Source organism: Athene noctua, chromosome 4 (genome assembly GCF_965140245.1).
Source record: "Athene noctua chromosome 4, bAthNoc1.hap1.1, whole genome shotgun sequence".
Taxonomy (NCBI): domain Eukaryota; kingdom Metazoa; phylum Chordata; class Aves; order Strigiformes; family Strigidae; genus Athene; species Athene noctua.
The window spans coordinates 82,741,964-83,765,210 of record NC_134040.1 but is presented as its reverse complement, the minus strand read 5'-3'; the positions used below and the strand labels follow the sequence as shown (position 1 = coordinate 83,765,210).

Below are 1,023,247 nucleotides of genomic sequence, written 5' to 3'. Positions count from 1 at the left end.
CAAATTTAGTGTTGGTTCCTGCTCCTTTGAAGCAGTGAGCTTTGGTGTTAATTTAAAAGTGTTATTGTTGGGCCCACAGTTAAGCTTAGTCTGCACTAGCTGCAAAGGAAAACAGAGCTGCCTTTTTTGGCTATAACTTATATTTTCAAGACTCACACTAAAAAATAACCACTTTTACCTTTCTTTTAAAAAGTTGCACCCAAGATTTCTAGAAATGCCCGAGATGAAGATGCTGGTAGTGTTACTATCAACTTTCCTCTGTATGACCCCAGACTTGCCAAAGTCCTGCATGGAAATGGGTGGGCACTCCAGCAATCTTATTTAAAACTACTCCTGTTTGGAGAATCACTGTATCAGGTACAATTCAATCTTGCAAATATTTATTTTTTTAAATAACAATCCACTTGGGAGTCTGCTTCAGAAACCAGACTGAGGGGGGGTAGTTAACCCACCTGAGTCACTGAGCTTAGGTAAGCACAGAATTTGTTGATCAAAGGCAAAGATAACACTCTCATTGTTCATGTAGATAAGAAAAATAAGATAACACAATGGTGTAAAGAAAGGGGTGGGGAGAGGGGCTTGCCATGGAGGCTTAGTAGTAATCACAGTTCCTGAAATACTCTTAAATACCATGTGCCCATCTGATTCAGCTGCTCCTCAAAAGCACAGATGATTTGTCTGAAATCACAGCAGGCCAGGAGGTGAGGGCAGACCCTGAACATTCAGCCTTTCTGTGTCCTACCTGCTAGAGCACAGTATCTGCTGTAATATTTATTTTCTAATATTATCTGAAAACTTATTATGCTACCCAAACCTCTGTTTAAAAATAATTTTTTAAAAAATTTAGAGAAACAACAATCCTTATCTCTATTTACATTACTGGAGTAGCATTTCAAGGGTAAGTATGACTTCCATAAATACTCTGTTTATTTTGTCCTGTAGTTATCAATTAAAATTAGAACAATATTTTTCATGCTTGTTTATAGTTACTGTAGAATTCCCTACTAGAATTCTACTGAAGTGTTAAGTAATCGGGTTGCATGCATTGTGTGGAGTTGCTTGCATTCAAATTAAAAAAAAAAAAGAAAAAAAATTGAATGTTTAGCTTAGCCCTGAGTTTTTTATCAGGGAAATACCTACCAGGTCTAAAATTTAGATTAGTCCTACCATGACAGGCCATCAGGGGAAATTGGTCCATCTACCTCAATCATGTGAAGTAAAAATGTATTCTATTCTACCTGCAGCTAAAAGGAGCAGCAATAGTCCAACAGAAATATATACATACACACAACATGGCTTTTTTAAAAATAAAAAGAGTTAACTTGTGTTTACATAATAAAGTAAGGAAGCAAAATCACTATCTTAGAATCATGGGCTGGTTCAGGTTGGAAGGGACCTTAAAGACCATCTAGTTCCAACCCCCCTGCCCCGGGCAGGGCCACCTTCCACTAGCCCAGGTTGCCCAAAGCCCCGTCCAACCTGGCCTTGAACCCTTCCAGGGAGGGGGCAGCCACAGCTGCTCTGGGCAGCCTGTGCCAGGGCCTCACCCCCCTCACAGGGTAAAATTTCCTGCTTTTATCTAATCTAAATCTACTCCCTTCCAGTTTAATGTCATTACCCCTTGTTGCATCCCTACATCCCTGATCAGGAGTCCCTCCCCACCTTTCCTGCAGCCCCTTTCAGTCTGGGCAGCCACTATAAGGTCTCCCCAGAGCCTTCTCTTCCCCAGCTGAACCTCCTCAACTCTCTCAGCCTGTCCTCACAGGGGGTGCTCCAGCCCCCCGAGCATCTTTGTGGCCTCCTCTAGACCCACTTGAACAGGTCCGTGTCCTTCTGATGTTGGGGGCTGCACACAGTAGTCCAGGTGGGGTCTCATGAGAGTGAAATAGAGGGGGAGAATCTTGATGCAGCCCAGGACATGGTTGGCTTTCTAGGCTGCAAGCACACATTAGCAGTTCATATTCAGTTTTCCACCCACTAATACCTCTAAGTCCTTCTCTGTACAGCTGCTCTCAATCCACTCCTCACCCAGCCTGTGTCTGTGCTTGGGATTGCCCCGACCCATGGGCAGGTGTTTTGCCAGTTATCAGGCCCAGCATAAAGGACACAGCCAGCATGAAGATGAACCAATAACCAAATTGTATTTGATACAGAAGGGTCAGCACATGGGTGAGCGCTGGGGGCACAAACAAGTCAGTCAGGTTATACATAATGGACATCAATCCCACTGACCCCAACAACGACACCACACGACCAACAGTGGGTGGGATAAAGGGTGACATGCAGTCTCCCATAGAAGGGACGGGAGACAACCGAGTCAACCAGCCAAACACATCAGACCAAGGAAGCCACACACTGGATCTCTGCACAGCCCGCGTTTACCAAAGCCAGAGCTGAGTGGAGCCCAGTCCCAGGGAGGCGGGAGGTCCTTCCCCAGCAGGGAACTCTGCACAGGGCATCCCCCTCACACACAGACACTGCCCCTCCTGTCAGGGGTCCCAGCTGTTCTCCCTACGTGGGACACCTGACCCTTGGTTACTTCATGCGGGACCCCTGGGGCTCCTTTACCCCATGGCTCTGTCTGCCAGGCCGCCCCACCCTGGAGGGAAGCCTAAAGGGAAACTCACCCCCCTTGGGAAGGGCTGTGGGAATCACCCACATGTCAGCCTTAACTTGGGGCTTGGGGTTGAAACCCCAGCATTTCAGCAGGACCTTGCCCTTGGCCTTGTTGAACTCCATGAGGTTTGCCCAGCCCCACCTCTCCAGCCTGTCCAGGTCCCTCTGGATGGCCCATCCCTTCCCTCCAGCGTGTCCCCACACCACACAGCTCGGTGTCCTCAGTGACCTTGCTGAGGGTGCCTTGATCCCACTGTCCGTGTCCCCAACAAAGACATTGAACAGTTCCAGTCCCAACACCAGCCCCCGAGGAACACCGCTCATCACTGCTTCCACTGGGACATTGAGCTGTTGGCCACAACTCTGAGCGTGGCCATCCAGCCAGTTCCTTCTCCACTGAGTGATCCATTCATCGAATCCCCATCTCTCCAATTTAGAGACAAGGATGTCGTGTGGGACAGCGTCAAAAGCTTTGCACCAGTCCAGGTAGATGATGTCAGTTGCTCTTCCCTTATCCACCAGTGCTGTAACCCCATCAGAAAAGGCCACCAAACTTGTCGGGCACAATTTGCCTTTCGTGAAAACATGTTGGCTGTCACCAATCACCTCCTTATTTTCCATGTGACCTAACAGAGCATCCAGGAGGATCTGCTCCATGATCTTACTGGGCACAGAGAAGAGACTGAACAGCCTGTAGTTCTCTGGGTCTTCTTTCTTTCCTTTACCCTGGGTGTTCTTTTTTCCCCTTTTAATGTTGATATTTTACGCTGTTTATCCAGTATTGGTATCCAGACAACGTACTGGATTCCTACCACCAATATTATTAAATATATCTTTTTCTAAATCTGACCCACAAGTTCAAAACTTTGTCAGACCCTGAAATCGCAGAATTGTGATTTAAAAAAAAAAACAACCAAAAAACCAAAAACCCACCAACAAACTGAGATGGAAGACTGAGGATAAATAACCCATTAAATTAAATGGACAAAAATTACCTATCTATTGAACAATAAAAGGAGTTGCAGTTTCTTCACTAATTAAGGCTAAAAGTGTTTATAACTGTGGTTTAGAAAATTCTCCTTTTTCTGCCATTCCCTACTCAAGGTCATCAAATTTTACAGCCGCCTTGTAGCCTCTTTTAAGAGACTATGACAAAGACTGACTATGTGAAGCTCTGGCAGCATGCTGTCCCCATATCTTTGCTTTGGTTATTTTCCCTCAACATTCATTGCAAGCATGGTTTCAGGGAATACTCTCTTCAAGGCATTTTATACCACAGGCACACCCCAGTATACCATATGTTTTCTTCCATCTTACCTTCCTTATGTCCTTGTCTGTTCAACATCCTGATTTTCACAAAAGACAGTGTTCTGCTCTGTTGCTGATTGTGTCTCCAGTCTGTACGTTATGGAGAGATGAGTTAGAAGTTAGCGAGTTTCAGTCTTACTGACATATTATTACAGAGCATTGGTACCGGCTCCCACCATTTGCAACACACAGCTGTGTTGAGTTGTTGAAAACGTCATTAGCAACAGCGCCCTTCTAAGATATGGGAGTTTCTTCTCTTGTCTAAGCACTTTTACCTCTGTTCAGAGAAAAGCCCTGTGGTGGGCCTGTAGAAGGTTTAGGGAGTTTCCTTCTATTCCCATCTGGCTCATGACTGTCATCACTGTTGGCTTGCAAGATGTTAGGGGCCTTATGCATATGTGAGGTACCACTAGGCTCCATGCCCCCTCTCCTCTCATCCATTAAGAGTAAAAAATAGAAACAGATTCATCTCTGTCCACCCATGATGCAGAGCAACATTATTTATTCTACTGTCAACCAATTTGATGATTATTGTGGCAATTGTGTATACATTTGATAAGATGGGCATTCCTTTCTAGGTCTCCTTTACAGCACAACCTTTACCCAACAGATTATTTTAGTATGCAGCTGTATGCTTTTTCAGTGTTGCAAGCATTATATTCCGTGGCCATTTTTTTTTTTTCCTGAAGTGTTCCATTAAAAAGTTGTATGAGATTAACAAATACCCTCCCCAGCCTTTGAACTGAACTGACTTGCAAATTTCAATGATTTTCACTGACACTTTCTAGTAATCTCAAAAAAGTGGTCAAATTAGCACACAGTACTACTTAATTTATGCTTAAAAAATAGGCACTATAAAGTATTTATGCTATCCATCTGGCATTTGTTCTGACCAAATATAAATACAGCTGAATGAGTTTGGAGAATCATGGAGCTACAGAGATACTGATTTATTACAGTATTTGGTACAGTCCAGCTCCTGTTACACCTCACTGTACACAGGTGATAATTACCTGTACTTTTTTTTCCCCTCTCTCTCCATATCCCACAGGTGATAATATTTTCTTATTCTCCATACTATCATCCTCTAGCTGGGAAGCATAATTAAGCTGAAGTCAGAGAAGCTTGTTCCCCATCTGTAACTAATTTAAAGTTCATAGCTTTTATTTAAAAACTGAAGGAGGGCTTGGGTGCTTATTGATACCAGTTGATTTAGTAAGATATTACATCTTCCTTTTTAACTCAGTTCACATATAAAATATTTGATCCTTTCTGACACTAATATTTGCACGCCTTCATGGACTTCATCCTGACCAAGTGTTTTACCAGTTCTTATTTTATGTTTTCCTAGCATATCTTTCCTCTATCAGAAGTTGATTCTAGAGTCATTCGAGTTGTGATTCTAGTTGATTCTAGTGGTCTGTTCTCAGTTTTTTTCTTTTGGGTCACTTCTCTCAAAACATTTGTAGACTTAACCCTCTTACTATAGAGTAGTAATTAAGTTTGCTGTGGATTACAGCTTAACTGCCACTGTGTTTCATTTAGACTCATGTTCTCCCTCCATATGTGCTATTTTCATCTTTGTTGGCCTGACATTTTAAAGTGGTACTCATTTGTTTCTCAAAAGTGAATGCGGATGTATACAATATCCACAGCTGTAAAAGCCTGGAAGAGCAGCATTCATGCTTTAGAGAAGAAAAGATGAACAGCTTCCAAACATTTCATAATTAGTAAACAATGCCATGGCCTGTTCTTGTCCCAGAAGTAGGACAAGACCAAATGAACTCTGCCTTTTTTAGAAAGGATCTGCACTCCAGAGCCCTGCATTGTTCCCCAGAGCAGGCAACCTGCCAAGCTCCACAAAGAAGGTAAGTGGCATCCTAGGCATGGGAAGGAGTGAGATAAGGGACTGGAGATGTGGAGCAAAGCTCTGAATTTTGCTCCTCGCAAGTTCTGTTGCTGCAGAGCAGAGTTGTTAGTCAAAGGCCCTAGACAACTAGCACTTGTTTATGTCTTAAAACTAGGCAGTGTGAATGTTGTCCTCAACTGTCATTCCTGGGACTCATCAACAGTGGAATTAAAATTAAATTTTAGGAACACCATTAACTACAGGGCAGTCACAAGCAGTGCCTGCACAGCATGCAGTTCTTTCTGGTAGAGCAGGGCCAAACGGCATCAAACAGCAAAGGACTGGATTTAGCATTGTTGTGGGTCACTTCTAGACTTGTGTTTGTACAAGCTGAATTATCAGCTTTAAAAGATTGGATGGAGAAAGAACATGGACAATGAAAATACCTTCATTCCGCATGTGTATACAGATATGAAGAAATGGTAAGACAGTTTCCACTCAATGCATCATGTTTCACCTGAAAAGTAACAAGCTAGCGTTAAAAAAATAGTTTAGAGATTTGTCTGTACTTTTCTCAAACCTTTGACTTACCAACAAAGTTATGAATTTTCTTTTAGTTGCACAGTGCCTCCTTGTTACCTTCTGAAGCATCAGCTTCTTTGTAATAGTAGTTTCTGCCGTTCTTTTTTCTTATTTCTTAGATGTGTAAAACTCAGCTGTCCCTTTGAGCCAATAAAAGGTAAGTGAATGTCTACACCTTAACGTTGTAGAAAAAAGCTCGGGGGTGGGCGAACCTCTTGCCACAAACCGAACAGAAATGAAGACGAAGCAAACCCGTTTTTCACTCTCGCTGTGCGCAATCCCGCGCTAGGCTTTACTGTCCTCGAATACATTAAGGAGACGCGCCCCTGGGGTGGAGGCGAGCAGGGCTCGGACCTGCCGGGAGGAGCTTGCGGGAGCGATTCCCCGAGGAGGGCAGTGGGTGCCGTGCCTGCCGGCGGTGAGCAGCCCCGCCCGGGGCCATCCCGGGGGCCGGAGGGAGGCGGCCGGGCTGCGGGCCGCCCCTCAGGACCCGACCGCGGCGGCCCCCTTAGCCCGCCTTCGCGCCCACCGCTCTGCGCATGCGCGGCGACTTCTGCCCGGCACCAAGATGGCGGCGGCCGCCTCACGCCAGTCGTCGCTCCCAGCGCTCTGCGCATGCGCCGTGACTTCTGCCCGGCCCTAAGATGGCGGCAGCCGTCGGCGCGCGTCTCGGCTGTGCGGGAGCCCCGTTCCGTGCCAAGCAGGTGATGGCTCCGGGAGCTCCCGGCGAAAGGGAAGCCCCTCACCCCCCCCCGCTGCTTTCCCTGCGCCGGGGCAGCGGCCCTGGGGTTCGCCCCGCGAGTGGGGCAGTGTCTGGAGGTAGCGCGGCCTGCGGGCCTTTCTGGTGGCGCCGCGCTCCCCGCCGCTCGGAGCTGGTCCCCGGGCCCCCACATCCCTACGGCAGGCGAGTTTGTACGGCCCTCTCTAGTTTTGCATGCCGCTGTGTAAAGTACTGGTGCTCGCTCGAGACGTGGCCGACGTTTGTTTGGGTTTTTTTTAAAGAAAGAAAAAAAAGCCTGATTGTAATGGTGCTGTGTTTCTTGCAGCCCCTGTCCATGTAACGTTCTCTTTCTTCAGCTTTAGGATACATCTGAAAATCCTGAAGGTGGTATTAGGTCCTCTTCTGTAAGTAAGCATTAAAAGTTAAAGTGGTAACAAACACAATAATAAAAATGTACATATTGATTCTGATAACCCTAACGTTTTCTTAAGGGGAAAAATAGTCATGCTGTCTTGTGTAAAATAAACTGACCTTGTTAGCTCTTTTTTTGGGGAGTCTTTGCTATGTGAAGATCCCATTGTTGAAGTGGAGAAGTTTTAGCTGCAGATTTTGTGGTTGGTGATGAAACTTATGAGTGGGTGAACTTCCAACGTGCAAGACTGTTTGGCCAAAGACATGCTAAAATATGTATTAGATAAACTAAACTTAAAAAGGGAAGAAGTGTAACCTGCTTCCAGGACCTGGTCTAACGTAAATGTGACGTGTGCTTGACTTTTGAATGGTGAATGCTTATGTTAAAGTTGATGGAATTGTCAATAACGTAGAGATGCGCATGTTTTTGAACGCCTAAGATTTGGGGAGAGGGAGGATGGCTTTACTAAGGTCAGTGAAAATGAAAATGTTGTTTGGTCTGTCAGCTTTGTGTGCAATCTTTTTGGCCTCCAGTATACACAACTCTTTTTATTTTAGGAAGAGCGAGTATTTACATCACTCAGAATGCCCAACTCCAACGCTAAATTTCATTGTAACCACAGAGGTGGTCAGGAAGCTGGCAGGCGAGAGCTGGTTTCCAGGTCTTTGCAGAGTGCTCAGCATTGCCTGGAGGACCAGGATTTTGGAACTGCATATGCTCACTATCTCCTGGTACTAAATCTAGCTCCCGAGTTAAAAACTAGTGTCAAAGTAAGTGCTCTTTGAATTGCTTGATACAACTTTATTTACTGTATTCCTCTTGAGGCTTGATGACATGTTTTGTGCTTATGATTTCTTGTATGTAGCTGATTTTTCCTGCTTAGTCTTCAAAAGAAAAGCAGAAAACAGTAATAATGGAGACAGCTGGTAACTTGCTTAATAAACTCTCTATGCCTCTGGGAAGGGAACTGATACACTTCTAGTTTGTGTGTGTCAACTCAGTTTAATAAAAATAGGGCCTTGTTAGTATTGGCTTGTAGTATAGCACGCACTAATATACACACAGGCTCTTAGTATACACTGCTGGGAGATGAAGAAGCAGAAATAAGCTCTCAGATATCCACAGAGTTTCAAGTGAGCTGACTAATGACATGGTAGCAAACAATTGTATGCTGCTGCTTAGGGAAATGAGGGTGTTCAGGTGCATGTCAGGATACCTGTCTCTAGGTGTTTTCAGGGCTCCGTTCTCTACTCTGGTAACTACCAGCAACTCTGTGGTATATGTTTTATTTTCTAGGAGACGTTTCAGTTTACTCTATTTAAATGGGCAGAAGAGCTAGATTCTCTGGCACGGATTCAAGATCTGTTTAACTGTTATGAACAAGCACTTGAACTGTATCCGAATGATGAAGTGATATGTAATAGTATGGGAGAACATCTCTTCAGGTTTGTAGTAATATATATTCAGTTTTTGTAAGGTTTATGTGTAGTAATTTATGTTAATAAAGTTCAATTCAGCAGAGCACATAAAATATGCTTAAAAGAAGTAAATGCAAGCATATGCTTAATGTTGTATGGCATGTACTTGAACTTCAGATCTATTTGTCAGCTTAAAATAGAGTAGCCAATGCTACGAAAAATGAAAATGCTATGAAAAAAATTAATTTTGATAGTCATAGCAAAAGTAAAAAAAAAAAAAAAGAGCCATTTTCATAAAGTAAAACCTAAAAGCACTGCCTTGAAATAATTTCTAAAAATTTGTTAAGGAATTACTAAAGGAAAAAAAAGACCAAAGTTGTTCAGCCTCACTGTGTTAACTATTGTTGCGGTTAACCTATAATTTTTGAAGTTCTTCCTTTCTTTCCTGTTAGATCCCTGAAAATTACTGCCTTTGAATACTGTCTTTAATTGTGGTCCTTCTTGAGGTCACATATAACAGACCTCTGAAGTGAAGAAGCTGGTCATGTGTATTATACTGTCTAGGGCTGTTCTTAAATGGCTTGAGTTCATGCTTTCATTAACGGAAAGCATTCTTTTCCTGCTTTCTCCAAACAGTGCATAACATGGTGCTTTGCTGTTGTTCAGGGTTCTAAAGTCCTCCAAGACTGGAATTTTAAGACTGAAATCACATGTCATGGATCCAGATAGTTTTAATTAGGTTTACTCTTTGTTATTACTTTGTTTTAAGGAACAACACCCCCAGCATTATATCAAAACATACATCTTTCTTACATTTCTTAGATTTTGAGTTGAGTTGAGAATACGCTATAGGTATTGTAAAAACTTGCTTCAAGTTCACAGTTTAGTTTCAAAATTGCCACTTAATGCAAGTGCTGGCAACTGAAAATTTGGTTGTTTTTCAGTGTGTTCCAGTTAGATACAGTAAAGCGGTTTTGGGGGTTTGTAGCATTCTCTTGACTTGAAAATCTGTGAGACTGGATTGCAGGATTGCTGCTGTTGTATTGTTGCAGCAAGTTCTTGTAAAACCTGTTCTATCTAGTTTGTCGAAGGATGTACTAGCGGATGAAAGCTGGTGCACACAATGGTATTTTTGGACTAGCTTTGCATTTTAAAGTGATTTGATAGAGAGTTGTAAGGAATTCTTTTTCATCAAGTGATATCAGTGTTTTTAAAGGTAATCTTTCTAACTAATGCAAAATATTCCCACTGTCTTTTAATTGATGTAAGACCTCTTTACAGACCCACAGATATTTACAGATGCTTGGCAGCTGAATGAATGCTTTCTATTTATTTATCATTTTTACTGTTTAGAATGGGCTTTAGAGATGAAGCTGCTGGATATTTTCATAAAGCAGTGAAGCTTAACCCAGACTTTGCTGATGCAAAGGAGAATTTTTACCGTGTTGCAAACTGGCTTGTGGAACGCTGGCACTTCATCATGCTCAACGATACCAAGAGGAACCTCACTTACCTAAAAGCAATTGAGAGCGCTGTCCGCTCAGGGTGCAAATCTGTCCTTGACATTGGAACAGGAACAGGAATTTTGAGGTGTGTCATAGGTGCATATTTAACGTGAACTTAATATGAACAAAATTTGGTTGCTAGTGATAAAAAAATTTTTTTTCATGCCTTTATTGTGACAAAAGTTCTGAAAGCTTTGTTTCCTTTCTTAAGTCAGTGAGTCAGGAGGTTAGTGTCTAGTAGTATTTTTTTTTAACCCTTTTAAAATTATTTGCTGCATATGCTTTTTGTGCCAGTAACTGCTGTGTAAATTGAATTACTTATGTGGGTTTTGGAGTTGCAATGTTGTGTGTCCTGCCTTTAAATATTGAGTTTAGTATGAAGAGTGGATTTAGCATAGCTGCGGGAGTATCGTTAATGCTACATGTTTTGTTTTGGTTTTTGGTTTTGGTGATAGCATATCAAGAGGATATCAATTTGTATGATACCAGTGTTCACACAAGAGACACTAGTTCTCTTAATGATGATTTTTGGAGTTGAACTTGTTTCTTAGAAATATGAGGCAGATATGGAAATAGAACTTAAGAACTCTGTGTCTTGTCATGCTTTACCTAAAATGATATAAAATGGAAGGAAAAAGCCCTGATTGTTGTTTTTCAGTATGTTTGCAAAAAAGGCAGGAGCATCTTTTGTCTATGCCTGTGAATTATCAAAAACCATGTATGAACTTGCCTGTGATGTTGTGGCAGCAAATAATATGGAAAGTAAGATCAAACTTCTGCATTTGAAGTCACTTGATATAGAAATTCCAAAGCACATACCTGAAAGGTACGTTTTTGCACTCTGATACTATTTTTAATTTGCTCTTAAAGAAAATGGAAAACACCCTGTGACCTTAACAGGAAATAACTTTGCCCATGATATTACTCATAATGTGAGAAGGTTCTCTGTATGTTTTACGGTTTTCATAGAGCAGTGCAGGAATTGTAATGCGTTCTTTAGATTGTGCTAATTTCTATGTTAGGTCAACAGTGTCATAAATCAAGGAGTGTAATTCTGTGCTGGGAGCTTTGGGGTATATGCAATTGTATTGCAGCAACAGAAAGCGAGAAATTAGATGACTACATCATAAAAGTAATTTTAACACACTTTTACACTTGTGGCTCACTTGTGCAGCCCATGAATAGGATGGAGGTATGAAATAGGGCCTGCAAGGGAAGACCATTTCTGGGACAGACCACAGCCCTGCAACCCCATGTCAACTTCTGTATTTCTTAGATCAGGAATTTCAGATTGTCTGCCCCTTCTGATCAGGGAGTGGGGGAAAAAACCTCCCCTCTATCCCCTAAGGAGAGTTCTGTTGTGTTTTGGAAGCAGGAAGGTGCCACGTGTGGGTTCCTGGTGGTTTGCGTTTGGGAGGCTGGTGGTAGCTGGACTGACTCAGGCTGTGAGTGTCAGCACCCTGCCGTGGGAGGGGCCCACAGGGCTTTGAGTAATGGTGTAAAATTCAGTGGAAGTGTGTTGCAATTTCTTCTGTGAGAGTACCTTTTTGTGTTTGTATTGAACTTTATATACACAGCCGCCCACCTGACTGTATAGCACAGATCCACGTGCTTTGGAAAATCAAGTAGATTTTTTTCTGCTGTAAAGTAACATCTTCGAAAGCATTGCAAGAGCTACTGCCACAAGTCAGCAGCTTGGAATTGCTTTTGGCAGACTAGAACTTGATCAGCATTACAGCTTTTAGTATATGTGATCTAGGCTTTTTTGTTACCCTGCTCCTCCTTGCTCACTGTCCCATTCCACAGGATTCTTCAGGAAGATCTGTAAATTTTTAGCAGGTAGAAATCTGAGGGGATTTTTGTGTGGTTCGGTATATGTGAAGGGCTGGTTTGTCACTTCAGCTCACTGCTACTAGGGATGCAGATGAAAAGTGGGAGGGAAATAATCAATTTTACTTTTAATGACTAACATTTAATGAAGTGTCTGGTGATGGTACAGGCTCACAATCTGAAATGATGATGCTCCCATGGTTTAGCATGCCAGTCGAGCCATGTCAGATTGTGTCAGTTGAGCTAAGTAACTGATCGTGTATATCTTCTTAATGTATATGGTGACTGGATGTCACCCGTCAGGAATAAATTGTTACTCTTCTGGAAATGTCTAATCATGCCGTATATTTTTTTGTTTTAAATCCAAAGGGGTTTAGGGTCAATTAGTCTGCATAGTAATTTTATTGTGCTTGGAGTGTAGTTGTTTTTTTTTAGTTCCTTTTAAACACATGTGCATGAATACCCTTGCACAAGATTCAGACAAAATACATATTCCACAATATCATTGGCTGTGTGCCAGGGCTGAAACATCTTCCTGTTTTGGCTAGATTCTTCCCACACAATTTATTTATAAATTACAAGGAGCTTTATGGTAAACTCTTGCTCAATATTTTTTCTCTATCTGCATATCTGCAAAAGTTGAATAACCTTTAACAATAATTCAACACACGTAATTTTTTGGAAGAATTAAATTGCCCGTCTGTAGTGAAACTTCAGAACACTAGTAGAAGCTTTGCTCTGATCTCACATGGGTATAGTGTTTGGTTTTTTTTCTTTGAAAGAATGGCTGTTAACAGGAATGTGTGTTATACGTTATATTTCATGGCGGTCTCTTTCTTTCTAGAGTTTCCTTGGTTGTCACGGAAACAGTTGATGCTGGTTTATTTGGAGAGGGGATTGTGGAGAGCTTGATACATGCTTGGGAACATCTTCTTTTACAACCAAAGGTATGTCATGTGGGTATGTATGTATAAATGGGATTCCTGTTTTATTTCATATGTATTTGTGTGTATATACGTGTGTGTGCACATTCCTAGATGTACGTGAATGGAGAACTGTTGTGAATGTTTCCTACCTATTGATATTTTAAAAATGAGTCATCTGGGTTTGTTCTAAGGGTTTGGTTTTGGTGAAAGGCAGCTGCATACGTCGTCCTTTTGTGAGGTCATGTTCCCAGTAGACAAGTACTTGCAACGCATGTTTCCCTCATGTAATCTTCTGTCATACAGAGATGGTTCACTGTTGATCACTGTTCATTCCTTTTTTTTTTCCCCACCCCTCTTTGTAAGTAACACCAGAGAGATTTTTGCGTGTTGTTTTAAAGGCACTATCTTCCTGTATCTTTGACTACAACCTGGTCATTTTTGGATACCAACTAGTAGCAGAAAGTCACATCAGAAAATGCTGAATTGTGGTAGAATTCTTTCTCATCATAACTCTAGGGAACAGTCAAATATAATTTGATAAATATGCCATATGCTTATGCTTTTAATTTATTTTTGCTGACTTTGAATTTTTTTTGAAGATGAAAACAATTCCAGTGCGTCTTGGATTTTACTTTATTTTGCATTTTAGCTAGCATATGTTAAGCAAAGTAATAAAACAAGGAGTCTTACATGGTTAACCTCTGTTAGGCCTTATGAAATAGGAGGACTTTTTTATTTTGATGTTGCCTTGATTCCAGATAACTTAAAAGAAGTCTTATCTATCTTAGAGCTATTGTATTGAAGTGAAACTGATGACCTCTAGTGTTAAGTACAGGAATGATGCATAAAGGAAAGGTCCTCAAATGTTTCAATACATTCTGACAGAATACAAATTAAAAACCACTTTTAGAATTACACAGAGGAAATAGTAGATGGAACAGGAAAGCTGATGCATGGAGATATTGAAACACAGTATTTAACTCCTTTAATGGTCAACTGGAATGACAAGACCAGAAGCTTTGCCAGTCACTAAGAATTTACTGATGTTTTGAATGTCATCCCAAATGGCTCATTAATATGTAACCTAGGCTTTGCAGTAGTGGTAGAAATAGGTCATTGTCTCATTGCATGTTGTTCTTATTTCCACAGCCTAAAAATCAAGATGTCAGTACTGGAGACTATGGCAGAGTTATTCCTGCAAGCGCTACAATATTTGGGATGGCAGTAGAATGCAAAGAGATACGTAGATATCACAGGTAAGTTTAAACTCTAGCACAGTTTGAACCCATATTTGTTATTTGGGAAGAGACAGGTGTGTTTTACTGAGTATATTTCATTCACTGGGTTTTTGTTTTTTTTTTTGGTTTTGAATGGCTGATTATCTGTTTCACTAAAGAGATTTCAGCTCTCACTCTCCCCACCCCTTTTCCAGGCTCTTCTCCCTCGTCCATTAAGGTTCAGACTTTCTGGATCGCTTCATCAGAAACTCTTGATTTTCAGTTATGCTGAAATACATGCCTACAACACATACATAAGAAATTTAATTCCTTAATAGTAAAGAAAGTACTTCTTAATTTCTGTATTGGAGATTCTTGGATTAACACTTGGCCTTTGTCCTCATTTTACCTTCTTTATAATCTGCTCCACACCTCGCTGCTGGATGTAACCCTTTCAGAAGACGAGGACAGGATTTTGTAAAGCCTAAGTGTTGTTAACCCCACCTAGCATTATCTTTCTGAATACATGCCTTGCCTAATTCTGAACAAGCATACAGTAGGATTTCTTTGCTGAGACCAGTTCTGACTTGTATCAATTGCTTTTATTAATTTTTATTCTCATCTTCTAGAACAGTATCACTGTATGGAGACAGTTTCTGCCTGATAGGTGTGGACCTGATGTATTTTGTTTAGGATTAATCTTCGTTGCAGATTAAAGAAAACATAACTTTTCCAGGAGCTTTAGTGTACTGGATGAAAAAAAGCCAGGCTGCATCAGTCATTTTGCTAATGCAGTAGACCTGGGCAATGGTCAGAAAGAGACAGAAATTCCCATGGTAGATGATTTTAGAAGAACTTTCTTTTAGGCAAAGTTAATTATTCATCAATTCGAAGATAAGTTTTTGGCTTGAAACGTGACACTGACTGTTCCTTACAAAATGTAAAGAGGATGAAGTTAATGTACTGTATTTGGATTGTTGAATTAAGAATCCATCCTAATTAGTGTAGCTTAAGGTCAGGTGGCTAGCAGGACTGAAATGAATTACCACAAAATAGTTATATGCTCTGGGAAGAAGAAAAATGTTTCTCTAAAAATTTTGTGCCTTTTTAGTTTGAGACCCCTTTTTTGCTCAGGTAAGAATACCTGTCTTAAGTCTCTTTTAACAAGTGCTGTTAAGCTTTTTGTAAAACACTTGTGTATTCTCAGATTTAAGCTATCCAGATCTCCCTGAACAATTATTCTGATGTGCACGTCTCCACATTTCCTTAAGTGTTTTGATGATCTACAGCAAAACTTGAGGGTTTGGATGGGGTTTTTTTAAGATCAGGATGCCTAATGAAAGAGCAGTGTGACAGTATCTCTTTTTCTCGTGCTTTTTTTAATGTCATCTAGCACAGTTTGTCTTGTATTAATTGTACAACTTTCTTTTGAGCTTTTCATCATGATTTACTTTGAGTGGTTATAAGTAGAGGTAGAGCCCAGAAATCTATGAATACTGGAGTTTGGGGTTTTTTTTCTGAAATACCTTTAAAAGTGTTATTAACCTTATCATCAAACACTGATTCATCTTGCAGAGGGAGGGAATCCCCTTCCACTCCAATTGTTGATAATCTTGCATATCAGTCATCTATGTCTGATCTGATCTTCTGCTTTGTGTTCTGTCCTTCTGTTTTAGTGGTTTTAAGTTATGCTGCATTTCCTGTACTCTGTTTTTAGGTTTTCTTCCTAGGATATAGTGATGTTCTAGAAAAATCAAACCAGTTTTCTTGGAATTCTATTTTTGGTGCACTTAAACCAACTTTACAATAAGTTTTGTGCTGGTTTGCCCCTTATTGTAGCTTTATTACTTGATGTTTAGTGATAATTGTAATGTTTCTCTACTATAGCTGGTGGTGCTTGTACGCATTGTTTGTGTTCCCTAGAATGACTATAGGGCTGAACTCTGCTGTGATGTTACGTTTTGTTTTGGTTTTTTTTATGGTTAGCTTTAAATTTTCTCCTAAAATAAGTGCTTTCTCTTTGAAGTGTTTTTTTCGCATCCGTGTGCAATGTGCTTAATTCTGGAAGAACAAATGAACTGACAAACATGTGAGAAGACTTGAGTTTTACTAAGGATAAATTTAGACTTCCACGAAACTTTTTAAGATACCAGAGCGTACATATTGGTTTTCAAGTTTAAACTAGATACCTTTCAAGAGTCATGTGTAACAGTAAAACAATACTCTAGGAGAACATAAGTCTGCTACATTAGTGCCTCTACATGTAGTTATTTTGAATAAAATATGCCGGAATATGGGTTAATTTACTAATTTAAGTCACTGTAAGAATTACAGGCTTGAGGTTTTTTAATGTTTAATTTTTAATTCATTAGGCCCTGGAAAGAGAGGGAATGAAGTGGCCCTACTGTGCTTGTGTATTGAAGCCAGAAGGGTTCATGATAATATAATAATCTGCTGTGCTCTTCCACAACATAGGCCTTGTACAGCAGCTCTTTTGTTTTAGTTGTAGTATTTCTTCTGAATCCATGTATTCTTTGTAGTTTCAAGTGAAGGAGAATACATTCTCATCCTTGTTAAAATATCTAAGTTACCTCGCTGAGCAGGTGAGAAGATTTTAATTGTTGATAATGTTGTTGTGTTTTTTTAGTATTTATTGTGAAGTTGTTACTACTTCGTGCTTTCTATATGTCACGTATACTTTTATTGCTAGCGACTCTGCTCCAAAGATGGAGTCCAACTCGTTTTTGTATTTTAGCTATGCATAATGGTCAAAATAGATTTGCCTGAGAATGCAGGTTATGACAGAAGGCAATTTACTCAATTCTGAGATTGGGAGCTCCAAGGAGGTGACCATATCTGATGAGAATGTTATCAGACAGCCTGTCTAGTCATACTTAGTTGTAGGGAGTTCTTTTGCAGGGAGGGGACGTTCCCGAGAAAGTGATTCAGAATTAATAATAGCTATAGAAGCAGAAATTTAACTGGCTGTCACTTGAACTTCTGAGTGCGGCTCACTGTAAGAATGTATATTTGCTTGCTTACTCTGAACAAATTACGCTTCATAACTATATAAAAAAGTACTGGAAAAGGAAAGTTTTGTCAGAGACTCCAAAAACACATTTTCCTATTGCATATTTATCTGTCTTTATTCTGACTACTCTGTTCAACTGAAGGAAACACCTTCATTATCTCTCTGATGCAGCAGCAGAAGAAAAGTTTCATTTTTTTTCTTGCTATCGTAGGGTATATTCTTCTTCCTACTTCTCTGTCAAGACTCAGTGGATGGTACTTTAGGGAGCAAAAGTCTGTGGCCTTCGACAAAGGACATACTAGTCTTTTTCTCACTTTCTAGTGACAGCATTCAGTTGTGATTCTTGAAAGTGATGTGCGTTTACTGTGCTTTAGAGCTCCTGTGAACATAAAAAAACCTCCCAGGCTTTTTTATTTTTTACTATTTTTCAGGGGTTTTATTCTTAAACTCTATACATGTAAAAATACTTAGCCAGTCTGGGAAGAATTTCTCTTGGGTTTTTTGGTCAAATTTTATGAAGATTATGAATATTATGAAGACATTTCATTTCTTCCCTTTTTTCCTTTACTCCCAGGGTGGAAATACAAGAAGTTGCTGGTGTGTGCTTGTCGAATTCAGTGCAGTTTTTTAGTCCAACATATGCTTCTGCTGGTTCAGAGGAAACTGTTGAACCTTACACCACGGAGAAGCTCAGTCGTATTCCTGGAGGTTACGTACCTCTAACAGAACCCTGTCAAGTAATGACAGTAGATTTCAATAACCTGCAGGTAACGATTTTGTTTTTTATGGCCTTTATAAGTGATCTATGAACCGTGAGAGCCCCGTATCTTATTTGCTTTCCGGGTTCAATTTCAGAACAGTTCGCAAGTACAAAGTTGTCAGGGCTGCATTGAAACCCTCTGCTGGGTTTGATACTTGTCTGGTTGTGTGGTGATGTGATTCATCAGGTGATAGTCTGTGAGGTTTTGAAGGTGGAGTTCTTTGGCATAGTTTAGGGAACTAAACTAGCTCACCATAGGATCAAACAACTGCCAGCCTTTACAGAGAGGGGGAGAAAGAATGCCATAGACCCATCTTAAATGATTTATGCAGTTGTGGAGCTGACAGAGGAATAAGCTAAAGTTAGTCTTGAAGAAGAGAGGGTGTTTCTTCTTTTGAGAAGGAGAATAAACTCTTGAAAAGAGCGTGTATCTTACATGTGGCATAAAAATGTCTGTAGGTGTTGATGGGTAAGTGTAAAAGAGAGGGGAGATGAAGACATCAGCTTATTCTATTCAACCAGTTTGATTCCACCCTTCAGCTCCTTTGGTATTTTAGGGTATTTCAGTTACACAGCATTTTAAAATACAGTAGTGTTATTTTGTGTATTTTGCACAAAATACGTTGTATGCATATACTGAATAGGCCTGAACTGTAAGGTAAGGACCTCAGCTGCTCGCAGCTGAGCACGCAAAAAAGACGACACATCTGATCTCTGGTGTATGTCTTGCTCATTGACCTGCGGTGAGGAGTTAGCATTGAGTCAGAGCTTAAAATAGATTCTGTTACATAAATGAAATTATTCTTGGCTACTGCTTAGCCAGGAATTGCAGTGTCTCTGAATCAATAGCTTTTCCTAGTTGGCTTGTCTGACATCCTGAGATTAAAAATGAAATAAGACAAGGCTCTTCAGTACACTACTGGGAGCAGTCTCTCTGTGACCTAATGTTGCTTCTGCTTCTAGCATCAATAAGAAACCATTACTCTGATCTGAGATGCCTACGCTGGCAGATATGTAAAGATAATTTTAAAGAGTGAGGAACAGTGTTACTCTTTAAACTGTGTTTCAGAACTGCTCCATTGAAGTTTCAGTTAGACTAATGGAGTGTTCCTGTCATGAAATGGAAAGATATCATAAGCACAGGTAAAGGGAGGAAATCTGATTTATTTATTTATTTGGAATCAATGGTTACTGTTTGTTACTTTGTCACTGGGCAAGTGTGGCAGTTGCAAACACTGGTAGGTTACTTTCAACCTGAGGGTTTTTTTGTTTGGTGGTTTTTTTTGGTTTTGTCCTGGCCACACTTGAATGTTTGATAACTGCAGCGAAAAAAGAAAAATTGTCTATGCTCCTCTTGGAATAAAAAAACCTGCTATACTTACAGAATTGCCTACTAAAGATTGAAATACAGATAAGAAATCACTTGGCACTAGTAAGGTAGTTCCAAACTACTGTTTTCTAAACTTGTATTTAAAAAAATGAGAGGGATGTTGAATTTATTCTGCTTGTACTAACTATCCAGGCCTAAATAGACAGAACTGAGAAAAAGGCAAAATAAGGTACAACGGTGTTTCTCAAACTGAGTTGTAGGAGGCTTCAAAGACATTGGTACAGATCACAGAAATAATAAGTTGAAATTTAAAAAAAACCAAACCAAACAAAACCCAAAACAAACAAACAAACAAAAAACAAAACCAAAGAAACCCCCAGAAAAACAACCAAAAAGAAAAGCAGCTGAGTTATGCTGATTACTTCATTAGTGCTGTTATTAGTAGCAGCAGCAGCTCGGTTCCTCCCAGGCAGAGAAGAAGATGTGACTATAATTACAGGCTGCAGACACTTGCACCTAGCCAGGTACTACCTGTGTTTGTGTTTGCTGTCAGCAGGTGAGTGCCACTGGGGGTGGAAGTGAGTGTTTACCTCAGCAGCCAGTAATTAAAGCTCAGTCTCACTTTCAGGCCCTAAAGCAACTGTGCTCTTGCCAACAATTATGGATATTGGCTCTTCCTAATTTTCATGGGAAGTTACTATACTAACTGCCTTCTTTTTGTAGTTTTTCCTTCTATTTATAGTCCTACTTACTTTTTTTAATGGCAGTTACCTTTTTGTCGTCCAGAGGATACTATGTGGCATAGCATCATTTTGGGTTTTTTTTACTGTTTGTTCCTGCATCATGGCTTTTATTCTCTTTGCTGTCTCTTTAACTATACTAGTTGTTAAATTGCCTTCCTGATGTGCTAGAGCTGTTTGAGTCTGTAATTGTCATAAATAATAGAAAAAGATTTATGCAGTGGACAAATGTGAGGAATAAATACGGAATAAGCAGCATGGTAGAGACCAGGAAAGGCTGAAATAACTGCCTTCGAGTGGGTTTTTGTGCTGTGTGTCACAAGATAGGGATGTAACACTACGGTTACTAGCACCAGTGGATGCTAAGTGGCACCTTAGGCCTGCTGCTTTTGAGGAATAATCAGGAAGAATATTTTTAATAATGAATAAGCTTCTAAACAGCTGTTAACTACCCAGAAACTGAGAAACAGATGCATGCTTGTGCTCTTGCTGTCTTGCTTCCAGGGGATTACTGCCAGCAAGGCTTCAATTTACTGCTCTTGTTCTCTCCAGTTGAGGATGTACAGAAAAGATGACTATCAGGAAAGCGCTTTCATTGAAGAGCAGTGAGATCTTATTATGAACTTCATTAGTGTCCAGCAATTTTAACCTGTGCATTGTTCAGTCTTCACTCAATTTAGAAGAGAGGTTGACCAACTCTTGGAGAACACAGTATGAGAATAAACAAGGAAGAATAAAAAATGGAGCATGTGAGAGCTAATCATGTTCTTAGAGTGGAACTTCTCGTTTGCCCTGTGTGTTTTACAATTGAAACTTAGAGAGGACAAATGTTGACATAAGCAGATCAGGAAGCTGATAAATGTTTAGAAAAGGCTGTTACTAAGCAGAATGGTTATGACTAAGAGAATCATTGGTCCCTTGTGCTTGAACTCCTGATAATTGATTCATGCCAGATCTGTCTTAAGAGCTGGGCCTTTTAGTTTTGTGAATGTTGGTAGCAGAAGGCAATTACGGAGGAAAATAAATTGTACGTAGAAGAAGACTTAATTCCTGTTACATATGCAAAACTTTTGGGAGTACTGGAAAATTTATAACCTGTTCCCTTCACGGGAGATCTTGGTTCTTCCTAGTAGTGAAATTGTACATGCCTGAGCCTTTACAAAGACCCTCTTGCCCAGGTAGTAGAGAATATATCCTCAAAGATGTCTGACTTTGTGGTTTTGTAAAGATTTTGCTGTACCTCTGAGCGAATTCATTGCTTACATACAGTATTTCTAGAACTGATTTAACACAGGTTTTAAGAGAAGCATGTACCTAAACGTTGGCTTGAATCCAGCCCAAAAGACTGGCTCTGGTTTTATTCTGATAAGACAAGCCTTGCCAGTCTAAAGACTTTCTTGCAGTTTTCAGTGTTTTTAAATATGTATATTCTTAGATGTTAGACTGTTTGCTTTAATGGCTGATGGATGAAGGTTGGTCATGGGGATAATAATTGCACTTGCATGTGGGAAGACAGTTCCAATGCTAGTGAGTACTAATGATGATAATTCATGTTGCAGTGGCTTGTTAATGTCGTTTCTCTTGGGTGCCCTCATGGATTGGTGCAGAAATTTGGGTGATGTAGTGTAATAAAACCCCCACTTTTTATTTATGGAAAGAAACTCTCACTTTTTTTTTTTCTCTCTCTTTCCACTTTGGGCAGGAGCTCAAAAGCCTTGCAGCTCGAAAGCCCTGGAAGATCAGCCTGCCAGTCACTGAAAGAGGAACACTAGATGCTGTTGTGGTGTGGTTTGTACTGCAGCTTGATGATGAGCACGCTCTATCTACAAGCCCCAGTGAGGAAACTTGCTGGGAACAGGCAGTCTATCCCGTGCAGGGCCTCCTTGGTACGTCCTGTGAGTTTTCTTGTTGCGGTATATTAACTTGTTTTCATTTTGGTTTTGAGCTAGTTAGGTTGTCTCAGAAATAAGGAAGTGGCAGCAAATAGATTTAGGAGAAGTTCAGCAGCAAGTAGCTGTGGGATGGTTCCTGATCATCTTTGTGGACTGTAGTAGTACACAGGCCCTACATCAGGGGCTTGTTTGTGGGACTCTGCTATGAAGCCTGTAAAGATCTGCTTAAGATCAGGGAGAATGTTTTTCAGTAAGCTGGGGGGTTTTTGTTCTACACTGAATGAAACACGCTGTGAAGCAACTCCAAAAAGTGGGGCTACTGACTGGCTCTACTTAGTCAAGATGTGACTTGTGAAAGGGAGGTGGGAGAGGTGAGGTAGGAAATGCTGGCTGCTACTGCCACAAAACCAAAACTAAACATAAGTGATCTTTGAGGTCCTTTCCAACCCCAGCCATTCTCTGATTCCTGCCTACCTCTCACCCCCATTTTGGACTCAACTTGAATACTGTTCCCCCCACACACACAGTGGCAGTGTCATTTTCAGCAGCCTCTACTCTCCATTCACCCATTTTCCATTGTCCTGTTTCACAGAATCTTAGAAAAAATCTCAAGTTGGAAGGGACCCATAAGGAGCATTGAGTCCAAATCCCTGCTCCTTGCAGGACTACATCAAACTACATCACGTGACTGAGAGCGTCGTTCAGATGCTCCTTGAACTCTGCCAGTCTTGGTGCTGTGACCGCTTCCCTGGGGAGCCTGTTCCAGTGAACGACCACCCTCCTTGTGGAAAAACCTTTGCCTAATGACCGATCTGAACTTCCCCTGATGCAGCTTCGTTCCATTTCCTCGTGTCTGTTGCTGGTCACCAGGGAGGAGGTCGGCACTGCCCCCCTTGAGGAAGCTGTAGACTGCAATGAGGTCACCCCAAGCTGAACAAGTCAAGTGGCCTCAGCCACTCCTCATCAGGCTTGCCCTCGAGGCCTTTCACCATCTTGGTCACCCTCCTCTGGACACACACTAATGGCTTGATGTCCTGCTTATACCTGCACCCAGTATGGGAGGTGGGGCCGCACCAGTGCGGTGGAGAGTGGGACAGTCCCCTCCCTCGACCAGCTGGCTGTCCTGTGCTTAGTGCACCCCAGGACACGGTTGGCCCTTTTGGCTACCAGGGCACACTGATTCATACTCCATTTGCCACCCACCCAAATGGCCAGCTCTCTTTCTGCAGGGCTGCTCTCCAGGCTGTCATCCCCCAAATGCTACATATAACCAGGATTACCCCATCCCCGGTGGAGAATCGGGCACTTGCTCTTGTGAAATTTCATGTGGTTGGTGATTGCCCAGCTCTCTAGCCTATCCAGATCTCTCCGTGAGGCCTCTCTGCCTTCAGGGTAGTCTGCACCTCTTCCTAAATCTGTATAAAGAGACAGTAGGGGCAGCTGTGCCATAGACTGATTCACCTGAAAGTGCAGGGGAGGAAAGAGGCTCTGTCTGTCAAACTAGAGTTTTTATTTTGAAATTCTGGTTAGTATCAGTGGATTTACTTTCTTAGAACATACACAGAGAGTATCCAAAGACCATCTTGAGCTATACACCATAAATCTTCCAGTAAAATTTATTCTGAATAAATTACTCTTTCTAAACTGTAGCTATTCTTTTCTACATAACTACAAATTTACCTTTGTCTACAGGAGGTATTAAAATGTAAATATTTAGCGTTTTAAAGCAAAAGGAGTTTGTTTTGCCGGTATGTTTTTGTTCTGCTCTGCTGTTGACAGAACACTTAAGCCTTTCTATGGTAAATAGATAGTGCTTTATTTTGAGAATAAATGGATGTGTGGGACAGTTTCAGGCGAATGTTAACACACAATTGCAGATTACACCTTGTGGGCTACAGACTAGAACAATTCATTCATGCACGCTAGTAGCAACTGATGAAGAAATGAGATAATGCTTTTTTTTAAAAAAAAAAAAAAGCTTCATTGATGTTTGCTGTAAAGTAACTGGTATGACTTTTTCTTGTGCTGTTTTGCCAAGATTATTCTGTGAAGACTGGCGATACTGTGGTGATGGAAGTTTGCTGCCAAGACTGCTACTTGAAGATCCAGAAGATTTCTTCTTTGAGTTCAGAGTGTGGGATGGACTTCAGCGACAGAGACGACACGCTGAGTTTGGGCAATGAAGCTGAATTGTGCACCGCTCTGGCTGGTCTTCAGACAACTAGCAAACAGGATGGCAACGCTCAAGTATGTGTCTTGGAATCCACAGAAATAGCCCTGCTGAACAACGTACCGTACCACGAATGCTTTAAAGCTGCCATGGGCAAAGTGCTGTTGGCTTTAAATCCAAGTAAGGACTTGCAGTCCATGGATGTTGATGGACATGGCAGTGGGGTGAACCTCCAGGAGAGTCAAAACAAGAGCTCTCTAGATGCAGCTCCTGATCCTTTGTACATTTTAGATGTATCTGAAGGCTTCTCCATCCTGCCAGTTATAGCTGGCAAACTTGGACCAGTTAGAGCCTACAGTTCTATTGAGAAAGAACAGCATCAGGCAGCACTTAATGTCATTGCAGAAGCTAACCATTTCCCTAAGGAAACTTTAGAGTTTTGGCTCAGCCACTTAGAAGATGAAAATGTGGTGCTACAGAGACCCAAATCAGACAAATTGTGGAGTATTATTATCCTGGATGTTATAGAGACATCAGGTTTAATCCAGCAGGAGGTGATGGAGAAGGCTGCAATATCCAGGTACAGTATAAACAGACAAAAAAGTATTCCTAGGAATCCATAATTATCTGAAAACTTTTGAAAATACAAAATTACTGTCATGTTTGTTCTGTAGAGCAGGAAACCCTTGTTTTCTGAACAGACTGAACCTCCCAGTGTGTTTCTGCTGTAACCATTGTATGCATGTATCTTTCTTTTTTAAAAAAAAAAAAAAAAAGTGTCAAGATTTCACTTTCATGGAAATTTTTTTTTAATATTTTATATGCAAGAATATGAATGGAAGATCTATTGCTTTGTCTGTCAGAAGTTCCCAGGATAGCCAGGATCTCAGTAATAACTGAGGTAGGTCTTAGTGCAAGGTTAGAAAGGCGCAGATTCATGGACGTGTCAGACTGTTGTTGGAACAAACTGATAGTGCTGAAAGACAAATACGTGGTGATAGAACAGCCAGGGGGGCAGCAATAAAGCTAGGCGTTACCCACGGCAGGAGGAATGCAGAGCAAGAGAAATAAAATAATGGAAATGGATAGCAAAAAAAGTAAATGTGAAATGAGTTTATCCCCTTTTGTGGTGTGAGGGGATCTTCTCTGTTCATCTTCATGCTTAGTGATGGTAGAATACTCCAGACAAGCTTATGTTTGTTATCTTTGGTAAGTTTTGAATAAACCTTTGGATGACATGATTTTTTTTTTATTTTTTTTTTTGCTGTAAGAACAAACGGGAAATGACTCTTGACTTTTCTGACATGCAGACGCAAATCTGTTGGCATGAAAATACATCCAGCAGAGCACTATTTTGCCACCCAACTCCTATGAAAGGAGGCCTGTGATAGGAAAAGGAAACCTGAAAGGATCTGTATTGAATTGGAGGTGTTTGATACTGTCCTGAATGGAAGCTGCTATCCTGTTGCTGCTCTCAGCACTGTGATATTCTGAAGCAAGAGACCAAGTGAGGCTCAGGTGTTTTTTTCAGGAAAAAATGCTGTCTCTCATATTGCTGTCAACTTTAGCTAAACTCTTAAAGAAGGGTGACTTAAATTCCCACCGGGTTTTTCCTCCCTAGGGGTATGCTGCCTCCTTAACCAGTGCCCCCAACAGTATGTACTCCCTGATTTCCCATTTCCTTAAGTATTTCTGCCAGTCCTTCAGTATTAGATGATGGTGCCATGAATAAATCCCACTATCGTCTTCTTCAAATATCACCTGTTTCCAATACTGACACAACACTTTGTTCCAGAGTTTTAGTATTATGTGACAAGTTTTCCTTTTTTGTGTGATACAGCTGTCTGGTCAAATAGGATCAAATTCAAATGCTCGTGAGCACTTGACTTCAGAGGAAGAACTAATGTGCCTTTCTTAAACGTAGTTCATGTTCTTTCATTACTGTTGAATGATATGCTTTAGAGGTGAAATCTCTCTCATTTTACAGATGTTTACTTCACAGTGGAGGGAAGATTTTCCCACAGTATGTTTTGGTATACGGGATGCTCGTAGAATCAGAGTCTCTGTTACTGGAGAGTGCGGTTCAAGGAACAGAGCCAACTCTTGGGTTTAATATAGCCCCTTTTATCAACCAGTTCAAGGTATGAAGTTGTTGGGTGTCTTCCAGGCACAGTTCCAAAGCCTGCAGCTGTCTAGCTGTTTAGATTTGGCATAAACTGTAAGAAAACCAAAGAGTTGAAACTCTTTCATATTGTTGAAGTTATCAAGAGAGGTTTATGTGACCAGATGGAGACCTTGAGATAAACTAAAACATTTGTTTTAGGACTGGTGTTAGAGAAGTTTTGCCTGAGTAAGGTAAGATGCAGTGTTATTGTTACAAAAGAGTGGCTGTGCTGTTAGTATCTCCTTCATCCCCTGGTATCACAGAATCATTCAGGGTGGAAAAGCCCCTCGGGATCATCGATTCCAACCATCAGCCCAACTCTACAAAGTTGTCCCCTACACCAAATCCCCCCATGTCTCATCTAAATGACCCTTAAACCGCCCCAGGGATGGGGACTGCCCCCTCCCTGGGCAGCCTGTTCCACTCTCGGACCACTCTTGCTGGGAAACATTTTCTCCTCCTGCCCAGCCTGAGCCTCCCCTGGGGCAGTTTCCAGCCGTTCCCTCTTGTCCTGTCCCTGATCCCCTGGGAGCAGAGCCCAGCCCCAGCCTCTCTGCAATGTCCTGTCAGGAGCTGCAGAGAGGGATGAGGGCTCCCCTCAGCCTCCTCCTCCTCACACTGAACACTCCAGCTCCTGCCCTGCCTCCTCACAGGATTGATTCTCCAGCCCTTCCCCAGCCTCGTTGCCCTCCTCTGCCCTCGCTCCAGCCCCTCCAGATCTCTCTGGGATTGAGGTGCCCAAACCTGGACACAACCTCCAGGTGTGGCCTCACCAGTGCAGAGCACAGGGGGACTGTCACCTCCCTGCTCCTGCTGGCCACACTAGTGCTGACACAAGCCAGGATGCTGCTCACTGTTGGTATCCCAACAGTCACATTTCAGAAGGGATTAGAGGGGTGTATTTTGCATTTTGGCTGTCACTTACAGGCATTACAGCAATTCCTAGAAACTTTTGCATTATGATTAAACCTTTTAACTTTTCACTTTTTAATGGCTATTGATGCCTGAAGTTATGGTCTGTGTACTCTTAGGTGCCTGTCCGTGTGTATTTGGATCTCTCTACATTACCGTGTCTACCCTTGAGCAAGCCAGTGGAGCTTTTAAGGCTAGATCTCATGAACCCTCTGTTGAACAGCTCCAGCAGAGAAGTGAAGGTGAGTCGTGTGTAGGTGAAGTGAGAAGCATGCTTAACTGCTGTTCCTCAGAGCTGCTGCTTCATTGCTCACCTTGACTGAAAATTCCAACACAGCATTTACTTGTCTGCAGGTATCTCTGAAATGGATTGAAATGGTTTGAATGGCTTTTCTTTTCTTTCTTCTTTAGAAAGGGTTTAACTGATTAAACTTGTACCTACAAATATTTAAAATACAGATTTGTAAGTCTGGCCAAGTGACTGCAATTCCCTTCTGGTATCACATACATCTGGACGAAGACCACAGCTTGAATACATCCGATGAGTCCTCACACTGGAAACAAGCTGCAGTTGTTCTCGATAAGCCCATCCAAGTTCAGGTTGGAGATGAACTCGTGCTTGATGTTCAACACCATAAAAGCAATATTAGCATTACGGTTAAACGGCAAAGAATGCCCTGTGTAAACTGATCTGTGGTTAATTACCTGTGACTTGACTGTGCGTAACATCCCTGATGTTAATTTATATTAAAGTCTAAAGTTTATTTACTGTTGTTGCTTTAATAGTAGATGCTTAAGTTCCACTGATGGACTACACCTTGCCCTGGGAAGGGTATCTTACCAGGCAGCTGGGGGAGGTAGTGTCTTCACCACAGCAGAAACCTGACTGCTGGCTGTTGCAGTGACTGTAGTCACAGTGGGACTGGCTTCTTTTGCTACCCTATCATCTGTAGTAAGAAGAAAAGCATCCACATGCCTGTACCAGAAAGAAACAGCTGTGGCTGTTCAGGATAAGAGTCTTGAGACACAAAGCTGGGGTTCTGCTTCTCAGGTGCCAAGTGCCCTACATACCTCTATTGCAGGGAGACAATTAGAAAAAGTTGTAAAGGAGGGTTGTTGAATAACTCAAGTTCTAGAGTGGAAGGTAAAGCTAGTAAACTTGAAATTCCCTCAGAATCATTTCTGGTAATATAATGGGCCTGGAGTCTTGTTTGTATGAAAAGTGGTATACGATATTACATGTTACCACAGTACTCCTGCATCTCTTCTACAGCTTTGCATTTTAATATAATGCAGGTAACAGGTTCCTTCTAGTAAATCTGTATCCAAATGGAAGATTAACAAAAGCCTCTCAGCACTGATTCTACCTCTAGCTATGAGAGAGACTGTTAGCAAGATATTTTGTCGCTAATTTTCTTTATACTGTGTTTATTCAGTGTAGAAAAAGCATTTCTGTGATCTTTCCTTAACAGGAGCCTGTATAGAGCCATCCACTAATTATTTTTATAGAATCTCCCTGCATGTATGATCTGTATGCCCTCTTCGTTAGGTCAGGGGGCTCAGAAGACTCTTTTGGTTTCATCTCGGGGACTGCTGGAGCTGTGGCTGTCCCAGCCTGCAGCTGAATTTGCACCTGACAGACTGCTATAATAAAGCTCTTTCTAGAAGGATGGAGGAAAGGTTTCCAATTTATTTTATCTTTTTCCAAAACAGAGGTAATGATTATAATCGTCAACTTTCCTGATGATAAAGTAACTGGATACCATCCTTCATCCAAGCAGTACAACGCACAGCAAAATGTAAGCGGATTAGAGTAGGACAGAGGTGTTTTATATTAGGAGACATGTTTTAAAAAAACAAAACAAACCCCCTCCTTCCCCCCCCACCCCAAAGCATGATCAATAAAATCAAATTGCTGTTTGACACCACTAAACCTAGTAGGTACAGCATATTTTCATCAAAGTACAGTTTTAGAGAAGTGTTTTTACTTTTCATGCTGAAATACCTCTGAGGAAAGCAAAAACACTAATTAGTGGTTAGGTATATTGATTAGGCTCTTTGACAGTTAAGAGAGCAAAAAGAGTTAAAGCTTTACTTACTTAATGAGAGTTAAGGGATGAGAATAACCATTACTAAGTTTTCAAGCAGTGTGTTATATAAGGCAAGAGCAAGCTTTTAAAATTTCAGATTAAAATCTGGGAGAAGATTAGGCATAAAAACCATGCAGGAACAAATATGGTTAATGTAAAGATTAAGGATGATTTGCAAATAAACTTCTATATAAACTTGGGTTAGTTTTGTTGTTTTCAAAAGAGGGGGGAAGGTGTTAATAGAAGTCTTTCAGTATTTTGGAAATTCAGTAGCAATGGTATGATCCTGTAGGCTGCTGCAATGAAGAAGTAACTTTTCCTCCAGGAAAAAAAAAAGCAGGAATACTGTGCACATAGAATAGCTGAGTAACAATAAAATAACTTAGTTTTCCAGAAATGCTGTGAAAGAAGCAACCCAGACACTTCAGTAGCTGTTTTCCTATCAAAGTCTTCCCTCTCTGTGCCAGGCAGACACAACTTCAGGTATCAAAAAAGAAAAATTCTTCACAGGACATTTTTAAAAAGCTAAGAGCATGGTAGCTCCTTAGCTTCCAGCAGCTCCAATCCTTCAGTGTTATTTCAACCACTGCCCCTTTTTACCTGTATACATGCAGGAAATCAGATTAATTCTAATAATGACTGCAGTGGGCAGCAAAGTGAGCTTTTACAAGTTGTTTCCTTTTAAAACATGGCTTTTACATGGATAAAAACATATCTGGAATCAAGCATAAGTCACTACATTCTGATTCTTCATCAGCTCAAACAAGAATTCCCTTTTTAGTACAAGTCTTAAAATACTGACAGCACAAACTCTAGTACTGGTTATGCTTAGGATCCCCTTCTGTGAAGAAGATAGTTGTATTCACGGGTCATTCACACTCTTAAATTACTATAGCCATAAATCAGATTGAAAGAAGGTAAACAGTTTAAATAAAATCTTTAATTGCTTATTTACAACAAAGGCAATGACTTGGCAAATTGAAAATTATGATTTGCACTTTCCCACTAACTTCAGATACAGCAAGTACAGTCAACTATAAAATATGCAGCCTAGTGAGTAAGGCGCAATATTTACATCACACTAGTACTGCAAAAAAAAAAAAAAGCACTTAAGATGAATTTACTATGACAGCCAGAAGTCAAACATTTATCCTGTAAATGCTAAAAATGCTGGAAAAGAAACTTCAGATGTCACTTAAAAGGTCAGTGCTCCAGGGTTTTTTTGTTTTTGTCAGATTGCAAACATGCAAAAGTAGTAAAAATCTGGTAATGGGATAGAAACAATACCCCTCTGATTTTGTCAGTTTTTGCAAAGCAACATTTTGGTACAAGTGTACTACTTGGTCTGAAATCTAACGCTAGTACCTCCAGTATTAAACTGGATACTTAGTTTTACCTTAGCAAAGATCTTTTCTGGGGGGGGGAAGGAACAAAAAAACAACCATTATATTTGCATCCAGGCTACACTAGAAGCATAATACAATAACCACACACAAAGTTATGAATACAAATTACTACAGATACGTTGTCAAGCTTTAACAGCTTAAAAAAACCTTTAAGTGTTAAAGAATTGATTGCAGCCTAAAATAAAGAAATCAGGTTTGTTTTCTACTTCCTTTTTGACATCCTTTATTCCCCCCCATGTATTTTAAGGTCATAACCATTATTCTTATTTTAGAAGGACAGGAAAAAAGTAGTCAAGTGTAAGGTATTAATCCAAAACCTATCATCCTGGCTGTCTCTTCTGAATGTAAAAAACTTACAAATTATGAGCTACAAAGACAACAGATACATCAACCGTATGTTCTGGGCATGGAATTGTCTAGCGAGGCCTGTAGGGAATGCTTTCTTCATATGGATTCTTTACTGATGCTCTGTAATAATGATCTTAATGAAGGAGGTTTATTTAGCTAGGCAGGAAAGAGAAGATGGTGTCTGTACAGAAGTTATCATTTCACCCACACTCATTCCGACACTGGGGTGTGGAAGTTACCATCATTAAGAGGACAACCAACGTGAATACAAACAATTTTTGCTACTGCCCTTCTTAAATTACATTCTTGAAATTATTTTTTCCCTTGCTAGTAGTACTTACACTTCAGCTTTAGAAAAGCTTTTTTTTTTTTCCAATGTTTCTTTTGTATTAATAAAAGTCAGTGTAATTTTGACATGATGTGTAAGTGTTTAGCAGTTAAGGAGTTGATTCTTAGACATATGCAGAGATCTTTACAGTGTGCGTGTTTTCTATTCTGGGGTACTCACAGATACTCACATCCTTTATAGATTCAGAATTCAGATGTCAGGTACAGCCATATCCTCTTCCTGCCTGTGCAGCAGCTTTTCCACGCTCTTCAACTTTCACCACTAATAGTACACCTTAACGGAAGGTGTGCGGCAAGTATGTAACAGACTCCTTGACACATTCAAAGAAAAGGTGAGTCTAACTTCTATTCAAAGCTTTCTCTGATGAACTGTGCTCTAGTTCAGGTGACTCCTCAGCATCTCGAATAGCAGAAGTGTAAATACCATCAACTGCAGGGGCTGCCGTCGGTGTTGTGAGAGGTGTCACAGTGTGTCCAAACCCCTGATAATGACCCATGGGTGAAGATGGCATTGAAGAAGCATCAGAAATTGGGTCTTGAGTAGATGAAGACAGTAAACTCGTATGTTCGTTCTGTTCATGATCCTCAGCAAAAAACATTTTCCTTGGCTGGCCCAAAACTGTCCTTCCTAGAATTACGCCAAATGAAAATACTTTTTAATACTTTCAGCACTATACCAAGGTCTTCGAACACATCAACTCTAAAATAGGCATGAAATTAGAGTCTCTGACAGTTTTACATGGGCATTGTTAGCTTTAATAAATAAAAGGATGTCTTTCCATTTAAAAAACAACAACAAAAAAGAACCAAAAGGGACATCCCTTTCTTCCACTTAACACGCCTAAAACCTACCCTGAGATCCATCTATTTAAAAGAAAAATTAAGAACTAGACTCTAGATCAGTCAAGAGCACTGAAAACAGCAAAGTACCAGATAAACCATGAAATCCTGTAGGCATACAGCTGCCACTCATTGGGTCTGGAACATTCTCAAGGTACTGTAGAGATGGATAATAGTGTAAAATGAAGCTGGAAATGCCTGTGCCGTGAACAGATCATTCAAATCTGTTACTTACCAACATTTCGAACCTGTTCTGATATATCTGCCCTTATATCAGAAATATCCCACATTGCAAGAAAAGAGTCAAAGCATGACCCTTCTTCAGCCTCCTGAACATAAGGTTTATAGGAGAAACTGTAGTGATGCGCAATAGCAGCCAGGAACATCTCCACACAAATGATAAAATCCTGCAATGAGAGAGAGATTGACTTAATCAATCATAACTAGAGAAAAAACGGTTTCTTCTCCAACCAAAAGACTGCAAGTGCCTTGGGATACTGGCACCAGAGGCAGGGTATTCTTGGTAGGCTTCAGAGGGCCACGGGTACTCCACACATACTGGAATCAGTCCTTGCCTGATGGACTGACTTGCTGGAAGTGGAGATTCAACAAGAAGCAGCTCTACAATGAATTCTTGCAAGAAGAAATGCAAGGCTATCGAACAGAAGTATTTAACTGGGGCACATTCTTTCTGCCCAGCACATGGATATGTAAGCGTTGAGCATAAAACTCACTGGGGATGACTGGCTGAAACTTTCCCCAGACTATCCTAGCCTGTCTTAATTAGTGACTGTGACAACATCTGCTCAAGATCAGCTATGTCGTCTTACACGTAGCCATTCCTCCCCAGTAGTAATTAGCTGCTCCTACCTGTAGGCCTGTAGCCACAGCTTCCACACTTTGCCATTCCCAGGTGTGTTTCTCAGAAATAACACCGACTTTCACCAACAATGCAATGAGCACAGCTTGCCTATAAAGATTATTTTCCGTTATTGTAACAGTACCACCAAACAACCTGCAAGCAAATCTGGTAAACAAGGCCTGTTCGTATGTATGTACACTCAAAAAAAATTACTGTTTATAGATTTTAAGAGAAGGAAAAGAGACTTAAAAAGCGATGTCATTCATCTGTGGTCCTAAAGACCAACAGAGTACAGAACCAAAGAAGAGTTTGTTGTTCCAGTTACAGAACAAGTTGCTTCTCTCTCAAGGGCATCAGCACAGCCCACAGATTAACGTTCAGATAGTCAAATGCACTCACTCATGAGCAGCTAAGTGTGAGCAATGCTTAAACTGTAATTTATAGTAAATTCTGAAAAAGTGAAATATTTTTTAACTTTTATTTTAAAAAATAACCTTTTTTTTTTTGTTTTGAAATTGCTGCAATTGAAGACTCTAAAATAAATTATGTTCCTGAGAATCACCTTATAAAATAGCAAGTCTAAAAAATGATCTCAAGTGAATAAGACTGCTCTGTCCAACATACTAGCGCCCTTTTCCCCTCACAGCACTTCCTTAGGAATATGGGTAGATTTTTTGAGGCCTCTAACTTCAGTAACAAATCCAGCCTTTTTTCCTCTTTCGTGATCCACCCCAAGAGCAAGTAATGAGTAAATAATTAACTTACCAGAACGAAACAAAAACTACCATCTTCACACAAAGGAACTTGCCAACAGGTTGGATAGGGTTCAGTTCTTCACGTAGTACTTTATAAAACAGCACCAGACAATACATAGCAAACTAACAAGGAAAAGAAAACAAAGAAAAGCTTTCAAATCCTTGTTTGTTTTCTGAGGGAGTTGTTTTGCAGCATCGCTTCAGTTACAAAAAAACCCATAATTATCACAGTACGATAGAAACGTAAAAGATAACTATTTTAGAAAAGAGGCTCTGGATTTATGGAATCTTTGCCTTAATGTTTTAAAGCAGACTTTTTTTTGGCCTGAAATTGTATTTCTGAAATGTGTGGTATTGGCAGACGGAGACTGAGGTCATCTATCTACACAGTAAAGCAAAGCACAGGAAGGTCCCGTAAAATCTTCTCAATGCCAAGCGCATCTCTTGGGAAAACGGCATAAAAAAAAGCACGTTCTTTCAGGCTTCTGTTAAGAACACCTCAGATGTTGCCTCTATGCAATCTTCCTGCAAATCTTAACAAGTTTCCTAACAACAGCGAGCCACCAAACTAATGCTCAGCCAAACCTAAGCAACTGACCTCACCTCTGCATGCACATTCTCCAAGACTCTTCCCCTCGAGTTTCTTTAAGCGATGATGTCAACGAGGACATGCCGAAGTACATGCTGCTGCTGGGACTGTTGTCACAGCAGAAAGCAGGTACAGCTCCTTCCCTAACAGCCGCCCATGAGACACAGGGGTGGGAGCAGGAGGAGGACGGCCCTTTCCAGAGGAGATGTCGTGCTGTCCTGACTCCTGCTGCCGTCACCAAAAGGAGCAGCTTGGAGGCGAGAAGGCTACGCAGCAAGGAGCCAGAGCTGCCGCTCTGGGCAATAGCTCGTGTAATGTGCCTCGAGTGAAACAGAAAATGATTCCTCTGCATTCCCAGAAAGCCACTAAATCCAACCCCTAGCCTCCAAAATAAAACCTTCAAGTCCAGCGGTTGACATCTTGGCCCTGCCCTGCCATCACCTGCCAGCTGAACCAAGAGCAAGCGTTAGGCAGGCCAGAATCTCAGCGCTCCATGCGCCGTTGCCAGTTTTCCTATCAATATTGTTTCCACCAGCTTTGTGACATGGTATTTTTAACGCAGCCACTGCTGATTCTTTGCATGCTGGGAGGAAGCTACGGGGGCGAGTGAAGTCATCCCTTCTGCAGAGGGGAGAGTCTACAGCTCTAACGTGCCTGGGCCATGGTGTTTCACCCGTCAAACAGTCTGTGCTAGAGAGGTGGGACACTTCATTGCTTTATGGAGATTTGTAGTAAAGATAAGAAAAGTTTTAGATGATCTGTTTTCCTAGTATTTTACATATACAGTATTTAACAGATAGCAACTTTGATTTACAGTGGGAAATACTCTTCCCGTAAGAATTACCAGACATTAACACAATTACTGTCAATAGTTCACAGAGAATATTCACATGATACTAATACGATGACTTAAAAGAGCAGAAATATGTACTCTTGATACTCACTAGCTGTGACATGTTGTTTAGTATAACCAAGTAAGTCCAAGCATTGTTGAAGCTGAAGTTTCCTTCATCATACACTCCCACTAGTTCACAAATTCTGAAAAAATTTTTACAGTTAATGACCACGTAGTAAAAGCTCGCTTTCTTGAAGTGCTAAACCTGCTTTACATCGATCAACTGTTGGAATCCTAGAACTCTTCTGGTACTCAAATATGGGCATTGTGGGTTCTGCACAAGAATCAGTTGCCAACAGCACATTCGTATTGTGTTTTCCATAGAAGAAAGAGGGTTTGAATGCAGGCTTAATATAGCCCATCGCTGAAAGAATTCAACACTTAAACATCCTTTTTTTAAGCCATTTTGCTTTTAACTGTTAGAACACATACAGCCGATATAAAGATTTCTATGGATATTCTTGGCGAGTAGCAACTTCTTCCGCAGTCTCACAGAATTAACAGTAATGACCATTAATACAAAGTTAATGAAAATGAAGCTTTCAGCATCAACATCCATAACCACCAGCTATTCCTTCACAACAGCAGGTTGTATGATATGTATGAAGGTATACAGTCAGGCTCATCACATGCAGAGCTTAATGAAATTTTAAAAGTTACACAAAACCTGACTTTAAAAATACCCAATTGTTGAAGCCAGTGAGAAAAGGGAGAAGGAGGGAAAAAAAAGACTCTAAAGATTTAAGAGATCGTAAAAATGTCTTCCCACATAAACAGTACTTCACATTCTCTCCCACCACTTTCAGCAGCAAGCATTAGGTATTTATTATTTCAATTCTGCAAATAGCAATTTGCTATAGAGAAGTTGTAAAGAAATCAAAGATTGATTGAAATCGCCGGGACTCATTTAGTCTGTAAGACAACAAGTCTGCTTTCAGACTGCCTTGATTCAAGACAAAGGGTATGAAAATTCTTTTCAGTATAACTCAAAATTAGATCCTGAAGATCAATATTAATTATTTAGGAGCATACTTACAAAGCAATAATGGTAGTAAATGGTCTGACAACAGTGTACTGCAAAACCCCCAGTTTACATCTAAATAATAAAACTCTGCAAGAGAAACACAAAATTCATTGTACAAGAATTTAAAGACAATTCACTTATGGAAGTGTCCTGTTCTCAGTAGTTTCACTACACTAAATTTTTATTTCATGGTAATTTCAACTTCTGTTTCCAAGACTTCAGATGCTACAGTATATAGTGTGCACAAAAGACCTAGACTTTTTTAGATACGTAACAGGAAATTCTCAATGATTCTCTACTACTGGCCACGGAAAGCTTCTGGCTGGGCTAAACAAGGAGAATGCAATTTTCACTGAGCTTGAAGATGTTTAAGAATGACTTACATTCATAGTTTGTCCGTAACATTTTAAACAGCTTTATCAAAATCTCTTAAGAGAGACAGACTTATCAGATTAAGCATGCAGAAACAAACAGTGCAGGGGCTTATTCCCTCTCGTCCTTCACCTGTGGAAGTAAAAGCAATAGGCTGTCTGGTCTACCAGCGATTCTACACGAGGCTTTTTGGCAAATGTTACACGATAGCAAAGGAAGCAAATTCAAGGAAACCTTCTCCAGTGTTTTTTCAAAACCCAGGAAGTTTTCTTCAGCACCACCTGCGTCAATGCATGTTTGTAACTAAGCACCATTTATAGGACATTTTACAGCTAGAAAACATGTTCACAGCTGCTTTCACTAGGAGTTCATAGTTGATAAACAAGACGTGCGCAAACCATGAACTGACTCTGACAAGCAACAAGTTATACTATTAAACATGAAAAAAAAAAACAAAACAAAACACGTTTACATCTGATTACACAGCTTAAAATTTTAAGATGTCATCATATACTCACTCTCCCATAGCCCACGACGGACAACAACACAGAGGTGGCAGATGTCTCTGCTGATCTTTCGCTTCTATTATTAATACGAGGTTTGGATACCGGTTGGTTAGATAATTTGAAAGAAAAACCATAAAATTATAGATGACATAAGCTTCATAGCATTCTCGACATGTATCCACATATATTGCAATGTTGGGGTATTTCAAAGCTATCCACTGTAAGGAGAGAGGTAAACAAGAGGTTACAGGCAAGAAGGACAAAAGTAATTCCAATGACAACACTGGCTGGCTAGTTCAGCAGGCAGTACTTCATTAGAGAGCAGGCACTAATTAAACTGGGCTCGAAGCATTTGGCTAACAGGAGCGCGATGCTACAGCTAGAAAATAACGTCCTGTAAAAATACAAGTAGAATTTCAGATTGCATCTCTGCTGCTTCAAACCGAAGCGTGCTTAAAGCACGGCACAAGAAATGCTCCGTGTCTCTGAGCACACAATTCAGCCTTCCATTTAAATGTAACTGAGGAGATGGTTCCCTGCACATAACCTACTCCTCTTAGGAGGAGACAAGACAGAACGGTTTCCTGGAATTCACATATTCATTGTCAAGATGAGTTTGAGAACTAAGTTTTTAGTCCCTCAGTATAAAGTCAGTTGCTTTGGGGATCTGCTGTGTAAATGTGTGTTCTGGCATGTTTGTAAGATACAGAAGGAAGCAGCAGATTAGCCTTAAAGTGGTAATCATCCCTCTAAACTAGAATTTCAGACAGAAAAGTGATATTTTATTTTTTTTTTGCAAAACTGGGATTATGGATCAGCTGTCCGAGCTTTCAATTTTTATTTCTGAGTATCACACTGCTGTTGCACTGTCCAGTGCAACCTGTTTTACAGGACTTTTTTTGGGGTTGGATTTTTTTGGGGGAGAGATGGAGTTTCAACCTTAGAGGCAGGTCTTTTAAGTTTACTTTGTTTTCTTAGGTTGTAGTAGAACAAATGTGCTTTCTCTGACATTCTTATTAGAACTACAGGAAAATGCTTCACATCCTCATCACAGTTAACAAAGAGATATAGATGCTGCAACAGCTGTGTGGAAGATGTACTACTGCAGCTAGTAAACTGAAAATACAGTTTTTGAATCTGAGGATTTTCAGCACAGATTAAGCACTCTTAGGAGGATACCATATATTGAGCAAAGGCCATAAGATCCAGGAGTCTGGGTAAAGAATTCAGCATGTCAGCAATGTCCCTGAATGCCTGGCTAGAGCTTGCTTAATTAGTGAGCAATTTTCTTCCAAAGCAAAATTCTGTACTTGAAATTGAAATATCAACCTGAGGTAGTTGATATTCCCCATAGGAAAGAGACAATGTTTTCTTCCCCATTCTCCTTCACTCTGAGATACTCTAAAATCCCAGTCTTAAAAAAAAAAACAAACCAAACACCAACCCAAAACCAAACCAAACATACGTAAGGGTGACACTTCATAAACACTCAGGAGATGGGAGGAAAAAAAAAAAAAAAAAAAAATCAAAGGAAAAGTTCCTCAAAAGCTGTCTTTTACAGGGGAAACAAGTAATTGCAGTGTCAGGAGGTGATGACAACATGTAAACACACATCCTGTACAGTCCACAGATTTAGAATGTTGCTTAGCTCTGGCTGAAATAATCTCCACAGGTAATGTATTTACATAAACCATACCTGGTATGGCAAATAGATTCTATCACATAAAAGTATTCAGAAGTGGATTTTTTGTGGGATCTTACCCTTTGCCCCCTGAAGCACAAAGCAAGAATTTTAGCACAAAGCATAACTCGGGACAGAAAGGTAAGGCACTAAATTTTGAGACAGCACTTTGATCAGTCTGGTTTCCAGTTCAGCTCTCACTGAAGATGGAAGGACCAGAAGCAGGCTCTTGTCGTACCCCTTTCCACATCTGTCATAAAGGATACTCAAGGACCGAGGTTAAGAAGGGTTAGCAAAAGTGATCCCACAAGAAGAATGCAACATCACTAGAACTATGCTTCTGTCATGCTCCATGAATAGGAATGCCCAGAAGTTTCTAGGACTACAACTCTCCATGCAGCACAGTTTCTGCTCACTGTGACAGTGTTTTCCCTCACTCCCACAGCAAACAGAATTTTATTGAGCTGTTAACAGGAAGAGAACACTTACACTGTCTAAACTGTAAATCGGCACCATCCATAGAATCCTGTTACAATAACAAAAGAACATTTAATATTACTAGAAGTATTTGTAGTCTGAGTTAAATTCAACATTCGTAGCACAGGTAAAATACAAAATGTTACCTTATTATTGGTTTCTGTAACTCAGGTTGTGTATAATGGACTAAGTGTTGTAGTATTCCCCAGAGAGATATTGGTATAGTCATTAGCAGAAATATCCCAGCAATAAACCATGCCTTGGTATGAATTCCAACCTTCCAGAGAAAAAGAAGAATGCAAGATCAAAGTTTCAGTACTCATACTTTAAAGCTGAACCAGTATAGCAAGAAAAATAATTTCTTTTTTTTTCCCCCACTGTGAATTAAGTTTGAAGATGGACATTAAGTACATATCCCAGTATTTAGTTTTTCTAACTCTTCCCTTTCAAATACACAAAATCCTAAAGTCTCCCTTGCAATCTGTTGACGTGGCTTAGAGTAAAACTTAAAAACTCCAAAGAAAAATATGAGAAATCCTGCAGGACCGAACAAAACCATCGCCAATAAACACAAGTGTCCTACAAAAGCACAGTAATGTTCCGTACTTAATTTGCTGAAAGTCACAATGGATGCCTTGCTTTAGGTATGGAACTTGTCTTAGTTCAGTGCTACGTTATAACGTTTCTGGAAGCTTGTGGATTTAAGGTATTTTTAGCTTTAAAATCGAGTTCCAACTAGTTTCATTTAGCCGCTCATATATACATGCATATCTATTTCAATGTAACATCTGCTAAAACACAGGGCTACGATTTTAAACCAAAGCTCTCTGAAAAACTACTATATTAATAGTCCTGAGTACCAAAACCTGAGAAACAGTGTAAGATTTCTCTGGGGTTTTCTTTGAGAACTGCTTCTCTGATCCTCTACTGTACATCAACATCCCACATCCTCCGTTGCCTTCCAGTTCAAAAATTGCTTCCGAGTAGTTTGTCTATCAGTATCAGATTGAGTGATTTTGACGTTTCGGATACCGCTTTGATTTAAATATCCATTGGGCTGAACATACAAAAGCATCAGAACAGGGTTTTCAAAATTGGAAATTTAAAATACACTCAAACCAGATTTTACTGGCATTAACCAGTGGTAAAAGCCTGTATGAAATGCAACCTGTATTTTTAGGTTAAAATTTTACTTCTTGCTGGAAAAGTAATGTTGCCACGTGTAACTGCTAGGCTGCTGTTATGACATACTACGGTACCACCGGCCTGAAAGAGAAGCTTCTCTACTACCTCAACTCTCCCTGGCAGGCAGGATTACCTGAAATACCAGGTCACGAACGCCAGTATTTCTACTGAGCGTGAAAAGCCGTGGGCAGGGCAGCGGCAGAGCTCCGGCCCTGCTTCTACAGAGCCTGACTGCAGCTTCTTCAGCTCCGCATCAACCGCTTGAACGCTAATTATTGCTGAACCGGAAGGAGAAGGAAATCCTGCCCGGTTCCACCTCGCATCGTTCGGGCGTTACCGGCGCCGCGGCCGCGCACAGCACCGCGGCGGCACTTCTCCGGCTGTTCTCTGCCTCCCGGGCTCTCGCCCCGGGGCCCAGGGGTGCTGCCGGCCGCCCCAGGGCAGGGAAGCCGCCCCGCCGCGGCCGTGCGGGTGGGACCGGGCGCCCCCCGCGGCGCTCCGTCCCTCACCTCCAGCTTCTGCAGCTCCCAAACGCAGAGCGGCACCACCACCAGCAGCCCCACGATGTACAGCAGCACCACCAGCGGCCGGATCCACCGCCGCCAGTTCCCGCAGGTGCACGGCATGGCCGCGGACACACCGGCACCCCCTCCCCACACACACACACACCCGCCGAACCCCCCCCCCCCGGGGCCCGCGGCGCCTCAGCGCGCCGGCACCGGACGCGGCAGCTCCCTCGGGGCGCGCATCACCGGCGGAGCCGCCCGCGCCGCGCCTCGGCCCGCCCTCACGGTGCCGCGGGGCGCCCGGCCCGGCCCCGCCCCCGCCGCACTTCCGCCTGCGAGCGCTTCCGGCCGCCCCGCCCCAACCCCCGCCACCATTGGCTTCTCCTCCTGCCGATCGCGGGTGCCCGCCCGCCGCGCGCCGCCCGGCAGTGGTCTGGCCCGCGCGGGGGGAGCGGTCCCTGTGCGGGCGGGAGCGCGCCGCGGGCCCACAGAGCCGGCCGGGCGGGAAAGCCCTTGGAGCTCCTCCAGCCCCGCCGTGACCCTCCCCTGACCGCTCCCAGCTCCCCCAGGTCCCTCAGCGCTGGCTCAGCCCGACTCTTCAACCCCTCCAGGGATCCCGGGGACTCCCCCCTGCCCTGGGCAGCCCATTCCAACGCCCAACAGCCCCTTCTGCACAGAAATCCTTCCTCAGAGCCAGCCTGACCCTGCCCTGGGCAGCTTGAGGCCATTCCCTCGGGGCCTGGCGCTGGGGCCTTGGCTCCAGAGACTCATCCCCCCTCTCTGCCCCCTCCTGGCAGGGAGTTGCAGAGGGCCAGGAGGTCTCCCCTCAGCCTCCTCTGCTCCAGACTGAACCCCCCCAGTTCCCCCAGCCGCTCCCCAGCAGACCTGTGCTCCAGACCCTGCCCCAGCTCCGTTGCCCTTCTCTGGCCACGCTCGAGTCATTCAATGGCCTTTTTGGGGTGAGGGGCCCAAACCCGAGCCCCCTCCCCGAGGTGCCCACCGTTGGTTGTGTGGCCGGTGCACTTCCAGCGGGACGCGCTGAGTCCAGCCTTTCTGACAGCAGAGCTGAAGGCACAGGCACCAGGGAACAGTTCTTCCGATTTGAGCTGAAATACTCCATTTTTTCATGTATTGCCAAATCAGTATTAAGATGCCTGTTCCATTCACCTGTGTTGTTTGTACTGAAACAAAGACAGTAAACAGTAAAGTTTTTTCCTGTTCAGCAGGAATTCTTTATTGGCAGCGCTGGGGTCGCCCTGGGGATTCTCCACCATAAGGGCTCCCAAGAATTAGCAAGGGACACCGGTTTACACACACGCAAATTGTACATAGTCATTAGATTTCCTGGAGAGGGGTGTCTTACGGTAATGAGTTCCTAGAATTCATTTACACGGTCCGAGCATGTGTAGTTAAAATAGGGTGAGGGTCTTCAGTGGTCGGGGGAAGAAGTAAGCAGTCTTCCTCACAGTGTTTGATAGTTGACCTTCTTTCCAGAGCTGTGCAGTGAAGTCCAGACGCCCCCTCCCTATATCAGCGGAATCATCCTCCCTATAACAGGGTCTCTGTGTCCCTGTGTTCAAGCCCCTCCTTTGTTAGTTTTCCCATTCTAGGAGTAGTCTGAGCGTCCGCTGAAGGCCTTGAGTCTGCTATCAGTGATTTACGTAGGGAGCCTCACGAGCGTTCCAGTCTTACCTAAACAAAGGGACCTAAGGAAACAGTTGAGGAGTCAGGAGTTCTTGAAACAAATGAAGCAAAACACAAGCAAATCTTTGAAACAAACGAAGCAAAGCACAAGCAAAGCTTTCGTACATCACAGTTTAGTCTTCATAATTGTCAGAAATTCGTTTGTTTGAGCCCTTTCATTCCCTTTCAGTACCTAACCCATTCTTGGCAAGATGGCACAAGAAGCAGGTCGATTAGAAGCTAACAAGCTCAGTCATACTGAATAATAAAAACAAGTATGTAAATATAAATACTTTTCCCAAACATGTAAGGGACACAAACCCAAATGTTTCCGACATTTCCAGAAAAGTAGACAACACAAATGCGTGAGTACTAGAAATAAATATCACAGAATCATTCAGGTTGGAAAAGCCCCTCGGGATCACCGAGTCCAACCCTCAGCCCCACTCTACAAAGTTCTCCCCTACCCCACATCGCCCACAGCTCATCCCAACGGCCCTTAAATATGATGGTAATTTATGTGTAATTAATATATCCAAAATGACAGATAACATTTTACGTCATTAATGAATAAACACAACATATTTTTTTTAAAGTTCAGAAATTTTTTTTTAATTCCCCTTGTACTTTGGTTCATTGAAGGCCAAGCACTGGCTTGGTTCCTTGTTTTTATTTACTTCCCTAAGAATATCAAGCTGAGAGCTGGCTTCTTAATGATGTTTTTGATACAAGTTCCTGCATCGTTTGTGGGTCTCGTAGGGTTTGTTCAGCTCCTACTGCCCTAAAAAACCCTCAGGGAGAACTTAAAACACTTCACAAATTTAAAATAATTGTTTTGAGCTTATCCAGTCTTTTTCTGTCTCATAGCGTTTTGTGTGCTTGCCTAAGGTTCCAAAGTAGGCAGCTTTGCCAGAACAAGTCTGGTCTCTTTATAGTTAGATTTCTTAGAAAGCAAAAGTTTAACGCAGTTGTGTCATATGGCTACTGGCCTGACCTCCTCCTCTACTGAAATGGAATCTTTTTGGCTAGTTTCAGCCAAATCTGAGTCAAGGGTCAAAGCCCCAAACTCCAAAATACTTTCCTTTAAGTTTTGTGAAGGCTATTAAAGGGGAAACAACCAAACTAATGCTTACCTCTACCCTCCTGAAGGGAAAATGAGAGGGGAACCTTACTTTGCCCATACTGCTTATCACAAACATACTCACTGACCAGTCACTGTAGATTAGATTCATTTTAATATTTCGTTAGAATAACGTTGGACTAGAAAACCTAATGAATCTTTTCAACCCTGCTGTCTTTGATTTCCTGTGATGCTCTACGGGGTTGATACACTAGTCTGAATCTATGAAAGAAAGGTAGGAAGGTTCTTAATCTGGATATCCTTCCCTAGTGGCAGTTCTCATGTGGAAGCCATATCGTAAATATGTAAGGAAATATAAATCCCCCCAAAAGGTTAAAGGAATGCATTTCTGCAAGTAGATTGTTTTGAAGACTTTCAGAAAGTTCTTCTACAAAACAAATTAAAAGGAGATTTTTTTATTTTTTTTTTTGCCATAAATCTGAGGCTTTCAGGTATTCTAACAGTTTAGAAGGAAAGCAGGTTTTCCACTAATTCAGGTCAAAATATGTGAGCAAGTAATGCTCAAACAACTTTGGAAAATACCAGCACTATACTAGAATACGTAAATAAAAGTATCTTTCATAGGAGAGATGAAATAATCATTCTGTTCTACCTAGCATTGGTAAGGGCTTAACTGGAAGACTGTGCATGGTGTTCAAAAGACAAAAAGGAAAGATGTGTCTGCTGAGAAGCAACTAGAATGATCAGAACTTAAAAATGCGGACACTTCTGGACTACAACTAAAATAACTGTCTTTAGAGAAGACTTAAAGGAAACATGATAAAAGTGTAAATATTTGCTACAAAGACTAGAATTCTGTTATTTCTGATGTAGATAGTGCAAGTGTGCTGAAACTGCGGCAAGAGGAATTGTGTGTACATAAGCACTAAAACAGATTAGTTTTAGTGAGCTCCACTTACTGGAAATGTCCCAGAAATTATTCTGGGTTTTGATCAGAAGAGGAACCGTTCTGATCTGTGAGGTTCTAGCCTTTTGTTAGGAAATCTCCTTTTTCACTGTCTTTTAAGAGAACTGGGGGCATGTTCTGTCTTTCTTTTGCCAAGCTTCCATTGTCAAGAACCAATTCTGCTTCTAAAATAACTTCACAGACCAAAATGCTTTTATAACAGAAATGAATGAGTTAATAACAATATGGCCCTCCAATTGGGGCAATTCTTGAGAGCTGATAGATGCAAATATTCTTGTTCCTTCGTTGTGTGTCAGTAACACAGGAAACAACTGTATGAAATCTTATCCTCACACACAAACTCGTGTTCATTTGTTTATAATTTTTCAAAGTATTGTGCAGTAAAAAAGTTGTAATGACAAGGGATCGCTTTCCCGAGCATTGCGTGGGTTGTCAGTGAACTAGCACCGCTGCGTGGGACTAATTCTGTCTCCAGAACACACACAAGCTTCCTTGTTTTCAGCAAGAGGCTACATGTGAAATATTGCTAAAAACCAAACTGACAGAGTTCATCTTCACTATTTAAGGCTTCTAATATTAGAGAAAAGAGTAACAAACCTACTCCCCAGAACTTGGAGATAACAGCTCTATTAGCATTCTTCTTTCTCCACTGCTGGAAAGACTGATGCGAATTACTGCTGATGTCAATCATTATGTACATTCTGCTCTCATGGATTCCAAATTTATTTAAAAGGGAGTTATGTCAAAACATAATAAACTGGGATTATTCCTTAGTATGTGGAAACCTATAAATAATTTACTAAATTAGAATGGCAAATAGACTATTTTATAATTGTGGTTTGAAAACTGTGGTATGTATTATTCATTAATTATATTTTTATGTATATGCTGTTAGTTCCACACATTTCCTCATTTTTCCTTCTTCGTACTATGCAAGTGCAGACTCTTAGCGATAACTGTCCGTCTTGCCTGATCAGAACTTCACTGTGGGGTGGAGTTAGGATTGAACTCAAATTTTCATACAGAGAAAATCAGATTTCCCCTCTCCTATTACTGTCAGCTCTTTGAGGTGCAGATCCAAGAGCGTGCAGCTGATTCGTTCATACACCATCCACTCTGGTGCTTAGTCACACTGGCATGCTTTCTAGTGCATTTTTATTTAATTTTATTAACACTTAATGAGAATCAAAACCTCAGTTTAATTTATTTTCTTCTTTACCTCATCAGTTTTCTGTCAGAGGGCTGTTATCGGTTCTAAGATACTGGTCTTTGTTGCAGAAATGCTGCCATCACATTCCGATTACTTCCTTGTTTCCTCTGTGGATGATCATTGAAGGGAACGGCTGTTGTTTGGATCCAGAAGCATCTGTAACCAGCAGTTTGGGTTTCTTTCTTTTCATGATTCTTCAGATTTTTGCACATCAGCTAGCTGAGGACTTGTCAGCTACCTACTATCACTAGGCTGTTTGGCATTTTAAAACATGAACTCCTGTTGCAGTGAATGGAGTTAATGGACAAAGCACTGATTGAGTTTTATTCATTTATTTTATGTATGATGCCTCGAAATGTATTAAGCAATGTAACAGCAGGGGCTGTTGAAGTGCTGGGGTTTCAACCCCAAGCCCCAAGTTAAGGCTGACATGTGGGTGATTCCCACAGCCCTTCCCAAGGGGGGTGAGTTTCCCTTTAGGCTTCCCTCCAGGGTGGGGCGGCCTGGCAGACAGAGCCATGGGGTAAAGGAGCCCCAGGGGTCCCGCATGAAGTAACCAAGGGTCAGGTGTCCCACGTAGGGAGAACAGCTGGGACCCCTGGCAGGAGGGGCAGTGTCTGTGTGTGAGGGGGATGCCCTGTGCAGAGTTCCCTGCTGGGGAAGGACCTCCCGCCTCCCTGGGACTGGGCTCCACTCAGCTCTGGCTTTGGTAAACGCGGGCTGTGCAGAGATTCAGTGTGTGGCTTCCTTGGTCTGATGTGTTTGGCTGGTTGGCTCGGTTGTCTCCCGTCCCTTCTATGGGAGACTGCATGTCACCCTTTATCCCACCCACTGTTGGTCGTGTGGTGTCGTTGTTGGGGTCAGTGGGATTGATGTCCATTATGTATAACCTGACTGACTTGTTTGTGCCCCCAGCGCTCACCCATGTGCTGACCCTTCTGTATCAAATGCAATTTGGTTATTGGTTCATCTTTATGCTGGCTGTGTCCTTTATGCTGGGCCTGATAACTGGCAGAACAGCTGTGTAAAAGGAAGTAGAGAACATGGAATAATCAAGTGTAACCCTCATACACAGCTCCTCAGAAGGGCACATCTATCATTCCTGTGAAAGACTTGAATGGATGTGTGCCAAATGCTCCGAAATGCAGCAAGATTATTATGAAGTCTTCTTGCCACTTGGTTCTCAACAGAAGGATCTTCCTGTAGAATTCCCTAATACAAAAACCTTTCCAAAATTTTATAAGCTATGACTTGCAGTAAAAAACAAACAACACGTAGATTCAGTTTTAACTGAGCCAGTATACTGCTTTGCTAAAAGTCCCTACTCCAGGTACAGGGCCAATGAAAATCCACAGAGTTTGGGGATGTTTTCTGTGACAAAGAGGACTGTTTGTTAAGGAAGCACTTATTTAACATGAGAGTGACTGAGCACTGGAACAGGTTGCCCAGGGAGGCTGTTGAGATAATCAGGACCTAAATGGACATGGTCCCAGGCAACCAGCTCTAGGTGACCCTGCTCGAGCAGGAGGGTTGGGCAGGATGACCTCTACAGGTCCCTTCCAGCCTCAACCATTCTGATTACTGCATCCATAGCCATAAAAGCTATGCCAGAATAATGTGGTGGCGTAATACGGTGGAAAAGATGCTGCTCAGCACCTACAACAAAATTTTTTCAATTCTGACAAAGATCATACAAACAAATCACTCCCATAACCCATCACCTGTGAAGAAAACTGTCATCTGACCATGACCAGAGGTCCCTTCAACCACAATTTTTTTCATTAAACATAAAAATATATGAATTTAAAGAAAATAGCATTACCTGCAAGTCACCCTTTCTCCTTTACCTGTTATGTGTCTTTCTGTTCAGAAGTTAGCAGATTTTTAGTGAGAACTCCCTTTGTTAATGTTGCAGTTTTGTTTACCCCAAAGATTCCTGAACTCTGGTATGTTAGGTTATTCCAGAAAATGTTCTGGCCTGGTAGAGCAGCAGGCAGTCCTGTGGCTGAGGCTGTACCTGCTGTTATGGCCAGTGTCAAAGCTCGTTCAGAAAACATCCGTGAACTGTGACCAAAAAGACTCTGTCATCTCTTACCTTGCAGCTACAGCTTTAAAACACAATATACATACCCGTCTGGGATTGTTAACAGTTTTGACTGCTGGAACCCCTCTCTTCTTTCATTCCATTTCTTAGGAGAGAGGATGTGGGACCTGATTATGTTCCTCAGCATTATAGGGAAGAATGGACTCGCCTCAAGGGGGGGCACAGGGACTATTTTTCCAAGTTTTCATCTCAGCCAAACTAAGACATTAACGTTGCCAGTAACACAGCGAGCGTGAGTCAGGCAGCAGAAGACCGTGAAGCTAAATTAAAAACCGGGGATCATTTTAACTGAGTTCTGATCTTCAAGCCATTGGAAAACTTGTATATTAGTAGCAGAAAGCGTGCTTCTCCCACATATAATACAGTTCTAAACATTTTAACTGTGAACAAAATACCTCATTGGAGGGACAGATCAACGGGTTTGTGCTCCTCGCCCTGCCCCAGAAGGGATGCATTTTGGTAAGATTCGGGCCCTTTCTGCCTGAAACCAGAGTGTAGACACTACTAGTAGCATTTCATCCCTCCACCTGAATGGTTTGGGACATGAGCTTGCTAACAACTGCAGCAATGCCTGGGAAAGTGTTGCTAAAAGTGCAACTGCTCACAGCTCCTTCTGTGGATGTTCAGATAATAAATGCAGGAACTGAGCTGGCCTGGTTTTAGATAGATTTCTTCTGTTTTCTTGTGTTCCCTGAAGTGTGATATTTTAAAAGCACAGTCTCGTAAGGCTGAGGAGAGGACGGAGTCAGCCCAAGCCTCTGACAGCAGAGCTCTGACTTCTCCTCCTGGTGGGGATGTAGCTCTGCCTAGAGCACTGTCACCTCTTTCACTTCGGGGCAGTTCTCTCTTCTACTGCTTTTGCAGAAGAGGGCTTCAGCCTGTAACCTCTGGAGACTGCAGTGGGGCACAAAACTCAGGAGAGTATTTAACAATTTGTTAAATCCCTAGGGGAAAAAAAAAAACAACACCATTTGGCGATCACAGCCAAGATATCTTTTTACTGAGGTGTTTATTTTCAAAAATTTTTACAAGTGTTTTTGAACTTGCAATGTAGAATCTGCAAATCGTTTTAAATGGTTGGGAGTACTTGTTTGCTAGTTCGGGATTAATAAAATGATAGCTTGCCTTGCTGCCTGTAGCTGATGCCTGCAAGCGGTTGGTGCTAATTGCTGTAAGGGGCCCCAGACAAGAATGCACCCAAGGACAGAATTTTTGCCACTGTGATGGGCACATCCTGGGGAGGGCAGAGAAACCATCAGACATCTGTGGGAGCCAAAGATGAGAAAGCTGAGAGAAACTTTACAAAGCCATAAGCCAAGACGAGGATATATATGGAAAAAACCTGAGTTTATGGAAAGGACACTAAGATACACCTCTTCAACCACCACTAGGGACCATCACAGAGCACTGAGACCCCCATGGACGCCCCCCAGAGATCCTTCCCTAAATTGTAGTAGGCTCACGCAACGCGTTAACATATGCATTAGATCCTCTGGAAATAGGTGTATACTTCTCAAAAATTACATGAATATTAATTCATTTTAGTGTATATAAGAAGTGTGCTTTTGTCTTTCAGCGTGTGTGTTAGGTGGAGTGATCCCCCATGCGTCCAGCACTGCAATACAGACTGCCTGCCTTCTAAAACTTCAAACTAAGTCTCAGGGGGTTCTTTTGAGACTGAATTTACAGTAATAGCCTCTTCTTACTCACTATCCCTTTTGTAACCACTCATCAGCTGAAGGCTATAAGCGTTTTGTTTTTGGTTTTTTTTTTTCATTTTTACATTTGAGACTCAATGCTGGAGGAACCCAGAGGCGTGATGACAGGAAGGGACCCCTGTGATTTTTTTCTTGGGGTAACCTGGACTCACAGAACAGTAAAGGCTGATAGATAATACTTACAGGCTATATTCAGTGAACGCAGTAAGACAAAGGTGATCACATTGGCCTGTTGAATCTGGTCAACAGGTACAAATGGCCCCACCATGACTGGGCACAAAGCTTGGAAGAGCATTTTAGGTACAGGACTGGGCTTTTGGTTGTTACTCTGGTTTTGTGATTGTAAGTGAATGTGTGTGTGTGTGCGGCTACAAATGCACAGACATGAATTACACTTCAGAAATGTGTTTATAATCACAAACACCTCACCTTCATCAGAAGTTTGTAACTTGTTACTTTTATGCTAGTCTTCGTGGCACATTTTTGACCTTCAGAACTCTTAGTACCACTTGAGCATCCTGCACTTACAAACTGTGGTTTTGTTAGTTATTGGAATGCAGGCAATTGTGTATGGTCAGGTGAAAGGAGATGTTACTACTGTGTGTCCAGTGCTCTGCGTCTTTAAAGGTAGATGAGCCTGCCTCCTTCAGCAGGATGGCTTGTCACTCTGGCTTTCCAGTGATACTGCAGATGTTGCAGAGAACAATTCTGTATTAATTCTCCGGCCAGCCAGCTCTCCGGGCCGGGCAGCCCCCGCAGAGAGCCTCCACCGTGTGGCCTACCTGGGCACCAGGGGGTCCTTGGGGACGGGGAAGGGCTTGTGTCAGTCTCTCCTTTCTTTTCGGTAGTGGTGTCTGGTTTTAACTTTGTAGGAGTTGATTTCCCTTGTATTTACACGAGGGAACTTCAGAATCTTCCTCCCAGCACTGCCTGCGTTTGGTTCCCTGCGCCCTTTCCCTCCCTCGGTCAAGCCTGATGGCGGGTCTGGGCAAAACAGCTCTGCAGCTCTTGGGGCACACAAAATGTTCTCAGGGTTGTGGTGCTGCAGGCAGTGTTAGTGCCAGGCCAGGCTTTTTGAATTCCATCTGGAATTGCTCCATAGATTTTTCTTGCTTTGGAGAAGAAAGGGTTGGGCCAGGCTCTGCAACTCCCCCGCCCCAGCAGGTGCACCCTTGTCTCTGAGCAAGGACCCCCCCCTCCTCTGGAAGGGCTCGGTCCCACGGGGTGCAGAGCACCCAGCTCACACTTCCCTCACCAGCTGCTGCCAGCCTCCCAGGGACAACTCACCCCTGCAGGAGAGCAAGTGCTCGGCTGAGCACAGCCCCCCTTCTGCTGCTCTTTGGAAGGCCGAGCCCCAGTGGGCAGCCACCTCCTCCCCCTGGACACGTTCCTCTTCGAAAGGATCCTCTGGAAAGGCAGACACCGTGTCACCCATCCCATTGCCTCTCTTCTTTGAACACTGGCTTTGGCTCCCTCATTCCTGAGGGCTTGGAGCAGGCTCACACAGTCCAAAGGACACTTGGAAGTTGACATTGGAGCCACTGCAATGGATTTCCCTCAGGATGCTGAGAACACAGCCAACACTTCCTAGCAGGCAGACCCAAGAGCAGCAAGACCAAGAGGAGATCAGTGCCTGCACTGAGACAGGCCAAGCAGAAAGGCGGGGAAGAGGAGTGGGGTCCCCAGGGCATGTTCTGTCATGGGAACAGCCACCGCCCCGCTTTCCCTGGCTGGTGACACAGGAGCACCGTGGCAATCTCCGGCGCCTTCTAAAGGAGAAGAGGCAAGGCTGATGCCTCTGCTCCCAGAGGCTCCTGCCACAAACCAAATGCTCTCTGTGCCTTTGCCTGCACCCCGAAATCCTTCCCTCCCACCCCAGTCTGTGCACACAAGGCAAACCCCTCGGCCTCCGCACAGCTCAGAGGGAGTGAAGCACCAATTGCTGTCACCGAGTTAAATAAAAAAAAAAAAAAAAAAGGAAGTTCTAGTCTTTTTTTTTATGCGGGTGTCAGTACCGGTGTTGGTGTCGCTGCAGGTGTCCGTGTTGGAGGCAGGGTCAGTGCTGGTGTCGGTGCCAATTTTCAAAGTTCAGAGTTGTTCCAGTGTAACCAGGTTCCTTCCATCTCGATTTGTTTTCCCTTGCAGGTGCTTTTAGTCCAATAATTCACCAAGTCAGACTGTTTCTGAGGCTTCAAAATTGCAATTAAACTTTGGCTTTGAAAGGACACAGAGATGCTGCGGTAGGCGGGAAGGAGTTTGGGTGTTCACACCCCATTCCCTACCGTGTGCCTCCCCTAGGTAGGGACACATGTGGGGTCTTTCTGCGCGATGCCTGGCAGCACACACCGCTGTCACCGGGCTTGTCCCTTTGCTTCATCCACCCTCAGACCTTGGAGACATAAGGATTTCTCAGCTGAACAGGTTTAAAACTCTGTCCAGCTGACCAGGCGATACAGCTCTGATCGGGGTTGCTCACAGCTGGGCACACAGGCAGATTGAAGGGAGTCCTCTCCTGACCCCAACTTCAGCTCTGCACAGGTGGTCGCGACATCAGTTACAACTAACCGCTTCCCACTAATTTTCGACTTCCCTCTTTAAGAGAGCTCAGTAGCTGAAGATCACTGTTCTTTCCTCCTCTTATTCCCGATGAATTGCAGAAAAGAATCAAGGATGTGGCTTTTTTAAAAAAAAAATTTTAGTTTTATGTACTCACTCTCTGTACCTCTGAGCATCTGCACCTTACCCTGGGTATCAACCAGCTCCAGTTCTGAGACTCTTCCACCATCCTGAATAGCAGCAACAACTGCCAAGCCCACAGGAGTGTTTACTATTATCCTGCACAGATCCACTCCCCTGGGGGTATTTACTACCCCAGTCATCATTCCCCTCCATTAAAACAGCAACAGAGAGCAGGTTTTATCCTTCTTAGTGACAGCCTTTGGAGAATATAACCCAAAATAACTACACACGCATTGCTGCTGCAAGCATCGATTTGCTCAGGGGACACCCAGCAACTGAAGTTACTCTCTTCAAAGGGGACTTGCAAAGCCTTTTGAATTTCAGCAACTGCCTCAGTGAGGATTTTTACAGCCCTCCCACAATTCAGACAGGCTCATCATACTTATTTTCTTGTGCCAGTTTGCCAGCAGACAGTAGCAAGACATCCTGTCGCCCACAGCAGCTCACAAAAATTTGGGTTTTATGAGAAATGACGCTGCAAATGCCACGTGGGATGGCAGGTTACAGACTGAACTGCACCTGCTCTAGGGCTTTTGCTTATTCACTGCTGCTTGTACCACAGGAGAACACAACACTTTTAACAACAGAACTGTAAAATAAAAAAAAAAAAAAAAAAAGAAGAAATTTTAGGAAATGCCACTGGCAAATACTGGTCACCTGCCCAGGAGGGACTCCAATGCAAGAGCTGCTCAGTTTCTCTGTTACGGAGAGAAGCCAGCTTCAATGTTTTCAAGGCCAAGACACCTGCAAGTTTGACAAACCAACTAAAACACAAGACTACAGGCCAAAAACCTGTTTTTAAAGAAGGGGAACCAACTCAGAAAAACTAAGCACCCCGAAGGGAAAAACAAAGAGCAAAAACCCTCTTATGCTTCTTGTGTTACCGTGAAGCAAATTGGCTGGTTCCCTGCACTTGATACCCTTAGCTCTTAAGACTCTGGCGCTATCGGAATGGAGAAGAACGCGTTAGCAATGTCAATCGTGGCATACCAGTTGGCTGCCTTCGACTCCAGTTCATACTGGAGCTCAAGCATGTCCGGCACTGCAGCACTCATCGCTGGCGTAACTTCATTCAGGCCACGGTAGTCCACAGTTAGCCTCCATTCACCATTAGGCTTTCTCACTGACCATATAGGGCTGTGGAAGGGTGAGTGAGTTTTGCTGATCACCTTCTGGCTTTCTAGTTGGCGGATCAGCTGATGGATGGGGACCAGGGAATCTCGGTTGGTGCGGTACTGCCGCCGGTGCACCGTCCTGGTAGCAATCGGCACTCGCTGCTCCTCAACCTTAAGCCGCCCCACCACTGAGGGATCCTCTGAGAGGCCGGGTAAGGTGGACAACTGTCCAACCTCCTCCAGGGCAGCCACACCAAAAGCCTCCGGTACCCTTTTGGGTCTCTGAAGTGCCCTCTCCTGAGGTAGTCTATGCCCAGGATGCACGGGGCATCTGGGCCAGTCACAGTGGGGTGCTTATGCCAGTCCTTCCCAGTCAGGCTCACTGCAGCTTCCAGTAGGGTCAGCTGTTGGGATCCCCCTGTCACTCCGGAGATGCAGATGGATTCAACCCCACTGTAGCTCGATGGCATCAGGGTGCACTGTGCGCCAGTGTCCACCAAAGCCTTATACTCTTGTGGGTCTGACGTGCCAGGCCATCGGATCCACACTGTCCAGTAAATCCCATTATCCCTTTCCTCCACCTGGCTGGAGGCAGGGCCCCTCTAATCCTGCTCATCATCACTCACTTCTTGCAAGAATGATTTACTGGTCCCCTCAAGAGGGTCAGACATAACGTTCACCATTCTGTTCTGCCTGGGGGATTTCTGACCGGACACTGGAGCTGCGCTCCTCTTGGAGGACTCCCCTTTGGTGATGGTCTTCCCTTTCAGCTGCTCTACTCGTGCAGCTAGGGCAGCAGTGGGCTGTCCATCCCACCTCCTCATGTTTTCTCCATGGTCGCGGAGGAAAAACCACAGGGTGCCTCGTGGTGTGTGCCTTCTGCTGCCCTTCTCTTGGATGGGGAAACGTTTACTTCTAATGGCTGAGACATCAGCCCGTGTAGGTGGAACGTAGGACATGTCCTCTTCCACTTTCTGTAGCCTCTGAGACAGTTCCTCCACAGCTGAGACCAGGGAATGGTGAGATGAAGGGAGATTTCCCTCATATTGCCGGAGCTTGCCAACCACTTTATCCACTGTTAGAGTCTGGGTGTCTGTCCACCAGGACACTATTGCCAATGCTTTCGAGTGCGCTTCTGGTGCGCTCTTCAGGAACTTTCGCCACATCAGGTGTGTGCAAGGGGCCTGATCTGGGTCCATGGGTGACTGCTCATCATTCAGATCACCATAGATCATCTCAAACACAGCCAGTTCCCTGAGGTTCTGGATGCCTTTCCCAATGCTGGTCCATTTGCTCAGCTGACACAGGAGATCATCCTTGTAGGGGTGCCTCTCCCTTACACTGAGCAGGAGTCGCTTCCAAAGGCTGAGGGTTTGAGCCTGCTTCCCTATTTCCCTATCAGTGCCAGCATCCTTGGCCAAAGACCCCAGCTGCTTGGCCTCTCTCCCCTCCATCTCAAAAGCACTGGCTCCATTGTCCCAGCATCGGAGCAGCCAGGTGCAAATCTGCTCTCCTCCCAGGCGGCCGAAATCTCTCCGCATATCTCGCAGCTCAGTTGGGGACAGAGATCGGATGACCACCTCTGGTCCTTCCTCCTGTTCCCCTGATGGGCCTGGCTCATCCTCATCCCTCACTCTGCGAACTGACTTTCTGGTATATTTGGTTTTCTGTTTCGGGGCGACTGACACTGGCACTGCCTGGCTCTCTGGCTCAGTCGCTGTGCTGGTGGAGGCGACTGAGACTGGCTCTGCCTGTGCCCCCGGTTCAGATATTGTTTCAGCTTCTGTGGCCTTTTCTCCCCCTTGAGGGCAGCGGGTGGTATTAAAGAGGACACGGTATGCCTGGGCAAGTCCCCAACACATTGCAGCGAGTTGTGTCTCCTGGGTTTTGCCCGCCTGGTAACACACCCTTTCTAAGCACTCCATCAGCTTCTCAGGGCTCTGCATTTGCTCAGGAGTGAAGTTCCAAAGCATTGGGGGTGCCCACCGACTCAGGCCTTTGCCCATCTTTTCCCACACCCCTTGCCACTCACTATTATCTGACCTCGGGGCAGGTTTCCGGGCACTGCTACTGTTAGAGAAGTGCCGCATGGCCAAAACCGAAATCAGGCAGGCGTTCAGAAGGCATAGTGCAGCAACCACACCGGCCTGCAGGCTCCAAGGATAACTGAAACTTCCTAAAGGCGAGAGGATCTCTTCCCCTGGCTCACCCATGGAGGGGGTGAGACCCCTAACAAAAGCCCAAACGGCAAACAGGTGCCGGCCCACCCCCACGCACAGCGATACAAAGGCAGCATAAGCATTCAATAGCCCGTATAACAACATAAGACCCTTTATATATTTTCCACCGATAACAAACGCCACCACTGGGACCATACACTGGATATAAGGAGTAATCCAGCCCCACCACGCAAGCAAGTGGGCCAGCATTGTGAACATTTTCTTATCAAACAAATACAAATACAAACAGAAAAATTACACCCAACAGATTGCTCTATCACACTCTGGTCAGGGTCTGTCCCTTTTTATTCTTATTTCAGCCCCACGCTGGGCGCCAATTAAGGCTGTTGAGGTTTAGGCCCTGCCAGGACCGGAGAGCACTTTGCCGTTGCCCTTGCCCCACCCTCAGCTGGTCGGGCTGGCAGTGAGGCACAAACCCCGGGTTAAAATAAGAAGAAATTTAATACAACAGTGTGATAAACAATCTGAACAACAACAGTGGCAATGATAACAACAATAAACATCAATAACAGTGAACGAGACAAACGATATACAGAAAAATACCGCAAGTGGTCACGGAGCAGCTTTCCCCCACCAAGCCCACCAAAGAGAAAGTAAAAAGTTTCCACCCCTGGACCTGACGTCAGCATGGTATGAATAACCCGGCTGGAGATCCCTTCCCCCTCTCTCTCTGCTGGGGAAACCTAACCCTATCCTAGCTGAACCAGGACAATAGCTTTCCAGGCAGTGGGTAAAACCAGGCAGAGAATTCCCGGCTAGCAGCTTCTCTGTGCCTGGGAAGTGCAAACGTACACGTTTTCGGCCGAAAACGCGTTTTCCGGTGAAAAGCACACCACGGCTCTTTCTGAGAAAAAGCAAGCACGGAGGACGAGAATCGCTGTTGCCCTGCGTAGCGTTCCGGGCAGCGGGTAGAACCAGGCAGAGAATTCATTTAACTGGATGAATTTCAAGTAATACTGGAAACTTTTGCCAATGACCAAATTGAGTCTTCCCAGAATTAGAAAGACACAGAACATTCCTGCAGAGAAGTGTTGGAAGGTTTGACAGCCAATTGCTGACCTGTGCTAGAATGAATATACGTTTCAGACTGAAAGGCAGAGCTGCTCAATAGCTCCATTATATAAGACCTCTGTGTTTCCCTTTTTTAGTATATGTGCCTAATTAGTGTTTCCCTTATGATTTATACTGGCATAACTAGCACCCTAAAAACGTTTCTCTCCCAAAAGAATACTAAATTTAACCGTGACAATGGATTTTTTTGTTAAGAGTTACCTACATTGTAGCTTTGTAGTTTATGTCAGTCATACTTCTTCAGAATAATCTTATGAGTAGCAAAAAATGGTACTCCGGAGTGACAGACTGCTTATATGCACTGGCTTTTATACTGTTTTCTACTGTACTGGATCAAGACAGCTTTTTATAAAATGAATAATGAATTACAGTATTTTTTTAAAATCCCTTCTGATCAAATTAATCCCATCTGAGTCAGATCAATTTTTTTATATATACTATTAATAAGAACACTAGAATTAATGATACAACCTTGTTTGTCTTAGCTTCTCAGCTGACAACACATTAGTCCAATATTCTTATTGATTACCCTTGACACTTTCTTTCTCTTTTTAGTTCCTTTTTTTGTGTGTCAGACTCTGTCCCTTCACATTGTTGAGTGGCAAGGGAGATAAAATAAGATGAAATGCAAGCAGCCAGGACAACTTAGCAAGTATACTGCTTCAGACACCTCAGCTGACAGATTTTCTGCTCTTGTCTACACACCGAAAAGCATTATCTATAGTCATTTCCACACCGTGATTATTCTTACATATATAAAACAAAGCAAAATAATATAAAAATGCAGTACAGAAAGAACATGCTCAGCAGATGCTTACACCTCTATTGTCATGAAATAAACCAAGTTCTTTTTTACATTTTTATTTTTCCTTAAGAACAAATCAAACTTCTGTAGATTAGGTCAAACCATGGAAACTGTTTACGGTGTGTATAGTTGACATATAAGAAGAGATTGTTTTCATGCTTCAAGGACATGTCACAGAACATATGTTTACAATACAATGTTACCAAAAATGGTCAACTCTTCTTTTATCCCTTATTTTCACCACATATCTCCAGATTATTCTGAATTTTATTTGATTTGCTTATATCTATCAGTTCCAGTGTTGACCAGAGCTCTACTTTAATTAGACAAGGAAAATACAAGAACAGTTCCGGTTCCTAATCATTTTCACGACTATTTAATTACACATTACCTGACCAGCACTGAATATTGACTTATACATTTGAAAAAATAAAGTGCATTTAGCCATATTTGGCACAGCATTACACCACATGCAATCTTTTTGAAATCAATAGTATTGAATAGGGAATAAACCTGAGCAGGTTGGCATGCTGTGTGTATTTCATAGGCAGCATCAAATTAAGATCATCTGAAGCTACCTACTCTGTGTCAACAGCAATAGACTTTGTTATTTCCCATTTGCACACATTTTTCTTGTGGTTATCTCCCACTGGAGTCCCATCTTCCCACCATCTATTATCACCCTAACTCCCTAATGCAGCTCTTATTTTTGTAGCTATTTCCTGTGAAATGAGAGTGTGCAAGACAGGAAGATCAGCACGCCCTATTTTTTCCCCCTCTATAAACATCAGTACTTACAGAGCGGACTTTCTTTTCTCATTACAGGAATCTTATGGACTTCTCAGGTTCAGAATAATTTTAGAGTTCAGGCCATGTAGACTAGAGAATTTAGGTCACTTGATGATCTTATGAATAAGGACAGATGTATGCATTGCTGTAAAGGTTTTTCTGACTTTTCTTGCCAGACTAACATTTGCCTTCAAAAGTTCAGACATCAAAGGGAAGTGGAAATCTAATATCTCTTATCACATACAAAGAGCTCTAGTGTATATACTAGCTATGTGTATATGCATGTGTATTTTAAAACTGCATAGGTATGACCACACTTTAGGAAATATTGTTATGTGTACACAAGAAGGCGCCTGAGACAAGCTCTAAATATAGGAAAGCCCATGTTTTCCAGGATAGCGCCATAGAGGAATAAAAATTCTTCTTTTGCAAAACAAACCCCCCTCTGCTCAGCAAGAAGTTAAAGATAGCGAGTTAATGAAAAACACTTTTAAAACTGCATGATTTCTCATTCAGATGGCAATCATTAATAAAAAGCATGGACTTGAGTTCTGTAAACCGGTCAAACGCATAGCTGTGCTCTGCTGATCCAGCACATCACATACAACGGTACAAAGAAAATCTACCAGTAATCCCATTGAGAACAGTGATCTAGCCTTGTAAAATAATGAATAATTTGCAAACTCAAAGTCAGATCAACAGCCTTTTGCGGAATTCATATTCACTTTTGTATAGGTGAACCAAGACTGTTCAGGAAGGAAATGCACTGTGGGCGTTGGGAAAAGGCACAGGATGCTCCCTGGCTTCACTTCTTAAACAAAATAAAGAGAGACAACGAAGAAGTTTTCATTAACCAGCAAAATAAGAGGAAGCATATAAGATAGGGGAAGCCTGAAGAAAGTATTTCCAGGGAGCAAATTTAATTTGTAATCACAACAATTCCTGTCAGGCCAGAGCTACTATTACTATATAGGAGGTGATTTAGGAGCAGCTCGCTAACAAGCCATACTGCATGCACGAAGCTGTTTTTCAGAAGCATGTAACTTGAGTGCCTGTAAATATAAGAAAAACATACCTGAACAAGAACAGGCCACCTTAAACCAGTTTTGACTTTCCATTGCAATCCCATGAGATGCTGCAGCGTCAGAGAAGGGCTAGTTTTCTATCAGAGAACTGATTTGAAGTTGGAGACTAGAAGGCGTTAATGCACTTCAGATATTTTCTAGTAGAAGTCCCTACACTCATAATGCAGCACTCAATTTCTGCTTTGAAAATTCCACTAAGAAAAGATCATAACTAATCTTTCTTTCCTCCTGAATTCTATATTTTCCCTATTGTTCAGTAATGTTTTCCCTTCAGTATAATTCTACAGGAGAGTGTGAAATGACCAGTGATGCCTTCTGTTCCTCTCTCTCTCTCTCTTTACTGTCACACACGACGTTTGGCTTTCTTCTTCCTTCTTTAGGCAAAAGAATTTACTAAAGTTTGTTTACCTTTTTTTTTTTTTTTTTTTTTTTACCCTAAGTTAGATGAAAGGGAGTGCAGCTCTGCCTGAATAAAATAACCAGAGCCAAGAATTTCTTTTCATTATATGTTTCTAAGTACCTTGTTCGCTCTCATAGATTATAACCTTCAGAATAAGGTTGCTCAACTACATCTGGTAGATTTTTTGAAGCCAGACAATTTGACCAAAATTTACTAACCAGGCAGCAGTATTTAGCTTCCACGGTCCTGGACCTACCAGGTGTTACATGATCCCTTAATTTCTATGAGTTGTGGCAGATTTACCAAACTATACAATCACTAAAGGAAAGCATGTGATATCACATTAGTTTCAAATCTGACAACAGCCTACTGTAAAAGTACCCCTGTTTTAAGTAGTGCTAAGACCATACAAGAATACTTCTCACATATAAGAGACAAAAGACTGTCACATACTGGGAACTTGTGTGTTTATATAGAAACTCTTTCAAAAAAAGGGCACACGTGGAGAATTTATTGCTGTCAAAAACGGTAAGCCTTAGTTCAGACCTAGTTACTTCTGTGGAGTCAACTGAAAATGGACAGAGGACATGACGGTGTAGCCGGGAACCTGATCCCCTTGGCTGAAGTGATTAATACCACCCGCTTCATAATCTTACGGGAAAGATTGTCTTTGCTGTATAAAAAATTATGTAGAGGGTAGAAAAGTGTGGGGAAAGTCATGTTCTTGCCCAGCCTTTCATTTGTCCCTGCTGAGCAACTGAGATATCACAGCACATGAAATACGTGGTTTTGATCATACATGGTCACCACAGTTGACATGTCAAATATCACAGATGCTAAACAGCCATATACGGCCGAACTTTTGTACTCAAATAAATAAATCTGGAAAATGCTTCAAAGGAATCTATAAAACTGTCTACATCAAGCAGCGTTAGAACTGGGTTACTACTCAAATTAATAACATTATGATAAGGACATTCCTTTTCCCCCAAAATACTGTATTTTATATAAACTATTTTAATGGCATATACATACATATATAAGGCACAGAAAATGATTGCCATGTTCCGAACACGCAGAAATTCTATTCCCAGGGATCCTATTCCTTCTGATGAGAATAGGAAGTAGACTGAATTACTTTTGAAATATTTCCAGAATACATCCTCGTTTTAGATGAAAAATTTATGAGTATTCCTTCTGGATAGTGAAAGGAAAAAAAAATCCCACAGAGATATGGATCAGATATTACCAACTGTAAGAATATAAAATACGCGGTAAATATGAGCAGTTCTATTGTTAAGGAGTCTTTTAACTGCCTATTTGTATAGTCACAGGTAAAGACATGACATTTCCCTTGGCAATGTTAAAGACAGAGCAATATTAAGCTTTGTACGAAAGTTCAAGTTCATTTAAGTTCCTCTTGACTTTCTTCCAGGAGTTTATATGCTGACTGCAGTCATCATTTACAGGTACAGTGATGAAAAGCAAAAACTGAAAATAATCATATATATTGATTTCATTCTGTTGTTTTATCTGTGACAACATTCAAATAAAAGAATGGAAGAAAAATATTGAAGAATCTGACTAAAACTCAGATTTTTCTGCTTCATTTTGTAATCTCTGGAGATTCACTGAACTGAAAGGTATTTTAGGACATTAGAGGACATACAGACTTCCTTTTCAGGAGACTTTTTTTCTCTCATCACTTTATAATGTTTAGAAATAAAATTCCATTTAAATAAATTCAACCATAATTATAATTTGTGAAGGTATAATGGAAGTCAAATGAATTAAACGTTAATTTTTGTTGGATTTCATCTCAATCTGTTAAAATTAACCCTTAAATTTAAGATCAATATGTCTTATTGCCAAAGTTTTTCCACAATGTTTGTTGTCTAAATTACGAATTTCCATATTGGCTCTTTTTTTGCAGAGAAGACCTGTGTCAGCAACATATTACATTTTCGAAGTAGAGAGCCTGGAGGCAACTGAAGAAAAAATAGATACTCAGAAGTAGTAGCTACATTTATGCTTTACTCACAAGATAGTACCTTTAAAACTAAGAAGTAATGCACATTTAAAATAAGCAGCATCAAAGAATTTTTCTTTTGCCTTTGCAGTAATAACCATGTAAAAGCACCCCAGTTCTTGTAATAGACTGCTCCAGTTGCTTTGAGAACCATCGGAGGGGTTTTTTGTTGTTGTTTTGTGGGATTTTTTTTACCTCTGCAGCAGAGCCACCTTTCTATGGTTATGTAACAAATATCCAAAGGATAAGTGCAGGTGGCTCGATGACAGAATTTGTTTAAATTAGGTATGAAGGACTTGAGCATCCATTTTAACCTGTGTAGCAAAACAGATACAATAAAGATGCAATTACTGTTATATCCTTAATGAAAAATTATTTCAAAATTTAGCAGGAAAGTTCAAAATATATGAACTTATTATTCAATGTAAGAAACTAATGAAGATTGTGGTGGGTTGACCCTGGTTGGATGCTGGGTGCCCACTAAAGCTGCTCTATCACTCCTCTCATTAGCTGCACAGGGGACAGAAAATATAATGAAAGGCTCGTGGGTCAAGATAAGGACAGGGAGATCACTCACCAGTTACCATCACAGGCAAACCAGACTTCGCTTAGGGAAATTAGTTTAATTTATTACCAACCAAATCAGAGTATGATAATGAGAAATAAAACCAAATCTGAAAACCACCTTTCCCTCACCCATCCCTTCCCATCTTTACTCTCAATTCTCTCTACTTCCTCCCCCATCTGCACAAGGGGACGGGGAATGGGGGTTGTGGGCAGTTCATCACCCGCTGTTTCTGCCGCTCCTTCCTCCTCAGGGGAAGGACTCCTCACACTCTTCCCCTGCTCCAGGGTGGGGCCCCTCCCACCAGAGACAGTCCTCCATGAACTTCTCCAACGTGAGTCCTTCCCACAGGCTGCAGTTCCTCACAGACTGCTCCAGCGTGGGTCCCCCAAGGGGTCACAAGTCCTGCCAGCAAACCTGCTCCAGCGGGGGATCCTCTCTCCATGCATCCAACAGGTGCTGCCAGGGCCTGCTCCGCCGTGGGCTCTCCATGGGGTCACAGCCTCCTTCAGGCATCCCCCTGCTCTGGTGTAGGGTCCTCCCCGGGCTGCAGGGCACCGCTGCCTCACCACGGGCTGCACCGCGGGCTGCAGGGGAACCTCTGCTCTGAGCCCGGAGCACCTCCTGCCCTCGGTGTCTGCAGAGGTGTTTCTCTCATATATTCTCACTCCCATCTTCTCGTGCTGCAGTTGTGCAGGTTTTTTCCCCCTTATTAAATATGTTATCACAGAGGTGCTACAACCATTGCTGATGGACTTGGCCTTGGCCAGTGGTGGGTCCATCTTGAAGACCTGGCATTGGCGCTGTTGGACACAGGGGAAGCTTCTAGCAGCTTCTCACAGAAGCCACCCCTGTAGCCCTGCCACTACCAAAACTTTGCCATACAAACCCAATACAAAGATTTACCTTTTCAAGCACAGACATTTGGACCCTGAAGAAAAAGAAGGAAAACAAATATCTAAGAACAACTGAAGCTATTTCTGTGTCACCTTTAATGTTTAGCAGTTGATGAAACAGTGAATTAATTGGAACTGCTGAACCAACCCTGACCTTTTTTTTTTTTTCCCCAAAGTTTTAACAACTTTAGTTTGTGAAAGAACAGTACGAATAAAAAGATAGAGGTCTTTTATTCTGAATATTTTTTTCATTAATCCAGAGGGACCAGAGTATTATGGTAGGCTTATAAAGGGCTAATGTACCTGAAAAGATGAACTGTCATATATTACAGTGCTAGGTTCACTGCACAGAGCTAAGCTATCTGTCTAATTTGAAAAAGCCCAGTAAAGCAAGACTCGCACATAAAAATATACTTCCCTGAGGATAGTTGACGTTCCCTGAAGGCTTTAGAGTTTTGCAGTGTTATTTTGTACAATTTCCCCCCTCATTTTTAGTTTCTCTAGTCTCTGTATAGGATTCCATTAACAACGCGTCTGTATTATTATATGTCAGGAATAAATAATTGCTCAGCTGTGCTAGGATTAGCCCTCAAGATTCTCTCTGAAGATATTATCAGCCTAGAAGATCTACAGGAAAAGGACTGGATACAGAATGAGGAAGAGAGCATGTTTACATATATATTAACACAACAATCAAGGATGCTGATCTGAACATGCCCATAAAGGAAAGGTTGTAGGAATTTTTGTCAGAATCACTGATTCACAGAATCATCTAGGTTGGAAAAGACCTTGAAGATCATCCAGTCCAACCATTAACCTGGCACTGACAGTTCCCAACTACCCCAGATCCCTCAGCGCTATGTCGACCCGACTCTTAAACCCCTCCAGGGATGGGGACTCCACCACCTCCCTGGGCAGCCCATTCCAACCCCTAACAACCCCTTCTGTAAAGAAATGCTTCCTAATAGCCAGTCTAAACCTTCCCTGGTGCAACTTGAGGCCATTCCCTCTTGTCCTATCGCTTGTTACTTGGTTAAAGAGGCTCATCCCCAGCTCTCTGCACCCTCCTTTCAGGCAGCTGTAGAGGGGATGAGGTCTCCCCTCAGCCTCCTCTTCTCCAGACTGAACCCCCCCAGTTCCCCCAGCCGCTCCCCGTACGACCTGTGCTCCAGACCCTGCCCCAGCTCCGTTGCCCTTCTCTGGCCACGCTTGAGTCATTCAATGGCCTTTTTGGGGTGAGGGGCCCAACACTGAACCCAGGAATCGAGGGGCGGCCTCCCCAGTGCCGAGCCCAGGGCTCAGATCCCTTCCCTGTCCCTGCTGGCCACGCCAGTGCTGACACAAGCCAGGATGCCGTTGCCCTTCTTGGCCCCCTGGGCACACTGCTGGCTCCTGTTCAGCCGGCTGTCAATCACCCCCCAGGTCCCTCTCTGACCGGCAGCTCTCCAGCCACTCCTCCCCAGGCCTGTAGCCCTGCTGGGGGTTGTTGTGGCCCAAGGGCAGCCCCCGGCATTTGGCCTTCCTAACCATTCTGCAAGATATGCACTGATGCTGGCACCCGCGAATGGCATGGATATATTCCCATGTCATATTCTTTGCTTAGACACTTTGGAGCCATTTTGCTTGTACATACCAGCAAGGTCAAGGTGAAGGCTTTATATCCCAGAGCCTGCGGAGTCCAGGCAGTGATCCAAAAGGGTTTACTGTCTTCCATCGTACTCTAACTGCCATCTCAGATCCTCAGCTGTGCCTGATGAGAATGAGACAACTTGGACAGTGTGTGTAAATACTACATTTCTTTTCATTCATCCTCAGGACCTCAATACCCAGTCTCCTGAGAGCTCCACACTGAATGTGTGAAGTACCACATCTTACAGCCTGTCTGTCATAACACTTGGTATTACATTCCTTAGGCTTGCAGCAGGAAGGCAAGTCCTTCACAGGAGCTGTTCAGGTGGCTTCACGCCTGTGAGTGTCCCTCACTCCTGCCTTAAAACTGGAACATTCTTCCAAATACTGATTAGATAATATAGTGCCATTTTCCTCCAGGAAACAAACCACCAACTCTGGTAATAGATCTCTAGAAAAATACTCAGCGATTGGATACCTAATGGTGAAATATGATGAACTGTCCTAACCGGATAAAGGAAAATTGACATAAAAGATCTCGTTGAGAGCAATTCCAAAGAATCACTTGTGCTTCTGAGGAATCTTTCAACGATACTATTTCTAGGACTTAAAAATGCCAGCTTTACTGCATGTTTTTTATTGGTAAATATGAGAGCAATGACATTTCAGTTTTCTAACACTTTATACAGGACCATTGAGCTGAAGGAGAACAGAAGATATCATCTAATCTGTTTTGAAACACCACCAGCTTTGGAGACTCCATAACCTACTCAGGTCATGCACTTAAAATATTTCTATAATGTAGATCTCTGCTGATTTTTGTTACACTTTTGTTGACTCATTCCAAATGGGTACCACGTTTTCTTTAAATGTAGCACCCAAACCTGAATGCAGAATTACAACTGATGATTTGTCAGTGCTAAGCGTATGTATAAAAACGGCCCAACCAACAAATAAGGCCCAAGAAAAAAAACTGTTTGAGCTTCTGCAATTGACTTTAAAATGTTTAAGAAATGATGAAGTTTGATTCACATGTGACCCGAACAGTTATCATTTACAAACACTCAATACCGTTAACTGCTTCTGAGGGTAAATGAAACAACTGCCTCGTGGCTAGATTTAATATGTGATTAAAGTATTTGATAATCACAGAATATTGTCAAATTCTGTATATTATGGTAGTTTAACTTCTTTGTTTCTTCTTTGTGAAACAGTGTAAGGACTGTTACAGGCTGCATACTAAACTGAAATGTGTCCAAGCAAATCTGAAATGGAATTATTCTAGATATAGGTTGGCATGAATGAAATTAAGATCTGGTATCTTAATGTGTGCTTTTACAAGGGCAAATATATTTAAACTGAAACATTTAACCAAAAATTCACTGAACATTTATAATATTTGTAATTGCATGGAAACACTAAAATGATGGGTTTTATTAACCGGTTTACCTGCAGTAAAGAATCTCCTCTATGACTTCAAGAAATTATCTCAGGAATGTGTAAAATGTAAAAATCTACATGTCCTGGTTAAAAACAAATCCCAGTGTAAGGGATTCAAAAGAAATTTGCAAGTTTAAAGGCTTATCGTGGGAAATTAATGATTTTGGTTTGTAAGACATTTGTCTGGCATTCAGATGAAGCTTAAAGGTAAAAGTATGGTTACGTTCAGGTGTTTTGAAATATTTCTCTTATTCAGGTCAGAAAAGTTATTTGGCAAATGTGGAAAGCAGAAAATTAGGTCCTTTGAAGGAATATTGCTATTATTAATTAGTTACATTATTGCTCTACTTTTTTCATTAATTTTTATCTCACTCGCAGAAGCTGAAGAAAAGTTACACATCACTATCAATGGGATATAAGCACATCTCAGAGCCCGTGATTTAGGAGCTCTGAAGATGTTGACCCAAATATCTCATAACAGTTCCCTATTTTGAGAATAAAAGAGGTTCCATTTTCACACAGGATTCTTAACTAACCCTGCGAGTACTAAAAAGAGAAGAATATATTGTAATGTATTGTTCATCTGAGGAGGAATGGAGGAGCATGAGAATTCACAAAAGATCTTTTAGTCCTAACTATAGGCAGTCATTGAGCAGCCTCCCACCTTCTGAAATGATTTGTAAAAGCAGGAAAAAGAAGATACGAAATAACAGTTTAGGAGACAAACAGTTAAAACCGCTGGTACTGAAGCACTAACACCACTCAGCGCTGCACAAATCTGCTTTTTAGGGCTTTTGAGCCCTCAGGTTACAGCTGCCTAACTCTGAACAGGAGTGGCTACAATATATTGATGAGACACACCATCAGCCCTTTTTTTTTTTTTTCATTCAGAATATATTACAGCTGTGATCCATCAGCATGGTTTTTTACTCACAACCAGAATGTTGTGAATATTCTTAAATTTTGTAATTTTATGTACAGGTAGAAAAGGAGAAAAATAAAATGAAAAGCTAATAATTAGAAACAAAATGCCATCATCTGCTTTTTATTGCACCTACAGTCGTAACATAAGAATATTTGGTAAACATGTACTGAAAGTTTTTCCTCTAAACTTACTCAAAATATTGTAGACTAAAATATCAGGTGAGAAAATAATGAAGAAAAATAACAAAGAGCAGGCAAGGAAAACGTGACTGTCTGCTCTACTTTGTTAATATAGATCTCCATGTACACCGAACAGCTTTTCCATTTAAAACATCATACTGTATGATTTGTAACAGCTGAAAATCTGATTATTTTTGTACATTTACATTTGTTTACTTCTGTATTGTCTATATGCAGATATTTAGGAACTCAAAGTTACAGCAACTTCTTAATCTTAATTTTGTTTTTGAAGATGACGTTAGAGACAATGTTATAGCTGCAACTATAAATAAATAGAAAGTGCATTTTCTTCAAATACTTTCAAATTTATTACTAATATCTAGCAAATGTGCACATTTTCATAATTATTTTTTAAACACAGAGAAACGATAAATAATACCACTCAAACAACCTGCATCACACAAGAGTAAAGCAAGTTAAATAAGCCTTTGTATCATTTTTGCTACTGGAAAAAAAAAACAAACCTCCTTTTATCTGGAGCAGTCTGGCCAGCTCACATAGTCTGGCCATAAGCACAATGCAAAAATATCTGTTTTCCAACTGCACTGTGGTTGTTTCCTTCATTTCCAACCCGTTCTGAAGGTCAAAGCTAAAATACAGCTTTCAGCGTAGCTTCCAAAGTTATTTGTACAACTATTACAATACAAAACATACAGAACTTAATGAGGTACCTCAGCAAAAAAATTACCATTTTATCAAGGCAGAGAGCAGAAGTAATTTGAATCTTTACTTACGATATCCAAGAAAATAAGCCCAGAAAAGCATCCTTGAAAACAGAAAGCGACATGCCCAGAGAGTTCGTGCACTAAGCATACACCATGCTTGTTATTTAAACTTCAGTTCTTCAGCAAGGTCCTTGGCAACCATCAGTACGGGCGTCAAGCCCACCAGCTGGGTGGCCACCGACTGGGCTGCCTGCCTTCCTAGATAGCCCCGGAGAAGCTGCTTCCAATGGAGGCAGCAAATGCAGTGCATCTCCATCCTCCCTGGCAGGCAGGTCTGGGAGACCAGCAGCTGGGAAACCACCATGACCACCTTCACAGAACTGAGGGAGCCAGGCAGTGGCAGAGTGGGCTGCCTGGAGCAATGGGGAAATTGCAACGGGCAACACCAGAGAGAACTGAGAAGAAAGTAACCTGACCTGCGGCCCATCAGGTGGGCTGCATAGGGACCAGATAATTTCAGTGGTCCAATTATCCAACCATTCTACCAGCTGAGAAGCCAGGCATCCCAGAGACACTCATTGAGGCTGATGATAACTCCAGTGTCTGCTTTGGAAGGGAAATGCGAGGGAACTCACATCAGTGATCAACAGGGTAAAATTGATCCTTTTGCGAATTGTTTGGCAGGGTTGAAAAAGGAGGCCCCTGACCTACAAATATTACTGGAATTTTACACAGCTAAAAACATCCACAAAGTGTGGATAGAACAAAGCAATGAATATGAGACTGGTTGGAAGACACAAGATTAAAACGTTACATAAACCACAAAGCTCTACTGTGAAATATCCTGCCAGCAAACTGTTCTGAAAGAGCTTTTCCAAGCAGTCTGCATCCCCATCTATCTGCCCGTGCTCAAACAGTGCTCCTGAAAATTTCAGTGCAATGTGAGGTACCATGGCCTCAAGCTTGGTGAAGCCCCTGTGGTCCCCCTGCACCAGTCAGTACAGAGTGGTACCCATATGTGCGACATCTCTTCTTTGACAGCAGAAATGGAGCATTGTGTTCCTTTTCTCCCACCCCAATCTCTTGTGTTTTTTTGTTTTTTTTTTTTTTGGTGTCCTGAGTTCACTTTAAAAATCCTGGAATCTGTAAAAAAATGGTTTCAGCACTCCTCAGCATGCTCAGACAAAATACTTGGCAGTTTGAGGGCCCACTCTAACAGCAAGATAAATAGGTGGGGACAGCAAGGAGCAGAACGACAGTTTCTGAAGGTCAACAGTCCCCTAAATGATTTCCAAGAAACTTGTCACAGTGAACCAGCAGCTTAGTGCCTTGATATGTGCACAGATCTGTGATGTCAACCTGTGACACGCAACCATCACTTCGGAACCTTAAAAAAAAGCATTTTCCTGGAGTTGCATCACAAACTCCCTTCAACCCCTCAGCAGGTACTCCCTGGGACGTAAGATGGTCCGACAGCAGAGAACTGGTTGGTTGGAGAGCATGTACCTAATGCTCATGATCTCAGCAGGGGAAATATTTTTGTGGATGCTACTACATGCAATGGATTGCACAATGAAAACTGCTGAAAGGGATATGCTGTTGCCTGGATAAGATGGATGGGGTGTTTTTGAATATTCCGCATGAAACTAGTGCAGACAACGCATTACTAATGAAAATTTTAGAAGTCACAGTTATGCAGCAAGCCCTCTCCAATTAACTTTTGTGAAGAGGTGCTACTGCTCTGGGGATCTGCACTGCTGTTTTGCCGTATGATGAACACACTTGTCTTTAAGTGCAGATTGCCAAGCATAATTAAGAATAGTAAAGAAATTCTTTGATGCAAATATGAGCCCATGGTACATCCTATTTAGAATTGAATTGAGTATTTCCAGACAGAAAAATGACTCTTTCTGTGGTGCTTCAGTACATAAATTCTTGGTCTATTATTTCAGATAGCCAAAACACACTCAGGCCACTATTCAGTTTTTTGGGCTTTCCAAGTGCTTAGTCATTTATTCTAAGATCTGAAATCATACACACAAGCTTTGACATCAATTAACCCTGGGCTTCTGCATAAGTCTAACATTTTTCTTTATAACTCTTAAACTCGCTTCCATAAATGCATAAATGTATTACAAATGTCTGTATTTTTTGCATTTACTCTGTGACAGCAGAGCCCGCAAACTTTGCTCTTTTTGTGCGTGCGATAGAAGATGGTTCAAAGTAAGGATATTAAAAGCTCTTCCCCCTTTATTGCTACCCATTTAATTGCAGCATTCCCTTTTACACCAGTATGCTGATTGTAGGTGTGTCCAGCCTTGGCTTTTTCAGGGTTCAGTAAGGCCAGGATTGCTATTCTCAGTGATGATCAGTCCTTTTTTTAAAACAAATGTCCTCTGTCCCTTTCCAGATGCTGATGGGAAACTAATTCCCCATGATTTAGAGTTAAACCTAGAGAGGTCTAACTTGAGGTTAGAGTTTTCTCTGTTTCCTCTTCTGGTAAGCCTGCCGTAACCCATTCTTTCTGCTTCACACAAGTACTAGTCTCGCCAGCCTCAGATCTTTCATGATCTCTGCACGTATGCGATGCACATCTTAAGAGACTTCTCTGGTTCTCCACATATAGGAAACTCTTTCAAGGAAAACTAGAACTTTCTCCCCAGATAATACCACAGCCTGAGGTCTATCGTTATCTTGCTTGAGCCTTGCTTGTACAGGTAAAAACAGAATTTTAAGCTGGATTGATTTCCAATTCTAGTGATCCCTGAGCTCCCACATGCACTCAACCAAAGTATTCACAAAGTGCTGCAGGGTTGGTTGCATGTGAGATTGGTATTAAAGTAGGGATATTATCATGTGCACACAAGAACTTCAACAGACTATGTTGTTTGAAAAGTTTGAAAAGTGGAGAAATGTAGAATAAAAATATCCATAAGCACTGCTTGCTGTGGATTTTTGTTTTATGAGTAGAATGCCAAGAATCTCCAAGACTGCTGTTTAGAAAAATGCCTGCATCAAATGCCAAGGGTTGTATGCCATTACTGTGCCTTCCCTTAAAAAAACATACCCAAACTGTTCACATTACCTACTTGGCATATTCTGTCAATGCACCTTGTAGCTTTCTGACTGCAGCATTTCCAGCAGAACTGAACGCAGCCCTCTTCATATTTCAATCATCTTTGTCAAGAATTCTTCTCTGATTTCTCTAATTTATTTTGGCTTTCTTCAAAGATTATTCAGTGCGTGCACTCTTCAAAAAGGTTGCTAGAGCCAGAGGTTTTCCACCTTTGTTGGTACTCAACAGGCAGTTTGTCCACCACGCTGCTCTCTCTTTCATTGTCACCATGCTACGAAAGGCAAACATGGAGTAGAGAGACTGACTATTTTCTTCTGAGTGTCCCAGTTCAGTGAGAATTCACATTCTGAATGCCACAGTGAATTCTCCTGATAATTTTCAGGAGACATTTTTCTGGTTTTCCCTTCCATGTTAGAGGGATTGGCAGTTTAGCTAAAAAGCTTCCATAAAATGAAGCTTGCCTGCTGCCATTGAAAAGCCTTTAATTTCCTCGATATTTGTCTTTACAGCTTGGCATATCTCAAGCAAAGAGGAAAACATTACCCTGTGAACGAAAAGATAATGTCTGGTCTTTGAAAGCATACATCCAAATTAATTTTTATGAATGTAGTAATCCAATTATGAAGGCTGGGTATGAATACTGAAGGCTAGCATAAGAAGTGGACTAAGAGTAAAAAGTAACTGAATAATGATGGTTCTTCCCAAGTGTAGCCTGACCTGCTTATCTCAAAAGGGTATCATGCTGGTGAGGGCATCTTCCTCAGAAAAATGTTTTATCTAGCATACTGTGACAGATCTGAGCCACTCTGGATCGAGTTATGAATACTGCATACTGGCAAATACTTTGGGATGTTTACTGTGTGAATACATGGAGATACCTCAGCTAAGATGTCTGTGAAACAGGTTGAATTAAAAAAAAAATAAATTAAGAACTATTAAAGGACAAAGTCAGAACCATTGACTGAGAGAAGTATGGCTCAGCCTTTTCATGATACGTGCCGAGATTGAGTGTAAACCAGAAACCAGAACTATCACAACTCTACAAAACAGGCTTGAAAGAATTCTGGTTCCTATCTCAAGAGAAAGTTGTGTGAGCAACCAAGCATGAGGATGGAGTGTGATGTGCAGAGGCAACAAAAATATGATAAATGAGACAATAAGATAAGTATTTTCATAGGGTATAGATGATTTTTTTTTTCTTTGCCATAACACAGTTTTGAATTTTTCCTTCTACCATAAAATAAATAATTACAAACTACTGTAAAATAAATCAAGCAATGGTATCTGCAGTACAAAAGAAGATCCACAAAGGAACAAGGTGGAATAATTTCTCTTCAACAGCTATTCTGTGGAAGTGATTCTAAACTTCTCCCTTATGTCTAAGAGCAGCAGAACAACAAATATAATCTCTGAATATATGATGGCACAACTCTGCATCTGAAGTTTTCTCTCAGAGCTCAGAAGCCAATTACACTGCAATCCAAATAATTGGGTAACTAGGAGCCAGGCAAACAGTATCTATGTTTTACACAAAAAATGCAAAGTAATACCTTTAAGACCAAAAGGGGGCTAAGGAGTAGTGAATCTGAACAGCATGTGGAGATTAGTATCTATAATGCTTAACAGTGAATATCCTTAGCTGTAAAAATACAGCCAAAACACTGGTCTGCTGTTGTGTCAAGAATCCCGGTACATATATTATACATCTCCCGAGGTCAGACCTAAAGCTATCCTAGGCCTTCTAGAAAGGTCTCACTCACACAGTGTAGAAACCTGAAATCTTAGCTCACCTTTTTAGTTGGTGAGAGAACATCAACTTTCCAAAATTAAAAGTATGATAGAGGAATATTTAGAGAAGAAAGATAGGACTGAATAAATGACTGGTGGGGAAAATAGAAAACTCTCAATAGGTTGCTTGGACAAAAAGAGAAGGTGGAACAATGACTGACCACAATGTGACAATGTACATCTTGAAAATGAAAATTGATTAGAAGAATTTTACTAGCAGTCAACGCTTAAAAAAAAATTGCAGAACTAAAATTCAGACTCGAAATAAGGTAGAAACATTCATTAAGCACTGGCAAAATTTGCTAGGCACTGAGATGGCAATTGAAATTTCAGATCAGGGTGGATTTTTCCCACAAAGACGTAGCCTACTGGAACAGGAAAGGACTGAGGCAAAACCGAGTCTGACACCCTTCTGTAGACAATGACTATTTCTTCTATGTAAGTGACAAATGTTAAACTTATCTTTGTCAACTGAAAAACCTAAAGGTCACGTTATCTCTATATAGCATTTGGTAATGAGCATTCGGCACTTAGCATCAGAGAACTTAAAAGTCCAAAATAATTCTTAGAAAGTTCTGAAATACCAAGACATTTCACAAAAAATGACAGTTGTCAAAAGAAAGAGATATAAACATATTTATGTGCTCATTGTTAATGTCCTTATTGAGCATTTATCTTTTTCCTCAAAAAAATTGATTTCCGATTTAGGAAAGTATCATTGTGTGATAAAAACAGTGAGCACTGAAAAGAAATTTGAGAGGGTGAAGTTAAGCAGCGTATAGTTCTTACACAGCATTGCAGAATTACATCTGAAATTTCCTTGGGAAAAGTAACAACAGAAGTTATTTACTAATCTCTGATGACTGTGATTATCACCTTTGGGAATGCTCAAATATCACAATAGCAGGGACATTACAATATCTGAAATGAAGAAAAATAAAAAACAAAACAAAACAACCCCCCCCCAAAATTCTTTGGAATGAGAAGGAGAAACAAGAGACTAGTGCAGGGTGACCAAAAAAGGTTTATATCAGTGTCTGTAGAGCACAGAAAGGGATACAATGGAAAAAGGGACACTGAAAACAAAGTGGATTAAAACCTTCAAAGGTGAAGAGCTATAGAAAAAGATTGAGAGAAATTAGATAGTGTTAACGAAACAGAAAGGTTCTTCAGGAAGATATTATAATAATAGGAAAACAGAAAATTTTAGATGGGTTTGAGGAGACATAAATTAAGAGACAGAGAATTATTTTTTTTTTCCCCTTTTGAGACATAGAAGATTTAGCAGGAACCTAAATACTGGAAGAAAAAATAAGACAGCTGTGCTTTTTTTCTATAATGTAGAAGTCTTGAATATCTTCACAGGTAGGCTGAAGAATGGTAATGCTAAATAATGGCAGGAAAAGACAAATATTAAGGTGAACACATAATAAGAAGTTCTATTTCCTGGAATTTGTGATTTGTGTTACTGACTATACATTAGCAGAGAAATGTAAATATTTTATTTCTATAAAGAAGGGAGAGGCCTGAGGCAAAGCTGGTGTTTGAGGAGTCACTAATACAGAGGTTATAAACAAAGCTTTTACAGAAGATAATGTAAACAGTAGGGAAAAAAAAGATGAAATTTTTTTAATAGAAAATTTATATAAATTTTCAGTGCTACTCATCATCAAGCAATGCCCATGATAGATTTATATCATCAAAATGTGCATAGGAAGCTGTGCATCCAAACTCCCACATTTGCATGCAGAGCTAATTCTTATTTGCACAGAGTATTTACACAGTATTGACTGTGGAGGAAAATCAAATACGCAGTTGTAAAGCATGAGATCAAATAGTGCTCAGACTATGTGCTATCCACCGCGTCTCTCTGCAGTTTTAGGTGCACCCCTGTGATGACGTCCTGCCCGTGCAGATGATGTTGTATAAGGCAGACAGACTTTGACCATGACTGGCATTGTATCTACGTATTTTGATAGTAGTTGAGTCTGACATTAACATCTGCTCTATTAACCAGATGATCCTGTTCAGAGTTACCAGTTCAAGCCACCATGTAAGCCATTTCAGAAGAGAAGGGTAGGGATTTTTACAAGGAGACATATTACATGATGTACAGAACACAGAAATGAACATATTCTGTTGTCTCTAAAATGAAAAGTTTTGTACAATAGTATTTCTACCGTATTTCTGCCACAACAAGACATTATGTCTATTAGAAGGTTTGTGAGTGTACAGTTCCTAGATATGGGAATTGAAGGTACCCAGTCATATTGGGTATCAGACCCACTTTTGTCTAACCCCCTAAGTGACAGCTTAATTTGACTGCTGTGTGTTGAGTCCCCATTACAGCTAAGAATGTCAAGTTGCAACCAACTCTGTATGCGACTGGTAACTCTCTCTACTGAGTTCTGTTAAGATAAAACTGAAATTTTCTATCACATAATGATCAGTATGTAGAATCTGAATATTTCACGTGCTTGTCATTGTTAAGATAAAACACAATGAGAGCAAAGCAAACTGAGTGACTGAGAACAATGCAGTCCCAGCTGAAGACTTTCTGTGCACTTAAGGAGTTTATATTAAGCATAAAGAACAATCTGCAAAATCTCACCCGAGTTTGAAACAATAGTAAGAACAGGTTTGAGTGTACAAGGAACTGACAATTCACCTTTTTGACTGTTTGGAATCTGACATCCCACTGACAGATTCTTTGCATTATGTATATATACACACACACATATATACACACCATGTGTTGGTGAAGTATCTATTCATTGTAATGAGCATGTGTGTTTAGTACTATTTTTTCTCCATTATTAATTTATTCAGTATTTTGATGGTTATTATAATATCAGAAAATTTTAGGGAGTCAATATAATTTAATTCATCCTTGGAGAGAAAATTTTGGTTTCCGTCGTTCCACCTAAAATGTGGAATTTCCCTTAAATTACCAGCCAGAGACATTCTAAGATGTGAAACCCATCTTCTACACCTAAACTTGTCCTCCACTGGGAATCTAAACGAAACTCATACACAATATAGTCTTTCTCAATGACCCCTCCAAGCCCTTCATCCTAATCTTGTTAAAACTTTACATTTCTTGTTAAAAAAATAATGCATTTTGCAGAATTTTGCAAGTTTTTCATACCTCCACAAGTCTGGACTACTGAAATCTTAAGTACTGTACATAGTAAGATTATACCACTAACCTCAACAAGCGCAAAAGATGTTCTCTTTTATGGGATCTTGCTTTGGCTAACTGAAGTGCTAAGGCTTGGACAACGGGCCCAAGCCAGAGTTGACCTAGAGATGAATCCTGTGTGTTTTATAACTGAAAGCCATTGTGCTAGTAGGTGTTGTACTAGGTTATAACAACCCACTTGTGCTGATGTAAAAAGTGCTGAAGCATTGAAATACTGAAGCCTGAACAACAGGCCCCAAGCCGAAGCTGCTAACTTAGCATGTAATTATTAACAAAGTCTGTAACTCATTAGTGAAAGATGCAGCTTAGACAAAATATAATCAGGAGTGAGGAGAGAATGTATCCAGCTTCCTTTTTTTAGGCTTGTTCAAGGCTGAGAACCCAAGTATCGGCCTTGTTAGAAACTCCCTTGGTCTCCCCACCCCGAGCCCTGGCCAGGCTTTGGGTGGAATCCAACAGGAGAATGAAACCAGAAATTTCCATTTAAAACAAAGGTGCCCGCTCTTCTGGCTTGCTGATTTTGGGGTATCTAAGGCTGGACCCGCTCACAGCGACTCTGGCAGCCTCACCTCCGGGTGGAGGCACCGCGTAGGATTTCCCCCTTGCCGGGACAGGCTCTGCAAACCCTCGCTGTGACCGGGGCTGCCCAGCCACTGCGGGGCTGGGGGATGGCAACGTATGCAAGTGGGGAGGGATCTTTCTTAATCGCTGTTCTCTCTCTCAGGTAGTAATGATTTAATGCATGACCCTGTATTTTCCTGTTTGCTGCTTTAAGAGCACTATTCTGCTTTTTCTTACTGCATGTTTTCTGTATTACACTGTTATCACTAGTAAAATACGCCTGCTCTTTTCACTCTGGTGTCAGAGTTTAATTGGTATCCTTAAGCAGCAGAACACTAACCAAACCTATGTGTGTAGAAGATACCTTTCCCTAACTAATTCTAATAAATCACCAGGGTCTAACATACTATTGTGTGCTCCAGAAGCCCACATAATCTTGACATGTTACTATTACAGAGGACTCTTTGCCGTTTATGATAAATTAGATGTAAAGACCTGTGACTTAATAAGATTTCAACTTTATTAACTTAGATCATCAGAGAATTCACACAGTGCAGGCCATGATCCTGTAACTAATCACTCTCTCCATTTGGAAGACCTTTATCAGTCTTCAGTAGTTTACTTCAAAAATCCACTGCTTCGTTACCTCTGTAGTAGCTGACATTAAAATTCCCATATCTCTCCCATATTTTTTATTTATTTTAAGAGAATGCCATAATTTGTCTCTGGGAATCAGGAAACCATACTCTGCATGGCATGAGATCTATACTGTACACCTATAAGAAACAGCCGCAAACAATTACCTTACTCTAATGTAACATGGCCTCCAAAATCAATTTTCCTGCAAATACTCTGGTATCAAATATTTATTCATTCAATTATTTCTTAATTCAGACTGTTTTGACCTTATCAACTCAAAGTGATTTGATCTCTTGCCTTTTAAAACTTTCACTGCAGTACTGTAGAGACAAAAATTGTTCTGGAACTATTTTATTTTTTTATTCCACTCATTAAGTCAATAGAACTAAATAAACCCATACCGTTAATACCCGGTGAAGAATAACAATCACTGAAAGCTCCTTCATGGCTGCTGAAAACTGTAAGAGAGGTATTCGATAGTGTGACAGTGGTTCATCTAGCTTCCCAAAATGGGATTTTGTGCTGTATCAGCTTTCATGAATGGAACTCCGTCCTTATAAAGTTACTAGGGGTCAATGCTATTGACATTCTCTTTTAGATTGCTTTCAAAGATGGAGTTCTGGCATGAAAACAAGAAGAAATCAAGAAAACCTAGTTTGAATACCTATATGAACTATTTACGGTAGTTAATAAAAGTGAAACCTCTGCTTTGAAAAAAGAAACAGATATAAAAGGAGAAAGGGGAGGGCAGGGGAAAAAAAAAAGTCAGACCAATACTAGGCAAGTCATATGTTTTCTAATCATTCCTCCAGGAAGAGATGGGTGATTAACTTTTCAGGAAAATCAAGAATATGGACCAAGCCATATGAGAAAGAGATATGAACTTCATAGAAATATTCATTCTTACATGAGAGAATGAAATGTCAGATGACTGTCTCAAAGCTTGCTTGTGTCTGTGCAAACCTCAAGGACAAGCTGTGTGGCCTTTGGATTGGTCTAAGGAATGTCACCCAAGGAAGCAGGAGTGTATCGAAGGATGCACCCCCCCACTCCCTTCCAGTTGCACTGACAGACTCCTTAGACAAACCTCAAAGGGGGAGACGTGGACTGATCCTGCCCCAGAAGCCAGATGCAGCAAAAACTTGTGGGACCAGAGAAAAAAAACCCTAAAGATGGGCAGATGTGCTGATCAGCAGATACGATGAATTTAAAAAGGCAACAGAAAACTTTGCTCTGTGTACCCACCACCGGGGAACTGAAGACTGAAGACCACTGGATCCATGAGGGTGACTATTCTTCGGGCTCTGTCCCACACGCTTGCTCGATTTCTGTCTTTTCCTTCCATTCTGTCCTATCACTAACCCACTTTACTTTTTCATAATAAAAAACTAGTTTGGGTGTATGGCATTTGACCTCATTTGTCTTAATCTTGCTCTTGGGATCATAGCGAAACCTCCCCGACATTGGATCGGGACACATGTCCCAAAGCTGTTGGCAATTTTTTTTTTTTTTTTTTTTTTTTTCCAGTTCCCAAGCCTCATTCAGACATCCTCTGGAAAACTTTAGATTCTAGTGCTCTTTATTCATTAAATCAGTCAACTATTCTATACTTTCATGGGAGCTTTGTTTCCTTGGGCACAAATACACTTGTAAAGAACTAATGAAGTTAAACTTGATACTAAAAATATACTTTTTACTTTTTTTTTTATTTTCTTTTTTTCTTCTTCCCTCCCTTCCTCTCTCTAAATAATGCCATACAAAAGACCTGGGAAATGAGTGCCTGTGAAACATGGTCATACTGCAAAGAGCTTTGTGTGCATTTTGTAGGAAAGATACCTTTATATACAAATCTGCACAGGTAGCAGCAGTACAGTTTCCTAAAACAATCACCTAATTATGCGCCAGCCCAATACTAGAGGAATTACCCATAAAGATTAGAAGAGATGCCATTATCAGTGTAAAGACTTCTTGCCAAGGCTGCTGTTTCCACTCACCGTAGTGTATTTTTGACATGTGGACACTAGTTCATTAAGGTCAATAATTCATTTTACATAGTCCAGTAAACAGCCATCATAATGAAAATTTTTGGCTGATAGTCCATTATAGCTGGCATAATAAACAGCTGACTGAAGTATTCCAATGCTCAGTGAACAATGACAAAAGTGTCTATTAAGTGTACGCAGCTATGCCAAATCCAATCATATATAATCAACTGCATCAGAAAAGCCTGTCGACACATTGGAGAATATCGTCAGTCAGACGATGCATCTGCTACAAGTGGCAGCTGTTGTGCTCTGGAGTGTAGACAATTAGACATGAATATACTCCTTGGGCTATTTGCAGCACTCAAGCATGGTATTAGCTGACACCTGTTAAGATGTAATCCCTATATTTTTGATACCTACTCATCATAATTATCGAAATACAATATATCTAAAGACATAAGATTTCAAAAATAACAGTGAGCGTAACAGCAAGACCGCATATATTTCTGAACTTTATTTTAGGAGAAGCTCTTTAAATAATTCAGAAATGGTCAGACTAAATAAAATTATACGCCTCTTACCAAAGTCATAAATGCCAAGTACCAAATGTATTTACGCGTAATGTACTATCTCCTACAGTGTAAATTTTTATATCAAATTATTGAAGTAGGAATCGGTAATACTGCGAATAAGGGCACATACATTTTGTGGAGAAGAAATTCAGCTATATGAACAGGAGAATCAGAGAAAAAACACTGCATGGAAGGTTAGGAAGAAATTGAGCGTAAACCTTTGCCTTTGGCATAAATATTTATGCATGCAGTGTGCTTATTATTGGATTTTGCTTTATTTGACCAGCTCTGGATTTTGCTTCATATCACTAGATCTAGTGATAATTTCGATTGGATTATCACTCCTCTGATTTTCTCTGAGCAACAAGTTTTTCTTGTAGTGAGGAAATAATATAGAGGTTTATCAAATTATTTTTTATATATATAAGAAAAAAAAAAAAGGACTACTGCAGATGTCCTTTAAAAACACCAATAAAAGGCAGTTATTAAAAAAAGTCTTCCCTAATAAAGTCTTCCTAGAAAAATAACATGCCCAAACAGGGTAAATTATGAAAGCATATCTGAATGCTAGGGTCTTGTATATGGTACTCAAATTCTTAAACCCTTGAAGTTTGTTCATCATGGATTAAAACCAAACAATGACAATGGTTCTCATATAAAGTGCTAAGGTAGACATGGATAAAGCACATACATTTAAATACTCTTAAAAATAATGAAAAAAGTTTCCGATCATTTTTTTCCCCCCATTCTTTCTGATAACTATTTTTGCCAAGCATGAAAAAGAAAGAGGTGCTTTCGCATAAAATCTCATCACATAGCATATTAAAAACATGGCTCCCAAGGTACTATAAACATGTAATGCCTTACTTAGTGTAACAATTGTAAGAGCTCTTAATTTGCTAATTGAAAATTTACTATCCCCTGGTTTTCTATTTTTAAAGTACAGTGGGAGGCATCAGGTTGACACCACTAGAAAAACAATGTTCTTCCCTTTAAAGCTTGTGATACTTCTGAAGAATTTTTTTTATTTTTTTTTATTTTTTTTTTAGCTTCATCTGGTCTTGAGTTTTTTTAAAAGATAATTCAGAATAGTTGTTAAAACTGGATCTAAGGCGTTAAAAAGCAAGCTGGTCTTAACCACTGCACATTATTTTAGTTCTCTGAATTTGGGTAAAGCTCACAGTGTAGGCAGTACAAAGTCATTTACTGATGTTTATACTGGTCACTTAGCTGTTAACCCTGTGAGCTGTCTCATAAAACTAACTAAAGATTATTGCCTACCAGCAGCCAGAGGCTTACGTATTTGTTCATAAGACTGGAACCTTAGTAAAATGCTAAGAAAGGGCAAAGTACTTATGATGGTCCCCCCATAACAGAAAACCAAACATTTGGAAATGGCTTCGGTTTTTTTCCATGCAGAAAACACTAAACAATGTATTGCAATGATTTATGACAACTAAACTTTCAACAGAAATTCAACTCTTTATGATGAAAAATGGGCAGAAGCCTTTTTTTTTTTTCTCATATAGAATACTTAACACTCTAGCCTGCGGCACCCAAGTTTTATTCAGGTCTCCGGAGAGCTCTCATTATGAGGAAGCACCAGCCACAGGGCACCTGTTAGTAGACCCTTCCCTCCAAGAGTACTTACCACACATAACACCGATGGCATGAGGCATACCACAATGCAGACCGTGACAACTGCCTCAGAAGTTAGCAGTAAAAGCCAACACGAGCTAGCATTAGGGAATTTATCAGGAAGTAGAGCCAAATCTAGCCAGAAAATCACAAGCTTAGCAGGAGGAAGAAGCCAGCAGCTGCAACAACTTCAAGCACTGATTACCAAGCAGTCAGCAAGACCTCCTGGAGTCCTATATAGCCCTTTGAGCACCTTTTTGACCTACATTGGACAAGAAGATAGGCTGGACTGATGAGAGTTGGAAACCTTTGCTGGAGGGACACTAGCTTAGGCAGGGAAAAAAACCTCCCATAAGATTGCTGGGGCTGGAAGCTACACTGGATCAACCAAAATATGAGTGTTTAGTCAGGCACTTGGAAAATGAAAAATGCAGCAAGCTGCCCAAAATACAAAATTTCCTCTAATATTTTCTAAGTGTCTCTCAATATTGTCCAAAAGTAATGCTTTTTTTTTTTTTTTTTAACTCCTGTTTTCCCACACCAACAACAAAAAAATCGTTTGTGTCAAAACTTGTTGAATATTCAGAGCATAACATAATCTATATGTCACCTGAATATGTGTGACAACATTTATTGAAATAAACATTTTAGGACTATGAGGATAAGCAAACTAAAATTAGAAGAATAATTACTAGGAAAGGGGGAACTATGACCAGAAGTTATTTAAATCCAGATTTTGCTGAACAGTAATGGTCAAACAAAACTAAAAATGCTGCTTCTGTGGCTTTGTTTTTAAAACGTTTGGAAAAGGAGAGCAAAAGGTCCAAACACTGGTCTAAGACCATTTTTTTTCTTGCTTACTAGCAAAACTTGATTCATGTGCTTTGGGAAGGGATGGGTACATGAGTCTGTAGAACCTCTGGGACCTTGCAGTGTGCATGACCCTTGTTGTCAGGAGAGATGAACAATGCCAGAGGAACACATGTACCCTTTGCAGCAACACTTTGAGAGTAATAGATTTAAAAAACCCTCAGTGGTCCTATTAAGACTGCACTTTAATCGAAATGGAGCCTGTTTGCAGGCACTGAAAATTAAAAAGGTTGTAGTGAAGTATTTAAGCTAGGAGCTGGGTGAAAGCCAACAGGCACATAAGAGCACCTGGTTCAGACTGATGTGACCCCTGAGAGGATACGGTTAATGTTCAATGTGTCTCTGAAAGGCCAGGAGGGAATAAACACTACAATCACAATAAATAGAGTAGACAAACCACACCGCTAGCCAGGCTGTCTGACTGACGTGTACAATGTCAAACAGTGAAGCAAGGGCAAAATTTACAAGGGCTTCTGTGCCAGGACTGCAAGTCTAATGTAGAAGATGCTGATGGTACTGGGGATATTCCCACACTCAACGCATTCTCTGTAGCAGATAGGACAGAGGGGCTAGATCACAGAATACGTGTAGGAGAAGTACTAGACCAAATAAACTATGTGTTAGTAAGTGACCAGGACTGGATGGGATTTATTGGAGAGTTCTGCAGCATTATAAGAAGAAACTGGAGAGAAAACTGGGACTCTTCAGTTTGAAGAGCCATTGGAAAAGGCTGAAGGGAATACAGTTAACATTTGAGGTGGTGGATAAAGCGATTGCAGAGCTATTATTCATCAAATAGCTGTATCAGGGGAGATTCAGATTTGACATTAGGAAGCATTTCTTTACTGAGAGGTTAGCCAAACACTGGAAGAGACTTCCTAGAGAGGTGGTCGAGGCCCCAAGCCTGTCAGTTTTTAAGAGGCATTTGGACAATGCCCTTAATAAAATGCTTTAACTTTTGGTCAGACCTGAAGTGGTCAGTCTAGATGATCATTGTAGGTCCCTTCCAACTGAAATAGTCTATTCTCTTGATTCTAAATCCCCCAATATCAGAACTAGGGGCACTTGGTGAAATTATTTGAAGATCGGTTTAAAACGGACAAAAAGAAGCTCTTCTTTAAGCAGGAGGTGATGAACATTTGGAACTTGCTGCCACAAAAAACAGCTGTGCCAGAAGCTTTGAAAAAAGATTACAGAAACTCATGGACAACAGATACATAAACCAGTGCCAAAAGTACAAGGTTGCGAATACAACTGGGGATACTAGGGGAATCTGGGGGGAAGAGGCTGTATAAATTGACCAGAGTCCCATGCTGCCCCTAAACACCATCCCTTCCTGCCACTGCCAGAGATTGGTTTGACCTAGGCTTGGGCATTGGCTGGGCTACGTGCATTGAGTGTTTTCTCCAGAGTCCATGGAAGACCAATGGGAATGCTAACAGGAAAACCAAGCGGTGATATCTAAGGTGTTTTATCTGGTGGGTGACTAGGATAGTTTGATTTGGAATTATGACAAGATTTTTAAACTTGGCTTATAAAATGAAGCATTACTTCCATGTGTTGTTTTATTAAACTTGAGAAGGAAAGGCCATTAACCTGGAGAACTTTCACAATATTAATATTTACTACAGACTCTGACGGAAAAAGGCCTAAGGAGTTATATGACTAATGGTCAGAAAAAGAGAAGGCATGAGCAATCACCATGATTGAAAACACACAACTAAAATTTTTTCAGAAAATTATTCTCCCCAGAGTACAGCTGACAGAACAGTCAATTCTCATACAGCTGATAGCCAGATCTTCCCAGACAAAATCTTACATTACAGAGCTGACATTTTCATGGGGGCAAGACTGTGAAACCTGTTATTTACTTTCTTCTCCCTTCCACCATACTGTGATTACTGATTATTTCAGGTGTGAGGAAAACTCCGTTCTCCATTTGTCTGAGCTCTTCTTTGCCCCATGATAATAAATAGGGCAGTCATGCAATTCAGTAGCTTGTTACAATTTACAAACCAATTTCTTGTTTGTATTTTAAATCCCTCTCCAAGACTCCAGTGTTGTGGAACAGCTGGCAATGTACAGTGGCCATCTGCACTACCTTCATCTTTTGAGAATTCAAATTGATTTTCTTCAGCCTAGCACGCGGAGTTAAGGGGTGCTCATTGCCTGATGATGTGCATTCATACCATCCAACGTATCTGGGAAGACTATTTTAGTACGAGACCATCAGTTTGAACAAACCGCACTGTGGCAGATGAACTCTGGAATCAAGCTGCTTTTGCCCCTTATGTGCAGGGTAAAAGTTTTATCTGTGTTTCAAGGCTTCGGATATCGAACATTTGTAGAGCTGTATGTGTGAAACATAGCCCAGTGCCACTGATCCACTTTGCTGATTGATGGCACTTATTCTCAGAGACACAACAGAGTATGTTTATATAGTCAGCAAGGCGTTTTAGGACTTGCACAAAACACTTTCAATATAATAGGTGCTGGTATAATTCAAATGAGAAGTAAAAATGGGTATAATGCAGACAGACAGTGGGGCATAGAAGCCACACGCAGATCTGAAAAGGGAAATATTGATTAATGTATCTTCTCAAGAGCTTCTTAACTAAACTGAGCAAAGCTGTGGAATATTCAGAATAGTCTTTCACCTTCAGTATTTCATAGTAAGTAATTTTTAGATCTACGGGGTATTGCTTTACTTTGCTTGATTAATGAAGACTCATCCAGCAAAATATTTTACAATGTTCCTAGCTTCAAACCAGGAGTTCTATTAAGTTTGCTGGAACGACTCACATACTTATAGTTAAACACATTCTCAGAGATTTGAAGGAGCTTAACGTAAATGTCGTGTAGTGACAAAACTGCTCAGGCTAAATAAATCCGAAGGATAAGCTGATATGCATTCAATAATAGAGCAAAAATATGTGAACTCTGCACCAAAAAATATTTCAAACATCAAAAAGTATATCCCACTCATACAAAGGATATGTGAGACAATGGAAAACAACAGAAAATATGAAAAGGATTAGCACATAGTTTAACTTATTTTCCAGATTAATCATGTTAATAGAAAAGTTCAATAAAGTGAAGGTGCACATTTCACAGAAGTTTATACTAAAGAATTTTATTTACATTTATTTAAAAATTGATATAACTTAACTTGTCATACTTCACAATGTGATAATACATTATTTACTTCTAAAAGGGAATAATACACCATTTAGAAATTTTTCTTTGGAATGTAAAGACTCTGTCATTGCAATAGTCTAACTGAAGTGATATTTGTTACGCAAACTGTACAGTGTCAAATTTAATTAAATGTTTGCCTGCTAGATTTCCTAAAAATAGATAAGAAAATTGCCTAAATCAACTGAAATTATAGTGTTCTGTAAAATGTGAGACAATGTGATTTAAATGTATTTTTCCCTTTCAGTTCTCAGAGACATATGGCCATTAATAGAGTTTTGTGGTTTAGATATATAATTTAAATCTCTTAAAAAGTACATAGTGTACTATAGTTAAACAAAAAGATAAACCCCACATTATGTTAAAGCCATGCAAGATTTTGGAAACTGGAGGTAAATAAAAAAATCATTTTAGGAAGCAGCTCCAGGAATCTGGTTAATTTTTTGGTGACTTGTTCACAAATATATGATAACATGCATGAGAAGAGACATTTATTATCACAGCGCTGTATGGTGTCCTAGAGTATCCAAAGGAAAATGGAAAAATCAATAGTTTAATATTAGAATTTTAGTAGGTCTATTGTAGTCCAGAAGTTTTTGCTAAGGAACTTGAAGATGAGATGGCAATAATCATCACAGAGAATAAATACCCTTATGCAAAATTTACACGGCATATGATCTAATTCGTAAATAGAGTTATAAACTATTTCCTTACAAGGTGCTAAAAGAGGAGGACTCATCTGGGCTCTAAATCTGTGAAATGTGATGTGGGGACACATAAATGTATTCTGTGCTTAAAAAAACTCAGCACAAACAAAAGCTTTCACCAGTCCAGTTTTTTAGCTGGTGGATCTACCTGTCACAACCCAAGAAAACTACTGCTGTTTCTGAAATCCTTGTAAGTCACCCTGGTTTTTTATATATTTTTGTATATGGATCTACACTTCTTGAGTGCTGTGAAACAAATCATAGCAGAAGTCAATGCTTGCTCCCAGATGCTGTTTGGAAAAAAAAAAAAAAAAAAAAAAAGGTACCTTACAATCCAGACTCTTACCTCAAAAAAAAACCCAACCCAAACCCAAAACCCACCTCAAAAGGAGAAAATCCCACTAACCTATAGACTGTTCTCCATTTCCTAACTCTTGTTCCAGCTATTTTCTACTGCTGTAGGCTAATGTAAGCCTCAGTGACTCCCTTCTTCTTCCAGGACTGTGCTTTTCTATACAAAACATCGTCTTCTGGATAGCTTCCATAGCTTCCAGGAGCCACAGCTGCGCCTCTCATCACAGCCAGAGTAGCAACAAAGGTTTTCTGAGATTGTCTGTACTATCTCTTTCTTAGGAATAGTACATTTCTGGTCTTGGAAATTATTTCTGAATCAAAGATATCCTAAAGCTTTTCCTCTTCTTCCTGCAATTTGGGCATGATATATTTGATAAAGCCAGAGAGGTGAAGAGAAATTTTAACAAAATTTTTGCATTTAAACTGTCAACCTCTTCTCATACATTGTCTTTTTCTCCCATGCCTTTATTTTATTGCCATGCTCTTTGTTTAATGTTGTGGCTGTATGCTTATCTCAGGTTTTTCCCTCCCCTTTACACTTAGAAATATGGATTATGGCACTGTGCAACAAAAATCAAGCCCAAACCCCAGTGGTAAGGATTCATTTGCCTAATTTAACTCTCCTGTAGAGGAAAAAAGTGGAAGCACCATGGTCTGCAGAGTCTCTTTAGAAGTGACTGGGAAGATCAGGAATATCAAATCTATTGCTTCCAGAAACAGCACAACTCTTCCACTGAGAGAAGAACACTGGGCCATAATATGAAAAAGAAGTGGCCTTTTTTTTTTTTTAGATTTTTTTGAACATCTCATAATTTGTCAATTCAGTTTTGACAAATGGAGACAATAATCATTTCAAGCTCTCCTTCTGAGGGAGTTAAAGTGGAACCTGTAGTTATAAGTGGGAACAGTTTTCAGAGGGAAAATAATACTAATGTTAATGATGCATTTTAGAAATACAATGTAAAAAGTCATGGACCACGACATATTTTTCGCACAAACTTCTAATGAACATTTAAAGCTGGATCCAAAGACATGGATTTTGTCAGCGTTTCCTATTCTCTTCACCAGAGTTTGAATCCACCCGAATGTACTGGCTCCTTCTGCCATAAACAGAGATACACGTGCAAACAGAGAGTTCACTGTCACCTTCTATTTGAGAAGCACCAAATTTAAATGTAGGATACTGCTTTTCTCCTTTCCAATGGTGTTTTTAGAAAGAGTCAGGAAAAGAGAGTTCCATGGATATAAAGACATAAAAATTATTCATCTCCACCTGCTTTCTATACATTTCTCTGAGTTACTATTAGGCCTAGCTACTAGGCCTAGGTTTTTCACTTAAAAAAATAAAATCCATCTTTCATCTGTATTTCTATTGCATATTGTTGCAACACGGCTGATCTGGATTTACCGTCTACACCCCACCGTCCTACCCATGCCTGTGCGGATCAAAACACCCACTGCCTGCCCCTCTGTCTGTTCAAGGTGACTGCAACGCCGTGTCTCATTCACCCAGGGAATTCACAGAGCTGAAAAGCATTCTGGCTGTTGTCTTCACAACCTCAGACCGCTGCAGGAGGCCCTCCCTCCTCACATGCATCCATGTCCCCACATCTTGTTCAGTTCCACTGCAGCATGGGCTGTACTATCACAGCTGCTTCGTTAGATACCCTCTTTCCTCTATCATCAGGGGCTCCCAATCTCCCAAGGACCTCACAAAAAACTAGAAAGTCGTGCCACTGTAAGAGAAATCGGAAACTTAATTTACCTAGGATGAATGAGAATGTCACCCATGAGCTATAGGAACAACATTCTGTTATTATAGGAGGTTTTAATAGTTAGATTTATACTACTTCACATTTTAATCTTTTTTTTTTTTTTTTTCAAATTTGTACAAGTAAATAAATACATTAATAGACAGGGCAAATAATGAGCTCAGTGACTGCTTTTCTATTTTCAAAAAATAAAAAATGTAACAGGATAGGCTGTTTCACATATTTATTTTGTGGCATTTTAAATACATTCAATGAATGATAAAACTCATGAAAACTTAAAAGTCAGTAAGAAGTTTATAGTCCAAAACCTTTCACTGTTTATTCTAGTAAGTCAGACTAAAATTGATGTTTACCTCTGTGTGTTTTCCTTCGTATATAACTTCTGTTTTCACAAAGTAAACAATCTTCCTCTTTCGCAGAAGTTTCCACTTAGATACAGTTCCAGGAAGTTACACGGGAAAGAGCCTGATAAAGAGACAGCCAAATCCTTTCCATTGTCTATTCTTTTGTTATTTGGGAAGCAAGGAGGAGGCTAAGGGGACAACTGAAGCTCATCTGAAGAAGTAATGGTGGGAGTTAAGGAGCAGGATTTTACTTTCACTAACTGCTGTAGTGTTTGGGCTAAGAAAACTGAGTAAACATCATCTATAAAGAAAACGATGCATTTTTTTTCAGAATAGTTCTGAAAAATATGCTTAGAAAACAAAATGTCGTGCCTTTAGGAATGCTTCTCTAATGCTGAAGTCCCGTTCTTCATTGCACTCTAGATGATGCTGGAAGCTGAACTTCTCCCTCTCAGGTCTCACAAACAAGGAGGTATACATGTGATTAAAAGGCATCTTTACTTCTCAGATGAAGTCATGCATTAAATGAACTTGATTAAGCCAAAGGTTAAATTTTTAATATAAATTTTTCTCAGTGCTTAAACATGTCAGAATTTGAGACACCGGAAGAGCTGGACACTCCTTATAAAGGTCAACTGCTCTTAAAAATTGAAGTTTTCCCCAAACTGAGGGAAACTTTCTGATTTCAACTGATTTTTTTTTTTTTCCTAAGGTAAGTAGGCTAGGCTTGATTGTGGTTATTTGACTCTAATCAGACCAGACATACTATATATGCATTTACCTTGGCTTTTTTTAAACTTTCCTGGTCTTGGCATGCATAAGAAATGTACTGGTTAAAGATCAAAAATATATTCAAATTCAAACAACATAATCTAAAAGTCAGTTAAAAGTTTCAGAGAAGACCCTATTTTACAGAGAGCTTGTATTAAATTCTGGTCTCACTATGGGCTGTGTTCGATCAACGCAACGTTTATGATGGATTTCTTTTCACTATACTTTCTATTTATCTTTTATTATCATTAGATTTTCCCAGATTGGACTAATTCCAAGACTGAATAAAATGGCTAGGAGTAATTTTTCTTGCTGGTTCAGCTATCGTGTTTTAGTCACTTGAGATTTAGCAGAACCTACGTTACTGGTAGTTCTATGTAACTTGCTCTTGTACAGAAATTAAGATTTATTTTTTTTTTTAGGCATTACACAGCTAGTTACTGGCTGGTTACTGTGGATATTGCTGAAATCATAGCATGGCATCAAGGAGCTCAGTGCAAACAAACCACTCAAATACTCATCCTGCTTTTTGCCAGAGCTCCGTGCCAGGCTATGCTGTTAGCAGAACTGACGCTCCCCAATTTAAAAGTACAGAGGTTTTGTTCACATGGGAGACATCACCACAAGACCTTTTACATGACTGGGTAATTGTAGGGTGGCTTGTAACCTGGTGCAGTTCAAACATAAACATACAGTCTATGCTTATTCTGGCAAGGTACAAAGGAACTTGAGTCATGTAATACGGTTTTACAGTAGATGAGATGCAGCGCACTAATTTTAACTTTACTAATGTTGATGCAGAAATAAAAAACCTATGCTTCTTTAAAACTGGATTTTCTTAACATAAGTAGTGCATTTATATGCAGTGCCTGTTGTTTCCAAAAACAGGACAAAAAAAAAATGAAAACAAATTAAAGCTATTCCCATAAGGCGAATTTAGACATGAGTAAGGAAATTCATACTAACAAAAAAATCCATCAAATAAAAATATACAGAAACCCTAAAAATTTCACAACATTACCCTACATCTTTCTCTAACCCTTAGAAAGTTTCCTGCTTGATTCTTCTTGAAATGAGTGCTGATATGTTTCTTAGTTTGTGTATCACATTTATTTATGGTTATATGGTAGTACCAGATGAAAATGCTAAGACCACATGAAAGAAGTACAGGAGAGATTTCAGACTGACTGTGTTAATTACATGCTGTAAAAGTTCTAGCTTCGCAAGAAAAAAAAGCAATTTCCAACTTCCAAAACCTTGCTATTATTTCCATGAAAAAAAAAAATCCAAGGAAAATAAAAAATCTTAAAGTTGCAGTGTCCTGCTTTTGAATAATGTTCTCTACAATTATAAGACAGGCAGTCCATTAAATAGAAAAAAGATTTGTTTTACATAAAGCAAGGGAGTACAAAAGCACAGCTTTTGTAATTTTGGTAATATTGCAGTTTTACAAACATATTGCATAGTATGTGTAAGAAAATAGTTCCCATCTTTTTAATATATTTATATACACAAGAAAATCATTAACATGAAGGTTACAAAACAGAAACGGTTAGCAGACCTTTACTGAGTACTGATTGAAACAACATGACACTCAAACTTCAATCCATCTTACATATGCATTACAGTGAATCAGCTTCTAACAATTCCATAGTTTAATGTTTGTTTTTAATTTTTTTTTTTTCTTTAGACAATGATTTAGAATCTAAAATAACCCATTAAAAAAATACATGGTGTGAGCAACTGAATATCTTAAACATCCTTCATTAAATCCTTCTAGACATTTATGGCTGTATCTTCAATCCAGACTTAATAGCCCTCTGCGTCTAAAATGGTTTAAAGTGAATTCCATTATCCAGTCAAGCCACTGTTTTGCTTGCAAAACAGTATAACTTCAGTTGAAACAAGCAATGTCTTGGCACATTTTGGAACACATACTCTTTCATTTTCTTAGGAATACCAAAAGATCTTCATACGCCTGAACAGTAATGTAACTGCGCCACTGAAAAAAATATAAATCCTGGAGAAAAAAAAGTGAACAAACTGCAGCTCAAAATGCTGCACAAATCTAAACTATGTTACAATTTCATGTTGTAATTACAACTTGTCATCTCTCCATTCCAACAGAATTAGTAGAAGCAGCAGTGTCAGAGTGTTAGATATAATAGAAGTGTCAGTCTTTGGTCTTGTCACTTAACCAATGAATGAACTGCAATACAAAACCATACAGCTAACAGTGCTCAGAGAGGTTGGCTGATGCTTTTATTTTTCTTTTTTTTTAAACAAGAAAGAGACAGTATCCTATAATATGACATATATATTTTTACAGAAGAGAAATCGTTTGTATATATTAAATACATGTAGCTAATAAGATCTTTTCATACATTTCATTGTTGTCATAAGGAGAGCCCTGAAGAAGTCAAATGGCTGCGATACTATCTTGGTGGTTTGTTTCCATACAAACATTCTAGTACAAAAAGAAGCTTTATTTGATACATGTATTCATATACTGTAAAAAAACCTCAGAGAAATGTTTTAGCCACTGTTTGGTTTTGGTTGTTTTGTTGTTGTTTTATTTTTGTTTTTAATTGCACAAGTATTAATGCTTACAAATATCCTAAGGTCTTCAATCTTTCCCTGTGATTGTCACAACAGTGATTTGTTAATGGGAAACTCTTGCCTTAACTAGAATAAGAAGTGACATCTCTTTTCTGAAATATACACTCGAAATATTCAGTCAGATAAGCAACCTACCTAGAGAAACATTAGCTGGGGCTTAACCATAACCTGAATATTAGATATTATAAATGTCTAACAAAGACTGAAATAACTGGGGAGACAGGGCCAGGAAGGTGACAAAAAGGATCTGAAAATGTCCTATGGCTTTGCACACAATGACCTCAGCATTATAAAACCAGCACTGAAATAGCACAGCCATGGCTCCATGTTTTAATATGTGCTGAGATCTAGTTTCCTTCCATCTGAAATGATCTTGTGGGATTATGCCATTTTTTTGATATTTTGGGGGCGTACTATAAGCAGAAGAGCTCTGCTATTGATGCTTTCACTACTGCCAGTTCCACTCAAAACCACTGGGTCTGTTTCTCCTTCCACTCAGGAATGATGACACTGCTTACAGTTTCTTGGTGTTTAATTTTTGACTTCTCTAAATGCATTGAAATCACTTTTCCAATACTCTCTGAAATCGTGTGGGCAAGAAATAGTCTTGAAAATAAAGCCTGAGATTTTCACCTTCTTAACAGTTTGTAATGGGTTTAAAGTAAAACAATATTATGAAACTCACCAGAATATTAAGACGTTCTGAGAATTCATTATACTATCTCATAGGTTGCTGAAGCTCTCAAATACTCTCTACTTCAGAATGAAGGGACTCCAAGCACGAAAATCCTGACAGTGCAGCGCTATGTGGATTTACTGGCTTGGTTTTGTTGAGTCCAATGTGTCATTTGCACCTCTACCCTGAGTTTTCTTCATACAAAGTGGTGGTAAATTATTCCAGCCTTGCAGTTAAAATGAATCTAGTAACAAAAGATTTTTTTTTTTTTTCCTACCTGCCCATTCCCACTTAAGTTTGTGTAAAATTTATAAAGGTTGGGTCTTTCTATCCAGTGGGCGAAAACCTTTTTTTTGTATGTATTACAGGTAAACAATTGCATAAGGCAAAGAGAAAACAAATAAGAAATTCTCGGTGTAAAATTCATGACAAAGTATCTGAGCCATCCCTTGGGTTCATTTGAGGAGAAAAGAAAAAAATCTGAGTCTACATTTGTGCAATTTGTAAGAAGCCATAATTTAACTCCCCAAATAGATTAGTCACTATAATCTGTTTGTTCACCTTTTAAGCAACCAGTGTATGTAGGTATGCACAGATAATGAATACATTTAGGTGTGTCCTCATACAGATCTATAGACTTTTCCTCCTGAAATACTATTTATCCATGTGACTTTCACACTACCGTTCTATTACTTGTGTGCATAAGAAAAAACCATCTATTTCCCTACAGTTTTAAGGGTATTGTATGACTACACTTTCTAATGTTTCATTATCACCTTCTTTCTCATCTGTATCTTTTTCTGTCTCTCTTAGGCTTCTAATATACATTCTTTCAATATTTTTTAATATATTTTCTTTCCAAGTGAAAGAGTAAAATTCTCAAAGAAACAAGATTTCAGCTGTTAACAGCCTTCTTCTGAAGAGATAAAATAATTTAAAATCTTCATTTAACTGGTAGAAAGAGCAAATATAGAATCCTTGCTGTGGGGTGAAATTCACACCTCTGAAGAGGGCCAGTAGAAAGGCAAGCAACCAGTTAAGCCATGGACACGTTTTGTGCTGGTCTTCTGCACAGGAGTGAATTTCACCTGAAGTGAAAACAAAATAGAACTCATTAGGTGCTAATGCAGTGCAAAAGTAATTACAGTATTAGTTTGCTCATTTTATTTTTTTCCTCTAAGAAAAAAAAAAAAAAAAAGCATAGTAATACCCACCTTGCACTGTCTGCCCTGGCTTTAGAGTCACCTTGCAAAAGTTGTCATTACATTGGTGACCTTACATTCAGAAGCCTCTAAAGTTACATGCCAGGTAATGTAATTTAAAGGGTAGAATTAAAAAGCACACTTACCTCATGTAATCAAGCCATCTTCCACAATAGGAAACATTTTTATACTGTTTTACATTCCTGGGTTCTGCAAGTTTCAAGATACTCTTGTTAATCAATGTTGCGATAAAGTTACTAGCAGCATACCAAAGCATTTTTTGTAAGATTTCAATTACCAGCCAAGCCAAACAAGTATGAACATTGATACAAGAAATCCCACATCAAACTTGTCAAAAAAGGAAGCCAATAGTGAGATCTGAGTGCAAATGGGGCTGCATAATTTAAACACAGACCTGATAAAGTCAACGTAATATCAATGCACTTTTTTTACTATTGAATGTAATCTCATGTGTGTTTTTATATATATTACTATTTGAAAAACTTAGCAGCAGATGGTGAACAAAAGAGAGTAATAAACAGGAATGTCATACCAGTTGTTAGTGCATTGCTTCCCAGCATTACACATTGCATTAGTACTAACATTTGCACTGTGTTAAAACGGTAGCAGTTGGACACAGCTAGAAAATGGACAAGATGTACCTTTGAGGATTTTATCTCGGTTTTGCATTTGCCAATTATAAATACCTTTTGAAGAGCAATACACTGATCAACAAACATATCAATCATTATTTCCCTCTTTACCCTGTTCTTTTCCAGAAACTCTATGTTCTACGTAATCACTTCACATGCAGTAGCCACAAAAATACTATATAAGGCCATTCAGATCTGACAAACAATAGCAGATGTCTTTTTAACTTTGAAAGGTAATATTGCTGAGCACTTCCAAAATTTACCTAGTGTACAAAACCCTAGACTTAGTAGACAAAGAGTAACAACACACTTTTAAAGAAACCAAACTCAGGGAGGGATTCTGTCTCTTTTTGTGTTAAAAACCATTTACTGAATTGAATTGTTTAGTAAAGCAAGCATCACACAATGCTTCAAAATTTTAAAATTCAGGGATAAAAGTTTACATCCAAAAAGATGAATGGAAAATTGTGCTTTCAGACAGTAAAGTTATTTATCATACAGGGGGAACCAATTCATCTCACCATCAGATTCTGGGCAAAATTATGTACTGTATATATATATATATATATGCAGTTCATATCCAGGTCCTGCAAAAATCTAAAACTATGTGCTTCACTTCATGTAGCAAAGGCACCTGTGTTATTCTCCCTTTTGGACAAAAGGTGATATTATGTTCCAGGTTTCCTGATGAAGAATACATTGATTTCTGAATATCTCACTCCCATCTCTACGTTGAGTGGCAACACAAACCACGAGAGAAGGCAGCGCTGTATTCCTGCTTACACGGGAAGAAGTTGCTCTGCAGGCCGTTTGAAGCGTCGAACGTGTCACAAGGGAAACCGAGCAGAACTGTGAAGCAGAGGGATAGTAACAAAAGGCTATTCTGGTGTGAGGATACATTGGAGTCATTCTAGCTCCACAAGCAGATGTTGCTACTGGATTGACATGTGGAGCCTGCTCCTGCTGGGGACAGGTAAAGTTTACCATTGGGACAGACGCAGAGCTCATAGATAGTCTGGCGAGGAGCTGAAGAACTGGGTGAGGAGGAGGAAGAAAAGGAACCCACTGGTAGATTTCCCAGGCGGATTGTATCTGCATTTAAAAATATCTACAAGGGGAAAAAAAAAAAAAAAAGTAGTAAATTTCTTTCAGCATCGCGGCATATTTTAATGAAGTGTTTTGAGGCAGTCGTGAGTTTTTTAGAAACATATTAAAAATTCAGAATTATTTTATTAGAAGTATTAGAAAGAGTATTAGAAATATTATAAATCTATATTAGAAAGAACTATTTTTAGAAATAACTGTCAACATTTCTTGTTTTTCACCTCTGTGTAGTTTTATACCCATTAATACTCGTTACTACAGTATATGCAAATACTTTACCCAACATGTTTATTCAGATCCAAGCAGTGTCGTACAAAACCATTTTGACAATATTCTTGAATAGGTTGAATTTTCACTTGTACATTTTATTCATTCATGGCAGTAGCATATCCTTTCTCTGGAATAATTCATATTTTAATAAGTGTGAAATGATATTAAAGCAGATTCCCCAGTGTGTTCCTGTAAGCAGCTGGAAATATGTACTGAACTGTGCTAAACTGTAGGGGCTTAACAATAGCTACATCCAGAGAATAATTAAATAAGGGTACAGTCATACGCACAAAATAAAGAGCTTATATTACCTAAATTAAGAGGAGAGAAGATTTCAGTTTAAAGTCTTATTAAGAAGGTCATCAAACTATTCCCATTTCTTTCTGAACATTGAATGTGATTAAAAAACATGGTGGTGTTGTTTTTTGTTTTTTGTTTTTTTTTTAATCTCCTTACGTTGGAAATAGCATGAGTCAGTATGAAACTGTAGATACTGGTGGTGTTCACGAACCTGTAGAGTTCTGCAATACATACACTTACATTTTCAGGGTGTTGAATGAACAATGTAATGAAAATAGGTAACTAAAGCAGGAAATATCCATGTCTTCCACTGGCACAAACAAACAAGTCCCCAGCTGCTTAGAATTTATTCTTAATTTATGGAAGGAGTAAATGAAAGCCATAGTAAGATCATTCATTACTTCAGATGCAGGCTAGGAACTTCTAGAAGACTGGTAAGAAATCAAGATGGCTTTAAGCCCTGCAGATAGCAGTCCAAAGCTTAGGAAAAGGTGAGTTCTTAAATATTTGGTAGGGAGTTTTTTATAAGGTATTGAAAATCAGCAAAGCCAGCTTGACACCATTGCATAACAATGTTGGCAGTTCTCTGTAAAGAACCTGGGGAGATGTGGCAGGTATTGCTTTTTTCTACAGAGACAAGTATTATTTTAAAATAAAATCAGCGGTATATGGCAGAAAAGCAGCACAGAAGCACTACTAAGCCTCTGCTGGAGACAAGTGGTGGAGAACAGGCTCAGAAAAAATGAAGAAGACTTGCTAAAATCCCCTACTGATGCACAGTGACGTTACCATTCAGAGCAGCAGCATTGTAAATGACTGGGATCATCGAAGGAAATACAGGCTGAAAGCCCCAAACAATATAACCACCCATCATTGTGAGTTCTGCAGCTCCCAGAGGAAGATACTGTCATCGGTGGGAACTTAACACTAAAAGGGACAGAAAGGGAGAATCTCAGAGGCACACGTAACAACTCCATGGCACAATGCCTGTTTTAATTCACATCCTGACTGACAGAGGAATTGATTGCAAAACTAAAATGCAGCAAATTATTACCTTTGTTCTGTAAATTATATGACAAAGGAATGATGTATTTACAGACACGTACGTACATTGCTGCTTTAAAAGTCCAGTATCATAGATCTGAAATAATTAGGAGTCAAAATCCCCACAGAAATAATTTAGATGGAACAAATGTGGATGGTGTTGGGAACAATTTAATAATGTGCTGCTAGAATTACAACTGGAAAAAAAAAAAAAAAGATTACACATTTGAAAACATTCCAGCTAGGAGTAGCTATAGCAAGAATAATAAGAAAACAAAATAATGGGGGAAAAAAAAAGAATTTGATAGCAAATAGAAGCTAGGAATTGGTAAAATGGAGGAAGGAAACAAAGGACATAATCCTCAGTCAGTGGAGTGACGACGAATAAAAAGTACTCTTTCACTTCTCCTATTAATAAAAGAAATGTTAACAAGTCCACTATTAATGTAGCACTGGTGGAGTTATCAGTAGTATTGCAAAAATATCCAGTAGCATTCAACTATGTAACTGTAAGTCTAACTTTTATACTAAATAGTGCTCAGCACAGTTCTGTACTTGGAGAAAGATCAAGTATTGATACCAGAACATGACTGTGATAAAATATTTTCAATTTCAACAGTCACTCAACAGGATATTAAACATGAGCCAATAATGTCTTATAATCAGCAGCTCTTGATAACTATTAATGAATAGATCTCCAAAAAAATATATCTGAGTAACCTTTGGGACTTTTAATACTGATATTTAGTAATATCTTTGATATACTTGGAATATCAACGATAAGAAAAATATATTTCTATTTTGTACAGAAGCAGGAGATATTAGACTATTATATGTGTGATAATAAAAGACACTTCAGTGTAGAAGACATATATGTAAGAAAATCCAGCAGCAGTGCAAGATGATTAGCTGTTTGTACTTTTGACAGAGTGTGTGACTGGCCATTTTAACGGTTTAACTGCAGTAGTGATGGGGAAGGATCCTGAGAAATCTGTAAATCAAAATTAAACGGGTTCTAAAAGACATGTCTTGATTCAAACAAGAATTAACTCAGGAAAAATCCGTAGCCCTATGTGTCAGAGATCAGGCTAGATTAAAATCTCTTGAACTTTAATATCTTTTTTTTTTTTTTCTAGGAGCTCAATATTTTTATGTGTTCGTTTACATCAGACAGATATATTTCTGCAACTCCTCATTGCAGATGTTCTCCAGTGTACTGCTCTAAGACCAGTGGACCTCAGTCCAGTGTGCATTAAAATACAATGTAACTCGGCTATTTTGCTCATTAAATTAAATGATCTTTTTAAGCATATCTGTACCTGCTTTTCCACTGGCGCTTACAAATTTCACACTGTGATGTAGAGCAATTCAGGTTTTTCTGGTGTCACAATCCTGAGCAGTGCCTATGAGGTGCTGTTCCAGCACGCATCCCAGAACATCTGGTGAGCAATGTAAATACCAGTGTATGGTGTCTGAGAAAAACTGAAGTGGCTTCTTGTGAGGGTGTATCTGCTGCGGTGAGTCTAACAAGTTCTGTGCCTTTGCAGAAAATCGGGAAGGCTGTGCAATTTAAACAGACACCTATAGCTAATCCCTGGGGAAGCCTGAGACGAAGAGGATTAATAAGGATGGCTTAAAGCTAGCATTAAAATCTACTGTGTACCCATGCTGTCAAGGTTATAAATAAAAGACTAAATTCACAGATGCAACATTGCTATTTATTAGTTAAGCAGGGGTCCGAATATATCGTCGCAGTAGCCCGGTACATAAGGAATTTCAGAGGAGCATAGTCCATGTTTGAAGATATACCCTCTCCCCCCCTATCATCTACTAATAACTGAAATTCATGCTGAAAAGTCCTCTAACATCAGTAAAACTTAAACTACTTACCATTTTATGCCTGATGTTATGAGGTATTTAAAGAGAAAGAAAGCAGTCGCAATACAACAAACCAAACAGTATTATGTTCCCAGGGTACACTGTTGCTAGATGACAGAGTTAATCGACGTGCTTGCGTACATGGTTTTTCTTTACTCTTCTGTGTTGTGCAAGGTGTGAGATAAGCCATTCAATACTTCATACGCATCAAGGCCGTGCAAGCCAGTCGTGCTCTTTCTGAGCGTCTCACATCTCAGCAGATAAATAGGCAAGGATAAAAACAAAACTTTCATCCATTCTTGAAACATTGTAGGAGACTGACTGGGAGATTACAAAATGGAAAAGGCATCAGCTACTCAGAAAAATGCTGTTTTAACAGAGAACGGAGCACTGAGCAGCATCATTCCCTCTAAATACTTAAGGTTTAGAAATCCTAGATGATTGCTTTGTCTTGTGCATCTTAGTGCTGAGAAAAATATATTAGCCCTATAATATTTAAAAGTAGACCTGAGAAAAATATATTAGCCCTATAATATTTAAAAGTAGACCTGATTTCTGACTAATTAAAGTAGCCAACGGAATCGGCATGTAGGGCATGTGATAGGAATGGAAAAGTTGTACTCGTTTTACACACATTTTTTACTAACGGAGATGCACAAGTCATCTGCTCATCAGACGGTGTTGTTAATCTGAACAGTGAGAGGGAAAGGGGGAAAATATAGATTATCTGTACCAAAGAACTAAATTGAAGAAGAGAACTTTCAATAGGCAAGATACAGGCATGAGATAAAAATCAAATATTCCTACAAGCCATTTCATACCGAGATATGAACCTGCCATGTATAAAAGTTCTCCACTGGGTCCTTGACTAAGTCTTCTCAAGAGAGGGCATCATAGGCTAAACTGATAAAGCCAAATTAAAGAGTTAGGATTTATAAACATTGAATAATGTTCTCTATTCATGCACGTTTGATTAGGCAGGTAAGTCTATAGAGCTGCAAAGGCACATTTCAGGGTTAACGTAGATCAGAAATGGCAGAAAACTGAAGGAAGTGTAGAAGAAAAGAAGGAAAACTGAAAGTGTGGTGTTCATCAACCAGTATGAGGAGATAGTGTAATGACATCTCACTACGTAAACCTTTTGGATTCCCTTAGGCTCTTTAGAATCAATCTGAATTATAACAATGCAAGATTTTGTATAGTCTTTTTGCTCTTATAAGCATACATACAAAGAGGATTATATAGATGGCGTAACTAGACTCAGTATATAATTTTTATATTCTGGTATGTTTTAACATTCAAGGTGAAGTTGAATTATAGGACATACTGAAGGACTTCAGTTCATGTGGGCCATTTGGTCTAACAGTTATCTGTGCTTTTGACTTGTATTTTAAAAACATTCCCTTAAACTAGCTTTCATTAAATCTTAAAAGCAGTTCTGAGAAAAAAAAAAAAAAATCATAATGGAAAATTAAAATCTTAAATTGATAGCATATATATCGTAAAATCAAAACATATCCTGGCACAATGTCTAGAACAATGTCATAATGATTAATAGTATTGAGGAATAGTAAAACAGTGAAATGCATGTGATGGGTAGGATGAACCTGAGTATACTAAATATTCAGAGAAGACCAAAAGATCTAACACAACTTGTGTCTTGAAAACGTATTCTCTTCAGGAGTAGGATCAACTGACCACAAGACAAATAAGACCTTTAGGTCACAGCGTGGTCTGCTGCAGTGAATGTTCTTTTTCTAAAGAGTATACCTGATATACCTGGACAGAGCCACCCTGGCAAGATTCTTCTTTTGTTAACTTTGATCCTATCCCCACCTCCATGTTTTGCCTGGAACTATTGACAACAGAAAGTGATTTGGGAAAAAAAAAAAAAAAAAAAAAAGTTAAATAGAACATTGTACGTTAGTGAAGTGTGCAGTTCCTGCCTGAATGGGAAAATTTATGGTTTGATTCTTCAGTATTGAAGTGGTGTTTATGAGAGGCATGTTTCAGTGTAAGTGCACATTTTTCTAAATTCACGTTAAATAAACACAAGCATGTATTGTAACTTCTTAGTTATAACTCCAGTGAAATTTTTATGGGTGGTTACTGAAGAAAAAATTTTCTGTTATATATATTTTTTCTATTAAGGAAATAATTTTCAGGGATGGTCAAATGGGGTTGCTGTGAACATTGACCAGCAGAGGTCTACAATCTCCGGTGTTTATGAAATGACAATGGTAGTCTCATAATTCTGTTGGATTCCACCCAAAGCCTGGCCAGGGCTCAGTGGGGAGACCCAAGGGAGTTTCTAACAAGGCCAAACACTTGGGTTCTCAGCCTTGAACATGGCTGAGCCAGGAAAGTTGGAAACATTCTCATGACGTTTCATCCTCACTGCTGATTACATTTTCTCTAAGCTACGTCTTTCACTAGTGAGCATACATATTTCATTAATGATAAGATACTAATAAATAATGGTAATCCAGATTTTACTAATTAACAGATACTAATAATGTTTGGTTGTGAGGTTCATCTAGAGGTCAGCTTTGTTTCAGGGCCTATTATTCAGGCCCTAGCACTACAACTGGTTAATGTCATGAAAAATGTCTGTGAAAAAAAAATGCAGCACACATTTCTTAGACAATTTTTGGTGAACAAACAGTGAATCTTTGAGGTCTAGAGCTCATTTTTTATTGAACTCACTTCACCTATATCAAACATTTCAATTTTTTCTTGAAAATGTTTAATCTCAGACAAACATAACTCATCTGAATTGAACTAATCTAGGAAATGTTGTTGCCTTTGATCAGCCATTCCTCTGTAGTCACGGCAAGCAGCTTGCAGGACAAGGTAATTCAATTTCAGTGTATTTAGATAATTTTAAAAAGCCTTTTTTTTTTTTTTTTTTTTTTTTTTTTTTTTTTCTGTTTGAGAAGAAAAAAACATCCAAAAAACCCCACCAAACCCAAAGCTTTAAGATGATACTGTAGGTTGGGTTTACAATTGGAGATTATACCAGTTTTAGTAAGTATTAATCTCTGTGTTAAATGCATCTCCTGGATTTAGAGAGAGAACCAGATAGGATTATACATCAAATGTTAGTACTATATGCATTTGTTAGTCTCCACAAAATAATATTGGGTGTCTGCTTCATAAACTGTGTTGTGCTAAAATGATAAATATAAACTTGGTCTCTTGCCTGCTAAATATTGTCTGATAAAGAGTATTGTTCATTTTTAATGTGACAGTTATAAGTGTCACCGAGGGATCAGCCTCATTATGCCAGAAACAACCAAATATAGTCCACAAATGATTCTATGGAGGAGTGTCGTTTGTACAAGGGCATACAGAAGTAAAGAGGAGAAAGGTCACAGGGTGATGAATAGAAATAAGTTTGTGAAAATGAGAAGCTTCTGTGCATCTTTCTCCTTTAAAGTCTAAAGACCTTACTTGGTCTTTGATAGTCAGTGGGACGCAGTGAAAGTGCAGAGTCTAGTTTAGATAGAAGCTGCTTGCAAAAGTACACAGCAGCTGCACGAGACTCGGGAGCTGAGGCTAGTTAGCAGCCTTCTCCTTCAAAGGGTGATGTATTGCCCAAACCATCAAAATTAGTTAGATCAATGAGTGGACAACATCAGATAATCCTTTAAGCTTGTTATCATGATACGATAATGTATTTCAGGTTCAATTCTAACATATTTTTATGACTAGCAAAATCTAGTATCTACGGAATTCAAAATTGATCTGTACTTTTGCATTGTGTTTATATGTGAAAGAAGCAGTAGTCAACGAGCATTTCTGCGGAATTTCAAGACCAGAAATGTTCTCTTTCTTCTGAGGCGAACCAACAGATTCAGCTAGAGCCTAGAGCTTCACATTTCATTTTCCTTGTAAATGATTGCTGCTTTAAACCATTGGTTATGGTTTATTTATAGAATAATACATAGTTCACAATTAAATGCCAAGCTATAATTGAATCAAAGGATTCTGCTGATGCCTCCACTCACACGGGTACAGCTCAAGAGCTTTATAAAGGGCATCAGAATCTGAGTCTAATTTACAGCCCCCAGTATTCAGTCTGGGGTCATGCATTATAATGCTTAATAGGGCTAAAAGGATTATTATAATACTGCAGTAAATAAAAAGAAAATGTATCAAACAGCAGAATTCAGAATGCTTGCAGAGGCTTTCAGTTTATGATACAGAGATTATACTGCATCAGAAATAGGGCTAGAATAAAAGTATTTTATAAATAAGTTTGTGTTCCTAAAAAAATATTCTGAAGTTATTCTTAAATAAAAGGAAAATATATGTTTCATAGATTAATCCACAGTAAATTAATAATGTTCTGTTGCATGGATATAACTGGTTCATTCCAGATGCCACATAGCTATTTTCTGGCATCATAGGGTAATAATTATGCTATAGAAGGAAAATATTAACTCGCATAACTCTGATGGTTTTTTGAATAAGCTTACAAACATTAAAAAGTTAAATTTAGTTAACCAGTGTGAGAATAATACAAAAATCTTGTATATTTTCTAGTATAAAAACATGTCCTAGCACAAAAGTGGTTCATAGATCCAATTCACAGACAACATTATTTATTCAGGAAAGAAACTTGACTGACAAAGCATACGTTTTTAGGCTAAAATGAAGATTATTTTTTTAACACTGATTGTTTTAGAATTTGTTTTCTTAAAAATGAGTAATGATAATCCCTTCACACTTTTTTCAGTACTGTCTGCTAAGTTGTGATGTATCCGTTGGGCTGTAAGTAAGGACACCAATCAATAGACATTCTATCCATGAGATGTCTACACTGGTTCCTCACACCAGGCTGTCCTTAGCCCAGCAATTCCCTAATGTAGCCACGGTAACATTGCACAACTGGTGATGATGTGGAAGCTCATTGTATGCCTTCTAAAGTCTTTCTGCATTTTTATCTGACCCTCTCCAGTGTAAGATATAAACCAGAGAACTATAAAGGTATTGGTCATACCTCAGGATGGAATTTCTCTGTGGATTTGGGGTACAGTTCTTTACAGATCTTACTGGAATTGCAAGCATTCAAGAAGTAATTAGACACTTTGAATGTTGGATGTATGTTTATAGAACAGCTCCTTGGGAAAGAGTGGGGAAAAGTTGGGAGCTTGTTTTCTGATAACTATCAGCCTAACCTCTATGTGGGAAATCACAGATGCGTAAACAGGTAGAAGAATATGATGATTTTTAATATGAAGGGCAACAAAGTCTACTTCACACTGGCATTTCTTTTTTTCTACAAACCACTTTATACTGAATTAAATCCCAGTTTTGAATAATACATAATACAGCCATGATAACTTTCTGGGGTTCCCATTCTCAAAGTCCAACTGAGGTCATAGGACATTATTTCCAAAACTACTTTCTCAATAAGTTGTAGTAAATACTTTGAGAAAAATTAGAAGTCATGTAATACATTCATAGTATTGATATAGACAAAAATGCCTGATGAATCCACGGATTAAATATTTGTAAAAAGCACCACAGAGATATACAATACTAAACGAAGGCATTATAGATACCACCATTGCTTAAGGGATCATGGGGGATCGAGGTAAGGTAACAGTCTCTTTGTTGTTTGTTTTGTTGTTGTGGTTTTGGTTTTTTTTTGTTTTTTTTTTTTTTTTCTAATTTTCGTTTGAGTATTACTTTTTCCATCTGTCAATATCATGAAGGGAAAGAACAAAGAAAAACATTTTATGTGAAAAATTTATGTTAATAAATGGAGGAAACATACTAGATTGGGCCAGGTGGGGATTTATGGAAAGGAATCAGGAAAGGTTACAGGAATCTATGGCCCCTGCAGTAAAAATGCCCACAGAAAGAACAAGGTATTTACTATTAAAGAGAATTAGATTGTCCTTCATGCTATCTCAGCAACTTTAGGAAACAGTAACAAAGACTTCATATTTAGTGAGGTGGTAAGTAAAGAGAGACTGTGGGAAGAGCTGGCTTTTGGAGAAACTCAGAAATAAGATGGGACATGTGGTATATAAATATTTGAGGCTCTGAATTACAAAAATATTGTGCTTTAATTATGTAGGTCAGATACTTGCTTCAGTAGAAAAATGTTATCAAAGTTAGGCCTTTGATGCAGTATATTGGCCAAAAATGTTCCTGTCTGCTTTGTAATACAAAGAGTTTGCATTGCAGGGGATTATCTGTCACAGATGTGAATGCTGGCTTTGTTTGTTGTCCGTTTATTTGGCTAGTTTGTAAAGTATCGAGAAACGTTTGGTAGAAAATCCACAATGCATAAAGAGCTGCATTCCAAATTAAATATTTACATTAAACAAATGGTTTTCCAAAAATGCTGTAACCTGGCAAGTCCCACTGAGAGCAATTTGAAAATATGATCTGTTTCTCCAAAGTGCCTAATAGAAATCTGAGCCCTTCGCAAGTTTTTTTTAATGTTCTATAATTTTAAGGATTGAAGATGAAAGGACTCTCATACCAGTAATCTTTCATGCATGTCTGCAATACATGGATTGCCTACCAAACCAGTGACCCAATTTAAAATCGTTTTCATGAGTTTGCACAGGTATACACATGAAGAATCTATACTAAAATCTTTTAATGCCAAGCTGATCCCTGAAACAAGACACCGATGAAACTGTACAGCAAACACACCGTTGAAGTACTGTGTCACTCTTACAGAGATAATAACTGTTCAGGGGAAATAAACCACATGTAGAGCAAATTTGTTAAACCTCTTCATCATGGTTTAATGAAGTGTGAATCCAAATTAATCCAAACTTCTCTTAGTTTTCAGATTAATCCAAAGTAAACCAAAGTAACTTTTTACCACTATCACTTAGCTGTCTGTCCCACAGATGTACTGAAGGACTGGGTAGCATTTCCCTTGACTCTTAGGTTAAAAATAATTTAACTTCTCAGTGTGAATGAAGCTTAATGATTCAAATATCTGCAAAAAGCAAACAACTATTAATAACTGAGCAAGCTAAACCGAAATTACTTTACAGGCAGATGCAAAACACTTCTGATGATGTTCACCTTGCTGCTGAATAAAATATCCCCGCATTTTTTGCGTTATGCTGGGAAGAGCTGTAGAACGTTTCTCCATCAACTGAACTTACCTCCCCTTCTGTGGACTGTAAGTGCAGTTCTTTCCTACAGGTAGCCTTTAAGTCTCCTGCAGCTGCGTTGACTTGCACTCCCCTGGGTGCTTCCATCACCAAAGATCTAGTAGGAGATTCAAGTCTGAAAAACAAAAAAAATCACTAAGAAAATTCACTGAAACAAACCACCAAAACCCACCTGCCCCAAAACCCACACTGCATGTAGGTATACATGTATTTTGAAAGATAAAGAAGTAAAAATTAGTTATACGTGTGCTTCTCTAACTACTCTATGGCCTGGAAAAGAAAAAAAAAAAAAAAAGTGTATGTTTAAGTCTATTCTCATTTAAGACAGCATTTAAGCCTATACTGATATAAGCTTGTCTGCTTCATGATGCTTTCTGGCATTAGTACCTAATTTACCTGATTGTACTAATACTGAAATACAGGTACTTAAGAATTCACATATCCCCGTGCTTCTGTAATGACAGGTTAATAACTAAAGTCTGTTTAGTGACCTATGAGAAATATTCAACTAATTAAAAAGAAAACAAAATGCTTAAAAAGTTTTAAATAATGATGTAAAACTGTATAGAATGACTTTGCCTTCACAGTCTTATCCATATTTTGGGTAGGTATAAACAGCATTATGTATGAAGAGAGGAAAAGAAAAGCTATCTCTATTGTTGTGGGGGTTTTGCATGCTTTTTCTGTTCTGCAAAATACTCATTATAATCATTAACCCTGTTATAACAGGGTTAAGACGTGTATCATTGTGTCTTGGTATCTTTCCTCAAAGCAACTATTGTTCTGCTACTGTCAGTTCTTCTATTTCTCTTTATCCTATACTCACAATCCTCCATCAACCTTAATGCAGAACTGCGATACTTTCTTAGCTATGTTATCTCATAGTATTTTACAGGTTCCTCTGGAAAGAGAAGTACTAGTGCAATGATTTAGTAGAAGTCATGCTCACACACTGAATAGGAAAGATGATCAAATGAAAACTGTATTGAACTAAGAAAAAAAAAAAAATTTGGATTCTGGTTATGTTCAGCTGTAGACTTATTGCATAGCCCCATTAAGAGGGAGACAAATCTTTTAATCTACTTGTATTCCAATAATATAATGACAGAACACAGTTCCTCTTTACCTGAACAAAGATTTTTTGTAAAATGAAATATATGAATGATAGAAATGTCTAGAATGAGTAGCTTGAAGAAAACATTGTATATCCCTCTTCAACAAATTGTATTTTGAGTGTTAGGTCACATCCATCCAAAAATATAATGAGGTACTAGATGTATAAAGGAAAGAATAGTCTGACAAAGAATTTGCTACAAAAAAGCCAAAGGAAAGATGTGTCAAGCAATGGAACAAGAGAATTCCAGTGTATTTCAACGACTGAATTTTTAAGTGTACGGAATAGTGATGGATTATCACAAAATGCCACATTTGCATGCAAAGTCACTGAGATGGGGTCTAAGAAATATTTGTTACATGTCACTAACACTCAACAGGGAAAGGGGAAAAAAAAAAAAAAAAGGAAAACAATTATTTGGCAACACAAACTTAAAAAAGCAGGTGTCCAGATAGAGGATAACACATTTTAATTAAGTAGTTACAGATATAAAAAAAGCATACATGTGTTACATATAGATAGCAGTAGAAAAATCTGTTAGTGCTAAACCATTTTCTTTCTTTTCTTTTTTTTTTTTTTTTTTTTGACACTTTGTAGGGAGCAGTTAATAGAAGGTTCTGCAGATTTTTATACCAGGGAAAAATCTAAATATCATGAATTATTTAATCATATACATCAGTGTTTTTCAGGTGGTGGTTTGCAAACTTCTAATGGCTATAACAGCAGAAAAAAGCTTCCTAGAAACCAGATAAAGTTTATAAATTAGATTTTCTGAAGTATTCTGTGGCCTCAATTAGGTTTTACCTTGAATTGAAAAGGAAACCGAGCTGCATTAAATGTTCGGTGATTGGATACTTCCATTCCATATTTTTCAGCAGCATATTTTTGCAAGTTATAACCCACTTTCTGGGAATATTAACACTTCTCAGTGGTTTCAGCTGCCATTTCATAATCATGAAGACAAAAGTGCCCTTAACTACACTGATTGCATCAAATTGATGGGATTAACAAAGTCAGAATTACTTCTCGTTTCATAACATCAAAACCACACTCAGACCTGACTGAAATTTGCAGGTGGACAGTAAAAATCTTAGGAATATCTTTCAAGAAACTATGATTTTGTTTAAAGAGTAATTTATTCCCCCCCCCCCAACACATGAGACAGTGTATAGCTCAGAGCTGCTTCATCTGGCTTCATCACCTTTTTTCATGAACTACATTAACTGATTTAATGATTTCTAGTTTGTCTAGAATGAAGACATTTGGGCAACTAATCTCTGAACTTGAGAAGAAGTTGTTAATATCAGCCTTCTATTTCTTTTTCAGACAACAGATCTTTTTTAGTATCTGATTTTTTTGATTTTTGAAATTTTGATTTGAAATCAAATAAGGTGATAGAAATGTCAACGAAATGTAGATGACCAGCAGAGTAATTTTTAAAATATCACCCACCTATTCGTAAAATTGAACGCCTAAATCTGTTTCGCAGTTACTAATTTACTTCTCTTATTATTGTTATTCTTTGGATGATCTACATCTGAAAGATGACTTAGCTACGCAATCTGCAGCATGTTACTGGAAACGCAAAAGTCTGTATACATATAGAGATTATCTTCTCAATGCTCTGAGATAAATTAAGTTTGATATGCAGCTGCTTTATAATATTTCTTCATCATATTTCTGAAAGCTTTAATCTCTACTATAAACTTATTGTAATACTCCACATAGTAATCTTCATCCCTCCAAGGAAAAGTGCATTATTACAATAGCACATTAAGAATTTGCTTTCCTTTCAGATTTACTGATAGCCTGTCACAGTGGCATTTACATCTACAGGTGAATTCTATTCATATAATTTAATTTTTCTTCCCCAAACAACAAACAGCTATGATGCAAAAGATAACTACTGCTATTATTAGACAGAAAATACAATACTGTCGGAAAGACAAAGAGGCTTCTAAAAAGAGGCTTTTAAATAATATAATCTGTCAGTTCACTATACGTGATGCAGACAGATGATCTATCCAAAGAAGGGCTTTTTTATTTTCAATTATCAATGGTTAATTTGTGAAAAAATATAAACTTCAGAGGATCAAAGCTATATGAATTTGAGTTGAATTCATTAAAGAATTATTGATAATAAAAGGAAACTTTTCAAATATCTTGAATATGTTCCTTTGAAGGTATTAAAATATTTCTCATCAGAAATGCAGAAACGTTTATTTTTCATTTCGTATTTTCTGTTTACAAGCTGACCTAGATTATACTAGAGAAAAATAATTTTTAAAATTAACCAAAAGGTTTTATTTTGGGTTTTAAGAAATATTTTAGATTTTTCTCTTGCATATCCCTCCTACTCACGTGGGATATAATTTATCTGCGTTAATTTTGCTCTGTTGGCTAGCAGAAGGCATTTCTTAAAATAGAAGGAAATAGAAGATTCCTCTGTGCAGATGTGAATAATTTATTTGCTTCATATCTATTTAAGCACTGGATCCAACCCATGCTACTTAGTAAAACCACTGATATGAACCTCTACCAAGGTGGAATTTGTATTCAAACAGGGGATTAAAAAATATGTTGTTGACTAGAGACTGCACATGTAAAGCAGGCACTCATTTCCCCATTACTGGCATCTCTATACTTGGGAGTCAAGAAACACTTCAATACTTCGAAGGATTTATATATGAGGGTCTGGTCAGCAAACATTGTTGCGGCTTTTTTCATTTAGCATAGGAATCCTGTGATTAAAAAAAAAAGTTTTGCAACTATAAACCCGATGATAAACCTACACACTGACTTGGTAATATTTGTGCAGCTTTCTATAGATTAAAATAATTGTGACATCGATCCTGTGGTCTGGAGGTGAAGAGTTGTGGCAGACTGGGGCTGTAGAAAGCAAATGGATGCACCAAGCATCTCTCTATTCTTCTTTCTATTTCTTCCTTGTAAACTAGCACTCTCAACTCCAAAACCCCATAGAACACAGGGCCTTCCTCTTCCACAAGTGAAATAATTTTGTCCCAAATTAGAATTAAGTATTTCTTTAAAAAACAAATTTTGAAAAGGTTGTTTTCCAGAAACCTCAAACAATTTAAAAGACATATTCTTTCCATTTATATTATTATGAAAAGAACAGCTGGTTTCCCCAATCGATGTTCAAGGAAACTGTTTTCAAGAATCCTCCAGTTACACCAAGAGTCCTTAAAGGAGTCCACTAAACACTGATGGTTCTAGATAAAATTGGGGTTTCCATTCCATCTATTTCCTGGAAGTCAGGCTGAAAACTCCAGTAGTATCCATAAAGAATAATCAGGGTTTTCTATGATCATGGTGACAAAACCCCTTTTTTAAAGATACTGTATCTATTCAGACAGAGGATTCTTTATTACTTGCATTTAATATCACATTGGGAATGAAAATAAAATTACTATTCACTACGTTCAATCTCATCACTTATACTATTTACAAGATTATACATGCACTTTTTGACATTTATGTAAAAGTGACCAAAAATATCTTTTTGACCCATTTACATGTGCATCTCTGCACATGTGCACCTCTAAGATGCATATGAATCACTGACAGAATAGTTATTTTTTCTCAAGCTTGTCGTATTCTTATACGTTTAACCAAATACTTATATTTTCAGGATGAAATAATTTTTTTTAACTGAAATGCAAGAGTAAATGTGCAGGCCTCATGAATCCTTAATGTTGTTCACTGATGATCAGCTATCCTTTAGCAAAAAGCAAAATTCTCATATATTCATTGGAAGCGCTCTGATTTATATGGGAACATAAAATTTAAGGGCACAATTTGGGTCTCTATTTTGTGACTTTACAATGAGAGTCTTAAGTAAGAGAAAGTGGAATAAATGTTTTATGGAATAGCTAATGGACTAAACCAGTAAATATTAACAGGACTTTTTTTTTTTTTTTTTTCCCCCCCCAATATCCAATTTTGCCACTCATGGACAATAAATTTAAATAAAGAGGAAACTTTGTTGACTTAAATCAAAACAGTAGAATGGCATTCAGTATATCATTTCTTGTTATGCCCATGCTCTGCAAGTCACTGACTTCAGCATGTGTCAGCACACCCTTATTATAACTCCTGAAATTCTCATTAACCCAGAAACCACCTCACGGAGCTCAAATCTGAGTTCTAATTGCCCTGTACATGCCACTGGTTTCAGTTCAGCGGGTCTGCATTATCACAGAGACTCCTGAAACAACTGAATATTTTAATGCTATTTGACACAGATGATAAATCAGAAAAGCAATTTCCCCACATAGGGAAATAAAGGATCTGTTTTGACAATATAAAAAATATTAGCTACTGATGAGGAAAAGTTTTTCAGTTACGTTATTAAAGGACTAGAACAAGTGAAGAAGTATCAAGAAAAGGTGAGGAGTGCTGGAGAGAGCAAATGCTTAAACCAAGAGCTTTACAAAATAAGTGATGTGAGGAAGATTAAAGAGAAATTAATGCATGGCTGTTTCTTAGAGCAGGTGAGGGCACAGCCAGAAGAGCTAAAGACAGGGAAAATATCAAAATCAGGAATAATATTAAGAACATAACAAACCAAAAACCTAACTGGAATCTCAGGGAGCAGAAAAATCATGCATTCTAGAATGTGAAGTCCACTAAAACTCAAACCTTTGAAAATTAAGAAAATTAGTAGAAATAGGAGGTTTAGAAGGTGAGCTTTCATTTCTTAGAGAAATACCGCAACATGCTTGAAGTCTAAACTTTCATGCTGTTAGACAAAGATCTGCATAACGGACAATGCAAAATAATCTCTTAAGGAAAGGTACAGGAAAAGGATTCCTCATAACCCTGAGTTCTTATAGCTACCCTCATTCCACCCAAAACATTCGTCTTCCCATAACCTTCTTTACTTTTGTTATGACCTCAAACCCCTTCTACATGTGCCCTGCCACTCTGCTAAACATCCTTACATAAAGTTGATTTTCTTTCCAGAAATAGCTCCATCACCTGAGTTGTCTTTCAGAATATATTTTCTTAAAATAGGAATCTATCTTGTCAGGCAGAGATTGAGGCAACGTGCCCGCAGAAAATGCTCAAGTGGCTGTCAAGAGTAAGATTTGTACATAAAGTGCCTGGGGGAGGCTGAAGAGCCAAACTGGGCTCTTTGAACAACTTGAAACACGTTAGAACTGGTTGACATAAGATCTCAGTTTTGAAAACCATTAGCTTCCTGTGATAAGGAAGTGACAGTCCAGACCACCTGTAATTTTCTAATGATATTTTCAATATTGTTTCCCTAAAGGGCCTTAAGCTGATATAAATGGATATATTTTAGCTGAGACAAACTGTGACAGAGTTTTGATCCACATCTTGAGGAAACTGCATCTCACGTGGAAAATTGTTCTGCTGAAATTCCTTTGACAGGTGTGCTTCAACCTCTGCAGATGAAGCATAGCAGAGAGCTTGGAATATACTCTCCAGTGGCTTGTACTTGGACTGTATCTAAACAGCCCAAGAAAAAAACAGCCTATCCAAAAAAACCCAACCCCCAAACCAGAAAAGGTTTGGTGAATTTTCTTTCAGTAGTGAATTTGTTGGGGCAAGCACAATTTTGGAAAGAATTAGAGGTTTTTTACTGCCTGCAATACAAAATAGAGTGGCAGACTATGAAGAAGCCAAATAGCCTTTTTATTTCTTTTTGTCAGTGAATTCTATCTTGAAATACAATCGAGAATAGAATGAAAATTGCAGGATAAGACATGTAAAATCATTAATTTTTCTCAGGCTGCCTCTGGAATTCTGTGTATAATTGTAGATATAAGCAATAGGAGCTGTTTGGTGGACTGTGGAACTGATAGTTTTATAAACTCATGTAGTCATCCACCACACAGCCTCCATCTTCTGGACCTCCATTTTCTTCTACCCAGCCTGCATGATCTTCAGATCCTTTGTTTGGCTCCAACATGGTACCCGAACCATACTCTCTGCATCCACAACCACAACCCTGCGAGAAACTACATGTCTTCCGTGGACGATAGCCACGAGTTGACCATGAAGCGAGGTATGTCAGATGTTGAATGTATTCTGAAGCCATGTGTGTACAAATGGATAAGCTGACAGCAGTAAATACTAATAATACTAGCTGATCTGTTAGCATCTCTAGTCAGGCACTGGTTTGCAGAAAACACGTAGAAACTTAAGGATCTTTTGCCCTTCTGTCAAATATAGATGAAACTGCCTAGCTGCTTCACAAATTGTCAGGGAGACAAGGGAAGAGAATATATAGACAGCAAAATTAAGAAGCCTTGTTGTCTTGGGAAAGTGGTTAAAGATTGGCGTAGAAAATGGAGATACTCCTGGGAAGGGGAAAAAGAACAACTAGAGTGAAAAAAATCTCGGGAGAAATTTAGTATAAAGAAATTAAATGTTGCTCAAATGAAAAAAAAAAAACAAACTTGTTATTACTGCAGTAGTGAGCTTATTCACTTAAAATCATAAGAAAGACAGGAAATGAAAATATTATGGATGTTACAGCAGCATCACTTGGCTTTAATGATGTATAGTACAAGTTTTATGGACTATTTCATCAGAAAAACTACAGCAAAAAGGAGTATGCAGGTATGGTAGAAGAAGACGGTATTTGGTTAGAGTCCGAAGCATTTCAGAAATGAATTCTGGTGTCACTAACATCAGCCCCTAGTCATGGACTATTGTTCAATTTCTATTAAAAAATTAGTCAAATACTTCTACCTGGAATATCTGTGAAAATGAAATAACCTGACATTTACTTTCGTATCTAGTTCTGGACTGGAACTATGCGGAACTAAAATTTCTTGAACACACAGCACCAGCTTGGTTGTGAAAGTGGTGTAAGAGCCCCGGGGCAATCGCAGATGTAACAAGCCGCGCTGGAGCCAAGAGCAGGAAGCAGGGCCCCACTGAAACGCCAAACATCTCCCCCTGGGACTCAGCACCTCTGCCAGTCACAGCTGCTGTTAGACCGGACTGGGCTTCATGTAAAAAAAGATCCTCAGCTGCCTTCACACTAATCTGCGGAGCGTGAAGTTGCCTTGTCTGTCATTAACTCGGCACTGCGCAGATGCTTTCTATTGCTCCAAGCTTTATATGGGCTTTGAGATAGGATTCATAGGGTAGTATATTTACATTCAGAACCCTGTTAGCCTGAGACAGCTATGCTTGGAGCTCATATGTGTCCTCCTGAAACCATGGCATGGCATAATCGTAAAGCAAACATAATCCAGTCACTGATAATAAAGAATTTTTAGTTGTTCCTGTTGTTCCTTTTGAAAGGCTATTCTAGAACCTCTTGCATCAAAGAGGCAGAATGCTAATTCCTGTCTAATTCACCCAATATTCACCATCGTACTGCTGAGTTTCACAATACTTTTGTTCTAATACTCAAGATCTGATTTCCGGTGCTTCCAAACCTGCGTACCTCTTTCTAACACAAAGAGTTATTAAAATTGAAATAAGATCCATCCTGCAGAAACTCTCCTTGTAATTTCCCTCCAGGCTGAAGGAGGGATTTGAACAATACATGCTTATTACACACCACTTAAAATTTCTTTATATACCCTCTTCTCTGCCTTTTATTTTTCATTAAATATAGCACTATATCAAATACTTTATTTGAACTCCAGATGGGAGATCTACCTATTTTCTGTTTCTTAGACCAGGTTATCTTATCAAGGGAAAAACATTTCTCTGGAATGGCACAGTCTATCTACCTTCTATTTCATCCCAATTTTTACTTCAGGCCCTTAATAATTCTTTTCTTTAATGAATCTTTCAAAATAATATTGTAAAGCATTGCATACTGACGACTTCAGACTAAAGGGTCTAACATACTAGATGACTCTTTTAATCCATTTTTTCCATTCATTTCACTAGAAGTGCTACCTTTACCAAAGCATCAGTCTCACAGTGTCTGTTTTCCAGTTTGAAAGCTTCATTATAAATTTTGATTATTTGACCTTATTTCCACATTTGGTTCAGTCACATATCAGGGATAGAGATTATCCAGTCCCCTAAATTAATGACACGAAACTCAATGAATTTTGCTATCTATTGGGATAGCAATACCTTTTTCCTTCCTATCTCACTTCATAATAGAGCCTTTTCCCCTCTGCGGTGTCAAATATAATCACCATCACTGAACACTAAAGCAAATTATTCTTTCAGTTTAAGACTCATCCTAGTTACCTTTTGTTCCCACTGTGTCCTATCTGAATAATAATTATAACCTTTTATTACTGACTTTCTTCAATGTGTTTTTTTTTCTTTTTTTTTTTATTTTTTAATATATATATATATTTTAAAAAAAGAAGCTAGACTTCTGGCATTTTTTCAAATTTGTTCTACACCCATCTCTATTTTTGTATTAACATGTATATTTAAAAAAAGTAATCATATTTTCAACAGCTAGGGGTAAGACTAAGCAGTTTCTGTCAATACACAAGCCCAAACAGTGAAATAACTATTTAAACATCAAAGAGAAATTCTGAAAACATAAAGAGTAAATATTTCCACTTTATTAAAAAAGAATACTGAGAAAGTAACTAGAACCTGACATCATTAAAACAACATAGGAAGGAAGCTGAGCTTTTTTAATCTACTGCATCTTCTCCTCTTTGATGAGGTTTGGTTTATTATTTGAGTCGTGGGTAAAATAGATGAACAGAGTCCCAGTGCTTTTTCACTCTCAGCCTGCTCAGAAGACTTACAAGTTAATGTCAAAATTCCTTTCTGAAGCCTTCTCTGGCTCCAGGCTTTTATAGAATAGATATTTTGCCCTATTAGTAAACCATCCCTTAAATGCCACAAGAGATCCGACAACTCTGAGTGAAACAGTCCCCTTGTGCAAGATCTGTGCATTTTTAATTCTTATCAGAGGTAAAGTAGGATCTTAGTAGCTTGGGTGGTTCCTTGCTGCTTCATCAATTTTCAACTCATTACGGCCAGCATTAGCTCGCAGGATTAACTGATAGTCAATGGCATGCAAGGCTTGACATAGAGGAGAAAAATCCCTATTAAATTTGATCATGCAGTTATCCCCAGAGAACAACAATAAATTAATTTACCCGCTTATTAAGGAGGTTATTGAGGGCAAAGCTATCTGCATTTAACTACTGTCTGCCTCTTTCGTGCATGGATATCTCCTATTAGGGCTCCATGTTTTAATGCACTATTGGCCTAAAACAAATATTTGGGGAACTATTCTATTGGTAGTTTAGTTTTCCTAACTGTGTTCCTGCGAGAAAAAGTAGCGAGAGAAATATGAAGATTAAATTATTGAGATATAATTCATTTTCCCGATTCTCGGGCATGATTCTTTTATGCTGCTTATCCCAGCTAATGAAAGTCAGATTTAATTAGTTTTTGGAATTTGACACAAAAGGGCTCACTAGCTTTCACAAAAGATTGTAGAAAAACATTTTCTGAAAGCAAAACCTCACTATCTATTCTGTGAAAAGTAAGACAGGAGAAAGATGTGACCAAAGTGGTTAGGAAAATAGGAAGGCATTATTTTAAATCTCATCTGAATTATATTTCTACACAACACATTTTTAATAGCAAATATTACAGATGTTTCTGTCTGAAGACCTCAAAATCCGGTTACAGAACATAGAGAAGCTGAAGCAAACTTTAGATATGTGAAGCTAATATGAGTCTGACGTTTTCTTTTTGGCTCCTAGTCCAGAATAGATTGAGCTAAAATCCTAAAATATTTGGGATACACTATGAGCCTTGTGACTATCAAAATCTTAGTCTTAGTTTCATTCCCAGTAATCAAGGTGGTCAGAATTCCATTTTTTAAATTCAGTAGTAAATTGTGTTACATATCCAAGGTTATGAATAGTTTTCCAGTATCTCTTTTTAAAAAAATAAATATATAGGGGTATTATTTAAATATACTCAAATCTTGATGCCTGAGCTTTATTACTTGACCAAAAATACATATTCCAACATGAAAAATACATGATCATTTATATTTTAACTAACAAGTCTTTTATCTTTCAGCCCTGTATACAAGTATTTACTTGCTGACAAACTGTAATCACCCGTGTCCACTGAAAAAATGAACTTTAATATCAACTCAGCAAACTCTCCACTCTCCCATGTTACTGTTAATTTCAAAAGTCCCAAGGCACAGGGATGCAGCATTTGGAAAAATATATAATTTTAGGACTGCCAGTATGGTCTACTAGACACTTTGTTTAAGTTTACACTAAAACATTAAAAGTGCTCGGACCCAGGCCAGACCACTGGAATTCAATCATCTATAGAGCTCAACAGTCATAACTGAGAGTCAATCAGGAGTCAGTTACGACTCTCCCAAACAATTTGCAGGCACTGTTTAGAGGGTAGTATGAATGAAAGACCATTCTCACGTGGCATTTAGGGTGCAACTATTCTGTTTAGGAGGATAAACCGATTTTACAACATCAATGTAGTTGTACCAGTTGGGGCTGAGGCTAGAAAATGGGTTCTGGTATTTGTTTTGTTTCTGTGACAGAAGTAGCTTCTGAAGCCACAGGGAAATGTCATATTAGGGTTCTGACCTGTTTGCTTGGGTGTATCTGGAAATCATCTAAATGAAAAATCACTGCTTTCTGACAATATTTTTAAAATAGAAAAAAAAAAAAGCCCATTTATTTTTTGGGAAAATGAATGCAGGGCTTGACCTTTAAATAAAACGCAATGGTTTTTTTTTTTTTTTTTTTTTTTTATTTGTTTAACTCATTTGAAATTAGATCAAAAGGCATAAGCTAACTGGAAATTTTAAAGGGATGTATATGATCTGAGTGTCTAACTGTATTTTGCTGTCAGAAAATATCACACTAAACCACATAGTTCTTTCAAGCTACAAGGTTAAAAAGGGTCTGCAGGTTACCTTCTGGAAATACTTATGCAAAAAGCCAAGAAATCTCTGTCTTAATAGCAGTTGTCATAATTTTAAAAACATTAAAATGACTTGAGGGTTTTGAAAAAGGAATATCACTGAATTCTAACTAATAGATAGGAGCACATGTGTACAAAAACTTGAACACAATGTAGACTGAATATAGTAACAATAAAATCACTTAGACATAAGCTAATGCTGCTTGAAATAACAGCCGAGGTTTCCATTTTACCAAATTTTTAAATAAAAAGTTTGGGTTAAATTCATTATTGCTGAGAAGGCAGAAAGCTGAATTAGTGAAAATTCCACTTTGGAAAAATGAGCTGAAGGAACAGTGGTTTTGGAAAACATTAAGCAAGAATGGACACCGTGGTAATGAATAAAACCAAAAGACAGGAGAGGTGAATGCCTGATATGTAAGTTTCACAAGCAACGTGAGGGGATTTTAACCCTAGTGAAATTAATCCTGAAGACACTGCTTGATCTGGTTTTATCTGTTTTACCCTGTGATTGCATTCTGTCAATATTTAATTATTAGAAAGTAGACAAAGTAGTATTGCCACATTCTTTTGAGTGGGACAAGTTCACCTTCTTACTCAAATTTTTGGGCTGCTGAAAAAAGAGATTATGTTTTCTGCTGAACTCCCTTTGACTATAAACCATGCATCTTGGTGGTCATCACTAATAAACACCTTTACAGCTGCTCTCGAGGAAGAACTGACAGGAGTCTTGGCAGGGGATAGGGAATTTTAAGATCAAAATCTGAGTAGGATCCTCTGAAAGACTCCAAAACAATACATTACCTTAAAACGTTTAGTGTGAATAATCAAACACAACCATTGACTGCTTACACCCCACATACAATGGTCAAACTTGTGCACGTGGGCAGCTTCCTGCACACGATTTCTGCATTGTCACTACTGGTCGATGATTCTAAATGCTTTTGCAAATACAGGGAAGGGCATTTAACAATGCTTCATCGTAAACGCTGCTGGGTAGGTAAAGGGATGGATATATAATGTTCAGGAATCATAGCAGAATTTAATCAAAGTCTATACAGTTTCTCACCAGTTCTACTGAGAGAAACACAAGGAAAGACCTTTTACTTTCTGTGATTGTTATATATTCTTATTAGCCATCCATATAATTTACCGATTAGTATTTAACAGTGCGCACACATGCACTTCAAGAAAAAGCTTTCACTATAAACCTTTCTAAATATTCTCTTTCTCAGTCTATAGATGCTTTAGTAAGAATTAGACTTGATCTTTTGTTACTGATTTCTCCGCTTCTGTGACTATGTACAGAAAACTTTAGATTTTTACATTTACAAATGTAATCTCACTTGGGAATGAAATTTTGACGGGTGTGTGTAGTATTTAAAAACCCCAACAACCCAGAAACACCACTTGAAATAAAAATCTGGGACTGTTTACTTTTACTTGACTTACACGTCCTGTAACAGCTCTTAAAAAAATAAAGATCTGGATCTGATGCTGTTAAACAGTACTGTACTCATTTGACCTTAAAAATGCTTGACTGTTCCAATCTCTGGGTAAAATATACTTCTCAAAGATTCTGCTACAGGAGGCAAGTCACTTATAAAAAGTAATGTATTTAACATTTTGTTTGGTAGAATTTTGTGGAGATTTTTTGACTAGTTAGAACAAATTGGAGTCTACCATTGTTTTAGATATGAGTCGTTAAGTAGGTAGTATATATTACTATACAGATATTTGCTTTTAATCAAGACTTAATTATTTTTGAGAATACTTGATTTTAAAACAACTTTTTGAACAACACCTACTTGAGGTCTTGGGAAGGTTCTGCTCTGATATGGGGTGTCTCCACAGAGTGCCCAAACACTGCCCCTTCCGTGCCTAAAATACATAAATAAAATACAGTACAATTACTTTGGAAAATAAAAACACATTGAAATGTATGACCACAAACTGACATTTTTAGGACAAAAAATATCTGACTGAATACTTTCTTAATTACTATCAATGTTTCTTCATATTTATGTTTGCTTTTCTATATAAAAAATCGGGACCAATACCATGTGAAACTTTAGACTTAAAGACTTAGACTTTAGACTTAGTAGTAAGATTACTGCTTATCAGTAGATGAATTTCACATACGATGTGAAAACGTTTATAGATCCAGACTTTTCAGCACTGACTTGCCTGAACGCTCACCTCAACACTTTGGAGATGGATTGTTTTACAGATAAGAAAAATAATATCATAGGGTTTTTTGACAAAAACACATTTTAGAAATGTCTACATTTTTTTGCATGATGCTCATTTTACTTAAACTGAGATGCCAAGCCTTCAAAAGTTTTGAAATAAGTCTGTCACCTGAAGTTGCTAGACTGAATCTCAGTAACTGACAGCTTCAGACTTTCCTTCCATCAGACCTTTCTCACTGAAAACTCCTGTTCTCAAAGAAATTAGAGAGACTTATCTGGAATGTCCTTCGGTTTTAGTGTTGTTAGTGGATGCTCATGTATCTTGTACAGGGCACTCAAAATCAAGGCAAAGAAAATGGGTAACTATTTCCTAAAATGGAATTGATTCTCCATTGAATTTTTATTTCTATAACTAAGTCCAAGTTGCATACGATAATTCCACATTTTGAAGTACACGACCAAGATTTTTCATTGAAAATCTCCTTTTACATTTACAGTAACCGTGTAAGAATTGCTCAACAGAACAGAGGCATCGTACTAATTGTTACAATATTTTAAATTCACTAAGGTATTTTCAATTATTTAAATATTTTATTTAAGTATTTCACAAGCATTTTCAGCAATTTTGGCTGTTAATGGAGATAAATATTTAGATATTTTTGCAGTTAACCAATAACATTTAGTAAACTGATCTTACCAGGATCTGAAAGCAGAACGAGGCTATAGAATGTTTAATTGATAATACCATTTTCCAGAGTTAAGAAGTCCTGAGCAAGAAGCTGAAAATATCTAATTAAATTAAATTACTGACAAAAAAGAATCCTTTTTAGTCATCTTCTAAACTCCACTTTCATTTTAAAACAAAACAGACACACACGCCCTGCCTCCCCCCACTTCACTGTAAAATATTCTACTGGTATGGAGTATCCAAGAGAGGAAGAGGGGATTTCTGAGAGTAATGAAGTAAAGTCCTAGTTTTTTATCTCTAGAAACCTATAGGCTTTACAAATATCTTGGCAAAGCATACTGAAAACAAATTCATTACAACCACTGCCCTGAAGATCTCTCAAGAAAACAACAAAATCCCCTTTCTAGAACCAAACTTTGCTGAGTACTATGGAGAAGCACAGGAAGGAAAAGACAGCATATCTTTTTACCTAAAAGTATTTACAGAAGTGCTGTGCAGAATCTGCATTTATGTCTGATATTGTCTTGCAATTCTGCTACCTTTAAGGGACAGGAATAGACTGTAAGAGTCTGTATAGCCAGGCTTTCTATCACTCAAAATAAATCTCACTCCCATCTATAATGACACTAAAGAAATTCTATGGGAGCTGAATATCAGCAATCAAAGAGTATACTTCTAGATCCTGTTCATCTTTTTCATCAGCAAAATTAAATACTTTCAAGGCCAAAGCCTTTTTGTATTTTTGAAGGTGGCAATGGGATATGAAGATGTAAATCACTGAGCAGGACGCAGTATTCCCAGTCTTATGAGAAGACCACAGCTGGAATGTTTGAAAGATGCAAAGATGTATAAAACGTGACTGTAGTATGGGTCAGACACTAAACCAATCAGAAGTGCCAAAGATGATATCAGGAAAACAGTGGTAATGAAAGATAAATTACAGCTGGTTCTAAGCCAGCGTTATTATTTCCTCACTTTCAGTAGCATTTGTTTAAAAGATGAGGTGGTGTTTCTCCCCTAACAAGATAGCGATTTGGAAAGAAAGATGTAGTTTGTCCAAGTAGACTGAAAATCCAAGCAGGTAGAATTAAGGATAAACTGTTATAATTAAATAAAATATAATTTAAACAAACCAAACATTCTCCTTTTGCTATTTGAAGATATAATCCCACATGTTTTTTTCTTACAAAGCCTCAAAAGGGAAAGTTCTTGTGCTAAACGCTTTATCCTCAATAAACATGCTATCAACAAAATCAACGATATCTCCAGTTCCTTCTCTTTTATACTGGAAGAAAAGCAGGCACTAAAAATCATCTTGTTTTTAGTAAGAAAGGCGAAAAAGATCGGCCAGCCAGTATTTACTGATGTGTTTCCAGCAGTTAAAAAGTAGGATCGAGAAAAACGGAAAGGCATTGTACAGCAAATAAAAGACATGAATCAGCATAACTTAAAACTACAGGAACGTATGCTGTATTTTTTATTGTTCGGTATGTAAATCTGTAGTGCTTTGATGAGAAGTTAGATTATGTAGTTCAGTAGTGTTTGAGAAATGGCACTACAAACTTACCTTTCTATGAATAATAAATAAAACTATAAATCAGAATTCAAATGAATAGCACATTTTATTTATTTTTTTTTTAATGAAAGAAATATACTTTAGGTATTTACTAATTTACAATGCTAAACCACTTATTTTTTACAGAAATAAGACAAGGATCTATTAACTGTATTCCCTGACTTACAGAATCATAACCAAAACCTGCTTTGAGTGAAATTCTAGAGACATGAATGAATAAAAAAAAAAGAATAAAAGACTTGAGTCTTCAAGACCTTTCAAGTACAGCTCAAACGGAAGTAGTTAGGGAACTGAATTCAAAGGAACATGAGTTAGAATGGATAGCTATAAAAAGTGAATCTTTCAGAGGAAATAAAAGAGCATGAAGTGTGTGCAAAAGATGTAAAATCAAAACTGTAAGTGTAACTGAATAAAATTACTCCCACCTCCAGCTTCCAGTGGAAGAGAATGAGTTTAGTAAAGACTTCGCTAAGAAAGAAGCACCTGTGAAGGCAAACTACTGGTCAAAGAACACCAGTTGCTATCGAAGTTGCTGCAGAAAATAGCATAAGTGAGGCAAAAAGGCCAAAACTACAATTCTGTATTTAGAGTTTTACTTTATGCATAGCAGATTTATAAACACTAGACCATTAAAACACCCTTCTTTGACACAGAGCAAATCAAAGTGACACTTTTGTTACAAGAAAAGCTAGTCACACATTCCTGCTTAAACCGAATATCCAAAATTCAGAGAACAGTGTATATCACTCATTTCTGCTCAGTTTACTCCTTCCTGAAATTTAGCCTTTGTGCAATTACATTTCATAAAAACAGTGGAAGTACAATGTTGATATTTGGTGCCAGATTTTATTTGCTTATTTATGTGCTTGCTGAGGAAATTTTGTCATTTACTTATCAGCAAGCAATCCTTTTGTAATTTATGACTTGGCTCACACACCAACACCGGTACATTGCAGTGACTTAATAACCGACTAACATGAAAAGTTCAGCACCCGAGCGTACGGATTAGTAGAGCTAATTTTTTTTTTTTTTTTTTTTTTTTTTGTGCCAGCTGAAGAGTTGATGAGACAATAATCAAAAAGAAATAAATTATATTGCTGTGAAAAATGAGCCAAATAATAACAGTACTCCCCTCCTTCACCTCATTCTTGTAAGTAAATCACCTCAAATGTACTGACAATGGAATTATGTAGCATTTTGATGTATACAAATTATATGGCATTGCAGCATCACAGGTGCAGCTGAATCTTACTGCCTTGGTCTTTCTCTAAGTTTTTCAGAAATGTCAAGTAACAATATGATGAAATACTAAGATTATGCAAGTATTAGAATGCAATGCCAATTTGCCCTCCGAATTAGAAAGTTTAAAGAAGAGTTTGTAAAATATTTATCATTTTTATGGCTTGCAATTTTACTTGTTCCAATTTCATTATTAAGTTAAAGCATCTACAGGTTTCACGGAGTAATGCGAGTAATTAATCAAGATTGCTTTACCACTGAAGAGACCTTGAAAACATAGACTTTATGTTTTAAAAGTTTCATTGCAATTAAAAAAATATATATATATATATAAATCCTTAATTCTTTTACCATGTGTACATAGCTAAAATTTAAAAGTGCCGGTGTGAGATGAGCTAGCTGTTGTTCAGCGCTAAGACCTTGGAAGAGCTGATCACTGCCAGACTGAAAAAAATCAGAAATACTCAACTAGGCAGATCAATGATCACAAAAAGACCACAGAAAATGATTGTTGCTTCTTTTTAAAAGCCCAGTTATTATGATTTATCTTGGGCTGATTAGAAACCCAAAGGTCAGAATGCAGATTCGGGACCACAGGTTGATCGCGCAGCTCTTCAAGACTCAATTTTAATTAATGGCCTGAAATGTAATTTAGCTAAGTAGTTGTATTAAAAAAGCATGATGTAACTGGATTTTTGCTGTGGAGGTGTACATAATTAAAATGAAAGTAAGTAGGTTATTTTATGGAAACATGATTGGCATGATTGCTAGGATTTCAATCTGGCTGAGTCCCACAGCAGCAAAACCGTCTGTTGTTAAATAGTGACGTTTTCAGGTATGATACTGATGTGGCCATACTGGAGTTTTATTATCAGTAGGAAACTGTATTATGGCCTACCTAGATGTAGATGTTCTCTTGTAAAATAAAGCATGAGCATTGAAGTCATCAGATTCATTAAAAAGTAAATTCTAAAATGAATGTCTTGGATTCATTACTCAAGGCCCTTGAGCATGACTGATGTTTGATGCATATTTTCTGTATGGCAACCTTACTAAAGCAAGACTTCTACTAACCCTTTCATTTAGATAAGAAGCATGAGTTCCCCAACAAATTAAAATTCAGCATCTTCAGTGTGATGAATTTTGATCAAAGCAAATTGCAACTCCAGGAAATACTTGCAAAATTGCAAGTCAGTATTTGTCTTCCTAAATATCTACTTTTACTAAGTAAAAACATTTGAAACATTGCTTCCTAATGGTGGGTGGTTAAGACAACTCTTGTCTTGCAATGAAAATGAAACTGGATTATGCCTGTTCAGCTGCTGATCCACACACTTGTTTGAAGATTCATATCCAAAATCTGTGTTTGGCCACCACTTGGTTTACTCTGCTGAAAAAGTGAATCTCTTTGAATAAGATTTGGACTGAACATAGCAGTAACATAATTCAATTAATAATTGGAAATGGCTATTCTAAATGCTACTTCTGGGATTTAAAAAAGTCAATGTATTGAAAAGAAACTGCTCAGAAGTCACATTAAAATTGAATATTCAAAACATAAATGAAATTGAAAAAAATAAGGGGTTTGCAAAGAACGAGTTTGAAAAAATAATAATTTTCATAACATCTTTTACTTTTTTCCCTTATGATACATGACAGATGGAGATACACAAGACAACGAAAATGATTAACTACAACCATTTTCTGCTTGAATTGATACAGTCTCCTTGAAAAGTTACAACAGCAGATATATGAATAGATTTAAAGCTTACGTTTAGATTTCACGGTAAATAACTCCTAACCCCCCAAAATAATCTTCTTTTTGTGTATATATATATATATGAGAATCTGAATTTGTATTTTTCTTAAAATGCTGTAAATGAGTCTGGGTTTACCATACTGGAACACAGAGCAAAAATTGTCCTTGTCTACATTAAAAAAATGGAATTATAATGGAATTATTTTTGTATTTAATAAATCTAAAAGACTATTTTCACTGTGTTGTAGAAGATAACCTTAGGATTTGGAACACTCAGGCTTATGTTCTAATGAATAGTTAATCAGTTACAAAACAGAATTGTTGTTTCCTTGATGAAAAATGAATGACTCAATGAATGAGAGGACTATCAAACAACAGTCAGTAGTTTCATAACCAGGGGCCTCACCTGGGATGTAAAAGAATGAGACATGAACTTGGATATCCCGAGTACAAAATGAAGACTTTAACTTCAAGGCTAATTAAATTACCTTATGATTTTGTCTTGAAGTTTACAAGGGTCATGTATTTGTACAGAATACTGTAAAAATACTGGAAAAATCGAATCTGAAGGGGGAAAATGTGTGAGAGAAAATTGTTTCTCACCTATTTTCATGATCAGCAATAATTCCCCATTTTGAAGCTTTCTGAAAATTCTATAATGTACTGCTGCCCACCTACAAACCAAGCCAGGAATGTCTATCTAATTTTCTTCAAAAAGCTCTGAGCCAGAAGAATTAATGATTAGCTTTTGCTAAAAGAAAAAAGGCATTTGCCTTCAGTTAAGACATTCCATAAATAAATGGTTTGATTTTGAAAAGTCAAAAGCCCAAAGGAATTTATCAGGAGTTCCTCTACTAAGTCTAGACATATCACTAGTTGCCTAAATTACAAGTACAGACTTTTTATATTGTGTCTATAGACAAAAAGGAGAAATTAGCCTCTCTAGAGGTTAGTTAACTACCGATACTGGACAGAAACTAGAGTAAAAATGCACACAGCCTAAGCACCTCGAAGATTTGCCTTCAGTATTTGGTCAGCAGTTGACAAGTGAATTTTATCTAAATTGGAAACGCTTGTCTGGAAATCTCGCTTTATCAGAAGTCAGCTAAGTTACCCCTAGTATTAAAACTGATTCCTAGGATGCCTCATATATGTTTTTGTGGCCAGTTCTTTATGTCGTATGTAAATGTGCGTTTATTTCTGTTATCTGCCATTCCTACAGCATACTGAAAATTTGTTACGATTATGTGATAACTACTGCTGCATTCTTACAATTTAGTAAATTGTTTTATTTGCACTACGGGAAGCCACAGAGCAGCAGCACTATTATCCAGATTTTTGAAATAGTTCTACTTTAGCATTTTTACTGTATAGGGATTAGCATGCCATTGATAAATTATAAACAAATATTTAGATAAGTGCATTTGTGCACCCTGTAGAGGGCACTAACACACATATAAAAAGTCCATCATATGTAAGTATATAGTATGCACTTTGATAGTCACTGTAAAAATGCCTTCAAATACTTTCGAATTCATGAAAAACTGAAAATGTGAGAAGAATCCACACATGTATTTCTACAATGCTGAAATGGAGATATGCTGATATAATGCATTTTGGTGCCTATTAGAACAAAATGAAACAAAAATGCTAGTATCTCCAATCATTGAAAGTAATTTTTTTTTTTTTCCAGATATAATAAAATGAAGCTATATCAGCTGCTCACAAGGTTGTTAAAAAGTTTATATTTGATATTACCACTAGTTATCTTGATTATCACCTATTATGACTGTCTTTTATTCATGCTCTTTGTTAATGTTCTGGTTTTCTCTCTAGAAGTAAATTACGCAGATGAACACAGCCCATTCAAACCTGGCGTTGCTGCAATGCGAAAGGGCAAATGACTTAACTTAGATAAGTCTTTACTGCAGTTTTAAATGGAAATTCTGCAGCCGTGAGAGAGAGGGTGAATGTGAAACAGTAATTTTGTCACTTAATATTCTCACCTTCAAGTCAGCATAGCAGTGAAGCAAGCCTTTTAATTTAGCAACAAAATGGGAGCAGGTGTATTTCAAATCAGTTAACTGCAATGACTGTAAACTACCAATGGTCACGCTAGCAGATGTGTGCCCGTGTGTGATCTGTAGCAATCACAGGAAAGACAGAATATTTTCTGCAGGAAAGGACAAGATACTAAAGTATACTGCAATATGCTAAAGTTAGCCAAAATACACATATTTTGCCAAAGACCCAGATGTTTTTGCAAGCAAGAAGAAGAGAGTTGCCACATACCTTGTAGAGGCTGGGGGAAGCAGGTTTATGGCAGTAATTTACTGCTAGATCTACCACTCCATTGTCAAGACAGGACTGAGCTGGTCAGAGTAATTTATCAGTGCCGATCTCAATATTCCCTTCCATGTCACCAAGGAGCAGTATCAGGATTCAGATTACAACCACGATTCAGATTACCCGGCAAACCTTGTAAAAGCCCAGCTCTGCTGAGAGTCTTGTGGCATAACTCTAGTCTATTCTCTGCTCTTTTACTTCTTGTGAAAGACTCAAAATCACACTCTCATCACTGCTGCAATACACATACACCTATCATAAATTCACTGTAAGACTTTTTAAGTTTAAGCACTTTTCATTGCCTTATTGCATAGCAAGGCATGTCTGCTTGAATTAGTAAACCAGGTTTTACTTCTGCATGAAAATTTGGTGTGATCAGCTGGCAGAGAAACCTGTTGTTCATGTCCTCTTAGACATTAAACACTCAGAACAGAATACTGAACACCAGGCACCATGTCTAGGGAACAGAACATCATAGAATTTGACAGTCATTGTGACATAAATTATTTTGCTTTACCATTTTTAAGTTAAAATTACAGAAAGAATGTATTTCCTATGTCCAGCTAACAACAAAAGACCTTATCGGGTTTAGAGATAGGTTGAGACAAAAAATAAAATCTTTCTTACATTGCATTTCCTTCAGATCAACCATAAGAGTTATTTCTTTATATTATCCAGTTAATAAATCACCATGATGCTTACCAGTCCAGACTTTCAGCTTTCACTGGAGACAACATTACTTTCAAAGATCTCTATTCTTATATCCTTAAACCTTCTAAAGAAATTTATTTTTGTTAGATTCAATCTTCCTTGTCCTTTAGTCTCCCTCTAGCCTCCAGACATCTTATCACATTCTGGTTTTTTTCAGCAGTGTATTCCTTCTGCTCCTTTCCCTGTTTTGTATTAAAAGTTCCTTTTAATATCTACACTAGTTTTTCCCATTAATGTTTTGCCAAAATGAAATTGTTTTGAGTTATTGTTAGTTTTGCTGTCATGAAGAGAAAAAAGAGTATTTTTATTAAAACCTCAAATTCAGAAACTCTAATTGGTCTTTTGCTTTCGTCCTGAATCTAAATATAAACTGGGGAGGCAAGGCCAAGAATGACAGCGAGAAGAAAAAAAATTGCAACTATAAAAAGCCTGAAAACAGTCCTGACAGCTCAAACATGAAACAAACTTGTTGATAAATACTCTTTCTGCACAGTATGTTTTATCTATTGCATTTTCTCCACTTCCACACTGAGAATGTAAAAACAGATTTAAAAAGTAGATCATCATTTGGTAATGCTGTTAAGATAAAAATAGCAAAAATAATACAAGTGGTTGGCTTGATATGAAAATAAATATTTTTTTTTAAAAGGTATTTCCCTTTGATATTTAATATGATAAAAGACTTTCAGATTAACTACCAATCCAATCTCCCATGTCATGCTTTTGACCATAAATTGGGAAAGGAATTTTTCAAGGGAAGCTAACATTTGGCTGCTGCCAGTACTTTGCTTTGTTGATCTTGGATACATCTTGTGTCTTAGCATGATACGCAGGTACTTCAAAAGCTTTACGTCCGCTCTATCTAGACCTTTGACCACCATAACGTACTTGCTTTGCAGAAAGTGATGCAAAAAAGGGACACGAAAAAGCACTTTCCCTAGTTACACGGTAAGTGGTGTAACCTATAGTACTTTCTGTCACTTCTGTCATGCTTTATATACCAGACTGCTTTAGAATGATGATGACCTAAGGGAAAAATCTCCACTTGAGCTAAATGACGTTTTGACACTTGTAAAGGAATAAGGCTGCCTGAAAGAAGTGAAAAGCATTTGTGTGTGCATGTATGCATGCATCTGTGTGCTTAGACCTCTAGCAGTCTAGCGTGCTCACAAAATATCTTTAAAATGTTTTGTGAACCTGCTATCTAGTAGCTTCAATGAAAACGCAGATACTTGCTAAAGACCAGTTACCATAAAACTGAATTCTAATGCTTTCTAAGTAGGAACAGCTAGACAAACATATCTCACTATACCCGTTACTGATATTAGTGTTGACAGGATCTATAAAAGTGTGCTTCGATTATCAAAACGGTAAAATTTATAGTACTCGTATTCACTTCATTTTATCTGTGAATGTAACATAAACCATCAGGAAACATTGACATGTAGGTTTTAGTGTGGGCTACCAACTATGGCATGATGATTCCTGAAAGGAGAGGTTTCTAGTTGCTTTACCTTGCAGAGCCTCATTCATCCCGTCCCTTCTTGTAGAGAAGTGTGGTTATTCATCCAGCTTTCTCCTCTTCCCCTCACTGTACAGAATCCTACTTAAAGTGAAACTGAAAATACGTACCAGAAGTAACTCACTTCTGAAACAGAACTATGGGAATACACTATGCAAAGAGGAACCGTACACAGAAGGAAATAAAGGACAAGAGAATGGTCCCTTTTTATGGACAGAACCATTTTTTTTTTTTCATTTTCTCTCCAGTAAGATGAAAGGGTAGCTGTATAGTGTTATTTTAGAATGTCAGCGTGGTTAACCATGGATACTTTAGTTTGCCAAGTTATGATCAAAACCAGCTACACTTATTGTGTGTTCTTCCATTCCTACGGTTCTAATGCCATACGGTTCTAATGCCATTTTGTGAATTAATCCTGTGAAGTGTTTTGTAGTGCTGCTCTTTTTTTTTTTTTTTTTTTCAAAACACTGCAGTGTGGCACTATCTTTGTTCAGTATCAAACCTAGGAATGCCCACCTCATCAAAGCATACAGTTTGGACCAATATACTTGATTGTGACAGCATTTATTCAAACAGGAACCAAGAAGTCTGCATTCCTAGATTAACACTTATCTCCTACATTTGGAATGGAATATCCCAAAACTCTCTACCTTGGTTCAAGTAAGACAAAAATAGTTAATAAGACCTGACAGGAGATCACTCAAGGAAAAAAAATATAAAATTAAATGCACAGTGTAGTATGCACAATTGTACAGTATGAAATAATATTAATGTAAAAAAATGAATAAATTAATACTTTTGGAAAAAAAATTAGAAATGACAGTCAATGAAACTAATGAGAATTACTTTTAGAAATGTATCAAGCTAGTGAAAGTAGATTCAGTGAAAAGCAGAGAAGGAAGTGAAAAGATAAATTTTCCCCAAGGAATTTAAATATGAAATAGGAAGAGGTCCTTGTTAAATTATTTATAAATTAATAAATGGTGATGCTAATTAGTGCAGAAGGAAAACCAAGTAACTCAATAAAATCTCAGACATGGTCCAAGATCCAAAGAATTATTTATTACTCCAGTCTTGCAAAGTTCCTTATTGTATGCTTTAGCTTCAGTGGTATAACTCACAGGACCAACATTCAAACACGCACTTAAATACTTTGTAGGATTACTGCCAGAATGCTTAGCTCCTGCCCTTGGAAATGGAAACCCAAAGGATGGGCAATGTAACTCTGAAAAATGTAAAAGAGCTAAAAGCAACGAGGAAAGTAAAATGCCAAATCATGGGTGAGAAAAAAAAATGTATATTTTAATAATCTATATAATTCATAGCTTCTTTTAAAAAACTTTGGTGAACTTAAGCATCAGTTCAGTTTATTCATGTAGGGATCATTCTTGCTCCTATACAATTAAAAGGAAACTGATTTCAGGCTCCAGGCTACTAGTTCCAGTTGATGGGGGCTGGCAAGGATAGAGAAGAAGCATCATCTGTTTTATATTAGCTTTCAGTAAATTTTCTGTAGAATTAATTTAGTGACGAGCATGTTTGCTATCACAATGTTTTGAAAATGAGTATGGCAAAATAAATCTTGGAATTTTAGTTACAACTTTGGCACAGGCAACTAAATTCCAAGGATTAAGTATATCCAATAATGAAACAAACATATTTCTGATGGATGTCAAAAAAGCTTCAATTTCACAAGTCACATAAAAATAATCACGATCAAATCACCATCACAAATTATTTACTGAAATTCTAACAATTAAATACAAGAGAAATGCAATTTATTCACAGATGCTTTACAAGTGAAAACTCACCCGTTTCTACAGTGGAACTGTTTAACACAGCTTTAAAAAAATATATTAGTTCTGTTCTTAAGGAGTTGTGAGGCTGGTGATATTCATACATTTGGAGAGGCTAGGCTGTCAGGGCTCCTTAGATCAGTCCTATGACTATGAAATTACCATCCCTGTCATGTTCAATTTATCTGGACTTAAATAACCAGGTGACACCCAAATTTAGGAATTAAAGTCTAAGAAAGAGGTAAGAGGAAGAAATAAATTAATTCCTTAAGAAAGAGATTAGCTAGAGTCTGAAGAAATTGAGAGGGATTCACCAAGAAGGATTCTTGCTCTGATCTGGGAAGTCCATTTGAAAAACTTCAGGGATTGATTACAGCAGATGACAGAGAAGGAAAGGCTGTTCTACAGAGGATATATTGCTAAGCCAGGAATATCTGACCAGGTGCAAACCCGGTATCACCTAGCTGTTGAGAGTCAAGGCAAATTCAGTCAGACTAGGATCCACACCAATGCAATTAACAGTTTCGAGACCACTCGTGCTAGATTGTATCTGGTTAGATTTCAAGAGGAAAACTTGTTCGCATCCACATACAGTACGCTATTCAGACTTACCCTTGAGATTCCTGTCTGATGATAAGATCTCAGAAAAAGGAGGCTTCCCTCTGGAGAAGTGCCTGCTGGGAAAAACTGGTTTGGCTGGTAGATGGAAGAATTTTGAATAGGAGGAGTAGTACATAATGAAGTTCTACTCTATCTGAAAGACTTGCTGTCATTTTAACGACAGGCCTCGCAAGAAACAAATCTATTAATGAGGTAAAGTAATAAAGTTGTTGACAAATCACTAGTTGACAGAAATGATCAACCTGTGACTAGTCAACAGCCATGCAGAAGGGATGAGAACTGTGAAGGACTTCACTGGAACAAGGCAGAGCAAAGGGGTTAAGTGTATGTGAAGAAGTGCAGACGGCAGAGCTGGCAAACAGCTTGCCTGTCTCTGAAAGCACATGCTGAAAGGCAGCAGGGAAAGCCGAGAAAGGAGGTGCTGGTTCTAGGGCTGTACAAACAGTACCTGCTGGACCTTGGCTGGGGGTGCAGGACCTTCCTTCTATAAGAGGAGTATTTCATTTCTCTCATAATGCCACGTTGTGTTACGACTTGCTCGGGATTTACAAAGAAACAACAGTGTTCCTCTGCTTAATGAAAAGAAAAAAGAATAAAATGATTTGCTATTGTTTTTCTTTTACTTCGTAAAAAAGAGAAAAGGAAGTTTACACTTAGCTTGAACAGAAACACTTTTGTGCCAATGTCAAAATGAGAGTTTTGTAACTGATAGATTTAACGAGTGATTAGTAAGAGCTACAAATGTAGAGCTAGGTGCAAATGCATGTACTGATCTCTGTTTCTGGTCACGCTACTCACCCGTTTTTTCATACTAAACACCGTATTATAGCTAATAAAACCGCTCAAGGAATATAAATAAACTACGATGAAGAGGACTGGATCTAATGTTGTGGGAGAATATTGGACTTGCACAACTCTATGAGAGTTAAATCAAGCAAATGATTTTTGAAGTATCAGGTAGGATTCCTTTAGTGACTGATTGTTCTGATAAATAAAAGCTCAAAAAGCCCAAAATATTAGTTAGTCATAAAATATTAAAATGAAATCATAAATAATACGAAGCATTTTAAAGTATTTAAAATAATAATTCTAATAATACAGCTACATGTGACATTTAAAGTAAAAATATAGAGAAGGCTTCTTTTAAACAAGCAGAAACTTATGAGAAATGTGCCTGCCTATGATACTGACAGCTTCAAAGAGTAGGACATCGCTCCTAAGGTTAGAAAGAACAAATTTATTGAGTTTATATTAGTTGGCTTGTGAATAGAGATAAAAAGAAAATATCTGATCTCCTCTAAGGCTTGCTGTGATCATTAAGTTCAAAACCAAATTAGGATCAACCAGCTCATCTTCAACAGATAGTTGAAGATGTACATTCTCAACAGCCAGACAATTCCAGTGTTTCACTATACTTTCCATTAAAAATTCTTGGGTTGTTTTTGGTTTTTTTTTTTTTTTTTTTAAATCTTAAATTGACAGAGCATCCCTTGTTTTTCAACAGGCTGTTTCTCAAGGCCTCAAAACTGATATCATATTCCCTTTGATATTTTTTTCTTCAAGCTAAAGAGCACCATTTTTTTCTCTCTCCCCTCAGATATCATGCTTCTGGACAACTAATCAGTCTTGTGACTCTGGATTCTATCCAGTTGTTTACTGTACAATGGTACGCCAAAGTGGACTAAGAACTTTGGAGAGGACCTTGACAGTGTTGAATAGAGCGGAAGATCTGCAGGCTATTTTACTTTCTTTTATCACATGATGCTCTTCAACTGGTGATCCAAAATCCTTCCTGACTTCTCCTGAGTACTCCTCTGAGTCTTACAAATTCCTTGAGGTTTTAAAATTGACTTCTGTCCGTTTGGTTTTGTGCTGTCTTCCCATGTGACTTTCAAACAGGGAATGTTCTCATTGCATGGTGATTGCCCTCTCTCAGATTTCCTTCCACCTTCACATTCTCAGTTCCCCCCCACTGCTCAGCAATGCTCCTTACATTACATTTTCAACAGTGTGTCACCCTTGTAATCTAAAAATCTTTTGTACAGTCTGCATCTTGATCTTTTATGTTTTCCTAACAGATGACTGTCTCTGTAGTTAAAAGAAACAAGAGGCCCCTAAATATTCCAAAATGTCACCAGGCCCTGTGCATTAGATGATTCTTTTTGTTTAGAAAACCCTTCATCTGTATAATATTTTTTGATTGGTGGTAAACATTACCACATAGATTCATTGCTCTTTCACCAGTACCCATGAAATATAAATTGATTTGCATTTGAATCTCAGAGCAGTTATACATTCTGCATCCATTTCTGTCTGGATATTGAGGGTTTTTGCTTCATTCTCTTTTTACAAGATGATTCTTATCACATATAATTTCATTTCTTTTATAAAATATATGTTGATTTTTGCCACTCTTCTGGAATTTACAGAATTCTGAATTCTTAAACATTTCCTATCTACGCTTCTACACTTCTTAATCTTCATACACACATACTTCTGCACTTTCTGAACCTTAAGCAAAGCCAGGATTTTTATATACTTTTAATTCAAAGACAAAGATGATACACTGATGATATTTTTCTAGAGCCAAGATGATGGCTTATTATGTTTGTGTCTTGGTGTGCTGAATTTAATGCTGTCAGACACTTTGAAATGTAAACTTGTCATTAGCCACAATAAGGACAGGAATTTAAATTCACAACGTAGGCTGAAGGCTGCAGGCCATATATTCATGGGTGATATAATTTTTTTTTTTTTTCTAGAGTTGCTTCCCGTGGGTGAAATTATTCCTAGCTTATAGGAGTCTGCTATGAATAAGCTTTGAGATGTATTTCAGAGCGGAAATTATTTGAATCTATGTTTTTTACAGCTTTGACTGCATACCTGCTTTATAAATAGATCTACAGATAACAGTGAAGTCCAAAATGTTACTGGTGAAAATCTGCTAACTTTTCCTCTGAGTAAAGCTTTATTTCAAACTGTGACTGCCATGAAATCAAACACTACCTTCCTGTAAGAATTTCTGTATTTATTCTTTCTGCTACTTTCTACCTAAATTTAGCATCGAGGTCTTCCAGTTCATTCACATGAGTTTTGAAAGTGTGATGTATGTCAAGATATATTCTTCTGTAAGCTCACCATGGGTACTAAATGGCTACTAAAAGCATTAGCTTGTGCTGGAAGTTGGGTAAAAAATTTGCCTTAAGACCGGATAAAAATGAAAAAGCCATTTTATAGTGGTTTCAGGTAGGATTCAGAGAAAACAAAGTGCAGGTCTGACATATTACGTGGCTCAGAGAAAGAGATAGATGTGTATATGGTTTGTGAAAAGTCAGATGACTACAATATTTCCTAAAAATGTACCAGTATTTGTTCTACTCTGAAGGTTTTACAAATTGAAATCCAAATGATCTCATCTTCTAGCATCTAATGAGAATACTGTTCCAGGACAAAGCAAGATATTTTTGGCCTGTAGTATCATCATTATAGGATGAGTAGTTGGAGCCAAATACTCTTTTTTTCAACCTAAATCCTATAGTGCTTTGCAGCCTGTCCCTTATCTCCAACATTAGAATTTTGTTTCCAGGCAGAAATAAATCACAAGCAACTACTTTAAGACAAAAAAAGAAAATGGGAGTGCTGGAGCATCTTTATGATTCACCTTTCCCTCCTGTGAATAGCTACATCGTAAAAATAGATATGGGTCTGACTGCTGTAATTTAAATGTGCCTTTTCAAAACTACCAAAGCCTGAGGACATGTGAGTGTCAGGCTTAGCTCAGGTTTTAAGAGTCAGAATTTTACTACAGAACCTGAACCCAATTCATATCCAGTTTCTGCATGAAAACCTGAATGTTTAGTGTGTGTTTTTTGAACAAGCTGGTTTGGTTTGATTTAAGAATTACCTCAGCTTACTAATAATGGGGCAATTTTCCATTGGGCTTTGACCCTTACATAGGCCATATGGATTTGACTGGTATCATGCAATTCAGACCTTTCAAAACTAGAACTATAAATTGCATCATCCTTCAATAGGGAATGCAGAATATGATTCGGAATATGATGCAGATACTGGAAAGTTTTCCTTAAAAATATTAATTCTTACATTGGTCGCAAATCCAATAACTTAATCTCGGTGTCAAAGGTTTTAACCTGAAAACCCGATTCAAGCTGGAAGTTAGAATCAGTCTCTGGATCTATACTGCCCTGTACCAGTACAGAGCAAACAGTCTCTTCACTAACTTTGGAAAGCTGCTGGCTGCGCAGCTCAGACAATACAGAATCAGCTCAAAAACATAAGCCCTATTTAACAGAATTAAATAGATTACAGCCCAGGAGGAGAGGAAAGGATTAAAATCAGTTTTCTTTTATAACTGATATAAAGAAATAAGGAAAAAAAATAATGGAAGGAGAGGCATTCAGAAAGCATGGATTGTAGAAAGGTTGACTCTCTAGGTAGAGGATGAATTTCCTCTATGTAAACACCAAAATAGTGTCATTTTGCTGGTTTTTTTTCCCCCCCTTCCTTTTCCTTCCTCCTGCCTGAGTATATTTGGTTCCTTCCATGTCTCTGCCTATAAAACACCTTTGTTGAGTATTTTTCGGTGGAATGGCTGTAAGAAATTGAACATATTTTCCTGAGCTGGCAGAACCACTTGCATGTTTCTCTGCTTTTGTGTCTATTCCCATTTCAGAAAACCTTTTACCACGGCTTCTTTCTGTTTACATACATTCCTAAGACCAATCATTCTGTCGCTCGGCATGTTTTTGTTTATGCTTTTGCAAACGGTTACCATCCTTAGGCCAATGCAGTCCTCCCACAATCTACAGTCACCTGCAGGCTGATGTAAGCACACGCTGGGCTGACTGGATGCATTCTATCCTTAACTAGAAGATATAAATCTATCTGTGCAATATCCCGGATAAGAAATTTATTTATTTAGTCTCACCGCTTTTAGCCTGACTATAAAACTTCTAGTTTGTGGACAGCTTGGAACTCACATATATATGCTAGTAATCAGCTCTAGTTGTACCTCAAGAGTAATGCCCTGACAGGTTGCTCTGTTGCCAAGCGGTTAGACTCCTGCAATAATATTATCTTTTAGTCAGAGCTCTCATATGGACAAGTCTGACATAGAGTGCTTGCTTGAGATCTAAAACTTATCAGAAACCTTGTTCACCCAGTACATTTTGTGGGACATGTTATGTAGTCGCTCCTGAGGAAACACAGGAATTCTATATACGTAATGCATTTTTGTTACTGACAGAAGATGATGAAAGAATTCTGGTTCCTTCAGTGTTCAGGGTACTGAGTCTGGCATATCTACTTAAAGGTTTAACTTTTTATTACAACATCAAATACTGTAGTTTTATGAAGCCAAATTATGTGACCACAGCAAGTCAGCTTAAAGTGATGAAGTGCTTCCCTCCATCTTCTGCCACTTCACTCTCCAAACTCCATCTGTCCTGAATGACAATTCACCAACTGAACGTGTCAAATCCAAGATCTTTTCTTTCCCATTCATACTGAAATTCCTATTCAGTCTCTGAAGGCACCAGAAGTACACCTACTGTAATAACACCATACATCAAATAATCATTTATTCTTCCACATTTCAGTACTTGTTATAAATATTTTATTTTTACTTTTCCAACCTAATTTGCAATTCACATATATTTCCTCATATTTCTGTCATATTTCCTTTTTATAGCCATAAGCCATATTTCTACTTTATCATTTCCTTTTAACTACTCTGGAAGACCTTTCTATATTTCAATTACCCGCAGACTCACAGTCCTACAGCATAATCTTAAAATCAAAACTGAGGTACTGATGCACTCCTCTGCATGTTAATTCTGGATATTATTAGAATATAAGTATGCAGGTATCTTCTGAAGTTTCCTTGATACATAAGGGCTCTCATCTTTCCTCGAGTGAAGTAAATGGCTTTGATCAAAGCCATACTGAACCCACTATAAGCATTTACTTTAGTGTAATGAAAAAAATACTTGCAGCCCTTCACAGATTTTTTCCTGACACTGTTGTGGTGTCAAAGTAGATTTGACCTACCTGTCCTGCTATTAATCTGAGAAAGTTTTCATTAAACTGAAGTATGCTATCTTCTCTTCTTCTCTAACTTCTGTCTTCCTACATAACTTTGCTCTTTGACAAGGACGAAGGCTCATAGGAGGTCATAATGATCTGCAAAGTGGTTTTTTGCCCCTTTTGTTTCTCCTACTACTGCTGGCAACCATGCACAAGTCTTATTACAATTGCAATTCCCATGATGAGATCTATTATTATGTTTGAAATATGGAAACAAAGTGATCTTCAGCTAATTATATCGGCTCACACAATGCAGACGTGGAGCTCCATATATCTGAAAAGTTTTGTGTTGCAATAAATTATGGAAGCAGTTGGACTGTATAGAACTATACAAAAATCTTGGTAAAACATTAACTGTCAAGTTTTTAATTAGCTTCTCATTTATTTTTAGAAGAAACGTATTACTGTTAACATATTAATTATCATTATGACAAATCCAGAAAGGACTTCAGGTCCTGTGATAAAACAGATTATACTACTCAGACATGCAGCAATAATGTATGAAAGAAAATAAGCCAGCAGGTAAGAAAGTGTTAGGAAAAAAAATAAATTAGTTCTTCATAAAGGTGAGTATTATTTTCCAAACAATCTAGACTGGGTTATTTAGCAAGAGTGATACAGCTTATTTGTTGCATCTAGAAAAAATAATTGAATTGGACTGCAGAACAGCAATGGCTTTCGATGGAAGACCTGTATGGTTGAATTTGCAAATCCATTTTTCCCTTGCCTTTTTAAAAATATGTGAATAAAAAAGCCACATATGCAAGTACAACTGATATAGAAGAAGGTATCTAAGCCTGTAACAAATCAAGTTATGCTATTGTTTTTATGGGTCTTGGAAGAAAGGTCAAAGATAAAAACACGGTTAAATAAAGAACACGATAGCCAAATCTGAATGAAGAAATATAGATCAGAAGAACATGTAGGAGACAATATAAGAATTAAATTGCAGTCTATTCTCCTTCAAAAGTCATATACAGAAATAAACTTTTCAAAAAAGCAAAATGTTTGTATAATTTGGTAAAACATTGTGAGTTTAATGGAAAAAAAAAGTGTTTCTGATAATCCCTTTTTAGCCTGAGTAAATCACTTCAAAAGTCAGAAGAGAAAAAAAAAATGTTACATTGTCCAAAAAATAAGTGTTTTTCTTAGAATATAACTAGACAACCTCCACTTTGCTTAGTATTTCTTATACAACTGGTAACTACAAGTTTGGTTCAAGAAAAAAGAGGAAGACAAACTGTACTAACAGAGATGTACAGTGAATGTTTTTAGAGAAAGAATTACAACCTTCTTTCATAGCAGTGTCTCAGAAAAATGTACATTGAGCTAGGCCTTGTTAATTTGTTTTCTCAGAAGTACTCTGTCAGGATAAAGCTTGAGCTTGTGCTCTTACCCAGTGTGACCAATACAGTGTTTTCAAGTCCTGCTACAAGAATACCTTAGAGACATTGTCTTGCAATTAAAAGAAATATGAAATAAAAACATAGGGCAGAAAACTTTGTGTTGAGATTTAAATAAAAGAAGCGAGAGTCAAACAGATTTTCTTACTCTGTAACTGCAGAGGGAGTGAAGAAGACTCCACAATACTATAGGTGCTGTCTATTCATTGGGACAGGGTGAATATAAGGGATGGAGAATGGTTTAACCATGTGCAGAGAGGAACCTGTGAGCCAACCAGAAACTCAGTTCTTTATTCTTACTTGTTTCCCAGAATTTTGGCAGTATGTTTACTTCACCATGCCTTTCTCTTCCCTTCCTACAAAGGTCTATGATACACGTTTAACTTGGTGGTGCGAAGCTTCCCTGCACAAAGGGCAATAGGCAGCTGCAATTCTAAGAGCTCTGTCTAACAAATCAAAGGTTGAATCTTTTTTTCTTCTTTCTTTCTATGATAAAGTAGAAAAGAGCTAACATAGTTAAAAGGAAAAGCAACAGCAATGATAGAAAGAAGAATAAGAAGTTTAAATTAAATCAGCTAACTGCCTAAATTTAAAGTTGGAGACTCTTAATAAGAAAATATATAGCTGCAATGTCTCTAAAACAAAACGTACTACTTCTGACTCTACGTTTTTCTTATCTGGAAAATATATTGATATCTGGATTACTAGCCTGTTTCTTCTATATTTTTCTCCCTGGAGTAGGCAGCCTACATAAAAATTTACAAATAAAAATGCTACTAAAAAAATCAACAGGAAGTTGTAAACTTAATCTTTCAAGTTTTTACTGATCAAGTATTTCTTATACTGCTTTGTGATAGATAGCTTTTTTAAGCTGTTCATTAGGAAAGTATTCTTCTAAATGGAGAAAAAATAATATAAAAGAAATCCCACATTATCATCGTGGTTTATAAATGCCCATGAAATGGGCACGCTTTAGAAAATTAATTAAATTAACAAAATGCATCATTTATTGGACCCATTCATAGTGAAATTTTTCCAGAGGGACACTATTCATAGCTAAGCAAGAAAAGAAAATCAGGTTTTCATTGTAGTACTACACTTAAAGACTACATTTGAGAGTTTAATCTCCAAATAAGCACAGCTTATTTTTGCTTTTTGATATTAATTTCCTGGTTTCTCTGTTCTTCCATAACTTCTTTCCTATATTCACCCCAAGGCACCATGATTATCAAAACACAGCCTTGAGAAAAACACACTAAAAAAAATTGCTGGTTGATGTTTGACATCATGATGCCTTGCCAGGTTTCATCAGCCATATCATGTCATACAGGGTAATGCAGCCGGATTGATGCAACTCACGGGGACTCATCACCTTTCATTTGTTTGCTGAAGAGTTTAAAGTTATCACCCAGTCTTTGACAGAATTCAAAGAGCTTCTATATGAAAGAAAGATTTTGCTATTTTATCTTTCCATGAAGACAGAATTACTTTTTTTTTACCCTTTGGGGTTTTTTTTTATTTTATTTTAAAATACTTTTCTTGAGATCGCATGGATCATACAACTTTTAGTTTCCATCGGGAAATCTATGTTAAATAATTTCAGCTTTAGACTGAAGTCAACAGTACAGCATAGATGTCTCATTACAGCTTTATTATTTGGCTGCAGATTAGTACCTGTGCTGCAAAAAAGGTTAGGATGACAGAAATCGGGATATGAGGTTATTCTGTCTAAGCCTCTCAGAAATGGTCAGAAATCTAATACTCTTCCATTCATTCTGTGGGATATTCTTCTTCTCTAACATGATGATGGAAGAGTTAATCTAAAGGGGGCCCTAGGGATTTAAAGCATAAAATTTTGAAATTAGTTTTTTATAGCCTCATTATAAGATAGTTTACTAAAGAAATCTGATTTCAAGACACAATGATTATCCAGAGATTAGAAAGAATGATCCCAGCTTCATTAAATTACTTTTGAATAAACACAAAAGAAGACAATTTTCAAGTGATTTTTAAAAGTAAATTACTCTTTCCAATTACAATTACAAAGCACCTTAACATAATTTTCTAAAGAAACTTCCCAAAGCGTTGGACACTAGGCTATTTAATGGAACAAAATTTATAATTAACTTCATGACCTAAATGACAACACTCGGAACCTGATAAATCTTCCATGCATATTTTCCTTGAGATATTTAAGTGATGCCTACATCTTTCTGTTTGTGTGTGTGTGTGCGCGGAATTGAATGTTTTTCTTGTTTTAACCCTAAAATTTTTTTTTTGAGTTCAGTGAAAGAATTTATTTGAAAACTCAATTCTAACTCTTGTTTATTTTTCATTTTAGCCACAGAAGGGAAATCAATTACTTGTACAAACAACTCTAGTAGTGAAATACTCTGGTAGGACTCAACAGGTATACAGTAATCCCCCAAATTTAGATGATTATATCAAAGCAGCATTAACTTAGGTTTTCATAGCCTTTAGGGTTTTTTTTTTTTGTTTGTTTTGTTTTGTTTTGTTTGTTTAACTTGGTCAGGGGAGCTTAATATAAATACAGTCAGGTGTATTTCTAGAATGAAGGAGAAAATCCTGTTCTTTTCACAAGGAACAATCATATATACCATGCTAAGCATCACTGAATAAATTTTCATTAGTTGTTCTGCTTTCTATACCACTGATGTCAACAGTTGCTGTGGGAACTCAAGCCACTTTGAAGTTAAAGACAGTTGAGCACTGCTTTGCTTTTGAAGTAAAAAAAAACAAAACAAAACATGACATCTACAACTTATGATGAAATTTCTTACAGACTGACCTAAAGCTAAACACCCCAACTGGTTAAGAAATTCAAGTTTTGTATCTTATTCTAGATTATGAGTGGACAGCTCAAGTCCAGCCTAAATTCAGGCAAGATTTTATTAAGTAGCTGAAGTTAAAGCATTTATCTAAACTAAACTTAAGTAACCTTTTTCTACTTACTACACTTCAAATGAGCCTCCTAAAGTAAAGCAGAATACCTACCCTTAATTCACATGGAAGTTAGCCTTGATACTTTGCATGCAGAAAAAACTAAGGCCATGGTATATAACAATAGTTTTTATCATTGTGAAGGGGCGTTGCTAAACAAGTGGCACAGGTACCACGGAACAGTGCTTAACAGTAACATATAAAAGACAATCACTGTTGTAAGAGTGACTTGTACCGTACACAGTTGGTCTTGCAGAGTTTAAATTCAAATCTGCCTTTAGAGGAATTGATTTTTAGATGAAGCAATATCTTTTGGTTGGTCAAGTAATCACTGATGATGAGAAGACTTTTTCCTCTCTAGTGAATGAAAAAGTTGCAGAAGACTGATAGATTAATTATTACTAAGGGTATTTTTTTTTTTTTTTTAAAGTTTACATCCTGTTAGAAACCTTATTATTACTGTACCTGTTACTTTTAGTCTGTCAGCTCCAATGACAATCTCATCTTCATCTGCAGAAAACAATACTTTTCCACCTCCACTTGCCCTCACTTCAAATCTCTTACACTGGGCCTCCACAGCATCAGCTCCTGAAACCAAGGAAGTGAATGTTTCATCTAAAATATTTTGTAAAAATAAAAGTAATCATCAGCATGCATGGAATATCCAAAACATATTGAAATAATGAGGTTTTTATAAAATACTTTCTTCAAACCTGGTAGGTATCTTGTATTATAAAATACTGTTAAATTAATTTACAGACTAACTATGTCACAATTGCATATCAGAATTTAAAGTAACTATGAAAAACATCTGTTTCAGTGTTATGTGTAGAAGTCAACACAAGAATTTAGAATATACGTAAACTCTGAGATCTTTAAATGCCAATTCAGTCAGTGATTTCTGGGGTTTGCTCAGTTTAAATTGCAATTTCTTGCCAATTGGAAAAAAAAAAAAAAAAAAAAAAAAAGATAACATGTGAGCCTGTTCCATAAAGACTAACAAATCAACACATCAGAAAAGGGTATTTTTCTTTCAGTTCTATTGCAAACTTGAACAGTGGAATAACAAAAAAAAAAAACAAACAACAAAGCAAAAGATGAACTGAGATATCGTAATTTCTCTCATATTCTGTGAAACAAAACTTCCAGATGTCTCAAAGCTTCAACACTCTGAAATCAAATAATTCTGAAATCAAACGGACCTATGGAATTGCATCCGTGCAAAAAAAAATTTTGCAGATACCAAAACTCTGTTACTATGCTCTTCAATTCACAGGTCTTACTCTTCTTCAGTGTTTTGCCCTCTGAATTGTTTCTGAAAATTTTTATTTTATTAACAAATAAAAGCAAAACTTTAGTTCTGAAAATGGTGCTGAAAAGCAATGAACCGCACATAACACAACCAGCTGTAAGGAAAATTTCAAGATTTCAGGGAATAATTATCTGACAATTTTCTCACTGATCCGTAATTAAATTTCTAATGTACACCTGGAATGACCCATCAATCTATATGGGTAAAAATTATGGGGAAGGCATTATGGAGAAAGAAATCTATACATGCAATTTCAGTTTATGTATCTGGTTTATAGGTTTGTAAAAAATACCTGCTTCCATTATGTGAAAGTTTTCAGTTTAATATTCAAAGGCATATTATCAAAGTATATAATAAAAAAATATAAAAGCTGTGATAACTAATTTTGGATGAGAAATTGTCATAGCAATCCTTAATTTGTAAAATCAGCTTTAACATCAATACAGTAATTCTTCTTACTTTGAGATGAATTTATATTTGTACTGTGAACAATTTCTGGTTATTTTTAATTCATGAATGTAAAAATAAAATTAAAAGGAATTATAAAAATATCTGTGATGCCCCATTTTCTTGAAGCTAGACATGTTTATTCTGGTGTAAACGTGTAAAATGGTATTGTCTTCCTTTCTCTGTACTGTTGAACTTCATTTTACATGTGATAATCAGGTGATTGGCTTTGTTTTGAAAAATACTAAATTTTTGTAAAGACAGACAGGGACAGATTTCAGATAACCTAACGTTAGCCATGGGATAATTGCTACATCTCACAAACATTCCAGGATGCTCACTAATACAAGGTATAACGAAGTCTAATTGTCCATCGGGATAAAACTAATGACAATTATATTCACACATAGCTGTCTTACCGAAATCACCCATTACTCTGAAACACTTTCCAAAGGTCAGTGGTGGTATCCTTGACTGTGTTGCCCCCAGGCACATCTGAATTATTTGTTTAAAATGTTAGCATTTAGCTAGTGATGCATGCTAGGAATACAGTTGTGTAGGCTACTCCATTCTTCTGCACCATCACAGTTAAAGATATCTTTTTTAAAAAACTGTTAAATTTGTATTTATATTTATTTGCTATATGAATGCTTATTTCATGAAGCTCAGTGAGATGTAGGCATTAGCAGGCCTATGGTGAGTTCAACAGACTGTTGTGTATCAATCCAGTGGCAGAAACACAAGAGAAACATTAGAAAGTCAATTTATCAATTTTTTCAATTTTATTTCTTAGTTCACGAATACATTAAGCTTATATGTTGTTTTGTAAAACAATTCCATTACAAAATAAAATAAATCATACTTCTGTTGCCTATATCTAGTTACTCTATGACATTAGGATGACCACATGATTCAGATTACTGTAAGAATTGTAATAAAACAGATGATATTACTATTTAATTCATTTGGAAGAGGGAGAAAATATGATAAATTATAGACTGGCTTAAAATACTTGCAGAAATTATAGATGACTTTTTATAGATGACTTTAAGGCCAGGTTGGATGGGAGTTTGAGCAGCCTGACTAGTGGAAGGTATCCCTGCCCATGGCAGGGGGGTTGGAACTAGATGAGTGTCCCTTCCAACCCAAACCATTCTATGATTCTGTTCTGTGACTCTATGATTACATGATCCACGGATAATTTAAAGACAGCCGTGATTCAGTTCTCAAAATGGTATATGCTAGTCATGAGCAAACATCGTTCATAATAATAAAACCAAGGTGTAACCCTCTTTAGATAGCACTGAACAAAAATGTTCATTCTAGAATGTTTCTCATGGTTCAGAACATGAAGACCTGCAGAGGCTAAAAAGATCAGTGATCTCTTGTTGAACACAAGCGCTTCCAGAAACATTGGGGTTTGAAGGAAGATGTCTGAGATAACATCAAAGTTGTTGCTAAAATTATTGATGACAAAATAAGTGGTACATTCATATTTGAAATAAGAATGCATGCTGTTATTGAGCCATTTCATTAGAGTCTGAAGAACAATTGTGCCCTCTCTGTATACCATTTATATTTTACCAATGTGTTTTCTGGAGTGGAAAAAACCAGGTCTGTTACTAAGTTGTTTAGGTTGCCCTAATAAAATCATACACTGAAAGGTTCAAAATCGAATTGCCTTACTATGGTAGAGAATCCATTACATTTTATATAAGCCTTTTACAGTGTCTATCTTTTACTCATTGATGTATGTTTTTTTACTGCTTTTGCTGATATTTTTTCTGAATTGAAAAAAATTCTGATGCTATCAAAAAGTGTATCATATTGATACACTTTTGGAATAGTGTTTACTTTTGATTTGGAAAAAATTCTTCTTAATTTTGAAATATTTAATGGGCATACAATTAAAAGGCACTCATTTAATGCAAAACTTGTAAAAGCCATATTAAAATTGACTTAAAATATTCCTTTGAGGAAAAAATGGAAGCAATCATTTTTCCTGTTTTAGTCACAAGTTTGATTTCAAATTCACAAAGCCCTTCTGGAATTGTATATTTATTTTTCTTCACAAGTTTAGTTTTCAATCATTTTGTAAATTTGAGATCTATCTTAGAAGAGAATGTATTAAACTGCATTTTGAATCATTATTGGAAAGCATAGGTAAGAATTCTGTTGCAGAAGTAAACTAACAGGAAATCTGAATTGTATGTTAAAACAATAAGCTCATGGTTTCTGTTTGCTTAACGACTACCATAATATTCTATGTGAAACTCACGCATAGCAGAACATATTATCAAAAAATAGCACTTGATAGACTACCCCAATAATCAAGAAGATCACGCACTTTAAAGTTTTTAAACACCACTATATACAAAGCATGGTATTCTTATTTCCCCCATTTTGCAGAAGGGTAAGATGGGGCACGAGACATAAGGGTACCACCAGTCCCTAAGATGCAGACAGGTCCTACCGGTAAGTGTATACTGGTGCTCAGTATATGATCCCCCTGTATGTGCACGGGCCTGGTGTGGCATCACCAGGACTGGTGAGCCTGCCGGGCACCCTGCCTGAGTGCTTGCATCTCCTTTGGAGGGAAACTGCAGCAAGGAGAGGAGGAAGAACCCTTGAGTCTCGCCTTCAGGAGTCAGAGAGGGTGATTCAGTCAAGTTTTGGGGAAACAATCTGAGGACAAAAAGTAGAAAATCCCTCCTACGATATCTAGATAAAGGTCAGTCAGGATATTTGTGCTGTAACAAGTCATAAATCCAATTAGACAGTATATTCTGTTTTACATGAAGCGTTGCCTGGAGAGCTGTTTGCAAAAATAACATGCTCATTTATTGAGATAGGTAATGAGAACATAACGAAGGGGACAAACTTTTTAGTAGGGCCTGTTGTGATAGGACAAATGGTAATGGTTTTAAACTAAAAGAGAGTAGATTTAGGCTAGATATAAGGAAGACATTTTTTACAATGAAGGTAGTGAAATGCTGGAACAGGTTTCCTGGAGAGACAGTAGATGCCCCATCCCTGGAAACATTCAAGGTCAGGTTGGGTGGGGGTCTGAGCAACCTGATCTAGCTGAAGATGTTCCTGCTCATGGCAGGAGGTGTTGGACTAGGTGATTTTTAAAGGTCCCTTCCAACCCAAACTACTCTACAATTCTATGAAAAACAAAACATTCCACTCAACTGAATAAAAAAACCAAAACAACAACAACAACAAAAACCCCAAAAGCGAGTGTTTATTGTCATGACCAAGGAGACTTGCTTTTTAATAGTGGTGGGATGCAAAGCAAGAAGTTCACCAACAGGATGCTGCCTGCCTGACAACAGCAGCAGCATCCTGCAGGGACAGCAAAACAAAGCTGAAAAACAACGGAAGGCTGGACCTGTCCTTGTCCTGCATCCACAGTTGTGGGTCAGGAAACCAAAGGATAATCACAAATAACTTCATACTAACTAGTTTCATCTTTATTTAAGAGCTGATGATTTCTCAGCTGCCTAAAACTGGCATTATATGTATTGTGATGCTGTTAATTTACACATATGAAAGTTGTTAGCTTTGTAAAAAGGGATTAACAGAAAACATGAGAAATCAAAGAGAAAAAAGACCCACCACATTCTTTCTCATTATATATCACTGCAAGCCCATGTTTCAATAACTGCCTTTTAAAACTGGCAATGTGTTTGCAATAGTACAGCTTTTCATGAAGAACAACTTATAGAACAACGATCTGGAATTTCTCCGAAGAAATGCGTATATTTTACATGCTCAGCATTTGGGCTTCCTCATCATCATGTTGTATAAAAGTACGCCTAGAATTCAGCTCGTCCAAAATATCATTACAGGATATAACTACTTTTTTATGCTAAAAGAAATGGGTTTTTACTTTATGCTGCACTCAGGACTTAACAGTGCATCACTTAGTCTTATTCACTTATGGCTGAAACAGTGGTTAGTGTATTCAAGCCACTAGAGAGATTACTAACAAAACGTAATACATATTAAGTTTATCTCTGACATAGAACCAGACGTGAATATTATGAAAATGGTTTTGGAAAGTTAAACTGCCTACAGAGTAATCAATGCTATCAAAAATGGAATTCTGTTTCTTTACATCTTCATTTCCCAGTTGAAATAAGAGTCAGCAGTTGCATGTGCAATGTATTTGTCTATTATCTTCTTAGCGGCAATGCAAACTGCTGCGTTCCCAAACCGCTCTACAAACACACACTGTCTGAATCTTTAATAGCACTACTAACAAAAAAGTTGAATTAGAATATTGTGCATGAACAAAGCAAATTTTAAAAAATTTTTAGCTCAAACTTTGAGAGCAATCACACTACCCACTATGCTTATTTTCAGCAAATCGTATCTGCTTGAGTAAAGCATACTTCAGTCCAGAGGAACATGCAAGAAAATCTATCTTCCAAACTCTGGAAAGGTAATTTCTAACAAACACACGGTTATCTGAAAAGCTTTCTAGCTGTGCTACTTTACTAACCTCCTTCACATCAGAGATGCAGTCAGTTTCTTAATAGCTTTAATTACGATCAGGGGATGTCCCTGGCAAACTCTCTTGTCATTTTGTGTCCAGGAAAATTATTTACTTATAAATTCGGGTGTATAATACTGAATTAAATTATTAGGTTTCTGTGAAATTCCATTCGTTTAAAGTATATAGATGAAAAAGGTACATTTCATATTCACACATTGCATATAATAGTGCTTTAAAATGCATGCTAGCTGCACAGCAGTTGCAAAATCAAAACTATTGTTAAACCAGCTATGTTAAAACTGGTACAAAGCATAAAATTATTCATTTTAGCTATAGCGAAGATGCGTTAAATGAAAATGTTAGGCAGTACCTACAGTATGGATATAGAAAATTATAGCACTGTAACTAGACTGACACTAATAAAGATTAAATTTCAAGACAAGAAGTGTGTCTTTTGAATTTATACTGTGTGTAGCTTGACTTATTCATTAAGTAAAACCATAACAACAACCATGAAGAATATATGCTTTCAACATTTTGCTTTTCAAAGTCAATGATGCCTTGTACTACTTTATTATGATTCAGGAAAAAAATTATAACCACTACTTGGAATTATAATAAATATTACTAAGAACTCACCAGTCTTCCAAGGTTTAGATGTGATTATAAAGATAACAATTTTAAAGATGAAAGGGTAAACACTCCATTTACCAAATATGATTTAATGTTGATCGGGTAAAAAACTTGGTTTGTATGATACTGTAATCATATGGTAGAAGTGTAAACTGTCAGTGGTTGTTATTAAGATACAAGATCAGATTTTCTGTGTGTGACGCGCAGGTAGTTTGGGTGGGGATTTTTTGGACATTACTACATCACTTATTGCTGTGGAAACTGCTGCTCATCCTGGGTTGCATCTAGTGGGTTTTTTTCACTGTTTGAAGAGCGTTACAGTCATTACAGCTTGCCGTTCAGTTCATATTTCCCCTACCACCATATTGATTCTGTGGTTATGTATATTTTGCTTTATAATACGCTGTATCATGATTTTTGCTGTTGAAAGGGATATTCAGCTTTGATGCCTTTTTTTTTTTTTTTTTTTTTTTTTCCCCCTGAGCATTCCTGAGCAAGGGAGTTAATCTCCCTTCCATTTTTCTATAAAATTATATAATAGAGGTAATAATGCTTCATGATACTTGTGAACATAAGAAGTTGTGTAGAAAGTCGTTACTGCAGAAAGATAGGAAAACTGAAAGTCACAATTGCCCTAATGGCAACACTTTCCACCCAAACGTTACTTCAGACAGGTTTTAGATTTTTGGGAATATCTAATACTGTTCATTACTCATTTAGCACACAAAATATGCTTGGGACTTTAACCCTATATATTAAGAAGATGGTACGTTCTTTTCTTCTTGGCAGCAAAGTGCTCCAGTCCCACTTCTGTCAACAATGACAGTAACAGAAACATTAAAAACAGGGTGAAGCTAACTTCTGGTCTGTTCCCAGCTATCTCCAATGCATTGCCATTCATTCTCAACTTACTGAAACATAGGTTGAAACTGAGATGCATGAAGAATAGTAAATATCAACAATACCAACTACACAAGAAGTTACATTTTTCCTCTTCTATTGATAAATTGTGTGTGCTTATATCAGATGTAGATGAACACTAGCAGTTGTGTCTTTTTCTAAATCACCTTCCATGTCCTCCTGGCAGACCACAAATTCAGACATAGAGATAGATAACAAATCAACCACTTCAATTTAAATATAGGGCCTAGAATTCAAAGGGAATTACCACGAATTTATCGTCTTTGTAAATGAAAAACATAATGAAATTCAATGTACTGTCTCCTGATTCTTCAGTGAAGAATGGGCTATTTAAGCATTTATTAAATGCAGGGTACTTTTGGATGACAAAGTAAGTTTTCTGAGAATGTGTTGATGCTTCTGAGAATGGAGATAAAAAGAGATACAGCATTTTTAATAAAGACTCAACGTACAGCCAGGTCTAAAATCAGTATTTGTGAAATATATACCTAGCGGAAGTTTTGCTAATATTCATAGAAACGTTAGCTATTATATTATTTTGGCCACTAGAGGTCTCAGAAATTTTTCAGTGAATGTAAACGCAATAATGCAAATGAGGGACTCATACCAACTCAATAGAAGCATTGAGGAATTTGAATAAAGACAGCTTGCAGCTGAGAGCAGGACATCTACACAAGTAAACATTCACGTCAGAACTTACTCTGGGTTCTGTTTACTGAGGAAGGAAGGGACCATCTTCTTTCCATCAAAAAAGGGTGAAAGTAGCAGTTAAAAGAAACCCTATCTGGGTCCATCAATAGATGATGGCAATGCTATGGAGATGTCAGAAAGTTAGTGCTTTTAGGAGAGGGTGACCTTCAAGATTTCCTGGTCTAAATGATTACCTTCTTAAACAAGGGAAACTGGACAGACTACAGAGAGTAATACCAGCTGTCAACATAAATTATTAGCATAGGGATAAGCCACATATTTATATAAGAGAAATATATATGAACAAAGAAAATTAAGTAGAATCATCTGAATCAGACAACAGGTATGGTGGTAGCATGACTCTTCCCTCTTCATGATCTGCAGACCCACTGCTATCCGCAACCGATTAGTGCTATTACAGGTTTAGGACTCGGTCAAATGGAAGCTCACAAGAAAATTCTGCCCTTCTGGGCAGATTTTACTTCTAGGAACTTTGTGAAAAGACACACCTAAAATATTAACTGACCTTTGCAATGGATAGAACGCATCCTTCCCTCAGTGTGCTTTCCTGTTTATCTTGATGGTGGAACCCCAGGTGTGAAAATATATATAAAAGTTGTCTGAAAGTTGTCTAAAAGTTGCAGTAGACAGCACTCTCCATGCTCCTTGTGTACAAGGCCACAACTGCACCAGAGCAAACCTCTGACGATCCCTGTTACGTGGCATTTTCTATTGGAGACTTTCAGAAATTACACGGCTACAACAGACCTTTGGTCTGAAACGATACAGGTGTCCACACGTTTCATCAGCTAGGAGCAATACACATAGTTGAATGAAAGTAAAATGTGCTACCTGAAAGTTCCTTGAGGTTTAAGTTAAAACACGTTTATTTTGCTTCTATAATGGCTAAAAGCATGTGCGTTTTCTGCTCCTGTGGCTCAGCTGACAGGTTGTAACTTTGGCGATAGTTTCTTAATCATTTATATGGGACCTTAGATAATAAAGCTAAGCAATGCAAAGGAAAATATCCCAGGCACCAGACTTCAGGCTGTGTGTTTTGCCCTATTTATAATCTCATTGTTCAGTTTATTCAAAACATGAGCTAGAAAGTTGAATTGAGGCTTGTGGCAAGTATAACGAGTTTCTTATCTGACTGATTTTTCTCATAATACTATAAATATATTATAAGCATAGGTAAATAATATATAGTATAAAGATATTTTAAATAAATACCAATACATAGAAATGGCTAAATTTAAATTATCAAATTAAATATATTTATATATAGTAAATAATAAACAAAATAAATTATAGATAAATATAGATAAATGGATATTATTTTTTATTACCAACCTTACTACATTATCTTTCCCCTGTACGTTTTCCTCTATTGTCCAGGAATCTTTCTTTGTGACATCAGTAAATAGCCACACTATGTTAAATTCTTTTTATAGCTGCCTTTATCAACTTAGCTTTCACTGACAAGTTCCAATGTCCAGTTTATGCAGATGAATTATTTATAACTCTAATGTATTTTGGAGTACACCAAAGAGTGGATGGGAATAGAAATTTTACCAATTTTTCTTATTCATGATGAATGCAACCTGAGTAGTACTAGACCCTAAGAGAATTTTCCAAGTTTTCAGCATTATCCTCAACCCTGGAATTTTTAGCTTTTTGTGATGCAGTTGGGTTTTATGACTGAAATAATCTCAAAGGTGATCACCTACTTTTTGGAAGCTGAGGCTTACTAAAGAAGTCTGTGCATTACATTTCCATACAAAATCAGCGGGAAAGTTTCTATTGCCTTTGTTAGCTGAGTTAGGCTGTAAAGGCCGTTACATTGCTTGGCCACTACATGTTTTATGAAAATCCAAAGGTGCCTGCTAGGTAACTGAAGTATATTATTTACAGAATATTCCACTGAAAAGAAATTTGAGTTAAAAGACCACAGAACAATACAGGGTATGAGACATCTTAATGAATATAACGTTCTAATCAAATAGCAAGAGCACACACAAGACAGTAAGGGGAGTATGAAATTTCTTCATTACACAGATGAAAATCAAAGACAAAACAGGAATGTTGCGTTTCTCCTTGGGAAATATAACATCTTGCAGATCATAAGGGCATTCATTCCTCTCTCAGAAAGTTTCTGTTTATCATTATATAGTTCCTTTAGGTCAGACTTTTAGTCTGACTTTTCTATTGAATGTTCTAAAAATTTCCCAGAAATTCTACTGAAAAATCACTTGTCTGTAAATCTTTACAACTTTCCTTTTTTTTCTTTTCTTAAAAACAGGTATGATGTTTGACCTGTTTGCATCCTTTGAGACCTTACCTCTCATCCATGTACTCTCTAAAATAATTGCTAATAGTACCTGTAGCTTTCTGCTGCCCGCTTTACCATTCTTAGGTAAACTGGACTGGAACTGAAATTGAATGAAGCGAAATGCATTCATGTCACTTAATGGTTCGTTACTTTTTCCCTTCCTGATTTTACCCCGTGACCTTTTTTACTAACTGTTATATATATTGCTTTGTGAAGATTTAAAAAGAAAAGCATCTCAGTCCTGCCTTTCTTACTGGTGATACACTCTGTAGGCATTAAATAGAGAAATTCTTAAATTTGTTTCTACTCTGTAGGTATTTTGAACATTTTTGGTGGTTTATTAATATAAACTAAAAGCTAACTAAAATATTTTTATCTGTATCCTCTCTATATACATTTATTATTCAGAGATTAGTTTTCAATCTTCCTCTCCTCCCCCCCCCCCCCCCCCCCCCAATTTATTAAAAAGACACAAGTTATTTTTCCAGATGCTTTTAGCAGTTTTCCATGGACTTCAACAATAACCTGTTGTAACTAAAAAAGTTTTGTATAATATCATTCACAATGTATCGAATGAGACCATTAAAGTGTTACTGAATGCAAATTAAACTTTTTGAGATAAATCATTGAATTAATCACATTTTGGGAGAAGGAGATTGAAACAAAAGATACAAGCTACCAGAGTTCTTGGAAGCTTTCTTGGAAAAGGAATATTAAAAAGAAAGAAAGAAAGAAAGGCTTAGATTTATATAAAATTAATTCAACACTGACAGCTATAACATAGGGAGGACTAGAAAATTCATTTTTTCCAAAGTGACTGTTTCTCACATTATTTGCTTTAGCTAGAGAGTACAAATATGCTGAAATTATCTATGCAATAGGTGTTAGCTCTTCATATAATCATGCTTTATCTGAGAAAGATTTAATGAAAGGATGTACAAAATATTAAAAGATACATAGGATTCATCTACAAAAAGGCTACCACTTGGTACTAAAACAAGCGTAAAAAATTATACCTCGCTGACCAGAAAACAATAACTTTAAAACCTTCTGCTACTTGGTAAATCAATGAACTACATTTGCAGATTGCTGAAAGAACTAGCATTCATTATCGTGGTAAGGACAAGATAATGATGGCTTAGTCCAGCTCTCAGGATTTTTGTATTATCCATTTAGGAAATTACTTGTCTCCTTGCCCTTGACAGTGGGACAAGGGCCAGGAAAGCTGCAGAAGCAGGCTAAAAGAATATTTGGGCTCTTAGCTTCTGGAATTGTCTCTTCTGATTAATGTTGTCAATAGAGTTCATTGTTGACTTGTAACACAGAAGACACAATTCAATTCACAGATGAAGACATCCACCTCAGATTTCTACCCTGCTGACACTTAAGTTCTGCGTCTTTATCTGTGGTTTGAATCACTCTCAGATTGTCTACCTTTCAAATACACCACTTAGGCTATACTGATGCCCTTGGGAGTAGGATTTTCGGGTAATGGAACAGTTTTAGTATCATGGGGAGGTCTGAAGTGTCCTCAAAGGAATGTATGATCTTGTATCTGGAAAGAAATCTAACCTAGATGCAGTTGGGTGTATAAATTCAGATGTAAGATCTGCAGCATAGGTGGAATTTTTGTCTGGACTTGTTGAAAGATTTTGCTTTGGCAGTATGGCAAGCCAACTAGAATCATTTCATCACGGAGAAAAATAGATGGGGTAAATTAGCATATGGCTCCATATGTAAATTCCAGAGTGAAAAGAAGTTAAAACCAAACAACACCCCCCCAACCCCCCGCAAAAACAAAACAAAACAAAACAAAACAAAACAAAACAAAGACAAAAACCCCCAACAAAACCAACAAACGAATACCCAGAAAAGATCAAACTAGAGGCAAAAGATTAGCAAATTTCCCTTTCCTTCTTAAAAGACAGGTGAATGTCAGAACCATCCTGTCATCGTCTCCATTCCATAAGCAAAATGGGTAGGAATCTTTTAGTCTCTGAAAACTTTAAGTTGGTAGAGTCCAGGTGCCTTGGTAATACATATGATAGAAGAAAAACAAAAGAGCTTGTCCAGAGAAAACATCTCTCCAAAGTATCACAAAAAGCTACTCATGAAGTTTTGGGATTCTAATGTCGCAATAACTCGTTTTAAGGGAAATGTAGTCCTTAATTTTGATTTGGAAAAAATGCTCATTCTGTATTATTTTGATCTATAACTGATGTTAGTGATTCAGTGAGTGACAACTATTCCCAGTGACTAATTAATTTCAGATTTATGGAATACTTTTCTTAACAGGAAGAAATCTAGTCAAAATTTTAAAATATTCTGCTAATCATTAATTCAGTGCCATCTGTTCATAATTCAGCTGCAGCTGCAGTATTTATCACCCTAAGAACAACATAAGGAAAAAGAAGATATTTTCAGAGGTATATATTATAGACATTTTAACAATCCATATTAAATATACCTTTAAATGGCCCGTACATACTCATGCTTGAGACAAATTACATCAAGACAGTTCTGCCCATCTACAAATGTCATAATTAAACATCTCTGGTATTGGCATAATATGGAATTTGAAACTCCATGCTCATCTGAATGGAGGTAAAATAATTACAAGGCAAATAAACATAATTATCTTGATAAATAAGCGCCTCAAACCAGCTATGTTCTAGTTACCGCTATTAACTAGTATTTTCCATTGTGTTATTAAGGTTTCAGCTACATCGAAATTGGTTTTGGAACCGCGTATTTTTACAGGACTCAGACAAAGCAGCGCAATAAATAGAAAGTAAACTTTAACATTAGTGTCTTTTTTAAAACACAAAACAATTGCAACATAGCAGTGAGATGCAATTTCTGACAGTCTAAAGACATGCAAGAGGAAATTCTAGAAAATATGAGGGGTTTTATTTTTTTGTTAATGCCAGGCATCTAACAGGTACAAACTAGAACTTGTGATCTAAGAGGTTCATGATCATGTATGGACAAATAATTTTCATGGACAAACAGACAAATCTTTCCAAGCCTGACTATCCACTTGCAAAAAATCTCTTCAACACATAGAAACAGCCTAATTTCCCATAGCTGGCTCAGTAAGATAACGGAAAGAACGTAGACTTTTTAAAGAAAATTTAGCTGACTAAAGACTCTTAAGTCTACAATCAAATTTTCACCCATATTCTTGAAAAATCTCTTTGCTGTCACTTCAACATCTTTAACAGCAGCAGCATGATGTTGAGTTTCTTCTTCCAAGTGTTTTCTATAGCTCTGAAGCCAGGAGAACATCAGAAAGATCTCACTGCTCTTCTCTCTCCTTTTTTTTCTTTTTTAATTACATTCTTGTATTTAATTTTTAAAAGTGTCTTCTCTATTTGCCCTTATTTTGTCCTTCAACTAAGCCACTCCTATTATAATAGTATATTCTTACCAATATTAATGAGCTGTCTGAACATCAGGAAAAAAAAAAAAGAAGGGTAAAAATAAAATCTTAATGTCCTGTCAGGGACTTTCTAAACGTCCAGATGTTGTAGGTAATTTAATAATGCTTAGCATCCAGCAGCAGCCTTGTGAACATCACAATGCATGCACAGCACCTGTTTTTGCACTTAAATGAAGTATTAGCAGTTGATAAAGCTAAAGAATTGGAACCATCTTTTGGAGATGTATCCCTCAAAACCTACTTAAACACCTCTGAATAATGTCTGTTTCTTTGATTTTGGGGAACTGTCTCCTACAAAAGGAAATTACTTCTCTTTTCCTGCCCTGAACATTTGAGTAGTAATTATTCTGTCTGTATTGGCCAACAGTGTGTGGGTAATAACAGCAGGACAGATGGCAATGGGTTAATGTTTAAACACTAACACTTCTGTACCACCATGCAAGCCACTAATGACCTCTTCCCACTCAGACTATTTCTACAGTTAAATTCAGCCACTGCTCGTAGTTCCATGTTCTCTGGTATGGTACAGGGAAAAAAAAAAAAAAAAAAATTTTTAAAAAAATATAAAAAAAAAAATAATTGAGGATAAAATATTTAAGAACTGAAACAAAATATCCTTTTTCCTAGATTTCAGTGCCAGTTTTCCAGAAACAGTGAAAACATCCAAACATGCATTTAAAATACAATGAGGTAAAATAAAAAGTCTATAAAAAAGAAAAGGAAGCAGAGGAGTGATATACCACTGGCAAAATAGCTGTTGATAATTGAAATATACTTCAGCATATGTTCAGTCTCACTACAGATGCTCTGGAGTCAAAGTCAGCTTTGAGATGAAAGACTGAGACACTGAACTGAGGCTCGTACCGAGTGTATGGGACACCCCTCTGCACAGGGTCACAGCTGCACTCCCCCTCCGCAATCACTGTCCAGAAAACACTGATTTAGTGTTTCCTTTCATCCTTTTCCCATCATCTCTAAAGTGACAGTGGATACAGATTATTAACTATGGCCCTCTCATGAGAACAGAGGCCTGTGGCTGCTGGATTTCCAAAGGTTATCCTGCAGGAAGCCAGCATGCATCCAGTCCTTTGCCAGCACCAACTGTCAGCAGCTGGGACCTGAGGCTTCACTTGAAGCCTGGCTTCCAGCAGGCTGCCCAAGGAAGACCTGCAACATGTCCCTCTTCCTCCCCCCGACAGCTTTACTCTGTACCTCTTTAAAAGAACTATAGCATATCTCAAGTTGGAAGGGACCCACAGGGATTATCGGGTCCAACTCCCTGCAGGACTACCTAAAATTAAACCATATGACTGAGAGCACCGTACAGACCCTTCCTGAGCTCCGACAGACTTGGTGTTGTGACCACTTCCCTGGAGAACCATGTTCTAGTGACCAACCACTTTCTTAGTGAAGAACCTTTTCTTAAAACTTAATCTGAACTTCAGTGACACAGTTACATTACCCTTTCCATGTGTAAAAGAAATCATGTCCAATATCATAACAGCAGCTCAATGAAAACGAAAATTTACAGTGAATATATATAAGAAAACTGAAGTGGTTCCGGAAGAAAAGAGGAAGCACACTGCCCAGTAGCTATATACGTGTTGGAGGATTTCTAAAGTTCAAATTTAAGAATGCGTATTCTGACTTTGAAAAGGCATCTTTTCTTCCATGTGTTTGTCCTTTCCAAACCAGCTCCAGATTATGGAAAGAAAAACACATCAAAAAACAGGTACTGGACCTCAAATTCCTTCCAAATATAGATGGTGAATAAACTTAGAAAAAAGAGAGAGAAAATAACCTGCATGTATTTTGTCTATGCTACAAATATTATAGACAGAAGTATCAAACTCGTTATAAAAATAAAAAGTATGTTTTTCTTTTTGCCTGTCAGTTACAGGTAGCAAAAGGTGCTCTCCACATTAGATCAAAACAACTTCAGACATGAACTAACACAAGCTGTACTTTGTATCCAAGGTAGAAATAATCTTCCTGAGTTCAGACTGAGGGAAAGAAAACGAAAAGAAGAAAAATTGGATCAGGACTCAAATGTTAAAAAATTTGGAGTCTGAAGAAGACAGAAAGAAATAAAAAAATAGACTGCAGAAATAAGAGGGAGAGATCTCAAGACCCCAGCTCTGGGAGTACTGATGCAGTGGTTAAATAATGTAACAGAAAATCATTATTTTTAAGATTCAAAGAAGATTATGTATACCATGCCAGTGATGATGATAAAACTTAAAGCAAGGAATCTTATACCCACAGCACAGACCTTCTTTGCTACGCTGTTTAGAGCCAACAATGCACAAGCACTCTTGCACCTGAAATAACCATGCAGAAACTCCACATAATTTAATTGTTGTCCTACTGCTACTTCATTTGTGTTTATTTAGGGGGAAATTTTTAATTCTGGACATATCAGCTGACATGATACGCTCTTGTATTTCAGGAAGCAGGTTTCAGGTTAAATAACGGCCATACGTATCAGACAGAATTACCACTTGCTCCTAATAAATGACAGAGAAATAGCTTACTACTCTTTGTTTTTATAGAATGGTTTTCATGTGGCAGTTCACAAGAGAGATGCAAGATATATTTTACACCACAGGGTATGTCAAATATTCAACAGCAATGTAGTGTTACGTCTGCACATAACATAATGAGACAATCCTAAAGATATGAAAGATATCGCTTAAGAATTGAAAACATACCTAAATGATTAAAAGCAATCTGAAGTACTTGTGTAAAGTATCACTCTCGTTCAAAAAGATCTTGTTACCCAAGCACAAATGTTTGATGATACCAAGTATATTTAATAGTTTTAGGAGTTAATGATGTAATGGATGTATAAAAAAGTATTTTTCAATACAATTAATACGAGGGTTAGTCAGAAGAGCCGCTGCTGAATGTCAAATGTACATATGCAGTTTAACACAGAGAATGATTCAACTGACCTACAAGTGTAAGTAAAAACTAGAAAAGAGTTGTTTGCAACTCTGCTCTTTACTAGTCCATTAATTATTACTGCCTCTTGATCATGAATCAAATCAAGTCAAGAGGTTTCTATTATTGGAAGATGACTGAAACAGAGAATTGCAGGATGAATACAGATGAATTTCAAATAAATAACATTTGAAAAGGCTACTTTGGCAGACCCATCAAAGTGCTGGCAAAGAGGTGGAAGTTTTGACTGGTTTTCGGAGCTTCACTTTTTCCTAATATTTCACTTCAAGATAATTAATTAATAGGAGTAGATTCCCATGATAGCTTATCCGAAGTCATTAGGGATATATCTGAATATATTTTACGTGAGCTTCTATTGCAGAACCTGTTATGCACAGATGGTTTGTAAAAAAGACTTTTGCAGGGACTAGAAAGACAGAAACAGAGGCAACATCACACTGCACTTTAAATTATGAGAAGGGATGAATCTCACATTCCAGCTGGACATTTCAACTGTTATAAGCAACATGGCTGGCTTTCTGACTGCCTCTTGGCTCATCTCACGCGCTTTGCCAGGAGGAGACATAAAACCATATGGCCTCTCAGGCACCGCTCCATTGTACCTTCTGTAGCGATTCCTGAAGCTGAAAGAGATCCTTTAACCCCGTGGTTAAATAAAAGGTAGCTAACCTGTACTGAAAAAAGGCAAGTTTTCTCACATTTACCTCTGTTTAAAAGATCTGACAATGGATTTGTACCACAGAGTGGCAGATAAGCTGTTATTTTCACCTCCTGATAAACTGTTTATATTCCTATACTTGGAAAGAGTGTTCAGCTGGCTATAAAACTTTGGTAAGAAACAATATATTGTAAAATTTGAATGTATAATATTTTGTTGTGTAGGTGATCTAAGTATTTTCGGAATCGACAAGTAACTGACTTAAAACAAGAGAAAACATTAGACAACTAATTAATTTTCAACAGAAAATTCCATTTGAGGTGCAAAAACATCTGAAAAATTGCAAGTGATGTAAGTGAGCACAGAAATTACAGATTCTGCGTTCATTATTTTTTGGATTAGAAAAGGAAGAGGGAGTGAATGAACTGTGTTAAAAAACTTTGCTACAATAAGAAGAGCCAGATTAATGATAAAATGCTCCAAAGGAAGACTTTAAGATACTGCATATTCGTTCTGAAGTTCAATATGAAATAATCTTGTTTGTACATCACTGCCAAATTTGGACTACTAATTCATCTAGGTATGGTAGAAGTGAACTGCCTGCATTTCTGATTTCCATACTTTAAAGTAGTTTTAATGACCAGAATTGGGGTTTCCTCAGTCTGTATTTTAGTTAAGGAATACAAACTCAGAGAATGCTGAGAAATGGACAACGCATTTACCTGACTGTTTTTGCAGCATGTCTTCTTAGCAATATTCATAATCCTGCTGCACCACAGTGGTTACATAAGCAATTGCTTTAATATGAAAATTCAACCAGCAAAATTTTTAAGATATTTTAGATTTTTGAAATTTCACTGTAGTTTGGGACTACGGTTAGGCAAACTTTCCCTGTAAGGAAAATTATTTTACATGTTCCTGCTAATTAAGTACTGATCAATATTTGCCCAGTTGAAGGGTAGAAACAGCTAACATCAGATTGTAAAACAACATCATCCCTTCTCTCCCTAGCACCCTAATATCGACAATACAAGAGTAACCATACAAATAATAGAGGAGTTGAGTCCTTTTGTTCCTATTTCCTAATGTGAGGAAAAGGCATACGCGTATGACCACTGAAATTACCCTCTTCCTGCAACACTTAGGAGAAAAGACCTTACATTTCAGACTACTATGTATGCAAAGAAGATTAAAAAATGTAGAAATATTTCTCGTTCCGTTGTTACTTAAGCATGTTATTATGTCCATTGTCTTGGTGGATACTTAGTTCCAGTTCACAATAATCTTAAATAAGTAAATGTCTGACAACAGATAGCAAAGATTTAGAGCTACATGTACACACATATTCTTAAAAGTTCTACCACAGGTAATTCTAACACAAGAATGCTTGAAATGTCTCTTGCTTCAGATCTTCTGTGATGTCTAGATATTGTAAAGGGAGCATCACAGGCAACGTTTAGTTAATGAGTACTTTGATCACCTCTGAAGTGAAGGTGTAGCAGGATGTGTTATCTGGTACGGTATCTGTAGATACAGGCACAGGTGATGAGCATATGTGATATAGGTAAGAATGATGAACGGGACTATTTCCACTCCCACAAGGTTACATACCTGTAGTTTTTAACGGCCAATAGTTTCTGCACAATACCCAGTGTACTCTTGGTGGAATACAGCAAGTAAGCAAGCACATTTTTAAGAAAAAAGTCTTGAATACACAAAACAAATTTTGTGGTAAATAGATGGAAAGTGTCATCAAGTTTGACAGGTTATTTCAGTAGCTATATTTTTTAGTACTGTTATCAGTCTTTACTAGTACTATAACTGAAAATTATACACCTGCCTGCTATTTTCAAAAAGTAATTGCAAAATTGTGATATATCTTCCATTGATGTTCAAATAATTTTTCTCAATTTGCATGGCTCTAGAGATCTTAGCAAGTAGAGTTACAAGTTCAGGAGCTTTTTAAAGGTGTGACTTGTACAGCTCTGGACCTCTACGAGAGTTATGACACTGCCTTAGAGAGCCCAAAGCTTAGCAAATATGAAGTGCACATTTTTGAATGTTTCAGATATCCCCAAGGACCTTTATGAATGGAAAAGGGTCAAGCAATAGCAGAAATACCTGTCACAAGCAGTTATTGCAGCAAGAAAAAAGAAAGGAGAGAAACCCTCATGAATAAATGAGGAAGTTGGTGAGGTAATAATCAAATCTGAGGATGAAGTTACGGTAACTACGCTTGTGGGTTTCAAATGTCTCCTTTCAGCCATATTTAATTTTGATCCCTTTAGCACTTGTCAACCTGATGTCCTCCACTCAAAACCAGGCAGATGAACGTATGATCTGTGCAGACAGCACGGAGACCACAAACTTCTGGCTTGAGGTGAACAACTACTGTGCATTTGGCAGAAAAGAAGTAGACCTTTCTCCATTTATCTTAAGATTGGCAGAAAACAAGTAGATCTTTCTCCATATAGCTTTGAACTATGCAAACCTTGACTAAACAGAGAGAAGAGGTTGTGTCAAGGTAATTTAGTAGAATGCATAATGCGAAGGGTATTGCTAAGTAAGGGTTGGGAGAGGAGAGGTATGATCACTTGCCCTTATCCAGCTTAGATCCATTGATTTTTGTATGGTCATCTTTATATCTTTATATCTTTATTTTATAGATACACTTCATGTCTGTGCTATGTCTGCTCTGTTGGTCTTCTTAAATCACATGTCTAAAATTTGACTTGGCAGTTTCCCAATCATATGTCATAAGTAGACTGGAGCACAAGCATTTCTCACTCAGTTGGTATAGGACCCAACAGAAAGCATTGCTACACTTGTGATTTTCTCTCTGTACAGTTTTCAGTGTCAGTATAAATATATTGTACTGTAATAACGGATACATCCTTGCTACTGTAAGACCTAGAGCCATGACTTGACTTTACACCACTTAAACACGTAACCACTGAATCATCCAGTACCCTTCACTATCCTTTTTTTATATATATATAATTTTTCTTCACTCCTCCTAGATTACGATGCGTTTCAAGGTGTCTTAATGATGCACTTTACAGAAATATTTTGTCTTTCATAGTCACTCACAGAACAGAATACTGTTTTCAAGAGTTTCACTGCAGTTTTTCCATCTCCCTGGGGGATCATAGACTTCTTCCAGCCCCACTCCCACGTCTTCATATTAATCTATCTTCCTGTTACAGTTTTAATTAGATGCTCTTAAGGCTGTGTTGGTCTTCCGTGGCACAATTCCAAATACCAGAGAATTTTCAGTTGCTCTAAAGTTTGACATGACCAGCAATTTGAATGTCCAAGACAAGAGACCAGCCTATTTGTGGCTTTGTAATATCACTTATGTCCTGTGAAATACAGATAAAATGCCAATGATATCACATGTATAGGAAGTGCATTTTCATTCACCTGAATGCACAGGCGTCCTTCGTTCTTTTCAGAATGCTCCTGCCATGCCTATACATTTATAGTGCTTTGAAAAAATTATTACTAAACTTTTAAAATAAGTTAACAGACAAGAACATTTCAAATTTGTTAATTAGATTTTTTTTTTTTTTTTCCCCCAAGGCATAACAATTTGCTCTATTTGTAGATTAAAATTATTTCTCCTCGCTGCTTCCTCCACCGTTTATTTTCATCCCTTTCATTGGGCAACCACACACAGATAGCTGCTTCAGCATGCAGCACCAGTGAAGGGACAAAGACCATTTGTGAAGGAGGCGGGGACTTTCCACAGCATATTTACAGCTAATAGGAAGAAATATTTTCTGATGTCAGCAAACCTGGTATAGAAAGTGCCCTCCCCATCTCTCAGCAGATGTTTCCATGCTCTTACCTAGACAAAAGCAAAAATTTCTCTTCTCTGCCTTACACAACAAAAATTTTTGGAAGGGGTGGCAAAGAATAATAAATTTTGAATTTTAGGTGTCCATTTCTTTGATTTCCAATAGTATAATGTTCAGGTTTTCGCTGATTGTACTGGTAGCTATGAGTGCCTCTACTAAGTAAGAAATATCCAATAATTAATAAGAAAACTAGGAATATTTTAATATGCATTGAATACTATATGAGAAATTTATAAAAAATAAAGAAGCAGATATTCATATTAATATTAGAAAGAATAAAGACCATGTAAACATTCTGAAAAAGAAAAGGAAGATAAAGAATAAGAAAGAATATAAATACAATATTGTAATTTAGCAAACTTCCACTCTGCACCAGCTGCACACCAAGAAGCTTACAGGTGTTCGCTGTAATGATGGTGACATAAGAACACGTGTTTTCTTCAGGCCTTTATGTTTTTAGAATATTAACCTCTAGTGTGATGCCTTTAAATAGGTCAGTCTCAATACATCGACATACATTTTCAGTGACGGATTCACTCAGCAGGAATGGTGTCAGCAATCAAAATATCATAGCTATTTCAGCCAACGCGAATGTTTGCCATGGGCAGCTCACCTTTTAGCAATTACCAGCTGAAGTGGAAAGTTTTAATAATACAGCTACTAGATGAAACAAAGCTGTGTTCCATAAACACACTGGGCAAGTACAATATGGCTAGAACAGGTGTTAGCTTAATTTTCCTCATCTGTATCCGCTAGCAAGTCTGGTTACCTTTGCACACTCATTTGACGTGGTCATTCAGGGAAATCAGTGCAGACGGTATGCCACTTGCCACAGATTTTTTACAACTTGAAGCATCTCTCTCCAGCCAGTATGAAAGCTCAGTGTTGATTACAACTAGAGTTTAACTTAAAAGTGTTTGTGAGTATATCCTTAGCACATGAGGAAAAAGAGTGGAAAAAAAAAAAAAAAAAGCTTTATTCAGAAGTAAAGTGAAAAAAATGAAAAGACGCAGAGTTTAAGGGATGTCTCGTCAGATTTATATATACATTAGTACATATTTATATATACATTAGTACCTTACACATGGATGTTTGTGTATTTTTCATCCCACTCCCAGTCAATTCGTGTTGTTTTATAAGAGATCTAGAACATTACTTTGTAGAGACTTTTTTTGGCCAATATTCTTAAAAAGCACTAAGTATCTTCACTACTGTTCTAGTACTGAAAATATAGAAAAATATTACCTCATATTTACTAACACAGTAAGTGTGATTTGTGTTAAAAACACAGTATAACATGGCAAACAATAAAAGCTGGGAAAATATTTGAAAAGAGGAACAGATAAGTAGAGGAATCTTATTGTCATTTCATTTAGAACTTTGATTTGCAATATTTTATACTTTGCAAAGTATCAGACACCATTTTAATGAACGACTGGCAGCATGATAACTTTCTGTTTAAATTTTGGAGTGACTAGCAAAGCATTTGGATTTTTGTTTTGTTCTGTTTTATTTTTTTTTTTTACATGTTACTCCAACAGTTTTTAATATATGCTGATAGAAATACATTGCAAGAGTACTGGGGACAAATCAATTCCCACTGATATAATGGAAGACTGACAGAACTTGTAAGAAAATGATGGTTATTTTCCCACCGAAACGGTTGTTGAAACATGTTTTGCTGAGTGGGGTGTTTTTGGTTTGTTTTGTTATAGCTGTCTCAAAAATAATATTTTTTATTAAGCTTTTTTAACTATTTTGAGACACTTCTACTCTCTCTGCCTTTAGCTAGTGCTGAATCATGTTCTTATGATCCATTGTACGCATTGTTTTTCATTTGGGTATGGTGATTTTTTTTTTTTTTTTCCTGACTATTCAGCAGTGTTTTATCTTTGATGTTAATTAATGAAGCCTATTCATAAAGCTAAACTGATAGACATAACAGTCAATAAAGAACACTCACCTACTGTCAGTTGTCCAGTTAACTGTCCCATGTGATTTCTTGCATTCACTGTTACATTTCTGTCAGACTGTAACACCAGTGGGCTATCCTGGGAAACATGTATAAGACAATAAATGAGAGAACAAAAAACCGAGGTAGAATTAAATTAAAACTAAATATAAACATGCATGCTGAGAGGGGAGTTCTGTCAAATATAATAGCTTATTTAATAATTTCATAAAGTATTTTACAAGTCATTTTTTTAATATAAAAGAATAACAATGATACTATTTTAAGCTTAAAACCTTTGTGCATAGAGTCCCTGCTTTAGAAATCAGAGTTGAAATTAATTTCTGTAAATTGGGCTTTATTTCCTGAGGATATTACAAAGTTACAAATTCAAACAGCCTTCAAACCTGTTTCATTAGCTTTTCCCATATATTGCTAACATACTTTTCTAACTACCTAACCAACACTACATTACATTATTCTGTTATTCTATATAACCTGTTGTATCTGGATTCCACTTACTAAAACTTTAAAAATGGAGCTATGTATTTCTTTGAAGGTAAAAGGTATCATCATTCTCGAAAAACAAAGAAAGAGAGCACTGAAAGGAGGTCATATAACAGACACCCCTGACCCACTGCTAATAGTACCTGGCAGGTGCTATTAGTGATCAAGCAGATGTAACATGAAGACAAATATTGTATGACGTTAAATATGGTGTTAACGTTTTTGGAGTCAGTTAGTAGCATGACTACATTGCTATCAGCATCTTACTAGGTTTAAGCTTTTGAGGAATGTTTACATATACACATGTAGGCTTATCCTGCATCCAAAGCCAGTTTAAGGAATCTCAGAAATGAAGACAGAATTGAATTTTGCTTCCTGAGGAATGAGGAGCCAGATCCACTCCTCCAGGGGAAGGATAGATGCATGGGAAAGGGGAAGAACTTCAAGAGAGCCATGAGAAACCCAACCTAAAAAAAAAAAAAAAGAAAAAGAGCTGACTGGTCATGCGCTCGCTGAAGGGGGGTGAGTGTATGAGAGAAGGGAAAATTATGCTGGTGGCTGCTGTGGCAGAGAGGCACTTTGATAGCACACTGAGTGGTATCAAAGAGACATCACCTGATACCACACTGTTCTTCCCCTGAAGCTTGAAGTGAGACCGTGGGTATATCAAAGTTTCGGGCAGTTTGCTAGCACTTACCTATGCTTAGGTAAGTTTAGCCAACACCAGTAAGACAACTGACAGAAATAGCCAGGGAGGTACCTTAGGTAGGAATGACTAAGGGCTAGGAAAATATTTCTGAAAATTATATCCTCATTTTATTCTTAGATTCTTCCCTGGACATCTATTATTGGTTATTCCTGGATTGAACATACTAGGTTAGATAGACTTCGTGTGTGTGTGTGCGCGTGTGCACATATGCATATGTGTGACATATATTGGTTCTTCCTGTTCTTGAAAGTTTTTTAAGAAGAGAATGAAAGGAATTAAGGAGCCATATATAAAGCTTTAATTTTACCTGAATCATGCATCAGGTTTGCACTTAAATTTTTTATACCTTACAGTCTTTTCCTTTGAATGAAGGGCTTTCCTCTGCAAGAAACACTCTTCTTGGTTGTTTTCACTATGATTATTAGCTGTAAGTGATGCTCAGTTCCCTGGGAAGTCTGAAATTATTCTGAGCTAATTTAAGAGTTCAGGTGTGTTTCATCTCTCACTGGACCATGCTATGACCTTTCTAACATCCTGCCAATTAACTCTGCATCATGGAATCTGGCAGATGAAAGTCGCTGTTTGGCTTGTCCATCTTTCTAGATAAAAAAACCTATAATTATCAGTGAGACACTGTGTTCAATGTGACTGGTTCGAGCTAAACATGTGATGCAATCAGGGGAGCTTCTGGCAACAGAAGCAGCTGCTAAGGACCTTTTCCTCAACACTTGATTTGATTTCTACTTTCCTTATGGTCCTTTGAAGATCATTAGTCCATGCAACTGCTGCTCTGGGAAAGAGAGCTTTCCTGACAGACAGCTGCATGGCCAAAGTACATTTTTAAGGAGTCCTTTTCACTTAGTCAGTATTTGGAGAAGAGTCTTCTCAGTAGAATAATCTCAACCTTAGCAAGGGAGGGTACTGCCGTGCCTATTTTTGCCTGCTCAGCTAAGGGTTTGGTAACTTACACTTCCAAACACTGTTCATAGTCCAGTATGAAGGTTTCTTTCCTTTCACTTTAGGAAAATACTTAACAAGATTGTCAGGCTAAAATCTGTCTCTCAGGTTTCTTGTGCTTGGGGTCTAATTGTAAATGAAGACCTTGGGTATCAAATTCTCAGGTACAGGATGATGAAAGTTTAGGTACCACGCCTTCTTTTTTTCTCCTTTCCTTCTCTTATTTAAAAGATAAAAAGAGGGATGAAGAAGAACTTAAAACTATATTCGCTTAATTCCTGAATGTCAGATATAGAGCTGCAAGCTTAAATTCTGGAATAAAGAAAAGCCAGTGGCAAAATTACTATCAGTTTAAGCACTCTGGCAACTTATCTACCCTGTTTATCCGTACTGTTTTCCACAGAAAGTGTCTAAAGGCAAAGGTTCAAGGAATTCAAAGGCAGTCTACTCAGAGGAGCTAGCAACTCAGAGAAGACTTAGCTGAAATCAGTGGAATTATAGATCTGTAAGATGAGTATAAAGTGAGATGAGTGTTAGTCATCTGAATACAAGTATATCTACAACATAAAAATGTTGGATAATTTTCTCTTTGGACTGCTCCTCTTTTGATGGGAACCTCAGCTTGCAATTTAATAGACTTGATAATCCACAAAATACTTTACATTCAGATTTCAGAGGGAGATAGAGGTATGTCACCACACTGTTTTCCTGCAAACTCGAAATTAAAAAAAAAAAAAAAAAAGGTTTGATGAATACATAAACACAAAGAAAATAAATAAAAGTTGCATGATTAAGCTCTCCATATACCGTGGAAGTATTTGGAAGTAAAGATCTGTTCTGAAGTCAGACAAGCCTAGGAACAAGTATAGTAACTTTCTTGATATAATTTTGTAGGCTGATGTCACCCAACAGCTGAAAAACTATTTAAAAAAATCAGATCGGTATATTAGTAAATAATTTTTGTATATTTACTTAATGCAGAAGGCTTTAGGTTATACCTGACAAAAAAAAAAAAAAAACACCACACATGAAAAAAGGGGCAAAGTTCTATTATTTTTCTTGCTGACATTACACAACTATATATCAGATCTTCCATTTAGAGGTGAATATAAAGAACATTTTCCCTTGCAGGTAATAAAGTAACATAGTGCTATTTTTCCCTTGCATGTAATGAAGTAACGTAGTGCTATAAAATGAGCTCCGTGTATTTCTGTACCTCAGCATTATCAATATCAGGAGCAGACATGCTCCATATTTAGAATATAATTATATACATGCAGTGTCAAAGTTATCAGGAACAACTCCAAGGAACATCCTTGAAGTTCTTCATCACTTAATATTATTTCTGGACACTGAGTTAATTTGAGTGCATGAGAAAAAGAATAAAAAGGCACGTCTCTCTTGTTCATCCCAAACTTTGCACCCCTGGAAGAGGCCATGCCATACTGCAGCCTCTGTCCCCTGAGTTCAGAAGACGTTCTTGCTGCCTGAACTTGCAGTACACAACACGAACACAGAGTTTCCTGAGGTACGGGAAACAGGTCACTTTCAGATTGCCAGTATTATTTGGTCTTGGAATAAAACAATCCCTAAACAATTAGCCCAAAACTACAATCTGAAATTTATATTATGAAATTATTTATATAGTGAAAAGTGCATGCAAAAAAAAATTGTAACTGGAGAATTGACCTTTTTCCTCTCCCTTTCTCGCATGGCAATTCAGATCTTTCTCCACTGTTTCTTCATTTTGTATAACATACATACAAACATGGCTTCTTTCTCAGTTCTTATAATTCTAACTTGGACTGCAAGAATATGTGATGAATTTAGCAGTTAGTGTGCTATATGAATTTGCTCTGAGATTACCTCTATTTGTGAAGCACTTACAAGAACAGTTTCACGTATACAGCAAAGCCAGTGAATAATCTTGAAGAGGAATAAGTCATACTGTTCATGTGATGATGTTGTAAGTATTCTTCATGCACACCAGTGGCAGCCAGTTCCTTAATGGAAAGCTGCTTCCCTTCAGCTATACTGCCCATTTACGGGACAATTGAAAGCATGCTTTGCAAACGTGAAAAAAAAAAACCACCACCACCAACAAAAAGAAATAAGAATTTCAGATACTGGGACTATGTCAATTTTAATTTGTCTGGAAATGATTTCTGAACTAATTTATCTTACTAGGGAACACTTTTCAGCTGTGCAAAATAAAATAACTGAATCTCATGTCTTGCAAAGGTCTATTTCTTTTTGAGCCAAATGTTTTAAAAGAAAACATCTGAGGCAAAAGATTTTATTTGGGGAATGTAATTTTCTGTGGTTCTCCCCCATTTTTAATGAATCACATGTATCAGAGTAAAGAACTTTTCACCTCAAATATAATTTCTTCTGACTTAAATTCTTAACTGACATATAAACTTTTATCTCTGATGCATGACACATTGACACAGAAATGTCTCTGAAGTTACTAATTTGTTAATAATTTCTTTAAAAAATTGATATAATTTTATATGAAGCATAGTGGGCTATATATGCACTGCATTAACAAAACACTTGAACTCCTGTTTCTCCACTGCTATGTAAAATGTGTTCTTCAGAAAAGGGGTGGTAAATTATTTGTGATGTTGTTTCAGAAATCATGCTGTAGATAACAAGAAGCAGCATAGTAAGAACATTCTTACGGTTACATAGAGGTTTTAATAATAACAATATGCTAATAACTAAAAATACTATAGAAGGATGCTCTCAGGGCCATGAGGACACCCTTACTGGCACTGCCCAATGTCCCCGGGACCTTCCACACCCTTGGGGGTCCCATTTCAGTTCAGATCCGTTTGATCACCTCCTGGCAGGTTTGTCCTGCTTGGGTCTCCCCACCCCTCAGGGAGCAGTCAGCCCTCACTGCTCCCTGACATATAGGATCTCAGGAACTAGCTGATGCTCACGATACTCTATGAGATGACTCCTGTTGTAAGACCCAAAGTGTTACGAATTCAGAATTTTCAGCAGTGGACTAAAGGCAAATCAGATGAACATGATGTTATTTTAGTCACTTCTTATAGTCACTTTGCAACTGGGATTCATAAAGGGAAAAATACACCGATTAATTTAGGGGATATTTTCAAAAAGCTTTCTTCCTGATTCTGAATCCAGTTATAAATACAGTGGAAATTCTGGGGAAAAAAAAGGTTGGGTTGTGAGATTGTTTAGAGTAAGGATCACAGTGCAGTACTAATAACTATCTTTTATTTTTAGAATTAGATGAGCAGGTTACTGTAAGTATATGAAAGACCGATAGATTGCTTTTTAGTCATTTTTCTAAAAAATATTCTCCATGAGCAATCGTCACAAAACTCTAATTTTTATAGATTGTTCAATTATTTTTAACATATTTTGGACAAATGTCCTGCCTTTTATACACCGTTCAAACAGGGAATCCCAGCTAATTAGCTCAGTTTTGAAGAGTATTCCAAAATGCACCCTTTAAATTAGAAACAGCTTAAATGATGCAATTTGATTCCTGTTTAATACAACACTAATTTAGTCTAGGTAAGATGGTACACTTTATAATTAAATATAATACCAGGCTTATGCTCAGAACATAGTTAATTATGATTATACCATCCACTTTGACACTCTTAGCAAGAGTAGTAATACGTACACTATAACTCATAGTGCAAGCACGCTCTTATGGTTTGATTCCCGTGCTTAGGCAAGCACACCACTTCAGGTTTCTGGACCTCTCCACAGTGTCGTACGGACGTAAAAAGTAATGCAATAAGTAGGCAGGATTCTGTCTGCCACCTCTATCTGTTGGCAGTTTGTGAAAGGATATAAAGTTATTTACCTGAAGTCATGGCTAACTGGGGAGGCCCCACTGGACTGGAGGGGGGCAAATGTGACACCCATCTACAAGAGAGGCAGAAAGGAGGATCCAGGAAACTATAGACCTGTCAGTCTGACCTCGTGCCAGGGAAGGTCATGGAGCAGGTCATCTCAAGTGCCATTAAAAGTCATATAATGGACAGCCAGGGGAGCAGAAGTGGGGAGGTGACAGTCCCCCTGTGCTCTGCACTGGTGAGGCCACACCTGGAGGTTGTGTCCAGGTTTGGGCACCTCAATCCGAGAGAGATATCGAGGTGCTGGAGCGAGGGCAGAGGAGGGCAACGAGGCTGGGGAAGGGCTGGAGAATCAATCCTGTGAGGAGCCAGGGAAGGAGCTGGGAGTGTTCAGTGTGAGGAGGAGGAGGCTGAGGGGAGACCTCCTCACTCTCTACAGCTCCCTGAAAGGACACTGCAGAGAGGTTGGTTCTGGTCTCTTCTCACAGGTGATTGGTGACAGAACAATAGGAAACGGCTTTAAACTGCAACAGGGGAGGGTCAGACTGGACATTAGGAAAAAATGTTCACAGAAAGAGTGGTCAGACAGTGGAACCGGCTGCCCAGGGAAGTGTTGGAGTCACCATCCCTGGATGTGTTTAAGGGTCGTTTGGATGAGATGTTGGGGGATACGGTGTAGGGGAGAACTTTGTAGAGTAGGGCTGGTGGTTGGAATCGATGATCCCGAGGGTCTTTTCCAACCTGAATGATTCTGTGATGCTGTGATTCTATACCACTATTTTTACTACTATTTATATACTACGCTGTTATTTGAGCCCATCCCCAGCATGGGCAGCTAATATAGCTACAGCAGGACATTTACTTACAGTACTCTTCTAACAAATCTACCTCGATAAACTAGTGACTCAGAACGACCATTGTATTTCCAAGGTACTTTTTTATGTAATAAAATTTTTTTTTAAAAAAAGGTATTAGACTTTGGTTTGCTGAGAAATGCAAGCTTCACCGTGACATTCCCCAAATCCAACCACACAGTGGCCGTGCATTGGAAGACTTTAACAAAGACAGGGAGCAGGTTTCTCTACTGCTGCATAGCACCACAATCTGTCTAATGCTTTAGAGGCTCATACTGTGGGTGACAGTGATCACCTCTGGTCAATGACCCAGACAGAAACACCAAGGACGCATGAGTTACTTGACCACACCATAGCATCAAAATGGGAACTGAAAGAAACAGAAAATACTCAGTCCTCTGGTCAGCTCAGAAGCCCAGGGGAGTCAAAGAGCAACTGAGTAGTTTTGAAATAAGTACATGGACAACTACAGGTGTGAAGAGTGCCTTGGAGGAATTAAGTGCAGAATATTTGGAAGGAGAGTATGAAGGACACAGTGTCAGTCAAGAGGGGTAGAAAGCAGAGCGAAAAAGTTGTGAGGGGATAGAGAGAGCATTTCATAGATGTTTACCCATTGTCCAGAACCAGAACATCAGCATCTTTCTTAGCAACCTTCCTTGAAAATGGTGAGGTAAGAATGGAGGTGGAAGAAAAAAGAGGACTCAAAAAACACACATCTGTAAGGCTAGGAGTCTCAGAGCCAACCTTTCTATCATTAACTTTATTATTAGCACTAACAAACATGAAGGAACTCGAACAAGGAAAGATTTAGAAGAAACGGACCTACAAATGCCAGCAATTGCTGAGAATTTTGAGTACTTAAAAAGATTGAAGTTTCTGTTAAAACTGGTGGAAGCTTGTCAGAACTTGGGACTGTCAAAATAAATTAAAGAAAAACATTCTTCATCAGAATATTCCCAAGATATTCTTTCTAAGAATATATTCGATATTCTTATTTATCAATATTTATCCTATTCAGTATTTCCAATAATATTCTCAAGAATATTGCCCAGAGTCTTCCCAAGATGTCAGGACAGTAGCATCGCCAATACAGGGGTACTTCAAATAGGGAATAGTGAATAATTTATTGTGCAAGTTATTCCTGGACAATTCTGAGATGAGAAGATTTAATATACGGATTGATCCTATTAAATAAGATACTTTACAGATATTTTATTTTTCTTCTTTCCCTAAATAAAGTTTCATATTAGATATTAGTGTTCTGTGTTCTGCCCAATTCTTTCTAACCTGAGAGTCACAATTTAATCCCTAATAATTGCACTCAGAATCAGGAAAGTGACTGCAAAATCACAATAAATATATTTGGAATTTTGCTTTAGGAAAACATTCCAGATATCTTAAAAGTCTGACCAAATGTTACTGAAAATCAGTATTTCTTTTCCCACATTTTTGCACGTTAGGAGGTTTCGAAAGTATTCAAGTAAACTATTAGGTCAATGCATTTCATTCATCCGTGATAACACTGATTTACAAATAATTATCATCAAATGCAAGCAGAAGAAAAATAATTAATCAACTTTTTTAATGTAACACACAGGTAAAATGAGTAGCAGATTGATTTTATGTCAAAACCGATTTGGTGAAAATACCCCAAATACTGATGTAGAGCTACATTTTCAGTCAGATACAAACTATTTTTCTGAATCAAGGAGAGAAATATACCTCACTTCATTAACTCAGCAAAGAAATGAAAAGCTGTGGAAGACAGGTAAACAAAGCACAAGAATAGTTTGGAAAAAAAAAAATATACCCTAGTTGATGCTGAAAGAAATATCCTACTTGAGTTTATTGACAAGGTTCCAAGAAACATATTTTCTAGACAACTTTTGTTCATCAAAGGATGTTATCTCAGCTCCCAACTTCTGCTTTGTTTCCGTGTCAGCCGCCTTATATGCGAAAGGCACCTTCATGACACAGCAAACCTGAACCCAAACGTGGTTACACCTACCAAAGCAGTACAGGTGTAGTGAATGAGGATCATACACAGCACTCTGGAGAGCCACATGAACTGGTAAAGCTGCACAGTGATCATGGCTATAACCTCCAGATAGAAACAACCTCCTTGTTTTACTTCCTCGTAAAACGCACCATGAAATTTTTATTACAGCAGGATTCAGTCACGCATAGAAGAACTTACGGATGAAGCAGAAGCAGATCTTTAAATAGCAGACAAAAGACGTGATTTTTCTAGAATTGATTTAAACACCAAACAAAATTTCAAATGGACTTTAGATATAAACATCACAACTAAAAATAAAACAAGACTACAACCGTACTTGGAGGAAACTTGTTAAACACCCAGAGCTCACTCTCTAGTCATTAAGCTTGTGACATGCAAGTGAAATTGTGTATTACTGAGCTGCAAAGCCCCTGGAAAACTTTAATTACGACAGATGTTGAAAAATGATACAAGTCTTAAAATCTGAAGCCAAAACATTAAGGCTGGAATCACTATACTTCACTCCTTTCAAACCATCATTTCTTGAGGTGTGCTATGTCAGTTATTGAATGGATTTTTGCCATTAAAGTTAAGCCCAACTGTAATCTAACAGCCCATTATACTATTTTAAATCTTGAGAAGCAGTCTTTCAGTTCCTGTTTGTGTGCAGGCTTCAGCTATGATATACCATTACAGTGAAACAAGACTGTTTCTCATGCCTTTTTAAGTTAAAGTGCTAAAACTTGTAATATAGCAGCAATTAACTCCAAGCGGTTGAAGGCATTACAGGAAAATTTATACAAATCAAAATATATTCACACATTTAAAAGTAATTTCCCACAATTCCCTTCTGAGGGATCATTTCTCTACAGAATTTGAACTGCGTTTATTTTAGACTCACTAGCTGAAAGAACAAAAAGAAACCAAATGCAACATGCTGTAGTCAGTGATCTGATAACCTGGTAAATCTTTTACCACAATCCCAGTTCCTGAGATGTTTATGACACAGAAAGTGTCAACCCCTGTTCACTTGATGCATAACAGGAAATACATAGCAATTTTACACACTGATAAAAGAAAAAATGAAGAAATAGGCATAATAAACGTATTCCATTATGCTTACCTAATCCTATGGAAAACCTGGCATAAAAATTCTGAAAAATGTTAACTCTCCAGCATATCTATAGGTTCTGGGTTCCACTTTTGTGGCACCTCGCAGACATCCACCAAAGGACTATATGGAAATAATATTTCCATCACCAGCTTTTATTTCACTCTGATTTCTATCTTTTCAAATTCTAAAGATGAAGAAATTCTAAAAGATAAACATATTATCTTAAACAAATTCTAAAGGAAGGTTAAGGTACAAAATTGAATTTCAGTACTACAAAACCCACAGCAGAAATCTGGAATTAATAGTATAGCTCAGATAAAGCAACAAAGACTTGTAGTAAAAAGTATTTGAAAGTCTAGTGAATGTTAAAATCAATGTGTTAAAAATATAAGATACAAACATAAGGCAAGACCAGTCATTAATTTTAAATACATTTAGTTTGGAGGTTTATCTTAGGTGAGTATGAATTCTTTTTAATTAATTCTTAGGTGAGTATTTATTCTTTTATGGAAAGTTAAGGTGGTGGCAACCTATATGATTAAACGATGACACTAGTATTAGCAGCAGCTTCAATAGCAAAGGTCAGAAATGCTTATCTGTATTTTTTGTTTCTTCACATAGCTATCTTAGTTTCTAAAACGCTGATATTTCCTGTGAAGCCTTTCTTTAAGAAGAATCATTCATTGCTGGACCCTAATTACCTCGGCAATGCTTTCTGCACTGCTAGTTCTACTGTTCCTGTATTAAATGACCAGAAGCCCACAAATCTCAAATGAACTCTGAAACACCCTACTGAAAAGAAGGGATATTATTATTGTTACTTTACTGAGCCTTCCCCTGAGTGCATCCACTGCTTATTATATCAATTATTAGATGCTTTCAGGCTTCATTATTGCACTTGCTTAATGCAATCAGTATCAAGTCCATGGGTGTTTAGCATGAGATATAATGAGGCTTTGATCAAGGCATCAAAAAGAATGATAGTAAGAATGGCAATTACAGGAATTACAGATAATCCACTGATTGTCTTTAGTAATGCTTATTATGAAAAGCGTACTTAAGTTTTCAGAAAACGTCCTGATCATGATAGCCCAGGGCTGAGGACTTCAACATTTATGGCAAAGGTCTCAGCGTGTATTTATCAGTTGCTAAGCACAGAAATTCAGTCCAAAAATGTCTTTGCAGCATTTCTTTCATGGAAGTAACATCTGTGGTGTTACTGAGAAAATTCACTTTTGGGTGTCTAACTAGAAGAGTCAGATATCTTTTCACATACTCTAGCTTTAAGAGAGGAGGAGAAACTAATTTTTAAGTCTTCCGTTTTAATGATAGAACCTTTCCATGTTTCCTGCTGTCAATCCCAGTCTTCTTTTCAGGACCAAAAGTAGTTGGATCCAAGAAGCCTCCTATCTTCTCATAAGGAAGGATCACTCTCATTATTTCTTATCCTTTTCTCTTGGTCATTAAGCTTTCCTAGGGGATATTGCGCCTATAAAACCTCTTCTTCCTCCTCCTCTCTCTACTACACACCATTCCCAATTTTATGATTATGGCTGCTCTGAATTTCCCAGAAGAAACGACATCTGCTGGCAACTTTTCCTCCCACCCTAGGGAGTTGAGTGTGGTTATCTCATATTGAGAGACAACAATAAAATCCTCTATTAACAAAGATAGCTAACAAAAAAAAAAAAAAAAAAAGGAATTCAGATGCCTCATATCTATTCGGCTGGTACATTTTTCTCAATTTTTGAATAGGTCTGTGAACAGCTAACAAGACAGACAGAATAGTCTTTGATTTCCAGTTCTCCAGGCAGAACCACTACAAAATCTTAACCTGAATTATTATTTTTTTAATAAAGTATATATCTTTTATCACCATAAGTTAAGAAGAATCAGTGAAAACCCCCTACATTATCTTGAACAAAACAGATACAAGATAGTATTTCATGATTAAAAAACCCCATACATCCCATACACGTCATGCATTCACCTTTAATTCTGACATATCAACAGCTAGAAAGTGACCTTGAAAAGTATTACCTCAGGTTTTGCTGTTGTATGTTCTTTAACCTTGCAAAATATTTAATAAGAAGCTATGCCATCAGTATGACACAAACTTGGCCAATATCTGAGCTCAGAATTTGTTTCATGTCTCCCCTAAAACTTCTCATCTCTGGAAAGCAGATATTCATCCCCACTTTTATTGTAGGACGTGACTTGGTGGTTCAATAAATTACCTTTCTTTTTGAAAATTTGCTTTGAGACTTGCCAATCACAGACTAAATCAAGTCACCAGCCCTGTTCTGAAGGTCAAAATTGAGGAACTATAATTCTGTAGAGAGGATTATGGTTCAGGGAAAGAGACAGCATATGCCCCTCAGAGAAGTATATTATTTTCCAGTGGGAACAGTAGTAGTGTCGACTTTGCAGCTGTAGATAATTGACATCTTTTAATAACACAGATCTCTTCCAAAAGATATAATTAACAATTCATCTTTCTTTTCTACTTTTTAGCTATTCTGAATTTATTTCTGCTTATGTAACTGGCTAACTTTTCTATATCACTTTTCCACTGCAGATACTAAAATATTCAAGAAAATTTGCCTCCACTGGACAGAGACCGCAACAAACACAGTTCCATGACTTTGCAGTTTTTAACAGATGACATTTAGATTAAAACAGCATGAGAAAGGCTATGGACCCGGACCACTTGTGCATCCTGCAAAATTAATCAGTGAAGTTCTAAAGACTGAATTTCTTTTAAATTCAAGATCATAGAGCAATATGGGAAATTAAAAAATGGTTGTATTTCCTTAGCAACAGTGCCAAAAATATCTCATTCGGGCTTGCGTTAGTGTTTGAGTACTCCTCATACTTCTGCAGAAGGAACACAATGCACATGGCATACCAAAAAATTAAGAATGCTCTCTGCATATTTTTCTTCTTTGCTGGCACAATAACGGTTTTAATATTTTATGTTGTGTTTCTGGCAACTAGTCAAACTCCCCTAAATGTAAAGGGATGACGAAACAGTTACAGGTAATTCTGTATCAGAATAAAACAGTAACTGTCACTACAAAACTTTATACTTAAGTTTCCGTTATAATCTGATTAATATTCTTCTACAACCTCACTAAAATATCTGTAAAATATTTCCAGTGCACTTTAGTTATATTCAGCGATACTTTATTTTTTTTCCCTCCCCACATTTATCCTAAAAGGTAGGGAAAAATGTTCTGGTTTGTGTTTTGATCTCTGAACAAAGGTGATTACCAAAATACAGGCTTGGTTCATGCTTCTCACAGAATACTTCCACTAAAGAAAAAAATCTTTGGTTTAGCACTGTCAAAGTGTTTGAATATATGAAAAATTATGCCAAACTTGTCCACATGCACTCTAAAAGCTGTAAATGCAACATTATAATAAATTAAAATATTTCACAGTGAACATTTTCACTGAGATCTTCAGGACCTTAAGCAGGGTCCTTTCTTCACTGAATCTTGTCAGCCATTCCAGGATTGTGGAGCTTTATGCTCATTAAAAATCAATGCAATTTTAAAAATTTTATCCTTAAATTGAATCCTACAATTAAAATAAAATCAAGAAAATTTGTCTCAAGAATTTAGCTGCTATTGAACTAAGTACAGATATTGTTCAAACTACTAATTCACATTTTGAAACATATTAAAATTAGTAAAATTCTTACTCTTAGTATTGTGATTAAATTAATGTATCTTCCTATTTGATCCTAAAAGGCAATGAAAAAAATTTAGCAGTTTGTCATAGTTTCAGTTTAAATTTTAAGCTGCTTTTAACATTAAAAGAAACAAACAAAAATAAGCTATCAGCCGATCTACATTTTCAGAGCTAATTAAACCAAGCCTCAGACAAAATCTTTCCTTTCAGTTACAGACTTTTATGGAATATTTCGTGTAGGGAAGTGGCTTAGTGACTCTTTTTAACAAAGATTACTGAGCAAATGAAGTGTCTCAAGAATTTTAAGGACAAAATATACACCAAGAAAGGTGCTATAGAGATAATCGTAAAGATTGAAGTGGCCCTCAGAAGCTTGAAGATAATCAAAGACATGAAAAAAATGGTACTGAAAATATTTCAGAACTTTTTTATTTATTCATCTGCAAAAATAAAAATAATAAAGGAAACAAAATGAGAAAGACATGGCCTCAGAACTTAAATAAAAGCCATGTACATCTCCTGACATTTGGTTCAGTGATGTAAGACTGCATTTTCAGCTTCTCCAAGCCCAAATAAGAGCAATGAAAGGAATAGTGTTTTATCTTCTCTTAGGAGGCACTTTTGCATTACCTATTCCTTCACAGCAAAGAAAAACCTTACATTAGTTCTACCTCTAGCCTTCATCCCACCACTCAAATGCTCTGGCTTACCAAAAAAATCCCCAACAATGACAGAAAAATAGATTTTAAATAACTTAGAAAATGCCATTGTTTTCTAAAATACAGCTTGACTAAAACCATTGAATTGATAGTAAGAGGGAAGTCCTGCAGTAGAGGATAGGGTTGACCAACTAGGACTAGCAAAGACTTCTTAAACTATATTTGAGAATAGAGAAATATTTCTCTGTCAAAGGATCTAACATGAAACTGTGATGTAAATCTTCCAATATATACATTATTTCTGTCCAAGTGATTTATGGCAAAGTGGGAGAAACTAGATCACGACCTTTCTTTGTTCAGAACGTGACCACGCATTCATTTGTCTCATTCATTAATGATTTAAACTAACTCCAGATAGTAAGTACTCAAAAGTAGCAGAGATCAACAGAAGAATTGATTCGAAGGGTTCCAGTTTCCCTTCAGATGACAACATACAATGTTAATTTAAACCAATGATAATTATGTGCTTTTGTATTGGAGTGACGTTTACAGCTAAGTCCTTATAGACCCTATAAAATAAAATTTATTTTTGCATGAAATTGTAACTAGTGAACTGCAAAGACTTTGGGGCTGTCTAAACTGCAGCACAGTCTTTACAAGGCAAACTGTTCTGTCAGTCAAACTCAGTCCTGTTGGACTTCAATATGTTTGTAACTGCCTCTTAATTGGTAACCGGCTGCGTGATAATTCCTCCCCTGAAGAGCATATTTCTTTTGTTTTCACTTTATACATTTTGCCATGGGGGATTATGCAGATGGTTAGCACCCTGGGTGCATGAGATTAAATGGCTTTCCACTTTATTGCCTGGCAAAGCCAAATTTTATAACCAGTTCTCACTCTAGAGTTAAATATTCTTTCTTATAAAAATATTTACAAAGCATATATTTGGAAAAACTGGTTTGCCATCACTAGCAAAGTTTTACTCTTAAAGAGAACCTAGCTAACTGACACAAACATAGCATTTCAATTTTTTCTTTTGATCATCCTTGCTGTTGTATTGTTTCAATGCCGTAGGGGTGGGGGAGGAAGGTTAAGTGCATTATTTCAAGAATACAAGAAAATGTTCTCGGCTTAAATGTCAATCTAAAAATCAATTTCAGCTAATTTTAGCTATATTTCTGCTAGCCTATAACCTTTACATAAGAAAATCTGCATTGTTCAATTTTCTTCTTCTGAAAATGCTATATTTATATTTTGAATTTATTAATCTTTTATACAGGGTGGTAACATTTCAGTGAGTGACGGAAGATATCCTTCTATGTATAGATGATATAATGGATGGATCAGTTTGCACCAGGAGACCTTTGAATGAAAACATATATAATCATGATATAGCTTGAAAATTATTTTTGTTCCCCTAATAGCCTGACAATAAATCTACACAATATTCTCCAACGTGATCTTGATACCTTGAAAAAATTATGTTCCTACTCAATTATTCTCTTATTCAATAACTTCAGTAACTGTGCTAACAATTATGAAATGCAAGGGTTTGCTTTCATCTCTATATAATAAAAAATAAAAAATACAGAAAGTAGAACTATGCGTCAGATGTGGGAAAACCACATCAGAATTAGTTTTGCTTCATCTTGGTAATATTTGCTAGTTGATTTATTTTCCAACCAATACAATTACAAACGACATGGTGAAACACAGTTGCATTTCCTAAACTTGGATTTAATCTTATTTGGCTTTTGCACAGCCGTCAGCTAATAATCCTGCCTCAGCCAAAGGCTCTGAATGCTAGTCATCTATCAGTTTCTCTTTTGAGGACCTATCATAAAACTGTATTTTAGCAGTGTGTTCTTTGTAGATCAGCACTTATGAATTATCAGACATCCTGAGAGAAAAGGAAGAATTTTAGCTGGGAACAATTCTACCCTGAGTCAGCGTTCCTGTGGCTTATTGTAAGAAAACCTCAGGTAAAATTTTTAAAGAGAATGTAAAAGTTAAGAAAAAATGTAACCATAACCTACATTATCATCCACATTTTCATGTCTCATAAATTATGCAAAATGAACTCTAGCAGCAGAAGTACAATACTAGTCAAAGTTTATGTAGAAAGAAATTGAGATTGTCAAAATCTATGATACTCCCACTGTGTCACACGAGACAGAGTTACATATTGGTTTCATTTTGACACAGAATCAGGAAGGAGACATTCAATTTCATTGTTTTTATCTACATTTGTTTTTCTATGCTATATTAATAAAAGAAAATTAACATCTCATTTCAAAACCAGGAAGGCTGTATTTTCAAAATAGCATCCTGCCAACAAAAGGTTCCCCAAACAGAAAATTCCCAGCAGTCAAAATAAAAAGAAATTAAATGCTCTCCCACATAATGTTCTCTCCAGTTGTTGTGATATGAAGCTCCTTTTAAATGCCCCAGTTAATTCCTGAACAAGCAGTCAGGGACAGACATACAGCTTTCAATCTTGCCATCGCTCAAAGCAGCCACTTCTTGACTGGCCCAGGCATCCGGATTTCTTACTGCTGGAGGGTGAGCAAGGAGGGACAGATGCAGTTCATCTGGCTTTCATGCCAGCGTGAAGTCAGGAATGGAGAATAGGAAAACCCACGAGCTGGGAAGTACTCCACATCCCACCGTACATTTTTCTATCGTTTTTTTTTCTCCTGACAGGCTGAGCTGCAAGGTTGCATTGCATGTTGCAAGGGCAGGTTTCCAAATTTGTTCCAGACTCCAATGGAATTTCTTCCCAGTTTGACTCCAAAGGAAGCATATGATTATACAACTTGGTGTCCTTTGCACGGGGGTTCTAAAAAGGCTAAGTCAAATACTTTGTCCATTTTAACCCCCTTAATCATTCATTCAGGTGTCTAGGCTACAGTTCCCATGAGGTGGACAGAGATCTTGACAAGGGAATTCATCATCAAGGTGAAGTTCTTCATGGTCATGGAAGTTCCCTTCTCCTTAGCCAAAAATGATTCACTGTCTAAGGTGATTTTCTCTAGTTCATTCAGCATTTAAATCAATGTTCTCTACTGCCAGTTCAGTATCAACACTTAAGAAATGTTATCCTAAGGTAAGGGTAAAGAAGCAAAAACCAAATTCATGTTCCAGATGAAGTTTGCTGCAAGAGAGACAGAACAGAGTACCAAATTCTCTAATGTTATCCACAACACAAATATATTTCCCAGATTGTAACATTTCTTTCACTGTTTTTTTTTTTTTTTTTTTTTTTTCTTAACACAGAAGATTGAAGGCTTTTGCTTTACTCTGCCATACACGGGTCAGACATCACTTTCGTGTTTTTTTCACTAACTGCGGGGCTACACTCAAAAAAGAATTCACTTCCAGTGTTGCCAGATCCTAACACAGATTTTATTAGCTATGAATGCAAGAGGCTTAACTGAGATGATTTTAAAACAGATTTCCACAGGAGAAGAGGATTGAAATCTAACACATGTAGACAGTTTACCACTTCCTGCACAACTGTCTTGCATAAACTGTTTCAGCCTTTGCTTTAACTTTGTAAGATGCCATAAATGCCACGGTTTCCTTTTAAGGTTTAAATATCTCTGTCTTTTATTGTCTCATATCTTATTTTCCCTAATGCATTGTAAAATATGTCTACCAGTACTCTTTTATTAATATAGATTTATTTCGACGTATTCAATTCTACCATATTACCAGTGATTCCTGATATCTGGAGGCTCTTCTAAAGCCATGACTCAGAGGAATGATTGAATTTCTTCAAGTGTTGTAGTTGAATGATAAATACAGTGGAAATTTCCCAGGTTTTAAAAGTAAATTCAAGTTTTCCACAATGTGATGACCTTTGACGTTTCTCTACAGAAAATGTAAGCAATCGGTTTTGCAGTGTTAATTGCAATGGATTACTAAAATTTAATTTAATTTTCAACTTTAGATTGCTTGAATGAGAAGTCCAGTTGCCAAGTGATAGACTGCTAATAAAATGTTTTCCTAGGTCTTTCATTCAGTTTCTGACATAGATTTGATCACAATACATTTTACCATCTCTGAAAGTGGAAGAAAAAGCACTGGCTTTGCTTTGCTGATGTTAGAGATCAGTCAGCCAGGAGTCAATTTACAAAAAATTTCATACAGATATTTCATTAACCAGAGGTTATTTTGTGCTCAAGTACTACGCAGCGATTGTGATGGATGTAAATAGTTAATAACAAATGTAGGAAGACTGCTGCTAGAGATGACATAGAATTCCTTATGCTGATTCAGGTACAGTGGTCTTGTGTGTACACAGGATCACTATGCAAGATATTTCTGATGGTCTCTGCTTACTACAAAATGGCCTTTCAGTATCTGTATGCAGCGGTAATCTATCTGTACTATCTGTGTTTCATTCTAGTCTTCTGTCTAGTTGAGCTGGGTGCTGGATGCGTGAGATCCTTCTTCTGTACCACACAAATAAGTGTTCTATGCGTTTTGTTGCCTGAAAACCTTAAATTACCTTAAATTTCTTCATTCACTAATTCAGAAAAGTGGCAGTATTACTTCTAGTTCATTACTGAGGTTAAAAAACATTTTTTTAAAAAAATAATAATAATAATAAATAAAAATTAGCAGGGAATACTGGTGTGGCATTAGGAACTAATCTGTGAAACAGTGATTTGGGGGCAGAAACCTGGATTCATATCCATTTTAAACAGCAAAAGAGTTAAAATTTCAGATGTTAACTCAGCGAATGACCAACACTCTAGCAAATTAACACATGACCATATTTTAGCTCATTTAGCATTTTCAGGCACAACAGGAAGAGAACACATATTTGTGTTTGAAACCATGGGTGTCTTACAATTGAGAAAAACAACAGGGTGAATAAGGCTGTAAACAAAGATACATGGACTTAAAGGAAATCAAAACAAATCCTAGAATTTCTGACAACTTCTCCCATAGCCTCTTTGGCCAGATCTATGCTGCGTTTAAGAATCATTCCAACAAGGACAAATGAAAGTGTCCGCCTGTTCTGGCAGTGTTTCGGGATCTTACGACTCCCATAGGTGGCACAGTGATAGGAAGGACCCCTTCGGGCCTCTCTGAAGCACGCTCTTCTTCCCTTTGTCCAGCTGCTGACTAACCTAGGATACACGTAAAACATAATGGCCAAGTACAAGGAACTCTCTCTCATTCCTGAAGTAATGAAAATTGTTTAGAGTTGTTTTCATTTTGCTAGGTGTCAGGGCTCGCAGAAATGTCTCTGAAATATTAAAATAATTTCATTACTGAGAGTGAGATTTTATTTCAGACCAGTGTCCCTGAGCTGCCATTGCTCCAGCTGTTCTGTATGCCCGCTTGTAAATGGATTTTGAAAGGTTAAGACAAAATTGTAAGGCATGATGACAATTCATATTTATTCTAATTGCCACAATTTAGTAGAAAATTACTTTGGCCTATAAATCACTTTCAAGCATTCTTTCTCAAGACAAAGGCAGGCTTCATCACAAGGCCAGTTGTAAGGGACTGTTTGTTCTTTAAAATTACAAACTTTGGACTTATAAAAACCAAAATGTCATTGTCAGTGTAAGAGTCTTTTAGAAGAGTAAGATAAGTTGATCTGTCCAACAAAGAAAACACAAAAACAATATTGAATCCTTCAGTTCCTATGATCCATATCTGTTTTCACTTTCAAGAACTTGTTTCATTCTATACCTACTGAAATGAAACAATACGCGTATTTCACATCTGTAGCACACAGGAATGTCTAATTTGGGACTCAAAATTGATATTTTTACATCATGAAATATTATCAGAATGAGCAGATTATATGGCAATTCAATTTCCTTTATCAGCTAAAGAATGGAAGTGATTTTTTCTATGGCTGATCTGTTTAGAAATTTATCTTAAATGTTGTGTCCTGATTCTCCTACCTCTTCCCTTAAAAAAAGGCCATAAAACCCCTAAAGTAAACAAAGTGTTCCTTTCTGTTGCACTAATGAGTACATTGAAAGTACACTGACTGTCCTGTCAATTTTTAAATCATTGAGTTTATGAGTCATTATTGTCTAATATGTCAAAACCATTTCAAGGGGGTTTAATGCTCATGTATCTTGTATATACCATAAAATGAATGTCTCTTTCGGTTCTCTCTGGGTTATGCAATCAATACGTAAACCTAAATGTTACGAATTCCTAATCTGTAGTCCACAGACTTTTTTTTTTTTTTTTCTTTTATCAGGTGTGACACTGCTCCAGAGAGATTAAAAAAAACAACCAAACAAACAAAAAACCCAAAAGAAACCCCAAACAGAAAAAGCCCATTTTCTTAAAATTTCAGTCCCTGAAAAGCCTTTTTCATTTTTCGTGCAGGGTTGTTCATTTTTAAGAGGTATTCTTGGACTTCTCCTTGCTGGTAAAATCTCTAAAGTATAACTAGCTAAAGGTAGTTATTTTCGTTTGCTCCTAGCTTGTTATTTGTAAGATCTCCTGTTCGGCTGAGACCTTCCCAAAACAATTCTGGCATTTATGATATCGTTGTTGAATTAAATTTGCTCTACAGGGTCCTGAAGCTGAAACCACAATAGCAGATTGCATCTTCCCTTCCTTTTATCCTCAAGGTACTTACTGCATTAATTTTAAATTGGTTTACTCTCAACTTCAGAGCACAATATATGGTATTGTTGTAAAACTGTGAAGTTCTATATAATCTGGAGACCAAAATTAAATATTACATAGGGTCTCTCTTCCTGTTTGTCATGACAACATCATGTATCACGAAGGATATCCAAGAACAACAGGGCATCTGTAAGCCGAAAGTGATTAAGAAGGAAAGTAATTTCTCATTCTGAGACATGCCTGAGTCCAATGATATTTATTAAGGTCTCTCTTCTTTGGCAAGACATGAAAAGTTTAAATCACTATATACATACATTTTAAACCCAGAAAAATTAAATAGTCTGTCTTTCAGTATGATGTAGACCAGAGAGCCTTAAGCCAGTAACTTCTGCATTGATTTCTCTTCTGCATCCCTCAGGCAAACCACCATGCTCTTTCCCAACTAACCATAATTAATTATGTGTATTAAAATATCAACACAGGCCAAGATTTCTGAAAGAACTCATTTCAAATATAAGAAAACTAAATACAGGCAAAGTTGAAATTTGGAAGATTTCTTTATGAAGAGCAACCTTAGTTATGTAAGTAGCAACATGTAACATTCTCATACATATTCAAGGACTTGTAAGTTAGTGATAAACTCTAAGTGGCTGTCAGGTGAGAGAACCTATGGTTGTTAAGTTTAATACCTCTACCACAAACGGCTTGATGGTAAAATTCTCAAATAATCAAAACTTCACCTTGCATTTAACAAGACCGCTGTATTCAGAGAAACTCTAAAAGATCTCTAGATCGGTTTTACAGCTCAAAATAAATCTTGATGGAACTTCAAGTTTCAATATACTAACTACGGGTACCGCATATTCACATCATTTTCAATGTCTTTAGGAAGAGAACACATTTCAGGAAATATAGAACTGAAAGTACCAGAGTAATGGAGAGAAGAACAATCTGTATCATTCCCTGGCATTTCAGAATATACTTATTAAGAACTAAGAGCTGATAGTGCCTTAGCTTAGCATTTACTGTACATATTACCATTTAAAGAGCTATCAAGAATTAAGTATCGCCATTATTATTATTATTTGATGAGGACAGGGCATAGATTGAATTTTACTGCTAAGGCTATTGCCTTCCCTGTTGTTCTAGTCTCTTGAATTACATAAAACCCTTCAATCTGTTAAATGACTCCATTCTGTATCACAGATTTGCCAACCTCTACAAGGACAGGGTCTGGTCGTTTTCCAAACAAGCCTGAATATCCTCACAGAAAAACACATGGACAGATGGCTTTCTTTCCTGCTGCTGTTACATTAGAAATGTGCTTGGAGGAAAATTCTGTCAACATCTCTTGTGTTATATTTTTGCCTAATTTATTTTGAAATATTATCTAATGTGGTAAAGTTCATTAATACATTTTATAGTAGTGTTCAATATAATGTTATCTGATTGATAAAGACCATTCTACATTTCTCTTTATCTTTCTGTTTGGGAAAACAAAGCATGCAACAATCTGCTAAAGTAAAAAACTTCAGAGGAACACAATTTTTATAAATATTTCTTGATCTATTTTCTCTGATTTGATAGTTCACTTAGAATAAACATCCTCCCCCCCAAATACTTAGGTGGTATTGAAGGACTGCACCCTTGAAACAGTTTTAGCAACCCCAAGTTGATGAAGGTGATTGAGAGTAGTCAGCATGGATTTATGAAGAAGGAATTTCTGACCAAACTGACAGCCTTCTACAATGAAATGACTAACTTGATGGATGAGGAACGAGCAGTGGATGTTTTTTAACCTAAGGCTTTTGACCCTGTCTCCCATGACATCCTCATAGACAAACTGATGGTCTATATAAAATGACAGTTAAGTGGACTAAAACCTGCTAAACACCTCGGTCCAAAAAGTTGTGATCAGTGGCACCAAGCCCAGCTGGAGGCCAGTCCCCTAGGAGTATACTTCAGGGAGCTATACTGGGACCAATACTGTTTAATCCCTTCGTTAATGACCTGGACAATAGCACAGACTGCATCCTCAGAAATTTTGCATATAACACAAAACTCGGAGGAGCGGTTGATACACCTAATGGTTGTACTGTCATTCAGAGGCAAAGAAGGTCAACAGCTTTCCAAGCTGCATTAAGAAGAGCATCATCAGCATGTCAAAGAAGGGAGCTTCCTTTCTTCTTTGTGAGAACCATCTGGAGTGCTGGGACTAGTTCTGGGCTCCCCAGTACAAGAAAGATATCAACATACAAGTCCAGCAAAGAGCCACAAAGATGATGAAAGAATTGGAGCATTTGTCATAAGAAAGGATGCTGAGAAAGCTGGGACTGTTCATCCTGCAGGAGAGAAGGCTCAGTAATGTCTATAATTACCTGATGAGAGGGAGTAAGAAGATTGAGCCAGAGTTTTCTTAGAGGTGCCCAGTGACAGGAAAAGAGGAAGTTGGTGCAAACTGCGATAGAAGAAATTCCATTTAGACGTGAAAAAAAAATAGTCTGAGCATGGTCAAGCACTGCAACAGGTTGTCCAGATTGCTTTTGGAGTCTCCATCCCTGAAAATATTCAAAACCTGACTGGACTCAGTCCTGGACAACCTGCTCTAGATGACCCTGTTTTGAGCAGGGAAGTTCAACCAGATAACCACCAGAGGAACACGCCAACTGCAGTGATTATGTGATTCTACGAATGCAGACAGATATGGAGTGACAGTAAATTCTGTTCCTTAGGTCCCCACATGACTCCCGATAACGCTGATAACATTTGCTTTCCTCAGAAGCAAATTAATAAATGTTATGATAAAAATCAATCTGGATCAAGAATAATTCATGTATTTGTTCATGCCTTTTCTTGAAACCTGGTATCTCACCATACCTCAGTGAGAAGCTCTTAAAAAGCATATCCCTTAGAACCCTACATGATCTCCAGGTGGCAAACATGGAGGTAAGTTTTCCTTCAGAACTGCATTAGAGACTCTCAGTGCAGAAAGACCCATGGATTAGACTGACATTTAGAACTGCACTCAGTAAGAAAATTCAGGTTGTTCTTGAACTTGATAATCTTCACAGAAACAGACTGCATTATATTTGGTCCAGTTAAACATACGTTTTACTTATAACATTGTAGGGTGAAAAAGTACTTCGACAAAACTTAATTCTCCTTTTATGAAGAATACAACAGACTGGTAATTTGGAATTGTATCACCTTTATTGTCATGTTGTCATGTAAATCAATTGACAAGAGTGCATTATTTATTGCAAGTAATAAATTAATATTAAAACTATTAATTTAGTGTAGTTTAGCCACTTGTTCTAATGTTTCTGGATTTTAAATATCAGTACCTTAATGCTATATCTGGATCTTCCTAAAGAAGTAGATCTATTTACCAAAGATGACTCTGAAATAATATTAATTTCTTGGCACCAGTAGTAAATATTCAAAATATATTCCCCATTCAAGAACAGGGAAACAGTGAGACTAACCTGAAGTGGAAATCATTTTTGATTTTCAGAATACCTTTGTCTCTTTGTTCCTTTCGTTCTGTGGGCTACATGAAAATTTCCAGTCTTGCTTCAAATCAGATACGCTTTAGTTGTGCAGACCGACTGACTGAGGAGATACGTTACTGCACTCACTATGTATGTCACCAAGAAGGAGCAAATGAACACTTCTATGAACAGTCATCCAGTGACGTGGAAACTTTTATACACTGAGGCCAACAACAAAGTAATTTTTTGCTTACAGCATGGCATAAAAAGAGAGACGTTTCTGATGTAAAAATCCATGGAGAAAGCTATGCCAAATTCGTCCTGGTAGCAAATCAGTGACCTGCAGCAAACTGCATAAATAAGAGCATCTTTAAGTCAGTACTGAGAGACCAGATCGCTACAGGCTGTTACCAAATCACTGGGGTAACTAAGGTAGCTTCAGGAAATATTCCTACCTACCACATGTTTTCACTGCAGATACAAAGCACAGAATTTTGTCTTAGGTATCCTTTTCAAAACACGGATTCAAATACAAAAAATTGCATTGTTCTTATTTAAACATACCCTCCTATCATAACATATGAAACCCAAGCTATATCACATAAACTTTGAGTTGTTATTACAAAAACACGCAGGATTTGATGCAACTGTTTCCAGAGGGATTTATTTGGGCTTTTACTCTTGCTGAGAAATCTCTATGATGGGAAGGGAAGTGAGAGGAGAGGAGAGGAGAGGAGAGGAGAGGAGAGGAGAGGAGAGGAGAGGAGAGGAGAGGAGAGGAGAGGAGAGGAGAGGAGAGGAGAGAAGAGAAGAGAAGAGAAGAGAAGAGAAGAGAAGAGAAGAGAAGAGAAGAGAAGAGAAGAGAAGAGAAGAGAAGAGAAGAGAAGAGAAGAGAAGAGAAGAGAAGAGAAGAGAAGAGAAGAGAAGAGAAGAGAAGAGAAAACAGAAGCAGAAAGACTGGAACCAAAACTGACATCATGGAGATATGGAAAGATAACAGGGTCTGAAAGACTGGCTATGTTCAGATTTTTTTGCAATTTTTTTAAGGCAAATCAACTATCCTACATCTGTCAAGAAAATTGTGGGTTGTTTTTTTTTTTTTTTTAATTGATTTGTTCATATGCAGCTGATTTATAAGCAGTGATAATCCACAAAGAATTACCATGAAAGCAAGAACTAAAAGAAATGGAGGGAAAAGTCACTTGTTCTAAAGGAGCCAAGTGTGGTTTCTATAGGAATAGTTAGAGAATAAAATACAGTTCTGTTCTTAAATCGGTACCAAACACATTAATCATTCGATCTTTGACAATCTTTGTTCAAATTCATCTATGCATTTAAAGGTGAGGTGCAAAAAAAGCACCAAGGTGTCTCATATGAGGGCTGATTTGAAACAAAACCTATCCTACAAAAATCTATTTCATCCACTCTGGTACCTCAGGTACCTTCAATGCTTTCCTTTTTTTTTTTTAAACACTTAAAATTTTTGGTCCTGTCCATACGTAAAAGTAACACTGTCTTGTTTAAACTGAATTATCTAAGTACTTCTGTCCTGACCAAAAAAAAATTGTTAACTATTTGTGATGATTCCTAGTATCAACCCACAAATACAGCACTGAGACAAGATGCGTTGATTTTGTCACTACTGCCACACAGTTTTTTTACAGTTGTTTAATAGCTAGAGCATTTGCCCAAGAAGCAGGAGATATGGTCTAATTCCCTTTTTAGCCTGAGAGAATTCAAATGTCTCTCACTTACCCATCAACTGTGCCAACCAGGCTATGAGCAAGAAGATAATGACAGTTCTGTTCCACTCTAAAATAAAAGAAAATCATGCTTCATTGTGGGATGATGGGAATTGTAATTTTATAACCTAATAATTAGAATTATTTCCAAGTTCCATTGTGTCACATCCTCAAGCCTCCAGCTGGAAACATCTATGGCAAGTCCAACACAATCTCATAAAAATACTATGTAGACAAACAATATTTAAGCACCAGACACTTCAGAAAATACCAAACTCCTTTCTGCTTCCAAAACCAAGCCTGCTGTGCAGTACTGATGGCTTTTGACTTCCACTAGAGGCACGTTTGCTGCATACGCTTAAGACTGGCCTTCTAACCTCATCTGAAAAAAACCTGGAACAAGATTTTAAAAGGTTTACTAATTAATTCAAAGATTTTTTTTATTTGATCTTAAATAAACACAAATAATGAATGAAAGTTCATATTTTTACCAATCATTTCTTCAGTTAATTGATATACGCCTAACAACAAATATTTAAGGCCTCACATTGAGAGCAGACCTTCTTTTGTTGTTGTTTACACCTAACCACTTTTAATTTAGGTGTTCTAATGCATGCATACAAAATTATAACTAGTAAAATCATAGAATCATAGAATGGCTTGAGTTGGAAGGGACATTTAAAGATCATCTAGTCTAGACCAGGTTGCTCAGAGCCCCATATCCAACCTGTTTCCAGGTATGAAACCACTGCGATAAGAAAAAAATTTCTTCCTTATACCTGAATCTACCCTCTTTTACTTTAAAACCATTACCACTTGTTCCATCACAACAGGCTCTACTAAAAAGTCTGTCCCCATCTTTCTTATAAGCCCTCTTTAATTATTTAAAAAAGCCACAATAATATCTCCCTGGAGCCTTCTCTTCTCCAGGCTGAACAACCCCAACTCTCTCAGCCTTAGATATGAATTAATATGCCTATTAACTGCAATGCTGATATTGATTTGAAAATAGCAATGACTGAAAAGTCTCTCTCAAAGTCATGGCTACGTGCTATGACCAACCATAAACTTGGTAGCCATGCGATTTAAAGCTTGCTACTAGAAACATCAGTAGTGAACTACCGCTTCAAGTTCTGTTTTCTGGGAATAAAAAACCACAACTGGAGTTCAGATTATAAAATAATACAAAAAGAAGATTCAGAGCACTTAGATTTCTGTTCCTATTACTTTGCCTGGCAACATTAATGTATAAATACCTTCCAAAAAAATCTGTTTTGAGTAGAGAAAAAGGTAACAAAACAAAACAAAACCAATTTAAAAAACATGAATACATTAGTACAGACTAGCAGACCCAGAAATCTCAACTACAATTTTATACTATATTGCACTGCAAAACTAGTAATTGATTTTATCTGAAACAGAGGAAACTGCAGGAATGCACAAGTATGTTGTCATCCGTTTCAATCCCTTTACAACACAAAACTGAACAAAAAAATTATTTTGTTTTTCTTCATAATTTAGTTAGTTGATACTATTATTTATTTATTTAATCCCAGATTTCTGTATTTTTGAGAAATAATGAATCCACTTATCAGTTGTACTCACTAACCTTCTGTTGGACATAACTGAGAAGTGTTATTTAACTGAAGCCCTGGAAATGAAACAATATGGTCCGCTACGAGCTTACTGTCTTGCTGCGTTGCAAAATCAGAGCAACCATGAGCGGATGCTCTTCGGAAGAAACCAGGAAGCACTTTTATGGCCATGGACTGAATAAACTGCCTCCTCTAAACATGTGCTGGCACTGATATAGAAGACAAAGTAAACATGTTTATGCTGCAAATATCCAATAACCTTCAGATACCGTGGTGATCAGCCCAGTAGAGACAAATTTTCCTTTCTATTTATTTACTCAAAAGGCTGAAGATGGGGAATAGCACAGATGTGTTGCATTCATGTTTCTCTTTCTTACCATCTATTCAAAAAGAATTGATGTTCCATTGGGGGCATTTGTGGGTTTGCTCTATGGCTTGGGATCTCATCCAATAGATGTTTGCACTGACCTGGAGGGACAGTGTTTTGCAAATATGTTATTGTGATGTCTGTTCAGTCTTGTCTTCTAAGACAAGCTCAAGTAGCCACTGTGGCAGTGTTTATGGATTAAGAATAACATGATTGAAATATTGATGAGTCCAATACTTCAAGGGCTGGGAGTCGCAGAAAAATTACCTCGGTGGACTTCCCTAAGATTTTTGTTATGTGCAGCCAGATGGACCATGTCTACAGTATAAAGCAGATCTACTGAAAGCTGTTTAAGCAATGAATGATGATGGAGCACCACAGGGTACGAAAGCTCACCTCACAGATGTCTCTGCAACTCCCTAAAAGAAGTCAGTTTAGTAGACGTATATGTCTGTACTTTGCGAGCAGAGAAGAGAATTTAAAAAAGAAAACTTAAGAGAAAGAAGAATAACTGAAATGAAGACCACGATGGACGTTACATTATTATCTTTCCCTGAGCCTAATTTCAAGCTTCAGATGTTTAACCTCATATTTTTTCTCTTTTTATAAAAGAATTATATTTATTTAAAGGCTGCAGCCTTAATCTACATAGCCATTTCTTCTTAGTTACAGTATCTAAGAAAGCATACTGCAATTCTCAGCAGATTTCTGTCTGAATCAGTGAACATTTTCCAAACCAGGACTCAGTGTAAATGTCCATAGGTTTCTGAGAATCACAGTTTACTGTATGTTTTACCCAGCCAATATTTAAAACTGTGATCAGTACGTAAATTCTGTAATAGTATCATCCGTACTGTTCTTGGTCATCATAGCATATCCTCTCTTTTTGAGGAGCAGACAGAAGAAAGTCATAATTAAAATTGCAGTAAACCACATGAATGCACTTCCAGCTCTGGGGAAACAGGGTGTACGCACACATCCAAAGCTTATGAGTTTAGCAATGTTTGTTACACATATGTTATCTTTATTTTGAGCTCAAAACATCAAGACATCTAGCCAGGCTTGACTAGATAATATTCTAAATTCCCTGGGAAGCACTCCCATTAGCAGATGTTCTTCCATGAAGGATGTCAACACAAGGTGTGCAAATCACCTGTGAATTAATCATATATTTTTGTGGTATTAGCAGGCAGTGGAGAAAGGATAGGCAACTCGGGAAATCTCTACTACAGTCTTTCCTATTTTGAAAATGCTCAGAAAAAAAACCAGAGGGAGCACTCTAAACATGTGACACTTTGCAAAAATTGTCCCAGGGAAAGGAAGAAGCAGCTGCTAGAATCAAGATTACAAAACCAGCGTTCTTGTTTGGTTGTTTGATGAAAGAAAATATCTGAAACTTATGATATACAATTTCTTTTAGAATTTGTACGAACTAGATATTATAGAAATACAGAATTAGTATCCAAAAATATCACTGAGAGGAGAGGTTGCCCTGGCTGAGAATGAATTCTGCCTCAAGAATGAATGGTACGAGAAGATGTGACATAACCGAAGACAGAGGACCTCTGACCTCTAAAACCCATTCCCTCTGTAATGTCAAATAGAACCCAATATTCAAGAGTTTATATAGAAGTTACGCTGCTGCTGTCATCAAATTACCAGGAAACACACTGACATACAGTTCTTGCTATCTCTGTCTACTGGCAGGTCTATAGAGAGGTCAAAAGTTCATTACATGTGTCATTTAATCCTTTTGCCCACGTGGCAGAAATTGAATTGAGAATCTGAGATCTATGCCTGAGAATGACCTTGCTAACGTAGGTATGATTTTGTATAATAAAATTCATAGAACCCTTTTCTCATTTTGCTTTTTTGTTGTTTTAACTTGTAAATCAAACTAAAGTAAAATAGTGTTAAGATAGCAAAGTCAAGAAATTACAAAACTGCTATATTATCATGGCTTGTGCAAGTTTAAACCATCTTTTTTATTTTTGCACTCCACTACAACAGTCATTCATAAAATGATTCCTTATTTTTTTCTTATTTTTGTAGGTGTTATTCTTATGAAATCTGTATGTAATGTATGAAAAACATACTAGAAGACATGAAGAGGTCCATGCTTAATTTATTTCTTGTAATTGTTGGAAGGTACAAAGAATGATGAAGGTGACCAGAGGAGGATAAAACACCCTTAGAACTCTGGATTCACTACATGCATCTGCCAGAGTTTTCTGTTTACATTTTGTCGTTAAAAGTTAAACAATGATTTTTAAATATTCCAGGTTTTTTAATGTATTTTCCTCCTCCAGATTCACACATAGATCGATGTACCAGAAAAGTCTGTCTGGATTCTAAATACATTTGCCAAAAGAATAAGAAGCTCGTAGATGAATAACATTGTTTGTATCCAAGTATCTATATTCTGTTCCTCCTCTCTCAAATAAAACTTGCCAGTTCTATTTCTGTTTGTACCTAGTCTTGATTTTCTTGTTTAGTTAATGTCAGCTGAAAAAGCTGTGCTCTTCTTAACACGCTTTGAAATCTCTTGCTGCTCTGCAAAATTGTAGTCCTAAAGATAATAAATAACCTGCTGATTATTTAAAGTCTGTTCAAATTTTCTCAGGGTAATTCCTTTACCTTGCGGGACACCATACTATGAACAGACACTGACACAATCACAGTGCTATGCTGCTTGAGACAGACTGACTGTCTTTGCCAGACATCAAGAGGAAGATACATTATCCTGTGGTAAGAATATCCTATTTGGGGTCTTCTGTTGTGTTAGTTTAGGATTATGATCAGACCTAATTGCTTACTTTTTATCAAAGACTGGAAACTGTACTTGGTAAGTCCAATGGCAATGTAAGGGGTTGTATGAGCTGTTAGAGAAAAAGGACAGTTATGCCTTTAAGCCTTTTCCCACCCTATATTTGCTCCTCCTTCCCGCTACATATTTTGGGAAAAATTGAGGGATACCATCTGACTCAGCTAGATAAACTACTGCTTTCTATAGTCAGGAAGACCAAACATAAACCAAATCCCCCGTGTCCAAAACACAGAAACAGTTTGTGCTTAGTAGGAATTTCTGAGACAGAAGAGGACTAGCATCCTTGCGGGGCATGTGTTATACAAAGTGGGTACACCATGCAGATGAGGAAATGGAAATATTTTTCAGTGGTTTGAGAAAGCACATTTAATCATCTGGGAACCGTGTTTGAAGATGCGTCAGCCCTATACATCCTTCATATTCAAGGGATTAAAAATCAAATCTTGGTGAATGAAATTTATGGAAAGGCATCTGCTCTAATGAGCTGCGTAAGAGTTGGGCAAACTCATCTTAGGAAATTTTAAAGGTGGCTGAAAACATTTCAAAATTCACGTTAAATCTACAAAATTTTACTTGGATCATGAACTGGCACTGAGGTGCTACTCTCCTCCAGATGAGTGCTCCAAACACTCACCTGGTCATAACATCACATTAACGAGCATTTAGTCACTATTCCTCCTAATTATCAGGATTATTTAATTATTTATAAAAAAATAAAACAACCAGAAAAATTAAAAAAAAATCAAAACGGAAATAGAAATATAGAATGAAAGAGAGAACAGGAGCAAATTATAAAGGGAAAGGGGTGGGGGGAGAGAGAGAGCATGAGAAAGAGTGGAAGAGAGGGAGGAGAAGTGGGACCAAAAGCCACTGCAAAATGCTCACAACTAATTAAATATCTTGTTTTGGTTTCACAGACACCTTCTGAATCAGAAGGATTGAAAATGTAAACAAGTATTCATTTGCTCTTCAGAACAAGAGTATTCTAACCAAAGAGAAATTGGGATCCAGTGTGAAGAAAACCATGTTTCAAGTGAGTGGTTTTAGAGGAACTTCAAAACAAGTAAACAACTCAAAGATGAGATGTAGAAAGTCACCAAGCAACTAATTCTGTCACTCTCACTAATACTGTGTAATACCATAACCATCAAAGTTTCATTTTCTTTAATTTATTTTCATTCATTAAAATGCATATGTAGGACAACTTAAAAAGAACAAGACTTACGGGGTAGACCTGAACTCAAAAGGACAAGCTGAGCTATATCAGAAAATCACGACAAAGTCACAGCAGGTCTACAATTCCACTATTTGTTCCACACTAGTTATTAGATATATAAAAGCTAGTAAAGAATAATGTTATTACATAAAGTATAAATTATACAGACTCAAATCATTATTGGTTATTGCACAGGTAAGGCAGTAGCGTTAACGGATGGGTAAGAAAACAGAAGTGCCCATGTTATACAGTACTCTATGTTTACAGATATTAAAAGCTGAAAATACCTAAAAACATAAATTGAAGCTAAATTGTCAGGGAAACTTTGCCTGACAAAAATATGCTCTCAGAATACAAAAATCCAGACTCCACCAATGTCAGTCATGTTAATAAAATGCTATAAAAACTTCTACAAAGTCTGGGAAGGGAACAAAAGGCACATGCTTTTCGTTACCTGTAGTTTAATATTAATTGACTACAGTTTTCACAGCAGAATTTGATGTTTTCCGACTGCATTTAAGCAAACAAAAGATGTTTATGATCAGCTAGTTATTGACTAAAACCACTAATCGTGCCAACTCTGAAATATCACAAAATATTTCAGAGCATTTCGCCTATGTCAGAAACAGACTAATTCATCTTCACTGCTCTTTTGATTTCCTCCCTCATCCTTCATAAATACAAATAAAAAATAATGGAAGAAGCAGGTCTAAAGACTAAGAATGCAACGTGCCCACTACGTTGTGGCAACAGTGACTAAAATTTGCTCATGCTATAATAAAGTATATTTGCATAAATGCAGAATGATTGAATAAGATAGCAGGGATGGTGGGTTTAAGTTATGCAAATCAGAGACAGGTTTGGACACATATTTCAACCGCTCTCAAAATATCAGCTTAAATGGATTTGAGATCAAAGTTTGTCTGCGATTTAAATAAAGAGGATGCACAAATGGGGTCCCAACAAGATTAGCATGTTTAAAGGGCACGGTTTCTATAGCTCAGTAAATCTTGGAAAGCTTCTCGCTGTTGATTTTGTTTCAGATAACTCTCAACATTAAATTACTAAGGACCTAGGTAGAGTCCAGCACAATGAGATGAACCTATATTATTAGGTAAAGGATCCTGGTTACAACTGCACTTTAGCGCAGCAGGTGAAATCTCACTGCAGCTTATTTTATAATTAAGAATGTTTATTGAATATGAAATTATAAATTCAAATCAGAACTGCTCTTTTGAATTATTAGGCTGATGAATACAAAGTATTTTAGGGTATCAGTGGAATTCAGCTTTTCAATTTATAATTTTTTTTTTTTTTCGTCAATAAATCAACGACATTATAGAAGTTGTCAAAAAGTTGGAGATTGGAGCTGTTGGCTAACAGAGAGCTGAGTTTTTTTATCTCCACTGATGGAGACACATCTGGAATGCTTCAACAGAAGCATTTATTCAAGATAAGCCATCAGCAGAAAAATAACTGACAATTTAAAGTGTTGATATTACTGTCTGTAGACTTTAGAGTTGATACCTTGACTTCTGTTTTAGTTGCACTGCGTCAAAGCTCTGATAAAAACTCATCTTATACAGGAATCTCATTTTAAAGATTTTAAAATAATAGTATTAACTAAAACCATTTAAAAATTAAACTAGTGATTTGAAAGCACCTATCTCAGACAGGAGCTAAATGAGATAGGTGAGAGGTTTGTTGTTGATTTAAGTGGAAATAGAATCAAGACTATAATGCATACTATACTGAAAGAAATTTAGGGCTTCTCTTCACATTATGTTCTAATACATTAACAAGAGATAGCTAATAAAGCAGTGTCAACAAATTTAAAACTATTAAGTTGGGGAGGGGAGAGGATCATGTCTTGCATGGGGAGAGTGTTTGGGGTATTTTACAAAACAGATAATTGACCTAAAAGAATTACTAGGGATACACAGCAGTTTACGTGGTTTAAGAAAGGATTAGAGATTATCACAAGGAAACAGAACACCTACTGCTACAATAGATAATGCGTATTAAAAAAAAAAAAAAAAAAAAGAAAGAAAGAAAACAAGCTATCTAAATCTTCATATTGCAAGTTCTGAATCAATAAGTGGCAGAAATTGGGAAGACTGAAGGAGCATAATAATTAAAGATGACACACACTTCTGTGATTCACTCTTAAGGTTTCTCTAGTGGACAATTCCAGAGAAAGAAAACTAGAACAACAAATCTGTTACTAACATTAACTACAATGGTAATTGTTGTGCTCAAGGGCATTGCCCGTGAATATTACGATAATTAACTTTTTTTTTGGTATCTTCCATCTGATATTTTAAGACTGAAAAAAAATAATTTACCTTAATTTTACATATATTGAAAATTACTAATTTTTATTTACAAAGGAAGCAAACTATTATGGAGTTAGCTCAAAATCTTAGTACTTAATAGCAGTTGTACTTTGACCAACATAGCTCAAAATCTTAGTACCTAATAACAGTTGTATTTTGACCAAAATCTAAGCCTTACTCTTTTTTTCTACAGAGCTCTCCTTATTCTAAAATCCATGAGAAATTACATATCTACTTAAAAAAGAATGCTGTAGGTTATACTACTACTTACAAAATTAAAAAACCAAAACAAAATGCAAACACCCTCCCCAATTCCCTCCCCCCCCCCCCCCCAAATACCAGAGGGTTTTTTATTCAATATTTTGCTATTTTTAGTCACAAAATGAAAACCAGATATGACTGAATAAAAATAAAATTCGTAGAAGATAAACTGTAAATAAGAATATTTTCTAATTCCTTCCTACCTGGGCATGCAAACATAAGCATAGTTAAATTTTTAATCTCCTTACTAGTTAGAAAATCCAGTTGATCTTGCTAGTAACATGATGTATTTACTAGCAATAAATGTGTTTCACTAAAGTCTTAGACTAGGATTATTTAAATCTGTCAGGATTTGTATTGGGACTGAACAAAAACGCAATATTTTCACTATATATTTAAACAGAATCCTTACTTTGTTCAAGTCAAACCAAGTGCCCAGAGATTTTAACAAAAGTACAATTAGCTGTTTTATATAGTCGATACAGAAGAAAGCAAGGTCTTTATCTGACAAGAATTTCAACATATTTATCTACCCCACTGACAGCAACACCTCAGGTTTGCTACACGTTTTTTTTTTTTTTTTTAAATCACTGCTATTTAAATTTGGTCCATTTGCTGGGTTATTTCAATTCAATTATTAATTGAATCAGCTTTCAGCTGATGTAAATCTAATAGCTCAAGGTTGGCACATGATTTCCTTTTGTTTTAATTCCCTTTTCAGTGCGTCCTAATGGGGTAGGTAAGGGAGGAAATCATGAATGATGACTAGAATTTCCTGTAAGACCATAAAGGCAGGAGATTCTGAGAAAAATGAACAATTGACACAAGAGGAGAGTAGGAGTGAGAGATACCTGAAGTTTGAATGATGACCACTTAGTACTGTGGCTGTGGAAAGAGACGTTCTCCATTGTCTAAGGAACAATATGCATGCCTGCACTACAAATTGAAACATTAAAAAAAAAAACCACCACCACCAACAACAAAAAAACCCAAAAAGAGAATTTTCCAACAATTTAAAATAAAAAGCAATCGTGGTGGTCCACATTAAAAGAGCCACATCTAAAATTGTAGACATGGGCTCTCAGAGCCAGGAAAACATGGCCAACCTCAAGGTGAGCGTGGATCCAAAGGCCAGCCAACAATCAGCTACAGCTTCCTCAAGTGAGGAGTGAGCGGAAGGGACTAACCCATCTAACACAGTCCTTTACCTTTCAAACTGAAATTTGTACCTACATTAGAAAACACTAACTGACAAGTTCCTCAATTCCAAAACACAAAATGAAGTTCCAAAGAACAAATACTTTTTCACTTCCTCCTGAGCCTGGCACCATGCATCTACTGCCAGGCAAAATGGTCAAAGTTCTAACTCTTTCTGTAATCTACATTTCTAAATTGTCCAAGCTCTCTAAGAAAGTGCCTTTCATTCCTTCAATTTTCCTTGATTTCCTCAATTAAGAGGTGCCTGGAAACAAACTAGTTAGAAATTGTTACATAAAATTAGATGAAATTTTGAAAGAGAAAGAACTTTTAAAATCAAAACCAGAAAAATATCCTTTCCAGAAAAAACACATCAGTGTAGTGACCACAGTCCTCTTGACATAAGTAATCCTGACTACAGTCAGAGACTTGAAAATTAATCTACAGCTCTATGTCTGGGATGAAGATCGCTTGCTCCCTATTTTACACACACATGGAAGTAAATGCACACAGAGAGTTAGAAAGTTTTAGATTAATTCTTGAAAAGGATAAATATCAATTCTCATGAAGGATAGAGAAAAAATAACGTTTCATAGAGAGGGGAAGGCAATACATAAGTTGTCTGGCTTCAGTGAGTCAACGACACCTTCAGCTGCTCAGAACATGGTACACTTTACATACTGTCTTTATGATCAAACTTTATTCGTTTTTGAAAGGGGACAAGCAAGAGAAGCTGTAGGAGACATCAGGCCTGTGAAAATGTTATAGGATATGATGTTGCATTTCTAATACATTTTTGTAAGAAATACGGTATTACGATGCTATAAATATGTTTGCCGAGAGTGAGAGCGTACTTGCACTATTGTGGAAGGAAACATTTGAGACAAGCAAGATGAATGAAGACTTCCTGGTTTTCTATCTTACCTTGACAGAGCTGCTGCTCGCTTTCATATTCTCTATTTCTAGTGTTAGTGCTCCTGCCCCCAAAGCACCTCAAAGCATGAATACATTTGCTAGAAACTATTAATAATAAAACTGCTTCTCCTTCTTTCCCAATCAGGTGAAACATAATTATCAGTTTCATCTTTTAATGGGGACACTGTATGGGTAGCCTCATTAGCAAAACTGTTTAGTAAAGCAATAAAATAATGCCAGGCTCTACTCTTTATAGCTTCTGATTAGAAAAAGCATCACATCTCATGAGCAATTTATAGCTCATCAGTCTCAAAACACACAGGAAATAAATTATAAGGATGAGCTTAGAGAGAAGCTTTTAAGCTTGATCTTCAAGACAGGAAACAAAATAATAATTGTAATAGTAACTGAAGTCTCTAAACATTAATAGATGATCTCAGCATGCTTGATATAGAATACTCCATTCAAATACAATACTTCTGTACTTTGTATTAATTCCACCACGCCTGATGTTCTTATTTGTTTACACTGTCTAACAGCATACAATCTTTTAAAGTATCTAGCTGTATAAACTTCTGTGAGACAGAAAGTGCTATTAGCCCTGTTTTGCAGACAAGAAACTGAGGCGCAAAGGCCATTTTGTCTGAAACCCCAGGAAAAGCTACCGGCCTTTACAAATAATAAGTGATCCCGGTTCTGCTTCTGCTAATCTTTGTACCCATCATAACACAAAAACAAATGGCATAAAGATAAAAAAAGTTTAAATTCTAAGAATTTATATATCTCCTAGAAATGGTACCCTCTGGTCTCAAAAGCGGTATAAAACATGAAGGCACCAAGAGGCAAGATATTCTTCGGAACGATCTTTTACCTGATCTCGGTCTAAATAAGGTGTATTTGTTTACTGCCAAAGTGTCTTACCAACTTTACTCTTAATTCTTGCTTTAAGGCAGAAGACCAAAACATACAAAAGGTTAGGCAGATACTTGTTGAGTTTGCCAGCTTTGTACAATACTGACATTTTTTATTAGCACAGTTTTATTCACAATTTATGACAAAATCACATGCAATTTAGAATGGCATTTCTGTTTGTTAAAAAACAAAACAACGTAGTAAAACATTAAATTACCAAAGATTCTTCCAAGATACTGAAAGAAGATTAATTAAAACTTGCTAAGTTCGAGGCCTAGCACATATAAGTATGCAGATATAACATATCTAAGGTCTACTGTTTAGGAGGATCCATGTGAAAAAAAAAAACAAAACTGCTCAAATAAAACCGGTATGTCCATCAAAAAGGATTCAGCACCAAAAATTAAATGAATCAGTAGGATTATCTCATGAGTAGAGTGAAAATTTAAAAAAAAAAAAAAAAATCTCTATACATTATGATCCTGAGACATTCAAGTGATTTGTAAAGTAAATTATAAAACGTGTTTCGTAAGCATACACTAGATATCTGAAGATTCAAGGAGGCTGAATAAAAAAGGAAACAAACAAAAATGGATTGAGTCCTTTAGCAAAGAAAAGCTGAACTGCAAAGGAAAGGCATCTCTATGACAATTTGTCAAAAACTATATATGCATCTAGATCTATGCATAGAACTGTGGATTCTAATTCTTAGAGATTCCCTGCCCCCGAAACTTAGTTAAAATAGCTTTTATCTGTACAGGGTAAGCAAAATAGGATTCCAGGCAAGAAGAATAGATATTCAGAGTCTGAGATAATTATCAGGTTTAAGAAATTAATGAACTTTTAGAGGTCAAAACTAAAAAAACCAAAAAGGCTTCTTGTTTATTCTCAGGATAACGATTTCTCAGTTACATTTATGGTTCGGAAATTTCAGTCTTTAGATATTTATCACTTTTACTTTATTTTAATCATAGAGATCTATCCAAAATGTCTGTGAGAGAGTGCATATTCCAGATCATAGCTGAAGACATTAATTAAGCATTCTGCTGAAATCTCCAGGCGGGCTGATAAATTAGCAGAACCCTTGGCCTCATTTTAAGGAAAGGAAGGAAAAGAAGAGGAATAGCTTGATTAGTAGAAGAGAGAAATTTGTTATACCAACAACAACATGATGCAATTAGAACAGGCTTTTACAATGAAATTTGCAGTACTGGGGACGTAACTTTAATACTATTTGTGGTTTTGAGGTTATACTTTAGCTTATTCCAGCTTAGTTTTACAGGAAAGGAATCCCGTTTGCATGCTGCCAGTGTGTGTACCAAAGGACAGTATTTAGAAAACTGAAATGCTAAATGTGACAATATGGATCAGAGGCGATTCTGTTTTGAAGAACTAGAATCACATTTGAAAAGGACTGCAAGATGAAGATGAATTTCCGAGAAAGTATACCCAGCTACTGGGAAATGAGTCTTTGACTTGCAATTTATCTTGAAGGACAAATGTTAAATTGAACTATACAAATAAATAAGTCATTAAAATGTTTGGTTTCATTTTAAAATTATTATTAAATTACTACAGCAAAACTATTAAAATCACAGATCTGCTGAACATCAAAATAATGGTGAAGTGTCTATTGACCTTCATACAATTAAGGGAAACATTCATATGCTTAATATTTTTTAATTATTTGATCTAAGAGTAGTATGCATTAAGGGATAAGTAATGCAACAGCAAAGTTTTTGTTCATGAAGTGGAATTTGACCCAAGTGTTCAATTAAATGTTTCTCATTTCACACAGAAACCCATATAGAAGAAAATGGTAATATCAGACAGTCTGAAGCAAGTCTCTCCATGTACCTCATAAAGGATAATTTCATAACTGTGTTAAGAGAGCTGAAGGGCTTGGGACTCTTTTGCCTGGCAGGAGTGTTTTTCAGGCTAAAGTTGAGGCATGCGTTAGATTCTAGCTTGGCCTCATCCACAGCTGAGACTTGGTTAATGTTTATTTATCTATTTGCTGTGTTCCAAGTTTGAACTTGGTTTATTCAATGGAAAGAAATTTAGCAGGAAGGCTATACTACACTGGACGCATCTGCAACTCCTTTTCAATTATGCAGCACACCTTGTGATCCTGGCCCAAACATCATGCATACCAGATATCCTTAGTCTATGTCCTTAGGTGGTTCCTTTGTAGAAACTGAGGTAGACAGGAAATAAGAAGGTGGTTGGCACCCACCTGGTTCTCATTGCACTAAAAAATAGGCACATGTGCAAAATAAACAGTCCCTGAACTGAAAACTGGGTGGTGAGATTTAATAATATGGATGTACATAGATACCATCTTTTGAGTGCCAAACTCAAGGTCAAAAACAGATTTACGCCTGTTACTGCTACAGAAATACTCACATGCAACAACACGTTCTTTGTAGAATGTCTCATTAGGTACTGATTTATATTAGAATTCACACATAAAGCATCTGTGCCATGCTCACAGGGTGCCTCTTCCAATATTTTGATTGGCAATTACACCAAACTGCTGAAATCCACAGATAAAAACCCAGACCAATAAAAAAAACCCAAACCACCTGCAAACCTTAGAAAGGTACAGAACAAACAGCCAGAAATACAGAAATCCTAACACCAACTCTATTTGTAGTTAAGAACAGTTTTATATGCTCTTCTGAATCTGTGAAGAGAAATTGATAAATGTTAAAATGCTACGACCAAAGTATGAAGTTAAGAAAAACTGCAGTCTTCAATTGGGAGAATATAAACACGACTTCTTGCATACTGTACTGACAATATTTCAGACACTCATATCAATTTTCTCTGTTTTGCGTGGGAAAACTTTTGAAGCGTTTCAAGTTGTTTCTTTTCAACTAATGGGAGAAAGCATTTTGAGCAGGTAAGTAGCATAGCTAAGTATAAACACTGTTTTTTCCCCCAACATACCTGTCTTTTCCATATACTTACCTGAATTTTTCTCTAGCATTCAATCATCATCATTAAATATAAGATAAAGAAGCACCACTTCATCCTTGCATCAGCTGCTTTCAGGGAATCCCAGCACCTATCTGTGCAGCATAGGAGTTATACCAATTCATACGTTAACACACAATTTTCGTCACTTGCATAAGAACAAAATTATATCGTCCTCATTCATGCTGAAAAATCAACGAAGCTACTCCAAAAATTAGTGTACAATTCAATATGATCCACAGTGTTTCAAAAAACCACTGCGTGCTAGAGGAGGATATCTTTTAAGAGAAGCAGCACCTGCTTCTTAACACTGTAGTATCCCAGACCTAAATAATCATAATGATGTTTTTACTAAACATTGTTTTTTTAAAACAAATTTTCTGCTTGTAGAATGTACAGTAGTTGCTCCTGCAAGAAGCTGATCCACTTTCTGCATTCTCTGTGCCAGTGTTTTCGCTCAGCTTGTCAGGAGAGTTAACTGAGATTCCAAAATGCCTACGCTTTATTAAAATGACAACACGAGTATGAAGCACTTTCTTTCTGGGATTTTGTATTTACTTAGTTTATTCAGAAAGAGACACTACATATTTATAGAAAGATTCTAATCTGGTGAACAACGATGGAGAAACCCAGAGACAAAATTAAACTTTGTCCAAACCTGACATTTATATACTGATCCTACATGAGAAAAAAAAAAAAAAAAATCTTTCCAGCCATTCCATACTCTTAGTCTAAACTTCAGTTTTCCTTTCTACTAAAAATGATTATTGCATCTTTCGTGTAAATCGCTATTGGAGTGCCAATTATAGTATCAACACAGATTTCACTTTTGCTAATGAGAACTATGTACAATAACTTTGTATTTTCAGAAATTACTCAGGCTCCAGACCAAAGGAAAATTCACCGTCACCAGCCTACATCCATGCTACTGCAATTACCACATACACTTGCATAGACTTCAGCAAGATTATGCACTGTAGTAGCTGGTGCAGAATTGTGCATGACAGATTGCCGCCCTAAATTAAACTTTGTGAATTACAGTTACTTTCTTTGCAGAGCAACTGATTCGAATTCAGCTAAAGATACAAATAAGCCTCTGGCTGGAGCCCAATAGCCAACTTTCCTGTAAATCCCCAGCTGTTGTTGTGCAGTCATAATGCTGAAACCATAATTACCAATTCCAGTACAGGATGCTAACTTGTTCAGCTGCTTCCCTTATAAGACTTCTGCTTTCCTTGAGAGTTTTCATTATCCCAACCCCACCCATGATTTCTAACATCTATAGTCTGAAGTTATTGTAGTGTTTATTTCCAAATGAATTTAAAAAAAAAAAATTAAAATAATCTTACCCTTAATTTGTGTTTATGAGACAAATAAGACATCACGCAGCAATGCACTAGTTTACTATTTTAAGGTTTTATTTTTTAATTTAAAGTTTTTATATGGCTTGGAGATTTCTCCTTGAAAAACTTACTTAGTTACCACCTTAATTTTCTGAAGTTCAATTCTAAGCTTTTTTTAAAAAACCCTCATAGTAAATCATCAGAGCCTGATCAAGACTGAGCGTTGAAAATCTAACTAAATATAGAAATAGTTCTTCTGTCTGCAGGTTAGAGTGCATATTGCTGCAATAGCAGAGTTTTAAAACGTAACATAGACAACACTATGCTCACATTTCTAGAGCAGATGTAGGCCCAAGGTTATTACAAAGAGGACTGCACAGAATGATGTTTATTCCAGATATCGAGTAGGCAGCCTTACACAGCTATAACAAAGAAGATGTACAAAAACAACAACAAAAAAAGATAAATCAACTTGGTCAGCCCTTAAAAAAAATCTAGGAACTATTTTTTTCAAGAACACAAGAGACACTGGATGCTTGCTTCGGTTGAAGAACTACTTTACATCATGGATGCATTTGGTAAAAGGAGATAACCCATCAGGATATTAACTGGAATATAGTTGGGACAGATCCTTACATAGAGGAAGCTCTGGATACTTTCAAGCAGACCATAGAGTTTTTTTGAAACAGCTTTTGATAATATCTTATGATGTAACAAATGGGAACAACTGAACATTTTGGTCACCTGCAAATGAGTAGAGTATGTTGATATCAAAAGCATATATTTTACTAATGTACAAATCATACAAAAATTTCATTAAAAAAACCTGGAATATGGAAAATGTCAATGCTTATCTACAAAACCCACCAGAAATTACACTTGAGAAAGGACAGTATAATTACATCCAAAGTTAGAAAGAGGAAGAAAGCATAGAATACGTTAATTTGATCAAACTCAATATTTCAGGCTACTTGTTAAAAACTAGAAGTTACAATTTTCAGGTGATTTTTTATTTGAAATTTTAATATCTTTTAATAAAATGAGTTCAAAGGAAGTCACTAATACACTTGGTGATGAAAAGAATATAAATTGGCTTTGTGCAATTATTTTATGTTATTAGGATGTTCTCCAAGTCAGCAAGGCTTTCAACTAATGTTAGTGTTACTTATCACTCTTGGATGCAGGTCAGTGTCAAAATATGGTCCTTGTTATGGAATAATCAATGCTTCCATTTTATTTCCTCAAATAATAAATTTGAAACTGCTTTGAAGTAACAATGTTAGCAAAGATTCAAGAGCATAATCTGTAAAATGATGAAACGTAGCACTTAGTTATTTTGCATCTAAAAAGGAGAATGATTTTTATGGAGGGATTGAATTAACCACATATTGAAGATATATAAGCAAAAAATGTAACCGATGTGTTTCTTGCACAGCCTAAAAAGCAAAAAGGAAAAGGATAGTTTTTATTCTAAAATACATTATTTGTTGTGCCTACAAATATTTTAGTAATTCGTGCTACTTTATTATAACGCTTGTATTTTAACTTGATACTTCCTCATTACACGTAATGTTGCTGCCACATTGCTTCCTAAAACTGATGGACGTTCAGCAGGTTTCCTGAGAAATTGATGTGGCAGCACAAAAAAAATGAAATTTTAAAGTCATTGAGGGAGGGATTTCAGAATATATAAAAGAGATTGAAGTTTAAGTCACAGTATTAGATGGATGGGAACCTCCTTTAAGTAAAAGCAAAAAATTAAACAAAAAAAATACTCTGTTAAATCGTTTTCAAAGCAACAAATTGAATTGCTGGTGACAAGTTGGTTCTGAAACTAAAGGTTTATAGAATGATATATTTCTTATGACAAAAGGCTGCATAATATAAACTCAGAAAACATGCTTGCTATCTGGAATAAAAGGCTTCAGTTCTTAAGACTGACCAGTAATTTTAAAGTGATACGCATAAATATGCAAGTTGCATATGAACGCTCCTATATAAAAAAAAAAAGAAAAATGAATGTTCAGCATTCATATGAATCGGTAAAATCCAACTTGTTTCTTACTTAATAGCAAGAAATACAATGTTCATTTCAAGCAGAAGATGGACAGTATTATAAATGCAATCTTTACGATATTTTTTTGCGGCAGTCAGCTATCAGAGGCTGTGAAAGAACAAGCGATTTGTCCCCTTAAGAGAGCAATGCTGTCCCAATCAGGGACTGTCAAAACAGATGTGATGATTGCACTATATCTTATCCTGTGAATTTCAAGCCAGGGAGTCAAGGTAAGAGTCATTCTTATTTTTTCATCTTATACTTTAGAATATAAATTAATTTTCTATATTATCATGTAAGACAGCAAACTGTGTGCAGTGTCCCCAAAAATATGGTGTTTCTCAACAGTTAGAATGCAATTTTCTTTCCCTGATTAGAATTTTTTTTTGTCCTGATACAGTACAGAAATGCTAAGAACAATAACAGGAAAAAACCTTCAGCCCTTAGTCTAATCCAGGTCTGGTAAATTACATAAATACGTAGAAGAATTATTTTTTCTAAACTGTCTCATCAGATTCTGGAAGTAAGCTTCTATAACTTTACTGCAAATGTCATTAAAAGAAAAATTGCTTCTGAAGTTCTATTTGACCACTCACATCTCCTTTAGCCTAACAAGCAGATTTTGGGTTTGAACTTTATTGATATTTATTTTTGCAGATTATGAATGGTTTATCTACATTACGTAATATAATTTAAAATTATTTTTAAAGTGAGAAACGTCATGTAAAACACAAAGTATACTGAATGCAAAGCTGACCAAGTAAAAGAGGACTGTAATAATTTTGTTTCATTTCAAGGTAAGAATATTTTTTGTATCTAATGGGTAAAACTAGTTTTTTAAATCAAGTTGTGCTTCTAGAAATTACACATTCAAACTTTAGGACACCAACTTCTATTTCAGAATGAATACCTTGAAAATCTTTCTTATATTAATTTTCAAAGCGTTATCTTTGAAGTTATGATTTATTACCCTTGATAATTTTGAGATTTATCTGATATGAAACAAGAAAAATTAATGTTATTAACGAGTTGGAAAGAATTAAAACTCTGCACAGTTAAAACTGCATAGCTTTCATCATTTTTCTTGTTCTCTTTTGCTTCTAGAAATTACTTGTTTGTACACTCCTCCACCTAGTTTTGTATAATATGCAAACTTACTGAGAGTGTACCGTGAAGGTCCAGGTCATTAATGAAGAAATTAAATAATCTTGTCCTCAGTTCAGACTGCATGACTCTACCAGCAGCGTCTGTCCTTCAGCTGAGCTACGTGCCAGAGGTCACCGCCCTTTAAGCCCAGCAGTTCAGCCAGTTTTCAGCCCACCTCACTGTCCTTTCCTGACGTGTGCATCATCAGTTTGTCTAAGAGCATGTGATGGGAGACTGGGTCAAAAGCCTTGTTAAAGGCAAGATTAACAATATTAGCTGTCTTTATCCACCATCTACACTTTGTTGTAGATGGCTGTCGGGTTGCTCAGGCACGATCTCTCCTTCAGAAATCCATGCTGACAACTCCCAACCACATACTACATCAATATTCTTTTCTGTTATAACTTTGCTACATGAATACTTTTTTTTTCCATCGAGTTTGGTTATGAAGTAGATCTCCTTCTAACTTAAACATGCTGTTTACAATGTTTTTTTTTTTTAATTTTTCTCTGCCTACCAAAGGCCTACAAGGGAAGGCATTGCACTGCCCGACTCGTTAGAAATACATTTCAAATTATCTCAGCAGCCCTCAAGCCAGGGCTAACAAACTAGCAGTATTTTGGGGAGATAAAATTATGCTATGAACTTTGTACTTAATGGTTTACATGGATATCTTCCCCCCCAACAACTCCCATTTTTTTTTTTTCACCTCAGTTTTATCTGTGCATCCATATAGAGGAGCAAAAATTAAGCTCTCTCTTAAATTTATAAAATGGGATGCAAAGGATAAATGTTCTCCATGAAGAAACAAGAGCAGGTTTCTGCATGAAGAAAAAAAAAGGAAACCAGAAATTTTTCTCCTTTTAAAATCACTTGTATGTCATCTGCTTTTACATTCCTGTTTTGGACCAGATTTTCCATGGAAATATTACTAATTTTTCTTAATTTTAAACATAAAGGATTTCTTTAGGTAATTGCTTAGCCTCTGTAAATTCTAACTACATAATTTTAAAGTTATTCAGGAAAAAAAATGGTCATTCTTCATTTTAAGAGGTTAAACCAGCTCAAACCAAATTGACTTTGAATGAGTATTAGGGTCAGACACAAGACATGATGAACATCAAACTGAAATATCACATGGCTTCATTGAAATTTGCCCCATTGGTAAACAGAACTATTACATGAATGAAGTACTTGGAAAACTGAAAATTCAATGATACCAAAACCAACAACAAAGCCCAGAGCAACCTTTTCTACTTCATTAACTTTCCCACATCCTTCTGAACAAGTGTTCTCAAATCAAATTTAGTTCCTCAAGCTGGTGTAAAATTGGGTGGATGTGGGCCACTCATGACTTTATTCATGAGCTGTAATCAACCAAAGTAAAAGGTTTGGGTAATATTAACTCAGAATTTTCAGTATAAAAAGCAGAGATCCTCCTTGGCCGAAAAATAAGTTAGAGTAATAATAAGAGTACAGGTTGAAATGAAAAAAATGATGTGTTCAGAAGATAGAGTTGTTCAGTTGGATGACTCCCAGACAGGTTTCAGTGAAGTACAGCTAATCAAGGGCAAAATCAAGAATCATGAAATTCTTATCAGCTGCCAGTGAAAAGCAAGCACAGCCAACTCAATTTGAGAGTGGCAGCCCCTACAGAGACCACCAACAAAGAGTGACTTGTCCCATGGCAAAGCTTGTGATTAGGAAAACCTTATATCTTGTTCATAGCCAATAAAGTGACACTGAGCTTTCAATACATTGGAACTACATCATGCTGAGAGCCAAAATGACTTAGGGTGTCCTTTATGCCATAATAACAACTTTATTCTCAGTGACAGGTGAGTGGTCCCAAGGGCAAGGCTGAAGAGTAGGGATCAGAAAAAATTAACTGGGGAGCATTTCAGATTTTATCTGAGAGGATTGTGACATGTAGGTGCAGGAACAAGCATTGCACTTCACACTGAGCAATAAAAGTGGCAGAATCTTAGGCGCCTTTGTGATTTTTCGGATAGTACAAAAAAGGTGAGCAATGAGATCTCCCAGTTGGAGTTTCTCTGATACCTATATACCTCAGTAGTCGTAGGACTGCAGGACTCTCAAGCAGAAAAGAGAGTGAATATAGCAAACATCTTGACCTTGAACTTTTAGAAGAATAAGTTTCAGGAGAGGGTGGGGGAACAAGTTCCCAGAATCAACAAAGACTTGCAGGACCTTGCAAGAGATTCTGAACATCTTGCAAGAAGATAAGACTTTGGAAACTACAGCCCAGTCAGTCTCAGTTCAGTTCCTAGGAAGATTATGGAGGGATTCCCTCTGAAAATCACTGCGAAGTAGATGAAGGAAAAGAAGGCAATTGGATAAAAATGATCATGGGTTGAGTAAGGGCACCTGATTTGGTGCTTTTATAATGAGAAGACTGGCTCAATGGACAAGAGCAGCGATTGTCCTTCCTCAACTTCAGAAAGGCTTTTGATGTGTTTTCCTATGTTGATTCTTTATAACCCTGTCACAGAGAGAAGCTTAACAAAGGCATTCTCTCAGAAAAAGAATCTGTGGTTCTCAGAAAGGCATCTAAGGCCCAAATATAAACCCAAACGTGTGCAGTGTGCTCAGTGGAATTGACAAAGGTTAATTCTATGTTTATAATTATACACACTTAGAGAGACAGTGAAGAAATAATTGTAAAATTGTTTTTGCCAAAATTGATTCAGGTTTGGAAATAAAACAAAGTAAAATAAAACTTTCTTAATATTTATTCAGATATTCAGTCTCCAGAGTGAAAAACTGGAAAGAAATACCTGGAAGAAGTTCTGCTTTGAAATACCTACAATTTCTTAGTTCTCATACAACTGTATATTTCAAAATACAAGATAGAGAATTTTCAGTTTCCTGTGTTCAGTTACAAGTTTATATGCATTCAGTGCTTCTTGTTTTCTAGACCTTTTTCTAATGACTTCTAACTAAAGCATTAAATTTTGTGTTCTCTAGGATATCTCTGGGAAACGCACGCTCTCTAAGTTCAGAGCATACACTCTTAACCTTGTCAATTGTACAGAAAAAACATTGCAATTCCCCCTAGTTTAAGGGACAATGAGTTACTTATCTTCAATGGAAACCACTTAACAAAGTGAAAACTTTATTTCCTTCAGCCCTTAAGTGTTGTATGTGTGAACGAAAACGATCAATACAGCCAAGAATATATTCGCAAGAAAACACCATGAACTCTTTTTATTTTTATATTACAAACTAAGAAAACTGTACCTTGATTGATTCCATTCACATACGCAGTAGTACGGATGCAGTAGTAGGGTGATAAAGAAATTTAATTCAGAAGAACTGAACTACTGTAATCATTCAGATTATTTTAATATGTATTTGATTTCATACATCTTATTAACGTTACACTACAAATAATGTAGTTTGCGTTGTTTCGTTGCATCGTATCAATGCGAATGATATAAACATGGCAAATAAAACATTGTCTAGATGAAATTTACTGGTTTCAGGTTAGCATTTTGAGCTAAAGTATACAATTAGACCAGACATAGTCAAAATTAAATTCTCAGTAAAATTCAACTCATAGAGTATGTGTACCCTTTGTTTCAGGGATATAAAGATGTCAATTCAGGAACAAATAAGCCCTTATCTGCTCAGGCTCTGATGTATCAGTTCAAATTCTGATATGCAGTTAAGTCATTTGTTGAAAATACAGAAGTTTTTTTTTTGTTTGTGCAACCATGCAATTTTGGGTAGGAACATGTGGTTCTGCGGACACCACTAATTGGACAGTAGAAAGGACAAAGCAAGAGGAGCAAGGTTAGTGAAACAGCACTCTCTGGGCAGCCTTATTTACACATTTTTTACAGGCAAAACGGGAATGAATACTCAGTTTACCCAAGACCTAGATTTTTCATTGCTACTTTTTGATAGAAAATTGAATATTGACAGAAGAAAATACCACTAGAAGGGGTTTTTGTTTGTTTGTTTTTAAGAATTCATGCATTTGTTCTCTGACTTAACATATTTTAGTATTTACTTTTAATATGCAGGGGTTTAATGAAGCAATCACAAGATAAAAGGCAATTTTTCAACCTTTATACAAACTTCAATCCATCTCTTTTGATAAAGGCAGCTTAAGGTCTGCATTTAACCTTGAATAAATTATCTTATTTGGGGATCCGGGTATGCTGCAGGTAAAAGTGGTGGTTTCAGCATCTGTAAGCATACGTGAAATAGCAAACGTAGCCACACTTCACAATTGAATTGCTCCAGCAGAGTTTAGCCTAGTTACTCAACAGACTCTCTGAGACTGTTATCAGAAGTGGTTCACTATCAGACTCAGAGGTGAATCCTGTGCGATCAGTGAACTTCTTTATCAGCTCCAGATCTACCTAACTAAAAGATAGCTCCAGCATACGCATAAGGACTCCACTCATGCCTCGTGGCTGTAATAGAGCACACCTGCTGCTGTCCCCTGTTACTAATACCGTTAGTCCTCCCACCTAACTCTGCTCTGTGCTGACTAACGGAAAAGCAGCGATACCTTGACCTGCAGGCTGAGTGCCTTACAGGGAGGCCTCCCAGAGGCCATTCTACAAACCGTGTCACCAGCGCAGAGGAAATACACCCATTCCACAGGTTTATTATTATTAATATGCTACAAGTAATATCAAGAATTAATTCAACGATGTCACTTTAACATGTGTTCAATTTTCTTCTGGAGGAAAAGAGTAAGTTTGCTTAAAGAGTAAGCTCTCCTTTTAGAAAATAAATAAGAAACATATGCATGTAAAAGACTGCAAAAACGTCGGTTTCAAATGAGTTTTTGATTCCAGGGTACGTTTTAACTCCTGTATCATCAAACTTAAATCATTACTGCTTCCACAGAAGAGGCAGGGAAAAGCATTCCCCTTTCTATCACCCAAAGTGAACGCTAATGGCTGGTAAGCAGGGTAGCTCTTCAGAATCTACTGTCTGCATTGAACAGGTCTCCACTGGCTCTAACGAGAGCTCAGACAACCTGGCTCACTCTTAGATTTCTACAGCACTGAGGTCCATTCTGTAAATGACAAAAAGAGCTAATGTCACATGTAGATGCCGCGCACCTGCGGAAACACCATGCAAAGACATCAGGCCGTAAAGCTTAATACAGCTCCAGACAGTTTTTCCATCATTCCCTCATGACATTCACATTTGCATACACCACAAATTACTGAAATTTTAGCACAACAACCACTGAGCAACTTGGCAAGAAACTGGAATGTGAACATAGTTCACAAACGCTGCTAGATGAGAACCAAGTCCATATACATACCACTTTTTTATCTAGTGTTTTAACGTTAGTAGATATAAGTAGACCCGCAACACCAAAAATACTTTAGTTGAAATACTTTGTCCAGTTAATGACTAACTCTATCTCTTCTGATGGGTTTAGTGCACTTACTGACAGGTCCATCTGTATTTCAGGAGTCTCACAGGACTAGTATGACCTTGTATTAGGCTACTGGTAGAGTTTGCATCCTGTTCCTTTACAGTAGTTACACTTGTGTGCATTTTTTTCCTGAGATTTGTTAGCATCTTTGAGTGAAATTAGGACCCTACTTGAGTTTCTCATTACTCTCACTTGAAACAAAACTTTCCATGTTTACTTTAACAGAACCAGTGTTCTGCAATATGAAGACCTGTGCCAGCAAATATCCCAAATCATAACTCTCAGACACAGTAGCAGGACACGGAACAATAGACACCATCCATCCACAGAAGAGAACTGAGAAAAAATGCACAGACCGTGACTAATATTCTGAAACTTCTAAGAAAAAGTATGCTCCTTGAAAGATTATACAGCCTGCAAATTTCACACCAGTTTCATAAAGTCTACTTATTGGAATATTCATACTAAAGAGGTACATGCTTTAGGCATGATTTTAAATGTAGGGGTTGTCCTAGATATTAAGGTCTAACAGAACACTTAAAATATTTATATATAGATAAAAGACAAAATATTCTAGTTAAATATTAGAAATTTACAGAAACTACTTTAGAGGTGCCCACACCTTTCCATGGCAAGGTGGTTATACGAAAAAATAAACCCACAGTCAAAATTCCCTTTTGTAGATGCCTTTCCAATTTTAGAAGGCAGAATCTGGCCTTATCGATTCATTCTTGGTAGCAGTGTTTGGTACTTAAATGGTCTTTTATGTACATATACGTTGACTATCGGGTTGTTTCCCCCCGCAAACTTCTGATCGATATCAAAGCTATGATATTTGCCTTTATTTAGAAGTAATTCATAACTGAATGCTTGATTATAGATTTATCTTAGCTATTTATTAACATTTTCGGCTACTACTATAAAAGAAAGATTATGAACAAGATTTTGTAACAAATTATACGTCTAGTGAGTTGAAAAGTAAAAATCTGTTCAATGTAGTGATTAAAATTCGACATTGTTGGGGAATATAGTTAAATATTACAGAGTTTTTTATTACCTAGGACAATATTGCTACTCTGTTAAATGTTGAAAAAAATCTTAGTTTTACAGAAAAAGAGGACAAAAAGACTACCTCACATAATTATTAACACAAGAGTGAACAAATTAAGAAAAATGGGAAACTGTCATGATCTCATTTATGAATGTACTTAGTACTTTTGCTATATACATGGGAGACAGATTTCAACAGACAGAATTTTCCACAGAGGCATTTAGAGTAAACATACTTTTCATTCCTGTCAACTTTTGCAGTATGCATATTAAAATTCTTCACAGATGGTTGACTGAAAACCACCGTAACATTTCTCTCTGATCATAGGTCATCACTTGCATGGTAAAAAGAACTTAAGAGATTTTTAGTATTTCAAAATAATTTTTAAAATTCATCAATGATGTTAATATAAACAACATGTCTGAATCAAAATGAATGAGTTCAGATGAGCTACACTGAATTTCTGAATACATAATATCTTGATTTTCTTTTTTCCTCTGCAACAACCTGCTCCTACATGATAAAACAATTACATTTAAGTGATATTAAAAATGCTTTGCTTTGAAAAATTAAATCGTATAGACATTATTCAGTTTAGCAAGATTGCTTGTACTGAGGAAAAAAAAAAAAAAAAAAGAAAGAAGAAAGAAAAAAAAATCACATTAGTTAATACCAAAAAGAATTTAAGCATATACAAACCCATTCCTTATTTCACTGCATTTTGCACATATCACCAATCTTGTTTTTCTGGAGTTCACATCAAATGGAGAGTCAAATATTTCATTCCCAGTGCTGAGGTCATTTGAAGTGTAAATATAAATGCTTTGAATCTCCTTTCTTTAGGAAAAGACATTTCTTTTAAGTGGCAAGCAAGGTTTCAGGAAAAAAAAAAAAATCATTTTTGACATGAAGGAAGTTTTCACTGTTAAGGTATTCTCAAAACAAACCTCTACTGATTGCTAACTTGAACGGTGTAAGAACGAAACTTTGCAGTTTGAGACTGAAGAGAATAATTTACATCAGCTGTAAATTAAGAAAACAAGATGAAAACCACCTACCTTTCGGGAATGGATTTCTTTCACGTATAGTGGAAGTAGAAATTCAGATATTCCTTCAAGTCGTATTCCTTTTTTAGTGACTCTCAAATTTCCCATTCCATCCTACAATCAATAATATATATATATTTTCACTTTAGGAAATAACCTTATCCAGAACAAGATGAAAAGAACACAGTAGCTGGCCTAATACCTAAAAATAATGAGTGCTGTCCTACTGTCCCCAAATCTCCTGATGATCTTAGACAAGAGCTAGATGGGAGGATTTATAGACAAAGCTTCACCTAGAATTGAGGTATTTAACTGTGCAGCTTGATGATGAACTGCCAATAGTATTCATTGGCTACACCTAACGCAGGGGTAGGTATGTAAATAACAATTTTTCCTTCACTGTAGAGGTGAAGTTAGATCTTCAAGTACAACTTCCAAGTCAAACAATTAATTAATTATCCCTAAAATATGTATGTAACATTTGGTAAAGCAATCTGGTATTTTTATGTAGTGAAATATTAGAAAAAAAGACTATGTCATTGTTATGTCTTGAATCAGCTGGTTTTGCTTTTCCCAACAATTAAAATACATAGGAGAATATCATATAAGAAGAAGGAAAAAGGGTTTTTTAATTAGTAATTGCTCATCACTACTAAAAGCGTGTTTCTGGTGAAAAGAACTTCAGAAATGTTGAGGGTTATTTCTGTTTGTTTTAGTTTATGTGAATACAAACAGAAAAGGGGTCATTGTAAAAATCTGGATGAAACAAGCAAACCAAATGATTCAATGTTTAATAAAATATAAGCATAGAAAAGTGGCATAAGAAGGCTTCAGCTGTATTTTTACAAGAAAAACAACGAAACCTGCTTCATACTTAAGAGACAGAATCATTTATCACACTGACTTTTTATCCCTGGATGCTTGTTACTGTATTCCTGACAGAAGTTAATCCTTCACCGAACAGCCAGTGGAATTTAACTTGATCCATTTAAGTGCAAAATTAGCAAATTTAACCTAATTGGTGATTAAATGTTTTGAAGCCATTGCTGATTCTAGTGTAGCAGAACAGGGAGAACTCGCATTTCTGCTCTGTTGGCTGAACTGTGACACTGAATTAAACGTTATACTCATCTAAAGATAGTGTAACCACAATACCTCTATAGCTATTTCCTTTGTAAAAATAAACAATGATGCCAATATGGCAGATATTTAATATTTGACACCACTGCATCCACATCTGAAGCAACTGTGAGAATCCTAATTCTTTAAGACAGCTAAAAGAATTCGATTTTATACAATGTAATTCAACTGATATCATTTCCCAAACACAAGGATATAGTGATCGATAGCTTTCCACACCATGACAGATTTGCAAAGAACATGCCGTTGGGAATCATGCCTTCACATGTCAGTTATAGGATTAGAAGTCTAAATGCCTATGACTACAAAACCAAAAACTACCAGAGTCAAAAAAATAAATATAAATGCTTTCCAAAGCAGAGAAAACATGGAATAACAAAAGCTACGGCTAAAGGCTATCTATAGTATAGAATATACTTGTTAAAGTAGTATGGCACAAACTTACAGACTCTGTAATAGTCCATATAATGTTAAGCAAAACTTGTAAATTATTACATAAAGCCAAGAACTGCCTTTTTGTTAGAATTATTTGCATTCAAACTATGTGTTTTGGTTTAACTCTGGGAGGCAACTGAGCACTACACAGCTGCTCGCTCATTCCCCCTCCTGGTGGGATGAGGGAGAGAATCAGAAGAGTGAAAATGAGGAAACTCGTGGCTTGAGATAAAGACAGCTTAGCAGGTAAAACAAAAGCTGTGCACGCCAGCAAAGCAAAATGAGGAATTCACTCCCCACTTCCATCGGCAGGCAGGTGTTCACCTCCAGGAAAGCAAGGCTCCATCACACATAATGGGCACTTGGGAAGACAAATGTCATAACTCTGAACATACCCACCTTCCGTCTTCTTCCCCCAACTTTATATACTGAGCATGATGTCATACGGTGTGGAATACCCCTGTGCTCAGTTGGGGTCAGCTGTCCCAGCTGTGTCCCCTCTCAACTTCTTGTGCACCCTCAGCCCACTTGGTAGTGGACTGGTGAGAGAAGCAGAAAAGGCCTTGACTCTGTGTGAGCACTGCTCAGCAGTGACTAAAACCTCCCTGTACTATCAACATTGTTTTCAGCACAAATTTGGAACATAGTCCCATACCACAAAAAAAAAAAAAAATTAACTCTATCCCAGCCAAAACCAGTACACTATTACAGCTGAATTATTAAATAATGCTTCTTAAAGAAGTGGTGCTATATTTTAAAATAATTATCTGAAATCAAGACATGAAATTTATCTACTAATCATTACACATATAAAACCTCAGGCATTTCTAGACTTTCTAACAAAGAATGCAACATGAGGCAGTGAAATGCTGGGGTTTCAACCCCAAGCCCCAAGTTAAGGCTGACATGTGGGTGATTCCCACAGCCCTTCCCAAGGGGGGTGAGTTTCCCTTTAGGCTTCCCTCCAGGGTGGGGCGGCCTGGCAGACAGAGCCATGGGGTAAAGGAGCCCCAGGGGTCCCGCATGAAGTAACCAAGGGTCAGGTGTCCCACGTAGGGAGAACAGCTGGGACCCCTGGCAGGAGGGGCAGTGTCTGTGTGTGAGGGGGATGCCCTGTGCAGAGTTCCCTGCTGGGGAAGGACCTCCCGCCTCCCTGGGACTGGGCTCCACTCAGCTCTGGCTTTGGTAAACGCGGGCTGTGCAGAGATTCAGTGTGTGGCTTCCTTGGTCTGATGTGTTTGGCTGGTTGACTCGGTTGTCTCCCGTCCCTTCTATGGGAGACTGCATGTCACCCTTTATCCCACCCACCGTTGGTCGTGTGGTGTCGTTGTTGGGGTCAGTGGGATTGATGTCCATTATGTATAACCTGACTGACTTGTTTGTGCCCCCAGCGCTCACCCATGTGCTGACCCTTCTGTATCAAATACAGTTTGGTTATTGGTTCATCTTCATGCTGGCTGTGTCCTTTGTGCTGGGCCTGATAATTGGCAAAACAGGCAGTGGTGCCTATTTTTGAAAAGAAAGTAAGATAAAGAAATTAAACTTTTATTTTCAATGTGAAATCTGCACTAATACCCATTGATTCTCAGTTTCAGCAATCCCATTTTCTATATATGCTATAGTAATGGCACATAAATTAATCATAGGAAAGAATTACCTGAGAAAAGGCCATGCTGATTTTGGCAGTGAATAAATATTCAACAAGAATTAGGTACCTATTTATTAACTTGGATATAAACACATTTTCTAATTGAAAATGCAAATTCAATATGTTGTTTTATCTGCTTCTGTGGAATATTTATAACTGACAGGCACAAAATAATACTATTCACAATAAAACCGGGAAAAAAAAAAAAAGAAAAAATACAAAGTCAAATTTCCAGAAAGCTGAAAATGTTGAAATAAGGGTTGCCTAGGAAACCTCCATCTGTTTGATCTTGCATGTCTGTGTATGATAAAGTGCATAATTATATGCAATATTTACACTCCTAAATCCCAGCTAATTCCACACAAGGTTGGCACTATTCTTAATTGGCAGCTACTCACTATTTTGATTTCACCTCATTATTTTCTTTGCTCTGCATTTACTGTAGCCTGTTAAAACCCTGCTTTGATGACACTTCTGTCAGTTTCCCTCTTGGCTTCCATTCTTGTAAGTGTTTATTACTGAAGTTACACAGTTCTTTGTGACTGTTAATTAATTTTCAAAATACTTTCAGTGTCTTTGTATCATGTGATACTGTTTATACACTACTGAAATGGAACCGAAGCACAGAAATTAATTTGTCCACTAATTTTTGATACTTATCATATTTTCTCTGCTTATTTTCATTAGTGGGAAGTTAATTTGCATAGAAAGTTTAAAATGCCAGAGTCTCAGAAACAAACAATAGAGCCTAACGCATCCATATAGGCTTTCTCTTTACAGTGATATTTCTAAGCCCTCATTCTTTAGTTCTTCAGCAGTGAGCTACCCACATAATAAAGTCCAACAGTTTGAATGCAGACAGACTTTGGACAGACAGAGCACTCTAATTTCAGCAAAATTACATTATTCAATGCGAGAATGTAGACACTACATTCTGGAGCATAAGCCACAAATGGTGTTACAAGATCTAAAACTGAAATAGGGTGCTGTGACCTTAATTGTTTGATAAATGCAATGAACTTCCAGAAAGTAAATTCCTGAAGTGTGTAATGACTAATACAAAATAAAACTGAATAGTAAACTAAAAAAAAAATTAGTCAAACATATACTACAATGTGCTTAACGAGGTTCTCCCCATTCAAAGAATGACTGTTCCGTACGTTTTCTGCATAAATAACTCCCCCTCCAGTTTAAGGAGAGGTTGGAATAAGAAGTTTCTTGTTTCATTGGGTTTTCAGAAGTAATGTATACTTGGTTAAAAAGTTATTAGGATTGAAAAGTTTAATCAGAGGAAGGTCCAGTCTTCTTGGTTCATTTAATGCACTTATGACCATGAAGATCAGTTTAAGTTTGGGACTCCCCCCAAAAAATGAAAATTAATATAATTTAAAACAGAACCACAGAAGTAGTCTGTCTTAAAACATACTTGCATCTTCCTGTGGATGTGATTTTGATGTAATATTTTTAGTTTAATTCATATTAGGCATTCCTTCTGCTAATTTTCCAAATAAACTGTCTAAATTACTGTAGGCTTTCCAGGCAATGAATACTCAGATTATCCTTAGTGTGATTTGATTTTATTCAAGTGTAAATATACACTTGAATGAAACTATTCCAGTACTTTCTAACAGTAAGTAAATGCTAAATTCACAAAATGGGGCTGGCTGGGATGGAGTTAAATTTCTTCATAGCAGCCTATATGGTGCTGTGCTTTGGATTTTTGGCTAACAGAGTGCTCATAACACACCGATACTTTTATTGCTGAACTGTGCTTGCGCAGCATCAAGCTTTTCTCTTTTTCCCCTGCTCTGCCCCCCAGTAATTAGAGTGGGGATAGGCAAGGAGTTGGGAAGGGACACAGCCAAAACAACTGACCGTAACTGGCCAAAGGGATATTTCAAGACCTGTAACATGATGCTCAGCAATAAAAAGTGGTGGCAGAGGAAGAAGCAGGGGTGAGAATGGGAATTGTCTTTCAAGGCAGCCACTGCTTGGAGACTGACTGGGCATCAGTCTGTTTGTGGTAGGTGGTGAGTGATTGTCTTTGTATCACTATTTATTTTATGAATATTTAATATTTATGATTATTCTTAGATTGTTATTCCATGTGTAACTTTCTCTTTTTCCCATACAAGAAGATAAAACAAAGTAACAGTGTCTCTGCCTCAGTAGTTTTGTTCTCGTCCCTATTTACGACACAAAGAAATCCCAACCCCTCATCTTTACACCCATAAATATATCTACCTTACAGATATTACTAAAAACCAAAATCATCACTATAAATGTTTTATGGCATTCTTACATTACATTTCAGTTATGAACATTAGAAATTTGAACAAGCAGCTATTAAAACCTTAAAATAGGATAACTAAACATTTATTATATGCTGTTGCTTGTTTCGTAACTGCAGCAACCTAGGATTAGTTTTACTGAGTTTGAACACTAAAGTCAATGAAATCCCAAACGATACACACTTATTTTAAATCTCTGATAAGGAGAGTATAAATTTGAATCAGAGTATATTAAAAAAAAAGAATTATGGCAGCCAAACAACTAACACTGACATTCAGAACTTTTTCAAGCTTTAGCCTGTATATAAATGGACAGAGATTCATGTTCTCTGGTCCTGTAAATGGTATATAAGATAGTCTGAAGTTAATTCACACTGTATTTAAACAGAGAGGATGATCTTTCAAAAGATTCAGTTCTTGACAATGTGTTGAAAATTCTTTGAGGGTGTACCATGTTCTATTTTTGCTCAATAAACTATCAAAGCAGCATGTTTTATGATAACTACAATTAGCAAAGCATATAACAGAACTATGAGTACTTCTCAGTAGTAGTGACAAGCCAGGAGAAGTTAAAACCACAATCTATCCTAACTAGTCCTGGACCACACATATTACTATGTAATGAAATGTGCTGTGCTTTTTTTTTTTTTTTTTTTAAATTTAATTATTCAAACACTAAAGCATTCTAAAGAACAATTACATAACGAATTCTATAGAAATTGTTGATAAACAAGAAGTGTGCAAGAACAAGGTTAGCAATCCACATGATAGCCAGCTCTCTGTGCCATACATGACAAGAACTGGAGACCTAGGACAGGATTCGCAGTACTGGCTTGGAAGATCTTTAAGCTACGGAAAGGGTGGGTTTGAAGCCAAGCTGTGAACTATTTCAGTTGGAAAGAACATTTCTTCTGGAGGACAGTAACTAATTCTTACAACTCAGTGTAGATCAAATAAAACCTCGTCACATGAGACTTGGATCAAATCCATATCGTTAATATTATAAAGGCCTGCAAGTCTATGGGTAGTACTGCTATGTGAAAGATGTGGAAGTGGAGAAAACACCTACAAGTCCTACTTAAGATCACAGAATTAAAAATTCCTTGGTCTGGAGAGAAGTAAGACAGTGTGATACAGCAGTTCAGAAAGTAAAACTCTCATTAAGTGAGTTGAAAACAGTTCTGCTAGATCCTCCAATAATTTGTCCAGGCATCTCACAAATGGGGCAGTTAAAAGGCAGCAAATGACCCTGTTAATGCAAGCTTTTTCCTTAGGATCATATACTTGAACTCACATCCACAAGCATAGGAAAAGTAAACTGAAGTGTTGGTTAATCTGAATTGACTAAATATGAATAATTAACATTTTGTATTTCATTTTGCATGGTGTTTTTCCCATTTTCCTTAATAAAATACACCAAATATGTGTTTCATTACAGCAGGAACAGCAAAGTAGTTAGTAGGTCAGGAAATCTATTATTATCATCAATAATATTCAAGTTTTTAAAAAGTTCTGCTTTTGTAGATACGCTATCACATATCTGATGTGATGTTCTGCTTGTTTTCTGAGTATATATTTAAACCCAGCCTCTGTCTCCAAAAGCTGACATTCTGAAGAGGGCTGAACAAAACATGGAGGGGAAAGAAAAAAAATTTTTAAAAATATGGAGTGTTTAAACAAAGTGCCTAAACACAATGTCCTATAAATTAATAAGCATTCACTGCCTGTTGCCTTGTAGGCATCATAGCAGATCTAAACATGAAAAGGAATGTGGATGATGTGGTTGCAGTGCTATGAAAGAGCACAAATGAAACATCTGTAAGTCTACAAAGACGCTATGCAAAAGGAAAAAAAATAAAGGTAAGGTATCAGAAGAAAAGTGGCTGAAGCAATAAAGCAGTGGTGAAAAATCAAGACAGAAAAAGAAAAGATATGATGGCACAAAAAGCAGATAATGCAGAGGCATACTGATGGGGACAATTAGGAAGATGAAAGACATTAGCAGCTACCTTGATAAAATGGAAGAGATACAAAGAAGGTTGTAAGGAAGACGACAAGGGAAATTATTTGTATTGTGTTCACACATACAAAAAGCTGGATTTCATAAAACAGAGTTGCAGCATAATTCCAGCTGGAGAAAAATAGTACTCGGACATTGTTATGGATGTACAATTGAAAGAAAAACTGTAGGTAGCTATAGTCGTGCATAAACAAAAAGGGTAACTGAAGTGCTAAGGCCTGGACAACAGGCTCAAGCCAGAGTTGACCTAGAGATGAATCCTGTATATTTTATAACCGATAACCATTGTGCTAGTGGGTATTGTGCTAGGTTATAACAAACCACCTCTGCTGATGTAAAAAGTGCTGAAGCATTGAGGCGTGAGAAACAGGCCCCAAGCCGAAGCTGCTAACTTAGTCTGCAATCATTAACAAAGTCTGTAACTCGTTAGGGAAAGATGCAGCTTAGACAGAATATAATCAGCAGTGAGGATGAAATGCTGAGAGAATGTTTCCAACTTCCCTTGTTCAGCCTGTTCAAGGCTGAGAACCCAAGTATCGGCCTTGTTAGAAACTCCCTTGGTGTCCCCCCCTGAGCCCTGGCCAGGCTTTGGGTGGAATCCAACAGGAGGATGAAACCAGAAATTTTCCACTCAAAACAAAGGTGCCCGCTCTTCTGGCTTGCTGATTTTGGGGTATATAAGGCTGGACCCGCTCACAGCGACTCTGTCAGCCTCACCTCCGGGTGGAGGCACCGCGTAGGATTTCCCCCTTGCCAGGACAGGCTCTGCAAACCCTCGCTGTGACCGGGGCTGCCCAGCCACTGCGGGGCTGGGGGATGGCAACGTATGCAAGCGGGGAGGGATCTTTCTTAATCGCTATTCTCTCTCTCAGGTAGTAATGATTCGATACATTACCCTGCATGATCTCCTAGTTGTTTAAGTGCATTATTCTGTCTTTTTTTACTGCATGTTTTCTGTATTACTCTGTTAAATTATTTAGTTATCACTAGTAAAATACACCTACTCTTTTCACTCTGGTGTCAGAGTTTAACTGGTATCCTTAATCAGCAAAACAGTAGTGCTATCAGCAATGAAAACAGTGTTGTTTTCCTGGATTACCAGGAAATATACCTGAATTTCTGAAGCCAAAAATAAAGGTAAAATGATAGAAAAAGATCCAGGAAAACACACCGGAATGTCAAAAATCTGGATTGATGGAAACATCTGCCTTAATCCATCTGCTGAAAATAATAGCTGACACTATGTAGATATCAGGGAAAAACTGGGGAAGAAGTTACTAGAGTACAGTGCAGCAATGTTTAAAGGGATACAGACTACGGAAAACATATTTAATTAGGAAAAATGTAGAACCTAACTATGCAATTCTTTTCCACCCAAATATCCAACATTCAGGAATTTAAACAAAAAAGACAAGATTTTCAGACCCATTGAACACCTGAAATTCCTACAGAAACTTCATGGTGAGAAGGATATGAAGTCTAGACCAAATAGTTTAGAAATGAGCAATCTTATACCTAACATCTCAAAGTTTTGGACATGAAACTAAAAATTTTCTTTATTCGGATGCATGTTCTCTGCTCTACTATTTTATTCAATGTTCTTTTGAATTCTTTTATTTGATTAATGTGTCATCAGACTAACAAAAACCAATTTCTATCCCAGTGAAGCCTCTTACAATCAATATTTAATGAGTCAGAAAATGAAGAACACTCCTTACAACTCCATACTTCCTGCAGGTGGAACGGAAGTATAAACGAGTCAGCAAATGGTAAATTTTAATCTCTGTAATCACCAGCAAAACTATTAAATAAGAGCTAGTGAAGGGTTTCTGGTCTATGTAGGGTCACAGTTACAGGACACCAGAAACCAGGTAAAGATAAGCAAAAAGACTGGAAACAGAAAACAGAGAGAGATGAGGTGATGAGGTAAAGAAGGTCTGTCCCTCATCCAAAGGTAAACATCAAAAAGTGGTAAATCCAGTAGGGTTATTCCCGTACTCATTAAGTTTCCCCTTCTTTCTTTCATTACATGAAGACAAATATTTCGCCACTTGGAATTTATTGAGTGCTAAAATAAATAAATAAATGTAAGTACATCAAGCAATGCAATTATGTCAGCAAATGTAAAAATAACTGAAAGGGGACCCAAGAGCAAGGTGGAAGAACACCCCCACCCATCAACTCCATACTGCTCCTGGACAAACATGATAATGGCTCATGTAACCGTACACAGAAAGGTGAACCTAACACCAGAGAAAGGACTGGATAGCAGAAGATTGTGTATATTGCTTTTAATTCTATTATTATTGGGAGAAAGCTGTAATAATTGCATGGTTTAGGTGATAAGTGTTAGTATTACTGTAACTGGACTAATAACACTATTTTAGTAGGACTTATTTTTTTTTAATTATACTCATAACTTATTTGGTGTGGGTGTGTTTATTTAGTCTACATAAACTACATAAACACAGGTTATTTAATCTGCTTCCCTGCCTTTGAGGCTTGGTTGTGATTTTGACACGACTATCTGAAGATAATTTAGTCGTGTTGAAAATTTAATCACACATTATCCTTGTATTTTATTTTTCAAATAAGTAGTTGCCTGACTTCAGAGAGAACAATGAAAAACTGTGTGGATTGCTAGCGTACTGTTATTGGAGGAAAAATGAACAAATATGCTGTGTACCAAAGGAGTCACCTTTGCTGATAAACCTGTAAGAAATATTTATCTACAAGAAAAAATAAGAAATTTGTACAGTCCCGCTGCTTGCTGTGTATGCATAAGGCTTAATTAAACTATTACAGCAGAGGTTCTGCCATTTCTGTAGAAATCTCTACAAATAATTTTGAGGACCTAACCTTCTCACGTATTCCATTCCTGCACCGAACTAATGCTAGATTACTTAGATTTTAAGAAGTAAAAAGTTGAGTGGAGATGCCCTGTAATTCATTCAGTCATATACACAGAACAAGTTGTGTTGGTGTAATTACCTTTGGTGTATTTTTTGTGTTTGCACCTTGTCCTTTCAATAAGCCAACTCAACCAAGTTTTTAACTCTTGTGCTACTAAACTCTTCTGTACGCTTGTGCCATTTCTGCTTAAAAATACTTCAAAACCATTTCAGAATAAATTAGCTAATCAGAAGGAAAGAATAATAATGTAAGATAACTGAACTTACACAATGAGGTAGTTCCTCAAAATCGATAATTTTAATTTGTAAGAATAGAGCTTATTACAGAAAATAAGATTTTTTAGTAACATTTTCAACCTTCTTCCACATGGAAAAGAACTGTGATATAATATTCACCCATCCCTAGTGCATATTTAACTCGAGTTTCATCTCACATTTCTACACTATGGTTTCCAAGCAATTCAGGACTGGGCATTACGAGAACAAAAAATTTGGGGCAGCAATGAAAGCATGCTCTAAACAAGCACCAATAATTTTTCCAGCAGCATTTATTTCCATTCAAAAATGATAAAGCATGTCTTGAACTGAGTGGTGGGCTTAGTTGAGAGGTTCCACAAAAGACAAATATCCTCTTGCACTACAGCAAGATCAGCTATCTTTAGCTTCTCCTAACGTAATGGTTTGGTTTTCATTGGTTCTTTTCCTTAAAGGCAGATTCTGTATCTTCTTTAGGCAGTTTAGTATATTGCCTGAACTATCTTTATGGTTAGAAATGTTTTCTTCATTCATAACCTGAACCTCCCACGCTATAACGCAAATGCTTTAGTTCTGTTTGTCCTTCAGGTACATCACTGCTTAGGCTAAATAATCACAGTTCATTGTCTTGCCTTGTACATAATTTTCCACCTTAATGCTTCCCATTGCTCCTAGTCTGCTTCAATTTTTCCACATCTCTCTAAGAAGCAGAATAAAATAAAAAAAGAACAAGCAGAACTTGTGAACACTTACCATATCTAAGCAGAGAAAAATGACATCACTTGTTTATTCCAGCATATCTGCTTTTCACAATACTGTTCTCTTAGTGATTTATGATATGCTTAGAATCCGATACCTGCTATCAGAACAAATTAATTTAAAGACTGGATTCCACAAACTGGCTGGGAAATAGCTGCTCCTTTATGTGCTCATTAGAGTACTTACAGGGTAAGTACCTGATAGGCCCAACTATTTTTTTCCTCTTCAGTCTGAGACAACTAGAATCTATCGACAGCTTTTATAACCACATTACTCTAACGATTGCTCTCTTCTCGCTAACAATACAGTTTGCATAAATAAAATTTTATTGGAAAAAAAAAAGTAATTTTCCATCAGTAACCAATTAGTAACAAGATTCTTTTTTCTCAAGAGATCTTTTACTATTACCAGAAAATCCATGCTACTCCAAAAAAAGACTGAGGACCATTTTAAGACAAACCTTGCAAGTTAGGACTCTCATCTGCAGCTATGAGTCCTAGATTTAAAATATTCCTCGATTTAGATTGCAGAATCCAAAGAAATAGGATTCTGGAACAGCAGGTGAATAAGAATAGTTAAGGAAGCCATCTACAAAGTTTTAAGTTACAATTTATCAATTTTATGAGGATTCATTTATCTCAAGGTTGCTTATGAAAACAACTAGGCAAAATGACCCAGACGGGTCCTTTCTTACCTTGCGTTTTCTCAATATTTTACATTTGTGTATTAAGGCAAATGTACCTTTCTAAATATTTTCTCAGTGCGACCCCGTTTGTTACAGAGGAAGGCTTAAGTTACAATCATCTCATGAGCCATACCACAGAGTCTTGAAGTACGTACAGTCAAGTACATCCTTCAGTAACTCCCTGGGTTGGCACTTCTATTCAGCAAAGTGTGCTTTCCTTATAACAAAACAAATATCGTTAAGTAGGAGCTATTACACTGCTTCCTTGATCATACTGTAGCAAAAAGCATTAAAGAAATCATTTTTCAAGACAGTGTAAGGAACCTATTACTGTCAAAACTGAAAGTGATTATTTTACTGTGAGGAAAAGGTATTGTGTCAAACTTGGTAGTTACAGAATTTTACTTTTCAAAAAGTGTGACTACCTAACACTGCAGTTTTTATAGCATCTAAGTTTATACACATTATTTAGTATTCCAGTACAAACACTGCACGTTTTTCAGAACAGCTACCGCACATCTTTCAATAAGCAACACCCTGCTCTATTGATACACTCAATAAAATAAATGGGACTAAGAGCAAAGGAGCTTGCTGCAGAGATCCATCTCTTGCTATCAGGGCAAAGGAAATGAAAATGTAAGAAATGCCACAGAGTTGCTTGAAAATAACTCCTCTTTTATCTAACAGCCCGTTCAATAGAACACTCATCTCCTAACTGATAGCTTCAAGTTCCTTCTCTGCAGTCCAAAGCGATTAAAAATCATAACCTTCACTTTTTTGAGGAGCGTTATAACCACAGTGATCAAGGAACCTACCTAATCATCTTGCAGATAGCTCAGCGTAGCAAAAGACTTTGAGAAGATATCAGTTATGTTGGCAAATAGAAGAAGTCCTGTAATGGGGATAATTTCAAGAGAAATCTTAAAAACAAATTTACCGCGTAATTTTGAGGGATGATAGTGTGTTCTCGAATATCACAAACTTCCTATGGTATGGCTAAAGGACATATCACTGAAGGACAACGAAAACTACGTATTTGTGAATCAACAGTTCAGTATCTCACTGACTTTTGTAACAGGGCAATTGAAGAGACTGATTGGAGAAGGGAGTTTTAGAAAGCACAGTTTAGTATCACAGTTCAGCCTTTTAAAAGCACAGCATCAGGATCATCTCTGTCATCAAATCTTTCTCATTCTACATCTCTGAGGATGCAGGGTGGATACCAGGTGACTACTTGCAGTTGTGTCCCCACAGAAATCCTGGAGGCGAATTCTTCTGTGCTCAAACTGGAGGATGAAGACATACACATTTCTAAAAGCAGAAGTGAAATAATCCCTGCAAATATTCTTTAGGAAACTGGTAGAAGGCCCATAAACAAAGTGGTAAAGCAGAGAAGTCCATATGATGCAAAAGGATATCAATAAGATGCTAGGCATGAGGAGCTCCAGTGAAAAAGTAGTTGACAAGCTGCAAAGGAATGCAAGAATAACAGACACGGAGGATGAATTGAACACCCTCCAGAGAAACAGCCAATTAGAGAAGGAGCCAGTGGTCCAGTCCCCAATAGCAAAGGGAGAACCCATCCCGGCGCTAGCAAAAAAGAAGCTATACATCCTTAACACCAAGAATCATGAGTCTGGCTAGATTTGAGACTCACCAGCCATCCCTTTACTACTTCATTCTGCTCATTTGTAGTTACAGTAATAGCATAACAATCCACGGAGATGAAAAGATGGAAGAATTCAAATTCATGTAGTACATCTTGTTGAGGAAGAGCAGTAAGGGATGAATAAACTTGTTCTGTGGTTCAGACAAAAGGGGAGAAAGAACTGCTAAGTGACTGCAAAGGATGGTTAAATTTCTTTTTAAGAAAAACATAGCCACTTTGGGATTTCCCTCCCACACCAGAAGGATCAAGTAGATGATGTATCTGAAGTGTAAAGCAGAGCACAGACCTCAGTGATAACATAGGTTACTGACTAACATCCTTTGTGAATGCAGCAGGAGACAGACTGAAGAGGAAGCTCCTGAAATGCTTTCATGAAAAGCGTAATAAGGGGCTGTTTAACATCTGCCTTTAATTAACAGAGAAGAAACAGCTAAGAATGTGAAGATTAAATGGCAACCTAGTTGGGACTGGTCACAGAATTGGACAGTTGAGATTGGGCAGAATTCTCCAAAATTAGATTAGAAGGAAAATAACTCAGACTGAAAGCAATGTATTTCAGGAAAGCAAACCTCAGCAAAAGGGCTCTTAGAGAAGATTTCCTGGGAGACTAGCCTAAGGCGATAAAGGAATTATAGTGAAATGGCATCTCCTTAATGAACCAGTTTACCCAAAGGAGAAGAAAGGTTACTGATAGATACTGAAAAAAATATTGACATTTTTAATGCTTTTTTATTCTTTTTAAATTTCTCCTTTAGTCAAAAGGTCAACATAAATTGGTTCTCTGTTTTAATTGATGCACCAGTGATAAAGGATTAAGATTTCCTGCAGGGAAAGGTTGAATGCATTTATGAATACTTGTACAAGCTAGGTATTTTCAGGCCTGCTGAGTAAAATGAACTTCATCCTGAGGTACCCAAAATCTACAACCTGTAAATTATTAGCTAAAATGCGTCTACAACAGTGACATAGCTCAGAGCAGTAGAGTGCAGCAATCCCTTGTTTCCCCACTTACTCCATGTTGGCTCAGACTGTGGGGCAGTTTTTCTGCATGTGAAGGGGATTCCTTTTGGATGAAATTAAATCAGAAGATCTGTTCAAAGTGCAGCAACAGCCTCTAAAAGGAACAGAAAGGTCTCAATCAATGTGTGATCTGCAGCACAAGCAAGTCCCGCAGCAAGTACCAAGTGCACATGCACTGACAGAATGCTCTCAAACCACAGAGATCTCCTGTGTTCTTCTGCTTCTTGTACCACTTAAAAGACTAAAGGTCTTGAGGTCAGTAACCAGCTCACACAGATGCCCTCAGCTCCTAGCTAAGGGCATTCCAGTATATTACACCAAGACCTTCTGTGGTTCAATATACTTTTTCTTCCTTCAACTGTCAGTATTCCTTTTCAGTGTTTTTCTGAATTGCTTGTCTCACCTGCCTCTTTAATTAACATACTAATTCTCCTTTTCCATCTTTCCTTTCCGATCAACATCTTTGGTTTCTTAGAAGATTCAAAATATTGCAGTCATAGTGCCAGATCATGGTCAGGGGTCTCAGCTATGCCCCCTGCCCCCTGTAAGTTCTGCGTCTATTGTCAGTCATCCCCAGGGCTCTGCAATTCCTCTGTCCAAACTCTGAACTCTGCATATCCTCTTTCATTCACCCTGCCTCATCCTCATACAAATGAACAACAGAGAGGGTGGAAGTCATTGCTCTTGTGGTGTCCACTTCATGATTGGACCCTGCCACAAGACTGAAGACACCATATCTTCTATCCTGAACCTCTGTCAGGCCAGTACCCAAATTCAGAATCAGGAAGCAGCAGGCACTATGTGTTGCATCTAAGTAAAGAACAAAACTAAGACTTGCTTCTGTGAAAAATGGCATGAGAACACCCATGTGCTTCTGTTGTCACCACTAAATGGATGAATGGATGCTTTGACACTTGCTGAAGCAACAGTGAGAAGCCTACACACCTGAAAGCAAGAGTTTGTAGAATAGCTTTCCTTTGGCTATCTTTGAGCAACAAGTGCAACGGGGATGTTTGGTTCAGGGCACCAGATTAATCATAAAGTAAGTGAATATGCATACTTATAAGTCTAGCATTAGGGTCCTTGGCACAAATTGCTTTTTTTCTCCTGATCCATTCGTATTGCACCACGTTAGTTTTTGCTGTGTGGCTCACAATTACACAGCCTGTGAGCACTCAAAGGATGGATGAGAGCAAACTGTAAAGGTGAAAACTAGAAAGGCAGATTTGGTATTTATTTCTTAAAAGGAAAATCAGTAGCAGTAAAGATCAACTTACCTTGAAGTCTTTCAAAAATGCCATGAGCTCTATATCAGAATAGATAATGAAACAAGCTATTTGTAGGAAGCTGGAAGATGCCCATGAGATTGAGATGCAAAGCAATGAAAAAGCCAGTTAACAGGATAAGAATGAAACAGCGAGCAATGCAAATAAGCATTAAATAATAATTAAAAAGATCTACAAGGAAGGGCTGAACTTGAACAGTTCAGACTAGAGAAGAGAAATTAAGGAGGCATACAATAATAATCTTGAAGTACAAAAACCACTTTCTTCGTGACCACTGATAAGTAAACAATAAAGTGAACATAAAATGAGCCAACTAAGAATTGAGTGGGTATTAATAGAGTATTTCAACTCTAAGAACTGGACCAGAAAGATTTTGCATGGTTGTACAATATCCATCTGTTAAGATTTTTAAGAACGTTTTGGACACACGTGTCTCAAGAAAGATGTACAGCTATGTTGCAGCCAAGGGTGAAAGAGGTAGATTTTTTTAAATCTTGCCATTGTGTCTGTAATTATTTTTAGATATCCATGCAAAGACTATTAAACACAGCATGTGTCTTCACAAGGTGCAGAATTGGATTTTTGCCTCGTCTTTGTGGAAGAAGTCCTTGTACAAAATGCATTTAAAGCTCTTAAGACCAGTTTATAACACTGCAAGTATCTAAGCCACACAAAGAAAAAAATCAAAAGACACAGTAGAATACATTGAAATTTATACTCTTATTATTTTTTTTTAAATATACTTTTCCCATGTTTACTGTATTTTACCAGGTATATTTCTAGACAAATGGAAATAAGAATGCTCTTTTGAAACAACATTTTCCAGATGTCCAAGTGCATCGTATCTTCATATTTTCCTAGACAACTTTCAACCAAAGGAAAAAAAAAGCAAAAATTAAAAATAATAAGGAAGAAGGAAGATATTAAGGGATGCAAAATCCAAATAGAATCATAATATTTAACATATCTCAATTTCAACAATTATTGCGGATTTCATTAATCAGCAAAATTTATGTACACTTAATTGGCTTAGTCCTATGCAACTGTTTTGCCTTGACTGTTTCAGAATTATGATAATATTAGTGTCCTGATTAGCAGTAAACATTGACAAAGTTTTATTGGATTGCAAGAAAACCAACTACCTGTTTGTAGTCTTAATAACGAACATAATCCATATGCGTGGGGGGCTTTTTGTGACAGGAGTAACGGAACAAGCAGAGTTTCTTATTGTGCAGACAGTAAGGCAGTTTTGAGAATACTACGTGAGGTGTTCCGTAGTGTTATTAAACATGCAGTAAATTATTCACATCGACATTTTCATACATTCATTTACTCATATTCTTCATCAATCACAGGAAAGGGGTGAGCAGGGTCCTTGTTTATCTATAGGAAGGAAGATAAAGGAAAGAACATCCTGAAAACTGGGCTGACAACAGACTGAAAACAGTAGAGTTGGGATGTGGTGACTCTCCAGACAGTGGTGACAGGCTTTGACTGACAAATTCAGTTAAGCAGCTGCAGCACAGTCTATCGAGAGAACATGGATTCAGGATAAGTGTCAGTTTTATCAAGAAAATTGGGTTCTATAATGATAAAACAAAAAGTACAAAAATATGTCTGTGAGCACAGACCCTTAAAGAGGTCCAGGAAAGAAGACAGGGGAGACTTAAAGGAGATTTTATGGGTAAAACACTCCTGTCAGTGCAGACCACATGCTATAGATCCTGAAGGAAAATAGCAGCATTTCTCTTTTCACCTTAAAAGAGAGGCTCATTCCATATGCGGAGAGGGGCTTGGGAATGAAGAAAGGTAAGGCTGAGGTGGGCTGGGGAAGACAACAGCTAACTGATTTGACTCTGCATTTCTTGGAGAAAAATGTTTTGGAAATTTTATTCTGCACATACTCTTTCTTCAATGTGAACCACCACACCTTTCCTTTAATCTATCATCATCCTTCAGTAGAGTACACAGATTAGTCACCTCTTGTCAATTTTTTTATTCAGTTAGTTTTTAATCACTGTGAAAGAAACTCAGCCTTTTAGAAGGATGTCAGACTAAACGCCGTTACGGTAATTTCTAACTGTGTGTTGTGTGTAAAGAAGTTTCCTGAAGGCTGGAAAAATGTATACTAAGAAAATCAAAGGTATGGAGGGAGAAAAAGAAAAAAAACAAAAAACAAAAAACAGGAAAAAAAGTAATAAATTAATCCCAAATCTTTAAAGTCTTAAATATGTGAACTTCACTATCTGCAACATGATGGCACTTTGTTCTACTAAACAAAAGAAACTTTAAAAGTTATTTTACAGTGAATCTGGCACTTGCTGAACCTCCAGGCTTTAAGTACGTACTCTGTATCTAATGTTTCACTGAAGAAAAATATCAAATGGAGAGAAATATATGTCAAGTCACTTCTGAAGTGTCTAAATCTCAGCCTTTCATACCTATTTTTCAAGGCATATTATCTTAATTTAAAAGAAGCAGCGCTCATAGGTATATTTTTTCAAGGCTATCTTGGTTCAGAGGAAAAATACTTCTTCAGTATCATTTGCATAGACTTAAGCAGAAAGAAAAAGATCCTTAAGAGGCTACAATCTCTACAGCTTTGAAATGTTCAACAAATATTCATTCATTGGGTTGTTTCCTTTCACTTAAGTGTCACGAAATTGTTGAATTTCACTACTAGTATCATTCTGCATGATCACCAGGCTCATCTGAGATGCTATAGCCACATTTTGGTAATGCAGTTTTGACTGTATTTGCAGTAGGAAAGAAAGATGCAGTATGAGAAAAAGAAATAATATATTGAAAATATTAAAGGAAGAAGTTCTTCACCTTTAAGTCCATCATGTGTTTAAGAGCAGGAGAAATGATAATTTGTCCCCAAACGCACATGATAAGCGGGAATTGTATCTGATGCCTTATGAAGTCAATTGGAATCCTTCTGATTATATTTATCGTTCAGAAGCTATTAGTATCTATACAGAGAATCAAAAATTTTGTTTTTCTGTGATGATGAAACAATGGTTTTTGGGACATGCAGGTTTTTGGACTGCTGAATTTTCAATGTATATGTAAATGCACTTGCATAATAGGTCATCAGCAAGTTGTTGATGGAAAAGGAAAAAGGAAAAAAAAGGGGACAAAAAAATTTCAATACAACCATTCTCTTTTGGTAGCTCTACTTCCAAATTAAGTGCATTTAGACAGAGCCAATTTTCAAGACGGTTAAATAACTAGCAATAAACTCTTCTCCAAATTGAGGCAGTAGAAAGCAGGAAAAAAATAAAATTATGTGAGTCATCTGCATGCAAACACCATAGTGCCGTAATTGCTTTTTTTTGTGCTTTACACCAAAACTTCCACGTACAACTACAGCAAATAATTCACTTTTTTTTTTTTTTCCCCAAAAAGTAACAAAGAATGCAATGCAAGTACATAAATTTAAGATCTCTACTGCTGTCCTGTAAGCAGTATAGACAATCTAATCGGTATTTCAACCTCTCTCTGCTTGTCTTATTTTCCCTACCTGGTCTTTTGAAAAACAGCACCAACGGTTCACATCTTCACTAGTGATAAAATAATTTCCTCATGCACTACTGTGACACAGGGAATACTGTGAGATTCATTATTAGAGTAGTAAAAACCTACAGAACAAGTCTAACTTAAACTACAAGTTATAATCTCTTAACTGAAGTCCAATTTGGATCAAGAGATCACCTTTTTTTAAAGCATCATTTTTATTTAAACTCTAGATATTAAAATTTCTTTCCGATCTAACTATTGTATTTGTTTGAAATCCATTTTGAAAACTGTATCCAAATAGGGCATCTGGGAACTTAAACCACATAAAAAACCTAATTCTCTATAAATCAGAACCAAGATGTTTATAACAAAGAAAGAAAATGTTGTTCAGTGACATGGCTAACAGCTCAGATGTTTGAATAAATGGCCCTGTCGTGGACAAAAAAGCTTCTGCAGAATGCTGGACAATATGCATACTATGATAATTTTCAAACAAGGTACAGAGTCTAAGTTGTCGCTTCTGCCCTCAAATGTTGTCATAATCAAAAAGCAACATGACTGACTACTGCTAATCCTTCAAACTACTGGAGGAAAAACACACAGAAAATTGTACAATTACTAGTCAGTCCATTAATATCTAAAAAAATGACTTCTTTATGCTTATATCTACATAGGCAGAACTTCATTAGATGCTGATATGGCATTTATAGTATATATGAGCAGTGTTTTCCTTGATGTTAAGTGGTTTTCCAGTTGTTTCCTCAAATTTTATTTACATAAAAAGGCTTTTAAAAAAAATCATGTTCTTAACAGAGCGTGTTACTGCCTAAACATCAGTAAACTACTATACCTCAGGCAGCATTTTTAAAATAGTCTTTAAACCGATTTTATAACTTACAGCAGTGATATTACAGCTGTGTTTTGAAAGTTGTTGTTTCTGGTTTAGGTGTGAAAAACTTTAATTTCTGAAAGTTCTTCTGGTTTTCCAGCTATTTCAGTTGGTCTCATTAAAAGCAATGCTCCTTCTTATAAAGTTAGGCTTTTCTATCATTTATGGTAGTTTATGCAATTTCACTGTTTTGCAACTGAAAAAGCGAGACCAGTGGGATTATGGCTAATCCTCTTGTACATCAGCAGAAGACTCATCCATGTTACCTGGAGAGTAGAGTCAGGTTACACAACGTTATCTCTGAAGAGCTGGAAAACTGCATTTCAGCTCTAAGTTTGGTCAGTGTAATTTAAGCAAGCAACATGGTGTTATACCTACTGCTTTGTTCATACGTAAGACAAAACCTCACGATTTAGTTTGGCAATTTGACAGCAAAGATTATATTCTTCACTGATTCATATTGAGTCTCTTCATTTCTGGCTATGGATCAGTTAGAATTTTTACTCTAGACAAATCTCAGCATCGGTCATTCAGGCGGTCTTAAGAAACATGCTCTCTTTTAAAGAAGAAAATTAACTTACATTTTTAAGTACACACATGTAGACTAAAAGTATATATTAGCCAACACCTTTGTAGTTCCCTTATTCATTCCATTCTTGTTAAGAAGTACAGAATGGAATATTTCAGTTGGAAGGAACATACAATGGTCACCTAGTGCAACAGACTGACCAGTTCAGGGCTGACCAAGTTAAAGCACATTATTAAGGGCATTATCCAAATGCCTATTCAAAGCTGACAGGCTTGGGGCATCGACCACCTCTCCAGGAAGCCTGTTCCAGTGTTTGACCACCCTCTCGGTAAAGAAAAGCTTCCTAATGACCAGTCTAAACATCCCCTGGTGCAGCTTTGAACCATTCCCATGCATCCTATCACTGGATACCAGGGAGAAGAAATCAGCACCTCCCTCTCCACTTCCCCTCCTCAGGGAGAAGTAGGTTGCAAGGAGGATGCTCCTTCATCTCCTTTTCTCCAAACAAGATGAGCCCAAAGTCCTTAGTCACTCCTCACAGGACATTCCTTCCAGCCCTTTCACCCGCTTCGTCACTGTCCTCTGGATGCATTCAAGGACCTTCACATCCTTCTTAAATTGTGGGGCCCACAACTGTACACAATATACTCAAGGAGAAGCCGCACCAAGGATGAATACAGTGAGATAATAATCTCTTTAGGCTGGCTGGTTCTGCTGTGTTTGGTGCACCCCCAGATGCAGTTTGCCCTCTGGGCTGTCAGGGCACGCTGCTGACGTATTAAGCCTGATGGCACCCAGCACCCCCAGATGCCTTTCTGCAGGGCTGCCCTCCGTTCACTCCTCTCAGTTTGTACTTGAGCCTGGCATTATTCTGTCCTAGGTGAAGCATCCGGCACTTGGGCTTGTTCAATTTCACCCCATTAGTGATCACCCAATGCTCCAATCTACCTAGATCCATCTATTAGCTGAGGAAAACCGTACTTAGTACACACTTCATGCTTAGGCTTGTAAAATTATCTTGAGCAGGCAAAAGACTGTATCTAGACAAACCTCTGCAACAGTTTTTTGAAACCCCTGGAAAAACAATGTTTCTTTAGTAGGTGCCCAGCTCAATCTCTTCGTAAACTAACTTACCTGATGCCAGGTGGAAATTAATTTCTGGCTGCATGAGCCTGAAGTTTTACTATCTGAGTGAATGCAAGTCCAATCATAAACATGAGTTTCTACCTTTCTGCAAACATACGCTTCTCAAAACATACCAGGTGGTAGTAGTGTCATTAAATACAGGAATCTTTTTATAGTGGTATGCACTTTTATCAGGAGACTTCCTTGAATTCTAGTGTGAACAATCTGTTTGATTATGTTCTTTCAACAGAAAACTTGAGTGAAACCCCAGAGAGCACAAACTCAGCTATGTGTAGTCTATCGTTGTATGCACTGAAAAATGAAGATACCCATTGATGCAAAAGTGTGTGTCGGATGGACATGTACTGGGGTAATAAAAATGTATTAAGATTATACTATAGTCAGACATGATGCAGCTGTCCAATAACAGAAAGAATAACTCAAACACCGGAAAGGGCACCAAGCTCTCATTGTGTCTAACATTTGATCTGCCTGGTGTGCATACATCCCAACTAATATAGACACCTGAAAATTAGGTCTAGAAAACATGGAAAATTAGAAGTGTATCTTGGATTACAGAACACATTTTCATGCAGTATCAGTAGCGATGCATGTATTTCTTCAGTCAATTAAGAAAGCAATAGAAACACGGAATCATCACATTTGGAATGGCACCTCTGGGGTTTGTGGCTCAGGGCAGCGTCAGCTAGAGTAGCTTACTCGGGACACTGCCTGGTTAGGCTTTGTCTGCCTCCAAGGACAGGGACTCCGAAATCTCCTAGCCTGGTCAACCTTACAGAAAAAACAGGGTTTTTAGGTGCGCTTTACATAAGTTTAAAAGCTAAGGTGTTTGCCTCAATTCTTTACATAAGGAAAAGAGTAAGAGAGCTGAACATATTGTCAGCACCTGAGACACAAACATGGAATATGCAGAGCTAACATGAAGAAAAGGAGAAGCTCCCAGTACCTACAGCAAGGGAAATCCTGGGTCAGGTGAAAGCACAGAGATTTCTGCCACTAATTTTACTATAGTCAGCATTTCAGAAGATACAGGCAGTATCATTTTCAATATCTGAATTTTAATAACCAAATAATGTTCTTTTACAATAAAGTTGAATAAATGTGACAAAGGATGAGATCTGATGCCTTTTTTTCTCTCTAGCCACCCTCCCACAACCACCACCCAGTGAATATCAACCAGATAATGGCAACCTGGTCAAATTTGAAACTTATTTCAAATTTCATTTTGAATCTTATTTCAAATTTCATACTGAAATAATAAAAGTCCAGGACTTAACAAAATTCTCAGAGAAATGGAGACCATAAAGCACCCGAGTTGATTCCTTCAGCAATTCGATTTTATTTAGTTATCCTTACACTGAGCTTGCCTGAAACTTTGTTTGAAGCTTTTCTCCCAGATAGGTATAGATTGTTGATGTCATGATACCAAGAAACAGATAAGTCATTATTTCATATCTACCCCTGTATCATGTACTCATCTAAAAATATCCATGCAAATATGGCACACAGTATTTAACTGGTCTGATAAATACTATATGCATCCTAAGCCTCTCTATATACCTACTATAAGCATCCTAACCCTACATTCCTAATCCTATCTTTATAAATCCAAAGTTTGCAAACATTCAGAACCATGTTAGTCTGTATCTTCAGCATAAACAATTTACATAATAATGAGAGAAGGGGGAGGAAAAAATATGTTGTTAACCTCAAATTTCACAACCGAAGTATTCTATCTGTGAGCTCTTGATTTTCAATGCGATAAAGAACTTATATATAAAGACCTTAGACAATTTTAAAAAGCAAATCCCATTCACCATTTCCAGAATGTATTTTCAGGCTTTTTTAATTTTTCCTTAGCTAGTCTCATAAGCATAACTCTGACAGATACAATCACAGAATGTTGAATATCTGCGCTATAATACAGCACCCACTCTAGGAAGACAGACTGCATTAGCTCAAGTGTCTTACATTACAAACAAGCTTGTTATCTATGAATCCACAGTACATTTCAAGATGATATTTAAAAATTATGTGATTAATTAATGCTGCCAATGAAGCATATTAGAATGAGAAAAAAAGCCAAATGAGCCAACAAATATTAACATGTAGTAAATAAAAGACTACATTCAAATAAGCAAAACTACCAGAATCCTGACTGCTGTTTTGCCTTTTAATCTCTAACATGCACTGTTTTACTACATTCCTCAAAAAAAATCTGATGTCATCTTATCTTTACAGATTCTGAGATGAAATATATGCATTACCATTCTCAGATTAGAGTCTATGTTTACATATGTAAGAAGTCAGATCAAAGCACAAGCAATAAAAAAGAATATTAATAGGTATACATTATATGTCAAACATTTTTTTCTTCTACACTGGTATATCATACCGCTTCCAGCTTTGAATAATTCAAAATTGTTGGCAGGTCCATCTGGTTCATTATTCCCCTTGGCACAGGCTAAATTTATCGCATAGGTCTGGAATTGATTATATGTTGTTTTGTTAGATTAATTTAATTGTGTATTGGCATCAGTATACGTCAAAATTAATTGCTTTTTAATGACAGTACCTACTAATGATTAACAAGAAATACTGAGGAGGGGTGAAGGCATGGCTTTAGAATGATTAATATGACAAGTTTTTAAATATTACTATACATAAAAGTGACACAAACACACACACAAAAAGGAAGAATGAAACTAGCTTTGTCTCCCTCTTCCTTCCACCCTGGGAATAAAATGAGAACAATAAAGTGTAGAAATAATGTTTGCTTATATCATATCAATTCTGTAAGCACCCTGCATAACTCGATTTTTCATAAAATGTATTTAATGGAAAATGAGACAAACTTTAAAAAAAAGAGTGAATACCACATCACTATGATATTACATCTACAAACAAAACACACACAAAACAATTCTCATCTGTCCCAATCCAATGTCAGGGGAGGTTTTGATATGATCCCAAGAGCAAGATTAAGACACAAATGAGGTCAAATGCTGTACAGCCAAAACAGTTTTTATTATTAAAAATGAAGAGGGGTAGCAATAGGACAGAATGGAAGGAAAAGACAGAAATCAAGACACCAAGTGTCCAGAATAGAGTTGCAAGAATAGTCATTACCATGGATCCAGCAGCATCCCGTTGGTCTTCAGTCCTCTGGTGGTGGGTGCCCACACAACAAAGTTCTCTGTCATCTTTTAAGCTCATTTTATCAGCTGATTTGCATACTGGACAAAGAGAGGCGGTTATTCCATGAACTCATTGCCATGAGAGAGGAGGAGAAAGGTGGACCAGGGGTTCTGCGCATACATTGAGGGGGAATGTGGCGCACCACCCGTTGTCCAATTGAACTGGTGATCATGTTCACACTACCCACTTTTGGTTTTGCTTCAGTTCGCATAGATCTGCTGACTTCATGCTTCTTGAGCAATCATCTGGCTTCTGGGGCAAAAATGATCAGCTCTTATCAGTTCTTATCACCTCCTCACTGGTGAAGTAGAGAAGTTGTTAGCAAGGCATGTACAGCATCTGCAGCACTGCACGCAATAGAGCCAGTGATCAGCAGTCCTTGTGCTTGAGGAGAAACACCTGGTTTCACTCTGTCCACATTTCCCACTCTTTGAGGCTTATCTAAGAAGTTTGTCAATAAAACTACAAGGGAGTAGGAGAGTGTCCCCTTTGATACCCTCCTGCTTTCTCGGGTGACATTCTTCGGACTAACTACAAAGGCCACAGCTGGTCCTTGATGAATGTTCAAGGTATTACTTACACCACCCCATGACTCAAAGCACACACCAAAGCAAACTTTGAGACAATCATTTGACATTTCAGTCTCTCACATCGTCCCGATCCAAGGTTTTTAACTTGAGACAGTCTTAGCTAAATTCTAGCTGGAAATCAGGACAGGAGCATATTACATTCCCCCCCCAAACATCGCAATCTCAAAACAAAGTTAAAAACATTTTTAAAATAGTAAAAATGTTTTCTTGCATTATGTTTTTGAAATATTACATTTAAAAAAAAAAGTCCTGAAGTCATTTGCATCAGAAGTTTAAAAAAGTAATTTGATTGAAAAATGTATTGAGATAAAATAATTTAAAGGAAAAAAATGATTCTATTTTTCAAGATACTTAGAGCAATGCTATTAAAAGGAGTTTTTCCTTTCAATTCTTGTCAACGGTAAAAAAGGTGATATACATTTTACTTATATACAAACATCTAACATCATGTAGTCAGGCATTTCATTTCATTGACTGAAACACAATGTTTCTCCATAGCCTTATTACAGATGTGATTACAAAATAGCTGATTAAAAAAAATAAATCTATAACTCCTTGGATCCAGAAAGTTAGTATAAAAAATGGATTTTGATGAGTTAAATCTTCATTTCTCACCCTTATTTACCTGTGCATGATTCTCAATGCCCCCTCAATCCAGTCATTTCATTCCTGTAACTGTCTTTCCATTGAGCTGTAACTTAGGAGACCCATTTCTTGTTACTTCTTACTGAACAGCTGACCTGCTTTTCATTCTTCATTCTTATTTAGCAATGACCTTGATATAGATTAAACTTACTGGGTTTCAAAAACTCTGAATGGATTGACTTTGGCTATATTCAAGGCCTCTTAAATGTAACGGTCTCCATAAGGCTTTGCATTCATGCTTCTCCTTACTATTTTTGTAGAGAAGCCATGAGTGGGTTTTTTGTTGTTGTTGTTGTGAAATAGCCTTTATTTCTACCTATACCAGAGATGAGACTCATATCATGTTTCTTTCAAAAGTAATCATTAAAAACCTCTACACATTCCACGGTAGTTCTCTTAACTCCATCATAACATTTTCTTCTATATTATTGCATGTTTTGAAAATTTTGTTAGAGGTAGATTATTTTTGATTGATGTTTAATAGCAGCTTAAAATGTAGAGCATTCTGTAACAATTATATAACCTATAGAACATTCTATAACAATTAACATGAACACTGAGCTATATTTAACTTCCAGTCTCCCTAGGAAAACACTTCAGTCACTTTATGCAGACAATAAGGACAGAAGATAATTTCAGTGTGACTAATAATACTTCTGAGTCATATATGCTTGAAGAAATAGCTCATTAAATTCAACAGTCTGCATGTACAAAGTGCCCACACTCTACATAGTCAGCAAGAGACTTCTGTATGGAAATGTGTACGTATGCGGACGATGACAAATGTTACTTTAGAAAAGGCTTTTGACACCACCTCCCACCAAGCTCACCCATGGAACCTGAAGCAGCATGAAATGCAAGAACAAAACATTTGTTGGGTAAAAAAAAAAAGGCTGGGCCACTAGATACATAAGGTAGTAGTCAAAGGTTTGCTAAACAGATAGTTCCAAGGAGAGCGCCCCAGGCATCAGTAAGTTTATCAGTAGGACACCCTGGGAAACTGCCCTCAGGGACAAGAGAGCAGAACAGGCCTGGCAGACCTTTAAGGATGCTTTCCATAAAGCGCAAGAGCTCTCGATCCCCATGTGTAAGAATTCAGGAGAAGACAGCAAGAGGCTGGCACAGATGAGTCAAGACCTGCTGGTCAAAGGGCAAGAAGGAAATTCACAGGAAGTGGAAGCAGGACAGGTATCCGGGGAAGAGCATTGGGATGCTGTCGGGAAGGTCAAGGCACAGTGAGAGCTGGGGGATGCAAAGAATAATAAAAAGGGCTACTACAGGTATGTCAGCCAGAAAAGAAAGGTCAAAGAAAGTGTACACCCCCCCCCCCAGTGAATACAACTGGCAAACTGGTAACAATAAACAGGGTCGAGCCTGAGGTACTCAACTTTTTGTCTACATCTTCACTGGCAACTTCTCTTCCCACACCCTTTGAGTGGACAGACCACAAGAAGGGGACTGCAGGAGCAAAGTCATTCCTAGAGGTTCATGACCATCTGAGGAACCTGAACATACATAAATCTATAGGACCTGATGAGATGCATCCAGGAGTCCTGAAAGAATTATCTGACATAATCGCCAGGTCACTTTCCATATATTTGAAGAGTCACGGCAGTCAGGTGAAGTCCCTGATGACTGGAAAAAGGGAAACATTACAACCATTTTTAAAAAGGGTAGAAAGAACCACCCTGGGAACTACCAATGTGTCACCCTCACCTCTGTCTGGTAAGATCATGGAACAAATCCTCCTAGAAGCTATGCTAAGGCACATGGAAGACAGGGAAGTGATTCAAGACAGCCAACATGGCTTCACCAAAGGCAAATCTTGCCTGACCAGCCTAGTGGCCTTCTATGATGGAGTGACTACATCAGTGGGCAAGAGAAGAGCTACAAATGTCATCTATCTGGAATTCTGTAAGGTCTTTGACATGTTCCCCCACAACATCCTCTGCTCTAAATTGGAAAGACGTGGATTTGATGAATGTACCATTTGGTCAATAAGGAATTGGCTGGATGGCCACATCCAGAGAGTAGTGGTCAACGGCTCAATATCTGGCTGGAGAGCAGTGACGAGTGGTGCCCATTAGGGGTCTGTACTGGGGACAGTACTGTTTAGCATCTTCATCAGTGACACAAACAGTGGGATCGAGTACACCCTCAGCAAATTTGCAGATGACACCGTGCTGAATAGTGCAGTTGACACACCTGAGGGATGGGATGACATGCAGTGTGACCTGGACAAGCTCGAAAAGTGGGCCCATGTGAACCTAATGAGGTTCAACAAGGCCAAGTTCAAGGCGCTGCACATGGATCAGGCAACACCCAGTATCAATACAGGCTGGGAGATGAAGGGATTGAGAGCAGCCCTGCAGAGAAGGACTTGGGGGTACTGGTGGGTGAAAAGCTGGACATGAGCCAACAATGTGTGATTGCAGACCAGAAAGCCAACTGCATCCTGGGCTGCATCAAAAGAAGTGTGGCCAACAGGTCAAGGGAGGTGATTCCTGTGCTCTGGCGAAACCCCACCTGGAGTTCTGTGTCCAGCTCTGGAGTCCTCAGACCTGGTAGGACATGGACCTGTTGGAGCAGGTCCAGGGGAGGCCACAAAGATGATCAGAGGGGTGGAACACCTCTCCTGTGAGGAAAGGCTGAGAGAGTTGGGGTTGTTCAGCCTGGAGAAGAGAAGGCTCCAGGGAGACATTACTGCAGCCTTTCAGTACTTAAAGGGGGCTTATAAGAAAGATGGGGACAGAGTTTTTAGTAGTAGGCCCTGTAGTGACAGGACAAGGGTTTTAAACTAAAATAATGTAGATTTAGACTAGATATGAGGAAGACATTTTTTACAATGACAGTGATGAAATACTGAAGCAGGTTGCCCAGAGAGGTGGTTGATGCCTCATCCCTGAAAACAGTAAGGTCAGGCTGGATGAGGCTTTGGGTAACCTTACCTAGTTGAAGATGATGTCCCCGCTCATGGCAGGGGGCCTGGGCTAGATGACCTTTAAAGGTCCCTTCCAATCCAAACCATTCTATGATTCTATAAGTCCTACACTATTTAAAGTTATTTTTAAAACGTGGATGAGGAGAGAGAACACACCCAGAGCAAATCAGCAGATGATGCTAAATGGAAAGGATAATAAGTGAGGAGCTGATAACAGCAAACAGCAGAGCTTCAGTCCTAAAGGACCTTAGGAAACGTGAGGACAGAGGCAACAAAAATCTCACAGTTTATATTGAGACATGCACAGTCATGCATGTGGGATGAGTAACGACATGCAAGCGTACAGGCTGGTAAACAACAAGCTGAGTACCAGCCCTGCTGAAAAGCATCTGAGGGTTACAGCAGACGCCAGGTTGAATACGAGACAACAGCATGCTCTCAATGAGACTAACGTAAATTGCACATGGTGTAGTAACAAGAGGCACACCAGCAGACTGAAGAAAATTTCTAGCTCCTTCTACTCGGCCCTGATGAAGCCACATCTGGAATACATGGCCAGTTCTGGATTCACCCCCACCTCAGCTCAGGAGTAATGTTTAAAACTAAGGTAAGTCCTGTGCAGGGCTGCTAAAATGGACAGGATCCCAGAGCACAGGACTTGCAAGATGATGTTGAGGGAGCTGGAGCTGTTTAGTCTGGTAAAGCGGTGGCTGAAGGGAGATACAAGACAGATTTTAACTATGTGGGGAGCAGTTACAAAGATGTGGAGCCTCAGTAATGTCAATGTAACCAAGATTCATCACCACAGATTGCAGCCTGCAAGCCTCAGAATGATCATTAGGAAAATCTATTTTCCTAGGAGGGGAGGACAGTGTGTGAACATGATGCTGAGAAATACTGTAGAAGCTCCATCCTTGGAAGTTGTCAGGATGCCAGCTGAACCTGCTCTGGTGTTTGTGACACTTCACACAGGAGCTGGGATAGAGGACTTCCAGAAATTCATTCTACCAATATTCCTGTGAGTCTCTAACTTTGTAAAAAATTCTGCTCTGGAATAATCTGTACATATTTACTGCTACACAAGAGGTATAAGCTTTTGAAAATTGTTGCTTCCTGTAAGATAAAATAATGTAGAAATAGAACAAAAATGACTAAAGAAATGAAAGCCTTGCATGTAAAAACCAAGCTTGAAAAAAATATTTAATTCAGAGATGGTATGAATAAGGTGGAACACAGCAGAAGGATAAAACACAGCTAGGAGTAGAGCAAAAAAAAAAAAAAAAATAAAGTGAGTGCATCAGATAGCTGTCTTATATGAAAAGAGAGAAGCAAAAGTAAAATTACAACTTGGAAAAAAAGAAGTCTATCTACACAGCTAAATTGTAGAACTCCATGCCACAATTCAACATTAAATCCCTGTGATTCAAACTATAAAGCCCATCGTTAAGTAACACAAAATTGTAGGGGAAAAAGACAACAGTTAGGGTTTCAGTTACTGAGCATTCACTAACAGACTTTCCAAAATACTTCCTGTGACCAGTACTGGCCACTGCCAGTATGTAGGGCAAGACAGTTCACTGGTGTACCTGGAGAAGGCTTTGAGCAGTGAAAACGCTCACACACACCCACCAAACAGGTTTGAAGCAGCTTCTACCTTTTAAAAGGTTGACAGCTTTGATGTACCTATGCGAAGAGACCCTGAAGTTTGATCTTTCATTTTCTTCCATAATAGTAAATCAAGTGATAAAGTTTATTCTGCTATGCCTTTTGAAGACTAGCTGTTAGATTTATGTGCTCTTAGCTCCAAAACAATACATTATTACCGCCAAGTGCTATTTATAATTTCAGACGTTAAATTCTTAGTGGTATTAATTATTTATAAGGCAAAGCCAACTCAACTCTTAAAATGTAAAATAAGGATACAATTGATGGATATCCTTTGAAATTTAAAAGTATCATAAATCTTCCAGTTGGGTGTCTTTCCAGTTTAAACCCATCAAATTATACAAACTTATCGGAAATGCTTTGTGTTTTCCAGTTTAAGTAAACTACCTATTCAGTAGCTGATTCAACAAGCTTGGCATCAAGATTAGATATTTGCAATTTACAGAGAGCATATTCTACAGGCAACTTTATAATCCTAGTCTTGGAGTTTACTTTGAAGCAGATAGGAATAACCACCAACCGTGGTGGACACTTTTGCAGTGAATAGCACACTATGCTTGCAAGTATAGTCAACACAAAAAAAAAAAAAAAGTAGTGTTTTCCATCAAGATGACAAGGCATCAAAATTTTCTTCATAGATACAGGAGTGACATTACTTTAATTAAAAACGATCGGTTTCATAAGCTATTTGACATTCCAAACCATGATAGATAGAGACTGAAAAAAATTAAAATCAGCCTGGCTGGTACATTAGGCCAGGTGTCAGGTTAAAGTTTAAATAATTCTGGAGGATGTTCTCCTCTTTAAATAAGCAGAAGTATAATCAGGCAAAAAAAAATAAATCTATCTAGTCATTAACATCTAGCTTCAGTGGCTACAATAATTTAGAATATAATATTTTAAAACCAAGAAATCCTAGGAAAAACCCCCAAATTTATATGAAGACTATTAAAATTATTACTTTATTATCTGATATTTGCATACATTATATATTATTACATTATACTTCTGTAAATATACATGATCATATTTTTAAAAATTAACTTCTAAACGCCCTTTTATTTTCTGGTTAGAAATAACTACAGAATCAAAAATATGTGAACGAAGTCTGAATCAGGGGCAAATAAATGACCCAAGCATCCTACAAAACCTAATGATAACACTGCATAATGTAACCCATCAGGTTTCATGGGAAGGGGAAAACAAATCAGGAAAGAAGTTGATCATGAATTATCTTAAATGAAAAAGAATGTTATTCCAGAGATTTCGTTGGAGGCAGGAGTAGTGCAAGACTCTGAGCACACACTCATTACAACATGATGGGTTTACATCCCCTTTATGTAACACATCTGATTTTTCAGTATTAGGCATTATAAGGAGTCATGTTATGCAAAGCAGGTACTTAAATTATATCACCTAAGAGACTACAGTGTAAGGATTTGTAGCTATAATTTCAGCTGTAGAGTGGCATCAGCAGTTGGTATTTGGAGAAATTATCTACCTGAAGGCAAGGGATAAAATTGTCCCAGACTGACACTACAGCTTCATTTAATGGGGCTATGGCTATAAGAAAATTAAGGCAATAAAGAACAATTAAAGACAATAAAGGTTTTCAACAGACTGAGAGCTCTGTGAATTCAAATTGCTAATTTCTCAATTAAAAAGCAAAACTTTCAGGGATGGCATAGTCCATATATATACAGAAGTATAGGTAGATTTTTTTTCCTTGTCAAAAGACCTCATACCAGCCTTTCATAAAGATTTCTAATGGCATTCACTTTCTTGATAAGATGGAGAGTTACCTCAGAGCCTTCAATAAGTGAGACTGTACATTTAAAGAACAAATAAGTACCTGTTTTGCCAATTATCAGGCCCAGCATAAAGGACACAGCCAGCATGAAGATGAACCAATAACCAAATTGCATTTGATACAGAAGGGTCAGCACATGGGTGAGCGCTGGGGGTACAAACAAGTCAGTCAGGTTATACATAATGGACATCAATCCCACTGACCCCAACAACGACACCACACGACCAACAGTGGGTGGGATAAAGGGTGACATGCAGTCTCCCATAGAAGGGACGGGAGACAACCGAGCCAACCAGCCAAACACATCAGACCAAGGAAGCCACACACTGGATCTCTGCACAGCCCGCGTTTACCAAAGCCAGAGCTGAGTGGAGCCCAGTCCCAGGGAGGCGGGAGGTCCTTCCCCAGCAGGGAACTCTGCACAGGGCATCCCCCTCACACACAGACACTGCCCCTCCTGCCAGGGGTCCCAGCTGTTCTCCCTACGTGGGACACCTGACCCTTGGTTACTTCATGCGGGACCCCTGGGGCTCCTTTACCCCATGGCTCTGTCTGCCAGGCCGCCCCACCCTGGAGGGAAGCCTAAAGGGAAACTCACCCCCCTTGGGAAGGGCTGTGGGAATCACCCACATGTCAGCCTTAACTTGGGGTCGGGGTTGAAACCCCAGCATTTCAGTACCCTCTTTAATATGACAAATAAACTCCTTAAGTATTTAATTTTAAATCTCATTTTCAAACCACTGCACATGTACACAGTTGTGCCTTGAAGTTGTTTTCATCTTATTGTTCTTCTTTTGGCAGCAAAAATACAAGGAATGTACCAGTATTCCTCCTGGGGCATCAACCCCAAATTAAACTCAAAGTCAGTTTGTGTGTGTGTGAGGGATAAGGTTTTTTTATTTGCTTATCAGTTTTTTAACTAGTTTTGGGGTGTGAAGGGTTGGGGTGTTTGTTTTTTTTTGGGGCTTTGTTTCTAAATATATTCCATAATAGCACCAAGTCTCTTAACCTGCTAAATCAGGTTATCCGTTATGATTTTTAAGTCTTTTCTAAAGGCTTTACTTCAAGATAACATCCTTCAACATGTACACAGTCAATGGGTTTTGTCAATAGCCGAATAATTTTTATTTAAGATTGGTTTCAGTTTCGGATGTTCGTTTTAACATGGCATTTATAACATGTTATAGATCAAACATTCAAATAATGCACTGTTAGCAATTTGCCATCCTCAATTTTCACACATCCAATGTTTATGTTGTGGCCTATAAGCAGTTATCACCTTTCAGTAATACCTTTGGCATCAACTCCAGGTCACTGATAAAAATATCAATTATGAAATCACCTGAGAGATTATGACATCCATTTATGATCCAAGACTGGCAAGCCAGTTTTTAAACTTGTAAACGCATGTCTCACTATTTCATTTTATATTGAATAAGAAGGTTATATTGAATAAGATATAATAACGGTAATACAAAATTATGTCAAGAGCCTTAAAATGCATTGATTACCTCTACTATATCAAACAGTAGGTAGTCTCATTGATAAAGGCTGTAAAACAGACGCATGTATAGGTAAATTTTGTCTCAAATACTAATTCCAATAGAGACACAATAATCTTAGAAGCTATGGTGAGAATGTAGCTTAGGTGTCTGGATGCAACATAAAGCTTTCTTTCGCAGAAATGGAAATGTCCAGGCATGCAGAGGCCTTTGCGAAGCCTCTTTGGGGGTTTCCTTATAGCACCAGACCCACCGTGAACATGAAGGAGGAGAAGATCCTGTGCTTGGCTTGAGTGCGTGGATAATTAGAGTGACCCAAACCAGAAGGAAGAGAACCTCAAGTTTCTAACACCTATCGGAGTATGTGAATAGCATAACTCTCACGCAAAATCAAAGTCGCTCTTTCTGTACCGAAGCTACTTTAAGAGGCTAACACAGTATTTCCACTTTTATTCTGTCTTCTCAAAAGGAGAAAAAAAAAAGTTCAATAATATTTAGTAAAAATTTTCATTACAGGAAAAATTTGAAATACAGAAAGGATTTTTAATTAAAAATTTTGCACTGTTATTCTGGTGCTTTGAGAAAATTATATACTGTAAAACACTAGATTAATTATTTTTTAAGCTGGAAAGCAATTACATTGTGTACTGTTTGTATCATATCACTGTACGTTGCCCGAAGCATGGAAACCACAAACTCTGATTACTTACACCAACTTCCAACGTTTTCTTTTTTATACTAAATGCCTATGTTAATTCATCACAAAATGAAGACAACAAACAACAGTATGATATAAATATATATAAAACCATAGAAATCGATATATGTATAAAAAAGATAGACGGAAACCAGGAATCCCTACATAATGGAAATGTGACATTTTTGAATGTTCCCTTTTATGAAAAAAAAAAAAAAAAAAAAGAAAAGATGAGCTTTTAAAGGTTTCTACCAACATTTTTGGCACTTTTTATTATTATTATAAGCGTTAGTCTTTCTCATAGCAGGGACCAAAGTGAAAGACCATATCACTCTCAAATAGCTGATATTTCTGTAGGTGAAGGTAGCTTATCAGTAATGTGTGATATGAGATACCCTGGAGGGTAGAATCCTGTTCTAACGTTATCTCACACCCCAACGGATAAAAATAATGTGTCATGACAGCTAAACTAAAGATGTAATCTCTGTGCGGTCCAGCGATCTCCTGTAGTTCCAGCTGAATAGCCCATACAGCTTGTTACAAGGACAGAGAAGGGCTGAACACAAGGACTCCTCTGCTCAGACCATAGGGCTACTGCACATACACCGTCCAGTAGATTCAAAATGAACAGAGATCCAATCCTTCCCTTGGAGGGGCAGAGAGGTGCAAGGTGTAGAAATTTCTTGCACACTATTTTCTGGCAATCCCCAGAAAATGTATATGTTAGGACTAATGTGACCAGAGGGATTTATTCAGCTCACGACTTCCTTCTGAAATGCCCGCAAAGATGTGTGGTCACTAGCAAGCATTGCAGGCTGGATGTATTGCTTTGATCAACATGTCAGAGATCAGTATGTCAGAGAGTCAGAAAGGTTCAATCGGAAAAATTAAACGCACACAACTCAAAAGATAGAAACGTGTCTGAATAATAACATCAAACCCCAACACATTCACATATAGGTGAACGAGGGTTTTGTTTAAAAACACAGCTTTATCAAAACAAAGTAAAAAATCCACTCCAAAAGTCCTGAAACTGCTCCACAAAATCCAAATCAGAACGATAGGATTCACATCGTAATATTCTTATGAAAAGTTTCAAGAACACAAGAACTGCTGTACTGAGTCAGACCAAAGGTCTGTCCAGCAGCACACCATGTCCTGCCAGCTGTCAGAAGCATTTGATTAGGAAAAGAATAACAGGACTAGTACAGAATGACATTTTCCCAGATCTAAAGACTCTGAGACCTTGATCACTTGATCCCTGACAGATCTATCTTCTATTAGTTGGTCTAGACTTTCTTTATACTTTTGCCCAGCTGTGATCTTCACAGTTCAAATGTGTTTAAAAGTAATTTGAAGTAATGTGTTTAATGTTTCTGCTAATTCTATAGCTTCTTATCTCTTCCACATTTGAGAGCCATTTTTCATAAGGAAGCTATTCCATGCTATGATCCATTTCTTCAATATTTCACTCTTAATATGCAATGAGATGAGCTTCATGGCATATTTGCAGTAGGATTTTGGGTATAGATGGATGAAGGAGGATAAAATCCATCATTTCTCATCCAACTAAGCACTGACCTCAAGTTTTCAGAACTTCTAAAAACGTAACTTTTTATAAATACAGGTAGTATACTTGAAGAATACTACGCTCACCAAAATAGAGTGGAAAGAAAAAGACCTTCCATTGTAGAAGAAAACTGACTTGTTTTCGTTCTTAACGAGCATAACTTTACTCAGATAATGGAAGTAGATTCTGGAATATTACTTTATGAATTACTGTTCATTTCCACAGTTAGCTAGACAATGCAAAACTTTAAGATCATTTCCATCTTCTTCATATAGTAAAGAAATATTTAAAGCTGTGAAGGATTTAAGTACCTTCCTTGCTTTTCTGCACACGTGGAGCTTGGGAATCTTTTTCCTTTATCTGATGTTGAAGAGTTCAGCAAAGTAACTTGCTCCTCACACAGTGAAGGAGCATATAGAGGTCTGAAACTTTAAATGTACCTATATATTATCCTCTGTCTTGTAAATAAACATTCTCAGTCCTTGAATACAGGATTGGGGCTATATTTATTTTAATTCCTTGTTTAGTTTTCAAATATTAGAGGTCATGACATTGGGGACACTTCATAAAAAGAGGAAGAAGGTTAAATTAGTCAAGGAATTAAAATAAATATAGCCCCAATAAATGTGCTTACAGTTACAAAACCAATTCATCCTACTCTGTTTGAATTTCTTATGAAATAACTTCTTAAATATAATTAAAACCTACATTTTTCCTTAGTAGGGGACAGATATCTTCTATTATATCAGCTAAATTATTTTGCAGGCAGTAACAAAGAATGATACCCCCATTTAGTAAAACACTTCAAAGGGAAAATTTTTGCTATTCCTGAGTTCACCTAATAATTTTCAGAAAAATATTAGTCATTGTGACACTGAAAGATCTAGAAAAACAACCTCAATGCTTAGCTTTTTTCATAATTAAACTTTATAAAATTACATTTTGCAGCCATTCCAACATTCAGAGGGAGTGAATTACTCAGGACACCAAGAGGGGAAGAAGGAAAAAGAGACAATAAGAAGGAAATGCATGTTAATACTGATTTTTTTTCTTTTTACAGTGGCCATATGTAATGCTACATTAAGTCCGATGGATCTCACAGACAACTAAATCAAAACCTACTGCAATCATTAAAAAAAGCATGGCATATTTTGTTTCAACATTCTAGATCTAAATGAAATATGATTATAGAATATACCTTGTTACAAGGGTGTGCACATCTTCAGAAAAAAAAAAAAAACAAAACAACAAGCCAACAACATTGCTGAAGTTACCAATATTTATTTAGAAAAGCAGCACCCTAATTTTATGGATTGTCTGCAATGCCTGTTCCAGACCAAACAGATCCAGTGTCACCCAATACATAGAGACCTTGAGGGCAGACAGTGTCACGGTTCAGCATAAGCTTTCCTAGCACAATCCTTCAAGGCCTGGGAAAATCAAGTTCTCACAGAAAATATGTAAGTTGGGGCATCACAAAAGTTACTGGAAACATTTTGCTTTGCAAGCAAGTAAGTTTTCATTGCTACAGTCTCACAGTGATTTTGATGTGGGAAATCCCTTTTAATTATAAGTTTGTTATATATTGGTTACACTTCAAACAATTTTGCCCCACAGATTCTGTTTTTCTGTTAAAGTTATAAAGTTTCTGCTATATTTTCACTCCTTGGCTGGGACATATTAAATTCTGTTTCCCACCGTAACACACTTCACACTCTCTCTGAGTAACACATTCAGCTGTTTCCAGTGAGCACCAACTCCTGGACTGAGAAGAAGAGTGAAAGCTTGAAAAGTATTGCCACAGAACAAGGAGTTGCACATAGATTTAATTGAGAAGTTACCATCTGCATTCTGTTTGTTTGGGGTTTTTTCCCCTCACAAAACTTAAACATGACTGGGAGACAACAGCTAGTCAGACTGCTGGAACATTTAATATTAGTGAGAAGCAAATAATTTAGAAGCGAATATTCCATGTGCATGTGCTGCTACTCATCCAAGACGAGGCACTCATACTCTGCAAATAACCCTTAAGCCCTCTGTCCAAGACAAAACTTGAGGTTACTTAGATGTTTAGTGTAAGGGTCTCAGAGAAAAATGCATAAATTCATTTTTTTCAGGAGAACTGTGGATTGTATATGTATGTATAGAAAAAAATGAAGTGTGACTTTGATAGGTAGTTGTATATTATTGAGTGATGGTAACACTTAAAATAGGTTACCTTAGCTTTCTCTTTATTTAAAATCATCTTGTTTAGCTGATCTATTCGTATTTTTAAGTTTCAATAGATAGAGGAAATGATCTCAAAAAAATTATGGCTCACTACCACCTAATATCCTTGAACCCCTGGATATCACAGGTAGAGAAGTCAGACATAGTGACTGTTACCTTTGCCTCAGCTTGGTCTCTTTCTTATTATCACAGCACCATAAAACACAACTGCTTTGACCAAATGACACTTAGCAACTATTTTCACATTACCTTCACAGAAAACATAAAAGTAATACACTCAAACAGAAGAATAATCTGGCTCACCACTGGAGTGGTTAGGATGGCATAGAGTGAAACAGCAGACAATCAGATAATGCTGCTTTCTGAGATACAGGAGATACTGTTCTGTTTAATGATCCTTGAGAGAGTTTTCTTCTATGAATTTCTTGTAGGTTTTTTTCAGATTTGTATCTGACATACCTGAGTTATTATAAAGTAAAAAAAAAAAATTTTAAAAAAAACCAAAAAACACCCCTACCACCAAACCAAACCCCAAACATATCTGTCTACTTTGTCACCTAAAACGTACCACACGCCACTTATTGGCAGTTCTTGGCTTGGGAATTATGAAGTCCATCCCTGCTAGAACTTTATAACTCAGTAAAACATTTCTGGGAGTGTGTTCTCTATTGCACTGTGACCTCTAGCACAACTAAGGATTAGACTAACTCTGGCAAAATAATAACTGATGAAGCAAGACAGTAAGGAGATTAAAACATGCAGAAATCATTCAAAGAAAGAAAAACTTTAAAAAAACCTAACATCCCAGTCATGGCTTTATGAAAATGTTTTTTCTTTCAAACACAAAGTAGTCAGTATAGTTTCGTCATGCCTATGGATTATGAACACATAGATTTTTTTCACTCTGCAGAGTACCTGTCTCTTCTGTGTAGAGTTAAACGTGTGGACCCCTATCTTCTGAAAGTAGCCACCGAAGTGAAACTACACGTTCCACGTGAACTATCATGGTATCAGTTTTTGCTGTTGTTACTGAAGTTGTTAACTTTATTTCCCAAGCAAATGTTTAGTATTTGTGCCCTTAAAAATACATACATATATATGTCTTCAAATCCCCATTAAAATGTTTTGAGTAATAGTATTCTGAGAGTAGAATAATGTATAAGCATGGACTGTTAAAAACAGGTTAGTTGCATAAATGTTTCAAAACTGGTTTTGCTTCTTCCATGACTGCGGTAATATACTACGTTTGATTTATTACTTGCATTGCAACAGTGCCTAACAGTTTACCTGGTAAAACTCCAGTTGTGCTTAGTGTTGTACAAAGAAAATAAAGAACACTCTTACCTATAACATAAAGCTCATAATTTAATAAATCATAGGCATTGAATAATGAATGTTACTGCAAGAAATGAGTAATAGAAAAATATGGAAGCGTTAGTGAGAAGGTGAATTTACATCTACAGAAGAATTATTCATACATAGATGTTTTAAGGACATTAATTTAAATATTCAAATAAACAAAACTATTTACTAAGCATACTTTAACGACAGTCCATGAAGTTTCTATGCTACTCAGCATCCACCAGCTGTTTTCTATGCGCTGTAGCAGAAAGCAGTCCCTACCACAGGGTAAGGGATTTTCTAGTGAACTGCAGGACAGTACTCTTGCAGGAAGAGAATCCCAGAAGGGGAGGAATACACACAGACTGTCATTAGCAGTGGTGAAAAAACCTGGTAGTTCTTCATACAGAACTTCATTTTAAATGTGATAATGTTCCAAATAACTCCTGATTAACTACCTGAAAGCTAATGTCACTGCTACTGACATCAAGTCACCACTATTTCTATGTTCACAGCCAGGCACAGTAACTGGAACCAAGGTGATACGTGATACTGCTTATACAAGAACGATGATTTATGCAGGACTGCAAAAGGACTAGAATTATGTATATGAGGGAACAAAGAAAGGATGCAATAGCAAAGAAATCATGTGGGGTGTTGGGATCACAGTAGTTGGTCAATAACAGATTTCAACGGATATGAAGTTTGTTGGTAGAGTCACGGAACATGTAGCTCCAATGGTTGAGAAATGAGACTTGGCCCAATTCAGCATTTTGTGTGTCTTAGATGCTCGAAGTAACAAACTCCAGAAAATGCTGGAATGGCAGGGAAATGCATGACGTTAACAGAAGCCATATAGAAACAGAGAACAGTTCTTCAGATAGAGAGGGAAACAGATGAGACAGAGATACTGATTTTGAAGTCTTTCTTCCACCCCTTCTTGTAGTCAGTGGAATTGTTACTGCTTTCTGGGAGAAAGTTTACACACATTTTGCTTGCTCTGCATAAGAATATGTAGGTCTAAAAAATTCACAATTAATACATCAGGGAGATGTGCACAAGAGGGGAAGGAAGGAAGAGTAGGAGAAAAATATAATTATTCCTACCATTGTACTTCAGAGCTAACATAGGCTCTTCAGGAGAGGTAGGTCTTTTCTCTTAACTATTTCTGCTCACTGTAAACCCCTCTTGTATTAAGTTGTATATTTATTTTTAACTTCTACATACTTGCCCTCACAGAAGCACACTATCTTTTAAGATGATCGATTATAGTTTATACAGATTACTGTAGGTTACAGTTCCAGTTTCTCATACAACCATACCTCCATCTATTATTTGTGCTACCTGAGAAGCAATCATTATTAACTTTAAACCATTTGTTAAAACTTTTCGCATTCCATCCACCTTCAACATTTATCACCTCTTCTCCTCATACATCCAAACTCCTCCGTGAAGTGCAGTCCTCTGAAACATTACTTTGACTTTCTCAGTGACTCAGCCACTTGATAATTAGCAAAGTCCCTACCAAGACTGATCATCTAGAGTCTAATTAAGTAGTCAGTGTGAACATTTCCTGATTACATTCAACTGCATTATGCAAAACTAACACCAAGCCCATACACCTATTCTTCACTTGAGCAATTTGTACCAGCAGTCCTCTCTTTTATAGCTTTCCTTCATCCTAGCTTCACTTTCCAAAGTTTTTTATTATAGAAAGATTACTATTCTTCATAATTCTGATATTTAAAATATTTAAATGCAATCCTTCTGCAGAATAAAATAACAAATAGAGAGAACAATGGCTGCACACGAGAACACCCCCACCTTCAAAATCAGTGAGCCTTAGGAGGATCACTGGCAGATTTCCCTATTAAGTAGCAGGCCACCATGCTGTCACTCCTCAGCTACTTGCAAACCACGGACTAGTGCATAAACCAGTACTCCACAGAAATTAATTCATATAAAGAAAAGAAAATAAAACACAAAAAAACCCCAAACCCACACACTGATTTTTCTATCCCTTCACAACATTGCTGACCATAGCGGCCATGAAACTGTAAAAGTAGCCCTAAATCCAGAATTCAAGAATTTAACTTTCCTATTATTTTTCCAAAAAGCCTAGTAAAATCAGATTTCTTTTTCAGAAAGTAAGAACATTTGAAATTCAGAGATACTACCCTAGTGAACTTTTTACAACAATGCCCACATCAAATCCACAAAGACAATGCTTTGGAAAACGAAAGGGTACTGTAGAGACAAAAAGATCTAAAACCAAGAAGAAAAATGAAGGCTAGAAAGCTCCTGGTTGCATTACTTTTTCATCCTAGTGTTCAGCTTCAAGGAAATTTTGGATTCATACAAGGTAAGGGTTAATTATTTCAATAAGGAACGCCTACTTACAAATTAATTTCAAAAGAAAGAATCCATAACTATGAATTAAAAAATCCTCACAAGGAAAATATTCCTCTTCTCCCCCAGAAACAAAGAAAAGGTACCTAGGCACTGCTGTCCTTATCTGTATTTCATCTTTCAGATATGGTTAGTACAAGAGTTAAACCCTGGTTGGTCAGATGACCTACCAATATAAAATTAACCTATATTATAATGTGTGAGAGAACAAAAAGCTTGTAATTCTTCCTCCCTCCTTGAAAAGCAGCGGGAGTAATCTAGTCTGTAGTTATTTATCACAGGTCATACAGAAAAGTCACTAAAGTATTGGGAAAAGGACCCAGGTAGCTTTTTCATTAGAGTCAGTTCTAAACAAATGAGATTATGGCAGTATGTACTGTTTTAATGAAATAGAACGACCTTGTTGCAGATATTTTTATTCTGATGATTTTTTCTTGGACACTTTTTTAGGTTCTGGCTTTAGAGTCATAGACACTTATTTAAATACCTGTCATTTGCTTTCTCTAGAATCAGGCTGGCATGCTCCACCTTCACAACCATTCCTCCAAACCCATTTCACTCCACTCCTTCCAGAGCCACAGGATGTTTATACACGCTGTCCTGGTTTGAGTGAGTTGAGGGGTTTTGGCAGCAGGGGAGGGGGCTACAGCAGTGGCCCCTGTGAGAAGCTTCTTGAAGCTCCCCCGCCTCCAAGTGAGACTTACGTGTGGCCAAGGCTGAGACAATTAGCGATGGTGGCTGTGCCTCTGTGAGAACGTATTTAAGAAGGGGAACCTGGGAAGAGGATACCTGTGTGAACACTGAGGTCAGCAGAAGAAAGGAGGAGACGGCGGGGGAGGATGTGTGCTGGAACAGAGACCCCCCTGTATCCCCTGGATAGACGGCACGGCCATCCCCCACGGGGGTCCACAGTGGAGCAGATGTCGGTTCACAGCCCGTGGGGCCCCATGCTGAGCCAGGTGACTGCGCCCAAAGAAGGCCAGGGCCCCGTGGAAAGAAGGCTCTGCTGTTGTAGTTGCGCCCTGGGAGGATTGCAACACGCAGGGGTGACCTACACGTCTGTGGGAGTGACTCATGTCGGAGAGAGTTTGTGGAGGACTGTCTCCTGTGAGAGGGGGACCCCGCTGGAACAGGGGAGGAGTTTCCCCCACCCCGAGGTGGAAGAAGTGGCAGGACTAACTGCACCCCCCCGGTCCTTGCCCCCTGTGCCATGGAGGGGGAAGCAGTAGAGACACAGGGAGAAAAGCTGAGCCCAGGAAGAAGGGAGGGAAGGGGAAAGTTGTTTTCAAGATGTGGTAATCTTTTTTATCATCCTGCTCTGTCTATTAGGTGGTGTTGTTGGTGTCTCTTAAATTTTATGGGTTTTTTTAACTCCCCTAATGAACATGTCTTTCGTCTGTGCCTTACTCAAGTTCCTGGTCTTTTGCTTTCCTCCTTCCCATCACTGGGTGGGAAGGGGGGAGTGAGCGGCTGCGTGGTGCTCAGTTGCCCTCTGAGCTCAACCATGATAGACATGTAGAAACAAACATTACCTCCAACAAAATTTTGTTGTCACAAATTAAAAATTGATGCCTGAACACTGCATGGTATCTAGATATCTGTATATTTAAAGGATGATCTTTTATACTTTGTGAGCACTTAGATCCAGTTGTAAATTAAAATCTTGAATGTTAAAAAAATAAACAAAAAGCCTCTCCAAACAATCAAAACCAAACCAAGCAATAAAACCCCACCCCCCAAACTCTTGTTGCTCTTGTCATCTATGCTTTGAGCACTGTTCTATCTAAGATAATGTAAGCAGGGCTATATAATATAATGGAGAGTATAGGAGAAGGATGCACTTAGCACCTTGATTTCAAGAAGCATCTGAGTATAAAAGTTCTATCAGCCAGAAAATATGTAAATTTAGAGAATAACTGAGGAGCACATAAATGAATTACTGTTGTGAATGCCCAAAGCATCAGACAGTATCTTTTGTCAACACCATTAAATGGGCCTTTACTGTAAAACTTACAGTACAATAAAAGGTGAATTTGAAAGGTATTTTCAATTTGGGAAACAAACAAGATTCATAATTTAATCCCTAAATAAAGTAGAACAAACAAGTTTTCCTGTCCATAACCGCAACTGTGCTAAAACCTTCCTTAACATTAATTTTGCAACAGAAATATAATATTGCAAACATCACATTAAAAAGATTTTATTACAAGTCATACGTAACGGTAACTTCACACTCAAAGCTCAACCATTACATAAAGATGGAGAAGCAAAAAAGCAACATCAGAGTCATCACAAGATTTATAACGCCATAAATTGCGGACACTAAAACCAGCTATGTCTACAATGCTAATGGTTTCAGGTTTTTATACTACTGGAAGTAGTCTCATTCTTTTTAACTTGAAGTTGACTGTTCTTGCTTTTCTCTTTTCTTCTGTATTAGGTTAAACAGCCTTTTCTCATTTATGAAAGTTAGCAAACAAATTGTAGCAAATAATTCTGAATAAAGAGGCTTTGGATATCTGACTATGATTACAAAACCAGTATTTTAGGAAAGTACCATAAAAAAAAATATCAAGATGGTGAATTTATCTAATTTGAGTAACAGTACATTCATAGCAGCTCAGTGAAGGTGTCTCCAAGAATGCCTATCAGTGGTTTCTGCACAAAATTTGATACCTGTCAAGGAGAAAGAAAACATTTCAGCTGCATTTATGCTTGCTTAGTTCCCAAGGGCATTTTTAGGCCTCCCTAACTAAGGCAATGCTTTACTAGTGCTCCTGCAGTTGCAGGTAATTGGCAATCAGTAACAGCAGGGTTCTGATGAGGATTTACTTTGTTAGAGTAGAAAAAAAACAACCCAAAACCTGTTTTCTTCTTTTATTTCTCTAAGCCTAATCCTACAAACAATGGTAATGAATTCCAATTTAGCTTAGATTCTACTACACGAATGACTCTATCAATCAGTTACATGAAAAATTCAGAGAACCCAGCCATTAAAACCAGGCATTTCTCATAGCTGCAAAATGTTAGATTATAACAGTAAATGTTCAATTTTAAACAGCAGATATATATTGTTTTACAAATACTGATAATGCAGAGAAAGAAAAAAAAAAAATCACAGCAGACAACAGATTCTACCTGAAAACATAAAGATGTGTTAAATGTTACATATGAGATAATATTTATATATGTAATGTGATGTTGTATTGTCCTTGTAAACATCAAGTAACCATTATACAAACTGGGGATCCAAGTCGCACCGGCTAGGTCCTCCACGTCTCTCTGCTTAGAGAAACAGTTCAGAGAGGAGAGCCACCAGCAGTGGATGAGGACTGAAGCAAGGAATAATTGAGAGAACTCAACTCATACAAGTCAATGGGACCCAAAGGGCTGAACCTGAGGGTGCTGAGAAAACCCGCATGTACCTGCAAGGTCCCTCTCTGTCATCTTTGAAAAGTCATGGAGATTGGAGAAGGTCCCCAACTGCAGAAAGACAAATGTTGTACCCATCATCAAAAGAGACCAAAAGGACAATCTAAGGATGTGGATGGGTGGATAACTATGTGAGTAAAAGTGGGCTGGATAATTAGACTCACAGGGTAGTGCTTAACGGTCAACCCCTATCTGGAGACTGGTGACAAGTGGAGTACCACAGGGGCCTCTTGTGTGTCGTATTTTTATCAGCGACTTGGAGGAGGCAGTAAAGATGGGCTATCAAAACATTTTACTGAGATAAAATTAATCTGATTCAGTCTTAAAGCCGGAAAAGTTCTGAAATTCTGTGTCTGCAATTCGTATGTGTATATATATGTGTGTGTCTTTATGTGTACATACTCACCTAAAACACTAATGATTTCAAATCAGTGTTTTTCAGGTGTTCTCTTACAGCAGCTATCCCAAGAAAAAACTATCTAATGAAAAGTTTAATCATGTTGAATTCAGCTACGATGAAACACCACTGGACTCCTAAGCCTTCTGCTGAGGAGCTGGAAAATGTAAAAGTTCTTTTTCCTTCTATATAACTCTTAAAAAAACCTATAAAACCGGAATATTACACTTCATTGTTAACGAAAAAGGATTAAAATAATTAAAAGGTATTTATTGAAGTCTTTTGTATAGAATTTCTTGTACACTTCTACAGGTCATATATGACCATTGCTATATAGTACTCTTCCTTTCCATTTTTGTTACGAACACTCCTTCAAGCTTTGCCATGTTAACTGCAAGAAATCATCACTCAATGAGCAGAAAAATCTTACGTGGTCTTTCTGGTTGGCCATTACTAATAAATTCAGTTTTATTATCAAATGCAAATATTTCAGTCAGTAGCTTATAAACACAGGAAATATAACAGGAATCTTACTTTTTCACATCTTCAACCACAGAATGAATTATTTTGAACAGCTACATCTGCATACTAGGTATACAATAGTCATCACAACATCTTGAACATTAGATAAGCATAATGCAAGACGAATGATATGAAATTAAAATACTATGGAGAATTTATCCATTCATAAATAATGAAGTAAAAAGGTGATATGGCTATTAAATAAAGTGTTTTTCTGGAAATAATTCTCCTGGCTCCACTTTGTAAAAATATATACACTTTACACAAAATACAGACACTATCAGATGGGCACCTATGCTACATATCCATCTTTAATTACAACCATTATCCTTTAAACAGCTCAGGTGAATTAGGCAGATTATCATCCTGCATCAAATAAAAGGCCAAGAAATCAATGATAGACTTAATTTTTGTAAGCTCTTACCCAGAAGCCATTCAACAAAATTATTTACTACATCAGCAGGTGAACAAGTAACCTAACTAAACTACTTCCTTTTTAAGTTGTTTGGTTTTGGTTTTCTGTGACACCAAATGCAACCAGTAGAAGAGTAAGGTATGAATTTAGAGCATTTAGTTTATGCCTTTTGTAAAGCTTAGTAACACTGTTGATAATAAATCTAACATTTCTTGTTTCATTCGAAGCGCAACAATTAGTTTCTCAAAATAAATCACTGCATGTTAGGCTTTCACTATTTTAATTACACAAAACACTTTTTAGACTCAGATATTTGACCACAGGTTTCAAACTGAGAATATTTCACTACTGAGTCATTGTTAGGGAAAAATGAAATCCCAGAATTATTCATAATTGATATTACTCGTGACAAAATATGCTTTTACAGTGAATTTGTAAGTGAATTGATTGTGGCCACCAAAGCTGCTCTGCTGCTCCCCTCCTCAGCTGGACAGGGAAGAGAACATACAATGAAAGGCTCGTGGGTTGAGCTAAAGACAGGGAGATCAACTCAGCAATTACCATGATGGGCAAAGCAGATTCAGCTTGGGGGAGTTAATTTATTACCAATCAAATCAGAGTAGAGTAATGAGAAATAAACCTAAATCTTAAAAACACCTTTCCCCCACACCTCCCTTCTTCCTGGGCTTTACAACTGATTTCTCTACCTCCTCTCCCATAGCAGTGCAGGGGGTTGGGGATGACAATTGTGGTCAGTTCATCATGTTTCTGCTGCTCCTTCCTCATCAGGGGGAGAACTCAAATTCGTCCCCTGCTCCAGTGTGGGGTCTCTCCCACTGGAGACAGTCTTCCATGAACTTCTCCAATGTGAGTCCTTCTCACAGGCTAGTTTTTTGCAAACTGCTCCAGCATGGATCCGTTCTATGGTCTGCAGTTGGATATATGCTCAACCATGGACCTCCCCGGGCTGCAGGGCACCGCTGCCTCACCACGGGCTGCACCGCCGGCTGCAGGGGAACCTCTGCTCTGAGCCTGGAGCACCTCCTGCCCTCCTTCTTCACTGGCCTTGGTATCTTTTTTTTCTCACATATTCCCACTCCTCTCTTCTTCAGCTGCTGTTGTGCAGGTTTTTTCCCTCTTCTTAAATACCCAAGAGAAGTACACCTACCGTCACTGATGAGCTCAGCCTCAGACAGCAGTGGATCCGTCTTGGAACTGGCTGACATTGGCTCTATTGCACACAGGGGAAGTTTCTAGCAGCTTCTCACAGAAGCCACCCCTGTAGCACCCCCTACTACAAAAACCTTGCCACATAAACCCAATACAGAAGGAAAAAAATACATTAAGATGGGAAACTAGTGTCTGCAAAACATTCACCTCAAAAGTGAAAACTTTCTTCTGAAAAATCCATCATTGAACAGAGATAGGCACCTGCTGCAAGCTAAAATATGGGCTCTTTCTTCTCTATATGAAATTCAAAGTGTAAAGGTCAACAGAAACTCTGGAAATACACTGATAAATTGAAGATAAGGTTTAGAGAAGTAACAAACTATTAAAAGACTAGAAAAAATACTGCAAAACCTTATACTTTGAAAAAATTAAGGAGCTCCATCTTTAAGTTACAGACAGGAGTCAAAGTTAAGGGGGTACAATCTGAAAGAAGACACCTATTATGCGGAAGAAAAGTTCCATAATGGTCTTGTTCCAGTACCTAGGAAGTAAATATAAAAGCAAGCTACAATACAGATAAAATGGATGTACTTCCTTGCTAAATATATTACATAGGAAGTTAGACTAAATGGCCATCATAGATCTTTTACCAACTGTGTGATGAATTAATTCCTCCTCATCCTTTCTTTTGATTTTTTTTTTTTTTTAATTACAGTACTGCTTAGAGAAGCTAATCACATTAGAGTGCTTATGATAGATGCTACACAGACATAAAAAAACAACACTATTTTTGATGTTTGCAAATTAACACAACAGGAAATAAAGATTACAATGCAGTAGCAGATAAATATCTCTTTACTGACTGGTTAAACAGAGATATCTTGGCTGACAGCCACTTTAGGGAGCTGAGAACAACCATACTTTCTAAGCAATAACACCGTTTTTGTGTAGGTTCATTTATGGAAAGAGTGCTATAAAATAGCCAAATTCACATATTGTGTATAATTAAACCTCTCTGAAGGATAAGTCAAAGAGTAGATGAACAGAAGAGGCACTGTTGATTGGATTTTCCTGACCAAAATGGAAGCCCTATGTGGTCAGAATTTAGTGATTCTGATCTCTTAAAAACAATACAGATAGAAGAAATACAGTGAGAACAAAAGTGTGGTTTCCTGGCAACAAATTGCAAAGAATATTGACTGGGTGCAGTTTTATGAACAGGACCTACATCTCTTCTGTACATAAATAACATGCATATTAAATTGTTTGCCCCTTTTTTCTGATCTACATGATGCTAAACCAGTGAATAGTCTACAAACTTGTTTAGATAAAATCAATCAAGAATGCTCACTGCATATCTTACTTTAAATAATTACTGCACAATCACTTGTTGGGTTCAGAGACTCATCACAGCACATAAAGGAAGAAAATATGTTTGTATTATAAAATACAGATTTCTAATTAAAGCAAACCTATGTAATGCACAAGCAAAGCTTAGATTCCAAAATAGATGAACCCCACTTACATATGTTTTATATAAAAGAGTAGCATTTAAAAACTTTTAGCTATATCTTGAACTAAAATCCTGAAGGTCTTTAATAAGTATCTCAGGTGCTCCTGGTAATAGCGTAAAACTGTGAAATGTAGACAGAAAAATAAGAGAAAAAAGGGAATTGTGTACATCTACACTGCTAAATAGGTCTAGGAAGTTAGCACAAGAGCTGGACCAGCAACTCTCCGCATTGAGTGACTCTTAGCACACCTCCTGGAACAGTTTACCTAAGTTTTCCATTCAAGTACACGAGCAGGGTGGCAGGGGAGAGCTCACACGCACCCCACGGACCGCTGTTGTATGCAGCATGTACAAGCCTGAATCAGATTTCCATCCTCCTGTTATGCACCATGCTTCAGCAGTCAAGGAAACTCTGCACCCTCAAACTCAAAATGAGTGCCTTACACGTTAGGGTATGCAACTGCCTCACCTTTATACTACGCAAAAAGTATGTACGTTATTTCAGACAACTTAAACTAAAACCTAAAAATAGTAATTGCATTTTTGAAGAAGAGGGCACCATATGGGATCCAGAGGGGAGGCAAGCCAAATGTTAGGTAGTATAGATGTAGCTAATCTATGCTACTTGGCCCTTAGGACAGTGGTCATTTTCAATATTCTTTAACTCATCAGTAAACGCATAGCCAACAATGACAGGATAGTAGTAACGCATTACTACATGTTGAAATAATAAGATGTTCAGGAAAAAAAATAAAGTTTTATCATTTGTATAATTTTAAGACACCAATCCATCAGTTAAAACAATGGCAAAATGTAGTTTCATTCTGTCACTTAAAAAGAAGGAGAATATATGTAACTCCTTCCCCACACTCACACCTTAAGCTGAACCTCTTTGATCTGGACACTTATTCAATGAACATCATTTCTTTAGCAATGATGCTGTGGCAAAAGCATCTCAAAGCAACCGTCACCTTTTTTATGATTTTTTATGATTAGTCCTGCCAAGTCAAAGTCACCCTTTCTATACACAAAATCAGGTTCAGTTAGCACAGTTTTCTGGTGATCGCTGTCATGAAAACCCCCCAAACAAACCAACCTCAAAAAACCAACCATGAATAACCATGGACAAGATGATGCTATGATAGCAGTTATTTTTCCTTTATTTTCCCCAGAAAACAAAAGATGTTCTCTGAGAACATTTATTACAGATGCAAACAGTATTTTAGAATGACAGCTTCAGTGTAGCTTTAGGAAACAGGTAGATTTACTCTCCCCCTAAGTTCAGGGCATCTTGAAAAGGCATCACAGAAAATTTAACAAGCAGCACTCAAACTCACAAAATACAAGTTCAAAATACCCATCCAATATACATATGCTAATATTTTTTGTTATTTTACAAGTGACACTTTTGCAAATCACTGATTTTGTATAAAACGTGAGATACCCTGATCCTATAATTGTGAATAGAGTATCCCCCCAAAAAAGCATGGCTGATGTTCCTAAAAGAAAAATCTGTGTTAGAAACCAGCATGACAGCTTATTGTACTGGAATTTTTAGAAGTTGAATTTAATTTAAGCAGTAGTAGCTGAATCCTATTGTAGTTAACAAAGACAAGTCCTTTGGAAGGGATTTTTAAGTGCCAGTGGCTGTGGCTATTCCTTTTAAATTGATTCAGTGAACATCCGAGTATTTTAAACAGTGGAGCTCTGTTTAGATATTCACTATTCAACTATCAAACCCCCCCCAAAAAACCCCACACCACAAAAAAACCCCTCAACTACAAATATCAATTGAAAAACAAAATCAATAGTAACATGGTACTTATGATAATCTACTCATTATCCAGAAAAATGAAACACTAAGACCAATGTTATGACTAATTGAGTTGTTGCACTGCTCAGTGGTTTTTGCCAAATCTCCCCTTACCACGGTTAAACTGGACAACTGGAATGCAAATTGAATGATCAGCTTACAAAAGCTGAACAAGGAAGCATTAAGCAAAGCAAATCAGTATGGGTGAAATGAGAGAAAACAACTTCATTTGTGAAGAAGAGCCTCCCTAAAAGTAGGGGTAGAAGGTCAAGGAGTGGAGAGTCATAGACAGCTATTTCTTGCATTCTGCAACAGCCTATGATTTTGTCTGCTCCCTACTGGTGGACGAATTGGGTTAGTTCTCATATTTGGATGCAGTTTTGATCTGCTCAGTTTAACCTCAATTCCGTTAAAGCCATAACAATGACAAGTATCTGCTGCACTAAAGGAATGGGATGTGAACGGGATCAGAGCTGAAGTGGAAGCTTATCTCCTTTGTCTTACAAGTGATACAAGGGGCCCCTGTTTCCTTTAGATTGAGGGTTGAAATGAGCATTTTATTTCCATTCTTCATATTTGACTTGCTGTTTCTTTCTCCTTTTGTGAAATTGTGTTGAAATAAAACCAGTTGAAGCCAGTTGAAGTGTAGGCTGGTGCCGATTCTGGGCATCTGTTCACCCTTGCTGTTGGCCAAGAGTACCTGGCCTCTTTGTTGTGCCATTAGAACTTCTGCACGTTGTGCTGCTCTTTGCTAGATTTGAGAACTAAACTGGTTGAAGGTAAAACATTCTTTCTGTGTGACTGCCGAGCTAGAAGTTTCAAGGAGTCTGTATATATTACATAGTTCAATAGGTTTCAGCTGTGCAGGAACAAAGTATACACTAGCATTAATAGGTGCAACCAAGTACACAAAAATAGCTTGTATAACTAGATATTGCGGAAAGTGATCAAGTAGAAAAGAACTTTAACTGAGTTAATGCTGCCAATTGTCTTGCATGTATCTCAGAATTATTCACTGAAGTTTCATGGTGCCACTGATCAATTCAGGTTCCCTTTGAGGAACCCCGAGGTTTTAGCTGACGATGCAAATGAGTAACATAAGATAAAGTCTCAAATGACTCTTCCGAGCTGTGCCTCAGGCTGCCACTGTGAGATTGAGTAGTACGAGAACTTCTTGTGTCTCATTTCATATGTAAAATGAGGAGAATAATATTTTTGTATTTCCACAATTACCTTTCTTTTGTTAGGAAGTGGATGGTGTTTTTCAGAAAGAAGCCTAGATCTTGGGAGAGACATTGAGGCCTTCTCTAGACTTCTATGCTGCAACAAGTACAGCAACTAAAAAGACAGACCCTGTATTTCATTATACATATTATACCAAAAGTCATCCTGCCCTTGTATGTAATCATCCCAGGTTTTTTATTTCCTGTTGAAAGGGCAAAAAGTGAGGCATTTCCACACAGTATTTTTGTGCTAAACATGTTAATGTTTATTTACAATAAGTATGTTCACCTGTGTTACACTAAAAGATCCTGTAAGGGCAAAACAGATCCTGGCATACAGATACATACTCTCCTTAACACCGTGGTCCTTCTTGTCTTCTCTGCAGCCCAAGTATGGAAATCCATACAAAAGCTTGAAATGCATACACTTCACTTCTCTGTTTCTTCATTAGACTCCCATTTTCCAGTCCTAACCTGGGCTATTTTATTGTTGCCAATTTGTTTTGGTTAGAATAGCAGGATTTATCCCCTTTATATCAGTACATATGAGAGGTAATCAATGTCGTGAAGGTCGTGTCCCGTTATCAACGGAACGGTGTAACATTATTCATTATCTGTTTCACCTTTTTTGTAGCTTCTAGCAGCATTATCCAAAAGAACAAGTATGCAAATTGTGCCGTATTCCCTTTTACAATGAAGAAACGCTGAAGAAGAATCACATAAACACAGAATGGTTTGGGTTGGAAGAGACCTTTAAAAATTACTTAGTTCCAACCTCCTGCCATGGACAATGGCATCTTTTACTAGACCAGGTTGCTCAGTGCCCCATCCAACATGACCTTGAACACTTACAGGGAGGGGGCAGCCACAGTTTCCCTGGGTAACCCCTTCCAGTGTCTCACCACCTTCATAGCAAAGATTCTCTTCTTTACACCCAATTTAAATCCACCCTCTTTCAGTTTAAAACCATTACTCCTTGTCCTATCACTACAACCACTGGTAGAAAGCCTCTCTCCATCTTTCTGATATGCCCCCATTAAGTATTGAAAAACATTAAGAAAAAAAAAAAAAGCATTTAAGAAATTAAGAAACAATTAGGAATTTAAGAAAATAATTTAAAATAATTAAGAAAAACACTAAGGCAGCATAGAGAGAGGCCCATCCCTGTTATATGGTGAAAACGTGTTAGTAGAAACGTGGTCATTTGGAGGAGAACTGTATCTTAAATAATCTTACTTTCAGTATTCAAAACCATGAATTTGTCACTATATAATCAGTTCCTTCATGCAAGTGAGTATTTTAAATTACTAGTGGCCATAAAGCACAATCTTGCTTACTTTTAAATAACTGTAATTATATTCTGGGTTTCAGAGCCCCTGTACCATTTAGTATTATTTCAGTATCTATTTATGTAAGCTGTGTGTATTAATTTTCAATACATTTAGGAAATTCCTAGTGCTCTACATTACAGCATAAGATATAACGTCACAGAAAAAACAAGCTTTTTAAAAATATTTGAGCCAGTGCAACACACAGCACAAATGAAAGACAGATAAATGTACTGTGAAGTCAAGTAGTTATGTGAATTATTTTGTATTGCTTCTGGGATGTGCAATTACATAAACTTACAATAAGCAGACATTTTGATAAGATCGAGGTAATCGAGTATGTTTATTAACAGAAAACCAATCACAAATAAAGCTGTAAAAGTTGTTATTGCATTTATGCCTGGACCTTTTCCATGAGTTATTATAGAGAAGTAGCTCAACTATTACAAGCAAGCACTTCTTTCTGTGAAACGGAGGCACGAGAAATCCTACTTTGAACCTGAATTTGGGCTTTAACTTGGGAGTTCTAAAATTGAGATCTGTGTACCTTGAGTTGTCAAGCTCCTTTTGGGATTTTTAATAGTCAGAAAAAAAAATCATAAGTAAAACTGTGGTTCCAGGAAGGCTAATATCGAGACTGTCATCTCATTCTATGATTTAAGAATTAAATTCCTAGACCTCAAGAATAGATTATTGCTTAACTCGGTAATAAGATATCACACTTGTTTTAAGAAAGAAACAAAGAAGTTTGAAATCCCTGCACGCACAACATCTCTTTTGCCCATGACAATCCATGTGGACAAATCCAAACCTATGAGTGAAAGTGTTCAGAAGCGGAAGATGCAGATCTGCATTGCCTTTTTGCACAGGTTTGCATACACATCAGCATGCTGTATGACCCAGTCGTCAGGCTGTATCCCACCTGTTCTCGCTCTCCAGTAATATCTAAAAACATCAATTGCATGATCTGTTTTAGAAGAGCTCTGATGCGGTGCACAGACAGCTGTAGGCAGCCTTTGCTTGGACTGCTAGTGTGGATGCCCTTAGCATCTTCAGAGTGTCTTTACCAAAGTTAAAAGACTCATTAATACTGGTTTTCCATATTTTTTACACTGTCAAACACCAACAAATGGATTCTATGGTGTTTTTTTTTCTACAAAAAACATAATGATATTTAGTTTTCACTCTGATGTGAAAAGATGACTAGCTGCAGAGCTTCGTCTTACTATCACAGAAAAAGATGCTTTGTTTTCATCTAGATCAAGGTCTTGACACAAAATGACATATCTGATAACAGTTCTTCATCCTAAATTCCTACACCTCAAATTTCACTCAAAACAGTTGTGCTTTATATTCCTTATCTAGCTCAATGCTCATTTTCTAAACCTCCTGCAGGCCTGCATAAGCCTTGGGAACAACTCCGGGGGTGAATTTAGTTATAGTTTTAGTTCAGGCGTGAATCTGCTGAAGATTATCTCCAGATCATTCACACTTATGCTGATTAATTCTCAAAGCACATGAAAACCAGAGTATTTTCTAGAGAAACTACTAAAGTGCTCTAATGGGTATTCAGTCCATGGGAAATACAATTCATGACAATAAAAGCATGCTTCACATTTTACCACTTCCACCCCAGAACTTCTAACTTTATGAAGCAGATCAAAAGAGTTAATCGGTTTTAATAACAAGAAAATGCATCCTAAAAGGAGCCTTTCTCATGAGCAGTTTGATAGCTATGATGATATAAACCAAGAGGAGCTCAGTAGGTTGAGCAGAAATCAACAAGAAAGGCAGCCACATACCCAGATGCTACTGCTGCTGCAGGGAAGTGTATTTTTTTAGTTCTCCATCTGGAGTCTACTGCTGCCAAGCACATCTTGTGAGTAGTCAGTGGTACTGAATCCATTGCTGAGGCACATTACCTACGATGGCAAAGGATTACACAAAGCCACTTCTATAGTACCAGCAAGAAAGACTAACTGAAATTATCAAATGTGTCAATTCAATCTGGAGAAGTCAGTTAAAAAACTTTCCATATCCAGAAGTGAAGCCTATGCTTTAAAGTTTGGGCTAAGCTTGTCAAAAATGCAATACTACTACTTGGATGAACAATGGAATATTTTTGTCAATGTTCTTTTGTTTTCTCGTTTTTTGTTTTCTTTTCAAGTATGGCCTATCTACATTATCAATACACAGCTTTGGTATGTGGTTGTGTATCAGATGCTAATGTTTTAGACTATAAAAGGACGCAAATAAAACAACAGAGGCGAATTATACCATAGTGTCTTTATTCTGTTCCCTTTCGCTGTTTCATTTCTAGTTTACATGAGCACTAATCTGTATGAATTGAGTCAACCATCAAAAGCAACTAAAATATAATTCAGTCCTCAGACTATTCCGTTAGTCATAATTCTACTAAGATCAAAATCACATTCATAAAAATCTTAGATTTCTCGAGCATAATCATTATGAAAATAATATAGATGCCACAATCAGATAGGACTGTAAAAGCCTGATTTTTAAGCCTTAAAACATTATCTAAGGAGAGACATGTGCAACAATAAGATTCTGTTTCAAGCTTATTTTATTTTTCTTAAATTGAATACTTTTTTACTTGCTCAGACAGGAACATGAGTTGTGACTGAAAACAGGGTTATACAACCAGAAGAGATATCCTTACTCATAAAGTCCACTCTCTGACTTTCACTGAGCAGTAACATTATTCATTCAGTAAGTCTCTGATTTTATCATCCTTTCAACGCCAGGTGCTGGTTTTATCGAAGAACAGCCAGAAAAATGTAGCATCATGAATATTCACACACATGCTGTGAGAATATTGATGGAAAGGCAATGTGGAAAATCACATCTACACTAGAGTGCAGTTAGCAAGTAAATAAATAAATAAATAGTGTTCTTGGCAGCAGAAAATAGTCATTATTTTTCTAAATTGTAAATGACTACATCCTTGTCATAAGGGGCAGTGTGCGTTACTCCTTCCAAGGGCACACAGACTTTGATTTAGACAGTAATTGATTGCTAGTTTCTATTAAGAATCAAGATTACTTCTCCAGTGTGATCTTAGACTGCAATGCACAGGTTATGGGATGGAAAAGGCACAACCTGTTTGTACATCACAGTTGGTCCAGGTTCTGCTGGTCCTGGACACTTCCTGGTTGCACCACCATGCCTTGTCTGACATTATCAGTGGGTGAATGCAAAGACTCCGCTCAGCCTTTGCCCCCGTTCCTGACTAATCACATGAAAGAAACAGCTACAGATAACCTCGTGAGTCTCCAGGCTCAGATTCCTGTATTATCTCGTCATGTCTGGCAATTTGTAGTTAAGTCCTAGCCAAACAATGAAGTCTTTCAAACTCCGAAGGTCTGTGCATCAGTGTGATATGGCTAATACATTTAAATAGTGATTTTCTGTAGTGGATTTTGATGTGTGAATGCAGTTAAATAAAGTCCACAAAAAAATGTAGCAGTCCAGAATACACACTGAAACGGTGATGTAAATTAAGTACATCTCTATCAACAAAAATTATTTGGATTTCAGATTAGTTTTCATTCTTCAGTACAAGTTCTGAAAATTAAGGTGGTGGTGGGAAATGTGCCACTAATAAGGTTAAAGCACATTTCTTGAGTTTTAAATATATACTAAACCTGTATCAGACTTACATGATCGCATACACTTTTGACAGCTTGTATAGCAAAGACCACATCCCAAAACTCATATTTTTATACGGCATGTCACAATGTACTGGCTTTACCTCCCAGAGCACAGCAAAAGGAGCTTATGTATGGCAACTGCTTGCTAGGTTTCCAAGTTTCCTCTCCTCTTGTTACTGCTGGTAGTCTTTTATTTCCACATGTACAATTTTGAGTTCCACTGTACTTGTATATGATCTGGGCTGTATTCACTTCAAAAGCATATTCAAACCCATTTATTTACACTGATGAAAATAATGATCTGAATATAAGGCACTAGAAAATTTGTCTTTGAATCTTAATTTAACATATTAGTATTACTACTATTTAGTCACTTCAAATATGTTTTGTGTGTTATATAATACTGGAATAAATTGTGAAGTATAGCTTGCACAATGATAATCCATGATTCTGGCTACCAGTATTATTTTGCCATTTTAAAACCAATGGTGGTTTGCATTGATTAAAAATTATCATATTTCCTTCATTCTGATATTTGAATGTGGTTTCTAACATTTCTCGAAGGCTTGAGATCTTTCCTTCAGTTAAAGCTCTGCAGCTTTTCCCCCTGGCCTTTTCTGAGATATATATCAGAGCTAAAACAACTCATGAGGTTTATCCTTTAAGTAGGTCCTAATTATAGTCCTTCGCTGAACTTTTTGACTATTTGACAGATTATCCTGTGAATCTTTAGTGGTATAGCATAGTAGTTTGTAGAATGTTTTCAAGAAAATGTTACCCTTTGAGTTGTAGCATTATAAACCTTACCCAGCAAAGAATTATAAAACTCTGGAATTTAAAGAAAAAAAAAAAAATTGAAAAAACTTCTGTCTAAAATATACCCCCACATAACTGCCTTTTTTACTTTAGATGCTTGAAGAAGAAGGCAGGAATACATTTGAAAAGTTTTCAAAAATTCCTAAAGACCAAAGAAATTAATCAGCTATACACTGATGAAAAATATCATCAACCTTTATTTCTTGCATTTTGAATTTAAGCAAAGCTTTTTATTTCAGGTTAAGATTCTTTTTTCTTACGTCGGTGTGGATATTTATAATCCCTCTACAAATAGTTCAGAATGTTCTTGATGCTTTGATGTATCATGAGAGGTGGAGGGGTCAGCACCGTCAGCAGTGACCCTAGAGCATGCCTCAACTGAGACAAACGTGGTGAGATACTGCTACTGGTATAACCTACTAGAGAATGAATACATTATGCAGAATTTCCCGTAGCGAATTTAGAAAATATAATCAACATTTTCTAAGGCTTTCTGTACTCCCACATGAAATGAAAATGTGTATTTCCATACTCTACTATCATAACATCATTTCCAAAATAGGCTTAGAATATTCATATCCACTACCATTTTGTCAAAGACAGCTTTACACTACATTAACCTGCAATGATTTGAACATGCTTCTTTTATCTCAATAACGATAGAGCTTTGGATTGGCATTGCTTTGTTGCAAATAAAGCTATGAAGCTAAAGATCATTAAGCTCCTTGATACAGTTTGTCTGCGCTAGGAAGAATGGAACTTAGTTTTTTTCCCCGTAAAACCGTATCAATCACCAGTACCATTCAGGAAGGGAAGAACCCAGCATTGTACAAAGGTTGTTAGACTAGAACCTGAGCGAGTTTTCTGCCGCATTCCAGACCTCTTAAAATAAGCATCGTTATTCATTTCAAAGAATGTAAAAATGAGAGGTTTACACCCTCCAAACACGTTTCTACCTAGCTGTAGGAAACTTCATTGTATTCCTTCATGAAAAGATTTTCTAATGAACACTACATAGCTTTTCAGAACACAGACATACGCTGCAAGTCGGGGCAAAAATGATTTTTTGATACTTCATTGCTTAGGCTGTTTTCTACCGATGTGACTTCTAGCAAGTTTTAGAAAGAAAACATAGAACAGTCCAACCGTATATGCAAATACATGTTCTGAGCCACTGAATAGCAGAATTTGCTAGGGTTGTGTGAGCACCCTACAAGAAGGCATAAAAAGTTTCTTAGTCTTCATGGTTTCACAATTGTAAACACGTTGATGGTGAGGATATAGAAGAGAAAGGATTCTGAAAATGAGTCATAAGCTTTACTCTAAAATACTCAGCAATTATGTCTTGCAGGATATCTACCTTTTTTTTTTTTTTTTTTTTCCTGATATGTCATTGTTAATTCTCATTTAGGTGACAGCTGAAAAATATTCTCGGTGGGAGGCAGGTTTCGACTCAATAGTCAAATGAAAATATCTGATCTAACCACAGAACCAAGATACATTATTTGACACAGTGCTGCCTTGCAGACTGCAGACTGAGTTATCAGCCTGTTACTAAAAGGGGCAAAAGACGTTGCCTGCAATCTGTTGCACTAAGCTTAGAAATTTTGGGGCAAGTAATAGACATCTAAAAACAAATAGACTCTTCAGTTAACTGTAGTTTCTTTGTTATTCAATAGGCCCCCTTCTGAAGGGCCACATATGGCCATAGGCAGGCACACACACTAAATTTGCCTTTCTTTTACTGATAAAATTAAGGAATGGCCTGGTAGGAGTAGAGAGCAGGATGTGTGCTGTGGTGTATTAAGGTGAGTTCACATTAAACATTCACATTCAGCTAATCTAAGAATTTTGGGACCCCCGAGATAATTCTATTAAGCCCAGCCATAGACCCTGATCAACTTCCATTCCATTACAGTAACAAAATAGGACTGACTGTACCCATTCTTCATATGTGTCCTGTCATGTATAATTGAAAAGACAATAGATGCTTTGGCTCATTCAGGTGGACTTCTGGGATTCCCCTATGGAGGAACATGAGATAGGACTGCAGCATAATTCTGTCCCTGTGAAACAGCTTGAAGTTGTCCTGGTTTCAGCCAGGATGGAGTTAACATTCCTTGAGCTAAGAGGAAGCACAGCTAGAGGGCTGGGTGCTGATCAGTCACTGGAGTATTTCACACCATGTGACATCATGCTCGGTGTATATAGGCGGACACGGGCTCTCTCTGGCATGCGTGGCTTCGGTTTTCTCAGGTTGGCATGAGGGGACTTTCCTGGTGCAGTCGGGTCGCTGCTGTGGGGGCCGTCGCCACGCTCGGTAAGCCACAGTTGCATTCTACCCCTTTGTTTTTGGACTCGCTATCGTTACTGTTCTTCTCTTGTTAAATTTAATATATTCTTTCTTTTTAGTCAACCTACGAATTCTCTTCTTTTTGTCCCTCCCCTATTTCACCGGGGAGGGGGAGGTCAACGGCCGGCCACATGGTGTCTGGCTGCCGGCTGAGTTCAAACCTCCACAGAATTGTGTATCGTAAGGTATAAGTTCACCAACACACTGCCAAACTCTTTAGGACAAATAAAGAAAAAATAATATTTTGCAGACGAAAAACTACAATGGACAGACAGCGGTTCGAGACAACAGCTTGGAAGTATGGTGTTCAGACTGCTTATAGGGGGAATATTAATAAATCCAGATATTTCAGGAGTGTTCACACCAGTAAGTGTAAGAACGTGGCCATGAGCAAGCAGCTGTGGGACCAATAGAATACGAGGCAATTTCACTTCCACATGCAGACTGTGTGATTCGGTGATACATTATGTTTGGAATTTTGTTGCAGCAAGGAGCTGTGCAGCAGCCAATCCTGATCTAAGTTATTTTTGGAATACATACTGATATTTGTTGCCTTTCTTATTGAAATCTTTCAGAGATTGCTTTTATGATAGAGTCCTGTAGTCATTTGCAATGAGATACTGTGCATCTATTCACAAAGTCTTTGCTATTTGACAGAGGGCGTGGCACTAAAGGTTTTATCACATTTTCAAGATACCATATCCCAGCTCAATCACTCCCTTTCTGAGAGGTGACTACTAAACTTCCCAGATTGGGACTTCTTTTTAATTTGGGACTTCGACTTAATTTCAGGGTCGAGACAAAAAGAAAACAGAAATTGAGAAAACAACAAGAAAGGATTAATTAAAGTAAAACAAATAAGTTGGTTATAAGTAAGCATACATGCTTTAGTTACGTGTCTGAATAACATCTAACTCTTCTATAAACCAATGGGATTTCCGAGATATTCACAATGATTAAGAACCAGCAAGGAACTGTATAGTTATGAGATACTAGAAAACATACAAACACATGTAATATCTACTTTCTGAGTATGCTACTGAGTTATAAACGACATCCCTCTGAAAAAAGCGTTCATCAGAGAAATATCAAGTGAATTCATGTTGATATGTGTCAGTACTATCAACATGAGGAAAATGAATCCTAAAGTGTTCTCAGGATACACACACATTCATGAAGAATATTGTGGAAAATACTCAGCCCACAGATAACACCAAAATGAGAAGGCAGTTGATCTAAGAAATAAAAGGAAAGATTTCACAGGAGAACTGTTTATTTAACTTGTGCTGAGTGCTCTCCATGCTTGGATGACAGCGGTGTGGCAGGAAACAACCTGAGCAGCACAGCTTAAAAATTTGGGATACAAATCCCACCTATAGGTTACTGAGTCATAGTTTGTATTTTCCTGTTCTGTACTGTCTGATTGGAGAAGACAGTGACATATTCTTTCAGCCCTGTCATAGCTGGCTTTCTTGGCCTTCATTTTCATATGAGGAAGGAAAGGAAGTTAAGATTGAACTGTTTGAAATGACATTAACGTAACTGACTGAAGCATAACTGCAGGATTTTAGTTTCCATGCCCCTATATATCCCCTTAGTAAAGCAGGTAAGGCATTGTTCAGGAATAAACATGTTACAGATTCTAGACCGAACACAACAAATTTATCTCTAAACATGGTTATTTGCTCTGCAATCTTTTCCATAACCCCATTAATTGTGAGCAGCAATTTTTCTTTCTAGTCTAAAATATACATGCAAAATCCGAGAAAACACAATTCCTTCATGTTCGAGACTTAAAACAAGGCATGAAATCTCTGCTTAAAATCCCTCAAATTTTGTCATATTCCGAAGTCTTCTCCCTGCCGCTATTGCTGTGATATTTTATAGAAAGAGAAAACAGAAGTATCAAGGTCAGTAGAAATGAACTTTACATTTCTCCTCTAAAATATTCTGATTTTGCTTCAAAAATTCAGTTTCTTGAAAATTCAATTTCTGAAAATGGAAGAAAAAACGAGGTTTTGAAAAATTCTTTGCACTTGATTAAAATGTGATGCCTTTGCGGTTAAAAACAACAAAGATCTCATCCATGGGTCTTTCAATTAGTCCTTCCTTTTGCCACAGTTGATGGATATTTCTGTGTATCATATGAAGATAGAGACTATAGGGAGATAGCTTATCGGTCTCTTTTTACTTCACTACTACACTAGGAGATGAAATGATAGATCAGTCACATCTAGTTTTCCGCTGTGTTATAATTGACAGTATCTTTGAGACCTCTAGGACAGCAGTTTTTATATGTGAACCCATTTTATTCTGTCCACTATTTATTTTACTAATATTTTACCTGTATCTTTATCAGGAATATAATTCAAGATCCACAATTTTCGTTGTTTTACTACAGGGATTTAACAAGAGTGAAACATAATCTGACAGACAAAGGATGCTCTCTAAAGAATGAAAACACAATTGCCCTGCCAGTGGTAACTGTGCAACCTATTCTTTTGGTTGGAACTCCATCCTATGTCACATTTCATGAAGTCTTAATATATCTTCTCACTCTTGCACAATAAAGTTAAAAGCAAAAGAATTTCTCCTGCGGTGAGGGAAGTCCCATAAAAAGAAGTGGAAGTCTTAGAAATGTACAGGTCCTACAGAATTATTTGAAAGGAACTGGCCGTGGTTTTCCTTTTTTTCGTGTGTTCCCCTATTTTAATAATGTCACTGCAAACATCAGGAATTCAAATATAAATTTAAAATACCAAATCCAGTAAGTATCCAAATCCTTCAACAACTACATAAAAGGAAAGCAACTAAACATAATTAAAATCAGTCATATACTGTGTGCTAATTACTGGTAGAACAGGAAGAAAAAGTAAAATCCAAGGAATAAAATCTACTAAACTGAGGATCTAGGTATAGGTGCAGGAAACTGTCTTTGAGGGATTTATATTATATTTATAATTTATATATTATTTTTTATTTTATAGATTATATTATTTATATATTATTTTATATTATATATTATATAATTTATATATTATTTTATATTATATTTATAATTTATATTAGATTACAATTTATATTTATATTACATTCCCGCCCCTAGCCATTACCTGAAGCAATTTCAAGTTACCTTGAAAGTGTGGCCCCTTTAAAGATAACAGGCAGGCTTAATGAGGTAAGATTTTTATTCACTTATTTAGAATACCAAATCTGTCTGTAGAGTCTAAAGAAAATGTTAATGACAAATGAAAGAAAAATTTTGTTTTAATTCTTCCAATGTAATCTTATGCTTGCAATTTATAGACTAAGTTAACTACATCTTTCTTCCTAAGATTTATATGGCTCTACGGTATCAATTATGATGAGATATATAATAGTAATTATAAATAATTACAGCATGAAACACATATTCAATTCACAGTACTAAAATGAATAATATCGACTTGTACCAAATTAACTTTATTTCCAGCTCGGTTTGTAATAAACGACTAGAAAACAGGTTGTATAAACTTTATACATAAGAATAAATTTGAATGATCTACAGGTGTTGTCAGTCAGCCTAAATGGAAACCCAACTTTCTGAAACCTTTTTTATTCAACATTGAAAATAGAGATCCACAAGCAAGAACCAAATTTGTTACAGACTCAGGTTAAATATAGGTCAGTTTTGTGCAAACAGATACATAATTTTCCTTGGCATTCAGTAAAAACTATTGGGCTGCACTATCTGTATGCCACCAACAGAATCAGGAATCTCCGCACACTGCTCTACAGCTGTGTACCATGGTAGCAATGCTGGTGGTGACCCGCATAGATCCACGCTCCACACCCTAAAAAAGCATTAGAAAAATTGTCTAGCACATCACAGGTGAGTTCTCTGGTACCTGCTCTGATGGGCGCTTAGAACCATTTGCTTCCATCTAGTCTGGAAATTTAGAATTTAGAAATTCAATCCTTAACATGATAAAATTGTCAGAATTTATTATGCATTTTTTCAGAAACATTTTTCACACCCAAACTTAAAAAAAAAAAAACAAACTTGATGAACTCTGGATGAAAATATTAAATTGTTAGAATATTAATAAATGAAAATTAATATTCTAAGAAGGTCTTGTTCAGAATTTTTCAACCAGTTGAATAACACCAGTGTTGCCTTGAAATATTATAGAGAATTTCTGCTTAAAGCAACACTATAATGTATATTCTCCCTTAAGGATACTGAATAGTCAGTATTTAAAGAGAATTTCTAAGTAACTGATACATTTGCATGACTTTAATGTCTAAAACCATCTAATTTAAGATATATCACCACATATAATGACATACAGCAAACACTCCTCCTACATCAACCTTTGGTGCAGTGCACAGAGACTGAAATATTTATATTGCTTCCATTGATTTCTGTGAAATGCCACAGAACCTAGTTTCTGTCATAACTTGTATATGTTTTTATCTTGCTAGATTTGTTCAGTTCAGTGACTAATATTATGCAGGTACCAAATATTTCATCTTATCTTTTATGATCCTTTAGCAGCCTCATGAATCTCTGTAGGGTGATACTGCAAATTGTTAGCTCTATTCAAGATTTGTTTGGTAGGAAAAAAAAATTAAATTAGGGCCATTCATTCAAGACGGAGTATTTTTTCTATTAATTTGTTCTTCTCTGGTCTGAGCACAAGATGCTTTTATTCTACTTGAAATCTAAACCAGATCTTTTTCTGCAATCTGTTTTTAATAATTCTCTTAGGTGCTTGATGCGATAATTGCAACGGCCATAAAAATAGTCTCCCATATAAAAAAAAAAAACACACACACACACACACAAACATTAGCTTTTGCACAATTTTAACAAGTGTGGTTTACCCAGGAGTAATGAGGTGAATTGCATTGGCATTGCGTCATATTACTGCAGTTAAACTAATGATCAAAACCACTGAGCTGATAAAAACCTGTGCCATCTGTTTCATGCTAAAGCAACTTTAACAAGATGAACATTTTCCTATTGCTTATGGATTTATTGCACAATCTTTACTCAATTCTTTGACTGAATTACAATAACCTATGCTACTACACCTAGACCACTGTTTTATAAACCTGCATTTCCTACTTAACCTATTTTTACTGATGTCGAGTAACTATCATAAAACTTACAGATAGATAGATAGATAGATTAAATATTAAGGTGGTTGGCAGCGGTGGATCACACTTTCTGTCTTTTAGTCAGGGTGACTAGAATTCCTTATAGTCTGTCTTGTTCCTCTCAGACTATTTCCCTCAAATATGGAGGGGAAAGAGGTAGGTTACTCATTCCGAGGACAAGTCCAGGAGAGACAAGGAGAGAGGCAGGCTGTCCATAAGACTGACAGAAGATCTAGGACAAGCTGCTCCTGCTACCATCAGGTGAAAGAGGTTATAGCAAAGTTGGATCTCCCACAAACACACAGATACAGACACTCAGGCATCCCTTCCGCACCCCAGCAGCGGGAGAGGTAAGGGAAAGCAGGGGAAAGAGATTATTTATTCTGATGACAAAAACAGCATGCTGATTAACAGGATTTTTTTTTTCTATTTATAAGAGAACACCACTATAACGGTATTTTCCATAAGGTTAAGATTTATGGTTTGGAGCATCACAGGAGTATATTCCAAATCTTTCTGTGAACTCTCTTCCTCTCTTCTACGGATGAATCCATTCTGCTATTTCCCTCTCCCCCGAAACTGTTCTAAATTATTCTATCATTCTATTTTTGAGATGTTTCTAATGAACAACACAAGACGTGCATTAGTCTAAAAATAATCTATGGCAGACACAGCTGCACTCACTGGGAATGAGAGTAGAGAAGAAGTATGCAGCAACATGGCAGATCTCCCAGTCATGTAACCCTGAGCGTGTGCACTGCATCTGGCAACGGTGTTAGAGCTTTAGTCAGCCCTTCTCCCAGCGAATTTACCTCAGTGTTGCTACCGTCCCATATATCACATTCTGTAAAGGTAATGGTTGCTGCATAATTAAACCACGACACTTAAATAACACAAAGTTTATGCTGCGAGTTTCTGAAATTTGGCCCATTAAATATAAATTGATTTCTCTAGCAGTATTATTGAATGTGCACTATCCTACTGACTCACTGCATCTGTAGTAACAGAGTTCTGCATCGCTGTAAAATTATCCTGAAACAGGATTATCTACTACAGTGCTTTTAAAGTATGTTAATACCTCAGCAGATAATGATAAAATTTTAAAATATGTTTGAGGCTTCATATAACACAAGTTTGGTTTATATCATCAAGCTTTTGTGCTGCACAAGCAGTTAAGCAAAGGTGACTTCTTTTAATACAAGAAACACCTTTTCAAATTTTGGTTTTATGATGGACCTTAATAAAATACTAGCAATAAACCAACACTGTTAATATTATATGAAGACAAACCTTTGTCTGAAATGAAAATGATCTGCACAAGAATAGTTACAGAAACAAGGCACAGACAGTTACTTACATTGTCCACTGCAGGAGTCTTCGCTAGCTAAGGCACTTAAAGAGACACACTGTTCAGATACAAAAGTTATTTCATGTGATATGCTTTCTTCTAGGATCTAATCATACCTAATGGCCTGTATATTTTAGGGCTAAAGTTCACATTAAGATATTATCAAAGTGACAACAGGCTTCAATTTTAACTCATAAAAAATATGAACAGTGTATCAGTTGCATTTACTGTCCCTTTTTTTTTTTGACCTTTTGACCATAAAACAGTTGTTCTCCCAAATCTGTTTTATGTAAGTTTTATGTTCTCTTTGTATCTGAATGTACTCAATTAAATTTAATGAAAATACTTTTTTTTTTTTTCATATTGGTAGTGGAAATCTTTATGAACAGACTTGAAAAGTATTCTCCTTTACCATTAACATCTAACATATGGCTATAGAAAAACAAAACAAAACACCCAGCAGATAAAGATCCCTATTTTTTTTTTTTTTTTTACTAGAATGACTTCTCAGTAGATTTCTGTCTCTCACTGTAACCAGTATTGCTGACACATTCAAAGTAAAAAGTCAGTGACCGGTCGTTTTTTTGATTTTTTTTAGTGAATGATTGACTAACATTTAATTTATCAAAACTACAATGATTCCAGAGAAATCAAAGTGCGATAAAAATTGTTGCTGAAATGTTTCCAGACTTAGAACTTTTTCACACTCCAGTTGATTCTTCCTGTTCCGGTTGATTCTTCGTTTGCCTGAATGTCTTTGTATTTTGAATACAAGATATGAATGCTTTGACTTCCTGTATATTTTCCTAGTATATGGACTATATCATGTGATATCAATCAATCTGAAGTTTTATTGTACTTATTGCCTAAAAAATAATTGAACCTATATAGGAAAATGTGGCTGTCCATCTGCTATATTTCTAGTAATTAATTTCAGTCGCAGATGTTCCATGGTCCACTCATTCTTCCCAAACTTTCAATCCTAATATCAAGGGGCTTCCCTGAGGCTACTTTATTAACTAATAATTACCAAACAGCACAGAGGCATTAATAATTAACATATTACTTCTCATTTATTTGTAATCTATTTCTCCAATCCCAGCTCCTGTGGAGGGGAAATTTGAATGTACCTCATTAAAATGTCAAAAGGTAACAGTATGCACAATTTATTCCATTGCAAAGCAAACAGTGTTTTTTCTGCTGAAAGATTTAATATTAAATTTGTGGTTTAATATTCTAAATAGATTGTGTTAAACTCATTTGTAGCTGACATTATTTAATATTCCAACTAAAGGGCAAAGAGGACAAAAAGGTGATATTTAGCAAATCACACCTGATTGAAGTAACTGTTTCTGTAATCAAATGACTGGTTCTGTAGATGGAAGAGGAGAGCAAATGATGTAATGTATCTTGATGTTAGCAGTCTCCCACTGTATCCTGGTAGCCAAACAAAGGACATATGGACTGGATGAACGCACGATAAAATTGGCAGAAAATTAGCCAAACCATCAGTACCACAGGAAAAGTCAAGGGGAAAACTTAAGAGGAGCAACACAGCAACACTGATAAGCAATGCCATATGACTAAGTAGCACATCATTTCACACGGCGTCAAAATCAATTGATTTCAAACTTCTTGTCTAGTAGCCATTACTCTGAAAATCCAATATTCTGCTATTATTCACATAGACAGAAGGATAGGTCAGAGTCCAGTGCTAAACACTGCCTGAGCAGACATGTGAGGGAGTTCTGTACTTGCTCTTTCCTTAGGCCAAGACTGTGCTAATGGACCTTCAGAGTCATGCAGGGAGACTCTTAATTTGGACAGTATAATCAAGCCTTGTACTACGTTAGTTTAGATCTATCTAAATAAGCGTCTAAGTCTATAGAAAGTAGTGGCATATAGGGAAAGATTTATAAATTGTCATATGCCTGTTGTTATGCGCAATTTATGACCTGTACATAATTTTTAATCTACTTAGTAGACTTTTAATCGTACTGAAAGGAAAATAAAAATGAAAACCGTGACAAACAAGAACTTTTTCAAACGTACAGCAAAATAAAAATAGTAGTTGGGTTTTAATAGGATAAAAGAGGACATCTTACCCAGTTGGATTTTACATCCTTCTACATTTTGATTAATATTATTGAGCATTTTGTGAATGTTCAGAAAAATTCATCAATAGATCAAGGATGTTGATGAGGGAAGTCTGCAAAGAGCTCACACAGAACTCGAAAATTTGCAACGGCCTGTAAGTTAAAGCAAATTCTTCCTACTTTTTAACTTAACCCTTACTTTCATGTTACCATTTAAATGTAGGCAGAGAAAGGGAGAACCGAAGAAAAATGAGTAATAAATACGCAGCAGATAGTCACTGAGCAAATGACATTTAGTATTTTTGAATCAGCTGCTGCTTAGGCACAGCATATGACTCTAATTATAAATTCATTCATGTAAGATGTTAAATTTTAGGAACTTAAGTGTACAGTTCTCAATGAATCATGGTAATCACTTCTAGGTGGACATGGCCATGGCCTCTCAAACTTTTGGAAAGCACTGAGAATGTCAGATATTTCTGCATCAAAAAAAAGTAACCACACAGCATTGTGAAAGAAAGGACAGTACTACTTCTCTGTACGACACATGATTTTACTGTGCCTTGCATCACTATTTATAACTGTTTAATTAGCAGTTAATTTTCCAACCTTATTAGACAATTGCTGCATAAATTGTATATGCTGAAAAAATGTTACAGCAAAATCATCAAAAAAAATTAAGGTTGATTCCTCGGGTATCCTAAGATATACCCTATTTCCTTATATCCAGGTATTCAAAAATTTTAGGATCAGATCTTATCATCCTTTTCACTGTTTACTGATGCAAAAGTTACACCGGATTTAATAGAAGAATTTCAACTAAAACATTTAGATTAACGTCCCTTCCTTTTGATCTTCCAACTTAATTTACACTTAGAGCTTATAGTACTCAATTCTAATATCGTAAAAGCTAAAAAATCCCATGAAAGACATTGGAGTAAATTACAAATACCACAGAAATTTTCAGAATACATTCTTTAATTCAGTATAGATTTTTGCAGAGCTTCCAGAAAGCACAAAAGCACAGTTCCATAAATCTACATGAAGGCAATATTCCAGCACTCAAAGAAATATATCCTATTACCACCATGTATAAAGAAGTCACTAATCTGTTATTCAGGATAACACTATAAATGTCTGTGGGGAAACGTTTCTTTTGGCATATGGAAATGCAATGTTACATCAAAAAAATCTAAAGTAAATAATTTTCAGTTCATGCTACATTACTGAATCATTTTTAGCTTCGGAAGAAATTTCCCGATTGTGTTCTGTCTCTATCAATTATTGATTGACAAATGCATGTTCCATTGCTTTGCAGTTTCCTATTACTTATACTACTGAACCTATACAGACTTTTGAGTACAAGCATGTTCTTTTTTGTAAGTTACGGATCCTACTTCAGAGATTCCATTTCAGAGTAGTGCCAAACTGAAGGAAGGTCCTTGAAGAGACACCCATACCCACCCCACTCACTTTGCTCTGAAGGCATCTGAAGAGACACCCAGACCCATCCCACTTTCTCCTTTGGCAGACTCATAATTCCTTGCTGTTCATAGACAGAGCACCCTTAATCTTTTCATGAAGGGTTAGTTTCAAGTGAATGAGTAGGCCTGGGTGGATAGAAGGACGCCAGATAGCGCAGAATCCTATGAAGGGACTTCTTCACTAAATCCCATAATAGAGAATACTGCTCCTTCTGAAGCAGAATTAGTGTCCTAAAACAGTTTTCAGAGTTGCAAATGAGCAGTTTAATTTCTCACAATAGCCTGAAAAAAGGAAACTGCAGCATAGTAACACGGTGGCTTTGCAACCTTACTGCTAGCAGAGAACAACAACCTATTAATTTTTCCCTCAGTGCTCTCTTACCTACCAAGTATCTGTAGCACAAGTAGTTGAGAATTTAACGCATCAGAAAGTACCCTATTGCATTTTTAGAACCTGTATGCTATGTGACATGAATGTTCAGTCCATACATTAAAGGTATTTCTTTCTCAAGCATAATTCTTGGTTTTTTTTTTTACAGAAATAATATTTGGCAAAATTAAGTGATACGATATATACATATATATATACACACATATATATATACACACACATATATATCATATAACTGTATGATACCTATTTAACTGCTGAGGGTTTGGGCACGATTAGAACTGACTTTGTTTCAGAAATCATTTTATATATCCGCCACTCAAACAACCGCACTGTATCTCAGTAATAGTTTATTTTATTGGTATTTTTCATCATTTGCAATTATCCTCTCATATGAGAGTACCAAATAGATCTAGTAGTATGCTAATATTTTTCAAATTATCTTAAAATTCATCGTAGTAGGCCTGTCCTATCTAGTTCCAACCGCTATAAAGTTAGCTCAAGATTTGTTTTCATCCCTACTACTTCAGTTCTAAAGCAGGTAATAAAACCAATATTTTATTAATGTCTACTTATACCCAGAAGCAAGATAATTGAAGAGTTGGTGCATCAGATTTTCCCCTATTTGTCTACAGTAAAGTAATTGCTTCTTTGACAAGTGTTCCTGAGTTCAGAACTGTGTTGCCAATAGGTTCCTGTGACAGACTCTTGTGGGGATTTCATATAAATGAGAACACCTTAACACACCATATGGAAGGCAAGATGCTTAATGAAATACACGGTGTTAAATTCTGTCCTTCTAAATGTGCATTCTTTCCTTCTTAACTTGCAAATGATGTTACTTGATACCAGCTACAGGAGATGTGAACTGGCTATTCAGTACTGCCAAAATGAAGATTCTGAGTTTCGTAAAACTGACAGAGGTATGAATAAAACCTGAGGCCAAGGAATTTCTCTAAAGCTTCTATTAAGTTTTCAATAGTTTATTTTACCCTCACTTTTTAAATATACGTCCTCCAAACAAAGGCATAAGTTACCCGCCATATAACCACTGACTGTAATCATGAGATCTCTTCACGTAGCTGTGATGGCCACAGACAAACCCTGTCATCTATCCACAATTCCGCGTTATTACTTGAACCAAGGGAGCGCAAAAAACACCCATCAAGGTCTCTGTCAGACTCTACAAAATCAAATGGGAGACAGTGGAAGAGGAGCGCAGGAGAGCCGGGAGACACCCATAATAAGAGACAGCCTGGGAAACAGTAGCTGCATGCCGCACTGACTTACACTGCCTTAAAATGTGATCTCACAGCATGAAATCTGCAGCAGCAGCAGCAGCTGTTGTTTCAGTTCCTTCTATTTTTCTCTCCCACCCCTTTACCACGGGGATAATGAACTGGCATGAGAAATAGATATATATATATATAAAGTGTATATGCATACAAAAGTGGAAATAAATTATTTTCCTTATAGTTCCTTAGTTCTGTGCCTCAATGCAAAAAAGAACAAAATATTGACATCAGAAGAACTGCACAGCTAGTGCATTGTGTTGAAGGAACAGAAATGTGTAGCGGGAGAGAGAACACGTGAAAATGGTATTGCTGTTGAAAATGTCCTGTCCTGGCACTGGGGTACAATAAAGAACCCACATTATTCCTCTTTTGAAATCAAGAGAAGTTTAAAATCAACAGAGGTTTACAAGTGCCTAAGAAAGTATGACTCCATCCAGCCTCAGGCTGCAGTCCTGACAGAAAAGTGACCTGATATAATAACTCATGACAGCTGGAAGGGAGTTCTGACCCTGCACTCCCATCCCAACTGCCAGTGTTCCTCAGATGCCGTGGCAAGCCAAATGAACTCATTACACTGGTAAGAGAACATGAAAGAAGAGCTGGAGTGGTCATTTTTGCAGAACTGTGTTCACATATCCAACTGAGCACCTGATGAGTAAATAATTTTGATCAAGGCAGTCTCTTCACCTATATACCAGTTTAAAAATATTTCATATTGGAATATGATTTCCCAGTGAGCAAAATACTTTAACTTTGCCTGTAGTTCACTATTGTGAAATAAAAGGTGAGTTGCTTTGTTTTTTAAGATATAGCTGGGGACTATCTTTTTGTTTGAGTGCATACATCCATTAGCTGGTCATGAACTGAGAGCCATTACCACTACCAGAATAGACTATATATAGATAATTCAGCAAGCAATTTTAGATGCAGGATAGCTGATTAAAAAACCAAAATAAAATAAACCGGAGATCATTTCAGAGCTGAGGATTCACTATCGGGAGATTTTCTGTGATTGAAACTAAAGGAAACAATTCAAATTCTCATGCAGAAAACTGAAACTGAATTATATGTTCCACTGATGTAATCCCAAGTGTATTCCATTAACTCAGATACACTATTTATCATTGTTCAGGTAACTGCAAAATTTTCAAGTAATAAACTTTCCAATTAAAATACTAATTCACAAGATACCTTCCCATGATTACCAGAAAATGTATCAGCTGTGCTGACTTCTTAGAAAGTTTTCTTCAGAAATTCTGGAATGCATGATCAAACGCATTATCTCCTTTGAACTTTGTTGCTTACATCCCATAATTGCAACCTCAGTACCAGACTACTGGATAGTTCTTAAAAATAATGAAAATATTATTTTTGTTTCAGTAGGGAACAAGAAAAGCTTATAAAAAGCTCAAAATATTTTACTGTATTCCTTATTTATTGAAACCCATTTTTATCTGTCTAGACATTTATCAGTATTTCAAAAAGAAGTTTCACATCGTATTTCACATCCTTTCCTGCCTGTAATCACTTCAGTGCACTGATTTTATGACTACCCGGAAAACAGTTTCCATAGCAGCAGAGATGAGCCCACAACTTGGTGAGGTTTCTGTTTAATACAATTATGTAATACATCTTTATTCCCGCATTCCTTGCTGACACCTTCTAAATGCTCTTCTAGTCTTCTGACAGTCTCAGCTTTCCATTCTTTTACGGTAATCTCATTACTCTTTGGGTTTTCTCGCTTTGAACTTAATGCCTGGAAAATAAATTTGGGTATTCTTGCTCACAAGGAATCAGAAAAGAGCACGTCAAGTTACAGTGCACTGTGAAAAACAATACACAAAAATAGAAAAATATAAAATCAAACTTATTAGTTTAACTAAATTATTGTTAATATAAGAGGGATGTGAATTAAGCACCGTTCGTTTATGTGCTGGAACGTAAGACATTTTTTTCATCTAGTGAGACAGAGTGATAATGACATAGAGGGACTTCTGTGAACAATGTGATGTGAAATCCAAAGAAAAAGCCTAAATCTGTTCTTTACAAAAATGATTCTGTTTTTTACAAACCTTATTTTCTTGGATCTTACTGTAAGTGACCCTCAGAGGACTACTGGTTGGTTGTAGTTCAGCAAGAACCAGGTTCAAAGGAATACAGGCAGCCTGAAGTGCTCATCTGCACCCCCCAGCCATAGTTCACCTCTGTCAGCCACACTTCCCTGTAAACTCTGTCACTGGCTGGGGTGGGTTTGGTTTATTTTAATGGGTTATTTCAGTCATCTAGTGATACAAAAATTCAACTGCAATGGCTAAAAGGGTGATGACTACGAAGTTTGAACACAAATTTCACAAGACACTTGCTACCAAATCTCTTATCTTGTGGCACTCCCCTGTGTTTACATTCTGATAATTTGGCATTATCAATAGACTCACATAGATCATGTGAAGTGGAGATCATCTTCTCACCATTTTACCCTCATGACATATGAAAAATATCAGAAGTAACTAGCTGGGAAGCAGAAGGCAAAGATACAGGAAAAAGTAATACCAATTATTAGCCCAATTGGTATAGTTAAAAGGATAAATTCACACTCTGAACTGAACTCGCACTGAAAAAGAAGTAAATACAAATTGAGTACGATTGCTTTGACACTAATTTAATTATGTTAATCAGGTAGATGATGTGAGAGACAAGTATGGTTAGCACCCATGGAGCGGAAGAGATATTAGCAAGGGAACAGGTCATCAGCTTTGGAGGAACAGCAAGAGTTCTGGGTAGTTATTACCTGTGGAATATTAAGGGTGATCTGAGAGAGAGGTGTGAGGAAAATTATAATGTGCCATAAACCCTGTATTTCCACTGAGTTCATCCTTGCTATATCATTTGGTGCTGCTAGTGTTAGTTCCAAGATTTATTTGTTGAAGATATTTTGCAAGTTTCCCTCTAGAATTAGTACTCAGAAATGAGTTCAGAAATTGAGCAACTATTTTGGGACAAATGTTTTCCCACCGTTCACTGAGACTTTCTGTTCTTTATTGTCTACATGAATTTGATTAGAAACATAGAAAATATATGATCTTACTTGTTCAGCAAACCTTCCCTGTGATAACTGTGCAACGTATTTTTCGTTCTCTAGTGCACGTGTAAGAATGGCAGTAATTATACACTATTCTCCCCGTAAAATGGGAAAATATATTTTTCTTATTGAAAAATTTCCTTTCTTCCATTAGAAAAATTCACAGATATTTTGCAATGTATCTTTAGCTAACGGACTGTTTAAGGACAAGATATGTCATAATCCATAGTGTAAAAAATGAATTTGAGATTGAGCCACTAAAAGTACCTGTCATTGTGCCACTTCAACATAAAAAATTTGGCATATAAACAGCAAACACTGAGTGATTTGAATTAAGAACAGAACAGCTTTTCCTGATAACTATTTTTTTTTGTTTTTGACTTAACATGTTTGTATTGCTGATAACAATTTCACAAGAGGACACTCTAGTAAATTTTGAAACCACCTTCATAAACCTGATTTTTTTACCAAGTAGATTACTTGTGCTCCTCTAATCACAGCGTTAAAGGGCACTATGAGAACAGAGTGCCTCAAATCACCTGATTTTCAATGTCCTCAAACCCAAGATGTAACTATTTGGGCAAAAAATATGAAAAATAGCCCGTGTATCATGCTTAATATGCATCCATTTTGCCATTACTAGAAAGGAATTTTTCATCACCATGTTCATGTATCCCCATAATGTGTTACTAAAGTAAAGTGCCAAACTGCTTCCATTAACAAAAAGATCAATCGGGTCATGTTCTGTGGATGTATCACAATCTAAAAGGATTAGATTCAGAGGAGAAATGTGCTGCCTCCTATAGGGCTGCAGCAGTGCATCCCCCCCACCTCCCCTCCCCGAGGAACGCAACATGCACCAGCCAGACTGCAGAAGTCTCTAAAACTTGGCCCAGCTTCGGCTGGAGTCAGATCAAATAACACCCCGATGTCCCTTCTAACCTAAATTATTCCAAAGCTATGAGACTGCATGAATCTATGACTTCTTAGTGTGCAGCTCTTCTACTCAGTTTTATAAAAGATGTAAATGACTTTGCCTTTATTAAGTTGATAGTAATAATATAACAGGTTGAGATATCAGATACATCTTTTGCCAGCAACCAAGGCCTGCCAGCTTCTATGACTATCAAATCCTACTATATGAGGACTTTTTCTTCTGTTTCCAACTGCCTCAACACCTGGAATCACTTGGTTCCTTCAGTTTTCAGTAAAATATAAAAATGTTACAGAAAAGATCTTGAAACTACTCATATTAAAGACTCATAAAACAGAAAATAAATTTTAAAAAGCTCAAGGTGCTGAGGGTAGGTTTCTATCACCATGTGAAATGGCCAGGAATATACAAGACATCATCACTGATACGTGATACGGGACCTGCATGGTATGTGTCACCTTGAAGAAATAAAAGGCCACCAACAATAACCTGGAATGGTATGCAACACCTAAATTATAAAAGGCCACCAAGGTTAATCTACAACAGCAAAATGGTACCCAACACCTAAAATGCTCCCTATGTATACTGTTGTTACTAATACGTAGGTCTTACTCATGATTATTTTTTCTTCTGTTTGCAATAAATTTATAATTTTCGCACAACTGGGTACCAGAGCAATGCCATGATAATCCTTACTTGACAAAATAAAGACTTCAGGAGAAAGTATACAATACAGTAGCTCAAGGGCTAAGGAGAGAAAATAGTTTTACCCTTTCCAGCAAATATTCAGTGTACATCCAAAACAATCATACTGCATCACACTTTCTAAAATTATTATCATGAATGAAATCAGCAGGCACGCAATCAGCCATCTATGATAAAAAAAATAATACTAAACAGGAGTTAGCCTTTTATGACATTCCATTATATTTACTACATTGGATTTTATAGAAGAATTTTTATTGTCTTCTGTTTATTCTTTTTTATTACCTAATTAGCTTTTTCTTTGTTTATACATTTGTTAAACTTAATGTTTAGCAATTAATGTTTGTCACCACATCCAAGTTTTTACCCCTTCTTGAGAGAGGTTGACTGAATCCTTTGCAAAAGGTAACAGTCACTTCCTACATGCAAGTTTTCCCAGTCGAGAACAAACTTTTTTTTTTTTTTCCCCTCATGTCATTCATTCCTAGATCTTGTTTCAAGAAAAAGTGATCAATCTCTATCAGATTTCTTCAGATTGCATTAATCTGCTGCATAATCTATTTATCTTTAGTATTTGGTACATTTTACTTATATTGTAAATACATTCAGAAGACATGTTTATTGACTCAGCTGTTATATTTGTTCAACAGATTATTTCTCAATCAAGAAAAACCCTGAGTCTGAGCAGCTCTGTCAGTACATGGTGTTACATATTTATCCATGTGAAATTATATCTGCAGTTGTGATATCCCACACTCTGATGTGTTTAATTCACCTGTAGTTTCTCATAATCCCCACCGTTCCTACTGACATGAAATGGAAACCATCATCTACTCACTGATTACTCTTCCATGTAGTTAACATAGAACATACAGAGTACTTCAATGAGTGGATGACAATTTCTCTCAGACTGCCACAGTGAAAATTAACTCTCCACTTCGGTAAAGATAACAAAAAGTTTTACTTCCTACTCTTGCATTTCAGTATTTTGGTCAATTACCCTTAAGAAATTATTTAGTAAGACAGTGCAAAAGCCAAAGAAGCTATGGGAGGAAGGAGAAGCATACGATGTACTGTTGTAAACAAACAGACAAAACCCTCATCCAAAAAATCACTCCTGAATTTTTAAAATTTTGTCAATCTGCTTTTCAGAAAAATCAAATCAAGTAACAACAATCTCTCCCAATTTTAGCACCGCTGCCACAGATGTCTTCTCAGCTAAGGCACAGAACCTTGATTCCAGCTCACCGTTCTCACCTAACCTTCTGATGCTGGGGCAGGTAACTATGATTACTTTCAATTGCAATATTCTCCCACAGAAGATGTCTGGAGTACCTATATCTGAGCATGTCTCTCTCTCTCCCACTCTCAGACATATCCTGCTGTCAACATATGTTTAACAATCCATGGAAATTTAATTTGGCTAATCTGCAGTATCTCAGTACCTTTACGATACCGAAACCCCGCATTTCTCCCTACTTAATGAAGACTGCATCATGATAGTATTTCAAGTTAGAAATTTAAAAAAAACCCACCCACCCTCACTCCTGCAAACAAGTACGAATGCCTAGTTTTCCTTTTCAGGCTTGCCCAGAGTTCAACTCATTAACTCTCATTGTGGTTGGGGGTGTGGGGAGAGAGTCTCAAATACCTACAAACACCCCGATAAACTAAGTCTTAAAAAATGCGGAGAACATTTAAAGTGTTTTTTTTACTGAGGCTTTTAACTTGAGGATTATCTAAAATAAAAATGAGAAAGGCTACATATAGTTCAAATTAACCTAATATTTTAGAAGTTGGGTAATCCTCTGACACTCTACCAAGACCTATGGGAGACAGTTGTTCAATCAATCCCTATTTGACCACAGATTGTCTTGCCGTGACCTGTACCACTAAGACTTTCTCTGTCTTTCACCTCAAAAATGTCAGAACTCTCCTCATTTGCATGAGTTCTATGACACAAACAAATTATATCTGAAGGGCAGTTAAGATACAGGTTTTTAGAATGAACATTCATTAAGGTTAGTAAACCCTTCTCTGAAGCTGTTAACAACAGGGAAGGGGGCTGGTTTGGTTTTCTTCCCTTCTTTCTCTCTGGAAACCTTCAGTGTATCCCAATTTATATGAATTAACTGACACTAGAAGGATCGGTGCCTTTTTTTTTTTTTTTTTTTTTTTTTTTTCCCCTTGAAAGAATTTACTCCCAGGTCCCAGTTGTATTAATGCTTCCGGGAAATGACAAGGGGTTCTGTGAGCAAAGGGAAGTCAAGAAATCGAATATATACAGTGATGATGGAACAACGTTAATGAAGAAGAGATAAAACCAAATAATTCTTTAAGTATTGGACTAGTAATCCCATGTATCCTGCAGCATGTGTCTCACTGATGATTGTTTTTGGTGTTAAGGGAGAGATGAGCTGTGACTGGAGCTCTTCCATTTGGTTCAAACATATAGAAGTACTCTCTCCAAAGTGAGAGTACTTTCCCATCTCTTAAAGTAAGATCTGTCAAGTAAAGCCTTCCCTTTACTTGACATATTTATAGGATCTCTTTTGTCTGTAGAGCTCCTATTTTCACACAGTCTTCAGGAATTTACTGGTTTTAGTGAATACTCCTTGGAATTGGTCAACCAGTTCCACAGTTATGAACACAGAAATATATTCCCTATAATATATAATCAGTATGTTGGTTTCATAGCAATCAGTACTGCAAATATGGGCTTAATGAGCACACACTGTATATACAAAAACCATCCAATATTTAATTCACTTTATAGGTCAAAGACTTTTCTTATTTGACAGGCTTTCCTTGCTTGCTCAATATATGACTGGCTCTGAAAGTCCAAACAAAACATTGCACACAGCAGTATTGTTGGTTTAGTCTATTTAAAAACAAAATAAAATGTTTTTTAAATTGGAAAATAAAAGAATTGAAAGCTAACACCACTGGTGTTACTCTTCATCTTTTACCTCCTTTGCTTCTCAAGAGTTTCTGTTCCCCTGGTGGCCTGCTTCCATCCAAGGTTGCTGCTCTGGATAACTGGATTGACAGCCCAAGAGGTCTTTTCACCTAGCTCATGGGGTTAACTGAATATCACAATATTAACAACAAACACAGTTCTGTAGACAACTCCTGCTGTTTCCTTTCTGTTCTGCTTTATAGCATAATAAATACTATATGTCCTTGAATGCCACAGAGCACTATGAATAAATCACCTTTCTAAGGAAAGCCGAGGATCAAAACTGTCATTTTACAACACTGAAAATACCTTCCCCGGTTCCATCATAATCTATCATCACACAGAGGTTTTTCCTACAACAGTACTAGGAATATTTTGAAAGATTTTTTTTAAGTAATAATGACATTTTCTATAAAATTGCTCAGCGCTAGATGTGCATTACATTGATTTCTTTTTGCCAATAACTGTTCAGGAAAATTGTTGAATTTGCTTATGTTTTTTATTATATCCTGTGCTATTTGACATGCCGTTCTAGATTACATCTTTATTAGTTTTTTTTTTTTTTTAACCTTGTTAGAAAATTAATAAGATTTTTCTATCTAGATTTTTCAGGCAATGAATATTTCTATGTCATTTTAATGGCATCTATATGTAAAAGCTTATCACTTCAGGAAATAAAAGCAAGCTCTTTTAATCAATTGAAGGTGAATACATTCTAGAGTTTATGACCAAAGAATCAAATAATAACAGGCTTCACAATATGTGCTTGGATATTAAAAACCTGTTGCGTTCCATTGCTATTAGAAAGCAAAAATCATATTTTAGAATACTTCCATCAAATATAACCATATTGTTCATATTAAGAAAGAATGTGGTTCAAACCAACAGATATTTCCTGTTAATACTTTGTCTCCTTTTATGAGTGTGGTGGTCTGGGATGACTAACACTACTTTGAAGGTCTCAGTCGCAGTTTTAGAAAAAATGAAACACAACACAGTATTTTAGGCAATTGTTTCCTCTTTCCTTTAAATTCTCAATATCAAAAGTAGTTTTCTGATTCAGATTCTGAGTTCAGTTCTGATTCGTGCAGAGCTGGATAAAGCCTTAATCTCATAACCTGTAATTTTAAAATTGCAGGTAGAATTTGGATGATTTGATTTGACACTTTGAAAAGCCAAATTTTCATGTTGATATTGATTATAATATTGTACCTTATCACAAAAATGTAGCATGGGGCTTTACCAAAGAAAGCCACAGTCATATTTATGAGCCAGCTGAAACCTCCAATGAAGCATGAACTTTGGTATTCATATGCTATTTATAAATGACTTGTAGCATTATCTGGAGGGAGGAGAGGAGGTGATCAAGGAACACTGAAGGATGGTTTGCCCTCTTGGCAGTGTTTGCCAGTTCATAAATTACACCACTTTTCAAGGCATGTTATTTTCCCTTTTCCTCCTGTATTTTTCCTGATATTTCAGGACCCAAGAAAGCTAAATTTTGTGAAGCCAGGGATTAGAGCCAATTTTGTCTGCCTTCTGTTCCACAATGGGTGATGGTGTTAAACCTTTGTTGTTCTTCCCCAGTTCCGTCTATTCCTCTTAACACAACACTATCACTTAGAACTCAAAATCTCCGAACCTTGAATCTGTAACATGAGAGAGCACTGGGGAAGCACTACTACACACTTGCTGTGGTCTACATTCTTTCCTACATCTGCACTATTTGCTGTTGTAGGAGATAAGATAGTAAACTTGGGTCTGATATGTGATAAACATCATCAAGTAATTTATCCCAACAATGTTGGTTTTAGTGAACACAGGCTTTGAATAATTCTCTGCCAACTAACTTAAATCATTTTCTCCATACATACAGCAAAAGTGCATTCAAGAAAGCAGCTAGAGACAAATGTCACTGCTAGATTCGAAACCACTCTGCATTTGGTTAAGTAACAGTATTTAAATGTTAAAATCAGCATGTAAATTATTGGGACAGAGAAAATTGTTATTTAAGTTTTAAATGAAAATTGGATCTTTATTTGCACGAATCATTCTTTTTCCTATGCAATTAAAAAGAATTAGTGCTTCAGGTAATAAATGCAATTCGAGCTAATTCTAGCAATTTATTTTTGTATATCCTTTCCTAAACTGTGCATTACAAGTTGTTTTGCTGAAATTAATTCTCAATGGTAAGAGTAACTTGCAGTAATAGTTTCTACCCTGAATAATCAAATGAGTAGAAGAATAAATTACTATAGATTATACAACACATCTTAAAAAGCAGTAAAATTATACAACAACTAGCATTTCAGGTGTTCTCTACTGAGCCTTAGATTTTATTTAAATCCATGAGCATCAGACACTTGCTGAAATGTAAGACACACACCGGATTTGAGCCATCAACCTACATGTCCATTGTTCCTGTTGATTGAAATGTCAGAAATCCTTTGACCTCACACAGAATACCAGGGGTCAGCTTGCATGAGCAGCATGAAATCAGATGTGCCATATTGTTCAGCATCTGTTCCTAACTTCACACATATGTTTCCCTGGAAAACACAAGGACTGTCAGCATTGATAATTTTATGCTAATCCATCAACCTTTACCTATGTTTTGTCTTACCAATTATTCTCCTTAAAGCTTGTTTAGCTAGCAGTAACTGGCTAATGAGCCTCAGGACAACACCTAGAAACTGTCAACGTAATTTGTATTGAAGAGATTACATTTTCTTCTTTTCTCTCTCTCTCTTTCCCTTTCCTTCCCTTTCTTCCTTTTAAATCTTCTCATTTTGAAGACTCAGCCAACATTTTCCTTTTTGTTCTGCCTTACTATCAGCCTGAAAACACTTCTTACTAAAGACCTTTCTCTCTTGATACTGTAATTTTTATAGTATCATTACAGAGTTTAGAGACAGTTTTATCGTAAGTAATAAATATTTCTAAAATCATTCAGGCATCCAGCAATTGTGTTTATTTTATGTCACCATCACATCATGAAAGATCATAATGGTTAGGGGCCAAATGCATTTCTAAATTAATATAGAATTTATAGCACTTCATTAATTGTGCAAAGTAATGCAGAAACAACTAATGAATAGCATGCAGATATTTCAAGCACTTTTAGCATACTTAAACATTTCAATAATCTTTTAAACCTATAAATCATATAAAAATGAATGTGCAATATATTTTATGCTTCTCTGCTAACACATACATGTGGCCATCTATAGTAGTACTGTGAAAACTCACAGTCACATAAACAACATATTATTGTATTGCTAAATGTTAGAATTTATCTTACAGTGATATGAAAGGTAATCATAACTGCTTAGGCTTGTATTTCCTCTAGCAGAGACTTTCAGAGAAAGTTGAACCAAGTGCCTATTTCCAATGAGAGATGATAAAGTATATTTAGTATAGTTCTGTGTGAATAAAATGCCAGAACCATGTAAAGAACCCTGTTTTAGGTACATTTCAGCGAACCTCTCTGTGCCAGTAAAACCTGACATAGACCTACATTAGATACTTTGAAAGAATAAGGAATACAGTTACTGGTTTTGTTGTGCTTTTAATTTTTATTTGTTTGTTTGTTTTCTCTCTCTCTCTTTTTTTCCTTTTCTATTGCTTGTTCTTTCCTACAATTTTTGCTCGATTCTCATTTCCTTTTACTGTCCTTTCCAAAACTGTGTATTAAGAAAGCTTGTTTCCATAAGTAAGTTGATTACTATCAGAAATGCTTTTTTAATTACAGTGTTTATTTAATTAAATAGAGTGTATGACTGAAGAGCATGACAAAATTCATTCGATAAAACCAAGAATCAAGTACTTTTTGAAAGCCACCAAGGCTCCTTATTACCAATATTCCAGTTAAGCACTTAATCTTTCAAAAATCAACCTTCTTAATAAACAAAAATGTTTTTTCTGCCTCTCCAAAGGACAAGCTCTTTTCACTCAAACAGCATGAAATAGCAAACAAAGACATAAGATGCATAAGAATTAAATGAACGCCCCCCAGATCAAATCGTACTCTATCATTACATTGCAATCAAGCATCTTGCATTTATTCCTCTAATACTGAGAAGAATATGCTAACAGCCAAAAATCACCGGTACTTTAAGTGATCCAGTGGGTTGTATATTACTTCAGTTGTAAAATTCTAGTAACTTATATATTCATGTTGATTTCATTATCTAGTTTTTCATATTCGAGTGGGTTTTCTAATAACGTCCATTTTGAAGTAATAAATCATTCACATCTAGGCAACTGTAAAGAATGCTAAAAATCAAATTGATTTTCATAGTCCTAGTCCAATGATTTGCTCAGAAGACTAGAATGCTTCTTTGCAGTATATCATAACTGTTAGGGCTGCCACCATTTTAATTTTTGTGGTCTAAAAAGTATGTCTTGTTTTTAATTTTGAACTATATTGCTGTCTCAGGCTATTACATCTATTAGGCAAGAATCCTTTTTTATATGAAACTTTTTTTTTCTTTATTTCAACTTTTCAATCTCATAATTTTTACAACATTAAGTTAGTCCTTTCTTCTCCCTTCGAATTTCCTCTCTCTCCAATACATGCCTTTCCTGAGCACCCTTTTACTTCCATTTTGCAGCATGTAGGAACTCAAATGCATACAACAGATTCAGAAGCTTAGTCGTATGAAGAGTTCCACTAACATAAAACTAAACAATTTTATTTCTTGAAGTTTCTATCTTCATGCTCATCACTATCATATGACTACATTCGAGTAACACACAAAGTAGTATCAGTACTTAACACTGATATCCACATGTCAACGGGTCATATTAAGACTATGGATTGGGGAAAAATAAGAAAACAGTTAATACTTATAAAAGTAGGAAAAAGGAAAAATAGTTAATATTACTATGACATTACCTGAAGATTCAAGAAGTATTCCTGACTCATGTACTTCTAAGAATTTGACAGAACTTAGAAGGTTGTTGCTATACTGGCATACGGATTTGTTTTGCTTTCCAAGGAAATGAATCTAATAAATAACAGGACAAAGCTGAAACACTTAATATAAAGATCTCTTTTGTCAACTGAAATAAAACCAAACACAAAACCCAACATTGAAAAGTCTTTTCTGCTTTCATTTTACATGAATTTTAGATTGGAAAGTTTGCTTTGCCTTTTATACTATTTTTTAGTTTCTAGGTAGTTTTGGAAAACGACCACCTCATATCTCAGCAATACTGACACCACACCTTTAAACTGCTGTATGTAGATCAGAGATGATTGTATTTTTCATTTCCTTTTGGTTGATAGCTGAATACAAACTATCATTCTATAAAAAAAATTAATGGAAGGGGGTTTTTTTCAAGTATTGGTAGTTTCAAAATGAACTATGGAAAAAATTCTAGTGTTCTGTGATGATGCTCTATTTTAAAGACATTAATCAACTCCAGCCACACAGGCAATTCCAACTAAATTTCTCATGATACCATGTTTCTATAGCTAAATCTTAAATCATATTCAAATCAGAATGTATGGACAAGCTTCTGGAAATCCTGGCTTGTATGTTGACTTAATCAAGATCAGAGGGCAAACAACAGATCAATATTAAAATGCAGCCACAATAAGAAAGACTGTCTATGATTCACATGCATACCTGCGTAAGTACACATATGAATGTTTCACACACACATATGAAAACACAACGGGCACACATGCACACACCCCAGAATGTAACAGAACCATATTAAATTATAAAAAGACAGAGACAGCTGAACCACGCTTTTGCTTCTATAACTTGTAATAAACAGCAATTAAGAAAGAAAAAAGGTAAATCAAAGTGATCCAAGCTGCCCATATAGTTGCTTCTTCCTTGCAGATTTTACAGAGGAACAGAGAGAGACCTGAGAATAAGGACAGAAATTAATCTAGGTATATGGATTAATTTATTTTTTTTTTTTAGCAATTTGAAGTGGGTATAATCCATTTTAGTAAACTGAAAACAAATTATTTATAAAAGAACATCTATAAAACATTGCTTGACAGATTTACACAACTGTAACAACGCATTGCCTACAGTATTATCCGAAGCCAAAGACAGAAATTATGAATCAACTGAGTGATGTTTTATAGTGAAGACAGTATATTAGAGAATTTGGAGGTTTTTTCAGAGGTTATACAATCAATACAAACATATTTATATTTGTAAAACTGAAGGAAAAATATGTATTCGAAATTCTAAGAAAATACACTAAACAGATTCATATACTCTTATTTCAATAACTTGCATAGTTCTTTTTACCGTCTCTTCTGAATTTACCTTCATCTGCTTGTAAAATTATATGAAGGCAGATATTGCTTGAAAATAATTCAGTACACTAAATCACACTTTTATGGCAGAGAGCATTAATTTAGGGATCCAAATCCAGTTTTTTATTTTGATAGCTCAGTTTAGTTTTGTTCTGCCGTGCTACAACAACGCTACTCAGCATACCACAAGTTTTCTTTCCCATTTTTGGGTGAAAGATCCAAAATAATTTCTAATTGCATATAGAATCAGGGATTGGGACTAAAATACTCCGTTCTCTTGCCAAAATGTGATCCTTAAATTCTTTATTTTACTGCAAACTCTTAATTTTACTATACAATGGTTTATCAATATAATGTGTAAACTGAGAACCACGTCCTCAGCACTACTTTCATAAAAAAACCATCTGAATGGCTATTCTGGGTGAGACAAAACATTGACGTAGTCCAATATCTCATTTCCAACAGCAGCAAACAAGGATATTCAGATAAAGACAATTTTTGGTAAGTCTCTGGCCCTTCAGCAATTTTCGTAGCCTTTGGCACATTTTTCTTCTATATTTTTGCCTAATCAATTTTTAAACACCTATAAATTTTTAGTATCCACATAATGTGGTGAAGTGCTCCATAGATGAACGACAGATGATACTGCCAGAATAACATTTTTCTTTTCCCCAACTCTTCACAACTCCTCTCCAGTCAAGTGACTGACCACCACAGCACGTTCCTTGTGCAGGCTAAGTGGCTGTGCCTTCTTTGTAGCTGGTGTTCACCCTGCCTCTCCACTTTACGGACACTTTCTTCTAACTGCCTTATTCCCTGGACTCCCTCTGGAGTTACTACCTATAATTGTTGCATTTTCACTAAACGAAAAGGAAGCTGGAAGATTTGTGTCACTCATACACCTTTAGTGTACAGTTACTGATTTTTCACTACCCTGCCCAGGCACAGAAATGTGTTCGCACGTTTCAGTACGACATCTCCACGAGAATCGGTACTTTCAGCATCATGCTTTGAGGCTTCAGAGCCTGCATGAGTCATATACTGTTCTTCGTCACCCTTTTCAGCATAGTGTGTGTTTATACTACACCTGTTATTTTCCAGAGTCTACCCAGCATACTGTGCATGTTACACACAAAAAATACTGTGAGGATCCTAATGCTCAAAAAGGGAATATTTCACATATAATGACTCCAGAAGGGTATTTTTACAAGACCAACAGGCAAAAAGCTGTGCAGGATAGTGTTTTTAAAAAACCGTATGTATCAAGATTGACATACAATTACTTCAGAAAACCAAGCCATTAACTGCTAACCCAAAACTTGACTTTTTTAGACTGTGTATATAAGAAAAATAGCAAGTGTTATAGCATAGAAAAGTACCTCACAGAATTGTGAAAAATAAATACTTCTAATTACTTTCTGAGTACACTACAGGTAGTCAGAGATTTTAATGCCCAGTAAGCTACAAAGCTATCAAGAATTTTTTTACTTTTTCCCTGTAATACAGACAGTTTGCTTGATGTAAAATTATTCTTTAGGGATATCTTTTTTTTGGTGTCAATTAATTATTTGTACATTTGAGCTTATTAAATGTTGAGCAATACTTTAATAAACAATTTCAGTTAACTAGGACAGAGTATTTTGAAATATTTAGATGACTGTATTAGTCAGATGGACTCCTTAGGTCTTCAGTCAACGAATACTAGTAGCCTGCCGCAATATTTCAACTGATCTTATTCTGTGATCTCATGCCTTTGAGAATCTGTGATTATACAGTATCATATGGTTTAGTGTACATTTTCATTGAAATAACGGTTTAAGAATGTTTTAAATTCCAAAACCATCTCCCCCTTTACAAACTTATTCAATCAAAAATTCTTATCAGGTGTTTTGCTGTACTCTTGCTTTACGTAAATGACTCAGGTTTCATCTGAACCTTAGGGTATCTGAAGTCACTTTATTCACACACAACACGAATCCAAAATCCATAAATATTTCCCGTCAGACTACAAAAATTATTTTAATTTGTACAGTAATAAAAACCATCATCTGCCATTGAACTTGATTTTCTTGAAAGTAAATGCTTTGTTAACTTTCAGTGAGCTGCAGATTACAGCTTTATTAAATCTTAAAACGGGAGTATAACAGACCTTTGACAGTTAGGTCAAAGCTCAGATAACATTCCTAACAGGGTATTTATTTTTCCACAGTTCATATTAAGAACTAGAGTTCAGGTAACACTCCTGTTAAAAATCAGAAGTGGCTTGAGTGTTTAGAGAAAGCATATGCCCTGAAACTTTCATATCTGCCACAGACTCTGTGTTGCCATACTCTTTGCCTTTTTTGCTGTCCAACAGATCCTGCTTAGGAACCACAAAGAAGAGTGCGAACCTTCTGAAACCATGAGAAAGGGATCTCCCTGGGAGCATCCTTCAGGTAAGGTTTCTTTAGAGGAAAGGGTGACTTTAAAGGGCTGTGGCAATGGTGTAAATCTAGGGCAATTATAGAAAGAGCTAAACTTTATTTACCTAATTTATAATTGTTTACCTAATTCATCTGTTTGACCTGAATACCAAATTTGCTTACTTACATCATTAATGCAAAAACCACCCCAAACTCCAAAAGAACCAAACCAAACGAAAAAATGGATCAGAGATTACTTGGTTACCCGGACATGGATTATTCTCCCTTTCAGATCTTTCATTACAAGGGTCTACCCTGATGGGCCCGATAAAAATATAAAACGAAGAGGCTATCGTAACTTACTTCTCAAGACGGAAAACAGATCTACACCTACAAAAAGATCCAGTTGTATTCTTTTTAAGAGACTCTACAGAATCATTCTATTTCCTTTTATTAGTATTCTTCAGGATAGTCAGGGAAAATTAAAAGATACTGTGGGGGTTTTATTCTCTGTATGTTTCCACAGTGTTATTATCTTTATATCCAAATGCAGTAACAAAGGCTCAGGATGCAAGATTGTTCTCTACTGCACTCTTTTTTTTTAGGCTTTAATTCTTTCCATCTCCAGCCCCCACTGCTCACTTCAACAGAACAGTTTTATGAAATGGCAGAAATTGAACCAGTTAATTTTAAATATTATGGAGTAGCAATATAGTCTTCCTAACAGAAATAATGACAATACCCACTAAAATGTATTTTTACTTAAGTAATCTTCCCCAAACACATAACAGTAATAGGATCTCTGAGCCCAGTGATCGAAACCAACAGCAAAGCAAGGTTCATCTATCTTTCAGGTTCTTTCCATTACAACTTTATGGCAAAAGTGCCATAAAGATGTGTTTGTTAACTCACACTAGATGCCAGCTCGAGTAATTCTATACCACCTTTTAATTTTAAAATTGTATGCCTCTTACTGTTATTAATTAATTTCTTTCTCTTTAAGCATTCTAATTGATCTATATTAAAAATTACACCCAAGATAATGATAATAATCAATAAAATAATTCAAAAGCTAGTTAAGTCATTAAGTGATTTAAATCACTTTGAAAATCACTTACGAAATTTAAAGCTGAGAGCAAGATAATGCAGAACTAAGCATAAAAATCAACCCTCTCCCTTTGTAATTAGCATTTTAATTATAGAAGGGACAAAACCAACATGAAAACATCAGGAAATGAAAACGTAAACATTTCACAGCCCTCTCAAGAAAAAATAAATTTTGGATGTGTATATACACATAAGCTTATATCAGTCAGCCCTGAGAAAAAAATCCACAGGCAAATTTCTTTTTATTATGAACTGTTCGCATCATGTATTTTTCTTTTAAATTAACTACTGTAAAAATGAACGAGTTCTTTAATAGTTATCATCATCACGTAGTAAATAAATAAAAATGTTAGAGTATGTTCTTTAACATATAACATGACACAAATTTCAAACAAAAATGTGTTTTGAATTGCATGTTCATCTGATAGAGCTAACATAAATTTTTGTCTACTATGTATCATGATCAGACCCAGAAAGATCACTTAAATGAGTTCTATATTCCTGAAGACAATGAAGAAAATGAGAAAGGGCACCATCTTTATGAAAAGTGCCATAAAAGCATGGTTTGAAGATGACCAAGAATATTTTTTAAAAAATTTCTCTCTATCTATACATTTACCTTCCTCTACCTTCAGTATTAAAATATCATCTCTACCGATCAGAGAACAGGATAGCAATTTTGATTTTCATTCTATGAAAAGAACTACTTTTCCTTTTTCAACTTGTTCAATCACGGTATACAAAAATAAAATGACTGATTAAGAGTTGAATTAATCAAAATTAATTTATATATATTAATTCATACTGTATTTTTATTGTATTTGTTGAAACAGACAGAAATCTCTACCCTACTGCACACTGTGGCTTTTATAAACCTGAGCTTTGAAGATAATACGAAAAATAAACCCAGTAACTAGAAATTTTTGCTTGGGAAATAATTTCTTGGTCTTGGTCTACTGTGTAGACAGATTTCAATGGGGTCTGAAGAAAGGAATATCTATAACTAAAACCAGTTCTGTGCACCATAAAAAACACACATTTCATTATTAGAGGTGTTAAAATATGTATCTGATTTTTTTTTTTTTTTTTTTTTGTAAGATGAAATAAATAGACTCAAAACTCTCAAGATCTTACAGGACGCCCTGCACAATTTGTTTTACTTAAGTGAATGGCACAGTAAAAAAATTTGCACTGAGTCTCTGAGGGTGGATGCTCAACGGAATATGTTACTGGCGTAATGGACACTGATGTGACAGAAAGGGTATGCACCATCTTGCCTGCAATAAGGAATCCTTAGACAAGCTCCATTGGACAAGGCTTTTCCAGAAAAGGCAGCAAAATTTATATTACAATCAAGAGCGTTAGGACCGTGTAATAATGTTGACTTCTATTTGGTGGTGGTTCCACTATTTCTACGTTGCCTCCGGCAATATAATTTATATTCTGCTTTTATTAGATTTCTGGATTTTTATTCCTCAGTTGTATCTAGCAGTATAGTAAAATATGACTGTTAGACATAAACAAGATATACCATTAGTGTTTCATCTTTCGGGTAAAGGTCCTCATATTTTTTTCTCCTCATCCCCTGCAGGCCACATGAATGTTTTATTCACGTTTTTTATTTAAAAAAAAAAAGCAGTTCTGGCTGCTGTATTATTCCTGCTTAAAACATTTGATTTCATCATTTAATCCTGACTGGGATTCCAACCACACGTCTAATATCCTGATTTATAACAAAAATGCATGTAAGATACATATCTATCTTATCTTTCTATTTCTTTTTTATTAGAATTTCTATATGTATTATATCTAATTTAGGCTAGATTGACACAAGTACGTTCTGCTCCTGTACACTGACTTGCACTGATTTCAAGACGGAAGGTTTGTACAAATCAAAGCAGGATTCCAAGCACAAACTGTAATTTCTTATTGTACTTTATACCCATATAAGTCATCCCAGTAACAGAAGGGAAGAACCCATGACACATTTCACTGTTCATACAGATTGTTGGTGCCTTTCAGTAACGAAAGTTTCTTCAGGTGGTTTGATATCTTTCTCATTACTGCTAAATAACATTACAAAACAATACTGCTTGGCCTGAACTAAAATTAACTTGGTCTGCTTTTGTTGTCCTATTTGAGACTAACATGCTGATGTATTAGCTTTCTTTTCACGTTTATTATTTTCTTGAACCCTAACATAAAAAATTGTTTTCATCTTCTTTTTTTTTTTTTCCTATTAAAAATAATTGCATGTCAACAACACTCTTCAAACACCTGTGATTCAAGCTATGCAATTGGACAAATCTAAGTGTCAGAACTGACTTACTGGAGAAATCTTTAAGAATTCAGAATCATCTTTGCATAATATTCTCCTGAAAATCTCACTTTCCACAGACATTAATGTCATGCTAGAATACACATGGAAAGTGAACACAGTTAAAAGCCAATAATGGAAATCAAGTTAATTCAATTTTCATGCAAGCAAATATTTTAAAAAGTTTCTGAGATACTTGTTTCAGCCTATTTACACAGTGAATGATTAAGAATAAGCTGTCTAGCAAACATTGTTCACTCAGCTAAAACTTATTGTTTAATAGAAGATAAATGTCCACAAACTGAAAATAAATATACATATTCATTGTCATCTGCCCTATCACATGAAGTTGTTGATGCCCTCTTCTATAGCTTCTATAGCCACACTCATTATTCTTTTTGAATTTTAAAACCCTTATTAGAGATTGCATGAGTAATAGCTTAATGCACATCAGAATCATTGCAATGAGCGATGGAAGCAGATGTAGCTATCTGCGCTTTTTTTGAAACACGGGGCGCGCTACCTGTGGCCTGTAGGACTGCTGACACGGGATGAAGGTACAAGTTATGAATCTGTGTACCCTAGGCTGTTTCTAAATCAGTCCTGACACTTCATGATAAATCTGAAGCGATAAGACAAATGAGCAAGCAGTGACCTTGCAAGGCAAATAACTATGTTCTCAATGTGCCTCTACACAGTAAACATTGTTTTTAGGCAGTTCTCCCTAAGCATTCAAGTTCTGGATACTACAGTACAATTTTCCAAAACCACTGCAAGGTAAGTTGAAATTGTTTAAACTACCATATAAATAGATTTTTGTTTTCTACAGTGAATGAAATCGCATTTTTACAAGGTTAAGTAGGGTGAAAATTATTTATTCTCTTTTTCTGTTGGGAAATTTGCTAGTATTCTGCCATTAAATCTGAATGACTAAACAAATATAAAAATGATAAATTAATTTTATTCTGTTTTTACTTCATCAGAGATAATTTGTAACAGTAAACACCAAAATGTACAGAAATATATCTCAAGAATAATAATGATAAAAAAAAAATATTTAGAATCTGCTTTCAGCCACCCAGAATCAATAATGTAACCTGCACATGAAACAAAAGCAATTGATATTCGTTAAGATGTGCTATTAAATGGCACTGTTTAAACAATACCTTCCTACTTTTTACAGGAAGATGCCTTTCCATGAGATGCCTAGTACTATAAAATAGCTAACCAAATATGTGTAACAGTGGCTTGACTGTTTGTGCAAACTTGCTGTGCGTGCAGAGAGGAAATTCCAACCTTAATTTCAGATTAGTTACCCTTCCACAGTGACATGACAGATTTTAACTTTTTCCCTTTCACTAGGAAAAGAACGGGGGGAAAAAAAAAGGAAGTAACAGACATTTACAGAAATTAATTGGGATTGTGCACATTTATTACTATACAGTCAAGTAAACCTACACTGTACTTGCACTGGCAGATTGATTCCCCACCCCTCCTAAGTGCTAAGAAAGAAGGTATACAACGCAAGAGGTACATGTACAAAATGAGATAAAAAGTGATTTAGAAGAATGGTATTAGAAATACTTTAAATGAATTCTTCACTGTACTCAGGACATCACCTATGTGACACATCTCAAAAGACATTAAGAATAAATCAGTTCCTTCCTACCCAGTGCAGTGAAAATTTCCATTTTCAAATGAAAGAGGACGCAAGCTTTACAAAATTCCCTCCATCTCCATAAAGTTGCGCTTTTACATGAATCTTAACAGATGGGATAAAAAAGTACAAGTAAAATTAACTCGTAGCACTGGTCTTTTGGTGACATGCTATGAGCAAGTGTTTGAATCATGCATGGAGCTGCCAGGTTAATTCAAGAAGTTTAAGTTTCTGTTTTGCAGTGTAACATAAAAAGGTGATGAGAACATAGCCAATTACATAAATAAGACTCTGTGCATGTGTGTGTATGCATGCACAAGTGCACCCCTGTATGGTTTCCCAGTACTCATTTCATCTGGCTGACAATTTTCTAAACATTTTCTCGATGGAACTATAAATCTGAGCAGAAAATATTCTGGAGAAATATACAGCTATTTCACAGGAATTTTCAAAAGGATATCTAATGTTTGAGACTAAAAGATAGAAAGACAGAGGTCATGTATCTGTTAGAAAGGAACATCAGAAATCAGAAGGACTAATTAATAGCCTATAAGTAGGACACTTACCTGGGACATGATCTATATTGGAGACTGCATGAATTTGAACCTTGGTCTCTGATATCTTGTCTAAGTCTCTTAATCATTAATAATTAATGATATTGCCTGCTCTGGACTGGATCTTTCTCACTACAAAAAACAAACAAAAAGGAAACAAAAGCTTTCTTGCATTCATCCCAAAATGGGACATCAGGTTCTTGAAAACCAAAATATTGAGGGTGTATAAAAGTTTTCTATCTAGTCAAGAAATAACAAATTTTGAAAATGAGACCATTTACAGTTTAAAATAAATTATTGCCAATAAATGATTGCCATTGAAATCTGTAGATGTGACAGAACATATTTATTAAATATTCAGCAACTACTACTCTTAATTTGTAATATTTATTCAAAACCTAATAACAAACTACAGCCTGTGTCAAATGAAAGTTGTCTGCCAAAAAAACCCACATTATTTTTGAATAGAGATAAGTACAGCTATTACACAATTTCATAAATTTCAAATGCCAATCTGCTACAAATTGGACATGTCTTAATAGAAGTTAGTTAACAAAAGGAAAAGAGATTTTTCTTAGTTCTACTGGAAACGGTGTTACCTGTCATGGGCAAATACTATGTTCATCAGAAACAACTGAACTGGTAACAGAACAAATACTGTTTTGAACATCAAATAAAAAGATCTAGGTGGTCAAAGAATCTTAGAAACCTGACAGCTCATATAATTTTTATGCTTTTTGAGAAATAGATAATGAGTATAACATCATAGTATCAGAAGTAATTTTTTAATCTGCAGTATGTCAAGACACTTTGCTATAAGTCTTGATAAAGTGTTGAACACAGTTGCTTTAGTTGTACCATTAAAACCTTAAGTATCAAATTATAGCTTTAATGGACAAATTGTATTTATTTTTTTTTTTTCCATATTGGATATTAAGCTCAGATATGTCTGTGTGTGTATGTCCCAACAATGCAAAAAGTTAAAAATTTGAAAGATTTTCTCATTCTTGCAGAGCAATCAAAACCCAGGAAAATATACTTGTGTTTACTGGTCTCTGTAAGTAATGTTAATAAAACGTTATCATTCAGATTTAGATTTTTGCAGATCCAAAAGATTCTAACTCCAAAAGTCAAACTCCTAAAGGAATAAAACGACAATCTTTAAAGATGCAGTGAGGAGTTAATTGTTGTGTGTATCCACTTTATTATATATAAGTAGTCACATAGCAAGAAATCATATTTAGTTGGCACATGTATTTTCTGGCAGACATTCAACCATCTTGCAAACTCCCTGCTGTCCAAACAATATGAAGTTGGAGCAGGGCAGGCAGCAACCTGAGTATGTTCAACTGTGAGCATGAAGCAGGTGAATTCTAGCCAGGATATTCAAACTGCTGTTCATGCTCTGTTTATGTTTGAAGTTAAATTGAAGTTCAGATTCCCTTGAGAAATAACTGTCTCAACCCTGATGATAAGTTGTCTCATCCCTGATCTTAAAAGAAATTCCCATGGTCCTATTGGCAAGAGGAGTTTAACATGTATCAGGTACAGAAAGAATTATACCATGACAGCAGACAAAACTGACTGCAATACTGCCGGTAACTACAGCAAGAGAAAATATCTGAATTGGGTGACTGCATTCTTAGGGAGGTAACAAAGTAAGTCTTTGCATACATCGATTCCTAAGGGGAAAGCAGAATATGGAGACACACAAAATCAAACCCAGTAAAACAATTCGGTGGTGATATGTCCTAGGATATGTGGCTGAGTCACAAGCCAACCCAAAAGAGATCCTAAGTACTAAAGGGGTTCACATTTGCATTTTTCCTGCCATTAACAACTTTTTCCAGCTTTTGTAAACTCTAAACTTCAATGTAATGTAATAAGCAACAGAATATGTGCTATCGAGTAAATTCCAATATCAATGCTAATTGTGTTCATAATGGAAATTTATAAATGCGCTGATATTAGATGCCTCCCCCACAAAGAGGGGGACTTAGGTTTTCCTGCTGGTTGCCCCAGGTCACTTCACAATATCACTCCACAGCAGTAAGAAGAATACTTTGAATTTCTATTTTAAATCTGTAATTTGAAACACCTGCTGAAAACCCTTCGGTGACAGATTTCTACACTGGCATCTGTTTAGTGACAAAAATGTAAGGTAAATCTCTTTTACAGAGTAAGAAATCAGACTGACAGACTGTCAATATGCTTTACTTGTTAACAGCTATATGAAGAATAAAACATATAAAATTATAGTTCTATTGAGATTAGAATAATTTAAGAATGATACAAGATAAAAGTTAGATCAGAGAATAATGTTCAAGTGATTAAATATTTAAAGAAAATGTAAGCTAATCACCTATGTTATGGTCCGTACAAATACATGATGACAAGAATGCAGGCACAGTAAAAAATATTTCTTTCCTTTCTATTCTTTAAAAAATGGCAAGGTTAACACAAGGAAAAGAAATTATAAATGTCCCATAAAACTCACGTCTCCTAGGTCTATTATTTTTATATTGACAAAAGCTACAGATTTTAGTTCCCAGCTTGATTTTTCCAAGATATTTTGCATGTCTTCTTTGAAGATCAGGCTTAAGAGACATGAAGAAAGTTGAGTTCATTCTTGAAGACAGCGGTTGTTTACTTTTCAGGAAAGCATTTCACACAATAGATGAAGTCTGGAGTTCAAGCATGTGGTTCAGGGACTTTGATGGTTCCATTAAGGGACAATATATCATAGGTGCTGTCAAATTATTTTATCCTCACCACTCAGGACAGAGTAAATTCACTTGATGTGTGCAAGACAACAAAGAGTTTTATTCCAATGATGAGTTTAGCCTGGGGATTATTTCAGGACTAAATTATTGACAGAGTGTTTTGTTCAAGGTAAGATCTTCCTCTAATATAGCCTGCTCCTGAATGGTTGCTTTCCACATAAACCCTGCATAGCATGGTGTGCTATGGCTACAGGCAGCTCTAAGTGGAAAAGTTGAGGGATTTCTTTGTCCTGAATTTCTTACATGCTTTCAGATGTATCTTTCTAAACAGATGATCGAACTGTGAGGTAACAGATCCTGACTAGACGTTTGACAGTTACACTAAGCTATCAGTGGGGGAATATCTTTCAAAAAAATGTATTACTGCATCTCTCACTCCATCTAATATTCCTTCAGCTACACAGATTCTAATTATCTTCAGTTTTGCTTGTCTAATACATGTTATAAAAGGGAATTATTTGTAACTTGTATTTACCTTTCAATTTTCTGTCTTACATTGTACACTGGAAGAAGAGATTGCTTACCTGAAAGTTTCTCTACCTTTCCCAGCTATACTACTTAATCTGATAAAAGGACACTTGCATTACTTGCCTGTACTTAAGCTTTTACACAACTGCAAATAAACTATATTTCCTTTTAATTACTTCTTTGATGAGCTATTTAATATTCATCCTTAAGGATTAAGGAAAATTTAAGGATTGTCCTTAAGTACAATTTACTTCAACTGCTTGTCTTACTACGAGATGAATGGCCTTACAGGAGACCCTGTTTCTCCTCTCTGTACATAAAAAGAGCACGGGATAGATTCAGAACGTGAATTTTACATGCAAGGTCAGTATATTCAGAAAACTTTTCCAACTGGAGAATCTATAAATTGAACTCAGAAACGTTTTTATTGTGCCAATTGGCCAGTGGCCGCAGCTGTACAGTTAAAAATAGAAAATGAACAAATATTAGAAATTAACATTGATGCAATTGTCAGCCAGAAATGACAAACCCATGCCCTGGCTTTTCATGACCCCTTGAAGGGGTGTAACTACTATTATTTTTATAAAAAGCTCAACATTGGCTTATGCTAAAACAGCAAATAGTTTAAAATAATGTCAAATTATCAAAGCAGTTCAGTTTCAACAATTATTTTGTCATGGCTAGATTATACATATGTAAGTGCACATGGAAGAAATTCACAGCTATTGCATTCTTTAAATACATGAAGTTTAGGTTCATAAACCAAATTATTTTACTTTCGGACATCTGTCATAAGAATGTGACTCCTTCAGACTTGATACAATTTCCCACTGGTGCTCAAATATGCATGTGTGGACACAAGCGAGAAGATTTTACTGATTTTTTTTTTTTTTAATGGGAATCTTCCAGCAATCAGTTTTTGAACCCATACAGACACCAATGTGAATACTAACTAGTCCAAGTAGAAGACTACCATTACATGAATCTGCAGAAGAAAAGCGGTGTTCTTCAGTGTGTAATTAACAAAATGGATTGGAGCGTGATCCAAAGCAACAGTGCTTATAAAAGCAGAAAAAATACTGACAGACTTTTTTCATTCTTTCGGCTTTAAGCTATATGATATGTTTACAGCTATTCACATGTAGCTTTCTAATATTAAGTAACCTACTGTCATGTCGTTTAATTATTTTTTAACAGTTACTTTGTAAAACAAATGTGTGCACTTTGAGATACACAATTTCAAATCATAAACCACAGTTCTATGTCTATGGATTCCATTTTCGGCAAGTTTAACCACAGATCAGTCCATAAATTTATGTAAAAGTTGGAAGACAAAAAGCAGTCCTGAAACAGTACATTTCATTAAAAAAAAGCATGAAATATTTTGCTGTTAGAAGAATAATGGTTAATAATTTTATGTCAATAGGGATAAAAATTTGAGTAAAAATGATCTGGTGGTGGTATGATCATTAAATAAAATGCTTCTGTTATACTTTTGAAGTACAAAATCCTTTGGAAACAGTAATTTTTACAGATTGATCATAACAAACCATTAAGTAGGAATTTCATTTCTGAGGTAAAGGGCTATTTGATATTCCAAAATCAACAGCATTCCCAAGCATATGCAGTTTTTCTTTTTTTTTTTTTTATATGAAAGCGAAGTGATATCCAAATTGCTTACTGGTATATATGACTACGGTAAATGTGAATATACAAAATTAATTTTAATTCTGTTACAGAGGGTTAAAGATTAACTCACTAGTTAGTGGCATACCATTTATATGTATTTATAACAAATTCAGAACTATTAAAGATGCATATAAACTTTGTGATTTCTGAATTGTTGTAATGATATAATGAGTTTATGGATCAAGTGTATAACATTTCAAACACTATTTTTGTAAAATTATTAAACCAGCATTTCCATAATTTTTTCAGATAGATACATCTCTCAAGCTACTGATTCAAGTTCTTCAATCCACTAACTAGTAAACACAACTGCTGAAACAATCTCATTGTTTCCTGCACTAGAATCCTGCGCTGATTTCGTGATTTCACACAAACCTTTAACTTTCTAACTGTGACACACAGGAACAAAAAAATATTTCAGATTATCTTTTCTGGTTTTGTTTTAAACTGATTGTGTGTTCAAACAGTAAGAGTTTTAAACTGGATAGTGTTATCGTAGCTTGTAGTGTGGAAGGTCAAACACTGCCTAGATATGGAAGCAGCAGTTCCAAATTTTTGTTGGAATGCAATCTTCTGAACAGAGAAAAATTCTGCGCTTTTTAAAACATCTTCTTAACCTATTTAAATTTCCATGCTTAATTCTCCTCTGGAATAAGAGCAGACCATTTTACTGAAGTCAGCAGGTATGTCAAAATATGCTTCTAATGCAAATAGCAGAAGCATATCTGGATGTCCTGTTTTGCAAGCACGTTGTGCTAAAAAAAAAAAAAAAAAAAAAGGAAAAAGGAAAAATAGCACCAAACAAACCAATCAAACCAAAAAATGAAGCGAATCTTCCCTCCCAATTTCTAATAAACTCTTCAGTACATGAATATTAAAGTCATACAGTTGTCAAAATATGAATCCAATATATTCATCCGCCAGTGGCAACTCAGAAATAGTGATGTATTTGCACAGTACATCTCACCAGGTAACTATCTCAGATAACCCTCTGCATTATAGAGCATTAGCAGATATAGAACAATTTGAGATATATGTTTAATGCTGGGGGGTTTGGCTGGTTTTTATATCCAATAAACTAATGGAGAACAGAAATGTGCTGTGACCCTAGGAATTAGAAATGTATTACTAGATACATTAAAATATGGCTTATGAAGGTCAAAATCCAGAGAGAGACTACACTGATCCTAGCAGAAGCACTGCTATTTTAAACTGTGGAGTGTTCTACATTTTCTTTTGGGATACAAAAAGACACTACTCCACTGACAACTACTGAGAACTTCTACCACCTTTGTCCAAACGCAGCTTTGGGAACAGCAGGTCAGACGCTGTTCAGTTTTCACTGACCACAAATGTTCTTTCAGGTGTACGTCTGAAATACACACTCAGTAACACTTTGCTGCTTCAAGATTCCAGATGGAGGCTGTCTCATAAAAGTCCATGGCTTTTATACCCACCTACCCTCTCTTATCAACAACAAAACAGCCACTCTAAGTAAAACACAGTTCAAACGCTCAGTAAATTCTAAAAAAAACCCTAAGAAAAACATAAACAAAAAAACCCATAAAAAACATAAAAAATCTGCACTAAGTTGACCTAACTAACCCAGCTTCCTCCTAAGAGATGTACCATACAGACATAGAAAACTTCTCCTGATTACTATCAGTGGTGACAAGCAACCAAGAAATGCTTGGGGCAGTCACCATGACGCTTTTGGTTGGGCGAACAAAAAAACTCTAAGATCCAGATATATTTTCAGCAGATATGATTAATGAAAAATGTCTGAATAGATAGGGCGCAGGTCCACTCACTGCAGAATAGACACAAAAAGTATAAATATCTGATGTAACCCTCACAGAAATACGTACAATTTTTAATCCAAGCTTACAAGATTTGATATCGCATGGTAAAAGAAAGAGAAATAAAACTGCAAGTAATTATTTCAAGAAACGGGATACACAAAGTTACTGTGATACTTACCACTGTGAAATTCATAACCTTCAAAATCCATACTGTCATTGCTAAGTTAACAATCATGGTAACCAACAGCAGAAGGACAAAGAAGTATAAGCACCTCTTTCGCCATCCATAAATCCCTACTGGGTAAAACTGAGGATGTTCAGTCCTTGGAAGGCTGTTCTGTTGTGTTGCTAATATATACTGCTCTCGTGTCATCTGGAAAAGAAAAATGTAAATGTAAGTAAGCAAATGAGAAGTCTGTTTTTCAGAGATTTTATTATCCGAAGATTACCTCAGAATGTATAGAACATCAGTTTGTATGGGCACAAAAGCGATGCATTCATTCAGCATAAACCACGTCTTTATTTTTACTAGGTATTTAGTAAGAATCTGGTGGTTTTCATTAATTTAGAGTAAACCTTTGGTTTGATATTTCAAATTGTATTTACATTTCAAATTTATCGGCATAAACTGTAAAAAATATCAATGTAATTCATGTATGTATATTACATTCTATTTCTGAAGACTGTTTTATTGCCCTTTACGAGGTCATTTAGGAAAATTTGGTTTGGAGAGAAAATCCATGTAGCTTTTTCTTGTACTGGTTTTGGCTTAGATAAAGGTAATTTTCTTCTTAGTAGATTGTAGCTAAAACCAGTACATACAAATAGAAAAAATCAATTATTTCTAGTAATGCGTCATAATATCATTCTTTTATGATGCTTAAAAAATTAAATTAATAATTTATGCCATTATACATACGCTCGTATTTTACACGAAAGTATGTCATGGTGTATACTGTATTTTACACAGAAAGAAAACAAAATCCCTTCGAATCTTTAATTTTGCCCTTTAGGAGATATGGATACTACCACCATCTGTTGTTTTCTTGACCCGGCTTAAGTTCTTCTAGCATACAAGGCACCAGTAACTGTTTGCAAACTACTTAAAGAAGTTATCATCTTCTTTAAGAACAAAAAGGTTTATGGCATTTCACAAGAAACCCATTTAACATTTTTTACATCCTTTACTTTCTTTTACAGATATGTATATTCATATTCAGCTGTCACACTGCCTTTACACTGGAAGGTATTAACTTTTCTCCATGACTTAAAAATAAAGTTAAAGCAATCTCATTCTGTTTATGTAAAAGTTCTTCCTGAAACATGCTCATTAAAAAAAAAATAATAAAAAAAAAATTGGTTTAATAGGCTTTGTGCTCAGGAGGAGGAAGAAACCCTCAAACACAAAACAAAGTACTCAAACCAGTCAAAACCACAACTTATAAACCAGATAGGATGATTAATTTTATGCTTAGAACTGCCTTTCTTTTCACTAAAAGTAAAAAATGCACAAAGATGTGTCAGTTGATTCAACTAGAAATAAAAACCCAGACCAAATCCATTTGAGAGTATCGAAAAAAATGTTGATTTCATAAGATTTTAAAAATGTAAAGCTGAAAAACATTTATGTAAACATCTGTATTGCTAGATGTTTATCCAAATTGTAACTCTTGAGGGTTTACCATGCACTTGTTAGTGAATGAGATATTAATGGCATAAATTAATTCACTGGGAATAATTTCAGCAACAAGTCATACAACACACATCCATACTACTACAATTACATATATATCATTGAAATAAGTAAAAAAAAATATATATAAAATTTATAAAGCAGGTTTTAAATAAGCTAGTAAACACGTATTTTGTAATTTATATTCTTTCCAATTTGAATTGCTTCTCTTTGCCCATAATTTCAATTAAAGGTAATGTTTAGCAGTTTATTTATATAGTAATCGTTTACAAACAATTTCCCTTAACAACGTTTCTCAGTCCTCCCTGAGGATAGTGTCACCAGGCTTCACAACCTTAGATCGCCACCTTATCATATCCTGGCAGTATTCATCCTAGCTGTGTCTGAATTCCTTATGAATTCAGAAATTGAATGCACAGAAGCATTAGCCATCTTCCTCCTTATAATGAGTTTCTACACATTTATTTAGCCAGCCATTGTAAAAAAAAATAAAAATAAAAAATAATGCAATGCATGACTAGTTATTGAGATGTAATCAGTATTTTTTACACCATTTCCATTGTCTTGTGACCTTAGTTTATATATTATTTACAAAACAGTTATTACCATCAAAAATAGTTGAAAAGTCAAGTTTCAGATTGTGAGAATGCCAGAAGTAGCACTGCCCCTAAAACTATGAACGTGGCACCATGAAATATGCCCTTTGCAACAGAATCATTCAATACGATTAGACTTTATTCCATCATGACAGCCAGGCATCAGTCAGTTCCCTCAGTGTATAGTGCTCAAGTGAGTGGTGATGCGAGAGCCCATGGAGGCTCACAGTGGAGCAGACATCCACCTGAAGCCGGTAAAGGACCCCACACTGGAGCAGGTGGATGTGCCAGAGCCCATGACCCTGCAAAGAGCCTGTGCTGGAGCAGGGTCCTGGCAGGACCTCTGACTCCATGGAGAGGAGACCACACTAGAGGAGCCCATTTTCTGGCAGGACCTGTGGCTCCACAGGAGGATCCACGCTGGAGCAGTTTGTTCCTGAAGGGCTGTACCACATGGAAAGACCCACACTGGAGCAATTCACAAAGAACTGTAGCCCATGGGAAGGACTCATGTTGGAGAAGTTTGTGAAGGACTGTCTCCCGTGGGTGGGACACCACAGGGGAACAGGGAAAGAGTGTGAGGAGTCCTTCCCCTGAGGAGTAAGGCGGGGCAGAGACAACATGTGATGAACTGACCACAATCCACTTTCCCCATCCTCCTGCACTGCTTGGTGGTAGGAGGTAGAGAAAGTGCAGAGTAAAGCTGAGCCAGGGAAGAAGGGAGCGATGGGGGGAAAGTGGTTTTCGATTTGTTCTTATTTCTCATTATCCTACTCTCCTTATACTTCACCTGGATCAATACTGGGCCCAACGCTGTTTGGGAAAGGCTGTGGATGTTGTTACCTTGACTTTAGGAAGGCCTTTGACACCATTTCCCACAGCATTCTCCTGGCAAAACTGGCTGCTTAAGGCTCAGATGGGCACACGCTTTGCTGGGTAAAAATCTGTCTCGCTGACTGGGCCCAGAGAGTTGTGGTGAACGGAGTTAAACCCAGTTGGCGGCCGGTCACGAGTGGTGTCCCCCAAGGCTGGGTGTTGTGGCCACTCCTGTTTAACATCTTTACTGATGATCTGGATGAGGGGATCAAGTGCCCCCTCAGTCAGTTTGCAGATGACACCCAGTTGGGTGGGAGTGTTGATCTGCTCGAGGGCAGGGAGGCTCTGCAGAGAGACCTGGCCAGGCTGGAGCCATGGGCTGAGCCCAACTGGGGGAGTTTCACTGAGGGCAAATGCCGGGGGCTGCCCTTGGGCCACAACAACCCCCAGCAGGGCTACAGGCCTGGGGAGGAGTGGCTGGAGAGCTGCCAGTCAGAGAGGGACCTGGGGGGTGATTGACAGCCGGCTGAACAGGAGCCAGCAGTGTGCCCAGGGGGCCAAGAAGGCCAACGGCATCCTGGCTTGTGTCAGCACTGGCGTGGCCAGCAGGGACAGGGAAGGGATCTGAGCCCTGGGCTCGGCACTGGGGAGGCCGCCCCTCGATTCCTGTGTTCAGTTTTGGGCCCCTCACCCCAAAAAGGCCATTGAATGACTCGAGCGTGGCCAGAGAAGGGCAACGGAGCTGGGGCAGGGTCTGGAGCACAGGTCGTACGGGGAGCGGCTGGGGGAACTGGGGGGCTTCAGTCTGGAGAAGAGGAGGCTGAGGGGAGACCTCATCCCCTCTACAGCTGCCTGAAAGGAGGGTGCAGAGAGCTGGGGATGAGCCTCTTTAACCAAGGAACAAGCGATAGGACAAGAGGGAATGGCCTCAAGTTGTACCAGGGAAGGTTTAGACTGGATATTAGGAAGCATTTCTTTATAGAACGGGCTGTTAGGGGTTGGAATGGGCTGCCCAGGGAGGTGGTGGAGTCCCCATCCCTGGAGGGGTTTAAGAGTTGGGCTGACATAGCGCTGAGGGATCTGGTGTAGTTGGGAACTGTCAGTGTTAGGTCAATGGTTAGTCTAGGTGATCGTCAAGGTCTTTTCTAACCTAGATGATTCTGTGATATATTTAACAAGCAGGCCCAAAGAATTTGCCATTTGCTTTAACTATAAAAATATTTTTGTCATTTTGTCTTTAGTTTTTAGGGTTATTAATCTGGCCAGTTATTGGCAGTGCTCTCAGTACCATTTTATATACTGGTGTAAAATTTAATCTTTTGATTTTGAAACTATTGAAAACTAAAAAAAAAAATAAATCCTATTTGTTCTGGTAATTAGTACCTGGACATGTTAAAAGTAAAGACAATAACCACATAAATGCTTGATAAATATGTCCATTTTTTGTCATGTTTTTGTCACCAGTAACTGAGAAGTTACTAGACCATATCTACTTCAGTTAAATCTTTTTAACTGAGGAGGAACTGCTGTGAGGTCTGTGTTTTTGTAAATCATTAAAAGGCAATGAAATTCCATAACACTGTAAGGACAATGTGCACGTGAACATTCCTGATGAAAATAGGGCTTCTTGGCTGAAGAAGTGTAATGGCAATTGGGTTGGTTTTTTTCTTTTTTTTTTTTTCTGTGGCCTTGTTCTCAGGGCTTTACGGCACTTGTGGACCTTGCCCAGTGGGAGCCAATACTGACAACAGATTAGATTCAGCTTGGATATAAATGGAGTCCTTTGGAGAAGCCATCCTGAGTACTTCCCTCCGAGAGCAGTGTGCTGTGGTCCAGGACTCTCCCCTTGGTTTGGGATGCTGCCCTAAGAAGTTTCTCAAGGTTGAGAGCCCTCACTTTTTTTAGGCTACTGACACAGCATTTTTGGGTTGTCGTTAAACCCTACAAAGTTTGTGGGATAGTCTTTTTCTCCTCTTACAGATATTTGAATCTGCCATTGTATGTTTGCAGAGCGCTAGATGGCTGTGTCAGAGATAATTTTTTTTATTGCATTGGTTGTTGCTTGCTTATTTGAGAGCCTCCACAACAGATGAGTTAATAATGTATTTTTTAAAAGTGACTTGCATGAGCCTTGCTAAATCATGAAATATGAAAGAACATTGTACAAAAAAATGGTCATCAAAAATATGACAAGTTTTTGCCAAGAATCCTGATTGCTAAAGTGCACATATACTTTATATAAAAAAATACATCCATGTATTTATGTGTAAATATGTATATAAGGAGATCACAGAAATACATATAAATATATACACAAATTTTTGATGACTGAATTGCTATTTAACCCTATTGAACTTTCAGAATATGTTATAAAAATATATATTCTAAAGTAGGTGACTGACAGATCTTATTGATGAACTATTATTATGTGGACATTTAAAAAAAATGTGACTGTGGTATAACCTTAATGCTATTCCATTATTGTGGTCCTGTAAATATGAAATAACTGGAGACAACATTTCAAGATGAGACAAGATTTAATGTTTGAAAATTTACCTGGGTTTCTAACAATAGGATGCCTGAGGGTATCAAACCAAGGGAAAAAAAAAAAAAAAAAAAAAAAGTTACAGAAGTGCTCCATTAGATATTTGAAAGGTTTCGGTGTTGGCATCTTAAATTGGTAAACTCATGCATATATACACAGTCATAAGCAACCCAGAGCCACATGCTGAAGAAATTAAAAATAACTCCTGTGCTCTATTAATGAATGGGATTTCTAATTCAAATCCAAAGTAATATGGGATCCATTATTCAGTAACTACAAAGAGATTAAATGAGTTATTACACTGCACTGAACAAGTATCATAAACAAAATAAAGGAAAATATCATACCACTGTAAACTATTTAGTCATGTCACCACTGCACCTGAATATATTTTTCAGTTTTGGCTACTCTTACCCTTTAAGATCTTTTTCAGTACTGTGAAAAATATGATAGTGCATAGTCACTAGGCACAGGTGAATCTGAGTAAGCACACAGCATGAAATCCAAATCAAGCCCATGACCTTTAAACTGTTGATATGTACTATCGGAACAGATAACTTAGACACAGAAGTAATTAAAGAATGGAGCAGGGACATTTTACATTTTCAAAGTTTATTTTAGTCTGGGAACATGAGAGGTAACAAAAAAAAATACAGAGGTAAATTTTCAAAGCAGAAAAATGAAAGAGAACACAATGAGCAAATGAATTACATCTAGAGGGTGAGATTGTTGGTATAATTCCTGAAGTTAGGGTAGCAATCTACTTAAACAAAAACTGTTTAGAACATGATGATACCTTGCAAGTAATTCTCTAGACAAACATCAATTTGTCTTTATGGCTAATGACTCTTTTCTATGTGCCGCAAAAGAAGAATCAGATTCAAAACTAAGGAATTAAATAAAAGGATAATTGTTCTTAATTAACTTAGTCAAAGAGAAGAAGAAATCCAATATTTACTCTTAATGTCTGGGCAGGCAATTTAACTTAGAGCTTACTGATTTTCTGAAAAGAAAATGATATTATTTTGTGTATTTTGAAGACAAAAAAAAAGGGTTTTTACTTCTGGAGAAGTTCTACATAAACTCTAAGCCTGTGTCAATTCCATTCATCCCACATTTTTTTAAAAGCCACGCAAGAATACAAGTAAATGTGTTAAAAGGTAGATTCTTTGCTATTTTGCACCAAAAAATGCCACGTGGTAAATGACACATTTCGATAAAATAATCGTAAATGGTAGGGGTGGGGTGCCGTGTGGTAACACCATCCCGGCAAGGCAATTCAAAAATTCTTGAAGTGTGGTTGACTGAATAAAACCCAAGATTAATGTGGTAGCTTCTCCATGACACACTGAGGAGCCCTTAGGAAGATAACCTCTCTGCATGTGCATCCAGCAGGTGGAAGGCTAAACTGGGTCCAATACTTCTCTGATCAAAGCACAAGATGCCTTAAGAAATGAAGATGACTCCAGAAGAGTATGATTATACTTAACAGAAATAGCAGAAGTTCTCAGAGGGGTTTTACATAGGTTGCTATGGCTTCTGGGTGTTTGAAAATCAGGCAATCTAATAAAAAACTAGTATATCTGGGCGTGGGGGAAGGTAGGAGGGAACAAAGGAACTTCATAAATGATTTGCCAGGATAACTACAATTTCCTTCAGATCTAAAACAAGCATTCTTCTCTCATGGTTACGTCTGGGACTCCAGTGTTTTTCCTATCCCAAATCTGTCTCAAGCAAGCAAAGCTCTTTACAGCAAACAAGATCTGTGTTAGCATCATCATACATGTGAAGAATGGAAGCTCAGGGAGCGAAAGAAACTTGTCTACAGACAACGAGCAAACTAATGAAAAACTGAAGAACTGAATCACTTAAGTCTCATTCCTTTTTGCCTGACTTCCATTCGCCATTGCTTTCAAAGTTTTTTTCTGGTCTAGCGGCAACACAAGTTTGGGAGAATTACAATGAAAGCTGATGAAAAGTTAATTTTTCTGGTTTATGTTCTCTCCCAATTTCTTTTTAGCTTTCTGAGAAGCTCAAGTCGAATGTCTCAAGAGTTCCACAATCCCTGCAGCAAATGCTGTAACTCAGATTGTTTAGAGACCCACAGCGCTCTCTAATCTTACCCAGACTTTCTGCTGGCTTCAGTAAATATATTTCATTTGACAGTCCTTGCTATTAACCATGCTTTCATACTCCTGCCTTTGAGAAAAATATTATTCAGTAACAGACTTTTTAAAAAAGTGGTTAATAAAGCCTGCCTGCATTCCCAAGGGTGTAGAACAGAAAAAACAAACTGAGTATGTGTGAAACATCAATACGATGATTAAGTGGTTTGAAATTTTTAATGAAATGTGCTCTTATTGCGAGCATGTCGATTCATTGGAATTTATCCATTTGAACAAACTGATAATAAGATGGAGATGGATGCCACCAGACATTCACTCATACCTTGGGGGAACAGGAAAAACTTCTCTTTTGTTAAGAACCTCTACCATTTTTTAGAACATTTGGCATTTAGAACTTCAACACAAATACCTTATTTACTATATTTATATATGAAACAAAAATAAAATCATTCCTTCTTTCCATGGCTATTCTTTTGATAATTTTTTTTTTGGTGATATTTTTTATTAAAAAGGAATTACCGACATAGATATATCAAGACTTAAATACGAAAATAAACTTAATGGTGATAGAAATACACCTGTTGGAATAATTTGATAAATGCTATATTATAAATGGAAAATGTGTATTTAAAGCTAAAAGCAATTTTCAAGGCTGACAAAATATTATCACAGCAAATAGTTATATTCAAAAAAACTAAGACATCAACATCTAATTGGACAGATACAAATTTGAAACTCTTTATTACTCACATCATGAAACAGATGAGACAAAAAACAATATGATTTTTGTTACCTCAGGTACTGTAATTGTAGCCCAGCACATGACACTGGTTCTAGACATTTTCATTACTGATTGATTCTCTATGCATTATTTTCTTAATTCATAGACAGGATGAAAAACATAAAGGAATTTTAAAATATGAAAATAGAGTATGACAGCATCTAGACCCAATAATGATTTGTGTTTGTAAGGAACATATTACCAATCAGATGAGCTGCAGATATGAAGAGATAGAAGAAAACCCGTAGCTAGCAGGGAAAATTCTTCACACCAGCATTTAGAGAAAAAAAAAAAAAAAAAATCAAGACGCAATCTGCTCATAACTAGTAATAGCTCAGGACATCACACAGATGATTTACCAGAACCAGCTAGCTCTCTCCACTCACCCTGAGAGTAACAGCCTCTGGCCAGCAGCTCATGCTGTGGACAGCTCTCTTTTCGCAGGACACTATAGCCAGTCATTCATTTTGCTTCCATTCTACGCAGTACGTGGCACTAATTAAGCTTACAAGTGAAATATTATTTTACTGTTTTCATAGACTTTATCTGTAAGTTTATCTTGCATACTTACTACCTTAAACCCCAACCTTGACTCTAAAATCAAGAGTTGGGATGAAATCAATAAGAAGTTCATTACAACAATATGAAGATGGCAAGCAAGTGGCTTGTATCTCTTGAAGAGACCTTATGAATACAAGGATGAATTTTTTTAGAAAGCTTTAAAAATGCCAAACAACTATATATAAAGCTCTTGCTGTCACTTCCAGCATGTGTTGAAGCAACTAAATTATATCTTCTCTTCTGCAACAGTTTGATATTCTACAATTGATTTCCAAAAATAATAGAAAAATATAATATCATCTTGAGCTATGGGGATCATATTAACTACTGTGAATAGAATGACAAGGTAGTAGAGCTGCATTCTTAGCGAATAAAATATTGAAGGGAAAAAGCAGCTTCCTCTGAAAACACCTTATCTGGGTTACACTTGACACCTGCAGTCTTCTCCTTCTGGTATTAGCCACTGAAGCTTTTCTAAAGGCAACCAAAAGCATGTCAGCAACTGATCCTGGTATAAATTGTCATTGGACGGCAAATTGTTGGCCAGACGTGATAAAAGTCACATCACTCTACTGTACATTACTGGCAACAGAAATCAGTATAAATCCTTATTGCCTCGATGGACAATACTACATTGTTCAGATTTTTTTTTTTTTTTTTTTTTTTTCTGTTTAGTATAACCGGGATCAATCAGTATTAAAACTGCTATAGTAACTCAGAAGCATTTGGAGAGTGTGGTCCTTCTGAGACCCACATTAGGATATGTCACAGAACTGAAGAATTGGAAAGCATCTCTAGAGGTCTAGTCCAACCTGTTAGCTCAAGCAGAGCCACCTAGAGCAGGCTGCTCCAGACCAGGACTAACTGGCTTTTGAATACTTCCAAGAATGGAGACTACAGTCTCTGTGGGCAACCTGTGCCAGTGATCAGTCCCCCTCACAATAAAAAGTGTTTTCTGATATTCAGACAGAAACTCCTGTGTTTCAGTTTGTGTTGACTCTTGTCCTGTCATCAGGCACCACTGCAAAGAGTCTGGCTCTGACCTTTTTGCACCTTCCCTTCAGGTATCTGTACACACAGATAAGATCCCCTCTGAACCTTCTCTTCTCCAAGCTTAACAGTCCCAGCTCTCTCAGTCTTTCATCTTAAGAGAGATGCTCCAGTCACGTAATCCTTTTCATGCCACTTCACTGGAGTCCCTTCTGTATGTGCATGTCTCTCTTGTACTGGAGAGCCCAGAACTGGACACAGTACCTAACGTGTGGCCTCACTGGTGCTGAATAGAGAGAAAGGATCACCTTCCTCAACCTGCTGGAAACACTCCTCCTGATGCAGCACAGTACATTGTTAGCCTTCCTTGTGGCAAGGACACATTGCTGGCTCATGTCCTCTCTTCTACTGAAAAGTACTCCTAGTTGGGATACACAGACCACTTCTTTTTTAAAAAGCACTTAATCCTAAAATTAATCTCATCAGGTTCTGATTACTGAGAAGAAAGTACTTAGATTAAGTAGGCCCTTAGTCAAGCTTTAGGCCCTTAGTCAAGCTTAGTCAAACTAAGATTTTGGAAAAAATTTATGCTCCATGTTTTATATTGTCTATAGCTAGGCCACATCCTAGCCGGAACCACATTACAGTGAAAGATTCAGGGGAGGGTTTTACTTGTTCGGTTTTCAATCTCTTAAAACTTGAAAAACTTCCAGATTGACTACATAGAGAGACCCAACTACTTCTACCAGGAAGAGGTGCCAAATTCAAGGGACTTCAAGATTCTAATCTAAGAGTTTGATGCTTTTTTGGTTCAGCCATGGATTTTGTCCTGGCCACTTTCAGCAATGGAGGTGCAACTGCACTCAAAACTCCAAAATCACGTTTCTTAAGCAACACATTTGGAAACCCCTTTGCACCCCTAAAAATCTAAAGGAAAGAACACGCAAATGCCTTCACCATCATGCTGCATATAAAGTCAGTTGATTACATAATTTATGTGTTTTGAAGTTTAATAGTTCAGAAGAATCTGTTTCTTCTTCTTGGCCACAAAGAACACTTTTGACATCACTGTCAACAAGACTTTAGTCAGCATGTCTTTACTGACAATTTATTTGGCTTTATGTTGTCAGTTAGAATTCAATTTTTTTGCTAAGTCAATACAATTAGATTACTACAGACACTTCATTACAGCCACAGGCAGGACCGCAGCTGAGGTACACAATTTTCTCCCTATGATGCCAATAGTCACTAAACAGTTATTGGAAAAATTGTCTACAAAAGGACAATAAATACTTGCATCTTGAATATTGTTCTCCAATAAAATTATCCCTTCACAAAAATGCATACCAGTGAGCTGATACTAATACCATTATTACTTAGTGAGAATATTTATGGCTGTTCTGTGTTTAACATATTTAATTGTAACGTTCACTGCACAATGAGGTTCACAGCATGTTAACAAGAATAAATAATCATGTAATGAATAGAATTATATTTTTCCCACTATTTAGTGACATTTCTAAACAGTAATGTGCTATATTGAATTCTTCAGGAAGCTGGATTCAAACACGTCTCAGGCTATAATGTTTCCTAGTGATAGGCTTAAGTTAGATTTTCAATAACTAGAATAACTTCAGTATATTTTTTATATATACTGAATATATATTATATGTATTATATATATTATATGTAATAGTATATATGAAAGTATATACTTTCAGTGTATTTTTTAAAGAAGCTTTTGTTTCAATAGCTTACTCATTACTTTGCTTTACTTGGGTTTATAATCATCTAAATTTGCATGTTGTGTTCTAGAATAACTTTCAAGGTGTTCTATCTATCTACACTGCCAATGTAGGACATTATAAGGATAACCTTAATTAAACTATGTGGGATCACAGAAGCAGTCTAGCAGCAGCAACGCAAGATTCAGTATAGCTGAGCTGCCTTGGAGAAAAGCAGATACCCGAGGAAACAAGTAGAAGATGAGTAGACTGCTGAAAGATAGAGCAGCATACAGCCCTGGCACCTGTTACAGCTCTCTGGAATTTATCTCAAATAATCCTATTAAACAGAATAAATTTGTCTCACCGAAGAAATTCTATAAATCTATTAAAATAGCAACAAATCCAGGAAACCCACAGTAAACAATCAGATTTCTGTTTAAAAACCACCACTTTTAATCCTAGCAGCCCTTTTCATCCCCTGTTGCTCTACATTATATTAATAAGACAAGGCATGTCCACAAGCACCGTGACGAGCACTTTACAACTTCTGCTCAGCTGCCTCTCTTAAGGCCATTGAGAAGATAAGACGGAGAATGTCTTTGCTAAGGATACTCCATCAGGAGAAAACCCGGTTACGACATCAGGGGAAGAGAGCAGGACCAGTATTTCACAATAGTAGTGAATAGTGTAGTTTTACACAGATTGGCACTAGCTTTCCTCTGTGAGTGATACATTTGGTTAAATCAGTTCTAATAGATGAAGGCATAGAAAAGTGTACGTCAGGAAGTTCAAGAGACAGGAAAGAAGTTTTAAGAGTGGCAGATTCACCAAAGGAAACTCAGCTGGACTGGAAGAAACAAGTGGAATGAACACTTGAATTATGAGAGGAAAGGGCCTCTTTAACTAGTTCCTACCTATAGGTTGAAGTCTAAAAGTCATGTGGTGGGGTAAACATGTAGTCCACAATCAAAGAACAGGAAAGAGATGGAAAATATAAACCAAATAATGGATTATTCGAATTAAGAAAAGGCTTTTAAGTGCTGTTACTTTTCCTCTTATTTGCACACATGTGTACTGCAACTCTGTTGTATGGCTGTGAAACAAATGCTTGTAGATCCAAAGCCACTAGCATGTATCTTCTGGCCTAACACATACACCTCTCAATTCAAATTAAAAATACATGGACCAGATATTAAAGAGTACAGAATAAGCCGCACTGAATAAATTCAGTGAAGAACAGAAGTATGACTTAAAAAGACAATTATTACATTTTGCATTTGACTTGTAGTTGTTGAGCTTCTTCTGTGATGTAAGTAGGCAACAATACCATGTCCCAAAGTGACACTGAGCTTTAAATGAATCAGTTTAAACTTAATGTGAATTTGATGTCCTCATATTCAAAACGAATCAGATTCCCATCCTTTCAGAAGATTTCTTTATCGATAGCAAATGATACCAATATACAAACAAAAGTCTTGGACTTACAAGAACATAAGCATGGATCAAATCCTACCACTACCCACAGCTCTAAAAATATAACCTATATTTCACCTGTCTGCCTGATCCAGTACAGCCAGAAAATAGCAGAATTCATCTTATTAGAAGAAGATAGATCACACTGCCAGAACTAGACTTTAAGAATACATTTATCAATAGTAATCTCTCATTTTATAGAACCTACCAACATGGGGTGATGCTCCAGTCTAAAAGAACAAAATTTAAAAATTATAACAACAGGTGCGTTGGATGAACAGGGATGAATATTCAGATCTTGGTTACTACCATTGTGCTGAGATAACACTCATGAACAACTCAGTACTTAAAATACTCATAGTATTTTAATGAAATTTCATTGATGAATTGTTTGAGAAAGAAATGGAAAATAAATACAGATTTCATTGTTATCTTATAATTTGACCATGTATTTCAGAAACCATAAATCAATGGACAACACCTGAGTTGTTTGTGCAGACAACAGGAATTTGTCATTAAATTACAGCCCCATTGTTTAAGTTTACATGTTTTTAATTTAATATGATACACAGGACCAAGTCCATAGATTGCTTCTCTTTTTGTCTTCAGCACTTCCTCCCTTACACCAAGCTCCCTCATATTTCTTGTTACTAATGGATGTAACTGCTCCCTGTGATCAGTAGTCCCATAATTTATAAATGTGTTTTTTCACAGGGATGGCCTGTACCTGTGCCTGCCACTTTATATACAACTATCATAGCATTTTAATACTGTAACAAAAGTCTTCTCATCTTTCCAGTGCCCACATGACCAATGACATCTCACAAAAAAAATCCCATACCAACAGATGCTGAAGTCCAATCTGTAAAACTTTCAAGTGAGAGTAACCTTTAGAATCATCTTCCTCAATGATGTGAAAAAAACATTTCCAATACAACAGTGGAGTCATGTTTGCTTTTTTATTACATGAGATTTGGAATTTTGTTTGCTGTACTTTTAAAACTAGCTTTAATAACTAAAAGATTCTGTTTTATGTTTTAAAAAAACTGAAAGAACTTTGACTTTTAGATTTTAGTTGATATTTTAGAAAGAAACATAACAGGTATGTTTGAAATCGCCTAAATTACTTAAGATCCCAAGGCAAAAAATACTTTGACAATATTTTCAAAACCTATTTTAAATGTGGTTGACAGTATTAAAGGCATAATATTCCTTTGAAAAAGGAGATCTAAACTCCTAAATCACCTTGGCAAAATTTTCACCTTAGAATGTTTTTTCATCAAAAATGGTAGCGCATTTTATTTTATTCTTATAATTATCTCCACATTTTCACTTCCCCCATTCCATTTCTGTTTGCATTTTCTCCTTCCAGTAAATGCATGCAGACATACATTAATTCCCTAACAGTCAATTATTCAGATTTAGCAGGATACAAAGCACTGAAGATGGAAGTTCAACCACACAACAGTTAGTTCCTTATTGAATGGGGATTCCAAGAACTTGCTACTAATGAAGACATTTAATATGTAGTGATTAAATGTCACATTTCTGCCAGGCATATTAACTAGCTACAGTGGCAGTACTGAGCTAATTTTTTTCCTTTTCTTTTTTTTTCCTTTTTTCTTACAAAAAAAAAAAAAAAAAAAGGCAATGGAAAGGATGGTGCTGGCATCATCGGTTAAACAACAGAACTGAACTCAAATAATTTCTGGGGTTAAAATCTCCAATCCTTTCAAGCACTGTGGGCAATCTAGAGAGATTCAGGTGGTCATCTATATCTCATCTTTACTGCATTCAACTACGTTCAACTCTTTACTGAAGGGAAATGGGCTAAATTCTTTGGTAGTCTGATGCAGCTGGAGGTTTTTCCTGACTTTCCTTAAACAAGTAATGAAATTAAATGAGACACCCTACATATAACGTGTTCTCTCTGTTGTGAAAAGAAAAAAGAATCAATATAGCTTGATGACGAGAAGACTGATTGGAATTGAACAAACGAAGACTTCTTTCTACACTGTAAGAGACTGAAGGAGAATCCAGCGCCTACATTGTTTTATTTTCTAAGATACTTGTAAGCACTTGTTGGAAAAGTTGGAAGAAAATGTAACTGTTCATCTCTAGAACTATATTGAGACAGCTTTATGAATTGACAGCGTGCAGGTGCCTGTCCCTGCAAGAAGCTAGGGTCGGCAAAATGGAAAACTGACCGACATGAAATATTTGATTTGTTGTAGACTGTGTACTCAGACGTACACAGATTACTCAGAATGATTCTTGTGAATGGGATATTCAAGGGAGATTAGGTACAGCAAAGACAGACAAACTCCTTAACGATCTGAAATAAGAAAGGCTGGAAAACATTCTTGAAGATAGTGTGGAGACAGCAGTAAAAAGACAGAACAATGAGCAGATGTCCTCCAGAAGTCTGTTTTAGCCCTACAGGTGATTCAGACTGGAATTTATAACTAATTAGATATCCATGAACAAGAGGGGAAGCCTCCTTATTGGTTTCTGAGGAAGATTGGCACGATTCAATCAGTATAGTTCTGCAAAGTAAGAATGTATGAAAAGAAGAAAAACACCAAAAGGGACAGAACTGTGGCTCAAGAAGCAAGAAATTTTGCAGTAAACAAAGAACTGGGAGAGAAGCCAAGCATTCACTGTTAAAACTGGCAAAAGTAAGCTAATTCTCTGTGAATTTTGGGAAGGCAGCCAGCACATCAGCAGAAAACACCTTTGCATACTCTAGAAACTGGCTGTGACTGTCAAAAAGCAACTCTTACTGAGCACAGTCTAAGAAATTAATGAAACTTCTAGAGTCAGCAAAAATCCTCAGCAACACAACAACAAAAGGCAGAGATTATTTCTTCTACTACCCTATCATACTTGTTTTATCAAGAAGTGAAAGCCTCCGCAGTTTACTTTAGATAAAGTCTGCCAGATTAGTAAACAATGTATGTTTTTCTTCAGAGTTAATTTGGTTAGTTTAAGCTCATCAGTAGTTAAGAGTCATTAATGAACACTCTCACCAGCATCTCAACATGAATGATAAACTTCGTGGTAGCAAAAGATGCTGGAAGTTTAATGGAACCAGAAAAGAATCTCCCATTTGATCAACTTCCTATAGTTCACCCATGTTTGTATCAATCACTCAAGTCTTCTGATTAGAAATGTTCAGAATAATTCCTGTCTTACTTGTAGTGATTAATGATGTATAAAGGTCGAGTTTGCAAATTCAGCTTACTGAAATTCTTTCTCTATATTTTGTCTTTAATAAGGAATATTCTCTACAAAGCATTCCTAGATTTTATATATCTGATCAATAGACTTACCGATAGTTGACATTAAAGTCTGAAAATACAGCTTCTAACACCTAAGAAAATTCCTACTGCATTGATGCAATTTTCCTCAGCAACACTCATTTCTGATAGATGCATCCTACTTCTTGGTCTATTCTCTTCTCTTTATGGAAACTTCTGGTGATGCAGCCTTTGAAGACTTCCCGATTCCAGACATTAATGGACTAAGGATCTTGACTTAAGATGCTAGGGCCATTCCACAGCAAACTCCAGCTCTACGGAAAGCTAACTCCCTGCTAACTTCAGCATATTATTGAGGCAGTTATGTCTATATGGAAAATGACCTCATCATTGCCCTAACACAAGCCATTCCTTCCACTCCCGACATCCCTGTCAAACTCTTCCCCATCTGCCAAAGCAACAGGGAACCTACCATTTTTAGGATCCCAAAGCTTTCTACTCCTTGCAACAACAACAACAACATCATAATAATAAACACTGTAAATAATAAATGCTTATACTTATTTTTTTGACAGCTTCTTTATTTATCTGAAATAATTTAGGGATTCTGATCAGTCCTCTTAGAAATTAAATATCCCTCTCCTTGTCCCTCCACTCCTAGCTGTGACTTCTTCAGAGCAAGACATCTTTTTCTTTGTCATGGATTCATTTCAAGAATTTTATAAGCAACACCAGTTGCCGACACCTAGTTCCTCAGGCAAGTGAGTCACACATAAACAGTATTTTTCTACTGCAATAAGCAGTGGGTAATTATTTTACAGTGTGAATAAATGAATGTCTTCCTAAGTCTAGATGTACTGTGTGACAGACTACATGACATACTACGTGACATCCAGAACACAGAGACTTAAACCAGACTGATTCTCCACCATACATTTGTTCAGATTAACTGAATCGGATATTTGACGAATGCCATGCAGCCAGCCCATTTATATCTGTGTTGTTAAGAGAAATGCTTTCCTGGACAGCAGAAAAGGTACTTGGGAGCTGCAGAAATACATAAATCTGTCTTCTTTACGAGTTCTGTAAAATATTATGGATTTAACAGTTAATGTGAGAAATCACATTGTAATATTTGGCGATCCTACAATTTGCTGATGGATTATGGCCGCCATTTCTAATTCATGGCCTGTGGTCCCATGGAACATGACTTCAAGTAGCATTGTTCGCAAAAACAATTTCCTGCTTAATTTCTAAAATGCCTACCAAAATTGCTTTCTTGTTTCCGCCTTCCATCTCTTCAAGTAAACCATGATCAGGCTTAAAAGCTAATTTGGTCTTTATTTACTTCTTCTAGTATTCAGATTCAAAAAGATTAATTTGCTGGAGACATAATAAGCATTTTGTCAAGCAGAATTACATGGAACTAGAGAATCAGCGTCCTCACTACCTAATTGCAAAAACTACTGGAGGCTATCACAAACCATACTGTACTGTAAAACTTAAAAGCCACATCTCTTTAATCTTGACTTTTCTAGCACAATTAAATAATAAAAATGTAGTGTTTAATAACAAACTCTAAGACATTCCATTATCCTCCTTGTAGAAAGATAGAAATTAAAAAATATTAGCCTAATAATGCGTTACTGGCAGGTACACTGATAACTGTGAAAACCACAGTCCAAACCATTGAAATATATGCTACAGTAGTTTATATGTATCAAAGTTCTTAATAAACTAATTTAATTTCTTGAAGACAGTAGTTAACAATTATGAATCTGGAACATACAGAAGCATCACTCCAATCTTATCACTTTGCTGATGCTGTGCAAATTGCTGTTCTTCATACAATAGTTAAGTATTAATAATTAATAGACACAGCTTTGATACAGCAGTTACATGAGGAAGCTCCTATTACCTAAACAAATAAATATAATGGTGCTACAGTTTTGAGATCAGAGTGAATAAGCAGGTAGATTTTTTTAAGATTTAGAACAGATAAATTTAAAGGTTAGTATTATATAAATACAGAGAAGAAGTTGGCAAGCAAAATCTCACTGACTAATCAATGAGCGAATATTTTCTTGAAGTCTTGATCTTATTTGGTTGGGATTTTTTGATGCATGACATAAATACATGGTTGGAGACAAGAATCTGTTTGGTGAACAATCAATCTATTGTACAATCTTACACAACTGTAAGCCTCCAAATGAGTAATCACTATGATTCTGAATTCCTGGTTTGGCTCGTTTTCAATTTATAACTCCTGAGAGATGATGAAAAATAGTTCCTATGAAGTAAGGTAAAAGAATAGTTAAGAGAGACTGAAGAAATAGAAGCCAAGCATAGGAAATATGCATCTCAGGGAATTATGGGTATTACCTAAACATATATACTGAGCTTTTGATGAAGAACAGTGGAGGAGGCATATGAAAGTAAGCAGCAACAACCAAATACCTGATAAATTTAGGGAGAGTTGTTTAGCAAAAATGTTGGTCAACAAATCAGAATCCTTTCAGAAAGTATTTATTAACAGAAGAAAAAGAGATAATATGTAAACCCGTCACATATCTGTTCCAACTATTTCAAAGAATAATTGGCTTTCTAGTGAAAGGCAAAATGGAAAATAACAACGTAAAGAATAACAACAGAACTAAGAACAATATGCAAACGTGGTCTCACAAAACATTTATACTAGTGGTCATAAATGTTTTGGAAAACTAATTTCCAGTGTATTTACTATGACATAATATAAGGATATTTTGCTGAAGTGAATAATGAATTACCTGATTGGATGCAGCAATTGTGAATCTCTTTCTCCTTAATGTTTTCATTAAAAACTTCAGAGGATGCGTACAGAGCATCACTTATTCACACAAATACCAGTGAACATAAAGAAATTGTGTTCCCAGAACTTTAAAAATCCATGTATTATGAATGCTAAAACAATCACACAGCATTTTTTTATTTCAAAATTCAAGCTGGATCTTAGAAACAAACTGAGAATAAAAAGTCAGTTGTTAAATGGTAAAATCAATTTCCAAAATCATCAAAGGAACCAGGAAAAGCAAGGTGGGTGGTGAACAGGAAAAAAAGGTAAGTGGAGCCAAGAGGGTTTGGCACAGAAACGAATAGCAATCAATTTCAGAATTCATAGTCAGAAGTATTGTATTGTAGAGGAGGGTAATAACAGTATTTCTACACCTCAGAGAAGACAGAGCTTCAAACACTGTATTTTTGATGGCTGATGAAGAAAAAAGGAGAAAACCAACCGGACTGACAAACAAACAAACAAAAATATTATCTTCGGCTTCTAAAGTGAGTATTAAGAGTCAATCACTCAAGTTCTTCACACATATTCCTGCTAGTGGAATACAGCGGTTACCCTATTCTGTTTCCGAATTCTCTAGAAGAGCTTCACCTCACATGCTCATGACTGGAAACTGCTACTGGGGTAGTGAAGCATTGCACAGCTACTTGCTAGGCTGTCTGATGAAGCAAAATTCCTCCTCAGACTGTCATAGTGTATGTAAATCTTCCTTTGAGCTTTGCTAAAATAGCGTAGACTTCTTCCCATCTGAAGCCTCTACCCCTATAACCAGGCACACGGTCTTCAGTCACCTCTGACCTCTTCCACATTTATACATGAAGCGCATGTTCAAACTATCAACGGCTTCATTTCTTTTCACTAAGACACCTTAGGAAACTAATAAAATATTGACAATAAGTACTACAAATGCACATGCGACAGAGAAATGTCAGATCCAAAGTACTGTTTTTCCCTAAGCCTAAAATGCCATTCATTATCAGAAAGGCAATATTGTGTTGTTCATGTGTATACTTATATGTACGACCAGGCTGGAAAAATAATACCCACCTTTTCAGGACTGTATGACTGGATAAGAGTTTTTATTTATTTATTCAGAACACTGGAGGAGAGTGGGTAATCAAGCCCTTTTGGAATTATAAAGCATAAAATGCAATTAATTTTCTTACAAGATCTAAAGATATCAAAAATTGATTTTTTTTTTTTTTTTTTAACTTAAGTGACAGGTTTACTACTTTGTTTTAGAACAATATGCCTGGCTTTTGCTGTCAGTAAATATTTCAACCCAAAACTTTTAGCAATGTTATGACCTGTTAAATTAAATAAAATCTATGTGTATTATATTACACCAGTCACATTTTCATATATCTAGACTGAAATCAAACATTTATAGGGCATAAATAAATGTGGCAGACAAAAAAAAAAAAAAACAAACAGGGTAACTGCTATCATTCATAATACGTTTCCCTCAGAGAGCTGAGATTGAGATTGATCTTCCTGTTTATGTAAGAAGCATCTCATTTTGTCATACAGGCTCTTAAATTTCAGCAGACAAAAAAAATGAAGCTTCTAAGTTTTTCCCTGAGCCCTCTATGCAGGAAGATACTTCACCTAGTGAATACAAAATTTTTTTTTCTGGGCTCTTCACTGTTTGTATTATACTTTTCATAGAAGAATGTGGAGTAGTGCACCTTAAGCTTATATCCATTTAATGATAAGTAGCACTGTTCCTGAAAAAGCCTAACTGGTCTCATTTAATATGGATAAAAGTTTAAAAGAAAAAAAATCTAAAAATATTTATGCTTAAAGGAGACATTTATTGCATCCTTTAATCATAATTAGCTTCAGTTACGAAGTATCTATTGCTAAAAGGAAATAAAGTTCTATTTTACCGTATTAGAAAATAGCACTGAAATACTCTACTCTCTGAAGCACTGACAAAACCGATAAGCAAGTATCTTTTACCCCTACTTTGTGTCTTATGCATTCAGTCGACAGAAGAGTGAGTCATTCTTGCCTTAAAAGTCAAGTTTCTGGGACATCATCTCATGATATCCATGGAAAATGTTTTCAGAACAATCTGGCATGTATACAACTAAAAGTTGGGCCTCTGTCCTAGAGAGGAATGAATTTAATATTGCAGTTTAAATTTCTAGGTCAGACGTTATCGGCATAGTCTGATTATCTGACTCCTCGTAAACCCAGTTCTGTGTAAAGATAAAGATAACGTGCTTATCTAAGGAATTCCTTTTCTTGAGCTGGAATTTTCCTTTCTCCTCTTTTCATGATGAGGCAGATATTTCAAGGTGTAAGAGCTACTATCTGCAGAAGTATATTTATATTTACTTTATATTTGTTGGTAAAGATTTCCTGCTGCAACATTATTCCCTGTACTATTTGTTCATTTGAATCATTTACCATGTTATTTCCTCAAGACTGGTGATAGAGCCTTGCAATAGGAAAAAACTGAAAGGCACTAAAGGCATCTCCAGTCTTATGACTATTTGGAATAAACCGAGGAATCAAGACCCTCACTGTATCATTACTTCAGCTACACAAAGACCTTTATGTCCTGACTCCACCCTTTCTAAAAGACTTTTTCAACTAGTGGGGAAAAAAAAAAAAAAGAAAGAAAAAAAAAAAGAAGAGGAAAATGACAATGGATAAAATGACAATGGATATTTAGGATATATGCCTAAATACACACATAAACTCAGTTAATACTGAAAGCAACAAGCCACTGTGAAGTCCTACGCAAATGGCATATTTCACTTAGTCCTCCAAGTTGTGAGTTGCAGTGAACGTAGCAGAAAGACTGTAAATGGCCAGACATCGCTATGGATGCAATCCTTGTATGCTACTTATGAACTCCTTGCCAGTCCAAAGGAGAGGGAGAGAAAAAAGAAAACACATATTTCTGTGTAGAAAAGAAAGAAACCACTTGCTTAGCCTACTTAATTCTACCTATAGCATCACAGACAGGAAAATCCTCCACTGCGTACTTTCTTAATGCCACAATGCAGAAAATGTAAAATACACTTTAGCTGTATTTCAATTACTGTGCATAAAATCAGTTACGTGTGCTATAAAAGTAACAACACTGAACAGAAAGAAAAAGGAGGGGGAAAAAAAAAAAAACAACCAACCAACATAAAAGCAGCACACCAAGAAGCTTATTTATGACAATTAGGGAACATTAAAAGTAAGAAAGAAAAGTAGCAAGCTGTTTCTACTGCGAGAGTGACAGAACATGTCTTTACTGACTGTTGAAGAGATGCCTGAACTTAAAATCAATACTCAGTAGTGTTCTGGTATCATTCTCTACAGTCAATAGTGCACTCATGACACACTGGCAACTGATTTTTTGACCTGTTTGTGTGCTGTTGAAATTTTGATGTCAGACTACATTTTAGTAAGATATAGTTATATATACATGTCTACGCAAAACATGTAGGAAGCACCATTACGGTATAAATTCAGAAGTCTCTAATAGCAATATTGCACTAGAAAAAAAGTTTTTGTAGATATTTATAGTCTGTTCATGATTCAGGGGGATAATGTTATGAATAGACGGTTTCACAAGGGAGCTGTTAAGACGTATCATAGTTTTAACCAGTATAAAACTCAGTTTTAATATCTGATTAGTTGTTTTAAACAAAAAGCACATCCAAATAAAAATTTCTGAGGTTAATTAGTTCACAACCTATGGATTTCTATCTTCTTCATGTAAATTTGAAACTGACACAAGTACCTCTCAAAAGCATGACTACAATGGTATTACTGTCAATAAGTCACCATCCTACACTATTTAAAACTGCTCCTTGTAGGCATTTCTTCTGAGTTTATAACTAACGATTTCTTGCTGTTTGAAAAGTATATAGTTTATTGATATTTTTATATGATAATTGTTATAACACCTTAGAATATTATCATAGTGTTGAAAAAAGTATTTCATTTTTCTTTTAATACATATGAACTTGAAATAAAATTTTAAAAGTTTTTAAATATCTGAAAGTATAGTTTACATTTATAAAACCTGCAGGTCTCCACACTGTTCAAGTCTGATGCAACAGCTGCCAGGCTAAGACTAAAAATGTCCTTCTGATCCAGGGATATTTAGAAATAATTAAGTTGGACAAGAACAAGATCAGTCTCAATACATATTACAGGCCGGACAGGAAGATCCTTAAGCTCCTAAGCATGTCCAGTCCATCCCTTCCCAGTCACGTTATTGTTCTGATCGCTGTTGTCATTTGGACAAACTTACCAACTTACCTCTAGAAAAACAAGGAAGCAGTAAAAACAAGGAGGCAAGGAGAAGAATAGAAGAGAACAATGTTCCCCAAATTAATTAAGTAGTTATCACATCTGATTTAGGATACATCTAACCCTAATAAGGTCTGCCAACCACAAATACCGTTTAAAATGGCTTTGAAGTGAAAATCTAATCTCCATCTGTAGCCCTATTTCAGAGACATCAGAATCTCCGTTTTTTCAAAAACATGATTTTGCATGAAATCTTCCAAATTTAGTGATCGGACCTCTTCAAAGTACAAGAACATGTTTTAATAAATACTATTTATTAAAAAGACCCCTAGTTGTTTCAGAAATAAATACAGTTTCTTTCATCATAAAGGAATGTGCTCAGCAAAGAATACATTTATCTTCCTACGTGGAAACAAAACCTGATAAAATCTCTCCTAAGCCAAATCGAACTGAGGAAATGGTAGAATTGTATTAATAACTAATTTTGAAACTACCAGCTGTAATATGTATAAAGAAGTAGGTTCCATTATTAATTGATCTTTTTTCCAAAATACGCAGTATGTCAGAATTATCCTGAATATAAATTTGTCATTTAAAAAAATAGGACAGTAACATTATGTTAATCTTCACTTTAAATTATCTGCTCTTCCATATTAAAAGATACAACATCAATTCATTGGAGAAAAAATAGATAGAAACTTGAACAGCAGCAGATGAAGTTTTTAAGAAGCAATTCATTAAACTGATCTTTGTTCACATAGTCTTCAAAGATTTTTGGTATCACCTTCCTGACAAGGGAACAAGAGTGCTTTATACTGTCTGAAATGAGTGAAGGGAGGAGAACTAAAAAAAAAAAAAAAAAAAAAGGAAAAGAAAACCAGAAGGAAATTGACCCTAATTCTCTACACTTTTTTTTATAGTAGCCTCTGCTTCTTATCTCAAAGGAGAAATCTGCAGACAGCTTTTCATTCTTTGGATAAACCCTTCAAGAGCAGCACAATCTTCTCTATAAAGTTCAATGCAAGAGTGTGTCCCATATTTTAAAAGGTTGGTTTTTTTTTTTCCTTCTGGAAGCACCATATCAAAAATACACATGCTAAATTAAGTACATAGAATTTGCCCACAAAACACAGTGATGAGACATGTGTGCAGTGCTACTGTGCTGCTTTTCTTTGATCCTAATACGTGACTTTCATATATTTGTATTTGAAGGTAAAGAGTTACACTTGTGCCATAGATTACCCACAGAGACATCACTGGAAGAAATTAATAATGCCCCATTTTACCAGAAACTCAAAGCACTGCTTCTTAAAGAGACAAAGAAAATAATCTGATTCTAGCAGACAATTTGGCAAAACTAAAAAATGCACAGAACTTAAAAATTTCGGTTTGGATTTCCTTACAGGGACATCTAGAATTACTGCATGATGGCATTTTCTTTGAGTCTTTAAGATGAATGGTGATAGTTTGTTTTGTTTTCCTATGTTAAAATCCATCTTTTTTGAAAATAATCCTCTCTTAGAGTGATTTTGTTCTGGAGCTAATTTATTCTTACATGTATTTTTAACCACATCTTAATTTCATTATTTTCTTTGCAAGCTACGGTCCTAGCTCTTTTGGAAGCTGATGTTAATTCCTATCCCTTTTTATTTCTTGTAGGAAGATTCCAAAGTGGGAGCTTTTTTTTGTTATTAAATGAAACTGCACTGTGAATGAGAACCTAGTACCTGAAGTCACAAAAGAATGCAGAGTTACTCTTGATCATACAGATCGCTAATGTCATGTGCTTGTGTGTGTGTGTGCGTGTGTGTGTGTATTTGGGTGGGGTTTTTTAATAATTACTGGGAAATCTAATAAAGTTGATTAGGAAACAGGTTCTTATTTTCAGCTGAAATTTTATCCAAAATGGTGTTGTTTATCACGTGATGGTCCAATTAAGGGACTTCAGAATTTCAAGCAGTATTTTTAGGAAGGGCTGTATCCATTTTCCTGTTATGCGGTACGTAATACATTCCAAATATTTCTTCTTTCTGTTCAAGTCTCTCTCAAGTTACCTTCAAAGAGAGACTTGAAAGGTAATGCATTTCTTTCTAGCCACATTAGTATTTGCTTGCCTGAATTATTGTGTTGCATTGTATTTGACAGCCAAATTACCTCTTGTCATTAGTTATGACAAACTCTTTTAATTTATGCTCTGTTTTCATTCTGCTAGTGTTTCAGACAGATGTACAAGGCTTTATGAAGCTATACGCCAGGCGCTGCATAAAGAAAAATTAAATCATTTATTATTTCTTCTACCTCATCTTTTGTATAACTTGTAGCTTTAAATAGAAATATGAAATGGTATTTACAAGTATTTTGCCCCACTATGCCCTATACTTTCTCCCTAATATGATCACAGTTTAAAAAAATAACCAGCACATGGCTCTGGTTTTCCACTTAACAGATCTTTACTGTCCTACAAAACTGTATTTGTCAATGGGAGTGTCTAGCTAATTAGCACATATATTAACATATTAAAGTTTTAAACAGAGACATATTACTCCTTGAAACATCGAAAGCTTGCCATGGACAGAACCATAGCTAATGTGCAGGGTACCCCCTTGAAGATTTAGGCTTACATGAGATGTTTTAAAATATCTGAAAGAACAGCATTTATCCAAAAAGCTTTGGAAAATTATCAAATATTAAAATTTTCTTTATTAAATAACTATTAATTTTGCCATTATTAATTCCAGAATTACCATTGTTTAATTACTAACCACTAACCTTAAAAAGCTTTGAAGCTTAATATAGAATTACAATGAATCCATTACCACAAGGAAAAATCATATTCTCCGCATTTTTTTTTACCTTCATTAAACTACTTTAAGAAAACAAAGTTTGAAGTTTAAAATCTGCAGTTCAACTTTCACCAAAAAGCACTGAAGTTGCTTGACACTTTCTATTAAATCAGTCATTTCCTTGTACTTTCCAAAATAACCAACACTCACTGAAATTCACTAGATGAATTAGAAAGACAACAGAAAGAATAGAGTTGTGTTGACATACAAACCTTTTATCTATGAAATAAAAGCAAGCAGAAAGCTACGTATAGACCGACATATTCAGTTAGGAGGAAAGTACATAACACAGCTCTATGTCCAATTTTAAAATGTGCAACATGAGAAAAAAAAATTTCCCTGAGCAGCGGTTCAATCTGAAGCTGAATACTGATCTGAATCAGTACTGGAGTGCCGCTCAAAACAACCTGTTTCACCAGTCTAACCTAAGTTGTCCATCTGACAAGGGTGAGTTTATCTCTTCAAAAAGAACTCTTGGAACTGTATTTGAGTTTATTCACCAATGACAAAACTTGTTTTTTATTATAATTATCCTTCTAGACTATCTTTCACGAACGTGGTACATACAACAGATGGAGAAGAATCTGGCAGTATCCCGTAACGTGTTTTGTGTCTTAACAGAAGCTCTGAATAGCTGTGTGTGATATGATGTTTGGAAGCCATCTAAGCCCATGCATAACCAGAAATGGAATTCAAGATCATTAACACCGCTGGAAAAGAAAACAAAAGTTATTTTTACACCTATACTTCAGAGTATCACCTGTTAAGGTACATACAAAGTAGAAACAGTCTAGAGAGATCAAAACTGAACTCAAAACGACTGGCCAGAACACTCCAGTCAACTCATTTTTATCACGACCAATCCAGGAATTATAATGGCAAGGCAGGACTGTTTTCAAATCTAGATTCCTGTGATTATCAAATATTCATCAAGAAAGCTAAACAATGCAAAGACATTACATCCACTGTGAAGTAAAAAACCTGATGGTGAACCATGAATATACGAGTCTGAAATCCAGACACGATCTATTATGACATTTATACACACACACCCCACACAAAGAAAACTGGTATACACGGCATTATGGTAAAATATCTGACAGGAAAGAGTTGAGTAATTAAGAATCCTTGCTATGCTAACTATATTAACAACTACACCTATGAACAAAATGTTCTGGAGATTCACATCTATTATCAACTGGGATGTAAGAGAAAACTAGTTTTTAACTGCTTGTGAACATATTTAAACATCTACAGGTGGAGCAACTTTATCCTGATTAGCATTATGATTTGAAAAACTAAGACTGTTTTTCATGATCACCATGACTAGATGTCATCTGATGTTTTTCACAAATCATAGAGATTATAGATAATTGCAATATCTAGCAACTGATGAAAAGACTGGTAGGAGCCTCATTAATTAAAGGAGAATTCTTGGTTTATCATAAAACGGTGGACAGAAATTCCAACTCCAGCACATCCAAAGCTGGTTAATATTTGTGCAGAGTCACACATATTTTAGACTAACATGTCTCATATGGAATTGTTTGTGCATTAATGCTGCTTAAGTGATGTCCTGGAAGATAACAAAGCGTTATATATAGTCCTAACATTGAGGCAAAATTTGGTGAAAAAAACCCCAAAGGAGACTATCAGAGATGCAAAGGACACTGTCTCATAATTCAGTCCCAATTCAGCCCTTATAATGTCCCAGTTCAGTTTATTCTATTTTCTGGATCTTACATTTTGTATATTTAAGATTGTATCTTGCATCTATCTGTTGATCACATTTTTCCTTTAACTATTCCACCTATTATACATATGTACACACACCGATATCCCTATATTTTGGTAATACTCACCAATAGCCTTAGGATAAGGTGATGTCTTCAATTATATCAGATTTTTCTTTATTACTCTTTGTGAAAATATCTAAGGGTGCAACTGGCATTTTGACAAAACTGTGGTCACGGACTTTTAGCAAGCAAAGAGAAACATTGAAACAGTCAGTTGTCCATCATCTCACCCCTCAAAAAAAGGTGTTTAACTGCTTAACAGTGTCTGTGCAGACTATTAGATCAATAAGTGAGTTAGGTGTTAGTAAGTCCCCTGGACTGGGTAGCATTCACCCCAGAGTACCAACTGGAAGCTGCACAACTGCTGGCAAGGGTGTGAAATGTCACTGCCAAAAGCTAAGGCAGCAGCAGAGCAGCATCAGGCTGTCAGTGCAACCTGAGTCTGTAACGGAGGCTAAATTCTTTCCAAACAAGCAATTCAAGGAACTACAGACCACTGAACCTGTCTTCCATTCCTGGCAACCACTTCAGACTCTGCAATAGAGAATAATGTCACTGAGTACATTGACAAACACAGTCTGCTGGAAGAAGCCAGCACAGTTTCTGCAGGGTGAAATCCTGGCTCAGAGACCTGCTGAATGGCTTGGCAGGTATCAGTAAGCACGTGCTCAGGGGAACCAGTGGGCCAAAATTACTTAGGTTTTCAGAAACGCGCTAACAAGCTTCCACAGAAAAATGAGTTAGAAAAGCTAAGCAGCTGTTGGATGGAGGCAAAGATTTTGGTTAAGACTGATACTGGTTTCATTCAGTGAGTTCATCAGCGCTTTGCAGGAGGCAGCACACTGTGCAGTCTGTATCTGCAGATGATATTAAGATGTTCTGGGTAGTGGTGTAACTCCTGAAGACTTTGCCAAATCAAGCAATTGGGCAACATGTTGGCAGATGATCTTCAGAATGGATAATTGTAAGATAATATTCCTAGGGAAATTGATCTAAGCCATGCCTTCATAACCGTGAACTCCGATCTAAGAGCTAAAATGAAGGAAAGGGATCTAGGGGTCATTAGTGACATTTCTCTAAAATTATCAGCTCAACAGCAGCCAAAATAAGCCAATAAAATGCTGGGAATGCTTTAGGAAGGATATTGAGAATGTAGTGTCATTTTGACATCTTCATTAACGCTTCTTTACAGCCTGCTGCTTGCCTAGGCTTTGCTATGTAAATATAAAATAGCTGTTTTAAAGTAAATCATGACGTACTTCCACATTAAGTTCTTTAGGTTGACTCCACAGATGGAAGAGTAAGTTCAAAAAAACCATATTCATCACAGCAGTAAAACAAATGTCAACTCTCTAACATTTAGGTAGTCGGAAAAATACATCTACTGCTACCTCAAAGTAACTTTCTTTTTGTTAATAATACTATTCAGTTTTACCTTTTTACCAAAAAAAGGCAAACTGTCCAATATTTGATAATGGATAATTTAACTAATATAAATTTGCAAGTATTTCAGTGTCAGATGTCTTCAGAGAAAAATAACTGTGACATGATTTAACATGCCCAAAGAAATTATTTCCATTAGTAAAAAGATGAAGTTAAATATCATAACTGCCATCCAATTTTCTGAAATAACTAAAAAACTGTTTAAAGGAACAGAACCACTGTGATAAGTGAGATGAGTAGTAGATTACAAGGACAGTAACCAACAAAAGAGATAAACCCCTGTGCATATAGAATAAAACCATCTAAAAGTTATTACTGGATGAAACAAGTGAAAAAGGGTCTCTCATTAACATTCAATATAAGAATAATTAATAATCATTAATTTCATGTTACAATCATCTTGCTACTGTTTAGTTTTACCCAGATTTCTGGAGATAAACGTTGAATATATTGTAAAAAATTGATGATGACAAGACAAATTTGAAGAGGAAAATGGTATTAGATATGCTCTCTCTATATATACACACTTATATATCATATTAATACTGAAATATTTTATGGGAAAATTGCTTCAGATTGGTATACAGAAGTAAAGCCTCCTTCCCCGCAAAACTAAAAATTGCTTACATCATTTAATATAACCTCAGCCTGACACTGACATTACTTCTATTGTATTCCAGCACATCACTTATGTAACAGTCCCATATTAAAGACCACAACAGCGTCTAAATACACAGAATCCTGAAATGTTTTGTAAACACGTTTAAATGGCATTCATTTTCTGTACTTTAATATTAAGACATGTGCAGAGAATCAGGGCACAAATCAGCAGAAACAGTTCAATTCTAAACTTTATCATTAACCTATTATATCCCTTTGTTTTCTGTTTTCTAAATAGGTCTTAATCTACATCAGGACCTTCTTTCTTATCCGATGGATAATAATTTACCTCAGTTTCTCCATCTGGCAAAAGTTATTGCTGCATGACTTTTGACAATCTATGTTGACTAAAAACTACTAAGAAATTCTCCCCGATCCACATACTCAGCAAATTCTTCAAAAATTCTAATGGATTTTATCCATCAGCTCCTTTATCCATCAGCACTTTTTCCTGATTATTTTTCATTATGACACTATTTCTATTTTTATTATAATTTTCACTAATGTGTTTAAAGATCTAAAAAGAAAAAAATTAAAATCTATTACTCTAATAGTCACAGATTTCTGTAGATTCTCTAAACTTTGTTTTTCCTACCTCAGTTCTTGGTAGGGGCTAGCACTCTACAGCCCTTTTAAAAATCTGTGCCATATTTCCCACTTTCTTGTCCTCTGATACAGAGGCATCTTCAAGCAAGAGGCTATATATGATGGATAATCCCATTGCTGTGTTGCTTAATCATTCTAAGGAAAGACTAACTAGTTTGCTATAGTTGATTTTGTCCATTGTTGTCTTCTATCAACAGTTTCTGATTTGAAACAGATTTTCTACCATGCTGTGAGTAAAGGTGGATCCTCAGAGAAGACGGATGCAAAAATACCGGTTAGTCTTTCTTGCTTGACTTCTCTTTCAGAGGCTTTGCCTTCTTGATCATGTGTTGCTCCTACAATAAAAGATCTTCTATTTCTGATACCATCAGAAAAACAAAAGTATTTATAATTAGATTTTATAATGTGTTGTTTTAAAACATATATCATCACCACCAATCCGCCTACCCTAAACTTCCCTACATACTCTGTACTTTTGAATTAGTTATCCCCAACTATCTTCCTTCCACCAAATTGTGCCAGTTAGGTCATTATTGTCAGAAAAAAAGACAGCATTTCTTTTCCCTCATTGATTTTGTCCACACTTGCAACTGAAAGACTTTTGTATTTTTCTTTTCTTTCTGCCACCAGCCTGTTTGGGACTCGCTCTCCTGGCTGTTCTTTGCCATTTCACCCTTTAATTTAGCCACTACCTATTGATTGCTTGAAGAAACAGAACTTATATGGGAGCTGATTTCTAAAACGTTATCCTCAACCTCTTGCTGTTTCACATGTATTATTTCCTACTGCTTTCATTAAGAAGCCCTATAAATAACCATTTAAATTAACCTGAATGTAATTTAGTTCAATTTACCTAAGTATTAAATTATTTCGGCTTTTGATGATTCCTCTCATCACTTCAGGAGCTCCCACAGCTTCAGAAATGGTAACAGTGCCCACTGGATGCAAACTGCTCTGTCCTGCATTATCATGACAGCCATACACTAAGACTTTGCCCCTCCATCCAGTATTATGAACATTTCCATGTAACCACCACCAAAGTCTGTCTTCATCTGCCTACCTCCTGTTCAAACTCTTCCCCTAGAACTGCTCTTCCTCCTTTCCTGTGTCCAGACAATACAGGGCCCTTTGATCCTCCACATCATCTTGTAATAAGTTTCCTTTTAAGAAATCTCATGAAGCCTGCCACGTACACAGTATAAACAGTTGCATCCCATTCTACAGGCAGCAATATTTCTCTGAACTGTTTAGCAAAGTCGAAATGACGAAAATGCTATAAAAAGTATTAGAGTTTATATCACCAAGGAAATTAATATTTTAACCCAGTACAATATGTACAATACATTTGTAATGAAAACATTTACTGCAATAACACCATAAAAATATAATGACGAATGAAATGCCTTAAAAGAATATCTATTTTCAAGAGGTTAGTAAAGTCTTCCGAGAATTAACATAGTTTTGGAACTCCTTGTATTATTTGGAACTCCTTGTATTAGAACTTTTGTATTTTTCACCTATTATTATCAGTAAGAGCTTCAAAGCATTCTTGCAGTGTTACCATATTCCAATTAATGAAATGCAAAACTCAGGATGTAGGTAGAATCCTACCCTAAATGTCTATTTTTGAGATAACACATCGCTATGAAGATACTTACATGGGAATAGTAATATATCTCCCAGCTTCAACACAACTTTTCACAACTGCCTGAGGTGAAATGGACTGTGCAGCAATCTGTGTAAACTTTTATAGGATTAAACTGACGCAATAGGCTGATCCTGGACTTCTGCACAAGCAGACATTATATTCTACATCAAACATTTTTTTTATCATATTTAAAAAAAAAAATTATTCACCACCCTTTCTTGGATGAAATGCAGACAGGTAATAAAGAAATTATAGGTTACATTTCATATACTACATTTCAGACATGGTGTTTTGCAGGAGAATAAAAAGTCTCAAATTTAAATATTTTTTTTCCTTAATTAAGGATAGTCACAATCCTGTAAATCACAGAAAATAAAAAAACCCGTATGCTTGCAGAAGCTTCTTCAGTGTCAAGTTTTGCCTCACTGCATATTATATCTGGAGTTATTCACCCTTCAAAATTCAATAATGAAATGGAAAAAAAAAAAAATTACATGACATTTCATTATGTAAGTGCTGCTGCAATAGTAACAAAAAGAGGAGAAAGAAACCAACAATGGATGTGAAATTAAAGAAATCTGCATGCATTTTGTTTCCTCATATTTTAGAAGCTGTTTAGCCATTTCAAAAGACAATGCACAAAATAAGGCATCAATTTCTACATTTTTCAAAACAGCACAACCACTTTAAGAAGGTCCTTATTGAGAAAGGCAAGAAACCAGGCCTGCGAGTAACTAAGTAAAACAGCCGGAGAAAGCAAAAGTTGAGGCTGGTTGAAGGAATGTCACAAACAACTGCAAGACAAAACTATGAGTCACGGGGTGGATAGTGTGGAGGTCGAAGCTGATAAGGCTGCCAGAACAACACAAGGTGCAGCTGGAGGAGGGAGCCCTGTGGAGACTGGACGGTTCTGCTCTGGGGCACCTGGGCACATTTCAAGGGCCATCTGTCCGGCGCATGACCTTTGTTTCATTGTCCATGAAATGCATATTAAAGTTAACACCCCTCAATATGCTAACGAGGGCTAACATGATCATGCTAATTACATCATCCCATGAAACACCTTACCCCTCCCCGTACATGGGATACGTAGCTATGTGGGTCGACCTAGGGGACGGACCCGAGGAAAGTGGGTATAAATCAAGGGGGGGGCTGGAGAGTGCAGTGAAGCGAAGAAGAAGGATGCAAGTGAAGAAGACAGACGACTCCTGGGACCCTCGCTGGCAGGATCGGCGCAGAAACCCAGACCGGTGATCTGTATTTCCCCATTCTCTCTATCTCCCTCTTTTTCTCTTTCCCATTAGGAGATGCAAGGCATATTGTATTGCTTGCCACAACTTGCTATATACTTAGCCAATTATCGTGTGTTCTATTAGTACATTGTGGGTAGTTAATAAATGTTTGGACTTTGAGACTTGTCTCACCATTGTCCGCTCCATGGGGGATTTGTGAATCTGAGTCAATTGTCTCTCTCATCTGAGCGGGACGTGACACTTAGAGTCCTGAATTAATCTTGGTTGACTAAATGGAGAACACATGATTCAGCTACAACAGTACTAATTTCCTGAGAGCTGACCAAGTAGTTATACAACCATAAGTGCTTATAACAAATACAAATGTCCATGTTTATTTATACAATAAAAAGTTAATACATGTGGTATGTAAATATTTTGACTCAACTGAGTCAGCAACAAGTTTATTACAATCTTAGCAACATTTTCTAGAAAATTCAAGTTTTATTCAAATTACTTGCTGCATGTAAAGCTCCTCAAATACCTGGTGAAGAGTTCAATATAAAACTATGAAATAGGATGCTGGAAAATTTCTGGAATACATTAACTATAAAGCAGTGGCAAGTAAGTCACCCACAAACATGAAATAAAGCTCTACTCTGTCAATGAATCTGAGAGAAATCCATCAGCACTCCTGGACATATGAAAAATGTATTCAGATCTGATCTTATTAGCATTAGTATTATTTGTAGCCTTGGATTATTCCAGGAGAAACATCAATTAAAGAGGAAGATTGCCTGAATTCTGAGGTTTAGGTCTTATTAAAATGTCAAGACACTTCGGACTAGTTTCAGGAATTACAAAAAAACCCCCCAACCAAATATACAAACAAAAATCCCAACAAACACAGCCTGAAAAACCCCTATCCAAACACAGCAAAACATATATAAGCTACTTAGACTTCTTAAATTAAGGAATTATGCTGGTAACTAACATGAGATTTTACTATACTGACAACTAAACTAATAAAAATTAGGCATAGAAATTTGACAGAGGAGAAAAGGGATCTATTCTGGTTTTTTTCAATCTTATCACCAACGAACTATAAGAACTAGCTTTAATTTAGAGTTTTCTAGACTTGTTATAATTCACCACTATAAGCCTTTGGAAAGGAACGGTTAGCCTTACATAAACAACATCGCTTTTGGAATATTATCTAAATTAATTTTGTTTTTAAAAAAATTATTTAAGAGGCAGTTGTGACTTTTACTTTGTACATATGAAAAAAATTCCCTAAGTCAAGATGCATAAGCATATTGACAGAAACACTACAGTTGTGATAATAAGATTATGTGTAATTTAAAGGCCTGCGGGAATGATGTTTTTCCACTCTTTTCTATGTGTAAGGTTTTTTATGCCATTCACTGATACTTCTAATTTGCGTTTTGGTCTTCAATCTAAGGAGCTTCTAAAAATGACATATTTCTCTTCTTTTTCATAAAAATCATAGTTTTATGCTTAGATGAGAAATTTGCAAATCCTAAATTAAGAGAAGCAAACAGAAACTGTTTAAACTACCTTCAACCACCCACAGCTTTGGCAGGCAGCACACCAAGTATCCTGTAATGATACCCTTCATCACTTGAAAAATAATTATATATTTCTTATATTGTACATTAAAAAGATGATCTATCCCTTTGAACCTAGAAACTCTCTTTTTCCCTAGCACTATTAGCACTAACACCACTAACTCCCAGCTTCCTATTTTAACTTCTCCCTTATAAAACACATAATTTCTAGAAGCATCTTCCACCTTCCCAAAGCCTTTCTAAATCACAAGGAATGACCAGTCACTCACTGTTGTGGTGGGGTGATTTCCCCCTGCCTCCTTGCTGGGCTGCTCAGTGTTTGGTGTGATTCCAACGCCCCTCCTAAGCCAACACCATCCTAGGGTGGTATGGATTGCAATTGGCAGTGGACCAGAGCATTGAGGAAACCCCTTGAAGCGCCCGGCTCCTGCTTTCCCTATCACCTGGGAGACGTAATAACAGTCCATCACCTCCTGACAGCCTGGTATACCTGTACCTGGGATGTGGCTGAGGGAGGGTGATAACACATTCAACAAGTCCTGGGCCTGTGCAACTAGTGGGAAACACCAGAATATTTCATCACTTGAGTTGGGCTGGAGTGGAAAAGTACTTGACAGAAGTCAATTATCTTGGATCCTATAAATAGTGACCCTAAGTGAGATCCTTTGAGAATTTCTGGATCGCAGCGGGACTGTGACCAGACCCTCCCCGGAGTTGGGATGCCTCTCAGGTATCAACTCTTCAAGGTACCATCTGCCATCAAAGCCAATGAAGGGCCAGGGCAAAGTTGACCCCCCTTGAGTCTCAATTATCACCCATTGAGCTGATGCACTGTGAGTATTTAAACTCAAGAAGAGGGAAATTTTAACTGTAGGCTAGCCTCTCTTTCACCCACCTCTCCACCTACCGATATGTTTAGGTACACACAGTTGATTTCACGAGTGTGGGTACATACATATTTCACTGGATCCAAATACTTTTGTCTGCCTGTGTCTTTGTACATCTAGTGTTTATGAATATACACATATATATATATATATGTCGATTTAGGATGCCTTAGAGTAAATTAGTGTGAATCTTGTAATTTTCAAATCTGTAGTTAAGTTGCTATTTTAATCATAATGTATTTGATTGCATTATTTTGTAAATTCTTAAATTGGTTAATGTTTTAGTCCTGCTAGTCATTAATAAATCTTGATTTCATAACCATGTTAATATTTCCACCCATGACAACTGCTCAGACTCCAAATTAATACAACTGGAAGTGAATGAAGCAGAAGAAACAGAATTATACCCACTCATAGGCCTAAACTCCTAATGACTGTTATTTTCTCAATTAATTAGAGCTTCTGCAGAGAGTGGAAGCAAGGAGAGGTAGCCTGGGAGGAGAACAGAGAAACCGACTGGGTAGCCAGGGACCAGTTTAGGAAGGCAAAGCACTGAGAGAATTACATCTGGCCAGGGATGTTAAGGGCAATAAAAAAGCTTTTACAGGTTACATCAGTGAAAAAAAGACTAGGGAAAATATGGGCCCTCTGGAAGGGAATGGGAGATGGTCACCAGGGACAGGGAGAAGGCTGAGGTACTCAATTTTTTAACTCAGTCTTCACTGACAAGGGCTCCAGCTACACTGCCCAAGACACAGATGGTGAAGGCAGGGAATGGGAGAAGGAAGACCTGTAGTAGATCAGGTTCAAGAACATCTAAGGAACCTGAAGGTGCACAAGTACATGGGACCTGATGAGATGCATCCACAGGTCTTGAGGGAACTGTGGCCAAGCCACTGTCCATCATAGTTGAGAAGTCATGGCAGCCCAGTGAAGTTCCCACTGACTAGAAAAGGGGAAACATAACCCCCATTTCTAAAAAGGGAAATAAAATGGACACAGGGAACTACAAGCCAGTCAGTCTCACCTCTGTGCCCGGATCATGGAACGGATCCCCCTGGAAACTACTCTTGAGCACATAGAGTATAAGAAAATGATTGGTGACAGCCAACATGGCTTCAATAAGGGCAAATCTGGTGGCCTTCACAAATTTGGAGGCCTTCTACGACAGGGTTACAGTGCTGGTGGATAATGGAAGAGCAACTGACATCATCTACCTGAACTGAGCAAAGCTTTTTAAACTGTTCTGCATGACATCCTTGTCTCTAAATTGGAGACACATGGATTTGATGGATGGACCACTCAGTGGAGAAGGAATTGGCTGGATGGTCACACTCAAAGAGTTGCGGTCAGCAGCTCAATGTCCTAGTGGAGAGCAGTGACGAGTGGCGTTCCTCAGGGGTCGGTATTGGGACCATTGTTATTCCACATCTTTGTTGTTGACATAGACAATGGGATTGAGTGCACCCTCAGCAAGTTTCCCACTTGCTGGCAAACATGAGCTGTGTGGTCAAGTCAACATGCTGGATGGAGGGGATGTCATCCAGAGGCACCTGGACAGGCTGGAGAGGTGGGCCCTCAAAAATGTCATGAAGTTCAACAAGGCCAAGTCCAAGGTCCTGCACATAGGTCAGGGCAATCCCAGACATAAATACAGACTGGGCAATGGGTAGATTGAGAGCAACCCTTCAGAAAAGGACTTGGAAGTAGTAGTGGATGGAAAATGGAACAGCGAAGTGCACTTGCAGCTCAGAAAGCCAACCATATTCTGGGCTGTATGAAGAGAAGTATCGTGAACAGGTCAAGGTAGGTAATTCTCCCCCTCTATTCCACTCTTCTGAGACCCCACCTGGAGTACTGCATTCAGTTCTGGGGCCTCCAACCTAGGAAGGACATGGACTTGTTCAAGCGGGTCCAGAGGAGGGCCACAAAAATGATCAGGGGTCTGGAGCACCTCCCCTGTGTGGACAAGCTGAGTGAGTTGGGGTTGTTCAGCCTGGAGAAGAGAAGGCTCCAAGGAGATCGTATAGCGGCCTACAAGAAAGCTGGAGAGGGACTTTTTACAAGGGCATGTAGAGACAGGATGATGTGTAACAGTTTTAAACTGAAAGAGGGTAGATTTAGATTAGATATAAGGAAGAAATTCTTTACTGTGAGGGTGGTGAGACACTGGAACATGTTGCCAAGAGAAGCTGTGGCTGCCCCCTCCCTGGAAGGGTTCAAGGCCAGGTTGGATGAGGCTTTGGGTCTAGTGGAAGTTGGAACTAGATGATCTTTAAGTTTCCTCCCAACACAAATCATTCTATGAGTCTATGATTCTATGAAATAAACATTATTTTTTCACCCCTTTTCCATATATATTTCTTCCTCATATATCAACAGGTAATGAGCAGAATATATTCTATATATTCTATGCCAGCCTTTCTCTAAATAGCAGCAATGCCTCTGTTGCAAAAGCATAAAAAAACCCCATGCTACTAAGTTTTTTCCACTTAGACAAACATTTTGGTGATTTGCACTGTCTTGTTCATGTTTATCAAACATATGAGCAATGCTTGTAAACAACTGACATAAAAATGAGATCTGCCTTAAGATTTTGTATTGAGTAGAATATTTAACTAAAAAATAAACTACCAGAGAAGGGCAAAACTTCCTAAAAGTTGTGGCATTTGGTACGTTTTCATACCACAACTTCCCCATTCAAAGCAAAGAACACAGATTATGCAACACTTCATTACAAGAGTTCATCTGATGAATCACAGTATACAGTTTCTTTTGTTGTGTTTCACTCACAGTGTACGTTGGATGCAGACTTCCATGTATTTTTTACAGCAAATTCTTCCTATCTCCAGAAATGGACTTGTCTGGATATCAGATTTGTTAATTTCTTGGAATCTTTATTTTTCTATAAAAATCATTTCCCACATTTAACTGCTTGTCCTCCCACCAGCATTTCAAATTTGATAACTAAAATTTCATATCCATGTTAATTGAAGATAAATCATTGACATAAATTATCAGCTAAACTTTACAGCTGAACTCCATAGGAAATGACATACAATTCCTCAAAATTTGAGAAAGTATTAACTTTGGAATCCTTGTTTAGCGATAATCTTATATAAAAAAATCACAAGAATCAAAATAATACCAGCTATGCTTTCAGAATCTTACTTCATATCTAGGTTAATTTATTTACTTAAAATAAGTAACTAGACTTCTCGGATGCTCAAGATATCAAAATAAAACCTTCTGAGGCTGGCCTGGCATGTGGTGCTTCCTATCACTGTTCATGAAGTGGCATTGCCAAAAAATTCCTTCAAAAAGAACAGACATCAGAGGGTGATATTTTAAGGACATTCTGGGGAACACTGCCTTTCTGAAGTGATGTTTCTAGGTTTTGGGAGATGTCATCCAAAATTCCCATATGCAAGAGTCAGTTCTGGTCATGTTCTGAATTTCAGGTTTCCCACCTCTAAAAATACACATTTTTCTTTTTCCAAATAGCATTTCCGTGCCACAGTCCCAGTCCCTTACATAGGAAAAACAAAAAGATTTACAAAATATGAAGACTATACAATGTCTCATATTAGTCCTTTTTGGTAGAACCATAGATAAGTCACTGAAACATAAGATATAATATTTCTGGGTATTGGTGGATGGCAGATTTTCTCCATTACTCATCTATATACACCTGTTCTTCAGTGCTGGAGAAGACATGTGCCCCTGTGTAGTGTTTGCATAGCTTAGTTTGACTTTTATACTTGGAAAGTCAGGAGTTGTCTCTCACTCAAAGGAAAGCTCAGCCAAGCTGGACAGTGATGGACAATGCTCTCTCACCTAACCCCCAGCTCCTTCTCTGGTTAGGAAAGGATACTCGCTGTTTAGTGTACAAGCTCCTAAATGCATTTTATCCCTCACGTATCCCTCCGTTATAATGCTATTTTGCAGGGATTTTAATTCCTTCTTTTTTTTTTTTTTTTTCCCAATGAATTTTTAAAATATACTTCCTACTGCCTACCAGAGTTACTGTAGCTCAGTAATTTTTAGGGTGATGTGAAGAGACTATAAATTAGCCTGCTCTTTCAGTACTCTCCTCATTGAGTCAGTGCCAGAGCGCTAAGTACTGTGCCAGCGAGAGCGGCACAAGGCTGACGAATTCACATGAGACAAAAAACCTCCCACAAAACAAACAAAAAGCACCCCAGAAAAATAATCTAGGGTATTGCAAGAGCAGGAGAGGCTATGACAAAATACACAAATTGGGAAGAGCCATAGCTTAGATATCCAGCTGGGCTGCACAGCAGAAAGATAATATAAAAACATACAGCTGTAAAAACTTAATAAAACATTTAATAAAACTATAATATAAGCAAATCAGGAAAAACAGGTAATTGTTGTTTCTTGAGTAATGTAGTACAATATAACAGGATCCCCTACAAGAATACTGGCAGCAATATTTCAGTTCTACTACTCTGACCCATTGCACGTTACATACAGTCTCTTGAGATACTACTGCTCAATCATTAATTGCAATGATCTGCAGAAAAGAGGTTACACAAATCCAGTTTCATTTGTTCTAAATACAATCGTGGAGATAGATTCGAAATTCTAAGCACAAAAAGATTACTAAATAATTCTTTCATAGTGGTGCTCATTTGCATAATTAAAAGCTGGTAATTCTTCATTCAGTGTTCATTTCCTTTACCTACTTGTAATATTATTCGGTTTTCTCCGCGTACATAATTAAAAGGAAAATTTACAACTTATAAATAAATAATACTAATCACCAGCTATCTAGTTTAAAATAGATCAATTACTACTGAATTTTCTGTTGCTTTTTATTGCACGAGCTAGCTGGATCCTCATCAATACAGCAGAGCAAAACTTAATTCTCAGGGGAAGGTAAGAAGTGAAAGGTGTACTTTTTCCTGTTACCCAAGACACAAGTGCAAAGCTGTTCTGCTCCTGATTTGTGCTAATCAACATGTAAGTATACTAAATAATATGTACAATATACAATAAGTAGGCAACCACATGATTACCTGGACTTTTTCATTATGTTTCCTGGGGAAAAAAAAAAAAACAAACCAATTTAAACAAACAAAAAATAGCCCAGACCCCCACATAGACACAGACACCAACTGTACTCAAATCTAAGTCAGCAGTGCAATTCAGTCATTTAAATGAGTTCTCAGATTGGCAGCCTATTTATCTAAAGCCTTCTCTATTATAGTAGCAAAAGATAAACACCTTGACACGGTAAATCAGCTTTAAGTTGGGATGAACTGCCCTCTGGAAGTGTCACTCACTGTGAGTGACAATACTGTGAGTGCTGTTTGTCCAGCAACAAAATAGGAACCATCCGGAGAAACTACGCTTCTCTCAGCACAGGCATCCTGTGATAAATGCCTGAAATTATACTAATGAATCTGTAGACTGGAATAAATGAAAACAGCAGAAAAAGACATTATTAGCCCTAATACACCTCAAAATATGTTTAGTAAATGAGTTTCCTGAGTACCGAAGGAGCACTTAAATATAATTTACACAAAAATATATGTTTACATATAAATATACTGTCTGCACAATATACTGTACACAGTGAATGTACAGGAACAGTATATAGAATATAGGAGTAAATGAATAAGAAACACTGCAGTGTGAACATGACTTTGAATTCTTAGTTAGAAACTTAGCAGTTGCTTTTCATTTAATTCATATCTGAGATCATCCTAAACCTTTTATATATGGATCAAATAACTTCAGGTCAAGTGAAAAAGGAGGGTTGTTTTCCCTCCATTGTCCCACTTCTTTGCAGCCATCATAAGGCAGGTGACACTCAGTGACAGCAACACCAGAACAGGTTCCCGTATGATCTTACAAGTTTGGGTATTTTCTTGATTTTTCTCTAGATGTATGCAAACCTATTTATTTTTACACTTTGTTGGGAATCTCTACAGAGCAGACTGTCATGACTTTCTATGACTTTATCAAACAGCCTTTCTCAGATCTTTGTAACTGACATCTTTCTACTATTATTATCTTTTGCTTTCCCTTCAACTGTATTGTATTCTGAATATTCCTGTTCTGTACATTTCACTTCCTCTACTTCCACATAAACTTTTCAACTCCTACTGTAAGCTTCTATTTTTATTATTTGCAACTCTCACTGATGTTTTCTTGCAGTTACTCCTCATTTAAACATTTTTTGAAAACACACTCGTGATGAATCACCTATCAATCAAGCCTGTAATAATTCAACACTGAAACTGCATTGCAAGACACAATGCAGAAATGCATATTTTTATTACCGGATATGTTACAATGCAAATTCTCTCTAGGTGTTCATAATACAAATTGTTCCATGAATCTCATAAGCTTGTGTAAATGCAATTTGAGACTTCCTTCTCCTCACCTCTCTCAGGCTCCATTTTGGAGCAGAAAGGGCCTAAGAATGATTTCACCAGTTAATACTGCTTTGCTGAACTGAGAAACAGAATAAATGAGGAGTGATGCAGCTAGAATAGAATATGCTAAGAAGACCTTAGCTGGACCCAGGAGTATGGATTATACAGTTTACTGGAATAGTCTTTGAACACCCTGGTTTTCATCTGTTAGCTTTCACTCAGTAACAGACATTAGGAATGTAGGAAACGGTTTTAAAGCTTTTTATTGTCTAATTAAGAGCTTGTGTTGAAATTCATGCTTCTAGGATCAATGTCTCAATCACTGGGTTATAGATAGGGCACAAGACTTAGGCTACAGCTACGTACTAGTAGTGTGGTTTCATATCTGCATAAAAGCTGTCTTTAACTACACTGACAAACAGGAATGCAGAGGAAAGCAAACCGGCATGGGCTGGACTGAGAAGGCTTCTGGCGTCCAGAGTACACAGTCACTTTTCCTGCTTTGAGTGCCATGAACTTACTGGGTTCTCTTAACAACGGCAGCATTATCAAAATCAGTAAGTCTTGTCAAATTCTTCTAGGAAACATGCATTTGGTTGGAACTGACAGTCCTCTGCGGGTCAGGAATTTTACTTTCCGAAAACAGATGAAAGCCCGCAGAAATGCAGCCCTGTGATTCACCAACAGAAATTGTAGCTGTTGTAGCTTAAGGGGGTGAGGGAGTGGGGGGCGACTCTAGGTGTAGCTTTTTGCTACTAAACACATCCTAAAGTGCATCAGCAGGTGAAGCTATTAAAACCAGATGCTTATCTAAAAGACTTTCTAGAACTTCCACAGGATTTTCATTAGACATCTGAATAGAAGCTAAAACACTGAGGTTTTCCTGATAAGGTGATAAATTCTTTGTTCCTAGACTTTGAGCAATGAGAAATGAATTATATTACCCCAAGTGAAAAAAAGCAGGGTCGAGCTGTAATTTGTTACTCTGCTGTTATGGAGTTTCCCTGTCTCATCTTGGTAGAACTGAAGAATAATGTCTGAACATCAGAAAACTAAATAGAAAACTAAATCAAAGCCACATACCCTTCATTGTAAGCTACATATTTCTTTTTATGATTCTCACTCTTTTATCTGATGAACAGTATATATGATTCATAGGAGTCAGACTGAATGTTGTTATAGTATCTACTACATTTTCCATAATTTCCATAATTCCATTCAGAATATGATATATTTTATGGATTTTGTTACTATTTTATAATTTCCTCCATCAGATAAACATGAACTGATCAATGAAACATAAACTGCAACCTGCTTTCTAGGTATAAGCATTTATGTCCTACATCCCTTGTTTAAGCACAAGCAAACAGAAAGCTTTTGTAGTCTGGGAAAGTAACATTTATGTATATGGAAATATAGACAGAACTACACACGCTCAGTTTCAAAACCTTGATTATGTATGTTAAAATCTTTATGAACACAACTCAAAAAAAAATTTGTCTTGTCTGAAACTAGACTGGAAGCATAAAATCATTAATTCTGATATAAAAAAGACAAAGCATTTAAGAAATAGTAGCATCACAACTATTAAAGTGGTAAAAGGACATGAATCTCGGGAGTTATTGCAGAGGTGTTTAACACTTCACTGTTAAGTGAAATTTAGAAGTTTTAATGGGCACTGACACTTAAGAAAAACTGTAAGAAACACTTCAAAACATTAATACAGATTCTGAAGATATGATGCAGACATGGTATAATGCAGATGTGAAAGATTTGGGAATTCTGACAGGAGAGGGGCAAAAAATAAAAGGGCAAATAAGATGAGAAAATTACATTGACATTAATGAGAGAAAATTGTGGGAAAGCAGCTATCAGAGTAATCATGAAATCATTAAAATGTAATAGAACATAAACAAATAATTTATTAAAACAAATTATATTTTATTCTGATGACACTTCATTCATCATATAGAAATTGAACTAACATTAAATATATTTAGGCTCTCCCACAGCTACATATTAAGCAGCAGGTCCAAAGGAAACCCTGCCCTCCCACAAAAAATTCCAACTGTAGCTTGGACAGCAATCCCATGCCATGTCCAGCACCTGGCAGTGGGCAGCCCCAGATCTCCCACTGCATCTGTCTGCAAGGTGCCTTCCCCTGCTTCTTGCTGCAGGGAACACTGCAGGTGAACCCTGGCTTTGACTTCCAAAGTCAATGGCACAACTATTAGCGTTACAGCACCTAACCGCAGGGCAGTTGTGAGACACATGACGTTATAATTTAGAGAAAACCCAGTACTCATGTAGGTGATCCATGATTTCAAACCCAGTACTCATCAGACTTACAGCACCTATAGCCAAGCACGTTTCCCTTCTGGTTTTCATGTTCATTTGTTAAAGAATGAGCAAACAGGAGTCTGAATTTACACTGTGATGGGCAAAACTCCTTTCAGCAACGTTTACAGACAGGCTGTTCTAGCAATCCCAGATATAAATTGAGAATCACAGAAACAAATTACCAAATAAGTGCTTTAATTCAAATATATTTCTCTGACTTATCAGTAGAGATTTTCTGTGGCTAATGCAGAGAGGATATGAAGTATCCTATTTCTGTGTAAGAATTATTCCTGTTAATTTCAATGTTTTGATAATAAAATTCCCTATTCAAACTACTGTAAGAGTGCATTAGCAATCACACTGACCTGCTTTTTCTGTTTATTATACATAGCCTTCCATCAGGAACACTGCATTACTGAAGTGGCACTCAGCAACGTAATTTTATCTGTTTTATTTAGTCTGTGATTAGGCTATACTCCTTTATTAAATGGAAGTTCTTTTAAAGTACAGACAGGGAACACAGAAAAAACATGTTATAAGCTACACCAGATGTTAGGAAATAAAAGTGGCAGACACCAGACTTTGGGCTGGACTAACAGAACACTGAATTGCACAGAATAACTCGCTTTAAAGTCTCCTTTAAGATTAAAACTTTGAAGAAAAACTATACATAAATACACAGACAGAAATAGGTGTCACAGCTGATGCAAACGAAAGCTTAAAATTAATGAAATTGTGATACAACATATTATTTAACATTAATCATTAGAGTTACTGAGGCAAGTATAAACTATAATTAAGAACATGATTACTAGAGATTTATTTCCATGCAAAATATACAACAGCCTGTATTAATCATAGCCATGAATATGAGTGGTTTTATATTCTTCTTCCCTAAAAAATACACTTTTAAACTTAAATAATTAATAACATAGGCTACCTCTGAATCTTAATCACAAAAAAGTAAAGCTACAAAACCTTAATTAAAGCAAGTCTGCCATTTTTTGACCACAAATGCCCCTACTTCTCTTTGTCCTTGCCTAGCACCCCAAAGGTGAGAGGTTTTCTGATTACAGAATCCAGCTCTAGGTATTACTATGAGTCACCTTTGCAATGAGCTGACCAGCAATTAACCTCTTAAAACTCTTTGTAACACATTAAATCTTATATGGAGGATTAGAAGTCAAATCCTGGACTTTTTTTTTTTTTTTTTATCACTCAAATGAGTTAAATCAGTGTGAAAGTTCACAAGTAAATAGTAAATCATGAGAATGAAGGTTTTAAAATTTTCACAACCAAAATAGTTAATCATAAAATCAGTACTAATCAGTAATAACTTTTCAGTGGCCTAAATAATTTAAAAATCAGTATACAAGGTATAAACTAGGAACATTCTTAAACATACAGCTGCGCAAATTTAAAATTGACCATACGATAGCAATTGTGGCAGAAATTTCTTGCTGTTAACTGCTGTATTTTGTATAAGAACAATATTGGATTCACAGAATGGCTAAGAATTCATCATTCAACAGAAAAATCTGGTGGAAGACATTCACCAGGTAAATCAGAATTAAAAAAAAAAAAAAATCAGATATGTTATTATTCACTGTATAATTTCAGGTCTTGATTCAAATATAAAAGAACATTGCCTGCCTTTGTTTTTGTTTTTTGTTTGGTTTTTTTTTTTTTTTTAGATTTTCTAGGCATATCTGTGCATCATACTGAATTTGCTCTCAGGAATGTTCATGTTTTCACTGACTAATTTCCCCACTTGGGCTCTTCCAAGCAACTCCATCTAACTCCTTCTCTGACTAATTTTCCATATCATAGTTAAGTTCTATCTCCCAGGTTTAACTTGAACTCAGTAACTTGAACCTCAATACCATTAATTTGAACTTCAACACTTTGGGACTTTTGTGGTGGTACAGTTTGCTATCAAAGTTCGATTCAGTTTTGCTGTGAACTCTTTGGTGATTTGAAACTCATCCACTGAAGCCTCAGTAACACTTTCTAGAGCTTCCAGCCAGGAAACATCATCTTATGATGAAATATTGAAGCTGGGCACACTTTCTGATGCCTCACATCTGGTTTTGTAGCATGACGTGAATACATCAGCTGTTTAAGAAACTGCTTAATGATATAGTTTCTCCCAGACTTCTTCAAGTACCTCTAACATAGAGTGTTAGGCTTTTTAAAATGCTCTCTTCCAGCGCCTCTCAGATTCCACTACAGGCTGGCATAAACCTCACAGTTAATAACATTAGTCCTTGAGCATAAAAGAACTTTCTATCAAAAGACTACACTACTTAGGCAGGGCATAAGTACAACAAAGAGCCTCAGCTTAACCTCTGCAATAAATACATGGCAGCATCTAGTAAAAGCTTCCGAAGCCTATGATAGGCCAGTGTATTTAAAAAAACATCAAACAAAAAGCACCTTTTCCCTACCAAAAGCCTTGAAAAATGCAATACAAAAAACCTCCATATAAATGCTGTTATTACAGAAAAGAACCCGGTGTAGTGTAAAATTCTCTGTGTATGGGAGTGCTGTATGCTAAACTTTTAATAATATTTTCAAAAAACTTTCAAGCAAATTTGCTTTGGTTTTGAGTCTGTAATAAATTCCATTTAAGACAAGACTAATGCAGTTGCTGAAAACTGTGAAGAAGACAAGTCTGACAACTTTCCACAACTTGGTAGAGGATGTATCTTTTGTTGGAGGTAGCTTATAACATGCAGTTAACCGGAAAAGTAGGAGAACACTTCCCATAATCAGCATTTATTCCTTACCCTATGTGAGTATTCCTCATTAGAGAATTCATCACCCCTGTCTTTATTCATGGACTTTTATGTTGTTTAATGTTGCTAGAACCTTCTAGAGAAACAGCCTGTGTATGTAAGCCACCCTGTGATATCTGCATATCTGACTCATGCAGATGCTGCCAAGAGAAAAATTTCTTCTACCGGCTTGAAACTGCAACATTGATAGACTAAATGGCACAGAATCATTCAGGTTGGAAAAGACCCTTGGGATCATCAGTCCAACCATCAGTCCTACTTAACAAAGTTCTCCCCTACACCATATCCCCCAACATCTCATCCAAACGACCCTTAAACACACCCAGGGATGTGACTCCACCACCTCCCTGGGCAGCCTGTTCCACTGGCTGACCACTCTTTCTGTGAATTTTTTTTTTTTTTTCCTAATGAAGATATATTTAAATTAGACATAAATCTTAATTTCTCCAAGTTACTGTGTGTCCATTGAATCTACAGAAGTATTAGTGTAAATATTACAAAACATACATAAGAACATTATATTAAGCATTTTTGTGTGCCAGGTGATCAGCAACTAGTGAACAACTGGAAATTAGTACATGAGTGAAGTGAATGATGACATTTACTGTTTTCAAGTAGAGGGATTTTTACATTTATTTTGACCTTAAATTCTGAAAACATCATATGGTGTTTTGTTTACAGATGTGATGTTCTATATTCTTATTCCAATTTGCATTGTTTTTCTAACATACTCAGTTACAATCACAATATTCCTGCTATTATTTTAGAAAAATAATTGATTGAAACTAATCTACTGTAAACACATCTAGGTGTTTTTTTTAAAAAAAAGAAAAAGAGTATACTCCTACCCAGTAGGTTACAAATGCTCTAAGGATGTTAAAATTCTTGATGTGATTTAGGACAAATGGCAGTAGTACCATATACTTGAAATTACATGAGTACATAAAATGAATTAAATATGCCTAAACTACCGAAAATTAGGCAGTGATATATTTGAGAAGCTAGCATTATTACTACCCTATTTTTTTGAATGAATCATTCCACATACTTCAACGGAACATTAACAAATAAGTATTCTAACGATAATTTGTTTATTACAGTATAATATATTTCCTGGCCTAACTGACTGGGAAAATTAAGCCTCTTCCTCCAAGTATTTTTTAAAGTAATGCATTTTTACCCCGTTATAAAACAAGTGAAGGATTTAGAAGATGATAGTATCATGTTGTAGCTTAATGTTAGCCAAACAGAAATCATTCACAGATATTAACTTCATAAGCATTTTATACATATTTCTTTATGTTTATAAATAAGTCCTTGCCAGTGTATTTAAGTGAATATTTTAAATTTAGCAACAGTAAGTTAGGTATCATCACCTACCACTGGCTTTATCTGAGCTATAAAATCCATGATTGGTTAAATGAAAAGGCTATCAGAAGCTGCCAGATTGGCACTAATGAGTAAAAAGGTAATAAATTAAGGTTATATAAATGAGCTTGAGGACATAAAGTATGTGTGCACCTTATTTTCTTTTTTTTCCTTTCGGAAAGTGTTGGGTTTTGGTTTACTTTTTTAGACCCTTCCTGTTCACTGCTTCAGGACCACTAATACAAAGATGTGCAAAAAAAAAAATTGGGGAGCTGGCTCTTTATTCTGGCAGGATTAGCAGCATGAAGTATATTCTTTTTTATGTGTTTCATTGCATCACTAAACTATTCCAACAAAATGTCCCCGTACTCCCCCAACCCAAGATTATCAGGCTCGCATCATCTGTTTGGTATTTGTCATCTCTGTGAATGGTATTGGTCCTAAGTATAAAATTCAAAGTTTGTTCAATTCTCACAATGAATTACTATAAATTTAAAGTATGTATTAATAATGCTTTCATTCAGTACGACCTGGAATAATACACTGACTGATGGTCAAGATATGTCTCCCACACATACACCTCCATCACTTATACGAAGTGATATACAAAGCTTATGAGACTTCAATTCTGTTTCAAATTTATGAGTCTAGTCTTAGTTTCCGCCTTTGGCATTTCATAATATGTACAAATTCCCGCAATATATTTCACTCAGTGCATTGTTTAAAAATGAGGGCATTTTTATTCATATTTTCTACATCTTAACCACTTTGCACTTACTGTCGTTTCAATATTGGGAAACTTATGATCTTAGTCAATGACAATATATTGTATTTTCTTCTTTCTCTGTAAGCAGGAACACACTTCTACCAAATTCAGCTATTTTCAGCTATCTGAAGAGGATTCATAGTGTAACAAGAGTTTAGTTCTTTGTTCCACAAAACCAGTAGGAATGGCAATAGAGTCAAGCAGTATATTTTACCACTCACAAACTTGTGACTAGCACTGACAAAGCTCTTGCTCTGGATGTCAATGTATACAGCCATTACAGCATTGTAAAAAGTAGTTTTATATACAAAAGGGTTGTGTCTTGCAGTAAAGAAGAAAAGAAAAAAGAGCATATAAAACACAGAGCTTTTTTCCTTCCCACCAAAAAACAATTCACAGGATCACAGAATCATCTAGGTTGGAAAGGACCCTGGACATCACCTAGTCCAACCGTTCACCTAGCACAGTTCCCACCTACAGCATATCCTTAAGCTCTACATCAACCCTACTCTTGAACCCCTCCAGGGATGGGGACTCCACCACCTCCCTGGGCAGCCCATTCCAATGCCTAACAACCTGTTCTGAAAAGAAATGCTTCCTAATACCTAGTCTGAACTTTCCCTGGTGCAACTTGAGGCCATTAACTCTTGTTCTATCGCTTACTACTTGGTTAAAGAGGCTCATCCCCAGCTCTCTGCACCCTCCTTTCAGCCAGCTGTAGAGGGGATGAGGTCTCCCCTCAGCCTCCTCTTCTCCAGACTGAACCCCCCCAGTTCCCCCAGCCGCTCCCCGTACGACCTGTGCTCCAGACCCTGCCCCAGCTCGAGTCATTCAATGGCCTTTTTGGGGTGAGGGGCCCAACACTGAACCCAGGAATCGAGGGGCGGCCTCACCAGTGCTGAGCCCAGGGCTCAGATCCCTTCCCTGTCCCTGCTGGCCACGCCAGTGCTGACACAAGCCAGGATGCCATTGGCCTCCTTGGCCCCCTGGGCACACTGCTGGCTCCTGTTCAGCCGGCTGTCAGTCACCCCCCAGGTCCCTCTCTGACTGGCAGCTCTCCAGCCACTCCTCCCCAGGCCTGTAGCCCTGCTGGGGGTTGTTGTGGCCCAAGGGCAGCCCCCGGCATTTGCCCTCAGTGAAACTCCCCCAGTTGGGCTCAGCCCATGGCTCCAGCCTGGCCAGGTCTCTCTGCAGAGCCTCCCTGCCCTCGAGCAGATCAACACTCCCACCCAGCTGGGTGTCATCTGCAAACTGACTGAGGGGGCACTCGATCCCCTTGTCCAGATCATCAGTAAAGATGTTAAACAGGAGTGGACCCAGCACCCAGCCCTGGGGGACACCACTCGTGACCGGCCGCCAGCTGGATTTAACTCCGTTCACCACAACTCTCTGGGCCCGGCCAGCCAGACAGTTCTTTACCCAGCAAAGCGTGTGCCCATCCAAGCCACGAGCAGCCAGTTTCACCAGGAGAATGCTTTGGGAAATGGTTGTCAAAGGCCTTGCTAAAGTCAAGGTAAACAACATCCACAGCCTTTCCCTCATCCCATAAGCAGGTCGCCCTGTCGTAGAAGGAGATCAGGTTTGTCAGGCAGGACCTGCCTTTCATAAGGCATACCTGTTTACCTTCCATACTTGTTTACTTCATTATTGACACATTCTTGCCCACTGCAGCACCTTTTCTTCCCCACTGAGTCAGCCTTAATTTTCCATCTACCCCATTAAAGCATTTATTAGATTTTCAAAGCAGGAAACAGCTTTCACTTCCAGAGACCTCTATGTCTAATCTGTGTTCCCAACCATCTGTTACTTCTCCCTGCTTTTTACAAGACCAAACTATTTCTAGTCTAATCTTAGTGGTAGAATATTTATGTCCATTATTATCTTGACTACAACAGACTGAAAGTACACTTAAAGCAATATAAAACAAAATCTGTTTATTCTGAAGGACTTGCAAACTGCCAGTAAAAAAGACACAATGTACTGGGACACACAAGGTATTTAATGACTTATTATTTCATGTATTTCAGAAAAATGAAATAAATAAACTTTTGAATCTAGAATTGGGAGTGAAATGAACCAAAACAACATTCTGTATGCCAGAAAAATAATTTTTAAAAACTTTACAGTATTTTATATTGAATGCATGTATTAAATGATTAAATTAGAGACAGAAGAAAAGGGTGGAGGATAGGGAAATCTTTGAATTTATTAAAAATTAATTGTTTACTGTGAAGAAAAAGGTAGCAGCTTGTTGTTTCATTGTGGAAAGGACAACATAACACAGGTAAAATAATAAAAGCTGTCAATGAGGCTGTTAAAACAATAAAAGAAAAGATGGAATGTTTGTTAAACATTTTTTTGAGGAAATGATTGGAGAAAGAACATTAAATGTAGCAGGATTTAGAAGTGTTTTGTATGTAGGGCAGACACATGCTGACATTCTGAATAGTTTTATTAATGTAGATTCTTGTTGCTCTCCACACTACTTATATAAGACTCCTACGCTGAAAAAAAAAAAAAAAAAAAAAAAAAAAAAAAGGAACTCTGACTTACACAGCATCTATGGCTGGGCCAGAAAACATTCCCAAAAATTCACTTGGACAAGACATTAATAACCTACCAAAGCTGCAGCACTCAGGTACTATATCCAAACAGCTTTTTTCCAAAGTGGTTTAAGAAACCTTAGTTGCAAGGATCATCTTTATTAACACTCATTAACATGAGCAGTTGAAGTTTGGTTATACTAAGGATGTCAGTGCCTCTAAATTTAGAGGTATTTGAAATCAATTCAGTTAAACTAACTGCTTCCATTTAAAGATAAAGCTTCCATTTTAAAAATTACTTCTCCCTTAAGGTAAATGCTGTTCTTCCCTCAATTACATACTCAGAGAACCTGCAAAATTTTTTGTTTTGGTTTTCCTTTTGAGTCTCTGAAAGTATCATTTTTATTTTGAAAGTCAAAGGAATGTAGGGGTTCAATACTTCTGCAAAAAGCCTTTTGTCTTACTCTAATCTATTAGAGGTCCTTAATGCCTTCTTTGCCTCATAGTTGTACTGAGGGAATTCAGCCTCCTCAGCCTGAAGACACAGACTGGCAGAACGACCCCCCTGCAATCCAGGAGGAGATGGTCAGTGACCTGCTGCATCACACGGACACACACAAGTCTATGGGGCCGGATGGGATACACCCAAGGGTGCTGAAGGAGCTGGCTGGGTGCTCCCCAAGCCGCTTTCCATCATCTACCAGCAGTCCTGGCTGACCGGGGAGGTCCCGACAGATTGGAAATTGGCCAGTGTGACACCCATCTATAAGAAGGGTCGGAAGGATGATCTGGGAAATTACAGGCCTGTCAGCTTGACTTTGGTGCCCGGGAAGCTGATGGAGCAGCTCATCCTGAGTGCCCTCACACAGCACAGGCGGGACAACCAGACGCTCAGGCCCAGTCAGCATGGGTTTATGAAAGGCAGGTCCTGCCTGACAAACCTGATCTCCTTCTACGACAGGGCGACCTGCTTATTGGATGAGGGAAAGGCTGTGGATGTTGTTTACCTTGACTTTAGCAAGGCCTTTGACAACCATTTCCCACAGCATTCTCCTGGCAAAACTGGCTGCTCGTGGCTTGGATGATCACACGCTTTGCTGGGTAAAGAACTGTCTGGCTGGCCGGGCCCAGAGAGTTGTGGTGAGCGGAGTTAAATCCAGCTGGCGGCCGGTCACGAGTGGTGTCCCCCAGGGCTGGGTGTTGGGGCCACTCCTGTTTAACATCTTTACTGATGATCTGGACGAGGGGATCGAGTGCCCCCTCAGTCAGTTTGCAGATGACACCCAGTTGGGTGGGAGTGTTGATCTGCTCGAGGGCAGGGAGTTCCAGAAAACTGTACCAATGGTATTGTATCAGGAGTTTCTCCACCTATCTTTCTTACCAGTTATTACTTTTAATTTTCACTATACAGCTCAGGCTGTGTTCAGATGTCTCCCTGATTACTTATTTTAAAACATAGACATTCACATATAAGACAAGCTTTTTATATGAAGATTACAACTATGACCCTAAAATTAGGACATTCCATCTTCAATATTATCTCACTATTGCAGCTTATCAGATAATTCAACATAAAATTTTCTAAACTTTCATGAAATAAAATCATTTTGTTATATTTTTCTTAGATTATATTTTTCTAAAATAATGAAGCAATAAATTTATGTATAAAGAGCTTCTATGAACATATTTCTAAGACAAATCAAACATTTGATTTTTTACTGCTGTTTAGAAATCAGAATTCTGGTAATTTATTCTCAAACATTTAGAAATCCACAAAGCTAAACAAAACCAACACATACCCAACATTTTAGAGGCTTTAAAATTTATGGATTTTGATTTTAATGTTTAATCTACTACATAAACTCCTTGTTTTATTTTAACATAAACAATACATTAAGACCCCTGACCTAGGTCGTTGAGGGTTTTTTTAATACATCAGGATCATAAATTAATAACTTGATGAATAGGTGAACATGAACTTGTGACCAAAATATTTGGATGGGAGATTAGAAGTTGAGATGGCATTTGGATTAGAGCACAGGTTTAGACCCAAACTCAACATGCAACCTAGCCTTTTCCTTATGTAATAAAAACCATTTGGTTTACCTGTTTTGAAATTATCTTTTCAGATTTAGCTTAACACAAGAAGCTTTGATTAATCTTGATGTTTACTTTACCTAGCTCTCCACTCTAGAGCTCAGCATGGAAGTATAGAAGGGCAGCGATCCGTAAGACACATGCTGTTTCATAAGCCATATTTAATGAATTCTTTTAGTGTGGAGAGAAATGTTAATGTGGTGAGCCCTGAACTACAATAATGATGCTTAAAAGTAATTATAAATAGTATAGTTTTCAGTTCAGAAAAGATCTACTTTATCCTGGCCACTGCAATCCCAAAAGAAGTTTGTCCTACATGATTACGGAAGACAACCTCACGTATGGATCCTAAGGAAATATAAGAAACAAATTAGCACTTAATTTACAGGCCAGGAAGGAGAGGTCTCAGCTGCTTCATTCTATTTCATTCATTTTGCAAAATGGCAAATACTACATTTGACTCGTATTTATGTTCTTCATATACCTATTCCCCTTGCTTCAATTACCATTTTTCTTCCTGATTAAGAAAAGGCAACTGAGATAAACATGTTAACAGTGCTAATTATTTAAAATTTCTTTCTTTTGTTACTGTATTCATGGCATTTGCAGAGGAATAGCGCATTGCACCTATTGTGTAAACTACTTGTGCTTCATAGTCAACAAAAGAATTAGGAAGTTTAGACAAACAGGACCCAAGGAAAGATGCATCTTTTGTTTCTTGTAATAAGCGTGTTACCTGACAAGACTGCAGGGTTCAGACTATTTCAAATACAGTGTCAGGTAACTTACAAGATATGACTGAAGTGGCTGAGGGTAAATATACATTTTTCTGAAAGAACATCTGTTTTGTGTATGTTCTGACAGATGCAATGTTTTTTACAGAAAGGGCTTCTGTGTGTACAATGAAGATTTCAAGTGCTACAGTCTCACAGTTCATTAATCTGCACAAGTTTGATAACTGATGAATCACGAAAATTGTCAAAATGCGTTACATTTAATCTAGGTTCCTTCTTAACTGATGGATGTTTTATCCATGTCCACTGACATCTGACATTGGCCGATACCTGCAAGCCATTTTAAGTTTATAAATGTACTTATAAAATCACTTTAAGTTTCCAGTAACCTGTGTGTCATATTCAAAGCAGTGGCATGAACCCAGGAAAAGCAAATCAAATGTATTATTTGAGCCATGTCATTTGAGATTCAGTACCAATTTCATGGTAATCCTAACTTATGTGTCCAATACTCTTTCCCTGGTATTTCATGACAAGTTTCCTACTAAAACTTGTTACTAATTAAGAACAAAAAAACCTAAGGAAATTCACGTCTCTGAAAGATAATAAATATATATTCTGTTCCTGCTCTGAATTATATGCATTAGGGGGGTCATTTCATTCAAACCATGCTTGTAATTTTAGAGTGGTGTTTTGTTTATAAATTGCCTTGAATTAGTGCAATGTATGCACTACCTCTTAAAAGTTTTCTAATCCTCCAAAACCTAAACAATATTCATATCAAATCACAGTGATTTACACTGCTAGAGATTTAAATAAATTCTTTGTCCATCTCATCTCCCTGTGGAAACAGACATCAAAAAAGGTTAGGAGATAGCTGAAAGAAAAGGCATTGCAGGCAAATCACATTATACAGGGCAATGGATTAGAAGTTATCAGATAAAAACAAATCAGTATTTCTGATTTGTGTATTGTTTCTGAAGCATATCTGACTACTCTAATTTCCCTTCTCTTGAAATTATTTACCCTATCCTAAGCAGGCATCATCGTAATTTATACTGACAAGTACATCTTTCTGCTTTCCCTCTAGCACCTATGGTCTAAGACGAAGATAATATTTCAAAATGAGTTTAAGAATTTACATTTCATCAGAGGAGCACTCAGCTCGTATTGTCTAGTCACGGAAAAACGCTACCTCCAACCAAAGAAAAATCTGAAGCAAAACAAGAAAAAGTATATTTAGCAAAATAGGAATCTGAAAGTGATCGCAAATTTAAGACAACACTCCAAGCATAAGTGTGCATGAACATACACACAGAACACAAATGCATACAAGATCTTAAGCAGTATTCCACTTTTCCTGGAAGCAAACCCTTTGTAAATTTTCTGGTCAGTTTTAAATTCCCTTCTTTCTTTAATTTTCCAAATTATGATCCCATTAATCTTCACAAAAGTTGCCAAACCAATTGCTGACTGTTATCTGAAGAAGGACTGGCTAAAGATTATTAAAATTTTAGTGCAGAAAGTTCTCTGAATATTTCTTGTAAAACTCAATTATATTATGGTAAAGTAAAGCCTTTACTTCATTTACTTAAAAATTAAAATATAAAGTACAAACATAAATTAGAATTTGGTTTCCTGGACCTTAGAAGAAAAATTTTTACAGTTTTGATTCAGAGACTACATACTGAAATCACAATACAAGATGACATTAAAGAGTTTGATTGAAATTACACATAGCAAATCTCCCATTTTTGAATTATCTAAACCAACCATTAAGCTCAAAATTTCAGCTGAAGACTCCTGAGCAAAATAGTCAAAACAGGGAACATCACTTTTTGAAATATATATAACAAAAAATAAAGAAAATAAAGAAAGAAATAAAGGAAAATAATTAATTTAGCCTGTTAGCTTAGGCTAATTTCTTAGTAGAAGCAGTAAATTCCGAAGTTCCTAGTTTTCTTGGATAACAGGAATTGCTAATTGGCATGCCTTGCACTATTTATAAAATCCTCCTATCATGCTTATTAATCATAAATAAATAATAAATAATAATAATCATAATTATTTACTAAGCTTTCAAAAATTAGTATTTCTTCAAATAGCCTGCATAATGCAAAATATTTGAGTATATTTTACACTCACTTCACCAAATGCTATTAAGGGTACTAAATATGAGAGTGAGGCTGACTGTGGTATTGTAGAACTGACTGTTATCGAAAAACTGTTAAAACTGCAAATGTAAATACAAAAAAAAATTAGTAATTTACCAAAATAGTAACATTGTTATCATTAGCTGTTGTGCAGTAGCAGGTTGGATCAAGGCTAGTCAAAGTTGGGGACAATACACTGTTAGAGATGATTTAGAAGAGAATCAGAGCAAATAAAAAGAAACTAAATTATTGGAAACCAATAGTCTTGTGTAACATAAGATCGGGAACTATACCGGATTGAGAAAGAAAATATCTGTGTAGAAATTAACTCAGGTGTTCCTGAGTTTCTAGCCGTCCAACAGTATGGCCAGTAATAAATACTTTTAAAGACATGAGTTTTTCAGAACTCAGTCCCAAATGAGCCAGTATTTCCATTTCAGTGCAGCCAGAATTTCCTTTGGGAAGTCATCCTCCAAGGAACTGTACTCACAAGTCTTCTGTCCTATCATTTTGTAAAATATGGTATTTCACAGTCTACTGGTAACTATTCTTATGTTCAGGTAATTTATAATGCCACATCACGAAAGTGTACTTGTCTTGCTAGCGTATGTGCAGGCAAGGGAAGTACCTTGGATTTGGTTCTTTCACTCTTTTCAGCAATCCTGAGTAGACATGCTATACCGATGCTGGAATGACCACAGCGAGCTCTCCCCTTGTCATCCATGTAAACATAATTCCCGTCACGTTCCACTGTCTCCTTTAAGATTACAATTCAATTTTTGTGGCATCTCCAACTACCAGTTGCCACATACATCCTGTTTAAAATTGGCTTACAATACTTTTATTGGCAATTTATAATTTCGGATTGAAGGAAAAGTAAAAACATAGATGACTAAACAACCACAACAGAAATTTTCACTAGAATGCAATTTAAAGGCAGGTCAAAAAAAGCACTGAGATACACTTTTGAAAGAAAGAAGAAAGAAAAGTGAAAAAGAAATAAAAGCATGTAAAAGGCTTTAATTTTACTTATGTGTTTCCTTTTTTTTCAATCCAACCCCAGTGTAGAGATTCAAAATCCTAGCAGAAGAGATTTTGTCTTTCGATAAATGAAAGATGAAACAATCTTTTATGGATATCCAGTTGTACACTGTTAATAGGTGGTAATCTCAGATGTCATCATCATATTGTGACTGGGCCACACTATAGCTAAACCTAAAATAGCTGCTAGCATTCTTTCTGTGCCACCAAATAGCTCAGATAAAAACAAACCGCACAACTATTTTAGTCCTGCTTCTTGGGTATGCTTATATTTTGGGCTACCGTAACTAGGCTTCTTTTTATGCATGAACTGATTAAATAAAACCCCTTATGCACACATTGTAGCAGTGCGCTGTAATAGTTTTTCTCCTTACTTTCATCACTAAATACACATCCTAAAATAAGTTCATCTCATTGATCTTTTTCAGTTCTGTTTTTTCCATACAGAGATGGGCTATGTTTCTTCAAGATGTGTTATTCCGCAGAGAAAACAATATCTTATTTTTGTGGTATACCACCATTACAGAGAAAAAGACCTCCAACTTACATGCTATCTAAATTAAATGTGCCTTTTATTCAATAGAAAGCATTATTACATCCACTGATAGTCACGACAGATAAAAAAACCTGATGCTTTCAGATAAAAAAGGTTTCATGCCATCTGCAAGTGTATCAGCTGGGAAAAAGATGACTTCATAAAATATCAGATCTGCTAAATTTTATATGCCATGTCTTCAGAGATCAGCCCTCTTTGTGGGGTCACTGAAGTCACAAACGAAGATTCATTTTACTCTCTTTAGTGCTTCTAAAGAGCAATAACCATACTGACAATTCCACCCACAAGCAAAAGCAGGATTAGTTGTCACTTGATCTCGTGGCATAGTCAAGTCTTTTAAGTGTCAACAGTTTTCAGTATGTGTTCTTATATCACTGCAGATACTCAACCAGGACACAGGCACACTATTTACTCCCCATTATTGAACAGAAACTGTTTTGCACATCTTAACAACATTAACTTAGATTAAAATTTGAATTTTATTTTAGCTTCTTTCCTGATTTATGTATTAGGTTTTGGGGCTCATCAGAATGTGAAAGGTTATAATAGTATCTGGTAAAACCTGGCATACAGTTCCATTATGTTCTCAAATGAATTCTGCCTAATAAGTACACAGATGTTGATCAGTTTCTCAACATACAGATAGACAGCAAGGAAGGGAGGGTGGCTCCACAATAAAAAAAAAAAAAAAAATAACAAAGAAGCTGTACGGAAAAGATCCAGCATTGCATTTTATTGATTTTCTATGCCAAATGTTCTAGGAAGTACTAATCTTCAATTCATATGGAAAAGATTAATCTCACTAGTAATGCAGCTGTTGCATTTTCTATGATAAAGGGTATATTTTGATATGTCTTTCTACTGATTCATGGATCAACTAGACAGCAGCACAAAAAAAAAAAAAAAAAAAAATCATAGAAACATTTCTTCTGGTATCCCAGGTCCTGATGGAAGTTCAGTTGCAACAGGAGGAATAGGGGGCACTGGGGGGTGGGGGTGCAACCAACCTGAAAATGTGTTTTTATACATTTTGACAAAAAATAAGCCTGTATTCCCTAGTGACAGTCCATTACTGGAATTTTGAAGGACTGTGGCCTGCTATTTAGTTTTTTCCTATTCCTGAAGCAATCTCAGAGGAAAGGCTGAAAGATACTGTGTCCTGGTTTCAGCTGGGGTAGAGTTAATTTTCTTGAGCTGGGAGAGAGTATAGCCAGAGCGCCTGACCCGGATTTCAGCCAGGATAGAGTTAATTTTCTTTGAGCTAGGAGGAGGCACTGCAAGAGTCCCAGGCCTGGATTGGCCATTAGAGCATTCCATAGCACGTGGCATTACGCTCAGTATGTAAAGGAGGTGGGTTCTCTCTCTTTCGCTTCTGGTCGGCGTGGTGGGATCTTCGTTCTGTGGGGAACACTGCCGCGGGCGGGCTGCGTATCAGTTGCCAGTGGCGAGCAAGTGCTTTGTGCATTACCCGCTTGGACTTCTTATTGTTACTGTTGTTTTGTTACCATCACTAAACTGTTATTTTACTTCAATCTATGATTTTTTTTTTTCCCCTTTTGTCCCTCCCCTATTTTCCCGGGCAGGAAAAAGGGTGAGTGACCGTCTGAGTTCAAACCATGACATATTGATCGCATTATAAATTTGATACATATTTGGGCTGTCATTACTGAAATTATGCCACACTTCACAGTCCTTCTTTTGGATTACTGACTTCCAAAAAAGATCAGGTTAAATGCTACTCACATCTCATTCACTTTTTAAATCTACAACATACGGCTTTTACTCACTATCTCTGCTCAATCTAATAAACATTTTAAATGGGTATTTTAATTAGAAGATCATTAAATAGCAAAGCTGGGAACTTCAAAGATGCACAAAAAGATATCTTTATTAATAATAAAAAGATTCTCAGCTGGTTGAAGTGACTACGAATACCAGGTTAAGGCAAAACGAATACTGCTTGACGACAAGCTGCACGTCACTGCCCTCGACCCAAGAACTGAAAATGTAAGTTATTCACACCTTAAATAATGAGGATACAAATAAAAGCCTGTTTTGCATTTGCAGCATGCATTGCACTGCATGTGATATCACCAATGTGCCTCTCTGAAAGTGTGATTTTTTTTTCCACTACTGCTTTTATTTGGTTGCGCTCATTACAATAATCATGATATTTTCTAATTTTTGCATTTAAAGACGTTTCTTTCTCTGTATCCCCAATTACTCATAAATTCACTGCTCATAAGGTACATACTAGAGTCAAGCATCTCAAATAACCCAGACCTCTTGTGTAAAATGAGGAAGCAAGTATGCGTATTCCATTAAGTGAGGTTTATAAAGCAACCTCTAACATGTCAATTTATAAGGGAAAGGTGTAATGTTTAATGACCAATTCACTTCTGTTTACATATATTTAATAAGAAAGAAATCTAAATTTCTTTTGGTCCACTGTATGTTTTCCCCAATAGCTTACATTAAGCAGGATCTATATAAAATGTCCATGCGAATGACACATGAAATAATCACTATGAGACAGTAAATGTCTTCTGAGGCTAAATACATACTTAAAATGAAGACACATGCATGAATAAAGTAATATCCTTTAAATATTTTAGATCATATTGAAATAGTCCCTTTACCATGGTTAAACTAACAAAAGCAAATGTGGAAAAACCAGAAACAACATCAGACAGGAAAGGGAAGAAGTGCTAGGAACGTATTTGTTTTGACCTCATTCAATAATTGGTGCACCTTGGCTTACATCTGCAGCTTGGTACCCCATGACTGAAACAGCAGCAGTGATATCTGCTCTTGCGTTAGTCTTTCTTGTCGCCTGACCATTTGCCAAATTGTAACTGTATGAGTTCTCATCTATCTATGTAAAATTACATACTCCCAAGACTAAGTGTTCTTAGACTTGCTTTACGGATCCCTACTCAGTTTAGGTTTTACCTGTTGATTCTTTGCTTTTCAACTTAGTATTAAGGAAAATATATGTGGTTTATATAAAATAGTTAGGTACAACTTTGGTTTCAGATAATTACAATTTATTTTAAGAATTCCAAGAATTACCTGAAACACTATTACCTATTCTACTGCCATAGCATTTAGAAATCCTGGTCAGAGTACAAGGGTTAGCTGCAGTAAGTGCCGAAGTAGGAAGACAAACACAGGCTCAAATAAAGTTTCTCTGTGCGAGCATACACCTTGCAAAGGGCTTAAACCAGAACCTTGGGGAAATGAGTTGCCAAATAAGCATTTATATGCTTTTATTCAGATACCACATCCATAGTGAATAAACTTTCACCATTTTGAAGAACAGACGGATTCTGTATTCTTCATTAGTAACTCTTCTTGACAGATATTTCAGGGCTATTGTCATTTGTTATTCCTATCATTCTGAATTGATCTGGAGTGAAACTATCACAGTAGGCTTTGGTGAAAAACAAACCTATGTTTCTGTGTTTTAATCAGAAAAAGTTGAGTCCCAGCTGCTGAGTAAATTATATTCAAAATTATCTTCCATCATGTTCTGGGCCAAATTTCATCTCTAATGCAAGCAGGCAACACTCCAGCACCACCACTGCGCTTGTGATTTATCAGAATAGAGGATGAACTTTGACCTTCAGAGTTCACTTCCAGGCACATTAACAGTCCATATTTTCATTACAAATACAGCTTTCTTAGCACGTTCTGCTTTCTTTTTGCGTGCATAGGAATTATGTTCCGTGGATAAAAATCAGTCTCTCCAAAGCGTAAACAAACAAAACTAAACCAAAGACCTATAAATAAAGTGTTCCAATGTCTTTATAAGCAGTATATCTGACAAATGTTATGAATGGTTATATATGAACAGTTGGCACTACAAGCCCTTATTTCAGAGAGACTGGTACTTTATACACATAAAGGTAACAAAACAATTCCCTTCATTTCGTGACAAACAGGATATTTTTGGTTGTATACACTCCCATAAAGGAAATAATATAGTTATTATACCTCATAAGAGAAATAATAATTATTATACCTTACTTGCCACCCCAATATTTATACCATGCATGTATCCTGCTACCAGAATGTGCCCTCATGAATAATAATAATGTGAGTTGAACGAGCCTCTGCCCTTCCACCTGCACTGCCAGCAAACTGCAGCAGGGAAGTGGAGGGGGAACACCTCAGCTGCTGCCTCATTAACATCCCTTGAGAGTAAGCAGCTGGAAGAAAAGAGAAGATAACCTATGTGTCTTGCAGCAATTGTCCCGTTTTTTTTCCTCCTGTCATTGTACGATTGTAACCTGTTAAGTGCCAATACATTTATTCTCTCATAAATATCTATTGGTACAAGGTTTCCTTCAAAATTGTTTGTGCTACCACATAAACAAACCTCATCCAAACAGACTGAGTCCCTGGGTTTTCTTGAGTTACCTATTTGAAGAAAAGTAACACAAAAGCTCCTCATTTTTCTTCGATGAACTTACTGGAGCATGCGTGATAAATGAAAGGCTTGGGCTTTGTTTTGGTGTGGTTTTTCTTTTCATTTGCTATAAATTCATGGCATGCATTACACTTTACAAAGCCAGGTGTTCTTTCTTAGTGCTTTTGTTCAGAATAAACAGACCAACTAGGGATGAATAATGCTCTAAAAATGCATCAGAATGAAACTTCCAAGGATGGAATCAAAAGCATCGTGACCAGACCAAATAAGAAGTAAAACACATAGGATAAATTACTTCACTAAGATCATAAAGTCTTTGATGAACAAAAAAGAAAGGAGAGGTTGAAAGAGTGGTTCTAGTCAATACTTATACTCCTGACACTCTTACCACATATGACAGTGGTTCACTAATATATCTGGTGGTAGATATACTATCTATATAGATAGAGTACAAAAGCTGAAAAAGGGAATGGTTGATAATGAAAAGAAGGCTAGATCTAAAAATCTACTTCTAATCTGCTTTTGAAAGTGTATACATTTTGACATCCCCCCAAGTACCACATACATAGAATATTTCAGTTGTTAGGGACATGCAACAATCATCTCGTTCAACTGCCTGACCACTGCAGATCTGTACAAAAGTTAAAGCATATTATTAAGGGCATTGTCCAAATGCCTGAGAAACACTGACAGGCTTGGGACATTGACCACCTTTCTAGGAAGCCTGTTTGTGTTTAACCACCCTCTTCATAAAGAAATGTTTCCTAATGTCAAGTCTGAACCTCTCCTGAAGCTGATCAGAAACTTAAGACTCTCTCAATGATGTCAAAATGCCACCTATTTAATTAAGCAAAATTCGTTATTAGGAGAATATTTGATATTAACTATGGGGAGACAAATGTCACAATCTACTTGAAAATAAACAGCCTTTGAAAAATTCATTTTCTATCAGTCACCACTCTGAAATGTAGTTAGACAAATTATTTTTTACTTGTATTCTGAACTCTGTAATGGGGATAGCAGCCTTGATTCCCCCAGTGGACATTCTGATATTCCTGAGTGATCTACCATTTGAGAGACTAGAGGTCTAATCTCCTGATGGAAACATTAAAGAAGCTAGGATGGCCACATAGTTAAAGATTACTGGACCTCTGCTAACTGCTCAAATTAAAAACATACTAAAACCAACCCAAAACAAAATCACCATCATCATAGCTATCTTTTCTCTGTCTAAATCCCAGTTTGAAATCTGTGCTGCTTCCTCATTTTATCTGAAAATAAAAATCATACTTTAATTGTATCCTAACTATCAGCCCCAAAACCAAGTGGATTCCACATAGGTAAGCTAGCTGAAAACATCAAAGAGATTTTTATGCCTTTATCATTATAAGTTCTCATGCATGTCCTGTGGAAGTAGGACTACCAATGTAGATAGGGCGTGGGACTAGATGCTGCGGACTGTATCTCTGGTCTCTGTAACTTCAGTTTCATATATAGAAGTAGCTTCTTCTAGAAGTGGTCAAACCCTACAGTTCAGGTTCATTTTGCCTAAAATAGAGTAATGCTTAATTCATAATCTTCCATAAATACTCATGTGACAGACTAGTTGTGTACTAAGATCAAGACATTTTCCCTAAGGGATGATGTTGCAACTATAAAAATGCTGACCTCCTGGGAAAGGAGGTCCTTCGGGAGTTAGCAGCTCCATAGTGGTCGTATATACTCTTAAGAAGCCTTATTACAAATCAGCTAGAATCAGTTATTATTGTATACAGACATTCAAGGTAGTAGAGGTTTCAACTGATCACTTAGCCACAATTGAACTCACCTTAGACAATTGTGTCAAATAATAAATGTCTCTTGAAAGGAGATGGCAGAGCAATGCTCTGAATTGTATTTAGCAGTTCAGGTTATGGAATAACAACAGTGAAGCACCTGGTTTTCACCTGCTGACATTTTCTTCAACATAAAACTGAAAAAATGCCCACAATGTTAGAAACAAACAACAGTGACATTGGGGACTTTCAGAAACAGGACAAGACAGATGAGATGAAAGGAATCTGAGACCTGGGGAAGTGCCTTCATGACTTCATGAAAATGATGCTCTGCCTCTCTGCAACCGAAAACAGCACAAAGAGGACTGATAACACAAGCAGGAAACACGAAGAGAGTATATTTGTCACCACAAAAGAACATCTACCACCAGCCTATTATACACAAATCATAACAGTAGGAAAAGCAAATAACTGTCAGTTACTTTATTTTTAGATCTCTTATGAGCAAAAATAGACTGCAGACAGAACAGCACGGCAAGTGGTAAGATACGACAACTGAACTATTGGAATTGCCAACGTGACAATAAAAAATAACCATTTCATAAGCTGAAAAATATCATTGACTATTCAGACACAGACAGAATTCAGTAGAATCTGGCCATAGTAATTGAGATGAAATTCCCGTCTTTCTTTTCTAATCTACACAACTGTACTATACTTAATGAAATAGGTCTTGAATTTGAATACACAGCATAAATTAGACTCCTAGTTGTCACCATCTATTCAATCTTTTTGCTCAAAAGAAATTGTATTCTAATTTTATATGTGTTATCAGGTAGTTTAACTCCAAATTTGCCAGTTTGAATTTTCCTTGTCTTCAGATAATATTCGCTCAACCTGAAAGCAATTCAAACATTGTATGTCAAGTTTCTGTACCCTAAAGATATGAAGCATCTTCCTAAGTGTGAAGTGTGAGGAACTTCAGCCCTTTTTCTGTCTTTTCTGGCTCTTAAAAAAACTTGGTCATATTTGCATCTTTCTTGGGGATATTTTCAAGGTTTTTTTTTCTCCTCATTTTTATAAGAAAGCAGAAACAGAGGTGTACCTGAGGAATAATGCCCAGAGGCTTTATGAAAAAAAATTCTCAATAAATCACGGGCCATCTGGACAAAAGGAAACACCACGATGGTATTTATAGAGTTAGTACTTTGTAGATTAAGACCTTTGCTTTTGGCGAAGTGCAACTGAGAAAGTCTCACTACATCCAAAAGTCTGAACAGATATGTACTAGTTTTGAGTTTTGTTCTGAAAAGAGACTGTACAAGGAAGAAATGTGCAGTGGAATACATTGATCTTTTATTTTGATTTTTCCTGACCAAGTTTTTCATAGCATCCTGCAAATAATCTTTTCTCACTCTTAGGCTCATTTATGTGGCAAGTATCTAGAAGCAGAGAGAACAATTCATTCTAGACATCTCATGAAAGAAATGACAGCAAAAAAAAAAAAAAATGCACTCTTCTTCAACATAGTTAAAACTGAAGACCACACTCAAATAGCTAACTGTTCTTTAAAGTATGGAAAGGTTGAAAGACCTTTTAAGTAATACATTTAAAACTCTCCAGGGCATCTTTCACTGTATGAAAAAGTCACTACAATTCCTTTCCTTTTTTTTTTCTTTTTTTTTGAGGGGATAGAGGGAGGGAGGGAGGGAGGGAGGGAGGGAGGGAAGGGTGGTGGTTGGGGGCTGTTTATTAAACAACCATGGAACAATTCGTCTCTATGATCAAGGAGCTTTTACACCAACAGGCCTATTAACCTTTCTTTAGCACAAAAATGTTGTGGAAAAATATATGTTTTATGAATTTTCTTCCAGAGAAGTATGGGCATGGCTGTTGTGCCAATGGCAGTGATAACTTTAGCTGGTTCCAAGTTCAGCAGCTTCACTGACTGATAAGAATTAATAAAACTGAAGAATCTGATCCCACCTCCTCCCAGGAACACCATCATTACGGCTTGGCTAAACACTGATGACCTTGACTGGTATATGAGCCCACTTTCAGAGGGGAAATAGCATGCATACGACTCCACAACTTGCTAAAATAACAAATTCATAATTAGACAAGTCAAGCCAAGATTCAAACTAATGATTTTTAAAAGTTTTGGAGACTGATGTATTCATTTGTTATTCTTCTTTGCAGGCCACCAGTTGCTCATTTTTACTAAAAAGTAATTAACTAAGTACAATAGAATAGTTTGAGCCTACTAAGTTATTTTCATGGGAATTTAAATAAATTAGTTATAATTAGACCTAATGAAATCTCTAAGAGTTCTGGGTTCAACTGCAGAAATTGTTCTATTGCCTGTGACTCCTATTTACTACAATATCCAAATACATTCAAAACATCTTTTCCATGTGAACACTCAAAATCAGATCTAAAAGAAAGAACAATGTTTTTTTCCTCTTACATTCCATTGTTCTCATATAGTATTAAAACATGAGTAACAAAAAATCTAAAATAAAGCAGAAAATAAAGAAACAAGAAGGACTGTGGTATTAATTACTGGAGACAAGGAAATAAAATAGATTTAAGAAAGTATGATTTAACTTGGACTCCTACAGAGACTGGAAAATTAAGTCAACAGAGATTTTTGTAATACTTCTAAGGGGTTCGGTACTAACAACATATACAAGAAATAAATTAAAAGCTTTCATAGCATTAAGAAAAAAAAATAATTCAAAGACAACCAGCATTTTACCCAAAAAGACAAGAGAGCATGTCAACAAATTGAAGTCAAGTTTAAAATAAAAACTCCTTATTCTATCCCTTGTCTAAAAAGACAGCACAAACCACCAAGACTGACTCTTAAAAGATCCTAGAAAATAACAAACCTCTTCATGACTGCAGTTAGTATTTACTGTAGCAGTAACAAAATACAGGCACATAGGCACATAAAAGTCTCTTCTTTCATTCTGCAAGTCTTAATTCCTTACCTTCCTTCCTTCTGTATGTACATGGGATTTCTTCTTGGTTTTTATCATTGTCTGCCCTTTATTCTTTCTCCTTTTTCTCTTCCTCTTCTTTTTCTCATTTCACGGTTCATTACCCTCATTCCTTACCACATATCCACAAGTCTTTCTCCTGCTTAGGTGTTCAAACAATGGAAGCACAAGAAGTGCTGCCTCAAATAATCTGGAGCTTCCTCCTGGAATTCACTTCTTTCCAGGTAAATCCAGCAGTCCATAAAGATTACATTACTGATGGTTTATTAACCGTTCAGCCCCCAGATTAAGCCAAAGAAAATTTAAAGAAAAAAATTCCATTTTGGACAAATTTTGCTGTAATTTTATTTCATATCTGAGTAGATACATTTTATCTCTGAATCCTAACGCTTTCTTACCATTTATGCTCCTTTCATTATCAGTACTGCTGTTCAGGATCATGTGTGCTGTTCAGGACCACGTTACCTCAGCTGAGTATATCCACTGAATGATTAGCACAGTCAACCGTTAGGAAATGGCAGTAAGCCTACCTTCACTACTTTTTCCCTCCAGGAAAGACTACTTACGTTCTGGTACTGTTCTAAACATTACTGAAACAGTCTTCCTATACGCATTCTCATCTACAGTCTCTCACAAATGAGTAAGCCTCCCCCCACTGGAAAGGCTATTTAGATATATTCAAGGAGTCGCTGTTTTGTTATATTACAAACAGGAAAGCTCCTCAATTACCTTTCTTGTAAAAGGTTTTAGACCACTGAACACATTGAGTAGGATCAGCGTACCTATGCTGAATATTTTGAAAACTAGTTCGCTTATCAGAAATTTCACTTTATTATTTTATGCATGGTCAGATCTTGTCAACAGATTTTACCCATCTCATCATGTTCCTCATACATGACTTTTAGCACTAAAAAGGACCATTCTAATTTGCCAGAAATACCACTGCATGTTTTCAGGTGTAAAATATAATAGGAAAAGTTGAAGAAGATTCTGTTGCAGTGAGGCAAGGAGGCTGATTACCGCAGTCGGTGTTTGGGTCCCTTCATGGATCACAGATCATAGGTGATTCAGAACTGGTGTTTCCCTTGAACAGTATAAAGGACCTGTTTTACACTGACTAGAGAAAGAGCCTGGACAGACTAGGTTCAAGAAGATTAAGAGGGACCATAACATCAATAAAGGAGGATTATCTTTCTGTAGCTTCCAGACAAAGAAAGATGTAAGTTACAGAAGAGGGCTTAGAAGTGAATAGATCCAAGAAATTTCATTCTGGGTATTTTGATATATTATGAAAACAATTTCTGCAGCACAGCTGTGTAGGTTCTTTGTAGAATCAGCAGTGTCTTCTGGTCAGAGTCTCATTTCAGATTTTGCTCAACAGTTAACACATTAACGTAGCAGGAGGAAGAAAAAAAAAATCAAGAAATGCCTTTAAGAAAAAAAAAACAAAAAACAACAAACTAATAAATGGAGACTTAAAAATAAGTGCCAAGAATTCAGGAACACTAGGATGACTTTTTTCTTCACTTAAACTGTTTTACATTCTTACCTAATGGTTCCATCTGCCTACTAAGTGATAGTTGGTTCAAAATCCCCACAGGTCTCTTTTTACGCAGCATTTTTACAGAGTATGCAAAGTCTAATCTGTAATTATCGATCCCCTCCAGGTTATACTAAAAAAGGTTTAATTAGATTATCCTAAGATTAATAGTGATTTTGATATGAATATTGTAGGCAAACCAAAACCATAAGAAAAGCATACAATGAAAAAGGAGAATGAAACAGTATCTTCACAAACTCCCAGATGCACTTAAGTTTCCTCAGGTGGTCGATATATAAATCATAGAATGGTTTGGAAGGGACCTTTGACAATCACCTAGTCCAATTTCCCCCTGCCATAGGCTGGGACATCTTTCACTAGATCAGGTTGCTCAAAGACCCATCCAACTTGACCTTGAATGCTTCCAATAATGGGGCATCCACAACTTCTCTGGACAACCTGTTCTAGTGCCTTACCACCCTTACTGTAAAAAACTTCTTCCTTCTTCATCTATATGTACCCTCTTAAAGTTCAAAACCATTATCCCTTGTCTTATCACTACAGGGTAAAAGGTCTCTCTCCATCTTTCTTACAAGCCCTCCTTAGTATTGAAAAGCTTCAATTATGTCTCCCTGGAGCCTTCTCTTCTCCAGGCTGAACACCTCCAACTCTCAGTTTTTCCTCATAGGAGAGATGTTCCAGCCCTTTGAACTGTTGATTGGTTTTGACCTAAGTTTTATCCACTTTAAGCTGGCTATCTTTTAGCTGTCACTCACACAATGATAACATGAACCGATCTTGTTGAACCCATCTGTTTTTCTCTATCATGACACATTTACCAGAGTTTTATCTTCTGTTACTACTGCTTGAAGTCATCTTCCTTGGAGTGAGAGATCCTTTAAATTTAGTCTGATGAAACTCAACCTATAGTATGAACATGTACATCTGAGCTACTGAAGTTAACCTTACAGTAAGTGAAAGAAAGTAATTGAAGAGGATGTATAGTTCACCTCATCTATAGTAGATACGTGGAACAGTTCAGCTGAACCATGTAGATGTGGCACTTAGGTACATGATTTAGTAGTGAACTTGGCAGCGTTAGGTTTATGGTTGGACTCAGTGATCTTGAGGGTCTTTTCAATCCTAAATTATTCTGATTCTAGAACTTCCTCTTTCTCTTTACTAAATTCAATTAAGTCTGAGCTCACTAGCTCAATTCTACATGTCTGCATTTTAGACATTTAAAGTTTTACGAAATAAATTCTATCCATCAGGCCTGTATTTCAAAGAATATTACAGAAGTTTTCTTTATGTACATACATACAATATCTACTACCCTTTACATTACATCTGATTTTCAGTAGATGCTCTTACTCCATTTGCTATTTAAATTGGACATGCAAATGAAAAATATCACTCACTTAAGAGGAATTTTAAAGGCAAGCTGATACATATCAAAGTTAGACATAAGACACAACCACTGTGTGAAGTGCAGAGCAGCAACTGCACAATAATCATGGTTTAGAGATCCTCTAACCACAGTGTTTTGCTACTCTCATGCTCCAAATCGATAATTTCCCCTGGACCTTCTTAAATAATGATGTGGGAACTAGTTTGTGAGACAGCGACATTCCTAGTGCTCATCCTGCATTCAATTAATTATTTAGTTAATAATAAATATTTATTATATAATTTTGAGAAGTTTAATATATACATGTGTGTTTATAGACAGACACATACTCCCTTACAAGTGTCCTTCTGATTCAGCCTTTTATTTAGCTGATTTAGTCTATTGTTTTATTTATCTAAAATCACCTTTGAAATGTATTATTTGCCAACCTGTCTCATCTTATTAGTTTAAGAGAGAAAAATTCTATGTTAAAAAGGACAAAGATTAATTTAACATCATTTGAACATTTTTGTCTTCCTCAAAAAACCCAAAAGCAGATAATAGTGTCCTTCAGGAAAAATCTCCACTTCTGAAATACTTTATTTACCTCTTGCCCCAAACATCAGTCTCACTGGCGTAACAACTGATATTGTGAACACTTATAAAAATTAGTTCAATTTTATAAAATGGAAAAGTGATACCTTGGGTTTTGTCATTAAAATATGAAAAAAAAGAACAAAATTAAAGTTGTGTTAACAAATTTTTCCTCTGGGTGTTTTTTTTTTAAAAGATTGCTAATGCCTAGACATGTATTTAAAAGTCTTTAAAACCAAGAGTAACAGAAATACAAGCAGATAAGGGATCAGCATGTGTGTCCATTACACAGTAGGAGTTGGAAGTAAAATTTCAGAAGATAAACTGTTAGTATTCACCTGAAATGCAGGAAAAAAAAAAAACAAAAAACAAACAAACAAACAAACAACTGAAAGAAAAATATCTAAAGTTTCAGTGATATTCCAAACATAAAATTTACTTAGGGAAGTGCTGCTCTAATCCCTTTCATAATTATAAATATTAGTTGCTAAAACCTCCTATAAATTCTGTTCCATAACCCTCTTCCAGACAAACACAATGTTCAAGCTAAAGTTCAGTTAGGAATATCATCCAAAATCTCCTTCAGTTTTGATTCTCTATACTGTACTTTGGGTTTTCTATCCAATTAGAAAAGGTTTTCTACTTCACAGTCTGTTCTTGCTTTTGGTATTTGGTAAGACAAGGTATTATTTCTGTGACCAAAGCTCTGTCTTTTCATCATAAGTTTACAGAAAAATAATACAGGTTTTAAATGTCTTAACTGTCAGTTTGAGAAACGGACAGAAATATCATTCGGCCCGTAATTAGAAACATAACTCTTGATAACACAGAGAAAATATATAGATGTAGGACTATTAGTAGAAAACAGTGTAGTAGCAAATGTAATCTTAAAACCCAGTTAAAATACAGGGCTGCCCTTACAAGAACAGGTCACAGGCTTTGTGTTAAACTAACAATAGCTCTATTACCATATTCAAACGTCCCAGAGTTTTTAATCTTCCATAAAGGAAAAAAAAAAATGCCCATAGTTTTAACAATTTCTACCCAGTGTTTACCTACATTGTACTGTTACCTGTAGGCATTTTATATGCTATGTAGACACTAATTTCTAATTACATTCCACATAAATTTTATCTGGATTTCAATTCAGCCATAAAGGTCTTTTAACTCAATTATTTCTCAGCTAATACTGATTCTTCAAGAAAAGTGAATTTACTTTCAAATGACTTACTTTTTTTGTAGAAAGCTACCTACATTAATATTTTGCCTTGTCACTCATTAAATGGGAAGCAGTATTGCCACATCTCAGTAACATTGCTAAACACTGGTTTTTTTCCTCTGTACATTTTGCATTTAAATTGCACTTTTTTCTTTGGAGATTACAGTAAATTATCTTCATATTTTATGGAAATCTTCTCATGTATTTAGACAAGCACAAAAACCTTCCAATTCAAGCATGACCCCTTATTTAATTCCTTTACTTCAACAGAGCATTTTTCATTAGTTCCACATTTGAGATCTTAGAAGATCTGTCTCATGAATCAGAAGAAAAAAATTCCTTCAACAGTATTATCTGTAGCAATTCTATATAACTGCAAATTTATATATATATATGTATAAAATTAAATTTATAAAATCGAATTTGTCTATTCTGCTTTTCTTCTTCTTTTTTTTTTTTTTTTTCCCTACCTCTTACTAATGGAAAGATCTACACCTAGACCAAGAAAGAAAGTGTTGTAACTGCAGCACTCTTGTACAACAAAAACACCAAAAGAGACTATAAAAGCTGTAAAAATCAATACTTTCATCATTAATCAATATAAAGTATACTTTCTCCCTCAGAGACTGATCTGAAGCTCTAATCAAGCTAAAGATCACAGTAATTAAAAAAAAAAAACAAAAAAACAAACCAAACAAAAAAAAACCACACAAAAAAACCCCAACATAAAAAAGAACAAAAAAAATCCCACAAATCCCCATGTTCTACAGACTGCAAGATGGACAGCGGACACAATGCCTAGCAGTTACAAACCATGAAACATAACAAATATATAATTAATAGGTGTGTAAGCATATAAACGAAACATCAGGAAGTTATACCAAAGCACTGTGAGATGTGGAGAAATTTACAGATCTGTAGTAGGAAAGCAACTAAAATGGATTATGAATTTCAAAATCAAGCAGAAAATACTGTGACAAAACCAACTTACTTCCTTAAGCCTAAACTTTTTTTGAAAAAAAGAGTAAAAATAACATTAACAAAACCAAAATAGTTTTTTACACAAGAGAAGGAATAAATATCAGGAACTGTGATGAATTTTTGAAGGGTGTTTCCTTAGCAAATGAAAGCATAAGATCCACAACGAAACAGAATATTGAATAAATTAGACCATTATTGCTGTTCCATTAATTGTCTAAAATGAAGTATTCAGAAACTGAGATGCTACACTCAGGAAACCACTTCTTTTTTCTTTTCTTTTTTTTTTTTTTTTTTAAATATAAAGAGCACAAACTAGTAAGGTATTTTGAGACCTGATGCAAATTAGGCCAAGTCAGAGACATATAAACTTGGATTTAGATTATTATATTACTATTTATACTACTATTTGTGGTTGCCATCCAAATGTATCAAGTTCTTGATTTATTATACACCTTAAAAAATACACAAATAACAATTCAGTAGAAAAACGGTCCATACAATGAAAATCGCTAACTTAAAATTTCTACTTAAAATTTCTACAATTGCAGGTAAAGCCTGATTGCTTATCTTCCAAGTCTGCTAAATCCATGCACTGTTTTCTCCAACAAGTTCTGTAAGTTTTTGATACCTACTCATTAAACTCTGATAAAATTTCTCAGGCAATAAATGGCAAAAATCTCATCATTTCAGCCACCTCAGACACTGTCCAAACCACTTTTAGCAGATAAACTTGCACAGACTTTGCAGATGAGATTCTCATTGCATCTCATGTATACATAGTAAACTACTCAAACAATTATAACAGCACGTGAGAAAAAACAAAAGTAATACACTGCTGAAAATAAACAACTATTACCACCAATGATCTAAAACCCCACCCATGATCTAAAAAACTAATCTAAAAATAAAAAACTTCTGTGATGGGGTGGTGGAACCATGTTTAAGCATGAAAAATCTCATGAGTATGTGTTAGAAAGAAAATTTCTGGAATGGCACAGTTATCCCAAGTCCAAATCAGATTATGTGCAAAGAGTTGACTGATTTTAATGGCAATCCAACTAGGTAGTGTGCAGGAGCAACTTCATCCTCACATAGCAACTCTAAATACAGTACATACAAACCCCAAACTTATTTGAACATTAAATACAATGGTAAGTATGCAATGGCCTTAATGTGAAAATATTAAATGGATACATTTCAGCTTTCATTTTAGAAATACACAGAGGATGTACAATCTTTTAAAGCAAACTTCCTAAAAATCAGATTATCTTAATTTTAAATACATTTCCTTTCAGCTGCACACTGGTATTAGGCATACTTTATTAATATATTTGATTTTCTTATAATGCTGTTTCCTGTTGTAAGATTCTTCTACCTTACCCCAGAGTTACAATATTCCTAAAGCAGACACTCTCAAGCTACTAGTAGTATTCTGCCACTACTAGGCTCTCAAAACACAGACACACACACACACAAAAATGCCTGAGCTTGCTGGACCACTATTCCAGTAAGCCAACTTAAATCAGTTACAAGCTGAATTATCCTGGGCTATGGATTTAGCAAGGAACTGTACTACTCTCATCTTTCCAATGACCTTTCCTACCACCAAATGATTATTTTGTACCTTTCTATGTACATCATCCTTGCCAGAATGAAAAAAGAAAGAACAGCTGATAAAAAGCACAAAGAAGCAATTAATAAAATCTACAGTACCTTGCTGTTGTGCATGAAAGGACAGCATTATTTTTTATCATATAAAATTATGTTAGATACTTTTCATAGAATTCTTCACCAGAGGTACACAGAAGGAGAAGACATGTTGTAAAGATAATGAGCTATCATAACTGGGGGAATCCTGAGACATCCTGAGAAATGTCCTAATAAAGGACCATAAATAGACTGAAGTTGGTAGGGACTCCTAGAAGTCATCTAGTCCAAGGCTGCTTAAAGCAATATTATCTTCCACACCTTGGACCAGGATCCTCAGAGCTATGTCTGACCCAGTTCTGCCAGTCTCTGGGTAAATTGTTCCAATTAATAACACTCTAGAGAGCAACTCGATCTCTCGTCTTTCCTTCTCCAGTCTGAATAAAACCCTGATCCCTCGACCTCTCCTCTTCCAGCACACACTCCTACCCCTAACCATCTTGCAGCCCTTCAGTGGCTTCTTTAGCACATCAGAATCTCTTTCCTGCACTAGTAGGCCCCAAAACACATCTTAGTAGATAACAAGTTGAATAAGCCATGCACCCTTCTGGCAAATATGTTCAGCCACAGAATGGACTGTAGTAGCGAGACTGCAGCCAGGAGATGGAAGGATGGGATTATTCCCCTCTTCTCAGCACTTGTGAAACCACACCTCAAGTACTGGGTGGAGCATTGGGCTTTACAGTGCAAGGAAAACATGGATATACTGGGACAAGTACAGGATGGTTAGGTGCCCAGAGTGCATGAAGGTGGAGGAAAGAATGAGAACTCTTTTCCCTACCTTTAAGAACAGAAAACTGGGGAAGACCTTACTGACCTCTTCAATGAAAGGAGATAGAGAAGACACAGCCAGACTCTTCTCAGATGTCCACAGAGCTAAGACAAGGGACTACAGATGTAAAATGCAACACAGGAAAGTCTGACTAGGTATAAGGAAAAAAACTACCCCATGAGAGTGGTCAAATACTGGAAGATTGCAGAATTTAAACCCTTAGAAATATTTGAAACTTGATGGGGTAAGATGTGCAGAGTCTGATTTAACTGGACCAGTTATGAGGTTAGACAAGAGGACTTCCCTCCCACTCTTGAATAAGCCTATGATTCAGTATGTGATGCAAATTACAGGAAAAGCTAGTACAAACATAAACTGGCAACATTTCTCACAGGGCTGAATATACATCAAAGCAAAACTTCAAAACAAAGATCAAGGACTACTAAGTAGTTCAATGACTGTTTCTTTTCCAGTGTTGGGTTAATTTCTTCCAAGTCAAATGACTCATCTATGACTGATATATGTATGTCACGTCACCTACATCAAGCACTGAAAAAGCTCAAGTCTCCTCATTAGCCTACTTTTAGATATTAATTTGAAAAATTCCATTAAAAAATATACTCACATAAAGCCACATACTGAAAACTGATAAATATAAATTCAATTTATTGGAAGAACTGGTTGCCTTAGTTACAACACACCCGGTTTAAAACAGCTTCTGTATTGCAGCAGGTATTGAATTTTTTGTTCTAAACTTTCTTTCGCTTCTGTAATGCAGCAGAAGAAACAGACCAAAGTACCTTAATGAATCTACAAGTGAAAACATTTAGGATGTGAGACGCTAACTCACATCTCTCCACAAACTAAACAAGGGAGGTTTGAATTAGACTATGGGAGCTAATATGCAGAAATGCTCAGAGTTTCTATCTGCAACTGAAGCCAAAGGAGCTATGCTTTAACATAACTGAGCTTACATACTGATACCTGTTTGTAAATATTTGCTGTTCCACATGGAATATTTAGTATTAGTGGATACTTTAGACTTGGAATCCTACCACTCATACTTTGTCACTTTCTACGACAGTAAGGATAAAAATGGGGATATCACTTTCCATGGTACTGTAAAAATAAATTAAATATTGTGATGCTTTTGGGTACCATAAAAATAATTGTTATAGAAAAAAAGCTAGGGTAAAATAAGAATTCTGTCTTTAGAGCATGATTTAATACTTACTAGTGAATGAGAATGGGGTCATACATAGACTGATGGAAAGAAAAAAAAATAAATTAATTAGCACTTACTCTTTGAACTTTGTCCATCCTATAAAATGAATGAGAAAGAGTTTCCATGGAAACACTACATACATGCAGAATTTCAGATTATATATAAATACAAGGGGATGAGATGCAATATAAGGGAATACATTTAGTCTTCCGGTATTTCCTAACACTGAAATCCTTAATTACATTATTTTGTTATCAGGGTGGTTAAGAAGGTTCTATTAGACTATTTTATTTCACTAATCCCATTTATCTAGCAAAATATCTTCCATAACATGATACTTCAGCAACAATTACATTGTTTAACTTTTAGCACTGATTCTCTAATATCTGGGACCTGTTTTTATTGTGAGAATCCCAAAATAATTAAGATGCTGAGAGTGGAGAGAATGTACATTAATACTGCCTCTCATTTTCTTATAATTGCTGACTAATATTATCCTACTGTTTTTAAATCTTCACGGTTTGATATAATATGAATTAAAAACTGGCACAGCTTTATTTACAAATATTTAAGGACTCGGACCAAAAGCTTTGAAATTTCACAGATGAAAATCCAGTATTACTCTGCAATATCTTCGATAATCCAGCAAGCTGTAGATGGTCTCTGACTATTTCCCATATTGTTCTCTTATAAATTATTTGAGGAGTAATCTAGAGGGGGATCAATTAAACATTTAAAATTTTATTTAAACGCTGATGTCTTTAAAACATGACTTTACTTTCTAACTGAACTTGTAACTCTTCTATCCACTGAATCGTAACAACATTTCTTAAATTAATTCATGAAACACGTTCCATTTTTTACTTATATAGTGGGAATATACAGTTATAATTTGGGAGTACACTGGTTCAGGAAAAATGGAGACAAAATGACTACAATATTTTTCAATGTTTTTAAAAAACAACTTGTGATTAATATTTAAGATTTCCTGGCCAAGAAAGTATTTGCTAAAGCAAAGCCAAATAGAACTGCAATGAGGTAGTTGAGGAAGATAAATCTCTGCAGTCTGTTATTGTATTGTTTTTATCTTTCAGAATTAATTTGTAAACCAAATACGTTGAGGGGAGGGGTGGGGGAGTAGATTATTTATCTTTCAGCACTACTCAAATCTTCTGACTCCAATTTCATACATGTGAATTTCAGGGCAACGCTGAAATAATTCACTGATGTCTACCCCTGAAGAATATGATTTAGCATTGCAAAAAGCTTATATAGATATGGGCAAACAATAATTTCTGTTACATTTATTATCTCAAAAGGTATACCTATACTGTAAAACGTTGCTGCCAGTTAACCACACAACATATTCAGGTAATTTTAAACCGGTCTACCACTTAAAACTGTCTGGGCTGTTTGGTTTTTTGGTTGGTTGGTTTTTAAACCCCTTCAAAGAATGTGTCCAGTAACAAAAAGTTCCTGACTTTCAAGAAAGACTGACGGGCTGCTTCAAATTTTTAGGCCAACAGCAGTGACCATCCATTAAAAGAACGTGCAATTACTAGTACTTAGGGTTGCGAAAATAAATGCTTTGGCCACCAGCACATTGGCAGTAAGGAATAAGGATTACTGTTCTTCAGAAACCAAACCAAATCAAACCAGAAAGTGTCTTTTTAAGAATGTCTGTCATCCATGGAAGGTTATAGAAAGGCTAAAACTAGAGATTCATTCTTTAATTCGTGCTCCTGCAACAACAGCACCATGATAGGTATACGTCTTTCACAGGTGAAACCAGTTCTGAATAAATAGTATATACTATACCAGATGGCCATCATTCGTAAAGCAAAATACTGATCCAGACTTTTTTTAATGTGGTATCACTGTTCCACAGAAGAGTGTCACAAGCATTAAAGACAAAAGCTTTACCGCAAAAAGTTACTCAAACTGTAAGAGGTTTTTGAATTAATTTTATCTCAAATCTGTTCAGCTGTAGGATCATTCCACCTCTAATGTGTTTATTTCAACAGAGGACAGCTCTAATACTCTGTCACTGAAAGCCAAATGGAAATCACAAGACAGGAACCTGCAGCTCCCTTGCAAGTTTCTAAGTATAAAGAGGAAAACAGAAACCTTCCAAAATGCACAGGTTGCATGTGGAATTGAGTGTGTTGAGTTGCATACTTTAGTTTAAAATTATTAATGTTACCAATATAAATAAAGTATAAATAAAACGCTTTCACTTGAATTGCTCGTTTTCCTAAAATTCACCAAAGGAATCAAAATTTAATGCTCAGTTTAAGATTGTGCCTTCACTTTCAAGTGGCCATATTTGTCAGTTATCACAGAGCTGAAAAATCAATTATCTATTGTACGTGTTACTCGTAATCCTATACTGAAATGCAGAGTTTGTGTACTAAAAAGTCAGGTATAAGAAAGGACAGACTAAAGACCAAGTGTAAGTTGGGAGGACAGACTAGAAAATTGCACTGAGTTGCCTGAAACCCAAGATAGGAAGATTAAATTGCTAGATTGGTGAAAGAAATGTTCGGAGAGCCTGAGGAACCACTGAGAAAAAAATCAATGGCAGCATCCTGATGTGGAACTACAGCCTGTCTAAAGAAGACTAATGCATGAAAATGCCTTCAAAACCAGGTACAGTCGTTAAGAGGCAGAGCAATGTTAAAAACTCAAGGCAAACTAACATCAGGTGCTTTGCAAATGGTCTCTGCCAGGAACCTGAAGCAGAAACAGGCTTTAGTTACTCTATCAGCCTTTAGCAGACAGGTGCACTATGACAGGTTCTATGTCTGTTGTTCCCTGTCCTGTAAAGTACTAACTAGATCTCAGATCAGGAAAGAAGGTATTAACTGACACTTCAAAGTAACAGGATGAGTGCAGTTCGTGTAAAAATATAACTGCAAGGTTACTCATGGCTGACAAAGGTTAGGAGTATGACGTAAGAGTGTATGGATCAGGAAACATAAGTGAAAGCAAAAGGAAAAATCTGAACCACCAGAAAGGAATGAAGCCAAAGCCTGACACTAAGTTACATGTCATGATGCAAGAAGGTGCAAAAGCAGATGCAGACAAGGAAAATGTTCCTTAGTAAAAAGGAGCATCTACCAGCCAGTAATTACATGGATGGGATTTTGTTGAACTGAAAGTCCCATCTCCAGATACTATGATTTTTTGTAAATGGCGTCTAGTCCTACCCCTCTGTCCTTCCGTCTGTTTTAACTAGCATGTTTCAGTTGAACTGGACTACAATAAAGACAATAGGGATTCTGCCCTGTGCAACGGACCCTCTCAAGTTTTACCTACTATTGTAGCCCAGCCCATCCGGATGGTCACAGGACCTCTCTACAAAAACTGAAGAACAGCTCTTGCACACAACAGAGGAAAATTTACATCTTCTGCCACTGTGGTTATTTCTGATCTATTAGGGTACATAAAAGATAGAACCGTACTCTTAAAATCAATAAATTGTAATTATCTAAATCAATGTTACTGCTGTGGCAGAACGCTGCGTGATTGTCTCTAACCTGCTCCTCAGAGGGGCAGGAAGCCATACAATGAACAGTAAGTAGGTCACTGCGGTTTGTGAAGGAGGTTTGAGCAGAATGTTGTGATGTTTGGACAGACAGTGCATCCACCCGATGCAAGTCTATGAAACACTTCTTCACAAGAAGGAAATAGAAGATAATTTATTAAAAAAGCAGTTTCTAATGTTTTCTCTTTTACTTCTTTTTTAACTTTTTTTTTTTTTTTTTTTTACTTCACATTACAATATTTGTGTTTATCAAGGCACAGGAGAGGTATGGGGAAGGGACAGAAACTACTACAGATACAATGAAACTTAACTTTAATACTAGAATTAATTTTTATTTTATAACCCATGAAATAAACCAAAACATTTAAAAGTAGGAAAACATCTGAAAAATATGAAGTCATTTAGACTCTTTCTTCTGTATAAAATGTACAAGTTCTTTACTGACTAGTATAAGTGAAGTCAAAAACACTTAGGTTTTTACTGGCTTATATGACCATTTTCAAACCGTCTAACAAAAAAAGAACTCTAAACCTTTTTGTGATAGATGGCATTTCAGGAAGTGCACCTTTAATCAAAGTAGCTACATTTATTTCAATCTAGAAAATAACTTGCATACAGCTACAATATACTGTTTTCTTGTAAGTGCTTACTCAAAATCATGATTTGCTAACAACAAAGTCTTCCCTTATCTCCTCTCCTTTCACACATGAATAGAACACATTATGCCTAATTGAACACTGCAGTAGGAAAGCAATCAGACTGACACCGTTAATAACAGGAGATTCTCCTAAAGCATCATTATAGACGAAGTTGGAATTGCATTTTTCCTAAATATGAAATCTACCATTGTTACTCCACATGAGCTGTTTCTCAGTTGGGTTTAAGAAAAAGAGAGAAAACCCAGCTTGTGTGTGTTTCTTTGCATGCATCTGCACACATGGATATCGCATCTAATGCATACATTTCAGATCTATTATTGTTATAACTTTTTCTTTCTCTCATTAAATCATGAACACAAACCTAAACCAAAACAGTACTAAATGGGGTTGCGCTATTCTCTGGAAGTGTATTTTCACTGAGGGGCAGATGATAACAGCCATTTTAACAAGTTAGTTTGAACTGATTTTAAGGTTAAATCATTAAGCCTAAGCTGCTTTATACAAGCATCATCCAAAAAACTCACTTTCACACAAAGATAAAAATTACACTCAGTGTTGATTTCATATGAATCAAACCTGAAAATAAGCTGAAATAGAGACATTACTAATTGCCATATTTAGGACAAGCAAACGTCTCAGGATGAGATACACATCTTAAATGCTATGCAATAATATTGTCACATATATTGCAAGTTTTCAGTATTTCCTACAACCCCAGCACTTAAATCCAAACTCCAGACTGAACCCCCCCAGTTCCCCCAGCCGCTCCCCGTACGACCTGTGCTCCAGACCCTGCCCCAGCTCCGTTGCCCTTCTCTGGCCACGCTCGAGTCATTCAATGGCCTTTTTGGGGTGAGGGGCCCAACACTGAACCCAGGAATCGAGGGGCGGCCTCACCAGTGCCGAGCCCAGGGCTCAGATCCCTTCCCTGTCCCTGCTGGCCACGCCAGTGCTGACACAAGCCAGGATGCCATTGGCCTCCTTGGCCCCCTGGGCACACTGCTGGCTCCTGTTCAGCCGGCTGTCAATCACCCCCCAGGTCCCTCTCTGACCGGCAGCTCTCCAGCCACTCCTCCCCAGGCCTGTAGCCCTGCTGGGGGTTGTTGTGGCCCAAGGGCAGCCCCCGGCATTTGCCCTCAGTGAAACTCCCCCAGTTGGGCTCAGCCCATGGCTCCAGCCTGGCCAGGTCTCTCTGCAGAGCCTCCCTGCCCTCGAGCAGATCAACACTCCCACCCAACTGGGTGTCATCTGCAAACTGACTGAGGGGGCACTCGATCCCCTCGTCCAGATCATCAGTAAAGATGTTAAACAGGAGTGGCCCCAACACCCAGCCCTGGGGGACACCACTCGTGACCGGCCGCCAGCTGGATTTAACTCCGCTCACCACAACTCTCTGGGCCCGGCCATCCAGACAGTTCTTTACTCAGCAAAGCGTGTGATCATCCAAGCCTCGAGCAGCCAGTTTTGCCAGGAGAATGCTGTGGGAAACGGTGTCAAAGGCCTTCCTAAAGTCAAGGTAGACAACATCCACAGCCTTTCCCTCATCCCACAAGCAGGTCGCCCTGTCGTAGAAGGAGATCAGGTTTGTCAGGCAGGACCTGCCTTTCATAAACCCATGCTGACTGGGCCTGAGCGTCTGGTTGTCCCGCCTGTGTTGTGTGAGGGCACTCAGGATGAGCTGCTCCATCAGCTTCCCGGGCACCAAAGTGAAGCTGACAGGCCTGTAATTTCCCAGATCATCCTTCCGACCCTTCTTATAGATGGGTGTCACACTGGCCAATTTCCAATCTGTCGGGACCTCCCCGGTCAGCCAGGACTGCTGGTAGATGATGGAAAGCGGCTTGGGGAGCACCCAGCCAGCTCCTTCAGCACCCTCGGGTGTATCCCATCCGGCCCCATAGACTTGTGTGTGTCCATGTGATGCAGCAGGTCACTGACCATCTCCTCCTGGATTGCAGAGAGGTTGTTCTGCCAGTCTGTGTCTTCTGGCTGAGGAGGCTGGATTCCCTCAGTACAACTATGAGGCAAAGAAGGCATTAAGGACCTCGGCCTTCTCTTCATCACTGTTTCCTCCTGTGTCTAGCAGGAGATGGAGGCTCTCCCTGGTCTTTCTTTTGCTGTTGACAAAATTATAAAAACATTTCTTGTTATCCTTGATTGCTGATGCCAGATTAATTTCTAGCTGGGCTTTAGACCTCCTGATTTCTGCCCTGCATAGCCTCACAGCATCTTTGTAATCACTGTGAGTCACTAGCCCCTTCTTCCAAAGGCTGTAAACTCTCCTCTTCTCCCTGAGTTGCAGCCAAAGTCCCTTGTATAGCCAGGGTGGTCTTCTCTGTCACCAGCTTCTCTTATAGCCCCTGGGGACAGTCTGCTGCTGAGCCATTAACACTTCCTTCTTAAAGAGCGCCCAGCCTTCCTGGACCCCTATACCCTTCAGGAGAGTCTCCCAACAGATTCTTCCAAGCAGGTGCCTAAACAAGACAAAGTCAGCCCTTTTGAAGTCCAGGATAACAGTTCTGCTGCCCCCTGTTCCGACCCCTCTTAAGAATAGAGAACTCTATTATTTCATGATCACTGTGCCCTAGTCAGCCTCCAACTGCCACATAATCCACCAGTCCTTCTCTGCTCACAAAGAGGAGATCCAGCAGGGCACCTTCTATGGTTGGTTCACTCACCAGCTGTGTCAGGAAATTGTCTCCCACACATTCCAGGAATCTCTGGGACTGGTCCCGCTCTGCTGTGTTGTATTTCCAGCAGATGTCTGAGAATTTAAAGTCTCCCACAAGAACAAGGGCAAGCAATCATAAGATTTCTCCTAAGTGCCTATAGAAGATTTCATCCACCTCTCTGCCCTGGGTGGGTGGTCTATAGTAGACTCCTACTGCATCATCTGCCCTGTTGGCCTTCTCCCTGATTCTAACGCAAAGACACTCCACCCTGTCTTCACTTTGTGCTCAAAGCAATCATAACCCTCCCCAACATACAGCGCCTCCCCCCCACCTCTCCTCCCTTGTCTATCCCTCCTAAAGAGCTTGTACCCATCAACTGGTGCACTCCAGTCACAGGAGACATCCCACCGTGTTTCTGTAATAGCCACTACATGGTATTTTTCCTGTTTCATCACGGCTTCAAGCTCCTCCTGTTTGTTACCCATGCTGTGTGCATTGGTATACATGCACTTCAGACGGGCTGATATCCTGGCACCTTTTTGCATTTAGAGGTCTGAAGTCCAGCCTGTCCTTCGCAGGTGTTATCACAGTCACTGATCCATCAATATCCCTTGCATCTTTGCTGTGCTGCATGTCTCGATCCCTTGCCTCCACTGAAATGGCAGCGTGAGGGCAATTGCTGGCACAACAGCCCACAAACTCTGGTAATCTACCCTGGGGCTTATGTCTGGGAGTTCCAGTTTTGCCCCCTTCCCCCTTCAAATCTAGTTTAAAGCTCTCTCAATGAGTCCAGCTAACTCCTGCCCCAAGATCCTTTTCCCGCTCTAGGACAGGTGCATCCCATCTGATGCCAGAAGGATTGGCATCCCGTATACTAACCCATGACTGAAAAATCCAAAGCCCTGACAGTAACACCAGTCTTGGAGCAACAGGTTCATTTATTGAGTTCTTCTGTATTTTCTTCATCCATCCCCGCAACTGAATGGATGGAGGAGAACACAATTTGTGCCCCTGACCCCTTAATCAGTTTCCCCAAGGCCCTGAGATCTCTCGTCATTGATTTTGAACGTTCTCCTGGTAATACTGTCACTACCTACCTGAAAAACCAAGAGAGGGTAGTATTCCTCGGGTATCACTAGAGGGGGGAGTTTTGCCGTGAGGTCCTTCACCCAGGCCCCAGGAGGCAGCAGACTTCCCTAGGAAGTGGGTCTGGTCTGCACCCTAAGAATGGAGTCACCCACTACGATGACTCTTCTGAGGTTCTTTTAGAACTGTTTTTAATACCTGGTCTAGAGCGACCCAGCCTTGGTTGACCTTCATCTTCCTCCTTGTTTGACTCATTTTCTTCATCCTTCTCTACTTCATTCAAAAGTTCCAGGGTCCCTTATCTGTTGGAAGGGGCACCATGGAAGGTGAGGGAGGTTGGGAGAGAATTTTCCTGCCTCCCTGAGCCGGGACTTTTTTCCAGTCTCTCTCCCATCTCTTAGGTCCCCTCCTTCTGCCTGATGGCAAGAGGGCGAGGTTTTGCCTGCCTGTTTTGGGGCCTCCATTTGCTCCTTATGTTTCAGGGGGGCTAAGGTGCTGCTCCACCAATCAGTTTCCCTTTCACACTCCCTAATACTTCTTAATCTTTCAGCCTCTTCTTTGAGTTCCGCCACCAGGCTGAGCAGATCATCCATCTGATCACAGCACACACTGGTGCTGTCACTGCTGCCCTCCGGCAGGATTGACAGGCTCAGGCACTCCCTGCAGCCCGGGACCTGGACCGCTGCGTGTTTGTGTGGCAGCTCCGTCTGTGTTGCCATGTTCTTTCTGGTGGTGGTTTTGACGCGACTGGGGACCATGGTTCAGTCTACTCGTGGGGGACAATGACAACTAGCTCAGATAAGTTCTAGACCCAGGAGATGGACCGTGCCCTGTCCGCTCGCCCTGCCTGCGCAAAATGCCGCACAAACTGCAGCACCAGACCCTTCTGACGCGTCACGCCCTGTTTACCCGCTCTGTTCACCACAGTCCTGGTCGCTCGCGCTTCCTGGGAGACGCTTTTCCATGTGAGGGGCATGGGGTGTCGTCACTCCAGTCTCTGCCCACTGTGAGTCACCGCTGCCCTCGTTAGCAGCTCACTCTTCCCGCTGAGGGTAAGTGAGGCTCTCCCCCTTCCCTGGGTTTCTGCCTTCTCATTTTGCGGTTTTGCCGTGGGCTTTTTGATGCTTTCAGAAGGGTTCCCCGCCACTATCCTTATCTTTGGAGCCCCTCTCCTCAGCAACTGAGCTGAAAAGGCAGAGGCAATGAAGTTTAAATTGCCATCATCACTCCAGTCTCCATCCACTCTGAGATGTATGACATATCATACAACATCATGCTCAGTGTATAGAAAAGTGTTGATCGGGAAACTCACCCTGGCTTCCTGGAATGTGGTTTCATGATTTTCTCTTCTCTGAGATCACTAGCTGGGAACAGGCTGGACATCCGTCAGTGGGTGGGAATCAATCACACTGTGCGTTATTAATTTTTATTTTTTTAAATAATAATAATAATAATAATAATAATAATAATAATTATTATTATTATTATTATTATTATTATTATTATTTTGACAGTATTTTAGTTCAATTATTAATTTATTTTTTTAAAAAATCTCAACGTATGTGTCTCCTTACCCTTACCACTCCAACTCCCTCCCACATTCCCCGGGGGTGGGGGAGGGTGAGTTAGTGGCTGCATGGTGTTTGGCTGACAGCCAGGTTGAAACCACGACAACCCCCACACCCCCCCAAGAGAAAAACTGTATATGCTTTAAGAAACTACCATCTTGATGATAAAAGAACATCAGGCTGGAAGAAAGTGCCTGAATTACAGAGGTGACATGCAAAAACTACTGGATATTGACATATTTGTCTAAATTGATGGGGAGTATTTCTACAGAAAGAACAGTATTTTTTATAAAAACAGCATTTTAGTCTATGTCTTCAGACAAAAGAAAATCAAAGTTATGGTATAACTTTTCTATCAGGGTAATATGAACAGTAATGGAATGACTAATTTTTAAAATTTAGACTAGATTCCATTATATAATTACTGTAAAGGAAGTTAAAATTAAAATCTATACACATGACCACACAGAACTTTATCATTTTAAAGTACTGATGCTCACTCTACATTAATTTTTAAAACGAAGATACCACAATTCACAGTTCTCAGCATGTTAATACTCAGGTGTCTTCAACAGTCTCTTCTTTCTATAAGTCTTTTGTGGCTACTACTGAAGCTATTTCCCCACAGCTTTCAAGAGTGAAAAATACAATTTTACCACAATAAAAATTAATTTCTAAATTATGAATACAAATTTATAGCCTTGCAAGCTACAAAGTAGGTTCCCAATCTCACATAATTCTATATATGGAAATTATATGAGCTTAAAACCACTGTAAAATGTTGAAAGAAAACTGAGACCTGAGTTTCCCAGATGATCTTTTTGTTTCCAAACATTCTTTAATGTGATTTTTTTTCAATTTGTTATCGCTTCAATGTCTTTTTTATCCTGCTGTTTGCCTTCAGCTGTGTTCAGTATTGACTTCCCCATAAAACCACACTTACTATTTGTTGCTAATGAAACCAGCAGCAAAACAAATTGAGCTACAGAGAACTTAATCCAAACAGACAATTAGGTATCTGTGCCGATTGTTTTTGTTATTTGTCAACTCCCCTATTTAGACCATTGCAAGAGAAGACTAACTTACCTGGTTGCCAAGATTTAGAAAAGGACTTCATTTCTGAATAGAAGATGGATGCACCTTACTACATCTTTGAAAGCATTTTCTCAAGGAAAATTCTGGATCTTCAGTAAGCTTTTATTTATAATATTGATTTGGATCATTTTCAAATATTGTTGCTGCTAACTCTGAGAGTTCAAGATACTCTTTTCACTGTCTATGGGTTTTCTATCAAAATGGCACAGATATTTTTGTCTTGGATTCTTTAACAATTACAATAAAAATTGTTTACCTCAAACATTAGGCCACAAAGTCTATCAATTGCTCCTGTCATAATTACAGAATTCAGTACTATCTCCCCCCACCCCCCAAAAAAAACCCCAACCAGTAAATGAAAAAAAAATAACTAGTTTGGAAAAAAAATATATCCCTTGGCACTTGTACTCTTCACTGATTAACAAAATCTTTCTTTGAAAAATAATACTATTTTATACTATTAAATGTAGCCACCCATACTGCTAGAGTCTATTAACTTTTAAGAGGCCAATTCTATACATTTTTTTTTTTTTCCAAAAATAATGCTTTCTCTTTACCTGTGTAAATGAAAATTGATCTACCAGCTCAAGATCAGCCATGAAGATTTCTGCCATAATTATTTACACTTCCATGAGGGATTTGTTTGGGTCCCTAAAATAATAAAATGTACAAAAGTGGGATGGGAAAACAGCCTGTCACATAAATATTCTCCACAGAAATCTGGTGAGTTTAGTGGATCACAATATGAATAATAATGAAGCTCTTTAGCTTCTATGTAGGAAAGTTTTTAAGTTTGTGATAGTCATCCTGTTAAAACCCCATTATGGTAGGGAATTGTATTTTCACAACAGAGGTAAGCACGTGAGTAAAATTACTATTTAGCATAAGGTCTTGTAAATCCTAACAGCTGAATACCCAAGATTTATTTCCTCATCATCCAATTAACCAAAAATATACTGCCCCATATGGCACATATGGATCACGTATTATTAGAACCACTAGCAGTTATCAAAGTCATAACCTCGGAATTGTTAAGTCTAATTTTTTCTATACAAATTTTAATAGGATTACAGCTATATTGACATGTAGATAATACATTGGCACGCAGTATTATGTAAAAGATTTTATTAACTAATAGATTCTTCAGTTAGGTAGATAGGTCAGTCAGGGAGGTTTTTTGAGTTTGAAATATAAAAACATACTTGGAACAGTGCTTTAGTAATTTAAGAATTTGGATCAGAAGACATGATATGAATAAGTCTAAGAGTACCTGAACATATTTTCTTCCCATTCAAATCCTCTGTAACATTTTTTGCTTCACATGTAAAATGATTTCTACATGAAGTCACAACAGAATAACCACAGACCTATATTTCTTTCCCTTAATTGTATTAAAGATGTAACATTTTACGAACATTAAGCACAACTGCAACGTTATTTTTACTCCTAATAGGGATTTATCTAGAAATATGAGTCTGCATCTGATATAAACCTCAACATAGCTGATTTTGATTCAGAATTATTTTGGAGCCTGAACAAATAGTTTTTGACTAAATTTTCTACCAATTACAACATCTGTAAAATTAAGACGCAGTAAATTTCTTCTCTAAATTTTCAAATACAAATGTAATCTTTTCACTTTTTGGGTTTTTAAGTATAGCAGGCCTGAATCAAACTCACAACAGAACACCTACATTTAGCCATGGGTGTCCTAAATTCATTCCTCTCTTACTCTGCAGTGTGAAATATATTAACAACAAGATATAAAAGGCATGTTTCTAAAATAGGTACCTATTTGCTATAGTATTTTTAAAAGCTCTGACCTACATTATTTAAAGTTACTAGAGGGGAAAAAATGGCATTTATTTGCTTAAAATTACCGAGTTATTAACATTCATGGAGAGTCTTTTGCGGAACGGGACTACCTTGGGTATCAGAGTGATAATCTATGGCCACTACGACAGAATTATAGCTCACAAGCAGTGAGCACTAACTATCCCCTTTTGTCTCAAGTTGTGCCAGGGGAAGTTCAGACTGGGTATTAGGCAAACATTCCTCTACTGAAAGGGTTATCAAGCATTGGACCAGGCTGCCCAGGGAAGTTGTCAGTAATTAAAAGCCCTGTACATGTGTCGCTTAGGGAAATGGTTTAGTGGTGGACTTGGCAGTGTTAGGTTTACAGTTGGACTCGATTATGTTAAAGGTCTTTTCCAACCTAAATGATTCTATCATTCTATGATTCTACCCATACTGTATCAGAGGGGAAGTCCATCTAACCTAGTGTCCTGTTTCTCTGTAAATATCCAGATGACAATGAGCAGACAAAGAGCATAAGAACAGGGAAGTTCCTATGAAGAACCAGTACTCTCACCAGTAAATTCTTCTGAACCTCAGTAATTTGTGCAAATAAGAAATACCTGAACCAGAGAATAAATCTACATCTCATGTCCAATAGCTCTTCTTACGCTTTTCCTACAAACTTGACTGATGACACCGCTCTCCTTTTTAATAACCTGTTCATAATCTTGACCTCATAATTTCTTCACGAACAAAAAGGATAATAATTCCAAATTAATTGGAAATTCCTAATGACATACAAAATAAACTCATCTTCTATAGGGGTGAGGTTCCTTGATATAACGAACTTGCCTTTATGGACACTGTTTCAAACATCTTTAAAGATGCTCAAAAGAGGATGAACTGAGTGCCCTGGGGATCTTACTACTAGCACAGTCTTTGATTCTACTCTCCAACATTCCTGTCATGATAGCAGGAGCATACTTAAAATAAAGGGGCGCTATGGCAGGAGTAGCAGATCAGTGTAAGATACAATTCAAGAGGTTGAAGCTCCTGAAGGAGCTCTGGACTTTCAACTCTTGTTATTCAGCTATTCTGAATGTTGAAGGCTAATACATATTTTAAACTGTGAGACTGACTGAAGTTAACTCTGGGTATAACCTATAGTATAGATTTAACATACAATGTAAGAGAAACAAATCACTGCATCTTGCCATGCCCAAGTAATTATCAGCAAAATATAAGACCTTTTAGCATAAAAACACCTGCAAGATTTGTTTTCTAGGCTTCATCCAAAAGCCAGAGCAGTGCAAGAATTGGGAACAAGTAGATAAACCAGAAAAACATTAGATGGCACTAGACGGTAAATAATTCATGACCTATGGCCATTAAAGAGCGTGATAGCAGAAGAATTGGTGTCTGAAAGAAATGCACAGGATTTAAATATCCATTCTTCTAGACATTATTGTCAGCAACAAGAAAAGGCTCTCCTTGAGCAAAGGGGAAAAAAGCATTATCTTTTATGGTTATTCTTCTACCTAGAGCAGCATCTTCTACTAGCTATTTTTCAAACATTTGGTCATTTAAAAACCCTGTAAAGAATCATCCCATGCAAAATCGTTTATACAAGACAGACTTCACACAAAGTGACAGACGTTATACATACAGCACACACTGGAAAAAATTACAACTTCAATGCAAAGTTATCAAAGAAAAGACTCCAAAAATGTTTTAATTCTTTAGTAAATATAGTTGATAGAATAAGTTATAAATAATGCTTCTTGACTATAGAGAATGCTTACATTTCAGAAATTTTTTAATTAAAGTTTGTATTAGCAAGTGAGACTAGGACATAATGGATCATCATCTCACATTTACACTCGGTTGTAAGAGACTTAATTTGTAGATTGAAGGTGAAATACAAAGCTGTTATTGGAGCCAAACCTGTAACAATTACATGAAAGAATATATGGAAGAGGCTGACAAAATGAGGGCATTGTGATCTTCTATAGTTCTTTGGAAGAGATCAAGTGAGGTCATTTAACCTGCAATTTGAGGAAAAGTGACCCAGGAACGAGAGTTCACAAGCCTCTTATATGCTCAAGATTCATACTTTCAATTAGGAACCATAAGAGCAACTTTCCTGCAGTTCTTCTTAACGGGGAATATCACTTGGACAATCTTATATATCTTTCTCAAGAACATGTATGCCTTCTTGAATATTTCTATGACATCTTACATGCAGGTTTTTAAACAGAATGTTAGGTGTTCAAACTGAAGTACACAGTGCCAAGAAAATGGAAAAGAGAGTAATCAGGAACTGTTCATCCCACAGACATGTCTATATATTATCTTAGAAATTGTTGTGGTTTTTCACCTCATGCTTAGATTCTTGACCATTTTTTCACAACAGTTCGTGTCATTACATCTAAGTACGTAATCAGTGTGAATCCAAGTACCCACTATATGACAATACTTAATTACCTATGATTTATTGAGTTACAAAGCATGATAGTCTTTAGATGAGAAACAGCTTCAGCAATGCATCTGACAACATGCGCTTTTCTTTTCTGAAACTAGAAAGTCTGAAAATAAGGTAGTAGTGAAGTAGTAGTGCAGTACTGAAGATGTGGAAAGGAACTGGATTTCTGCAACAGAACTAGAAGAAAGTTAGGGAGATGTGCAAGACAGGAGATATGGACACATTTCTCTCCACCGTCTGTATGGACTTCTGTGAAATAAAACACTTAAACAGAATTGTTTTTTAGAAAATCTCTATCAAATCCTAAATAAACTGAATGAGGAACAAGAACCCCATACATCTGAGGCATATTCCATTATAAATTTTATCATTGCTCTTTCATAACACCTGTTCCTTCTCACCCTTCCAAAAATAGTTTCCTGTCCACTTCATGTTTTTCATGCTGTCACAGCTGGGAAATAAAAAAAAAATAATAAAATAATTAAAAAAAAATAAAAAAAAGCATTAATATGATTTTTATACCTTCTAAAAATATTTTAAAATACGTATCTGATTAAAAATTGCCATAGAGCTCTCATACATGAGGACACAATTATTTGGATAGTTTGTGAAGTTGTGTTTTCATCCATTAAAATATAATGTAAGAACCGGGAAATGTTATTCTGTAGGTATGTGTTACTCACTGGGGTTTTGAATCTCAAGAGAAATTTGACTTTGAGTGCAGCAATCCCTAAAGACTCAGTCTTAAACATTTCTGAAGAATGAACTCATTATATATTTCTGAACATTAAGTCACAGTGCTTAATTTCTGTTATGTAGAGCCCTTTCAAAAGATAGAAATAAATCAGTGGAAGATCAGATTTCATTTATATGCATTTTATTGTTGGTTATCATGACAGTAACTTCTCTTTCATCTAAGATTAGCTCATGTAAGGTTGACTAAGTATGGTATGCAGTGCTGTAGATTTTTTTCCCGCCTTATAAAACAAGTCTTTTATAATAATTAAAATAGCCTACCTTCTGAAAGTATATAATAATTAAAATACTTCAGGGATTTATTTTTTCCTTTGATAATACAAGATGGTAAATGCACAATTCTTTCCAATAATAAACACTTTAATGAAACTGAGAATCATAGATCAAAATTCTTAGGTTTGAGCAGGAGAGTTCCAGATGAACTATGATACATTTTATATTTTATAAGTGTTACCAAATTTACGTTTATTCACAAGCAACCAGATACCTTACTTTGAGGCATTACTCTATTACATTTTGATCCAATTTATGTATATAATCAGGAAAAAACTTCCCTTTAGTTTGAAAATCTTTCAAAACAGTGACACAGCTAGCTGCTTTGCTTGCTAGACTCAAAATCAAATTTTTACTTTTTAAACTTTTACCTATACCTCAACGTTCTTTTTCTTCTGCTGACACTGTTTATAACCCCACACAATCCCTTTCCCTCTTCTTAATTTTTTTGACTAGGTATAAAATCAGCCATCAAATTGTAATACTTTTCAGTCAGTCCTAAATCAAGATGAATTCACAATACTGATCCGGAGGCAAATAGCTGTGGTTGTTCCTAATGGTTTTGTATAATCCATTCTTCTCCAGAGGAACCAAAGAACTAACTCTCCTTATAATGTATCATTTAAGTGTAGTTGTATGTACAGTTACATCCATTTCAATAATTCTGAAAGAAAAAACTAGAAAGTCATATTGGGATGAATGGTACGCTTTCCCCACATTTAAATTAATGCTGAGTAGCTTTGCTTCAGTAACATGACATAGTCATATTCCACTCTTTCAGACTATTCATAACAAGATTATACGTTGTCAGTCTGAATTTGATGAAAGGATTGACATAAAAAACTGCATGTTCTTGGGAATAAATGAACAGCCAGTATTCTAGAAAATACAGGTTTTTTTAATTTAAACATAAATTGGCTATACCTAAATTTAGATCCCTTATACTAAATAATTTATTAATATATTCAGTCCAGCTCAATAAATATCTCTTGACAATACATTTTTTCTGGTTATAGTTAACACCACACAGTCAAAAACCTGAAAATATATCCGCCCAGGAGTTCAATAAAACATTAAAATATCTAAGAACTACCACAGTATTACACATAATAAGCAAATGGAGGTTCTCTCCAATACCTTTAAAAAAAATCATAAATACAGTTTTTGCTGCTCTTTATAACTCCTAGAAAAACAGTTTGACATCCCCTTTTCTGTGATGTGCTGCCTTGCAAAAGCTGTCCATTACTTCCTGGGCTTATCCTTTTCCCAAAATCACATCTCTCTTTCCGACAGACTATGGCAGAACATACCAGCGTTGCAAACTAAATGGTTATAAGGGTAGAATGAGGATCCTACTTGCTCACCGCTCTTACTCTATTATTTGACAATTTATTTTGCTTGGCATCTGATCCCTATCCTTCTGCCCACCACATTTTCTGTACACAGTGCCATGGAATGTCTCTGTCTTGCTGAGACTGGGCTCATTGTTCCTCCTCAGAAAAGCTCCATCCCAGCATTAACATGTCTAATTAGAAATGATGTTTCAGTGAAGTAATGGGTGTTCCTATTCAAACACAGAGAAGACTGACTAAATCAATCCAAATTATTGTGTTCCCCCCTGGCTCCTTCCCCCTGCCCTGCTCTGAAAAAAAGGTTGCTTATAATTCATGCTGAAACTGAGAAAGCACCTCTGAACCTCTCCCATTTCTCTAGAACTTCTGGAAACACTCAGCATTGTCATACAGCTTCACATGGTATTTCATTGTGGGCTTCTTTAAATCGTTTTTGATACATTCTACTCCTCCTTACTTTCCATATAACTCAAAAATGTATCCAGCTTCTTTTATACTCATATCTGGCTCCCATAGCTTTTTCATTTTTCCAGGTATTCACTCACTTTCCAAACACAACTTTATCTCCCAAAATTTCTCATCATTTTTCCTTATGCTTGTTGATGTCACTAGATACTGCAGTTGCTTTGGATTTTGTTTGTTTTAAACACTTTTCTAATCTGTCATTTAACCTTAGCAGGCAAATTTACATGCCTAATTCAAGCATGTAAATTCCTTCCGTATCTTCATTAAAAAAAAACAAAAAACAAAAACGAAGAGGCTATTCCAGCAGGTGATTCAGAGAATCCATATTACCAGCTTCTTTCTTTCAGCTGACTTACTGTCATTTAAAACAACTTACTTTCTAAGATTTCAGAGTATACCACTGCAATTTTAGACTTCTTCATGAAGTAACATGATCCTATCATGTAAGAAAGTATCTACAGAGCAGTAGACATTTTGAATCGGCTGACACTGCTAACATCTTACGTGAATATACATATTTGCATGTTTTTGATTTAGATATGAACAGTTATTATAAAATTACTGTATAAATCGTATATTTTTAATATATTAACCACCATAAAACTTCTATATGAATTTTGCAATTGAGAGAGATGTTTGCTACTATTTAGAAAAGATATACTACAAATCAACCCTTACCTGTTACTGGCTATGTTAAATGTACTCTTGTTGATTTGCTCTCTCTTCACAGGGTGGAAACAACTTAATACCATATATTCTTGTTCCACCATTCATACCAAATATTTTAAAAATTAAGAACTCTACATAAAAAATGAAATTGTGCCCTAACTTGAAGCATTGTGTTCACTGCTGTCCATGAAATATACAGTAGTTTAAGTATCAGCATTATAGGTCAATCTTTCTCAAATACACCTCAAAAGAAACTGTTTTCAGTCCTGAAATACAGGTCAATGCATGACTTTGATCAGATCTTTGATACAGCAAAGTGTTCACTGTATCATTTAGCAGCATCCTTGGACCAAGATACTGAATTTGAAGTTTTTGTCAATATACTTGACAACCACAAAACTACTCTATTTTTTTTTTTTTTAAATTTGAACTGCATACAGTACATATTTATTCAGTGCTAAACAAACATTGTCATTGTCTCTATGAAGAGAACAAGTGCTGTTTACTATGTCCACTACTAAGCTGTAACTCGTATCAGCTATACTACTCTATATATAGAGGAAGGAAGTGGTTTTTGCACTCTCCCCGCTTTAATCTAAGTACACCTACCACAGAACTCTTAGAAATGTATTCAAATGCATTCCATATATATTTTTTCCTTGTATCAAAAAACAGGTAAAAGCTACATGATTAAAATCAGGCATATAAATCCATATTTAGTTATCTTCAATTCTATCAACAATTTTCTAATCAAAATACTTTCAAATGTATTTACATACAGAAATGTATATATGTATCTTCTATGTCTACATATAAAAATACATTTCTGAAAATACATCTAGAATCCTGTTACAACGTTAAACATCCGTGACTAATCTGAGATTCCTGATGTTCCTTCATATAAATGTGAACAGTATGAGATAATATGGTCCTGTTGAACTTCCACAGAATTAGACTAAACAGGAATAAAATTTCCAGTCTCAGCCATCACAATTCTTTACTTGGCTCCCAAACCATGCAAGGAACTAAAATAGCTTACTTGTGCATTCACTTAGCTGAAAGATTGGTATGATTTAATAATAAGAAAAATAAATATAATTTTCTGTACAGAAAGGTCAATGTTATATTTGCTTCATATAATTATTCCATATGGTAAAGCCATACTAGGAATATCGCAGCACCTGCAGTATCAGCTAGCTATTGTAGCAGGCCATCTCTTCCAATGGCAGCCCGCAAAATGTTAATAAACAATTTAACACTCAGAAGAACTGATTTCTAGTAGTGAAAAAAAAAAAACGCTGCTGTGTGACAAGAGTTCAAACATTAGCAAAAAAGGGGGAAATCCAGATGCCATAATGAAACTTTGTAAGGAAAAATAGCGTTATTGCTAAATTTAAGAATATAAGTAATTGCTCATAAACACAATATAATTGCTAATCCTAAAGTATCCATGCCGTTGTTGGTAATTTTTGTTGAGTAAGATGTAGTTCGGCTACTTATTACTTTATATATCAGCAGCTATGAAGCACATCATATGTGACTTTATCTACCCTTCTAATTCTTTGAACATAGGTGAGAAGGTAAATCTGCTGGTGAAAAGCAAGTTCAATTCTTAAAAAAACAACCAAACAAGGAGAAAAAGTATCTGACTCGGGGCATATTGATTGATTTTATCAAAAACATACACACACCGTAGTTTTTATACCTCTAAAATGATATATGTTTTGATATAATACAATTCATATGCCTTCCTTTCTACCAAGTGACCCTCTATTCAATATTCTGGAGACCACTGATTTTTAATGAAAACCAAACAGTTAAAGGTACACAGAATTTTGTACTTTCCATTTGTTTTCTCACAGTTATTTCCTTAAAATATCTGCATCAGCTTTGCATATATTACTAACATCAGTCTGCCCTCCTCAGTTATCTATTGGTCAAATTAACTATAAGCAAGAAATACCAAAATACAATTTGTAATCATTTATTATCTGTGTCAAGCATACAATAATAAAGAGAAACCTACTTTATAATTTCTTGTGCTAAAATGCAGGAAAGGTGCATCTTAAAATGAAAACATTGCATCACAATAAGCATCTCATTAGACAGATTATACTCTACATTAAAAGGCTATGCCAACATCACTTGGCCCGACCTTCTGCAAACTATATGCCATAGAAAACAATTTGCCTTAATTTCTGCATCGCATATACAATATCTTTTGGCAAAATTCACTGTGATTTGAAAAGTAATGGAATCTCCCTCATACTTGTAGGCATGCTATTTTCAATTTAAAATAATCAATTTATTCCTAATTTGGATTAGTTTATTCTAAGGTTTTGAATCTTAAATCTCTTTCCATCTTTTTATCCTAGATTCAAGAGCCATCTTCTGCCACACACATTTCTCCCTAGAAATTTATTCTTGTTTCATAAATCAAGACAACTTTCAAAATCTTATTAGACATACTTTCCAGATCTCAAATCATTGTCTGTGTTTCCTGAGCTCTTCCCAGTATTCCAACATCCTTTAGACTTGCAGACAAGTGAATGGAACCTAGTGCTTAGAAATGACTTCACGTAATAAAAAAAAATAGCACAACCTCTGAACTATTTCTTATGCTTCTAAGTACTATAATCTAAAATACCATCTGAGCTACAGCATCGTAATTGAAATTGTCTCCTCATTTCAAGGGCTATCTGCGTGTTTCATATCACTGAGTCCTTTAGCAGAAACACGATTATGTCCTCACCTACCTTCCCAGGTAGACTTTGCACTCGGATACAATGAAACACCTTTTAAACCATGGATTATATTTCTTCAATTTAATTATGTCATTAATGTTGTCAAATCGTTTTCTAGCATTTTTGGGGTTCTAACACTACATTATTAATACCTGTTTTGAACAGAACATATTAGTCAAAATGAATTGTAAATTGACACTATTTTTGGCATAGAAAACCATTTCTGATTTGCAATAAATATGTGTACACAGCAAACAATATGCTTTAAAAGTTTTTAAAAAACCGGCAAAGTGAAAAAGTCAGTCAGCAGTCAAAAGAGTGCTCACTGCATTATTCTTAACTTAACAAACTGAAAAACTTTACTGCTTATAGAAAGCTGTGCCCAGAAAGCCATATCACAGTTGGGTTTATTATATGTACACAAGAATAAAAAAACCATCTCAGAGTTTGCAGTCTAGTAAGATAAAACTGATGGTAACAGACAGCCGATACACAAGCAAAATGTTTTAATTTAATTCCTTGTCCAGGTTTAAAAATACTGGCGTACTGCCTGTTGTGAGACTGTACTCTGCAGATGGGAGTTGTTCATTATTCTGATATCATTATACCACATCTAATATCACATGTAATATCATTGCCATAGTTTCATTTTTTAAACTCAAGCTATTCACAACCAATCCAAATCAAACACTCTACCCATCAACCTTCAACATATCATTAAACATCTTTGGTCTTTTTATGTGTGTGTATATATGCACGTCTATACACGTTCAGAGAGACAAAGAATCACGACTACCTGAATCTGAAATGTCTAAATTTTGGCATTTGTTGGACACTGACAGCTTTACTTGATGAAATCACTAAGTTTTTTTTCACCGTTACATGAAAGTAATAGCAAAATGCAGTTTTAATCTGCACAAATTAATGAAATAATTCATAAATACTAAAATACACTTAGAAGAAAAAACTCAAACCTGCTGTAAAGCCCCGTGCATTTTGTTGTGACCAAACTAAATTTCTGAGCGGGACCATGGAGCATTATTATGCTTCATTCTGTTCAATACACGTTAGGACAAAGATCCTGATTTATGTGCACTTTAAGTTTTTAATCGATAAAAAGGCATACGTACATGCTGAAATACAAACTATTAGTTGAGTCAGAAGTTAAAATATGATCTAAGAGTATCGAAATTAAGCATTATTTTACCATCAAGCAGTACAGTTGAAAAGAAGCTGGTAAAGGGTATAAATGCATATATAAATATATACAAATATGTATATCCATGTGTAATTATGATAGTACACACAAATGTGCATATCATTGTAAAGCAGAGATGTGTGCATAAGCATTCAAACACACATAGCCAGATTTCTTGGTTTTTCCCAATAAATATGCAACTTTGCATGTGTTAGTAGAAAACTGATAAAGCATGAATTGTTGACTCAGTTCCCATGGACATTGAGACAAAGCTAGAAAAAAGTTCTTTGAGGAGTAATATTAGGCATATATATTTACCTTTCTAGTAGAACTATGAAAAGCGAAACATGAGAAAACAAAACAGAGTTTGCATTTAAGTCTGATGTACTTTAATCTGTAACAGTATCATGAATAGCCTCTGCAGCAGAGGAAGGTACAAGAAAGAGCAGTCATGAAGGCTCACATGTAAATACTTAAAACTTCTTTTACGAAGCAGAGAGAACGCTGCTCCAGATAAGGCCTGTTACAAGACGTGTAGGTTCTTTAACATCCGTGGCAAAAGGTGTCTATGCTGCTAACTTGCTATTACTTTTTGTCCCTATTTTTCACAGTTCCTCAGCCTTCTAATGTTTTTCAGTTATGTTGATTATGTTTATTAGACAATAATATCTCAAATGGTATTAAGTTACTGAAATATTCACTTCAGTATTAATAGTTGATAAAAAATACATAAAACATTTGCATAAAACATGCTAGACATAAATTACATTAGTGAACTAAATTCTAATGAATAAGTATACAAACACACCATAGAAAGAATTCAAACTAAAATGGAGACCACAGTCTAGTGCTTTGAGATCCTAAATTTAAGAACTGAATATACAAAATGGGTTGCAGGGGGGGTTTCCCACCCCATTTATTTCTGGATTCCCTTTCACTTTTTTTTTTTCTTTTTTTTTTTTTTCCAATTTTAATCATTTGCAATTTCATAGTGACCTTCATCAGCTAGGAAGAAATAAGTCTTTGTCAAAAGCTGTTGCAAGTCACACAAGATAATGAGGGATACTGCATTTTAGAAAAGAAACAGCATACACTAACTAGTGTTAGTAAGTGTGGTGGTTTGACCCAGTACAGTAAGAAAGCAATATTGTCCAGTGATCAAGAACCGACTTAAGATGTAAGAACTTATCACTTATCTGTGACTCATCTATATGGCTCATCTATAGCATGAGTAACATCTGTTAACAGAAATAAGTGGGAAATACACCATGGTGATACGGTCTTGAGCTGGCTAGCTGGCGAAAAGATGTCTGATAGCAAGTTGTGCCATATTTGAGTTGTTAGCATGTTTTGAGTTACACACCATTTTATCTCACTACTACCACTAACGGTTAAAATGTAAGGCATAGCTTTGTTTGCTGGCTAGACCTAGCCACAGGCTTCATCATCTACTTTTTCTTAATCTCAGTTCTCAAGCAAAACCAATATTCTTCCTGGACTGGAAGAGGCATGGTAAAGATGAATAAAACAATCCCAAGGAACTGATAAAACTGATGAGGATGGAAGAAGATCCAATCTACCCAAATCTCTCTGTAGAGCCTCCCTATCCTCATGCAGATCGACACTCCCGCTTAACTTGGTGTCACCTGTGAACTTACTGATGATACACTCTGTGTCCTTATCAAGATCATCAATGAAGATGTTAAACAGAACTGGTCCCAACACCAAGCCCTGAGGAACACCACTTGTGACTGGCCGCCAGCTGGATGTAACTCCACTGACCACCACTCTCTGGGACTGTTCGGCCAGCCAGGGCTTGACCCAGCAGACCGTTCGCTCACCCAGGCCATGAGCAGACAGTATTTCTAGAAGAATTCTATGGGGAGCTGTGTCAAATGCTTTATGAAAATCAAAGTAGACAATATCCACAGCCTCTCCCTTGTCCAATAGTCGGGTCATCTTGTCATAGAAGGAGATCAGGTTTGTCAGGCAGGACCTGCCTTTCATAAATCCATGCTGATTAGGCTTAATCCCCTGGCTGTCCATTATATGTCTTTTAATGGCAGTCAAGATGACCTGCTCCATGACCTTCCCTGGCACCGAGGTCAGACTGACAGGTCTATAGTTTCCTGGATCCTCCTTTCTGCCTCTCTTGTAGATGGGTGTCACATTTGCCCCCCTCCAGTCCAATGGGGCCTCCCCAGTTAGCCATGACTTCAGGTAAATCATGGACAGGGGCTTGGCGAGCACATCTGCCAACTCCCTCAGCACCCTTGGGTGTAACCCATCCGGTCTGAAGAAAAGGATTCAGGGGTTCTAATTGACAAGCAGCTGAACATGAGCCGGCAGTGTGCCCAGGTGGCCAAGAAAGTCAACGGCATCCTGGCTTGTATGAGAAATAGTGTGACCAGAAGAAGCAGGGAGGTGACAGTCCCCCTGTGCTCTGCACTGGTGAGCCCACACCTGGAGTGTTGTGTCCAGTTTTGGGCACCTCAATACGAGAGAGATATCGAGGTGCTGGAGCGAGGGCAGAGGAGGGCAACGAGGCTGGGGAAGGGCCTGGAGAGTAAATCCTGTGAGGAGCGATTGAAGGAGCTGGGACTGTTTAGCTTGAGGAGGAGAAGGCTGAGGGGAGACCTCATCACTCTCTACAGCTCCCTGAAAGGACATTGTAGAGAGGTTGGTGCTGGTCTCTTCTCACAGGCAATTAGCGATAGAACAAGAGAGAACGGCTTCAAACTTCAACAGGGGAGGGTCAGACTGGACATTAGGAAAAAAATTTTTCCCAGAAAGAGTGGTCAGCCAGTGGAATAGGCTGACCAGGGAGGTGGTGGAGTCACCATCCCTGGATGTGTTTAAGGGTCGTTTGGATGAGATGTTGGGGGATATGGTGTAGGGGAGAACTTTGTAGAGTAGGGCTGATGGTTGGACTCGATGATCCCAAGGGTCTTTTCCAACCTGAATGATTCTGTGATTCTGAGAGAGATGGGGTGGATGAAGGAAGGAAATACAGGTCTTATAACTGAATACTGGTAAATGTAAAAAAGTTTAAAATTCCTACAGCCGCAAGGATTTTCCATTTTCCAAGTGTATTAATAGTTATAAAAAATGCATGATATACAATAAAACTGATTTGGCTTACTTAAAAGCTGTATTAAATGTCAGCCCTGTTTTCTCAAGAGATCAACATTGTTATGCTGTTTTCTCTTTCCAATTAATCTCAATCTAGTCATACACACTAAAAAGGTGTCATGCTTAATGTTTAATTCATTAACAATCCTAGAATTTTGATTTGCTGCGTTTTGTGAGGGGTTTTAATTTTTTTTTTTTCTCCTTAATAGTGTGATTTTATACTGGTGTATAAGGATTGGACTGCATTCCTAGTAAAGTAATGTTAAAAAAGCAGTAGAATTTTCAGAATGGCAACTCTTGATATAAATATCCATAATTAGATTTCCTGTACAAAACTTATTCCTAAATCTTATGCAACAATGTACAAATCCTCCCACTCACCGGAAATTCAAAGCAATATTTTATGGATACATTCTATCAAAATCATAGTTTTATGCCACTTTTTATGTTTCTGCAATCCTGGTGATTAGCTGCTATTTCTACTGTGATATGGAAGTTTGAGCAACTAGGAATAAACACCAGAAGAACACCTGCTTTAATATAAAACCACATGAGCTATCTGCTAAACATAGCTGTTGTGGCCATAGGTGTCCAAAACACAAAGAATGTTCCAGCCATGCTATTCCAAAAGCATGGTAACAATGTTCAAAAACAATTGTTAGCAAGATTCAAAATTTATCGAATCATATAATTTTATTTAAGACTTCTGTGATTTCTATGAGAAATAATTTTAAATACTCTTTAAGAAGCATAAAACATCTGGTAAAATACTGCCTCGATACAGCTTGGTTGTTACATATAAACTACTAGAATTCAGCTCCCAGGTGGCAAGATTGTTTTGTTTTGCAACCTTCAAAAAGCAATTTCTCATAAAAATCTGAACTGGTGGTTAAAAAGCAATTTATATATTTAAGGATTCTTGAATTTATCCTACACCTCCATAAAATGTTAATTAAAAGTATACCAAGGGACTTCAACTTTTCCTAAATATATACTATGCTTTTGAGACCAAAGGAAGAGGATTCTTTTTATTATGTTTGATGTTTTTATGTCAACTTCATGGCCAAGTGGTATTTGTTTCTATACATCTGAGGCATCGCCTGACAACAGACGTGCTAAGCACAGATTTACATGGCACAGTAGAGCATCTCACAGCCCCAGTTCACTGCCTTCTCCACTATTCTCTGACTCCCAGAGCACTAGGAGCGTTTGGGTTCCAGTGGAGCTGCAGCACACAAGCACTGTCGATGCTCGGACATGGTGTTGGCAGTGGGGGCAGACAATGGTCATGACGGGATTTTAAAGCTTCTGCCAGAAAATGCACCAGGCCAAACCAGCTAGTTATACCTTAGTCTGGTTTGGTTGGTGCTCCTGGTCTAGAGAGAAGCATTTCATTCATGCAACTTGGTCCCTGAGATTAGGGTATCAACTAGTTTCTCCTTTACACCGAGATGTAACAGAATACAGACACAAGAAGTGGGGAAAAAATCAGTAGCTAGTGGCAGTTAGCATTAAAAGCTGGCACACGTTTTCAGATTTATTTTATAGTTCCTGTTGCCAAAACAAATGCAGAAGTGACATAAAGTGCCTTTTGTATTATAACTTCCCTCTATTAACATAACATTCTGACAATCCTCAAACAGCTCAGGACAAACACACTATGTTTTACAAAAACTTAACACCTATGACATTGTTTACAGTTCACTGTAGCACAACAGAGTATGATGCATACCGTTCACTGGTTTTGAGGTCCAACCTTTGCTAATCCCTGCGAAACCTCAGTGAAAAGTTCCAATGAACAGGTCTGAACTACCAGAAAATTAGATCTCTGTGATACTCCCTATCAAAATAAAGCAATAATGAATACAAAGACACGTTTTTTTCTTTCAGTAATGCAAATGGGTTGCCTAACTCACTGCTATCAACAGTATTACAATGCACAACACAACTCTGTACTCATTACTCTTTGAGAAAAGAGAGACATGAAAAAAATGTAAATAATTATGTAATTTCAGTCTGGAAAAGGAAATGTTACTGTGGTCTTTGTGCTATAAAAGAGTGCAGCTGCCCATCAGTAGAAAAGAAACATGTTCTGGATGGGCAGACGGTTGTTCTGCATAGCTCCTAGGTTTGGAAGACTAGTTTTATCACTGCACTTAAGGTGGGGAAGGAGGAAAAGAGATAGAAATCTTATGTTTGCTGGACAGCCAGGGCACAAAGAAATACGAAGCTGACTAACAAAAATCTGAGTCCCATGCATAAGGGAACAAAAAGTTACGTTTCATAGATAAAACAAAAGTTTGAATTTTTCACATAACAAATTTTAAAGCAGCGCAAGTACTTAAATATGTCATGGCATTATACCTGCTGTTAATTAATCATATGAAAAGAAGTAAGTTAGGAGCCAAACACATTTCTAGTAATTAGAAGAGTGAATGTCTTATGAAATCCACAAATTGAAAAGTTTAAATATTAAAATGACCACAGTCCACCTTCTCCTCATACATCATACTATGGACTGCCAAAATAAATGTCATAGTCTCGTGGTCAAGCGATAGGTACCAGCTAGTCACCTGCTTCACAGTCAGTTTCTTTTCCCTAACTACTAAGGAAAAACCTACCTGATACTGGACCCTGGCCACCTCAAGTCCATCTTCCTTCTCCCTAAAACCAGTCTTTATATTTATAAAGTAGACTTTCATCAAAGCAAGGACACATGTCATTTGTTTGACCCAAACCTGTCACTGATGTTATGCTTAGGCTTCTACTGAAATAAGAAGCTGCTAAGACTTAGGTAAGAAAACCAAAGGGAATTCTCACTCTTTTGTCCAGTGGCTAGAAAAACAACTTTTCTGCCCCTGGCCTGCAATCAGACAGGCTTCTTTCTCCACACTTTTCTCAAGCTGAACACAGCTTTCTGTGTAACAATACACAGCAGGTAAGTTACAGGACAGTAACATGGGAATGAAAGAAGTAGTGCCCCTCCCACCCCCACTGTAAGTCCTTCCCCAAAGGACTGTCATAAGAAATTATGAAATCACCTAAAACCAAAACCTTATCTACAAAAGTAAACTTTTCCATACCAATCTCCTTACAAAACAATGTTAGAAATCCATGGTCTCTTTTCCTTGTCTCCTTATTTCCATTTTGGAATCTGTTCTTTGTTTATGTTAGTTCTACATAGCTTAGAAATAAAGCAAACATTTGAAAGCAAAATACCTGTAATACCTGTAACTACAGATATCACCCAGGACAGCAAGTAAAAATATATCCTTTCAGACTGTAACCTATATTCACCTATCCTTGTCACGGACCACACAGTAGCAGTGTCGTCAATATCTCTGGTCAGATATCTCCATCCTTTACTCAAAGCCACTATACTTTTTCAGGTTATAGTTTGATGGTTTGGTTTTGGTTTTCTTTTTTAAAATAACCATAGATCTGGCCTTAAAAAGCTTTTGAAGTAGCTAGTAACTTTCTAAACTTTTAAAAAGAAAGCTGTACACTGTGCCAACTGGAAGCTTACATAGAGAAACAGCCGGCGAGTTCTCACAAACCTCTTTTCAGCCTTGTATGCTCTTCCATGCATTCTGCATGACAGCACAATCAGGAAAATTATTTTATTAAATTATCCACTGTTGTACAGAAACTTGACAAATTTTTTCAACTCTGTATACATAATTGCATAAGATACTGATCTTAAACCCTGTTCCTCAAAACTCTACTGGTAAGATCCTAAACATGAACCCACAGAAAACTAGTACTTCAAAAAGCAAGCTGATATAAATAAGCAAGAATGTCTCTTACCATTGATGCTGGGTAACACTTATACATAGAACCATTTTTTACATCTTTGAAAACAACTTTTTTTTTTTGCAAAAGCTATCCTTATTTGGTAAAAAATCAAATACATTGCTTGAGAGAAAGGACTTATAGTATATAGCATAGGTATTTTTACTTTAGGTCTGAAAATAAGGTATTTAATCCCCCCCCCCCCCCAACTCAAACATTCTCAGTTTGTAAGAATTTTATATAATATATATTATATAAAATATAAATATCTATATATAATATATATAAGAATACTTATATATATTTTATATATAAGAATACTTTTGCAATACACACACCATTATCAGTGCTTTGAGTTAGTAACAGTTAAATAAACTTAGATGATTAGGAGTTTTTAAAGTTACTTTTGATTAACTAAAAAAACAACAAATCAAGTAATTTCTAAATCATGGTCTCTTTGAAAAAGCTACATACTAGTTTAACCAAACAATCTCTAAGAAGTCTGCGGTCTTTTATACAAGAGATCAGGTAACATAATCAAATGGATCCCTGGTGATATAGTTTACTACTCATAAAAACCCCTACACTATAATATTTAATAATGATTCCGATATGACTTGAATACAGCAGTATTATTCCCAAATCCAAGGAATCTGAAATGAGTGAAGGCTCACAAAACGAACTGAACCTTCTTGGAGGTAAAACCCAAATGAACTAAATGCCATTAAATTTCTAACCCACTATTCACAGAATGCAAATAAACATCTTCTTAGAAGTTAGGGATATTACCTGCACAAGTAAACCAGAAAAACACCATAACTATGCAAAACACCATTCATCAATGTTTTGGGGTTTTTTTTTTAGCATTACAACATATATGAGTGTTTATAATGACCATGTACGATGTAGAAATCGTTATCCACCATTATTACAGAACTTTCACGCATTTTAAAAAGTTTATCATTAAAATGAGACAGTGCATTTAAAGTATGTAAGTTGCATCTGGCTTCATATGAACAAAAATGTGATATAGCGTTCTTGTAAACCTAAGTGAATAAACCATATAACCTCATTTAAGCTAACCCCATTTGGGAGGGGGAGTATTTATACCCCAGACTCTATGGATGGTTTATTTCTTTCTGAATTGTTCCACACGAACATGAAAAGAGCCTTTATCACCACTATAGAGTAACTTGGTAACGGAGCGTCACTGGTCTGTAAAGGTACTGCCATGGGCCATCCCCTAGAAAAGCATACCTGAAAGAAGATTATTTCACTTTGCCAGCCACTTCTCTCCTGAAAGGCACAGAAGTCAGGGAAGTTTAGTCTACAAAACAACGTGACCTTAGTTACTGCAAATTGTTCGGTAATTGCTCTTTCTCTCTTATTAAAACAAAACAAAAAAAAAATCCAAATACCACCACCCACCCCAACCCCTCCCCTTAAAACCTGCCACTTACTGAGTCTTGCTGCTGCTGCCCTGCTTACCCTGATGTTGCTGTCCAGAGGTCTGTGCGGCCTAGCGTCCCTTTCCACCCATCCACTGCAGTATTACCGGCTCCACCACTGCCAGCAGATGTGGCAGGAAGCGTAGCAGCAAGAAAAAATAAAGGCGGCATTATAGGATTATGAACAGGCCTACGAGAGCAGGTGCCTCATGTGACCTGGCAGCCATTTTGCAGCCCTGGCAGCCATTCTGGCAGCCAGGCACCAGACTATGCTAACTCCCTGACTGGGAAAAGTATAGCTCCTCTGCTTCACTTCCCTGACTCACCATTCTGCCATGGAAAGGCTCTATCCTCAGAGAGCAAGGGAGAGCAGCCAGAGCGGCAGGAGGGGTTTTACTGAAGCAGATGGGGTGGCAGGGGAGAGGAGGGTGGGCTGCAGCGGCTGGACCCCAGCCAGGAGGGAGCACAGTGGCCCCTTCCTGGTGGAACCTTCTAGCGCCAAAGAGGCAACAGGCCTCGAGGAGTGGACAGAGGGCTGGCTTGCTCACTGCGGGAAGAGCTGTGGGCAGGCTGGGTCTCTCTGGCAATGGAGAGAAAGGCATTCTCTCAGGAACCATGAGGGGCCCGAAGAAATTTTGTGGTTGGTGAGCGTCTGAGGTGACTGAGAGGAAGCCCACGTAAAAGGGCTCACTCCTGCAACGACGCAGTGAACAAGGGAAAATAGGTTTTCAAACTTGTTTATTTTTCTCCCATCTTACCCAGCAGATCTGAGGTTTTCCTATTTTACAGGTCACCTAGGTCTAATAAAAATCAGTTTTACAGATTATAAATCTTGGGTGTTTTGCAAAAGGATAGGGCTTGGTTATTGTGCCTGCTAGATGATCTCAAGCCCTACTTCCTCTATCAGTTTACTTAGCAAAATGGACTCAGGCATAAAATCGATAAAGCAGCAGCAACTTTCAAAATTACTGTCTGACTTGAAAAAGCATGGACTCCCAGAAGAGACAAACCCCAAAACATTATGTACAATGTATTGTTCTAAAGAATCAAAGCAAGCATAGAAAAAAGAAAATCAATAGTCTTTCAGCTACGTGTAATTTCACAGTATCAAATATGTGCAAATATATGTGGCAAACACTATTGTTTTCATAGCAGATGAGTCAGTTTAAAGTGTTTGGAGCTGCTGAATTAGAAAGTTCGTTGTTTATTGCTATAGGCTGTTGCCTTACTTTACGCTGACTACCCAGCATGAATACAAACTCGGTCTGAATGGGAAAGTATGAGCCTTTTTCTCCTGAGGCCTGCACTGCATCATACTCCTCAGATAATGTAAAGTTTGGGGGATAAATATATCCTCTTGAACTGAAATGTGAAGAAGTGAAAAGACACTTCTGGCTGCTGGGCAGCACCTCAACTTCTCTGCAGCTCTGGAGGACTCAAGAAAAAATTTGTTATGTATGCACAGGACTGGTTGCATGAACAGGCAGAACTGCTGTAAGGAATCTCCTTGCTTTTCTTGGTGAATCTACAAAGACAGAGGACTATTCTGTCATTTTTCCTATTGCTGCAAGGCAGCTGTTAGCTGATAAGAGTGTAAGATTTATCGCATCATGTAACCACAGCAGTGCAAGGTCAGGCACATGTCCCTATCTGAGATGTGTCATAATCCCATCAGACTGCCATTTTTGAGACCTTTGAATATCCTGCACCCTTTCATGAAGCTGAACAGATATCATTGTGATCTGTACTTTAAAGCCATGGACCAACCATATTACTCTGTATGTTGTAGTAAGCCTTCAAATTGTGTACAATGGTCAGGGGAAAACTGAAATGCAATTTATTGAAACACAGGGTTTCTTAAGGTATTAAACCTAGTTCAGCAGATCCGTTCTTACTCTCAAGTCTATCAGTAATTTAACACAGAGATTACATTAGACATCTTTAACTACTCTTTTCTTTCATGGGCACCAGTTTGATACAATACTATTAATGTTCTCAGCAATTAAGAAGTGTCACAAATTTCACAATTTGTTTGATGTAGAAGTGATTTTCTTTTTGTAGAGTGGAGGAGAGAAGACGATGAAGGCAAAATAAAATGTTACAAAAATACATTGAAGGAGAAAGCACCTTGCTATGCACATAATTTTAGGGAAAGGATGAAGACCTAGATAGACTGGAAGAGTGAGCCAACAAGAACCTCATGAAGTTCAACAAGGACAAGTGTAAGGTCTTGCACCTGGCAAAACATAATCCAGGAGTGCAGCAGAGGCTGAGACCTACCTGGCTGAGGACCAGCTCTGTGGAAAGGGACCTGGGGGTCCTAGTGGACAAACAGCTCAACATGAGTGAACAGCTGCTGCTGCAGCAAAGAAAGTCAATGGGATGCTCTGGTGCATCAACAAGAGCATCACCAGCAGAAATAAAGAAGTCATTATCCCACTCTGCTCAGCACTTGTCAGGCTACACCTGGAGTACTGCGTTCAGTTTTGGTTCCACTATACAAAAGCGATGTGGACAGGCTGGAGGGGGTCCAGAGGAGGGCCACAAAGATGATCAAGGGACTGGGAAGCCTGAAGCATGAGGAAAGGCTGAGAGAATTGGGTTTGTTCAGTCTTGAGAAGAGAAGGCCTAAGGCAGACCTTATCACCATGTTCCAGTATTTAAAGGGAGGCTGCAAAGAAGATGGTGACTCCCTTTTTACAAGGAGTCACTTGGAAAAGCCGAGGCGTAATGGGTACTGGTTACTTCTGGGGACATTCTGACTGGACACAAGAGGAAAATTTTTCATAATGAGAACAATCATCCATTGGAGTAATCTCCCCAGGGAAGTGGTGAATTCCCCAACACTGGACCCTTTTAATATTCACCTGGACAGGGTGCTGGGCCATCTTGTCTAGACTGTGCTTTTGCCAAGAAAATTTGTACCAGATGATCCTTGAGGTCCCTTCCAACCTGGTATTCTATGATGAAACAAGAAGAAGCAAACCACACCATTAGTCATACCATTGAATGCATGCTGCAAAGCCTTCAGACTATCCTGCCAGTCAGATACTTAACTAGGTGGGATGCAGTGGTGCTGCTTGCAGAAGCCCGATGCGCTGCCAGCTAGCAGTCTCAGCTCTAATGCCCCTTTCTTGCTAGAGCTACATTAAGGAGCAGGTGGTTTTTTTGACAGCTCAGATGAGGAGTCCTGGTGTCTCTGTATGTGAATGTAAGACACCCAGACAAGAGCAAGATAAGCCTTTGGAGAATGGTCCCAGAGATCTCATCATCAGAGAAACCTCAACATTTTGTTCAAGTCCCACTAATTCTGATTGTATTCTTTTCTTGTTTTAGCATGCCTGAGAGGAGAATGGGATGAGAGAAAACCACCAGGGAGAGGCTAGAAAATATTTTCAGAGACTATAGATCCATTTGTGATGACTGAACAAAATTTTAAAATGGATCATAGACACAGCAATAAAGAAAAAGATACTTCATGGATGAGATTACTTTTATAATGAAAAAGGCAACAAAGCCACCACACTCTACTAGATGAAACAAAAAGCAAATTAACAGTAGGGAAGCCCCACAAGAGAGCTACAACCTGTGGAATGCCAACATCATCTAAGGTCAGAAAGACTTGAGAGAGGCAGGCCAAAGTAAAATTATATTTCTGTACAGGGATGGGACAGAGAGAGAAAATTCTACTCGAGTGAGAGGAAGACCACCTTGAAATGAAAGTAAAAATAATTCAAAGGGAAAATTTTATGAAGAAACAGTTTGTCAATATGCTATAGAAATAGTTTGAAATTTAGCAGTGGGAATGCAAATGGAGCAGTCTCAACATTTTTCATCACAAAGCACTGTTAGCTTATGCAGCAGCAGTCCTCAAACATGTTTTTATCAGTTAATCTAATGTACACAGTAAGCACAAATCGTCTCATTTAATTTTGTATTGTTAACAGAACAGGCACTGATTGATAGTAACATAACATATTTCCATCTGATATTTTAGAAGCGTTTACATGCAATCAAGTGTTATATACAAGCTGATCCCATGTTATCTGGTTAAACATACTAGAGTTTATTCAAAGAAAAGCCTCACCAAACCTGAACTGCAAAAGAAATGAGACAACTCTCTCAAATATTTTTGCTTTGCTAATCAAGTTACTTCCAAGCTTTCAGGCATTTCAGAATTCTGGTTTTATCAAAATATGAAGCATTAGGGATTGAGGTAATAAACTCTGTGAAACATCTCAAGAAACTGCTATCTAAGACATAAGTAAAAGCTTGAGAAAGTAGCATGCAATTAATAAACATTAGTATAAGAATCAAAGAGATGGAAACAGTGAACCTGTACTACAGACTAGGACTTCTCACGATTCATGGATTCAGTGATTTAACTAAGCAGTAGCGTTTACCATTAAACTAAAAACCACATCAGCATTATTTAGTGTATTAAAGTCCCACAACAGTTAGGCCTGTTCTCTAAAACTGGAAAGTAGCCTTAAATACTGGAACTACTATGAATACTTCCCATAAGGCTACTACTTCATACTTAAAAGACTGCAAGATATATATTCCCATTATCCTTGGTAGCTTCAGACACAAATCTTATTATTCATCAAAGACATAAACTGTTGTATAAATAATAGGAAGATGACATGAGACCTTTCATGGTACAGTATACGGTTGCATACAATCTAAGCAATCAAAACAAATTATAAAAGCAGTTAATAAAAGAATCAATTAAAGCAATGAGAAAGTGAAAACACGCAAACCAAAAAGTAGCACAGCTATTAAACATGCAAATTTCATTTACAGCCGGAATTAAATTTTTTGAAGAAATTTATTTCTCCCTTCTTTTAATAGTAAAATATTATTTATTCTGAAGTCTCAGCGTATCCCGTAGGAGTGCACAGATTAGCAAAATACTTAAGATACTTTAAAATAAGGTGAAATTCTAGAGCAAATTAGAAGTATTCTAGACTGAGTAAAAGAGAATAAATATGAAGAGAATAAAGCAGATGGATATCATGAGAATGAGCAGTTAAATGCCTGAGTGCATTACTGAAATTCAGATTATTTTTTTTTTTTGGTTCTCCAAAGCCATACAGCAAAGAAATCATTTAATCTGGTTTCGATTTCAAGCTGTGAAATGAAGACATTACTACCTCTCTACCCATCTAGCTCATTAGATTTGTTATACTGAAGCTGCTAAATACCATAACTGTTATGATGGGGGAGCGAGGGGGCACAGGAGTGGGTTGGGGCTTCTGATTGTTTTTTTTTTAAAAAAATACCCAAGTGTCAGCAGAATACAAAGGCAATGCTAAAATACAGGCTTCCTCGTTCCTTACCTGCTACTTCAGTGCAGACCAGGTGATATTTCTAGAACTGTTTTAGAATATGAGAAATGAAAGTTTGACAGAAATGTTATAAATTGTGAAGCTATATTAGATGTTCGGGCTATATTCAAATGGTTAGTACAATGATATAGTCTAAATATTCATCTAATATCAAAGTAAATAGTTAAATGCAAAAATGAAGAAAATTTCATTATCAGTGTTGGTTTTTCTCAGAGGAAGGCGCTGGAAACCTGAAGTTGTGAGGCACAAAATTTATGATTTTCAGTGGTGTGCAAAGAGTTTTTTTCCTAAGCGTGTCTTTCTCAGCTTGTTTAGAAGCAGGAGACAAGAGAAAGATTCAGATTCTTTTTCTTGGCATTGTAATATTTTATTTTGTGAGCACTCACCTATTCCCTTATTCCCCCTCCCTCTCTCCCTTTCTTGCCAATACTCTGATTGGGCCCTTGAGCCTCAGACTCCCTTGTATAAATAGCCTACAACTCGGTTCTTTTCGTCTAGCTTGTAGCAGCTGTTTGTCTTGTACATTCAGCATACAGAAAGAGCATTAAAATGCGCCATTGCAGCTCGAAACATAAGCACTTATCTATACCTAAATGTATTTGTTGAAGCATGGATAAAGTGCTGTGCAATTGGCTCTTTTGCATTTCAGCCATTAAACTTTAGTAGCTCTCAGAACACTTAGTTCCTGAAGATGTTTACCTTACAAACCACTGTAAATGGAATTTGAGTTGAAGGAGAACTCCATCAAGTACTAGACCACACAAATGGTAGGACTGCAAAGCATTATCTGTTGGTAGCCAATATCAGCATTGCTTTCCAAGAATTACTATCAAAATCAGCTTTGTGACAATTTACAACACGGTTTAATCAATTAAACTTTTTTTTTTTAAGCATGTGGGGGGTTTGATAGGGGTTTTTTTAGCTAATGTAAGCAAATATTAACGTGAAATAACAGCTTGACATTTTTTATTTCTCCTTATATCTGATTAAAATAAGTCTTAGTGGACTCCTGCCAAACTTTTGAAAGCGCTTTGCCTTGGCACTGATGCTCTGTACTGGTTTTGGCAAAAAAAGATATTTTGTTCTCACGTTCAATAGACATATTCAGTTTCTTTTCTCTTCAAGGAAGTGTTGATGCCAGATGCTCAGATGTGGCTAAGTGTTTCCTTTTCCAAAAATGCACAGTTGAATTTTGTACGGACTTTCTGTTTGCGTCTAAGAAACCCACTGAAATATTTTGTTTAATGTTAGAATTAATCCTGCGATCTACACCGTTATGTATTGTGGGCATTCAAGGCATTGGGTTTTCTCCCCGGTTTTCCAATTCAGGCAGTGTATGGATTAGATTTATTCATTTCAGCTGTCTGCTTCCCTCTGTGAGTAATCTGTAGTCAGCAGGGAGAAATGGCCTTGACATACAAAAGAGGGTCCTTCTAGCTACTTTTTAGTGAGTGTGTTATGCTCTAAAGTACTTATTCTTCTCAACCTTCGGTGAAACAATTGTGAAGCTTGGAAAGATGTAACAGTCATGGTTTTTCTCTATTTCATTTATCACCACAGGTAAACTCTCATTTTCTACATACATTTTTGCTGATTATAGGGGGAATCACACTCCTAACACTTGAAAAGTTTGGTCTTCAATTCTGCAATATCGTTTTTTAACCTAAGGAACAATCTGTTGAGCAGTGTTAAATTTAAACTCGGGACCCAGCTTTCTAGAAAATCAGAACAACATGAAATCAAGCTGAACTTGTGGGGTTTTTTTTTTTAAATATTTGGTCGTGTCATTCTGTGTTTCCCTTGCACCTGCAATTACTGTATATGCAGAGAACTGGAAACACAGCAGCAATATTTAAAACAGTACACCTACTAGGTAATAAGAAGTAAAATATTAATAATCCATGCTTCTTAACTCCTAGAGCCAAGGTCCTCAGACAGACGTGATAGTAGTAGACTAATGACCCTGGAGACTCGTGCAGCCCTTTGTATGATTAAGTGATGATAAAACATATACAACAGTTGACACCTGTGCCATGAAATAGACATAGACAGTTCTAAAAGATGGGTGGGAGGGAATGGAGGGGATCCTTTATTTGACTCATACTGACTTCGTAAACTTTCAATTCCATTCTTGGTTTTAAACTCTGTCCAAGTGCAGTTCAGTTGAATGCAAATGGGCTAAGACTGTAAATGAGTGCATAACTCGCGTGTGCAATCTCTTACAGTCACAGCTATGAATGATGCACACAAGCTTTTGTGTTCCAGAAGCAGATGCACAGCTTTTTATATGTTTTTTGTATGTACCCCCCAGTTTGCCACATTGCTAGTCTTACAGTATTACTGCTATGAACAGCTGGGAAAGTTACCAACATGAAATCTCCAGGGCTTCATACATCTATCAGAATATTAGTAACACTTTATTTCTGTATCTCTCTCGGTCTTAGACAATACAGGAAAAGTTCCTCATTTCCAAATTGTTGTTTGGACTGAGCAAAGATGAAATTCGGATTTAACATCCTATATTAAAGTCTTCATTGCACAAATTGTGCTTTTTTTAAAAAAAAATTGTTTTTTGAAATTTGTTTTTGAAAACAACATGTTTTCATAAAATTCTGAACTATGAAATCAAATAACTGGCAAATATATGCCCTGCCTTGTCCTAATGACTGAATTTACAGTGTTGTCCTTTTTATTTGATTGGTTGCTTGTTTAAAATTATTCCCTCAGAATGCAATGCTCAGGAAGAGTTAAAAGGTAGACAACCACAAACAAGCTTACCCTAGATTGTCCTCATTATGTTGCTTAAAACATCCTAGCAATATAATGAACATACAGTCCAGCAGTCTTCAATTTATGTTTTGAATAATTGGGTGGGTGTTGGGTTTTGTTTGGGGGTTTTTTTGTTTGTTTTTTTTTGTTTGTTTGTTTGTTTGTTTTAATAAAAAGATGTCAGATTTGGTTGGTTTGGATTTTGATTTGTTTGGTTTTTGTTTTTGTTTTTGTTTTTAACCCGTTGGCTGGAAAGTACTATTTTCATTTAAAAAGTATTTTAGTATTTTAGGTTTTTTCATATAAATCACACATAGAACATTCATGCATTTGATTTTAATCTGAGATGAGTTTACATTTGAATCTTACGATAGTCTCAATTTGTATATGTGTTTCTGTTTAGTTCTACTAATGAATAAACTTACAGGTTGGACATAGCACCATCAAAATTTAGTGGAAGAGACCTGTAAAAAAGATTGGAGACTTCCTTCATTTCATACAGCCTGTCATATCAACAGGTCAGAGAAAAAAAAGCGAAAACAACAACCAAATAAAAAAATCCACTTTTATTTGGTTAGAGTCACGCACAACACACCTACTAGCTCCACCATGAGTCATCAAAGTTCCTGGGCTTTGAGCAATCTGCTTGCCCATTCCCTTCCTTGTCTTCTGCACCAGCCAGCCAGTTTAATTTTACTGCCAGGCCACAATTTTCAGTCCTCCTGGGAAGAACCTCAACTGCACAGAGTCAAGTTTGTTCTGCAGGTAGTGACAGATGGTCACTGAATACATTCTGGATCTCCTTAAATCTGCATGACATTATGTCTCAGAGAATTCATTCTTGGCACTGGTAAATGCTGAGAACTAGTAACGTGACATACAGAAGTATTTGAAAGCCCTACAAATGTCAAAATATGATAATATTTTATATATAGCATAATAGAAAAGTGTACTTTGAAAAGTACCCTCTTATAAAGAGAGTAAGGAATCGTAACAATGAAAAACAGGTCACTTACATTGAAGCATAAGAACATAAATGAGGTAAACATTTTTTCCAAAGCATTATTTTTCTTTAAAAATACTGATCAGCATCAGAACTATTCTTTCCCTTTCCTTGTTCAGAAATTAAATATGTATGTTTGATCTTTCCAGATAAGACAAGAGGAGTCTATTTACCGTAAACAATAGAAGAGCAGAAGCAAAGGAAGGAGGATATCTATACGGAAGATTTCTGATGACAAAAACATACCACCAATAATAATGAACCATCTTGGATACCAATGACAAATAAAAGATAAATTAACGGCATGACTGCTACAGACATATTCAGGCTATCTCTGACTTCATGACTCAGATCCTTGTAGGAACAAACTGTAAATTTAGCACGGGTTGTAAAACCTAAGGTAGTTCTCAGCACGCACAGAACTCTGTGTCATTAGCATACATCAGAGCAGTGGAATCTAAGCTAGGTAAGGTAGGTCCGTAGAGGTACAGCAACATACCCGCATATCCACAATCTCCAGAATAAGATTACAAAGAAGTAAAAGTATGATTGCCACCTCAAGACCAGTTTCAGTTATTCAAATAAGCATGCAGGGGTAATAACATGAACTCAAATGCTTTTCCAAATAAGGATTGAAGTAGATATTTCCCTTAACCAAAAGACACATTTTGCAATCTGTGCAAAGCATTGCAAATTCTTATTGGACTTTGTAAGAGAAATCAGACGTGAACACAAATCAGTTTATTTCTGAGTCACATTGGAATAAATCTTACCAGAAATTTATCTGGACAAATTATAACAAATGCACCTTCAGAAGTTTGAGATTACTCTGTTTTAATCATAAAGTTGTGGGGGACTAAAAGTCTGAGGTTAAAGTTCTGTCATATCTTCCTGGGGTGAAGGCAATATTGATGAAAACAAAGCAAAATTATATGCTGTGATGAATAGTTTCCAGTTTTTCAGTTTTCCAGTTTTTTTTCTATTTACAAGCTGCAAACACTATATGAATTTAGACTGGATATCAGGAAGCATTTCTTTACAGAACGGGTTGTTAGGGGTTGGAATGGGCTGCCCAGGGCAGTGGTGGAGTCCCCATCCCTGGAGGGGTTTAAGAGTCGGGTCGACATAGCGCTGAGGGATCTGGTGTAGTTGGGAACTGTCAGTGTTAATGGTTGGACTGGATGATCTTCAAGGTCTTTTCCAACCTAGATGATTCTGTGAATAATTTTGTATAGAACAGTATCTACTTTTAAGCTTTCTTCATTTCTGTGAAAGCAACACACCTACCCATCTAGATGCATATAAAGTGCATGTTTGGGAATGCTGTTTGTATTTATTTCTGTATTCTTTTAAATTTCTCTTAACATTTCTTTTACATGTTTATGACCAAGCAGAAGGTAATTGTCACAGACATAGATGCATCTAGGTCATCTTTTTATATTAGTGAAAAGGGCATTTAAAACCTAATTCTACGCACCTAAACAAAATACCTTTAATCAAATATTTACATAAATTTTAAGTATCTTGATATTCATATTAGCTAAATTCCCCATACACATTAATCAACATTTTAGATAGTTATTTAACAAAATATGTCTCATCTTTGCAATATAACCTTAACTGCTAGTTATAATTATTTTTATGGCAATTCTAAGACTTTATAAGACCCACAGAAAACCCTAGTTATAAATACAGCATGTAATAATTAGAAAATTATTCAAAATCAAAACCATCAGTGTTTCTTTTAAACCTGTGTTGTCCAGTTACAGACTCTGAAATCAGGTTTTAGTCATATACTGCTTTTACTATCATTTCCACATGCAGCTACATGCAAAACAATTTCTGATTTAAAAGTATGCGTATTGAAGTTAGTCAAGTCAAATGTGTAAGATCATCTCTACACTGCTATCATATATTCAGCAAGCTAGTATAAATTATTCACTGCTACTGTAGAAAAAGCAAACATAAATACAATTATTAATTAGCAAGTGAAAATGAATGCAATAGAATGTAGAAACAATAGAACACTTCTTCACTTGCATTGTGTTTTGAGGAACATTGTAACAGCTGAAGTATTTCCAGTTAAATAAAATGCCTCACAGTATTCATACCATGCATAGTAATGAGCAATTCTTCTAAAATGTTCATCTAAAACGAAATAAAGGATTTAAGAATTCAGCTCCTTGCTACGTTTGGAGTTAGTGCATGAGAGTGAGTAGTAGCTTGCCAGCGTTAAAAAACATAAAGCACAGATGCATAATCAAAGTGACCAGACACAGAATACATACATACTTAGGGCTGCATTCAGACTTCTGAAGCCCTTTTATTACAGTTAATTAAAAATAATTTCATTAAGACAGATTAGAGAGATCCTCTTATTGCCCCCACTGAAGGAACAGATAAAACATAGATAACAGTTCCTGGACGCCAGATCCTTCATACAGAGAAGAGCCAATATGTTAACCACAGTGGGTGCCAACCACAATTTCATTTTAATTTTTAGAGGAAGATTCTTTTTCTCCAGAATGTCTGAGCTTCACATTATTGAGAAATGTAGTTTCATCAAGTAAAATAGCTAAGCATTTGAACATATCTACGGTGTTACTGATGAACTGAAATCTTGGCATTTTGCTAGGTCCAAACTCAACTTCAGAAATTCCTCTTAAGTCAGTGGGTTCTGTACATGAAACTAAATCATTAAACATATTAGTTAAAATCACATACTTGCCAAGGTAACTAAATGATCATATTATTCATTTTGCAGAAATTTTTTGAATGCCCTTCATTTTAGATATAAAATAGATTTTTTTTTTTTTTTATTACATGTATAACTTCTCATCTGTATCTTTCTTTAGAAACTTTGTTAAGTAGGTGAGCTAGGATACCTTATTTTAAGGTTTTCCATTAATTTTTTATTACCCGTTAAACAACTCAGGAAACTGTAAATATAAGATAAACTGTTTTATCGCCTGGAGAACAACCACTGAAGCTTACCTGAAAGCCTATGACAGTATTTCACATAACAACACTCCTATTTCACAATATGTGCCACGTTTCCAAAGAAATCAAGACTGCTAAGCAAAGAGTCCCTTCAGATTAGATAATTTCTCACAGTTTTTGGTTTCTTGAGCTCACTCAAGCAGATGGAAAAGGTGGACATGGGCTGGAGTCAGGGAAGAAAGAGGAAGAGAAAGAACCCACACATGCTGGGCTTCAAAATGACTGGTGATTAATTACTAGAAAGAAAGAGGAAGGAAGTATCATTCATAGCATTAAATATGAGCTACACTGGAATCTGGAAATGTGTTAGTGAATAAAATTTGGCTGGATTATGCTATACTCATTAAGAATTAACTTTGGGAAGACACCTTGGTAAAATAGCTATTTTGGCAAAAAAAAAAAACAACCCAAAAAACCCACACTTAAATATTAAAAAAAAATAAATTATACAAGTATTAAAGAGTTTAACTGCATAGATCTGAGGAGAGTTTGGAGGGAAATTGTGGTAAAGCATTTAACACTCAAGAAATACAATTGGGTCCGGTCCAGGTTCTGGATTATGGCTGTTTTGTATCATAGACAGCAACTCCAAGACCTAATACCTGCTGTCATCCTTCCTATTTAGTGCTAGTGGCTGTCTTTTATAAACTTCACTTGTGATAAAAGACAAGGTAATAGAATTTAGAATTTATAGTAGAATAAAGTTTCTAACTGGGCAGTGAACACATTGTTAAATGAATGTCCCTCTATAATTCAAAGAATTACAGAGTATTTGATTACTTGCTTCCTTTATAAAGTATGCTGCTTTACTGATACTTAATATTTGGACGACAAATCTGCTTCACAAAAGAAAGTGAATCAATAGACTAGGCAGTCCCAGAATTTGGTGAGAGATTTTAATTAGGACTACTTTTCTGAATAGTTGTTGGCTGATGATCTAGACAAAAGTCTTATGGCCTCAGCAAGCGGTATAATTTAATAATTTTTTAATCAATTAATCCTCTGGTCTTCCTGCCCTCAGATACTTTTGAAGAACAGAGTATATTTATGCAATATAATCACACTGAAGCAGCCATAATCTTTAGGATCTAATTACAGTCTGAAGTGAACGCTATATGTGTTTTTATTCCACAGAAACTACAGTATTGCTCTTCCAAAGCACTACGCTCAGTATTTCAAAGCATCCACACAATTCTTTATTTCTATAAGAAAAATTAAATAGGTAACAGCTCCATAAAAGTTTGCATTTGTTCACACTGAGGGAGAAACTTTACATCACAGTATTTTGACTGAGCATGTCTTTGGTTTTAATTGCAAAAGCGATTACAGGTATAACTTCAAGAAAATGAAGACATTAATTTCCTTTCCTAGGGCAAAGTAAAGAAACGCTTTCCATCACCGAGGCTGACACTCTATCGCTCACCTGTATTGTCTTGATACTCTGCTCCCAGACTCTTCCGAGGAGATGTGATGTTGAATAATACCAGATTATGTGGCAAGGCAGTTTGTGATGTGGTGCCCACAGGGAAGCGACAGCATTCTCTTCTAGGTTCCAACCTTTAGCACTGGATGAAGACCACAATTTTCAAGAAGTAAAAGGCTAGTACACTTGCTCTTTCTGACCAGGCAGTGCTGTGGCTGCTTAATATCTACTCAAAGCCACAATCACCTTCTGATCTGAGGAGCAGGTGACTTGGCAATTCTCTTCCATTCTGATTGCTATGCACAGACAGTCATGAAAAGGTAGAGTATAAAAGATTAAGTAGTATTCTAGTCACCCAGACAGTTTACTTTGCCCTTTTGAGAATTGGTCCAATGCATCATCATCTATCATAAATGCCTTATAATACGACAGTGCTGGATCTTTAAGGTTATCTATGCTCCAGTGCTAAATAAGAAAGATAAATCTGCAGCAAAGTTCAGAGTAATTCTAGTCAGTGGAAAAGGGCTGGTTTTCTTTCTTAATAGGCATCCAAGCCTCAAAGTCCAACAATTCAAATCAATCCTGTGCCTCAGAGTATGAAGCAACCTGTCTGATTTACCAAGAGCAGACTAACAAAGAGATAGTGTGCAAGTCTGTCTTTCAAATATATAGCCATTGCCTGCTGATAAAATAAATTTAACAGACCAGAATCCATATTTTGGTCAGTAATTTCCATTTAAAAATTAATAAACTATAATCTTACATTTGCATATTTTTATTAAAGCGACTTTTCTATTTTACAACAGCCAATACATTACAAAACAATTACTAAACTGAACCATAAAGTTGGGATGTTTCTAGTAACAATTAGATTAAAATAGTAAAGCATTTCAGTAATGTTTCTAAGACACAAGATACTGACTTACATACTCTTTAAGAAAAAGAATAAGTATCATTAGAGAGCAACTACAATACTCTATTAAACAGCTTCTATAAAAATCTTGAAATACTGAATAAAGTGATTTGATTTTTCAGAAGAGTCTACATTGTAAAATCATATCCTAGATCTGATCAAACTAGAAAATAACCACCTGATTCTTAAATTAATAATCGCTACCCATTTAGTTCCTTTTTGTTTGGTTGGTTGTTTTTTTTTTTTTGTTCTTGTCTTTGGTTATTTTCTACCAGGACACTTTTCCTAGGAGTAGGACTACAAGCTTTCTCTTCTAGGAGTACAAGCATTTTGTACTCTTGGCTCAGATTAGAATAAACCTTCCCAGGAAAGTTATCTCCTGGCCTCTCAATCTTAAAATAACCCTGGTAACTAGGAGTCGTTTTTGTCAGTGAAGACGAACTACCTGGTGCTGAAAAGTTATCAAAAATACTAAAAGGAAATGCGTGGTTGAAGTTGTAGTGGCATTCTCACAGAGGGCTCCTTGAGGTTAGGAACTTTTCTCAGCCTTTTATGCTCTGAAAATAATATAACAATAATATAACACCAAGTATGAAATTAAATAATCAGATAAAGAGGCTGAGTCACTGACAAATTTAAAAAGTTCTTGATATACATTACAAGGAGGCCAATTTCTCAGAGGCAGCAATTAGAAATGTGCAAATGCATGCAATCAGGTTAAAAGTATGCAGCAATACATCTTTCCATATCAATTTAACGTGCTGGACAATTTCCAAATGTGAAAATAATCACTGTAACAGAGGATTTGTAGAAAAAAAAATATTTCTAAAATACTATTAAGAGTCCTCAAAGTCTACTGAAAGAACCTACTGAAAAATATTCAGATTTTAAATAAAGAAAAACTTGTAGTAGCGCAAGCCATCAAAATAAAGATGCAGAAAAGCTTAAAAAATATGCTAAAAGACCAAAATATATCATTCGATATTTTTTAAAAAAATTAATGATTAGGATCTTTTTACCTTTTCTTAAGCAGATTTTTCAATTTTCCCTTTAAAAGATAGCATTCTTTTTTTTTTTTTTTTTTTTCAGGCTAAATTATGAACTTTATTTTAATGCAAGCCTCTGCTACATTACTCATAATGTAACAATTCAAGTAAGATTCAGCGCAAGATATCACACCATGTCTTCAGTGGGGCTGGGGGAAGGAGAAAGGCACAGCAGACTGTCTGTATCAAGAAATAATCCACCATTCATTTATATATTACTAAATAAATAAATCAATATAAGCTGCATCAGCAATAAAGGAAAGAACTTGAATAGAAATCTGATGGAAGTATTTTAGCACCGCTCTTACTGTGCTACTGAAATTACAGGCGCCTTGCTCAAGGCAAAATGCCCATTTACTCAGCAGTAATTTGTCCAAATACAAGCTAATAACTAATACTGGAACTAGAAACTTTGAATTTATACCACGTTCACTTTTGTAGCATATAACTTACACTTCTGCAGAGTTATACAGTGTTAAGTACTTGACTAGTAGTAGAGGTGCTGCTGTTTCAAAAATTATATGGTTGGTGACACAAACAGTATTGCAGTGCCTAAAAATGAGCTGCTGGAGTTAACTAAATTAAAAGTCAGGCCCTTGATTTCACTGTTATTGAACAGCAAGATGTAAGTGTCTAACAGGAAGCCTCACAGGAGCAGCGTGCTGCACCTACCATTCGGGAATAACCACCACCATTTCTGAAATTCAGTGTGCCCAACCTCAAGCACCTTGGACGATCACACGCTTTGCTGGGAAAAGAACTGTCTGGCTGGCCGGGCCCAGAGAGTTGTGGTGAACGGAGTTAAATCCAGCTGGCGGCCGGTCACGAGTGGTGTCCCCCAGGGCTGGGTGTTGGGGCCACTCCTGTTTAACATCTTTACTGATGATCTGGATGAGGGGATCGAGTGCACCCTCAGTCAGTTTGCAGATGACACCCAGTTGGGTGGGAGTGTTGATCTGCTCGAGGGCAGGGAGGCTCTGCAGAGAGACCTGGCCAGGCTGGAGCCATGGGCTGAGCCCAACTGGGGGAGTTTCACTGAGGGCAAATGCCGGGGGCTGCCCTTGGGCCACAACAACCCCCAGCAGCGCTACAGGCCTGGGGAGGAGTGGCTGGAGAGCTGCCGGTCAGAGAGGGACCTGGGGGGTGATTGACAGCCGGCTGAACAGGAGCCAGCAGTGTGCCCAGGGGGCCAAGAAGGCCAATGGCATCCTGGCTTGTGTCAGCACTGGCGTGGCCAGCAGGGACAGGGAAGGGATCTGAGCCCTGGGCTCGGCACTGGTGAGGCCGCCCTTCGATTCCTGTGTTCAGTTTTGGGCCCCTCACCCCAAAAAGGCCATTGAATGACTCGAGCGTGGCCAGAGAAGGGCAACGGAGCTGGGGCAGGGTCTGGAGCACAGGTCGTACGGGGAGCGGCTGGGGGAACTGGGGGGGTTCAGTCTGGAGAAGAGGAGGCTGAGGGGAGACCTCATCCCCTCTACAGCTGCCTGAAAGGAGGGTGCAGAGAGCTGGGGATGAGCCTCTTTAACCAAGTAACAAGGGATAGGACAAGAGGGAATGGCCTCAAGTTGCACCAGGGAAAGTTCAGACTAGATATTAGGAAGCATTTCCTTACAGAAGGGGTTGTTAGGGGTTGGAATGGGCTGCCCAGGGAGGTGGTGGAGTCCCCATCCCTGGAGGGGTTTAAGAGTCGGGTCGACATAGTGCTGAGGGATCTGGTGTAGCTGGGAACTGTCAGGTTAATGGTTGGACTGGATGATCTTCAAGATCTTCTCCAACCTAGATGATTCTGTGATTCTGTGAAAATCAGAGATTTCCATGGAATTTTTAATTAGTTGCTATAAAAATGCTTACATGCACAGCTCTGCACCCCAAGCTGTGAAGACAGTCTTGAAGCAGTAACCCTGTTGCCATATCTTATTGTTTAAGTGAATGCCAAGATTTACTTGGTCCTGTAAGTCCAGAAGCTACTACAGTGAATATATTTCGCCTTGTATTAGAAAGGTGTCATAAAAGTGCCTGTGGCCTTTTCCACATTCTTGGATGAGTTGGGGGGGGGGGGGTGGGTTATTACCATTTCAGTGAGCTAAACTCATTTAACTTATAGACAAAACTTGCATTAAACAGTTAGGAAAAACAACTGTGCATGTTCATATTCTTCATTTCCTATGCCCAGTATCTTTCTCTTCTACTTATTAGAATTTGTTTCTCCAAAGGACAGATCAATAATGAAATTATGATTTTATGCAATTAGCAAGAAAGGAAACACTCTGCAAGAGAGAGCAAAATTCAGGGAAAGAGATTAACTAAATTCTAAGGAGAGAGATTCAGAGCCTCTGCTCAGCAATATAGAGTACTTAGCACAGTATGAGGGAAGTTGTTAATATTAATGTAAAGAAGTGGCTTTAGAACAACCTCATAGATCAGGGCTGCAATAATCTCCCTTAAAACCAGACTAAACCAAAACCCTCAAGATTAAACCCACCAATTTTCAATGAAAAGTTGAAGATGAGGAAGAGAGCACAAGCTATGGCCACATCATTTCGACATGTAATTAGATACAAAAAGGGTGAACACCCAAGCTAATATTAAGCCATTTGCTATTTAACTAGCTCACCACTGAAGTGTGGTGTGCTAATTAGCTAACAGTTGCAAAAGTTTTAGCTTTGAATTTTACTAATAAGACCATTTTCAAGTAATTCCTTCCTGAAAATGGGGCTTTGTGCCAACCAAACCAAAATAACACACGATAATAAATAGAACTTGAAAGTTCCATTAGCGCACATTTTCTAGACTAACCCAATTTTGCATTGTAAAGTTAAAATTCCTACATTTAAACAGAGCAAAATAAAAAAGTACACATACCAAATTAAACAGCATATTGCACCACATCCAGAACAAGTTAGTTCTCATCACATAACGATATGAAAAAAAGAAAAACAAAACCAAAAACCACAAAAAACCCAGTAACAAAAAATCTTTTCTTCTTTAGTAAGAGTCAATACAGGCACAACAGAAGTTGACTATTTGAGAAGCAGACTATGAAAACAGCTGTAAAACTGCCTACTAAGAATAGAGCGTTTCATACAACTGGTAATTCATACCTCTATATTACCTGTATGTGTGTGTGTGTATTTATAGTGCTTTTTATATATGCTAGATTATTATTTTGAATAGAAGATTGGACTCTTAAAAAATCACATTAATTTTGTAGAGGCAAAGATGGGATATCCTTTAATGGCAACCTTAAGGTTTGATGTATTTAACTTATGAACAAATATAGTATACAAAAACCTTAAAAAGCAAACCAAAATTCTCCTGATTTTTGACGTTCAGATTAATTCTATCTCTCTACATGGCAATTTATTAGCAGGATTTTCTCACTGCATGACCTTGTTGCAAAAGGACATGGAACTGATGCAGCATGACTTTTATGACACTCAGAAATGAAGGGCAAGGCATTACCTTTTTTAAGGCATGAACAATTTAGTGTTTCGTATTCTTGTGTAGCATATATAGAGGTCTGATTTTCTTAAACTAAATGTATTGAGGATCAGGTGAAGAGTCTGAATTAAAAGGTTCTTGAAAAGCTGCGGCAATATTAAAGACAGAATATGTCAAACTTTTTTTTTTTTTTTCTTTACTGTGCAATCCAGTATTTTTGTTCTTAGACCCAAAAGTGTGCTTATGGAAACATGCATACTAACTCATGATTCTCACCTCCCTTTGCAGTTGTTTTTTTCTGATACTGCTGGTCACTTATTTTTAACAAATTCTGACAATATCTTTTGCTCCAGATTTTTTTTTTTTTTATGTGCATTTTCTTACTTCGTTCTTTTATACTTAAACAACAAGCACAAGAACGGTGATATTATATTTTGCCCACAATTACATTCTGTGGCTCCAAATTCTTCAGAAATAATTTTTGTGTATTCCCAAAATAAATAGGTTTACTTTGGCAAACTCGTAAACAATTATAATAGTGCTATAAAATAAAATGCTGAGGTATTCCTATGGACAGAACACACTATAAATTTGTTTATATAAAGAACTTTTTCTTCATACTGAAAGGTCAATAATGACATGGATATCTCTTACCATTAACCAGAAAATGGTCAAAAGTAACAAGAGATACCAAGAGCAAATTTAGTTAAATTTCAAAATGTTGTTTTACTCTTGTGGAGGGTATATAAAAATAACATTACGACAGCCTATAATTCCATTAGCTTGAACCGTAAAAAAAAAAAAAAAAAATCTGCATTGCCTTCTTATCCTAAAATTATTTGTGGATTTGATTTGCATTTATTAACTTGGAGTGAGTTTCTGAGAGGCTAGCTGGACTGACAAAGCCAATGTTCTCATTGAACTTTTACCCAATAGTTAACCCTTTAGGATCAGAAAACCTAACTTGCTCTGAAACAGAAAGAAGGAGGACTTGAGCTTAGGTCTTTATTATATTAAATATTTAGCAAGGACTCTAGTGGACATTAGAGAAATTATCTCATTCATCTTTATCAATGCTGATCCATTTAAAAGAAAAAAAAAAAAAACAAAAAAAACCAAACAAATTTTAAGAAATTAAGAAGGACATAGCAGGCCAGTAGCTGATCATTCAGGATTAGGTGTCTACTAGCCCTTGAAACCTGTCAAATATGAGGGTTTTGTTCTTGGGTTTTGGTGGTGGGGTTTTTTGTGTTTGGTTGGAGGTTTTTTTAAATCATGGGCCACACAGGTAGCCAGTATCCCTAGCTAGTTAAAACAGGAGTTCAGAGAAACAACCTCATCCCAAAGAGGAGTGAATAAACCCAGGTCTCATTCAACCTCTTACAAGATTGTTCTGTGATCAGTGGAATATCCGCTACGAATTTCATTCTACACCACATTTTTACAGCAGTGTCTAGGTTTAGCATTTCAATTCATGGTTTTGGTTCGAGATACACAAATTGGAAATGAAACATTTTATTGAAACTTGTCACTTAAAACACTGCCACAGTCCCCTTGGGTAGCTGCCAAGGTACATAGGCACAATATCTGTGTACTGCATATGCAAAAAAAAAAAATGTTCTGCATCACATAGACAGTCAAAACTGTGCATGCAATGCCAATGCCCTTGGCTTCCTCAGTTTTTAAAACATTTATGTACAAGGCCTCTGAGATCTCTTTGCTAGCTCGCCTGGCAGGCTGTAAAGGAGTAGTGTCTGTCAAAATGTAGGACTCCTGGTTACCTGAGCTACCAAGGACATATTTTGGAAAACAAAGTGGAAATAGATTAAAAATACATGCTTGAGAGTTATTAAAATTTTGAAATGAGATCATTTCTGTGATCTCATCACAGATGTGAACTCCTATGTACATGGACAGCCATACAGAGATGCTTTAGAATGAAAGGGATGTTTGGAAAAAAAATGTTCTTTTTATGTTTGGTGTTTCTCTAGCCTTCCTATGAATTTGCTGCTGAAAAGAAAAATTTTTTTAGACCTCTTGCTCTCTCCTACATATAATATGGTAGAAAATATTTGCAGTATGCCCTTTTGATTCAGAGATATAATTAAATTTAATGTCACTTGAAATTAAATGATGGAAGAACACATAGGAAATATCAAATTCTTAAGTAAGAGAAGTGATCTGAACAACCTTGGCAAATCTTACAATGCATGTAAAACACACAGCAGCAAGCTTCTGCTTGCTCACTTAGTTGATGTGTACAAAGGAATCAAGAGATCAAATCTATCCAGGTTTACTTAGAGGCAAATCAGAAACAAAAGCAGGCAGAGACGGAAAAGAGAAGAGAATCAAGTAATAAGGAGTTCCTCTAGGATGTGGTTGTCAGGCTGCAGTGCCCATTTTATCTACACAAAGAGAAAACTGTGTGACTATTCACAAACCAACAAGATCTCATTTTAAAAACCTGGCTTTTTAATTAAAAAAAGTCAAACCAGCTTGCCAAAATCTGAGGCATTTTTTAAAAATACTTTTGCCAAAGCAGAATCCTACCTAAGAAATCAATGCAACATCAGGGTTTTGGTGCTAAACAAAACAGTAAAAAATATTCTCATTTGTTTTCAGATCATGCTCTTTTTGATTAAAAAGACATTGAATAATCCCATTATTGATTTGCATTTCATGTTTAATATTATATTTTCAAAGTTACTGAACAAAGATAATTCCAGAGCTTTACCATTATACCAACACTACCAGATTTTCTAATCATACACGTGTTCATAAATTGAAATATCTTTACAGCATGTCCAATCTCCTGTATGAACATAAAGCCAGAAAGATGCTACAGAGAGCTAATAAAATAATATTCTTGCAGCAGGCATGTTGGTTAGATTTACAACTCTCAACTGTTTTTCCAGGATCACTTGAGGTGTTAATTCCTATGACACTACTTGAGAGTACAGTATTTGTCATGTACTTGAATGAATCCTTACACTGCAAAGAGATCACAGAAATTCCAAGCCTGATTTGATCACTCAAACTGCACTTATCTGATTCATAAAGGGCTTACCTACTTAACACATAATACTAATTATTATGCATGAGATATGAAATACGATAGGCACAGGATCATGTATTTTTCAGACATGCTAGATGGCTCTCAGAGGCATGTTACCTTGTATCTACCAAAATAAATATGTTCTTAGAGATATTAACTAAGCTGAAATGCCAGGCCTCTTTTGTTAGCTGTACTCTGTGCGACAGCCTCAAGCCAGATACAGTTTAGTCAAATTTTTGTGTTACATGCACCACAGAGTTATGGAACAACTGTAAAATTTTACACTCTGCTGTGGGCAAATGGGAACACATGGTTTTGCCACCTGACACTAAAGCAGAGGATAAATTAGGATGGTAAACAATCTACAACTACTATTTTATTCTAAGAAAACATACAGCCATGTTCTCAACTGTTCCATAGATAAACGTAGTTTGTATGCTTATATAAATTGAAAGTAATGTTCTGTATATAAATACGTAAACTAAATTAAGCATATGGGTATTATCCTCTTAATGTAACTTATAAATTTCAAGGGTTTAGGTGAGATAATACAACTGTCTGGTGAAGCTCCTTCAACAGAAAGCAAAAGTGTGGAGATCATAGTATCATAAACTCACTGGAAAATTTCAGAGGCATTGTCTTGTTTTAGTTTCATACACTGTCAGAGTATAGATAAAGGCTCATTCCTTCCACATACACTGGAAGAAATTTTCCTTAACGTTGTGTTCTGACTTGTCCACTTGAGCTATCAGTAGTTAAGGTCAAAATAATCTCTGTATTTAAGTTGTGTGGTACCTAACACTGTGGGGCTTCTGGACCTGGAAATAATACTTATCCTCGTAAGACACAAAGAATTGGACACATGAAATCCTGGGATCTCCCCCTATAGGCAACTGGAGAAGAAGAGAAGAATAAGTTTGAGCAGAAATACTGAAAAGGACCTCTTCGGTGATTCTGTCTGTATTTGGTCTCAGGTTTCTGTAATCTTTCTCTCTCCCGTAGCAGCTCCCCAAATCATTGGTAAAATGGTATGCATAGGTGAACTGACCATCTGACACTCAGATTCTTTCCATCAGTAATCTTTGCAGTAGATTATATGCATTAGAAGCAGGTTAGAAAAACATGTCATTACACTATTGAAACAACAGTAAATAGATGAATATACTTAGTTTATATTTAAATACATTCTTTTAGTCTCTTTTGTTTTTTCCTCCAGTTCCCAATATTTTCTATACTTTCTCCAACAATACCTAATAAACAATCACATACCTTAGGTCATACAGGTTTAAACTGGGCCTGTGTGATGCTACATCATAAGGATATTGTTACAGAGCCTTTTTTGACTGCATATACTATGTCCTTTGTTGGGGATTTGGCTCACCAACACTGTCTTTACACATGGAAAAAAAAAAAAAATGCTGGTAGCTAGCATATAACAAGTTATGAGGATAAGAAATCATTCCTCCTAAAGAAAAAAAAAACAAAACAAAACTACTCATCATTGTTAGGAATGTATACAACTAGAAATCTGTTTTCATCCCTACCATGTTTAGCAAAAGTGTTTTATACATAAAAATATGATAAACCATCCAGACTTACAATACTGGATTTCTTCTGAGTAAACAGTAACCAGCCTATATATATCAGTCCGTGATAGCAGGCTGTGTTTTTATGTTGGTGGGCAGACAGTGATATATGATTTTGTGCCCACCCCCCTTCCAGTCTATAACACTGGTAGATCTCTAAGGTGCTGTACTTGTGCAAACTGTAACACCATGCACAGCTTCATCAAAACCAGGAACCAATAGCAGGCTTGGGACAAGTGTGGACCTCTGTGCATGAGGTAGAAATTAGAGGGATTTGTTTTTTAGTATGTATATAATATTTTAGAAAAAATCTTTGCAATTAGGTCAAGTGGGGAAACTAATAAAATTAGGGAGATACCACTTTGGCGCCTTTTTTTTTTTTTTTTTTTTTTTTTTTTTTTAAGAAAGAGAAGTATTTAAGTATTTTGAAAAGGAATGAAGTTTGCTTTGAGGTACTGCACATTTCCTAAATGAATAGAATCAAAGTTGTCAGAAGAAAGGAGCCATTCATGCTTATGAAAGAAGATGTGAGAAATTCACACTGTTCATCATATACACATGATTTTGTTTCAACCTTCTTCCTCTGCTCCTCAAAAAGTTCAGATATACTTTAGTTTCAAAGGGAAGTAACTGCAGGAGTTTATTTAGTAAAAAAAGTATTGGATACTACAGTGAAGTCAGTTCCTCTCATCACCACTTTCCTCGGTGCTTTTGAAGCACACATTTAAGTGTATGCATTCATTTTCTAAAAATTAATTCCTATTCTTGAAAAGATAATTGACTGACTATGTTATAGGCTCAAAGCAAGAATCAGATTCTCATTTTTCATTACACAAACACAAAAAAAAAAACCCAAAAAACCAACCAACAAATCTTTATCCCTCTAGTCAGCTTCAGAAAGAAATGGGAGTGATTTGTGAAGATGCAGTCACCCAGAGCCTTGGCTTCAGGTCAGACTTGAGGACCACGGGTGGAAGAGGATGAATGAGGAGATTTGGAGAAGGATAAAGCAGAAGGTCTGCGGTACTTCAGTGTCATCTAATCTTCAGTGCTGGGTGTACACCAGTATATTTACTGTTAATGCGGTTTAGGCTGTGGATGAAGTGCATAGTTTCTTGATTATTTATGTGTACAGGAAAATTAATGATAATCCAGTGTTTTTAAGATAATGTACTCAGCAGAAGAGGTAGTGTCGAGAAGAGTGCATAAATTTCATCTCTTAAGTGCTTTCCATCACAAGGATCTGCCCCAAACTAAACTAATTCCTTCCCCGTCCAGGATTAGTTGAGTCCCATCACCTTCTTTTGTATTACTGCTGGTTTTAACCTTCTCAGAGAAAGATATATAAATCTATAGAGAGTGTATCTATTTTAATAAATATATATATATATATGAGAAAGATGACAAGAGCTTATTGATGGATCTGAAAATGACTCAGGTTTGTAGAAAATTAAGTGCCTAACTTGTGACAGTTGATTAAACAGAATACACTGCCAGTCAAATTCAGACCAGAACTATCCTGCTGGTTCAATGCAAGACTTATGGCAAAACACAGAGAAAATATTGGAAAATAGCTTATTATTACAGAATCTCTCTACACCCCACACCCACCTCACGAAGAATGAAAACGGTAAGAGCATTTAAAATTATCCAACTAACTTAATTTCATTAAAACTTCTGGAAAATTGCATATAATGCCTGACAAATATGCATGGGTAAATATTCTCTGGTACTGATTTAGTCCTGGTTTTTTTTTGCTTGATAGCATTTAGATGCATATAGCGAATGTTTTAAAGTATATAATGGTTATGCTGCTGTAGGTAGGAGCACAGCAAATTTCATTGCAACATGAAGCGGATAGGCAAAGATGCCGGAAAAATAAAAAATAGATTTAATTACACAATTCCCTCTAGAAAGCTTTAGTGTTAGAGCAACCTATATATATATGTAGCATTAGGTTTTCCAGAAATAATCTGCAGGAAAGGTATATTTGCTAGATAATGTGAACAATTAGGTTTAAAACTGAACACTCTGAGCAGAAAGGATATAAAGCTATTTAATTCAGTATGTAATAACAGTAACTATACTTCTGTCTAAAGGTGAGACTCATCTTTTAGTAAGCCATATTTTCCCAAAAAGGTTATTTTCCCTACCAGTATTTCTATATAAAATCATTAGCAATTTCACTTGAACTGTATTACTTTATGTTCAGTAAGTACAGTTTCCATCTGAGAGATAATAGTTCTGCTTCACATTTACATAATAGAAAAGGTAAGAATTGAATTCCATCTTGGATGATAGCCCTGGCATTTCTTTCATTCCTCTTTGCAGTGAGACCTACAAAATTTGTTCCAGTCAAAAGGAAAATTTGTTGCATGGAAGTGGAAGAAATATCGCTCCTAAACAAGAAGCCTCTACTCAATTTCATTTCAAAAAGCTGAGGAGCTGTACCAGTGCCCCCAGTAACAACACAGAAGGAGATAAGAGCATTTGGTTCTATTTTGGCATTAGCACAGCTGCCACCCCAGGAAGACAGTTTACCCTCCTCCAGTCTCACAGCTGCAGGGACCACAGTGATCCCACGTACAGGATAACCAGGACACAAGTCTACTTTCACCACGATGAACAAAGACTACTCCTGTGAGCCGTGCTCTGTGGAAGCAGCTATCCCAGCAAATCTGGTGGAAAAGAACATACAAGCAGCATTTTCCTTTTTTTTTTTTTTTTTTTTTTTTTTTTTCCCCCCTTCAGATCATTGTTTCCCTTAATATATGGCTCTTCTCATCAGCCCAACAGATTATCGTGGCAGAGCAGAGAGGATCTGACATAGAAAATGCAGTTTAGGAAGCAGTATTTCCTTTATACCACACGGAAGTCAAGTTACTGGAAGCAGTAAACTGCAAGTGCTGCTATGACCACCACTTGCCTGGAGTATCTTTTTTACTTTTCAACTACTGAAGTATGAGTGCGATTTTTATTTAAAAATAAGTATATCAGAAGATAAAAGTGACCAGAATGCTGAAGACTAATGGGATACCAAAGAGCACAACAAAAGCCTCCCAGGAAAAGCCTGAAGCCACTGGGGAAGCTGCATCCTCATGAGGCAGACACCTTGTTTTTCATCAGGCTGCCCAGGGAAGTGGTTGAATCATCATCCCTAGAGGTATTTAAAAGACATGTAGACATGGTACTTAGGGACTTGGCTTAGTGGTGGACTTGGCAGTATTAGGTTTACAGCTGGACTTGATCTTAAGGGTCTTTTCCAACCTGAATGATTCTACAATGAAAACTTGCTAAGAAGTCAGACAGATTTAGGAAAAATGGCAAATATCAGTTTTCCTTCTTTATTTACCCTCAACCAATCAACCAATTGGTGGTTGCATTTGCTAGACAGTTGCACAGCGATTATCAATATGCTTTTAGATAGTTAGCGAGGAACAGAATAACCTGGTCAAACACAAGCTCATCTTTGTCACTTTATTTTTTTTTTTTTTAATTAACCACCCACAGAAATCCAACTGATGTTCTGTAGCTGTGGCCTTTTCAAATAGGTGAACAGTATTAAGTCAAATTACAAATGCACACAGAAAAGAGCCAATAATATAAAGTTTCTATCTATTGAAGAAGAAAACATAGCCTTAAATTTGTATTCAAGCTCTGCAAAATACTAACGACAAATAAAAATTAGAGAAAAGCCTATTAGCATGACAGCACAGAAAATTCTATAATGTTTTTCCTTTTTCCTTTTTCCCCTTCAACCCCTCTTTCACTAAAGGCAAGTCTTTCCACCATGATAAGAAGAATGTTTCCATGAAATTTGTAAAATCCATCCTGGGGCAAATTCACAAATATTACTAATACCAGACTCAGACCAGCATACATAAGGGTGTTAATATCATTTTTATCTTGCAAAAGACTTAAGGGGGTTGTGCTTGATGGAAAGCTACAAGTTCTTTAGAAACATCAACACATGTTCTGTAATGCTATGGTTATGTGTAATAACATTCCCGTCAGATTGATTTATGCCAGGAACTTGAAGATATTTCTGCACCATCTTAAGGCAGGACCACAGAGGATTTTCGAAATGTCTCTAGGTAACAATCTGAGAATCAGGCTGTAGAAGAAATGCACCGTAACGGCTTGCTGTCAGGTTGTAACTAACTCAGAACTTCTGTGCAAACTTTTTGGTTCAATAAATATATGAAATAAAAGAAGTTGATATTTAGGAGAAAAAGCAAGAGTCTTATCTTCATTTTTCACCCCATTGGTCTTTAAACTAACAGCAGAACTAATATATTTAACTCAGATACTACCTAGTAGGGCATTAGGAATAATATAATAGCATGCTGGAACAATAGTATGCAAACAGTTCCTTTTGTACATTGTTATAGCTCACAGGAACCAAGAACTGACTGTGCTATGCAGACAGGCACTAAGAGGAGAGTCCCCATCTGGACAGCTTGGAACTGAAAGAATTCTGACCAGGGACCACACAAGAGTCTTCAAATATAGAGAAAGCTACAAGGAGAAACCAAATGAAACTCTTGTCAACGCTCACATTAGACAGAAAAAGAAAGGGATCATACTTGAGCTTAGGTTAGGCTTTAGGCAAATATTTCTAAAAGAGAGAACGATGAAGTAAGAGAATGGATTGCACAGATTGATTGTGGAATTGCTATCATTGCAGGGTTTGGTTTTGTTTGGGTTTTGGTGGGTTTGGTTGGTTGTTTTTTTTAAATAAAGTGCAGCTACCTCTGAAAATACAAAGGTGGTCCTTGGTCTTATTTTCAAGTGTTGAACATGCATCTCTAAACCCACATATGCAGCTACTGTATCAAAACTGAATATCTGTAATATTCAGAGAGCAACCTTATAGTGAAAGCTTAGAATGCTTCATTGAATTTTTTGAACTAAGAATTCTAACCATAAAAAGTACTGTCAAAATCTTTGTCAGTGTTAGATGGTATTGATTATTTTTCTCGATACATAAAGTATCATGCAACTTTATGAAATGGTATTAGCTCTCTGAAAGAGGCCCTAGATGAAGCTCTGCTTGCTTCCTTCTGCCAAATCGTAACAGAATTCCTGCCTTTGGCTGAATAGAGAGATGGAAGATAAGGGTAATATAACTTTGCTTCTTCCTATCCCAAGCAATAGTATTTACTTACTCTGTGTAAGCAGAGGTGCTCTCACTTTAAAAGGGATCATCAGCTTTTCATAGTTACTGCAATATTCAAGAGGGAAGTGCATCATCAGAATTTCAGGCAAGAGAGGATTCACAGCTAAGACCTGAAAGTCTGTTTTATCTGCAGAGACCATTATGCAACTTAACTCCCTTCACTCTGTTCCAGTGAAAATTAGAAAACTGAACTCTTAATGTATGGAAAGAATGTGCTCCCTCTTCTTATGGTTGCCAAAACAAAGCAGCAAAGTAAACAAAAAGTTTATTTTTGCCTCGAATGTCTACAGATGCAACTCAACACATGCCATGGACAGAAACACTGAGAGATTAGGAAGTACCATTTTTTGAAGTACCAAGCACTTCAGAGCAGAAAACACAATTCAAACACAAAGAACTGAACCTCATCTGCTAAATAAAGAAATGGAATAGGAAGGCTCAAAGATTTTTTTCTTGGCAAAAAGCCAGCAGAATTTCTCTAGGCTATTTTTTTTCCAAATACTTACTTGTGAAATATATTTTTCTCTTGGATTTTTTTATACTTTTTGCAAGGTATGCAAACCAAAGTATTTTATTTAGTAATTTTCTCTGAAGCTCACAGAATGATGAGTGATAGATGTAACTCATTAAAATGTGGTGCTAGTCTGCATAAGACTTTTGGCTAGCTGTCTCTCTGTCAGAATCCGATAAACACTGTTCTATGCTGTATTTATTTAAAGAGGCTTGCTATATATTTTTCACTAAACCATTATGGCCATATTTCCAGCAGTATGAAATACCGGCAGCTTGTGCTGACTTTATTAGGATCAGTGGATATCTACTGCCTTTGAAAACCATCCTGCTCTGAATCCAAATAAAGGAAAATAAGTGAATCATTGTCTCTGTAGATTCATTAAGTACATTTCTCTGTACTTAAACTAACTCAATCTGGACAAAAGGAAGAGCTCTGATATCAGTAACTATGGAATGGTTTCATCTTTGTGACATGTAGCTTCAGTTCAACATAAAATTTGAAACATTTAGAAATTTCTATTTTCTTGGCAATGCCATCCTCCTGAGCAAAAACTGTTCACTGCTTGAATATTTTTATAAGAATAATAAGACCTTTCAGGTAGACAGCTCTGTTTCATAGGGAGTTTCAAACTACAGCTTTTCCAAATAGAAAACAAGACCATGCAGAGTGCCAGAAGATATATATATATATATATATATATATATATATATATATAAAACTAGAGCCAGCATGCATTTTCTTTTTGTAATGAAGTTAATATTCTTTAAAAATCCTGTTACCATGTTGGGTAGCAGCTGGAATAAGTGAAATTAATTTAATACCTCAGTATTTTAAGTGCTACTGTTTCTTATTTAGATTCTTCTTACTGTCTAGCTGCGGAGTAAACTCATACTTTGCCAGAACTTATTCAGCAGATTTGCCATGGAGATGGCAATGGAATTGGTCAAGGCCTTTGCTTCAATGTTGTCTTAGGCTTTTTTCAAATTCTATATTTTATTGAAATGTCTGCATCAATATAACAATGAAAAGGAAAACTGAACACACAGAACAACCAAGTGAATGCTCTAGGGGAAAAAAAAATAAAAATAAAAAATATATATATATATATATATATAATTCTTGTGTAAAAACTTTGCACATGAATTTCTTTCTTACTTTGATGAAGTGTTATTTACAGTCCTAGGGGATCTGAGTGGATCTTTCTGTTTTGAAAGAGTAAATGTACTTTTAACTAGTAGAAATCTGTTTAGAAAGAGTCCAAACTCTATTCATACCATTTTCAGAATAAAGCTGAAAATAAAAGGGCAAACTATTTTAACACTGAAAACTGTTAACTTCCTCCTCCACTTTTAGTTATTTCAATACTTTCATCTTACCTAGAGACCAAAAAAGCAGTTAAAAAAAAAAAAAAAAAAGCTAAATCTAGTCCAATTTTTTGGTTTTGCCTCTTCTGAAACTAGTACCATTGCAGAAGCTTTCATCATGGTGGTTTAACCGATTTGCACACACAATTCTAAGCTTTATGGTCTTAATGTTCCCTAGATTTAAAATTAACATTTTTTTAGCAGATAATTCCATGAATACTTGACACATTAAGTTGTGAGAAACTGAACACAGAAGTCAGGAGAGCCACACGTCTATAAATAGTGTATATTGTCTCTAAAAAACCCACAAAACACCATCACTGTTTCGCAGGTAGAATACACAAGTGAACCTTTTCACTTGCTACACATCAAGCAAAGTTACCTGCTATGAGCTTTTCAAAACTGGATAATAAGGAACATCAATTTTAAATTTTGTGAACACAATCAAAAGCAGTAAGTGGCAAGTATTTTGGAGTGGCCCTTTCCACACAGGATTATTTTGATTATTTTATTATTGCGAAAATGATTTAAAGTGTTTTTTTTTCCTTGTCTTATGCCTTGTTCGGTTTACATTACAGACTCTTTTTTTAAAAAAAAATAAAAATATTTTACTCAAGGTCTTTTTCTCTTTGTAAATATTTTGCAATGTGAAAGCTGTTTGCAATAATCATGAATCATTACCGAGATATGAACTAGGTGAAAACCTATGCTCTGCATCCAGTTCTTACCCACTCAGACTACAAAACATAAAGCCAGCTTCACTGGCTGTAACCCTAAACAGCAGCACCCACCATGGGGATGTCAGAACGTTACAAGTCCTAGCAGGATACTTGGCTATTCGGGCATTTACAGCTATACAAGCTAGAATACAGTGATACCAATGTATGAATTTAAGATTCACAAGTTTACACACAGTGTTTTGATTCACTATAAACTGTGTCAGCTGCAAGATCAAGTTTCCAACGAGAAAGAAAAGAAAAAAAGCTCTATGCTATGAACACAAGCTTAAAAAAAAAAAAAAAAAAAAAAAATCTACAAAAATGCCATACATTGTGAGAAACAATGGGCTGGAGGTCCTATATGAACTCTATACACGAAGTGTAAGATGATTTTTCTTACACGAAGATGTAAGATGATTTTTCTTAGCTAGAACATGTTGGGGTAAAGAAAACCCTTTCTGTTTAAAATACCGCTATGAGGCTTAGTTTCTACTAACCTATTAGCAAGATTTTGAGCCGAAGCTGAGAGAAACATTACAAAAGAGGCAGTGTTCACCTCTGACAGCGTCACCGAAAGTTCAAGAACCAACAATATCCTAACTAGTTTATTGCATGGAGGTATCTAAATCCCCACAGAAGGGAATCCAAGTGGCATGGCTCTGAAATACACATTTCCCTGGCCATAATAAAAAAGATAGCATTTTAAATGCCTAAAACTGAAATGAATAAACTTGAGAGAGAAAACCGAAGATAGATGCTAAAATTGTACATGTTACATCAGCCAAGCACGTGGCTTGACAGCTAAAAACACGTTCTTCACTAATGAGATATTTATTTTCAGTAAAGTGTGAAATTTTTAATACTTCCCCATTTTTTTTTTCCACTGCACTTTTCCATAGCTATTCATGAAGGAATATAAAGAACCATAAGTATATGTATCTTTAAAGATGGACAGTTTCATACCCTGAAAAATACAAACTGTATTTTCTTAAAACTTACTAGCATCTATCTCTAGCGATAGAATGATAAAAAAACCTAGTTAACAAGTTTCTGCTATAAAGCAGTCCAAACAGAAGGACCTAAAGTCCAAGATAAGGAAAAGCTTTACAAAATGCTGGCACTACAAGGTATATATATGCATATATATTAATAAGTCTTCAAATACGTATAAGCCTGTACAGACACAATCACTGAATGAGCTATTATAATTGCAATAGAAAATGTCTAAACAAAGTACTAAAAGCACATTTCTAAGTGGAAAAAAATCAAAAGCTTTAAGAGAAAACAAAATCTTTCTGTGCACTCGTGTAAACAATTCCTCTGTTTTTCTTTCTACTCATCTTCGTTGCAGTGTCAGCCAAACATTTCCTCCATTTCTGTGCAAGCAGTTCACGCTCTACCATAATTAAACTCATTTATTCTACTAGTGCATAACCCACACCACAGTATATTTATGACGTGAACTTGTAACATTAATACTAGCCTAATAAAAAGTTTGCTCATAGGCAAATAATGTATTGTTCGAATAATATACATATATTGGTTTTCATTTTATACATAAATACAGATGAACCACTCACAGAGCTATACATGGCTATCGTTCTGTTTTTGCACGCTGTTGTACTTCCAGCAGAAAGAATATAGAAAGGACGCAACTCAAATTTTGCAGCACAAGTGTGAAGAGAAAGAAACAGAACATAATACAGACTTTGAAAGGTCAGACTTGTACGTGTTAAAACCCTGATGAGAATATCGGTCTCTTAGCTCCAAAGTAGTAATGCTAACACATCGACCTGGGTGGACGAGAAGGAAGAGATACTGAAGACTAATGAAAGTCAGACAGCAAAAATGAACAAGTTGAAAAGGAAAGAGGAGAAGAGAAAGGTAGCTATAGCTGTTGAAAGAAGCATGAGAAAGACACAAAGGTGTGAGTGATAAAACATACAGGAAACACTGAAAGTATCGAAGACTGCATGGGCAGCGTGACTGCTACAAGCCCTCACTTCTGAGCTGCTATCCTCTGGCAGGAGTGCTACAAACCTCCAACAATTCTGAAAAGAGACCATTTTTATCATTTACAGCACAACGGTTTCTGTATTATTATTTCATACATAAGGTCGCAATTATGAGCTAGTTTTACTTTAGCCCAAATAAAAGCCGTTCTTTGCCAAGTTTAATATTTAAACGAGTATTTATTCAGTTACGTCTTGGATTAATCTAAACAGTTGATCTTTCTCGATTGGATGGTCAGAATTTCTATTAGATCCATTATGACAATAGTTCAGTGTTGTGATTTGTAGTTGCATATCATGTCACCAATGTCTGGCCACACATTGTGGATCGATGTGTCCGCAATTATGATTCAATAGCAATGTTGCTATGTGCCAACACTGAATTTTGGGCATTGCGATTTCATCCCAACAGATATATTCTCTATTTTATGAGACATAACTTTGGGACTACTTAGGATGGTGGTTTATGGTGACTGAATTTGTACATCACCACAAGACAAAACGTATTCCCTGACACAATGTGCAACCGATAAGGGTTCATTAAGCTTTTCTATCTCAAGAAGAAAATTCAAGGGCTAACCATTGCATATGAATCAAATCTTTATTTTTTTTTTCCTCTGAAACTCGTTACTTTTATTATTAAGATTACCGGAACCATTCTTTTACTAAGTGCGAACAGATTTACCGTAAATAGTGACAGTTGGTATCACTGAAATAACTGATCTAATAAAATCAGTTGCAACTGTGCCAGTATGATTGCTTGTAACTAATAATCATTATCTCAGGGCAAGGGATGAAAAATGAAAAGAGTATACAAAAAGAACAATATGAAGAAATTCTCTTTGAAAGAGGAAAGAAATAAAGAAAAGGTATTTCTATACACACCTCTCGCCACAGAATCACTGTTGTCTTTTTCCCTTTGCAGTCTGAAAGCGAGTAACTGACACTGGTTCAGTTTCTTCAGTGCTGATATCAGCCACTTAAAATGAGATTAACACATACCTCTAGAAACACTGTTCAATATTTTCTCATTCTGAACAGCTTATACTAATATATTAAGAGAAGTAGTCTTTTATCTACGATTCCTTTGGGCATGAGTAGATTATTAAGAAATTAAAATATGAAGTTTGACATTGGTTGGAGTGTCAAGAGGCTTCTCCAGAAAACTGAACGATATATAACATATTGGTTTGCTTTCTAAACATAACTATATTTATAGGTTTATCTTAAAAGAAGCTTTACCTCCCAATATTTTAACTTAAAACCCCAAAAAATCAGAAGTATTAATCTGATTTCCAACACATAAATACTCAAAACCGATAACTATATGGGTTCTCAGTGTTAAGCAACAGGAATAGTAGCTAGTAAGCTACAGGTCTGCCTAGGTGTTCTTGGTGTGTTGACCAGGAAATGCATTCTGTCACAACAGAAACAGGAAAGCACCTGGGAAACAACATAAAATCATAGAGTAGTTTGACAGCTACGTGTTTTTTGTTTTTTTTTTTCTTGAAATCAAAGTGCATCAAACGGGAATCGAATGGTGGAAGAACAGCATTTGGGCTTCCTCAGCGTGGTGCACACCATGATCCTCTGGTAAGAAAATCAAGAGCATATACTACAGTCAGAGAAGAGACCAAGGACACTAAATGCAGATTAGCAATAAAGCAATGGCTTCACAGAAACGTATTCTGCTTTTCACAGCACCATCCTGGAGATCAGTTTTCTCTCAGATTAGGCAGAAAGTAGGAGAACTTGCTTTATTTTCCAGATATCATTTTAGAATTAAGGCAAATGCAACAGCCAAAAAACAAGTGGCCAGGCCATGGCAGAGGGTTTTATCCTCTGGTGCAATTCTTGCTGATCGGTATCACTTCACCGAGATAAATAGGAAACAACAAACAGCTTTTTTTTGTATTAGTGGTTAACTTCTTTCTCTCTGTCAGTCCCTTTCCAAGTGGCCACTGTCAGGTTATCAATTTCCTTCATGATCAGTCAGCGAAAAGTAGAGACAGGAGATCTTGGTCATTAGAAGCAAGGTTACCACACAGGCAAACACCTTGAGAAAGCACAGAAAGGGGACAGCAGATAAAAACATCTGGTAGCTTGTAGTAGACCACAATGTGTTTGGAATAAAGCCTAAAACTAACCCTAGATACAATAAAATATCAGATTCCAACCAATTTCACTTGAAAATAATCTGTGTTACGTTATAAACCATCACATCCTTGTCTTTGTAGTTAAAATTTGTGATTAGAACTATTCAGATTTCAAGAAGTTTTTAAAGGAGGTTCTAGTACAAATTTGGGAAATATCTGTGTTTTGAACATATAAGATAGAGTCGTCTAATTTCCAAAATCTGATGAGCAATCTTGCACACTTCTGGTTCTCTGAATTCATGATCGTGCTTAAACAGGGAGATAGTGTGAAAGATATCACCTGCTTTTACAGTACACTCTGGTTTTACCTTTCTTTCCTCTGTAGTTTCTCTTTTTCTTTCCTCTGTAAGTTTCTAGAGTTTTAAAGTTTTCTTTTCTAAAGTTTTTCCTTTTCTTTCCTCTGTAGTTTCTAGAGAAACTACTGTAGAGTTAAAGACTGGTATCTCAGAAACTTTTCTCCAGTTTATTCATCTTCTTGCCAAGCACCATTTTCTGTGTTCTCCCAAAGTACAAAAACTCAATCTGCAGAGATACATGGACTCTGTCAGTGGAAAGGTGCATGGTTCATAACAAAGTTGTTCATATCCTGGTTTTAGAAGATGTGGAAGACGAATCCGAGGTTAAAGCAGAAGAATGCCAACTCCTTGTGTAAAGCAGACTCTGCCATCACCGAATCTGTCTGCCCTTCCAAAATTATCTTTGTCCATTTGCCTTCTCTGTGTCCCGCAAGGTCTAATTAGACCATTCCCTCCCAAACCAGGATGTTTGCAGCACTCTTTAAAAGATGTATAAACATCCCTACAGAGTTTACATGCTACAGTAGATCTACCCAGTAACACCCCAGAAGCATGTTTTACTTAATGCTTCAGATCAATGTGACTTTCTAATGTTTACACTTGGATTTACTGAACTGCTGTTTGTATTTGTCTTTAGACTTGTATTTTCAGACACTTTTTACCAGCCAGCTTGTCATTGCAACATGAAACTAAGCTTAAAATAAATAAATAAATAAATACTTCAGTCATCTTAATCTCTTTTTCCAGCTTTCATCCAAATAGAACTTTGTTCAGCTTCAATCTTTTGGAGACTGGCTGAGCTACAGATAAGCAGATCCCCACCAGGGAACACTGTTGTAATTAAAAGGCTGCTGCCCCTTCAACACATTCCCCTTTAGCAGAATAAACTAAGACTATTAATTTTGTAGATGTAGTTCATAGGACATCCACTGATCCCACCTACTGTTACCGTTAAAACAGATGTTTGTGTATTTTAAACTCTGCAAGCAGTATTGTGCTTTAGAACCTAACTGACCTCAACTGCAAAAAAAGTCAGACAAAATTGACGGCTTGCTGAGAACTAACAAATCTGAAGATTTAATTTCCAGAGCATTTTAATAGTGATCCCTGTGTGAAGTTTATGTGGATGAACTGATCTACCAAGTACATCAGCAGACAGGTCAGCATGAGCAATCCAGTCTTTTCGCAAATTCAGCGACAGAAACTAGTCTAACAGGTCTATGCCATTCAGTAGCTTATACTAACTGTCTTCCTAGAATGAATTTACTGAATTATTTTATTCAAGCACAAATATTACACATTTACAAAATCAGAAGATATGTTGCCCTTGGAATTTGCCTTTGCAAAAAGTGACAAGATCTGTGGAGCACTTGTGAATCTTAATTGTATATCTTTATAACGCACATCTGTGGCTAGGTGAAGCTCTTGGAATGAATACCCTCCCTATGTCATAAAGAAATATAGACTACTATATCATTTCTCTGAAGAGTACTTTTAGGCATGCAGTTAATTATCATGGAGTTCTCAATTTTTTGCTGTCCAGTAATTTAAGACTGATAACGACCGGTTACAGTTTCACTTATTTTAAAAAAAGTATCTGTTCACAACCAAATAATTATGTTGTGTGTTTAGCATTGTTTAATACCTTCCTTTTCCCAGCCTAGAGACATGAACTACCAATGAAATTATTTATATGCGTATAAGCACTTGCCATTTTTCTCACACTCTGCCAGTGCTGTTTGTCTCTTGAAGAGCCTCCTCCCTCTCAGGTTGATTTTTCTTTTTTTAATCTTCATTCACAGAGTATAACGGTCATTTAAGCCCCAAAAGGTAAGATTTGGACTTCTTATCCTTAGGATCCATATCCATGACTAAAAAGTTTAGATTATATGGGATATATGGCTCAGCCCTCTAAAGGTGTATACATACTTACGGTAATTATTACCTAATTATCATTCAGGATCTAGACCTAGATCTGAGAGAAGGTGTTACCACTTAGTTGGGTAGCATTGCTCCCAAGAGGTCCATGGATTGGTCTGCAGTAATTGTGTGATGGCTGTTTTGAAACCAACACATGCCATTCAAATTGAGGACAACACTTGGGGGAATGGAAGTCTGATCGATGCTTCAGATGTACGGCAACATTTTCTTTGAGCTACGGATATCTCCAACACTAGAACTGGCTTTATATTTCCTTCAGTGTGGCTTAATCCTGGATAGAAAGATGAACAAGGCTACTTCCTGAGACTTTTTCATCCCTGTTTTCTTTAACTCTCAGTCATACTGATGTTGAACACCTCAGTATGCCTGCAATTTTTCTAACATCTTTTAATCTTTCTTAGGAACCACAGCTATTGCTAGATCTCCATACACTCCATTAAATAGTCTACCCATATATTCAGCTCCAAAAAAGTTTGAATTTGATGCTGTGATCTAGCTGCCTTTTTTTTTTTCCAGCAGACCATTGTCGTAATGTGGACATAAATTCAGTAATTGTGAAAACTGAATGGCAAGGATCATGGTGGAAAGTAATCTGAGCTATTTAAAAATTCTTGGAAGTCCTCCACATTTCTAAGAATAGAGCAAAGGGAAAAAGTCTTTTACAGGGTTTTTTTTAACTTTCTTTTAAAACCTTTTTTTTTTTTTTTTTTTTTTTTTGGTACTATGATTCAACAAGCAAAGCCTCACAGGCTTGGACAAACAGTTTGACATTCCAGCAGGCAACACATGCTGCAGCAGACCTTTTGCCTTTTATCAAGGATATGACACCTTCAAAAGTTCAATAACTTGCTGGGGATTTGAAGGAACCCAGAAACTGCTGAAACAACTATGATATTTATAACAGGCATTGCAAGATTGGAGAATTTCTGAAGCCACAGAGCCTGTGTTTCTCTGGGCTCTGATTTAGCTTATAGCTAACCCTGGCTGTGACATCTGGGCAACAAAATGACAAGATCATCATTAACTACAGCCTTTTTTCTGCATGTCTTACAAAAAGAGGAAAAGTTCAGTATATAGCAAATACCGTACGGTAAAGTTTGTATCATACAGGCTTAGTCATAGAGAAGGAATTTCCTCTTTCAGGCCAGCTCTCATAAAGAGCAGAATTACATAGCCGCAAAAGAAACAATATAAAAACATCAGGAAGAGTGCCATAGAGAGAGGGCCACATAGCTGCAGGCTAGTTACTACAGTCAAGAGGGACTATGATATTCCGTAGCTTAAAGCATAGGAAAATACAATGACAATCTGTACAACTGCAAGCTGTATGAAATGTACTTCTTGTTCATAATTTGAAGCATTTAGAATTGGTAAACTGATCCAAAACTTTTCCCCGGAGTGTTCTTTTTCCTGGTTATAGCTAATACTAAAATGTTTACAGCTACATTTTGTCCCTATTAGAATTAATAATTCCAGAGAAACATGGGAGCAACTATTTTCATAATACTACTGTGGATAGTGAAAAGACCTCTCTGCCTCTCCTCTCTCTCTACTTTTCACCAGTACTATATCTATTATTTATATGCAAATATCTCATAAACTTCTCAGCTTTCAGCTGTCAAGTCCATTAATTAGCAGGTTAACAAGGCCTTCACGTTAGACCTGTCTTCTATATTTCTATGAAGTATGCTTAAAATACATTCTTCATCTTGAAGCCAGAAGAACAGCATGCCAAACAATACTAAATTAAACAGTAAAATTCTGGACAGAGGCAAGCTCCTTAACTCTGTGCCATAATGGAAACTGGAGGAAGAGATTTTTTTTTTTAATTTTCTCCTTAATGAAATTTTCATCTTAATTAGTCCAAATTTATTATTGGCTTTTCTAAATATCATATTGTACAGTCACTTAATCTAGTTCACATTGCAGCAAACCTGTAAGACTCACTCACAACCCCCAGAAGCCCCTTCTCCTGTATCTGTCTTCTCAACTTTTTCTGTTGGGCATGTCTGTGTTTGCGTACATCACAGAGGACACAGATTCAATGTAACAGAAGAAAACTGTTCAGCTTCTTATTGCCTGATATAACATTTCTTACATGTAGCTGAACAGATGCTTACATTAATCTCAAAATAAATTTTTTTTGCACAAAAATCATGATAGCACTGCAATAAACATTAACAAGAAAATAAACATTTGTTTCATTTTTATAACACAAAATAGATTTTTCCTATTATGCAATTTAAGCTACTTTAAGCAATTGCTGAGGACAGAGTCCTTAGGCCTCCAATGATGCTTAATTCTGAATTCCCTACTCAGTATTGCTGCACAATTCTCACTTCATAAAGGGCTTCTAGCTAATTGCTGCAAATAAAGGCCACCTTGTTGCAATATACTGTAGTCATGTGTTTCCCCTTTTGAAACAGTCAAGGACACTTACTGAATAATAAGTTGTACTTTCTCAAAGACATTGGCATTCAAACCAAAAGAGGTAACGGAGTCTTAGGGATTCATACAAAAATGAAAATGCAATCATTGCCAAATATATCTGATCTTTGTTAGTACATTAAAACTACATGTGCCAAAGCATATCAAATAAATTAATAAATGAGGAACAAATAACTTCATATGGAAAATTAAAATAAAATGTGCCCGCTGCATAGACTGACATTTCTAATCCACGTGTGGGTAGTGCATGGATTTGTGTGACAGTTTTCAGTCCACAGGACTCACTTCACATCAATTAGTGCTGTATGGGCTAGAAAAATGGCAAGGTCTTTGCGTGAGTCAACAGATTTTCAGCTTAAAATGCCACTCTATGGGTTTTTTTTCCTATTATGACCAGATTTTTAAAATAAGAATGAGATTTTTTTAATTGACCAACTGCCATGTTGTAATTCTTGTACTTCAACAGCAAGAGCACTTTCCATCAGGATGCATTTACGTCAAAGAAAACAAAACTGGTGTTAAATCAGCGTTGCTATAAAGAACAAAAATTAAATAAAAGATAGTTGTAGAAAATATGAGAGGAATAAGACTAAAGTTGTGCATTAGTTTAAAAACAAAAAACCTAAGCCATAATAATAAAAAGCTTCTTGTCTTTTATCCAGGAGGTTTCGGTACCGCTTCTGTATATATCATACAGATTTGAGATGCACAGTACTAGTAAGAGACAGCATATTCACTAGCATTGCAGATTAGAAAAAAGTTTGAATTATTGCTGAACTCAAAATATTACTTTGACTTGCCTTCTTCAAATATCAAATTCAAAAGTGCTGAGAACAAAACAACCTTCGTAAGATGCCTGTCCTGGTTTCAGCTGGGGCAGAGTTAATTTTCGTCCTAGTAGCTGGTATAGTGCTGGGTTTTGGATTTAGGATGAGAATAATGTCGATAACACACGGATGTTTTAATTTTTACTGAGCAATGTTTACGCTAAATCAAGGACTTTTCAGCTTCTCATAGTGCCCTGCCAGTGAGGAGGCTGGGCGAATACAAGAAGCTGGGAGGGGACACAGCCAGGGCAGCTGACCCAAACCGGCCGTAGGGGCATTCCATACCATATGATGTCCTGCTGAACAATAAAACTGGGGGGGGAGTTGGGCAGGGGGTGGCGGCCCACTGCACAGGGACTGGCTGGGCATTGATCAGGGATTGGTGAGCAATTGCATTGCGCATCACTCGTTTTGTATATTCTATTATTATCCTTTTTTTTTTTTTTTTTTTTCCTGTCCTGTTAAACGGTCTTTATCTCAACCCATGAGTTTTCTCACTTTTATCCTTCTGATTCTCTCCCTCATCTCACTGGGGGGGAGTGAATGAAGAGCTGTGTGGCATTTAGCTGCCTGCTGGGTTAAACCACATCATCTCACCTGAAACGCCTTTTCTCTTCTCATGTACATTTTCACATCTTTTATCTGATTTACTATTCCTTATGGAACAGCTTGAACAAAGTTTTCCTAAGCAGTGTTGCACAGCCTCATTGATCTCAGTATTGATAAAAGTTCCCTGTGGATCTAAACTTTCCTTAAAAATCTTTTATCCCATTACTCTGAAGTTTACTCATCAGAGAGGACACTCTCTTAGCAAGTAGAACCCAACAAGTCATCAGGCTGATCACTCTCTAAAAAGTTCTCTCTTATAGGTTTCCTTCAGCATCTAAAGAGTAGCTACCTTTAATTAATTATTTAATATCATTACAAACTATATACAAAATATATATCTTAATATAGTGCTTTCCTGACCAGAGGTCAACAAGGAGCTAAAATTGTGAGTGCAGTTACTGCAGTTCTCAGTGTAATTTGTGTATTTTCTTCATTTTCTTTTTTAATTCTGGAGTAATTCTGTCTGTGTATATTTCTTCCTTTGGAACAGGGGAACTGATTTCTGAACTAATTTATGTTAAATATAATTAAAAAGGAAAAATAACAGAAAAACTTAGCATATCCAGTGTATCTCCTACTCATTAAATATAAAAGATATTTTGCTTAACATATAAAACTGAAATGATTCGATACGTTATTATTCATTTTTCTATTTCAGGATTGATTTGCGATACAGCAGGCAGTTTTTCTCTTCTAGCTATTCCCTACTGGAGATTTTAGAGGAATATTTTATTCATCTGAAAGCTTTGATAATATTTTTCCTTTGTAACTGAATGAATGAGCAAATTCACATGAACAAGCATACATTTAAAATTTACTTGCACAAGTCTTCACAGCAGAAGTTAACTTTGAAATATGATTCCTAACCCTAACTCAGAGAGAATTTTAAGTACTATGACCAAAAAGTGTATTTCGCCTCTCAAAACACTTGTACCAGTAGAAACTCCCTATTGCTCAACTCACTATTCACTGCAGACATGATACGCACAAATTTAATTTTGAAGGCAAATGGCTGTGGAGCATTTTTCAGCACTTAGATGTCAGATGCACCATAAAGTGTCATCAGAAAAGAATTCTTGTGAACTGTTGCAATTCCAAGAAAAAGGAAGGTCAGTCCTTCTGGAAGAATTCAAAACTTTCATTCTAGAATGAAGGATGGAAATCACAGAAATTCTTCCCATCTTTTTTATATCTTTATTACCTATTAGTTTGGAGCTGCTGCCAGGGGTAGCAAAACATATCAGTTAAGGTCTGCCAGAGCTCTTCAGGCTATGTGCACTGTTTTATGGTGAAAAGAACATCCAAAAGCAAATTTACACAGAAGAGCCCTGTGATTTCCATGTCTTACATCTGTACTGCTGATTTTTGTTTAGGATCAAAGTGTTCACACTGCACATAGGCAGCGTTCAGTATACACTATCTTTACATGGACTACACTCCACCGCACTCTGAAATTCTGCATCTCTGCCTTCCCGCTCCATCTGGCCCAAATAAATTGCTGGGACCGTGGGTCTGCATTAATTTAACCTCCCGCTGAGGCTCCTGGGAATGTTCTGGAATCTCTCCTAGGCTGCTTCTTGTCCTGGGTACATGAATGTCGATGAATGATCCAGCACCAGATTTTAGAGCATCCCGGACAACGTAAAGAATCTGCACAAACTCAATGTCATTTTAGCAATCAGTGTAATGTATTTATCCCAGATAGAAGTCTGTTTGTTGTGTACAGGTTGGTACAAAGCAGAAAGCTTAGCCGAGAAGGTATTTTATGCTGAAGGATGCACTGCAAGGAAAGAAAAAAAAAAAGTGTACTACCTCTCCTGGAACAAAACTGCAAGGGTTCAGTGGTTGGTCAGCAAGGTATGAGGTGACATGTGCCACTGTAAGAGCTGAACAGCTGAGTGCACAGCAGTATCATGCTGGTGGGGAAGGGAGGATATGGCTTTTCAGGCAGCTGTCAGGGACAGAGACAGAACAGACTGGCAGAGTCCAGAGAGCAGCTCAAAGGTTCAGTTTGAAGACATTTCAGGTGACGCTTTTTCAGCTCTGTGAATCAGCATCTACAGATGAAATGTTGACCGGGATATTTCAAGCCAGCTGTAATAATAGGATTTTTTGCAGAGTCATTAATCATCATTATCACACATCCCTGCAGTAGTGCTGTGGACCCAACCAAAACTGCGATAGCGCCCTGAGGAGAAACAACGCTTATCTCCACAAGTTTACAGTCACAGTAGATAATTCTGATTATGGCTATGGGAAACAGACACAGAATGCAAAAACAGATTAATAACTTCCAAAGGCCACGTACATTTGCAGAGAGTTTGTTAGGAAAGGTACAGACTAGCATAAGGCAAGAGCAATGAAAGCGTCAAGACACGGGGCAAGAGGAGACCAGTAGGGAAGGAGAGGGCAACAACACGCCACCTAAAAATTCATCAAAACTGCAAATCTGAGTGTCCCTGCAGGGATTTCTTTCCCACAAAGGAGAGTGGGAAGGGGGAGAAGCTTCCTCCTCTCTCTAAACCTCCTATTTTTTAGAAGTATTATGCAAGAAGAAACGATCAAGCTCTCAGATAAAATTTAATATTCATAACAGTTGACATGAATTCCATTACTTCCCTAATGATACTTTTTACTTTTATGTCTTATGACTATAGAAATAATCTGTTCCATGCAGTTTTACATCTTAACAGTGCAATGATATTTTACCTGAATTTATTGCAAGTATAGTTTTCTCATGATTGCCTATCATATTTATGCAGATATTTATCGAGTGGGTCTGGTTAAGGACTAATTATTTGAGGGGAGGGTATTTGGTTAAAGCCATCAAAATAATCAAGCACGGACTTGAGAATGGAACAGAGCAAGAAGTTGTGAACTACTTAATAATTCTTTCTCCAAACTTTTAGTAAAAGCTAATTCTTCAGTTTCATTGTGTAAGAAAATTTTGAGCTGGATACTGCAAACTGACATCAAACTGACAGTCACTAACTTAGGTGTTGAATCAGACCCTGGTTTGGCACAGACAGATTAGATAAAGAGGAAAATAAGCTTTGTATCATTTACTATCCTTGATTAGCTATTGTTGTTTGTTCTCCTCAAGTTCTTTCTCTTGGTCCCTCACCCTGAGGTTAGAGTTATTAAGCCTGACGTACAGGTAATGGAGAATAGAGTCTTCCAGAAAACAGTAAGGGGTTACTTATATAATTATCCTAAACCATGCTCTCCTGAACAAAGAAAAACAGAATAAATCAAAAGCAACCCTAACATGGCTCTGTAGATCTTGCATGATATTTTCAGAAATAAAAGATGCAACTTGGGATATATCTTAAGCAAGCTCCTAGGAATATATCAGTGTCCAATTAGACTAATTATGATTTTTGCACTCTAGTATACAGCTAAGATGTATGCAGTAAGAGCTCCAAATGAAAATGTAGCCACCTAATCCTTGGTTATATTCCCCCCAAAAGGGAAGCCTTGACTCCTACCCTTCAGCCCACTAGCATTATTAGTCCTCCAGCATTATTATGATCCTGGGGTGTGGATTATTTTCCAGTTCTGTTTATTAATGTAGATGGATACATGTGAGGAAGGTATGGGATTTATCACATTAACTTTCCATCTGGCATTTAAAAAAATTGCAAACGGATAAAACTCTCCCAGTTCTCTGCAGTGAACTATTTATTGCAAGCTTTGAGACTAAGCTTCAAGACTAGGGATCCCCAGAGGTCATTTCCAGCAAACAACTGTATAATTGTATGAGAACAACATCACTCTAGGAGGCTGTGAATGGATCCAACACAGCTGGATAATGGCAAGGATGGAGGTAGGAAGTCATGGCTGAAGCCTTATAGGCACTTCAAAAGTCCAATCATATATACCATCAAGCTGTACCCTTATAGCATTCGCTTATCTCAATATTGCTCGACAAATGGCCAAGTAAGCACACTGAAATCCTCCTCTGGGCACACAAAAGGTTAGGGAGGTGGGGTCCAGGATGGAGGAGAAGCAGGAGGGAGGAAGGGAAGAGCAGGGAAATGCCAAGTCTGTGTAATAATGTAAACCTAGTCTTCCCTACATCCAAGTACCCACCAAACTGGGACTAAATACTGAATACTAAACTGCATGAGAGAAATACAGGGTGTTATATTACAAGCCTCCTACTTATAATCCAATTAAAAACATTAATTAAAAGGCAAAAATCAGAATGCTGTATATATTTTATACTTGCAACGTATTTTATATAAATACTATTATTTATACAGTGTATAATAAATTCATAATAATCACAAATATCAGCTGCCACAAACGAAATACTGAAACGTCATAGACCAGGGCTTGGAAAGTGAGCAAACAGCTATATGCATAGGTCTCAATAAGAAAGCTTAGGATGGAGTCCAGTGTAGGTAGTGTACAGTAGCTGGCTTAATAGTAATGTTTAAGCTGCCAAATGCAGTATCTTGCAAGGAAGAAATCTATCAGACAGGCTTAAAAAAAGGAAGCACACAAAAAATAAATAAGTGAGGATATTAGTTATAGAGGCTCTAGAAGCCTAGAGGGAATGAGTAAATCTTAAAATATTGTGTATTAAGAAATGTTCCCTCTCATCAAGTCATTCTATAACAATCTCTGTCATGAACTGCGTATTGGACTCCACATATCACTGGGCTTGCTTCTCAGGTCAGTTCTTATCTGATCAGCATGAAATATAGATAACTGTTGAGGTTTGAACTCAGCCAGCAAGCCCAGACACCACATGGCCGGCCATTCACCTCCCCCCTCCCCAGTGAAATAGGGGAGGGACAAAAAGAAGAAAATTCATAGGTTTAATAAAAAGAAAGAATTTACTAAATATACCAAGAGCACAACAGTAACAATAGTGAGTCCAAAAAGAAACGGGTAAAATGCAGCAGTGGCTCACCGAGCGCGGCGACGGCCCCCTCAGCAACACGTGACCAGACCGGAACCCAAAATCGGCACGTGCCAGAGAGAGCCCGCGGCCACCTTATCCCTGGGCATGACTTCACATGGTATGAAATACTCCAGTGACTGTTTGTGACCCAGCCCTCTAGCTGTGCTCCCTCTCAACCCAGGGAAAGTGAACTCCATCCTGGTCGAAACCAGGACAGTCTCCACCCCTTATTCCATACCACTGACGTTGTGCTTAGGTTCCAAATACATCCTAAGGAATCACCACCCCTTTTTTCCCAGGTCTCACAGATATCATTCCCTTAGTCTATGGGCCATCCTTCCACAATGTTTGCTGAGTTCGTTTAGTCCATAACTTCAGGTTCCATCTGTCATGACAGTCATAAAGGCTGAGGAACGAGGCAGAGTTGGCTCAGTTGGTGGAGCAGGACGCTTTGGATGTGACACGGGGATGTTGCAAAGCACCAATTGCAGTAACAGGGTTATTTGACAGTCTGGTTCTTTGGCTATTCTCATCTAAAATCAAATCTCCCTGAGGCACACATCGGACTTCTGCATCCTTCTGCATCACCCACCAAGTGCACCCAGGTCCTTGGGCAAAAGTAATTCCATGCATGGGTTTAGTGCAGGAGTAACCCAGATGGCCTTCCCCAACGTATTCCTCGTGCACTACGAGGCCTTTACCCCCATCCATGGTATGTAGGAGGTTTAACTGAGCAGGGCCTGCTTGCTTGGCAGATCTTCTGGTATTGACTAACCAGGTGGCTTTTGCTAAACGCACGTCCAGGTGTTTGAAAGTTCCACCACCCATTGCTCTCAGTGTAGTTTTCAGCAATCCACTGTATCGCTCAATTTTCCCAGAAGCTGGTGCATGGTGGGGAATGTGATATATCCACTTAATGCCATGTTCTTTGGCCCAGGTGTCTATGAGGTTGTTTCAGAAATGTGTCCCATTATCTGATGAGTTCTTTCTGGCGTGCCATGCCACCATAAGACTTTCTCCTCAAGGCCTAAAATGCTGTTCCAGGCAGTGGCATGGGACACGGCATGAGTTTCCAACCAACCAGTGGCTGCTTCCACCATTGTAAGCACATAGTGTTTACCTTGCCAAGTTTGTGGGAGAGTGATATAATCAATCTGCCAGGCCTCCCCATATTTATATTTTGAACATTGTCCTCCATACCAAATGGGCTTTAACCATTTAGCTTGATTGATAGTAGCACATGTCTCACATTCATGGATTACCTGTGCAAAACCATCCATGGTTAAGTCCACCCCTCAGTCATGAGCCCATCTATATGCTGAATCTCTTTTTTGATGGCCTGAGGAGTCATGGGCCCAGCGAGCCAGAAATTGTTCACCCTTATGTTGCTGGTGCAGATCTACTTAAGACACCTAGATCTTGGCAGCTTGATCCGCCTGTTGGTTGTTCTGATGTTCTTCGGTGGCCCTTCTCTTGGGTACATGAGCATCTACATGGCGTACTTTCACAACCAGATTCTCCACTCGAGCAGCAATATCTTGCCATAATGCAGCAGCCCAGACGGGTTTGCCTCTGCTCTGCCAGTTGCTCCGTTTCCACTGCTGTAACCACCCCCACAGAGCATCTGCCACCATCCATGAGTCAGTATAGAGGTAGAGCACCGGCCACTTTTCTCGCACAGCGATATCCAAGGCCAGCTGGATGGCTTTCACCTCTGCGAACTGACTCAATTCACCTTCTCCTTCAGCAGCTTCAGAAACTCATTGTGTGGGGCTCCATACAGCTGTTTTCCACCTTCGATGTTTTCCCATAACGTGACAGGACCCGTCGGTAAACAGGGCACATCGCTTCTCATTATCCAGTAGCTCAGTATATGGTGGGGCCTCTTCAGCACGTGCTTCCTCTGGCACCATTCCAAAAATCTTTGCCTTCTATATGAAATACTCCAATGAATGATCGGCACCAACGCTCTAGCTGTGCTTCCTCTCAACCCAGGGAAAGTTAACTCCATCCTGGTCAAAACCAGGACAATAATGAAAAAAAAAAACCCCAACAATTACCATCATTAAGAGCTAAGAGAGAATAAAAATCTCTCACTGGTTGACCTAGTCTTCAAGTAGAAGAGAATGTAAGGGCAGAATTAGACAATCAGAATATTTTAGCTATAACACTGCTTGGTATGAAGGTACATCATAGATCCTCACAAACATGTTCATAAAAACACAAACTTTTTAATGGCAGTGAAAATCAGGACATCCCTTTGAGATTTTAAACAAGTGTTTATACTCCTCCATCTTATAATTAATTTACAGTTATTATTTCTAACAATAGAGGAGGTTTTTGCTTTTATTTAGTTCTTCCACATGAAAGTTAATTGACTACTAATGACTAATCTAGGTAGAGTGCCAAGACATTTTGATATTAGCCTAAAAGACATAAATTCAGTTACATGTCTAAGATCAATAAATATTAGTCTAAGCTATCAATTAATAAATTCAAATTAATTCATAAATGTATATATATACGCTATAACAGAGGTGTTTTTTAAGAACAGTTTTTAAATTGGGGTATCTTCTAATACCTCACTTGGAGAAAGAGTTGGAGTTTTTAAAAAGTAAACCTGAGTGTTGAGGAACAAGCTTTAAGTCCTTAATTCTTTAAAGTAATCTAAGAGAAAAAAAAAACAAAAACAACACAAAACCAAAAACCAAACAAACAAACAAAAACCAAACTCAGACCAAAACCAAACCACAAACCTAAAAGGTCTTTCTGAGCCCTGCACTAAATTAAACTTTCTTATTTAGAAAACAACTCACAATGGGGAGTTCAGGGCACACCTGTCACTTGCAACTCTCAATTTTGATGGCTGTAGGTTTCCAGGACTGCCCAGAACTTCCACTCCTAGCTTCACCCTTTCCAGCCATCCCCCAGACAGGACAGTCACCTCCCAGAAGAAAGAAGGCGCAGTCACAAAGCATTAAGACAAGAGACACCTTCAAATTTGTGAGTGTTGTCTTGAATGATAACTAGTGCATTCATTAAGAGAAGTACCATCAATTTATAAAATGAAGCACGCACTCCAAGAAAACTCAGATACCATCAGACTTATTACCATAATTTCTTGACCACAAGAGAGTCAGGATGAAGCCGAGCTCAGATCTACAGTAACTGTTCTGAGAGCAAAGCAGAGAAGTGGAGGGAGAACTGCACTACATGCAGGTGAGGTGGTTAAGGGTCAGTCATGGAGACATGATCCCAGCCCACATCTGCAGAAAGAGGTGGCCAGGTTCACCCCCATTCTTCCTAGCACAAACCCCTCCATATGAAAGACATTCCCCGCTTTCTCCCCAGCTAATGCAACACCAAGATCACTGCTTCTCTGTCCCAAGTGCCACTCAACTCCCTCTCTTGTGGGATTTTCAAAAAACAGGGACTTGGGCTGCACTTATGATAAATTCTTTCCATTAGCCCTCCAGAAACAAAGCAGGAAAAAAAAAAAAAAAAAAAAGACTGAGGAGAAAAAAAATGATGAATGCATGGAACCCCTGCCTTGGGCTACCCGGTAGTAATAATTATTTCTTTTGAACAGACAAATTAGTAAAAAAGGCTAGCAATTTCAGAATGACTCAATTTGGCAAAACTTTTCAACCAAAACTAAGGGAAGATAATGTTAAAATCAAGATTTTTGGTTTAGGTATTTGTGAGTAGCAGTAATAACAATAATAATACATGAAAATAATAAATTGTAAGTGATAGGTATTTGTTGTGCAGACAATTTTTGGAGAGTGAAATATCAACAACTAAATCAAGCTTTATATTTGAGAACATATTTTCCATCTAATTGTCTGCCCCATTTTGTTTGGAGCAGGGAAGCTGAATAGACTTTTTGTTTCTTTTCCTAACTAAAAATATTTCATATCCAACAAGAAAAATAGCAAGTCTCCTTCCTCCACCTTCCATCAGTATCAAAAATGGCATTATATACACAGCCCTACCTATGACAGTAATATATAGTGCCTGTCAATATACACCATTTGTCATAAGAAAGATCTGCCACTATGTCCCATTTCAAAACGTTTAAATCCTTTTGAAACATTTGATGAAAATTATTACTGAAACACTTCTTGCTTTAAAAAAAAAATAAAAAAAATCTCATCAGTTAGCAAAAAGGGAAATAAAATTAATAATCTACACTACCAACAAATCTACCAGATTTAACTCAAGGTGACATCTTTTAAATGACACAGCGTCTGGCAGAACCAGAAAGTTTGTATTTCATTTGTTTCTTCTGCAGTAGAACAAAGTATATGAAATGTCACCCCCGAAAGTATTCTTGGAATATGTGGAAAGCATCTGGCATGAAGTATAGATGTGCAAAGTGATCATTTTACAAATTCTCAGAATAGTCTTATTCTTTGCAAATATCCCTCTTCCAGGGAAGTTAGGCGTTTATTAAATCACAAACCAACACACCTCATATTTAGATAATACTGCTGTAATAACTAGCAGTTACTGCCATCATGTCTGTACAGTTGCCGATTCCATATAAGAATATCTCATAAATTAAAGGAGAAGTGATGATGGAATGACCGTTTCCTTAGGAATTCAATTTAGCCCTGTTGGTAAAGGTATTGGTGTTCAATCATTTTTTTTATATAATTTTAAAGCTAATTCAACACATCTCAAATAGATATAAGATAATTAACAAGTTGACCCAACACTTACATTGTTTATTAATTCCTTCTCCCCCAAAATCAATACATTTACACATTTACCGGATATATATTTGGAACTGCGGATATTTTCCTCGGCAATCTCAGGTCTGCAGAATGAAAGAAACAGGGAGCAATGCACTTGCAGCTAATACAAGGTGATGGCTTGGATACTATTTCACCCACAGGAAAATCCTTCCATTATGAATTCCTTTACATTATTTTAAAGAACAACATAAGAACTACTTGTGTTGCCTAAATAGGCATGATTAACTTAATTTATTTCTGTCAATCTACAACTAATGAAGAGTTAAAAAGATCCATTAAGGTTTTTTATTTCTTGTTTCTCATCATTCCAGTTAGCAAGAAACAAGGAAATGCAAAAAGTTAATAAAAACAACTGATATTTTAGTAAGCTTAATAAGTTGTTTAGGTATTATGATCTGGAATACTTTATGTGATAAGCACTTGTCTACAAAACATGTATCCGTAATACCTTGCTCAGAAATCAAAGTTACAAATAGAGCAATTAGGTGGATTGTTTGGATTTCTCTTGAAGTGGAATGAAGATTAGTCCTTCAGCTGATTACAATAAATAGCAATCATTTGAAAACAAATGAAAGGCATCAAACATCTAGATTGCTGTATTGCCTAAGACCTGAGAAGTCTGACAAAACAAATGTGTTCAAAAATTTTAATTAGTAAAAGAACTACCCCTTTGCAAATCTAAAGATGACAATATTGATCAAAGAGATGTGAACAAGGGAGAAAACAATATTTGAAAAGAATCAGTGAATATAAAATTTTATCTTTTCATCACAGAAATTACATTTAAGGTTATACTTGAAAGTGACATAAGGAAGAAACTTAACTGGCAAAATAAAAAGATGACAAGTAATAAAAATGGTTACATTTTTTAAAAAAACTAATGTGCACTTCAAAATAAGACAAACCAAGCATTTACCCTTTTTCTTAAATTAGCAAGAGACTAATAATCACTATCAGAAGATCCCATTCCCAAAGAAAATAGTTTTGTGGTATTACTAAAGGTGAAACAACCTCAGATTGTTAAAGAAAAGAGATAAAACGTAAAATAGAAAGCGTTCATTAAGAAGCAAACACTCTGAAGAGCCAGTGATCGAATTTGTGTAATGGTTTCAAAAATTATTGAATGTTTGCATCATCTTACAAGGAAGGAACACATGCGGATAAGAAATGTTTAAGTGTATAGCAGAAATAAACCCAACTGCATTACTAGAAACCAGAAAAGACCTTTGGAAGTAACACAGGACAATAAACTGAAGCGGTGAGATATCACCCAAAGATTATGACAAAGGTGGAAAGCAAAAGGAGCAGCTTCAGATGCTTGTTTTGGTCTTTAGCAGAAAAATAACAGTTGGATGAATTCCACTTGCACAATTATAAGCTGAAATAATGCTTACATAGTAAAGATAGAGATACTGGCTGGTGGCACAAACTCAGTGGTTGTTACTGAATAGGAAATCAACCTAAGTGTAAGGTGCATAGTGATCACAGTCTCTTCTTGATTATGTTTCCAACCAAAGAAATCAACACACTGGCTTTCATTAAGGAAAATTCTCAGTCTGGTAACGTAAAGAATGTTGATGTGATAGAGATTGAAGCCAAGAAGTTTGCTGAGAATCTGAATTTATGATTCCTGTGGCATGTGCTATCCATGTTGCCTTTTTTTTTTTTTTTTTCTTCTACCAAAATACACAGTTCTCTGAGAAATTAAGCAGAATAAAATCTGAGAACCCTAAACCAGGACAAAGGAGAGAAACCTGTTCAGCGGTATAAGACTGTGAGATACTGGACGGTAGCAAAGAGAAAATATGGTTATGTAATGAGAACTGAACGAAAAAGAACATGTTGACCAACAGATTAGTATGAAAGATAATACATATCTTAAAAGAAATCAGGCAATATTTCGTACTCTTAAAATGAGAGCAGATATTAAAACTGGTGGTGTGCAAATTCAGGAATTTTAATTTTATTTTTTTTTTGTCAGAATCTGAATTAGAGTAATTTCCATCAAATATGAGTCATTGAAAAGTCTAAATTCTAGACTGACTTGGTTTTGCAAATACAGCCATAAACCACATAAACATTCTCAGATTAGTTGTACACCTTCCAGTGATTATCTCAGCCTCGGAAGAGGTCCAGGGTGCTTTGTGGTGGAGATTAGGAGGCAACGCAAGGAGATGAGGGTTGTTCATTGGAGGGACAAGAGAAAGGAGCTTGGAAAGTAAGGTATATTTAAGGAACGTAAAAAGCACAAATAAATGAAAAGCTTCTGTCAGGGTACAGAGACAGAGTTTAAGTTTTCCGAGTTTTGTGAGCCTTCATTACTGGTATTCCTGCGATTGACAGAGTGGGGAAACATCAGGGCTGTCAGTAATACCTCCTCCCTCTCTTTGCTTTATCTAACTCATTGAGTGCATGACTGATACAATAGAGGACGGGGCAACAAGGCAAAGAATGGTCCAACAGGAGCTTCATTAAGTTCAAGGACAGAAAGTCCTTCACCTGTGGTAGATTAGCCTGTGCTACAGTACAGCACTAGCTGGCTTGCTAGTGGCTGTGAAAAAAAAAAACAACAAACCAAACCCAAACCCCAACCAACAGCAGAGGTGCGGTGTGGAGATGTGTGCCATTCTGTTCGCCAGGTTTCTGCTCTCCCCCGGCACTGAAAGAGCTTGCTGGGGCAGCTGATCATCCCCCAAAACTGCAGTAAGACTTTACATGCTGGGGACATATCTCCAGCGCAACATTAGGCCTCACAAAGCAGTTCCTGAATTCAGATTTAGAATACAAGCGGCACAGCCAAGCAAAGGTAGGATTTTAGGGTTGTAAGCTTGCTGGGGTACTCTGGTATACATTTACCGCTTAGAGCGATGGATTTTCTACTGATTATACTAGGAAAACATTATAAAAAATAATCTTTCACATAAAAAAATAGGGAGAGAGATTCTAAACTTTTGTAAGTAAACACTACCTGAGCAACTAGTTATCTTCTCTTACCTGCCCAAACATTGTTGCTGTTGCTAGCAATAGTAAGCTGCAGAACAAGGTATATGATTTCACTCTGCATTAACTTTCCCAAATATATTTACTGCCAGATCCCCATGTGAGGAGCCTCAAAACCTCAGAAAAATCAGGTCAACACTCTTCTTCTATATCTAAAAAACTTCTGATCTAGGACTCTGTATTAAGCTGATAAATGTCACGAAGAAAACTATTCTGTAGAATGGCCTTGAGATTTATTAGCCTTCTCAAAAGATGATACTATATTCCATTACTATATTCCATTCCAGATCTACTTATAGGTCTTTCATGAGTTGCTTGTTCTTAATGGGAAAATCTTTTACATACCTCTTTGATCTTCAAGTAATTTCAGGTAAAATACTTGAATGACATTTCATAATATTCCTGTTAGGAAATGAAGACTGCAATAATCTTAAACTTTAAGCATCAATCTTCTAATAAGAATCTATCTAGTTAAAGGGTCTGCACACGCTTTATATGAAAAAAATTTACATACTCTTTCTTCAACCTCCGTCAAAATCATTGCATATTTTGACAGAAATACATTTTAGTAGGTATAAAAATGTATCATGGCTCCTTAGAATGGAAAATGTATTTGAAACTTCTATGTTTAAGAGATTAATGTCCAGTTTGGTACTTGGTTTTGAATAATTTAAACCTTAGTGCTTTATTGCTATCTTTTCAGTTGAAAAAGAAAATGTCTTGTAAATCTGCCACGCTGCAAGATGGATTAATTTTCCGTATGTCCCTTTTTTCTGCTTAGAACAGCAGCTTCCTTAGAAACATCTTTTCTATTTCTTGGTATACGCAGGCATCATTTTTATACCCTGCATAGTTTGATAGGCAATTTTACTTTCTTTCTGTGCAGGACTTGATACGGTAGGGATTCCATAGAATATTATGGGATACTAAAAGTGTCCAGTTTTTCCTGTATCAAGTACCTCAGATGGTGATTTTTCAAAAGCCAAGAGAAAACTTCAATATAGCAAAGGTGGTTAATTCATTTTTGTACATGGACACAACTTAGAGAAGTACCTGAGTTAAAGCATGTGCACTCTATCTTTTATCAGTCCCAATATCTTCATAAATAGCAAGAAAATGCAGGTGAGATGGGCAGTGACCTTTTCAGTCGTGAGACAGACTTCCCATTCAGGGAGGCACAGTGCACACTCCTCCAGGGAGGGAAGGCGTTAGCTTGAGCTGAGCCTCATCTTCTCTGGGAGGGCTTGAGTATCCGTTCCAAGATCCTAGATAGCAGGAAACAGCTACCTGACATTTTACATATCACTGAGTGCCCACTTCCCACACTGGAAGGGTATGGGTATCTGATGCGTTATATCTGCAATTCCATGAGGATATTTCACACATTGTGGGGATGTAAAATGGCACCAGACACCCATGGTACATCAGCTTAGTCCAGAGTGTTAAGATTAAGTCTTTGAGAGATAAATGCTTTTACAGAAAATACACGGTACCTGTTTCCATATAGGAATTCACTGAGATCTAGAGCGAGAAGAATAAACTTCCCAGAGGACAAAGCAGAATTTGAGTAACATGATGAATAACATACTTTCCATCATCTCATCTTCCACTCCTTTTGCTGTTGGAAAACCATAAACAGAAGGAAAAGATCATGCTAAATGGATTTCCTCTCCCTGTTCCTACAGCACTGAGGGATAAACAGAGGATGCAGAAGCTGTGAGGCCTGCCTAGAGAAGTTAGCCACTCTAGGGTTATCCCAGCTAAAAGATCTGCGTGATCTAAAGTACAGGTCTTAAATCACAAATTACTTGCAACCTAGAATTGCCAGAAGAATGATTTGTCCCAGATGTTGATTACTTTCTTGAGAGTCATGCTTCCAATTAAATACATCATGGTACAAGAGTGCTTATAGAAAAAAAACATAATTTAAAAAAATAATTAACATGTATATGCTGTGTGAGGATTTGCTAAGAAAAAGAAAAAAAGTGCCAGTATTTCCCCTGTATTAAATAATTTAATCTTGTCTGCACTAAAAATAAAAACTGCAGAAACTCAAATACAGTGACACAAACATCTTCTCCTACAAAAAATAGCATATTCATGAAAACAAAGGAAACTTCGAATGGCAAGAATATTCATTAGAGGCACTATCTACATTTAAGCTAAGGACAACTACAAACCTTGGAGTTACTTGTGAGGCTTTCCCCCCACCCGCCAACTTCTGGATCAACGAAAGCAGATGTTTGTTATTCGTGTTATGCTGGTTTTAAGTTTAGAAGTTATCAAGCTACGAGGGTCTTTATTTGTTCTTCACTCCGTCCTCCATTAAATAAGAAGCTAGCTTTTACAAAGGAAAAGGTGAAATTATATGTCTCTCTCTTAGGACAGTGCGCTATATTTATTTCCTTGTTTTAAAGGTATTTGATTTCTTTAAAGTGGAGTGAACTGGCATGGGTTTTTGTATTACAGCTGTAGGAATCACATTCATTTTATCAAACACTAGTAAGTAAGAATTAATACATTTGCATATTCTCCCATAGCAGAAAATGGCTACAGAGTATTTTCAGTGATAGAGGACAACCATAATTCCAGCACTTCCCTTTAGCAAGCACAAAAATTTAAAGACCAGTTTGTAATTTCCCCCCCCCCCCCCCCTTTCCTGAAGTTATTTATATAAACTTAAAGGAAATACAAAACAAAGTATGATCAAATGAGAATGGTTGTGTTTCTAACACCCACCTTTGATTACTTGGAATGCTTATGCACAAGGTTTGGATAAAGTAGATCTTCAAACGCACAAGCATTAAAATTAGGCACATGCAGTAGACTTTAACGAGACGCTTTCTTCTTTAAAGAATCTCTGGAGCTAGTGTAAGATATCACTTTTCAAGGTATAGACAATGCAGAAATTTCTAAAATATTGCAGAGTTCACAACCACATGCCCATGAGGGCACTGTGACTCATACCAGAAGGACTCTGTACACACCCGTTGCTCCTTGTCACTCACACCCCAGACACAGGCTGTCATTTCAAAGCCATAAAACATTTTAAACCACAATTCTCCCTTGCTTCTTTCTCCCCCCTTCCCTTAGCAGTACGACTTTCGAGTTTTTTTCTTTCACAACACTGCATTGTATAATGGTTTTAGGCAGGAAGAAAAGGAGTTCATAGCAAGGCGGCAATTAATTGTCCTCTATATTCCTTCAAGGAAACGTTGCTTATAACCAACCAGTTGATTAACAAAGTTGTAGCTGTGAGGCAACCCAGCCTGGCAGTTGAAGAGCTCATGTCATTAATTTGACTAATTTTTGTTTGCTTGTTTGTTTCCAAAGGCAAATATGCTTAATTTTTATTTGTTACAAAGATCAGAAGTTACAGGTTTGCAAGTTCTAAGAATCCCGGTATGTAGGAACTGTAACTACATACCTTGAGTTGTGAAACTGTCTGATTAGGAAATTACAAGTTAATGGTAAAGTACAGCATGAAGAAGTGAAAAAAAACCCCCAAACTATTTCAAAGTCTCTGACAAATAGCTATTGAGTAGTTGCTAAAGGCCCAAGAGATAAGCATATGGTTAGATCAAGTAGAATTTAAGTTAAAGCTATTAGCAGGCCTCCTTGTCACTCTGGCCTCAGATGTGTTGAAGAAAAGTCCTCTATTTACAGCCCATTTTCCTCTGCCTCCTCAAGATTAGCCAGCAGTAGTAGCAAATCCTGATCATTGTCCAACTCCTCAGAGCAAAGGAGTCCACTGGAGGTCAGCTTCTACCAGCAGCTACGTGCACTGATTAATATCAATCTCCAGATAACCTGCTCCAAGTTAACACTCACAAGTTTCTTTGAGATTTACTTCACCAGATCTCTCCTCTCCAGGTGAACGTGTTTAGACAACCATTAATGATGTTTGACTGATCCCATATGCTGTCTTTCATTCTGCACTGATTGTTGAAGACAGAACTTGCCTCCGAGCCCAAGACAGAGAACTACACCAGTGAACTGCCTTGGCAGAGAGTTTCAAAACCAGACTTTCTCGAAAAAAGACACGTTACAGGAGGTCCAATTCTGAACGTAGAAAGTGAGAACTCCAATGCTTTTGGCTCAAATGATTATTGAAAATCTTTGTGTCTTTCCATATTGATTCTACATCACAGACACAGGACAGCTTGAGTGCCTTATTTTATTAAAAGCTGAGCCTCCGTTCAAATATGGGTCCTATAAACTCAACAAGTCATACAGCAAACTACTGAGTTTGTTATCAGGCTGTAAGATGTTTCTGATCTTGTCTTAATATAATGACATTGCTCACATCTAGACCCTGCACTATTCTCTGCTAGAGATACATTATAGTTTTATGTATTACATTAATAAATGCTCTGATTATCGTATCATCATTTCAGCATTTTTTAAAAATAATAGATAAACTATTAAAATAGATAAACTAAACTAAATAGATAAACTAAACTAAATAGATAAACTATTAAAATAAATAAACTAAACTAAAAATAGCAGATAAACTATTTAAGAAATTATTTTTATTACAGAATTTATTTTTTTACCAGAACTCCTTGCCTTAAGAAATAAGATTTCTCCTTTAGTGGTTGAGTGATTTCCCTCTTTTTTATACCTATACTGCCTGTTTATACGCAGAACTTCAGGTACAAATATTAGGGAGCCATTAACTTTCAAATCAGCTGCTGTGATTTGTCCTTTAGCAAATAAGATCACTACCTTCATATTTAGCCCATCCCTTTTAGTGTAGTTCTCTTGTACCACAGTCCTTGATGTCAGCTGTACTAGAAAACTCTTGGAAAAGCACTGTAAAACTGAGCAGAACTGCTTCCTCTCATAATTAAATAAGAGGTACTCTACTCAGACAGGATGAGTACAAATGCAGCCATAAATCCTTTTCATTTTACCAGTCTAAGGCTAACACATCACATGGCCTGCTGCAGTGCTTGGAAAGAAATCTTAATTGCTTTCAAAGCACCAGACATTTTCTTGCACCTTGCTTTCCTTTGCAGGTCTGTCAACACAGCCACATCAGTTTACCCTGGCTGCAAACCAATCTCTAATATCACTTAGTGTCAAGAATAGTGGTGCTCAGAAACTGTGCATACTCTCAGGATTTCTCCAGAGCCACTCCTATAACGTAGGAGCACGCTGCTGTTAACTTCCGTGTGTTATTTGGGCAGGAGCAACGTGGGGAAGCACAAGAATCGTGTTTTAGATGTTAAGATTTACTTTGTTACCCACACCAGAATAAAGGTATTGGTAACAGAGTGAACAGACTTTTGACCTCAAGAGAAAGACCAGGCAATATTTGGCTAACATGACTGATGTGCAGATCCATAACTAGATCAGACAAGAGCAGCGAAAAATGCTGGAGGGTCAGAGTTCTCTGTCTTCTAAGGTGCTGACCAATATTAAGTGAACCTCATGTGTGAAAGCATACTATTCCATCTAAGAAGTCATGAAACTCAAGAGGATGATTTATCATTTATTTTCAGGAAGCTGACACAGAAATATGATGTTGTGTATACTTCTTTACTATAAAGATAATGTCTATGCTCACAGTAAAGGATTCAATTACACTGATACGTTGCTTCCCTTACAGCAAGTTCCATTAATAATTCCTGAAGTGGTTTGTTGTTGGCATTCATACTATCAGAATGGCTTTTCTTTTGCTCCTATAAAGAAGCTCACATAATTATGCTCACCATCTAATAATTTTAGGAGGCACCAAGGCTTTCTGAAAGAAATATATTCTAATTTTTCTGTCAGAAAAATAAAAATAAAAAAGTAAGCAAGAACAGCTAAACAACAGTCCAGATTAAAAAACCATTTTGCTTAGGTATGCTGATTCAGATCCAAGAATATCCACCTGCAAAATATCTGGATGACACTATATGTACATTAGAAGTATTCAAATAATAAATCTGAGCAGTTGTTAAGAGTAGCGCGCTGATTCATAGCCACTTGCAGTATTCATTTCTATTTGTATCTGCCCAGCAACATCTGCCTCTGAATAACTTGGGTTAAGGAGCTGTTTTGGATAAGCTACATACAGCAATGAATTCAAGCATATGTGGCACTGGATCTTTATATGCTGTTTCTTTTAGGTTGCCTTGTATGACATCTTCCCCAGCAGCACAGGAAGACAACTTTGAGTGATGTGGAAATACTCAGACAGAATATAAGCCAACAAACTGACCTGAAATTAATACTACAGTATTCCAGTCCTATTTACTAGGCAGAAAAATATCTGTAGCATTCTTGGCATAGTGGGGCAAAAGCTATTGGCTCATTTAACTTCCTTATAGCACCAGCATTTCATGGAAGCTTGACTTAATACGCAGAAACACTCCAAAGTCACATTCTGAACTGCCAAACCGCTGTCTCATATGTATGGAAACAAGCTGAAGACTGTTACTAAAACATTTTCCTGGAGGACTTCACAGGAATGATATTTTGGTTTATAGGCTAGGAGAAATGAGGCTCTGAGTGATCAACTCAAAGGTCATGCAGTGATTCAGTGTGAAATTACAAGCAAAATGGAGTGATTTGTCTTATGTTCTGACTTCAGGTGAAAATATGCTACTTCAGGGGAAAAAAAAAAAAAAGCTTCAGGAGTCCCACCAGCTGCTTATCTGTTTGCAGAATCTAAGCATGTTTCTTCAATATTTATCTCAATTAGCAGCTATGTAAACACCATCAAGAAGATATTAAATTTAGTGGAAGGAAACCTGTTTTATGATGAGTGGCATCGTTTTATAATCAGCTTTGTACACTGCAGCATCTTATTCTTGGCCTTATTTATCTTCAATATATTAAATCCTTTGGGAATTTATAGGTAAGAGACCTGGAGACAATAATTGTTCCTCAAGCTTCTACATTCTAGTTAAACAATTTCACGTGTACCATCACAATGACCAGCGAGTATCAATCAACTCAGTTATTGTTTGCTTTGACTTACATTAGAAATGTTCTCAGATATTGAGTTCCTCAAGTACAAATTGTATGTGTCTCTCTGGATTTAAAAAAAAAAAAAAAGTCATAGAAAGAGGAACATTGTTGTAGGTGCTCTGAAACCAGGACACAACAGGAAAACAAGTTCAAAAATCTACACAGCTTCAACAAAAGCAGAATTTGGTCTGTTACCATCAGCAAGAAATTTTCTTGTGCATTTGGCTAAACCGTCCCTCGGCACTAGCAATGGACATACCCTGTCCTAGCACGGCTGCCTCAGCAGAGGGATGAGGGGCTCTACTGGGGACAGTCTCACGATTGGCAGAGCCCATGGATAATTGCAGATGATGCAGGAAGTCAATATGCTCAAGTTCAGATTCATTGCAAAGTAAAGCCCATGGCAACAGCAGTGATATTTCCATGGTTTCTCGGCCATGTTTACCAACTGGTGGCCAGATATACAACTGAACAGACTTCTCTCTGCTGCTGCTGAAGGCGAGAGTTAATTTCAAGACCGACAGCCAACTTAACCATGAACCACAAGACAGTTACAGCGACTACATGTAATTGGATGGAAACTTTACTTGGTGACTTTGAGAAATTGAGTCTTCCCAGTGTGACACGTTTGGCGTCCTTTTTGTCACATCATGCTACATAAATGTAAACTACAGTTGGAGGTTTTTTTAATGGTTAGGTTATCTTGTTGGTATTTTACTTAGAAGTCATTTACCATCGATTTGACAATTTCAGCATTTCCCAGCTGGGTCATATAACAAAATAGTCTTGGTTTCCAGAAATCTGGTCAACTATTTTACCTTTGAAATCATCAGTGTGGCAGAAAGAGTACTAAACAAGGACTGTCAGGATCACACTCATCTCCAAAAGAAAATGTATTAAATGAAAATTTGTGCTTTGCCAAAAAGTTTGTGAAATGGTAATTGTATAAATTTTTCAGTTAACATTATTTTCCACACACTCACATCATGTACCGGTGTGTGGTTCGGTACACAGTTGATTGCAGTGTATGAACAGTGTTGTCATGAGCTTCCTATGGTCAGGCAGGGAGGGTAATATGAAGGTAGCAATCCAGCACAGTGACCTCCAATTGCTAAGTCACTTTCCAAATGTTTTCGGACAAGATCACAGTAGTTCAGAAAAGTTCAGAAAGCACAAATAATATTTTAAAATAACATACAATTTATAAAATTATACCAACTTATAAAATAACAGATACAGAAAGCAATTCTTTTTCACAGTGATACATGGTGGCCAAAACATGACAGAACATAAATTAATTCCATTTTAAACAAATTTTTTGTACTGCCTTTTGTACCTAAGAGGAAAACCAGAGTCATAATTAACATATGTTAATTATTAACAAGGCTCAAATAAGTCTTTAACAGACAAGGAATTTTGCTGAACATGCCTGTTGAGTCACCTTGATTGTTTCACATAAAGTAACTCTTTCTATAGTATTAAAAGATCTTAAATTTTCCAAAGCCCACAACTGGAAAAGAACATTAGTATTAGCTTCATTCAAAACAGAAAATTTCAGGTGTGCAAATTTTTTGAGTCCTAACAGACCTATTTATCTTTCAGTGGTTTAATTATTTGACATATTTTACCTCTTTTACTGTATATTCCTTTGATTAAGTATTAATTGGCTGTTCTTTAGACTCCATATTTCTTTACTATTTAGCTGAACACTGTGCAGTAACAGTCGTCAAATGAAATAAAAACTAATGATCAGAGACAAGGAAAGATAACGTCTTAGGCTGGTTCATTAAGCCAGTCCTCCAGTGGACTTAGAGACAGCCATGGACATGAGTGTCCCATTCTCTGTCATAAGTTTGGAAGTAAGTTTGTAGCAAAATCTTAGAGAATAGTCCTTCATCATTCTAAAGGTTTCCCAGAAAAACGCACCCTGTCCAGTGAAGATCCCACTGGAGAAGGTGATTTCTTTCATAGGTTTCTGCTCAGACTCAAATCCCTTTCAGACATTTGGTCTAGACTGTGAGAATCACAGAAGAATCATATTTGGGCCTAAATTATCCCACATCACCTCCATCCCCTGTTCAAGTGATATGGAACACACTGGTCTTTGCTCTTCCATAGTAACCAAATTCTACAAAATCATTCAATAAAGATTGACTATTATTATAAAACTTTCACAGCATATGGGACACTGAGTCAAGGTCCTTGACCTCAATAAAATAGCAAGTAATTATTTCCTTTTTTCTCCTCTGTCTTGGATGTGTGTCCACTGTCACTGAGATATGGACCAAAATGGAATCTAAGGTGTCTTACATGCAATAAATTCAAAGGGCTTCGCATCGGAATGAAACCAAAGTTTTACAAAGCTGCAAAAAAACCTTAAGAGATGGGGAAGCTGCTACTTGTCGAGACAGGGAGGTAAGGTTCCCTTGGCACCTCTTCCGCTCTGAGGAGAAGGTAGTTACTATTCATACCAAGGGAGATCAGTGCACGTAAGGCCATTTGTGTTCAGAAAAAAAACATTTGCATCTAGCTCCCGTTTTCTACTTTTATAGTTCAAATGCCCAGGATACACTTTCTTTCACCCTTTGACAAGCTTTCACCAGTCCCATTCGCTCAAACATCCTTCAATTTCTGTAGGTGTTTTTTGCCGTTGATTTTTTTTTTTTTTTTTAAAATGTGCTATGATTGGATTTGCATTTCAAAGCTTTCTATTCAGTGTTATATATGGAACATGTCAAAGCTTTGATTTCCACTTACCACCAAATAGAGATAAAAGTAAACACACAAGCAGTAAACAGGCTCCTTTTTAGTGGAAGTGCACTGCAGATGGAATATAGAATTGATGAGTACACAGTATCAGCAATGAAAAATTCTATTTCATGTTTAGCACAACAAAACTGAGGAAGATCTTTTATCTAACCAGTGTTCTCACTGACACCTTCAATATAATTGTGTAGATATCTGCTGTTCCTATTTTGCTTTGCATTTACATTCCTCCTACCATTCACTTTCCCTACTGCTCTGCTTTGTTGGGTTTTGGGTTTTTTTAAAATAACTATAAGTTAACACATAAATGATAATGTATAAGTTCACCATTTCTTCAGTTTCCTTTCCCATCCCCTCAGAGCATTATTTTTCACTTTAACACAACAGTAGCTATACAGTCTATTATTGCAATCAAACCAAAAAGTCCTCTCAATCAAAGCTAAGTCAAAATTAAATGAAAAATCTCTACTATTTCAATTGCTTGATCACAGCATCGGTCTCTTTGCATTCCAATAACCACTAGATGACAAAATGGAAGAAACACGTATACTGTACACACTAGTTTTCAAGTAACAATTGTTTCCTCAACCCACTAGGTCCTAAAGATCGTATCTCAAGTCAACATATATGGTTTTCACATTTCTAAGCTTTTCCTAAACCTAGTTTAGATGTTCTGTTTTACACTAGTTTTTGGTTTGTGCCTCTCATTCAGACAATGTTGCAGAAATCAAATCTTCCCTTGACAATTTCCTTGTACTGAGGCTCGGCTGGCTGGCCTTCCAACTACTCTTGATCTCTTTTCTACCCATCAGCTCACAAAGCAGATGACTATTGATGAGGACTGTCTGTTTCCCATCCATCTGATTCTTAAAGCATCCTTTTTAAAAATGTAGTTTACTCACATATGGCAAGAATGCTAAATATATAGCCATGACATTGTGTAACAGCTATTTTTCTACAAATCCCTATAGTTGTTTTTTTCCTCTACTGAGTTAAGAGCATACAAAGAAAAGGTCTGGTTCAATTCTATCTGTCACTCCCAGAATTGAGATATCCCTTTTTAATTACAAGCAGGAAATAGTTTTGGAGCATCACAGAAGTATGCACAGAGAGGCCTTTTTAGAAGTGAAAGCCTAAAGAAAATCCAGCCTCTGGTAAAGCCTTATATACAATGCACTTAGGTGGACACAAACACTGAAGAAGTCTGTCACCCATCATTAATTTTACTCCTGAAAGTACAGCAGGTCTTTACTACTAGAATGCAATGAGGATTTAAAGACCTGACTTCATTCCGGTTTAAATATTTTGCGTTCTCTAAAATGCTAATGAACGCTGACAAAGATTTACAGACTATTGTGTGAATGCTTTATTGGCTGCTGCTGTGTAACTGCGTTTAAATAGTCACATGAGGAAAAGTGTGAAAAGACATTCCAGTGAAAGATAGTTATGAAAACATGTCACGGAAGAGTGGCTTCCTAGACTACAGAGGGAGAGAAACTACACTGATAGCTAGAAGTCAAACAAGTTAAAATGCTGTAGAGGATAGAATGCTTCATACTTAGAATATTCATGAGTTCATTCACATAACTCCAACGTCTTGATATTTACAAACAATCCTTGAAAATTAGTTGGAAAAATAACTTGAGGTTTGGTTTGGTTTTGGTTTTTTTTTTTTTTTAAGTCACATATATGTGTCAAATCAAGAGAGAAAGCTTACACTAACACAATTTGTACACAATTTTAGTTTAGAATGAGAAATTTAGAATTTATAGTTTAGTTTAGAATTTAGAAAACAAATATAAGTTTAGAACACTGCATACGTAACTTACACTTGATCTAATGCATAGGCCAAAAGGTTTCTGTTTATTTGTTTTAAAATTTGTTGTAAATTCAGTTGTTTGTTTTGTTGTGTTTTTTTGGTGGTTTTTTGTTTTGGTTTTTTTTTTCTGGAAGAGTGTGTGGATGCTTTGGGGTGCTTTTTTTTTTTTTTTTTTTTTTTTATATTATAGGTGGAATTCGTTCAGTTAAAACCAAACTGGAAAGCGTTGTTTATGAAAAACAGGACTCTGATAGTCAATGCTTGCCCCAGAATAGAATTCCAATCTGCTGCTCCTCACCTAAACCATTTTTTATTATTTTACTCAAATAAAACAGCAGCATAACAATATTTAGGACATGAATCCCCCAGGCTCTCTTCTTCTACAGCCCTCTACCAGCCCCTATATAGTTGTGCAAACTTGGATAACAGATGATAGAGCACCCTAGTGGTAGCTTGTTTGTTAAATAAATCAAATTTTAAATAAATCAAATTTAGCTTTGTTTGTATGCATAGTATTCATAATACAACACTACAGAAAATCAGAGGGGGGAGCCTGTGTGGGTGTGTCTGTGTAGGCAGTGGGGGAAATCAGTCATTTAGGTTTGTGCAACCAGAGTCAAACATGCATGCAGTACAAAAATCAGCAAAGATGCTGCCGTTCCCATTGATAAGCAAATCGACACTTCCAGATTTGTTTTGTCTAACGCTTATTCCAAAAAGTATTCAAAGCAAGTGGTTCAACCTTTCTGCAAGGGTAATATTCTTCATTCACTGAACCTGGGAGACATAAAGTCTTTGCATAAAGCTTACATTAGAAAGGAGAACTCTCACCATGAGATGGATGTTATTCAGCAATATTTTTTTCTTTCCTTAGCTCCATGTTGAGGCTCCAGGCAGTAAGCGTGTAAACAACAGTTGCTATTTACATTCCACAGGGAGACGTAAAAACTGCTTTTGTTATTTATAGTATTTGTGAAATTAAAGTGACAAGTCCAGAGTGCATGTAGAATTGTCCGTAATAAATTGATTCTCTAGCAGTTCCATTTTAAAAAAGCGGCACGTGCTATCTTTCCTTTATGCTCATTAGTTCTCTTTCAATTATAAGCACCGAAACCATTTTTACTCCTCAATTTGCACAAGACTTATGAACATTGAGATAGAGTTCAATGTGTCCATTGATTATAGTACTCGTTTACAATTCTCAGTCTAAAAGAATCACAAATGAAATATCATGACACTTACTAATGAAACTGATCAATGCTTCCATTATATGTTGCAAGTCCTTCAGCTAGTCTGGCATTTTTCAAGCCTTTAAAACATTCTGGGTTTGAGATTACTGTAAGACAATTTTAGGAAATAAATTAAGTGAAGAGATCAGTCAAGTGAAGAGTCAAATAAAGATATAGCAAGAATACTGGTATTAATAACACCAGTTTATGCATAAACCCAAGGTTGCAATCCTAACATACCTGATTTTATAAGTGCTTCTAATGACTAAGAATTAGTGATATATATATATATTTTTTTTTTTTTTTAGTTTAAGATGACTAGAGACCAAAAGGAAGACTTTATTACATTTGAAAGCGTTAGCAGAACTTGAGTTCTCCTTTTTCACACTTTTATTCAAAGCCACAGGAAACAAATAATTTTTCAGCAAGAGTACCAATCAGCATAACTACTTTATTTTACAGAAACTCATTATATGGGGAGAAGAGCATAATACATCCTTTTATTTTGTTTAGTAATTCAAACTCGGTCATATCTTCATAAAAATATACCAGTTAAGAAGCCACTTCACTGACAAAATCAGCAGTTTCATTGACCTCAGCTGATCATTTAAGCTTAAGGCTGTTAAAAAGTCTGGCAAAAAGTGTCTAAACATTTGCTGCAGTGATCACTTCAGAATAAGGTAAAATCAGAAATCTTATCCGAAAAAATCTTGAAAGCATCATGTATTTCAAATATTTTTATTTTTTTTTTTTAAGACTTGAGAACTAGTTTATAGAAATGTATTTGATATCAAATATATTACTGAACATTACTTTCTGATAAATATTTTTCTGTACCTGAAGATGTCCAGTTACTATATGTTAATGTTCTGTGTGGTGCGTAGAAACTAAAAAAGTGTCCTCCCCATCAGTGAAATGTATATGCCTACGAAATTCAATACTATCAGTAAAACTAAGTGTGCAGATGTATGTAAATAAATAACAGCCTCCCCTACTTTGTTTTACAGTATTCACACTGACCCTGATCCTGAGAGCTTTCCTCTGCCCTCAGTTACAAGGTTCCTAGTGCTAACCACTAGTGGTTACCCAGTTGTATGTATGCCTGTGTAACTGCTCGTACAATATCAAGTTTCAATGGCTGCTCAAGGATCAGTGCTGTGAAAGGATTCTTTTTGAGGGTACCTAAACACACCTCCTGGTGCCTCAGCTTCTTATACCTGTCCACTGAAATTCCAAGTGAAATTTAATGAAGGGAAGGTGTTGCAATGACTTAAGATATCAATGAACCCAGAATACCCATGGATTATTTTGTTAAATAGCCTATGTTCTTACATTATTATGAAAGAAAATATTAACTTTGATTCCTAGTTACATTTTTGTATTGAGAATTAGAATTACTTCACTTGTCAGAGTTTCAATTTAATCCAATTAAATGAACTGCTAAAGCATTGAGCTAGGTAAAATAAGTATAGCGCATGGATTAACACTTTCGTAAAATATAGATAGTGGTATAGTAATTTCCCACGTTTGTCTTTAGAAGTGGCTTGTTAAGAGTCAGCTATGTCTCAAGGATATTTTACACTTCATAAAGCCAGTGGAACTGAAAAATTACTCTAGTTATATCTGTTATCACTACATAGTTATCAAACACGAGTCAAGACTTCAGGAATGCAAAAATGTTGATGTGGGTTTTCAACAATCAATTTTATGAAATATGCTATTTTTCCACAGGTTTTGTGGATCAAGACAGGCATACCAGGCAGCATCAGGAGAAAGCTGTGATGTTGCAACAATGGCTGGAACCCACTCTATGATGAAAGCACAAACACTGACTGATCCTGTAGAAGGTATTCTGAAAACAGATGGTTTAGCCTGACGTTACTTTTATTTTTCTCCCTTAAGGAGACGCTAACATCCAGATTCTGAGGTCCAAACTGTGATGGGACTGGAGAAACATGGAGGTAGCAAAGACAAAAGAGGAATAAGTAAACCCAATACTGAAAAACCATTACTGCACAAAATGACAATGTACATATGCCATAAATCAATCCTCGCCATGGCCACAAAATGAGAAGTCCTCAAAAGTCAATATTGTTGAAGTGTATGACCAATGGGAACCCTGGTTTCTTCTAGGAATACTTCAAAGTCCATGACACTGATAAGTACAGAGCTGTAGGAAACCGTCCTACCATTTTATTAAAGCCTTGTAATCTAATATGGTGTTAGAAATCATAATTCTATTTGACAAAGTGCCACCTCAACTAAGAGGAGAATCCACATCTGTTGAAGTACAAGCCACTAAAGGAATATTTACTTTTCCCAAGTTACTACTGAGGGTCCAACAACATACTGCTTCTACCAACCAACTTGGTCTTACCTGCATCTATAGGTCATAACTGCATCGCAACCATTCACATGCATGTCCTCGGCACGGTAAAAACCAACAGCTCCATGTTTTTACCACTTGGGCTTCCTCAGGTTTCCACTACTGCAGACAATACTCACAGCTGAGCCTGGCTAACTGCTATTGTTATCTAGCAGACTATTGTGAGTGAACTAGCTACCAGTTAAAACATCAAATTTAGGGAGGTTTTTTTCTTCCCCTCAAGGGTGCTGGTTCTTTGGTACAGCTCCAAACAACAAAAATAATTCTAATGTATATTAAGAATACAATAGTCCCAGTACCTGCCTAACCCTCAGCCAAACCTGCTAAATAACAAAGCAAAATTAAAAAAAAAAAAAAAAGGCACAAAACAGTATTTGAATATTTATTCTACATAAGAGCAGCAATCGCTGGCTAAGTAGTTACTGTACTGTGGCAGACAGCAAACATATTCCTTCCCCTTTCTTTTTCATCTACTGCATAGATAAAAAGAAATCTGGATATTTACTCTAGAGCGGAATTTGGAGCCAAAATGACAATGCCTCTGGCAAGGGGGATGGCAGGCTCTTTAATAACTTTAATAATGTTTTACCAGTACTTCCTAAAAAATATGACTCAGACCAGAAGAGAAATAGTGGAGCAGAAATAAAGTTTGGGATAAATAAATTACATCAGTATTGGAGTTTACAGTTTTATTAATCAAGTGTATAAGTTGTATACTATCATTATTTCTTCAGAATGTTTTTGTAGAACATCCTTCCTATTTTTTCACCATACCTTTTGTATCTAACCCTTATTCTTATGCCACTTTTGTCTTCTAACCTGTGCTTCTCTTCACCTTTAAAGTACTGCCAACAAGAACTTTAATGCCATCTGGCTATAACAAAACGGCACTATGTTGCATTGTCTAATTTGACCAACCTTAGGGGGAAAAAAAAATTAAAATCACAAAAAAGTGTCCTAAAATATTCCATGAACAGCACAGTCCTATTCTTGCCAGCATAAGGCTTTTCATTTTATCCCTGGAAGGTTGTGCTAAACTCCAACTTGAAATTATAGAAAAAAAAAATGGGGTTACCTGCACTAAAACAAATGAGACCAAACTCCAGACCCACTGTTTTTAACACACCAAGAAGCTTTAGGGTGGAGTTTGACAGATTGGTTTGCTATATATTATTCTATCTGTAGCAGTTTCCATTAATGCTACAACTCACAAATACTCAGAGAGCACATTTACCTCTATAGTGTTCCAGTTATTTCATAAGCCGCAGTATCTGACAGAAACATCTTCAAAACATCTTACAAAAATACAAAAAATATTAAACACAATATTGTTTATAGCTCTCATGTACGAAGTAGTGGAAAACAGAAATAATTTGCCATCAGTATCGTTTCTTAAATCTGCAGTTTAACTCCTAGAACAGCTGAGTTGAGCTGCTAAAATTAGTGTTTTACAATAAGAGACCACTAAATAAGAGACAGAATGTGATGGGTCATTTAGATACGGGTGCTATTGAATGAAAACATCCAGAATTCCAGATGATTCAGTCTTGTTTTCAGAAAATTTAGATTCAATGCAATATTACAGGAAGAACAAAACCCTTTCTCCTTCAGATATTTTGAATGTTGCTGTGGTTTGCACCAACATTTAGCCTTAAAGTGTTCCATCACTGACCTCCAACTATTTTACTGTTAAAACATCTGTTAACGTTCCTTGCATCACATTAGCATCATATTACAGAAAATGAGCAATGCATCTCAGACAATGTGCTACTGTTGACAAAGTAAAGGGCACATTAAGAAGGAGGCCCTATTCTACAGTGAAGACATTTATACAGAGATTACAGAAGCCAATCGAAAGATTTCTGGTTAAAATTATTTGTCTCATTAACAGAGAACATTTAGTCAAGATCATCGGCTCTATGTTATTTTCTCAGCTACTGCGATATTATACTAGGCACAACGATGATCACACTAATGTCTTTCAAAAGAGTTTTCTAAACTTTCTTTTGTACTCTAGTTTTTGGTTAGATCAACTTAAAATTGTAGTTTCAGGATACAGTCCTTTGTCCATACAGATGAACTGCAGTAATTGTACAACATACAACATCAGGAGAATGTCAAACATACACATTAGTGTGGCATAAAACTGATTTATCCTGCTTGAAAACAGTATTGTAGCTCCTGAGCAAAATAATGATGGGGGAATTATGAATTCGGTACCCTGTCTCCCAAAGAAGGGACTGGGGTTTGTTACCTTCATCCCTTCAAAAACAAAACCCTATTAACAAAAGAGCACTTTTTTTTTTTTTTTTTTTTTTTTTAATTTAAGCAGAAATTAACTTTTACATCAGTTCTCAAGTAAAATAAGCAGCAGAGAACGCCATTTGAACAAATGAAGGAAGATATTCTCTCAATTCTTTCATGGTTTTTTTTTTGTTTTTTTTTTTTCTCTCCTCTGGATTGTCAAAGTTTTTAAAGCATAACAGCAAAACAATACAAAAAATACGGTATGCTAAGTACGCGCAACTCACGTCAGCTGCATTCAGGATTTGTTTGACAAACAACCTTTGGTTGCCAAGCTAATACATACATACACACACATATATGTGCATATTAGTTTGGCAACTAATGATCTTGCTTAGAATGGACAATGTATGGTAGACAGTACCATCGGAACAAAACAGCCCTCAGACAACAAATAATTCTACTGTTTGTTTGCAAGATAAAGTATAGGCTGTTCGGAGATTAATTTCTGTTTTGTAATGTGATTTTCATTGTATATGTTTCAGGAATAGTACCTTCTCGACTGGCGTATTGTTATATATTTTTGAAAAGCTCATGTTATGAACTTTCACGCTGTATAATTAGATTATAATATAAACTGCGGTTTTGACAGATTTTGGATGTTTGAAGTTCAGATGTTAAAACAGCAATTTGGACAGATCTACGTGTTCAAACTTGGACGTAATGCAGCACAAGATGCTTGAAACATCAATGAGGTCTATGGCCAGGGAAGTGTTAACGGACAGTGCGACTTTGGTTCCAAAAATTTCGACGTGGCGATTTCGACCTTGATGATCAAGAAGGTCGAGGATGTCCTTCTGCTATTGGCAACGACAAATTGAAGGCTCTGGTGGAAGCAGATACACGCACAACTGTTCGAGAACTTGCACAAGAACTCGGGGTAAGCATATCGACTGTTTCTGAGCATCTGAAGATTGGAAAGTTGAAGAAGCTCGGCAAACGGGTGCCGCACGAATTGAATAAGAAACACAGAAATCGCCGTTTTGAAGTGTCGTTGGCACTTCTTTTTCGCAACCAGAACGACCCGTTTCTCAACCGTATTGTGACATGCGGTGAGAAATGGATGCTCTATGATAACTGGTGACGATCAGCTCAGTGGTTGGACCGCGATGAAGCTCCGCAGCACTTCCCCAAAGCCGAATCTGCACCAAAAGGTCATGCTGACTGTCTGGTGGTCTGCTGCTGGTTTAATCCATCACAGCTTCCCGAATCTGGGTGAAACGATCACGGTGGAGAAGTACGTCCAGAAAAATCAATGAAATCCACCGGGAACTTCAATGGTTGTGCCCAGCACTGGTCCACAGAAAAGGTCCAATCCTTCTCCACGATAACTTGCGGCCACACGTTGCACTTTCAGCGCTGCAACGGTTGAACGAGCTGGGCTACGGAACTCTGCCTCATCCACCATACTCACCAGACCTCTCGCCCACCGACTATCACTTCTTCAAGCATCTTGACAGGTTCCCGTGCAGGAGATGCTTCAGTAACCGAGGCGAGGCTGAAACTGCCTTCGATGACTTCATCGCCTCCAGAAGTCCAGAATTTTATGCAACCGGAATAAATATGCTTGTTTCTCGTTGGCAAAAATGTGTTGAATCTAATGGTTTTTTATTCCAATTAATAAATTTTATTCTGAGCTGAGATATGCCACTTCAAACATACAGGTTGAAAACGGCAATTAATTTCCAAACACCCAATAATACAGCTCTAGCAAAGATGGTAAATACAAGGTCAGTGTGCTGTGGAGACTTGAGATTCAGAAATCTAAAATCTCTCAGGCAAGACATAGGTAACTCGGTTAGGTAACTTAGTTATCACTATTTGTCTGGCTACTATGTGGCAACACAGCAAAATGCAGGAGGTTTGAATTTACCCGGGTAAAGGTTGAGACTGAAGAAAACTGAACGTGGGGAAGAACCATACAAACAGGCTTCCACAGCTGGAGATGATAATTCAAGTGGGACAGGTGAGACAAGAGCTGGACCCTGAAAACGTAGAGGGAGGGGAGTGAAGAAGACCCAGCTGGGAGCCATGGTGTCAGCCTGAGAACATCAGCCCTTCAGAGCAAAGGGCACATTGAGCTGGAAAGTCATATCTCCTTCTAATGAGCACTGGGATGCAGGAGCCCAGTCTTGCAGAAGCAGAGTCTTACAGAAATAAAACTAGTGCTCTGTAAGGATCAGCTCTACCAAAGTTGAGCAAATGCCCTCTTGATATCCTTCCTAGCCTTATACTCTGAGGAAAAATAGAAATTTTTAAGTGCCTTATATTTTTTCCAAAATGAAGCAAGTTATTATCTAACTGTAACAGTATTATTCTCAGGAAGACACTGACATGCTAGTCTGATTAACCTGTTTGAACTCTCAGAAGCAACCATTTGCTCAGTTTACTATAGTGCACAGAGTGAGATCCTTACATACAGATGACTCACAGACAATAGCAGTGTTTTTGGAGATTTATTGTTAGTGTTCTGTCTTCCGAAATTAGTATCTGTAGAGTTAGAGAATCCAAAACATACACAATTAAACAGTCAGTGATACTATTTTCATAAGCAAGATGATTTAAGTTACACAAAACCAACAGGAATAATTTCAAACTTTAAGTCATATATATCATGGGACAACTATGAGCTTAAAATCAATTCATCCAGCTTTTACTTAGTCAAACCTAAGAAGGGACCTTACATTCCCACCAAAGACCATAATACCTATACCCAGGTCTGTGTTGAGTAATATCCACTATAAAATCATCCTCTTTTAGATTTGCTGTGAAAATTGTCATCTTAGAATGAAAAAGAACCAGAGCTAGCACTGAGGGGTGAGGGGGACCCAAAAATAGAGTTTTAGTTTCTGACACGCCATTATGTAGCTTTTGTTTTCTTCCTTTTGACTCATTTTTAGGTTTTCTGGGACTCTTAACATAGCATATCTATGCTGATTCAGTGTTGTCCTTGAATATACAGAGTTCAGTTCACAGACAGAAGACTGAAAGAAGCAGTTTAGGATCTTCCTCCTGCACAGTGTCTTAGGATGAATGCTGAGAAATCTCACAGGAGAAAACTTGTCTCTGAACAGAAGAGATATTGAACAGCATACTTTACCTGTTCAGGAACTTAAGACTCTCTAGAACGTTAGTGAATTAACATCTCTATCCACACCAAAACTATGTTTTCCCATTTCCCGAACTGCCATGCACACTTTACTGCTTTTTGACACTAAGATTACACCACAGCATACACAAATTTCAGATATGTGGGGCTGTTCATACATAAATTTACTATTTATAACAACTGGAAGCCTTCTTTCTTCTCTTTCAATGTTTCCAAGTCATTGTTTTCCTAAAATAACGTGCAAGTTTAAAGAACAGCTAACATTCCTCAGAGTTCTTGTTTTGGTAGAATTATTTTTAGCTTAAGTCTACTGATATAATGTTGTGGTTTAACCCCACGCAGCAATTAAGCACCACGCTGCCCCTCGCTCACTCCTCCCCATTTCCAGTGGGATGGTGAGAAGAACTGGGGAAACAAAGTAAAAGTCATGAGTTGAGATAAGAATATTTAAATAACTAAAATAGGATAACAATAATATTAAATAATAATTGTAATGAAAAGGAATATAACAAAAAGAAAGAGGCACAAAACCCAAGAAAAGACAAGTGATGCACAATGCAATTGCTCACCCACCCACTGACTGATGCCCGAGCATTGATCCCCACCTCCTGACCAACTCCCCCCCAGTTTATATACTGAGCGTGATGTCCAACGGTATGGAATATTCCTTTAACTAGTTCAGGTCAGGTCAGGTGTCCTGGCCATGCTCTCTCCCAGCTTCTTGTGCACCTGCTCACTGGCAGAGCATAGGAAACTGAAAAATCCTTAACTTAGGCTAAGCACTACTTAGCAACAATTAAAACATCAGTGAGTTATCAACTTTATTCTCACACTTGAATCCAAAACACAGCACTGTACCAGCTACTAGGAAGAAAATTAACTCTATCTCAGCAGAAACCGGGAAATATATACTGCCGGATAAAAGTTTTTGCTAGCCTATTATCTCTAGGTAAAAATGTGACAGCAGAGATCCGTAACTGGGGTCTTTTACATGAGGCAGTCAAAGTGATGCATAATTAGTGAGACAAACAGTTATCTCTTAGCAACTAGATAACAACCACTTTCCACAGCTAGTTTTAAGGAAATTGTCCTTGAATGTCTATTTCTGCTTGAAGAAAACAAAAAGAAAAGTGGAGGCTTAACAAGTTTGGTTCGGTAAAATAAAAGAAAGGCATAGAGAAGTCTCAGTGACTGAGTCTATTTTCCTTTGTCATTTCCAGCTTCTGTTTTTCTGGCTAATACCTTATGATTAATGTATCAAAAAAAGTTTTAATGATAATTGTGGATTAGTTTAAAGTCACTTCCTCTTTGATATGAAGCTATATTAAAAGCCCAGACATGATTTGGGTATGTTTTATGACCCAAGTCAAATCCTACATTCGGAAAAATAAATCACCTTTGTTCTGGAGTACAGCAATATCTTAAGATCCTGGGTTGGACCATTGTTGTTTCTCAGTTGCCAGACAGCCCAGGGAATGGCACAGGCCCATAGCAGTGGTAAGAGGATTAAAACAGCCTGATATAGAAACATTTTTAGCTTGCGGTAGATTGCTCCACTGCTATAGTAGAAAAGGGACATACTCAAAACAGGCAGAAGTGCTTGAATACTGATTTTGGGCTACTCTACCAGCTTGGTCCCGTAAGACTGAGTGAAAGGAGTTTAAGAAAGTGCGTGAAGAGGATCGGTATGCTGAAACCTCCAAAACATCAGAGCATCACCCGGCTATATGGACAGCAAAACACTTTAGCTAGGCTGCTGGCTCAACTGTTCCTATCTGAGCCACGTTCCTGACACCACAGCGAGAAATAAGCTGAAAAAGATAACTGCAAGGAAACAAAAAGCCTCCCAAAACCCCAGAGTCTCAGTTCAACATACAGTAGAAAACACCTCTCTTCTACCAGATGAACAGCTGCTGCATGATTCTCTATGATTTAAAAGCACAGCTATTAACTAAACACAATTTGGCAGGCATATCCAGAGGCTCCTACCACTTTGCACATGCCAATACTTGAATTGTTTGTGTTCCATTACATGGCTTTTAAGCTGGTTTTGGCATTCACGTGAAGTTAGTCACAGCAACTGTATTCTGGACAGTATGGACAACTTGAGAAGGGTTAGCAGTGATTTTTCAGCATGAGTGCCGGTGGGCCTGATATCCTGAAACAGCACACCCATAATAGTAAGGCTCTCCAGAAGCTCAGAGGAGGGCAAGAACGCCAGATAAACAATATATTTTTATATGTCATTATTTGGGACCCTCAGCTTTGATAGAAAACCACTGACATACACAAAAAAAAAAAAAAAAAAAAAAGATTTGTTGAAATAAATGTGTATCTTAGCAGGCACTTTCATTCAACACTTTCAGTGCTGCAGAAAAGTTTTTCAGTCTGAAAGATTAACCCAAATGACAGTATGTAATTAAAGATGCAGACACCAAGACAAGCAGGTCCTCATCCTCTCTTTCACCTTCACACCACTTGAATACGCAAAAGCTATTCCACACACACATTAAAAAAAAAAAAAAAAAAAGAAAAAGAAAAAGAAAGAAAAATTACTTGCTCCTTATTGAAAAATTGTTCCTACTTAGAAAAGAGAAAGTTTTGGTTATGTCGCTTAATTCTATATAGATGGACTGCCTATTGACGAGTGGATTCAAGAAGACTTAATGGCCAACTACTGGTTTGAGATGGAATAGTATCTACAGTGAATGACAGATTGCTAATGAGTTACCTCCATGAAAAAAGGATTAATGAACCAAACGTTCAGGAAACATTACTTGCACTATAGGGTCTTAAACAAGGATTTTTAAAGCTGCTTTCTTTACACAACTCCCTACTGCTTGCTTTTTAAGAGTTACGAGATTTCATTTCTGTTTTACAATTTAGGAAAGAAAAAACATTTCCCTGTTTCCCTTGCTAATAATTTTGTGATGCCATAGACTACACCCAGCAGAACAAAGACAGTAGTACAGGAACATTTAATGACATCTATGACTTCCGAGTGCACATGGTCCTGTAAGTCAATGGTGTGGCATAAAATACTTATTCATAAGACGAAAAATCTGAAGAAGCCAGACTACCTGTTGCAATACTACTACAAGTACAAAGGAGGGTTTGTGTTCACTTCCAATCGGCTTCTGTTGTAAAAGATGCCTCATTTGAAAGGATACCTTCCCCTACTCTTTTGCTAAGTTACACAAAGCAAAAGTTTCCCTTCGTGGGAAAAAATTAAAAAAAAAAAAAAACAACCCACAGAGGAAACAAGTTTGAAAACATTTTCTTCAAATAATTTTGAGCAGTCTTTGATTTAGTCACTTTCTGAAATGACAAATATCAATGAGTGTGAATGTTATGGCAAACATCTATGCTTCAGATATTTCCTTCCTTTCTAAAAGGATCCAGATTTCCTTTCCAACTAACCTCTCAGGATATGGGGGAGATCACAGGTGATGGGGGAAAAAAGAGTACAAGGGACAGAGGACTTCCTCGGAGATGATCCAGAGCTGCAGCTAGAGGTGAAGTCAATTATTGTTCAATATCAAACAGCTAATTTTGTAGTAACTAATTAAAGGGAAGACATTATTATTGTGTGCATGATAGAGAGGTATTTCTTCACATTTACTACTACATAAGGACAATATTACAAGGAAAAGAAATAAAAATTAGAATAGAGAAATAAAGAAAAACAAGGTTTTAAGTTAAAATATCAACATTTTGAATGTATGAAAATTAAATGGCTTTGAATGAAATTGTGAAATGTACATTTCAAAATTCAGTGCAAAGTAAGTTATGTTTTCTTTCTGAATCAAGGAGACAGTGGAAGAAGTGTAAGGAAAGAGGAGCAGACAAATAGCTCTGTAACTAACCATATTTACTAGTATGTGCTTGAACACACTCGGGTTATTGGAGAAGATCAGTAACAAGCATGGACTGAGCATTAGTGCTAGATACGATATATGGATTTTTCAGTACTTCTTTGTTTAAGGATGACATTTTGTGTTTTCTGAACCTGAATTTTTAATGTCAAAGTACCGATAAAAATACATAAATCACCCATCTGAAAGAACAGTGTTATCAGTCCAGCTGTCATTGCTAAAACGGTCAGCTGCATGAGATTCTCCTTTATTCCTCTCTCTACCCCTAAAAAAAGCAGAAGTCTTAAAATTATTTTAGCTATGACATAAGTTAATTATGTCAATTAACATGAGGATACACTTGACCACAAAGTCACTGCAGTCTCCAGTATTTGACAGAAACTAGCATCTCTTCCAATAACCTGCTGTAAATTACATCCTTAGAAAAAACAGCAGGTTAGCATCTTCCTCGCAAACAACCCTCTCCTTCTTTAAATCACTGTCATATTTCCATACAGATGCACATATGTATAGACATAATTACGTGTATATATACATATGTATACATTTACATATATACAAACATGCATGTATGTATCCTGATCAAGGATAGTGTCCTTTCACTTGTAGAGGGTTCTAAATTTTTGCATTCTCTAACTCACTAGTTTTCCTTATACTGCAGTATTTACACGATGACATTCAAGAAGGACCCCTCCTACGAATGAACAGCAACAATGCTTTATACCCCCACTCTGAGAGTCAATGCCAGCTCACTAGCATGCTCCAGCTGAGAATCTGACTCCTTATTTTCACAACAGAATCAGGCAAATCCTTTTTGGCAGGTGTAATAGAACGCTCTCCTACATGTTATTTTGCAATAATGATAGCTCCTGTCTAAAATTCTGGCTTTAGTGCACTCAATAAGATGTTTACATTCAAATAAGAAATTAGATTCTTGATAAAGAACCATATTCTAAATCAGGATGCCTAATAATATTTCTTCTTTATTCTCTGTCTGTTCCTAGAAGAAAATTTTAGTGATGCTCCAAAGATCATATTAATAGATCCATCATCACATGACTTTTTTAAAAAAAAAATAGTTTTGAAAGCCTTTTCAAGTACTTTTCAGAAGGTGCTGATGCAGATTTCTTCTGGTAACATAGACACCCTTAACTGCTTGTATAAACGGCAGTCCACAGTTTTGGTACATAGATAGATACATTACCTAAAATGTATTTTCAAATGGGAGGTGTCATCTGTGAGCTGGGTTTGTTCAGTTTTATTAGCTTAGTTTGAGTTCCAGGAACGTGGGACAATGGACTGTCCATTTCAATGACACCACACGATGTTCCACAACATTCAGTTAAGGGATTCTTTCTGTAAGGCCCTAGGGCATCAAAGCAATCATTAATACCTTTCCAGATCTCATAATATTATTATAGAATGTAACAGGGATAAATATAAGCAATTCTCAGGTTGTTGCTGGAAAAAAATTTCTTCCTTTCTGGTTCTGAAAGCAGTTTGCATTAGAGATCTAGCGCTTGATGACACGTAAATGTGATGAACTGCATGCACTGACATACATGGAGGCCTTATGCTTTGTTAAAGCAAAACCTATTCTGCAACGCGCATTTTATGCTTTGTGTGCACGCTGTTTGTCCGAGCATTGCACAGGCAAGAACTCCATTGGTTCAGTATCACTTTACTGTAGTCCCATAGCGAGCATCTTCCACAATTGTATTCTACGTATTGTCATATTTTGCTAGTGGCATAACATGCTTTCTCTGAGAAGAAAGTGAAATGACTGGCCAAATTGAATCACAGTGAGTTAAAGTCAGGAATAACAGCTAAGTAAACAAAGCCACTGGAACAAAACAGATCTGACTTCATCATAACCTTCGTATTTATACCACTTCACAAAGAAGGTCTAGAGCAGATAGCAATGTAACAAGCAGCATTCCCTTCTATATCCAATGAATAGTACTATGCACACCTGGAGGCAGAGTTCAGGTTACACTGACAGCTAGAACCAAGATTTCCTTCACTTGAGTCTAAGACAGAAATATTACTTTTAAATACTTGGCTTATATTGGGTATGCATTGTGTAAAGCACGCATATGTATCTAAAATCACATGAAAGCTTCTACTTTGCTAGAAAATATTTATGAGAGAATTTTAGACTCGATGTTCCCTTAATGAGCCTGATACGAAAGTATTTAATCATTAGATAACCTGGATCCTTTGTTCACAACTTTAATTTGCCTGTTTACTAATGAAACAAGTTTTGGAGCAGTTTGGTAGCTTTTTCAAGTACCTTCTTAAAATTCTGCTGAGAATTTTGTTCCCTGAAGCAAATGGTTTATTTGCTCAAGCAAGCAATGAAACTAGTAGCTGTAAGACAAAGGCATTTAGCCCTCTTAGCAAAAAGGTCCCATTTTAATGACTAAAAAAAAGGCTACTGCTATAAGATCCCCTCATCATAAAATAAGGAAATAAATTAGTTGTGCCTTTTTTCCCATTAAAATGTAAACTAACACTGCTCAGCAATTACGTTTGAGGCTTGCAATGAGATATCTAGGTTTTAAATAAGATTGTAAGATTAAGAATGAATTTTACAATAGTATTAATAGAACAGCAAATGAATAACTACAAATCAACTACAGAAACCAACCCCTGCCCTCCAATGAAGACAAAATTAACTACAGCAAGGAGAAGACTGTGAGAAGGGAGCCTTGATTATCCAAGCACACGCTGGCCATCTGATCTTGGATGCTGGCAATAAGTAGGGTAATTATTTGGATAATTATAGTATTGGTTGCCCAGTGCTCCCATATGTTCCATTAAAGAAACCTTCGGCATTATGAACAGGCTGTAGGCAGAACCATCAGAACTGAAATGGAGATACCCAAACTCCTAAAAGCTTAATGAAAGAGAATTAATGCCAACAAACGATCCCAAATATCAGCTAAACCAGGCAGGCCATTGATGGCTTAGCCTCAGAAAGACACAAGGTGATTTCAAACCAATGCAGGCAATTCAGGAAAGTGGCATCTTTGCAAATTCAGCAGTGGACCTAATTGCTTTTTAAAAATTGGACCGTATATCATTTATGAAATAAAACGAGATTCCTTGTTATGGAGCCTTTCATAGGAAGTGAAAATTCAGGAACATTTAGGGTCATGCCTGTTGTCTCAGATACCGAGTTAGTTAGCTAGGTATCTTCGATACTAGGTGTTTAAGTAAGATTCTCAACAGAATGAGCTGCACATCTTACCACTCAGCTGTATTTAACACTGGCAGTAACTTGATTTAACTGAGCAGAGAAGAAATTACTTCAATGAAAGTACGTCTCGCTGTTTTGTTTGGGTTTGGATTTTTTTTTTTTTTTTTAACCAGAAATACCATTAACATATTTTGTTAAACAGACCTACCCACTAGGGATTTTCTTTAAAACTCAGCAACCTTTTTTTTTTTTTTTTTTCTCCTAACTACCACCTTAAAGTAGGACAATTGTATATTTGAGGCCTTCACTGATATCTAGACCACAAAAAGCATGTCTGATTTTGCAACTTCATATATGCTTTGCTTAAACATTTTGCACCTGGACTAAACCATTCATTTGTTCCTTCCCTCCACCTCTGGAAATAGTGGAACCTGGCTGATTTAGTCAGTCTCTAAACGCTGGATCAGTATTGTCTTTCTTCCATGGACAACATAGCCTCTTTATCCTCCAAATAATTTGGCCAGGTTCGGGCACACAGAGGTTCTTTTGCTGGTGGAAGGTCCAGAGAAGTTTATTCTGGGGTATGGTTTCATGTTAAATTGTTCAGAATATTTTGGCAGAGAAGCCTTTACGTTATATGAATCCATTCCCTTCAAGATGCTATTCCTACAGTAAACTAAGCTTATCTACAATTCTATTAAAAAGAAAGGAAAAAAAAACAATGAATTCCAGAAGTGATTAAACAAATTACTGAATTCGTGCCTAGGTAGATATTTTGATACCGTTTCCAAGAAGTGTAATGTATGTGCAGAAGCACTCTCTTGTAGATAATCAGAAAGCAGCCTTCAAATGGGCCAGGATTTATTTTAAAGGAGTGCAAATCTTGCTGAAATTTAAAAAAAAAAAAAAAAAAAAGTGTAGTCCATCTAATTTGCTGAACGGATTGACAATTTTTATAAATTTGAAAGAAATACAGCACACACTGTGTTGGTTGGATGTAGGTAGGAACTATACATATAATAGTTATAAAAGGCCAATTCAAAAGTTTACACATTGAAGACACTTACAGGCATCACTTTCAAATGCTTACACAGCTTGTCATGGCAGCCTGAAATATTTTGACATCTTTATTTCATGGTGCTCAAATTGCTTTATAATCAGATGAGGTACAGCTGCAAATTCGGAGGGGTCTACCACTGTATCAGCCATTATGGCCTCCAGCCATATGCTTGTATGCCAAATTGGTAGTCAAACCCTCCCGACTGGCTGGATATGACAGTTACTACTTCTCCACACGATCTTTAATTGCCACGTCACAGTATATTGATCATGCAAAACCTAGTAGACTGCTCTAACTTTTCATTGTGTTTGGCATAAAACACTGTCATTACAGTTTGTTAAAATTCAAGTGTAGTATCAGGTGTCATTTTTATTTTCTTCCAAACAGCTGAGGATCCTGGGCACCAGCATGCCCTGCTGCAAGGCCCATTCAGCATCTGCTGCCATTCCAGTGTCCTACAGCACAGAGGATTTCCACAAGTTAATCCTTCTTGCAAACCTTTGTTTTCTTTAAGATTTCCGTAAAGACCGGCTAAGCTGTTTGCCCTTACTGTCAAGGTCCAATATCATCCCTGTGACAAGTAGATATCTATTTTTGTGATATTTTTCAGCTGAATGCCTGCTTGAAATTTTCTTCCTGTGCCTGAAGGGAATATATTGGGCAAGTACCCCAAAGAGCTATACCTTAAGCCTCCCTTGTTACCTTGCCATTACAGGCAGGTTTACCCTGGTGCACTACGTTTTCTCACTTCTATCTGCTTCTTCTGGGTTTACCAATGAATACCAGAGAATTTAGCAGCTTTGCATCAAGTTGTCATTGTGGAAAGAACAGTTGCAAAGCTCTAATACTTCATGTTACAATTACCAGAAAGTTGTGGAATCTCATTCTGGTAAAACCCACCATGAATTTTTTTCTTCATGAACAGCTCTTTGAAAAGTGACTAGCTAACCCACAAATTTTTTCCTCTTAGTAGATGATCGAAATTAATAACATCACACAGCTCACAAAGGCTACAGCAAAACATTACAAATTTTAAGTGAAATATCAGACCAGCCATTCCGCATTCTAATGCAGTCTTCTGATGACTTCTTCATCCCTAACACTTGGCAATAAGCAATTAAGCATTTTGTTATTTCAAAAACAAGTACTCCACGCTTCAAGTTGCAGTCTTATAATAAGTATGAAAAAGTGCCTTTCTTACAAAGACACTATTTGAATTAGTATTTCAAACTGAGCTTCTAATGTTTCATTATTAATATTTCAGATAAGGGTGTTGAAAAAGCATGAAGTCAGAAGGCCAAGAGTCAAGTACTGCTGCTAGCTAGGCTCAGAAAATAGGCACTAAATGCAGCACATGGATTTCATTTAATGCCTCCTGTCATGTCAACAGGTCTTTATGCTGTCTTACTATTCTAAGGAAGAAAGTTAGACAAATACTTGCCTTTTTTTTTTTTTTTTTTTTAGCCCCTGTTATTGCTCCACACTGCCATTTCAGGCAGAGCCATGGCAGTCCTGTGGGCAAAGAAAATGAGTGAAGTCTCATGAACTGAGTGAGAACAAAGCTGTTCCTTGCCTTAAATATGCTGATACTTTTCTTTCTGATCCAAAACGTAAAAATAAATAGCAGCTTTTCAACTAGACTAGTAAGTCTATATAATGTTAAGGATCATCTGCACTATTGTATGACAAGTCAAGGTAACAATGGAACACCCACGGTCACAGTGAAACGGAGGTGAGTGAAGGCACTTTCTAAGTAGCATAATAAAAATAATATCTGACTTGAAAGTTACGTCAGCTTTTCAGAGACATACTACAACACCCTGAAGATAAGAAGAGACTTCTAATGGAATGACTTCTTGCACTTAAGGCTACTTAAATCTTAAACAAACACACTCCACTTGCCTCACACACCCCATACCCAGAAACAACAGGAAGAAAACCCACCCAAACAGGTAGAGTTTAGATCCCACTGACTGCCGTAATTCACATATACCTTCATCTGGCTACTGCTTTTTTCTAGAGACATTGAAGAAAAACATAAGCAGGTAAAAAGCATCAGAGAAAAATGACAGTGTTTTGTCAATACCTCAGCTTAAATAAAAAGGCAGTTTATCACATTAAACAATTTTATTTTTTTTTTTCCAACGTCTTGATACACATCAAGGTCTCAGTGGGATGCAAAATGACTGTGCTGTTTGTATAACAGCTACCTGAATAATCTTACAGCAGAGAATACCTCCATCAATAGCAGTGAGCAACTCTAGACCACCTGTGATTTCAGAGAAATCCTTCCAGCAGGCAAGAAGTGCAAGTTACGATGATACTCCCCCCTTTGTGCGTTTTGCTGATAAGCTAGGTCACACCTTTCTTTACATATGGACCTTTACATAAAGAGACCAACAGATAGAACCCTACAATTTCTTTATGTTATTCAAGGCACTTTGATATATGATTTTTCCCCTAAAAGCTAAAACCTAAATGCAAAAGTAACTAAATATTGATAACAAAATAATACTAAATTATTCAGCATGACACAAAAGAGACACTCTATGAGAAATGAAGCTATGAAAACAACTGATAAAACACAAACCTCCTCCACTAGAAGTAAAAACTGGCATTTTCTTTACTATCAAGTGCTGACACAACTGTGGAAAAGTCAAAAGCAACAACTGAAGCTTGATAGGGAGCTCTGGCTTGATTGAAGACCAGTAGCTGATAGCTTACCAAACACAGCCGTGTAAAATGCTCTTACAGAAGCTTGTGCATTTTAGTATTGACAGCAAACAACAACCTAATGTTCCCCCGCACAGGTTAAAGCTTTACCTTTAGGCATGTTCAAACACTGTTAAAATACTAGAGGTCACGAACACTCAATTAGTCTTTCACATCTATCTATAGAAGCCTAATGCTCTTACCCAGCTGTTTAATCCTTAAAAGGCTGAAGGCAGCTGTAAAGCACAGTCAGATACTCTGAAAATCACTAGAGGGAAAGATGTATCTAACGCTGCAGCTGCTTTAGGCAGGAGTCTAAAGCACACATGCTTCTGGAAATGGTGATGTAAAGAGATTTTTGCAACCTTACTTGTGCTGGAGAGTCCTGCATAAACAAGCATAATTCATCTGCATAATCACCACAACTCCAGCTCAATCACACAGGCAGCAATTCTAAGAAAGAGTCAGCTGCTGAATCTGCATAGCTTCATTACACATGAGCTGTATAGACAGCTTGCTTCCGAAGTGCTGCTGTCGTTTCAGAGTGGCTGAGTGCCAGAGAGCTTATTGGGGAAACGGGCCACGCCGACATATATTACTGAAAAAAAAATAATCTCAAATACAAGAAAGCCCAGAACTCATTTGGCAAATGAACCCTTTCAGTTCAGGGTTCAGTGTGTAGCACAGATTCAGACTACGAAGGAGGGCAGGTTACTCAGCTGTCCTTCTAGTCACTTAACACAACTGTTAGGTGAAGGCCTCCTTCACAGATTAGAAGTACCTTGACTTGCTTTCCAGAAGCTTGTATTTCATAGCTTGAGAAACTGTTGACGAAGTTAGTCCTTCAACTTCCTTCCTTGTGCTTTCCTTTTCCCTCACCCTAACTCAGGACTTAAATTAAAAACTATTTGGACATGCAACATACTTCTCAAAAAAACTTCCAACACACTAACATCATCTCACCTACTAAATTAGTTCCTTGCTTTGTTCTCCAAGACTCTCTAGGAGCCACTCTCCCCTAAACAGCTTTTAAATAACACACCAGTTCACCCTTTCCCCTTCATCTGGGACTAGTGAGATTAATTAGAATCAAGGAGATCAATTAGAATCAAATTTCCACTTTGGGCTGCCTTCTGTCATGACGGAAATGTAAGAGTGAAGTCATATTTGGAAATAAAATCTGGTCTCTTCAGTAACTCCTCTAATGTTTTCCTCTAGCATATATAACTAAACTGAAAAGTAGCTTGAAAGAAAAAGGCCTGGTGAATAACAAGTTGGCCATGAGTCAGTAACACGCCTCTCTGGCAGAGGCAACTAACAGCCTCCTGAGATGCTAAGCACTGCTAGCAGTTCAAAGTGGGTATCCTTCCTCTCTACTCAGCTCTGGTGTGACACATCTGGAGTTCTGGGTTCCCCAATACAAGAAGTAATTAGACATACTGGAGCAAATCCAGTGAAATGCCCCAAAGATGATTAAGAGACTGGAACACCTCTCATATGAGGTCCAGTCTAAGAGAGCCTGGACTGTTCAGCATGGAGAAGAGAAAGCTTGGACGATCTAATTATGTATATAAAAATTTGGTGGGGAGAGGTAAAGAAGATGGAGCCAGACTCTTTTCAATGGTGCCCAGTGACAGAACAAGAGACAACGGTACAAACTGAAATGCAGGAAGTTCTGTTTAAATGTAATAAAACATATTTCTTGTGAGGGTGGTTAAATAGCAGCACAGGTTGCCCAGAGAGGTTGTGGAGTCTCCATTCTTGTAGATATTTGAAACCTAACTAGACATGGTCCTAACCTACTCTAGTTGACCCTTCTTTGAGCAGGGGGTTGGATTACATGATCTCATGACGTCCTGGCCAACCTCATTCATTCTGTAATAACTGTGTAATGTGGTACAGTAATTTTGAAAACACTCCTTCTGCAAAAATACAACAACCGTGAAATAGTCTAAATATAACAAATCTCTATAGCTGTCAGAAAAAATGTTTCTGCATAGAGAACTGCTCTTTCAAGTATTTTTGTACCTTTTAGGACAGAGAAGTCAAATAAGCATGATTTTAAAGGAAATGACAGAAAAATGTCTATTTTTTAGCTTGTAAAAGAATATTCAATTAGCAGTCATATGACGAAACAAAGCTGTTCAGCTAATAATCTTTTCTCTTGAGTCTTGCAAACCAAGTTCACTCTTTCATTAAATTCAGCTCTGCAAGGATTATTCAATGCAAAAATGCATTTCAATTTGCAGTTCAAATATTCCCAAATATTCCTCCGAATGGATCTCCCAAGGTATTTCTGTGGTTGGGTTCCATTATCTCTCCTGTATCATAACCCAATTCTATTAATTGCAGAGAGCGTAAAATAGCAGCCAGTTGCATGTTTAATCAGAGAAACATGAAAGACTTTAAAAAAACATATTCAACTAGGTTGTAAGATTTACAAGATGTGATTGAAGTTATTCTGTTTGTCACTTGATTATGTCCATTAAAAAAGATGTAGAACCATCTTGGGAAGCTATGTTTTTTAGGAAATCTATAAATAATGCAGCCTGTACTACTATCACTGTAAAATATTAGTATCTGAAAAAATAGTTTACTTCAGGAGAGAGTTACTCATAGTGTCCAAGTCTCTAAGTAGCCCAGCCTAGTTAAGTTTTCTCGTTGAAGATCCTGAGTCTGAACATTTGAAAATACACTCTAAAATAAGAAGAAAAGGATGAAACTATCTATTCATAGGCTTGATAAGCTTTTATGTGTTTCAGTGGTACAGAATAAATGATTTATTCCTGTCTCTGTCGAAGTTACTGGCAAGTTTCCCATTATCTTTAATGAAGGGAAGGACAGTCACTGTGGGTCTCTGAGGATGAGAGTTATTCATTACAATAAAGGAATGTGGGTCACCGTGGAAAAAGACCAAAGGGGTTGTATCAAGAACACACAGCGAGATGCTTTGGTGCTCATTTCTCTTTGAAACCCTCTGTTGTGCACTGTCATTTTTCTGTGGAAATCAGTCCTCTTCAAAGCTTGACTGCCAAAATGGCACCTCACAGGCAAATAATCCAAGATTCAAATATTTGAATGGGGTCTGCGATGTCTGTCTTCTTTCCCTTCCAAAAGAAATTAGCCATATCCAAATAATTAGTGCTTTCACATGAGAAGGAGTTATTTCAGTGCTAGCCTCTAATTAAATTCATGCTGCACAAGAACCCTGTTGCCATGATGTTGTGTGCATTACCTTCCCATAACCATCCCCAAAAAATCTTGCGGTGCATGCTGAGAAAGTAGGCAGGGGCTCAACTCCTTGTAATCCTGGTTTTATAGTTACTGAGACTAAGGATGAGGCTGTATACCTTGTCCTTTCGTTAAGCTGTGGAGCATGTCTGGGTCCCACTAACATTCCTGATGTTTGCTTCTATCTGGGAAGATAAAATTCTTCCTTCTAGTGTCACTAGACCAACAGTTTGACAGACTCCAGGAGCCTGATACAACGCAAGCATCATAACCCTCTATAAAGCATTTACAACAGAAGCAGACAAGCATGCTCTAGAGTTTTTCATTGCTTTTCACAGCAATTGTTCACGTTGAAATGCCAAAGTCTATTTAGGCTGCACATACCAGCTTCCGACAGTACCCTGGTAAATCCTTATACTCACTGTTTAAAGGAGCATATAAACTCAAAATGCATTACCTGGGAACATTTCTGTATGCCTGGTTGATTTGAGAGAATAACATATAATTTCAAGCAATTACTCTCCCTGAAGATAATTTAAGGTTATTTTTAAATTTAAATGATGAAAGGATAAACAAAATTCAGACTATTCTATTTATTTACTCTTTCTCTTTTAGATGGAGTTTAAATATGGATGGCCAATTTAAAAATTTTAAAATTACACATGGATAGAGGGTTCTTTTGTGTGATATATAGAATCATAGAATAGTTTAGGTTGCAAAAGACCTCTAAGATCAAGTCCAACCATTAACCTAGCACTGCCTAGTTCACCACTAAACCATGTTCCTAAGTGCCACATCTATACATCTTTTAAATACCTCCAGGGATGGTGACTTAACTGCCTCCCTGGGTAGCCTGTTCCAATGCTTGACAAACCTTTTGGTGAAGTTTTTCCTAATATCCAGTCTAAATCTCCCCTGGTGCAACCCAAGGCCATTGCCTCCTGTCTCATCACTTACCTCCTAGGAGAAAAGACCGAGCCCCACCCTGCCACCACCTCCTCTCAGGTAGCTGTAGAGAGCAATAACCCAATTTATCCATGGGCTCTCCCCTTCCCTTTCATAAGTGTTATTCTGCGGTTTTATTTTGAAAGCTTTTTAAAGGGTATTCCAGGGGGAAAAAAGGATGACCACAATGAAGAGAGAACCCGGAACAGATCCATGCTGATGCCCTACGGACAAGCAGAAGGCTGTACCCAAACAAGGCAGGCGTGACTCAGAGCACTCTCTGACAGGGCAGAATCCAGCCGATTCCCATTATCTCTGTAAAAGAGGACGACTTCTTTATCACCCACCTTGATGAAGAAACACTTCACCTTTTCCTCAGGGCTGCTTCTCTACTGGTATACAACAGGCAACTGTGCCAGTAAGACTGAATGTGGCTGCTCTGCAAAAACTATTTTCGAGCTTAAATAGGAATATTTAGACCTACCATCATTTAGAAAGTATCCTCACCAAGGAATTCTCAGTAGCGATTCAGATATTACCACAACAGAAATAAAGAGTTGCATTTATTTCACTATGGCATTCAGTAATTAGCTTTTAAATCTTTCAAGGCTAAAATTTTCATCTTGTAATACAATTACTATAATTGCTACATTACCCTTATTAAAATTGAATTTTGTTTACAACATCATCTATAGCAGAAATGGTTTTACTACTTAAAGGTCAGTTACTTCCAAATTTTCCTTTCCATTTAAAAAATATTTAGAATAAAATAATCTGAGGCCTGTTACAATTCCAGTTGTTAAAATATCTTAAGGTTGTGTGAAACTTAATGAACAATTGGTTATTTTCTCGAGTAGATGTCCTGGACATGAATAAGAGACAGTTATTTAATTTAATAGAAAATAGTTTATTTCTATTTAGTACCGTTTATGTTTGGCATGTTTGTAAGCATAGTCTATACCTGGTAGATGACATTGCTAGGCCACAATTCTTACAAGTATATTTATACAATTAATATTACTTAACATTAAATAGATATAGCAACTATATCGGTTAGTGCAACGAACTGACTGTGAAGAAACTTTTTTTCTTTTTTCTTTTCTTTAGTTACCTTATTTTGGATTTTTTTCAGGCCTGAAGTTAAAAAATCCAAGCTAAATTTTAAGACAAGCTTCCAGCACTAAACCATTAGAAGCCAATTTTTCAAAAAGCTTTTTCCTTATGATAAAGTGGACTAAATATTTTTTTTCTTCTTACTCAGTCACGGGATTTCACACCCAAATGGCATTTACATCACTGTATCAGGAGACGTGGGGCCAGATTTTCAAAGTGAGGAATATAATAGTGCAGCAATAAATAAATACACATACATATCAGAGTATATGAGATGAACTGTTCACAAATGGTCCCTTAGGGCACAACTAGAAATAGCAGATTCCTGGCTCTTTGACAACAGTAGTTCCTGATCATTAAATAGAGACCCGGCAAGTCTTTAGCAATTTGAAACACCTATGAGATGAACTGAGCAGTTCTAAGCAGAAGTATTTACAGTCTACAATTGGTTTCATACACTGTTAATCATTATTGTTAGTGTTGACTGAAATGATGATGTGGAGAAACTGTAGATTTAAGAGAAAGTAGAACCAGGTTAATGCTGAATAAATTAATGATTAAATTTTTAGAATGTAGACTCTGAATGAAAGGTTTTCTAAATTGAAAGAGATCTCTACCAAACTCTCTGGCTCTGAGTGACTGCTGAAATACCATAAAGCCTAAATAATCATACGGCAATGGACATATGAGAAATGCAGATGTTCTAGATATAAACTGAAAAAAAATAGTCTTAGTACTTGCCAGACATTGTCTGAAAATCTTTAGTCCCCAGTGATCACTTGTGCAGATCTACATATAAAGCAGTTTGGACTTGCTACTTGGCTTTCACTAACCACGGTGGATAAACACACCGGACAGTTTACAGAAGGCCCAGCAAAAGCCAGTCCTTGTAGCATAGACCTGAAATGTTACATATAGACATATATGTGGGGAAAATAAGACTGCCTTTTCTGCCAGATAACCTACTTCATTTATTTACCACAAAATGACTTCAAGGAAGAGTAGGATGTCTAGAGAAAGATCATGGCATTTCTTCAGTTTCCTTCTTAGTCATACAGCTCCTGTAGCTACAAAGAAGATAGGGAAGGATGCTAGTAGTCAAAATTTGCAGGCATAAGCTTTTCCCTTTTTTGAACTTTATGCTCACAAGGAAGAAAGAAATCTGCATTTAGGAATAAGCATTCAGATGTAACGGCTCCTTCACCCAGAAGGGATATCGAAAGTGCAATAACACCCTCTGAGGGCTGTAGAATTCCCACAGTTTGTAAAAGAATTTGGTTTCAGTCAGATTCAGAATACCTGATTTCAGATATTACCTTGATATTAGACATAATACTGACTTAGTCCTACCAAGCAGTCCATTCAGTATGGCAGTGTCAGAAGTTGTCACCATATACAAAGAAGTTCATATATTTAAGACTTTGGATCATACATACAAGGCTGTTTAAAAAAAATAAAAATAAAAAAAAATAAAATCATGCTGTGAAACTATGGCATGATATGATTTTCTGAGTCTTAATTTATTTCTTTTTTCCTCTTTTTCTTTAATTGCTCCTTTTAACATTCCTCCTTTATCTCTGAAAGATGCTTCTGCCAGACTGAAGCTCATGCAAGCAACTCTCTGAAGAATAAAGGCAAAAGAGTTTATTCAAGCTTTCAGAACTATTTTATTTTTTTAATTAGTTTCTTGTATTTCATGAAATTTAGCTTCATTCTAAACAATTAATCAGCACACTGAAATGTAAAACAATATCTGTTAAATTAAAATGATAAATACTCCTTCACTCACTATCTGATAAAGCATTAGGAATGTAATTAATTTAACAAAGATATGCAGGAGTGCATTATGTTACCTTAATGGTTTAGGGGAGCCTTTAGAAAATATTTTTAACAACCGTTGACTGAAAGATCTACGAATATGGTCACTGTTTTCTGAAAACATAGTATTTGTATGTAGAAAGACAGATAAATGTTTGTTACAAATCTGAAGGTAGAGAATATGTTAAGATGCTTCCAATTTGCTTTTGTATAATTTTAAACAAGTATAATGAACTAGCAAATATTAATCTTCCAGCATGAGACTGTCATTTATCGAATGCCTCAGTAGTTTTAATCTGTTTAAGAATGACTGTATAATAGCATATACTGAACATTCGCCGCTTAGATTCTTCCTTTTCTATGTTGGGCAAAGTTTAATGGACTTATTTGTGGCTAATGAGGAAGAAAAACATCCAACGGATGTGGATGTAGTAATTGAATAATGAATGATGTTTAAGCAAACATAGAAACTAACCGTCAGTAATCTATCTACTGAAGAGTTTAAGATATGCTTAGACACAACAACATGCACCAAATTACTGTTATGCTGTAGTGTCCAAGAATACTGAAAGAATTTTAATTTACTTGGCCATAAAAGGAAACAATGCATTAGTCAGATCTGATGAGCTAGGTTCTCTTGTGTTGGCCTACCGTAATACATCTCTTGAGGCTGATGAAAATCTGTGCCAGATGGAAGAGTAATGAACTGCAACTACAGTATAAAGCACCTGTTTTTAGGTTCGTTTTTTCCTTTTAAAATACTATTATTGGAGGGGACGATGAGTGTTTAAAAGACTTTTGGAGTATTTTGAGACTTTTTAGCCACTTTATTCTGTCAAAGAACAACCAGCATTCAGGTATACCAAATTGCTAGAGGGATGGGATTCTTCATTCAAAGATACTAAAGAGTTATATGCTAGATGGCTGGAAGAAAATTCAACTGTGTAGGTGGGGTGATCAGAGCACTTGAATATATTTTCTTGTAAAATCCAATGCATGAATGCATTGATTTAAAAGTTTAACTTCAGAAAATAAATTTTTACCACACATTAATTAAAGTTGACGAGGTTGAAACATGTTTTTAGTCATTTTACTCTCTGTATGTGGTAACGTAAGTCAGCTCTAAATATGCAGAAAGAATAATAGTAGAGAGCTACATGCGATTTCCGTTATAGGTGATACACATGGAGTTTTTTATGCATTTCAGTAAAATATGGTGTTTCAGTAAGTCCGTTTTCCAATATAATAAAATTCCCCTTAGGATCACAGAATCACAGAATCGTCTAGGTTGGAAAAGATCTTGAAGACCATCCAGTCCAACCATTAACCTAACACTGACAGTTCCCAACTACACCAGATCCCTCAGCGCTGCCAACCCGACTCTTAAACCCCTCCAGGGATGGGGACTCCACCACCTCCCTGGGCAGCCCATTCCAACCCCTAACAACCCCTTCTGGAAAGAAATGCTTCCTGATATCCAGTCTAAACCTTCCCTGGTGCAACTTGAGGCCATTCTCTCTTGTCCTATCGCTTGTTCCTTGGTTAAAGAGGCTCATCCCCAGCTCTCTGCACTCTCCTTTCAGGGAGCTGTAGAGGGGATGAGGTCTCCCCTCAGCCTCCTCTTCTCCAGACTAAACCCCCCCAGTTCCCCCAGCCGCTCCCCGTACGACCTGTGCTCCAGACCCTGCCCCAGCTCCGTTGCCCTTCTCTGGCCACGCTCGAGTCATTCAATGGCCTTTTTGGGGTGAGGGGCCCAACACTGAACACAGGAATCGAGGGGCGGCCTCACCAGTGCCGAGCCCAGGGCTCAGATCCCTTCCCTGTCCCTGCTGGCCACGCCAGTGCTGACACAAGCCAGGATGCCATTGGCCTTCTTGGCCCCCTGGGCACACTGCTGGCTCCTGTTCAGCCGGCTGTCAATCACCCCCCAGGTCCCTCTCTGACTGGCAGCTTTCCAGCCACGCCTCCCCAAGCCTGTAGCCCTGCTGGGGGTTGTTGTGGCCCAAGGGCAGCCCCCGGCATTTGGCCTTACGGAAACTCCTCCAGTTGGCCTCAGCCCATGGCTCCAGCCTGTTTTCCTAATATAGGTGAGCTCCTTCAATCTGGGTCCATTAGGATACAAGAGTTATAATTATCTTGTTACTTTGCAACCCATATGGAATGGAGAAATTCAGAACCCATGTGTATGTGCCTTGCTCCACTGAGAGTATTCAATTAAGAAAAATATTCAGTCCAAGAGTGATAGTCTTTGTAATCACTCAGTAGCCCTTTGCATATCACTCGTGCTCTGTTTCTCTAAAAATTAATCACTAAATTATAGTAGAAGACATTAACCTAAAGGTTATTGAATGGACCTTTAGATTCATTCAATATCTGTTACTATTGAGTGTGATAATCATTTGTGTTAATCATTTGTCTGCAGCCTGATTAGCTTGATAAAGGACAATAATTAACAACATTAAGCAGCGCCACATTGGAATACTGGCATGTATTTTTTCACTGCAATTGGAAATTTTTCATTTGTAGGATTTACTGGATTTGCGTCCAGCTTCCCTTGAGTTTTCAGCAGTCACATAACTAATTGTTGCCTTAGTTCTGGAGTATTCACTATCTCTGTTATCACTAGGAATGCAAATATTGAGGTAATATTATACCCTATGCTAAGCATAAGGTTGTAGCAACAAGCTTTCATAGACAAGTGATAGAACTTACTTAAAAGAGTCACTGTCCTCACTGGACCTAATTAGAAGCATCGTGCCCATAAACTCTGAGTACAAGCAAGAACAAATCTCTGCAAATTAGAGATTAGAGAACACCCCCCTACAAAAAAATCCCAAACCAGAAAGTAGATGTAAGAAAAGGAGATGGGGTTTATTAGGTTTTATAGAAATGATGGTTCAACCTAAAACCAAAATAAATCATGAGAAATCAGTTGCCTATCTAGAATCATTTCACACCAGCAATGCTTTTGGTTAGCTTCCCACACTTTGATATTTCTTTTCTGTTTATAGACCTCAGTGTGTACTTGAAAGCACCTGAACATTTTTTCCCCAACTAGTACTTTCCTCTCTCCACACCAAGCAGTTGTCACTGAACTCTTGTGCTCTTTCAACTCTAAAATTAGAGCTTCAGCCACATACAGTTCTCTTGTGACATCTCTCAGTGCCGAATTATAAGTTCTGTGTTCTTAGAAAGGCATATCACGATCTGCACCAGGAGAAAGGAAACTAAACAATCACTACATGCACCTTTTTAGAGAAAACTTTTACCTAAAAAACTTGACTGTGAGAGCTGTTCACAGGTAGATGTCTATTTGTTGTGGTTTAGACCCTGCTGGGACCTGAGACCACGTTGCCATTGTCCCTCCCCCCTCCTCGGACCGGACGGGGCAGAGAGTGGGATACAAACCCCGGGGTTGAGATAAGGAAAAAATTAATACAACAGTGTAACAAACAACAATCTGAACAACAACAATAGCAATAACAATAATGATAAAACAGTAGTAACAATGAACAGGACAAGAGATAAACAGAGATATACCACAAGGATACAGCAGTCCCGTTGCGGGTACCGTCAGGGAAAAAAGCAATCCCAGAAACTGTTCCCACGCTTGGGTGCCCAACCTGACATCAGCATGGCATGGAATAACCCGGCTGGAGCTCCCTCCCCGCTGCTGGGGAAACTTAACCCTATCCTAGCTGAACCAGGACACTATTTGAACTATTTGTCTACACTTATGTTGTATTCCGTAGAAAGGAAAATGATTCAATTCAACCACCCACCTTGGGTGTCCACCTAAAACTGTTAATCCAGACAATATCTCAGGTACAGAAGCCCTTTCCAGAGCGTACCACTGCCAGGGGACACATGCTAGTGTGTGACATGAGCAAGACAATTGAGGCTGTAGACTAAAAGCTTTCCAGTGTCTCAAGAAGCTTCCAAAACTACTGAGAAAAAAACAAACAATCCAAAGTGCTGAAAGCTTTCCATTTGTATTAAGCATTCAACATTACTCATTCAAAATTCTTCATTTGCTCTGTTCAGAGACACAGGCAGGCAGATTTTTCAGTCCATCCTGAAAGTTTGAAAAAAAAATCATTCACTAAGGTCAAAAATGTTAAAAAAAAAATCTGAAATAATTGGTTTCATTTTGCCTCTTAAAACTGCTCATGTGAAAAACAGACTTTCCAAACAAAGGAAATTTTCAAGACATCTAAAAGCCAAAATATTTTGCTTCTGAATTTGTGGAGGAGTCTATTTGAAATGAAGCAATTTATTGAAACAGACATGAATTTGCTAAATATTTTGAGTTAATAAGTATTATTTTTGCCCCCCAAAATTGTCAGTGTTGCACAAATACAGTTGTGCTTGTTCTGCTTGCTAGCTCCATTAAGCATAAGGATTTGTAGGGAGTTATCTGCTCTGCAGTTTTATCCGAAGCAGTAAGGAAAAGCATATTGCATTCATGCCAACATTTTAAGTGAACGTAGACCTAACGCCTTTATTCATTTAGCTATTCAGTCTAAATTATTTTTGATGACTCTTTATGTGTGAACAACAATTACCACAAAGGCCAGTTTCAGAAACTGGCAAATTAAAAATGGCATTACATTTAGCCAAATGTTTTCTCTTAAAAGTGTTGCAAAAACAATTATCAGGAAACTGAATGATTACTCAAAACTCTATTTCATTCTTCTTCCTCACCCAGCCTAGTTTTTTGCTTTGAGGACAGCCTTTGAAATTAATTGAATAAAATAGAATAAAAATTATAGGCTCAAAAATTGTGAATAAAATCACACATTATTTCCTAAAAGCCACATAATTGGGTGAGGGTGCCTATATAACATCATAATATATGACACTGGTCTCTTGATTTCTCTATAGAAATCAATTACTTGGTATGACAGGTGATGGGTGTTACATTATATTTCTATTATTGTTGTTGTTATTGTGAAAACAGCCACAATAATTGTAACAGAAGCAAATAGAGCAGTTATAGTAATATCATCGACATCACTGTCTCTTTTTATAGAGTATCCTGAAAGGCACAGGGCATCTTTGAATAAATATTGTATCAAACATAATTTCTGCTTTAAATTAACTCCTGTTTCACTTCAATGTGACAAAATAGTCAAGTACAACAGTGGTCTTTCAATATTTCTGCAGCCCAGAGTCTATTTCTAGGGATTTTTTTCTAAGTAACGGGCTATAGCTAAGACCTGTTGTTTGCTGTTAACAATCACATTATTCCTGTTAAAGGGGGAAGAAATAAGAAGGATGCAAGGTGAAGGTGAGGAGTAGAGGGACTTGCAGGGTCCTCCAAGGTAGGAATTCATACTCTCCTACATGAGACGCATGCAAGCTTTAATAACGACTGCAGACAGTTCAGCGAGAATATTGGAGTCCAAATCCAGTCTCTCTTGCTGAACATTTCCTATATAAACATAGGAGGTATTGTTAATTTTTTCCTTTATACCTTAACCTATTCTTTTATATACGTTTACCTACTCTTTTAGATCCCTGTTACAATTGAAATAGCTCAAATCCTCCGAGTGCATCAATGTACAAGCCCAATTAATTTCAGCATATTTTTAGAAATTTTACGCCATACTTTGAAACCCTATTTATGCTTTGATGGAATCAATTTCTTTATAAAAATACTTAACGGTTACCTGGATCCTTCCTAACTTTCTACACTGTTCCTAGGATTGTCTTGAAAATATGGCACAGTAAAAAAGAAGATGGTAACATTCAGCACAGGTTTTAGGAAAGAGAACGGTGACTCTTTAGTAGTATGAAACTGTGAGTGGCAATAAACATAAAGTGTCTGCATCAGTGAGGTACCTTTTCTTTGATTCTCTGGAGAGAAGTGGGGATGAGCACCGTCTGGAGAGGCTGTAGCACTGCTCTGCAAACACCTAAAGGCTTACTGCAGTGACAGCTGCTTGACTGACAGACGGATGTTTGTGCTCCTCGGTGTACTCCACTTAGTCAGGACACGCCTGTTTCAGCATATAAACCAGGGAGAGTAGCAAGTTTATTGTAAATACTCAGACACAACCTGCTAGATTCTGAATGGCTGCCAGCGGCAGGCAGGAGCAGAAGGTATGTGCATCATGTATGAACGGAGGCGTAACCATACAGAATTATAAAAATCAGATGTCCCCAAAGTGGAAAGAAAATATTCTCTGGTTATCAGCAGCCCTCCAGCCCACACAGAAAACTTGCTCAGTGTAACTTGTTAGGTGGCAAAATGAAGCAAGTACTGCTTCTTTTCTTATTTCTTTGCTGAAACAACTCATAGATGCAAAAGTCAAAAAGGGTTAAGGACCCAGTTTAAGAGTGCATAAATGATTTTCCTAGGGCTTACAAACAGAAGCTCATAAAAATTAAATCAATTGCTTACAGCCTGGTCTGATCAGAAAGTTATACCCATTATATTATAGGATTGGTTGTAATTTCTGAGGCCAACATTAATTATGCACCAGCTTTAGTCTGTGTAATATTTCAAATAAGTGGTAAAGCAGCAAACACTCCTCATGCTACTAAATGAAATGTAAGAGGGTCATAACTGTAAATTTACTCAGGACATTAACAAAGTAATATTGTAAAAACAAGTTATTGTAATGCACATTAAATGAAAGTTAGATACGTGATAAAAAGAAACTATTCACATTCTTAATTACAATATAATGCAACATAAAGCAAGTTTCAAAGTCTACATATATTCAGGTTTCTCATAGTATTTGTAGGCAATTAAAAATAGAACATTGTGGTTCAGCTTTTGGTCTAATTTACACTGCTGTAATCCACATTAGTTTAAGCAAGTAAAGTCAGACTGATGCAAAAAGGAAAACACAGATGCTAAATAACAAATGGTTCCTGTATTGTGTGACTTTTTTTTTTTATATAAAACACCCCTTAAAAACAGATTTTCTTGAGCTTCTTAAAAAAGCCACGAGTTCTCTCTTTTGGCAATATAAGAAAATTAAATGGATAAAATTCTAGTTTAATTATTCCGGCTTATAATTGTTTTGTTCTTTCATTGTTTTATAAGCTTTATTTCTAGACTTGAAGTAAAAGGCCACTAGGAAGAAAATGTGCTTCTAAAATCTTTACTGATCAATAATTATCTGCAAAAATAGTTCTTCAAGCTATCAGCTCACTTATGTCCTGTAATTTGAGATCAAGCAAAAATTTACTAGAAGTAATTCTTTTTTCATATTTAACTACACCAACAATGACTCTTTTCTACAAATTATTTCAAAGTATGCTATGACAAAGCTATTGTCCTGACTTCAAAATCTTGAAAGGCAGTCATAATAACTATGGATCGTATTTCCTGAAAAGTAATAAACATAGCTCTTAAGATACAACTTCAGTTTGCCTTCCTTTCAAAACTGAGCTTCCTGCTTTAAGAATAATCTACTTTTTGGCACCAAAACGTATGGAATCCTATATACTGTATATGTTACATAGAATTGTGCAGCTGCCACTAAATAATGCACTTAGCACTTAAGCATTAGCATATTAAGTTTTGGGTTTTAGCAGGTACGGCCTGATTTATATGCAATTCCTGCTGTCTTTTCAGTCTCTACGGTTTCTACTAGCTGTACATATTATTTCCCTTGCCACTAGGGACGATTATTTTATACAAAGCACAGATGACGTTTTTATGGTTTTGTTTTATTGCTTTCATCTTATAATATGATCACTGCCATCTATCCTAGTTTAAATTCACAGATCCATTTTTGGACTACACAAGGAAACAATATGCCAATGTGTGTAAATAATCACTATAGAAATTTGAGACATGATTTTTGCTAGAGGAATGCATGCTCTTTTCATTTTCTATTCTCTTTCATCCTAGTAGCTTTTGCTTTGAAAATCCATGTTTCCAGGCAATAACAAGGGCATATAGTTATTTTCTGCAAATTGTGCAGTTCTAGCATTTTTTGTTTCTCTTAAGCATCTCTGCTGAAGTGATTGTACAAACGTTTTCCAGTTACGCATCAAATACTAAATAGTTTTAATACATGCAAAGGCCACAATGCTGTGGTAGGTCTTCAGACCTTTGTGCTAGGTCTTCTCTATCAACTACTTATTTGACACACACCCTATTAACACTGTTAGAAGAAGAGAAAGAAGCCCTTAATATTAAACAGGTAGGTACAAAACAGAGGAGAAAAAAACTGCCAAAAGAATGGAAGTAAAGAGGAAGCATTTTAGTTTTTAAATGAGACATGACTGTATACCAAGCACACAGTGCTGCTCTGTGTTCAGTACAGCTCTTAGAGCTGTTGGCCTAAACGGCTACATTTGCCTCCCTCTCTTCTCTTTCTTCCAAGCAGGCTTCCCACAATTCTCCAGAGCCTCAGCGCCCCCAAAAGATGGGACCTCTGTGTAAAAGGACTTCTCTTTTTGAAAATTCCCCTTCCTTCTGTTTCTCCTATTCTTCTCTTCCTCCATTTCTCCTCCCGAAGACAACTTTTCATTTCAGTAATACTCGCAGGATGAATTGTGTAAGAATTTGGGGTTGAGTTTCCTCTTCCGTTTGATCAAAGAAGGAGGCAAGGTCAGTCTCATCAGGTTAGCCTGTGATCAAAGCAGCTCTTTCAGAGGCAGTTGCTAGAGCTGCTTGGAAGTGAATTGTAGAAGAGGCAGAAGCTTCAGTTGTCCCCCAGGAACCACCTCACAATGTCACATGCAGAATAAAATTTCACCTTTACCCATTTGGTGCAGTACATATGGATGAAGAGTCTGGTACCTTCACCGCACAGCTAGTGCATTTGAATTACATCTTTAGGTGCTCCAGGCTTCACGCTCCAAAAGGGCAGATGCAGCCAGACTGCACGTTAAAATACGTTTATCATTTAAGTACAATCAACATAACAGATCGGTATGTAGGCTATCCTCCTCTCCCACTGTACTTATTTAACAAATAGAAAACTTTTGTGAGAAAAAACAGATAAAACATTTGCTGGATTACATATCCTTAAGCAAGCTCTGTGAATCAGATTTTTAGAAACGACTGCTCTTAATCTACAATGGTTTCTCTTTCTGCAGAGGAAAAATTAATAGTTTGAGTTGTAGAAATTTGTGAGACATGCTTTTCTTTTCACCTTTTAAATAGTTATATAACTACATAATGTTTAACTATAGCACTCTACTTTTCCACTTGTAAACCTGCCTTTCATGTCCTCGGGGAAATGTTCATAACTCTCTCAGTTCACAAGCAAGTGTGCTGAAGCACATGACAACCAGAGTGATTTCCTTGCTAAGTTTGTCACTGTTACTAGATACTTCAGAATTCATAGCATAGATCTGACCTTCATAAATTAAGATTTCAAAGCCACATTTATCTATTTTCATATCAGCTGATGACCTTCCACATTGTTTCTCTTCGGTACACAGCTGGCCTACTGCAGGGAGTATAGAATAGTCAGGGAAAGCTGTTGAATTTATGTTCTTCTAACTTTACGTTCTACATCTTTTCTGGTTTTTGCTGGAATAGAGTTAGTTTTCTTCACAGTGCTGATAATACAGGGAGGTTTTCATTATTGCTGACCAGTGCTTACACAAAGTCAAGGCCTTTTCTGCTCCTCACACAGACCCACGAGTGTGGGGTGAGGGTGCACAAGAAGTTGGGAAGTGACATAACAAAGGGATATTCCATACCATATGATGTCATGCTCAGCAATAAAATCTGGGCGAAGAAGAAGCAAGAGAGGGACATTTGGAGTTATGGTGTTTGTCTTCCCAAGTTTCACCTTTGGTGATTAACCTAGTGATGGGAGGAGCCCTGCTTTCCTGGAGATGCCTGAGCACCTGCCTGCCAGTGGGAAGTGGTGAATGAATTCCTTGGTTTGCTTTGCTTGTGCATGTAGCTTTACCTGCTTGTAAGGAACTTTTTGGACTTTTAGTATGTCTCAACATCGCTGTCTCCACGACGACCACTTCCTGACTCAGCATAAAGGAGCACATCTTGAAGGAGACACATAGTCCCCAATGAAAACCACATCCGCCCGAGACGAGAACATCAGCAGTCTCAGCAGTCACCCATCAAGCTGCACCTACGCGTGAGCTGGGTGGAGGGGAAACCACGGCGAGACAGATCGGCCCCTCGCCAGCACGACCACCATGGACACCCGGGCATGCGCGCATGGAGGACCACGGGGTGGCACCTACAACAACGAGCCCCGTGGAAATGGGTGGACAAACTGTGGGGACGGGGACTATAAAAAAGACAGACTGCATACTCCCTCGAAGAGGGGAACCAACTCCCTCGAAGAGGGGAATGTGGAGCATCATCAGACCGACAGAACATCGCTGGATCCCCAGTCGTGGTGGTGGTAATTAGTTGCGCCTCTACCGTGTTATTGCTTAGGGATTCCAACCTTTTCCTTTCTTTTCCTCTCTGTCCTATCACTCTTATTAGTTGTTATAGAAAATAAAGTTTATAAGGTTATGCAGCATCTGACCTCGTTTTTGTCTTAATCTCGCTCTTGGGATTGTTTAAGAACCCTCCCCAATACCGGATCGGGACACTGCTAAACTGTCTTTATCTCAACACATGAGTTTTCTCACTTTTCTGATTCTCTTCCCCAACCCACTGGGGGGCAGGGAGTGAGCGAGCAGCTGGGCGTAACAAAATTCACGATGGCAGGAAAGATTTGCAGAGTGAATAAGAAAACCACCATAAGCAGGAACCAAGAAAAGGAAAGGAACAGGAAGGCAGAAGCAGAAAGCAATGGGGAGCCAGACTGCCGAAAGAAAAGTGAACGTGGAAAATGGTATTTCCCAGCACAAACAGAAGATGAACAGCGCAGAAACAGAAGTCAGAAACTGACTTTCAGGCCAAAAAGAAGATCCCAAGGCCATACGGTTCTGTGAGAACTAGAGTAGTTAATCAGTATAGTTTTGCAGAGCTAAATTTATCAGTCTGGGAAACATGACACTCCCAGTCACCTGATGCATAATGCAAATACATATTTTACCTCCCAGGTATCCAGATTAGACATATCATCTTGCTTTTAAAGTAAATTGTCTTTTTATCATCTCATTTTAAATTATTTAATAAAACAAGATTATAATAATCTTTGGTTTGCCATGGATACATAACCAATCTACATATCTAAATCATGCCCAGCAATACAATGACATCAATTTGAAATAAATTGCTTTACCTGAAAAGCGCAATATTTTTCATGAATGCTATATGAATATTGAATAATATTTTCTGATTGTTTAATACTTTACATTTGTTTGTACTGTATATTACACAAAATTAAAAGCTATAAGAGAATTAATGTTACAAGAGAACATTTCAAACAAAATGGAACATAGATGGAAGAGATCTAACATCAAGTGTGTTTGATTTTACTCTTTCCTGTACAACTAAGTTATTTGCTTTCTCCTTTCCTCTTGACATCTATGCTTTCAGTATAGTCCTTCTTTCTTTTTTCTTTCTTTAGTTATCTCTTTCCTCCATAAGTTTTTTTTCTTATTTCTTGCTGCCCCTATTCTTTCCTGCTATTTTTAGTTACTCTGCTCCTGTGACTTTTTCAACCATCATTTGGGCTCAGCAAGAGAGCAAAACCAACTCACACAGAAAAATAGCTGGAGGGAAAGGAAAACTTTTTTTTTCTCAGTCTTCCACATGATTCCATAGCTTTTCCAAGTGAAAATACACTTGAAGGAATGATTTGCTGAAATTCACTAGTTTAACAGGGGAAAGTTGCATCTATCTGCTATTTAAGTAGTAATGTGCTTCAGAAATATTGATAGTTCAGTTAGGCAGAGTGATTCTGGTGGCGACACTAGTGGAAGTGTTATTGAAATTGTAATTTATGGCAAACTGCTATCTCTGTTTATATATAGTATACAGAGAGCACCTGTGGCTTTCTAAAGATTGAGTTTATTCTTTCTGGGGTGCATATTCTTACTGCTTGTTAGAGATGCAAATTCAAAAGAACATAAACATGAATGCAAAAAGCTAGTAAATTCTTCTTCTTGGTCACCACTTACATCTATTACAGTTGTGTTGTTGGACTAAACCAGTGACAAAAAAATATTGTAGAAATCTTAGTTACAAAAAAGTAGGACAACGTTTCAAGAGATACTTGATGTTAGCATTAATTTGTTATATGTCCTGATTTTTATGTAGTACACAGATTAAAACAGAAACATTTTCTTCTAGAAAAAGTTTTCTTAGACCAACATTACCTCAAAGGGCAGGTGCAGGATTTTACAAGTGCAGAAGTATGTCATTCCAGTTTGCATAACATTAAAGAAAAGAAACGACCAGCCCCTTTATCCACCCCAAAACTGTACTTTGAACAGAAACTTTCAGCTTAATAAGGAAAAGTAATTCTGGGAAAATCTAGTATCAATTATTTTCAAGATTCTCAAAATTTTGGGTTACAAAGTTTATTTTTACTAATTGCATTGGTCTTACTACCCAAAAGTTTGGAAAAATGTTGGAATCCCTTTTGCATATGTACTGCATTATCAGACAGAAAACAGTTTCTGCCCCCAGAGGATAGAGCAGATAGATGAAAAAAGCCACTAGACAGGAACTAAAGTCAGGAGGAGTATCTTTAGAATTTCCTAATTTAGCTCTTTGAACCCATCTTGAAGCAACAACCACATTTCAGTTTCCAAGTCTTCAAACACATGTATTAATAATTTATTAATAATTTTTCTAATTATTTTCAGATTATCCATTCTAAGCACATAATTGGAGAAATGTGAACTCATGTATGATTTCACACAGGATTATTTTCCTGTTCCCTGGAAAGGCTGGATAGAAACATATTTTTAAAAAAGGATGAATGTTTATGCACTTTAACATGGGAAGATAATTGTCATTTTAAAGTGTTCTCAATGCTGGTATCTCAGTATTTACAATAAGGTGTATGGGAAAGCTGTGGAATAACCGTTTTAAATTTAAAGTGGGCCCATGTGAACCTCATGAGGCTCAACAAGTCCAAGCTCAAGGTGCTGTACATAGGTTGGGGCAATGGCCAGTATCAATACAGGCTGGGAGATGAAATGACAGAGTAGCCCAGAAGGTGGTACTGATAGGTGAAAAGCTGGACATGACCCAGCAACGTGCACTCGCAGACCAGGCAGGACAACCACATCCTAGGCTGCAGCAAGAGAAGTGTCACCAGCAGGTCGAGGGAGGTGATTCTCCCCCTCTACCCTGCTCTGGTGAGACCCCACCAGGAGTGCTGCATCCAGCTCTGGAGTCCTCAGCATGGGAAAGACATGGACCTGTTGGAGCAGGTCCAGAGGACCACAAAGATGATCAGAGGGATGGAACACCTCTCCTGTGAGGAAAGGCTGAGAGAGTTGGGGTTGTTCAGCCTGGAGAAGAGAAGGCTCCAGGGAGACATTACTGCAGCCTTTCAGTACTTAAAGGGGGCTTATAAGAAAGATGGGGACAAACTTTTTAGTAGGGCCTGTTGTGATAGGACAAGGGGTAATGGTTTTAAACTAAAAGAGGATAATTCAGACCAGATATAAGGAAGAATTTTTTTACAATGGAACAGGTTGCCCAGAAAGGTGGTAGATGCCCCGTCCCTGCAAACATTCAAGGTCAGGTTCGATGGGGCTCTGAGCAACCTGATCTAGTGGAAGATGTCCCTGCTCATTGCAGGAGGGTTAGACTACCTGACTTTTAAAGGTCCCTTCCAACCCAAACTATTCTATGATTTTCAAAACCAACTCCAACAGATTGCCTAGATGAAATTAAATAGAAGATTGTTTATAATGGTATGTATTTAAATGAAATGCATGAAAGGACAACTAAATTACTTCAAATCGACCTGCTTGGAGATTTTTTGTTATATTACCTGCTAAAAAAGTAAAATGAAATGACATAATAGAGCTTTAGCCTGTAAAATGCCTTTTAGAGATGGCTTGCAAATTGCTAGCTGTCATATATGACAAATACATCCCTTTGGTTTTACATTTCCCATGTCTTTGATAAAACTTCTCTGAGAAAGACACGGTCATTAATACAGTAAGCACAAAATCCAATGTAATGTTACTTCTTTTGGTAACAGTTCAACGTTGCCTTTTGTGTGACTAAACTTCTCCCCTTTTCCCACAAAATGTAGCATACCACCACTTCTATGTTTCTCAGAGTGATATCCAGCGCATTTCAGTAGAAAGCTAATGAAATATTCTTAATTGTGAAGTATATGGTATCCTTCTCAGTATTAGATAACTGAGATCAGTGTATGCAGACACATGCATGCTCTACTTCTCTCAATAAACAAGTCCAACCACCTCTTCCTCTTGCTGTCTTGCTGCACTACTTGAGGATGCAGACATATACTACCAGGTTAAGTTAAATGAGAGACCTGAATCCCAATATATTCAAGATATTGAAAGTAAGTAGCCAAAATGCTAGGAAGCTAAGAATTTCTGGGGGAAAAAAAAAACAAAACAAAACAAAACAAAACCTTAATATGATTAAAAGCTTAAGTCTGCTTAAAATCTTAACATGCTTGATAGTCTCCAGGCATTTTTTGCTTTTGTGATTCATGGAGTAGTCATTACAGTACAAGATATTCTAAGCCCATGAGATCTGATTTCATAAAATAACCTCCAAGTCCTAAAATCAGCTCATGTGAGTACATGTTCAACAAGCAGTTCAGAGCATTTGCTGAAGTTAAACAGTGTTTGCACATTACCACAAATAACTGCCCTTCCTCTCAGCCTGGGTTACAAGAATTTGAACATCCTATAGTACTTTTTTTCCTCACAATCAAAACTTTTCCATCTTTATTTTCTCTGAGTACAGTCTAGCTACAACCTGAGTTTTATTTTTTATGTAGCTAATTTCAGCAGTATCACATGGATTATCTTGAGTACTCTCAACTACGGCACAGTGGCCTTTGCCACCTGTGTTCAGAACTGGTTTTGCCATGACTGAGATGCAGTTGCAATCAGGATAGAACAGCTGTGAGGAAGCACAACTCCATCACCTGATCGGCGGTCATGCTAAAGCAGGTCACTAACACAGGAGGCAGTTAACGCACACCTCCACATCTCCTTTCCTCTTTGATAAGCATACCTCTAACAGGAGTAACAGTGGTAAAACGATAATTTCTTCAGACATGAAAAGACTACACAGATGTGATATGTTTTCCCAACATGTGAGGCTGATCAGCTTCAATAAAATTATTATAAAGAATGTTGTTACTTCTGAAATCATTTATTTTGCCAACATCTCATTAGGCAATCATGGAATTTTCTTTGATCCTACTATTTTCACATCATATGGGTACTCTAGTGCTGTCTCTCCTTAGACCTCCATGCAGGTGGGCTATGACCAGTAGGCACAGCACCAATAATTTGACCAGAAGTCACAGCAACAGTCACTCAGAAAACAAGCAGACTGATACCTGATCTAAAACTATTTAGTGTATTTCTCCTTAAGAAATTAGGATTATGTACCTAAGGATAAAAAAAAATAAAACAGGAAAGCAAAATTCAGACCTTACGCTATTGTAAACTTGCCTCTGACTTCAGTCACATCAGTATTTATCCCATAAAAATAGATTTTCACCTTTGACTTCCATTAAGCGTCTATTGTACGAGTTTAATGCAGAAAAAAAAAAAATCCCCATGTGTTGTTGAAGCCATATAGAAATGTTAATCAGACATTTATCTTCTGGCATATATACTGATGGCTTCTCAAATAAAAGAATCTTTTCCTCTCCACATATACACATTGGAGAGGAGCTTTTCCAGTTTTCCCAGTCTATTTATGGATGGAAATGGTATTTTCATTTTCTGAAGCTTACAGAGAAAGGAATATTACTCCAACAAAATGTAAGTTATGTATCTGTCTTCTAGCAATAACAATAATGGAAAAAGAAGAAACTGAAAATCTAAAGTTGTTGCAGTGCTGTCAGGTTGGTCACTGCAAAATCAAAGAATGTGTTTATTGCTTACTTATAACTAATTATTGAATTAAAGCACCACTGTACCTTCTTGCTTAATCTGTTTCTTTTCCTTTTTCTGATGAGAGTTGCCAGTTTTAGTTGTGTACTGCATCTTGAGTTTAATCCGAGCATTATTTATTTGTCAAAGACTCTTCCCAGTTGACAGCACTGTGAAAAAATGCAATCATACAAAGCTGATAGTTTGGAGTTTTTTAAGAAGCAGAAACCGTCACGTATATTCATCCTGCATGTAGAAGCCTGCACAAAATTACATCAAAATGCGAAGATATTATGGACAGACATTGGCAGAAATATTTTCAGGTCTTTAGTGTATCCAGATTATGCCTAGATCACCAACACAGTTTAGAAAGCATGAAAAATGAATGTATTCAAGTAGACTAAATTAATACCTCTACTCAAAAAGGACTGTAATGAAGTTTTCCTCTTTACCTGATTGATGTTACCTTTAAGTGACAAGGAAGCCATTCATCTTAAGCAGTAACTGTGGGAAATAAATTGGTGTTATCTTTATAGTTTCATCTCTTCCGTCAGCAAAAATGATGCAAACACATACACTGAGAGGACTACAAAAAGGGGTGTGGGGACGCACATAAAAACCTACTGAAGTTGATAAAAGCTTAAGCCTCTGTAAAATTTCCTTTTTTTCCCTTTTCCACTTCTACCAGCTGCAACACAAAGGGGAGAACACGACCTTCACTAAACAAGTGACCTCATAACTGCTAGAGATCTTTAAAAAGATACAACCTCTCTCCCGTAATGAAAGTGCCCAACAGAAAGATGAACCCCCCTTTCTTTTCTACTCAGAGTAGGGCTTCTTTCCAGCCACTAGAGTAAACTGAACTTCCAGTCTCCAGGATTGGAAACTTGGACATGAAAATACGAATTGACAGTCCCAGGAGGAACCTGAGAATACGATTTCTTCTGCTACCAGGTGGATCTCTCCTAACTGATCTCAAAAACTAGCTTCTATGCAATTAAAAGCTAAAGAAAAAATCTCTTAATATAATAAAAGATGCTGTAATGATGGACTCTTGTAGTTCATCTATACATACATATATACACAGAGAGAATACGTCTGAATGTAAACTAAAAAGTTTACATTTAAGATGGAAAACATAGCATAAAGATGCATTTTGTCTGCAATTAAACCCACACTAAACTGCTGAAAGAACTCTTACAAAAAATAAGTTTTCATGACTCTGGATTGTCTTTAAACATTTTAAGATTAAATTAGATTTATAGCCTGGGATTGGAATCAATATTTTCTTGGTTTGTCTCCAGAGGTAAAGCTGGTAATTTGTGATTAATTTTGTATTTGGCTTTTATTTTCATCAAAACAAAAAATAAGACAAAAGGAGTTGAAAAGTACAACTGAGGAAAGTTTAACCTGAACACTTGAGGCCTGAAACTGAAGATTTTTGCAGAGCTGTTAGTGTAACATGCTGGCTAATATCCATCACTAATATCAGCTAGAGAGAAAAGCAGATACACTTAGCATGTGGTTAATAGAAAGTCTTTAATTGCTGTCATAGAGAGGTCCCTAGGGAACAAAAAATTCCACATTTCCTCTTTTGATGGCTAAAAAGTTTCAGTGGTTGTAGAGTTACTGCACCATAACAGGTGGGATTTATCTAAAATGCTATTAAGTGGCTCTGTTTCTCGCTTAAATAGTTAGAGGGTTTGATGCCTAATGTGGAGACATGCTGGCCAGATCCATGCACAGAAGTGTTCCTGGGGTGCCAGCAGCCTCATGTGAAAGATAGTGGCAAATCCCCACTGACTTTAATGCTAGAGATAAGACTTCTGCTCCTGTTACAGTCCATGACAAATATAATTTGTGATTGCTTTTCCCACCTCTTCCTCCATCAGTACCACTCCCCAGCCACCTGCTGAAGCATGGTCCTCACAGTGGTGTTGTGGTCTGAGCCCAGAGGGAAACCAAGAACCACACAGCTGCTCACTCACCCCTCTCCCCTCAGGAATGGGAAGGAAAAATAAAGGAAAATGATCAGGAATCGAGATAAGGACAGGGAGGGAAGATTCACCCATTATGGTTACAGGGAAAGAGACAGATCTGTTAGGGGAAGAAAAAAAAACACATCAATTTAATTCAGACACTACCACCACCACCACTTAACAGAGCAGGACAGTGATAAGCATTACCACACCTTTAAAACACCATCTCCCCGCTTCTTCCCAGGCTCAGTTTTGCTCCCAGTTTCTCTACCCTGAAGTGCTAAGGCCTGGACAACTGGCCCAAGCCAGAGTTGACCTATAGATGAATCCTGTATGTTTTATAACTGAAAACCATTGTGCTAGTGGGTGTTGTGCTAGGTTATAACAACCCACTTGTGCTGATGTAAAAAGTGCTGAAGCATTGAAATACTGAAGTCTGAACAACAGGCCCCAAGCCGAAGCTGCTTAGTCTGTAATCATTAACAAAATACGTAAACTCACTAGTAAAAGATGCAGCTTAGACAGAATATAATCAGCAGTGAGGATGAAATGCTGAGAATGTATCCAACTTCCCTTGTTCAGCCTTGTTCAAGGCTGAGAACCCAAGCATCGGCCTTGTTAGAAACTCCCTTGGTGTCCCCCCCTGAGCCCTGGCCAGGCTTTGGGTGGAATCCAACAGGAGGATGAAACCAGAAATTTTCTGCCCAAAACAAAGGTGCCCGCTCTTCTGGCTTGCTGATTTTGGGGTATCTAAGGCTGGACCCGCTCACAGCGACTTTGGCAGCCTCACCTACGGGTGGAGGCACCGCGTAGGATTTCCCCCTTGCCAGGACAGGCTCTGCAAACCCTCGCTGTGACCGGGGCTGCCCAGCCACTGCGGGGCTGGGGGATGGCAACGTATGCAAGTGGGGAGGGATCTTTCTTAATCTCCATTCTCTCTCTCGTGTAGTAATGATTCAATACATTTCCTGTTTGTTTAAATCCATTATTCTGTCTTTTTTTACTGCATGTTGTCTGTATTACTCTGTTACGTTATTTTGTTATCACTAGTAAAATACACCTACTCTTTTCACTCCGGTGTTCGAGTTTAATTGGTATCCTCAATCAGCAAAACAACCCTTTCCCCCCATTGTTGCAGGGAGCAGGGAAAGGGGATTACAGAACCACAGAATCATCTAAGTTGGAAAGGACATTTAAGATCATCCAGTCCAACCATTGACCTAACACTGACAGTTCCAACTACACCAGATCCCTCAGCGCTATGTCGACCCGACTCTTAAACACCTCCAGGGATGGGGACTCCACCACCTCCCTGGGCAGCCCATTCCAACCCCTAACAACCCCTTCTGTAAAGAAATGCTTCCTAATATCCAGTCTAAACCTTCCCTGGCGCAACTTGAGGCCATTAACTCTTGTCCTATTGCTTATTACTTGGTTAAAGAGACTCATCCCCAGCTCTCTGCACCCTCCTTTCAGGCAGCTGTAGAGGGGATGAGGTCTCCCCTCAGCCTCCTCTTCTCCAGACTGAACCCCCCCAGTTCCCCCAGCCACTCCCCGTACGACCTGTGCTCCAGACCCTGCCCCAGCTCCGTTGCCCTTCTCTGGCCACGCTCGAGTCATTCAATGGCCTTTTTGGGGTGAGGGGCCCAAAACTGAACACAGGAATCGAGGGGCGGCCTCCCCAGTGCCGAGCCCAGGGCTCAGATCCCTTCCCTGTCCCTGCTGGCCACGCCAGTGCTGACACAAGCCAGGATGCCATTGGCCTTCTTGGCCCCCTGGGCACACTGCTGGCTCCTGTTCAGCCGGCTGTCAATCACCCCCCAGTCCCTCTCTGACTGGCAGCTCTCCAGCCACTCCTCCCCAGGCCTGTAGCGCTGCTGGGGGTTGTTGTGGCCCAAGGGCAGCCCCCGGAATTTGCCCTCAGTGAAACTCCCCCAGTTGGGCTCAGCCCATGGCTCCAGCCTGGCCAGGTCTCTCTGCAGAGCCTCCCTGCCCTCGAGCAGATCAACACTCCCACCCAGCTGGGTGTCATCTGCAAACTGACTGAGGGGGCACTCGATCCCCTTGTCCAGATCATCAGTAAAGATGTTAAACAGGAGTGGCCCCAACACCCAGCCCTGGGGGACACCACTCAATTACAGTCAGTCCTGCCGCTCCTTCCTCCTCAGGGAGAGGACTCCTGGGATTGTCCCCTCCTCCAGCATGGCATCCCTCTCATGGGAGACAGTCATCCACAAACTTTCTCTGGAGGGAGTCCTTTCCACAGGATGTATTCTCCCTGTGCTGCTTCGACATAAGTCCCTCCCATGTGTTGCAATCCTCCCAGTGCTGAACTACAACAGCGGGGTCTTCGTCCCAGAGAGTCCCAGCGCTCTTTGGGCACAGTCACCTCTTCCAGTCTGGGGTCCTCCACGGGCTGCAGGTGGGCATCTGCTCCCACGTGGACCTCCACAGGTGGCAGGCGGACAGCCTGCCCTCTCACCACAGGCTGAAAGGGGGGTCTCTGCACCAGTGCACCTTCACCCCTTCCTCCTCCTTTCTTCCAGTGACTTTGGTGTTCCCATAGGCGTCTTCCTCACAACTCTCACTCCTCCTCCCAAATTCCCCTTCCTAAATATATTATCAGAGAGGCTCAGCCACTGTTGTTAACTGGTTCAGCCATGGCCAAGTGGGTCCAACTGAGAGACAGGGGAGCTTCAAGAAGCTTCTCACAGGAGGCCACCACTGTAGCCCTTCCCCTGCTACCAAAAACCCCGCCACACACACAAACCCAGCACACAGTCTTTACCATCGTTCACCAGAAGCCTTAGCACCCGGCCACTGCTGTTATCACTTCAGCTACTGAAGGGTGTCTCAACCATTGAGTAGTATATTTGCATCCCTAATGACTAACTCCCTCCTAATGCCATGGCAGTATTGTTTACTGAGCTATTAGATTAAAATTTTGATATGTCTTGTCATATTGGTGAGACCCTATAGCAATGAATGAACGCAAATGCTGAAGTATTTTACTGGGTGGATATGAAGCCTAAAGAGTCATGGGTTGTTTTTTAAAAACACTTATTTTTTAAAAGGCACCAAGCATTTGGAGCAGCATCAGGACTCAAATGAAATTCCAGCAAATCTCCATTAAGCGGTAGAATCTGGAAGTATTTGGACATCCCAGCTAAGCAAAATTGTTTAGAGTGTTCACTGTATACTGACATAGTCTAACACACAAAACCTTTGAGAAAGTTTAAGGCTGCAAAACCAGCTGCTGAAGATATGAAAGATGCCATAAATCAACACCATCAGGGTAGAGCTTGCCCTATTTGCAATTTAGAAACTAAAATTATATTCCATTTATAGCATTTTTGAGATGTCTGCAGAACTTGGCAGCAGAACTGAAGCATTAAAGTCTATTTCAGAGCTGTTGCTTGAGTAAGGGGAGGATTCTCTAGCGATCACCATGGGCTAGCACAGAAGGTGGAACAAGCAGCACTCATCCATAGACTTCAAAAGATAGCCTACAAAGAGCAAGAATGTATTAGCTTTCATAACACATACTGGTGGTGTTCTCCAGAGCAGTCAGAATCAGTCTTTCCATTCCATCCTTATTTTGATACAGGCTGTGCTCAAGACGTCCTCACAGCTCTCACTGTACTCCAGCCCCTTTAAGCAAAACTGCCACCACTTCCTTATCTCACTTCGCCTCTGTCTCCAGTTCTATCATATTCTTCCTTCTGGCTGTCATCCAAACTTTTCCCACAAGGCTCTTCTCCCTTGCCCGCTCAACTCCCTGAGGCTGTGTCTACATGAGGAAATAGAAGACTTGTAGGGTGAATCAGACCTGAAGTCCACGCTATGTGCATTTTATATCAGCGTTTCACTACTGAAGCAAGTATGTGACTCTAAATAGTGTCACACACTTCCTGATGGGAAATCTGTAATCTTTTCACTTCCGTTTTCTATAATATGTAGCAGTTATTTACTATGATGTGCTTCTGACTAGAAAGAACACCACTAGCAAGTTACACTCAAATAAATTATGTCCTGATACATCTGCATTATACTATTTGTCTTTTAGTTTACTTGCTTTGTTAAAAGCCCAGTAAGATATTTGCTACTCCAAAGTTGAGAACAGCTTGGGAAAAAACACCAGCTTTCATTTGATTTTATGTGGGTAAGTGGTCTAAGGAGAAAAATTATTTTTAAAAAACCCTAAGTTTTTTTAGAACTGTCATACAGGGAAAATGCCATTCTATTTTCTAATAGAATATTTGCACATGTGAAAAAGTAGATCAGTATTACCTTATGATTCCAGCTCAATTTCATTCTTAAATATTTGTCATTGTCTCCTTTAGTGTCCCTGTCAGATCTTTCCCATTCCAGCCTTATCAGAAAAAAACCCCAAAACCCAAAAAACCTCTTTTCCCACTCCTCAATTCAGTTTAATCATTTTTTCCTCACTGCCTACTCCCATCTTCAACCTCATTCTCTAGTTGCCTTCATGTCCCCACAGCTACTATTTTATTTCCTATTCAAGTTCCCCAAGAAAAGATTCTGAAAGAAAATGGGTGCATTACAGATTAAGGAGGTTACCTCTGTTATCTCTGTTGCATTTAAGAAAAATTATACCGAAGAAATTTCACCTTCCTACGTCATGAAAGAGGTTCATATGTAAAGTCTTGAGGAAGTCTGGGTTAGAATTTTCATATATCCTATTCTGTGTTTTTAAACAATTTTAAACAATTTAAAGCTTGATAAGCTCAAAGAGCTGTAAGGCTTTACTTTTTATATTCTAAACAGCAGTACTGATTTCTTTAAGAGATTTTGATTTCTAAGCCTAAGAGTGAAATAAGATTGACGCTGTGTTTTGTTTACTAAATATACATTTTTCTCTTGAAAATCAACACGTGTGCAGATGTATATGGGTGCACATACATGGCTGTATGATTTGTACATCATATCTTAAGATACTCACTGTTATATACTTTTGTTACATTACTCCAAAATCATTGTGTTTTCAAGTACAAAATGTGCAAATAATACGATTTTTCTCCAATCCTGTGGCTTTTTGCTTATGTTTTATATGCTTGTGTAACTAAATAAATCATGCACTACACTGCAATATTGATTCCTGGGAAGCTGGAAGTTTGGAAGAGATGTTTACGCCAACTTGCAACACCTATAAGGCGTTTCATTATGTGTCGCATAAATATATTCAGTTAATAGTTCTGCTAATTTTCAAGAAAAATCATGAACAACATAGTTTATTTGCACATTTTGTAAAGGCTAGCACATTTATTTATGGATATTCCAGATTTTAAAAAAATCCATGTCCTATTTTGACACTTGGGCAACTTGTCAATATCACTTCAACAATATTTTTGAGAACCAAGTAAAACAAACTCAAATGGGAAAAAAAAAAAAAAAATTAGATGCAGTCATCTAAGCATTGCTTAGCCCATTCTCCCACTACAGAGCTCTGGGAAAAGGTGAAAAGAATATTTGATGAGAGCTTTAATGGAAGGATGGTGAGGCACTGTAACAGATTGCCCAGAGAAGTTGTGGCTGCCCCCTCCCTGGAAGCGTTCAAGGCCAGGTTGGATTTTAGAAACTTGGTCTAGTGGAAGGTGTCCCTGCCCATGGCAGGGGGGTTGGAGCTAAGATGATCTTTAACATCGCTTCTAAAGCAAACTACTCCGTTATTCTATGATTACCAGAGTTCAAAACCCACACCTCTTTGTCATTAAATTTCAAAAGTCTCAGACTTATCACTCAGACCTCAGAAAGATTCTGAATGAGGGTGCTTTACTGCTGTTCAGTTACTTTGTACTTTTTATATATACATATATACACACATGCCCCTTTACGTGTATGTATATACATACATTCACTCCTTCATTCCCACCTTTCTCTCACACATTTCTTAAAACCAACTCCACTTCCTAAATCTGCTGAGAAGTATTTGAGTATAGCTTAAAGGTTATATCGTTGTACTTTCAAGAGTCAATGGGCACACCAAAGTGAAGGCTGAACTTTTAGGTTTATAGTAATGGCTCTCTCCTCACTGCTCTTTATGGTCCCATACAGATATGACAGAAAAATTACACTTTCCAGTTCAATAGAGGCATAGAAATAATTATCCACTTCTAAATCTATTTAGTTTAAAAATATTTCCTACATGAAAAAAAAAAAAATCAAAGATTAACATTTAAATATTAGATTCAGTAATTTGCGAGATTAACCGTTTACCAAGGAACTCCATGTCATCAGTGATATCCACACTATCTAAAGGAAAGTTGGGGTGGAAAAAAAAAAATAAAGATTCTTGCACTTTCACAGATGATAATCCTATGTAAATTGACTATGATGAATGTTGGATATGAAGTGAGTGAGATTTTAATGCTACTCTCAGCAATTAAACTGAAGAGTTAAATAGCAGTTCTAAAGTTATTGAAGCATAACTCAAGGAAGTAATTAGGTAAGACAAAAATGTTACTTCACATTTATGACAGACACAGCTCATATCTACAGGGATATTATTTTGGGATCCTTTTTTCCAGTTCTATTTCTTAGACAAGGATAAGAAAAATTACCTATTTTTTCCTTATTTTTTCTGCAGTGATAAACCAGACTGTCAACTGCTTATTGCACCACTTCTTCAGAATGTGGAATGTTCAAGATTTGGGGTCCTAATCTTGCTAAAACTGATTTTACTTCCATCCCATCTGCACTGGGAGTGTACATAGAAAGCTGTAGTGGTTTAAGCCCAAAAGGAAGCTGAGCAACATGCAGCTGCTCCCTTATTCCTTCCCCCTGCGGGATGGGGAGGAGAAAATAAAACAAAAGGCTTGGGAATCGAGATAAGGACAAGGAGGGATTATTCACCCATTATGGTCACAGGCAATAGACAGGCTCAACTTGGGGAAGAAAAAAAGAAAAATTTAATTTGAAAACCACCACCACCAATCTACCAAAAAGTGTGAGAGTGAGAAATACAACCGTATGTTAAAAACACCTTCCTCACCACACCTCCCTTCTTCCCGCACTCACCTTTGCTCCCCATTTCTCTGCTGCTTCACATCCAGCAGCACAGGGGATAGGGGATAGGGGTTGTGGTCAGTTCATCCCCTGTTGTTGCTGCCACACCTTCCTCCTCAGGGGGAGGACTCCCCACACTCTTCCCCTGCTACAGCGTGGGGTGCCTCTCACAGGGGATAGTCCTCCATGAACTTCTCCAGTGTGAGTCCTTTACAGGGGCTGCAGCTCTTCACGAATCACTTCTGTGTGGGTCCCTTCTGTGGGCTCCAGTCCTCCCAGCAACAGACTGCTCTAGCGCAGGCTTCCCTCAGGTTCAGCCACCTGCTCCAGCCTGGGGTCCTCCCTGGGCTGCAGGTGGAGATCTGCTCCACCACTGACCTCCATGGAATGCAGGGGACAGCCTGTCTTCTCACCATGGGCTTCAGGGGACTCTCTGCTCCAGAACACCTTCCCCTCCAACAAACCTTTCTTCAACTACGTCAGTGTTTGCATAGGTATTCCCCTCACCACTCCCAGGTTCCCCTTCTTATAGATGTTATCAGAGACAAAACCAGTGTCACTCATGGGCTCAGCTTTGGCCAGAGGTGGGTCTGACTTGGAGCTAGGGACCTTCTAGAAGTTTCTCACAGAAGCCACCTCTGTTGCCCCCTCCCCTGCTACCAAAGAACCCTGCCACACACAAACCCAACACAAATGGTTTCTGTTCGTGTTTTTTAAGACCATTTGCAGAACACAGCTGTTATTTTAATGGTTTTTTTTAGGGGGTTTCTACTGAGTCATTTGCATCTCTCTCATGCTGTTTATATGTTGGTTAAATGATTTTTGACACAATCATGTTAGAAACGCTCAATATTTATGTCTATCTATTGTGCACATAGAGAGAGACATGGCCTACTAAAAACAAATCACTTTACTAGCAGTCTAAGATTTTTCAGTTTTGACACTGATTTAATCAGCAACATAATTTCCCTTGTTTTCCAAAGGAGTAAGAATGCAGAAGCGCACAACAGGAAACATACAGGAAAACTCGGGCCATAGCATAACATACTGACGTACATTTGCTGATATGAACATTACGGTAAACACACGAAAAGCATTTATCTCTTGACAAGTTTTACCCAACTGCTGCAGTAACTGCCTGTAGCAATGCTAACACAGTATCTCACCATACCCGGCACATTAAACATTAAATAGGGACAGTCAAAATAAATTGGAAGATTTCCAAAGCCCATGGTTTGACCTGAAGGTTATTTATTAAGATTTATTATTTCCTCTGGGGGAAGACAAAACCAAATTTAAGTATTGACTGCGGTGCTATTGTCAAACTTACTTGTTCTAAAGAGCTCAGTGTACTAGTGATTACACGGCTATTTCCTAAAGGCAAAGGGTGTTTATATGCAAGAGAAACAAGTCCAAAGAAAACTGGCAAACCCACAAATTATTACATCAACTTTAGCAAAGGTATCTAAATCAAGAGCATTCATAAGGAAATTGTATTTCTTAAGCTTCAAAAGAAAAGGTAGAGCGCATTTTATCTGGAGCAAAAAGGGGAAAAAAGATTCTCAGAACTGGAAAACAGAGGGGTAACATGCTGGATATTCAGGCTACTTTGATGTAACAGCATCAGACAGTCTAGGAATGTTGGTCATGTCATTTTCTTTAGCCTCAAAGCCAAAATATTCCTTGAGATTCTTGGAAGAGAAGCACTAAGATGAAAATGAACTGTTATTAAATAAAATTTAGAATTGTTACACTGGTTTATGAATCCTTTTGGTGACCATGTTTTCCGCCTGTGTAATCAAAAGCTTTCTTTCATTTTGTTAGAAGCTAGCTGTGTTGTAATCTTAATCTTGCCTAGTTTTAAAAGTGAGTAAAGATGAAACTAACTAATAAGGATAGATTTTTTTTTTTTTTTTAAGCCTTTGTAAACCCATTAAACTGTGCATACAAAAACCTGAGACAAATCTGAAAGACCAAGGTATGGGGGTAAGCCTTCTTTCGAACTCCAGATATCAGCATCAAGTGACAGATTTTGAGGAAAAGCCTTTCCTATCTGGCAAGCACAAGCCAGCACCTCTCTTGGCAAGAAGCTGATGGCAGAAATATAGCTGAATGCCCTGAACATTTACCAAGATCATCCTTCTAATCAAACAAGGAAGAACAGAATAGCCAAATAAAAGCACAGAAATTAATATTAATGTTAGATGTGCTACAAGATAGAAATCAAACAAAATTGAAGTGGGAAGAACCACTCTCTCTTCACAAATTGCTTCCCAAATTATCTTGCTTCTCTCACAGGTTTGCCTACTCTAGCAAGAGCTTGGCAACTATCAAAAAATGAAGTCTCACTTAGCTCTGTTCTCAGGACATGTAGTATTAATCACTCAGTCTTTGAAAACAATCTGATCATAGAGAAAGACTAAGCTGAATTAAGAGATATTAGAAAGACAATAAATCCAAAGGAAATCTCTACCTTTATTGGTTTTTGAGTTTAGAAATCAGTCATAAACCAATACCATTTCATGAAGGAAGGAGGTATGGGGACATCCTGGACCATGTAATTTGTCTGTCCAAGCAGGGTATCTTTGCCCCGTAATATTTCTAAACTATTTACATACGCAGATTTGTCCTGCAGAAGCTTACATTAGAGCTTAGTTTTCAGTTCTAAAGACGGGATTTAAACAAGCATACATAGGAAACAGCATCTTAGACATACAGTAACAACAATGCAAAAGCAGTACCCATCTACTCATCTAGGGTTATACAACTGGGCGCTGCATAGTAGTAGTTATAACAGCACTTGGAGTGAGCATATCCCACTGTGAATGGTTGCAGTCATAGACTGTGTATGTTACTGTAGTTATGATTGGTTAATTTGCAGACAATTTTATCAGTTATGATAAAATGCCATCACATTCAATCATACAGTAGTCTCCCAGATTCCTCTAGGTATTCAATTTTACTCTGAGAAGTGTTTTGGCACCTAAATCAATATTGACTTGAAAAGTTGCCTGTAATATGCACCTAGAAATCAGAGAATTTGTGCTCCAGCATTTGAAAATGGAACTCTCGTGTCCTTCGTTTTGGTGAAGTTTTGCTCCCCATTTCTCTACCTCCTGTGCCCCATCACTGCAGGGGGGCAGGGGATTGGGGGTTGTGGTCAGTTCATCCCCTGTTGTTTCTGCCACTCCCTCCTCAGCAGGAGAACCCCTCACACTCTTCCTCTGCTCCAGCGTGGGGTCCCTCTCGTGGGGGACAGTCCTCCATTAACTTCTCCAGTGTGAGTCCTTCTCATGGGCGCCAGCTCTTCATGAACTGCTCCAGTGTGGGTCCCTGACATGGGCTGCAGTCCTCCCAGCAACAGACTGCTCCAGCACAGGCTTCCCTCAGAGTCCCAGACTTCTTCGGGTGCAGCCACCTGCTCCGTTGTGGGGTCCTCCCCAGGGTGCAGGTGGAGAGCTGCTCCACCGGTGACCTCCGTGGGCTGCAGGGGTGTGGCCCTGCCCTCTCACCACGGGTTGCAGGGGAGTCTCTTCACCAGCATCCCTCCCCCTCCCCTCCCAACCTCCTTTCTTCCACTGACCTTGGTGTTTGCACAGGTGTCCTCCTCACAACTCCTAATCCTCCTCTCAGATTCCCCTTCTTAAATATGTTATCACAGAGGCACAACCACTGTCCCAAATTGGCTTGGCTTTGGCCAGAGGTGGGTCTGACTTGGAGCCAGGGAAGCTTTTAGAAGCTTCTCAAAGGAGCCACCTCTGTAGCCCCCTCCCTTGCTACAAAAACCCGGCCATACACAAACCCAATACACACTGAGACAGGTTTCCCAGGGAGGTTGTACAGCTTGTGTCCTTGGATATATTCAAAACTCTTGCTGAACAGACAGAGATGACTGGACATGCTTTGACCTTCAGAGACCCTCTGCAACTAAAGACTTCTGCATTTGTATAATTCTGTTTTCACTAAGCATGCAAGTAATTTTCTCCAAATCACTCTATTAAGAGAAGAAAAGACAAAATAATTGGAGAACTGAGCAGAGAAGCACAGGAGGAGTGAGAACTGGTTGCTTAGAGGTAATTGCTTAATTATTATCAGAACCACCAGATAAGAAGTGTTGACAGTAAAGACAGTAAATTAGGCTGTTTATTCAGTAGTATTTCTAGTGAAAATTTATTACTATGCTCTTGGTAGAATTAAATCTAAGGCCAGACTGAAAGGCAAAGAATGAAATTCACAAAAGCAAAGCAAGAAACACTAAAAGGGAAGAAGTACAGGGAGAGACATACAGAGTAATTAAGATTCAAAGTTCTTCTTAGATTAATATAAAACACATCATGTTTTCATATAGCGAGACAAGTAGAGGGAACAAAGCCAGTGGAAAGAGACTGAAGTCAAATTAAGATGGCAACCAGCATGGCACAAAGGCGAACTGGTAGAGGAGGAAGCATACCGTCAGTGCCTGCGGTGATACGTGATGGAGGAATAAATTTATTGGAGATGGCACTGACTAGTGACAGACTGAAAAAAAGATAAAATCAACAAAGACCTCCTTATGCTGAAGTAGGTCATATTCATCGAATCAATATGACAAAGTGATACTGAAGAATAAATAAAATCCACTACGTGTTGATAGAATACAACTTGTATCAGTTAAGAAAACATTGAGTTAACTGGATAGGTTATAGTACAGTATTATAACTGGGTAATAAATTGTTTCATTCCATATTGGAGCACCTTGATATCTCGTTTTGCACATGAAAGGTTTTTTTGCATGCTTTATAGATAATGACTCAACTGGCTACAAAAATTCTTCTAGCAATCCCATGCCTTCCAGCACCCTCTAGTAGAACTAAATGCCTTTGATGTGAGAATTGAAAATGGCTTTGGAGAACGAGGCAGGTCATTAGTCCAAAAAATGATAAATTATATTTTTAAACAATTGACAATGATCTAGGCAGTACATTGTCTGTACATGTTTTGGATGACAGAAACCAGATGTGTCGAATCAGAGCTTCTAACAGCCTGACCAGGGTCCTAAGAATCATGAGGTATGCTTACCTTTTCATCACCGTTCCTTATTCACTCCTACATACAGTAGGGTTTAATTAGTGAACCTACCTGCTCTCTCATCAGACCTCTATAGCCTGAAGTGGTTCTCTGAGTTCCTTACAACTACATGTAGCTTTGAATGAATGTCATGAGTTGCAGGTTAGACTTTCCACAAAGTTTTTTTCTGCTGTCTTTATTTTAATCTTTAAAAATATTTATTCAGAGCCTCAGAAAAGGACTAATTATGAAAAATCCTCTTTGATTTAACACAAGAAAATTAACTAAGTTCATGATAATGGGCATCTGCCTGACACTTAAATACATGGGGTTTCTTTTAAATGCAGATACAAGACTGGGCCTTCATAAGTTTTCACGACTGTAACATATTATTAATGTGTGGACATCCTCCTCGCGCCCTCACACCCCCTTGATTCTTCATCCCTATCATCTCATAGAAGAGGCGTACTCAAGATTTTCTATAGAGCCTTTTGCGCAACTTTGGTGTGTGCTCTTCAACACAGAGTTAGAATTTGGGAAAGACAAACGTCAGCTGATGTAATACAGTACAGCTCCGCCCTCTTAAATGGAACAGACATTTACATCAGTCAGGTATCTTCTAGGTCTCTCCTATTTTCTGAGGATGCGTGCAGCTGCTTTCTTATTATTATTTGGTTTTCAGTCAGCATTAAAAATATGACAGTTTAAATTTAGGATCATCTCAGCCACAGGTACTGTACAGATATGTTAATGGAAATTGCCAATTTTCTTTTTGTCATGCCAGCCTGAAGAGATAAGCAACACAGTCTTTGGAGGGAGAGAAATTAGGGGATTAGTTCTGTAATCCTTTGTAGAATATTGTTGCTCAGCAGCTTCTCTGTGAATCAGGGAAGGTGACCCTGCTATCATCACAGCTCATCAAATTTCACTTAATGAGAACTCAAGAGGGCACTGGTGAGAAATATGGTATAGAGGGATAACTGGATAGAATTTGATGATACTACTTTACAAATTGTATCTAGTGTTATTCAATTAGTTTGATATGTTGAAATCTCAGAGGAAAAACTAAGCAAGGCAAGATTTATAGGGAGAAGAGACTTATCTCTCAACTAATAATGTTCGATGCACACAAGCAAACTTTCAGGTCAGAGGACGGTATCTGATATTTTCTCTCCTTCCTCCAAACCACATCAGCTGGTCTAGCAGTCTCTTCCTGAAAGCTAATTCTTTCCTTATACATTATGATAGCCACAGCATCACCCCAGCAACTGAAGGGAGGGTTGCTAAAAATGTATATGATTAGTTTTACTGAATGAATCAATCAATTTACAAAAAGTAGTTAGAACAAAGAGAAGAGATGTCACTGCCACACACCCCTTTACATTCTCCCGTAAAGAGAGTTCACACAAGTCACCTGGCACTTTTACTATCAGCAGAACCGAGAAGTTTTCACTGATGTAATTCTAAAAGATACTCATTTATTGGAAACTAAATAGTGTCAATAAATGTTGAAATGGTTGGTTTTTACCTTATCAAGATTTGTTTCTAGTCTCCTGCATACAGTAGCTGTAAGACAGATTTTTCATTATAAAAAAATTCTCCACTAAAATTTAACAAAGTGTTTAAAGCAAAAGCACATTTTGGCATTGCAATTAGTTAAAAAAAAAAAAAAAATGTTTTTCCTCTAGCCCCAGAGAGCATTAAATTCTAAAGTCTTCATAATGTTGTGTGTGATACTTGTTATGGGTTCACATATCTCAGGAGTCAGTTCTGTTAGTTCCAACAAAACAGTGAAGGAAGACACGGTTAGAAAGCTTCAGTGACCCTTGGAAAAGTGATTCAATAAGAGTGGGGTTTTTTGCACAGTAATACAGGGTCTCAGTTCAGCTGTAATTTTTCATAGGGACTTTCTTAATTAAAAAAAAAAATCTATTTCACTGGAAATTACATGTAAGAGCAATTTAATTTTGACTATTGAATACTATGATTTTTTGCAACATAGGCATTTCCAAAATGTTTGTTCTGCTACCAAACTTGCGTATATGAGGAAAAAAATCTGAAATTAAGTTTTATTTCTCTAACCTCACACATATCAACACATCCCCCAAAAGGGTTATTATATTATGTCTCATCTATTAGGCACAGAAGCTTAGGCTAGTCTTTCTAACTTGACTACAGACTCTTCAAGAGTAAATTTGACTGCTGTGTTCATGCACTAGAACTTTGGTGTCATGGTTTTGATGCTACATGTTCAACAAACCACATCATGTCTGTCTATCATACTCAAATACCAACTTCAGTTTCACAGGCATAATTAACTGTTAAAGCTTTTGGTCACCAGCTGAAGTTAAAATTGTTTGTATATTGTTATTTTTCCATATGAGATCTCAAATGCTGAATTATATGGCATCAAGTACGACATGCCGTGATTCTTTTGTGCTTTTTTCTTTTAACAAGTGTAGAAAAACAATTTTTCTTTCCAAAAACATCCCAGTGTCACTGTCTAGAAGTTGTTGAAGCCCAATATATTGGACTGAATTTTGAGCAGAAAATGCTTTTGGCCCCCATGGTACAAGGGTGGCTTTCTGAAGCCACCATCTGCGGTTCTGAAAGCACTTGAAAGGTGTTGCTCTTTTTTGATAGTAGCTTGTGTGATAAATATGCCAATTAATTGCAGAAACCTGCAAGCAAATCTTCAAACTGATGCCATGCATAATCCATAATTGCTTAATAGTCTTTTGGCTCAATTCAGATAAGACTCCCTGAGGACTTTTTCCCCCAGTCACAAGAACTTTGTAGTACACAGTGTTTTCGTTTGAACAGACTGACTGGAGGGCTACAAGTGCCCTCCTCTGGATATCTGATGCTACTCCAGTTTATTCAAGGAGTAGCACAGATGACTGACTCGTGACCAGGTGTCTAAAACACCCTGTGCTGAAGTGGTTTGCATTATATATCCCTTGTGTGAATGTGAAAAGATTTATTGAAATGTAACCTTGCTAGTGCAAGCTACACAGACTAAAGAGCATTAGCAAAATAATTTAATAAGAAAATACCTAGCTGTGTAATTTAGCAGAGCTTTAGTGTCACTTATAGATAATTTCTCTGTGAGTATGTTTCTTAACTAACTGAGCACAGAAAATTGATCTTTAATCCTATCATTTTCAAGCAGGATTTAGATTAATAATACACCTCTTCCTTTTTTCCTCCAAGCCTGAAAAGAAGTTTTCCAATTGTTTGTTTTGTAATATCAGTAAGGATAATCTGTACATAAAGGAAACCATTAGAATGCCAAAATCCAAACACTGGTATAGCTTATACAGAGCTACCAATTCACAGTGAGACAGATGAAAAGTTCCTGATTCCCAGAGTTCTGAAGTGCATCAAAGCACATCTATAAATCAGTATGTGCCTAAATATGGATTCAAGATGTTTACTCTGAGTTTAGGTATATGCATTTGACAACCCAGGCACATACATTCACATACGTTAAAGATTAAAACGAATGCTGTGCATGGCAGCACTCTTTGCATGTTCATGATTACAGAGCTATCCGAAGGAACACGGTAGACGTGGTTTTATGCTATTATCAGAAGCATACAGAAAGTTATGCACAAAATGGAAGCAAAATTGAGAGTTTCAACCTGAAGCACTGATCATATTCCGCTTCAGCTATTTTAAAAACTCAGCTTTCCAATTTGACATAACAACCAGAATGCTCACATGAGCTCTGACCAAGTTACCTCTCATACTCCACATGGCTTGTGTCTATTAGCAGATTAAATGATATTTGGGGAAAACAAGACCTAAGAATTCTGTATTTTATTTTGTTTGTCATAAGTACATATTATTCAGATCCAGCACATGCAGTGCAGCAACCCTTCCAAGACCCACTCATGTTAGAAAAACCTATCTCCGTTTCCAGTTTATAGAATAAAGGCAGATTTTAACCTTCTCGGTTTAATAAGGGAACATCTGTAAGGAACTGAAAGAAGTAATGCCTCAAACATCCATCAACACCAAAAACCTCAAGGACAAGCTGTGTGGCCTTTGGATTAGTCTAAGGAATGTCACCCAAGGAAGCAGGAGTGTATCAAGGATGCATCCCCCACTCCCTTGCAGTTGCATTGACAAACCTCAAAGGGCTCACATGGACCGAGTGAAACCAAATGTTTCTATTGTGTACACCAGACCCCATGCATGCATTGCTAATGAGCTGATAAGAGGCGAGCATTCCTGCCCCAGAAGCTGGATGATTGTGAAAGAAGCATGAAGTCAGCAAAAACCTGTGGGACCGGAGGAAAAACTAAAGGTGGACAGGTACGTTGATCAGCGGATACGATAAACAAAAGGCAACTTTGCTGTGTGTGCACCCACCATCGAAGCTAGATCCAGGTGCACCCACCACCCAAGATTACCGGACCTGAGACAACACTGAATCCAGGGGTGGTAATCTGGATTTGACTCTCTCCTTTCTTCTTCTTTCTTACAGATTTATAAGAGACCACATTCTTTATTATCCTTTTCCAAGATTATGTTGTCCTCTATCACAAGTAAAACATTTTAACTGGTTGTTTGGTGTTGTTTCACCTTAATTTAACCCGAGGGGATCACAGAACCATTGTGATTCTCTGAGCTTCCAGTCCAGTTTGTGACAGTATCCAAAGTCAAAAAGAAAAGGGTGGAAATCAAAGTTTGAATCTGACAGTATCTCAAGGCAAGTGTGACTACTCTCATCAAGTGTTTTGCAATTTTTCTTATGTCGCTTCAAGGTGCAAGTCTGGAAATCAACACAGAAACAAAAAAGTTCTTTCCATCATCACTGACATGGGGAAAACATCCAGCTCTACTCTTCTCTATCGCATAGTTCAGTACCAGAGATTTCAAGTGTTGAAACTCTGTTGCACAGTAGGATAAATACTTAAAGTCTTATATAAAGTATACTTAAACATTTTTAAATCCCTCCACCTAGATTTTGTTTTCTCACTTTCTGGAAAAAAGAGCTCTCAGATCTATTGCTACTCCAAGTCACTACGGGTTTATAGGAAACAGAGTCAGGAGAAAAGGAATGATCCAGCCACCTGAAAGGTAACTTTCAGCTTGAACTGTAAATTGTTCTAGAAAACCCTGACCCACAGCACAAAGCATTGCATTAAGCAGTGATGCCATGCAAAAAGTAAACAAGAGTGCCAACAGAGGTGTCATGAAAGACATACTGGTTATTTGTTGCAGTCTGGTTTTCAGATAACTTGCACGGGAACCAAGTATTAGAGCAAAAAGTTCAAATCGACATTCAGATTCTTCAGCCCAGGTGTGTGTTTCAAATTTTTTTCTATGAAAGTTTGTTGATAAATGTGAATTCATTCCTTGGAGAAGTATTTCCTGTCAAAGCCTGAAAGTCCATACAAATGGACTCAATAGATCATTCTTCTCTTTTTCTCTGATCGCATTGGTTATACCAATTTATGTTGCTGTCTGTAGGTGAGTGGAAAATATGAAGCATACATGATGCCAGAAAACAAAGAAGAACTAGCCATTGTGGACATGATGGCAAATGCGGAAATTCCAACCCACATCCATGTGCAACCACTAGAGAGGAGAACACCAAGGCACTCACAACCTTCCTTCTGCCTGGTACACAGACCTACTTGCAGGTGTATGGCCCCTATTGATCAGGACTTGCACGCAATGATTTTCTTGTTATCCTCAACATCAGGTGCACTTTTAATACAAGTAGTCCACAATTATCTATGCTTTAATGATTTTTCACCAAATATGAAAGTTTGTGGCCTCTCAGATCAAATAGCTTGCTCATAGTTATAACCTCTCTAGATCTCTGAACCAGATTCATTGCTCTGTATTGCTGCTTAGTACATCTTTATCTGAGGAAACTCATTAACATGCTGGTTACATCATTTGCTAATCACTAATGAAAATGTTAAAATAGATCAGACATAAAATTGATCTCTGTGACACCTCACTACACACTCCTCACCCTCCACATCCCTGCTCAATATACTGTTGCTTATCATTATCTTTTGTTTATGGTCTTTTGGACAGTTTTCAACCCCTGTGTTATTCAAGTCAATTTTATGAGACTTTGCAAACCATTATTTTATTAATTCCTATCACAAATACTTCCTTAAATTCTACACACGTTGTTTCCTGTATTCTTACATTCCTTTTGTCATTTATTAGATTATTTTAAAATTACATATGCCTGATATTCTTTGTTCTTTCCCTAGTCTATTGCTCAGTAAGCTTTGAGTATTTGCAAAAGCAATATTTGTTTCAGTATATTACTAAGACTTAAAGTTAGTATCCTTGCACAGTGGTATAGTTTTCAGGATCATGCTTTCAATCAGCAGCACATTTTTCTTATCTCTGTGGCAGCTTCTCAGTTTTCCATGACTTTTCATAAATTACTGCAAGTGGTGTGGTGACCATCCTTCAGATTCTGGTCTGCATATGATTAGAATAGCCAAACTGTACTTTTTCCCCCTGGAATATTTTCTTAGAAGTTCTGGTTTGCTTCCTTCCTAAACCCCTCCTTAGAAAAAAAAAAAAAAAAAACAAACAAAACACATTGGAAATAGCATTTATTTATTATGGAATGTGTTAAGCCCTTTCATTTCTGTTTATCTTTCACTGGCTCTATGCTGTTGTTAATAGCAATAATAATACGTTTCCTTCCTTTCTACAGAAAGAGACAGAAGACTACTGGTTTTATATATGGTTGCTTAAACATCACTTAAAAATCCACTGGTACACAGCACAAATCATGCAGCACAAGTCCGAAGAGAAAGCTTTTGTCTGGCCCATTTTTTAAGCAAAAAATAACTACATTTTCAGAAACGTTTCTGAATGACTAGTTATTTTATAAATCCCTTAAGAAACGTTAATCAAACATCTGAGGAAAAATATATTTCTTTTACTGAACTATATAATAGTCCTCAACTATATGTAAGCAATACTTTGATACCAAGCTAACACTATTTGCTATGTTCGAATTGGCCGGAGTCATTAATTTTTCCATGTGCAAAGAAAATTATTCTTGTGTAAAGATCATACACACTCTTAAATAAAAATGAACTGCAGCTAGATCTGATTTTTTGAGTTTTCAGGTAATACTACTAAGTTCCTGACACTGTGGAACTGATTCAGTAGATAATATGAAGGCAGTTTTGGAGCAAATATACCTTTAAAAGGCAAAATTCAGGAAAGAGATGTATCTTTTATATAGCTAGGTATTCAGCACATCACATCTCAAAAAGAACTTAAGTCAGTGGATCGTTCTATGGATTATAATTACCATTTAGTAATTCATAAAATGCTACTAACGGTAAGATTTAAAACACATCCAGACAAGGAAAGTCATTGATGCTATAACTATACAAGACAAAAAGCACAAACATATTTTGTTTCCTATATACAGCAAAACCACCAAAACCAAGGAGAGAAAAAGCCTGAATCTAGAAGAATTATTTCATAAATTTTTTTTACACTGCAAATAATTTTTTTTTTAAATTACCTAAAGTCTAGATGTTTATTCCAATACGACCATTTGACTAACTCTATGCTGAAGTTCATTCTGAGCTGGCTGAGCAAAAGGCAGGTGCCCAAACACAAGCTGCTCACGCCGTTTCAGCTCTCTGTACAAGCTGTTACATACGCCAGGGGACCACAGAAAAGTCTGCACTCTCCTGGAGTGATAGATGGAACCATACAAACAACTCTAGGACCTTAAGAAGGTCAACAGACCTTCGTAGCAAAAAGCAGATAGTAGAGGGCAAGCTAAAACTAGATGCCTTTTTTTTTTTTTTTAACATGGCTATGGACAGGTGAAAGTCATTTTATTCCATGTATAGTACTTCATATGAGCAAAACAGAAGAAGAATCTAACACAAGTTTGAAAACAGATGCAGAAATAGTTGAAATGTAATTTTGAATGTGAAAATTTGCAGAACTTGTAGGGTATTGTTGCATGGAAGTCTTGTGTTAGGGTACCTAGAAGTAGATCAGAAACTATCCTTTGGCAACATGTTTCAAAGAACTGAAATAGCGCAAACTCTCTTGGTTAAAACTCTGGTTTATTTCTAAAAATTTCCTTCAGTCTTTTGAGCCCAATTTAGCTTTAGAAACTTAGCTTGAATTTGGTGATAATTTTAAACTATTAAAAAGAAAATTATGTCTTTGAATGGGAGTTTTTATTGAAGGACCTTTTCTCTTGAGGGAAGCTTATACATGAGTAGCGAAGCCACCATTAATGAAATGCAAATTTTATCTATTTGCATTTCTGAATTCCTTTTTCTTATGTTTTAATTAAAATTCTTCTCTCCACTTTTTGCTTTCATTATGATCACAATTCGACATGCAGCTGGCAATAACCGATTTTCATTTTAAGCTGTTTATAATCTCACCCCCAACTGTCATCCGTTACTTGCATTTCTTGTGATCTCTTTGGAGCAATTAACAAGTATTCCTGTCTTTACAGGCAACACCGGGAGTATTGTGGGAGATACTAAAGTACACACTAATGACGACAGGAGTAATAACTTAATCTGAGCTATTTTCTCTTATCTGCTCTTCAGAATCAGTTCGCTCATCTAACAGTAGCACTTTACTAACATCCACCAGTGAGCTGCCAAAATATTTAACCTAAAATTGACAAACACATCTTGGCTGCACACACTTAAGTATTAAAAATCTGGAAAGCAAGCCATATGCTGCCTGTGTGCATTTTATATATACACAGCCGTGAAGCCTCATTATATGCATTAGCATCAGCCTAAAAGCATTTCTCACACTCAATAAAGTTTAGGTCAGGAAAATCAGTATCACATAAAAGCAGTCACCTGTATTCACAGATATAAGATTTCAAATAAAAGCATCAAAAGGTCTGAAACTTTCAACATAGTCAACAAGCAACATTAGGAAGAGACAGAAATCTATGTCCAAAGTAGCCGCCAAAGTGATACTTTTTTTGAATTACCAGCCACAGAGTGCAAGGAAATACTGTGAAGCAATATAATTCCTGACTGTATAGAGTACTTAGAGAAAGAAACCGGCACTAGACACTCAGTGCCAAAGGAAATTTATTTTTCTTGGAAAAAATGCACTAGAAGAGCTTTTCAGTTTATTTTATCTTAGTTTACTACTACTAGTTGCATCTGCATACTAGATAAAGGCCCAGTACAGTGAAGAATACATAATAATGAAATCAGAAACTTATTTTGCTTACAGGCTGAAGCGTCACAGACAACCACAATTGCAGTGTTCTTTGTGTTTGACACTAAAGCCTTGAACTCCTTACATTAGAGGAACACTTTTAATGTGTTTAATAGAAATATACATGCATCTGTGCATAAGACGTCCAAGCTGCTGCATATACAATATTTCTTATAATTGTTCCCAAAACTAAAAGGGCTGTAACAAGGTACAAGCCCATAGGTATACTCACACAGAATCAGGAATCCATGCCTATTTCTACCATGGGGACTTTTTCATCCCCTCAAAAAAAAAAAATTTACACAGAAATTCCAGTTTAAAATTTTAAAAATTCAGCCTGTCTACGGAACACAGTAGCTGCCAGTAACTAGCATCTTTGAGGCATGACAGTGACAACATAAGCAATTCAGTCAGAGTAGAATCCAGAGTTCCAAAACTTTGGTAAAATTCCCAGGGTGAGATTGGGCCCTTTGCCATGTTAGGTCTTGTTTCACAATCATACTACTCTGTTATGCAAATATCAGCTTTTACCAAGGCCTTCTTCAGATATCAACCCTTAGCAAAACAAACAAAAAAAATATTCTGGAAAAACAAAGACGTATCTCTTCAACTCAACGCACGGAAAGACCAAGTCTGTTGAGAAAGAGTCAGCACAACTATTGTAAAGAGAAACCCTACTTACAAACGTTCTAGGGATCTCATCAGTAAGCAGATATTTAAAGGGGATCAAAAGGGAAAAAAAATTATCTGGATCTTTAAGGAGCCTCTGACAAGTTTTCACATCAGAGGTTAGCAGATAAACCAAGTTACCACTGGACTGAATAAGGAGTTGGAGATAGGAAACTGGACAAAAAGAAAGAAGCAAACAGCAGGACTTAATGGCCACTTTTCTGTGACCATGGAGATGAGTCAGAAGGACACCCACCATAAGTCACTTCTGGGACTAGTTTTATTCAACATCAGTGACTTTAGAAGTGATTTACAGAGCGAACACACAATAGGCAGATCATTCTAAGCTCTTCATGTTGGTAGTAAGGAAGGGGGGGAAGGGATAACCAGGCTTGCTAGAGATAAGCCTGTGGGGTGGCATGCCAAAGTTTGAGGGATGATGTGCTAGCAAGGTCCTTCGGTCTGCCATCTCAGTGGAGGTCGGGAATGGAGACCTAGACAGCAGCAAAGAGGCAAGGGTTATTGATGTGTGAGAAACCACAGAAGCACCTGAGAATGGTCACATAGGAATTAGAGCTTCTGCCCCCAAAAAGGTGATGGGATCAAGAGCTCAGCTGATGTGCAGCTACACCAGTGCACACAGCATGGGCAACAAACAGGAGCTAGAAGCCACTGTGCAGCAGGAAAACTATGATATAATTGCCGTCACAGAAACATGGTAGGGTGACTTGCGTAACTGGCATGCTGCAATGGATGGCTATAAACTCTTCAGAAGGGACAGGCAAGGAAGGATTGCTGGTGAGGCAGCCCTGTATGTTAAGGTGTGTTTTGACTGCCTAAAGCTTAATGATGGTCAAGGTAGGGTTGAGTATTTATGATTAAGAACCAGAGAGAAGGCCAACAAGGCATATTTCATGGTGGAAGTCTGTTATAGAACACCCAACCAGGACGAAGAGGCAGACAAAGTACTCTATAAGCAGACGGGAGACGTCTCACAATTGCTAGGCCTTGTTCTCATGGGGAACTTCCATTTACCAGATGTCTGCTAGAAATACAATACAGCAGAGAGGAAACAGTCTAGGAGGTTCCTGGAGTGCATGGAAGATAACGTCGAGACACAGCTGGTGTGTGAGCCATCTAGGGAAGGCGCCCTGCTGAACCTATGGTTCACTAAGAGAGGACTTGTGGGTGATGTGACGGTTGGAGGCCATCCTGGGCATAGCAATCACAAAGTAAGTGTTTCTATTCTTGGAGAAGTAAGGAGGGGGATTAGCAGAACTGCAACCTTGGACTTCCAGAGGGCAGACTTTGGCCTGTTTAGGAGACTGGCTGCCAGAATCCCTTAGGAGGCAGTCCTGAAGGGCAAAGGTGTCCATGAAGGCTGGACATTCTTCAAGAAGGAAATCTTAAAAGGCACAGGAGCAGGCCATCCACATGTGCCAAAAGATGAGCCAGCAGGGAAGAAGATCAGCCTGACTGAACAGAGAGCTTTGGCTGGAACTCAGTAATAAAAAGAGAGTTTATGACCTTTGGAAGAAGGAGCAGGCAACTCGGAGGACTACAAGAATGCCATGAGGTTATGGATGGAGAAAGTTAGGACACCCAAAGACCAACTAATCTGGTTCCTGCTGTAAAACACAATTTAAAAAAAATCTTTCTATAAATATATTAGCAACAAAAAGGAGGGCAAAAGGAGAATCTCCATACGTTATTGGACGGAGGGGGCAACAGAGTGACAAAGGATGAGGAAAAGGCTGAGGCAATGTCTTATCTGGCTCAGTCTGTACTAGTAAGACCAGTTCTTTTCTGGGTACCCAACCCCCTGAGTTAGATGACAGGGAACAGAATGAAGCCCCCATAACCCAAGGGGAAATAGTTAGCAACCTGCTACACCACTTAGGTACATACAAGTCCGTGGGGCCACATGGAATCTGCCCAAGGGTACTGAGGGAGTTGGCAGAAGTGCTCAGCAAGCCCCTTTCAAATCATTTATCAGCAGTCCTGGCTAATCCGGGAGGTCCCAGGTGACTTCAAGTTAGCAAATGTGATTCCCATCTAAAAGAAGGGCCAGAAGGAGTGTCTGGGAACTACAGGCCTGTCAGCCTGACCTCAGTGACAGGGAAGGTTATGGAGCAGCTCATCCTGAGTGCCATCACATAGCATGTACAGGTCAGCCAGACGCTCAGGCCCAGTCAGCATGGGTTTATGAAAAGCAGGTCCTGCCTGACAAACCTGATCTGTTTCTGTGGCAAATTGACCCACTTAGTGGATGAAGGAAGGGCTGTGGATGTTGTCTACCTAGACTTTAGTAAAGCATTTGAGACTGTTTCCCACACAAAAAAAAAAATAAAAAGCCCCACACCTGTCTAGATGGCCAGGCCCAAAGAGTTGTGGTGAATGGAGTTAAATAACATTTGGCGGCCGGTCACGAGTGGTATTCCCCAGGGCTCAGGCCAGTTCTGTTTAATATCGTTATCAATATCCCCCCCTGGATGAGGGAATCTGTTGGAGAACGGCTTGCAGAGAGCAAGGCCATGGGTCTCTGCAGGAGCTGATTGCAGCCATCTGAGGTAAACAAAGGAAAAAACCCAGGGTACAGTTATGCTAACAAAGGACTGTTATGTTAACAAAGAGAGAAACTGAGGTACATTATGACCTGTGTATGATAAAGGAACGGCCCTGGGAGAAAAAACAGGTTCAGAAGAGGGAAGAAGTTGTGACATGTCTGAAATGCCACAAGGGGCTGGGATATTATAATGTAGCTTTTTACATGTATCCAATAGATTTGTGAGTAGTGTGCATGATTATTGTAGAGTGCTTATGTAAGGGGTGATTTCTTCCAATAAAGTAGAAGCTTGCTCTATCATTCACATTGAATCGGCTGCTCGCTTCCTCCGCCCGGCGCAGGAATCAAGTAAACTCAGTAAGCTTGCAAATGACACCAAGTTTGGCAGGAATGTTGATCTGCTAGAGGGAGGGAAGGCTCTACAGAATGATCTGGCCAGGCTGGATTGATGGGCTGAGGCCAATTTCACGAGTTTCAACAAGACCCACTGCTGGATCCTGTGCTTGTATCACAACAACCCCATGCAACACTACAAGCTTGGGGAAGACTGGCTGGAAAGCTGCCTGGCAGCAAAGGAGCTGGGGGTGTTGATTGACAGCCAGCTGAATATGCGATGGCAGTGTGCCCAGGTGGCCAAGGCAGCCAATGGCATCCCAGCTTGTATCAGAAATAGTGTGACCAGCAGGGACAGGGAAGAGAACTTACCCCTGTATTTGGCACCAGTGAGCCCGCACCTTGAATACTGTGTTCAGTTTAGGGCCCCTCACTACAAAGACAGACATTGAGCTGTTGGAGCACTGTAAGAAACTGAAGGAATTAATGCCTCAAATATTCATCAATACAGAAAACCTCAAGGACAAGCTTTGTGATTTGTCTAAGGAACACCACCCAAGGAAGCACAGCATGTATCAAAGGATGCACATCCCCACTCGATTTCAGTTATATTGCCAAACTCCTAGGATAAGCCTCAAGGGGGGGGGAGATTGTAGCCTTGTAGCCCATACCAATGTTTGATCATTAATCACTGGCTCCATTATCCTGATAGAATTCAGGCCTTGCTAACAACTTCATCATTGAAAAGGTGATAAAGGACTGATGAAAGGCAAGCATCCTGAAACAACTGAACAGCTGGGGGTTGTTTAGACTAAAGAAAAGGAGGCTGAGGGGAGACCTTATCACTCTCTACAACCACCTGAAAGGAGTTTGTAGCAAGGTGGGTGTCAGTCTCTTCTCCCATGTAACAAAGAGATAGGGCAAGATGAAGTGGCTTAAGTTGCAGCAGGGAAGGTTTAGATTGGATATTAGAAAAAATTTCTTCACTGGAAGGCTTATCAAGCATTGGAACAGGCTGCCCAGGGAAGTGGTTGAGTCACCATCCCTGGAGGTATTTAAAAGATGTGGAGATGTGGCGCTACAGGACCTGGTTTAGTGGTGGACTTCACAGTGCAAGGTTAACAGTTGGACTTGATGATCTTAAAGGTTTTTTCCAACCTAAACAATTCATGAAACTGAGCATGCAAAAGATAACAGATGAGTTTCCAAATTCATAAGTGTGTGTTTAACCCCAGCCAGCTAAGCTCCACACAGCCACTCACTCACTCCTCCCCACCCCAAGCAGGATGGTGAGGATAATCAGAAAAAAAGCTTAACACTCATGGGTTGAGATAACAGCAGTTTAGTAACTGAAATAATAAAAGTATGAAAAGATAGATAACAAAAAGAAGATAAATAAAACTCAAGATAGACAAGTGATGCAGAATGTAATTACTCACCACCCGCTGACCAATGCCCGGCCAGTCCCTGAGCAGGGATCAGGCCCCCTCCTGCCAACTCCCCCCCCCCCCCCAGTTTATATATTGAGCACGATGCCATATGGTATGGAATATGCCTCTGGCTAGTTTGGGTCAACTGTCCTGGCTGTGCTCCCTCCTAGCTTCCTGTGCACCACCTCACTGCCAGAACACGGGAAACTGAAGAGTCCTGGACTCTGAGGATAAGCACCACTTAGCAACAACTAAAACATCAGTGTATTATCAACATTATTCTTATACTAAATCCAAAACACAGCACTTTACCAGCTACTAGGAAGAAAATTAACTCTGCCCCAGCTGAAACTGGGACAACGCATAGAAGCAATAGTATCACAAATCCAGATCTGAAAGTGACAACATAGGAAACAGTTTCTAGAGTCATCATGGATGTTTCTTGGATGTCATCAGCTCAACATATAGCAGGACTCAAAGTGAAACAACTAAGCACTGGGCATCCCTCAGGAAAGTTATTAAGAATAAGGTAGATAATATATTTATAAAAGACCCCTCCAGAAAACCTTAGCCAGCCAATATCCTGAGCAGCACATGCAACTCCACATCTCAGGAAGGATACAGTTGAATTAGACTCTGAAGTACAGGGGACTCCAAAGAAGTACAGATAAGGGCAACTCAAATTATTAAAGGCTTGCAGAAGTTGCCCTATAACAAAAGACTGAGAAGACTAAGACTCCTTAATTTGAAGAAACACTACAAAGGGAATATGATTAAGCTTTAAAAGTTTTTGAATGCTGTGAATAAGTACAGAACCATTACTCACTAAAATGTATAGTACTAGAACTAGGAAACAGTTGATAAAGCTAACAAGAGACTATTTTAAAGAAGGTAAAATAAAACACCATAAAGATACAACAGTACACTCCATAATTTGTTAATACATCTCAAGGTTGTGGATGTAAACAGTATCAGTAAATTAAAAAACCAGTACACAAAACCCCCTCCCAGCCCATGGGTGCATAAAAGGAAATTAAAAGGCATAAACAAGAGCTTACCTACTAGCACTCCCAAAATAGCCATTCGAGGATACTGAAGAGGAAGAAGAATGCTGTGCCTGAAATAGCACTTCCCATCTCCACTCTCTCAGCTGGAGAATGCTAAACTGGATGGCCCATTGGTCTGACTCAGCTGGGCCTTCTTATGCCCTAATTTGCTTTATCTTCTACCCTGAGAAATTCTGTTCTTTTGTTGCAATTATGAAAATGCAATTATTAATAAAAACAAACCCGTGCTTATCAGGAAATGTGTTACCTCAGTTAAGGTAATATACAGTACTTCAAAACAAAATGGCAGAATTTACTTACTGTAAGGAATAAAAATATTGTATTTAAATTTGGTAATCATATTAAGTTGGAATATAAATCATATCTGCATTTCTTCAGAAATAGCTGATTTTCACAAAGACACTTCTTTTTACCAACACTGGACACTTAAGATTCAGCAGGCCAGGGTGCTGGGCCATCTTGTCTAGATCGTGCCTTTTCCAAGAAATGTTTGACCAGATGATCCTTGAGGTCCCTTCCAACCTGGTATTCTATGATTCTATGAACTGTTAATTAACAGTAGATTCTTTAAGTATCGTATACAAAACTTCATGATCCTGCACTGACTTTGGAAGACATAAAATTGTTAAATTCTACCTTGTGTACCACTGTATGGGGTTATTGGGTTTTATGCCTATGAAAAAGAGGAAATCTAACAGAAAACACCACCTCCTAAAGCATTTTTCACTGAATAAACTGAAATAAATGTAGGAATGAGCACAACCTGTTCATGACATGACCATACTTCAAAAAAAAATCAGTCACAGGTATTTCTGACTTTTACAGACATCCTCTTAAGGCCTATGAAGTAACTAAAGTTGGCTAGACTTTTCTCTTAAAAGGATGAAATTAAATCTTTATACTTGTGATATTGGTCTGCAGTGTTCTCTCAGAGATAAATATTTTCAGAGGGATAACAACTGTTTGCCTAGTGAAGAGTAAAACACAAAAATTATACGCAGACAAAAAAACCCTTCTGCTCTCTTATATGGGCTAAAAAATCAGAAACAATCAAATTTGGTCCAGACTAACAGTATTCCCCAGTTTTTCAGGTCACAAATATGTCCTTTATTGTTTTCCATACTGCATATTGCAGGAAAGTCTTCAACATGCATTATGCCTACAGTGATAGTATGAAAGTACCACATACAAATGGTAGATGACAGGGTTAGCTAAAATAAAACAGCAACCCTGCAGTTCTAACCACAGAAAGGCAGTTTTTTGCACAAGACTATGGAAATTGTCCCAACACCAACCCTGAATTTTATCAGGGGCAGAGGGGGGGGAAGCTCTACTAAAGAGTTAGATATTTGATGGTGAACCTTTGTCTTCTTATATACGACGCACAGTTTTTTTAAAAAGTATTTCTGTTTATAGACACTAAGGCAAATCCTCTTCAGCACCAGTGGCTTATCACTGCTGGAACTAGAGAGTATAGGACCACTGTTTAAACCCTTTCCTCCTAGTTGTTTGCACCTGAAATTGTTAAAAGTGGAAAACAGTAAGCTCTGCATCAGCAACCAATACCACAGATTGCTCGCTGCTGTAGTGATCTCTGTTGCAAACAGTTTCACTCACTTTCACTGGGGTCTAGACATACTTAAACTCACTGAACTACTTTTGGTTCTAAGCACTAAATTGGGTAGAAGTTTCAGGACCAGATATCTGGTAGAATGATTCAAGTTCAAGTGCTTCTGCAGAGCTGGCAAAACTGATCTTCTTGCAGTCAGACCCTTGGCAAGTCAGAATACACAAAGAGGGAACTTTAAAGTCAAAAAAGACACTTGATGTTACGTATTTCAAGAAGCAGCTCAAGAAGCCTAGAAGAACAAAGCCCAAACATTGTGGTTTGATATGAAATTAAAGATAAGAAAGACCAATTAAACATTCATTAATTCATAGATGAAGGTGGGATCTTAAATCCAACAATTCTGGTTGTGTTTACAACAGGAGATTTTACTTCAGTCACTCAGATATCCTGAAATATTCTGCAGATCATGAATTCTAACATGTAGCCATTGAACTACGCCAGAGACATAAAAACAGATGTTAAATACTAATTGAAATTAGGTTGGGTCAGAAAGTTTCAAGAAAAATAGGCTCTATCACTGAGCTGAACCCTGAAAATTGCAGTCTTTCACAGCAGTGTACCACACTAAGGAACACGTTCTTTAGCTTCTTCATTTTGATTTAAGTAAGATACGTACAGCATGAGATATGCTGATAAAGAACATGTTCTTTAGCTTCTTCGTTTTGATTTAAGTAAGATACGTACAGCACGAGATACAAAGAAGAACAGGTATTATACTATTTGATTCTGGCATTTCTAAATTTTCAAATGAAAAAAAAACGGGCCATTTGAGAGGCTTGCCTTAATGAACAAAGCAGTTTATTACAGTCCTATGACACTGGTTAGCAATCAGCAGTTAAATCATCAGAAATCATTGAGCCAGCATATAATTAGGATGAAGAACGCAACTATGCGTAAAGCCCATAATTAGGCCTATGTAAGCTGAAACAGGCAAAACTATTAAACCGGTCAATGTTTAAATCAGATGGACACTGCACCTACTCACTAAGTTTTTGCACATGATGTCCAAGTTACATAGGCAAATTGCAGCTCATACACTGAGCAGGTATTTTGCAGGAAACCATGCTTCATTAGCTCTACACTGACTCAAAAAGACCGCCTGCCGTGTTTCGAGTACGGTAGCGATGCCCTGCGAAAAGATAGCATAGAACAGTGAATGCGCCAGTAGCCTTTTGAATGAAATAATCCGAGTTTAGAAAAAATACAGCCAATTAGTGCAAATTGTTTACTAGTATTGTTTTTAATATCTTGAATCGTCTTTAATATCTCGAATTGTTTATTGTAACGACTTGCCTTTGTATATACTTTGCAATTACTAATTTTACTTCCATGTTCCAGTTCCTTTTGCATGTTTCCCTGCTTCAGTAATAATTTGTGAATTCAATTATCAGCATAGTTCATCTGTGCAATTGCGCTTTCGGAGCAAACACACAATGCTACCTCCAAAGTAACTGGAGAATCTCTTTTGAGAAGATCTGGGTTTTGTCTGAAGCTTTTCTACACGCAACATACAAGAAGAATTCCTGTAATCCATAAATAATGTGTCAAAACAAATCTCCAAATCCTGGCAAAATTTAAACAAAATAGAAGTTATTTACAACAGACTAAGGACTTCAATTACGCCATTTGTTTAATGGGAAGTATGATTCCTGGGCAGACTTGTGTCATTTAAACACAAAGATTTGCTGAATATACTTTTTGCAGTCCTATATACTGAGGTCCCAGGACTATGAATTATTGCAGTAACTGTATACTTCCTTACTTTTCCCTGGAAAGCAACATTTCTCTTACATGAAAAAGAACTACAGTATTAAGTGTATGGACTGAGTAACAAAAAAAACAAAACCCAAGCCTCATCCAAATGGATATAAAAAACCCCCTTTTTCACTGTGAGGACAGTCCAGCGGGGAAGGAGGTTTCCCAGAGAGCTTGTGCAAAATCCAACTGGGTAAAGCCTTGAGCAACCTTGTCTGATCTCCTTTCATAAATCTGGGCTGAGGACCTGAGGTCCCTTCAAACCTGAGTTACCCTATACTCTGTCTAACACCAAAAAAAGGGGGTGAAAATACTGTTTTCCTTTTGAGGATGTTTTATACCTGTTTCATTTTGACCAAAATTTCAATATAAAGTTTGTATACTTATTTTTTCAGCACATTTAAGAGTGAAAGGAAACACTGCTTACAGCTCAGCCACAGATCCTAGCAGCACAGATATGTGGGTATGCAACATGTTCTATAGTTCCTTTATTTTACTGACGAAGTTAGAGCAATTTCTTTGCAGGAAATCTGTTTATCTGCTTTATGCCAAAAATCAGGAGGCAAACTGTAATATTGAAAGTAAACTAGCAGGAACATAGAGTTCTTCTGACAGTGATAAAAAACTGGTAAAAAACATGGGAATTATGCCTGTGGCTATCAATCTGGTACTGAATCCTAAATAATCTAAATTCATCTTCCATAGTTTCTATAAATCTGCCTCTATACCTGCCTAAACAAAAGCTTAATACAGTACCCACTGGACACAGAAAGACAGTACTTCATTAATTTCAATGCGTTTAATGTGTTTTAGTATGTTAGCTCTACAGCAATGATGTTCAGCTCGGAAAGATTCACTCAGTAAATGCCTTACATATTTTCTTGGCTCGTAAAGAGCTACACAGTACTGCAGGGAGCATACTGTACAGTTATTAAATGCTATTATGAGCTGTCATATTACTGCTGAAATCTGCACAAAGCAAGAAAATTAAGAACCCTCAATATTTTGAACTTTAAAATTGTACAGTATTTTAGTAGCTACACTTTCACTTCATAAATGCAAAAGGTCTCCATAGCTAGAACCTACATATAATCACAGCCCAAGTTGAAAATATTATAGTAAATGTGACAAGATAGATGATGAATGTAGTGTTACAGTTCACGGATTTACAGTCACGATGCGAATACATTATGTACAGTGACAATTTTCATAATTTATTCATCATTTTAGGAATACTATGAAAAATATAGAGACACTTTAAAAATCAAATTGATGATATGTGCATCACTGAGTAGCTGAAACATGTACCCACTACGTGTTTTCATGTGCCTCCATGTATTATTTTGCTGAGGGCCAGATTCCAGGATAGTAGCACTCCAATTTTCTTATTGGTGAGGTTCACACTTTAGTCATTTTATTGAAGCACTCATAGAAGTTTGGATTTTTTAAGATCTTCCGTAGCATCTGCCACTGGGTATCGGTGATATTCACAAACAATCTACAGAGACAGTTTACTGAAATTATGCATTAATAAGCTCATTGTGGAAGTATGAACTGAAAAAACAAAACAAAACAAAACAAAACCAAACAGGTTTATATTAAGGACTGGAGAAGACACATTATCGTTTCCTTCCATCTTCCTTGTCAAGACTTGGTATCACATTAGAGGATGCCATGTCAGCTCTCTGGTCTGCATGACCAAGAAAACAAACGTCACAGAGGGGCAAATGGTGCGCATTGTACCACGTAGCTGCAGTACTTTACATCAAGAGCTGTGATCTTGGATGCTACAAGAGACAGAGCCTCTATGGACTGTGTGAATTTACATAAGACAGAATTCACATACATACCTAGGGACAAAGGATACAAGTTAAATACAGACTAAACAGAAAAGACTGAATTAGTGCTATGGAAAGCGCTGGCCAACAATTAAAGATGCTTATGAACCCATCATCCATGAAATGCCATCATGAAAAGGACTAATATAACCTTTGCATACTCACACAAAAACACATATATAAAAAAATATATATATAAATAGATTTGCATCTATATACTCCGAGGTAGAACCTTTTCTGCTCATCGGAAATATCTCAATAGTTCTGGTGTTCCTTTCTCAAAATGGATGCGGAAGGACTGTGAACCACACAGAAAGCAAGCCAGAAATAAATTTTGAATACCTGAGAGCCTGTTTTACAATTAAAGATTCAAAGAGCTCAAGCTGTTTCTTTTAACAAAAAGTATGAGGAACAACTTGATTACTCTGTGAAAGTATCTCCACAGAGAGAAAAAACTAGGTGGTAAAGAGCTCTTTAATCTAGCTGAGAAAATGAAACAAGAAGCAAAGGTTAGAAGCTAAAGTGACACATATTAAAATTAGAAATTAGACACACATTTCTACCACAACCAATTAGCAAGTACATTTGTACATTCTCTTCCGATTGACGCCTTTTGAAGAGCATTTTTTGATCTGAAAAGACACAATTTTATGTGAACCTCTGATCACACTTCCTGCTGTTTCTCTTACAGATTAAAATGTAAGAACTGATTATATAAAATGAATGGCCATCTACTATAGAAGGGACAGGGAGGAGGAATGCCATTTTTTCCTCCCCGTGACAGAAGAACAAGCAACTTCATAAAATGCAAACTTAGGTATAGTGAAACTTAGTTCAAAGGAGTCAACCAATTTATCAGCTGTGTTCCCATAGAAAGAAGTTCACTGAGAACAGATTAAAGCCTGAAGTTCTGAGCTGCTTAGGATCAGGGTTATTGTAGTCTTACAATTTTTAGCCCTAAATGAGTGTCTAACAAGTTTTTAAGTACTTTCTGACTGTTACTCTCAAAAACAGAAGTGTAAACTCTTAATATCTTTTATAAAAAACTTCTGCCATTTAATGTCAGTCATTTTGTGTTCTGAATCTAACAAAAGACGCCATAATGAAATGACTCACCAGTGACTGAACAAACTGAAAAAATAGTCAGGCCTTCAGTAATATTAGGCAGACAACATTAGCAGATTATATTCTACACTGAAAACTGTAACAAGAATAATAATTGAAGTCAATTGCCAGATCCAAAGTAATATAATAAATGCAAGTGTTCTAGATAAAAGGTTTCTAGTCATTTTGCAAGTACACTTACAGGCTTAAAATAAGATGATGAACTAAAAGCACCTTCTTTAAAGAACGGGAGAGTAGACAAATTTTGATTAACTGGCCATTTACTATATGCTAAGTATGAAAAGATGGATACTAAGGAATTCATGGTATTCCACAGATTCCTAACTTTATGGTTGAAGAATCTAGAGTAAATTGCTTGAATCATTTTATTTATTGCATCATTTTTCCTTTATAATTTCTGTGTGAGTATCGTTGACTACATTTGTCTTCCTGGTTAAAATAATCTTATTCTATCACCAATGGTGGGAAAAACAACCTTTTTCATCTTGTTCCACCAGAAAAATGTTGTGTACATATCCCAGCCTATTTAGTTTTATCTCTTTTTTCCTTCTTTTTCCCATAAATTATCCATTAGATGAATTAATATTTTACTACACAACTAAACAAAAGCTAAAATCTGTTGTTTCTAAGTTAGCCAAAGGAAATTTCTTCAACCGTAGTGTGTAATCTCTAAAAATTATCCCCATAAACTAATTTAATTCTATAATTTGCTGTCTTTTCACAGTTATCCCAATAAATATGAATTTTACACTTTTACAAAGTTTTGACTCAGTGGTTATTCAGCCATATATTTCACTGGCTTTCTTGAGTTATGCAGTCAATGAACTGTTTGACATGAAAGTCACTGTTGCTCAAGTCACTGTTGCTCAAGTGTGCCTCCCCTGCAGCTGCCTGGTCGTGTGGAGCTTCTGACATTCCAGATATACCAATAAGCCAACACTGAATGTCAGTCAAGATCTGTCTTAGCAAAAAAATGCATATATTCTTATACAGAGAAAAAAAACTTCAAAATTGTGTCTCTTTTGCTCTTTCTCAATGACCTGCCTGGAGTCTTAAGACGGCAGAACTACGCAAAACGGAAAATAGCAAGAGAAGCAAGGTGTGCCATTTGTGAAATAATCTTTGTCACTGTAATTTGTCTAGTGTTAGCGAATTACATGAAAACAATCAAGGAGAAACACAAAAATATGGCAAACCGTGACAATAATTTCAAAAACTTTGACGTATGGTCATCATGAGAAATGTGCGTGTTGTATGTGGGGAATTACACTTGGGTTTAAAAATCCTCAGTGGAAGAACGCAATGCACCTTAGCACTCTGGAGTTTGCTTTGTCTTGATTCATTTTGTTCCAGAATCTTGCCAGAAAGAGCAAGATTATCAAACACTGATTTTTAAATCGTTTCAATAAAAATGGTACCAAAATTATATCTTAGAAAATTCAATTCTTTTCTAAGCTACAACTAAATTACAAAGACTGAACAGTGAAAAAACCCCGATCTTGCTATCTCTTTAAGTGAGTAGTTCTATTGATTAGTACTATATAGTCATTACTGATACCTCCATCAAACTCAAGAAATCCATGGGTTTGGGGTGTGGTGGCTTGGCCTTGGCTGGATGCCAGGTGTCCACCAAAGCTGTTCTATCACTGCCCCCCTCATCTGGGAGAAAATATAATGAAAGGCTCATGGGTCAGTATAAGGACAGGGAGAGATCACTCACCAGTTGTCACAGGCAAAACAGACTCGACTTGGGGAAATTAATTTATTACCAGTCAAATCTGTAGAGTAATGAGAAATAAAAACTAAATTTTAAAACACCTTCCCCCCACCCCTCCCTTCTTTCCAAGCTTAGCTTTACTCCTAATTTCCCTATCTTCTTCCCCACCGGCAGCATCAGGGGACGGGGAATGGGGGTTGTGGGCAGTTCATCACCCGCTGTTTCTGCCGCTCCTTCCTCCTCAGGGGAAGGACTCCTCACACTCTTCCCCTGCTCCAGCATGGGGCCCCTCCCACCAGAGACAGTCCTCCATGACCTTCTCCAACGTGAGTCCTTCCCACAGGCTGCAGTTCCTCACAGACTGCTCCAGCGTGGGTCCCCCACAGGTCACAAGTCCTGCCAGCAAACCTGCTCCAGCGGGGGATCCTCTCTCCATGCATCCAACAGGTGCTGCCAGGGCCTGCTCCGGCGTGGGCTCTCCATGGGGTCACAGCCTCCTTCAGGCATCCCCCTGCTCTGGTGTAGGGTCCTCCCCGGGCTGCAGATGGAGATCTGCCCCACCGTTAACCCCCACGGGCTGCAGGGCACCGCTGCCTCACCACGGGCTGCACTGCTGGCTGCAGGGGAACCTCTGCTCTAAGCCCGGAGCACCTCCTCACCCTCCTTCTTCACTGGCCTTGGTGTCTGCAGAGGTGTTTCTCTCACATACTCTCACTCCTCTCCTCCAGCTGCTGTTGCACAGGTTTTTTTACCCCTTCTTACATATGTTATCGGAGAGGCACTGCCACCATCACTAATGGGCTCAACCTTGGCCAGTGGTAGGTCCATCCTGGAGCCGTCTGGTATTGGCTCTGTTGGACATAGAGGAAGCTTCTAGCACTTCTCACAGAAGCCACACTTGTAGCCCCCCGCCACAAAAATTTTGCCACACAGACCCAAGACATGGGTCCAGAAGCCAGGGTGATGTTTTTGAGTCAGACAAGCTTGGAGATAAAATTATAGACAGCCCAAGACATCTAAGGAGATTACAAACCAAAGGGCAGTACGTCCTTCTCCAGTAGAGGAGAAAAATATTTCTCATGGGCTAGGAATTGGGTATTTTTTGAACTTGGATAAATGCCACAAAAGTCTAGTTTAATATCTGTGACTGAAAGAAATATGCCAGTCTGTTAAAAAAAAACAACAAAAAAGAAAAAAGCCAAAACCAAACCAGTTTCTAGCAGATGATCAAGTTTTCAACCACCTGTCAAATTACACTTAAGTCACCAAAGGGGTCGACTGCTTGTGATAATGGGCCTGCTCATCCACTACCCTTTAAATAAAGAACTTCTTAGCGAGTATACCAAGCTTGATGCTCTATCAGAGACATTCTCCAATCTCTCACAATTTCTGTATTTCTGAAAAGGAAGTTCAATAGTTATCATCAGTTAACGATGTCTCCAAAGTCAAAGAAAGGTATCTCCATGCTGACATCATTTTGTTCTGTACTAGGGAAGAACAAACATGGAACCAGGCTGACCCATGGTGCTGTGTGGAATGAATAGCCTCGTGGACATCGTAAGACACACCAAGTTCACATAAAGAAATTTGCTCCAGGCTCATAATTCACAGCAATGGTACTTACAGCACCAGGTCTTCTGACTTCCTCACTTATAATTATCCACTTTTCATCCATCTGTGGGGAACAGAGTCCATGAATGAGAAATTCAGTCTTGTGGAGTGTTTTAATTCATTACTTCCATAAAAGAGGAATCTTGTTGTAAAAGGTTTCTCTCCCTTTCTATCCTTGATACCATATTCCCACTGCCTCAGGAAGCAAAATGCATGCGGTTTCCTGCTAAAGACAGCAAGAGAGTGTGATATTACACAGAATTCCTACTCTGCATCAGCAAATCGCGTGACCCTTTTTGGTTACTCCTCACCATTTTCCAGAAATGTGCTTCTAAAACTCATGTTCTATATAGGTTTACTGGACAAATATATTTTCTCTGACTAGGGATTTATCACAGCTATGTGCAAGAAGTTGTATCTGGGACAAAATATGTGAAGAGCAAGCATGGGAGACGCTGACATGCATGGGACGCAGTTACAAGGACTTAGTTCTACAACCTCCTCTCCTGCCTGGGCACATGGGGACAGAGAGGATTTAGAAAACAGGGAAAATATGAGGTGGGTGTGCATTGAATGGCAGGCGGTACAGGCCTGCAGTTCTGGTTTCAGAAATACTGGGGGACAGCATAAGGATAGAAGAGCTACAGTGATTTTGGGAGAACAGAATAAAATAAAGAACCAGAGAGGGTGGTTTTAGATGTCAGTGCTGGATCTGAGGGGCTGAAGAATGGACATTCCCCTCATTTGTTTAATTTCTCTAGAATTTTCACAATTGTAAATTATAGACAATCTTAGATCTAAGCACCGTTTGAGTACACTGCAGTGGAGTATATGAAAATATAATTTCCCAAGGTAATCTTGCCAAAGAAACAAACTTCTTTCTAAAGTGGCAAAAAATCAAAGAAGGTTGAAAACACGTTCAAGGAAGGATTAAATGTTGAAGTAATACAGTCTGAAGGAAACTGTAAGATTAGAAAGGTGTCATACGTTCAGAGTTTCAATTTGTACTCCATTTTGAAGGCCATTCAGCTCCATTTTCTGCTTTTAATACATTTTGACTAGAAACATAAATCAACTGACAGAAACAAACTCAAGTGTGCCGAGACTTGGATTTTATAGAAATATTGATAAAAACAGTGGGGATTCCTGCTGGAACATTGGCATTTGGCCTGGGAGACAGTATTTGAAAAATTTCTAAGATTCTTCATATATCTAAAGACGTATTGTTGTGCTGAAAGTAATAAACGCATAAAGACTAAAGGGAAAAAAAAAAAAAAAAAAAAAAGGATTCTCCCAATGGAAACCACAAACCAACAGTTTTTCGTACAATATTCCAAGGGTGTAACTTGCTGAAGACTGGGCAAACCTCAGAGCCATTGTTTTAAGTTGTAAGGAGAGAGATCAACGAAGATAAAGTAATGCCTTTATAGATCTCTCTGAGCAGTTCCTATCGTGCAGAAGGGACTGTGTCGGAAAAACCTGTGCTGACATTTGATGTCAGTTAACTGGTAAACCATAAAATGACTTACATAGTATGAAAGATTAAATGAAGTTATTCAAGGAGGGTTGTAATTTTTTTTTTTAAATAAAAATACTTTAAAAAGCATGTAAATATTTTGAACTAGTAGTTTTTGCTTGCTTCTTTTTTAAGATTACTCTTTCTTTTATGTAATCCCATGCTAGAATACCTGTATTTACTAACCATACAACATAGAACTGGAAGTATCTCATAAGATCTTTCACGGAATCACAGAATCAACTAGGTTGGAAAGGAACTTGATGATCTTTATCTAGTTCTTCTTCATAAATCAGTGTCAACTGCATCAAAATCATCCTCAGAGGCCTTTGAGTAACCCACATGTCAAAAACCCCAGTGATGAATACTCCACAACTGCTCTCTTCAGTCTATCCCAGATCTTAGAAAATATTTCTTAATGTCTACAAATCTCTTGTTGCAAGATTAGTTGCTTTTTTCTTGTCATTGGATGAAGGAAACTGAGTATTTCCTTCCTCCTCAGGTCACATTTTCTAGACCTCTGATCACTCTCCATGCTTTTCTCTACAGTTCCTTTAGCTGGCTGATATTTTGTTTGAAGTGCAATAATCAGACCAGGATAACAGATGTTTAGGGTTTTTTCTCCTCCCCCCCCCCCCTCCATATGAATTTGACAACTGGTGCTCCCTCCAGTAAAATATCTCTTTTTTTTTTTTTTCTGAAACTTTTGCCTAGCTAGCCAGTTTCTATCTTTCATTGCTCAGCTGATTATTCTTACTGAAGTGCAGTAATTTGCATTTGTCCTGCTTGAACTGCATCCTGCTTTTCAGACCAAATCACCAATTAACGAGATTGTTTTAGATCTTAAACCTCTCTTCCAAAGTGCTTGCAGATACGTTCCCATCCGTTTTCACTTTATATAAAAGAACACGTCATCTTACACCATTCTGAGATGATTTTCCGTGGCTTCCTTCGGTTTAATAAGTCCCATGCAAGAATTTTTCACTTTACCACACTGAAGTATTGGTTTCCACCACAATTCTGCATTTTGGGGGGCTTAATGAAGGTACCATTGCAATTATTTTGCGTATTTTGGCTACATATTTTGGCTGCTAGGGCAAGGAATAACATTAAACTTTCCATCAATAACATTTAGCTATTTCACTAGAAAAATCCAAAACAGATAGAAATTCAGATTTGAATGTAATAAACGCTTAAAATTCACAGCCAGAAGAAAACTTGGTTTTCCCTAGTACCATCTAGAACATACATTTGGATTTTCAAGCAGCATGAGTTACGCTGCAGAAAGAAAAAAATATGAAAGACAAAATGTACTGAATAATAAACCAGGTGTATGTTGAAAGACAAAGAGAACAAGAGCACAACAAAGCCTCGTTTTAATTGCCTAATATAAACATTTATATTTTGCATAAGGATTAATGGATTAAGCTACTTCCACATGAAGGAAAAAAAAATAATGCAGTTTATGACCTAGTGTTAGACAACACTAAATGGCTTAATCTGGTTTTCTCTAAAGGTAAAGCTGTGTTTAGTAATGGATTTAAGAAGTATGTTCAGAGTTTCTTATTTAATTTTATTAACACACGAACTATAAAAAAATTTTGGTACACATGTGTATGTATAACCTTTTATGACTGGCATTTCCACTCCAGTATTGCATGGGCTTACTTTTTTTTTAAAAAAAAACACCTGTGCCAACGTAAGATATGGTGAGACAGTTTTCCTAATATTGTTCTTGAACGCAGTAACTTGATTCCTTATGACAAAGTGATGATATGTGAACACCAATTAATATATGAATTAGCAAACTCACGCTGCGAAAAACCAAACTGCTTACAGCCCATAACAATATCCCGGGCTTCAGGCTATCTTGTCTCTGCATCTTAGTACCTCTTTGTGAGACAGCACACAGCAAATAAAAGGGCAATATAATTTCTGTGTTGTGTTCAATAGCAAATTTAGAAATGCTGTGTAATACTCCAGACATATTCTGTGGTGTAAAAGAGAATTATTGAAGTGTAACAGCTCAGAATTTTAAGACAAACAAGCAAGTTTTGTCAGCAGAGTGGAACACTGAGTTTACCTTTGAGCTTTGACTACATAATCCTTCCATTTTATCGTGCGTTTGTTGAATACAATGTCTTGCCACGAGTCAAACAATTAGTTTGGAATAATTAGTTTGGAACTTGCTTTGGCTTCAGCTAGACAGTATCTAAATTAGAACTCAGCTGCATAAACATCATTATAAATTTGGCTATATTATAAAAATAATGGGGGGGGGTGTGTAGTGTAGTGCAGAAGTAGTATACTGTAAAAAGCATCACTTGTGACACATCAAAACACAAACCAAAATGAACTAAGCAGAAATATTTACAATACAAATAATGCTACTTTCCAAAAGAGCAATTTGAGAACACATAAATACACTTGATGTTCTATTTTAATTCCAGTAAAGCGTAAGAAACTTCAGTAAAGCGTAAGGAACTTTATCTGAAAATCTAAACAGGAAAGGTGGTCAATCACTCAGGTGCCACTGCAGCATTGCTCAGTTCTAGAGTTCAGACTTTAGTTTTCCAAATGATTTGTCCCGAATCTCCAATTTTTTTTACCCTATATCAATTCACTAAGAAACTGAAAATGGACTTCATGTTTGTACTACATAAAGAGTAGGGGGTTGAGTTCTTGATTTCAAGGGTTTGGAGAGAAGAGATAGAGAAGATTTGTTGAAAAGATGTGCAATGAAAAAGACATGAAAATTCAAAAAAAGTGGCTTATTTTTTTCTAGAAAGTGTAAAACAGGCCTAATAAAATTTAGAAGAAATAAACCCATGTCCATTATAATTTAGTGTTAATGAAGTGTAAGTTAGCATCTGAATATTCTGCAAAAGCAGTAGTATTTGTAGACACAGATATTTAAAGAAAAAACAGCCCATCATCTTCCATCAGTCCACCTAATAAGACCCACCTGGGTCTACTGCTACCATCTGAGCTTCAGAGCCAACTCTTTGCAGACTGAATCTATATCAGCTTGACCCCTCTATGTCACTGACACAGACAAAAACTTGTAATACACGTGAACCGAATGTTTATACTTGTAGGCTTGGTGCAACAGAAAATAACTAGACAGCAATTGATTCTGATTTTTAAGTTTTATGTCCTCCAATTTCTTTCAAATGATTGAAAATTAGCTTTACTCTTAACGGTTAAAAATCATAAGATTTTATACATGATATTTATTTTGGTTCTCCACCTCTTATTTATTTACCTTTTTGGAATATTACCCATATATCACAAAACAAAGAGATCATGAAAGTAATCCTGTATGTTCTTTCAGACAAGAGATATAATCTATATTTAGCTAAAGTCTAACCGTAATTGTAGAGCAAGGTATAGTAAGTATATTTTTCAAACAAAATTATTGTTCCTTTTACTGGAAAGGAAATTATTTGTTTGTATAAACAGAAAGGAACCTCTGCACTTGTGCCCCTGAGAATGCTGCTTTTCTTCAGAGTAGTTCAATGGTCCAGATAATAAATGAATAATAAAATCACTACTGTGCATGATAGTTTTAATTATGGAATATATTACAACTCCTAAGTTATATCTTTAGGCAGCAAATACAGTGCTCTGGATTTCTGCCTAGAATACTATTACCATTTAAAAATACTTTACATTATTCTAGAAGGACAGAGGGGTTGGTTTTACAAATGAAAGATGCTATGTCTTTCTGACAAAGGAATGTCCTACAAATCTGGTTTTTTAAATCTTTGTGATACGGAAATCTTCTGAGAAAGTCAGCAAGCAGTTGGGCTTTACAACAGCTGCAATCAAATTCAAGCCATGATTGCCATTTGTATACTATACACATGCACCTGTGAAAGGTGCTATAGCTGTTTTTGAGATGGCTACTCTGCTTTCAGAAATGCAATATATTTTTCCCACAAAACCTTGGCCAAAATAAAAAGTGAGAAAATTAACTACTCTTGCACATACCTACTAAAAAATCCGGAGCCCATTTGAAAACGTGCTTACGGCACTTGCAAAACTTTGCCTTATTTTGTTAGTTTCAGTCAGAGACTTTGAGATCACTCAATTTTTCAAGATATTTAATGTCTCAAGGAACAATTGGATTATTCTCAATGTCACCGGTTTATTTCACCCATTTACCTTATTTACTCATATTAAGCTGGTAACAAATTAAACTAAACCATAATTTATGACTGCCTTAGGCATATCATCTTGAAAGGCATTCAGTCTCAACCTGTAAACATCAAGGGACTGACAATTCATCTCTTTCCTGGTAAGTTTACTTCCAGCAGCTCACACTCCCTTTTATAAATTCACATGCCTGATGGGGATATGTTTATGTTCATGCCCTGAGCACGTATTATTATGCCCTTCTCCACTACAATGAAGGCTTTTAATGTGCCAAAGTTACTCTGCATTCTACCAAGTCAAGTCTCAACTTTGCTTGTTAAATTAAACAGGCCGAGCTAATTCAGACTTTCACTGGGGGGTATTTTTCAAGATGCTCCTGCTTCAAGATACTTCAGCTACTGCAGGTGTTCGAAGCTGCTAGAAGAACGTTGTTCGGTTATTTAGGACCACAAAAGCAGCCACAGATGATCAGAAAAGTAATGGGGTCATCATAGAAAGATGCTTGGGAATACCATGTAAAGACAGGACAAGTATTTAGGAATATTTTCTTCAATTTCCATTGCTGGAGAAGTGAAACTGATTGCATATGTTCTCTCTTTTATTCAGTTACTGTTCATGAGAGGATTTTTATTCTTAAATGCTTTAAGGATCTTTGCTGAAGGACCTCGTCAAAAATATTTCAACGGGGCACACTAGAGATCTTTGAGAGATGCCTCTGGTTGCCTTACCCAGCACTGCGCCTCACCAGATAAACCGACCTTGAATGGCAACCTTCCCCGTGTTGTGGCTCTACCCCATCTTCCAGCCTTCTGCAGATGCGGGCCTTGGGACAGCACGTGGTGCCACTACGCTACCCTACACTAGCATCACATCACCTACCTTATGCGTGGAGCTGACTGGGCTTGGGAAGCATTTCAAGTACAGTTACTCACCCTTGAAATATATAGAAGGTGAAAACTATGTGATAAATTACAATGGAATAAAAGATGAATTTGCACATGGTTAGAATTACTTATGCAGGCTACTAATGATACTGCTGTCATCCAACAGTACGGCTATTGCAGAGCTGTTCTAAAAACTTTCATACAATATTCCAGCACAATTATTTGGACAAGGGTGCACCACAATGCATAAATGATCTTTTTACATGTGAATAAAGACTTTGAGCTAGCTAGATTGTTTGGTTCCAACGTGGCTAAAATATAATTATTTCACTCGCAGAAAGATTCCTATTGTGTTTCCCATAACTATGTGATACATTTTCAATGCTCTATGTGGCATCTGCATGCAGAGCACTCCTAAACAGTAATTGTTGGTGTAATTCTCACACACTGCCTGTGTATGTATCACGAGCATGGGTGGATCCACTTGCTGAAGCAGAGCACTTGTTTTGCTTGCTAGAAACTGAGGGAAAAAGGAGACATAAAATCTCTATTCAGTGTACAACAGACTGCAAGTAGCTCAGTGGAAGAAAAAGAATATTTTTGATGACTTGGCTGCAAAAGCTGTAACACTGCCCCTTATTTTTATGACTAGTCTACATATTCTTCTGTCCACTGTAAGTACTGATGAGCTGTAAAATATATGTCTGCCCTTGATTTTCTGAGTTGAAGCTGAGCTGAAGCTTAATCTTGAGTTGAAGCTAGCAGCAAGGGAGAATACATCCTCCATATACACCAATCCCCCATCACCCGGTTAAGGAAGACTCGGCCACCTCCAAGCAGAGAGGGAAGGTGCTTCAAGAGACCTGAGCCAGAGAAAGGCAGCAACAGGGACTGTCTTCCTTTATATGTCATAAAGGGAATATAATATAGCCTGAGACCTCCCTGTCTTTTCAGCAGAGCTGCTTTTACAACGTAGAATGGAAGGGTCTCTGAGTCAGGGACGGCTGAAGAGACACGGGTGCTGCACCATGGGGGGAGATTGTTGCAGCGGAGCCAGAGCTGCCCTCCAACACCTCCCCCGGAGCATGAGTCTGTCTATCCCTGGCACTGCTGCTGAGCAAGATGGTGGGAAACCAAGCCCTCTGCCTCTCCAGGAAAATACTGGCCAAGGAGAGATTCAATCAGAAGATCCTCACCGCCATTAAATTGCTATGGCAGTTACTAAAAACTAAGGTGTCCTCGCCTGTGAGTGTCAAGACCCTCGAATTTTGACACCTATTGTCTTTGTTGTTATGCTCTCGGCTATAAAATGCCCATTATCACACACACACACAGTGCCGCAGTAATTAGACCCACCCGATGCCCTCGTTGTATCTGTTGATTGAACTGCTGCCATTAATGAGGGTGTGTAGTAAAGAAAGCCACGAGACAGCAACAAGGTCAGTGAGCAAATCGGGTACCTATCTCACTGATCATGATAAAGGGAAACTTTTCCTACTTGATTCTGCGAATATTTTTTCTGTTGCAATCATGTCACAATACCAGGTTCGTATTTTCAAGTCTTGAAACTGAATATTAATCTAAAAATCTCAGCAAAGTTCTCATTTTACTGAAATTAATGAGATTGTTCTGATGAGTGCTTATGAAATCAGATGCAAATCCACAGAGACTAATTCTACAATAACATACCTTTTAAAGCACTGTTGTCAAAAAGAAGCTTAAAAACTAACTAAAAAAAAACAAACAAACAAACAAAAAAAAAATTACACAGGCCTATAAAAGCTGTACACACATATATGTACACATATATCCTTCTTAATACACATACTACTTAGAAAAGGGTTGAGGAATTGTACTTTGAGGAGAGCAGAATTCAAAGAGAAAGATGTCTTTGATTCAGCTAATACAGTACACTATACTGAAAAACTGGACAGCAAAAATCTTTTCCTTAGGGATGTTTTTCAGAAAACTACTGAAAGGCCACAAAGCTAACTCAGAAGAGGTAAGGTAAAAAAGCAATGGAAAATAAACAGAATCAAAGATCTGGTATTATCCTTATTGTGTTCGGTTCTCTTTATCCATATCAGCTGTGAGCTATTGAAGGGAAGTCTTTTTCGGCTTATTTGTAACAGCGCATGATCTTCCCTTCTAGTTGTGCAGATAAAGCAGATGTCTCATGCAAATCTTGCCATTTTTAGAGAAGATAGGAAACGAAAGTCTTTCCCAGAAGCAAATTTTAAATTTCCTAAAAACATGATGCAATGCTTTAATTTCAATTTCTGTGCCAAAGAAGCCTCAGTGGTGGAGGGACTTGAGCAAAACGCAGGCAAGGCACCCACTGACTTAGAGGTACATCTCTTTACCGTAACCTCATTCACAGCAGAGGCATGACCCACCTGATGGGTCTGCTTCTTCCATACTGCTTCTTCAGGGAGAGGGACAGGCAGGCATACATATATCCCACAGATGGAAGAACTGGAGTAAGACCCAGAACTTCAACCTTGTGGATATGAGCCAGCAATGCGCACTCAGCTCAGAAGGCCAACCATATACTGGGCTGCATCCAAAGAAGTGTCACCAGCAGGTCGAGGGAGGTGATTCTCCCTCTCTACTCTGCTCTGGTGAGACCCCACCTGGAGTGCTGTGTCCACCTCTGGAGTCCTCAGTACAGGAAAGACATGGACCTGAGAACAGGTCCAGAGGGGGCCATAAAAATGATCAGAGAGATGGAACACCTCTCCTGTGAGGAAAGGCTGAGAGAGTTGGGGTTGTTCAGCCTGGAGAAGAGAAGGCTCCAGGGAGACATTGCCGCAGCCTTTCAGTACTTAAAGGGGGCTTATAAGAAAGATGGGGACAAACTTTTTAGTAGGGCCTGTTGTGATAGGACAAGGGGTAATGGTTTTAAACTAAAAGAGGGTAGATTCAGACCAGATATAAGGAAGAATTTTTTTACAATGGAACAGGTTGCCCAGAAAGGTGGTAGATGCCCCGTCCCTGCAAACATTCAAGGTCAGGTTCGATGGGGCTCCGAGCAACCTGATCTAGTGGAAGATGTCCCTGCTCATTGCAGGGGAGGGGTAGACTAGCTGACCTTCTAACTTGAACTATTCCATGATTCTATCATTCTGTGGTATGGTATTTTGCCACCATTTTTCTTCACTGACATTTTGCTGCAGTATTAATTACTGGGCCTAGCTAGTGATAGCCTTTCAAAATGACTGTTCAGAAAAGTTTCAAGACCAGTGCACGTGATGACACTACAACTTCCCAGGATTCATCATGTTCTAAATCACACCTACAGTCAGGTTTGCTGTACTGCTTTCCAGGAGTCAATGGATAACTATATTATCTTCCATAAATATTATTCTTCCACATTTTTTAAAAGGTTCAAGGCTATTTTCTTTCTCAGGCTGATGTCTAGGAAATTACACTTTTCTTAATTTACTCTATGACCATAAGCAGAAATACTTCCTCTACCAGGAGCATGTTACTCCCTGAATCAACACTAGGTTCCATGAAACACAAATAAAAATACATTTGGAGCTCATAATAGGCATTTTAATTTAAAAAAAAACACAAAAAACAAAAAACACACAAAAAAACCCAACAAACGACAACAACAAAAAAACCCAAACAAACCAAAAAAAAGTTTCAGAAAACTATTCCTTTATACAGCCCTGTCAAAATTGCTAGCACTTGGTCAGAAGCATCCATTTAGTCATGATCCAGGATAGTGCTCCCAAGAACACTGGTGGCTTTACTGACATCTCTGTATTTGCTTCCCACTGCACCCTTAGCCACTTTCAAATTTTACAGGCTATAAGTTCTGATACTGCAAAACATAAAAATGTGAAAACGGGCCTACCTTCTAACCTTTCAGGCTGTAGTCAGTGTACATTGGCTGAGCTGATATTTACATTTTTGACACATCAGCATCCCCCTATCATCAGAATTTTGAGTTGAAGGCTATTTCTGTGCCCTGTCTTTCCCCTAGAAACTCTTTCTCCACCCCATGACCAGCAACAAGCAGACCTGAAGTTCCTGAATAAGTGAACAAAAGAATTCAAGATCTCACAGGTTAGAAAGAAAAAAGAAAAAAAAAAAAAGGCTGTAATGTATGCAACCTGCATCCCTCAATGCATATTTTTAGGTGTATACTGATTGACTTGTCTCGGTGTTTAAAATTGTTTTTAGGCAGTCAGGCCTCTTTCAAGAGCTACTGCTGATGATACTATTAACCACTGGTATTGAAATTCTGTTAGTAGCACCTGATTTATCCCAGTAAACAGCATCGCCATCTCATTCTTAGCCCTGGCCTGTGAAAATTTACAGCTTTGAGGTTTTCATTTGTTTAGTTTTTTTCAGAAGAAGGTACCAATAATAGCAAGCTACCCATCAAACTGATCCCGATATAGACTGTATATGCGGGATGCATTATAATTTTACCTCTCTTTTAAAAGGTACGCTTTTTTAAAGGCATATTTTAAAAGAAAAAAGTTATTTTAATTGGCCCTAGATTAAAACAGAATAAATTGAGCAGACAGGTAATTCTTCCTCCTCCTGTCTTCTCTTCCCCTTAAAGGTTCACAGAAGGTAATTTTTTAATAAAAAACAGTGATTGTGTCTGTCATTAGACTTAATTGCGATATGACTCGTGGTAATATAATAGATTAGTTTTATTGAAGTGTAACAACAATCACAAAGACATCCATATTAATCCCAGTTCAACTTTTGGATACAGGCATCTCAGCTCTCCATGAGATGAACAGCTGAATCCTGTGTATTCGGCCTGGGGAAGTTCAGAAAGTCAATAACAGGATTTCTGTCGCATAGGAATATAGTATTTCCTTCATTCAAATCACATTTTTGTAACTACTTCTGAGCAGGTGTTTAGGACACAAGCCTAAAATGCTAAAATAAGGAGATTCCAGATTCTTGAAAGGCGTGGTCTTGTTTACTTCCAGTTGAGAAGGCATTTTACAGGAACACATCTGACTTTTTGCAAGTTTCCAACAGTGGTAAACTTTATTCCTGCTGACAGCAAGAACTGCTGTGTGCAGAATAAAATTGATTGTTTTAAAAGTTTAACTCTGGGGGGTTTTTTTTTGTTTGTTTGTTTCATGTTTTGTCCTCTCAGGTTACATTTAAATCTGTTTCAGATAAATTCTTTTACAAAGAACAATTCTTTCTATGTTACTGTAAAAATACATATAAGTGAACATCATATCATTTCAGGGTTAGGGAAACTGGGCTTTTAACTTAAGTGGAAATAGGTACTTAACTTCCTCATGTAGAAAACATTCTTTTCACAGTGAAATTTTTGCAATTTTTTTTTTTTTTAATTTACGAGATCAGAAAAAAAAAATTAGGCAATTTTAGATCTCTTTATTCAAACCAGACAAGTAACAATAATAATAAAAGAAGCAAGAAGCAAAACCACCATCACAACCTTCTGCAGCAAACAGCAATTTCTGTTAAATATGTCCCAATCATCTGCCCTTATGCCATCATTCTTGGGTCGAATTCTGGAATAATGTGAATAGTAGCAACTCACAGCATACACACACTCCGAAAAATATGCTGAAGGGGCACTTAACACTGTGGTTGCCCCCTTCTGTTTTGTGAGTGGTGATCCAATTTGAGATGCTCCAGCTACCAGCTGCCCACTGCCAGCCCTCCAGTAGAGCTTACTACCTCTGCACTACTGCTGATTCAGCTGCGTTTTACTTTGGATCTCGGTTTAAAAGTGGTTTTGCCCCCTAAAATTAAAATTTATGGCACTTTGTGATTGCTAGAAGAGTTAGGCACGCTCAATCTGTGCAACTTGCTGGCAGGTCAGATAAGGGTGAGAAAAAAAGCACAGAACCACACTGAAATATACTCCTATGCACATAGACAAACGTGATGACAGTCATAGAAATTGCGATTTAAGTACACTTCTGTTTTAAAGAAAATTCACACCAACACCATAACAGAAATATAAGTTTGTCTATTTTATTAGTTTTAGGAGCAGACAAGCTATTTTTTCACAGATGGAAACAATACTGATACCTGTAATCGCTAGTCCCTGCTAGTATCCTTAGCTCTATTTTAATAAAGGGTGAGGTAGTAAAAAGGTTATTTGGCATTATGGGAAACAGAAGAGGACAGGTTTTCCCTAAAACAATATCCATGAAATCTAAGTGAAATGGGTCCCAGCTATAGAATTAGGGGAAATGTGCAATGCCTAGGAATGCAAGTTTTGATCCTCTGCTTTATAAAACTATAAAACACATGGCATACTAATTCAGTAGTAACAATCCATCGGGACAGTGAGAGAGTAATTGTCTTAACACCATCCAACTCATACTGACAATAGCAACATCAGCCGCTTTCATAGCTTCTCCGATTTTTCTGCATCCATCACCTCCTATACAAGCCCATGTCCACAAACACACGCTTCCTACAAATTTTCTGAGTAGTCATTTGAGTTTTCTAGCACCTTTTTTTTTTTTTTTTTTTTTTTTCCCATGCATCTAAATGTTGCACATGCCACACACCCATTGCTTACTGAATGGTAACACCAGTTAGCACAAAACACTCGGTTATGCTATTTTTGAAAAATTACAAAACCCAGTGCTAAATCTGTGAATAATTAAGCAACGTCAGTGAGGCATCAGCATGAACAATAGCGCAGACAGCCATATAGCCATTTCGATTCAGTTTGCCACCAGCTCAGCACATGATCACTGTGCTGTCGTTTGTTATTTCACTGCTCAGCCTTCCCTTTCAACTTGAAATCTTTACATTCCACTTGGCTATTCTAAAACTGCGTTGGCAAGCTCGGTGCGTCTATTCCGAAATAATAGCATTGTAGTCTGATGCAGAGGCATATGCCCCCAAATTGAAATGAATGTTACTCAATATAATGTGTAATTCTTGACATATCAGGTGCTAGGCTTCAGTGCAGCTATTCTAGGCACTCCCTCTTTGCTCTGCTCATCATGCTGCAGTTTGCTGCCTACTAGATACATTAATTCATTGATCAAGGCTTACAAAAGTCCAGGTTCAATAGGACAGACAGCACCTTGGCAAAGGGTGCCTTCTGTTTTATGCCCATCAGCAGCGTGACGGAAGTTTTACCATGAGACACAGAGGCACTGCCCACATACCCATAATTTTATTAAGCAAGCACAAGTGGTCTCTGTAGACTGGGTAGATGACATATTTACATGAACAGTGACTATTATCTACCTCATCTAAATTAATACTGAACAAAATATGGAACTTAACTAGGTAGAGGTCTCTTCTGGGCAAATAGATCATTTTCCAATCACATACTCACTTGCACCTCATAATGAGTTGGGGGAGAAACGAAGGAAGGTATGATATCATTTCTAAGAATAGTATCTCACTCCCCTGAAAATAAGATATACTTAGAGAAATGAGAATGTTAATGCCAGTACTGGGGAAACAGCACACACTTTCCTGTTGTTAGTCTCTGAAGAATGATATTCTTTTGCCAGCTTCTTCAGGAAAACCTAATAAAACACCGATGAAACGGAATAATAATTTTCCCTGCATGAAGATTAAGTGGTAACATGAGTCTACGCAATAGATTTTTTTTTTTTTTTTTGCATTCATCTCATGTCTGCTCAACTGAAGAAGTTATTGGGAAATAGCATGTAGAATATTTCTAAACTGAAGTATTATCTGAAATAGTAGATGTCAACTTGAGTCCTACAGGAAGTGACAGTCAATACCAGCTTGTTGCTAGCTATTTTTGCAACCACCTATACATTTTGACACAGCTAAGCAGTCTTGTGTTAGCAGTGAAACCTATTGTTTGAGAAGTAATAAAAAGGAAGATAATTATTACTAGTATTTACATAACGGGTACTGTATCTGAAGGCATAATTACACACAAGCCTGCGTGCTGGCACCTGTCTGAACCTCCAGAGGAAACTGAGTTTCTGACAAAGAGGGTAAGGTCAGAACTAAGAACTAAGCGTAGATGCCTGAGGTACCTCACAAACAAGTAACTCAGCTGAGTGATTTTCTATAGAGTATTTGCCATCTGTTGGTGATGACTCAAGGAAAACAAAGCACAGATGGATCTTAGTCCAAATTTTGTCGTCTTCTTTTTTGCCTGAACTCTTCTCAGCTTCTGAGAGGATTAGGATTTTGTGTCACTTTGGCAGAGTGTATTTTTATAGTGAGTGGCTCCTAGTTTGTACTTATTTACAGCTAATTTTCAAATTATTGAAAGTAATAACTGAGACCATGAGTTTCAGCTTTAAGGCTAAATAGTCTTAGAAAAACTTCTAGTCTCTTTGTAATACATTCTGAAATGCTCTCTGCCATTTATTGGGGCATAGATCATTCAACTTCCTTCCTCACACATACATTACTCTGTGAATGAGATTTGCAACAGCCAGCCTGCTCAGCAGGTTGACTCCTGAATTAATCAAGACAAATTACCACCAAAAAAAAAAAAAAAATCATCAGACCGAAATCTTATATATCTTCTGAAGCCTTACAATCTTGACAGGAGTTTCTCTACTGGACTGAGATTCACCTTCTTAAATGTTCTGCTGGACCATGATGACCAAGCAATCACTTTGAGTGCAGAAAATTGGCTCAATCTTTTCTTCAGAATAGAAACAACCCCTCCAAGTTGTGCTGGAACCACCTTTTCATGATAAAAATATATGTAGCTTAAGTTAATAGTAAAAAAAAAAAAAAAAAAAAAAAAAAACAAGCAAAAAAAACCCCAAACCATTCCAAACCATTAAAGGGAAGACCCAGGCATTTTTACCTTCTTTGGTTACTTATCAAGTGAAAGCTATCGGGGCTACTATTGTGTGCTGAACTCATGCTTGCAAAGAATTCATCGTTTGAGCACCCTCACTGGATCACAGTCCTCAGGAGAATTTGACATATCTGGTAGATTAATATCAATGCCCCTAGGCAGGATAAATCCAAAGATACTCCTCTCAGTCCAGGTGGGAAATAGGCGAGCAAACGTGTTAGTCATTAGTGTGGTGTGCCTAAGCAGTCTTACTAGGGAAAACTGAGGTATCTGCAGACTCTCTGTGCCCGGTGGGTAACGTGAGGCCCTGGCGGATTGCTTCCCAGGACTGAGCCTCCCTTGCACTGCAGGCACCTTCCTTGCAGCTGCTCATAAAGGAAATAATGAATGTTCCTGGAAAACGTAAGACTTCGAGCTCTCATAATGAGCCTGTTAATAAGCTTGACTACTTCTAACAGGACTCGGAGCCAAACTGCATTTATGCCTTAGCCACAAGTCCAAACAGGAAAGACAAGGCGGAGAGGGGGCTCCCCAGCCCTGACCCCGCTGCCAGCACACAGCATGCAGGCTGGATATGCAACGCCTAGACGCCTTTCTGCGTTCAGATTTAACACCCTTTCAATATAAGACTTCCAAGTGAACGCGAGGTAAAACCCAGATTCTGAGGCGCAATTCTCTTTGTTATAGCTAACTCCTGAAATTTTAGATCGCCTTTCAACTTTTGCCATCTCTGTTGATTTATGTGCAGAAATGTACTAGTTTATAAAGCAGCAAAGGCTCTATTGATATTTTACTTTTAGTTTTAATTGGTTTATGTATGTTGGCAAGTTGTTAAATGCAACTCTAAGTTGAGTGAAATCTTCCTCTAATACTGTTAATTTACTTGTCTTCAACTAGCTAAAGGGCGGAGACATTTACGGAGTTCTTTGTGCATGTGGACTAGCTTTAACTAGAAATAATGTAATTTAGGATTATTTAAGTGGTTTATGGCATTTTTTCTCAGCTACAGGTCCCAACAGACCACAATATCTCAACTATCAATGTGCCAATCAGATAATTTTGCTATTTTATGTTAAATTGATTTTCCATGAAGGTCTTCCTGAATTCAAACCTATACGGATTTTAAAGGGCTGTTGTGCCATGTAGCCACGGAACTGGGGCAACTGGACCGCTTGTGTTCAATATGAAGTTGGCAAGTTTTTCCCCTTTCTCGAATCTAGCTCAAAATACTTTATGAACAATTTTGAGTAGTAGATGATCTACATAACTGAGAAATACGAGTATCAGCAACACTGATCTTGAAGAGCAAAAATAGCAAAAATACCTGTGTGGGTCTGGTTCAACAATCTGCACTTTCCACCCTGATTATGGTACAAAGAACAACGCACTTAGGAAGCACAAATTCAAATTAATTGCGTCTTCAGTTTATGTACTTCCATTAAATGTACACAATTACCTTCTGACAAACTGGATAGGAGGTGATTTTTCAGTAGTGGTGACCTCTGTTTGCTAACATAATTTCTCTGTTCAAGAGTTGTAGGAGCAGGAAAGTGAAACCTATAAATTTCAGACCATGCTGCCCAGTTGGAATGAAGAGGACTGATAAAACAGAGAAATATGGCTAAAGGCCAGATTTTTATGCCTGAGGCATCCTACTGCTTGTGGCACTGATATTTAGACATATCACTGATGTACTTCTGCTGATGTAACTGCACTGATTTAACAAAGTACTGCAAATTTAAAATTGCAGAAACATACTCTGTTCTCATACAGCACTTTTCAAGCAGTGCAAATACACAGGAGTGAAATCACACAATCCTACTTAATGTGTTAGCTAGATGTTTAAGAGGGAGGTACAGACAGAACATATTTTTTCTTATTAAAATTGTAGAACACCACGAACTTGCTTTGACTTGCTCAGTACCTCTGAGTAAATCTGGCCTTGTGTGATTAGCTGCAGTAATACAGCTAACAGATAATAAAGCCTCACATTTTGCGTCTCACACTGCTGTGGCTTAGCCAACACTTATTCCATCCTGTGACAAGGAACAAAATCCAGTGCTCGTGAATAGCAACCTCCCAATATTTTTCTTCAAAAAGAAGGGGTTTGGTACGGAACAAAGAGTTAACATGTAATATCTTAGAATTAGCAAAGGATCTGATGGCTTAGTAGATAAATGTCAACATTCTTGGACCGTTGAGTAATTCTGTCATTACAGTGGCATTATATATGGCTGCAGCCAGAAGTACAACAGGGCATTAAGTAGGTTTCTGTAAGCTCTTTAAATGTACAGCGTATTTCAAAATAAAGACAATGGTACAACTTCTAAGCCATGTTCTCCAGGTTTCTTTTGAAAGAACAGAGAAGAAAATGAGAGTGTTCTCCCTATGGAGAGGCCCCTGGAACTTCCATGTCAAAGTAAGAAAAAAGTCTATTCGGAACTCAGTGTGCATTCTTTTTTGTATTTGAATTCTTATCTTTGTCCTTTGGAATGCTGGATCCTTAGAGGACATAGAAACAACTATGTTGGACATGGATTTACGAAGTTTATATAAAATAGCACGAGGAGAAATGATTTCACAGGAAACGTCTCTCGTGACATTTCAGCCATAATACCTTGCAAACAATCTTGCTCGTGACCTAATCGGGAACCTCAGAAAACTGTATCAACCTGCAAACCGTTAAGGGACATATAAAAAGAAAGGATGACCGGGACTTCCAAATAGGTCTTCACATTAGATTGATTTATCTTTGAGAGGCTCTAGCATGAGTTATACATTGTGTCCAAGTCTTACATTCAGACCTAGAGAAACAACCCCAGCTTACACTACAATCACACACTAACCTCTTCCATTTAAAGGAGACAGAAATCTGTTGCTAACTTTTATGTAAATCGCTTACATCTATTTTTTTTTAAAGTGCAGAATACTGTGGCAGAGGAAAACACAACAGTATTTATGCCCAAAGCCGTGGAGAGCAGGAAGATAAAGTGCTTTTTTCCCTTTAATCAAGCCTTCAGATTTTGATGTATTTTTCATTTAAAGAGTGTTGAGCTTAGCAAAGCTGTAGTGTACAATGTCAAAAAGCTCTGGCACAAGTTAGTACTGTTTCTTGGTAGTGATAGTACAGGAATGATTTCTAAAGCGTATAGTGAGAGTCCTGCCGTTGTCTTGACCTTTTTTCTATGTCTGCTGAACAACTGTATCTTATGCATAGAATTCTCTCCAGCCTCCTGGACCATGTCTAGTCCTTACACATGTTGGGAGATGGAGAGGAAATCCCACAATAGAAACACAGAGAAAAGGAATTTGCATGTATATTACCTTAACACCATTTCAGCTTGACCTTTCATGAAGAACGGTTTAAAGGCTGAATTCTCCGACTGTGAATGCAAAGGTTAATTGTCTTTATCAAGTACTGTTGATAGGGCCCTTGCAAACTACGATGGTTTCTTAGGTAGAGAAGGGTAGGAAAGAGCAAGTTTTGCATTAAAAAGACAAATCCCTTAGTAGCCACGCTAAGATGTCTATGTCCCAAGCAGAGACATGAATAAATGAAGCAGACTTTCAGAAGAATATATTGAGTGTCATAGAGTACTATACTTCTCATTACAAAATGACTAACTTAAAACAGAAATATAACCACCTACCTAGTCTCATCAAAAGTCCTCCCACACCACACCAAGCACATGAGTTTCCCTGGCTCCTTCTTTTTAAAAATAAATAAATAAATTATAAAATTCCTCTGGGTATTAGTTCTCCTGTTAATTTAGTGAAGTGATTTACGTGTTCAAGACCACTACTGAATCAACCTTTTGTTTAAACTCTTGTGGTTTCCTTGTTGGAATTTCTTTGACGAGTATTTCATAAATTACATAAATGTCATTGGAAGAGTATTATTGCAAAACCTCAACTGTAAGCGAATGTTAAGTAGTTTTATATCACCAGGAAATGTAAAACCATGAACAGACGATAAATATTCTCTCGCAAACTGAATAAAGAAATTCCGCTACTGGTTACAAGATGATTCAGAAATAGCATACAGCGTTTAAAGCTTTTTGCATATCAGAAGTGATAATTTTGACACTTAAACACACTATTAAAAATAACATGTTGGGACTGTAATGAAAAATACTCACTGAACCAGCATCTTCAAGTAGTAAGAAATGGTTTCCAGAACGCTTTTTATTCCATCATGCTAACAATCTTACTGTTATCTTACATTCGATTACAAACAAACGTTCCTCCAGAAAAGTATCGCAGTGTTTTACAGACTACAAGGAATACTATCTCCCACTATCTAAGAGCATACAAAAATCACGGTTGCTAAAAAAATGTCAAAGAAATGGTCACGATATACATTAAAGGAATTGTATGTCAAACAATTGGACAAACGTGAAGGACTAAATCTGTCACAACCTATCCATCAATGAAAATCACAAGTCAACAGCAGTCCAGCAAACACAAATGCCTCTCCACTCTTCTTTCCAAACCAAACGCAGATAATTTCAAGCAATTAAATACAAATGATTCAACATAAATTTTGAATACATTAAACGCAAAGCACGTAAGTTAAATCATAATGTTTTATACACATATACAAACCACAAAGCCCTATAAAATACTTAAACAGCCCATTTCATGCATGTTCAAAATGTAGGTATAGACAACCACATATCCTTTAGGTAACGGAAAGCGCTTCACAACGCTAAACCGAAGACTAGAGGGCAACTATAGCAGAGTTATTTAGTCTGTGTTTTCAGTACTCCTCCTTTAAAACAAAAGACCCACAAGTCTGTGAATTAAAAAGTCGGAGGAAAGTTCTTGTATGCCTGTGAGACAGAAGATGAGACAGATCAAAGGAAAGCCAGAACAGCTCAAAATCTCTGAAAGAGTACTGTTTGCAGTGCTGAGCAGTTTCATCAGGAATTTGTGCATGGACTAATAAGGGGAACCACACCTACCCTCAACAGCAAGTGTTACACACGATACTTGTTTAGTTTTTCCCGAGTGACCTTTGAAAATGTCTATTCATTATACATCTTTACATATATATTTTTATATATTATACAGAATTCATTACAATCAGTGCAGGAAATAACACACAGCTTTCAAATTTATATTTAATGCCTGATCCGGGATGTATCAGAAGCTTTATATATCACATAGTACGCATTTCCAACATCATTATTACATCCTGTCATTAGAGCCAGCACATCTGACTACTAGTGTTAGTAGAGAAGTTACCATTATCCTGTTCGCTGCTTACTGGCATACATTTGTCATAACGGAGGAAACCCAGGATCACGCAAGACCGCGTCCAGCGCGTTTCCAAAATTCTTGGCAAGTTCTGCTATGACACCCTGCCACCCTATTTGCCATTCCTCGGCGGAGCCCCCGGGCGATACCATGTGGGAGGGAGCTCACTCGACACCCCAGGACCTGCAGCTGCCTGCTGACCGCGCACCCCGAGCCTGCCCCTCCAGTCTGGCAAGGGTCAGCGTTGGCCCGGGGGAAAAGGAGTGGAACCGTGAAATGTCTCAACATCTCCTGAGACTAGCCGGAAATTGAGAGAAGCTCCTCACCACTCAGAGCAGCACTGGAGCTACTGTTCATGGTGCCCAACTGCAGCAGCACCCGGGGGCTTGCCCCCCCTGACGCTCCTGCCGGTGGGAAAGCGGCTGGACGGTTCGCACTGCGGGGAACCCCCAGCCCGCTGGTGCGAGGCGTAGGGGCCGCTCCGCACCGCTGCTTGGCACGAAGCGCCGCGGTTGGGGCGGCAGATCCCCCCCCCGCCGGCGGCCGTCGGGCAGCACCTCCCCCTGCCGGTGGGCGGCCGAGGCGCCCCGACAGCCCCCCCGAGCTCCGCTCCCGCCCCGACAGCACCCCCCGGGCACCCGCCCTGACAGCCCCCCCCGGGCACCCCTCCCGCCCTGACAGCCCCCCCCGGGCACCCCTCCCGCCCCGAAAGCCCCCCCCGGGCTCCGCTCCCGCCCCGACAGCACCCCCCGGGCACCCCTCCCGCCCTGACAGCCCCCCCCGGGCACCCCTCCCGCCCCGACAGCCCCCCCCGGGCTCCGCTCCCGCCCCGACAGCCCCCCCGAGCTCTGCTCCCGCCCCGACAGCCCCCCCCGGGCACCCCTCCTGCCCCGAAAGCCCCCCCGAGCTCTGCTCCCGCCCCGACAGCCCCCCCCGGGCACCCCTCCCGCTCCGCCCGCCCCCCCGGGCGGTTCCCCGGGGGCCTCTCACACCGCTCCCCGGCGGCCGCGCACCAGGAACGCACCCGGGAGAGGCGGGAGCAGCCCCGGGCCGGCGGGGCTTGTTCCCTCCTTCTGAGTCTCTTCCCGTTCTTAGGAGTGGAAGGGGCGGGGGGCCGGGGAAAATTAAAGCGCTTCTCCTTCGGAGCAGCCCCACTTCTCGGCCATGCTGCTCTGCTCAAGGTCGCTCAGGCTGCACTCGCTGGTTTTAATTGCGGCGCAGATGACTGGGAGATTACTGGAAACCCCTTCCCCTCCAGCAGCGCGGCGCTGGATGCCCTGCTGGCAGCGGGACGTGCCCCTGGGGCTTTATGCACAATTCCCGCAAAGCGCTGTCCCCTCTTAGAATAAACATTATCTTCTTTAAGGACCCTTTAAAAAGAATCCGTTCAATAAAACTTTTTTTTTTTTTTTTTTTTTTTTTTCCCACCCCTTAACTGGAAGGCTCGGCTCCTGCCTTTCCCACACCAGCTGTCTCCTGTAAATCTTGGAAAGGCTGGGGAAGGAGGGAGGGGACTCCCCAGCTCAGGCAGGCAGCATTTGCGGTTTGGTATGAGGAGCCGTGGTTCTCAAGCAATTCTTTGACTGCCTCCTCCGTCCTGCGCTGCCGTCACGTCAGATACCCGGGCAGCGCTACAGTCCTGTTCGCCTTTCCTCTGGGATTTCTAGCGGTTGCGAGCAAGGCTGGGGTGAATCTATTCACTTAGGGACGAGCAAGCTGAAGTACTTTGAGATGAGGTTTTCTCAGGGAAGGGAAAAAGCCCGCGGCAGCACTTCGGGGCTCACCAGAGCTCCCCTCCCCAGCCGGGGGGAGCCGGCGCCCCGAGCGGGTGTCCCGGAGATGGCTATGCGTGCGGCGGGGGAGGAAGACTATCTTCCCCTTCCTCCCCCGTGTCTTCCTCGGCCGTGCAGCGGTACCTTCGCCACCCTGTGTCCCCCCCCCCCGGCCCCTCTGGCTCCCGCCCGGCGGCCCCGCCGCGCCCGCTCCCCCCCGCCCCACCCTCTTTACCCCCGTATAGATGGATAGATTTAGATTATTATCATGATTATTTGAGCCAAATTCCGCTCAAGTGCTGGGGGGGGGTGTCTAACAGCAGGTGTGGGCAGGCTCTCCATCTCCGCAAAGGAGCATGCTCAGCGCTCTCAGGCATGCTCCTTCAGCGGGGAGGGAGCCGGAGCCGGGCCGGGGGGGGGGGAATCCTCGCACTCGCAGCGTCCTAATGCAAAGTTTTATTGTTCAAGCAGCCCCGGAGCCAGTGGCCGACCGGCGGCCGCTGCCCCGCATCCCGCCGCCGCTTCCCCGGCTCGGGGAGGGGACGCGGGCGCCGCGCTGGGGGCGAGCGGGGGGGTGGGAGGTTCCCCCTCGCTCCCGGCGGCGAGGGGAGGAGGAGGAGGAGGAAGAGGAGATGCCCAGGCGAGAAAGGCTTCAGAGCCAACTTCTGCCGGGAAACCCGCAGGTCCGCTGCCGTCTCCTCTCAGGGCGAAATCGCTGCTGCGCCCGGCGCTGCCCCCAGTGCTGATGCAACGCCGAGAGCACACGGGCAGCACCACCATCACCATCACCATCATCACCGTCACCGTCACCCTCGGCGTTATTACTAACAGCACCGTGCCGACGCTCGCGGCCGCGCAGGCGGAAGGCGAAGCCGCGCCGGGCTCGGGCAGCCGCCCCTCTAAGCGCTTCCCCCCACCGCGGGGTCTGCGCCCCGCTCCGCGCCGCCCCGCGCAGCCCCCGCCCCCGCGGCCAGGCAGCGGGGAGGCCAGGACGGGATCCAACCCAAATCGTAACGGCGGCACCCGGCGGGTCGCCTACCTTGAGCTCCTCCGCGTCCGGGTTTGCCGATCTGTCCATAGAGCGAAACTGAGCGGAGCGGAGGGGAAAGTAGGGAAGTTGTGCCAAAAAATAAATAAATAAAAAATAAGGGGGAGGGGGGAAGCTAGTCTCTCAGTTTCCAGCCTAAACTCAGCCTTGTCCTCCAAACCCCGGCAGCTCCCCTCAGTCTCATTCTCCGCGATCACGCCTCCACCGGTTAAAATAAATAAATAAATAAAATAATTCACTTTTAAAAGGAAAAAAAAAAAAAAAAGAACTCCTTTAAGGATTAAAGCGACAGGTGATCCTTCTCCAGCGAGAGATTCGCGTCCTCTGGCAATGAAAGGAAGAGACAGGAAAAAAAAAAAAAAAAAATAAAAAAAAAAATTCCACTCAGTTTAAAGATTATTTTTTTCTTCTGCAATAAGCTCAGAAACCGGCGAATCGCTGCATCCTCAGAAAAAATCCTGCTTCCCTGGACAGCATCATGCAGCAAATTTCAAGCGAATGTGTTCAAACTGAAGAGAATAGTCAATGATAAAAGCCCTTCTCCGTCATGCCTACTCTGGTAGCTAATTTAGCACCCTGTGAGCGCAAGACATTAGCGATGAACGATTTCGCTGGCAAGATAACAAAATCCCCCAAGTCCTGCACAGACTCAAAAATTGTTTTGCAGCTAGAGGTATCCTCTCAATAATAATGATAGTGGAAAAAAAAAAAAAAAAAAAAAAGTCTGTAGGGAATGGTCTTCTTTGAAGGTTATGCTAAAAGAGTTGGGAGGAAAACAGGAGGTGGATCTCTTGCAGGAGAGAGAAGGGAGAGAGAGAGACAGAGATTTCCCTCTTCGTTCCTGTTTTACTGTCCTTCACCGCCAGGTGACTGACTTCCCTCCTCACGGCCCGCACGGGGGGGATTTCTCCAGCTCTCAAAAAGCAACATTTCCTTTCTCCGAGCAGCGCATCCCCCGGCTCTTAACGCGGCCCCCACCCGCTCCCCCCTCCGCCACGCCACGGGGCCGCCACCCTCGCCAAATGTCTCGTCTCTAGCCCCACGTGTTTTGAATAATAGCAAACTCACCAATTTAAAACCCGTTACTGCCTCATGTATGGCTCCCTATAAAAAAGAAATACATCTATGTACCTGCGGGTGTACCTAAATTAATAAGGCGATGTGAAACTTCTCAGTCTTTGGCTTGAAGTGCACGGGTTTTGTGCAGCTGTTGGGTGGATCATTAACGTGCTGCAGCTTTGGTGGAGCAGCATTTCTGATGGCACACGGATTAAGTCTGAGTCTCTCAGACTGTTACTTTACTAACCTCCTTTTCGGAAAGGCTTCGCCGTCTTGTGCCTCTCACATCAGTCCAAAGAGAAGCAAAATTAGATGTAAGATCTCAAATTCCTCCCCACCAAGATCCTGATTTTTATCATGGCCCTTTATCGTAAATCTGTTGCAGTTCTGGAGAACAAGGCTGAGATTTTTGGTTTCCTGCCATCAGTCTTTCGGGAGCCTGATTTATTAACTTCATGAATGGCAAATTCAGAACTATCACTTTCTAATACTATCACCTCCTTTCTATGCTACTGTAAATAGAATTGGTATTCCTGATAATTTGACATAAGTAGACAGCTCTAATATCTCAAAGTGCGTAGTCTGTTTCCAGTTCAATATAGATTTGTTTGCATCTTCCAACACTTCAAGGTTAACATAAGCTTGAGCCCTGGGTGATGGCCAGTGATAGCCATTTCTGAAGACTGAATATAGCCCTCATCTTCTGGAAAACCCTATAGATGAGAGAAAGACACAAGCAAATGACATTTCTCCTCTTAGCACAAACTGTACATGACTTTCAGGTTCATTGTGAATGCGTTATAAAGATCATTATTATCATTAATCTAGAACTGCAATTTGTAAAGATTGAAGACTTGGTCTGGCGTTCCCGTGTAAGCCAACAGACTCATGTCCAAATAAAAGACTGCCAAAGCGGACACTAAATCAAGCTGCTGTAGGACCTACGAAATGTAGGAGTGTTTTTCCCTGACAGAAAAATACCACCCTACCCCACCCACCCTCCCAAATAAAAAACCTGGAGAGGCTTCTGTAAGAGACCGTGTTGAAGGAAAACGCCTCTCAGAAGGCACTTCTAAGCCTCCCCAAACATGTCTATATCTAGTACTGGGAAGAGGAGAGGGCTGCCTCAGCGCGTGACACCAACCAGAGGACGTAGTACAAGAGCACCTTGGTGTTCTGGCCAGTGCCACTGAATAACCAGTACATCCCTGAGCCTCTCCATACATCCACACCTGTTCGCGTGCTGCTTAGCGGATCAACAAGTAGCTGCGCAAATGCAAGCTTTGTAAAAACAGAGATCCTGCAGCCCCGCGACCTTCTGCTATCTTGTTACTGCCACACTGCAGACTTTCTTGGATGGGGCGCTCCTCCATTCGGGGTTTTTTTTTGGCACAAAATGTGTGGGGATGTGATACATTTGAGAATCCTCTGCTGAATTTGGTTGATATTGGTCAAGAGCTCAGGGAAGAGACAAGGAAAATTGACAGGGCAATCATATAAGCCTAATTTCCTTAGAAAACAAGGCAAACCAAAGTGATTTTGGCAGTTATTTGAATAATACTTTAAAATATATTTCACTCTTCATAGGTAATATAACCTAACAAGGGACTTTAAAAGTGTTTTCTGTTGCTCAGGCAGGCACTCCAAAGTTAATACCAAACTTCTAGTTGCTTCAAATATCTTAATTTTGAGCTTGTGCATTATCTGTAAGACATCTCTTTTCTCACTGCAGGGCCCTAATTCAGAAGACAGGGCTGACATTTTCATCCTCATTATTCATGTGTGGCCCTATGTCTTAGTCATTGCCTACAGTGTGGAATTATTATTTTCCTTAAAGAGGGCTTTCTGTTTCATTCAGCACTGTTAACAACTGTATTCAGCATAAGTGTCAACACAAAATTTTACTATAAGGGCAAATATTATCATTACCATTAATACAGGAGAAATCTGAAATTAAGCCAAGAGAATAGATCCAAAGAAAAACCAGCAAATCTTTAAGCAAATCAGAGTCTGAGCCCTGAAAATGAGGCCTGAGACTGGTGCTTGCAAATAAGTATCTGGAAATTAGGAACGCAAAGCAAGCAGCACTCTGCAAACTCACCAAGCAGTGACTTTGACCTTAGGCCCTTTGTTCAGTTGGGTCAATGTGCGGTAGACCAGTGAAAGAATTCTGTTATTTTGTGTAAATCCAACTGCCTTAGCTACTGTATCGCTTTTATTCATGTATTCATCTGCTTCATTCATCTGCTAAGCCTTCCAGCTTTTCTATTTTTTTCTGCTAACAAACCACTATGCAAATGTCATTCACTGTGTCTTTCCTGTGCCCCAGTCTTCCTATGCCAGGCATTCCTGGTAAGCTTAATTAAGGATTATATATAGGATATAATTAAAGATAGTACTGTCAGGGTATAATTAAAGACTGTATGAGAAGAGAATCCTGGAAGAATAAGCATCCTTAAAAAATGAGTGTTTAACTTTGAAGTATTTGACTTAGGTTAAGGTCAGCTTTATGTTATTTTTTGATATTTAGTCTTCTAGGGTGGTGGGTTTTTTCCTTTTATTAAGGCAAAAAAGACTTGCTCTTTGCAGATCCTTGTACGTTTTTGCAGTGGAGTTGACTCTGAAGTACAAAAGCAGGATAAAGGACATATGCAGGACTTTGCAATGTCTCCCAGATCAGAGCAGAATTTTACCCAATATGGAAAAATTGTCTCCTAGACTTAAAAAAAAAAAATTTTAAAAAATTTCTGCAGTCCTTTAAGACTGCATGCAAACAACAGGGGAGCATGTTTTCCATTTTTATAATCATAAGGTATTAGCAAGCTAGCGTAGGGATTGTGGCCAGCTCCCCCTGTGACACATCCAAACAGTGAGCACGTGCAGTTCAAGCCTGTGCTGGGAGCCGTGAGAAGGTACAGCTTTCCAGCAACAATCACGCTTTTTAAAAAGGCACAGTAGTTCCAGTGCTAGGTAGCCATCATGATTTCTTTATCTTTCCAGAGATGCAGAGATGGGAGTATGTCCCAAACAACATGGCACAGAATGCTTTGTCTTCTTGTCAGCACGTTTCTCTCTGAAAGAGACTTTTTCTCACACTGAGGAGTTTTCAAGATAGGGTTACCTAGAAGACCTTCTTGGGTGGGTTTATCTTCTATAAGCTCAGATAATTTATTGGGTGGCTTTCAGTTCTCAGGGTAGTCCGTGCAGGAACATAAACACTTCCAAAGGAAGACTTATTTCATAAAGGTCTGAATCATCTCTGGAAGTGACTGTTTCCTTCTGACTGTACAGGGAGTCCCCAAAGTTAGATGGCTGAATCTGGGACCACATGCTCAGTAACTTAATACACATAGGATTGAACTCAAGGCAGAGTTACACATATGCATCTGAAAAAAAAGGTGCCAGCTATAACGAAACCATTGAAAATGATACAATCTGTCATAGTGAAGGCACGGGTGTTACGCTCTCTTGTTTCTCATCCTTTTAAATACAGAGGACAAATTTCCTAACATACTGCTAGTAAGAAAGGAAGAATAACTCAAAAGCCAATACAGCTCTTTTGACACGTTTCATAGGTATTTTCCATTCTAAAAAGGACACACACACCCCCCCAACCCAACATTTAAGGCTAGATATACAGACTTCAGCATCAAATATGAGTACATATGAGTATTAATGTAGTTCTTAAACAGAATTACTACATTTTTTCGCAAGTTGTAAGGCAAATCTGTATACCTGAAAATGTTTCTTATACTGCTCCACAATGTGTAACTTTTTTAAAATTCGTGAGTATCAGGCTAACATAGGTATATGTATGTTACATTAGAATTCTCTCTTAGCAAGAGTATTCTGAGTAACATAAAATTGGAGACCTTTGGGCTGAAGTCAATAAAATACCAATCTGTCTTTCATGCTTCAGAACCTATCACAAACAAGAAAGAATCATTTTCTTTGGCCTAGTAAAGGCTTCTAAGGTGCAGAGGGGCCTGCAAACCTTTGTTGTGCCTTGGGGCTTAAGAGAGCTAAGAATAAGGAAGAACCATAACACTATAGTAAGAAAAACAGAGCAGATATTTCCCATGAGCTGTTATGTTTAGCTTTATCATGTGAGCAAATAAATATGTCTAATTTTTTTAGACATATGTCTAAGGACAAAAATGTCTAAGACTCATCCCAATCATTCTTCTATTCACTGCAGAAGTACTTTTATATTGAACAAAAAAAAATGGAATATTTAAAGATATATTGTGATTCATGCTTTCAGTTTGCATTCACTTGGAATTATTACGATCATGAACACAAATAAAGTTGCAGCAGAATGCTCTGTTGGTCTGTAACTTGGGGGTCATGTAATTTTTTTCTTTGTCATCCTAGAAAACTCTACAGATCTTTGAAATGTATGAATGAAATCTGAAGGCAAATAGGAAAGCTGGAGAAATAAAAGCAATATTTAGACTGAATTCTCAGTAAAGTCTTAAGAGATGAAGTAGTTCGACTTGAATTAGTCCTGGAAAGTTCAGATGCTGCCTTCCCAAAACTTTGGAGCTTGCCTTTCTCATCACCGAATCCAAATAACTCTTCCCCTTTTTCTCCACCTCTATGCTGTTTCTTTCTCCTTGTCCAAAACCTCTACCACTAACTACTTGCAAAGTTACATGTGAAGACTCCAGTATAAGGCCTATTTGGAAGCTAAGACAGGGGAAGTAGTTCCTACCTTTCTGATACAACTGTTTTAGATTGTGTTCACTCTTAGGAGTTGAGATTCAAATACTACCTGTCAAGCTTACAGTTCCCTGATGTTACAAATTGTACAGTAAAAATAGCACTTGTTGTAACAATTCATTATAATGCCTAGTTTGCCAATTAAATTAACACACAGTAGGCAATATGATGTGTGGAGAAAATGTAAGCTGATGACAATAAGGAATTTATTTTTTTAGTAAAGGCAAAAAATGAGATCGTATTTGTCATGAAAAGATAAATTTTCTACTAAATACCTCCAAGAGATGGAATTTATGTATAGAATAGTCCAACTGAGAGATGACAGTTAGGAAAACTACTTCAGTGACCTGCATTGTGACCTTATGCAAATCAATAACTCACTTCCCTTATTGCTCCGGTTTCCACAACTGTAAAATGAAGGAAATTATACTTACCCATCTGTGTAAGTTTATGAATGAAAGAGACTGCAAAGTATTACCGTATAGTAATCCAAATTGCAGCCTACTAGTTTGGATATTCAAAAAAGAAACACTGTTCACACTTCCAGCTCAACAAAGTACAACATTTCTGTAGCTCAGAGAATTTAAGGTACTCTAATAGTGTGTATAATTCTCTTTAATGCATATGGATTCCTGAATAGCTAAGCTTCCTCACAAAATTATTTACTGATCTCTCGCAAGTAATGTGAGCATTTTAATGAGTAAATATGCAAAAAGATAATTAGATTGAAAAATCTGTAAACCTTTAGCTACAATTAAAATAAATGTTATGAATCAGAAAAAAAAATAAAATTCCCACTTTATGTAGGAAAACTCACTCAATTTCTAGTGCACTGCTTAGAGAAGCTGGTCATTTCCATAGGAAAGAAATAGTTTCAGAGTGTGTTCAGTTCCATGAGGAGGTAAATGCTTTTTACAACAATGGTATTTAGACTGTAAGCTCTTGAGGACAGAGACCTTTTCTTTTTAATATCTAGAAAGTACCATGCAAAGATACATGTATACATTAATATTTAATACACAAATATTAATAATACCTCCGAGTGAGGAGCATACTTTCTCACAAAATCATGTTAGATCACAGCTCTGAATGTAAATATAAGTCTTATAATTGTAACTAGACCTATTCCAAAGTAATACCGAGAAAAACCCAAGTGCCATGCGTTTGCAATCCGTACGTATTTGTAAATCAGATTTCCGAGGGTGTGGGATTAGTGTGGTTTGGGATTGTGTGTGTTTACATGCTTTCATGGTCATCTCTGAGCCCTGTTCGTAACCTTTGAACCTAATGACCAACTTCAACCTGCATTAACAGAGGTTTTCTATAGATCCTCCCACTTATTTGTGAAAGTAAACAACTTTAAACAGAACCGTGCTAATACCTTAACTTAATGGACAACTGTAGAGTAAAGTCATTGTACCTCAGTAGGTATCCAAAAATCTACAGGAAGACAGTAAGTTTATAAAGCTTTAATCGCAAATATGTGTTTATTAGACACGAGAGCAGTCCCTACTTGGTCAAGCTTTCCCCTTACTGATCCTCTCGTGTCTAACAATGAACAGCCTTTGACAAAAACTTTTTTTTTTTGTGGTTACATTTATCTCGTCAGTGGATTATCTGTTGTCTAACCAGGGGTGAGCTCATGTTGCAGCCTTAGTACAATTCAGCTAAAATGTCAATCAACTATGAGAGAACTCTAGTGGAAACCAGGCTTTGCTAGGTGCAGCACTCAGACAACTTCTTGCTACACAGTTTTTATATGATATTGCTATACTTATTACATTTCTATATTAAATTTCCATTATATAATCTGTAGATACACATATATGCTATTATATCTATTTTAATACTTTCATACAGGCCTACTTGTATCAATAGAGCTTGTAAACAAAACACATCAACTGTATTAGAGATGTATGAATCTCACTCTGTTTCTTAAAAAAAAAAAAAAAAAAAAAGAAAAAAAAGAAGCATCTCTGTTGCTGGAGTGAATCCAGCTGGCCACATCCTGTAGCTCTGTCAAACGACAAACAGTCTGGAGTTCCTATACCTGTCTTTTTGGGCAATACAAAACCCACATAGCTCGTTTATTTTTGAATATATGAGGTCGTGGGTGTAAGTTACTGCTGGCTGTGTATTCCAACATACTTCTGGAACTTAGTACTGAACTTTGTGTGTGATGAAATGGTATAGCCAGAGAATCACATCCAGAAATCTTGGGCATTTCTATTGCTTTATGTACAGAATAAGGTGCAGAACAAAAATTGTTCTGTATGTTTCAGCATTTAAAAAAAATTAAATGCAGGAAAACAACATGGCTTCTGGTCAAACTTACCCTGCATTTGGGGAAATATTTAAGTGCGGAAGCACTGTGCATAACGGACGCAATGCGCCGCTTTTTGGAAGACCGTATCCCTAAGGAACAACAGTTCATCGTGGAGGCTGTTGCTAGTCCTTCCAATGCATAAATTATTTCTCTTTTTAGTGCTGTGCATATCTGAGGGCATAATCAAGTCTTAGTGCTGGAGGGAGATAGTTTTTGTTCTAAGAAATGAAGTCTGGAGAGAAGACATTTTGTGTAATCTCTGTGAGGCATTGCCCTTAAGTTTCATAAGGAAGTGCTCTGCAGTTTCACCGTTCCTCTCAGGTTCATGCATACACCGACAATTTATTGGAACCTCAAGAGAGATCAAGGTGCCTACACTCATCTCCATTTCTGACTAATGTTCAGGAAACCTGCAACAAACAATAACTGGGTTGTTCTGATAACCCAGTCCTACCTAGTCCTAATAAGTAACTATCGATGACTGTTTAGAGAGGTATGTGGCATGCACTAATAAGCACGTAACAACTACAAAACTGAACGTTACCACCTACTACCACCATGCGTCTAGCTGCACAGAAGAGGATGCTCTCCCAGAAAAGTGACATACACAACTTACAACTGAGTAACACAGTTCGTTTCAGACCCTCCTCCTTCTGTGCTCAAATGACAACAAATATTAATGATCAAAAGATTTAAAGATAAACTAAAGGTAACTAAGATGCTAGGAGAGTTCAGGACCACTTTATAGAAGTTCTAATAGCAGTCTGAAATTCATTCACAGCGCATATCAGTTTTAGAGGGTCAAGGCTTGAATGAGTTGAACTAAGAGGCAGAAATAAAAGGAATTTTAGGTGGCAGAACGAGTGAAACTACAACTACAGCATGTTAAGAACTTTCTCCATAATTATCAAGACAGCACTTTCCACAAATGGAGAAAGGCTTATTTTTCAGGCTATATTTAATACTTATTGGGTGTTCTTTCCCATCCAATAAAAGGAAAAGCAGATAGTCAATATTGCTGATTATAAAAATAGGGGGTTTATGACCGAAGATGAAGTGTGATGAGTTAACCTTTTCAAGAAGGCTATGTTTAAAGAAATTATTAGCATCTGTTCTTTTATCTGCTTTTTATGAGCCATTCATTCAGGTCCTAATACATAGAGTGTGTGCATGGGGTTATCTCTGACAGCAAAGATTGATAGTAGTAGTCGTTCGTTTTTTAAAGAAAACGGTACAAAACTTGATAGTGAAAGTTAAATCCAGGAATGACAGAATATTAACTGTGCTACTAACTTCTCTACTGCTGCTAATATTTTTCCATCATCCTAGCCTACTTTTTCCTCATATCTTTTCCAAGGCATTAATCCTGCCTCTATGTGAGGAATGTTGGCAAGGGATAGGATTTGCAACAAACAGAGTTGTGAGACATTTCCAAAGGAAGGTTTTGTTCTAAGGGACAAAACTTCAAGAAACAACCAAACAAAACCCTTTTGCAATGCAAGCTGTGCGCTTGTCTGAACTATGTAGCCAAATGACCTGCTTACAGATTTTTTTAATCCTTCTCTATACTTTTTTTTTGCTACTTCTTTTCATTGCATCATATTTAAATTCAGTGCTCTAAACTGAAGGAGTATACTTTTCCATTTTTTCAAACAGCTAAATAAACTACTATTACTACTACTAGTGGTAATACAGCAGTGCTCTGAAATATTCCTTAACTTTATGCAAGTTTCCACACTGAAATGTGTTATGAGCAAATGTGAACTGATTCTCTTTGATATTTACACAACACAAATACATGGCAGCTTCAGGAGTTCCTCCCTCTGAAACACTAAAGGTGCTCACTGGAACTGCTTTAACTATTTCTAGTGATGTCAGTAATTCCAGCTGTTTTGCTCTGAAATGTTGGCCTTGGCAGCTGTAAGAGCAGCATCCAGCCTGTCTTTTATCTGCATCCCACCAGGTGGCCAGCCAGCAGTGCCTGAGTGGCCTAACATCTTATTTTTCCTGTTTGCACGAGTAGAATGTGCTGTTCCCGAAATCCAGTTGAAGATAAACGTTAATCATCTAAAGACAACCCATATGAAGATAATTTGCTTATCTTTTTTTCATGTAACGGCAGATGGAGCGGAAATGTAGAAGGAGTTTATTTTTATGTATAATACGCATATGTCTTCTGGAGCAATGCCTATGAACACGTGATCTCACACATAGCTAGGGCTCCGAGGCACAAACTGATGATGAAAACATGCTTGTGCTTAAATTGTAGAAGAATGAGTAAAGTACAGAGATGCCCACTAGGAAGAAGAAAAAGTAATATTCTGCTGATTGCTGCAGTTTTAAGAAACCAAACCAGAACCCAACTACTTCTTCCGATATATGTTGATCGGCACTGAGACCATGAAGAGATCTTTGCTCATAACTTTTTTATGTCTGCTTCCTAGTGACTCTTAACACAAATTATTAAAAACATTGGGATTCTGATTATGGAAATTCATTTTTACTCTTTGGAAAATGTATTATCTCTGTCAATAGGTTTAAATTGTAATTATGTGAGAGATGTAACTGAAATGTGATAAAATAGTTCTTTTTCAGGGTGCCTTTTTCCATTTCAAGGTGGAAATGAAAGAAAAAAGGTTATTTTGTATCATTACTATTTTTCAATATTTGAGGCAGTACTTCTCTAACAACTGTCAGATATCAGATGAAAATCAAAACACTCATCTCAGAAAAACACAAGAGCATTTTATTTATGTTTTGTTACACTTTATTCCTCTTCCCAGATTTCAATATTTTTGCAAATGCATCTCTAAGTTAGATGACTAAGCTATTAAGTTACTCATAACAATTCACTGTGAGTCAGCATATGTAATTTCCAACCTGTTCTATATTTTATAACTCGGAATCTAGATTTAATCTCACACAGGACAAAAAGCAGAAGAACAGCAGTTTAAATTGCACAGTTCTTTTCTGAGATGTTAAAACCATTTGACTGTTTTCACGAGAGACAGGTAAGATAATTCCTCCTGAAAGGGGATATACAGGTAGCTTGTTCCACCAGAACATCCTTTACACTGCTGCTACTCCATCTTTCAGTTATTTCTAGCTATTCTCACATCGGAAACCTGGCAGTCAACTTTTAGGGTAGAAGCCCAGCTTTAAAATAAAGTGGAAGAAAAAGAAATGTTCAGACCAGTATCTTGTTTCACTCTTGCTAAAAGTGGGAATATTTCCAATTTTCAGGGTCCTTTCACAAGACGAAGCAAGCAGCAGAAGCACAGTGGTGCCAAATTGCAAAGAACTGGCTGTACAGGCGATCCCATCCTTCACTCCCTCTCTGCAGCTGAGAGGTTGTGCCATCTGCCCCTCCAGTCGCTGAGCACTGTGCTGTTCACATAGGCTCAGACTCGGAGTCCTCTTTTGTCAGGGCAGATGCAAATGAGTATTATATGGACAAATGTGCTAACCTCTAATGTTTGGGGCATTCCAGGATCAAAAGCTGCCCCTTTTATGAAGCATGTGTGTTTTTATTAATTTTCCACTGGCAAAAAAGAAATGCAAAACAACCTTTCTGCTGGGACACTGAAGGATTAAGTGACCATGGCTGTCATCCCTAATGGATTATTTCATCGTCATGGATCACAGATACTTGTTCTTTAATGAAAATTTAAGCATCTTTATATGAAGTGGGTAAAGAGAGCAGTGCCTTGGATGGGATTGAGTGGAATGGCAGCAGTGCACTTAACAGGAGTGTGCGGGACACTGCGCAAAGTATAATGCTTCTCTAAAACAGCGTGGAAGGTTTTGTAGCTACTCCTGATCAACAAACTTGTTTCACTTTCATTGGAGTAAACAGTTATTAAAAGCCTGCAATGTATTTAGAAAATAAGGATATTTTTAAGATCTTTGCTTTTACTGTATATTGAATATTAAAGAAGTTTCTAAAAGAACTAGGAGGGGGAGGGCGATTGGATGTGGCTTTAAAATGAGTATGTGCAAAACTGAATGATTGTCAAAGGGATACCTTAGTTACGATATTGTTGAAGTAAACTGTTTGTTTGCCTGCATCCAAGATGCTGATTTGCCTCCTCTGGATGCCCTCCCTCCTGCGGGAGACCCTTGCAAGGGAAGGATACCATCGCCCACAGCTCCAGCTGGTAGAGGGATGTGGGCCCTCACTCCTGCATATTGGTATTCTGGGAAATGTAGTGTAGCAGTGACGTGGCCATTTTGCATCTGCTCTGCCTGTTTGCAAATAACTGAATTTAAAGTAAGGGACGTTCAGAATAAGGGTGATGTCTGTACTGCATGGTAAGTCCAAGAGATGTGTTTTCATTAACGAACAAAGAGCCTTTAGATGAGATGCTCTAAGAAAGCTCCTTTTATAAAATGGAGGGTGCTAGAAAGTGTGTGTCACTGCCACTATCACCTTAATAGAGGTTATGCACTGATAGAAGGAACAAGGGAGCTGGCAGAAGCCTGTCTCTCACTGTCAGTTCCAGGCTGCAGGCTTTTATGTTCATTTGTAATGCAATCAATAAGGAATAGCTTAAATTGGGCTCTGGAAGCTTGATTTTATAGTTTGCTAAATTTCTCTTTTAAATCTGTTTAAAATAAAAGAGAAGTTTCTATGGAAACCTTCCCTTTTATTCAAGAAAAATATCTCCAAGTCTCCCAGGCACTGTCTCTGCCTCACACAACCAGGGGTGGCTGGATTCGTGCCAAGAGCTGCCGTGTTCTCCCAAACTTGCTGCGCCAGCACAGCGCGGGGCAGTGTGGCAAACGCTTGCTGCTGCCCCCATGATGTAATTAATGTAGCCTCTTCCATCACCTCCAATAGACCTGCCAGGTGATGACCCCTATTCGTACTTTCCCAGCTCCCAAAAGAGTTGTGGTCAAAGGAAATTCCCTGCTGACCCGGGAAGCCCCAGCAGCACTGGTGTGTGTGCTGGGTGTCTCCTCGCTGCCCTGCAGTGCTGCCCAGGGCGCTCAGGCTGAGTGAGCAGAAGCCGTGTTGCTCTTGGAAGTGGGAGATGCTGGCCATGTCTGTCTTGCTAGGAGTCTAGGTGGCTTCCAGGACTCAGAACTGCTTGTTCATATAAAGCTTTGGATGTGGAAAAAACCCAAACAACCCTTCCCTGAGATAAGCTGTGTTTCAGAATGATAAAGTCTTAGGGTCTTTTTCCCAAGTAATGCAAAAATATCTGTTGATATCTAAGGAAAAAAAAAAAAAAAAAAAAAAAAAAGACTGAATTACTTTGGTTTTAAGATATTGTTACCCATTATTGTCAGCATCAGCTGATAGATGTGATTTGTTTCCCTAAACACAGAGAACTTAGGGCCATTTGTCTGCTAAGAGTTCCAAAGTCTCCTTTCCAACTGGCTCTCTTTTCCTAAGCCTCTCTGCCCTCTCAATTTGTCATATTCTGAGATTTCTTTTTTGCCTATTGATGCAAACCATATACACTGCTGCTGCATTCAAGATCTTCCTCAGCCTCCACTCCCATTACTCTGCCTCTGACCAGTGTTTCACAGTATTATCCAATCTAGGAACTGGGTTTGAATTACCTGACAGAAATTAGGCTTTTACATTTTTTTTAATTAATCTTGAATTTACCATGACTGGTGTACTCACCAGCTTCACCCATCATTCATTCAGTCTGAGCCATAAGAGGTACACATGAAAAAAAAAAAAAAAAAGCTACAAAATCTGTTCAGAAAGTATCTATACCAGTTGTTATCTTAAAACTACAGCAGAATATTGTAGAAAGACAAAAAGATACAGATGTAGAACAAGCAGATGTAAACCGTGGCTTCTCATAACTTTGGTAAAAATGCGTTGAAGGCAACAAGCTGTATAAATACATAAAATATTTTAGAAATGTGCTGTGTTAAATTCCGTGTAATTTATTATCAGAATATCACTTCACTATATGAGCTATCAAGTAAAGAAAATAATTCAGTTTCGTACCCCTTTATTTTTTAAGTCAGGAGTGAAATATCCTAGATTAGAGGCATGTTCACAATTATTAATTTTTTAAAATGAAAATAGAAACTTTATAAAAAATGTAATACAATCTTTCCTCATCTGGAATAAATTAATTTAGAAGAGATCCTGACAATGAAAAGATATACACTAATATCTTAGTATTTTTCCCTAGGAAAAACAGGGGTGGTGGCTCAATATAATACATCCTTTATGTACCCTGGCTGGTCATTACTTACCTCTTAGGGGAATGCTGCCAAGAGAAAAAGCTCCTGTGAGTGTTCCTTATCCACGCCTGTGCAAGTCATCTGTCCTAAATTAATAAAAAGGAGGTATTTCTTTACATGTGGAAATGATTTTATTTTAATTTCAGTTTTAGCTTTTTTTATGTAATAATGCTTGAATAAAAGATCTCAGAAAAACATGTGATTACCTTAGGGAATTTTTCTTAACCCCTCCGATAGCTTGCTAACCATTCATTCTGAAGCTCACCGTAACTTAGCTAGCATAAGGGTGATATAAAATGGGACAGTTCAACTTTTTTGACAACTATAGCCAGATTTTATTATAGAGAGCTGCTCATAGATCAGAGAACAAACTTTATAACATGATGAGTCATTTGGGGGATAGATTCAACCTGCATGCCAGGAGTTGGACAGCAGCACTGTGATACATTAAGGGCTCCGTTACATTGTGGAGATACCATGTGAGCAAGAGCTGGAAGGTGATGTATTTATTTATGCAGTTAGCAAAAGATGTAGTAGTTCTTTCTGCATAAACACAAAATTTAGCAGACAAGTGACAAATCGAGTGCGCCAGCTGATGGCTACAAGCTCTTTAGGAGGGATAGACAAGGGAGGAGAGGTGGCGGGGGGGCACTATATGTTAGGGACGGTTATGATTGCTTTGAGCACAAGTACAGTGAAGACAGGGTGGAGTGTCTTTGCGTTAGAATCAGGGAGAAGGCCAACGGGGCAGATGTTGCAGTAGGAGTCTACTATAGGCCACACAACCAGGACAGAGAGGTGGATGAAATCTTCTATAGGCACTTAGGAGAAATCTCATGATCGCTCATCCTTGTTCTTGTGGGAGACTTTAACTTCCCAGACATCTGCTGGAAATACAACACAGCAGAGCAGGACCAGTCCCAGAGATTCGTGGAATGAATGGGAGACATGGGAGATAAATCCCTGACACAGCTGGTGAGTGAACCAACCAGAGAAGGTGCCCTGCTGGATCTCCTCTTTGTGAACAGAGAGGGACTGGTGGATTATGTGGTGGTTGGAGGCCGACTAGGGCACAGCGATCATGAAATAAATTCTCGCTTCTTAGAGAGGTCAGGAGAGGGGGTAGCAGGACTGACATCCTGGACTTCAAAAGGGCTGACTTTGTCTTCTTTAGGCACCAGATTGACAGGATCCCATGCGAGACAATCCTGAAGGGTATAGGGGTCCAGGAAGGCTGGACACTCTTTAAGAAGGAAGTGTTAATGGCTCAGGAGCAGGCGGTCCCCAGGTGCTGTAAGAGAACCCGGCAGCAGGGAAGACCACCCTGGCTGAACAGGGAGCTTTGGCTGCAACTCAGGGAGAAGAGGAGAGTTTACGGCCTTTGGAAGAAGGGGCTAGCGACTCACAGTGATTATAAAGATGCCATGAGGCTCTGCAGGGCAGAAATTAGGAGGTCTAAAGCCTAGATAGAAATTAATCTGGCTTCAGCAATCCAAAACAACAAGAAATATTTCTATAAATATGTCAACAGCAAAAGAAAGACCAGAGAGAGCCTCCATCTCCTTCTAGATGCAGAAGGAAACATGGTATGAGGCGACAAGGGAAAGGCTGATGTGGTAAATGCCTTCTTTGCCTCAGTTTTTAATAACCAGACTAGTTGTACTGAGGGAATCCAGCCTCCTCAGCAGAAGACACAGACTGGCAGAACAACCTCTCTGCAATCCAGGAGGAGATGGTCAGTGACCTGCTGCATCACACGGACACACACAAGTCTATGGGGCCGGATGGGATACACCCGAGGGTGCTGAAGGAGCTGGCTGGGTGCTCCCCAGGCCGCTTTCCATCATCTACCAGCAGTCCTGGCTGACCGGGGAGGTCCCGACAGGTTGGAAATTGGCCAGTGTGACGCCAATATGTAAGAAGGATCAGAAGGATGATCTGGGAAATTACAGGCCTGTCAGCTTGACTTTGGTGCCCGGGAAGCTGATGGAGCAGCTCATCCTGAGTGCCATCACACAGCACAGGCGGGACAACCAGACGCTCAGGCCCAGTCAGCATGGGTTTATGAAAGGCAGGTCCTGCCTGACAAACCTGATCTCCTTCTACGACAGGGTGACCTGCTTGTGGGATCATCTTTATTGATGATCTGGACGAGGGGATCGAGTGCCCCCTCAGTCAGTTTGCAGATGACACCCAGTTGGGTGGGAGTGTTGATCTGCTCGAGGGCAGGGAGGCTCTGCAGAGAGACCTGGACAGGCTGGAGCCATGGGCTGAGCCCAACTGGGGGAGTTTCACTGAGAGCAAATGCCGGGGGCTGCCCTTGGGCCACAACAACCCCCAGCAGGGCTACAGGCCTGGGGAGGAGTGGCTGGAGAGCTGCCAGTCAGAGAGGGACCTGGGGGGTGATTGACAGCCGGCTGAACAGGAGCCAGCAGTGTGCCCAGGGGGCCAAGAAGGCCAATGGCATCCTGGCTTGTGTCAGCACTGGCGTGGCCAGCAGGGACAGGGAAGGGATCTGAGCCCTGGGCTCGGCACTGGTGAGGCCGCCCCTCGATTCCTGTGTTCAGTTCTGGGCCCCTCACCCCAAAAAGGCCATTGAATGACTCGAGCGTGGCCAGAGAAGGGCAACGGAGCTGGGGCAGGGTCTGGAGCACAGGTCGTACGGGGAGTGGCTGGGGGAACTGGGGGGGTTCAGTCTGGAGAAGAGGAGGCTGAGGGGAGACCTCATCCCCTCTACAGCTGCCTGAAAGGAGGGTGCAGAGAGCTGGGGATGAGCCTCTTTAACCAAGTAACAAGGGATAGGACAAGAGGGAATGGCCTCAAGTTGCACCAGGGAAGGTTTAGACTGGATATCAGGAAGCATTTCTTTACAGAACGGGCTGTTAGGGGTTGGAATGGGCTGCCCAGGGAGGTGGTGGAGTCCCCATCCCTGGAGGGGTTTAAGAGTTGGGTTGACATAGCGCTGAGGGATCTGGTGTAGTTGGGAACTGTTAATGTTAGGTCAACATTTGGACTAGATGATCTTCAAGGTACTTTCCAACCTAGATGTTTCTGTGATTCTGTTACATTAAATCATTATTACTAGCATATAGTCTGTTATCTTGACTGTATTATTCATGCATGCTGGTCTCATGACTTTGTGATTAAAGCTTCCAGAAATAATGCTCCTTAACCTCACTGTCACCAAAAGTCACTCAAATTGTCGCTTTCTTAATTAAAGATAATTTTTCAGTAAGAGAAAAAATCCCATTAGATAATGGTCAAAAGCAAAAAAATAAATTGTTATGCTTGTCAATCTCACATCCCAGGTATATTTAATTAGTTCCTGTCATTTGGAGTCCCTAGATGAAAGATCAGAACAATCAATTTCATAGTTCAAAGCCAAGATACAGCACTGGGATTTGCCAGGATAAGTAAATTGCTCAAGAATCCATGTATGATGATATAGAGAGCTGGTTATCACCCCCACACAGGAAGTTTCAGAATAATCTTTATCTCATTCAAATGCCCTTACGGCTTTATATTGACTCTAAACAACAGAAATGCCTGAAGACTCACTGGAATACTGTATCACAGGGCTTGTGATAACTCCTATATTTCTCATGTATAACAGCACTTTTTCGCTGGTTCCCCACATCACTGAGAGAAGAAAAACGAGAAGGGAAACCTCTTCAGACCTCTTACTTCCAGTATGCGTAGCATATGTATGCAGCATCTTTGTTTAGGAAAGTATGTGCATAACCTGGGCTCTGCTGCCTTGGCCTTTATTTTCAGTCTCCCTCTTGGGATCTTCTGGCTGCTCAATCTTCTGTTGTTACAGAAATGAAGAGAGTTCAACTGCTGCATGCAAAAGATTTGAATTTTTAGTAAGTGATTTTGGATATTGTAAAGATAGAGTTTGATGGACTTGTAGTTGAAGAATGTTGATCACATAAAAAGAAGATGGATTTCCTTCATATCCAGTGAAAAGGCTTTCCTTTACTCTAAGTCGTCCTTTTTTTCAGCAGGAAAATGATGAGAACGCCACAGAGGAATGACAATATGCAGTCCCTATTGCAGGCAAAGGGCTGACGATGGACACTCCCCTATGTTACAACTACTCTTTCCTCAGTTTCCTCCAGACTTTTGACTATACTTATGAATCCTTTACTCCACCTCAGCCAACTCCTGCAAGTTTCTCTGCTCAAAGAACCCCTCAGATTTCCCCACCTTATTTTATAGGCATCTCCCCACCTTTTGGTCCTTCAGAATCCTTTCTGTGCTACCTTCCTAGCCTTTGCAAATTGCTGCCCCTGTTTGATTAGACAACACTTGTTGTAGGAAATATCATCTCTCAGCTGTAGTCTCATTGTAAGTGCGTTTTATGAGAGAGATGTCTTTTTATGTGCGTAGGGTTAATGGATAATGGCCCATTATCAAGAAGCTGTGACTTTGCTCATAGGTTTTCTTCCAGCAGTGAAAGTCTTTATTGTTGTTAACACATATCTGGAGCATTTACATAGAGGCAATTAAGGCCACATTCAGATAGGCAATTATTGTACCTAATGGGGACATAATAGGTGCTTAATAGGTATTTAGGCGCCTATTATGTTTCCTGGTTCAAAAGAGCAAAATTTTCAGGCTCTTTACCCAGGCCAAACAGAGAAACTATCATGATGACTAGGACTAGCAGACATCAGGATGTCCTATATTATGGGTTCAAATTAATTGTTCTGGGCAAAAGCTCATAGGATTTCTTCTGTGCTTCCTCTGAAGTGGTTGTTCTTTTCAAAGCAAAGCTCTAGGAATTTGTGCCGTGTCCTGGACTTGGTCCTTGTATGACAGGACTCGATGCAAGGAGAAAGTGACTTTATCACAAAACGTCACAACCTTCTTTAAGAAAACTGAAAAAAATAAAGTCCTTTCCCCTAACGTCACAGCAATCATTCACCTCATTTATTTTAAAACAGTCTATCAGAAGGTTTAATTCAGGGACACTACCTTATCTTTTGAAAACAAAACCCAGACAAAAATATATTTGCTATTATTCTGATCATAACACAAATCGAAAGAAAGACTTATTTGCTCTACATAGAAAAGACACCATACTCCTAACCCTGGTACCATTTTTCTTCTCTCTATGCTTACACCACAAACCCCCACCCATGGTGTAAAGCAACCAAGCTACTGTGAGAGAGATTTGGTTTGAGTAGAGAAGTTTTGAACAAATTGTTAACAACATCCTGACATGTTAACAACATCCATCCATTCCCCTGACAGATGCGTCCTGATACCTGGTAGCAGCAATGCCTGTGTTCTCACGCTGCCTTTGGTAGAATTGGGAAAAAATGATGATTTTCCTTGGAAAAAGTGCTGAATTATTCCCAGCCCTAGGATCAGTCTCATTATGGAGAGAGTGGAGGTAACCTTTTGCTTAAAATTTGGTTAAAAAAAATATTTTTAAATGTTTTCTTAAAATAAAATTACTATAAGTCCTTAGAGTTCAGACAGAGACTCCAGAGCAAATGTCCTTCCCCTTAATTTTCTTAAGTTTTATAATGACATACTAACTCACTAATGTTCCCCAATATTGATCTCTAATCACAAAGTACAGGCTCTGTAGTGTAAAACAATAAGTTTTTTCTTTCATTTTAACTATGAAACACTATATGCAAATGATTTTAAAATTTTCTTTTTACATTTAATCACTTTTTTTTTTCATTTAAACTAAGAAAAATGTAAAAGCTGTTAAAAACAGAGTTCTATAAACTCTTAGTGTAACCTTTTTTCTTTAATATGCAAAATAGACCACTGCTTTGGTACTCTGTAGAAAACAAGCACTTCTTGGCTTGTTGCAGAAATATATTTATTACAGGATTAATTAGTCACATTCCTAATGCATCCATGCCTAAAACATTTTAAAACTTGAATAGATTTTACCTCTAGAACAGCAGTTCACTCCCTCTCATCCTCCCAAAACCTTCCTAGTTGTGCAGACTTAAAGTAGCTGCCATGAAACAGGCTACCATGCAGCAAGCTTAACAGAAACCCCGACACTGGAGAGCAAAGAAACCCCAGGTCCTTGGCAGTGGTCAAATAGCTCAAAAAATTCATTTTCTTTGGCAAATAACCCACAAACTAACTAACCCCAGATAAAACCAGCAAGCCCTGAACAGCCCAAAGAGTGTCGTTTAAAGATGAAAAGTCAAAATGAAAGATAACAACCTGGAAGCTTTTTTAAAATAAAGAAATAAATAAATCCCACTCCTCCTTAAACAAATTACAATCATGCTCAAAGTCGGCCACTTTCAGTTCACAGGTGGAAATTCAGGCTCTCCCCTCTCCATGCTTTCCCTTACAGATGCTTCCTGATGCCTGGGAGCAGCAACACCTGTGTTCTCACACTGCCTTTGCTGGTATTAGGAAACAGCTGTCACAATTTTTTCTTGGAAAAAGTTGTGAATTAATCCCAGCTCTGGGATCAGCCTCATTATGGACAGAGTGGAGGTAACCTTTCGCTTAAGCTTTGGTTAAAACAACCTCTGTGTGGTTTTCAAGCACATCATCCTTACAGAAAACCATAGTTCTGATGATAAAATATTTAAACCAGGCTATTAGAGGGCCTCTAATTCTGCCTGTGGATCCCCACAAAAGCTCTTCAGACATTTCAGATATTCTGTTAAATCTCTGCAGAACTGTTTTTTACCATCTTTTGATGGTGAAACCCTGCACCATCCTTTTCTGAGGCCAACTGAATCCCAGCAGCAGAATACATGATTTTAAACTCAAAGGTGAAGAAGAAAGCCTGAGTTTCTAACGTTCTGCTAACAACTCTGCTTTAGCAACTTGCAACCCAAATACTGCCACCCAAGAGATAAACCAGATCAAAAGAAAGGTCCCAAGGACCCATACAGGAGGTAGGAAGAACACACACTTCCAGAGCTGCTGGGTTTTGTTCTGGTTTCTTCCCAGACAGGTGGCTGCACAAAATCTCTGGGGTCAGTTAAGTCCTGCCCACTAGTGCAGCCCCTGGGAGAGCCAGAGGCTGGGCAGGGCAGCTCCCCTGCGCTCTTTCCCCCCCTGACTGGTGGTAGCAGGGTGTAGATTCAAGAAAGCTCATTTTCAAATCTGGAAACTTAAGGGCTTTTAACACATCCATCACTGCAACGAGGAAAGCAAAGCTTATGGACTTCTGGATTTGAAGAAGTGCTCTTACACCATACTAAGGTCTTAGAGACTAACTCTTACTCGATTAAGTCTTACTTAATTGCAGCTGAAAGGCTGAGTTTAAACAGTTCCTGACTTCTTAAATCCTTAACTTCATTTGTTTCTGGCTTTCAGTCACACCCGAATTATTTTTATAAGTCAAAGGCATACTGACACAGAAACTCAAAGGCAGAATTCAGATTTTTGGAGTTCATAGATAAAAGGAGTTGTTTGTGTTACTCAGTTTGTCCAGGGAGAAGTGCAGTGGCATGGTCCCCAGGAAACGTACCTTGGAAAAAGATCCAATGCATTATCTCTTAATCTAATACTTTATTCATTTCTCACCTACTTTATACATTTATTTATAAGCGTCTGGTAAACATTTAATAACAAGTGTTTAACCATATCATATACATGCTTTTGTGGAAAATTGAATAAATACGTTTCCTTGTTAATGTACTTAAATTTTCACAGCGTGTAAATTTGAAATTCTGGCAAATGGCTCAGCATAATTGATAGAAGTATTGTGCATTTTATTTTATAGCTGTCAAACCAAGTTACTTATCTGTAGTTTAATAGAGACTTGTCTATATATAAACTTGTCTCTGAGGTACTCCCTTAAATTAGGCAGAATTCACAGGCCTACATTTTTCCTTCTTCAGTTCCTCAAAATAAAGTACCTAGTATGACCACAGAATTTAATGTCTCTAGCCTCAAAATCTGATGAGCTGATTTAGGCAGAAGTGAAGACCTTAAAAAGCAGTCCTCATTAGTGTAATCTTTCTATCACATTCCTAATGGCCCCACAATTGCAGTTGTTAATCACAGATTTTCATGTTAATAAAAGGTGTGTTAAAGGGTCTTTCAGTGGCAGTCCTATTAAACTATCCCCATTTTACATGGACATACACTTTCTCTTCATCTACATGTACTGAGTAAATTGCAGTCTCAACTAAATCTGTTGCAATCACCAGAACAAACATCTTTCATTTACCTGGGATTATGCAAATAAATAAATGGAAGTTAAATCCTACCAATACATCCATCTTTATTGCCTTAGAAGCTTCAGAAGGTTCCTCTTGCTGATGTTTTTTTGCAAAAATTGCTGTTCATAAAAAATAGAACTGTGTGTCAGTTCAGTATCTACATCTCTAATATTTATTAATGAAAGGGCTTGGAAGTAGAAGCTGGTATCTGTGGGACTGAAGCATAGAAAAGGAGGCAGCACATTAGTTAAAAATCCACTTGACAAATACATGGAAAAAAATACTTTGAAAAGATAAATAGAAAGACCTTCGCTCAGGAAATCCAAGATCCACAAATTGTTGGAGTCTGGGGAAGTATCACTGCATGTTGCTCGCGTTCTTTTGGTTTTTTTCTCCATGCATGCAGTGTTGAGCGGTGCATCAATTTGGAAACTAAAGGTATGAGAAGGAACAGCTATAAGAATAAATTGCTAATGACAGAATGAAGAGTGCTTAAGACAATATATAATCCTGCACATTGCTTTTCAAAATTCATTTAAAAAATTGAAGTAAGCAATCAAGCAAGGAACCTATTGTACTAAAACAGCAAAGTAAAAGAGCTCTTAGAACTAAAAAGAAATTTCACAAAACTTAAAGCCATGCCCTAGAAGAATAAAGGTATGAAATAACATAAAAGCTTTAATCCATTAATGCATATTTATTTTGCTAAGTATAAAACCCTAATAATAAAGGGCAAAAGAGATTTCAAGGAACAAGATATTAATTGCATAAAAGTTACTGAGAGAAAAAACTTTTTTTTTCAAATGCATCAGAAGCAGGAATCAAACCAGAAATACAGTTTAATAGACAACTGAAATATACTGACTGATCTCGAGAAAGACAAGGCCATAGTATAAAAGTTAAGTGAATTCTATTCACCAATACACAAAGAACGAGGAGGAGGGAGTAACTCTCTCGCGTTGAAGTGTCAGAATTATTCAATAGAATACGTTGTAGCAAAGCATCAATACAATACATTTGTTAACTAGGAGAACTAAGGAAATTCAAATATTAAATTACTGAAATACTGACTGTGATAAGCAATCTGTCGGCCAAATCAACCTCACTGAAGGGCAGCGAGAGGTATCCAGATATTTCTAGACAAAACAGTGCGTGACTTCAAAACTGAGACTATCGATAAATGCTATGAGAAAGTTAGACTTATTAGATAGTGAAGTAACTATACTACACTGGAAAAGGTCGATGTATTTTGTGCAAAGGGAATGTGATTTGCAACATAAGTTTTGCTTCACAGATCTGCTGGAGTCCTTTGACTGAGTCAGTAGTGTGGGTAAAAGATATGTTTAGAATAGTATACTAAAGTCTACAGCTAACTGTGAATACCTGCAGAAATATCTTGTGATATTAACTCTGTAAATGGGAATGAAATGGCAGATGAAATTCAGTGTCAATGAATCCAAAATAATGCATTTGGTGGGAAAAACATGATAACCCTACTATAGATGCACAATAATGAGCTCTAAAAGATCTTGTAGTCATTATGAGTAGATTTCTGAAAGCATCAGCTGAATGTTCAGAGGCAGTTAAAGTGGTAAGGAGAACTTAGGAAATATTAGGAAAGTAATAAAGAATAGAAATTGTCATTATGACACTATATAATGTCTGGTGAGTCTATGTGGGTGTAATTCTGATCATCTCAGTCACAAAGATGCTGCAGAACTAGGGCAGTTTCAGAGGTGAAAGATAGATCAGATCAGAAATATGGAGATTAAAAATACTCTTTACTTCAGAAAAGAGATGACTGATAGAAGGAGTGTATGATAGGATTATGTAAAATCTTGAACAGCACAGATAATACAACCAAGTAAAGTTTACCCTTTGTATCTCATAGCAAAATTGTTAGGGAACAGGCTTAAAACAAATTGAAGAGGTCTTAATCACAATAAATAAATACAATATAGTCACAATTACTAGGAAAGGATAGAGCTCAAAAGTATGTCTAAAAGAGGAATTAAGAAATTCAAGTATGATAGGTCTATCAAGAATCAGTAAAAGCAAAGGTCCAGAGGCAATCTCAAAATCAAAAAGCCTTAAACTGCTGGTTACCAACAACTGAGTGACTTTACCAGGCAAAGTGCAACCTTTTTATACTCACACTCATTTTATCCTTTCTCTTGAATCATTCACTACAGGTCACTTCTGAGACCTGGTGAGAGGTTTGATGGGTTTGATACAGTCATATAATCATAGAACACCAGGTTGGAAGGGACCTCAAGGATCATCTGGTCCAACCTTTCTTTGCAAAAGCACAGTCTAGACAAGATGGCCCAGCACCCTGTCCAGGTGAATCTTAAAAGGGTCCAGTGTTGAAGAATCTACTACCTCCCTTGGGGAGATTATTCCAGTGGCTAATTGTTCTCATTGTGAAAAATTTTCCTCTTGTGTCCAATCAGAACGTCCCCAGAGTAACTTGTACTCATTACGCCTCAGCTTTTCCATGTGACTCCTTGTAAAAAGGGAGTCTCCATCTTTTTTTGTAGTCACCCTTTAAATACTGGAACATGGTGATAAGGTCTGCCTTAGGCCTTCTCTTCTCAAGACTGAACAAACCCAATTCTCTCAGCCTTTCCTCATGCTTCAGGCTTCCCTGTCCCTTGATCACCTTTGTGGCCCTCCTCTGGACCCCCTCCAGCCTGTCCACATCGCTTTTGTATAGTGGAACTAAAACTGAACACAGTACTCCGGGTGCGGCCTGACAAGTGCTGAGCAGAGTGGGATAACGACTTTATCTCTGCTGGTGATGCCCTTGTTGATGCAGGCCAGCATCCCGTTGGCTTTCTGTGCCGCAGCAGCAGCTGTGCACTCATGTTGAGCTTGTTGTCCACCACGACCCCCAGGTCCCTTTCCACAGAGCTGCTCCCCAGCCAGGTGGATCCCAGCCTGTGCTGCACTCCTGGATTATGTTTTTCCAGGTGCAGGACTTTACACTTGTCCTGTTGAACTTCATAAATTTTTATTAGCCCACTAATCATGTCTTCCTGCAGGGTGGCTCTGCTTTCCAAAGTGTCCACTTCCCCACTCACTTCAGTATCACCAGCAAACATCATCAGGGTACACTTGATCCCATCATCCAGATCACTTAGGAAGATATTAAACAGCATTGGGCCCAATATCGATCCCTGGGGGAACCCCACTTGTGACAGGTTGCCAGTTTGAAAAGCATCTCTTACCACCACCCCCTGGTTGTGGCCTGTCAGCCAGTTCCATGTCAAAAACCTTGGAGAATTCCAGGTAGACGATGTCTACCACTTGCCTCAAATCAACTGAGCCAGTTACTTTGTCATAGAAGGTGATTAGGTTTGCCAAGCATGATTCAAACTTGGTAAATCTATGCTGTTTTTTTCCCAATCACATGCTTCATTTGGCTTGTGATAGCCCCCAGGAGGATTTGTTACGTAACTTTCACAGGGATTGAAGTGAGATTTATGGGCCTATAATTTCCTGGATCTTCTTTTAAGACTTTCTTGTAGATGGAGCTGACATTAGGCTTCTTCCAGTCTTCTGGGACATCCCTTGATCTCCACAAGTTCTCAAAGATGATGGAGAGTGGTCTTGCAATGACATCATCCAGTTCTCTTAACAGCTTTGTGTAGATGACGTAAGGGCCCATCAATCTGTAGGGTTCAAGCTCCCATTATAGTTCACATACCAAGTCTTCCTTCACTGACAGTGCGTCTGTGTTTGCATCAACCTGAATTTTTGTTCCCAAGGCCCTGGGGCCCAGCAGTGCTGGTAAAAACAGAGGTGAGAAAAGTGTTGAGAGCCTCTGCCTTTTCAGCACTGTTGGTGACTAATTCACCTCTCCTGTTTAACAGCAGCCCAAAAATTTCCTTCTCTTTATGTTTGTTTTTTACATACCTGAAGAATCCTTGTAGTTTTTGTCATTCCTGGCCAGTTTCAATTTGAGCCGAGCTTTTGCTTTTCTAACTTCATCTCTGCACACCCTGGCAATGCCCTTGTAGTTCTCAACAGGTATTCATCTGCTTTTCCATCTCTGGTATGCTTCTCTTTTGGTTTTGAGCAGAGAGGATGAACTGGTTTTGTGCTTCCAAGAGTGCGTTCTTGAAAAACTCCCAGCACTCGCTTGCTCCTTTATTTTCCATGGAAGCTTCCCATGGAATCCCTCCCAACTGAGCTCTGAGCAAGCTGAAGTTTGCACTTGTAAAATCTAAAACCTTTGTCTTAGTATTAAACTCCAGCCTGTTCAGCACGATCCCAAACTTCTCAGTATTATGATCACTGCAGTCGAGGCTATCACTAACCAAGCTATTACAAAGCAGGTTTCCTTTGTTTGTGAGTAGCAAATTCAGCAGTGCCTTATTCCTGGTTGGCAAATCTAACATTTGTATGAGGAAGCAGTCCTCTACACATTCCAGGAACTTGATGGATGACACGTGATCTGCTGTATTGTTCTTCCAACAAATGTCTGGTAGTTGAAGTCTCCCATAAGAACCAGGTTCTGTTGACCTGAAGCTTACTTAAGTGACCCAAATATTGCTTCATTGGCCTTATAGTCTTGGTTTGGGGGTTGGTAGGAGGTGTCTACTGTAAGATCCCCTTGAAGACGACCCTTCTGGTCTTGACCCAGAGGCATTCAATAGGGCTTTCACCATTGCTGTAGTTGAGTTCTATACATTCAAGGTTATCCTTAACATAGAGTGTGTCTCCTCCAACTCTTCTTCCCTGTTTTCACCAAACAGCCTCTAGCCATTCATTGCGATCCTCCAGTCATGTGTGTTGTCCCACTATGTTTCAGTTATTCCTATGATATCATAACTTTCTGACTGAGCACAGAGCTCCTGTTTGTTCCCCAGGCTTTGTGCATTTGTATACATACACTTGAGGTGGTTGGTCTTCTGGTTCACATCTTGGGAGGTAGTTAAGGAACATTTGTTGCTGCTTTGGTTGGTCTGGCTTATTCCTCAGTTGGTTGCAATGACATCAGTGTCACTACTTTGCACCCCACCCCCCAAGTCCTTCAGTTTAAAAGTTACCTCACGAAGTTGGCCAGCGGTCTGCTAAAGATACCCTTGCCTCTTCTAGATGTGTATCCCATCCCTCCCTAGCAAGCTCTAGACATCAAAGACTATCCCACTGTCATGAAAGCCCTCAAGATGGCAGCAGCCATGAATACAGAAGTTGACTTGCATTATGTGTCTATTTCTGGCTGCACCCTTTCCTCTAACTGGTAAAATGGAATAAAAGATAACTTGGGCACCAATACGTTCCACTTGCTCCCCCAGGCTTTGTAGTCTTCCTTGATTCTGCCCAGGTTCCAGCTTGTGGTGTCATTCATAATAAAAGAGACTCTTATTGGCATTCATATTCTCTTTTCTGACCTGTGTTCAAAACTATACTGTTTTGATGAGTCCCCTCCTGTAAATTAATGCTACTCATCGTATTAAAGGTATGTCAATAGACAAGAATTTTCAAAAGGGCTATAGTAATTAGCTACAGGTATTCTCCCTGCCTTAAAATTTAAGAATCATCAGTGTCTCTTCTCTAACCAGTCACAAGATTCTGAGGCAAGTTTTCTTACTTTACAAAGCATCCAGCTTGGGCTGCATTTTTTTTAAAAAAACGAACATTTGAGACAGAAAGCTTTGTAATTTGTTTAAATAGGGCTTTTGTGAAGCATCTGAAAGAGAATTTGTTTTGACAGATAATTTACTGATCACATTATCTCAAGCCTATCCTATTCCTCACTGAGTTTTATTTCAGATATGGTGGGAAATGAGCCACTGAAAAAACACACACTTCACGTTTCCTATTGAAGTTATTAAATAAATAAGAATATATTGAAATAATATTAATTTAACTTACCTGGAAAGATTACGTTCGCTAACAAAAATTTATTATGTGGTTATAAAGTTTATTAACTAAAGTTTCGTTAGTGGTTGTAAAGCAACAGTGTATGTTAGTGAGAGGAGGGATTTTTTGTACATTATTTTTTTCCTCAGACATTTTGTATTGTATTAGATTGAGTTACTAAATGGCTGTAACACTCTGCCTTAGAGATAGCTTTATTTTAGTGATGAGCTGGGAATTTTTGAGTTGGATCACGCCTTCCAAAACACAGATGTATGACTGCACACGGGAAGATAGGGAGGCTCTTATAAAAACTGTTCTTATATCTCTATGTTTAAATTATCAGTAATTTCAAAAAACCCATAAAAATATAGTTAATGCAACTTAAAGGTCTTGCACAAAAATTGGGAAACAAATTTAGCTGGTGATGACACAAAATTGCTAAAAGCAACTCGATCATTTGTTAAACTGGGTACAATCAAATAAAATGTGTTTTAATACCGCCAGGCATGTAGTTAGATATCAAGGATAGAGGAGTAAAATAATTCTTAGCAGAGCAGTGACTGTATCCTAGGAAGCAGTGAAAGAAAAGATTTTGGGATATAGCAAGAAAAAGGGAGAATAAAGTTATTTACGCATGAGATAACCATTCATGCTTCTGCTCCTTGAAAGGGTCAATGTGATATTTGAATGTAGAAATAGGAGAGTTTCAAAACTAGAGAGATTTTTATAGCAGTATAGCAATTATTTGAACCATTCCATGGTAAGTTTTAGTAACGATTTTAATATTAAACAAATGTCCACATTTTTTAGTCATCATGGAGAGAATTACCGAGACTGGATGGTGCAGGGTTGTGCTGTCTCAGCCAGAAAGAAATTACGGGCAGGAATAATTATCTCTTTTGTTAAATTCATTCTTTACATATATCTATATATAAACTGTCCTTTTATAAAAAGCATATGCATGGAACTGATCTGAAAAGGTTAGGTTGACATGGATATTTACGCAGAATTAAAAAAAAAATACATTATCTCCTCTTGTTTTTATAATATGTATTTCTTGTACAGATTATTTCTATCATCTTATGAAATGGTAAAGTTTTACTGAAATATATCTATTTCTGGGAATGTGAATATTTAAAAAGTAAATTTATGCTGTTAAAAGGAAGGGTCAGTAATTCTTTATGAGTTGAATAACATACGAAAACAGTTTTTCTTCATTTTCATTGTTCTGCTATTACACTGCCTCATACGTCTACACATTTTGTCCTCTCAAGATCAGTCTTCACTAAAACGTCCTGGTAGTGACGAAGTGAATACGCTGCTGCAAACTTTGCGCTGGCAGAGTCCCAGCAGCAACAGCTGTTGATGCAGAAGTGCATGCTGTGACTACCCAAGCAGTATCACATAGCCATGCTTCCTTTATTTTGCTTTTTGCTTGGGCTCAACTGCTCTTCAAACCAGTTTTTTTACCTGAAAAGTTTTCCATTTTATCTGGAATTCAAGTAGCAGTTCAACCAATCTGACTGCAGTCTTCTAAACCAGCCTCATCTCCTCATTGCCTTTGGATAACGAAAGCTTCCATAAGTAAACTCTCCAATTGTTCTAGGTGAGAAAGAATGAACTCTTTAAGTTATTGACTCTTGAGTCTACAAAATGACAATATAATGGTACGGTGTCAGAATTTGGCAACTGAATATTATCAATCGTAACTACTTAAAGTGTACCTGATCAGTGTGTTTGAGACTTTATTTACTGAAGCTCTGAAGAGATCTGATTCTGCAGAGCTAGATATTATACACAATAGAGAGATTCATAGGATAATCGTCTGTAGTGCAGGAAAATGTCTGTTCATTACTGTCTTTACATATATGTTCAGTCACAAGCTCAACTGCTGTTATATGAAATACATTCATGGTTTGATCAAAATGAAGAGACAGAAAAATGGTAAAAGCCCTTCAGCTCCTATTTGTATTACCACATGTTATTTACCAAAATAAAATGATGTTAATTTTTACTTGCTGTTCCCCACTAAGGCAGAAATGCTGAGTGAGCATCAGTGCAGTCGTTTTTATTTTTACTAGACCTTTCTCTGGAGCCACATAGGATACTGAGTCTTACTCGTGTTATTGTTCTTTTTGTCTTTAGAAAAGGTGATCTACCAGCAGTTGAGCTCTATATGCTGGTCTATGTCTACCCAGTAACTATTCTGTTGTCATTTATTCCCCTGTGCTCATTTCATGGCTTTTACTAATTCAAATGAAATTCCTGAATAAATAATGTATCAGTAGACTACAAGATTTTCTATAGCTAGAAATTAATAATATTTTACTCATTATGTTGAATATATTTCCTTAAAGTGTTTTTAAGTTCTAAGAACAAACTAAGATCTCATTCTGAGACCTTCAATATGTAATAACCTATATTTATACTTTAAAGGTGCAAGCATAGGGAAATAGTTAATGACAGACCGTTTGTGTCATGAAGTTTCCAAGGGCTGGTTTTGAGGCTTTCCCTGATTAATTGAAAAAGTGAAACTAATGACTTCGGGGTTCTTTGTGGATCTCCACAACAGATCAAATTAACTCTGTATCAGAATAAAGATATAAACATAAAGGTAAACATTAATAATAATAATAATAATAATAATAATAATAATAATAATAATAATAATATGTGGATTATCAGTCACTTTACAACTCAGTCGTTAAGGATAATCCATTAAAACCCTTTTAATTATGATGTCAGCAAGCAATTAAAAGGTTAAGAAGCTGGCTGAAGATATAATGTTTCAATATAGATATATCAAGAAAATATTTGCATTATCTGTTTATACAGCATTGTATATTTCTCCAGTGTTATGTATGAAAGATTAGATTTCTGGGTTGCCTGGATACACTATGATTTTGCTCAGTGATGATGCAACAGGTTTCAGATTAGTATGAAAAGAAAAAATGAGGGAAATATATGTTCCATTTTTGAATATTGGTCACACAGGCATACCCATGCTTGCCTTCATTAGTTCCAGGCTTAAAGCCAACACAAGATTTACTTCTCTTTCGATGCTCTTTTTCTTTTTTTTTTTTTTTTTCCAGCTTGTCTCTTTTTTATTACAGTCAGTAAAGCTTAGCCTCAAACGCTCTAAAAGTTCCCCTTACACACCTACTTATCTAGGTAGAGGTTCTGATGAAGCTATATGACAAATTCAAAGCACATTCTTAATGCAGTTTAAGTGACCTAATTCCAACCCACATTGCAACAGTGCAAGAAAATTATATTTTCAGAAAAAAAAAAATAAAATTCCTTTCCTGTTCATTTTTGGGTGTGGATACGCCATATAAATGGCTGTGTGTCCACAGGTTAGGAGATGGCACAGCACCTGCCATCTGCTCAGCGTGTGATTTGCTAAAGACCAGGGAAAGAACCTGCCCACCAACTGGAAAACCTCCTAAGCAAATTTCACAGGAAATTCGCAGGGCCTTATACTCAGGATCTGATCACAATACATATGCCCAAATCCCATGAACAGAAAGATTTGTCAATTATTCTCAAGCACAAGCATAGCAGGCACCAAGCAGCACACAAAGTGGCTGTACAGTAGAACTTCATTAAGGGGCACAGTAGGCTTTCTTTCAGAAAATGGCAGCCAGACAGAGCACCACTGATACTACCACTGTTTTATCTAATGATATAACTCACCCAAGCTGGGAAGGCCACAATTCATTCCCTTCACCCGTCAGGAGGGATTAAAATTCACACCTAATGCCTCTTCTGCAGGTGCTTCTTCATTAGTGTTTTATTTTGGATTGGTGGTGCACTTTTGAAGATACCTTCCTCTTGTCTCCATTTAGTGCCCTGAGGTTAGCATCGTCTCTCCAGCTGCCTCCATTGAAAGTCCTCAAGTGTGTTTTCTCACGGCCTTTTGGGTGGTGGTAAACCAGAAAATACATTCCAGGAGCATCCTTGTGTCCTCTAATTGCTGATGGGCGTTCAGTCCTCAGGGTCAGGCTAGGGCTAGCCTGAAATACAATCCTGAGGAGCATGTAGGGTACATGTCAGTCCTTGGCACTGTCTGCTCTGTTCATATCTACCGCTACTGGAGTGTACCGCCTAGGGAAGCCATAGCCTGAGGGGTTGGCAGGCACCTCCTTGCACATGACCTTAAATTGTTTAATGTCACAGTGTAGAATTCAGAATTCGTTCTACTGGAGACGCAGAAGTGTGTGCACACAAGGCTATAAGGTAATGGTTAGTGTATTTCAAACAGAGCTGTGATCTGAGCACCCATTCCTGTCTGTGAGAATTGTCTCTCTAGTTTTAGTGTCGATTTAATTGCAAAGAGTTCTGGGTTAACTTCTGAATACTTTCTGTTCCAGTAGAAAATGCCATGCTCATGGACTTCCATGTAGGCTGCTGTTCTGCATTGTCTGGCCCCTCTTTGTATCAGATAAACAGCATCAGCGGAATTACTATCCCCAGTTATGCCTCTTTAAGTCAGATAGAATTATTACATGTGATAAAACACAAACCAGTAATAAGGTTATTGCAGTGGTCTTAGAGGTGATCATAAGAAGCATTTACAGACTATTTTCAGGAACATGCAAAGGTAGTATTTCACTTCCAATGCATCAGGATAGTTTGGATTTCCTTGAAATTTTCTTTTCTTTGAAATCCAAAGTTTTTCTTTCCAAATGTAAAAAATAATTAGGACAGCCAAAATATAAAATATGAATAAGACTGTTCTTCGTGTTAGAATTGAATAGACTTTGTTACTTCCTAGAATAGAACAGAATAGACTGTTTCCATTGGAAGGGACCTGCAATGATCATTTAGTCCAACTGCCTGACCATTTCAGGGCTGACAAAAAGTTAAAGCGTGTTGCTAAGGGCATTGTCCAAATACCTCTTAAACGCTGACAGGCTTGGGGCATTGACCACCTCTCCAGGAAGCCTGTTCCAGTGTTTGACCACCCTTTCGGTAAAGAAAAGCTTCCTAATGTCCAGCCTAAACCTCCCCTGGTGCAGCTTCGAACCATTCCCATGCAACCCACCACTGCATCCCAGGGAGAAGAGCTCAGCACCTCCCTCTCCACTTGCCCTCCTCAGGAAGCTGTGGACAGCAGTGAGGTTGCCCCTCAGCCTCCTTCTCTCCAAAGTCTTTAGTCGCTCCTCATAGGACATTCCTTTCTGCCCTTTTGCCAGCTTTGTTGCCCTCCTCTGGATGCATTCAAGGATCTTCACATCCTTCTTAAATTGTGGGGCCCACAACTGCACACTGTACTTAAGGTGAGGGTGCATCAATGCTGAATACAGAAGGATAATCACCTCTATATTGGGCTTAAGGAGGTAATAACTTCTCAGACCGCTATCTACCTCATAGGACTTATCTTCCCTGAGCTATTTCAGTGAATGATACTCAAATAAAATATGAAGTAAAAAGTAACTTAATAGAGGTTATAGATAATCATAAAGAGCAAATTGGGGGAAAAAAATGTGACAGATAAGGACAGACACACACAAATTGTCAGTCTGCTAAACATTTGCTGTTGCGTAAGCTCCTAGCATTCAATAAATATGTCTGTTCACTACTGGAAAAATGAAAAACTTGACTTGCAACATCTTTCTCCGTTAAGAAAATACTACTATTCAGAATGGGGTTTTGATTTAATTGCAGTCACATCAGTGAAAAACAGACTGAAAAATCACATGCATAGGTATAAAAGTTCCTTTGCTATGTTTACTCTCTGCAGGACAGAGTTACTGCCTAGGATTAACCGATGACTAATTGACGAATCAATATTTCATCCAGACTGTTCTTGCCTCTTTACAGTGATAGGAATAATGAAGTTCTGATACAGCAACTGGAACATCTAATCGCTGTGCATTTCATAGCGTTGGGTCAAATATTACTTGCATCGTCATACAAATATGGTAAGCGGGAGAGAGTAATGAGTATTAATAATTAAAATACCATGTTAAACCATTCTGCTGACATTCCTGTGAGAGGAGAACGATCAGCTCAGAGCCTGGCTTGAAAAAACCCAGATGAATTAGGAATGGCAGGAACTCTGGTAACACTCTTCCTTTCTCATACCTTGCTTTCTGAAAGTAAATCGACCTCGACTGATGTGATCTAAATCCAACTTGTATGTAGTCTTCATGGTTGACCCATCCAGCATGCTGTAAACTTTCATGCTACAGTCTACCTGACAGAATAAAAGAGTCATTTCTGGGATTGCTGTCTGACATGTGCAGAATCATTCTCAGTACTGCAAACCCTTAGGAAAAAGCTTTTATACTGTCAGAGACTTCAGTCCCAGCCTTGAAAATAGAAATATATACATATGTATCTACATCTGTTTATCAGTAAAACAAGACCTCTTATCTGCAGAATGTGTGAATATTCAAAATAAATGCATTATTGCAGCAAAATACTAAATTAACTGAGTTTAATTTCATGGTTGTGTGTATTAAATTATTAAACTTTTAATCTTCTTTTAATCTAAGTCAGTGAGAGGTATATTGTCACTTTCTCCAGTGAAGTAAACAATTGAAAATGTAAGACTTTGAATTGAATTTAGGATTTTCAAAGCAAAACCAGCTTTTACATCATGAGAAAAAAAAAAACAAAAAAAACCAAAAAACAAAACGTGATTGATCAAAGCATTCTGCATGAAATTGTACAGTTCAATGAAGATGCAGATGTACTGTAGATTATAAGTACCAATTTTTCTTGTCGATGAACCCTCCCTGATCCCCCCCAAACACCCTCTAAAATAAATGCCAGTTTAAAAAATGATGTAACAACGCAGTTACATTTTCATTGCCTATTACGTTAATTGGAGCATGTAAAGGAGAGAAGTCAGAAGACACTATCGTTATATCTGTGTAACACCAGGGAAGACCAAGTGATGGAGGCTTTCAAGACCTAGTTAATTATTGTATCATATCTTACATACAGAAAAATCCTCTATTAAAGCATTAATGGAGTAAAGCTTAATATCCAGTAATTAGCAAATAAAAGAACTAAGGTTGACTTATAAATATTAGTCACACTGTTTGTTTTTTTTTCTGCATATATACCAATTTGATAATTACTCCATGCACTTGAGGAGAGGGAGAATTTGAAATACACCAAATGTTTTGAAAAAATGCAAATAGCTCCAGTGTTTGACTTTTAAGTCTGTGGAACTCCTTAGAATGTAAGAGAGATCGGGCTACACGTCATCAAGGAAAACCAATGGGGAGCCAAATTCAGACCATGCAAATAAAAGTGCACCCTCTAGACTACAAAAAGTGATCCAGGCGACAGTGCTGAGAAGAAACTAGTTGCAGGGCGAGATGCATTCCTCATGGTCTTCCTAAAGGTCACGCTACCAATCAGACCAAAGTCATGGACCCAGTGAAGGTAGACTCTTTCACGTGATACGGGTCTGTTGTAAACTGCAGATAAATTAAATGGTTATAATAGTGACTTCTGGCCCTGAAACCCATGAGTCTTTAGTCAAGGCACACTTCAAAAGAAAAGGGCAGGAATCTGTCTGTTTAGATTTCCTACAATTATGATTTCTGAACACCTTTTAATGTTCTAAAACATGTTTTAAACCTCATAGGTGATAATGGTTTGTGTGTAATACTGCATATATTTCTCAGTGAGGATACTTTTAAGGAGCAGTGGGATATTCTCTACCTTATCCCCATCTATTCCTTCCATTTTCTTTTCCTTTCGTCTCTTTTCTCTCATTTTCCTTTTCCTCACCTTCATTTGGAGATATGAAAGAGAGAGAGAGCTAAGCCAAGGAAGTGAGTTTTTCACTTTGCTCTGAAGCCAGGGAGATTTGTGGTCATCCTAATCTCTGTTGGTAATGAGTTCCCAAGCCCAGGTGCTGCTGCTGAGCAAGCGGTCTTCTGCTCTTATGGGCTTCGCTCTCATGATTGACAGCTTCATTGCTCCTAAGGAATGCAGCTGTCAGGACACAGATTTGTCGCAAAAAATACCAACAACCCCCAACCAGACAAATAAAAACGTACGCTCCAGCATGTCTGGAGGTAATACCTCGGATAGCTCTAAGTTAACGTGTATTCAAGCAGAATAGAAACCAGTGTATTTTCTTTTAGCACATTTGTCCTGAAATACGTGTGGTAGAAATAAATGGGAAGCTTTTTGTATCTTTTTTTTTTTTTTTATCATTATTTTTTTATTTTTTTTTAATCAATGAAATATGCCATTATGAGCTGGAAGAGATACATACTTATATGGGCCAAATCCTTGACTAAGAACATGCTATTTTTACATCCTCATTTCCTGAGTGCAGCTGCACCTCCAAGCCAAAAGTGGGAAGCCTGTAAAAATAAGTCTGGAGTTCAGTACTTAAATCCATATTTAAGAGCCTAATAAAGAGCCATTTGGGGGGGTTGTTTGAAACTGAGTCGGTGGAGGTGTTATGTGACTCAGAATATTCCTTCAGATGTACAGATTTGGGCCTAAGACCAAACACTGAACATCTTTCCTCAAAAGTTTTGTTCAGCATTGTATTTGTTTAGATTTTTGGGGGTCACTTGTAATTGCATCATAGAAGTTGCTTCAATTTATTACTGAAAGACTAGGTAGAATTTAGCATTTTTAGATGACTGTTGTTGTGGTGGTTTAAGCCCTGCCGGGACCGGAGAGCACGTTGCTGTTGCCCCTCCCCTACCCGCAGCCGGTCGGGCTGGCAGTGAGGCACAAACCCCGGGTTAAAATAAGAAGAAATTTAATACAACAGTGTGATAAACAATCTGAACAACAACAGTGGCAATGATAACAACAATAAACAGCAATAACAGTGAACGAGACAAACGATACACAGAGAAATACCACAAATGGTCACGGAACAAAGACGACGTGTGGGTCCCGCCACCAAAAAGCCAAAGAGAAAGTAAAAATCCAAGTTTCCCACCCCTGGACCTGACGTCAGCATGGTATGAATAACCCGGCTGGAGATCCCTTCCCCCTCTCTCTCTGCTGGGGAAACTTAACCCTATCCTAGCTGAACCAGGACAGTTGTTTATTGGCACATTACAGCCAAACAAATTAGGGATTGAACTGAGCAATAGCCCCTCCCCAACCTTTAGCTGCAAATAGCTAAAGAAAACTCTTGATGTGCTTCATTTTTCCTAAATTCTATTATTTCGAACAAATCACCCTTTAGTGTTTTCAAGACCATTTGTCTTTGATTAAACATTTTTGTTGTGTTTTGTGACAGAAATTTTTAATGCTCAGTTCCCAGTGCCACGTCCCTCACCATTTCAAACTGTTATTTCAAACCTTTGCATGGCAGTCACAGGCCTCAGCTGCTCAGCTGTAGAAAATATTTTCTCCAGCAGCAGGAGAAGCAGCAGCTGCTAGCTGCTTGGCAGGCTCGGCAGGCAGCTGTGGTGCCACGGCTGCCAGCACCACTGGGGTTACGATGCGGCAGCAATGCCGATGCGGGCTGCCACTGTGCCGACAAGCTCGGATACCCCTCTAACTCTTGAGCAGAAGACTTTGTGTACTTGTCCCCATTTCAGTTCAAGAGGCTTCAAAAAGCCATTAGAAGATTTTTTTTTTTAATTGGTGTAATAAAAATGGGGTCATTGCCAGGTCATCATAATTTCCTTGCAGAGTCCCAGCCTTAAAAACTCGCCCTCCTTGAATGTTAAACATTCATTGCTCGATAGGCAGTCAAGCAGGCTGTCTGCCAAGCCAAAAGACCTGTTGTTTTTGTGCACTCTCACACATGACCCATATATTTGTGACTTGGTTTTCAATGATGCCCGGAGGAGCCACGATGTCTGCAATTCACTGCCACCTGGAGGAGTTCAAGTTAAGCTGGAAGAGTGTCTCTACCTCCAGTTGTGTTTTGTCTTCAGAATGGTTTTCAGATTTCATTTGGCACCCCTGACAGGGAAATTAGACTGGAAGCTAGGTTTAAATATAAATAAAGGTGTATCTCTGTGTGTGTGTGTGTGTGTGTTTAAATCATGGTTTATTAACGCAAAAGAGAATTCATATAAATAAAATATGACTTCTCTTCTCAGTAAACTATGTCCACATTGATTTATTACCTTTAATCATGTAGTGCAAACACAGCTGGAATTCTTTCTTTATTTCTCCATTTTCCTCATCTTAAAATGGGCCTATTTATTTTATAAATTATATTCATGAGATATGTAGAAGCTTTAACATTTTAGAAATTGTTGTGTATTTCTGTTAACTTAGTCATTTGGAAATTAAAGCAATTTTAGCAAGGACTAAAGTTGTTGTGTCTTCAGGTGCATGAATATTCAGATTTCAATATCAAACCTCTGGCTACCTAATAATTGTGAAAAAAATCCATGGTGTTTTCTAGGATGACAACAGACAGTCCAATAAAAAATATTTCCTCATCATTCCAGAGATATTGAAAACAGTGGGTCACATGTAATAAAAAAAAAAAAAAAATCCCACTATTTTCCCTTATATTTTACCAATGAAATGTAGTTTTTGTTATGGTGGTATGGGACTGTGTATACACTCCCAAAGTGTTTATTAAAGAATATATTTACTTTGTAAATATTACTGAGTTCCAGGAGCAATTTATAAACCAAATCATGGACACACTGATTCTTAGTTTTCCAGTAAGATTTAAAATATATACTGTTAATGGTTTAACTCTCTAGTCAACAAATATTTCACATGTGAAAGTACAAATGCCTCCAGCCGAGCCCCAAGATGGGCTGTGCAACAATTTGGCCAAAATCCAACTGAGGCCCGTAAACCTCTTTAAATAAACCTTTTAAATGGTGCAGCATAAAAAGTTTCTCTTTGTGTTATCCCCCTTTCCACATGTAAGGTGATGATGGGAAGAGAGATGGAAATGAATTTTGATGCCCACTTACAACCTACTTATTTTGCCATCATGACCACGCTTCAGCAGGTTTGGTCTGTAGTTTCAGTCCGGGGAGTGAACCCGCACCTTGAACACGGCTTAAAGGCACTGCCGCAAGCTTGTTCGGTCTCGTCCGTCCACACATATTCGCCTCCAGCGCACACCCCAAGGTACACAAATCTTTTGTAAAGAAAATTATCGTGGAGCTACACTACTTGCAGGACTGAACCACACCAGTCCCTAAGTTTGCAAAATTGAGTTCTGACTCATACAAGAGCAAGTCATCCCATCTACCAGACTTTATTCCTTCTGGCTGCATTAGATATACCTATTAGTATAATACAAGAACTGTTCAAACTCGATGTCGCTTCTAGGGATTTTGTCTGTAAACAGTCAGGAACTGTAGCAGTGAAAAAGAGATCTTTCAAGGTTAAAAAGAGGTTATGTGACCTAAGACAGAAATTCAATAAATTCCTGATTTTCCCTTTTTAAAAAAATCCCTCTCTTGGAAACCAAAGTTTACATAAAAACAAGATAAATAGCTTCTGCTACATTTTGTATAGAATTAATCAACATGTCCTTCAAACCAAATATTAATATTTTATTTTAAATCCCTCAGGCCTAATCTAGGTTAATATTTTATTATTTAGTTTTAGATTTATATGGTCTGACATTTCCCTTTTGCCTATGAGAAGCAGAATTGCTGAAGCATGACTATTATTGTTGTGCTCTCCATCATATCACCTAACTTCAGACTTGACTGGAGTGTTTGAAAACGGTTGGTAGACTCATCTGAAAAAAAAAGATTTTTGAGGTTCAGTTGATTAAAACATTTTAAAGGATTTCTAAAAATTGGGCCATGAACATTCGGTTTCATAATTCTCCACAAGCCACTAACTTTACATTCTGGATTTAAAAATTGCTGAGCACCCTCTCAGTTCAGAAGAAAGCTTATTAAAAATATACCCTGTCAAATTAAAGCAGCCCTCCATCCCTTAATTAGGGCTTAATTTCCTGCTATATTTTCCATTAAAATTTTAACAGGCATTATTGAAATCTTTATGATTAACAGGACAATTATAATCTCTCCTCCACAGAAATAGGTCTTTCTGCTTGTTTTTTCACCTAAAATAATTTCTCTCAAGATCTTCCCTTCGTTATTGATCAACCATCACTCTGCATATTTTTTGTCATATTTTGGCAATATTTTTCTTTTAATTCCCCTTACTATGGGCTTTCTCTTCCTCTTTTCTTTCTGGAAAGGTTTCTGGGCTTTTTCTCATCTACTCTGGGCTTTTCATTTTTTGGTTTGTTTCTTTCTTTCATACATTTTTAATATCTGCTTGGATTTACTTCTCTACTCCTTTTCCTACATCTTTTCTATTTATTGTTTTCCCATATTCATATTATCTCTGATTGTCTGACACTGTCCTTACTCGTTATAATTTGGCTTTATCTTGGGGAATTAGGAACACTTCAGTTTTCCATTAGCTGGTCTGTCATGACGGACAAGGACCTAAGAGTTGTATTAGGGTTAGTTGAATCACTTCTACCTAATGGTGGTGAATAGACAGTGGAGGGAGGGACTGCCCCTGCCCACCTGGAACTTGGAGGGAGGGGCTGACTTTTCTTCCTTCCTGGCCCTGGGAACAATAAACTTTTGCACATTTTAAAAAGATATTCTCATCTTGAGTCATGACTGAAGAAAGCCATAATTTAAAGTGCTGAAGTTAAAACGTGGTGTGAAAGTAAAAATATATGTTAAAATATATGACTGGAAGCTCCAGTGAAGAAGCCTCCTATCGCTTCGCTCCACTCGCTAACAGAGCGACTGTGCATCAGACAGATGAAAACATGAAGGAGCTGGGGAATTTCTTGAAGTCAGATTTTCTGCCAGTAGGTGCAATAATGGTAGGAACTGAGTGGAGAAGAGTTGAGGTATTTTCCTTCTTTTGAGGGGGGAAAAAAAGCGTGTACGAAACGTTATTACCTAAGTGGAATGTTGTTACCTAAAGCTAAATTTAGCAGAATATTAGACTTAATTGCTCTTTGGAAAATTTCTAAGGGAACTCCATAACCACAGACTTTGACTTTCTAATTTTTTCATCTTCATGGGAGGAATCGTTAAAGGATGCAGGCAGGGGACTCTGGTCTGAGGTTTACTGAGCAGAAACTACTGAACAGAAATTGCTGGACATAACAAATGACAAAGTGAGAAGCTGACAAAAGTTACAGATAGCACTGTGAGGAATGGCTAGCTTTCACAGACTGTTAAGGGGGAACAGATAATTAGAGGGGAGCATTGAGGACCTTTTGGGGCTTACAACCCTGTGTTGCCAGCAGTACCTAGATAAGTGTATCGTCAATAATACCAAGCAGTATTATCAAGATAACCACATAAGTAATACTGTCAAGTTGTACTATATAGGCTGATACCATCTAGGGAACATCACCAGAAATACCAAATTTTGGTATAAATGTATCAAAGCCACTGTGGAAAAAAGTAATTATGCTTGGGCTTTTCACTTGGAGATAAGAGCAGAGAAAGGGAGTGGGTCAATATGTTTGGGGGAAGACCAAGAATTGGAAAATGGAGAGAAGGGAGGACAAAAGGGTCTGATCTAGTACAATGAATCATAAGCATACCTTTACAACCACTTGTTTGTGCCTAAGGCACTATAGATGTGTGTGTGTATATTTATACTATGTAAACATAAAGTTAAACCATCTCTTCTTTCCATCAAAGTTTTGCAAACTAATACAGCAGCAGAGGAAGATGATTTAAAATCTAGGAGAATATATGCTCCACAAAGTCACGGAGTCACAGAATCATCTAGGTTGGAAAAGACCTCGAAGATCATCTAGTCCAAATGTTGACCTAACACTGACAGTTCCCAACTACACCAGATCCCTCAGCGCTATGTCGACCCGACTCTTAAACCCCTCCAGGGATGGGGACTCCACCACCTCCCTGGGCAGCCCATTCCAACCCCTAACAACCCCTTCTGCAAAAAAATGCTTCCTGATATCCAGTCTAAACCTTCCCTGGTGCAACTTGAGGCCATTACCTATTGTCCTATCGCTTGTTACTTGGTTAAAGAGACTCATCCCCAGCTCTCTGCACCCTCCTTTCAGGCAGCTGTAGAGGGGATGAGGTCTCCCCTCAGCCTCCTCTTCTCCAGACTGAACCCCCCCAGTTCCCCCAGCCGCTCCCCGTACGACCTGTGCTCCAGACCCTGCCCCAGCTCCGTTGCCCTTCTCTGGCCACGCTCGAGTCATTCAATGGCCTTTTTGGGGTGAGGGGCCCAAAACTGAACACAGGAATCGAGGGGCGGCCTCCCCAGTGCCGAGCCCAGGGCTCAGATCCCTTCCCTGTCCCTGCTGGCCACGCCAGTGCTGACACAAGCCAGGATGCCATTGGCCTTCTTGGCCCCCTGGGCACACTGCTGGCTCCTGTTCAGCCGGCTGTCAATCACCCCCCAGGTCCCTCTCTGACTGGCAGCTCTCCAGCCACTCCTCCCCAGGCCTGTAGCGCTGCTGGGGGTTGTTGTGGCCCAAGGGCAGCCCCCGGCATTTGCCCTCAGTGAAACTCCCCCAGCTGGGCTCAGCCCATGGCTCCAGCCTGGCCAGGTCTCTCTGCAGAGCCTCCCTGCCCTCGAGCAGATCAACACTCCCACCCAACTGGGTGTCATCTGCAAACTGACTGAGGGGGCCCTCGATCCCCTCGTCCAGATCATCAGTAAAGATGTTAAACAGGAGTGGCCCCAACACCCAGCCCTGGGGGACACCACTCGTGACCGGCCGCCAGCTGGATTTAACTCCGTTCACCACAACTCTCTGGGCCCGGCCAGCCAGACAGTTCTTTACCCAGCAAAGCGTGTGATCATCCAAGCCACGAGCAGCCAGTTTCACCAGGAGAATGCTGTGGGAAACGGTGTCAAAGGCCTTGCTAAAGTCAAGGTAAACAACATCCACAGCCTTTCCCTCATCCCATAAGCAGGTCGCCCTGTTGTAGAAGGAGATCAGGTTTGTCAGGCAGGACCTGCCTTTCATAAACCCATGCTGACTGGGCCTGAGCGTCTGGTGGTCCATTATATGACTTGTAATGTCATATAATGTCAAGATGACCTGCTCCATGACCTTCCCTGGCACCGAGGTCAGACTGACAGGTCTATAGTTTCCTGGATCCTCCTTTCTGCCTCTCTTGTAGATGGGTGTCACATTTGCCCCCCTCCAGTCCAATGGGGCCTCCCCAGTTAGCCATGACTTCAGGCAAATTATGGACAGCGGCTGGGCGAGCACATCTGCCAACTCCCTCAGCACCCTTGGGTGTAACCCATCCTGTCCCACAGACTTGTGTGCGTCCAAGCAGAGTAGCAGGTCTCTGACCACTTGCTCTTTAATTGTGCTGACCTCATTTTCTGCTTCCCATCTCCCAGCTCCTGAGGCTGGGTGTCCAAGGAACAGCCAGTTCCGCTGCTAAAAACTGAGGCTATGTTATGTTTTCCACCCTCTATCAATGGTCCTGAGAAGACAAAACTGGAGTGCATTCTATAGGTTTGATAGACAGCATGTCTCCTGATACAACAGCAGCTGTAGGACAGGCAGTGATTTATAAACAGGAGCATTAGAAATGCAAGTTTGGCAACCTATATGTGTTTACTCTGCATTCATAGTTGATATTAGGCACCACGTTTTGGAGATGTTTCAACTGCTTCAACTTTCTATTGACTTACTTAATTTATATATTGTATAAAATGAATAACCTGCTAGTGGAAAGGACTTTTTTTTTTTTATCCTTGCACTAAGAATTGTTTCATTTTCTTTTAAACACAAGTACATTATATGAAGTTTTTAACAGCTATTTCTTGATATAGGCTTAACATTTACACCTTTCAAAGCATTGTCTAAATCTGTTATCATACGAAGTCTCAAAATACAAAACATTTAAAAAAGGGATTTGAAAATATTTTAGACTTCTAAATATGGTCTCAACATAGATATGTTGATATCAAGGAGAGGCAGGAGATTATTTTGTACTTTTACAACACAACTTGGGGGTCTCTTTTATATTTAATTCAGTGTTATAAATTATAAACTCTTTACTTACTAGGTTTGTTACTGCACTCTCAAATTCTGGTTAATTTGGCTTTCTTGAAAGATAATCACATTCATTTTTTAAAAAATTAGAAAAAAAAAAACCTGCATAGATGCCTGTAGTTCCCAAGCATTGAAGTTTTCATAAACTAGAGCTTGTGGCAGCAAAGAAGATTCTCTGCTTGCGCTTGGAGTAATATTGGGGCAGAAAGTAAGATTTCCCAGGAAGATAAATCTAAATTAAAATAGAGCCAGCTATCAATAAGAGTTGATAAACTTCAATATTTTTTATGTATTATGAATCCAGTCAAGTTTTAGAATTGTTATTGTCTTTTTGTAATGAGTTAGGTGCTTTCAAAGCTGCCGATTAACAGCAGCTCTCTCTTGAGCAGAGCTCGGCTGCACAAACAGAGCTATTTCATAGCCATTGTATCACCTGTTTGATACACCTTATGTATCACATTAGGCCTATCTGATGCCATAATAAAATCAGCAGCAATGAAAGTTTCTCTAGTCCTAATGGATACAAACTCTGACCTGGATCATCAATTTTTTATTTTATTTTTTTAATATGGATATAAAAGTCAGAATGTTATCTGAAGAGTGTTTATATTTCCTAAGCTTCTAACTAGCCTGATGTTAAAGCAGAGTCTTTTTCAGAGGAGCTCTTATCAAATAAAAATAAATTTGCAAATGTCTTGACTCTCATCTCATTATTTTAAATGCTTACTATGTCTTCAATAGAATAAGATGTGTAGTTATTAAACTTCTAAAAGGTATCTGTGTATATCTAAAAGGTATCAGATCTAAATCTGAAGCAGAAGTAGATGTTGGGGAAACATAGACAAACTCATTTGCTGAACAGCTCGCTCTCCTATTAACTCAGTATTTGACCTTTCTAAAATGTTTATACGTACATGAACAGGCACACATGCTTCTACATATGTGTAGAAGTGTACAGATATTCTTATTTTGCACTAGTTACTGGATCAAGGTTAAATGATTCATGGGATGACCCAACAGCAAAGCTTTTGAAACCTTTGATAGAATATGAGAAAGATCATGAACTTAGAAAACCATCTTATGTCGCTACTGGGAACAGGGAATATTATTGCAGTTTCTTAATATGACATAAAGATGACACAGAAGGTCTTTTCAAGACTTACTACTCTAGAGAAACGTTATTATACATAGGGCTTACCTAGGTACTTTCTTTTGACCTTTTCTCCGTGAAATATACTAAGATTGTATTATTTAACTTTTCCATTACTCGTTTTCTTAACACGAGTTGAAATAACATTATATCTATTTGAAGAATCTGTATTTGTAATAGCTGTGTTAGTGCTTGACCTGGGTTTCCTGGGTGTAAAACATGTAAAGCACCTTTCAGATTTGAGAACTATGTTTCTGTCAACCACAAGTAGAAATACAGCCAGTGATCTCATTCAATTTCTATGTGATATTCTCTTCACAGTGAAGAACCATTAAAAAATGTAGCACATTATTTACGACTGGCAGTCTCTGGTTAGAAAAGGCTCAGGGCTGGGTTCAGAACAAGCGATGAAGGTCAGGACTGAAATACATTCATTTTTAAGAATGCAATAGAAAGCTTGAACTTCATTTACTAAGGAGTATGGGTCACTGACTTTGCCCATTCCAGATACAGATACCCAGTATGTGTCAATGAGATTGCAGTGCAAGGAATACAAATAGAATTTATACCCAGGATAGTGCTGCTTCATTTGCAAGAACGTTGATTTAATTCAAACAATGAGAACACACAGAATAAACAAGCATATTTTTAAAATCTATTTCATTTTCTCTCAGAACTATTCATATCAGCATCACCTAGGATACCCTGGAAAGATACATCTGATCATAGTCCTAACTCAGCCCAGGTGAGAAAATCTGCAGAAGTTTGGAGGCAGGGATTGTCTTCTCTTCCACACTAAAAGCAGATGGGATTTTTCTGATTTTTGTTTTAGTTTTGGGTTCTTCTATGGTCATTTGCTTTTTTCAGTCATCATTTGACTGGAGCACCAGATTTGAAGGAAGCAGGTGACCGCACATACTGAACTAGTGCTCTATCAGTACAGTCACATGTGACTCCTCCATAAGGAAAGAACTGTCTTTCAGAGAACTTTAGTAAATTCTGTGGGCTTCAACGTATAGCCTATGCTCGAAGCTCACTGTCATTCAGACTTTTTTTCTTGAGAAAGACATATTACAATGTTAAATCCTAGGGAAGGCCTCTGAAATCTTTATCTTACTATGGTAATAGTGTATATGACTTTAAGACTCTTATTTCTTGCGTCAGTGAAGTGAACCTTTTCAGACAAATTATTGTAAACAGCAAAATAGTTCTTTCTGTCTTACCTTCCCTAACTAGAGCGACAGGCTACATGGTTTTATAGAGGTAAGTTTGGGCTGGAATTCCAAGGTGTTGAGGCCTCTATTTGACATTTGTGACCATAAGGGTTCAAAGAAGTGTCTAGCTATGCAAATAGTCAATATTTCTAAGAAACTATAACTTCCTTCAGTTTATATAGAAAAGGAAATGCCAGAACATTTTTCATATGAGGAACAGAAATCAACATTGCTTTTGTTCTTTTTTTGTCTGTTTGTTTTGTGTTTTGGGTTTTGGTTTTTTTTTTTCATTGAACAGTCTAGAATCCATTAAGTTTAAAACTTAGGTTTGCTCCGAAGCTGTTGCTTTTTTAAACAACTTAAGCAGAATGACATTATCATATAAAGTCCATTAGAAAACCAGAAAAAAATAAAAGAAATATGACACAACCCATGGCTTTAAGCCATATTCAAAACAGCCAAATTAATACATTAGTTCTGCAGTAATTCATCCAAAGCAGCAGTCAACACTGAAGAGATCTAAATAAGTGACAAATACCATTTTTTGGTCACAATTTTTTCTTCTAAATACTCCTTTACTTTGATATTATGTCCTATGCTAATAATATGCCTATAGGCTCTACTAATAAGAATATTCTATGCCTTGTATCCTTTATTTTAATATGAGCAATGGATAAATTTCATATAATCATAAAAGTTCTAACTTCTGCTGCTTTCAATAGCAGGTTATGCTTACATATCAACTTAAAAATAATATATCTTAGTGTTCTCTGAGCCCTGATAATTCTTTAAATAACATCCTCGTATTTCAAATAATATTAAATCCTGACTAGCACAAATTTACAGCCTAAGCATTCACCATTTCCAGGTTAGAAATATATAGTCTATAAACTCAACAGCTTCACTTACTTCGAAGTGACTAAATAGAGCCTTTCGTTCACTCTGCTAAGTGGTGAAGACTTGTTAAGCTCCTGTGGAAGTAAATCCTGAGGTGGACAGGTTTTTTTTCTTTTGATAGTAAGATTTTTGGTGGAGGTGGTGTTTTTAATTTTTTTCTGTGTCTTCATTAAGCATTTTGTCAGTACACTCCTACATAAGCGCAATTAAAAAACATAAAAATAAAGGAAATTTACATAAAATATAGAAAATATTTAAACTAAGACAATGCAACACAAGGATAATTACAAATTTAATAAATACCATCAAAACATCTCCTATTCTCATTTCTCAGGTACAAAATGGGACTTTTCATTTGTGCAACAACTAAAGTCCTGTAAATATAGATACATGCAACTTTACTAAGTAAACCAACCTACTATGACGGAACTCACTAAAAGCACAAAATTAATTGTATGCATGAAGTGGTATATTTGGGGATGTTCAGTCTTCCCATCTCTGTCAGAGACTGATGTTTTGGACTTCCGCAGAGGTCAGAGGTTTTATGATTCGAAGCTAAAGCAACAGTTCTGGCCATAACCATTACAAACTACTGGTCGATGGAGAAACACAGAGACAGGGAAGAAAAAGATGGAAAACTTTCAGAAGGAATTGCTTGTCACAAAGATCTCTAACCGGAAAAGATAGAGCTGTGTGAAAAATAGGATTCATGCCCCATAAAGTGTTCTTAGTCTTCAGAAAGACTTTATCTTGATATAGGACAATTCTGCCATGCCAAAAAAAATTATGCTAGAGGAATTTACTGAAGATAGCAAAATGTTTTGTTTCTAAAAATTGATTCCAATAAAACATTTTCAAAATGTCACTGTGTTTACATTTCATAATACAATTTTGTTATGAATTTTCACGTAGAATATCAAAATGATTATCTGAAAATCAAAGTACATTCTTAACGTTAAAAAACAATTTCAAGGAAAGCAAATATTTTTGTCTTTAAAAAATGATGAGGATAAAAAATTTCAAATAACTATAGAGAATGATCTGTACCCTGGAAAAATCCAAGATCATTGTTGCATTGTGTGGAAGATACAACTGCTCTAAATACTTCACACTCATTGTGGAGAGCCAAGCAAACAATACATTGTGTTGACACAGGCTCTGACAATCGAATTGTGTGAATTGTACGTACTGGAGGTTGATGCATATTAATAACCATGGTCTTCATGTCCTGCTATTCTGCAGTGCATAGTTACACCAAGGTTTTTGAAAAATATATTTTGTATGCCAATGCTGATAGCCAGAGCCCAGATGCTCTCCTGACTGAATCTGTGTTGTGTGGTCAGTGGATGACACCCAGTCTGAATTTCCAACCGTTGGTATTACACTGAGAGTAAAGATGTGGGTGTCATTCATGTGAAAACTAATGTCTCGAGAATTGACACCTACTATTAAGCACAACGAAATTGCTGTAAACCAGCTCTTTGACACACAGAGAGCATCTAACCAATGTCTACCTTGTCGTATGAGTAGATCCTCATACATTCATTTAGAAACAGACACACCTTACTCTGTGACTCCAAGAGGAAAAGAAAGCAGACTTCCTGTGAGAAAATTATTATTTATGTTTTTTTCTCTCTTCTCCTCCTTTGTCTTCCTGTTAAAATTGCTGAATTATTACTGGTGTGAAAGCACGCTTGGATAATGTAATCATTCCCCTATTTATTTAATGAGTTATTTAATTGAAGTGATATTGGGCCATTGGGATTAGGTGGCTGCTGATGTCTTAGAATCCAGGTATGGACTGCATACTGTTATTTACTAACATTATTATAATATAAAATAAGTACCCATTTTACCAAATGCACCAGAAAGCCAGTATCTTACCTAGACAGTTTCTGTTATGAAGACTAAAGAGGTATAATAGTAAAACCCCAAGTATTTTGTTCTGATTTGTAGTTAAAAAATTGAGTTCACAGTACTGTTCTCTCATTACGTTTGGTGGTACTGCTGCTTGCTAATATTATATTTAATCTATCAGTAATCACACTTCACTGAAAATGATAACATGCTAGATCAACTCTTTCAGGTTTAATGAAGGGATAATTAAATGCCTTCCTATTTGGAGGTAGCTGAAAGAGTAGAAGCTACTGATAGAGGCACTGGGCTTCATAAAGAGCTGGAACGAGAACTCTGGAAAAGCAAAGCTGTTTCTGGAACAGAAAACAAATGCTATGGCAAAAGAATTGCCGAGCCGTATTGAAAGTCTCATGGGCTGAAAAGGCAGAATAAGTGAGTTTAGCTGAAGGAGGAAAAAATGAGGAAAGTTTCTTTTTGGCAGATAGAAAGGCAGCAGAACTTCTGAAGAATGAAAACTTCCTTTTGTTGTTTATTCCGTCTCTGTCCAGGGACATAAGAAATATTTAGTTAAAAAAAAAAAAAAAAATTAATCACCTAAAATATGTTCCTGACTGTATAAATCAGTTTCTCCTCTGATCTGAAACAGATCTTAACCATTAGCTAGCCAACCGGACTACAGGTAGGTATTTTACACCTGTCAAGAGAGTGGTCTCTTGCCTTATACTGTATATTATAGCGTGTCAGATAGGTGACAGATGATTACCTTTTAGTATTCATGCACTTAATAGTACTCTGAAGTGACTCTGGAAAAAGGAATATTATTTCAAATAAACCTGAATTTTAAAGGTGCCAGTATCCGTTATTTTATACACACTCTATAATTCCACTTCTAGCTGGGTTTCACTGGCAGAAAGGACATCATGTGTGTCCAGCAAAACCTCAAAGGTAGGCAACATAAGAAATATTTTTTAGTAGGAATGATGGTGAAATGGATGGGATCTCTACATCACTGGAACGTGAGACAGAAATTCTCCATGGGAAACTCTTAAAACACTGGTATTGCCTCTTCCTTATTGTTCTCAGTAGAGGAATAGAGACCGTCAGTGGGACATTGCTTCTTCCTGAAAAGATAGATTGTACACACTCTGGCTCAGCGGGTGTGCGGAGACCATTAGTAGATTAAGGCTACCTCTGATGAAAATCAGTAGTGTTATGGCATGATGCTTATATATCAATTACATTTGGCTATATTAATGTATTCTAGCTACATCACAGCCAGTGGTCACTGCAAACTTGATTTCTCTCTGACATGATCTATAGACATATAAAATAAGCACATCAGAGTAAAGGACGTCGGACAGCCAAAACCCCCATAACTGTGAAGAAGTTCCAAAGAACACTCATGCTGATGTGAATATGCCTCATGGACATTTGTTTTTCCAGTAGCATTAGGGCTGTAACGTAGCAGATATAAATCTTTAACTACCATTGACCAGCAAAAAGCACATGTTTATGCAAAATTATGCCTGTTTCTGTCAGCTTTAACAGAGTCCTAGCATAGAACGGAATTTCTTGGTGTTATGAATTAAGTAGTGGCTCAGGAGGTCCCACAGCAGCTCCAGCTGGAGCTGCTCTGCTCCTATGACATATGCCTTACTCCAAGTGCAGGAGGTGTGCTTCCTTCTTGGTAACCTTGGAGTACAGATCTCACTCCTGTCACGGGAAATCAAGCTACTGATTATACCAAAACAGACAATCCATGCTTGCCATCCCAGTAAGGGAGTTTGATTCTTCCTCTCCTTGGTGTCTTCTTCAACCATGAAATGACTGGCTTTGCTGGATCCTGTCTTTCTGACTCACCCTTTTCCCTTTCCGTTTTTACAGGTGGTCTCTGACAGACCTCTTGCTTACTTCAAAAAAGAAAGTGAAGAGGTCAATTTAAATTTTATCTAAAAAATGTTCAGATTTTTCAAAATTTTGTAGGGTGGAGAAACACTGTCTAGACTGGGTCTACTCTTCAGTTCAAGATCAGTGAAATGAACAAATACTAAGTGTAATATGCCAGGGGACTGGTCACTTGAAAAAAAAAAAAAACAAAACAAGCCCAAGAATCTTTAAAGTTTGTGCTGTTTATCACACTTTAGAAGGGATAACACACAAAAGTCTAGGTGACATTGCAAATCTAACTTTAATTTGATGAAATTCTTGTTTCAAGTTAAGTGGATTGCACAGTCTCTTTTGGAAGAGAGAAACGTGCCAAGCTATAGCTAAAAGCTTGCAGGAATTAAGTCTTTAAAAAAAGATGATAATTTCTGAAAATGATCCATATACTCGTATTTCCAAGGTTAAATATGTTCTCTGAACCACAGAGACCACAGAGTAGGAACTTCTAAGACTGACTTCTGACCAGCTATGGTTTTAGTAGTTCCTTTAATGTCATTTTAAATTTCTGTAGCAAAGAAGGCAGTGCCTTTGTGAGGCACCATCTCACATAGACTATTCCTCCTAGGAAGTTTTGTTTGCCTTTAACAACGTGTAAATGAGATGATTTTTAAATCAGTAAGATGGGTAGAAGCTAGATTGTAATACCTTTATTGCATTTCCAAATAAATATTTTCTGTGTTTTCTTACCAACATCTGTATGATATATAAGAAACCTTTTTCTTTTTGCAGAGCGAAAGCGTAATCCATCTGGTTCTTGCTCATGTCAGTTCTCAGTAATCCTAATTAAATAATGCAGCACTATTCCCATGAGTAAGGCTTTGTCCTGTTGTCATATGACTGAATCCACAGTTATAGAAATATATTTGACAAGAGGATTTTTTTCCCCCCCTAAATTTGATTATACTATAGGCTCTGCTTTTTGTTGTTTAAAAATACCTTCCATCAATACATTTTGTAATTGATTTTATACATGTAGCTATATATGTTAAATAGTTCTTGCAGACACCTTCTGGCTAGCTCCAGTATCTTAAGCAGAAACTGTAAAGAATATAAACCAGATCATAGAAAAGCAATGAAAAGTAAAATGCAGAGGTGAACAGGAAAGCATTCTGCCTCAAAGAATTACCCAGAGGATTTTTTTCCTACTAAAGTAAATTTTTAAATGATTGGACCTGTTAATAATGTTTAAGTAAACTACTGAAATATGAGAATTGGGAATGCTTAATTTATTCTATTTATATCTGCATTAATATTTTTAAAATTATGCCGTATCCTACTAAGTATTGCTTGGCTGCCTATTTATTGCTATTGGTTTTGGAAGAAAATGGAAATTCTCTTTTGCTTATGCAGCGAAAGCAAATCAGTTTTGATTTTCTATTTAAAATTCCACCTGTAAAATTTCAATACAATACTTTTAATACTGTTTTATCAGTTTATGAAAAAGGATTATAACAGCTATCCACCACAGAAGATTCAGTGAGCCAGAAGACACTCTTTGTCTTGTGCATCTTGCTAAACCTTTCAGAGTACAAAACCTACATTTCTGTATACTTAAAATCTTGTCACTTGATGAAGTAAGCACTCTTCATAGTTCTTGTTAGTATTTTCTCTCAAATTTTCAGTATGCAAACACTGAACTCCATCCTGCTGTTCTTATTCTTAGAAATAGTTTCTATGGAATCAAGCACACAAAAGGATCCCAGCCTAGCAATATGCCCTCAAGTGTCTCGTTTCATTTTTGGAGAAGTCCTATTGATTTCAGTAAATTATTTGAATGTGGGAAATTTCTCTCAAGCTCAAGTACTCGTAGAAATTGTGATCTAGGGAAAGTAGCATAGCTTAAGAACATTTCCTACCTTGTCCCTGGAATTAAATTCTATACATAATTTATCATATTCTACTAGTACAGCCCATTTGGTCGTCTATTGATTTCTCTAACATATCTACCATCAATATACATACAGATCTACAACTTAGATATATAGTATATTATAGTGGCATAGCATAACTCAGGTGAGAAGGGCCTTGTGAAGGTCTCTAGTCCAAGCTTCTGCCAAGGAAACAGGGCTAGCTGTGATATCAGTTCAGGTTGCTCAGTGCTTTACCCAGTCTGGTCTTGAAAACCTCCAAGAATGGAACCTGCTCAACCTCTCTGGGTTAACTCACAGACTTTCCTCATATTAGGAGGAAATCTCATAAAGAGAAAACTTTTCTCTTCCAGTCTGAACCTCTCATTTCAGTTTATACCCATTGTCTCTCACACATTCATCATCATGAAGACCCTGGCTCCACCTTCTTGATGTCCTCCATGAAGGTCCTGGGAGGGACCTAATGTTAGGTCCCACACAGCAGAAACTTCTCCAGACTGAACAAGCCTTGGCCGTGCAGCCTCTGCTCGGAGGATGAGTGATCCAGTCCCCACCAGCTTGGTCACTCTCCCCTGGACTTGTGTCTCTGTTTGGGAGACCAAAGCTGGAGGCAATGTTCTGAATGTGATCTGAGGGCTGCATAGAGGGGAGTAATCCCTTCCCGCGACTGACTGGCTGTGGCCCTGCTAGTGCAGCCCAGGAGGCTGGTGGCACACTCTGCTGCCCTGGTGCTGCTGGCTCGTGTTCAGCTCCCTGCGCACCAGCACCCTCGTGGCCTCTTCCACATAGCTGCTCCAGCCTGGCAGTCCCCAGACCGTATCCTTGCAGGGGGCTGTTTCTTTACAGGACATCGCCTTTGCCCGTGCTGAATTTTATAAGGGTCCTGTTGGCCGATTCCTCCAGCCTGTCTGGGTCCTGCTGGATGGCAGTTCTGCACACAAGCACATCAGTTGGTGTCCCCAGAGTGGTGTCATCTGCTTACCTTAGAACCATAGAATCATGGAATCAGGTAGGTTGGAAAAGACCTTTAAGATAGTGTACAACTGTAAACCTAAAACTGCCATGTCCACCACTAAACCATGTCCCTAAGTGCCACATCTACACGTCTTCTAAAGACCTTTGCGTGTGCACATATTTGTGTGTAGATGTGTATATACGTACATGCATTTATGCTTACACACATTATAGTTTTTCCACCAGTCTGTATCAGGTATAATATCCTGTACTTAAAAAATAATTGTGCATTTTTTAGGTCTGATTAAGGTGTGCTTAAACTTCTGTTAAAGTGTAGCGGTGCTAAATTAAACTAGAACTAAAGTGAGTAAGAATCATGCTCTCAAAATTCACGTGCAAGTTCATCTTATTAATAGACTTCTCTAAATGTTTTCTTTTTTCCTTCACATCTTTTATGGAATATTACTTTGAAAAATGGTGGCTTTGTCAGAGTTGGTGGAATGATAATTAGCTCATCATTAAAGAGGGAAAAATTTAAAGCTGTGAAACAACAAGGCACACTCAGGTCTACCAGAGATAAGTAGGAGGTCTTCTATCTGCTGAAGTCTTGATAAGTCAATCCAAATTTTTCTGAGAGTTCATGTACCCCCCTAGTTTTAACCCACGAGCAATCATTAAAGTTCAGTGGGCTACCTGTCTCACTAGGAGAAACTTTTACAGCACATTCGCAACTTGAATTTCTGTGGAGGTTCCCGAAACATGTACTGCCTTGTAGAAGGCAAATCTTTGGTGTAGCTTCTCACTCTTCTAAGAAGGTTTATAGCTGTACAGCGAACAAAGTCTCACTTTAAACAGCTGCCAGCAGAGTTGAGCTTCCCATTAGCTTACAAATGCATCCTGACTTAAAGAAATACAAATAAGCAAATAAGAAGCAGTCCAGCTATTGACGAAAGGGATGTTCCACCATCTGTAGAGATCACAGACAGTCTATTTACTAGCAAGCTCATGAGCATTTTAAAATAAATCTGAAGTAATTCATTTCAAGCTCTGAAGAGTGTGGGTAACATAAAGCACGTGTTGTAATCAAGGTATGGAGACTAGCAAATCAGTTTTGAATATAGATCAGAGTACTCTGTGTGTATGTATGTAAACGGTGTATTTTATATTCTGGTGGAAACCTGTATTTAATATAAAGAGCAACACAGTAACCTAGATTTTATGGAAAATGCCAGTCGATCTGCTAATGGCTCCTCTTTAAAGAAGACTGAAAATAATCTAAATGGTATGCTTTTTTTTTTTTTTCTGTTTCTTGGTATTACTTTATTATTGAGCAAAAAGAATACATGATATTCAGTCTCTGAAGAATACAAGAACCACAAGCATCAGCGTGTCAAATTCAAGGATGTAAATATTTCAGAAAACAACCGATTCCAGCCTGTATTTCAGTAAAGAGTTAAACATTGCTGAAGAAGACAGAATTACAAAATTATAGTTGTTTCGGTTTTAGTCTCTCCAGAGTGCATTTAAAATGTACATCCAGCTGCTTCATTTTTTACCACTTTCCCACATCTCTCTACTTACGTTCCGAGCTCTTCATTATTTAACATAATTTTGTTCTTTTAAAGTTTTCTTCATTTTTCCATGTACTTTCTGGATTTTTCCTCAAGCTTTTTATATCAAACTCCAGTTTCTGGAATACTTGATTTGCATTAGCACTTTCCAAATATTTTACTTTGAGTTTCAGTTCTTTCTTCATGACTTCATTCTTTGTGCCTAATCAGGCTATCAGACCATCACAGGTATTTTTAGACAGCTGGTATCTAGGCACCCTATTTCTATTAAAGATATTAGTGCTCTAAAATAATGCTATAAAAAGAAACATTCATCAGGAGAAGTCGTGCTGCAGAGATACAAGAAGTGCTGACAAAGGGCTGGTCATCCCAGCTCCCATGCCCTACAAACCTGCAAGACGAACAACCTCACAATTAAAGGAAGCAGAAAGTAGTGATCAGGCATAATTTTATTTTTCATGTGATGCCTCTTCTCTACAAACAGTGATAACAGGCATTTTACATCAGTGGGTCCAAACAGGCACACAGGTAATAGCCTGAGCAGATATCGGGAAGGTATAGGGTGAGTCTGATCACCCTACGGAACAGAGTTAGGAAGTTGGTCAGTGAGGATGACACGCAGTCTCATTTTCTCACCTGTGTCATGTCTGGTCTAGGAGAAATCTTTTGCCACATCCTGCTCACGTGAGTAACAGAGTAACACCCTTTCCAGTATGGAGAAAGCTGAGTACAGCCTGAGAATACACGCTTATGTATACACACTACTGTGATAGCTCCAGAAGAGTAGTAGATGGTATTGCACTACGTGAAGAAGCTCTCGTATCATATCTCTCCCATATCATGACTATTATCACCAGCTTTTCCATGAAAAGTGGTAAAAAGAATTATAATTTGTCATCATGACACTGACTGCCTAACACAAAATCAATCCTGATCCTTCCTTTCCTTTCACCACCAGGACTCCAGCTGCAAAACTTCCTGATAATCTTTCTGACTTAGCAGATATCAGGAAGGATGAGATTTCTTTAATTTTTTTTTTTTTTTTCTTTTAAGTACTTCACAAGAATAGTGCTACCCATCCTCCTGCTGCTTTAGTCTCTCAGATGAACTAAGAGCTCTCAGAAGCTTTTGTGGTGGTGCTGGACAGATTTCTTTTCCAAACCTGAGGCAACGACTCTACTGCTTCTCATCTCTACTTTTTCATCTTGTAAAAGAGATGAGATGGAAAAAAGCATCATGGCCTTGAGGTGATATCAGTGAGTAATTGTTACCTGATAAAATAGCACTCAACAGCCTGCTGGTGCTGGTTGGAGGCCAAGAAAGAGATAATCTGACAGCCCTTTTTGGCCAGGAAAGCCCTGCTGCTTCCTATATATTTTTTCACCAGAGATGCAGGCAAAGAGTTGCCATCCAAGTGTAAAATCACACCCACAAATCCTCAGTCACAGGGTGAGCATGAATTCAAGAGGTCCTGAAGCACCTGAAATACCATCGATTCATCCGGTGAAAAATCACAAGGAAGATAGCATCTGACAGGACCAGGGTCCCAACACCATGTCAAATTATATTTTGACCACAGACACACAGACACACACACAAAATTGTTTCAAACAATTTAAAGCAAATGTAACTGCCAGTTCCTTCAGGGTTTCAGAAGTCTCTGAGATCTTACTACCACATACCTTATTTTATTCTCAGATTGAAACAGAGAAAAAAGCTTTCCCTCCTTTTTCTGCTCTGATTTGCTTTTCCGGCTTTGAATGAAGTTGTTACTGAACTGAATTAGCTGGAAACTGAACCAAAGAATATATTCTTCCTGTACCTAGAGAAGAAACATCTGTCAAAAGATGCATGTCCTGGTTCAACTAGGATAGGGTTAAGTTTCCCCAGCAGAGAGGGGGAAGGGATCTCCAGGCAGGTTATTCATACCATGCTGACATCAGGTCCGGGCGCAGGAGTGCGGGAACTTTTTCCTTAGTGGCTTTGGTGACGGGAAGCACGCGAGCGAGCTGTCTGTAACCATTGCAGTATTTTTCTGTGTATCTTTTTTCTTGTTCACTGTTATTGCTGTTTATTGTTGTTATCATTGCTACTGTTGCTGTTCAGATTGTTTATTACACTGTTGTATTAAACTTCTTCTTATTTTAACCCGGGGTTTGTGCCCTACTTGTGTCCGAGGATGGGGGAGGGACAACGGCAACATGGTCTCCGGTCCCGGCAGGGCCTAAACCACCACAAAGGATTATTACTCTAATAAAATAATTCCAAACATTAATCTAATAACTTCTACTTCATTGTCATTTGCATTTAGAGCAAATACTGATTGTTCTTTTTTAATTTAAAGGACAGTAAAATTAATCTATATTCATACTATGTAGAATTTCACCTGCCTCCCATTTTTATCTTTAATATCTGTTGATATTTACCTGCTAATATATTCACTAAAACTTTCTGTTGCTATTCTACATATTTGTATTATTTGCTCCTTTTTTGACTGGGAGTTTGATTTCTATTTGTTTTGGGATTATACTTTCATATTGCTGTTTCCCAATTTATTGCACCCTGGAACACTCCTGGAGTTAATCTTGAAATTTATAAACTAAATTTTCCCCTTAAACTATAACAAGGCCACGGACCATTGTCAGGTCTTGTGTGCAAGTGGCCTTGAATGGCTGAATTAATTGTATATTGAACTTTTTCCCTGTCCTTTCACAGGCCCCATGTGGTGCCCATGTGCCTGTAAAGGAGACTTATTGTGTGTTGAGTCTGGAGTGGGTATTTTCAGTCCAAAGTGCTTAACATGAATGTGATCGCTATGCTGCAGCACCACAGAGTGATGTTTACCTATCCTGTAGCATTTTCTGGGATATAGTGGGAGGCTGTGTGGGAGACTTGAGGCTGCAGAGTCCACTGGGATAGTACAAAAGACTCTTCAGTCTAAAAAGAAACAAGCCTGGTTCTTCTTTTCTCATAATTTCAGTTGGAAATTACTGTCTTGGAGTCGGGAAGTATGTTAACAACTAAAAAAAAGTGAACAGCCAGTGGTCCCATGCTTTGACTTGCTCTCTGACCTTGCTTTATTTAGCAGTATTAAATGTAACTACCTTGAAACAAGGGCATGCTCTGAAATAATGCTGTTTAATAACAGTATGATGTGCAGTCACGGTAGGAAAGATTCTCAGTGACTTCCTGATTTCTGGCCTCCTTGCATAGGTCAGTTTGGATAGTCACTGACCAGCGTGTTCCTTGTATTGACATAATCTTCTTGAGCCAGCAACCTTAGACTAGGTGATGCTGCGAGTCTGTGGTGGTGATCACTGCCAGCCCTTTGAATTCTCCTGTCTTGGAGATACATCTGCCCATTCAGCAGGCAGAATATCTGCTTTCTTCCTGTTTTAGGTAGATAGTTTCTAGATTTGGGATAGGCTATTAATGACTGAAATTGCACCCATGCAGAAAGTATTACTTCTCACCGTATCTTGCATAGTGCATGTAATATTTCAAGTGTCTAGTACGCAAGTTGAGAACTGGCTGGCTGGGAGTCAGCTTCAAATGCTCAAAGTGTGTACAAATACAATGCTCTCCTTGTTCAGATGTGGGATTTAGGCACTCCATGCCTTGTCAAAAGTCTCACAGAAATTCTGATCTACTAGTGCTTGACCTCTAGATGAATTTAATTAATCCTGTCACCCACTGTGATTTCACAGTTTTAAACAATCCACATATTGTTGCTGTTGTTTTTAAGATGATACAGAAATTGGTCTATCATATGGCAATTCTGTACTTGCCTAAAGGCAAATGTGGCAAATAATCCATATACAGACTTGTTCTTGTAGATAAGGTTACACTAAACATGCCTAAGACATGCCTAAACTGTCAGCTCTACAGGTCACTCTCATCTAACAGAAGTTAAACAAACTGCCCTTTTCTTCTTATATCATGGCCTATTGCTTGCAAAAATAAAAGCATTCTAGTTTTATGCTTCTTGATCCTTTCTAGTTTGTATTAAAACACAGACATTTTGGAGGTCTAAATCTAAAGCTTTTTCCATCCAAAATGGTTGCTCATCTTGTTCTGCTCTCGGTGAAGTGATGAATTGCATGAATTTATATTACTCGGACTTTTAAATCAGTTTTTTAGTTAGTGCACAGGAAGATGTAAAATAAAGTGGATAGAAACACAAATGATGATGGCCAGGGGAATACCTTTTCTAGAGGTGTAGAAGGGAGAAAAACTCAAGTCTGCATTAAAGCCTTGGAAGGTTACATACAAGTGATTCGTTATGAAATCCTACATGCTCCTATAGGAAAGGGATAAATGCAACTTTATAATATTGTGGAATCTTAATATGTCAGGGAGGAAAGCACTCATTTTTCCTTATGTGCGTATTACGTAGTAATAAGCTCTATAAAATGTATACAAGCCTCTTTGGTAATTAGTACTGAAAAGAACAGTAGAGGAAGAGGTACCTGATAGTGGCAACCAGGCAAGATCTCTGTTGTAGTACAAACCCAGATCCATTATTCATAAAGCTGTTATAAAAGGCTACAGTTGCAATGAAACAGGTGATTTTACCCATCCACCGGGAAAGTCTGCTCAGCATATGTTAAGTTTCCTATTGTGCTGTTTCAATTACATTCCATTTTGTTTCCTCTTTTTTTGGCAAACTACTTTCAAATTAGGGCTATAATAGCATACTCATAATCTATCTGATGGTAATTAAATATGTTTTAAAAGTAGATTCCTCCCTTTAAGCTTTTGTTTTCCGACTGATAGGGTTTTTTTGTGTTCAACTGCTTTGCACAATCACATCCTTATCTACATCTCCACCTTTCTCCCTAACAACTAAGAAAGTTTAGATAGAATCTACATGAGGCTTTTGGTGGGCATGACTGAAGTACCACGGTGTCAAAGACTGTTTGCAGAATGAGGCAGTTTGGTGGAAGCAGGAGGGAGAAGAATCAGGCTGGGTCCTGAAGGCCTACCCTTAAATTCACAAGGATGTATCTTGGGGCACAGGACCAAAAAACCAAATGAGCTCTTCATAATACCTCAGGTGGTTCAAGAAGCATGTCTTCTGTACAGCCTTATAAAACCATGTTTATTCTAGATATCTTACACCATGGGATTAAGGCAGAGACAAAAACCGAATTTAAAACGTGCTGAGAAAGTTTGTGACAGTTTTTTCTCATTACGAAGGAAATTAACTTCGGGAATGTCAGAAGGAGCGTGTTCCCTTTTTGATCCAGGTGCTTTTTAGCGGAGCTTCTGAGATTAAAGGTTTTTATAGGCAAAGATAGCGAATGACTGCAGACTTGAATGCAATCTTAATGTCTGGAGTCTTCAAGATCTGTGCTAGGTGTTTGGTCAGTAAATTCTTTGCATAATTCTACTCTTTCATGCACAGACCACAGCAGAAATTGCAGTTTCTTATTTTGAATGTTCATTTTGATCCATTTGTGTAATTCTGGTATTCCTGGAATATTTCCATCTTTGTAATATTAAATACTGGATATTAAAGCAAGGTGGATATCAACCTACATTGTAATTATTTTGTCATGGCTATATATTTCTGCTTAGCCTTTCAAGAGACATATTCATAAATTTATCTTGTATCAGTGTTAATGTAGTTCCATTAAGTTTTGCATTTACTCACTTCAAAAAGTCTGTTAGAAGCTATCTCTTTGCTCATTTATGACATCAACAGGGCCAGCTGCTACACATTTGCATTTAAGAATAAAAGACTGCAGTTTGGTGGTATGTATCATCCCACAGAGAATGAATTTGGACATGTGCATCCATGCATGAATACACGTACAGGCTTATTGCCTTGATTAAATACCTGCTAATGTTACAGGAACTTCAGCTTCAGAACCTGATGTGCCAAGTTGTTCAATACGGATAATGTGTATTCAGATTCACTATCACAAAATAACTCATAAAGTTGAATCAAGAGTTCTAAGTTTAATTTAGAATAGGTTAAAATATGAATCATTACATTTCCGTTTCCTCTCTGAGGTACTTAGTGCACCAATTTTTCAAGCAAAAAAGTTACATACATTTTATTAATGCTTTTGAATATGCGCTTCTCTTCAAGAGGCCTGTGAACTCTCAGAAGTTGCTGGAAAATGACTATAGAACAGTTTCAAAAAAGCTAAAAAACCTGAATTAGTTGCTGTCTATTGTATCTGTGCAAGTTCTGATAGGTGTGAGATTAGTTGTTTTTTAAGGTTTTGCTGATTGTATCTCTCCTGGAATACACTATGATTAATGATCATGTTGATAAAGTAAATCTTTATTAATAGTAATAGTTAAACAATTAACAGAAGCAACAATGAATAGTAATACTGAAAAGTATGAAAAAAATAAGTCCATATGACTGTGCCGTCTCATGAATTAAATATTAAGCAAAACAGGCCATTAGTAAATAATTAATTTTAGATTCTTGCCTTATTATTCAAAATCACAGAACTATTGTCTTGGCTGAAACAGTCCCCTACCAAGACTATGATTTGGAATAGTTGCCACAGCGTTATCTTCCAGTACTGACTCCTCCACTCCCTCAAAGTTTTAATAGTTTGGGAGAGAAACTCAAACCAGACAGAGCCATACAGGAATTACACTGCAGACCAACAGTCTCAGAATTGCAATGTATTCGGTGAATTTCAATGTGTTTCGATGTGTTATCAACCGTCCCTGTGAAATTTGTGTGTGAATCCACTATTCATAGATACCCTTTCATTATTTATGTTACAATAGCGTCTAGTTGCCCTCTCTGAGACTAGAGTGCTATAAATCCTTCTAATTAAATGAGAAATAGCTTCTGCTCTTGGAATCTAAATAGAATAGATGGACAAACAGCAGAAGAAAGAAAGTATTATTAACTACATATTAAAGATGAGAAGCTGAGGCACAGATTCAGAAGATGCATGAATAATATTTTCTGGGGGAGGACTGAAGGGAAACATTTGCACTGATTGAAAACAAACTTCTTTTGGGTCAAAAAAAAAATTAATTCTTTTATACTGAGAAGCATGTTTCATTCAACATGAAAAAAAAAAAAATCTTTTTTGAGGAAAACCATGGAAAGAAAACACGAAGTTTACAGGATGCCACTTCATTTTTAAGGAAGATGTCTTGCTCCCTTCTACTCTTCTTCTTAGTTATAGAGCTCTCCTAGAACGAATTTTCTCTTTATCTTAGCTCCATCTTACCAGTCAAATTCCTAATCACAGTACTCCTGTGTATGTTGAGGGAGAATGAAATAATTATATTTTTTCTGTTGATTTCAGTTCTACTTGTATAAATACCTAAAATATAGAATTCTGCTGTTTCTAGTAATTATTAGAGTTATTATAGGTCTTTTTCAATACATATGTAAGTATTTCATGTAAGATTGAATGGCTTTGGTGGAAAGCAGTTGAAAGCAATCTAGACCAAGATGTTATGCAGTACCTTAAAGGATAAAAGAAAGTGTTCAAAGTCCTCCAGGATGAGGAGAGAATTAAGAGAGGTTCCAATAATTTCCAAGAAATTATGTGTTATATAAATGATGGAGTCTACATTCTAATGGATTAGAGAAAATAGACTTGTTCTTATTGCCATCTAAAAAGTTTCAGTATTGCCAGCATAAGCATTTTGATGTTTCTGAAGATTTTAAATGACTCAACCTCCTCCGAATGGCAACTTTTGCTTAAAAGCATTCAAAAGTTTTGGTGAGAAATAAGGTGATTTGCTCAAGTCACATGTGAAGTTTCTGGTAGGGACAGAATATGAAGCATGTGCTTCTGTGCTCTAGTCCATATCACTTGTCCTTTAACTATTGAATTCAAGGTACAGAAAATGTGGCATATAACTTAAAAAAAGAATTACAATTTTATTAAGCTTCATTCGTATTCCTCACAGATGTCAGCTATCATTTTCATTATTTAATTTTCTGTCCCATTTTGATATTTTAAGTCATATCAAAGAGTCATGTTTGACTCCAGAACCAAAATGCAGCATGACTAAGAAAAGAATAAGAATCCTTTTTAACTTCAAAGTCTTGAATGGCTTGAAATTTTGTTTCCAAGGAAACTGCAGATTTTACTTTCATAGAGGCTACACCATGAAGAAGAGGTAAAAGCCATCTTGTAAATTGTCTCTACAGATGTAAAAGCCATGTCCAGGATTCTTTGGTTCAGTAGTCCCTTCCTTCCTGCCATGGAGCAGAAGTGAAGCTAATTTCATTCTTCCCCTATATATGAACTAACAAAGACACTAGTTCTCTTGTGTCAAAATATAAGAAAATCAGAATTGAGGTGTTATTGTTATACATAAAAGATAAAGCTAAAACCTGAAACTATTTCTGGAAATCACAGTGAGGCCCATTCTCCTCTATGGATATAATGAAAAGATAGAATATCTCCATTCCTTTGACTAGAATCATATTTTTGCTTTCATTCACAGACTTTTACATACTGGAAAGTGCCATCACCTCTAGGAACCCATGTCACTCTACTAAAGTTTAGTGTTATACTGATTCCTATCAGCTGAAAAGTTGATACCTAGACTGTGGCGTCTCCAGTATTATTCAAAATAGGTCTTCTTTATAGCATATCACTAAATGCCACTAAAATGAAAAACCTAAATGTAAAGAAATATGATGCTTATATTCTCTGCCATTTTTCTTACCAGAAGGTCCCAACAGTAGATCTTGTGTGTGGAGAAAACATTTTTTTTTTTTTTCCATACAAAACTTCTCACCATTACTTCTATAAATTGCTGTGGATCCCTATTTGTTTCTTCCCCAACTGATTCCCATAACCAATTCATTTAACATGCTGTTACAGCAGTAATTAACAAAATGATGAGTCAGTGCTTTTATTTGTTGCGCAGCATGGTGAGATTATACAGTACACTTTTCTCTCATTGCTATTTCTCCTTAACCTCTATCTTGTCCTTCAGTTTACTAATACCTCAGACTTGGTGAACCAAACTCTCAGATACTGGAAATACTCTTTATCTTAAAAAAGCAGCAGTGCAGATTTACACCATTTCTGGAATCAGCTATAAAATCCCAATCAGATAAACATTTTTTTTGAATGTCAAATATTCTTGTATTCCTCTAAATGTAAAGAAAGCGTCCTGTATATTACACAGGAAAAAAAAAAAAAAACAACAAAAACAACAACCAAACAAACAAAAAACCCACTACTGCCCAAATCATATTATTTTTGAAGTCAGGCACTGTTAATATGAACTTCATGTTCCCCTAGTGATTGCGCCAACACCATCAGCCTGTTATACCCTGTTTATTCTGTTAACTGCTTGCCACAGTTGTATGTAAGCTTTATTGCAAGTGTGTATTGATGTTAACTATTACTTTGATTAACTCAGAACAGAGAATGACTGTCCATAACAGGATTTAACCTTGTGCACAAGCAGTAACTAATGAGTGAAGGTCTTCGGCAACTCCTGTCCTTACAGCTAAAAGTCTGCCCTCTAAGCTGCTGACATTTTAGTAATAGATACCAAGCCCACTTATCATTCAAGCCAAGAACCTTCATCATTAGTAGCACTGGGAATAAACATTCATCATGTAGGCTTTATTGTCTGCAAGGGCTGCTTTTATGTGCTTAGTTTTAGAGCTCTCTTTAAAACAATTTGGCTTGCAAAGTAAGTGAGAAAAAGCATTACCTTTCCTATTATATGGCAAGAGCTATATTTTGAAATCTGGCATCTAGACCATACCTTTCATAGGCTTCACTGATGAAGATAAAAATATTATTCTGAAAGCAATGGGTACCTGAAACAGAGACAGCAGAAGTGACCACATAGCAAAGAGCAATTGCAGTTTGAGTTGTTGGATTGGTTATGTCTGGAGTACACATAGTTCTATGAACACCTTAAGGAAGGATTTAAATCTTCAACCTATGCCCTTCTCACTGACATAATAATAAAAAAAGATTTCTTATAAAGAGTAAAGAGTAAAGATTTTATTTAATTTTATACCTTAAACAATTCTTTGTGGTAAGGATGAAATTGCACCTTTACCACTAAGTAGACCTATTAAATGACCCAGATTTAAATTAATATTCAAGAAATTGTTGACTGGGACCATAAGCACCAGTCTCTTATTAACTGGTGCTTGTCTCTTCTAGGATGACACTCCTTTTTATGGAATTCCTGAAAGATCTTCTCACATGAAATACCATCTTCAATAGATGAAACCACATTTGGAATGGAAATAACAACCTTAAGCCACTGCTGCTGTCTGTGCGCCATTTGGCACTGCCGATAGGTTCCATCATGCTGGACGGTTATTGGAACTTCTCCTTTTTTTCTACAAAAAGTTTCCAACTCAGACAGTTACATAACAGTGCAAACAAAGAAAGAAAACAGCCTCAAGGTCTTAAAAATTTTAAATCGTATTTTAAGGGGAACATCTTTAACCTGATGCAACATTAAGGTCTTTATGGAACAGCACATAGATAACTGGGATACACAACATAACCTAAAAAAAAAAAATAATTACGCAAAAGATTATTAATTCCAAACCACTAATTTCTTCGGTGATCTCCTTGTTCCTTTCTTTATGAGCTTAGTGCACCTCTCAAACTTGGCACCGAATAACAAAGGCAATGTTTTAAAAAGTGTGTGCAAGGGCCTGGCTGACTTCTTGGCTGAGTCAGTAGCACAGGTGGGACCTAATTTCAGGCAATACAGTGGCCTCGTATAACACAGAAGCCACAACATAATTTTATGTGAATAAAAATTCCAGTGAGACATTCCCGTGAGCTCTGTTCTTTGCTACGATTTTAAATGCTTTTTAAAAAATGTTCTGCCATTCATATTAATTTTATTGACATTTTCTGTAGCTATAAATGAAACAGTTAAAGAGCTGGAGGTGTTCTTCTGAAATTACTGTCAGCTGTGAAGAATATGGTAAAGCTTGTGAAACTGTTCCCTTCAGTGTTTTCAAGACCTGCTTCTGAGAGAATGAAGTGTATCTTGTCCTATACAAATTGGGGAATAATTTCTGTGGAAAATGCTTTGAAAGGAGATATGTATCTCCTTTCTATCCATCATGATGGGTAGAATATGATTCAATAATTTTGTAACTGTGAGGAGGCAAAATAGTAAATGACAAGAGCGGATAGAAATTGTTATCAATCTGCGTTGCAGATTTCATTTAAAACAAAAGCCAGATCTTCACCTGAGTGAAATGTCCATTCTGCTGTATCTAGGAGGAGGGTAGCCCATTCAGAGCCGTACTATTCCAGAGGTTAAGGACAATTTAAGTGGTAAAAATGGTTTCAACATCTTAGTTACTCCATTTTATTCTCAACTGGAAATACTTCAGTTTTTCTCAAAGGAGTCAGCACAGTGCCACCAGGTAATATTCTTGCCTCGTGTACACGTTAGCATAACGCAGCCCACTCCCTGGCCAGGGGTGCGTGTGCCTCGCTAGTCCTGGCTGTCACACTTCTTCAGTTTATCTGCATCTGACTGTGGAGAGTGACTATTTAAATTTTTAAAAGTGCTTTTATGGGCCAGCTAGGTCGGAGACCAATGCTGTTTGCCAAGAAGCTGCAGCATTGCGTACACAGCAGTGTATAGAACTCACAACTTGTGGTCACGATGAAAAGGATCACAAATATAAGATCCATCAATAAGCCAAATGTCAAAACGTATGAGGCTTCTAATATAGCATTTTTCATATATTAATACAACAGGGCAGTAGACTTTTCCATTCAGGCCCTTTTAACGTTTTAGCTGTGCTATAATAGTTATCCCTTCTACCCCCTCCTTAACAAAGGAACCTTCCTGAGAAATTGAATCTCTAGGATTTTATGGGAAAGTTCCACCTTTCATTTAAGAAGTCAGAAATCAAATGGCACAATGTTTGTAAGCCAAGGGGAAGAAGCATGTGCTAATCTTGCCCCTCGAACTATCTACATTACCGCTGCAACAGATTCAGATCATAAAGCACCTAAAGTATGCCTAGACGTGATCCTTAAAATAAAGGAAAACTGTCGAGGTTTGCTCTCTGGAATTTCCAACCGTTAACATTTCACCAGTTTGACAATGTCAATGTCATCATTATTGAACTGGCATCATGCCCTCAAACAAATAATTTTCAAAACTTCCTGGGTAGAATAACAACTAGCTGAATGAATAATATATATATATATATATATGGGTTTTATGGCAAGATGTTAAGCATAGAAATATTTTAAGTGTTTGTTTGAGGGTGATTTGGAGCTTTTTGCTATATAGGGAGGATTTACTCTACATTAACTTTGTGACGTTGTATGAGAGTTCCATCATTTAAAGCAGAATTCTGTATGAACGTAACCAACATACATCCTTTTCCATAAAACATAGTTCATGTTTTTTGTGGCAGGGCTGGGAGGGGTATATTTGTTTGCTGGTGTATATTGACATATAGAGAGACTGAAAAGCAGACCAAAAGTTTACTTAAGCCTGTATGACTGACCCTCCTTAGTTAACAGTAGAATGCAAATAATATAGCTAATTGCTACCTATCTTCTCTATGCAATAAACGTTAATTAACATTAAAATACATCTTTGTCAGAGAAGAGACTGAGTTGATCAAGCAATATGAAAAAATAGAAATTACGAATGTTTGTTAAGAAGGCAATTGTAGCATTGTTCTGAATTTTTTTCTGAGGATCTTTCAAGTGTTTTCAGCAAGAACTCTTCACACATTAATCATTCTCTGTTATCTGTAGGTTTAGGACCAAGGACCAAATGAAAAGATGTTTGCTTAAATGAATATTACTAAGCAACAGGGCTTGAAAAAAAATATTTTATTTATGAAAATAACTATGTATGCACAGGTTACAGCACATGGAGTAAGAAGATTGGGAGATAGTGAGCTATTGAGATAGAGGAAATTAACTCCTAGAGGTTCCAGCAATTCTCTGCTTGCCCTCACCAAAGGTTGGTTATGACAAAATTAATCAAATGAGATTAAAAAGACAGTCTACACCCTGTGTAACTAGAAGGACAATATTTTCATTACATCCAAATTTCTCATAATGGTAATGGTAACAACAAGGATGCTAAGAGTTTATGCTACAAGACTGATAAAAAGATGGTACAGGAGACATAATTTAATCATTTTAGAAATCCAGACAGATGGATCTCTCCTCCAGTTATCAGACTTCATACATATAAATACGATTATAGAATGAAACAACACAAACACACGGCTCCTGGGTACATACCTGAGGTAGTATAACCTCATTCCTGATTACCCCTTTCCTATCTCCACAAAAGGAATTTGATTTTTTCTAATGAAGAAACATAAGTAGGATATCAAATCTTTGTAGCTGTGATGCTGTATCTGACTGGATTTAATGCGTCTTCTCTGTCTCATTATTTTTGCAATGTGGTATGGTCCAGAGTATCATATTCTTTCACATTGATGCAGAATCCTGTATTTACATTACTGAAGATCCATTTTCCCCAGTTCTTTCTATACGTATATTTTTTGACAGTTCTTTACACCTAATCTCTGATTTTCATAGCTGGTATTGAGTTTATCTTCCAGGGCCTACGCACTATAAAATCAGATGTAATTCAGTTTAGCTCATCTGCTAATGGTCTGTTTTCACTGTACATTCATTGACACTGCCGATTTCATGCAGCATCAGCTTTCCTGTAGAAGATTTTCCTATTGTATAGTTTCTGTCAGAGTTATTTCTATTTTTAGTCCCGTACGAAAAACCCATGTAAAAACAATGCATGAGGGAAGAGAAAGGAATGACTTACTGAAAAATCGGTAGTTGTACATGTCTGAGATTTCTATTCAACAGAACAGTGCCCTTACCGTAAGGTACATCTGCATTGCCCTTGAGTAAATCACCGGCTATGTATTGGTAGACTTGGAAAGCTTTCTATATTGCTATTAATTTAATTAATGGAAGAGCCAAGCACATATTTAGATCAAGCCTTGGGGTATTTCTGAGTTTTCAGTGCAAAATAGACCTGTGTGATTTGTGATCATTATTCCTACCCCTTGCCCTCAGTGTGGCCTCTCCCTTCCGTGATCAAGTAATCTTCCTGTGGCAGATGTGAAGAGTTGTCAGAGCAGTAATTGTTCGTATGCCTTTATGGATATTACACTGAATTATACATCAGCCTCTAATTTAAACTTAGCCCACTAATATTTTTCCCTCTTGTAATCTCTATAAACATTTGGTCTGTACCTGACCGAGCTGTTGTAGCCAAAATTGTTGCTGCTGAGCTAGCACTGGTGTACGCTTTCACGTAAATATGTTCTCTATTGAAGCTTCTCATTAAGACTATTTTTTTTTTTTTTTTGTGGTTTTCATATTTCCTTTAGAATGTTTTGGCTTTTTTAACAATTTGGTGGATATTCATCTATTTTACCTGTTTTCCCAACACTTTCAAAACACCACTTCCTTTCCCATTTCCTTTCAGACATGCTAACTGGTTGTTGGTTTATATTGTTGCTTTTGTGGTAGACCAAAAGCTACTTAAAACTATGCATGTAATTTTTGTTCCTATTTAATTATAAAGAGAACTTGAGGACTGTTCCATCTCTTTTAGAAATAATAAACCTATCAATAATTCTTTGACTAAAGAGATTTTATTTCAAATATTATTCTGGCTCAACTAATTCTATACATACCACAAATACAAGTGTCACTTTTTTAATTTATCTGTGAACTCAGATACTCTGACATCTTCCATTTATTTACAAAAATGCATGTCATATGCACTTTTATCTTTCATGCTGACATTGATTTTTATCTCTTCAGTTGGCACATCATACTAAATGTATTTTACCTTTTCCTCCAATAACATTAGGCCAGTAACAAAATCCATCTCTGAGTGCCTGGATTTCATGACACAATCTGTATGCAAAATGAGTAATTTCTACTTCCTTAGAAGATATGTGCCCCCATGGTTCATTTCTAGCAGTCAGGTTTCAGTAGACTTGGGTTACTTCAGCTTTTTTGAAAGGCTGTGCCATGCCTTGATATTTTTATTTGGATACTGCAATGACTTAGGTACTATGTCTATTAATTCATCTTGAGATTATGATCTCATTTTTCATTACAAGAAAAAAGCCATATATTGATATTTCCTTTCCTCCTGCTTTTCATTTCCATTTGAACTAAAATTATTAAGAAGTTTTGACAAGAGAATAACAATAGGTCAATAATTTAAATATTAAATGGTAACTCCTATTACTAGTGCTGGGATAAAGTTGGGAGAATCAACTTAGAAAAGAAGTTTCCTTATAAATGCCTACTGTTGCCTGCATCAGACTTCTTAATGAACTACACCACAGCTGGAATACAAAGTATAAGGCTAACCAATGGCAGGTGCTATTTTTGGCTTCTTAAATCTAAATAAAATCCATCTGATTAAATGGAGTAAATTTTCCCCTTCTGAAAATAGGTTTTGCAAAAGAACCCTGCGATGGAAAACCTCCTGGTTATGTCTGTGGTTTGCTTTGCTTTAATTTTCAAGCAAAGATAACAAATTAGTAGCAGCAGAAGTCTGTCTGTCTCGGCATTTTGTTTGCGCAAAACAAAACGGACAAACTTATACCGAAGGCGGGAGGTTTTGGTAAAATGCAAAATGCGCTGGGACAGGACTCGTAACCATTATTGGATTTCTGGCTGAAATTCTTAAGAAGGATTGTGCTGTAAAAAAAAAGATCTCTGCACTCCCTACTAGCCTGAGCATTGCCTCACCCCCCATCAGAACTCCGAAACAAACAGCCAGCAACTGAGCCTTCCACTGGGTCTTCTGATAATAATTTCATGCAGGAAATGTAACCTTAGGCAATTCCCCTCTTCAGTTTTTTTACCATGATATCTGTCTATGGAATGTGGTGTTGCCTTATCTTTTATCTTTGTATAACAAATATGAACATTTGTTTGTATTTTCATTACAAAACCAGAAATATTGAATATTTATATCAGATTTGGTCTGCAGGCATAAATTACCGTTTGGTTAAACTCTACATTTTTTTTTTTTTTTTTTTTAAATACTGCTTGTTTAAAATAATAAATTTAAAATAATTACCTGCATTGTTTTCATTCCCTTTGTCCTGATACTTATGCCATGCACTTGCTTTATTATATAAAGTATTTCTAGATACTCATGGTTTTAATGTTATTAGAATAGTTGCTTGGAGATCACTCTTGTTATTAAGAATAACTATTAAAATTTAGGAAGAATCAAATTCTAAACATAGCAGAAACAAAACTATTTGACAAGTCTGTTTATGGACACAATTTTGCACACTGCATGTTTTCACTGAGCTCTTGCTAGTGAGGAAATTTTTCTCTTCTGATATATAACAAATTAACTTGCATCTTTTTTAAAAAGAAGAGAGTATAGAGGTCCTGCAGAGTGCAGATTATTATAAATACTCGGTGTTAATAAATTCGCAGTGGAGTTTAGAGGATGTGTAAAGGAATTGTGATTTTTTTAGGATAATTATTAAAATCATATTGAGTTATAACAAAGGAATTTTGAAGGCGAACACACCGTTTTTCTTTATGTACCCATCTTGTGTATGACATACGGCCGTACTTTATACATTGGTTCTTCAGGAATGGAAAAAGGATCATTTTAAAGAATACAGGCAAATATGACAACACCCAGGTGACGTAGAGTACAAGGAAAACGCCGTTGCATTTTTATGCTACAGAGAATCAGTTACGACAAAGTGAAAGAGTTGATTCAAAATCAGGAATAATTTTATGTTGTTGGTTGATGTCTGATGAAGAACAGAAACCTTGACTAGAAGATAATGAAAATGGATGAGTGTGTGTGTGTTGCATAAATTAAACACATCATCAGCTATAGTATTCAAGACTTTTATAGTCCAGTTAGAACTCAGATAAGAACATTCATTGCAATGACTTTAAAGGAGAACTTTTGACCTTTGATATTTAACAACATTAATCTGGTAAACATATTTTCAGGAAGCTTGAAAAACATTTTATTTGGGAAGTAGAATAAAAATTAATGTCCTGCCTTTTTGCTTAGTGGAAATATGTTAACAGTTCAAACAAAAATGCATTTTTAAGGATGGTTTGTGAAGTAACGCAGTATTTCAAGTCCTCACTGGTCTACACAAAGAAATGCTCATGGAATTAAAGAGGTTGATCCTTTTGAACCTGATAAATTACTGTTCACATTTTAAATGTGTCAGCTTGAAGTTCTTCCCCATGCAAAATAGAACTTTGAAATTGCAGACTAGCCTAAGTTGAAAGGATAGGCTGAAAGCAAATCATTACCTTTCCATAAAATTAACAAGATTTTCCTGCTCTCCCACTAATAGCCTTATCCTTCAGGGCTGACATTTAAGAGCTCTGAAGCCTCGATTTATACTTTTGTACTCAAAATCTTATTTCAATTCTCTTTACTTCCATGAAGGTATAGAGACTTCACAGAAATGAAAACTGAATCATCGAAACCTTTATTAACTGCTTTTTTTTTTTTTTTTTTTTTTTTTTTTTCTTCCCATCCTGGAGAATTGGTTGCTATGATGCTTCACTCTTCCAGGAAAGGAAAGCTAAAGGGTTAGCTGGTGCTAATACTTTAGTACCACAAATTCCAACAATCTTAAACCTTCTTTGAGAGTTTTAGATTCTGGGATCACATAAAATGAAATTAGAATTTTACATTACATAACAAGTTTCTACGGTGAATAAAGAGGTCAACTAAAAGATGTGATTCTACTTGCTCTAAAAAAGACAAAACACATTAGTCTTTCTCACAAATCCGCTATTCAAATCTATTAATTTTCAGTACTTGGCTTAATATTTTTACATGACTGAGATATACAATGTTCTTTTAATTTTTTCTTTGGCTTTTCACTGCTTAGTTTGATATAAAGTATTCAGGACACAGAGTGGTTAACTATTAAATTGGGGCATTAGGTATATAATTCTGCAGTCAAGATTATAATAATGTCAGGAATTGCTTCCTGTTTGAAGATGAATGTAGAATTGTCAGTTTGATGTGTTGCAAGTTTCGCTTCTATAATTGCATTGCTGAGATGGAAAAGACAGCTGACCTAGAAAGAGTGATATAGCAAGTGACAGTGGATGTCTCATAGCAGTCTTCATGGCAGTCTAGCTTTCACCTGCATACTGCTGCTCTTTGAGATATTGGCTATAAGCCCCCCAAGATGAGGAAAGGCTAAAGAGTAGGGACTGGATGTTGTTTGAACTCAGTAGTCACAAAATTAGTACTTTCTCAAGAAGACAAACAGAAGAAGGGCTGGAGAAGTAGAAGATTGTGTGAAAGGAGTGCAACAGAAAGGCTAAAAAAAAAAAAAAAAAAAAAAAGACCAACTAATTAAGAAGAGATAGAAAGAAAGCAAAATTGTTATCTGATGAAAAGGGAGGAAAGCTAATTATATAGAAAAGAGCATGTGATCCAGTGACTTGGAATTCAACTAGAGCTATTAGTACATTTCAGACATGACAAAGGAGAACAAGTAAGAGATGCAATTCAGATTGTACATTACAAGATCTGTAGTCATCTACTAAACATAGGCAATGCAATATATTTCAAGATCCTTTATTAATAACAACCGATAATCTGAAGAGGATACAGAGGACAGAATGATGCAGGATTTAAGTATTTAGGCGTAGCACAGAACCTGAGAAGGAACCTTGACTGGAGCATGGAAGAATTCACTGATCACCTTTTGTGTTTTGATAGATTACGGGAACAAAATGCATATGCCCAGTGAGTGCAGATGTTCAAAAAGTGACAATTTAGGTGGTATTCAGTCACAATTTTCTAAGTCCTGTCAAAGTTGATTAGAGAGTGACAACTTCAAGGATTAGTATTGTAAGGAATATATGACTACTGGGACCACTGATGGAACAAAGGAAGCCTTTTTGATGGATTGATTCTACCTGTGGTATTAGTCATTTAGGATTGAAGCTGGCATGAAAGAACACTTTTTACTAAAGAATACAGAGAATAGGATGAGATAAACTAATTATTTCAACTTTTGGCTGTAATGACCAAGATAAGGGAAATAAGGAAATGAGGGTAAACTGTGGAATTCAAGAAAGAAAACGGAAGTGATGTGCAAGGCCTGTTATATTAATGTGGATACCAAAGACATGGTGAAAAGACAATGCAAATAAGATTAAAACCCAGGAAAAATGGGAATTATATATGTGTGCATATATATATATCTATTTATAAAAAGGTAAAATTGGTGGTGTTCTACTGCATGGTAATGATATAAAGGATTCTAGAATGATAACAGAGAATCATAGAATCATAGAAGAGCCTAGGTTGGAAGAGACCTCAAAAGATAATCTGGTTCAACCTTTGATGGGAAAGGGAGGCTAGATGAGATTATCTATCACCCTGTCCAATCACACCTTGAAACCTTCAGTGATGGCAACTCCACCACATCCCTGGGGAGGTTGTTTCAGTGATTAATTGTTATCAGTGTAAAAAATTTCTTTCTTATACCAAGATAAAACCTCTCCCGGTGTAACTTGTACCTATTGCCCCTTGTCCTCTCCATGTGGCCCCTTGCAAAGAGACAGCCTTTGTCCTCTTTGTGGCTGCTGTTTAAGTACTGTAACGCTGTGATAAGATCCTCACAAACCTTTTCTTAACATGGATGGTTTAAGATCTGTTTGGGCTAAAGTCACTTTGGAGATGAATAATGAAAGGTTCTATGATGATATCAGTAGGAACTGCAGGAAGTTTTGTGACCACTGTGTTTATATGTAGATGAAAGTTTCTTTATCAGACAGCCACTGATGGCATTGGTCAATATGAGTGGAAGGAAACAGTGTCAGGTTTGCACAAAAAACCTCACAGTTTTATCACTCAAATTAACAAGAATAGATTGCTGATTCCAGGAAACTGAAGTATTTAGCATTAAAAATGAAAGTTTGAAAAGAAATATTTCTAATTATTCTTGAGACTGCCTGGCTGAAAAGTAGCAAATATAGTCCTTACATGTAGTGGATCCAGGGTGTGGGAAAGAATATAACATGGAAGATCATAGTTTAAACAGTCAGACCTTGCATACAGTGGTACTGAACAAGATTTCAACATGGAAGTAAAAACAAAGTAAAAATGTAAGTTTATTAAAGATAGGTCTATTAGAGATGGTAATCTTTGGCTTTGAGAGACCAATTAACTTTTCAAGACAATGAGAGACTTTTCTATCTCTTAATAACCACTTAGCAAAGGTTTTGCTATGGTACCACACAGAAGACTACTAGTTCAAAGAGGGAAAAGAGTAACTGTAGGGGAGAGAAGCAAATAAGTAAAGAACAATATCGAAAAGACAATTATTGGGCTATAAAGATCTACCTTTCCCTGAAAATCAGAAAGACTGAGGGTAAATCTGTTGAATACATGAAGCCACATGGCCATCGTGTAGATAAATCCCAAGATACGGGACAGAAAATAACAGATTATCCTGAGATTTGACAAAATGTAAATCAGAAAAAAAAAAAAAAAAAAAGCAAGCTAAACAATTAGAAACTAATCTGAAGTTACTTTTAAAACTTCAGTTCATCAGTCGGAGAATTCATAGTGTATTTTGCCTCAGTGCATGTATGTGTGTATTTTATATATATGTATACATATACACACAGATATATGAATTACCATTTTTATGCAGCTATGAAAGGCCTGAAAAACGTTAAAAACAGTTGCAGATGTGCAGCTGATCGTATGCTGAAGAGCAGGATGTGTGTGATCCAATGAAGGACTAATGAGGATCTATGCAAGACAGACGTAATGTCGTTCAGGGAGGATGAGATCAGGAAATGGCCTGATACCACATGCAAAGATTTAAACATTTGGCATCCGACCTTGAAAACATGCTTAGTGTTTGGCTAATCTAAATACCTATTAAAATGCATGCTAGATGCATGACAGAAGACAGTATCAAATTGAAAAACATGGATATAAAGGATATTCATCACTTGGAAACACTGGTTGCCAGCTGCTGAAACCTCCTGTGTGCTGTTTAATCACTGCTACACAATGTTATGCTCGTTACTTGCCAGTCTGTGGGATAAAGACACTGAGTGACAGCTTTAGGATTTGACCAGTCTTTGTGGCTGGACAAGGTTAAATGAGTGTCATCTCTGGACTGATGTTAGAAATAGCTTCTAAGCAGTCATTTGTGGTCACAGAAGAAGGAGTCTGCAGTGCCAGTGATGATCAGTGAGCCAAAATGTCCAATAGCCAGTGAAAGACAGATCCTGAAAGAAGCCACCAGCAAAATATCTTTTTTTTACTAGTGATGGGGAAGTATTAATATCATTGTTTAATAACATTTGTCATCTAAACTTCTTTAGACAGTTCCAAGACATTCATGTGCGAGGGGGAAACCCAGCTGATTTTGGTACAGGGATGGAGAACCAGAGAAACTGTTGTCTTCTGTGAGAGTAAACAGAGAAGCTGGTTTATTTAAACTAGCAAAATGAAAGTTTGAAGGTGAAGACCGAATGTCCCAAGGGCTACAGGCTAGCTGTGGGAGAGACTCTTTAAAATTCAAAAGAGATAATTCAAAACAAGTAAAAGTAGATGTAGGTGTTGCAAAAAATAACTTTGTTTGGAAATTAAGGGGAATTTTTTTTTCCCTATTTTCAGTGCAGTGACCTTCCAAAACAGGTTTAAGTAACAGTGGAGTGGAGACAAGCAACTTAACAAGCTTTGACGTAGACCTTAATAAACATAAGATTATGTGTTACAGTGAAAGTTCCTTCTACTGTTGTGCTCTGTGTTTCTGTGCCAGAACCATTTTATAATCTTTTTTTTTATAACCTTATTCTTTACAAGTAAATAGTTTACTTCATTCATACTGTTCAAAAATATTTACCTTCTGTTTAAAATATAAACCAAATCCTAGTCGTTGTGCCTTTATTGCTGTGATAGATCTGTTTTCTCTTTCTGGCTGGTACAAACCAAAATCCACCATTCAGGGAAGTCACTGGTAAAAGAGACAGCAAGGGTAAATTAAGTAAGCTCTAGGAATTATTAAAAAGGGAAAAAAGGAAGATTTGAGCAACTACAGGACAGTCAGTCTTACCTCCATTCCTGGCAAGATCATGGAGAAGATCCTTCTGAAGGCTCTGCTAGGGCACACGGATAATGTGGAGGTGATTGGTGGCAACCAATATGGCTTCACCAAGGGAAAATCCTGCCTGACAAATTTGGTGGCCTTCTATGATGGAGTGACAGCATCAACAGAGAAGGGAAGAGCAAGTGATGTCATTTACCTGGACTTGTGCAAGGCCTTTGACACTGTCCTGCATGACATCCTGGTCTCCAAGTTGGAGAGACATGGATTTGATGGATGGACGACTCAGTGGATAAGGAATTGGATGGAAGGCCACACTCAAAGGATTGCAGTCAGTGGTTCAATGTCCTAGTGGAGACTGGTGACAAGTGGTGTCCCTCAAGGATCGGTACTGGGACTGGTAGTGTTTAATATCTTTGTGGATGATATGGATAGTGGGATGGAGTGCACCCTCAGCAAGTTTGCCGATGACACCAGGCTGTGTGGTGTGGTTGACACACTGGAGGGAAGGGATGCCATCCAGAGGGACCTGGACAGGCTGGAGAGGTGGGCCCAGGCCAACCTCATGAAGTTCAACAAGGCCAAGTGTAAGGTCCTGCACCTGGGCCAGGGCAATCCCAGACACAGATACAGGCTGGGTAATAAGTGTGTTGAGAGCAGTCCTGGGGAGAAAGACTTGGGCGTGTTGGTGGATGATAAGATCAACATGAGCCAACAGTGTGTGCTTGCAGCTCAAAAAGCCAACCAGATTCTGGGCTGCATCAAAAAAAGTGTGGCCGGTAGGTTGAGGAAGATGATTCTTCCCCTCTACTCTGTCCTTGCGAGACCCCACCTGGAATACTGGGTCCAGCTCTGGAGCCCCCAGCGCAAGAAGGATATAGAACTGTTAGAACAAGTCCAGAGGAGGGCTACCAAGACGATCAGAGGGCTGGAACACCTCTCCTGTGAGGACAGGCTGAGAGAGTTGGGCTTGTTCAGCCTGGAAAACAGAAGGTTCTGGGGAGACCTTATAGTGGCCTTCCAGTACCTGAAGGGTGCCTACAAGAAGGCTGGGGAGGGACTTTTTACAAGGGACTGTAATGATAGGATGGGGGGCAATGGGTGGAAGCTGAGGGAGGGGAGGTTTATATGAAATATAAGGAAGAAGTTTTTTACTGTGAGGGTGGTGATACACTGGAACAGGTTGCCCAAGGAGACTGTGGATGCTCCACCCCTGGAAGTGTTTAGAGACAGGTTGGATGGAGCCTTGAGCTGATCTAGAGGGAGGTGTCCCTGCCATAGCTGGGGGGTTGGAGCTAGATGATCTTTGAGGTCCCTTCCAACCCAAACCATTCTATGAGTCTATGAAATCTTCAGTATAGGATATATTACTACATGGAAAACCTGGAGCTACTAACATTGCTCTTCTGTACTCTACCCTAACACCAGAGGATAACAGAAAGTAAGAGTCCTAGTGCAAATTTTATCTTAAGATTATGTAGCAAAACATTGGAGGCTATATACAAAACTCCTATGATTTCTGTGATGTTGCCAGATGAGTTTTCCCATGCTATATTTACCGCAGTCTTTCACTGCATGTGGAGTCAACTAATGGACGTTTATTGGCCTATTTATGTAAAAAGTTCCCTATTCAGCATGATGATATTAACAGTCTCCTAAGACCAGAGAGCACATTTACAATCCAATGGTCTATATCAATGAGGCATGTGGAGAACAGTTTGTTCTCCAGTTCTAAACTGAGTTTAGAAGTTCATGGAGTGGTGCCATTACTGACATAAAACCACCCATTATTCACCTCATGAGCTTTGTTGTAGTGTTTCAGAAAGCTTAATCTTATATAAAATGGTATTTCTCACGTCTTAAAATAGATGCTTGTAATACAGTTTAGAATTTGCACATTGCCAACCAATTTTGACCACCCCGTGAAACAGAGTGCAATACAATGTGATCTCTGCTCCATGACTGCAGGATGAGAACTACAGAGAAAGGTCAGTGGACATTTTGCCCATTATTCAGATGAAGACACAGATGTAGAAATGAACAACTGCTGTGTTGCTTTGGAAAATGAAAATCACCATTAGTGCAGTACAATACAGTGGAGGTTTTGCTAATTCTGCCATTTCTGACTTTTATCTTTGGAAACAAGTATTTCTTAGAATCATAGAATGCTTTGAGTTGAAAGGGATCTTAAAGACCTTCTAGTTCCAACCCCCCTGCCCCGGGCAGGGCCACCTTCCACTAGCCCAGGTTGCCCAAAGCCCCGTCCAACCTGGCCTTGAACACTGCCAGGGAGGGGGCAGCCACAGCTGCTCTGGGCAGCCTGTGCCAGGGCCTCATCACCCTCACAGTAAAGAATTTCTTCCTTGTATCTAATCTAAGTCTATCCTCTTTCTGTTTAAAACCATTACCCCTTGTCATATCACTACACCCCCTGATAAAGGGTCCCTCCCCATCTCTCCTGCAGCCCCCTTTAACCCCTGGAAGGCCTCTATAGGGTTTCCCCAGAGCCTTCTCTTCTCCAGGCTGAACAACCCCAACTCTCTCAGCCTGTCCTCAGAGGGGAGGTGCTCCAGCCCCCTGATCATCTTTGTGGCCTCCTCTGTACCTGCTTGAGCAGGTCCATGTCCTTCTTATACTGGGGGCCCCAGAGCTGGACACAGTGCTGCAGGTGGGGTGTCATGAGAGTAGAGTAGAGGGGGAGAATCACTTTCCTTGACCTGCTGGCCACACTTCTGACATATCCCTGGATATGGTTCACTTTCTGGGCTACACACTGCTGGCTCATAGTCAGGTTTCCCTCCACTGATACCCCCAAGTCCTTCTCCGCAGGGCTGCTCTCAGTCCACTCATTGCCCAGCCTGTATTTGTGCTTGGGATTGCCCTGACTCATGGGCAGGACCTCGCACTTGGCCTTGTGGAACTTCATGAGGTTTGCACAGGCCCACCTCTCAAGCCTGTCCAGGTCCCTCTGGATGACATCCCTTCCCTCCAGCGTGTTGACTGCACAGCTTGGTGTCGTTGGCAAACTTGCTGAGGGGGCACTCCATCCCACTGTCCGTGTCATCAGCAAAGATGTTAAACTGTTAAACAGCCTGGTCCCAACACCGACCCCTGAGGAACACCACTCCTCACTGCTCTCCACTTGGACATTGAGCTGCTGATCACAACTCTTTGAATGTGATCATCCAGCCAATTCCTTATCTACTGAGTGTTTCATCTGTCTAATCCATGTCTATCCAATTTAGAGACAAAGATGTGATGTGGGACAGAGTCTTACCGTCTTTAGGCACAACTTGTGAAACAAATTGTTCCTAAACAAAGAAGGTTCTATTCTATTCTTTTGAAATATGCGTTATTTCTTTTTTAATTTATTCTCATAAACAAGGTTTTGAAGCAATTAATGATTGCTTTTTCATTATTAATTAGATAATCAGTTCAGCTTTAACCTTAAACTGCTCTTCTGGAACACTAAGAAAAATATTTTTGAGTATGAAGGTACACAATTTTGTAGTATTTCATAGAAGATTCTGGCAGATTTTAGGATAACAATTATTTAACAACAAGAAATAACTTTAAGAGTAAAGCGTGCACATGCTCTTCAATCTGTTCTAGCTGCATTCATGATCACAGTTGCTGCAACTGGTCCTTTTCTATATGTGTGTGAGAAACAGAGTTATTATGGGGTCATAAATAAAAACATTGCCTGTATATACATAAACAAGTAGGTATGAGATCAAAGTACAAGTATATAGCAGTGAAGAATATAGGTCATTGTTGATGAAGTTTACAAAACCTGAAGCTTCCATGCCAGCTCTGTGCCTGCAGATATTCTCAAGTGTCTCTCATGAAACCCTCTCCCTGAAATCCCGGCCGTGATCTCCCTGACTCCCAGGGGTTTAGTTGTGTGGGTACGAAGGACCCAGGGCCCAGCCCTTACGTGGCTTAGCCGTGTTACCTTGATTCAGACTTCAGAGAAAGAGCCATGAGACAGTCTGTGGAGACAGGAAAAGGTAAAATTACAGAAGTAGGATTGCTGAGACAGGATCATTAATAAATCAAGAAGAAAAACAACAGCAAGGAATGGTATAAAGCCCAAAAGGAAAACAGGGAAGCTAGTTAGTTTTGCTGGGGGTTGAGTTGTCAATACCATCTGTTGATGGGAGACAGCAGCTCAGCAAAATCAAGGACCAGTCCCACATAGCTACAAAGGCTTCTCTCCCTGGAGGTCACCTTTCTGGCACCTGTATGCTGTGTTGTATGGCCTTGGTGTGCTCTATCAGGGGAGGTGAGCATGACAAACTCCCTAAAACTCCTTTATACTTTAAAGTTTTGTATACTCTACTTGCAGAGCCTCTTTGCACCTGGCTAAAGATGCCTGGACAAAGAGTCTCAAACAAGGGGCTGTAACATCAGGACAAATCCCTTGTGCTTCATCATGGAGGCCAGCTGGCAACACCTGGTAAGGCTCAGCTCCTTAGTGCATGTCTTTTTCTATCTGTCTCACAGGATCTTAGTCAGAGAAAATTGATAGGCCTTTTCTCACTGTGCCTTCCTGAAGTGCAGACTCAAAGGGCAACAGGTACTTTTATGTTCATCACCCAGTTGGTGCCCCTCTGCAGCTTTTCTGTTAACCATCCACGCTCTAAGGACCTTTCTGCCTGAGCTCAGCTGTAAGAGCACTACAAACCTTACGTTTCAAATGCCATGAACAATGGCTTTCGGCACTGAGCAACTAGAACTATTTTTCATCCAGAAGTAGAGGATGATTGTAGAAAAATGTAATTTCAGTTAGCACATTGACAAAAAAATGCTGGGACTGTCTACAGAAGCTTTAAATGAAGGAAAAGGAAAGATGTACATACAGGTTTTCAAGCAATGACAGTTGAGCACTGTATGTATTTCCGAACAATAAAGAAATGGGGAGAGGTAAAGAAATGATTGTAGCAGAATAAACTGGTAACTGAATGTGGCATTACACTGAAGGAGCCTGGACTAAAACGTGGCTGAAACTTTGTCTTGTTTATTACAGACAAACTGCTGTAGCCTGCTCTAAAGTAGTATGGACATGACATAGTTTAATGTATAAAGTACTTCTGTAAATTGATGTTGACCTTACCCTTGACATCTGGCTTTAGCATTCTATTTCTTTCCCTCGTTTCATTAATGATGAAGCTTCTCTCCCTTTGTAATTATCATTGGTAACTGACTGCATGCCCAGAAGAAGAATACTTTTTTTTTTTTTTTTTTTGGACACTGAGTAGGGCTGGAAGCTTTATTTTTTGCCTATTTGATTAATGTAATTATAACATATATATATATGTGCCTCATTAACATAACAGACAATATACTTGATTTTCACATTTGAAAATGTCAATTTTCAATTCAGTCTTAAGATCCTTCTAGTATAATGATTTATCTTTATGTACAGATATAGTTAATCTAAAGTGCCATAGTAAGTAATACTCTCTTCCACTGGTGTGTCTTCTCTTTGGTGGCATAATATATTCTTTGCTGCCTTGTTTACCCATGTGACATAGATTCTCTTGAAGAAACAGAATAAAAATACGTATCAGTAAACACTGTAAGATAATTCCAGTTCTTATTTTTGGGAAAGGATCTTTGTCTGTTTTCTGATGCACTCAAAGACAAATGTGTGCCATTCAAAAATTGTAAAAACCGATAAATGACATTGGACCAACCTGGATTTGGAAAGTGCAGACAATAATAAAGCATGGTTGAAAGTGTCATCATCCAGACAAAATAATTTTTGGCTTGAAAATAAATTATGTCGCATGATTTTCAAAACTCAGTTACGTTCTTGAAAATATGTTGGTTTGTTCCTTAGCTTTCATATAGATCAAATAAAGAGATTATTGGAGGTCTTTACCTACAGTGTATCAGTGTTGTTAAATTTTGGGTCAATGATGAACAATTAGTAATTTTGTGATAGAACTCGTCACTTAGAAACCAAACATTGATTTGTCCAGATAACGTGACTCAGACAAAGTGGTGACATGATGTAAAGTACTTGTGATTATAGCTGCTTAATACAGATACCACTAAAAAAATTCCAGATTATGTCTTAGAACCAGGTTTATGATTAAGATTTGGCCGTAGCACAACTTTTTGTGTCCTGCTTGAGATACTATGTCTCACCCACAGACACACTTTATGCAGCTGACATACCATTGTCCATAAGGAAGAAAGGACATGGGAGAGCCATTCCCAGCCAGAAATCTGTCCCTGTCATTGGAGAAAAGCACATGGAAATGAGGTGACTGCCAGCAGAGAGCCATCCCATACACCACCTTCGTCCTCTGCCTTTTGAGAGCCCTGAAGAGGATTTTAGTGTTTTGGTGAGGGCCTTCCTACAGACTGCCAGAATAGCATTCTCAAGAGTCAGAGCTGATACATCCTTCTCTACAGTGTACTGGTCTCATCTCTTCCCCGTAGCAAGGAACAATTTTAAGACTTTCAGCATAGAAATCTGAACACAGGTGCCGCACAAGAAGTCCATGCTCTGTTCCAACTATAGAAAAGAATACACTTTTTTTTCTTAATATGGTTGCCCTCAAGGACCAGAGCATCACACCTTTGGGATTGCAAGTTAAAAATATTTTCTATTTCATTCTCCTGTGGGATATTAGTTATCACGATGCTAAATACATATATATAGTCTGCTATACTGTTTTGCCGAGTTAAAGATTCTTCTTCAGAATTATAGAGATAAGAAAAATGCATGAAAATATAAAAATACATTAGTGATTTCCTTATTCTTTTGAATATGTTATTGATTTTAAAGTATTTTTCCTTCTTTATAAGGCCTCTGGCAATATTGGGCCCTAGTTCTTTAATTTTTCTAATCTTTCTTTTCCTGTTGGTATAATTTTTAGGTCAGGATATCCTGATTCATGATTTATTCCTAAATATAATTTAAATCTGTGAGTGTCTGAGCTTTTCATAATGGACCGAAATTCCTATTTATATTTGGAAAGCTGGTTGTGGATTTGGCTTTTTAAAGAAGAATATGAAAGATCTATTTTCTGTGTTGCTTGGGATGCAAAACTCCGTGGGACTCTGAGAACAGCACTTTATAAATTAAATTTACTATTATTGCGGTTTTCTCCACAGTAAAATCTATTGTTAGTGACAATTGAGTTGCAGCCTTACAGCTCCCTGTCCACTATTATAACGTTCTGAACATTTCCTTTTGGGCTCAAATATTTTATGCTTAGGTAAAGCTGAAAAATTTCGGTTGACTGGTTGACTGAAATTGATTCTTTTTTTTTTTTTTTTTTTTTAGTTAGCAAAACATTTTACAACAAGAATCTGCATAGAAACAAAACAGCATCTATTTAAAAACCAGGATGTGTTCTTAAAAGTTCATTTTTCTTAGAACACAGATAACTTGAAGAAGTTGACATGTGAAGGTCAGATGTTTAGCTGCTGTACATATTGTAGTTTCATTCATTTAAAGGAAGCTTTGCCTGTTCACAAATGTTATTCTTCAAATGTCTGTCTCCTACCTGGTATGTCTCAATGAGGAGTTACCATTCACAATGGGCTGATTTTAAGTGGTGAGTGGGAGTCAGTGTGTATGTATGATTGTAAATGCTAGAAGTTACTTGGAAACATAAGTCATGTAGAATATTGAACTTTTGAGAAGCTTGCTAAAAGTGTAGTTACAGTTAAAGCATAACTTCAAATTAGAAGGTTTAAAGAGGGTGTTTTCTCATTTCATTATTAGCAGCAAGAAATTCAAAGGTTTAATTGTAATACAAATTCTATACAAAACCATTTAGTGCATTTATACATAACTTTTAGCTTTATGGGTTACTTCTTAAAGATGCAGCATTATTTGTTATGGCTGAGAAAATCTGGGAGACTGTGTTAACTTTGTGAATTTTATATGATTTATTGTGTCCAGCTATATATTGCTGTAGGCTGCCTGAATAGCTACAAGGAGTTTATTAAGACTGTGTTAAGAAAACTAAAAGACAGGTTAAGAGCTGACACAGTCAGCCTGAGGTGTCCTACTTCATAAAACTTAAGAATGGATAGAACAACTTTATGGGGAGAAATTGATTAACTGCCTATATTCAGTATAGAATCCTTATTGTAATACAGGAAATGTTTTCCTTCTTGAACTTTAAGTCTTTAAATTAGTCCAGTTGACCTAAAATTACTCAATAGTGTCTTCTGGAAAAAAAAAAAAAAAAAAAAAAACACAACAAAAAAACCAACCAACCAAAAACCAAACAAAAAACTCCCCAAACAAACAACCAACAACAACAACAAAACCAGAAAAGAGCTTAATAAAGCTTGGAAGAAACTGATACAGATTTGGTTTCTTTCTCTTCCCACCTAGTGGTTAGTGCATTCATCTCAGATGATGGAGGCACAAAATCAATTTTCTCCCCCGCTTGAAAGGGATTAGTCCCATATTTGTAACAAGGTCTCCTTCTCACAATACTGTGATGTATTTTGGGGTGGGTTTCACTCAGGATCTCTCCTTGACTGTGACCCTGTAAGTATTGGATATGTATCAAGAAGACTGGCTCTAGAAGCTGATGTTTTTAAGGGTGTTTCAGTCATTCCCTCAGTTTTGACAGACTTTGTCTTCTGAGCCTAGTGGACTGCATTAACCTCAGATATTGAGTGAATGCTGCCTTTTGAATATCTTCCAGCCTGGTGATTTGATCTAAGACATGAAAATATCACTGAGAACAAGAATTTCTATTAAATATGGCCCACAATTAAAATGTTGTGCTGTTGTCTTTCTCAGCCATTGAATATTTAAGTAGAAGAGCATCATTGGGCGAAATTGAAACTAGGTTACTCTAGAGTATTTGATTATATAGTACCTAGCACACTCTGGAGGTAGATGAAATCCAGCTGAGTCAGAGGACAACTCTGAATTTGGGTCAGGCACCATGGGGGGTAGGTATGGAGAAGATATACAAATCACAGGGTGTGGAGTGTGCAAGAGAAGGGTTGTCATCAGCATCACCACGTATATCCTTCAGTTCTGTGAATAGTATTTGATCAGGCTCTTTTTTATTTTTTCAGTAAATATTTTCAAAATAGAAGTAAAATTATTTTGTTTCATATCACAAAAATATTTTATCCCATCTACAGTCATTATCTTTTGCTTCTGATTTCTAAATTTGTGTGTATAGTAACATATCTAGTTGTGTGTGTGTGCGAGATATATGTATATATGCATGTATGTGTACACAAGCATCTGTGTGTACAAGACCAAATCCATTTTTTCTTTTTTTGGGACCATGATAGATGTCATTTGCTTTTCCTGTTTGCTGTGTTTTTCTCTGTATGTGCCTTTCATTCTGTCTCACCTAACTCCTCACAAGATTTTCTGTTTTAAAAGATGCTTTTAACACTGTTTCAGTTTTTGCTCAAGTAAAACCAGGATTCTGAACTCAAAAATCCTGGTAGTTCTTTGGAGGTGGCAGGCTGCCTGAGTAGATCCAGTCAAAGCAGTGGCAGGTTAATGTGTCATCATGAGGGCAGGACAGGAAAGCACTTACGATCTGCTGCCTCTCAATTTTATGAGTCTCAAGGCTATATTAAAGGACACACCAGGAACCACTCACAATCCAAACCTCTTTACTTTTCCTAAAGAAGAAGAACACGGTGGACTGAAAGGCCCCGAGAAGAGTGAAATCTATAAGCACTTTGGGATGGGTCTGTCGGAGTGGGAACTTGGCTCAGGCTGGCAGCAGCATAAAAAGGTCTAAATAATACAGATGCATCAGCAATCAGCCCTCTTCATCCTAAACGTTTCATACATTTGAGGAACGAACAGAATGTGCTGTGTTTGGAAATAGCTCTATTAGTTGCTGCAATCAACTTTTGCCACAGGCTCCCAGAAGGAAGCCCTTGAAGGGAAACCTTAAACCTCCTATACTAATTCAAATTTGTACCCAAAGGTAACTCAGGCCTTGGTCTGAGCAATATCACTCTAGCATACCCTGCTGAAGGTCACACACCTGAATGGGTGCACTCAGTGAGACCCTGCAAAGAAAGGGTCCTGAAAGGTGTCTCAGCTTGGTAACCCTAACGATAGCTTTCCCAAATACCTTCTGCTAATGAAGAGTCCAAAATGTCAAATCTGCTCCATATTTTTTTTCCAGCGTATTCTGTGGATATCATCAGTACTTTCAGATATTGCGAAACTCAGGAGGAGCCTGGTCCTGATCAGAAATCCAGGTGCTTGTACACTGGACAGGTGACATGGGGCCAAGGGGGAGAGAAAGAGAGGGCTGTGTAGTGAGAAAGAGGGGGCGATAGTCTAACTCCTCACCTAAACAGAATTATGCAAGAAATATCACAAGCAGCCAGACTGAACATAATCACATCTCACCGATCTACAAAGACATGTAAGCTCATGTGAAGAAGGGTCTCTGGAATTATTACTTTAAATAGCAATCAGCAGTGTATTCAGAACCTGTGAGCAAAGTCGGTTGATTAGCATCCATCTAACACAGCGTCTGAAGGGTTTTAATTATAAATCAGAAAGCTTGTTCCTCCTGAGCGATATCGGGGGAGAGTAGACGGCAGGTTGCATGTGAAAATAAGTCTGAAAAATCAACAATGGCCCTAGGAGATGGGCAACTGCATCCTGGTCCTTGGCCTCAGGAGAAAAATTTGGCGAAAGCTCAGGTGCCTCCCAACACCCTTCAGGTTGTGCTTAGACTGCCAGGATCCTCTGACATCCCCTCTCTTTCGCTCCCAGGAGATGCTGTCTCAGCAGGGCTGAGGTTCATAACCCTGGAGCTTCTCAGGATGAGCAAGGAGCTGGAGCCATGCAGCACCGTATGACGTGATGGAAAGCCTTCTCCGGTCTTGTGTGCCGAAGGAGGCGTCCTCAGCAAAACATGTAGGCATCACGCTGGGGCTCCCTGCTCCCAGTCTGCAGTGCCAAAACCCTGCCTGCAGCTGTGGATGTGGTAGTGGCTGACCCACAGGGGAAGGCGTGTCACCTTTTCATCACTGATATTTGAATTAAAATCCAGTTAAATGTCAGTCCTCACACATATTTCTCCCTGATACATGCTGCCACCTGTTTTAACAGCTGTAGAACAAAAAGTCCTTTTCCATGCCTATCTGCAAAAATCTAGTGTATCCACCTTCTGTAGCTGTTATAAGCCATTTCTGCTGTATTGTTCATGTATAAATATGCACATATTTATATGAGTATATCATTCAGAAGGCTAACCTTCCTTTAAAAATCTTATCAAACACACAAGGAAAATACCACATGCGTTTTCATAATTATATTACACATCTTTATATTTAAATAAAGATTCTAAGACTTTTGGTGGGTGAAAAAAGACATAGTAAAAGGAAAATTTGACTGCTAAAGGTACAATGGACTGACTGGATGAAGGGTACTAAAGAAGGTGGGGGTGAGGGGTAGTAAGAAATAAGCAACATTTCCACAACATTTGAGAGAACAGTGGTCACGTTCCTTTCACTTGGCATGTTTTTTTCCCATTTGAACAGGTACTGTTGTCATTTGGCAAAGTATCCCCCTTCATAAGGTCAGTTCTAAAATATTAGGATTACTCTTCTTGATTTATGCTCTTATTGTTTTCTGAATAAATAAAGCTATGGCCTCTTCCTTCCAGTTAATGGGCTACTAGCTTAATTAATTTTGAAAGTGGAAGAGCTGATATTAATGAGCTGTACTAACAACATTAGGGACTGACAGAAACTAGCTATTAAAAAGAGGAGTAGGACTTGTTATATACTTTGGAATACCTGCAGTAAGTACCAACTCACCTTGAGAGGAAGCTGCCCTGACATCATCAAAATAAGGAAACTGGGGAGACTACTACTACACATCTAAATCGGTGTCCAAATCTATCGTGGTCATGCCTTGTATTTATTTCAGACCTAACATCTTGTGAGTTAGAAAGATAGTTTATTACTTTAACTTCCATTTTGAGCTGCTGCTGTTGCGCATGGATTTATTTCATGCATTTCCTTGTGACTTTCTTCACTTTTCTGCCCCATTTGGAGTCAAAGGGTGGCTTGTTTTTTTGTTTTTTTTTTTTGTTTTTTTTTTTTAAACTTTGTTATAAAGATTTCTCTCAAGCTTTTAGCTTTGACTCAGAGTGGTATTCCTCTTCTTCCTACTCATTACCCTCAGATAGATACTTGGTTATTTTGGTGATATCTCTTCCAAAAAGTAATAACCCTGTTTATCAAGCTCCAGGAAATATTTGTTCAAGCTGAGCATGAACAGACTTTCAAGAGTTTGCCTAGAATCCAGGAAGGGGACTAACTTTATCATCACCCTGAACACAGTAGAAAAGGACAGATCAACATAGTTAGACATTTTTCACTGCTGCGTCTCCAGAGCATTTGTAGTGTAAGCAAGTTGGTTTGACCAAGTCTTTTTGCCCACTGGGTGCAGACACGTTCACAGCTGAAGTGACAGCAGTAGTAACTGATAAAAGTGTCCCTTTTACTCTTTGACAGGAAATAATTTTCACAGACATCAGGGAAGAAGGTTGTGTAGTGGGAAAGGGAGATGCAGATGCTAAAGAATGCCTTTTACATAGGTTTATAATTTCAACTTGTTATACAGCAAAAAGAAAGAGAACCAAGTTCCAGGCAGGGAGGTGAGGAAGAGATACCGTACTGCCTAGTTCTGGCACTGGGAGGAAACATTAATCTTGCCTGGAAGGGTGAATAAGCCTCAGTGAATCTTAATGACTCAAAGCTTATTTAGACAGAGTTAATGTAGAAATCCCCTTTCTCTAATAATGCCTGTATAGTGTTTGGGTAGTTAAACCATATTTTAGGTATTGTAAAGTTAGATTGTATATAGACAAAACATACTCTTCTCTCTAACTCTCAAAAATAAGAATATTTTTTCCCTTGGTAATTATTTCCATTAGAGTGTATGCTTACACAGGATTGATTATAGAGTAAAAATATTTTTCACACTATCCTCAGTGATTACTATATTTGGGATATAATCAAACATTCAAATGTTCATATCACAGAATCACAGAATTATCTAGGTTGGAAAGGATATTTAAGATCATCTAGTCCAATCACTAACCTGACACTGACAGCTCCCAACTACACCAGATCCCTCAGCGCTATGTCAACCCAACTCTTAAACCCCTCCAGGGATGGGGACTCCACCACCTCCCCGGGCAGCCCATTCCAACCCCTAACAACCCCTTCTGTAAAGAAATGCTTCCTGATATCCAGTCTAAACCTTCCCTGGTGCAACTTGAGGCCATTCCCTCTTGTCCTATCGCTTATTACTTGGTTAAAGAGGCTCATCCCCAGCTCTCTGCACCCTCCTTTCAGGCAGCTGTAGAGGGGATGAGGTCTCCCCTCAGCCTCCTCTTCTCCAGACTGAACCCCCCCAGTTCCCCCAGCCGCTCCCCGTACGACCTGTGCTCCAGACCCTGCCCCAGCTCCGTTGCCCTTCTCTGGCCACGCTCGAGTCATTCAATGGCCTTTTTGGGGTGAGGGGCCCAAAACTGAACCCAGGAATCGAGGGGCGGCCTCACCAGTGCCGAGCCCAGGGCTCAGATCCCTTCCCTGTCCCTGCTGGCCACGCCAGTGCTGACACAAGCCAGGATGCCATTGGCCTCCTTGGCCCCCTGGGCACACTGCTGGCTCCTGTTCAGCCGGCTGTCAATCATCCCCCAGGTCCCTCTCTGACTGGCAGCTCTCCAGCCACTCCTCCCCAGGCCTGTAGCGCTGCTGGGGGTTGTTGTGGCCCAAGGGCAGCCCCCGGCATTTGCCCTCAGTGAAACTCCCCCAGTTGGGCTCAGCCCATGGCTCCAGCCTGGCCAGGTCTCTCTGCAGAGCCTCCCTGCCCTCGAGCAGATCAACACTCCCACCCAGCTGGGTGTCATCTGCAAACTGACTGAGGGGGCACTCGATCCCCTCGTCCAGATCATCAGTAAAGATGTTAAACAGGAGTGGCCCCAACACCCAGCCCTGGGGGACACCACTGGTGACCAGCCGCCAGCTGGATTTAACTCCGCTCACCACAACTCTCTGGGCCCGGCCATCCAGACAGTTCTTTACCCAGCAAAGCGTGTGATCATCCAAGCCACGAGCAGCCAGTTTTGCCAGGAGAATGCTGTGGGAAACAGTGTCAAAGGCCTTGCTAAAGTCAAGGTAGACAACATCCACAGCCTTTCCCTCATCCAATAAGCAGGTCGCCCTGTCGTAGAAGGAGATCAGGTTTGTCAGGCAGGACCTGCCTTTCATAAACCCATGCTGACTGGGCCTGAGCGTCTGGTTGTCCCGCCTGTGCTGTGTGATGGCACTCAGGATGAGCTGCTCCATCAGATTCCCGGGCACCAAAGTCAAGCTGACAGGCCTGTAATTTCCCAGATCATCCTTCCGACCCTTCTTATAGATGGGTGTCACACTGGCCAATTTCCAATCTGTCGGGACCTCCCCGGTCAGCCAGGACTGCTGGTAGATGATGGAAAATGGCTTGGGGAGCACCCAGCCAGCTCCTTCAGCACCCTCGGGTGTATCCCATCCGGCCCCATAGACTTGTGTGTGTCCATGTGATGCAGCAGGTCACTGACCATCTCCTCCTGGATTGCAGAGAGGTCGTTCTGCCAGTCTGTGTCTTCTGCTGAGGAGGCTGGATTCCCTCAGTACAACTAGTCTTGCTATTAAAGACTGAGGCACAGAAGGCATTAAGCACCTCAGCCTTTTCCTCATCACTTGTTACCATGTTTCCTCCCTCATTGAGCAGGGGATGCAGACTCTCCCTGGACTTTCCTTTGCTACTGACATACTTATAAAAACATTTCTTGCTGTCCTTGATTGCTGAGGCCAAATTAATTTCCAGTTGGGCTTTAGACCTCCTAATTTCTGCCCTGCAGAGCCTCATGGCATCTTTGTAATCACTGTGAGTGGCTAGCCCCTTCTTCCAAAGGCCGTAAACTCTCCTCTTCTCCCTGAGTTGCAGCCAAAGCTCCCTGTTCAGCCAGGGTGGTCTTCCCTGCTGCCGGGTTCTCTTAGAGCACCTGGGGACCGCCTGCTCCTGAGCCATTAACACTTCCTTCTTAAAGAGCGCCCAGCCTTCCTGGACCCCTATACCCTTCAGGAGAGTCTCCCAAGGGATCCTTTCAGGCAGGTGCCTAAAGAAGACAAAGTCAGCCCTTTGGAAGTCCAGGATGTCAGTTCTGCTTAGCCCTCTCCTGGCCTCTGTACAAATAGAGAACTCTATTATTTCATGATTTCTGTGCCCTAGTTGGCCTCCAACCACCACATAATCCACCAGTCCTTCTCTGCTCACAAAGAGGAGATCCAGCAGGGCACCTTCTCTGGCTGGTTCACTCACCAGCTGTGTCAGGAAATTGTCTCCCACACATTCCAGGAATCTCTGGGACTGGTCCCGCTCTGCTGTGTTGTATTTCCAGCAGATGTCTGGGAAGTTAAAATCACCCTCAAGGACAAGGGTAAGCAGTCGTGATATTTCACCTAAATGCCTATAAAATATCTCATCCACCTCTCTGTCCTGGTTGTGTGGCCTATAGTAGACTCCTACTACAACATCTGCCCCGTTGGCCTTCCCCCTGATTCTAACGCAAAGACACTCAACCCTGTCTTCACTGTACTTGTGCTCAGAGCAATCATAACCGTCCCCAACATACAGCCCCTCCCCACCACCTCTCCTCCCTTGTCTATCCCTCCTAAAGAGCTTGTACCCATCAACTGGTGCACTCCAGTCACAGGAGACATCCCACCGTGTTTCTGTAATAGCCACTACATGGTATTTTTCCTGTTTCATCACGGCTTCAAGCTCCTCCTGTTTGTTACCCATGCTGTGTGCATTGGTATACATGCACTTCAGATGGGCCGATGTTTTGCCTCCTTCTCCCTTCAGATCTAGTTTAAATCTCTGTCAATGAGCCCAGCTAACTCCTGCCCCAAGATCCTCTTCCCCCTCTGGGACAGGTGCATCCCATCTAATGCCAAAAGGTCAGGTGCCCTGTATACCAACCCATGATTGAAAAATCCAAAGCCCTGAGAGTAACACCAGTCTTGGAGCCACAAGTTCATCTGATGAATTCTTCTGTAATCTTCTTCATCCATCCCCCCAACCGAAGGGATGGAGGAGAACACAATTTGTTCCCCCGACCCCTTATATATGTTTGAAGTGATATTCCAGACCTTAGGATATTTTGATATTTAATCTCTTCATTTTGCTAAGATGGTAAAATGCCTTCCTCTCTATAATTAAAACCTAAGTATGAATGGCATATATCCAGATCCCAATGACAAGGTAAGTGAAATTTTATTTCCTGTAGGTAAGTATTGTCAAGAACAGTGACTAGTATGAGACAAAAGTATGCTTGCCGTGACTTAGAAGACAAAAGTAGCAAAGAAAGATTTTCAATTGACAGTGTAGAAATCAGTTTACAAGTAGATTTTAAAGCCTGGAAGTAGAGATTATAAGCAGAATTAAGCTATTGCAGCACAGCTTCAGAAAGTTCCTGAGTGAAGTGCTTAACCACAGAGAGAAAAGGTAATATACTTATGCCATAACAAAAATGAGGTAATAAAATTATGTGATCAACACATAGTTTTCTGTCTCCAGAAAGCATGTCAATAGAGACTTGCACAGCAAAGCCAAAGAAAATCTAGATTGACTCAGATGTAATATGCAAAAAAGAAGAGCAACTTTTATTTAGCAAATTAAATAACTCCCATGACAACCAAAATTCTGTATGTGCAGTGGTCAAAATAAAGTTGGATGATAGCAATTTTTCAGTGTGTTATGTAAGACATTCAGATATTTCCTCTTCTAAGCAGTACAAATTGTAACGTTCTATTTGATGGCTGATGGCCTCGATGGGGCTTCCAGTAAAGAAAGGAAATGGAAATTAATTACAGATTATATATTCTCTGGCCACACTAGGAATCCTCACCATCACCTTTTTCCTCTGGTCTTTGTCATCCAACTAGGTAATGACATCTAGGCAATAGTTCTAGCAGTAGTTAATCTCCTTTCAGTACTGGACCAACTCCTTTGCCTTGTCCCTGAAAAAGGAATGGAAAAAAAAAAAAAAAAAAAAAGAAGACAAATTGGTATTGTTTATTACTTGTGGTACATACCTTCTATCTCTGCTCTGACATTCACAGCTAAAAATTATCACACAGTTACAAGTTTAACATCTGCGGAAGGATACCATTGCACACATATATTTTCTCAATCTCAGCAGATGCGAAACTCACAACTTTTCCGAGTGTTAAATTAAGCTTGTAAACTATCATGAGGGATTTTTACTTACACTTACATATGATGTGACATGACTAAAGCAATCAGATCAATTAAAACAAGTGGTCTCGCTGTGGAAATGAAACACAGTTGTTAAGTATGAAATGCATTTTAAAACTCTGGCCATTGATATTTCAGAAATGGAAATAACACTAATAAAATAGAAGGAGTAAACAGCCGAAAATACACAAGAAATAATGTTTATACATTATTTAATCATTGGTACACTAACAGTAGCACTACCATCCAAAAATGTAAATTTTTCTGCAACAAACTGTCTTTTCTGATATAAATCCGGAGTAATTCTAAGCCAGTTACAACAAAGTCAGTCCAAGATTTATGTTCAAACAATATAAAGCCAAACAGTATTTAGGCCTCTCCACTGGGGTTCCAATTTCTGTTAATAAGTGAATGCAGTGTATTCTGGAAGAAAATGAAAATAATAATAATAAAAAAAAAAAAAGAAGTAAAATAAATATATAACATCCTGGAATGTCAGGAAATATCAGTATGACCTTTATTTTACAGTCTCAGTCATCCAGCCTGATGATCTTTGGAATTCTAGTGTTTGGCAGAGACTATTTTTGTAATGATTTCTATTGATGGTGAAAATGTAATAACTGTACGTAAGAAAAAATGTGTCCAATTCAATATCACTATATACAATATTGTGCATAGTTATTAGTAGTATCACCTGCAGCTAGAATTTTATATTTTAAATTCCTTTAGGTTTCAAACATCCCTAGTACTTACAATACATTCTGGAGCTACACTATTGAATTTTAATCTGTCGTTAAATGAGTAATTTCTGTCTATTCTAATACAAATTTGTATGACAGGAACTAGAGAAAGTTTATCAGAGCACCTTGTGTGGTGACTGTAAAACTGATATATCATTCACAGCACCAGCAATGCAGTCCCCTACAAACGTGGAATGAGAATCAGTTTCTATCAAAATAGGGTTTTTGTCTGAAACTCAAGACAAAAAGCAAAAATGATATGTCAGTTGTCTGGCTTCATTCTAAAGGTCATAAAATACATTTACCACTCTTAACATCTTTTATGTCTCTGTAATTAAATTATATTGTTCATGTGTTTTTCAGACACTCCTCGTACGAAACTCAGAGCGGTATAATGAATACTATTTATAAGGGCAGAATTACAAGATTCTTGGAATGAATGCTGTACAGCTTAAGGGTGAGTGAATAAAATTTTCCATCAATGATATTAATAATTATTACAGCTTTGCTGCTTTAGGAAAGAGTGGACTACTGCAATATGTCTCACTTTTGATTCGGCACTTAGACAAATATATTGACCTCAGTAAGTAAGGGCACAATACTTATTTTTTCTCAGCAGAATACACTGGGCACAGCCCATGAATGCAGCTGTCAGTGTCTTTCATGGTGCTCTCACTCTGCTGTGGTCTAAACTGCAGCAGCCCAGGGACAGAGGTAACTTTTACCAAATGGCATATGTTCCTCTGACTGGGTGGCCAACTCCAGTTCCAGTCCCTTCCACATTCTCTCTGCCATGAGTCCCAGTGAGAGAGAAACAATCAACGGTCTCTTTTTTTGTTGTTGTTGTTGCATGTGTGATAGAAGATCCCGTAAATGGATTTACGTTGGTGAGGAAGTTTCAAAATATTATATAGAAAAAGTTTCCTAACTTCAAAAACTAAGATAAATTTACCAAGTACTTATTAAGAAACTTTAACAGTATTCTCGTGCTGCTTAATGGTTCCCCTTCTGACACACATGAGGAAACAAAAGATGCTACATCTTAAGTATAGGATTTTGATATAGTATTTTTAAAATATCTAAATGTAGGAGATGTTCTGTTTGTGAAGTAAAATTGAAAACTGTGCAGTAGTCTGGATAGCATGCCTGAATGGCAGCTGTTATGGTTTTGAATTTGTTTATGAATAGGTAGCGGCCTCTTGCACAGCAGCATCTGGTGTTTTGTCAATCTCATGGTTAGAAGCCTCTATCAAAGTTACTCTTTTCTTGTTAAAATTTATTTGTTCTTTCCAAAATTGTTTTATGATTCTATATATGACTTTTCCTTCCCAGTATTTATAATTCCTATGTATTCACTGGGAACAATGCAATGCCCTTACAACCTTTATTTTTTGCTGGGATCAACAAGCTTAGTTCTCCCTTCGGCATTTCAATAGTCCTTCCCAGCAGCTGTTCTGGTACAAATTCATATTTCTTGAATATAGGTGACCAGATTTCTAGACAATATTCCAGACGGAGCTTCAGCATGTCCTTGTACAACACTAATATTTTGTAATATCTAATTATCCTACTATTTATAGCCTCTACACCTTCTTCGTGGTGTATTACTTTGATACATATTAGTCATTCTATAAACAAGACCTGTATAACTTGGAAGATCTTTAAACTGGTTTCACACTGTCAGGGCAATATTTTGTTGTTTTGTTTTTTTTTTTTTTTTCTCCTGCCCTGTTCTTTCCAGGTGACAGGCACTCACTGGTAGAGATCAATAACAAAACTATTCTCTGCTATGTTGCAATAACTTTGACTTCATAATAATAAATTTCATCCTATTTCTACTGCTAAGCTCTAGTTTTTCCTATAGAATACTCCCATTCTCTGATGATGTCTGCCAACTTAGTTATCAGCAAATTTCATAACTACAGTTCTTTGGTTTATGCCAAAGAAGCTGTTGCTAAGATCTATCACAGAACCAATCCTTGTATAACTCCACAAAACGCTTCCCTGTAGCCTATTTCCCCTTTTCATACATTCCATATTTATGTCTAAAACTCTCCTTCCAGATCCTTTCCGCAGTTGCAGAGTACAGTTCCGTCCTTCTGAAGTTAGCCAGTAATTTCCCATGCAAATACGTATATGACTTCTTCATAAGGATTAAATATGCAATCAGTTATTTCTTCAAGAAGACAATGCACTTGTCCATCGTTATTCACTGTTGGTAAAGACATGCTGCATTTTATTACTTCTTCCATTAGCTTATATACCTTTAAGTTATGACAATCTTTATTTGTTCTGTCAGAATTCGAAGACAGACATTTTTTTTTCCGTCTCCCACTCAGCGTGGACAGCACTAAATTCTGAGGTTTCCTTCCACCTGACTGTAAACAATTCAGTCAGTTTTAACCATCAGGGTTTCTCTATCCTTCCTAATACTGTATTCCTTATCAAAAGCTGAGATAAAATATTTATTTAGCTTTTCAGCAAAACTTACTTTGCCTTTAAAATTTAACCTTCCTAAATTCATAGCGAATACATTTCTTCTTTCCTTATTCTCTTTTTGTTTAAACAGCTGCATGTTTTATTATTGCTGGATTTATTATTTTCAAGGTCAAATTGCTTTTTGGAGTTTCTTCTTAAGATCTGCATTTCCTTTCTTTGACAATCCACCTGTTTTATTTTGTATCATTGCTGCTATTCCTAATGCACTTTTCAATAAATTAGTTCTGGGATCTTTTTTAACAAGGTTTTTTTCTCCCTTGTTTGAAACATAAGTTTCCAGAAAATCTCTGTGCCATTAAAGCTTTTATGCTGAGATCTCTAAGCTCTTCAGTCTAAATAATGTCATTCCTAATTCATTTAATATCTCAAAATTTTCCCATTTGAAGACTATTAAATTGCATACTAATCTTTATTTTTATTAGACTAAGATGAAATCTGAAGTGGCATAATTTACCACTGGTTCAATGAAGAACTGCAGCAGGCACCACACCTCAGAATACCCAGACTGCATTAATGGTCTTTGTTTTCCAACGTCTATTTGGACAACAAGTTTGCAATTGTGAGAAATGTCCTGGTAGGATATATTTCTCTAGAAAGAGAATGTTAAATGAATATATAAAACAGAAAAAAGACCCCTCTTCTCCCCTCTACTGACAACACCCTGCCATGAGGCACAATTTATGAAGAGAGAAAGCGTCTAAAAACATTGTTTTAATCATTATTATCAACAACAATAAATAGGTAAGAGTAACTGCAAACATAACAATGAGAACATTTTTTGAAAAGAATACTAAACCCTTAATTGACATCCCTGTTAAACGTACGTTCTTCCTAAAAAGAATGATACTGGTTTTTGATGGAAGATACAAATTAGAACTAGAGAAAGATATTGACTGCTTTGCTGTTAAAAGTTGTAGTTTTGCCAAGACCAAGATGTTTCCATGGAAGTATTCCAATTTCTGACCGACTCTATTATAAATACTTACTTGGGGAGCTGAAGGGTCTGGTCTTTCCACATACTAAGCAGCATTGGTCTCCAAAGATTTTAATGAGTGGAATATCTTGCAGGGTTTGATCCTAAAGGAACTATATATCTGTCTATAGTATCTACAGAATAAAATTCCAGTGCTAAGTCTCTGAAGACTGACGGAAATGAGAGAAGTGCTCTGTCAAAGTAAGAATACAAGGTAGATACTGTCTTATGAATCCATGATCCAGAAGAACAGTCAGTCCTGCACTATTACATTTATGGCTTGGGGGGTCAACATCCCCTAGTCTGATAAACTAGAGAGCTACAAGAATCCACAATTTTGCCAGTCAAGAGAGATAGTAAAAGATATAAACTAGAACTAAAAATACAGTCTGAGTGGAAGCTTCCCTTAAAAGCTATGCAAGAATAAAAGAGCTATCCTGGAAGAGAGATGAAAACTGCGTACAGAATATTTTCTACTAAGAAATACTAGCCCTTTTTTTTTTTTTTTTTTTTTCATTAAATAAGGAAAAATGTAAAATCCAGTTATAAGCATCCGGAAAATGAAATCGGAACAATACTTTAAAAAAGGAAATTAATAAAAATCACTAACGGTGAGGAGATGGTGCATTATTTGAAAATATTTCAATGTAATTCTTTCATTTCAATGTAATTCTTTCCTTTGATTCATCTGATGCTTTCAAGACATACTGTAAATCGAGCAAATAGTTGTTTTCTGGAGCAGTGGATAAACATGATATCTCTAACATTGTATGGCATGTGCTGGCTTTTAAAATAGTGGCTTCCGTAAAAGCGTGATTTGGATGACTACACTGTGATTTAGTAGAATCTTATTCCATGAGTATTCCTGTTTGGTCAGATTATGAACCATTTATTAGCATTCATACTCAGTAACTCACATATTTTGTCCCACCTAAAGGTTTCAGAATTGTGGCACTGTTTCAGTTTTGCTGCGAGCGCAATATGGAATTAATCTATAAAAGTACTGCTGTAAAAATCATATTTAGAGTGGTGTGGCTGAATGTTCTGAACAAATTAAAAGTCTGAGATAAAGTATTCTAAGTCTAGGAAGATACTTCTGGCAGCTGCATTGGATACTTTTTGTAGAAGGTATGAACAGTCCAGACCTCTTGACTCACTACCGCACGCTACCCAACGAGATCATATTTGTGCTGAGTGGGCATATTCTATCAACAAAGACAACTCAATTCTTTCCACAGATTTGTAGTTCGGAGCAGTATAAACACTGATCTATCTTCTCCACATTCTCATCACTTCTGCGTGACAGAAACATTGTCTCCCAACAAAAACACTGCCCTACAAAATGGAGAGTCCTATCAATAGGAGGGACCAAGCTCAGACGTGATAAATTTTCTATTGCCTTGCATCTGTTAATTTTTTAATCAGCAGTTGTTTAATATTAAATGAAGGAAAATAATTTGAGCGATTAAATTCTTCCATTTCCTTTTACCACCTCCCACCGAATCTATTTTGTTACCTCATAAAATGGATTACTGTTATTGCTATGCAGTGCATCACAACTGATGAAAATGATCAGACTATAGAGCTTGACAATGCATAGTGAAGGATGTTTCATTTTATTTTAGAATGCATTTTATGACAACATACTCTGGCAGAGCATATTGATTAAACAATTGATAATGCCACATTGTAAAACACTGAGGTTCTTGGTACTTTATAAGGAATTAGCACTAGAAACTGAACCGGACTTCTGTCTGAATATAGTCTTTTCGAAAAAAAACTTCAGAGTACTATTGTTACTTATTCTGAGATAACTATGCAGCATCTCACTTTACAGACAGACAAAAGATGATTAAATGTATCTAGTTTTCTGGTAATAATGATTTTTATTTTTTTTATAATTCTTAAGTCATGTATGAGTTCACTATATTGAATGAATGATTGCGTTTCTTCAGTTCATTACTCTGTGCTGATCTTATCGTAAAAATGTTTTTCACTCCTTTCTTTGATAATTAATATTGATTGCGTGTTAGTCTGTGAACAAGTAAAATGGCCTTCAGTCCCAGTCAGTAGAAAATCTACTTAGAAATTTAATAGATATTTCTTTTCACATCTTTTAGCTTGCTTAATGGTACACCTCTCTTGCCCAAAGCAGTTCTTATTGTAGTTAGAAGGTGATGAGTAGAGGAGGTAAATAGTCTTATTGTTGCCCATCCGGAATTTCATTTGCTTGCTAACGCTTCCACCTGAATCTTTCCAAGCTGCTTTCCCTGAAAGAAGTCACAGCATAAGAAAATGAAAGAGAATGTGAAAGGATTGTTTTTAAGCCCCAAAAGACCATTGCAGATTCATTGTTTGATTATTTGCATTTGTTCCTTTCAATGTTCTTCTGTTGAATCCACTACACTCTGATAATGGGAGCCTAACCAATATTCTTCTTGCTTTTCTGGAATGTCCCAGGAAGGTCATCTTTAAAATAAAGAATAAAAAAATTGTTCTGATCAAAGTAGAGGCAGTCCTGAACTAAAAACCCGGCTTTGAAGATTCCTGGATTGTATTAACATTAACCTCTGACTCCTAAATTCCTAAATTTTCCATCAGTTCCATCATAACATTGTTGGAATATGTACAACTCATCATACAAAACAATCAGTTGAATAAACCAAACTGATAGACCAGATTGTTTTACATTAAGAGAGAAAAGGAAAGGAGAAAATATGGAAAAATAAGTTAAAAAATCTTCCAAATCAAACATTATGAAGAAAGACATAAAGTGGTTAGTACTATAGAAATGCTTTATTTTATAATTTCAAAGTTTTATATTTTTAAACCGGAAAATCATCTAGCTACATACATTTAGAAACCGCGGCATGTATCAAATGGGTTCATATCAAAAGCTTAGGAGTTTGAGAAAGATCAAAAAACATGCCTTTGAAAATGAAGAGTAAGGAGGTCCTAAAATGATGTGTTTTGCTATGCCTCGATTTGAAACAGAAGACCGTGCCACTTCATTTAAATGTCAGAGAATGGTAGTCACCTGCTAAACTGAAGCAACATTGTTCCGAAGAAAAACATGAAATATATTTAAGTAGACAACAGACATCAAATGAAAAAGAACATTAATTAAAAGAAAATACACTTTAGTGATTATGCTTATCACCGGTGGTTTATTTCCTCACAAAAACAACAGCATTTTACAAAAGTATTTTGTATTAACATATATGCTGAAGAAATCTAATGGTTACCCTGCAGATTTAGCGTGACAGTTGCATCCTTAACGCTGGAGCATGTCTGCTGGTTACCGTGTATGGACACAGTTAAGATACTTTCTGCCTTTGACAGCATGGTTGTTTCTGCCTTTCCCACATGTATACAGCAGCTGAGGGATCGAAGCAAAGGCTACATCAGCATCTAGCTAGACAGAAAACTATCCTGTTAAAATGTAGAAAATAGATGACAAAGGTAGAGGAAAAATGATGCACCAACATATAGAACAGATTTTTTTTTTTTTTTAATTTTTTTTTTTTTTTTTTTTTTTTTTTTGAGTGGGTAGCAGTGATAGATAGGCTCTGGAACACCTGGCTGGCCACAGTTCCCTGGGGGCACTCTGCAAATAGCTGACCTAATTGCAGGTGCAGGGATTGATGTTGAAGTCAGCAATTGCCAGCAGTTTCCAGAAAGTAGTAGCTAAGGAATTTTGTTAATTCCGAATTGTGGTGGCGTCCCTTCAACCATTGTCATCAGCAGAAATTAGTTATGCTCACTTTATTGGTCTCATATGCACGCTTGTCTCTTTTACTCTGCCAGCAAATTGGCTCATCTGCCAACAGAAATATTCACATGTGCGAGTAAAGAGAAGAGGAGCTCTCTGACAGCTGGTGTCATGTGAGAGCAAAAAACCTGCAAGGGTACAGTCACAACAGGAGATAGGTGGCCCTCCAGCTATTTCTGTCTTGGCCATGGTCCTCCAAAACACGAACTAAAATTCTCAGTTGAGGACCATTAAGATTTTATGAAGATCAGTTCCACATCAAACAGAAGAAACCAATGTATTTTCTAGAGAAATGCAATTTTCTAAATTCACCCATAGATTTTATAGCTAGAGGGGGTCATCAGGCGCATCCATTCTGAGTTAGAGAAGACCACAGAACTTCAGGGAGTCATTTGTTATCTCAAAACCATGATCTGGTTGAGCTAACACTTACAGTTTAGACAAGCTAATTGCGTTGACATAAATTCTCCATGGAGCTGAGGATACACATCCTCTATAGATAAAGTATTTCAGAGATTGAATATTCTTACTGTTAAAACATGTGCCTTATTTTTAGTCTTGATTTGTATAACCTTGGGTTGATTCTTGACATATCTACCTGTAATGGAGCAAACTGCCAGATCTTCCGAGCTCTCCAGACCCAAATATTCCTCTGTCTTGGAAAGGATATATATATATTTGAATTTGTAACTAGCACACCTCTATTAAATAGATTTAGGACCAATAAATAACTCTGTTTTGCAAATTCTATTCAGTAGAAAAACATGACTAATCCCATATGCAAAAATAAGAGGAAAATAAAAGTTATGTATGGAGGTTCAGAGAGTAGAATATTCCTGCAAGAGTCCCAGGTTGCAGAAGAGACGTGTTGTTTTTTTTTTTTTAAATAAATGCCAAACATTCCTCCAGATTTTAGTTAATCCTAGTGTAAACACATGATGCATGTACCGTTAGACACATTTTTTTTCTTAGACAATTCAAGACAATTGTGGGACTGAGATGTAATGAATAGTGTTTTGCTAAGAGGATAACGAATCTATCTATTAGGAAGCTGACACTATCCTAAGGAAAGAAGAATTGACAGGCTATTATTGGGACACCAGAGATTAAATGTTTTTCTCTTTCTCACTTCCTGTTTTTCACTTTAGGTTGTAGCTGTGTAGATGCTCTTATTGCCATCCACATATTTGCCCTCTGAATCCAGATCCAGAAAAGTGCATCAGATTATCTCTGTGTATTGATGTGGTTGCATGTGCACTCAGTGGTACTGTAAACTGTGAGACTGAAATGGAGACTTTTCACTTTAAAACACTAGGTTACTTAGGGAAAACATTTTAAAATGTACCGAAAGAAATGTGATAAAGTAGCAATTCCTAAAAGATGGGCTTCGAAGTGTTGCCATTTCTGTGCAGAAATGCTGAAGTATTAATGCTGAAGTCTGTGAGTCCAAATGAATCCACTAAATAGAGTTTGAAGATAGACACTACTAGGACTATAAATTTTTAAAGCAAATTTAAAAGAGATTCTAGATGTCTATAAGCTGCTGAGAGAACCGAGACAAAGAAGTCCTAAAGGAACACCCCTATTTGCAGAGAAAAAAATGCACCAAATTTTCTCTTTTGTTATTTGGATTTGAATTGATAAAGCCAATCTCAAGATGAGTGTTTGTAGTGGTGAAAGAGTGTGGGAGCTTCAACTGCCTGAGTTTAGTAAAACATAGCACTTAAGAAAGCTTAGCAATACAAAAATTCATCATCTGTCAACAGTATTTTTATCCTGCTATCTGAATATTCAGGCACTTTTCTGAGAACAACAAGTTTATCCTGAGAAGTAGAAGATAAGGCTGTGAATCAGCTGGTAATCTTTTTAGCCAATGAAAATATTGACTGAGCCATCACTCTTGGATTTTATACTTGCATTCCAAATCAACTGTTATTAAGAGCTTACTGAACTTGTAGCTAAACAAAGGAATCTACTCAGCATACGTACCTTCAGAATTTATAGGTTTGCAGCAGAATTAGCAAAATACCATTATTTGTTTCACTGTCATTTTGTGTCATGGAGAAAGCTATTATTTTTTAATTCATAGTTATCTATTTCCTTCACTCTCAAACAGAATATTTTTCTGTCAGTTGTATAAGCTGATATGAAGATATTCACAGCATTTTACTAATATCAGTGCCTGTAACAAGTAAACCCAATTCTTACCAACAGAAATAGCTTTTACGGTCTAAATTAGGGTGCCATATCTACCCCAATTTAGGATTTTTTTAGTTTTTAAATACCACTGTGATATAAAAGTGAACACTGAATTCCAGCACTGCCTCACTGATATGTTGAATGCTGAAAATTAGCACAAGTCTTCCTATCAAGAACTGTAAATCTAATATCACGTGTGGTATCTGGAAAGTTGGTTGCTGGCTCAAGTGTCTTATCATAAAACAGTTTTCAATTCAGTACACTGACATTTTAATTTGTCTGTTCTTTACTGCTCAGAATTAAGGAAGAGGCAATATTCCAAGCTATTTCTCCAATATCATTTAGGAGCAATATGCCTTCTGACCTCTGAATTAAACTTCAAATCTCTATGCATACACAGTATTTTGCAGTGCTGAGATACTCCTTACATTAAATCTCCAGCTGGTTTACTTGGTTTACTTTGCCACTGAGAAAATGCAACCACTTGTTCAGCAAAAAGGAGATTACTGTGAAATAAATTACTGTTTTTTCAAGGAAATTAAAGGTTTATGGAACACCTTGATTCAATGTAGAGCTTCATTGCTATTCTAGAACCTGCTAGTCAGCTCAGCACAAAGCACCTTCATTTATTTTTATTTATATACATAACAAGGAATATCAAGGTCAAAGTTTCTTTCACGAATGAAAAGATGTGAAATTGCTTAGAGTTTATTTACTACTCACAGTCACGTTGAACATAATCTATTATGCCTACCATATGTGCAACCATTAAGCACCTGACCAAAGACCTTTCCAAATGTCTTCATTTCTATTATCTTTGGACATAAAACAAATGTGGGGTTTTTACCAGAAAAAAGGATTAAGATAGTGTGCTCAAGGACACATAGATCATGACTAAATGTGGATATTTCTTCATCATCATGATGGAGTGAAAAGAATTTCTAAAATAGAAGTGGAAAATGTTGGGGCAGGGGAAACAAAAGGGGCATCTCATTGGAATGCCCAGCTCCAAAGAATGTTATTTATTCTTACGGAAAAATCTTAGGAAACTTTAACGGTAATATTGCAGTAATGGTTTGGTCTTTTTCATATCTGAGTCAATACCAAAGTTGCAGTTATTTTTCAAGGAGGTAGGAATAAATGTTTATGTTATTTGTGATTTCTCTAAGTAACCTGTGAATGGAGTAATAGCAGTGAATGACTGTTTTCTTTCTAGAAGTTTGAGACAGACCGAGTTGGGTCAAACATTTTCTCTCTGTTTTCAATCCAGTAGGGAGAGCTCCATTCACACTGTTCTCTGCCTTTTAGTCATTCAAGAACTAAATGGCATCAAACTGCTTGGAGCTCATTTAACCTCTCATGGTCACATGTAAGACAATTGATCTTACCTGCTTCTGTGTCTAAACATTGGTTCCATAGCAAAAGCAGTGATAAGGAACACGATCTGCCCCTGAGTTTATACACGTAAATTAAGAAAAAAAAGTATTAGTCAGGTCACATATTCACATGGGGCTGTAGTCCCATAAACTGGTTCCTGCAGAGGAAACAAGTGGATTTCAAGTGCAGTGCCTGTTCTGTGGTTACTACTCGTGTATGTTGCTAATCTATATTAAATAGGACTGCTTTCAGTGAAAGCAAAGAATGTAATGGACAAGCTGAGGCCAACTTTAAAAGCTATCTCGCTCCATCCTATTTTCTAGTCTGCTGTGTGCAGATTCTTTCCTTTGTATATTCCACCTCAGTGCAATTTATGTGTGGTCCCAAGAGATAGCCCATAGCAGAACTCAATATGCATATTTTTGTCACCTCTTTAGTTCTGAGCTATTCTAAAAAAAATCCATGCATTTATGCATGTGAAAGCAGCAGCAGTCAATGAAACTGCAGATAGATAGAAAAAGAAAGGGATTTCTTAAGTGCAGTGCAGAGCTGAGTCAACCTTGAACAAATGGACTATGTTCATAAGTTTGAGAGAGACTCAAGATCTATTGCAAAGTCTGGCAGAGATACATGCAAGAATCTATATGATCTCAGACACTAGAATCACATGCAACATCATCTTGGGCTTACAAAAGCAATGTTAGCTGTGGCTCGGCCCTGCACTAATCAAATTATACAACTGTTGTTTCATTTAAAACATGAACTGATTTTCTGGGTTGCTGTGGACTCACACATCTAAAATATGTCTGGTAAAATCCACATGCTGCCTTTGTTTTGTCTCATATTGTTACTGGCTCCAGTTTGCATCAGATTGTTTCTATCTTTTCTAAAATGACTACTCTATAGAAGCAATATTCATATCTAGGAACTTATCTGTAGCCACAGGTTGGTTTGGGTGGTTTGGGGATTTTTCTTGACTGAAACAGTCAGTTATTCCAAAAGCTTCATCTTAAAAATATTCAAGCAGGCAGTCATAGGCTGGAGTAGATACAGACGGCTGTCCTGGGACTGCAGGAGACATAACAGGATGATTGAGGACCATGAGGCAGAAGGAAAGGTTGCATTTATTCTCCCTTGTATGATCTGTAAAACAGGATGTCCTGCATAGGTTCTTTTAGTGAATACTGTACATTGAGAAAAAGTCCAAATTATATATGTGGTCCCAATTAATGTCACAAAGTGACACTGTATCAGCGTCTCGATCCTAGGGTCTTTCCTGTAGGTATGACACAGTCAGTATGGGATTTCTCTCATGCATAAACTGCGAATATCTTAATGGGTAAACACCAGTCACATAAAAGAACACACTTCGAGATGCTGGTATTTAAGATTCTAATTGTCCACTGGGTAAACAGACAGTATTTTCTTTCACCATCTAACTGTTCTACCATGGAAGAGAGAGAAATAACATTAAAAAATGGATCTGAACACCTTTAACTCCGAGGTTTCAGTGAAAGTCTTCACATACACATGAGGCATTGCAAAAGATGCAAGTTGTCTCATCTACTGTAGCCACCCAAGTTGCTTTTGACTATGCCTTACAGAATGCATTGTTCTGTAACAAACCTACTAAGGTAGAAAAACACTTGTAACTTGTCAATATTCAGATAAAGCCAAAAGAAGACTTAACTTTTGCTTACTGGTAAGAATGGGGCACTCTGCAGAAGCCATTTCCTCATCAGTCTGTGATGGTTTAACCCTGGCCAGTGGCTATGCACAACACAGCTCACTCTCCCCTCTGCAACAGAACAGGTGAAAGAATAGACAAAAATTAGAAAACTCATGGGTCGAGCTAAAGACAGTTTAATAAGTGAAGGAAGGAGGAAGAAAAAAAAAAAAAACAAAACATAACACAAGTGATAAAAAGCATTCACTCACCATCTCCCACAAGCAGACTGATGCCCAAGCAATGGTGACCTCCCCCAAAATACCCTCTCCCCAGATTTTATTGTCAAACATGGTCTTATATATTCCTTCGGTTAATCTGGGTGTGTCCTGGTTGTGTCCCTTTCAAAGTCCTTGCCCACTCGCTATGGTGGGCAGAGTGGGAAACAGAGAAAGCTGTGAGGCTGTGAAAACATTGTTTAGCAACAGCCCAAACACCATTGTGTTAGCAACACTGTTTTAGCCACAAATCCAAAACACAACACCACAGGGGCTGCTATGAGGAAAATTTACTTCTTCCCAGATAAACCCAGTATACAGTCCTATTCTTCCCCGTTTTAAAATTAATCCTTGTATTTAATCTCAGCACATGTTTTGTCATTTAGCCAGGTTAGTAGAGAAATGTGAGCATCCTAAAAGGTTCCAGGGCCACCTTCACCTTTTGTAGGTGTCCCATCTACATCTAGATAAGTGAGTGCATCTCTGGTTAAAATCAGGGTGTGCATCTCCGGTTAAAATAAATTATTTTCTTCATCAGTCTTGGAAATGCTGCTGAAGCTTAATATAAATTAAACTGACTGCTAAAACTAACATGCCTCATAGGATATAGAAAGGACAACTGGCTTCTGGAATCTGGGAAGCCAAAAGCATCTGCAAATATCACTGGGTAAATCAGGTTTAGTTACATACTGGCCATCACCCAAGCCCAGTAGCATTTCATTAATCTGAGGTATTGGATGTACATCTGAACCAGATATTACATTTAGCTTCCAGAAATCAATACAGAAATCAGATATGCTGGTAAGGTTCCGGAACTAATGTAATTAGGCTTCAGCATTCTATGTGTAATGTTGTAATGACTAACTGTAGCATCTCCCATAATCTGCCTCTTACTATATTCCATAACCGTTCAAGATCTGAGTAATTTGTAAAACTCTTCCAGGTTGTGCCAGTTTGACTGGGGTAGAGTTAATTTTCTTCATAGTAGTTAGTATGGGGCTATGTTTTGGATTGGCGCTGAAAACAGTCTTGATAACAAAGGGATGGTTTCATTATTGCTGAGCAGTGCTTACACAGAGTCAAGGCTTTTTTTGCTTCTCACACTGCCCCACCAGCAAGTAGGCTGGGGGTGCATAAAAAGTTGGAAAGGGACATGGCTGGGACAGCTGAGCCATATGGACCAAAGGAATATTCCACACCATATGGTGTCATGCTCAGCATATAAAGCCGGGGGAAGAAAAGGAAGGTGGGGATGTTTGGAGTGATGGCACTTGTCTTCCCAAGTAACCGTTACACATGATGCTTTCCTGGAGATGGCTGATCACCTGCTTGCCCATGGGAAGTGGGGGAATGAATTCCTTGTTTTGCTCTGCTTGTGTGTGTGGCTTTTGCTTTACACGTTCATATGCCTTTATCTCAACCAATGAGTTTTCTCACTTTTACTCTTCTCATTCTCTCCCCCATCCTGCCAGGGGTGTTATGGTGCTTCTCCCTCAGCCCCTCAACCTGACTTAGTTACTGTAACTCTGCCCAAGTGATAGCCACCAGTGGAGGTTGCAATGCATGCGTCTGGTCATGTGGATTCGGAAGACACAATAGCAAAAGCCTAATGTGAGCAATGCATCCACCTAACCACAATGCTGTTCAATGTCTGAGAAGCCAAATCTGGAAGAAACTAACACTTGTAGTGTTATGTAAATATGACTATATGTCAATTAACTTACTCCATAAATAGCGGGCGGCCCAGGGCCCGCTGAGGTCTCCTGCACAGCAGCAGGTTACATGCCAGGATCTCCCCTTGAGCAGGGACACCTCTCGAGGTTACTCCTTGAGGCTGAGAGGATCCTTATCGTCAGATACTCGGTAAGTGAATTGGGAGTAAGAGTGTTGGAACTTTGAAATCTTAGCTAAGTGATATATAGGATTGACTTTGCATATATAATTCTTTAGACATAAACTGTCCACCAAGTCCAGGACTAAGTCTGGATGCAGCCACACCTAAAATCCCCTCTGAGAAGTTTAGAATGTAGGTGGGTCCTTTCTGAACCTCATGACTGAACAGGAGGGTCTCCCTGACAGTTTTTTTGTCTGACCCTGTCCTCTGTGAAGTAAATAATCAAGCGTACCTTGCCATCAAATCTTCTTAAACCACTGTTGCATTTACTGTCAAACTTTCTTAACTCACTGTCTTATATCAATAAAATAGATTGTTGCCTCACTCTTGCAAGTGAAGTGCATCACTTCATCTGTGACAGGAGTGAGCAAGCAGCTGTGTGGTGCTTAGCTTCTCACTGGGGTTAAACCATGACACAGGTTCAGGTGTTTCTGCTATAGAAGTAATCACATCCAAAAGGTTTTAATTAGCTATCTAACTTCTCCATGCTGCCCAAGAGCTAAATAATCCCGAAATAGCATTTCTGTCTTTCATCAGACTTCTGAGGTTCCAGCTGCTTCTGAAACAAGCCGCTTGCCATGTATCTTCGATGCCTACCACTGTTTCAGGATAGTAAGATGATAAATCTGAGCCCTTCGCCATTCTCTCACTAGTAAATTTCTTTGCTAAATTTCCCTACGTGCCAATAACTTCAAAAGACTTTGGACCAATTATTCATTTTTTTCCGAGGGAAAACAACAATACCCAATTGCCTGTTTCTGTATCAATAACAGTGTAATCTTATTAAAGAATTGCTCTGAGTACTGCTGCTGACTGCAGATTTTTTTCCAGTGAAAGGATAGGAAATGTTTTGTATTTTCTTCTGTCCTAGTACGTGCTATACATTCTGATTTGTGGTCCCTTGCTTCTCCTAGGATTCCTGAAGGTGGGTCAGCAGTCGCTGCAGGTTGTTTTCCAAAAAGTAACATAAAGGGTGAAAACCCTGTAATATCTTCCAAATTTTGAAGATTCTGGCATTTGACAACCATCTGCTTTTGAAATGTTTTGTTTAGTGTACATTTGCATCATGCAGACAGAGTGTTATGGGCAAAAAATAAATAGCTTAAATAACGGTGAACACTAAGCAGATAGTTGAGAGTATACGTATGGGAAGGGTGAATATCCAAAACTGAAACACACACAGACACTAGAGGAACCTGATGTAGGGGCAGCACGGTAAAAGCTAAAGGGATGTCAGAACAGCCATGGCAATGGTGTTGCAAGCACTTGTGGCCTCAGCTAACCCCAGGTTTGTCACTTAGCTAACGTAGTGCACACATCCGTGGAACTGTCTGCTCACGCTAAGGGACTGCACCATTTCAGCCTGTGGCACTACTGATGGTCTGGTAGCAATTTCAGTAGGGTCCAGGTGAGTATAATCATGAGCCTGAACCTTTCTACTAAATTCATTTAGGGATGCAAGTACTAGAAATAGTATGCATCAGAACTAATTTTTGTAAATTAGTGACCCAGCCTGTAGGCACCTCATTTTCCTGATATACACATTTCCTGTACGTATTTCCTGTTTCTTGCCTGATGAAACATCCTAATAATTATCTGTTACTGTAATCTTAGTAAGCAACATAGCAGAAAAGAGATTAGGCAAATTCAAAATTAGTTACTCTTTCTATAGCTGGAATATCTTCACGGGGGTGAAGAGGGGAAATAGATACTCAGCTATAAATTCATAATTGGTCATAATTTGAATTCCACGCATATCTGTGGGGACAAGCTTTAAACAGCAAAATGCTGGTTTGCTTCCCATGTACTACATACTCTTACACACTCCAAAATTATGGTGTAATTGTCTCCTGCTAGTGCTGTGTAAAGCTGGACACTGTCTTTCATGGAATTTGGACACTTTGAATAGTCAGACACATAGTTTTCCATCCATTAAAGCACTTGTGTAACAATGACATCTTCTTCCAAGACATGCTATCCAAGGGTTTTCAGATTTCCATTGAATTGCTTCAAGGGAAAAATAAACCATTATTACTCTCTACACCTGGCGATACTAGAGAGCCAAAACATCCACAGGGATGAAATAAATAGCTGAGTAATGTGCTAGGAAGGGTTTTCCATCTCATACATCTTCAACAGGAGTGTTAACTAAATTCCATTACTGGTGTCAAATTCTATCTTCAATTACACCTGTGAAACCTAATGGAGAGACTAGTGAGTGCAAAGAGAGACTTTGGCCTTGTAGATTATTTTTTTGCCGGTAAACATATGACAACCTGAAAGGATATATCATGTCTGAGATCTCAGGCTGAGCATGCAGGGGAGGATTTTTATTTTTTACCTAGAACCCGAGCTAATACGATACAGAGTCATTGATCATAAAAAAGTCCTATCATGCTGCTGTTACACTGACAGAAGTCAAGAGTGTTCTGCAACTCAGGAAATAAGAATAGCTCTATTGTCTCATGGTCATAGTATTCCAGCTTAAGTTGAATAATATATATGTCATGAACCCAGCTCACATTTCAAAATCTACATTTTCTGAACTATTATATCATCACTTTAAAATTGGCTTCTTAGATAAGAGTGGAATAAAACTTCCTGTTTCTAAGAAATGGCAAAGTGTACCCTGAATATATTCTGTACCCCCTCTGAAATATGTCTGAAGAGTTTATTTCAGAAACTCACATAGAAAAGAAGGAAAAGACTGCTGTGTTGTCATTAAATAAGAAACTGTACTGTAAATCTAAGATACTGTTTTCATGATCAAGGAGAGATTTCTCAAAGATGCTGAAAGACTGGAAATGAAGGGACACATCTGCTGAATCAGGCCTAAAAAGGAAAAATGGCTCCTGTGGTATATGGCTAATCCTTTGCTATCACACACTGCTGGAATATTTCACTTCAAAGTTACCTAGAGAAAGTATTTGTGAAGTTATTAACATTTTTTTGTATGAAGCTCCCATGACAGCACTGCAGGAAAGTTTTGATGCAGTTGCTGTATCTTTTCATAGAGCTCTGCAGTGTGGATTTCAATGATTTATTTTTTTTTTTAACACTTTTAGCATGCACTTAAAAAAAAGGAAAAGGAAAACACATTTTATAAACTCCTATTGACGGTTGCAAAGATCTCACTGCAGAGACCTTGTAAATCTAAACCCCAAGTGCTTAAAATGCAATAAGAAAGGATTTCCATATGTTATTATTTTTAGGAGAACATGATTTTTGAAGGTGTAAGTTTGGGAGTGTTGAGTAAACAGAGCTCACATTTCCTGGAAATCAATTTTATTTTACAGAAACATTTGTACTTATGGATACAAATGCCATGCAGAAACATCCACTTACAGACGATAACAGAATCAAAGAATAGAAGACAAACTTGTGGAACATAAAAAAAGGATTATAATATTGAGAACTGAAAGTTGAACTGCAAGCCCAAGGACACTACCTAGGAGAAAGTTAGAAAGAAATATATACAGACAAGTATTCACAAATGAATGATCCTGTAGAGTCAGTCACGCTCACCACAACCAGGGAAAAGTGCATGCGAAGAGAAGTGCATTCAGCCTGCAGCCCTCCCTGAGAAGCCCTCTGAGTGCACTGACATGCTACCACCTCTGCTCTTCCCCCCAGAGGAGCGAGGCATCTGTCCTCAAGCTCATCTCTGACATACTACAGACCTGCAGTCCGGCACCAGCCACCTGTGGCAATAGCTAATACACGCGAAAGAGCTGTGGGAGCCTCCACCAACCGCACGCTCTTCTCAAGGGCTTGGGAGTTGCATTCAAACTCCTGCCCTGACGTTTCTTTCGTACTCGCTGTCTTCTAGGAACGTATGTGCCTAGCTTTCCACATTGTTGATCCTTGCTTCACCTCACCTTGGCATGCTGATGGGAATTGCTGGCTTGACCTTCTTGCTACAGGCTTTTCCAGCAGTCCCTGAGCTCTGGTTAACCCCGATTAGTTCTGTGAGACTTGCTCTGCTTTTCTTAAGTACTTAAGGACTGTATTGCTTGCTAGTGAGCCTACAGGGTCATCATCCTCATCTCCTGGCTTGGCCTCTGTAGAGGAGCAACTCAGCTCTGGATGTTCCCTACAACCTTCCCAGTAAGTAAGTGTTCCAGGTATTTATAAACAGCAGTCTTTACAGAGCCTACTCAATCAGTGGGGAGCCCATCAATCTGCAAAATGACTGGGAAAGTGCTAAAGCTTTAATTCTGTAGTACAACTTAATGTGAAAGTAGAAGCTTTTTATGAGTGCCAAGATGTAAGTAATGTTGCAACAAGTGAGGTATTAAGACAGGCTACAAGATGGAAAATTATAAACACTAGCATCTAAGAGGTGGGATTTCAGTTACCTCTCTGTTCTCTTTCTTAATAATTATACAGCACAATAGCATGGCAAAATGTCCAAAGGACCTTGGTAGGCTCAAGAGGTGGGCCTGTGCAAACCTCGTGAAGTTCCACAAGGCCAAGTGCAAGGTCCTGCACATGGGTCGGGGCAATCCCAAGCACAAATACAGCCTGGGCGAGGAGTGGATTGAGAGCAGCCCTGAGGGGAAGGACTTGGGGGTATCAGTGGAGGGAAACCTGAATATGAAACAGCAATGTGTGCATACAGCACAGAAAGTCAACTGAATCCTGGGCTGCATCACGAGAAGTGTGGCCAGCAGGTCCAGGAAATTGATTCTCCCCCTCTACTCCAATCCCCTGTGTCCCCACCTGCAGCACTGTGTCCAGCTCTAGGGCCTCCAAGATAAGAAGGACACGGACCTGCTCAAGTGGGTCCAGAGGAGGCCACAAAGATGATCAGGGGTCTGGAGCACCTCCCCTCTGAGGACAGGCTGAGAGAGTTGAGAAGGCTCCAGGGAGACCTTATAGTGGCCTTCCAGGGGTTAAAGGGGGCTGCAGGAGAGATGGGGAGGGACTCGTGATCAGGGACTGTACTTATAGGGTGAGGGGTATGGTTTTAAACTGAAAGAGGGTAGATTCTGCTTGGCTATAAGGAAGAAATTCTTCCCTGTGAGGGTGGTGAGGCCCTGGCACAGGCTGCCCAGAGCAGCTGTGGCTGCCCCCTCCCTGGCAGTGTTCCAGGCCAGGTTGGACGGGGCTTTGGGCAACCTGGGCTAGTGGAAGGTGGCCCTGACCATGGCAGGGGGGTTGGAACTAGATGACCTTTAAGATCCCTTTCAACCTAAACCATTCCATGATTCTATGATATTCTTACTATAATTAGTAAAAGGAGATATCACAAAGACCAATTCACAATATTTAAATTTTGTAAGCATATATATGGGTCTACATAACTGCATAGGCCTGTAAGAGCCATATATAGACATAAAAGATAAAGGATTTATCTGTTAGCTTTTGTCATCATTACATACCTAAACATTTAACGGCACTTCAGAATACGCCTTTTGCAGATGTAATCCTAATATCTGAATAGAAAAAAAAAAAATTATATAAAACCTTTAAACGCTGATATTAGCAGCATAATGTATATACCGGAGGAAACAGACTTTCTGACAGTATTAGAACATTCTGAATGCTTGACATAACTATCTCGTGTGGATTTCTCCTGAGATGCCTAGAAATACTTTAAGCTTTGAGGCAAAGAGTGTGGTCAACCATACTGTCAATAGGCTTTTAATTGTAACATTTGACGTGGTTTATAATAATGACTTCAGTGATAAGTATTCAGTCAAGTTTGGAAGCTATTTCCTTTCCTGTTATGCTGAGTGGAGACTGTTTAGCTACTTATCAACTTAAATGTTTCTATTTCTGAAAGTCTTCTTTTTCTAAGTGGAAAAGACACTCCGATCCAGGAAGCGCCTCATGTCTGTTAGAGTTGTCATCTAATTTGATTAGTCTAAATAAAGTCATATCATCATCTGCTTATACTGCCAGTAAACAGGCATGAAAATTAAAGGGAAGTAGAAATCTGAATGAGCTGTGTATAGTCTCTGCAAACATTCTTGTGTTATACTTCAGCTGAATTTTGCTTCTAGTTAAGAAACTGTAGGGATCAGTCATCATTAAAATTGCGGAAAGCAAGCTGAGCAAGCCATTGCAGTATTAGCTTAGACTCACCCAGCTGAAACCGCAGCACTTCAGCTGCTGACATTTCATTCGCTTGTGCCTCTGTTACTCTTCAGTAGGTCACCCACTGTTTGCTTGCATACTGCTGTATATGCACACTGGAGATTATGCACTATCATGTTCTATTTATCTACTTTTTCTTTAAATAAAAAAGCCCCTTCGAGATGCATGGCTTCCAACCAATATGAAGCTTGGATTAATGACGCCTATAAACTTTCTTTGCTGATAGGTGTTTCTCAGTTTTAACACATGCATATTGGCTAAAATGATAAGTTCACGATCTGTTGGTTTTATTAAGTAGTACTGGTGTCAGTGTAAGTGTTGTTTTCTTATCAGAAAGATTCAGATAATCAGAATATTAGGAATGTTGTGAAACTCTAAATTATTGAGCAGGTCAGACAATATTTTTTTTTTTTTTTCATCAGGAAGCTATTAGCCTGGAGCAAGTATAGAAAATGAGCTACAGTGCATCCCCTAGTCCGACAAAATCAAAGTTTTCATGAGACAACTAGTTAGGGTGACTGGTATTATGCTCTTACTACTAATACTTAGTCGTTATAAATAAAAGATAAAAACAGTTATGCCAAAAGGGTTAACTGAAAAATGAATGCAGGCTGTAAGAATAAACACATTTAGCTGCCTGATTTACAAAATTCCATCACAGTGTTTTTGTCTTTCTGACAAGGGCAATTAATACGTTAGTCAAATCTGGACAGTGAAGTGGTCACTACCAGCCTGTATTTACACCAAGGAAGGATTCTGGGGTTTTATTTATTGGATTTTCTCATAGTGCCCTTCACAAGTATTTATAGGGCTTGTACTCATGTATATCTTGCAGAACTCCCCCCATGCTTCAGTGCACTGAATCCATCCTTCACACACTAGGAGAACTGTGTATTTTAGGGTTTAGGCTGAGGGAAGTTTCAGCTATAAATAATAATTTTTGGTCCAGCTGAAGAGGATTTGGACTATAAAACCCATTAGTATCACGGCTTGCTTGATGTTCTGACTTCTCTGCCTTTTGGCTAGGACATTTGTAGATTAGAGACCAAAGCCTTGCTTGGTTCTCTCTTTTGAACACTCTTTCAGCCTGGAGTATCGGAATGATGCTGAGCTTGGCTTTCTGGTCACGTTCTCACACCAGCAATCAATGCAGACAAGGAGCTTGCACTGAAAGTACAGTGTGACCATCAAGGAGCCAAAATAGGCACATAAACAAGATCTGTATGTGTGGTACAGGCAAGTAAGCTGAGGTGTCTCTGTCAGACTAATAATGGTGGAGAACGAATTTGTAAAGGCATATTGAAGTTTGATCTTGCCAAGATGCTGTGGATCTAAACTAACGTTCACCTTGGCACGCAGCTGGATTGGCAAACTTAAACCCAACTTTGTGCACACCCACCTTGAGAAGCAGTTGATATGTGGCTGTTCAGATTCTCTGTTTCTGTTAACGTAGTTACTAATAAATTCAGCTTCTAACTTTACACTGTTCACAGGAAAACATAGATGCTCTTTATTCTTTGTGTCTCTGCTCAGGAAATGAATCTGTAATTGATTTTTTTCTAAATACATACGTATTTCAGAGAGGTCAGCACTAGATTTACAAATGCAGGGACAGGAGTAATTTTCTCATCAACAGCCTGGGTGGATGGCTCTTCCAGCCAGTGTGAGTGCTTCTCCACATCGTTCACTTTAGCACCAGCATACGAAGGTATCCATATCTGCTTCATCATTCTGAGCCACACAGCCCCTCATGAATTTAGTACGGTGGTTCTTCCCAAAACCTAGTAGTAGTGTGGTTCATGATAAAGCAATCTTAACCCAGCATATTTCAGAAAATTAACAGCCAAAAGGCTTTATAGTGTGCAAGATTGCTTCAAAGACAGCTCTGAAGTTTTTTTTTTAAAAAGTTAAATATTTGTGGCAGACGCTCATCTGTAGCTCTGCGATATTTAGTATGAAAAACACTAGCTAGTACTGCTGAACTAGCAGAAATGGGAGGAAAAAATATTAATCACCTACAATATAACATGTAACCTAGTTCTGTGATTAACACCGAATCATACTATATAACTGTAAAAGCATCAGATTGGAAACTCTAGAAGAGGGGCGGAGGGGAAGGTCTGACTAGTGCTGTAAGAGCCTTTCTGTTGTTGCTTTATATGACACATTACACTAATCCTTAACATCGATTTTAAAAAGCAACTTTCCAGGCCTGTCTCCAAATTCTATGAAAGTCATCCCATAAAGCAACTAGCTCTTCTGGAGACGTTTCTCATGATTAAAACATGAATAGTATATAAAGAGTAACAGAATATTGAAAACAGTCTGAAAATCTATAGATCAGAGATATTTTTTTTTTTCCCCAACCTGTTTCACCCATTCTACATGGTTCAAACAATGAACCATGGAAGGTTCATTCATTTTCCATGCAGGAAAGAAATTCATTACAGATTTCTGTGGGATACTTCATAAAACTTTTAGGATGTTTCCCTCCTCCTAATATCAAAGTGAATAAGATTTGACAGGTAGAACTAGTAATAGTTAAAGTTCTTTCTTTCATTTTCAAAAATCACTGAATATTATCTATGCTTTGAATTCAAAGTGCCTAATTAATAGGATACCTAACCTTCTAATATTACTTAGATACAACAACAAATAACTTCTGTGCTTTAAGGAACATATTAACTAAATCAACAAAAGTTCAAGTTTACAAATGATTCTTTTGCATCATACCAATACACATCTTAACACCCTTAAAGCTTTGTATTTTCTATAGAACTTTCTCTTTTATTCCTCCCTTTACCAAGTCTTCCTAATCTCTGAAACGAGCAAATTTTTTTTGTTGTGATTTTATGACAGAGTGAAATGCTGGGGTTTCAACCCCAAGCCCCAAGTTAAGGCTGACATGTGGGTGATTCCCACAGCCCTTCCCAAGGGGGGTGAGTTTCCCTTTAGGCTTCCCTCCAGGGTGGGGCGGCCTGGCAGACAGAGCCATGGGGTAAAGGAGCCCCAGGGGTCCCGCATGAAGTAACCAAGGGTCAGGTGTCCCACGTAGGGAGAACAGCTGGGACCCCTGGCAGGAGGGGCAGTGTCTGTGTGTGAGGGGGATGCCCTGTGCAGAGTTCCCTGCTGGGGAAGGACCTCCCGCCTCCCTGGGACTGGGCTCCACTCAGCTCTGGCTTTGGTAAACGCGGGCTGTGCAGAGATTCAGTGTGTGGCTTCCTTGGTCTGATGTGTTTGGCTGGTTGACTCGGTTGTCTCCCGTCCCTTCTATGGGAGACTGCATGTCACCCTTTATCCCACCCACTGTTGGTCGTGTGGTGTCGTTGTTGGGGTCAGTGGGATTGATGTCCATTATGTATAACCTGACTGACTTGTTTGTGCCCCCAGCGCTCATCCATGTGCTGACCCTTCAATAACCAAATTGCATTTGATACAGGTTCATCTTTATGCTCGGCCTAATAATTGGCAAAACACAGGGTGACACTATAAGAACATGACTTTTTCCTTTTTTGTTGCTTTTTCACTTACTGTTCTAGACAGAAAGACTTACTGATAACTCTAGGAAATAACTCTGAGAAATAATAGCCACCCTGAAAGAAAAGTGCAAAAGTGAAGGGGGAACAGGAGAAGGTTTTGTTAGGAACTGAGGCTTGGAAAGGAAAATAATAATCTTGTAAGGCTAAAGTTATGTAGGAAAATCTTTAGGACTGGGGGAGATGGACACACATAATAAAGAAACAGAAGCATTTGGGGATAATGCTATAGGATTGGGAATTTTAGAAACGTAAAAACTAAGAAGAGTTTTGGGGTATTCCTTAATACTTCAAGAGCAAAATGAGAGAGTAGGGCTCAAGAGCAGATGAAGGAAGGATGAAAGAAGCTCAGCCTTCAGAAGACTAGAGGCTTTCAGAAAATTTTAGGATGAAAGACTTGTTTACACCTTAGTCTGATGGGCCTGCAGTCCTTCCAGACTTTAAACTGGGTTTAAGGAACTGCAGAAATACAACTCTAGCTAAGGGTGCTGCAACCTGATGAGCGACAGACGCAAAGGGAAACCTGAAACAAAAGCATGATCCTACCCTGAGTTTGAAGAATCCTGCTGTTTGGTGATAATTTAAAAAAAAAGCCTCACTGAGCTGATCAATATGATCAGTGACAATATGCTTGCCCTGTTTTGTCTAATTAAAATGAAGTAATTTGTATGAATGCAAGCTTTCTCTCTTAATTCTGGAAGGATCAAATATTATTTTCATGTCAAGTATACTTAAGTGAAATGTTGGAGGGGGCATAGCTTTCAGAAGGAAGACTTGAACTCAAATATCTGTTATTGGAGGCCTTCGCTTATTGAATCAATTTTCTTTGATTCCTCACTGGAACAAAGGCGTATATATAAAACTATTTGTTAATGATTTTTATATTATTAACCATGTTTTTCAGCATAAGATTTTGGCAAAATTGGACTTGTAAGTCGTATTGTGCTGAGACTGTCCTGCACCATTTGCAGGAGTTTCTAATAGTTTTAATAGTTTCGTAAAGCAGCACTTACCAAAGTGGTGTTATGATGTGAGGACAAGAAGAGCAGACAAGGTGTAAAGCACTGCAGTGTGCTCTAATCCAGCTGTCATTGTTATGCGGCACAAAACTGTCAATTTCACTGAAAAATCCTCTGATTTTACAAACACCCTGGTGTACCCGAACTTACCCTAGTACCAAATAAAACCTGTAGATGACACTCGCTGTCTTTATTTCCATTGGATAGAAATAAATTAAGACTGTTCAGTGAGGAAAAAAGTCTGACTCGAAATCACTTTAATACAAATAAAAACAGATTATCTCACGTCATATCGCACTGAGTATTAGATGAGCCATATTTGATAAGTTTTATTGTTTTTTAATTTGAGGGGACTGAGAATTAAGTAAATACTAAAGGTTATGCCAAAATGAGTCTCAAGATAGAGATTTGTATAAAGTGGCTATTAAGAATCGTTAAACACTGAAGGCATTAAGAGCAGTATAGGGAAGGACTGGAGGAGGGAATATTTGGAGAAGACTAGTAATGGGATGGATAAATAAGGAAGAGGACAGGCATTGGCCAAGAAAGTCTAATGTCTCACTTGCCATTTCAAAGGGATTTTTTTTTTCTCCCAGCATACCTTTACTAGGTACCAAATGGATTTCCATATATAGATCTTCCTTCACTAATTAGTGTGGCACTTAGCCAGGAACCTTAGGTAACTTTTTTATCTCATTGCATAACTTTTAGTGCTAGACACATGTTTAGTGGTGGTATAGCTCACTGATTGCAGAGAACACGTCACATTTCTGCTATTTTATTTCTGTCTCATAAAACTAGAACTTCAGTAACTTTTTGAGAAAGAATATCCTCAATATAGGTGAATCTTGGGTGGAGAAATTTTACTTGATGAAATTGTTTAAGATGCTTTCTGTTTCATAATATTTTGTTTCTTTCATATCCCATACTTTCAGCAAACGCTGACAGGGTTTTCTGGGGCTCCTGTGATAGTCTTGAAACATTCCCAAGAACCTGGCAGCTATCCATCCCCTATAGATCTCTGCTGCTCTACGAATGTGCCATTTTCAGCTGCCTACTTGGGAAGCTTCATTTCCATATGCTCCAGATTCTAGGAATTTCAAATATATTTTTTCTGCTGAAATGGAAAATCATTTCCTCTCAAAAGTTTCCCACATAAACATGATTATTCTGAAAAAAAAAATAATTAACCCTATCAAGACTGAAAAGAAACTTTCTACCTGTATTTTTTTTTTTTTTAATTTTAAACCATTGTCCTCCATTTGGTTGTGAATGCCCTCTGCAATACTTTGATCCCAAGCTGAAATGGCATCAGTTAATTGCCTATGCCTCTTTCCTAAAGTAAAATCTCCTACTTTATTTTCCCTTGAAATACTGGGAAATGGCAGTGGAACTGCAAAAATACACATAACTGATAACTGCCACAGTGTTTGTCAGTGCATGGACATAGTTTAATGAGGTTCAGTCCTCTGTCTTACTAGTGCAAAGAAGTTTCATTTAAATTTCAGCTTACTGGTCAAGAAGCACAGGGGAAAGGAGGAGTTTCACTCTTGAGATCAGAGAAATAAACCCATAGAGATGTTAAAATTTCCAGAGACTGAATATAGGTCCTTAGCAAGTGCATTAATTAACTCTTACTGGCAAGGCTGCAAATGACTATTTCTAAGACTATATTTTCAAGCTGTCATTCCTCTACAGCATAATGTACATGGAGACATTTTCTCATGCTAACTTTGGCTCAGTGCTGATAGTAAAGCACTACAGATGAGGTAGCTGATTACCACCAGAAAGTTTACGGCTGTGTTTTGTAGGTTTATGTCTGTACGTTTAAACAGCTAGAATTTAAAAAAGCCAGTGTTAGCCTGCTACCCCACCGACAGAACTGCCACACATCTGGACTCTCCCAAGCAGGTTTTCCTGTGCAGAATTCCTTTAGATTACACTGAACACTGGGATTTCCAGGTGTATTTCAGCTCTGTGTCCTCAGGTAGCTTCTGTGCATCCAGGGATGTGTGGATCAGTCCGAGGGCGCATACACCTTACAGGGGATGCTCTTGAGAGCCCTCACACTGACTGTGGTGTTGCAGGAGAGTAGATGGTGCGGGTTATAGCCAACCCAGCGATGTTCAGAAGAGAGGAACGAAACACTGAGCTGCACATGTGCAGTGCAATTGACAGCATGAAACCCTGCAGCTGACTGCACTACTGATAAACTGTGGTGATACATACCTGCAAATTGAGAAGGGGTTAAACCATTTTATGGCATTTAAAGGCTACCATAGAGGGGAGAGAATGAACTGTTCTCTGTATCTGTGGGACACAGGGTGAAATGGCAGCAGAAGGTTTCCAGTCGGACACTGGCTATGTTTTCTGATGTGCAAGAAATGCAAAACACTGAAACGGAAGGCTTAGGGAGACTGGAATCTTCATCACTGGGAATAGTTAATGACAAGTTAAACAAGCACCTGTCAGGAGACAGATCCTCCTTTAAAGAGGACACCAGACTAGATGATCTCCCCGGGTTCCTTCTAGGTTTATTTTCTTATGATTGTATTCACAATAAGTCCGATATATCCCAAAAGTTTCCAATCACTGTGCATGAACAGACCATCTGTGCAAAGTAATCTCAATATGCCTGATGCTTCTTGGAAGCATTTAGTTATTGAAACAGAAATATAACAGTTCTACCCATTTATACAAGTGTCTGTCCTGAGACATTGGGAAAAGTCCAGTAGAGACACCAATCCAAAAAATGTTTTGTTTACTTATCTAGCATCTCCTGTTGAATTTGAGTAATGCCTCATTCTCCCAAGAACAGTGTACATTTAGGATACCTAACATCCTGCAAATGTTAAGATGGAGTCATGCCTTGCCTTGAAAATTACCACAGGAAAATGATTCACCTTAGTCAGACATAAACAGTATTTGTTTGAGTGTTTTCAGGATCAGGTCCATAACAACAGTTCTTGGTATTGTACTGAAATAGTTTCTCTTCTTTAAGAAATGCGTCAAACCACTTGCTTTAAACATTTTCTCGTGGAAGGAAAAAACACATCTAAAGCTGAATTACAGCACTAGTGGATGGTATTTGCTAAGCTGTCCACAACTGCAGTCTTAAAATGATAGGCAGTCATTTGTAAACAGGTGAACTGAATGGCTGAACATGGAATCTGAGCCTTTAAGTGAATTGAAATTCCTCAGCTTCAGAAAAGATGAGGTTCAAGACAAAAATTGCTCTTAGACAAACCACTTATCATGGAAGGCTATGTGGGCGAAGACAATGACATTATGGACATCTGAGAGCCAGTGAATCAAATCTTAAATCACCCAAGATCACTTTTGAAACTTTCTTGAAGTGATAAGCATGCCTTCAGTTTATATTATTTTTGCAGAGTAGCATTAGTATTAGACATGAATATTATAAAAACTTTTGAGGTTTGCATAGCATATGCAAAGAAAACTATCAATATATACAGAATAATCATCTTTAAGGCCTATTGGTAAAAATGAAATACATAGTTAACATAGGATCCTGTCTACTCAAAGAGTGGAGTTTGGTAAAGCCGCTCAATCTTAATATTAAGAACAAAAAAGTATATGAAGGTATCTCTCACTGTCTTTTTCCCTTTCTTCTTGCTGTTGCTGCTCTTCTTTTGTGATAGTAGTTGTGGTACTGATTAGATCTGGGGTAAGTTCAGAGACACACACACACAAAAAATGTATCTTGTCTTGTGTTCCTGCTGCAATGACTTTTGCAGTCTTGGAACCTCTCTCTTATTTCTAAATGTATAACACTGTGATAGTGTAAGTCAGGAGTTAAGGGGAAGTTAGTAGAGATTTTGAGCCTAAAAGAATGAGGCAGAAAAAAAGGTGGAGGATACACAGAGAAACAATAAGCAGATGAAAGTTTGCCCAAACCATCTAATATTAGTTTTGTGTTTCACACTTAGAGCTGATCTTGTTAAAGTTCCACATGGTAAACTGGACTCTGCTGAATCAACAGACACAGAAAGAAAGCGAGCAAAAACCCAAAATAATATCTGGGTTTCACTAAAAACCTGAAGGATATCGGATCCATCCTTCAGCCCTTGGGGAATGAAAAGGAGTCCTATTCACAGGAATATGCTGAGAATCGAGTTTTCTAAACTAAATGTTTGGTATAAACATTTGATGTGTAGATCCAAAATTGTATTAAGCTAAAACATTTTTTTTTTTTTAAATTCAACCCACTTGTGCTGCTTTTAAATAACTTTTTGAACAGCATAATAAACAAAACCTCAAATGCCTGTTGTCTGTAGACAAGCAAAGAAGACAGCGAAACATCAAAAGGCTGCAATCTGAATAGGAAGGTCAGAGTGTGGAAGCAGTGAAGGAAGAAGAATAAAACTGGCATGGGTTAATAGCAACTTTGTCAGAAGGTCGTGAATATTACCATACATCTACAGGTAGCTTCCAAGATACCTAGATCAGAAAAACAAGACAGTCTAAAACAAACAGCAAAAGACACACCTGGAAGAAAGTGAGGGACAGATTAAACCAAATAGGTTGAAGCCAGTAAGAGAGGATGGCAAGGAAATAAACAATAAATTGGAGCCGTTAGACACCGAGATAAGGAAGCAGAAGAGCATGATGCTCTTGCCGGCATCAGCATACCATCAGCAGAGATGCGCAGTGACTCACTGACTTGAGGCTGGAGACAAAAGATTGCAGTCACTGACAGCTCCTAATGGGTGCAAAAAGCAGCGTATTGTCGCCAGCTGCAAAAAGAACTCAGAAAAGCTAGTGAGGGCTTGAAAGCTAATATGATTTTTTCCCTTCTGAACCCAGAAAGAACTTTTTATCTGACATCTAGAGTGCTCCTGGGAAAGTGGCTTTGGTCCTTGTAGTAGATGAAAGCTGAGACATAGTCTTTTGCTTCCCCAGGACTGTTAGGAGGGAGTGCTGACACCCTTCCAGTGACACAGGCATTGGAGAAATGGAGGTTAAAAAGAAAAACAACACCTTGGTCAAACATGTGGTGGGGCAGGGGAGGAAGGGTAAGGGATTATTTTTTAGGGGATTATTTTGGGTAATGGATAGAGCATCGCCTTAGTGCCCTGAAATAAGATGCCTGAAGAATTCTGAAGAACAGTTTTTGTACTCGGCATTCCCTGTTAACTCAGTGGCTTCCTGCTCACCTTGCTGGGTAGCTATACCCATCCCAGGGCACCAATTTGCCTCAGACTCTGTGTTGAAATTTAAACACCCTAAAGCAGATGCTGGGTTTAACAGGCATCACTTGCAACCGTTTCATTGAGAAAACACCTTTTATTTTTCCAAGAATCTCTAAAATCTCATTCGACTACTAAAATTTAGAAACATTTCCTGAAGTAGTTTGGTTTTCTTGAAAAAAAAAATTAAAAAAATCTCTGGCTTTGCTTTAATTGAAGTGACATGTTGGTACTTAAAGATGGGAACAGCTGAACACTCTGACTTAAATCAAGTTTCTATACCTTTCAAATCTGGAGTAAGGATGGCAAAATATATGCTGACTCTGTCCCTTTAGACAAAAAATACCTGTCGAAAAACATGATGCAATGGGTGGCTGTCAGAATAGAAGCAGAGCTGAGGTGGGCTAAATTTGCAATTTCAGGGACAAATTCTTAAATTATACGGATCTGAGTAGTTTCACTAAACAGAACTTTTATACCCCATCAAAGACTGTATCTGGCATCTTCAGTAATGATTCCATGACTTCTTAGAAAGAACATTTTATTTGCATCTTTGGAGCTACGATAGCTCCTCATTATGAACCCTTAAGTCAGGAGAGAAATTTGTGTCTCTTGAATGCTGCTGAGCTCTGTGCCCTGTTGACTCCAGTTACAGAGCTTCCTCTGCTACTTCTAATGTAATATAAAGACTGAGGCTCTTTGACTGATATACTGTGTGCTGATGAATTACTGCTTCACCATTAGTCTCTGTGTTTTATATACATATTTTCTTGATATCTTGCAAGTCTTAGTGTGAAGAAGAAAGTTATTTTTGTTGTTGTTGGATTTTTTTGTTGGCTTTGTACGACTCTTTGGTTGGTTTTGTATGACAGCAAGCCAAAGGAGAAAATTAGGTAGTTGCAGTCTATCAACTTTTAATGGTGTGTTGGTTTAGGCCCTGCCGGGACCAGAGACCACGTTGCCGTTGTTCCTTCCCCACCCTCGGACACAAGTAGGGCACAAACCCCGGGTTAAAATAAGAAGAAATTTAATACAACAGTGTAATAAACAATCTGAACAACAACAGTAGCAATGATAACAACAATAAACAGTAATAACAGTAAACAAGAAAAAAGATACAGAGAAATACCACAGTGAACACAGCCAGCCCACACGCCTGCTTCCTGTGACCACAGCCACAAAGAAAAAGCTTCCCACACTGCCGTGCCAGACCTGACATCAGCATAGTATGAATAACCTGGCTGGAGATCCCTTCCCCCTGCTTAGGAGAAACTTAACCCTATGTTTTGCCAGTTATCAGGCCCAGCATAAAGGACACAGCCAGCATGAAGATGAACCAATAACCAAATTGTATTTGATACAGAAGGGTCAGCACATGGGTGAGCGCTGGGGGCACAAACAAGTCAGTCAGGTTATACATAATGGACATCAATCCCACTGACCCCAACAACGACACCACACGACCAACAGTGGGTGGGATAAAGGGTGACATGCAGTCTCCCATAGAAGGGACGGGAGACAACCGAGTCAACCAGCCAAACACATCAGACCAAGGAAGCCACACACTGGATCTCTGCACAGCCCGCGTTTACCAAAGCCAGAGCTGAGTGGAGCCCAGTCCCAGGGAGGCGGGAGGTCCTTCCCCAGCAGGGAACTCTGCACAGGGCATCCCCCTCACACACAGACACTGCCCCTCCTGCCAGGGGTCCCAGCTGTTCTCCCTACGTGGGACACCTGACCCTTGGTTACTTCATGCGGGACCCCTGGGGCTCCTTTACCCCATGGCTCTGTCTGCCAGGCCGCCCCACCCTGGAGGGAAGCCTAAAGGGAAACTCACCCCCCTTGGGAAGGGCTGTGGGAATCACCCACATGTCAGCCTTAACTTGGGGCTTGGGGTTGAAACCCCAGCATTTCACCCTATCCTAGCTAAATCTGGACAAATGGCCAGATGAAAAATCTGTGTCACTCCTATGTTTGATTGAAGTATTTGATCTGTCTAGGAACTGCCTATTTTAGGATGACATAAGTTACTGCAAATTAGTAATCAAGCTAGATAAATCTGGAGGGAAATAAAGAAAGATTAAGGATATAGCGAACAATTCATATGTCTCTGCCAGTCGTAACAGCTGTTAGAAATGTCTGTTAGTTGCTTTCATCAGCTTTGCTTTCATCCTGTGACTAATGTGATAGCTGAAAAGAAATGTATGGCCTTTTAAATTTTCTTTTAAAATTAATTTCATAGGATGAGTTACTTTAGACAAGAGGTGAATAAGAGGGCATGTAACAAGTATACTGAATAAAGAAGAAAATGGAGACATAAATTATATAGTCAGAACCTCTCTCACAATGAAAGAACATTAAACAAAACTGGAAGACAATACACTGTAAAGCTAAGTATACTTGCAGGAAAACACTAAATTAGAAGCGCTACAGATGGTATAGACTTGATCTATTATTGAAAATATGACAAAGTTCCTCATTGTTTTTAAAGAGCTTTAGTCTCTTGTTGTGAGGTGAATTTGATAGCTGAAAGAGGGAATATGAAAGGGACATGTGCCTAGTGAGAGAAGAGCACACCTTGTTCCGCCGGGGGTTAGTTTTGCTGTGTTTCTGCCAGATAGTAAAGCATCAGCTCGGAGCTGGAGAGAAACTCCCTCTCTTTGATCATAGAGGATAAGGGAGAGAGTTTTCTAGACTCTTACCAAAAGACAGGTCTGTTTGTCACCAGCTGGAATGCCAAGAACAGATATAAAACATAGCATCAGAATTTTTGTCACAAGATATGCATCTGAGGCTAAAAAGGATTTATTTCAATATGCAGAAGATCAATCAGTAAATTTCAGAAAATAATGCTTATTAGGACTTACCTGAACAGATGGAAAAAGTCCGTTGGGGCCAGCAGGGAAGATAGTTAAAGTAGTTGGAAACTTTTTATCTTCAGTGATTTTTTTTTTTTTTTTTGACCTGTGGGAGGAAAGGGAAACACAACAAGGAAGATGAACAAATGGCTCAAACATTAATAAATCTTCAAGGGTGGTTGAAGAAAACTTGAGCACTTGTAAGTGTGAATAGAGAAGGGATTACTTACCTCACAGCCTAGGGAAATAAATAACATTGTTGGGGATGAGGTTAGTCTGAACTGGCAAGAAAAGCTTTAAAAAATGAAGAATTTTGAGAGGTATGTATGTAGCTTTACACATGACTACAAAAAATACAGAGAGGCACTGATAAACGAGGGTATGGCAGTAAGTAAAACAGTATTGGATATCAGAAAGATGTAGTTACAGGTGAGGACTGCAGGTAAGTAATGCAAATTATGAAAGGCTTGGATAGGACAACAAAACAGCAAGTAGTAGCTGAAAGGCTTGTGCTTGGTTCAGGATCCCAGTCATCAAATAGTGACACCAGAACTACTGGTGTAGAACCTGAAAGCAGTTATTAGCATGGCAATCATGGCAAAGCACAACTACTGACAGGGACAAATCGTTCAGGAAAGAGAGATATAAAAGTAAAGATGATGAATACCACTGCATTGTGGTCTGTATCAGATGCAAAGAAAAAGGAAGAGATAGCCAGGAATAAACTAAAATCTGCTTCAAGACAAAATTCATTTTGAGGAAGGTTAATAAACCAGATTGTACTGGGATAGTACTGTAACAGAATCCCTGCATCAGATTTGGATAGTAAAAAAATACGCAGAAATAAAGCAGAACAGTAAGTATAGAAGATTATGTGAGTATTGAAGACCATAATTTCGTAATGACAGACCTGACAAAGTACAATAGTTACAGGTCTGTATATTCCTGAATCCCCCAGCTGACAGTCTTTAATCGGCTAATCATCAACAAAAAGTGATACCAGAAGTTATTTCAGTACGACATTAAAATATGATCAAAATGGTGGTCACAGGGGTGAGAGAGGCGAGGAAAAGTGTTATCAACAATCATAAGTTTCTTTTTGTTAAATAGAAGATTGATAGGATTCTGTAATTTTGAATTACAGAAGCTTAAATTTGATCAGTGAAGAGAATTGCTCAGTAAAAGTATCTGAACTAAGAGCTTAAGGGCTTGAATTTAGAAGAGTGTCAGAATTTCTTGAAATCAAAGAAATCTGGTTTCTAAGCAAGGTAAAAATGTTATCGAAATTTTAAATAGATTCAGAATCCCTTCAAAGGGTGTATTAGGATTAAAGGGTAAATTTAGAAAAAAAGAAACAAAAAGCTCGATTTAAAAAAAGCTGAATGTTAAAGATCAAGAACTGCAGGGATAAAATAAATATAGCCTAAATTGGGGCTGAGTTTGATCTTACAATATTAAAACTAATAGCAAACATTAAACACTCTATGTACAAAAACCAAGCTCCACAAATAAAAACAGAATTGGGCGAGAATGGTCATTAGTAATTCAGATGATACTGATACAGTCCAAATAACAAAATGAAATCTTCATCTCAGTTTTTTCCTAACAAGGGAAAATGGTGAATAAATTGGAAAAACAGACTATTAGAACTTAGGATAGAGAAATTACCATTGCTAATTCAAGCCGAAATCATTCTCTAAGACTTTATTTAATGCACTGGTATCTTGAGGAACCAGTAAACTATTACTAGGAAATTCGGTGAAAAAACCCACCACAGTAATGAACAAATGAAGTGTCTGTTTCCGTAGCAAGGATTTTTAGTAGGTCAGCATGTACCACATGACTCTACACACATAGCTAAACCAGTCAATGAACAGTTTGACTCTTTTTTTAAACAATCCTCACAAGAAAGTTGGAAGATTCCTGATGAAACTTGCAGGTGTCACTAAGAAGGCAAATGGCATCAGTGCAGAAAAAAGAGATATTGTACTGAATGTGCTCAAAGAATGGGTGGAAGTCAGTGGTGCAACACGCGATGTGCCTCTTACACATTAATAATTCCTGTTTTGGTCTCTACCTCGTTAAAATAGCTTCAGTGTAGAGATGACTGAACGGTGCATCAGTGAGCAGGGCACAGGATGCCTGAACTACTGCTGGCATATGGCCTTGCTGGAGGAGGGAGGGAGAGAGGAAGACGTGGGACCTGGTGCATTGGAATGGGCACTTCTAGTAGCGATGGGTGAGAGAACTAGAAGTCTCCTCCGTTCAGTGATACGGTGTCTGAGGGGATAGGATTTCTCCCTATAAATAAATTAGGGGCAAGGATATATATTGGGAGGGAGAACTGTTTGAACTAAATGATGATGGTAGCAGAGAACAAGGGTTTTAAACAGGTTGCAACAAAATTCATCTAGAAAATAGAATGTTTAAAGTACTGCAGGAGTGATGGTCTGAACGAGAGGCTACCAACTGGAGGATAAAGAGCCAAGTAAACTTCTATTAAAGATAGTGAAGTCAGTCTAAGAAAAGAACTGCATGCTATACTGAGCTGTGATATGTCAGGACTAGACTGTGGAGGCCCCTTCTAATTCCTCATTACTGGAGTAAATAATTCTAATTTTCCCAATCCTTTTTTCCTATGCAATTTTTCCCTCCTCCATGACTACTCAGTATTTTGAATGTCCAAAGGAATTATGCAGAGGAGTTTACCTTTCTTACCTTCATCCTGACAGACTTCATTTTATATCTTAGGTATCATTTTTCTTGCTAAATTATAATGACTATTCAAACACTCAAAGCAAAAAAAAATCAACAGAAATTGGAAAAGGTAAAATTGATCTGAATTGAATATATAGCTTATATGTATTAAAACTCAAGTTACAGACTGTTCATTTGTCCTTTCCAATAATTTTCAGGATATATTACTTGAAATTATCGTAGAAACACTGGAAGGCATTCAAGCCTTTAGAATGGTAAAAACAAAGCCAAAATCCTAACAAAAAGAACAACAGAAACTACATAACAAGAAGACTAAATTCTTTGCTCTAGCAATCAGTTTTATTTCAAAACTAGCTCATCCTTAGTTCCTGCTGTGCCTGTTTAGCAGAAATGTTAGTGCCTGGGTCTCTGGCTGGCCTTTGCTGTAATTAGTGCTAAAGTTCTGTTCAAAGCACCTCTGAACAAGCTGTCATCCTTCACCGCAGCTTCAGTCTTCAGTAAAGCTAAGCTTCTCTTCAAAGTATGAAACATCAAATGAGTCCTAGCATTTTCAGAAACAAACCTTAGTTTGATGCTCCCTGTGTCTTTCTCCCCACGACCTAAGCACTTGTGGTTCAGCAAAAACTAATTCCTTCCTCTGGGAACTCCTGCCAAGGACTGGGAATACCAATTTCTTATGCTGCAAAAGTACAAGCCATAAAATTTCAAAGACCCTCCAGCTAATTTTATTAAGGAAAATGACATCACTCAGCACTCCTGAAATTCTAGTTCAGTGCACATAGGGGAAAAAAAAGTTAAATCCAATAAAATCGGTCTCCAAGTATTTTAGTTATTTAAGTTTTAAATCTCAGATGCCATAAAAAGTAAAGCTTTTCTGCCTGTAAGCTGTCTGCATAGAAAATGGGCTTTGGTTTGGATGGTTGGTTGGTTTTTTAACTATCTTAAGATGTAGGAAATTTCAGTAGGAGAGATGAAAATTATAACTAATTTGGTGACATAAAATACCTGTAATCTATCTTGCACCGAAATTCAGACTTCATTACTTGCTGATTGTTTAGAATGGTTTAGTTTGTATGTCTCTTATTGTTCATCATATTTTCTTCTAAATTCTGATTTTTCTTCCCACATTTGATTTATGTCACTAATTTAGTACTTTCCAAAAATCTTATCTCTTATCTATAATGGCTATTTATTGACTGGCCATTTTTTGCTTATACCAGGTTTTAAAGAGACTTCTGCAAAGTAGTAACTCAGGCCTGCTAGGTTTCCTTCAAGACAAGTATCCCCTAACGTCAGTGGTAGAAGTCATAGCAGTGTTCTTAGGAAAACCTACAGGAAAATGCCATTATGCAGACTTCTGCTCAACAACTGCAGTGTCTTGTTTTCCTCTACTTAACGATGGGCAACAGTGTGAATTGCACAGATTTTCATGCACTTTTAAATAGTCCCTTTAGATGTACTTTAGAGATAAGTAGGTCCATATGTGTTACAGCAAAAATAAGTCATACAGGAAACCATATACAGAATCACTGTTAGAAATCTATGAGTTGATTTAGAGTGGGGTTAAGCTCATGATTAGTTCAATGAAAAGACTTACACCAATTTCAACTGGAGCGGAACTGAGCCCCAACTTGATCCCCTGAAAACAACCAAAACATTTTTAAATTGCATACCACAGCATGTCAAGTGTGACATGACACTGAAGATATGTTTCTATGCCTACTGCTATAATGCTTAGGCTTTTATCACTTAACTAGGAGAATGTCCATTAGTTATTAACGATGTTGTAGCCATAACACAAAACCAGGCAAGTCAGTTTCTGTTCAGTAGAAATCAGAGATATGTTGTAGATGAGAAAATCGATCACTCTAATCCAATGTATTGTGCTTGACAATGATCAATGTAAATCAGAGAAAAATGCGAGAACAATGTGGTAACCTACTTTTAGAAGTTTCTTTTCAATTCGCCCCAGTTAGTGGTTGCACATGTCCTGAAGCATAAAAATGTCAACAGATTATTTTCATTTTCTCTAATGTAACTGCGGAAGCTCTTACAGTGAATTCTGAACTTGCCTATAGAATCCATACATGTATAAAAAGATACGGAGATACTACGATGAATTAATTAAACATTCAGGTAAACAAAGCATTTTGTTTGTTAACTTTTGTCTGTTTTGTAACTGAAGCACGGCAGATTTTGAATGACAAAATTAAGTTGTTCTTATTTTAGTTAACTTTAAAATCAAATGCTGTTAATACAATTTCATTTTCCTTCCCTCGTGTCCTAAGTGGTAGGAAATACAATTTCATTTTCCTTCCCTTGTGTCCTTATTCTCTTAAATGGTAGGAAGATTTTCTGTTCAGTCATAAAACTCGAATTTCATTTTGTCATTCACACCTTGTGATACAAAAGTAATACTTTCATTTCTAGAGGAAGGGCTTAGGTGGTGATGTTGATTGCAGGAGCTCCTGTCACCCACCGATCCCTCACCATGCCTGCTCTTCACATTCCTCCTGCAACTTGCCAGGTTGTCAGCTGTGTCAAAACAAATGATTGCATAGCCGTGTTCAACCTGGACCAAAACACTCTCTTTAAATACTGATCTCTCTTCCTCCCTCCCTTTTTCTCTATGTACGCTTATGTTTTAAGCTGCCCTCAGTCCACAGGGGAATTCAGTGAACAGCCTAACGATGGGGACAGTGAGCTGTGACAGCTTGCCGAGGCAAGAACTCCTTAAGCCATACTGTTTCCACAAACCCTGCACCTCCAAATCGAGGCTTCTGTCTGTTAGAGAAGCTATTTAGAAGACTGGATTTTTCCAGAGAGTCAGGAAGAAAGTTTTCTTGCTTATTATATGATCATCTGACAGGTACAGTGACGTGTCTGCATTAACCTCCATTCAGAGCAAGCCTCAGCAGCTCTTATTTCTAAACTTCTGCCGATACAGGTGCAGCTCCTGCAGATTAATCTTTAGTTACCTGTAAATGTTGCTTTAACTTGATAACAAGATTTGAACTGATAACATTCCCTTGTCTAACTCCGCTGCTTCCCAGTTCACATCAAGTGCACATCAGACTCTTAGTTCTCTTACAGCCTTTCAAATATAGTGTGCAATATGCATTTTAAATTAAGCAGGGGAAGGTGGTTGTGTGGAGTCATTTCCTAGTTTTATAGAGCATCCAAGAATCCAGATTGTAATAAGTGATGCAGTAGGTATTTGTCTGATAACAAGGTCTAATTTACATATATTGATCTGCTCAAACGTCCATCAGCTTTATATTTTACTCCACATTCTTACAGCTGTTGCTTAAGGCTTTGCAGAGGAAGCAGCAAAGACCTACTACCTAGAAAAGCTTTCCATCTTATGAAGGTTGAACAACAGTTAAAGCCTTCTGGGACCATTCTAAGGAGAACAAATAAAATGATTTTACCAGCAGATTACTTCCTCTAGGTCTGCTCCTTGTTCAGCTTTTTTTTGCTGAGGTGTCAGGAGGTTTTCAACCCATTATTTACATCCAAGATATGCTGTTTCTGCCTATATTCTCTGTACATTTGCAGTCCATACCTAGCTGATCTGGCTCTTCCAGAAGGTATGAGGCTCACTGTACACTAAACAGCACCTGCGTACATACCCCTGCTCAGAAGTGTCCCAGCCAGAAATAAGACAGTCTTCCCTTGAAAATGAGTTGGCATGTATTCCAATAATTCCAAGATTAATGTGGACAATAAAACCAATTTTTAAACAGTGTAATTTTCCCCTGTAAATTATCATGCCAGAGTTAGCTGTACATAAAAATACTATTATTCTGTCAAGTATTGGCGTGTGTGTGTGTGTGTGTGTGTGTAAGCAAGCTATTTATTATCCAAGACAAATAATATTTAACGGTTACGTTTTGGGGCTTAAAGTTTAGCACTATGAGCTATCTTGTTCAGAAGTGGCAAAGGTAGATATTTTTAAGAAGAAATCAGTCATTATTGAATTGATTGTTTAATTAATCCATCACAGAGGACATGGTCAGTGTTAAGAAATCATTATACCGTGAACAATATTTCTGATTTAATATCATGGATTATTTGGTGAGCCAGAAGGTTTGCTGCTGGTCATATTAAGGTGCACATTTAAGAGCTGAAAATACTATTGATACATATGAAACACGTAGATTAATTGTTCTTTGAAAAGGTGTTGCAAAAGACTTAATACGCCTTATACTTGAAAAATATGGATGTGGTCACAGTGACAGTGACAGTCATTCACTTTCTACGAGGAAAATGAGGGGGTTTTGCTTTTTGGGAGAAGAATGGGGAAGGGAAGAGGGAAAGGGATGCCTGATCAGAGCTCTTCTGTTATTAAATACTTAACAATGACCACCAGTATTCCAAAATCCATTCTGTCTCATCAAACTTTGAGTAGTGGCGATACAATTTTGCAACCTCACTGGCATTTCAAATAGTGTTACCAAATAAAGATTAAGAAAGAAAAAATCCTTTTTTCAAAAAACATAATAATGTGACATTTGATGGCCTTTTTTCTTTTTTTTTTTTTTTTCTTTCTTAACTCCTATCATGCCTGGTACAGTAGCACCATGTGGACTGCTTAAACATTGTTAGAAATGCTCACTACTAGTCATGAGGACATTCTATAGTTTTCCATTTATGTTTCTTTACCAAAAAATTAAGTATACTTATTTCACTCATTTACTTGCAATCACAGCACATGCTCACTTCTTCTCTGGTTTATGGGGAGCATTTGAGACTAGTCTGGAGTTTGTCATGTGAACAATTATCTGTTTATAATGCTCTCCACAGGGCCAGTGTTTCCAGTTTTGTGGAAATGTACAAAGCTAGGTTTGGCATTTTCTCATTACCCATGGAACCCAGACATTTACCCAATGTTTAAAACTTGCTTAGAAACTTAAGCAAGATCATTGACACAGATTTCATAGAAAAATTCAAGGTATGTCTGTACTACAGCTTGCAGCAGACTAACGGATTCTATGTACTATAGCAGAAACCACTTGAACCAGTGGAGGATCAGCCACACAAGAAGCAGTGCAAATGCAGCAGTGACCTGACCAGAGCTGCCTTTGGTGCCCAGTAACTCCATGCAACACACCACCTCGCCTGTCCTGAGTGATCACCATAACAGATAGACCACAAGTCTGGGACTAAATGAATTGAGTGGACATTTTACAGGAGTGACCCACAGACTAAGGGAATGATATCTATATAAATCAAGGGAGGGGAAGGGGATTGGTGGTTAATCAAAACCTATTGGATAGTATGGGACCTGAGCATGACTTAAATGGTGTGGAATAAGGGGTGGAGATTGGGTTTGGCTGGGACAGAGTTAATTTTCTTCGTAGTTGCTGGTATGCTGCTGGTTTGGATTTGTGACCAAAACAGTTTTGGTAACACAGGGATGTTTTACCTATTGCTGAACACTGCTCGCACAGCATCGAAGCCTTTTCTGCTGCTCACATTGCCCTGCCAACCAGTAGGTTGTGGACGCACAAGAAGTTGAACGCAGCTGACCAAAGGAATATCCTACACCATATGACACTGATCAGCAGTAAAAGCTGGGGAAAGAATGAGGAAGGGGAGACATTTGGAGCTACAATATTTGTCTTCCTAAGGAAAGACAGTTTCCACTGCTTTCCTTGAAAGGGATTATTTGTCGATGGAAAGTAATGAATGAATTCCTTGTTTTTCTCATGCATGCAGCTTTTGCTTTACTTATTAAACTGTCTGTAACTCAACCCACGAGTTTTTCTCACTTTTACTCTTCCAATTCTCTCTCCCATCCCACTGTGGGGGAGCTGAGCAAGAAGTTGGGTGGTTCTGAGCTGCCTTCCAGAGTTAACCCGTAACACCGCAGCTAGTGAAACCATGACAACAGCAGCACTGAATAGGAACAGCACTGTGGATGGCTTAAAAAAAAAAAAAAAAAAAAAAAAAAAAAAAGTAGTATTTGATTTTTAAGAATATAGTCACCCATTTAAAGTAGAAAATAATTGTATTATACTCCCAGTTCAAAATTATATATTTAGATACCTGGGACATGGTGTTACTAGGGCTGTTGACATGAAGAAGTCAATTTGTATTTCTGTGTATGATAGAAGCAAGATCTCATATACAGAAACCTTTTCTGCTACCACTCTATCATACGACTGAGAAAATCAAAACCTAGAGTTGCCGAGAAGCCTCTGATTGTCTTAATGAGTATTTACAAGTGCCAAAAACAAGTGACAGGTCTGAATTCTAGGAGGAATCACTTGTCACTGGAAAAGAGTTGAATGTTGCCAAAAAAGTTAGGTGAAACAGATAAATACCTACTTGGAACTGAAACTTTCTCACCTACAGGGAAGATCTTACGTTGCTTCAGGCATAGAAAGGCTTTATAGGGCAATGGTATATAACAGAAGATAGTGCTTAGCAGACTGGCAACCTATTCCGTACACTTGTAAAGAAAGAGCCTTCCACCTTTCCACACTCAGGGCTTCCTCTGAGTTATCAGATGTTACTCAATAGCCACCTATGTCCTGACCTCGAATGTGGAAATATTTGTGTTCTTTTGTGTCTTGCCATTAACAACTGTAGTGTGTGCAAGTCTTGAGGTGAGACATTTTATACAACGTGGAGGCTCAACTTATTTTCACCCTCGCAATTATATTCAAATGGGAGCTTGTCTGCAAACAGGTATTAGTAGACAGCATTCAAGGCTGTTATTTACAGCACTTGTTAGATACTACTCCCACATGTTGGCACTCTTAATGAGCATTAGTTGCTCTGCCCTGCCCTGCCCTGGGTGTATCAGCCATGTGACGGCAAACATCTCTGTCTACGCTACCCCCAAAACAAAAGTGCAAGGGAATAGAGACACTCAAGTTGAAAGGTTCCTATCTGGATGAAACAGTCATGTTTGTTTTGGATTTTTTTAAATGCTACAGATTAATAAACTATACTTCATCTAGATCTGAGCTAATACCCCGTGGCTTCAGTACTCTAGGTGTCCATTTCTCAGATGATTTCTTTAATTCATGTTATGACATGTATCTGTCTTCAGTATACATTTAGAGTATACAGGCTAAGAACTAATAATGGTTTATCTAGAGGAACTATAAACTCACAACCTAAACTAGTTGAAAGGGTTACCACTGTCATATTTGGAGATGTGCACTAAACAACCCTTTTTCTTTCCTCTTTAGCAGGAATTGTTTTAGAAAATTAGTAAAGTAGTTGTATGAAGGGTAAGTCATTAAAAACACTCTCTACCACTGATGTTTGTGAGAAGATGAATACTTTTCTTTTTATCATGAGCCAATTACAGTATCTTCCATTGTGACCATAAAAGAAACTATACAAAGACTTAATTATATACAGACTATTACCTTTTCATTAGGCTAGAATTACCTCAAAATGTAAACTATCATTTCTCTTACATCTCCTTAAGGGAAAACGCAATATAGTACTAAAGGTTGGGCAGTAAGAGGACAGTATTAAACTACTCTAAAGTAAAAACTGCATCTTTTAGATGTCTTTGGAGATAGTTCAGGGAAGTAAGATTTTTTTCTTCATTCAGCTGAATTTCACATGTGCCTTTTGGAATGAGCATTCAAAGAGGTCAGTTCATTGGCTTTAGAGAAGGAAATAAGGCACAAGCAATGACCATTCTGACTCATAACAGGCCAGTGATTGAACCATGACAGTCTGTGGGCTTTGTTTTATGGGCAAAGATGTTGTACAGTCCTGAGTTCACAGTATCTTTGTTAATGTAGAGACAGGGGTTATATAACTTTACAGTGAAGGCTTGGCAATTCAGAAAAGATCATCAATCCTGACAGGGCTCCAGCACACTCACTGGTAATTGAAGTGATCATTGAGATCATTCTTTAAGAGCTAAAACTCCTTTTGCCACTGGCAAGTACCTTCAAAGATGCTGCTAAGCCCGGAAGGATGGTTTTCTTGCAAAGCAGATGTATATTACCACACAAGGGGCCATACTGTGCCCAGAAATTATGCAGATGTATGCAGAGAGAGAGGGGAATCCACTTTTTCTCTTCACCCAGAGCCTGTGAGGCTTACATAAGGACATTGCATAATCATAGCCTTTGGACTTGGTGGAGCACTGGGATTTCTCCTTTGCTACATTTCTAAGTGTGAGACTGCCCCAAAAGGGAAGCGGAAGAAGAATGCTGCTTCTAAGCTATCTATGTCAACTTGAAATATGTAGAGGAGAGAACATAGGTGATGCAGTTTGGAGATCAGTTACTGAAGCAGCATTCAAGTGCCTTGACTTTATGGCTAAATACAATTAAGAAGGTACCTTATATGCAAATTATCAAAACACACTTGATTTACTCATTTGCCCTTGAGGCATTACTGAGAAAAACCCTAAGTTAATAGCGATTACCTTTAGGAACAAACTAAGCAATGTCTCAACTTATTCCCAAGAGCGAATTCCCTGCATCAGTTTCTGAACTGTGAAGTCTTTAAGCTTAGTCATTAACACACAATTTAGATATTGATTATGAACACTTTAATTCTGGTCATAGAGTTGCTCATCATAATCTACCTATGAAGTCTTGCACTTGCTTCTGAAATTGAGATGTTCTAGACCTCACTATACAGACATAGCAGTAATCTTTTGTTGTGTGAACTTTTAATTTCTTTAAAAACTGTCCACTTGTAATTTAAACTCAGACACAACAAATATTTCAATGAAACATTTCAAAAGTCATTAAAAGAAACTTAATTCCTACCCAGACGTTACGTAAAGTAGAATCCTAATGAGGAATACTAAGGTCTTCCATTCATGTTTTATTTTAATATAGTTTTATTAAATTTTAATTTTTAATGTTGCAAATTTTTCTTTTTCTGTACAGGACTTGTTCTTAACTAGACTGTTACCAGTTCTGTTCTTCATTCAGGATTACTCTGACGTAGCAATAAATAGCTGCCAAAAAAAATCCCGTTGATTTGGCAGAGTTTAAACTCTATTATAACCACTAGCAAGCTATTATTATATGGCTGGAAGCTTCAAGTTTAAAACAGATAAATCCATAAATTAAACAGCCTTTTCTAGGTATTACAACTTATTACTACCTATGTTTTTAGATTTGGCCACAGAGAAAAATATCACCATATGAATTTTGTTAAGTTGTTGCATTCATTCTTTGAAAAATATAGTGCATTTGTCCATTCATAGAGTTAACTCTCAAACTTTAAGATAATATGTAAATGAGGTAAAGATTGTTTTGCATCAATCGCAATTGAAATTAAATCCTCCTCAATTTTCTTATGGTAAGCAAACATTTCAAGATATTCCCTTCTAGTACTACCTGTACTAGTATTACAGGATAGTATAAGGTAAGATACCCAGTCAAGGTTTTATTGTCAGCTAAAAAAAAAGGTTTTGTTAAGAATGTTAATTTTCTTCTGTTTTATATGGCTAAATCACCCAAGTAATTGGAATAATTCTTACATTTTAATACATAAACGACAACCAGAGGCAAAAGACCCGCACAGTTAATTTATCTAAGAAGAACGAATTTATTAATTTATTGCCTTTGATCCAAGGTTTTGGATAGTTTTGACTGATTACCATTAATTACTTTGGCATGCTGTTATGTGGTGGAAGGGTACATATCATGGTGGGTTAGGTGGGAGTCAGGCATTGCTGCTGCCAGCCTCCTGATGCAGAAGACGTCTGTGCATTGCAATGTAGTCACTCATGATCTGCTCAGTGTTCCTGAGCTCTCGGATAGCTGCATGGAGTTCCTTTGGAAAGGACTTGGCTCTTTACATGAACTAGATTCTTCTGCTGAAAAAAATATTTTGTGCTCTAGCAGGTGGAATCTGCATAAGGAGTAGGAGCAATCATATTGCTAGACAACATAGTATGTGTGGTGAAAACTCATCTACTGGTTATCTGCTTGCTGACTTGGTGAAGGATACAAATGACTTGCTCTTGTTGATACAGAAGCAGAACTATATTTTACTGCACTGGGCAACTGCCACTCAGATTTTGTCCTCACCCCATCAAGACTCTAACTCAATTTATATACCATTGTTTGCACTGATTATATTACATGAATTCAGTAGCTTTGCCATAATATTCTACTCAGACTTGTGATTGTAAAGTTCAACACTCAAAGAAGTAGATGTATGTTATTAGCATCTACTAATGAAACTAATTAGCATCTACCCCGAAACACACTAGTGAATGCAGATGTCATTTAGATTTGTGTTTCTGATACTTAATATTCATAGGGTTTGGGGGAAAGTTATTTTTAAGGCCAGAAGGGAACACTGGATCATCTATTCTGACCTTATATATGATATCTGCCATTGAATTTTAGCTAGTTGATCCCAACAGCTTATTTTATAAAATGGCATTTGGTCCTGTACCAGACATCAACAGTTAAGACTCCGTCTTTTTTCTTCAGTTTGAATCGGTGCACAAACATCCTTCTTTTTAAAAATGCACGTCCTCTTTCTACCTTAACTGTGTCTGGCTTCTAGTTATTATGCTTTATTAAAGCCCTTCTTTCCTGAGGTAGAAAGGCTTTTAATACGAGGTATTTGCTCCTCAAGGAAATACTTATGCATTGTGTCAAGTCACCTTTCAATCTTCTTTTTGACATGCTAAACAGATTAAGTTTTTAAGTCTGTTCCTCTAAGGCATTTTCTCAGTACTCAGTGATTTTTGGTTCTTTTCTCTGCCTCCTCCAATTTGTTAAAGGTGAGCAGCAGTAGAATATGTAGTATTCCAACACTGCAGTCAGCAACATCACCCTGAGAGATTAAGTTCCCATTTCTTTGTTTACAGCCAAGGATCAGATTACTCTAAGGTTACTGTGAGCTGGTTTTCTCTTGTAAATCATCTTCAGGATTCCCCTGTCCATGACCAAGGACTGTAATTCTTTTTAGATGTATAAACCATTATTTTCTTCAGCCTGCTATGTGATCCAAGTGATTCAACAAGACTGTTTTGCTATTATTACCAGTCTTCAGGTTTTGTAAGCAGCATGTCTAAGGATGTTTTGTTGTTTTGTTTATTTTTTTTTTCCTAGAACAGTAAAAAAAATGTTTAATAGCAGCATTCAGCTGCTCTCTGCAGAGCCTCTCTAGAAGCATCCCAATCTGATGATTCTTTATTAACAGATATTCTGATACATGACAAGTAGCTGTTCTAAATCTACTTTATTGAAGCTACTTGATGTTAATTTGTTAAAAAAAAAATATGTTGTTGTAGGTAAAAAACCTGTCAAAAGAGCAAGTTTATTAGTTTCAGTTACCTTTATTCACCAAAACTGTAATCTCATCAAAAACTGAATACAATCCATATGGATATATTATATTCTCAATAATTCAAAAATGCCAAAGATCTTGATGGATTTTGAAACAGCTGTCATTGCCACCTGCCTCAATTTCACTAGGACATTTACAATTTTATGGTTGTCATCCCAAATTTTTTAATGTGGAGCTTTGGGATGAAAATTGCCTGGGTTTTTTTCTTTATACTCTCATTTACAGTTTCCAAGCATAGTAAAAACACAATGTTGGTTTGTTTCTCTTGTATTATGTTGCGCATTGCAATATTTAACACAGAGAATTTCAACAGCCAGAACAAAGTAAAAGGGAAACAACTTACAAACAAAACCAACGTGCAAGTGTAGCATGTGTGTGTCTGTATCACCACAGCTTTTAGTCAAGTGTCTGTTCAGGAAGTAGCTAGACAGATTTAGTAAGTACCTGGCTATAGTTTCATATGTTTTGCATTTTTAAGTATTCAAATAAAAGTATACTAAGAGAACATTGGGTTTGCAAACTGAAACAAGCAGACAAGTAGGCAAATACCAGCACAAAAACCTCATGCATACCATTGTTCCCAGAAGTTTCCCACATTTAGATTTAGATTGCTGTTACAGAGGCTCTCAAATAAACAACCAACCACCAAAAATTAAAAATTTATTATCAACACAATTAACTAGACAAGTATTCAATTACAGGTTTGAATGTCCACGAGAAGAGAACAAAACAACTTTCTGAGGTTTAACAACAACCCGAAACATAGAACAAAGCACGACTCATTAGGGTTAACAACAACCCAAGATGCTGTATCACTTCTAGGGTTTAACATAACCCAAAACACCCTACCACTCACCTAACAAGTGAGGGCTCTTAACCTCGAGGAACTTCTCAGAGCCGTGTCCCGGCCCAAGTAGCCTCAAGGAGCAGTGTCCCGGCCCAAGTAGCCTCAAGGAGCAGTGTCCTGGCCCAAGTAGCCTCAAGAAGCAGTGTCCTGGCCCAAGTAGCCTCAAGGAGCAGTGTCCCGGCCCAAGTAGCCTCAAGGAGCAGTGTCCTGGCCCAAGTAGCCTCAAGGAGCAGTGTCCTGGCCTAAGGGGAGAGTCTTCAACCACAGCATACTGCTCTAGGAGAACTAGCTCAAAATGGCTCCTACAGGGGACTGCATTTATATCCAGGCCTGATCTGATCTGCGGTCAAAAGCGGCTCCTATTGGCCGAAGGCCCCAACTCCCATGAAGCCCTGAGAAGAAAGACAATCAATAGCCGCTACACTTCAGCAGCCAAGCAGCCCTATTTTCATCAGGCAGGTGCACCTGCCACAATTGCACGGCAAGAAATTGTACAGGAAGTCCATAGTAAAGGCATCTTACACCATAAGCATCCCAGTTTGGCTCAAATTCTGTTCAAATATCACATAAGCAACGAAGAAGCAAATCCACACCGTATGATGCCAGGGTAAATTAAAAGATGTGTTCATGTGATGGTAATAGGTACACAGCTCAAATACGTTGCCTTGCCAATGTGTTATTTTTGAGTAATGAGGTGTCTCATAATGCCTCAAAAGAAGTGAAGGTGACAGTGGTCTCAGGAAAAACTGTCAGTGGCACCAGTGGGCTCAGGTGTCTGCACTGCTCCATGTACCTGCAAGAGTACCACGTGCTTGCTCTGGTGAGCTCAGCTGTGTTACTGCTGGTGGACAATTCTAAAAGTATTTGCATCACATGAAGAATCAGTGGCCGGCATTGTTACTCCTGTAGTATTGGAAATCCTCCAGAATCACGTGGCCACATAAGATGGTCAGCAAGGAACTGGTAAGTAGCTGATCCTGTAACAATATGTTACTTCTCCTCAAAGTAGTGCTAACATGAAATAGATTGAGATACTTCTACCACAAGTCCTGCAACAAGTAAGAGTGGCAGATCTGCCAATGACCTCGATTTGGCAGAATAAACTAGTTCTGCATAGCATCTATGAGTGACTGACATGGTAGGGTGGTGGAGACAAAGCAGTGGAAATGGTCCTTGCCTAACGTTACCAAGGAGCAGCACCAGGACCCAAGGTACAACACCACCAGAATGCAGACTCCCCTACACACTAGATCAAACTGCCAACTACAGCTTTGCTAGTTAAAATGAGTGCTGTGTAGCTGTCGATAGTAAAGTTACACTAGATGGCATAGTGTGTCACTCTATTTGCACTTCTAAGTATCACAGAAAGCCAGAATAACAACTCATCCTTACTGTAAGTTTTACTAACCAACCTCCTTTAAGAAAGGAATGGGCAAATTGTCCCTGCAGTTGGCTGGCCTTACTGGGGAGTGATGGTAGTCATCAGCTGATACACAACACCTATGACAAAAAAAAGAAAAAGGAACGGGGAAAAATCAAATAGATGATCATAATTCTGCTGGAATTAAAATGTCTGTTCAAGCAGTTGTGGCCACTACATTACCCATTATTAGCAACCTTACTAAAAGGTCAGGAACATATTTGCAGAGGCCATAAAAGTCTGCTGTTTTCCTGATCCCTTATAATTTACTAAGACTGCTAAGGGGACTTTGCTTTCTGGAAACAAGTAATCAGCAACCAGAGAGCAAATATAGACGTATCAATCAGGGGTTGAAAAATAAACCACAATAAGTGAGGAAAAAACCTTCCAGAGCAGAAATTTTACAGTAACTGTGAACCTAATCTCACAGGTTTATGTGTTAGGAGATTGTGCTACATTTGTTGGTAGTAATTTAACCAGTATCATGTACAGATTATGATCTAACACAAATGACTTATAAATACGTTGTCATTTATGGTAAATAAACCCCAACAACATATAATTGCTCAACTTTAATCATCTGTAAGAATGAAAAAATGATAAGCATAGTAAAAGTAATTCCTAAATTCATTATGTGTAGCTAGTCAACTGAGATGATCTGGGGGGTTTTGTATCCATCATTTTTAACATCTAAAACTGCTGACTTTGTGCAGATGCAAATATTGTTCTAGTTGCTGCTACACATATTCTTCCATTCTTGCATATAAATTTGAATTGTTCATGGTCAGAATTTTTACTTCAAGCTAACTTGAAAGTAGTTTAAGACTAAAAGAATATTATCCTTTATGTAGAGAAAAACTACAGCATTCAAAGTTGGTAAAGGCTTTAAGGTCAGTATTTTACCTTGTTCCACAAACCAGCAAGTATGAGATCAACACTCTTAAAGGCTATTTCCAAATCTGGCCATCCAATGTATTGCAGTTAAGTCACTGAAACTTAGTAAGTTATATGTTGGAGTAACTTGTCAAAACTAGCACAATCTTAGGTGCCCTCCTTCTTGCCTGAGAATCAGTCCAAAGTACCCAGCTGAACTCCAAGGTTCAAGCAGAAACTATAAATAGAATCTTTCCAAGGCAACCCACCACAAGCAAGGGCTTATTGTCTTTTTAACAATGAAAGAAGAAATGTGAATACAGTACAAATATTGGGTAAGTGGAAGGATTTTCCAGGACATACAATGGGTGGCATTATTGACTCTACCTTTCAGGAGGGGCTGGGGGGGGGCAGAGGGGAGGAGAAGAAAGGTGGGAGGAAGATGGGTTTGAACACTCAATGGAGCATAACGTGCAAAGGACCCACAGCTTCACTTAAACAAAGACTATTCAGCAGTATATAGGAGCCTTCAAACTCTGAAAATAAGACTGAATTCTTTGCTTACCATATGTTAAGGGAATTAAAAAGCCAAGTCTTCAGTTTCCTCTTAAGTAACTCTGCTGTTTTCTGTTCTTGCCTGATATCATATTCTGTGACTGTTGAGATAGAAGGTTATAACTGTAGCAGTTACGTCGCACTTAAACAGAAGCAGGTGATCTCAGTGTTGGAGGCTTCACTCATTAGCCTGAAATCATTTTTCCAGACTCTTAGGATACTGTCAGCAAAGCCTGCAAGATTAAAATGCTTACATCCCACTGAACTGCCTTAAGGACAGGACATCTACTTCTATGGGCTTCACAGGAAAATTCTACATCATTTCTTTCAACTTAAAGATTTTTCAATTTTAAAGGTGGTGCTGCAGTTCAAAAGTTGAAGATGTTATTCCGTCTTTCAGTGCTAATAAGCACAGAAATCTGAGTAAAATATGTAGGCACACTTGTCTTGAAGATTAGTTATCTATAGCAACAGAGGAAAGATAGATTGGCAAACAGTACCGTGTCCTCCTTAACCTGCACCATTCAGGTGTGACACCATCACAAATACACTCTTCGTTTTAATGCAGGCACAATAATGATGAGGCTTCAAGAATGAGAGGTTTGAGACTGAGTGGCCAAAAGTGGAAAAATATGTAATATGCCTGTCACAGGTATTATGTCAGCATAATTAAATTGGAAAATGTAATTAATCTAGCATACCAAGTAAATTTGTGTGGATAATTTTAATTCACACCTGTCCAAAGGCAATGTAACATCCTGCTAAATAGGGATGGTAAAGGATTTGCCCTTTGCGTTAGTTTAAAGGTCTTTGCAAGGCACCGTCAGCGAAGAATTAGGTACAGAGATTTACTTAAGTATCCTTTTGGGATGTTGCTAATTCATCTGTGACAGGTATGCTTCATCAAAATATTTGTGAAGAGCAAATGTTTCTGAGTGAATTTAGTCCAGGTAATCAGAAGTGTATACCTGAAGTTTAGAAAACATGATAAAGCATGGTGCTCAACTTGCCTTGTCTGCAATCTAAAGACAAGACTGGGATGAAGACCTTGAAATTAAAAAATTTAAGATGTTTAAAAATTTAGGTGACTTTCATTAGGAGTAAAATGAACATCAAGTAAGTGTGTTAAATCCTTATACACTTTAGGACAAAGTAGTTGTTTTAGATGGACAGAAATGGACGCATATGATGTTTCACTTGTATCCACTATGGTAGTGGCAGGCTGTAACAAATTGTGACTTTCGTAATATTTTTTTTTTTATGCTTGACCTATACTCTCAACTTTACCAAGGGAAGGTTTCCTAATTCATTTGTCAGTGTATGGAGGTTATTTCTCCCAATGTTTAATTTTCTAAGGGACTACAGTTTTCTTGCCTGTTCAGAAAGGACCTGAAGTTCACTACAATTATCTTTCAGATCCCTTATGTGTTGTAACTTTCCTATTACTTCTGGAATGGAAAAAAGTATGTAATTACTGACAGCTAAAACTTTAAAAAGCAGGTCAAACCAATATTTTGAAAGAAAACCAGTGCAGGTAAGAGTACAAGAATTAGGTTGGGTATGTCTGATAATCACAAGAACAATCTGTTCCAAGCTTCTTATCAGGAAGGTATGTGCTACCCACTCTACAGAGCAGAGTTAAAGAAAAGCAAACGTGTCTTCCCACTGAAGCAGAACTCGGAGCTGGAGCATTCAGCTTACAAGAAAAACCTTGTTAATGATTTAGGGCGAGGCATTCTCTGAATTGAATTCAGTTTTCTCAGTCTTTTCAAACTTCCCATGCAGCTAGACGGTACAGTTCAGCATATTGAGCTTGGTTTTGGTTTTTTGTTTTTTGGTTTTTGTTTTCTTTTTTTAAAATGAGATATAGTAATACTATGAACATACAAAAATAAAGCTTAAAAAGTATGTGTGAAATAACAACCAATGCAATTCTACTGTTCTGCAGACAAAATAAGCTTTGGGTGCCAGTTTCCACATTTCAGGATAAATTTTAATTGCATTCATACTATTTCCAGTGTTCCCTAGGAAACCACTGTTTTAACATTTTATTTATATGATCTGTTATTTGTACAAAGCTTCTAACTTCTTGTCCTTAGTGCCTCTCAACCGTATGGTATAAAGATTACAGCCTTCTTTTGACTGATGTGTCATTCAGGTTCGTATTCTCATGTGTGTTTGTGTGTGTGCGTGGTTTTGAAATTAATTTAAAGCACCTTGCTTTATGTTGGGCTTGAATCTGGTTGGACATAAGGCAGGTTTGGTGTGAAGTGTATGCTCAAGTCTGTGGTTAGAAATACAGTGCGATATATTCACTGCAGCTATATTTTAGTAGTTTTACCCTGTATATTTTCCTTCATGGTTATTTTTGTTCTCATCTCCTTTTTTATTTTATATTTTTCATTCATAACGATAAACTGGTAAGCTCTTCTGAAAGTTAATCCCCTGTTAGCTTTGTAGCTTCTATGCTAATCTCTTGTTAGTTTTACTGCTTGTATGCCTGGAGCTCATTTGCATTCCCTAATCCAGGGCTGAATCTCTTTGGTCTGAGTACTTATGTTTGTATGGATACGTATTTTTTAAATAATTAGCTGAAGAATCCTCCCCATAGAACTTAACACAGATTGAAGACATTTTATATAAGCTGATGTTTAAATGGCTTTCAAGCCAACTACGATTTTTTTCTGATTTATCTTTTCATCTGGGAACAGACAAACCATATGTTTATGATTTTAGAAATTAACTCTCAGCTTTAATGCCAGCATAATATTTTTGAGAAGCTTGCTTTAGTGCTTGTGAAAGGATTGCAGAAAACTATGGGCCTTCCTCCATCTGAACTTTGCATTTCTAAGCACAGAACTATAAGTAGGGATGGACTTGTAAGAATATTTCCTTCCCTGGGATCCTCAGGAGGCACGTCTGCTGCCTTCATTGTACTGGAGCCATTCATGCACCCAGAAAAAGGGATGTGATCACTGCAGTCACCCACTCAGATTATTTAGTTTGCAAACAGACACTTACAAACTAAAGCAGACAAACTATAAAACAAACTATAGATACCTTATGTAGCTAAACTAGGAGTGCCCAAAGATACCCAGGATTTCCATCTCCTGTCCTTCCCTCCCCTGTGACTGCAACAATAGGAGCTCTGCTATATTTGGAACACCACAAAGATAAAAAAAGATAAAATCAGAGAATCACAGAATCGTCTAGGTTGGAAAGGACCCTGAAGATCATCCAGCCCAACCGTTAACCTAACACTGACAGTTCCAACTACACCAGATCCCTCAGCGCTATGTCGACCCGACTCTTAAACCCCTCCAGGGATGGGGACTCCACCACCTCCCTGGGCAGCTCATTCCAACCCCTAACAACCCGTTCTGTAAAGAAATACTTCTGATATCTAGTCTAAACTTTCCCTGGCACAACCTGAGGCCATTAACTCTTGTCCTGTCACTTGTTATTTGGCTCATCCCCAGCTCTCTGCACCCTCCTTTCAGGCAGCTGTAGAGGGGATGAGGTCTCCCCTCAGCCTCCTCTTCTCCAGACTGAACCCCCCCAGTTCCCCCAGCCGCTCCCCGTACGACCTGTGCTCCAGACCCTGCCCCAGCTCCGTTGCCCTTCTCTGGCCACGCTCGAGTCATTCAATGGCCTTTTTGGGGTGAGGGGCCCAACACTGAACACAGGAATCGAGGGGCGGCCTCACCAGTGCCGAGCCCAGGGCTCAGATCCCTTCCCTGTCCCTGCTGGCCACGCCAGTGCTGACACAAGCCAGGATGCCATTGGCCTTCTTGGCCCCCTGGGCACGCTGCTGGCTCCTGTTCAGCCGGCTGTCAATCACCCCCCAGGTCCCTCTCTGACTGGCAGCTCTCCAGCCACTCCTCCCCAAGCCTGTAGCCCTGCTGGGGGTTGTTGTGGCCCAAGGGCAGCCCCCGGCATTTGCCCTCAGTGAAACTCCCCCAGTTGGGCTCAGCCCATGGCTCCAGCCTGGCCAGGTCTCTCTGCAGAGCCTCCCTGCCCTCGAGCAGATCAACACTCCCACCCATAAATTTAAATAAATGCAGTCAGATAAGTTATTACTTTCACCAACTGGCTGCCAAAAAGAGGCATATTTACATTCGTTTGACACATCTGACTCTAAACAAATGTATTAAGTGAACTCCACTTAATTGGAACTTACATTCAAAGGTATCTTCATGAGATGAGTCCATGTCAGGCAGAACACCATGGCATAGGACACAGGGCTGAAGAGGTTGGAGTGGTCAGCAGGACTAGAATTTACTATAAGCCTTTAAATGATTTTATGTGCAGCAGAAATCTTACTGAGTACGGAAGCAATCCAATCATCAGTATCTTGGCAAAGGCAAACTTGGGTGCATGCCCTATCTATGGTATTGTAACCTAGCTCTGATGGGCTGGAGAAATTTTCTTGGGAGTTAGCATGGCATCAGTCTGCTAACTGAAGAGAGGAAACCAGAAATCAAAACAATCATGTATGTCCTGGTTTACTTTTCTTTATCTGTATGATTTCATGAGCTTGGCTCTGTACTGTAATAAACTTACTTAGCTTCTAGATCAGAGCATTCCAGATATTGTCAGTGATTTCAGGGGAGCTGCAATGTCATCGGAATTTCACTCCCTAGGAAGTGGCAGGTCTAAATGGTGAGACTGATCTATCATCACATGCCCAGCACAAGGTCAGAATTCCCTACAGGTTTCTCAAAGCTCCAAAGGCCAACTGGAAGCTGGTATCACAGAGAACCATTTAGGGAGAAGTAACTTTGAAGAGAAACTATTAGTTTCTCCTTGCACCGCAGCACAACAGTAAGGCTGTTGGTGGAACATTTGGCTGACTGCTTGAAGAAAATAACAACTTAGGTCATGATCTAACGTGAAGTTTATTATGTTCAAGTGCTAGGTAGACCACTACACAGAAAAACTGGCCAGCATTCCCTTTGATGCCTGTTACATAACGAAATGACAACAGAATGGGTAGTGTTGTCAGATTGCCATGGGATTTTTTTCTATTTATTGTTTCCTTCTTTTGTGTCCCCCAGGATGCTTCAGTTTGCCTGGTTATTTATCTCATTAATATATACTTTTACGGCCAATCATCAGTCCTGAATGTTCATTTTTATCTGTGGTTGCATCCTGTCCTAATCCAATGTCGGGACAGGTTTTAATATGACCCCAGGAGTGAGATTAAGACACAAATGAGGTCAAATGCCATACGCCCCAAACAGTTTTTATTATTAAAAGTGAAGATTGGTAGTGATAGGACAGAATGGAAGGAAAAGACAGAAATCATGCAAGCATCCAGAATAGAGTTGCAAAAATAGCCACCATCATGGATCCAACAGCGTCCTGTTGGTCCTCAGTCTTCAGTTTTTAGGTGGTGGGTGCACACAGATCTAGCAGTGTCCTGTTCGTGCTCTTTGATGGTGGGTGCACACAGAGGAAAGTTTTCTATTGCCTTTAAGTTCCCACCTTTAGTTTTTCCTCCGGTCCCACAGGTTTTTGCTGACTTGATGTTTCTTGTGCAATCATCCAGCTTCTGGGGCAGGAATGCTCGCCTCTTATCAGCTCATTAGCAATGCATGCATGGGGTCTGGCCTACACGATACGGTCATAACTGGTTACGGGATGGAGCCACTGATAAACATTCAGTCTTGGCTCAGTCCACGTCTCCCCCTTTGAGGTTTGTCTAAGGAGTCTGTCAGTGCAACTGGAAGGGAGTGGGGGGGTGCATCCTTCGATACACTCCTGCTTCCTTGGGTGACATTCCTTAGACCAATCCAAAGGCCACACAGCTTGTCCTTGAGGTTTGCACAGACACAAGCAAGCTTTGAGATGGTTGTTTGACATTTCAGTCTCTCGCACATCCACAGCCATATGAGCTAGCCTGTGAGATATGGACCGTCAGCTGCAATTGGTTAGGCTAGGGCAGTAACAGTGGTGGAGGCAGAGGTCATGCCTTAACACCACCGAATTGTGACTCTTCATAAATTAAACTGTAAGTGGTACTAGAGAAACACGGTTCTCTAAGGAACATAACAGACTGAACAAACCTTTCTTCCATTAAATTCATCTGAAGGGAAGAAATGCCTCCTTCCATGCAACTACAATAAAGATACACAACCATTCACTTTTGCCTCCACTATCACAAGTCCTGAAGGTAATGTATCAATTTAGTATGCTCATGTTATGTCATTTTTCTACTTCGGTTGCACCAACTGCAGAGCGGACCTATACCCAAATGTTTTCTCAAAGTCCTCCAACGCAACACACTGCTGTGGAGGCTCCTCCAGGCTGGCACCACCCTGAGACCGGGTGGCACACACAGCTCACAGCTGTAAAGCCAAATTAGCTCAGGTGTTCTCACACCACTTGCAATACTGTGCTTAGATCCAATGCACACAAAAGTAGCATTCAGTTGGTTTACACCTGCAGTGAGGACACAGTCTTACAATACAATACTGACTTGGCTCTCACAAGTGTTTTTTCAAAGAAAAATGAATGAAAAGGTCAACAAATATTAACACACCTCATTATACTAGAGGTAGTAACAGCACAGTAACACAGAGAGCAGATTAGTTTATTGGACTACCTATAAATTACACTTTTTATGTTTCTATGTGTTCTAGAAAATATATTACTGAGGGCGCATATAATTTAGATTAATTAGACTGATGGGATTTATTTTTCAAGAGGTTCTATCCTTTTCATGCTTATATAACCTTAAACTGTAACTAAGGCATCATATTAGTACAGAGCTGGAGAGCACTCTCATTTTATATTTTTTGAATACCCCCTAATTGGGAGAGATGATTCAATCTAAAATTCCCATTAAAGCACTTAGTAAAGAGTGCAAATTTTTTTCATTTGCCATAATAATGATAACACAAGCATGACACGAGTTACCTTAAGTTCAGTCAAGAAATGAACAGTTAGTTGTTTGTTTAAAAATTAAGTCTACGTCCTTGCTTCTTTAGGAGAAGGTTACTGCAACACTATTCTGCAGTGCTGTATTTTTGCTGATTAATTTGTTTCACAATGTATGGTGATACACTCATGTGCTGACATAAGATTCATTGGCCATCTTTTAATTAAATTGTTAAAGAATGATGGAGGATTCTAGATTGTGAGACTACTGATTATATTTTACTAATTGCAGTCCACTTCTAAAACTTCAGATGTAAAAGCTGATTTGAAGCTCATGAATGTTTAAAGTATAATGTCTTTTTTTGGGTTTTAATCCAAATACATTTTTTCACAGCTAGCATTTTCTTTTTATAGTCTGTTTAGATAAACATCTATGCAAATCATACACTAATTTATATATAGGCAGAAAAAAATAATACAGTTATTTTGGTACCAGGCGTATGTTCTCAGGCATAATTGTTTCATATCAATTAAACTATCCTCGCAGTATAAATGGCAAATCTGAAACACATTACTTTTGTATGCGCTAATTTTCATCATTAACAGAGATCTCAAGAACTTAAGCATATTGATTCTGTAGGATTGGTGATCACACCCAAATCACAGCAAGTCTATCTTATTGCTCTCTACAACTACCTAAAAGGAGGTTGTAGCAAGGTGGGTGTTGGTCTCTTCTCTCAAGTAACAAGTAATAGGACAAGAGGAAATGACCTCAAGTTGTGCCAGAGGAGGTTTGCATTGGAAATTAAGAAAAATTTCTTCACTGGAAAGGTTATCAAGCATTGGAACAGGCTGCACAGGGCAGTAGTTGAGTCGCCATCCCTGGAGGTATTTAAAAGACACGCAGAAGTGGTACTTTGGGACATGGTTCAGTGGTGGACTTGGCAGTGTTAGGTTTATGGTTGGACTCAACGATCTTAAGGGTCTTTTCCAACCTAAATGGGATTGACCAAGTTTTGGAAAATGAAGGAACAGAAGTTGTTCCTTCCTGAAGTTCTGTTTCTTCTAGATCATCTGAATAAAATTTGTTTTACCACACATTCTGTCCTCCGGAATCCACATATACCACAGTACATGTAATCTTCAATTGCTGGCAAGAAACCTCTAAGTAGTACTTGGTGAACAAACAGATCTAAGAAATTTTGTAGATTGAGGCAAATTTTAGAAAATTATGACTACAATCTGAGTGAAACAAAACAAGTCTGACATCTCTCGCTTAATCAATCATTTTTACATATTTCTGATTATGTTGGTGTCAAGAATAATTTGTTTTGATGTAATATTTCACACAGTTTTTACAAATAAAATCAAGCAAGTAATTTTAATTTCCATAGATGTCCTTGAGCTGAAAGACATCATTTCAGCTTCTTTACTGTTGACTTTTTCTTAAAAAGCTGCAAATTTTTCAGTGTTTGAAGGTTAAGAGCTTTGAAAAGAAAACTGAAAATATCCATTAAGGAAACAAAACAAAACTCAAGGTAACCCATTGTATTAAAATATCACACAGATTTATAAATGCAAAGAGTAATCATAAACATGCTTTTGGTTATGTGAAAGAGGCCACTGAATTTCATTTGGACACTCCTGAAATAAGCTGTAACTTTAGACTACAATATATCTGTAAGAATGGCACTCAGTCTTGATTTCAAGTGATAGAGAATATCTAGAGAAGCTTTTCAAAGAACACACTGCTAATATTGTTGACATTTTGCACCTTACTTGTTTGAACGAATTTAACTTCAGTTTCTAATCACTGATTCTTGCTAACGTCTTTTTCATATATATTAAAGCGCTACTGTCAGATGTCTTTACGCATATATCTGTTGACTGTAACCATTTTATGCTGTATTCTTCCTTGGAATTAAATAGTTTAAACTTCCTCAGTCTTTACTGTAAGATAAGCTAGAGCTTGCATTAATCTTGCGAATAATTAGCCTTTATACATTATTCTGGTTTTAACTGCATTTCATGAAGTGTAGGTACTATATGTAGATTTAATGTTCCAATTTTGGTCTCACTCGCTGCTACAGAAAAACTAACGTTCTTCTAATTCAGTTTTATATTTTTCTGCTTACGCATGGAAGAACTGTGTTAGAGAACCACTACATGGCTACTGCGTGGCAATGAGTGGTCATATTGTGTGAGTTAGTAACATAACCCCTAGGTCACACGTAATTGCTGGTTTTCTATCTTGTAACTGTTTCCTAAATTTGTTCTTATGTTTTGGCTTTCATTTACTGTTATTAGACCATGATACCCAAGATTAATAAATTAATGTAAATTATAATTTTTAAAAAATGCAAGAGGATGCAGAATGAAGCTTCAAAAGGACAAGGGTTTCCTCCCATGTTGTGAAGCCGATTCTATTAGTGGCAGCAGCTGTAACAAAGCTCACAGGACTAAGAACCTATTAAATATCACATCTGGCAGACTTTGCTTAATCATGCAAGCATTTGAGCTCTGCTTCAGCAATGGTCTTAACCATAACAGCATCAGGTACTGGGTCGCAGCGCCACAGATAACATCTGAATCATTATATAGGATAATGTGTGTGATGTTTATAATAAGCTGGTGGAGATGGATGCTTTACAATTTACTGTAAGAGGTCAAAGAGTATATGAAAGGGGAAAGGGTGAGGTGAGAGGTTGCCTTTACCCGCTAACCGCAAGAGAGATGATGCATGACTGGCAGTCGTGGCTCTTGAAACTCTCAATATACATAGCTTATGGAGGCATGCTAGCCCTCACGTTAGGGAGGGAAATATTAATTCTATGAAGTTCACAAGATGCACGTTGGCAGTTCTTATGGGTAGTATCATTTTCATTCTTTAAGATGTCATTTCAACCCATACTAGGGAAACAGGAGGATGTAGTGAAAAACTTGTCCATCAGTCCCATGTCTTCACAGACTAGCAGGGAAAGCAAAATGAAGGGAGATTCTTCTCACCGCCCACTAGACTTCCGATACTGTCTTCCCTCTCTTGCCTCTAATACAGCCATATAGGTAAGCTTTAAACTACATGTAAATGAAATGTTAAAAAAATATGTATATGTAGGGAAGAAGACTGCCTTGTGATAGTTTTAAAGATGTGTTCAGTGGAGAAAATATTTTTCTTAGTATGATTATGAAATAGCTTGCTGCATTCAAAGAATGATGAAATTATTTCAGAATTATAAAGACGAAGTGCTACTGGGAGACATTCATAGCCTGTAAACTGAGCTGCCATCCCAACAGTATCATCTACTAGTCTTCTCATTTGGAGAATCTCTCCTGAAGACTTTCAAGAGGGTGACTAAGGGCTGTCTCTAGTGGAACTGATGAGGGTTTTCAGGAAATAAACAGGTATCAGCAAAAATCTCTCCATATTAAATATGAAGTAGAAGACATACCAGTAGTTTAAAATATGTGATATTTCAGGAACATTAGTATTAAAAGTAATAATAGTGAGAAGCCTAGAAAATTCAGTGTCATTTTCTATCCACAGTAAGTTAGAATTGCTTTCTGTGAGGAATAAATACCCACAGGGATGCACAAGATGTCATTAAGAAAATTATAATATTTTATTCTGATTATTATAGGTCATTAAAATGTTTCCATTAACTTTGCTTAATAACATATTTTTTTAATTATCATCATATGCTTGATGAATATCATAATTTACATATTTATGTTGTTGCTTACTTTATTAAGTAAAATATTTAAGATAGTTAAACTTACAAAATCCTTTTTCTCTGGAAATCTCATATGCTATCAATCTCTATTGAAATACACATGTCTGTTTTTGTTATGCTGGAGAGAAACACTTTAAGTTACCATGTTTTGGTTTTGTCTTTCTAGAACCATTGATCTTTCTAGATCTCAGCAAGAGCTATTGAAAACTGGAACTTACTGTTTTAGTTAAATTTACTGTTTTGGTTAAAACAATAAACAGCACAGAGGAGTTTCTTACAGAGTCCTGCTTCCTCTTTGAAGAACTTTAGGGTTTTTTTTTTCTAGGATCTTAAAGAGGTTCAAACATTGCTTATCCATCCATGGTCTAGCCATCTCTCATAAACTGAGCCTAGGACCATTTATCATATTTTCATTCATCACACACTCTATAGAATCACAGAATCATCTACATTGGAAAAGACCCTGAAGATCATCCAGTCCAATCATTAAGCTAATACTGACAGTTCCCAACTACACCAGATCCCTCAGCGCTATGTCGACCTGACTCTTAAACCCCTCGAGGGATGGGGACTCCACCACCTCCCTGAGCAGCTCATTCCAACCCCTAACAACCCGTTCTGTGAAGAAATGCTTCCTAATATCCAGTCTAAACCTTCCCTGGTACAACTTGAGGCCATTAACTCTAGTCCTATCACTTATGACTTGGTTAAAGAGGCTCATCCCCAGCTCTCTGCACCCTCCTTTCAGGCAGCTGTAGAGGGGATGAGGTCTCCCCTCAGCCTCCTCTTCTCCAGACTGAACCCCCCCAGTTCCCCCAGCCGCTCCCCGTACGACCTGTGCTCCAGACCCTGCCCCAGCTCCGTTGCCCTTCTCTGGCCACGCTCGAGTCATTCAATGGCCTTTTTGGGGTGAGGGGCCCAAAACTGAACACAGGAATCGAGGGGCGGCCTCCCCAGTGCCGAGCCCAGGGCTCAGATCCCTTCCCTGTCCCTGCTGGCCACGCCAGTGCTGACACAAGCCAGGATGCCATTGGCCTTCTTGGCCCCCTGGGCACACTGCTGGCTCCTGTTCAGCCGGCTGTCAATCACCCCCCAGGTCCCTCTCTGACTGGCAGCTCTCCATCCACTCCTCCCCAGGCCTGTAGCCCTGCTGGGGGTTGTTGTGGCCCAAGGGCAGCCCCCGGCATTTGCCCTCAGTGAAACTCCCCCAGTTGGGCTCAGCCCATGGCTCCAGCCTGGCCAGGTCTCTCTGCAGAGCCTCCCTGCCCTCGAGCAGATCAACACTCCCACCCAACTGGGTGTCATCTGCAAACTGACTGAGGGGGCACTCGATCCCCTCGTCCAGATCATCAGTAAAGATGTTAAACAGGAGTGGCCCCAACACCCAGCCCTGGGGGACACCACTCGTGACCGGCCGCCAGCTGGATTTAACTCCGCTCACCACAACTCTCTGGGCCCGGCCAGCCAGACAGTTCTTTACTCAGCAAAGCGTGTGATCGTCCAAGCCTCGAGCAGCCAGTTTTGCCAGGAGAATGCTGTGGGAAACGGTGTCAAAGGCCTTGCTAAAGTCAAGGTACACAACATGCACAGCCTTTCCCTCATCCAATAAGCAGGTCGCCCTGTCGTAGAAGGAGATCAGGTTTGTCAGGCAGGACCTGCCTTTCATAAACCCATGCTGACTGGGCCTGAGCGTCTGGTTGTCCCGCCTGTGCTGTGTGATGGCACTCAGGATGAGCTGCTCCATCAGATTCCCGGGCACCAAAGTCAAGCTGACAGGCCTGTAATTTCCCAGATCATCCTTCTGACCCTTCTTATAGATGGGTGTCACACTGGCCAATTTCCAATCTGTCGGGACCTCCCCGGTCAGCCAGGACTGCTGGTAGATGATGGAAAGCGGCCTGGGGAGCACCCAGCCAGCTCCTTCAGCACCCTCGGGTGTATCCCATCCTGTCCCATAGACTTGTGTGTGTCCGTGTGATGCAGCAGGTCACTGACCATCTCCTCCTGGATTGCAGGGGGGTCGTTCTGCCAGTCTCTGTCTTCTGGTTGAGGAGGCTGGATTCCCTCAGTACAACTAGTCTGGTTATTAAAGACTGAGGCACAGAAGGCATTAAGGACCTCAGCCTTCTCCTCATCACTTATCACCATGTTTTCTCCTGCGTCTAGGAAGGGATGGAGGCTCTCCCTGGTCTTTCTTTTGCTGCTCACATATAGAAACATTTCTTGTTATCCTTGATTGCTGAAGCCAGATTAATTTCTAGCTGGGCTTTAGACCTCCTGATTTCCAACCTGCATAGCCTCACAGCATCTTTGTAATCACTGTGAGTCACTAGCCCCTTCTTCCAAAGGCTGTAAACTCTCCTCTTCTCCTTGAGTTGTAGCCAAAGCTCCCTGTTCAGCCAGGGTGGTCTTCCCCAGTGCCAGGTTCTCTTACAGCACCTGGGGACCGCCTGCTCCTGAGCCATTAACACTTCCTTCTTAAAGAGCGCCCAGCCTTCCTGGACCCCTATACCCTTCAGGAGAGTCTCCCAAGGGATCCTTTCAGGCAGGTGCCTAAAGAAGACAAAGTCAGCCCTTTGGAAGTCCAGGATGTCAGTTCTGCTGCCCCCTCCCCTGGCTCCTAGGGAAAATTGGAGTTTTTATACTCACACAAAAAAGTCTGAAAGTGGTGAGTACCAAAGAGGGGCAATGAAAATTTTGTGTGCTCTCAAAGTTCACCTAAGCTTACACTTAGGTGAATGCATGTTAATTCTCTCCTAATATCATTCCTTAAAAGATTATTTATAACTGAAATGTTGCTATTGCAGCTGATTAACTTTGTAATGGCTTATCTAAAGACACTAAAGACATTGTTAGTTTCATCTGATAGTCTTGCCACCTTTACCCATTAAAAATTGTTTTGATTATCCACAATAAACTAAACAATAGTCAGTATTCCTTACATTATATTCTTTTGACTAATCAACATCAATTTGTTTTTCTAGTAAAAGTTCACAGTCTGAACTGGTGTTTAACAGGAAAAATTAGTATCTTCAAGTAAAATAGCATTTCAGTAGTCTATTGCAATTATTATTGGAATGGGTCAGACCTGATTCTGTGCAATAAAAAGACTCGTTATTGATGTGGAAATGATGTACATCTGTCTTAACTTTCCTAGAGAAGAAATAACTAGCATTCTTAAAGGTGTCATTTTTATTTAAACCTTTCCACAGGGAGACATGTTGGAGATTGTTACTGAAATAATCACCTGTGCTGCTTGACTTGGGATTTTTTCACACTCCTCTTTTCACTTGTTAATGAAATATTCATACCTAAGACTAGTAAGTATTTTACATGTCCTTAATTTTGACGATCCTTAAGGCATAGCAAAAAATGACCTGTGAGCTTGGTGTGCTGTGCCACATCCCTAATTTAGCATCCACCATGACAGTTACCAAGACAATGATTGAAACTTGGACTATAATTTTTCAATACTATAAATTTTTAGAAGTTTTGTGCACTTTGTCCCTCAATATATTCCTGTCTTCCTCACAGGTCCTATACCAACTATATATTTACTGTTTTATCTCCAGAAATCAAAAACCAGACTTTGTGTGGCAAGAGAAAGCTCCTATTCTAGGAAACCATTAGGAAATGCAAGGTTCAGGGTTTTCAGGGAAGTAATGCTAGTAAATGTACTTCAAAATGCAGACCACTTTCCATTCATTCACCCAAAGCATTAAATTTATTGATTATATTTCCGCAAATGGTGTCCATTTGTCCCAACTCCTATCAACAGTTTGATGTCTACTCTGAAATAAACTGCCTATACTATTAATGAAAATAAGCACTCTCAAGGAGTGATTCATCTGATCCCCCTCAAAAGTTATCTAAAATAGCTGGTATCTTTGGATAGTTTTAAAAAAATTAATTCAAACAGAATTAGGTGACATTAATTTACCCTATATCCCTGGCAGGATCACTTTGACATTCATGTTATGCCTGTTGGTTTTTAAGAAGCATTTGGACGATGCTTTTAGGTATATGGTTTAACTTTCAGGTTGTCCTGTGTAGAGTCAGGAGTTGGACTCGATGATCATCATGGGTCCCTTCCAACTCAGGATATTCTATGATTGATATCAAATATTTACTTCACTCTTGATTCTGGAGTGAGCTATTAAAATACATGAGCAATTTCACATCCTTTTTTATAATCAAATGCCAAACTTGGAGTTTTCATGCAAAATTAGCATAGCTGTTGAGAGGGGGCTGGGTTATGGTGATACTCTCTTAAGAAATACAGGTGACCATTGGCATAGTTTTGCCACTATTTGCCAACAATGGAAAACTTCCAAAAGGTTTTTAGTCCAGATGTTCATGAGCAAGAACTGACCGCTAATCAAGTACATAGCTTCACCATCCTTCTAACCCCTTTAAGCTATTGAAAATGCAAACTTCTAAAAGATAAAATGTAAATTTTAAATTAATTGGAAAACTGTATGAACTGGCAGTTATTACAGAGTAGTTAAAAACCATATTCATTATTTGCAAATCATTTTGCTGTTCACTGGGGAACTGAAACATTTTTTTCACTTTCCTAACTCAAGTTTTCACAATCCAATGTTGCAGATGTATGTCTATTTTTCTTCAAGGTTAAAAATATTTATATGATATTACAGATGATACACCACTGCTTACAGATAAAATACTGTTTAGAATAAGATCAGCCAAAGCCATGTTAAACAACCAAACCAAAACTAGGTTTGTAACAAGGCTAAGAAACTGATCTAAATCTGAATCCACTCAAAATACAACTATGAACACAAAGATCTGATCATACCTTTATTCATAATAATAAATTCTTTTCCTAGTTTAGTCTTTAAGTGCACATCCGCACAGAGAAAGAGATAAGCACACTGCACTGATACTTTCTCGATAGATAAAAGCTCTGTCTGCTTACAAATTTTAATTGTGTGTATTAACTTCCCAGCACTATGTGTTACTTACCTGCCTGTCACATTTTTTCCAGCCTCCTCATTTCTTTATTAAATGTTTCTTTCTGAGTCCCAAGAGATACTGGCACAGTGTCTCTTAGTGCCTGATGGTTTGCCCAATCCCAGGAAGATTAAATGTAATTCCTGTTGTTTATATGCCCACCTCCCTCTCCTACAGCTGCACTGTAACAGCCTGAAAGTTGATAACAAGGGTCAGGATCCTTAATCATAGCTGCTTGTGTTTTATCAGTATGGGTGCAAAATTAGACAAATCAGCAACGCAAACTGAGCTTTGGTCTTGCTCTGAAATATAAGAACAGCCATTGCTGATATAGACTTATATACATCTACATATATATTTATATCTTTAAATATGTACTAAGAAAATTCTTGGTTATGTTTATATTGCTGTTTTGGTTTTCCTGAATATATGGATTATTCTATTCTGTATGTAAGTCTGTTTATCCAAGATAACATGACCTCCATGCATCATAATAATATTAAATTAATTTATGAACAAAGCAAAAAGAAAGTTTGAAAACAAAAATAAATTTAAATGTATGGTGTGTTGGTGTAGATGTAAATTATTTTGTTGTTCAATTCCATCTAGCAATTTTTTATATAATATTTATTGGAATCTTAGCTGAAGGCAGTTGAATAGGACAATAATAGAAAAATTTACATCACTTGAATTGCATACATAAATAAGAAGCTTACTAAAAATTAAATGTACTGAAAAATACCAAAGTGAAGATGGTATGAGGTTTTGTAGTCAATCTGGTTTCATAGCACTCATCTTTTATATAAGGGGTATAAAGCATGCTAATAAAATTTATGAGGAACAGCTAACACAGTGTGCTTTCTGACAAGTACTATAGATTTCTTCTTGAGGAAAGGATCGGTGCCTTGTTCAGAAAGAAAAGATTATGAAAAAACTGCTAACGTGGTTTCAGTTTTAGAAGGCATTTTCAGTATTACCAGCCTGTCCCACTGTTGCCTTCCTTTGTTTAGGGAAAAAAAAAAAAAAAAAAAAAAAAAGGAATGTAATAGTTCACTCTGTAAACTGGTAAGCTTGGATGGCTGACAGGTAGCTAGGTAGTTTTATCTTCTTTACTCAGAGTAAACAAAGTCTAGAACAAGAATCAGCAACTGCCAACCATATACCATCAGCAGATTTTTTCTAATGGCATGCATTAGGATCTGCGGGATGCCAAAACCCAAGAGCCTCAGTATCTTGAAAAGCACATCTGTGAGAGGTAATAGTCCTATTAACGACAGCAATTGATTAATGGCAACTTGCCTCTCTGGGAGGCAGCATCTCCTAGCAACTCTTAAGTTTTGTTTTGCACACTTCACCTTTAATAGGAGAAAGAAAAAACGTAACTCAGTACACCAGCCTTCAGACCTGACTTGGATGTGATGTAGCTCATTGGTTAAAAAGAAATCAATGAGGCATGAATGAAAAAGAGCTCTCTGAAGGCTGACAGCTGAAAGCCAGAAGAGAAGATATCTTTCCATTTGATTGTAGGAGTAAATCCATCTTTCAACATTAAAGTTTGCAACTTCTGACCTGTGACTGTTAAATGACCATATAAAAGTAGTAAAAAATTGTCCTCAAGAAACTGTGTTTTTCCAGAAGTTTGTAATCTTTTCTCTTGGAAGTAGCCCTTGCTACTGCCTTTGACACTTTGTCTGTATCATAACCTACACACATCACCCATCTTCTGAAGAACAGCATTATCCTAATACAGATCACTTTCCAAGCCTATTATCTCTACAAATTTCAGACATAGGAATTATAACAGAAGTCTGAATTTTTTGCAGAAAGTTCTGATGCATTATTTATTTCGATCACCAAATCATAATAAAATTCACTTTTTTTTTATATCTTGAAATTTTAATTAAGAAACATCAAAATATTTTAGCATCATTAGTTTTAAGGACACACATAAGCATTCCCAGAGCTAAGATGTTTCCTCATAGATTAATAAAAGAACCAAACTGCTTCATTTCAGGTCAGTTCAATATTAAATTATACTTAACAAGTGTAATTCCTTTTTCCACGAAGCTGTAGCATATAAGCCTCATGTGACATTTTTCTCAGTCTGCTATCTTAACTAAATATTCCAGTGATGGATTTGATTAAAAACAAAAACCACACTGCTGAATGAGTGTGTAGCTTTAGAGAATGTAATACTGTACTCCTGCAGAAAATGTTGAGGTTTTGCAGAAATTTTTTCTAATTAAAAAAAAGTCCAACAAAAATACCCTAAATAAAAATAATGGTGACTCAAAGAAGTAGCAGAGGATACCTGACAACCAGAGGAGTAACATTTTTTTTATATGGCTGAATATGGCTGTCTAACTCTCTTCTGTCAGGACTAGATTGGCTGTAACAGAGGTCATATTTAAATTTAAGGGGATTACTTAAAAAGAAAAAAATGCTGGCTTGAGTTCCACCTATAAACCTTTGGATAATTCTCTTAAACTTTCTGGTTCTGTGAGAGTTCATTTTCCTCACTCATGAATACAAATTAAATAGCATACAAAGAATATTCTTAATACAAGGGGAAAAAAGCTAACAAAGTATGTACGTGAGGTAAGAATAACTAATTCTTAAAGTGTTACTAAAATGCTTCACTTTTTTTTTTCCTTAGTCTACTGATTTCCCCTCATCCAATAATCTTCACTCTTTTAAGTTTTTTTAAGTGTTTCTCGATAGCAAGGTCTGATTTGAGCTAATCTGATGTTTGTTTGCCATGTTTATGTCAGCTGCTCCTCATTTCACTCTCCCCTAGGCAAGCTTCATTGCAGTCCTTGTCTCCAGAGCCACACACTGGGCAGCTGCTTGTTCCCCTACCTGTTTTCATTTGCTGTTTAGGCACTTTCACTCAATCGCCTGCTCCTGCACTCTTTCTGTCTCTACTATCTTGGACTTCTAGGAAAAAAAAAGTAGAAAAAATAAGTATACACTCATTAATTTAACATTACCTAGACTGTGCAGTGTGCAGCTTCATCGAAATAAATGCACACTCACTGATTTGAAGATTGTACCGTGAACGAGAATCAAATTAAAGCTGCATGGTTAACGCTCTGTGAATGAAATTCAAATTAATTGTATTAGTGTATTACATTAATATTGCTTTCTGCAAAGAAGGCTGCGCGCATAGCGAAATCTGAAAAGTGTATGCATGCCAATGTGCAGAAGAGAAGGGCCTTCGGTTTTCTTTATTCTAGTCTTGATCACGACTGCACTTTGTGCTTCAGGTGGCTGTGGCAGGGAATCTGGAGCTGCGGGTAAAGTGGCTCCCCCCAACCCCGGGTGGGCTGGAATACCCACCGCTGCGCTGAGGACCACCACGGCTTCTGGGGCCACAGCCTCAGGACAACACACTGCCCCCGATAAAGCCGGCAGCAAGCCTTCATCCCTGCATCACCCGCCCGTAGGCCCGAGGTGGGGGCGCCCCACCCCGGGGAAGGGCCCTCGGCCGAGACCCGCCGCTGCAATGGCGTCGGAGCGCCTCAGCGGGCACGCGGGGCGGCGGGCGGGGGATAAACTCCATCTCCCATGAGCCACCGCGCCGCGGGGCGATGCGATTGGCCGGGGCCCGAGCCCGAGCCCAATCAGCGCGGAGGGGGCGGGCGGCCGTGCCGCAGGTGCTCGCCGGCGGAGGGCAGCGGCCGGGCGGCGGGGGGAACATGGCGCCGCGTGCCGGGGCGCCGCCGCGGCGGCTGCTGCTGCACCTGCCGGCTGGGAGCTGCCGCCTCCTCCTCCTCTTGCTGCTGCTCCTCCTCCTCTGCGGCCAGCTCGGGGGAGGACAGAAAAAGAAGGAGGTAGAAACTATTCGCTTCTTTCGCCGTCGCGCCCGGCTGAGGGGCTGGGGCTGCCCTGCCGCGCAGCCTCCCGCTCGTCAGCGCCCGCCGCCTCCGCCCGGCGCCCCTCGCCCTGCCTCCCCCGCGGCCCGGGGCCGCCCCCCTCCCGCTCCGCCGGCTCCTCTCCCGCCCCAGCCCTGAGGGGGGCGCCTACGGGGCGGAGGGCGCCGGGCAGCCGCTCCCCCCGCCCCGCGGAAGATGGCGGGCTGCCGCCGCCGGCGTCTCCAGGGCAGTCGGGAGCCGGCGCCGCTAGCGCGCAGCGCAGGGTTCGCGGTCCCTACCGTGATGTGCCAGCCCCGGCGGGCGCCAGCCGTGGCTGTGGGCCTTTAACTCCCTGGGTTTGAGCAAATAAAGGCGAGGGCCGCCGTCGTGTGCTCGGCTGGACGCCGGGGTGGGCCTCGGGTGCCTCAGCAGCCAGCCGAGGGTGAGGAGCACTGACTTGCAGCGAGCCCTCAGGAGAATGAGGTTAAACCCCGTGTTTGTGGTGCCAACTAAAAGAGATGCCCGGAGTTGATAAATTAACACTGAAGCTGTGGCAGCAGGGGTGTGTGTGTGTGGTGATGTAGGTGCTGATACTCTTTCAACGTGTCTTCTGGGTAAGACGGACGTAGCGAAATGAGCAGTTTTAATTCCGTTTCAGTAGCGTCTGTCTTAAGCAATGGTTGTATTTAAACAGGGAAATGTGCAGGAATATGTAGTGTAAATATTTGCCTTTTTCGGTCTTCAGTGCCATTTGAGCTTGCTACACTTCTCTCCCTAGCTTGCCCTCGATTTCAGGCCAGGTTCTCTTATATCCAGTGCTAGGCCAACCAGTAGAGTCTCTTTACAGTTTCTCTGTAACTTCATTTAGGGGAGGAGATAGCTTTTCACCAAACTGTAGAGTTTTTTTTTTCTTTTTTTTTTTTATGTCTGTTTTCTGTTGTTAGTGTTGCCAGAGGACTTGGCACTTTGCGGTGGTGGAGGAGAGGGAAAGAACAATTTTGGTAACAGATTCTTTCCTGGAACTATCTGCTCAAAGTGAGGGATGGTTCAACTTTTGTTTGTTTTTCTTTAAAGAACTATGTAGGTTCCTAAAGCTTATCGGCCAAAGAAGTAAAATAGGAAGGAGCAAAGAGGGAAGTGCTCATGTCTTCCTTCTGGTGTCCAGTGACATGACTCGAGGAAATGGCCTAAAGCTGCCTTAGGGGAAGCTTGGATTGGCTATTAGGAAAAGAAGTTCTTCACTGAAGTGGTGGTCAAGCACTGGAACAAGCTCCCAAGGCAAGTGGTTATGGCCCCAAGCCTGTCAGTATTCAAGAAGTGTTTGGACAATGCTCTTAGGTATATGGTTTAACTTTTAGGTTGCCGTGTGTAGAGTCAGGAGTTGGACTCGATGATCCTCATGGGTCACTTCCAACTCAGGATATTCTGTGATTCTAAAAGGCCAAATTTAGTAAGTAAAATTGTTATTTAAATATCTAAATAGTGGCTGACTTTGTGGTCTTATCAAGTTAAATAAGAGCCTGATCATTCAGATAAATCCCTCAGGCATCGGTGTGAAAAACAACCTTCAGTCTTATCATTCTCTCTTCCCCTCTTTCTGGAAAGAGTAGGCAGTAACGTGTTGATCTTCTGCTGCTATAATTAACTTCTTTTCAAAACTTTGACGTTATTTTTTTTTTTTTAATAAAATGTGTTTAATATTTGACACTCCTGATTACTCTCTCTTGCTGTGATGTGCTGTCACTGCAACTTTTGTTGACGCGTTCAAGTGGAGTGCCAGCTGTGCTACCAAGATAGCTGAAATAATCTTTATTTTTAAATGGAATCCTTTCCTAACAAGTAAATAATGGCAAATTAAAAGGGACATCTACAATTACTTTCCATAAAGTTTCCCAGTCCTACTGCAGAGGTGGTACATGACAGGATTGAAATGGATATTTTTTGCCTCGCCATTTGGTAGTACAGTTCAAGCTAGTATTTCTCCACTGTAAAGCTTGTTATTTGGGTTTTTTCTTTTTTAACTGTTTTCATTGTTTAACAAACACTTCTCAGTCTTCTGTATCTTTTTATCTCCGTTCTTCATTCCTGTTTAATATTTTTCTGTTAAGTCAATGGACTAAATACTGCTCCTACAGACTTAAAACCACTTACGGGTTTTATGTAGACATACTGTATCCACAACTTCATCTTTAGAGAAACTAGTGGAACGTTGTAAGTGCTTGCTTCGCTTCAAATGCAAGCTTAAAAAGAAAGTGTAACTTGGTGGTTTTCAGGGTTTTATATTATTAATATAATTTTCTGTGTGTCTGTATTGTATATGTTGAAGGTCAAGTCTGGCCCCTTTTCTTGCCCTGCTAACCTCATGTTGAAAGTTGTAGTAGTTTGCCCAGTATATATGGGGGAAAACGACCTGTATGTGAAAAATGAAACTTGAACTTTCTTACAGTAAGCAGTTTGGAAATTTTAGAAACTTTTTAGGACTGTTCTGAGGAAAGCTTCTATAAATTGAAAGAGCGTGGGATCTTGTGCTGTGGGAGATTCCTGTTCACAATACTGTCCAGAAGCACAGTGGTAAAAGGCAAAGATGATGGAAGTTAAATATGTAAAGTGAACCTAAGTTTTTCTATACAAGGAGTGGTAAGATTGCCATAGTTTTTATGGAGTTTTGAGAAACGGTTGAACATAGAGTGAATTGTTTGAAAATGAATATTGCAAGAGGGAAGTTAGCGTAGTATGGTGAGATCTCGTGAGATAAAAAGAAGTCATGTCTCAGATTCTTCTTTCCTGCTTCTGTTGTGTGTGTCTTTGCTGGTGAGGTTGTCTGGAAAGAGGGCTTAAGGATGAGAGAGAGGAAACTTCTTTCCCAATCAACTTTTTGAAAACCTTCAGTAGTTGAAAAGTACTTGAAGACGAAATACTTGAAAATAAAAAGAACTTGAGATGTTGGAACTGGAGCTTAAGCAAGGAAGGGATCTTTGATGAAGGCAATGATTTTTTTTATTTTTTTTCCTTTTAAAGCATTGACTACATAGAAAAGTATGCATAAAGTCTGAATAATTAGAGGTGTGTGGATCCGTTGTATGAGCATGGAAGATGGAAATAATGACTTTACCTATTAAGGTATTATATGTTTTTGAAGGACTTACTATTAGAAGAGAAAAAGGAATGAGGAAACTAGAAAACATTGCCATAATTTTCTGTGTCAATTGTGAAATACTATGTTATAGCTGTATTTAGAGTATAAAATATGTAAGTTCTTCAATTGCTAAAAGACATTGTCCTATACAGTAAAATAAAAAATGAAAAGCGCTGAGGTCCATCTTAACGTTCATTAAATTTGTAAAAGTTTAAAGAACTATTAGGGAATAGATTTGAATTCGTTGATAATTAGTCATCTGGTGTCACAGAAGTTATTTCTCGAATGGCTGTATGAATATGTAAGTATGCAAATATTTCTATTGCTTCTCTTTAATCCTGCAGTTAACTTTTCTGGATTGTGGACACCCATGACAACCTTCACCACTGAAATAAATAGAAAATGTTGGACTGTCTTCAAATGACCACAGATAAAATGGAATAATTTGGAAATTAGATGAAGAGCAATACCTTAACTTTCTGCCATGGCTCACACTAGCTAACTAGGTTTGAAAAGACTGCTTTTATGATTTAATTCTGGTGCTGAACAGTACCTTTAAATAAACTGGAGTAAAAATGAGTTCCTGGTTATGGAAACAGCAACAAGTAACTGAAGAAGGACTGTTCTCTTTGAAATTATATTCATGATGGGAGAAAATAATAGGCTGTTTCCACAGTGTCTGACGTAGTATATTTGCATTTACATACATGTGTTTTCCGTAAAACAGGTTCCCAATCTTTTGATGCTTTTTATATATCTTACAGGAGTTCTAAGGAGGTAAAACTATTGAAATTTGAAAGTAATCAGAATGAGAATATTACACTTTGAAATATACTGCTTGGTTTTTATTATAAATTGCTTCACATGGGCAATTTATATAGGTAAATAAGATTTTTTTTTTTATTTTACTGAAATGTGTAGAAGGAGAATGTTGGTTTTGCAGTATTAAAACCACTTATCATAGAGGGTAAAGTTTATTTTTGAGCTTTCAGGTGGATGGTTCAGCAGCTTAGTTAAGTCACTGATAAGCAGTTGAAGGAGCTGTTTTTCTGTGGATAACTTTGTCATTACTGCTAAATTGACACAGGGAAGCTATCTGTGTAGAAGAATGTATCAGCTTTGTTCAAGTGGAAGTGTCTTGTTGAGCTTCAATCTACTAAAAAAGATGCTGATGATGTATAACACCGTTGTAGTAATCTTACTCTTTTGTAATGTAAGCTTGTAATGTCTTAGTTTGCCCTGAGTATTTTTGAAGTGTTTCAAGTCTGGTATCTCTACCACTGTTCCTTACTTTTTCCTCCCTATGTGTCTCACCCTTTCTCCAACTGGGTTTAGATGTTACAGAAATTGTGAAAAATTGCTTAAGGTAAGGTTGGAAGGACAGTCTAACTGATCCTTTAGCCCAAAGCTCAGCCATGTTTTTATTGTTCCTGACAAATGTCTACCCAATGTGCCCTTAGAAGCCTTTAGTGGTGGTGACTCTAGAGCTTTCTTAGGTATCCTATTCCTGTGTGTTACTGTTAAAAGGATTTTCTTTTTTTTTTTTCCCAAAGATCTAACCTAAATTTCTGTGTGCTCAATCCCCACATTTTTGAGCCTGTTATTTCTTGACCTCATCATGACATAAGAACATGTTTTCTCCATTTAGGCAGGGGCTAAAGGTAGCATTTGACAGTTTTTCCAGGTTTGGTTTTTTGGTTTTTTGTTGCTGTTCTTATAAACAGAAGCAACTGTATTTTTTAAGGCTTTAAGTATTAAATGTGATAATTTTCCTGAGAAAATCTTCAGTGCTGAACATACTGTCTCCTGTTTTATCTGAAATTAACTGGGATATATTGGCAGGATCCTCTTGTTTCTGCACCATGTGTTCTTGTATTCCTTTGGGTTTACATATTAAGCCCAACTTGTTTATTCAAGGTTATTGATGATTATTACTGTGTTCCTTCCCTTGCAGCCAGAATGGTACCTTCTGCTTTAAAATTCCTTTCCTAGTCTAATTCGTGGTGTTTTTTCACCATAAATGTAGCATTTCTCACCCTTTCAGAGATAGGACCCATAAAACATGCAGCAAAGCCTGCTGCCCTCTGTTGCTCCGAAATGGAAAGGGATTAGTTAGTTTCTCCACTGTCTCCTGATTTTGTTTTTCATGATCTGCAGCATTCTTTCCTTCTGATCAATGTTCTGCCTATATATTTAATTTAGAGAAAGAAATAGTGAGAAACATGGTAGGGTGAGTAGAGAAAAATAAAAGGTGAAAAAAGATGAGGAGTGTTCAGTAGAGATGCAATGGCTTATGTAGTGTCAGAGCCAGATTCTTGATCTCTCAGGATCTCTGATACTATTTCAACAAAATAATGTTAATTAAAACATAAGTATCTTCTCTTTATCTCTTGAAATCCTATTTGACATTAAACTTGAATATACAGCCCTTTTGGTCTTTATATTCATCATTATAATTTTGGTTTTAATTATAATTTATATTATATAATTATAATTTATATTATAATTTAATTATAATCATGATAATTTTGGTTTTGGTCTCCAGAGTATGGAGCACTGCATGTTTTGGCTTTTGAAACAGCACGCAGGAAAATGTTTGGCAGTTAGACCAATTATAGACTCCTCTTTAAAACCTTTTATTAAAAATTGATATGTGGCAAAGATTGACTCTTTGAAGAGAAACTTGATCCTGTCTATAGATTTGGCTTCAGGCCAGTTTAAAGATGTATTTTAAGTGGAGAGTTTATATCCATTTGTGTAATTTGCCATTTTATCTACGGTTGCAGCAGAGAGAGAGAAGAGGCATTTTCAGTCGGTGCTTAAAGCTTTAAAATAACTGTCCTGGGTTTGAAATGAAATAACAGTGATGTCATGCCTGAAAATGTTAAATTCTTTAAATGCAATTCTAAATGTTTTTCTCTTCTCCGTCCTAAAAAGAATGGGAAGAAAGTGTTTTCATGAATTCCTTATTTTCTGCTGATTTTTACAAGCAGCAAGAACCTCTATAGCTCTTCCTCTTCTCTTCCTAATTAACAAACGTTTTGTAGAAACTTGATAAAATTAACTAGCAACTCTTAACAGTTCTGTATAGAAAACCTTGATGTCTTCAGTGATTACATACAATAAGTAAAACAAAGGATACTTAACATCAGCCTGATAGTATTTTGTAATTGGGTTACTGAAGCTTTTCTATCCCACACGTCTCCATTTGGGATCCTTGCTGTCGGAAGACAGATCAGTGGCGTAATTGATCTTTTCCTCTGTTCTGTTCTATAACCGTTTATACAACACATCCTGTGCAACCACATGGAACATACAGATTGTATCAGCTTGGGTTAGAAGTGCTCTGGAAAAATCAGTCAGTACAGTTGGAGTAGGACAGCATCGGGGTTTTGTGTTATTGTTTTGGATTTTCAGATTTGTTCTCTTCATTTTTAAGAGCGTTTTGAAGGTCACGTTTTATTGGCTAAGATAATGATCAGAACTAAGAAAGAAACTTTACCTAGTATTTGTTTTAGGCCTTTTCCTCTTGCTCTAATAAAACTGCAAGCAGGTATAATAAAAAAGTACGGTTATCCTATCATGCTGTGAGATATTATAACCTATATATATATATAAATAAAAATAATATAATCTGTAATGTTTGCTGCATATATCAAATGTAATAACCATTCTTTTTTTTTTCTGTGTTAGAACTTTCAATAATGAGGTATTGCCATGAAATAATTTAAAAGATATTTTATTGTGATCCTCAAAGCTGTGTTTCAGATAGAAACTCATATTTTTATATGCTATTATCACCAGTCCTTCATATTCTAAGAAAGATAAGAAAATTGATACTTGCATTGAATAGATGGCTTCTCTTATGATGGAATGAAGAAAACCTGGCAATACTTTTGTGACAGAAAATGATGCCAGAAATTTGAGATGGAAAATATTTGCACCCTTGCCAGTACAGGCTTTTTTTGTGGCAACATTCTTATTCATGATTGCTAAAGTGGTGGCAAGACTTTCATTGTTTCTCTGGGGAGACTGTACTCCAGGATTTTCTTTTTCTGACTGTATCTGCTAACACCATTTTGGAATACCCCAAGTTCTTCATGTTTCTCTTAAGCCGTTGCAGTCCTTAGCCTAATTATGCCATTACATGACTTTTTCTTGTGCTTTTCTTCTGAATCTAAAGCAACTTATTCTTGAATTTCAGATGTACTGGTCGTTAAGCTTATCAGAGTTTGGCTGTGTTGAATAAAACATCTGTATATCAGGTTCGTAAATGTAATTACAGTTGTGCAGTCCCTTTGTAGAATGACAGTTTGAGCTCACAGAATTGCTCAAGGGTATAGGCTATAGCATATGCTTCTTGAAGGATAAAAACTATTTTCTGGTCTGCTTTTAGTTTGGCTTTTTAATAATTTCATATTGCTATTGCTGTCTACTAGCATGTTACTTTCCTTATCCAGTTGCCTTACGTAGGCTAACTGACAGGGTCTAGCCCTAAATCTTGTATATTTACATTTCTGTTTAACTTTTCTAGATTTTGATGTGCATGTGTTCGTGTCTGAGCCATGTAAATGTCTCTTCAATGGAGATTTTTGAGCTTTTAGAGCAAAAGTGAGGTAATTTAGTAAAAAACCCTACTTAAAGTATACGGTTCATTTCCGGGTTTTATTTTGAAACAGAGACCGCAGTGAGCCCGGTGAGGAGTGGAGTCCCTCCGAGAAGTCCCAGGGGTGCCCAGGGAGTCCTCTGTCTCAGCAACTCCCGAGCCAGACAGAGAGGGTCCCATCTGGGGTGCCAACTGAAAGAAAGAAATTAACAACAGTCAGAATCCATTATAACTGTTCAGCAGGAATTCTTTTATTGGCAGCGCTGGGGTCGCCCTGGGGATTCTCCACCATAAGAGCTCTCCAGAATTAGCAAGGGACATCAGTTTACATACACACAAATCATACATATTCATTAGATTTCCTGGAAAGGGGTGTCTTATGATAATGAGTTCCCAGAATTCATTTACATAGTCTGGGCATGTGTAGTGAAAAAAGGGTGAGTGTCTTGGGTGGTTGAGAGAGGAAGTAAGTAGTCTTCTTCACAGTGTTGGCTAGTTGACCCTCTTTCTGGAGCATGTGCTTTGAAGTCAGGTCCAGGTGTTTCTCTCCTAAGTCAGAAAAATCCGTTTCCCTATAGTAGGGTCTCTGTGTCTTTGTTTAAACTCCCCCTTATCTCATTCTAGGAGTTAGCCAAGTGTCCACTGAAGGCCTTGAGTCTGCTATCTGTGATTTACATAGGGAGCCTAACGAGCCTTCCAGTCTTATCTAAAGGTAAAATAAAGGGAACGAAGGAAACGGTGAGAAGTCAGGAGTCCTTGAGAAATAAATGAAACAAACCACAAGCAAGGCTTTGAAACAAATGAAGCAAAGCTTTCATGCATCCCATCACAGTTCAGTCTTAATAATTGTTAGAAATTCATTTGTTTGAGCCCTCTCATTCCCTTTCAATTTTATAACTTCCACTCAACATTTCTGTAAACTTATCTTAGGAAATCCTTTGATACTTAGCCTGTTTTTCATGACTCATGAAAATAATTGACAGTTGTTCAGCTAATTAATTAGCTAATTCCCTTAATACTGCATATTATCAGCTCCTGCTGACTACACATTCAGGCTTTTTCATGTATTTTGTTTCTTAGATCTCGTCAGTGGCAGAGGTGCATTCTGAATCTGAAGTTAAATCTTTAACTCAAAACTGCACTGTCCTCCAAGAGTCTATTTGCTTAGGATAATGACTTACATTGCAGTATTTTTTTCTGCACTGTGGTGAAGAATATGGTTATTTTAACAGTAAAGTGTGAGAGGTATTTTTTTGGATGGTGCTGCTTAAACTTTTCTTGGTAATTGTAGCTGCTTTCCCTTTGTTCACTTCAGTGGTTCAAGTTATTGCTTAAAACATTTTGTTCTTTCTCTTAGTTATCACCAACTCCATATGACCCTCCACTACTTTTGGTAGTAAACTAAAATGAAATCTACATTGCATTTAATCCATAATTACTAAATTAAATGGGATACTGATACACTAAAAATATTAAAATAATTTTTGGTTTTAATACTATTGAAGTATTTTAATGTGAATCTTCATCTTTCTACAAAAGACATGGCTAGTGACTCAGATTCTGCAAGGGAGATTAATGTGAGGGATGATGAAACTGAGCAGACTGGATGGTTTGAAATATAGCTCCTTTCTCTACTCCTTTATTTCAAGGTTATCTAACAGTATAAAGAAGAATAAACTTGTATTTGAATACAAGTAGAAATCTGTGTTGACTGACAAGAGGTAATGCTCTTCTGGATACCCTAGAAGTTTCAGGTCTAGGGCTACATACAGTGAAGGAATAAGTTAACTGTACCAGCATATGTTTAGGTGCTTGTCCAAAGAGAGGAATTCAAGCTGCAATTAGGTGAGGCAATTGTAAAGCAACTTAGTAACGGAAGGAGTAGTGCATCTCATCATAGGATGCAGTACTCCACATAGTTGGTGATCTTGAACTAGGGAATAAGAAATGCAAAAAACTGCTGTTTCTCAAATCTTGTCCTCTAGAGCTTGGATGCTAAAGTCGGAACTGTAAGACTGTGCTGTCCACCCTGTTCTGTCCAGAATTTGGTATCATTTCCTAATGTAGAAGCTTCAGCTATGAGAGGAGAAGATAGTGGTGATGACTGTATTAATTCTTCAATGAGGACTATGTAAATGGTCCTTAAAAATTATACCAATAAAAAGACAAAATAATAATGTAATCACTTGATTAGAGTGTTGCTTGCTTTCTTTCTCCACATGGTGATGTATTTATGGTTAAGGTGGTGTGAACTCTGGTTTCTATTCAGATCATGTAAGGTGGTGCAGGCATGCCTGTTGATTCTGGTTTACAGGATATGGTTTCAGGGATTTCTTCTGAGATGCGGGACTTGAATACTTCCACGTTGAAAGATCATACTGAATCCACTTCTCCCTGCTTGGTCAAACACTCTGAAATTTAGGAGAGTGCTCAAATGCACACAGCAATAAGTTGTTTTTAAGCATGCTATTGAAGTAAATCCTCTGTAATGCCTCTTACCGAGATGTTTTCGGGCATCGGTTAGGTATTTTCAGATTATGCTTTAGATCAGATGCGTAGGGGAATTAGTACACTTGCTACCTAGTTTATCAGCCTCTTTAGTGTGGCCATAACTTGATCTCACTGCAAAATCTGGCATGTTTAAGTGTAGGGGATGTTCGAATTCATGTCTAGAAAGCATTGAGAATTCTTCCTCCTCCTTTACTCCTGTGTCTGAAAATGTTTTTACATGTAGGCTATGCAACTTGGTAGTTGGATATGAAATAGATGTCACAGATGCCTCTGGTTAATGAGCTTCATTACCTTCTCTCCACAGATCTAGCCAGTGAAAAACAAGTTAGCTAAACACACAGACCTCATGTCCAGTGTAACATGACTTAAATGGAAATCCTATCACATGCTTCCCTGAAGAGTGTGTTTTGGAAAACAAAGACAAATTGCTGAAGTTAACTTCTTTGATAAAGCTTTTTTTATTATTATTATTGGGCTGGAGGATAGAAAAAGTACATAAGGGAAAATAAAAACTATCAAAAGCTGTCTTGAAATGAAGAAGGCATGAATTGTCAGGGATTTATGTTTATTCTAGCTTTAATGTATACAACAATCTGTTTGAGATGCTACCTTGCCTTTTTTGAAAGAGTTTTAGAATTTTTTTTTTTTACTACAATAACAAGACTAGCAGAAGTAGGTTAACATGACACTAAATGCAATGCTTCACGGTAAAAAGTATGCAGCGAAACTTTTTTATTTGTTCTTACGCTTGTACCTTTCTGACCTCCTTTCCAAAAAAGGCTTGATTTTCATCAACCATTTCTGTTGCCATTACACTGTAAGAAGGCTTTCAGGCTATCTATGAATCTAGTAGTTGAGTATTGCAAAAATCAGTTCGAAGTGTATCAATCTTTATGGTGATGGATGACTGAAGTTGATAAGATTTCTTCTTATCAACTACCAGCCACATGCCTTAAATGTAATTGCTGTTAATGGCACATAAAACTTCATTAGTAGCCGGATTCCTCCTGCTTGTTCCCTCAGCAAGTTCTAGATTCTTCTATCTCATGCTGAAATGTGACCTGTCAGTGAGTGCCTTGATCAGGTAAGAGTGTTGAATCTGATCACCTTTTTCTTTTCTATGAGCAGTTGATCTGAATTTGAAGCAAAATTACTGTGAAATATGATGCCACAAAAATTGCATGTAAATATATTAAAAAGCACACAATAAGATACATGCATTTCTAAAAAGACAAGTTTTGATCATCCAAACAAATATTGTTTTGATGCAGCATGAATATTTTGGTCATGCTATTTAGGTGTGTCCTTTTATTACAGTTAAGCAGCACTTGTTATCACATAATCTAGATAGTGATATTTGGTAATTTCATTCAGGAAATTGTTCTGATGGTTTTCTTTTTCTTTATGGAAACATAAGATAGCCTTGCCTTAAAAAATAGTGAAGATATTTACCAGGTTTAATTAAGATTTAAGAGAATCTGAGTTCAGTGATCAAATGTATTCAGTGAGGGTCCTTAAATTTTTTATAAATCTGTTAGAGGATAGAAACTGGTAGTGCTAAGTTGTCTGAATTCTATATAATTTTTGCAACACGCTTCTATATATTTAAGTCATGGTTTGTACTCTCGGTAACCATATGATGACTCAGCTTTAATGCATTTCATAGGAAGCGTTTTCATTTTTCAGTTCTATGCCTGATTTCTACCAAAGCTTCCAAATGAAGTGGAAAGTGGATGGCAGGAATTTCAGTGAAATTTCAAGGGGGATGTCAGTCCTAGGAAGCTTAATCCAAATTCAAGATGTGAGTCTGTTATGCCTCTTACTTGTCCACAGCAGATGGATTCAGGTATTGACGTTGTGACAGTGCTTTGAGTGGGTGAGGCAGAAGTTGTTCAGAAATTGACAGGAATAGTGCATTATACTGAAGTTTCTATGTAAATATTTTCTTTCTGTTGTGAGACACTGTCTCTTTTAAGCTAGGTGTGGATAGAAGCTCTTGCCTGTATTTATAAGTTTTCTTCAAATCTATTTATTGGTAGCAATGCACTAACTTTGTTAGTGGGCAATTTGTTTAGAATCTAAGATAAAACACTATAAATATCTGCTGGACAGGCTCTAGATATTATCATTTTAAAAATTTCCTTTATGCTTTTTTTTTGTTTGTTTGGGGCATTGCTAGTCATTTTCCACTTAAAATGCATGGTAAGCTTTCTCATTTTTCTGTTTGTTTTCTCTAAGCTGGATAAATCAGTCAATACAGATAATCTTTTATATATATACATATACACAATAGTTTGCCCTGGTCTGTATGAAATTGCATTTACCTTGGTTTTGACAGCTGTAAGTTTTTGTCTTCCTGTAACTCTAAACCTAGATCCTCTAAATGATCAAAGTGCTTTAACCAGACCTCATGGAGGATATAGCTTTCAGAGTAAAACTTTCATCTAAAATGCTTTTGTGTAACTATTGGTTCTGGAGACTGCTAACATTATTCAGTTTCTTTATAAGTAATAGGCACCTGAAGTTCTGCTGTTGCGGATACAGAAGGGACAATCCTCATCTGATTTGGCATCTTGTGGTTTAGCCCATTTTGTGCACAGAAACTAGGCATTCTTAAGTCATTGTGTGCTATGAAATTGTAACGTTTACAACAGTATTTAATTTGTCAATGAAATGTGCCATCTCAACCTTTCATACAGTAGCATTGTGGTTAGAGCATGTCTGGGAAACTGAAATGGTGCGAGCAGCTGATATTAATTTGATTTCTGGGAAATGATATCCTGCTTCACGTAAAGGATCCTCAACACTTGTCTGTCTGTTCTTCTGGGTGCTTGGCTCCTCTTAAGGTGGTCTGCATTATTGTTTTAATTTAAAAAGCAGGCTCCTGCTCTGAAGCGTATCGGTTGTTTTCCCCCTGCAACGCATTGTTTACACTCTGAAACGGTCTGTGAGTGTGTGAACTTGATTCTGTTACTGCAATTAAACTGAAGCATGTAGTCCAGAAAATGAAGCTAGTGCCCTCCAATTGCTAATCAACATTCAGTGGTTGGAACCAGCTTAGAATTACTTTGAAACTAAGTCCTGCAGGATGTGGGTGTTAAGGTTTCAGCACCAGCTATTTTGTTCTGCAGACCTGTTCTTTTGCATTGCAGTACTTGCTGATACCAATCCAGTCGAACTGTCCTCTTGCACAGGCAAAGAGCTTCAGAGAAGGTTGCAGGATTCACTGGGCCCCAGAGGAGCGACAAGAGGGAAGATAATTTTCTAGCTGAATGATGATCATTCAAAAGAGGGATGTCCCAGGTTCCCACAGCTATTTATACGTTTAATCCAATAACTGTTTAGTGTAAAACATTGTAGTACAATCTGTTCAAGTAGGTTTACTTGTCCACCATCTGGACATGAGTGCTGCCTGCCAAACCTCTAAGTTGAGGAGCACACAGAGAGAAGTGAAAGAAATCAAGGTTACTTTTAAGTTTTGAAAGTTCTTTAGGATAACCTCTGTACATTCACTTTCTCCATTTAATCGGCTCTCACCTTCTCAGTTGTAACTGCCTTTGTCAGTGGAGGTGACTAAAAGAAAGAAGTGAATGTGCCCAGTGCTCCAAGTGCCAGCCCTTGAATATTTAGACTTAATGGGGACCTTGCTGGTGACATAAAGGTGCTCATATCAGCATTTTTCTCTTGCTGTTCTAGGCTGTTTGTATATTACATGAATGGGAAGATTACACAAAATCTGGGTTGTAAGTACCTGGTGGCAGACAGGAGAAGCTTATTCAAATCTGGAATTGCTAGCTCTGGTCTCAGTTCCTGTTAGATCAAAATTCTTCAGTTAACTGCTTCTGTGTGGCTTAGTTGAACTAAGTGCTGTATTACATCTACAGATACCAAGCAAAAGGAGCATAGCACAAGATTATAGTGCTGTTTGATTTAGTTTATAGGTGGTCAAATATCATCATATTTCATTTGGTTTTAATGAAATGCTAGATGGGGGGAGAGGCACTAAAACTGGTAAGTTTATTGGAGTGCAAAGTATTTTGTGCTTTAGAAAACATATAAGTAAGTGGGCTACACCAGAAAACAATGAGGCCTAAAGTCACCCTGCTCTAGGCTTTTGGTTGAGATACTGTTATTGGAGGTTTAGCAACCTGTAGTGCCATCCGTACCGGTACTGATGGAGACGGTTCCACCTGTGTAAGAACTGAGTATTTCCATCCTCAGCCTCTTCATAAATTCAGGACAAATATGCTGATGACTTAATGTGTTCATTTTACAAGAGCCTCAAGCGAGCTATGTTGGAGAGGTCATAAGTCCAAGTATATATTACATATTCAGATGACATGTAGTTTCATAGGAATTAGAACTTTCACCTTTAATTGCATTTTTCTTGTCCCACCATGTTCAAGTAACATAATTATGGTTCTGTTAGTGTATTAGTTTATTGGCATGTATCTTGAGTAATTCAGAAATCTAGCTGAAGCTGTTCAGTTATAGCAACATCAGTTTTTTGAGCAATGAATGCGTTGTGCTCTCATGCAGAACTCACGCTTGGCTGCGAGGGAGAAAATTACAAGTTCATTAGCTGATAAAGCAGCTTTGTTTTCCAGAGTAATTTGAAGTCTGTACTTCTCCCAAGAAGTGAAAATGGAACATTTCTTCAATTTAATGAACTGGTTTGATAGTAAATATGTTCTGGAGGAAATATTTTCACTCCAGTCTTTACAGTGACTCTCGAGTCTACAAAGAGTTAAAAGAGTGTGCTTTAAAAATGAGCTTAGAGAGACACTTTCAGGTGGCTTTCATCATTAGACCTATAGTCACTTTGTCAAAGAATTAAAAGTTCATAGACCTTTAGAAATTTGATTTCAGGTTTATTTCAGAAGTTAATTTCATAAGGTAAAAATTTAGCCTTTGTGATATGTCAATGTTTTTATGAGAATGAAATGCTATTTTTGGTAAACACTCAAATTTTTACTTTTCTGATGTAGACATTAATTCCACTTCCAGTTTCCTCAGTGTGAGTTATTGAGTTATACACTGTAAAGTACCTGAATTTTTAATATTCAATGCAGAAATTAATGCTGAGTATGGGTGTTTAAACAGCTGTTTCTTAACATATTTAAACCATTAGGTTTTGCATTAAACCTTCCTGACCACTTGTATGCTCTTGATTTAGCATTCAAAAATGAACTGCTTTATTCTTAGTTGTACATTTTTTATTTGGAACAAAATTATGTGCTGGTATGTATGAACAGTATTTCCTTAAACTGCTCAGAAATAGATCTGAAACTACAAAGTAATTATTTTATGTTAAAAGGATTAAGAGCTTTATTTATCACTAGAGATTGTCTACCTCCTGTTGAACCACAGAAGCCATTCATTAATTTAACACCATGCTATGTGCTTTGTCTTCTAATGAATGACTTATTAGGGAAAGTAGTATTCTGATGAAAGGCACTCCTGCTCAAGGAACCGTGTAATACTTCTGTCCCTTAATGTATGGGTAATTGCAAGTGTGCAAGAACTTCATCTGGATGGCTGAGGAAAAAGGGAAGTTTGGTAATAGGTTTTATTGTTTGAAAATGTTGAGGTACTAGTCACAAAGAATGTTAAATTTTGTTGTTCTATCGTATTTTTGTGTGGGTTTTTTTTTTTCCTCCTGAGAAATAAAAATTGCTCAGCAACTCTGACAATAAAGTGACCAATAAAAGGATGGCATAATAGAATAAAACTATGGAGAATAAATGTCAGAAATGGCAAAGAATATATTTATTAGTAATAAAATGACGGTGAAATAATGTAAGCAAGGATAAATGAAGATTTTTCTCAGAATGAGGCACATGAGTCATGACCAAAAGAAGTTTGAAAAAAGTATTAGGAGGCGTTCTACTCTGAAACATACATTAACACACGAATAATGAGTACAATATACAAATGGCATAATTTTTAAAAGTGGAGCTTACACTCAATTAATTTTGGTGCCTTCAAAGCTTTCTTTATTACCTTGTATTTCTGACTTTGTTTTAATTGCTTGTGGAATCTTTTAACCAAAGTGTTTTCCTGAAATAAAAAAAAAAAAAAAGAGGATTGCTTTGTGTATGATGAAAGGAGAGAAAGAAAAATCAACAGTCTGAACTTGCAGCCAAACTTTTGCAATTAGGTAGTTAGGTCATCTGAACCCTTCTGTATTACAATTTTTCATTTCTAACAAAGAAGAAAATTGTGACTTTTTCTTTATATGAAGTAGGATTTTTATTAATTTGGATTTTTAAAATTTTTTTTTTTTTTTTTTGGTGGGAAGTCATGCAAAGTAATACTCTGCTTTGGAACCTGTCCTTTCTCTTCTTGCAGTAGGTTGTCCATTAAATTGATTAGATCATGTTGCTACTGTTACCCATATGAAGTGCTGTAGATATTTGTGATTGTCTTTGATAGGTATTGTTAATGCCCTTAAAATGCACATCTGTTCAGTGAGGCAGGTTGACTGATATTTGGAGGGGAAAAAAAAAAGCAAGCTCACAGTTAATTTCATCCTGAGAACAGTTTGACCTTGAAACTGAAGTGAGCTTTCACTGACTTCAAGTGAAGTAATGAAACAAGGTTCTACTCTTCCTAATATTCCTGTGGAAAAGGAAATTTGCTGTCTTACCTTCTACACTTGAGAGGGAGTCATTGCTAAAACTGCCTCTAATGTTAAACCATCACCTGGAGACTTGAGGTATTTCAATTCAGTTGTTAGATGTGTAACTGCTTTCTTGTGTAACTGCCCAATCTTCTTTTGTTACTTGTCCATTTTATAAAATGGAAAGGTTGGTACTTCCATCTGTTCATGCTTTTGTTGGCTATGAAAAGGAAAAAGGATGTGTTAAGCAGATAAAATGGTTTTTTTTGTTGTTGTTGGTTTTGAGGTATCACAGCACAAATTATTTTTAATTCTTTTTGGAAAAAAGTAACAGTCTGTGTAATTCTTCTGTAAATTCTAAAAATTTTAGAAGACTTCAGTTTAAAATAAAAAAAAAAAAAAAAGGCTGCTTGAAAAGCCCACCTTTTGGCCAGTTCAGTGCTCTAATGTTAATGATTTTGGTATTTTAATGCCTTTCTTAGTAGATAAGTGTCAAATTTAGTTCATATAATTTTGAAAACTGAGTGCTGTAAGTGCTCATGATAGGTTTTGTCAATCTGGAAAAGCATAATCAAAAGGATTTATGAAATTTTATTCTGTATGTTATGAAATTTCATGAAAGCAGAGAAAATCGAATGTACAACAAAAGTCCATCAAATATACAGGGATGGTCAAACAAATCCAACTTTCCCTTATGTCTTTTGATGCACTAACTGTGATTTTTTAGCAATAACATGTTTTAAAAGAAAAGCCTGAAGGGCTGGGATGGTTTGTTGTGGTTTTTTGGTGTTTGTTTTTTTTTTTTTTTCCCCTTATTTTTGACACTTCTATTAGTGACTGCTGTTGTGCCATGTTAAAAATTACCTTTAAGGAAATGTAGGAACACGAGTACATTCAGATGGTTGGCTACTTTATGGATGAATGTATAATGTTACATACATACTGTTATTACAGTATTCAAAATACTTAAAACAGCAGTCCAAAGAATAAGTGATTTTTGTCATCACTTCTGTATACCACTTGAGTTGTGAAGAAAAGTGTATGTGAATTAATAAATTAAAGGAAATTCTGAACTACTTTTAAACCACTTTCCAGCATGCCAACAATCTGCTGAGTTTTGTAGATTCCTTTAGTAATACTCTGCAGTACTTTTAATAGAGAAGGATGGATGACAAGTGTTCTGTCCTCTTTCCTTCCATCTTCATGAAGATTGTAGGCTTCACATTACTGAAACAAGGACCTGGGTTAAATTAATGTACATAGCATTCATAAAAAAAAAAAAAAGGTAGGAGAGAGAAAGCTCAGTAAAAGGGTTACAGCACTTTTCAGAAAAGCTTCTTTTTTGGCAACAGTTTTTTAAAGTGAATTTTTCTCATTTACCCTTGCTGCTCTCTTGTTTGGATGTGGAATCACTGGGAGCAAATACTGGAGGAGGCCATCTGGTCCTGAGCTTTTTTCCTCCATCTCACTTCAAACTCTTCACTATGTATGTTCAGCAAACCAACGCAATGTTATAATTACTCTTCCCCACCTGCCTTCAGAGATCAACTTTTCTATAGATTTAATGTAAGTTTAATGCATTTAAAACTGAAGTTACAGAATGATTAAATGAAATTTTTGAGCCAGATCTTGCTTACATCACAGTTATGACTTTGTTGTTCAGTTTTAAGATATGTTCTTTTTTTCCTGCTTGTCTGTTTGAAGTGGAAAAAATAATGAGCAGAATGTAAACTTTGACAATATCAGAATCTTTCATAGAGTCTTGAAAAAGTATGGTTGTTAGGATGCTTATTTTTCTATTCCTACCCAACTCTAGTCATAGTGCTCATTTTCTTCTATAACATGGTTTAAATATAGTGTGAGGCTCTCATTGGAATCTCTTTGGGCTACATGGTATATCATCTCTTGATTAGCCAATTCAATTATATGAAGTAGATTACAGGGTATTTTTTTGCCATAATAGAGAATTCGTGTACCAAGGTAAGCCCAGTGGATTTTGACCACATATCTGCCATGGGTCAAATGCTAAACATATGGACGAAAGAGGAGGGAAATACTTGTATTTCTACCAGATATTTGTCTTGTCTAGAGGGCCTCTGCCAGAGATGTGAACCAGAAAATTAAAATGATGCTTGGAAAGTAGAAAGCAGTATATTTTCCAAATTTAAAAAGGGAAAAAAAATAAATGCTGATGTAGGGCTGAAAACTGTTTGTCTGTCTTACACACTATCTCATCCTCCCTTTCAAAGTGACCAAACTAATTTGCCACCTCCTTCCTCATCATTTTTTATATCTCAGGAATAGAATCTACACTTCCTGACTATCACTCTTCTCTTGTTGATAGCAAAGAATAGAAAAGAAAAAAAGGTCACTTAAGAGAAATGTTTCATTTCCTCTGGAGACTGGGCTGTGTAAAAGTGGCTAGTTGCAACTTGTGTTGCTCAGTAACATCCTACATATTGAGGAGTATTTTTTTGATCCAGAGCATTCATATTGGCAAAACATTCAAGACATTCCAGACTTCTCAGTTATGGAGTTGGAATTACGATTTGATGTTGTGAAATTCACTCAATGCAATATAAATAACGTGAGTTTTTTGGTTTCATCACATGATTTTTGGGACAATTCATTGGTTGACGCTCTTAATTTATTGATACAGAGTGTACAACAGATTTCAAGATTAGAGCTGTCTGATTAGCAGAAGTGGTAAGGGTTGAGCTTTTAATTGTGAATTTGAGTGATATTCAAAATGGCAGCTGTTCCATATGCATAAATGTTCACTGTCAACATTTTTCCCTTCTTTACATACCAGTATTGATGGAAAGTACACTGTAGTTGACCTAGTATAGGCAGACTTTTACATCAGCATCTGCAGTTGCTGCAGGGTGTACCAGATTTCGTGATACTGGAGTGGTGTTTTAGAAAGTGCAGATACAGTAACAGTCAAACTCATCTCCAGTTGGTTAGTGGCATCATATTTTCTAGCTACGTGGGTTTATTTTACTGTAATTAATTTCTCCATCTAAGTTTAATTCTGGTGTTATAATTCATGTTATAAAATGCAAGTGAGTCTCAGCATTCTTCAGAAGCTTCCTGTGCATGTGTAGATTTTTAGGAATTTCTTCTGTAGTTAGAAATATCGCTACATTTCAGTACTGAATTCTTATTTAAATGAATAATGGTAGATTTTTCTGTCTTTATGTTCACAAGAGGTTGTTATATTTGCACATATTCTTACGAGTATAAATAAGATGTGCAGAACGGTGTGTGGGTTCTCTTCCAATTTCATATTGCCTGAATTTTCCCTTATTTCTGTTATTTTCAAGTTCAGGATAGATGTCAGGTCAGTACAAATAACTGCTGTATACAGTGTGCTTCCAGAAGCCAAAGGTAGTCATATAAACAGTCATAAGCAGTAGCAAAAAGTCATTCTGACCTGTAAGCTGTGTTACGGACAGCTTAGAGAAAGTTTCTACACTTCACTCATGCATATTTTTGGGAATGCATTTATTACAGTCCTGTCCCAAAAACTATGGTTGGAGGGTGGATAGCCATGAGTTAGTATTCTACAGAAAAATTCTCAGATGGATGCTCAGAGGAGATGCCCTCTCAACAAAAGTACGCCTTTGAGTTTATGCTGTTAGAAGGTCTATGCTAGGCTGTTTCAAATCTCCCTTGGTAAACGTTTTAGTATTCATAGCTGTATTGAGTTGGCTGAGAATTTCAGCAAACTCATTCTAAAATAAGGTGAAAAATTCTCCTTACCTCCAATACTCCAATTACTCCAAACCTCTCAATATTCAGTTTGTCATGATCAGTTTTGTTGTTGTCCCAGGTCAAGGGCTGTTGTTGGTTCCTTTTCCTCCTTTTCCACTGCATTTCCAGTATCTTCCTGGTTGGATCTTACTGTTGGAGAACGGCTTGCAGAGAGCAAGGCCATGGGTCTCTGCAGGAGCTGATTGCAGCCACCTGAGGTAAACAAAGGAAAAAACCCAGGGTACAGTTATGCTAACAAAGGACTGTTATGTTAACAAAGAGAGAAACTGAGGTACATTATGACCTGTGTATGATAAAGGAACGGCCCTGGGAGAAAAAACAGGTTCAGAAGAGGGAAGATGTTGTGACATGTCTGAAATGCCACAAGGGGCTGGGATTTTATAACTTTTAGCTTTTTACATGCATCCAATAGATTTGTGAGTAGTATGCATGGTTATTGTAGAGTGCTTATATAAGGTGTGTTTATTTCAATAAAGTTGAAGCTTGCTCTATCATTCACACCGAATCGGCTGCTTGCTTCCTCCGCCCGCCACATCTTACGATACATTCCAAGTGTGTATTATTTAATTTTACCACTGTGCGTTCCTGGTTGTTGATTTGCCTCTTTCCCTGCTAATTCCACATGCTGAGCAACTGTCTGTGGGTCTTGCAGCTGCCCTTGCTAAGAGGCAGGCAGCCATTTTACACTCGACTGCGGTGGAAATAATTCCTCTCTGAATTTCTTTGTCTGTAAAAAATATGGCTGTCGGGTAACATGTGCACCAAGATTAAAGAGTTACTTCTTTCAGGTTCAGCTGTTTGAGTGCATGGACTATGTAACTTTATCCCTGAAAAACGGACGAAAGTCTTCAGTCTTGCACAGTTAAAGGACTTACGGGAAGATGTGTGAATTGTTGCTGCCGTGGTGTGCGGACTACAAAATTACAATGCAAAATTTAAAACACACGATTTGTAAAAATTGTACAGTTTGATAAATTAGATTAAGACTTCTAATTCTTTAAAATTTATGGGGCCCCAAACTATATGAGCAGATCACTTCTGAACTCTTGTAGGAAACTTTTGAAGCCCAAATCATCATCAAGTTATAATCAAACTATTTTTACTGGGAAGTATTGTGTGTTATAAAACTAATGACAGTGCATATAGCTTTAGCTGTTTATTATTAACAGGCTACTGTATTGTATTTGTCAGAGCTACTTATTTCTCTGAAGTCATACATCAAAATGTAAACAGGTTGGTCCAGATTGTTGCCTCCAATACTCTTCATTTTCATGATGGTAAATATCTAGAAGCCAATACAGTTGTTGAAATAGCTCAGTATGAACAGATCTAAGGTATCATACAGTTACGTAGGCTACCTTCTTATTCTTAGGAGTTTCTCAGGGAAAGGCACCATCACTTTTACATTAAGATTACTGGCTGCTGAAATGGTCTCTTGGTGATACGAACAGTTAAGTCATCCTGTGTTTTGCAGGTTGAATCTGACCTGTTAGCACCCATGGAACCATATGGATTTGTTTTATCTCTGTTAGCCTTTCTTGCAGCCCCTGTGACTGTACTATACTGCGGTCAGATGTCTTTGTACTGATGAAATGCACATATTGCCACATGAAAGATATACTGGATCACATAAAAAATACTTGAAATAATTTAAAAACATAACCATTTATAAAAACTTACCAATTGTGTAGCGCAAAGTGGTATTAATTTTTGAGTATATGACAATAATGAATATTTTAGGTATGTGCAGCAGATATATACATGAAACAATGTGTTATAATGTTCCTTCAATAATGGATTACAAAACTAGTGTGCTATTACTGGCTTATGTAGAGAATCCTCTTTTCAAGGAAAATGAATCCTGTGCTTCAATTTTGGACTCTGAGAACAACCATCTGAATTAAAATAAATATTCTTTATGGCCTCCCTAACTTGGTGTCTTCCAAAATGTCTGCCATTTTATGCCTACTCCATTATACTTAGCATTTTCCACCAAAAAAACCCTTTTAGAAGGTGGAAATGAAATGGAAGTAAACCAATTATCATCTCTCCCTCATATTTCAGGTTGGCTTCTTTTGCATTCAGGGTGTATCCTGTCCTTTCTTTAGTCTCTCTAGTGATCCCTTTCTCCCGTTAAAACTGTATGAATGTTTTATTTTCTTAACCATTTTCTCTTGGGTTAATATTTCAGAAAGGAGAAGTAATTTACTAAGAGTTCTCCTATATTTTTTAATTACTATGTAGAAAGGGGAAATTTAGACCACTGAGAATATTGTCAGTGATCTGTATATCTTTCAGAGAGATATGGTCTGACAGTTACCCTCATAACACTGAATATTTGATAGTCAGATAAGGTTTGCCTTATTTTTAGTGGCACCATACAGGCAGCGAAAAGCAACACTTTCTAGTGAAGAGTTCCCAAGGAAGCCTGAATAAAATGACTGTAGGGTGGTGGGGTGGTTTGGTTTTTGTTTTGGTTTTTTTTTTTTTGGTCTGATTTTTCTCTTACCTGCTACATGTTCTCGCATAGTCTGGAATATTGGATACTCAATAAACAAATTAAGGAATAGTCCAATCAGTAGGGTATTCCTGTGGTAACTAAAGTAACTGAAGTGGAACTTGGAGGTATGCATTGAGTGTATCTTAGATATGTTTCTGTGATACAAAACGACGTTTCCAAGTTCAGGTTACTTTATTCTCTAGACACTATTTAGAGCTTTTAAATAAATTTGCCATCTCAGCAGACACTTTTCATGTATCTAGTAGTCATCCTGACTTAGCATTTCTGCTTGAAATTCCTCTATGTACTCAGAATAAATCCTTTCGTAAATTTATGGTAGGGAATACAATTATTCTATAATAGCTGTTGCTTGTTGCATTGGCTTTAAATGACTTCAGAAAAGTATTTATCTTTTCATTATTTGAACTGCTTTTGTTGGCTATCTTCCTTTTGTTTTTGTTATCCTTTTTTGTGTGATTCTTTTGGTGAGCAGTTTAGTATCCATGTTGTCCTTTGATATTTGTATATAAAATCTGTAAATAAAGAAAAAGCGTAATAGTGGGTAAGTCTCTTATAACCTTATTTTTTCCTCTGATAGGGTTTTTGCAGATTTTTGACATTTCTAGAAATAACTTTCAACTCTTCCAGTACAGTTTTTCCATTGTCTTTTTTCCCCCTTTTTTTCTTTTGTTTTTCAAGGTATAGCTTGTCTTCCAAACCATCTTGAGTTTTTATAAAATAGTCACCAGCTGCATCCTCAAGTCATCACAGAAAGTTACTTTTTTCTTTCTGTGACTACATGCTTAACCAAAAAGTCTACTTATTTTCTTCCTGAATCCTAACTGGTGGTTTTCTTTTTCATGTCTGGATAGCTTCCTACAATTTAGTTCCTCTTTCTTTTAGTTTTTGTTACTATCTTAGCTTTTTTTTTGTTTTCTCTAGAAATGAAATATTCACGTATTTTGATGAACATTTGATGCCTGCTCAGCTCAGAGAGCAAACACCATCCTGTAATGTTTGTGACTGCCTTGGGGAAAGCTACTCATGTATTTTATGCCAAAAATTGTTCTCTAGGTCTATTCAAAGTCAGATTTCAGACTGCCTCCATTCACTTCCTGTATTATGTTGTATTTCTCTTCCCTTTAGTGCTAGAGTGCATTATTTTTCTTCCATTCTGTTTCTTCGTGTTGTAACTCCCAACACTTCTATTTTATTTATATGATGTTTTTCCTTCATATATTTTTCATCATCATACTTCTTGTTTAGTGTCACATTTTTGTGATTATCTAGATATTTTTCGTTAAAGCCTCTGGTTTCATCTTTCCCATGTTTTTCTGGAATATTTTCAACATTTTCTCAATAATTTGGAACTTTTTTCTCCCTGTTTCTTCTTTTCATTATTCTGGTTTTCTTGATATGTACAGCTGGATTTTAAAAGCCATACCCATTATCTGTTTTGTATCTATTTTTTTTAAAGATAGATTGTCCCATTTTGCTTTCCTTTTAAGGAGAAAACTGAAGGAAATAAGGTAGGATGAGTCAAATTTTGATGTATCTGAAGAGATTTGAATTTTTGGATTTTTTTTATTCTTTTTTTTTCTTTCTCCCAGAATATCAGTATCATTCTTCTGGCTTTGTTTGGGGTGGGGGAGGAAGCCATGTCTGTAATCATTATAGTATCTGGAGACAAATGTGGAAAGGAATGAGGGATTTGTTTTCATTATTTGGTACTCTGCTTTTCTCTCGCCCTCTAATTTGTATGATCTGTTCTAAAATCAGAGACCATGTGCACATTAGTGTTGGTGTGTATGCAAATATATCCTGTCAGTCAGGACCCAAATGGCTCAATTTACAGCATTCGAGAAAGAGAAGCTCACATTATGTCGTTCTTCCTTCTGTTTTCTGTCAGCGGCTATCTGCCACTATTTGAGTTCCTGTTGCTGAGTTGACACTGAATGTTGCATTGGTTCTTACTTCAGTTATTTGTTTCTGCCTCACGTCAGCTTTTCTTTAAAGCCCATACCCCTTGCAAGTAAAGAAATGTAAGGATTATTTATTTATTTATTAATGGACAAATAAACTAGTCTAAATTGCTAGTCAATTTTCCCTAAAATGAAAACATCCATTTGCTTCTAGGTTGGTCAAATCATGGCTTAGAAATCTAGCTCGTGGCTTACACTGCAGAAAGAAATACTCAAAATCTGCTTTTCAGTTGCTATCTGGTGTGATTCAGGTTTTCTCTGTAAAAATTCCTGGTAAAACTAGTCAGATTGTTAGCAGATATTTAAGTGTCGTCGGCTCTCCTGGTGTTTAAAAACACTGCAAAGTAAGAACAAGGATAAATCCTTCAGCTATCATTATTACTGACTGTAAGATACTAAAGGACTTTATAGATACTCAACACACACTGTTAATCTGAAAGACAAAATAATTTATTAATTCTGTTGGGCCTGTCTTTTCTAATCATGACATAAAGTAGTTCTCCACCATTCACCACAATTCTGTTTTTCCGTGCGCTTTTTTGTCTTTGAGATTTATAAGGTTCCTTGGTTTTGGCTTGAAGGTCTTCATTGTGACTCGTAGGTCTTGAGTCTGTATTTCTTCACTGAAAGTTCAAAATAGGCTGCATGAATTAGCTCTGTAAACCTCTTTTTTCTTTACTACACTTGGAGAAGAAGAGTAACTGGGATGACATTGTGTGAAATGCTGTCAAAACGAATGTGATCTGTTAGATGCTTTTATTTTTCACTCTCCAGTCCTTACTGCAATTTCCTCATATGCACAAGGCTAGTAATGGATTCTGATCTCATCATGATCTCTCTGTACTAATCTATAGAAGGGATGGTTCTCATTCATTAAGCTTGAATCGTTGCGTCTCACATTATCCATCTATTGACAAGACCTCTTACAGAAGTGATTTTCGTCCTGTTGCTGTGTTCTCTTGAGTGAAAATGATTCAGAAGATACCTTTTTCCAGAACAGCAAACTCTGCGCCATATTGTGATAAACAGAAGAAATCGGGTTTTTTTCCTTCCTTCCTTCCTGAGCAGTGGCGAAAAAATACCTCGTGCTTTCAATATTTTATAACATCAGATCAGCTGGGATCTCAATATAAGATGGGTAAGAATGGCTTAACTCATCACCTATTCACGATAATTTTTTCTCTAACAGCACCTGCAAATGGATGCCTAGGAAGGGGAAGCATTACCCCCTCTCCAACCCATAATCTCCCATTCTTCAGCTGTTTTCAGCTCTGGATTCATGTTTTCTATTAATGTATTTATGAAGAATGCTTGGTCATGATTAATTTAGCAACCCTAGATCTTGTACCTCTTTCTATGCTTTACAAAATGAGGCTGTTAAGAAATCTAGATCTGTAGTTACAACAGTATCTGGAGAGGATTTACCTGGCCCCAAACTGTGAGTATCTTATCAGATGTAAATTCTGCTGTTAGGTGCCTTCTTTTGCAGGGATGTGATGCTCTTAATTCAGAGATTGGTGAAACCATGCATGAAATAGTTTTAGTTCTTATGTTCATTCAGCATCTTGTCATATGCAACACAACGAAACTGAATTTCAAATCGTACAAGTTTGTCTGAGGAGCTCAGGCAAATCTTAATGGCTTATGCCTTGTCATTGTGCTACTCTTTGCCAAGTATTTTGGTGTCAAAGAAAGTGAGTGTTGGTGGGTTTGGTTTTTTTTTTTTTTCTTCTACCATCTAGGGTAGGATTCTTCATTACACATCCCCCTGGATTTACTGAATAGAGTTACTGTTCAAAACACCTTACAGCTACCTTGTTCCATAGCTAATTTCTTCTTCTACAAGAACCTGTTCTGACAGGAAGTAGATATTTTTATTTTTTCCTCTCTCTTAGCCTTGAGTATTGAATGAAGTGAAACTGCCAAATCAGCCTGGATTCAAACTTATGCTTTACTTTGCACAAATTTGATTGCAATGCTGACTTTACCTCCTCTATTGAAGGGGTTTGTTCACATCTTTAGAATACTTGCTTTCACATGTTAATCAGAGTCACATGGAAATATGCACAGAAAACACATTTTTTGCAGAGGGTCAGCATTCTTAAGAGTAAGGTTCTCCTTTTCCCACTATACGCTGCACCAAGACTCTACCAAAATTTTGGCACCTATATTTCAGATGAAAAAGAGCCCATTCTCTTGATGAAGGGCATATTTCTTTCAGGATAATTGGGTTGATATTAGAACCTTTTTGACGATGATCTTAAATTGTCAACATGGGTCTTTCAGCTTTCTGGAACTGAGAGTGAATAAGTAAAACTGAGCTCAGAGTAAATTTGTGGTCATTTAGCTTTTGAATTGGACGATACCCTTTTGTCTTGAAACAGGTTGAAAATTGCAAAAGTGGACTGTATTTTACTCTTATGATAAAGGTATGTTTGGTTCTTTGTATGCAGTATACTGACACGCAGATAGCTGATATGGCATGTCAGATTTAGCCAGTTTTTGAGATGGTATAAGGTTTATACCGTTCCTGCCCTGAGCAGGGATTCTTCCCTCCTGTAGATCCCTGTCCTTCCACAAGTCACGCAGTTTCTGAATTGATGAACAGAGTCGTTTGGGTTTTTTTTCTTAACTTTTTCCCAAGACACATGAGGTATGGACATGTTAGCCATAATCCAGTAGTTTGCATAGTGAAAGGACAAGCGGTGAAGGTCACAAGATGCAGCAAGAAGGAAATTTTCACTGGGTATTGAAAGACAAAAAAAAAAATCATCATGAAAAGGATGTCCAGCGAGATTGCTGAATCTCCATCCTTGGAAACTCAAAACTACTGGACAAGACACTCAGCGATCCACTGTAACTACTGAAGTTAGCCATGATTTTAGGAGGAGGTTGAATGGGATGACCTCTGCAGATCCCTTCCTACCATGTTTTTTACCATGATTATGTAATAAATAAGTAATAAATTATATAATAAAATTGAGCTACTCATACTAAGTTTCAATAATGGGTACTTTATGCAAAGAGGAAGATTTTGTTTTAGAAGTATTAAGATAGGTCTTATTTTTCAACTTTGCAAATATATGACTAAAATTAATTCTTCTCACAACTTAAATGAAAGTCATTACTTACTACAAAATTTTAATGAGAATAACTGAATAAAAATTTCATGCATCTGAAAAGCATGATACATTGTGATATATTAAATACTGATATATCAACTTTTTTTGAAGGAGGAGTAAATGCCCTCCCTTAGCGTGCTTGTACTGCTGTTCGTACTGCAGGACAGGGTGCTGCTTTGCCACAAGGGCTCAGTGCGGCTCAGTGTTCAATTTGTTGTCCACCAAGACCCCCAGATCCTTTTCTTTTCAGCTGGTCCCCTAGGGTGTGCCGATGTATGGGGTTTTTCCGTCCTAGTGTGCATTTCCCATTGCTGAACTCGAGATTTCTGTTGGCTCATTTCTCCAGCCTGTCAAAGTTCCGATGGACAGCACAATCATCAGGTATATCAATTACTTCTCTGAGGTTTGTGTCATCTGCAGGTGATAGTTCTCTAAATTCAAGATTTTCTGTAGCAAGTATGAGATTTTAAAAAAATGTATGTTGACTAGTTGGATAATACAGATTCTTGGACTGTGTATGAGACATGACAATTTAAAGACAATAGCACTAAACTGATTTTTCTTGATTATGGATTCATCATTTCTGTCTGCATGGCTCTTATGCATCTTCTAAAAGACTTTTATAAGATGGTCCTGGATTACCGTGGCTATGGGGGAAAAATAAGCAGATAAGAATATAAGGAGGCAGGACAGTATTTGATAATATGTAGTTCTGTGAATTGTGTATCTGTGTAGAACACTTCAGTTTCTATCCATCAGAATATTAGTACTCCAACAGTTGGTTTAAACCTAATTAGCAGATGTACTTTAATGATGAAAATCCTAATGACTGCGTTGCCTGAACAAATTATCTGCAATACACTTCTTAATTTTACATGGACTTTTCATTTACTTGTTGTCCTGGTTCAACTAGGATAGAATTAAGTTTCCCCAGCAGAGAGGGGGAAGGGATCTCCAGGCGGGTTATTCATACCATGCTGACGTCAGGTCCGGCGCGGCAGCGCGGGAAGCTTTTCTTGGTGGCTTTGGTCACGGGAAGCAGGTGCGTGGGCTGGCTGTGCTCACTGCGGTATTTCTCTGTATATCTTTTGTCTCGTTTACTGTTATTGCTGTTTATTGTTGTTATTGCTACTGTTGTTGTTCAGATTGTTTATTACACTGTTGTATTAAATTTCTTCTTATTTTAACCCGGGGTTTGTGCCCTACTTGTGTGCAAGGGTAGGGGAGGGACAACGGCAACGTGGTCTCCGGTCCCGGCAGGGCTTAAAACTATCACACTTGTAAACTGAAAAGAAGCCATTTCATTTCACATTTTTATAAGTGTGCAAAAGTGTACTTTCTAGGTGCAGCATCACAGTACAGTTGTTCATTAGAATTTCTGTACTAAACATATATGCGATAGATACATGAACAGTGCATTGGATCTGTGTATGCTCAGTGAGTGTACCTGGGATTCCTCGTTGTATGTAGTAGCTCTGAAAGGTCCAAAATGTAAACAAATGTGAATATTCCTCAATCTACCTGGACCAAATTTCCAGGAAAAAATATTTTTGGAGAAATATCACTGTTACGGGTTTTGTCCAAAAAGCTGTTAAGTGCACAACTGCATATTTAATAGGTAACCATGCGTGAACTGTAACAGAAAGTGCCTGATAGGATTGATTTAAATATATGGTGGGAAAAAAAATTAAGCTTAATACAGTAAATTGGTAAAGAGATGACAGTTGTTACTTGTGAAGTAATCACCCGCCATCTGTTCTGAATCTTTATTAAAAAAGCCCCTAAAACAACAAACAAAACACTTCCATGAACAAGCAGCAAGATGATCTTTGTTTTGCCTGTATTTATTGCATTACAAAATTTCTGAGTTTTAAAGAGGCAGTGACAGTTCATTTTAGTATTTAGGGTGGCCTGTGTGAGTGCACGAGATAGTGCTTTCAATGCTAGTCCTTCAGGTGTGGAATGAACTTGTGAGGGAAATCAATACCATATAAAACCTGGCTGGTTTTGACGTACGTTAGCAGTTTTTCTTGAAAAATAGAACTAAAACCATGTTCATATAACAGTAATTTATATTAACAACAACACAAAATATGGTTCTGTGTTTTGAATGGGAGAACCTTTTCCTCGTTCCTGAATTATATTTTAACTCTGAACCTGCCTTAGTAACACAAATGAACTTCCATTATTTTGAAGAAATAGCTCTCTGTATTAAAGATGAAAGCTTGGAGTAGAAAAAAAGAACATATGGAATAGGTCTTACACCTCCAGAGGAAAGATGCTGACTATCTGAGGCATAGAACACAAAATATCATTCCCTTTGTAAAATCTCCACCATGACAACAGATCGGATGAAACACCAAGAATAGTGCAAATGAGAAGGTGCAACTCAGAGTTCATGGCACTTGCGGTTATACTTGTGTAAGCAGTAAGTATGAAGAACACGTGATTTTTGAAAAGCATTGTAGATGAATCTACATTACATCTTTATAGAAGGGATGGTGCTGTGGTGAGTGTTAGGCTCCCCAAGTCATTAGATCTTGAAGTATCTAAAAATAAATGCTAATTTCATGTTAATGTTTTGAATGATTCTAGAAATCTTTTTTCAGTTTAATATGTTGGTCATCTGGCATCAGTCCTTTAGAGAAAGACAAATAGGTTTATACATGACATGAGTTATTTCCTGTGATTAAAAATTAATGGGGCAGTCATTCTGTGTGTTGAACTCACCTACCGGATTGCTGGGTGTGACTGGGAACAAAGTGTGAAGATCGCTGAAGGTCACAAGATGGTCCTGGAGTACTGTGATGATTGGGTGGGGGGACAGTGGCAGCCATTTGAAGGTGAATACCAAGTCTAAGCTGTTGTGGAGAAGGTGAGTGTGATTTCTCAATAAAAAATCAAGGAAATAATTAGCTGATGACATTATTGCATATGTACATAGTAATGGCATGGATTAGACCATTGATAGGGTATTACAGCCAGTTCTGAGATCAGTACCAAAGAATTTGTTTGACAAATAATGAAGTATTTAGGAGAGAATTACAACAAATACTTATAATCTGCCTGCAAGGGAAAGGCTTGAATTCCATCCTTGGCTAAAACCAAACATTGAGGATGGCCTTGACCACAATCTAAAATTAGAAGACGGATCTATTAAGAAAGGTGCTTCTCATCTATCAGATTTTTTTAATTTGGTTTGAAAGTTGAAGCTTAGGCAAAGTAATGTAAGAAATTAGGTGCAAATAAGATAGTTCATTAATTCTGGTTAATTTACTTGGGGATTGAATATATTTTCTATTTTTCATTGTTCGGTTTTAGTGATGTAACACTTCTTTTTGTCTTAAGCTCTGAAAACTACCTATTACTAACCCAATTTCTGTAACTGATTTTTGTTTTGCAGTTCATTTTGTATGCTGTGTCGTCCTGTATGCTTCATACTTGTATCAACAAAGCACTGCAGAGTGACAAAAAGGATATACTGCTATCTTGTTAATCACTGGGGTTAGGGTTTTTAAAAGTTGGTTGGATACAGTTTGTTAGAATATTAGCTGAATGTTTTTATCAGAGTACTCAGCAATGAAACTAAGTGCTTATATTCTAAATGCCATTTGTAGGTCTCAAAGGCCAGATGAATAATGCAATTCATGCTTTCATAGCTGTTGAATTTTCCACAACTTAAGGAAATCTACAGCACACTGATGTCTAATCAATCAATTCATTTATAGGGTTTTCATCACAAGCCTCAGAGTTGGAATTCCGATTTTTTTTTATTTTTTTTTTTAAAGCTAATGTAATTTCTCCTAAATCAGTGTGATTTTTTTTTATTTCTTTAGAACATTTCAACAATGTTTTGCCCTTCTCCCTCCTCTTCTGTCCCCTGGATGACTTGAATATGCTAGTATTATGTGAACGTAACATAGTATTGTTGTTAGGACAAGATTACTTGCATATATGCAACCTTCAATATTTTCAGTGATCTGTCATATCTATCTTACCACCTTTGCTTGTCAGAAGAGGTCTAATGAATTACCTGAAATTGATTGGATTAATTAATTTTAGAAATTTTGTTTACACTATCACCGGTTTCAACATGAGATCTCATATCCGTATGGTGGTAACACCACTTGAATGTCATCACTAACTTCCTCGATGATCGTAGGCTACTTTAAATTCTTGCTCAAACACCAGCATATAAAACCAACGCTGTCCACTTGCTGAGGGTGGGTAGATGTCACGCTTAATTTCGCACAATGATTAGAACAGCATTATTTTAATCAATTACCTGAGGAAGTGATCAGCTGTGGTTTAGCCTGTAGGGATGATACAAGTTCTGGAGACTATATCCAGACAGTATTTAGTGGTAAGGTCCCTGTCATGAGAACTAACAGATGGAATTATTACAAGAAAAGAAATTGGCAGGTAAACTGAAATCAGTTTTTTCCATACCATTAATTTGGGGAGAAATGCTTTAGGGTTTGCAGAAATTTAATAAATATGCATAAGGTGGTATTTTGTGTTCCACATCCTTTACATTTATACTGGCTTATTAAAGATTTAATTAAGTTTTCTGAAAAGGGAGAGGATGCAGTCTTGCAAAAAATGTAGATGACTGCGGGTTCGCAATAATTAGGGCTTCAGGGATAAAATAAAGGGTCTCTACACTTAATGAATATTAAAGCAATGGCTGCTTTGAAAACTTAAAAAATGACAGCATTTTACTTACCACGTCTGTCTTGTGTTTGTATTAAAGCCCTGGTCCTTCAATATTTATGACAAATGACATATTTACTTCTGCAACTATGGATAGCAAACAAAAGTTACAGGAGATATTTTACTTTACTCTCTTTTTTGTGTAAACATTTTTTTTTTTTACCAGCTTCCTACTCTTTGTTATCTTGCAGTGTCTTTCTTTGTTGTCCATTCCTTTATATCTTAAGTATCTCTGGATGAAATTTATTTATATTTTCATGTTGAAACAGCACCTCACAAAGCACTGCAATAACTCCTGTTCTTTTAAATTCCTCTTTAAGTCTGTTTTGCTGTCAGGGTTTTCTAAAACCTCGACAGTGATTAGACAATAAATGTTGTGAAGTAACTGTGGACCGTGTTAACCCATGGTCTTCATTGGTCTCTTGCATTCTGTGTGCAGACATACATAAACAAGCAAATGAAATCTGGTTTCTCTTCCTTGATTTGTAGCTTCCAAACCTGGGGACAAGAACTGGCTCTGTTAGGTGTTTCTCCCATACCTTGCACGATTAAATTCTGCTTCTTGACTAGGATTTTTGCGCTCTAATTATATAAATAGGAAAAATACTGAAATAATAATTCCTTGCCCAAAACGAATTGAGAGGATAAATGAAACCAACAGTATTATGTTTGTATCCTGAACAACGTATTTTGGTCTATAAATACTTTATCAGTGTAATATTGGAGAAGAAATAAATTGTTCTGCAGTTTAAAAGGTGTATTCAATTGTGAGTTCAGTACAGCTGCCATGGATTCTTTTACAGGCTTTTGTTTAAGGCCTTGACTATAGCTTCTTGCTTCTTTAAGCTTTGTAGCACTATTAAAGTATACTACTGAACCATATGCTGTGCGGATGGCAGAAGCTTGCATCCCTTCCATTATAGTCTCTGGACCATTTTCCACATCTGCTTTCCTCCCTCTATTGTTGTTGAGCCTGCATTACTTACAGAGTATCTTCTGGATCTTACTGTCTAGAAGAAATTCCATGGCTTTCTGAATCTTTCTTTTCTGTTCTTTGTGCTCCACTTACAATCCTTGTGGCGCTATCTGCTGGCAGTAAATCAGTAGTCCTTTTCTCTCTCATTCATTTCTGTGGGTACTTTTATGTCAGTGAGGGGTGAAAAAGGGGAAAAGATAAAATAGGAGCTGTTGAAGATAGTATGGACTGTGAGGAAAGACCAGCAGGTAATGGAACTTGCTCTGAGTAGTTTCTCCAGTGGATTCAGGAACTGTATACTCTCCAGCACAACTTTCCTTTAAAACCTGCAGCTTCTGTGAAAGCATTGGCTTACTTCTGGCACATAACCTTTTTCGTAGGTTATATAATAACCTATAATAATATAAAGGTTTTTGTTATTATAGGTTATATAATAACCTATAATAATAAAAAAAGGTCATAAAATATGTGCGCTCCTGAAATTTCTTGTGTTCGTTGAAATTTGCACTTTGAATTGTGTGAACACTGCTTTGTGTCTTGCTACTTTTCCTTGTCAATCTGTTTAAAAGCCATTTGGAAGTAGCAGGTGAGTAGATTTTCCTCTTGTGTTAACCGTATTTTTTGAAGTTGAAACTGTTACGTGCTTCGAACAGGGTATTAGTTTTTGTATAAATAAGTTTTATTTTAGTATTACAGATTCTGGTAACTTATCCTGAAGACAGAAGTGTGTATATGCAAAGTGACTTAGTCACACTACAGATTACTTCTCCCCACCCCTTTTTTACAAAGAGCTGGTAAAAAGCCATCTGGCCCACAAGCCCTGTCTGTTCTCTTTTACGGGATCTTTAAAGACTTGTGTTTCTGCACTCTTATTTGTATTCTGAACAATATGTTTGCAAAAGCTTTTGGCAAAGCAGTATTTTTTCAGAAAAAATATTAAGTGTCTCTTCTCACCTCGTAACACAAAACTTTAAATTATTGGTTATTTGGCCAAACCCAATGAACCAGACTAACAGTGTGTCAGTTGGGCAATCAGATGACTAGAGTCAAGTCAGAATGCTATTTGTATCGTGTGTATAAAGCAACTCATTTGTATGGTTAATATTCGTCATGTTTCAGTCCTACGTGTCACTCCATGTGCATATATAGTGCAGAATATTTAAGTACATTCTTTTTTAATTTTTAAATATACATTTCATAAATGTTGTCCTTTTTACAATTACATTGTTTTGCAGAGTAAATTAAATTCAATCGAACTACATTCTTGGAGTGGGAGATAAGAACTTTTGGTACCAGGAAGGTAAATTGGAAAGTAATGCCTCATGTAATTATTTTTAAATGTGATTCAGACCTAAAAGTTTATAGCAAACCATGTGGTGTGTTCTTGTAAAAGGATAGGTTTCTGTCACATGGAGATAAAGTATATTCTCTATATCCGTAGGGATTAGGACAGTAATTACATCTAATTTCTGGTGATGCTTTCTCCTCCGTATGGTCACTGATGTATTATTTCACTGAAAATGTATGGGGAGGAGTTGAAGTGTGTGCAGTGGATTTCTTAAATCTCAGTATAATTCCTGTTACTTTATGTTTCATCTCTAGACTTGTCAGAATGAGAGTTTTTTCCGTTATTGTTTTCCTCTAAATATAGAGGGGGGAAAAAAATCAATTGTGTAAGCTGAGAATTTTATTTAGGGATGCACACATATATAATGCTAATATTGGTCTTTCTCCTCCCCCCCCCCCCCCCCCCAAATGAGGAAGGAAATTTTATCACAATGAATAAAACAGTATTGTAGGAAATTTATTTTTTTCATGTCCAGTTCATGAAATATGAAGCCCTGACTCCCTTAAACAGCATGGAATGTAAATTGTGCCAGACTAAAATTGGAATTAACTGATAAATGGCATCTACTTTTTCTCTGACATCTTTTTAAGACTGTTAGAAGTCTCAGTGATGAAAATCTCCCTAACTGACTGCACTTAAAGTGCTACAAACGGTGTTAGTGTTTCTGATTGTCATTTTCCTTGCAATGAGGCGATTTACTGTTTGTTCTTGCACAGTCAATGAATATTCACCAATTTTGTTGCTAAACATATTGATGAGCTTTGCATGTATTCATCAGATCTTACAATTGGTTTTAGGCTGCTCTAATCTTCCTCTCCATAGCAACTATTGTTAATCTATCAAAAGTATCACCTTGTTACTCCTTTCCTGCTCCTGAAAATAGGCTAAAATTATAAAAGATTTTTTTTTTTTTCTCACTTGATCTTTGACTAGCTAGTTAACTTGGCTCTTAGGTCATCTTTCTAAATGAGTTTGTAATGTTAAACTGATAACCGAATAGATCAGAACTGTTCTGTGCTTTTGGTCAGTTACTGCTTCAGTTTTCATGGGTTTTCCTTCCAGTGAAAAGGTATGACTGTTCTACCTTAGACCATTGCATATTGTAAAAAATAATAATGGCAATGGATCCTATCTTTTAACTAAAATGATTTATTTTCACTTTCTGTCTGGGCCTATTGGGTACCTAACTTTGCTAGTTCATTATTATGGCAAATGGTGTAACATTGGTGGGGGGAACTGGGGAAGTGGCTGTCTTAGGGTCACATGGGAGAAAATGCAGCACTGAAGGCCTTCTCATTCAAAGGCAAACTTTATGTAGGGAAACTGTTTCTGCAGATTCCTCAGGCTATATAAAATAAGGTTTCTGAGGTGCATTCTTCTTTCCCATGCTGATTTTAAAAACTAGGTTGAATGGGAGTTGAATGTAGGGTGCTGGAAGGTGGTGTGGTTAACTAGTGTATTCATATTGACCTTAAAGAATGCAGATTTCAAAACTGGAATATTTAAATGTGAGATAAGAAGTTAAATTAGCTTAGTGTATCTTTTCAGGTAGCTGCAAGCCAAGCCAAGAAGCTGCATGTATTTTATTCACATATGAATGGATATGTTCTTTAAAGATAATGCAGCCTTTGACTTAAGTAATTTTTCAGTGTTTATCCTTTGTGGAGTTATTTTTAAATACAAAGATAGTGTTTTCTACCTCAGGATGTCCCTGAGATGCAAATGGTGAGGACTGGGAGTATATATACTAGGATATATGTTTGCTCAGTTCCCACAATGTTTTGTAGAGGTCCACTGTTGGATGCAGGTTAGGCTGATCTCGGCCTGAGCGGGTACAGCCTCTGTTATGTCCTTACGGCAATGGACTTGGGATCTACAGAGGACTTCAGAATATATCCGAGTGAATTTAGGTAATCAGGAACAGTGATGTCACTTCTTCAGCTGAAAAAAAATGTAGGGGTATCGCTTCGCAGTATTATCCTTCTAATTCCTTTCAAAGCAGATCTCTAGGATAGATCTGTAGAATGTCAAATTTTAGTCATATTTCCTCCTTTTATATTTTTCATTCTTCTCTGTCAACAGACTCCTTAAAATCAACAACAACAAAGAATGCCAAATAATTTTTTTCTTTTCCTTTCTTCTCTCTTTTTAAACACCCTACACTTCAAAAGCACAAATATTCTTTCAGTTTTTCCTTAGCTTTAGACGCAGACTGTTACAGAATTGAAGCTTAATATTTCTTGACTTGTTTAGGTCTTGAAATTGGCATTTTCCTCTTTAGCAAAAGAATAATAATTATTTTTTGTGGAAAATCTGCAGTTATTTTTAACCCTGATAACTCCAGACTTAGCAGATGTAAGAGCTATCGGTTTTGTCTAGTGAGAATAGTACAGAATTTTCTATAATATTTGTTTCTATTATGTTTGTACATGGGAGGCTTAATCATATGGGTACTTGGGTTTATGGGTAAAACATGAAGAACACATGGAATTTTAAGGAAGAAATGCAACTCATATCTGTGGTAGGTAGTTAGAAAATGTTTCGGTGTCTTTGGTAATAATAACAACAACAACTTTTTCCACTCTAAAGATTGATAGCTATTCTGCCTGCAACTTTTTGTTTATAATTTTTGAAATTCTTAATTTGTACCTAGACTAGTTTGTGCATAGCTAGTTATCTTATTTCAGAAAACCTAATGGCTTGTCACAAGATAGAAAGTGTTTATTGCTTATCATCACCATATCTTTCCTTTGCCATTAGTCTTCTAGTTCACTAACTATGCTGTTGCTGTGAAGAAGCAGATGAGAAATTTAGTTTTATTTTTTAGTTTCAAAGGTAACTAGGTATTCTTTCTTATTAATAGTAAAGGTGCCAGTAAGGAATAGGTACTTGAGAATCCTCTCAATAGTATCAAACAGGCATGTCCTTGACATCTGCCTATGTGTTTTTTGGTGGTGGCTGCTTTTCTTTGAAGTAGCCAGAATGCTCATACCCAGAATGTTTTTCAACTAGACACTTTATGTGGCGTCTAGATCAACTTAACTAGTCTTCTGTGCTTGTCTGGAGCAACTTATTCATAAGAACTCAGCTGATTTGTTGATTTAGTTAAAGGTCACAGCTTCCTCTAGAATTCTTTTATGTTATATACCCTCATTTTAGCTGTCTGTTATACAATAACAAAGTAAGGTAAAGTACTGTTATATTCCTTCATGGAGCAGTTTAAAAAAATATAATTTTTTCATTCATTATTCTTAAGGGGATTCTGTCAAAATTATTTCAGTATGTTTGATTGAGGGCTCATTGTTTTCCTGTTCAAGCCGTTACATTTCTGATTACCAGACAGTGTTTAAGTGCCCTTATAGCAATTCAGTTTCTGCCCTTTTATTCCTCTTCAATCCAGTGTGTTTTCACTCATCTATTGGATCCAAAGCATCTCTGATATGTATTGAATTTACTGTGCATTTAAAATTTTAATTGGTTGTTGAATTAATGTGTTGTTAGCATTCTTTCTTTCAACAGGATGTTGTCCTGCCGGTTTCCAGGCTTCCTTTAGAATCTGTAAAGTCTTGATGCTTTTTCCATAGTAGCAGTTAATAAGCTTTTTTTTTTTTTAAATAAAACTTGTTTTCATTGTAGCAGTGTAGTCATATTCTGTACGTTCAGTGATTGAAAATACAGCATCTGTATTTTAACTGGGTATTTGAAATAACTTAGAAAGCTGAAGAAGAGGAAGAAAGTGGTTTTTTTTTAACATTACCCATAGTTTGATTGCCTGACTTGATTGCTGGGTAATTCTTCAATGGTAGCAGAGTACACCAGGGCTTTGAGGGATTAGTCTTTATGTGGTGATTCTACAACTCAGCTGTCAATGGCTTTGTAAAATGTCTCTCTAGGATCCCTGTTTACAGAGAGTGAAAAGATCTGGATGCCGTTTAAGTTCTTTAAATTTTCAGAGAGCAAATCCAGTAATAACCTGAACTTCTGTTGCTCTGCTGGCTTTTTGCCCCCTTTCAAATTGTGATTTGTGCATTCCACCAAAGGCAAAGTAACCTCAAATTTCTAAAGTGATTTACCTCTGTGTGGTGTTGCCGTCATTGCTGTATCAAATTTCAACAAAAAATCTTGTCAGTCTACAAATATGCAGAGGTGTGTGCGGGGCAGGGTGTGAGGGGGTGGGTGGAGGAGTGGTGGTACACTAATTCGACAGCATTGTTTACGTATTGAATATTGTACATGTACAAAATGGCAGTTTTGTTGGTGTCTGTGCTTGTTCAAGTCCCCTTTCCTCTAGATGATACTTGTTCTATAGAGTAGATCTTGCTTTATGCTCGGTGAAAAACAAAAAATAGGGTGCAACTACTGTTCAGTAAAGTGATGTCTTGGCATGCACATCCTTTAAATACCATGCTTTCCATCTAGTGTTCTGAAATTGAATACTCTGAGGAGAGGCTGAGAGAGCTGGGACTGTTTATCCTAGAGAAGAGAAGGCTCAGGAGGGATCTTACCATTTATATACCTACCAGCTATGTACATACTTGAAGGGTAAAGTGTAAAGACGACAGAGCCAGACTCTTTCACTGATGCTGTGGCAGGAACACAGTTAACAGGCACAAACAGAAAGTCAGGAGGTTCCGTCTGAACATCAGGAAACGCTTTTTCACTGTGAAAATGACCAAGCATTGGCGAGGGTTACCCAGAGAGGTTGTGGAGTCTTGGAAATACTTAAAAGCCGTCTGGACGTGGTCCTGGGCCACCAGCTCTAGGTGGCCCTGCTTCAGCAGGGCAGTTGGACTAGATGACCTCCAGAGTTCCCTTCCAACCTCAACCATTCTGTGATACTGTGAAATGGCTCTAGAGTTGTCATTTGAACTTGCATCCAGACTAGATAAGAAATGCACCGTTTTCTTCACGTTCAGACTTGAAGTCATTATTCTGATTGCCTGTACAGTATCTCAGAGAAACAGAAAATTCAAGTTAATGTTGACTTTTTTATTTTCTTGCAGTCTTTATCTTATAGATACAGAAAGTATTACAGGACAAATTATTCTGAATAGTTTTCTGGATTTTTTTTTTTTAAATGATCATACTGTGTAAGTTATTTTCATTTCCCCCTGGGCAGGGTCTCCTTATTCTATATAAAGTACATGAACTGTGCGCTGGTACGTACAAATCTATTTAGTGTATGAGCAACCTGGTCCTGGATTATCAGGTTCTTACGGCTTGTTCTGTAGCGCTATTTTTAAAATAGATCTCTTGCTTTAAAGAGATTCAGCTGAACAAAATAATTTGCAGTAAAGTTGACAGGGAACAGTTGGTTATGTAGCACTGTTTGGAGAAATGTTCAACTTCTCAAATAGTACTTGGAAGTAGTCAAACAGGAGTATAATTCAAGAAAGAGAGATCTCACTTTCATGTTTTCAAAGGAACTTTGGACTCCAGCCTTAGAAAACAACAGAAAAATGACATTTGGAGGGAAAAAAAAGGAGAAATGGCTTGTCTTTCTGTCCTACTGAGCCTTTACTTTTAGTAGAGAAATGCCATTTCTTCAAGTGATCTAGCTAGTTTAAACAAGGCTGCTTGCTGATTTCAGCAAACACTAAAGAAGTGAACGGAAAAGAATGGGATCAACATTTTTATTTTTAAAAATAAGCACAATGTTAATAATGTGTCTGAGAAGTCAATATTCTTTGTAGCAGGGGAGAGGTACACAAAGTTCTTGAGAGATAAAAGTTCTTGAAAGTTTTTCAGTAGTTAATTCATAATTCTCGACTAAATTCTGCCAGACTGCTGAATGCTGCGGGATGAATGTTGCAGCAGGCTGAACTTAATCCTTGGGGGATGTGTGGAAGAATTTCTGAAACTCAGAATGGCTATATAAATAGCAATTAGATTAAAAGGCTGTCTTAGCTAAGTTTAGTTTTAGGTAAAACTCAGAAATATTTGAAAATGACAGGTTGAATGAGTGTATCAGTCACACATGCCTCGATAATCTGTAGCCGAGATGTGTTCCCGGATTTAGAGTTTTTATTTTTGAAATACTAATTGTGCATAGAATTGACTGAAGTACTTACCTAAAAATCGTAAATTTAGGACTCCAAATGGTATGGTCATATCCAGTTGCCAGGATCTTAAAGTTTCTAAGTACTGAAAAAACATACAGTCATTTAGAATTAAGAGATTGATCATATTATTGAATTGTCTGTGCAGAATTGTGTTCGGTTTTAACTTTTTTGCGTAATTTTAATATTTTGCTAAGGATTTCCCCCCGCCTATCTTTTAATCAAGAACTTTTGCAATATTTTTGCTAGGTCACCCTGAAGTGTTTTCCACTGAGAATAAATGAAACTTTTTTAGCCTTTCTGTATAACAAGTACTCTTGGAATCATCCTGGTTGTCCTATATTGTGCTCTCCAGAGACTAATATCCTTTCAGTGTAAAGGTGACCTAAGCAAGATGTACTTTGAGGTTTAACTAATGCTTTTGTTGTAGTATCTTTTCTCTAATTCATAATTCAGCCTTATGATATTTCTCATTATGTTTTTAATTACTTTCATGCTTGTGAAAAAAGTAGTAAAGTAAAACAGTAGGGAAGAATCCTATAGTTGTACAAGGCATCTTACCTAGGCTTGTTTCCATAAACTCTTAAACAGTTTAACTTGTGTTTATTTAATGCAGTACAGTAGGGATTCTCTTTCCAGAAGTAAATTGTGTGCTTGTTTACAGTACTAGAGTTCTACTCTGTAATTCATATTGTTGACTTTACAGACTTTGTTTAAATTCGGTGAACTTTATAAATACTCATGTTCATTAAAAAATACAATTTGTGACATATTGTGAAAATTTTGTAAAGCATTGATTGCAAAAAAGGATTAACTTCTTACATCTTGAAAGAAATTGGCAGTTTTGGATTGTACTCTATGGAAATTAAGGATGTTTTTTAAAACAACTGACAAAATACATCTATGTATAAACCATTATGCGGGTTACATTCTGTCTTGCATTGTTACTACTTTCTTGTATAATGATCAGAAAATGACAGCTTTCTGTAATAGGAAATCAAACATTTTTCTTAAATTGCCAATACAGCAATTTAGAGGCTAGAGTAAAAAAACTTCAGTACTTTAGTTTTTATCTACTCAGCCTTAAAAGGACATTTTTAGGCTTAATATCACAAAATGTAGGCTAGTTTGCATAAAGATGAAAATCAGCATCTGATTCCAAGAAGCAAATCCTCAGTCACAGTTAAATGACTTCAAGTCAGTGGAGCATACTATCAAGTCAGTCATACTGTGCCAGCTTACATGGCTTCTCGGTTATGTTACGGCAATGGCTTTTGTAAATAAATTAATAAATCATCTGAAATGTCAAAGAGTATCCTAACATTTGTGGTTAGTAATATTTTATTATTTTAACTCATGCTCTTTTTTCTTTTTATTTTTTTTTTTTCCCCCCGTTAATTAAAAAACAGCCTTTGAAAGATCATGGAAAGCTTCAGAGGAGAGGAGGACAGGGAAGGAAACATTTGCAGTACTGCTATAGCCTTTCTCAATAGAAGAATTAGTTTATGGCTTTATGACTTATGAACAGATTGTACTGTGCTTCCAATGCCTCCAGAATTTAATGTAACTGTTGCTAATTTCTGCCACAGAAAAGTAAGTTGCTCGCTGGGATATCCAGATACTTAATCCTAGAGTTCTCCATTAGACTTCGGGTTTCTTGTGTTGTGAATCAAGAAATTCAATTTAATGAAGTTTGTAAATTTGCCATCACTCATTGTCTATAAGGAGGAATAGAAACGAGTTCAAAACAGGGAATAAATATTTTGGATAAAGCTCCTGATGCTGCATGTCTGTCTTTGAAGAGGAATACACTTTGATAAAAGTGAAATATGTTCTAATTTTTGGTAGGTTCCAGAATAACCTAGGAGTTGTTGGAGAGAAGAGTGAAGATCTAGACAGATCAAAGAATTTACTCTTCTCTGGCACCTTCAAGTCAATGAGCCACATAAGAGCTTGTTTATAAGGTTTAGGCAGGAAAATAGTCATCTGTCTTCCCGTTTTCTAGTGCACAGGGAATGATATAAGTACATATAATTACCTGAATGTATGCAAGTATTGTTTGTCAATGTTTACGAGTGGTAAAATTAATTTTTATGTGTTCAAGGATATTGATATATTGGTAGTATAAATTACAATTCTATGCAGGCATCAGGTGAACAAGGGACAACAGAGGAATGAATGACTACAAATTTAAATAGGTTGTAACAATACTTCGAATGCTAATTTCACTGTCTTTCTGCCATTAATGTAATTACCTCTCTGTGAACGTTTATCAGACATTTTTAGAAGTTAACTGTTCTTATAACACAATGCTGAAATGCATTTATTAATACCGTTAATTTCTCTATGCTGTTATTCTTAGTGTAACTAAAGACTAAAAAAGACGACTGTTAAATTGAAATTCAAGCTACATATATCAGATTGAGAGATTTACGAGATACTTTACATACCTTATCAGTGCAACATTATTGTTTTGTGGTTTGGTTTTTTTTTTTTAAATGAGTGTTGTCCTGAAATAATTATCTACAAGCTAACATTTCTTGGGGATTTGATGCACCTAAGTGAACAAAACAATCTTCATCGAGGGTAGTCCTTCAGTCTACATTAGCTGGTAAAATACACATAAAGGAAGCCAAGCCACCTCAATTTTATTTGTTTTTCAATATCATAAATTAAGAAATAACAACATCTGTAGTTAATTTCTCTCCAGTAGCAAATACAGTATAAAATCATGAATTAGTAACTCCTTGCTTTATTTCTTTCACTACAGAAACTGTGAAGTTTGAACTACTGGGGTGAATTTGATTTTTTTCTTCAGGAAACCAATGCCTCAGACTTACTGGTAGTCAACAGTAGATTGAGTCCCTGCCTAATTTTTTTGAGGACTTTTCCTAGTACCAGTATCTCATCTTACAGATCTTGACCCTACTTTTTTAGAGGTGAGGTCTTCCATGTTCACGTGTCCAGTATTATTCAGGAGGTACGCTCTTGCATCAGAAAGAGATTGAACCTCTTCTTGAAAGAAACAAATTGGTAGAGCCAGTGTGTGTCAAATGAAAGGAGGCTAGTTTGGACACTGAAGCATTGAGTAATATTGTTGGCTCTTTGTTCTTTGCTTTTCTTAATAGCCCTTTATGTCTTAGATTACCTGTGCGATGTTGTTTTGACCGAAGGCAAAGTAAATGAAAGGAGGTCTAAAGAAGAAACTTAATTCAAAGTACATTTTCAGTAATGTAAACCTGTTGGAAATATGTTTGTATGATATAGACAATCTGATAAAACTTCTGTGAGAATCAAGGAGAAACTTCCCTTCGCCATACTCCAGATATTTTGCTATGGTGTATATTTCCCAGATGAAAAAATCTGAATTGAGAAGCATTTAAACCTTAAATAATTATTTTTTTTTTTTAAATGAGAGGTTTGTCTTGAAAATGTTGGTGTCACCCATTGGACAGACAGAGCAAGCAGCATTTAAGAAAATCTGGGTGGTTTTTGTTTTACTTTGTTTTGATTTTCCCCAGAGGTACATGGTTTTATTTAGGAAAAAAAAAAAATTTAAAAATCTGCCCAAGGAAGATTAACAATCAAGTGAGGTAAAATGTGTGTATACAGGTTGTTTGTTATTGTTGTTTACACCGTCTTCTAGGCACTGTGTCTTGGGAGAATGAGTAAATAGAGCTGTGTTTTGAATAGCTAATCTGCTAGTCACAGAGTGTGAAAGGGAAGGCTTGTAGATGCCAAGCTCTGTTGGGTTACCGAATCACAGAATCGTCTAGGTTGGAAAAGACCTTGAAGATCATCCAGTCCAACCATTAACCTGACACTGACAGTTCCCAACTACACCAGATCCCTCAGCGCTATGTCGACCCGACTCTTAAACCCCTCCAGGGATGGGGACTCCACCACCTCCCTGGGCAGCCCATTCCAACCCCTAACAACCCCTTCTGTAAAGAAATGCTTCCTAATATCCAGTCTAAACCTTCCCTGGTGCAATGTGAGGCCATTCCCTCTTGTCCTATCACTTGTTACTCGGTTAAAGAGACTCATCCCCAGCTCTCTGCACCCTCCTTTCAGGCAGCTGTAGAGGGGATGAGGTCTCCCCTCAGCCTCCTCTTCTCCAGACTGAACCCCCCCAGTTCCCCCAGCCGCTCCCCGTACGACCTGTGCTCCAGACCCTGCCCCAGCTCCGTTGCCCTTCTCTGGCCACGCTTAAGTCATTCAATGGCCTTTTTGGGGTGAGGGGCCCAAAACCGAACACAGGAATCGAGGGGTGGCCTCCCCAGTGCCGAGCCCAGGGCTCAGATCCCTTCCCTGTCCCTGCTGGCCACGCCAGTGCTGACACAAGCCAGGATGCCATTGGCCTTCTTGGCCCCCTGGGCACACTGCTGGCTCCTGTTCAGCCGGCTGTCAATCACCCCCCAGGTCCCTCTCTGACTGGCAGCTCTCCAGCCACTCCTCCCCAGGCCTGTAGCCCTGCTGGGGGTTGTTGTGGCCCAAGGGCAGCCCCCGGCATTTTCCCTCAGTGAAACTCGCCTAGTTGGGTTAAGAAGCAGAGAGGAGATATGGAGGATCACTCAATAAGAAGTTGCTTCAGGTGCAGATGCTGGAAGCTGGGCCTGACAGCATCTTCTCTTTTATAACTTGTCACAGTTTGCCTGTGTTTTTGACAGGTGGCATTAGCTGTTTCATCACTGGAAACTGAGATGTATACTAGACGAACTTTAACCTTATTCTTTTTGCTTTGTTCTTGATTCAGTGATACGGTGTACTGGGTCTGGCGGAGCTGGAATTGGTTTCCCCTATAGCAGCCCTCATGTGCTGTGGTTTATGCTGGGAGCTGGCAGGGTGTTGGCAGCACCCTGGTGTTGTGGCCACTGCCGAACAGGGCTTCCACAGCACCAAGGCTCTTTCCGACATTTTTCCCCTGCAGTGGGACGACGGGGTGGGCAAGATCTTGGGAGGGGACACAGCCAGGACAGCTGCCCCCAACTGACCCAAGGGATATTCCAGACCATGTGACATCTGCTCAGTATAAATCTGGGAGAAAGGAGGACGGGGGGTGGTCACCCTTGGTCCTCCAAGGCAACCACTACACATATCAGAGCCCCCTGCATCCTGAGAAGGCCCTACAGCGCCTCTTCATGGGAAGTAGAGAATAAATCTGTTTTCTGTTTTTGCTTCCATTCACGGACCCTTGCTTCTCTTTGCTTATATTAAAACTGCTTTTGTTTTACCCACAAGGGTTGGTTGTTTTTTTTTCCTATCTTACATTCTTTCACCTCTTTGCCCTGTTGAGAAAAAAGGGGGAAGGGGAAATTGATAGAGCAAATTGGTGGGTACCTGGCATTCAGCCGAGGTCAAACCACCACATATGGACAACTGCGAATGGAAAAATCTTTTGGTAGCCATAGAGACAATAGCAGAATTATTTAGAATTGCTTTCCCAAGCAGCATATTTCAGTGGGGACTGCTCATCTGTTGAACAGGACTGAAGCCAAAACTCCAGCAACAACAATAATTTTCATAGGTGATCTCTTTATGGAGAAATCCCTGTCCTTAATAAAGAACTGCTTTCCTTGTTGCATAAAATAAAAAATAAATAAAAAATAAAATAATCCTGGATTCTATATTTCTTAGTTATGTTTTTAAGGGCTTTTTAGTTTTTGAAAAAATGCTGATGTGCCATATATTTTCACTGGTTACGAAATAGTGTAGGAACAAGAAGTAAAGTTTGTTAGTTTGTATAGTTCTGTTTGTTCTACAGATACTAGCATTCATGTTGTTTCCACACGTGGATCATACATGCTCTTTGTTCTCCTTGGGCAATCACCTAATGAAAATAAATAAATGCTATGTGGCTGCCTCTCCACTGATTGATTTAAATGTTCTCTATGCTTTTATCAATAGACTGTTAACTGTTGACCCTTTTGTAGTTATTTGCACCCACAAAACTGCATTAAAACTGCAATTTTCTTTGTAAAGGTAGAATTTCCCTTCTCAGATTTGTGCTTCTGGGTTGGGATTTTTTTCAGTGTTTCAGCTAAAACAGTCCCCTTGAGTTACCAGCATAAAGCTACTAAATGCTTAGAGGAGTTCTCTAAACAAACAGATTTAAACAAATGTAGGGGCTTTACCTGTATAGGCTGTGGAAGGGAGCAGAAAATTAGCAGTCTAGAGCAAAAATGAGATGGCGTCTCTTGTTTTCTGGACATGAGTAACTATTGTTCATGTCTCTCAGTCATCACAAGATGTGTTTTGTCTAGTGGGTTTGATTTAGCCATCCTCCAATTTCCAGATTTTCTCTGGCAGAAAAGTTTCCCCAGGGGGTGGAAAGAGGCAAGTTAATAAAATGGTTGTAAATGCCTAGAATCGTAGTGGAGATTCACTTTGACAGTTTTATGTCCGTTTTGTATAGTTGGAGGACGTGTTGAGTTTAGTACCTTCATAGCAAGAATAATTTTGGATAGATCATTGTCTTTTCTAACAATGCTTTCCTGGGTATTAATAGCTGATAATGTTTATTATTATTCCATTAGGATAATAGGGAAAATTGTGCCTTTTGTCTCTAAATGTTTTCTGTCAATTTTTCTTTACTTTTCAACATTTCTTTTATACAGGAGAAAATTTTTGACTGGAGAGCTTATACTTGCATCTTTATTCAGTAGTCTGTTTTTCTTTTTTATACACGTTTATCTTAAAAACTTTTAATTTTTGTATAAAAATATCAAAGTTACATTCTGAATTATTAAATCCATACGGCAAGTCGGCTAGCTTGAACATTTGTTTTAAAATACACATTTTTTTTTCCTCCTTTTAACAGACTGGTCAATTTTCTAAGTGTAGTGTCTGAAAAGTGAGTGCCTTTTTGATCCGGAGCTACAGTAGAGACAGTTGGAATGTTGAAATGTGGCATATTTCCTGAACACACGTACTCAAAATAAAATGCATAGCTAAAATGGAAACTCATTTAACACTAGATTTATTTCTTGGATTTCATTATTAAATGAGAGGAAGAAAAGGTTGGTAACTTAGCAACATATATCGTGCAAATATTTTATAAATGCCAAAACAATATCAAGGCTTCATCTATCTGTAAAGTGTTACAAATCAGAAAGCCATAAAATATAGGATATTCCACAGACTTCATTGTGAATTTTAAGCTGTCTGTCCCAAGGTCTTTTCTATCAATTACTTTGCAAAAGGAGACTTTATGGAATAAATGGACTAAAAGTCGTAGGATATCTAAGTGCAGTCAGTTACCTAAGAGAAATCTGGCCTAGAACAGAATGTTTTGTGATGTACATGATTATCTGTGATCTAGTTAATGATAAATTTCTATTTAAAAAAGATTTATAGAGAATTCAGTGAAGCAAGTAATACAGTTGTACCTAGTGACTTTGCAGTCCTGAAATACTAGCTTGGTTAACTAGTGTAGTAAACAGGTTAGTTTAGTTACTAGCTTTTTGCCTAGTGCATTTAGAAAGAGCAAAACGAAAGATACAAATGGTTAAGGATATTATGGCGAACTTCACGGTATTGCACAAGAGCTGTGTGGAGGTGACATTATACGTGGCTGAATTTGAATGAATCAAGGGAATTATTTGCAACAAGCTTCCAAGTAAAACTTTGTATGGGACTTCTGTGAGCAAGACGGTTCTGATATCACTGATTATTTTGTAGAAAAAAAAAAAAAAATAGCAGTAACAGAGTTGGGGGTTTTTCCTCCCCTGTTTCTCTCTCAAGATCATACTTTTCCTTTAATACCTTTGACTACTTACTGAGTTTCTATTTCTTTTCTCTGAACAAGGCCTATTCTGAAAAGTCTTTGTTTCTCTGTACCAAGTAGGATATTATGCATCCTTCCTGTGTTAGTTTAAAAATTGTGTCTTTTGATTAGTTCTCTTTATTTTTTTATCTTTTGCTTCAGTTATTCAAGCTTTTGGAAATAAGAGTACCCATCCTTTTTCACTCCTTATGTTGCACATTACCAACTGGAATGCCTCATGCAAAACGAGTGAATCCTTCTAAATTAACAGAAATATTTAATCCAGGCACTGCTAATCCAAGGGAATTTTACAAATGAGTAGGCTTCATTTTTTATGTAACCTGCTTATGATTCTTTTTAAAGAAAAGAACTTACATAATATCTATTTGAAGCAAAACTACCAAAAACATAATATGTCTTTTTCCAGAAGAAAAATTATAGTATTAATTGATTCATTGGGATTCCCATGATAAACAGAGCGGTAATCTCTCCTTCACATTTGTGATTACAAACCTCAGCTAAATTCTGAGAATAGGAATTAAAACTGAAAAGATTTTTTGGAAAGGCTTTATAGGGTCAAATAAATGTGGCGCTATCAGAACTGTTCATGATTTACACTGATCAAAGCTTCTTTTGGACTCAAAACTTCTGATGACCAGCTGTGCCTTGTAAGGAGCTCCAAGGGACATCTGCTAATTTTTAAGATGGAAGATCTGACAGGCAAAATGTAATTTTCCTTTATCCTTGTAGTTCACTCCTTACTTCCCCTCATATATCTATCTCTACTCTTATTTATAGCCTTACTGATTTGTCAGAATGTTACTAGATGAGCTATTTTTTCTACTTCACTCTGTTTTTTTTTTTTTTAAAGTCCTAGAAAAGCCACCTTGTCTCCTTGCTCAGTTGTTCCTGCACAGTATTTGAGTTTTATCCTTGCCTTGCCTGTCTTCATGTTCTCTTTTCTCAGAGTGTCCCGATTTCAGTGTTTTGTTAAGTTAGTTTATTCTTCCCTTCCACAGCAAACCCTCATCAGTTTGTATACCCTTTCACTAACTCATGCGTAATTTATCAGAGGTCTCACACCTTCCAGTTTTCTGAACTTAGTTTCAGTTCTGTTTGGTGCCCCTTCTTTACTTTTGGTCTCTGTTTCTGTCTCTCCCCCCTCTCTGTCCTTTCCACCTTCTCTCAGAACTTATCTTCTGCTCAAGTTTTAATAAGTTGTAATATTAATAAGTTGTAATATTCCAGTTTTCTCCACTCTTTTTTTTTTTTTTTTTTTTTTTTTTTTTTTAGCTCTTCTTTGATATAGGCAGTTTCCACAGTGTCCTTGAGCAGGGAACTGAAGACTTAAAACAAGATGAAGTGTTACATTGATCCTGATATGCTGTAGGTGTAGCAATCCACCTAGAGCATGGTCAGTGGAACCTTACTGAACCTAGGTAGTTTAGGAGACTAAAAAGTCTCTGCTAAGAACGTGTGACGTCAGGCTTACTTGATTTAAAAAAAAATAAAAATCATCTAAATAGATTTTTATAGGACTAGTTAGATCGATGTATTTAACTTGAGAGCTGTCTTGTAATATGTTTCATAGCCTGCTTTTAAATTGTTCATGTGATGGAATGCTTTCATGCAAGAGAAAAGGCACACACAAGCAGATTTTTTTTTTTTTTCTTATACCCTTATCGTTCAGCCAAAATATTTTGGCAATCTCAATCTTGAAAGGAACTGAAAACATTGATTTCAATGGAATTTGCCTAAATGGGTTTATAAGTCACTGCACTCCTGTCTGTAGCAAAATATAAAACTAATTTTAATTTAAATTCAGTATGATACATATTCGTAAGGAAATTCTGAATGTAATAACCATTTCTTTGTAGCTACGTTTTCCTTTCATCTTAGTATTTGAGTGACTGACAATATCCTGCTGTGATTTTTACTAAATAGAATAAATATCCAGCATTTTCTAAAGCTTCCAATTTTTAATAACAGTTAAATGATTTCTGTACTGGTATCTTGTATTTAGACAGTCAGCCTTACTCTCCTTTTGCCTTCGGTAGCAACATGTTTGATTTTCATTTTATGCATCTTTTCTGGTTAGGACCACACCGAGGTTTGGTGGGGTTTTTTTAGATACTTAAAATCTACTTGCCTACATAGAAGACTGAATTGTGCTATAAGCTATATAGAGGTGCCCCAACCTCCTACTTAAGTTCATAGGAGCTCTGAGGATGCAAAGGCAGAATATAGGTATGAAGTGCTTGAAGTTTAAGGTTAAACATTCTTCATCCCTGTTCTCAATTACAGAATCTTTTGGCTGAGAAGGTGGAACAGCTGATGGAGTGGAGCTCAAGGCGCTCGGTCATCCGCATGAATGGAGACAAATTCCGAAGATTTGTGAAGGCTCCACCTCGTAACTACTCTGTGATAGTGATGTTCACTGCTCTGCAGCCGCAGCGTCAGTGCTCTGTTTGCAGGTAATTTATACTTCAGTGATTTTTTTTCATCTTCCACACCACAGTTTTCAAGTGAATGTTTTAATCAATGCACAGTACACTGAGTAGGGTCGGTCTTTGCATGGGGTAGAGGCTTAATATTTAACAGGCTCATGTGTTTGTTACCGCATCTTTTCAACTGTCCTTTAATCTGTATGTCAAATTATAAAGTCTTCCTAGTTTTGGGTTTTATTAAATTACAGTTGAATAAAATGTACACAACTGTGGAAGATGTTCTCTTTAAGAAATCTGCTTTATTTTATTATCAGTTAACCATGATCTTTACAAAGATGTTTTGAGACAGAAGCGATTCATTTCTTCACTTAATAGATATACAAGGCTGTGATACAGGTGCGAGTTACTCTGATTTCACAGCTTTGGAGAGTTCTTACATGCAAGCATGTTTCCACAAGGACATGCTTATTGTGGAATATTGTGTGGCACTGCACTTTGATATGTTCTTGTGACTTCTGTTAGAATATGTGTTAGAGCGGCTCTGGTATTCTTCTAAGTTCAAGATCTTTCTCTGCAAATTCCTAGTTCAAGAAGTTAATCCAAAAATCACTAATGGTAGACAGGGAAATAGGGCCAAGGGACTGAAAGGTAGCCATGAACTTAATTACCTTGCTAAACCAGAAACTGAGCTAAACTTCAGCCAAAACATGCATTAGAAATTACTGTGTTTATAGATGGGATTATTGAGTACAGAGTTCTAAACAGTATTTAAATAGCCAGCAAAATACTCTGTAGAACTATGAAATACATAAGCTGTATGTGAAAAGATACTATTTTTTGGTTTTAAGTAGGTGCACTTTAAACGATACACAAGCAGCTTGTTAGATTTTTTTTTTTAGGAGTTGGAATGTCACACTTACAATCGAAACTTTTAACTCATGTACCTGTACTTATATGTGGGTTTTATTAGATAATTTTTTTTAATACATTATTTTTTTTGTCATTGGTCAGTTGGACAGTTTTGAGGAAGAGTATATAAATTGCATTCCCATGAGTTCACCCTCCACATGTGAACTGTGAAGAAGTACAGAAACTGTACAGTGTTCTTAAGTCAAAGGAATTTTTCCTTTAAAACTTCAAGCATTTGATTGCTTTTGTCTCTTCGTGTTGCCAAAGTTCAACTTTAGGAGACAAAATAGGGGTTGAAAGTTTATATATTTTTTTAAATCATTCCTTATTTTCCTACCCAGTAGATAAAGCTACAGGAGATGCATTAAATTCAGCTGTGTAAAGGTCAGTGTATTTATTCGTCATTATAATAGCCATAGCAAATGCTTTCCCTGTGTTATATACAGCTCTTTTGTGGGGCATGTGAAAACAACATAAATATTGCCATTATTAAGGAATTTATTTTTGCTTACAACTATATATTGTTTACTGTACTGAAAAAGAGCTTACAAACTTCATCCTGTAACATACCAGGCCAACCGTTTATGTACAGAAGCAACTGAAAATCTGTAAGCACAAAATGAAGGAAAAAAAAAAAATCAACATACTACTTTCAGCAGCTGGGTTTGTTTAAATAAATGTGAAGTTGCGATCCATTTCTTCATGTGAAATAAAAGGAATTTAATGAGGCTGATTGTACTGCACATAAAACCATTATCAGGAAAATCGACATGTTCAAATCAATGGCTAATTAATGGACAGGAGCACTGGCAGGCTATACGAAACTGAAATGCGGGTGTTACTTTATTGTTAGCTATTTGCTAGCCGCTTTGCCTAAAGGAAAAATAGATTTTTAACTTAATCTGTAATGTTGTGTGAGGATGCTTTTGTCCAAGAGAGAAGTTAACTGTTACTCATCAAAATATTTTCAGAACAATTGCATAAAAAAAAAAAAAAATAAAAATCAATGTCGTATTTCAAATACAAAAAAGAACATAGACTAAAATCTTTGACTTTGAATAACTTTGTCACAAGAATTGCAAGAATTAGTACCTTTTTTTTTTTTTTTTTTTTACTATAAAATTGAGCCTGGTTAGTTTATACACCACAGGATTCTTTAAAAAAAAAAATGGTTTTGTCTTTTCCCTTTGGTGGCTAGATTTGAGATTTCAGTATTTTATGTCTTCTAAATATCCAGTTTATAAAGAACAGGGGCGCAGTATTTTCAAAAAGGAAAAAAAGATGTTTGTGTGCCGCTGTTGCATAGAGCTACAAGTGCTCTGTGCTAAGCATGAAAACCACAGCAATATACAAAAAAAAGATAAATAACAGGATGGGGGGTAATGGTAGGAATTGTGGTCCTCTTCTGGAGAAGAGCAGTGAAAGCTGATCGTCATCATTAGATCAGGCCATTGCAGATCTGCACATTTGAGACCAGACGAGATTGTGTGTATCCTATTAAAATAAACTATAATCTTTATGTACCTGATTTTTCAGTTTATTATATTTAGAATGTTTGCTGTTGAAATGAGCCCCTGCTTACAGTAAAACCAGCGATTTTTCTGGCAGGTGTTTTGAATGATTGTGCCACCAAAGATGGAGAGAGAGCTTCCCGCGTTCAGAAAGTTAGTGTCACTTTTGGCATTCTTGAAAGTGAATGCAGTCACTTTGGCGTTCCAGGTTCTCTACCAGACTAAGGACTATTTTGCCTGTCTATTGCTGAGAAGTGCTGTAGTTTTGTCACTGTCTAGAGGAATAAAGAAAGTATTCCCCCGCACCCCACCCTAGCCCTACCCAACATTTCTAACATCAGTGTAGTTCCAAATTTTGGATAAAACTTGGTTGAGGTGGTCTTAGCCAAGTCTTAAAACATTTGGAGGCATGACATTAAACATTTTTAAAAAGTCTTACCTATCCATATACCTGCATGTGGGAAGCTGACCAAATTTGGCTCAGCAAATCCAAGGCTTTTCTGTGCACAGCAACGAGGACGTTGTAACATCAATCACACGAATTATTTAACACTTAACGAGCTGTGGAGGTATATGGAAATAATACCAATTTACTCGTAAAATGGCACATACAAAGAAGTCCTTGAGACTCCATATATTAGGATGAGACTTTTTTTTTTATGTAAAAATTATCCTTTCAGTCAAATGAGGCTGATTGTTTTTCAGTAAAACCAAAGCATTTTTTGTGTTTTGTAGATATTCTCTAGCAAAAGTTTACTTCACATAGGGTCTTTTTTTTTTTTTCAATGTAACGAAGAGGGTTACTTTATCATTGCAGGAGATAATTTACATAACCTTCTGCATCATCTTGAGTAAGATCAATTAGAAGAATTTTCTGAATGCTTTGTTTGCCAATTTTTTGAAACTTACCTGTTCATTCAATGCTAGCACTGTTTGTTCATGATATACATCGTATTGTTGTATTTAATGCTTTCCCTTCACTTAATTTTGCTTGATGTACTTCTAATTTTTGACATGATCCCTTTTCAGTATATATTTTTAAAAGTTAGAAAACATATATATGAATTACTGATTGGAGTTTATTCTGTGCCCAGAAGAAATTCTGTTGATTTATAGGTGTTTCTAAAAGACAACCATCAGTTGGTCATCTCTGAGACAGAGTTCTGTATCCATCTTAATGAAACATTTTCACAAACTGTAATCTGTAAAATATATCCATAGGCCACCTGAATACATGTTGGTAGTGCCTCTAGTCATGCCTTTATAGTATTTTTCAAGTAAATTCTGTCTTTATCCTACAGTGAAATTTGGAGTACAACATTTCCGTCTAGCTTTGTGGACAAGCAAGTTACAATTTTCTGGTCCAAAAAACTACTGAAAGCCATCTGATGCCTTCACAACTGTGTAAGTGGTAGCATAAATATGAGCTTTCCAGTTGAGGTTCAGTATGGCATAGCTGGTATTGAGAGATGAATTAACCATAGCAGATTAGATATCCTGTGTGCTCTTGAATGTGAAGTCATCGGTGAGGGTGGAATGTGTTTCTAACAGTTGAAAGATGTGGGTTTTCTTCCATGCACGTTTGGAAACATGTTTGATTAAACAGTTTTGGTCCCAGGAAATTAAACTTGGTTAGTCTTAATTGACTTTACGTGTTATTACTATTCTTGGTATATATACTCTGCAACAGCACGTCAGAAGCGGATACTAAAGGGCCCTTTGATGCACTGTGATGATGAATCAGTTTGGATTCTTTTGGTTTGGATGAACAGTCAAAGAATGTAATTCTAAGCAGTGACTCCCCAGGATATAAAACCAGCTTCTGTTTTTTCCTTTGTGCTTACATATTCACTCAACTACGTAGTTTCTGTTACCCACATCAGTCACATAAGTAATTTTTTTCAGCAGTGTATGTAAGAAGGAGAACAAAAGAACGGCCACTCTGACAATAGCATCTTCACAGAGATGAAGAGACTGTTTCTCAGCCTGTACTTTGTATTGCATGCAGGCAGATGGTAACTACTAGCCTAACTTGAATGCATTTTTGGGTGAAAATTCTCTTTCAGCTTCTCTGCCCTTTGTCATCCTGCCTCTTGCAATCTATCCCCCCATTTTATTATTACTACATTTTCCCAAAGGCGTCAGCACCATTTTACCAACCATACTTCAAGGACTGCCCCCTACTCCACTTGGTTGAGTCTTAGTGCTTTGATTTTCAGCTGCCCATGGGCTTTAGCTCTAGCCTGCTGGAACCATCGCTGTGCTGCCTGTCCCTCTGCATTCTTCATTGTTATCATTAACTTGTTCTTTTTACGTTTGTTGCTATACCGTCTAATCGCTCAATAAGAAAATTATATGAAGTATTTTATTTTACTTTCTAAGCTCTGCTTTTCTCATATCACTGCAGAAGCAGCCATCTCTGTTTTGTGTACAGGTGCTTATCAGAGATGTCTTGTTTGTTGCCAAACAGTTCACATACTTGTCTGGTTCATTTTCCAAATTCGTTGCTGGGGTACCTTAATTTAGAAAGCGATATCCGGGTCAGAGAAATGAAACGGGTCACTTGAGGTTTTTTTCCCCAACAGCTGAAGCCCATCAGCAAAAATATGCATATTTTGTTTCATTTGTTTTTCCTTAACATTCCTTAGCTTCCTTGAGAAGATCAGAGCAGTGTCAGAGGCTAAAGATACTGAGTTTCAGTGGATAGGGACTATATCTTGACCTGTGCCACTGGTTTGTTATGAGATAATGGTTCAAACATAGGAATTAGACATGTACATCTTGCTTTGAATATCAGGCTACCTGAAACAAATGGATTTTGTTTTATATACTTTCTACTGTGTTTATTTATGCCTGTGAATTCCCGAATGATTCTTGGAATCCTGATGGTTGGAAAAAAACATTGGGATCATCAGTCCAACCATCAGCCCTACTCTACAAAGTTCTCCCCTACACCATATCCCCCAACATCTCATCCAAATGACCCTTAAACACATCCAGGGATGTGACTCCAACACTTCCCTGGGCAGCCTGTTCCACTGTCTGACCACTCTTTCTGGGAAAATTTTTTTCCTGATGTCCAGTCTAATAAACCTCCCCTGTTGCAGTTTAAATCCATTCTCTCTTGTTCTATCGCTAATTGCCTGTGAGAAGAGACCAGCACCAACCTCTCTACAATGTCCTTTCAGGTAGTTGTACAGAGTGAGGAGGTCTCCCCTCAGCCTTCTCCTCCTCAAACTAAACAGTCCCAGCTCCTTCAATCTCTCCTCACAGAATTTATTCTCCAGGTCCTTCCCCAGCCTCGTTGCCCTCCTCTGCCCTCGCTCCAGCACCTCGATATCTCTCTTGTATTGAGGTGCCCAAAACTGGACACAACACTCCAGGTGTGGCCTCACCAGTGCAGAGCACAGGGGGACTATCCCCTCCCTACTTCTGCTGGTCACACTATTTCTCATACAAGCCAGGATGCCGTTGGCTTTCTTGGCCACCTGGGCACACTGCCGGCTCATGTTCAGCTGCTTGTCAGTTAGAACCCCCAGATCCTTCTCTCCCAGACAGCTCCAGCCACACCTCCCCAGGCCTGTAGCCATGCATGGGGCTGTTGTGGCCCAAGGGCAGGACCTGGCACTTGGCCTTGTTGAAGCTCATCCCATTAACGTTGGCCACGGATCCAATCTACCCAAGTCTCTCTGTAGAGCCTCCCTATCCTCATGCAGATCAACACTCCCGTTTAACTTGGTGTCACCTGCAAACTTACTGATGATACACTCTGTGTCCTTATCAAGATCATCAATAAAGTTGTTAAACAGAAATGGTTCCAACACCAAACCTTGAGGAACACCACTTGTGACTGGCCGCCAGCTGCATGTAACTCCACTGACCACCACTCTCTGGGACTGTCCGGCCAGCCAGGGCTTGACCCAGCAGACCATACGCTCATCCAGGCCATGAGCAGACAGTATTTCTAGAAGAATTCTATGGGGAACTGTGTCAAATGCTTTATGAAAATCCAAGTAGACAATATCCACAGCCTCTCCCTTGTCCAATAGTCAGGTCATCTTGTCATAGAAGGAGATCAGGTTTGTCAGGCAGGACCTGCCTTTCATAAATCCATGCTGATTAGGCTTGTTGTCCATTATATGACTTGTAATGGCACTTGAGATGACCTGCTCCACGACCTTCCCTGGCACCGAGGTCAGACTGACAGGTCTATAGTTTCCTGGATCCTCCTTTCTGTCTCTCTTGTAGATGGGTGTCACATTTGCCCCCCTCCAGCCCAGTGGGACCTCCCCAGTTAGCCATGACTTCAGGTAAATCATGGGACAGCGGCTTGGCGAGCACATCTGCCAACGCTTTCAGCACCCTTGGGTGTAACCCATCCTGTCCCACAGACTTGTGTGTGTCCAAGCAGAGTAGCAGGTCTCTGACCACTTGCTCTTTAATTGTGCTGACCTCATTTTCTGCTTCCCCTCCCCATCTCCCAGCTCCTGAGGCTGGGTGTCCAAGGAACAGCCAGTTCCGCTGCTAAAAACTGAGGCAAAGCAGCTGTCGAGCACCTCAGCCTTTTCCTCATCCTTTGTTACCATGTTTCCCTCTGCATCCAATAAAGGAGGGAGATTTTCCTTAATCCTTCTTTTGTTGTTATAGAAACATTTTTTATTATCTTCAACAGCTGTAGCTAGGTTGAGTTCTAGCTGCTCTTCGGCTCTCCTAATGTTCTCCCTGCACAGCTTCACAACATCTTTATATAGTCTTCATGAGATGTTTCTTTTAAAGATGTAACTGAGCCTGTTTGAATCTTTGAGTTGTTGCAAATCAAGATTAAAACCTAGAATTAGCATCATAAGTGATCAGGAGAAAAATGGGGAAATACAACAGAGTAAGACTGTAGTAATAACAGGTGACCACTTGTGGAGACAAACTTGTAAACTGCATAAACTGAAAATTGTGTTGTTTCAGTCCTGGATGATGTTTAGTAGTATTTTACTGTGAAAGTAACAAAACCTGCTTTCAGATTCTTGGAAAACACAGTTTTGCAAAGACAGTATTTATGAAGAAGCATCTGGAAATAGCTGGTAATGCAGAGCAGTTTGTGTAGCCAGTAATTTCTTCACCCTTATGTTGACTAGACTATTGCATTTTTAAAAGTGTCACAAGTTTCGTTATATTGAAAGGAGCACTAATTACTCCCGTTAGCTGAAGTTGTGTGTGTGTACATATGTGTGTGTAAATATACATATAAAGTATATACAAAAAATATGTATGTAGCACATTAGGGAGGTAGATTTTGCAGGTGTAGCACATGTTTTCTAAAGGCTTCTTTTGTTTCGTTTGAGTGAGAAGGCTGAATGCTGTCAGAAATTATTAATGGCATCTATTGGAACAAGCTTGTAGTTACTGCAGAAAGCCTGCTGCAGAATGAGTTCGAAGTCAACTGCTCTAAGCTATGCCTTCTGTATTTCTTACAGGAATATATAAAAGATAAATTATAATGCATCATATAGTTTGTGTATTTTTAAGTTTTGAGCTTAATGTAGTAGGTGTTTCATAAAGGGCTCTGAATGTAGCTGCCTTCTGCTGTTCACTCACAATGTGTAAAAGTAAATGGCAAAATTTACGAGAAGAGATTCCATAATTTTATTAACATTTACCCTATTGGGGAGATCTCCAAGAGGAGATTTTTTAATCTAGAAAGAGAGGAATTCTGTTTGTTTCCCTGTCCAAGAAGATATCTCAGAAAACTGTTTTCAAGTAGCCGATCAAAGAGTAGGTCAACAGCAAAAAGATTCTGGCAGTCAAGGAGGTGTCATCAGAAACAAGAAACAGGATCCTCCTCTGCCTTTCAGTTTTCTGCCGGTTGATCAAGAGTGGGTAGTGAGAAAATCATTGACATGTCTCTTAACTGTACTGAGAGGGAATTATCTTTTGAACTTTTGTTCAAAGAAGGAACAGGAAGCCTGTAAGGAGCTGTCGAAAGTTCTGCAATTGCTTTTCTAGTGCACTTCGGGATCTTGATAGAAGTATTGATGAGTCCTATTTAACAAGGCAGTAATTTTATACTTAGATCATAACAGCCTCCTTATTCTTCCTGTGGTCGCAACTTATTTATTTTTTACTTTGCAGATTCTACAAAATATGATCTTGTGGCTTCTTTTCATCTTCAGAATATTGAAAATTTCATGGGATGCTGTAAACAGAATAGCATGGATTTTGGCTTGCTTTCTCCTATTGTAGAAACCTGCACTGAATGAACAGTGTAGTTTTCAGCTATTTCCATACTCTTAATTTTGTTCTGTGTGGTGAATTTTCTGGACACATTTGTAGATTCTTAGGTGCTTTTCATTGTGACATTATGAGTCAACCGAAACAATAAAATACAATTAAAACAATAATAAAACAATTTAAAAAAAATAAAAAATAAAACAAACAAACAAAAAAAAGCAAATAAGCATTCTGAATTTATTATCTCCTTGAAACTGAGAAGTCAAAATGTGCACTTATCCCCTTCTCTTCCTTTTGGGAAAGTCATTCCAAATAAAACCCAAGAAGTTGTTGGAGGTAAATTGCAGCATTGATCACAGTTTAATGTAAACATAGGTGACCTCGTAGTCTTTGTCTTTGACAATTGTACCTTTGTAAGTGTTTTGTACAGTCCATAGGTGCCAAAAAATAATGCTTTACTGCTTTCTTTGGCAAATAAATCCACAGTCTCTAATTCTTTTCCTAATATTCCATTTGTGTTTTCCTTACTATAATGTTGGACTAATAGAATAAAATTAATCTAATTTAATATAGCTCGAGCTATGTAAATCTTATTACCTGCCATAGACACCCAAATAATTTTATTAAATAAAACTTCTAATGTTTCATGAGAACCTCTTGCTTGATGGAAGAATTTTTTGTAGAGCATTTGCTTCGCTGCTTAATTTTCACTGTGTTGAATTCTCTAGGTAAATCTAATAGTACCATTCCCTTTTGTTCTGACCACTATTTACTAGTAGTTGGTTAATATTACTGTTGTTGTTATTAGTTCCTGTGTTGCAGTTACGATGAAATTCTGAAGAGGTGACTAGCAGCAAAAGCATTTAAATCTTCTCTCCATCTATCAGAAAATTCTGTCAAACTAGCAAGAGCAGTGCTAACACGTTATTGTTCTGATGAGTTCATACCAAGTGTACTTCTGCCCTTTATAGTTTTTCATGTAGTTGTTATAATTTCGTATAATTAACATTACTTCATAGAAACAATCTGATAGAATTGATAGTAATGAATGATAGAGGTAGGTAGATAAGTGACAGAGCTTGGTGTGAATTGGAGACTGAAATTTTCAGCCAAGTGCTTATGGTTTTTACTATTACTGTATCTGAAAAGGAGTAACCAATGCTACAGAAATTATTAATATGACTGTGTCAGCAGTGTATCAGTTGGAGATTATAGAGTGGACTGTAGGATGTTCTTCATTTCTGTATGTGGGAATCCTGTAACCTTGTACTCCTGCCCCTCCTTGTTTCCCTCTTGCTTCTCCACACGCCTGAAGAGCTGCTATGAGAATGTATTACAGAATACTTTGCTGTCTTCAGGGTGAGGATGAAATTGTGCTCTGAATCTCTTATAGAAAATCTAAGACAACCTTTTGCAAAATTGGATTTCCTGAGGTATACTTTCTACCTATTATATTCAAAAGAATTCAAAGATGCAAACTACATGGAGATCAATGGGAGCAAGTGTATTCTCTCAAACAGTGGGGGGCATAAATGGAGTATCTGAATTTCCCAGAAATTGTTTCATCACAAGTGAAAGGTAGACTAAGAAGAATGATGGCATCAAGATGAAGTGATTTTTATCTTGTTTTTGTAATAAAAATGGTCCATCTTTAATATAGTAGTTTTAACAGAACAGTGCCCTACAGATATTACTTAAGATTTTTTTGATTCTTTGATGTTGTCTGACTGCCCTCTTCAGGATGACAGTGACTGTGTTAGTCTGCTTAATGTTGGTATCTGTTTCTAGAAATAACCAATCTAATTAATGCCTAATTCACTTGTTTTATATTATAATTGCAAACTTTGTGTAAATGTGTTAAGCAGCAAATTTTACTCAATCAGGTAGTAAGGGTGAAAGTTGAGGGGGTTTTGTGCTTAATAAGATTTATTCCTTGGGGTGTGTAAGAGATCATAAAATTTCATTGTAACTTCTGGGGTTTTTATGATGGATTTTTTTGTGTACAATATATTCCTTGATACAACAATTCTGCTGGAGTTGTATGTAATATATTTCATGCCTAAGGCTGATTCCAGTTATGAGGAAATGGGGAGGGTCTTATGACATCTGTGGTCCTGTCATCATCTTCCTCTCTTTGCTCTCTGAAAATACATAATTTATTATGTTTGTTTAGTGCAGACTTTCTCTTGCAATAAACCAATTTTTGCATCTACAGCTTTTAAATAAACAGCATTCTGCATCAAATACATGGAACTGGTTTTATAGAAATACTGTTTTGAGAAAAGCTGCAGAACACGTTTATTTATACTAGTTCTACATCTTATCACATGCAACGATAAGTTGCCAAGTGGTAGAACCTTGATTTAGACTTGACAGCAGATACAATTAATTAGTAATATGGCAATAATTAGTAAATGAGCCTGTGTAAAGCCAAAAGTGCTGCAAGGATCCTGTTGCCTTTTTTTTTTTTTTTTTTTTTCTTTTCCCCCTGAACTATTCATTGATACGGATTTGTCCTGTGGAAGAACCTGTGGTTTTATTGTTTTGTTATTGTGTGTTTAGAGAATATCTCTGCTGGTAAAGATCCCAGAATTCTCCTGGAATTAATTTTTTCCTTTCTTCTCAGTGCAGACAGGGCAAAGTCGTTTGTTTCAGTTTGGCTGTTTTTCTTCTTTCCAAATGAATGAAAGAACAAACAAAACCCAACCAAACAACGAAAAAAATCACCTGAATATAGAGCCAGGAGTAAAGCCGAGAGGAAGCTTTCTGTCAAATTTGAGTAGTAGCAACGTGAATTTCTAGTGATGGTAGCAGAGATAATTTAACCCTGTATGTTATGAAAAATTAGCACATCTAAACCAAGTTTTATATCGTGAGTGTATTATGCTACTTACAAGCGTCCTGTTCATTAGTTAGCAGTGCTTAGCAGCTTCTGTGGCTCTTTCTATGGCTCTGCCTGTTTAGGAAGATTACTCCTGTCACATCGCTGTGTTATTTTTCCACTAGTTTCAGAATTCCTTTATGTGCAGCTGTCTCCAGCAAGTAAATCCTGCTATCCTGCTCAAGGGCCATGTAAGCATCTCCTTGCATGGATCTGTTAGCACATTTGCGGGACGCTTGCCACTCAGGCCACTCCTGTTTTCTGAGACTCTTAAATACAGAAAACATGAGTTGTTGTAAACATCACCTTGGGACGTCTCTGGTATGGTATTATTTGACTTAACACATTTCTGATTTTGGAGAAGGCAAGTTTGAAGCAAAAGTTGCGTACGTAGCTGAAACTTTTAAAATTTTTTTTTTAATTTTTAAGTGTTGAGAATGACACTGCAAGTGCGATTCATCTAAGCTCTGTGGCTGGTTATAGAATATTTTTTGCCAGCGAATGCCACATGGTTGTACGATTGTTTCTTTTCCTTAACAGGCAAGCTAATGAAGAATATCAAGTGCTGGCTAATTCATGGCGCTATTCCTCTGCTTTTTCGAACAAACTGTTTTTCACAATAGTGGATTATGATGAAGGGGCAGATGTTTTTCAACAGGTAAATGTTGGATACTGTAAAACATTCTTAATTTTTAGAACTATGTGTTGATTTGACAAATGATACAAGACAAATTCTTTTCTATGTGTAGCTGTGTGCCTCTGTTTTATGTACAAATTCTTCCTGATGAAAACACCAGACACTGCAGTTTCTGTGACGTTAGTGAAGACAGATTTTTACCTGTAGCCGCTTCTAGTGTTTTCCAAGTGTAGTTTATAATGTTGGTTTATAGATTACATTATATGTGCGCAATTTTTTTTCAACTTGTTGTTAATGTCATTTTTTGAATTAAGCACAGTGCAACTAATGTTTCGCTTTAAAGATTTCCTTTAGGGGAAAAAAAAGCTCTTAACTAAAAGAGCCTTTTAATTGCTTTTATGTAATACAAGATCCTTCAACTCCATTAATATTTGTGTTTTTCTGGAAGTTCTTCAGGGAGAACGGAAGAGACAAGTTTACATTTTAAATATTGGCTACGAAGAGTGAAAAATCAATTGTTGGAAAACAGTCTATAAGGCCCCCTCTTTAAGTAGTCAAGGCAAAACACATCCCTTGAAAACGAATACTAAATATGGATGTTTTTCTCTGACGTTTATCAGCTTATTGAAGCTAAAAATGTAGATTTAAAAATCTACAAAAGAGGAGTGACACGTTTTGAAGTTCTCTGTATTTTTAACCACCTTATGGTGAAGTATGTGATTTAAAATTTTCAGGGGAAAAGTTTACTATTTATTTTTAAAGTACTTAATTTTAAAAGTTTATTTACCGTGCGTCATATATATTTTTGCTTCCAATTGACATCTTAAAATAAATATAGCGTGTGAAGAATGGTTATTAATGGCTTAAGATTTTGCCTTAAAAATTTTAGTTCAATAAGCTTTAAAATCACCTTACATTATCCTACATAGTTACAATAATTCAAAATACATTGTTTGCTTTTGTCTTAGGCCAATCAATACGTATTAGAATAGTCCAACTTACTCCTTGTGTAAAAGGTCACACACATTCAGCTTATTTCAGGTGGTATGTATTTGAAGTCATGTAAAATTTAGACCAAACTGCATAAAATATGTATATTTTTGACTGTCTTTGAAAACGAGTGTTAAGAAAGTGATACTAACGACTATTCTGATGTGGATTTGAGGGAAATCTAGTTCTGACCGTATGTTTCTATGTGCTAAAAAGTCACGCAATACTGATGCCATAGCAAAAAAAACCCCAAAAAAGTAATGTGAATTTGATTTTTCAGCTTTTACTCTGTTTAAAGAGAAATGAAAAAGCAGTTGCAGACCAACTGCACCCAAACTCTATACATCAGAAGGTGTCTGTATCTCAGAATGTTTCTGTACCTTACAAAATATTTTATTCAGCTATTTCTCAATATTTTTTCTTAGCCTTTCTCAGAATATTTTTTATTTCTGAATCAGTTCACTAAAGAAGAGGGCTATTTTTTACTTAGATGGAAAATATTTTAATAGCTGGTAATTTCTGTTGATAATTCAGTTCTCTACTTGATTAAATATGTTTTGGTAATGTGATAAAACTCGTTTTGTAGGAATGAAGCGAACAAGTTTACTCTGCCTTTGTTATTTAATTTAAAGATCTCCATATTGCTTCATCTTTAAGTATTTCCCCTGGTTTTGTTTATGTTTTCACTTTTTTGAAGAGTTTTTATTGCACTGTTTCTGAGATGGACTAAATATGGAGGAATTTATATTCTCCTGTACTACCTTGCAAAGTTGAAGTCAAAATTTAAAGTGGCAAATGTGTTTATCAACTTTGAGGGTTTTTAAATACTGTGAATAGTTCCAGTAACATCAGCACATGGATTAAGTCCTGTAGTCTAAGCTAGTTATCTGGGCGTTTCTGAATTAAAAAATGACTAGTCACTAGTGTCTGTCTTGATGCCAGTGAAAGACTGGATGAATAGTTTAGTCTGGTTAATTTTGGATTGGTGAGAGCTAGGCAAGAGGAACAATGTCAAGCTATTTGAACACTTTCTTCCTTCCCTAGAATTACAACCTAATAGACTAATAGTTTGGATGGGTGTAGGACATCTCCTTTACTAATTACAGTGAAGTTCTTACAGTGTGTGAAAGCCTTAAAGTAGAAGATATTGTTACTCAGAAAAGCTTGTAGGTGAAATAATTAAACATCCCAAAGAATCTTCTGGAAGTGATATTCTGAGCACTCTTTTTGCAGCACTATACATGAAGATATCTAAAAAAGAGTAATTTATGGAGACAAATAATATTTTTCATGCTAATTAGGTGTGTTGTCTCATACATTAATGGTAAACGTTTTTGAGGATAGAGTAACTAATTTTTTTTCTGCTATTTTTCTTGGGTTTATAGCTGAATATGAATTCTGCTCCGACTTTCATGCATTTTCCTCCAAAAGGTAAACCCAAGAGAGCTGACACATTTGACCTGCAGAGAATCGGATTTGCAGCTGAGCAGCTAGCTAAATGGATAGCTGACAGAACAGATGTTCACGTAAGTTATTTGACAATTTTAAAAGTTGAAGCCAAATGTATCTTTGTAGTCTGAGACAGGCTGATGCCAAATTCCATCTCTCCTTTAGAAGTTTTTTCCTCAAATGTAGATTCTAGAACACATTAATAAAAAAAAAAAAAAAGGGTCATCATAGTTGTGGTAACTTCTGCAGTTTGCAAATTATATTCCACTCGCTTTGTTAAATTTTATGTAGTCTTATTCTGGATGGAAAACAAACAATAATATTGTGATCATTAGTTGTGAATAAGTAAAACGTGATTTGCAAAGCTGTATGTAAAACAGATCCAAATGTAGCAGCTCCTAATTCAGACACAACCTGAAATCTGTTAGAGAAATAATGTGTTGAACAGTTCAAAATGATGCTTAAAAGTTTTTTCATATGGTGTGCTTATATAAGGGAGGTACTATTTTGTCTTAAGTATAGCTGTAGGGATTAGTATTTCTGACTCTGAAACCAGATTTCAGATGCTCCCTGTTTGTTTGTATGAAATATAATCTGTCTGTATGCGTTTATTCGATCTGTATTTGCATTTATCTTTTCCAGATTAGAGTGTTCAGGCCTCCTAACTATTCTGGTACAATTGCACTGGCTCTTCTGGTATCTCTTGTTGGTGGCTTGTTATATCTGCGAAGAAATAACTTGGAGTTTATTTACAACAAAACTGGCTGGGCCATGGCAGCTCTGGTATGCGGATTTCCCTTACTAACGTGCTTTTTATTAGTTTCTTATCCTTGGCATATGTGTCTTCGTTATTTGCCCAGTAAACTAAAAATGATTGTTAATACGTTGTTCAGAATGGTGCTATCGAAGATAATCTAGATTTTTGGGGCTAATTCTCATAAGCAGTATCAGTTACTATGAGTGATTCAATGAAAATTAGCAAATACTCTGATAGTTACCTGCCGTTTTTTGTTTGAACTTTAATAAGAAAATATTTCTAATAAAAAGTGTAACTAATGTTCACTGCTATCATTCAATGTGACCTTTTTTGTAAAAGCTGTAATGTGACTTGGTTTAGTGTGGGTTTTAATGTCAGGCTGTATTGCTTAAGAATAGTGAAAGGTTAATAAAAGTAACAAAGGCTTTTATGTATTTGTAAGGAAATTCTAAAAGAATTAAGAAACAAAGAAAACGGTGGAAATTCTTTCCAAACTTAGTTTCAGGAGTACTGACCTCAAAGTTCCACTGTAATCCTAAATGAGAATAGGATGATCTTATAGGGTTAACTCTGAGGAAATTGTAAAACTACCCAATAGTCTGCTTGAAATATTAGTCAACTAAACCCTCAAGGCCATAAATAAGGAATTAAGGTTTAACATGCTTAATAATGTATTGCATAGTATTTATTTATATCATAGTTTTCAAGTAACTAAGTAGACTGATGAAAAATGTGGACTGTGTGGCATAGTCAGCTGTCTCAGTTTCAGGGAGGAAATAGCATGCAAAGATGGTGGATGATGGTTAAGGTGTAGCAATAAATACTTGTTACTCTGCCATCATTATGACTGACAGAAGAGGAAAAATCTGAGGAACAGCATCTAAGGCTTAGTTTTCAGGGACGTGGAGTCAAGAGCGGAGTTATCAGCAGTAGACCAGTGTCCATGGTTATCAAGTCCAATCCAGCATTTTACAGAAAAATCTTAACAGAGCTTCTTCCTCCTGTATGAGCAATATATTCATTGAGAACAGTAATTTTTTAATAATTTGTTCGTGTATTTTGTATGACATAAGGCAAGCTGTTCTTTTTCCATGTAAATGGTTAATTCACTTCATCATTTTAAAGACTTTCTCAACTTGCATCAGTATGAATTAACCTTTCTTGAAAGCACCTGGCTAGGATTGTTGATGAATATGAGTTTACTTGTGCAGCAGTATTCATATTTTATTTCTCATCTAGGCTCCCTTTCCCACAAAAGGTTGGACCAGATGGTCTTTTGAGGTCCCTTCCAACCTGTGCTATTCGGTGTATTTTAGATTCTGCTAGAAGTAGGTTACTGACATATCCTATAGTTGTTTCTGCCTTTTCAAAGCCACCTCGAGTTTGCTGTTCTGCTTTCATTCAATAATATGAGAAGATACCTGCTTTTGAGACACTTTCAGCTGATGGGCCCACTGTCAACCTTTATTACATCAGTTCAAAGATGAAGATACCTATTACCTGTTGGGCTCTAATTCAATTTTTCTTTCTAAATTATTAGCAAGATCTTAATGCAAGCTCTTTGGCATTACTCTTGAGTAATGGCTACTGATAATGCTGTTTTCTCTCATGGTATTATCATAGCATTTCCTACTAGTCTATGTGGCATACATTCTTTATTTAAGCAGTACATTGAGGAAGGAAAAAAGAAGAAGATTTTAAATAAACCACCCACAGGACTAGATTTCAAGTGGAATGATGTCTCCTTTTGATTTAGAGGACCAGGGGCAGAATGTCTTCTTTGTTCCAAGATGTCATTTGGAGTATGCTAGCACAGAGCTTTGACAGTTCTATTCCAAAGTAAGTCTGTGATAATTAGTTACATATATTTTTATAGATTACCGATATTTTTCAATGAGATACACTATCACCAAAAAGCTCAAATTTGATGTGTATCAGTCTAACTTTTTTTTGACTCCTAATCTTCAGAGATTACGTGAATAAAACAATAATTAGCATACCAAAATAGGGGTTTGTGTCAAAAACCAAAGCGATATGTAATCGGTGGTATTTCCTTTGTTTAACCATGCACTGTATCTCAAGAGACAGCAATTTTATTCCAATGTCATACCTCAGGGTTTCAGATGTTTGAATGTTTTGGGGAATTGTGGTTTTTGTCTCTCAGAGGTTAAAAATGAGTTCTTCAAATCAAGAATCATTCTATTACAATCTGCATTCAGTAAATAGTCAAAGACATAATTAACTTCCTAGTTAATTTTCTCTAATTTAACACATCAATTCTTTCTTAAAATATTTGCTGTTTTCCATAGAAGCAACTGGACATTTTATATCTGAACATAACTGTAAATTGCAATGTAGAAAACACATAATCACATTCAACAGGAACCCCCGTGGACAGGGTCGATGTCCAAATGTGATCAAACATTTAAAGAAACTGTATTAATGCCATTCAGTAATTGTCATCCTGCTGATTGTATTGACAAGCAATAATAGAGTTAAAATTAATTAAAATGGCATTAATGCCATTTATCATTTTTGCTAATACTGTTTCCTGTAAAATTCTGTTTACTTTAAAAACACATAGCACTTAGAGGATGCTTTAGGAAAAGGTCTTATATCTGAACGTATCCATGGTATTGAGCCAGTGCTTCCCTTTTTCAGTCATTACCGTTCTTTTGCCTTCACAACGTTGTCAAAGCCCCATACTGCAAAATGATGTTATAGCAAAGATCATGCACTTACCAGAAATTCTTTTGGTTTTACTCAGATCTACATGGACTGCAAGTTAATGTTGTAAGTTTTTTGGTGGAATGGGCAGGGAGTCTGGATTGCAGGCTTTTGCACAGATGACCTCAGTTCTGTAAAAAGACTAGAATATGTCAGGATCCATAGAAGAAAATGGACAGTCATGAATATATTCATTCTAAGGTACTGTGTAGTTATGATTCTCTTACGTGGTGCTTTTTTCTACCAGTAAAGCTTAGAGCTTTTTTTTTTTTTCGTAAAAGATCTTTAAAAGGGAAAATGGAGAAGATGGTATCTAGTTAAGGGGAGAGAATCATGCCTAATATAAAGCTTTTTATGAATGGCATAAAAAATAATAAATACTTAATTTTAAAGAAGGATATTATTCATTAGTATATTTTCCTTTTTGTACTTTAGAAACAAATTAAACAGTGAAAGCCTGGCAGGATGCATAAAAACTACAGGAAGCCCATGTTTTTGACAGAACTATTGGCAATTTTGTTCCTAATTGGCAGTTCTTTTTATGGATATTGCAGAACTGAGGAAGCAGAGGAGCTTTATTCTAAAAGCTGTAGTTTTGCTTTTTGATTGTTTTTAAGGCAGTGTTGTACTGCTGGGTAGCCAGAATTCATTAACCATATGGAAAATAACATATTGAGTTTCAACTGAAACTCTTTCATAGTTATCCTGGAATTCAGTAACTGAAAAATGTATGATTGCAAACCGAAAAAGTTTCTTGTTGTCTTTTTCTTGTTTTTCAGAGCTTCTTTGTTTTGAAGAGCTTTTATGCTCTCAAATGTTGGATACTTTAAATGATAAATGGACAGTGTCTCTCTGCCTAATTGAATGATCTGTTCCTAAAAATTAAAAAAAAAAAAAATAAAAAATAAACTGCCTCTGCTGTTTTTATTAGCAGGAGAACAGAGGGTCCCAGAAATACTGACAACTTTTTTTTTTTTTTTTATCTCCATTGATACCAAAAAGTTGTCTCATAGGTAATATTTCCAGCACTGTTTGAGGAGGATATTTAAGAACGCAGTTTTTAGTGATCCATCTAATGGTTTTGATAGACTCAGAAGCAAGACCAGGGCTTTCATCTCACACATGGATTCCAATGCCTCAACATTAGATTGTGCAACAGCAGTGCTATTAGCAGTTTCATCCCCTTATTGAAGCACTGCATACTCTGGTAGTATCTTGTATGCCTTAGGCATTTTTACTTGCAACATTACCCAGAAGACTTTAAGAATGGCAAACCAGGATGACTGAGTCACAGTACCTAATATCCCAAAAGATGTCTTTTGAGATCACATCCAAAATTTATCCCCTGGATTATTTTAGAGTTTAATTCAAATCCTACTGTTCATCTATGGATATTTTTTCCTCTGACATGCTAGCACAAAGATGAGGAAGGACTTCATTCTTTAGATATTTGCAGAGTCCTGTCCTTTTATACTGATAAGAAGCAGCCATTCAGATTCTTGTCAATACAATTCATTTCTTAAGCAGGAAGAATAAAACATCAGATGGTATAAACTGGACAAATTTCTAACATTTTAGATAAGGTGTTGCTACATTTTAGACAACAGAACTGATGCCGAGAGTTTACTTGTTGGCTAGAATGTGGGCTGCTAAGGGGCTTTTTAAAGTATTTTCTTTACCAGGCTGCCACTGGTTTTCTGCATGTAATTTTCAGTTTTATTTTATGTGTATATTTCAGATTTGCCTGTATACTTGTGGAATCTGGGAAGGCAAAATCTGTGCTCAAATTAGAAGGCAGCTGCCTAGGAGTTGACTCTGTTGGGCAAAATATGTCAAGTCACTTGAATGAGGAGACAAAGCATGTGTTTACTGTTGTCGTAACACTTAATGGTTATGAGAAATGTGTTCTGTGCTGATACACTCCACAGTACCTATACCATACAGTACATTCATCATCAGTTATTGCTCCAAAAGAGCTTGAAGGGTATCATGGCTACTAGTGGCTCCTTACGCCCTTCTGGGAATGAGGGTAACAAAGTAGTGTGTTCTATTCAAAGATACAGCTAGAAAATGCCAGGCTCCTCTATGTGAGTAGATAGGCATCTCAAAAGAACAGCAATAAATGCAGGTTATTAATTTCTTTTTCTTCCCTTAGAGGTTTTAGAGATTCACAGTACCTTTTTCAGGATACAGAAACCCATTCTCTTTGCTTCTGTTGTACTCACTGTCCTTAGATCGTATAGCTCTTATTGGAGATTCTAATAAGTGATGGATTGTTATTTAGAAATTGAGTACAGATCTTGCAGCTCTGTAGCCTTCACTGGGTACAAAAATAAAGTTAAACTAGATAGAAAGGATTACATGTCTTTAAAACAATAATTGTGAAATGACTAAAATTTACATATACAGAATGGTATAGAAATTAAGTATAGAACTGGCTGCCTATGTCTCACCTTTTTTTGAAACCATGCTAGAATTTAAGTATATTCATCAATGAATCTAGAATTTCATTATTTTTCTTATGTTACAAAGTATTTGCCATGTTCTGGAGTCTAAAGTTGCATAGAGAAATCTAGTGGTCTGCTTTGTATAGTATCTGTAGTAGGAAACTTCACTTCAAAATGCACACAAATGACTTTTTAAGTCTTTAGCAATTTTGTTTAATAAACTGGCAGATAGCGTTAAACAAAACTTACACCTTTGCAAAAATGACGTAGTAAACCCAAGTCATTTGACAAAGTTTGCAAGACCAAGAACAGCTGAGAAATTCTGCCCATGTACCTGTAAAGTCATGTCTTGCTAGCAATTCAGTGTTCTGGTGGGACTCTTGGTGTTTATTTACCTTGTGTCTGTTCTTAGAAGCCTTGTGGTGCACACACACTGCACCAGAGGTGAGCTCAAAGCAGTGTCCCTCTTAGCGAAACTGAGGCTGAAGTCATGCACTATGAAACCATCAAGACAACACCACATCCAGTGTGTTAACAGGCTCCTTGAGCAGTCCTGTCTACATGTACAGAATACTCGTCTAGGACAGGTAATAGAGTTGGATTTCATTGACGCTAAAGACATCCTGTGGACGTTTGGTCCTGGAACCATAATGTGTTGTAGCAAGTCATTGTTCCTTCACTCTCTACACTGCACCAGCCAGTAACGTAGATCTACTGTTTGCTTTTATAGTTTGGATGCAGAATAAACTACCTAAATCTGGAAGCTCTTAAAATAGCTAACCCTTGAACTACCCTGATAACTCAGGTGGCATGCAGCAGTTAAAGTGTTATTCTTGAAGTGTTGCAAGGAGAAATAAGGGAGCGGGTGGGTGAAAGAGATGTCCATGATACTCTTCTCTGTCGAACTGCTGAAGAGCAGACTCTACTCTGGATAAGTGGAGTTGAAAATCTTTCTAAGTGCTCAGAGAAAAGTGCCACAGCCAGATTCTTCTCTTGTTCTTCAGTTTTCATCCTTTGTATTTTGACAAGATCCAACAAAACTGCAGAAAGGGGCCTCTTCTCTGCATATTAATTGTTCCATTGAAATAGATACAATATAAACCCGTAAGCTAAATACGAAGTTATTAATCTCATGTTACAAGTCGTTCATTCGTAGGAATGAATTTGACAAAGATTTATCCTGGGAAACACCAACTCACAGTAATAGTGAGTGAATGAAGTGGTTTGGATATTTTGGATTCCAAAGCATGGGATCCTATGGAAACTATGGGGTTTGGAATGGTAAGCATTGTGTATCAGTGTGATATATCGGGTATCATAGATGCGTACATCTGTTCTACAAGTAACGGTGTGTATTTCAAGTGTATTTTACAAACAGTAGAAGTCTGTAGTTTCCAATGTGTGGTTTGTTTGGTTGGGGTTTTTTTGTTTGGTTGTTTTTTTTTAATCTGGATGATTGTAGTAGAATATAAAACACAACAAAATCAGCTTGAATATCAAGTGCTATCTGTAGCACACCAAATGCTTGCTTAAGGGATATGATGGAAATGTGGTCTTCTTCCGATACTTAAAATAGATGAAGAGTAGAAGAGGACAAGGGAGAAGCTGGAGAATGGTTTCTGGTTTCAGGAAAAGTAATTTTGAAATACACTCTAAAGAGTTGCAAGGTGGAAGGAAATTGTGGCAGATCCACTAAATTAGTTTTCTTGGTCACTAACAGTCTGAACTGGAAGAGGATGAAAGATGCCTTCAGGATAGACAATGATATTGTAACTCTTTCCTTTTCAGTAACATTAATACTTGGAATTTGTTTCTCCACACTATTGCATCTCCTAGATATTTTTTTGTTAGCCGTTACCATGTTGTGAGACAGTGCATTTGTATTGGCAAGCATTAAAGATCTTCAGTAATTGGAGAGATTTATCCATTATAAAGCATGACTGTATATAAATGGGGGTGGGTTTTTTTAATCTACCCATATGGAAGCATATTTGGCCCTAGAGAATGTAAATTACAGTCATGTAAGAATGAGAAAAATGTCTTCTCATAGAAAACTCACTTTCAGAGAGCCACAGTTTGTATCTGTGCATCTGTTCGCTTTTGACGTTTTACTTTTCAGCTAACTTTTGGCCTTTCAAAATACCTCTTTCACCTCACTTTTGTTTGCCACATTTTTAATTTCTATACTTCTGCACTGTCACATAAGCTATCATCTGTGAGATTCATCACCAAAATTGCGGTATAATTTTTTCTACTAAAACAATCTGCAAGGTATAGAAATAATTATGTGCCCCTTTTCCAGTAACAGAATCGTACACTCTCTTCATTTCTTTGCATATTATTAATTAAAACATGACCCATTTGCTAATAATCGCTACCAGTATGCTTTCATATGCCATATTATACTGTACTGTTACATTCCAAATCCTGTTAAGGGCAAAATGAAAGACACCTTAGATTTAAAGCCAAGAATCTGTTCTTAGTGTGATTGAAATTGTAACATGACAACAAAGAATTATTATAAAACAGGAATTTTTTTTCAATATTTTCTTTTTCTTTCTATTACAAGGGCAAAAAAATCTTAATAACACCATCATTAAAAATTGTTATGCTTACATTTGCTAGTGTCTTTCCCTTTCTCTGATGTCTGCCACTGTTTCTGTCTGGATCTTAAGATCGATCATTCATTAGCTTTGGTTTGGGGTGTGGGGATGCTATGGTGAGTTGTTGGCTGGGAGGAGTATGATGCTGCTGCTTTCTTCCTCCTTGCTCTGGCGTTCACTTGGGGCCACTTTTACACTTTGTGCTTCCTTCACTGATCTGCAGCTACATTTTACATCCAAATTTACTCGGTAAATGGGGATTGTCTGCTTGTCCTTTGTTCTGTTTTTTACCGCTAAAACTGGTTTTGACCAGCTCCCATGTCTGTGTTTCTTTAATTCACCGTTGGCATAATATTTATAGGTTTGGTGCCCCCTTTATTCTCATTCCATACTGGTACACAGCATCTTGTGTTTCCGCTTTTGTTGTCTCTGCTGTCATCCCAAGCTTACACCACATCAGTATGTAGTTACTCATTCGTAGGAATGAATTTGACAGAGTTCTATCCTGGGAAATACCAGCTCACAGTAGTGGTGAGTGAACGAGGTGGTTTGGAAATTTTGGGTTCCAAAGCATAATTATTGGTCATGATTACTTCATCCTAAATAGAATAGAAAAAAGAAATTATTGTTCCATACAAAGATAAGCAAAAGTTAATGTAAACTAGATATAGCCACCTGGTCTTGGGAAAATTTACTGTTTCAGCTAAACAACTAAAAAGAAAAACCAAACAACCAAAAAAAACCAGGAAAGCAAACACAGATTTAGATAAGCCTCACAAGATTCAGCCCTACAGCCTTGCAAAGTTTGTTCAAATCATATCTCTAGAGGTGGCAATAGTGCATTTCTGGTGTACAGAGTTACACTAGCTTACTTTCATTTCACTAATATGTTACTAAACATTCTTTAAAGAAAACCCTTTAAAGGATTTTAGTAAAACCTGATTTAGTTAACCATCACAGTATGAATTTTTACATTTGTGATCCATCTGCTTAAATCACTATACTGTGTTGTTGGGAACATTGCTGTACAGTAAAAATAAGTATATATGTAAAAAACTGTACTTAAATTGTCTTGGAATTTTTGTACAGATTATACATACTGGTAAGTCAGAAGACGTATTTAGATGATCCAAATTTCCCATTTCTGTTTTTCTCATTGGTAATCAATTCTCTTTGGTAATCAAAATTCTCTTTGGTAATGAAAAGATACTGTATTGTCCTCTTTAAGGTAGTCACAACGACTCTTGCTATGACTGCGATGTTTGTGATGTAGATTCTGGAGCATGACTTTTCGACAACCATTATTACAGTTGTCATACATACCTAATGTAGCTTCCCACTTCTTTCCATAGGGAATTTCACTTTTCTACCAACTCAACTATTGCTATTCGTCATAACTAAAATGAATCGTAGTAATTTAGGACACAAAATGTGAATTTCATAAAATGGGAGAGACTTTTTTTTGTCATTGGATTTTTTTTTCTTACGGCTTTATATATCGTTTCATACACCTGAAAGCAAATGGGTAAGCTAACATTTGAATTGGTTTAGACGCAGAAATAATTTCCTGAAAGGAGGTACAAATCTTGAATGATAGTTTGCAGAATATTCGCGATTGATGCCTTCTACTGCTGTGAGTGCTTTTTGTCATATAGATGTTTAAATGTGGCAATTCCAAGTGCACATAAAGACGTGATTATTTCAAGTGAGATTTTGAAAATATCTGTCTTGAGCTAACTCATTTTCTAACAGAAGAAAATTAAGGATTTTTAAGAAGAAAATGAAGCCATTAAGAATATTATGGAAGCAACACATCTAAAAATCCTATCCTAAAAATTAAATAGAGGTGGATACTGCATCTGGTTAGGTAAACTATTATGTATCTAAAACAGGCATCACCAGCAGAATGGATTTCTATTAAATTTCTCTGCGTAAATAAATGTGTATATTGTTTGTCTGTTTTTTTTCTAGTGTGTTGTATTTGCTATGACATCTGGTCAGATGTGGAATCACATCCGTGGACCCCCATATGCACATAAAAATCCTCAGAATGGACAAGTGGTGAGTTGATTGCTTTAATTTTATTTTGAGGGGAAATACTATATAGGCAGATGTTTCCTACAGTTGCAAATAATTGCAGTTTCATAGCACTGACAGTCTATCAGAGTCTTAAATCTCCACTTGGAAGCAGAGTGTGTTTTTCAGATGTTTAGAAAGTGCCACCAACTTTCATTTGAGCGGGAAAGAAGTGGCTATGTTTTTCAAAATTCTCTCTATCGGGCCCCCAGCTGTAGTGAATGTGTTATAAAATGTTCCATACCACGCAGTGTTCACTGCCCAGAGATAAATGGATATTGTGTCTTTTTGTAGAAACGTGCTCCCTCAAAAAGTAAAAAGCAAGTTTGTTTTTTTCTTATTTTCAGGCCCCATTTACACAAGCTTTTGAGGTTTGTAACCCCATATTTTCTTCTTTTTTGAGCATTTTAGTTAGAAAAGAAGATGACAAATATTTCCGTGTGCTTTGTACCTTTTTCTGTCATGCTCATAACTCCTGCACTGAACTTTATGGAATGCTTTTTCCTATATCTCTTTACTCCTTCAATTTAAATTCTTCATCAGCTTTAGTAAGAAGTTACCACTGCTGCTACTGCCAAAAGTACTGTTGTATCCTGCTACTGCTGTCTTTGAAGGAATTCTCTTACTTTTCTCCTCCCTGCTCACAAATTAGCAAGCGTTCATCAGAGTTCGGAAGGAGAAACTCTCTTTGCCTACTGGGAAGGCAAAGAGGACCTTGGCTAGTTTCTACCACTCTTTGTTATTTACCACTTTTCAAACAAGTTGTTGGGATGGAATCTATGAAATTTGCAGTGAACTTAGTAGTCAGGAAGCTTTTTCATAACTAGTGGCCTGTTGACCTATCGTCAGCTTTGGCCATTCCTAGTTAAAGGTGACTGGCTTGTGTCTTAAAGAAAGAAAAATATTCGAAGCTCCCTTTGTGTTGTATCTTAATTGTCTTAATTGGAGTAGCAAAAAAAATGATGGCTTGAATTTGATTACTGATCTGCTTTTTATCAGAAATGCAACAGCATGCTGATGTCATAAAATGGTATGACTCCATCTGTCAACTTCGTTATGGAGAAGTAGAACTGATAATGTAATAAATAATCTCTGTAAAACACTGTTTTAAAAATTCCATTTTTTCTTACTGCCTTGCAGTATTAAATTTATGATTCTTTCCTACGGAGCGAAAGAAGAAATACTGCATAGAAGAAGCACTGTTTGTGACAAATTACTTTTTACTGTATCCAGTTTTGTAGACGTTGGCCCTTCTTAAAGACCTGTTTCTGAAGGATACCCTACTTTAAAATATCCCTTCAGTTGTTCCTGAATTTGTGCCATCTTGTCTCAGTTTTCAGTGTGAATTCATCCTGAGTGTCAAAAGCTACTAGTTTGGGAGTGTTAGAATAGGTAACTAATGAATATAATGGTAAAGATGGTTTTAAGTTCTAGATACTAAGCTACTGTATTAGTCAACCTACATACCTTCATTTTTGGTTTTGCTCCATTATATGACTTCAGAGAAGTTATTCTGTGCCTCTGATTCACCTGTCACTGTTCGTAGGTGTCATACTTTCACCTCCTTGGAGCTATGTCTGTGTCAGTAAGTAAAACCAGTCAGATTCTAAGAATAAAAATAAAAAAAAAAAAGGCAGGATCACCAAGTTCCTGATTTATTTAAGGTATCACTGATCAGTATAGCTGTAAATTAAAGCTCTGATTTTTACCAGTGTTACAAGTTTAATAAGTATTCTGTAAACCTTACCTATTTTACACTGTGGGTTTTTTTCAGATAACATTATTGAACATTTTCCTGTTTAATTTTTGTAGCATTTAACTATGTTCCCGTGAATTTGAAGTCATAAAAGTGCTATCTAACACTTCTGCGAGATTAATTCAACCACAGTAATTCACTGTAATGATGTTCTTCATTAAGTCAGCAACTGCTGTCTTTACATCTGGATGAAATTTAACTCATTGCTTTCTTTCCAGTGTCTAGGATTTAGTACCAACTCCAAATTTGCATGCCAACTTTGTAGAAGGATTTCTTGTATGTAATATCTGAAACAGTTCTAAAATTCTGGGTTTAAGAGGAGGCGTAGAGTAGGCCACCAAGCTTAACTGTTTTTTTGTTAGGTTCAAATTTACTAATTTACAGCTTTTCTTACTTCATAGGAGTTAGTCGTTTAGTTCTGTGCTAGCTGTAGAGCCTGATATGCCACCAGACTTTGATAGTGATAATATTCTGTCTTCATAAACTGTTCCTTACCTTGGATGTCTCCTGTTATTTGCTTTGTTCTTGTCATAATTTTAGATGACACTTCGTTTCTTTTCCTTAAATTCCTTTTTTTTTTTTTTTTTTAAAGATGAAAAGGGATTTGTTTGTGTTGCTTAAACACTACTTACTAGTGCCAGTATCTTGTACAAGTAACATTGCCAGTTCTTAAAATTTTTGGCTTGTACGCTACATTTGTGATGCTTCACTTGATTACCTAAACCACCTTAATTCTATGATTGTATTCTTTGTGTGAAATTTAAAATCATAATTTGCTGTGTTGTCTTGTGGAGGTTGTGGCAGTTATTTCCTTTATTCCCCACCGGCATCGGCTGTGACCAATGTCAGGTTTTGGATCAACGTGAAAGCAATATCAATTTTTATGTAGAAAGCTGAACGCCACAGTACCATTGTTCTATATTTCAGTTCTGGTTTAGGTAAATGAAACTGGTGCTAGTCTTCTGTCTTGACGCATTCTTCATCTCTGTTAAGTTTCTGGAGTTCTCCATCATTTGCCTAATGTTTTTGTTAGGATTAGCCCATTACTGACTGTGTGACACTAAAATCTGTCCTATTTTACTGGGATCGAGAGTGAAAACTGAACATCCCATTGGTGTCTGTGTATAAAAACAGTAATGAGAGACGTCAGACTTTTATTCAGAGCTTGATCTGTCTAGAGCTGTTGGTGAGACAGAGAGCTGTAGAAAGTGATTACGTATTTTTGAGCCTCCTGCAGAGGTAGTTCTCTTGCTGTTTAACTGGCCTAATAGCAAAGAGTTGTCATTAGATTTTTCATCAGCTTTTAATCAAATAGCAGCAATGGCTAAGAAAGCATTTCTGTATATCCAGGGATTAGCAGCCATTTTTTTGATTTGAATACAAATTCTACAGTTCTTACTGTGCAGTATGCCAAGACTACATCTTTAAAATGGTTGAAAGTTTGCTATAAATGAGAACAGGTCAAAGGGCAAGCTTGATCTAAAATACTGAATTGAAATAGTTTCTAAAGCTCATCGTTTTCTTCCCTTTTCTGAGAAGAAATGATTACAAGTTGGGAAAGCTTTTGTGTGAAGAGGAAAAAGTGATGTTTTTATTGTCAGATACTAGGCGTTTTTTCTACATAAACTGATGCTTTCTGAAATGGATAATTGTATTATTTGCCACCATATTAATTGGATTTTTTTTACATGTCATATATTTTAAAAGCTTATTAAAATTGCTTAAGCATATCACAAATTAAGTCCTTAGGAAGCAATTTATTTCTGTTTATCAGAGCTTTTAGACAGAACACCTTGCAATATCGGATCAAATATAAATATTTGTTCAAGCCTTTTTTTTTTTTTTTTCCTACTTACCTTTCAGAGTTTTATAACCACTGATTCAGGAGCAGTCTCTATCACTTTTCAAATGATCTTGCTGCTAATGGGTGTGTGGTAATCTGTATGTTTCTGAAGTTAAATGTAAAATATATTTGACTGCTAGTATCATTATTGCTTTTTTCAATGCAAAATCAAGGTACTCTGAAAAATTTATGCTTAGAGTATCAAAATTCTTAATTCACATTAATCCTCCATTGCTAAGCAGGACAAAATGTCATTTATTAAAGTATATTCTGCTGTGTTTTCTGACATGACTTTTTCATATGAGTCTTAATTAAAGCAAACTGTTTCTTGGAACAGTTTTAAAGAATTACTCTCCCTTTCAAACTCAGTAAGTCACAGTAAATGCATTGTCCTTTTTCCTTCAATTTATCTGTAAGCATATTTGAAGTACAGTTCGCCAAGACTGTATATGTAATACCTGACTTTTCTGAAAATGGCCACGTTTCTTGTTAGCCATTTCAATATATACGAAAGTCACTTTACTGTGTGATATATTATGACATATTTGTCTTGCTTTTGGGTAAAAAAAAAAAAAAAAAAAAAGTTCAGGTTATTATATCAGTATCTAACATAAGATATCCAGATTGGCATCGCTTTTACCACAGCAATATTTGGGTGCATTTGTCAACAGTAATCACAACCATAGTGCTTTTGGAAATACTTCTTAATATTTTATTTGAATAACCAATTATTTATGATCATATGCTTGATAGAAATGAGAAGTAGGTTATTTATCTTATGAGTGTATTTAATGAAATGGCTGTCCTGTGGTTATCAAAGCAGTGAGTCTGCTCAGAAGCTGCAACTAATAAAGGGTTTCTCAAGCCTTTAATTTAAACTTTTTCCTTGATTTACTCAAAAAACTTAACGATTTTCAGTGTAAGATGTAGGGCTAGTATGAAACAATCAATTCTGTTAACAGATCAGCACGTTAACAAATGGGCAACATCATATCTGAACTAGCGTTGGGAAAACTATTAATCTGTGTAAGACATCTTTCCTAATTTTTGAGATTGCAAGGGTGACTGTAGCTGGCCTTTGAATAACTTTCTGTATAACACGTTTCTACCTTGGTATTAGAAAAATGAATTACACAATATTTTGTCCCCTTTTTTCTTGTGGGAAGAAAAGGAGGTAGGAAAAAGTTCATGACAGAAGCGTTGCTCAGATGAGGCATTAGAACCTCTAAATTTCTCAAAATGGTCAGTTCTTGAAGCTTACATGTTGTAAAAACTCAGATAATACTATGGTTTTGCATGTACTGTAGGTTTGGCTGAGTAGAGTAAAGTTGGAATATGTTCCCATAAAATTAGATTTTAGACAAATAATCAGGCAGCAAGTAGTCTGTCATGATAAAATCCAGTAAAATAAATAAAAGCACTAGATTTTAATTGCTGCTTGTAACAACAGAAATCCAGTTTGAATTGATTGATACCACTTTCAGCTAACAAACACTCCTCCTCCCTCCCCCACACCTTTTGCTAAGCATAGATGGGTTCATAGATGCAATTTAATTTCATTTGGAAAAAAAAAAACCTGTTTTGTACAGAGCGGTTCTTTTTGTTAGAAGTCAGGGAGACCTCAAATATGTGAAGGTATGGAGTATTTGACAATAAAATCATAATGTAATACAGAAAAATATAATTTTAAGACAGAAGAAAAGAATGATACAAGGGAAAAATCTGTTCATGTTGTTCTATTACTACTAGAACAAGAGCCATTTTCTTAAACTCAGCTTGAGTGCTGGATAGGAACCTAGTTTTTTTGTCTTCCTGGACTTTATTGTTTGTGTAGATGTTAGAAGGTAAGAGCCTTCTCCAGTAAAATAATTTTGATTGGAAGGTACTTCTGAAGATCATCTAGTCCAGCTGCTATCTCAAAGCTGGTGAGGTTGCTTAGGACTTGGTCTAACCAAATGTTTAATGTCTTCATGTTAGAAATTCCCCAACCTGTTTCAGTGTTTGGCCATCGACATCATTATTTTAATTTTACCTTTTAATTTTGATTTATTTTTATCTTTATTTCCCTCAGGAACCAGTCAAGGTACATTTTACCCTTTTCTTTTGTAAAAGTTCATTTAGCTGAGTTCTTAATCAGAATTTAACACTGACTTTAATAAAATTAGACTTAATGCAGCATACAGCTTTTCAGAAGTCCTGACAGCATACCTTTGTTTAAGTAGCACGAGCACGGTTATGATATCACTACGATATCTACACTGGAAACAAGTAAACGTTAAGCCTGTAGTAATCATAGAGATTTTTCTTTGTGTAGATTCTGTTCTTTGAATAGAGCTGAGCAGACATTCTTCCTGTAGCTATTAAACAACTTAAGCACGTCTGTTTTCTTCTAAAATCTTAGACGTTTTCAACAGTTTTGAGATAGTGAGGAAAGGAGAAGAAAGCAAAGAACTCTACCATATTTTTTTCCCAATTGCACAACACCATCCTTCACTACTTCAGATGGATTATTTTGTGAATCTTTCCTCTTCCCTGCAGAAAGATGATCCGTAGTACAAGGGTGCACATGCTCCTTTTGCTGAAGTCAAATTTCAGCATTTGGCAATTGTCTTGCAAATTGCTAAGCAAGTATCAAAATATTGTCTGTCCTGCAGAGGCTTCTAGAGTTATAGACCTGGTGCATTTTTCCACTGGAGAGCTCTTGCTTCTCCGCATTGTTTTCGTAGTAAACTCTAAGACTGTCATTTCAATGTAACAGATTCGATTTCTCTTACGTCTGTGAACAATGTCAAGAGAAGGAACGTGCATTTGAGTGTGTTAACGTAAACGAAGCAGCATACTTCAGACAGTCCTTCATGGGCTAATTCACCCATAATCTCTGGTCCAGTGACTATTTTTTTTTTTTACGGTGGTTATTTTTTACTGAACATAAAGAACTTTTGATACTTTTTTTTATTTTTAATCTGTAAGGCAACAGTTAGTTGCTGCTTGATATTTTGAACATTCATAAAATGCTTTTTGTATGTTTTCACGGAAACAAAAATGATTCTGACACTGGTTTTTCTCTAGCTCTGGTGCCAACATTAATTCCTTTCTTTGGCTAACATCATGTTTACTGGCTCTTCCTGAAGGAAGAAACAATAAAAGAAGATTTTAGGACTAAATTAAAAGGTAAACTAAAGAGTTTTATTGTACATGCAGATTGTTCTTCTGAACCTCTAGAAAGCAGTAGGGTAGTACTATACATTTCACTTTTTAGATATCAAATATTTCTCAGAGAGTTCCCAGACATTAAATGGCAGGATATCTCTGATTTTTGTTTTTCTGTTCTTTGAATCATAATAATTTCCTCTTTTTTTAATTTATATATGTTGACACACAGATCTTGTAGATTATATAGAGACAGATAGGCACAAGTGCCTATTTTCATTGTTTTCCTTACATATTCTTTTGAAGCATTATGAACGTTCACAGGGTTAACAGTGCTACCACTACTGTTCTTTACCTTTCATTTTGAGACTTAGAAGTGTCCTACCCTTGAGGGGTTTTTTTCCCTTCACTGCATAGCAGCATACTTACTTAAGAACTCAAGAATCTGAACCCAGGTAGATGAGGAACCAGTTTTGGTTTGAGATAATGTGCTCAGATAGGCAAAACATACTCCTGTTCCAAAATTAATATGGATTACAGTGGTACTTGGGAAGGTTATGCATGTGAGCATAATGTGAGAGTAGGTGTTCTGGTAAAGACAAGGGTTGACTACTGGGTTAAACAGGGGGTTTTGTTTGGTTTTGGGTTTTTTGATGGGTTTTTTCTTGTTGGATTTATTTTCCAAGTCAGGAGTAAAATTTTTACTGATTTTACCGATCATTATAACAGTAGACCTATGCAAAACACCTTTAAAAATCATATCCAAGGAACATGTATGTATTCATTTTTCTTTTGATACAGTAATGCTTCAATAGCAGAAATAAATGTGGTCTAGCTTTAGAATAAACAAAAAGAATCTTTAAATGAATGAAAGACCTTGTTTCCTGATGTTTTGTGTTTCTCAGACAAATTTATACAGTTAATTTATCTAATGTTCATTGGTTGTTATTGCACTTCTGTTTATTACTATGATTGTAATTATAAAAGAATTGGAATTATGTATATATTTAATCTCAATACTCATGAAATATATCTTGAACTTATAAAAGCTATTTCTAAACTTTTATAAGCATATATTGACTGAATCTACAATGCTTATGTCATCAGAAATGCCATACAACATGGGTTATTAATATTAAAGCTTTCTGCTGTTCTGTTCTATCCAAAGGACAAATTCAAGCTAAAATAATGAGTTTCTCTAGAATATACTCTAATATGCGAACTGTAGTCCTATAATTTAGGATTCTGGTGAAAAGTCCAATTGATGTAATTATTTTTATGTTAGTTCAGTTAGGTTTTGCTCACAAGGATATCTTACACGGCTGTTAGATTATCCGTGCTTAAATGTAGGGAGAGACATTCCTAAGTCAGTTGTCTTGCTGTGGCTATAAATGTAAGTGGTAAGCTGCATTCATTAAAAAAGTCACCAAAAATGTTTGAAAGGGAATTTCTACTTTCCAACTGCTCCATCCATCTTCCTCGGAGGATGAGGAGGAGATAATTTAACTTCTATCCTGATTGTTGTTCAGGAGTCAAACTCTATGTCCACGCTGTTGAGAAACATGTTCACAAAAGAAGTGGGCTTTACACAATCTTTAGAACAAGGAATTATTTTCACTTGGCACTACCCTCTAGACAAGGACACTCCTTTCTGCCACTTAAAAAGCTGTTCCAGAACTCCCACATGTATTGGTTAGAAAAGGCGGTCTAAAGTCCTTCTTAGGAGTTTACTTTTGTGTAATATAACTGAGATTTATCAGCTCTTTCAATGCTCTTAAAGCATCTTGCATCAAGCTAGTATGATGTGCAGAAGTGGGTTTGAGGAACAGATTTAATGTACATCACATTTTCTTAGTATTCAGTACTTACAGAATTAAAATTTCACATTTATTAGAAATAGACTGTGGTTCTTTTGTACATGTTTATGCTGAAGAGGAGGCATTTTTCACTGTTCCCCTTAAATATGTATCATTAATATTTATATGAAAGCTGTTAAAGGCTGGAGTGCTTTAATTTTAGGTACAGTGCAAATTAGAAAGAGTTCTTTACTGAAGGTCTTGCAAATCTAGGTTTTGAGCAATAAATAAAACCATGAAATAACCTCCTTCATGTTCACAGGTCCTGAGGTCACTTAGCATAGCAGAACGCTCTACATGAAGAGAAAATAACATTATCCTTTCACAAAGGGAAGTTGTCTGCATTTATCAACCCTTCGCACTTCTAATATGGGTCAATGGAATGAAAGAAAAATTTGGTTTGGGTGCTTTTTTTTTTCTATAATCACTCTTCTGAAAAACATTAAAAAAAAAAATGTTCATATGCCTTTTGCACATCCATAATTCAGTAGTTCATATTAATCAGACTGAGTAATCCCTGTCAGATAAAAAAAGGAATTGTTCCATAGTCTTCTCTGTGGCTAAATACCAGAGTTATAGAACTAAACTGAAAATAGTTTTTTGAATTATTGTTGGTTTATTTGCCTGTAGACAGAGAACTCTTCGATGGTGGTATAATGAATGAATAAACACCATCTGATCTTGTCCAGCGATGTCATTTAAGATATTATTAATGCTGGAAATTAGGAAAAAAAGACATAGATTGTCTTTAGAACACGAGTAAGTATTATATACTGCCATTAAAATGCTTTGTGTGTGAAAACAAAACTTTAAAATTGAGCTCTGGAAATGTTGCAGAAATATTTGGGCATAGTAGTGCTCAGCCCTTTTCTGTGGCACTAAAGAATTGGGGAGTTTTGTCAATGTTAGCTACTTCATTTTATGGATGTGCATTTAACTGGAAGTATGCTGCAGTAAGTGGAAATAATGCAAACACTGGATCAGTGCACAGTTTAAGAATGGATTTTAAGAATTGATTTAAGAACCAAATTGAATTAAATGCATGCTGTTAGTCATTTAATATCCCAATAATTGATCACTTGCATTATTATTAATTATCTCTGGAAAATGCAGAACCAGAAGGACATGATGTGAATGTATATGCCACGTCAGGTAGTGCTCCCAGAGGGACCATAGTGTATTTGCTGCTGTGGTCTTTCCACTGTATCCCTCTCATCCCTTAAAAACACTATATTAAATTCAGGCTTACAAATATCTTGCAAACGTTGAGTAACTGCAAAAATAAAAACAGTACGCAGACTTTAATTTATATTTCTTCTGGCTTTTTTCTCCTGTTTGTTTGATTTCCTGTTTCTCTAACCCTACTAAAATATTGGAAGGCTTCATTTACTCAAGAACAAACAGTTGAAATCCCTCCAAAGCCTCTTTAAAGCTGAGGAAAAAATTCTAGAAGAAACTGATTAGAGAGACATTCAAACCACTGTTACTCGGCGGATTATTTTCTGTATAAATTGGAGAACATACCTTCCAAAAAGGATAGCAGATATAGAATGGAGTAGAATAAATCCTGAAAATAAATAGCACAACTGAAATGGTAAACACACAACAGCAATTTGAAAAAAAGAAAAGGACAACTGGAAAGAAAAACAGAAACGTCTTCCAGCAGAATCCTGGATTTTACTAGTATAGGTGATCAGTACACACTTCTGCCAATATATTTGTCTTTAAAGTAAGCCTCTTTTCGGTGGAGCTTACTCCCTTTGAGAGTTAAAGAATAGTGTAAGGTTGGGTTATTAACATAACTGTACTACCAAGTTAACAAGTTCAGTCCAAATGCGTAATACCGGTTTGAGGTTTTCAACTTCTTTGACCTTTAATTGATTTTTTAATTATTTTTTTTTAATTTGCATTTGCCTATCTACACAGTTTCATATGGTTCTTGATCCAGCAAATAACTTTAATGCTTAACTCATAGTGCATGAGCACACAGTAGTGGGAGAGCCCTTGTACATTGTCCAGTTATGGGCAAGTGCATTTTATCAAAATCTTTGACTTTAAGATTTTGCTCCTAGACTTGTTTTATGGTGCTGTTGTACCCCCTTTTTGCAGTCAGATGAAACTTCTTTGAATTGTTGCGAGGATTGCAGTATTTTGTACCTCGATTTTGAATTCATTTTTTAATAGGCAGATCACATTAATGAATCATATTCAGCCTGTGCTTATATAGTGGATACTTTTTTCTAGCTGAGATCTTTTCAGATAACAAGAACATAATTTGTGGAAATCCTCCTGACTTACGAAGTGTATAACCTTCATTTCGTGCCATGTAATGTAGTCGTGTTTTTTTCCTCTATGTTCCTCTGGCACCGGCTGAATTCATTGGTACCTATTTTTGCACTCAAGTCATTGACTTGAAACTTAATAAATTAGTCACAAGATCTAGAATTCCTTTATGTGTTTTTAAACAGCCTGTCCTGTCTCCCATTGAGCCAGTTATTCAACCTGCTTATAGCATTTGTTCCAAACCCATTTTTCTCCAGCTTTAAATGTAACAGAATGAATTGCCCAAGTCCAGATAAATAGGAGCACATTTTCTTTGTCAAGAGGATTAATTAACCTTAAGAAAGAGATTGTGCCTGATGAATCTGGAATCTATCTCTTTGAAATAAGTGGGCTGTCTTTCCTCTCTGTTTTTGCATGTTCCTTCATATATTTAATTGTTCTTTATTTCAAAATCCATTCAGAAGCATTTAATGTTACTGAAATCTAACTTCCTTACAGAACGTGTTTAGTTTCTAAGTATGCTGTGCTATAGATTTACACTAACATACTCAGATAGACTTGGCTCAAATATATACATAAAAATGGAAGTTGCTACTAGTCTTTAAGACTGTTGTACTAGTTTTGGAATTCTGCTTTTTGAGTTTTCCTTCAACTTCTTTGGTGGTATAGATGCATTCTGTTGGCCCTGGACCTTCGTATCCCTTTTTTTCATCATAAACATTGCTGAAAACAGAATTCAGAAATGGGGTCATTACCACCCTTTACTATGTATTGACTTCTTCTCTGTTTTATTGGTTGAAATATGAACGACCTGTTTTCATTTCATTTGCAGGGCCACCTCAGCTTAACGTCCTGACAACTTTCATTTTATTGCTAAGCGTCTTGACCTTTTAAGAGGGAAATGTATTTGCTAGTTGGTCTCCTCTTTCCATTCTTTCTATACTCTGGTTGTTCATTGTGTTCCATTTGGAATTATTATTCAAGTTAGGTTTGGAATCCTTCCCTGAAAGGTCACTAGCTTATTTATTTATTTTTAAGATTTGAACTTAAACTGTTAGTCTCTGACTCATTCAATTCACCACATTTTTCTAGCATAGATGACTTCCCTCATTAGTTTTTCATCTTAGTTGAACTCTTTTGCAATATAAAAATCTTAAACTGAAAGTTTTAAATGTGTTACTATTAATCTTTCAGTTTAATTTACTGAATCAGCTCAGATATTTTTATCTGAAATTATTTTATGCTTCCTGTGTCTTTACAGTGCCCTTTTTTCTCTATAAAATGCACTTAAAATATTATTGCTTCTTGTTGAACCAGTGAGTATCTGCGGATAGCATCTGCCAGGTGTCACATACCCATCATTGAGGTCTGCTGTTAGTAGAATTGAAATAGGTACTGTCTAGAAAATGAGTCTCCAATCTACCACGAGGAACTCTTTTTTCTGAATGCTTTTCAGTTCTTCAACTTTGTAATATTCTTCTCTATGAGTCTGAGTTATCTCTTGACCTTTTTCTCCTCTTCCAAAATGTGAAATACTCTGCTGAAGCTCAGCTTAGCTTTTCATTTCCATTTTTTTCTGTGAGTTCACCTGCACCGGTGCTTGGTTCAGATAAGGGGTGCTCTTCTGAAGCCCATGCTATCTTCATTCCCACCTTCTATACTTTGATTCATGTTACACAGGGCACATGAACTATGATTGTTTTGGATGAAATGAAGCCAGAAGGTCAACTCCAGGAATTCAGGCAGTACACTCCCAGCTGCTACTGGTTTGTTCAGTCCATTGGATCAAATAGGAACTAGTGTGAAGTAGAACCGTTTGAGACGTATGTAGTGTGGATATTGGGTTTGGAGAATTAATATGCACAACTTGCTAATATAAACATAGCCTTTAAGCCCTGAGCAGCTCAACGAAAGCATCTTTGCATCAGTAATGGTGATATTCTTCCAGTCAGATTTTGAAATGGGTTCTGATATGAAGGGTGATGCAGGAGGCACTGCTTCTGCAAAGACATTTCCTTCAGATTTGTGTCTGATACCCCTGTCTCTAGGAGAAGGCGTGTCTTACATTTGACCAGATATATTCTGATAATGGTTCATCGTATTAATGTGTATCTGTTTTCTGCTAATACATGTATATATGATTGACAGAACTTTGGGTCATGTCTGCATTTATCTTAGTAGCTCTGTGCTGGCCTTTTCTCTATTTCTTGAAAAGACTGAATCTCAGTAGACTCCTCAAAATCTTGACTTAAATGCTTTACTTTTTTACTTTTAAGGCTTTGCTAGATCGTATGTCAGATGAAAAAATATATTTCCTGAAGAGCCTACTTAAGTTGAAGATCTTTCATCTTCAATTTTGTAATTTTCTATTGACAGTAAAAATGCCTCTTTGAATGGCTGTTTAGAAAACATGATTACCAAAGTGTAAACTGCTTTTTTCATTCCAGATCTGTGAAACAATTCTGGTGTTGAGATTATAAATAATGTGTCATAAGAGGGGTCTGTATGTAATTAATGTTAATGAGTTCTTTAATTTTACATCTTGACTTGCTTTAGGTCTTGTAGAGATAAGGTTGATATTTTTGTTTAATTATCAAATCAAGATTTTATCAACTGAGAAACTATAAAACTAACTTAATACCTAAACACTATTAATGTGTGATAAGATTTTTAAAGTATATTGTGTTTTTTGTACATAACAAACATTTCATTGAGGGTTCTAGCACATTTTTAAGTATTACAGTGGGTGAATCCTGGCCCCTGTTGTCATATATTTATTTCTGATATGCTATGAAGATAGTTTCCTTTCTTAATATGCTATGCAAATAATTTTCCTGTATTTAATAGGTAATACTACAGAAATAGTTTTATATCCTCTTTATGACTTTTAAATACAATATTCAGTCCTTTCATATTTTTATAATCCTCTACAACTCTTGAAATTTCAGTTAAAATACGTATTCAGGAAGATATTTAGATCCTAGGCATAAACAATTAAAAAAGCTCAGTCTTCTAACAGAATAACAATTATGTTGTGTGTATATATATTTTTTTTTCCTAATTATATTGCTTCCTCTTTTCATTTTAAAAGGTCAGTTCTATTATTCCTGATGATTCTATTTTAATTTGACAAGCTAAAAAAAAAAAGGGTATAGAACACTTTCAAACATAGAGAAGTTGCATTTTAGTATCTACTCAAAACCAGTGCATTTTTCAACAGAAAAGTGTTGCTAGATGATATTAAAAATACCCGTTTCAAGAGAGACAAAAGAGTAACCTTCAAACTTTTTCTGACTTTGTCTCTTATCAGTCATGCAAGTGTCAGGGTCGTAATGTGAATACTCAAGAAGGCTTTGAATTGTCAATAGAGAACGCTTCCTCTTTGAGGTTATATTCGCTGGAACAGAAGAGATAACACTATTATCAGTGTTTTTATAGTGTAGCCAATTTCTCATTGCATGTACTGAAATGCAGTTTTTAATACAGTTTAGATATTAGTATAATGATAAATGTCAGACGTTTAAACTAAATTCTGAATGTTTCTGTCAGTCCTGATACAGTATGAAATTCCACTCTAGTCCTTGTCAGATTTTTATAAGTATTTTCTGAGGGGGGAAAAAAAAAAAAATCAAACACATTTCTAACCTCCTTTTTAGGAAATTGACATTAAATATGCATTTCTTTCTGGGATGTGTGTTGAATTGTCAGCCAGTTGGAACTTTAGAGTTTAGCACTGGAATGTAAACATAACCGAATAAAAGCTAGCACGCTGTATAATATACAAATACTATTATAAGCTGTTTATGATCACCATAGTATGAATTTTTATGCTTTTTTTTAGGGCATTCAGGTCCTATGTTTTAACTGCTGACTGTGTGAATTGGCTTGATCTGCTGTTCATGGGCTTGTTAATGTTATTTCTTATATTTTTTTTTTTCTGTGGGCTAACTAATGCACAAAATCTCAATACATTCAAAAATATTGTGCAGATTTTGCATGATAATACAATTTCGCTAAACTTTTACATGTGTCCCTCTTCAAATTTGTTAATATTTACACTGAAATTAATCAGGGGCTTAACCACTGTTAGTGGACTGTAGAGAGCTACAAAGGAATTATTTTCATTTGCCCTGACTTGTAGGTCATTGTTAGCAATATGTCCGTTAACTCAATTATTCAGGATCCTTTCTACAAGAATTATATGTTATCTCCACTACAAGATTTAGGTAGTCTTATGAATCATTACTGCATTTAGATATTCTGACCTAATATTTGTATTTTGCTTAAGTGAAATTCTCATCCGTGATCTTTTAATGTAAGGGTTAGTAAATAAAGGCTGACAAGTATGTCAGGATTTAGGGCTTCACCAGGAATCTCAAATATTTCAGGTGTATGAAAATAGCCCTTAATATCTAATACATCATCATGAAAATTAAAATCCAGTGATCATCAAATATGCTCAATGTTTGGAAAATTATGTGTAGGCAAACTTGTGTCTCTGCTGAAAGCTACACCTTATTCTGTTAATATCACAAAAAATAGACTGTATTTTGTGATTGTTGAAACCAATTATTAGTGAATATAGATCTTCATTTGGTGTTAACAGTACTCCGTATCTTATAAAGTTCGCTGTGTTTCCCTGGTAGCATCACTCGAGACTGATAACAAACACATTATTTTTGACAATAAAACTCCAGGTGAATTCATACAATGGCCTTTAGGCCAACTTTGGATGTTGTGTTAAGAACTCTGCCAGTGGAAAATTTCTGTGATAGAGTATTACCGGTTTTAGCAAGCTGTGCAGCTGATAATATATATTTTATAATACATGAAAGGTCAGGTTACAGTATTCATCTTACAGAATGAGGATTAAATTCTGTCTCATTTCCACTTTGTTGTTCTTAGTTGCCTTATCTCTTCTTCTGCCAATCTACCTGTCTTCAGGAAAGCAAAAAAGGTTGAAGCAGTGGTTAAGTGCATTCTTTCTCAGTTTTCCTCTTGCCTGTGGAGTAACTCATTGAACTAAAAAGATAAAAATAGAAAAGAAGTTAAAATCCCATACCTAAACCAGTATTATTTTCAAATATATACTTTCATATTTCTCTCTATACCTTAGCAGATTAAATCCTAGTAGTCTTTGTAGTTCTAAAAGAATCCAAAACGTAAAAAGGAAGTAGAGAAACAGTTGAAACAAATGAAAATGCAGAAGCAAGACTGATGAAAAATATTTTACTTACTATCCAACTTTTCTTCCTATTAACTTCTATAATGATAACGTACAATTTTCTTTGAGAAAGTGTCCAGAGACTGTCGTCCACCAAAGAGTAATTCAGATAGTAGTGGTTCAGCTTTTCTGCTGTAGAAAGTACTTATTCTTTTTCCTAAGAGTATGCTAAAGACTATCTTTAAAGTTCCAGATATAAAGGGATGTAAAGGAACTTTATCCAGAATGTTCCAACAAAAGCACAGGTTTACTGGTAATACTTTTACTTATGATATCACAGACTAACTTTTAAAAATAAAATTATTATGTCTTTAAATAATTGGCATCCATATTTGAAGTTGTTCTTCGCTTTTTGTTAACCAGCTTAGCTTACCTGTTTTGAAGAGCATCATAAACAAAAATCAAGGAACCTGTGTCATGAATCTTGAATTACTATTAGGATGAGACTGCAATATACTGAAATATCTGGAATGACCTCCCTCCAGAAGCCATAGCATCGTTCTTTTTCGGTGATTTTAATCAATGTTTTGTGGAAGTGGGATGTGGAGTTTAACGCTATAGATTAAAGAATGGTACAAACAAGTATTTTAGAGAAAACATTGCAAAATAAGTCATATGTCATTCAAAACGGGGGAAAAAACTAGCCTTCATTCTTGATTGTGAATTATCTTGTTAAATATGATTGCTTCGGCTCTCTGTGTGACATTTTTACACTTAACATAAAAAGACAAAGCTTGTTTCAATACCGATGTTAAGTCAGACACCAGTACTGTCACTGATTTTGCACTGGTCACTTCTGTTCAACGATTATCTGAAGCTGTCACAGAGCAGGCCAAAAGAATACAAATTTATTTTTGATCGTTAATCTGTGGCTGTTGACATTTGAGTTAAACCTAAAGTTACCTGCAAACTTGCTATAAAGTATTTATGTTGTATGTTTAGTGTCTAGCTATTTCTCTTTTTTAATTTCCAGAGTTGTTTATGGATTTTAAATATACTTTTCTGCTAGCTTGTAATATATATTTTGATTGCACGTTCTTTATCTCTAGTTTAAGAAAGATATGATTGGGTGGAGGGAGTGGATATGAGAGTGAAAAAAATCCATCTGATAGTTAAAGTGAAGCATTTCTTAGAATGGTTAATAAATTAGTTAATAGACTAACTATAAAAACTTTCACATGCATGTGCAAAGGTGTGTGTGCATGTATAGTTATGTATCCTTATATAAGGATATGTTTTGCAGTATTTTTGTGGCTTTATGGCCATTTTTGGTGCTCTATCCATTACTTTTTTCATCTTAAATATCGGGGCAGGAGGGTGGGGAGGGGTGTCCAGAGTGCTTTTATTTCAACCCTTCAGTCATTATTAATATTTAGGGTGTTGCTGCTGACACACTACTTCTTCATCACTATAATTCTTGTCCAGAATAACTTTGTATAAGTATGTTTAGTTTTTCTTTGGTGCTCTTCCTGGTTTTGCACACCCCAACAAATTACTGCTTAATGTTGATTCTGAACTTCAAGATATTTTGAAAATATGGAAACAGTCGACATTCAGTTGTATGTGACTGTTTACCACATATATGAAGATACTATTGAAATAAAATAAAAAACATTATCGAAGTAGTACATTTTTTTAATAAATAATGAAAGTTACACCTGTGAGCTACAAGTTCTAAAATTTTTTGGTTTATTAGTATTAATTTTTTTTGTCATGTTCTGGAAATCTGATAAGAGTCTAAAAGTTATGGGTTCTGTCAACTTAGTTCCAAGGGCTGTGTGTTTGGGGGTTTTTTTTGGTGGGATTGGGGTTTTTGTTTCTGCGGAAACCGCACAAGGAATGTTCATAGCCATAGGCTGTGCTGCATGTAGATACTCGTGGGTAAAACAATCATGTGTCTTTTTCAGATCTTTCTTTAACAAAGTTTTATGACAAAAAAGGTGACTTCATAGGAAGTGGGCTGTATACAACCACTTCTTGTTTTTGATGGGCCTGGACCTCTTTAAAAACTAGTAAAAACTAAAGGAAAGTTGTATAGGAGGGGGAAACTTTCTTGAGTCTGTCCTGTGTTCAGTAAAAAGCTTTTATGCTAGCAATTATACTTCATAGGATTTATGTTTTCCTTATGATACACATAAAAATATATAAATAAAAATATAAATAAATTCTTAAAATATACCATGTCATCTTTGGAAGCAGTTTGAGGAACATACGCAGTGCATCAGAGATACAGAGTACTTTATACTAATTGACTTTCAAGCTAAGAATTGAGTATTGTTTAATTTACACTGAGAGGCAATGGACAATGTGAGCTTTTAAAAGGGTGAGACAATGGTTGAGGAGATTTAAGATACCACAGCTGTACCTTGCTAAGATGAGTAGTGAGTCCAGGTAAAGCTTGTTGCAAGAGTTTAAGTATTGCATTAGACTTCTTTAAGTTACATTGGATGGAACGGACAAGGCTCACATTTAATGCATTAAAAACTTGCTCAACACTTAAAAGGTTTTTACAGGCAGAGGTCAATAAGGAAGACTTTTGCAAGACCAGTGTTTCCAGACACCTAGTAACCTAGACACTAATGTTCTGTGTCATTAAAAGAGTTTCAAATAAGAGACGTGGTGTTGGTACTGAAGGGCTGCGAGTGTGCCTAATGTGATGTCAGTTTTTAAAGAAGGTGTGCGGGTACTTGCAAGGCCCACGCTGAACAAAAAATGCTCTAGATAACAGCTGTTAAGATAGGAATACGTATGTGAATGGACTACCAAAACTAAGTGAGAAGTTATTTGCCTTAACTCTTTAGTAAAGAGGTAGCAACCGTCAGATGGATTAAACAGTAACCAGGGAATTGCAAAGAGACTTTTGAAATAAGAGAAGGAATAAATCTGAAAATATGTGTAAAGGAAGAATGAGAATTTGTACCAGTGGGGAAGGACCTTGGAGGGAGAACAGAACAACAGTAGCAGCTACCTTTCTCCCTGCTGGAAGTGACCCCACTGGCAGTATGACACTGCCTGGGCCTGACAGACCAACCTCTCCCTCAGATGCTGGGCATAACCTGTATCTAGCTAGTAGACCGATAGTATAGGATGCAGTAATTAGGGACTTGCACATTGAGCTTGTGGGATGCTTGTATTGGTGAGTGCTTTAGTGGACTGTAGGGAGCTTCATAGATACACATATGGTGAGAGCACAGTGGGAGAGATACATACGAACAGAGAAAAACGTGCTTCTGGAATCCCTGATTTGGATAAAACTGAACTGAGCAGGTTTTTTTCGTCAGGGCTCTTAAGGGAGATGAAAACTAGTAAGCACGATTTCTGTATTGGGTAAACTAATAGATAGATGATTAAATGTGACACGTTGGGAGAGCAGCATGGCAATAGAATGAAGTCTTGCCTCATGCATCTACTCAAGTTCTTTGAAGGCATCGACAGGAATGAGAGCGCTACTGCTGACAGTCCACTTGAACTGATGGAATTTTTGTTGTCAAATAGATATGAAGAAGTTGCAGAATGATGTCTAGTTAGTTCTTCTCATGAATGAATAAGGAACTGATAGGCGTAAATTATCACTTTTCAAGGTGAAAGGAAATCAATGCTGTTTCACAGGAGTTTATGTAACAACCTTCACTATTTACTGTTCATCCCATTCCAAGAGCTTGACAGTTTGTTCTTGGTCTTGAGTTATTTGGAAGGCTAAAGAGAAGGGCCAGCTGCGAAATATAGGTGTAGTTCTGTGAAGAACTGCACAAGAGTGTCACCTGCCATTTTACTGCTCTGTTGGAAAGAACTGTAAAGTGATGTGAGTGAAAAAGCAGATCATACATTTTCCCTATAAAAGTAAAATGCCTGTAAAATGATTGGCTCTCAGCAGACTATTTATTCAGGAGTAAGGTGTTTTGTTTAGAATAGCATAATCAAAATAACCTCCAAATACTCAGTGGACAAAAGAGCAAAACAATGTTTAGAATTATTAGGAGAGAAAAACACTTTCAATGTTATCAATTCTGTGTTTCATGTACACTTGAATACAGTCTCGAAAAAGCACAGGAGATGACAAGGGTGAGCAAAAGTATGGCTATGCTTCTGTAGAAGGAATGATAACAGGCCAATTTGTGTGAGGTTCATTAAATAATGACTGGCATGGAGAGAAGTGTGAAGGGACTAATTTTCAACTCAAATGAAATTTGAAGGTGACATTTTTAAATAAAAAGGTTTCCACATGTTAGCTGTGGAACTCTTTGCTGCAGGTTATCACACATATTAAAAGTTTACAGCTTTCGGAAAGCTACTGTATAAATTTATAGCCATTAAAATGCCTTCAAGATGGTAGTTTCAAGGTAGGCTGCCTAAAAACTAGGAGTATGTCTTGGGAGGCAGTGTCTCGGGGAGAGGTATAAAGGGACCAGTCTAGGTGATAACCTCAACATAAACATTAAATTGTAGTGTCATTAATAGTGTCTGTCTTTGAGTATTTGGAAAGAAGACTATCAAGCACAAAGTTATTCTTCCTTTGCCCACAGCATTTAATAAAACAATAGAATAAAATTTTCCTGTGAATTATTCAAGTGTGTGTATTTCAGGAGATGTGACAATACTGGAAGTATTGCCACAAGAATCAAGATTTTCAGTAGTTGGTCATTAAAAAGAAACTAGCGGATTTTTATTGTTACATTGCAGGATTGAAGAGTCTTCTGTGCAGTCATGCTAGCGCTGGTTTTGTGTCACGCTGGAATACCCTCATCATTCACATGGTGCATATACTAATTCGCATCCTTTGGAGTTAGCCAGATTTAAAGAGGAAGGGAAAATGAGATGTGGGCTAACAGGGAGCAATACAGAGTCCTGCTAATGCGTGCAGTCGCAACGTGTGCCAGCTGTTCAGATTAGCTTTTGAGAGAATATGGATCACTGGAGACAGATACTTAAAAACAGAAAAGATGTTCACTAGTAGGGGGCCTTTAAACTGCTTAGGCAAAGAGAGAAAAATATACTTCCTAGTGTTGAAAATAACTTACATTTTGGAGTACTTTATCAAGGCAGATGCTGCGTTCCCTATTACTTGAAGTTTTTTAAGACATGTAAGATATGCTTGGATTGAATTGGGAGGAACTTAGCTCCCACTAGGAGAAGTTGAGAGTAGTAGAGGTAGTACTTAGAGGGCTGTGACTGTTCTCGTCTTGATGTGTGATCAAATCCTCTTCCCTTCATAATCTTTGAGAAGAGCGAGTACATTCCATACAGTAGCTTCTAGCCATCACAGTTCCTTCTTGAAATAGATATTGCAGTAAAAGTCAGTGCTGCATCTGATGGTTGCCTTTTGAGGTAAGCAAGGAGTAATCACCTCAAGATGAAAAAAAAAAAAAAAAAAAAAAAAAATTCTGATAAGGGGCAGAGAGAAGAGCTCTCCCCAGAGAAACTTCAAAAAGCTAAATAGGAGATACTAAGCTGTATGCGGAGCATTACTGTGAGGATGTAATGAGGTGTCCCCCAGATGTGTTTTCTCCTTCAGGTGCTTAATTTTAGCCATATTTTGGTTTATTAAATAATTCACTCTCCAGGTCGGTTTAGAAGGAACTTGGGAAAGAGGCATTTCTAACTTTCAAAAACATGTGGACGACAGTTTATCTGCTGAGTCTCTTGCCTGAAGTTATTTACAGAACCCTTTCTTTTACATTAAAATCTTGTGGGTTTTTTCTTGTGGCAGACTGTTTAGCTAAATGTTATGTAGAAATAAATATTTTAGATTGAAATTCTTTAATATGGAGTAAATGATTTTCCTTTATAGTTTGTTCTATGCAATTATAAGCTTATTGTATACTATATATCTCTCTAAATATTGATCTTCTGAAATTCTATCACCAATAAACCATCAGAATGAAATATTGGCTCTGTTGAAATCAATAGCAAAATGCTTATTGACTTCCTTTGAATCAGCATTTCACCCAAATTATTTTAGGTACAGGGAAGAAACCTCTGTGCTCTTCTAAGAAGACTGGAAATCTGTTTAGGTCAAAGTCACTGTAAGTTTTGTAATTGGAGCTTCACGCTGTGTATAAACTAAAGGGATAGGTGTGTGGTGATAACTTTTTTTTTTTCTTTCAATAAAGGATACTTTGAGAAACCTGTCGTGTTAAAAGAATTGCATAATTTGTAAGTACTGAAAGGAATCTTGAAAGTCCGTATGTGTGAAAGTGGACAAAATTCATTACAAAGCCAACAACCGCTCCTCCAACACTGGGAACAACCCTTTATACTGAAGTGGTGGGATGTGTGGGGAAACAGCCTTCAGATTACATGGTTAAATGAAAGGCAAACCTCCCTGTATAGAAGAGTTTTGAAAACTGACAAAACCACTGGGATGTCTTGGAATTGTTGACTGGAGTTTTGTTGTAATTCATTTAGAGAAAACAAGAAAGACCACACTAGAAGTCGCTTGTCTCAGTCAGCAGTAAATTAGTGAGCTAATTAAATTCAAAGAAATACAGCAGGATGAGGCAGTGTTCTGCCTGTCAGGCCCTGATTCAGGCTCACCTAGTGAATATTTTTCACTACAGTACCCATCTTAAATGCCAACTTGGAGGTTTTGCTTACTTTCAGTGGTCTGCTAGTGCTTTCAGGGTGTTAAGAAATCACTGTATGTGTTGTAAAAGTCTGAAATTTTAATTGGATTTCACCTGCTGTCTTGAAATTCTGTTGTGACAAAAGTATCAACAAAAAATATTTTTTTAAATGTTATGTAATTATGTACAGTGTCCAAGTTTCTGTACAATGGGACTAATCGTAAGGAACTCAATAAGTAAGCAAACAATTCTTTGCATCATATGTGAAGGCTGTGGTTTGTGTCCTTACTTTATGCTAACTTTGTAAGTCCGGACATCCATGTTTTTTTCTGCCACTTTGCTAGAGAACCATGTTTTCTGTTCATGATATATGCAATAGGTGTTCCTGTACTAGATGTTTTTATTTGTTATTCATTTTCAGTTAGCTGCTATGGACCCCACTATAGAGAACAACAGGTTTTGGCTTGGAACAAATATTTTGGGGAAAGAAAAAAAAAAAAAAGAAAAATTAAACTATAGTAGTTCAACTGTAATATAGGTTTTTTAGTAGTCTCTAAGTTTGGATATTTCCATATGCCAAGAAAAGAGGAAAATAATATTTAATGACCTTAAAGTTGATGAAGTTTCTGAGTGTTCTCAAAGCGTTCGATCATCTGGTACTGTGATGCATTTAAGTATCTGAATACTAAATTTGTAACTACTTAAGCCACTTAAAAACTGACACGATGGTTCATAACTACAACATTTTTTAAAATCTGCTTGAACACAGATCTGTCTGACATTGCTTCCAGATCTTTGATCAGTTTGACAGGCTGTTCTTGTGTGGTTTGTTTTTTTTTTTAACAATTCTTTTTTGTTAATTTACTAGACAACATACAGTCCTTAACTTGTTTGGGTTTTCCCTTCATTGTGAATCTTCAGCTGGTTTAGGTTTTTTTCTGCCTTGGTGGTTATTTTTGTCTTAAGATATAAAAGTTTTCTTTATTGTACATGGAAACTATTGACCTATTCTTGCAGTTCCTCATACAGTGAAGTAACCCATACACTATATGCATACTTGCAATTGCTGAGAAAATTGTTGTCTATTAAAGCCTCCCAAATTTTCCTTTTCCATGTGTGTTACAGCATTTTACAGGTAAGATCATGGTACTAAGTTTGGTTTGCACCTTCCTAGACAGACAATCACTGATGGTTTTATATCTGCAACTGTTATTGGCAACTTTGCAACAGGCTATTCAGTGTAATGCCGTGGTTCAGTATAGGATATAGAAATCCCATGTTGACCGTTGCTACGTGTCACCAAGTGAAATGCCCCAAGTGAGGTACAAGGAGTTTATAAATTCTTGTATAATGTTTTGGGTTTGATTTTTTTTTTTTTTTTTTTTTTTTAATGGTCCTGAGTCTTGCTACAATATCTTTGGCCTACTTGGCATTTTTTATTCTTACCGTTCAATTATATCTCTAGTTTTATTGTTTCATAACTTCCTTTCACCTTCAACTTAAAGTGCTAAATACAAAGCACCAAAATAATATTCTGTCACTTGTAAATTCTGTCACTTACGGCTTGTCTTGGTAAGCATAACGGTTTTCTCCAGATATCTAGGCTACATAGACTGAAAGCATCTTTTCACTGCCATTCAGCCTGAGGACATCCATAAAAACATTTTTCAGACCTGAAACTTTTCTGTTCTTGTTTGAATTGGGAGAATTTTTGTGTGTGCTCTGTTTCATAATTTGTATCTGTTTATATCTCACTGTGATATTCTTTCACCTCCTTAATTAGTATCATGTACTGTGATTCTTCTTTATATAGTTTCTTTCAGTTATTTCCATGCTAATCCAAGTCTCTCTTTCTGGGTTTTTTGGGTAATTTTGTTTGTTTGGTTTTGAGCTTTTTTACCCCCAAGTAGTCATTTGAAGTTTAACCCCTAAGAGCCCTCAAAATCCTAAACACCACATTGGATTTACTCATTTATTACCATCTCCTTCATGGTGTATTTGCTCTCATGATTTTCTGAAAAGCTATTTAGCTTCTGGATTTTTCTTTTTATTTAGCCTTGTCCTGTCTTTTTGCCTGTTCACAGTGACCTTCTTTTTATGTTCTCATCTACCTCTCTCACGCATCATAGTGCTTTCACATTGAACATATGAATGCTATCACCTAAAATGCGTTGTTGACATCAGTGTTGTGCCTTTTTCTGCATAAGTTAATACACTGTTCTAAAAAGTGAACCATCTAAGGTTTTTGCTTTTCAATAACTTTGCCCAAATTAATAGTACTTACTTGCAAACTGCTTTCATTTCTGCAAAGCCGCGATTTACTGTTCCTCAGCGCAAAAAGGGAGAATAATTTATCTTGAGGTATTGTATCTGCTCTTTCAGATATCCACCTTGTATTTTAGTTAACTTTGTTAACGAAATTCATTATATGGTCTTTGCCTTTGACCTAAAAGCTTCTCTGTCCACAGTGGCCTGTTTATTGTTTTTATTTCAAAACACAAAATATGTCATAAAAGTACAACTTTGTTATTAATTTAGGCACGATAATTGGGCTTTGAACAACTCTGATTTCTGATATTTGTAAAATATGACTAAGATTCTCTCCTTTCTGAGCTGAAAACTTACTGCAGTTTCACAATTCAGTACTTGTAATAGTCTTTTAAATTCCTTGCAGACTGTAGTGCAAGTGTGAAAGTCTCATATGAACAAGCACTTATTATATCTTAAGAGAATTTTTCATTTGTCCTCAAATAATTCCCAAGTTTTCTTGCCCCAAATACATGGGCATTCAATGTTCTATTGCTTTTTCCTCTTCTAGGTTTTAATTTTTATGGCTTCTTTAGTAAAGCTAGCATTGTAAATATTTCTGTATAAGCTTGAATGTAATGATCATTCTGTACTGTTTTTTGAAGTCCTGGAACTTTTCAGTTTTTGACTATTTGGGTGTTTCTTTCAGAGACAGCTGATGGAAGGAAATTGAAATGCAACTTGTCTTGCTGACAGCAGCATTTGATTTGTTTTCATTGCAGGCTGGAATACTTGCTAAGGATAGCACAGCAAATATGTTATGACCCAAAACCTCAGACCTAAAATTTTTAGCTACTGGCTTTTATGGTATGTTGAGTCAATACCTGCCATCCTAAATAGAACTTTACAAAATACGTAATCACAAATGTGATAGCTGCTGAAGTATGAGATGTTTAGTGGCAGAGCACATCCATTAAAAAAAATGTTCTCACTCTTATATTCTAATAATTAGAAAGCATCTGCCAGTGCGTTAAACAGTGAATTTAAATAAGTGACTCCCATAGCTGCCTTCATAAATCATGGATTCAATGAATTTGTTACTGTGAAAAAAATTCCTATTTGCCAAGTGTGACTACTTTCAAATTTTATATTCTAAACGTGACGTGATTCCTTTGTTCTTAATTTGTCCTGGTAAAGGTGTCCTTTTGCTCTGTTTCTATGTCATGTCAGCAATACTTCTTCCAGAGTGATTACTAGACTTAGTATACCAGGCAAAAAATTGCTCTGGGCAACACAGAACAATTTTTTATTTTTTTTTTTAGTAACTTTGTTGTGCAATTCTGAAAAATATAGGCTTATTCTAGAATATCGATATGAAGATTAAAAGCACTACAGCAAAACTTTGTTTTGAGTTGGTTTTGGCCCTTTTTTTTTAATCCATTCAGTTCTATTCTGAATTTTTTGTTCATTCATGTTAGGTCTTCCCTCTTCTTTAGTCCCCTTCTCCAAAGGACTGCTTCTTTGTAATCTTAAGGGTTAATTAGCAGAAACAAAGACCAAATGGGTTTGTACTGGGAAGAAGATAACCAACATGTATCTCTTTTCCATCGAGAAAATTTGGGTGCAGATTTGAGTTTCCCATCATAACGGAAATTACTAAATTAGCTTGTAGAGGAATGAGAAGAGAAATTAAATTTAAAAAGGAAGGGATTGGAAAAAGAATTAAAGGAGTGTAACTAAGTATCCCTCAAGTAATGAGTGCCATCCTGAATTCTGTTTTCTTAAAAATTTGATGAGATGTTCTTTTTATCCCAAGAGTAATGTTAATATGTGATGCTGTAGAGCAATAGTATGTAATGAACTTAAAATGTCAGTATTTAGAGCTTTAGATCGTTGAAATGTTGTCTTAAAACATATGATAAGATACACCTAAATCTGAACAGAATAATAAAATTCTTGTTTTAGTGAAAATATACTTCCTACTTTTTAATGACTTAAACGTTGATACTTTATGTACTTGTATAGTTTGGTACATAAAATTGTTTTCACTAAAGAATATTCATTTTTAAGCTTTTATTCTGGTTCACTGTCACATAATGACAAAATCTCAGAGGATGTAAAATCCAGGACATGCATGTGTATATGTGACTGTATGTGCTATATGACATGTTGTAAGAAATTGGTTATAAAACTTCAGAGTACTTGAAACAGTTAACATTTTTCACACAAGTATAATTTTCTTTTTGTTACTATAAAAAAAAAATAATCCTGAAATACAAATAGCTGAAAATTAATACTTTCCTACAAATGACTGTTGTCCCTTAATAGCAGCTGTAACTCCATTCCCTTGTGTTCATGTTGCGTCAATTAGCTGTCAATCATCCCCTCAAGAACAATCCAGTGTTTACTAAAAAGTATAATTTGAAAGGGGATCAGAGACCCACAGCTGTACTCAGGAAATAAACTTTTCAATTCATGAATCTGTTAGTTTATACTGTGTTCACTCAGATACCACTTTCTAAAGTAAGTGTTAAGGTTTATAGACTGATGTACAGGCTGTGCTTCAGATGATGCTAAAAATTACTTTGGCAAGAATAACTAGCTTGGTTTTCCTCTCTGGCATGTATCTAACTAATCAATCATATAGACTAATTTTTTATGCTCGATTTTGCATGCCTGGTCATGCCTGCCTTATATGTGAATTAGCATTTTAAAACCAACACTCCAAGTACACAAATATTTCCCCTATACTCGACTAGTTTCTCTGCTGTTCCAAATAAAAAAAAAAAATACTTTATCTACTATGGAACTTGCAGTTAGTGGTCATCTGGGAAACTTGCAGTTTAGCTAACTAAATATGTATCTCTGAACTCTGGGTGGCTGATTTAGTGGCAGTATCCAATTTACTTGGGATAGGTATCTACATCAAACAATTCTCACATTCCCCTGTTGTTAATTGGATTGTGGCCTTGGGGTAATTTGGGATTTACCCCCGCCTTGCTTTTGCTACAAGGTAAACTGTCTTGTCTTTTTCACAACAGTTTGAATTTAGTAAAGTCTGTTTTGGAGTTAGCGTCATAGTAAAGCCTCACTTCTGCTCACTTTTGCTTCCAGTACTTTGGCATTCAGGTCAAACAACCTTTTTTGCCTCACATCTTGGAAACCAATTGAAAGAACACTTTGAAATTTCAAAAGAAAAAATATCATAGATCCTGACTAAGAAATTAAAACCATCTGAGTTCACAAATAAAATGCTACTGCAGACCCAGAAGGAAAAAAAAAATAAAACAAATAAAATAAAAGGAAACAAATAAAATAAGAGGAAACAAATAAAATAAAAGGAAACAAATAAAATAAAAGGAAACAAAATAAAAGGAAACAAATAAAATAAAAGTAAACAAAATAAAAGGAAACAAACAAAATAAAAGGAAACAAACAAAATAAAAGGAAACAAACAAAATAAAAGGAAACAAATAAAAGGAAACAAATAAAATAAAAGGAAACAAATAAAATAAAAGGAAACAAATAAAATAAAAGGAAACAAAATAAAAGGAAACAAAATAAAAGGAAACAAATAAAATAAAAGGAAACAAAATAAAAGGAAACAAATAAAATAAAAGGAAACAAAATAAAAGGAAACAAAATAAAAGGAAACAAATAAAATAAAAGGAAACAAAATAAAAGGAAACAAAATAAAAGGAAACAAAATAAAAGGAAACAAAATAAAAGGAAACAAATAAAATAAAAGGAAACAAAATAAAAGGAAACAAATAAAATAAAAGGAAACAAATAAAATAAAAGGAAACAAAATAAAAGGAAACAAAATAAAAGGAAACAAAATAAAAGGAAACAAAATAAAAGGAAACAAAATAAAAGGAAACAAAATAAAAGGAAACAAAATAAAAGGAAACAAAATAAAAGGAAACAAAATAAAAGGAAACAAAATAAAAGGAAACAAAGAAAATAAAAGGAAACAAAGAAAATAAAAGGAAACAAAGAAAATAAAAGGAAACAAAGAAAATAAAAGGAAAAAATAAAATAAAAGGAAACAAAGAAAATAAAAGGAAACAAAGAAAATAAAAGGAAAAAATAAAATAAAAGGAAAAAATAAAATAAAAGGAAAAAAGAAAAAAAGGAAAAAAAGGAAAAAAAAGGAAAAATAAAAGGAAAAAATAAAAGGAAAAATAAAAGGAAAAATAAAAGGAAAGGAAAAAAAAAGGAAACTTAAACGTATAGATATTTTTTGGATAGCTACAATCAGATGACACTCCACTAGCCTTGGATTATAAATCATAATTTAAATAACAGCAACAAAATGAGCTCAGCTGGATGGCTGTTTCATCTCTTCCATCTCTACAATCTATCACAAAATCTTTCTTTGAGCCTATTATATAGTAGCTGTCTTTCCTGTGTTACGCCATGACCAGTCTTTTCATCACACTTCCACGTTTTGTTGAACAAAAGGATTCAGAAGGCGGAGCGGGGAAGAAGAGTTCCCACTTTAGAATGTGCCAAGGGGAAAAGTGAAGTTATTTAACTATCGTGTTATCTGATTGGACTTGTGTCATCAGTGCTGCCTATACTGTAGTATGTATACCGATAGTAATTATAGGTATATAGCAGCATCTAGGTGAATATCTTACCTTTGAATATTATTTAAAAAAAAAAAAAAAAAAAAGAAAAGAAATGGCGGACAAATGACCAATGAAATTTATATGCCATATTGTGCTTAGCGTCAGAATAAGGACACAAAGTACAGGGATATCTTGGAATTCAGAAAATAGTTCTTACTAGCAATGTGTTAGTGTTTTTAGGGGAATGCCATTCATGCAAAGCATCTCAATCTCTTTTGTTTCCTAATTAAAAGTATCGTAGTTTGGCTTCCGTGTCTTAAGCAAGCAGTCCATACTCTAAAACAACCACTAACAGTTGAACTTTAATTATGACTTTTCTTGCTTTAGAATCACCGGTTTGGTTTTTCTGGCAGTGATAAAATTTGTAAGAATGTCAGTTTTCTCTGAGATTTTTTTTTTTGGCCTCTTTCTTAAATGCATTAAAAAGTTGTCATGTTAATCAACATGTCACGGTTGCAAAACTTTATTTTCCTTAGGCAGCTAGGTTAAGATGTGTCACATAAACTTCACAAAACTACCAGAATGCTGTTTCAGAGATCCTGGAAATCTTACCTGCATCTCTGTTAAGGTCTCTCCCACATAGGTACTCTGTGTCATGATGCCCATTCAGGAGGAGGACATTTGTTGCATGCAAATCTATTAGGTAATTTATGAATTAAGTGCTATAAGGCTAGCAATGTTTTATTCCTAATGAGTGGTTCTCTTTTTTTTTTTTTTTTCCTGAAACCTACAAGGTCATAATTCATCAAAGGATTGCTGTATCTTCTGTCTTCTTACTATTTGGTATTTAATAAATGTGTGAGGAGTCCATCAGAATAAATTCTTATTCAGACGGTTGTATCGAAGCCTCTGTATAGCTGAGCGGAGTGTTCGCAGTTACTGGATTTGTGAGAACACCTCTACTAGCTAATTCCTTTGATAGCACTTGTCGACACCCTAAATAACGCAGTACAGCTCTAAAAGCTGCCTAGGGACAACCAAAGCAGCAGCATACACTAGGATTTGTACACTATTTTAAATTATACCAGCTACCCTTTCCAGTCAGCTACCCTGCAAAAGTAGGCGGCGTTTCTCCACTTCTGCTCTAGGGTTGGAAATCCACATCATATTCTGTGCTTGATGCCAGATGGACTTTGTGGAAGGCAGCCAGTACAGCCTGTTTCAGCCAGCCTGTCCTGTGAAAACTGGCTCCTGTCTCTAGACTCTGCTTTGGTTTGGGGCAACAGTGAACGCAGCAGTGAGCTCATGGAATTAATAAATGAGTGAATCAAGGAGTTTGTATGAGATGGTTATGTGTATTTGTATTTTTTATTTTTTTTTTTAAAGTCAACATTATATATTTCTTAAATACGGTAGAATTTCTTCATATATTAAACTCTCCCATCAAAAGTAGCTGATATTTCTTACGGTCCTGTTTACTAAGTGGGAGTCTGAACACCTGCACTACGTGTTCCACCATGGATGCCGAGAAGGTGTAAATACATGGAATTTTATTTGTGGGGCCCAATGTTGATTTTCTAGATTATCCTACTTCTTATTACAGCGAATCATTTGGGTGTAAGCTGAACAAAATCACTAAAAGTGCGTAGTCACCACCTCTAGTAATTCTGTATATTCCTCACCATTTTGTGTGTGCTGGTGTGTGCACCTTAGCTGTTGTCCTGGTCTTGTTGGCCTGTAACTGAGCTGGATTGGATTTCATGTAGAGACATTGCTTAGAGCAATTGCTTGCTAGGAATATAATAAATTAAATTTTCACCAGACTGGCATTCACTTGACTTATATTTGAGTTATAGATGTTCACAGAGCTAATAACTATGGAAAAGAAAGAGTTTATTTCAGGTAGGTTAGTGGTAAACTAAAATGTTCCTGTTTGTTGTTAAATAAAATTAAGATCCTTGAAAAAGCTACTGGCTCAAATAGCCGGCTGCACATTTCTTACTATAGTCATATATGGTCTTCATTTTGCCAGAAACACAAATTCATTAATTCAGAATTTCTGTTAGCAGTGAGTTTAAATTCATTTTATGTTTAATACTATGTTAAATTCTAAAGCAGTTAAGCATCATTTGCAGATATGCCTTTTTATAACTGAGTACCTACAATAACAGAATATCTACAATAAAAGAAATTGTCCTATTAAACACTTGCACATCATCCTAACTGTTGGAAATGTACATGTGATTAGAATAGTCAGAGGTTTCTGAGCTGTTTAGTAGATGAACTGGAGTCAAGACTTTTTATATTTCTTTGTTTTTTGAGATGTTACTTCATATATTATCATATCTAATTGTATTTGAAGTATATATAAATATATACTCAGTTTCGCTGTTCAGATCTTTAAATAAACTCATACCCACATTACATCCCCTGTCTAAAAAAAAAAAAAAAAAAAAAAAAAAAAAAAATTAAAATTATTTGCTAAATCACGTCCATACATGAACAACTGTTCTAAATCAATAGCCATTCTGATAGATGTGAACAGCTTAGGCCTAAAAGAGCATCATCTCGTGTTTTTCACATCAGTGATCATAATAAAGGCTTTTGAGGGCTGGCTGCTACAGGGAGAATAAGCTACTGTACATGTACTCTCCACAGCAGATAACAGTACCCTCTATGTCGGAAAGAAAACAGGGAATTGCATTAGGTTTCTATATTCAGATTTTCACAGATCTGCTAGGCTAATAACTTCATATGAAGTCCCCTGTTGGGTTCTTAAGCAAATTAAAACTTTGATCTGCCCGTATGAACTGAACAGATACTACTACGTAGCAACCAAGTAAACATATGTGGAGAGCGTTGCTTCAAGTGAAGTTATGTGAAACTATGTTGTTCTTTAGAAAACAATATTTAAACAGGTGTAAAAGAGTCAGTAATCTGAAAGCTAGATTTTTTGACCTGCATAAGATCTAATTCTTGCTGTGCAGGGTGCTGCTTGTGAAATGCTACGTAGTTGACATGGAAAGAAACTTGTCTGGAGAAATATGCGTATGATCATGAAACACAATAAAACATTAAATTAACGTAACGTGGTGTTTGGTGTTTTACTGAATGAACTGGTTTTTTCTCTGTAACATGTTTAACTTTTTTCTGAATTCACACTTACAATGGTAAGGGGTATAAATAGTATCGTGAGAGAATGTTTTAGAACTTTTGGTTTTTAAACACATTACTGATGAAAGTCATGCTCCTCCTGGACATTAATTTGAAAACATACAAAACTCTGGTGTGATAAAGAATGTTGTGAGGTTCTTTTTTTCCCCTCTAAAATGAGAAAAGAACAAATTCTTATAGCTAATACATGTTCTTGGCAAAATTGATGGACTGTAATTGAAATAGACCCTTCTGAAGGCTTGATCATAATTAAGTAATCCATGGCCTTCTGTAATGTTCCTCTCTCTGATGAATTTCACCCTGAATGTTAATGAATTATTGGTACAAAGTTCGTAACTCTGTCTCTTTGGGGACAGTTATCTAGTGTGTTGCTTCACTTCTTTCCACATATATTAGCTTGAATTTGGGCCCCTTTCTCCTCCAGGGGGTAGTCTCCATCTAGAGGTTTCTTCAGTATGCAATCCAAATTCAGTTTATCGTTAGAAAGAATGATTATTATCAAAATTGTCTGCTTTTGATTTTTTTCCAATACACTGTACTAGATGTTTGTCATGTCTTGTATACTCAGGACGAGTTGTTTCTTAGTTAGACAAAATGATAATATTTCATGGAGTAGCTTTGTTTGGCAGGCTGTTACTAAACCCAACTCTGTTTAATCTGGTCACTCCACCCCAGCATCCGTCATTCACATACTCATAAAAAATAAACATTATGATGTTTATTTTAGAGTACTGGACCACCTGAAATCCTGTTTCAATTTTGATCTTGGGTACTCCACAATTTAATTGTATTGCCTTCAGAGTTAACATATAACTCACAGAGGCCTTATTTCCAGTTACTTTATTTCTGTTTTATTCACATTGTATTAACAGAAAGGAAGGAAAGAGTACAGATTACACTTAAGTATTTCACTGAACCATGGCAACTATCAGTCCTGAAACACCAAGCATATGCTGTATTTAGGGAAATTTAAAAATATATTACATTGTTGTTATCCTTGACTATCCTCGTGAGGGATTATATATATGTACCATCTGCCGTTCAATGACACTAAATATTTAATGAGTTTACAGATAACAGATAAATATTTAACAAAGCTTTGTAGAAATATGCATGCACTGAACAATTGTTTGTCACTGCCAAAGAAAATGGCCTGATTTGGGGACAGGATTATCCCAGTTAGCAATTCAAATTGCTTTTGTGGAATCAGACCTAAGATAGGAGAATGTTAAAGCTGGAAAAGGACCTGGCTGAAAGTGTCAGTCACTTATGCTTTGATTCCCCTATTAGTCGTACCAACACGGCATTTGCTGCTGCATTCGTTGTGTGGCCACAGGTATTGTGTGTCTGTACACCTCTTCTGCTCAGACTGTGGTTCCGTCTCTTCTGACAGACTTTAGCTTTACCTCTTACATGGTCCTCCCTCTTAATGATTCTAAAATGAAAGAGAAATACCGAGTTTATTCATGAATTTATTTAAAGCATTTGCCTAGAGCATTCGCAGCTTGATAGACTTCACAGAGCTTCCAAATCTTAAATTGATTCAGTGTCAAAAGCAGAAACAATAGTAAAACAAGAAATCTTATTTCTCAGTCCCTTAATAGTTTATAGCCTCATATAAAATTTCATTATGATATGCCCCTTGCATTTAGGTCATTCAGTAACCTTCTTATAGAGGGAAAGAAGTATGAAAATAAACCTCACATGTGACAACATCCTTTATTTTGGTTATATGGATACAATTTCAAAAAATTTACCCAATTAAAAGCTACTGAGGAACCTCAGAAAGGGGTAGAGAAAACTGGTTGTGAACTGTTGAAAAGCTAATTTGTCAAAATGACTTTAAAAAATCTTGGCTTTGGATATATTCTATTTTAGGTAAGTATGAGCCACAGATGGCCATGAATTTGAAAATCTGATGAGTCAGTGGCCGTTGCAGTGTGCAGAACTGGTGTAAGTGGGTACCTTTGCATAAATGTTCACATACAAATATAATCTATACTTTGGTTTTACAGTGTCATCATATGCCTGTAGGGAAAGACACAAGGACAAATGCCACACGGTTCTCACTATTCTCCCTTAAAGAAAAGCTGTTTGCCATCATCTTTACATTAATTACTCGTCTTTCGAAGACTTCTACTCTGATTTCTGTCTTATTTAGGACATAGGTCTGAAAGTTCATCGTGCAAAAAACACGGTCTGTAATTCCTTTGTAAAGTGGTTAAGATCCATTCCTCATTAGAAATGGGGTGAGGCACCATCATAAATTCAGGTGATTAACATTGTCAAATGCAAATTATTTTGGTTATCCTTCATCACTGGAAGTCTTTCACTTTCTTGACAACTTCACTCCCATCGCTCTGACTGACGCACAACTATAGAGGAGATGCATGGTGCTCGTGTTTTGAGTATTTGGAGAACAATGTCTTGGGGAAGCAGTTTGAGGAGCCTATTGATCACACAGAGTTAGATTTATTACTAGGTAACTTTAAAAAAATAATCTACCTAAGGACATTTGTAATAGAACAATTAACAGTTGCATTTTATTTTATTTTTTTTTTAAGGCAATACTGGACAGTAAACGTCTGCCTTATTTAACATTTTAACTAACTGTCTTTCAGCTAGCACACTTTCTCTAAATTAACCTGAGATCTCTTGCCCTCTCAAACAAAATTGAAGCCTGTTTTTTGTGTTTGACATGGCTGCTTACTTTGCCTTTATCCATTTCTGTCTGCCTTCTGGGGACAGAGCAGTAGGTAACAATTGTCTCCTATTAGATTTTTAATATACACATAATGTTTCCAGAACTATATCAAAGAACATCCACTTCCTTGCAAGCAAGGCTATGCCTTTAGCAACTCACATTTGAAGAAATATAGTTACGGTATTAATCCCTATAAGACGTTTAGCCAGAAATTCATATTCATCATTTAGTTTTCAAATTAAAGTCTCTGATTTATGTCTTCTAGGCAGGTTTTGTTTCTTTCAGGTTTTAGTTTGTTTGATTTTGGCTGGGCCAAGTTTCAGCATTTGCAAGTAAACTGTATCTAGACCGTAATTTTTTCTTCATACTGACTATGAGGTGGTAGCTAGGACTCTTATCTGTCACTTAATAGTGAAAATGAGAGTATCTTTGTTTTCATGATTTTGTCTTCTTAAGGACTTCATATTTTGAGACACTGTTCTGGTGATGCATTTCATACCTTGAAAGTTTCTCAAACAGCTCCTGGAAAAACCTCAAATGAAAAAATCCTGAGACAAGTATACGTATTTTGTGTCATGCATTAGAACTAATTACATAAGGAATTTAACAAACAGGCAGGCAAAGATTTCTGAGAATGTCTTTCCAATAACCGTATCCTTGTTATCTCATTGTGATACCTACCCTGGCAGTATTATATCAAATCACCGTACCACTGCTGTACATATAAAAACTTGCTTTCTCAAGTTGACAGGACTTCATTTTTTAAAATTAGAATATGATTAAACAAACATTAATGATCTAATTAGTTTTTATAATTTCTAGTCTTTGTTGTGTGTCAGCTTTGCACTGTAACTACTCTACATGTACGGCATTGCAAATTGAGTTTACCTGTTGAGAGCTCTGATCATCCTCAGATTGAGAGAGAAATTTTCAGTCAGTTTTTCAGGTGTGAGTAACTGATGAAAAAGCATGCTTGAAATTTTCAAGAGTTGAGAGCATATTTGCTGGCATTTTAAAAATGTATGGGTTTGACAGGTAGGTAGTAATGAAACTAGCATGTTTCGTTAAGAAAATTATTTGTAGTTCTTTGATATTCCCAAGTGAAACCAGAAATCACACAAACTTAAGCTTTTTAAATAAAGTTACTATGCTGGGTGATGAAGACTAGCACCTAAAATGTGATTCCTCCCTAGTGTGGGACAGATTTCTGTCATCGGAAGCAGTAGCATAAAATTTGCTTTTTTGGGGAGTGAGACTCTTCCTCCCTCTTAAGATGAAATCTAAGCGATTTAATGTTAGTGAACTATTTTGAGGAAAAGAATGATTTCTCTATATAGCCTCTGCATGTGTATATGTTTATGTACATACTTTAGATTCTGTTCCTTCAATAGTATTACGGTGAATTAAGTTGCTACCGTAAAGAGAAAGAGAAAAATAATTTACTTTAACAAAGTATAAAATGTATCAATAAAAATGACACCTCTCATCTAAATATTTTACAAATACAGAAGGCATTATAGTCTTAGGAGACATGTGACAACCAATTTTTATTAATCAGTGATAATAACGTCTCTTCAACATAGATTGTATTTCTTTAATTCCCAATGTGCAATTTTATACAATTCAGCATGTGTGTAGAGAAAGAGTAGTAGTGATTATGTATGAATGCATGTGGGTATTTAATAACTAAATAGTTGTACTAGACCCTGCTACAGTTTTCTGATGAAAGCCTTGTCTTTTATTTCAGTTCTCATTGTATTAACAAATACAGTACGTATTGTGATCATTGTAAAATTTATACTGTAACTTGGTGCTATGGTTGTAAGAAGTAGATGTTTAACGTTAGGCACACTTGCATCCACGTCCTGCAAGTGCATATGTATACCTACATATATATATATATATATATATATTGCTTTAGCTGCATGAGAAGTGATGACAGAGGGTCGCTATTTGCAGGACTGTAGTCACAGCTGAGTCATAGTACGCGATCCATTAAGCATTTTAACTTCGTCATTAATTTTTGTTAATGTGAAATACTCCTCTATTTTTTTCCTTCATTTTATGTATATGTGTGTGTGTGTGTCTATAAAGCCTTAGTGAGATTTATAAGGAACCCTGCAAAAAAATCAAGAAATGCAGATCGGCTCGTTGTCATATCATACTGCAATGAGATATTCTTATGAGATCAATGATTTTTATCTTGTTAAAGAGAAAAACTAAGTCTTCTTAGAGAGATGGAATCTTTAGATGCATCAAGTTCTTGCCTGCTTTAGCTTTGAATTGGCTATTTGAATGAGCATAATATAACTGAATTTTGAAAACAGGAGATAACCATCTACCGAGTAAAAACTTTATATCATATCTTACGAACTGCATGTTTTGACAGTGCATCAACCAAAGTGTAACCAGTGCAGATGAAGGCATTGTTTTGTACGCTGAAGCATCAGAGTAAATAAAATCAGGGTTATTCTAAATCTTGACAAGGATGTTATTCAGGCAGAATTAAGATAAATTAAAGCAAAACATATAAGTTCAACAAAAAAAACAACCTGAATTCGTAAAGAGAGTGCAAAAAGTTTCCTTTTTCTTTACCTTAATAGGAGAGAACAATTTTTTGTTCTGTTTAATTGGGTTGAAAATTGCATCTATGCCTAAGAAAAATACAGATAAATAATACTTTGAGAACATGGAGATACTTAATTTCACATAGAATAGTATGACAAGCTATACTCAATGTTCATAACTGAGGTAGCAGGAGAACAGACAATCTCCCTCATTTTGTGCATGTTTGCAGATTTTTGCTTCCTTTTTTTTGCTATCATAGCTAGTTAACAATAAAAAGTATTAACTTCTGAATAATATGCTCTATGTCCTTGTCATGGTTTGAGCTCAGAGGGCAACTGAGCACCACGCAGCTGCTCACTCTCCCCTTCCCCCCAGCACTGAGAAAGAGAAAATAAAGCAAAAGGCTTGGTGGTTTGAGCTCAGAGGCAACTGAGCACCGCTCTGTCTCTCATTAACCCCTTCCCCCCAGTGCTGGGAAGGAGAGCAGAGATTCAGGAACGGAGATAAGTACGGGAAGGGATGATTCATCCATTATGGTGACAAGCAAAAGACAGACTCGTTAGGTGAAGAAAAAAAAAGACATAAATTTAATAGAGACACTATCATCAGCAACACTTAAGGGACAGAGTAGGACCATGAGAAGCATTATCACATCTTTAAAACACCTTACCCCATCCCTCCCTACTTCCTGGGCTCAGCCTTGCTCCTGATATCTACAAGAAGGGGGGGTGCAGTCAGTCCCACCACTTCTTCCTCCTCGGGGTGGGGGGAACTCCTGGCATTCCTCCCCTGTTCCAGCGGGGTCCCCCTCTCACAGATGACAGTCCTCCACACACTCTCTCCGACATGAGTCACTCCCGCTGTGTGCGTCACCCCTGCGTGTTGCAATCCTCCCAGCGCCCAACTACAACAGCGGGGCCGCCTTCTCACAGGGTCTTGGTCTTCTTCAGGTGTAGTCACTTGAATCAGTGTGGGACTCTCTCAGGCCATGAGTCGGCATCTGCTCCACCACAGAGCTCCATGGGTGGTGGGGGAGCGGCCCTGCCATCTCACCGCGGGGTACAGGAGAGTCTCTGCTCCCGCACACCTCACCCGCTTCCTCCTCCTGTCTTCTGCTGACCTTGGCGTTTGCACAGATGTTCTACTTGCAACTCCTCCTCACAACTCCCACAGCTCCTCTCAGATTCTCCTTCTTAAATAAGTTATTGCAGAGGCGCAGCCACCATTACTAACCGGCTCAGCCTTGGTGCAAAGGCGGGTCCAACTTGGAGCCGGGGGACCTTCGAGAAGCTTCTCACAGGGGGCCACCGCTGTACCCCGCTCCCCTGCTACCAAAAACCCTGCAAGTCCCTCAAACCAGGACAGTCCTTAATAATAAATGTACAGAATGAGCCCATTAAGAATAATTATTTTGGGGAAAAGATTTGCGTTTAGTATTAACACCTGTGATTGCATTTGCTACAATCCAATATGAACAAGACATTTTATGAATTAGGATTTTTTTTATGGGCACGGTTGTACCTTCATGGAGAAAGATAGAATAGACTTTGTGTGAAGAAACCACTCAATCTGAGTAAGACTAAAATAGATTGATATTTTTAAAGGCAGGGTTCAGTTTTAACTTCCGTCAGAACCCTGCTGAGGTATGTCCTTGACTTCATCACCTCCCTTCTCAAAATCATATCTCCTGAGCAACTAAATGCATGTTCTTTATTCCACACCAGCAGCAGTGTGAAAAGAAGTCCAGCATAATGCACTTGTATATGAAACATTACCTTCACTGTATATATGTGCTTTGCCTAAATATTCTGGTTTTAACCCTCGTTTTTTACTAAACATACATACACATGCTGTGCTGTTCACCTGTAGCTGTTACTGTATATTTTTCTGAAGAACAGGTTTTATTTTGATTCTCACCTATCCAGTTGTTCCATTTTCAGTGGAATTCTTTGTTGTTAAGAGGATTGTTTTTCATTTTTATTTTACAGAGTTACATACACGGAAGCAGTCAGGCTCAGTTTGTTGCAGAATCACACATTATTCTTCTTCTGAGTATCCTTCAAAGTGGTGATGAACAGAAAAAAAGCAAGCTGAGTCACAGTGTGCTGTTAAATGAAATTGCTCTGACGGTGAATATCATTGAACTTTAGGCAGGTATTGTATTTTTGGCTTACTTAGTATATGTTTAAATAAATACTCAATGTTATTGCTATTTACTGACAAGTAATTTGACATTGCTTTTCACTAATATGTACCTTGTTACCTCCTTTGTTACTCTTATGCCTGGTTACTAATCTTAATATTTTTCCTTTCGATGTTATCTTTTCACTAACAGAAGCTAATTTTCTTCTCTTTCACTCTTTGTTATGAAAGTTAAAAATGTGATGTTAAAAATTATTTGATTTCTTTTAACTGACAAGCATTTACTAATCATGCATGGAGATGATTTGTCCTCCAGTAGTCTTTGGGTTTTGTTTTTTTTTAAAAACAGTTTACTACTTCTTTAAACAAATAAGCCAGTCCTATTTGTTCTGACATCATATCCTCACAGAAAGACTCTGAGATCTACTTTTACTCGTTTATTCTTTCTGAGTCAGAGCAGGTTAAATGAATTTCTTTGTGAATATGTCTTCATGTTACAGTGAATAATCTATAAGAAAAAGTCGTATACTATCTGGTTTCTTTAAACCCTGCTTCTGATCAGTTTTGCTCATTAAATGAAAACTGGAGTCAACGTTAACCACTATTAAAATACAGTCATTTCATCACAGATACCTTCCTCTGAGGAGAATGAGGGGAAAAAAACCTTTCCCAACTCTAAGTAATGGCCAGATCTTAGAGTTTGATGATCATAGCTACTCCCTTGTTCTCTCCCTGAAGTTATGTTCCTTAGATCCTGCCCTTCCTCTGGCTTTCCCATCTACCGTTGTCTTTGTCATTTACTAGCCAAAGAGAACACCATTGTTGTATCTTGCTTCGTTCATTTACCTGGCAACAATTTTGCTACCTGTGATACCTTATTTGCTCTGTAGATAGCCATTGCGAGTTTAAATTCAAGGTTATGATCATATTTTGCAGAGTAAATGCAACATTCATACTGTGTCCAGTTCTGGGCCCACCTGTGCAGGGAAGACGTAGGCTTACTTGAGCAAGTCCAGCAAGGGGCCACAAAAATTATGAAGGGACTGGAGCATCTCTCATGTGAGGACAGGCTGAGAGAGATGGAACTGTTTAACCTGTAGAAGAGAAGACTCGGGGGGATCTTATCAATATGTATAGATACCTGATAGGAGGAAATGAAGCAGGAGACAGACTTTCTTAGTAGTGTCCTCTGACAGGTCAAGAGGCAATGGGCCCAAATTGAAAACCAGGAAATTCAGTCTGAAGACAAGAAGATGCTTCTTACTGTGAGGGTGGTCAAACTCTGGAACAGGTTGCCCAGGGGGGCTGTAGTCTCTCCATCTGTAAAGATATGAAAAACTTGACTGGTCATGGTTCTCGGCAACTTGCTCTAGCAGGTTGCTTGAGCAGAGGGGTTGGATTAGATGATCTCAAGAGGTCCCTTCCAATCTCAACCGTTCTGTGATTCTGTCAATTCTCCAGGTGTTATATCATACCCTAACTGATATTGTGTCAAAATCATTGTATTCATTAAAGTTTCGGAAACACATTTATTTGTTCATTATTTCTAAATTTGGGCACGTTTTCTTGGGAAGAGAGAGTTAAAGATAAATAGCTTTACCTGAAAACTGCCAAGTCAAAACTCAGTGATTATTAATTGCTACATTTTTTTTAAAAAGTATGACAGCTATTATATTTCAGATTAAAAGTTTTTTGTGTAATAGATAGTATGCATTTTATATAGTATCATCGTTCTGTTTTCTTTTCTATAGCCACAATTTATTTTTAATGTTTTTTGCTTTTCACAAACTGCCACCATTTAAACAAATCTGTTACCTAAAACAAATCTTGTTGGCTGCTTGAGAATGGAAAGAGTAAACCCCCAAACCAGCTGAGATTAAAAATAAACAAAACTTTTGTTCATGACATATTTTGTTTGACTCAGGCATGAAAGTGATATCTTTTCGTTGGCATAGACTGTCTTTAAACTGGGAAGTTGGCTAACGACATTAAAGCAGCTGGCTGAAAGAATCCTTTCAGTGAGGTTGTTCATTGCCACTTTCAAAAAGAATTCTCTAAGGTTTCATTTCATGGCTCAGTACTATTGAGCTGGTTTTGGTTACACACAGATTTCACAAATGACATGAAATCTTGACAGATTTTGACAGTTATGCATGAAAGAATTAATATTTCTTTATCCTTTCAATGTTGATAGTAATTATTCTTTATTTGTTTATTTGGGAAATGGTGTTAGAAAATATAGGAATTAGAAAAAAGTATGCCAGACTGGTAAACAGTAATACATTCACTTTATCCTTTAAAGTTTAAAAGATGCATTGAATTTTAAAACAAGATATTACTATGCTGTAGTACATGCTTCATTTGGTTGCTTCTTTTCACTTTGTAGTAGTAAGGACAAGGACAAGATTGTCACTTCTTGCTAAATGTTGAAATGCAATGTTGTGTTTCTCTATAAAGTGGATTTTTAATGCCTCTGATGAGAAAATATGAATTTCCATTGCATTTCTACACTTGCTTTTAGATGGTGATTCTACCTGGTCTGCTAGATGAGTCGGATATAAAGATCTGCTGTTTTTTCCAGAGCTGTAGCTGCATAATTAGGACATGGTTAAGGAGGACTTTTAAAGGTGTCAGATACTCTGTTTAAATTATATTCTAAAGCAAAATTACATTAAATAAAATCTATACAATGTTACTGATTACATACTAGGTGTATGCCCAAATTTTTTATAATATTTTAAACAAATAATTTTAGTCCTAACAGATGTTTGCTACATCTTAGTGTTACCACAGTAGAAGTCACTGTAATAATACAGCACGTACAATGTTACATCAGTAAAACAATTTTTTTTTAAAAAAAGCATTTTGATTATTTTTTTTACTTAATTTTATTTCTGTGATGTTTTCTAACGGCCAAAATACTGATATTGCATTTAGTGGCAGATCAGACCAGCTGAAATGGGTTAGATTTAACACTTTCTGGAGTGTTTAAAAACCCACACTAAGCAAGCACTTCAGAACAAGGAGGCATTATTTCATTTCTGAAGTCCCAAATCAGAATCTGATTTATTCTGAGGCTCTTTAATGATGGTTGATGAGGGCATCTTACCGAGTCCGTAGTATCTTATACCTTGGGTAAAGTTACTCTTTGGAAATATTTTGTCATAGACCTTGTTGAATTCCATGCTGCAGAATAGTGAATAAAAATGAGTAAGCTTTTAAAAACTAAGAAACAGTCCTTCATGTAAGAACTACCCCCCGTAATTCTGATATTCTTTTGACCTTATTAAATGAGGATTTATAGATCTTCAGACTCACTTGTCCAAGCTAGTTCTACACTGCAGTGCTTGAGGTGAAACAGTTGTGTGGTCCAGAGCATGTGGAGACGCTGGGCTGGCTGAGTACAGAGGCAACTCCAGTCAAACTCCAGCACAGCATGGCATCACTGCTTTTGTTCTTGCTCCAGGAACACTTAGTCCACAACAGTATAGCTCCACCCTGCCAAGACAGAGATCTCACCTATCTAAACTATAATATATCCAAATCCGGCGTTGTCTTGGCATCCCAATACAATTTTCCCATTAGTAGAAATTTAGTGCAAAGGAACCTGGTTGCCCATGCTCAAGCTGACCCAGAGCTGATAAGCTTTGCTTGCACGCTCACTGTTTCCTGCTCAGTCACTCAGATGACACCCAGGAAAGAGGCTGTTGTCTCAGGTATGGAGCAAATACATAGATCTGGAATCCAAAACTGTGCCCGCGCTAGTCATCGTGTCATTGTGTCATGAGCAGCCTCACAGAGAACAGTGAAGGAACATGGTTGGATATGATGGTGGTTGTTATAAGATACACGTTTGTGACCTTCAGGCCATCAATACTCTGAAACTTTGAGGGGTCTGTGTTATACTGACAACATGACTGTTACTCAGGTTTTTTGTTGTTTGGCTCCCCTTTCTCTTGTTTTGGAAAGTTAACTTCGAGAAATAATCATAGAAATCTTAAATGTTGGTTGAAAAGGACTTCTCAAGATCATATTCTCCAATCTTCCTCTTAAAACAGGATTTTCCCCAACACTGGATCTGATCTTCCATGTATTGGTCTAATGCAAGTGTTTAAACACTCCAAGGACTGGGATTACATAATCTCTCTGGGCAGTTACAGAAGGGAAGTTGCTCTAACATCCAGTCTGAACCTCCCGAGCTGCAGTTCATGGCTCATGCTGCTGTGTGTAACAGTCTAGTCTGTCATAAGGTTTTGGCTTCCCTTTGGATCTTTTGCCAGCCTTGAATTAGTGGAGTCTTCAGTAACGTTTTCATTCAAAAATGAACACAACATTCTATGGGGTAACGTGATCCATTATGGTTTAGATTTTTTATTGCCTAGGAAGAAAACAAAAGGCAAGGTTTGCTTTTATTCATTCTGCGTTACAGCTCAGTGCTAGCCATAGATTGACAGGTTTGTTTTGGTTGTTTTGTTAGGTTTGGTTTGTGGGGTTTGTTTTTTTTTTTTTGTTTTGTTTTGTTTTTCTGGCAGAGAGAATGCTTTAATATTTATTTCCAGAGAAGCAATACTGAATAACAGTTAAGTATAAACTTAATTTGAGGTTGCATTTAATCATCCATAAGAATATGCTGGTCTTTTAAATATGAACTTTAGTTTTCATTAAATTGACCAATTTTGATTTCCTTCCCAGCAGCAATAGAACCTTGATAACATTTGCAATTGAGAAGGAAGTTTGATGTAATATAAAAATCGTATTTATCCTCACATCAGCCTGATGATCACTGCTTCAGGCAACTGAGTTTAGTTTACACACATAATAATTTGGGGGCTTATGTAGAATTGTATCAATATTGGGACTTCCCTGTGAAATAGAAAAGTTATCACAGAAATGGATGTGTAACTGCTGTAGAATAAATATGGCAGGCTACACAAACAAAAATTATTTCAAATAAGAGTATGAAATAGATTTTATTTCAACAGAAATTTCTTTTGTTGAATGATACTAAAGCAGTAACTTATGTGCAGCTATCAACTTGCTGGACATTGTGCAGTAATGCAAGGCTTTTGCTTCGGAAGAGTCTGAATATCTTTGAGGACCCTATGACTGCATAATTTACACAGACGAACAACTTTGTTCACATGAGCAATCCTGGTAAGACCATCTATTTGTTAGTTAGATATCTAATTCTACCACATAAAAGAGCATATATCTAAATGCATTAGGATTTAGCAGTAAAGTTTAGCATCTTCTCAAGTTACCATCACAGGATACATCCATGTGTATAAGTGCGGCAATGACTTTTAAGAAGATAGAGAAGGATTGCACAAAACAAAACATCCAAATATAATCAATGATTTGGGCATTTTGGGGCCAGATCTAGCATACAGAGTTTTATAGTTCCTGGCCACCGATGAATATATTATTTTTTCTTTTTAATCCTTTTTTGTATATATTATGGCACAGCATTCTATAGCAATCAATTTTCAGTCATAACTTCATGTAGTATTCAGAAGTTACTCCTCTAGGATTTTTTTTTTCTTTTTTTTCCTATAATTTGCACAATTCTGGTATTGTGTGACTTTACTAAATAAAGACATGTGGAATAGTCCTTTCTCCTTTTTTAAAATTTTTTTTCCATCTATTTGGGGCTTTATAAAATTCTCCATATAGATTTCTCTTTCTTTTCTCCTTTCCAAGTTGAAAAATTATACTCTTTCCTCATGCAGAAGATGTTCCAAGCTGCTGGTGTCTATTCTTGCAACCATTTCCTGATAGAAATGGGGTCACAGATAATAAGAGTCAGTGGAAATTATCAGGTATTTATTTTTTTTAAAAAAAGTACAGGGTAGTTTCACATTCTTGGAGAGGCAAGGAAGAAGAACTAGAGAGGAGGGTATTGAAGTACTGTTGCTAGAGTTAGGGAGGCGAGAGTTATTAAGAAGACGTAGAGACAGAAGAGGTGTAACTGTGGAATTAAGAGCTGTCGGTTTTACTGTTGTAATTAACTCTAGTTGAATACAGATAGAGTATGTTGACTGTTGTAAACCGAACAGCCATTGGAATATGCAGTGTTGAGCTGCAAATATGGCTCTGTGTGAAGATACAGTGAGAAAGATAAGGAATAGTAAGGTTGGATAGGCTGTGTTGAAGTTGAAAGATTTCTTCAATTCTTTCATTTCTCCCTTTGGTATACACTAATCGGAACTTTTAATGAACGTCCGTTTTCATCAAGTTTTTATGTCATTCCCTGGAGAAATAAAACTGATTTGAATGCAGTGTGTCATATTTTTCTTCCTTTTGCAATAACAGTGAATCTTTATTATAGAGAGTAAGTTTAAAAGTTACAGTAAATATTTTTATTATCAAACTAGTTTCAGTTATTAAGCAAATTATTTTTGTACAGGAGATAAATCTAAACCATTATTATAAGAACTAGCAGTTACCATTAACCTGATCATTTTTCTCATTATTACTATTAAACTTAGTTCACTTTGATGCTGATAAAACACATGCACAGAAGTAAAAATGGAAATGGCTTTTCAGTTTGTTAATTTGAATTCCCAAGGCAAAGTTTAATGTGACAGCTGTGTAGGTGGATATGAGATGTTGATTGAGAAGGAAAAATAAATTTGATTGGTTACAAACAAAAAGACAAATCTTTTCTGTAGCATTAAAATTACGCCTGCTATGAAAGATATTTCCTGTCCTACAGAGTGAATTTCGATGAAGGGTATTAAGTGCCTCTTTGGTGTAGGAAACTTAACCATAGAATGAATTTAAATGGGAGATGTCTTTCTGTGTGTCAGTAGGGCTCATGCAAAGTCACTGAGCATAAGAATCTGAAATTTTCAGTCGAAGTCAGTAGAACAATACTCTTTTAGCTCTTGATAGTAATACTCCATCAGTCGTGCATAATGGAATCAAATTATGTTCCCCAGAGATTATGTAAAAGTGAATGATGATGACAACTAAAGCAGTGAGATAAGGTTTTTGTATGCTTGATCTTAAGGATAAGAAAAAAGGGAAGAACACCACAGTGAAAAAAGATAGAACTGAAAGAACAAAATTACAGCATATTGAAGCATGGTTCTTAATTAACTATGGAAATCAATGTCCAAAGCAGCAAAACATACTACACGTTTTCTATTCTTTAGTCTTGGTTATCCACCAATACTGTCTGTTGACCTTGTAGGCTCTTCTGGCTCTTCTAGAGAGACTGCCTGACTCCTCCTAACTGTAACGAAGCATAAGGAGCTGATAGTTACTAGAATCAAGAAATAGTTAGTAAAATCAAGGTAGTTAGTAAAATCAAGATAGTTCCTTCCATTAGCTAATTCTTCTGCTGCTTGACCTTAAAATAATTCATAACATGACCTTTTAAGAAAGATACTAAAGTCTCTTAGATGTCAGAGAGGTAAGCAGAGACCTTAAATTTACAGCTGGGCATTCGTCAGTGCAACGTACAACTCTTTTGTCACCTAATTGAATGATACCTGATTTGATGGATTACCTTCAAATATGGCACGTGTCCTCTATATGAAAATACTAACTCTTGTAGTTTTTCAACCATTTTCAATTTCTGGCTCTAAAATTTTCCGGTGGAAATTCAGACCTCTGAAAATCAAATTTAACTGTCGGTTGCTCTGGCAGTTGCCCCATTTCTGTTTGCCTCTTGCAAATACCTGACTACTAGTCCACAGACCAAGAGGCATTCAGTGACTGCAGGCTGAAGGCAGCAGTATTTTTCAGGGTTTCTTTAGGCATCAATTAATAATTTTAATATTTAACTGTTAAGAAACATGTTTGAGTGGTTAAAAGATGCAGAAACATAGTCCAAAGTTAAACATTTTATCCTTTGGATCCACAGATAGCCTTTACTAAATTGAATAATCCTCAAGTGCATTCAGCTAAGAATAAAGTGTGTCTGTTAAGATACGGCACAGGTCTTTAACAACGGAGGAAAGTATAATGCCAGCCTAGAGTTATACTGATGATGATTTATGGTATAGAAAAAGAATGTGTGATATTCTTAAAAAGATTTATATGTGCTTAGAGAAAGCAAGAGAGACGGTGTCTGAATGCTGAAGGATCAAGTGTATGCTAACAAACAGAAGAGACAACATACTGTCTAGTGTTTGAAAGAAAGTGCTTGAAAATAAGGTAGATGTTTGTAATAAAGTGTTAGAACAGTGAGAGAAAATTATATAGCATCATAAATACTTACAAATAGCTCAAATAGAGTTTGTTTTAGGCAATGTATCTGTGTTTAAAAGTGAAGAAATTAAGCTGTTAAGAAAAATTCATTGAATTATTTTAATCTCTGGTATGCTTAACATTAAGGAAACTGAAGTACTGTTATGCATCTACCTGTTCTGGGGATGTATATAGTTCTGTGATTTCTGTGTCTCTAGGCAAGAAAATTTGTAGAGACAAATTGCAAGATGTAAATAAGGTTAGAAAAAAATATTTATTTTGTATAGTGGCAAACCAGACTATAAGAATTTGCAAGATGGTCGGGACTAACCCTGAAACTCCATCAGATGTAATATAAAATACCAAAAAAAGTCATGAATAATAAATGTCAAAATCATCTCCCCAGAGTTAGTTTTAGGTGATCCTAAAACATGACATCAATATGAATAATTAGGATGTAAATCAGGCTGAAAACCCTGAATGTTTGATTAGTGATTTAGCACAAACTTAGTCAGGTATCTTTATGCTACTTTCTTACTGTTGAATTAAAATAGATTCTCCCGAAGCTTTTGTATGGCCTTTACATTCTCAAGTGTCTAAAAGGGTCACAAGAAGGACGGTTCCATCAGATTATCTGTGGATTAGAAAGACAGTCTCATAAATTGAAGCTGAAACTAGTCGAATAGATAATAAATTTTTTCACTATAGGAGATTCTATATTAGTATCAAATTGATTCTTTGCTCTGTTAAAATTATGAAAAAGCATTAAAAATAAAAGTGTTGTTCTTGGTTGGCATTTAAATGGTTGAAATGCAGACTTCCAGCTACTTCATTGTTGTAAACTGCATATTTCAAGGAGTTGAGGGGAACTCCAGTGCCAAGACTTATGAAATAATTCCTAAAATTCTTGAAAAGCCATTTGGTATAACTGAAGCCAGAAGGTTTTAAGCTGAAAGAATGTTCAGGGTTATTGTGAGTATCAGCATCACTAGATTTCAGGCCATTTAAAAAACCTGAATTGCATCTTGATTGTGCACAATTCATGCTTAAATTAAATTCATATTCAAATAAATAATTTTCAGACTGTGCTCCACTTTTTCAACTTCTGAGTTAGGAGTCATCCTCCTTCACTGAAATGAGACATACAGTGATTAGTATCTTAAACATGCTTCCATCCTCAGCCCTCAAGGCCTGTTGAGTCATCCACTGGGATGGTTATGGTCTAATTGAGAATTGATTGCACATTGAATAGCATGAGTGGAATATTAGAATCATTGCTCATTGTTTCCTGAACAACGTCTTGAAAGAAACCATGAAACCTGTTCCATTGGAGAACCACGCTTTTTGTCTTCATCAGTATCGTCTACCTGTGATAGAAAAATCAGATTCTCAAGCTGGGAAAAGTGACCGATACATTGTTTTCAAGAACTGCATGTGGCTGAAGATTATTTCCTAAATGGAATGACTAGAATGCATGTTATGCTTATAGATTTCAAATGTAAATGGAAAGTTAAAACCACATGGAAATGGTTCAGGTAAAGAACCTGTAATGTAGTTGGTATTTCTGAAATCCTAACAGGTTTTTTAGAGGCTTCAGTATTAGTAGGGAAAAGTTAAGACAAATATCCCTCAGTAAATGAAATATGCCCCCCTTCTAAGGCCAACACAGAATTTCTTATTCTGTAATCACCTCCCAGCCAAAAAAAAAAAAAAACAAAACAAAACAAAAAAAAAAAAACACTTTAAAAGGGAAGAAAAAACACCATAGATTTTCTTGTTGATCATATTATTCCTTCACAAAAAATGTATGTGCTTTTTTTTTTGTTTCATGTGTGATAAAGTGAACTAAAAGTTTTCAGTTTGTGTGATAATCTGTACCCATTTTTGTTGAGTACACTGAGCATCAACTCGAATGGGTGAATATTTTGTTCTCTAGTCTTTCTTGCTCAAGTGTTATTAAGCAACTGTGTGATCTGCAAATAAAAAGTAGTAGTTTCTTTATGCGTGTAACGCTACTGCTGGATTTTGTGCTCTTGGCAGAAATCCAGCAGAATATGAATTAAACCACCGCACTTTTTTCACAAAAGTAACCAAGTGTTAGTCGACATATTTTGTCTCCTTTTATTCCCCGCTCACTACTAATTAGAACTAAATTTGTGAAGGAAAGATATAAATTATATATCACATTAATGAACTTATAAAATCATCAGGTAGTCTTCCATTTGGGCATTCTGGCTGGAATTAATGGTGATTTAATCTTCTATTAAAGTATGCTAATAAAAAGGCTCCAGAATTTATTAGTAATCACTTTCATTTTGCAGGATATCTATCATTCTGGAGTTTACTAATTCAGTCTTTTTTTGGTTTGTTTTGGGTTTGTGTTTGGTGTTGTGGTTTCTTTTAATACTTCTGATCTACTATGCTCTATTAATGCTGATCATTTTCTGAATAATCTTACGCAGTTTGATGACCACTGTCCTTTTCATCCTCCTTTAAAACTCTTCTTCTTGTATCAAAACGTTAAGAACCTTTTTAAAAGCTCTAACTAGATATGTTGTCAATTTCGATGAAATTCATTTACCAGCTGAGAAAAGGAGCAGCAGCAGTTTAATATAATATATAAAAGTGAAATCATTCCAAATTTGAGAAGATATATAACTGGATTTACACAGAAAAAGAATTGCTACGGAGGGATACGTTTATCAGAAAACACGAGCATCTGAATTTAAAATATTTGCTAGCCATGTTTTATCTGAGTGCCACATTCTCCTCATGTTTTCAGAATATTTTTGTAATGCATAGTGAGGGAGATAAAGAGGAATTAGAAAATAAGTACATCTTTTGATGCCATTTCATTTTTTTGCAAATGGAAAACTGTCCAAGTAACCGTGTGCTAAAATTTTACATTCTGTGCTGCTAGACAAATATGATGCTGCAAAAGACTGTTTTCAGAGCTAGGACTGTTGCTTTGTTTTGTAGAGTAACAAAATAATGTCAAGACATGACATACAATGTTAGAAACAGGAGCAAAAAATAACTACCTATATATTCCGTGGTAAAAAGCTAATTATTGCACTGAAATCACAACTCAGTAAGATTAAATTTTTACTTCAACATCGCAGAGCTGAGGCAAGTGACATGTTTGGTGTTAGAGTGTGAAGTTATGAAGCTGGTATCATTGAGGCTAAGAGCCAACCAGTGAGTCTGAAAGCTCAGTACTGATGGCTAAAGTTAAAAAGCAGCAACTGAGGCAAAAATAGTGGCAATGTAAGGGAAGCTTTAGGGGTAATGATGTGAGACTTCAAAAGAGAGGAAAAAACCCAGCACAGTTCAGCTGATAACAGATCTAAAACTCTCAGTTGCAGAGCAAACAGTTACTTTTGGGAGACTGTTATTCCTGATGGTAAGAAGAATGAAACTCATGGTCTGGCAAGAAAAATAGGAACTAAGTTACAGAAATAATTGTCTGCCAAATGACTTTTTACTGTGTGGTTGGTTGGTTGGTTGGTTGGTTTGTTTCTCAGAAGCAGCCAGGTAAGGGAAATAGGCAAGGACCACATTATGTGCAATATTGCATGAGATAATCAAGTGAATAAATTCCATTTACAAAGCAGTCCAGAACATTTGCAAAGTAGCACTTCCCTAAGAGGGTCGGGTGAGTTATGCTCACATCTTGGGGCTGGTTTTTTCCCATGACTCAGTTAAACTAAGAACAAAAACACTACTATAAATACAAGTGAGGGATTGGTAAATTGAAATTATTAGATAATGCTACATTAGGGGCTTTTCTTAATCGGGTAGGAATAAATGAGGAATATTTTTTCTCAGCCCTTCTTGTTGCAGCTTCTTCAATTAATTCGTTTTTATGCTTTTGCAGCTTTTGAAAGCAGAGAACTGAATGATTCTCATTACATTGTTTCCAATTCTGTTTCCTTTTTTTTTTTTTTTTTTTTGTGTGCTCATGAATCTGAATGTTAACAGGAAAAATTTTTACAAAGTAATTTTTGGTTTCCCTTCCAGTTTGCATAGTCTCATGGATTCTAAGGTTGGCTTTTTTCACAATATTTTGCAAATTTTTTTTTTACTATTTTGTCAAGTCCAGTAATAAGCTGCTGGAAAATTTCAATATAACTGTTTATTCATAAGAGTGACCCTATGCCTTATACCTTGTTCAGGTGTGAGACAGTAATTTGGGCTGTTATGTTTCTAATTAGTGTCTAATTTAGGACTGTAGGTAGATGACTATATTGAAGAGGTGCTGTTAAAACTTCTGTTTCCTTGATGTTGCCTATTGTCATCTGCCTCCTTCACCATTAGTGTTTGGTTTTCTAAAAACCTGTTACTCTTCATTTGACTTTTCTCATTCTGTGTATATGAAACTTAGAAGTCTCAGACCTGAACCAAGCTGCTAATCTCTGATGAAGTGTGATGATGTTAGCATTGACGTTTCTAAATTAGCTTAATTGAAATTGTATAACTGACATTTCAGATGTCTTTGAGCATTTTTGTTTAACTTCGAACATTTCTAATATGACAAATGTTAATATGAACATTGATAGGATTAGCGCAAGTATAATGTAACAGGATGCAGATACTGTTTATGGATGTAGCATGTTTGAATTATCTCCCATTAATTCTCTGTGTGCATAAATAGAAACAGCATTCTTAAAGTTTGTGGTCATCCTGCTACCTAGCCCTGGGATAAGTAATGCTTAAAAATCCAACCTTATTCAAGTGGTAGTTAGCTCTTACGAAGTTCATAGTTCCTGAAATTGTGAGATTCAGCTCCCATGATGCACTCCCGCTTCAGTGTGGCATTCAGACATGCCTGCTCTTCAGAACAGATGTTGTGCGCAGTAGTAACCATTCCTTTTTGTTTATACAGTTTCAAATAAACAATTATGTGAACAGTTTAAGATCTTGCTAAATTAGTTCAACTGTTTTATCATTATGTACTTGTTCACATTTGTAACAGTTATAATGAGATATAAACCACTGAAAGTGACTGAGGACTTTGCCTCTGAGACATTTCTTTGCTAAACTGTGAAGCAATATGACACTAAAGAGGGAGCTAATGTCTTATCTAAAAGCAGAGGAAGATAAAGCAGTCCAGATGCTTCAGTTTGCATCAAATAACCAACGAATTGTGTGCAATAACACTGAATGATTTCTGGTTCTTGCAGTTCTCGTTTTTAAAAATCCTTTAGGACAATATACGGAATATTGTAAGATATTGGGAAATAGTTATTTGCATTACTGTCAAAAATTTGTGTCCTGCCTGACAACTTTTCCTTTAAATCTTTTCGAACCTTCTTTCCTTTTTTATCTAGAATGCACAAAGGAAAATCTTACTGCACGTTTTTGCCACAGGTGAGTGTATTTGTACAGTACAGATTGCGATATGCAGTTTTATATATAATAAATATTTTCGTTTTATGAACTTGAAAGCTTTAGTTCATAGATGTACCTTTGTGGCTTTCTGAAGTATCCACACATCTGCTGTTTTCCTTGACAAGAGCGATACAGATGCTGCTATCACTATGGGGATGGTACTCCTGAATGAAGCTGCTACCTCCAAAGGGGATGTTGGAAAAAGGAGAAGTAAGTTTTTTAGTACAACTAAGCCAATGTTTAGACGATTAGAAGACATTGAAAAATTAGAAATAAATATCTGATTAAGTTTTCAGACGGTTCCTACCTTAAACCAATTTTCTTTTGGGGAGTGGAGGAGAGTATAAAAATTCTGTTGTTAAAACTGCATTCACATGAAGTTGTAAGAGTAAAAAAATGTTTTAAGCATATTCAGCCAAGGTACAGCTTGACACAGTATCTCCACTACGTAGTACTGCGTAAAGGCTTTTTGGCTCTTGAATTATGTTGAAAGTGACATAAAGAACAAGAGTTTCAAAACATTGTTTTCAAAGTGAATTTAGGCATTTAAGATGCTTAAGATGACAACATCCGAAGGAGCGTGAAAATTCGTTTCCTTGGTACACTTTGCCAGTATCCTCTCCTTCCGAGGAAGGCGAAAGCCCAACAGTAGATGTAGTGCAGAACATATCCTCTAGTGTCTAAAGATTCTTAGACCGAAGTGCAAGTTTTATGCTGTTGTAGTTCAGAATATTTGCAAGATTTTTCTAGCGATTGCATAAACACACCATATAAAAGTATTTTATCCAGATTTAAACTTCCTAACTGTTATGTTGAACAAACTTTTACTGAGTATAGGTTGAAACAAATATGCCCATCAGCTTTCATACCTTTTAAAATATGTTTTTTCATATCCCCTGCCACTTACTCTTTTTCTCATATAAGGCATTGAAGACCTTTGAAAGATACCAGACTCTGCTGCTTCCCCTTTCTTTCTGGATCAGTTCTTTAGCTTCTTCTATGTAATAGATAGTGTTGCAGATAGGACTGGTCAACTGTTTTCTATAAAAGCATTCTATAATTCTTCATAACAGTTGGTTGAATGTTGGCTGGAGATCTCTAATCTATAGTGATTTGAGGGTCTTCTTCGAGGAGCTGAAGACGTATAACTCCATTATGAATATATTTTACAGTATCTAGTTTTAATACTGATGTCAAAAGAGACAGTAACATGAGTTTAATTGGAATACGGTCTTAGATCACAATTGAGATCTTGCTCCGTGAGCAAGGAAACGGCATAATAACAGTGGGCTGCAGTACAAATCCAGTCTCTTCTGCTTGTGGACATTATTGGAATGCTTTCTGTGTACCTGCCCTGTACTACTCATGCTTTGCAATTTATTCATCCATGCTTTGAAATCGTTTTTATGAGTGGTGATTTCTTCATAATGAATTTTGTTTGTAAGATTTGTACATGACTAGTTTTCTCAAAATAACTGCAGAAATTTTATATTTCAATTGACATATGTCAGTTTCCACATGGTCAGTTTTAATGAAAAAATGCATCATTGTCAGTTTCCCCAGCTTCATGGTTGCTCATCCTTCGCTCAAAGCCAACACACTTTTGAAGCATGAATATTGCAATTAAATAGCAAAGATTTGGCTAAAGTAGGAATAGTATAAGGAGAGAAGCTTTTAAAGTCCATGTAGCTCACTAGAACCAAAACATCATCAAATGTAGATGAGGTGTATCTTAATTATATGCATCAGCTTGTAAGACGTTGCCTTTTTTTTTTAATTTAGATGCAATTGAGCAAGCTATCATGATCAAAAAGATTTTATGCTATTATTACACAGGGTGCCAACTGGTGTTCCAAATTTTATTTGTTAATTTAAGCATTTATTATACTTTGCTAATTCATTTTTTGCCTGAAAAGGCTCAAAGTGCTTGCATCTGGATGCTGTTGGAAGGTCTGCATCATTGTTATTTATCTTCAAAACCCTAAAGATTTATATTGCTATTTAATTATATTAATCTATTAATATTAAATTAAAATAATATAAATTAGTACTATATTAATTATTATAAAATAATTATTTTTTTTATTAAATATAATAAAATATATTTATTTATAAATATAAAATTTATATTGCTAAGATTAAAAAGTGGTTTGGCTACCATCCTTGGAACTTACAACAGTTAAATGTTTTAGCCACTAAGTTACTAACGTAGTTACTAAACTATCTTTGCTGTTACTTCAGCCTTAGTTGGTTGACTAGAGAGAACACGATTCCATTAGACAAAGGATGTTATTCTAAATGTAATTTGTTTTCCAAAAAGAACAAGCGTATACCTGAAATTACATTGCTTGATTTGTATAATTTACAGGGTTATTAAATCCATTATCAGCATTCACATATATTCGAGTTGCAAATTTCTGCTCTTTTTTCTTGAAAATACATTCAGCCTGACAAATTGTTTTATCTTAATAACCATAAATATTATTTCTGTATATGTTTGAAACCCTGTCAGAAGATAGTGGGCATCAGTAGTAAAGGCAGTAACATTTTTGTATTTAGCTGTATCAAAATTCTCCATAAATGATTGACATACATAATATTCTTTGTAGAGATTCCAGTTTTAAATCTTTTATGTGCTAATAAAGTTATTTTCTTTCCAGTAATATGCCTTGTAGGCCTGGGTCTGGTGGTCTTTTTCTTCAGTTTCCTATTGTCGATATTTCGCTCCAAATACCATGGCTACCCATACAGGTAATCTCTCATTGAATCACCATTTTATAGATTTTAATAGCTTTGTATAAGTTTAAGAATATCTTTCAGGTAAACAATGTTTGATTTTTACCACTGAAATCTGTGGGAGCTGGAAGAATGGTGATTAATTCAAGCAAACCAAAAATGGCTGAAAAGCTAATGTTGTTAACGTGACTGTTAATGCAGACCAGTTAAATGGGTTTGAGCACAGGCACATGGAATACACAGTGCCCCATGAAAAAGGCAAAAGAAAACATGTGCTTGAGTTTATAAACCTTTATTAGATATTTATTTGTGTATCTTTATAATATGTACATAAGACAAGGCACAAAACCACCAAACCATTGTACAGTGCTAAGCTATGAATTATCACTAAAAGTACCCTCCTCTTGTTAGCCACACCAGAGAGTAAAGATAGGGTTATAGTCTTTCTTAATTATATGTACAGCTGTTAATTAAACAGTTATCATTTGTCTGACAAGCAGAAAAAGTAGAAAAATAGTAACGAAAATACAGTTCTCGCATTTTGTAGGTGGATGCTTTCAGCTGGGAGGTCAGCTACAGAGGTAGTCGTGACTTATGATTCACATCTTGCTGATCTGTTACATGGGGTTTTAGTAGCCTACATGGCCCATAGCATTTTCTTGTGATCCTGGTACCATTTTCAGATGTACATGAAATAGTCTAGCTGGAGGCAAAGGAAAGGTGCAATTAAGGAAATCTTCAGTGCCGTAGTAGTGATGGACCAGGCTACTGAGATGAAAGCAACACAATGACATTTCCTTACTCATTAAATTTCTGGAACAAAACAGAGACTTCTTGATTTTTCTCTCCCAAACCTTTGTTTTGTAGGTTGGCGAAGTATTTTTAATGAGGGAGAGTCCTTTTCCTGTTGCTCTGTTCTCCAGGATTAGCAATTTTGTTCCATTGACTTTTGATCCTATTTGAAACTATGCTGTTCCTCTCATTGCTTCAATCTTTTTTTGTTTCCTGCAGAGATGTGTTTCTATGTATATAAACATATATATGACATATATATTTTTATATACCTATATATGTACATATCCTTATGTGTGTGTATATATATATATATATGTATACAGTTGACATAATCTTAACATGCTATGCTAGGCTTTACAATAGAGATAGTATGCATGAGTGCAGTTTTCCCCCCTCTAGGTGGCCAAAGTGCACTTAAAAAAAAAAAAGATATTTTCCTTACTTCCAGTGAAATTGGATTCTATAAACTAGTAGACTAATCCTTCACAGAATATTAGTCTGCATTACTATTGCCATGTATGGAAGAGTAAGTGGATGGCATGTGTGTTGCAGTGTAGATTTTGCTGAAAGATGAGGTATGATGAAATGTCAGCTTATATACACGTAAGAGAAACGTTAGCACAACAGATTCAGAAAGTGATATTTTTTAGTAAGTAGAGAACAAAAGATCTGTCTCTTAATGTTAATAGTTCTATTGTTTTTACAGTCACTTAAAGAATCGTATGAGAAATACTTCTGTGATTTTTCTGAGGTACTTCTTGGTGTTGGTTTGTATGACTAGATCCTGTGATCAGTGCAGCAGCCAGCTTTATATTCAGTGTTATGTTCCACTAGTAAGGATTCAGCCTTGGGAAGCCAACTTAGATCTAACATTTCAGCTAATACGTAAAATTTTTCTGTTAGTTTTTGCTGCAAGGCTTCAGAACTATTTTTTGTTTACTGGCTCTGGCCTCTTTACGTAGATTAATTGACGTTATGTTTAGATCACCTCAGATTATTTTAGCATTTAATAACATCATACTCAAGACAAGAAAACTCTTCCCCTTACAATATGCACAGAAGGTGTGCTTCTGCTTTTTACTCATTTCTGCTAGGTAAAGACATCTGTAAAGGGCCCAACAGTGTATTGCAAAATTTCATCAGCATGGAGTTAGTAGTTTGCCACCTGGGATAATGTGTACGGCCTCTCAGCATCATCTCTGGAGACTACCTTCTAGCTCAACTGACTTGGGGTGAAAGACAGGATCCAGTTTTCCTAAGCGTGAGGTATTCTTACTTCCCATTAAGTGCTTAAGTCTTAAACTTAAAAGAAGAAGGAATTATGAGCTTGATCTGCAGCTCATAAGATCACTTATGAAGCACTGCCAAACGTCACCCCATACTCTGAGCTCACTTACATTTCTCATAACGAGTTTACTAAAAGGAAAGAGCAGTTGTTGTTGTGTTGATTGCCATGCAGTTTAACAGTTACTGAAGAAAACCTGACAGTTGTACTAGTTTCATTTTAGTTATTTCATCTTAGGAAGGTTCTTATCACCAATTAACAACATGCTCATATGACTGAGCCAATTTCCAGACTTGCATGGCTTTTGTGACTGCACTAGGTTTTTTTGACTGCTGTATGATACCTAGGATATCTGAAGTGGAACAGTACATTGTGAATATTAGTATGCTCTGTCAGTTGGCATGCCAACACAATGGTTGGACTGGATGATCTTCAAGGTCTTTTCCAACCTTGATGTTTCTGTGATTCTGTGAATACCATAGATGTTATTGCAGACCTGATTGCTCAGGTCCATTACGTATCTTGTTGTATCATGTACTGTGAGCTTTAAGAATATTTATTTAAGTAACGTAGGGGTTTTCCCTCTTGCTAATCTGGTTGCTTTTAATTTTGGGTGGGATGGATTTATTTTCAAATTTTCTTTTCCCCACAATTGAGCCTGTATTTAGTGGAATATCACACATCTTTTATTTGGAGAAGTTGGAGCCCTGTGTAGATATTGTACTCCTCAGTATCCAAGCTAAGAATAAAGGACGTCAAGAATACAGAGTGGGGCAAAGAGAGAAATTTTGGATTCTATTAAATGTTTCATTTCAAGAAATTTAGTATGCAATGCCTGTGGAAAAGAAGTGAACCTGTTAGTAAGTTAAAGATGGGGAAGAAAGAAATAGAAGAAATCCAGGACAGTACTAGAATGATTCCTCACAATGTTAAAATGAGATAGTGCTGCATCATGTTTTACTATGAAGGAATTATTAGATCCATAAACCAAATTCTGACTTAAGGACCTAAGTAGATTCAATATCACAACTTACTAATCGGTAACACCCATCAAGTAAATTCATAAAAGAATGAACCCTGTGGGTGCATAAGTACATGACAAACATGTAGTAGCTGGCTGAGTGTTATGCAGTTTTCTTTGATTTTTTTATACCGTTACTGCTCCCGCAGAATTAAGCAAGATCTTACAGCCTTACTTGGACTGTCCTAGATTCTTCATGTTTTCATGGGAGTAAATTAATCATTCAATCTTAAATCCTCACTCGATGCAGAATTACTGGAAATTGTAACTAGAACTGATCCTTTTGCTTTTCTATTATCAAATTTCATTTGCTAGTTTTCCAAATGTGTAATTTACTTATCTGGTCCTTTCCAGTGTTAAATCTTTCAGGTTTCTCTCGGGTACCTCTGACCCCATTTTCTGTTGCATTATTTTAAATAAACTTCCCGTGTTTATTTATTAATATTTATTTGTTAAGCATTAAAAATACTGTTGATTCTTCGACACTTCAGTGTTCTCAACCATGTCATCTTCATGACAGTGCCATAATGTTTCTGAAGAGAAACCTCTTTGATGTGCTTAGTTCTGAATTTTAATGAAGTGGATGTGCAAAACACTAAGGAGGACCAAGTATATAAACTCTCTTATTTTCTCTTTCCCCTTTTAGTTTAATATCCTGCATTTTAACTTCAGTCATATATCTTTTTGTCTGAATTCCTTAGGATCTTCCAAGGAGTTCCGTGTCCCATCAATTGATCCCAGTGTAGATATATCTTAAGATAGGAAATGTGCCTGTCTTTGTACTTTCACTGGTTGTAGATTTCACCTTGAAACTCTCAGTCTTCATGTGATAAATTGTCCTCAGGCTAGTAAAGCTTTGCCTTTAACAATACTAGCAACAACACATACTAATGATCTGGCAGAAAAAAGAAAGACTGGTTTTGTTGGCAAGCCTAAAGCAACAGTTAAAGAAAACGGAAATTGTTTTAATGCTATACGCACAATCTCAAGCATCAACTTCACTGTCCTACTTAAAAAAAAAAAAAAAGTCAAACTATATTGTTTCAGTTCTCTGACTCTGAACAAGCAATTCAGTCCTCTCTGAAGCAGCATGCGTCCATATGAAGTGAAACAGTAACACAGCATGCAGTACATCCTCTTTCTTTCCAGTGACGTCCACATAGTGAAGATGAAACAGGTGAATAAACATAAATCAGGAGTCAAAAACTGGAGAAAGACTTACTTCCTTTTCTAACGTGCATAAATAAAAGTACTGGGAATGCTGTTATTTCGTTGACCGTGGTAATGCCACTGTCATTGTTCATTTCTGTGACAAACAGAAAAGTGTCCAGAGGAGTGCTAGATAAGAGTACAGGTCTGTACGTGTGCTCCTTAGATGGCATGTATGTAGGACAGTAACATTTTGTTTGCATTTATTTCATCCACTTCACACATTTTCCAATTAAGTTTTTGAGTCTTCCTTCCAAAGAATTTTCTTTTTGTAGGCTAGGGTGGGGGGAAGAAAATGTTTTAATTAGTGTGCTGGTAAAATACCCTTATACAATAAAGTATTGAAGTGGGAGAGGCGATGCAAAATGGAGGTCATCATGAAGGTTACTTTCTGAGTGAGCACAATCATGATGAATGAGCTAACATGTTACACATCTCTCTGCTAGAGCCGTTTTTACCATGGCCAGGCTTTTTCATGCCTGTACTAATCCACCTTTTTTATGGGAGCTATATGAAATTTTTACTTTTGCTAAAACTTCCATTTTAATTGCTGTCATTAACTGTTGAAAGGTAATGCAATAATTTTATCTAATATCGTTGAACATTTTCCCTTTTATAATAATAAGACAAGAGTGTTGATGTATCTGAGAGAATCTCTTTGGAAGCCCTCTCACCCCAATATTTAAAGTGAATAAGTGATATATTAAGTATCAGGTACTCAGTGATTGAGCAATAAAATTTTGTTATATCAACACAAAATTTTATCTGTCAACTAATATACATGGGAAGGACAGAAACTATTCTTAACTATAATGCAAAAGTATGAACTCTGTTAGCTTTTCTAGTCAGGAAAGAGCTTGGAAGGCTCCCTGGAAACCTCACTTTAGGCAGTTTCAGTCCAGAGAGCACACAGAATATTAGAAAGAATGAGGGATAATGGTAAGAACAAAACAGAAGACATCAGTACACTATCACAGCATTGTATTACTGGGGATGTTAGGAATGTAAATACTTGTAATGCTGGTTTCTTCAAGAGGACACAGAAGTGTTACCCACTGTTTACTGATGTTAAAAAGCTTTTCTTGATTTTTTTAATTTTTTTTTTACCTTTGGCTGAAACTTATTAACTGCCCTGTGTTGTCTTTTTTGCTTTGTTTTCTGGATGAAACTTTTAGCACACTTCCATCAGTGTTGACACTTCCAATTGTCCTTTCAAGTCTACGTTTTATCATTTGCTGTTGTTTTAATCTGAATTTAAATGATATGAACACCTGAAAATTCAAAGTTTTTATTGAAGTTTTCATTAAGAGCTTGCATTAAGTAGCTTTTTAAAGAATTTTTTGGTAGCTGCAGTTAAGTGTTTCATATTCAGATTATCCTTTATAGCCAGTGTATCTATCCATTATTGAAAAGAGTAACGTAAAGAGTTTATAGTTGCACCATAAAAAATAATCGTCCTTCCAAACTATGTATTGGTGGAACGGAAAGTACATATTCTGTATTGACTAGCAGAAAAAAATAACTAAGCTGCAAGAAAGCACGATAAATAAAAGATGCCTTATTTTCATCAAAAGAACATAAATGTTAAATCAGACATGAAGTATTCATTCATTGCTTAGAGAAAAGCAGTCCATGCAACAAGAACAAATGGCAAGATACCCCAGAGCCTGAAAATTCCTCTTGTTCACTATATATACCACATAACAAACGTCTACCCTCACTGTAATTAAATTGGTTTCAGTAAAGAAATCCTGTATAATATCGAGCAATTGAAATTAAATGCAAGTGAATAAAATGGAATAGTTATTTCTTGGAAATACACTGGTAAAATATTAGTATGTACAATAAATAGTATTTGCAGACATACAAAATTAAATTTATTAATAAATGTGAGCACTACTAACAATTGTTCAGGTGTTTCATGTTGATTTCATGCATAATTAAATTGATTCACGAAAAGTTTATGAACTGGTAAATCTGATTTACCAAGATTCACATTCAGGTCTGTAGTGCTCAGCAAAATAGGCTACTTTATTCAAAACAGCAGAAATCAGGATTATTTTAAGACAAGAAAACAGTAATGCACAGTTGTCAGAACAAAATATCTTCAATTTAGCATTTTCTATGCTACTTCTCTTAATGTGGCTGGAGACTGTGTTCTTCAGCAACAAAACCGCCCACTGAAATGGAAGGCAAAACAGCTCAGTCTCTTCCGTTCATCAAAACCATCCAGCAGCTCGCTGGATTCATTAATATCCAGCGGCCTCCACATTCCTCTCTGTGTAAAGTGTCCACACTCATTGCTGGTTTCCAGTGCTTTAAAGAATGGGATATCTGAATTCTAGGTGACAGGCCCCATAGCAGATCTCTTAAGCAGCACGTGCTTCATCCTGTGGCACGGATGCCTACTCATAGAGTAGCATCCTGCATGCTCTTCTAGGAGTAGAACCTTCCTTCTGTGATTACCAACCATTAAGAATTCCTCTTTTTGCTTTTATGGCTTTCCTGTAAGTCTTACAGTTTACCTACCTATACTACCCATTTCCAGCTAGTTAATGTCTGGAAGGGCACGGTTTGGCCAGCCTTTCTCCTATTCTGCTTTGCATAAGGGAACTTTTTTTTTTTTTTTTCTTTTTGTAAAGAAAATGTCAGATGGTTGATTGGTCATCAACAGATGTCCAATTTGCTATTCTAGATTTTTCATAAATGCTGCCCCTTCTCTTTGGCTCCTCTTTAGTTGATGATTTTTTATGGTGTTTTGGATTTTTGTGGTTTTCCAACTCAGGCTTTTTCCCTTTTTGGTGTATTTAGCCTCTTAAGCTTGTTTTATGGCTTCCATATAACTTGCAGTGTTTATATTAGCCATATTCTAGATCATGTCTCTTTGCTAAAAGTGCGGTTCGCTTGTAGACAGAAAGTAAGGAACAAGAGCTACGGTAGTATCATATTTATCAAAAATGACACTGCCGTATTTGTATTTCCTGACAGTTATACGATTCAGTCTTTTACCCCTCCTGAACCTACCAGTGCTACCTGCCTGACAAGTGTAATCTTCAGCCCTTTCCACTCTTTCCCCCAAACTTTTTCACTACCAGTATTCCTCTTCTCCTCTCAGTTCCTTTCCTATACATAGCCTTACATATCTATCCTAGACCTGGCTTATCTTTTAGTCTCATGTGCTCAGCATTCTCTTTCTTCTCCACTCAGCACCCTGCAGTTCACCTCTTCACGCAGTTGCTCTTGCTAGCTGTTCCCTTTCAATAATCACTTCACCCTGCAGCACCCAGCCAATCGCCATCTGTTTTGCCTTGGTTTGTATGTCTTGCCTAATGAGCTTGTCACCCTTTTGCAGCAGGGAACATCTTTATACTGATACAGTCTTTTAAGCTTATGGCACTTATATTTATGGTTTGTAAAGATTAATTAATTACGCCATGAATGGAAAACTGATGAAATTACTACAATGTGTATGCCAGAGCATGCTGCATATCGATGAGGAGATGAAAGATCTTCCATTCAAAGCTAGAGGCAGTGAAGAAACCTCTCCATTTGGTAGTTCGTTGCCTTTGTGTTTGTACAGTTAACTCAGTATGTAGCCATGCACAAGTCTTTCTCTTTGTGTTCCCATTTCCCGATTTATGACATCTCTGTTCTTTGCTAAAGTACTTAGAAAGGTATGGCACACGATATAGACCTGCTTTTTAAAAACACAGAGTTTCGTTCCAGGGGTAAAGAAACAACAATGTCATCTGAAAAGTCTTCATTCACTAAAATATTAAGAATTTAAGAATGAAACCCTACAGAGCCTTGCCAAGTCCTCTATACCCTCCCCACTCTGGGGCCACTTCAAACAGTAAAAGAAGAATGTTCTAAATAAATCTGAAACATCCTGGGAGAGGTGGTTCTCACTTTAAGTAGTAAGAGCAGATGCAGAACTTGATTAAAGAGAACAGATGTTTGAATTGCATTTTACTTTTTAATTTTTTGAAATAGGCAAATTTAAGTTTCAGTCACTCAAGTTTTATTTGATGACTTTCATGCTTGTTTAGTAATTACTAAATGGGATATAAAAACTTAAGAGATTATTACATAAATGTCAGATGACTTCAAAAGAATGTTTTGAACTCTTTGTTTATTCAAATAATTGTGATGCTATGTTTTATATGCATTTTGCAGTATCTTATCATGTTTTCTTTCTTTTCAGCTTCTTAATCAAATGAATTCAAGAGGGATTCATTTAGAGCTGCTTACCATGAAGATAAGCTATTACTGATATTATCTGCCCACCAATGTTACATGTATTCAAGAATCTTTTGTTGGTTCATCTGTTTTTGTGATAATTTATATAGTATGCTGATAGATAAATGAATGCAGTTTTATGCAATGAATGCGTAATTTATAGAAATATACAGTAAACACCTCATTGGGAAGTGCTAAAAAGTTATGAATATAGTGTGCTCAAGAATTTAAATAAATTTCATTATAATGGGCTTCTGTTTAAGGCTTCCTCATTACCTTTAAGTACATGAATCCAAAGGCTATTGCCAAGAATTTTCATGTTAAGTTTGTTATAAGGTTTTGAAATGTGTTTTAAAATTTAACAAAGTATCGTTGGTTCTTCAACCACTGTTAGGGGAAAACCATGGTGGAAACCTTTAACGACTACATGCACCTCACCACCACTTTGCTTTAAAACAGTATATGTATATACAGTCTCTGATCACTTCAGTCATGTTGAGTCATTAATATAAAATTATATTTACATATTTTCATCCTGGATTTCTTTTTTTTCCTGGCTCAGTCGTTTTTGGAGTACATGCATTGCTAGTTCATCTCTCTTTCATACCAAAGAACACAATTCAAAATGGTTTGTGGAATTCTGAAGGCAAGAAGGCTTAGATCAGTCAGAATGCAGATCCTTTTAAGCTGACTCTGTGGTGACAAAATGGGAGGATGGGGGGCAACAACATTTTGTAAAACGTGGTTTTTTTCCTTAGGTAGCAGCAGAAGGAATGTATTATCCTGAACGATGCTAATAAAGCAATACAGATGAGTCTATTGGAACAGGAGTTACAGCAGTTGCCAGTTTTTTGTTCACCCAGCTTTGTGAAACGCTTATGTAGGGATTTGTAATGCCATTTTTGTAGCTTCACACATATTATGTGAATTGCTCATAAACCTTTGCATATGTCTACTTAGTGTATTCTCTGTAGCTCAGGAAACAAGAATCACTTATAAATCTACTTCAGTCCTGCTTCTTCTTTTTCTCTCTGCTGGCAGTTTTCCATGTACCAGTTCACCGTCCCTGGCATTCCAGGAATGAAATCAAATTGGAATTTCTCTATTCATGATATAGGACTTCACAAAACTTACTTCATCTAATGCTCTAGCTGTTCCTTCTCCAGAAAATATTGGTATGTTAAGACTGGGAAATGTTTTAGAACAGGAAAAAAGAGAAAGAACAGGTTGTATCTTACACAAAAACAAAGTAAGACCTCTGGTGTGGAAATGCTGCAAGGTTGTAGAGCAGCATTTAAAATAGAAGTTGGCAGAAAACTGATCAGGTCAAAACACTCATTTCACAGACTGATATGGATTATGAAGGGGGATGCAGCCTTTTCAGAGGTGCATCAGCTGTTAGCCAGAAAGGCAGATCACATTGTGTAGGGAAGGCAAATCAGACTGATCATGATGCCAGCTGACTGATACACGCCAGTGTGGTAAAGCTAGGGCAGAATTTGCAAGAGCTTTGTGTCAGTTCTAGAAGCTTGAGAAATAGATGGAGGATTTAGAATCTGTGGTATCAAACAAACAGCCCTGTTACAACAGGCGTTCAGAGACCTGGTGGGGAAAAAAAAATAATCAGGACACTGTTGCCAGGCTACTGACTTGAGAACAACACAGCATGATATGCGGGTGACAGAGTGGCACCATATGAAAGATTACATGTGAAAGAGTACAACAGCATGGACATCACACAGGAAGAAAAGAAGCATTGCAGTAGATCTCCATGGTTGAAAGTCTGTACTGAGCTAATCAAGAAAAAAAATCTTACTCTAAGAAAGAACTAGAATTGTGGTAGTGGCCCCGGATCAAGATGACGGTAGCAAACAGGAAGAGACTTACAGAAACTGTGTTTTGGGCAGATCATAATCATGAGAGATCATGAGACCACATGCTAATGAGATTAAGTATTTCAGGTTGTGATGAGGTGTAAAGTATTGCAGTGATACATGACTGCCTCCCGGAACAACTGGTAGACCTCAAATAATAATCAAATCAAAAGTAGCAGCTTGAGTAGTGCATGGGTACTAGCATAAGAGGTGTTCATGGGAGAGCTACTCTATAACAGCAACCACAATACAGTAGGGTTAATACTGGTGCAAGAGAACACTTAAAGTGAAATCTGAACTAGTAAGTTGGAGCAATGTAGAAATAAAGGCAGTTAATAAAACAAAACTAACCCACAAAACAAAAAAATAAAAAAAGAACAGTCCAAATTGCAAGATGCCTACAACCAGCCTAGGGGCTATTAAATACTGTATTAGAAGCCCAGGTAAAACATGTGCAGCAACTCGAAAAGAAATAATAAATACTTACATGGTCAATAGGAAAGTTACTCAGAAAGAGTTCTGTGGTTTGAATGCTGGCAAGAGAAACAGGAGAACTCACAGCACATCACAGGTCAACAGTACACGTAATAGGTCTAAAAATATAATCTGAAGATGATGCTCAAGGTGGTGGCATGGTAGCACAGAATTCTTAAAGTACATCAAAAGCAGGTGACCAGGTAGGAGGCTAGTGAGAGAGCTGATGACAAAGGTTTAAGAAGGGGCACCTAGTGATAAAGACTATGACAGAGAAGCTAAATTCTCTGCAAGAGCTAGGCCAACAGATATAGATCAACATGGCCTAGCATCTTCTTTGTAATTGCTTTAAATAGCTAAGCTGGATGCTGGTAAGATCTCAGGACCAAATGGCATTTATCAAAGAGCTCTGAAGGAAATCAGATGTGAGGTTGCAGAACTGCTGAGCAAGGAGCCTTCACCTATCATTACAGATTGCCTCTGTATCAGAGGACTGACGGATTGCCAACACAGCTGTCATCTATAAAAAGAAGAGTATAGACAAAATACTGAGCTACAGACCGATGAACTATTTCCAATCCTGATAGGATGTTTGAGTCTGCAATAAAAAGTTTACTGAGATGAAGTGTAAACATAGTCAGCTGAGAAAGGTGTAGGACTTGTATAAGGGAGAATTTGAGCTCATAAAGCTTGGATAGGGCTAAAATACTGTCAGAAAAGCACATAGATAAAAATAATTTGGCATGGCTTTACTAACCTAGTCTGTAATTGGGAGAAGTATCTTCTTCATGACTTGAAAACCAGTTAAAAGATACCAAGCCAAGGATAGGGCTTAATGGTCACTTCTTGTAACAGAAAGTCACTTCTTATGTCTGGATGGGGAAGCTCTGCAGAGAGACCTGGCCAGGCTGGAGCCATGGGCTGAGCCCAACTGGGGGAGTTTCACTGAGGGCAAATGCCGGGGGCTGCCCTTGGGCCACAACAACCCCCAGCAGGGCTACAGGCCTGGGGAGGAGTGGCTGGAGAGCTGCCAGTCAGAGAGGGACCTGGGGGGTGATTGACAGCCAGCTGAACAGGAGCCAGCAGTGTGCCCAGGGGGCCAAGAAGGCCAATGGCATCCTGGCTTGTGTCAGCACTGGCGTGGCCAGCAGGGACAGGGAAGGGATCTGAGCCCTGGGCTCGGCACTGGTGAGGCCGCCCCTCGATTCCTGTGTTCAGTTTTGGGCCCCTCACCCCAAAAAGGCCATTGAATGACTCGAGCGTGGCCAGAGAAGGGCAACGGAGCTGGGGCAGGGTCTGGAGCACAGGTCTGCTGGGGAGCGGCTGGGGGAACTGGGGGGGTTCAGTCTGGAGAAGAGGAGGCTGAGGGGAGACCTCATCCCCTCTACAGCTGCCTGAAAGGAGGGTGCAGAGAGCTGGGGATGAGCCTCTTTAACCGAGTAACAAGCAATAAGACAAGAGGTAGTGGCCTCAAGTTGTACCAGGGAAGGTTTAGACTGGATATTAGGAAGCATTTCTTTACAGAAGGGGTTGTTAGGGGTTGGAATGGGCTGCCCAGGGAGGTGGTGGAGTCCCCATCCCTGGAGGGGTTTAAGAGTCGGGTCGACATAGCGCTGAGGGATCTGGTGTAGTTGGGAACTGTCAGTGTTAATGGTTGGACTGGATGATCTTCAAGGTCTTTTCCAGTCTAGACGATTCTGTGATCTCCTGCAACTTTTCTTCCCTTAACAGCACAAATAAGAGGCCTGGAAAGCACTAGCAGTCAGGGAGGAGGCAAACGGACACACGTACTGTCAGAGCTCAGGAGGACAAGAAGCGTTTCTAAAGACCCCAGTCCCAAGGTGAGCGGGTCATGCAAACCCTGTAGGAAATAAAAGTACAAAATTCAGCAGAACAAAGATATGCAGAGTAATGCATTTAGATCTCAAGCGCTGAGCACCAAGAACACAGAGAACCACTTTTTAAAATAGATGCAGAAGTGCATCATTAATAACTTCAAGACATTTTCATCACATGTGATGCATCAAACATCTTGTGATCCTCTTTTAATGCTAATGCACAACATTTTATGGAGTGCTAGAGTGAATGCTATTCGTTGTAAGTCCTTTCTGTTACATTCATAAGGAGCTGATAACTCAGTTTCTGTTGTATTTTATAGGTGATCACTTCCAGTGCTATGAATTTATCACCCTAACGATTGCATTCGGAGTAGTATATGGACAGGTTGGAGTTTGATTTAAAGAACAAACTGAAGCAGTGGGAAACAACAGAGCTGTAGCACAGACAGTAAGAACTGCAATTCTACATGCAGCAGGCAATAGAGTCCTCCATTTCTTACGCTTGCTCTGCTGCATGCTACCTGGCACATACGCTTCCTCCCCACACCCATGTTTAGATATTTTTCTATAGAGTTTAGCAAGCATTTTCAAAAGCATTAGCTACTTTTTCTTCCATCATTGTGTACCAGCAGCTTCTTCTTTGTATCCTTTTTCTATATCACAGGCCCTGAAGTTTTTACATGGGTCCAACTGATGTTTGGGGAAACCTCATTCCCCATTTGTTTTGTTGCACTTTGTTAGTTACCTTAACTAGATGTTGATATAATTGGAATAAATATGTTGTCATTAAAGAACCATTAAATGACAATTAAATATGTATAAATCTGAAGGTAGAGATAAGCAAGCAGTACCTCTTAAAAGTACCCAGATTCTAAATGAGCAGGTGTGATACTAAAAAACTTGATAGCATTTTTCACTAGTTCATGACTGCAGCAGTAGGCACCTACAAACTTGTAAAAAAAAAAAAAAAAAAATCATATTTGAGGATCAAAGCATAATGATTCATAGCAGCAAAGCCTTGCAACTCAAGCTGCAAATAAAGTGTAAAAAAACAAAAAAAAAAGCATGATTCTCTTTCCAGTCAAATTCAATTCCAGATACTCTTCAGAACAGCCAAATAAAATTCTCCCCACAGTCCTGTAAGTGACATTAACAAGGCTGAGTGTCCTGTTAAGGATCTAGAGCAGACCTCCACAGGGATGCAAGTGTCTGGTCAGGCAGAGTCATACACAAACTCAGGACTTCATCCTTAAAAGATTTTAGCTATCTTTAGACCAAGTCAGAAGCACTGGTAGTTATTCTTCCAATTCTTTCTAACACATGAACAACCAAGTATGAGCTCACTCTTTATGTTTGATATTACTTAATAACTATATTCAAGAGAAAACTAGCCTATAGTTTTTGTCTGTGATTAAAATGTAGTATTTCTTTCATGTTCTTTCATGTTGTAATATGAAGATTTTATACATTTGTTGAGGCTTTGGTAGTTTTTACCCCCTATATTTTCTATCTTAGAAGAATTTAACCCCCATATCTATCTATCCCAGACACATGCACACATACACAAGACTGCCTCGTTAGTTCTTAATGAAGAAGTTTTGGAGCTCTGACAACTTCTTGCTAGAACCTCTCAAATCCAAGAAGTAGACATTCACTTATGCAGTCCATGTATGTACATGTATGAACAGGAGCACTGCATGTTCTCTGAAATATGGATACATGCTACGCAAAGAGCTACACAAGTTCAGAGCTCATTGTCTGCCATGTGGCAAACCAAACCCAACACCATCCATAAAGGTCAAACAACTCAAGTCGTCTTCTTTCTCTGTCATTGTCATATAAAACCAGTATTTGCAGGGGAACAAACCTTCACAGAATGGTTTTTAATTTGATGTTACCTATGCTAAAAAATTAAATTCTGTGTTCTCCATTCATCCCAGTTAGCTATACTATTATGCAAGATATAGCTAACATGAATAAGCAAACCCAAATTTCTTTCTTTGAGCATCACACTAAGTGTATACTGCTGAAAGAAGCATCTTTCCATATTTTCAAGAGAAGTTTGTATTTTGCATTAACAGAGGGCAGTATATTTGAAATCAGTAACTTCCATAACACTAGGCTGTGTGTTGGTCCCTCTAAAACCCCTTGAATTAAATAGGGAATATTTCTCTGGTTTGTATTTCGCCTTTCTGCCTTGCATTTTAAAAATGGTTCGCAAGTATAAACAGTACTGCAGAAGCCTCAGAAGTTCCCAAGTTGGAAAGCTTTGTTTTATCTTTTAGTAGTCACATTTTTGCTTTAGGAGTCTTACTCTAGAGAGGAAAAAAGCCTCAAGGTAAGTCATTAGTGAGGAGCACTTAAGGCAAAACAGTGGAAAATATGAGTTTATCTAGGCTGTAGAGCACACACTTCCCTAAGTATTTGTTTCCCCTCTGGTAGCACTTGGTGCAGGACTTTGATTCTCTGCATTTAAGGACAGACAACAGGAAATTTTACATTGTGTTTAAAAAAAAGCTGTTAGAGTCCTACTCAGGTTTAGTTTGTTTTGTGATAGTATGTATTTTCACTAACAATTGCATCATTTTGCAGAATGGAGGTAAACAGAATGGCTTACTTATCAGAATATATTTTTTCTTGGTCAAAGCTAGTGGAAGTTATTGTTAGTATCAGAGGAAGCTTGTAGCCAGTTTTTGCCCTCAAGGGGCTATCTCCCACCAGCACATCTGGTGGCAAGTAATAAATCACCTCAACAGTGATGTTGGATTTGACCATCCATCTTGTGTCAATAGAAAGTCCTCCCTAGTCAAGGTATTTGGAGCTAGGAATAATTGTAACTGGTGCAGAACAGCCTTTAGCCCTTCCTTTCCTATAATAACTCGCTCCCCTCAGCTGTGTTTAACCAATTCTTTCCCTCACCTCCATCTCAGATAAGGTCATAGCAGGTTGATGGCCCTACTACTATGGCACTTAAAATCCTCATCAGCTCATTGCTGCTCAGATGTCCTGTTTTCTCCAGGATCTCCTCTTGCATCTCTGACTCGTGTCTAAAGCCAGAGCCGCAGAGCTTGACTGGATGGTACTGTGACTTTTCTCAGAGAATTTCATTAACCCCAGAGGTGTCCAGCCCCAGGCCAAACCTCCCTGCCTGCACACGCAGCGTTTCCCATGGCCGCATGACCCAAGCAGCCTTTCACCTTTGCCAGCTTCCCTGCTACTCTCCTCCTAAGGTGATCTTCTCTCAGAAGAGGGCTTGGCTGGCCCAATGGCCCTGCCCTTTGAAGCAGAATGGTCTTTTCCTTTTCACAGCTTACATATTATAAATCCATAAGAGGAAACAAAGCTAAAAGTGAGCCTCTGCTGCATGATGACACATCAGTCCGAGAGAGGCCTTCCCACAGTTAGTGGCCCATTTGTTGCTGGAGGGCAGGATGAAAGCACAACAGAACAGATAAAGGTTTGCAAAAATAAAGTTTACAAACAGTATTTTTCATGCAAGCACTGCAATTACTTGCACCTAAGATCTTCAATTAACATACCATGCAACAAATACCTGAATACAGAAAACATGCAGAAAGAGCAGAGCAAGCTTTTCTCCAGCACTTCTCCTTCAGTGAGAGCAGGATATAGTCACAGTTCATTGGTTCTGTAATGCTGTCTCTATCCTGAAGTCCTTGTAGATTGATGTCAAACGTACCCTCACAGCTCAGGTAGTTAGGAATTTTTATAAATTCTGAAAATTTTAATGAGCATTTCAAATACAGCAAGTTAAGAAACTGATGACACTAATGGTATAACTTCATCCTACATCCCTTTTGGTAATCACATCTGTCAAAAGCCTTAGCCCAGCAATGCCCTGTTCTCATCTAAGAGCTGTCTCAGGGGAGTTCCTCAAATGAAGACAAGATTTCCTGCTGGGCATATAGCTCCTTCCCCAGAGGGGTTCCACGAGAAAAGTGTGCAAGCCACAGGCACACACTTCACAGCAAATCCTAAGATTACATTTTAGTTCACAGAATAAAACCAGCGAAAGCATTTGTGCCAGCTCATCATGGCAGTAAATGAAGCCACTATCATTTATAAATAAGACAGACAACACTGAAAAATCTAGCCACCACAGCTTAGCTATAGGATTTTTTTCACGTTTTAAACTGTTGCCAGGTGAGGCAATTCTTAAGAGGTCAAGAAAATTGGTCTTAATTGACTAAATGACTACATACTTAATTATCCAAATGTCACAAGGTCCCAAGACCTCGGTCCCCACAGAGACTCCTTCTAGGAGAAATCTAAATTCTCTGTGGTTTCTCAGGGGTGCTCAAGACATCAGTGTCCTCTGACAGACAAGTCATGGTTACTCACATCCTAGCGTTCATATTCATAAAAAACCCCAACAACCCCAGATGCTACAACTCATGCTGTTCAGGGATATATTAATCATTATCAACACGCCAACCAGCTGGTACAACCCAGAAACTATTGAGATAGTAACATTCAGATTTATTTTTCTTGTAACTCCCTCACCAGAAATTGCTTCCACAAAGCATAACTATATATAGTTATGTAGTTATACCCAAATATCTTGCCCCTCTTTCCCTATGTATTCAGGGACATTTGAATGCCTCTGAGTTCTCTGTTTATTATGAAATTAAGTTTTGCAAAAGACCGAAAAAAACCATTTCGGTCACTAAGAGCTGCTCATCAACAGGGATAATTTAAGAAGGACGTAGCATATAACCAGTGCGCAATAAACCAAGGTGTCCAGTACCCCATGCTAAATTCATCTTTTGCTTAAAACACCCATTTCATGGTCTTTCTTTCAGCTTCCTTTCATGCCAAGTCTTAGGCATATTTAAAACCCCTCAAAATCTACTGTTCCTTTAAGAGGCTTTCTGCTGCTATTAACGCACAAGTGGCACCACTTTTCTTTCTGAAGTGGCTTAGTACTTTCAAGTGTCATTCACACTGAGGGGTACCTGAAGAAGTGCATTAAGACACTGTGGTTTCACTTGGTCATGCTTTCTGAGTTACTCTTACTTCAAACACCTCTTCTGTCTGATTCATTTCAGGAAAACATTAACATTTAATGTCATTACAGGCTTAAGTAGACATTTATCATCCTTTTGAGGGAGGGAATTTCCTTTTTCAGGTTGCCATTTTTGTGACACTAATATAAATCAGCACTGAAGTGCGCTCTAGTGTGTCGTGCATTAATAAAGACAAAACACTGGGCAGGATAATAGAGGTAAACGAAGATGTGTAATGGAACGCATTGACACAGAGCAGCTTGCAGATGGGGTAAAGCAAGCAACAGTACTCCCAGGATTGTCCGGAGTCTAAAAGCAAGAGTACTGCTCAATATGTAGGTGTATAATATTATTATGTTGATGGATTTAGAGATAAATTACAGCTACAAAACATACTCTTAATACATACCAGGCTCTCAGTTCTCACACGCATGCTGCAGTTTACTAACAAGTATATTCATGCAAGCTTTTCTGGTGTTCACACTTGCCAAGCTTCCCAAACCAATGTTTGTATTGTGAAGAAATAATGGCATAAGGGTTCGCTGCCCCACAAACATTATTTGCATTCAGATATGTTACGTGCTGATCATCCTTTCCTTATATGTTGGTTCCAGTCAACAGTATATGGTATCCAAGTAACTGAAAAGTCCACTCCTAAATAAACTAACTAAAAGCAGAAAGCCACGTTTGTTGTAAAGAACCACTGACGTCCAGTGCTTAGTGCCACAGCCTGCACGAAAAACCCAACGGCAGTATTTTTAGAAGACAGAACACAAACTAAATCTTCTGATTAATACTGATTATAGGAAGTTGCTGGGAAGAGTTCATTCAGCCAATACTCTGTACAGAGAATGCTGCAGGTGATTTCAGCTCAACAAAACAACTATCTTCAGTGTTATTACCTCCACCAAAGGAAGGTTTCTGCATTTCCAGATAGCCATAAAACAAAGAGTATGTGATGGTCTCTAGTGGAGAAGATAACCAAGTTTCTGAAACAATTAATTCAGCTCACCAAAGCAGAAAATTTAGTTGCCTTTCTTAATTGCTAACATTTTTTTTGTTGTTTGCATTTTATGCCACCATCACCTCTCGGCTGGATTAAATGCAAATATTACAAATTGGGTATTTTATCACATAGGCTACAACGGCTGATACAGGATGTTGGGTCACACCTCATACACAAACTAGCTAAGGTAAATTAAACAGTCTTCTGCAATCAGCACTGCTTAATTATGACATATAAAATCCATCACCAAAACCAAATCAGTTCCATTCAGTAGTTTGAGGGGAAGAACCACCACAATATTAATGGTTGTTCTCAATAATGAAATCCTAGAAAACATCTAAGCAGTACAAAGTCTTATTTTCAGCTTTGCTGGGGAATTGATCGCAATTATATCAAAACTCAGTAACATGTATGCTTGATTCTTTTTACAGACAGTATTTTTCATCAGGTAATAGCTTGTAATCAGCACCGAATACCACATCAACTATAGAGCTAGATGCCAAAAATTATGGCAAGAGGTACAGATGTTCTAAGCCATTATCCTGTGAAGGTGTATATACAAGCATATACAACTATTTTTTGAGCTTAAGAGGAACATACTCAGAGCCATTAAGGAAGTATTTAGATGTGTGTACATAAAACACAAATCAGAAAACACTAATCGCTTATCAGTTGCTGAGTAACTTTGGGAATCGGAGACCAATTTGTTAACTTCTACATAGAGATAATGCATCTTAAGCATTTGAAATTAAAGATAATGTTGACACATGCAGTATTCGTTTCCTAATTAGTTTTATTTTTTAAAAAGCAATAGTAAATCTTCAAGATAAACTCCTTCACCTCATATCCATAGTTTGTACATAAGTATAAACCATAGTATTCCCTTGTTAAATCTAATTCAATCCAAAGCACTGGAAATTTATTGATGTTTTATTGTGTTTCCTCAAGTACAGGTAATCATTAAAGAATGGTAACTATGTCTTGGCATTACTAATTTTCTTTTTTAATTACTATACTTTTTTTAGTACACAGTCAGCTTTTCTTGACCTCATCCAACATAACAGGATTCAGCAAGAATTATACAGAAAATATTACTTAGATCCTATAATGTCTCATCCCTTTAGCAGTTCACTGCTCTAAATTATCTAAAACTTCTATTTATCCTATTTAGCCTCAAGAAATGTTAATTTAAAAGCAAATGGATTACTGTTCACAAAAAAAAGACAATACTACACAATTAGTCATGGCCTTAGAGTAAATATTTCAGGACTAGAGGATATAGGAGTAATTTGGCTTGTGGATCTTACAAGTAGCCTTCTGTGTAGTTAGGATTACAGCTTTATGAGAGACACAGTAATGAATACTCCTGGCATAGAAAAGCAGCAATTACATTTTACATGGTCCTTTTCTTGTGCAAAGTAGGTGTATTCCTATTGAAGAATAATTGATTGGTTACCAATTTACTTAGTTTAGGAGACTGCTGGGCTGAGTTCTCCACTCATGCTTCCAGCAGGCACACATTTACACTAATTATGAGTATCATCTGCAAAGTCCTAATCAAAAATGACATGGCAAGAACAAGAGTGTATAGTATTTCTAATGAAGAGATTAAATCAAGCTTAGAAGTCTTAAATCTTACACAAAAAAAGTAACTTTGTATTTACCACTCATGGCTTCTATAGCCATTATTTCAGTTATTGCTTTCAACACAGTAAGACAGGACTATAAAAGCAAAAGAGAACAGGCAACGTGAAACAGAAAAACATGGAACATTTCCAGCTATAAAGGCAAGTTATGAGCTTCCACTCTTTCCAAGCAGATGTGAGCTCAAGATGGTAAAGGTAACTGGAATGTGGATAAAAAAAATAATCGATTGATCAAAATTAAAAGAGAACCAATGCACCTATACACCCTTTTTTCCTGCCATCTGAATGTAGTTGTTATGCATATCATGATGGAAGGTATAGGTTATTTGCTCTGTTTACTGAATACCCCTATGGTTCTGTTCTCAGCAAGCACAGACAAAAGGGAAGCTTTGCTCTTGGTCAGAGACAACCCCAGGAGCAAAGGCCGTGGCATGTTCCCCAAGGATGCTGTGCCTCTTGTACTGACAGGGGCTTCTTAGAGCGCAGGATTGGGGGCAGGAGGCTGGGGAGAAACTAAGCAATGGGTTCCCTACAGCATAGACTGAGGTTTAAGGTACTCTGAAGATGTTGAAGACAGCAGATCCACACCTAAAAGTCAGATATTGTAGACACTATCCTGTCCAAGGAGCACATGAAAGACCACATTGTTTATTGGGACCTAAGACAAAGAAAATCACCCATCGTACAAGGATGTAGGGGGCAAGATAACTCAAGTTTAAATTACTCCTATTCTGTTCCATTTTCCATAGCAGCTCTGCATTCTCATTTGGAGTACCTTAATAAAACTCAGCCTTGAAAAACTGCAAAGCCTTTGGCATCCTAGCACCGAGGAAAAGATAGAAACAGCTCAATTTCAACTATCTCCAATCAACTCAAGAAAATCAGGAATCCCAGATAGACACAGCACTTGAAATAGTTTCATATGTCATGCATGGCAATTCTCACACAGGAAACTTGTGTTTCTTCCGATCTTCCTAGCGCAACACAAAAAGCCCTGAGTACACAAGACATGCTGTAAGTGTTTGATAGAGAATGCTAAGCCGTAGGTGAGGTTTGCCTGAATATTCACGTAAGAATAAATTTCACAAGGCAACAGGCCAGCACAGTCCCAGGGAACGGGCTGAAATCCCACAGCTGTACCTGGAGCAGCCTCTGCCCTCCAGAGGAGCCTCTCCAGCAAGGAGGGCAGCCTCCCAACACAGCTCTCCTGTGCATGCAGCTCATGAAATCAATACCCTCCACATCCCCAAGACTTCCTTACTCTCTCTCCAAAGTTTTAGCTGCCTCCCCCTACTCTTTTATACCCAGCAGCTGGGTCCATTCCCTTCAGGCCTGTCTCTTTCATGAGGTTAACCCCAGCCTTGCCGTGGCATGTTTGTAAATCCTATTGGTGCAATGTATAAATATTAATGGCTACCCTAACACTAGCTAAAATTCTTACATATGTGAGTTGTGGCTACTTTTTAGAGTAGCTAAATGAAAATTAGCACTGGCTGTTTTAAATTGGAATCATTTTCCCTAAAATATGCGTATTAATATAATATAATTAGTATAGTTAGGAAAATAATAGATCTATCTTATTGGCTGGGTTTATTTTTTTGAGGTTCTGTTTTGTTCAAAATAGGGAATGGTTCTGAAATTCAAAACACAGAAGCTTGAAAACTATCCGTAATGATTATAACAATGAAAGACATCACTTGCACTTCCTTTCTCTTCTTTTTTGATTGACATCACTGCACTTACTAATATATCTGAGCTATTGCTAGAGTCTCCTGCAAAGGGTGCTTTCATTAAATTTTAAAGCTCGGGTGTGCAGTGAGTGACTGCCTGCGAAATGAAAGCTCTGCTCTAGTGAGATTCAAAGCTGAATACAAGCTCAAAGGAAAATTGCTTCTCTTGTCAAATCCTTCTTAAAACTTTGAGCAGATTTCCACTTAATCATCTTCAAATTCACTTGCCTCCTAAACTGGAGATGCTTATTTGTAGCAAAGGCAAGACTATTTTGTATTTATTACTGAAGCTGGACACCACTTCCAGGTTGATTGTCAATAGCCGGGTATCTTTATCTGAGACAGTCCTGAGAACAACATATTATATGAACTGGAAAAAAACAACAAGGTAATATGCAGGACTCTAGCTATAAATAAACACAAGACTTCCATATTTCAGGCTTTAGCTACCAGTGTATCATTCAAAAACATTTTTCACAGGCTTGTTAGGAAAGTATCATGCCAAATACTTTAATGTATTGGGTTTTTTCCTCTTTGATCTAATTCCCTTTGATCTAAAAGCTAGTGTTTAATTAAGACTAATCTTTGATAATGAAAAGGAAAAAAAAAAAATCACAAAAGGGAAAGCTAATGGTCATACCATCACACGTAGGTCACAATATGACAAGGTTTACAGCTTTCTCAGTGTGAATCCATTTGATGGACTTACTGCCTGCCATTACTGCTCTTGTCCGATCACAGGGGTACAGTCCATCAAAGTAACTGTTCATGAAGTATGCTCTACTGGTGCTAGCTGCCAGCATGAGAGATGTAGTTACACTATTGAACAGCACTGTGGCTGAATCCATTTTCTTCTTCTTCCTTTACAGTAACAGAAAAGCATTGGAATGGGCTGCCCAGGGAAGTGGTGGAGTCACCATCCCTGGAGGTGTTTAAAAGTGGTGTGGATGTGGCACTTAGGGACATGGCTTAGTGCTGGACTTGACAGTGCTAGGTTTATGGTGGGACTTGATGATCTTAAAGATCTTTTCCAAGCTAAATGATTCTATGATTCTGTAAGAAAAAATACTAACAATGTTAAGGAATGGTAGCATCCTCACGACTCTGAATGTTAAGCTTTTGCACCCTTTTCCAGTTGCAGAGAAGAACTGGAAGATTTGTGGGAGTAAAAATAATGCAAGTTCAGTTGCTGAGAGGGCTTAAGCAGTAGGTGACATCCTGCAGTTTCACTGCTCTATGCAGGGTCACGGAGGTGGACATCACCTACCTCCTGCAGAAGCCCTTGCTGAGTCCCTGCAGGGATCCAGCACAAATCTGGACAGCCCCTCCACTGGGTACTCACACCTCTTTCCCACCAGTGTACACACCACTAGTTAGGTCCATCTCAGTGATCAAAGAGCAGCCACCGCTCTTGGCCCAGCTGAGGCATGGAGGGATGAAAGGAAAGAGGGAGTGCAGCGTCACACAGGGTGCCTGGAGCACACCCTCTGTACACACAGCTCCCACACCTCCGCTGGCTGGAGATCTGCTGGAGGAGCCACGCCACGCATTTCCCTAGTCCCTCCTTCCTTACCTGCAGGGTTTCCTGCCTCTGGAAACAGCCCCAAGTGCCTCCGCCCGGCACAGGGAGAGTTGTTCTCTTGTGAATCAGTGTCCTGGTTCAGCTAGGATAGGGTTGTTTCCCCAGCAGAGAGAGAGGGGGAAGGGATCTCCAGCCGGGTTATTCATACCATGAATTTCCCTCAGGTCCAGGGGCGGGAAACTTTTTTACTTTCTCTTTGGCTTTTTGGTGGCGGGACGCACACGTCAGGTTTGTTCCGTGACCATTTGTGGTATTTCTCTGTATATCGTTTGTCTCGTTCACTGTTATTGCTGTTTATTGTTGTTATCATTGCCACTGTTGTTGTTCAGATTGTTTATCACACTGTTGTATTAAGTTTCTTATTTTAACCCGGGGTTTGTGCCTCACTGCCAGCCCGACCGGCTGCGGGTAGGGGAGGGGCAACAGCAACGTGCTCTCCGGTCCTGGCAGGGCTTAAACCACCAAAATCAGAAAGCACAGTCAATTGTCTATGGTTACTTTAAGTGCTTCTTTATTATAAACTCCAAGCATTTCACATTAACTAAATAATACTAAAAAACGGCAACATTTCTCATACTGCATCCCACAAACTGCATTGTTTCTTTAGGCTGGAAGAGGGTGGGCCCTGAATTTATCTAAAAGAATTAAAAAATTTGCGTTTTCTGTGAACATCAAGAAAACAAAGGAAAATTAGCAAAGTGTCTATCCTAGAATATGCAAGTCATAGTTGTGGTTTGCCCATGTAATTAGTAAGATGTGATATGACTGAGGAAAATGAGAGATTTCAGATGCCTAAATCTGAGCCTGCTAGGAACTATTGATCAGTTGAATCAGTCAAATAAAATTAAACCAGAAAGAATAGAATAGAATAGAAGAATAGAATAGAATAGAATAGAATAGAATAGAATAGAATAGAATAGAATAGAATAGAATAGAATAATAAAGTAAAACTTTAAAAATTAAAGTGAAATTAAAGTGAAATTAAAATAAAATAAAATAAAATTTTAAAAAATAAAATAAAACTGAAAAACCTTAATATTATATATAACTAACTCTGAACTCTAATCTATATATGTTAGAATGGTACCACATCCTCTATTGAATTCAGTGGCCCTGTTTCTAAGCTGTGTCTAATAAGCTGTAAAAGAGCACAACAACTGATAAAATTATCCACCATTTGTAATTACACATAAATATTTGGGGGAAATATTCATATACGCAAAATTTTGCTATAAATAGTTGTATAAATATTTCAAGGAAATCAGCTGTAAATTGTAAACAGATTTTGATGATGTGTTTTTAAATGTTTCCTTAAATGCTTGTTGGTAACTTTGTTAGTTAAGCTATACATTTATAAAATGCATATTACTGTAGGGAATGATCTTCCCTTTCCCATTCTGTATGTTACTTTTGAAAAATATACTGATGAATTCGCAGAGAAACCTGAATAGTTTAAAGGTTTATAAAATCTTATTCTAAAAAACTGTTTATGCTGACAGTACGTTTAATAGTGTTTACATTTGTTATCAGTGTGTTTCTAAAGTAATAAGCTGCACAATGTTTGGTAGAGTTTGATGATGTGTTGGAGATGCACCGCCAGGAGTCTTCACTTTCTGATCTCTTCCCCTCTGATCGTTGTTTGTATGGCAACTTCTCTACTTTGCCCTAAGTGTTTCCCAAGTAATGTAATGAAACATCATTTATTGCTGGTTCCCTGCCCTCCAACAGATCCTTCATGCTTTGTTTCACATTTATTTTTACCTATTACTATTGTGGTCTCAGGATGGGTGAGTACCATAGAAATCAGTGCATGAGGTGTATGAGCCCATTTCAAAATATTTGAAAATATTTCTGACTCGGTGTTTGCAATAAACTTCCGGGGTTTTGAAATTTACTACCCTGATTGCTCTGAAATAGCAAAAATACGATGAGCCTCGCCTACATTCTGCCACACATCTCACCCTTCCACTTTTCTAAACATTTAGAAATAACGAATCAGTTAGACTACAAATTACTTTTTGAGAAGGGGAAGGGAAATGCAATGAATTAACTTGAACTTCTAAAAGTAAACATCAATTTTGCAGATGTTTATTTTCTAAGCACGTAAATATTCCCACTGATCTAACTGCACCTGCCTTATTTTGCCTGCATCCCACAGCGTCATTATATTGTCGTCTTAAACAACTGCTGTATTCTGAAGGTCTTTGCGCTTGTTTGAGAGACAGAGTAATGCCTGCATGCATCACTTGTAAGGGGCCTTGGGATCTTCCACACAGGAGAGCACTGAATCTTATCTTAACTATACTTTCATATTTTTTAGAGGTTTGTTGATCACTGATATTATCAGAATTACTTCTTATTGCTCCTTCTTTCAAAGCCTCAAGAGGAGAAATCAGTTCTAGTATTTCCACTGATCCACGGAGGAACAGTAAAGCAATGGGGGAAAAGATATGAATGTACTTGAAGAATGAAGATAAGTTTAGTTGATGATGATGTAGTGGGATGTTTTGCTCATGACTATCTGCCTCTTAATTCGCATTCTTTTTATTCTGCAAATAAAAAGGAGCTCTGTTTCATAACTACCTTTATTTGTTTCTCATCAAATTCCTTGGGATTTATCCATCATAGGAAAAGTTTTAATTGCATTGTCGATATTCATTAAACTGCATTTTGACTTGAAATTCATTTTCTGTCGTGAATAAAAAACTTTTTAAAATTATAGCTCCTTTAGGAAGACTATTTGAATTCCTTTAACCATGAGAACTGATGTTTTACAGGCTGAAAAGAGTCAACAAATTAACTTTGTAAACAGCACAAAAAATGGTGTAAACAATAATATGAGTGAACATTTATGAACCTGAAAGAGAAACTGGGGAGGTGAGAAGAGAAAAAAGGTCTTGAGAAGCGGGGGAAACACTTACAAAATGAAATAATCTACTGCTGTCCATACCTTGGCCATAGAGGAGAACCACTCCCTGACTCACACTGTTCTTGTCACCGTGGGCTGAGCATTGCAGCCAGGATGGAAAGAGCAAGATGATGAAATCCAGAAAGAGCCAGAAAATGTCAGCAGTGAGATGCGGTGAGCGACCACTCCTTCACCTAGTCTCCTGATCATCTTTTAAATTAGGGAGAGAGAGATACTTACAGTCAACAGCAGTGAATACACAGTAAGCCTCACCTTTTTCAAACTCTTTCAGCTTAATTTCTATCAATCTGTTATTCTTATATCTGGTGCTAGACGGCTGGTAGGAAGAAGATGATGGCCTTGAGTGGCCTCAAAGAGTATATCTAGTGCGAGAACCCGGTTTATGGGACTGACTGTATCTACATTCAAAAACCCTAGGCAGAGAAATTAATTTATGATATTCTCAATTTAACAAAATTCCTCAGCACATTATGTTCTCCAAAGTCTAATTAACCATTAGGTTATACATATTCTTTTAAATGTAGGCTCATTATAACTTCTCCCTTAGGTATTTAACATCTTTAGTTGCCCACTGTACTTTAATTTCAATTTTAATCTCCTTTTTTTTTTTTTTTTTTTTTTAATTTAATCCAGTGATCAGAGAAACCTGACTGGTTTTAGACACTTTAGTTCTAGTTTTTGAGCTGTCTTTGGCTGTTCTTTCTGTTGATTTACAGCAGCTGACAGATGATTAAAGCTCCATGTGTCCAATCACCAAGAAGTTATTTCCCTTTCTGCATTCTCTGATTGACAGAAAAGGTGAGAAATGTAAGTTCAAACAGACTGTAGCAAATGAGATAATTTTAAATTTGCCACTGTGCAGAGAAAGCAGCACTTCACATTACCAAACAGAGAAAAAATAGTGTCCCAACTGTCGAAATTTTGACACTGTCAGAATCTTTATCCAATTACATGTTTGATTTTCTTTTTGATAGCAGGAACTAAGATGTGATTATGATGTGTCCTGGATTCAACAAAATGCATTGCATGATTTACTGGTGTGTCCTTTGGAGATTTAAAGGTGTTTTAATGTTGTGTAAAATTCAGAAAACCAATGGGGAAAGAAGGGAAGGGAAGAAGGGAAGAAGGGAAGGGGAAGGGGAAGGGGAAGGGGAAGGGGAAGGGGAAGGGGAAGGGGAAGGGGAAGGGACTCTTGAGATACTTGTCAAAATAATTCCAGATGGAAAACATAACTAAAATATAGATGAAGTTACAGCACTGGGATGTGATCAGAAGCAGTTTTGCTTGGTCTTGTAACTTCTTTGAGGGATGCTCAACCAGGAATTTCTGTTTAAATCCAAGGGATGCATTAGACAGGGAGACAAGAGAGACTCTTTGCAGAAATGGAGACTGCTGTAGCTAAAGAGTGTCTCATAACTGAAGGTATTCAGGAGTTTCACGTGAACAGATTTATCTTCTTTTAGCCCTGGTGGTGTTACTGGTTTGAAAAATAACCGGATTGGGATTATGTGAGTTAATTTGCTCCAGTCTGGCAATTTATCACACAAGCACTTGCGTCATGTATAGACATGGAGAAATATGCACACAACTATGATGCAAATTTAGGTGCCTTTGGAAAGAGTACAGAGAACTCATATTTCTTGATCATGTCTCTCACGGGACACTAATTGAACAATATCCCTTCTCACTCATTAGGCTGAAATTCTATTTCGGTGTAAACTAAGCTTGTTAAGTTTCCTAGGCTTTTTGCTGTTGAGTTTAGCTAGCAGTTTGAGTGAAATTTTGAGTACTGCTCTTGTCTGGCAAATACTTAAATTCAGTATTTGAAAACATAATTGTCTAATCAAATAGTCCTAGTAATATAGAGTGCAGCATAGTTGGTATTCTCATCTAGAACGAGGTAACCAGTATTCTTGGAAGTCTTTAAATTTGTTTGGTTTTCCCAAAAGAATGTTTGCTGTTCATTAACTTAAATAGGCTGTGACTTAACTAACTATTATTAGAAGTTTGTGCCTCGGCTGTAATGTTTTATCAATCTAATTCTATTGAAACATTAATTCTAGTGGTTATCTGTGTCTGCAGAAATAATTCCTGTTATTGTCACATCTATACATCAGCAATAAAAAACAAAGATGAAATCCTGATGAGTGAGATGCAAGTAAATTTCATCTTGGTGTCTTTGAGTCTAAACAAGTATGCACAGCTTCCACTTTTTTTAGGAGTCTCTTGAGCAGATAATCAGGATTCTATGAGATTATGTTTCCTGCTTCAGTGAATATTTTGGAATGTATTGACCCGCTTCAGCTCATTTGGGATTATTTTAGTCTTGGAAGAATGAGTAAAAGAGAAATGTAGTTAGCAGGCTACACCTCGACTACACAGTGTTGTGATTCTCAAGCAGGAAACCAGTGGCAAGTGACTAATAAACACTGTAGACAGAGTTATGCTCTTTTATTAAACATTCTCTGAAAACACTAGGCCTGCTTCCCACTGCAATGTGCTCAGGGCGATGCAAAGAAGGACTGCAATAGCTTCTCACTTTCAGTGACACATGACATAGTCTCAGAAATCCATAGGAAGTTTGTCTAGGGAGCTTGTAATGGTTAATACGGTGTTCCAGACATTATTTTATTCCATGTTTTTAACCCTGGGAATAATTCTCGTCTATGAATTCCCCCATGCTCTTGGGCTCAGCTGAAAATGTTGAAGTATTTGAATGCTTTTGCTAGCAGAATAAAAAATTTGTATACTTTATAAATTTACAGATTTTTATTTCAGTCCCAGCTTTCTTCTATATTGAGAAGGATTCAACTCTTTCTCTCTGAGATAATTGCAATAGGAATAACCCAGAGTTTTCTATCGGCTATTTTAATTACCATGTGCACTGTATTCAGTGCTAGATTTGGTCATGTTCCAGGGTCGTAACTGCCTTACAGCAGGGACTGTCTTTGCAAGTGCTATGGGATTTAATCTTGAAATACTTCTCTAGTAAGACAGTAACTTTTAACATTTTTCTCAAAGATTAGCTACTTTGTCAGGCTTTCTCTTTTTTTGACGGCAATTTGACATCTGCAAAGCTTACAGTACTACTGTGTCCACCTCATTTCCCCCATTACCCAGTCTGTATGGTGGAATTTCAGGACAGTGCATCCTCCTTCCTGAAACAAGTTTGGAAATAGCCTTATGTCTCAATATTTTAGTGAGTAAGAAAATATTTCTTTCCTATTTTAAAATGTTTAAAATTGTGGGGCTACAGGGATTTGTATGAAATTGCCTTTAATGTATCAAAGATTTCTTAGTTCTGGCATTACCCATGAAAGGCAAGAAATGTGGAACATAAGCTCTGTCCTCTGTGGACAGAACGCCTCTGGCAGCCAAAACTAAAGGAATGGACTTTGTTACCCTATATCTCCAAAACAGCAATAGTTGCAAAAGTCACAATATTGCCTTAAGGTTATTTCTTATCTTACTAAACGCCTTCAGGGGACAGCCGATTTGGAAAGCTGAGCTTTCTGTCATAGGAAAAGAAGAGACAGTGGGAAAATTGCCTTTGAAGTTAATAACATACCAGTTTCTGTATAGGTAAATGGTATTAAGAAGAAGCAACGTAGTTCAGAGTAGACAGAAGGTGAGCAGAGACCCTCACGCTAATGCCTATGGGCAAGATGGAAATATTCCGGAATATTCTATATGCTAGCTCTGAGAGGAGTGAAAAATCAAACAATGAGCCAGACTGGACAAAAGCAGAGAATTTACCGTCTGAAAAAGGAGGAAAAGAGGAGTACAGAGAAAGCTGTTCTGTTAGAAATTTCATCATTTCTTAAGATAATGTGCACTAATTATTCAAGCAGCATGTGACTCAAGCAGGGAAAAGTGGATAATTCTTATATGATTGAACTAAGCTTCCGATACTGCTATAACACTCTACAGTTCATAGCCTATCCGTGCCATTATATCCTATAATCTGCTTGGAATGTAGGTCTTTGATCTGTTCAGACGTCCAGAAAAATTTCTGCCTAGTGTTTGTCCCTGCTTTCTTTTCTGATCTGCTTCAGTAGAAAAATATCATGTCTCCTGAGCTGTAGCTCCAGCTCCCAAAGTACTTAAGTCCAAGTTCAGAAGGACCGCAGCATAAAGCATCTTCTTTTATAGAAGTGAGAAACGGACACCTTGACAGTCAAGGCATCCTGGTTCTCACTCAGCTGGAGAGTTGACAGAGGCCAAGGAGAAACCACCTTTCATAAAGCCTGTACCATACCTTTGCAAAAGTCTGTGACTTCCACTCTGTTGTGAAGTAATCAGAGGTATTACTGCCTCCCACAGAAGCAATACTGTACATTGTTGGAGAACGGCTTGCAGAGAGCAAGGCCATGGGTCTCTGCAGGAGCTGACTGCAGCCACCTGAGGTAAACAAAGGAAAAAACCCAGGGTACAGTTATGCTAACAAAGGACTGTTATGTTAACAAAGAGAGAAACTGAGGTACACAATGGCCTTGATGGTAAAAACAACCTTGGGAAAGGAGGCAGGCCAGAAGAGGGAAGATGTTGTGACATGTCTGAAATGCCACACGGGGCTGGGATATTATAATGTAGCCTTTTACATGTATCCAATAGATTTGTGAGTAGTGTGCATGATTATTGTAGAGTGCTTATATAAGGGGTGATTTCTTTCAATAAAGTTGAAGCTTGCTCTATTATTCACGTTGAATCGGCTGCTCGCTTCCTCCGCCCGGCGCAGTACATCTCGACAGAAGTAGGTGCTCCTGTTTCCCTTCTTCCCCTGGCCTCAGGCCTCTGTGGTACAGGGGTGCAGGCTTGGGGTGAGCCCAGCCCGAGACCCAGGATGCATCCAAGATACTGCAGATCATCAGGACTATGCAAGTGGAGAGGTGCTGCTCTGAAGGCAGTCTGCTCCACCTGGAGTCACAACAGGGATCAGGGTTAGTTCTGCTCCTGCAAGCACAGTAGAAAGAAACCCTTTCTCCAGGATGAACCTAGAAGCAAGAAAAAGAATGCAAAATCAGAAATACACTTTACCACTATATATCATCATTTTTTCTCACTTCATTTTCTAGTAAGCACCATATTTCCAGCCCTGCCTTTATTTACATTTTATTTTGAGAAACTGATCTTGATCATGAGTACAGCATACAGGCGCTAGTGAGAATACATTTTGTGATAAAATCTGGAGCAAAATGCAGCCATGTGTAGTACTGTATGATTCATTTTATGTTTATCCAGATCGCAGCAGTATTTATAGTAACTGCCAATATGCAATTCCCATCTAAACTAAAAGAGCTGGTATGCTCTGATGTATTTCAAGTAATGTCTGACTTCCTTTCTTATCATGCTATAAGGAATGCCATCAGCATTTTTGTTGTATGGCTGTTTCTACCTATGATTACAGACTATATGAATAAACATAGGTGCTAATCTTAATAAAAGATCATTACCTGTTGGAAGAGGAACATTGTCACGTCCCGCTCAGACGAGAGAGACGATTGATTCAGATTCACAAATCCCCCATGGAGCGGACAATGGTGAGACAAGTCTCAAAGTCCAAACATTTATTAACTACCCACAATGTACTAATAGAACACACGATAATTGGCTAAGTATATAGCAAGTTGTGGCAAGCAATACAATATGCCTTGCATCTCCTAATGGGAAAGAGAAAAAGAGGGAGATAGAGAGAATGGGGAAATACAGATCACCGGTCTGGGTTTCTGCGCCGATCCTGCCAGCGAGGGTTCCAGGAGTCGTCTGTCTTCTTCACTTGCATCCTTCTTCTTCGCTTCACTGCACTCTCCAGCCCCCCCCTTGATTTATACCACTTTCCTCGGGTCCGTCCCCTAGGTCGACCCACATAGCTACGTATCCCATGTACGGGGAGGGGTAAGGTGTTTCATGGGATGATGTAATTAGCATGATCATGTTAGCCCTCGTTAGCATATTGAGGGGTGTTAACTTTAACATGCATTTCATGGACAATGAAGCAAAGGTCATGCGCCGGACAGATGGCCCTTGAAATGTGCCCAGGTGCCCCAGAGCAGAACCGTCCTGTCTCCACAGGGCTCCCTCCTCCAGCTGCACCTTGTGTTGTTCTGGCAGCCTTATCAGCTTCGACCTCCACACTATCCACCCCGTGACTCATAGTTTTGTCTTGCAGTTGTTTGTGACATTCCTTCAACCAGCCTCAACTTTTGCTTTCTCCGGCTGTTTTTCTTAGTTACTCGCAGGCCTGGTTTCTTGTCCCTTACACACATCAGTGAAGACAATCAGTAAATTTCACAGGGGATCACTGTTCCTGCTAATTGGCAGTTGTCCTAGAAAAGGAAAATATGATAAATAATACAATGAATTACATAAGCTATACTATACTGATGGTTCAGGATCTTTATGTTCCTTTTAACCTCTACTCTACAAACACATCTTGAACTAAGAGGAAAAAATCAAAAAGTTTCCCCAAAGAGTTCTATTACTAAGAACATGGTTTTCCTGACAAGTGCCAACTCATAGTGCCAATGGCTCTAGCTGTACACATAAAATATAAAAACATCTTGTAAAGAGTGTGATGTTCGAATTCTGTTATAAATTTCAGTCACAGAAAAATATGGCAGATGAGTGTGCAAATATAGTTACTTCATCAGCTTTATGAATTTTGAGAGACAGCGATTATGTCAATACATGAGTGTCAATACAGCCAGCTATGAACTTCAGTTAAGTCTGATTTATTTTTGGTGATGAATATTGAAAGTGAGTTAGCCAATGCATCGGTTGTGACAACACGAACAGATTGATTACATATGTACCTAGCAGAGGGGCAGGCAATTCTGCTGTGGATCCAATCTTTTCATCAGTTTGGAGAAGTTTGTTGCATACAAATTCTACTGCATATTTAATGACATAAAGAATCCCCTTGGACCAATTAAATTTTTTGTTTACATTTCCGTTAGGTGAAGTTGTTTCCCAGTTGGCATTACTTACCACAGTTATACAGCTGATGCAGGATTTATTGCTCATAGGTTTTTCAGTGGTCATAAATTTAACATATTCAGAGAGCTATTTCTTAGCAAAATATTATGATCAATTTTTTAAGCTACTACATATTATTCACTATTAGATCCAAACCCACGCTGTTTCTGCCTCCAGAGTTTATGATATTTGACATTTTGAATGGAATAAATTTTATTAACTTACTTTGTTCGATCTTCTCTTAAGTTTAGAAATGGTATATATATGTGAAAGGATATATTGCTGTTTAATACATCTAGGGCAAATGGAGGGCAGGACGATGATGGTAGAATGCTGCAGAAAGACGTAATCTTGCAAAATAAATTACCCCCAGTGAAGTTACACCAATGAGAGTGATGATCTGCAGTTTTTCACTCCACTTGAATCATTTAAAGAAAGGAAAACACTACAACTTTCATTTTCTTGCTGTTACAAAAACTTAAGAAAATTGTAAACCTGTATAGTGAGATTTTTTTTCTCTTTTATCTATTTGGGGAAGTAAATTTATTTAATTTTGGAGGGAGTAAATCTGTGGTTCAGCTGACACAGGTTCTGCCAGAAACCACAGGTTTTGTTGCTAATACAGTTAAAAGAACATCTGACTACTTGTTCTTGACAAGGACCTTCAGAGTCTTCAGAACAGGGAGCTGCAGGAAGGAAAGGGCTCAGACTCAGGTACTTCCACTTGCACATCTGAAAGTGACAATAAATGTTGAACATGAACGATATCTACATAAAATCATGCACAGGCGTATTTCAAGTGTGGGTAAACAGTGGCCACTTTATATTCTTCTTGTCCATGATAGTCTAGACTTTGCTGAAGAGAAAATGAATGTAAAATGGCATAGGGAAAATAATAGTGGTGAGGTTTCTTTTGTTTGTTTTCACATGAATTGTTTTCAATCCAGGTGAGTACCATAAGCACTGGTGTTGGCTACACTTTTTTTGGAGTGGTACAGTTTATATTCTCATTTATTGAAATACTCTAGTAAATGGCTGTATCAGTTTAGATACTACCGGTTCAATCTTCATTAGTATTGCAGAGGTTTAGGTGTGATGGAGGGAGGATGAAAAATCACATCCGGTTTTGACTATATTGGACAAAATGAAGCATTATCTTGACAAAAAACTCCCAAAACCTTGACCTTGAATCTAGAATTCAGAGAAGCATAAGGACTGCACCAGCCACTTTCTGTAAATGTCACTGGTCCAGTTTAATTCTCTTCCATATTTTATTTGACTTCAAAGACATTTCATAGAATCATAGAATGGTTTGGGTTGGCAGGGATCTTGAAGATCATCTAGTTCCAACCTTCCTGACTCCCTGACCCCCAATCCAACCTGGCCTTGAAGACTTCCAGGGAGGGGGCACCCACAACCTCTCTGGGCAGCCTGTGCCAGAGTCTCACCACTCTCACAGAAAAGAATTTTTTCCTTATAGCCAATCTAAATCTACCCTCTTTCAGTTTAAAACCATTACTCATCATCCTTTCACTACATTTCCTGATAAGGAGTCCCTCCCCATCTCTCCTGCAGCCCCTTTTAAGTACTGGAAGGCCGCTCTAAGGTCTCCCCGGAGCCTTCTCTTCTCCAGGCTGAATAACCCCAACTCTCTCAGCCTGTTCTCATACAGGAGGTGCTCCAGCCCCATTATCAACTTTGTGGCCTCCTCTGGACCTTCTCCCACAGCTCCATGTCCTTCTTATACTGGGGGCCCCAGAGCTGGACACAGTGCTGCAGGTGGGGTCTCATAAGAGCAGAGTAGTGGGGCAGAATCCCCTTCCTCGGCTTGCTGGCCACACTTGTCTTGATGCAGCCCAGGATACGGTTGACTTTCTGCGCGCACTGCAGTCTCATATTCACTTTTCCATCCACTAATACCCCCAATTCCTTCACAGGGCTGCTTTCAATCCACTTGTTGCCCAGCCTGTATTTATACATAGGATTGCCTCAACCCATGTGCAGGACTTTGCGCTTGGCCTTGTGGAACTCTATGTGGTTTTCAAGGTCCTACCTCTCAAGACTCTCAATGTCCCTCTGGATGACATCCTTTCCCTCCAGTGTGTCGACCGCACCACACAGCTTGGTGTCGTTGGCAGACTTGCTGAGGGTGCACTTAATCTCACTGTCCATGTTGCCTACAAAGATGTTAAACAGCCTGGACCCAACACCGCCCCCTGAGGAACACCACTCCTCACTGCTCTCCACTTGGACATTGAGCCGTTGACCACAACTCTTTGAGCGTGACCGTCCAGCCAATTCCTTATCCACTGAGTGGTCCATCCATCAAATCCATGTCTCTCCAATTTAGAGATAAGGATGTCATGTGGGACAGTGTTGAAATCACTGCAACAATCAGGGGCAACTTGAATATTGTAACTAGGTCTTCCAAGAGACGACAGAGTATCTTTTACTTTGGCCTGGGGTCTATTTACAATTACTCAAATGACAGCAGGATCATACCCTGTAACAGATAATTCCCTGGCAGGGGAAGATTAAGTTTTAGTCCATACTGGACTTGGTGTGGCTGGAGTGGAGCTTTTTTTATAGCAGCCTGTATGGTGCTGTGTTTTCAATTTGTGACTAAAATGGTGTCAACACACTGAAATTTTAGCTGTGGCTGAACAGTGCTTGCACAGTGTCAAGGCTTTCTCTGGTTTTTGCTCTGCCACCCACAGTGAGTAGTCTGGGGGTGAGCAAGAGGCTGGGAGGGGACACAGCCAGGACAGCTGACCTGAACTGACCAAAGAGATATTCCATGCCATGTAACTGGTGGAGCAGTCCTTCCAACGTGGCCATTGCCCAGAGACTGACTAGACATCAGTCTCCCTGTGGGGAGAGTGAGTGATTGCCTTTGAATCCCTGTTCGTGGGTTTTTTGTGTTTTTCCTTCAATTATTAAACTATCTTGACCTATTAACTGTTCTTGCTTTTGCTCTTCCAATTCTTTTCCCCATCCTGCTCGGAGCAGCAAGTGAGCGAGTGGCTGGGTGGGTGCTTAGTTGCTGGACAGAGTCAACCCACCACACTCACTTAGAGCCCTATTTTTCACAAACTCACCCAGTTGCACTGTATTTAACCTAAGAATATTTAGTAAATGTAGACCAATATGATGAATGCTACTGGAATCCTACAGTATCGCCATCCAGTTTGTTGCTAATATTTGTATTTGGCATAAGGTCCATGTAGCCCAGGGGCAGAAGTAGCAGAGACACACTCTCCTGAAATATTTTTATCTTCTGAAGATAACCAAATATTCATGGACAGGCATATATAACACATCCAGCCACACTCTGAGGCAAACTTGCTGAGTATGAAAGTGATATTTTTTTCCAAAACAAATGTAGTATTAGAGAAAATAATGAAATGCAGACCATGCCTCCCAAGATGGATTTTTAATTGCATGCTTTTACTTCTTTGTCAGTGACCACATCATTGCTTTTCTGTGTATGGCATGTCAAGGTGCTGTGCAATGCCAAATAAACAGACAACTGTTTTAAAACTGGCAGATTCAAGATGGCTTCTCACATTATACTATAAACATCAATTACAATGTCTGGACAAAGTTTATAAGATTTTAATTTTAGAATTTAATTTCAAATTCGAAACACCTTAGTTGTTCAAAGTGGTGCAAATACCTCCGCTAAATTCTGCCTCGTTTTTTTGGTAGCTAAACCTTGCTCATGTACAAATGCAGTCACACTGCTTAACTGAGAAACAGCTTCAGAAAATTCATTCTGTATTCTGTGTCATAATAATCTTGCTGTTTTTTACTTTTACTCTACATTATTGTGCCTAACATTTGAAGGATATAGTGGAAATATCCCAATTATGTACAGGGCTCGGAACTCAACCAACCTTTTCCACTTTATTTTTCACATATTTTACTTCGGGATAGGTTTGAGCAAATAAAACAAAGTTACATTCAATAATGTATGCCACATATGTTATTTCAAATACTCTCACACTTTTGAATTCTTACAATATATTCATACACCTACACGTCAATTTCAAAATGACTATTGAAGCAATGCAACATTTTAAAAGATGTTGTGATAAAGAACCATAGCAGCTCAGGGCATTTCTGTCCAAGTTGTTTTCCATTAAAGGTATTGTTTGATATCATTCATCTTCAACACGTTGTGCTTCCTTTAGGCTTCTATTACTATACCTGCTATGTCAGTCCCATTGTAGCAGTGACAGTGATTTATCAAGCACATTAAATCTGCAGTATCTCTGGCTAGAAAAGCTAGTTTTTCAAATATTAAATCTCAGTTGTGTCACATTTAACCTGCCCTAAACTCCTGAAGCAACTCTGTGCTGCTTTAAAAAAAAAAAAAAAAAAAAAAATTATTAGCAAATTTTTTACCTCAGTGTAAAATCAAGCCTTATCACCTGCTGAAGTAAGAGGTGTCATAGAAGCATAAGAATTACTTATACAAGGAAAGCTAACTTATCCCAAAGAGTCTGTTCCTCTTATCTTTCCCCTTACCTTCTGTTATGTCACTGTCTTCTTCAATTTTCTCCCACCATAAAAATGTGTAGCTGTCTCTTAAGATGATTTCTACCATTTGCCTCACTGGGTGCAGTGTACCAAGCTGGGCTGGTTAGCTTGTGTTACTATATCAAACCAATACCTGATTTAGAGCTACCTATTAGATCATCTTGAAGTCTTCCCTTTTTCTGCGATCCTTAATGTTGACACATAAGAGATCACAGAGAGGAACATAAAAGACTCCAAGAAGATGCTGAAGGAAAGATGAACAGAACACATTTAGCTTTGTCAGATATAAATGGATGGATGTAAGATGACAGATACTCAAAGTACAAGTGTAAGGAGGTAAGAATTTTTCAGGTCAGTCGGAAATAACATTAATGGAATAACTGTATCTGATGGATGTTTTTATAATGGTGTCAAGTGTTTTCTGAACACACTAGGAAAGAAAAGATTCTGTTCTGAAGAGTTCTGTTCTTGAAAACTAAGCTAGACGTTTTCATAAACATGGGCAAGAATGAGTCACCAACACCTATAGGCTTTCTTCTGAAGTGTCTGCGCTTCTGAAAGTCTTTTCTCTCTCCTAACACTTCTTTCTACATGAATAGACTAAGTAAGGATGATGGAAAGGAACACAATTAAATGAACAATGACTGAACTGGATACACATACATGTCATTGGTGTGTATAAGAGCACATGTTCAGAAAAATAAATCACATTTTATTTTATGTACTGACAGCTGTTAGAGCCCCTCACTAACTTCTTTTTTTTAGAGTTGGTAAGATTTCTTTTGGGCAGGGAGCTGATTCCCTCTTTGAAGCAAAGATATTAATGTTATAAAAATCTATCTACTTTTAAAAATTATGATAGTATTTTCCAACAATGGAATCTCTAAACTATAGTCAGTAGTATAAAAGCTTTGTGCTGACTTGATACACATGGATGAGTTTCAGCCTCTAATAATAAAAGATGTATTTAGTATATCTCTGGTGTAGCTTGAAAACCTAAAGTTACTTTATCCCCCTCATAAGTAATCCCACTCTGAGCCAAATCTTCATTTTATTTGAGTCATTTGCAAAATTCCCTTTACCTGCAATATAATAATGCAGTTCCAGTACATACAGCCTTTAGACATCATCCATTTCTGTTAGACATGGCTATCGCTTTCCATGTAAGATTGTATGCCAGTGGGTTGAATAACCAACCAAGGAAGATAAATAATGTTCTCACCAGTGCTAGAGTTTCAGTCCCTATCCTCAGGGTTTTCTGTTATTGATTTATAAAACAAAATATTTCAAACAAACAAAAAAAGAAAAAACACAAGACACTTGAAACAGCCAGAAAATTTCCAGCTTCATCCCAGCTACTTCTGCCCTCCAGGCAGGGTGATAAGGTGGAAATCCTGGCTACTCCCACCTTGCCTTAATAATTCTGTGACAGGTTCCACGTTAATCTCTCTACACATGGGGGATCAGGAAATTCTTTCATTTCCATGGACTACTTTTCACAATGGTGCAATTTATATTAGTTTCATACTATCGCTATTCCATGAGAAATGGAAGATACAGTCAGTTTTTGCAGCTTGTTTTATTTGTTGCTGTATTTAAAAAACACCGAATTACTGTTTATATTTATCTTGTACAAATATTCAGCTATTGGTTGCTTCACTATACCAGCTCAACTGCTTGGGAACAGTGCCTTGGATTGTTGGCTCTTTAAAATCCATTTTCTGCAGCTCTTGAATTACTACTGGAAGGTGCTGGTGAACAAAATAATCATTATTAATTATTTCATGAATATATTTTCCCTGAATATAAGTAAGATCCAGGTTAGAAATGAAGGCAAGAGACAAGGACAGAGAACCACTGTATTGGATCTTACAGGCTCAAATGGAAACATACAGCATGATGCAACATCCTTGGTTCACTTGAATTTTCTACTAATCCTCTGCTTCTTACTATTATTTTTCAATTAGGTAGCATTACATAAACACACATATTAGAGCACGCAGTTTCAGATGAGTCCTGGAGACCAGGAGTTCTCCACCTTCATTAACCTGGTTGACTTTTGGTAATAATGCCTGGTGTTTGAAGAGAATTAAAGGACATGGTAGTTTGCATGAAGGTCTAATTCCATGGTTTATTTGATTGGTCGAGGAAAGTTCGTTTGATTTGATGAAAGCTGTACACACAGGTTCAGGACACCAGGACAAAAACCAGAATGGCTCTTTTCCAACCTCACTTTCTGGTGCAGTTCTGATTACATTGGGAGAAATTAATTTCTGATTCAACATATAGTTTATGACTGTTATTCTAATTCTCCCTATTCTATTAACCTATTAATGCAGAAAAGCTCTCCAGATAAATTGATTATTTTTACACACAACCCAAAAACAAATATCAAAACTTATGGAGAGAAGATTAAACAGGTAAAATCCTTGCTGTTTATGAAAGAAATCTTCCCATGAAGAGTATCTTCTCTGCCAATTTGATTCTCCCATGTTTGCAGCCTCTTCCAGCAACTTCATTTTGATTTAGAAAAGGAGCACATCTGACTGATGGGAACAGAACTAAGTTTCGCTGAACCTTTCTTCTGATGAATAAGCTCCAAACCATCTTGAACTCTGGCTCGACAAATAATTTGATTAGGTCAGACTGTCCCACTGTCTCCTTAGATACAGCAGTCAGACTGTTGCCATCTAGGAAAGGGTTATGTAGCAAAACCAATGTAAATTTCATAGCACAGATTAACTGCTAAAACTTTTCTACTTAGGTGGAAGCAGCAGAGGGTTTGGCAGCAAGAATACAACAGCCAGAGGAAAAGGTTCCTCAGGGTTGTGTGAGGACTGACATGCATATCTTGAAATATGAATGCATTGCCTTATCTCCTGTGGATCAGTAGAAGAAGCCGTCTTTGTAAGCATTAACATTAATTATTCATAGTTTGAATTTGGTTTATGCATAGCTTTTAACCCGATGTTGTGCTCGTAGAAAATAAAGTTCTGAACAAGGTCATATACATACCGTGTGAATGAGTCTTCACTTATATAGCTAGGGCCATTTTCTCAAAGGTGTGTAAGAGGCTGTTCATCTCTAGATAACAACGCCAAATGCGTAGTTGGACCATCTCTTTCAGACTAAGCATGGAGGGAATTAGGTTGCAATGAAGTCAGCAAATAGCTAGCAAAATAGTTATTAATAACATGGAAGGAAATCAAGTGTCTTGCCTGAATTGAGATAGATATGATTCAGCCTCAAGTAATAATCTGAGAATTTCTATGATTTTTTGGCATTCTTGGTAAGACAAGTGTTCATCAGCGAATGCATTTTATACATTTCAGAGAATTATGTCTACTTCCAACTGTTGTGTTGAGCCCCAACTTTTCTAGGCTTCTTTTTAGTATGCTTTCTGTTCCCCTAGTAGCCAATCTTTGCATCTCTGACAGTTTGAGCAACGGGAAGTGAGTGTAATATTTGACGTTATATCTTTTCAGGATCTATATACTCATATACACTTTTTGTCTAAGTCTACCGGACATCTCTCTATCAATACAGGTTCATTTCTGTCTTCAGTTGCTCTCAGAGTAAATTCCTATATAAACTGATGTTTTATCTCCAAGTGCAGAACTTGCCTTTTACGAAGGTGAATACATCCTATTTCTTTAATCGAGGGTGCCCTTTTTCTCCTGAGATTGATCTTCTACATGCTGAGTGCATCTACTGATTTTGTAACATCAGTTGATTTCATCCATACCCTGTCATTTTTCTGCTAAGATCCTTAATTAATATATTTTAAAACATTGAGTCACAAATTTACTTCATAGAAATTTCACTAATAATCTTTAGACAACAAGCTCTTATTATTATTCTGTTTAATAGGTTTTGTGAGTTCTTCAACCATCTTCCAGTTTCTCCTTTCACTCTTCACCATCATCAATTATTTTCTATAAGTCAAGTGAGTTTACTTATGGAAAAATGGAAGGAAGTTATTAAATTAGTGTGGCATGTTCTTAATTTGTTAAAACCGTGATGCTTTTTATTCAGTTTTTCATTTGTATCCAGGTTCCATTTTACTCTTCTTCAAGCCTTTTTTAAAAGCTTTCTTAATGCTTGCGAAGGGATGCATGATCGGAGATCCTCAGGACATTTTAGATTCTTTGTTAATATGGGTCTTTCCTACCTTTGATCTTCTCTATGGTTGTGACTACTCTTAAATGAATAGTCTAATCTAATCATGAATCAGACAATAGATTGGAAAAAAAAAAAAAAAATTGCTAAGAGACCCCCAGTATTTTATACTAGCTTTTCTGGGCTAGGATTATCCAGTCTTCTCAACTAGCGTACATTTTGCAGGAGTAAACTCCATCTCCATATTCGTTCATGTACCTAAATTGGCTTTGCTTCATGACAACAGTGTCTTTCTAACTCGAACACTGAAGCTAAATGTTAATTCAAATTTAGAACCATGCACTAGTTCTTTCACATATTGTCCTTGTTTAATTACTTTTATCTTCCATCCCCAGGAGCAAGCAAGCTTTTTTTTTTTTTTAATACTTTCCTATATTTCTTGACTTCTAGTTTGGCATTTTTTTCTTTGCTGATAATCTTTTTTTCTGCTCCTTTCAGATGCTGTATATAGTTTGAATAACTATCTCAAAGTGTTCATGCTGGTAAGTGTAGTCTTTTTCCTCCAAGGATTTCTCTAAGAGGTAGATCCTGAGAATTTATAGTACATTCAACTGAAATAAATTCTTTGTTTCTGTCACACTTCTGTCCCTCAGAAGTTTTCTTGATCCTCCCCAACTTGTTTCTTTTTTTTTTCCTAAGTTGTCTTCTACATTTCAAAATCAAGTACCTTAATTATTCTTACTTATTTGCAATTTAATTTACAGTCTTACAACTTTGATTATTTTTAACGCCATCTGTTTCTTAACTGTTTACCAAAACTAGGTTTAAAATAGCATTTCCTCTTTTGCACTCTAACTTTTTGACGAAGAAATCTCTCAACTACCATCTCCAGGATTAACTGGAATATGAATATTTGCTTCATTTATTTGTCAATTTACCTTCAGTAGCTCAGAAGATTCTCATAGATGTGTAACCATTGGTAATATTTCTCCCTCCAAGAGTATCTCCATCCTTATCTATATCTAACCCAAAACCTCCCAGTATACTACCTATAATTCATATTTTATCATGCTTCCCCACATGATTTTGACTTGAAAATTTTGTGCTTTATGCATCTCGTATCTTCTTATTTCCTGCAGTTTTTCATATCCTTAAGATACAATCACCTTATGTCTTTATTTTTGCCTGTCCTGAACAATGCATATCTTTTAATACTTGTGTTCCTGCCATGGCTGCTGTTCTAATATGCTTCTGTTACCTGGAGAATATTGTTTCTCAGATCCTGCACCAACAGTTCTTATACCTCAGTTTTGCTGCTGAGACTACTGGCATTAATATATAGCATTTCAATTACTTTTTACTGACCAGAAACTAATTTCCTTAGCTGGATTAATCTTTCACTATCAGTTTCAGCTAACTGGCTACAGCTCCTATCTATATGAGTACCTTCTGCTTTTTATCCATTCTCCTGACCACTGATAATCTTTTATCCATTGCGGTGCCTTATCTGATTTCTTTCTCCCTGTATATTAAAACTAAAAAAAAAAAAAAAAAAAAAAAAAAAAATGTGTAGAGAGGTTAATAAAATAGAATATTAACCCTTAGAAGGGGAAGTAACTGGGGTTTTTTAGTTTAAAAATCATCCCAAAACTGGCTTTTAAGGCCTCAGATTGGATCACACTTGAGGGAAAGGAGGAGATGTCATGTAACCATAAAAATTTTAAAAATTTCTTTTACACCGGAATACCCATTAGTGCAAAATAATAAACTTTAGAAGCCATTGATGATCCTCATCACCCCATTACACTCTGTTTTCATTCATCATGAATTGGGTTTGAGCACAAGGACAACTAAAGAAGGCTGCTTTCTTTCCTTCAAACATTATGGAGGGAACTATTTTTATTTAAACTCCTTTCTGAAATGAATGCATACTGGGCATTTGTAGAACATATGAAAAAGCCAGCTATTACGGAGATGCCTAAAAGCATATTTGCAGGACTGCAAATGACTGAGGTGCCATCGCTTAGTGAAATACCCCTGGTGAGTATTTTACTCAGATTTACAGCTGAGATGCAGTAAATGCATGCAATTACTCCACTACAAATGTAAGATAAAATGGATTAATTTATATAATCTGAAAACTGTTAAAAAATAAATATCATTTGCAATTACATTGAAACCCACTTCCTTCAAGATTTTGTTTAGGATTATGAAGTGATGACCGACTATAGTTTGCTTAGAATAATAAGACAGTAATGTTTCAGCCAAGTGGTTTACAAGACCTTATTATTTTGATTTTCTGATTATGTTGTTTAATCCTTAACTGGTTTGATGTTATTTACAGTGGTTTAGTTTTAGTATTTTTAATTGTCCCTTTTCCGGTGTGCTATAAAATTAATATTACATCGACTTTCTCTTGGTTCAATGAGCAAAATAGGTCAAAAACTGCATTAATCAAAGTCTGTCAGAGTGTCCAAAACAATCCCATATATTTCCCTTTTAGTTTTCACTTCCTAAATCTGTTTCATCTTTTAAAACTAACAGGATTCTGACAGGATTGCAAATATTCATCTGGGGTTTTCTACAGATATGGAAGTTGCTCGGGCTCTTCCAAATTAAAGTTGTAATTTTGCACAGGGTTTTGCCGAGTATTTAATTGTTTCCTTCAAGCCGTCTGTATTCAAAAGACACTGCAACAACTGCAGAGAAAACTTGGCTTGTTCTTATTTTGTGGGACAGATTCAAACCACCCACTGCAAGGCTCTGATGGTTACAGTACACTGACCTCTTTCCGTGCTCCCTCTTACAGGGGAGAAAACCTCTGGCACTGTGCGTCAGCACTGCTGGCAGGTCTCCACATGTGCATCTGTTCTCCTCCGTGCACTTTAACATACAGTTGCCAGAGCCCTCTTTCTTCACCGCTCAGCAGATCATTTTCTTGCTCTATTGACAACTCTGTCAGCAATATGGGGTTTTCCTGTTCTCCTTGCAATTTTTTTCATCCCAGATATCACATTGCTTAGTTTTGGCCCAGCAGTGGACTAGCTAGCTGCTGGGGTTTCATATGGCTGTGACTTGATGCTAAATCCAGTGACTTCAGGTTGTCGCTGCCTTTATATATTTGTGAGTGGAGGTGGAAGTAATATCCGTATTTGTGCAGAAATAAGAAAATTTGGGTTTGAGCATCATGTGTTCAGCGGTCTCAAACAGAGAGCTGAAAAACATAAACTGTAACAGAACTTAATGCTTACGTATAACCTTGAAAAATCTTAAAGATGCTTTTCCTGTAGACAGATGGCTAGGAAATTTCAGCTGATAATAAATAAGACAAATCATAAGTACCCATATGCATAGGAAATAATTACAGTATTTAACAGACCTTCTCTGTAGTTACTATTTCATTAGGTCTTTTATAAGAAACCAGTGGGTTCGGATTTTTGCATATTTAGTCTGATCTTAATTTAATGGGAAGGAGAATTTTTCAAAAGTATAGAAAACTGTTCATTCACTTTTAGGTTATGTGAGCGTGAAACCAGTGTTGCCTTTTCATTACATCGATAAAAGATTAAAAATGTCCCAAATGTAACTCAGTGCATCTTCACCGTGGGGAAATTTGACTGAAAAATAGTTGGCAAAATTTGTAGAGTGAACTTTGCTACTCAAAACTAAAGCGTATTTTTAAGCAGAAAATTCCATTTTATTTTTAAAGGTTTTATCCTGTATTTTCCTATCATACTATTTCCTATATTTTAATATGAGGATTGATGAATAAATAGCCCCTAAAGATCATCCTTCAAATATCGAGCCATCTCTTAGAATTACCTCAAAGCTCCAGGTTTTCTTGATAGTTGCTAATTATTATTGCTCGTCACTAAATGACAGAGAACAAAACATAGACCCAAAACAAACAATCACCCATCACTGGCAATTTTAAAATAAAGTAATATTTTTCCCTAAAAGTAAAAACAGGAGTTAATTTAGGGAAGTTCCGTGTCCATTCTTGTATGGATGAATTGTCTAGATCATCTTAGCCTCACAAGGTCTTTCAGCCTTCTCATGTCCTTCTTAATCTGACGATAATGTATTTACAGACAGATGTTTGTAGGAATCATGCCCAAAATTTAGACCCAATGAGAAAAGTGTGAACCCCAAGTTTATAAAGGTTTGGCTAGAAGATGATATAGTGATTCCCCCTCCTCACTTGACAAAATAAAGGATTAACCAGCAGTTTTTAATGTTACAATTTTCATGTTTTATAAGCATTGAATTACAAACGTGATTGCTTTCTGTCTTCATAGCATCATTTTGTATGTTGCCATTTTTCTCTCTGTCCAGAAAGTAGCATTGCCTTACTTTTTTGACTTACCTTAAAATATAGTTGTTCAAGACTTAACTAAGATGATAGAAATGTCTACCTTAGCTACTATCCTACTAGCGACTAATAGAGAAAGCAATTGATATTGCCCAGATACAGTTTGGTAAATTAAATGCACCTAGTTTACATGCAGTGACTTCTACATTTACTTAGTTATCTGAGAGGAAGAGGATATGTGACCCCCTAGAGAAGAAATGTTCTGAAAACCAAAGCTAAGAACTAGGGACAGAAACTCCTAAGGCATATTTTTGAATCTGCTTTCTGGTTCTGTATTTCAAAATGTCCTGCTAATTTGTCATGTTTGTGAATACGAAAAGTGATAAGCAGGATAGCCTGCTCTTCAAAAAGTGTTGTTTACTGGCAGCCCCATTGACTAAATATGCTTTTGTCAACATACTCATGGAATTTGAATGTCACATTGTTATTGTTTATTCTAAACCACAGTACAGTAAGCAAAATAATACCCAGTTCTGCATGCTAATAAGTGCTAATTGATTCCTGAGCAGCAGGTTTTGCTGCTCCCTAGAATTAAACTAATTTATAAAGATATCAAAAAAAATAAAGATAAGAAATAACTTGGAAATAAAATAGTTTGGGGAATGCCCTTGATAGTTTCTTCCTGTTGGAAAAAAGCATGTTAAAATCATTGAGCAGCAATATATTTGAAAGCCCATTGGAAGTAGCTGCTTTTTGCACAACTCAAAATGAGAGGTGAAGGGGCAAAAGGTCAGCATCTTTTTATATCATATAAATACTTGAGATGTCCAAAGCTCTCTGAGAAGGTTAAAATCTCACTCTCCTGTGGGGACAATGGACATGTCAGTGCACAGATAAGCAACTTCATGCTACTCCAGAACCCACAGTACTTGTAATATGGAGGGTCCGACACATCTATTATGCTATAGCTGGCATGAAAGGATAGTTTTCAGGACAGGATGTGGCCCAGTTAGATATTAAAAGGACTAAATACATATATGTTTAAAAAAGAAAAGAGGAAAACAACCACAAATATAAAACGTCTCCTATCCTTTCTGGAAATTCTTGAGGCATTAGAGTAATATTATCAGCTAAATCATTGTGTCACTGGAAGACTTCATTAAAGATGTCCTGCTTAGCCTTCCCCAGAGCAGGAGGGACTCAGTTCTTTTTTAGGATACAATTTATTCTCCAGCATGAAACTTAGGCAAACATCAAAACAAAACGGTTCCCCTGCCTACCACAGGTAAGGAAATTGAAGAAACATACACTCCCCACTGTCTTCTCTTTAATCCCTCTGCTTCAGGCCTGTTGCAGGATCCTATCTTCCCCCCTGCAGCTCTCAGTCAGAACTGAGTCACTTGCTGATTTTTATAATCACCGGTTTCTTTCCCAGTAGGTCTTATAATTGAATGTGTGCAGTTGACTGCAGGCTAAGTGGGCCCTAAATGGCCGAGCTTCCTTGTTAAAGGAACCCGTGTCCTTTCAGTAGACTACTGTTGTCATAGTGAAAGAGTGCCCTCCCACAGCCCTCTCATGGACTCCCCTATTGCTTTCACAAAATTCCTGCAGGTTTCTTTAAACGACCCTTTTGATTTGATTCTGTGCAGCTCAGGCTAATGGCCATATCGCACATATCCACCTATCAGGTGTTGTGATTCACAACATCAGCAGCAGACAGATAGCTCTTATACCACTGTTTTTTCTATGTCACAGACAAGCATGAAAAAAAAAAAAAAAAATCCCCAGAGAAACATCTGCTGAAGATAATTTAATCAACACTTTTCAAAAATAAACAACCCATTTCTCTTCTTGTCCTTGTTTTTCTCCAGATGTGCTCAGATTCTGTCTTTGGAAACACGGGTTGCAGTGAGATGCCAGAGTAAGGCACAGAGTAATGTGAATTTTATGTGAGCAAGGTATACATTGAATCTAGAAACTGCTTGGGCTCCTGACTGTCCTGACTTACATAGGCTCCTGATTTAGACACCTCCGCTAACTGCTTTGACTAAGAAACATGTCCTGTAGTCCTGCATTTCTAAAAAAGACATAATACTTTTCTATTTTACAGTATTACTGTGAAGATAAATACACTAGAAAAGAGGTTGGCTGAGAAATGGTAGTATAGAAGATTGTTAAGATAGATAGTTAAGTCCGTGAAGATAACGTACTATCGTCCTTTGACTAAGCTCATCTTGGCCTCTAACCACGTTTGCTTCATCATTTGAAGGCAAACTTTTAATTATTCAGTTGGTTTTTAATCTTTTAAAACATAAAATTTCAACATATACATTTATGCATCTGTAAAGTAATTTTTGTGGAATGGTGTAGTAAACTGCAAAATCTGTTACATCCGTTAGTTTTTTTAAAAGTCGCAAGGATAATCTGGTTGGGCACTACAGCGTGCTAAGCTTGCTTCTATGGGAGATATGTGCCAAATAGGAAAGGTCATGTTCAAAGAGGGAAAACTGTTCAATATTCTATCTCTCTGTGACATCTGCAGCTGAACTGCTGGTACCAGCTCAGAAAAAACCAAATCTTTTATTTTGCCTGGCCAATCATCATAACAGATCACATAGCTTGTTATCTTGGATACAAACTAAACCACAACATAAAAATGGAAAACTTTTTTTTTCTGATAGAGCACTAGCAACAGATAATGACTTGTTTCTTTCTACTCGTGATCCTTTTATGTATCACGTTTAGCTGAGTGTAAGAAATAAATGTATTTATGGATTAGTATATAAATGAAACTGTAGATCTCAGTCATGTTTCTGTATTAAACCGAATAAGCTTGCAAATGAGATAAAGTGAATATTCATTTTAGAGACACAGAAGTTCATGAATTATCTCCCACATAAATGCTGGAGTACCCCTCATGTTCAGTTGAAATAATGGAAATCAGCCTAAAATGAATTTTAATGCAAATTAGAAACACTATAAAGTGGCTGATTTTCAGTTTTCTTAGAGTAAGTAGCCATTAGAAATGTCATTCAATACAATCTTATCTACATATTTTCTGGGCAGTGTATTATTCTTTTAGACGATTTTGGAAAATGACTGTCTGAAATTTATATTGCTTAGTTTACATTCAGTAAGTTTAAGGCTGAAAAAAAAAAAATCCAGGGCAAGTAAATAGCAGGAATATGTAAAGCGATCTTGCTGAGATGATAATTGTATTTTGACTATGGTTCCTTGTTTCTGCAGTACTAACACATACAAAATTGTATTACTTTAAATAATGTTTTTCTAAAAGGATAAAGTTCATTTCATGCTGCCGTACGTTAACTTAATACAGTAACACACTACTGCATTAATCCATTTAACTCAACTTTATAGAATGCCTTTATTACAGAGGTCTATGAATGGATAGCTTGGCTTTGCTAGGCTTTGTAGGAACCTCTTCATTAGTTTCAATTTACATGTCTCCCGAGGTGCACTTTAATTTGTAAATTCAAAGCCTCAAATAGCACCTGTGTTCCCATCAAAATATAAATTACATATGCAAAAATAGATCCAAATGATTGTATACAGGAACACAGTCAAGCTCCTAAAAAACAGCCTCTGTTTAACCCTGGAGATGCTTCAAAATTCCAGGCACATCAAATGCTGAGACTGATCTTCCCTAGATCTCTAAAAATCAGCTTCAGGATAAGCCCTAAATCCCTGCCAAATGGATAGTGCTGAAGAGCGGGATGTGTGGCTCACACCCAAACTCTGCCAGATGCCCTCGGTACAGGTATTTCTCTTTCTCAGAGGTCATGCCTTGGTGAGCCTGCCCTGGTCCATGTGGGAAGAGCGCCCTTAGCTCTGGTGCACAGGTCCGTGGCCAGGAGCACCATCCAGGCTGGGGAAGGTGTAGAAAGCCCAAAAGGAGGGCAAAATGTACAGAGGAACAGATTGTCAAAGCAAATGTGTAAACACCAAGAGCACGCCCTCAGTTTACCTCTGATTTCCTTGTTCGCCTCTGTTTACTCCTATTTGCTGACTCACCATCAAAAAAAATAAATTTTCTCTAATTAACGTGTTTCCAAAGGGCCACCTACTTTTCTGGATTATTGGCTTAGACCAAAAAATGCTTGCCTCTTTTTAGAAATATTTGAGCACGTACTTGTGGGGGGTTTGGAGAGGAGAGGAAGAAGAAGGAAAGGAAAATAATGTATTCTGTCTGCTTTTTTGTCCGGGCTGTGAATCAGAAATACCAGCTGTTACCTTTACGAACATAACTATGCCGTCTTCCGATACCTGGCTGCTGGGCCAGTGTGTGCGAAAGTCATCCTCAACAGTTAATGCTGGAAATTAGTGCAGTTTCACTTCTCTCCTGGCTCTATGGGATGAGTTCAATTATTCACCTGGAACGGGATTTTTAAAGAACTACTCTGTTTGGTGGTGTGAGAGAGAGGCAGACACACACACACACACACACTCATGAGATCTTCACTGCCTGAGGACATTTCCTATTTCTTGTGGCAGTGAACTTATCTGTGCTCCTTCAGAGGAGCAAAAAACCAAGATTAAATAACTCCTACTTTATCATCAGCCTCTGAATGTTTCTGGGCTACCCTTTCCTGTCACCCAGAGAGGGCTTCGTTCTCCTTCCCAGTCCCAGATGATTAAACACTAGGATTTTCTTAGATTCAGAACTGCTTTTGGGTTAGGAGTATTAAAAGCTGAGCACAAGGAACAGTCCTACATGAGAAATCTTCAATGCTTTCTTGTCCTCATTATCAGCGGGATAATCAACTGAATTATAGAATCAGCTTTTTTCCAGACAATGAGCTCTCTGAAGAAAACAAAACAAAGCAAAGGCTGTTCACTTTCCTCAGTGATACCTCTGGGTCACCTGAAAAAAAAAGCATTAATAGCCCTAATTTTCCAAGAAGTCAGCACTCTCTCAAGTAGCTTAAATGATCTGGCCATAATTTTCAGAAATGATGGGATCTATCACCTTCGTGCATTGCCATCTGTGCAGGATGAGCTTTCTAACCCCGATCAAGGGAAGCCAGGCAGAGAGTATGCTTCTAGGTCACATCGAAAGCATGCCTTTTGTGCATGTATATCCATATATCTTTCTAAATTGATAACCACTGTAACATTCAAGCTATTCCCTTACCTCTGTGAAACCGGTTAGTATTATTCAACATATTCTACAAATAGGTTCTTTACAAAAAAAAAAAAAAAAAAAAAAAAAAAAAGCCATTTTAATTCCCTGGTGACTCATTTCCCTAAACAATTTCAGAGACCATGTCCCACATCTGTGAGCGACTCAGGTACGTTACGTTTAGCACACTAATTCTCACTGAAAATGAGTGGGATTTTGACATCTGAATTCTTTAGGAGCTTGTGCAAACTGTATTGTAAATGACTTGCTAAAGGTCACAAAGGGAATTTTTAGTGAAATTTGGAGTAATGCTTTGATTTCTTGAGGTCCCATCTGATATTCTTACCACCTTCGCAACCTGTCTCGGCAGTTCTAAAATTCCTCAGAAAACTATATTTCTATTAATATGTCGGTAGAAAACAGAGTGGTTTCCTGATGTGGCTGTCTTTCAGCACAAACCAAGAACCTGCTTTGTAGAGAACCTACCCTTTAATGAAAGGTCTGTCAATGCAGATAATATATTTTTATGAATGCAGTAGTGCACAGCAGAGAGAGATAGCTTGTGTTCTTCTGACTTAATTTTAGCAGGTGCATAATGCTTTCTGGATATGGATTTGAAGGCCTTCACACAACTGACCACTCCCTCCATGCACTTTCTATCCTATTTCTTTTACCCTGTGGTATGCTGGCTATTTATGAAATTATTTAGGATATGTAGTGTCTGTAATTATGATATATTCTGAAATAATTCCAGAGTTATATTATTCTAAGGCAAAATATGAGCCCGAAGAGCATTAAAAATTTACAATTTTTGGAGAGGTGGGGGAAGGGAGGGGAGTTACATGTATAACCACCAACTCCCATGGAAAATGGAAAGAATTTTGAGCTTTGAACGTGCTGCTGTGAACTTAAAAAGAGTCACTCAGAATTTTAGACAAGCTTTAATACTGATGAGATTGACTTCTCTGCCCTCACAGATATAAGAGACACAGCTTAGGTGAAACCATCCAGTAGGAAAGATCATTTAGATTATAAATGAGTGTGTTAAGGAGCATCCTGGGAGAGGGATGACTTGTAAAAATTGAAAATAGAAAACATTTGCCCTATAGCTAAATTCTTCATAAAATTTAGCTTGTCTCCTCAGAGAATCTCCATTTAAGTTTTAGAGGAATATTTTTCATAAGATTGCATATGGTAGTACTTTTTTTATTTGTCAGCTGAGAAATAAAGATTTAAAATATACAAGGAAGGTTCAAAAGATGCAGAAGGTTTTTTCAGCTGTGTTGCATATATGTACATATGTGCATATATATGCAAATAGTTATACTACGTTAATAGTATTTCTTTAAATCGAAAAGCTGACAAATTCAATATGTTTGTTAAAAAAAATGACGATTACTCTGCAAATAGATGGGATTAGAAACCACAGTTTCTTCAGAAACACATTAAACATTACATAGCACAGTAACTACAAGTTATTTCTCCTGTAGTTCAAATAATCCAGGTTCTGTCAGCTCTGCTTTTTATTTTTGCAGGGAAATGGTTGATTTCTATGACCACTCAAGCCAAATGTAAAACTTCTTATTTTATTATGAGAAGAATTCAACTGAGATCATATTGTTTAACCTCTAGTGGTTAAACATTGAATTTCATCCACTACCTGAACATAAATTTTTCAATACCTAATGCATCTACTTGATGGTTAAAAGTGACTTAGTATTGCAAAACGAGCTGTGTTTCAAAATCCAGTTTGTCTGTTTAGTCTTCTCTTTAGATTTTGTTAAGTAGTTCTTGGGATGCTTAAAAGTGACAAATTTTATACCTCAGGAGAACTGGTGGCTAAAGTTTCTGGACAGATCAAAAACTCCAGTTCCAGTTACCATCCAAGGAACACCTTCGGTTCTTCCCTTTCCTAGAATCTTACTTCTATTTACGGCAGGACATACACACTCAGGCAAATAGCCTTAGGTTTTACTTATTATAATTAACTGTGATGAAGACATGACTAATGCTCTTACAGAAGCTCCAGACTACATGATAATTGAGTGAACAAGCAGCCAAGCATCCCGTAACATCCCCAGAGTCTGAGACCCAATAGATGTCTGGTGTGCAGCCGCTCTTTCTGTAGAGGCTGTGTCTATGCCACTACAGGGTAACACACCAACATTCCGTTTGTTTGTCCTGCGCACCCGATAACCCGGTATCACTTTCATGCAGGGCAGTACATGTCATCAGTCCTTACAACATCCTTACAATCCTGTTTGTGCTCTTTAGGTTGTCTTTGCCGGGTGAATCGGGAGAAATCAAATTGCGTTTACAGAAGAGATGTCAACAACCACACCTCTTTGAGCAGCAATATTGGCTGGGTCACTGGATGAAAAGGCAGATTCTAGGTGGCTGGCTAAGTTACAAAGACAGCTTGCTTTTTTAATATGCTTTATTCTCTTTTGCATACAGAACTTCTGTTACATCTCCTAGAAGCTGGCAATATTCACAGTGCATTTTAAATAGCCATCTTCTTTCACAGTAAATGATGAAGCCCTCGAACGGAATGCTAGAATACAATTTCTGAAAACATAGTTGTTGGGTTTCCTAACCAACTATATAATCTGATTAATACTTGTAATGAAACAAACCAGCCAGATTTTTAACAATCTAAACAAAATAGAGCTCTGCTTTCCCAAACTAACAGACATTTGGTTTGAGATTTTGAACTTTTCACTATAATACCACCACAAATCGTTCCCAAGAAAGTATTAAGACATAATTCTGGACAATACTGCTACTCCTTAAAGGTGAAATATTCTTTGAGGTCTTTCTTGATACCTGAGAAAGAACTATTTTAACCTTTCTTTTTAGGAGCTGAGAAAAGATCAGAGCTGAAGACAATCCTGCTCAAGTCAGAATCAGATGCTTTTACCACATTCAGTTTCCCTGGCCTGATAAAGTATTTTCTTGTGGACTGATATTTCCCTTTTTTTGTTTGTCTAGACTGGGCTTTTTGTGGCACTGGGATTGATTTTCTCTTTTATTTTCATTCCCATGCCATCCATAGTTTGACTCTTTGTTTGCCCTAGCACTATGTGCATAAAACTCATTTGATCTCCAAGTTCCCCAAGAGCCTGGCATCTCACTGAAGTGTGAAGAAAGCAACAAGAAAAAGCTCAAGCTCAGCAAGAAGTTATTACAGAAAGAAAACACTAGTAGGGGCTCAGCTATCTTTCAGATGTAAGAGCTCTTTGAAGAGAGGGAGGAGAAGTTATTCCTAGCAGGGCAGCCTTAAACTTCTGGATCTCCTGGAGTGCTCTCAGTGTTAACACTTGTGTACATATACAAGAGGTGTACACTCACCCGCACTCGAGGCATTTAGGTTTCTAAGTCCTGCTGACTGGTAAATGGTAGAATTTCATGGGAGATCAGAGTACTAGATAAAATAAGAAGCTCTCATTTTTCACTGCACAGAAGTCAGGTACCAGTTTTCCTTTGCTGGAAACTAGCCAGCAGTGAAAAATAACTTTTAGTTATTTTTAAATAGGACTAGGTGACGAGTGCAGGGTGAAAATGATTGTGGAAAAACAGTTCTTTTGACTCGGGGAATATAAATAAGTCTGTTTGACCACCAGTATCTCATCTGATTTATGAAAGCCCAGAAGTCACAGCTCCAGAGGGCAGTTAAAATATTTTATGTGACTGATAATGACCACACATTCACCTCCTGAGGTAGAACTGTCTCCTTTGTATTCATTAGATCTGAAGTGACTCTTTCCCACAATGTTGTCCTTTCACCACTGCACTCTTTATATCCTAAAGGAAAAAGACTTTTTTTTTTTTTTTTTCTTGAAACAGAAAGTTTTATGTTTAGAAACAAGCCAGCTCACACAAGAAAACAACTGAGATCTGACCACAGTCAGAGAAAACTGATAATAACGAATTGCAATAACTGCAATAGGTCAGTTGTAAGAGCCATGAGTTCTTTCACAAAAGACTCCCAGACAGAACAGGCTGACCTGGTACACAGTTCCTGTCTGGTACTCTTTTCTGTAGCTTTAACATGTGTAAAGTTGTTCTGAGTTGAAGCTGTAGGGGGAGATAAGTGGCTCTAGTTGGATTTCACTCTTCCCATCACTGCTAGTTATTCTACTGTTATAAAGAAATAATTTTTTTCCATGCATTGTAAATTTTAAGCTCCATGTTTTTTTGTAGCAAAAATCAATAGAAATATTTTTTTTTGAATAATTGTGAAGCTTTCAGAAATTGTGCACTATCGAACAGTTAAACCTATATGGGGATGGACCCATATGATGCACAGCACATTAATGCTGCGATCCTAAAAAGAATAATTATACATTTTGACACCACTGCAGTAGAATCAAAGCACTGTATAGTAGGAGGAATAAAGGTTATGAAAAAACTCCCAGGTATTTTAATTCTGTTGCTAACTGCTTTGCCTAATTCTGCTGAAATGTAAAAGAGAAAATAATTCTTTTATACATAAACTGTGTGCTAAGACCCAACCAAAACTAACAAACATACAGAAATTATGGTTTCACAACAAGTAGGCAAACTTTTAGTAAACAGAATTCACACAGATTATGGATTACTGCTAAAGTGAAGTGTAAACCTCAGGTCCTTTTTCACAACAGCTTCCTTTATGAAATATAACAAAGCCCCAAAACCATCATCTGATGAAAGAAACATATAGTGCTTTGTGTCATCAAATACATGATCATGACCTTGACTGCTTCAGCTCAGGATATTCTGAAGCCAGAATAATAAGTATGAGGTATGTGTAAGACTTCAACACAGTCTCAGTTTTCTAGTAAACAAAAAAGCTGTTTTTATACAAAAATTGTCAGTTTAAAGAAAAAAAATACTAAAAACCTGAATTCCTTCAAAGCGTCTTGAAGTTCCCTGAACTTAATGTCATTTAGGAGCTAGGAATAGATTTCTCTTTGAAAAATGTCATTATATCACTATATAATAGTATGAGTAGATTTCTATTCTTACTTTACTCTCATTTCTTATTCTTACAATTCTTACTTTACTGACTTAGAGATTGGTAGTTTGCAAACAGCATCTAACCTTTCAAGGTTCAACCTTTCAATCTGTTAACAGTCATTTTAATTAACATGGTAATGCTTTCAATTACCAGACTTCATTTTTATTTAAGTTGAACACCGTTCACACATTTTAAAGACATGAACTTGTTTGATATAATTTGATTTGTATTGATTTTATCTATGAACTTTAATGAAAACTCTCAAAAGAGAATCAGTATATGGTACAAAAGCTAAAAATAATCAGAACCAGGTGCAATTCACATAAGCGTCTCCACTAGGACAGGTTTTCTGACTGAAACCTACGGGAAGGTTTGTGTAGATAAGGTGAATGAATAATAAAATAAAAAACAGTTAGACTTCCTCGCCTCTGAAATATTATGTGTTATGGGCTGGATTTTAGAAGTCCTTAAAACATTGTAGATCAAATCTTTTAATTGAAAAAGACAAATCTATCTTTGTATATGTTGTATTATGTATTAGTATTTACTAACCGGTATCTGATGAACTCTGTTCTGTCAGAACACAACAGAGCACTTGCGTTTTCTGCTAGCATAATTTTGGGATGAATTACAGAAGAGAAAACTGGTGCTCAAAACCACTGCCTACATCATTCCTTTCATATTTCATCCCTTTCCATCAGATGCAGAAGAATACTTTGCAATTAGCTGTTGCTAAAAAGATCAACAATTAAAACCGTAAAAATCTACAAATAACAAAGCCAAAAATCCCAAAGCAGTATGCTTTCATTGGCTGACAAAGGCATGGGTTGCTTGGTTTGAGATACGTTGGCTTACCTCCCATAGATAACAGCACGTGTCACTCATATGTTCAACCCCAAACAACGACATCACATTTCTACTTCCAGTACGACTTTTGGTGTCTACTGCTTCTCACTGAGTTTATATCTATAGTGCCTGCTAACACAGTGACAAAGAAATTTTTCTCTGGAGCTCCTCAAAATATCCAAATAACCCCAGAGCACATCACGTTTCTGCCCGCAGGATCTCCTTCACCCCTGTTTCTATAAGGCACTACAATATTCCACATTTTTTCCCTTCACCTCCCCACATTTTCTACAACATTCAACCATCCTTGCCCACACGACCTTCCAGTTGCCAGACATATACTGAGAACTCTGGGCTGTTGTGCCTCAAAAGCACAGTGTTTCTGGATAAGAGTCCTGGGACTGTGGAATCACTTTTAGGTTTTGAAATTTTACCCTGCATTTGAGTCACATTTTCCAAGCTCTTGTTTACAATTGTTACGTCTGGAAATTTGTCATCTTTCTGAAGGATGTCTTGAGATCCCTGTGACTGCAGGGATTAGTGCTCTAAGAAAATATTGTGAGCTGGCACCATTATTTCTGTGACCATAGGTGCCTGCAGTGAAATTGCCAAGTAGAATTGAAGAACACATAGCCACTTGACTTCCAGGTCGTGTAGGCTAAATCCGTGCTTCATTTTCTCTCATTCAGCAGGAGGACTACAGAGATTCTTCTTATTTTAATATGTGTGCAATATACAACTTACTGACATAACTGGCCAAAGCTTGCCAAAGAAAAACCTTTTGGAAGAACTGCTTAAACCATTTATAAAATTTGAGAGCAGCTTTTGGCTGAAAAAAATTGTCAGGGGATAATGAAAACCTCAAAATGCTTTATTCCACTGTTTTTAAATATAAGTGTTTAAAATTCTTCTTTCAAGAGGAATTCCATTCCACAATTTATTTTGATTTAATTAAAACAGAATGGAAATGTTCATATTTGTTCAAATAACATATTTTCTCTATCACAAATTATTGGGGGGGGGGGGGATTTGCAGTGTGTTATTCAATTTAGTAACCTTTATAAAGGTTTTAAATTCAGGTCATCTCAGAAAAAATATCTTCCAACATTTGTATTCATGCAACAACAATAAAAATCATTTGTATGTTCAGCCTCATTTTAGTTCCCTGAACACTGATTTGGACTGCAGCTTGGACTGTGGATTTGGCTGATACATATTTAGTTTCGTCACCTAACACATTGGACACTTCTTGTAAATCCCCAGACAGTATTATACAAACAGTTGAGATTTTATCATCATTGTTGAACTTCCATTATAATAGCAAATAAAAACCAAGTGATGGGCTAGCACAGTCACTTCTGAATTTAGCAAGGTTTTAAAGCAATCCACTATTGTATAATCATCCTGCTGCCACCTCAGACACTGCCCAGTCTTTGCAAAGATTGTTCAAGTGGCTAATCCTGAACTGATGAGCTGAGGAAGGAGTCTATAACTTTTCCTCTCTGGGTAGCCTGGACACATCCTGGATGTGCTCCCGTACAACAACTCCTCCAAAGTCAGTGTATCATTAGTAACACGGGATGTGACAGGTTGGCATAATATTAAAAAAATAGACTTAGTTAACCAGAAAAGAGAAAAAAAGGTCATCTGAAAGCTTTGTGCTCATGCTATGCAGCCTGACCCCATCTTTTCTGAGCCCATTATGAGCAGAATAGATACTTACTGAGACCCAGCTTCCTCTAGTTCTGTCAAGCTGGGTAGCAGAGGCCATTTTCTAAATTGTGAACTTGGAGATAACAATGAAGTCAGCTGAAAAAGACAGCTCATACCTTTCAGCAGCCTCCTTACAAGCACATGCTTGCTATGGTTATGCCACATTCTGTTCACACCAGATAGTTACATTATTCTTTTCGGATATGAGGTAATTTCCAGCAGTTCTTTTTTTTTTTTTTTTCCAGAAGTTAATTGTATGTTATAATAAGACTAACATGAAGTATATATTGGTAATCGATCAAATTGGCTTTGACAATTTTATTGCCGGAGTTAGTGATAGTAAGACTGCATTTATGCTAAAGCATGTACTCTCCTGGGGCAAGTGAAAGTCTTGGGAACTGAAACCAGTCTTTCAAAGAACAATCTCAAGGTCACAGAACAGATGGAATCCCACAGATTTTGTTCTTTTTTAATAAACACATCTAATATGAATGTAAATCAAAGCCATTGTTAATGAGAGCAAGTCTACTTAGAATGGAGAAACAATATGAAAAATAAGACCAACCAAGCATACAGAGTGAATTTTTTAAATATATAATTAAAACGGTCCTCCTCCTTCCTTCCTACTCCAAGACTGGTGCTTAAATGACACTTAAAGTAGTAAGGTCTCTTGCAGAATTGTGCAGTATGAGTTTTTAAAACATAGACAAGTTATTATTGAGACAGATGCATCAACCAAATGACCCTGTTTTAATATAACTTCAATTGAATTCATTCAAAATGGATCAATAAGTGTTTCATTTATTTTTCTGGTATTCTGCACAAGCAGGATTTTGTTAATATATTGTCTTGATCAGCAAAAATCACATTTGGTAATACTGAATAATTCCATCGATACATTGCTATGTTCAAAACTCATGGAAAAGGTCACACGAATTTACATTTATTTTCTAAATCTCTTGAAAAAGTAAATCTATACTGGAAGCAATGAGTTTTCAAACATGAAGTCCTTGTTAAAATGAAATAGAAAAAAGGACTAGGCATTGTTTTCATGTCTGTTAAAAATATTTATACCTGCAAGAATATTTTAACCCTTCCAATATCTTACAATTAGCTGACCTTTTCCAGCATTTCATTTTATTTATCTCATCTAGAAAAATTCCAGAACATCAGAAATTAACTTAACCTTTGATTAGGTGTGATCATAATAAAAATTTATGCAGCACTTTTTGAGGAATAATGAAGCAAAAGAAGCGCCAAAACCCAACATCTTACTTTCCTTTTTTGTTGGTTTTTTTTTTTTTTTTTTAGATTTATTGCACTGTTTTAAACGCCATTGCAAAGCAAGGCTGCCAAGGGTAATCTATTGGTTTTTACCATTCACACTGTAACCACAGTAATTCATACGCTCCAAACCCACAAACAGTAATAATCCTGAGACAGTGATTGATCAGGAGTTCTAAAATAAGTGTTAGCTACATAAAGAAAAACATCTTCTGATTTTGCTTATGTAACAAGGTTGATCTGAATCAAATCTTTAAAACCTGAATGTCAGTTACGAGCTATAGGGCTAGAGAGCTAGAACTGAACCGTCTCTATTCTGGAACATTACTAAAGAGCCTAATTAGGTTCTGAATCTATAAAAACAGCGCCTTAACTCAGTGGTGAGAACAAAGATGGCAATATTAGTGGAATTTCCAGTTGGAGATATTTTTATTTCCTGAAGTCCAGTAATGCAGTACCTGGCATTTGATTGTCAGCAGCTTCAAACATATTCAGTGCCAAGGATTTACCGACATCTGAATTACCACGCAAGGAACCTCTCTCTATTGCCCGTTTTGGCTTTCAGATTTGAAAAGAGAAAGTCAGAGCTGAAATGCCATCACAGTGTCCTTTTTCAGGAGAGGTTGAGCTATCAGTACTCCCACTATGGAAGTTGTCAGAGTATCACAATTTGAATATTTTTGTGAAATGTAAAGATTCCTCACAGCTTCTGAAGTTCTTCCATTGTTGATTCTGCAGTTCATCCTTCTCTCTCATACGCAGGGGTTTGAGTTTGGGGGTTGTATGGAGTTTTTTGTTTGATTTTTATTTCCTTTCTTGTTTCTTTGCATTAAGAGAGAGATACTTTGAAGATTATTTACCAGACAGGCATGCCTATGTATGAAGGAATGGAAACTCAGAAAAAATACAACCTTGTGGTGTTACTTTTGCCTAAGGATTTAAATTGGTTATATTAATATATTTTTAAAAAACACAAATGTTCATTAAATTTAGGAATTTATTTGCTTAAGTCATAGACTGTTTCCTTAAAAAAGTGAAGAAGACTTAAAATTAGATTTAAAGTGCGGTTTTATTATGATCTACATTAGTTCAAATCCAAATCCAAATGAATTCCTGTGGTTTTGTTGATAGTATAATCTTTCATTTTTACTGATAAAATGCCTTCCAAGTTACTGGTACACAGCAATCCTGTTTACGGGTTTCTACTTGTTGTGCAGAAAAAACTTTGCTGTATATATTACACTGTGACAATGTTTTAAAACATTTAAACTATTCTGGTTGTGAGGAAAAAAACCACCATGCGGTTTCATGCGGTTTCTGCAAATAACATCAAACTACTGTTATTAAACACAATTCCATGTTGACAGAATTTCATATTCATAAATACTGGATAAACAGCTTTGTAGAATATTCAGAGCAACAATTTCTAAGTATATGATTTTAAAAATTAGGTTTCTGTCATGCCAAGCAGAGATGAGATTAACTGGACAAAGCATGTTCACCTATGAAAGAAAGTAGATAAATGTTTTAGCAGTGTAATAGTAGCTGTTTAAAACTACAGATATGCCTACACTTCACTTGATTCTGTCTTTAACCCCAAAATTAATCTAGATCATTGCCAGTAGTACGGCTATCTTGAGCTCACGTTTTTCTCCAGCACTTTTCTGCATATGAGTTCTTATCCAAGAGATCCATACCTTGTACTCGGCTATGCCCATGCACAAAGTGTGTCTGAGTCTGGTAACTGGCTGAGAATGAGTATGTGAACTTCTAGTTCATCAGAGCAGGATGATTTTTATATTAATTCTTAAAACTTTTTTTACATTAATTCTTAAAACTTTTTTCTAAAGTATTACAGCGGAAGATAAATTTGGGATGATGTAGTATCTCTCTATAAATGCCACCAATATGTCTATAAAAGTGTCAATAGAGGGTCACCATCCTTTCAAAGAAAACATTTTGAGAGGCTGGGATGACTGAAGGTTGCTATGCCAAACTTTCTTCCTCTAGTTCCTTTGTAAAATATTGGGATTTACATTTAAAATTTTAGAGCACTAGAAATTCCTCATGAGCATGAAAAATTATCTAATACTCTAAAACCCCGGACTGTGGCGTTTTAAACTGGGAAATAAGAACTGGCTTTTGAGGGTAGGTGGGTATGATGGCAGAGTCTAATTTTAACGAAAGTTATAAATAACCATGTTATGGGAGTATGCTGAAGAGCGCAAAAAATGCAAAGTGTTAAATACTAGTCACACCAAGGAAGGCTTAACAACTGAAACTAAACAAGATGGTGAATACAAAGCTAGAGTGAGTTTTCCATGTAACTTCTTATCTGTAATTGTAACCCAGAGGTAAATGTTCCCTACAGAAGCAGTGCTGTCATGAGGCAATGGTGCAAATAGCTATTTCTGCTTCAGAGACAACCTTCCTTCTCCCAAACTCCCCTATATCTAGCTTATATAATAGCAATAACATATGAAACAGGGTCGAGGCTTTACCATTTTAGTATTTTAAGATGCTAAAATTATAGTACTGCAAGTTGAAAATTCCATTCGACCTACACGGAGGTTGATAATATCAGAAATAATAATATACTCTATTAAAGAATTTTAAATGTGTGAAAACTCTGTGACTAGACATGTACTAGCACATTTAAAATTATTCAGTTTTCTAGCACTACAGTGTTAATTATCAGCCTCTTACGATATATTTTTTGCTTTATTATCCAAAAAATAAATTGATTTATCCAGTTAGGCAAAATTTCCGTATCAGTTCTTCCAGCAGATATAACTATATACTTAGTGCTTACCTGGTGTAAAGGAAATAAATCCCTCAAAAGGATGAACTCTATTCATATAATTATTTCTGATGTTTATTATTACAGCAGTTTCCTAGCGCTTATGAAAAACTTGGCAGGAGAAGAGATTTTCAAATTATAGAATGAGTCACAGATGAGAAATTTAGTATGATAATTTATAAAGCTACATTTCTTAAATATTGAAATGTTGATTTGACAACAGCTAGACTAGACTCAGACAATAAGTCAGAAATGACAAGTTTTTTAAAAAGCTGACTCTCAGAGTGGGGACCACTGAGAGATTTTCTCACGAGCATTTCCAGTTATAAGACATTGAAATTTGGTTTGACACAGGAAACAGTAAAACACATGTCTATTTGGACACGTATTACTATTACCTGTAAGTTCCCTACTGTATTGTTTAGAGAAAAAAACAAATCAACACACACACACACACACACCCCTACATTTAAAACATCTAGGATTCAAATCTGAGGTACTGTGTGCTAAGTGCACAGCACTAACAAATACGTTAAACACGTTACTTGCTTCGTGAGACCCTCCTTTTGGAACAACGTGTTGAGTACACCTGGAAACACTTTAGAGATAGGTTGGTGAGAAACCTCTAAAACGACATCTCCTGGTTTTTTGCATATTGTACCATAGCTACCAGTCAGTAAAATGGACTGAATTCGTTTTGGACAGATTATGTAGTGCTACATTATACCCTTTTCATATCGTTTTTTTCCTGTTCAACATTGGCCAAACATTTTAATGTTGTCCACAGTCAGACATATTTTAAAACTGTTCCTCATGCTACGTGATAAGTAGAAATGAGCTGGCTTGTCTGTAATTTCTAGCAAATTCAAAAGTTGCTGTAAAAAGTGTATTCTCCAGTGTGCCTACTTTTGTTCCTTGATGAGCTGTGTATAAGTTTCTTAATTCAAGCGGAAAGGAAATGAGAAGGAAATGAGAAGAAGGAAGGGAAGGGAAGGGAAGGGAAGGGAAGGGAAGGGAAGGGAAGGGAAGGGAAGGGAAGGGAAGGGAAGGGAAGGGAAGGGAAGGGAAGGGAAGGGAAGGGAAGGGAAGGGAAGGGAAGGGAAGGGAAGGGAAGGGAAGGGAAGGGAAGGGAAGGGAAGGGAAGGGAAGGGAAGGGAAGGGAAGGGAAGGGAAGGGAAGGGAAGGGAAGGAAAGGAAAGGAAAGGAAAGGAAAGGAAAGGAAAGGAAAGGAAAGGAAAGGAAAGGAAAGGAAAGGAAAGGAAAGGAAAGGAAAGGAAAGGAAAGGAAAGGAAAGGAAAGGAAAGGAAAGGAAAGGAAAGGAAAGGAAAGGAGTCAATGAAATGCTGAAAAGTTTGCTTTAGGAACATGACATAAGATCCTCTGGGGTGAAATTTCAGATGGTGGAGATATAGATCATTCATGACAGATCTGGAGCAGGTGTATTACTGCAGTAGGCATACTATCTTTCATAATTGTTAGAAAGTCATCCTTCTCCCTGGCTTAATGAATAGAAATATACTCTAAATATTCAACTGAGAGGTTGAAAACTTGACTCAGCGTGCTTTCATTCCTGAATGCAGAAGGTATTTCCCAGGGTTTGGTGTGGCTTCACAGCAGGGATATTGCACCGAAAAAGGAAATCTGGAGTTCCAGGTTCAGCCTTTCAGTAGAATTAAAACTGCCCTGTACCAGATTACTTGCTGATACTAAATGCCTTCATCTGTGTGAATGCCCAAACTGAGATCTTGGGCTGGTTTATAGATATTCTGTGGTTTCACTGCTTCAGTTACCACCCAGAGATGAAATGCGTGCCCAGCTCCTTGGAAAATCACAACTGTGAAGTATCAACTGGCAGGAATTGATCAGGCCAAATTAATTAGCACTTCTGAAAATGTGTCCATTAATTTTTGTTGATGTGATTAATATTTGGTCTTTTTGGGAAAAGAAAAATTGAACCCTGACATAAATATCAAAACAGAGGAAGTAAGAGAAGAAAGGAAGTAAGATTGACAGATAAAACCAGACACAGCAAAAATAACTTTTAATTTATATATAAGGGTATAGAGTTTCTGCATTTGCCAGTAGCTGTTGGCCATGCTTAGAACTCACTAGATTTACCTAGTTATTTTTTAGGAAAGCTTTCTAATAAACAAAGAAAGTAATGGAAACAACAGAAAAACAATTTTGAAACTACCTATATTAATGTCAACTAAACTAATCTAAGGGGTTTTTACACTATAATTTGATATGACTGGGAATACTGTGTAAAAAAACCTCAGTGAATCAGATACTTCAGAAGAAAAAGCCATCACCAGCACAATTGCTTTTGATCTCTCAGAAGGGGGTTGGTTAAGAATCATTTTCTCAGCTCATACCATAGAAGCAGTTCCTGTAGCTAGCAACCTTGGCAGTGCAAGCAATAGGGTTTTAGTGGTGGGAATGAACACTTGAAAGAAGGAATCCTTTTCAAACCTTCCTATACATGCAGTGAGTATGCAGCCTGACCCTAACTGCTTTTTGAAAGGATTCCTATTTATCATGAGAAAGAGATAGCTCAAAAACCCTTGACAAAGGAGAAAAATGAAGCACGTTAGGAAAAAAAAAAAAAATTAAATATTGAAGATCAAGCTCTTTATCAAATGCTGTGTTGGAGGAGAAAAATTAGCTTTGGCCCAGTTCTTTGGCTATAAATTTAGAAAGTGATCAGCCTCTTTATAACACCTCAATCATAATTAAAATTATCACTAAACCAAAATGAATGTATATGCAGCTAGAACAAATAGGCTTCATTTGACACAATTGTTACAGTATTATTGAAAAAAAATCTGCAATATTTTTAAATCACTCTCTTCTACTATTAATGATCTCTACTCTTAGTCTAGAAATCCTACTCCAATTCTTTGGGGGAAAAAAAAAAGAGAAGAAGAGATAAGTAGACCTACATATGCACAAAGAGCCAGCGATGGTAATCTAGTTCTGCTCTTAATTTCAGGATCTCTCTGATCATGATTTCAGGAAGGTATTCTAATCGCTTAGGAGAGTGAGGGAGTGTTTGCAATCCACCTGGGGAGCAGAGGAAGTGAATATTTGAACAGTTTATGTATATCATGTATATATACAAAAGTGGAACACAAAGTTTCTATAAGAGACTGAAATGAACCAGTATTTTCCTTTTCTGCACATTATGCTATTTCTAGTGATAACCACTGTTTTGTTCCGGTGCACAAGCAGATGTCATTCTCCCTATTAGTAAGATAAATGTCAGTTTATATAATCAGAATTTCGCATGATATAAAGTTGAAAAGTAATCAGAGATGGAAAATTTTTATCTTTAAGGCACTGCCTTATATTTTCTGTGTTACTTCTTCAAACACTTCGCTTTAGCTTTCCATCAGTTTCTTCTAGCCCAAAAAAAGCTGGTCATCTCAAATTGGGTGTTTCAGAGCTATTGCGATAGCATTTTCTAGACTGTCTTATTTAGGCCTGTTATGCAACTACTACTTTTGTTTGCAGTGACGTGCTCTCATTTTTTCCAGGCTTTCCACAATATATTTCATATTTACCATTTTATTCCTTCCTATCCCAATTTTTAATTCTGCAGAGGTCTTTCCATACTAGCATCCAAACAAGTACCTCTCAGTTCACTACTGTCTTTGATAGCTGTAGGCTTGAAAACTATGCTGGCCAAAGAGGTGGCAGACAAATCTTTCCTTCAGGAATTTTGCAAATATTATACACATTGGGAACACTCATGGCCTCTCAGCTCTACCTCTAACCCTTGCTAAAACCATTAATAAGAGGTGAAAGATGACTGCCAAGGATGAACAGGAGTTGGTGATCTAGAGGCAGTGGGTGAGACTGAGGGGCAGGCAATGCCCCCCAGGAGAACCTGGGCCCGTGTCCAGACAGGGCGAGCAGAGCAGAGCTGCTGCCAAAGACTGGGGTCAGTCACAGCTATCACTGGGCACCAGGCTGGGACATGGAGCTGGGATAGTTGGGTGAGGTCCTGCAGGGCTGGGACCAGGCACCGGGGTGGGCCACAAGCCCACACGCAGCTCCCAAACACGGACGTGGAGACACCAGACAGGGAGCCTTGCACCTCTTCTCCATAATCTCTTTTGCATGGCTAAGTTGATTGTAGTAAATTTGGTGGTGGTGGTGGACCCAGGAAATATATATCCTATATGAAAGTATCCATGGCTTTGTTAATCTGAAAACAGCTAATAATGTAAAATAAATAAATAAATAAATAAATAAAATTCTTAGAGTGGCTTCATTGTCAAACAGAAATGAGCTACACCTAGATTCTTCTTAAACAAAGGTAATAGAAACGCATCTGCAATATTACAGTGAAAACATCAGCTCTCCACATAACTGATACAGAAGCGGATGAAAAACTGCACTCTATGCAGAAGCTTGTTATTCATTTTTTTATTTTGGTGCGCATTGGCATTACTATTCAACTTTAATCACAGAGCACTCAGTTCTTCCAATACTAAGATGCATCCTCATGTCAGCTTCTGTGGAAATGTCTCCATCCAAAATAACTGTGGGCATGGCTGACAAGCTGCTAGAAAGCTAAAATGCTTGCATTTATTCACTGACACATACTTTTTAAGTGTTGTAATTTACCTTCAACCTTAACCTGTTGTGTTTATCGAGGCTTTTTTTTTTTTTTTTTTCCCGGGGACTAATTTTATGAACCTAAAAGCATCTTTTCCATAGAATTTTATTAGTACAGAGAAGATACATATTTTACTTTGTTCGGGATGAAGGTGAGATACAGTGGCCTAATGTAAAGGTAGGTCTGCACTATGGCTACAGAAAGGTGGCTCTGAGTACAGATCGTGCTCTTGGGCTGGGTCAGAACTCTTCTCTCTCAACAGAGCAGTTCTGTGTCTGCGTGAAAACAAAACCATTTTCTGACTGGCCCTAAACTGGACTTCAGAGTACATGGGTAAAAAAAAAGCAGCAGCCAAGTAATCCAGAAAGCCATTGATTCAAAGCTTTTAACTCCCTCCACTCATCCCACAGGTCACTGACAGAAGGTGTTTTAGCTCAGAAGTTTGAAGAGCAGCCATGGGAGCTGAGTCACCCCTTATCATGGATCCGGAGAGAGATTTTTGCCTCTCAACTCACCTCCTCCTATATGTTAGCTTGGCAAGGTCTGGTTACACATGTTCTCTAGAGTCAGTCATCCTCTAAAGGAATGCTGAGCAGACAGCTTTCAAATATCACCTCTTCTGGCTCTTCAAATGCTGCCGTTTCAGAAAGATGTTATGAGAGACAGGTGGTTTTTATTTTGTTCAAAATAAATCAGCAAAGTGTTAATTGGTATGCCAGAATGAGAATCCCTGACTAGTGCAATGTAATGAGTGATGCCAGAAACAGAAACTTGCTGATACTGGTGGGGCTGCTAGTTATGCAAGGGTGACTTTTTTAAAAGAAGCATGCAACTCTGAGACTCTTTAAGGCCCTGCCAGAGCTCTTTGAAAGTGAGAGTAAACATTTTTTTTTTTTTCCTGGAAGATGATACCTCACGGAAACCACACTGATGCTGGTTTCAGTTTCTATCCCTCTACTTCCCAAGGCTCAGCTTCTGCAAAATGTAACCCATGTAACAGACCTTATCAAATAAATTATTTTATCAGCTGAAATATCTTACTGAATGTGACTCAGATGATGATATGAGGCAGTGGATGTTACTGAAACTTTGTTATGTACTAGTATTTAAAACTCAATTGGTCCAATACATAAAAGTTTATTGTGCATGATGGAATGGAGTAATATCTTGTATCCAAACTTTGTGCTCTTCTAAAGCCACTATAAATATTGGAACAGACATTCTGAATTTGAAAATATTAAAGAAATTACATGGAAAACAATTTTTTTTTCATAATGGCTTTGAACAAATTATGCAGGTAAGAAAAAAGAGAACTCATTCCTCGCTGTTTCTCACATCCTCTCAGGTCAGAAGCCTGAAAATGTCTATGACTTATAGCTGGCAGTTTTGGCTGTTGGTTTTTTTTTTTTAATCAAAACTGAGTCTGCGTATAACAGAATGATCTGTATGCAGAGTATGCAGTTAACCACTGCTATTCACCACCAATAACACAGATGGATCTACTGATTTAAGTTGTGAAACATATGGCTTTAGTAAGGAAGAAATGACAGCTGAGCTAAGTATCTTTGACAGAGTAACTCTAGAAAAAGAATAAAAGTTAGTTGCTTTGAAAATTGCCCTGCTTTCTTCAAAGCCCACACTCTTCACTTCACCCTCTGTCATCTTAATATCCATGAGTTCTGTTTCATGTAAGAATTTTTTCATGTCTTTGTACCTTTGAAAATTATATGCAATACATGGCCAGGAGCAACTACCAGGATTAGCATTACCGAGCAGAGAACATACTAGTTCTTTCAAGTCAGAGAAACCAATTGCTTTTATTACATTAAAAACTGACCATGGATTATATCTCTTCTTCCATTACATTTAGCCTTTCTTTTAAAAATATTAGTAGTGTATAATTTCATTAGGTTCAACTCATCTTCTTAAGAGAAAGCTTTCAACTACTTCTGATTTTAAAAATTTAAAAAATGCCTAGCTACGACTAATGACACTTAGTTTCACCAGTTGCTGAAGTTCTAGGGAAATATTTCTGCCATGTAAATGTAGAACTTTCAGAATTCCTAGTTAGTTTTGATAGTCCTCTCAGCCTGAAAATTAAGAAGAGGTGTCACATAACTCTAGCTTTATTCTTTTTATGCAATGAAGAGATCAGAAATTTTATCTAAATTCTTTTCATTTAGGTTAATTGATACAGAAAAGATACTGTAGTTTTTCCTGTTTCACAGACTGACATATGTTCTGTTTCAATGCTACAATCAGGGAGTCATGGTTCACATCATTGTTTATACAACAGTAGCAATTAAGGTTGCAAACTGTAAAAATAGGAAAGAGTTGCATTATTTGGTATCAGCTATATATGAGGCTTTAAAACTGAATGATGATTCTGGAACATGAAAACACTAAGACATCATTTGTAACAGAATGTTCCCTAATGGGAGAAAATATTTAAGGAATTCTGAGAAAGTTCAGTGGCTAAAATAAAACAAACATCTGGCTCTATTTTCACACTCTCTTTTGTACAAATCTTTATATGAGTCCTGCAGTTCTAGCATGTTGTAAGTGTTCTAGGTATATGGTGGTTTCTGCTTTAATATGAGGTATAAAAAGGACTCATTAATTAATATTACAAAACTCAAGAACTTAGTCCAATTAATTTTGTCTAATCCAGTACATGGATTTCAAATACAGCTATTATATAGATATCTATGACTAAATATACTAGATATTAGAAATATCATTATAACCTGATTACAAAGGAAGGATGACTAATTTTTTTATTTTTTTTTTTTAATGGGATCAGACTTTTACACTGTTTTGGACAGGGTATAGACATGTATCTTAGCAACGTTTTTTAAAGAAGATACATTTATTTTTAAGGTTACCTAAGCCATAGAAGTTTGTGTCTCAGCTATTAATTTGGTGGAATTATTCTTCTAGAAAGTGATTATAGTTTTGCCTTGGCTTCCCCAGATAAAAGGTTGCTCGTGGTATTCACAGCAAAATATAGGGGTCCCAGAGGTATTTCAGCTCTAAATGAAGTCTTTCAAGACAAGGAACACAGAAAAGTACTTGGTGAAACTTCTGTGTCTAGTTTAGAAGAGTGAAAATTTTTGCTTCTGGCTTGGTACTAGAATCTGGACAGGAACCTAAACTGAAACTTCATCATTTCTTAAAGACTTACCTACCAGAAGTAGAGGGTTTGTCTTATCTGAAACGTAAGGCAACATGATGCTAGTGTGAGCGCATTACAGCTGACATGGAGGAAAAGCTGTGGTGTGTTTGGATGATCTTTTCCCCTCCTTCATTCCAGTTCCTCATTCATAAAGGAATAAGAACTTTAAACTTCCCAAGATCTTCTATTTGAGCCTCAAACCAATGAGCATCATCTAAAAACCTACCAGTTTTGAGAAGGAGTATTTATGTAGACCACTAAGGGCCACATTAATAAAGCTGTACCTCAATGAAATAAAAATGCTGCAGTTAGGTTTTCAATAGTCTTACAAAGAAATACAGTGGTATATCACACTGATAACTCATGTCCAGCGTTGGTCACTGCAATGAAACTCTAGCATCAGAGGATCTAATGTTAAGAAGTAGGGAGCATATTACACCAGAAGTGTTCTCTGTTTCCTTTAAATTTTTAGATTTGGATATTCTCAACTGAATTAAAATTGTTACCAATTTTTTTGATGTCTTGTTCATATGTTGGAGTTTTTTTGCAGTTGTGATTTTCATAAAACACATTGGATTGTTGCCATATAATTGGCATTGACATAAATAAAATGTATTACATCTTTAGTATAGCAATTTAAGGCATCATAATTGATACAAATAATCTATTTTCAGAAAGAAAATGATTCTGTTTTTCATACTCAGTATCATAGTTCCCATTGTTACACTGAATGAATTCATCATGTGAAATAAAACGCAGTGATGTGACCAGAACATTTTCTTCTGAAGACCAAGTTCATTGCAACACTTAACTGATTCAGTTCAGTTCATTTTCACTTAACTGATTATTATTTATTGAGATCTCTACATACAGAAAGATTTGGGGTTTTTTTAGATGTTACAAAATATTCTATGTAGATTTCTGAGGAAACTTAAAATTCAAGATAACAAAAGTAGACTTATTGAAAAAACTACTGGAATTTACCGGCTGTTTCCAAAGCTTCAAAAGCAAACCTAAGTTTGATAAACAAGTATAAGCCAGTTTGCATAGCATTTGTGGCAAGAACAATGCTTCTCAGTACAGTGAGAAATGTTGTACACTAAGGAGAAGCAATTCTGCCAAGGACATCTATTATATCAGAAATATGTGTACATAGTTGTCTGTGTGTACATTTATGTTACACACTATTTTCATTTACTATATCACAAGATTTAAAATATTTATTATAAACCCTTATGTGACTCAAAAGACAGTTCAACCTGACTAATAAATTCGTTCAAGACTGGAGAACTAACATAGCTAAAATTTCTAAAATCATAGAAACACCAACCACAGTAATAGTTAAATAGAATAAGTAAATTGCAAGAGACTAGCCATACAATATTCAGTACACGCAAATCAAATTGAAAGAAGGGAGTGTAACTAGACTTTAACCACAAAAAGAATCAAAAACATGGAAGTTCAATTATTTGGCAGACAAGAAACATTCTTCATAAGCTGGTCATTGTACGGGGCCCAATCTGCATCATGTAAAACCAGATCCAAATCACAGCTCCAGAGAGAACAGTCAAAACTAGTTAGAGAGTTAGAGCAGTAACTAATACGAGCAGAACCAAATGAAGACGTTTTGGGCCCTGGCATATGCCACACTCTTTTCCTTACGCCTTGTCCAACTTTTCCTGTATTCACTTCTCTCCCCTTTTCTGTGGACACAGCAATTCCTCATCCAAGAACACAGCAGCTGATGGGAGTTAGTCTTATATGATTCTTCTTCCTATCCCTCTCACATAAACTTGCTGTATCTTTGTCTCAATATTTTGCATGGACTGGTAGATATTATTTAAGAATATTTAAGAAGGTCCCACAAGATTCATAACATTTATGGTCACAGTAATCTCTAGAAAATTGTTTACCCTGCGGAAACTAAGCGTGAAAACTCTAATTAATTTTTAGCCTTCAACTTCCTAAGGTCTTCTGAAACATACCCTTCCCCTAAATCTGTAACAGATAGATAGCAGTTCACAATATATAGTTAATACTGTAGATGCGGCTGTCTCTATAAACACTCCTTGCAAAACATGTCTTTTAGCAGCTTTTATTTGACAGTCGGTAAAAGTGAATGTTCCACAAAGGACAAATAATCAGGTTGTACAGACCGTCTAATAGAGTTAATGCCAGAAGGAAAAAAGCCATAATATTGCACTTCAGCGCAAAACTGTTGACTCTTGAGAGCTTGATTATATGTTTAGTGACACTACAAAAATGCCTTTATTCATTACTGTAATGTTCCTGAACACGTGTCGTTTGAGACCTACAATGAGTATTTCATGTATTTGTGAAAATTGAGCTGTAAATCTGAGGCAACAGCTGCCATTAAAACCAAGATGGCTGTATTATAAGCCACCAAGACTTAAAAGGATTACATTTAGAAGGTTAAATTCAATGTCATTCTTTTTTCAGTCATGAATTGTTAAATCCATTCTGTTGGCTAGAAACCAGAAGCAGTTCAAAGCTAGAATGAAATATGTATTAAAGGGGGAAGGGGGATACGATGACAATTAATTTTGGAAACAAGAACGTAATCTCTGATTGCAGCAATAAAGATCCATGAAAACTGTCCTTGGGTATTAAATAAAGCCAACAGTTGTGCGTTGTTATAGCAGTACCACTTGATTTCTGAGATACCAATTATTCTGAAAATTGTAGTGTTCTGCTAACTGTCAGAGACTGTGAATGTAAGCAACAACTTAAATATTTCTGAAATCTGCTTTATGGTTTGTGAATTTTTCTGGTGGGGATCACAGAGAATCAACATTGAGAAATATTTGCTTTTGGGTTGAGTAATAAATGGAGCACATCTTTTAACAGGGGAGGATAAAATAGTATGGCTTGGTTTAGTCAAGCAAATAAAAGCTATGGAGGATAACTGTCAATAAATAAATTAAAGATAAAACAATAAGGAGGGGCAAACACGCACACACACCCCTCAAGCTAAAGGACAAGTGTTGACACAAGAAGAAGTGAATATAAAGTGGTTCTGAATACGTTTAGATTATAAAATGGAAAATTCCTAGTCAGAGTAACAGGAGCATAACCTAATTGCTTTTAAAATGGGTCACTTCATGAAGGAGTAATATGGGAACAGCACGGGGGCTATTCTGAATGCCCAGCAGGTTGCTTGAATGATTTCCATGCCCTCAGCCCCCAGTCCTGTTTTTCTACATTTTTACTGATCTCAATAGTTTTAGTGTCATGTCCATTTTGTAAGGATTTAAAGAACACGTTATAAGTATAGAGTATTCTGAATCTCAATCATTCCTAAAAGACATAACATATAACTTGTGCTTAAAATTTAAGCAGGTATCTAAGCACATTGCTAAAATGGAACTAATTGTGTTTAATCAATCATATTCCCCTCTTGGGATAAAATAAATTGCCCTTGTGAAAAAAAAAATAAAAAAAATCTTCAGTGTCTTCAACCATTATCTACACTGCTGTTTCTAACTCACAGTAAAATAATTGTTTTATGATTTATTCTCTGCCATTCTACTAAATGCTTACTGTTTGCTGCAGTAACACTTGATTTTTTAAGAAGGCACAAGGCATAGAGAGACTTGACCGATCAAAAATCCTTATATATTAATACAGTTTACATTAAACTGCTATAGGACAAAAAACAAGAATCCTGAAATCAGGGAGCAGAATCCAGGACTGTCCCATTGCAACAGAGTGCTCTTATCCTTACCATCAGGGTTTCTGTAGGCACCTATATTCCTGGCTGCAGAGGTGAGAAAAATCTCAGACACACAGGTACTGAAGTCCTGACCCTCTTAAAAGGTTGCAGTCATCGTGCCTGTAGTGTTCTGCTCCATCGCTCAGAGCAGTAGAGATTTCTGACTGAATCCCAGATCCACAACTAGCCCTCGCTACTGCCTTTGGTTAGACACTCATAGTCCAAGAAAGGAGCAAGATTTCTATCTCTCTATCATTTCCTAGAAGTTGGTTTAAGCATCCTTCTCTCAATTCTGTGATTACCCTGAATCCCATTCCTAGGGTCTGGTTGAAATTTTGCATCTACTTTTTAGGAAATCTGAAAATAGTGCTTCCAGTCTGCTCCCTAGTGTCTGCTTGGTTATATTCAGATCAAAATCTATGTTTTACACAGCTTCTTTTCCATTGAGTGAACTGGTTCAAAATCTGGGGAGAAATTTCCCCAAATGTTTCTCCAAATAATTCTCAAAGAGAGAAATTGTATAAGTATTTCGACACCATGAACAAAAAGTGCTGTTTGGTTATGAATAGAGTTTAAGCCATAGGTAGGAAACATTTTAAAAACACCTTAACATTATAAGCAAATAAGAGAACACATAGAAAATGTCCACAAAATACTAAACCCTAACAGAAAGATGAGCCAGGAGCTGGAGAAAACAAGATTCTTCTTGTTCACTCATCTATATTTCAGGAATTATAGCTGTGCATAAATCAGTGTTAAAGGTGACACTTAGAAGGCTGATGATTTTGAAAAAAAATCTGTCATAGTATTGGACTGATTGGAATGACCAGAATTTTGAATGGGGCTTGAATACATGACATCATATGAAATGATTATATCTTTATAGGATAGACAACAAAATTGAAAAGTTTAATACTATCTGGACCCTATTTCAAGGCATAGAAGTGGAGAAGAAAAGTCAGGAATCTCACTTAGTTGTATGTGCTTAGCATAAGTAAAGACGTGATATATACTTGGGATATTATATTCAGGCAGAGGGACTGCAGCAGGGTAGAATGTACCGATCTATTAAACAGTTACATTCCTATTGGATTGTAAATGGCATTGGTCGTTTCCCAAATATAATTTTGGAAAAGGCTTATATCACATTTTCCTTTGTTTCAGTCACTAGGGCATTAAAATACGACAGTATGTAAGTTTAGGCAGTAATGTTTTTATAAGCAGACAAGCATACGTTAAAAATGAGGATATATATAATATTGCCTCAGGTTGCAGTGTCAACAGAATATAGATTTATTCCAGGAAAAAAAAAAAATAATTATTTTCAGACAAGCTGGCTTAAATATCTACCCATCTTGTAAATTGATCTAATGCTCATGAAAAATACCAAGCTAGAAGAGAGGAAAGCTGGAGCCATTTTTTAATCCCAAGTAAGTTACAGCATGGGCAGCAGTGCAGCTTCTTCCAGACTGGCCTACCAACTTAGTTAGCCTGTGGCTCAGTAGCCCACATGGTACCAAAAAGGAATAGTGGGCAATACTAGCCAGGACATCACAGCTGGCTGTGTGGCAAGCATGCTAGACTGCACCCTAGGCCCCAGTTCTTTGTTGAAGCACAGATCAAAGCTCATTTGTCTTCCAGGTCTTTTCAGAAAGTACTGTGCAAACTGAAATTTAAATCTGTTTTGTTTAAAATAAGAACTTTAGGGGTTTTATGTACCTTTATCTCACTGAACTCTGCCTCTGTTCCTTCCCTGAACTGACATATTAAACATTTAAATTAAGTAGTTAATATTTAAAGACAATTTCCATAAGCTTCGTAGTGTCTTTACAAAAATTTCCCTTCTAACTATTCCCCTAAACTGATGAAACACACTGTCATAAACCACACATGCGATTGACAAAGTTTTCTCTATCAGATTAATGGCCAAATTTCTTACGCCTGTAATATGAAGTAACACCGGTATAATATCTCTTTAACATTCTCTTGTTGGTGGTTCTTTTTCTATTAGTACTAATTTTCGTCTGTTGTTAGATGTGATGGTAAGGGCTGATTAAGCCTGGATACAATATGATTTTCTTCCTGTTCTGATCAATGCCCTTCCAGTTTTCTAAACCCATTCTGGTTCTCAGATGTGTTTTCAGTAAGATCCATGTCTTTAAAAAGGTAGAAGGGATGCAATCAGAAGAGACTAGGACAGTGTTGAGACAGATGTTTCGCACAGCAGATGCACAAATTCTGCCATCGTGTTCATTTTGATCTTGTCCCTTCTTTTAGCTTTTTATCCCATTAAATCCTAAGTCATTAGCAGTGAAGGCAAGGAATAAAGAAAATGAAAAGGAAAAATGACAGCCAGCATTACAACAGGCAAACAGCTGCTGTACTGGTACCATTTACAATATGTTCATATGTACTGCTCGTTTTCTGCAGGAAGAAGACATAAACATCAAAGGTTATTTTTTAAATTATTAAAAGAAGGGGAGGGGAAAGTAAGCTCTTCCTAGCATTTCCAGGAAAGATACAACAGAACAACTAGCAGCCTAAGCTACAGGGTTTACCTTTGTGAACATGACATTCTTCAGTGAAAATAAATTGGTGCATTAAAATAGTCTCCTTGTGGTAGTGTTGGCAGTAGTAGGGATCAGAAAAAGCCTCAACCCTAAAATATTTGTCTTTGCTTAAACATTTCTGCTAACTAAGCCTAAATGTCTATTTTTAATATTATTTACTTGTTCCTTTAATTTATTTTGCTGCAGAAATGGGTGCAGTTAATTAGATCAAATTATTCTTAAAGTTCTGTTTTAATGGTACCTTGCCATAATAGTAATAAAAAAAAGTTTCAGAAGCATAATTATTATATTGAAGCATGAGAAGAAAAAATATTTTTAAGTGTTGATGTACAGAAGTATTGAAGCTTGCTATAATAATTTTTCTGAAAGCAGATATTTTGCCTTTATTTTAAAAATAGAAATACAGTATAGTACTATAATTATAAACCTAGAGATTTAGTACTGTTTTAATAAAAATGAAAATCTCAGATACAATAAAAGCACCCATAAGAAGCAGCTAAAGCTCTGAGGAGGAGAAAGTTGGAGGGTTGCCAGTGTTGTGATGGTATGAACATTCAACAGAAAAATTAAATTCAGCACATCGGCAATGATGAAGTAATTTTAAAGCCTGAGAGTTCAATGATGTATTTTTTTATTTAATTTACTTTAATTACTAGACTTTACTTTGCATTTAGGGTTTATATGTAACGTGTACAAAAATTGGTGGGTGAATCACATTTTAAGAATGAGACAAATTTTCATGTGTTTTGCAGATAACTTTAAGAACATTAATGGAAAGAGATAGCAGTGGTAATAAGCCATGGCTTTAAACTAATTTATTACATTTTGGTTTCCATGGGAAGCAATAATACATAATGAATATTTATTAATATAATAATGACGTATTTCTAGCTCCTATCCATTTCTATGTTTACATTGACTCCATTAATGAATACATGGCCTAGAACATTTTCATTTATTTCAGGTCAGAATTGTGCATGGGATGTTCCAAACGCCGAAGGGGCGGCATTGCTGAGGTACCTCTGGGTGAGGTGTACACTACACACGCTCGCTGCTGCGGCCGGTGCCCCGCGCAGTGGAGGCAGAGGTGCTCGGGTGCCGCAGCGCAGCAGCCCGGGGCTGCCTTTGCTCTCAGGGCCTCGCCGTAGTTGGGGCCTTTGGCCAGTGAGAGCCACTGTTGGCTACCGGTCAGACTGGGCCTGGGGATCAACGGAGGCCCCTGGGCAGCCGTGGGGAGCTCGTCCCCTGGAGCAGCAGCTGCCCTCAGGACTCTCCCCGTGGGTCAGGACGCTGCCCAAGGAAACTCCTCGAGGGGCCTTGGGTCGGGATCTGCCCTGAGCAGGTCCTCGAGGGTGAGAGCCCTCACTGCCCAGGGGGGTGATAGAGCATTTCGGGTTGCCGTTAAACCCCAGGTAGCAGGACTTTGTTCTGTGGTTTGGGTTGCCCTTAAACCCTGTAGAGTTCTTGGTTATGCATTCTGGGTTGACATTAAACCCTAGAAAGTTGTTCTGTCCTCCTCTCACAGACATTCGAACCTGTAATACATGGAGAGCTAGTTAATTGTGTTAATAATTTTTTATTATTATTATTTTTGGTGGTTGGTTATTTATTTGAGAGCCTCAACAGCTGCTCAGTGAAAAAAAATAAATCTGAAATCAGGCTGTCAAGCACCGCTCACACAGTAGTAGAGCCATTGATGGGAATGGCAAAACCGCTACTGATTTCGGGAGAGTGGCATCCTCATACTTAGTTTTCATTGCACACATCTGGAAAAGCTGTGTTTGAGTTTGCTGGGAAAGGGTGTAAAAATATCACACTGTACAGAATTAAAGTAACGTCTTACCTTCTAGTCAGGCTTATGGGTGAGTTACTTTTGTAATTTAGCAGTGAAGAACCAGAAGCAGTTCCATGTTCTAGAAACTGTGGCTAACAGCAGGTTCCTCACTGGAAATTCATTCTTGCATCTATTCTAATCATTCATTCTTAAATCTATTTTAAGATTAATTGTACATTAGAAATATATTAGCCTAATAACTTGAAATCTGATATCAAAGGGCAACACCAAAAACTGAGTTTATTTCAGTTGGACTGCACCATTCCGAGGACTGTCTTTAGATAAGAAATGTTTATTTGTAGGATTTATATTCAGGCTTTTGAACGTTAATTTGCCATTGTACCAGGCTTATCATAGCAGTGTCTGCATTGTGGACTAATTTAAATTGGCACCAAAAAAGGCTCTTTGCATTTCACTCTCTGACCTCCCTGCTTTCTGTAAGCAAATAGGCACATCTGGATTGTTTTCTTCCTTACATTTTAAAAGTATGTGAACTGTTCAGTTCTCACCTTTCTTGTTCCACACTTGACAGTGTTTCATGTTTTAAAATCAGTGAATACTTGAGCAAGTCATTTGTGTGCCTGCAGCTTTGTAAATTCAATCCTTTACATGCTAAACTCATTGTTCTATTGAAGTTAGTTAGCAACTGAATTAATTATTTCATCATCTATTAAAGTGCTTATGCCTGGATTTTTTGTTTCATGACTCAGTTATTTCTTTTTAATGCAACATGCAGCTTTAATGCAACATGCAGCTTTAATGCAAGGAATGAGTATAGTCTAAATAAAAGAGATGGGATGTGGGATGTTGCTGGATGCTACAGCATGGCAGGAAAGTTTGGTTGACAGAACTTTGGGAAGGCCGTGCAGTTCACTGAGGAAGTGAGCAGGAGCAAGTTCTGACCCTGTAACCACTTTGAGACAAATTTCTGCCATTTGTTCGTCACAGGTAATGTCCTTCTGGCAGTGGCACACAACACAGTGTGATAAATGATAATAGGGGATTGCAGTGGTTGAATTTGCTAATAAAAATGAAGACAGAAACCAGAAGTAAACCTGCAGAAAGCCATATGAAAAAGCAAAACCCCCAAATAAACACCTGCGCTCAGCACACCTAGTTGAGCAGCAGCAGATCTTACTAGCCAAGCAGAGAAGCAGGTGTTGTCCCACAGTCCTAAACTTCTGATCTTCAGCCTATGCCAGGAATTCAGTTATAACCCTATGTCCTTGAAAAAGCAAATATTGCCATTTTGCTGCATATAAAAGGAATAGTTCTGATGAACACTTAAACTGAAGAAGTAGTCTTCAGCTGTACGAGGTGTCATACAATTTGTACTGCACTACTGCTTACAGTCATAATGATAAAAAATGGAATACTGGCCTATTTAGGCCACTTTCTTAATTAAGAAGTTGACCGTTGGGAACTTACCTTTAATTAAGCACACTGAATGCCACATTAACCTCATTATATGCTGCTGTAAAGTGTAAATGAGTATCCTGAAGGTGGGATTTACCTGACCGGACTTCACTCTTCTCAAGAAAAGTACCCTCACCACTTGTGTGGATGCTATGGATGCTATGTGTCATATCTGCTGCTAATTCAACCTTAATTATGCATGAATTCATGTTCAATTTTCTAATAAACTCTAATGAAGAAATTACTTTGAGACTTTCTTCAGCTCCTGCTTGGAAACTTTTGTATTTCATGTCATTAATGGGTTACGTTATCTTTATTATTACATTTCTTGAACAATCAGAGTTTCTGATCCATGAATCACATCATTATGATTTTATTATGATTTTATTTTTGTATGACACACCGTAGTTCTGAAATATAGATGGACTTTGTTTTCATTCTGTTGCCACCAAAAGGAACGCACTGCATTTTTTCCCCATTGTCACAACTGCAAACCCTTAAAGTAGCATGTGGAAGAGTTTACTTTCCTCAGACAAGGAAAAAATAGTGGTAATATGTAGAAAAGCCTCAAATATTTCTTGCAGAAAAAGTAATCTATTTCCGTATTTATGTGTAGAAGCTCACAGGATATATAGACTGTCACACTGCCATTTAATTTCATAGAACTATGGAAAGCTAAATGTATTTACTCCTGCTGAGATTCCAGCCTTTTGTGCTTCTTGTAACAAATCAAAATTATTAAAACTATTTGCACTCAAAGCTTCCATAACTGGCATATTGTTTAATATACTCCAGACTAGAAGGAAACAGGTAAGAAATCTAAAGTTATTAAAACCTGATCAGTGGGGATTGATAGAAGCAACATCATAAGATATGGTAACTAATGTTGAAGTTTAGAGGGAACAATCAGATTTTAAAAAATCTGTTTCAGAGGACTGTAATGGATAATGTGAAAAGACATATCTTTTGTATGAAAAATTATAACAAAACTTGTAGAAAAGTTGAGACCAGCGAAGATAGGGATATGACTGAGTGCAAGTAACAGCAGTGTTCTCAGCATTATCATCATATCTGAGAATATAAACAACACCTGACGCAAAATGCTATGTAACAGAATTGTAAAAGCATATACACTTAAGTAGTTCATATCATCGTGGAATTTTTACGTAAGTTCAAGCTACTGGTTTTGGGTTTTCCCCCAGTTTCATTAATGTATGTTTTAATTTTAGTGTGGAAATACATGGTAACTTGGAAGTAGTAGAAAAAAGATGCTATTAATTGTCTAGCAAAATGATTTCACTTTTTTATTTGTTGTAACCTGTTTGACTTTTGCATTATTTCATATGCTGCCTATCAACCAAGGTCCTCCTTGGGACTAGTAATAGTTCTCATTCCTCTTGGGCTGAGCAGTCAACAAAAGTTTGAGGAGATGAGGTAACTCTTGGCCTTAACACCACAGCATCTGTTTCAGATAGAATTTTCAAAGGATGTCTTCTGTAACTTTTATTTTCATGACCAGAGAAACAACAAAACCAAAGCTACACAGAGCAGTGATTCTGCAAAGTATCTTGTGGACTACACACCAGATTAAGTGGATTTTTTCAGCAGGCACACGTGTCTGTGAAGTGCTAAGGCTTGGACAATAGGCCCAGGCCAGAGCAGACCTAGAGCTGAATCCGGTATGTTTTATAACTGATCACCATTGTGCTAACAGGTATTGTACTAAGGTATAACAACCCACCTGTGCTGATGTAAAAGGTGGGAGTGTTGAAGCCTGAGCAACGGGCCCTGAACCGAAACTGCTAACTCCGTACGGAACCATTGATGAATGTGCATGGAGGATGTAGCTGTCTGCAGCGTATCTTTCCCTTCCTTTGTATGTGAATAGAATAATGGAGTCACGGAGACAGGTGTCTGTCTGTCCCTGGGGCCTGATGTCAGACCTTGCGCATAATCCCATCAGGTAAGCAGAGAGACTCCCTTCGCTTCTCCCTTGAGCCCTGGCCGGGCTCTGGGGGGAACCTAATGTGAGATTGAAACCAGATATTTCCGCTCAAAACAAAGGTGCCCGCTCTTCTGGCTTGCTGATTTTGGGGTATCTAAGGCTGGACCCGCTCACAGCGACTCTGGCAGCCTCACCTCCGGGTGGAGGCACCGCGTAGGATTTCCCCCTTGCCGGGACAGGCTCTGCAAACCCTCGCTGTGACCGGGGCTGCCCAGCCACTGCGGGGCTGGGGGATGGCAACGTATGCAAGTGGGGAGGGATCTTTCTTAATCGCTATTCTCTCTCTCAGGTAGTAATGATTTGATGTATCACCCTGTATTTTCCTATTTAAGTGCACTATTCTGTCGTTTCTTACTGTATGTTTTCTGTATTATTCTGTTATATTCTTTAGTTATTTCTAGTCAAGTATGCCTGCTCTTTTCACTCTGGTGTCTGAGTTTAATTGATATCCCTAATCAGCTAAACAGTCTACCCTTCCATCTCCCTCTCTGCCAGCAGACATTCTTTCCTGCCCTGTATCTTGTTCAGTCTCAGAAGAGTGCAAAGGTCCTACATGGCACATGAATTGCCTCACATATTAAAATGGCATTTTATATCTACCTTGTATGTATTTTGTGCTCATTAGAAAAAGACTAGGCAAGACACAAGGTAACAAAGGATCAGACCTCTGATATTTGATATAATAGAAGTGATTCTTGTCCTTGATTACTTATGATATATTCTTCATCTATTTTGCAGAGTTAATTTATCCTGTAAATTAACAGGAGCAGCTAGCTTTGCCAAATCTTTGCACATTAAATAATTTGAAAAAAAGTTTGTCCATAAAAAGTCTCACTTGACCTTCTCTCTATTTCCTTTTCTTTACCCTATTACAGCTTTTCTCTAAATTTCAATTTTTCCTATACTGTGTCTTTTTTGAAAGCCAGAAGATTTGGTATTTTCTAGTCACTGACACCTAAATATATATTTTTTCTTAGAAAAGTATTACAGATTAACTGTCTTGTTCTCACCTCTCAATATCAATATAGGCAAACTATAAATTTAGCCATTCTATAAATTCTATACTGCTTCTTAACATTGCCTTATCAGTCAATATGCCCTTGCACTTTGTCTTCGTTTTCACACTTCAGGCCAAATCCTTTTGATAATTCCTAGAGCAAACATACAGGCCAGGCAGGAAAGAAGATTAACCCTTCAGTCTCAAAGGTAAAGAGACCATGTCTGGATTAGCAGAGAATTATGTTAGTGGGGAGGGAGACAGGAGACACCATAATTTGAGAAAAGAGGATGAAATAAACTCACAAGACAAACGCTGCATAAACTCTATACATCTACTGCTAGCTTGGTAGTGGAACATATATGTTCCTTTGCATAATAGTCTGTAGTTTACATCAATTATCTATACTCTTACATATTGCTTAATATGTTAGGAGTACTGACAGTATAAGAAATGCAGAAGAATCTGTCATCTAGTATGGCTTGTCCAGAGGACAGAAGAGATGAGAGAAGCAAGTTTCTCTGCTTTATAATCTAACTTAACTATGGGAATTGGCAGGAAAATTAAGTCATCTGAGAAGATTACTCTGCATGGACTACATTTATAATCTTCAGTTTCTCTGTGTGGATAAGTCCTCAGAATGAGCATTTAGTAATTGACAGTATTCCTGCATCTGTCCAAGTCTGTGTCCTGGGGCACAGCCAGAGGCAATTTATTGAGAAGGATAAATTTAAGAAGTAGAAGGGGTTTTGACTATTGGCCAATCTCTTGATCAACGACACAGCTCCCTTGCAGGAAAGGTTGGATGCCACGCATGAGCTTGAAAGTTAATTCCAAATCACATGGGATCACTGGATATGATGGTTCTAACAGAACAATTTTTGATTATTGGAGTAGGGGATAAAAGTTAAATTAGCATCAGTAATCACCTATAGGAAAGTTTATACTGGGAAAACACCCTGTGATTACGGGTGACACCGTAATCAGTCACCCTTGCTGGTAACTGACAAGCCTTCAAGATGCTAAAATGTGGATGGAATTTGCAAACTGGTGCTTGAAACATCAAAAGCATAGTTGTCACAAGCGTAGTGGGAGCTCAAGGAACGTACAGCATCTGAGGGCATAAAGAAGTTATCTCATAAAAGAAGTTAGCAATATTTCCCATGTTGTATCCTTTTTCATTTCAGAGACTTGAAATTTCATTACAGTGCTGCAGATAAACATAGCAGTACTTGGAGTAATTAAACAATTCAAAAAACTTGATTTTCTGTGAAAATCCTAAAGCAATTTAATGCATTCGTGGATAAAATGGAGTGGGAGATAGTATGATTTCTTTCAGTACTCTTATGATTAGAAACTGGTTTATAGTCCTGTAGTGTGCCAAAAGAGTAACTAAGAATTGAGCTAGACATTGTTCAGTCAAGGAATACTTGGTGGTCTCTGTCCAAAGATACAAAATAGGTCAACGGAGACATTTGACTGGGAATAAGGAGCAAAATATAGGAATGAATTAAAATAAGAATGGAAAAAAAAAATAGTAGTAGAAAACAGTATGTAAATCCCACAGGTTTTAAAGTTAGCTAAATGGAAGTAAAAATGAAAGGAGATGAGACAGAAAAAGGAAGAGCAAAGAAGACACAGAGCTGTAATGAAGCTGAGAAGAAATTAAACCAGAGCCCTCAAAGTCCAGAAGTTTCTGCAGCCTCTTCTGCTACATAAAGCATGTTTTCCTCTACAGCCTGGTGGAATTAGACTCCTTGCTGTGAGTCCCCCCATTATAATTCTGGTTTGAGAGCAGAGGTGAGCCCAATTCACCTTCTCTCACAGTGGGACAGTAACAAGCTATTCTGGCTATTCTATTATCTGGATTTTTTAGCCTACCCCCCCTGGTTTTATACATTCAAAAATTATAAAAAGCTTCTATAATAATCTAATTTAACTTTTTGGGCACCACTGACAGTAGTCTTCCATAGACAGTCTCCTTTAATTTTGAGCTACATACTTTTTTCAGTCTATATGTTTCATTTGGCTATACAAAAACATATATTGTTTGCTCATACTCTGTGACCTATCATACCCACTTTTTTATCGTTCTCTCAATCTATGTCATCTGTCAACTTTGTCAGTATGATTTTTTTCGCTAATGCTAAACAGAATAAGACCAGGAATCTCTGTGAGACCAAACTGAAGTACCGTCCCCCTCCGTGACAATTACTATTATGTTTTGGCTGCCGGTTAGTTCCCTTCAATCTAGCCAATGTATGTCTTGTTAACTTTGTATCATTCTACTTTCTTAATCAAAATATCACGCAGAAACAAGAAAAATGTCTTACTGATAATTACTTTTTATCAATTAGTGTATAATCTTGGTGTGAGGGGGGAATATCAGAGTGGCCTGACAGTATATATTTTCCCAAAATCCATTTCACTATCATTAACTATATTAGTCAAGTATCCTATCTATTACTTGCCCAGGATTGACACCCAGGCTGTACAGTTTATAATTAAGATAGCCAGCTTGTTTACCTTTACAGATATTGAAAGAACAGTCGTTCTAATTGTTATTTGAGCATATATAATTTTAAATAAATTTTCGGTATGTTTCTTAATTTATATTTTTATAGCGTCAGTGGAACCCTTCACCTAGCACTACTCCTTCCTCTGCAACTAAATTCTATTTACAGGGACTTCTTGACAGAAGGGAAAAAATGGACTTTAATTTTAGCAAAAAACAGATTATTGTATTTTGCTTAAAAAAATAAAGACTATTCATATCCCATGTTCATTCAAATGGTTTACATAGTTTAGGAGGAGTCCAGACAAGCATTATTATGTAAATTAATAAGAGAACAAGAAGAAACCAAGACAATATTTTGTAGGGGACACTATCCCCTTACAAAAGATGGATATTAGGAATATACTTACTATCTAGGCTATTTCAGTGACAATTTGGAATAACACATCAAATGTTCCTGCTTTTGTTTTGGTAGAAGACATGGAGTAGTCCCCTCCTTTCAACCATAATATGGAATCTATTACATGTCTAAAGAACAGACCGAGCTACTCAGCTGAATTTTTTTCTCTGTTATAGTCCGCTCATATAATATCACAGGTCTTTTCTCCCATTTAGCTCCAGGCGAACCTGTTTTCTAGCTATGTTGTTAAACTGTTAACGCTCAAAACAGTATTCATTGTTTGATTCTGATCATGAAGCAGCATCCACTAGATATTTGCAACCATTACATGAGTAAACTCAGTACTTAATACTATTATCATAGTTATTTATCGTTCTCTCATTTCACATTTTTATTTATTTTAATGAAAAGCTAACATTCCTGTACAGAATTCATGCTCCAGTGTCGTAGGCCATGAGCAAGTACACAGCAAGTGTTGTTTCATTCAAGAAGTCACAGCTTAATATGCACGTGCTTTTTGCATCTCCCTGAAAGACAGAAACACAGTGTAGCTAAGAATAGCACTTAGACAATATTTTTAGTCTTACTACCTTTTATTTACAGACACTTCAATCCACAGATTGAAAGTCTCTGTTTTGAGCTGGTGGAAACTAAAAGTTCATGGATTTATAGTCTCTGGTTTCATTATAATGACCATAATCTGGTTTTGAAATTGTATTGAAGGAGAACATTTTACATGGTAGAGAGCTAGCCCCTTATAAAACAGTGCCAGTTTCCAATTTAAAGAATGGCACTTTAACATCGCACTTTCAAAAGCAGACTTTCCAGTTAAAAAATAACCAACAAAGCACATATCTTTTAGCATAACAGCAAATGCCCCCCCCCCCCCAAAAAAAAAAAAAAAAAAAAAAATCCAGGATGAAAATAAACATGTGAAATGCTTAACCATATGAGTCCTCTCTTTGCCTCTTTCAGTCCTTCTCTTCATGACATTGTTTGCAGATTTCTCAGTGAAACTTGAAATAAGATTTAAAAAATATAGTTATACCATGAAAAGTTGTGCTTCAGTGAATTGTTTTTTTAAAAAGTCTATCCATAAAGTATACTGATTTCCAATGCTTTGGCTTCCATTTGCCACTGTGTTTTCCTAAATACACACAAAATGTAGATAGCATCTGTCTAAAATCTATAGGATTTTCAAAAGATGCATTCAGTTCTTAAAATACAAAGACACATTTAAAAAATGTATCTTAAAAAACCCTCCTTAAAAAGTGCAGTGAGAGAGTGGATACAGTAGGATGCAAAAATGTTAATAGTTCAAATTTTTACAGAGAGAATAATTGCACCATATCTTTTAGTCTTCCAGTTATTACATTTCAAAATAACTGTTTAGGAGCATCTAAAAGAGCTCTCCTATAAAGCACAGACGTTTTGACAACACAATCACAAATGAAATACAATGTATTTTTATTCTTTTATTATTTCTTTCTATCGTAAATGATGGAATAAAGTAAAGAAAGCAAAAGGCAAGTAGTGCTTTTCAAAGGAAATTCCAATTTACTCAGCTTACAAATTCCCATTTCACGTTTGAATACCTGTAACAAGGACAGAAGTAAACTCCAAAGGAAGAGAAAAGAAATTTAAATCAAACTGTATTTCTCACAAAATGTTTTCTATCTTGTTTATATAGCCTATGAATTAACTAATTCTGTTATTCCCTAATACAGTCCTTTAATGCATTTGCTATTGGCCCTTTCTGTCTAAATTCCTTTAAAAACTGCAGGTCAGAACTGTTTTCAGAAGGTCATTCTGTGTCTAATCTAGACACAGACTCAACCCTTGCATCGCCTGACTTCAGCAGATTTACATCCGAAATGAGTCTAAGCAACCAAGCCCTTTGAAAATCCACTGGAAATATTTTTGGTTGGCAAGGAATAAGTCCACCATCTATAAAATAGTTCTTGGAATGAAAGAAGAGGCCGTGATGAGATAAAAGATACGGATAGTTTTCCCCTGCATTATTCATTTTAGATTTTTATTTAGTTCTTCTTCCTATGCCATATAATATTTGGCTCTATAGTCTAGGTGAGTCTTCACCAAAGCTTGTGGTGCTATGCTGCAAACAAACGTTTCTCATTTCACTTCTCAAAGCTTTGATTCAGCAAAATCCCTCAAATATATTTGGTTTTGATTATATGGTTAAAATCACTTCATTCAACCCATATATGCTCAAGTTCAAGGGTGAAAATGACATAAATCAATTTAAATACTCAAAAATTATGTGCTGTCCATACCAAACATCTAGGCTGTATTTATAGTAGTTAGACCGTAATATGCCTCCACAGACTGATTAATATCCTCCGAAGATGGACAGGTGCTATTGAGGGAGCCTAGACAATAAGCCAGGGCAAGGCAATTAAAACGCCTTTCAAGAAGAAAGCCGGCGCAAATGTCTTCAGTGGGATTTAAATAATAATTCTAGCCTGTTGTCCTTAACTCTAATGGCAGCATTTCTACAGGTTTACACAGAAGATGAGGCAGGTTAATCATAACTTTCTGACTCAGTTGTATTGCTGTTTTTAACATAAATTAATTTTATTTGACCAGCTTTGTAATAATGTCAGTACAATGTCCCAACCCAAAGTATCATTACCTGAAGTAACATTTTTTTTGTACTCCCTTGCTCCTGAGACTGACATCAGTATTATTTTCAGGGATCATAAAGTACTCTGAGTTCATTTGAGGCTAATGTGACTTTTAGTATTTGCCATTTGTTTTAATGGATATCTTGTCCTGACAGCACTTGAGCTTTCTTTTATTTTTAGTGACACTACCAACAGAAATCGACAATCTTTCCCACATATTTAATGTATTCTTTTTTGCCCATTATACCTCCACTGACCCTCTTCCACCACATTTTTTTTACAGAAGTGCTACTATTCACTCTCTGCTTTGTTCCAAGCTATCATCATGGACATTTTTTACTGGGTATGTAATTTTATGCTTGAGCCTCCACCTATCAAAAATTGCTGCATCAACATCTTGTCCTCTGATCATAACGTAATTATCACTTTCAGAGATAATGAACCTCATCAAGGTCTTCTCTTTTCATTTATGAACAAGTTTGTCTACTGCCAGCAGTTAATGAAACTGAAAAGAGAAAGAGAGGAGGCAACACTGTCAGACTGATATAACATTTCTGAGAGAGTGACAGGCCTGCTTTTTAAGGATCACTGATACAAGTTGCCTGCCAAATATTAAGCTGAACCTTGAATGGGACCAGGTGTCCTGCTTTAAGACTAACAGAATTTTACAGAATATATAAAAGCATGTTTCGTGTTCTAATTAATGACTAAAAAGTTTTCTGAGTTCAGGAAATAAAATATCAGTTTGATTATGCACTTAAAAATTCCAGGCATATTAATTTCTAATATTCCATGATGGAATCATTGCTACAACTAACAAAATATAGAAACTCATATATTTTGATATTCTCTTTTTGACAATAGTTGGCACCAAGTGTTGGAGAGAAAGATGGAAGAAATATTGTAGTGAGTCATTGTAGCAAGAATTTCTCCAAACTCAGTCGAAGCTTACACAATGATGCAGGTGCATCTTTACTCATTTCAGATATTTTTCTAAAACCCAAAACCAGACAATAACATTTTCTTTAATGTAACTAAGAATAACCTAATTCCTCTATGGTTTATATTCACATTGACATTCTTCCCATACAGACTCAAAAACAAACACATGATTTAATATCATAATACGTGTAACTGATAATGCATGTCTTTCAATGTATGTAATGAATGGATATCTAAACTCTATAATAATAAATGACCTTCCCATTTCTGGATTTCAGACCAAAGCATATGTTTTTATTTACTGTATTTTAAACCCTGTGTATATTAGCACTTTTGTAAAAGAACTTTTAAATGCAATAGTTAGCTTTTGTAGAGCACCTACTTAATATTATTCCCTCTGTTGGTGAACTTGGAGAATTTGGCTTCTTTATGCTATTTTCCAGTTAGGAATTACCTTTTTTATAGTAGAAATAGATTAATACAGTATTTTTTTTTTCTACTATGTCTTGTGCTTCTGTGATACGAGACACAATCATTTCCAGAAAAACAATCACTTTCCTGATGTTTTGGTTCCTATTATTCAATGGACCAACTCTACAACCAAGAATTTGGTGGACTACTTAGAATTAATGGGGAGACTGACAAAGACTAACACTGAGAACTTGATACTTAGTGAAATTAATACAACAGGCATCTAAGTTCTTTTCAAAATCCTAGCTGATATTCTTATCCTATTATACTATCTTAATAAAAAATAATTTGACAATGAACTTACTTTTATAAGCTTCTCTGTCCTGGGATCTTTTTCATGCAACTGTAATTCTGGTGAGACTAAATCTGGTAAGACTAGTTTACAATTTATATTCCTTATATCTAGGCTATAATGTAAAATGTAGGAGAAAGCAATATCAAAAAAACCAAAACCCCAAAGGAACAATAAGCATTCAATGAAAAGTCAAAACTACAGGAATATAAAAAGAAGACTCATGTTTATTTAATGAGTGCTCCTGATGGTGAAGAGAGCCAAAATAACCACTGACATTTTTGTGATTTTGACTTTTTAATTGCTTGTTTGTTCCTTTGGGAAGCTTGCTCAGGCATCCATTAGATTTTTGCTAGATAAATAAAGTGGTTGTTCATGTACTTCAGATTGCATTTGTAACTACCTTCATTTCTTATCTGTTTTCAAATTCACTTTGAGCTGCATTCTGATTTGAGCTATAATGCAATGTCACAAAAAAAATAAAGTAATTCTGCATTAGAACTTGAATATTCAGTTAGACTGCACAGAAATATAAAAACCTCAGCGTAAAGAAAAGATCTTGAGAAGATCTTGAGAAATGGAGGAAGATAGAAATTAAAGATGCAACTGACTCCCCAATACTATTACCAGTTACTTATCAGAAACCAACCAGCTAATATCAAAAGATGATGGTTAGAAAAAAATAGAACCTCCAGGTACAGAGAACTGTACAAGAATCTCAGACATGAAGGATAGATCTGGTTACAACAAGCTCTTCAAATAAGGAATAAATTCAGATTTAAACAATTTCAAAACCAGAGTTTTTCTGAAGTCAGAAAACATGATGGATCTGGTACGCTACTGAGGGCTAAGAAAAGATAGTGGAATTAGGATCAAAATCTGCAGATTCAAACAGCTCTCCTTTATTAATAATGAATTGAGCAATTGGAGAAATGTGGTTAAATAAACTGTAAGAGTGAAAGAGGAGATACCTCAGAGGCTTAGCTTCGACAGAGTTTTACTAATTTACTTTTGGATTTTTTTGACATTTTGGCAAACATTGGCTGGTCTTATATATAATAACACTAGTAGATATTTTTTTGAATCTTATAGTACACGGGATGTTCTAACTTGATGTAACCTATCAATTATATTAGTAGAAAGAGTCATATTGGACAGGGGAGGGCTATAATCATTTCCTTCATTAAATACTAACTACAGGCTGTTTTTCATAACTCTTCTAATTCTGTTATGTTCCCTACATTTTTCTCTGCTCATTAACTACAATCCCAATAATCATGTATCCACTCATAACAGCTTGTCTTTCTTAATTCACCTATCACTGCTCTATGCATTCCCTTGCTATTGCATTTTTCCTTAGTTTGTCAAACCTGTCAGCTGGATGTTTAGCAAAGAATTAGTAGTGAAGAGAGAAAGAAGCAGTATTCCAGAGAGAAAACTAACCAATATAAAGTAAGCAGCAATGAGTTCTGAATTTAGATAGGTGGATTTAGGATTCTGCAAATTTCCAGGATTGCTCAAAAATTTTGGTGGAAGAATTGTGCATGAAATGGACAATGAAGGGGATTTAGGCTGGGCATGAAGATTTATGAGACAAAAGTATTTGAAAAGTTCAAAAGAAAACATACAGGAACTGTACTAAATAAATGATGAGTGAATTAATGCAAGACATGCAGAGTGATTAAAGTTTCTTCAAACTAAATTTGAAAGGATACAAGTTCAAATGGGTGTCATCATCCTAATAGTATGGTTACTGATTCTGTTTGTCCATTTAAATGTTTCTTTCCTAAACATAAATGCACCTAAGAAATTATAATTAGAGTCATGACAAGAAGTTAAAAAGAAAAATATGACAAATTCCACACAATAATACACCCAGTGAATCTCTCAGTCAAATGGCAGATGAATGGAATCGTAACTGGAAGAAGATGGAAACATTGAATTCTACTACAGGGAGGAGAAAAACCCTAGAGAATTACTGACAAAGCAGATATTTTGCCTTTTGACAAAGTAGCAAGTGATAGACTGTAGGTGATCAGCAGGAGTAGGCAAAAGAGTAACAACCTGAAAAGCTGAAAAAGAGCTAAGTGGCAGGGCAAAAAAGAGCTCTGTGAATAAAGCCATATGACCTGTACTGCAAATAAAGAGACTGGTTTTCATGGTGCCTTCTGGTTACTGGAATCGAATCATAGAATCACAGAATGGTTTGGGTTGGAAGGGATCTTAAAGATCATCTAGTTCCAACCCCCCTGCCATGGGCAGGACACCTTCCACTAGCCCAGGTTGCTCAAAGCCCCGTCCAACCTGGCCTTGAACACTGCCAGGGAGGGGGCAGCCACAGCTGCTCTGGGCAGCCTGTGCCAGTGTCTCACCACCCTCACAAGAAAGAATTTATTCCTTAGACCTAATCTAAATCTACCCTCTTTCAGCTTAAAGCCATTAACTGCTTGGCTCATCACTAAAAAGGGACTTCTAAAAAGTCCCTCTCCAGATTTCCTGTAGGCTTCCTTTAGGTAGTGGAAGGCCTCTAAAAGGTCTTTCCAGAGCCTTCTTCAGGCTGACCAACACCTACTCTCTCTGTCTGTCTTCATACGAGAGGTGCTCCAGCCCCCAGATCATGTTTGCAGCCCTCCTCTGGACTCACTCGAGCAGGTCCATGTCCTTATGTTGGAGGTCTGAGTGCTGAGGTCCAGGTGGAGCCTCATAAGAGCAAAGTAGAGGGGAAGAATGACCTCCCTCAACCTGCTGGTCACGCTTCTTTTGATGCAGCTCAGGATATGGTTGGCTTTCTGTATTGTGAACACACATTGCTGGGTCATGTTGAGCGTCTCATCAACCAACACCCTGAAGTCCTTTTCTGCAGGGCTGCTCTCAATCCACTCATTGTTCAGCCTGTATTTGTGCATGGGCTTGCCCCAACCCATGTGCAGGACCTTGCACTTGGCCTTGTTGAACTTCATGAGGTTTGCACGGGCTCACCTCTCAAGCCTGTCAAGGTCCCCCTGGATGTCATCCCTTCCCTCCAACGTGTTGACCACATCACACAGCTTGGTGTTGTCAGCAAATTTGCTGAGGGTATATTCAGTTCCACTGTCCGTGTCACTGACAAAGGTGTTAAACAGCACTGGTTCCGATATCGACCTCTGAGGAACACCACTTGCCACTGATCATCACAATAGGTACAGATTCCAGATTTTCTTGGTAGTATATGAAATTCAGCCAGTAGATAATAGTCCTCAGAAGAACAGGTAAGAGTAAAGCTAGCTTTTCTTGATGAGACTGGTGAAATCTCTTAGGACTTTCACACACTAAACAGAAACGTGAAAAGTAGAGAAGCATTACTAAAAATTATACATATGTGCCATGGTGTGCAGAAGAGACGGCTTGGGATTGTTTGCGATACTGAAGGATTAGAGACACTTTGAGTCAGATGGCCTCCAAACCAGAAAAGAAATACTCATCTGTAGTTTTGAAGTCCAATAAACAGACTTCAAATACACTCTAAGTTAGTTAGGAGGTGGGGGGCAGGGGAGAGGGAGGAATTAATTAATTCTTAATTAATGCATGCAGTAAAATGTTCTAATACACAAGAATGAGCTGATGTGAAATATTAGTAAGATTTAATATATTTGTACATTTGCACAAATGAAAGAAAAAATAAATAAAATATGTCAGGGACCATTCTCTAATGATTCTGATAGAATTCTTAAAACCTGTTTTTGCACAAAGTAAAAAACTTAGCAGCCTTTCGTTATGATAAAGTCTGATGCCTACAGTATCAGCATTTACAGAGTTATTATGTTACTTTTTGATTAGATGGGAAGACAACAGTTGATATTTTGTAAATAAGGGGATAAACCATGAAAAAATTGGCTGGGGAATAGTTGTAGTCTCCCCATGTTAAGAGAAGAATTGAAGCAAATATTTCCAAGACCATCCTAAAATATTTCCAAGACCATCCCGTAATGTAAATAAATCAGAGAACGTTGCACTTAACTCTCCAAGTGTTTTCTGTGGGAAAAAAAAAAAAAAAAAAAAAAAAAAAGTCTACAATAACTTATGAAGGATGTTTTGACATTTTAATTTTAAGATAAACACTGGAGTCTAGAGTCTACTTGATGTATTTCTATTTTGTAACATGCCATCTCTTCTCCATTTCTTTTGATAAACTAATGTGCAGTCATGTCCTGATGGCTGTGATGCAGCTTCCATGCATCTGCACTTTCTGCCTGCTCAAGGGTGCAGCCAGTAGTTGTATTCACAGGGCTTCCTCCATCCCACCCACCTGCAGCAGCTCACTGAAGAACTGCAATAGCTAAGTGAAAACTCCCTCTGCAAGTGAAAACTTTCCATTATAAGCAGTGTCAGTTGCAAATATTTGAAAGAAGATGTTGCAGGTCAAACATGTCTCTGCATTGACAACGAACATCCAGAAGACGGAACACATCAGCTTCTCCCAGAGCACATGACAGACCCTTGCTTCAAGGGTTGAACAGAGCCTGAGGATCAGATTACAGAGGAGCTCCTCCTTCCTGCTTTGGGAAACACTGAACAAAATTTCTTTGAAAGTGCAGAAGTCTATTAATGACTAATTAAAGTACTCAACAGTAAAGTTACGAATTTTCCTTTAAGACTGATGATCTCTCATTCCGTTTTCTCTTCTGATTCCGTTTATCGGGACCTACATTTTTTTTGTGAGTAGCAGCCCTTTTATTTGTTTCTTCATACCTTACACATTGTGTTTCTTTCTCAGGATGAATGTGTGAAGCAAAAAGTCTGTCATGTCCTGGTTGTTGCATGCTTTGTCAAACACAACTTTCTAGAAGAAGGGAGAAGAGATTGACTCCTTTGTGGGAGCAGATGGAAGTATTCCAGAGATAATGTTTCAGAGTGCGAGTTGAGGTAGGCAGAGGTACCTCTGAAGAACATCTGAGCTTGGGAGGCTGTTGAGCAGAAACTAAATCCAGAGTTATCCCTTCAGGGTGACAGAGACCCTCTGCAGGGTTAGTCTGTTACAGACCAACAAGGTAGTAAAGGTTGCTGAATGAAAATAACCATAAATTAAAGGTCCTACTCCACGAGGACACGGCAGGCAAAGATGCCCTATTCACATTCTAATTTTTCTCCTTTTTTAAAAAAGCAGTTTCTCTTTCCAGTTACAGTTCTAATAAAAACAGGTTTATAAAAGCTGTCTGGTCTTGTTGGAAAGCTCACATAAAAAAAAAAAAAAAAAAAAAAAAAGACATAGGCAGAACTGTCTTAAAGTTCTGACTGGTTTGGGGTATTGTGCAAGTACCTCAGTGGCTCTTCACTTGAGAAGTTATCATTCTTCATTAAGTACATTCGTGTGTTAAAATTCTTATCTCTGTATCTCACTTTGAACTGTTTTACTCACTTGGAGAAGAACTGTCCTATGAGAACCCAGATAAAGTTTCCAAGACCTCAATAGCTGGAGGCACCATACCCATATAAAGCAAGAGACTTCTCTTGCTCCATTTTCCCTGACATATCCCTTAGATGCAATTATTCCCTTCAGTGTCTCCGTTTGTGCAAATGGGGAGAGAGTGAGTTGTGGGCCAGCCAAATTCTAACACATACAAAGCTAAAATCCTTTCTGGACAAGTTGCAGTGCTGTCAATGTGTGCATGATTCTCTATTTTTCCCCTTAGGTATTGCAGACTCCGCAGGATGGAAGTCAGATGATGTGCAACGAAAGCACTTAAGCCAAATCTTGCTTGAGAAAATTGGGGACAGTGCTCTCCCACAAGTACCCTCCATAAAGAAGGTATCTGCATTTGTTCCTTTCCCATCCCACCCCTACTACTTCATATGCTGAAAGCAACAGCATTTGTTAGATTCAGCCATTTGCTGAGATGAGCATTGCAAGTGCTGCTGACTAGTCTGCAAGATTCCTCCCTCACTGTTATTGATGAGTCAGAAAACGGTGTGTATTTGGAATGCAGCTTAGGATTTAAATGACCTAATATTGTCCCAGAATTCAACTAGATATAATTTAATTTTCTATATTGCAGAGTCCGAATAATCTTTTTTTAATTAAATGTATCTTGAATTCAGTTTCATGCTCTTTGCACAAATATGTCCCGTGTATCATGTGCTATAGTTACTATACGTGGACAAGTATTACTTTTTGTTTAGATTTTATAGTAAATTTTGGCAACAAGTAAACAGTGTAATGAATCAAATTAATGGAGAGGAAATACCTATTGCATCATATTCTTTCTGTAGAAGTTCGGCTCCATGAGGCTGCTGTATTTAAGAGCTGATTTAATTAATACAGTATTTTTCACTGGATAACAGTGATCTGCTGATATTGGACCTACATACCTCAACAATAACTGTAAACAGTTTACGTTTAATTTGCGAAAAGATATCAGTTGTGCCTATTGAGTGGCCTGAGAATTACAACTAACAAATTATTCATGCTAATTCAAGAAATAAAAAGAATGAAAATAATACAAAGCTGACAACAGCAGCATCGAAATTTAAAAACATTTGAGGAATTTTTTTGCACTCTCTACCACTTACAAATATTTTGCACTCTCTACCCACTTACATTTTTCAGCCAAAAGGAACTTATAGGCAGTTAATACTGTATGGATTAACTATTTTAATAAATAGGTTTCCCAGAATTATGTGTGCTTAAGTGTTAAAAAAGCTAGTTTTCTGATCAAGAAGCTTTAATTTTGGAGGTTTTTTCATTAAACATTTGGGTTCCTTAATATGAATGCATTTTTAGTCTGCTTGAGTTGAAACATCAGCATTTTCCTTAGTATGGCTTGAGAATATGAAGGTAAGAACATTAAACTCTCCCCATGGGGATTAAATGCATTCAAGGAAAATGTAGTTTGAAAAGTTTTATCTAGGTATTTAGAAGTTTGGGACAGTCTGTCTGTGAAGCAGAAAAGCTGGGATGCCTGCTGTAGCCTGACGAGGTGTTTGATGAAGCACAAAGGCAGAGAGTCCCAGATGGAGTATTACTGCTTTATATATGCAAAAATTTAAAGTTTTAGTGTACCGTCTCCATCTGTCACATCTCTAACTTGTATGCTGTAGTCAACAGCCACATCTTCTGTCCGGATGAAATAAAATATATTGTCAAAAAGTTCATTAGCAAAAGTTTTACAGCAAGAAACTGAAGTTGATTGACTGCAAGTTTCTGTCTTCAACCATGGAAGCTATAAATGCTTTTTTTAAGAGTTCTGAAGCCTTATTGATTGTACTCACTATACTCACATATCTACAGCACCTTACCTTTACCTGCCCTATACAAACCCTTTTTCCTTTTTACCTCTCTTCCTCAAAAACTAAAGAGGGCAAGTAGCTAGGTGCAAATTTCTTCCAAAGAAAATACACGTTATTTAGTGCCTTCATTCTTTTTCAAGAGAGTTCGTTAAGGAGAAATAGGAAACTCTCCACTAAGTGAAGAGACTTAGTCAGGGAGCCAAGTCTATGGATTACAAAGTCCTGAAGACCCTTCAGCCTCCATTTAGTCAATGTAGCAGTGCTCCCTCAAACTGAAAAATAATTCTCCTTCCCCTGTGTCCTAAAATATATTGCAGCCAGGAAAGTGGAAAGTACACACATGCGTGGAAATCTGAAAAATCATCCGGTGAACTTACCTGCCCTGCCAGGCTATTTCTTTTAGAAAAATCACCCCTCCTCACCTACCCCCTCTCCCTCATTTTAAAGGAATTGAAATTAAAAAATCTAATTGTGAAAATGCATTATGTTCAAGCCTATGGGTGAATGGATTCTATTCTATGTTATAGTGGCAAGCATTGGGGTCAGTGATTACACTTCTATCAATACAGCAATAAATATTTGGTTTGGGGTATCCCTTCCGCTTCAGAACTGCAAGAAAAGTTCTTCTTTAAGAAGCAGCTTAGCACAGCGTACAATGGTGCAGATTCAAAAAGCATGAATATTTCAGGTAAACTTCATAGACTGACAGACCTCTGGGGCTCAAGAGGCAATCTGCTTATACCCTGGGATCACTTCCCATATATCATTATATTTCACCCAGTTGCCCCTGAACTGAGTTCAGTAACTTGCATTTCAGCTAAAGCGTATCTTCCAAGGTAGAATCCAATTCTTATCTGAAGGAAAATTTCACAATTCCCTTCAAAAAAGAATGAGAACTTGTAGATAAATCATAACAATTTGAAGTTTCGTGATCAGTAATGTATTACTAACCAATAGCGGGTCAGTGACATGTATGAAATACAATAATGATCTCAAGACACTGAAACAGAGAGCTTCACTCAACAGTCAGAATTGAGTGTAACGGTTAAGCAGCTATTCTTTATTAGCAGCACTGGGCACCACGAGTGCCACCCCTACTAGCAAAACGCTCTGACTAATATACACAAAACACATAAATATTCATCAGATTTCTTAGAAAAGGCAGTCTTATGCTAATGAGTTTTCAGAATTCATTTACATAGTCTGAGCATGTGTAGTAAAAATAGAGTGAGAGTCTTCTCCCCTCCTTAGTGGTACACATAAGTCTTCCTCACACTGTCTGTTAGTTGAACTTTAATTTTCTCGTGTCCATAGACGGTCATAGAGTTACCTCCTCCGTCCTTCAGCTCCTGTTTATTCCATGGAGGTTAGTTGAGACCAGCTTCCAATCGCTTATCTTGACACTGGCGTCTTCTTAGACACTTATTTTTCAGGTTCCTGCTATTAGGGATGTACTCAGGGAGTTTTTCAGACTGTCCAAGGTCTGTCCTATATTCACTAGAGAAGGAGTTAAAAGTTTCAAAACATCTTACAAGTGGGTAACGACTACAGAGGGTAGTTAGGAAAAAAAAAAAGTATAAATTAAATAAGATACATTGCAGCAAGATACGTGAAAAATAAAAGCTAGTAAAACACAAGTGATGGTTAACATTAAAACTAAATGTCCTACTTTACAGGTCCCTGTACGTTAGGAATTTCAAGTATACTTGCAGCAACTTCCCTTCAACACATCACAAAATCTATCTTAACTCCAACTAATTGGCATCCTTGTTGTCACTTTCAGAAGAAATTACAAGAACTGAATGAGCACTGAAAATGAGCTACTCTTTCATTCCTACAAGGGCATCTTTTTCGGTTAAAATATAAGGTGTTTTAGAAGACGTATATAAAAATGTGCAGTACTAGTGGTTCTGCAGTATCTGTTCTCTTGGGAAATACAGAACTTTTGTTTCCAGAAATTTTGGTGAGTCTCCCAGTTTTTTCTGTTAATAAATGGAAATAATCCAGACAGTATGGAATAAACCAATTCACTGTACAAACATACAGGCACAACTTTGTTGTACCTCCAGGTCTGGACATTAGAGATGGTAGAACATTTTTTTCTTTATATCTTCGCTTAGATATGATGTATTTAAAACAAGTTTTTCACCTACTGTTCTCATTGCTTTAGGAAACACTAAACAGGCATGTCAGTCTTTTTCCTGATTGTTGTCAGTTCCACTTAGTACTTTCTTATATTAGTATACATTAATTTGTGATTTTATTATTGCTGCAGGGTGTATACACATCATTATGTTTCAGGGCAGTGGTTCATCATTATGGTGATTATTCAAGAACGATGTGTTGATGGCTTTAATGGACCAATAATCCAGTAATGAAGCCTCTGTAATGGAATTCAGTACTGTTGTGAAATTATTCAGTACTCCATAGTGTTATGATTTGCAGAGCTGTAAAACTGTGCAGGCAGAATAATCTGTTAATACGTCTTTTTGTGGGTTTTCAGGCTTGTTATCTATGTGTTTGTTTAGGGATGCTGGTTTTCACATCTGTGATATTTCCTTGAGCTGTTGGGGCTCATATTTTGATAACATGGCAATTTTTTTACTAGTTGTCTGCAACCAGACTTCGAGAGAACTTCATTATTTTAGACAATAGCCATGAAAATAGAAAAATTATCGGAAGAAAATACGATTTTATGTAATGAAAATAATTTGTTATACTTTGCAAAAGAATTTATGAAATGGGCATTCCTTATATCTTCATGAAAATGAGAACAAATATAATGGAAGGATAAAAAATTAATGTACCTTTTATTACTTTAAATATTTGGTAAATGGTAAGACATCAGATAAGTGTAAAGCTTATAACAGCAAGTTATTTCAGCCATATTTTCCTCATTTGCATAGATCTGTGGTTTTGAGTGTATAAAATATTTCACTAAATCTGAAAATTTTCTCACTGTAAAGAGTATCATCATACGATATCATTATATATGTGTATATATGTACTTATGTGTACGTTTATGCAGCTTACATGTATATATTGTGGTATTACTCTGTGATGATAGAAAACAACAAAAGTTTAATTTCTCTGTTCATCTGTAATGTGATTTTCTGTGAGACTTGCAAATATAAACTTTCTTTTCTCTGCATCTCACTTTCAGAAAAAAATAATACAGTAGGAAATAGTATTATCATTTGCAACCTTGTGCTCCTGAGAATCTTCTGAAGTAGGAGCAAAGTCCCTAGAGTGGATGATTTTGTTAAGAAATCATTGGCATCACGAACACAAACCAAAACAAAGTAAATCTAGTTGCAATCACGAGTCTAATAAAAATACAACTATTTTAGAGATAATCTGTGCTGCTATACAAGGATGAATGCTGCAGGAATAGAAGATAACAACTTGGACAAGTTAAGTACATACAAAATGTTTTTCCAATGAACTAAGGAATTGCTGCTGACAAAGGAATGGAAAGACAGTTGCCACATTGTCTTTACTGCCTTTACACACAGCTCTCATTACTTTCTTTACACTCAGCTGCACAAGATTGTAAGCAATCACAGGCTGATCTCACTGTGTAATATTTCTCATATTCCTGTCCATTCTCTGACTTAGAAAATATTTTTTTTGATGCTAACCTTGATTTGTGCGTATAAACACAAACCAATACTTTTGAAATCAGCATGGGCAAAATGTAGTGTATGTACATCATCATAGCTCGTGGGGCCTCTTTGTTTATGTTAGTGTAGGAAAATAATACCCAGTTTCTTTACTCCTTGGTAATACTATGCAAATTTTTTGGTATAATTTTTTTGGATATGCAAACCTGAGAAAACCTGAGATAATCTAGTGCCCAAACTTTTTTAAAGATTTGTTCACCGTTCTGTAATTTTCTTTGTTCAGCAAAGAAATTTACTGTTATTGTTTAAAGGCTACAACTTTGATGCATCCTCTGTAATCATATTTAACTAAGAACCTAGCAGCTGTTTTTAAATCATATAGGATTCAGATGGTACCGCCTTCAGTGAGTACTAAATTTCAAAACCTTGATTTAATATTTTGGGAAGCTGAGATAAAATGTGAATACAAGGTGATAACAAGTGGCGGTCATGATATTATCTTAGTGCAGTAAACTAAAGACATTCCAGGATCAATCTGATAACATGGGAAACAATTTCAGATTACAAACTACTGTCTTGGCAGCAGTGGAAAAACTTTGTGTGAGGTGATCTGAAAGAACAGTACAGAAAAGGATTACTACTTTGAATAAAAGCTGCAAGTTTGCTTTGATGTTACTCATGGCCCTTTCTAATTTTCAGTACTAAGGTAGTGCAACAAAATAATTTGAAGTTCAGCAGTCCCCAATATACCAGGACACTAGTCTGCAGTTATCTGCTGATTTCATAGCTAAAAACTCTTGATAGTTATTCTTCATATAGTTCAAAGAGAAAATTACATCAATGAGGTAAAAACTGTCATATTAAATCTCAAAACAACAATGCTGGAACTTGCCTTGTTTCATGATAAACTGAGATGAAAATTATTTTAAAATTATATAGATAATGTGAATTATGACAACCTGCTAACGGAAAAAGATAAAATTTTTGTGCGTCATATTGTTTACATGCTGTAGTTGGAAGGTACCTGAAGGGATTATGCGCGCTTTTTTTAACTATTTCTCTTACTTTCTAGAGCACAGTAAATGCTATGCAATATGCAAATGATACCAAACTGAATACTGATTGCAAATGATTATAAGTCTGGAGGAAGCACATCTGAGAGTTTCGAGATAGCTGAGATAGGATTGCAAAAAGAGAAAAGCTGTACACCAAGGTCATATAATGCTGTTTACTTCATGGAGGAAGAGGACTATAACAAAAAAGAAGGAAATAAGTAAAGTATTTGAAGATATGATCAAGTGATTATTATCAACATTTAGGATGAATAATGTAAAAATTATACACACTCAGAAAAAGGACATTGATTGTGTGGTACCCTTAGATTATACCATATAGCACTGATTTAAAAAAAAAAAAAATAAAAAAAAAATCAGAAGGTATAAACAGAAAAACATCCAAAATGTTCCAGAAAATGGAGCATACAGGACAGAGAAAAACAGCAAATGTATTCCTGTGTGAATGAACACTGTATAAGAGTATACATAGTGTATATATTGCATATAGTGTATATGTTATAAAGTCTGTGTAAGAGTCCTCAGACCTCTAGAAAGACAGGTTTTCTTACAGTTTTTTCTTCATGTTCATCAAGTAGAAATGTCTCTGATGAGGCAGAGCCTGCATCTCTAACTCCCACACATCAGCCATCTTTGTACAAGGCAAACTTGGCCAATCTGATTGTTCCGATTCTAGTAGAAGGCGCACACCTCCTGAGATTGATTCAAAAGACAACCAGCCTGAGAGATGAATGTAGGGTATCTTCAGGATGCACCTTTAGATATAGTCATGGAACTTTGATTAAACAAGAAGATTCTAACTCCAAATACTACTATATTCTGAATTATCTTGTTATGGCACTACTGATTTAAAAAGGGTTATCTGTAAAAGAAGTTTCTTTCCATCTTTTTTCTTGTTATTTTTGGTAAACTTGGGTTCACTTGTGATTTTATTGATTAAAAACCAAACAAAATAAACAATATCTACAAGAAATTGTGAGCAATCAATGGGCAGAAGACAAACTTTCCCTGAATATACGTACATTTCTATAGTAGAGGCCAGGAAATAAAAAGACTGAGTTACTATTTGTTTAATCTAGAATTCATTTTGATGAAGCATCGTAGCAGAATACTCTGACTTGGCCTCTTGGAACCTGTAAGGAAATTTCTCTATATAGGTGATTCAAAGAGATCAAACACTAATCTCTGTTGTTCAATCTGTCAGAACAGAAAGGAATCCTAAAAATGTTCAATACACAGCATTTTTCTGACACAAAAGAAAGGAAATAGATGTTTGTACTTCTTGTTCACAGAACCACTTTCTGTACATCTGTGTGAATATTTTAAAATTCAATTTAAGGTTTCATTTCTGTCTATTTAACTTCTCCATATGCATGAATTTACAGAAAGGTGATATAGAACGGATACTGGACTAGGAATGGGAAGAGTAATTTTTCTGTCTTCAAGTGCTGATCCACATGTGTACAGAATTTACAGACTGAGTCAAAAGTGCTAAAACCTAAAATCTCTGTCAGCAAATCCCGTGTCAGCTGATATGACATTTATACCTAATAAAAGTACTTCAAAATCTGGTCCAAATCAGTAACCAGTAGGCTTGCATGTTGTCACGGATGAAAGTATTGACACGGTAAAGATTTAGAAAAATAATCTAGATTTATTAATAACTAACAACTATTTGTCAATACAAAATAACTCAGAAAGAAAAGCGACTTATTCAGGTTCTAAAATGACAATATTCACTCTAACTTACTTAACGGTACCTTAATTTATACACATATGTACATGCGCATACACAAACCAGACATGTACTTACAGAAACAAAGGGGTTTGGGTTCGGTAAAATGAACCCAAAAGGGACAAGCACACAGGAACAAGGGCAAAGGTATGTACCCACACACACGCACACCCACCAATAAACAGGTGAAATAGAAGCTAGCTCAAAGAAAATTTCCCTCTCGAGTTCAGAGCAAATACTCCCAATGCCTTGGCATTCCTCAACGGGCGATAATTGAGACTCGAGCAGGGGGACTTGGCCCCGGCCTTCCGTCTGGAGCAGACGACACCTTAAGGGTTTTGGTACCTGAGAGGCGTCCCAGCTCAGGGGAGATGCTGGTCACAGACCGCTGCGATCCAGGAGAGCTCAAAGGGCCTCTCTGGTGGTCGCAGTTTATAGGATCCAAGATGATTGACTTTTGTCAAATGCTATCTGGTGCCTTCCGGCAGTTGCACAAGAATTTGAATAACATGCAACCCTGTTATTGTTCCATCTGACCACACCCCAGGCACAGGTGTGTCAGGCCATCAGGAGATGATGGGCCATTATAACCTTTTCCGAGCGATTGGGAGGGGCAGGAGCCAGGCTCCTCAAGGTTATTCAGTCCTTATCTCCACAGATTGGTGTATGGCTCGGGGGAATGTGGATGGAATCACACCTGGCACCAAGCAGCCCAACAAGGACGGCAGGGAGGGGTAGGAATTGCACCACCACACATGTCCCCAGATTTTTTTTGCAGGACCAAAAATCAGTGGCTTGAGTAGCCCAAGAAACAGTTCAGCAAGTGGCTGAAGGGTTGCAGCCATAGATTACACCAAATCCTCAACATTAGGATATTATGTCAACATCCCGAAGCTGTCATTACATTGTTGTATCAGGTGGTTAGTTTATTTTTTATTTTTTTCACCTTACCATCAGGATTGAATTCTATGACAAAATTGCAAGCCCTTAGCTGCATATGCAAAATTTACATCTGGAGTATCCCTTGTCAGGTATTTCAGCCACTGCATTAAGATTTTCAGGAATATGATTCTTATTCCTGAGTTTGGTGCTGCATAAATCTGTCCTTCCCCTTCTGACTGCTGGTGGTTTTTTTCCTATTCTTTACCTTCACAGAAAGACTAGTCATGATTCCGGGTGGCAAGTGAGCTTCTTTTTCATAGCTTTGTCAGATTCTTCCTAAAAGACATAGCAAAACACAGATCTGCTCCGTTGGCCACTTGGGCACTGGAGAAAAACAATCCTGACAAAAACACTTCTTAATTTATTTTCTAAAATGATGAAAAAGCCCCTTGATTTAAATAAGTAGAAAATACTTCCAACCTTGAAATAATCATAAAAAGTGCTGGTGTGCAACTTAGTCTGGTTCTGCATCGTGCAAAAACCTTGGATATTATGCCAAGATGTAAGCACTGGCACAATGTAGTGCAAGGGGAGGGGAAAGCTGTTGGAAAGGACAGTCTCATTCAGATGCAGCTCACACTGTGTTGTGTAAGAATGCATCAGAGTCTTTATGACTTCCTGCGGTAGTAAATTTTCATCGTGCTGACAACAGGAGTAATTGCTGTGTGCAGAATAAAATCGCCTGTTTAAAAGTTCTATTTTTACGAGCAATGCTTCCTTATTTCTTAGTTTAACTTATGAAAGATCGCCATTACTGTTATTACTACTCATGATAGTTATGTCTGTGGAGAAAACATCGAAAATTTTGCAAATTAACATGTTAAATGGAAGAAAGAGAAGTATCAAAAGTTTTATATTCTACAATATTCCTTGTATGAATTGGTGATGATTTAAAACTCTTTTGGCATTTTGGAGGTGTCTATATTGAAATTTCTGCAAAGGGGTTCAGAGTTCTCTTGTGAAAAGATGTTATATTAGCTTTCCACTTCAGTAAAAGCACACAAATGAAAGGAATGCCCTCATTAATAAACAAATCCTCTACACATACCAGACTAAGGCAATCTTGTCGCAGCTGCCTCTGCTTGTGCTAAAATTGTGGTTGAAAAATCATATTATAGACAAATTGAGTGAGAAAAAGATAAAAAGTGATAAAATGTTAATATACTCTAGGTGATGTTCCACAAAAAATAATTCATATATATAGAGGATTGTGTTCTGTAAGCTGTGGCTCAAGCAGAGCTGACAAAAGCCTTTTTTCTCCTTTAGAACCACAGAAAATTGTGTATGCTTGTTCAAATGTTGGGTTTTTTTTTCATATCAGAGCATACAGCAAAGCCTCTCTATCAGCTTAAGCTTTCCTTGAATTTAGTAATCCACCTCAAGTTTTGGTTTTTAAAACTTTGCTTTCCATGAACAACAAAAAAAAATAATCATCAGTTGTGGTAGGTATTATAACACTTAGCATTAATTAGTGTTCTAATCAACATCTCCAATATGCTCATAAACACATAAAAAATAAAAAGTTTAACGGGTTAAATACTATGCCAGAAAATCATAATACATAAAAATCTATCCAGTTCCATTAGGTAGATTCCATTATTAATAGCAAAGAAGCATTCTTGCTATTTGCATAAAAATTATGATGGTTTCCCATAAATAAAGGCTTCATCCATCGCAAAGACATTAAGTTAGAATATCAATAGAATGGTTAATATCTCTCATCTTTTACAAATACAAATTATGCAATAATGTGCCTTTTTCACACAGAATATCAAATACTTGCAGTGAGCTATTTCAAATCTGTGTCACAAAATCACTTGAAATTCAAATTTTTTAGTCTTGGAGTATATTGGAATTTAAACATTTTATTGCCCTCACACATGGTTTCACAAAAAGTTACCGCTCTCAAACATTCTGGGGAACATTTTTTTTTCCATAAATCATGTGTGTTTTTAAAAGAATCCATCTGAAAATAGTGGTACTTCTTTATTTATATAGAAAATCCTCCAAATTATTTGAGTATATAAGTGTAACCTTTTGACATTTTAAAGCTCAAAAATGTTTCATCTGACATTTCTCTCTTGCACGTGTGCTCTTTGCCTCTTTCACATTTCCCAGACTTCAGATGGGTTTATTGTTCTCCCACACTCCACACGATATTTCCTACTTTGAAAGAAACAGAACTGTGGTCAGTTTTTTCACATATTGACAGGGTTTATACTTCTGGTTTTAACAACGTCTTTAGCATCCTCTCTTCTGATAAAAATCTATTGTACCCTAGGCTAAGATAGGTGTGTGGCTCAGTCTTTTTCTCAGTGTTCGTTCCACAACTGAATAGCTTTTTTCTGTTTGCTGCTGCTTGAAATTGCTTAAATATCCCTTTCTGCAGGCAAGTAATCTATGTATGTGATTTGTAAAAGGAAAGAATCAAGCACAGTACCTATTTGATCATTGTAAATATTTATTTTTTTCCTGATAAAATTAAAAGTGATTGTGCTGAGGCTGTTTTTATATTTCTTTGTGTCTAGTTATGAATATGCAGAAAACATACGTGAAACATTCAGTAATTTTCAACAGTGCCTCCCCTCCCCGTGTTTGGGTATACACAGATTACCATCTGGAACCTCTAAAATAATGTCATAAGAGTACTTCAAGCAGTTGCAAATAATAATTTCATTCGTCGAAATATAGCCTCTATTGCCTGTGAAGAGGCCAAATCTTAAATCATTCTTTGCACCTCTGCGTTAATATCTAAGCAAACTTTTTAATGTTTCAATAGAGGTATGCCTTAATTGGTAAAGCCAGGTAATAAAGTTAGACCTGAGGGTTTTTTTTGTCTTTTTCTTTGCTTCCTTTCTGTCATTACACAAATAATTTACCTGTTTCTGGCAAAAAGATGTTGTATAGTACCCTTTTCCCATTAAATACTGTGCTCAATCTGAGATTAGGAGTGGGAACTCTAAGACCCTTGGTGAAATATGAAAAATGCTCTTACCAGATATTATTATTACCACAACTTTGCAGAAAACGATTTTTTAAATCTTGTCAGCAGATGTTTTGTCAGCATACATTTCTCATAATAAATAGATTTTTATTATTTGCTAGTCTGTATGTTTCATTTATGCTTTGGATGTTAGTTCTGTTCCAAAACTTAAATTATTTAGTTGCATGAGACACAGGCATTGTTTTTAGGATACTGAAGAAAAAAATAATCTATGTCTGAAGTCTGGAAATGAAGAGTTATTTCATTTACATTGTGTTCCACTTCCAAACTAGGTAGTCATCACTTGGAGATTCTGTGGACACAGGGTCTTCTGTTTTATTACATATTAAATAGAAGTCATTGGTAAAGACATTTGTTTCACCATTGGATAAATTATTGGCAATCTTTCCTCAAGAACAGCTCAGAAGGATTCAGATTATTTGCTGATCTATGATCATTTTTATTCTGAAGAAAGAATAGAAAACGTTATGCTTATGCTTTTTTTACAGCTTCTACAAAACACAAACACCAACTTCAGAACTGTTGTTTCCACAAAGGCTGAACTCAGCAATATCTTCTTAAACAATTGCTGGGATTTATGCTGCTTTATTCAAAAGTCAGATGAAATTTCCAGAAACAGAACCACCGCAAGTCTTAGTTGCAGCGGATAGAGGAAGGAGACAGAGAAAGGAGATAGAAAAATGAGATAGCTTGTATTATGGCTTATAATTTTTTTTTTTTCTTTGGTGGCTTGATTTACTCCAGAAAGAAAAAGGTTTTGTTTATTATACCAGCAATACACATTTACTATCTCAGAAAAATCACATGTAGTTAGAAAAACTTAAAACCCTGTGATCTTTCATTCCTGCTGTTGCTGATAACATCAGTTATTATTTTATCTTGTCCTGTCCTCTATGTCCTGTCAGATAGATTGCCATAACATATCTGGAAAGGGCACCTGTGAAACATATGACATGATTCATTTCTTCAAAGGTCAAAATGAGACGAGGCTTTGTCTGACTCTACAAGAGCAAGTCACCCACCATAATTGCAATATTTGCGACAGAAAACAAGACAGCCAACAGACACTGAAGGAGGAAACAGAAAACTGTGTGGAGGTAATCCAAAGGCCGTGACTGTCTCACCCATGCAATGTGATGGTGTAAGGGCAAAGAAAATAGCGGCGGGGGGGGGGGGGGGGGGGGGAGAAGCTTAAATACATTTCTATGAGGCTCCACACAATCCTGGGAGCAGATGCAAGGGAAATCAGGTTTGTCTGCTTTCCCTCAGCAGCTACATACAGCATCTGCTTTAAGCAGCAAAGCCATCCTTCTTCATATAAATTCCCTCAGAGACTTCGAAGCTCAAAGCAAAACATGCATTTCCTATTACCACATTCATAGTTAGGTGGCTATGTACAGATACTCATTCCACAGAAGATCAACCTTTTCCAACTCTTTATTCCTACTCCTCCCTGCTTCATTATTTCTCTGTTGAAGACTCTGGAAAATTATTCTTCTATTGTTAAACTCCTAATTGGCACACGCAGATCTCTAGGAAAATGTCTCCATGGGCTGAGAGCCTTTTTTGTCACCTTTTTCTTTCCAAATAGCAATCAGGATAAACAATTTCTTCTACGGGGCAGCAAGCACTGTTACTACCCAAGTCATCCCTTCAAACTAAGGTAAAGTGGTTAAAAGAAAACAGGTCAGCAAGAAAAAGCTAAACCAGTATTGGCTGGCCCAACAGCATCACAGACTGCCGTTTGAAAGGGATTGTCTGATTGGCAGGGAGGAAATAGGCTTGTTGTGAACTAGGAAGGCAAGCAAAAATATCCAAGTCATATATCTTAGACATTCCTGCATCTCTAGAAGAAACAACAAAACCATAGCCCTCTGGTTTTGGTGTCAGAGATTGCTGCCTTTCATCTCATTCTCCTCTAAGATAACTGGAACAAACCAGAAGTTTTAAAATTTCATCTCTAAAAAGAAAACTTCATATCTAATTGACAGTTTACACAAACACGCCTATCCCAAAACTGAGCTCAAATTTTGATAAGGAAAAGTATGGATACTCTGCTTGGTAGACAGTTCACATGAAGAATAATAAAAGGAACTAACTAGTCATAGAGCATTAACCCGTGTAAGTACTTGGTGCACATGGAGTCAGGGTGAATCATAGAGAGCAATGGTGTCGCATGTTTCTCCAGAGGATAGGTATGCAGTACATTGTCAGCGCTTTCAGTGTTATGTTTGCATTGTAATATACCTCAATAAAAAGGCAGCAAGTTAAGAGTGAAGTTGAGAACTTGAGACGTCCTCAGACTCTGTGTATTGCCTGCATTCCTCAGTAACTGAGTCCGAAAAACATGTGACCTGGAGCATTTTGGATTTTCTAGCTATATCGTTTGGTCTAATAACTGTTCTCCTTTGTGTCACTCATTTTCTTAGATAATCCTGCCTATAGTAATATGACTATGCCACAGCTGTACTGCTACAGTCGGGAGTTGGCATTTCCTGCTCGATTTGGGTTTTTTTTGCTGTCCTAAATTAGGACTTTAGTTTGCATTTAGTCTAATTTCTTCTCTCTCAGGCAAGGCAGCATGATGATGTGTATAGTATGATGTATTTACCTTCAGGCTAAGAATTAGGTCATTCTTCATTTGGTGAGCATTTATCTTCACTTACACAGACTCCAGTGTTGAATGGGATGAGGCATTCGGCAGGCAGGTGAAGTTATCAGCTTGCCATTTGTCACAGGGGCGTACCTGGGAGTTAGAGAACATAGATATTGCTAAGAGCAGCTTAACATTACTCCTGTTATAGAGTTTACTATTTCCCTCACTTATCTAAAATGTATTCACTCTTAAGTATATCTATATTAAGGTGTATCCTTTTAACTAAAAAGGTCAGTGAAAGTTTTATGCTCTGGTTAGATGTATATGATGCAAAGATACCATTTGAAGTTATATCTCTTACTTGAATGATATGAATGTTCTTCCCCCACCTTATAAATGTCTTGATGTATTTCTTTATTTAAAAACAGCTGCAGTAGTTTTGAAAACTATTGTCCTTTACTAGTCTTTTCAGCTTGGAGGAGTGACATTGTCATTCTTTTATGCCGCATGAAAGCTTTTAACTTGCAAACACAGCCTCTCTCACTCACATGCTACCTGATTTATGTACTCTGAAAAAAAAAAAAAGAATTAATGGCAGCAACATTTTTATTTTAATAACATACAGAAAAAGTACTTCAAAGTCAGCCATGCATGAAGGAAACATACAGTAAGGGACCTCAGATACGAGCTGCTGACAGATCGTGAACCAAAATTGCCTTTTATGCATCTTGAAGAGAAAACTTTGTCACCATCTGTGCCATCAGTAGTGACAGTATATTCACTGAAATGATTATACCAGTGTTGTAAATTTTGGGATTATCTGAAGGAGTAGGGAATGTTCATTTATTCATGCAGTAGAACTGAAAGGCTTCTGTGTCGTGTTGGGCCTCCTTTAATTAGAAAGTCAGGGAAGTAAGGCATTAGTTAAACTTTGCCTGAATAAGTTAATTATTTAAAAGAACAGAATAAAACAGAATATTTCTCTAGGAAGGACATAGGTTAATCTCAGGTATTTATTCTTAAAAGGTTTTCAGGAATCATTGTGCTACACTTAAATGTAGTGGGAAGACATTTGTTAAGCAGATAAAACTTAAAGGATATTGGATTCACTGTAACAGCAAGAACAGGCAGACAAATGAGTACTCAAATTTAATTTTTTTATAAGCCCAGAACATAAGAATTCCTAATTTCCAGCAGAGGTAAAACAGGAACAGGCAGCAAAAGACTTAACAGTATGTGTCTTCCACAGATCTAGCTTAGAAGGACCAGCTTCTAGAAGTGAGATGAATAGTTTCTTAATACATATTTGGTCATTGATTTAGAACTAGTCTAAAAAAAGAAAAAAAAAAAAAAAATCCTGGCAGATGTCCTGCAGATACGTTGTGGATATACCTCTAAATCACTGATGACCAAAGGTAGTTTTCAGTTGATCAAAAGAAACATCAAAAAAACCTTAACTCTTCCCTTCCAGTGAGGGATTTATTTGTCATCACACATTGTTTGGGCAGATTATGCCCACGTAAAGGCTGCTTGCCATTAGCAGTAACTTTTATTTTTACTTTACATCAATGGCTAATTCATAAAACACTGGAGAACTATGTAGTTTAACATTCTTCATGAAGATTGTATTATATTTTATTAAAAAAAATATATGTTTTTCTAAACCTAAAGACATCTAAAGACTCAAAGGTTGATACTGTGATGGTATATACACCACCTTAATTCCTAATTGGTAGCTGACATTTTTGTGCTATAACCGTAGAAGAAATATGTATTTCTGAGGTTGTCACAATTGTCACAAAACAGAGTTTTTCTGAAACACTTCTATTTCTATTACCTAATAAACATAAGGGAATTCTGAAAATAAACACCAGTATAAAAAACCTCTCTACTTGCACTTAGACTTGTGGCAATATCCAAGCAATTTTGCATTCTGGCAGGCTCTGTTAGAAAATGTCAGACTCCAGAGAGTATTATCACATGCTGTCTCAACAACAAAAAGTAAGCACTGTGTACATTTACCTGAAACTTCCTTACAGCAAATTCTTACAGCCATTGGATTATCAAATACAGTGCATGTTAGAACGGAGAGGAGAGGAATGGGAGCAAAACTATCAAATAAATTTAATTTTAACGGAAGAAAACTTTGTTCTATAGCTCTTACACAAGACAACTTTAAATGTCATAAATATATATGCAATCCTGATAGTTTCTAGAATCCCTTAGGGAACATTCAATATATCTCATGAACATGACAAGCAAGTTGTTTTAATTACCAATCAAACCACAGCTGACTTTGTTGTCTTGCTTCCATATCTTAAGAGTAAAGAAAAGCAAGGCTGCTGGGGCAACTTCACATCTGTTACATAGGAAAAACAACAAAGCAACTGTGACTTTCAGAAAGCAGTTAAGACTGTTTAAACTGCCTCAAAAATCTTGAGGTAATTCTATATTATTTTGATTTTAACTGCAGCATTAATATCAACAATAATAAGTACTGAAGATTTGACATTCAGAGTGGTTTAGAACAACATAAGCATTTGTGAATGATGCTGAGTATAATCAAAATTACATAAAATTTTTGTAAAGCATTAGGTTTCAAGGAAATTCTGAGGGAAAATTTAGATCTACATTAACACCATCAAAACTGATTTTGACAGTCTGACAGATGTTTTGATGCAAAGCCTGAACCCGTTCCTACTGAAAAGAACTGAAGCATTCATTATTATATGTATTGTTCTACCCTTAAAGGTCCAAAACTTGTTTAAGACCTTTATCTTCTATTTGCTTCATAAAAGTTACCATTTTATGATGTAGGACACACATTTCTAAATCATACTCTCCAGCTGTTTGGTACTGTGATCGTTGCAGGATGAATTCCAAAATCACCTTTGAAACCGAGTGTGTTGGGTTTGTGTGGCTGGGGGTTTTGGTAGTGAAGGAGGGGTCTACAGTTGTGGCCCCCCTGTGAGAAGACTCTCAGAGCTCCTCTTGCCCCAAGTCAGACCCACCTCTGGTCAAGGCCAAGCCAATTAGTGATGGTGGTCACGCCTCTGCAATACTGTATTTAAGAAGGGGAACCTGAGAGAGCACTGGGACTTTGAGTAGGAGTTGTGAGAAGAAGACCTGTGCAAACACTGAGGTAAGTGGGAGGAGGAGGGGGGAGGTGTGCTGGAGCAGAAAGCCCCCATGTATCCTGTGGCGAGATGGCAGGGCTGTCCTCCCTGTCACCCATGGAGGCCTACAGTAGAGCAGAGATCCATCTGCAACCTATGGGGGATCCCTGGGATTCGGTGGGAAGAAGACGACTCCACTGTTGTAGTTTGGCGTTGGGAAGACTACAACACATGGAAATGACCCACACCGGAGCATCTCGAGAAGAATGCATCCTGTGGGGAGGACTCACAGCAGAGAGCGTGTGGAGGACTGTCTCCTGTGAGAGGGACGCCACGTGGAGCAGGGGGATGAATGCAGAAGCGTTTCCCCCCTCCCTGGAGGAAGAAGTGGTGGACTCTGGTTTTCCCTGTGCCTCTAGGAAAGGAGTGAGTGAATGGCTGCACGGTGCTCAGTTGCCCTCTGGCCTCAATCCATGACACTGAGAAAAAAAGCCTTTACTGATAAAATTTGAAGTACTAGAAGACATAAAAGACAGGTGCAACAGACAGTGGAAGGAATGGCTGAAGAATGACAATATAGGGTCAGCGTGGGGTTTCTCCAGACAGGTATCTTTTTTTCTGACACCGACAATGGTTGTCAATCATAACTGACAACAATTATTCCCATAAGGAATAATATCTTCCTTGATGTTTCCATTTTCCTTCCAATCTTCACTTTAAGAACTTGCTGTTCCAGAGGTTGCATCTAGGACTTTTGCATTTATAGTTGCAAAATGATTTATTTTTCTTGAATTTGACAAATACATTTCTGAACTTGTTTATGGTTCACTTTTTGCAATTCCTCTGACAGATTCCCAGTTTAATTATGAGTTGAGGTTGTATGGAAATGTACTTCCTTTAGTTTATTTTAAACCCGCTGCTCATTATTTCTTTCAAAGCCCATTGTGCCACTATAAAAGCAGAATCATCATTCCCTAGTCATCTTTGTTGTACCTTTTAGGAAGCAAAGATTACTTTTCAATTGATTATCTCTTTTCTGAATGAGAAATTATATAAAATCTTCTTGAATAAAAGCTAGTTGTGATGAATCCTTGTCTTTCTAATCATCCTTTCCATCCTTTACTGAACTTATTTCAATTTTACCATATTCATTTGAGGTACAATGACAAGAATTTCACTGGTTTATAATTGTCCCGATCCAATATTAGGGGAGGTTTCGATACGATCCCAGGAGAGAGATTAAGACACAAACGAGGTCAAATGTCGTATACCCAAAACAGGTTTTTATTATTAGAAAGGTGAAGAGGGGTAGCGATAGGACAGAATGGAAGGAAAAAGCAGAAATAAAGCAAGGATGCGGGATAGGGCTGCAAGAATAGTCACCACCATGGACCCAGCGGCGTCCCGTTGGTCCTTAGTCTTCAGTTCTTTGGTGGTGGGTGCACACAGATCTGGCTTCGATGGTAGATGCACAAAAAGCAAGATTTTCTGCTGTCTTTTTAAGTTCTTCGTACAAGCTGATCAGCATATCTGTTGCATCCGGCTTCAAGGGCAGGAACGTTTGCCTCTTATCGGTTCATTAGCAAGGCATGGGGTCTGGCCTACACAATAGAGCCACAAATAGAGCTTCAGGATGGGGCCAGCTCAGTCCATGTCTGCCCCTTTGAGGCTTATGTAAGGGGTCCGGACAATGCAACCACAAAGAAGTGGAGTGTGAATCCTTCAATAGCCTCCCACTTCTCTGGGCGGCATCCCCCAGACCAGTTCACAGGCCACAGCAGCTTCTCTTGGAGGTCTGAACAGTCACAAGCAAGCTTTGAGACAGTCATAGGACATTTCAGTCCCTCACAATAATCTGGATCAGTTAAGTATTTTGTGTTTGATTAGAAGTGCCTTCTTTTAAGCCAATGAAAACCCCATTATATATTAATAAATAATAGGTTCTAAAATATATTTGCTGTTTTAAATATAAATGCAACAACAGATATATTCATAAATTAATTCAAGATGCATCTTAGCCTTCAGCCTTGTCAGTGTGGTCCTCTCTATACTATATTCATTCAACTATATGAATTAGTCTACTACTGCAAAAGTTGCAAGTCAAATTGTCTTCCTGTAATGCTTGATACATGTAGGCAAAACAATTTCAATAATTATTTCATTTCAGGAAAAAAAAAATGCTTTAACATTTTAGTAACCATGGGATATGACATACTTTTCTTAGTCATTTGAAGTGCACAGTTGCCTTCTAAATGAAGGAGCTGCACATTTGAATCTGCACTTTGGTGTACAGTCTGTGAATGTACCAACATGTTCTCCTCACTTCTTGGGGCAATGCAATCCCTGGGGTGGTCAGAAGTGAACTTTCAAGAAGTGTTACCAGTGAGATTTTACAGGGAAAGCCATTTAGGCTATAAACAGATGTCAAAGAGATAAAAAATATAGAGTAAAAATGCATTTGTCAGCTCGTTCATCTATGTATTTCTGTTATAATATCTTCTATGGAATGAGATGTCATTACTAAGTTGTGTATTGCTCCAACATAGCCATCCATTACAGTAAAGCAGAAATAGCACATTCCATTAGTCACAGACACAAGGTTAAATAAAGATGTAAGTGTATTTGGAAAGCAAGGTTTCAAGTATGCGTCACCTTGATATATTAAACAAATGTCTTAGAAGGAGTTACAGGCCTGAGAGAATAATAGTAGTATTATTAAGCAGAGCTGTATTAGCCATGCTTACCTCAGTAATACTCATTTATATTGCTGTAAAGAATTGATTATTTTTGTCTGCCATAGAGTAAGCAACATATGCTACATAACATTTGAAATCAGAGGGAACTTACTGAAAAAAATGATTACTTCAAATTGACTCAATCTATTTGGTTTGATAAATTTTCCTTTCAAATCTATTTTTATTTTTTTTCTTATACATTATTAAGCTGTTCCTTCTAAGTTACAGAGATAAATGCACATAGAATCCCTGGTCAATTCATTCTTATGTCCATGGGCATTACAGCACCCTGTGCTTTGATAAATAAAGACCCCAATATGAGCCAGGATAATTCTGTGAGATGTTATACTATGGATGGCTGACTTCTATATATTAAGAAACATTGTTGGTACAACAACCATTCCCATTTTACTCCATTTTTTTTTTCTCTTTTTTCCTCGCTTTTCATTTATCACTCTGTTTCTTCTGTTTCTTTCTTTTGAACTGTTCTTTCTCCCATTTTACATCCTTCCTGTTCAGCATCCTGTTTCCATTTTCCCTGCAGGATGGTTCAAGAAGTATCATTGCTCTCAGCAACTATGGACATTTATGGTGCTCTGCAAGAGAAAAATATACCAGATAAATAAAGTCCCTGCCAAAACCATCTTGCAGTCTAAAGGATCAGAAGTATAGTCATTGATGCTTAACTGCATTCCTTGCTTGCATGCCAGGTTTGAACTGGTGGCTAGATTTGGACATGAGATTAAATTTTTCCTTAATAACAAGAAGTATATCTCCTTCATGGGGCGAGTTCACCTCTTGGTTCAATTTGAACACTTTATCATCAAATTACCTTTTGTCATAGATATCTGCCGTTAGTCCCTGAAATGTTTTCATTGACAAACATCCTACCCAAGGATCCTGAAAACTTGACGTTGTTTGGGCTTTTTTCTATCAGGTGCAGTTAAAGCCAATACAGTCAGTAGCTAACTTGTATTGAATTATCCCAATATTTAATGTGAGTCAAAAGAACTTCTGAAATGCTTTTTTTCTCACAATATTTACATTTTACAGCCTTATCTGATACAGCAGTTATTTTGTTTTTACACTTTACTGCAATACACCTTTATTTCCAATCCTGTGAGCTTTACTAGGGCAACAATTCCGACACTGGAGGAAGTGATCTCAAAGTGGTGTACAGTGTCCTTTCTGACTGTGCTTTTCACGTATCTGAAATGCTCAGAGGATATCAGTGGTGTTATACTCTTTGATTTATGTGTGATATCTCTAGGTTGCTACCCTCTTCTTTAATCATCATGGTTTTTTTCAGTGATTTTTATTTCTCTGACTTCCATATCCTGGACAAGTGAGTTACCTTTCACGCACTGGGAAGTATATCTTCTTGCTGGTTTCCATTTCTGAAGCACCCTAAGATCCCAGACATTATACATTTCATAACATACCACGTGTAAAGAGCAAAACCATTGTACTTTCAGGAAAATTTTACATCAGGTTCATGTTTTCAGCCATCTATAAGACTGTTTGAAGAGGTTTAATATCAGAAGCCATCAGATATCTTAGCAAAATTTTAGACAACACAGACTGCTATCCCACATTATCCTTAAATGCTTTTCTTGTTGCATGTGCATCTTACTATTTTACCCTGCATTATCCCTTTAGATATAGACTCTTTGAGTTCTTGAGGAAGAACATCCCAAGCTGTGTGTGCAAAGTGATAAACAGCAATATCTTGTTGGACTTTCCTAGAATAAAATTGTACATTTTCACAAAAAAAAAAAAAAAAAAAAAAAAAGCTTGACTTTCCACTTTGATAAATAATGATCATCTAGTACTGTCTATATCCACATCTATTCTCCTGCTTCAGATCACACAACTTTTAACTCTCATTTTGTTACAAACTCTTATGATCTTATTCTTATATTCTTATTGTTATGTTTGCTCTCTCTCTCAATCACCTGCTGGTGTGTAACCCTACAAAAGCTACAAGAGTAGAAGTGAACTGTCAATCTGAGGGTTAGGAACTGATTATGATTAGTCATATTTTGAGGATCATAAACTGATGAATCCATCATGTTGGAATAATTTCTGACCATCAGACAAAATCTGTATACTTACTTATTTTCCCACTTCAAGTTATGTCATGACTGTCTGTGAAGACTATACCCAATACAGTTGGATTAACACTAACCAGCCTTAATCCTCATATACTTTATAGTAACTGCAGTTAATCCATTTTCTACGTTATAACCATTTCATAGGCTAATGAGGAACCTTATTGGAATCATGTAATTTATTTCCAGTCTACTAATTCTTCATAAATAGCCTCTGAGCACACATTGAAAACACCAATTGTTTTGTAGGAAACAGGAACCAAAAATCAGTTGTTTCTGTCTGCCCTGATTTCGACCAGGATGGAGTTAACTTTCTCTGGGTTGAGAGGGAGCACAGCTAGAGGGCTGGGTCACAAACAGTCACTGGAGTATTTCATACCATGTGAAGTCATGCCCAGGGATAAGGTGGCCGCGGGCTCTCTCTGGCACGTGCCGATTTTGGGTTCCGGTCTGGTCACGTGTTGCTGAGGGGGCCGTCGCCGCGCTCGGTGAGCCACTGCCGCATTTTACCCGTTTCTTTTTGGACTCACTATTGTTACTGTTGTGCTCTTGGTATATTGAATAAATTCTTTCTTTTTATGCAACCTATGAATTTCCTAGTTTTGACCCTCCCCTATTTCACCGGAGAGGGGGGGAGGTGAATGGCGTGCCATGTAGTGTCTGGCCGCCGGCTGAGTTCAAACCTCAACACTGTTTTGTCACTTCATTACTGTTGAGGACACATTGCCAGCAAGGGAAGGTCACCTGCCTACCACCTCTGTAGCTTGAGCCAGCAATTCTTGTATTTTCTGGGAAGTTTGCCTTCCAAAGCTACAGTCATATCTGCCCTGTATGCAAGGACACCACAGCTAAGCTGGGTGAGAACTGATGGTCTTTGAAAGGCAGGACATTATAATGATGAGCAGATAAGCTACCTCACCTTAAACTACAGGAAAGAACAAAGTTTCATTAGGTATGAACCTAACAAAGAGTGGGTTTCAAGAGCACCTCCTACACACTTCTGAGCCTTGCTCAGTCCCGCAGTAAAGTACTACAATGTAAACTACAAAACAAAAAAACTACTTCCCGTGGAAGGATCATTATTTTTCCCTGGAGGTGTTTAAGAGTAGGGTTGACTTAGTCCTGAGGGACACTGTGTAGCTGGGAACTCTTAATGCTGGGTTGATGGTTGGACTGGATGATCTTCGAGGTCTTTTCAAACCTAAACAATTCTGTGATTCTGTGGATGTTTTAGTAAGACATTTACTCTAACATTTTTAGCTGCTAAGGAGTTCTAAAGTGTAATAAGTATAATGTTTTCAGGAATAAAATATTTGTTTCTAATATTATATATCACAGCCCTCTTTCTTACTTTTTAATAGTTGTTTCAAAAGTGTTTAGTATAAACAGGTAGGAGACCGCTGGGGACATGACATTTATTTAAAGAGGTGGAAAACACTTAGAGCATTTATGTCTGTTTTAAAGCATTTTATCCAACATGCTTTCTGTCAAGGCTACAGAAAAACACCAATGTTTCACTATTTATAGATTATCTGAGGATAACTTAAAGATAACACATGTTTTCTTTGCATGTTTCTGACTTGCCCAATTGGATAGTCACTCTTCCTAACCCAAATTATTAGTGATGCCGTGCTACAAAGCTATATAGTGACATGAGATGGGGTAGCACAGTATAAAAGGGGTAAGTGGAATAATGTCTTTTCAGCAAAGGCAACTGAATTTAGTTTTTCGTATTACAAATGACTAAAATTGCAGGTTTAATGTCTTCTGTGCAACATGAGAACTGCATATTCATTTGATTTAACTGTTTCACAATTTGTTTGCATATTTACTATCTACTAAAAAATTAGGAATTTCATTGTTAGGCCATTTATTAAATCTTGGCCTGAAGTTGTATTTTCAATTTTTTGACTGTATCCAATGCCTGCAGACTGGATAAGGTGATGCTTTCATTCTCAATTTCAATCTGCCCAGGTTGTTACTCCTCAAACAGCATTGGGAAAACAGCCTAAAGTAAAAGGATTACTTAGTTGGTTGCTATAATTGAAAATAATCAAACCTCAGTA

The 1,023,247-nt window shown here is 37.5% G+C and overlaps 4 protein-coding genes across 7 annotated transcripts; 2 read left to right on the top strand and 2 right to left on the bottom strand.

The window, feature by feature from the left end:
- The first annotated feature begins 6,989 nt into the window (after positions 1–6,989).
- Positions 6,990–28,147, top strand: PRMT9 (protein arginine methyltransferase 9). Of its 3 annotated transcripts, none has more exons than XM_074905904.1 (14): positions 6,990–7,059; positions 7,402–7,480; positions 8,046–8,258; positions 8,785–8,933; positions 10,260–10,496; positions 11,070–11,237; positions 13,086–13,188; positions 14,317–14,423; positions 17,990–18,182; positions 21,948–22,131; positions 24,176–24,887; positions 26,295–26,448; positions 27,503–27,625; positions 27,843–28,147. In XM_074905904.1, exons 3-14 carry the CDS (start codon positions 8,073–8,075, stop codon positions 28,071–28,073), a joined length of 2,547 nt encoding a protein of 848 aa, XP_074762005.1. In that variant the 5' UTR covers positions 6,990–7,059; positions 7,402–7,480; positions 8,046–8,072; the 3' UTR covers positions 28,074–28,147. The 3 variants fall into 3 exon arrangements, with proteins under 3 accessions (XP_074762005.1, XP_074762006.1, XP_074762008.1); XM_074905905.1 differs by having other exon boundaries at positions 27,503–27,634; XM_074905907.1 differs by having other exon boundaries at positions 27,795–27,929.
- A 2,246-nt stretch (positions 28,148–30,393) lies between these two features.
- On the bottom strand, positions 30,394–41,529 carry TMEM184C (transmembrane protein 184C). Of its 2 annotated transcripts, XM_074905908.1 has the most exons (10): positions 41,271–41,528; positions 39,723–39,853; positions 39,589–39,625; positions 37,431–37,636; positions 36,553–36,627; positions 35,566–35,659; positions 34,043–34,155; positions 33,286–33,385; positions 32,651–32,822; positions 30,394–32,203 (listed from the first exon to the last, which is right to left on the bottom strand). In XM_074905908.1, the coding sequence occupies exons 1-10, from the start codon at positions 41,385–41,387 to the stop codon at positions 31,914–31,916; spliced, it is 1,335 nt and encodes a 444-aa protein (XP_074762009.1). In that variant the 5' UTR covers positions 41,388–41,528; the 3' UTR covers positions 30,394–31,913. The 2 variants fall into 2 exon arrangements, with proteins under 2 accessions (XP_074762009.1, XP_074762010.1); XM_074905909.1 differs by lacking the exon at positions 36,553–36,627 and having other exon boundaries at positions 41,271–41,529.
- A 54,641-nt stretch (positions 41,530–96,170) lies between these two features.
- On the bottom strand, positions 96,171–602,927 carry SGCZ (sarcoglycan zeta). Its single transcript, XM_074904117.1, has 8 exons — positions 602,313–602,927; positions 322,696–322,890; positions 220,576–220,677; positions 167,713–167,800; positions 144,452–144,574; positions 120,876–120,948; positions 107,028–107,151; positions 96,171–96,394 (listed from the first exon to the last, which is right to left on the bottom strand). Exons 1-8 carry the CDS (start codon positions 602,349–602,351, stop codon positions 96,197–96,199), a joined length of 942 nt encoding a protein of 313 aa, XP_074760218.1. The 5' UTR covers positions 602,352–602,927; the 3' UTR covers positions 96,171–96,196.
- Positions 602,928–768,669: 165,742 nt separating this feature from the next.
- Positions 768,670–911,464, top strand: TUSC3 (tumor suppressor candidate 3). Its single transcript, XM_074904116.1, has 10 exons — positions 768,670–768,781; positions 820,224–820,393; positions 832,430–832,547; positions 834,902–835,042; positions 835,608–835,748; positions 845,471–845,560; positions 885,506–885,569; positions 899,382–899,456; positions 901,907–901,997; positions 910,497–911,464. The coding sequence occupies exons 2-10, from the start codon at positions 820,254–820,256 to the stop codon at positions 910,510–910,512; spliced, it is 876 nt and encodes a 291-aa protein (XP_074760217.1). The 5' UTR covers positions 768,670–768,781; positions 820,224–820,253; the 3' UTR covers positions 910,513–911,464.
- The last annotated feature ends 111,783 nt before the right edge of the window (positions 911,465–1,023,247 follow it).

What these genes read in the sequence shown, in the direction of transcription:
- PRMT9 (XM_074905905.1), top strand. Translation starts at nt 8,073, where the DNA reads ATGCCCAACTCCAACGCTAAATTTCATTGTAACCACAGAGGTGGTCAG. An exon ending in GAGAAGGCTGCAATATCCAG is followed by an intron (nt 24,888 to 26,294) that starts GTACAGTATAAA and finishes CTCATTTTACAG; the next exon opens with ATGTTTACTTCACAGTGGAG. An exon ending in CTTTTATCAACCAGTTCAAG is followed by an intron (nt 26,449 to 27,502) that starts GTATGAAGTTGT and finishes GTGTACTCTTAG; the next exon opens with GTGCCTGTCCGTGTGTATTT.
- TMEM184C (XM_074905908.1), bottom strand. Translation starts at nt 41,387, where the DNA reads ATGCCGTGCACCTGCGGGAACTGGCGGCGGTGGATCCGGCCGCTGGTG. An exon ending in CGATTTACAGTTTAGACAGT is followed by an intron (nt 37,637 to 39,588) that starts GTAAGTGTTCTC and finishes CTCTCCTTACAG; the next exon opens with TGGATAGCTTTGAAATACCC. An exon ending in TAAACAACATGTCACAGCTA is followed by an intron (nt 34,156 to 35,565) that starts GTGAGTATCAAG and finishes TTTCCTTGTTAG; the next exon opens with TTTGCTATGTATTGTCTGGT.
- SGCZ (XM_074904117.1), bottom strand. Translation starts at nt 602,351, where the DNA reads ATGGACAGATCGGCAAACCCGGACGCGGAGGAGCTCAAG. An exon ending in CGGACGCGGAGGAGCTCAAG is followed by an intron (nt 322,891 to 602,312) that starts GTAGGCGACCCG and finishes TTTCTTTTCCAG; the next exon opens with ATGACACGAGAGCAGTATAT. An exon ending in AAGAAATCCATTCCCGAAAG is followed by an intron (nt 167,801 to 220,575) that starts GTAGGTGGTTTT and finishes CATGTTTCCCAG; the next exon opens with GATAGCCCACTGGTGTTACA.
- TUSC3 (XM_074904116.1), top strand. Translation starts at nt 820,254, where the DNA reads ATGGAGTGGAGCTCAAGGCGCTCGGTCATCCGCATGAATGGAGACAAA. An exon ending in ACACATTATTCTTCTTCTGA is followed by an intron (nt 885,570 to 899,381) that starts GTATCCTTCAAA and finishes AGAGCGATACAG; the next exon opens with ATGCTGCTATCACTATGGGG. An exon ending in GGATGTTGGAAAAAGGAGAA is followed by an intron (nt 899,457 to 901,906) that starts GTAAGTTTTTTA and finishes TTTTCTTTCCAG; the next exon opens with TAATATGCCTTGTAGGCCTG.